Source organism: Halichoerus grypus, chromosome 12, assembly GCF_964656455.1.
Source record: "Halichoerus grypus chromosome 12, mHalGry1.hap1.1, whole genome shotgun sequence".
Taxonomy (NCBI): domain Eukaryota; kingdom Metazoa; phylum Chordata; class Mammalia; order Carnivora; family Phocidae; genus Halichoerus; species Halichoerus grypus.
In genome coordinates this window covers 84,902,801-86,056,233 of record NC_135723.1, presented here as the reverse complement: position 1 = coordinate 86,056,233, position 1,153,433 = coordinate 84,902,801, and the positions used below count along the sequence as shown (strand labels likewise).

The window sequence follows — 1,153,433 nt, the reverse complement described above, 5'->3', positions numbered from 1 at the left end:
GCTAATCAGTTAGGATTGTGCATGCTAACTGTTATGAAGAAATCCATGGCCATGGTCAATGGATAGGCATGGAAATGAATGTTATAAAACTGGCTTCTGCACCTAGGTCTCTTGTGACATCACATGATGAGAGCTTCCTCAATCACTATGTCTCTCTGGGCCCAGCCCAGTTCCTCCTCCGTGAGTTGGTTAGACTACATGCTCTCAGAGGTCCCTTCCAGCTCTGACACTGCGTCCATGTGTGGGGAAGGGAGACACAGGAAGATCTACATCATCCGCACTTCATTGGGAGAGGAGGAAACTCTGCTTGTAACTGATCATCTTACTCCTGGCCAGCCAATTTTCCTTTAGTTCACATCCTTCCCTCCTGCATGAGGCCACCTCAACTTTCTTTGGTGGGATGCGAGGCGCTAGAATGATGGGATGAGTGCCCCCATTGTCCCCTGACGCTCACGCACACACATGCATACATGCGTGCACTCACACCTCCTCTCTTGCCTGATGTCTCTGTTGCACAGGGCAGGATGATCGAAGCCTCCTCTGGGGGCAATGTCTGCACCAGCTGGTGCATCAGGGAGAGAGGCTGTTAACCCTCCCACAAATTGTCTGGAAATGGAAAAAAGCTGGATTTCTGGCAAGAAGAAGAAGAGAGAGAAAGTAGATCTCTCCACCCCACCCCTCTTGGACCAGTTCTCTTGCTCAGCTTTCTCAAGCCCAGATATTCAGGCCAAATTCAGGCTGACGCTCACCCAGCTGGAATAGAGGCAGAGAGTGTGAGGCACAAGGGCCCCTGACCGGAGAAGCCCTTGCTGGGCCTTGTCTTCCTGGTGCAGAAGAAAGTCTAAGGATGAGCTGCTCACTGGGGAAGGTGGAAACAAGGGACTGTGTTTGAAGTGAGCCTGAACTCTGGCTCACTGTCATTTCAACCAGCTTCCCTGGGCCTCAGTTTCCCTAGCTGGGCTTTATACTGGCTGTTCAGGCCCTCCCAAGGAGTGGTCACGATTGAGGTAACAGACACATGGTGTAAAGATGGTTTAGAGAAGCAGTCCCAAATCTCAAGATGAGGAGATCAGAACCTGCAAACCTATTTCAAAGCAAAAGCACCCAGGACTAATCCAGCACATTGGTTCCAGAATTTGAAGCCAGACGCCTCCCAGAGCACTCTGCCTGCCCGTGACTTCTCCAGGGCTCCTTCAGACCTACCCCACAAAGCATGCCAAGCAGCTCATTGGCATCTCCTTCCGTTCCAGACCTCCCAGGACTGCATTTGCTGAATCTCCTGCTCTCTCACGCCCCGTCTCCCCAGGCATCCCATGAAGACTGAGGCAAGGGGGTTCTCCTACATAAGGTGGTCAATCACCCAGCTCTGTTCCCTTGCTTGATAAACAAGCACTGTTGGTTCCCTGTGTCCACCACAGCTTCTGGGAGCCCAGGGCCCTCTGAGTCTTCCCTCCAGCAAGCAGTGAGGGTCGGGAGCCTGGATTCCCGACTCTGGGGCCACCCAGATCTGGGGTAAATCAATTCCCTTTCTGCTTCAGTTTCCGCATCTGTGAAATATGCACAATAATCTCTGCCCCCCCCCCCCACCTAATTCCAAGGGATGGTTTGAGAAGCAAAATGAAGGCACTTCTGGTGAAAAGGGTTATTTGAACACAAGCTATTTACAAAGATTTTAGAACTCCCTTCTTTTGTATTTCTTGGGTGCGATCATTTTAGAGTGAGGAAAAGACCTCTTTAGGGGTCCTACTACCCTGCCAGTAGTTAATGAACCAGAGAAAAGTAGTAGTAATAGTAAGATTAAGGGAAGAACAAAACAGACAAAAAACCCCTCTGGAATCTAGGGACCTAGAGTCTTCCTGCATCCTCTGGACAGTTCCTCTCTCAAATGTTATCTTCATCATAGCAGAGGTAAAGGTATGTCAGGGTCAACATGCTGCCCAGTCCCTGTAGGATTTGACCCCCTTCCTGTCATGGAACTCTGCCCACAGGTCTAGAATTTGAATTAAAAAGCCAAGAAAATAAAGATGTATAAAGCCAAATCTGTCTCCCCAGGCCATAAGCACTCACTAAGAAAGCATGGTCCAGGTGGTCATTAAAATCCTACACTCTTCTGAGCTGTGAACCATATGTCTCTCAAGCTTGAAGGAACTTCCAGACAGGACATGATGATGGTCATGATGATGAGTGATTCTGATAAGCTTTACAATATCCTTATAAGGCTGATGGTATTATTAGTTAGAGCAGCACTTCTCAAACTTAAGCATGTGCCAGAGCACCTGGAGGGCTTTTGAAGCCTAGATTGCAGGGCCCCACCCCCTGAGTTTATAATTCAGTCTGTGGGCTCCAGTGGTAGGGCCCAAGAATTTGTATTTCTAACAAATTACCAGCTGACACTGATGTTGCTACTTGAAAAAAAATGCACTCAGGGAGCCACTAAATTAGGTGTTCAAGAGATTCCATTCAAATGAAGTCATCTACCCAGGGTCACCTATACCCACAGCCACACAATTTTAAAACACCTGTGCTATGATTCAAACCTAAGTCTGCTGATGCCAAATCTTGCACCAGTTCCTTGCTGTCTCCTGGTCCCCTGGGGACTGAACTCGGTGCGGGTGAAGTGTGCAGTGCTGGCCCTGAAGTTACCTGATGTCTAAAGCTTTCTGAAGAAGGTCTGAGGATAGGGCAAGGAAGGGAAGCAGGGCCAGATGCATGAAACTTGGAAGAAGCCTGGTGGCCACGGGGCCAAAATCTGTGGGCAGAGACAGTTTACAGAAGTTGTCCTGGATGCTTGATTTTTTTTTTTTTTTTTTTTTTTTAAAGATTTTATCTATTTATTTGATAGAGACACAGCGAGAGAGGGAACACAATCAGGGGGAGTGGGAGAGGGAGAAGCAGGCTTCCCGCTGAGCAGGGAGCCCGACGCGGGGCTCGATCCCAGGACCCTGGGACCATAACCTGAGCCGAAGGCAGACGCCCAACGACTGAGCCACCCAGGCGCCCCTGGATGCTTGATTTTTGTGCCCAAGTCCACCACTAGTCAGACATGGTCCTCATGGAAACTGTGTCTAAGATCCCAAGTCAAGTTGTCAACCCGTAAACTTGCCATGAGGTCAACCTCTAAAACCCACAACAATGCCATGAGACAGAATCCAAACTTGAATGAAGTCAGTCCAACTGGTTGCTGTGACTCAGTTTCCTTGTTTATTAAAAAGGAGAATGATTCCTGTCACCTCAAGGTCCCAGTACAACTATGTCAACAAGTAGCACTTAAAAATAAATATTCAGCGTCGAGAACAGCTCTTTCTCAATGGGTGTTCTATAAACACTAGCCAACATCACCATATTAGTGATATGAAGCACTCTGTGAACTGGAAGGTTTGCAAAGCACTTTCCAAATATGTTCCTCATTGTTGATGTTGGCAGGATTTTTAGAAGATCCCTGGATGGAAGCATTTCCTGTAGATTTTAACTTGCTCCTCCTCTCCCTTAAAAATTTGATTAAAAGAAAATAAAGTAACAATTTTGCTTAATGGTTCTCCCATTTCAATAGCTCTGTCTCCTGGCCCCAACATCCCTGTGCTTGCCACCACTAAATGCCATGTCAAGCATTCATTAAAAGCAAACTGGGTTTTTAAAAATAGTGAGACATCTGCATAAATGTTGTTTTATCGCTACAATTAGGCAAATTGGCTTCTAAAGCAAATGCAAAATCATTTCAGGAGGATTTACATTCAGCATAAGACAAACAGGGTAAAACAGGCCTCGGACAGGTCAGCTGCAACCTTGTACATCATCCAGCAGAGCTGTGGGAAAGGGAGGAGCAAGAGGGAGAATAGGGTGGCAGCAACTTCTGCCCTGTCTTCAGTGCATTCACAGTCCCTGTGATTCTGGGTGGGGGGATTCCTGGCTCTTAGAATCTTACAGAAGGTAGGATCCTTTCATCTGTGTCCTTGTTGGATTCCTGGCTCTTAGAATCCTGCAGAAGGTAGGAACCTTTCATGTGTCCTTCTGGGGATGTCTTCAAATTTTACCCCCAACAGGGAGGTATCTATTTACTTATGAAAGGCACCAGCTTACTGCTACTAAGTCCTGAGAGCAGGTGTCTCTCTTCATTCTGCCCCAGAGAAGCTTTCAAAACCCCAAAGGCAGTTTTCAGAGCCAATCACACAGAGGGAAGGGGAAGGGCCATTATGCCCCTCAGCAATCCTCGTCTATAAGGTCCTGATAATTTTTTATGTTTATTATTCCCTTAAACAGTTAATATTCCCTTAGAAATAGGCCTGCTGTCTTAAATTAGACAATGAGATTTGTGTCGTCCATTCTATTGCCCTTTTTTGCTGTGACTGCCCGACATCTCACAACTAAATTTAATATTCAATTACAGTCACTTAGGTAGCCTTAATTTTTAGTATAATTATCTCTGCTCCTTCTATATGGTTTTAGCTTTTATTTTATGTCTTATTGAACACACGCCAGGCTCAGAACTAACATTAACTTTCCATTTCAGCAGGGATGGAAAGGATCTTACCCTGTTTTAGGGTCCTGGAGGTGGCCCAAATTCATCAGTGAGCTGAAGCACAGACCAATATTCCTGGTGGGGATTCTTATGTGTTAGAAAGATCCCAAAAGGGAACTGAAAAGAGAATCCTGATACTATTTATTGAGCGCCTTCTCCGTCCCAGTCACCTTAAATATCTTACCTCATTTAATCTTCACTACTACCTTATGAAAGCTCAGTCAGTCCCTAAAACACTCAGTTGCCTCATCTGTAATCTGGGAACAGATTTCTTACTTAAATTCTCATGGTTAGTTAGTGGAACCGAAATTAGATACAAAATATATCTGACTTCAGAGCATATACCAAGCCACTGTCAGCCTATACAATGCTTTTGTATAAAACAGAGCAAGGCGCCCCTCTGGGAAGACACAGTCTTACAGTGATGGGACACTGTCTTCGTGTGAGCAGTGCATAAGCTATAGAAAGGGCCAGCCTAGAAGCCCTTCTACTTCGTTCATAGAAACAGCCCTGAGACAGGAGAGACTGCTGATCTCACCATGATCCTTGTTCTGCTTCTCTTTCTGGGCCACAGAAAGCACAGCACTGGGCCCTATCTCCAGGCCCCATTCATGGAGGTGGGGCACATGACTGCTCCCTGTTGAATAAAATGAGGGCAAGCATTGTATGTGTTACTTCCTGGCAGGGCAGGGCCTGCCCCCTCCCACCACCCACGGGCTGCACAGACAGGACACTTTGAGGACCAGGGAAGGATGGAATCAGGAACTGGAAAGAGTCTTGAGTCCCTGAAAGACCGTGGAGCTGAGTGTATTTCATCTCCTTCAAACTGCATTGGACTGTGATATGAATAAAAAATACAATTTTACTGTGTTTAGGCCCCTGACCTTTGGGGGTCATTTGTCATGGTACACAACTTACTTTAATGCAAACCCAAACTATCTTGTTTCCTTTTAACAGGACTGGCTGAAAAGATTCAAATGACCTATGGTGAAAAGCAATAAGCTTCTGATTCAAGAGGCCGGAGGCTGGGAGGGGTGGGGGGTGGAGAGGGAGAGAATTCCCTTTCCTTGTTCCCCTAAGTAAAATTCTACACAAATCGTTCCTACTTGAAGCCCAACCTTCAAGAACATTTCAAGTTAATCTCACTTTCCGTTCAGACCTTCAGTCATACTTATGAGTCATAGAACTGCAGGGTGTTCAAGCTGAAAGGCACCTCTGAGATCATTATTACAAATGTTGAAGATAAGAAAACTAAGACCCAAGATGTATGGCTTGCCTGGGGTCTCAGAGCCAAGGCTAACACCCAAGGCTGCTCCAGGGCTCTGTGCATTCCCAGAATGGAGGGAAGCCATGCCCACATAGCTCAAAGGATGAAGGCTGCCCAGCCCTGCCTGTAAAGCCTCGCTGGGAAAGCAGGAGAGTGTTCGCAGGGAGGCTGCTCTGTGGGTGGAGGCCACTGGCGCCCTCCACTGGACAAACTTGCCACTTCCTCCGCCGCCAGCCCTGTGCAAATTGCAGGACTCCAAATAAAGAGCAATGGAACTATGGCAACGCTCTCTAGGTGTCCGCGGCCACAATCAGCGCCTGTGTTAAAACCTCTTTGAGATTGTGAGCTATTCCCTGGCACGTCCCCATATTTTCCAGTCAATGGATCCTGCCGCCTGTACAAATGTAATGTCACTTCAGGCAGGGACACTTGAGTCTACTTCTCTTTCACGCCAAGAGCAGGGAGCACAGCTCCCCAAATCACAGCATCCCCTCCTCCTTCTTCTGGTGCACTGATGCTGCAAAAAGAAAAAAAAAAAAAGTCCTCCCTCTAAGGACCCTACCCCATTTTTTAAAAAATTTAGTCTCCAGGTCTCGATGAAATTAGTATTTTTCTCTAACTGCGCTGCAGCAACATCAGACTGGGGAAGAAAGGAATCGGAGGGAAAAAGAGATAATAAAAGCTTCTGTCTAAATGACACTGGAGTGGAAAAGGAGGAACGGGACCGAGGGGCCAGTGGGCTTGTTCCAGCCTCTCTGCATGCTGCTGGGAACAAAAGCTTGCTGGGGACAGAGTGTGGTCCAGCAGCGGCCAGCGCGCTGAGTGGAAAACCAGAGAGCAATTGTAGTTCCGTTCTCTATTCAAAAGGCAATTTTCTCGGAGGTGGTAAGAAGCCTCTGTCTGACACTGAACCTGACACACTGGTCTGCCTTGTGCTCCTCATGCGAAACTCATTCCTGCCTCAGAGCCTTTGCACTTATTCTTCCCTCTGCCTAGAGCAATTCTTTCCCTGGTCTATTCATGGCTGGTTCCTCTTCATTATTTATAAAATAATTGTTTATTCAAGTTTCATCTTCCTCATTATTTAGGTCCCAGGCAGCTCCCTTACGGATGTCTGCCTGGACCATCTTAATATTGCACCCTGCCCACCAGGTCCTTTTCTGTCATCAGAATGTCCTTGAAAACAGAATCTTTGTTTTGTTCCCTCTGTATCCCCAGCAACAGAATAACCTCTAACATGTCATAGGTACTCAGTAAGTATTTGTGGAAGGAAGGAATGATATTACCCTGTTTTGTTCTAAGATTCTCTTATTTATCTGTTTATCTGTTTACCTGTTTATTACCTATCTCCCCCACTAGAGTGAGCATTCCCTGAGAGCAGACCTTTGTCTGCCTTGTTCCCATGATGTCCTTAGTGCCTAGAATACTATCTGACCCATCACAGGTGCTTAGGAACGAGGCGCTGAATGAATGAATGGATGCAGGAATGAATGTTTGAGAATCCTGGAGCTGGGATCTCTGTTTGGGCTGGGGACAAGGTAACTGTTTCAATCAACAGACATTTCCAGTCATGTGCAAAGAGCTGAGAAAATTTTTAAAAGGCATAAAGCATATACCTTCCCCCCAAATTGCCCACAGATTCATGAAGGAGATAGAGGCATGAACAAATGACTGTGAGAACATGCAATGAGGTGCGGGCAAGATGTTCTGGAGGGTACAAAGCAAGAAGCCACCTCTAATTCGAGCAACCAGGAAGTCTTTGGAGAGGGTGCTGAGTCTGGAGCTGACCTTAAAGTAAAGACTGAAGTAAACACTGGAGAGTGGAAAAGTGGAGTAAGATGATGAAAAAAGGACCAGTTTGGAGGCAGATGGCATTTTCGGGAAAGAGCTCAACAAGCAGGACAGTGGAGTGATGAGGTTCGAACAGCTGCTGGACGCCCGGTCTTGCTTAGAAGCTTCATTTTGCTCTATCGGCCAACGGTTCCCAAATGATTCAAGTGGCAACAATCTCTCCCCTTTTTAAAGACTCTTTATAAACAAGCCATGTGAAGATCAAATATTCACACAGAATAAATAAAACGCTGATGTCCAAAAAAATGTGAAGTCTGTATTTTTACCTCAGATGCATGAAACACAGCTAAGCAACCACAATTTGAAAAGCAAATAATTTCTCTGTGTCTCACTGGCCACCATTTGATGTTCTTTTTAAGTTGGTTGATGAGAAAACATAAGAGAAGTGTAACCGTATTACAAACACAAGGCTTTTTAGATGAATTTGTTTTGTATTGTATTGACGATAAGAGCATTTACCTGTCCTAAAAAATGGCATACAGACTGGGAACTGGGAAGGCTGGGAACACTTGTGGGTTACAGAGACCCAGAGAGCCAGTTCTCCGGGGCGTCCTCCGCAGATTGGGAAGCACTGCTGAAGGTAATACGAAGGCAGAGAAGAATGGTGGGCAGGAGCTGATTTTGATGGGATCTGAGTGTTAGGGAGTTAACCATCAGGTAACTTGTGGAGTGCACAAGGCTGGACTGAAATGGATCGGCGAGAAGGCCAAGTCATGTATGGGCGTTCACGGTGCAGGGACAGAGGTGTCCCCAGCTGTGGGACACACGGTCTGATGAACAGAGGCCCTGATCTCAGTCCCTGCTCTCCCACATCCTAGCCCAGCTCTGAAAAACAACAGACAAGTGATGCCCCAAAGGTAAAGGTGGGCCAAACTGCACTTCCATGCTGGTTTTCAACCACCGAGTCCTGACCATCCAAGAGGGAGAAATTCTGAAACGAATCGCATGCAGTCCTGCAGGCTGGGTCCCACACTCTGCCAAGCACCAAACACTTTGGGGAATTTCCTTCTAGACTTTTCCCTGGGGGTATTAGGACCAACACTGCCATGTATACTTTTCCCCCCACTTCTCTACATTTTTCATACTGCTGTGTCATAAAACATTTTTCTACAAACACGATTTTTAGTTGTCACATAATATTCCACTCTAAGAATGTCCCATAATTTACCATTCTCCTTTTGTTGGACACTTACAGAGTTTCCAATATTTCACTATTATAAATAGCCCTGTGATGCCCATCCCTGCAAATAAATCTTGGTGCACATCTCTGATTATTTCCTTAGGGCAGATTCCTAGAAGTGTGATTGCTGGAATGTTTGCCATTTTGATGGATTTCGTGTTGCACTGTTCCCCTGCCTGGTGTGCTGGTGGCAAAAGATAAATACCCATGAAAGGATGCCTGTGGGGAAAAAAAAGGAGTTCTACGTGAACACCGGCTCACGGGTCCCAGCAGAGAGGAGACACTTTCCAAGGGCTAATCTGGGTGAGAGGCAAGACTATTTATTTATTCGAGGCATTTACCTGACCCCTTCTTCCAAAGGGGACTGACCTAGAACAAGAAGAACTAATGTATCATATGAAAATGTCAGAGGGGGTGGGGAAGAGGAGGCTGCCAATAGTGGAATGACTTGCCTGCTCAAGACCCAAGGAGAATAAAGACCAGAAGAGCAAGAGGGGGCTTTTTGTGATCCATTCCTCTGCCGCTAGGACTGCCAGATAAAATACCAGATGTCCCGTTAAATTTGAATTTCCAATACATAACAAATAATTATTTTAGTATAAAAAACTGTGTCCCGTGAAATATTTAGGACACATTTATACTAAAAAAAAAAAAAAAAAAAAACTGTTGCTCCAAAATTCTAATTGAACAGGCATCCTGGATTCTTATTTGCTCAGTGTGGCAACCGGGCCTGCTGCACCTGAATTACAAAGCAGCGATTAAGAGGAGGGCAGCAACCACACCGTTCGGAGGGCAAACATGAATGGAGGGGCATAACTCAGTGCCCAGGAAACTGAGAGCACTAGTTAAGAAGATAGGGCTGTAGCTTCTTACCAGTGAGCAGGTTTTTTTGTGTGGGATCTCAGCTCAAGGATTCCCACCCTTGAGAAAGTCACAGAGAGATGCAGAGATGGGAAGGTGGCTCTGACTGCGGCCACTCTGGGCACAGGGCTCTGGGTGTGTGCCCGGGTCGTCAGTGCAGACAGGGACAGAGCCACAGGACTCTGGTGAGGGATGGCTGTTCCCCATGCCATTTTTCCAGGTGGAACGTGAGGGAGGCAGCTGAGAACAGGCTGATCCTACAGAACCTGAAAAATCATTCTCTCCCTGACCTCACCTCGGCCAGCAAACTGCTTTATTTATAGGAGGGGGAAAAAAAGAAGGCACCCTCTTTACACACACACACACACACACACACACACACACACACACACAGCACCTTCCTGTGGTCATGCCTCAGCAGTCCCTCACACAATATGCTCTAAATTAATAACTTCAGGGGGATAATGGTTTATAAAGCAGGAGTTTGTATGCAACAGAGGAAAATGTTCTGCTCCTTATTATATAGCTATATATTTTTTTGCAGTCACATTATGAGCAAACAAGGTTAAATGCGCATATGCGCGCACACACACACACCGGCAAATAGGCCTCAATTTTCTACTCCATGACCCGCCGCCTCAAACTTCCTCCTCTGCCTTTGCTTTGACTATTTCTCTTGCTTCCATTTTTCTCCTCGTCCTTTCTTTCTCCTGCTCATTCTGCTTCCCCTGTTTATTTCTTTTGCCCTTTTTTTCTATTTCTGTGCTTTCTTGGTTTTCTTGTTATTTCTTCTTTTTTTAAAAAAAAAAAAGATTTTATTTATTCATTTGAGACACAGAGATATAGAGAGAGAGAGAGCATGAGCAGGGGAAGAGGCAGAGGGAGAGGGAGAAGCAGGCTCTCCGCTGAGCCAGGAGCCCAATGTGGGGTTTGATCCCAGGACTCTGGGATCATGACCTGAACCAAAAGTAGACGCTTAACCGACTGAGCCACCCAGCTGCCCCATCTTGTTATTTCTTCTTTTGTCTTTCTCTTCAAGGCAGAAAAACAGCTCAATCAAAAATAAATTTAAAAACATGCAATGTTTGAACTGGGAGGTGCCTCAGGAATCATTTTGCAAACAAAGAAACTGAGGCACACAAAGGTGAAGGGATTTTGTCAGGATAACATGGTTTCTAGAACTTAGGATTGGGGTCCAATCTCCTCTCTCTCTAAATTCGGTTCCCCTTCCACTGTGGCAAACTCCTTCTCATGAGGTCTGGCATCATTCCGTAAGTCAAGTGGCTTTCCGTACTGAAGTGAACTGTGTCCCCCACAATAATTTGTCCACCTCTTAACCAACCTCCATCCCCTCACCTGTGACTGTGACCTTATTTGGAAATAGGGTTTTAGCAGATGTGACCAAGTTAAGCTGAGGTCAACCTGGAGTAGGTGGGCCCTAAATCCAATGGCTGGTGTCCTTTGAAGATGGCAACATGAAGTCACAGGGACCCTGAGATACACAGTAAGAAGGCCGTGTGACCATGCAAGCCAAGGAACCAAGGGTCGCCAGCAACCAGAAGCGGGGAGAGAGGGAAGGAACAAATTCTCCTTCAGAGCCTCCAGAAGGGTGAGAGAATAAATCTCTGTGGTTTTAAGTGACCCATTTTGTGGTACTTTGTTACAGCAGCTGTGGGAAGCTAACACACCTTGTCCTGCTCACATACTGCAAACTGTGGAGCAGGCTAGAGCCTACAGCTCTGCAGCGGGCCAGCCCAGGGCTCCCCCCTGCACCACATTGCCTTGGTCATCAGAAAAAATACCAAACGAACATCTCTCATGGGCAAGAGGCTGGACCTGGGGTTTCTGAGATATAAAGCAATACGAGACACGGTCCCGCCTTCAAGACACCTCTGTAAGACTAAAATAAGGAAGGCCATGCTAAGACATGGCTGTAGGGGCTTCAAAGAGGGGCCAGGCTGCCACTGTCCCAAATCAAAGGACCTCCCAAACTATAGCTCAATCCAGAGGAAGAAAGGGCAGTCCTGTGTCTCCAGAGCAGGGATACCCCTCAGACTCTGCCTCTAAGGAGAAGCCAACTCTCCAAGGGGTGGTAGACACATTCTTGGTATCCTACCAGATGGACATTTCTTTGAGCCAGCAGCCCGAGGCCTGGAAATGCAGGCTTAGGGCTATATATCCCAAAGGCCTGCCCTACCACCCACCCCTTGGTGCCCCTGAAGAACCTGAACACTCCCTAGAGCTGGCCTTTGCTTGACCCTGGGAGGGAGGGTGTGGGGAGCAGGCTTTGGGAGTGACAAGAAGGGAGTCTCCAGGCTGGATACAACCCCTAACTTGAACATCAACACACCCCCAGGCCTCCATTTTGGCCCAGCCTCTGAGCCCTATTGGTTCCCAGCATTGCCACATGGGGGTCTGCTGGGCCTGACAAGGGAAGTGGTTCCCCCAGGCCCAGAGGGGAGTGCTTCTTCCTGTGGAAGTGGGGGAGGGGAGGAGAGGCTTTTCCAAAGCCCACCATCATGCTTGTTCCCAGAGCTGCAGAAAACAGGTGGAGGGGCCTGGAGCTGCTGGCTCTGTTCAATCCTGACTCTGGGTGATTTGCTTGTTCTTGGCTCCCAGCAAATTAAAATGTCCTTTATATTTATAACAGGAGCAATAATCCGCCTTAGGTTTTGAAACCAAGGTGGAATACTCCATTCCACTCTCTTGTCAGATGCTAATCTGACTCACTGATAATGAAAAAAGGAGAAGAAAATCAGAGGGAAAGCCAGCTTGGTCTGCAGAATCAGAGGATTTGCAAGGGCAAGAAGGGGGGTGGGGGTGGGGGGCTTTGAATTAAAATTAAATATTATGAGGGGGAGAAATCACACTGGGAAAGACTGGCCTGGAAGTGATACAGAAGTCGATGTAAAGGGGGTGGGGTGACAGCTGGGCCCGCTTAGGCAGGCAAGGATCAGAGGAAGCAGAATAATAACGCCGCGGACTACATCTGAAATCAGCTCATGGCCTCCCCTCCTCAACTAACGGGGGGGGGGGGGGGCGCCTGCGGAGAGGGAACGGCTGGTGACAGCTGGGTTTTCCATGAGTGTTTATTTTTTATTTTAGTTTCTCCTAGTTTAGATCCGGAGTTTAGGCTCTTCTGGGTGTGGAAGCGTGAAGAGGCCAAGGGGAAAAGCAGAGGAAAAAAAGGGGAAAGGAACCTTTCATGTGCAGCTCGAGAGAAAGTTCCAAGTCAGATTAGGCTGTTCTGCCCCATTTCTTGAACTGAAAGATTAGACAAGACAAGAGTGTTTTGGTTTTTGTTTTCATCCAGAAAACAGGGGATTGCACAAGACAGGTCTCTTCTCCCCAACATTGCAGTTTGCGTGTGTCAGTCCCACGGGTGTCCTTTGTTCCTCCATTTGGGGGCAGTACAAGCTCTCTGAGATGTCCTGGAGACCCATCAAAGTGAGATCTGAGTACACCCCACAGCATCGATCTGAAGGCAGACCACCCCGAACACGCCCTCCATATTCAGTGAGAACTCACCTAGCTGTTTTCACATGATGTGGTAGGGGGCTGGGGGAGAAGTCATTTATTTATGTATGTATGTTGTCAAATAACTAAGTGTAAGAAAATGATTCCTTCCACACGTTGAGCTTCCCGTAATTTCCACCCACTGGATGTCCACTCCACCTTCTAGACAACAACTGTTTCCATACATACTGGAAGGCAGCGGCTGTCTTGCCCCATATGTTTCTAGATGTAAATAAAACTGGGTACCTTGACTCTCCACCACTGTCTTAGCTCAGGCTCCTGTAACAAAGCACCACAGACTGAGTGGCTTATAAACAACAGAAATTTATTTCTAATAGTTCTGGAAGCTCTAAGTCCCAGATCAGGGCACCAGCACAGTTGGGTTCTGGTGAGCACCTTCTTCCAAGTTGCAAACTGACCTCTTTTTGCTGTGTCCTGACATGGTGGAAAGGGGAGAAAGAGCTCTCTGGGGTCACTAATAAGGTCACTAATCCCATTCATGATGGCTCTGCCTTCATGACCTAATCTCCTCCCAAAGGCCCCACTTCCTAATACCATCACGTCGGGGGTTAGGATTTCAACATATGAATTCTGGGAGGACACAAACATTCAGTCCGTTGGACACATGTAACATGTTTTCCTGATTTCTGGCCATCCTGGTCAGCTATAGTTTGTCTGTATCCCCTTTAAAGTATGGTTCCTATAACTTAACGAGAAATTGGGTCTTCCTCCGTCTCTAATCCACTCTCCACCTGCCACCACAGCAACCGTTACAAAATACATATACCCCATCAAGTTATTCCCCTGCTGGTCAAAACCCTACACTGGCTTCCCACTGCCTATAAAAAAAGACTCCTCAGTGTCCCCCCATAACCCTCACCATCTCCGATTACTCCAGGAGCTTCCTAACTGGGATCTCTGGTCCCATTCTTGGCCTGCCCACTTCAAGACCCATTCTCTAGAGCTAGTACAAAAATTGCGTACCTTCCATATACCAAGTACCATATATCACATGGTGTCCCCTGTTTACAACTAACTAAGGAAACCCCATTGTACTTGGAATAAAATCCAGATTCCTCCCCAGACCCTGCAAGTCCTGCATCCGCTGGTCCCTGCTGCCTCTCAATCTTGTGCAGCCCTCCTCCCTGTCAATACCTAAACTGCAGCCTTTCTTTTAAGCCCTCACACAGGTCAACCTCTTTCCTGCTGCAAACTCTTCTCACAGACTGCTCCCTGCCTGTAATGCTCTTCCCTTAGTCCTCACAGGGCAGCTCCTTCTCGTTGTTCAAGAGTGAGCGTGTACGCCACCTCCTCCAAGAGGCCCTCCCTGATCCCTAGCACATGCTCACGCTTGCACACCTACTCACGGTCCTCTTTGAACCTGCTGTCATCTTGCACTCTAACACTGTATCAAATCTATAATATGGGGCTGGCTCATTTGTCTATTTATTGGCTGTCCGACTCCCCCACTGGAATATAACCTGCACAAGAAGAGAAAGCACGACTGTTTGTTGATCAGTGCATACCCAGCGTCTAGTTGATGTCTTGTACATAGGAGATGCCCAATAAATATTGTTGGATCAGTGATACCTTATCTCCTCTCCTCCTCCTGCTCCTACTCATTCTCTAAGATCCAGGTCAAGAATCCAGTACAAAATCGTCCCTGACTTCAACGAACAGGAAACAATAACTGGAGACCCACTCTGTGCCTAGCACATTGATGTGTGCTGAGAGCACAGGATTCATCTACACGTATACCTTGGCCTCCAGGAGTCCACAGCCTAGTGGAAGATACATGCACATAACAAAATCATTAAAACAAAACGCTGAATACCTGTGGCTGACACAGGGACATATGGGATATCAGAGCAGGACAAGGTGGGCACCCAGCAGGGTTTAGATTATGACATCACAGCACCAGGTAATAGGCACTTCCTGCCTGCTCCACACCTAAGCAACTATCCCATGGTATTACCAGTTATTCACGTGCCTCTTGGTGTTCCCTGCCAGAGCCCAGAGCCCAGGACAGGTATGCTGCCTCGGGTCCCCAGAACCCCCAGAACATCCCAGTGCATCCCCTGCAAAGGCAGGAGCGCCGTGGGAGCAAATCCCCAGGACTTGCACTCCGCCGTAGGCTGCCCTAGGCCCGTGGCTCTGGCTGTCTGCACCCACACAAAAGAAGCCCCTCACTCAAAAACAAGTCCTCCCTGGAGAAAGCCCAGCTATTTACTGAGTGCCACCTGCCACATGGGTTAATCCAGCCCTGGATTTCTCCTTTACGGCCAACCCCATTTCCACCACAGCTGATCTCCCATCTGACCCTCAGAACTGTTGAGAGACGAGGGGCAATAAATGGCCGTCCACGTGCCCAGCCCTGGTTCACTGCCGCCGCCACACCTCGGAAGAAAGACTTACAGGAGCCGCAGATGACGCTGAACTTCAATTAGGCCCTGCTGGCAAATTAGTCACGCAGGGTGACATTTTCCAATCATAGAACATTAGCATCCTCCCTAATTACACAATTGTGGGGCTAACATGCTTAGGAGCAAACAAGACCAAGCCGCTCAGCATCTCAAGTGTGCCTGTGCACATCACACACGTGCACACACGTGTGCATGCACACGCAGACGTGATGCCGTGGGAAATCGGGGTCCGCCTCCCCTCTAATGTGGTTTAGAAGCTGACTGTGCACTTTGCTTAGAAGGAGGGAGGAAAACCACATGAAGGAAATCCCGATATCTCAGGAGCATTTCTAAGAATTTCACAGACGAAGAGAATTTCATTTCACAGAAAACAAGGGCAGTAATGCTAAGAGTACTAAACCAGCCTAAGATAAAACTATCTGCTCTTTCCATTCAGGCCTGGTAGCCAAGGGTATTCACCCGGGGATGAGCTGTGAACCTTCACCTTGCCACACACCTGCTCTGTGATTTCCTGAACTTGTTGAACCTGAACTCCCCTCCCTCACCCGTGGAAACACCCACCTCTCCTCATTCATTCATTCAGTGAAGATCTATTGAGGGTCTACGCCATGCCAGGCACTGCTTGCAGCCTTGAAGACCGCGGTGAACAAGGAAGGAGCAACGCAGCGGTACACATGCGAGCCAGAGCTGATGCTGCCACAACTTTAACAGGGGACGTGCCAAGCACCGCGGCAGGAACGGGAGTTACCCGGTGACCGGCCGGTGGGGCCGCCTCACGAGGATGGCTTAGGGCTTTCCCTAACTGAACAGGCAGCTCTTCCAGGTCAAGGGTCTGTTCTCAGCAGCTCTCCCTGATAAGGTCAGTATTAGATACATTTTGTGTCACTAGAAAGGAAGGAGGCTTAGAGAGTATTATAAAAAATTAAGTATATAAATGAGTAGATATAAGCACTTCCAAATTTAAAAAAAAAGAGAAATAAAGAGAAGCTAAATGATGTGCAATTATATATCTACATACATACGTATAGGTGTGCTTATCTAAATATGTGTATGTGTATTTATATGTGTGTGTGCATGTGTGTTTGTGTTATAAGTATGTGAGTGTGTGTGCATATATTCCTATATCCACTCCCACATTTTGTTTATCTCGGGGTTACTTCAAGGGATAAATAAGTATATAAATTCCCTAGCAGAGGATCTAGCACCCAGTGGGCATTCCGTAAGTATTCTCCATCATTACTCTTGCTGCCTTCGTTATGACAGTCTGAGTTGATGACAAGCCTGGCCCCTCCGTGCTGCGTCATCCACTACTGCATTTCTGAAGGACACATCTTCACGTGCTGTTACACTAAAATAAAGCCCCCCCACCACTTCTCTACATCACCTCCTGATGCAGCCTGGAGATGCCCCCTGCCTCTTTCACAGTGAGACCCACCATCCCAAGACTGGGGATGCCACGACCAAGTCTCCACTGGAACAGAGACAGCCACCATCTTGCCAGCAAACCCAGCACTACCTCCACCAAGCATGTAAAGCACACTCATTGGGATTTATTCTTTGTCATTCCTCCTTCTTCCCATCTGACACCACCTCTCTATGCACACTTCATCAGGGCATGAACAATAACAGGAGCTCTGCGTGCTACGGAGCCGGCTCCGGCTTTGGAGCTACATGGTGTTAATCTCCTAGGTCTGCCCATTCTCCATGGCTCCGAGCGCGCTGGCCCTTGTTATCACCCAGAGGCAAGACTTCTAGGCCAGCGTTTGTTTGACTCACCACTCACCCTTCTGAGCTGCATCAGGACAAAATATCCTAGACAGAGCCCGGCCGCCTCCCTGTGGCATACTGCCAGTCATGAAGACGTCATTGGAATGTCTCGTCTTTTTTTTTTTTTTTTATGCTGCTCCTTGTCGCCACAGATTGATCTGCCAGTTAAATATTTAGACATGCTCATCTGCCTTTGTCATAAAACACCACTTGACTTTGAGCGATGAGCAAGGAGGTACTGAGGCTGTAGCTATTCCCTCCCTGGGACATGGGGAGAGAGGGAAGCAGCGATAAGTCAACCCCCACCCCAGGGGTCTGCACATCTCCGTCAAAACCCACCCAACCCAACTTCAGCGAGTCCAGCACACCCAGCCTCCAGAGCATGAGAAGGGCCGAGAAGGGGGAGCCAGGTCCTCTCTTTGGATCGCCAAGCGCATGAGTTTGCTCAGTCAGCCCCATCCAGTCAGCCCAGTCCTGCCCTAGCCTTCCCAATCACCGAATGGCCTTCAGGTCAGCCTTCACAGCATCCCTACAACAGTGAAAAGTGCCAGCAACATGGCACAACACACATCATCTCACTTAATCATCACAACAACCGCCCAGGAGATGGGAATTATTGTCCCAACTTACAAACAAGGAAGCAGAGACTCACAGAGTTTAAATGAACAGTCGGCCCAACGACACTCAGGAGGGAAAAAGGGGTCTGTGACTACAGCCCAACTCCCAAGGATGTATTCCCTTCACCAGATGTCCACAGAAGGTCACCACCAACACGGACCCTCTAAATTCATGTTTGATCACCTCAGCCAAAAGCCCCTTTATTCCTCTGCAACTTCTCTGAGGCTCAAGATCTTTCCTGGGAAATCTGGCTTGCTTCCTGATCACAGGAAGAGGTCAAAGGCCAGAGACTGAACCACTCAGCTCCCGGCTTGAACATTTAATCTACAAGGTACTTTTAAAAGCAGTGGCCATCAAAACCCGGGACCCTACTCCATGTGGACTGTAATAAAGTGAATTTCAGTAGATGGAGGGTCATTATTACTCTTCAAGGGCAGCCTGGAAGGGCCCTGGGCACAATGAGGGCAAGGTGGTCCCACAGTGGGCACAGAGGACAGCATGGTATGGAAGCTATTGAACACTCTCCAGCCCACGGCACCTCAAGCCCAGTATTTGCTCCGATAGCAAAAACAGTTTGCAGAGAAACCTTTCCTTTCATTCCCCTGTTTCAGAAACAAGCAGGTGTTCTTTCATCTAAGCAGTTGGCAGAGGAGGGGAGAGGGGAGGAAATGAGGTTGGAAGCATCTGAGAAGAAGGCTAAGGCCATAACACACGGGACCAAAGACTCCAAGAAGAGAAGCGACCACTGCTGAGGGTATTCACAGGCTCTGCAGTGAAGAGCCAGAGGGGAGCAAATGGTTATTAAATCCCACTTTCACACTCCCCAGATGGGAAAAAGGAGGCTTCGAGAAAATTTTAAGTGCCTTACAGAGAGTCACCACTGGTCAGATTTTCTAACTCCCAGTCCAGCTTTCTCTCCCCCACCCTCTCCCTCTCCCCCCACCCCACCAACCCTTCCATCTATCAACTGTGTTTCTATGTGTTGTCTTCAACTTCCTTCCTACTGTATATGGTCTTCTCCCGTGAAGTGGTTAAGGGCTCCAACTTACAGAACTTCCATTATGACAGGCAAGAAGGAGGAAGACCTCCCCCTCCTAGTCTGTAGATTAGCCTTGCTTGAGCCACATCCACGCTCCTTATGCAGTCAATGCATCTATGGTGGGAGAGGGATGCAGCCTCCACCAGAATGACAAGAAATGGAAGAGACACAGTTTCCCCAAAGAAATGGCAGCACCATTACCAGAAAAAAATAGAGACAAATACAACAGATGTCCACATACAAAGACAACCTAGCCATTCTTGCCTCCTGAGTTGGTTAAAAAAAAAACACTCAGAATTTTATACACTATGTTTTATGTTCTAGATCCAAGAAATAGGGGGTAAGAAGCCAAACTTGGGCCTCCTGTTCTAAATCACATTTTCAAAACCAGATTTTTCCAAAGAAGACCTGCCTACCCTTGGACTAATCAGTAGCTTGCCAAGCCACTAATAAAGTGATATGCTTTCCCATTTGACTACCGTTCCTTGCAAATACCCTTCCTCCATCAGGAACCTTGAGGAGAGGCATGGTGAAGAATAAGACTCTATCCAAACAGTCCATCCAAATCCCTGACCCTCCCTCAACTCTCCACTCCCCACCACCTGACTATGACCAGTCAGCTCACTCTCTCCCGAAACTGAACTTGTAAAAGCTGAATGGAAGACAAAAAGGAAGAAGGCATGGGAGAAGAGAATAAAGTGGGATGTGCAGTCAACAGAGGTTGGCACCTGCTCCTATTCAAAAACAGCTCACCAGAGCATTTGAGCTCTTCCCTGCCACACCCACCTCCTGCACTTTAGCTCCTTGGAAAGCTCTGCACTGGGAGAGTCTCACAGACCACAGCTGATGATGGGACAAGAAGGGACAACAGTGTTAGACAACTCAGGAACGAGTGTTCATTCCATCACTTACCAGCTGAATGACCTTGAGCAGTCATTAACATCTGTGATCCTCGGTTCCCTCACCTGTAAAATGGGAATAGTGATTGTTACCCATCTCACAGAGTTGTCATGAGGAGTAAGCAAGATAATGTCTTAGAACGGCGCCTGGGACATGGTAATGCCCAAAAAGTATTAGGTGTGTTATTGTCATCAGCAGCCACGTAGGTGTTGTGCCCATAAACTGTAGAAAAAGTATATCTTAATCATATATGCACCATTTTTCAAGTGTGCTGTTTTAACGAATTAACTACAAATTCATTGAAAACTATTACCGAATACAGTGTACCTTATATTATTTATATATTTTCTCAGTGAGAACTCAGAACTTAGCTATTCCCATGTCAAGTTTCCCTTTTTTTTCCCAATTAAAAGAGTCCACATCCTCTAAAAAGGTTGAAAGGCACCAATACACATCACAGAATTGTCTTTCCCATACTTAGATTCTGTAGAAGTTGTAACTCAAGTGCGACATTTAGTACCTGACCTCTAACATTTTCAAAGAATGATGCTCTTTCACTATCGCCCTTTGCTACTGTTGCTTACAAAGAAATTAGGTAGAATTCATGGCATCAGCAAGCATTAAATATCCCCATCTGTCCTGCTTACCCTAGAAGTTTTACTCACCTGGATTTTTCTCTCCTGCCCATGATGGATGGCCAGGAGCCACACTGTCAGATTGACTTCCAATCCATAAATAGCTCTGCCATTTAGATGCCATGGGGATAACATTAATACCAAACACAAAGACTAAATAAAAAGCCTTTAGCAACTGAATGGCCCTTAGATTTCAGAGGTATCGATCCAGTGGAGCCTGCTAAGTTATTATGGCTACAGTTCTGCCCAGAGAAATCTGTGATCCTGAGGAAAGTTAGAAGTCACAATCACCTTTAACTACAAAGTCCAGCAAAAGGGCTGCGGGGCAGCTCAGTGCCCCATCCATACTGCTGCTTGCCCGGGGCTGCATTCATTCCTCCCATTCAGAGCTAGCCTCAGGAACAGCTCTGGGGCTCAGTTTCCCCGGACCAACAAGACCTCGAATTTTATAATACTCCTAATTTCTGTTTTTCGTTTCATACCAACTCTCCAAGATAGGGTATATAGTATTTCACTTCTGTATAATAATGAGGAAATTAAAGTCAAGTGATTTACCCCAGATCAAGCACTAAGTGACTGATAGAGCTAGGTAGGGCAAGAATGGCGTCTCCCTCACCCATGGAAGCCCCCAAACTGGCTCCCGAGCCCTGGATCCATCCCTTTGCAATATCTCCTAAAGCCCTCCCAGACTGAGGGCTCAGACTCTGCCTGGCACCAAGAGTTGCTGTCACCTAGAGTTATCGATGACCCTTTCCTTTAATAATTCCCCCACACTCCAGCTTGGACTAAGTTTATCACACTACCTGAAGACTTGGGTTTAAGCAAAAGGCTTGGGGTGAGCACCCAGCTGGTGTTGCTTGGTGCTGGCCAAAGCTCATGGGCAGAAGGGGCCGGATTTGCACAGGTCCTCCATGCTCTAAGCATCTTGCACAGGGGCATGCAGGGGCTGGGTTGTGAATTAACACAGCAGAGGGACCCCACACCCTGGGGTTCTCCTTTTATGGGGCAAGCATGACAGTGGCCTTGAAAGGAAGGCAAACCTGTCTGAGTTTGGGTACCAAATGCTCTCAGCTTGGGTACCAGCTGTTCTCAGGAGTCACTAGGAATACTGGCTGCCTGGCACCTGGAGTCTATGGAGACCAAGGAAGCTGGGCGCACACAGCTCCTCCTGCTGCATGGGGGAAGGGAGACCCTGGCCCCTTGTTGCCAAACTACTTGAAGAGACTCTGAGGACATTCAGTGGCCAATACTGCCTGCTCAACACACTTGGGTTTTTGAGCTGTCAGGCCACATAAATGAGTTGTGTAAGGGAGAAAGAGGACATAAAAGAGTTTCTAGGGCTCCAATGAGCTTCTCTGACTCTTCTTCTCCAATAGACTGTATGTCCTGGGACATGCAATTCCTCACTGAGGCAGTGTAAAGAAACCACACTGGGGCGAAACACCAAGCAGTAGTGATTCACGACTCTCCCTTCCATGGAAGCAGTCCTGAAACACAGAGATTTGACTTCACTGCACCTGGCCGCGGCTGCTGGATCCAACTGTGGACCCCTGAATGAATCTGGACAATCACATTTTCTTCCAACTGGGGATTTGTCTTATGAGGTAGTCAGATGCCAAGCTGGGAAATTCAAGCACTGAGTCACATAATGGCAGTGACCAGGGGAGGAGGTTCAGGTCCTACTAATGTGGGGTCTCCAGACACCTCAGTTTTTTCCCCTTTATGGGTCGTGGTTGTTTAACATGTTTCTTTGAGCCATGAGACTCCCCATTATCCCTCCAAAAAATTCCTCTTTTGCTTAAACCAGCCAGAATCAGTTTCTGCTGTTTGAAAACAAACAAATCTCTTAATTAGTGTTCATGAAATAACTGTTTTCAAGCTCTTCTATATTGTTCTCATATGTAAACTATTCTGCAGGGAAATGGTCCCTTTCATAAGTCTCTGGGACCAAACATCTTATAAGAAAAAACAAAACCCTTTTACAATTAGCAGAAACCCATGATTTTCCAAAATTTCCACTAATGTAAAGAATATACTGGTAAAGACAGAAAAGTTGCATGAGGGAGGTTTGTCATAAGCTCAAAAACAGCCTTTGAGGGATTTTTCTGTCTTTGCAATAAGAGTGGGAGGGATCAAAGGAAGCCAGGGGTAGAGACAAGAGATACAGCACATGATTGTAGATTGGGAAAAGCTGGATTTGAATCCAACATCTCCCACCTCACTTGACATTTGGGAGGCAGCTGGGGGCATGCGCTCGACTGCCATTTCTCAGCTCTAAAGTCTTGGGCATCTTTCCAGACTGCCTCTAACATATTTTGTATTTTTGTCTGCAGGCACGCACAGTGCCTGACAGCGCCACCTGGCGGGAAGGACAGGTTCTGAGTGACACTGCCCACATTTGAATCCTGGCTCTCTAAGTGCACTTGGTTGGTTCCTAGGCTGGTTCAGTCCAAGGAGCATTCGACTCCTGATCTCAGGGTCATGAGTTCAAGCCCCACGTTGGGCATAGAGCTTACTTTATAAAAAAAAAAAAAGGAAAAATGTCTAAGGACCTTGAACAAGATACTTTAAGATACTCAATATCCCCATCTATAAAAAGAAGGTAATAGCAACTCACCTCACAGGGTTTTTGTGATAATTAAATAAGATTTAACATGTAAAGCACTTAGAAAGGTCCCTACAAATAAGAGTAAGTACCCACAAAAACACTGGCTGCTGTTGTTGTTACATTATATTCTAGCACGATTCTACAGATTAGATAGATAGCTAGAGAGAAAGACAGATAGGAAAGGCCTTCTAGGAGCAAAACTTGGAGGAATTTTTTGAAAAAATGGTTTATTTCTGTGAAGGAACTGTTATCACCCTCTAGAACTAATTACAGAAGTGGTGAAACACTTAACACTTTGCCTCCTCCGGTAAACCCCTAAGTAGGGTTATTAGAGGGATCCACAGAAGAAGAGTTAGATGTGATTTTCTGAAAAAAACTATACACCAGGCTAAGGGTATTTTTGACACTTGAACCACCGAAAGGAAGTTAAGTATTCTCCTTGAGGTTGAGTAGGGAGACCAAGAAGAGGGGAAAGTGGTAATTAATGGCCTAAGAGGATGTGATGAAATGGTACTTAATTTGAAGACAGACATTTTAACTTCTCTTAATATTGTTCTATATTGTTTCCCCTTGTTTTAGCTCATAATTAAGCACTGGTAATTATATTGACAAAGAGTTACGTTTTTGGAGGAAAATGCAGAAGAGGCTTGATCAAATGGTGTATTTCTCTTCCACTCCAATAATTCACGCGGTGGGTCACGCCAACTCTTTTAGGCAAGCTGCACCATTCACCTGGGGAAGGCTGATGCCTGACATATTTTATCATTTATTTCACTTCATGCCTTATTTCATTCACTTCATTAGTTCACTTAATACAAACGACTCAATAAGGCAGGCATGGCTATCCTCATTTTACAAGAAGTAGAGATATAACAACTCACTTCAATTTATATGAGCGGGGCAATAATAATAAAAGCTAACATTTGGGGCACCTGGGTGGCTCAGTTGTTAAATGTCTGCCTTGGGCTCAGGTCATGATCCCAGGGGCCTGGGACTGAGCCCTGCATCAGGCTCCTCGCTCAGAGGGGAGTCTGCTTCTCCCTCTCCTTCTGTCCCTCCCAGTGCTTGTGCTCTCTCTCTCTGTCAAATAAAATCTTTTTAAAAAATAAATAAAATAAAATAAAAAATAAATAAAAGCGAACATTTTATGGAGAGCTTTCCATGCACTCAGCACTGTAGAAAGCATTTTTGCAGACATCGTCTCTTTTCCTCTTTAGCGGTGGGGCCTGGATGTGAACCTGACTCTTGCATGACTTGATGCCAGAGCTGTAGTAGAGCTCGATCCGAGCCCAGGTCTTTAGCGGGGACCCTTCTCCCCTACTCCTCTGTGACTTGTAGGTCCCAGCAGGAACAATCCGCCTGGATACTCCTCAAAACCAAAATGCTATTCTCCAAATGATGGCAAACAAAGCTGTTTCCAAAACAATAACATTCTCAGAGCGTTTTGTGAGGAGCTCATTCTCTTGCTCAGAGGAACTATCAGGGGCTCCAAGTGGAGCACGGGCAGTGATTGTACAAAGTCAAGGGTACTTTGGAAGGAGCCCGCTACTTCCACCGCCGTCACTTCCGAGAACAGGCCCCTGGAGGTTTGCACACTCTTTGCATCCCACTTCCCTCACCTGTCTGGCAGCTGCAGCTGCAGCCAATCAGAGAACTCGTGTAGATCTGGACCCCAAAGAAAAGGCTGAAACCTGTCTTTTCAGCTAACACAAATCTTCAGAGGATGAACGTGGAAGCATGAGGCTTATGACACTTTGAAGCTGAGACCGTAACAATAATGATGCTAATAAGCCAATCGAAAAGCTCAGGCTCAGGCAGAGCCTTTAGTACTGTCTCCCACCTGAGACCCGGCCTTCATTTGTGTTTTCTCTGGACCTTGTGTCCCTTATTGCCTCCATGCCTAAACTAGCTTTATGTGGCCTTCAACAAAGGAAACAGCTGTATTATCTCAATGGTATACAAATTTAAATAGAGAATTAGGCCATCAGGAGAATGCACACATGCCACTGCGACGGCGGGCAGAGGCGCTGGTGTGGGCTCTGAGCCTCTGAGTAACCGGTCACCCCGGCCGCTCGTGCCTCAGGCCTGACAGCTGGCCACGCGGATGCGAAGGGAGGGACCCAGAGCCCTGCACTGGCTCCAACGAGAGGCTCCCCAGTTAGAGACCTCATTTCTTCAAGGTCCTGAATGCTGGGTCCATGGCAATAAATTGTATTTCCTGGGTGGGATGGAGACACAGTTTTAAAAACTTCTCACTTGGCTGGCATAAAAGTCCTGTGGCCTAAAGACCAAGGGCTAAATGTCGACTGCAACCCAGGCTGCCAGCCATGACCCTGATGGAGCACTCAGAACAAAGGAAACCCACCACCAAAGCTAAGCAAAACTTTTCAGCTCCTCCTCCATCCCTTACACAAAAAGGACTAGGCCAATTAGCACACCTGAAAATGTAACTGAGCAGGGAAAGCATGACTTTCTGGACAGGGCGCTGTGAGGGTTCGCCAGACACTGGGGTTCGGAGTCAGGATTTCTCCAGAATCCCCTGAAAAGCAACCACTTGCAAACAGCCTGCCCAGAAGCAGAAGCAAGGCATCATAGATTAGAGGGGGTGCTGACAGGTTAATGGCAAAGCTCTCCCCAGCACTCCGACATACATACACCCACTCACTCTCATCCCCTCCCCCCCAGGGCCTCTTGCTAATGAGAACAGATTTATAAGGCTGCTTCTGGGAGAGAGCTGCTCAGCTGTCAACCTGGCTTCCCCCCAGGTTCTCCATGGGGCCTCCAGTTTCCAGGGCCAAGAGGCAGGGTTTGACTCACTTAACATGCAAGCAGTGCTGACATGGCCAGATGCTGCGCAGGATTCCCGGGACACAAAGAAGGGCAGGTCCAGCCCCTGAGGAGCTAACAGCAAGTGGGGAGCCAGATATTCGCATGAACGACCTTCAGACCGGCCACTGTGGACTTGCCTGCCCCAGGCCGGCCGGATCTTCGCAGGAGGTTGAGGAGTTCTGTGAAGGGGCTCCTCAAGATGGACCAGCTAAGTGAGCTCCTGTCACTTAGCCCCACTCGCACGTGAGCAGTCTGTCCGGGAAGATATCGGGAGGGCCATGTTTCACATCTGTCCGCAAAGTACAGTTTCTCAAGTTGACGCTAAAACAAAAATTACGTATCAAAAAGAGACCTGGTGTAAATCGTTTTAATCAATTTGAACTAATTCAGATGGATGAGCCTCTACCGGTTCTGAAAAATAGTGGGCCAGCATGAAATGATGAGGTCAAAGCCGACTGGTTTCTGCCTGATCCTCCTAGTACCTCAGAAAGCGAAAGGAGGAGCAGTACCAGCTTACTCCTACTCCCACCTCACAAACTACATTCCCAAAAGGACCCTCCCTTCGCTGGCTTCCAACCAGCCCCAGACTCTAAACCCAGTGTTGAGCACAGAAACTGCTCTGAACATCAAGGCTTTCGCTTTGCCAAGGTCAGAAAGAAAGGGATGATTGATGTGCCATGTGTGCATTTCCCTGGGAGGGTTGGGGGATGTCCCCTGGAGCTCCCCCCAGGGCAGCAGTGGCAAGTAGAGCAGTGTGCGGGAAAGGCAGATGAGCAACAGAACTGACAGGCCACACGCCCGTTGAAGGCAGATCCTCCTCCCCCCAAGCTCCGAGCCCGACCTCACCCAGACCTCCCTCCACCTGCCTCGAAACCTCACAGATTCAATGTAGACGTGTCATGCCACCTGGATCACTCACCTGCCACAACTTCCTTCCAAATGAGGTCAATTACTTTTCTATACCATTATCAACTTCGCAATAACTTTGCTTTACCTGAGTCTATCAGGGAAGGACCATTTTCCTGGGGAGAGAGGTTATCTCGTTTTATTGTTGCAGCAAACCTGGAGGATGTTGGGCCTCTTGGTATGTTATTATCCTCATCTGGCCAAAGAGGAAATTGAGGCACAAGGATACGAAAATAAATAAATAAATAAAATAAAATAAAAATAAACAACTTTACAGATGCAGGACTGAACCTAGGTCTCCAGACTCCTAGCCCTTTGCTTCCCATGGCCAGCCACGCATAGCCTACTCATTGAGATTATCTCATTTCTTTGCCTCTGCCCTCCCCTTGCAGAACTTCAAAGATGGCCAAAGATGTGACACACACACCCCTGTGCCAGTACCCAGCTATTTATGAAGACGTCATGGCTTTGTTCAAGCTCGTCAGTCACGTGGACTTGCTGGTGTGTCGTGGGTGTTCTGCATGTGAAGGGACCAGGACGAAAACTGGCAATAGAAATAGGACTCTGAGGAAGCCCAGCACCCAGAGAGCATCTCCCTGCTAAGACCCTAAAACTGTGGGGAGAGAGATTCAGCAGCATCTGTAGGCTCCCAAAGATGCCCAGGCTTTGTGGCCAGCAGGCCAATGGGGCAGGAGGCTGTCAGTGGTCTAGGGCAGGCCCTGCTTCTTGGGTGTGCTTGTCTGGGAGCTGAGAAGCCCTCTGCCCAGAAGGGCCTCTGCTGATTTCTGGAAATATCTGGCTTAAATTTTAGCCATTTTAGCACCTCTTTGATTTTAGCACCCTAGTCTCCCAAAATCCTTAGACGGCTGAACTCGCCAAGTAGGTAGCTCCAGGAGAAAAGAGATGGATGTCATCTGTGCTGGGGGCAGAGACAGTCACTACCAAGGGAAAAGGACAGGAGTAGGAAGTGGAAGATAGACTGCATGGTGGCAGTTGGCTGAGAGACCGACCTGCTCTGGAACTGAGCTGGACCAGAGTGGACAGTACTTTTACCTGACGCTCAGGGTGAGGGGCTAGGGATATAAGACTGCAGTTCCCCGAAAGGAGAAATGGGGAGTCCAGACTGGACCCCCAGCCAGGAAGAACCAGAGTATCTATCAGGAGACCAGGCAAAAGCTCAGCCCCAGAGGAACAAGTCTGGTCACAGTGAACAGGAAAGGGGCCACTTCTGCCAGCGGGACAGAAGGTCACCTCAGGCTGACGTGCTTAAATCTTCAAACTTCTGGCCCAGGCTCTTTGGTCCCGGTGAGCAGCCTCATCGAATGCCTTTCCTGCCTGTGTCCCTTTGACCTTCCCACGGGGGCCCTGGAACCAGCTCCTAGGTCATCCTGGGTCTGCAGGAGCTCGTGAGGCTCCTCCTGAGGCAGGTGGAAGTGCCAGGAGTTCATACTTTGAGTGATAAACACCTCCACTTCTTTGCCCTTTGGGATACAATTCCAAGGCCCATTCCCACAGCCTCTCAGAGGGTTTTTTTTTTCTTTTTAAGATTATTTATTTATTCATTCATTTATTTATTTATTTGACAGAGAAAGCACAAGTAGGCAGAGCGGCAGGCAGAGGGAGAGGGAGAGGCAGGCTCTCGCTGAGCAGGGAGCACGACACAGGGCTCGATCCCAGGACCCTGGGGTCATGACCTGAACCAAAGGCAGCTGCTTAACCGACTGAGCCACCCAGGTGCCCCCCTCAGAGGGTTTCAAAGGGATTGAGCCCCAGTTGCCCTAGTGATAACCCACTCATTCACTCACTCTTTATTGACCCTTCTCCCTCATCATGCATCCTGGGATCACCTCCCAAACAAAGTACTTGCACCGAAATACTTGTCTCAGGGTTGGTTTGCAGGGGAATCCAAGCTAAGACACCCGTTATGGGGCTCCTGGGTGGCTCATTAGGTTAAGCATCTGACTCCTGAACTCAGCTTAGGTCTTGATCTCAGGGTCGAGTTCAAGCCCTGTGTGGGGCTCTACACTGGGCATGGAGACTACATTTAAAAAAAAAAAAAGACACCCATTATGGATTGAATTTTGTCCCCCAAAAAGATATGTTGAAGTCCCAATCCCCAGGGCCTTAGAATGTGACACTGTTTGAACATAGGACCATTACAGATGTGATTAGTTAAGATTAGGTCCTATGGGAGTCAAGTGGTCCTTGACCCAACAGGACTGGTGTCCTTATAAGAGGAGGGGAGGGATACATCAGGAGGGAACAGTCATGGGATGACAGAAGAGAGATTTCAGTGATGCATCTGCAAGCCAACACCACGGAATGCCCACAGACACCAGGAGCTAGAAGAGGCAAGGAAAGACTCTCCCCTACAGGATTGTTTCAGAGGGAACGTGGCCTTGCCCACACTGTCCTTTTGAATGTATAGCCTCCAGAACATGAGACCATAAATTTCTGTTGTTTGAGGCACTCTTTGTTACAACAGCCCTAGGCAACTAACCCAGAATCTGTGGCAGAGTTCTCATGAGGGGAGGCTCAGCCTGAGTCTGGGGGTCAGTGGCTCTCTCTTTGAAACTCAGAGGGGCACACAGTGCCCCTAAGATGGTCACCGGCATCTCAGCAGTCCCCTCACCAAGCGGGGACAGGAGCTACTGGGTCTGCACTGGGCTCTGAGAAGCAAAGACAGGTGTGGACCAGGCGGGGGCCTCTGCGGACTGTCTACACCCTCCCTGCTCCCACCTCCATCCCCCTTAAACCTAATACCACAATCCCTTACTGATATTAAAAAGTGATAAGGAATTTTGCCACCGGCGCTAGCATTTTAATATTGAAAGGTTGTGAAATCTAATAAGAGCTACAAGGAGGTTGATGGGGGTGGCATGATTTTTTTTCCCCTTTCGAGCTTCAATAGAACTGAGATTCAATAAGCAAATGTGACAGAATGTGTGATTTCCCCTTGATCTGCAGACGCCAGGCATTTCCTGTTTAATAACCTTAAACCGGCGCCCCCCAACTCTCCCAGAGCGTCCCTTCCCCCAGCATCTCTCCTCCCCATCTTATCAGAATAATCCTTCATTTGAACGCAGCTCAGACTGGCACTTTGGTGGCACCTTATCACCGCTTGAAGACACAAAGAGAACACGCTGAAATATTATTTTTCCCCTTTGTGGAAAGGTGTTAATAAGATCTTCCTGCTATCGCCCTGCCTGAGATGGCGGGAGATCCCTGATCTCAGTCCTTTCTGGTCAAATCCCAGCTTTAAAACCTGTCCATAAACGAGGGTGTTCCTGGCCCATAGCCTGCCCAGATGAGGGGAGACCGAGACAGAATTTCCAGCTAGAAAGTGACAAGCAGTGGGAGTAGCCCACACTTGACCCGAGAGGCTGGGGTCTGAGTATCCAGGTCAGATCCACCTGTGGCAGCGTCAGCAAGCACTCCTGGGGCAGCAGGGAACTCTGGCGAGGGCTCGGGGCAGGCCAACAAGCACAGAGTGATACCCCAGAGACACGTCCTGCAGCTTTCTGAGGCCGCCTGCCCCTAGCCTCTAAGTGGGGTCCCAGCTCAGGACAGCTGAGAGACTTCTGCTTTCTGATGAGCTGAGCCTTTGCAGGGACAGAATAAAATCCTTGGTTCCTGTTTCAGTTTTCAGGGAGTAAACCAAAGAGAACTTTGCCAGTCCTCAAAAAAAAAAAAAAAAAAAAGATTTTAAGTCTGTGGAGTAAAAGTCATTAACCATCTGTTATGAGCTGAACTGTGTCCCCCCCCACCCCAAATTCATGTGTTGAAACCAAAACCCCAATGTAACTATATTAGGAGATAGGGCCTTTAAGGAGGTAACTAAGATTAAACGAGGTCCAATATGGTCCAATGATCCCTGGTGTCCTTGTAAGAGGAGGAAGAGACACTAGGGATATGCACACAGAGGAAAGGCCATGTGAGGACACAGTGAAAAGGTAGCCAACTGCAAGCCAAGAGAGGCCTCGGGGAAAAACGAAATCTTGACCTTGGACTTCTAGCCTCTAGAACTATGAGAAAATAAAATTCCATTGTTTAAGCCACCCAGTGTGTCCTATTTTGTTATGGCAACTCTAGCAAACTAATACACAATCCTTCCTTCTGACTCCAATCCCTTCACTAAGGCCCAGAAAGGTAAGTTACTTGTCCCTGGTCACACAGCTTACTCACAGTAGAACCAGAATTAAAATCCAGAATCCTGCTCTCAGTTCCCTGCTAATTATGCTACACCAGCTTCTCCGCAAAAGAACAAAGGACTTGTGCCCAAAAGTCAGCACTGCCCATTAAACTTCAATGGACACACTCAAAAACACCTTAATTTTTAATAAAGGAATAAAAATCCCCCCAATCTCCATTGCTCTGAGTACTCTTAGGCAGGAATGAAAGAGCTTTTTCACTCCCCACTGCACAAACCACCATCGTGACAACTTGGTATTTACTTGGATAAACGGTAATCTCCCCCAGAATGGCAGCCAGCCTCGGAGGGTCACCTGACTGATAACATTTGCAGTTGCTATGTTACTTCAGCTCCTAATTTGCTGTCATTTGTTACTTGGTGTTCCTGGAATTCCCTGCAAAGCTAAATGAGGCAGACAAGGAACCATGCTGGCTGGGAGTGGGCACCACCAGACTCCCAGCCTATTATACCCTGGCCCCATGAGTGTCCCAGCTAGGGTCCCCAGCTCAGAGGGACAGCACACTGGCTGCACACTTTCCCTACTGGGTCACTTCTCCTTGGGCCACAAGGGAAAGGATGCTAACAGGGATGGGAGAGCCACGGATGCTGCCCCACGTAGATGGAATAAGGAGAGGGGCAGAGCAGAAAGTACTCATTAAGGATCATTTAATGTTTAATATCAGTAGCCAAAACGCAGAGACCTTGTGGTGTCATGGAAAAAGAGTGCTAGATTTTGAGTCCCAAAACCTGGATCTGAACACAGGCTCTACTAAGAATAGCTGTTTGCCTTGGGGAACTGTTTCAACCTCTCAGAGCTTTGCTTCCGTCACCCATACTGAAGATATGGAATGATCTAATGCACAAGAGAGCTTTTAGCAGTGCCTGAGGCATGATGGAGTCAACATAACTATTTGGTCCTTCTTTTGTCCCACCTGTAGGTATGCCTTGGAAGAAGGGCTGGCCTTTTGATCTCAGAGGGCTGGGAATGAAAAGCTAGGAAGACCATAATGACAAACAAGGCAAGAGAACCACAGAAGGACAGAAGTCAAATAGAGACCACACCAGGCCACATCCTGGGAGTCCCAGGCTACACCAGGCAGGGCCAGGGCACTCTGCCTTCTCCCTCCCATTATGTCATGGAAGAAGACTCTTTTGAGGAAGAGAGTTTTCAGTTAAGAGAATAATTGCTGGCAGATACAATGATCCAGCCGAGTGTGGGAAGTTGATGGAGAAGTCGCCAAGGATAGGGCTAGGAGGGGCAGGGCATGCTGGGTTCTCCCCCGGCCTCTTTAATCCACACCAGGAGCAATCTCAGTACAGGCCTCCTCCAGCCCTGCAAATGGCCCCAAGAAGCAGGGAGGGGGGAATCTGTGTAGCCAACCCCAGAAGACTCTAAGCCAATAACGGGTAATGTCCGGTGAGGCCTAAGAAAAGACCCAGAGACAGGAATCGAGACATAGGTTTATTGGGGGAACTTACGTACAGGGAGTCCAGGAGTGGCTGGGCAGACAAAGCATCCACTGCTGGGATCTACGTGCAGTAAGTTTTCATAGCATAGCAACTTAGCCTTTCCTTCCTCGCACGGCCAGAGTTCCAAGGAGATCAAGGCCTGCCATCCAGACATTCCTCCTTACAAAGTAGACACTCCGGGTTGGCCACCCCCAAAGCCCCTGACCTTGAACACTGAACAACACATTCTTCTACATATTCTGCCTGATGGGAATATAGAGGGAGGACAGGATCCCCACGTTCTCAAGATAGTGATTAATAGGTGCATTCAGGGTGATTGCACAAATTAGCTATCCAGCACATACCACACAGGATCTGAGGACAGGGTTTGTGGTTGGCATGGAGAATCATCCTGATCCTCTCTGCCAGCTCTGGTAGAACAAAGCTTGTACCAGTCATGTGAATTGGTCCATGCACAGCAAAAAGGCTCGGTACAATTCTGGTAAAGTGGATGACATGGCGCTTTCCTGTAGGAATCTCATTTACCCACATTTCTTCTGCAGAGCCTGTGGGGCTTCCGTCTGCACATACGTCTGTCACAGTATTTGGGAACAAGCTCAAGGAAAAGACCCTCCTCCAAGAAGAGTATTATATTGTTTATAAATTAACATATTTCAGTATGAACAAGATGGGATGTGTGTAAAACTATCTCTTAGTTCCCTTTAGAGGTGGTTAGCATTCGAGGTACCCTAAAACTAACCCTCTGGGGTAGTCAACCACACAGAGAGGCCCTAATCAGGCACCACTCCCTTCAGAGCTGATTATTAGCATTTAGAATATCAGTGTCAAAAATCTACGAAGTCAGTTTGCCACATGAAGACTGGACGAGCATAACCATTAGCATAAGTGCCCATGCCTTGAACAACGGCTTGGAGACTGGGATACAGCCAGGTCTGATCAAGGTGACCAGAGCAATCCAAAGGATGGGCACGCAGCTAATGAAGGCTGCAACGTAATCAATGATTTGGCATTACGCCTGCCACCATAACAAAGCCATGCTCCCTTTTCCAGATTCTCACACAGGATCACGTTTCTGTGAACATACCCCCCCTTCAAGGCTTCTGCCAGCACTGACCAGGAGACAGGGGCTCTGACCACACCCAGGAGTTCTGGTCCACCCGCTGAAGGACTGGGGAAGCTGTAGATGGTGTCGAGTGTGGTCGGCAGGGTCAAGCACTGGAATCCGACTGGCTATTCTAAATCCCGCCCCCCCGTTCATTGGCTGTGGGCCCTGGACATGTCGCCTAACCTCTCTGTGCCTCAGTTAATATAGGCAAAGGGCTTAGACTCATGCTCACCAAATAGTGAGTGCATTGTTAGTCAGCATTATTATTATTACCCTATGGAGGAGAGTGGAGCACCAGGCCATCCAAGCTCCAAGACACCAGGTTTTATTATGATAATAATAATTACCGTTTAATGAGAACCTTAATCACTATAAGCACACCTACTAGCTCCCTGAATCCTCACAACAACTCTGTGGACGTAGCTATGATTATCCCCCATTGGAGATGATGAAGGTGAAGCTCGCAAAGGTGCAGAAACGTGCTCCCTGTCACAGAGCCTAAAGCAGAGGAACCAGGACATAAAACGAGTCCTATGTGACCCCAGAGTCTGGATTCTTAGTCACCACAAAGCCCACCTCTCCTTAGGATGCCACGCTACTTTCTGGGAATACTTTGGCTCTTTCTGTTGACTTTTCTCCCAGGAAGAGAACTCATGGACAAGAGAATGGCTCACCCCCTTGGCAATTCTATTTCCCACTCTGCATTAATAAATGTACATCCAGGTTTATGTGTCAGTCTCTTATGATCGAGGTTGGGGTCATAACTCATGGCTTTGGCTTCTTAGATTTATCTTTAAAAATGCCAGGGCTACAGCCACATGCTGGACCAATTAAATCCAAATCTCAGGGACTATGACCCAAGCATCTCTATTTCTTACAGCTCCCCAAGCGATGACAATGCTCCCCAAGGTCATGAACCACTGGATTGAGGTGAACCAGCAAGGCTGAATCTAACAGACTCTGTAAAATTAAACACCTGATCCTACAACATCTGGGGCTGAGTCCGGTCCCCATGGCTAAGTGCACTACCTTTGACAGGCTCACCCTCCCTCCCGATTCTCAGAGGGGAAATCTGGGGATGAACCCTGGGCTCAACACCAAGACTTTGCCTGCCTCCCCACAGAAAAGGGAATGGCCCTAAGGGGCCTGGGCTCCTCCTTCACACCCTCACCCCCTCCCCCAGCACCAGCCCCAAGTGCCGCCCCTCCTGGCAGCTCACCAGGCCCCTTCATTCGTCTCTCCAACTCAGTCTCAGACAACACATTTGAATCTGGACATGTGGTCATTACTCTCAAAATGAAGGATCGGACTTTGCCGGGGACATAATGGGTTGAATAAAATTTTATGGGCTCTTTGAGAAGACTGGGTGGGGGTGGCTGGAGGCAAAAGAGGAGCGGGGGGAGAGGGCAGATGGGTACCAGCTCCTGGGTCTCTCTCCAGGGGCAGATAGAAAGGCTAAAGCAGAATCCTTGGAAGATGCAGGCAATCAGCACCATTAGCATACAAACTGCCTTCTCCAGACGTCAGCTCCTGGCAGCCAAGGACCCATCAGGGGCAGCAGGCTCTCATCCCAGCAATAAATACTTATGAAAGCTTGCTGATGCCAAACCTCTTGGGAGGCCTGTTGGTGGGGAGAGAGCTGCCCGGAGCCGGGGGCTCAGGATTCGGTAGTGGTCACAGAGAGGAGGGAGGGGCTGAGGGCGGAGGGTGGACGGATGGTGATAGAGAAGCCAGGGCGGATATGAGAAGCACGTGAGCACCCACGGAGGGCCCGGCGGGGTCGTGAAGACACGGGCTCCTCCGGTGGCAAGCGGGGGGATGCGAAGCCTGGCACAGTCTCTCAGCACAGCATCTGCTTCTGTGAAGTAGGGGAGAAAAGCAGCTGCCCAAAGGATGCTACAGCGGTGCTCCATACAGGCCTCACCTCCAACAGTGCGGACCAGACGGCCTCGACGTTTCCTTAGCTAGATTCAACTTGAGATGGGGTTCTTCCTGAATGCAGCCCCACCTCCCTTTCCATTTACTCTAGAAAACTTGCCATGGTAAATTCTCTCCCTGCCATTTTGAGCAGTAAGTCTTCTCTCCCAGCCGCTGGCCATGTTTACAACCTGGGAATGTCTTTCTCAAGGGCCTGGGAGGCATCCTTTGAAATGTAGTCATCCAAGGAGAGAGCACCCCCAATCCTCTGTCTCTGTGCAAGCAAAGGTACCTACCCTCCTTAAGGGACCACTAGCAAACACAGATGTCTAATCACATTAACCAACCCCCCAACGTCCTCCAGCACTTTGCACTAGTTCACCCCAGCCCTTAAAACTCCCCTGCCTTTGTTTCCACAGAATTGAGTCCAATCTCTTTCTCCTGTTGCAATAGTCATGAATAGTCTTCCTTGCCTGTTTAACTCTGTCTGGTGCAATTTTTCTTTGACACAAAGAACTCCAAAAAACAGACAGACCTGAGGCCTCTGTGCACTAGTCTGGCTGGTTAATCTCTACAGACCTCCTTTGAGAAAATATGATCGGCCACGGATGTTCTTTCGGCAAAAGAATGAATCCTGGAACATGAGCCCTGGGAGGTACCTCAAAAAACATCAAATTCAAACCCTACCTTCTAACAAAGGAGAAAGCTGGGATTCAGAGACCCAGACCAGCTACATAATATGCAGGCCCCAGTGCAAAATGAAAAAATAGGGCCCCTTGTTCAAAGAGCAGGAGTAACACCATTTTCCTTTCTTCTGCAGGCTCTTTCTCAGTCGGCCTTGGTGTTTATATGCGCATTTAATGTTGCATTCCCTTGGGCATGAGACACTCACTGGATGAACACAGACCCTCCTGGTGTGTGGAGTATACGTACCAGTACCAATGCCAACCCTCACTGCCCCCACGCCCAGGAGGTGAGAGCAGTAAGGTCTCTGGGCTGGAGCAGGGGGTGGGGGGAGGCAGCTGAGAACCCACTGCAGGAAGGAAGTGAGGAGGTGGCAAGAGACAGGGGGCTCAGGATTCGGCAGTGGTCTCCAGTGTATACTCCACTGCCCCATGGGTATCTTCTTCTTTTTTTAAAAGATTTTATTTATTTATCTGAGATAGAGAGCAAGAGTGAAAGAGAGAGCATGAGTAGGGGGAGGGGCAGAGGGAGAAGCAGACTCCCCACTGAGCAAGGAGCCCAATGTGGGGTTTGATCCTAGGACCCTGAGATCATGACCTGAGCTGAAGGCAGACGCTTAACCGACTGAGCCACCCAGGCGCCCATGTCCCATGGATTTCACTCATAAAACACAAATTCAAAGAGAAAAATCTTGAGAATCTCAAGAGAATAGCCACAGGGCATTAAACTGCAAGCACAGGGCCCCCTTCTGAGCCCAGGGCCCTGTGCTACTGCATGAGTCATACACCCAGGGAGCCAGCCCGGCAGAGACTTCCAGTACTCTGCTTGTGATCACAGAGCCACTTGTCAGCAGAGCAAAGACTAGAACCGGGTCTCTGACTTCCAGTTCATCGCTGCCAGATTGTTCCCAGCACAGCAGGCAGTGCCTAGCACTATCCTGGGCAAGCAGAGACCCTTTCCCCAGGCCCCAGGCCTGAGGAGACCCCACACTGGAGTAACTTCCTCAGAATTATCTACGTACCCGCCTGGTGCCTAGGACTAGTTGGGCCAGCAGTGCAGTCTGGGCAGAACACCCCAAACCAAAACCAAGACCCATGTGGACTCCCCTCCCCACTGGAGCTCTAGGACTCAGGCCCACAGGCTGTCATGTGACCAGACCCCAGTTCCAGGAGGCTCCCATGAGGGACCATCTCCGACCTTACTGAGACTGGAGTTATACATCCACGAGTCCAGCTGGATAAAATACCTAGTTTGTTAAGGTATTTAATGAGAGGATGGGAGACTGATGATTAAAATAGCAAATTTTATTTAGCACTTTCTATGTTCCAGTCACTACGCTAAACACCATACATGAACTATCTCATTTAATGTTTTCAACAACCCTATGAGGAAGGTACTCATAAAATCTATTATAGCAAGGAGAACTAAGAGAAGTTGAGGGATTTGCCCAAGATCACACAATCAAGTGCTAAAGCCTAAATATGAACCCAGGTAGCTTGATCTCACAGTCATTATCCTCTACCACCTCCTCATTACACGGTTTTAATGTTCCTGTCCCCTAGATTGAATTCACCTCACCCGCCAGAGTCAAAACGTATCTTCCTGGGCTGCTTCTGCTGAGAGAATCAGCGACATCAAAAAGATCCATTGTTTAATGGACTCGTCAAACAGCAGACTATTGGTCTGTAGCTGGCATTTTATTGATGTGCTGTTACCACTCTATCCCAAAACACCTTATATCAACTGTTTTATAATACTATAATGCCCATATGGCCTGGATTTTCCGGAGTAATCTTGATTTCATTATTGCGACCTATCTTTTACAGAAGCCACAAAACATTAGAGAAATTATAATATATTCACATCCAAAATAGATTCCCCACTCTGTTTCTTGCATCCAAAAGGGTCCCAAATTCCTTGATTAGATTTCCTTTGTCAAAACTCCTTGGGCTCTGAAAATGCAGTCAGGATACCATGTTGATGGAGGAGTTTTAGCTCCCTTCTTCCTCATGGCTGAGGCTAATTTACACTTCAGCAAATCCATTGTACCACGTGGTGTAATCACCACAGCTGAGTCAAAGCAGCTCCCAGTCACAGGCTCTGGTGTTTAATTAGCCTCCATATACCTATTGACTGCAACCATCATCACTGAGCCAACTCTTATTCATATGGACTTCTGGTGGTAGTACTACTATTTTCCAGCAGCCTGATTTTCTCCCCTAGAGAACAGACAACAGATTGTCATAAAGCACTGAAGCAAGACCTTACCACTCCTCATGTCGTGCTACTGTGCCATGGCATTGAGCCCTGTATAAACCTGGCCGGGTCACCCAGACTGGAGGCCTAACTGGTGCCAGGAACACATGTGGCCAGGCATTCTGTTGGTCCTGGAGTTGATAGACTGGATGCACCCTCACCCAGCCACCCAACCCTTTCACATGTGTTTCCACAAACCTCCTCCCTGTCATGTCCAAGAAACATTGAAAATATCCTTGGTCAAAAGCCATGGTGACCAGTGGTTCCAAATGATTGGTTCTCAGTGGAAGGCAGGTGGAAGGCAGAGATTTGTATCTTCTATCAGTATCTGTCCTCCAATAACCCCTGACAATTGAGCCTTTAACTGATGTCACCAGCTTCCTGAAAGCTGTCTCAGTCTGTTGGATGGAGCATGGGGCTCATGACCCAAGAGTGATGGGATGTGTGGCTTGCAGCACCAGGCTCCCTTCCCTGCCCCGCAATAATTCGTATGTACTTTGATATATATGAAATGACTTAGCTCTTTGCTTTCTGAAGTAAAAGGAAGTTTATATTAAAATATATCAGCACATGTCAAGATATTAAATAAAAATCAAAGGCTCTCTGTGTAGGAGTTAGAAAAAAAGACTGGGTTCGTGTCCTCCAGAGCAAGAGCTTCAAGTCTGCAGAAGAGAGGGTGGAAGGCAGACTAATGATCTGGGGAGACAACAGATTGAGGCAAGCATGACTTTATTTGGCCACCACTAATCCATCACACAAGTTCAGACAGGCCCATCTTCCACATGCTAGTTGACCTGTATGGCCTTTAGTAGAGCAAGACCACTACAAGCTGTCAGCAGTGAGCTGGGAGTAATGAAGGCAAGACCAGAAGGTGAGCAGTGTGGTCAGAACCTCAGAGAGCAAAAGCAAGATGTCAAAGCCAAGTCTCTGTGGCAGAGTGGAGTGCAGGGCATGACCATGGTTAGACACCGAAAGAGCAAAACAAAAGATGCTGAATCCAGTAAGGATAAAAGAGTCAGAGCTGGCACATCTAAGATCAGACTGACAGTCCAGGAGAGCTCCCACAGTGTCACTGTTTGGGGGGTTAGTCTCTCTCAACCTCCTCAGCAACCATTTTAATATGTTAACATGCCTCTTTAAGTTTTTACTTTGTGGGGCGCCTGGGTGGCTCAGTCAGTTAAGCGTCTGCCTTCAGCTCAGGTCATGATCCCAGGGTCCTGGGATCGAGCCCTGCATCTGGCCCCTGCTCAGCAGAGAATCTGACTCTCCCTCTCCCTCTGCTGCTCCCCCTGCTTATTCTCTCTCTCTCTCTCTCTGTCAAATAAATAAATAAATACAATCTAAGAAAAAAAATTTTTTAAGTTTTTACTTTGTATATGTTCTTGGAAAATGCACACTGTGGTTCTGTATGCATGCATTTTTCATTTATATAAATGTTACTGTGCTATAGATCTCTTTCTCTTTTTCTTAACTCTTTTCAACCAACATTCTGTTTTTAAAATCTCCCCTCACTGATATGTGCATACCCAGCCTCTATTTCTAACCACTGCACAGCAGTCCATAGGGAGCATCTGTTACACCGCCTCCCACACCTCCCTGGTGATGGTGACCCAGACTGCCTCCAACTTGCCACCACCACCAAATGATGGGGCTGTGGGTATCCTGACACATACCACTAGGGACCTGTGAAAGAATGCCTTTGGGACATGTGCCCAGGAATAAAATTGCTGGATCATATGGAAAACGGATTCTTATTTTAACTAAACAGTATGAGATGGCTCTCCAGAATGGCCGCACAATCTATGTGCCCACCAGCGGGGCAGAGCAGTTCCTACACCTGAGGGCTCTCTTTTGAAGGTCAGGGGTCTGCCCCCTTCAACTCATCTTTCTGTACCAGGCACCTAATATAGTCAAACAGAAGCCCCAAACAAGAGTTGCTACCAACTTCTTCCCTGGGTGACTACATAAGTATTCCAAGAGAACACGTTTGCCCACAGCTGTGAAATTCTTCTAGCTCCTACCAAAATGTTCCCACCTTATTGTCAGGATTTCAAAGCACAAAATAACCAAGGCATATTTTTAGGCAACGTGTTTCTAGCCTGCCCCAAGCCCCTTGACTTACCAGCTCCAACTGTGGGCATCAGTAGACAGCACTAACAAAAACTCTATACTGCATTTACTACAGCTTCATTAGTCCAGTAAGATTCTGTGTTAATACACTGTACTTTATGTTGGTGTTTTATTTAGTATATTTTGTTGTCTTTCTTAGAATTAGTTATCTTCTGATGTCTCTCACTCTACCATTGATATTTTCCTTTTGTTATTCTACTCTCTTCTAATTAAATACATGTATATGTGCATATGAATCATTGTAATACATATGGATTTGACTCAGCTTCTACTGCCAATACTTCAATGCATAAAACTGTGTCTTCAATCTCTAGTCCTGGGGCACATGGCTCTTTTCTAGACCTCTTCTTATTGTACCTCTCTCTAATTGCATTCCCTCCTGCCTAAAGGAGGAGAACCAGTTGGTGTTCATCATGTCTTTATTACAAATGGGCTTGTTGAAGAAGCTTCTATTTGTTCCCCAAAAGCTATTCTTCATGTTTTCATGGTAATAGGATTTTTAGCTAGTACATGATAGCCTAGGCGAAATCTATATTTCCTTGCTTTCTTGCAGGTGAATGTGGCCCTATGAAAAAATTCTGACCAACGGGATGTTTATAATTTCTAGGGCATATGCTCAAAAGGAACCCTCCCTTCACACTCCCCCCTCCTACTGCCTGGAAGGGGGATGTTATGATGAGTGCTGGCTGCCATCTTGGATCATGAGATAAACATGGCATACCGAGGATGACACAAAACCAACAGGGAAGGATCTTGGGTCTTCAATAATTGTTGAGCTACCCCAGAAGCCCGGGAAGGCTTACCTAGCCCTGGAAAAATAAACTTCCGTTTCATGTAAGCCACTCATGTTATAGATTAGCCTAACCAATGTACATATGTACCAGGGGACAGCAAACTTTTTGTGTAGAGAGCCAAGTGGAAAGTATTTTAGACTTTGCAGGCCATTCCATCTCTGTTGCAAACTATTCACCTCTGCCTTTGTAACACAAAAGTAGCCAAAGACAACAAATGGGTGTGGTTGCTGTTCCAATAAAACTTTGGCCCAGGGGGGCAACAGGGTGCCACCCAATATATAGTATCAGTTCATGTTTTTAGACTTTATGTAAATAGTCTCACACTATATGTATCCTTCTGCTACTTGCTTTCTTCGCTCAACATTACGTTTCTGAGATTTATCCATGTTATACCTGTATTTAGTTTAATCATTTCCATCACCAGACACGATAGCACTGAATGAATGTTTCACAATGCATTCCTTCAATCCTGTGGGATGGTCCTCCACATTCTTTCTAATGTCATTTTCACAACAGTGGTACACTGTTCCTACCCACACTCATAGAAATGCCCACGAATGCCTACGAGTGTCTTTAGAATTCACAACTGGGAATGAAGTTGCAGCTTTATTGGATGTATCCAACTTTCTCTCCATGACCGTACCAGTGAGATCAGAGTATGGTGGTTCCCCTTGCTCCACCCTTACTGATCAAAACTCAGTATTATCAGATTTTGTAAATGTTGTCATTCTGATGGATCAGAAATGTATCTCAGTGTGATTTTAATTTGCATTTGCCTGTTTATTAGTGAGGCTGAGCATATTCTCATGTATTCACTGGTTATTTATACATCCCTTTTGTGAAACTCCCCAGTCATATCCTTTGTCTCATTACATTATTTGTAATTTTCATATTGATTTGTAAGAGGTTTTCTCATATTCTGGTTACTAATCATGTACCTTTTATAAGCTTTACAAACATCTTTTCCAAATCTATAACTTGACTTTAAGCATGTATTTTGATACATGAATATTTTAAATTTTAATATAGTCAAATCTATCAAACTTCTTTTCCTTACTGCTTTTGGCATCTTGTTTAAGAAACATTTCCTGGGACGCCTGGGTGGCTCAGTCGGTTAAGCGTCTGCCTTCGGCTCAGGTCGTGATCCCAGGGTGCTGGGATCGAGTCCCACATCGGGCTCCCTGCTCCGCGGGGAGCCTGCTTCTCCCTCTGCCTCTGTCTCTCTCTCTCTCTCTCTGTCTCTCATGAATAAATAAATAAAATCTTTAAAAAAAAAAAAAAAAGAAAGAAACATTTCCTACTGGGGCGCCTGAGTGGCTCAGTCGGTTAAGCATCTGACTCTTGATTTTGGCTCAGGTCATGATCTCAGGGTTGTGAGATCGAGCCCCATGTCAGGCTCTGAGCTGGGCGATGCTGGGCGTGGAGTCTGCTTAAGATCCTCTCTCTCCCTCTCCCTCTGTCCCTCCCTCGCGCAGGTGTGTACCCTCTCTCTCTCTCTCTTTCAATAAGAAAGAAGAAGGAAGGAAGGAAGGAAGGAAGGAAGGAAGGAAGGAAGGAAGGAAGGAAGGAAGGAAGGAAGGAAGGAAGGAAGGAAGGAAAGAAGGAAGGAAGGAAAGAAAGAAAGAAAGAAAGAAAGAAAGAAACCCTTCCTACTTCCAAGGTCATGAAGCTACTTCCTTAGAGTTTCCCCCCAAATTTTGAAGTTTTCCTTTACACGTTTAGGTCTTCAAACATCCTGGAATCTATTTAGTATCGGTTTGAAATACAGAATTTTTTTTCTATTACAGATGACCAGATATCCCACTGCCATTTTTTAAATAGCCCATGCATTCCTAACAGACTTGTAAACACCATGTTACATATCAAATTCCCATATAGTCACAATTTTACTTCTGGGATCTCTTTTCTATTCCTTTGCCAATACCAAACCACCCTAATCATTATAGCTTTATAAATAGCCTTGATTTTTGAGAGCTCAATTCCCATCATTCTTGTTCTTTTTCTTCAAAATTCTCTTGGATATTCCTGGTCCTTCCTTTGTTCTCCGAAATAAATTTTAGAGTCAGCTTAGCAGGTTGTATGAAAAAAAGTTGTTGGGATTTTGCCTTGAATTGCATCCAATTTATGGACTGATCTGGAGATAATTGACATTTCTACAACACTGAATCTTTCTAACCACTCCATCTCTTGCACTCCCACAGCATCAGATGATAATAATTTGAGGCGGATTTATGGCCAATTGAAATGCTTTAACCAAAGATTGCTGATTAATGGTTCTGTGTCAATACAGAGAAAAGTTCTCACTGCATTGCTACAAGATTTTGTCCTTGGCCCTGTCCTTCTGAAAATATGTCAATCAATTATTCAGGTAACACCAAAGTGGTGGGGACAGCACATGCCATAGATGACATAATCAAAATTCAGAATGATCTCAAGTCTAGAATGCTTGGCTGAAGCCAGGAAGATAAAATTTAACAAGTATAAATGCATGGCCCAGCAGCAATCTCTGAAATTCACTTGCACAAATGCAGAATGGTTGCAGAGGGAGTAGTGATTTGGCAGCAATTTATGTGAAAAGGATTTTGTGGCACAAGAGAGGCAGTTTGGTGGTCACTGATCACAAACCTAATATGAGGCAATAATATGATGTGGCCATTTAAAGAGCTAATGCGAACTTATTAAAGTACAATACCCAGTTCATGTGAAGTGCGAGCCCCTGTGCCCTGATGTAATCTGATCACATCCTCATCACTTGCTTCATCTTTGGATGCCACCGCTTATCTCAGAGCATCTAAAGAAGGATAAACAAAACAATAAGAGATGTGGAAAACTTCTCATCTAGCGTCTGGACAAAGAGACATCCATGCTATTATTGCTCTTGCAAATGAAGCGACAAAGTAAAAAGCCACAGCTATCCAGCCTACATAGGCGAAAGCGCTCTACCTGACCCTGAAGATGTCTCCAGCAATGGAAGAGTCAGGGGCGCAGGACGTAGTGAATTTCTGCTGCCAGAGACATACTAGCAGTGACTTAGTGACCATCTCCCAGGACACCTGCACTGGGTGACTTCACTTCCCCTTCATGGTCAGTGACCATGGCTTTAAGATCACATTTTCTCTCTCATTTCACACTTTCTCTCTCATTTCTCTCATTTCATTTCTCTCTCTTCTCATTTCTCTCTCATCTCTCTCTCTCTCTAGTCCAACACAAGCTTCTTCAATCACAGATTTGGGAAAGAAACAATACACATGTAAGCAAGTGCCAATACATAGAGTAATTACATAATCCAGTTTTGCCCAGATTAGGAAAATTTTTATTATCTTCTTTATTTAAAATAATGCATTTAAGGGGCGCCTGGGTGGCTCAGTTGTTAAGCATCTGCCTTCAGCTCAGGTCATGATCCCAGAGTCCTGGGATCGAGTCCCGCATCGGGCTCTCTGCTCCGCGGGAAGCCTGCTTCTCCCTCTCCCACTCCCCCTGCTTGTGTTCCCTCTTGCTGTGTCTCTCTCTGTCAAATAAATAAATAAAATCTTTAAAAAATAAAATAAAATAATGCATTTATGAAATATTTCAAACATACAAAAAGCACAGAGAATAATAAAACAAATACCCATGTATCTGCCACAGAGGGTTAACAAAATTGCTAAACTTTGCGATGCAGATTGCTGAAGATTTTTTAAGAGAAATAAAGCATGACAGGTACAGTTAAAGTCCTTGCCCCTGCCCTGTCCCATTTCCTAGGAGACAATTCTCCTAAAGTCGGTGGAGATCCTATCCTTCTCATGTATGTATTTGAGTCTTACTACATCTGTTTCCATAAAAGTATATAGTATTGTTTTATGCTTTTAAAATTTACAGAAATGGTTTCATGCTATTTATAATACCCTGCAACCTGCTTACTTAGGAGACCATCATGAACAGGGCTGTAACAAGCATCTCTGTAACAGCTCCTTTTCTGTACACAGCTGTCTCTAGAGTATATACATCTAGGGGTGGAACGGCTGTATCGTCAAGTCAGCACATCTTAAATGTTACTAGATACTGATGAACTGGCTATACCCATGAGCGTTATAAGACAGTTTCCATTATCCTACATTCTTGCTGCTACTTAGCATTCTCAAACTTTAAATTTTTGCTAAACTGGTAGCTAGGAAATAATATCTCATCACTGTGGGATCTGGTGTGTTTCCCAAAATCCCAGTTTAAGAGGGAACATTTTTCATATATTTCTTGGCTATCTGAGATTCCTCATCTGTGAATTGCTTCGTCTTTATCCTTTAACTATTTTTAGTGGCCTGTTTATCTTTTCTGCTATTGATTTATGGAATTCTTTACACGTTCTGGATATTTATCTTTGATGGGTTGTATACACTAAAAAATCTTCTCCCTTTTATGACTTCATTTTCTCTCTAGCTCTGCTCTGATGCTACTCTCACTCCACACTGAGCCAATCTTCCCAAGTCACCTGTAATATTTACTGTCACAAGGCATGGTTTTACCAAGCAAGTCTTCTGGGGATTGCTTGTTTTTACCTTTGGCATGAAGCTTGCAATTCTAGCAACTTCCATAGGGGGTGTTTTGTTTTGGTTTTGGTTTTTTGGGTTTTTTATCATTGGGAGTTCAAGGATTAAGCCATTCAGGGGTTTCGTTTCTCCCCCCATACCAGCCAGTTCTGATTCTCTAACACCAACTGGGTAACCTACAATTCAATTCAGTTCTGGCACCATCTCCCCAGAATTCTTGTAAGGGATCAGTGCCACAAGAAGCCCCCACTTCAGACACCAGTTGTAAGTATCAGACCCCTGGGATACCCACATTTTTGACTTGGCTACAAATTCAAGAGTCCCACAAACACCCCTCAGGTTCCATAATTCACTAGAACAACTCACAGAATTCAGAAAAGCACTTTACTTACTATTACTGGTTTATTCTAAAGGATACAACTCAGGAAAAAACAAATAGAAGCCATGCACAGGGCACAGTATGGTGCAAGGAGCAGAGAGCAGGGAGCTTCCATATCCTCCCCAGGGAACAATACCATCCCAGCAACTCAATGTGTTCACCAACCCAGAAGCTCTCCAAACCCAGTTATTTAGGGGTTTTATGGTGGTTCCATTATGTAGGCATGATTGAGTAAATCACTGGCTAATGCATCAAAAAAAAACCAAAATCTTGCCATTTGCAATGATGTGGATGGAACTAGGGGGTATTAAGCTAAGCGAAATAAGTCAATCAGAGAAAGATAAGTATTGTATGATCTCACTGATATGAAGAATTTGAGAAACAAGACAGAGGATCATAGGGGAAGGGAGGGAAAAATGAAACAAGACGAAACCAGAGAGGGAGACAAACCATAAGAGACTCTTAATCTCAGGAAACAAACTGAGGGTTGCTGGAGTGGTAGGGTGTGGGAGGGATGGGGTGGCTGAGTGATGGACGTTGGGGAGGGTATATACTATGGTGAGCACTGTGAATTGTGTAAGACTGATGAATCACAGACCTGTACCCCTAAAACAAATACATTATATGTTAATAAAAAATTTTTTTTTTAAATCACTGGCTAGTGGTAATTGAAAATCTCTAGCTCCTCTATCCTCCCAGGAGGTTAGGGGCCCCACCCCCCAATACCATGACTGGTTCTCAGGTGATAAACCCCCACCCTAAAGCTATGCAGAGGCCCACCAAGAGCATAAAGTCAGGTTTGATTACAGAAGGCTCACTATGAATAACAAAAGATGCCCCTGTCACTCAAGAAATTTCAAGGATTTTAGGAGGTCTCTGCCAGGAACCCAGGGCCAAGACCAAATAGTATTTCTTATTATCCCACAGTCATTAATAAGAAAGATGAAGTCAGGTTTATAGTCAGGTCAACTTTCATCTATTTAATTTTTTATTAAAATATTACATTCCTTGCTTTATAATTAACGAGCAGTTATATAATAAATTAAGACCAAAGTTTAAAGAAAGATGACACTAAGGTTCAAGTCATAGATATTATCGGCAACCTCAAGAGAAACGATCATTGCTTATTCAGTACCTCCTGGTCTCTTTTCTACGTGCATTACCCTCAATTTATGGCAGCCTTCTGTCTTCAGCACCATGGCCAGAGCTCCTACCTGAGGCTGCTGTCAGCACTAGCTACACTGAGCCTTCAGATCACCAGGGCGTGGCGGAGGAAAGGAGGGAAAGAGACAAAGCCAAGAATTACTAGCTTGTTTCAATTATCTTAGTTAGGGACTTTTCTCCATTCCTGCTTGGGACAAAACTTCATCACTTCTATAGAAAATGTTCCTGTACCAAAACTCAAACAAAGCTAGGCAGGAGTGTGCTGGCTCATAGGCATACCTGGGTTCCTTTCTTTGTCCATCAGACAGGTTACTATTAGCAACCCAGTTGCAAGTTCATCACTCAACCTAGTTCAACCAGTAGCCTTCACTGCAAGGGTTGGTTTTCTAACTTCTACTACCTGGCTCAGACTTCAGACAGACCACTCTGGTCACACATTTTTTCTTAAAGAAGATGTTTCTTAAGCATTCACTCTCTGAATGTTTAAATTTACAATTTGAATGCAATAAAACTTAGCTTAATGTCCAAGAAGTATGATATCCCTTCTGCAACCTTTCCATACTCACCAGACCAGAAAGAGATGTCCACCAAACACAAATCAATGGTCATCTGATCTCAGGTCCCATTAGACTAGTTCTCCTCCCAATTTCTCCTTCTACCTCCCATCCTATCACTTAGCTTATTTTATTATTTCACTGCTCCTGGAGACCCAGAGAAGGGAGGGGCCAAAGCAATGCTCCTTTTAGATCTACTAATGAACAACAATTTATTAAATATACTGCATGATAAATATCAAATAGATATGGTCAACTGGGACCTTGCAATGGCTCACCTGATTATGACTAAAACTTATAAAAAAAAAAAAAAAAAACTTAGACCTACCCCAGCCATGGATGGATTGTGAACACCTGCCTCAAGATGTACTGTTAAGGAAGAATGAGCAAGACCACAGGAGCAAATTCCCTTCACCAGCAGCATGACTCAGAGAATGAGACCTACCATTGCTGGAGGGAAACATGGTAGGCAATGAGGAGCTTTGTGTTCCTCTCTTCAGATTTCTGCACTGGCCCAGAATGAAGGAGGCCTTCTTCCTCTCCCCAAAGGAGGAGGGGCACTTGTCGGCTGGGTCAGAGTCTGGGATCGCATACTGCCTTGTTCCCTGCAAGCCAGGTCACTGAACTGATGGTGATTTATGAATGCACTCTCTGGATGCATTCATAAATCACCCAGGACTGAATGATGTTGGGCGGACCAACCTCACCCACGCAGCTGGTTGGCTAAACCCACAGGCTCTGAGTTAAATGTTTTACAAGCATTACCTTCATCTACAAAATGGAAATCAGCCATTGTTCTTAAATGCCAGACAGTGAAGGAAACTTTTTACCAACACCCTCTGCTCCTCAATCTCTCCTCAGCCAGAGCAACTGCTGCTTCCTTCTCTCTGTCCCCAACTCCTGATGTGCCTCCTTCCTGGAGACCCAGGAGCCAATTTAAATTGTTCACCACTCTTTGGTACCATTTGTTTAGGAATTGCTATCTTGAACCATAGGGTTCTGATGAATGTAACTATTAAGCCTGATCCAGATGCTGCTGTTTGGGAATTCTGGGTCCTAAGATGCAGAGCCAGGTCCAGGGAGGGCAGCAGCTGCCTGGAAACCATGAAACCACACAGGACCATCCCCTCTACTACCCTATTGTGCATGGAGACTTTGTGTGACAAGCTCTTTATAATTTTTTATGGCTCTGCATATGTGCTATTTTTTATGTTATCCAGACATTTAAAAAAGGTCCATGCCCTCTGACAATTATTCAGCCTTAAAGAAGAAGGGAATTCTGACACTTGCTATATATAGCATGGTTGAAACTTGAGGACACAATGCTAGTAAAACTAAGTCAGACACCAAAAAGACAAATACTGTATGATTCTACTTATATGAGATATCTAGAGTAGTTAGATTCATAGCAGAAAGTGGCAGGATGGTTGCCATGGGCTGCAGAGGGGAAGTGGGGAGGGGTTTTTTTGTTTGTTTAACAGGTACAGAGTTTAGTTTCACAAGATAAAAAAGTTCTGGAGATTGGTTGTACAACAGTGTGAAGTACTTAACACCACTGAATTAAACACTTAAAAAGGGTTAAGACAATAAAATGTATGCTAATTGTATTATAGCACAGTTTAACAATAAGAGATCTAGGTCTTTCATTTCTTTTGTAGATTCCCCAGTAATGCCTAGCACCATGCACAGATGCTACCCCATCCTCAGCAAAACATTATCAGTCATTGTACACATTTCCACAACCATCATTTTATTTAATGATGTAATCTTCACAGTAACCTTGCAAGGTTAGTACTTATTTATTTTTAAAAATTTTATTTATTTATTTGAGAGATAGCAAGAGAGAGCACAAATGGGGGGCAGGGAGAGGGAGAAGCAGGCTCCTTGCTGAACAGGGAACCTGATGCGGGGCTCGATCCCAGGACACCAGGACTATGACCTGAGCTGAAGGCAGACGCTTAACCAACCCAGGTGCCCCGCAAGATAAGTATTTAGCCCAATTAACAGATAAGGAAAGGGGGCTCATCAACATTATGTGACTTGCCCACAGCTACTTGGAAACAAAACCAGGGGGGCCCAGGTCTCAGATTCCAAGTAAGTATTATTTTCACAGCTGTACCTCAGCTTCTTCATAACTGAAGATCCAGAAAGAATTCCTCAGGCTCAGGACGTGTTCTGGAAACTCCTCCAGCTTCAACAGCTGAGGATACATATTCATGTCAACCCAAAGCTCGGGAAGTAATGACTCACATGTATGTGTACACATGTGTGTGTGCATGAGCTCACATGAACATGTGCACATCTGTGTGTGTGACTATTGCCAGAAAAGAAAAATACCACCTCTTATGCAGGGAGGAAAACCCACAGTCTCAAAACCCCAAAGAAAGTGCACTAGTTCTAAACACAGGAGTGACCAAGCCAGAGGAGAACCAGCCTCAGAATTAGTTGCCATGGGCAACATAACATAATTCAGTCTCCCTGTCCCTGGCATGCATGTGGCTTGCTGTCTCCAGGCCTCATAGCCTGAAGTATCTGAGCAGAACCACAGACACGGTGAGGGAGGACATCCCTCCTCGAGGAGCAAATCTTTTTAGCTCCAGGATGAAGATAAATCTGAAGATACAGCTCTGGGACAGAGCCCCTCTTGAAGAAAGTAGAGGGGAGCTTGGAAAGTAAAAGGGAAATGGTGAACACAGGCCAACAGATCCTGCTAGAATGGGCAAGAGTGTATACATGGCTCTGAAAAGTGGAGAAAGGGATTCTTCTAAGGTAGAAGATTCTGATGGAAACCCTGACCTACTGTTGCTGACACAAGAAAGTCACACAGTCATGCTTTGGGGGTTCTGCCTGGGTCACCACTCCTCCATCCTCCCTCATCTTTTAAAGGTAGGAGGTCTCTATTCATTAATAGTCTCTATTTAAGCATCTTCATTTTCTCTAAATGAACACTATGACTCACTGCCCTCCCCTTCTCTTAGGCTCTTTATTCTCCACTCCCTCCATTCTTACCTCTCCGCCATCTGCTTCTCTGATCTCCTGTACCCTGAGAGGAAACATAAGGTGACCTGGAGACAGGCAAGGAGGTGGCCCCACAGAATGATGGAGGGATAGAGTTCAACCTGTTCTGGAATCTCCTAGACTTTCTTACATGGGAATAAGTAAAGCAAGACCTCAAGCTTTTCAATTTCCAGTAAAACCCACTGTCTTCATTTCTCAACGCATGTTATCTTCTCTGTTACTCAACAGCTAAAACAGGAAATTAGGAAAACATAAAAAAAATAGCAAAGCTGGAATATTTCAATCAACTGGCAAATGTCTTTGAAGTCCCTAGGTCCATCCCTAAGGTACTTACACCAAGCTTGGGTAGACAAGGTTGATGTGCAAGAAATACATATGGTAACCATATTATTAATGAATTGTATCCATCAGGCCCCAACCAGTGACCTTAGGTAAATCGCTTAACCTCTATGATCCTCAGTATCCCCATACATATAATTAGAAAGGCATGTGGAAGAGGAGAATATCTCTCCTACCTCCTAGCGTTATGTAAGATAAGAAGTCTTTCTGCACAAGCTGTCAGGAAGGGTAAGTGGAGACTGTCACTTGTTTCTGAGCTGTTTCATCTCTCTCTCACCCGCCCCCCTCTCCAGGATCCCAGAGCAGTGATAGATGGAGAGCAGAGGGAAGGGGGGTGGAGTAGAAGGAGCCAAGTAAAATGACGACAGCAACAAGAAAGCAAACACAAATGAGCTCTGCAAATGCCCAGGTGCATTCTGTATTTATCATAAGTGCAGGGGAGGTGAAATATGGGTGCTGGTATGTGAAATCCTGGCTCCTAATCAATGCCTCTTGCTGCCCAAGTTACCTGCCTGGTCCCCTGGTCCTCCTGTCCTGCACAAGATGTCCTGGATGCTCAGTGGACAGTAACAGCATCGCCTTTGATGCTAGTTAGAATGGACCTGAGACGTCAGCTTTGAAGCCAGGGTGCCTGGACAGGCTGGCTGGCTTTGAAAGGAGCAAACAGAAACCTGTCTGGGGGGGGGGGTCCTCTGAGTCCCAGGTAGGGCCACTGTAGGAAGCCCCATTACATGACAAACACACCTGGAGGTTGCAACTTGTCCTTTCTGTTTCATTGTACTTTATTAAGGAGACCTCAACCGAACCCTCAAAAATAGCTTTTTAATGGCTATTATTCCATCCAGAGGCCTTGGAGCAGAATGAGGAGAAGGAGGCAACCTTGTACTAGGTTATCAAGGGCCACCCCAAGCAATACCAAGCTGCCTGCAACCCTACAAAGATAGCTGACGCTAGTCTGCAGGAGATCAATGTAATTCAGGTCAACGAGTTGGTCATTTCTGTTCATCTGTCAAATAAAATTCCTAGACAAGCCCATGTTACCACGTTAGGTATTTTTTTCTACATGACAGGAGCATCCAAGTCCCTCATTCCTCAGGACTGAAGTTATTTAATTGCCCTTTCTGCCTGCACCTAGCTCCTTAATGATCAGAATGGCTTGGGCACTATTGTTCTCAGGCTATCTACCTAGCGGGCTGTTGACCAATGATCTAGAAGAAAAGCAGGAAATACTCCTCCCAAAAAAAGATAGCAGTTTTTTACCTTACCTGGTAATAACAGCAATAATAGCAGCTAACACCTATATAGCCTTTCCTCTGCACCAGGCTTTCTTCCAACTGCTTTTCTCTTTATATTAACTACTAAACCCTCACCCTATAGTCTTAATGAGGGTTGCCCATTTCAGAGATGAGGAAACAGCTCAGATGTATTTATATTTTAGCTTTTCAGAGAGGCTTCTGTGATCAGGAAGCCCATGAGACCTAAAGGAATAAGTAGTTAAGGGTAGAGCTCCAAGTTCCTTAGCTCCTTGTTAGGTGGTAAGAGTGATGATATACTTGAGGGGAGATGGATGGGGATGCTGAGCATATGGTTATGCTCAGTGTACACTCTGTCAGCTGAAGCTGGCTCTGCCCACCCTGGAGGAATAGGACTGAAATGCTTCCTGGAGCATGGGTTCAAGGACATTTGTGTGCCCTGTGGTGCAACCAGCCTAAGTCACCCCAGACTAAGGACTGTCAATGGAGAACCCACTTATAGGTCTGCACCCAATCCATGTGAACAAAATGCTTCCTCAAGCTGAACTGAAACTAGCTCGTTGGGTTTCCATTGTTCTGTGCTCATTAAGCTACCACCTGTGGACAAGAGCAGGCTATACATCCAAGGAGGGTCATGCCAGCTCCTAACCTACTGGAGTGAGCTGGCCGAAGGTTGCTGGGTCAGTGGGGTATTTCGGCAGACCAGGCAGTTACTACAAATCCAAAGTGGGAAGGAGAGTTTTATTTCTAGCCCCAGGGCCCAACGTGTGTGAACAGGACAGTGTCAAGAGCCAGGGGATTAAAAGAGCCCTGCTCTCTGCAGCCTGTGGACACAGCAAGATGTGATTCTTAGCTGGAGCTGTGCTGACCGCAGCCCAAGGGTTTCTCCTGCTGGTGTCTTTTTTTTATGCCACAGCACCTCAGACCTGCTATCCAGATCCTGCCTGACTGGCTGGTTGGACAGCCCTGTGGATGGAAAGAGACTTGTTGGGAGAAAATCAGGCAACAGCATGATAGGCCCCTTGGGAATAAAGGTTCTCCAACTTACCAAGATATTAAAAAAAAATCATCTTTGGTGTTTGCTTAAATGTGCACTGCCTGAGCCCATCCTCAGAGATTAGGGTTCAGTAGGTCTGGAGAGGAACCCGGGCATTTGCATGTTAATAAACATCGCAGGTGACTGTTACACAGGGAGCCTGGGGCCTCCAGAGGCAGCGTGGCAAGTGCAGCAGAGCACCCTCACTCCTCCAACACCATCAGTGCCCAAGCAGCGTTTTACGACCAGTGAAAGCTCAGGCCCCACTCCAGATGTACTGAATCTCTACCGACATTTTAGCAAAATCCACAGGTAATTCATAGACACACTGCAGTTTGAGATGCACAGCTCTGGGGTTCTCAAAGAACGTGAACCACAATCATCCAGACAGCCTGTTAAAATATGGATTGTTTAGCTCCACTTCCAGAGCTAATTGGGAAGGTCTGGGATGGGGCAAGAGAATTTGCATTTCTCACAAGTTCCCAGAGGATGCTGATGCTGCTGGTTCAGGGACCACACTTTGAGGACCACTGTTCTAGTCTAGGAAAGTTTTTCTCAGCCTTGATGCACACTGTCATCATCTAGGGAACTTTAAAATCTACTGCTACTTGGGTCCCACCTTCAGGGGCTCTAGTTTGATTGAGCTAGGGCTCAGCCTGGGCATCTGGACATGTAGAAGCTCCCCAGTTGATGTTAATGTGCAGGCAAGGTTGAGAATCAATGTTCGGGAGTCAGACAACCTGGATACAAATTCCAGCACTTGCCAGCTGGTGACCTGGGAAGCTACATAGCTTCTTTTGCTGCCCACGTGCCCTACTCACAGGTCTGCCTGGACAAGAGCCTCATTACTCTGTCCATGAACCTCGTGGATGGGGATGGTATGGAGATTTAATTTATATGTTTCAATGGATATCAAACAAGATGGCAGCAGGTGAGTCTCCATGCCTGTGGTTCACAAGTATCTGCTGTCCTGCCTTCTACTTGTTGCCATATATTATCTCTGCATATCAAGATAAGAAAAGTGACCCTTGACTGGGTGCTCACCATGTGGCAAGTACATCATCTCATTTAATTTAATTTTTACAACAATGCTATAGATCTGATATGATTATGCCCATTTTCCCAATGATGAAATTGAGCCTCAGTGAGGTTAAATGACTTGCCCAAGCTAACACGTCTATAAAGTGAAGAGTCAGAATTTGAATTTCAAATAGTCGGACTCTAGAATTGTCTCTGCTGACCCTTTACCCTTTACCAGGACACTGCCTCCTGTCCCTGGTTGGTCTTCCCTTCTTCTACCTAGAAACTTCTGCAAGGTGGTGGGCTGGAGAGACAGAGGGCACATCCTCTCCTCCTAGGTGAACCTAATATTTTGAGCACCTTCAGCGTGCTTGAGACTTGAGTTGATTTATCAACATTACCAGCCCAAGGACACAGCCCTAGACGCAAATAAGGGTACATTTCTGGACAGATACAAATGGATTTTTTTTAAAAAAGATATCAGAACAAAGCCGCTCTGCTAAGCCCTCCATGAAGGTACAAATTGCTAATCTGATCTGAATGTGTCACTGGTTTATTTGGGCTTCATCAAAGGTTTTGATACAAGAATTGAGGAATAATAAATAAAAGTTTCTGATATGAGTTCTACTCATATTTAAGCTTGAAATGAATTCTTAGTTGTCTGTTGTGGGAGCCAATTTCTGTGTTTTAAAATGGGGTTGGCAAGCAAAACAAGGATGAGATAGAAATGAACAAATAAAATCAAGAGCAGGGATTAATTAAGGGAGTTTGCCACGGAACAGGGACAAAGGAAAGATGGTAATAGTGTTTCTTTCAAGAAAGACAAGTTGGATTTATATATATATATAAGTTTCTGGGAAAATAATTTAATTTTGACACCATCTCCGCAAATCGACTGGGCTTATCTTTCTCCCCTGGAAAGTGAAGATTGCCCTTTTTCTGGCCAGAGGGGAATCTCATTTCCCCTCTCCTTATCAGTTATTAGAAATCAAAATATTGTTTCAAATGGATGTGTTTAATATTTCAGACTACATAATGTGTCCAGCACAAAAGGGCAACATCAGTAGACAGGCAACAAAGGGTAGAGAAGAGATGAAAAAGGATCCTAAATCTCATGATCAAAGATGTCTCTCCAATTTATCCTCCCTTATTCTATGAGGCTTAGCCTGTTGGCCATCTCCTCATTCTTAAACCTCCTCAATACTGAAAATGGAGCAAACAACAAGAGGATCTCCCTCCCATACTCTAGAGTACAACTGTGGTCCCACAACACTGATCTTTAACATCCACTGTATAAAGCAAATCCCTAATGATTCCAAGTGATTTTGGTCTTACGGAAACTAAGATGTTTCCCACTGAGAACACCCCATCAAAAAGACTGAAAATTCTGACAACAAAAACTTGCCCCAGGTCATTTCTGTTGATAATATGGTCCCAATTAGTGGCTCATCTTTCCTCTGTGACCTTCTCTAATTTTCAGAGTCCCCCTTACCACTGGCTGCTAACTTCTGTCACCTCGTCCCGTATCCAAGGTCTGGTGGCACATCGCCTCCTAGACTTCAGCTCCCCGGTTTGTTCTTTCTGAGTATTTGAAATATCCGAGGAGCTAACCTGCAGCATGGTACTTCCCAGATAGCTATCTCCAAGGATCCCCTGATGCACCCCAGCCCCCAAAGAGCTTACATTCTAGACTCTGAGATAAATAACAGGCAATTCCTCCACATCAGCAATGTGCAAGTTTAAGACTCAGTGTGTCAAATCCACCTATAATGAGGGACACCTCTACTGGCCTGGATGACGGGCTCGGCATGAGGAATAGTGACAATGCAGCTAACTCAATTTCCAAGTGTTCTGAGCGTGTGAGGTGCTATGTGAATGCTAAGTAATAATGTTATGGTTTCATCTGAAAGATGTGTATGTCACCCAGGAGTTTCCGGAAGTCAGTAACATAATTTGCAATAAGTCATCATTAATTAACGCTAAATTACCAGGCCCTTCCTGGGGAAGCTGCATATTAAACTGACATCAGTATGTGAAGAGTAAATTATGGTTAATGTTATGAGAACACAAACTGAAGAACTTAATAGTGGATTAGAGGTGTTTATGTCCAAACACCTCAATGTGGAGTCCACAGCCACCACACACCAGCAAAGATATTGGTTTGTCGCTAAGGAGGATGATGAGAGATTTGAAAATGTAACAGGCTCCCCCAACACAGGATAATGAGGTATTTGGAAGCATTGAAAAAACAAATAGGAGGGGTGCCTGGCTGGTTCAATCCGTAGGGCACATGACTCTTGATCTCGGGGTTGTGAGTTCAAGCCCCACGCTGGGCAGGGAACTTACTTCAAAGGAAAAAAAAAACCCACTCCCTCCCCTCATTCTTTCCTCTAACATGCCACCTTCCACCAGAGCCTGGGGAAATGAGACAGAAGCAAGGAGCAAAGAGATGAAAGTGGCAATGTCACCTCAGGGAGAGGGAAGGATCGGATTTACCTGGTGTCAGGTGAAGGTGGGAGATGGGATATTTGGAAAGCTGTACAGGTGATTCAGTGTTGCCACTCTACCTTCCTACCCTCCTCCCCTGCTCCCACCTACTGTCATATGGTGATTCTGCCACGTTTGGTTATTGTTGCAAATTTAAAAGCAAACTGATCTTAACTCACGTAAATCTGTGAGGCACATGATCATAAATGAACACTGCCATACCTAACATAATCACTGATCTATATATACATATCATAAAGTAAAATGAAAGGGTGTACACAGCATAAATGCGGATTCCCCAACACCCACACTTTGGTAGCCGCAAGACTGTAAAAAAACGCCAAGATCTCCTGAACCCACAGCACAACGATGTACACTATGGTGCAGTCTTGGCATGTCTTCTTGAATCCCCCAAAGGGAAAGGCCCTAGTGGCACTTCATTCCCAAGTTTCTTTATTTGGTCACCGTAAGTGCTCGCTAAAAAGGAGGATCATTTCTTCTGCATCTAAAAAAATGGTGTAAAAACAAAAAAATGCAAAGCCTTTGTTTGATGAGATCTATTGTTTTTCCTGCATTCATTCACTCACCATTTACTGAGCACTATGCCAGCTTTCAAGATAAAAAAAGGAGAGAGACAAAAAGCCTTGCCCTCAAGGCACCCCTATGCTAGTAGGACACAGTCAAGGACACAAACAAATAGTGGTAAGACAGTGAGGGAGAAGAGGGACTGACAGGTTGTGCAGAGCAGGTCAAGTCAAGGAAGATGGCTGGAGATGACCTCTCAGAGAAAGATACATGTGGGCTGAGGATTCTCCAGGGAGTCAAAGTGAAGGTCATTCCAAGTAAAAGGAACGAGCAAAGCAGAAATACAAAGGCATAAAACCTTCTACACCCCAGAGGTGGAAGCCCTTTCTACGGCCAGTTCCCCACCTCCACCAGAAATGACCAGAACCAGTGGTGGACACCAGTCCAAGCAACAAGCTGAGCCAATGGGTTTCTTCATCTAGGATAAATCAGGCTAAATGAATTGCCTGCCCTGAACCTGAAACTCAAGTATCGAAGTTGCCATTTGAGGCCATGGAGCTAAGAGGCAAAAACAGAGGCAGACAGAAAGGGGTCTGTAGAGTAGAAGGATATTAGTACACAGAGGGGGGCAGCTTCAGGAAACTGTGTGATTCCCAAGCAAGAAGGACAGAAAGAATGATAGCTTTCTGGGACCCAGTTCTAGACCTTCAAAAGGCTCAACTATCCTTATGGGTCTTGAATTCTGTGAAATACTCTCAATTCCTTCGAATAAAATCTCCTTAGTTTAAGACTGCTGGAGTGGGATTCTGGTCAGGACACTGGTGAACAAGAGACACTGAAGGGTCCTGGGGAGAAGTGGGCTATCCGGCACCACGGTACATAGCGCCGGCTGCAAGGGTGATCTCGGCCCCATTCGTGTCAATCATCATAACCAGAAGGAAGTCAGAGGACTGTGGGCAAAGTGATTGGATTAGGGACAGAGTGGCTGAGTTCACCAGAAGGTCTTCACACCTACTCATCAACTTTTTATAAAGATAAAATCTCTGAAGCACTAGCAGCTCCTCTGGAGAAAGACGTGAGATAAATACAAGGCATTGTTAACAAAAGGGTCTTTCTTCTTTATTATAAAGCTATTGGAAAGGAATTGCTTTACCAGGCCATGAGGGAGCTGCAGTCCTATCTCAACAGGTAACCTTGAAAATCAGATAGAATCGCTGTCCTTTTTCTCAGTCCTCATTCTCCCCTTACCCAACATCCCTCCGAAAGCGTGCTTCTCCATTAATAGCCTTTTTCATGTAATGAGACTAATAACACCTCCTCTGCACACAGAGCAACCATGGCTGCTGGCTGGGCCGGACCCTGCCCTACTGTAGCTCAGCGGCCATCCCTGCTTCTCTGGGGATGCCTCTGAATTCTGGGTGTGGAGCAGAGAGAAAGGGAGATCTCTAGCCTATTGTTCCACAAGGACCAGGCACCCAAGCTTAAGGTTACAGGTACCAGAGTAAGGAATTCTGCTTTTGAAACAACAAAAGAAAGGTGCCTCCGATGTTGTATAATTTCTTCACAAATCTTTCTTTAGGGAGAGCATGCTTGTGTCAATAAAACTGTACTTAAATATCTCAAATGTATGTTGTCATTGGGGGGTACAACCTGTAGACCTACAAGAAGACACAAATGAAAAATTAGGGAAACCTTGGGGTGCCTGGGTGGCTCAGTCAGTTAAGTGTCTGCCTTCAGCTCAAGTCATGATCCCAGGGTCCTGGGATCGAGCCCTGCATCGGGCTCCCTGCTCAGTGGGGAGCCTGCTTCTCCCTCTCCCACTGCTGCTCACCCTGCTTGTACTCTCTCTCTATCAAATAAATAAATAAAATCTATAAAAAAAAAAATTAGGGAAACATCTGGTGTGAGGCAGATGAGTGTCCCTATGAGGAAGGAGTAGATACATGAGTTAGATACATGGGTTTTGTGGAGCTGAGGCCAAGGGGGGTTGGGGATGAACACTGAAGAGCCCAGCAAGCATTTTCTTGGTATTGAAGGATATTTAAGGAAAACTCTGCCCTGAGGGCAGAAGCAGCAAGAAACTATTCTCTCTGAACATATTCTCTATGAGCTTACTCTCCCAACAAAAGAACATCCTAATAGACCTGTGGAATCTACTGGAGGACACAGGATTTTGAGGAGACTTTTCATGGAGCCCTCCTGAAATGCCCTCCGTGTGAAACAGCCGCGGGGCCTGACTAGGGGACGCTCTCCAGACCTCTGAGCTAACCACACCTGTGGTAAGGCTCTGAGAGGAGACAGTCTCCTGTGTGTGACCTTCCATCGCAGGATGTCCAGAAGGCTGAGGCTCTCACATAGTCCACACCAGCATATGGGGAACAGGCCACAGGGGCTTGGCATCCATGGGCACATACTTAGATTCACTGTCACCTGGAGTTGGAAAGGACACTAGAGTTCACCCGGTGCAACCCTCTACACATCTCAGATACTACAGCACAGACTGAAACATTTGGCTATCACCTAGCGTCCTCTAAAATGGAGTCCTGCTATTTGCATTTTATACATTCACACTGCCGCTGCTAGAACCTGACCTCTGTCCGGCTGGCCACGTAAGAGATACGGTACTGCTGCACCTGAACTTGCTCACCATGCTGGAGACGGGCACTTTGGTCTAAACGAGTTCTCCGGGACAGTTCCTTGGGTCGTATCACCTCTTATAATTTGTTTTGAGGTAAGCCTGGGTCCCGTGCTTCAAAAACAGCATTATTTAGGGAATTTAGGGAACCACGTCTATTACTATAATAAATTACCCCATAACTTAGCTGTTTAAAACAGTATCTCACAATTTCTGAGGACCAGGAACCCAGGCGTGGCTCAGCAGGGTGTTTCTGCCTGAAGGTGCCTCAGTCTACAATCAGGGTGTCACCAGGCTGCAGTCACCACAGGCTCAAATGACAAGTACCCCCAGCTCCCCAGGTTGACTCACATGTCACTGGCAGTAATCATGTCCTCAAGGCTGTGGGTCAGAGGCCCATTCCTTGCCACATGGGCCTCACCACAGAGCAGCTCACAAGGTGGCACCTTTTCCATCAGAGGCAGCACGGGAGAGGGGGAGAGAGGACACCAAGGGTGGAAACCAGTCTTTGATAACCTAATTCAGAAGAGATGTCTCAGTGAGTCCTAAATCCAGCGCACACCCAATGGAAGGGGATTGGACAAGGGCAAACATTCCAGAAGACGGGGCTCAGTATGGGGCCATTGTGGAGGCTGCCTACCACAGACTACATATTACCCTCTTCATTTACATGTCCCTATCGTTGGGACTGTCAAACAACAACAACCCAACAACCTCTGACTAGATTCCAGGAATAGTCAACCACCCCCAACAAGCCTGTGTGAAGGGGTAGTAGGCCCAGGTAGCCGTCTTTGTATGTTTGACCTTCCTTTACACGATGTTATTAAGGAATCTGACGAAAGCTGGGCAATCAGACTCCCCTCCAGGGAATGAGTCATTGAGATATACAAAGTTAAACCGAATGGTCATGTAGAAGCAAGGCCAGAGCCAACACCATGTACTGAGCAAAGCCATGCCCAGCTGAAGTCATGAAGAGTGGAAATCAGGCATAGGCAGGAACCAACCTGCAAAGAAGGGCCTGGAAGAGGCATATAGAGAGAGATACTAGGACAAGAGATCGTAAGACCTGAAACAAAGTGACAGAAACAGAAAGAAACTTCTGAAGCCTTGCCTCTTTTTATCTTTTCCTGTTTATTCACTCTTCTTTTTTTTTTTTTTACTTTTTTTATTGTTATGTTAATCCCCATACATTACATCATTAGTTTTAGGTATAGTGTTCCATGATTCATTGTTTGTGCATAACACCCAGTGCTCCATGCAGAACGTGCCCTCCTCAATACCCATCACCAGGCTAACCCATCCTCCCACCCCCCTCCCCTCTAGAACCCTCAGTTTGTTTTTCAGAGTCCATCGTCTCTCATGGTTCTTCTGTTTATTCACTCTTACAGTGTGCCTTCCCACCCTACTTTTGAGCTATCTAAGTAGGTTTTATTTCTTTGGAATCAGTCTCTAACTCAGCCAAGTCCTCCTCTATTTCTTCTTGAGAAAATGGTTAATATCAGTTCAATTTCACCCCAGAAAGTGACCTTTGAGATGTGAAATAATGTGCAGATTCCAAGCAAAGCACATTTTTGTTCAAAGCATAGATGCGATTCAATTCATTTCCATAAGCCTGTATTAAGATGGTTATTGTTGTCTCCATGAATCAAAGGGAAAAGTACCTAAAGAAATGGGAATTTGACTTATCCTAAACCAAACTGCATCATGGTCATGAAACAGAATGAGAAAACCAATTCACTTAGTCCTCTAAACCCACAATAACTTAAAATGTAAAAATACGTTACACACTCACACAATGTGCATTCACACACTCACATACATACATGGCCGCGAACACTTCACACAGTAGGAAAATGAGGTCCCAAGCAAAGAGCAACCTCTCTCCACTTCTCTTGACACATCACAAGGCAATATGTACCCCTTGAGTCAACTCCCAAATGGATTTGCTTTCCAGAGCACACTTTCCAAGCATTCAACAGTCTGCCGATAGAGAAACCAACTCATAGAGTAGTTTACAGGACTCCCCCAGGCAGTTCACGTAAATATTGCAAACATCAAGTTTATACCACCGGCTCACTGCAGAAACCCAGAAGAAGATTTTACAAATTCTCTTCCCAAAAGAAATCAGACTGAAAATACAGAGTGACAGCAGCTGAAATGGTGCTGCCCCCCTCAACAGCCATAGCCTGAAGAAATGTCTTTTTTTCATACAAATAATGATTTTTTTTTTTTTTATGGCAAAGGTAATACATGCTCACTGCGGGGAATTTTAAAATTCCACAAAGTACAGAAGAGAAAATAAATCTCCTTATAAATGCTACCACCAAGAAACACCTAAGGTTTGACATATTTCCTTCTAGTCTTTTTTCTATATGTATGTAGAAATATATTATTCCATGTATGGATAGATGGAATCCATAATTCCATATGGATTAATGCCTTTGTTTTGCTTTTTTTAACCTAATATTATATTGCACAGGAGGCATGGGGAGAGACTGCTAATGGGTACAAGATTTCTTTAGTTGAGATATAAATATTCTAAAATTAGATCATGTCGGTGTTGCACAAATCTCTAAACAGACTAAAAACACTGAACTACATACTTTAAGCAGGTGAACTTTATTGCACATAGACTATATGTCAATAAACTGTTTTTTTAACAAACCATAATGAGATACCACTACATACCTATTAAAATGGCTAAAATTAAAAACAAAATAATAAACTGAATTTTAAAAAACGGACAGTTCCAAATATGAATGAGGGTGCAAAGCAACTGGAATTCTGGTGGAAATATAACATGGTGCAGCCACTTTGGAAAAGAGTTTGGCATTTTCTTAGAAAATTAACCATACACCTACCCTACAACCTGACCTTCCTACTCCTAGGTATTTACCCAGGAGAAATGAAAGCATATTGTCCACACGAAAACCTGCACATGAATGTTCCTAGCAGCTTCATTTGTGCCAACCTAAATTGTAACAACACAACATTCATCAACAGGAGAATGGATAAATGAATGAGGGATATTTATTCCATAAAATACTACATAGCAATAAAAAAGAGCTGCCAACAGCAGCAACAACATAAATGAACCGCAAGACCATTGCACCAAGGCAAAGAAAGCAATACAGAGAAAAGGCAAAATATGTATGTCCCATCTATATGAAATCCCAGAAAAGGAAAATCTATCGCTCCAGAAAATGGATTGCTGGTTGCCTGAGAGCAGGGAAAAGCAGCGGAGTATAAACAGCATGAGGGCATTTGAGGGGAGTAATAGAAATATTCTGTGTCATGATGTAGTGGTGGTTACATGATTGTGCACATTTTCCTAAACTCATCAAATCATACACTTCAAATTGTTCAATCTTATTGTATATAAATTATACCTCAGTGAAGTTTATTTTAAAAAGTAAAGAGAAAACTCATCAAACTATACACTTAAAGCAGGTGCATTTTGGTATGTAAATTGTACCTCAATAAAGTTGAGTTTTTAAAATGGAAAAAATATGTATTATATTGTGCTCATTTTCACGGGCCATTAAATACTTTTCAAAAGTACCTTAATGTGAATATTATGCAGCTATACTATTCAATGTTATAGATGTGCCACAACTTAATTAGCTGGTCCATTATAGTTGAATACTTAGATTATTTTCTTTTTGCCACTGAAAATAACATTGCAATGAACATCTGTGTGCATAAAACTTTGTCTATGTTTTTGATTCCTAGAGAAGGAACAACTGGATCAAAGAGTAGGAATATTTTCAAGGTGCTCAGTACAGTTGGAACAATGTCATCTTAAAGTTGATTCCTTTTAACTGTGGTGGTAGGAAGTCACAGTGATAAAAGAGGGTGGTTGCTTTTTCTGCAACACCTGCTAGTGAACAGAACACGATGTGGATTTCCAGTGAGAGGATCATGGACCTTGTCCTGGTCCTGTCACTTAATGTGTAACCTTCAATCACTTTTTGTCTTTGGATACGGTCTTTTTATCTCCAAAATGAGAATAGTAACTTATGGTAGGCAAATATTTCCTATGGAGGGCAGTAAAGGCACGAACCATAAAATAAACAATTGATCATTGAAAATAAAAACCTGTGGGGGCACCTGGGTGGCTCAAATGGTTAAGCGTCTGCCTTCGGCTCAGGTCATGATCCCAGGGTTCTGGGATCAAGCCCCATTTTGGGCTCCCTGCTTGGCTGGGAGTCTGCTGCCTCTGCCTCTCCCTCTGCCTCTCCCCTGGCTCATGCTCTCTTGCTCTCTCTCTCTCTCTCTCTCAAGTGGATAAATAAAATCTTTCTTAAAAAAGGAAAGAAAAGTAAAACTCGTGTTTATAGTGAAAAAGAATAAGAAGAATGAGATCTTGGCATTTGCAACAACATGGGTGAACCTAAAGGGTATCATACTAAGTGAAATAAGTCAGAGAAAGACAAATACCATATGATTTCACTTACTTATGTGTGGAATCTAAAAACAAAAGAACAAACAAAAACAGACTCAAATACAGAGAATAAATTGGTGGTTGCTGGAGGAGGTTGGTGGGGGTAGGGGAAGATACCTAAAATAGATAAAGGGAATTAAAAGGCAAAAACTTCCAGTTATAAAATAAATAAGTCACAGAAATGAAAAAGTACAGCATAGGAACCATAGTCAATAATATTGTAATAATGTTGTACGGTGACAGGCAGTGACTATACTTACTCTGGTGAGCGCTGAGGAATGTACAGAATTGTTGAATCAAAATGTTGTCCGCAAGAAAATATAACATTGTATGTTAATTAAACTTTAGTAAAAAATTCAATTAAAAAAAAACTTGTGTTTATCAAAAGACATTATTCAGAGAAAAAGACAAACCAGACTGGAAGAAGTTATTCACAAAACATATATTCAACTAAGGACTTGTGTCCAGAATTCCTAAAGACAGTAAGAAAAAGCAAAAACCAAAAAAGTGGGCAGAAGACTTGAACATGCACTTCACACACACCCAGACACCCAAATATTCAAATAGCCAACATGCAGATGAAAATGTGCTCAGTGCCGTTAGTCACATGGGAAATCTAAATTAACACTATATGGGATACCACTGCACAACCAACAAAACGGTTACAATTTATTACTGACAACACCAGTGTTCAGTGAGGTGGTAGAGCCACTAGTGAGACCCATTTTACATGACTGGGCTGAGCATGGGAAATGGTACAATCGCTTTGGCAAACTGCAAGTAGCTCCTACAATTAAACATATATATCCTTGAACTCAACAATGCCACTCAAAGATATGTATATATTCTAGAGATATTAGTAAATGTATCAGTAAAAGTCATGTACAAGAAATCCCATAGCAGTTTTATTCTTAATAGCCAAAATTTTTAAAAACCCTAATGTCCATCAACAGGATAATAGATAAATTGTGGCAGATCTATTTAAAAGAATACTACACAGCAAGAAAAAACAAACTTATGCAAAATGCAATAACATGAATAAATCTCTCAGACATATGTCAAGCAAAAGAAGCCAGACTCAAAAAAAAAAAAAAAAAAACACAAAAACCCATATTGAATGGTAAGATTTGTATAAAGTTCAAGAACAAACTCATCTGTGGCGATTAAAGTCAGAACAGTGATTACTTCTGGTATGTATGGTGGAGGTACTGACCAAGACGGGGCGCAGGGAACCTTCTGGGATCATGGAAATGTTCTGCTTCCCTATCTTGGTGGTTGTTACAAGTTATGTACATACGTAAAACTTCAATGAGCTGTCTACTTAAGATACATGCACTTTCCTGTGTGGATGCTATACCTGAATAAAAATAAATAAATGAAAATTAAATAAAAGGAAAAGGTCTTTCCAACCTTCACACCCTATTCGAGGGTCTATAGTCTCTTCACACCCTATTCGCTTTCCCTCTCTCCCAAGCTCCCGACTCTAAAGGCTTCAGCGACCACGCCCCCCGGAGCTCACACACTGGCATTACATAGCCCGAGCCCCCAGCAGGTCACTCCATCTGGATGCGAATTTCCTGCACCACGTCCGCACCACTACTTGTCCGGGACAAAACTCCCCCTCTTACTCCCCCTCACCACTCACCAGAGCAGGCGCCAATCAGTGTGGCTCCCGGCTCACAACCATTTCCCCTTCCTCAGGAGCAGCCCTAATCTTCAGGGTGAGCCCCCAGAAAGCACATCTGTATACCAGGAATCTAGTCCAGACTTCAAGCAAGTACAGTCCATTTCTGTCGCTGCATGCAAAAGAATTTAACTATCTACACCCCCACCCCAGGCCAGCCCTTGTCCTGTCCAGTGCTCTGTTCCCAGGACACATTCGTGCCTTTGCCCTCTTTCTTTTTACCTCTTCAACTTGATTTCCCCTCTGTTTCCACTGAGTCCTGTCTGACCCATGCCAGAAGATCGATGCCTATGTCCAGACCCTATGGCATGGCTAATCTGAGCCACTATGAAACAGGCTCCTCTTGGCTCTCCCTCTGTCTCTTTCCTCTCTCATTCGTCCTACACTGTTCTGCTCCAGGGAGCCCCCAGCAGTCCAGCCCTGACCATGGCATTTCCTGTTCACCAACCTTGCCGGCTCCCCATGAGCATCAAGACCCACCACAATGGCACCAACTTGCCTTTCTAGTCTCCTCTCTGGCCCTATTAGTCCTCCCAAGCCATACCTGCTGCCTTCCATCTGAATAAGACAACTCACATGCTCCCAACATGCAAGTTCACACCTGGGAGCCATTGCTAACATGGTTCCCTTAATTTAAACAACCTACTCCACCCTTCCCACCCTCATGTCCTGTGACTGGTTAAACCTCACCCATCCTTCAGGGCCCAGATAAAATGCCAGCCTGAATATGAAGCTTGCTCTTATTAGAGTGCATCACTAAGAGTGCTTTATTCATACTTCTGTTACAAGTAATTCCTGACCTTGAATGACAGGTATCTGCATCTGTGTATGTCCATCTCCTCCAAGAGACTAGCTTCTTGTGAGCAGAGACCACATCCTGTTTCCAACTGTATCCTCCCTGCCCACCACTGTCCCTGGTATAGAGTCAGTGCTCAATAACTGGGCGTAGAATTGAATTTTCTTAAGCTGCCATGAAAAAAAAAAATGAAAATGGGAGTAGAGGGATGTGGGCAGAGGCAGAGAGGGCACAGCAACCTGAAAGTATGAAAGAATGAAGAGCAGAGGGAGAAAATCCTGAGGAAAGGGAGCTTTCCTCCAGGACAGTTTTATGATCAAAAGAGACAAATGCTGCCCAACCTACCTAGATCAACCCTGGCATGGGTACTACCAGGAGTGGACACAAGGTACAGATGCCAAGGCTGAAAGCAAGAGCATGGAAGAAAGGCAAGGGGCACCTATTCCCCTACACCTGGCTCAGAAACCCGGGGCCCTGTGCTAGAAGCATCACTTCAGTGGCTACCTGTCCTGAGGGACTGGTTTGCTCTCCTCCAACCAGGGGCACGTCAACCAGCTCTTTTTAAAATCAGTAGAATAATGCAGAAAAAAAAATCCTTCCATGATGTTGCCACCCCTAGCAGAGAAATGATGGAAATGAAAGAAAAAATAATGGGAATGGTAAAGCCAATCTGAATCTCAATAAAATGCCCACAAGGACTAAAACTTCCAGGTGATGGAGAGCTAGCAAGCGCGGTACCAATCTCCCTGGGAAAGGGGGTTACAAAGTGACAGGAGGGAGGGAAGGGAATCAATTGGCTTTTTATAGCCCCTAATATCTCTTCTGACAGCAGCCTGCACAGCTTCCATGTGCCAGGATGCTGGGAAGATGAATGGATTTGTCTTTCCATTAAATACCATTACCCAGAGCACTGGGGAGAATGAAGAATGGGTTACAGACTCGCATCCCAGCTTCCATCTCTTTTCTCCTAATTAAGAAAAAAGTTACAAAAACAACTCCTACATGCCCTCCCCAACCCATTCCCACCACCTACAACATATATAACCTCAGGAGAAATAGGCAGCCCACTGAGCTACAAAGTTCACCTGCCAACACCAATGCCCAGCACACAGCCTGTCCTGAGGAGCTTAAGTTCAAATCCAGACAATCAGCATGGTCAAGTCCACACTAGGTCATTGACATACTGCAAGATCCATTAAGTCCCTTGTAGGAGCCTATCATCTTAAAGCCCAATAGCACTTTCCATTAAGAGAAATCATGAGGGTTTGCTCTTTGCCAGAGGTGCAAATGATTCTGCTTGTTGATGGGACTCTCAGTTGCTTGAGTGATCCTAGCCATTCACATGCCTCGCAACAAAGCAAGGAAAACAAATACAATTAGGGGTCCCTCCTCTAGCAGAGTTCATGACCAGTCTTCAGGCCAGCGGATCTCAACCTCAGCTATACCGTGGAACCAAATGAGGAACTTAAACTGGTACCTGAGCAAAAAATAATCAGGAAATGATTTTTAAAGATCATTTAGGGGCACCTGGGTGGCTCAGTCAGTTAAGCGTCTGCCTTTGGCTCAGGTCATGATATCTGGGTCCTGGGATCCGAGTCCCATGTCAGGCTCCCTACTCAGTAGGGAGTCTGCCTGTCCCTCTCCCTCTGCTCCTCCCTTCTGCTCATGCATGCGCACGCTCTCTCTCTCTCTCTCTCCCTCTCTCAAATAAATAAATAAAATCTTTAAAAAATAAAATAATAAAAATAAAAGATCATTTACAGTAGCATTCCTAAACAAAAAATTCTTAAGGACAAATTTTAAATATGTGCCAAATCTGTACATTGAAAACCATGAACACTGCTGTGAGAAACGTAGGTATCCCATGACAAGACTAATACTTAGTTCTATTAGAATTTAGCAAGGTCATAAAATACAAAGTTAGTATACAAAAAATCAACTGTAGTCTTTTATATTAACAGTAATCAATTAGAAAGTGAAATTTTAAAATAATTCTGTATACAGTAGCATCAAAAACATTAAATACTACGAATAAATCTAGTAAAGGTTGGCTAAGCCCCCACATGCCCTGAAAATCACAAAATATTGCTGACATAAATAAGACCCAAATAAATGGAGATGACCCATGTTCAGTTTGGAACACTCAATATTAAAATATCATTTCTTCCCAAACTAATCTGTAGCATAAATGCAATCTCAATCAAAATCCCAGCAGGCTTATTTTGTGGAAACTGACAAGGTGATTCTAAAATTGGTATGGAAATGCAAAGGATCCAAAATAACCAAAACAATTTTGAAAAAGAACAAACTTAGAGGCTTTATGCTGACTGATTTTAAGACTTCCTATAAGGTTACAATAATCAAGGAAATGTTTATTAGTGTAAAAGACAGCTATACACATCAATGGACCAGAATAACAAGTCCAGAAATAGACCCACAAATATACGGCCAATTGATTTTTTTTACAAAGGAAAAACATAATTCAATAGAGAAAGGATAGTCTCTTCATAAATGGTTTGGGACAACTGAATATCCCTATAAAAAAATTAAAAAAAAAAAAGCCTTGACCTGTCCCTCACACCATGCACACACACACGGACTTGAAATTGATCACAGGTCTAAACATAAAAGTTAAACTATGAAACATCTAGAAGAAAATACAGAATAAAACCTTTATGATTTGGGATGGGCAAAGATTTCTCAGGACACAAAAAACATGAATCAAAATTTTGAGAAAAATTGAGAAACATCCAAAATTTTAAACCTCTCTTCGAAAGACACTGTTAAGAAAATGGAAAGGCAAGCCATTGGAGAAAATATCTGATGTGAGTGTGTAAATATAAATATAAATATATACTGAAGATTCATCAAGAATATGAAAAGAACCCTTAGAACACAATAATAACAGAACCATTCAGTTAAGAGAAAGACACGCCACAAAAAAAATCTGTGAATAGGCAATAAGCACAGTACCATGAGTCATCAGAAAAAATGCACACTAAAACCAAAAGGAGATAAGCACTACACATCCACTAAAATGGCTAAAATTAAAAAGCCTGAAATTTTAAACTGTTGCCAAGAGTGTAGATGAACTGGTACTCCCGGTATTCCCAGACATTGCTGGTGAGAATGTAAAATGGATTAACCACTTTGGAAAACAATTAGGCAGTTTTTATAAAGTTAAACATACACTTTACTATATGACCTATTGATTCCATTCCAAATTATTTACTCATGAGAACTGAAAATCTAGGTTCCCACAAGAACTACACAAATATGCATAGGAGTATATTCATATTAGCCAAAAACTTAAAAACAATGTCCAACGACAGGTAACTAAGAAACACATTTTGTGATATCTCATCAGTGAACACTACTTTGCAATGAAAAGGAATGAACACAAGAATCTGCAGAAGAAGGCAAAGTAAGATTTCATTTTTTGGAATTCTAGCAAAGGCAAAGCCAATCTAAGTGACAGAAAGCAGAGTAGCGGCCTCCCAGGGGAGAGAAAAGGGGATTAGCTACAAAGGGGCATGAAGGAATTTTCGGGAAATGTTCTATCTTGATTAATAGTGAAAATTACCCAGGTATATATATTCATCAAAACTTATCAAATCATACACTTAAAAGGGTACATTATATTGTATGTAAATTATACCCCAATGAATTAGATAAAAATTTTAAAATACTGATTTTTTAAAATATTAATATCCCATATATATTATTTAATTGGTCTGAGATGTGTCCAGAGCATCAAAATTTTTGAAACATTTCCCAAAGATTCCAACATACAGCCACTACTCTAAAGGCTAAGGAGAAAAATAAATGACCTAGTGTTCTGGGATACCAATAGAGGGCTATTTGCTCTCTTGGTATGAGCATGGATGTCACAGAATACCAACCCCATTGTCACAGGCCACTAGCAGAGTACCTGTGGCTCCCTTTGGTTTACTGCTAATTAACACAACAGTCTCCGAAAAGCCAAGTCATACTGTCAAATGGATCCAGAGCAGATATTGTCTTCAAAGACCCCCTGTCCTGTCTAGCAAGGCACCCAGGCAAGAGGCACTCCAGTTCCTGGTTGAGGTTGTGCATGCAAGCCTTAGCACACTGGAGCCCAGGTATGGTACCAAATACACAGGCTAGCCAGGGGGCATCGGGAGGGCTTCCAAGTAATGCACACTCGGGCTCCCTCTTCCTTGACCTGGCAGCAGACAAAGGAAAAATGACTTCCAGGAGAGACCAGTGTTCAGTGGGAGGCCTTGCCATCTAGGACTCCCGTGAGATCTGCACAGCATCACACCTGGTTAGGCAGAGACCCCCAGTGCTTGGGCAACATCCTCTAGCAGGACAGATATCCCAAGGAAGGCCTGGCCCTGGACCAGGGAAGCCCAGGAAGCAGCAGGTGGGCATCAGGCAGGCAGAGCAGGGCCCTGGGAATGTGAAGAACACTCAGGAACAGAGCTGCTCTGAGAACCACACAAGCTACCAGACAGGCACCATCTGGGAATTCTGTCAGTGAGGGGCCAGTCCCCAGCCTCAGAGGTGGGGAATGACCAAGAGCCAGGCAGGGCCCCAGTTTGGAGGGCCCATGGTTCCTGAGCCACTTGAGAACACTTGGGCCCAAAGAGCAAACCAAAAATCTGGATACAAAGTGGGGCCTGGGTTCCAGGGTAAGACAGAAGCCCACCCATTGCAACTGCTCAGTCTTGACGACTCCTAACTGCAGAGACTACATCAGAGCTGGAGGTAAGGCTGGCCCAAGTGGCCCAGGTATGGGGAGAAGTGGCTGTGGGGGGAGTACCTAACCAGACATGCCATGCGAGTTAGGCAACGCTACTGTTACCTGTGTTCTCCCATAACACTACCTGCAACCCTGGGGCCAGTTAGACCCCAGAATCTCAGACCCATCCCAGGCCTACTGAATGAACCACAATCTGCATGTGAACCAGATCCCTTAGCAGCACTGCCCTCTTGGTTACTAATTATGACCCTCCTATGGGGTGTTAGGATCTGGAACACAGTAGGTGCTCGGTTAAAAATCACTGAATAAACAGTGCGGGGGGGAAGGTAAATGAACCAAATGAACCAAAAACTCAGGAAACATACTGGCCTCTGAGTTTAAGATGTTGTTTACTCTCCAGGTGATGGTGGGCACCCTCATCCCTCTCTTTTATCATGAGATAGAAATATGTGTGTAAGGGATGGTGGACTGACTTGAAGTTGTTTTTTAAACCTTTCATTCCCAAAGATCACTACAATCCAGGAGGCAGGAAATTTCCAGAAGACTCAGTAAAATGATGACTTGATAGGAAGAAACTGAACGCAGCTGCCACATGAAGACCCTAGAGCTCCTGCATTCCCTCAGCAAACACAGGCTGTAGATGCCTGCAGCCCCCTCCCCAACTCCTCCTAAATGACAGGAGGTGAGGTGGGGCTGCTCTCCTGCTGGCCCACCACCAAGACCAGCCCTGCTTGTGACCCTAGGCAAACTCCCTCTCCTCCCCCCATCTTCCAAAGGATTAGCAGATGCAAAGGCTTTGATAAGCATTTGTTATTTCAGTCACTTGAAGTAATTACTTGATAAGTAAAAAGACAAAGATAAGCCTGAGATCCAGCTAGTGAAGAAGTGTTCTTTGACCTGTGTAAAGACGAAAGGACCAAGAAGAGGAGTCACCTGACCACAGGCCCCCAGAGGGAAGCAGGAGGGAGAGGGCAGAGCAAGCAGGGCTTCCAGCCCCTAGGACCCTAATGCCACACAAGGGCAGCCCAGGTGAGGCTTGTCGCAGGCAGCTCAGAGAGTGGGCAGAGCATAAGACCAGGTGCAGCATAGGCCAGGTTCTCACACTGGTCACAGCAAAACTGAACAAGCCAGTTGCTCTTTCCCAGTCTCTGTTCAAAGTCAGAATGGACTTGTGGTTAAGGGACAGCATCAGCAATCACACAGCCCGGGCACAAACTCCACCTTTGCCATCCTCAAGCTGTGTGATCTTAGGAAAGTCACTTAACCTCTCTGGTGCCCAGCTATCTCATCTGTGAAATGGAGATAAAATAATGTTACCTCAGAGGATCACTGGGAGAAATAAACAAGTCAATATATGCAATGCACTTTGGTCAGTGCCTGGCATAAAGGAAGTGCTCAGTAAACCATTAGCTCCTATTATCTGTGACACGCTAATGAAATATCTCCCCACATACCTAGCAGAGTTGTTTCAAAAATATTTTATAAATAATAATGATGATGCCATCATGCCATTTTAACAGAAAATACTGTCCTATTAATATCTCATTTGAACTTCCCAGTAAACATATGAGCTAGACACAGCAATGAACCCCAGGAAATATAGTGAAACATTAGATGTAAAAGTGCTTTGGTATTATAGACTTGTCGAGCCACTTCTAAGGGAAACCTGGCTCAGACCTGCCTGTGGCAGCCACTGAGTGAGTTTCATACTACCTGACCACACCCTCCACCTCCCATCCGTGACTGGAACAGGGATGGGCACCTGACCAAGAAACAGCCAATCCAGTGGTCTTTTTTTTTCAAGTCATATTTAAGTAATCTCTACACCTAGTGTGGCACTCGAACTCACAACCCCGAAATCAAGAGTCACATGCTCTTCTGACTGAGCCAGCAGGCACCCCTCCAGTGGTCTTCCTAGCAGCCCAAAGAAAAAGAATTTGCTCGATGGAGTCATACTAGGTGTAACAAAATCTTAAATCTTAGAAAGTTGAATTAAAAAATGAAGACTCTAAGAACACAAATTAGCACATCCACTTCAAAGAGCAATTTGACGATATCCATTCAAATTTTTAAATGTACATAATCTATGACCTTAACAATATTCTCCTTGATATTTACTCTAAAGAAACATATATGACAAAAAGACATATCCATGGATGTTTATTACATTGCTTAAGAGAAAAAAATTAGAATTTGGAAGCAACTTAAACATCCATTGGTAAATGACCAAATAGAACGCTAGATGGCAGTTAAAGGAACAAATTAGAACCATATGCATCAAGGTGGCTATATTTTAAAGCTTACTATGACTGAAAACAAGCCTCAGAACGGTCCACGCAGAATTTTAACATTTATGTTTAGAGAATACAATATGTAACTTCCATTTCTGACAGTATGGCAGTTTAGGTATCCTGGCCAACTGTCCCACTGAAAACAACTAAAAATGCTGGACAAAACATTGTAAATATTTTTTAAGTGTACCAGTGAGTTTACAGAGCTAGAGAGGAACATCCAAGTTGTAGGTGAAAGCAGAAACCAGAGAGGTAGTAGAGCCCTGAAACTGGCTTCTGCGTGAGTACATTTGCTAACCAAGTGAACCTGAGCTTCAATACTCATGGCTTCACCAAGCAGGAAAGAATGCAAAGTCAGGGACCATACATTATTGGAAAAAAATTGGTCATGCATGTGATCAATTCTCTCTGGATTCTATCTCATTGACATGTATATCCAGATTTTCACCAATAAAGTTATTTAATAAGTCCCAAACTCAGGCACTGTAACTCCTTCAACTTAATACTTTTTTCCAAAGGTTTTTTTTTTGGCTCTAATAAGGTCTTTGCATTTCCACATAAATTTTAGAATCAGAAACAGAAAAAATATTATCAATGACTTAGGAAGATGTGATCTGGGAATAAAAAGCTGAGTGGCAGGGCGCCTGGGTGGCTCAGTCGTTGAGCGTCTGCCTTCAGCTCAGGTCATGATCCCAGGGTCCTGGGATGGGGTCCCACATTGGGCTCCCTGCTCAGCAAGGAGTCTGCTTCTCCCTCTCCCGCTCCCCCTGCTTGTGTTCCCTCTCTCGCTGTGTCTCTTTCTGTCAAATAAATAAATAAAATCTGAAAAAAAAAAAAAGCTGAGTGGCAAATTGGAAGGAAGCGACTGATGCGGCTATCATTTTTGTCAATTCTCGTGTCTGGGGCATGATGTCCTGGCTCCCTGGCTCAGCTTACAGGGCAGAGAATGGAGTAGAGAGTTGGCCTACAAAAGGAAATGTAAGCTATCACTTGTATGCAAGGATGATTCATCCCCATGTTCAAAGGGTCATTTTCTCAGGAAGTTCCCACGGCCCTCCACCTGGCTCTCCCTGAGGCCAGTGATCAATGTTCCAATTCCCAGAACTTCAGGGAGCACAAGGGCCTGAGAGATCACCTAGCCCAATTCGTTCATCTTGTAGGTAAGAATCCTAGGTGCAGAGCTGGTTGAAAGCAAAGCCTGTATTTGAAAACAAAGCTCTAAATTCTGGCCCATTACTATTCCACCAGAACACAAGGCTTTTTTTTTCTTTCTTAACATTTTTTAAATGTGATAAAATACACATAACATAAAATTTACTGTCTTACTCATTTTTTTTAAAGATTTATTTATTTATTTATTTATTTGACAGAGAGAGAGAGAACACAAGCAGGGGGAGCTGCAGGCAGAGGGAGAGGGAGAAGCGGGCTCCCACTGAGCAAGGAGCCTGACACGGGGCTCGATCCCAGGACCCTGGGATTAGGACCAGAGCCGAAGGCAGTCGCTTAACCGACTAAGCCACCCAGGGACCCCTGTCTTACTCATTTTTAAGTGTACAGTTCAATGGTATAAATACATTCACATCACTTAAGTTGCTCCAGCCTTTTGGCTATTATGAATAATGCTGCTATGAATATGAAATGCAAAAAATTAAAAATAGGATTGCCATATGATCCAGTAACTCTACTTCTGGACACTCTTGAGCAACTTCCATACTGTTTTTTACAGTGACTGCAGAGTTTTACATTCCCACCAATAATGTCCAAATCTTTCAATTTCTCAACATTCTTACCAAAACGTATCATTTCCTGTTGTGTTTCTTTTATTGTATAGTAGCTATCCAAATTTGTAGGAGGTGGTATCTAACTGTGATTTTGAATTGCATTCTCCTAATGATTAGTGATGTTGAACATCTTTTTGTGTGCTTATTAGTCATTTTTATAAATTCTTTGGAGAAATGTCTATTTGAGTCTTTTGCCCATTCTTTTTTTTTATTTTTTATTGTTATGTTAATCACCATACATTACATCATTAGTTTTTGATGTAGTGTTCCATGATTCATTGTTTGCATATAACACCCAGTGCTCCATGCAGAACGTGCCCTCTTTAATACCCATCACCAGGCTAACCCATCCCCCCACCCCTCCTCCCCTCTAGAACCCTCAGTTTTTTTGCCCATTCTTTAATCAAGTTGTTTTCATTGCTGTTCTGTTTTTGTTGCTGTTGTTATTTTTGAGATGTAGGGGTTCTTTACATATTCTGGACATTAACTCCCTAACAGATATATGATTCACAAATATTTTTTTCCCATTTCACAGGTTGCCTTCACTCTGTTGACTCTGCCCTTTGATGCACAGAATAGAACACATGGCTTCTTTTGCAAGAAGACTTCATAGGATTTGGGGATGTGGGCAGGGGACGGGGCAGGGGTTAGATAATATAGGATTTTTACTATGCAGAGCTAAATGGTACACATGCACATCAAATAGGATTCTCCTCCTGACACTGAGGCCAAGGTGAGGGTGAAAGCATCAGGAACAAACACCATGTACAGCACCCAGAGGCTTTTTGTCATGATAATTTGTGCTAAACCCTTTGATTACAGAACATCTGTTTAATGCTCACTCGGTACTGAAATCTGAGTTATGCAAGCAGCATAACACAGTCTTGGTCCTCAGGGATCTCATGGTCAGGTTAAAGAGACAGGAAACAAAGGACGCAACACTGAAGGAACTATATCCTTAAAGATACTGTGGAACCACTGGGGCACCTGGGTGATGCAGTCAATTAAGCAGCCAACTCTTGGTTTTGGCTCAGGTCTTGACCTCAAGGTCGTAGGATCGAGCCCCGCGTCGGGCTCTGTGCTCAGCTTGGCGTCTGCTTAAGATTTTCTCTGCCTCTCCTGCTCATGTGCTCGCTCACTCTCTCTCTCTGAAATAAATAAATAAATCTTTAAAAAAAAAAAAAAAGATACTGTGGAACGGTTAAAGTCCATGATCCAATAATGATAGGTTTGGTCTTATAAAGATCTTTAAAAGTGCACTGAGGAGAGGAGGTGGCGGTGAGACCTAAAAAATGTGGTGGATATAATGCTATTACAGAGTCCAAGTAAGAAGTTTCAAGAGCTTGAATTCTTCCAAGAGCAGTGGAGAGGGTGGAAAAGAGGACTTGAAAGAAATCAACATAACTTCAAAACTGGATGGAATACTGTAATATAAGATAACTCCTATGCTTCTGGTTTAGTTTGTTTACAGGTTGCCACAAACCAAGGCAATGAATGTAGGAAGTGGAGCTGATGTAAAAGGAAAGATGGTGAGTCTGATTTTAGACGTTCAGAGTCTAAGGCGTCTTTAGGACAGATGGAGATATGCAATAGGCAGTTAGAAGTATGGATCTGGAGCTAAGGAAAGAAAAATAAATTAGAAACATACACATGGTAGTAAGCAGTATAGGAGCAGATAAGCCCACTCAAAGAGGCTGGTTTGAAGAAGAAAGGAAAGCTGGGATGAGAACCTACATCTAAAAGGGAGTGGAGTGCCTGGCTAGCTCCGTCAGTAGACATGCGACTCTTGATCTCGGAGTTATGAGTTCGAGCCCCCTGCTGGGCATAGAGTTTACTCGATAAAAATAAATATATTTGAAAAGGGAAGGGAGAGGAGGAAGAGGCTTCAGTAAAGGAGACTTTGAATTTTGAAGGGTCAGAGGTTTATCCAAAGTATGCCAACATTTAGTTGAGCTGATTGGACAGTGGATTGGGCAACAGGACCCTTGGGGTCCAAGCCTTTCAGGATAACAGTGAACTAGGATTTCCTTTATGCTTTCTGTAAAGGTAGAAGAAAGTCTGATTCTTCAGCTCCTAGAGATTTTGTGAACATGTATCAAGTCTCACAAGGGTTTTTAGGGAAGGGTCGATATGTAGTAGAAATGGGTGACCCCAGGAGACACAAGCCCAGAGGACCCCAACTGTCTACATTTGAGTACAAGACCCAGGAGACTTCTTAAACACAGAAATGTTTCCCCTTCAATTGAGGATCAATACTTACTTTTCTCCCATGGGCCAAATTTCTGTGTATTTTTATTAAAAAAGAAAAAAAATTCAGCCCTGAAGAGTTGTGATTCACCTCAGTGTGAGCTCTGACGCTTCAGAACCATGTCTAGGAAATTGCTACCTCACACATCTCTAGGCTTGATTACTGGGGCCTCACACAGTCACTTTTACTGAGATAACTGACGACATCTGATGGCCTCTAAAGTGTTATATGAATCAAAGTCCATGCCACAATCTGTTATTTTATCTCCTGAATCAGGGAGCAACCTGGTAAAAGTTTTAAGGATGGGACAAGCAAGCCATTTTTCAAATGAATGACAGGGCTTCTCTTCTGAACAACTTGACTAAGGTCAGGTAAAAGGGAATGAGAAGGACAATGAGCATGAAATGCTCACTGGTCTGGATTCAGGTCCTTGAAGATACTGAGAAATCCCCACTACCACCACCATGCACACATCATCAGTGACTGATTTGTCAGGAACACCAGAAGCTGAAATGAGGCAGAAAAGTGGGCTTCCAAAAATGAAAAATAATAATCTCATACTTTATGGATTTGGATGCTTTCAAGGAATAACGTATGGATGTGATTATGTCACTGAAAAAATGCACATGGTAAATAGCTAGCCAGACCAGCATTGACATGGATGTGATGTAGGCTTACATATTTATTTGCAAAACACAATGTAATAGAAATGGACATCATACTTTGCATTTATATAGCAACTATTTCTCCAAGGACCTCAAAGGATTCTGCAGCCATTACTGGATTCATTCTTGTTACATGCTCGTAAAATGAAGGAGAGGAAAGGATCACACATCCCATTCTATTAAAGAGGAAACAGATACCCCAAGAGGATACATGGATTGGCCAAGGGCATATTGTGAGTCATTTATTTGCTCAAAACCATGTAGGGGCTAAAATTAGTCCCAAACTGTCCTTATATTTGCTGATTCTTACCTACAGATTTCTGTAAAGGAAATGATTCTGTTTCTCAACCTTGTGTTTGTGATTCAGACCATCAGACAGGCAGTGTCCAGGGCAGGGTGTGAACTGCAGAAGGGAAGAGGTTAGCAAGTGTTGGTAGCTTTTCCCTCAGTGGGCTGCTGCTGCTCGTGTTCTTGTGTGCAGATACAGCGTTCTTGACAACAAGGAGGAGAAGATCTCCCCGCCATTATTGCACCAGAATCAAAAGACAGGGCTCCATGTTAATCACTGACATTTAATGCCTCCACAATGTGCATTTTCAATGTGCACTTCAATACACTCTGTCATTTACCTTACAACTACTATGTGAAGTATTATTTCCTTGTAAAGGTAAGAAACAGGCTCAGAGAGATTGGATGACTTGTCCACGCTTATCCAAGTAACAAGTTTTAGGCTCAGGATTTGAATGCATTTTTGCTGATTTGAATAGCTGTGTACTCCTACCATGTTTTCCTGACATGACTTCACCCCCCACATAATGGGGGTCCTAAAGTTATAGCGTAGAGACCTTTAAGAAAACTAGACCCAACCTAGGGCTCACAAACACACACACACACACACACACACATACACACACACACACACATTCCAAGGATGACAGTCCAGGGTGAGTGCTAATTCACCCCATTCTCCCTGGACACATCCACTGGACATGGCCCTGCCTCAGGCCATTCTGAGGCCCAGGACAGTTTGAGCCTTCTCCTGGCCCCACATTCATACCCTGTGTCTGAGCCAGGCCTGAGCTGGTGGCAGAGCCATCTGAGTTCCATGAGCAGGAAAGGAAGAGAAGATGACAACCCAGAAGTTGCCCCCGTGCAGTCTTCTCCCACCTATGCTGAACACCACCAGTTGGCATCAGAGTTCTAACTTCTAACCATCACCAGCATGGGCAGGGTCTGTCTTCCAGGGGCCTCACATTCTTCACAGAGAGAGAAACTGAGGTGCAGACTTGTCCCAAGCTACCAAGGAAATCAGAAAGTGAAAAGGCAGCAGGGACTATTTTCCCTCATGTTTTCTCTATTTTAGATTTAGAATGTGATTTATCAAGTGGTAGAGAAAGCCATCCTCTGAAAATCAGAGCTAGAAGGGAAAGGCCCGATGGATTCAGTGGAACCTTACTGTTTTAAGTGCTTTATATGCAACATCTCATTTATGCCCATACCTCGGAGATGTTGCTATTATTATTCCCGTTCTCCAGACAAAGAAAGTGAAGCTCAGAGTTTAAATAGCAGAGCTGATAGGTAATAAAGCCAGATTCAAATGTGGATCTGTGGGGCTCATCCCTCCTCACTCCTCTGAAGAGTCTGATGGTGTGCCCTTCTCCTGATGATGTCATCCCAAGGGTGGCAGGGGACGCTTCTGGCTTATCATCAGAGGAGGGATGTGAGTCACAGATGTAGGTAAGGCCATGTACGGGTGAGAGGCCCTCTTCACAAGACACTGCAGTCACTGAGCCTGGGCCGGGCGTGCAGCCTCAACAGCACTGGGACTCTCAGGTTTTGCTTTCCAGCTGGCAACTGAGGGTATAGAACAGTGCTATGGACAAACGCAAGTCACATAGAAAACTGCTGGTGTTGGATGTGGAGAAAAGAGAACCCTTGTGCACTGTTGCTGGGAATGTAAATTGGTATAGCCACTACCAATGGAGGGTCCTCAAAAAATCAGAAAGAGAACTTTAATATGATCTAGCAATTCCACTTCTGGAAATATGTCCAAAGGAAATGGAAACACGAACTCGAAAAAATATCTGCACCCCCGCGTCCACTGCAGCATGATTCACAGTCGCCAAGACATGGAAACAATCTAGAAATGTCCACCAATGGATAAATGGATAAAGAAGTTGTGGTATACATACAGTGGAATTTTATTCAGTCTTTTAAAAAGAGGAAATCCTACCATTTGCAACAACATGGATGGACACTGAAGGTATTACGCTAAGTGAGATAAGTCAGACAGAAAAAGACAAATACTGAATGATATCTCTTACATGTAGAATCTAAAAATTTGTTCTAAAAAACCACCAAACTGATAGAAAAAGTGATCACATTTGTGGTTAACAGAAGTAGGGGGTGGGAAAACTGAAGGAAGTTGATCAAAAGGTACAAACTTCTAGTGACCAGGTCAGTAGGTACTAGGGACGTACAACATGATGACTACGGCTAACACTGCTGTATGACATATAAGAAAGTTGTTAAGAGAGTAGATCCTGAGAGTTCTCATTACAAGGAGAATCTTTTTTTCTTTTCTTTTTATTGTATCTATATGAAATGATGGATGTTAACTAAACCTAGTGTGGTAATCATTTTGTAATATATGCAAATCAAGCCATCATGCTGTACCCCTTAAACTTATACAGTGATATGCGTCTTTATTTCTCAGTAAAACTGGAAAAAAAATCTATGTAATGTGAGCCACAGATGCAAGCCACATAGGTAATCTTAAAATATCCAGCAGTTACAGAAAATAAATAAAAAGAAACATATGAAATTAATTATAATAATGTATTTAAACTGATACATCCAGCAGGTTATCGTTTCAACATATAATCAATATAAAAAAAATTAGTACGATATCTTACATTCTTTTTTTTTGTAGTAGGTCGTTGAAACCCAGAGAGTATTTTACAACACATCTCCCTTTAGACAAAACACATTTAAAATGCACAATAGCCACATGTGGATTTTGGTTACCATATTGAATAGCGCAGGTCTGGAAGAAGAATGTGTGAATGGAGGCTTGGAAAGCTTGCATTGTGGGTCTTGAATCTGACCAACTACCAAAGGGACTTAGCGTAACAGTTGAGAGGTTGAACCCTGGAGCTTTTGAATTCCAGTTCTACCACATGCCAGCTGTATGTCCTCTGCTGCCTCATCTTTAACATGAAGATGACAATATCTACCTCGTAGGGTTCTAGAAGGATAAAATGAGGAAGTGCTTAGAATAGTAATGGGCACATAGTGAGCAACATAAAGGCATTTACTGCTATTATTATTATTCCTACTGGAACTCAGTTATCTCATCTTTAAAATAAAGATGTTAAAAACAGATGATTATTGAGATTCCTCTTTCCTCTGTTGTTTAATGGAAAATTGGGGTAGGAATCCAATGCTATGTTTTATCTCTGAGTGTAAGTTCTGGAGTGTCCACTGGGCAGGACCTCAGACCCAGCCTGTTTCTACAGGGGAGATTTGCAAGATGCTCCTATGGCTGGGGAAAGGTAGGGTGGGGAGAAGGACCTGCCGCCTCATTTGTCATCAGTGTTAGAAACGTGTTCCCTCCGCCCTGGGCACATGTTGACTTCCTCCCTGGACAGCTTCTATATTCTCATAGAAATCCTACACAGACCCTTACCAAGTCACCAGTTATAATCCCTCTGCTTTTGGAACCTTTAAGCTAGAAGAGATCTAGGCTAGGCTTGCAGTTTGAAGCAAAACCTAATCTTTTCCAAGTGCCTCCAGCACCAACTAATAGAAAAGAATCCCCACAGGGGATAATGGCCCCGCAGCTTTGCCCACCAGCTGTCCTTGGGCTGAGAAATGAAAGAGAAGCTGGGTGGTCAGAAGGCGGAACACTTGAAAAGCTGTGAATGAAGATGCTAAAATTGTAGCAATAGTTATCCCAAGGGGCGCAGCTCAAGGACTTCCACCTGTCTGGCTTCTTTCCCCTAGAGACCAAACTGATTAGTTGTAGAAATGCAAGGTAGAAACAGCCCAGTGGGTCAGGCACCTCATCACTAGGGAGACTGGTGGGGAGAGTGCATCTCCAAACTCATCTCCAGGAATTGCTCCAATCCCTCCTGGAATGACTCAAAAGCTGGAGTCTCTGCTACTTCCCTTGGAGGGCAGGAATCTGCAGTCTAATATGCCTCAGCACCTGGAATTCTTCCTCCCCAGGATACCAAACAGAAGGATGACAGGACTACTCATCTCAGAAAAAGCAGCTCAACAACCAAACCACAGCCCACGCCTCCCCCACCCCAACTCCTGCCAAGCAGCGGTTCCTTCCCAGCTGTTCACGCAGATCTGCTGAGAGCTACATTCACCCACATCAGCAAGTCCTTACTGAGAGCCCACCCTGGAAAGGGAGATGCCAAAGAACTGGGAATCGCAGGCCCACCCATAAGAAGGGACTCAAGCCCAATCACCAGGCAGTGTAACGAGAACAAAGCACTACCCTTGACCCGAGAGAAGGCAGGAACAAAACTGAGACCCTCACACTCCAGCCCATTGGGAGCACCAGGTCCTGGGTTCCCTTCTTTCTCCTGGCTGATCTGAACTGGAGGGATATTTTTTGCACATCCCAGACACACTGACTGAATCTGAAACACTTCAGTATTCTGGCCTGGTTGAGTGCCCTCAACACCCATGGCCAGAGCTTCCTGGCAACTGAGCTGCACCCAGAAAGAATTCCAGAATCCCATCATCTAAATCCAAAGGGCCGGTCCAAGCGAAGAGAGTTGCTACCGCGCCTGTATCATTAGCACCACCACCTGTCACCCACCAACCTCACCCACCCACACCCCCTTGTAGTGCCTTCCAGATGAGCCAGGGGACAGGGCTTCCTAACTGCAGCAGCCAACCCCCAGGCATCCAGGCAAGACCCAAAAAGACTTTCCTGTCTGCCCCTGAAGGAAAATGAAGGTCCTACAGAACCTGGCCAAGGAGAACTGGAATGTGAAGAAAGAGGGGCGGAATTCTTCCACACTGCAAGATAAGCGAGTTTTCTGCTTTGAGGCCACCTGTGGTCCTCAGTTTCGGCGCCTCTCCAGGCCTGTTCCTTTTGCTCATTAGGTAAATGTGCCAACGCAAAGAAAGAAATCAAGATCGTTTAGCTTTCCCCACTGGCCCTGTCAATTGTTCAGAAGAAGACAGTTCCTGCCACACTGCTCAGGAAATGAGCCCCAGAGGGCCAAAGAATAGCTCCGTCCCGTAAATGTATTTACATAGCACGGGCTTGTTCTTCACATTTAGCCAGCAGCCCACCTCTCCTGAGGGCCCCCAGGAAGTTTTATCACCTGGGAGGGCCCTCAGCTGCTGCTCTCACCAAGTCCCTCCTTGATCATCAGAACAGACAGATTGGCTGGCTGCGCGGAGATGCGGCCTCCCCCAGTGAGCCAGCTCAGTGGCTGACAGAAGGTTCTCCAGCCGGCTGAAGCTGCCAGCCCCTGCAGAACCTCCTCTGAACACCCTCTGCGCTCCCTGGCTGGGGCTACCTACTCAGACTAATGAGATGCTCTTCTCAAGGCAGAGGGAGCAGACAAAAGCTCAGATTACAGTATCTTTGACAAAGGTACCACTTGGAAATGGGGGGGAATGGGGAGAGGTAGCAGTGGCACAAGGTCAAGCCAGGTGCAAGACTGATATATTCCAGAGAGTTTCAGAGATGAAAAGGGGGTTCAAAGACCATCTAGTCCTGCAACCCACTATACAGACAAGAAAACTGAGATCCAAAGAAAAATAAGTAAGAGTACTGCATAGTAGTTAAGAACAAGGGTTTTGGACTTGGTTGTAACCCCCACTTTACAACATGCTTGCTCTATAATCTTTAACCTAATCTCTGTGAATCTCTCTTTTCTCATCTTTGAAATGCATATAATACAACCGACCTCGTATGATGTTTTCTGATGCTCACATGGGATAATGAAGGAAATAAAGCACTTAGCACAGTAAGTAACTGCATAATTAATGGTAACAATTACCCCTATTATTAAGTAACTTGACCAAAATCATTCAGAGAATTCATCTCAGACATAAGACTCAGTTTCGGCTCTTTGTTATTTCTATATCAGCATTCATGTTCAGGTGGTCAGAGACTCCAAGTCACTTTCTGTGTCAGTTAGGACTTCCATTCCCCTACTGAAAACAGTGACTTAAAAACTTGGAGGTACACTCTTTCATATAAGTAAGACCAAGTGTTAGAAGCACAGTGATGGCAAGGGGGCCCCACGAACACAGATTCCTACATTTCTGCCATCCTGCACTCTTGGCTTACATCCTCAAGGTCACAAGACAGCTGCTGGGGCTCAGGTCACTGGAAGGAAATGGAATGGGAAGGGGCAATGAGGCACTCCTCCCAGTAGAGTCAGCCCCCTTTCCAAAGATTTCCTGGAACCGCATTCTGTGACTTTTGCTTATAACTATACACTCTGGCTACAAGGGAAGCTGGACAAAACCTTAGAAAGCCAGGGTTCTGTTTACGAAGAAAGGGATAGATACTGCAAGGGTAATGAGCAGTCTCAGCTCTGCCACATTCTTTATGATAAATTAAGTCACCCCTTGCATCTGCTTCCCATCCAGGAGCACTACGGGATTACCCGGATGCTCCCCATCTATGCCTGTGGCTGCCCCAGGGACCCAGCCTGATCCAGAATGAGAGTCCTAACACCCCATAGCACCTGATCATGCCTTGCTGCCCAGGGCTGACAAGGATTCTGTAAAAGGAAAGAGTGAGCAAAGGAGAGGCTGCTCTAAGTGGGCCCCCTCCCTAGGGGCCCATAGGTTTAGCTGAATTCCAGTTCCTTTTTCTGAGTAGAGTGTATCTGAGCAACACTGAAATGACACCTTTGAAAGTCAATTTCTAAGTCAGACTGTGTCTCTTCTGCTCCAAACCCTCCAAAGGTACCCCGTTTCTTCCATAGTAAAAGCCAGAATCCATCATCCATCACCCCGATCTGCCAGGCCCCCCACAATCCCTCCAGGCACCTCTTCTGTGTCACTTGCTCTACTCCTACCACAGTGGCCTCCTTGCTGCTCCTCAAACATGCATGTACATTTCAACCTCAGGGCCTTTGTACCTGCTGTTCTCTTACCTGGAATGCTCCTTCCCCAGATATCCAAATGGTTCACCCTAACCTCCTGCAAAGCTTTGTTTAAATATCACCTTCTCACTGAGGCCTACGTTGAGTATTCTATTTAAAATTGTAACTGGGGCACGTGGGTGGCTCAGTCGGTTAAGTGTCTGCCTTTGGCTCAGGTCATAATCCTGTGGTCCTGGGATCGAGCCCCACGTTGGGCTCCCTGCTCAGTGGGGAATCCGCTTCTCCCTCTCCCTCTGCCCCTCTCCCCGCCTGCGCATGCTCTCGCTCTCTCTCTCCTCTCAAATAAATAAAAATCTTTAAAAAAATAAAATAAAATAAAATTGTAACCACCATGGTACCCCCAACACTGTCATCCTCCTCTACCTTCCCACAGCACTCATCACCTTGTAACTTACCATACCCTTTTTATTTCTTTATTACATTTATTCATTATGCTTGTCATATTGCCATGCAATTTGTTCATTTCTTGTCTTTATTTATTTATGTGTTTTGAAGGCAGGGACTTGGGTCTGCTGTGTTCACAGCTACACCCCCAGCACCTAGAACAGAGCCTGACACACATAGCAAATGCTTAATAAACATTTGTTGAATAAATGTATACATTAGTGTAGCTCTGTCTTGGGGCAAATTAGAATTGCCAATTAGGAAAGGCAGTTGACAGGAAAGGAATAGATAAGAATCTGGTGTAACCAGCAATAAAGACAGAAGCATCCACATGAAGTCAGATCAAGAAAACGGGCCTTCGGAGAGAAGACGCAGAAAATTAATGACCTAGATTCATACTATACCTTTCCTAGCTAGATGAGTAAATACATTCTCTACCTATTCTGCAGACAAGTGTTAGCATACCCATTCAGTGGACGAGGAAACTAATTACTAGCAGTAGTGAGTCTAGTACCTACTATCTCATATGGTCCTACTAAATGATTGAAACTCAGCCCTGGCTCAGGGTCTATAGCCTAAAAGAAAGCAGGCTCATTCTCCAAACCAGCTGCCACTGGGGTAATTGTTCATTTTCTTCTACCTACAACTTTCTGTCCCTCCTCCGGAGCTGCTCTCTTACTGTGTGGCTCTCACAAGCACCTTTCACCTCTGGGAGGGCACTTTTCAAAATAAGACCACTGTGCTGCTGAAAGCCAGAGAAAGGCCAAACAGTCAGGTCCAGGCAATGTTCCCTTCCATTTATATGCCCTGACACTCATATTGAAGGGATGCCTAGGTGGCAACGGAATCAATTCTCTGTCCCTAAATCAGCTGGAAATGGTTTTTCCTTTCCTGCTGAATAATTTGGAAGTGATTTTGAAAATGCAATGCAAAGAGAGCTTTTTTCTCCTAGCCATGAAAATACACACTGCTTTCCAGAGCCTGATTAATGTTAAATATGACCTTTTGCAAAGTTTCTTGGCAGGTTAATTTATGATACTTCCAGATTCTAATGTACCAGGCAGTGGCTGTTTATGTGTTTGATGAAGTATTCTTTGTCCGGAGTTGATATGTTTTACCAGATCTTCTGTAGCTCACTCCCCCTTTCTCCCTCTTGCTCTTTCAATCTCTCTTTTACTCTAACTTTGTGTTTGGGTATTTAATCAATCTTACTAGGGAGAAAACATGAATATATTTATGAATTCTCGGTCCCTAAGTTGTCATGCATGCTGTATTAGCTTATTACTATATCTCCAAGGTAATTCTTCCCTCTCATCTCCCTACACCTGTGCTTTTGAATTCAGGGAGATCTCAACTCAACCAAAATTACTTTTAATGTATGGTTTGCTACAAGAGCTGCTTTGAGGGTCTCTGTCTTGAACAGGTGTATCTTCTCCTTTGCCTTTGTTCTTCCCCGTCTCAGAAAGAGAAATCTAGCGAGCTAGACTTGAGCCCCAAGAGGTTGTTGCAGCCCACGAATATAACTAAGCTTAATGAGCATGTAGATACATTCATGGAGGAAAGGCCAACAAATGTGCATGAGGGATAGAGGGTGCTCAGGAGACACCTGGCCCTCAGAAGGTATGTCGTGGAAGTCAACCACTGCTTACACGGCAGTTTCAGGATATCAAAGATTTCCGCCTTCCTTCTGTAGAGCCTCGACCAGTGCTTGGCACACAGCAGGGGTTTGGTTTTTGTTGAAAGAAAGAAAGAAGTGAGACAGCAAAGAAGAAAAGGAGGCAAGAAGACCATACTCTAATACAGTGACCCTCAAATTCTTTATTAGAGGCGTAGGGACAAGAGTTTGAGCCCAAAAGGCCGTTTTTCCACTTTGATAATAGAGGCTGAGGTTGTGGCCAGTACCTCCTGGACTGTCACTACCTGAGAAGCTGTTACAGGTACTGGGACCACCTTTCCCCAGACCTACAGCCCCCTTTATGCTATCAAACCAGGCATGTGCACTTGGGCTGGCATTTTTTAATGCATTGTGGATGGCTTTACTACAACAGTGAGGACGGGAAGGAGCTGAGAACCAGAGCAGAGCAAAAGGATTGTTGAGCTGCATCACAGGCCCAACTGAAGCAAGAGGACACAGACCGTGTGGAGCCAGACAGGAGAGCTGTGTGGTTTCTCCAGAAATATTCTGCGGCCTGGAGAAAGAGCAAGAGAAATGGCATGGTTGAGCTTGTCCAAGGTCAGGAGTCAGCCAGGCGAGTGCAGCACAGGCTCAAGAGGACAAGGAGTGGGTGAAGCCAGAATGACACAGGGTCCAGGCTGCTGGGACAGCAGAGAGAAAGCAGGGGCTTGTAATCTCTGTTATCATTTGGTCCAAGAGTTTTATATTTGAGGATGTATAAATCATTGATGGGATAGTTTATTTTCTAGCTATTTTGGCCTCAATTATATACATCCCAACTTTCTTTGTCCCCCTGAGGAGAAAATGGAATTGAGCTGGGCAGGTTCTATTTGCACCACACACTTCTGGGGGCTGCTTATGCAGCCTGACAGCTCCATTCCAGGACTCTAGAGTGGATGAACCTCACTTGTGAGAAAAAGACCCAGATGTCACCTCTCTACTGTGAGTTGAAGGGCAAAGGGAAAGCTGCATAGCCTCCCTACCCATGTCTTCTGTCAGCCTGCTATAGTGCTGAAATTTCCCTATTATTCACTGCTCAGGTTTACTGAACAGAAATACTAGTAAAGCACAAATTTTATCTGAAGGGAGTCATGCAACTGAGGTGGCAGAAAAACTTGAGAATCAGACCAAGCTGGGTTCAGATCCCAGCTCTCTATATAGCAGTGGGATGCTTGGCAAATTACTTAGAATCCCGAAGACTCTGTATCCTTATTTATAAAAATATGAATTCTATCAACCTTGCATTGTTATAATGAGGGACTGACACACAGAGAACAACTAACACAGAGACTGACACATTGCAGCAGGGGGAGGGGGGACTCAAGAAATGTTCATTCTTTTTAGCTTTATTGCTATAAAGGTAGAGTAGGAAAAGTACTGGACAAGACTAAGGGCAATGAGTTCTAGTCCCTGCCCTTCCATTAATGAGCTATGTAACTTTTTTTTTTTTTTTGAGAGAGAGAGAAAGAGAGCGTGCACTCACGTGAACTGGCAGGGGGCAGGGGGCAGAGGGAGAGAAAGAATCTCAGCAGGCTCCACAGCCAGCATGAGGCCCAACGCAGGGCTTGATCCCTCAACCCTGAGATCATGATCTGAGCAAAAATCAAGAGTCAGATGCTGAACCGACTGAGCCACCCAGGCACCCCAAACTAGGTCACTTTACTTCTCTGGGTTTCAGTTTCCAAAGGGACTTGAACTAGAATCATCCATCCAACAAATGTTATCGAGCTTTTGATATGTACCAGATGCTATTCATCTGCTTGCATGATCAATAAATTAATAAATATGTATGTGAAATAGTGGTAAGTAATAAGCAGATAATTAAAATACAGTCTTATGATGGAGAGGTACTGGGAGGCCACTTTAGATTGAGTACTCAGGGAAGACCCATGTGAGGAGGTAATTTCTATACTGAGGCCTCCAATGACAAGAAGCCAGCCATAGAAAGGGGAGATGTTGTACAGGCAGAGAAACAGAAAATGCAAAGGCTTCCCCAAAGAAGCAAAGCTCAGATGGCTTCTAAAGCTCCTTCTAGGTCCAACAGTCATTATCTTATGTTCTTTATGACTTTTGTGTATGTCACTGGGATACATCAAGTGACAGTTCTTTGATGGGCTGATAACTGTCATTAAGAGGTAAAGAGTGATCTAGTTAGACTAGTTCTGCTGGGGCCCAATTGAGCAATGGGAAAACTAGAACAAAGACCAGAAAGAAAAAAAGTATGGCCAAAAAAGCAAAGAAATAATTGGGTGGTGGGCTAAAAATGGGATTGTAGAGACTGGGGCCAGCTTCCTCCCAAAGCAGCCATCAGATCCTTACCTTAAGACCTGGAGAAACAATGATAGAAGCTGCTGGTTTGTACAGCTGGATGCTCTTGGGAAGTCCCTTTGCTAAAGCTGAAGAAAGGTGGAACCAAGTCAGAAAGAAGCTTTTTGGATAAACAAAGAACTAAAGAAGTAAATTTTCTGGGAAAGTTCTGGTCTCAGATGACAGAATAGAGATAGTCATTCATTCACCTCCTCAATTACTCATTTAACAAATATTTATTGAAGGCTCACTCTTCTAGGCCTGTTCTAGTTGCTGGGGTTACATCCTTGAACAACATTCCAGTGGAGGAGAGAGAGGTGTACCGAGAGGCCAAGGTCTTTAACCTATACAAATTTAGACCCTTTATTTGCTCTACATACTGAGTGACCAATCTGTGCCTGGTGCTGGGTTAGTTGCCGGGCTCAATGCTTACCGTTTCTGGGCATGCAAACACATAATAACATACATTTATAGAGAGTTTTATGGCTCTCAAGTTTTAAGGCTCTCACTAAGTTCCTTTTGTCCTCACACCACCCGACGGGTTCACAAAGGTAAAGGGGCCTGCTCAGGCTCACTTCTCTGTAAGTCTGTGCTCTGACCCGAATCATCTGCTAGTCTAGTGGTCTTACAGTTATTTCCCTTTCTTACTTAGTACACAAGATGCTGTCGTATTGTTGAACTACTCAACATGAACTCTCCCTGACTTTATATTGGAAGCAAGGACAGTGAAGAGGCAGGAGCTGAGAGAATCCATTCTGTTCGTGTGTGGCGGCAGTTATTTCTAGTTAACCAAGGCAGCATCCAGCGTCGGCGGTGACTGCAGGGCAATCTACGGCGCCAGTGCCCCAGGGCAGCAACAGTGGTGTCTTTGCTGCCTCAGTTTTGTCGCATGGAATATTCTCCCAGGTGTGTAATATATAATCCAGGTATCCCAGGCCTCCTGAAGTTATACTGAACTACCCAATGTTCCTCTTAATAAATTCTCTCTCTGCTTAAATTAACGATTTGACCTCTGTTGCCTAAAACTTAGAACTATGACTGCTACACTTACAAAGTCCATTGTCACCATTTACCTACAAGATAGGCTAGTCTTTCTTTTTTTTTTTTTTTTTTTTTTTTTAAGATTTTATTTATTTATTCATGAGAGACAGAGAGAGAGAGAGAGAGAGAGAAGCAGAGGGAGAAACAGGCTCCCAAGGAGCAGGGAGCCCGATGTGGGACTCGATCCCAGGACCCTGGGATCATGACCTGAGCCGAAGGCAGACGCTTAACCATCTGAGCCACCCAGGCGCCCTAGGCTAGTCTTTCTACAATAAAAAAAAAAAATCCTTAGTGGCTCAAAACAACAATGCTTTCTATCTTGATCACACCTCTTTTGCATCAGGTTGGCTGGATTTTCCCAAGAGAAATTTAAAAGTATTTTGAACTGAATGAAAATACACTAATTTATTATCAAAATTTGTGGGATGTAGCAAAAGCAGGGTTGAGAAGGAAATTTGTAACACTGACTGTATATATTAGAAAAGAAGATAGACCTGGGGCACCTGGCTGGCTCAATCACTGGAGCATGGGACTTTTGATCTTGGGGTCATGAGTTTGAGCACCATGTTCAGTATAGAGATTAATTAAAAAAAAATAAAATCTTAAAAAAAAAGGACCTAAAATCAATTACCAAGTTTCCACCTTAGGAAATTAAAGAAAACAGATAACATAAACCTAAAGAAGCAGAATAAGAGAAATAATAAAATTAAAGCAGAAATCAATGAAACTGAAAACAGGAAACCAATAGAGAAAAATCAACAAAACCAAAAGCTGGTTCCTTCAAAAGATTAATAATATTGATAAACCTCTAGTCAGGCTAACCAAGAAAAAGAGAAAGAAGACACAAATTACTAACATCAGAAATGAAACGGGTTACTCTAATAATCCCATGGACATCAAACCATAATAAAGGAATATTATGAACAACTCTATTTCACACAAATTTGATAACTTATATAAATTGGGCCAATTCCTGCAAAGATATAAACTACAAAAGCTCATACAAGGAAAACTAGGTAATATGGATAGTCCTATTATATCAAAGCAACTGAATAATTAATAACCTTCAAAAAAGAAAGCACCAAATGCAGATGGTTTCACTGGTGAATTTTACCAAATATTTCATAGAGAAATACCAATTCTCTATAATCTCTTCCAGAAAAGAAAAGCAGAGGAAACATTTCCTAACTCATTCTGTAAGATCGGCATTGCCCTAACACTAAAGCCAAACAGAAACATTCTAAGAGAGGCACCTGGCTGGCTCGTCAGTAGAGCATGCGACTCTTGATCTTGGGATTATGATTTCAAGCCCCACATTGGGTATAGAGATTACTTAAAAATAAAAAAGTTTTAAAAAATTCCAAGAAAGGAAAACTACAGACAAATATTCCTCATTAACATAGAGGCAAAAATACTCTACAAAATATTAGAAAATCAAATCCAATAATGTATAAAAAGAATTATACACCATGGTCAAATGGGATTTATTCTAGATATGTAAGCCTGGTTCATCATTCAAGAACCAATTAATATTATCAACTAATGTAAGCATCAAAAAGCTAAAGAAGAAAAATTATATGATCCTATCAACAGATGAAAAAAAAGCATTTGCAAAATCCAACACCCATTCAGAATAGAACCCTTGGGCAAGCTAAGAATAGAGGACAACTTTCTTAACTTGAAGAGAACATCTACAAGCCCCTCCAAGCTAATATTACAGTGAGAAACTAGATGCTTTCCCATTAGGAATAGGAAAAGATGTTTCCTCTCACCAATATCATAAAAGTCCTAGCTAATGAAGGACATCAAATTTATATAGATAGGAGAGGAAGAAATAAAACTGTCTTTGTTTGCAGATGACCTGATGGTCTATGATGTCTAAAATCCCAAAGAATTGACCCCCCCAACCCCCCTCCCAAAAAAAAAACCCACTCTGGAACTAATAAACAACTATAGCAAGGTTTCAGGATACCAGGTTAATATACAGAAGTTGTTTTTCTATATCCCAGCAATGCACAATTGGACTTTCTATGAGATTAAAAACACAGTATCACCCACATAAGCACCAAAATAATCTGAAATACTTAGGTATATAAATCTAACAAAATAAGTATAGAACCTATATGAGGAAAACTATATAATTCTGATGATGTAAATCAAAAATCTAAATGAATGGTAAAATATTCTAATTTCCTGGATAGAAAGACCCAATATTGTTAAAATGTCAATTTTTCCCAACTTGATCATAGATTTGACACAATCCTAATCAAAATCCCAGCAAGTTATTTTGTGGATATCAACAAAGTGATTATCAACAAAATGATTCTAAAGTTTATACCAGAAGGAAAGACATAAAATAGCCAACGCAATACTAAAGAAAAACAATGTCAAAAGACTGACATTACCTGACTTCAAGGTTACTCTAAAGGTACAGTAACTAAGACAGCTTGGTACTGCAGAAAAAATAAACAGATCAATGGAATATAAGAGTCCAGAAATAGACCCACACAAATATAGACCCCTGGTCTTTGACAAAGGAACAAAGGAAATTCAATGAAGAAACAATAGTCTTTTCAACAAATGGTACTGGAACAATTAGATATCCTTATGCAAAAATTTAATCTAGATACAGACTTTCTACTTTTCACAACAATTAATTCAAAGTGGATAATAAAACATAAACATAAAAGGCAAAACTATAAAACTTTTAGAAGATAACATAGAAGAAAATCTAGATGACCTTGGATTTGGAGATGAGTTTTCACATACAACACCAAAAGGGCAATACATGAAAGGAAAAAATTGATAAGCTGGACTTTATCAAAATTAAGAACTTCTAATCTGCAAAAGACATTGTTAAGAGATGAAAGGACAAGCCACAGACAGGGAGAATATATTTGCAGAACACCATCTGATAGAAGCCTCATATCCCAAATAGAAAAAGAGCTCCTAAAACTCAACAACAAGAAAATAAATCTTGGGGCGCCTGGGTGGCTCAGTTGGTTTAGCGACTGCCTTCGGCTCAGGTCATGATCCTGGAGTCCCTGGATCGAGTCCCGCATCGGGCTCCCTGCTTGGCAGGGAGTCTGCTTCTCCCTCGGACCCTCCCCCCTCTCATGTGCTCGCTCTCTCTCATTCTCTCTCAAATAAATAAATAAAATCTTTAAAAAAAAAAAAAGAAAAGAAAATAAATCTTTCACAAACGTTTTCACAGAACTAGAACAAATAATCCTAAAATTTGTATGCAATCACAAAAGACCCCAAATAGCCAAAATAATCTTAAAAAAGAAAAACAAAGCTGGAGGTATCACAATTCCAGATTTCAAATAACATTACAAAGTTGTAATAATCAAAACAGTATGGTACTGGCACAAAAACAGACACACCATTCACAAAAATAAACTCAAAATGAATGAAAGACCTGAGTAATGTACAGAATTGCTGAATCACTATACTGTACACCTAAAGCTAATATAACACTGTATATTAACTATACCAGAATTAAAATAACTTAATTTAAAAAATGAAAGAAAGGAAGATCTAAACAGACATCTCACCAAAGAAGATACACAGATGACAAACAAGTATATGAATAGATGTTGAACATCATATGTCACTAGGGAATACAAGTTAAAACAACAATGAGAAGCTGCTACATACCTATTAGAATCGCTACTATGTAGAAGAAACCTGACAACACCACATGCTGGAGAGGATGCAGAGCAACAAGAACTCACATTCATTGTTGGTGGAAATGTAAAATGGTACAGGCACTTTGAGTGACAGTTTGGCAGTTTCTTACAAAGCTAAACATAGTTTTACCATACTATCTAGCAAGTGCACCCCTATGTATTTACCCAATTGAAATGAAAACTTACATCCACACAAAACCTGCACAAGAATGATTACGGCAGCCTTATTTACAATTTCCAAAAACTGAAAGCAATCAAGATGTCCTTTAATAGGTAAATGGAAGTGTGTCTGGCTGGCTCAATCGGAAGAGTGTGTGACTCTTGATCTTGGAGTCATGAGTTCAAGACCCATGTTGGGTGTAGAGAATACTTAAATAAAAAAAAATTTTTTTTTAAAGTGAATGGATAAGCAATCAGCACTCCATATAATGGAATATTATCCAGTGATAAAAGTAAGTGAGCTCTAATGCCATGAAAAAACAAAGAAGAAACTAAAATGCATACTGCTAATTGAAAAGAAGCTACTCCAAAAAGGCTAAATACTGTAAGGATCCCAATGATATGACATTCTGGACAAAGAAAAACCACAGAGACGTTAAAAATACCAATGATCAAAAAAAAAATATATATATATATATATATATATGTATATCAATGATCACCAAGAGCTCAGGGCAAAGGGGAAAAATAAATAGTTGAAGCACAGGATTTTTAGGGCAGTGGAACTATTCCGTATGACAGTGTAGTGATGGACATATGACATGCATTTGTCAAAGCCCATTAATCTGTACAACACAGAGAGTGAATCTAATATAAACTGTGGACTTTAGTTAATAATAATATACCAGTATTGATTCATTAATCAAATACACCACACTACAGCATGATGCTAATAACAGAGGGAAATCTGAGAGGGGAGATATATGGAACTCTCTGAACTATCTTCCCAATTCTGTAAATCTAAAACTGTGTTAAAAAATAAAGCCAATTGATTTTCTTTAAAATACCAAAACAACAATGGTTTCTTTCTTGTTCGCACTTCACGTCCATAGCAGTTTGGCTATCTTTTCCTCACTGGGGACAGCCTGTTTGATGAAGCCTCCCCGTCTTTAATATCACCAGGCACCATGGCAGAAATAAAATAGAAAATCATGCAATGGCTCTTAAAGCTTTCTCCCCAGGAGTGCATCACTTCTGCTCATATTTTACTGTGAGCAAGTCGTATAGCCACAGCTACCTTCAAGCACGTGGATAATGAACTCTTACCATGTACGCAAAAGAAGGAAAATCAGAATACCAGTCATTAGTCCTAAAGACTACCATTGCTTTCTTCCTAGTTCCTTCCCCCTGGCCCGACATCATCACAAGGACACAGGGGCAAGACACTAGTGCACAAGGAACTTCAGGGCCAATGTAAGAAAACAGTGGCTGCTCTGAGACAGAAGTTCTGCAAGCCCATTAATCCCTACTTGCTCACCTGAAGCTCTACCCGCTTAATTGCTTCTTCACTCTGAAATCCCTCCTGAAAAACCTAGTCTTTTATGAAGATCTCCCTTGGCTTCATCCTCTCAGGATCAATTTACACAAGGGAGTCTAAAGAGAGACAGAAGCAAGACTGAGGAAACTGTATGTTTCCAAAAGCTGTTGTAGGTAAGAAAATCGAAGACCTCAGGACCAGATTTCATTCCACTGAGTATGGCTCTGCAAACTGCCTGACCTGTCTCTTTTGCTGTCACAAAAGTGGATGGCAGGCTACAAAAGGACACATTAGTGGTAAAAAATTGTGAACTTTTGTTCTGCTCATGGTGGCCAAGAATGCCTCAAGTATTCTAAAGCTGAGATAAGTGGACGAAAAAGTATGATTATGGACTACTTGATGAACATGTGACAAAAATTAGACTCTAACCAGGAGTGCCTGCCTGGCTGCCCCAGTCGGTAGACCATGCAACTCTTGATCTTGGGTTCATAAGTTCAAGCCCCATGCTGGGCATAGAGCCTACTTTAAAAAAAAAGAAATTGACTCTAAGCAGCTTAAATAAAAAAAGAATGAGCTGGTTTGTATGACCAGGAAGTTCAAAGGGCAGGGCTTATCTCAGAAATGTCTAGATTCAGGGATTGATTTAAACGATGTCATCAAATCCTCTCTCCCCCTTCCCTACCCATGCCCAACCTCCAAACTCCACCCTGGTTGACTGCTTTTCTGTGTTGATTTCATTCTCAGGTAACCTCCCCCATTTGCTACAAAACTGGCCACTTGCACCTCTAAACTTAGTGAGTTGAATCTATCCCAGACTGTTAGTTCTTGCGGGAAAAGAGACAGAGACAGAAAGAATACTTCTGTCACTGGTTCCAGCGAAGTACAGAAGGATGCTGATTGATCTAGCCTATGTCATATGACCATCTTTGGACCTATCTCCATGGATACTATATTCTGATCTCACTGGCTCCAATGGAATAGGAATAGGCTTCTTGTTAGAAAAGGGATTTCTGTTTCCATAGGAGAGAAGAAGGGAAGAAACTAACACTATCACTATAAGAGCCTATGGAAATGGGGAGAGAGGCTCACGCAAACACACAGATTCAGACAGCTCTTCCATCCCCAAACTACCCATCTTGAATATGTGTTATGACTCCAGGATTCTCTAAGGCTGAAAATGATAGAATCATTCCTCCAGAGCTGCAGCCCTGCTCCCATCCTCCATGAAGATGGGACTTGCTGTGCAGCTTCTCCTTGGTTGAACACATTTGTGATATCCATATGAACCCCATCCCTCACCAAGAGCCATGAGCATCTTGAAGAAAACACTAGTCTGTGTTTTTCTTTGCATTCCATCACATGGCCCGGAAACAGTCATTCAACCAGTGTTGAATAGACTCCTGGGTCTATGGATCCATAGATACACAGAATAAGGAGTTTCTGAGAAAGTAGAAGACATGTCTCTGACTCTAGGATCTTTTTACTTTGTCAAGGACACTTAGAATGCCTTTTAAAATAACAGAACAGATTTACAAATAAAAGCAGCAACAAGTATAAATTAACTCCATTATGATCTGAATTCGATAGTGATCAGAGGATGCCAAGTAACCACACAAAGAAAGTCAGGTTTCCACAGTTACAGAGTTCACTTAGAGACAGCTTTTGCTTCTTGTCATTTGTACTCAAATCTTAATCACTATCAGTAATGTGATCCTCAAGTGAGAGGGACACATGGTGGATGCAGAGAGCAGCTTGGATTGGAAGGGCCTATGGCGCTTTGATTAATACAGAGGAACAAGCCATAGGACTCTAATTCCTGCCCAGGTCTAGAAAAGTCTATGGCTGCCTCCCTTCCCTGGCCACCAGCGCCCCAGTCATCTCAACCATCTTCCATCTGGGAATAAGGAATTTTTCCATTTGCAGAGAGTAAAAGTCCCTCCACTCTTTCCTCCTCTGACATATGCAGACTGCACATTAGCATGGTAATGTCTCTTGCCATTAGTGAGCAACGTGCTGAATAATTAGGCTATGAAAATCTAACGGCAGGGATTTTTGTTTTATTAGCAATTTTCCATCCTATTGTGTTAATTTCATCTCATGTCAGTCGGCTTTCTAAGTAAACAATGATCACAGGCAGACATCATTTCCCAGCACATTGTGCTGCCGTGGGTGACTTAACAGACCAGAAAATGGCTTAAGCTGCCTTTTGTCTTGCAGTCTTCGTCTTCTGTTGATGTCACAATATCTGTAGTCCCTGCTTTCTTATGGCCCTGGAATATTCATTTCCTTTTTGTCTGTGTGTGTCTGCCTCTGCCTATCTGTTCTCAGTCTATCTCCATGTCCAGCCTTGTGGGTCTTCTTCCTCCTCCTCTTTCTGCCATTTCCTCTCCACACCTCTGCGCGCCTACCTAGAATGATAGTGCACTTGTCCAGACCCTTACTCTATTCAAAGAATTTTCACATCCATCTTGCATTCTCTCCCCTTCCCTTTCATTTTCTCCACACATCTTTCATTTCTTTCACTTTCCTCCCAAATTCATCTGCTTTTCTTCCCACTTGGCTATCTTCTCATCATTCCTTCTCCCTCCCCCTCCTTCCACTCCTCATCCTACCTAGCGCCTGAAGTGCTCTCAGCCTCTCCCCCTCCCCAACGCATTCTCTCCTTCCTGCTCGCTGCGATTCCTGGCTGACAGATGATTAATATTTGGCCCAACCATGTTGGAAAGTTTAATGCTTTTTCTGAGATATCCCCACAGTCATCAAACATCTGCAAATTTCTCCCAAAGCTAAGAAAAAGTTCTATTAGTTAGGATGTCATTGCTGTCCAAGTTACAAAAGCAGCTGCCAAGTCCCCAAAAAAGATGGTGGAAAAGATACTGGCAGCATTTACCTGGGTGACCATGTGGGACAGATCTGGTGGGGAAGGGGTCATGCAGATCAGCAGTGCTTCTTCCATTCTTCTCCTTTCTCTCTGCCTCCAGGAGAATATAAATCTAGATTCCTCCAAGGCAGGATAGTGCTTACTGGTACTACTCAAATATCCAGGCCAAATAACTAGAACAATGAGGTAATATCTACTTAAAAATATATATGGCCAAATGCCAATAACTCAAGTGCTTGATCTATGCATCCATACAAGACCAATCACCTGGCAGGGTGCCATCTGGGGCAGCAGTTTGAGACAAGCCAAAGTAATCCATAGTTTCCATAATTAATCCACAAAATGCAACACAGTTACTCTCCCTGGTAAGGAGCACCAATACTATCCCTTTTATTTTACCCACCCCTGACTCCTCATCATTCAGTCACATTTCTCTACCCCTTCTCTATAATGCCTGTAATGCCTATAATCTCTATAATGACTTCTTTAAAAATCAACTGGCTTAACAAATGAGACTTTAGCCCTACAAAGGCTGGCATGACTCTTGTGCAAAACAGATTCAGGAAAGGTACAAGGAGCTTTTGAAAAGCACCATGACCCAAAAAGATTTGGTATTTTTTGTGAATCTATCATGTCCCCAGAACCATACAGTGGAAAGTACAAACAAAATGAAAAATAATGTCTGTGATTTCAAGAAAATGTTGATTAGACAATAGAATAAGAATCAATGACTGTTAGATCATGTGAAATAAGCCACATATATAATGGTACTTCAAAAGAGAAATAGGGAATGTGGTTTCAGGAAGTCAATAATGATTTAAGTCACATTTTAAACATTCTGGAATGGAGAAACAAAACAATCAAAGCACCAAGGTAGAATACACCCATGTATACTGCAATAGAGGTGACATCACAGATCAGAATTCCACAAATGGGGTTAAGAAAATTGACAGAAAAAAAAAAAGCACAAAGGTAGAAATGTACATGGTGTGGAATCACAGAAAAGGCAGCCTTGCTGATGTGAACAGTAATCACTACTGGGCAGAAGGAGGCTGGTAGGTGCTCCCAACTGCTATCCTGGCACAACCACCCAGCATCATCCCAGGACATCATCCCAGGATGAGACCACTAAGACCATTATGTTTATTTCACCATGGACCAATCTTAGAATCAGAAATGGGCTCTCCAACCTTCACTCCTGCCACCTCTTCTTTCAGCTCTCACCACCTATCCATATCAATATCCTGCATCAAGCACACAAACAGCCCGTGCGCTGACTGCTGCACTAGCTAAAATCACCAGCCACAGACTTCTCCCTGCATTCAGCGCATCAGCATTCAGCACCATGGCCAGCGCCTGAGGCAGCAGAACGGGCAGCCAGGAAAATGTAATCATTCTCTCCGTAGTTAGCCATGGGGCCCCTGATTCTTTCTCTCGTCTTTGATGCTTTTTCCCTAGGGTCCACTCAGGACCACTGTATCTGGGTGACCATAAAGACTGACTGTGTTATGCTAACATATTCACAGATTAGCCAGTAGAGGAAGAGAAGGGAAAGTACCCCATCCCTCCACTACATATATACACAGCTCCCTCCCCTCTCTAAGAAGCTGATTGTGTTTGACAACTGCAAATTCCTTCCCACCCTCTGCCATTTGGTGACTGAGAGAGCAGGGCCTGAAGCTGAGCTGTCTGGACTAAGTTCCCCCACAGAGTGGCTGTGTAACCTGGGGCAAGTTACATAACCTCGCTGAACTTCAGATCCCTCATCTGCAAAATGGAGATGATAATAGTATCAACCTCACTGGATCAGTGAGAATTAAAAATAGGATGTCTACACACCACTTAGCATAGTGCTAGGAACACAGAAAGTACTCCATAAATGGTTTTGTTGTTATTACTGTTACTCTCCTCACCATCATCTGGCCACACTGTTGGCTGAGCATATTCCCAGCTCAGGGCCTTTTCCTTGGCTATCTCCTAGCTTAGAAGCTTTCTCCCCAAATATCCACATGGCTTACTTCTTCATTTCCTTCAGGTGATCAATGAGATCTTCCCTGGCCACACTCTATAAAATAATACCTCTCTCTCTGCTATGCCCTACCCCCACTCTTGTTTTCTCTTTCTAAAATATATCACATTCTGACGTACTACATAGTATTTTTATGTTTTTATTTTCATATAATATATATATTTAATATAATATATATATTTCCATATGGAGCCTTTTAGAATATAGGCTCCATAAGGACATGGATTTTATTTACTTCTATATCCCTAGAGCCATTAATCAGTACCTGGCATGTCACTGGTGCTCAAAACTACTTGTCAAATACATTATTATTATCAAGATGATTATTCAGAAATGGCAGCCCATTTCTGATTCTATTTTATACAGAAACAAACGGAGACATTAAAAGAATGTGGCCCACCTATAAAATATAAATCACTAGACATCCAGAGAAAAATGAATTAAGAACCTTTCAATCCATTTCACTAGGACAGCACATAAGCTGATGTAGTGTTCACATACAGCCTGAGAGGAAGGTCCCCATAGCTCCAGAAGAATCCTTGGGTAACAGTTTTCATCTTCTGCACTCCCACCCAGAAACCAGCCTGGGGATCTGGGGAGACTGCTGAAGGCTGGCAAAGCTCTAAGGCTTCCCTACCCTGGGAGGCACACTTAAGAATCCTGCCTCCAAGGGTGCCTGGGTAGCTCAGTGAGTTAAGCATCTGACTCTTGGTTTTGGCTCAGGTCATGATCCCAGAATTGTAAGATTGAGCCCCACATCAGGCTCCATGCACTGGGTGTGGAGCCTGCTTAAGATATTCTCTCTCTGGGTCTCCTGGGTGGCTCAGATGGTTGAGCGTCTGCCTTCAGCTCAGGTCATGATCTCCAGGTCCTGGGATTGAGCCCCACGTCAGGCTCCTTGCTCAGCAGGGAGTCTGCTTCTCCCTCTGCCTCTACCTCTCCCCCAGCTTGTACTCTCTGTCTCTCTCTCAAATGAATAAATAAAATCTTTAAAAAAAAAAATTCTTTTCTCTCTCCCTCTGCCCCCTCCCCACCCCCACCCCAAGCTCCTGCATGCTCGCTCTCTCTCAAAAAAAAAAAAAAAAAGAACCCTGCCTCCCATGGGCCTGCCTGGCTCTTCAGGTCCTGATATGGGACCTGGCTAACCTGGCTAAACCTAGACAAGGCTCAGCACGGAGAAGGCTGTGCCTCCAGAGTTCCAATATATCAAGGTTTATCTCAGCCTCTTCTACAGTAAACAGTGTCTCCATGAACCATTCTGCCCATGAACCTTGTTGCTGCCCTCCTGCCCTCTAGGAAAGGATAGTGGATGTGAGACCCATGTTCCTCCCTCAGCCAGGTTATCAACATGAAGGGCATAGAGTATGGATCATTCTGAATCTCTTACAAAGGATTTGCTTCTGAAATGGCCAGAATCCTCAATCTAACCTTTTTATGTAAGTTCTTGTCTCAGAGCCAAGCTGAGAGAGAAATGCGCAATCTCCTCAAAAGGAGAAAAGCCTGATCTCAGATGAGGTCACATGAAAACTCCTGCACCCTGACTGTCCTAGTGAAAAAGGGCCTCACTGGGGACAGAAAATCCAAATGTGGGCTGCTAAAGCCAACCTGAGCAGTCGGTTTTTCCAAACACTGAGTCTCGGGATGAGAGAAGTTACATCAGAACAGGACAAGTTAGGAAACAGATGAGTGATAGGAAGCCCTGGCTCTGCTATGGGAAAGCCTTTAAAACCAGGCTCAATCCAGTAAAAGTGAGTCCTGTGAGGAACAGAGGACAGAGTCACAACCCAGGTCCCTATTCCCATGCCAGGCAGAAAGGAGCACCTTCCACTAATGAAGAAGTCAGAGGAGAATCATCACGGTCCAAAAGTCATCAGCTCCACATCACACAAAAGAATGGCACGCTGTGATTTGTATAGCACCAATTGAAGAGTTTGTTCAATCAGAATCTGGGGATGGGCCCAGGAATGTGCATTTCAACATCCTGCCCAGATGATTCTCATGCACACTGAGTTTTGAAAGCATTGCCATAAATTGTTCTGTTGATGCAGAACAATTCAAATCACTCCAGCAAACCTTTTGTGAAGTCTTCCATGCTCTGGACACTGTGATACAGCTGACCTTCTTGGCATATGCAGTTCTGGGGGGTGAAGATGACTTGTATGGCCTCCTATACATACAATGGTAGGGAATAGGCCCAGAGGAATGATGGATGCATCAGCTGAGAAGCTTCATGGATTCGGGCAAAAGAAGAGAGAAACCGTTGCTTAGTCCAGCAGAGCTGCTTCCAGAGTTAGAAACTGGTAAGGTATCAGGCCTTGGGTTTTGCCCCACACTGGAGCTCATCCTCAGTGCAATGTGGGGGCAGCAGGCGGGAAAAGGGAAAGTCCAGGTCACCCTGGGAAATTGGTGCTGACCCACTCCCATGTCTCACCACATTGCATCACTTTCATATTTATCTCTTTCTTCCTTTCTACTCAACTGTTTACAGAATCACAGACACTCACGTGTAGAAAGAATTTTAGGCTCCACCCAATACAGTCCTGTCCTTCATTTCTCTGTTGTCTTCTTCTCCCCTACTAAATGTGAGGTCTGCCCAGATTCATCCAAAAGAGGCATGCACCCATCTGCATTACTTAGCACCTGAAAGGTTGTTGATCCATATCAACAGTGAGAACCTGATATAGCCAAAGTCTGGATACCTAAATGGCTAGTAGAGCTGCCTCTACTTCCCCAGGAAGTACTACAAAGACTATGTGGAAGTCCAGCTTCCCCCTGAGAATAATGGAAGCATGTTGTAGTCCCTCACACTATTTTGATGTCCTTCGATCATGCTTTCAAACTTTGCTACCCGAAAAGCACTAATACTAGAAATAGAGTCACTTACCATTTCAGCTCATCACCTCTAACTACCCTCAGGAACCATGGGTGTCAGAGAAAGTCACTGCTCCTATGCTTGTTGAGGGAGTGGTCAAAGATCAAAGCCTAACGTTCTCTTCAGCCTTGGCCTTCATCACTGTAGATATGCCTGACATCCAAGTCATGTGCTCTTCCTTTCATTAGAGCACCCATTCATCAAGAGCAGGGCCATGTCTGTTTAGGTGCATCAATCATGTCTGTTTAGGTCATAGTTGGATCCTTTGCAAATACTCAATGAAGGGTGCCTGGGTGGCTCAGTCGGTTAAGTGTCTGCCTTCGGCTTGGGTCATGATCCAAGAGTCCCAGGACTGAATCCCGCATCGGGCTCTCCACTCGGCGGGAAGTCTGCTTCTCCCTCTCACCCTCCCCCATCTTGTGCTTTCTCTCTCTCGCTCTCGCTCTCACTCTCACTCTCTGATAAATAAATTTTTAAAATCTTTAAAAAAAAAACCACAAATACTCAATGAAGACAATATACAAGAACTAAGCTGCAGAACTTGGCAGTCAGGCTTGACAAAGAGTGTAGAAGACATAGCTTAGACCAATTTCCCACCTGCACCATGGAAGAAAGACTGGGTCACCACAGTTGCTTCAACTACTCTCACAGACATCAACCAGCACAGTCAGCAATTTAGCAACCACCATGAATAAGAACCATTTATCGAGCACACTAAGCAGTCCTGCTGACATAGGGTCTCTCAAAAGAGGCTTAAATTCAAGATCCTATTGAGTTAAGGAATTTCAATGAAAGAGCAATGGTTTGGACTAGAAACCTAATTTGGCCATTAACATGCTGTGATCTCCTTGGCCTCTCCGTCTGAATCTGAAAAATGAGAAGTCTTGGCAGTGAGTATAAATGAAATCACGTCTTCACTACTATTAGAACTCTCTGGAGAGAGTATGGTATGTATGCAAGGTTGTGTTACCAAAGACATACTCAGGTGCTTTCTAAAGTTTAGAGCTAGTATTAATGGGTAATACTTAACTATTTCGTATCTTCAAAACTATGTCAAGCAGAATATCATGGCATTGAAGGAATGGCCTGTTCGTATCTTTATTTGGATTTTCAGCATTTGTATTGGCTTCCTGATGACAGGAGACATTACTAAGTCAGTTGGTCCCAAGGATATGGACTGACTTCCCTGTCTGGTAATGCTCACTTGCTCCTCTCTCTCTCTCTCTCCCCCCTCCCCCCTTCCTCCCCTCCCCTCTTCCTCTACTCTGCCCTTCTCTGTCAAGGCGATACCGGCAACCTTCCGCAGTTGTAGCCCCAACAGCCACAGCAGCAAGTAACAGCAGCCGCAACAGCAGAAAAGGCAGCAGTGAGCAGAGCATCAGAAGCTTTCCCTTCTCTTCACTCCAGGAGTGAGAGACACAATGCCAGCTGATGCGGAGGGGGCTGGCTGCTGTAGAACCTCAGCCCTCCTCCAGGAGCCTGGCACTGGGAATAGGAGTTGCCGTGAATACACACACCAACAGGGCAACGTCCAGCTGGCACAGAGATTAGCACCCTCAGCACTGGTGGGAGGAGCTGGGAAGGAGGGGGCCCGAGCCAGCTTCTGGCTAGAGCTGAGATGCCGCCATGACAAGAGTGGGGGACCGCAAAGCCATAAGGTAGCACCATGGAGCTGGACCCAGTCTCTAACAAGGAAATCCATCTGTCCTTGAGACTCGCGGAGGGGGAATCCTTTCCTGAAGGTCACATGGTGATGGAAAGGAAAAGCCAAACTTTTCCAAAGGACTTGGGCTCTGCTTCAGAGAACTGAAAACAGAGACAGCCAGGAAATAAACACAAGACACCAAAAGTAAACAGATTCTCTCAGCCCTCTAGGTCTTGCCAATCTGAGCAGTGCTTCTGGACAGAGCACCAATATTATGTATCTCATAATACATAACACTTGGATAATGCATTAGATTTGAAAAAGCCTTCTAGAAAAGGCTTTAAGTATTGGTAGCTTTGCCCAAGATTGTAGACCCCACTTCCCACCAAACCATCACCTATTGGTGCAAGCCCCAACATCTCTTTAGACCTGGCTATTCCTCCATAACTTTCCCCAACATCACATCCCTGAAGCCTTGGGCTCCAGAAGAGGGATCCCAGCCACTCCCATAACTCAAACCTGACCAAGATGCCCTCTGCCCTTTCCCAGCAGGCACTGCTAAAACATCTGAGAAGCAAGCACCTAGAGCAAGGTACAGCAAGGAGAACTGTGAGAGTGTCTGATAAACACGCAGGGGGACTGAGGCAGGCAGGGGTTAATAGTGACCCCTGGAACCACACAGCCTGGGTTCAAGAACTAGCTCCATTCTTACCAGCTAGGTACTTGTGGATGCATTATCTAACCGCTGTACCTTAACTTCTCCTTCCAGAAAACAAAGATGCTAACAGCAGCACTGATGCCCCAGTAAGGTTGAGCCACTCAGATGAGAGTGCAAGGCAGTGCCTAGCAGGTGCCTGGCCCCTAGCGACTGTGGAGCAACAAATAGTTCTATAATGGGGGAAGGGGTCGTTTCCACAGGACAGGAGGAGGTCCACGGTCAAGGAGGAAGAGGTTTTGAACTACAGAAGGTATAGGGAACAACCATTCTTCCTATATACTTAGCAAATTTCCTAAAAAGAAATATGCTTGTGGGCACACACCCCCACTGATTTGGGGTTCCCATTCTTTTACTGAAATGCCCCTTCTCCCTCTGGTCACCTCTTTTAAAGTCCTTGAGTCCTAGGCCAGAGGGGGCCCCAATGTTCCCATAATCCCTGGGCTCCTTGGTGAAATCAGGCTCTAAGCAAAGCAGGCAGGAGAGGCAGGGGGGATTCTCCTTTCCCTCACTCCTCCTTCCCCGCCCTCCAGCTCTGGGCAGCGCAGGCATCTTCCCCCCCCTCAGGTCCCTGACACCTGTTGGGGTGAGTGCCAAGTTTTCTCCCACGCCTGCCCCTCCCTCCATCCTGGGATCCCCCTCCCGAGCAGTCCCTGCACCTGTATTTGTTAATCAAGCCGCAGAGGACGCAGTAATTGCCCAGCAGAAAACACGGGTGCAGATGTTAGGGAGCGCTGGGGCAAAAGCACTAAATGAGATTCTTGTTTTCCAAACAGAGCCCGAGATTTAATTACAGCCTTTCCAAGTGCTTATTAAAAACCCTTATTTTTTTCCTTATTGTTTTCCTGCATGGTGCATATTGAATCAGCCACCACTGTTGTCTTGTTTTTGGAGCGTTCATAAAAAGAACCGATGTGGAAAATTGCAAACACAGATTGTACCCAAACAATATCTTCTCCCTTTGCTTTTCTTTCTGGTCTTTCTTCCTGCTGAATAACAACATCGGGGGTTGTATTCAGCGCACATCCGGGCTCTTTCCCAACAGCCAAAGGGGTCCTTTTGACACGCAGGACCACCCCTCCACCTGCCTGAGAAAAGAGTGTGGGGGCGACTGAGCTTCGCTCTGAGGCCAGTGGGAGCAGGAACACACAGCCTGCAGGAAAGGCAAGGGGACAGGTGAGTGGGAGACCTGGAATTACAGACCATCAGAGCCAAGAGGGCCCTCAGCAGGTGTGGTCATTATGTCCCCTGACAGCTCTGGTCCCTGCAGGTAAAGTGATGGGGCCAAGACAAGGCCAGACCTCCTGCCCAGCTGGCCTGGAGAACTGATATACACTGATATACACAGCCACCCTTGCTGCGGGAGGGGCCCACACCCAGAAAGACCCATGGGTTCTTCTTTTTAGCCCATAAATTTCCACATCAGAAAAGGGGATTGGTCTCCTGAATGTTCCACTTGAGACTGTGCCTTCTCAAGTGGAACATTCCATCTTGATGACCAGCTGTGCTCTCCATAAGTCACATCACTGCTCCGAGGGGACCAGGGAAGATATGGTGCCACCCAAGTGCTCAAAATTTTATTTGCCCACCTACCTCTGAATGATGCTGCCTCAAAAAGCTGTTTCCCAGACCTTTCTCAGACCATTTCCATGGGGCAAAGTCCTAAGGATGCACCGGGAGAAAGAGACTGGAGCTCTCTGGGTATCCCCAGGTCTCCACCAGATCTACCCTACTACCCTCTCCTACTTTCCCCACTCACTGTCACCACCACTGCCTCTTGGATCTGGAGCCCAGCTTCTGAAAGAGAGGTATCTTCTCACTCCATGGCACCTTCTCTCCCCACTGCTCTACTAACAGGAATGGGGGTAGGGGGTGCACTTAGTACCAATTCAGAGGAGCAATACAGGCATGGCGGATATTTCTCAGTGAGCAATGTGTAAGATTCTGTCCCTTCCTTCTGTCCCGTTTCTGGTACTCCACCACCAGCAGCCAGCCTCCCACCCTCCATTCTGGTCATGATCCCAAGTTGCCATGTCAGGAAAACAAGGAAGAGTAAGGAAATGGAGCCTGTTCCTCTGTCCCTGCTCCATGTCAGAACCCCACTGAACTCAGACTCTGCCCAGTCCCTCCCAGCAGAGGAGGGGACCGTCTGTGCTTAGATAATGGGGCTCAGGCCTCAGCCATGTGACTCCAGAGGAGAACTCTTGATTTCCTCCTAAAGTTCCTCCTGAACTCCTCCGTCCTCCAGGTCCTATTTTTCAGCCTCACCTGAGGACAGGAGCTGGGGCAGAAGGGACCCAGGGAAGAGAAAGCAATTGGCAGATTCCTTCACCACAGAGAGTGGAGGCCACAACAGAACTCAAGGGTCATCCGCACCCACTGCACGGCAGGGCACCTCAGCCTTTGGAGCTACGGGGCACACAGGAGCCTGGGTGAAGTGTAGCAAGACCAACAACTTTGGAAATCTGGTGTTTCTGCTGAAACTCCCCAGGGCTAATATCCCCAGCCGAATCATGGAACTCTGGAACAAAAAGACTATGCCAGATGCTCCAATTGAGTCTCAATTTCCATTTCTCCCTTCTATCTCCAGGGGTTGCAAAGCTAAAAACTCCACCTCCCAGTCTTGTAGCTCAGCTCAGGTTCTGCCGCTTTGATGCATTTCTGCCAGATTTGGAGATTTGCCCACAGGGACCCTGTCTCTGCAAAGCTCAGACAAGCAGGGCCAGGCAGATGCAACTGCTGGTGGTGGCTGGACCCCAGGACCCACAGTCACATCATCATCTTCAAGGGTGTGGGGCAGCTGTGACAGTGACAGCTGACACAGTCACCATGGCAGGAGCTTCCTGACCCTGGCCTTAACTCCATTCTTCTAGCTCTTACAGTGATGTTGTAAAATTCTAATTCTCTGTATAAAATTCCTTTCTGCTTGAGGGGCGCCTGGGTGGCTGTCGGGGAAGTGTCTACCTCAGCTCAGGTCATGATCCCAGGGTCCTGGGACTGAGCCCAGCATTGAGCCTGCTTCTGCCCCTCCCCCCTGCTCATTTTTTCTCTCCCTCTCTGTCTTAAATAAATAAAATCTTTAAAAAAAATTCCTTTCTGGGGCGCCTGGGTGGCTCAGTTGGCTAAGTGTCTGCCTTCGGCTCAGGTCATGATCCCAGAGTCCCGGGATCAAGTCCCACATCGGGCTCCCTGCTCAGCAGGGAGTCTGCTTCTGACCTACCCCTTCTTGTGCTCTCTCTCTCAAATAAATAAATAAAATATATTTTTTAAAAAATTCCTTTCTGCTTGAAATACCTACAATGGTTTCTGTTTCCTGCCTCAAATGCTGACTGACACAGAGTCTCTAGAGGTCTTTGTATCCATTTTGCAGATGAAGCTCAGAAAAGTGAAGTGACTTCTCCAAGGTCCCACAGCACCTTAGCGACAGAGCAGGGACAGGATTCAACCTTCTGCTCTAATCCAGAGTTCATGTCAGTGGCAGGTGAAGAGAAAAATGGCTCTCTCCTTCAAACTCCCTTTCCTTGCTCCCCCAGGCCCTGCCCCCGCAGGCCCCCGTTCGTGGTGCGTGTGTGCACGTGCGGGCGTATGTAAATCCCCAAGCACGGCCGTATGTGTGCTGGCACACATTAACGCAGGACATGCCAGTACTGAGGTGCTTTGTCCTTGCAGCCACCAAAGGCCCAAGTGGCTCAGCGGCAACCTTTGTGCTGCAGCTCTATTAAAGTTCTTTCGGGGAACAAGCTTTCATTTCATGGACAATTCAGAATCTCCGTTCAGAGGAAATTGATGTTTTGCCAGGCATTTTCCCACTTGAGGGATGGTCAGAACTTACTGTAAGAGCAGATAAAGACAATGTAAGTCAGCAGCTTAGAACAACAAATAAAAAAGCTGAACCAATGAAAAAAGTCTCTGAAGGTGATGCAGCTAAAAAATGTGTCTTCCTCAGGAAGCTGTTAACAGCCTGTCACCTGGGGCCCACGGGAGAGATCCACCAGCCAAAGTCAAACTCAGACGGGGTTCACACAGACTGATCCCAGGAGCTCTAGGGTAGGCTTCCAGCTGGACTCCACTTGGACTTTAGAAAGTTGTGGCCAAGACTTTGGCTGGAGCAGAGCTTCCTTCCAAGAATGGAAACTCATCCACCCTAGGGAGATGACAATGCCCATTGGAACAGCAAACAGGGGAAGGGTGTGTGGAGAAGGAGGGGGAATGGGAGGAGATCCCACCAGGGAGCAGTCCATTATTACTCTCTCCCTCCTCCAGTTCTCCTTTTCTAAGATGTGCTATATTAGAAGAATCAACCTGACCTGCTTCAAGAAGATTCCCCAGCTCTACCAGCCCCTGAGCCTAGGGCAGTCCATCTCTCAACCCAAAGGATGCCCTCCTACTCAGCCTTCCCCTATCCTTCTCCAGACCCACAGCTCCTGGAGCCCCAGAGTCCTTTGTCTTAAGGCCAATGTATAGACCAGACCTACCCAGGGGAACACTTTTGTCAGACTTTATCAAAATGAAACAATTATAATAAGAATAACGCAGGGGGCGCCTGGGTGGCTCAGTCGTTGGGCATCTGCCTTCGGTCAGGTCATGATCCTGGGGTCCTGGGATCGAGCCCCACATCGGGCTCCCTGCTCCACAGGAAGCCTGCTTCTCCCTCTCCCACTCCCCCTGCTTGTATTCCCTCTCTCTTGCTGTGTCTCTCTCTGTCAAATAAATAATATCTTTTCAAATAATAAAAATAAATAAAGAATAACGCAGGATGCACAAGTGCATGCGTTCATACGTGTGTGTGTGTGTATATGTGTATGAGGTTGCCAACTGTCCTTTCAGAATGACCTTCTATTCTGAGATTATTCCCTTCCTGAGAACAGTCCCCTTTTCACATTAAAATATCCTTTCTTGGGGCACCTGGGTGGCTCAGTCAGTTAAGGATCTGACTCTTGATTTCAGCTCAGGTCGTGATCTCAGGGTCATGGGATCAAGCCCTGCATGGGCTCCACACTGAGTGTGAGGCCTGCTTGGGATTCTCTCTCTCTCTGCCCCTCCCCACCCTGCTCTTGCACGCTCTCTCTCTTTAAAAATAAACAAATAAATAATAAAAAAATAAAATATCCTTTTTTTTAGAGAGAGATTTATTTACTTTAGAAAGAGAGAGCACACACACAAGCAGGGGGAGGGGTGGGGGAGAGAGAAAAGGAGGGGGGGCTGAGGGAGAGGGAGAGAATCTCCAGCAGACCCCCCCACTGAACACGGAGCCCCACACAGGGTTCCATCTCATGATCCTGAGATCATGACCTGAGCCAAAATCAGGAGTTGGACACTTAATCGACTGAGCCGCCCAAGTGTCCCTAAAATATTCTTTCTTTTGTGAATAGGTAATAATAGTAATAGTGGTTTTATTATGGTTGTTGTTTTAAGGCCGTGTTTCTTTTCCTTTTTTTTTCCTTCCAAATTTGTATTTAAATTCTGTTAGTTAACACGTAGTATAATATTGCTTTCAGGAGTAGAATTTAGTGATTCATCTTATATAAAACACCCAGTGCTCAACACAACAAGTGCCCTCCTTAATACCCATCCTTTTCTTTTTTTAAATTCTCACTTGACAGGGGCACCTGGCTGGCTCAGTGGGTAGAGCATGTGAGTTCAAGCCCCATGTTGGGTGTAGAGTTTACTTAAAAAAAAAAAAAATTCACTTGACAAAAGAATTCAGCTTCTTCGTATTAGTCCCAATTGGTAGGTTGGTTGGTTGATCTTTATTTTTTACTAGTCTGTGCAGTATAGAGGCCACAACTCACCCCCCGCCTTTGTAAGACTGAGGCAGAGGCCCTTTCCTCCCTTCAGGGACCTGCCTCCAGTACCTTTCTCATAATGCGGCAGGGAGCCAGAACTGGGAGCTACTGACCCTTGCCACCTTCCTAAGAAAATGATGGGCACCTGAGACCCCATCACACTCAGAGGGTCCCACCTTCATGTCCACCTATACCATCTCCTTCCAGACATAAACCAACAGCTTTGGCACAGTTCATGTTAGTCATTGCCCCTAGGGAAGCTTAAATTCTTATAAAGGGCTATTAGTGAGTATGTGAGATAGGAGTGCCATCTCAAAACCAAGCCTGTCCTCTCTTAAGAAGGCTCTCAGCTCTGAGTCAGGCACCAGCCAGGCAGGTAGAACAAGTGTATGATTAGCCTCATCTTTCCCTCTGCCCTAGCTCCCCACTGCCTGCAGGGTTCCCTCTGCTGCTCCCATCTGCCTCTAGCTTTATCTCTGTTTGTAATTCAAATGCACAATCAGCCAAAGACCACTCTGAGAGCTGCTTCCTTTCTGGAACCACCGATGCCCCAGACAACCCCAGAGTCCTCACCACTGACTCCCCATCATGTGTAAGCTGCAGCCGGATCCCTGAAGGACTCCTCCCACACGGGGCTCCTCTAACACCCCAGAGCCCCAGACCCAGGCAACGCAAGGCTACAGGGATGGGCTCTCCATGTAGAGGGGTCCCTGCTGAGTTTTTCCCACCCTCTCCCTGCAGCCAACCACACTAGCAAACTGCACATTCTTTTATGCTTCCCCAGGGAGTGAATTAGACTACTAGGTATTCCAGGCCCAATTTTTTTATGTGAAATACGTAACTACTCATTTAATGTGTACTATTCTTATTCCCATTTGATAGCATGGAAATAGGCACAGAGAAGTTAGGTAACTTGTCCAAGATCACACAGCTCATAGATGGAGAAACTGGGATTTGAACCCAGCAGTCTGGCTCAAGAGTCCATGCTCCCACCTCTATCCTTGACACATGATGAGCCTTCTGGGACCCAGAAGCTTGGACAAAGGTAGGACTCGGGAAAGACAGAAATCAAAGACCCATTTCATGCCAAGCCCCATGCAGGTCCTGCCAAGGGACCTCTTAGATTCTCAGGGACGTGGAAATTACTAAGTAGCTCTGTGAACTCTGTTAACCTGCTCCAGGAAGCATGTGAGAGACCTCTCTTCACTCAGCACCCTCTTGTTGTCAATAAGACTTCCAGGGGATCCCAGGAAAACTTCCACAGGCAATCTACAACTTTAGAGCAGATCTGGGCAGGATCCCCACCCTTCTCTCACTGTCAAAGCCTGCACTCACTCTCCAGTGCACCCCCAGGTATCTCTGAGGCCCATAGAGTTTAGGGGACCACACAACAGCCAGTGGCCCGCAGCAAGCCCCTGTGCAAATCAGAAAACAGTGCCCCCGCCCAAGAGTGAATAAAGTCCCATACTTGGTGAGCAGAATGCAGGCTATGTTTCAACACCCTCTTGCCCCCAAGCAGGTTCCCCTATGCACAACCATATACTTATTTTGGGGAAGGACATTCCAGGCAAAGAGAACAGCAAGAGCAAAGTCAGGCTACTGTGTGACAAACAGATGTGGGGGTAGACAGGGAAGCCAAAGGACCATGCAACTGTCAAGAAATGAGCAAGACCTGGACCAGGGTGGGTGGAGGAAAGGGTAGGAAGGGGTCGGAATCTGGATATACTTTGAAAGCAGACCTGGTGACTGGATGTGGAGAATGAAAAAAGGAGTCAAAGAAGACTCAATGATTTTCAGCCTGAGCCATGGCAAGATGAACTTGCCACTTATTACGATGAGAAAATTGGAGGAGGAGCAGGTTTGGAATGGAAGATGCAGAGTTCGAATTTGTCATGGTAATTCTGGGATGCCTAGTAGATATCTAGCAGAGGTGTCAAAGAGTCAGCTGGATAAAAATACACACCTGATGCAGTATGGAGTGGTCAGCATGAAGCTGGCACTTTCGTGAGACTAAACGAGGTCACCAAGGGAGCCAGCACAGAGAGAGAAGAGACCAAGAACTGAGCCATCAATGGCTGGAGGTCCAAAAGACAAGGAGAAACCAAATAAGAGTCGGAAAAGGAGCAGCCAACAAGGGAGGAGGTGTCCAGAAGCCACGTTAAGGGTTTCAAACAGGAGAGCATGGTCAGTGGTGCCCAGTGCTTCTGATCACTCAAGATGAGGAAGAAGTCCCAGCCATCAGACTTCGCTAATGCTTTTGCCTTGGATGAGATCACTTAACTTCCCAGGCACTATTCTCTCCATTTGTCCAACAGGGATAACATAGTACCTATCTCATCAGGTGGCTGTGATAAGCTGTTCTGTTGAAAACAGAAAGTAACTCCAAGTGCCTGTCACTGTGCCTGGCAATGGCAAGTGATAGTTACGCGTAAGTAGCATTAGATACTCAGCTAGTTCCTCTCCTCCTCTACTCTTCAAATGTCAAAAGAAGGAAAACGAGGGAGGCGGCAGGTTCCTATAGGCAAGGAGTGGGGAAGAGAGTTGGAAACCTTTTTGGGATTCTAGCCACTACCTGCTTCTTTTTCCCAGGCTTTAAAACATTGTTTGGAAGCCTTCTCCCCAGGATGTCACCAAAGCCCTACAAAGGGCGTGAGGACCAACGGGGGGACAAGGGAAGTATAACCTCGAGGAGAACTCCAGCAACGCGCTGGAATTCACTAGCCCTAGCACTGCCGGAGCAGAGCAAAGTGATGGATCAGAGCACAAGGAGCTGTGGGGGATGTGGAGGGAGGGGGCAGGGAGGGGAGGCTTTCCTGGACAACAGGGCCCAGTGTGTCGCCATGACACTACCAGTGGGCAGTACCGGGGTACTCCCATAACCTCCGCAGCCCCTCCCAGCAAACTCTCTCCTGGTCTCCAGTGACAATGCCTCATCTGCTTATGATCTGCTTGTTGCACCCTCCCACCCAGAACCTTCAGCATCCTCCTTGCCCTTCAGATCTCAGCGCACAAGCCACTTTGTACATCCCACAGGTAGGGCAGGGCCCAGGCCCATTATTTATGGCCTCATGCACTTCTGGTTCCCATAGCTACCACAACCCCTCCTAGCAGGTCAGAACTGAGACATGCCTTCTCCCAGGGCTGCCCGGCCTCACTCCCCAGCCTGACAGGTACATGTTGTTAGGCATACACAATTCGCTTTTCCTCTGCTCTGGGTTAAGGTGGCTCAGAGTCACAGGGGTCTCTTACCTGAGCCAAATGCCTTGGCTCATCTCAGCATTTTTGCCCCAATTACTTGCAATCTGCCAGGCCAAACCCAAACTTGCTCTGGGTTGCCATGGTAACTCATTTCACCATCACATGGGCCTTGACCCCTAGGGCTAAGACACTAGGGTTTGTGCTTTCAACTCTTTGGGACAGCCACCACTGAGGCCCCCAGACAGGCAGGACACTGAGGTGAAAGCACCTATGGAACTGGCGCTGGCCCTGCTGGAAATTTCTTCAATAAAATATTCCTGCAATAAAAAAATCCACGTAGGCAGGTAAGAAACAAGACATTTTCCAAATCTGCCTACTTTCCTCTGGTCCTGTCTGGCACCAGCCCAGTCCAGGCCACCAGCTTCTCTCCCCTGGACCAGGCTAATGGCAGACAGGACCAGGAGAATGTGGAAGCAGCCTCCTGACAGGTTCCCCTGACACCAGGAGTGGCCCTACAACCCCTTCTCCACCCACAGCCACAGATCATTTTGTAATGGAAATGGCTTCTATTAGCCCCCCGCTGCGTACTTTTTACCTGCTGCTGAGTGTGCTCTTGCTGTCTGAGCCCTGGAGGGTGGGGAGAGGGGTAAGAGATGTCCAGCCACACCGCAGCACACCCAGCCCCCCTCCTCCTCCCGGGGAGGAATGAGCTCCAGCACCCCCTCATGCAGGCACCTCCAGTCTCTACAGCTGAGTCCCTGAGGGCCACCTTCACTTCACTCAGATTCAGGGATGCATTTTCCACAGAGAGGGGAAAGAAAATCCACAGTACTCTCCCGCCAGAACTTTAACTCCATAGTTCTGAAAATTATCTTGACTTCTCCCTTGTCTGTTGCTAAAATAAACTGGGGGTGGGGATGGGGGTGTGATAGTAGTTGGCAATGGGGTCTTCTGGAACCTTCTGTAAGAATGGTGGGAGTACCTATTATTTTCAGGGTTGAGGCCTACCTGCAATCCTGCTAGCCTAGGCAACTGGAGAAGCATCATTGGGCGAACTCTTACATTGCCTCTTTGGAACTGAAGTGACGTAGTGACGGTCACCCATGTTCCATGTCCTGTCATTCAGTTTGTCAGTCAGTCACACATGGAATTCCTCAGCTCTGTGTCCTGCAGAGAGGTTCTGTGTTAGAGATACGGAAGTGAATAAAGACAACTATCCCTGTCTTCAGGGAGCTGAGAGTCAGATGGGGATGCAGACCAGCTAATCTACACGATAGACCCTGAAGGAGGGGAAGGATCAAGTATGGGAGACAGTGCAGGGCACCCAGCTTAGCTGGGGGGAGAGGCAGTATCAGGGAAGGCTCTCCAGATTAAGTGGTAACTAAGAGGGGCCCTGAAGGCTGAATAGGAATTAGCTAGGCAAAGGGGATAAGAAATCTAGACGAAGGGCACAGCACTTGCAAAGGCCCAGAGGACAGAGAAAAGTACGTTTGGGGAATTACAGGAACTTCAGAGTGGCTGGATCACACAGAGCAGGGCAGGAGTGAAGGGTGAGGGATAAAGGGATAACTAAGACTGAAGAGTTGGCCACAGCCTGATCATGAAGGGCCTCATCCCAGGACAGGACTTTATCCTGAGGACAATAGGCAGCTTCTGGAGAGTGTCTAGCAGAGGCCAATAAAACCCTTTCTCCAGCTACAAAATAGTGCATGGCTGTAGGTGGAGAAGGGGTTGTAGGGCCGCTCCTGGAGTCAGGGAGACCCGTCCAGAGGCTGCTCCCATATTTTTCTGGTCCTGTCTGCCATTAGCCTAGACCAGGGGAGAGAAGCTGGTGGCCTGGACTGGGCTGGTGCCAGAGAGGACCAGAGAAAAGTGGGCAGATTTGAGACACATCTTGTTTCTTACTGGCTCACGCTGTCCCTGGAAAAGCAGCCAGACCCAGTACTACCGCAGCAGCGTGCTCTGGGAGGAGGGCAGCAGGAACGCTGACTTGGATGGGTGGTGGGAAGAGGTGTACACTGGACGAGACCAGGCTGCCTTTTATTCCCTAACGGGGCTGGAAAGCCAGGCTCCGTGTGAGATGGCATCAGAGGATGGGACAGGAGACTCATCCTGGTTTCTCTGTATCCCTCTCAATTCGGAGTGTTCAACAAACCAGATCCATCAGGAAAGAACATAATTTGTGTCTCATGTGGGTCTGGAGAAATAAGGGCACTGGGGAGTGTAACCATGGAAAAGTTCCTCCCAAGGTCAGGAGATGAGCTTCTAGGCTCTTCCCCTTCCTCTCTGCCCCATCGTTCCCCTCCCCATGTTATTTTGATTATAAATTATTAAGCATCTGGATCAAAGTTCAGCACTAAGGTCAGTCATGCTAATGCTAAATCTACACCAATGCCACTTCCAAACAACCAGAGAAGACAGAACGGGTACAACATCTGGCTAGGGCGTTTTCTTTCATTATTCATTAGAATGTGTGCTTTGGCCTCCTGAAGGCACAGCACACACTCGGATGCAAAACAAGGCTGACTTAGCCAGCACACAGGGCACCCCCAGCACTACTCGGCTTTGGACAAGAACACAGCTCACAGCTCTGAATCTTGAAACTGTATTTCTGCCCAAGCTGCCTCCACAACAAGCCCCAATCCAAGAGCAAAATCTCATTCCCTTTTGGTTCCTAAAATGATCTGTTTTCCTCTCTCCCCTCCTCCCTCGTTCCTGTTTCCTGCTCCTTGGGTCTAAATATTTATGACGTCATGACTCATTAACATTCCTCCCAGGACATCTTTAATAAATATGCAGAGAGGGGAAAGCCTCTGCTTGAATATTAAATATTAAATTTGTAAGACATATAATCCTCCTAATTAAGTTGAATTTAGTCTTGTGCATTAGATGAAGCAAATGGGAAAGGGAGCAGTAACCACCAAAAAGCCCAGGGACCCAGCTGCAGGCTCAGCCATTTTAAATTCTAGCAGTTCCATCCTCTGCTCCTTGGGACATACAGCCCGACAGCATCTCTGGGGCCAAAGCCAGTCAGCCAGGTAGGCTCAGAAAGGATTCCTCTTCCACTTGATCCCCATTCCCTGCAAACAGGCTAGACTCCAACCCTTGATATCCAGCTGAAGAGATGGAACCTCCAGCATCTCGAGGAATCCGGGGAGCCTGGCCTTGCAACCCTCACCCAAAGGTGAGGTCTCCAGCCCCTGGGACAAGCCACCCTATCCCAGAGCCACCCCCCAGGACACTCATTCTCCAGGCTTCCTTCTCCACAGAGACGCGAGGTGCCCTTGAGTTTAGTAGTTCTGGGTTACAGCATTTCATGATGGTATTTGCCCAAAGCATTTTCACTGTTGTTAAAGCCTGCTCCTCCCTGGCCTGTTTAATATCCCTAAAGAGTCCCTCCCACAGTACCCTTTCCCATCCCTCACACACACCTCCGGGGCCAGTCTGTGCCACCTACTCTTTGCCTGGAAAGAGTCACGCCTGTGGCATCACTCTCTTTTTTACTCAACCCGTATTTTTTGAAGCCCCACTATGCACCCAGTCATCTTTCAAATTCTACAAGGAACACCAATATAAAATAGGTCCTGCCCTCTGAGAGCCAGCTGTCCACCAGCTGAGTTGAGAAAAAGGGTGACCCATTAGACCAGGACTATGGATTCCCTGTGGGAGGGGCGTGGTGGGAGGAGAGCCAGAGAGAAACCTTCCAAAGCACAGGCCCAGCGCAGGGCCCTAACCAGGCACCAAGGTCTGGTGCCAAGGGTGGTGCTAAGGGACCAAGTGTGTTGAAGGGACTGGAGCAAAGAGTTAGGAAGAGTTAGGCGGAGGCTTCTCAGTGGCGGGGTAAGTTGAATGGATATGCATGGGTGGGCAGGGCCTGGAGAAACAAAAGGGACAGAGACATTTCAAAAGGTGTCAACCAGCCCAAGGACAGACACCTGAAACAGATATGACACAATCAGTTCACTCAGGGGTAAGATTATGCTCCATGCTGGGAAACCTTGTGGGGCCTAAGCGGTGGGGCACAGAGGGCAGGAGCAGTCTTCCTTCTGGCCCCTCCCAGGGCGTCAGTCACTGCTGGAGAGGAGACTCTGACTTTGTAAAGAAAAGCCTCTGCCTACCTGTGCCCTCATGAGACACTGCTCCTCCCAGGCTGCTTTCCCGGGAATCGATGGGAAGTGGCTGCTTGCATATGCTAGCTTTCACTGGTAATGGGAGAGTAAACAGCCTCTGGCCCTTTTTGCAAAGGAGAAAAGCAGAAAGTGCTCTGAATTCCAAATGGAAAAACCGATCAAAAAAAGGGTGGGGCATCCCTGAGACACAAGGGGTGGGCAGCGGCCTCCGCTCCAAGGGACAGGGGATCCAGGAGGTCCTTGCTGCTCAAAGCCAAGTGGGGGCAGGGGGTCGTGGTGCATTGTTGCTATGCTCAGGACAGAAAAAAAAAAACAGGGAACAGAGTTACTACTGACCTCTCCAGGGGCAAGTGAGTGCAGGGAGAGCTCAGCTTGGGTAAGAGCTTGAAGCTGATGAAACCCAAAGAAAATACAGTGCCCATAGAGCAAGCAGGATCTGGTCTGCGATGGGGCTGGCTTTGGGTAGCTGGAATAATGCTCCAGGAGCTGAGGCTTCTCCGCACAAGAAAGGAAAGAATGACACCTCTTTCTCATGTACCTGTAATGCCCACCCAGAAGCAGACTGGGTGAAAAGTGAAATCAACAGTATGATCCCAGCAATGCTTTATAAATATGCATGGGAAAAAACTGGAAGGAAACACACCTAAGTGTTTGCAGTAGTTATCTCTAGGTCATAGCATTGTGGATGATTTTTCTGTATCTTCCCCATCAGCCCTCGCCCTTAATTACTTTATTACTCTTAAAGAGTCTGTATGCTATAAATCCTTAAGCCTGCAGGCCCCTGTTGCATTTGCAATGACCAGTCTGAAAGCATGTAGTCGATAACTTCTTAGGAAAGAGTGAAGAGCAGACAGACACAGGCTGCGACCGCAGGAAGCAGCTCCAGACACGAAGGAGACAGGCAGCTACCGGCTGGACACAGGGTCAGCTGGTCGGAACCCTCAGAGCCAGGCCCAGAGCCATATCTGAAGACTGCAGGTGGAGATCACACCGGAAGAGGAAGCCTTTGCTGAGAACAGGGAGGAGCCAAGAAGGCTAAGAAAGGAAAGCACTGATCTCAAGAAATCCCGCTTAAAGCTCGTGCAGCCACTCTGGAAAACGGTATGGAGGTTCCTCAAAAAGTTGAAAATAGAGCTACCATACGATCCAGCAATTGCACTACTGGGTATTTACCCCAAAGATACAAAAGTAGGGATCCAAAAGGGTACATGCACCCCGATGTTTATAGCAGCAATGTCCACAATAGCCAAACTGTGGAAAGAGCCAAGATGTCCATCGACAGATGAATGGATAAAGAAGATGTGGTATATATATACAATGGAATATCATGCAGCCATCAAAAGGAATGAGAGCTTGCCATTTGCAACGACGTGGATAGAACTGGAGGGTATTATGCTGAGCGAAATAAGTCAATCAGAGAAAGACATGTATCATATGACCTCACTGATATGAGGAATTCTTAATCTCAGGAAACAAACGGAGGGTTGCTGGAGTGGGGGGTGGGGTGGGAGGGATGGGGTGACTGGGTGATGGACACTGGGGAGGGTATGTGCTCTGGTAAGCACTGTGAATTGTGCAAGACTGTTGAATCTCAGATCTGTACCTATGAAACAAATAATGCAATATATGTTAAGAAAAAAAAAAAAGAAGAGGATAGCAGGAGGGGAAGAATGAAGGGGGGGAAATCGGAGGGGTAGACACACCATGAGAGACGATGGACTCTGAAAAACAAACTGAGGGTTCTAGAGGGGAGGCGGGGGAGGACGGGTTAGCCTGGTGATGGGTATTAAAGAGGACACGTTCTGCATGGAGCACTGGGTGTTATGCACAAACAATGAATCATTGAACACTACATCTAAAACTAATGATGTAATGTATGGGGATTAACATAACAATAAAAAATTTAAAAAAAAATCCCGCTTAAGGAGTTGATGCTGGTCTAGGAAGGGAATCTGATATGTAGAGAAGGGGAGCAGTGGGGTACAGGATTAAAGGTGCATGTGCAAGAGTGGGGTGGGGGTGTGCCTGCGTCTGGTGGAAGACACAGCAATTAGCCCCCAGGAAGGAAAGCAGAATATGAGGGTGGGAAGGCCGGGACAGTGTTGAGCCTTTCTCAGGTTCATCCGTAAAAACTGCGCTCATCTGATCTGGGCTCCACCGGGAACCGGAGCCAGCAGACCCACCCAAGGCCTTCTGGCATTTCCTCCCATGTCTGCATCCATTGTTTGCTGATGTTCTTGGGGAATTGGATTTTAGACTCCTGGGTGGGAAGGGACAGGGATAACAGGATAACAGCACTTCCTATGCCTTCAACATACACAGAGACTCATAGTAGGAAGGTGAGATCCTGCAGGAGCCAGCTCTGAGCAGCCTCAGGGTCCCCCTCCCCCAGAGACACCCCATGGGACACATGTGAGCAGCTGCTTCCCAAAGCTGTGGCCTCTGTGGTCATCCTGCAGGGCTCCTGGGTCCTCTCAGCAGCCCCTCCCTCATCTTCCAGCCTGTGAGAAGCAGCTTCAAGGTACAATGGGGAGGCTGGGTAAGGGGATATGCCAGAGTTGTCCCTCACTACCCACACCCTATGACCTCAGGGCTGACTTGGCTTGGATCAGTGGCACCCAAGCAGACAAGCTTGCCAAGAGCCCACTTCAGAGTCAGAGATGGCACAAGTGGTAGAAAGCTCTGCATTCATCCTACAGATTTTTGTTGAGGGTGGGCCACTGATAGAAAAGGTCACTGTCCTCACTGAGCTCACATTCTAGTGGGAGACAGAAAACACAAAATAAGCATAGACGTGAGCAAAATCTTATCTCCCCAACCTCTTAAGGTTGGGGTGTCCCAGGGCTCAGTCCTTGGGCCTCTCCTCTCCTCTTGCCTTCTCTGTCTCTACCTACTGATGAGTGCCCTGGTGTCTCCCCTAAACCCAGACTTATAGCCAAATGTCTACTCAATATTGCCACTTGGATATATATAAAATTATTTCAATTTAACATATTTAAAACTAAATTCCCAATCCTCCCCTCCTCAACCCCAAATTTGCTCCCTCTGATAAATCGCCCATCTCAATACATGACAATGCAATCCTTCCAGTTGCTGAGGCCTAAGACCTTGAAGTCACCCTTGACTACCTGCTTTTTCCCACACCCCAGATCCAGCTTCTCAAGAAATCCCACTGGCTCTACCTACAGAATGTAATCAGAATCCAGTCACTCCCCCTCACTCCACCACGATTCGGAGACGACCACCTTCTCTCACCTGGGTCGCTGCAATAGACTCTGAAATGTTCTCTCTGCTTCCAGGCCTTACCCCTACAGTAGCTCTCAACCCAGCAGCCAGAGGGATCCTACGTAGTGGCTGTCACACCTCAGGAATTGCCCAATAAACAGTTACTTGCAGATGGCCAGGCAAACAGGGAGGATCCAGGATCTAACACTAACCCCCATTTAATGGGGGCAGAACAGGCCCTGGAGGATGTGCCGTTGCTTTAGGGACCAGCAGAAAGAGTTCTGTCCAGAGGGCAAGCTCCATATCTCAGGGACACAACAATCTCTGGCAGAAGTCCAAATAACAGCAAGTAGAAGAAAATCTGAGACAGAGATATGGGATGTTCTAGGGAAAAGGGCACGACACGGGGACACTTGCTCAGGGGAGTCCCAGCAAGCAGGAAAGCAGCATGGAGAGGAAAAGGGTCTTAGACAAAACCACTAGCCCACCTGAGATTAGAGCTCCTAAGGAAATCCTCCACGTCACTTTAATATTGACTTACTCCAACGCCAAAGGGAACAAAGTCTCCCCTTCTGCCCCTGTCTCAAAGAGCCACAATCGAAACTGAGACCAAAGACACCAAGGGGATGGGGAAGGATGTGATGCCAGGCAAGGTAAAAGACTGACACCTGAAATCTTGACACTCATTGCTTGAGGATGCAAGGGTCGGGCTGCCTGGCTTTTCCTCTTAAATGGTCATCAGCAGGGGCGCCTGGGTGGCTCAGTCGGTTGGGCAACCGGCTCTTGGTTTCAGCTCAGGTTATGATCTCGGCATCATTGGATCGAGCCCCATGTGGGGCTCTGCGCTCACTGTGGAGTCTGCTTGTCCCTTTCCTTCTGCTCCTCCTCCCACTTGCTCTCTTTCAAATAAATAAATAAAATCTTAAAAAAAAAAAAAAAAGGATTGTCAGCAGCATCTTTTCATCTCCCAGGCCTCCAAGAGGGTTGGTGCAGTGAAATGGGCGCAGGGCTGCCTCCAACCCCTTGTCCCATGCCCCACTCCCTAAGAAAACTAAACAGGAACCAGGGTGGGGCCAAGAGAAAGGAGGCATGTGCAGGAAAGCTCAGGCTTGGACACGATAGAACTGACTTGATTTCCTGGGACCTGGAGTTCTAAGAAGGTTTAGGGCCAAATCCCTATCATAGTAGCCAATAATGCATATTTGTGGGTTATATAATCGACATGTATCTCCCTACAGAACCTGGCAGAGAAGCCATATCTTGATGTCTGGCTAGCTCCTCCCGGGAGTTACATCCAATGCTTACAGGATAAGGCCTGGTGCATGTTTGGCCTGTCTGCCTATCCAGTTAGAAAACTAGACAATGGGGAATGGGTCTGCGGTCTCTTACTGTCTGACAGTCAATGCCACATTCATTTGCCTTGGTTTAAACTCCCCTCTGAAGCACCAAATGCAAATATACAGACACTATAAACCACAGCTCCCAGGAGTCTGTCTGTCTCTGAGCTAGAAGTAGCCTCTCCATGCTGGATCCCGACACCACCCATAGAGCAAACCCTGTGTCACTCTGCTCCTACTCTCACACTAAGGCTCATCCCCTACCACCTCCCCGCCCTCCACTTGCTGCTCCTTGGGTTGCCCAGAGCAACAGTATGTGTGGTCAACACCATCTCATTCAGAGACTGCCTCCAAATATTCATCTCTTGAGCATCCTGGAGAGGACATGTGGGTAGGCGACTGTGTCTGGTGGCTGCTTGCTCTATTTTCTCTCCAACCTCCACCCTAGCTGCCCTGGAAATTTCTGATGAACTCCCACATTGGTTAGCAATTAATCAGTGAGGTCAGGCAGAGCCAGCTCAAGGACAAAGCCACACCTGCTTTGTCGGAAGTGGGAGCCCCATAGGAAGGGGCTGCAGAAGGGCAGGAAGTTACTGGACTGGCCATTTCCCAAGGCCTACTGTACCCAGCCATGCCTTCCTTCTGGCCATGCAAACTCCTAAAGGTGGCCATAATTATTCACCCAAAGGGTAGTGCCCTTCTGATAAACCCTCTGTGTGTGTATGCATTCAGGTGTTCCTGCACGTGGGCACACCAGTAGGGGAGGGAGGCTTGAGCACTGTTCTCAATATTGTTTGATGTAATCATGCTGCATTGGGAGGCATCCAGTCTACAAACAATTGTAGAACAAAAATGTCCACATGTAAACTTGGGCCAGGACATAAGTCATCAAAATGGAGGGAAAAAGCCTTGCTAGCCACGTGATTTTTATCCTCCATGACAACATTAGTTTGAATGTAGGGAAAGCCTTAATACTCACAAAGTCAGGAGAAACTTTTCCTGGACAAACAAAGATACTCTAATCAGCTGTCTGCTTGAGAACAATTTTTAGATTAGTTGGGACATTTTATTTATCATTGTTTAGAAGTGAGTGCAGTCTTGAGAGAAGAGCAAATGATATGCTCTAGATAAACTTCCTATTTCTTCATTTTTTTGACAATTACTGGTACTTTCTATCAAGGCATGAGAAATATAAAAATAAATATGGTAAGATCCTTGCCTTCACTGTTTTCGACCCTCAAAAAGACCAGTCAGAACTTCTTTAAAAAAGTATTCAAATCAGGTACTGGATACCATGTACTCCCTAAAAATGAATTAATATCAATTTCCAGCAATACAGTAGATGACATAGCTAAAAAATCTCCTGTTAACCAAACGCTTAGAAATGCCGGATAAAATAAAGCAAATATCCTTTAAATGCTTGAGTGATCTCATAAGAAAGCAGTAAAACCTCTAGAGGCAAGAAAAAAAAAATTAAAAATTAAAAAACAGAAAGAGGAAGCTGAAACCCAGAATGGTAAAGTAGTACTGGGGCGGGGGCTGCCCCTATAGCATTTACTGGTCTTGATTAAAGGGCAAATAAAGAAATTTGGGTTTGAATAACCATGTAAGGACAACAGACAAAGCTGGGGCCCTGGATGAAATGGGGAATACATCTGAGGGCAATGGTCTCTGTCCACTGTCAAAGGGAGGTGACACAGAAGCCCATCTAGCAGGGTCTGGGACCTGGATAGCCAAAAAATGTCTTCCTAAGAACACATAACCACGGATCTGCTCTCTACTATCTGTAGTCTCCGAGCCTCCTGACTGAGAAAGCCACACAAAAGTGACCCCTTTGGGGGCGCCTGGGGGGCTCAGTCAGATTAAGCGTCTGCTTTGGCTCAGGGCATGATCCCGGGGTCCTGGGGTTGAGTCCTGCATTGGGCTCCCTGCACAGCAGGGAGTCTGCTTCTCCCTCTGCCTCTGCCTCTCTCTCTCTCTCTCTCCGTCTCTCATGAATAAATAAAATCTTAAAAAAAAAAAGTTGCCCTTTTGCAATGCCCCAAGCACATGATAGAAATGAATGCAAACCATCTCCAGAAGGATATGCTCTTCTACACATTGCACAGAATACCACTGTTAAGCTCCATTAAATAAAAGCTGATCAGCCCAAATTACAAAACATGTGAGAAAACACAACAAAGTGAATAGGAGTCATAGGAAACAATAAACAGCAGAACGTGACCCACGGGAGTTTTAGTTCATAGAATCATTTGATACAGACTATAAAATCAAAACCTCAAATCATTTATAATACAAAATCGTCAAAAACAAGAAAGGAACAAGATAATAAAAAGAATAGTGTAGAATTTCTATAAATAATTTATATAATCATTAAATTTTAAAACTCAATGAAGTCTACTATCTAAGCCTCAAAGAAATACTACAAATAAGGACCCATAAAAACCTTGCAGCTTATTATCAGAAATAACCCAGCACACAAGGGAGCAAAGCTCCATGAATAAAAATAAGCAGAAACAACAAGCTGCAGAAACAGACCTGCGAAGGCATCATATACTGAAATTCTAGGGTTAGATTATATAAGAAATACATAGCTTTATTTTTTTTTAAAGATTTTATTTATTTATTTGACAGAGAGAGAGAGGCACAGCGAGAGAGGGAACACAAGCAGGGGGAGTGGGAGAGGGAGAAGCAGGCTTCTGCTGAGCAGGGAGCCCGATGCGGGGCTCGATCTCAGGACGCTGAGATCATGACCTGAGCCGAAGGCAGACGCTTAACGAATGAGCCACTCAGGTGCCCCAAGAAATACATAGCTTTAAATAAATAAAAGGCAACCTTGGAAAAAGTCTGCAGGCTAACAGAAAACTATTTTCCAAATGACCAAGCAGATTTGAAAAAGAACCAAAATGGAATTCTGGAATTAAAGATATATTAGAATAAAAAACTCAGTGGATGAATTTAGTAGCAGTTTAGACAATCTGAAGAGAGAATTAGTAAAATAGATGTTTTATTTCTTATAAAGATTTTGTTTATTTATTTGACAGAGAGAGAGCACAAGCAGGGGGAGCAGCAGAGGGAGAGGGAGAAGAAGGCTCATTGCTGAGCAGGGAGCCCGATGTGGGGCTTGATCCCAGGACCCTGGGATCATGACCTGAACCAAAGGTAGACGCTTAACCAACTGAGCCACCCAGGTGCCCCAAATGTTTCTAGTCTTAAATGCATATATTAGGTAAGAAGACAGGATGGAAACTCTATAACCCCAAAATTGAAAGTCCAATAAAATGGACAGTTTTCTAGCAAAACTTAGAAAAACTGACTCAAGAAAAATAGAATATATACCAATCATTAAAGTAATCAAATCAGTGGTTAAAACTCATTTGGGGAGTGGGTCTTTATAAGCATATTCTACCAAACCCTCAAGAAATAAATAATTTCAATCTTACTCAAATTGTTTTGAAGAGGAGAAAAAGGAATAAAACTCATCAACTTTTAAGGCTTCCAAAATGTTGATTCCAAAATCAAGTAGGAAGGAAATATTGCAGGCCAAATTCATGAAAATAGATGTAAAAATGTTAAATAAAATTTTAACAAACTGAATCAAATAATGTTTAAAATCATAATACATTATGACCATGTAAGATTTATCTCTCAAAAGCAAGGAAAGTTCAATACTAGAATATCTACCAATATAATAAATGTCATTAAAAGAAGGCAGATAAATTATATAACCAACTCAATAGAGACAGAAAATCTTTTGATTAAAAACGCATTAGGGACTTTAAAAATTTTATCAAACTGGAAATAGAAGGGATCTTCTTAACAGCCACCAAAAACTTTATCAAATATTGGACTTAAGATGAAATAGAAGTATTTCTTTTTAAAATCAGGAACAAGGTAAGAGCACCACTTTCATTACCTCTATTGAGCATTTCACTAAAAGTATAAAACTGTAATTATTCACAAATATGATTTCCATATAGAAGACACACAACTATTTTAAAATAATTAAAATTAATGAGGGAATTCAGCAAAGTTGTGAGATATAAAATTTTTATACAAAAATGAATTATCAGGGGCGCCTGGCTGGCTCAGTCAGTAGAGCGTGCAACGCTCGATCTTCGGGTTATGAGTTCAAGCCCCATGTTGGATGTAGAGATTACTTAAAAATACAATCTTTAAAAGAAAATGAATTATCGGGGTGCCTGGGGAGCTCAGCCAGTTAAGCATCTGACTCTTGGTTTCAGTTCAGGTCATGATCTCAGGGTCTTGAGATTGAGCCCCGTATCGGGCTCCCCACTCAGCAGGGAGTCTGCTTCTCTCCCTCTCCCTCTGCCCTTCCCCCAGCTTGTGCACACATGCACTCTCTCTCTCAAATAAATACATAAATATTTTTAAAAAATGAACTATCCTATACATTGACATCAAATAGTTAGAATATTTAATTTCAAAAATACGACTTACAATAGCAAACTAAACTATAAATGATCTAAGAATAAATATAACAATAGGTACATAAGACTTTTATAGATAAATTATAAAACACTACTTAATGCTATTAAAGATGACCTAAAAATATTCGATATTAAATCCGTAGTCAATTTTTAGTTAATTTTTGTATAGGTGTAAGGTTTAAGTCAAGGCTCTTTTTGTTTTTGTTTTGGGGGAGTTTTTTTGCCTATGGATATCCAATTGCCCAGCACCATTTGTTGAAAAGACTATACTTCCTCCATTGAATTATTTTTGCCCCACTGTCAAAAATCAGTTGGCCATACTTGCGTGGGGCTATTTCTTGGTTCTCTATTCTATTCCATTGATTTATGTGCCTATCCGTCTACCAATACCACACTGTCTTGGTTACTAGAGCTATCACAGTAAGTCTCAATATATACAATACATTTCAATATTTAAAAATCAATCAACGTAATCCCTACATCAAAAAGCTAAAGAAGAAAAATCACATGATCATATAAATTGATTCAGAAAAGGCATTTGACAAATTCAATACCCATTTATGATTAAAAACTCTTGGATAACTAGAAAAAGAAGGAAATTCCCTCAACCTGATAAAGGACATCCACAAATAAGATGCAACTAACATCATACTTACTACTGAAGGATTCAATGCTTTCCCTCTCAGAGCAAGAACAAAGCAAGGCTGTCCACTCTCACCACTACTCTTCAACATAATACTGGAAGTTTTAGCAAGCATACTGTGGCAAGAAAAGAAAAGGCATACAGATCAGAAAGAAAGAAATTAAATTGTCCCTATTTGTGCATGACAGGAACATCTGGGCAGAAAATTCCAGAATCTACAAAAAAAACATAATTCCTAAAACTATTAAGTCCAGCAAAGTCAAAGGACACAAGATCTACATACAAAAATCAATTGTAAAAATACAATGCCACTCAAAAATAAATGAAATGCTTAGGTATAAATCTAAGAAAATATGTACAGGACTTGTATGCTGAAAACTACAAAACACTAAGGAAAGAAATCAAAGATCTAATTAAGATCTAAGACACACTGTATTCATGGATTGGAACACTCAGCATAATAAACATGTCAATTCTCTCCAAATTGATGTACAGGTATAATAAATTCCTAGCAAAATCCCAGCAAGAATTTTTGTCAATGTTTTACAATTTTAAAAAATTTCTGGGGCACCTGGCTGGCTAAGTCAGTAGAGCATGCAACTCTTGATCTCAGGGTTGTTAAGTCTGAGCCCCACATTGGGTGTAGAGATTACTTAATTTTTTTCCCTTAGTTTTTATAGATTTCAACTAAAAGAATGAATATCTGAGTGCATGTGTGTATGTGTATATGTGTAGGATTAGGCCTTAATTCAATTCTGTGAAATACAACCCATTGTTATGCTTGGCTATTCATGGCTATTCATTCCTCCTCAATTAAGTTCACTTTATATGAAATACAAAATACAAAACAGAATCACACATGAAACAAAGAAGTATATGGACCACTATACGTTACATCTTGTATCCAGGAACACTTTTACTTTGCCTTTTCTTCCTTCACCCTCATCTGAGGCCAACACAGGACATATTTCTCTCCCTCAGAGCTGCATCTCAGCATAACACTGAGCACAGACAAGGTCCTCAATGAACTCCAGAATTGACTCTTAAATCTAGTCACTTTCCCACATCATTTTCCTGTTGGCCTCTGCCAAGCTAAGAGAAATCCAATATCCACTCGGGTTGTTTTAGATCCACACAATACTCTCCCCATCTAGGAATCTTGCCCGTCCAAGAATGCCATTTATTCTTTTATCTTCCTCCATGTTGTTTTCTGCCTCAGTGCTCCCAATGGCACACAGGTGTCCTGGTCTCATTATGGAACACTCATTAATATTCACCATGGGTACCCTGTGGGTGTCCTCTCTACCCACAGATATGTCCAGACTTCCATGAATATCAGCACTGAGAAAAGCACATTAAAAATTACTGGTGAATCAATAGGGAGGACAGAGCTCTGAGGTGGGACCCAGAGTAATGGGGTTGGGGGACAGCTGGAGTGGTTTGACTGTGATGTCACTCACAAATCAGTCTGACAGAAGATCCTATGAGAGGGGTGCCTGGGTGGCTCAGTCATTAAGCGTCTGCCTTCAGCTCAGGTCATGATCCCAGGATCCTGGGATCGAGCCCCGCATCAGGCTCCCGGCTCAGCGGGAAGACTGCTTCTCCCTCTCCCACTCCCCCTGCTTGTGTTCCCTCTCTCGCTGTGTCTCTCTCTGTCAAATAAATAAATAAAATCTTTAAAAAAAAAAAGAAGAAGAAGAAGAAGAAAATTCTATGAGAAAGCCAAATTCTGTTAAACAACTGTTCTTAGTGGTGCTTGGGAATTTGGTTGGTTGATAATCCAAATATAACTCAGCAAATTTCATTGCTCATACTTCAATCCAGAGGTCTTGATGTTGGACCCCACTGAGTTCTATAACTCTGCTCAATTCAAAGCAACCTGAAACACTCCACAATTGTCCATGTTCACGTGGTACTCATGACCAAAACACTGGCTTCTGCTCCACGGCCAGTGGTGGAGAGGATGAACTATAATTAATGAATCAAAGCTTATTTAGCACCTGAGCACCTTTGTGTGCCAGGTGCCAAACCAAGCACACTGGTAGGTAAAGTGTCAAACCAGTTATGGCCTCTGCTCTCTAAGATCTTATCATCTAATGGCAGGAGAGAAAATCATCACACAAGAAACAACTGAGGACTCTTCAATAATGTACCGAGGTCTGTATTTGCAGGTAAGTTAAAAGGGGAGCGATCACAACACAGGGAAATGTCCATGTCAACTTCATGGACCAGGGCAAATTTCTTTCTGGGTCTTGAAGGATGGCCGGTGATTTGATGGATAGAAAGGAGAAAAGAAGTTGTTTGAAGCAGGGGTGCCTGGGTGGCTCAGTCATTAGGCATCTGCCTTCGGCTCAGGTCATGATCCTAGGGTCCTGGGATCGAGCCCCACATCGGGCTCCCTGCTCGGCGGGAGGCCTGCTTCTCCCTCTCCCACTCCCCCTTCTTGTGGTGCCTGCTCTTGCTATCTCTCTCTGTCAAATAAATAAATAAAATCTTTAAAAAAAAAAAAAAGAAGTTGCTTGAAGCAGAAGGAACTTGCCAGGCCCACAGAGAGAGGGTGCAGTCCAACTAGCTGCTGGGCCCACATCCAGAACTACTTTGGGTTACCCTGTCACCATGAGTGGGAAGCACATGGAAATGAAGCCACCGCAGCTGACCCAGATGGATGCCCACCTCACCAGTTCTCCCTGGAATGAGAGGGAACTCACCACTGACACTTCAGGAAAGCACACCTTAATGAGAGAAATATAGACTTGGCATTAAGACCGACTCAAGTTCACTGCTTAGGTGACCTCAGGCAAGCCACTTTTACTCTCTAAGCCTCCCTCCCTGTGCTCCAAATGGGACTAATAAAAGTACCAAACCCATAGGACTATTATGAAGAATAAATAATACATGCACATTGCCTGGAACATAATGCACACTTCATAAAAAGTAACTCTTGCTATGGTTTTATATAGTCAGTATTCATAAAAATTTATCCACATAGTCACTCTTCATTCATTCCTGCATCCTTGTGCTCCCCTCTGGAATCCTTTTCCTTCTGTCCAAAGAATCATTTTAGTATTTCTTTTAGGGTAGGTCTGCTAGTGAAGAATTCTGTGTTTGTATGCCCTAAGATGCTTTATTTCACCTTAACTTTTTTTTCAAAGATTTATTCATTCGAGAGAGAGAGAGAACACAAGCATGCACGAGCATGCACACACATGCGTGTATGCGCACGGGAGTGGGGGGCGGGGCAGAGGGAGAGAAGAGAGAGAATCCCAAGCAGACTCCCCGCTGAGTGCAGAGCCCAATGTGGGGCTTGATCTCACGACCCCTGAGATCATGACCTGAGCCAAAATTAAGAGTCAGACACCCAACCAACTGAGCCACCCAGGTGCGCCTCACCTTAACTTTTGAAGGGTATAGATGAATGGGCATAGAATTCTAGATTAGCAAGTATTTTCTTTTATCACTTTGAGGATATCATCACATTGTCTTCTGGCTGCCATAATTTCTGGTGAGAAGCCAGCTGTTAACCTTACTGCTGTTTGTTTGAAAGTAATGTACACTTTCTCCTCTTTGGCTGCCTCACAATTTTTTTCCTCTTTGTCTTTTGTTTCTGGCCATTTTAGTGTGATGAGCTTAGATGTATGGTTTTCTTTGCATTTATCTTGCTGAAGGTTCATGGTTCTTCTTGAACCCATAGTCTGATGTGTTTTTTCACTTTCATAAAATTCTTGATTATTATTTCTTCAAGTATTATTTCTGCCCCATAGTCTCTCTCCTCTCTTTCTGGGATTCCCCATGCATATATGTTAGACCTCTTCCTCATGCTCTTTCTATCTCCTATACTCTTTTCTGAAACTTTACATTTTTTTTTTTAAGATTTTATTTATTTATTTGACAGAGAGAGACACAGCGAGAGAGGAAACACAAGCAGGGGGATTGGGAAAGGGAGAAGCAGGCTTCCCGCCAAGCAGGGAGCCCGATGCGGGCCTTGATCCCAGGACCCCGGGATCATGACCTGAACCAAAGGCAGACGCTCAACAAATGAGCCACCCAGGCGCCCCTGAACTTTATATTTTCGTCTTTAGTCTGGATATTTCCTAACTTCAGATCACTATTCTCTTCACGTGTGTCAAATCTACTATTAAACCGATATTGTATTGCATTTTTCAGTTCTAGAATTTTCCTCTTTTTTTTTGTAGATTCCAGTTCTCTGTTGAAATTCTCTTTCTCGTGGAACTTCCTGAATATGTTAATTGTTTTAAAATCCATTTATGCTTGTTCTAAGATCTGTGTTTTGGGGGTGCATGGGTGGCTCAGTTGGTTAAGCGTCTGACTCTTGATTTCAGCTCAGGTCGTCATCTCAGGGTTGGGAAATCAAGCCCTGTGTTGGGCTTTGCGCTGAGTGTGAAGCCTGCTTAAGATTTTCTCTCTCTCTCTCTCTCTCCTTCTGCCCCTCTCCCCATCACCCTCTCCATATATATATTAAGATCTGTGTCTTTTACAGGTTTATTTCTATTACCTGTTTTTTTCTCCATGTTTTAGTCATGTGGTCCTGTTTCTTGAGATGACTCACATACCTGAAGCTTAATAATAGCATAATCATTTCCCAACTAGGCCCTTAACTCCACCCACTTCTCTGAATTTTGTTTTCTTCTTTTTTTTAAATTTTATTTTTAAGTAATCTCTACACCCAATGTGGGGCTTGAACTTACAACCCCGAGATCAAGAGTCACATGCTCCACCAACGGAGCCAGCCAGGCACCCCTGAATTTAGTTTTCTTAACCTCTCCCTCCTTACCAAGTGACACTTCGATAGAATTCTAACAAGTTTATGTCCTGATCCTTTAAACATAGAATAACTTTGCTATACTTCTTTCCTCGTAGCATCCAAAATGGTATCTGAGAACCTCATGAACCCATCTCAACTTTCCCACCCTTCCCCTAGCATAGCCTACAATCCAGCAAAGTAGAACCAGTTACCATCACTTGTTGCCCTATTTTTAATTGCTTGTTGCTCTGTTTTTCCACCCCAGACCATATTTCAGCATGCAGGGTACCCCTACTCTCATATTCACCTGCCCAAACCCTATTATTAAGTCCCAGATTAAATGGCATCTTTCATAATTAAACCCTGAATCCTCAGAATTTGTATTAGTCTCATCCTTCTCTGAACTCCAAGAATCTTTTATTGGAATGTTATTTATGCCCAGGTCCTATTTCCACCACCAGCTAATGGAGGATGGTCAATGTTTCTGTCTGCCAAGGATCCATTCTCCCTTCTAGCGGCATAGTTACATGCTCAACTAATGTTCCCCTCAGGAGCCACCTCTCTTCACTCTCTGGCTAGGTGGTTCTAACAGAACCAACTCCTATCCCTGGCTCACAGAACCTGCACACCTCAGCCAAAAACCAAGAAATCTGTATGGAATTTGGGGAATGGATAAACAGGAAGGATGTCACACTATGCCATTTCTCTACCTAAAACCCTAAAAAAGCTCCCATTTCACTTAGAGGAGAAGCCTAGCAGGCTCTAGATAGATCTTGCCTTCCCCTCCTCTTTGACCTTTTTTCTGTTACTCTTTTCCTCATGTCTCCTTCAGCCACACTGGCTACTTTGATTCCTCAGACATGCCAGGCATAATCTCATCTTAATGCCTTTACTCTATCTGGTCCCTCTGCCAGAACAACCTTCCCTCAGACATCCATTTGATTGACTCCAAATGGAGACCTAAAGGAGTCTGTGCAAATCTCACTTCTCAGCAAGGCTTATCCTGAGCCCCCCTTTACTGTTGGCACACATCCCCACTTCAACATTCCTGATGCCCCTCACTCTCTCCTTTTTCCAGATCACTTCTTTCTAATAGACTCTATAATTTGCTTATTTATTTATTTATTTACATATAATTTATTACTTGTTTCAGGGGTACAGGTCTGTGATTCATCAGTCTTACACAATTCACAGTATAATCTGCTTATTTTTACCTTTACTTACATTTACATCTAGTTTATCTATACACACTGGAATCTAAGCTCCCATGGGCAGGAATCTTTGCCTGCTGGGCTCACGGATATCTCCAAAGCCCTAGAACAGTGCCTGGCTCAGAACAGGCACTGCATAAATACCCACTGACTGTGGCATCAACTTGGAATTAGTCCTCATTTCTATGAGCAGCAACCCTGCATCACACCATCGTTTGGGTACTTGAAAGATGCTGATGCTCAGGTAGGGTGAGTATTCTGTGAAAGTCCCAACTTCAGGGATTGCTACAGCTGTGTCTGCTCTCATGGGTGGGGACACCCCCTTGCTCGGCAGCCACCATGCCTATCTCTTCACTTGAAGAGAAATTCTATTAATCAGGCAGAGAAATCAAGTCAGGGAGAAACAGACTTCAATTCAAACCTGGGCAACTGAGATTGAGCTAGATACTCTAAGTAAAATGAATGTGTCAATATGTAGTGAAATAAATCTGGGGTCCAGAGTAAATAAGAAGCTCCATGTGGTTCAAATGACCTCCTGATGTCAAAATGTAAATGTTAACCAAAGATGTCATGCTTTTGCACTTCACAGACCCTTTTGTGTCTATTATTTCACATTATCTTCATAACGACTCTAAGAAAGCAGTCATCCCCATCTTAGAAGGTGAGGAACTGGTGCTCCAGGAAATGAAAAGATACCCCCAAAGCCGTACAGCTATGTGGTGATGCTAGAGGACAGATCCCATGACTCAGCACAGAAATTTTCCCACTGGGGTGTTTGAAGCCCAGGGGTGTGTGGGGGTGTGCCTGGGGGACCCGAAGCCATAGCACAGATACGGCATACCTCCCCAGGGCACTGATTCTGTCCTGGGGTTCACAAAAATAAAAGGTGTTGGGCACCTGGGTGGCTCAGTCGCTTAAGCGTCTGCTTTTGGCTCGGGTCATGATCCCAGGGTCCTGGGACCAAGCCCCACGTCAGGCTCCCTGTTCAGCATGGAATCTGCTTCTCCCTCTCCCTCTGCCCTTCCCCCGCTCCTGCTCTCTCTCTCAAATAAATAAAATCTTTTTAAAAAAAGAAATAAAAGGTGTTATTCTTATATTAAAACAAACATGGAGGGGCGCCTGGGTGGCTCAGTTGGTTAAGCGACTGCCTTCGGCTCAGGTCATGATCCTGGAGTCCCTGGATCGAGTCCCACATCAGGCTCCCTGCTCAGCAGGGAGTCTGCTTCTCCCTCTGACCCTCCTCTCTCTCATGCTCTCTGTCTCTCATTCTCTCTTTCTCAAATAAATAAATAAAATCCTTAAAAAAATAAAATAAAACATGGGTTTTGTATAAAGGACAATGCAAAATATTTGCATGAATTTTAAAAATTAAACAACACAAGTTTCCGTATTTATAGAAGGCAGCTTAGAGCTCTGTAGCACCCTCCCCCAACCCCTGCCTGGCTCTCACATGAACCAGCTGTGCGGCTTTGGACAAGCTACTTACCTTCTCTAAGCCTAATTTGGGGATATGAAATGAAATAATAATGCCTTCCTCATAGACTTGTTGTTAAGAACATTAAATTAAGATACATAAGAGAAGTCCTAAAAACAGACCCTGAATAGGAAAAAAGAATGAAAATATTTTTTATTTATGATTATTATGTTGTAATATTTTTAAAAAAATATGGGAAACAAGAAGCAATCATCCCATTAAAGTCCCCAAACATGTCCAATGTAAGGTTTCACTTGAGAAGCAAGAACAGGAAAAGATTTAGAGAATACAAATAGCAAACATGATTAGGGGGTAAAAAGCAAGATGCTTCAGAAAGGTTAAAGGAACTGATTTTCTTTGAACTTGAGGAAGAAAGAGCTGAGAGACTTGGAACCTTCACGAAGTGAAGAGAAGGCTCAGCTATTGTCCACCTTCCCCAAGGCAGCATGGGGCGCGCCACCCTGACCCCAGCTGGGTGGGGAAGGGAGGGCTGATTAGGCATCAGGGGCATCTGCGTGGCTTTGGGAATCTCAGAACCGAGGAGAGAGAAGTGGAACCCATTTTCCCTGGAGATTTCCTTGGAGATCCTAGAATATGGGATACTGACGCATGGATGAGGAGTAGCTGATCGTGTAAGCAGAAAGCCTGGCCGTCAGTACGGTAAAGTCTGATGCACCATGAGTCCAAATTTCCACATTATCTTCTTCACTGGCCCTGCCTGGCTGCCCCTTGGTCCAGTTTTACTTACTATGTTGTGTTAAGCCATTTATGGCTCCAGAGGATAAATGCTACCCCCAAGGCATTATCTGTTTAGTCATTAAGTCTTTAATGCTAGGCCTCATTAAATGAGCTCCCGCCAACCAGTGGAATACCCAGGAAAGGGACACAGAACAGGTATGTTGTGAAATTTCAACAAGAGAAAGGCAGGGGACCACCGGGGACGGGCCTGGCAGCCCTGGAAGGAGCTCGGCTTAGAGCAGGGAGGGGCCAGAAGATAAATATCATTTCCTCACAAACCCTCCACTCACCCTGCTTTCAGGAGGCTCTGTCTCCTCAGGGGAGCTCCAGGAAGGCAGGGACTTTGTCTTGATGACTTTATTCCTGGGTCTAAGAGAGCGTGCACCCACCCCACCTGGGCACACTCTCACACACGCTGCTGGCCACTCAAGGCCAGCTCTGCAGCTGCAGCTGGGACCTCTAGATCCCTGGGGCCTCCGTCTGGATTGTGCTTCGTCACTGCCTGCTCCAAGGCTTCCAGTCCCAAATCTGAACCGCAGACACTCTCCGAGACCATCCTATCCTCTCATCATCCCCACCCCTCCAGCCCCCATCTGTCCAGCGTTTCTCCATGCTTCATCCCCAAGAAGGCCCCCGCTGCCCTCCTCCCTGCTCCTGTCTCTTCCCCTCTCAGGTCTCCCCATCCTTTCCCCCCCAGATCTGGCCTGCCCATCCATCTTGTCTCCTTCCCCAGTCTGTCCTCCCTCCTACCCTGATCTGCCCATCTTCTCCCCCGGTATCTGTCACAACACTTCCACTCAGCTCTGCCTGGCTGTGTGCCCCTACTCTGTCCTCTGGCTCCATCCTCCTCATCCCTCTATCCCACATCTGGAGCCACACTGGGTTCTCACTGTGGGGAGAGGGGCGAGACTATTCATGGGGCCTGAAATTGGATGTCAATCCCCCTCCCTAACATAAAAAAGTACCTGCTACATCATGGCTGTTCAATAAAAAACCAATGAGTGAATGAATGAATACTAACTGAATGAGTAATGTGATAAAAGTGACACTGGCAAACATAAGAGTGGAGAGGACACCTGACATCCTCATCCCAGAATATTCTGCAGCACAGAGTATTTCTCGGGTATGAGCAAACACTGTGGGCAATTCCTGCTTTCTGCGGAGAGGGATCCTGTGACAGAGATCATGCCATCACCCAGGGGAAGCCAGAGTGATTGCCAAGGCTCAGGACTTGGCTGGCTGTTGTTTCACATGGGGGAGAGAACAACAACCCTGAGGGAATAATGACACTCCACCTGCCTTAAAGTTCCCTGTGCCCTCAAAACTCCCTCTGGGCAAAACACAACAGAAACACAAGATTCATGTTATTCTGTCTTTCCTCAGGGGGCTGTAGGTCCCTAGAAACTCTGGGCCAAGTCCCTAGTGATCAGTAAGTTCATCCTACAACCTCATCCTGCAATGTGCTCAGATGCTGGGCGAGGGGGGAATACCTGCCGTGAACAGAACCTGACACCTGCCTTCGGTCTCAGTTTGGGGGCACCCAGGGACATGGGGGATGGCTGAGTGCAGGCAGTAGCTGGGGCTTCCAGGAGCTGGGCCAGGAGGGGGCCAGGGTTCCTACCAGGAGTGGAGGCTGAGGGCAAGGGCCTGTGCAAGGGTCCAGCATCCAGGCTAGGAGACCTGCTGCAGGGCTGCTGGGGTGGGTGCCCCCTTGCTGTATGCACTACCTGGGCTCAGCAGGTGCCCTAGAGGGCCTGGCCAGGTGAGATCTACCCACCTGCTCCCCATCCCTACCCTCAGTGCTTATCTGAGCCACATCCAGGGACCCTCCCTCTGGGCAGGAAGCTTGGTGGGTGCAAGTAGCCCCTGAGAGGGGCGTCAGCATTAGTCAGCATCATCCAGGACATCGCCCCCCCTCCACCTGGGCTCCCTGAAGGAAATCAGCACTTGTTGCCAGGCCTGGCTCTCAAGGTGGCCCTACCACATCAGGCCCTCAGTTAACCCATCGCACATAGCACAGGTCATTAAGACATCCACCTGCGTGCCGCACCCACACCAGCTCGCAGAGGTGGCCTTCTAGCTGAGGCCCGGAAGCGCAGGGGAGGAGTCAAGGCATGAGGTGCTACTGCCCTCTGCTGGCAGCTTCCAGATATTCCACGCTGATGCCAAAGAGAAGGCCCAATAGGCCAAAAAGGGCATCATCCTCCCTCCTCCCACTCATCCTTACCCTGGGGGACACACAGGATTGGCGGCTCCCACTGGGGCCATGGGACTGGCTGCATCCAGTTCCCAGGAGAGTCAGCCAGCTTACAGAGAGAGAACAGACAGCACAGAAGATGAGAAAAGAAGAGGAGAGCAGAAAGATGGGAGCTCACCAACCTCCCCTGAGGAGTAACAGCCCCTTCCGTTTACACTGTCCTTCACAGGATGCAGAGAGCACTCAAATACACTGGACAGCACATCAAACAGGACAACCCCAAATGGCATGGCAGGGCAGGTATGAGATGAGAAAGGTGGAGGCCCACAGGGTCGGTGTCCCTCACCACAGGCACAAAGCCAGGTGTGGAATGAGACCCACAACACAGAGTCTGCCTTCCTTGTCCAGGGCTCTGGCAGATAATATTAAGCAAGTGTTTCTTGTCCCCTGTTACACATCTGCAATCACGAAATCTTGTACTGAAAAAAGCACGTGCCCCCCATCACTAGACCTGACTTGTCATCTGGCAACCGCCAGGCGTGGTCTGGGAGAGGCTGGATCTGGTCACCATCTGCGTTCTCTGTAACAGGCTGAAAAACACACTAAACAGAGATGAACAAAAGTCTGAGAAAACAGAGCATCTTAGAGCATGGAGACACATTACACCCTCCCAGCATAACAGGTAGACGGCCCCTAGGATGCTTACATGCTGGGCGGGCCCTACAAGGCTGCAGCTCGGATGATTTGCTTCCTTAACACCACGCTCCTGTTGCTTCCAACAAATGACCAGCGTGGCCATCACCAAAGAGAAGCCAAGGCTTTAGATAAAGGCAGCCACGGGCTCTGGGTTCACCACACGCCCATATGCTCCTTGGTTTGGGGACCTTCTTCCTCTTGTCCCCTGGAGACACATTATGCCCTGATCAGTGTCCCCAGCCTATCCATCTTCTCCCCCATCCTCCCTGTTTCTGGTTGGTCTCCCACGGCCTCTGCCCTAGCCACTGCCCAGGACTGCCTTCCTCCTTCCCTCCTGCCCTTCCCCCAGACTATGGCCAGGGTCAAGGGCAGAGCTGCCCTCCCAAGCAGGATTAAACTGATTGGAAAGAAGCAAGCACATCCCTCATCCTTGCTTCTCTGAGTCAGCCAGAAGCAATAGCAAAATGCGTCCTCTGCTCTGGACGGAGGAGCAGGTGACAAATGGGCAACTTGTTCTTCCTCTGGATTTTTTTTAACGCTTAGAGAGGAGAGGAGGAATATTTATTAGTAAGGAAATGGGACTTGTCGGGGCCTATGAACGCCCCCACACATGTCTGCTCTCAAGGAAGAAGAAAGACAAGTTAAGAAATCTAAGACCCCTGGTGAGCTATGGAACAATCTCTCTGGAAATAAAATGTGCACCCAAGCAAGGGCTCCAATCAGACGCTTTCACCAGCTAGAAAGGGGAGCTACCGGAGGAGAAAATGAAGCCTGGTGCCCACTGCTGCCCTCAGCCCTGACTGCCCTGGGGCTCATTTCCAGCCCTAGTCTTTGTCTACCTGGCCAAGTCGCACCATCCCGGACCCCCCTGCCACCCCGGGGTAAGTGGGGCTCTGGCAGCTTGCAGATGGGCCAAACCTGCCCCAAGAAAGCTTCCTAGAAGGGACTACCTCCATGGAGACTCTGGGATCATTGCCACCCACCCTTGGAGTATGCACAGTCTCATGGCAGGTCAGGCCTGGGCAGCTCTGTCCCTTGTGGTTTCATCTGTCACCCCTCCTTGCCCTGTCCTGCAAGAGCCAGTGCTGACCCGATGGTGCTGACTCACTCATCCACTCTCAGGGACCACCCTCCATGTGCCGAAACAGTGCTCAGCCCCATGGGGTCCGAGAGATGAGTAAGACCCCGTCTTTGTCCTCACAAAACCTTCATGCTTGAAAAGGATGGCCAACGACAAAAAGTCACATTTCTATCTCATGTAACGGCTCAGAAGAGTGTTTATGCAATTATCTCATTTTTAATACTTAATGGCCCTGGGTAAGAGCTGGTTTTCAAATCTCTGCTTCACAGAAGAGGAAAGAGTCTCACAGAGATAAGTGTGACCCTTAGACTTTTGCTCAAAGTTCTTGTACTCTACCACCCACAGCTGGATGGCAAGGCAGGGTCTCGCCACTGATTCCAGGAATGGGGAGGGTTTAATGAGCCCCACACAGGGACAGGACCACTGGTTGGGGTCCTCAGATCTGGGGGTGCGCAGCTATAGGGTATGGGACTTTCTGCCTACATGAGTGCCTCTCCCACACCAGGTGTCCTCTCCAAAGAGCGTCCCAGACCAGGGAGGGGGACAGATAAGGCCTGTTTCTGAGCAGTGGGCTAGAAGCAGACTGGACAGTGAGGCTGCCTGAACCAGGTCCTCACTGGTGCTGCCTGGGGTCACCTTTTCAATGGCCCCCCATAGCACAACTTCGGCATCACTCTCTATAGCCCAGAGGCTGGGAAATGTCCAGCTACAGAATCTGTCTTAGGGAGAAGGAGAAGACTCTCTTTTCCTCCCTGATCCTCACTGCATCTTCCTGATCACCCAGCCCCCAGCCAAGGCCAGCGACCTTCCCGGAAGCTCTGCAGCCGGTGCCACTCGAGCCTCATGTGTGGGTCTCTCCCTCCCTCTGGTGGACAGACCGCAGCAGTGCAACCACATCCCTGCACAACCCAAATGCAGAAATCACCTTTCTTCCCACCACCTCTCTGACCTTTGCTTTTTCCCACAGGATGCTGTGCCTGGACGGGGGTCAATGACCCTGCTTTCTGCTCCCAACTCCCACTCCCCTTACTTCCTCCTACAGATGAGGACCAGCCCCTTTCTGACCTCAGCACTGCCTGGCTTAGTGTCCAGGTCCTTCCACGTGGTTAGTGCCCTGCCCCTGGTGCTGTTGGGCCTCCCCTGCACCATGACCCCTTCTCCCCAGATCTCCTTGCCCACATCTCATTCCTGCCATCTGCCTGTCAGTCTGGTCTCCTTGCCCACAGAAGGCTCTGACCTTGGGTAAGGGCTGATCTGGCCCCAGATGCCCAGCTGTGACCACCAGCTTCAAGACCCTGGGATGCGGGTTTCTGAGCCTCTGCTTCTCTAGGTTGACTTGATTTGCTGCTTGGCCCCAGTTCAACCCACTTTAACCAACACTGACCTTGGCTTTAGCAGGCACTGTGCTAGGAACAGCAAGAACCAGAGATTAGTCTACCAGGTAAAGTGGACATACCAGTAAAATGAACCAAGACCTTATGTCGACAGCAACCTGGGAGCCCCGAGAGAGAGGCTTTGTGGGGAAAGTGATCAGTCTACATTGATGTGTGAGCAGTTTCACCCAAGGGAAACAGTGGAAGGAGGCTGGCTGCAATGGCTGCCACCTACTAAGCACTGTCTTTACCTACATTATCTTCTACCCTGGTCCTAGCCCTGAAGTTAAATTCTTATGTAATGATGGAGCCTCAGAGCATGAGAGTAGTTTGCCCCAGTTCCCACAGCTAGAGGGCTACTTGAACCTGGTCTCATGTTGCTTGCACCATATTCTGTTGCCTTTCTAGCAGAAGGCAGAGCAGGAGCAAACACGTAAGGGCACGGAAGTGTTGGCACACTCAGGAATGGAGAGTGTTTCCAGACAGGCTGAGACAAAACTGTGAGCATGATTTTGTATAGAGGGAGGTGGTATGACTTAGACTTTCAGAGATTTGCAGATGGCAGATGAGAGCGTAAGACTAGGAGTGGTTGACCAGATGCTCCTCAATAACCCTTCTCTCCTTCTATGGTAATAGAACTCATAGTTTTTATCCTAGTTCTTGGTCACTAAATAAAAACTACACTTCCCAGCCTTCCTTGTTGATGTGACTCATGGCCAGGGGATGTGAGTACAGCCTATTGTCAACAACTTCTAGGGGACGCTTTTAAAGAAAGGAGCATGCCTTCCCTTCCTCCTTTATCTCTTCCCCCTAGCTGGACTGCAGATGAGCTGGTGAGATACATGGGATCACGCAAACACAGGAATAACAGAGCGGCAACAGAGAAGACACCTGCATCCCACACACCACAGAGCCGCCATGCTGTCCCAGGACTGCCCATGGTCAGACGGTTACTTGTGAAAGAGAAATAAACTCTCACGTTTAAGGTGTTGTTATTTGTGATCTCTCTGTTGGAAGGGTCTCGGCCAGAGGGGACGAGTCCGAGGCCATGGCAAGAAGGAAGAGCGGGGGAAATGGGGGGGGGGGTTCCAAAGACACTGGAGGAAACACCAACAGGACTTGGTATCTGACCGAATGTGAGGCATGAGGACAGAGGACCAGCGTGGCATTAAGTTGACAGCAGAACGGAGGTATTTGAGACATGGTGTCCTTTCTCTTTATTATTTCACTTCTAGATCTAACTTCCTCCTCACCCATCTTCTCTTCAGGACCTCTCCTTTCCCAGATGCCAAATCGTTTTGCCAAGACCTCTCCTACCTCTATCCTTCACACATACTTCTCTCTCTGCTGGGACACCGCTTGCAGCCCTGCACCACCTTTGCGTGGCTGACTCAGAGCATCTTTTATGGACCTTCCCCCTGGGAAGCTGCCCTGACTCCCCGGAGCTGGATGAGGTCCCATCGCCTGTACTTTCCCTGCGTCCCCTGTACTGCGCTCCCTCAGTCTGAAGTCTCAGCATGGAGCTCTCTGTGCGGTAAGCATTTGCTTTCTAGCCATTTCTCTCACTTAACCAGGAGCTCCTTGGGGACAGAGACCATATTCACCCTTGGATCCTCACTGCCCCGTATAGAGCCTGGCACTTGATGGGCATCCAAAAGATGTCATTGTGCGGGATTTTCCTTTATCCTCACTCCTCAAAACCACCCTCTGGCTCCCCATTTACCACTCACCCTCAGCAGGTTCCACTGACTGAGTTCCGTAGAGCACTTACATGAAACAGAAGCAAAACAAGCCAGCAACGCCGGGCAGCCGCCTGCAACTGCACTCACCATGCTGTGACTCAGAACTGCCATTATCAAAAGGTAACAGGTTTCTGCAGTCTTACTCCCCATTTGGGCAGAAAAACATGAAGCAAGCTTTCTCAAGGATGTTTAACTTGAAATGTTCCGTACCTTAAACTGAGGTCTCTATTTCAGAAATGATTCAGCCTTAGATGAAAGAAGACAAATGTTGCTATTTTATCGAAAGTTATGAAACACCACGCATGTCAAATCTCCATATACCTTTCCCTCCTAATGCAGTAAAATGATATCTTTATCACCATTCAATCAAAGGCTCACCAAGTCGGTGCAGGGAGACGGGGCTGTAGCAGTAATCACCGGATGCTTCTGCAACCCCTCACACCCATCTACTGCACAGCATCGCCGTGATAAACACATGAAAGGCTTCCTCAATTTCACTCCCCATCATCATCAGCCACAACAGATATGTATTGACTGTCTGTTATATGCAGGACACTTTGTTAGGTGCGGGAAAGGAAAATTTGAAGAGAAATTTCCCAAGGACTTTGAAAAGGGGAGCATGTGTCCCTTAGAAGTAAGTTATCTATCTCTGAAATGAGTCACAGAATCATTTGTAAAAGGAGACAAATGCAATAGCTTTTATAAAGAAAAATGGTCGAGACCAATGTGCACTGTGAGATTGCTCTGTGTGCAATTTTTGCCGAATGCAGGAAAATGATGCCATCATAATTATTCAACTGCGTGGTGACCAAGTCCATGCGGGAAGGCCAAACCTCAGCAGTGTGCATCGACATCTCTCTTGCGGCCCTGTCTCCGGATTCTCCCCCCAGCACTGCCAAAACCAGTGGGCAAAATGTTACCACAGTCCTGCGCTCCACTTGGCCACGAAATGTGAACACTGGATGTACAAATGTTTTGAGGTCAAGAAGATGTGCACTTTTAAAAAGGGCTCTGTATCTCCAAAATTCGTCACACAGAGAGTTAAAACAACTGCAGTGGTTTCAGGGAGAAAAAAAAACAGAACTCTATGAACACAAAATTTCCGTATGCCTTTGTTAATCAGTTCAGGAAAACAAAAGAAACGTCACCATCCTACAAATGCTCAGAGTCACTCAGCGATGCAAAGCCTTTATCAGTTGTTTCTGAGCATTTCTTAAAATCTCTTTACACATTCAAGTCACTGAGCATCGTTATTAGCAAAATATTGAAATGTACATGATTTTACTCATTTGTGCAAGAAAACTTGAAGGAAAATTTCTCAATATTTTGAATCTTGGAGTTTTATATATTTGACACGTACCGTTTCTGTATCAAGTGTCTATGTGGCTGTTTTTGTTTGATGCGGAGAAAAAAGGCTTCTAGCCCTATTTAGAATGCAGAGCCTGAGAGGTACCAAAAACCAATTTCTTCACTCTAAAAAAGGAGAAGATGGAGGCCCAGGAAGGGGCACAGCCTTCAGTCACAAAATGTGATGCAAGGGCCAGGACTGTATAAAATGACCCCAAGACCTCACTCTGGGTTTCCTGGGCACTGAGCCAGCTGGGAAGAGGCCCCCAACTCTCCCAGTACAAAGTGCAGCACCCAAGCCCAGCTTTTCACGGGACCAGTAGGTTTCCTCCCCTCCCTGCACCTACACCTCTGCAGAGGAGCTGCAACTTCCAGTGGGCCCCAGGTCTGCAGGTGCTGAACAGAACAGAACAGGTGTTTCCAGAAAACTCAGTAACAGTTGGTACTAAAACCCAGACAGTCCTGTGCCAGGCATTGAGGTTTCCCTTGCCTACTATCAGGTTGCTCTCACACTTGCCCCCACAAAGAGGCAGACCCCAAGTAGTAAGGTCCTTCCACTGGAATGCAAAGCCACACTGCGCATCCAGCATACACCTGGTCCTGGTATGCCCCTTTGGAGGGACAAGGGGAGGGGGGAGGTCTATACCTTTTCCTTCTGCTGACTCTGCCTTACAAGTTCTTTTTATCCAACCCCACCCCCAAAGAAAAGTCTAATTCTTAACCTAGACCATGCGACATTGTGGAATGGGTACTGAGTCCTGCTGCTAACAGGTGAACAGCCAGATGGAAACTCCCTGTGTCACTCTGGTGACCCTTAAAGGACCACCTTGTGCCATGCAGAGCCAGTTGACAGGAAGAGTTTGGGAAGAAAACCAAGGTGCCCAACTTTTAATCCGCTACATTATTATAACTTACTTCACAATACTTATGCATAGATGGTAATATATACATAGCTGTATTAGTCAGGGTTCTCCAGAGAAACAGAACCAATAGGAGACAAATACATACACAGATATATAGATATACATATAGATTAAAATATAGATATAGATCAAGAGATTTTTTGCAAGCAATTGGCCCACATGATTATGAAGTACAAGTCCCAAGATCTGCAGTTGGAAAACTGGAGACTCAAGAGAGCCAACGGTACAAGTTTCAGTCTAAAAGCCAGCAGGCTCGGGCGCCTGGGTGGCTCAGTTGGTTAAGCGACTGCCTTCGGCTCAGGTCATGATCCTGGAGTCCCGGGATCGAGTCCCACATCGGGTTCCCTGCTCGGCAGGGAGTCTGCTTCTCCCTCTGACCCTCTGATGCTCTCTCTATCTCATTCTGTCTCTCAAATAAATAAATAATAAAATCTTTAAAAAAAAAAAAAAATAAAAAAAAAAAAAAATAAAAGCCAGCAGGCTCAAGACCCAACAAGAGACAATTTCTCAGTTCCATCCTGAGACAGGAAAAGACCAATGGCCCAGCTCAGCAGTCAGGCAGAAGTTCTCTTACTCAGCCTCTTCTGTTCTATTCAGATCTTCAACAGATTGGATGAAGTCCACTCACCTTGGGGAGGGCAATCTGCTCTACTCACTCTACCAATTCAAGTGTTAATCTTGGAGTACCTGGAGATGCCTGGGTGGCTCAGATGGTTGGGCATCTGCCTTCGGCTCAGGTCATGATCTCCAGGTCCTAGGATTGGCGGGGAGTCTGCTTCTCCCTCCCCTCTCCCTCTCCCCCGGCTTGTGCTCTCTGCCTCTCTCTCTCTCAAATGAATAAATAAAATCTAAAAAAAAAAAAACTTGGGGTCCCTGGCTGGCTCAATCGGTAGAGCATGCAACTCTTGATTTCAGGGTTGTGAGTTCAAGCCCATGGCACAGAGCCTACTTATTTAAAAAAAAAAAAATTAATGTTAATCTTCCAAAAACCAATATTGCATTGTATGTTCACTACCTAAATTTAAATCATACATGCATACATACATACATACATAAATGTTCATCTTATCCAGAAATACCCTCACAGACACATCCAGAAAAAATGTTTAACCAAATACCTGGACACCCCATGGCCCAGTCAAGTTGACATATAAAATTCACCACCACAAGAACATATGTCACAATTATCCATGGAAGGCCTAGGGGAGGTTATTTAACATTTGGAGTTCTTTAATGGGGAATACACACTCCAGGGTACAGTTAGCATTTGGAATAGTCTCATGAAAACCCCACACTCAAAAGGTTTCTTTTTTTTTTTTTTTAAAGATTTTATTTATTTATTTGACAGAGAGAGACACAGCGAGAGAGGGAACACAAGCAGGGGGAGCGGGAGAGGGAGAAGCAGGCTCCCCGCAGAGCAGGGAGCCTGATGTGGGACTCGATCCCAGGCCCCTGGGATCATGACCTGAGCTGAAGGCAGTCGCTTAACCGACTGAGCCACCCAGGCGCCCTCAAAAGGTTTCTTATAAGCATTCCAACCAACTTCCACATTACCACTTTTTGTAAATTGGTCTAATGGATGTTAGAAAATATTTTCATCACTGAAATAAATGCTGGTGAAGATGCACAGACCGGCAACATACATCACAGGCATTCTCAGCCATGTGTGAACAAGGGCTCTGAACCCACTGAGCCCAGCAGCCCATAGCTTGCAGAGGAGCACCCTGGACCTCAGGACTCACCCAGTGCTTACAGAGGATGGTCACCTGACCCTAAATGGCAAGTTCACAGAATCCTCTGCTCAAGCATTGCCTCAGCTACCCCAGTATGTGAAGTGCTTAGAAGAATGCCCAAGGGACAGGGAGCTGGGACATCATGGAACTTTCAAGAGTGGCCTTTATGACCCTTTTGTGCCTGTTGGCTAATAAGAATTTGCATGTTTAACAAAATTCAGTTTGAGACTTACTTTCATTCATACATACCACTCGGTACAAGGTTTAGTAGGAAAAAAAAACAACACTATCCTTTATCTCTAAATAATGGAAGTGACTGATATCAACTAAAAAGAACCTAAAATACTGATGATTTAATTGGCTTGAGTAAGTTCATAAAACCATTCATCCACTGCTCTTTCTCCTAAGCCCTCATATTCACTATACACTACCATGTGTTGTGTTCTCCTCCTTAACGAACAGAATCAGGATCAGGATTCAAAATCTCTTTGAAAAGCTACAATATGGACTATGCCCATTAAGATGAAGTTTCACAGAGATAAATGTAAAGTCCCATATTCAAGTTCATAAACTGTCAATTGCAAAATTATAGGATGGGATAGGAGATTGGGTCTGTAGCAGAGCTGCATCATAATCTGTGGATGGTGGCTTAAAGTTTACCGAGTCAACAGTGAGGATGCTCAGGAAAAACTATTAAGTGTTCAGATGACATCTAAAGATCAAGGGAAACAGCAATTTCATAGCATTCTGCCCTGGTCAAACCACATTTGGAATATGATGATAAAATCTGGGCACCTTATTTTAAAAGTCATTTTGACAAATGAGAATATATCCAGGAGAGAGACCAGAAGGATAATGAGTCTTAAAATTATAAACCCCATTTAAACAAAGAGCTCAGGAGATTTATCCTGGAAAAGAGACGACAAAGGGAAGAGGTATTCAAACATCAAATAGCTGAAGGCTTGTTATGAAGAGAGTGTTTTATAGATGAGGAGATAGTAGACAAATTTTGCCTAAACAGAAGAGAGAGCTAGGAATGTCCAGGATTGGAAGGTACTGGCTAAAAGATCATTGCTCCCTTATACAGTAGATATTGTCCCTGCCACCACCACCACCACCATCATCATCATCATCAATCATCAATCATCATCACCATCATCACTGTCTCCATTCCCATTTTACAGATGAAACTACTAGCACTGAGACAAGCTAACTCACCCCGTGGCATGGTGTTCATTTTATTTTTTTTTAATTTATTTATTTAACAGAGAGAATGAGAGAGAGAGAGCACAAGCAGGAAGAGCGGCAGGCAGAGGGAAAGGAAGAAGCAGGCTCCCCACAGAACAGAGAGCCTCACGTGGGACTCGATCCCAGGACCGTGGGATCATGACCTGAGCTGAAGGCAGATGCTCAACCGACGGAGCCACCCAGGCGCCCAGCATGTTGCTCATTTTAAAAAGCCATTTCCAACAGTACCACTCTATTATTTTTAATTATCCAGGAAGCAATCTCTTTTCTCCTCTCTCCCTGACTGAAGTGGAGGGAAGTGGATTCATGGTCTATCCTGAGACTTCTCTTTGCTGCTTGTCCCTTTTAGCAATTGTTAAGATCGTGGGTTTTGATATTAGACAGACCCTTTAGGGCCCAAGCCCCAGTTCTACTACTTAACCACTCTTGCAATCTACAGCGAATTCTTTAGTCCCTCAATTCATGGAGTCTCACCTGGTAGATAGAGTTAAAGTGAATAAACTCCGCATGGAATTTATCTGTGGATTGACTGAGCTAAGGCTCATGCAACACCACTAAGGTGCCAGGGCATGGCAAACACACAGGAAATGCTGGCTGACTGTGGCCCATGTTGAATTTGCTGAGCACTACCCCCCACCACGACAAGGACACAGTGCAAGATGTGTCCCTGCCCACAGAGCTGCAAAGCCTTCCTCCTCCAGGAAGCCCACCTCAATCAAATGACTGAGGGTCCAGAAAAAAAAAATTTTTTTTTAAGATTTTATTTATTTTTTTGATAGAGAGAGACACAGTGAGAGAGGGAACACAAGCAGGGGGAGCAGGAGAGGGAGTAGCAGGCTTCCCACCAAGCAGGGAGCCCGATGCAGGGCTCGATCCCAGGACCCCAGGATCATGACCTGAGCCGAAGGCAGACACTTAACAACTGAGCCACCCAGACGCCCCTCCAGAAAACTTTCAAGGGGGTGCTCAGGACTGTTGCTCTCAAGGGGAATCAGTTTCTACTCCAGATACTCAATTTCCAAATGTACTCCCCTCCCTAATATTGATCTACCTTAAAACACCTACAGCAGAGGATTTTCTAACATGATTTCCCTTCTCCCACTTTATAACAGCAAGGCACATCTCTCACCCACCCAGAATCTCACTGCCTTACTCTCAGGTGTGCAAACCTCTGGGGCACCTGACAAAACAATTTTGAAACACTGGTTTAGGGGCACCTGGATGGTTCAGATGTTGAGCATCTGCCTTCGGCTCAGGTCATGATCCCAGAGTCCTGGGATCGAGTCCTGCATCAGGCTCCTGGCTCAGTGGAGAGTCTGCTTCTCCCTCTCCCTCTACTTCTCCCTCTGTTCCTGCTCTCTCTCTGTCTCAAATGAATAAATAATATCTTTACTAAAAAAAAAAAAGAAACACTGGTTTACATGGTGAAAAAATTAGTGACTCCATTTACTTTTTGTAAGTCATATGATTTTTCAATTTTTCGCTGTCTGCAAAATTGGAGGAAAACCTAACCAAGTTAACTAACAGACTGCTAAAAATAATTTTTGATGATAGATCACAATGTGATTTTGGCTTAAAAATTAGATGAAATTAAAGAACTGAATAATGAGTGAAACAAAACTTCCTTTTCTCATCCTCTTATTTATATGAACAAAGTTGCTCAGGGTTTACATCTATAAAAATAAAAGCAAAATGTATACTGAATCCTGTTTCATTGGAGCAATACTGATATATGTCCTTGGATACCTGACTTAATGTGTCAGTTTCATCTCATTGACTATTTCCATTTTTAAGCATTTATTTATCAAATTTTGCAATGTATTCATGTCATTTTGATCAATGGCATATTAATAATAATTGCAGGGGCACCTGGGTGGCTCAGTCGTTAAGTGTCTGCCTTCGGCTCAGGTCATAATCCCAGGGTCCTGGGATCGAGCCCCGCATCAGGCTCTCTGCTCAGCAGCAAGTCTGTTTCTACCTCTCCCTCTGTGATCTCTCTCACTCTCTCGCAAATAAATAAAATCTTCTAAAACAATAATGAAAATAATTGCAAAAGTAACTCAACCCAGAAGAAATGTGCTCAACACTTAGGGACTTATGATTGCAGGAAATAAAATTTAATTTCATAAACATCTTTGCGCTGCTGAGAAGTATGAGAGGATGATCAATAAAACATTTTAAAGGCAAAACATTCCATCAGGATAAATTTATTTAGGAGGAAATGGTGCAGAAAAATGAGTTCAAAGAGGAAATTGATGTAAAGTTTCAAATATTTAAAAAAGAAGTTTTATGTGTATGTTTTAATGAATGATGGTAGGTATCAAATCACTACCACTTTTAAAAGCTTTTAAAAGTTTTATTTTTAAATGAAAACATTTCAAATATGCCGAAAGTTATATCCTTTGCATTTATTTCAACATATTTTGAAAGTGTTCATAAGTGAACTTAAAAATGAGCCACAAAACAACGTGCACCCCGATGTTTATAGCAGCAATGTCCACAATAGCCAAACTGTGGAAAGAGCCAAGATGTCCATCAACAGATGAATGGATAAAGAAGATGTGGAATATATATACAATGGAATATTATGCAGCCATCAAAAGGAATAAGATCTTGCCATTTGCAACGACGTGGATGGAACTGGAGGGTATTATGCTGAGCGAAATAAGTCACACAGAGAAAGACATGTATCATATGACCTCACTGATATGAGGAATTCTTAATCTCAGGAAACAAACTGAGGGTTGCTGGAGTGGGGGGTGGGGTGGGAGGGATGGGGTGACTGGGTGATGGACACTGGGGAGGGTATGTGTTCTGGTAAGCGCTGTGAATTGTGCAAGACTGTTGAATCTCAGATCTGTACCTCTGAAACAAATAATGCAATATATGTTAAGAAAGAAAAAAAGAAGAAGAAGAATGTAGCAGGAGGGGAAGAATGAAGGGGGGGAAATCGGAGGGGGAGAAGAACCATGAGAGACGATGGACTCTGAAAAACAAACTGAGGGTTCTAGAGGGGAAGGGGTTGGGAGGATGGGTTAGCCTGGTGATGGGTATTGAGGAGGGCACGTTCTGCATGGAGCACTGAGTGTTATGCACAAACAATGAATCATGGAACACTATATCTAAAACTAATGATGTAATGTATGGGGATTAACATAACAATAAAAAAAATTAAATTAAAAAAAAAAAAAAATGAGCCACAAAACACATCATTTTTCAAAATTCTTGTGAGTAAAAGAGGTAAAGACGACTGAGGTAGATGATATCCCCCTGTTCCAAAGAGGCTATCTACAAGTTAACACAACCAATTCTGGCCCTCTCCTCCCTTCTTACTTACTCCCATTCAGCAGAAAGGAGTGCCTGGGAGATTCAGATTCCAGCAAGATGGGGACCAAAATAACCTGAAAATTCCTAGAAATTCTGGGGGAAATGTAACAGAAAAATATTTTTGATTTAGCTGAACTCCTAAGAAAAAGGGGGAATCCCCCAGGGACAGAAACCAAGGGGGAGCTGGAATCTGTTGGCAGGGCGGGCATGAGCTGACACCAGTGCTGCCCCAGCTAATCTGAGGCTGTTAATCTGCCCCAGTTAAATCCAAACTGTTCATCTCATCTCAGGAGCTTCCCATATCCAAGAACAGGAAACGAGGCTTGGCGTGGGACAAGGTGGGAAGTGGGAACTAAGTTTTCCTCATAAAGCCAGAACTCTCAAAGAGATGGAAACTCAGTAAAGGGATGGATCGGAAAAATTCATGCCCTCATACATGGGTCACGAAGGAGACTGCAAGGACACGTATCTCTTCCTTCCTAGTCCATTAGAGAAGTCTCCCCTGAGAATTCTAGGCACCGGGGCTATGACTTGCAAGGGTTTGGGATTTGAAATTATGTTGTGGATCCGGGAATCCCCAGATAGAGACATTAACATGAAATTGCTTCCATGGCCAGGAATCCCAGAAGAAGCAATTGCAAAACTACTCTGAAGGAACATGCACTGAACCCACAAATGAAGCTCCCTGAAAGTGAGAGCTCATGATCCAAAATTACAATTCCAAATTGTAAGGACATGCCCATCATGAGCAACAGCCAGCAAGCAAAACAAACAAGAGTACTAGAAACCAAAAATTTCAAATAAAGGGAAAATTGATAGACAAGAAAATCAGAATATTTAAAATAATGAGACATAGAAGAAGTATTAAAAGTATAAAAGCAGCACACGCCCTGAAAGAATGAGCTACTTTGGAAAAGGTTCCAAAGAAAACTCAGGCCTGAGTGATGGGAAGTGCCCAGACACTGCCTTCTGCCTAAAAACTGGTAGGGACCCCAGTCAGATAGGACCTCCGGAGGGCTGAGACAATGTCAAAAATGTGGAAAGCCAAACCGCTGCAAGTAGAGACTAGGTGCATCAAAGGCTCCCCCCAGGAGAGCATCCGTCAACCCTGCACCTTGGAGCAGAGCCCAGTTCCATCATACGACTGGACAGCAGCCCCTTCCCAGACTACCTCTGTTGTTTGCACAGTTAATAAGAAAAGCAGCTGGTTGTTGTTTTGCCTTGTTTTTAAGATCAACTGTGGGGCACAGATTAGTTTTCAACAGAGAGCCACAGTGCTGAGCCAGCAAACACCAAGACGCAGAAAACTGTTCTCAGTACGACTCTGCAGAGAAAAATTATAGACTTACTGCATAATCGTAACAGGCAGGAGTACTGAGGATTATCTCCTTCAACCTTTGTTTTCCATGAAAGGAAACAGAGGCCCAGAAAAAAAGCAGCTCTCTGCAGGCGCTGCACCAAGTTCGCGAAAGAGGGGAGGCTCAGAGGAGTTTTCCAGCTCCAAGGCCACAGCACAGCCAGCTGAGAGCAGGCTTGTGAGAAGGGCCCAAAGGGCCCTTTCTGCTGGCTCCCTCTGGTGGAGCTCCTCCTTGACCTCTCAACTCAGAGCCCTGATGCTCCTTCCCTCTATCAGGGAAGCCTTCTAAGGGCACAGGGCACAGGGGCTGGGGGAGTGAGACAGGCAGGAGGCAAGAAAAGTGTTTGACATAATTACCCTACATAGTAGTAGAATTGTATGAGAATTCTATTTGTGTATGTTTTGCAAATATACTGTCTTCAGGGGAAAATCTGATACATTTTGCTGGTAAGACTACCTCTCAAGTTTCATTCTAGTTAAGGAATTAATCTCTAACGGTAAAACTTCCTAAGGACAGGAAGATATAGGGGAGAGATTTGAGCACCCCTCCATCCCTCAGCCCACATTTAGGTGGCCCTGTCTAGCCTCTCAGTAAGCTAACTCTAGTCAAAGAACCTAAGAGGAAGGACTGGAATGGGGGGAAGGGACAAAACAATGCCTGCAAGGAGATGAGCCAGGCAGGCAGGCAGCCTGCAACAAGCCCATAGAGGATCTGGAAAAGAACAGGCTAATTTAGGCTCCAAATGTGACTCGGAGCCACCAGGAGCAGCTGTTATCCTGCTCTGCACCACCCCCCCTCCGGTCTTGACTATCACTCACTACCCCAGGGCCCCCAAAAACACTTCCACCTGCATGACAGAACCCGCTGGCTCCCAAGTGAGGGAGCAGCTCCTCCTCCTTTGGTGACACTTATGTGGGCTTGCTAAATCATACGTTTAAACATGCCATGCAGTTTTGGGGGGAGATGAGGCTTATTCCAGGGGACTCTGGTGCCAGTGAGGGTGAGCCTTGCCATCTGAGAAAGCAGGTAAAATGTGAACTCGACAAGAGGCAGGTCCTGTCCTGTGCAAATGATCTAGGGATTCCAGAGGGGACTTCAAGGGTAATGACATGGGACTGAAGGACTGTCGTTCTGCTAATAAGCACAGATGCAGTGCCGGGGTTAGGAGCAGGGGCTCTACAGTCAGACAGACTTTCTGCTCAAGTGACCTCAGGTAAATTACTCACCTCTCCAAGCCCCAGGTTCCTCATCGATCAAACAGGAATAACAGCAGCAGCCCAAAGGGGTTCTGTGAAGATTAAATGGGATGGTGCATGTAAGGCACGTGGTTCAATGCCTACACATAGTACTTGATACCTGATAAATGTGACTTCCCTTCGCCTTCCTTCTCCCTAATGGGCCAGGTACCAATGAAGATTTAAAGAATAAAAATGAGGACTGCCAAGAAAAGTTATGTGCGGAGGGGAAATGCCCAAGCGCCAGTGAGGGCTGGACCGGAGAGGTCAAAGAAGGAACAGCAGCTAGACTGAGCCCAATCTTAGACTGTTTGCCTAAGCAGCGCAGACTCTTCTCCTCAAATGCTCGTCCACTCAGATGTCTATCTTTCCACAAACAGCTCTACCTGGGTGCCAAGATCAACATCAGCCATGTAAGAAGCTACCGACCCAGAAGGTGGCTGACACAGCATGTGCCGCATGCCCGCTGGGAATACCCTGCCTTTTACCAAAACCCTTGCCAGAATTCTGAATCCTAGTTGCCCAGGCCCATGGTCTTGGCACCTGATCCTTCTTTAGTTCTCTGGGTTCCAAGCATGGATTCCAGGCAGCGCTGCCTCAGCTGATGTGGGTTGGCCCTCTATTACTAGACCTGGGACACTCACGCATTTCTCCCAGTCGTGGCTGACCTCTCCATGTGCCTTCAAACTATGCCTGTCTCTCAGTCTTCCTCCTATCCACCTAGATTCTCCTGCTTCTTCCTCGACAGATTTGTCTAACTTCTGAGTCCTGGATAACAAGCAGCTGCTCGAAGACCAGCTGGAAGCCAACAATGACCACTGCAGGGAGTGTAAGGGAACACCCAAGGCAAAGCCCTGCATTCTCTCTCGGTAAGGAAGTCAGTAAGGAATAGTACCGACTGCAACAATCACTCCACAAGGCTGTGTGCACCCCATCACCCAGAAGACCCAGTTGTGGCAGTCAGGATAGACTAAAACAATTTGCTGCAGCTAAAAACAACTCACAAGTGTCAATGGCTCAAGACAACAAAGGTTTATTTCTATCTCATGCTACTTGCCTCTCACAGCTCAGCTGGGATGTCTGCTCCATGCTGTCCTCACTCAGGAGCACAAACTGACGGAGCCTCCTTACCCAGAGCTTCAACGGTCAGCATAGCAAGGAGAAGGAAAGGTCAGGGCACCTGGGTGGCTCAGTCGTTAAGCGCCTGCCTTTGGCTCAGGTCATGATCCCAGGGTCCTGGGATCGAGCCCCACATCGGGCTCCCTGCTCGGCGGGAAGCCTGCTTCTCCCTCTCCCACTCCCCCCACTTGTGTTCCCTCTCTTGCTGTGTCTCTCTGTCAAATAAATAAATAAAATCTTTAAAAAAAAAAAAAAAAAGGAGAAGGAAAGGTCAAGTGGCACACAGGCTCATAGAGGCTTTAAACACTCTGTCATTGGCCAAAGCAGGTCATGTGGACCCTTCTTTAAGGGGTCCTTCAACCTTTAAGAGGACAGGCAAGTACAATCCTAGGCTCTCACATGGGTTGGTAGTGGAGAGATGACCCCTTCTCCCAAATGGAAAGATAGCACCTGAGTTCTGTTTCCTGGACTGGAACCTTCCTCCCTCAGTAGAAAAGAAAGAACTTCTCACAGGCTTAAGGTCCTTAGAGAAACCTAGTAAAGCCAGCATCCCACATCCAGACTGCCCAACATCAGAAATCCTACATCTTCTCCTCTAAGAAGGCCACATTCTCAGACTCCCCTAGGAAAAGGGAGACTCCCATACTAAAAGGTATGAAGGGGAACTTCACTGGAATGAAACCCATGCCATTGCCAGGAGGTGGCCTGGCCTGGCATGCTTCTCCCAGAAGTGATGGGAAAAGAGAGGCCACATGCATCTCTATCTTGCTGAGCCTGGTCTTGTGAGTGTTCCATTTTTTCTATAAAGTATTTCTTTATGCATGTCTTGTGAACTGTGGGATTCATTCCTGACCAATGTCAGACTGGAGGGGCCCACCAAGCATAAGAGCTCAGAAGGGGAGAATCAAAAATATTGGTGAATAGCCCTAACAACTTTCACAGTCTATCCCCATCCAAATACCCAGTATTTGATTATTCTCTGGATGCAAAATACATTCAACCCTTTCCCAAGGGAGACAACCCATCCCAGCACAGCACCACCCCAGCCCCAGCGCAGCACCAAGCTCGAAGTCTAATATATCCAATTTTTCACAGTAATTTCTACATCAAGGTAAGGGGCAGTTGTCTCTCCATCTAGATGTGATGCCTCTTCATCAGGAGACGAATACGACTAGTTATCTTCTCCAACATACCAATATTTAATGATAGAACATGGGACAGGAAAATAGAAATAAACACTCCCATTCAGAAAAGAGAATAATGGGACACAGCAGACACTGATCCATAGCAACTGCAAAATCTCAGCGCATTCTTCCCCATGAATGAAGAATATTCTTTGATTAGATCCCGATTCCACCTCCTGAAATGTTCTCTGTAGCTCTGACACGACCCTCCAAGAGATTTCCTTTTCTCCTTATGCTCCTTGGCCAAAGCTGAAGTGTACACCAGAGAGTATGTTCTCCCTGTGGACTAAGCATATTTCCCAGCATACTTCCTGGGGCACCCAGGTGTTGTTTTAAGATTCAAAGTGAAGATCAGGCCAGTGTTCTTTGGGCAGTATAACTCTCTTAAAACCTTCAGTCTCTTATTGTATGATCCCAGGCAGCATAAGTACCAACTGACACACTCAAATTTCCTTTATAAATATATCTCCTCTTTGCTGCATTTCTTTGTTTCCTTACCACCATGTCACTCTGGACTTAATTGAAGGTATTTTGGTCTATACCCTTAGTCGCCCTGCCCCCCACCCCCCGCCCCAATACATTTTGTCCAATGGAAAGAACCTGGACATTTACTAGAAGACATTTTAATACAACCAGAGATTTTAAAATGGGTATGACATCTATAGTGTTGATGTAACCCTTGCTTACAAAACTGAATTTCAATCATTCTTTGTCTAAGCCTTTCTTATTTTTACTGTTTCATAATGAGAAACGTTTGCTTTTTCCAGCCCTAAAAGTGTTGCACACCAGCCAACTCTTCCCTGATTTCATCTTTTTCTTGTAATATCTCACCAAACACTGTCAAGAGTGACTAACTTACCCAATTAATATTGTGCTTTCCAACCTCTTTTCTTAAATCTCCAAGTTCATTAGGTCAATTAGCTGCCTCCCAAATTCCTACAAGTGCAGTTTAAGAAAATCTCTCTCCACTACATCATGTAAATGGCCATTTTCCAGCTGTTAGTAAGTTTCCTCACTGCACATTACCCAGCTACTAAGCCAGTACCATAGGTGTTTTGTTATGGGGTGCCCCTCCTAGGAGTACCCTCTAGTCCTGATTTATATTTCAGACAGGATAGAAAGGCTGTGCTGGCTTGAAAAACTAACCTAAATCTCAGGGGATCAAATCAAGGTTAATTTCTTCCTCATGCTACACAACCATCTTGGGACACCTAGGAGTTGGGCTCCACATTATTCTCACTCTGAGAAGCTCCCTGACAGACCTCACCATACAGAACAATGCTGGTCATTGTGGTAGTAGGAGAGAAACAGCAAGTCACACACTAGCTGTTCAAAGTTTTCACCTGTAAGTGAAATGCATCACCTCCACTGATACCTCATTAGCCTGAGAAGTCATATAGTTAGGTCTAACTTGAAGCGGATGGGGCGTGCAGTTGTCTTTTCCCCCGCAGGAGGAAAATGGAAATACTGGTGAGTGGTACATAGCACCAATGATTACCTTTCCATTCTAGTGTATATCCTTGAGAGACTCATGTTGACATGAACAGGAAGACTCAAATACAAGCATGTTTCTTGATACGTAGTTTGTAATAACTGCCCCCACAAAAGATGGGGGAACAAATTAAGTGCCCATTATTGGGAGAATGGATTGAAAAATTTGTGGTTCAGGGGTGCCTGGGTGGCTCAGTCGATTAAGCATCTGCTTTTGGCTCAGGTCATTACCTCAGGGACCTGAGATAGAGCCCTGCTCGGCGGGGAGCCTGCTTCTCCCTCTCCTTCTGCCTACCACTCCCCCTGCTTGTGCTCTCTCTATCAAATAAATAAAATCTTTTTAAAAAATTAAAAAATTTTGTGGTATATTCATTTTTCAATAATTTACTTTTTATCCTTTTTCAGATTTTATTTTTTTTTAAGATTTTATTTATTTATTTGACAGAGTGACACAGCCAGAGAGGGAACACAAACAAGGGGAGTGGGAGAGGGAGAAGCAGACTTCCTGCAGAGCAGGGAGCCAGCCCGACGTGGGGCTCAATCCCAGGACCCCGGGATCATGACCTGAGCCAAAGGCAGACGCTTAACAACTGAGCCACCCAGGCACCCCTTTTTTCAGATTTTAATTTTTTTATAACACTGAGTGAAAAGGGCAATTTACAGAATGTAACATGATGCTATTTGTGTAAATTTTTAAACATATATAGCATTATTACATACCGTTAATGGAAGTATATGTGACTGTTAAGCTGAACAAGCAAGACTCACGGGATATTCAGAAAGCAACTTTATTGCTGTCTATTAATGCTCCTTTATTTTTTTTTTTAAGATTTTATTTATTTGACAGAGAGAGACACAGCAAAGAGAGGGAACACAAGCAGGGGGAGCGGGAGAGGGAGAAGCAGGCCTCCCGTGGAGCAGGGAGCCCAATGCAGGGCTCGATCCCAGGACCCCAGGATCATGACCCAAGCCGAAGGCAGACGCCTAACGACTGAGCCACCCAGGCGCCCCATATTAATGCTCCTTTAAATTTATTTGGCTAGACATATTCTTCCCCCACCCCAGAATGAAACTTGGGTAGTTCTAGTCAATAAATAATGTCTACCTTAGTGTAATCATTACAATTTTCAACTTTATTTGGTTACTCCTTTTATCAATTATTGCCATTGTTCTCATTATTAACGCCACATAATAAACCACCCCAAAGCCCAGCGACACACAGAAATAAGCATCAATTTCTCACTCGCAAGTTTGTGGTGGCTCTGCTGATCTCAGCTGGGCTTAGCTCTAGGCTGTGAGTTCTGTTCAAGGCTGTTCCAAGTCTTTCATTCTTTAGGAACCACACTACCTTGGGCATGTTTTCTGATGATGGCAGAAGTACAAGAGGGAAGTCCTGGATGCAAGCATATTGCAAGCTTTATTCGTGTGACATCTGCTAACATCCCATTGGTAGTCACACGGCCAAGCCCAATACCAACAGGGTAGGGAAATACACTCTGGGCTGGGGGCGGGGGCAAGTTTAAAGAATCAAAAGATCAAAAGCCACTCTCCCACTGTGCAGCTCAGGCCAGCTGCAGTCCAGCCATCCAGTGGGAAATGAGGCTGGCTTCTTCCTGCCTGCCGTCCCTGGTGTTTTTGCCCCTCCTCTCCCACCTTGCCAACCCTGGTTTCTGATCTCTCCGGATCCAGGAAGAGGGAAGGAAGAGAAGAAAGGCACAGGAAAGCCCTTACTGGTCTAGTACCGGCATCACTGTCTCTGAGCCAGGAGATATTTAAGGTGGCTCAAAAACACTCCCTTCTCTGGTTTTTCCTGAGTCTTCAGGGATCTTCAGAGTTCTGGTTGATGCCTTTCAGTTTTAGGGTGGGAGAATGGTGCCCACAGCTCAGGGCTCACTGACAACAGCTGATGCCATAAATCCTCCTCGAATCTTAAATCCCCGACTCATTTATACTGTCATGGTAGATAAGAGTTAATGGTTCTGCAGCTGGTTTTCCTTTGTAAATTCTTTAACATGGCCTCATACTTCATCCTTTATCTGGATGCCTCAACTGAAAATTTCAGTTTACCTGCCATACTGATACACAAACCTATGTAGTAACAGTATAAAAACACGGACTAGACAAAACACACCAACTTCAGGATGGTTGCTATAGCCCTGGGGAGGGGTTAAAGAAAGAGAAGGGCATCAGAGAGAGACAGAGGGAGATTATAATGGTGAATTTCATGTGTTTCTGTGAAGGTGTTTTTAGATGAAATTAATATTTAAAATGATAATAGACTTTGAGGAAAGCAGATTACCCTGCATAGTGTGGGTGGGCCTTACCCAATCACTTAAAGCCCTTAATAGAAAAACACTGACCTCCCCCAAAGAAGAGGGAATTCTGCCAGAAGACTGCCTTTGGACTTGAACTGCAATAGTGGCCCTTCCATAGGTCTCCAGCCTACTGGCCTACCCTCAAGATTTTGAACTTCCCAAACCTCCAGAGTTGCATGAGCCAATTCCTTAAAATAAATAGATAAACACACACACACACAGAGGCATCCTGTTTTTTCTGTTTCTCTGGAGAACCCTAACACAAGGACTTCTCTGCAGGAGGGCAAGGTAGAACAAGATGAGCATCATAGTTGGGGAAAGTTTTCATTTTCTTTTTTTATTTCAAAATCTGCCTGGGCAGTTCCTGTCTTTTGCCACAGTGCATTTTATCCTTGGGTCAGGTTATGTTGCTTTTGGCCAAAGACTACTTCGAGATAAACGCATTCCTGGAAACGACATTGTAAATCCAATTGTCATAAAGCAAGTTGCACTTTCCCATGGAAACAATGTTATATTGAATAATAACAACAGGAATAATACCAGGCACTTGCATAGATGTTTGCAGTTCAAAAAGGACTTTCACATACACTGTTGCCATTAATCCTGGAAGGTAGGCAATACATTCTCTTCATTGCACAGATGGAAGAAATTGAGGCTTAGAGAAGTGCTTTGCTCAAGGTCACATGGCTAATAGGGACCTGCCTAGTTCAGTGGCCTTTCCAATGTCCCCTTAAACTAAGTAAGGTCTCAGCTTCAAGTGAATCATACACATAATGAAAAGCTCATCAAATGCAAAGCTTCTAGAACTCAAGCCTCCACAACTGTTTAAAATTGTAAAATTTTACTCTTAAGTCACATAAAACAGGCAAATGAGCATACGGACTACTCAAGAGACCCCTGAACTATAAAGCAGGCATATAACACCTAAATAATCATCATTACCTACCACAAAGCTACTTATCCAAAACTATTACACCATCTACATAAACACTTCATGGACAATCCATGAAACTCCACTGAGGGAGATGCAAAATTACACAGGGATTGCCTAAACCTATGTATTTTTCCAATCCCTTTTTTTTTTTTAATTTTTTATTTATTTATTTGACAGAGAGAGACACAGTGAGAGAGGGAACACAAGCAGGGGGAGTGGGAGAGGGAGAAGCAGGCTTCCCGCGGAGCAGGGAGCCTGATGCGGGGCTCGATCCCAGGACCCTGGGATCATGACCTGAGCCGAAGGCAGACGCTTAACGACTGAGCCACCCAGGCTCCAATCCCTTTTTAATGCTTTTCCAATCCTTTTTTTGTTACTTTGATCTTCCTGACCACAAAACTTAAATTCATAAACACCGTGGCTGTGTCTGTCCAGGTTAGGGGTGGAGGTGAACAGGGGCGAATTTTATAAAATAAGGCTAAGCAATAGACACCAAGAAGTAGAAGCAGAGAAAATGTGGGTGGAGCTGGGGACCGGGGAAGATCGGGCAGACCCCTCTCAGCCGGGGCTGCAAGTGTTCCCAGAAGGAGCAAGAGTCCCTCCTCCCCTTGCTCTGGCTCCTGGCATCTTCCACCTCTAACACTGCTTCAGCACTGCCAGGAAACCCCACTGAGGCCTCAGTCTTCTCTGCCCTTTGTCTCAGGAAGCCTGCCTGGCTTCCTCCTCTGTCACCTCTCCCTGGGCCCCTTGCCATCTCTGCAGATTCAGCCAGTCCCCAAGCTCTGGGCTATTCCTGGTGGGCTGGAAATAATGGAGACCCTCTGGAGACTCAGCACCCATCAGCCTTACCAGCTGTCTTGCTCTGCTCATTCTACTATTCACTTCACTTTGCAAGCTTCACTCCCAATTCTGGTTCCTGCTCTACCTCCATGTAGAAGAAATGGCTATGGAAAGCAGCTGGACCCTCAGCTTCCCCTACACCTGGGATTTGGGGCTCTTACTGCCTATTTGAGCCTACAGTGGCCCTTAGCATGCTGCTTCCTACAGACCATCAGTCAACTGAACCAGGACTCCAACTCATTCTTGTTCCTGCTCCCAAGAGCTGCCCAGGCTCTTTGCACCCCCAGTTCTGGATGGCCCTCCTGAAGCTAAATGAGCATGGGCAATTACCTATTGGCACCTGCTGAGGCCACTGGGCTCACTCACATCAGTGGGCTTCCCTTCATGCCCACTTCCCTGTAACAGCAAGGGACTGTCAGCATAGTCCCAGAGGGCAGGCATGGAGGCTTCTGTCCCACACATCATATGCTGAAGGCATCTTGGACCAAAAATGCCTGGGCAGTCGTTCTGGAAAGCAGCAAGAAGGAAGAAGGGACCCTAGTAGCTGGAGCTACAAAAGACCTAAAAAACATGCACATAAAAGTTAGATTTAAACCACCAGCCCCCAGGGGTACCTGGCTGGCTCAGTTGGAGGAGCATTTGGCTCTTAATCTTGGGGTCATGAGTTCAAGCCCCAAGTTGGGTGTAGAGATTACTAAAAAAAAATAAAAATAAAAAAATTTAAACCACCAGCCCCCAAACCAAGGCCAGTGACAAAGGGAACAGAATGGCCTAGTCTCTCAAACAGCCTCAGATTTTTATTCTTAAGGTCCACGTGAATTTCACACATATTGAAATACAGAAGGAGGAACTCAGTACCTAGTGAAGAGGGTCACTTGTGTGAACTCCTTCCACCCCCCGGCTATAAGGGTTAATTCCAGCAGGTCTGGGATTCACCTGGGACTGACCCTGGTTAAGGCATGAGCACACTGATTAATAGTGTTGCTTTATAACAATGCCCCCAAGGAGTTTGGGGTGGTTTGTACGAGCTTGTCAGAATTGTGCTTTGATAGCAATGAGATTGATGATTTGCACCTGGTCTAGATGAGCACCGCCACCCACCCAGAGGCTCTGCCATTTGGAGGTGGTTATATAGTGAGGATATGCTTGCATGACAAGTTATAAGAAACCTGGGCCAAGAATCTGGGGCTCTGAAGTATTCCAGGTACCCACTGGTGGTTCCTGACTTGAAAGAGCATGCCCTGCCACAGACCTTAACTGAGGGAGGCAATAGGAGCTGGGACTTGGCTTCCCCAGGCCCCTTGCCATGAGCAGCCTCTGGCTGTGATGGTATCTCTGCTTTGATGATGTTGCTATGCTATAATAAATTGTAGGTTTGCAAGCACTATCATTTTGGACCTCTAAGCCTTCTTCAGTAATTGAATCTGTTTAGCTGTTACTATTAGTGCATCCCCACTGATGTGGGTTGAATTGTGTCCCCCCCAATTTCCTGTGTGGAAGTCCTAACTTCTAGTAACTCAGAACGTGACCTTACTTGAAAGTAAGGTCATTGCAGATATAATCAATTAACGTGAATCATTACTGGAGTAGCCTGGGCCCCCAATCCAATATGATTGATAACCTTATAAAAAGGAGAAATTTGAACACAGGGAGAACTCCATGTGAAGACTGGCATTATGCTTCCACAAACCAAGCAATTACCAGAAGCTAGGAGAAAGGCCTGGAACAGATCCTTCCCTAGTGCCTTCTAAGGGAGCATGGTCCCACACCTTGATCTCCAAATAAATTTGTTGTTTAAGCCACCCAGTTTGTGGTACTTTGTTATAGCAGCCTTAGCAAGCTAGCACACCTGCTGGAAGGCTCTGTTCTATCCTTCACCATCTGCAACAAATGTTATAGTCAACTCAGGTGCCCCCTAGGTCCCAATGGGGACCTCCATGTGAGACCCTATGACTTTAACTCTCTTCTCCCCATGGAAACGTGTTTTCTCTTTTTTTTTTAAGGGAGCTCTGCCCTGAGATCAAGAGTCGCATGTTCTACAGTCAGGCACCCCTGTTTTCTTTTTAGCAAAAAGTGCTGTTACCTCCTTACAGGATACAAGGAGTTTGCCCATAGCATCCCCATGCTTGCCCAGAGCCCTACATACTCTGCTCTCCAAACAAGATGTGCTGACCAGGTTCATAGTCAGCTTCAGACGAAGCAGGGCCTTAGAAATCAGGTCGTCCAGGGGCGCCTGGGTGGCTCAGTCGGTTGAGCGGTTGCTTTCAGCTCAGGTCATGATCCTGGGGTCCTGGGATCGAGCCCCGCATCAGGCTCTATGCTCAGCGGGAAGCCTGCTTCTCCCTCTCCCACTACCCCTACTTGTGTTCCCTCTCTCACTGTCTCTCTGTCAAATAAATAAAATCTTTAAAAAAAAAAAAAAGAAAGAAAGAAAATCAGGTCGTCCAAACCGTGCAATTTACGGCAAGGAAGATGAGGACGAGCAAACGGGGATCATTTTCCCAGGGTTGCACACATAGCTCATTAATATATGGGTCGTGATAACAGCCCAGGAATTCTGGTGCTCAACCCAATGCTATTCATTGGTTCAATCCTAGATTTTTTTCTCCAGGGATGACTTGTCACCAGCTGCCCTAAAGTGTGTCTGTCTTGCTCATTAGAAGTTAATTGCTTTTAGAAGAGGAACTTGATTGAGTCATCTTTGGAACCCCTATAGTCCTCCAGTGTGTAGTTGTTGAATAAATGTTTTGATTGATCAGAACATCCCCTTCTGTTTAAAGCTAATAGATCCACAAGAGAGTAAGATTCTAGATCAGTGTTTTTCAAAGTGTGCCCCGGGGAACCCTTGCATGGGTATCACTGCTGATTTAGTTTTAAGAGAAACGTCCCCAGCTTCCACTGCAGATCATATATTGAGAATCTCTGGTGGGGAAGCCTGGAAAACAGGCCCCAGGTGATACTTAATCCACAGTAAAGCCATGACTCTCAGCTTTAGCTGCACATAGGAATCACCCACCTAGAGAGTTTTTTTTTTTTAAGATTTTATTTATTTATTTGAGAGAGAGAGAGAGCATGAGGTGGGGAGGGTCAGAGGGAGAAGCAGACTTCCCGCCGAGCAGGGAGCCTGATGTGGGACTCGATCCCGGGACTCCAGGATCATGACCTGAGCTGAAGGCCGTCGCTTAACCAACTGAACCACCCAGGCGCCCGAGAGTTTTTTTAAAATGCAGATGCCTGGGAGCACCTGGGTGGCTCAGTCAGTAGGCATTTGATCCTGGGTTCCTGGGATCAAGCCCCCGTATCAGTGCTCCCTGCTCAACAGGGAGCCTGCTTCTCCCTCCCCCTGCTTCTCCCTCCCACTGCTCATGCTCTCTCTCAAGTGCTCTCTCTCTCTCTAATAAATAAAAAAAAAATTTAAAAAAGAAAAATGCAGATGCCTGGGGTGCCTGGGTGGCTCAGTCAGTTAAGCCTCTGCCTTCAGCTCAGGTCATTATCCCAGGGTCCTGGGATGGAGTCCTGATCGGATGGGCTCACTGCTCAGCGGAGGTCTGCTTCTCCCTTTGCCCCTCCCCCCTGCTCATGTGCGCTGGCTCACTCTCTCTCAAGTAAATAAAATCCTAAATAAAATAAAATAAAATGCAGATGCCTGCGTCCCACCCCGAGAGTCTAAATTAATTGGTCTGACTGCAGTCTAGGTCCTGGGATATTTTGGTTTTTTTTAAGATTTTATTTATTTGAAAGAGAGAGGGGTGGGGAGAGGAGCAGAGGGAGAGGGAGAAGCAGGCTCCCAGCTGAGCAGGGAGCCTGACATGGGGCTCGATCCCAGGACCCTGAGATCAGGACCTGAGCTGAATGCAGACACTTAACCGACTGAGCTACCTAGGTCCTTAGATTTTTAAGAACTGCCCCAGGTGATGCTCTGTGTAGGCAGGATTGTACCCCCTGCACTAAAGTTTGAGAGATTTAAGCATTCTGTGTTAAGTGTCAGGTAACCAACTTACCAGTTTGCCCAGGACTTCCCTGGTTTTAAAACTCAAAGTTCCATGTCCTGAGAACCCCTTTAGTCCAGGAACAAGAAAACTGTTGGCCACCCTAGTAAAGACCTGCCTCTCCATGCAATTAAAGACCAAGGGGATATAGATATGCTGTGTTAGTAATGCAGCAAAGGACTGAACCTAATGCTTTCCCAGGTAGTCCCCGTTCCCCACCAGAGCCCAAGTCTGGCTTCCTCCATTTCCTTCCACGGAGAGGGCTCACAGGGAACTGCAGTTTTGCCGCAGGGTGGTGTCTGCCCCCACAGCTCTTAATCCTGATTTCCTGATAATTCAGAAAGCATTTCCATGTTGGCCCAAAGTTTTGTTTCCTGTTCCCTCCCACACTATTTTTAGGTGTAGCGGACATTTCCTGCCTTGGCCTGCCTCACCCACCTCAGTGTCTCTCCAGCCCCTGACACCCAGCAGGCTGGGCCTGCAAGATGAAGTAGCTGTTCCCTGGGCTCCGGGACCCCGCTGCCCAGGGGAGCAGTGAGCGCCCCGCAGGTGGTGCGCAGCCACCCCTGAGCGCCTGCTCGGACTTGCTGGGGACCCCCTTCCAGGTAAAATTGCTTCTTTGTTTACCTTACAAGCTGAAATAGTATTTTCCCATTTTTGTTTCCTTAGACCTGCTGTACCGAGCTTCACGTATCTTTCTGCTTCTGTCTACAGCCTAAAGGCAGAAAAGCCCAAGATGATTAGCTAACTCTGCGGCAATCCCACAGTGGATGCAAAGGTGCAGGCCTAAAGGTATGTCTTTAGCCTCTGGTTTTCAAACACCTTCTGTAAAGCTCACGGAGATCTCATGAGGTGGTGAGAATCCCTATTTCCCAGGGGAAGAATCTGAAGCTCAAATAACTTACCTCAAGGTCACACAGTGGCAGAGCTGTCCCCCAATCCCAGTCTGACTGGCTGGAAGTCTGCCAGCATTCCTCAGCATTGCTGGTCGAGGAGGCTCTTTCCCCCCCAACTGCTCCCTGCCCCATAAAATTTAATACCACAGATACATACCCTCTATCTTTTTATGTACTATAAGGATACCTGTGCCTTATACATAAAAATAAGGCTTTCACTCCTGTTAAGAGTGCCAGCCTAGGGGTGCCTGGGTGGCTCAGTCGGTTAAGTGTCTGCCTTCGGCTCAGGTCACGATTCTGGGGTCCTGGGGTCCTGGGATCGAGCCCCGAGTCGGGCTCCCTGCTGAGCAGAAAGCCTGCTTCTCCCTCTCCCTCTGCTGCTCCCCCTGCTTGTGCTCTCTCTCTCTCTCCCCCTCTCTGTCTCAAGTAAAATAAATAAAATCTTAGAAAAAAGAAGAGTGCCAGCCTGGTTTGAGGTCTCAACAATTTGTTCTCTTACCTTGTAGGTGGAGAGGAAGAACAGGGAAACTGTACAGAAGTTTCTTCCAGGGACGCCTGGGTGGCTCAGTCAAGCGTCTGCCTTTGGCTCGGGTCATGATCCCAGAGTCCTGGGATCAAGTCCCACATCAGGCTCCTCTCTCTCTCTTTCTTTCTCCCCCCACCCCGACAAATAAATAAAACCTAAAAAAAAAAAGTTTCTTTCAAACTAATGCTCCCCAGAACCCTAGTGTGAAGAGAAGAGATGGCTCACAAAAACAGCTCCGTGGCCTATTTGGGAAATGCTGAATGCAACACCACCCCACCTAGAAAGTCATCTTATCAAAATCTGAGTAAGCTACTTAAAAAAAACACTTTATTTTTACACCAGTGTATCTTAATTTGAGTTGATCATGAGTCAATATCTCTTCTTCTTTCTCTTTCTCTCTACATTTGAAATTAATATTTATGCATTAATATTTATAAATTACTTTGAATTCATGTTTCCAGAGCATACTTTTGGAAATGTTGCCATAGATACAGAGCTGCTTTCTTTCCTGAAGTGAATCTTTCTGGTGATGTTTGGCCAAGAAGGTGAATAAACAGCTTTTCCATGATTCAGTCAAGCCAGGCCAGCCAGTCCAGAGAGCTCTGTCAGGCCACAGAAGACCCGGCGTAGACCCTGCTCTCTGTGTCCTACTCCAGCAAGGTGCAAGTAGCTGGCTGTTTTGAGAGCCACCCTCTCCCATGAAGCCACAAGCCAGTCACCTTGAAATCCACTGCCTTTTCTCCACTGTCCTATCCCAGCCACAGCCTAAAGAAGGGGTTATAAACCTGACTTTCCAGTAGCTTTATAGAAGTCAGACTCCTGAGTCCAACCCCAGACCTAATATACTAAGATCTCTGAGCATCAGGATATGAGTTTTTACACAGATGAGTCTGATGACACCCATGCTTGTGTACCACTAAATCACCAAATCTTGAATGCCACCCCCCCACACCAGACCCCTTTGGGGACCAAAGCTTCAGTGCAGGTGGAGACCCCTGCTAACAGCCTCATGCGAGCATTTATCCTAAAGAAGCTTCCTAGCCTCTAGTCAAGACCCTCGAGAGGTGTGTGTTTTGTTTGTTTTCTTAAAGGTTTTATTTATTTATTTGAGAGAGAGAGAGAGTGCTCACACAAGCTGGGGGAGAGAGGGCAAAGGCAGAGGGAGAAACAGAGTCCCCGCCGAGCAGGGAGCTCGATCCCAGAACCCATGACCTAAGCCGAAGGCAGACGTCTAACCAACTGAGCCACCCAGGCGCCCCTGAGAGGCGTGCATTTTATTCATCTTTTTGACCCCCACGTCTAGCACAGTGTCAGGTGTGTGCTGAGCAGTTAGTAAATACTTGTTGCATCAGAAACAAATGAGTGAATGAATCATCACAGGAGCAGAGCAAAGACACCAACCCATTCATCTGGCTGGGTCTTAAAGGTCCAGGGCCGGCCTTAAGGGAGCCGGGGTCAGTAGTTAAAAGCAGAACAACGCCTGTGCAGCACACCTGCCATTAGTCACAGTGTTTGTTCTGGAAACCTGCACAATGTAATTCTGTTAGCCCGCAGTAATTTGTTTGTTTGTTTTAAAAATCCTTCTTAGGAAAAACAAAGCAGTTGTGTATTGTGTGGAGTAAAAATGCCTGAACCCAGCGACATCCCCCACCCGCGCCCCCCCATCACCCAGTCACTGCCTGAAGTCCTGGCAGGGATGGAAATTCCTCTGGGGTCCTAAAGGAACTGTTCCACAAACGGCCACCTGATTAGGAACGACTGCACCTGTTGTCACACTGATACTGTCATTCACAAGGGGCCTGAGAGCTACAAAATAGGAGAGGAAAACAGCAACAGACTCTGCAAGAGGATGTGTCCAAACTACAGCCTTGGTGAGACTCCGGTCACCCTGCCACTCTTGGCCACCAGGTGGCAGGCCCAGGCTGGCTGACCCGACCACGGCCCTTGGAGTCCTGAAGAGTAGCCTGAGGCAGAGGAAGCTGTAACAGGGTGGGAAACTAACGGGGACACACACATACCCCACACATATACACCACAAATAACATATTCACACCCACACACCTATACCACACATACCACACAGCACATACACTCCACGCACATACCACACACACATTACACACACCATCCCTCACACCATTTTGGTAGATGTTAGCATCTCCTTTTTGCAGTTTATCTACCTCTTCCCCTCCCCTTTTCTCCTCAGTATCTATAAATTCCAAACTTCTCATCATCTTTTCCCTAATACTCCTATCCCATGCCTTTCTCTCCCACCATCCTCTCCCCAAATATCAACATTTTTCTTTCCTCCACCATCCATTCCTCAGAGGTAAAAATAAAGCCTCCCTCCAGCAGAACATTTTCTGCTTTGTCAAGTGCTTTCTCACCTGCTTCTCATTTGATTGTCTCAACAAGCCGAAGAGGCAAATATTATTACTGCCACATTATAAATGAGGAAACAGTCTTGAGAGGTTGAGTTCCTTGCCTGCTCACGGTGGACAGGACTAGAGGCCAACTCCTCAGGCTCCCAGGATGTCCCTTTGCCTCTGCAACCCCCAAATACCTCAGCACCTGTCCCTCCACACAGCTGACCCCCACATTCTCACTCACTGCCCCCTCTCCTGACACACGGATGACTGCACTCTGTCCCAATGTGATGGGTGGAAGAGGCGAGAAGATTAAGGGTGAGAAGATTAAGGGTCTCTGCCCCCAGGACCCACTCATTCATGGAAGAGGCAGCTTGACTGAGAGAGGCAAAGAGAGGTCAGGCCTACTTCTCCAGAAGTGCCCTTGGAAAGAGGTGGTCATGACCAGAGCTAAATTCTCTGGGACTGTCCTGGATATAAGTGGAAGAGACTGAGAAAGTCACCTGAAACTTAACAAATGGGCATTTCTGTTGAAATGTGTCCCATGCGTTTATGACTCAGCAGCGGCCCCAGGGAACAGAGGTTTCCTAGTGTCCTGGCCACATAGGGAGCAGCTGGGGAGATGGCTCTGTGCGCCTGAGACCTCCACCCACAATTCCTAACTTCAAGATGTTTTAAATGCAACAGAGTTGCCCACACCTTCTTCTCGAGGCATGAAGCATCTGCATAAGCCCTGCATGTCTGTGGGTTTCTTCATCTGCATCCGCAGCACCTTCAGGTGGCTCCTCTCAGGGACACTGAGAAGCAGTCTTCAGGACCAAACACCTGAGAAAAGGGACAAGCAGAGAATGTGCCTGGTCCTGGGGTTCTGCTGCTCTCAGGCCAAACCCTGCTTACCAGGAGCCCAGCTCCCAGAGGATTCCCTGACTTCCAACCCATTGCCCCTTGCAGGGTGAGCCCATCTCAGGGTGGCTGTCAGATCCTACGGCTGCGGACAACTGCTCCCGGCCAATGGGGAGGCCTCTCTCAGGCTCAGCCTCCAGCCACGGCCTCACTAGGGTGCAGCAAGCAAGGTGCCTAGGGCACAAAACATAAGGGCACTCCTTCTCAAGCAGGCACTCACCCTACTCCTGGCTGAGCCCCACCACCACCCTTTACCTTCCCAGCCTCCTCTTGCCTTCATCCTCCCGTTCCTCTAGATCTTAATCCTTCTGTTTCCTCCTCTGAAAAATGAGGACCATGCAAATCTCACATGGTGGTACGATGACCAAATGAGATAAAGCTGAAGTTTCCAAACTTTTTTCAGCTACAAGATCCATTGTTTGTTCTTTTTTTATGGTTTTCATTTTTTTAAATGCTTATCAAAGCAGTACAGGTTTATAGCTGAATCCTTTGAGGGCTGCTCTGGCAAGACAACGGGGCCTTAGGAGTAAGGAGGGCGGGAGAGTACAAAGACCCTACTTGCGTCAACCTGCAGTGGACGTTCCTGACAATGTGAGAACATCTCAGTAATGGGTATCCAAGACACCACAACAGTCGGCAGCATTCAGTGGGTACTCAATAATGGCCAGTTGGGCAGCCCCAGGTGGCTCAGTCAATTAAGCATCTGCCTTGGGCTCAGGCGGTGATCCCAGGGTCCTGGGATCAAGCCCCGCATTGGGCTCCCTGCTCAGCAGGGAGTCTGCTTCTCCCTCTCCCTCTGCCCTTCCCCCACCACTCATGCTCTCTCACACGTGCAAATAAATCAATAAAATATTTTTAAAAATAAAAATAATGGCCAGTTGGATCAGAATCAAAATCTAAGCTGAACACTACATTGACAGATGAATGGGTAAGTAAAGGTGGTATATCCATACAATGGAATATTATTCAGCCTTTTAAAAAGGCCATCCAGTCATGCATAACTACATGGGTGAACCCTGAAGACATTCTGCTAAGCGAAATAAGCCAGTCACAAAAAGACAAATACTGTACGATTTCACTTATATGAGGTCCCTAGAGTAGTCCAATTCATAAGACAGAAAATAGAATGGTGGCTGCCAGGGCCTGGAAGAGGCGGAAATGGGGAGAAAGCTGCAGTTCTACAAGATGAGAAAGTTCTGGAGATTTGATGCACAATGATGTGGACACAGTACTACTATACACTTAAAAATGGTTAAAATAGGGGCACCTGGGCTGCTCAGCTGGTTGAGCATCCGACTCTTGATTCTAGCTCAGGTCGTGAGATTGAGCCTCACATGGGGCTCTGCGCTGGGCGTGGCGCCTGCTTGGGATTCTCTCTCTCTCCCTCTCCCTCTGCCCCTCCCCTACCTCTAAAAAAAATGGTTAAAATAAAAAAAGTTTAGGGATACCTGGCTGGTTCAGTCAGAAGCGCATGCAATCCTTAATCTTGGGGTTGTGAGTTCAAGCCCCACATTGTGTATAGAGATTATTTTAAATGAATAAATAAATTTTTAAAAATAGTAAAGTTTAGGTTATTGTTTACAATTAAAAATAAATAAAAATAAAAACAAAAGAATCTCTTGGGGGCCTGAGAGAGCACTGGGTGTGAAATCTCAGCATCCCTCTGCCCACCCCTGTTTCACCTAGCTGACTCCAGGTTTCTACAACCAGCTTCAAAGGGGAAAGGAAGTCACAAAAAGCACCGTGGAGGAGGTGGAAGGAATTTGCTTATGAGCTGCTTGGGAGGATTTATGAGATAACTGTCTGTTACATGGGCTGAAGGCCATTTTAAGCATCAACTGCACAAATCCCTCCTTCCCTGGAATCCCTCCTCAACCTGCCACCCACAGTCCAGCCCCTAAACTGCAGGTACTGCTCAGTGCTGGATGATTGCCTGGATGCCCAGTTCCCCACCTAGCAGAGGCCTGGGGCACACAGCCAGGGCTCCCCAACACACTTGCAGTTCCAGAGCTCCCTCAGCTGCAGCTTCTACCAAGGGAGCACCAGACCATGGTGGCCAGATGGCACCAATGTGGGTTAGGGTTAGGGTTAGTGTGCAGATGGTGACTGCACACTTTCTGCCTATGCCCACCTGAAGCTACTATCCTTGAACGCGAACATCACCACTTGGCCTTTGGGATAGCAAGTGCGCCAGCAAGGTGGGAGCAGGGTGGACCCATCAGTAAGACAAGTGGTGAGGGCATCTCTGACCCCTTGGGCAAAAAGCCCATGCATGAACTTGAAGAGGCAAGCCTGTTGTAGCCAGGGGTTAGAGATGGAGGCCAAACACCATCACCAGCAGCCCTGGTCCTACCACTTAAGAAGGAAATGCCTCCAGAACTTATGATATGATATATGGCAGACACTTTATACACCTTATCTTATTTAGTCCTCTTAACACCCCTAAAAGGTGGGTGTGAACACTCCATCTCACAGAAATGGAGACAAAGGTTCCAACACCTTGACAAACAGTCATACAGTCAAGGTGGGTAGAGGAGGATCTGAAAGCCAAGTCTGCCCCTGAAGTCCCTCACTCCCTGCCTTGCACTTGGACAATCAGCTGTGGCGGCCCAGGGCTTGACACGGTAACCTCACCAGTATGGCTTCCCCAACCAGTTCAGGCTCAGAGCATGAAGAGCATCCTCCCCACCATCAGTCAGTACAAGTGCTAAATTGACAGGGTCACAACCAAGCTCTTTTATACCCTCTCCCTAACCCCTACCTTCTCAAAGACCCGCAGGTTTCCAGACCTTTCCTTCCTGCCTTTCTAACCTCAGACCCCCCCAGCCTTAGGGAAAAACTGACCCCACACGTCATGTCCTGTCATAGTTTCTTCTGCTTCGGCTCTGAGTTTGCCAATCCTCCCTCTTTCCTTTTCTTACCTAGCCTCTCTTTACCAACCCATAGAACTGTTCTGTAGTCCTGTTTAGTGTTCTCCTACTAGAAACATATTTATCTCTCATTTTCACAGAAGAAAAACACAAAACAAAACAGCACAACCATCACACACGGAAACATATGATTCCAGAGTGCTGGGAACAACCCCTCCCTGGGATGGGCACTGAGTGGGGGCAGGAGGCATTCCTGGGTTGGGAACAGGAAGTCTAGGGTTATCTTGAGCTGACTGCACTTAAAAGTGGTTGATTCACTTCAAAGGGGCTTTTAGGGCTAGTTGTGGGTTCTGGCAATCAGAGCCTATCCCCTGGGCAGGCAGTAAACCTGTGAGAAGGAACAGAGCAGAGGCCACCCCATGCCACTCTGAGTCCCATGCACAGAACTGAGGCTTTCAGGACAGGTTTCAGAACTATTATTTAGTCATTACTGTGAATCTTGCCTCTTCCCAGGGTGGCCTCTTTTGTGACAAAGGGAGAAACTGAGGCAGGGGACAGGTGATACCCAGTGCTCATGGAGCAATGAGAACTCTGGGACACCCTAGGCCTATCTCTCTGCAGCCCACCCCCTGAACAAGTTACTTACCTCATTTAGAGGCTCTCACCCTCCTGGGCTACAGGGAATAGTGCCGATAAAATGAGTTTCCAGGGAGACCCAGCACCCATACATGCTTCCTGAGAACCTGGGCTTTGGGCTGATTCTCTAAATTAGAAAAAAACTGGGGCATCTGGGTGGCTCAGTCAGTTGAGCATCTGACTTGATTTCAGCTCAGGTCATGATCTCAGGGTCATGGGATCCAGCCCCACGTCAGGCTCTGCACTGAGCATGGAGCCTCCTTGAGATTCTCTCTCTCCCTCTCCCTCTGCCTCTCCCCGGCTTAAAAAAAAAGGAAAAAATAGTAATTGATTTTACTAAGCACTTGTACAAGGATTTTTCATACATTTTTCTCCTTTAAGCCTCCTAACTACCTTGTGAGATTGGTGTCACATGCACTTTAAAAACAAGGAAAAGTGCTCAACATCACCAATCATCAGGGAATGCCAATCAAAACCACAAGGAGATACCACCTCGCACCCATTAGGATGGCTACTATCAGGAAAAGAGAAGAGAAGAGTTGAGTTGTCAAGAATTTGGTGTAAAGGGAACACTTAGGCACTACTGGTCAGAATGAGACATGGTGTGGCCACTATAGAAAACAGTATGGTGGCTCCTCACAAAACTAAAAATAGAATTACCATATGATCCAGCAATCCCACTTCTGGGTATATACCCAAAAGAACTGAAAGTAGGGTCCTGAAAAGATAATTGTACACTCCTGCTCATTGTAGCATTATTCACACTAGCTAAAGTACGGAAATAACCCAAGTGTCAATCAGCAGATGAATGCATCAACAAAATGTGGCATATACATATAATGGAATACTATTCAGCCCTAAAAAGGAAGGAAATTCTGACACCTGCTACAATATGGATCAACTTTGAGGACATTATGTTAAGCGAACTAAGCCAGTCACAAAAAGATAATTACGTATGATTCTGTTTATATGAAGTCCTCAGAGTTGTCAGACTCACAGAAACAGAAAGAATGGTGGTTGCCAGGGCCTGAGGGGAGGAAGGAATGGGGACTTGTTTAACAGGCACAGTTTCACTTTTGCAAGAAAAACAGTTCAGTAGATTGGTTGCACAACAATGTGAATATACTTAACAATACTGAACTGTGTATTTAAAAATGGTTAAAATGGTAAATTTTATGTCATGTATACTTTACCATAATTAAAAATAAAAAGCAAATGAGGAAAGTGAAGTATCCACAATAAAGAAACTCTCCAAAGGGGCAGAACTGAGATCTGAATTCACATCTACCTGAGGCCAAAATTTGTGCTTTCAACCACCCAACCTCCCTGGAGCCAACAGTTTTTATGGAGTCAGCCACACACCCTCGCTTGTGCCCTTGGCAACCACGAGCAGGAGCAGTCTTGTCCTAGATGACAAGCTCCCGGCTCTCAGCTTGGTTCTAGGCATGCACACAGCTGACCTACACGTCTTTGCTGAGCACTTTTCCAGGCTCTGCGCTGGGCACTAGGGCATAATGATAAATAAATAAGACAGACCCTTTCCTCATGGCATTTACATTCTAGTGAGGCACATAAATAAATATCCAGTATGGGCAGTGATAAGAACCAGTAAGCTAATAACCATGAATGGAAAGGAAAATAAGTAAGCATCAGAGGAAAGAGCGGCTGGCTTTAGTGGGACATGTTAGGGAAGAGCTCTCTGAGGAAGGGACATCTTAGCAAGGCCCCACAGACTGACCTGGGGAAGGATATTCCAAACCAGAGGATACAGTTCACACAAAAACTCTGAGCCAGAAATAAGCTCCTCCAAGGTTGAGAAGGCGATGGCCAGAGTGGCTAACACAGAGAGAGAGGGGACAAAAGAGATTAAGAGATGGGGGTGAAGGGCAGGGCTGGGCCAGCACGGGCCTCACAGGACTTGCTGCATAGCTTGGATTTTATAATGGTAATAGGAAGCAACTGGAGGATTGCAAGCAGGGAGTGACATGGGTTGATTTTCACTTTAGAAATAACTCATGGATGGGGTGCCTGGATGACACAGTTGGTTAAGTGCGTCCAACTCTTGGTTCCGACTCAGGTCATGATGTCAGGGTCATGAGATTGAACCCCAAGTCCGGCTCCACACTCAGCATGGAGTCTGCTTGAGATTTTCTCTCCCTGCCACTCGTGTTCTCTCTCCCCCATATAAATAAATAAACCTTAAAAAAGGAAGGAAGGAAGGGAGGGAGGGAGGGAGGGAAAGAGAAAGAAAGAAAGAAAGGAAGGAAGGAAGGAAGGAAGGAAGGAAGGAAGGAAGGAAAGAGAACAAACGAACTCATGGCTGTTGAGGGGGGTGTTTCCTATGTGAAGTTAACTTTCCTGTGCGAATGTCATCAAAACTCGACTCTAGGGGCTCCTGGGTGGCTCAATGGGTTTGGCTTCTGTCTTCGGCTCAGGTCACGATCTCAGGGTTCTGGGATCGAGCCCTGCGGCAGGCTCCCTGATCAGCAGGGAGCCTGCTTCTCCCTCTGCCCCTCACCCCGCTCATGCTCTCTCTCTCTCAAATAAAAAAATGAAATCTTTAAAGAAAAAAAAAAAAAAAAACAGAATTCGACTCTAATCAATGGAGCTCAGGGTTCAGATCAGGACTTCTCAAAGTGACCCGTAAGGCACACACACTGCCCCGGGTTCTTCTGCATACCTGCCCAGAGGGAGAAACCCGACATTTCCCCGGGGCCACCCCTGGAAAGCAGAGGGGCTTGGAGATAGCACTACCACCACAGAGTAGCAGAGAAACACTCTGAGCCAGCACTGCAGGGCTGAGGTCCTAGTCCTTTTTTTTTTTTTTAAGACTTTATTTATTTGTTTGACAGAGAGAGAGAAAGAAAAGAGAGAGCGAGAGAGAGAGCACAAGCAGAGGGAGCAGCCGGCAGAGGGAGAGGGAGAAGCAGGCTCCCCGCCAAGCAGGGAGCCAACAAGGGGCTCGATCCCAGGACCCTGAGATCAAGACCTGAGCTGAAGGCAGACGCTTAACCAACTGAGCCACCCAGGTGCCCGTGAGGTCCTATTTCTGTCTGCTCCAAGCCTTGGCTTCCTCCATCTGTAATATGGAGTCAATATGGATAAGTTCTCCAGATTGCTCATCCCTAATAAATTATGAGTTAAGGAGGGACATGGGCGTTGATTTCCCTAAGATATAAGCTGCTCTTTGACTGAAATGTGGAGTGATTTTAGCACCAAAAAAGCTCAAGGAAGGGGTGCCTAGGTGGCTCAGTTGTTAAGCGTCTGCCTTTGGCTCAGGTCATGATCCCAGGGTCCTGGGATCGAGCCCCGCATCGGGCTCCCTGCTCAGCTGGAAGCCTGCTTCTCCCTCTCCCACTCCCCCTGCTTGTGTTCCCTCTCTCACTATGTCTCTCTCTGTCAAATAAATAAATTCTTAAGAAAAAAATTTTTAAAAATAAACAAACAAATAAATAAATAAATAAAAAGCTCAAGGGAGTCAGGAGCTGTCGACACACAAGACAGCTGAGGTGCAGAGGTAAAGGTTCTGAAGCCCTTCATCACTGACAGAACCCAGGTATTCCACGTCATGTCAGCCCAGGGTCCCCTGTGCCTATCTCATCAGCAAGCAAAGGCCTGCACTCCCAGGATCGGACAGTCTTGTGATTATGACACTTGCTACCATCTGAGGCCCATCTAGGACCTTCTGACCTCCTTATCAACTCCTGGCCCTGATTTTACACCTCTCTCCATCTGCCCACAATGTCAGAACTCCATGGGGAGAAGCAATGCTTCCCTTGACCACCATGATGGTTTTACAAGGAAATGACGCAGTTTCAGTGGGGGGTGCTGAGCAAGCCTTCTGTGCACTCAAGACTCTGGGCTCATCATTTGCTCTTCTCTGAGACCACTGACCCCATCTCAGGGCTCTCCTCACTCTGACCCCTGGCTCTCCTGCCATCTTCTCTGATTTCTACAATGGCTGTCCCTTAAAAGTTGGGGGATTCAAGGCTCCGTCTTTGGCCCTCTGGTCTTCACTCCACACTCTCCTGAGTTGTACCTTTCACCCCTCTGCTGATGAGCCCAGAACCACAGACCCATCCCTAATCTAGTTCCTGGTCAAGGAATGTCCTACAAGTACCTTAAACCTAGCCTGACTGACATGAAAGTAATTACTTCCTTCCCCAAATGGGCTCCTCTCCTGGGTTCCCTATCTCCCTCAAAAGCCACATCAGTTAGCAGCCAGGCATGCATCATCTCTGACTTCACCCATACTCACTTCCCATGAGAGGTCACGAGATGCAATCAGTCCTACTTTCAACATACCTCACACCTCTCTCCTGACCTCACCGTCCCCACCACCATGACCCTCACTCAGGTTTTGTCATCTGTTGCCCAGATTACTACAGTGTGTCTCAAATGGCCCCTAACCTCCAAGCCCTCTGCTACACCTACTACCAAAGGTACTTTTCCAAAACAGATCTGGTGGTGTCATTCCCTTACTCCAAATTCTTTCATGGTTCCCTAAGTCTTCAAGTCCTTCCTAATGCGACCTCAGCCACCTTTCAGTGTTGGCTCTCACCACTCTCCAAAAGCACCCTATTCTTCAGCAAGCCCACACTAGTCATTCCCTTAAAGCCATGCACGTTTTCGGCATTTTTCTCATGCTGCACCTCTGCCTAGCATGCCCTTCCACCCTTTTCCCACTAAGCAAAGTCAACTCGATTCAAATGCCATCTCCTCTGAGGTGCTTTCTCTGACCCTCCCAGCCCCGTTCCCAGACGGCCACTCTTCCCTCTGGACCCTCACTGCTTTAGTCCCACCTCTGTGCCCCCAGCCCCTGTCAGCATGGAACACTTTGGATGTTCAAACACTGGCAGAATTAGATTCATTCGTTCATACATTAACTTATTCAGTCAACAAATATTTATTTAAGGGCACCTGGGTGGCTCAGTCATTAGGTGTCTGTCTTCGGCTCAGGTCATGGTCCCAGGGTCCCAGGGTCCCTTCCTGCTCCGCGGGAAGCCTGCTTCTCCCTCTCCCACTCCCCCTGCTTGTGTTCCCTCTCTCGCTGTGTCTCTCTCTGTCAAATAAATAAATAAAATCTTTATTAAAAAAAAACCCACAAATATTTATTTAGACCTTGCTCTATGCAACGCATAGTTTTAGGGGAGCCTGGGTGGCTCAGATGGTTGGGCATTTGCCTTCGGCTTAGGTTGTGATCTCAGGGTCCTGGGATCGAGCCCCACGTCGGGCTCCCTGCTCAGTGGGAAGCCTGCTTCTCCCTCTCCCTCTCCCTCTCCCCCAGCTTATACTCTCTTGCTCTCTGTCAAATAAATAAATAAAATCTTTAAAAAAATTAAATTAAAAAAAAAAAAGCATAGTTTTAAGCACTGGTGGGAGGGGGTGTGCAAGGATGTGAGACCCAGAATCTACCAGGGAGCTAAGATGCGTGCCCTCACAGCTGTGCTACCTGACGACCTGTGAGAAGGGCACAGGGGCTCCCTGGGGGGGACCCTCCCAGCACGGAAGAATCCAAGTGGTCCACTGGGACCCAGGCTGGGAAGGGGTTGGCAAGTACGGCTGAATTCCAAGCATTATCAAACAGCCCCGTTCAGTCCTGTCCAAGTCTTTGTGCACCATGCTAGGAGCCGCACAGAGCCATCTCAGTTCCCACTACCCTTCAAGGTCCCAGCTCCCGTGACCTTTGTGAAGTCCTCCCTGCCTGTCCCAGGCCACTTGAACTCTCCCTGCCCCAAATTCCTGTAGCACTCATGCCTCTGGGTGTGCACAGTTCTGCCCCACTGGCCATTTTTATCTGTTGGTCCTGCTACTTGCATCTGTCAGTACCCCAGCAGGGAACAAACATCACTCCCGCATGAGGATGACTGTAGGAGAGTTTTTAAATAAAGGGTCTATTTACAAACAGTGGGCCGGTTAGAGAGGAACCAGGAGAGATAGGGCTATGCCCAGCGCTGGTAACAGGGCACTGTCACAACCCTAGGACTGAAGAGCTGTGGGAAAGGACTATCACTGGACCCTGGAAGGTGGGGGTCAAACAGGATTCCCCACAGGCAGAGATAGCATTCCTAGCCAGGACCCACACTCTATCCCCACCGTCTTCCCCTCATCTTCCACCCCCAAGCATCCAGTGTCCTGCACCTTTAGGACCAGAGAGGTGACCTGGAGCTGGAGCTGCTTCTTCCAAATGCCAGTGCTGATACAGCCCCTGATGCCAATCTAGAGGGACCCATCTGCCCAATGCCAAGACCCAGTGCTGGCCATGCAGATGTATTTGAATGTATAGTCTTCTTCCCCTAACTTACACAGACCCTGTGGGCTCTACCTGCCGAGACTGCGCCAACATCTGGCTGTGGAATACTGAGGCCACGCTGCCCCCTTTCTAGGGGTGCCAATGTTTCTCCTTCCAAGAAAAAGCACATCACCTGGCTAGTAAATGTCTAAGGGAGGCTGGAGGAAAGGGGCCGCTGGAATTCCAGGGCTCTTTACCAGCACTATTTGACATCACTCCCCAAGTTGTACCAGGAACCAGGGGAGCCCATAAGTCTGCTTGAAGTTTCTCTAAACAGCAAGTGCTGGATACTAGGCAGCTCCAGCCACAGCCCCCACATGAGAGCCTGCAAGGGGTGTGGGGCTTTGCCCTTCCTGTCAGCCCAGCCAAGAGCCCAGCCTCATCAGCACCATAAACAGGGCCCTAAGAAGGGCGGCTGGGGGTGGAGGATGAACTGCTTTTTCTGTACCACAGTCAATTAATAAGAAAGTTAAAAAGGCCATTGTGTTATTCCACTTATGAAAAGAATGTGACCTGGGGCCGCCGTTCCAGGTACCTGCTCTCAGCAGCTCTGGTGTTGCTCTGGGTGATAAGGGCGGCTCTGGGGGAGTGAGGATCTGTCTGGTCTCCTGGAAGTGCTTATGCTGAGCAGCCCACAGGGCCTATGGCAAGGAAATCACAGTCAGCAGGTTCATCTGAGGCTCTCCCCAAACCCTCTGCTGTTCTCCACAAGCCCCAGGCTGCCCCTCAGGGGTCAAGCCCCTCAGCAGGATTCCCAGGCTCTGTGGCATGTCTGTTCTGTGTCCTGTTCTCTGTCTTCTAAGATGTGACCAAGTCAATCTGATCCCCAGCCTGCACAGATGTGGCCATGTCAAGTGTGAAGCTTGAATGGACAGGCTACATACCATCAGCATCAGGGCCTATGTCACTGTCCGCAGAAGCCCAGGACTGGGCAGATGGAGCCACCAGAGAAAGAACACTCTCACATACTGGCCAATGCCTGAAATTCCACCCTTAGGACATTCATTCCTTTAACTTAAAACACTAAATCGTCAGGAATCCTCTGTTCTAGGAGAGAGGAGTGACCTGCCACCCCTTCCCTCCAAGTGGCCACATGTTCATTGTTCATTCCAATGGCAGCTTTCCAGAGACAATGATCTTGTCCTTGCCGGGGTGCCTGAGTCCTGGCACAGACGGGACTATGGCCTGCTAGTGAGGAGATGCCGCTGTGGGCTAGCCCCGTCGAGATCAAATGGTTCCATGGAAAAAGCAGTAGCCCAAGGATCAGCAGCTATAGGTCCTAGGCTTAAGAAGGTCACTCCTCAGGGCGCCTGGGTGGCTCAGATGGTTGAGCGTCTGCCTTCAGCTCAGGTCATGATCCCAGGGTCCTGGAATCGAGCCCCACATCGGGCTCCTGAATCAGCAGGGAGCCTGCTTCTCCCTCTCCCTCTGCCTCTCCCCCTGCTCATGCTCTCCCTCTGTGTGTGTGTGTGTGTGTGTGTGTGTGTGTGTGTGTCTCAAATGAATAAATAAAAAAATCTTAAAAAAAAAGAAGGTCGGGGCGCCTGGGTGGCTCAGTCATTAAGCATCTGCCTTCGGCTCAGGTCATGATCCCAGGGCCCTGGGATCGAGTCCCGCGTCGGGCTCCCTGCTCAGCGGGAAGCCTGCTTCTCCCTCTCCCGCTCCTCCTGCTTGTGTTCCCTCTCTCGCTGTGTCTCTCTCTGTCAAATAAATAAATAAAATATTTAAAAAAAAAAAAGGTCACTCCTCGGGGCACCTGGGTGGCTCAGTCAGTTAAGTGTCTGCCTTTGTCTCAAGTCATGATCCCAGGATCCTGGGATTAAGTCCTGCATCGGGCTCCCTACTCAGCAAGGAGTCTGCTTCTCCCTCTCCCTCTGCCCCTCCACCTCGCTCATGCTCCCTCTCTCGCTCTCTCGCTCTATCTCAAATAAATAAACAAAAATATCTTAAAAAAAAAAAGGTCACTCTTTGGGGCACCTGGGTGGCTCAGTCAGTTAAGCATCTGCCTTCAGCTCAGGTTGTGATCCCAAGGTCCTGGGATCAAGTCCCACATCAGGCTCCCTGCTCAGCAGCAGGGAGTCTGCTTCTCCCTCTACCTTTGCCCCTCTCCCCTGTTCATGCTCTCTCTCTCTCGCTCTCTCTCGCTCTAAAAAATAAACGAAAAATTAAAAAAAAAGAATGGGGCACCTGGGTGGCTCAGTCAGTTAGGCATCTGCCTTTGGCTTAGTCATGGTCCCAGGGTCCTGGGATCCAGCCCCATGTCAGGCTCCCTGCTCAATGAGGAGTCTGCTTCTCCCTCTGCCTCTGCCCCTCTTTCCCACTCGTGCTCTCTCTCTCACTTGCTTTCTCTCTCTCAAGTAACAAATAAAAATCTTAAAAAAAAAAAAAAGAAAAAGAAAAAGAAGGTCACTCCTTTCCCTGGGTCTCAGTTTCCCCAACTCTAAACTGAGGAGGTGATAAGTGTTCTCCAGGTTTCCTCCCAGCTCCGAAATGCTCTGCCATGCAAGGTCCTGATCCTCCAGGACCAGAGATGCACGGCCCCAGCAGGCCCTGTGGCAGGCTGAAGGAAGCTCCCCCTTGTAGCTCGAGATCAATGTATCCAACAGTTGCTTCCCGATTTCTCCCCCACCTCTTCCCTCAGGTCCTCAGGCCCCTCCCACCAGCCCCCAATCACACGTCCCATTCCTCCTTCTGACCCCCACTGATTTGGCCCTCACCCCGCATCAAACAGTCTTCCAGTCTCTGAGTTCATATAAGAGCGAAGTCTTTTGCCACCAGGGTCTGCCCTTTGTTGGACATGACCTTTCCAGGAGCCACCTCTCAGGACGCAGAGAGACAGATGTACCTGTGTGTCACCACGGAGCTGGGCTTCCGGATCCATAGCTGCCCTTCCCCTCAGCTCTGCTCTCCCCACGGCTGTCCAGCAGCCCGCCGCAGAGCCTGCTCCTAAGGCCTCCCCGCAGCCTCAAGCATCGCTGTGCTTTGACCTCCAGCACGTCCAAACCCCAAGCCCTGGGCTGGTAAGACCGCTGCCAATGCTAGGGCAGGGAGCCCCACTTCCCACATGCTCCTTGGTGATCCCTAGCCCCCCTTCCGGTAGTTCAAGGTCACATTAGTCAGGACAAAGGCCAAGACGAAACTATGTGAAGTTTCCTCATTTTGGTCAGCAGCTATGACAGCCCTAGACCCCTCTCCCACACCTACTGCAGCTCCTGACTGACAGGAGAGAAAGACGCCAACCCAAAGCCACCCTAACTTTCTCTGTGAAAAGGCTCAACCAAAGGCCTCCAGAGGGAGAACACTGAGGTCCTCAAAGCACCCACTTCCAGCGGCAGCTGCCATCAATCTTAAGCCCCAGGACAGCCCAAGAAAACAGTTAAAAGCTGACCTTTACATTTCTCAAGAACATCCGGCCCTGTCCCCGGGCACGTTTTCATCTATAATCACTTTGGCAAAGGGGAGGTCAGAGGGTTCTTTCTTCTTAAAGATTTCCTTGGTCTTGCCAGGTCCTGGGTTGCTGTCCTGGCCCTTTACTAAATGTTGGGTGGTGGGAGGAGGAAGTGATGGTCGTTCAGGGAAGGAGGCAGAGGAGCAAGGCTGATGTCTGTGAGCCATGTTTGCAGGTGTGCCCCCCCCAAGAAACCACTGGGTGTGCAAGTGTGTCACCAACAGAAAATGGTTGTGATTTTGTGTGTCTGCCAGGGACTCATAACTCAGCATAATTCAGCTCTTCTGAAAGACTTAATACCTAAAAATATTACTTCCCCAACTCCATCACAGAACCCTCTCCCAAGGATGAAGGGAAGTGGCTTGACATCAGATTAAAATTTAATTTAAAGCACAGATGCAGGGATGCCTGGGTGGCTCAGATGGTTAAGCCTCTGCCTTTGGCTCAGGTCTTGATCCCAGGGTCCTGGGATCAAGTCCCACATTGGGCTCCATGCTCGGTGGAGAGCTTGCTTCTCCCTCTGCCTGCAGCTCCCCTTGCTTGTATGCTTGCTCTCTCTTTTGCTCTCTGACAAATAAATAAATCTTTAAAAAAAATAATAAAGCATAGATGCAATGCGGCTTAATCAAATATATAGATATATATATTTTTTTTTAATTTAATCTGTCCAAACAAGGATAGCTATGATCAATGATATGGCTAGCCGGTTCTCCAAATTCCAGGGCACCAGCAGAAAGCTTAGTAAGAGGTAAGAACAGGAAAGAAAACACCACTTGAATAATCAATACTATGAAGAGACAGTTCCAGGCAGGCAGATAAATTGGCAGAAGTGTAGGATAAAATTATGGATCGCCTATCCATAGTGGAATATTAAGAGCAAAATGGAGGGGCGCCTGGGTGGCTCAGTCGTTAAGCGTCTGTCTCCGGCTCAGGTCATGATCCCAGGGTCCTGGATCGAGCCCCGCATCGGGCTCCCTGCCCCGCGGGAAGCCTGCTTCTCCCTCTCCCACTCCCCCTGCTTGTGTTCCCTCTCTCGCTGTGTCTCTCTCTGTCAAATAAATAAATACAATCTTTAAAAAAAAAAAAAAAAAAGAGCAAAATGGAATTTGGAGGATAATTCCCTGATCCTAAGGGTGGCATCAGGGAGAATGATCACCAACAATTTCAGGGTGCTCCCTTATCAGACACAGCCCCTTGGCTCAGCAGACCACAGAGCTAAGCCAGGGTGGCATTTCCATTATCCTCATGGACAACCTCCAGCCTGATGGAAGCCAGAAATTCCCTCTTCCAAACAGTTGAATATCTGCCAAACACCTCTGCCTGGGCCCAAAGGTCAAAGCGCAAAAGGTGGTGTTTTTTAATTTTGCTGCTTTTCTGTCTCTTTGTTCTTCCCCATGCCTCATTATCTTGAGATGTCTTTAATAACTGAGCAGGCCTGGAACATTCCTTCTCCTCTTCTCCCACATGGGCTTTTGCCGTCCCCCTCCGTGGAGGAGGACGGCGAGAGTGCCAAGCTAGCTGGCCTGAGTGTCTGCTCCTGGGGCAGCTGGCTCCCAGCCCCCGGGCAGGATCTGGGAACAGAGGGTCCTGGAGCCTCCCCGGAATCCATCAGCCACAGGAAATGAGATTTTAGCAGAAAAGGAGGTCTGTCCACCAACACTTCTGCCCTGCCCTTTGTGTATGCGATCATGTGCATGCGCACCCCTGTACACCCATGAGTTCTCCAGCCAGCAGTGCCTGAGTCATTGTGTCTCATGAGTCAGTAAGTTAGAGAGGTTCTGAGGGAGGTGTTCTAGGGTGGAACACGCCAAATCAGGTGTTTTCCAACAACTCAGGATGACGCTAGGAACACACCCCCATAGACAGGATATTACTTATATGAACAGTGAGTCCCCAGCTGGTCAATGTTCAAGTGGCAACTATAAACATCCCAGATCTCCCAAATACTTCTCAAACCATCAGATTTCCTGTCAGTCCAGGTGCGAGGAAGGAAGGTTGGTATAGTCAAGTCCACAGATGAAGCACTGTGCTGAGAAGGGGGCACTGAGGGGGAAGCAGGTCCCTGACCCCGGGGGACCCCAGGCTTTCAGAGGAACCACCAGCACACACAGAAGGCTGCCAGCGGGGCTCTAACAAACTAAATTCTGTGAGAGTACCAACTAGGGGTCAAGGGAGGTATCCCAAAGGAGGCGGCACTGGAGCCAAGCCTTCACCTCTGAGTGGTATCCGAACTATCTTCTAGCACAGGCACATGAGTGCGAGCCCAGGGAACGAAAGGCCAGAGCAGCTAGAGCACAAGCTACTTGAGAGCTGATGAGTCTAGAAAAAAAGCAGAGCCAGGTCACAGAGGACTTGAGCGTTGTGATGAGAGTCTGAATTTCATTGCTCCAGGACACGGGTTTCTAGCAAAGGCTTTCTAATACAGCACATATCCCAGAGGTTGACTGCCTAGGTTCAAGTCCCAGCTCTGCCACTTACTATGTGGCCCTGGGAAAGATGCTCAACTTCTGTGCACCTCAGCTTTCTCATGTTAAATGGGATCATGTGTTTCGTCAATTACAAGATGTAATTGTGTAAAATCACCTGAGTATCACTGGCTAGGTGGCAAGAATGACAGTGTGACATCAGCTGTGCATGCTTATCAAATACTGCAGAATCAATGTCAGCTCTTTGGGAGAACATCCACGCTTTTAAGAAATACTGCATCACTGTTAATGGCACAGAGAATATTATGGGGGGAAAACACAGATACTGAGGACTCTGAGTTTTAACTGGGTGGCTCAGTCGTGAAGTGTCTGCCTTCGGCTCAGGTCATGATCCTAGGGTTCTGGGATCGAGCCCCACACGGGGCTCCCTGCTCAGTGGGGAGCCTGCTTCTTCCTCTCCCACTCCCCCTGCTTCTGTTCCCTCTCTCGCTGTCTCTCTCTCTCTCTCTGTCAAATAAATAAAAAATCTTTGAAAAAAATAAAACTTTTTAAAAATTTAAAAAATAAAATAATTCAGAAGGGTGGATCTCTGAAGATGAGAAAATTTCAAGAACACCTACACTAATTTACTTCATTTATAAACTTCTTAAGTATGCACAAGGTAAACATATGATTTTGAAAATTTATGTCTAGGGGCGCCAGGGTGGCTCAGTTGTTAAGTGTCTGCCTTTGGCTCAGGTCATGATCCCGGGGTCCTGGGATCGAGCCCCATATCGGGCTCCCTGCTCGGCGGGAGGCCTGCTTCTCCCTCTCCCACTCCCCCTGCTTGTGTTCCCTCTCTCACTGTGTCTCTCTCTGTCAAATAAATAAATAAAATCTTAAAAAAAAAAATCTCTTTCCAAAAAAATCTCAAATCATTTTAAAAAAAATGAAAACTTATGTCTAAACAAGTCTAAAAGAGCTTTTTCATTAAATATACCATAAAAATTTGAAATGATAAGAAAGTATTGTGCCGGGGCACCTGGGTGGCTCAGTCAGTCAGGCAATGAAATTCAGACTCTCAGGCTCAGGTCACAATCCCGGGGTGCTCTGGCTCAGGTCCACAATCCGCGTTGGGCTCCCTGCTCAGTGGGGAGTCCGCTTCTCCCTCTGCCCTCCCCCTGCCTTGTGCTCTCTCTCTCTCTTCTCTCTCCCTCAAATAAATAAAATCCTAAAAAAAAAAAAGGATTGTGTCATAATTTTTCTCAGTGCTACAAAATAAGGTGCATCTTACAATGGATAGCATCTTCAAGCCAATGAGATATGGTCATAATCATATATACCTCCTATGATTGTTAGGAGGATTAAATGAGTTAACATTTATATTAACCACTCAGAATGGTGCCTGGCACATAATGATTCCAATATACATGCTATCAAATAAATTATCTGATTTGTGTCTTAGAAACATTCCCAGCAGGGCTGTGCATTAAAGGAGGGAAGTGGGGTCACGGGGCAGGAGAGCCCTGCGGGGGTCTGGGACAGAGAAGATGAGAGCCCGTGGCAATCACGGCCATGTGGACAGTAAGTGCCAGGCAGGCTGGAAAGAGTTTCAGAGGTGGGTCCTCACACATCCGATACATGTGTGTATGAGGAAGAGGGAGGAGGTAAAAACACCACCAGAGGTTTCTAGCTAGGGTGACAGAGCAATGCTTTCACCTGAGATGGGAAATGCAGAGAAGCAGGTATGGGACAGAAAAGAGTGACATCTGTGGGTCATGCTGAGTGGGGATGGCTATGGAACATCCCAGTGAAGCATCTGGCAAGAAGCTGGAAATTAAGATTTAGTGCTTAACAGATGCATCCAGGACTGTGGAAAGAAAGAAGGAGGGAGGGAAGGAGGGAGGGGAAGAGGAAGGGGAGCTAAATGGATTCCTGCCACCACACACTGCCTGTGTCACCTTTGGAGCACTCACACATTCTCTTTAATACCTGAGGTATTTATATATTTGTCAGGCTCCCCCACTAAAGAGCGAGCAGAGGGCAGGGATCATGTCTCCCCTATATTTGTAACGCAATGCTTAGCCCAGAAACCAGCACATGCTAGCCATTCCATGAAGATTTGTAGGTACCACACCCTTCAAGGGTAGAAGCCTTGACACCTTGTCCTTTGGTTCATTTGCTCGTCACTCTGCTCTCTCAATCTCTGTTTGGCGACTACAAAACAAAACTGATTCAGATCAGGAAAGAGGCAGGCTCCCTGCCAACATCAACGCTCACCAGGTGATGAGGGAGAAGAGAGGGACAGAGAGGGGCCAGGAGAGGTGATAAACAAGACAAGATAGGTCAACACAGAAGATGAGAGAGAGAAGTAAGGACATTCCAGGGTTGGCCATGAGTCTCTGCTTGCTGTCTCCTGCTGTGGCCTCAGTGTCTCCCACCAGGAAACCCCACCCTCTCAGCTTTCCAGTTCAAGCAGTGTCTGAAAGTGGATGGAAAGCGCCCTGACCCCAGGAGCTTAGCTGCAGGGCATCTCTCTGTGGCTGGGTGATCACAAGCCAAACCCCTCACCTCCCTCAGTGGGTCTCGGTTTCCTCATCTGTACCCTGAGGAGGTGGACGCATGTGGATGCCTGCTATTTCTCTACTCAGAGCCTCTCCTCTGCCTCCCATCAGCATGCAGGGAGAGCCGGCTGCACCACGCAAATTTACCTTTACAGTGCTTTGCAAGCACTTTTCACAAGTCCCCTGTTGTTCCGGCCTTGCCATCCTCCCCCACTCTCCCTCTGTCTCTGCTACTTTTGTATCCAGCGCCCTCCTCCAGACTCTGCTCTGCATCACACAGTGGGTCTATCAGGGTCTATCATCAGGGTCAACCTCTGAGAGTCTTTCCTAATGGTCCCAGGGCACCCCACACCCCACAACCCAAAGACCTGGCTGTCAGTCCCACAAATGCTCCTGTGATCACGTCATTGTTCTGGGTGAGTCACTGTCCAATTCAAGGAGTCTGAAAGGGAAGTTAGGGACCACCCCCTAGTACACACCCTTAGCCACAATGGGCTTTCTGATGAGTCCTTACTCTTAGGGGATGGTCCAATCATACCCCGCCGGCCCCTACGGCCCAGGGTGAGAAAATGGACAGGAAAGGGGGCAGCCCATAGCCTTCCCGGTGTGAGCAGGCCCTGATAAAGGGCAGATGGGAGAGCCCTGCCCTGGGGAGAGAAAGGAAAACAGACACTGGATGAGATCAGGGAAATGCTGGTCCACCCTGCTCCACACCACCACACTTTCCGTGGATGACCCAGAGTGAAACCAGGTTCTAATTTTAGTCACTGCCCACCTGCTTCCCTGCTCAGGCCCATCACAGAAATGCTGGTTCTGCCTGGCCTGGGGGTTATCGCAGGGGCACTCCACCCACCCACCACTGCAACCAGGACACTCTAAAACCCCATGGCGTGTTCCACTGCCCCCTTTGCTCTTTCCTTGCCCCAGCTGGCTGAGAGGGCACAAAGTCACTTTACTTCATCAGAGCTCAAAAGGGGCAGCTGAGGCACTGAACAGGGGAGGCGATCCCAGGAGGTGACTGGGAGCCCAAAGGCGGCTGGAGCCTCAAAGCACGAGGTGGCATCAGCAAAATAGTGGCCATGACAGTCCCGTGAGACCACAGGGCTTTACAAGGAGACCCTGGAACAGAACAAGAGTTGGGATGGGCAGGAAGAGGAATACTGATAGGAGGAAGGAACAGGCCAGAAGTGCCACAGAGAGGTCCAGGAAACCAAATGTAGTAACATGAAGTTCTGTAGGGAGGTGGAGGGAGCAGTATGAATGGGGGATCCGAGGAATGAAAACCCCCAAAAGGCCCTGAGGTAAATGCAAAAATAGGTCCTTGGAGGGCGAGGGTTGGCAAGCCAGCCCAAGCACCAGTTTTCCAGAAGTGAAAAGACCCAGAAGAAATGAAAGAAAAACAATACAGGTTTTGAAAATGGGTTTTCCTGGGTGAGTAGGGTCAGAGGGGGCAGGCAACGTGTGATTTTAGCTCAGGGAGCTAAATACCAGGAAAAGCTGATTTTTTGACGTACTCTGTGTCCTGGGGCTTGGTTTACGCCGTTGTTAAGAGCAGCGCTTCTCCCAGGCGCGCTGGACAGTCAGTTGAGCGGTTTGACAAGGTGCACGCTCTTTGAGGGCAGAGAACATCTTTGTTCATCCTGTTCTGATGGGTTTTCAGAGATTTTAAGTTATATATGTAAAAACCCATCAGAACAGCTGTCGGCCAGCACACCATACCCACAACTACCCACTGGGTTTGTATCCCAAGCAGTGCTCGGTCCCAGGAAATATTTGTGGTTTGAGACGATCTGAGTGAACACGAAAGAAAATATCAGTCAGTTAGTTAAGCAGTGGGTTCGACGTGGGGACTGAGCAGACTTTCTTCTCCCTGAATCATGGTCCTAATGAGGGCTCTAGGCTGCCACACAAAGCGTGGAGCAGTATCATGTGAAGGGCACTGCCCTGGCTGCCTGCTGCCTCCCTTACACCGGCCGGCTCGTCCCCAACCAGGGTTGGCCCAAAGGGAGCAGCTGGGCCCTGCTGTGTTCTCAGAACTCAGGATTACCTCTGGCATCAGCAAATAGCACCAGAAAGTTCCATCAGAAACCAGGGACAAAATAAATAAATAAAAAGAAACCAGTGACAGGTGCCTGCCATCACCCTAATTAAAATAAATATGCAGTCCACCATGATCAGTCAGCCTGCTGCTGCTCGCTGGTACCCCCTCCATACACACACACAGGCAACAGCCCACCTGTGGAGGGAAAGACGTCACAGCCTCAGGGGAGAGGGGCTCCCCAGGGGCCAAGTGTGCCCACAGCTCCTATGCACCCTCTCTCCCTTCACCCCATCTTCTCCGGTCTCCATGCTCTTGCGAGAATCTGCCAAGCTGGGTCTCTACCTCAGGGCCTCCAAATTTGCTGTTCTCAATGGCTGGAAAACACTCCTGCCACATGTTCTCACTCCTTCATTCCATTCAAATATTGCTCAAAGATCACCTCCTTAGAAAGGCCTGCCCTATTTAAAATAGCACACATTGGGCGCCTGGGTGGCTCAGTTGGTTAAGAGAATGCCTTCGGCTCAGGTCATGATCCTGGAGTCCCGGGATCGAGTCCCGCAACGGGCTCCCTGCTCAGTGGGGGGTCTGCTTCGCCCTCTGACCCTCTTCCCTCTCGTGCTGTCTCTCATTCTCTCTCTCAAATAAATAAATAAAATCTTAAAAAAAAAATTAATTAATTAAAATAAAATAAAATAAAATAGCACACATGCAGCCCACCACTATCTAACCTTTTATTCTATTTCCATTTTCTTCAAAGCACCCACCTGTACGTGAAATTATATTTTTATGTTTTGCTAATCTATTCTCTGTTCCCACCTCCCCAACCACCCCCACCCCAAGCCCCAGGCCCCAGCCCCAGCCCTGCACATTCGTTCACTCTGAGGACAGGGACTGTCTTCCTCACTGTTATTTCCCAAGATGCTTGAAAAGTGCCTGGTATATAGTAAGCTTTTAATAAATAGGTATTTACTGAATGAATGAATGAATGAATGGTTTTTCCTTCCATGCCAAGATGACCCATCTGATTTACTATCAGAATAGCTGTCGTTTCCAGTAAAGGGTGAAGTGGAGAGACCTCCTATTCACTGATGTCACAATGCTACCTACCAGATGGCAGCACAGAAATGACCATCATGCTAGTCTCCTGTGCCAGGCCATCTGATAGGTTCCCTACACGTGTTAGATCTTTTATTCTCTGTGGTCACCTTACGCATATGGCATTTTCACCCTCGTTTAACAGATGAGAAACCCAGGGCCCAGAGAAGAAACTTTAAGTTTCCCATGCTCACTGAGCTAATCCATGATAGAGCCTAGACTTAAAAAGGTTCTTGAAGCTTTTTTCCTGGGACAAAACTAGGGCTACTGGACGATCCTACCAAACGCGCCACCCCCCCCCCCCCCCCGCCAGCCCAGGTACTTTTCTACCTTCCCTACCCATAGCACTGAGAGCATTGATGGAGTTAATGAGGCTTATCCAGCCTCCAACCAAGCTTCCCAGAAACTCATCAAAGCCCTGAGAGGTAGGGGTGAGGACGAGGGGAGAAGAGGAGGGGGGGAAGGAGGAAGGGAGAAAGTGGCAGAGGTCAGGCTATGAGGTTAAATGAACTCCTCTCTATGTAGGGCCTGCCAGATATCTCAGGGCAGCAAAGGGCTCACTCAGACCCTCCACCCTTTCCCTGAACCTGATAGACATCTCCCAAAGTTATCTCAGCCACGAAAGGAAACTGTCAGCCCAGCAGCAGCTGGGCTCCCCAGGCCGAGGCTGCCTGGGACAATGGGACGGGGTTTCCGGCAGGGGACTGCAGCAAGATGGGAGGCAGGGCCCCAGGCTGGCCTGCGGAAGACAGAAACTCAGTACACTGGTGGCAGCCCAGCCTGCAGAGAGATGCGGGCTCCAGGACCCCCAAGCTGTTGACTCACTGCATGTATCAGGGACAAGTCACTTCCCCTGGGGACAGCTTTGTCTCAAAGAGACACAGTCATCCCACACCCATCCTCACAGGCTGTGAGGAGATGGACAAGGGAAAGGAAGAAGGAAGGCTGGCTCAGAAGGAGCACCCTTTAGGAAAAACTGTTTCTCAGCCTTAGTAAGCTTCCCGTGTGCTGTGCTCTCTGGGCACTTTGTAAATATCATCTCAGTTGACCCTCCACCACACCCTGTGTGGTAGGTCCCTTTCTTGTTCCCACTTTACAGATGAGGAAATAAAGCTCAGAGAAGTCAAATCATTCATTCCAGTCACTTACATGCTGCATTTCTAATTTTAAAGAAAAATCAGTTCAGCCCTGCCATCTTACACCCTTTCTCTGCCATCAACAAAACCGAGAGCCTGGAGCTTTGTGCAATCTTCCCATGGGATGAGGATAATTGCATTGTCTGCAGGGACCACCTCTGGCCCAGCTAAGCCACATACAGCATGGGCACAATGACAAATGTATGCAGATGTGGGAATTTTGTTGTCCTTTTCCAACCCTGATTATACACTTCCCTCTTTATGCAATGTCCAGTTTCTGGAGTCTCTGGGCATAGCTATCTCACCACATGAGGGAGGACAGAGTGGGGATCCAAAGATTTGAATTTCAGGCTCAATTCTGCCACTCAACAGCAGCATGACCTCCATGTGTCAGATGCTGGGAAACTGGCTCACACTGGAGACTTTGAAAGGCCCATGATGAGCTAGAGACCCCCACCCTGCCACGGTGTATAAAGCCCTTGCAGCTGAGTTTGTGAACGAGCAGGAAAAAGAAGCATGCCTTCCAGAGTGTGAGGAAGGACAGCAGTGATGTCAACAATGGCTTGGCATAGTCCTGCTGTGGATGTCCAGTCAGAACCAGTCCTCCCAGGAGGCCCCATTCTGCAGTATGAGCTTACATAGGAAACACACACCCCAGACAAGATCTAAGGTTGAAGCTGGACATAACAAATTATCAATCTATCAAAACGTGAGTTATGCCATCCGGTTCCTTCCCCCTCAGGGACAATCTCCTTGACCATGCACATAGTATATCTGAACCTCATAAACCCCAGAATCCAGGTTATTGGCCAAAGGGGTCCAGGAAACAGAGAGACCCCCAGGACTGTTAACAGCAGAAGAAACAAAATCGCCTTCTTGTAAGACATCACCTTTATTATTTTTTCCAGATTTTATTTATTTATTTATTTGACAGAGAAAGACATGGCGAGAGAGGAAACACAAGCACGGGGAGTGGGAGAGGGAGAAGCAGGCTTCCCGCCAAGCAGGGAGCCCGATGCGGGGCTCGATCCCAGGACCCTGGGATCATGACCTGAGCTGAAGGCAGACGCTTAACGACTGAGCCACCCAGGTATCCCAAGACATCACCTTTAGAGCACTGTCTCTGAAGAACGTGTATGGACAGATTCCAGAAGTAATTGTTGATGCTGAAAGTTCAAGTCTGATCTGGCCATTTGACAGCATCTAGACCAAAGAGTCAGTTGATTTTTCTAGGTGTAACCCTGGTAACTCAGCAGACCCTTTGAGGTTCCTGTCAACTCTATTTTTGTCCCTGTGTCTGGGAAAACTGACTAAATTTCCTTTTATTTGGAACCAAGCCCAACTCTGAAGTTGGGTGGACGTAGCCACACTTCCGCACCCAAATTTCCGTAGGTTTGAAAACAACACTGGGTGTTGCAGAGAACAGCTGTGCTAACAAGCGTGGTTCTTATCTGTCAGAGCCTAGTCCTGCCGGGGTGTCCTGGAGAGCTGGGGCAGTGACTGAAGAGTGGCCAGCCACACCCAACAGGGGCCAGAGTTATAAAGAAGCTGCTTCATCAGATAAGGAGCCTGAGAGAAAACGCTTAGAAAGGACCAGAAGAGTCAGTGCACCATTGTGAGGGACTCTCCCCCCGCAAAAACTGCCTCCAGAACTTCTTTCAGGAAGATCATCCTGATTATCCTCAGGACACCTGAACTGCCTCCTTCCTCAGCATTTTCAACAGCTGTGTCTGAATTGGCACAGGTTGGACACAATGGGCATCACACTGAGTGTTCCCGCCTCTCTGTGCACAGGTTCTAGCTGGCTCACCAACTTTGTGATCAACTACAAGCCCTTAGAAGGCAGGCAGGCACCTCTATGTGCAGCCATCTGTGTGTCCTCCATAGCGCCTAGTGCAGGACAAGCAAATCCATGCTGGCCCTTGTGTCCACACTGGGGAACTTTCTGCATCTGCCTCTGTGGTCCTCAACCCTCGCTCCACATCAGAGGCATCTGGAGAACCTAAAAATTCCCCCTGTTGAGGGCTCACTCCAGAGGTTCTGATTTAAGTGATATGGGATGGGACTCAGAGTTTGGCTTTTTTTTTTTTTCTTTTTTTTTTTTTAGACCTTGGCATTTTCTAAACATGCAGCCAACACTGAGGATCTCTGTTCTAGAATGTGGACACCAGCGTGGAGCCAAAAACTGCTTACTCTAAAGGCTGGAGACTGAAGCAGATAATCCAGGGAAGAGGTGGTAGAATCCCCTCCTGCAGCCATTTTAGAGGAAGCAAAGAGACCAACGTAGACCATCATTGGGCCAGGGTTGCTGGCTTGGGGAAGGAAACTGACCCCAAGATACAATCTTCCTCCTATCAAAGAAGAGATATGACTTCTGGGCAGGGGAGATATTAAAATATTTATTAATGGGTGTGGCACAGGTACTGGTCCGTAAAAACAAGTCACTGACTTTCAGGATGGATGCCTGCTGAATGCCAGCCCAGCTTCTGGGGCTTCTGTATTCATCCTTTAAAACTCACCTCAACAATCACTACTCAACAAAATACTCAATAAACATTTCACTTTTTACATTTCTAATTCCTCTTTTGAGGGTGTAAAAGTAGTATTTGCTCATTGTAGAAAATGCAGAAAACCAAAATCATCCACAACCTACCATCCAAAGACAACCACCTGAACACACACACAGAGGGTGCCTCTCTCCACTCCTGCTTAGAAAGCCCACCTATGTCTTCCTCTGCTCCTTTCTGGCAGGTGCCTTCCTTAATGGGCAAAGTGTCCCAACTTCAGTCAGAGGAAGAAAGTCCCAATGACCCCAAAGCCTCCCCAGGTCACTTTCTTCACTTTCCATTACCCTAAGGGAATAAAAAAGGAAATCCTAGTTCCATTTGAAGAGAAAGGGAAAGTGAGTAACCAGGATGGGATGGCACCTCCCAAGGGCAGACTGAGTCAATCAGCAAACATTCCTAGAGTGCAAGGAATTTGGGGGACACAAAGATGTGTCACCCCAGTCTCTGCCCTTAAAGATTTCACTATATAATTAAAGAAATTAGACAGACCCCCCCCACCACAACTACTGAGATTTAATGAACTAATAACTATAAAGTGCTTAGAATAGTACCTAGAACACAGTAAGTGCTAAGTGTTTGCTGATAATCTTATTTTTATTATCGAAGACATTTGGCACGTATGTTCCAAGAGAGCGATAAAGATCAAAAGGGTTCTTTGTTTGGAGGAAGGAAAGATTGTTAGGGTTTGGGGGAGGCGGGGATGAGTTCCTGGATCCTGAGAGCAGACAAAGACCCCAGCCCTGAGCTTTGGAAATACCCCAGGGCACGCAGAAACTTGGACAGCCACCCACCCAGCTGGGCCCTGCATCCTGCAACGGGGACTGCACACCCCACAATTAAACTCTTCTCTGCTTTAGTAGTGGGATGAGGGGGGCACCTGACTGGCTCAGTAGAGCGTGTGATTCTTGACCTCGGGGTTATGAGTTCGAGCCTCACACTGGGAACAGAGATTACTAAAAAAAATTTTTTTTTAAATAAAAAGTGGACGAAGCAGGCAAGATGCAGCCCGGGCAGGTTTAAGAAGGCAGTCACAGCACAGCTATTCCCATGGCAGCTGCTGGCTGAGTCTGCTCTGAGTCTGTGTGCTAGATGAAAGCTGCAGTCTGTAAGCTGCAGGGAAACCCCGAGGAGGCCTGAGGGAAGGACCTGGGAAAGGCCCCATTGCATTGGACAACAGAGGGGTTTTTAGAGTCCGAATAAGGAACAGAAGGGAAGAGGGGGCTGGCAGCCAGCACTGAGGAACAAGGATGCGGAGTGGGCCAGGCTGTCTACTGGGCAGGGAAGTGTTGCTGGGGGGATGGATGTGTGAAATGCCCTCTTCCTGACCTCCACAAAACCTCCAGGAAAATCCACTCTTCCTCCAGGACTTAGGCTAGATTAAAGGCTGTAACAAAGTGTCTGCTGACTCCAAGACTGGCATGGGTGGGCACACAGCCCCCCCAGGGGTCTTACTGAGGTTCACAGAAGCTGCTGTTGATGCTCATTTCAAGCCAACCTGGGCTCCAAGGGATAAACGAGAAAGGACACAGGACAGGCCTAATAGGAGGGCCTGGGGGGGAGGGGGGGGTGTAAGACCCAACACCAGAAGGGTGGGGGGCTGTGCAGCAGATGCGCATGGGCTGCTTTACACACAAGATGTTTGTGCAAAGGACTTCAAAAGGAAACACAAAATCCCCTCCTTGTATATATATTATCTATCTTGTCACTCTAGCCACTGGGTGATGGATCCTGACATAGGGGTGTAGGAGGGTTTGGCCCCTTTGATCCATCCTTATCTACCCTAGAGCAGTGTGAGGCCCAGGGCTCCCCAGCTCAGCTGGGCCAGGCCTATAATTCATATACTCTGGCCTCCTGGCTTCAGAGGGGCTTTGGTGGTGAAACTACAGTCCTAGCTGGTACCAGCCACACCCTCCCCCAGGCCCTCAGGATTAAGGCGGGGGGGGGGGGGGGGGGGGGAGGGGGCGGGGAGGGGACACTGCATTCCTGCAGACCATCTCACCTCCAATCCCCTACTGGTGGGGCCTCAGGCTTCTGTGGGCCAGGCCCAGGGGCTCTAATGGCCCCCGAGGAAAGTCGTGTAGCATTTCAACTGGAGAAATGAGGAAGTGAGATTGTTTCTCCTCAGGAACTTCAGGCCTTCCTCTGAGACAAGCCCTTTCCAATGGCATCCGTGTTAGTCAACCCCCAGTGCGTGGAGCCAGGAAGCACCCTCCTTAGTGCCCGGCAGACCTGCCTCAGCAGTTCCAAGAGAGAAAGAGCCAGCTAGCAGCAGTGGGACAGGGTCACCCACCCAGTGCTTCCACCCCCGACAAGCCTCAGCCTTCACTGCTGCTTAACAAGGCAGGGTCTTTGCCCTGGATAAGGGTATCCATCTACTGCCTGTTCAACCATAATCTCGAGGGCAAAGCTGTGCCTTTAGTCCCTATATCCCAGGATTTGGCATAAGTCTCTGCAGGGAAGGGACATGGGCATTTCCAGGAGGCTTCTTTCTGCTCATGACCTATCTCTTTCATTTGTCCTTAGTGGCACCAGGACCTGTTCAGGACCACAGCTGATCTGGGAATCAGGACTCTTGGGTCTAACCTGTTCTGCTCTCTACATCAGCTGCCCCATGTATGAGCCCCACAGTGGCAGTGGTGGAGGGAGATGGGCTGGGCCCCTTGGCTGGCCAGCACACCCCACACCTGCTGGAGGTTCCCTCCACCACTGCTTTCAGAAGCCTGTGGAGATGTGGCCAGCTCCACAAAGAGCTATGTCCCTTGAAGTGCTTCCAGTTAACATTTCCTCTCTGAAGGAGATAAACAGCAGGGCTGGTGACATCAGTGCGGCCACCTAGGGCTTAAAGCAGGAGGAGAGTTCAAGGGCTCCTCTGAATTCAGGTTTGTGTGTTGGTGCTACTCTATCAGTAACATCATCTCTCACCTTCACAACAATCTCCAGAGGTGGGGAAAGCAAATATTACTGTCTCTAATTTATCCATGAGAAGATGGAGACTGACTGAGAAAACTTATATGGGTGGCCGGAAACTTCACAGCCACCGTGTGAGAGCCAGAATTCAACTTCAAGCTCCTGGCTCTTTTCTGTGAGCTGCATACACTAGGGAAGAAATATCTCCCAACATGGTCTCTTCTCTGGCTCCTTGGGACTCTGAAGGCAGGAGGGAGGGGACAGTTGCTCAATGTGAACCTCAAGGATGGGGATGCACCCCCCTATTCCTACAACAATCAGCCATTTGTTCAGTCATCAAGCATTTATTAAGTACCTACCTTGTACCAAGCATAAGAATCCCCCCCAATCCACGGGGGAGAGCTCCAAGACCCCCAGTCATGCCTGAAACTGTGGATGGTACCTATACATACGTACGTACGGCAAAGTTTAGCTTATAAATTAGGTGCAGTAAGAAATTAACAATTATAATACAAAGAACATGTATAACAATGTACTGTAACAAAAGTTATGTGAATATTGTCTCAAAATATCTTATTGTACTCTACTCACCCCTCTTCTCAGAATGGTGGGAGATGATAACCGGGAGGAGAGGAACTAAGGTGATGACGTAGCACTGTGACGCAAAGTGAGGCCATCATTGACCTTCGGCAGATTCGGCAGACCGCCTGAACGTGGCTGACCATGGGTAACTGGAACCCCGGAAAGAGAAACCGAGGATGGGGGACGGATACTACTGCACTGTGCCAGGAGCTGGCCACGGAGATGCAGTTACCTCCGGTGGGAAGTGAGAAAAGATTTCAGTCTAAAACGGAATCGGAGGATAGGAAATGGAGAATCTCACGCATGCGCCCTAAGGATGAAGGACTGCGCTTGATTTCCCGCTCTAGGCTGATTGACAAAGACTGAGACTTAGCGCCTGACCAATGAACATCCGGCAAGAATCTCTCCTCACCCTCAAGCCAATGAACTTACTGCTTGGACTCCGGCTGGACTCCCTGCTTTGCGCTCCTCGCAGGTAAATACACAGCAGGTAAATACGCCGGAGGGACTCACCTCTGGCTTGCTACAGCATGCATTTCCCCAATAACTCAAGTTCTGGTAATTCGAGATTGCCTAGTTTATTTTTTTATTTAGATTGACGGAAGAGACAGACGTTAATGAGCTAATGACAATAAAGCCTGAGCTATAGGAGGCTAGTTTAGGAACCAGGGTAGCATTCTGGGAAGAAGTCCGTTTCAGGTGATACCGGAGCGTGAACGAGTTACCCGAGCCACCAGGAAAAGACACCTCATCATCCAGGTGGAAATCTTTAGCTGGCTGTTGGATATGTGAGGGGTCTAGACTGCATGTAAGAGACTTTAAAATTATTAACTTGGGAATAGATGACACTAACCTTTCCATGCCCAGTATCCAACAATCTTCCCAAGAAGCAGACCCTAAGTAAGAGTACCATGCAGACAATTTCTAAATAAGTTCCTTATTTCCAGTTCCAATCAGTTGGCCCTACTAAGCCCTTTTCATATGGAAATTGGCTAACATTCTGCCTGGAGTCTGCCAACTCTCCCTTCTAACCTTATCCCCACCTGGGCTGGGTTTGCCTCTTCTTCCTCTACTCTACCCACCTCCCTCACAACAGTACAAGACCCTCCCATCTTGAGCAGCCTTTCTCATCCCTGTGGTTCCCTCCAACCAACATCCTGGTTCTTTCCTTCCTTTTTTGGGCCAGGCAAATGCCTATTGTCTCAGCTGCCTGCTCTCCTCTGCTCCGTATTGCGGGAAGACTGACTCCAACAAGCTGTGTTCCCCAAGGTCTGCTGAGAACTAGCTTCCAGACAGGGTTGTCCAGTGAAATTGGATAACAGGAGCGAGAGAGAAACCAGGACACTTGGGGACAAGTGGGTTTTCCAGCAGGGGCTCACCTCCTTCATATTTTGAGCTCCAATCAAGGAGCCCCTGACAGGATTCTGGTTCCCACTAGGTATCCCTGCCTCTAGTCCTTTTTAATGCCAAGTCCCAAAAGGAAGCTCCTGCTCATGGACTGGTACACCACCCACTCCCTTGTCCTCCAGTCGCAAGGGCAGTAGCAGGTCCCAGTGAAGCCACCCTCTGGCTTCCTTGCCACTGTTTGACCTTTCAGCAATTCCAACAATCCTGTAACTTGCTATCTGCATTATGTTCCCTCTATTGCTTCTCAAATTTTTCGGATTTAGGATTCCTTTACAGTCTTAAATATCGTTGCTGATATGCTGATTTATAATAAGATAAACTTGGTTTTCATTCCCATTCATGCCATACAGCTCCTAAAACCCTTGGAATTTCCTAAGTGTTGAGAGCGGTAAAGGTGTCTTTTGTTATGTTAATGAGAAAACTTAGGGAAATCTCCAAGGATAGGGGGCTGGTTGCCAGGACAACCGATGTTGTGATTAGAGGGCTGAAACTTTTAGTCCCACCCCTCTAACCTCCAGAGAGAGGATAGGAGCTGTATATCGAGTTCAGTCACCAATGGTCATGACTCAATTAATCATGCCTATGTAATGAAGCCTTTATAAAAGCCCAAAAAACAAGGAGGGTAGAGCTTCCGTGTTGGTGAAGAGGTAGAGGCTAAGAAGAGTGCCATGCTCAGAGAGAGCATGGAAGCTCTGCACCCTTTCCCCATACCCTGCCCTATATATCTCTTCCATCTCTCTGTTCTGGAGTTATATACCGTTTTATAATAAACCAATAATCTAGTAAGTAAAATGTTTCTCTGAGTTCTGTGAGCCACTCTGGCAAATTAGTTGAATCCAGGGAGGGAATCATTGGAACCTCTGATCTATAGCCCATCGGTGAGAAGCACAGGTGACAACATGGGCTTGTGATTGGGATCTGAGGGGTGAAGGGAGGTAGGGGGCAGTGTTGTAAGGCTGAGCCTTAAACCTGTGGGATCTGATGCCATCTCCAGGTAGATAGTGTCAGAATTGAGTTGTATTGTAGGACACCCAGTTAGTGTCAGAGAATTGCTTGGTGGTTGGGGAAAACACACACATTGGGATTGGGTGCAGAGTGTTGTTTAGAGACATGAAATAGCTGGATTCTATGTACTGCTACTGGCCACATTAGAAATTGAAATAAAAAACTATGGATTCCTTTCAATTAACAGTAATAACCCCATTCCATGTTAACATAAATAACATTTTTATTTTTAAAAGCTGTATTATAAAACAAAAATATACTTGTGAGCAGAGCGGCATTGTTGTACGTGTCTGCAAATCTCTTTATTTTCTGGATGAGTAAAGGGCAGCTGGACTCTTGTGTCAGCTTCTGCATTCAGTCTACTGTGAAATGTTGTTTTGGTTGAAGTATGAGGAAATTCTGGCCTCACTCAGATTTGCCATTGAGAACAGGTATAAAATTTTCATAGCCTTTTCTTTTTTTCTTTTCTTTTAGAGAGGGGGGGGGGAGGAGGGGCAGAGGGAGAGAATGAATCTTGAGCAGACTCCACGCCCAGCACAGAGCCCAACAGGGGACTCAGTCTCACGACCCTGAGATTATGATCTGAGCCAAAACCAAAAGTCAGATGCTTAACTGACTGCCCCACCCAGGCCCCTTTCATAGCCTTTTCTGATAATTGTGGATATTCTTCTGATAACTGAACAAGTGGTATAGTTTCTTTTTTTTTCTTTTTTCTTAAGATTTTATTTATTTGTTTGAGAGAGAAAGCGAGATAGAGCATGAGCAGGGAGGAGAGGGTGAAGCAGGTTCCCTGTGAGCAGGGAGCCCAACACGGGGCTCAATCCCAGGACCCTGTGATCATGACCCAAGCCGAAGGCAGACGCTTAACCAACTGAGCCACCCAGGCGCCCCAAGTGGTATATTTTCTTAAAGGTAGCTTGCAATGTGGAATTTGAAACCATATCACTGAACTTGTATTCTCTGTTACAATGAAATACAGTAGTCTCTCTTGAATTTTGAATGGATCTTTGTATCTATTCATGATTTTGCAATCTCCTGGATTGGTCATTTAAAAAATACTGGTAGGGGGATGCCCACCATGCCTTCGGCTCAGGTCATGATCAGGGTCCTGGGATGGAGCCCCATGTTGGGCTCCCAGATCAGAGGGGAGTCTGTTTCTCCCTCTCCCTCTGCCCTTCCCCCTGTTCCTGCTCTCTCGCTCTCTCAAATAAATAAATAAAATATTTTTTAAAATATTGGTAGGACATCCAGTGGCTCAGTTGGTAGAGCATGTGACTCTTGATCTCAGGGTCATGAGTTCAAGCCCCACATTAGACATGGAGCCTACCTAAAAATATATATATATTGGCTCATTAAATCATAAGACTCTTCCAACCAAGGGGCCATTTCATATAATATCAAAAGCTACATTAATTAATCTCAACACCAATCCCATCAGAAAAGACTTTAAGTATTAGTCAGCTGTCAAGCTCACAGAGGTGGATACAAGGTTTCCAGATTCTAATTTCCACTTTAAAGCTGATGTTTTATGATTGGCAACAATTACTATCAGTTGTTTTCATTGAAGTGACAGTCTCACTTTGATCACTTTCAAAAATATCTGCAAAAACAATAAACAATTTGTCATTCTTTGAAGTAAAAAAAAAAAATAGTGTTCTGTGAAGAAAGCAGCTAGTTCAGTTCACAACTCAAGAAAACCACACATGCTTTTTCCTTAAAACAACCATCATACTTCAATACGCACTAGAAGTTCTTCATGCATATTTCCTATATCATCACACAGAACAATAAAAAACTCATGGGTTAAGATTCAACAAAATTAATCTTTTACAGCTTCATCAAAAACAATCTTGGGGCGCCTGGGTGGCTCAGTCGGTTAAGCATCTGCCTTCAGCTCAGGTCCTGATCCCAGGGTCCTGGGATCAAGTACCGCATCGGGCTCCCTGCTCAGCGGGGAGTCTGCTTCTCCCTCTACCCCTCCTCCCTGCTTGTGAACTCTCTCTCTCTCTCTCATTCTCTCTCTCTCTCTCTCAAATAAATAAATAAAATCTTAAAAAAAAAAAATTCTTAAGTGAAACTGACCTTTTTTTGTTTGTTTCCTTCAAGTGCGCAGTAATGAAGAATACGATGCTCCTACCATTTGGTGCTACTGCCTTGACTGATACTAAGGCCCCAAACTGATAGAGCACTCTGACATCTTGGAAACTTCTTTACAAAACTTTCTTCTTCACTGATGGGCTAGTAGTTTCCATTTGCCCCTCCAGATTCACTCTGTACCCTGAACCCCAGGAGGCTGACTTGTAGGGACCATGCGACTGAGCTTCCCTTTGGCCTCTGGGCAGATTCAGCCAGTGGGGAACACCAGCCAGAGCCGGGAAGGTGGGAAGGAGGAGACTAGGATGTTTGTCCCTCAGGTCATTGTGGGTTGCCTGCATTCCTGTCAGGGAGCTCTTCCATACAGCTGTCTCCCCAGGTTCTCTCCCTTTTCCCCTCGATCCAAAGTGGTAATGGCTCCCAGTTCTTGCTATGCCAGGGGTACTGTGCCATCTCTTGTTGGTGTCTCTTAACCCTGCCCACCTGTTGTAAATAGTCACTTATTAAACTCTCTGGTAATCTTTGTGCGTGGCCTCGTTTTCCTGCAGAGACCCTGACTTACCATCAACTCCCCAACCTCACAGCCCAGGCTGTCATCATGCTTCTCTAGCCAATCCTTTCCCTTCTGCCAACGCTCTTTCTTTTCTCACCTACCCTCAGGGCCACCAGCTTTATAAATTTTCCACTCCTCCTTTCTTCACTCATCCCTTTCCTCAGATATTCCTCCTTCGCCTTTCCTCTGGGCCATATACATGAGCAGAGGGATCAATGGATAGCTAGAGAGATCAAAAGATACAGACACTCATGACAGCATATGAAGCACCATCCTGTTTTTTAAGTTTTTCTTATGTATCATTTCTATAAAAATAACATAATGAGGGGATGCCTGGGTGGCTCAGTTGTGAAGCGTCTGCCCTCGGCTCAGGTCATGATCCCAGGGTACTGGAATCAAGCCCCGCATCGGGCTCCCTGCTTCTCCCTCTCCCACTCCCCTTGCTTGTGTTCCCTCTCTCGCTGTGGCTCTCTCTGTCAAATAAATAAATAAAATATTTTTTAAAAAACAAATAAATAATATAATGAGGGGCGCCTGGCTGGCTCAGTCTCTGGAGCACACAGCTCTTGATCTCGGGGTTGTGAGTTCAAGCCCCACGTTGGGTGTAGAGATTACTTAATACAAAATCTTAAAAAATAATAGTAATAACAGAATGAATACCCACGCATGAGAGACCCCCTTAACAAAGAACATTTTACTGATCTGTCCGAAGCTCCTTTTGTGCCATCTTACAGCCTGCTCTATCCTCCACCTCAAGGCAACGCGTCTCCTGAAGTTTTTATATTTTTAGTCTCACCTTCCAGAATATCCTCAGTCCATACGTATGCATCCCTAAACAACTATTTTTAAGTTTAGCATGGTTTTGAAGTCAGTTACTTTTTTTTTTCTTTCTGCTAGTTTTCCTGTCAAGATACCTCAGCTCTGCCAAACCGTAAATACCAATCACAGCCTGTGAGTGTCAGGAGGTTCCACTTGGCCCTCCTGGGCTGCTTCTACCTTCTGAGGCTGCCCTCTTAAATGTATGATTGAAGGAGCATGGACAATACCACATCACTTTTTCGACTTTACTTGAGGATGCAAACTTAGGCCTATAAACAGCTAACACTTCAGATAGAGCACAGAGATAAGGGGACGTCAGAGAGGCAGAATAATAGGGCAGACAGTCCTGGACTGACAGTCGAGGTTATAAGTGTTATAATTTAGGGAGGTGAGGAGCGCCTGGGTGGCTCAGTCATTAAGCATCTGCCTTCAGCTCAGGTCATGATCCCAGGGTCCTGGGATGGAGTCCAGCATCGGGCTCCCTGCTCAGCGGGAAGCCTGCTTCTCCCTCTGCCACTCCCCCTGCTTGTGTTCCTGCTCTTGCTATCTCTCTCTCTCTCTCTCTGTCAAATAAATAAAATCTAAAAAGAAAAAAAGAAAAAAATTTAGGGAGGTGAGCCGTCTCACAGTAGCCACAAACACAGGGCTTGAATTCAGGGTCTTATTAGCTGAGGACTTACTTTGTACGTTTGTTATAAGGATTAAATGAAATAGCATAAATAAAGTACTTAGCACAACACTTAATCAAACTGTAAAAGATTAACAAGTGGTAGTTGTTTCAGCGTTTGATTCTGTTATGCTGATGTAATTGTCGCGTTGTTTTGTACGGTGATGTATTTCAAGTGCCTTAAAAAGAGCTGGCTCTTAGTAGGGACTCAACACATGCGTTCAGTGAATGACTAAGTGAACGAATTCTCGGCTCTGTCAAGGACAGTGTGGTCTCGAACAAATGACTCCACGAGTCTGAGCCTCAGTTTGTTCTTCTGTAGGAGCCTGAGCACAGGATCATCACTGTCCCTCCCAGGACCAGTCACCATGTCACCAGAGAAGCCCTGGTCACAGAGCAGGCAGAGCTGGAGGACAGAAGGAGAAATAAACTCAGTGCTCTGGACCAAAGGAGTGTGGGCCTTAGCACAGCAGGACTCGTGAGAAGATGCAGAGAGCCCAGCGAGAGAGTCTGCAGGTTTCCCCTTTTGGAAGGTAAGGCACACAATTAGCGGGGGGCGGGGAGGTCACTCTCTCTCTGCCCAAAATTTCCTCCAGCCTCCTATAGCTCCCCTGGGTTAAAAAAAAAAAAAAAGTGGGTTTACAACTGCGGGGGGCTTTCCCTACCCCTAAATTCTCAGCTCTCTGTTCCAGGAAACTTTTTTTTTAAGTAATCTCTGCACCCAACATGGGGCTCAAACTCACAACCCCAAGATCCAGAGTCACACGCTCGGGGTGCCTGGGTGGCTCAGTCATTAAGCGTCTGCCTTCGGCTCAGGTCATGATCCCAGGGTCCTGGGATCGAGCCCCACATCGGGCTCCCTGCTCAGCAGGAGGCCTGCTTCTCCCTCTCCCACTCCCCCTGTTTGTGTTCCCTCTCTCGCTGTGTCTCTCTGTCAAATAAATAAAATCTTTAAAAAAAAAGAGTCACATGCTCTTCTGACTGAGCCAGCCAGTCGCCCCATGTCCCAGGAAACTTCTAAACACGGCACCTTGGCACTGTCCTGCACTAAATTGCTGTAGCTTGGGGCCTTGACCAAATACTTGGCCTCATTCATTCAGTCATTAATTATGATGTACCAGGCACTGTTCTGAGTGCTGGGGCACAGTTAGGTGAATAAGCTAGTCTCTGCACTCTACCTATTCAAACTGGGAAGGCAGCACAAAAGAGGCAATCGATTTCAGGTTGTAATAAATACCACAAAGAAAAACAAAGCAGCAGGGCACCTGGGTGGCTCAGTCATTAAGCATCCGCCTTTGGCTCAGATCATGATCCCAGGGTCCTGGGATCGAGCCCCACATGGGGCTCCCTGCTCTGCGGGAAGCCTGTTCTCCCTCTCCCACTCCCCCTGCTTGTGTTCCCTCTCTCGCTGTGTCTCTCTCTGTCAAATAAATAAATAAAATCTTTAAAAAAAAAAAAGAAAAGAAAAGAAAAACAAAGCAGCAATGGGGTTGCCAGGGTGGTTGAAAGAGACTCGTTCATTCATCCTCTCCTGGGCTAAGATGCAAGGGCTGCCAGTTGAGGAGGAGAGAGGTATAGATAGGGAAAGTGAGAACAGAAGAGAAGGAAGAAAGACCATGATTCCTCCGTGATTCATGGAGTGGGGCGGGGCCTGCCCTGGTAAGCTAAGCCCCTGTAAGTGCCAAAAGCTGCTGGTGGCCCAGAGCCCTGGCCTTCCTGGTGCTCACCTTGCGTTCATACCCTCTGCCCCCAGGCACTCTCCAGGGGGCCTCCTACCCCAAGGTTGGGAGCTTGTGACAGTCTGGCTGGGGCCCCAGGGGAGACCTTTGAAGGAGACAGGTGGACACCCCAAGCATGACCAGAAAACATAAGCCCACAGGTGCTCCAGGATGACCTGGTTGGAGTCATTTGTTTCTGATGAAAGAGTGAAAGCAGAACAGCATTTTCCCTGAAAATCAAGTGGCCCCTGAGGCAGCTGTCATTTTGAGAGGGCTGTGCATGCAAGACGCTCCTGGACTGGCCTGTCAATAGGCTCAGGAAAAAAACTGAGCCCCAGGGAGCAGTGAGTCACCACTGCATGACAGCCATAGCCACCCAGGACTGAGCGCAGATGCCAGGAGGACTGACTCAAGATTGCTCTGGAGACAGGAGCAGCAGGGGCGGCAGCCAGGAGAAACCCAGGCCTCAGCTCTCCCAGGTGCTACACAGCTCCCTCCCAGAAGGCCACCGCCCCATCCCTACCCTGCAATACCCAAGTCAACCACGTAGGCCCCCTTGTCCATGAAGTTGCCCCTCATTCTCTCCTGGATGGGAAATCCTGAGCCTTCCATGTGGCAGCAGATACCAAAAAAGGAAAGAAAATAATCCTTCCTTTGAGGAGATCACAGTCTCCTGGAGCAGATTAGGAAGTGAGTGTGAGGAGTGCTGGGCATATATGCACGTGTGCGTGCAAGTGTGTGTGTGTGTGTGTGTGTGTGTGTGTGTGTCTTACATATGACATTACAAGCACACGAGAGGCCACCTCACCCAGCGTGGGCCGTTTGGAGGGATGAGTGGGATCTGCCAGGCTAAGTGCAAGAACCCTTACAAAGGAGGAAAGAAGTAGGGGATCTGTGTGTCCAGAGAGTGAAAATGGAGGAAGCCTGGCCACCTCCTCAATCTAAATACACTAAAGCCACAACTTGCTTCCTGGTTTTCTTTCAACCCAGGGCTTCAACACATCCACCATATCCGAAGATTAGTAGACTCCGCACAGCCCCTCAGCAGTGCTTCCTCACCTCTCAATGACCCCTTGGAGGGGGCACACTGGGCTTCCATCCCCCTTCAATGGATAAAGCACACCTGGCAGCCTCCCTGGTCTTGTAGCAAGCCTCCAGAGTTGTGCTTTGGCAATGTCTCCAAGCAGCTGTCTTTAACCTGTTCCTGCCCAGCATCCCAGCGTACTCCCTGCACACATGGACCCCCTTGCTCACGTTCTGTGCCCCTGCAACAGCCTTGCACACTGACTCATGGCACATGGAAGGAGGGGGATGTCAGAGCAGCTTAAGCTATGGACAATATGACTCTTCGAGTCTTCCCCTCTGAAAGGAGATATCTAAGCACCCCACCCCCAGCCAAGGCAGGGTCAGCAGGAGCAACAATGTTGTTCCACTGATGCCACGCGTCCACCAGACCCCACGTCTGCCTACAAGCCACCAGTCACGCTCAATGCCTCCTCTGTTGCGAGGTTGCCCGTGAAAAGCCCCTGTGTTGTGGCTCCTGTCTCCAGCAAGGTCTTCGATACAAGGTCTCCATTCATGCCAGGCTGGCCCTCCTCAGCTGCACAGGCAGCCCCTGCTCCCTGAGGAAAGCTGCTTGGGGTACAGGGTGAATCTTCCCCTCAGTTTCCACAAAGGCCAAGCACACACTGCCTGTATTCCCGCCCTCCACCCAGCACCGCCTTTTTCTGCCTTCTGGAAAACTCTGAGGCAGGATCAGAAAAGCAAGGCCCAGGAATGCACCCCACAGTGGGTCTTGGGGAGCCTATACCTCTCTGTTAACAGCCGTCCAAGCTCCTGGCTGCCACAAAATGTCAGGGAGAGGGCACACACAATGAAGCATCGACAGGAAGAAAACCAGTTGTCTCAAAGGTGCCTACCTCCAGGGACTGAATGAAGAGAGTCAACTCTGGGGAATAGGGCAACTTAATTGGTTGGAGAGCTGGTTGACTGGCTTTTTGAAGCTCATGGAGCGTGATGAGTCCTGTGCTATTCTGCAGCACATGCAAGCTCCAAGCAATGGAATAGAGCAGCAGTTCTCAAACTTGAGCATCCACCAGAATCATCTGGAAGGCTTCGTACAACACAGATTGCTGGGCCACCCACCAGAGTCAGTGGTTCATCAGGACTGGGGTGGGGCCCGGGAATTTGCATTCCTACCAAGTTCCCAAGAGATGCTGATGCTGTGGTCAGAGGACCTCACTTTAAGAACCATCAGAATAGGGTATCCTTGTTAAAAAAAAAAAAAAAAGACAACAAGCCCAACATGGAGTCACTTGTGCTAAGGCCCATGTCACCTAACCAAACTGCAGTTTCAGCCTTTACCAAGAATGTAATTTTCACCAGTCAGTCTGGAATTTCCTGGTCAACACCAATGAGGAAATCTGCTTTATAGACCCCTGGTGTCCTGGTGTCCTCCAAAGGAAGGTGACCTTGCCTGAAATGATCCACTCCTTGCAAGAATCACTGCCTTGCCCTGACTCCTTCTACCTGTGAGTCGTCCATTTTGTAGAACTTCTCAGAGCTCCTTTCTACTTCCTAGGTAGGATGCTGCCAATTCATGAGTCATTGAATAAAGCCAGTAAGATCTTCACATTTATTCAGTTGAATTTTGTTAACACCCCTGACCTCAAGGAGATTATAAATCATCTGAGTTCCCAAAGGCAATTCCAAAGCAAAAAGTACCCATGAAGGCAAGGCACACTGAATACATAAGAATTGAGGGGATTTGGGAAAAAAAAGAGGGAGACATGTTGAGCACTTACTACAATGTTATTATCATCTCGCACGATCATCATGAAGGCCTATAAGCTGGGTAATCGTTTCCCGATTTCACAGATGAGGGGGGAAAAAAAGGCTCAAAGGTCCATCACTTCCCCAAGGGTAAATGAGTAAGAGAGTAAGAGTGTCAGGCTATTCAGCACTCTGAGGCCAGGCCTGCCTGACACCCAGAGGGGGAGGTGGGGTTTGTCAGAGGACCTTCCTAAGGGAAAAGTAAGTAACTCAAGCTAGATGATGAAGGTGATGAGCAGCGAAGAGGGGTGAAGAGTTTATGAAATGCCATATTGAAATGGGGGGGAGGAGGAGAGGAAGGGAGGTGTCCTCCATGTTGGATGGGATAAGAGTCAAGAAGGTAAGAACAGACTGTTTGTGGGGAAGGGTGGGATAAATGGCAGGCGAGGGTGGCCCTGTTGAAGAGCAGTGAGAAGTGAGTTTGTAGAGACTGGGAAGAGGGGACCCTGGGCTGCTATTAGACCTTGAGTGTCACACCAAGACCCCTGGGCCAGATACAGTGGTCAGCAGGTACTCCTGTGGGTTCTAACATTGACAACGGCATGACCAGGCTTGGGCTTGAAGAAGCTAGTCTGGCAGCCAGAGGGGAGCAAGGAGAGCCTGAAGCAGGCCTACCAAGTTGTAGGTCAGGGCAGCCAGTGAGCAAGGTCATTCCCTAATATTGGCATGTGATAAGGGGAACAGTCCTGCATAGGTTGTGCAGACCAATGTGGGGTTTTGTTTGTTTGTTTTTCTGCTTTTTAAAGATTTTATTTTTTTGTTTTTATTTATTTATTTTTAAGATTGTATTTATTTCTTTGACAGAGAGAGAGAAAGAGTACAAGCGAGGAGTGGCAGGGAGAGGGAGAAGCAGGCTTCCTGCAGAGCAGGAAGCCCAACGACGTGGGGCTCAATCCCAGGACCCTGGGATCATGACCTGAGCCAAAGGCAGACACTTAACCGACTGAGCCACCCAGGCGCCCCTTAAAGATTTTATTTTTAAGTCATCTCTACCCCTAACATGGGGCTCAAACTTACAACCCCAAGATCAAGAGTCCCAAGCCCCACTGACTGAGTCAGCCAGGTGCCCCCTGTGCAATCCAGTGTTACCACTCCCAACCCACCCTCCCCCCAGATTATCTAGGGGTTGTCATCTTCTGTTTTTTTTTCCTCACCTTCTCAGGGGTCACAGTGACCCCCCAAAGAACCCAGCATCCTGCAGGGAAGGGAAGGAAAATTAGTGTTAAATAAATGGGCACAGTACAGGCCAGGAGACATTTTCCCAGACTGACAAGGGCCTCAGGACAGCGAGTGTCCCTCTCTGTGACTCAAAGGTGTCTTAAAATGAGAATTCTATGGGCTCTTTCCCAGTCTTTTTATTCACTCCTTATGACGTCCTGGAAGCTTATTCCCTTTTGTTCGGCCTCCGACAGGGAAGGAGAACAAAAGAACCCTTAGCCAAATGAGGCTCCTTTTAAAGGCCCTCCCTCAGAAAGTGAGAACATTCTCATTGCTCTGGAGTGGGTGGGGTGCATCCGTCTCCTGGCCCCGCCATCACAGGGGCTGCCCACGGTGGGGGGTGGGGATTAAGGGTGCCTGTGGGCTGCCCCGCCATGCCCCTTCACCAGGCCCACCCACTCTCCAGGTTCACACAAGTATCTTTTTCCAAGAGCACGAGAACATGAGGCTGCGAAGGGAGATTCCTAATTTCATTTGTCCTCAGATCCAATCTTTTAGCGAGTGGGCAGCAGGCCAGGCCAGGCCCACAGAAGAAAGCCGCCATTCCCATCGTGGTGCGGTGGAGCTGAGCCAGAGGGTGGGGGAGATGCTGTCTGCAAGAGGCGCTTTGGAAATTCCTCACATTTTTTGGCCTTTGTCTCTGGGCATTGAGATGGAGATCTACGTTTGACTCTGCAGAGAGCTCCCCATCTCTCCTTTGCATTCAAAAGGAAGCTCCTAGCCGGGAGGAGAAAGAATTTGTGGCTGTTTTCTCATATCAATGACCAATTGAGTCACTTGGGGGTGGGGGTGGGGGTACAGCAGGGGAGATTGGTTTTCTTTTGCTGCTCTTCACCACATTTCCCTCACTCACCTCTGGCCCCAGCGGCAGGCCCAAGTCCTAAGTGAAGTAAATGTGACACCCTTTCTGAGAAGAGCTGCCCTCCAGCGCTCTCAGGGTTCCGGGGAGCATCAAAGGCGCCTGCATCCGCCAGCCTGACTGGGAGCCAGGACGCCTGGGTCCTGAGGACTCTGTAAGACCCCGAGGAAGCCACTGCGGACTTGGATGCCTGGCTCCTGCCCCCTCCTGACGTGGACAAGTTTGGTCTCATCCTCCCACTTCCCATCCCAGGAGTGGTCAGGGCACCAATGGTGATGGTCAGGGCGTGTTCGATGGGAGACCGACATGAATGAGGGACATGGATGCCATAGCAAGTCTCCATGAAGGAATTAGCTAGAAGCCCCTGTTGGCCCCTAATTTCAGGCTTCCACCTACCCCTCGGTCCAGCAAGTCTTCCGTGGTGGTTGTGAAGGAAGATCCCTCCATTACCAGTTTGAGATCCTGTCCTTTCGTTCTCCCGCTGAACCGGCGCCCCTCTCCCACCAGATGCCACTTTGCAAATCAACGGATTCCCAAGCAGCAGGGGGGTGGGGAGGGAGAGGAAGTGGGGAGCCTCCTTGCTGGGACGAAGGTCACAGCCTGCTCTTGAATGCCATCAGTTAGCTTCTCTGTTCACTCCCTTCCTGATTCTGTCCAAATCACCTACGCTCTGAAGGACTCGAGTCACTGTATCCCTTTTGTGACCAAAATGAAGTCTTCATCAAGGATAGCTGGACCCTTGGGGCACCTGGGTGGCTCAGTCGTTAAGCATCTGCCTTCGACTCAGGTCATGATCCCAGGGTCCTGAGATTGAGTCCCGCATCAGGCTCCCTGTTCCGCGGGAGGCCTGCTTCTCCCTCTCCCACTCCCCCTGCTTGTGTTCCCTCTCCCGCTGTGTCTCTCTCTGTCAAATAAATAAATAAAACCTTTTAAAAAAAAAAAAAAAAAGGATAGTTGGACCAAAGGGGTGGAGAGCCCCGCCCAGGTTTTCTCCCCACTAGCCCAGCCACACGGACTTGATCTCCCTCCAAGAAGTAAAAAGAACACTGACGTCCGGGGAAGCAGCCCTTGTTGAGCGAGTGTGCCAGCCCACCGTAACTCACTGCACGCGCTCAGGCGCACTGCTTAACCTCAGAGCTTCAGTGCTCTCTGGAAAATGATCTCCGCTGTCCCTGGCAGATGTGACAGCCTAAAGCTCAAGTGTGAGCTCCACGTCTTACCCCGGGAGCAACTCATCCATTTACCCTGTAGCTGCTCAGGTGCCGGGACTGGCTGTGGCTGGAATCCAGTGTCCAATTCCTCTGTGGTCTCATCCCCCTCCCCCCCGTGTGGGTGCCTGTGCACTGAGAGCCACCGGCAGCCTACAGCCACCCTTCTGGGCACCACGGGCTCTCCAACCCAGACTGGCCATTTCTCCAGACGCTCAGGGGTCTACAGTTGCTTCCTGAGGGGGGTCCCTTCTGAGTACCAGGGCCACAGACAAAGCCCCACTCAGAACTCATCTGGGTTCTGGCAACTTCTCCAAAAGTATGTCTACTCCCACCTTTTTTTTTCCTTTTCAACCTCAAGGAACACATTTTCCTGTGAAAAGGGATTATATTGAATTGCTAGCCATAACATTCACCCTCTCCTCTCCTGAAATGAGCTCAGCAACTGCTTTAGCATGACATCCTGGATAGCCACAAAGATGGCTCCTTTTTCCCTTTTGTGCTGGGTGCTTCACCCTTCTGGGCCTGCTTCAGCCACAACCTCTCTTCAGATCTCTGCTTGTGTCAGTGGGTGTGGGTGTGCTCTCTGTATATCTCTCTGGGTGTGTGTCTCACTGTGTGTGTGTGTGTGTGTGTGTGTGTGTGTGTGTGTGTGTGTGTGTGTGTGTTATCTCCCTGGCATTTCTGCATTCATCTCTCTGGGTCAATGTGCACATGATTCTGATGTAGGAAAAATGTTAAGGTCCGGAGCCAATGGCCAAGAAAGAATCCTTGAGATATCTTTTTTGGTGCAAAAAGGTGGTGTTACTAAAGCCTAGGGACAGGACCCGTGGTCAAAAAGAGCTGCACTGGGGTCATGAGGAGTGGCCAATTATATACTTTCAAGTTGGGAGGGGGTTAGGGATAGCGTAAGCTCTAAGGAATTTTGGAAACAAGTTTTCCAGGACCTTGAGGGGGCTAGTTATTGTTGGAAAAAGGTCATTTATTACTGTTTAGTAAAAACTCAGTCATGAGACCCTTCAGATGTGTATCAGTGGGTCATATGCTTGGGGGATGATTGCCAACATGTATCTTGAGGGGTAGAGATAAAGGAAGTTTCCAAAAGAATTTTTATATGTTAAAGTAGACTTACAGGATTCTGGCAGTCAGGCTAAGATTGCCTTTTGCCCTCAGCAAAGCGTAGAGACAGCTGAGTCCCTGGAGGATTGTCACTCTGCCTGTTTCAGGGACTAGTCGGTGGGCTGTAGGGAGTAAGGACATTTCATTTTTCTTTTTGCCTTTATTTCCCACATCAATCCTACTACTCCAGTGGAGTCATCCTATTTTCTCCTTCCATTCACTGCCACACATCTCAAGCGTTTCCTATAGGTAACCAACCAGTTGTGGCTGGGCCCCCAACACCAGCCTCTGTTCTAAACCTGTGTCTTCCCAGAGACTAGAGTCAGCACAGCCTACGTCCCTCCAAAAACACAAGTCTATGGCCAGAAGTATTTTTTTAAAGATTTATTTATTTATTTTAGAGAGAAAGAGAATGTGAGTGGGGGAAGGGGCAGAGGAGAGAGAGAGAGAATATCGAACAGACTCCCCACTGAGCTCAGAACCCATTGTGGGGCCAGATCTCATAACCCTGAGATCATGACCTGAGTTGAAATCAAGAGTCAGATGTTTAACCAACTGAGCCACCCAGGCAGCCCTAAGGCCAGAAGTACTGATGAACGATGCACATTTTACCAAAGTCCCCACGGATGACAGAGGAGAGATGATATCATACACCAATCAAGCTTCCTCATTAGACATGTTTCTCTCTCCAGAATTCCTCCAAAAGCGTCACTTGATCATGTACTTTATCCTGGATGGATGAGCGGACCTCAGAAGACCTGCCACAGATGCAGCTCCCTTTAAAAACGTGGCCCTTCACCCTGTGAGCCAGGGCCTATGGACCAAGAGTGAGCACCTGACCAGGGGGCTGCTGGTCAAGTCCTTTGAGGTCACCAGGCCCAGAAGCTAGTGAATCCTGAACCATTACTTAGGGAGTTGGGGTCCACAAAGAAGGGGAGCCCGGGGGTTGTCAGTGGGAGAAGCAGAATGACACAGAAAGAAAAGCAAGGACAAAGAGAGATCGAGATCGGCCTGTGGCTGAGTAGGGTCAGTGCACTCCTGGCAAGAAATTGCAGATCCAGGGTGATGCAAAGCCCTGGCAGGCCTATCACCACGCACCATGCTTCCCCGGTGCCTAGCCTACCCCCCAGCAGGCCTCAGGGGGGCCCTGATGCAGCTCATATCTGATAGGGGCATAGATGCATTCCTGAAACACCTCCCCAGAGCCACATCCCATGCGTTATCATGCGGCTTAGGCGGACTGCTCCCCAGGATCTCTGGTGCCCTTCCTAGAGATATGATCTGTTAAACTGAGGCCCTGGGGGATGTGTGGCTCGATTCACTATTCCCAGATTTCTAGATTGGGAGGGACCACCAATGAGAGGCTTTCCTCCTCCATCATGTCCTTCTCAGACCCTCAAGTGAGGACACTTATTCCCCATTATCCCATCAAGAGAAATTCCAGATCCCCATGTTTAAGTGGTGAGGACCACTCACGAGCACCCACTATTTTGTTGGATCCCCATGAGTCCCCTCCACCCAATGTGCTCGCTCTGCCTGGGCCATACAGTCCAAGGGGAGTGAGTGAAACTGGAGAAGAATGTGGGGAAGTTTGTGGCTTTCATCTCTTAAACAAATAGCAAATTCCTCCAGGCCAACGCTGCAGGCCTTAAACAATAATGTGTTCGGGAAGGCTCTAAGGCGTTACCTTAGCAACGCCCAGGCTGTTTTCAGGCAAGATCTCATTAAAGAGGAAAAAGAACAAAAATAATAAAGGGACGAGTCTGGATGGGGTCCAGGAATGGGGGTCTTTGGGCTGAATGTGTGTGTTTTGTGTTCTGATGTGTTTGCAGCCCGCCTTCCAGCTGAGTTTCCTCTCAGCTCCCCAGTGGGGTCCACATCGTGAAGGTCGCCCACTGGCATACTAATGGCAAGCTAAGAAAAGACAGCATGCTACATGGAGGACGGGTTAGAAAGGGAAGGACGTCATAGCAGGGACCACCTAAGCGGAAGTGACCTGCATAAAGCCTGCCAGGCTGGCTCTTGAAATCAAAAGGTCACCGGAGGAAGAGGGCGAGTCTCTTCGCCTGTGGCCGATGCTTGGGACTTAGGCAGGGCGGAGGCCTGCATGGTGGCAATCCATCAGATCGTTGCTGCTCACACTGCGGTCTGTGGACCAGCGACAGAGGCATCACCTGGGAGCTTGACAGAAATGCAGAATGTCAGGCTGCCACAGGCCTATTGACCAGGTCTGCATTCTGACAAGACCCCCAAGTGACTCAGGTGATTTGTGTGTGAGCTACAGTTTGAGAAGTGCCCGGCGGGACCTACCTTGGTTGTGTCAAAGTGTATGCTAAAATAAGCTCCCACATAAAAGCAGGCATATCCTGTTTGCTGATAATGCATTTTGGTGGGTTTGTTTGCTCTGAAGACTTTATTTTTAAGTCATCTCTGTACCTAATGTGGGGCTTGAACTTAAAACCCCAAGATCCAGGAGTTGCATGCTCTACGGACTAAGCCAGCCAGGCACCCTGGTGTGTTTTTTTTTTTTTTAAGATTTTATTTATTTGACAGAGAGAGACACAGCAAGAGAGGGAACACAAGCAGGGGGAGTGGGAGAGGGAGAAGCAGGGAGCCCGATGTGGGGCTTCATCCCAGTACCCTGGGATCATGACCTGAGCCGAAGGCAGACGCTTCACGACTGAGCCGCCCAGTCGCCCCTGGTGTGTTTGTTTTTTAACATTGATTCTTTGTGGTGATGATGACAAGGATGGTGCTGATGGTGAAGGTGACATCGGGTACTATAATGGGTTGGATTGTGTCCCTGCAAAGAGATATATTCAAGTCCTAACCCCTGGTACCTGTGAATGTGACCTTATTTGGGAATAGGGTCTTTGCAGATGTAATTAAGTTAAGACACAGTCATTAGGGTGGGCCCTAATCCAATAACTGGTGTCCTTATAAGAAGAGAGACATTTGGACACAGACACCCTGGGAGACTGCCATGTGATGACAGAGGCAGAGATTGGCGTTAGACTGTCACAAACCGAGGAACACCAGGGATTGCTGACAGCCACCCGAAGTTAGGACAGAAGCCTGGAACACATTCTCCCTCAGAGCCCCTAAGAAGGAACCAACATTGCTGACACCTTGATTTTTAACTTGTAGCCTCCAGAACTGTGAGATAATGATTTCTGGGTTGTTGATTTTTTTTAAGATTTTATTTATTTATTTGACAGACAGTGACACAGCGAGAGAGGGAACACAAGCAGGGGGAGTGGGAGAGGGAGAAGCAAGCTTTCCACTGAGCCGGGAGCCCGATGCGGGGCTCGATCCCAGGACCCCGGGACCATGACCTGAGCGGAAGGCAGACGCTTAACGACTGAGCCACCCAGGTGCCCCGATTTCTGTTGTTTTAAGCCACCCAGTATGTGGTGCTTTGTTTCACCAACCCTAGGCCACTCATCTAGAAACTTCCCTCTCTAAAGCAACTTCACTTACACGATCTTGTGAAAGCAGAGGCAGACAAGGCATTGTATTCAGCTTTACAAATAAGAATGTCCCCTTATTCCTTTGAGAGGTCTCAAGAGTGAGGAAGCCATCTAGCTGGGCCTGGCCCAGGGCTCTGTCGTGCCTGCTGGGTCTGTGACAAGGGGCCGCTCACAGGGGATGTGGGCCTGCTGACCAGCCTGCGCACCTGTCCCTTGGCAGCTGCCCATACCTGCTGCCACTGCCCCTGAGGACACCAAGTAAGAGCGGAGACTAGTGCCGCAGGGCCCATCCCTTCTCCATCTCCACCACCCACAGCATATGGGCCCAAAAGTGTCGCCAGCGGCATGTGTCCTGGGCCCAAAACCATGCATCCTTCCTGTTATCTGAAAGTTTGTATTTGAGTTGTCAGGTGTCACCTCGGAGTGGCTCGTTCTCCAAACCCTCTAGTTTTATTTTCTTTGTAACACTTAACACCATCCATGGTACTCCTGCTTGCTTATATAATTACTTTTATATTGGGGCGCCTGGGTGGCTCAGTCGGTTAAGCATCTGCCTTCAGCTCAGGTCATGATCCCAGGGTCCTGGGATCGAGCCCCGCGTCGGGCTCCCTGCTGGGCAGAAAGCCTGCTTCTCCCTCTCCCTCTGCCTGCCACTCCCCCTACTTGTGCTCTCTCTCTCTCTGTCAAATAAATAAATAGAATATTTAAATTATACATATATGTGTGTGTGTATATATATATATAGTGTATATATATATATATATATATATATATGAGTATATATCACCAATATAAACAGCTAAGTGTTGGCAGGGGCTACCTCTTGGAGGTGGCATAGAGAGAAGTGTGGTGTGAGCCAGGAGCCCAGGACCAGGGCCAGGCTAACGGAGGCAGGGACTCTGTCATTTGCAGAGACAGAGATTTTGCTGAAGTCAGGAGAGGAACATGCAGGAGGGACACCAAGGACAAAACCTACCTCTGTGACCAAGGGCTGACCAGGCCACAGTTCCGGGGCATCTCTTGTCCTTTTATCCACCCCTGCTGCCACTGAACTGAGCCAGCCTGGGAAGGGTGGCTGCTGGTGGGAGTCTGCAGGAAGAGCATCCCTGCTGTTCCTCTGTGCCATATGTGGTATGGGAGGAGCCCCCAAGGACTGTGAGGCTCGTTGCTGACAACCAGTCACAGAGGTATAGAGTGGCGAGGTGGGGGGTAGGTCTGGTGGGTGGGTTAAGATAGGTGAGAGAATGTAACCAGGGGGGTATGCTGAGAAGTGCTTACCGCCTGACCTATCTTCCGCCTGCCATGACCATGACAAAGGGCACACACACCTAGATGCACACGTGGACAGAGAAAGGTGGCTTCTCTCTGCTTCTCTCCTGCCCTCGAGGAGACCACAGTGTGACTGGGGCATTTTATTTATTTATTTATTTATTTATTTTATTTGACAGAGAGAGAGAGCAAGCCCCGGACTGGGGCATTTAAAAGTCCAACATATGCTCCCCCACCCATTGCCACCTAAGGTATAGAAGAAGCAATCTCCCCTGCTCTGACCTCACCACCCCTACCCCCACCCCTGAAACAGCAACTCTTCTAGGAGCACCTCCCACAAATTTCCTACACTTGTGTTGAGAAACACTTGGCCAAAATAATCTTCCTCATGCAAGCTTCAGCTCTCCTGCCTCTGGGCCTTTAAGCCTCTAGCTGTTTCCTCTGAGTAAAGGCTCCTTGCTCCCCACTCTCACTGGTCTCCCCAGTCTAGGTGGCTGAAACTGAGGGCTTCTCCTTCAGCCAGCACTGAGGGAGTTCTGGGTCCCTGTCTGGCACCTGCCCAGATTCTGTTTTAGCTCTGTTGCAGTGAGCCCTAAGCCTCTTAGCCTCCATGTCCCAATCTGAAAAGTAGTCGAAGCAGGGCTGTCACTAGGATTAAAGCTAGAGAACCCACCTGGAACCAGCCAGGAACATAAAAGGTGCTCAGTAAAAGATGAGGCTGTTGTATCAGAGTGTGCTCTGTCCCCAGCACCTCACTGGGCCTCCTGAGGAAATAAAGGTCAATTAGCTGACGTGCCCAGACCTGCCTCCCAGAAGCCAGCGATGTGCTTGGAGAAATGAGACAGGTCTGCAGGGAGAGAAACTTCTGGGGACTAGGAGGGACGTGCCAAGTAGGGGTAATTGCAGGCAGCACCTGGGCTTCAGGTATTCGGTGCCCACCCTGGCCCCAGCCTTGGCTGCAGCACCCAGCTTTGCCTGGGGGTGGGGGGGCATCCAATAGCACCTATCAGATGCCCCTGTGTCTGTTCTGCCCCGAGGCTCCTCTGTGACCCAGATGGGTACTCTGGACACTCACAAGTGGGACAGGATAATTCTTGGCCAATGGGGGGTGGGAGCTGCTGGATAGATGCTGTCCCATTCTTCACGGGACAATTCTGGGACCCATTCTATGTACTCCTCAGAGGTTCCCGGCACGATGGAGCCCCAGCTGCCACAGCAGCGACCAGCCTGCAAAGGCATCCTGGGACTGGCTTGCCCTCCTTCCCAGTTTGCCCTCTCCAACCCCCACTCCTATTCTTTGGGATCATTTAATTTATTTTTTTAATCTTTTTTTAAAAGACTTTATTTATTTATTTGACAGAGAGACAGTGAGAGAGGGAACAGAAGCAGGGGGAGTGGGAGAGGGCAGGGAGCCCGATGCGGGGCTCGATCCCAGGACCCTGGGATCATGACCTGAGCCGAAGTCAGATGCTTCACGACTGAGCCACCCAGGTGCCCTTATTTATTTTTTTTTAATTTGTTTTATTTTGGAGGGGGAGATCATTTTCTAAAAGGAGCCGCCTGGATCCAGGTCCTCATCTCAGGCTTTCTTCACCTGTGGGAAAGAAGTGAAGACAGCAGTGCAGGGGGTCAAGGCATGGGCTGGAAGCTCAGACTGCCTTTGCCCCTGGCTGGGGCTGTGAGCTGGGGCAGGGCACTTTCCCCATCCCCAGGAGTGGCACCCATTCAGTTACTCTTGAGTGTGCTAATCAGGCCTCTCCAGAGAAACAGAACCAAGAGGGTTCATAGATATATCTACAAAAGGAGATTTACTGTAGCAATTGGCTCATGTGGTGATGGAGACCAGGAAATCCCACCATCTGCTGTCTGCACGCTGGAAAACCAGGAAAGCAGGTGGGGTCATTCAGTCTGAGGCCGAAGGCAGACGCCCTCAGGAACATACCCGGAAACAATCTGCCAGCACTCTGGGCATCCCTCAGCCAGTCAAAGTGACATATAAAATGAATCATCACACTGAGGGCTGCTGTGAAGGTCACCTGAGAGAGATGGGTTAACACCGACATCGAAGACACGCTCTCCAGAGCCAGACTCCTCAATTCTTCGACTTGTCACCTCTGTGACCCTGGAGAAGTCACTTAACCTCTCTGTGCCTCCGTTTTCTCAAATGAGACATGGGGATGATAGTCATAGTACCCACCTCCCAGGGTTGTGAGCATTAAATGAGTTGATACATGTCAAGGGTCTGAAGCAGTCTCTGGCTATTAAGACAGTGTCTGCAAAGCATCGCAGAGTACCCGTCACTTTGGAAAATACTTGATAAAGTATAAGCCTGTTACAAGAAATGTTTTAACGTAGGGGCGCCTGGGTGGCTCAGTTGGTTAAGCGACTGCCTTCAGCTCAGGTTATGATCCTGGAGTCCCTGGATCGAGTCCCGCATTGGGCTCCCTGCTCGGCAGGGAGCCTGCTTCTCCCTCTGACCCTCCCCCCTCTCATGTACTCTCTCTCTCTCTCTCATTCTGTCTCAAATAAATAAATAAAATCTTTAAAAAAAAAAAAAAAAGAAATGTTTTAACCTTGTAAGGCTCATACAAGAAAACCTGGGAGAATATTTCCATGACTTAGAAACCGGAAAGGACATCTTAAAACTTCAAAAGCACACACCAAAGTTTTTTTTTTTTAAGATTTTATTTATTTATTTGACAGAGAGAGACAAAGTGAGAGAAGGAACACAAGCAGGGGGAGTGGGAGAAGGAGAAGCAGGCTTCCCGCCAAGCAGGGAGCCCGATGTGGGGCTTGATCCCAGGACGCTGAGATCATGACCTGAGCCAAAGGCAGACGCTTAACGACTGAGCCACCCAGGCGCCCCAAGCACACACCAAATTTTAAGAGTTTGATTTTCATTACATCAAAATGAAGGACTCATTGCCAATGAAGGATACTATGAACAAGGTTAGTAGATGGACAACAGAATGGGAGAAGCCATGTCCAGGTCTAAAACCAACAGAGTTTATCCCAATTCTAGGTAAAATCTAGAATATACCAAAGACTCCTAGAAATCAACAGGGAGAGGGCATCAAGCCCAACAGCAGACAGGCAAAAGATGTGAACCGACTATATGGGGGGGAAAAGCTAAGGGCCACATGAAGTGCTCCATGGTTGGTAACAAAACATGCAGGGTGGGAGTGGAGTAGCATGCTGTTCTGGAGAGCACTGTGGAGGTGTGTGGGCAGGACCCAGTCCCCCGATCCCCAAAGAAATGTTCACCCAGGTGCATGGGGGGACGTGCTCTGGATGTTCCCTGCAGCCTTGTCTCCGGGGGTGAAGGAGCTGGAGGGGCCTCAGCCTGTCCCCCTGAGTCTAACCAATGCTTCATCAATGTTTGCTGTTATTGTTGTGGTCAAAACCTAAAGTGCAGGAGGACAGCGAGAAGAGACATCATGACATCTTCCTTATCATGAGTCCAGCCACTGACCAGAAGAACAGATATGGTCAGTGACTGGACTCTCTCTCTCTCACACACACACACATACTCAGGGCCGTGGGAGGAGGCCCGGTTTCTCAGCCTGGGTGCAGGTAGGATAGCAATGCCAGCAGGAACGTCAGGGACTGAGGTGCAGAACACGGTGTGAGGTCCTGTCAAGACAGCCACGGGAAAATGTGCCCGCAGTGAGGGCCCACGTGGGGATGGAGCCGAGCCTTGTCAGGAAGCCCAAGGAGGAGTCCTAGGGTGAGGGGGCCAGAGCCCAGGCCTGGCTCCCCATCCTCGTCCCTGTGGCGTTTCCGTGCAGCGGGGGCAGCACATGGCCATGCCCCTGCCCGCCGCCATAAGCCTGGGAAGGGCGCACGCGCTTCTGCAGGAAGCTCTGAGGCGCGAGCTGCCGGAGGGCAGTGGGCAGCGGGCCTGAGTCAGGAAAGCGCCCACGGAGGTGTCACCGTCCAGTGTCTGGGAGCTGAGCCTTCAAGGACAAAGATGCTGTCTGAGGTGGAGAGGATGGGCAGGGCCTTCCACAGAGAGGAAATGGCGTAAACAGGGGCCCAGAGACAGGAAAACACATAGACAAGGAGGTCCCTGGGAGGGCAAGGTGGGCAAGGTGGCTGCAAGAGCCTTGGAACTGAATCCTGAGGCCTTCCGTGATGGTTTCCGGCCTCAGACAGCCCCTGCTACCACGGGACAGGGACCCCTCAGCTCTGTTTCCAAGGGGGTGAGGGTGGGAGCGGAGCCGGGAGCCTGTCCTCCCAATTACTCCCCTCCAGTCACGCCATGAGCACACACTCCCACGCCCAGTACTGCACACACGTGCTACTCAACATGCACACATGTGCATACACCCCACACAGCCCACATGTACTATACACACGTACCGCGCGTACACCCCCACACGGCCCGCGTGTACTATACACAGGTACCGCGCGCACACCCCCACACGGCCCGCGTGTACTATACACAGGTACCGCGCGCACACCCCCACACGGCACACGTGTACTATACGCACGTACCGCGCGCACACCCCCACACGGCCCGCGTGTACTATACGCACGTACCGCGCGCACACCCCCACACGGCCCGCGTGTACTATACGCACGTACCGCGCGCACACCCCCACACGGCCCGCGTGTACTATACGCACGTACCGCGCGCACACCCCCACACGGCCCGCGTGTACTATACGCACGTACCGCGCGCACACCCCCACACGGCCCGCGTGTACTATACGCACGTACCGCGCGCACACCCCCACACGGCCCGCGTGTACTATACGCACGTACCGCGCGCACACCCCCACACGGCCCGCGTGTACTATACACAGGTACCGCGCGCACACCCCCACACGGCCCGCGTGTACTATACGCACGTACCGCGCGCACACCCCCACACGGCCCGCGTGTACTATACGCACGTACCGCGCGCACACCCCCACACGGCCCGCGTGTACTATACACAGGTACCGCGCGCACACCCCCACACGGCCCGCGTGTACTATACACAGGTACCGCGCGCACACCCCCACACGGCCCGCGTGTACTATACGCACGTACCGCGCGCACACCCCCACACGGCCCGCGTGTACTATATGCACGTACCGCGCGCACACCCCCACACGGCCCGCGTGTACTATACGCACGTACCGCGCGCACACCCCCACACGGCCCGCGTGTACTATACGCACGTACCGCGCGCACACCCCCACACGGCCCGCGTGTACTATACGCACGTACCGCGCGCACACCCCCACACGGCCCGCGTGTACTATACGCAGGTACCGCGCGCACACCCCCACACGGCCCGCGTGTACTATACGCAGGTACCGCGCGCACACCCCCACACTGCACACGTGTACTATACACACGTACTGCGCACACACACACACTCCCATACACCCTCCCACATACACACTGCACACACAAACCCCATACACATACTACACACACACCCTACAATATACTGTACCCACAAACCCCATACCCACTGCACACACACACACCACATACACATACTACACACACACCATACACACACACACACACACTGCACACACACAAAGTCCACACACACATTGGACCCACATATTACCCCCCACATACACACAATGCACACCCACACACCGCACACACATACTGCACATACACATATCCACACCACACATACCACAACCCCATACCACCCCCCATGCCACACACACATTACACCCACGCATCACACACACTCAACGTCTACAACCACCAACCGCCTCCCCCCTCCCCCCCCCATGCACCACACACATACACACACTACACCACACTGGGGTTGTGCCTCCAGTAAATGCAGGCAGGCAACTGACTCATGAACTATTTGGAAGAGTGAAACATAGAGCCTGCAATCCTGGGGCTGTTTTAGGCACTTGGACCCCTAATAAGGTTCAAGGCTCCTGGATTTGAAGGAACTCCCAGTGTCCATTTCCCATCAGAATCACAGGGACTTCTGCCTGCCACCCGGGGCGTGACAGGGCCAGGGTGATGAGATGCCCCCTCCCCAGGTGGAGCCATAGCCCCCACCTGTGACGCACTCTGGCACCTTCCTGTCTTGGAGGACCCTGTCCCAGAGGGCCCTCTCTGGCCTTTCCTCGGGGAAGCACAGGTTATCTGTCCATCTGCTGGCCACTGGCCTGTTTATCTTCTTAGGGCTGTCTTCCTGAAATAGCTCAGGGTTATCTAAGCTGCTGGAGCGGGCAGTCTGGCCTGCCTGACCGTCCCCCTCCCGGAGAGAGTGGCCGCCCTGGCAGCTTTCAACTCCTTTAATCCAGGCCCGAATTCCACACATTATTGAGCCACACTGGAGAGCTTCCTGGAAAGGGCCAGCACCCCCATGGGGGTCCCCCCAGCTCCAGCCCGAGCCACAGGAGCACCAGGTGGCCTCTCTTCTCCCCTACCTTGGCAAGGTGGCCGGGAGTCAGTGAGCTGGGGGTGCCCTTCCCAGCTCTCTCATCACAGCCCCGGGCAGCTGGACACCTCCACTGGCAAGCCTGGCCATCTCAAATTTGGCAAACCCAAAGCCAGGCTCACCTGTCTCATCCCAAACCTCTTATCTCTCCCACATTTCCATCTCTTTGGGGATGTCAAAACTTTCCTAAACTCCTGAATTAAGATCTCGGTCATACTCCCGGACCCTTCCCATCTGGCAGTGCCCTCACCAGCTCTGTTGCCTGCACCCCCACCCCCTGCCCTTCCAGGTAGGAGTCCTCTGGCTGCTCCCTGGGCTCTGGATTCCAAGCATCCTACACAACACTGCCAGAGTAATAGCCTTCATCTAGCATTTCACCCTGACACTGCCCTGCTCAAGAACCTACCATGGCTCCCATTAATGGCTGCATAGAGTCTAAATACAGTTGCCTGGCTCTCGGGGTATATCTCCACTTATTTAACATCTACTACTCCAATTAGTACTGTCCCTGCTGCAGTGAGGCCAGCCCCCGAAGCTCCTGTACAAGCATGCTCTGCTAGGCCTTGCCCCTCTGCTTGAGCTGACCCCCTGACTGGCGCCACCATTCAGTATTTCCTCCCCCTCGCCAAGGCTTCCTCTCCCTCCCAGCTCCAATTGTGTTAAGTCCTCTTCATCAGCGCTTTCCAGTCATTCATCTACTCAGCCAGTGTTAACTGAGCACTTACCGTGGAGCCAGCTGCCTCGGACCAGTGTCCCCTCTGAGCTCCAATAGCACAAGTAACTTCAGCCCCACACTTTGGCTCCGAATCTCTTGAGACCTTGGAATGTGTCACCATCACAGTCTCCCCCTATGGCTGGCTCCTTAGACTTTCAAACCTCGCAAGCTGCAGGCGGTAGTGGGTTTTTTGGTTTTGTTTTTGTCTGGAAGGCTAGCACAGAATTGTCAATTCTGTTTCATCAAATAAAAACACTTTTTTGTAAATTTTTAAACTTTGTTTAAGTAATCTCTACCCCCAACGTGGGGCTCCAACTCACAACCCAGAGATCAAGGGTCCCATGCTCTTCTGAGCCAGCCAGGTGCCCCAAATAAAAACACTTTTAAATTACTGTGATGGGTCATAAACAAAAGCACATTTTTTTTAAAGATTTAATTTATTTATTTGACAGAGAGATAGAGCACAAGTAGGCAGAGCGGCAGGCACAGAGGGAGAGGGAGAATCAGGCTTCCCGCTGAGCAGGGAGCCCGATGCAGGGCTCCGTCCCAGGACCCTGCAATCATGACCTGAGCTGGAGGCAGACACTTAGCAACTGCCAGGCAGCCAGGCGCCCCCAAAAGCACATTTTAAAAAAGATTTTATTCGGGGCGCCTGGGTGGCTCAGTCAGTTAAGCGTCTGCCTTCGGCTCAGGTCATGATCCTGGAGTCCCAGGATTGAGTCCCACCTTGGGCTGCCTGCTCACTGGGGAATCTGCTTCTCCCTCTGACCCTCTCCCCTCTCGTGCGCTCTCTCTCTCCCAAATAAATAAATAAATTTATTTATTTATTTGGGAGAGAGAGCAGCGGGGAGGGGGGAGCAGAGGGAGAGGGACAAGCAGATTCCTCACTAAGCAGGGACCCTGATGTTGGAGCTCGATGCCAGGACCCTGGGATGATGACCTGAGCCAAAATCAGGAGTTGGACGCTTAACTCACTGAGCCACCCAGGTGCCCCAAAAGTACATTTTTTTATTTTAAAGATTTTATTTTTTAAAAGATTTTATTTATTTATTTGAGAGAGAATGAGAGAGAGAGCATGAGAGGGGGGAGGGTCAGAGGGAGAAGCAGACTCCCCACTGAGCGGGGAGCCAGATGCGGGACTCGATTCCGGGACTCCAGGATCATGACCTGAGCCGAAGGCATTCGCCCAACCAACTGAGCCACCCGAGCACCCCAAAAGTACATTTTAACACTAAGTAAGTAACATTAGGAAAGAAGAACATAATGGCAGCATAAAGGACGATCCTTAAAATTGAAGAAGCTTAGCAGTATGGGAAAATCCGCATTTTTCTTTTTCTTCATTTCAGAACAACCTCAGAGTGAAAGTAATTTCAATGGAATAAATTTAGCAAACTGGAAAATATATCACATTTCTTTTCTTTTCTTTTGGAAAATATATCACATTTCTTTTTCTTCAGGTCACAGGGACAGCTGACCACTTTACCAATGTTCATCCAGCGTCTGGGAGCTCCTGTCTCCAGCCCCTTGCCAGCTGAGCACAGCTCCAGTGAGCAGAATGGGTGGTTAATGTCTTTAGTTGTTGCCGGGAGAAGCGACCAGAGTCTCCTCACACAACATGCAGCTGGGAGCCAGGGACGTGGCTCCCAATCCTGTCGCCTCTGCTTCAGACACATGGCCTGATTTTCGCTCCAGGAAGCTTGCCTCTGTAGGCCCACAGGTATTCTTGACACTGAATGCAGCCTACTTGGAGGCAGAGAAGTCCTGGGGTCCCAGGGGAGGTAGGTGGGATGGAGACTTTGGATTCTTGTTCAGAAGCAGAAAGCAAATGGGTCATAGAAGCAGATAGCACTACCCCATGGCCTCAGAGCTCTGAGCCAGTCAGGAGTGGAGCTGGGGTGGGACCCCAGAGCTTCTTTCTGTCTCCTGCCCCTGGGATTCTGCCCTCTCCCTGCTCTGTCTGAGCCCGGCTTCTTCAGAAAAGAAATACAACCAAAACTTTCCATGGCTCAGCCCTGGATCCCCCCAGCTACTTCCATAAAAAGCCATCACTGCCTGGACAGGAGAGAGAGAGAGAGAATTTTTCCAAAGGATGTATGTGTGTATTGTTGGGAGCAGCAAGCCTTTTGGTGAACTCTGGGTCACGGCACAGCCTGACAAATGGCAGGAAGTTCAGGACTTGGGCCTGACATTTGTTGCACAAAGACCCTACAGCCCAGCCAGGTGAGCTGGGCCTAGGGACCGACACAGGGCCACCGCCCGGCACTTCCTGCCCTTTGTTGGCCCATGTGACAGCCTTCCTAGTGCTCCAAATGGCCTTTCTTTCGTGCCTGACTCCTGTTCTTTATTTATGGAGACGAGCTCCTCAATATAGAAACGGGTGGGCCCGGAGTCGGCAGCAGGATGTGGGAATGCAGACTGGCAGGATGCCCACCGCCGGGGGCAGGATCGCTGAATTAAAATAATGTGGCCGTATACACCCAATAATAAGCCGGTCTGTTATTTATATACCTGAGGAGATGTTCCGCACGCTCCCCTGGCACATCGCAGGGGATCGAGAGCCGGCCCCGCCATCAGGGCTCCTGTGGACACCACCCTCTGGCTCTGGTTGCCCTAGTCAGCCTTGGCCTGGCCCTCAAAGTCAGCATGGGTTCCTAAAAGGAGGGGACGCTCTTTCTTCCAGAGCAAAACTTTTGCCGTCCACTTCCTCAGGGTTAGTCTTTGCTTCCAGAGAGCTGGGGTCTGTGTTTGTGGGCAACGGTGCACACGGGACCTTTTGAAGGTCCCAATCTTTTCTTCATCATCATCATTTACGATGGATATCTTTCCAAAAGTAGTCACACACATTCCCGGTGTCTCAGACAGAAGACCTCTGAACAGACTTTGAGGTGTTCTTGGGAACTTGGGGTCTCAGTTAGGAGCCCTGTGTGATCCGTGGAAGGAACCCTGGGCCAGGTGGGGCCAGGTGATCTGGTTGCCACTCTGTCCACCTGGCTAGCTGTGCAAACTTGAGCGAGTTCCTTTACCTCTCTGGCTCTCAGGGGTTAGCCTGTGTACGATGTGGTCATACAGTGGTGTCAATACAAAAGCGATTGAGGAAGATACGGTCATTTGCTCCACAGGCTAAATCACAGGTGACTCTTTCACAACCATTTTTGGTAGATTTGCTTCTCTCCTACCTTGTTTTTAGGCTAATTTTAGAGCACTCTTTATAGACCCATCCAGAGTAGCAGCTCTCTTTCAAGTTTGTAACATCTAAATCTGTTAGAACTGGGGCGCCTGGCTGACTCAGTCAGTGGAGCATGTGACTCTTGATGTTAGGGTTGTGGGTTTGAGCCCCAGGTTGGGTGTAAGCATTACTTAAAAAAATAAAATCTAAAAAAAAAGGCATATGCCACAATCTACTATTTTATTTTACTTTTTAAGAAAGAGTGAGTGTGAGCAGCGGGAATAGCAGAGGATGAAGGAGAGAGAGAATCATAAGTAGGCTCCACACTCAACGCAGAGCCCAATGCGGGGCTCCTCTCATGACCCTGAGATCATGACCTGAGCCGAAACCAGGAGTCAGATGCTTAACCGACTGAGCCACCCAGGCGCCCCACAATCTATTATTTAAAAAAAATATATATCTGCTAGAACTACCTGCAAATTAAAAGTTAATAGACCCAGGGCAAATACACAAATACATATATTTATGTGTGTACTTTGTGGTGTATTTCTGACTAATCAATGACCTTTTTTCCTTCCTCGTTTTTGACTCTATTTCAGAGGGAGGAGTTTGTCAGGAAGGTGAGATCTAGAACAGTGAGGTTCTGCTGTACCTTTTTCATATATCCCTATGGTGCCTTCAGAGAACATAGCAGAAATTTTTAATTTATTGTTGAACCAGATAACTTCCCCTTCTACTCCAAATTCGCTTAGAATTTTATTTCTGAGCTAAGGTGCAGGGTGCAAACTGGCCAGGCCTGCATGCTTGTCTGACAAACTCCTGTTCCTCTTCCTGCTCTTTACAGAACATGTGTCCCCCTCCCTTCCTCAGCGCCTCTTTCCTCCTTGCATGGAGCCCTCTCCCATCATCTCCCCCCCGCAGGAAAGGAATGAGTGTGAATTAGATTCTCCCCCCTTCTCAGAGTGATATTTGGAAGCCTTGGACATTTCTAGAAGCCACACGGAGACATTTCAGAGAAGCTGAGCTCGAAGGATGATAATAATGAACATTCGTGTAGACTTCAGAGATTCACAGAGCACATCCACGTGCTGTATTTCACTTAGCCTGCAATCCTGAGATGGTCTTGCCCGCGTGCGCTGGATCAACCGAGACCAGCGACAGCTGCGTTGTTTTCCAGACTCATTTGGGAGCCCAGGACTTTGCGCAGTGTATCCAACCCATCTTAGCTGGAGTGCTGCAAGGAAGCAGGGACGGTGAGAGGTGGCGGTGAGGACTCACCTTCTTCCAGGAGGGTAAAGACAGTTGTGTTTGAGCAGACAGGGAAAGGAGGAGGCAGGAGGGAGCGAGCATGAGGTTTGAGGTGAGACCTGGGCTCCCTTACTAGAATAAGGTCTGTTCTTGTGGGTTTGGCTCACGTGCTTGCCATTAACGTGGGCTGGGAAGAACCTGGGGCTCGGGGTCAGAAGATCAGAAGACTTGGTCTGCACCCAGAGCTCAGCTGGTCCTGCGGAACATGACGCTTAGACGCTCCCTGTGGATTCTCTCTTGGTGGCAAAAGGAGAACGATGCTGATGATAACAAAGGGCATAGTAACACACCAGGAGCACTCCTTCTCATGGGGGTGTCAAGTGAGCAGACCACTGGAGATGCTCTCACCACACAGACCGTAAGATCGCGCAACTTGTTGTTTTCATTCATTTCACAGATATTGGTTGAACACCTACTGTGCTCTGGGCACTGAGGCAGGCCCTAACGATTCAGTGATGAAAAACGAGACACCCATGATGCGTGTCCTCATGGGTCCATCTGCTGTGCCCCTCCATGCGTCCTCCCCTTGGCCTCCCCCGCAGCTTTAGTCTCACCAGGCTGTGGACAGTGTGGGCCACTATTCAGGCACCGGTGTCTGTCTCCCTATAACTGTTGTTGCAGGAATTAAGTGACTTGCTTTATATGAAGCATTGACCTCCAACACAGCACCTGCCACAGAAGGAACAAACACGCCGTAATTATTAGCTCTTTCTCCAACAGCACCCTTTTAATGTCACGCCTCTCTGAACAAGAAGGTTAAGATTTTTGTGCCCTGAGCTTAGTCACTGGCTAAAGTCCTCCCCCTCATTGCAGATGAATGCAGACCTCCGCTGCAGGGTGTGTGTGGAAGGTGTGTGTGTGGAAGGTGTGTGTGTGTGTACGCATCCTACCTCTCCAGACTACGGGCCCCTGGAAGGGGTGTGTGTGTGTGTGTGTGTGTGTGTGTGTGTGTGGAAGGTGTGTGTGTGTGTGTACGCATCCTACCTCTCCAGACTACGGGCCCCTGGAAGGTAAGGACTCACTCTCCTCCCTTGAGGGCACCGGAAGGAACAGACGAGTCGGTGAGAAATCCCTGGCTACTCTGGTTGGATCGATTTTCTCTCTGGCCCACCGCTGACGTGTGAAGTGGCTGACAGCACAGCAGGAAGTGTCAGGAAGTGCCCAGGACACTCAAGACGAAGGAAGGACAATTCACGAGTCTGAGGAACGTTCACTACTCTGATCCACAGACACAACCAGCTCAGGGGTATAAAAGGGCCACCAAGGCTGTAAACTGGCCGGTTATTTTCCTGGCCCCCTGATCTCCAGGCCCTGCCCTCCTGGGAGCCCCAGCCTGTGACCTGGGAGTATGCCACATAATGTCACAGCTGTCCAGTCCGGCCACCAACATCTTGCCCTCCTGTTGTGGTTCCAGGCCCAGATGGCACCTTTGTGCAAGTCCGGCAAGGGGACCCCATGTTCTGGGCACGCCACCCCCACACCAGAGCATAAGCTTCCCACTGGCTCAGCGGCCGTCCAGGTTCCTGTCCTGATGGCGCCACTCTGCTGTGGATGCTGCCACCCGCAGGGACGCTCTGCCCTTGATGGAGCTTCTGATGGAGACCCCGTGCCCTCTCGGTGCCCAGAAAAGTTGTTACCCAAGAGTCTCTTTTTGGCATTATTTTCTTAGTGATTCAGCCCCCTCTGTATGGGAGCTGGGCCACAGCACGGCCTTGGGAACAGATACTTGCTGGTCCCAGAATTGAATCTCCTCTCTGCCCTTGGCCTGTTGTTCTAGAACCTAAGTGATGTGTGTGATTCTCTTGTTCCTTAGGGTGTGTTCCCTGTCAGGAGGCTCCTGGACTCTCATGCAGGCAGCAGCCTCCCTCTGATAGACCCAAGTCCCAGTGGAGACAGAGTCTACCTTCACGTCAGGCCCTGCTCTTCAAGGAGCCATGCTCAGGGTCCAGGGATTTTAGTCCAGTGATTCCATGCCCAAAAGCCCACCTATAGCACCTTGGCTGAGCCACTTTAGTGATAGGCCCTCCTGGGGCCATTGTATTTTTTAAATTGCTTTCACTGCTAGAAAGTTCTTCCTAAGTTTATTAGACATTCCTAACTTCATTAGAAGTTCATAGACCTTCTTTATAGAAGGTATCCCTAAATCCCAGACCTGGCCCTCAATTCTGGAGACAAGTTAGATCAGGTCTCTGCTCACATGAAGCCTAAGGTTAAGGTGCCAATAACACAGAGCATACACATGGTAATGGTTTCAGCGATGAAGAATGAGGTGGTTTGAGCTATTAAGAAGTGCCACGGAGAGAACAGAGTGTGGTGACTGATAATGAGGAAGGCTTCCTAGAGGCAGAGGGTGGATGCCCCTCAGGCCAAAACTGAGGCCCAGAGGGGTCAGCCACAGGGACGGTGAGGAAAGGAGCTCCAAGGGCAGAAGAGCGAGCCTAGGAAGGCCAGCGGGGCTGCACAGGCCCTCAGAAGGGACCTCTGCCTCAACTCCAGCGAGGAGGTAACAGAGGGGGAAGGAAAGAAATGGGACTGAGTCTTCCCTTTATAAGGAGTTCTTTTTTTTTTTTTTTTAAATTTTTTTATTGTTATGTTAATCCCCATACATTACATCATTAGTTTTTGATGTAGTGTTCCATGATTCATTGTTTATGCATAACACCCAGTGCTCCATGCAGAACGTGCCCTCCTCAATACCCATCACCAGGCTAACCCATCCTCCCAACCCCCTCCCCTCTAGAACCCTCAGTTTGTTTTTCAGAGTCCATCGTCTCTCATGGTTCTTCTCCCCCTCCGATTTCCCCCCCTTCATTCTTCCCCTCCTGCTACATTCTTCTTCTTCTTTTTTTCTTTCTTAACATATATTGCATTATTTGTTTCAGAGGTACAGATCTGAGATTCAACAGTCCTGCACAATTCACAGCGCTTACCAGAACACATACCCTCCCCAGTGTCCATCACCCAGTCACCCCATCCCTCCCACCCCACCCCCCACTCCAGCAACCCTCAGTTTGTTTCCTGAGATTAAGAATTCCTCATATCAGTGAGGTCATATGATACATGTCTTTCTCTGTTTGACTTATTTCGCTCAGCATAATACCCTCCAGTTCCATCCACGTCGTTGCAAATGGCAAGATCTTATTCCTTTTGATGGCTGCATAATATTTATAAGGAGTTCTTTTTAAGAGCAAAAAGTACCCCAGCGCCTGCGCCAGCAACACGCACCTGCTTTCATCTCCCCAGCTCCCTCCTGTGCAGTCACGTCTCCCTCTACATGCTGACCCTTCTGCCCAGTGTGACCTACCACGCCCCATTTGGCCCTGGTGAATGCCTGCTTAACCGCTGAGATCTGGCTCAAAAGTTCCCTCCTCTGAGAAGCTTCCTAGATCCCTGTCTTTGTCCCCCACAGAGCCTCTGCCCCCTGTGCCCCCTGTCCTACCCCTCAAGATGGCACTTAAGAGCGCAGGCTCGAGAGTCAGACCTAGTCTGGGTCCGCCTCACTAGCTGTGTAACCCAGGATGTTCATTTCCTAGGGTTGTTCTGACAAAGCACCACAAACTGGGCAGCCTAAAAACACTGGAGATTTATTGCCTCACAGTTCTGGAGGCCAGAAGTCTGAAATCAGGGTGTTGGTGATACTGATCTTTACTTGGGGCCAGGGGAAAACTGTTTCATGGCTCTCAACTAGCTTCTGGCGACGGCTGGCCATCCTTGGCGATCCTTGGCAATCTTTGACTTGTAGACACATTGCTTCAGTCTCTGTCTCTCTCTTCATACAGTCGTCTTCCCGCACGGTCTCTGTCTTCACACGGCGTTCTGCTCTGTGTCTCTCTCCTCTTACAAAGACACCAAGCTTATGGGATTAAGGGCCAAATCCGCTCCAGTGTGAACTCCTTTTTACTTACCTAATTACATCCGCAATGACCCTATTTCCAAATAAGGTTGTATCTTCAGATGCTGGGGGTTAGGACTTCAACATATATATATATATATATATATATATTTTTTTTTTTTTTTTTTTTGAGATGCAGTCCAAACCATAACACCTGGGTAAATTTAATGTGTCCTTCTCTCTGAATCGCATACAAAGGAGTGCCTTCCTTCTAGTGTGAAGATGGAATGAGTTAACGACTACCTTATCATGGTACCTGATAAACATTCCAAAAGGCAGCTGCTGTGGTTACTATGTCCAGCCCACTATGAGTTCTCCCAGGTGGAGACCACATCGTACTCCTTTTTTTTTTTTTTTTAAGATTTTATTTATTTATTTGACAGAGAGAGAGACAGCAAGAGAGGGAACACAAGCAGGGGGAGCGGGAGAGGGAGAAGCAGGCTTCCCGCCGAGCAGGGAGCCCGATGCGGGGCTCGATCCCAGGACCCTGGGATCATGACCTGAGCCGAAGGCAGACGCTTAACGACTGAGCCACCCAGGTGCCCCCATCGTACTCCTCTTTCTTTTTAATCCCTTAGTGTTTAACACAAAGTTTGTGCTCACAATTTTTGCCTGCTGAATGAGCTGCTGCCATTTTGAGAGGGCGATGTTAAGATCAAAGGGGTGATTTTGAACATCTCTGTTTCCATCAAAGAAAATTTACTGGGGGAACGATTAGGCAGTGGTTCAGACTTTCTTGGATAAGTTTTTAATGAGCTCTGGATGCCTAAAAGGTATCTCAAAATTTATTGAATTATTAAATAAAAAAATGTTTCCTAATTATTATCTCAAAATATCTTCAAATTATTCTCAAAAGCCTTTCTAACATCCATGAAGGGCAAGGAGAATTATTGTTAATTAATTTTTAAATTAATGCTTATCATAAGCAATTATCAGTCCTAGGGAAGATTTATGAAGCAGAAATGCTGTACTTTTTATGTGCTGCATGTACATTTTATGGTTCATTGGGACCCTTTTGTAATCAATATGATTGGTACATTTATGTACATTTGTAAAATACTTGGGAGCATAATTTTATTATTTTAAGTGATTATAAAGGTTGATAGTTCTTTGCTCTTATGACATCTCCAGTCATATCTGTGCTTTTAGATGCCAAGACCTTACTTAGGATGTAAACTCCAACTGCTTCATTATTTTTATGAAGAAGATATGATCTGCTTTACAATGACTCACTTTATGGTGAGTTTCCAGGGATACAAAGTAGAGAAAAGCGGTTAATTTTCCTTTAAAACTGAATTCCACCCTACCTCCTCTACTGACCTCCCTAGTCCCCATTCCCTACCCAGCCCACTCCCAGATGCAGGCTGAAATAGGACCAGGTCTCAACCAATCCTAAGTGGGAGCTGTTTACAGACAGGGTTTAAGTTTTCTGTTATATTCATGTTGGGGTCCAGTTTCGAAAAAACCCTGTGCACATAGTGAGCTTATTAAATGTTGGATTCTAATTGATGGCCTATTATATTACTGGCATCCCAGCCAAAATCAATTCATAAAAAAGCATATATATTACATATGTTATATATTTTTGCTATAATATATATAGCTAATATATATATAATATACACACATATGTATGCAATAAATTATAACTAAAACATGTTATTTTTTCTGGCTCATGCATAAAATATCTCTGGAAGAACACAAAAGAAAGGAATAGAGTTGGTTGTCTACATGAAGGGGGATGAGTAGTTGGGGTAGGAGGAAAAGGAGAGTAGTCATTATAATCAATTTAGACTTTTGAATCCTGTGACTTGCTACCTATTTCAAAAAATGTTGGGGCACCTGGGTGGCTCAGTCAGTTAAGCATCCAACTCTTGGTTTCAGATCAGGTCATGATCTCAGGGTTCTGGGATCGAGCCTGGCCTAGGGCTCTGAGCGTGGGAGGCAGTTCTGCTTGAGATTCTCTCTCTCTCTCTGCCTCTGTCCCTCCCCCCCAAAATAAATAAATATTTTAAAAAATGTTTTGAGTTTATCTATGTCCATAATGAAGTTCTAGATATGCATTTTTGCCCTTGCTGCTGTGTCTTCATAAAACCCTAAGCTATGTATTTCAAGGGTGCACGTGTAACTTCCCAGTTGGATCACAATTTTTTTTTTTTTTAGTTTTTATTTATTTAAGTAATCTCAACATCCAATGTGGGGCTTGAACTCACAACTGGAGATCAAGAGTCATGCTCTTCCGACTGAGCCAGCCAGGCGCCCCTAGATCATAAATTTCTACAATTCTGAGATCATCTCTTTCACTCAATCTCTATCTTCCAGGACCCCAACTAAGCCTGATGCTCACCCTGGTCCTCAGAATCGCTTGTGACAGAATCCACCACCTTAGTGTTTACTGTTTTTTTTCTATCGGGAAACATTGGCGGAGCTTCTTTAGGAGCTGGGGAGCCAACAATGGATATAAGGTAACACCCTCCCTCTAAAGCAAGGGCAGGGGTCGGGGGAGAGACTCAGATTGCCACCATTTTGTGAAAATTAATTTATTATTTCTTTAGTAATCTCTACACCCAACACAGGGCTGAATTCACCACCCCGACATCACAAGTTGCCTGCTCTTCTGACTTAGCCAGCCAGGTGTCCCTCAGTGCCCCCCATTTATCATGGTATGGCAAGAGCTCCAATGGCGTATGAATAAAGTGCCACAGGGGAGAAAAACTCTATAGGCTTTCAGATGGGGTGTCTTTGAGCCAGCCTTGAAGAAGAGTGGAAAAGGTTTTCACTTGAAGGGTGCATTTCTTCCAGGTAGCTCCGGCAAAATGGTTCTGAGCGTGCGTTCTGAGCATGCGTAAGTGTCTGCCGGATGTTCTGAGGCCTGGCTCTGCCACCAAATAGGTGTATGCCTCTGGGCAGGTTTTTCAGGTTGTTTGCTCATCCCCAAAACACGAAGACAATGTGATCCTTCCTCACAGGTTTGTGGAGAAAAGGAAATAAGATAATGCTTACTAAGCACTTCAAAAAAGGCCTCCCACAAAGTAAGTGCTCAGCAAACCTTAGCTGTGATTTGAGACAGATTTGATGCACAAAGAAGGTCTTTAAGGACTGAGTACCGGTTAGAAATCTGGGCAGTTCCAGGCTCGCTGACTTTCTGTGGCCCAAGGAGCCCCCATGTTGTTTGTGCACCTCAGTTCCCAAGTAACACCTTGCCGCCTTGGTGGATTTTGGTTTCAGAAGCGGAGACAAAAACGCTGACGGCCCCTGGAGGAAAATGAGGAGGCTGAGTTTGGGGTTTGGGGGTGTAGGGGCACGGGGCAGAAAGGCGGGCCATGGAGGAGCCTAGGTCTGTGTACCTTGCAACAGGGGGACCCAGCATGCAACAGCTACGGAGACAATCCGGTTTTCTTTCCTTTTCTTTTCTTTTCTTTCCTTTTTTCTTTTCTTTTCTTTTCTTTTTTTCTTTCTTTCTCTCTTTCTTTCTTTCTTTCTTTCTTTCTTTCTTTCTTTCTTTCTTTCTTTCATTTTTAAGTAATCTCTGCACCCCACGTGGGGCTTGAACTCATGACCCCGAGATCAAGAGTGGCAAGTTCCACTGACTGCACCAGTCAGGTGCCCCACAGTCTGGTCTTCTGACCCTGTAGGTGGAGTTTGCTGTTAAAAAGGCCCCTTGAGGGGCATCTGGGTGGCTCAGTCGTTAAGCGTCTGCCTTCGGCTCAGGTCATGATCCCAGGGTCCTGGGATCGAGTCCCACATCGGGCTCCCTGCTCGGCAGGAAGCCTGCTTCTCCCTCTCCCACTCCCCCTGCTTGTGTTCCCTCTCTCGCTGTGTCTCTCTCTGTCAAATAAATAAATAAAATCTTTAATAAAAAAAAAAGGCCCCTTGAGGGACGCCTGGGTAGCTCAGTTGGTAAAGTGTCTGCCTTCAGCTCTGGTCATGATCTCAGGATCCTGGGATTGAACCCCGCCTCGGGCTCCCTGCTCAGTGGGGAGCCTGGTTCTCACTCTCCCTCCCCCACTTTCTGCTCTCTCTCACTATCTCTCGCTCTCAAATAAATAAATAAATAAATAAAATCTTAAAAAAAAAAAGGCCCCTTCAGGGGAACCTGGGTGCTCAGTCGTTAAGCGTCTGACTTCGGCGCAGGTCATGATCCCAGGACCCTGGGATAGAGCCCCGTGTGGGGCTCCCTGCTCAGTGGGGAGCCTGCCTGTCCCTCTGCCTCTGTCCTTCTCCCTGCCATGCTCTCTCTCTCAAATAAAGAAATAAAATCTTAAAAACAAAATACATACACACAAAAGCAAAACAAAAAAAAAACAAGACCCCTTGAGTCATCAGAAGGGGAAGGGGGATGTTCTTTGTGAGGGGTGGTCCCCAGGGACGCTTTCTCACTACATTTCAGCCCAGGCCTTCTTCTGCAGAGTCTGAACAGTTTTACCCAGGAAGCACATTCTGTATAGACTCAGAGGCAAGGACTCAGTGGACACAGGGACCGCTGGACCCTCCCTGAGGGCTGAGGGAATCTGTGAGAGTCCCTCTCCGGTGTCTCCGCAGGAGGGAGGGAAGGAAGCTGCCTCATTCAGAATGGACTAGGTGCCTCCCCGCCTTACGTCTTGACCTCATGTCCTCCTACATCCTTCACTATCTCTGGGGTGAGGGGGCGGTTACAGGGCTTCCTAAAAAGCCGTATGGGGAAGGCATCCATAAATTACCCCCAAGATTCAGAGGTTTAAAAAAGCAACAACCCTGAGATGTTTCATTAGATAACATGGAGTGTTCATTCCTGGGGTTCAAAGGATTTACCATGGCCAATATGAGATACCAACCTGTCTGAAGGCTAGGAGAGACTGCGAAAATAACTCAGAAGAAGAAGGGAGCAGGATAAATAACTACAAAGAGGATTATATTTTTCTTTTTTCTCTTTTTAAGATTTTATTTTTAGTAATCTCCACACCCAACATGGGGCTCGAACCCACAGCCCTGAGACCAAGAATCGCATGCTCTACTGACTGAGCCAGCCGGGTACCCCAGAGTGTTATATTTTTCAAAGCTCATCAAAAATTTTTGCCTCCAGAGCTGTTTTTTTGTGGGGTTTTGTGTGTGTGTGTGTTTTGTTTTGTTTTGTTTTAAGTAAGCTCTGCACCCCACATGGGGCTTGAACTTACAACCCTGAGACCAAGAGTCACATGCTCCACCGACTGAGCCAGCCAGATGCCCTTTGCTTCCAGGGTTTTGAATTATCTCTGAAAAGGAGGTAGGGTAGATTTTTTTTTTTTTTACCCCATTTAACAGATGAGGAAACTCACACTTGAAGAGTGTCATAAGCTAGTTGATGGTAGAAGAGAGAATAGAAATATAACTTTTTAAATTATCTGTGGAGATGGATTCATGTATCCAACCAGTATTTACCAAGCACCTACTATGGCCAGGCACGGTGCTGGGCCCTAGGGATGTAAAAGTGAACACAGAGGGAAGGCCTGTGGCCTCATGGAGCTCTGAGTGCAATGGAAAGGCCAGAGCTGCATACACAGAGAAGAAAAAATCTAGAAACCCACCAACCATCCTTGCAATGAAGGAACAGAAGGAGTCAGGGGAGAACCCCTTCCTTACACTCTAAGACTCTCTGAACCTGGGATTTTATTCAAGCCTCTTGGCTACATGACTGTCAGGATTCCTTCCAATTTGAGCATTCGGGAATCCCCACGTGGCCTCACCGACGAGAGTCTGTGATTGTTCGAGGCAGGGAGGTTCCGTTCTGTCTTCAGCGCCCGTGGCCGCCCCTGTGTAGACTTGCCCTCTCTGGGCTCGGGGCTCTGCACTGTCTCCCTGCCGCCTAAAGGCAGATCACACACCCCAGCTGTGCACCGAGTGTGTAAGTGTTATCAGCTAGCCCTGGTGACAGGGGAAGAACAATGCCTCGGAGGCGAATGAAGTCATGGGAACCTCCAGCGCTGCTCCCAGCCCTGTCCCGTGTCTGTCGTTCATCCATATCTGGGCCAGCTTGTTTATCTTCACGGGTCTGCGGCCCTGTCCCCATGGGTCCCGGCGGGGCGGCAGCAGTTTTACTCATTCTGTGGCAAGGAAAGACACTTGGACTAGATACTTTTCTTGGAGACCTAAGGCCAAGAAGCAGAAGTAATATCAGGATTGGATAAATCTGGGTTTTGTGGATCAAGCAACCAAGTAGAGTGAATAAAAACCCTTAAAAATCCCAGCCAAGATCCTTGGAGCATGAAAGGGAGGAAGCTCGGCGCAAGGGTTTAAAACCCTGGTGGTGGGGGGGTCGGGGGGGTGCAGCAATTCTGATTTTTGCAGATGGAGCGAGTAGCCCTGAGATGTGATTCAATGAAAAGTTCTTGCTGTATTTCACTTAAGTGCAGAGCATAGTCTACAGCTCTGGGAATAATGAAGTCTCAGTGACTGAAATCTGTAAAGTCAGTCCGTGTCAATTTTTGAGTGGGGTGGACTTCTTTGAGGGTGCGGGGAAGTACGGGTTTTGACAAGTGTAGGAGGGGTTGTGTGGGTGAACAATCATTTCCTGAATTGAGAAACACACTAGTACTCTGCTGCATCTGGGTTGTATATTCTAGATTGCCCCTGGGGTAGACATTTCATCTTAACCATGTTTATGAAACACAGCAGGCAAAATTATAGTATAATGAATATCACTATTCATTCATGCATTTATTCACTCTCTGAATAGTATAGGTTCAGTGTGGTTTTGGGAGTCAGGCTGCCAGATTGGAATCCTGACTCCACTACTTAATAACTGGGTGATCTCAGGCCAGTTACTTACTTACCATCAACACCTCGGTTTCCTAATCAGTAAAAAACTAAATGAGGCTTATGCACATGAAACACCTAGCTCCATGCTAGCACATGGGGTAAGATCAGCAGACTGCAGGCGCTTCACATCGTTTTTATATCAAGCGCCCACTATTCAACCATGCTAACTATGGAAGGGACATAGGGATAAATAAAGTGAGGTTCTTGTCCTCAAAGGACTTGTGGTCTGTATGTGTCTATAACTCACAAAAATCATTCAAAGTCAGCGACTGAAGGCATCAACTCAAGGCAACGGGACCCCAGAGGAGGATGTGATTATGACCTCAGGGGAGGAGGTCAGACCAGAACAAGGCTGCAGGACATCCGAGCCTTCCAACCTGTGACAGGTAGAAATTCCAGGCACAAGGAGAAGAAGCAAAGGCAAAGACTCGAGGGTGAAAATGAGTTCACAGTTGAATCTAAAGAGCCTTGTCCCTCTCAGTGGGAGAAGAAGTTGGCAAGGTTAGCTGGGGCCGGATTGTGGAGACCTTGAATGCTGTGTCCGGGACTTTGTTCACCAGGAAGCAGACAGGAGTGTGAGCAGGTGAGGGACAGGATCCCACCTGATTCTGAGGATAACACTCTCGTGGCAGATGGAGGGAAGACAGGAGAGGAAGGAGGGGAGGCTGCAAGATGCACAGCTGGGGGCTGCCAAGGGTGCCACGGGTCCCAAGGACACAGCTCTTTCCTCAAGGAGCTCAGAGCTCACCAGGAAAATTAGACACATTCAGGTCAATACCCCTAGAGGAAGGCCACGTAACAGAGCTCCATCTGCCTTCAGGTGGATGCCAGGGAAATAAAAGTTTTGATTTCTCATCTGCAAAATGGGGTGATGGTAATATATTTCCCAGGTTGTATGAAGATTAAGTCATTTTATTTTATTTTATTTTATTTATTTATTTTACAGATTTTATTTATTTATTTGACAGAGAGACACAGGGAGAGAAGGAACACAAGCAGGGGGAGTGGGAGAGGGAGAAGCAGGCTTCCCACGGAGCAGGGAGCCTGATGCGGGGCTCGATCCCAGGACCCCGGGATCGTGACCTGAGCCGAAGGCAGACACTTAACAACTGAGCCACCCAGGCACCCCTATTTATTTTTTAAAAGATTTTATTTATTTATTTGACAGAGAGAGACACAGCGAGAGAGGGAACAAAAGCAGGGGGAGTGGGAGAGGGAGAAGCAGGGAGCTGAGCAAGGAGCCCGATGTGGGGCTCTATCCCAGGACCCTGGGATTATGACCTGAGCCAAAGGCAGACACTTAATGACTGAGCCACCCAGGTGCCCCTATTTATTTATTTTTAAAGATTTTATTTATTTATTTGAGAGAGAGTGAGCGAGAGAGAGAGAGAGAGAGAGAGAGCACAAGCGGGGGAGGGGGCAAGCAGGAGGAGAGGGAGAAGCAGGCTCCCTGCTAAGCAGGCAGATTAAGTCATTTTAGGAGAATAAAGTGTTTAGCACATGCCCAGAATACAGGCATAGCTCCCTGTGATACTATTCAAGCACCTGCTCTGGCCTTGGTCAGCCTCCAGGGCAGAAGAAGCTGACTGCATGCTGTTTTTATCACACGGGGGCAGAGGCAAGAGGGGATGGTCAGGAGCTAAGTGGGAGATGAGATTGGAAAGCAGGTTGGGGCGAACATGTCGTGAAGACAGCTGAAGCTGATGACTTGGGCTTCTTTTATTCCAGCTTAATTAGGAATTGACTCCTATCTCCCTCCCCCAGTTCCATCTCCCCAGCTCATCTTCTTTTGTTCCTGCTATGGGACCTGTGGCTTTTTGAGTTGAGAGACCAACAGCCCAGGACACAGATGCATGAATGCAGATAGTCTTGACCGGGATGCACGAGGCTCGAGTGCTATTCTGATCCTGGAGGCAGCGCTGCTTCCTAGCTGTGTGAGTGGGGACAGGTCAGCCCAACTCTCCTGGCCTTTTCTTCCCGTGTGATGAGGCTGCTGGTGGGCTCAAACATCCACGGGGCCCCAGGCTCTCTCTGAATCTGAGGTGTTTGGGAATTTGAGGGATCACAGTTAGGTGCCTGGCTATGACTCCGGCCTGCACCTTGATGGCTCTTCAATCTCTGTTTCTAGTCCTTTCTCAGGTCTGAGCTTCAGTGTCTCAGATGTAACTTCTAGACATGACCCTTGAGTGCTCCATGGGTATTCAGAGTCCATAGGTTCAGAATTGGACTCATCATTTTCTTCTCCCAAACTTGCTTCTCTTCTACATTCTCTGTCTCAGTTAGTGACATTCAACCACGGCGCTCAGACAATCCACCCAGTAACACAAGCAGGAAACCTGGAGCCCTGGGCGCCTGGCATGCCTTCAATCCCTTAGCACACCACACACGCCATACCACGCACCATGTCTACATCCAATGGGTCGCTAACGCCTTATCAGTTCTGCCTCCCAAGTCCCTCTAGCGTCAGATCTCTCCTCCTCCCTCTCACCACCGCTGAGTTCAGGCCCTTTGGGACTGGGACAGATGCATTGGCCTCTCCAAGTGCTGTGACCACCTGCAGTCTGGCACCTGCACTCTGCCTAAGGCAAAATACCTGCAGTTCTCAGCTCCTTACTCTACCGGCCCCAAAGTGCCTTTCCTTTTGCTCTTCCCCTGCTGAAGTCTCACTCCTCTTGTGAGACCTCCTGTCCTCCTCAGGAGCCCTCCCTGACCTCCCCAGGCCACGCTGAGCCTGTCCCGCTCTGTGCTTCTTTCGTGCCTGCTCATGACACTTCCTATAGCCTCTATGGCACTTTAGCTGTGTTTGTGTTGAGAGGGCAGGGGCTGGGCTGCCCGCGTTTGCCTGCTCAGCACTGTGTACAGAGCCCCACATGCTATGCACATTAGAGCAGATGTTGATGAATAATCATACTTAAGTGCATGACTTTGGGGAGAGGTGCCCAACTTGAACCCCAGGTGACATTCACAGAATCATATAATTTGGCAGTCAGAGATAAAGCCCAACCTTGTAGATATAATCCAATCACTTCTTTAGCTATTTAGCCTTTGTGTATTGAGCACCTTCGTGGAGTCAGGCGCCCCTGTACTAGGCACTGAGATTCCAAGATGAATGAAATACCACTCTGGGCCCCCAAGGAACTTGGAGGTCAGGGGTTAGAAAACCAAAGTAAGGGCATCCTTGGCACCTATGAGCAGGTGCTATGACCTCAGGATGGGTAAATATATGCATTTGTCTCTTATTGGGGGGTGTGGTGGCTGAGGTTCTGTCCCATCCCTCAACTGAGATGTTGTGACTCGGGATTAAAGTTATTTCATACGAGGATGAAGAGAACTTTACCAAACCTGCACTTAAGAATGTGGTCAGTGGGGTGCCTGGGTAGCTCAGCGTCTGCCTTCGGCTCAGGTCGTGATCCCAGGGTCCTGGGATCGAGCCCCACATTGGGCTCCCTGCTCAGTGGGGAGCCTGCTTCTCCCTCTCCCACTCCCCCTGCTTGTGTTCCCTCTCTCGCTTGCTGTGTCTCTCTCTGTCAAATAAATGAATAAAATCTTTTTAAAAAATTAAAAAAAAAAAAAGAATGTGGTCAGCAACATCACCCAATTGCGGGTGGAGCCCATAATCATGTCCCCTGACTTTTAACAGGAACTACGGGAAAAAGCATTTAAACCTTGTGTCACAGGCCCCTGTGTAATATCTCCCAGGTGGAATTCATGTTTGCATTCAATATCTCTATCTGTATCTGGATCTATATCTGTGATGTGATAGGCTGTTCTGGGTGGTCTGAAAAAGTGTCAGTAGAATAAGAAAGACCCCACATTAAGAAGTTTAAAATCTTCTAGGGGAGCTAACTCATGCATAAATATAACCAAAATGTAATAAATCCCAGAAGGATTGTGGAACAGCATTTATAAAGCACTTGAAGTTTCCACCATAAGCTCAGGTGATCTGGGCCAGCGAGCTTGCTAGTGGGAACAAGCTGCTAAATAGGACCAAGGACACAGGCCAGTTACCTGGGAACAGATCAGCTCACTGACCATAGGTGACCCCAGTAAGCCCAGCCAGCTTCGGGTGTCATTCCTGAAAGTCCCATTGTACATAAGTATGTGTGTGTGGGGGGGGGGGGTGGGGGGGGCGGGGTGTTGGATACTTGGGAGGGTCCCTAGTATTCTTATTTTGCTAAGTCTTCAGTTAAAAAGAGCAGGTCCTGTTTCCTAAACCCGGATGTCTGCTCTCATTTTAAATTTTGCATGATCTGGTAATTGGACCGATCCCAAATCGTGGGAATTTAAAATGCCCCAATTTTGAAATATACATTCTCCTTTTACAAAACTAACATGTTCCTTTCCAGGTTTCCAGAGAAATTGATCCACTGAGTGCAAAGCACTGTTTTAAATCAAAGAGCATATAATGCAAATTTTTTAATTCCCAGTTTTTTAATTGTACTGCTTGGTTTCAGACAGAGAAACAAGCTTTTGTTGACATGGATATTAGGGGAACAGTACTAAAATACATCAACGATAGTCACACATCCCACGGTATTTACAGGGAACACCCTCTGTCTTTCCCATATGCGGCATGGAAAACAGGGTCAGAACGATCCTGCAGAAACTTCCCGATGAAAACAGCATGGTCAGCGGTTCCCAAGGTTGAGCCCAGCTCCGGCGGAACCCCAGCTAGGGCTCCAGCGCTTCCTTCACTGCTCCAGAGACGCCGTGCCAGTCCTGCAGCGCCTGCGTGCAGCGACATGAGGGGCTCAAGGAGTCCAAGGTCCCTGTAACGGGGCTAGGGCCAGGGCACCCTCCTTCTCTCCCAGACCCATCTGAAAGACACTCCAGATGATCAGCCCAGGAGTCTCGTGAGCCAGATCCAGGCTGCTTCCCCCCACCCCCCACTCCCGCAGCGTCCAGGGTTAATCTACCCCTCCCCTTCTAGGTGCGCTTCATCCCACTTCCCCCGCCCAGGCGCCAGGGGGCTCCGGAAACTCCATTTTCCTCCCCACACCACCACCGACAGCTTTTGCAAAAACAAAACAACATAAAACAACAACAAAAAAGGAGGGGATTCTTCTTTGTTCTTTCACTGGGTTAACTCGGTTTATGGAATTCAACTCCCACCCCCATCCCAAGCAGGCAGATTTCTCTCACCATCTCATCAAGAGCTGGCCGCTTCATTCTGTGTTCTGGTCCTGGGCTAAGTGCTCGTCCCGTAGTGCCTTAGTTAAAATCTCATAGCAAGCCTCGGAGGTCGGTGGTGTGGTCCCTATATTACAGATGTAAAAAACCGAGTACCAAGAGCAACTTGCCCAGGGTCTTTACTAATTAGGTGGGCACAACTGGATTTGGAACCCAAATCGGGTTTGACCCCAGGCCCTAAATCTTTATTGTTGTTCTTTGTACAGCAAGAATAAGGATAGTAGCTGATACTTATTGAGCATTAGTATTTGCCAGGCACTGTGTGCAAAGTATTTCTCCAAACTACTCTCAGAGGCAGGTATGTCACTTACAAGTTACTGGGTCTTGAGCGAATTTCTTAACCTCTTTTTGACTCAATTCCCTGTCTGCAAAATGAGGCTAAAAATATAGCTGCTGTGAAGAGTAAATGAAATAATATTGGTAAAGCCATGAGAACACAGACGGGCACATATTCATCCCTCAAAAAGTCCTTTTTTTTTTTTTTAAACCATCACCTCCATTTGACAGGTGAGGAACCTAGGCTTGGAAAGATGAAGCAACGAACGAGTCCAAATTGCCCAGTGCACACTCTGCAGCGCAGACCTGCTCGCAAGTGGTGCGGAAGGCGGGCTCGCCCGCCGGTGAGTTGCACCTGGCAGCCGGGAGACGTGCTTCTCTGGAGTTGCAGCACAACGCGCCGCAGCCCGGAGGCCTGGAAAGATCCTTAGCGAACACACAAGGCTGGGGGTCGCCTCGCTCCGGATTTGGGCGTGCGAGAGCCCTGGCGGTGTCGGGGGTCCCTCCGGATCCCCACAGAAGCACTGCGGGCGACACCTGTGCGCCGGGGCGGGCTGACCCGCGGGCGGGGAAGCGGTCCGGCGCCGGGAGCCCCCCCGCCGCCCAGCGCGCGAACACACACTCACCACCCCGCCCGCCCGGGGGCCGCTCGCCCGGAGCCCGCGGCCAGCCCGCGTTCCCCCGCCCGCCGCGCTCCAGGGCGGAGTTTCCTCCTCTGCTCATTGTTCCCGGCCCAGCGCCCGCCCCGCCCCGCCCCGCCCCGCCCGGCCCCTCTGCCTCCGCCCGCGCGCTCCTGGGGGAGGAGGAGGGGCGGGGGCCGGCGCGGACGGGACGGGAGTCGCCGCAGCCGCCGGCCGGGCCCAGCCGCGCAGACACCGCCCGCGACGCAGCCACCCGCCGCTCCTCCGCCGCCTGGCGCCGCGCCTCAGCCCAGCTCTGCCGCAGCGGCCGCGAGGAGGGGCCGCTGGAGCGCGACTCGGGAACCCCGGGTCACCGCCCGGCCGCCGAAGCCACAGCCAGGCCTCCGTGAGCGGCGCCCACGCTCTCGCCGTTCGGACGCTCGGACCCGCAGCCACCTGCTCCCGGCCCGAGGCCAGGACACGATGCGCTCCGCGCTGGCGCTCTCGGCGCTGCTGCTGCTGCTGCTGCTGCTGCCGCCGCGCTCGCTCTCCCAGGAAGGTGAGTGGTGGCCCGGGCTCCGCTGCGACCCCACCGTGCCCGTGCGCCCCCGGCCGGGCCGCACCTCGTGGCGGGACCCTGAGCAGCCCCTGCGCGCGCCTCCCGCTGGGGCCACACGCGGAGCCCTGACCTTGAACCAGCCACTCCCCTTCCAAACCCGAGAACACTGCAGGTGCCGGGCCCGCGCGCGGATAGTCCCCGGTCTCCATCCCGATGGAGAGGGAGGTGGATTGTGGTGGGGCAAACAGTGGCGCGCCGGCCATGAATGGGTTTGCGGGCAAAGCGAGCGGGGAGTAGAGGCACCGCGAGGCCCCACGCTTTTGCGGGACCCCCCAAGTCTGATCGCTCTTTTTCTCGGTGTCGGAGGGAATGAGCAACGGTATCGTGTAGTCGTTGATCCCAGCAAAACGGCAGGCTGGAAGCTCATGGGGAAGTCCCTGAAGCAGGTGACAAGCCTCTGGTAACGGCTCACGCGGGTGATGTGTTCCGCGTTGGCAGAGAGGTTTTTTCCAAGCGGTGTGTGCAGTTGGGCTCACCTGAGCCTGTGCTGGGGCAGGTAAAAGGGGAGTAAGTGGACCTTGCACCAGCTCAGAGTCACCTGGCTGTGTTGGATCCCTGTCTTCTACACTACCAATATACTTCTGTACTCGCATATGGCCAGGAAGGTGAACCTCCCCCCATAAACAGGAACTTGCCTCATGAAACAAGCTGGGGTGCACCTTAGAAACAACCCCCATATTTTTTCTGAAGGTGAAATGTTACCCTTTTAGGGGGACAAGGGGGTGGCCCAAAGCCCCTGAGAACAGTTGGAGGGTCAGCCCCAGGAAAGAGAGGCATTTTCTTTGTGGCCCGCCTGAGCACATGCCCGCCAGGAGAAAGAGTGGAGGGGGTGCTCCTCCCCTGGGGCCAGGAGGACTTTGGTGACAGCTCCAGAGAGGGAAGGGACCCTGCTGCTGGCAGGCCCTGGCATTTGGGGCTGAACTCTTAGGGGCAGCACAGCCTCTTCTCTGCACCACATGGAACCTTGGGTGGGAAGGGGCTGGTTCTCTGAGGGCAAGCAGGTGTGAGCATCCCGCCGTGGGCGGCCCTGACACTCCACCAGCTCAGCCTAAAAGGAAAGGGCACTTGGCAGTGGGCAAAGGTGTGTGCTCCCAAAGGGTATGTTGTGGTGTGAAGAGTGGTCTGAACAGCTCTGAGGATGACAGTCTCCTCGCATTTGCACGACCTGCAGGACTGAGAAGATGTTGGAGTGTGGCCACCCCTCAACCCTGCTCTCAGAGCAGCCAGACTTCAGCGAGGGCCTTGACACGCACCTTTTTGGAGAGAGCCTCTTAGCACCACCCAGAAGGGAGATGGGCTGTGTCGGGAAGGATAGGCTAGTTCCCCGGGTGCCGGAGCCTAAGAAGACTGAGCTTTGAGGAGAGGCCGGGGGCTGTTCTGCACTAAGAGATGCTCCGGAGCCAACCATGGGAAAAGCTCCAAGCCCAACTCACTGCTGGCTTCGAGGCTGGGACTGCCTTCCCTAGCATCTGGGCACTGCCCAGAAACCATGCCTCTTCCAGGAAGCCCTCCTCAAGCCCAGCACGGGGCATGGCATGTGGAAGGACTTGATACATGGAAAACAAATGAACCACAATGACCAGCACCGCACTCCCATCCCCATCAGCAAGTCTCTTGGCCTTTGCAAGCCCCCAGTGCCCAATCCCTAAATGCTATTGTGATACATAATAAGGGGATAAAGGTAAGTGTTTGGAAACTTGTAAAGCACAGGGAGTCTCTTTATTATTATTTGCATACCTTGAGGCAGAAAAGGCTGGAGGGGTGCAGGCGTGCTGCTCAGTGGCTGTGCTGATTTAATACCTTCCTAGGGGGAGTCAGTAAGGACTACCCTATCTCTCTGCCCTTCTGAAGGTGTGGCCGCCTGGGCTGCCATCATCAGGGATGGGGTAACCCCCCCAAACTGGTGGAATCCTGTGATTCGGTTCTAAACCATAAGGGGTTATAGTGTGAGTCTCCTTAACAAAGGAATTACCCCACCTACGGAGCTTACCTTTTAGTACAGGCGGATCACGCTGCTGAAAGCATAAGCAGCATTAAGCCCAGGGGCCTCACAGTCCATTAGACAGACCTCTTTTCAGTACTTTTGGTTTGATATTCACTGGGTTGAGCCACATGGCAAGTTGTACCTCTGAGCTCAGTTTCCTTATCTATAAGACAGAAGAAAAGAGAAGAGGGCACCTCTAGTTTCTCGTTACATAACATTTCTGGGGTTTTCTGCCCCGTTAGCTGCAGAAAGGACAGGCTGACTTGGAACATCAGTCTGACTGAGTCATTCCATGGGTGAATCCCGGGAAGGGAAAGGTGGCTCGGTGTGGTGGAAAACACTCAGACTTTGGGTCAGACAGACCCGCAAGACTGTAGACAAAATAGCGAACCTCTTGAGCCTCGGTTTCTTTGTCCATAAAATAATGACAAAGCTACCTTGTACGTTGCTCTGAAGATGAGAGAGAACAGACGGAATGAGCTCGACAGTGTGCCAGACTCATGGTCAGAGCTCAATCAGTCCTAGCTGTGATGATGAATAAAGCATGTGTATTGAGAACTCGATGGGTCTAAGGCCACTGAGCGGCAGGACTCTGCTAATGTTTGTGGGTAGCAGTTGGTGTGTGGTAGCAAAGGTTGAAGCTTTTGAGCCACGAGGTGGGGGTAAAGGAGGCTTGTGCAAGAGAAGTGGTGAGATGTGGGGAGCGGTGACCTAGGCAAAGCTTCCTGAAGGAGGTGGGGGTTTATACAGGGATTTTAAGATGAAAAGGGTCAGTGTGGGGGCGCCTGTGTGGCTCAGTCGGTTGAGCGTCCAACTCTTGGTTTGGGCTCAGATCATGATCTGAGCCCCGTGTTGGGTTCTGTGCTCAGTGGGGAGTGTGCTTGGGATCCTCTCTCTCCCCTTCCCTCTGCCCCCTCCCTGCTGTGTGCTCTCTCTCTCTCAAGTAAATAAATAAATCTTTTAAAAAAAAGGGTCAGTGTGGGGTGGTGAGACCATTTCAAAGGCTGGCTGGGGCCGAATGAATTGCAGGGTGGAGGGGAGACACAGGCTGGGGGTCATGATGTGGGTTCTTGAGATGGGTTGAGCTGTGGGAAGGCTTTGGGGAGGAGGTGAGCTTTCAGAGCCCAGTGAGAAAGTTCCATGGGATGAGATCAGGGGATGGTGGGTATTCCTAGCATGATGCTGCTTGGGCATGGCTCTGAGGCAAGAGTGAGCAGGCCGTGGGGGGTTAGGAGCAGACTGGTCTCAGCTGGTGGGAGAAGAGGAGGGGTAGGGGGTCACAAAGCTCCCAGGTGGCAGCTTGGCCAGAGCTTTAGGGTGTGGCCGCCCCAGGAGGGGCAGAGGAGGCGGGCTTGGCACTTGTTGGAGGGGGTGTCCCCTGGCAGTCACCAGGACACAGAAGTGGGGATAGGCACATAGGCACGGAGGCTGCACCACATCTGCCTTTTCCTGAGGCATCCAGGCTTGAAGGGAGAGGAGGGGCTCCTGCTGGGTGGGATTTGAGACCTCTGTCCTCTGGAAGCTGAGAGAGGAAGGGGCCCCCACCTGGTTGGAATTCCTCTTAGCAGGGCAGACTAGATGATTTAATCCTATCTGTCCTCCGGTATCATCTCTGCTGAGAAGCCTTCCCTGGTTTCTAGATGGAAGCAGATGATGTTTGGGTGTCTCTTCCAGCCATGCAGGGGCCCCTCTAGGGCAGGGGCAGCCGCAGTCTCTACCTCCAGGGCCCCCTGCGGCCATGGGCACTGAGCAGTGGCTCAACATTTTATCTGCACCCTTCACCTGAGGGGAACTGGCCCAGGCCCTGGTTTCAGGCTTTCGGAAAGGGGAGCCCGAGACCAGCTCACATCCTGGGCAGTGATGCTGGCCAGTGGGCTGTTTCTGCAGCGGCCAGAACTGGCAGGGACAACTGTTGAGGGTCGGGGCTTGGGGTCCCGGAACGGACCAGTGGCTGCTGTGAGGACAGCTCAGCACTTAGCTCAAGGCCCCCCACTCCTCGGGAAAGTGGGAGGAACCCTCTGGACAGCTCGCTGCACTTCTTGGGACAGGGGTCGGGACTTAGATGGTTCTACTCTGGTACGAGCTTCTTCACATCATCCGTGCCAAGGCCCCAGGAGCCTTCTGCAAGTTTGCTGAATGGAAGCTGCATATCGGAGAAAGACAATGGCCCTCTTCTGTCCATCCGCTGCCCGTGAGCCCGAGCCCCAGCTCCAGCCCCAGCCTGCCTGGAGACTTCCTCACTCCTAGAGGCCAAGGAGCTCTTTCCTCAGCTCTGGGCTCACTTCCTGTTTGCACCTGAGGGTATGATGCAGGGCAGGGAGCTCAGTTGGCAGCGTTTCCTGTCACGTCCCACTCCCAGGAACACAGGTGAAGTTGCTCGGGGTCTCTCCTTATCATGGGTCCTGTGCACGTGGTGGGGATGTTAGAAGATCGAGGAGGTTGTGACTCTGGGCCACACAAGCCTCATGACAGTAAGTATTCCCTTATGGAAAGCCTTCAAGAGAATCTCCACAGAGGATACGGTACAAGGAGCCTGTTCGTATTTGCAACAGCATTTACCATGAGACCCCTTCAAGTAGGCTGTTCAAAATAGAATTCAACTGGCCAAGGGTGATTTCCACACCGCTTCTAAATAACCCAGAAAATCATAGAACACAGAATTCTAGAGCTGGGAAGCCTTCTGGAAATCTTCTACACCCACTCATTTTGCAGATGAGGGAATGCAGACCAGGGAGTGGGGTCGCTTGCCCAAGTCTTCGTGACTCCCAGCGACGGCGCCCCAGGAGATGCGTGCGCCGCCATAGCACTGGGCTGCGCCTTTCTGTGCTGATTCTCTCCTGGGCACTGGAGAAACTCATCAAAACCCTTTTTAGAAAAGGTTTCATGATGGTGACAATGCTCTACCGTGCCCAGATTCTCCCCATCCCTCCACCTTCAGGGTACGTTGAGGCTTGGAGCTACTTAATTCCTTGGAGTAAGGCTCTCCACGGGCTGTGGCCAGCATGCGGGCTACACCGTACCTGTCTATCTGCCATTGCCCGGGAGCCCCGCTGGTGACTGCAGCAGCCAGCCAGCATCTGGAACACGAGTGGGCAGCCATGCTTGTTGGATGCCTGGTGCACATGTTCGGCCCTTCCAGCATACCCTCCATCCCAAGCCCTTGTATTGACTCTGGGCTGTGGTCCCACCCTGTACCACACTAGTGATAGTCAGCGCGGACCCCCAGCTTTGCTCGGCCTCCCGGCCACCCATCCTCCCTCTGTCCCCACCCCTTTCCCTGACAAACCACCACCACCCTCTCTTCCTTTGTAGCCTTATCCCCCTCGGGTCAGCCACCTCGAACTTCCCTATGGCCAGGGCTCTGGGTGGCACCCCGTCCGCCAATTGTCGTGGCCGGAAGGCTGTGTGCCTCAGCCCAGGGGGAAGAGAATTCTGAGGAATGGCTGACTGAGTCTTGCCAGGCAGCCCCAGGTTGCCATGCTGGGGGCCCTCCCAGAGCCAGGCCCCCGGAGACACATGGGCTGACCAGGAGCCCACAACTGTCTCACCTCTACCTTTCAGCATAGAAGGGACAGTGGGGAAGCTAGGCCTGGTGAGGAGGGCACTTTGGAGGCCTTGCCCCCCTTCTTACCTGAAATTCACGGAGCTCTGTCCAAGGGGCCCTTTGGGTCCCCATCAAGTCTGATTCCCATGCTAACAGGCTTTGAACATGCTCAATGGAGCCCCACTCTCCAGCCAGGATAGCAGGAGGTTGTCCTGGGATGGATTTTATCTCACAGACCACTCCAGAGAGGGGAAACTGAGGCACAGCACCAAGCACTCATAGTAGGTGACACGAACGGCTTTTCTCCCAAATACCTACATGCCTCACTCCCTCGTTTCTGTCCGCTAGCCACTGTCTCAGAGAGGGCTTCTAGGCTGCCTGTATAACACACCCTCACGGCCTTACCCTGCATATTTTCCCCAAAGCACTCATCACCTGGGACCTGCTCATTTCTTTGTGTGTCTCTCCCCTGAGTAGACAAGTTCCATGAGGGCGAGGTCCTCTGTCCAGTGCTGTTGCTGCAACAGCTGGAACAGGACCTGGGATATAGTAGATACTTAGTAACTGCTGAATGAACAAATGAAGAAATGAATGAATGAATCAGTGGCAGGGCTGGTTTAGAACCCAGTCTTGTCTGCCAGTTCTGTGCTGTCCACTTGCAAGGCTCTGACCCGGTTCCAGAAGAAGAGAGGCAGGTGGCCAGCAGGGGTGGCCCTGGGCCCCGGAGGGATGGATGCCTGGGCATGAAGGGGAGCAGGACTCGAGGAGGCAGGAGCGCCGTGGGACGTGCAGCAACCTCTTAGCTGCTTCCGGGCTTCCCCCACCCAGGGGACCCTGCTGTTGAAGGTTAGGGCTGCCGGTGGTTAGAACTTGATTGGGCTGCTCTTAGCCATTAAAAAATAGTGGATTGACCAAGACAGATAGACATTCCCTCTCACATGATAGATGTTCAGAGGGCTGGAACGGTGGGTCTGCCATCTTGAGCACGCCGCCTTGTGGTCCAAGATGGCTACTGGGGCTTCAGCTGTCAGGAAAAAAGAACGAGAGGGTGCGGCTCCTCTTTTGAGGGTACTTGCCAGAAACCACATACCACACTTCCAGTGACATTTGTCAAACAGAACTTGGTCCTGTGGCCACACTTAGCTGCAAGGGAAGCAGGGAAGCATACTTCCCTCAGGGAAGAGTAATTTTTATTTCAGGCACCCATATGGCTGACCCAAAAATCAGTTCAGTTATGGAGAAGTCACAGAGGGCCTGGGTGGCTCAGTGGGTTGGGCGTCTAACTCTTGGTTTTGGCTCGGGTCATGATCTCTTGGGGTCGTGGGATCGAGCCCCCTGCGGGGTTCCATACTCAGCGCGGAGCCTGCTTATCCCTTCTTCCTCCTCCTTGCCGCTCCCCCCTCCCCTGCTCATGCCCCCCTCCCCCTGCTTGTGCCCGCGCTCGCTCTCTTTCTCTCTCAAATGAATAAATAAATAAATAATATCACATTCACAAAGAATGGATGTTGGACCATAGCCTTAGTCCCTGCAAACCTTGGGTTTCTCTGCAGCTGCCCGCAGGCCTCATCTTGCCAATCACATCAGCTGCTTCTGCACAAGGGAAACTTCATGGCCTAAGGCTTTGCCCCTCTTTGGCTAAGCCAGTTTCAGCTTATCCCTCATTTTCTGTGGCTCCCGCATTTTGGTGTGCTGGTGGAGGAGTTCCTTGTCACGCACAAGGAATCCTGGCCACTTCCCACTCAGGCCCCTTAGCCTGGAGCTGCCCCAGGGAGCCGAGGTGCCTTGGGGACCACCCGTGAGCCAGGCCTCCTCCGGGGTTGGCCCTAGGGGACCTGCTTCCCCTCACTGTCCTTGGAATGGGAAAGAAGGATTTCTATACCAGATCCTCCCCTTTCCAGCTCAGCAGGGGCAAGTACAGGGCGGAGGGAGGTACCATCTTAAGAGCTCGGTCCGCGGTCGCTCATGAGAGCACAGCTGGAGGCCGGTGGCTTTCAAACCCGGTGGAGGTCCTCTGTGGAGCTGGTTTGGGGGCCACTGAGAGGTTGGGGTACACCGAGAGGGGAAAGCTAAGAGGAGGCCAATTTAGGGGGTACTCTGCATCTCCCCCCTCTTTGGGCAGCTCTGCTTTTATCTGTTCTGTACGGTAGGTCTCCACAGAAGAATTCCTTTGAGAAAAATTCTGCTGTCAAAGAGAAGAAAAATTGAAATCGCTTGGCATGAGGCCCCAGGCTTTGAAGTTAGAAGCCTGGATTTTAGTCTGAGCTTCGGCACTCGCCAGCCTTGTGGTTTCAGACTCGTTCCCTGGCCTCAGTTTCCCTAGCTGTAAACTAGGTGTTAATGCCTTCCTCCACAGTGAGGTGCGCCTGACATGTAGGAAGCATCAGTGCACCGGCTTTCGCTCTCGCCCCGCGTGAGGTTGATGAAAGGGACCCTGTCGCTGCCCCCTCCCCAGCTGGAGCACATGCGGTGCCCTCTCCAGGCCAGGCCTTTGCCCATTTATTCACTGGCCCACGGCCGGGTCACTCAGGATGAGCATGTTGCAGACCACGCTCACAGATGAGAGTGGGCTCAGCTAAGAAGGGGTTACGGTGGCCAGCACCACCTGCCCCACGCGTGCCTGGTTCCCACCTGGTGCTTCTCGCCCCACTTCTCGGGCGCACTGCCCTTCACTTGAGGCTGCAAGTCAAGGCTTTCCTGAAGCCACCAACACCCTGATCCTGGCAGCCCCTGAGGCTCTGCTCATCACACTGTGAAATGCAGAGTCACATCCTACGACTCCTTGTCTACCGAGATCAGTAGTCCTCTGGCCACTCGTGCTCCACTGCCCCCGGGCAGGCCACAGATCTGAGTATCACCCTCTAAATAGCTTCCTTCCTCCTCCTCCACCCCTACCTGACTCCAGCGCCAAACTCACGGTGGCACCATCCAAGCCAAGCAACAAAGCACGATGGCGGTCTTTGCAGCATCTCTACACTTCTCCTTCTTCGGGGAGGTTGCGATCCAGCAGCAAATATAAACCAGGGAACCGAGTATCTCCTCCCAAAGATGAGAAGTGGGAGGAAGATAGGAACCACTCAGAGCTGCATTTGGCTTTCTGCACAATAATCCCTGGGGGAGGGGGGAAAATTGCTCTGTGCCTCAGTTTACCCATATGGTAAATCAGGGCTAGTGCCCTATTTTTTTTGTTTGGTTTTGTTTTTTACCTTTTTTGGGGGGTGGGGCGGGGAGGGCTCCACGCTGGAGCCCAACGTGGGGCTTGAACTCACGACCCTGAGATCAAGAGTTGGACGCTTAACCAACTGATGCACCCAGGCGCTCTTGTTTTTTACTTTTACAACTCGGTAAAATAAGCCGTGTCTCAAACTATGCCTAAAGAGAACACCAGTAGTCCTTAAAAGATATTAACAGTTACGCTCTCAGTAAATGTTTGATAAACGAATAGGAAGTTTTTCATGAATAAAAGAGAAGCATGATCCAAAAAGTTTGGGAAAGGCTGCGTACTCTTCCCCTTCTTGGAAAGTCAGTGCCTATTATGACCTTAAATGCTCCCAGATCTTAAAGGCCCCTTACTGCTTTTGCTTAAGTCAGCCTTCCCCAAATGCACTTGAATCATGGAAACTTTACCTTTTCTCTTCCGTTAACATCTGGTGGGAAATACTGATGTAAAGGTGGAGGGACCACCTGCCCCAGCTTGTCCAGGACAGAGAGGCATCCAGGGGTGTGTGACTCAGTGCTAGGAGCCACACAGTCCTACTTAAGGAGCTGGATCAGGCACACAGGGGCAGGAGCATTGCTACGCAGGCTCTTCTTGGAATGGAAATGTAGCCTCACAGCGCCCTCCTTCCTGAGCGGATTTGTAGGAAACCACGTGGGAGCTTGTGGCCAGAGTAAAGGCTGCTTATACCAGAGTCTGTGCAGGAACAGGTTCCATCCCAGGCCAGTGGCCCCCCATGGGTACTTATTAACGGTGCTCCTTCTCAGATAGAAGTTGAAGGCGTTATTAAGAAAATGGTGGGTGTGCGTGTTTTGGCATTGGATCTTTCCACTCAGATGGGGGCACCCGTGGTTTGCCGGTTGATTCTGGCTGCTCTTTTCCGGTGGTGCTTCTTTCTGCCCCAGCTGCTTTGAGTCCCTGTTCCTGAGAGCCTCATAATTTCTGTTGTAAATTCCGTCCGAGGCTGTCACCCTGCCCCCGGGGGCTTGGAGAAGGGGCTTCCAGAGGATGTTCCGTCAGCCCGCACTGCCACGATGGCTCACGGAGGGGCAGTGGTGCTTGGGGCTTTGTCCTCGGCCCTGGTTACACGTAGATCTCATCCACCTTCAGGCTGTCGTTTTTCTGGGAGTCAGGGAGCTGAAGGGTGGAAAGGGGGTGCATCGTGTTTGATGGAGAAACCAGCTTGCCTGTGCTTTCCAGGCTACTGGGAGCACATAGGGCATCCCCACAGGGGCAGGTCAGGGAGCCTGGGGTCCCCTTGCTCAGGCAGATGTAGCCCCGCACCCCAGCCCTAGGGGGCGCTGCTGAGTAGAGTGTGGCTGAGTCTCGGCCTGCCTGAGCATGCAGCAGCCCTGGGCTGTCAGCACAGTCCCCAGCACGCCCCTTCTCCCGGCCAGAAAGGAGGGGTTCCCACACAGAGCTGCTTCTCACCCCGAGGTCCTCCTGGTCCCCACTTCTCAGCGGCCACAGGGGGCCAAGGCACTAGAGAGCGCGTGCTTTTGAACCTGGTTCCTGGGGAGAGGCAGGGTGGGAGCTTGTCCACCGGCTCTCATTCTCCCCTCGGCATCCCGGGGAGGTTGCACTTGGCTGAAAAACACTTTGGCTTTCCTCCCAGGCCGCGGGGAGAGTCTGGAAGTCTGGTCCTGACTGCACACTATCAGATCTCTGACTTCCGTGGGTCCTCTTGGGCACTCACGTAAGCACAGCAGCTACAGCGGCCCCTGGGGCCTCCTGTGAATGAAGCTCTGGTGTATGGAGCTACTTCCGTGTGTGTCTGGGAGGGGGGGGTGGATGACAGCAGGCATGGAGCAGGGACCCAGGAGGGTCCTGTGTTGGGTGGTGAATAAAGAGCAGGCACAATAAGAAAATGGGTTTGCAGGAGAAAGGGGCTCCATCCACCCAGGGCTGGGAGTCCTTGTGGGGCTCAGTTTTCTCATCTGTGGATGAGGGGCTGACCAGGAGGTCTTGAGGACCCTCCTGTTCAGTATTTCCCAGTGATCTGAAAGGCCTCACTTTCCTGATGATTTTGGTCCCAGAACTGGGAGCATAATAGCGCTGGGTGCAAGCGTGTGGATGTATCCAGGAGGGCCAGGGGGAGGGGAGCTGGGGGGGTGCCCCGCCTGGGCCGTGCTGATGCTGCGTCCCTGGGGATGGCTGGAGGTGGATGAGGGAGGGTGTGTGCACATGGCAGTGCGAGAGCTCTCAGGGTCCGGCTGGCCTAGGCCCTCCTTCCTCTTCATCTCACTACGGGTCAGCTGCCTCCGCCCCTGTCCAGGGGCAAGAGGGGAAGCAGGGGCTGGAACCAGAAGCATATGTGCCCCGCAGGACAGAGAGCCTGCTTTAGGAGCTGGACCACAATGTTCTAGAAACCAAAGAAGGTGGGACCCGGTGCCCAGAACTCTTGACGATTTGCCTATTTCTCCCTCATTGGGGTGGGATAAAGTGATGTCTTGGGTCCCTTTAGTTCTGATGTCATGAGCCAGGGATGTGGGGGACAGTGAGGTCTGCATGGCCTCGAGAGCAGGGGATGTGCTCAGCCGCCGGTCGTGCAGGGCTGTGGACGCAGCCGCACCTTGGCCCTCACTGCTCAGCAGCTCACCGCCTCTCTGGCCCCTGCTTCCCCAGCTGCTTCCTCAGCTGAGGGGTGGACATCAGCTCCTTTTCTGGCAGCATCTTCAGCAGGATATCATCACTGTAAAAGCAAAGACCAGGCTGTCAGGGAAGATGAAAAAGGCAACAGTCTCTGGGGCCAGCGTCTCTGAAGTCCTCTGGCCTTGGGCTAGGCCACACTCCAGAGGACCGCACCCAATTTCCAGGTGGGACATCCGAGGTGGGAGGATGGTGGTGAGTTACCCAGTCTTGAGGTTCCAACTAGCCTCTTCTGTTTTGTTTTGTTTTTTGGTTATTTTTATTTATTTATTTACTTTTTTGAGAGACAGAGAGCGAGTGAGTGCGTGAGTGGGAGGGGGAGGGGCAGAGAGAGGGAGAGAGAGAATCTTAAGCAGGCTCCACACCCAGCGCAGAGCCCAAAGCGGGGCTCGATTTCACAACCCTGAGCCGAAATCAAGAGTTGGATGCTTAACTGACTGAGCCACCCAGGCACCCCTAGCCCCTTCCCTTTTAGGTATGCCTTAGTGCTCTGGGCCCAGGAGTGGCCGGATAAACCTGACCTAGCCATCTGTACCCACCTTGCATGGTAGCAGGACTAGTAACACAATAGGGTGGAGAAAGAGAGGGGCGCTGGGCGCACGTGAGGCCACAGGATAGGAGATGGTACCTCCCCTGCCTCCACCCCTTTTGGAGCCCCAGGTCTGACTTTGGTATCAGTCTTGTGTGACCTAAACAAACCTGACCCCCTTTCCTGACCTGAAAAACTTCAGAGGGAAACATTCCATTTTGCTGGAAGTTTCTTCTGAATAGAAGAGCTGTGAAATCACCGTGTGTGTGTGTACTGTGTGTGTGTGTGTGTGTGTGTGTGTGTGTGTGTTTGCACACCCCTACTTTCTGTTCCCCCTCTGTTGTCATTAAGCCTCCTCGACTACTTTTCGGGGATGAATTTTCAGCTGTTTAGACACCTGGCTCCAACCAGGCTGGCTCTGGGATTCTTGATTCACTTCCCTAGGTGGAGCCCATAGGAAACCAAGCTTCCTTGACTAGCTCTAACATCTCAAACACAGAGGGGACAACTTGGCTTTGTTTAAAAGGAACGTGGCTTTTAACTTTCCCCCGACCGCAGGCCTTGGTGGTGGTGGTAAGAGAGCTAGCCCTCAATTGTTTAGCTATATTCATTTATGAGGTTTGTGTGTTTCTTTTTAAGCAATACGCCCAACAGACCCCCTACTCCCCACAGGCAAGCAGACCTCCTCTGTCCTTAAACACCAAAGAAGTCTAGATTTTGTGCTTGATAGGGGAGTCGTCATGCTTTTTCCCTTACTTCTTAGGGCCAAGCAAAGAGTCTTGGGTGATAGAGTTTTGGCTTTATTTTTAACTTGCTTTGCAGAGTAAGTGGGGTTTCCGATGGGGAGCCAGTCAACCAAGCCTTAGCTTAGTTCTCCCGACACCCATTTAGTCCGGGGGACATGTGCTAACAGGGATTATTCTGCAGCAAGAAGGATGCAGGTGTTATTCCTGGAAGGGGAGAATTCTCTCCAGGGCAGAAGAAAAAAAAGTTTGGAAATTTGGAAAGCTCTGCTTGCTGCCTTAACCTTCAGCTTCCAGCAGGCGGAAACCAGTCATTCCCAGGGAAATTCACAGGCCCTGTCGCACAGAACTTTCTCATTCCGCTCCCAGAGGCAACTGTCCCCACTTGCATGCGGGACTTCCCTCTGGCTTCTGGCCCTTGTTTGTTTTCAGCCTGGAGTGGATACTGGGCCCTGGTGGAGGTTTCCAAGGGCAGTGGAGAAATCCGTACACATCTGGTTATTTTCATGGCTTCGGGACGGGGAAGGTGGCGTGGGAATGACAACATCCCCCTCGGAAAAATATTTACCAAGGTTGTTTTTGAACTGACCTCTAAGGGAAGAGTTGGATGCCAAGTGTGCGCATGCTTTGGTGGGAAACCTGTATGTGCCTGGGGGTTTAGAGAACAGTAGGTGTCCCGGGGGAAGCGATGGGGTCAGTTGCAAAGTTGTGCGGGCACAGGTGAGCCCTGTGCAGTGGTTCATTGTCATGGCGGGGGGGGGGGGCGTAGGACCCTCGCCTCCATGGACAGCCCCGACTGATTCTGCTCCTGCCCCCTCTCCTAGCCCGTCCCGCCTGCTCTGCAAGGGGCACGATGATGGGACCGCCTCAGAGGGTGTGGGAGACACCAGGGGGATCACCCACCAGAGAGCTCTCAGTTCAGTGTCTGGCCCGTATAAGGCCTCCATAAGGGCTAGATCAAAGCTCAAGTGATGTGATAAACGGGTTTTGATGGGTGGGTTTGCAGAAAATGCCACCGTGTACGGGGAGAGGAAGCACATACTTGTGCCCCATGGTCCCAGGCCTGACGTAAGCCCAGCGGGGCCCGCAGCACCCTGCCCTGCTTTCCTGGCCCTAGCACGACGTTGGCGTCTCCAGCGCCGGGTAGGGTGTCGGCAAGGTTGTCAGCCTGGCTTCCCATCCGACCAGACCTGCCCCTCTGCAGACTTGGAGTGTTTTGACATTTCCCCCCAGAGCTTATACATTTTTTTAAGTGTCGCTTTTGTTCCAAGGTAACTACTTCTCTCTCCCTGGAGTGACAAGGAGACCAAGGCTCCAGAGGCCTCAGAGTCACACAGGATCTGGGTCTCCTACCCCAGAGCTCACTCTTCCTGTTGTCTATGTGCATCACACATGGGGTCCCCGAAACCAGAGGCCTGTCTCCCCTCCAGGGTGCTGTCCTGTTGTCCTGACCTTTGCACGGGAGCCCTTCCTGGCCCTGGCAGAGAGGTGAGCTCAGCTGGCTGGGCATCACCCCTGCCTGCTCGCAGGCCCGTTGGTCGGCAGCCCCCGGGCACGCTGCCTGGTCACACAGATCAGGATTCACATGGTCTGCAGCGGCCGAAGGGATTAGGAGGCCCTGGGAAGGGTATTGTTTTCAGGAGGTTAGACTGTCTTTCCAGCTCAGGAAGAGCCCCAGCCCCTTTCCTGGCCTGGCTGGCTGCCCTCACATGAAGCGTGGAACGCACCTGCCCCAGACCTCCAGGGCCAGCATGTGCGTGCTCCTCTCATCAGGAACAGCCACGACAGGTGGCTCAGAGGCCAGCAGCAGGCCCAGGACAGGGACCTCCGCGTGGGCAGGGAGAGGAACCAGGCGGGGGCAGCTGGGGCTTGGGCAGGGGCAGGGCTGCAGTCTTCGGTGGCACAGTTGACTAAATTCCAAGCTCTCCTCTTACCTCTCTGCCTTCAGCCACAGAATTAGAATAATGAGTAATCCAAAGAATGTATTTAGAAGCTTCCTGCTGAGGAGCTCGGTCCTGTACAGGGTGGGGGTAGGGTTCCACCTTCTGACCCCCACTTGGAGAGCTTCTGATGAGGGTGGGGTGCGGGTGTGCCCTCATTAGGAGGGACTGCAGAGGTCATTGGAGCCACCCCTCTGTGAACCATGTGCCAACTAAGGCCTCCTGCGGCTGATCCCCTAGGGAAGGAGGAGAGAGCAGGGTCGCTCTAGAGCCTCTGAAAGCCAGATGGGAGTGACAGCTAGCCAGCCAGGGCGTGGGTCTGGGATGCCAAAGCTGAGTGGAAATTCCGTCTGGGCATGGCATCTGGGCGCGGGATGGGGAAGCTCAGGACACGGGGCCTGGGGCTAGCGCTGCTGGTTCCTCTCCCTCCCCACACACTGCGGGGAGTCGCAGCAAGAGCCCTGTCCCCTCGGCCCAGCCCCCGCATGCCCTGCGGGAAGTGCAGACAGATGTTGCCAAAGGCAGGAGCTGCAGTGAGCTCATGCGAAGTGGCCCTGTGCTGCGAGCCACCCGAACGCCCACCAGCAGTGGAGTGGGTAAGCGCATCGTGGGATGGCTGCGCGCCGCAGCGGTCCACGGCTGCGTGCCACGAGAAGGATGGGTCGTGCAAATGAGAAGCCCAGGTAAAGGCCAGGCACAAACGTCAGTGGGTGCGCAGTACCACTGACAGACACACCACCGGCCCGTGATGTTTAAGTCAGAGGAGAGCTTACCCTTGCGGCTGGAAGGGACCGGCGGGCTTCCAGGATCAGGCGTCCTGTTGGGTGATCTGGGGCCGGAGCTGAGCTGCGTCAACGCCTGTGATGTGTGCCGTTCTCCGTTCTCCGAGTGTGTGTGATTCTTCACTGAAACACTGTTAAGATGAAGGAGGAGGAGCTGTTCTCTGAGGATCTCGTGACCCAACTCAGCAGCCCAAACCCCAGGCCCCAGACAGTTCGGGGTGGCGGCCCAGGGAGAGAGGCTCTGTGGACCAGGAGCAACCAGCCCCCAGGAGAGGAGGAAGGGAACCAAGTTAGGTGCCCTGCCCTGGCCATTCCCGCGGGGGTCAGAGAGAGCCCAGCGCTGGGCGGCCCCGAGCTCGGGAGCACGGCAAGCACCTGCTGGGGATGGGTGCTGTGCGGGCTCCGGGTGCCAGGGCAGGGCTGCTCTTAGAGTTTTTTCACTTATTCTTTCTCTTTTGTTTTTTGAGTAGGTCACAATGCAGGTGTTTCTGTTGGTGGCATGAGTCACAAATACTTGTTGCCAGGTCGCCATCGTGTAGTTTGGTTTCTCCTAGTCTGCTGGTACGAGCGGCTCCCATTGGGTTCTTCCAGGAAATCGAAGCCTCGTGTCCACAGCTGGATAGAAACCTGGGCGCCTCGCCCCAGACCCAGGAGGCTCATGGACATAAGGGGTCCGCAGACCGCAGCCCTTGACCCCTCACTCTCTGTGGTGCTTACCTCTTCTCACCTCGGTTTATTCGCGGAAACTGCTGGAGTTTTTCAGCAGGTGTAGATACCACATAAAAGCTCCTGGCCCTCAGTTGGTGGTCAGTGCATTTTAATATGTAAGCTCCCCACCTTCTTCCAGGGGCACACACTCAAGCAGACTCTTTCCATCTTGCCCACACCCCTCAGGGGGGCATGGGGAAGGGGGCAGAAGGGATGTAGCTTGGGGTCACTGAGGAGGAAACCCAGGCCTGGGAGAGATGGGCACGCCCTGTGTGTCCCCGCGGCTCCCTGCCCGCTGGTGCCAGAGCGCAGCTGGCCTGAAGGGAGGCTTGGGCTGCCCGGCCTTTCCCTGTGAGACCGTACGGTCTGGGGCTGCTGTCAGGGCAGAACTGGAGGCTTCCTCCCTCGCCCCTGCTCCCGCTCTCCCCCAGGCTTGTCTGAGGAGGTGAGTCCCGGGCCTCAGGCTCTTCTTCCTTTTGCAGGAAGATTCCAATTACCCTCTCCCCTTGTCCACGGCCACCCTGATGCTGTCACCTAAGGGCCTGCACTGCACTGGGAAGCCTAGGAAGAGACCCAGTGGGTCTGAGGCCGCCTTGTGTCCACCCCCCGCCCCGTGTCGAGGCCTTAGAGGGGTGAGCATCCCCAGAGGCTAACAGCCTGGCTCTGTAACAGGGACTTGTGGCGTGGGCGTGACTCCGGGCTCCCTTAGAATATACTGTGGCTAACGTTAGCCGAGCACTTTCCCTGTGTGCTCACTGCTCTAAGTCCTATTTTTTTTTTTAAGATTTTATTTATTTGACAGAGAGATAGAGAGCACAAGTAGGCCGAGCGGCAGGCAGAGGGAGAGGGAGAAGCAGACTCCCCACTGAGCAGGGAGCCCTTCGCAGGCTCGATCCCAGGACCCTGGGATCATGACCTGAGCCGAAGGCAGATGCTTAACTGACTGAGCCACCCAGGTGCCCTGCTCTAAGTACTTAAAGGGATTTAGTTACTAAATATTACGCTCCTCTTCACTTCGGACAGACGGGAAAACTGAGGAATAGAGTTAGACACTTGAATGGCGCACAGGCAGGGTGCGGGGGGATGGGGACCCGGATCAGGTGGTCGGGCTCCTGAGGGCGTGCGCTCAAGCACCAGCCTGTGCTGCTCTCACGGGGGGGAAGGGAAAGGCGTCCCAGTGGGACTGGGCTGGGCTGTGTGCAGGCCCGGGCTCTGGGCTGCACTCCTGGTGCAGGGGTGCTGCACGGGGTGGGAAACGAGAGAGAAGCGCTGGCCTGGGGAGGGAGAGACGGGATGAGGTCCTCTGGCCCTGGTGCCTTCCCTGCGGGGAGGAGTGTGCCCATGGGAAGCCTGCCTTTCTCCGTTGCTGAGACATCCACGCTGGACAGCGGCAGCCCTCTCCTGCCCGGGGAAACAGCCAGACAGGGCCCCACCCTGAGCGCGAGTGTGAGGCAGGCCAGCTGAAACAAGCTGATAAGGGCAGAACAATTCTAGATTTGAAGAATGCCCGGAATTATCTCCCCCGAGGGGGCAGCCCTGGGCCCCTCTGGGAGAGCCGGTGCCGAGGAGCCAAGCCTGACAGCCCCTTGGGGTACCTACCGTCCTGCTGCCGAGAGGCACCAAGAAGACAGGCTCATAGTGGGGCCGGCGGAGCCGTGGGGACCCGGGGGAGGGGCAGGGAGGGTGGACCAGGACCTGTGGCCGCACGTCGGCCTGTCCACTCGGCCCCAGTGGGCTGGTGAGGGCAGGCAGGACCGTGCCCTTCCCCAGATGGTTGGAGCAGCCCTTCCTGCTGCCATTTCTGTTCTCATTACTGACCTCCAGCCCCAGCCCCTTGTCTTAGTGTGAGCTGCTACAAAACACCACAGGCCCCATGGCCTCAGCAACAGACCTTTATTCCTCACAGTTCTGGAGGCTGGGAAGTCCAAGATCAGGGTGGCCGCAGGTTCGGGTTGTGGTGAGGGCCCTTTTCCTGGCTTCTAGATGGCCACCTTTCGTGTCCTCACGTGGCAGAGAGAGGCGAAGCTCTGGTCTCTTCCTCTTGTAAGGACACTACTCCCACTAGGGGGCCCCCACCCTCATGACCTCATCTAACCCTAATTGTCTCCCAAAGGCCCCCCCCAATACCATCCCGCTGGGGGGTAGGGCTTCAACCGATGACTTTGGTGGGGGGACACAGCTAGTCTATAGCACCCCTTCATGCCAGGGAAGTTCACCAGATGCATTCTGGGGGCTCTCAGCCCGAATAGCAGGCTGTTTGGAGGGGTATAGAGAACAGCCCCAGAGGTCACTATCCCTGTTTTTCAGATGGGGGCCTGTGGTAGGCTGAAAAATACCACCCTACCTGCTCCCAACCCCTCCACCTCCTGCAAAAAAAAAAAATCCTCAAACCTGTGATTATCACCTTATTTGGATAAAGGGTCTCTGCAGCTGTAATTAAGCTAAGGATCTTGAGGTGAGATGATCCAGGTGGGCCCTAAATCCAAAGGCAGTTTTCCTTATAAGAGACACAGAGAAGAGGCGACAGACAGCAGTGTGACCAGGAGGCAGAGGTTGGCCCAGGAGCGCCCATAGCCCCTGGAGCTCCGGAGGCAGGGAAGGGTCCCCCTTGGAGCCTCCAGAGGGAGTGCAGGCCTGCCATACCCTGGCCTCTAGAACTGTGCAAGAATACATTTCTCTTGTTTTAAGCCACCCAATTTGTGGGGATTTGCTACGACAGCCAGAGGAAACTAATCCAGGATCCAAGGCACAGAGAGGGTCTGGCTTCCCCAGCGCCCAGTGCAGGCCTGGGGAGAAGGCTGAAGCTGGTTGGTACAGGTGAGAGGAGTCAGCCTCCCTCTTCCCCTCCCTGGGCTCCCAGCCCAGAGCTCTGACCTTTCCCAGCCACTGTCGTCTGCCCACAAGCCCCTTGCTGATGTTGTTCACCCAGGTCAGGCTTCCCCACCCTCCCCACCCCCACCAACACTTATTTAGGACCTTTGGGGGGTGGGGAGTGGGGACTGGCTTTCTTAAAGCCACAGCATTTATAAGGGATGGGTACAGGACAGACGAGCAGAACATCAGAGCAAACAGCCTCCAAGGATAGCACCCACATTGGGGCAGAGGGCAGAATCCAGAAGGGCCTCTGGGTGGAAGGCAGTGAGTGCTCAGCTCAGTAGGAGGCAGGGAGGTAACAGGGAAGGATGAGCAGACAGCGTTGAGGAAGGGGACTTGTGAGAACCTGCATGGAATGAGGGGTGCCTGGAAGCTACGAGGTGGGGACATAACATGGGGGCACACCAAGGAGAGCAAGGGAGTAGATGTGGCATCGAGAGAGGGCGTCTGAGTTTGGGGCCTGCATCCTCCCAAAGCTCCCCACTTGCCCCACATCGCTGTATTCCCAGCTACCACCCAGGAGCCTGGCAATAAGCGGACCAATCCAACATGGGCAGCAGGATTTGGGGGCTGAGAGAGGTGGGCTCTAGCATGCTAGCAGGGGCTCAGACTTCAACCAGGCTGCACCTGAGGTAGCATCAGGCTCCTGGGAAAGGCGAGGCTCAGGAAATGGGTGGCACAAACTGGAAAATGAGTTTTGAGGTCGGTCCGTTCTTGGAAAGGCCTCTGAAGTGGCTGTTTTCCCAGCAAGAGCAGACTTACCTATGTCATGCTTAGGAAAGTGCCTCTACCTGAGAAATCTTGTCCTTTTAACAGATGTGCTTCGTGGGGGCCGAGGCCTTGGGGGATCAGAGGCAGAGCCAGCACCAGAAAGCTCAGATCTCTGGATTCCCAGTCTCTGTGCTTTCCTTTATCCCGCCAATCTGGGAAGACACCAGCTTATCCCACCTGGTTTTTGCCATTTTACTCCCGGCTTTTTGGTGTTACTTCCCTGGAGATTAGAGTAGTCGGGGGTGATGAGCTGAGGGTAACAAAGGAAGGAGGGGTGGACACTGGTGTCCAGGCCTGGCCCTCCCTCCCAGCTCACTGCCTTCCTGCCCTCCCTCCACACGCCCTCTTCCTGGGGCATTCTTTCCAGTTTCCTTTCCCGCTATTAATAGCCACGAGTCACCCCAGGTCTGTCAGTAGCCAGGAATGGGAGGAAGCAGGCCCTCACCAAAGGCTGAGAGCAGTGTTCTCCTCTCCCCAGGGAGAAGACGGGCGAGCTTCTCCCGCTCCCTCACCACAGACGGGCGGGCGGAGGAATGGCGCCTTGCGGGTGGAGCCCCCAGCACCCACTCATTTCTTTCAAGACCCCATTCAGGGTCTCTCCTGGTTGCTGGTACCTCTGACCTCTTCGGCAGCCTCCCCTCCCCCACTGCAGACTTTCACTCCTTCCTCTCCTTCTCAATTCTGGGTGACCTCAGTACCCACTTGTATAAACCATGAGATACCCTGGCCTCCCATTTTCAAGACTTTTTCCCATCTCCACTTCATTCGGTCACTCCTGTTTCACACCCTGAACGTGACCAACGCCCCAAACTGCACCACCTCTGAAATCTAAGCATTGCATTCTTTGATCACGATTTTTCTACCTTCCAATTCCTTTGTTTAAGTACACCCGGACCTAATGCTTGAACCTAAGACAGCCAGTCTAGTGACCCATCCCCTCCTCGTGGCCTATCGGCCCCCCTTATCTGTCCTTTTCCCTCCTGTCCTTCACTCCCCACCACAGTAACCCCGACCTCCCAAATATCAAGTCCCTTGCACCCTGTCCCGCCAGGGTACTCACCTAGCAAGCCCCATTCCCAGATGAACTCTGCCTCCGCTTTTTCCATGCGCACGCCCAAGCAGAACACAGCTGGGGTAAAACCACACGCTGGCTGATTGGATTAATTTTCAATTCGTGATTCCAGGCCCCCGTTTGGCACCAAATATTACTTGGCATTCATCCTTTCTTTCTCTAGTACCGTGGTTCTGAAGTGCTATTCTCTGACCAGCAGCAGCAGAATCATCTGGGAACTTGTTAGACATGTAAATTTTTTTTTTTTAAGATTTTATTCATTTATTTGAGAGAGTGACAGAGAGAGAGAGAGCATGAGCCGGGGGCAGGGGAGGAGCAGAGGAGGGAGAAGCATACTTCCCGCTGAGCAGGGAGCCCAACGTGGGGCTTGATCCCAGGACTCTGGGGTCATGACTTGAGCCAAAGGCAGATGCTTAACGACTGACCCACCCAGGTGCCCCTAGACATGTAAATTCTCATGCTCTGTCCCAGACCTGCTGAATCAGAAACTCTGGCGCTGGGGTCTGCACCTGGGGTTTTAACAAGCCCTCCAGGTGATTCTGATGCGCACTAAAGTTCAAGAACCATTTTCCAGTAGGCTCACTTTTCTCCTTTCCAAAATGAGCATTTCGTACTTTTCCCTTGCACATGACTTCATCTATAACAGCACAGCTTGATTGAGAACACTTAATCTTCCCACTACCAAAATGACAAACGTACTTATGTCTGTACCCATCTCTTCCCATTTCAAAGGCGGAAGTGTCCGCCTGTCTAATGACGGTCATTCTGTATCTTAAGGACCCAATGAGACATCACAGAGGGAACAAAACAAGGAGCATTCTTCTCAGCCTTTCCTACCTTCAAAAAGAATAGCAAAACTTTTTTTTTTTTTTTAAGATTTTTTATTTATTTATTTGACAGAGAGAGACACAGCCAGAGAGGGAACACAAGCAGGGGGAGAGGGAGAAGCAGGCCTCTCGCGGAACAGGGAGCCCGATGCAGGGCTCGATCCCACGACCCTGGGACCATGACCTGAGCCGAAGGCAGACGCTTAACGACTGAGCCACTCAGGCGCCCCAATAGCAAAACTTTCTTGACTATTCCAGCCCCTTCCAGCGATTTCTCTGCTTTTCCTACCTAATGTTTGATATTATCTACACACAAGCTCACTTCCCTTCAGTCAGCCCTGATTAGGCTTCCACCCACACTGTTCCCGATGAAACTGCAAGTTGGGACCGCCAGGGACTTCCATGGTGCGGCTCTTCATTCAGCACCATCAGCCAGCCACTCTTCTTCGGGAAGAGACCAGAAACTCCTGTTGCATCTCCCTCTTTCCCTCTAGAAGTAGCCGTTGTCCTAAATTAGTATTAAATTATCTGAAGGGGCGCCTGGGTGGCTCAGTTGGTTGTCTGCTTTCGGCTCAGGTCATGATCCCAGGGTCCTGGGATCGAGTCCCGTATCGGGCTCCTTGCTCAGCAGGCGGTCTGCTTCTCCCTCTGCCTGCCACTCCCCCTGCTTGTGCGCTCTCTCTCTCCCTCTCAAATAAATAAATAAAACTTAAAAAAAAAAATTATCTGTAGAATCTTAATGATATTTTCTATAATTCTATCTCTAAAAATATATTGTTTCACTTTGCCAATTTTTGAGCCCTATTAAAATATCATATAAATCATGTTAAGTATTCTTGTTCTTTTAGTTTTTTTTTTAAGTTTATTTTTGTTTACTGGTCTCTACACCCAACGTGAGGCTCAAACTTAGAACCCCGAGATCAAGAGTTGCATGCTCTTCCAACTAAGCCAGCCAGGCACCTCTGTTTAGTATTTTTAGATTAATTTCTGTAAATGCATGTATTATACTATGTAATACATATGTAACATAATACACAATTCACTGATTTTCAGTGCTGTGTCATATTCCAGTATATGAAGATACCATGTTGGCAAACATTTGTTTAATACCTGTATGGGGCTGATATAGCAGTCTTGTCAGGGGCATTCTTATGAACGCATCCTGATTCATACGTGGCTCCCTAGGATAAATGTCTAGTGGTGCAACTGGAAGTTGTAGATTGAGAGGTATGTGCACGTTTCATTTCGGAACGCCATACTGTTTTCTAGCATGTTTGTACCAGTTTATGCTCCATGTTCTTGCTGCCACTTGCTATTGTCCGACTTTACAAAATTTTGCCAGTCTAGTGATGAAATAATTCTTACTTCATTTTGCCTTTCCCTAATGACTTACGTATTTTCAGACGTTCATGGGCTTTTCGTGCTGCTTTTTTAATAAGATTTTTACTTATTTGAGAGAGAGAGATTGAGAGAGAGAGAGCACGAGTAGGGTAGAGGGACAGAGGGAGAAGCAGAGTCCCCACTGAGCAGGGAGCCCCATGCAGGGCTCTATTCCAGGACCCTGGGATCATGACCGGAGCTGAAGGCAGATGCTTAACCTACCGAGCCACCCAGGCACCCCTTGTGCTACCTTTTATGTAAAATACCAGTTTAATTGTTTTGTCTGTTTTTCTATTGGGTTATTGTTCTCTTATATACAGAAGTTTTTAAGAAATGTATTTTAGGAGCGCCTCCATGGCGCAGTAGGTTAAGTATCAGACTCTTGGTTTTGGCTCAGGTCATGATCTCAGGGTCCTGGGGATCTATCCATGGGCCTCTGGCTCCGCGTTCAGTGGGAAGTCTGCTTAAGATTTTCTTCTCCTTCTGCCCCTCCCCCCATTCTCTCTCTCTCTCTAAATAAATAAATAAAACCTTAAAGAAATATATTTTAGATATGAATCTTTTATGATTATATATGTTGTAAATATCTTCTGATTCTTTTTCATTTCCTTTTGGTTTTTTTTTTAAAACCTTTTCTTTTTAAGTAATTTTAGATTTGCCAAAAAGTTGCAAGGATGATGCAGAGAGTTTCCTATACCTTTCCTTTAGCTTCGCCTGATATTACCCGTCTTACATAACCATGCTGCATTCATCACAACTGACAAATTAACACTGGTACAATACTATTAACTAAACTACAGACTTTATTCCCGTTTTACCATTATTTCCCCTGATGGTCTTTTTTGTTCCAGAATACATTGCATTCAGTCAGCATGTCTCACTAGTCTCTTCCAATCGGTGGCAGTTTTTCTCTTTCCTTATTGTTTATAATCTTGCTGGTTGTTAAGAGAACTAGCCAGATATTTTGTAGAATGGCCCATCAATTTAGGTGTGTCTGCTGGTTTTTTTTTTTTTTTTTTTTTAATGATTAGACTGGGGTTATGTGTTATTTATTTTTTATGGAAGTAGAGTTGACATACAATCGTGTATTAGTTTTAGGTGAACAACACAGTGATTCAACAATGATATACATTAGGAAATGTATATTAGGTTGCTCCCTAGGTCTTTTGGACTTGGCCCACTTCTTTTTTTAAGCACTTCTTTACTTTCTGGCATGACAAAAGATGTTCCAGGCTCATCTTGCATTTTCCCTACATCAGCGCTAGAATCAAGCCGTTTCTCCAAGGAACCCTGGTTCATGTTTTTGGGGAATGGCTGGGGATCCTTCATACTGCTGGTATGTCGCTGCTTCTAGATCCTCGGTGGAGTGCTAAGAAATAAATGTTTGTGTACTTACCCCTGTGTACGCACGTTCATCTGTATATTTCTTTATCTCTCTGTATACATATGTTAACCCATGAGTTCATAGTGACATCTGTCACTAATCAAACATCACAGGGTTCATTTAGCTTCCCCCCCACCTGCCTTCTTATTTGCAACTTCTTTCTCTGACAGTGAGAAACCTGGCTTGTGTTATTCATCATTTATTTTCTTATTTACCAACCTTGGTATACACATAAAGTAGATTTATTTTATTTTACTTTATTTGTCAGAGAGAGACACAGAGAGAGAGAGAGAGAGAGCACAAGCAGGGGGAGCTGCCGGCAGAGGCAGAGGGAGAGGCTCCTCACTGAGCGGGGAGCCTGATGCAGGACTCCATCCCAGCATCCTCGGATCGTGACCTGAGCCGAAGGCAGACGCTTAACCAACTGAGCCACCCAGGCTTCCCCATAAAGTAGATTTTTAATTGACAACCCATACTCTCCTGAGGAAGAAATTTACCCCTTTGAATCCACTTCTTTTTGTCTTTAGCTTTACAGTACCCAGCCAATAAACTATTTTTCAGTTACTTTGGTCAACTGTGTTCCCCCATCCCTCCAATGAGGTTATGTTATACATTTGCAACATAGCTAAATTTATTTTCATAGTCTCCATTACATCCTAGGGTTTCCTGAACATTTCAGTTATTTTTTTTCTAAATTTGCGCTACGTAAATTTAATTCTTTGGGGTATTCGATTCTATGGGTTTCAGCAAATACAGTCTTGTATCCATAACTGCAGTACTACATAGGACAGTTCCAGGGACCCCTGGCTGGCTCAGTCCGTAGAGCATGCTACTCCTGATCTCAAGGTTGTAGGTTCGAGCCCCGCAGTTGGGTGTAGAGATTACTTAAAAAAAAAAAAATCTTAAAAAAAAAGAACAACAGTTCCATTGTCCTAAGTCAGTTCTTCTTTCCCTTAACCACTGACTTCTTTTCTATTCCTACACTTTTGCCTTTTCCATAATATCATATAAATGGCCTCAAACACTTGTAGTCTTCTGGCTTCTTTCACTTAAAATATCTTTTGGATTCATCCCTGTAATGTGAATCAGTAGTTCCTTTTTATTGCTAAGTAGTCATTGTATGGATGTATGACAGTTTGTTTTATCAATTCCTTTGCTGAAGGATATCTTGGTTGTTTCCAGTTTGATGATGAATAAAGCTGTGATAAACATTTGCATATAGGTTCTTGAGTGACCACAAGTTTCTAGTCCTTTGGGGTAAATACTAAGAATATACTCGCTGGATGGTACGGCAATTGTATGCCTAACTAAAAGAAACTGTTACACTGTTTTCCAAAGTGGCAGTCCTGTTTTGCATTCTTGCTAGCAACGTATAAGAGCTCCTGTTTAACATTTGGCCTTGTCAGATTGTTTTTAGCCATTAATAGGTGTGTAATGGCATTGCAGGGTAGCTCTAATTTGCATTTGCCTAATGACATTGAACATCTTTTCATATGCTTATTTGCCATCTGTATATCTTCTTTGGTAATTTTTCCTTCTAGATCTTTTGCACGCTAAAAAAAATGGATTTATCTTTTAATTGTTCAGTTTAAGTTATTTAAGGAGCGTTCCCCCCCCCTTATTGAACTGGCTAGGACTTCTAGTACAATTGTTAAATAGTGGTGACAGAGGACATCCTTGCCTTGTTCCCAAATTTAAGGGCAAAGCATTCAGTCTCTCCACATGAAGTATATTAGCTATTGGCTTAATTTGAAGATATCATTTATTAGGTTAGGAGAATTCCCTTCTATTCCTAGTTTGCTCAGATTTTTAAAAAATCATAAATGAATGATGAATTTTGTCAAGTGATTTTTCTGCATATATTGAGATGATCATATGGTTTTTCATTTTGTTGTTAATACGGTGATTTGCTTCGATTTTCAAGTACTGAATTAGCCATGAGATGAACCTTGCTTGATCATGATGTATTACCCTTTTTATATATTGCTGGGTTTGATTAGTCATTAGGGAAATACAAATTAAAACCATAACAGGATACCACTTCATGCCCAGTAAAATGGCTGTAATGAAAGACAGATGATAACAGTTGTTGCTGAGGAGGCGGAGAAATTGGAACCCTCATCCACTGCTCGTGGGCACGTAATATGGTGCAGTCACAGTTTGGCAGTTCCTCAGTACTAAATACAGAGTTACCATATGATCTAGAAATTCCACTCCTAAGTATATATCCAAGAGAAACAAAAACATATGTCTACGCAGAAACTTGTACACAAATGTTCGTAGTAGCATTATTCAAATGGCCAAAAGTTGAAACAACCCAAATGTGCATCAACTGATAAATGGATAAACAAAATGTGGTATGTCCATACACTGGAGTATCACTCAGCAATCAAAAGAAATACAGAACTGACACCTGCTTTAACATGGGTGAAACTAAACTGGAAAAAGCCAGTCACGAGAGACTCTTCATTATATGTCCAGAACAGGCAAATCCACAGAGACAGAGATTAGATTGGTGTTTGCCCAGCCTGTGGCTTTTCTTCTGCTGTGTCTTCATTGTGAGGATTTGTGTTAATTTAGTGAGGAGTTGGGCTTCATTTAAAACTTGTTGCACCACAGGCTGCAAATCCCCCAAGTAATACCTCTGTTTGTCTCCCTGTTTGGCTGTAAGTCTTCCCTTTTTGCTGCTCTGCAGAGAGTCTGTCTTTCACAATTCCCTCCAGCTGTATTCAACTTATTTTTTTTTAAGATTTTATTTATTTATTTGAGAGCGAGAGAGAACATGAGCTGGGGGAGAGGCAGATGGAGAGGGAGAGGCAGATGGAGAGGGAGAGGCAGGCTTCCCACCGAGCAGGGAGCCCAACTTGGGGCTTGATCCTAGGACCCTGAGATCATGACCTGAGCCAAAGGCAGACTCTTAACTGACTGAGCCACCCAGGCGCCCCTATTCAACTTATTTTTACTTCACACTTGCTGTTTGCTAGCACTTTGGGTTAGTGGCAGGGAGAAGGACATTCTCTGATGTTTTGCTTAAACGTGATTCTTACAAAGGCGCTGGAACCTGGGGCTTGAGGGTGTGGCCATCATTGGTGCTCTGTCTCTTTTCTAGAAGTTATGCTGGACTTAGCACGTATCCCTGCCCTCCCTAGGGGTAAAGAGCTTTTTTATTTTTCCTGTTCCCTTTCCCAGCTGCAGTGGGTTTCCATGAGTGCCCTCAGGCTATAATTTTTTGCCTTTCTCCTGCAGTTAATGCTTCTGTTTCCTAGAAGAAATAGGAGAGGTGAATCTGGGCAGGGTCTCATTGGTGGCTATCATTTTCCTTCCCAGTTTGGGTGGGTTTCCACCAGTGTCCTCGGGCTACAGACTTTGTTGGCCTTTTCCCCGAAAGTAAGGCTTTTTTCCCCTAGGGGGCATGGGGCTATATGGAGTTTCAGCAGTGACTACTGTTTTCTTCCCCTAGCCAGCCCCACGGGGGAACTTTCTCAGGGTTCTCCCCAGGCTTCCTCATGAGCTCCTGGTGGGGTTCCTGGGGGGAGAAAGCCTACACAGAGTGGGGACCTTCCCAAGTCAGCAGCTCCCCAGGCTTCAGAGTAGCCCATAGTCAAACTTTAGCAACCATTAACCGAACTCTGTCCCATGCACACAAATACTTGGGTCCCCTTTCTCCCTGCAGTTGCCTGTCTCCACTTTTCAGGAGAGTTGTTTGCCCACAACCTCAGTTCTCCCGTGGTTCAAGAAAAGTCATTAATTTTCTGTTTCTCCAGCTTTTTTCTTGCTGAAAGGGTGGGAGCAGTGTTCTTTCCGGCTCTCTGTTCTCATTGACTGAAACTGGAAGTCCTAGGGTTCTTTTTTTAAAAGATTTTATTTATTTGACAGAGAGAGAGAGTGTGTGAGAACGCATGAGCTAAGGGTAGAGGGAGAAGCAGACTCCTCACTGAGCAGGGAGCCTGATGCGGGGCTCGACCCAGGACCCTGGAATCACGACCTGAGCTGAAGGCAGCACTTAACAACTGAGCCACGCAGGCACCCTCCTGGGGTTCTTTTGATGATGCACACAGATTCTTCATTTTGATGAAGCCAAATTTATCAGTCTTTTTCTTTGGTGTGTACTTTTTGTGTCTTGTTGATTGATCACTGTGTATGAACTAGTTCTTTTAACAGACACACATATTAAGGCAGAACAGACTATGCTATAGAGAAGTTCATGTAAAAGGCTAGAATTATTTGATCCTTGAATCCAGGCTTAGATTTCCTATTTGAGAAAAGTGTTAACTACCAATTCAATTTCTTTATGCATATAGGACAAATTATTATGTCTGTTTCTTCTTAAGTCACTCGGGTAAGTTGTATTTTCTTAGGAATGTGTCCATCTAATCTGCTTCAAATTTATCAGCATTTGCTCATAATAGCCTATGCTATAAATGTCTTTTATTATTTTTATACCTCGTATTTTGTATTTATGCATTCTGGGTTGTTTTCCCCTTTGATCAACCTCACCAAAGTCTTTACTATTTTATTAGTTTTTAAAGAAAGTCTGTTTGGAGGCATCTGGCTGGCTTAGAGCATCCGACTCTTGAGTCATGAGTTTGAGCCCCATGTTGGGTGTAGAGATTATGTAAGAAAAAAAATGAGTAATAAAAAAAATAAATTTCCTATATTAAAAAAAAGAAAATACTTTTTGACTTTGTTGATATTTGCTATTGTCTTTTGTTTTCTGTTTCACTAATTTCTGCTTTTATCTTTATTATTTCATTCCTCCTATTTTGGGGGGGTTTATTTTGCAGCTTTCCATTATGAAATTGAAGAGTATATACAGGACCAGATCTGAGCAGGTCCTAAGGAAGTATACATTGTAAATTGCAATGTGGCTCATGCCCTCAGCATGCCTATTCCTGCCATACTGCCACCTTTCCCTGAGCTCATCCCCAAAGGTCCCAAAGAGAATAGTTCCCTGTGATCAGTTGTCTGAGGAGTGAATAAAGCCAAGTTATGTTTATGTGTATAATATGCTGGAGCAGGCAAGAGTGGACTGATGTGGGATAATAGCCCTGTTTAGGGGAGACACTGAAGTAATGTAAGGAAGGAAAGTTCTTCCAATGGGCAAGACTTTGAATAGTTCATTTCATGGTCAGTTTTTTGTTTTGTTTTGTTTTTTTGTTTTTTGGGGTTTTTTGAAGGCCAGCTATACTGAGGTGAGGATCTGACCAGATTCACAGGTAGTAGCTAATGATTTTTAAATAGAAGGTTAGGAACTCAGAAGGAACAAGAATAGGGAATCGGTGCAAGGAAGTTTATGGACGAGGATTATGGATGGACCTCTTGGGATAGATCTGGAATGCAAGGATTTTTATCCCAGTCTTTAAATTTTTTTTTTGTTGTTGTTTTTTTAAGATTTTAGTTGAGAGAGAGAGAAAGCATGAGTGGGAGGGGGGGAGCGGCAAAGGGAGAGGGAGAAGCAGACTCCTCCCTGAGCAGGGAGCCCGATGTGGGGCTCGATCCCAGGACCCTGAGATCATGACCTGAGCCGAAGGCAGATGCTTAACTGAGCCACCCAGGTGCCCCCTAAGCCTGATTCTTTAGCCATCTTAAGTGATTCTGTTAGCAAAATGATGATTATTATTATTTTTTTTACTGGCTGCTTGGAGTTTATTTTCCACTTGGTGGAAGGCATGGAGTTACAGGGTGTCAGGAAGGCTTGCATGTGGCTTGGATAGTAAAGAGTGGGGTTCTCTCAACTTCCTTTTTGGTGTTTCGCTGTTTTGATATAAAAGAACCCAACTGCAGGAAAAAAAAAAGAAAAAAAGAACCCAACTGCTTCTGCTTGCTGCAGCCTGCCTAGTCTACAGCGAGGGGAGGAGGTGAGGGGGGAGGGGGGCCTCTGATGAGCCTAGTGCCTCCTGAAGCCTGGTGGCTGGTGGTGGCCACTCAGGATCGGGGCCCGGTGTTGGCTTTGCTAGGCTGGCCACAGGCTGCTTCCTCATGGTTTCTGGAGCCAAGTCACAGGTGATCGTCCTGCTGGAGGCCTGGGGAGATTCCAAGCGTTTTGGGACTCTAACACTGTAGCCATGAATGGGAGAGTGGACTTCCCGAAAAAGAAGCTTGCCCACCAGTGATCGGGTCGGCCTTGGGGAAGCTGGGGTGGTGAGGGATGGCTTCCCCAGGATACTCTGCACTTCCGCAGGAGCTGTTACTGGAAGGGAACGCAGGCGGCGCCAGTCATAGCTGTGGGTGGCCACAAGCGAGCCACTGAATGAGGTGGCTGCCTTGCTGTTGTTTGTGGGCTGGTGGAAACCTCAGCGGTGACCAACGCCCCCCCCCCCCCAGCCTCGGCGTGTGATCACGGGTGGTGGGGACAGGGATGCTAGGCACAGAGCCCATTTGCAGAGGAGCCCATAGAAAGCCACTGCTCAACCGAGAGGCACACAGGGTTCCATTAGTTGATTTCTAATATTTGAAACTAAGAACCCTGGTTTTTATAGTGAAATAAGTGGGGTTGGGGGAGCAGATTATGAGGTTGAATAGTGTCCTCTCCCGAAAGATGTGTTCAAGTCCTAATCCCCAGTACTTAGTACCAGCGAATGTGACTTTATTTGGAAATAGGGACTTTGCAGATATAATCAAGTTAAGATCATCCTGGGTTAGGTCCTACTGGATCAGGGTGAACCCTAAATCCAAAGACTAGTGTCCTTATAAAAGGGGACACACACAGGGAAGAAGGCATCCATGATGTGATGATGGAGCCATAATTGGAGGGATATGACAGCAAGCCAAGGAATACCAAAGATTGCCACAAAGAAGCAAAGAAAGATTCTTCCCGAGTGCCTTCAGAGGAAGCATGGCCCTGCCAATTTTGGATTTCTAGACTCTAGAACCATGAGAGAATACATTTATGTTGTTTTAAGCCACCTGGGTTTTGGTCATTTGATACAGCAGTCTTGGAAACAAATACATATTTCAGTCAGGGTACCCTGAGTTTGTGGAAAGATTCAGTCCTGGGAATTGGATGAGTGGCTGGCTGTGTTCTCTACTGTGGTGATTTGACACAGGTCACAGTTTGCTGAGTCTTGAGGTGGGATGTTAGTGGGCTGCCCCTAAAGAACACACGATTATTAGCCCCTGTCCAAAATTCCTTTTGTTAGATTATTCTGATTACCATGGTGGTCCTGCCATCCATTATGGTATTATACCCACCTTTTTTCCTGGAAATGGAATTCTACTCATGTCTCTACTGCTACCCAAGGAACCTGGTGTCCATCCCCACTGAAGTCAGCATTATCCCCTACTAGCACACCCGGCCAATGAAGAACAGCCACAACGATCTCTTAGAATATGCTACTAGTCTCCTCAACAATATCCCAAATTTAATCAAATCAAAGATACTCTCAGTGATAAGATGAACTATTAATTTTATGAACCACTTAGAAAAACAAAAGACCACTGTCAAAGTGTGATCTACAGTAACTTATAAAACATTCTCATTTCACAGACATGAAAACATGTGCATCTCAGAACTCATGAAATATAGTAGTTCTCAAAGCCTTGGTGAAGCAGGTGTCATTAGAGCTCTTCTAAGGAAAAAAGTGTGAGTGAGCAGATTACACATGATAAACCATTCTTTTTTTTAAAGATTTATTTATTTGAGAGAGAGAGAATGAGAGAGAGTGAGCACACGTGCAAGCAGGGTGGGGGAGGGGCAGAGAGAGGGAGAGAGAATCTGAAGCAGACTCCGTGCCCAGTGCAGAGCGCAATGTGGGGCTCCATCCCACAACCACGAGACCATGACCCGAGCCGAAACCAAGAGCGGGGCAGCTTAACCAACTGAGCCACCCAGGCGCCCCCGTGATAAACCATTCTAACACTTGTATCTCTCTAAGATTTCAGATTTCTTATTCATTATTCCAGGGAATTTTTGGCAACTTAACTTTATTTAATGTAGACTACAATTGAGTCTAGGTTTCAGTTCACCAACTAAGAAAACAACTAGAACTACTACTTCTGACTGCTTAAGTCAGCATATTGAATCTAAAATCTCTGGTATGCCTACCCATATTGATAAATTCAGCGTGATATCATTACCCGTCCTTGATCTAGCACACTCATATTGTATAACCAATATATATATTGCTGGAGTTATTTGCTAGAGTTATTACAGATATTTCTGTGTGTAAGCCTCCTCCTGGGGCAGACTCTGTATTTGTCTTTCTGGGCACACTGGAGTCTGATTATTGTTATAGGTTTGGAAAAAGTGAAGAGTTGAAGAGATGATGAGGCAATGTGGCCTTCTGTGTCAGTGAGCTCAGGTGAGCCTATTAAGAGTTTTCAAGCAAGGCAGGAATGGCATCAGCAGCCAGGAGAACAGCAGTTGAGGATACTGGCAAAGTGAGCTCCACTGCAGATTGAGACTTATGGATACCCTGATTCATCTGCATCCTCTCATATGTCACCATTACAATTCCCAAGGTCCTTTTTTCACATGAGAGACCTGGTGAAGTTATGAATTAAACCAACACTGTAATTTGGCAACTCATGGGATCAAACTTTTACATTTGTCTTTTGGTCTTCTCTGCTCTTCAACTGCAAAGAAGAAGAGATTCCTTTATTGTAGTCTCAGAAAGCCTCTGGTTTTCAGTCTGTGCTTTGATAGGAGGATTTAGGAATTAGAATTTGTTGTCTTTTTTTTTTTTTTTTTAAAGTAAGGTCTACGCCTACCATTAAGGCTTGAACTCATGACCCTAAGATCAAGAGTTGCATGCTCTACCAACTGAGCCATCCAGGCCCCCCCTGCTATTCTCTTTCTTTAAGCCAGTTTTCACTGGTAGTGGTTTTGTCTCTTCCAGGGGATATTTGGCAATATATAAAGACATTTTTGTTTGTCACAACTGGGGAGAGATGTGTGTATATGTTACTTGCATCTAGTGGATAGAGACCAGGGATATTGTTAAGTATCCTATAACGCATAGGACAACCTCCTATAACAAATAAATATCCTAGCCAAAAAAATGTCAGTAGTTCTGGGGTTTAAGAAACCCTGTTTTAAGCTATTCACCACAGTAAGAAGTGACCACCCTATTCCACATCCCCTAATTCCTCAAATATGCTGGTATCCCCCTCAGTAATCTCCTCTCTTGTCAAAAAAGTATTATGACATGATCAGTTATAAGAAGCACCACTATTTTATGACTACTAAGAAGGAAAAACCACTGACAAACCATAATGGTACATTGATTTTTAACACATATCCTTTTATGTGTGCCCTTCATACTCTTCTGTGTCAGCAAATACCAAAGCCCCTTCATGGTACTTCATTCTAGATGACAGGTGATAATGTGACTGCTTCTCTACAAGATGCCATAGGATACTAGAGTCATGTCCCCTAATACTTGCAGAATTCTGCCTTTAAACCCAATAAAGCCCAAAACCTAATCCTTGAAGTCCTGTTGCTTACAACCACTCCTGATACAAATTTCTGCTTTTCAGCAGCAAAATTGTGTGTGTGTGTGTGTGTGCATGTGTAAAATGTACTGGGTTACTGTGTAGCTTATGGAGGAACCGGGATTGCTGGAGACCACATTTAGGGCTACTTTTAATATCACCCCAAGTTAGGCTATAGAAGTGGTCCAAAGAGGCCGGTACTGCTCAGCAGTGCCAAGCAGTAGGTGCTGCAGGGCTGGCTGTGGATCCTCACTCTGGCGTCCCCCCCACTGCCGCTTGCACTTGAGCATGATCTCATGGTTACTGCCATCAGCGTTCCTTATCATCTACTGCCCCTTCACTCCCTGGCTGGGATGGAAGTGTCTAGTTCATGACAGCTTAGCACATGCTTGTGCTCTAGTCACAAGGGAGGCTAGAAAAGGAAATATCAGTCATTTTCAGTGTATAATAGGCGAGGAGGAGACAAATCCTGCTGCCATCAACGTTGTATTATGTGGGGAGTTCCCCAAATGGAGAAAAATGGCATAGATTCTGATTGGCTACAAAGAATGGTGATGGTCCATGGGACGCCTGGGTGGCTCAGTCGGTTAGGCGTCTGCCTTTGGTTCGGGTCATGGTCCCGGGGTCCTGGGATCAAGTCCCGCGTCAGGCTCCTTGCTCAGCGGGGAGCCTTCTTCTCCCTCTGCCCCTCCCCCCACTTGTGTGCGCACGCTCTCTCTCTCTGACAAATAAATAAATAAAATCTTTAAAAAAAAAGAATGGTAAAGGTCCACTACATTCTTCCCACTACTCTCGCCCTTCTGCTCCAAACAGAAAACCAGGAACAATCCTGATTCCTCTCTTCTCGTCACTTAGTAGTCCATCAGTAGTTGATTCTGTCTCCAAAATATAGTCTTAAAAAGTAAGCTCTCCCCCAATATGGGGCTTGAACTTACAGCCCTGAGATCAGGAGTCACACGGTCCTACCAACTGAGTCAGCCAGGTGCCCCCCAAATAGAATCTTGATCCATTCTCTTTTTGTCTCTGTTGTCAATAACTTTGTACAGCTGACTGCCATCCATTCCATCTGGATTACTGCCCTTGCCTCTTTCTTCCCCATTTCCACACACTCTCCCTTCCAATCCACAGCCCCCAGAGCAGCAAATGTGTTTCTTTGCAAATCACCCTATAAAACTTCTTTGCTTAAAACCTTCTGTGGCTTCTTTTTGCACTTAAAGTCCAAAATCTTTACTGGAGGGTGATCTTATGTCTCATTTTACCTAGGATATGATTTTTAAGAGAGTCTCCTTTTATTCTCAAAAACGTAGGGTCTAGACCGTAAGTTCCTGGCCCTTTACCTGTAAGGCCCTGATTTTCTGAGCCCTGCTTCCTGCTACACACCGCCCCCCCCCAAACTCCATTCACCCGTGTCTTCTCTGCTCTGGGGCCTTTGCAGGCTCTGTTCTTCTGCCTGGCCACATTTCCTCCTGCTCTCCACACTGTTCTCGTTATCCTGCAAGTCTCAGCTGAACGGGCATCTCTGAGAGGCCTCTCCTCACCACCCTGTCTAAACAGCCCCCACCCCCTGTTCTGTGTATCGTTTTCTTGTTCATTTCTCCCAGACAGGCTCCAGGATTTGATGTTTAGTTGTTCTGTCCCACTTAATTCCTGTCTTGCCCACCAGAAGATAAGCTCCCTGAGGGTTTGGATCATATGTGTCTTACCGTTGTATCCTAGGGCCCACACTTAACAGTTCCCTTCATAAAGAACTTGTTAAACAAATGAATAAAATTAATAAGGCCTTCCTTCCCTGATCTCCTGCTAAGGTTAAGCTACCATGCTGGACGGAGTCAAAGCATGCTGTACTTCTTTTCCTTGGCACGGCTCCCAATTGTACTTAAATGGCAGTTGGTGTCACGTCACTGTTGTCAGCTTCTCCTTCTAGATTATACTTCCCTGAGAACAGAGGCATGTCTCTCTTGCCATGCCTACGACAGGGCAGTTCAGTAGGCATGAGTCTGCTGCGACCCCTGCAGGGTGACGTGCTTGGGAGCTGGGGAAAAGGGGGCAGAGGGGATCTGGGCGGCCTGGCTCTGTGGTGGCATGTGGAAACCGTGAAGGGCGTGCGGGCCTGGCGCTGGATGGGGGGAGGGGCAGGGCATTGGCTGCAGGCTTCCACGTGCACTGGGATTAGCCGGCCTGCCCTTTTTCTTCTGCACAATTTCCCTTGACTTCCTCTGCTTCACTCTTGTTGTCCCGAGAGGTTTCCTGAACTTCCTAAAATCTAGGCACATCGAAGACCCAGGCCTTCAGCCAAGGCACATGGCAGTGGTGGGAGCAAGGCCTCTAGATCCTGGGGAAGAGCTGGAGAAGAGTGGAGATAAACACTCCCAGCTGATAGCCTAACTCGCTTCTGTGTTGTCTTTGTAAACAGATGTCAAGCCCAGTGGTGGCCCGGCCACCACCACAAAGCCTACAACCCCAAACGTGCCCATCCCGGCGCCAGCAGCCGGGGAGGCGGCGGGGGCCACAGACCAGACTACAGTAAGCACACTTCCGACACAGACTGAGAAAAGGGTGACGGCAGTGGCCGCCAGCGGAAGTCCCATCACGGTGCCTGCCTTGGGGCCCACGTCAGCCCCGGGCGGGCCAGGTGCAGCTGTCGTGCCCACGGACGAAGATGCGAAGGCCTCCAGCAAGCCCAGCGTAACTGGTGACGGCGCAAAGGAGCCTCAAGGTTTAAGCAAGACGACACTTGGCCCACCCACTAAGTCCATGCAGCCTGAAACCACGAAGAGCCAGACAGCTGGAGCCCAGGGTAGCCCGGGTGTTACCACCAGCCACATGACCACTAAGGACCAGGAGCAGGCGACCTCTCCGTCCCCAGATCGGGTTAGCACCCTCAGCCCCACTTCTGCTCTCCCCACCGGCAGCGCTCCAACAGGCCCTCACCAACCAAGTGCAAACCCTGCTACTTCGAAGCCTCCAGGGAGCCCTCCCGAGGGACCAAGCAAAATCCCTACAGTAGCTTCAAGTAGGTCAGGCACAAAGGCGGGTCCCAGCTCCACGTTACCCGGGACACCTACCACACCACGTAAGTCATGCTTTTTTTTTTTTTCTTTTTTAAAAATTAAGTAGGCTCCACACCCAGCGTGGGGCTTGAACCCCTCACCCCGAGATCAAGAGTCACGTGCTCTTCTGACTAAGCCAGCCAGGCGCCCCAAGTAATGCCTTTTTTTCCCCCCCAAGCAAGAAGAAACTTCTGAATGCTTACATTCCATACAGTTGCTCAGCTGGAAGATGGAATTTAGGGTTGAATTCTGTGAATACACCACCTCCATTCAGGCTCGGGTTCCCCCTTCAGTGCCGAGCAGAGGCCAGCAGGGCCGTGTTGTTCTGATGGGGCCAGTGTTCTGGCCTGCCCAGTGGAACGCATAAGCCAACAGTCTGTTCCTGGGTCAGACTTGGGGAGTTGCAGTGGTGGGGCATTAGTACTCAGAACAGTGTTTCTCCACCTGGCAGTCTCCAGTAGGAAATACATTTTATTTAGTTTTACACCATGATCCAGGAATACAAACGTAGAACACACACGTAACAACACATGTAACTGATAACAAGAGTTTCACTAACCAGGGCTGATTTTACCATATGTGATAGGGCCCTAGTATTTTCTACTCCATCCCATTTCCTTGGTTCCTTTTTAAAAGTGCTGATCTTAACCCAGTAAATAAATTTTAAAACCCACGGATGGATCATGAGCCTCAAGAACATGACCCGTGGCAGATCTCTACTGAATCGGAATTTCTCGGTGTGGACCTGAGGGTCTGCACTGTCGAGAACTCCGCAGGTGGTCAGAATGCCTCCTGATGTTAAGCGCACCTGCTTCTCCTGCAGGAGGTCTCATCCTGCAGTCAGAGCAAGGGCTCTGAGCCGGGTACACCTGGATTCAAGTTCCTGATGTGCCGCTTCTTCACATGTGACCTTGGGCAAATCATCAGGCCCCTCTGAGCCCAGTTGGCTTATTTATAAACGAGGGTTGCTTATGGTACTTTCCTCGTCGGGGTGTTGTGAGGATTGACTAAGAAGGTAACCCTGGAGGCACAGAGGACAGTCCCCCAGATGCAGTGAGTGCCCGTTGAGTATTAGCTGTCGCTGCTGATGTCACTGTCACTGTGACTTCTTTTATCGGGTCTCACCCTGGCTTGTCCAGTCTGACCCACCCTGGAATACGGTACAGGAAATGGCTTCATCAGTTTGCCCCTTCTTCCTCATAGCCTGCTTACTCTAGCTTGTGGTCCAGGAGGGGGATAAGGCCAAAGAACCCCCAGGAACTAAGAACAAGAGAGACTGCCCTCTGCTGTTAAAGGTACCACTCCTCTTTTCTCAGAGCCTTTGCTTTCCCAATTATAGCATCACTGGTTACCTTAGAAGGAAATCTGCAGAAATCCAGCATGATGCCGGCTGTCACTGGGACCTCTTCCTCCACCACTGGGACCGCTTCTTCCGCCACTGGGACCTCTTCTTCCGCCACCGGGACCTCTTCCTCTGCCACTGGGACTTCCTCTGTTCCTGGGACCTCTTCGTCGGAGGCTCCACAGCCTGCAGGCCCTTCATCGGGACCTGTGGCCACGTCTCCAGTCGAGGGACCCAGAAGCCCCAGCACTCAGTTGGCTTCGACTGCCCCCCGAGTCTCCAACATCCCTCCTCCTTCCTCGGCTCATGGGGATGACAGGGTACTTCCAGCAGGGGTGGGACAGATAAGAGAGCCCAGGCTCAGATGGAAGGGGCTCTAAGAAGTGTTTCTACTCGTCCCTCCAGCCCAGAGCCTCTGGCGAGGGCTGTTAGGAACCGTCATCCAATCACCCCCTCTCTCTGGCTTTGCCAGATTCTGGCTTAGATGGCTGGACAGCCAGTAACACACCTGGCTCTGAAACTGTCCAGTCACACCCCCAGCTTGCCAGGAGCTCCTTCCTTTGTGTCGCCCACCCTGGGGGGAGGAAGGGAGGGGTCAGTGATGGGACCCCACCAGGCTCAGCCTGAACCTGAATCCCAGTGGCTTCTTCTAGATAAAGTGCGAATCTCCCGAAAGGCTAACTGACAAGATGCTCATCCTGAACTTCACAAAAACCAGCCTCTGTGTGAGTATCTTGCTGATCTAGGCTCCGCCCTGATCTATACCCCCAAACTGTGGTTTAGCAGCAGGAGTAGGGAAGGTAGAAGGGAATGGAGTGTTCCTTCTGAAAATGGACTGAGAAATGTGTTCATTTTCCTGCCCTTGCTCTTTCCTTGGGAAGTGGCCCCTTCCAGCTGATAGACAAAGTGAAGTTCAGATTCCCCTAAGTCAAGTCCCACAGGGCTGCTGCAGGGCCAGAAGTCCCCGGGTCTCCTAGGCTTGCCCTCTGTAATTATTCACATGTTCCCAGAGTCTGGAGACCTCAATCCTAGTTCAGGCTGTGATTTAGTTAAGTTGATCTCTTTGGGCTTCAGAGGCCCCGGCTGAAAACAAGAGGCTCAGTCAGCCTAACTAACTTTCCCTGTCCTAATAGTCTGTGGTTTTCTGTTTGCTGGTCCCTGTATTCATCTGACGGTCTCAGTGGAAGAACAGCATGGAGATAATCTCGCTCTCCCCGGAGGGGTCAGAGCTCCTGAGCATCGGGGAGGCATTGCCCACACTCGGGGGGGTGGTGTGTGTGTATGTGTGTGTGTGTGTGTGCTGGGGTGGGAGCGTCTGCTTGTGTCAGAGGACATTTGCGTGAGAGGGAGTGCTATGTTGGGGGTTGTTGCCGCCGCCGCCGCCGCCGCCGCCGCCGCCGCCGCCGCCGCCGCCGCCGCAGCCAGCCAGTCTTTGAGGATTAAGGGCCTTCCTGAGTGCAAGTGATGGGTGGCTCACGGCTGCCCTCTCCTGGTCAGTGACTGCTTTTGCAAACACCCCCTAGGAAGTAGAACGGAACGACAGGGTTTCTAAAGGATGGAGAACTTGGGTTTACAGCATTTTAATGCCGCCTGTATTTTTTTTTACAGTTGTTTTCTTCTGAGTGCTCATTTTGCTGGAATTTTCCAAAAGCATACGTTTAGACTGGAGTTTTAAAGGGGAGCAGTGTTGCCCTGGGGCTGGGCTTATTGGACAAGGCAAGAATCACACTGATGCATGCCCAGCCATTCTCAGGCTCTCTTTTTGGCTAAAACTTGCCAGGTTGTGTGACTGGTTGGGAGAAGCATTTTTTCCGTGTGCCGTAAAAGGCAGGTTGGTGGCAGAGGGATTGCTAAGCCTAGGAAATCCCAGATAGAAACCCCAGGATGGCTTGGGGTCCCGAGGTGAGCCATGCCAAGAGTCCTTTTCTTCACCTCAGTACCCTATTCCAAAATCAGGTCAGAGAAACACAGCTTGGGGTGACTCTAGATGACATGGCAGGACCAGGTAAAAGCTGTCCACACTTTCCTTCCTCACCCTCAGCACTAAAGCCGTGTCAGCCGTGCTCTGTCTGCTGAGGGGTACAGAAGATCCCCCTCCAAGACATCCCCACGTGCATCCTCAAGACACTCCCATGTCTCCTTGTTCAGTGGTGGCCTTCCCTGGCTTCACGGCCAGAGTCTTAGTCTAGGGAAGGGCATGCACGCTTCAACTTTCAGAAAGATAACCTTGGGCTGAGAGCTGGGGCTTCACCTCCTGAGGTCTGGCAAGTGGCAGGCTGCTGGGCAGCGCCGCCTCAGGCCCTTCTAGGGAGAGGATAAGGGCATCAGGTCATGACCCCTGAAGAGCTCCAAGAGAGAAGGGGGCACTCAGGTGAAAGATCCTGTTCAGCCACAGATGAGATAAACAGGGTGAGGGGACCGGGGGAAGAGATTTGCAGGAGTCAGAGAAGGCAGGGACTGGCCCAGCACAGCACATAACCCGTGACTCCTACCAGGCCTGGGAGTGGCCCCAGTTGAGGGAAGCGGGAAATAGGTTCACACCAGGCAGGAGCATTCTCCTGAACTTGGCTCCGAAGGGCAGCCCCACAAGCCTAGGCTGCTGTCCTGATCCCTGAGGAATCACTTGTGGTCTCCCCACAATAGGCGGGGAACAGCAGTTCGGATGACAAACTGGTCACGCTTCTGTGCCGAGCAGCAAAAGCCGCCTTCAACCCAGCTCAAGATAAGTGCCATATACGGCTGGTACCTATTCAAGACTCCCAGGCAGTGGCAGTCAAAGAAATCGCTGTCCAGAGTGAGTTGAGGGTAGGGGGTGCTGAGGTCTAAGTGGGGTGGGAATGGGGCAGGGGCTGACCGCTCAGGAGCCATGAAGATGGGTCAGGGCCGGTGTTTCCTCAGAAGGGTCAGGCCACGCCCCCTTCCAGGGCCACCCAAGAGAGACCGCACTCGGGAGACTGAGGTACAGCGCGTCCTCCTCTTGGGGCCCAGTCTCCATCCCCTACACATCACTCTGAGCTGGACCACCAGCAACGTCTCTCTCCCCACAGCAAACCTCCTGCCCAGGGATGCGTATGAATCGCTGAAAGACAAGTGGGACGAGCTGAAAGAGGTAAGTGGACTCCTCTGTGTGCTGGGGCGGAAGCCCCTTCCTCAGAAGTCTATAGTTGCTCTGCTCTGCAGTATCTCTCGCTGTGGGAGGACCTCCCGCTTGCAAGCAGCCGGAAGACGGGAGGGTTAGAGAGGCGACAGCAGGGTGACGGGATAGGCCCCCACAAACGCCAAGCAGAAGAGCTCATAACTGGGTGGGAGTGACCCACATTCTGTTGTCTGCCACATAACGTCCTCCTTGCTGGCAGGTGGGAGTCAGTAACATGAAGTTTGGGAACCAAGGGCCACCCGAAGAGACGGAGGACCGGTTCAGCATGCCCCTCATCATCACCATTGTGTGCATGGCATCCTTCCTGCTCCTCGTCGCGGCCCTGTATGGCTGTTGCCACCAGCGTCTCTCCCAGAGGAAGGACCAGGTGAGGACTTCACGGCCCTCACCGGGGAAGCCGCTGTGCGCCAGGTGACCTCACCCCATTACCGCCCTGCCAGAGGAAAGTGAGTGGGCCGTGGGCCCTTCCTGACGGGCGAAGGCCATCCCTTACAGGAAGGAATTGCGAAGTTCCATGGCAAATTGAAGAGGCGTGTGGGGGGAGGGGCTAAGCCCTAGCTCTGCCTCCGATTACCTGTGTGACCTTGAGCCCGGCCTGTAATCTCTGAGCCTCTCATCTGCGTGTGGGGATAATGACCACCTTGCGGAGCTACGCTGAGGATTCCCTGAAAGAAATGGGCGAGGCATACCTGGCTAATCAGAAGTTCCTTATCCGCCTTGTCCGATTTCCCGTCGGGCCAGCCGCACCCAGACACGTGGTTCTCAGCCCTGGCCGCGCACTGCGGGGGCACTTAGGAAAATTCCCGTGCCTGCCTCCACACACACCAACTGAAACGGAATCTCTGGATCTGAGTATTTGCCAAAAGCGTCCCGGGTGACTCGACTGTGAGAGCCAGGTTGTAGGTCAGATAAAGACCAGGGAAAGCGCTATCTCCTGGCTCCTCTCTGGCACAGATGGTGAGGTCCTGCTCTACCCAGGTGGCTTAGGCTGAGAGAGGTCCTCCATCCCCCGACCCGATGAAAGTCGTTTTCTTACAGTCCTTCCTGACTCAGTACAGTGGGGTGAGGCAGGTGCCTGGAGAGTAAGTTTGGGTGGGTGGTGGGGGCGGGGGGGGTGGAGGAAAGAGACTGGAGCCTTCTGGAAAACAAAAGTCCATTTACGCTGACTTCACAGATGTGCCCACAGGGTAAAGGTCAAGTGAGCTGGGCATTCTAGGATGCTGGGCAAGTCCCTGTTTCAAAGTAGTCCTGAGGCAGGCCAGTAACCACGATGGCCTCCCAGAGCGTTTACTGCACACCCTACCCGAACTGGGGTTCCTGGATTGTAGGGGTACCTGTGTAATAGGAAGGCCATGAGCCCTCAAAAATCACCCTTTCTTGGGTCGTCTTCCCTATCCTAGCAACGGCTAACAGAGGAGCTGCAGACAGTGGAGAATGGTTACCATGACAATCCCACACTGGAAGTGATGGAGACCTCATCAGAGATGCAAGAGAAAAAGGTGGTCAACCTTAATGGGGAGCTGGGGGACAGCTGGATCGTCCCTCTGGACAACCTGGCCAAGGATGACCTAGACGAGGAGGAAGACACGCACCTCTAATCAGGTCCGCGGGCAGCCTCCGACAGGACCACAGCGCTCCAGACTGAACCACCTCAAGTGCCATTTGGACAGGGGAGGAAAATCCTTCCCAGCTGAGGGAAAGACGGGGGAGGGAAGCAGACTTGGAGGTCCCCTCCTCCCAATCCCCACAGGGCCTTAATTTTCCCTTTTCACCAAACTGAACAAATCACATTCTGTCTAGATTCCTCTTGTAAAATAACCCACTAGTGCCTGAGCTCAGTGCTGCTGGAAGTCGAGAGGGAGAGCCACCCACACGGTCATCTAGTAGAATCCCTTCATCTCGCATCCAAGGTGACTGAGGCCTAACTGGGGTGAGGTCCAGCTCACACAGCCCCTCGGCGACAGAGGCAGGATGGAAACAGAGATCCCCTCATTCAGAGCGGTGCGCGTTCCCCTCAGGGCTTCCCCGGTGGGGCGAAGCTCACAGTCAATGGATGGGACAGTGGATGGGACAGAAGGGACAGCAGGGCCAGATCTGTCTCCAGGGGATCTGATTCCTTCCAAGTACAGGTCCCCAGCCTCGCCTGCCAGTGTTCCCGTCCCCTCTGTGCTTGACCCGCCCTTCACTCACTTTGTAGCCCCACTCTGTCCCAGGGCCTCTGGGACTCCCACCATTCGTTCATGGCCTCGAACCCCTTGTTCCGGATTCTGGCTTCCTTGCATTTGCTTAGGGATCTTGAGACTTAACCAACACAAGACTTCAGTGTGAACGAGGTCTGCTTCAGGGATCCTTCTGCAGGTGAAGAGAAAAGGGGGGGCCCTTCACCCCCAGGATGGGTCCTGGCCCATCACCCAGGGCAGGAACTCCTTTGGCCTCCCACTCCCACCGGGGACTGAAATCTGCAGCGGCTATGAAGGTGAAGTGTTCCTGTTTTGTTGGTTCACTCCTCAGTTGGTGGGGTGAGGACCCAAGTTCGGGGATCCCCGAGATCCAGCAAGAAAGAGCAGTAGCTGTAGGGCAGGCTTTCCTGGGGCCCAATCCACAGAGGTGTCTTTACCAGACAATCGATCGATATAGTTAGGAAGGATAGGCTTTACTCTCTGTTCCATAGGAAACTCAGGGACTTTTCAAGTTGCTGAGAGTTTTGTTCTATTTGTTTTTTAGTCCAGCCCTCTACTGCCACAAGCCAAAGCTTCAGTTGTTGGGAGACTTTTTTTTTTTCAGTTAACTAATCTCACTGACTCCTGGTTCTCCTGTGCCGTAGGGCCAGAAAGGCCTAGAAAGTGCGATGCATTTTAAGGTGCTCAGGAGCAGTCGGTGGGGGGAGCTGTGGGGTTCCCAATGACCTCTCACTGTTCGGGCATGCAGCTGGGCCTTGCCGTGTCCCCTTCTCTGTGTTCCTAGCAGGCCTGCCTACTTCTGCAGTTTCTGGTGGCATCTCAGGGAAGCAGTACCGGAAAGGGGTTTTGAGGGAGCTTAGCAGTTAGCTTCCAAGCAGAAGGCACCCGAGGACTGGACAGAGTGAGGTTTAATCTGATTTTCTGGGAAGCCCAAATCCCAGATTTTGTGGAACTTTGCCCACAGTCTCTTTTGCTCCTGGGTGAAATTTCCTGGAACCAACTAGGAGGATGGGCAGAACTGCTTAGGAGAGTGAAAACTGTAATTTCAGGGCAAGAGGTCAGAACCCCAGAACCTGCAGGCCCAGGCTGTGAGTCCTGATGAAATAGGCAGCCTGCTTTAGGACAACTGATTTTTTAAAGGAGCTTAGCTGGGGGAAGATCTATGTCCTTCCCTGGCTGCCTTGATTCCGTCTTCATAGCCTTTGGCCTTTGATATCCTAGGGTTCAAGTAGGGCCTCTGGTGAGTTTCCCAAGAGCTAGAGAGATGCCAGACTAACAAGGATCCAAAAGTATTTGCCCTGATTCTCTAGCATCTGGAGGTCGGCAGGGTAGAGAACAGTGCCAGTTTGGGGGAAAAAAATAGAGGAAATCTTGTTATACCAGGAAGAGATCCGTTTGCTTCCTTCCTGGCTAACATTTGATTCTTTCCACCCTGTGGGCTTCTTGGAAGAGGCCAGGACTGGATCCTACTCCTTTGCTCTTTCTGGGTCACATTTTACCAGCCAGCCAGGTCTTTAGACAGAGACAGCAAGTATGCCTCTGCAAACTGATCGAGGGCTACAGCCCCATGGCCTCTTGGGCAGAGAGATGATGCGTGGCAGGGACGAGAATAAAATTATACTTGGTTAAGAGGAATGATTGTGGTGGCTCTGTCCAAGGAGAACCTTGGGAAGCTTTGGGCTGGTTCAGATGCTCCTTTGGGTGCATCCAGACTGGGTGACTCTAGGCTCTGAGGGCAACTTCAGAATCCAATACCTTGCCTTGGCTTGCTCTTGCCACTAGACATCTGTCCAGGGCCATCCAGCCATGCATCTGCAAAGGTCCTCTTCACCCCACGTCTGCACTGGGTTCTAAGTGCTATCTGGTAAGTCAGATTCTGGGGCTGAGAAGAAAGAAAAGGAACACCAGGAACTCAGCATGACTCTAAACACGTTGTGCCGAAGAGAGATTATAAACTTTCGATCAGCGGCAAACTGGCTTCCCTAAGGTGCATAAAAGGCCAGAAATCATGAATCTGATGACTGGATGGAAACCCAGTGGGGAAGCACGCTGTTCTGTGACTGGGGAGGGAAGCAAGCAGTGCTTATGAAGGAGGTACATAATACGCTTTGCATCGTAGGACAGAATACGGGTTTAATCTAGTCTAGACGCAAGATTCTCTTTTTCCCTCATGATAAGGAAAGCTAGCAGAAAGTTTATTTAAACCACTTCTTGAGCTTTAAACTTTTTTGACAATATACTGGAGAAACTTTGAAAACCAAGCTGATACATATATACATAGTTTTTAATAATGTAAATACAACAGCCACGTTAATCCACTCTGTACTGCTTTAAGTGAATATACACTGTAAAAACATTTGTTAGTTGAGGTGGCTTTTTTTTTCTCTGAACAGGAATGTAAATGTCTATTTCACTAGAAATGACAAGTTTTTTTTGTTTTGTTTTGTTTTGTTTTTCTCCAGTGAAAAAGTGAAATATAAGACAAGCTGATGACAAATTATTTGTCTTATAGATCAGGCATTTTTATTTTTAAATACAATCCTCAACCCCCCTCCCCAGCTAAGTCCTAGCCTATTACAGGAAGGCTTGGAGTCAATTATGTGACACTCTAGTCCTAGGGAGAGGCTTTTAGAGACCTAGTCCAGTCTTTGTTTTGTTCTTACAGAAAAAGAAACTGAAGCCCAGAAAGATAAAGTGGCTTAGCCAAAATCACATGGTTAGCGACAGAAACAGGATTAAAACACCGGTGCTGTGGGCCTCAGAATGAATCAGTAAATTAAGGACAGGCACCAGGATGACACAAAGGACAGAATTCCCTTCTCAAATCTTGTCCTGCAGCAAGGCTGGGGAGGACCTGAGACCACAATAGGAACCATAACTGGTCTACACTTCCTCGGAGTTATTTAGGCCTAAGACTTAAATGAGTGATACTTTTCTGTGAAGAAACCGTTTTGAATGAATTTTTACACATGGATCTTCTACTAGCGGGACTAAGGATCAAAGGGAACAAGCTCCAGGAAGGCAGAGGGGGCAAGAGTAAAGCAATGGCTTATCGTTTATCACTGTCATGAGCTGATTGGCTCAGGTTTGGTGAAAACCCAACACCCAGTGGAAGGGAGGGGATGACTATTCGATGTGTGTGTGTCTCTTTTGTTATTAGTGAATGTTAAACAGTTTGCCCAGGAGACTGGGGGAGCATGTGTCTTCGTGGACAGGGGTCTGAAGTACACTGGAATTTACTGGGAAATTTGTTTGTAAAGATTATACTTAATTATTGCCATTTTCTTACAGAACTATATTTTGGAAAATTGTATACTGTCAATTAAAGTGCTTTTGTGTAAGCTGGTTCAAGCCCTGTTGAACTTGATTGACTGATTGGCTTATGTTCTTCACTTGTGCTTGAGGCTCATGGCGGAAGCGCCCCCGAAGACACGGAAGTGACCTCTGCTCTTACCCTGTGCCGCCCAACTGGGGGGGGAGGGTGCAGAGAGAGAAGGAGAAAGAGGGAAGCTGAAAAGAAAGGAAGAGGGGAATCCTGAGGGTGATCTTGGGCTGTTGCAGTGATCACAGCTGAATTTTCCCTCACACTTTTGTCAGTGTTCTACCTTCTTCCTTTCCTCCGCTTCTGCCTCAGATACAATGAGTCACCCACCACTAAAGATCCCGGAGTCCTGGTCAGGGGTGAATACACTGGCATAGAGACAAAACGAAGATATGAAAAATAAAGAGGTTCTGTCCTGGCCCTGTTCCTGCTCACAAAAGGCTCCGTTTACTTGTCACGAGAAGCCTCTCCCTGTCCCTTGTCTGGAGATGTGAGTGAAGATGGAGAAGTGCAGGGAAGGAAGCACTCAAATGATTCTGCTTCTCTTCCTCTCCTAGGGTGGTATTCGCTCCGTCTGTTCCTCACTGGAGGGGGAAACTATCGCTCCCAACTTGCAGAACTGTGGAAGGGAGACCGTCCGATGAGTCTGGCCCCCGTTCAGACTGCTATACAGCAATCTCCTCTATGGGCCTGGTACCTTACAGTTCACAAAACATTTTTTACATAATCTTGCTTAGGGATGGGCACTTCTCTACCAACAGGGAACTTACCTACAGAGATGAAGGATTCTCTGAGAGGACACAGCTATTTCTGTGGCACCGTGAGGCCTGGAAGCTATATCGGTTCTCTTTAGTCTCCCATTCTTTTTTCAATACCACATGAATGTGGGAGTTCCAGAAACAAAGTACATTTCTACAATGCGACCATTGTTACAATAGAATTTTCTCCCCCTACCCCAATAGGATTTTCCTTTTATACGGGAATTCTGAAAGGCAGTGAACACCCTTAACAGTGGGCCAGAGTTGGGCCTGGGGTGTTTTGAGGTTAACTTCAGGAGTGTGCCAAGAATACAGAAAAGAGTACAAGCACCAGGAACAGGGCAGGCTCCTTGGCCATGCTTGAGGCACACTGTTCTAAGAAGAGAATGGCTCACAGTTTATCGTTGGCCACCAATTAGACCTGAGGCTTTCCGTTCTTTTCCTGAATAGGTCATTCACCCTGTTCCCTGCCCTGCCAACCAAGAAGCATTCAGTAGTCCTTTTCAATTTGTTAGGCCTCTGTCACTCACATTTCCCCTGTCTTGCAAGCTCAGTCCCAAACCAGGCATTTCTTATGTAGCCTAAGGGAAAAAAGTAAAAAAAAAAAAAAAAAAAAAAAAATATATATATATATATGCCTGGCTATTATAACTAACACAAGTGATAAATACTGAGATGGTATTTTTCAAAGACCTTGACATTTTACAAATTAAAAAAATCAACACGATCCTAGCAAACAGGATCTGCTGCCAACATGTATTTGTCAGATGGAGAAAGTGAGGCAGAGGATTTGAGGCTGCCCGGGGTTCCACAGAAGTCCTTGGTGGATCTGGAAATAACCCTAGGGTTCCTGCCTCTGCCCTGGGCCACCCATCCTTTGGCCCAAGTTCAGACGGCAGCTGTAACAATGTGTGCTGTACATGTTGCCTAGTGTCCTAATCTCCCCGCTTGGGATTTGCCAACTATTAAAACTGCCTAGAACGACAGTGGACAGGCTGCCTCAACCTATAGCTTTCCTCTCTTCCCTGTAATAAGAACGCTTCTGGTAAGGATATAACTGCCTTTGCTTTTCCGAGAGGGCCCAGAGTGGGGGGAAGTCCCCTGTGAACACGAGAGAAGTTTCAGAGCAAGAATGATAGGACGTTTCGGGCATCGTGTTACACTGTCCCACTTTCCCTATACAACAGAAAGCTAAATTTCTCCTCTTCCTTTTCTTCTGCCAAGACACCAAAACGGCAAAAGATCTGGCATCTTGGTGCTAAGGGAAAAAAGAAACATAACCAACCAGTATTTACGTCTAAGCCAGGACTAACCCAGGCTTCAGGATAGCCAGCAGTTTGCCTTTCCACTCACAGTGGTGCAAAAACCAAAAATACTGCCTTCATTAACAGGGAAAATACTTTTTCAATTTCCATCGCCTCTGTGGTTGACTTCTCTTAAGAATGTCGATACGGGCACAGCCATTTCCCTGCTGGAGCTGGGTTATCTCCTTGGGTAAGCACAGTCTCCATGTAGCCCTTCCAACCGCTGTAGGTCTCCACACTCACTTGGCGTGTGAGCAGGTGTCTTCCCAACTGTTCGAACACAAAGCCCTCTTGGCTTATTTGCTGTCTTCCTGCCAGAAAACAAAATATATCAAGGGGGAGGAGGTGGTGTACTACATTTTTGATCCTTTTGAGTTAAATCTCTGGAGGATTAACCAAGGAAAGGCCAATTTCTTACCTTATCACTGCACATCATGTTTTCCTGTTTTGAAAACAAAAATGTTACTTATGAGCCGTTGATGAACACCTAGAGTGTTCAAAGCACACTACAAATGAGAGCTATGCAGTAAGAGGGATTATTTGATTTATAAATTGAGAAAACATTATAATCCCCATTTTGAATAAAATCGGTTGACAACTAACTCACTGCAGAATGCAGGATCACAAAGCTTATAGTAAGCATGTAAACGAGACCAGGAGATGAAAACGGTCAAGAGGAGGTCCTGTCGAGTCCATCTGGGAAACGCTCACACAACTCCCCCCTAACAACCCATGATCTTTGTATTTCTTTTTTCAAAGATTCAGTCCTTAAAGTTTCTGTCCCCTTTGTTAGACACAGGGATCCAGAATTTTTGAAAACTTTGCAACAGCTCCAACTCTCTTTACTATCTTTTCTACAATTAACTTTCTTCTAGTTCCTAACTTACATAAGTATGTCCCCCTTAAAGAAAACCTGGCAAACAACCAGTCCAAATTTACAAAACAGATCAAATACTGCTGGACATCAATGGTAGATAAAAGACACCATCTTACAAAATAATTTACCAGTGTTCTTTAAAAATGGAAACATCTCCAGGAAATTTTGTGAGATCCATCAGAACTTCTTTATTTCGGCCCTGTCTCAAAGGAAAACACCAAAGGGCCCTTCTACAGCGGGTATCATTCTCCACCTTTGGAAGCCTGAATAAAACTCACCTTTTTGAGGGGAAAAATACAACGAATGCTAAGTATAAAGTATGTAAACATTTTAAAAGTTGACTTCAAAAGCAGTTTCAGCAAACATAAGAGACATCTTGTAGTGTCCATATATAACTTTTTATTAAGAAAATGAACAAAATACATTCTTTCTCCGTATGTACATTACATACAACATAATTCTACAATTGCAATCGTTCAGCAGATCACTCGTTTATTTATTCACAAAGCAGTGTTAACACATTCACCAAACCTGGGATCAGAAAATTACCTGTACTAAAAAAAAGAGAAAAAGAAAGAAAGAAAAGGAAAAACCTAAAAAGTCCATACAGACTGGGCAAGAATAAGATAAACCAGAGAGGATCATGAGGGGAGTGGGGAAGATTGCAGAACACACCCAAAACAGTCCAACACTGACCCGGAACACCAATCATGTGAGAAGAGAGCTGATGCCCCAAAAGCATTTCTGTTTAAAAGTTCCAACTAGCTCACGCCTGTTATTCCAGAGTTCCCTCAGGATTTCCATTTCTGATTTAGGTCCTTTAGGGTACAGCCCTAAGCCATGTTGCCACAGAAGAGGAGGGTAAAAGGAAAGAGCAGAACCTTGAAAGCTTGCAGTTTTCTGCTTTACACACTAAGAAAAGGAGTCTCATATGAAATACACAACTGAATCTTAGCTGGTGAGCAGAGAAATACTTTTTTTTGGAGAGATGTGTTCAAGCATGGTAAGGGAACTCTTGTTTACAGGATTCCTTATTTACATTTATGTGCATCTGTTTTGTTTTTGCTTTGTTTTTCTCTGCTTTTCCTTTGGCCTTTGAAAAAAAGTACCTCATTCTTTTTGGGTGTGGGTTTACTTATGGTCATATTAAGAAGTCCACCGAAACAGAAAGCTCTTCATCGGTATGAATATGCTTCAAACATCATAAAAAGCTGCATAAATGGTGCATAAAGGGCTTAAACATTCAAATGAGTTTTAGAGATGATATTTCCAGGAAGCTGAACAAGGCAGCTCCCTATAGCAATACTTTATACCCATAGTTCAGGCTTAAAAGATACATATCAAGAAAATTATTTTCAGACTGTTAGTCTGGGAAGGGGCAGTGCTTAAAGGGATCTAAGTAAGGGCAGGGATGCACGCTCGCATCCTGCTCTTCCTCACGTGTAGTAAAACACAATGAGAATGACTGCGTCCATTTTTTTTTTAAACTTTTTCTGGGCTTTACGATGTGGGGTAACAGAAGAAAGTCAGGAAAAACAAAATGAGTAAGTCTCATCAGTTAATTAATAGTGGTTTTCCTTCTTTACACTTAGTAATTTCCTAAATTTCTATGATAAACATTTTTTATATCACAAACATCAATAAGTGTTATTATTAAAAGTCTCATAAAAGAAATTTAACACTCTCCAACTTTCAGATGAGCCAGCGGCGGTAACACTGTTTCCAGTCTAACAAAGAGAAGAAGCTGTCCACAGTGTTAATAAGCAAACCCGGCAAGATAGACTCTTGGGTATGGATGGAGCTGTATCTTTCTTCCCAATCTAATTTCCAGTCCAACTTCAGTTTTGAGGATCTATCTCTAATTTGAAGGGATCTTAATTTCTGGCCACTGAATACTACTTTATAAAAGAAGTAAAAGAGTTGACTTAAAAAAAATGGTAACATCTTTCCCAAGCTGCTTAGGTATAAATATGGCATTTTTGAAAGATGGAATAATGTTTGTTACTAAGACCAAGACAAGAAGGTCCTTATCTTAGCTATCCCATACTCTTTTTCTGAGGCTGCAGACTCAACTGTACATAGAGTTTGAAGTGGTGACGGGGAAGGAATCTCTTTAAAAACAGATTATTTTATATATATATATATATATATCCATAAAGGAAATTTGCTCATAGGAAAATATCACATTATTTTGCAATTTTGAAATTGAGCTGCAGGCCATACATAAAGGAAAATTAATACTATACCACATAATTTATTCATTTCAAAAGACATTTTGCACAAGTCAAAAAAGCAAGGTGGCTTAAAGAATAACAAAATTACAGCATCTCTCGGCCAGGCTAAATGTGATGCATAAAGAAAGGAAGTCCACTTTAATTTCTCTAAATGGGTGGTTTACAATTGAAGGAGAAAACAGTTTACAACTGGTCAGTCACCTAAATCATTTTTTCTGGGAGAGGAAAAAAAAAGTCTCAAAAGGAGACCAAGTGTATAAAACTTTTAAAATCATGTATCTTCCCCACAGAAGAGTATTCATATTTAAATTTTGGAGTTTGATTTCCTGCTATCAGATTTGAGGTCAGGTAGACACTTACTTTAGTATGTCTTACAGTTTATATTCGGTGCTCTCGAAAATAAAGCTAGTGTGTATATGTAACATTGAGCTAAGCCTTTACAAAGGTGGAGTATCCTAGGACTTCTAACGTAGGCAACTGATAAAAGGTAAAGCCATGCATCTCTGTCCTCAGCTTCCTCCCCTTTCATCACAAGAAGGTAAATACAGCAACTACAAGGCAAGATGCTAAAACGGTCACTAGCAGACATCTAATGGCACGGCCCTGATGGTGTAAGATCCTCTCTTTGTTGCAAAAGGAATTTATAAAGCTCTGCCAGCTGCAATGGAATTGGACTTATTCTAGATACCTTCTCTAATTAATCACTTTCCAGACATGAAGGAGACCTATAGAATAAACCAAATTTATTAAATACTTTTTAAATTAAATTAAAAATTTTTTAAAGATTTTATTTATTTGACAGAGAGAGACACAGGGAGAGCGGGAACACAAGCAGGGGGAGTGGGAGAGGGAGAAGCAGGCTTCCCGCTGAGCAGGGAGCCTGATGATGTGGGGCTCAATCCCAGGACCTGGGATCATGACCTGAGCCGAAGGCAAACGCTTAATGACTGAGCCACCCAGGCGCCCCTAAAAAAAGAGATTTTATTTATCTGTCAGAGAGAGAGAGAGCACAAGCAGGGGGAGTGGCAGGCAGAGGGAGAAGCAGGCTCCCCGCTGAGCAAGGAGCCCAATGCATGATCCCAGGACCCTGGGATCATGATGTGAGCCAAAGGCAGAAGTTTTAACCTACTGAGCCACCCAGGCATTCCATACTTTGTTTTTTTTTAAAGTAGGCTCCAGGCCCAGCATGGAGCCCAACGTGGGGGCTTGAACTCACAACCCCAAGATCAAGACCTAAGCTCAACTGACTGAGCCACCCAGGCACCTCCAAAATTATTAAATACTTCTAATGCCAGAACTCATGGATTTCTTGGCAAAGTAGATAAACAGTGACCCATGGGATTGTGCATAATTAATTTTAAAGTACAGAAAACAATTGATGCCAGTGTAATTCTGTATGGGTTGTAAGTTAAACATGAAATGACAATTTTCTTCCTATTTTAAAAGGCTCGAAAATAAACCCCAACCAAATGACACTGGCTAAACTGTAACAAAGGCTTTCTTTCTTGAGATTTGTTAACAAAAGAGAGAAATAAAGCTCAAAACCGGCTACTTGAGCAACTCCTTAATCATGCACACAGGCCTGTTCAGTATATCACACAGTGCTTTTCCTTCCTGCCAATTAATCTGGCAGTCATTAAGCACTGGGTGAAACTGAAGAATGATGATCTCTTCAGGCTGGTATTGGTGTGGCAGACAGCTCAGATATCCACACTAAGTGCTGTGAATGCTAGCATCCCAGATGGTACAGAGCTTGTGCTGTGGCAAGAGCTTCAACTTGATGAAAAAGCAAGTCCCATGGGAGCCCTAAAACTGCATGTCAGAATGTTTTATTGCTGGTTTTCCCACTGGATCCTTCTCAAGAAAATGGCTGAACATAAACTGCTCAGCTAGTTTAAAATCTTGAGCCCATCACAGTGGGTTTTCCGTTCCAAGACCTCTAACAGCTCTTTGGGAGAAGATGAGAAAAGAAACTAACCAGGAATGCTGCTTTCCAAAGACGACACAGAATAACTGAGCTGTGATTCCTTTTGATAGTCATCTTCACAGCACTGCATTAGCAAAATGAATTTAGGGTTCAAAATGGAGAGCTTTCTTTTTCATTTAGATTTGTGGACCTTCTCATCCACGAGCAAAAAGCTCCTATTTTCCTTTCTCTAACATATCCGCATTCTCCTCTAGCCCTGTTCCTGGGGTTCAATTCCTCCAAGTGAAAATGCCATATAGACAGGCAAAATAGGATGCTGCACACAAATGTTTAATAGTTCATTGAAACTGTCTGAGCCGCAGATAAAAAGGAAGGTGAATTATTTCATGATTATCAGTGATAATTTTAAAAATGAACAAATACCAATCATTTCATAGCAATCAAAGCTATTCCTAATAAACAATTACATCAGAAATCGAAAGTCAATTTTTAACACAGATTCCACCTTCAGCAGAACATCAGTGCTACTCAGAGGTAGTAGGAATAGAGGGAAAAAAGGCTAAAAAATATAAAGAAAAGACAACGGGCAAATGGAAATCTGGTGATGTGCTGAATTCCATGAGCTCTGCTAGGAAACTTGTACGTGATCATCAGTTTTAGGACTATGCTTCCTAGTCTCAGGAAAAGAAGCCAGTGCTGGCCCCTCCATGAAGGCCGCCAGAGCCATGTTACTATCCTCCAGACGAAAAGGACTCGAGGGTTCTGACAGCAATGTCTCAACATTGTTAATTCTTTCATAACGGACAATTTTAAATTTCACTATTCTGTTGTCATAAACAAGGATAAAAGAGCATGTTTGCCTCAAAATGATTTTGACCTTTTCTCTTAAGTGGTACAACACTCATAAGCAATGCCAAAGAAAACCTAGGGAATCTAGGGCTGAAAAAGCCAAGAATAAAGTCAGGTCAGCTAAGGAAATAATGGATGTAAAATTCACACTATTTGGTCGGCAGGAGGAAATCAAGGTTAAGAAATTATGTAAAATAAAATCTCTAAGATAGCATATTTTTTTCCAGGAAAAAAAGCATCTGGTGAAGAAATCAATAAATTGTAATGAGTCCTCCTGCCAAAACAAACAATGGCAACATCATCAGCTGATCTAGTTGGCTCCTAATGAACTGTTTCAACAAACTTGGAAACGTCCACCTTCAACTGAAATACCTCTACACTAGAAATTTTGGATAGTCAAATCATTTCAGCATTGATACAAATCACAGGGAGATATAAGCTACAGTCAAAAATCACAGAAGAATAATGTTATTTGACTAATAAGAAATACAAAAACCTTTGAGTGAAAGAGCCCAAAGATCTAATCTACAAGTATTGTCATATGCAGACCCTATAGGACACTCTCCAATAACTATAAACTTTTCCTGAGGAAGCATGCAATCCCAGATCAAGGACAATTTTAAGAACTTGAAACTTAGTAAAAACTCAGGCCAGAATTTATGTAAAATAGATGAAACTGCAGACGATCATGGATTTTTAAGAAAAGAAGGGTTATGAAGGCTATGTTTTTAATAGCTAGATGACTTTGTTTAGAGTACACATTGTAATGATCCCCTCCCATAAAAATCACTTCAAACCATAATTCCCAACTGCCAGGTAACATTCAACCACCTAAAGAGTTAACACAACATTCACTCAGGAAATAAGTAAATGACCCATAATTACCAAATGAATTCCATATGGTGTTAAGAATAATTATGACTTCTTCATGTTATAACCATGAAACTGAGTATAATTCAGAGAATAAAATCAGGAACATGTTCCTACGTGCTTTTGGATCCACTGAACATCATTCTCAATGCAGTTTTTGTTTGTAGGTTAGATTTTCAAACTTTTTTATTACATGAAATTCTGTTAATGTATCTCTAAATAGCACTTTTAAGGCAGATGTGAAGAGATCCGCTAGAAGGATAAGCTGGGAACCATTTATATTCAAAATACATATTTCACCCAAGAATGCAGTTTTATAATCTTAAATCACTGTGCTCTAAACCCAACAAGCCTTTCTGTGATAAACCAGTAAATTAACTTTCTAGTGTTTTCTATCAGTTTCTACTTATTAGACATAGACAGGTCAGTTTTAGCATCAATGAAAACCAGGTCTAAAAAGATAATCTCGTGAAAAGCTAAGACTGTCAGCTTGAGCACTGAGTCAGGCACCCAAGTCTGGATTCCTTTGCTTGAAGGAGATTGAGATTATTTGAATTAGTCAAACTGGCCACATGAGGTCTCTGTTATTCCACAGCATACAAATGCATTTTAGAAGTATCTTTCAAATCAGATAATTTCTCATCAAGTACAAGCACTGAAAATAATGTCAGAGAGCTAGTTTACTTTCTGGAATAATGCATTCCCCTGTGAAAGAGAGAAATGGGAATGAAGCTGAAGCAAGAGATAATGAAACTGAGTAAAAACTGTGCCCTACTAAGGAATGCATCTAAAGCATCAGCCAGGTGTTTCAACTGGGACTCACTAAGCTAGAATGAAAGCATTTCAAGGAATAAAGCACAGATAATTTGGCCTACCTAAACACTGTATCTAAATACTAAACTAGGTTAAATTATAATACACCGCTGGTATTCTTGGAAATATATGTAGCTCCTCACTAAATATATAAACAAGTTTCAAATCAGGTTCTGGTGTGAAATGTGAGCAATGTGTTATGTTGGTCATGGATATGATGAAGCCCTACGTTCTCCTGCAATCATTTCCAGCAATGCTCCTTTAGAGCCCCATGGCACAAACTCCACCGAGTCAACAACCTCCTCAACAGTGTATCTCACTTAGGCAACACTGAATGGTTCACTATGATTCAGCCCCATTTAAACATGTTAGTGAAAAAAAATTCAGAAATGAAAAGGGCAAAAGTTCCATCTAAATAAAGTGAGGAAAGATAAAATTAAAACAAGTTTATGTTAAAAAGCAATAGTAGAGAGTCAGTTAGGGAAAAACAAAAACAAAAAGTCACTGAGGTCAAGAACTGCGTTTCTTCCAAATATGGAATCTACGGAACTCATGAAAACAGTGACAAAGAAAGCACTGTAGAAACAAAAGGTGGAGGCAGCAGACTTTCATTTGGTTAGTGTGTTTAAAGTGCCAGAATTCACGGCAAGCAAACTAGAGCTTTTAAATTTAGAAACTCTATCGATAAAGTTCTTCCCTATCAACTCTTTGATTTGTACTTGTTTCCACAAAACAAGATTCAATAGGCTACAGTATTAGTGATACTATTTTACTTCTTGACTGTCAGGGGACTATCATTTTATGAAGCTGTACGAGAATGTAAGTAGATTCTATTTGCTCACCTATCAAGTCACTTGGTTATTCCGTAGCTGCACAATTTGGTACTTAGTGAATTACATACTATAGCTTTCACAAGGTAAGATACAAATCTAATTGTTTAATAAATCACTATGGATAGCTTTGGGATGTTTGGAAAGCTAAGGAGCCCAAGATTCAAGTCTGGAACTAGGAAAAATAGATTTCTGTCCATTCCCAAAAGCAGTGAAGCCAAGCAATAAAGACAGAGTGAAGAGGGATCTCAGTCTCATTCCTATACATGAGACTTTTCAAGAAAAGTGCAAGTCAAAGTCTTCTCTTTCTTTGGTGAGGCCTAATCTTGCTACTCAGGGACATACTCAATTCCCCAAAGTCCTTCACTTTTCAGAGCTACTGGACTGATGGACATTTATTTACTTAGTCTGTTTTAGGCATGGTGGGTGTCAGTTGCATGCAGCACACTTTTTGAGTAAATGCAAGCACTGGCCAGGTTTGGGCTTCCTATACTGCACCCCACAGCACCTCATGGAATGATATATACCTCCATCCCCCACAAAAAAAAAAATGGAACAGTGGGAAAGCCTATCTGCCTTTCTTTTAATGAAAAAAACACCTGCACCATTATTTTCTTTTTCTCCACTTTAAAGCTTGTGTGCTTTGTGAAATGCCTGTCAGCTGTATTCCGTAAGACAACTACAAACCATTATTCTTTAAGATAGCAGTATACAGACGCAGACGCAGGGAGCTAATGTATATGGAAATAAACAGAAGCATAGCTCTGGAAACCCACCCTCCCAAGTGAAAACGCTACAAAGAGCACAAAGGAGAAAGGGAATCACAGCTCTAACAGAGGAGAGTCATTTTCTTCCAAAATTTGCTACAAAGACATCAATGAACATATTAATCACTACTAGAATCATCTTGCTGGTCATGTTTATATTGGCTCTTAAAGGTTCTGAACTATATTCTCCTCAGTTTAAGGTTTCTGTGACTCAAAGCTACTGTAATATCCACTATAAAATATATCATTATAGAAGTACTATATACCAATCTCAGATAGTACCTGGATCAATCTTGGGTTTCATTTTTTAGTTTTATGACAAGGAGCATAAATTTGAGCCCTCTGTTCCTCCTACTGTTTAACGTAATACAAGACTCTAGTCAACAGAGACACATATATCACTTTAACATACATCATTTGCCCTACAGAACTATATACTTTTAAGAATGAAGTGAAGAGGTAAACAAGTGACACCACTTACAAGCAGTTGTGTGATGCGAGGCAAAGTGAAATGGGAAAGGGGGAGAAAGGGGAGAGGCCAAACCAGCCAACAACAAAACCCCATTCTTCTTTCTAGCACTGAGTCTGTTAATAGTGCTTATTTGCCCCAATTTTATAAAAATGAAATAAAAATCAGAAAAGGGTAAACTGCCTGATTATTTCTTCTTTTATATTCATTCGTTCTTAAAAGTTAAAGTAAGAAAAAAATATATATATATTTAAATGGAAATAATACCAATTTCACTTTATTAACCTAATTCAGGAACAGGATGAGGAGAAAGGGGCTGAGGTGGGGTATGAAGGAAGAGGGTTAAAACTTGTGACAGTAAAGATCCCTTCAAAATTCTGGTGCAGTCCTCGATCACGGCAGCTTAATTGTCGGTCAACAGAGTTGCACTCCAAAATACTGAACGCAGACTCCTGTTCTGCATTGCTGTCCAGCGGCTCTCCAGTTACAGCATGATGAGATCTACCAGGTTGCCTTTAGGGGGAGTCATGCTGTCAGGAAAGAAATTTACTAAGGTGTCAAAGAGCTGAGTTCTTTGAGCATAGGTGTGATCCACGTCGGAAAAGCCTGGTAAAGGAGAGATACAAAGAAACTCATCCATTGTGCCTAAAACATGTAACAGAGAAGCCAGTTGAGAAAAGCAGCAATGTATAATGGAAAAACCAAACCCAAATCTGATTTTAAAATGAGACAGACATGGGTCTTGAACCCAGTTTTACTACCTGCCAGTGGGGTGATCTTAGGTAAGTGAATCAGCCTTTCTGTTACTGTTTCCACAGCTGTAAATTTGTGTTAATCTTGTTTACTTCATGGCATTACTGTGCATATTAAATGCAATTATGTGAGAAGCACCTGTTCTAATGACTGGCACCTTAGTAACTAATAGCGATTTCTCTTCTTTTCCTTACAAGCATTTTCCTCTTCTAGTCCACTGAGGCATTTTCACTCCTCTCTTTCTGACTTTATAATGCTTCTGACCCGCTAAACTTTTTTTTTTTAATAATAAAAATACAATAAAATCAGGGGCGCCTGGATGGCTCAGTTGGTTAAACATCCAACTCTTGGTTTTGGCTCAGGTCATGGTCTCAGGGTCCTGGGATCGAGCCCTGCGTTGAGCTCAGTGCTCAGCACAAAGTCCGCTTGTCCCTCTCCCTCTGCCCCTCCCCCACTCTCTCTCTCATAAATCAATCTTAAAAAAATACAATAAAATCAAAACAAAAAATATACTAAAATCACTTTCTTTAGAAGGTGGTCTAAAATCATTAAGGTCCTGAGAGCTGGAAGTAGTCTCAGAGAACTGAGTGAAAGAAATACATGTACAGTAACGTGGAACAGTCCCTGGAACATAGTAAATGCCATACATTCATGGTACTATGCACACGCTCTCGGCCAGGCACACGTCATGTGAGAGAGAGAGCAATGAACTACTTTTATCCAGATAAACATTAGAAAGTGGATGACATTCTTAAAAGGTGGGGACCATGGAACTAAAGGATATTTCCCCCCTTTAACTTCTAGTAAACATTTAATTTTCAAGTTTATTCCAGCCAAAGGAATATTCAGTGAGATGCTTCCTTCCTTTCGTCAGCTTGTATATTGTTTTAAGCTTCTTCAAATTTATGTACGTATGAAGTAGGAAAATGATAAAATAAACAAAGTAGTGTTCTGATTTCCCCGTTCGTTAAATGGCTGAGACATGAGAGCCCTACTGAGTACCATAAGACACAGAAATAGTGCCAGAAAGTTATATATGCCATGATACTCAGTGAAAATTATTTCAAATTGGACCAATTTTCATTCAACTTACAATACAGTTTTAGGTACACTCTGTTTTTTACTCTTGTAAAGAACATGAACAGAACAGAACATTGCCAAGGATACCAGTTTCCTGGAAGGAAAATAAACAATGCCTCAAGAAAGGTACATTCCTTTTTATTAAAAAAATTTTTTTTACTATTATTTTAAGTTTGAGGGCAAATGTTTACTTCTTTGGAGCTTAAGATTTAATTAAGAACTATCATGGAAATGAATGGAAGGAAATACTCCAAAATGTAAACAAAGGTTATCTCTGAATAATGAGATTTTTTTTTCTATTTTATGCTTCTCGGAGTTTTCTAAAATTTTGAAAAAATTCAAACTCCTAGAAAAGTTTCAAGAATAGTACCTCAAAAACTCATATACCCTTACCTAGATTACTCAGTTGTTAACATTTTGTCACATGTGTTCTCATTCTCTCTCTCTCTCTGTGTTTGTACCCTATACATACTTTTTTTGTAGAATGATTTGGGAGTAAATTGTAGACATTTTCACCCCTAAATACTTGAGTTCATTTCACCTAAGAACATCACTTAAATAACCACTATATATTAAATTTAGGAAACTTAACATTTTTGTCCCAATAATCTTTTTTATAGTCATTTTCCCTACTCATCTAAAACTCAATCCGGTATCAAACACTGTATTTAGTTTTCTCTGGCCTGGAATAGTTCCTCAGCCTCTGTTTCTTATGATACTGATATCCTTGACAAGTTCAGAGCAGTTACAGAGTTGTAGAATGTGTTGAATTTGAGTTGTCTGACTGCTTCCTTGTAATCAGATTGAATTTATGCAGTTCTGGCAAGAATACTACAAAAGTGATACTGTGTGCTTCCCACTGCATCATGTCAGGAGGCACATGCTATCCGTTCGTCCCAATGTTAACTGTGATCACCTGATTAAGCTGGTATGGCCAGATTTCTCTAATGTGAAGGTGTTGTTTTCTACCACTGCAATTAGTAAAATATTTTATTTAAAAAAAATTTTTTTTAAGTAGGCTCCTCGCCCAACACGTGGCTCTAACTCACAACCTTGAGATCAAGACCTGTGATCAAGAGTCAGGCGCTCCACAGAGTCACTCAGGCACCTCCAGCAATTAGTAAAATATTGACAAGAAGACAATTTGAGACTGTGTGAATATCCTATTCCCCGACAGACCTGAACCCAATGATATTAGCCTTCACTGATGATTCTTGCTTAAAACAATTATATCTTGCTAAAACAAAACACCGATGGTGTTTTCCTAACTCTACAATTCCTTCTGCATTTGTTGACTGACACTAATTATGAAGAGCTTTTCCTCCATTTTATTTGTTTGCATGAGTATGTACTCATGGATCCTTTTCTTGTTCAATATATCATATTTATTACTGTCATTATTCATTTTAATACTCATATTGTCCCAGTTTTGGCAGCAAGAGCTCTTTTGAGCTTGTTTCTGTGTCTTTTTTAATGTTCCCATTAATTTTTGAGCACTTCCTTATTTCCTGGCAGAGCAAGATATCCAAGCTCATCTTTACACAGCTCTGGAATCAGCCATTTTTTTCAAGGAGCCTTAATTCCTTTTAGTGGTGAGTGACATTTAGAATTAAAGATCAGTTGTGTTAATTGCCAAGGGTGGTGGTGTTTCTAGGCCTGTACACATATGTGCACACGTATTATATACACAGCTGTTTTTAAAGCAAGATTATGAGTTTGTGATTTTATTGATGATTGCCATTTTTTTAGAACTCTACAGGATTCTTCCTCTCCTTAATCCCATTCCCTATTTACAGTATCTCCTTTCTCCCACTAGGAAAACTGACTCTCTAGAACATCACCATATTTACTCATTTGTTCAATGTAAAATACATACAAAACATGTTCCAGAATTACTATATCCGTACCACTACCAACAAAAAGCCAAGATTTCTTTGCTTTGTCTTTAGACTATATCTCACTAAGAGTATAGTCTAAGCACTATAGCATTGTACTGAAAAGGTTTCTCTCTTTTTTCCCCCTATTGTGTGGTAATATTACCAACTGTCTGTAGTCAACTTTAGGGTTTTCCCCTTGTTTTATTTACTTTCTATAATTGTAAAAATGCCGTAATAGGTTTTATTTTTAAGAGAAGATACTGATTCTGTGGTAATACTCTAATGAAGTAATACCTATGTATTACTAATATATTACTAATGAAGTACCTATGTATCCTAATGAAGTAATATCAAATGAAGTAAACACATTTTCATGAGATTAAATGATTTAAGAGGGAGGGAAACACTGAGTTCCTACTCTGTGATAGGTACTTTATATATGACCACATTTCATTCTTTTTTTTTTTTTTTTAAAGATTTATCTGTCAGAGAGATAGAGAGAGAACGCACACACAAGCAGGGGGAGCATCAGTCAGAGGAAGAAGCAGGCTCTGCACTGAGCAAGGAGCCCGATGCGGGACTCAATCCCAGGACCCTGGGATCACGACCTGAGCCGAAGGCAGACGCTTAACCGACTGAGCCACCCATGGGACCCTGACCACATTTCATTCTTATAAAAAACTAATGAAGCAGTTATCAATAAACTCCCCTTTCAGATGAGACAACTTAGGGATATTCAGTAACTTAGTAAGATCTCACAGCTGGTGAAGGAAGAGAATGGAATGTGAACCCGTGTCTATCTGACTCCAAAACCCATTTATTTATTTTTGTTAACGAATATTCACTGAGGACTTAAATTGTAGGCAGTGTGCCAAGTTCATTTAACCCTTAAAAGAACATGTTTAATTAATTTATTTTTTGACTTTTTTTCTCTTATTGGAGTATATATAATTGACATACAATGTTATATTACTTTCAGGTGTACAACATAGTGATTTTGATTTGACAATTCTATACATTACTCAATGCTCCCCATGGTAAGTGTGGTTACCATCTGAACATGTTTTACTTTTATTCACCATTTACCAATGAGAAAATTGAAATTCACACTATCATTAGATAAATGTTTAAATTATGGTAGATCCTATTATGGAATTACTCAATAAGAATATAATAGATCTAGTGTAGTTTCTTGCAAACATCTCCAAGCCACATCATTAAATTTTAAAACGTTATGTTGTAGAATACATATTTTACATTGCGTAATAAATAAAACCAGAACACACAAAACTATACATCTGTGTGTGTTTGTGTGTGGTTACAGTCCATCTTTATTATGCAGACTCCTTAGTTGTGCATTTGCCTACCCACTAAAATGTACCTGTAACCCCCAAATCAATACTTGTGGCACGATGTGGTCATTCACAGACATGTGGAGAGCAGTAAACATTTGAATCAGCATAGGCACACACTGTCAGCCAAGGGTGAACTGGGTGATGCTCTGCCTTCTTTTAACACCTCTCATACTATAAACAAGTGTCCTTTTCAATCTACTGGTGTCATATTTTTCACATTTTTGTGCTTTTTGTTGTGACTTCACTGCTTAAAATGGTCCCCAAGCATAGTGCTGAAGTGCTATCTAGTGTTCCTAGGTTGAAAAAGGCCATGATGTGCCTTATGGAAAAATACATGTGTTTGATAAGCTTCGTGCAATGTTAATTAATCAATTATATAAGGAACCTAACTCTGTATGTCCCATAGGAGAAATGGTTTAGTATTCACTAATTCAGTTCCTTATGACTTTACAGAATGTAACTACTGTAAATAAAGAGAATCACTGTATTTGTAGGTGTGTGTATGTAGTTGTGTGTGTATGTAAATCTGCCAGATATGAATGATTACACTTCAGAAGAGACAGAGATTGAAGAAAGTTGTTCAAGGAGAACCTTAAGCTTTATCTGTAGTCAAAGTTTTTTGTTTTTTTTTTTAAATACATTGAAAAGGGGTAGGGACTAGGAAACTCATCAACAGTAACATGACTAATTAAATGGCAGAGCTAGGACAAAAAAGGTAATGTAGATTCTAAATCTCATACTCCTAATCAGTGTGTCTCTCACTTCATTTTCTTTTTTTTTTTTTTTTAAAGATTTTATTTATTTGACAGAGAGAGACACAGCGAGAGAGGGAACACAAGCAGGGGAGTGGGAGAGGGAGAAGCAGGCTTCCCACCGAACAGGGAGCCCGATGCGGGGTTCGATCCCAGGACCCTGGGATCATGACCTGAGCTGAAGGCAGACGCTTAATGACTGAGCCGCCCAGGCGCCCCTCACTTCATTTTCATCATAAAATGGAATGAAGAACTAATCACTCAAGAGCGGCAGACACTGGTAAAGCTCAATGAAAAGTAGTATAATTGGTTTAGAGAGTGAGCTCTGAAACCGTACTATTAAAGTTTGTATCCTAGTTTTGCCATTCATTAGTACTATTCCTGGGCAAGTTACCGAAGCTTCTCTGTGTCCCAGTTTCTTCCAATATAAAAGGGGATCATAATAGTAACTACTTCATTGGGTTATTATGGAGATTAAATGAGTTAAGACATGTACAGTGCTTAAAATAGTACCTGGCCCCACAGTAAGTGTCAATAAATACCAGCTATCGCTTTATCACTACTACCATCACTGAAGACAATGATTGCTCTAAAAACAAAAGTGACCTATTACGAATATATTTTTTTCTCTCTTTTTTTTTAAGATTTATTTAATTTGGGGCGCCTGGGTGGCTCAGTCGTTAAGCGTCTGCCTTTGGCTCAGGTTGTGATCCCAGGGTCCTGGGATCGAGCCCCGCATCGGGCTCCCTGCTCAGCGGGGAGTCTGCTTCTCCCTCTCCCACTCCCCCTGCTTGTGTTCCCTCTCTCTCTGTCAAATAAATAAAATCTTTAAAAAAAAGATTTATTTAATTTATTTGAGAGAGAGAGAGAGAATGAGCGGGAGGGGAAGAGGAAGAGGGAGAGAGAATCTGAAGCAGACCCCACGCTGAGCAAGGAGCCTCACGCAGGGCTCAATCACACCGAGATCACCACCTGAGGTGAAACCAAGAGTCGGATGCCTAACCCACTGCACCACCCAGGTGCCCCTAGGAATATATTTTTAACTTAACATCCTATACTGACTAGGTAATGTTCCCTACTTCTGGTAAAGAAGAAATAGCAAGAATTCTCATTTTTCTCCTGGACACAAGTTTGTTGATCCTTTCTACTGCTAATAATAAACTTATTGTTATATAAAAAGTATCTGTAAACATGTGGGCTACAGACAAGAGGCTGAAGAAAGTATCTTGCTGAAATCTAAATTTGGTGGATATAGCAAAAGTATAAAGGCTAAAAGGGCACAGCAAATGCTGCGAAATTCTTAAGGCTCCTCATTCACAAATGTCAACACAATGACAAAAAGAACTACTTTAGGCATAAAATGTTTTAAACATCTGTCTGAATTCATATTTTGCACGTATTTGGACTCTAAAAGTCCTAAAAAGAGGTGTGAAGATCAAAAAAGGCAGTATGTACTACAGACCAGATTTTTCCTACTTGTCACATACCTTGCTGAAAATATGCTTAAATTGCTTCAGTGCATACTTTCTGGAAACAAGACATAGCTCTAAAAATTAGCAAAATGTCTGAGTTCAAGTTTAAAAGTACCCATAGCCACCAGAAGCTCTAAATTAAAGATCCCCAGAGGTTGTTTTCCTCTGATGTCGGTCATTTTTCAAAACTAAGATAATGCCAGCCAGCTATCTGTAAATCAGTTTCCATCTTTTTAATTCTTTTCTTTTTTTTTTAAGATTTTATTTATTTATTTGACATTGAGAGAGGGAGAGAGCACAAGCAGGGGGAGCGGCAGGCAGAGGGAGAGGGAGAAGGAGGCTCCCCGCCGAGGAGGGAGCCCAATGCGGGGCTCGATCCCAGGACCCAGGATCATGACCCGAGCCAAAGGCAGACACGTAACCACCACCCAGGTGCCCGATTCTTTAATTACATAGGACACTAATAAATACTTTCAGTAAAAGGTTAAGATAAACAATTCTGAAGGAAGTCAGTCAGAAAGTTTGGTGGAGGCAAGTATTTTTGGAGAATTTAGAAAATGAAATACTTAGTTTATCTGTACATGAAAAATGTATACATCTAGGGGCACCTGGTTGGCTCAGTCAGTAGAGCTTGTGACTCTCCATCTTGGGGTTGTCAGTTCAAGTCCCACATTGAGTGTAGAGATTACTTAAAAATAAAAATCTTTTTAAAAAATGTATACATAGGAGTGCCCGGGTGGCTCAGTCGTTAAGCGTCTGCCTTCGGCTCAGGTCATGATCCAAGGGTCCTGGGATCGAGCCCCACATCAGGCTCCCTGCTCAGCGGGAAGCCTGCTTCTCCCTCTCCCACTCCCCCTGCTTGTGTTCCCTCTCTCGCTGTGACTCTCTGTCAAATAAATAAATAAAATTAAAAAAAAAAAAATGTATACATATATACATGGAATAGCCCATTTGGTTTCAATTCTTTAAAAAAAAAAAGATTTCAGAGAGAGAGAGCATGTGTGTGTGCATGCGCATGAGCGGAGGTGTAAAGCAGGGCTGGGGGGCAGATGTAGAGGGATAGGGAGAGAAGCAGACTCCTTGCTGAGTGCAGAGCCACATGTGGGGTTCAATCTCATGAACCTGAGATCATGACCTGAGCCAAAATGAAGAGTTGGACGCTTAACCAACTGAGCCACCCAGGTGCTCCAAGATTATATTTTTAAGGGAGATAATAATAATAGTACCCTGAATGGAACATGTACTGTTTTATTGTGCTAAGTGTTTTCCATAATTATTTCATTTAATTCTCTCAACAACTTGAGGTAAGTACTCTTATTACCTCCATCTTATAGAGATAGAGAAATTAATTATTAGAAAGGTGACTTGCTTGGGGCGCCTGGATGGCTCAGTCGTTAAGCGTCTGCCTTCGGCTCAGGTTACGGTCCCGGGGTCCTGGGATCGAGCCCTGCATCAGGCTCCCTGCTCGGCAGGAAGCCTGCTTCTCCCTCTCCCACTCCCCCTGCTTGTGTTCCCTCTCTTGCTGTGTCTCTCTCTCTCAAATAAATAAATAAAATCTTAAAAAAAAAAAAAGGTGACTTGCTCAAGGTCACTTTTGAAATTAGCAAGTGGCAAAGCTGATATCTGAACCTAGATTCTGACTCTTAACCGCTCTCCTACATTCTCAACTCTTAACTACTAAAGATACTGCCTCCCTTCAGAGAAGGTAGGAAATAAAACCCCATAGGAATTTTCTTTTTGTATTTTTTTCTATTGTTTGTATTATCCTCAGTGTTATCTGAGGTTTGCTTGGAATCCAAGTAAGACAAACTGTTCCTGATAAAATATATTAGCTGGCAGTGAATAGGGCAGAGACCGAAGAAAGGAGTTAAGTTAAAGGTAAAATATTTGCTGACACCAGCCTAACGTATTTAAGTTACTGCCAAGAAATTCTTGTTCTAAAGGCTACATATGGGGCGCCTCAGTGGCTCAGTTGTTAAGCGTCTGCCTTCGGCTCAGGTCATGATCCCAGGGTCCTGGGATTGAGCCCCGCATCGGGTTCCCTGCTCAGCAGGAGGCCTGCTTCTCCCTCTCCCACTCCCCCTGCTTGTGTTCCCTCTCTCGCTGTCTGTCAAATAAATAAATAAAATCTTTAAAAAATAAATAAATAAATAAAGGCTACATATAAGTCAGCCAGAGACATTTTAGTGCTGCCCACCAATAAAATAAAAATAATGGCTCTGGGCTGTGGTATCCATACATAACAAGGCACATGTTTATTCAAAGGATCTATGTGCCAGGCTCCTAATTCATGTATCACGAAATCTCTGTTTCAAATGACGAAATTCACAAGGGTACGGACTTTCTAAAATAATGCTTATACCTACGTTCTCCATCACAAGGTTAAGATCTCTATTAGCCTCAAGACATTTATGTGTATGGAATCGTGGTAAATGATTATCTTAATTTTCAGAGAACCTATGTTTTACGGCAGTCTGCTCAGTCCTGCCCTGTGGAATCCTATGTATTCTGGAATTAGAACTCAGAACTAGAGTTGCCTAGATCAATGGAGAAGCCTCAATTACTGGTTATGGAACAAGAAAGGGCAAGACCCCAAGGAAAATTCCTATTCTTTCCCATCTCATTGAAAAACACCAGAATTATATATGCTCTGTTTTTTCCTTTGAGGTATGGTTCATCTTTAGGAGACAAAAGGACAAACAACGAAGAAATTAAATTGATATTCCAAAATGTTATTTTATTCCAGAGATAAAGAGTAGTATCTGTATTACATATCCTGGAAAATTTCAGTATTACTGCTCAATTTTAAGGCAAACAATAATAGCACTGGCATCAATGGAATTAATAAGCATTCACAGTGTGACTGTATTTTATAATGACAAGAGGAAAGCTGGAAATTCCCATACTTCAAAAGCCTACAATCTTGTTGAAAAAGTAAAGCTGTCATAATGACTTATCCTAATCAAAAGATTCTTAAAAATTGACCTGAATGAAGCTCTGGGTTGTGGCACTTCTACGAATTCCCCACTTCACTACAGTCTAGCTTACTTTAATAATTCATTAATACCAAATGAGAGTATTTCTAAATGAAGACTGATGCCCCTGTCTGGGGTGTCTGAGAAACACCAGAGTTTCAAGTAGAATCTATCTTAAACAATTAAGATAACAGCACACAAAAATTCCCATTTTCAGGAAAGAGATAATGCATTTTCTCAGAGCTCAAAATAATGTTTTCACTGCCTACCCCATCACCAATCTGTTGATCCGACACAACTCCACAAAGAACAAACTGAGAGAAAAAATCATTCAACCAAGAAGAGTTATCTCATAGTAACTGTACCAGTAATTCACAGCCTATATTCCGAAACAATGCTATACAAGTTAATTTATTTTGATCATGCTTCTACTGCCATGTTTGCCTAATAACCTAGCAACTGGTGTAAAAGGAACTGCAAACTAACCCATGAACTGGTGACTGATGCATGGAAAATAACTTTGTAGCAGGTTATTAGAAATTTTGCATGCTACCTTGAAACTTGCTCCATTTGTTTAGATAAACATCTCACCTGATGTTTCATTTAAAAGAAACCAAAACCAAAAAAATAAATAAATAAATAAGAGAAACCAAAACCCAGTTCCCCAAAGCTAGGGCATCTAAGCTGGATAAACTACACTGGAATACTTACCTAGAGCTGTAAAATCTGAACCAGATTTGAATAGAGCTGAAGCTAGGAGCTGAAACTGTAAAAGAAAAATAGAAGCAAATTAGCTGGCTAAGCATATTAGAGAAAAATAACATACCAGTTATTAGCCACTGTATGTCTCTGCACATGTGCTGCCTAAGTCTATTCACCAAATAGTAGCAAGAACACTACATTTAGATTAAAGAATATGCTGATTTTTCTACTGGACTGCTTTACAAAATACTGGACCAAGTCTTGGAATTATTTTATTTTTAAAATTTATTAAAGTATGTATTGTGAACAAACAACAGGTTAACTGAAATTGAGAATATTTAGAACTACGGTACTTAATTTGGGAGAACTATTCATCTTTATCTTGAATGAGGATGCTGGAAAATAGGTAAATTAAAGGAAGAGAGTAGACCAATGAGTAGAATCTCAATGGAACTACTTAGCACTCTGTAAGACCTAAGTGGTTGATACCACTGATTCCTCAGGATGTATTTTATACCTGTGCTTCCAGCCTTTAAAACTTCAGGTATCAATCACATTAATATTTGTAAGCCCTGACGAGTGGTCTTTTGAAGGCCAGAAACTGGACAAATATCCTAGAGGAATTCTAAGCAAGAGTTAGGAAAAAGGGAACAAAAGGAAGAATTTAAAATCTGTGTTTGTTTGTTTTTTAAATATTCTGGGTATTAGTCCTCTGTCATATATATCTATTGCAAGTATTATTTAGTCTGTTGCTTTTCTATTTTTCTAATGTCTTTTATGAAATTTTACTTCTGTTGAAATCCCAACTTATCAAGATTTTTTTAAGATTTATTTATTTATTTGAGAGAGACTGCACGTGGCAGGGTGGGGGGGAGGAGGGAAGGGGAAGAGGGATAGGGAGAGAGAATCCCAAGCAGGCTCCATGCCCAGTGCAGAGCCCAAAGCAGGGCTCAATCTCACAACCCCCAGATCATGAGTCAGACACCTAACCGACTTCCTACCCAGGTGCCCCCATATTTTTTCTTTTATGGTTCTTTTTTTATGGTTCTTTTATGGTTACTGCCTTTGTCATGTCCAAGAAATCTCTGTCTATCCCAAGGTTGTAAAGATGTTTTCTTCTTGAAGCTTTATTGTTTTAGATATTATATTTAGGTCCATCTTAAATTAGTTTTTGTGTGAGACAGGGGTTGAGATATCAGTATCATTTGTTAAAAAGACTTACCAATTCCCCATTGGACTTGGCATCCTGGCCAAAAAAAATCAACTGACCACATACATGTGGGTCTACTTCTGAACTCTGTTCTGTTCTACTGATCTATTTGTCTATCCCTAAGCCAGTACCACAGTACCACTTGATTATTGTGGCTTATACAGAATCCTGAAATCAGGTGGTATGAAACCTCTAACCTTGTTTTTCTATTTTCAAGAGTGTTTTGACTTGTTCAGGGCCTCTGCTTTTCCATATAAATTTTAGAATCAGTTTGCCTATTTTTTTCAACAACAACAAAGAAATCCAAACTTGCCATAATATTGATAGGGACTACATTAAATTAAAAACCAATTTGGGGAGAATGGGCATCTTAACAATTCTTAGTCTTTCAATCCATAAAATGTGGTATCTCTCTCCATTTATTTCTTACAACAGACTTATTACTACATATTTATTGTGGCATTAATATAAACAGGTTTAAAATTTTCATTTTCTAATTGTTCATTGCTAATATAAAAATAATTGTTTTTTTTTCTACTGACCTTGTATTCTGTAATCTTGCTAAATTTACTTATCTTAGTATTGTTTTGTAGATTACATGGGGTTTTCCATGTACACAATAATGTGATCTACACACAATTTTCCTTTCCAATCCATATGCTGTTTATTTCTTTTTCTTATGTCACTAGCTACAACTTCTGGCACAATGCTGAATAGAGGGTGTCTACTGACAGCAGACATCCTTTCCTTGTCATAAGCTTTAGGGAAAGAGTTTTACAATTAAGTATAGCACTAGTTGTTATATTTTTCATAGATGCCCTGTTTGAGATTTAGGAAGTTTCATTTCTAGTTTGCTAAGATTTTTTTTTTTTTTTAAATCATGAATGGGTTTTTAATCATGTCAAATGCTTATTCTTCACTTACTGAGATGATCTGTGGTTTTCCTCCTTTATTCTGTCAGGGTGGTGTATCACTGATTTTCAAATGTTAAACCAACCTTAAATTCCTAGAATAAACCCTCACTTGGTCATTGTGCATTAACCTTTTTATATATTGCTGGATTCAAGTAACTAAAATTTTATTAAGAATTTTGCATCTACATTCACAAGAGGTCTGTAATTTTCTCTGCTTGTACTACTTTTATTGGGTTTTTACTGAGAAAGCCATTTAGAACTACAGTTTTCTTTGTTAGAAAGTTTTCAATTACAAATTCAGTCTATGTCTGTAATTGATACGGAGTTCCTTAAGATTTTCTAATTCTTCCTGTGTCTGTTCTGCTGTGTCTTCTAAGGAATTTGTCCATTTCATCAAGTAGCTGAATTTGTTGACAGCTGTTCGTAATATTTCCTTATTCCCTTTTTATGTATCTATAGGGTCCATAATGATGCTGACAATTTATATTTTCACTATTTTTTTCTTTGTAAGTCTTGCTATTTTATTCACATTTTCAAAGAACCAACTTTTCACTTTTTAAATTTTTTTCTATTGTTTCCTATTTCACTAATTTCCTATCTTCTACTTATTTGAGGGTTAATTTGTTCCTCTTTTCTGACTTCTAAGGTGAAAGATAAACCCACTGGTTCTACATACAAAAGGACAGGGTGAAAACTATTATTTTAATAATCTGATTAAGTGGAACTGATATGCACTGGCCTGATACGTACAACAGGTACCAAGTGATATTACATAATCTGAATAAAGCCAGACATGAATATCCAACTATCACCTCAACGTATAAGGTTGGCTGTTCCACAGGCATCTCAAACTGGAGATATCCAACATTATACACCCGATCCCAGTCAGGAGCCCCCATCTATGACCACAAACTGGGTCTACCCAGGCACTTCTTATTTCAGTTGATAATAGCTCCATATACTCAGGCTAATAACTCTGGAGTCATTTCTTTCAAACCCTACATCCCATCGATCATAAAATTCTGTTGGTATTACTTTTTTTTAAGTTTTATTTAAATTCCAGTTAGTTAACATACAGTGTAATATTAGTTTCAGGTGTACAATATAGTGATTTAACACTCCCATACATCACCCAGTGCTCACCACAACGAGTGCATTCCCTCATTCCCATCACCTATTTAACCCCAACCCCCCCACCTCCTGGTAACCATCAGTTTGTTCTCTATAGTTAAGAGTGTTGGGGCACCTGGCTGGCTCAGTCGGTAGAGCGTGCGACTCTAGAGTTGGGGTTGTGTGTTTGAGGCCCACGCTGAGTGTAGAGAGTACTTAAAAAAGTCTGTTTCTTGGTTTGCCTCTTTTTTTTTTCCCTCTTTGCTCATTTGTTTTGTTTCTTAAATTCCACATATGAGTGAAATCATATGGTATTTGTCTTTCTCTGACTGACTTATTTCATTTAGCGTAATACTCTCTAGCTCCATCCATGTTGTTGCAAATGACAAGTTTTCATTCTTTTTTATGGCTGAGTAATATTCAGGGGTGGGTGTGTATGTATGTGTGTGTGTGTGTGTGTGTGTGTGTGTGTGTGTGTATTGATGGATACTTGGGCTATTTCCATAATTTGGCTATTGTAGATAATGCTGCTATAAACATCAAAGTACACGTATCCCTTGGAATTAGTGTTTTTGTATTTTTTGGGTAAATACCTAGTAGTGCAATTGCTGGATCGTGTGGTAGTTCTATTTTTAACTTTTTGAGGAACTTCCCTACTGTTTTCCATAGTGGCTGTACCAGATTGCATTCCCACTGTTGGTTCTACTTTTAATATACATTGAGAATCTGATCTACTTTACTTCTATTTCTACTGCTGCTACTTTGGTGTGCACTACAATAATCCCTTGCTTAGATTTCTACAATCTCTTTTATAGGTCTCTCCGCCTCCATTCTTACTCTCTCCTTTAGTCTATTCTCAATACAGCAATCAGAGTGATCTTAGATTTTAGTGATCTTAAGTCAGGTAAGACATAAAGCAGATCACATCACTCCTCTGCGTAATACCCTGACCTGGCTACTTATTCATTTAGAGTAATAACCAAAGTCCTAACACTGACTTAGGAAGTCATTCACAATCTGGTCTCCCAATCCCAATCTCTGACCTCATCTGTGACTACTCCCATCATTCTTACCTCTACTCCAGCCACAGTGGCCTCCTGGCTGTTCTCCTAAACAAAGCCAGGATGCTCCCACCCTCGGGTCTTTGTTCTAACCCTCCCTTTGCCAGGAATTATCTTGCCCAAATTATCTACTTACATCACTTCCTCACACCCTTCAAGTCTTTGTGTACATATCATTTCTAAATGAGGCCTATTAAGAGCATCCTATTTAATACTGCAACTGTCCAATTTTCACCCCTTCTAATTCTGATCTCTCTTTACCCTTCTTATCTCTCTTTAATTTTCCCATAATACCTATCATTACTAATGTACTACATAATTTGCTTATTTAATATGTTTATCATCTCTCACCACTAGTAATAAGTACCACCCAGGCAGGTATTTTGCTTGGTTCACCAATATATTTCCTGTGCCTAGAAAAATGCCTGGCATATTGTAGGGACTCAATACACATCTGTTAAATGAATGACACCAGTACTTTGGAAGCTCAGCAGAAACGTAATTAATACAAAATGTGTAATACTGGCTCAAAACTTGTTTTTCTCATTCCTTCTCTATTATAGAATCTTCTCTGAAAACGGCAGAATTAATTTAGGCAACCTTGTCTCGGGCCTTTTCTAGAAAAAAAAATATCATTTTCATAGGGTTTATCAGCAGCTCATTGCCAATTTAGATTCCACGTTCTGGAGACTGGACGAAAGCAAAAAATCATTATTTGGCATACAGCTGGTAGTCCATCATCATTTTTCCAATAATAGGCACAATGATGATGATCATCATGATAACCGGCCTCCCAAAAAAGAGAAAAATCTAAAAACCACTTCTAGTTGCTGATACAATCATTTAATATAATAAATTTTGTAAAATATACCGAGAGAACAAAAATAAGCAGTAAACAATAGTAAGGTCTTTTTTGATAAGTGGAATGATATCTTATAAGGAAAGTGAAGATCTATATGCCTTACTAACAAATACTCTAAGTATATATCCTAGAACTGTCACCAAAGGATTTCTTTTCCCAAAACAAAATCCATTTACACATTTTTAAACAAAATAATAATCTTACAGACCAGTAATCCTCAATGTCAGCAGTGTTTTCTGTCACATAAGGGCAGATGAGAGACTCTTAGGGTGAGGTATTGTTCTGAAGAAGTCTCTGAAGCAATTCTGATGCCGACACACACGCACTGCACCACTTTAACTAACTGCTATGAGGGCTAAACAACTCGATACATAAAGCTTTTAAAAAATGGAAGTCTGTGGCATACAAAATCATAATTTCAAACTACAGAGGAGAGGAGAAAAAGAGAAACCTGCTACCAAAATTTTTAAAATGTCTCTGTTTGAACTTGAGATACCTCCCTGTCCTGGTTTTTCCCATTAGCTTAGCTTTAAGAACAAACTGTCTGTTTTCTTTGGCCTACTTGCAGTTCACACAGCTGAATTTATTTACTTTGCAATATTTTGTTTTGGTTTGGTTTTAAAAAATAAGAGAAAAATGAATGTTCCCGGGTTAGAGCCATTTTAGATAGACTATGGAGAAAACACAAGGAAATCTATTTATAACTTTCAAATGCATGGTCTAATAAAAATGACAACTATGTTCAGTTATAAGCCATAACAGATGAAACCAAACATATTCTGCTACTTGGCAAAACTATGACAGTTTCACCATTTCAAATAGTATCATGAATTGATTGAAGACTCAAGGAGAGACAATTAACTGTCCCCCTTCGGAGGGGGGAGGGTGGTGGTTCTAAAACTGATTCTCCTCCTAGGGAAGGGTTATAACCAAAACTGACTAAGAGCAATCAGACTTATTTCACAGTAGGCAACTATGAAAGAGAATCTCTTTGTTTTGGTGCCAAGGAAATGCAAGCTCTACTGCTGGAAAGTACCACGAACCTGGTACCTGAAAGTGATTTGACATTAAATCTGAAACCTGTGTCACTGCTGAACAAGAAAAAAGCACTGCTTGATGTTGCTATTGCAAAGCCAAAGCAAAGCAACAGAACAGGGAAATAGATAGTAGGGACAGAACTATATATCATCAGTACCAATTCTGTGAGTGGAAGGTAAAATGGATTGCAGTTCAGATGTTGCTAGATGAACTATGCACAAGGATGCTTGGCAAAAGTTAAAAGTGACAAGGAATCTCAGCGGTTAGTAGGAAGACAGGCTGTCAGACTATGAAACCCACTGCAGGTGTATTCACACACTGTAGATAAGCAAATATGCCCTAAAAATATTACATCTTCTCTTCTCCCTCCAGTATTAGTAAGAAAAAAAACCCTGAAAAGTAATTATCTGCTACTAATTTCTCAAGGTCAGGGACTCCTGATGAAAGAAGTCAGTAGACTGTAGTTGAACTATTCTGCTATGACATTCATATAACTAAATATCAAGGTAGCAGGGATTCTACTCCTACCAACCTCTCTTCACTTTCTTCTTCTAAAAGAGGAGAGTTTTCTTTCTTCTCTTACGGGATTTTGGAGTATCAAGAGAAAAGTTTATATTGAGCCATTATGTAATCCTTAAGTGAAAGAAGCATGGGACTACGGAAGTAAAAATTTCTATTTCCTTCCCAACACACAAAACTAATGTCTAAGCTAAAACTTTAAACCTGAGAATCCTTTTCTGAAAGGATCAAGGGCTTTTTTGTGTGACCTGAACCTTTTATCATCACATGAAAGTAAGCCTATTCAATTTTTATTTCATCTGCTCTGGGCTACTTTAAAAATTATTAGTGTCATCATATTTTCCTCATTTTCCTTTAAACATCTAAGAGAAAAAACAGCAAGTTTTTACCTCTTTTGTCTCTTCTGGGTCTGAATGATCCACAGTTATATAAAGATCGTTTTGTAAATATTTCAGAGCACTAAGGGGGTCCATTTGGGCCTTTTCTTCAAACCTAGAAAATGTAAACAAGAATAATAATTGTCTGGAGTTATGAGAAAACATCAGAAATGTCATTCAGACCTGCAGTGGAATACTCTGTGTCTGAGGAGTCATTGCGGGTATCTAACAAAAACCTGTGTTTGGGAATCCAGAAGTGCGAACACTGCCCCGGAGAAGTAATGGTAATGCCAGGTGGGCACAGGCGTCACGGTGCTAGAGACTGGAGGGAGCACTTCCTGCCCTCCTCTAAAACTACAAGCTAAGACTAAATCAACTACGAAACATAGTGAACATGTCAAATATTTTATATAACAAAACTGCAAAAGAGCTGAATATGTTTCATAAAAAACAAGTAGAGCTAAAATAAAAATACCTGGTTAGATCTGTGTAATATACATTCCACCAGAGGTGCCTAATGGGTACTTCAGAAACAGAAATGAGTATAGTTTCTTTTCTATCATTAACACTGATTGAAAAAATATATATTTTAAAGAATTTTTTTTTTTTATTTTATTCATTTGAGACAGAGATACAGAGTGAGAGAGAGAACAGGAGCAGTGGGGAGAGGCAGAGGAAGAGAGAGAAGCAGACTCCCTGCTGAGCAGGGAGCCTGATGTGGGGCTCGATCCCAGGACCTGGATGGAGATCATGACCTGAGCCGAAGGCAGACGCTTAACCGACTGAGCCACCCAGGCGCCCCTGAAAAAATATATATTTTAAATTGATTAAATATTTTTAATAAGATTTCCTGTCTCAGTCAATAACAAAAACAACTGTAGCAATTACTTATCAAGCGTGTTATGTGCTAGACACTGTATTGAGTATTTTACGTATATTACTGCATTTACCCCCGCTCTGAGGACAATAAACTTTATCATTTTTTACAGATGAGAAACTGAGGCTCAGAATGAACTCGGCCAAGATAAGAGCTAAAAAATGGCAGAAGTAGAATCAAACACAGATCCATCTGATTCCAAAGCTGAAAAGAAAACAATGAGTTAGTTCTCTAACAGAAAAAAAAAAATCTGCTTGGGACTGTTTATCTATTTAAATCTTTTGTTATGGCATAATTATATATGGATTTATTTGTAATAAGTTGGTATGCTTTTCAAAATATTGTACAGAGAGAAAGAAAAGAAGACATTTAATTTCACTTGGGAAAGGAAAATAATGAGCCTTTCACAATGGTGTTCAGGCTGATGGCATCAATAATTTCCTGTCTTTAGAGCTAATCTCAGAGATAGAGTACCTGTATTTCAAGCAGGGCAAAGACTAGCAAAATTTTAGAGCTCTGTTGTATCAGATAGTACCAGGCCTGTCAGCTAGCCTCCAAGCCCTCAGATGAGAGAGCTCCTTAGGCAGAGGTCATGTTACTCTACCATCTTGTCCAAAATGGGTTAGACCAGTTTTGGCACCTGAGACAAAAGCAATCCTCTGAAGCTTGATCAGCAGTTTATAAAGTAGCCTGGCAGAATTATTCCCAATAGGGGTACTCTCCCCAGGGAGCCCTCTCTAAGAAGATACTCTCTTAGAGAATCTGAATGTGAGATACACAAGGACATAAAAGACACACAAAACATAGAAGTCAGTAAATAGAACACATGAGATGGTAGGTAGATTCCTTCCCTTCCTATCCCTCTTTTCTTTCCTTTCTTCCTAGCTATCTACCTACTTATTTACCAAAGCCACACGTACCTATCTAGCTGTCTATCTGTCTTTGGAAGCTATGAGATTGAGGGAAAGCAGAATTTGGAGTAATCAGGAGAACAGGAGAAGCAGGTAAAAAGCAGCAGAAAGACAGAGGTTCAGTTATAAGGAAAGCGACTATAGTGACTCCTTGCTAGTAGAATTGTTCTAAGACCCTGAACAATTCTTCATTAGGCCTCACTGTTCAAAGGTTGAGGCAATGCCTGAATTGTCTGGATATTCTCATAATAACTTCTCTTTTAGTGAGATATCCTAAGAATGTCTTTATCCTTTACTTCCTGAAATAACTTAACCAACACACCTACCATCCTATTAAGATCCAGTCAAGAGATCCATTTTCCTAGAAGGTGTGTTTTCTCTCTTTTTTCTAAGCTTTCTTTGGCCTGCAAAAACTCATCATTGGACTTACGTCTGCAGTCTAGAATTCTATTTCAGCCAACAACTGTGTCCTGTACCTAGAGGAACAGGAATCAACCCTATTAAAAAGTTTTTCTTTTGCTCCTTTCTACCCCAAATTGTTGATAAGTCTGTAAATTTGAATGTTATAGGGAAAAATAATAGTGGTATTTATTTACTGTACTGCATGGTACCATTAAGAACAAAGACACATTTCTTGGCATACAGTATACTTCTCTCCTTCCAAATTTATATTTTAACTAAATAGAATACGTAACTGTTTTCCATAAGAATAATAATGAAAATAAACAAGCCAGCCCAGCAGTATAGGGTAAGGTCCCACAGAATGAAACACTAGGTATCTAATTTAATATGAAATTTAAATTAAAAAGGTAATTCTCATGCTCTATTTCAATTCATATAAAGCAACTTCTATCTATTCTGCCTGCAATGTAGCAATGTCCCTCAAACTCCTGAATTCATCTAAGTGTTGGTAGAAAAAAAAGTCTATGTCTTTTCAAATATCTAAAATGGGCCAGGGGCGCCTGGCTGGCTCAGGCAGTGGAACATGTGACTCTTTGATCTAGGGGTTGTGAGTTTGAGCCCCACACTGGGGGTAAAGATTACTTAAAAATCAAATCTTTAAAAATAAATAAAAATAAAAATAAATAAGTAAATAAATAAAATGGGCCTTTGACTATCAGTTCAAATTAGTAGTAGACAAGATTCTCAGGATGCCTTGACTACTCTCCTTTCATACCCATATCCAACCCATCAAGAAATTCTGTTGGTGCAATCTTCAAAGTTTATCCAGAATCTTACTGGGCTTTCTTGATCTCAACCTTTTACTCAGTTCTTTTGGAAGAAAACCTAGAATGGTTTTTATTAAAAGAGAAATCTGAGTGTGTTATTCCTCTACGTAAAATCTTTCAATGCTCTCCTTTCACTCAGAGTAAAAGCCAAAGACCCTTCACCAACTGTCCCCTTCTTATCTCTCTGACCTCATTTCCTACCACAATCACCTCACTCATTCTACTTCTACCACACTGTTCTCCTCAATTTATTCCTCAAATAATCCAGGCATATTTTTAACCTCAGAGCCTTGTCTATTACCTATCTGGAACACTTTTCCTCTCAAATATCTACATGATTCGTTCTGTCATATTCTTTATTTTTTTAAAAAGATTTATTTATGTATTTATTTCAGAGAGAGAGAGAGAGAGGGCAAGCTCGCATGCAAGTTGGGGGGGCGGCCAGAGGGAGAGGGAGAATCTCAAGCTGACTCTGCACTGAGCACGGAGCCCGATGTGGGGCTTGATCTCATGACCATGAAATCATGACCTGAGTCCTGAAATCAAGAGTCGGTTGCCTAACTGAGCCACCTAGGTAGCCCTTCTTCCCTTGTGTTCTTTAGGTCACTATTCACCTTTGCAGTGAGGTCTACCCTAATATTCTTATTTAAAAATCACATACCCAGCTCCCTAACTTGTACAAAATAGTTCTTAACCTGTTTTAGTTCTTTTTCATAATACTTATTAACATATAAATTCTGTATTATGTTTACTGCTAGTCTTCCTTCATAAGATAGAAACTTGGGGATAGGAATTTTTGCTTATTTTCTTCACTGACATATCCACAGAGCCTAGGATAATACCTAGCACACAGTAGGTGCTTAATAAATATTTCTTCAATAAATGAAGTTTCACTGATGTATAAAGACCCATAGGTGGTTGTTCTGGCCATTTTATACATGAGCAAAGTGATCTCCAGAAAGACGAAGTTACAAGGCTTAAAGATCAATCCAAGGTTCAGGTCTAGTACTTTTTCCAATGTAAGACATTAGCTCCTAAAACTGAAGTCAAAAAGTAATCACAATCAGAAAAGAATAATACTGTATTCCATAATTTTATGCTACTATTACTACTCTAAATGAAAATACTCTATATAGGGGCGCCTGGGCGGCTCAGTCGTTAACCGTCTGCCTTCGGCTCAGGATGATCCAGTCCTGGGATCGAGCCCTCCATCGGGCTCTGTGCTCAGAGGGAAGCCTGCTTCTCCCTCTCCCATTCCCCCTGCTAGTGTTCCCTCTCTGGCTGTGTCTCTCTCTGTCAAATAAATAAATAAAATCTTAAAAAAAAAAAAAAAAAGAAAATACTCTATATAAATGGATAGGGTCTTTAAACGTTCTTAAATTCTCCTTTCAGGGCTTTTCTGGTTTCAGTTGTGAGATGAGCTAGCATACTTCTTTTCCCATGGTAGAAAATTTCAAAGGCTGCTTCTTTGCCCCATCACACAAACTTGTTGCCTCTCAGCTTCAGTCACTATTTTATGAACCATTCTCATCCTCACAAAATTTGCTAGAGTTTGTCATCATATATTTAAAATTTAAATGATTTGTTACTGATTATTATCTTTTATTCTTTATCCACTGACATTCCTTAATTTATGCCTTTTACCAGCACAAGTCACTAACAATGGTGTTTGTACTTAAAACTTTAAACATGCCATAATATATAATATTTCAGATTTCCACAAATTGTCATTTCACGTGCCCACTGATATATTTTCAAAGGAGAAAAACAATCGTCAAAGATAAAAAAAATAATAATAATTCTCACAATGGTGTGGCTGTGAGAAAATGAATAATCCTACTTACTTCTGGAAGGAATGCAAATTAACTTTCTGGAGGGCAACTGATAATTCACCAATTCTACCAATATCCTACAGAATTTTTGGATAGGGGTACATATGGAAGTATATAATAATATTACAGTATTATTTATAATAGCAAATAAGCTGGAAATAATCTAAATATTTTACAAAAGTAAACTAAGAAAATTACACATAAAATAGAACACTATGCAGCCATTAGAATTATAATTTGTATTTGTATTTATTAACATGGTAATAAGATGTCTGTAATATATCATTCATTGAAAGAAATCAGATTCAAAGCATTATGATCCCTATTTTTCAGTTAAACAAAAATATATGTGTGCACATATAAAGGATACACACCACAACAGTAAGTTGTTATTTCTCAATTGACGGGATGATGCATGATTCAATTATTTTGCAGGGTGAGAGGACTTACTTTTTTTTATTAACCATACATTACTTTTTTAAATTAAAAGCCAGAGGAAAGTGTTTATAAGTGAATTCAAATTCTTTACATATAGTACCTAAAAATCTCCTCTAATCTCCAATGGGCTCCTGGTCAGGAAATTTTTAAAAAGCTCAATTTAATATCCAACTACCTGTTGCTGTATCTGAAGTAGAAAAAGAACACTATAATTTCCTCTCTGTCTCATCCTTGAAAAACTAACTCTAACATTAAGTAAAATACTAAAGAATAAAATTTTAGCAGTGTACACCTTAGTTGAAGGTACCTCAAGCTTAAATCTTATTGATAAAACAGAATTTATCTCTTGTCATCCAGTCAACAAGAGGATTCAGACCCTTTCTCCTGTAGATTCTACAGGAAATACACTAATTACTCGCAGTAATGCCCAAAGTAACAGAAGTAACTAGCTTCTGTTATTAATTTACCTTTCAAGCACAACTTGTGAAAGCAGAGAAAGGAACAGTAAGTAAACATGATATGATAAAGGAAAACAGTTTAATAATTTATACCAGAGATTTTTATGTATTTATATTCTATATAAGATAAAATACATAAATATATATAATAGACATATAAACATGTATGTGTAAATACACAGACATATGTGTATGCATGTGTAGTGGTGATGGTGGTGGTGAAGTGATGAATGGTGGAGTCAAAATACTCAGGACCATATCCTGGCTGTGTCGCTTACAGCTGAGTGACCCTAGAGATGAATTATATAACCCATTTAAAAATACCCCATTTCTTCTTTTATGAAATAGTGATAAGAACAGTACTTATTCAATTGTCTTACTGTAGGAATAATATGCAAGATCTAGCACACAAAAATTGCTCAATAAATGGTAACTATTATCATCATTAAAGGCTAAACTTCTCCTTCCAAACTATAAACTTTTCTTACCATCGAACATTATCAATAACTAAAAGGACAGATATGCTTTTCTACATTTTTCAGTAGCTTATCATCACCTGCTAGGGCTCAAAAGCAAACATGACCCACAAAATATATACGAAAATGTTTGATTACATGATTTTGCAATTAAATGGCGAAGTTAATGATGTAAAACCAAAATCATATTTGAAGTTGTATTCTGAAACATCAGATTAGGAAGATAATTTAGTCAGCTATATCATCGCATTCACTGTTAAGAAAGTTATCAATAGGCTAGGCATATGGCAATAATATAGAACCGATGTACTTTGTACTGAGTAGGCCTTGAGTTACTGGAAGATAGGTTCATCACCTTCATAGAAATTTCTTCCATTTAACAGTTGCAAAATTTCCTTGTTCTATATCTAGAAAATTTTAGCATCAATATGTATCTTCACTTTGTATCTTCCTTTGAAAGAGGAAAGCAAAAATAAGGAAAATAAAAGGGCATTTACAAGAGTCATGATCTTCACAGTATTTACACTGTAGTATTAGTAAATTTCCAAAGACAAAGCCCTATCTCCAAAGTCGAGGTAACACCAACAACAGCTGATAATGTTAAATCAAAGTTTTCAGTGAGTTATTTTTATACCTGTGTTTTCTTATCAGGTACTTGCAGTGCCTCAGTAAGTAATCTTTTGAAGGCCTACATAACTTCAGTGACCAGAAGTCATCTAATCTCATCTTTGGGGAGCAAGATTTTCCTGGATTCCCACCAAATAAATAATGAACCTAAAATAAACAAAACAAGCCACATTTTAAGATGCATGCATACTCCGGAAACTACAGAAGTCATAATAAAATTTCTTCATTTTGGTAGCAAAGTGTAACAGTAATAATTAAAACATTACTGCATTTCTAACAAAGGCTTCTTTTGATGTTTCTCACTTCCATTTTACTTTAGAGTACTGTGGCTACTTCCTTAAGCTGCATTTTAGATTAAAATGAGCTGTATTACCACAATTATACTGACAATGGAAGACATGAAACAAAAGCAACGATAGTAAGAAGCTAATCCGTGATAAAGAGTTTACTTAGGGCAACAAATAATGGGGATTATTAAGTTAACCAAGTGTTGATCATAATAACAAACAAGATCTTTAATAAAACTCTGACACACATGTTGAATCACCGAAGGTCAATAGTAACTAGAACTTTTAAATTTTAGCATCTTAATTTTGCTTTAGGCTTACTGCCAAATATTAAGTGGTACATATAATTTGTGACATAACTTGTAAAATATTACATTATTCAATACCAAAAAAAAAGAAATGAAAAAGGAATGCAATAATGATTTCATTGGTATAATTTTAGTGATATTCTGTACTTAAACAAAGTGTTAAAACAGTTCCTGAAGTTTTGAAAACATATATGTTCAACAGTGTTATACAATAGCGATATTACTTCTATCCTACAGATCAAAATTCATTTACCCTTTAATCTGGGAGACTCTAAGAGAAAGGGCTTTTATTCACTCTTATGGTATCATTTACCTAAAGGTCTGAAGTGATACGGAATTTAAATAGTCACCTATGGCCTATATAAAAGGAATACAAGCTTTGTCAATAAGTTATTATATAATCTGAGCCCAATCACTAAACTATATGTAAAGTTTAAGGGAGACATAGTTTAAAGAAACCATCCTGAACATTTAGTGACACTAAAACTTGAGAATGCAGGACTGTTTTTTTGAGGCCAATAGAAAAAACACGTCACGTCATAGGAAAAATAAAGATAAAAAGACTTCTTACACAATAGGAAAATCTAAAATCAGAAGTTACATATACTTTTTTATATCATGGGACAAGGTATCCTAATGCTAAAAACCGTAGATTTTTTAGTTGGATATTGATATTGTAGAAACAACAGGTCATGCAATGTATCTGATCTATGCAGCTACAAAGCAAAGTACAAAAGTGCCAGGAACTTTGGACTATGGAAAATGGTTATTCTCTTAAGGAATTTTAGGGAGAAATGATATTGAATGTCTGCTATATATTCTATGATGTCTGCTATATATTATAACTTTTTATTCAAAGGCACTTAAAAATAATCAGAAACATTTATTTGGGGATTCTATCAGATTATAGGTCTTGGAAAGTTTACAAGTCGATATAGTTACGGTACCTTGTGTAACTCATCATACACAAGCTGATGGGCAAATCTTGGACATGGTTCTTCCTCCTGAAGACTTTTACTTGGATTATCCTTTGCAGCTTGATCATTCTTATAGACGCAAGACCTGCAAGACATTGCTTTTTAAGGCATTCTATCCTAAAATTAGCAGCATACATAATGTTAATAGAACTTTAGCAAGCAAATTAACTGGATGTCTAATTCCAACAAAAAATTTATAAATTTGCTCACATTAAATCTTAAAAGTTCTGGTCATGCTCACACAATAGTACGAATTTGTTAGAATGGAATTCTTACATTCTTTTAATGTCCATCCAAAACCTCACTTAAGAACAACCTATTTCACGTTATGAAACACAGACAGCATATATGAAAGTTCAAATCAAAGTCTAAAAGACAAGATAATTCCATCTATTTATTCACAATAAAAAAAACTCACAGATTTCTTTCAGTTTTACTGCTTAAAATAAATGTCCTACTTTGGAAATAATAAATTCCTTAGTTGCAAGCATGGAGGAAGTTCTCTGAAGCTCCTGTTTTGTAAAATATCCACTTATGCAGTAATCACAGAATGTTTGAGCTGGATTCTCTAGGCCATTGTTTTCCAAAGCAAAATGTGCAGCACTAGTTCTGTGAGATACTCTGTGACTTAAAGTTTGAAACTTGAAACTTAGTTTTAGTGTTTGAAAACACTAAATTTGAAATTTGAAACACTAAATTTTCAAGTTTGAAACTTGAAACTTATTTAGTGTTTGAAAACACTAAATAATGCCTCCCACCCTGCTTTACTGAAATCAGTTAATTTGTCAAAACTAAGACCACCTGGAGGGGAAGGGAAGGAAAAATAAGATAAAAACAGAGAGGGAAGCAAACCATAAGAGACTCTTAAATATAGAGAACAAACTGAGCCTTACTGGAGGGGAGGTGGGTTGGGGGGGGCGGATAAGCTAAATGGGTGATGGGCATTAAGGAAGGTACTTGTTGGGATGAGCACTGGGTCTTTTATGTAAATGATGAATCACTAAATTCTACTCCTGAAACCAATACTACACTATATGTTAACTAACTTGAATTTAAACAAAACAAAACAAAACCAAGACCACCTGGGAACATTAAAAAAAACATTGTTCTCAATTTCACACATCTACTTAGTAGCAAAATCTAGACTAAAATACAATTCTCTTGACTTCCAGACCAGGAATCATCTACTAATTGAAAAATTCAGAGGTAAAATCCATTCACAGAACAAATTGTATACATAGGCACCAATATTGACTTCTTTTCCCAATATAGGCACACACCTCTGAGATGTTGTGGGTTCATTTCCAGACCACCACAATAAAGCAAATACTGTAATTAAGTGAGTCAAAGGAATTCTTTTGTTTCCCAAAGCATACAGAAGTTATGTTTATACTATTCTGTAGTCTATTAAGCATGCAACAGCATTATGTCTACAAAACAACGTATATACCTTAATTAAAAAATACTTTATTGCTAAAAAATGCTAATCAACCTCTGAGTTTTCAGCAAGTCATAATCTTTTTGCTGGTGGAGGGGCTTGCCTCAATGTTGATGGCTGTTAAATGATCAGAGTGGTGGTTGCTGTGGCAATTTCTTAAAACAGTTGACCCTTGAACAATATGGGTTTGAACTACACGGATCCACTATAACGCAGATTTTTTTACAGTACAGTATGGTAAATATATTTTCTCTTTCCTTATGATTTTCTTAACATTCTTTTCTCTATCTTACCTTATTGTAAGAACACAGTATATAATACATATAACATATAAAATATGTATTAGTCAACTGTTTATGTTATTGACAAGGCTTCTGATCAACAGTAGGCTATTAGTAATTGGGTTTTTAGGGAGTTAGGTTATACATGGAATTCCAACTGTGTGGGGGTTGGCACCCCTAAGGCCTCTGTTGTTCAAGGGTCAAGTATAATGAAATTGGCTGCATCAACTCCCTTTCATCAACTATTTCTCTCTAGCATGCAATGCTGTTTGACAACACTTTAACCCATTAGTAGAACTTCTTTCAAAATTGGAGTAAATCCTCTCAATCCTGCTACTGCTTTATTGACTAAGTTTACGTAATATGCTAAATCCTTTGCTGTCATTTCTACAATCTTCACAGAGTCTACACCAGGAGTAGGTTCCATCTCAAGAAACCACTTTATCTCTTGCAGCAATGCAGTCACATTGTCAGGCTCCACTTCTAATAATGGTTCTCTTGCTCTTTCCATCACATCTGCAGTTACTTCCTCCACCGAAGTCTTGAACCTCTCAAAGTCATCCAGGAAGGTTGGAATCAACTTCTTCCAAATTCCTGTTCATGTAGGTATTTTGACTTCGTCCCACAAATCTGAATGCTCTTCATGGCATCTAGAATGGTGAATCCTTCCCCAGAAGATTTTCACTTTTCTTTGCCCAGATCCATCAGAGTAATTCATAATCTATGGCAGCTGTAATCTTACGAAATATATTTCTTAAATAAGAAGACTTCAAAGTTGAAATGACTCATTGATCCATAGGCTACAGAATGAATGCTGTGTTAGCAGGCATGAAAACATTAATCTCATTCTCCATCTCCATTAGAGCTCTTGAATGACCAGGTGCATCCTCAACGAGCAGTAATATGAAATGAATCTTTTTTTCTGAGCACTCAGTCTCAACAGTGGGCTTAAAATGTTCAGTAAACCATACTGTAAACAGATATGCTGTCTTTAGGCTTTGTTGTTCCACTTACAGAGCACAGGCACAGTAGATTTATCATAATTTTTAAGGGTCCTAAGCTTTTCAGAATGATAAGTGAGCACTGTCGTCAACTTCAAGTTACCAACTGCGTTAGCACCTAACAAGTTAGTCAGCCTGTCCCCTGAAGCTTTGAAGCCAGGCATTGACTTCTCTCTAGCTATGAAAGTCCTCGATGGCATCTTATTCCAAGAGGAGGCTGTTTCATCTACAATGAAAATCTGTTTATTGTAGTCACCTTCATTAACGATCATAGTTAGATCTAAGATAACTTGTAGCTTCTACATCAGCACTTAGCTGTTACCAAGACAGCTTCTTTCCTTAAACCTTAGGAACCAACCTCTGCTAGCTTCAAACTTTTCTTTTGCAGCTTCCTCACCTCTCTCAGCCTTCACAGAATTGAAGAGTTAGGGTCTTGCTCTGGAGCAGGCTTTGGCTTAAGGGAATGTTGTGGCTGGTTTGATCTATCCAAACCTCTAAAACTTTCTTCATATCAGCAGTAAGGCTGTTTTGCTTTATCATTCATGGGTTCACTGGAACAGCACTTTTAATTTCCCTCAAGAACTTTTCCTTTGCATTCACAACTTGGCTGTTTGGCACAAGAGGACTAGCTTTCTCCCCGTCACTTGAACACTTAGAGGCCTTTGTAGGGTTATTAATTGGCCTAATTTCAATATGGTTATGTCTCAGGGAATAGGGAGGTCTAAGGAAAGGGAGAGAGATGAGGGAACAGATGGCTGGTAGAATGGTCAGAACACAAACAATATTTATAAATTAAGTTCACCATCTCATATGGGCACAGTTCATGGCACTCCTAAAACAATTACAACAGTAACATCAAAGATCACTGATAACCATAATAAATATAATAATAATGAAAAGATTTGAAATACTGTGAGAATTATCAAAATATGACATACAGACATAAAGTGAGCAAATTCTGCTGGAAAAATGGTGCTAATGGAAACGCTCAACACAAAGCTGCCAAACCTTCAACTTGTAAAAACTGAAACATGTGCAAAGTGCAATAAAACGAGGTAAGCCTATACTGACACTGAAATGCATGACATCACAAATTAGCATAAGTCTTCTACTTCTGTCTTCTTTTGAAGAAACCAACATCCTCAAATAAATGTTACATTGGGATTGAGACACAAACAAGAGCTCCTTACCAACTATTCCTCACAATGTCATAAATCCAGAATGAATTTCTGACATTCTCCTCCCTCTTTTCTTTGTCTTTGCTGAGTCCAGATAAGACATGTATTTCATTCAGTTCTGGATCAATGGTTGCTCTCTGTGTGAATCCTGTCATTGGAACTATAAATTGAGAGAGAAAATAAGATGACAACATTCATGTTAAATGACAGAGTAGAACCACTGTATAAAAGATACACCCTTGCTCTCTCCCTGTGTCCATGGCACTTACCTTCTAACATTAGTACAGAACTTTTATATTACACAATAAATAACTGTTGATTGCATTCTCCCCACTCTAGAATGTAAGCTGTACAAGGCAGAGGTAGTTCGGTTCACTATTTAGTTCCCAATGCCTGGCAAGTAGTTACCCAACTATTTGTTGAAAGAATAAACAAATGCTAACTACCAGAAAGGAGCTACAATGAGGGAAGAAGTAGAAAGAGGTATGCAATATAATCATTTTTATTGAGGAAAGAAGGGTCAATGCTTTAATTAACTGATTTTTTATCTCAGTCAGCTCTAATTTAATAGTAGAGGTAAAATATTCAAATGTTGACCTGGAAAAACACGAATTTGACAGAAAGTGAAACACAGGTTTGTTTAATAAGGCCAGGGTCATGTAAAATATCTGTTCGTGACGTACAATGAAATGACACAATTTCCAAGTAAAAATAAAACATTGTGGGGTATAATACGCCATTTTGTTTTCCTGAATGGTTCAAACTGCCCAGAGTTAATAATATTTTATTTTTCTAAGAAATCCACTAAATGAGTGATTGTCATTCTGCATTATCCAGTAATTTGCAAAACACTAACACAGCAAATGCAAATTTTTCTCATCATTGTTATATGGAAATATTAGTTGAAACGTAATTTTGTGGATCATGACATAATTGCCATGAATCTAATACAATGTCATTGTTTCAACACTACATTTCTTTTATACATGAACAATCATCATATGCTCAAAATGCTAAACAATTATCAGACTGAAGTAAAATATTTCAATCAATCCAGAATATTATGGCAGGAGACATTAGCCACATTGATCTTCATTTGTCTTTATCTACTTTAGCAGAGCCAAATGATCTGGCATTTATTTTTTTCCTAGTTTACCTAAATTCATGTGTCCTTTCACATTCCTATTCAATAAATTTGTTTGTGGAGTACTTTATTTTTTTATTATATATTTTACATTTCTTTTTTAAGATTTTATTATTTGAGAAAGAGAGGGATTGAGAGATTGAGAGAACAAGAGGGAGGAGGGGCAGAAGAAGAAGCAGACTCCCTGTGGACCAGGGAGCCCGATACTGGCCTGATTCCAGGACCCTGGGATCATGACCCGAGCCGAAGGCAGATACTCAATCAACTGAGCCACCCAGGTGTCCCTGTTTGTGGAGTATTTTAGAGACTATCCAATGCATTTCACAGTAAATATGATAAAAATAATACACACACACACACACATAACACAAGTATGTTTATATTTATACACACATGCACATGGACCTAATCTTATTTATTTGACAGAGACAGACACAGCGAGAGAGGGAATACAAGCAGGGGGAGTGGGAAAAGGAGAAGCAAGCTTCCTGCCAAGCAGGGAGCCCGATGTGGGCCTTGATCCCAGGACCCTGGGCTCATGACCTGAGCCGAAGGCAGACGCTTAACAACTGAGCCACCCAGGCGCCCCCTCATGGACCTAATCTTAATAATAATCTCAACCCTCATGCCATGGTCTTTAGTGGTTAAGTCTGGTATTTTCCTAATGACGCTTTCTAAAGTGCAAGGTTCTGCCCTTCTGTTCCTCAGATAACCTTGGAAGATAAAACAGTAAAGAAATGAAATCACTTTTGTTAGTGGTAGAAGTAGAGGACATAACTGTATTGTATTTAAAATTTATTGTATTTAAATTTCTTCATTCCATTTCATCTTAATACTGAGCCTTTAAATTAAGAATTCTCTAAGATGGGTTGGCAAACTGTGGCTTGATCCGGCCTGCCTAGGGTCAAAGCAGGCCTCATCCATTCATTTACATTTTGTCTGTGGCTGTTTCCACACTAAGATAGCAAGGTAACACTTGCAATACTGTATGTATGGCTTACAAAACTGAAAATATTTACACCTAGCTCTTCATATAAAAAGTGTGCTAACCCCTGTTCTATAATCTTTTAAAACGTAAATATCAGAAATGTATGACTTTTTTTTTTTTTAAGATTTTATTTATTTATTTGACAGAGACACAGCTAGAGAGGGAACACAAGCAAGGGGAGTGGGAGAGGAAGAAGCAGGCTCCCCACTGAGCAGGGAGCCCGAGACAGGGCTCGATCCTGGGACTCCAGGATCCTGACCTTAGCTGAAGGCAGACACTTAACAACTGAGCCACCCAGGTGCCCCTGAAATGTATGACTTATTATAAACTAATGCAACAAGCCACTTACCTTAAGTAAGGACCCACTGAGGAAATGGAAATTTTGGTGGAAACCTTCACACAGATATTAGGGAAGACAGCCTAGTGGACAAGATGCACCATGCATTTATACAACATCCCTGGTCAGTGTCTTATGTAAGGGAGAAGCCAGCTGGGAAAGATGCCTACCCTAGGCACAGGAAGTTACTGTTGATTACCTTTCTTAACAGAGGTAGTCCTTTATTCATAGATTCTAATGTATAGGTAGGAATCACATATGAGAAAAATTTCAACAGTGTAAAGACAGGGGCCTAGATAAACATATAAAATGGGAAAAGATAAATCACAGAAAGAAACAACCTAAAAAAAAAAAACTCATTATCTTCGTAAAGAGTAAAAAGAATATTACATCTATAAAACAAGAACAAGCTTCCATAAAAAGGAATAGAAAATATGATATAAAAAAGTAAAACTATGACCAAAAGAATCAGATGACAAAATGAAAAAAAAAAATGAGCTAACTAGTAAAAGGAAGTCAGCGGCTGTAGGATAAAAATGATAAACTACCAGTAGAGCAAAAGATACAGAAATTATTATAGAAAAGTTACAGGACACAGAGGATAAAACCACTGAAGTAAGAAATCTGCCTGAGAAAAACACTCAGGAGAGGTGAAATAACATAGGAGGAAAAAATAATTAAAGAAAATCTCCCTGAATGGAAGAAACAAGTAAGTGTCCTGTTTGAAAGAACCCTAGGTTAGCTAAGCATGTTTTACAAAAAAACAAACAAAAAAAAAACCCCTTTATATATAGGTATTCCCCGCTTTTTGAAAGTTTTCATTACACCACTTTGCTTCTATGAAAGATCTGTATTAGTACTTGTTTTAGCTAACTGAAAGAAATCTGAGGATTTTCACTTTATGAAAAAAAGGTGAAGAACAGAAACAGCATTCGGCGTTTGTTCTGAGTGAGCTCTTACAGAGACAGCACACCTTCCCCAGGAACTACACCCAGCCTCTGCATCAAGCCGCCACAGTTGTGAACTGTGTGTATGAGTGTCTGTGCTTTAGCTCAATTTATTTTGTGCCTCAGTTAGCAAGATGTGTCCTCAGATATCAGAGAAGTTTGAGAGAGAGATTGTTTTTTGGGTCTGGGAAGACTCAAAATTTTTCCTTATAAATAAGTGGTACTTGCTTCTTTGCTTTATACCATTTTGGCTTACCAAATGCTACTTTTGGATAGTGGGAGAAATAGAAAAAGAGAGGCAGAGATCTCCTAATGAAACTTTAAAACTCCAGGAATAAAAAGAAAAATTTTAAAAGCTTCTAGAGAGGGGGAAAAAGCAGGTTATTACACACAGAAGAATAAGTATCAGACTTATTAGACCTTTTATCTGTAACAATGAATGCTAGAATACAATGGAATAATAACTAAAATTCTGAGGAATATAAAAAGATACAGAATTAAAATTCTATTTCCAACAGTGAGGGCAAAATAAAGGAATTTTTGGATCAGCAGAAATATGAAAATTTATATCAATGACTGCATATGAAACAATTCTTTGAGGAGCTATTCCAACAAAACAAAACTAAAAAGGAATCCAAGAAAAGGAATGACATGGGATGTGAGAAACAGTGGCAGTGACAGATGACACAGGAAAGCAAAAGGAAGCTTGAAAGAAAAAAAAGATCCATTACATCTTGAGCCTTTATAAGACATTTGGAATGAAAAAGTTTTAATACAGAGTATTTTTTCACCTATAAGTCCAATAACAATACCTGAATTATATATGGTGCCCCATTCCCCCTCCCCCATTATACTTTCATTGTTTAGAATTTTGGTCCTAGTGTTTTTCTTTTGGCAACAATCAATTTTCTCAAGATAATTTGATCACCACTTATCATATACTTCTAACATCTCCTAAATTTATTTCTGAGTCTTGCTTCCAAATGGGTTTCCAATATGGGTCTTCACATAGCAAACCTTCCTAGGCAAATATACCTAAGAATGTTTTATTTCATACTAACATATGAAAGTTAGGAGAATATAAATTTCTTGGTTTAAAGTCATTTTCCTTGATCACTTTTTAACTTTACTGTTTTTTTTCCATTCACTATTGCTGTCTGATGTCTGTCCGTCCATCCATCCATCCATCCATCTTGTTCCCTTTGCAGGTCATCTTTCTCTCTGAAATCTTTCAGAATTTTCCCTATGTCTTTGATATTCTTTTTTTTTTTTTTAATATTTTATTTATTTATTTGACAGAGAGAGAGTGAGAGCACAAGCCAGGAGACAGAGGGAGAAGCAGGTTCCTCGCCGAGCGGGGAGCCCGACATGGGACTCGATCCCAGGACCCTGGGATCATGACCCGAGCCGAAGGCAGCCGCTTAACCAACTGAGCCACTCAGGCGCCCCTGTCTTTGATATTCTTAACCAAACTTTAATGTGTCTATGTAAGTGTCCCTTTATTATTCCTGTCAGGTACACTATAAGCTCCTCCACCAATCTGAGGCCTTTTGCTTTTCTGAATTCTAGCACATGTACCTCCATTATTTCTTCCATTATTTGCCCTCTTAAAATTTTATTTTTCTCTCCTTCTGTTACTACTGTTAAGATGTTGGCACTTGTACAATTCCTTTCCATATCCTCTAGTTTTTCTTTTATATTTTCTTTCTTTTTTTAAAAGATTTTATTTATTTATTTTGAGAGAGAGAGAGAGAACGAGCATGAGTGGGGGGGGGGGCAGAGGGAGAGGCAGAGGGAGAAGCAGACTTCCCAATGAGCAGAGAGCCCGATGAGGGGCTGGGTCCCAGGACCCCAAGATCATGACCTGAGCTGAAGGCAGATGCTTAACCAACTGAGCCACCCAGGCACCCCTCTTTTATATTTTCTATCTCTTTATCTTTTTTTCCCCTATTTTCCCTGAATATTCATTCTAATCTTTCAACTAATTAATTCATTCATATCCATTCTATTTATAGTATTTGTTGCAGTCTTCATTTCAAATATATTTTTCATATCTAATATTTCCATTTGGTTCTGTTTTTATGATTTTTAGATCTTATTTCATATTACTAATATGTCCCTTTATATCTTTAATTATATTAACCATGCTTGTTTTGAATTCCTGGTTCAACTATTCAACTATTGTAATAATTCTGCTTTAGATCATATATGTTTTCAGTTATTGATTTCTTCTGAGACAGCTGCAGTCCTCAACTGTCTAGTTATAGCTCTGTGAGGTAATATTTTTCAAGGTATCAACTATTCTTTCTGTTAAGATATATTTTATTAGGGAGGACCAAAGGTCAGGACTTAAGTAGCATCAGTTCCAGTGAATTTAAGGAAAATGGAGGGGGAAGAGGCATAAGGTAGTGAAGCCTAGACACAAAGAACCAGTTAATCACTTCTATTTACTATCATCCCCCTATGTAAAGGTTTCACACCTTTAGACACTTCAGGGAAAGTAGAAGGCAGTCTTCTTGGACTTGACGGGTGAGAGGAAAGAGAAATGGATTACTGAGAGTAGATGGTCAGTCCACATCTATTTTCACCAATTCTTAACACCAGTAGGGTTTATGCACTGCCATAATGTTGTTCTTTGGATTCTGGCACTAGTTGTAAAGGCTAGTTTCTGTAGTGAAGGAACAAGAATTAACTCAAGGTAATTTAGGGGACAGACAGCATTCTATTTCATTTAAAGAGTTTCTGGAGGCCAGTTGCCTCTCATTTTATTTTTCTAGGGTTTATTTCTGGGGAAGGGAATCAGCCACCTAGGTTAGTTTGCAACTTTGGCAGAAATAATTTTCATTTCATATTGTTTGAATTTTGCTTTATGAATTATGCACATTGCATTACTTCTATAATAATTCTACCGAAATAAAAACTGGTTGAACAAAAATGGCATTATCAAAAACTAAAAGACCTAAAGGTCAAAACCAAAGAAGAAGCTTTCATTCTAACATGTTATAACTATTAACACAGTCTTCTGTATTAATTTTCTTCCCAAGAAGAAAAAAAGGCTATCTTTACAATTTAACGGTTTCTAATAGATAGCTGTGAGGGGAGGGGAAAAGAATAGGAGAGTTGCAGCATATAATATTTTAAAAGCTTTTAGATTCAACTGGCAAAAAACTCAACTGAATGGCAGAAATCTTAACCAGTCTTTATAAACTGACTCACAAAGAAAAATTAAACAGATCAGTAAACAAGATTATATGTTAATCACGAACACATTTTGAAAGAACACTTGTCTGAGAAAATACAAAATAAGAATAATGCAACAACTGGGGCGCCTGGGTGGCTCAGTTGTTAAGCGTCTGCCTTTGGCTCAGGTCATGATCCCAGGGTCCTGGGATGGAGCCCCACATCCGGCTCCCTGCTTGGCGGGGAGCCTGCTTCTCCCTCTCCCACTCCCCCTGCTTGTGTTCCCTCTCCCGCTGTGCCTCTCTCTGTCAAATAAATAAATAAAAATCTTAAAAAAAAAAAAAAGAAAATGCAACAACTATTACAGCCAACTTGTTTCTAGTTTTTCCAGGAAATCACAATGACAATCCTTCAACTCTCCTATTTTTTTCTTTAACATTTTTAAAACTTGAAATAGGACAACTATTTTTCTTTTCCTTTTCTTTGATTGACCCAATAGGGGGAGATTACCAGAATCTGTAACATAAGGAAAGCCTGCAGGGAGAACAGAGATATTTTTGAAGTAATTTCAATTCCTGAGGAAGATACATTATTGCATTAATTCATGAACTAATCTCAACTCTATTTTTGCTCATGTTCCAATGCACATATTATTAGTTACTTTAGTTGAAGACACAGGAAAAAAATACAATTTCAGAACTGTCACAGGAATATAAGTTTAATAAAAACAGCTTTCTAAAATTTCTCTATTTGTTAGGATATTTTCAGCTTCAAGTAACAGAAAACCCGAATAACAGTTTATTAATGAGCTCATATATCAAAATTTTGCAAGTGGGCAGCTCCAGGATTGTTTTAGCAATTCAACCAAGTCATGGTGCTAGGTAAACATCCCTACAAGTCTCTTGGCCTCCCTTTTTTTTGAAAGTTGCCAGCACCAGCTCTAAGCATTACATCCTTTTATACTATCTGTTCTGTCCATTCCATTAATCTGTATAAAACTGCACCTTTATAAATATCTGGTAGTGTTAATACTACTTCATTACCTTTCATTTTTTTTTACTTTTTTAAAAGATTTTATTTATTTGTGTGAAAGAGAGAGAACACAATCAGGGAGAGCGGCAGGCAGAGGGAGAAGCAGCCTCCCCGCTGAGCAAGGAGCCCTATATGGGACTCGATCCCAGGACCCTGGGATCATGACCCGGGCCGAAGGCAGATGCTTAACCAACTGGGCCACCCAGGCATCCCTACCTTTCATTTTCAAAACTGTCTTAGTGTTCTTGCATGTTTGTTTTTGCTGGTGAACTTTAATTCATACTTACTATCAAATGACCTAAATTTTATATTAAAAATACGAAACACTTATATAAGCTTGTAACTAAGCAAAAACACCCCTGGGAGAGTAGAAGGGGGAAATTATGTAAAGTTAGTATTAACAATAATGGTGCGAGGGGAAAAAGTACAGAATTCAATTTTATCAGAATAATGGCACAACAAACATAAAAGATGCTAACTGGAAAGCAATGAAGCCCAGTTACACTGAAAATAAACACTACCATTTCCTAGCTCAGTAACTAATCTACATTAATGACAGCAAATCATTAGCTTCAAAATCTTCTCTGTACTGCTGAATTGGCCTGATTTAGTTAATTGTTAAAAGTCTGAAAGAGTCAAATCCACACGGATTTATTCTATATAATCACATACATACAAACATACCCACTTATTTATTAAAAAACAATGTCAATAATGTCAATGTTTGACCAATTCCAGTAGTTGAACTAAAAATCAGTCAGATTTTGCTTTTAAGGTTTTCATGAAATTATGTTTATAGATAAATTAGATCTTGCAGACATTACTAACATAGCCCTCATGTTAGTTTCACAGCCTGATAGCAGAAGGGAATGAAATTTAACTGTCAAAATTTTGCAACTAGATGAGGCCTTAAGATCAACTGGTCCAATCTCATTTTCAGATGAATAATCAGGCCCAAGGAAGTTATGTATATAATTTTGCCAAAGTTGCAGAGGGATGAGTGGCAGATCCAGATGAAGAGAGACCAAGTCTTCTGATTCTCAATTCACTATTCTTTCAATTATACCAATCTGCCATTATGGTTAGAACAGAATGGAATGAACAGTGACAGATGTGGGAAAATACAGTCAACAGATGTTAAGGAACAAAACAAGTAAACACATAACTACTATAGAACAGGGACTAGGTTGTAAGAGCTCTAATATCACCAATGCTTGACTTAGCATCTGGCAAATGGTGAAGACTCATATATGTTTGCTACCTTGAATAATACAGATATGAGAAAGTAATCCTATTACAATAAACTGAGTTTCTATAGCAAACTATAAAGCTCTGGTGGTGTGACAGACTATCTTCTAAACATAATTTTCAATTAGTGTTAAATACAGAGCTTACATATGGGGAGTCTGCTAAACCCCTTGTGCTTGCCAAAAGTTATTCAGAAATAAACCCAAATTTTAGATGTGCTGAATTTTGATGTAATTATGTATGTGTTAGACACAATACTAATAAATCCCTTCTTTCTAAGCAGCTGCCAATCCACTGATTTAAATTGTAATCTCTTTCTGAGGGGAGCGTAACATTGTTATACTCTAGTTAAAAAGTAAGAGTTGAAGTTTCCTCAGATCTTGAGATGTTAAACCTAAGATAATTCATTTAAATAATTATAAAGAACAACCATATAAGATTTTATAGTATCTGACACAATAAAAACATTTTAAAAATCAGCAGGAATTTTACACTTAGATATGCCATTTCTTTTCTTTTTCTTTTTTTTTTTAAAGATTTTATTTATTTGAGAGAGAGAGGATGAGCAGGGGGGAGGAAAAGAAGGAAAGAGAGAAGCAGACTCCCTGCTGAACAGGGAGCCCAACTCGGGGGCTCAATCCCAGGACCCTGAGATCATGACCTGAGCTGAAGGCAGACACTCAACCGACTGAGCCACCCGGGTACCCCAGATATGCCATTTCTAATTGGTGATCTTAATAGTTCAAATTTCGTCTATAATTTCAAACAATCCATTTGAAACTCACATCATAAGTGCAGTTTTAATCAAATAACCCACATTACTGAATCACAGATAAACATAATAATTATATGTTAAGTCCGTCTCAAATTACAGTAATTAACTGTAGTAGGAAAGCTTTAGAAGAACAGTTAATAAATAGAATGTTTAAATAAGCTACAGAGCATCCAAGTAATGAAATAAAATTGGTATTTTCTTTTTCTTTTTTCTTTTTTTTTAGGATTTTATTTATTTCAAAGAGAGAGAGTGAGTGGGATGAGCAGAAGGAAAGGGACGCTGAGCACGGAGCCTAATACAGGGCTTGATCCCACCATCCTGAGATCATGACCCAAGCTGAGATCAAGAGTCACAGCCCAACCTACTAAGCCACCCAGGTGTCCCCAAAATTGGCATTTTCTAAGAATATTTAATAATGTGGAAATTTAAATAGTATCTTGCCTTGTCCTTAGAAGGGCTTTTCATGGCTTATAAACAATAACCTAGTAAGATAAAATAAAATTAAATGGGCTTTTAAAAATCAGGTGAAACTATTCCCATGGGAGGACAATTCAATATACCATAGTTCTGACATGAGGTTTTCTGTTTGGTCTAACTTAATCCAGTGAAATATTTTTTAGGAGATCTAGAGTACTGAAAAGGCTGAATGCTCTTTAAGAAATCCTGAATAAAGTCTACGTATTTCAGCTAAGCTTTTCATAGGTTTTGAAAAGCAGAGTCAAGATTATACTAGATGAATATTTAGAATTGTGTTAACAGTGAAGATTAGAACCATATGCTTTAATTCCTAACCTGGGCTTGAGGCATTAGAAAATTTCGGGAGACAATGATCTGTAAACTAAGATCTGAAAGATGTGCACAAGTTAGTTACACCTTGGAGGTCAGACGGAAGAGTGATTCAGGCAGGGAGAACAGCATGGACAAAAACCCAAAGGCAAGAAAAAGTATTATATCTATAAAGAATTAATATTCAGTGGTCATGAAACAAAGAATTGGTGGCAAGGTGAGGGTGGATACTAAAAACGGGGCTGGAAAACTAAGGTGGGGCATATCATAAAGGAACCTAGGAGTCAGGCTGAGTTTAGACTTAATCTTCAGAGCAAAGGGACACAATGGAAAAATTTTAATCAAGGAAGAAAGCCTATCAAGTTTACATTTTTTATGTTATTTATTTTATTATTTTAAAAAAGATTTATTTGAGGGGGGGAAGCTGTGGGTCGGGGAGAAGAGAGAGAGAGGGAGAGAGAAACTTAAGCAAACTCTGTACTGAGCGCAGAGCCAGACGCTGGGCTTGATCCCACGACCATGAGATCGTGACCTGAGCAGAAACCAAGAGTCAGAGGCTTAACTGACTGCACCACCCAGGCGTTCAGAGTTTATATTTTTTAAAGATATTTTCTTATCTTATTAGCGCTAATCCAAAAGTAAGGTTGTTAATCTACTTCTTTGTTTTCCCTGTGCACAACTGTAAGCTCTAGGAAGATAGAGCCCTTATTCACAATTGTATCTCTAGCACTTAGCTTATTATCTAGCACACAGTAGGTGACCAAAAAATATCTGTTGAATAAATGTTAAAGCACACAATTCTGTACTTCACTGGTAACACAAAACTGCTGTATTCTGCTTGCAGTATGGAGAATGAGTTGGGGGGAGATGTGGAGTACACAAGAAGAGGAAGACCAATTATTATAGCCTATATAGATATATAGTAATATCAACTGTATTCTCCACACAAAATGACTACTGTAAATACAGGACTACTGTAAACACAAGAAGTGAAAAGCCTTTGGGAAGTTTTAATAAAATAGTCAATGTAATAGTCATTATTCAGAGTAAACAAGATATGTTTCTGGAGCACCCGACTGGCTCACAGTCAGAGGAGCTTGTGGCTCTTGATTTCAGGGTTGGAGTCCTATGTTGGGTGTAGAGACTACTTAAAAAAGAAAATCTTTTAAAAACAAATAGGGGTGCCTGGGTGGCTCAGTCAGTTAAACGTCCGATCTTGATTTCAGCTCATGTCATGATCTCAGAGTCACGAGATCAAGCCCAGCATCAGGCTCTGCGTTGAGCTGGAGCCTGCTTGAGATTCTCTCTCTTTCCTCTCCCCTCCCACTGCCGCTTGTGCTTACTTGCTCTCTCTCAACAAAACAAACAAACAAACAGAAGAAGAGGAGGAAGACTAGGAACAAAGGCCAAAATAGGTGATGAATAGCTCAAACTAGTGAAGTTGCAATGGGAATAGAGAGAAGATGGAGGTAAACCGACATTACTTAATTACTGAATAGATCAGTGAACCTGCAGATAGCATTGGCATACTCTTGTGAAAAACGAGACACTCAAGAATAACACTAGCCAAAACTGGAGGATCAATCCATCTCTACTCTTAGAATAGCCATGAGCAGGGACACGTATAATTATGTTCACTTACAGACACACAAACTAAGACTGAGAAATTAGGTAACTTGTTCAAGGTTACTTGACTAAGGACTGAGACAGGCTCTGGAGAGCTAAAAGAGCAGTTCTCAACTGTGGCCACAGGGGTATCAGAAAACCCTGGGGCCCGGGGGAGACAGACAAAGAGAGAGAAAGTGGCACATGGGTGGGGGTAGAAAAGAAGGGATAAATAGGAAGGAGAGAGAAAGAGAGGAAAGGAGGAGGGGGAGGGAGGGAGGGAAGAAGGAGAAAGAGGGAGCGAAATAAAGAGGAAGGGAGATGGAGGGAAAAAAAGAAAGAAAAACGAAAGCAATTTTAGTTTCATTCTACTGTGCCAAAAGAGCCACTGAGGTTCCACAATTCCAAATAAAACCACAAGAGTTTAGGCAGGAAAACTTTCCAAGTATGCAGTCTAACCAGACATTCAACTCTGCCATAAAAATCCTCAATTAAAGCACCATACAGCCTCTGGACACTGCAACCTGTAGGCATATTGTCAAAATTAAGCACTTGGAAAATGTGTATCTAGGCAAAAGAATGGTATTTTCAAAATTTCAATCAATCAAATCAAGCCCCTGGCATTAAGCCTTTTAATACCTCTAATTTTTTTTTTTTTTAAGATTTTATTTATTTATTTGACACAGAGAGACACAGCAAGAGGGAACACAAGCAGGGAGAGCGGGAGAGGGAGAAGCAGGCTTCCTGCGGAGCAGAGAGCCCGATGCAGGGCTCGATCCCAGGACCCTGAGATCACAACCTGAGCCGAAGGCAGACGCTTAACCGACTGAGCCACCCAGGCGCCCCTACCTCCAATTTTATTTAGAAAAAAAATCCAAACATCTTGCATTTGTACAAGGCACTGAACAATCAGAGTTTTAACTATTTTTCTACCCTCATTTCATACCAACTTCCCTGCCCTCAACTCTTTCTGGAACACACTAAGTTCTTTCCTGCTCTGGGACCTTTGTACTTGCTCTTCTCTCTCACTTCTTAACATGGTTCTTCCTAGTTCTCTACTACTCATCTTAAATCTTGAAGATAACCCCTGCAGAGACGGTTTTCCAGCCTGCTTTATCTACATGGGACCTCCCATGTGACTTATTCTCATGGCAGCCAGTGTTCTTTCTTCACAGTACTTAATGGGAGACTGCAGGTCTCCCCCCCAGCACGTGAGCCCTCTGCGAGGGAGGGATCTTACCTCTCTCTCAAGCACTGAGAACATACATGGCACACAGATGCTACTGAGATATGTTGGGAGGGAGGGAGGGAGAGGATCAAATGTAGACGCTAGCAGATGTCCGACAAATATTATTAATGAATGAACTTGTTCGCATGGAATAATTCACCGTTAATCAATTAAAAATTAAAGAACACACAGCAAAATTGGTGATTCTGATTTTATAAGAGTTGACTATAGCAGTAATTAGGGAATGAATCCATACTTGTCACTTCTCCTAATACCTCTAGTCCATGGTAGTAAAACCATAATCATGAAAAAAGTTACTGCAATTTAATGTAAATTTAAAAATAGAAGAATATAAAATTGTGTTAAATTTTATACAATAAAATTTTTGAAAGAAAGAGAGAATGCACGGGGGAGGGGCAGAGGGAGAGAGAGAGAATTTCAAGGAGGCTCCATGCCCAGTGTGGAGCCTGATGTGGAGCTTGATCCCATGACCCGATCACAACCCGAACTGAAATCAAGAGTCAGATGCTCAACCCACTGAGCCACCCAGGCGCCCCTACAATAAATAAATTTTTAAAAACTAGAGGGAAATACATCAAAATGATAACAGATTACATCTGGATGGTTTGATACAGTTTCTTTTTTACATCTTTCTATATTTTCCAAATGCTTTATAATGAGCATATTATTACTTTGATAATCAAATTATCACACTTTGCTGTCTCTGAAGCTAGCCATAACCATGAACAAAGCATTATACTGATCAATTTTGCAAATTACTATATAATAATAACTCATTTTTTAAAATCTTCAAATGATAGTCATTAAAACTTACCCAGAGTGAGTTTTTGTACTAAGTCTTTGTTACTATCATTCTTTGCCACTTTTTTCTTTTAATCCTGGGAAGTAGTTTAAGCATGGTGGAAAAAACACCTCTGCACTCATTTCCCCCAGAAAATAAAGCTCTAGCCTCTGCCTAGTAGGAAATATGAGAGAAGAGTCCTGAGGGTCCCTTCATGTGTACTTTTTAACTATGGTACTATCTTCCGTTAAAACGTTTTTAAAAGTTTTTTCTCATAAATATGAACTATTTGAATAAAAAGATCTATTTTTATAATAGCTAAAAGAAAAGGCAAACTGATCTAATTTCTCAAATTAGGTATTTTAAACCACTGCATCTTAAATACCATTCATCTGTGTATAATAATCACAGGCAAAGTGACTACTATTCAGGGTAACTATGTAAATTATTATCCAAAATAAGACAGTTGAGAGTGAACAGGGGTACTACTAATAACCATGCCAAGGCAATATGCGTAACACTGAGACTATCTCAGGCAAACCAGTCACCCTATTATGAGGAGAATAACTTGGAGCTGAGCTTGCAAACTTAAAAGTCATTACCAGTTACATGAAGTCCTTCCTCAGAACAAAGACATACTCTACCATGCTACTGCCTAATATATGTCACTACAGTGAAAGCAGAAGGCAGAAAGGATTAGCAAACACAGAATCAGACAGTTTTTAAGATATTAATTCTTGCAAAGCCCCACCAAGCAAGCACACACATAAATAATGCCTTTAGAAATTTACATATTGTCTTTCTGCTCAAATAATATAATAACTTGTATATTTTAAACAGATAAAACTGGATAATTCAGCTGGTAGATTTTTCTTCCTCTTACTCAGAATTACTTCAATTAAAGACATGGGGAAAGGGTGAAGAATGGTTAGAAAGAAAAGAAAATGGGCTATATATAGTCTTCTACCTAAAGTAGTTAAGACATGAGAGAAGAATCACTAAATGCCTTTACCCATTCCAGAGTCTTTCTTGGTGCCATCTGATATTATGTCTACATGATCAGAGTCCACATCATAACTAAAGAAATCATTCAAATAGGTCTTCGATCGCTGGCCACCAAATACATATAAGCAACGATTTTTCTGAAAAATAAGGAAAGAGGGCAAAGAAGGGAGAAAGTAGTCACTTCCATGAAGAATTCAGAATGATCCTTTTAAAATTTAAACCTCTATAAAAGCAATTTTATGACAGATCCCATGCAATGGAGTACTATGCTGGTATAAAGAGGAATGATGAAGCTATCTATGTACTGAGAGGTGATCTCTAGGATACCTTATTAAAGTAAAAAAGTAAGGTACAGAATAATGAATGCAGGGTGCTGCCTTTGCATAAGAAAGGAAAAAAAGGAATGTGTGTATGTTTGTTTCTTTCTTCAAAAAGAAACAAAGGAAAGAAGCTAATTAAAGACCTTAATGGGAAGGGACAGAGCAAGGAAGACAGACAGAAACCAGATCTCTCCAAAAGTACACTGACATACGGTTTTGCCTTTGGAACTATGTATATTGCTTTTATTTAATTAACTCAAAAGAACAAAAGCAATCTCTGAAATTTGAAAAACAATGAAATAAACTATCTTTAATGAAATAAACCTATCTGTAAAGATATGACCACACAGAGACATGATCACACAGAGTAGTAGTATTTCTAGTGATTTAATTCATGTTTTTTGACTACCCATCCCTACCTATATCCTGAACAGAAAAATAATCAGAAAGCAACCTGAAACATTCAGTAATTTTTGTTAGTTCTGTGATTCTGTAACTATTATAGAAAGACATAAGAAATAATATAATACTGTCATTAGGAAGTAGGATTTTAACCTTAAGATACATAAATACAAAATCAAAGGGATATTAAATTTAAAAACTCAATAATTCTTAATTTGAATTGGTCATGTCAGTATGAACTAATGATTTAATTTTTCTCTTACTAAAAAAGATATATATGTATTTATGTAATATACATATGTGTGTATATAGCTATATGTATGGGTATACTGAGAAGGGGGCATTCCTACTGGACAAAGAAAAATTTGGGCATCAAAAAGAATAATGACAGCACTGGATTAAAAACATCAAATATATAAAAGTCCACACGTTCATAATAATGCTTAAAAACTATATTGGTTAATTTTGGAGCTTCAACTCATTAATATGAAAAGGTGACAGAGGAAAAAAAAATCAAACATTTATATTACCTATCCTGTGTGGTATGCATATCAGGGTAGCCAAATACTTAATGAAGGTAAGTTTTTAATATCAGAATCAGTTAATAAATACAGAATAAATAACATAATTAGAAAAATCACCGTTTTATAAACCCTACACAACAATTATCAATGACTGCAAAAGCCATTTGGTAAAATGTTGACAAGAACCTTCACTACTGATCAATCAGGCTGATAACACCTAAACCCATCGAATAATTTTAATATCACCAAAACTTTGATAACTACACATTAAACGCCTCTTGATATTTTGCAATCACACCATCTTTGATGAAGTATTCTTGCATTTCTCTTTTTGCATTCCTCACCCCCCAAAAAAGAGAAAATCTAAAATCAAGCCTCTAGATCTAACTACCAGCTTACAGGAAATATGGAGACTAGATGATCACAGTACAAGGATAAAATGAGCCAAATCAAGAATATGGGACATTCGAGAACACATATGATTCAGTTTCTTTAACAAGTAAATAAATGGTATACGAGGGGGAAAAAAATAGGAGCAGGGAGTACTGTTATGCTTAAAAGAAATTTTAGAGACATAACAACCAAATATAATACATAGACCTGTTTTAGAGTCTGACTTGAATAAACCAACTATAGAAAGGTATTTTTCAGTATTTCAGAAAACAAAATGAATGCAGACTATGTATTAAATGATAATATGAAACTGCTGGTGCTTTGGTTGAGTATTACAATGGTATCATAATTATGTTTATGAAAAAATCCTTATCTGTTAGTGATACACCGTAGTATTTATAGGTGTAATGACACATTGTCTGGAATTTGCCCAGCAAAATACAATTTCAGAATAAACTTAAAAATCGGAGAAACATCAAAGAAAATGAAATTTAAGTGGGATAGATATATGACAAACGAATAGTGGAATATTGCTAACTGTTGAAACAGATAAATAAGTACACAGGAATTTATTACCCTCTTTTCTCTACTTTGATATATGTTTAAAATATTCCACAATATGTTTTTAAAGTTAACAGAAAGAAGCCCAAGTTTTCATATAACATCTGAAAAGGTTAAAGAAATGGCTCCATATTGGTTTTGCTGATAAATTTACATTCTAATTCTATAAAGTCAATTCTTAATTCTTCGTACTTAATGGAGAGTGGCAGAGATGAAAATAAAATAGTTGATCTTCTAGTTACTAAGAGAAATCAGTAAGTAGAAAGATGTAAGAAAAGGAAATAGCTACAGTATCTGCATAAGCAGTAATCTTAGAAGTGTTGAGAGTAGTATTCAAGTAGTAACTACTTAGGAATTACTATGTTAATAGGAAGAGTCTCATAACTAGCAACCAGTTCACTGCTGAGGAAGTTTTATTTTTGTCTATCATTGCTAACACTAATCATTTATTTTTAATGAACAGTTTTGATCTCTTTCTGAAGATCTGGATTTCGCTACTTCTTTTTCTATTGAGAATATACATGACAAAATAACAACACAATGTATAGAATATTCTTACTGAGTGGAATAGCATGCAGTGTCCTATCCGAGACTGGATGTCCTCAGGCCCAGCATTACAGGAGTCCTCTCGAAGAAGTTTCCAAGTTTGACATTGACAGTTGAAAGCAAACAACCCACTGAACTGTGGTTCACTGGCTCTGCTGTCGTCTACGCTGCCATTACATGTCAAAATTCTACCACCAAAGGTGTAGATCATATGTTTTTCTGAGTCCATACACATCTATCAGAACAAGGCAACAGATTGAATCGTTACAGATTGTTCCTATCATATGTGATAAAATGAAACCAATGTGTGCAGTTTTAGATTCTTGAGAAACTAAACTTTGAATTAATAACACTGAATACCACCCCTGATTATCATGTGCACTTACTGCAATAATGCTTACCACCTGGCAGAGATTCATGATGTATTTCTAAATACTTTTTTGGGTTTCCGTTTTTTCCAGTGAGAGCAAAATATATTGGGTTAAAGACCTTTATGCTTTCTTGAAACTGTATAATTTTTACCAAATCAATCAATAATACATGAGGTGCTGATTAATACCAAAGACTGAATGCTAATCATACTCTATGGGTAAACAGTGATCACACCCTCCTTTTCATCCTCCTTATAAAAACTCCCTTCTTTCTATTCTAGGCAAGCATCCATCCTATTAATCTTGCTACCCTTTAAATCAGAGGGCAGCTATGTCAATAAGAGTGATACAACGAAATCTATCTTCCTGCATTTATTTTGCTAAGCTCTTCAAATTATGTTGTTACAATATGTAAAACAAAGAGATGTTTGCAGCAGTCTCCAGACTGACTTCTCTAGTAATGAATCTGCCTCCTTTAACACAATATTATAAATTTAATTTTCTTTGAGGTATGTTATACAATTTATGTTCAAAAGCCAAACTTGATTCTTTCATTCTTTCCACTCAAGGAGATTATGGCTTTTCATAAAAATATCTCTGAGAAAAAAGCCATTTGTCACAAGACAGTAAGAATCAAATTCTATTTCAAAGAATATGTGAGTCCTAGTTGGGAATTAGATGTTGAACACAAATGGCATTAATATTTAAGGAATAAACTGCATATACAAAACATCTATCTTTTGGCTAAAGCACAAATACTAGCCATTATATGTTCAATTTTCTCCTCCCATCAAATTGTGCTATTTATCTATTTTTGTATTGTTTTCAGGAAAAGCTTTTTTCATAATTGTAAATTTTGGTTTTTTAATTAATATTAAAAAGAAAAGATTCTAGCATCTCCTGATTTTTCCCTAACCACTAAAAGATCCAGTCACTTGTCATTTCCCAGGTTTCTGACAACCTTCCATAAATTAAGATGAAAATCTATTCCTCAAGGGTGAAATCTTGGTGAATATGGTTCAAAGTATTCCCACTTTTTAATCTTAAATGATCGTATCATTAAAAGCTATCCATAAGCTGCTCAAGACAACTCCGTATGGCCCCATTCACCTACTACATCACCATCTGAGGTTTCACTGAACCTGAGTCACATTACCCTGTCCTAGGCACTGAAGACTCACATCTCTCCAAACACCTCAGGATCATGTTGAAAATCTTGAGGGATCCACATTATGGGAGCCTATTTAAAAATTTTTACAAATTTACAGATTCATACTAATTTTGGCTAAACTCTGTTATCCAGCTCCTATGGTTCTACTTCAAAAGGAGTTTCTATTTCCTTCTGGGGATATTTAACTTTAATTTTGATGTGGCTATTCTCATTTGTTATTAGTGGTGAGGCATAAACATCTTTATCTTAGTAACTCTTTCCACCATACCAGACCAAACCAACTCAAAAAAAGAGAAACTATAGTAGCTTCACTGACTCTTTCCCTATCTTAGAACAAACAGGACACAAAACAGATAAAATTAATTTTATTCCTTCGGGTTGGTTCTTCCCCAGATAAGATAAGCAGTGTCAATGAGGGTGAGTTATCAAACAAGAAGTGTTAATCACTCTAGGAAACTTTATGTTGTGCAGTTTATGATTTCCTTTTCATTTTTAATCTCTGAAAAAAACTTCTGAAAAGCTAATAACCTATTAAAGTCTGTATGATAATATTAACATCTTTTCTCTTGAAGACTTCAAGAGATCATTTATGTCAAATCTTGGAAGACCACTCAATCATCTACTCTATCAGGTTAGATATTTAATTCCTAAAATCAAACAAATAGTGGATAGCCACTTATTCCCCACCCCAATGTTTTAAAATCCAAAAGTCTTTTACTCTGTCACATGAACACAAGACTGGCTAGGATTAGGCTGGGTTCAAAACAATTTTTCTCCTCACAAACTCTGAAGCTTTCTAACCAGTGTTGCTCAACACACAAACCTCCAAAAATGTTTCATGTTAATCTACCCCTTGCTTACTTACAAAGGTAACCGGTTTCCTCTCTGCGGCTTTTAGGATTTTCTCTTAATCCGTGGTTCTAAAATTTCATTAAGAAAGTATCTAGAAACAGCGCAGATCATAGGTCAAGGGAGGGAAAACTGAAGGGGAAGTCATCAGAGAGGGAGAAAAACCATGAGAGACTCTTAACTACAGGAAACAAACAGGGTTGCTGGAGGGGAGGTGGGTCGGCGGATGGGGTAATTGGGTGATGGGCATTAAGTAGGGTACGTGATGTGATGAGCACTGGGTGTTATACGCAACTGATAAATTATTGAACACTACATCTGAAACTAATGATGTACTCTATGTTGGCTAAATGAATTCAAATAAAATATTTTTTTTTTAAAAAGAAAGTATCTAGGTAGGGATATTCTTTTTCATTCATCCTAATCTGTCCCTGGTGTTCCTTTAATTCTAAAAACTGTCTTTCTTCCGTTCTGGGACCTTTCTTCCTTTTTAACCTTAAGGCATGTTGTTTTCAGTTTGCTTTCATTCTCTTTTTCTAGAATTCCTATTAGGTGGATATTAGAACTTCAGGATCTTTTCTCTGTTCCTTAACCTTTCTCGCATAATTTCAGCTCACTAACTTAGTAACTTTTATTTTATTTTATTTTAAAGATTTTTATTTATTTATTTGACAGAGAGAGACACAGCGAGAGAGGGAACACAAGCAGGGGGAGTGGGAGAGGGAGAAGCAGGCTTCCTGCAGAGTGGGGAGCCCGATGCGGGGCTCGATCCCAGGACCCTGGGATCATGACCTGAGCCGAAGGCAGACGCTTAACGACTGAGCCACCCAGGCGCCCCTAACTTAGTAACTTTTAGAGATGAGAGCTTTTTAATCAATTGACTCAGACTTTTATTTGGTTATCAAATCTTTAACTTATAATTTTTCCAGCTATTTCTTTTTCATGGATGAAACAGCCTCCTGAATTGCTCTAAAAATATCACTTAAACTTATCTTAAAGGCTTCTCCAGTCTATACTACTAGCTGTTTTTGTTTGTTAATTCTTAATCTGTTGAGTTCACTACCCCTGTCTCATGGTATTCATTACTTTCAAATATTTGATTTTTTTGGCTGTTGTTCTAATCCTCTTTGTATCTGCAAATTCCTGTTCACCTGCCTCTTCATATACAGCAGCTCTCCAGTGCCTCTTGGGATCATTGCTCTAACCGTCCAGCTCCAGTGTCCACACTTAACACCTGACCCATGTGGACAATTACCTAAAATAAGTGCTGCTCAGTCAAACTGGAGAATGCCCTGCTGTCCAGTCCCCAACTGATCATCTAATGTTTGCCCCAGTTACATAAACTTTGAGACACTCTTTTTTTTTCTTAAATAAACTTTGAGACTCTAGTTGCTGCAGTCTTATGGGCTCTGGTTTCTTCTGGTTGGATCTGAACCCATTTGCTTTCTACCTTACAGGAACTCTCCCCAATTTTTTTAAGTTCCCCAAAGACATTCTTTCTTGTTTTCAACATTACTATTAATGTATTCTTTTGCATTTCATAGACTGTGGGGCAAGAGGACAGTAAAAGTTTATGTTCAGCCTACAATCACCTAGTGACCCAGGGAGAAGGTCAATGAACTGAGATCTCCAGTCCTTTGATTGAAGTTTCTTCAGTCACTTCCTGGGTAGCTTGTATTCTATTTTCTAGTAATTTCCTCAAAAAGTGTTTATACTTGAAGGACAATTCGGCTAGATATAAAACCCTTGGCTCACACTGTCTTGTCTTGAATACCTTCTAGATGTTGCTCTATTGTCTCTCTTGGCACTGAATGTAGCTGTAGAGAAATCTGAGACCAGACTCATTTCATTTCTCTTATAGGTGACTTGATAATTTTGCCTACTTGCCCAAAAATGCATCTTTATCTTTGAAATTCAATATGAATTCTACTATATGTTCCAGAGTTGAATGCCTAGGTCAATTTTCCCTGAATATAGCATGCCCTTTTGGTATGTAAGTAGTCTTGAATTTTATTTATAAATATTTGTTCTGCTCCACTGTTTTGGTTTTCTTCTTTAATGTCTCCAATTATGTGTATGTTGGCTCTCTTTTGACTGTATTCTCTATAATTTTCTGGCTAATCCTTTTTACATCTTTATTTCTGTTCTCTTTATCTGCTCTTCTTATTTCTATGCTATAAGACCCTTACCTACTCTTCCGATTCCTTGTAGATTACCCTTCATTTCTGAAAGTGGTTATATGTTTTTCTTTAATTTCATTCCTGAATTTATCAGGTCCAGTTTTACCTATTCCTTTTATTTGGCCATCTCATCTGCATTCTTGAATTTATGCTTTGTAGTCTTCTTCACAGTTTCAAGCTGCATTACGCCATTTAATTCATGTTAGAATACTGGAATATAATTTTTCATTTGCTGTTGCATGAAGGAAAGTTTTGCTTTTCTTTTTCTTTTTATTGTTTTTCTTTAGAGTACCTCTCTAAAGATTTGGTGTTTATTGCTTTTTAGTTTTTCATATTTAAATGAGTTTAATTTCCCTGGACCCCAGATAACAGAAGGTTCCTATACAAGGGTGATGTTCTTGCTCAAGGATCTCTTCTGTTGCTACTGAATTAAATGGCTTCTTCAAAATATGGTGCTTCTGTGAAGTCATGTCTTCTCTATGAACTTCATCTGGTTTACGGGGCTTCTATTTCATGCCTTGAGTTCTCCCCTATTACACTGTGTGGGCTTCAAAACTAGTTCTGGGTATTTCAGTTGTTTCTGGCTAAACTTATAAGGAATTGGGAGTTGTGGGTTTCTCTGGTTTCTGGTTTTACTGAATATGTGACTTATGGGGATGTTTTTCCTTAATCTTTTTGTTTGGTTCTCATTGTCACTGAAAATCATACAAAGCAACAACATGGAAAACTTCAGAACCAAGCTGCCACTACAATCTTAAAAAATCTAAAAGTCTTTAGTTTTTTTTTTTTGTTAAAATTTTAAATGGCAAAGTAACTTCTAAACATGTCTTCATGCCTCTAGCTTTCTCACGTTCTTCTCAAATTTGAATGCTAAGTGTCAAGTCTTAATGTGTCATGAATGACCCTAAGTAATTTTTGGAGTAACTTTTTTTTTTTTTTAAGATTTTATTTATTTATTTGAGAGAGAGAGAATGAGAGAGAGCACAGGAGAGGGGTTAGGGTCAGAGGGAGAAGCAGACTCCCTGCCGAGCAGGGAGCCCGATGCGGGACTCGATCCAGGGACTCCAGGATCATGACCTGAGCTGAAGGCAGTAGCTTAACCAACTGAGCCACCCAGGCGCCCTGGAGTAACTTTATTTACATGAACTAGAATAGAAAATGGTGGCTTATAAAGATTGTGTTAATTGTTGATATCCTGGTTTCTTCACCCCCACTGTTCTTCTATTTAATCTAATCAGATGAAAATCAAGCATCATGTAACAGAACCTAGCTTCCAAGGAACATTCTATTTTATTAAAGCCAAGGTCACAGACAGGACAATAAACGGGTTATACTCAGGCTACCCATAAGCTATTCTTTTTTCAATCTGTAAAAATAAAGACATAAGCATCTTTTGTAAAAGAAATTTGTAACCAGTTGGAAGAAAATAAATGGTTTCCCTAATAGCGTTATTTGCTGATGACCAGCCTAACATTTTTTGAAGTTATTATTTTCCATATGAACAACAGTGAGGATGTCAGCAGGGAAGTGCAAAGCTTTGCAGAGCTCAGTTATGGAGAGCCAGCAGAAGTTCTAATTCAATCTGGGGGATACTTCGAAGACTAACGGTTTTGATTTTCCACCCACCATTCACTTGATAGGCATAAAACCCACTCCTCTTTTCCTTACCATTCTCCTATAACAACTACTTGTTAATATAAATATGTCAGCAGGATAGTTTAAAAGCAAAGAATTTAAAAAATCTCTAAAGAAACAATAAATTAAAAAAAAGACCAGGGTTTTAATTCCTAGATAAGATATTAGGCCTAAGCTAGATTCTGTCATTATCTTAGCACCACCTACCATTTCGCAAGTACTAGATAATGCTATGTTCATCAATATAGTGTCACAGATTTTTTAAAAAGTCTTTTTCTCCCCCATACTACAAAAAAAACTTCTGGATATGGGTTGAGCCAAGTAAAACTGCCGACAGAATTCAGTAGTTACTGTTTTGTGTACTGATCTATACTAAACTGATGTGGACTAAATATTCAAAGACCGGCAACAATGATAATGACATTGATGGGGATGATGATGAGAACTACATGTGTATTAGTATTAAAATGGCGTACAAATTGCTATGTGTAGTCTTTTTGTCTATAGCACCATTATGTGATTTCTCTTGGTGCTCAGTTCAAACTTAACTTCATCTAGTGTATGTCACATTCCTATCTGCTTTTTATTGAGTTTATGATTATATAGAAAAGTAAATATATTTCACTCAAATTGGAAGAAAAGCTCTAGATTTCAAATTCTCAAACTCATTATAAAGTAATTTTAAATTTCTTCCAGGAATGTAGAATAAAAAGTTTTAAGAGTGTAAGTTGTTATTGTTGAGTTATGACCATTTATCATAAAATTAGTTTTTCCTAATATGTACTGCTCTATCTACTCTCTAAAGTTTTTATAAATTAACGCTTGTTGTTCTGAGATCTTAGTATTTTATCCTGCACCAAACGAGAAAAAAAAATATTAAAGGGTAACTTTATACCTACTGAAATAAGAGTTATTTTTATTGTCTATTCTAGGTATTTGTAGGAACTCACCAATAGACAACGCAGCATAACATGTAAAATAAACTCTAAGAATAAGAGTTACTGGGCACTAATTAATTCCACCGTATTATTTATCTGTGCACCAAACCTGATGATCAAACACCAATTTCGGCCCTCCATCAGCAGCAGTATCCTCACTAAGTAACATCCATGTGTTTGTGTCAATGTCGTAACGATAGAAGTCACTTTTCAGAGATTTGCTGTTCCTCACGGAGGAATCCAAATAACGCCCCAATGTGTAGATTTGCCTTCTTTGAATGTCAATGCACATTTTATGACATGATCTGGCACTAGGACCATTCTGTGGAGAGCAAAGAAAGAAAAAAGAAAAAAATTCAAAGAATAACAGAAAAATAAAATTAAATCCTTTTTCGTTGACTTTCATTAAAAGGTTTGCAATAGAAGTCCAACACAGGGTTTAAATCTTACCACAGAAATGCTTAAAATCTACCAGGAAAGAAGAGATGAACTATTGTATACCTTATGGCACTCTGTTTAGAACACTTATATGGCTTCTATTATACACCCATTGCATTTTAGTCACTTGTGCACACAGCTTGATTCTCTAGTACATGTCAATCTAAAGACACAATTGGTCTTTAAAATATTTCTCATTAAAATTTCTCATCAGAATCTAGCACAAAACAGATACTCCAAGAATATGTAGAATTGCTATATTTTGTAACTGGAAGGAACCTTAATAAAATCGCTAGTTTAATTATCTCCTTTTAAACATGAGGAAACATAACCCTCTTTGAAGAGGAAAGGTGTCCTCCTGAAAGCTAGGAAACTAGTGACAGCACCAGAATAAAAATGCAAAATGTGACTTCTTTGTCTACCCTTTATATTACATAAAACTGACACTCCTGAGTGAATAAATAACACAAAAATAACACAATATGAAGAACACTATATTATCAACAAAAATTAATTATTTGAGATCACTTATATCACTGGACTGAATAAAAGGCAAAAAAAAAAATTGTAGTGTAGTATAAACTAAACGTAGAGTTCATGGGGAAAAAAAGAACTTCAATAGGGCAGGATCTGATTAGTTGAAATGCGGGAAAAGAAAGAGAATATTTGTTAAATATCGCCTAAATTCTATCCATATTATTACAATGTATGCATGTGTATATTTCATTCAATCCACATAACAACTCCATAAGGAAATATTACCATTTCACAGAGTCTAAGTAATCTGTCCATAGTAACAAAACTAGGAAGTAAGCTAGAAAATCTAAACCCCAGTGTAACTAGAACAAAAAACTATGTTCTTTCCATTATTCCAGACTGGTTTTTCCACAAGATAAGAGAAAGAAAAGCAAAAACAGACTTAATCCAATGTGTGTGGTTATGACTGAAATGAAGACTTCCTACTGCAGAAAGTTGAAGACTGAGGCAGAAACAGAAGCCTGGTGAATGACTGACAGAGGAGACTGGATGTAATCTTGCAGGCAATAAACTATCATGGGTTTCTAGAGCAGAATATAAAAAGAGTATTCTAGCACTGTTATTTAGATTAAATGAATAAATAAAGATATTAGGCAGGAAGGATAATTTGACATTAGTGTTATCAATCCAGATGTTAAATTGATTTGTATCTGCACTTTAGTATTCATACTAATTTTAAAACTTATTTTTAAAGATTTTTGTCAAGGAAAATCTCCAGCAGATAAGATAGAAATATTATTTTTTGAAAGAATGTCATCCACAATTAATCTCAAAAACAAAGATAGGATAATATATAATAAATCTATGCCATATACCCTAGAATGTGAAATTTGAAATTTTAACAGGGGAGGTAACAGAACTTCTTGCTTCAGATTGAATTAGCATAAATGCTATTAAAATGATGAGCAAATTATACCTTAAGTAAGAAGAAAAAAGGAAATAAAGAATAGGAACCAAAAGAATAGAAAACAGACAAAAAATAGAGATTAATTAACAAAGTGGGTTTCCTGAAAGATTAATAGAATTATAAACCACTAGCAAGACTGATTATTTATTTATTTATTTATTTTAAAGATTTTATTTATTTATTTGACAGAGAGAGATACAGCGAGAGAGGGAACACAAGCAAGGGGAGTGTGAGAGGAAGAAGCAGGCTTCCCGCCGAGCAGGGAGCCTGACGCGGGGCTCGATCCCAGGACCCTGGGATCATGACCTGAGCCAAAGGCAGACGCTTAACGACTGAGCCACCCAGGCGTCCCAAGACTGATTTTTTAAAAAGGAAGAGAAAACACAAATTGCTAAATATGATAAATGAAAGCAGGAACATCACTTAGAGGCTCACTAGAAGTTAAAAAGAAAAAAAAAGGGCTATTGTGAAAAACACAGGTAAAATCTGCAATGTAGATTCCTTGAAAAATTATAAACTTAACTAAAATTGACACAAAAGAGAAAATCTGAAGTCACTCTACTGAAAAATTGAATTTATAATTTAAAATTTTCTTCCCACAAAGAAAATGCCAGTCCTAGATACCTATACTGGTAAATTTTATCAAGCACTTAAGGAAGAAATAATATTCCTAACTTATTTTATGAGGACAACAGAACACTGAAGCCAATTAACAATAATACTACAAAGAAGAAGGAGGAAAAATAATTTACAGGCAACCAGTAACCAGTATACCTCATGAACAGACACAAAACTGATCTTTAACAAAATATTATTAAATAAAATGCAGCAGTATATATAAAAAGGGTATTTCTTTTTTTTTTTTTTTTTTTAAAGATTTTTTTTTTATTTATTTATTTGAGAGAGAGAGAATGAGAGAGAGCAAGCACATGAGAGGGGGGAGGGTCAGAGGGAGAAGCAGACTCCCTGCCGAGCAGGGAGCCCGATGCGGGACTCGATCCAGGGACTCCAGGATCATGACCTGAGCCGAAGGCAGTCGCTTAACCAACTGAGCCACCCAGGCGCCCTAAAAAGGGTATTTCTTAACTAAAGGGGGTTTATCTCAGAAATGCAGTTAATTTTACATTTGAAAACTGATCAAGGTAATTTACCACATTAAAAGAGAGGAAAACAATACGATCTTGTTTATATAGAAAAAGCATTTGATAAAATTCAACACACATTCATGAGGAAGCTTCACAGCAAACTAGGAATAGAAAGGAGCGTCCTTAATCTAGTTAAGAATGTATGAAAATCCTAAATCTAATTTTTCGCTTAATGGTGAAATACCCAATGCTTTCTTGCTAGGATCTGAAACAAGATGTCTATTCTCACTTCTTCTTCTTCTTCTTTTTTAAAATTAATTTATTTATTTGAGAAAGAGCATGCGCATGCACAAGCACAAGTGGGGGGAGGAGCAGAGGGAGAGAGACAATCTCAAGCAGACTCCCCTCTGCGTGCGGAGCCTAACTTGGGGCTCAATCTCACAACCCTGAGATCAGGTCCTAAGCTGAAATCAAGAGTAGGAAGCTTAATTGACTGAGCCACCCAGGCACCCCTATCACTTCTTCTAATTAACACTGTACTGGAAGTCTGTCAGCACAATAGGCATTAAAAAATAAAATAAAAGCTTATAACAGAAAAAAAGAGTGGAAAGGAAGAATAAAATTTTCTCTATTCACAGATGACATGACTATTTGTTGAAAACATCCTCAGAAATCAACAAAGAAACAATTAGAAATAGCATGTGAATTTAGAAAAGTGACATGATATAAAGGAAATATTAAAAACCCAACTTAGTTCTCTATATTAGCAATAAGCAAACAGAAGATAATTTTTTTAGGGTGGGGCAGAGGGAGAGAGAGAATCTTTTTTTTTACAGATTTATTTATTTATTTATTTGACAGAGAGAGAGAGAGAGAGCACAAGCAGGGAGAGCGGCAGGCAGAGGGAGAAGGAGAAGCAGACTCCCAGCTGAGCAGGGAGCCCAAAGCGGGGCTCGATCCAAGGACCCTGGGATCATGGGTCGAAAGGCCCAGCCATTTTATTTTTTTTATTTTTAATTTTTAAAAAAGATTTTATTTATTTATTTGATAGAGAGAGACACAGCGAGAGAGGGAACACAAGCAGGGGGAGTGGGAGAGGGAGAAGCAGGCTTCCTGCTGAGCAGGGAGCCCGACGCGGGGCTCGATCCCAGGACCCTAGGATCATGACCTGAGCCGAAGGCAGATGCTTAACGACTGAGCCACCCAGGCGTCCCAAGAGAAAGAATCTTAAGCAGGCACCTTGCTTAGCATGGAGCCTGATGCAGGGCTTGATCTCACAACCCTGAGATTATGACCTGAGCTGAAATCCAAGAGTCCGAGACTTAACTGAATGAGCCATCCAGGCATCCCATTTTTTTAAGTCCCACTTACAATGTATGAAAAAACAAAATACGCTACCATCAATTTAATAAAAATATCCAAGACCTTCAATCTAAAAACTCCATGACTGCTGACAAAGAATGAAGACTGAAATAAATGGAGATTAACTACATTCATGGATTAGAAGACTTAATATTATTAAGACATCAATTCTCTCCAAATTGATTTATAGATTTATCACATTCCCAATCATAATCCCAACAGTTTTAGAAATTGACAGTATGATTCTAAAATTTCTAATTTTTAAAAAGAAATAATAATAATTTAATAAGAAAGAAAGAAAGAATTTTTAAAAAGAAGAAAATAGAGGTCTTACATTACCTGACCTCATGGAATGTCATACTGGTATATAAACAGACCAAAAGATAATGGAGCGGGACAGAGTATCCCAAAAGAGACATATACTTACATGATCAGTTGTTTTTTTACAAAGGTGCCAAAGCAATTCAACAGGGAAAGAAGACAGGGAGCAACAAACTCTCACACATTTCTAGCAGGAATATAAAATGGTACAATCACTCTGGAAAAAGCTATAGTAGTTTCATCAATGGATCCTAAAGGGTGAAAGTTTGATGAGTAATAGGGCACTTTCATAATCTCAAAATGTCTTCCCACAAGTTACATATCACTTATAGAGGGGAAAAATCTGGAGGGCACTCTCCTTAACCAAGTGATCAAAGGTAACACCAGACAAAGTGATACAATGTGCCTCCTGATGGGATATTCTAAGGAGGACCCAATGTCATCCACATGGTATTTGTGCTAAAAATGCTCAACCTAAATCCAATCCTAAAGAAACAAGAAACAAATCCAACTGAGTGATAGTCTACAAAATAACTACTCTGTGTTCTTCAAAAATGTCAAGGTCAAGAAGGATAAGGAAAGGGTGAGAACTATTCCAGAATAAAGGAGACTAAAGACACATGACACTGAAATGCAATGCATGATCATGAGTCCTGGTCAGGGATGGCGGTTGGGAGTGACAGTGGGACATCTATAAAGGAGATTACTGAGGTATTACATGGATAAGTGTCTATATCTGGAAAGGGTCTGCGGATTAAATTAAAGCAGCAGTTCTGAGAGCAGTCTGGGGTCTCCAAGACACTTCAGGGAGTCCACAGAGTCAGTTGTTTATAACACCACTAAGATAAGAACTCGTCTTTCGTTCTTATTCTCTTACTGAGTGTACATGAAATTTTCCAGAGGCTACACGACTTCTGATGTAATAACAGATTGGATACAGAAGCAGATACGAATCCAGCTGCCTCTATAAAGCCAAACATTAAAGAGATTTAGAAAACTTTATATAAAATAGTGCTACTTGATGTATGGTGGTTATTTCAAGGAAATGCACCTATGTGACTGAGTTACAAGCTGACCCGGCTGCTTCTTCCATGGAATACTCTATTTATGTGAAAGAAAACTAACAATCCAAGTGCAGTTATTCAGATATAACAGTTATGACAGACATTTTCTGAAAAAATGAATAACGTTAGTATGTCATTTTGAAAAAAACTGACAAAATTTGTTGCCAATGATAAAAGCAAATTTTAAAATTTGTTTTTAAGCAAAAATTAGAATTTTTGAAACTTCTACCTGTTACTGTGATCTTGACACCTTCCCAATACTTAGAAAACTTTTCTGATGAAATTGATAGTAATATTAACAAATATGGGTTTTTTGATATTGTATAATAAAATTTCAACATTTGGAAGATATGCAGAACTCAGGAAACCAATAGTTTTCAAGTGACCAACACATGGGTAAAAAAACCATGCACGGGTAAAAGATATATTCAAAGAGCAAGACAGAACAATGGATTTGAATGTAACAATACAAAACATTAGCTGATATGGTTTCAGAGTCTATAATGCAATCACCTTTAAGAAAGAACCACTTGTCATTTTGGGATATGAGATCAAAATAGACCATGTGCAAATATCTGAAAAGGCTATTAAAATACTACTCTCCTTTCCAAAAATATAACCATGTGAGGTCCAATTTTCTTCATATATTTCACAGAAAACAACATGTTGCAAGAGATTAAACACAGAAGCAGATAGGAGAATCTAGCTGTCTTCCACAAAGCTTGACATTAAAGAAATTTATAAAAATGCAAACTAAAGAAAAATACATTTGTTTCAAACCTTTATAAAAAGTTACTTGCATATCTATATGAACATTTAAAGTAATTATTCTCTTTAAGAGCTGAGCCATTCTATTATCTATCAACCTCCTAAATGTGTTATTAGATACATATTTAAGTAAATTAAAGTGAATTAAATTAATACTGCCTCTTAATTGCATATCACACTTTTGAAACACATGCCCTGGGTATCATCAAATAATACCTTGTACTCACTCACTGGTATAGAAAATAAAATGAGATATATGAAATACTAACTGTTCAATTTTGGAAGGAATGAATATTTATGCTACAGCCATATACTATTACCATTTATTTCATAGAAAAACCAACAAAAAGTTTTTAGGCATCTATGGGAAGAAAGCAATAATAAACCCATAATGAATCTGAACTCCAGGACTGAGTCACCACTAACTTCAAAATAAAAGGAACAAAATCTGAGTCTCATCAAAATAATTTCTATATTTTTCCAGTACTAGTTTAAAATAATAATTTTTTTAAAGATTTTATTTATTCATTCATATACAAACAGAAAGAGAGAGCATGAGCAGGGGGAGAGGCAGACAGAGAGGGAGAAGTAGGCTCCCCGCTGAGCCAGGAGCCTCATGTGGGGCTCGATCCCAGGACCCTGGGATCACGACCTCAGCTGAAGGCAGATGCTTAACCATCCGAGCCACCCAGGGCCCCCCAAAATAATTTTTTTTTTTTTTAAAGATTTTATTTATTTGACAGAGAGAGACACAGCCAGAGAGGGAACACAAGCAGAGGGAGTGGGAGAGGGAGAAACAGGCTTCCCGCGGAGCAGGGAGCCCGATGCGGGGCTCGATCCCAGGACCCTAAGATCATGACCTGAGCTGAAGGCAGACGCTTAATGACTGAGCCATCCAGGCGCCCCTAAAATAATTATTAATTGCATTCCAAATATTACTTATATATAACATATGTAAATAATATAAAAATAATAACCACGTCCAGTTTCATAAGTAGAACATTAATATGACCTTTGAGTTCCCCTGTAAACTACCCTCCTCTCTTGCCAAAATAGCTACTCTCCTGATTTTGTATTTATCTTCCCATGCTTTTCTCCAGCATTAATTTTTCATTTAATTCATCTCACCCATTTGCTCACTAAAGAATAAACATATGATTCATGCTCAGAGTCTAAGTAGGGAAACAGAAATGTAAACTACTCATTTTAGTTACCTATTGAAGGAATATAAGTGGTTAAAAGTGGGCACACCAAAGGAAGCTTCTATGTGGAGAAGTCAAGAAAGGTTTCCCCGAGAAAGTCTGAACTGAGTTTTAAGAATAAGCAGATGTTTACTAAGAGCTAGGTGCATGGGAGGAGGAGCCCTCTATTAATTTCAAACAGAAAAGAACATTATTGCCAAGAGACCATCAGGTAAGAGAGTTGAATTCCAGCAACTAAAGGTGTGGCTGGCACATAAAGTCAGGAGATGAGGCAAGAAAGGTAAATGGGGACCAAATATGATGAGAAATTTGAAATTTATAATCTAAGCCAAAGGAACTAAGGTTGATAAAGTGCCTTATCATTATGATTATTGTTGTTGTTTTATTCACACTTTCCTGTATCTATGCCCTTTGATAGTGCCCCTCACCATATAGTGACTCTAGCTTTGACCATATGACTTCCTTTGGCCTATGGGACAATAACAAATTTAGTGGCGTGCTCATGTCTACCTTTTCTCCTTACAGTCCTGCCCCTGACATGCCCCAAGCCCCAGCTAGCCAACAGGAAGGTGAGCAACTATGTAGAACAGAGCCAAGTAGCCCCCCCACTTGAAGCTATGCTAGACTAGCTGACAGCCAGCTGACTCCGGGACACATGAATGAGTCCAGCCAACACCAAAAGAATGACGCAGCCTATCTGTAGACTCGTCAACAAAATAAACACCTACTGCTATATGCCACTGAGGTTTGGTGGGTGCTTGGAATAGATGGAATGTAAGACATAAGTGAAACAGGGACTGAAGCTAACCATAGGGGTTAAGCAAGTGTCACATGGCCAAATACGCTTTTTAATGAATGGAAAATAGACAACAGATTAACAGTGGAGGCAAAAGTTTAAGAAAGAAACCATAGTGTTGCAATTAGTGCCAAAAGGAGTAGAGCAGAAAAGACATCTGAAATGCAGTATTGGGTGCTAGAAATGTTGGAACTTATGCACTAATTAGACACATTCAATGAAGAAGGAGGATTTCAGGATGAATCCTAGACTTACTGCAAGAATAATTACAGATGCAATCAACTTAGATTTATAATAGTTTAAAAGAAATAAGTTAGGAATTTTTTTAGATCTCTATTTTTGTTGAAGATACAAATAATCACTTCAGAAAATGGTACTTTAACACTGAAAGACAAAGGCCATTTTTTACATATTTTCACAGAGATAACAAATAGAAATCAGAATTTAAGATATCTTTGAAAAGATAAAAACTACCCAAATTAATCACTGGAACACGCTAAGCAGAATCCAATTTCCTAGAATTAAAGACAGAGCACTGATCTTCTGAAATGGCCATTCTAGATTAAAAGCAGTGCGTTCTGAATTAGGTCTTTTCCCCCACTTTTCGTTTTCAGGTCCCATCGTTTTGTTAAAGTTTATTTTTCACCTTGTAATCTGAAACAGCTTAGATGGAGGGTACAATAAAAAATTCTATAAAGATCTGGAAAAAATAAATCAGTTAACATCTGCTTTATACTAGTGTATAATTATGCACTTACGTAATTCAAAGCCATAAATCCAAGCCATCTTATTCACTAAGGAAATGCTTTATGTATATATGTATCAATAGACACACACGTGAATACAATTTTAGTCAAAAATAAAATATATATCATTTGTGACAACTGATACATAGTCAAATAGTGAGGGACCAAAATAGTGAAAAGGTAAGGACAATAAAAGCACATTTTTCCAGAGGAAATCAAAATAAGATGAACGCTCGGAACACGAGTAGAGGTGACAGGAACATGAGAAAAAAGATTATTACACAGTTCATTTCCAGACTAAAGTAGTTAAAAACTACTATTATATTTGATACCCATTTCTATTTAGCTCTATGAAATAGATTTGTTCATATAACAGTAGTTGAAGAACCAGGTATAGAAGCTAGAATGCAAGAATACTTAAACCAAACTTGTTTACTACAAAGACTTCTGCTACTACTGTGGGTATAGAAAAGAATACAAATCATCCAGAAAAAGAAGGGTACACCCACACCCCTATTGTAATACAGATGGATGAAAAGTCTGAGAACTTGCCTCTTTCTCAGTGTCTCTAGAGATACATGTCCACTGGTTCTCCTTCACACTGTACGCCCAGAAGTCAGCAAGATCTTGTGTTCCATCCCAGCCACCAAACAAATAAACGGTCTCTATGAAAATTAGAAAAATATGTATAAAAAACCCTTAAGGATAAAATTTAAATATAGGCACCCAGACGTAGCCATAGTTTTTAAGATCACTTAAAAAGGCACTTCTAAATAAACTTAAAAATGAAATTTGTCAATGGGTAACATTTCAAAATATATACTAGGCTAGTATCTCCTAAACGTGGGTATATGGAAAGGCTGCTGCAGGACCACCTATTTTGAAAGATTGGTAAAAAATACAAATAACTAAGAGACATTCCCCGAGATTCTTTCATAGGTCTTCAGTGGTTAAGAAGAGTCTGTATTTTTTTCAAGTATGCAGAGTGAATCTCATGTACTGCCAGTTTAGGAGTTTCTGTGCTAGGCCACAAAAAGTTTACATTTAGCAGCTTCTTAGCAATGCAGCGTCAGATTGTTAAAAAAAAAAAAAAAAGAAAAGAAAAGAAAGAAATCGCAAAGGAACATATGGTCTAAAATAGAACATAAAGACATCTAGCTATTTCTGAAAAAAAACTTCACATTAAAACTGTTTTCCCTCTAGTGCAATATCAAAAACAATGGTTAAAACTAGCTCTGAGTTAAAGCTAGACACCTCAAGAATAAGGTGATGTACAGCCTTGGCATTCCCATGGAAACCAGGGAAATCTTTTCCAAATATACTATGGTAGGCTTAACTCCTTAGAAGTCAACCTTTAAGTCATTCCAGGTATCTTGAAAATTCGGTTTCTTCTAACTCTGAAATGTCTATTATATCCATGGGCTGTTTCACTGCAACAAAACTGATTTCTTGCCCCGTGATTAGTGACAATCTTTATACATAACACTGTTATCATCCACCTCCTTCTTTATAATAGTGCCTCTCCTTTCTTCAAATATTTCCCCCCTTTTAAATGTCTTATATCTACTGCTTACACAAGCCCCCCAATTATTTAAAAAGTTACATTTTCTTTTCTTTCCTTTTTTTTTTTTTTTAAGATTTTATTTATTTATTTGAGACAGAGAACGAGACAGAGCACAAGTTGTGGGGGGGAGCAGAGGGAGAGGGAGAAGCAGACTTCCCGCTGAGCAGGGAGCCCACTGTAGGACTTGATCCCAGGACCCTGGCCAGGATCATGACCTGAGCCAAAGGCAGACACTTAACTGACTGAGCCATCCAGGTACCCCTCTTTCTTTCTTTTTTTTTTTTTTAAGTAAGCTCTATACCCAACATGGGACTTGAAGTCATGACTGCAAGATCAAGAGTCACATGCTCTACTGACTGAATCAGCCAGGTGCCTCTTTTTTTAAAAAAAAGTTAAGACATACAGGAACATTGTAAAGCTGTCTACTCCCTAATTGGCATGACCTAGGCCTATTTATGTGGAGACTGTCATCTAAGTTAGGTCCCACCATGAACAGTTACAATTCAAAGTGCATTTAGAAATACTGTAACATCATTAAGAAAATTCTTGACATTCATAGAGTTGGACTGTCTTCTAAGAGATTTTTATCATATTTTCATATAATTTCAAACGCTAAGTGAATTTTCTAAGTGAAATGTCCCATTCTATGCCCCAGAAGCTACAGAAATCAAAACAATGCTTCTGGGTAAGAACATACCATTGCAACAGGATTGAGTTCTAGTGCTAACTGGGCAATCAAATCAAATATGGGCCACATAACCTCCCTGGGTCTTAGTTTTTTCACTTACAAAACTCTGTGTTGTGGTGTAGTTCTTCAGATGTAAGTTACCTGAAAACATTCTGAAGGCTATCAAGCACAAACAGCATTTCTACCTTTAAAACATGCACAAAAATAAAAAATACTCTGTAGTTACTAAGTGCCACAGATGCAATAAATACAGCATTACTGTATCCAATTCCATGACTAACTCAGTACCTAGAACTTCCTAGCTCTGTACAAATGTGAAATAATGGCAATTATTTGAAACTTAAAAAACTATCATATCTCAGAACTATAAAACAATCCATTATCATGTTAAGTAACATTCTGTTTCCCAAATGGCATGCAGCAATACCAGATATTTCAAGTTTTACAGGAAAAAAAAAAAAGAATTTTCATCTGGCTTAAAAATTATTTGCCAAGGCCTCACTGTAAAGGCAATTAACCCTGTTAAATTCTGAAGCCAGGAGAGGGAGGGGGGTGTATAACTAAAATAGCAATAGCAATTGACCTTTTGTTTTATAGTGTTTCTGGGTACCCTCTGGATAAGGTTACCCTGGTTCATTAACTTTAATAACCCTTCCTCTTGGGCTCTGGGTTCTCAATGTTCTTTCTGAAAAGCAGGTCTCTTTGTACGCATAAATTCTCACAGCAAAGAAAACCCACATTTCCACAACAGCCTCATTGATAGCTGAGCAAAATAAAATCTGGCAGAGAGCAAGCATCCCAATGGAATTAATCCAAGATGTCATTCTTGTCTGTGAATGCTTTGTAGTCCTAGCTGAAGTTTAATAGTAAAATTGAATGAATCAGATGGAAACAGGACCTTTTGACATACCTGAATAAAATGCATGACAAAATTTAATTATATCATCTAATCATTTAAGTTAAATCATTCAGAGATGAAATATTATCTAGAAACAAACATGAGCAAAAGTATTATTTAATGCGTAAAGGGTATCAAAAACTTTTAAAGATTACAGAAATAATTGGAGAGAACTATAGTAAGAAGTAAGGAAACAGAAAAAAGAAAACATTATTTGCAACAGGGTCCAGTCTCATGCTTACCCTTATGTAACAATTCATGTAACAATTCACTTACATCCCTGGGCAGTACAGTCTTCCTCAAGCAGCAGCCCATTCTCTATATTTTTTTCTTAAAGGCACATAGCCTATTGTGGCTATCCATTTCTCCCGGCACTCAGAGGAATGTACAGTCAATGTTTTCCCAGGGCTAGTCTGAATTGATAAGGTATTTTACAGAAAAGAAAGAAGACAGTCCCTATCCTCAAGGAGCTTACAATCTAATCAAGAATATAACACAAGTACATAAATCACCATATGCAGGGCAGACTAAATGCCATAAGAAAGGTAAAAAGTACCATCCGAGTTCAAAAGAGGGAAGAGAGTATACCTGAGGGGACTCAAGAAAGGTATTTGACCTATGCATCAGAACGTGACTCTGGGGGCACCTGGATGGTTCAGTCAGTTAAGCATCAGACTCCTGATTTCGGCTCAGGTCATGACCTCAGGGTCGTGAGATGGAGCCCCGTGTAGGGCTCCGTGCTCAGCGGGGAGTCTGCTTGAAATTCTCTCCCTCTCCCTCTCGCCTACTGACATGCATGCTCTTTTTCTCTCTAAATAAATAAATCTTAAAAAAAAAAAAAAAAAGGTGCCTCTGTTGGCAGAATAGGAGACAGAGTAGAACGTTTCAAGCACAGTAAAAAGTATAACAAAGGCACAGAGACAGAAAAACACATGAGAAATGTTTTATTTTTAAATTTTTTTTTAAAAAATTTTATTTATTTATTTGAGAGAGAGTGAGCGTCAGGGAGAGAGAGAACAGGAGCAGAGGGGCAGAGGGAGGGGAGAAGCAGTCTTCTCGCTGAGCAGGGAGCCTTACGTGGGGCTCCATCCCAGGACCCTGGAATCATGACCTGAGCTAAAGGCAGACACTTAACCGACTGAGCCATCCAGGCGCCCCACATGAGAAATGTTTTAAAACACAGGGACTCTAAAGTCAGGCGGATCTCGATACAACGGTAGTTCTACCACCACAGCTGGGTTTCTTAACCACTGGTTTCCTCAAGTCCAAAATGGCACACCACAGCACCTAGCTCATAAAGCTACTATGAGTATTAAATTACATAATGCATGCAAAGTGGTTAAAAATGTGTGATGAGTAAATGCACTGTTCAGTTTAAAAGAACACAAAAAGTACCAGGTGGAGATGATGTTAAAAAGACAGGTAGTGGCCAGATCGTGGAAGGGGTTAAATGACAATATAAAGGCTTTGAACTCAACTCCACAGACCATGGAGGAGCTTCAGAAGATCCCAAGCAGAGATGTAACAAGGCCAGCTCTGAACTTGCAGCATTATAGGACTTGACTGAGAAGGAGAAGCCAAAAAAAGAGAGGGATTGGAAATAAAGTGACCAATATAGCCTATGTTCAAAATATCAAACCAATTTCATTCTGAGACTGAATGAATCAATCATCAATCAGTGAGTCAATCTGTCATTTCTGAGGCCACAAAAACAAATTCAACCATATTCTTTAGCACAAGTCTTTTTGGTACCAGTACTAAATAAACCCTCCAGTGACTTACTACCAGCAATACTAATATACACATCTTAAATATACTAAAAATAAGGTAGAAATATTAACACATCAGTGTCTTTTCACCATTCAGCACAAAGAAGCAGGCTTTTTATTTTATGAGCCCAAATGCAAGATCTATGCTTCTATTCATTCTTAGGGGTAAATCAGACTGTGCTGACTGAATAATCCTCCACAAGATGGCACACTATTTTCATAATTAAATCCATGTTTCCACTTTGAAACAGTACAGAATACAAACCCTATACACTCACATAGCATGGGCCCAACATTAAACAAAATTTATGTGTCAAAAAGAGGTAGGAGAAGAGTTAACAGAATAGTGAAGGAAGTTAACTTAATTCTTAGTTTAATATATAGATACCTTGAGAAAAACAAACGAAATGGAAAAAAATTTTAAGAAACATAAATTTATATTTAAGATAAAAATGAAACCCTGTCAGAACATTTAATTCAAGAGTTTAATCCTTCTGAAAATGCAGTTAGTAAGACCTTAAATTGACATGAGAATTTTGAAGAGAGGAGTGAATTAGAAGGAGAAATCTATTTTACATGTTCTTCAACCTTACCTTCTTTAGCCATTCCCCTGAACTCCTATGACCCAGCAGACTATCAACTGGATTCATCTGCCTCCCTTTTTAAATAGTACTATATTCTTACATAAAGCTATGATTACAAATCTAGAGACTGATCCTTTGGTTGAATTCAATATATATTTCCTGTATATATATTTCAATATACTTTGTATTCTTACCAGAATTCCTTTCTGGTAACTATATGAAAGAAAAAAGATTCATGTCATTGAAAGCTAAAGAAATCAGCCAAGTGAGTAAGTTTGTAAATAATAACTAAAATCCACATTCACCTATTTCCTTCAAAAGTTTCTTTAAGGAATCTAAGGAAAACCTATATATGGCACTGTGGAAAAAAAAGAAAGGAAGAAAGAGGCAAGCAAGCAAGCACTTTCATATAATTAGTACAGAACAAACGTTCAGATTTCCATAGAAGGGCTCTACCAAGTGACAAGCATTTCATTTCTTTTGTAGTTACCAAATACTGGGATTTTTGCCTGAGTCTTACTACCTATCCTGAGAGATGAAAAAAGGCTGGCACTATAGGTTCTCAAATTCAACGAGAGTTACCCAACAAAGAACTGTCTGGTACAATGAACATTTAAATTTTCATCTGAACAAACTTCCACACTGAAACAGAATAGATATACCTTTTCTCTCTTTCTATTTGCCTTATTTTACCCAGAGTTGAAGAACCGAACTGGAGAGTTGCCAGGTACAGGGATAATAGTCAATAAAACTGACACACACATTCAGTAGGACAAAATACTGTATTTCTTCTCTACCATGGTATAAATGATAGAATTCACTTAGGATGACAGAAAGCTCTGAAATTAAATAGTAAAATGTATGCTATCAGGTACTTTTCTAAATTGTTACTCTACCCTTAGAGCTATAGCAAAATGTTTTTTAAAAGAAAGTGAAAAAAAATTTAGGAACCATTATATTTTTAAGAAAACAAGATACATGAAACACTGGGAAGCAATAATTGCTTGAAATACAAGCCACTTTAAAGATGAAATGAACTCTATGAAGTTTTACACTAGTGAAGGTCTTCTTTTTAAGAGTCCTTTTGATGATCTGATTCTCTTCCTAGAAAAATGTACATACGAACAAAATTTTGTATATAACTTCACCAGATTAAGAGCCCTTGCTCCAGAAATCCTTAAAATGAATACTTAAAATAATGACTGGGTCTCTCTACTACGTTTCACTACTCTGGCATCAACTTTATTAAGATAAAACTTCTAGGTTCTTCAAACTCTACTCGGGGAAAGTCATTCTTTACTACTAACTCTACCTAATCCTTATCAGCAAAATTCTTAATTTTTTTTTTTTCTCTAAAAATCTTAGAAGTATATTTATGGTTTCCCTTCCTCTCTAAAATATCAGTCAGGACAACACAGATAAAAGATGAAGCAAATATACTGAAATAACATTGGTTAGTTAAAATGTGGGATTATGGGTGAGTTATTTTTTTCCCTCAAGACTGCTTTTCAAGTTGTTTTAAATTATTTTTCAAAAGTTTTAAAATTGTTTTAAAATATTTCCACTGTGTGATTCTGTCAAAAACTCAAACCAAAGATTAAAAAGGTCTCTAGACTTACATAAAATTCTCTCATTTAAACCAATCAATATATACTGTATATAATGTTGCACATAAAAAGACATTATATAAATAATATATACATTATATATAAAATACATTATTTCATTTAACTCTCCCAATAACTTATTATTCCCATTTTTATCATCATTATAACTCATTCATGATCAAATAAAAAGTCAGTGGTAAAGTCAGGATTCAAACCCAGGTATGTCTAACACACTGCCTTCTCACAAACTGAATCCTCAACCATTATATTTGGTTGCTATGGCAGTAAGACCAGACTAGAAAAAGTTCTTTCAAAGATTAACAATAAATATAATCTCTTTGAAGATGATTAAGATCAATCTCATGGTATCACTTATAAGAGGGCTCTGGTACAGACATGATAAAGTATATGAAAATACCTTGGTAACTGATACTATTAATAGTTTTATAATAGAAATAGAAGGATTTCTAAAGAGCAAATCCAAAGATATCCCAAATTCTGCTCTGTACCTAAATTAAATTCAGAAAGCATCAAACGTTGCCTGAAGGAATGCAAAGCTCTATATAACATTTAATTTTTCTACCTAGATCCCAAGGTAATGATAACTACAGCCTTAAAGAGGCATAGTCTATATACTAGAAAAGAATAAGCAGAATCATGAGAAAATTTAAATATATTAGAATATAACCAACAACATGGGTGCCTAGGTGGCTTAGTCAGTTAAGCATCTGCCTTTGGCCCAGGTCATGATCTCAGGGTCCTGGCATCGAGCCCCGTGTTGGGCTCCCTACTCAAAGGGGAGTCTGCTACTCCCTCTGCCCCTCTCCCCTGCTTGTGCTCACTGTCTCTCTCTCAAATAAATAAATAAAATCTTAAAAAAAAAAAAAGAACGCATATGTATATTTATTGGATTCTCAGAAGAAAGGATGCCTAAGACTCTACAGCTGAGTCAAACCTGTATCTGTGGGAGGGAAAGGATTTGGGGAGATAGACCAACATTAGGGGAGCAAGTTCAGATGCCCTGAAATGAACCTCTTCCATACAGAAACTAGTAATACTCCTAAACCAGCTCACAGGTTACTATACAAATTTAGCAGTTAATTTTAAGAGAGATATTATAACCTCTCTTCTTGTTACTTACAAAACATTTGTGAAAATACATTAATGCCTAGAAGATAATTATCTAAACTGCAATAATTTTTATTCTTAATTACTTTACGATGTGAGTCAACAAAAATTATTCCTGAGGTACTATGAATCAGCATAACACAGTAACAGAACTGAAAAAGTAAAAGTAAACTATTACTTGAATGGATATTGGCACTCCCTGAAGTAAAGATTTCTAAAACCAAATAATAAAGTAAAATTATACTGAATTCTTGGGGCGCCTGGGTGGCTCAGTCGTTAAGCGTCTGCCTCGGCTCAGGTCATGATCCCAGGGTCCTGGGATCGAGCCCCACATCGGGCTCCCTGCTCGGCGGGAAGCCTGCTTCTCCCTCTCCCACTCCCCCTCCTTGTGTTCCCTCTCTCACTGTGTCTCTCTCTGCCAAATAAATAAAATATTTAAAAAAAAAAAAAAAAAAAAATTATACTGAATTCTTGGTATTTGCTTTTCCAGATGGTAATTTAAAACCTACTATAATTTTAGCATTAACCTCTAAATACAATGGTATCTAAGTTGTCCCAGCATGTAGAAACCTAAGGAAAATTTTCAGTATCAAGTTATAGAATAAAGTCTAAAAGGCAGCAAAAAAGAATAGCTAAAACAAATTATTTATAGGCTTGTGAAGAGTGTTAAGCAATTAGTGATCTATCAACACTTAAGCTACTTAATTTGATATTCTCTTTCTCAAAAAATATCTTCATTCTCTTGCAATAATTCCCATATTATAGCATTAAAATATAAGTGCACTGAAAACCCAGAAATACTCCACAGTTTACTACAAAAACCAAACATATATAAAACCACACACACTCACAGCTAGAAAGGGCAGCACATTTCTTTTAGGTTACCTAATTTCAATTGTGCAGCAGCCTCCCTTCCCTCATGTATTACTACCTCCTTTATGTTAAACCTGTGGCTAATGTCTTATTTTCTTTGCTACTTGGTTATTATGGGTGGTATTTCACCTCTGCAATGAATGGAAGAAGTATCTTTGTGCTTACCTGATATTTTAGAATATATGACTTTTAAAAGAATTTGTTTTCCACTGCAAATATTCCTCACCTGTTTGAACATCAATAACCATCTGGTGGCCCCCTCTCATTCCTGGTCGGTTATCTTCTCCATCACCTGAAGAAGAAACAAATATGTTCTTTAAAAAGAATAACAAAGGGGCGCCTGGGTGGCTCAGTCATTAAGCGTCTGCCTTCGGCTCAGGTCGTGATCTCAGGGTCCTGGGATCAAGTCCCACATTGGGCTGCCTGCTCGGCGGGAAGCCTGCTTCTCCCTTTCCCACTCCCCCTGCTTGTGTTCCTGCTCTTGCTATCTCTCTCTCTGTCAAATAAATAAATAAAATCTTTAAATAAAAATAAAAATAAAAAAAATAACACAGAATAACTGGAAATCCAGAGTAACTGCATTCATAAGTCTGCAATGAGTAGTACAATTAAAACACGTTTATTCTTTCAGAGGCGCCTGGGTGGCTCAGTCGTTAAGCATCTGCCTTCGGCTCAGGTCATGATCCCAGGGTCCTGGGATCGAGCCCTGCATCGGGCTCCCTGCTCAGTGGGGAGCCTGCTTCTCGTTCTCCCACTCCCCCTGCTTGTGCTCCCTCTCTGTCAAATAAATAAAATCTTAAAAAAAAACAAAAACAAAAAACACATTTATTCTTTCAATATTAAGAACAAGTAAAAAGACTCAAAAGAAATAATATAATTATGTTTATAATAATTACCCTGCTCTTTTTTCCAAAGCTTTCAGGCTATTAATGTAACAGGAAACTATTTTCAATGTATTTATGACCAGTGCCATAAATCTGCAAGGATCAGGATATTCCATAAAAACATAAGACAAAAAATTCTAAACTATTGGTGTGACAAAGTGAAGGGGGAAACAGTTACAGAATTAGATCTCAGGTCTCTAGTCCAAGCATACCTAATTAGTATAATGAGCAGTTTTAAAGTTCATACAACTAAGCTACTGAAAACCAACATGTTATTAAGTTTTGTATTAATTTATATTACCACATAATTTGAGTACTGACCGAGAAGGGTTAAGATTTACTTCCCTTTGATTCCTATTTTCATCGTGGAGCTTAACAGGCAGTTTGAAATATAATCAGGGAAACTTTTTTTTTTTTTAAAGATTTTATTTATTTATTTGACACACAGAGAGAGACAGCTAGAGAGGGAACACAAGCAGGGGGAGTGGGAGAGGGAGAAGCAGGCTCCTGGCTGAGCAGGGAGCCCGATGCGGGGCTCGATCCCAGGACCCTGGGATCATGACCTGAGCCGAAGGCAGACGCTTGAAGACTGAGCCACCCAGGTGCCCCTAATCAGGGAAACTTTTAAACTTCTGTAGAACTATTGTTCAACTTGTATTAAATCTTACTTTATACCAAATCTCATATAAACAAAGATATAACTTCATTTCAATGGTTCAACAGGTTGTAGGATTCTAATGCCTGTCTTGATATAAACCAGAAAACCTTTTTCTTTATAACTCCCCTATTAACTGAAATATATTACTTTAGCTAATAATTTTCCATGTCTCAGCTTTCTCCTATATGAAACAGGGACCATCCAAGTTTTTACTAACTTCACTGGGGTACTGTGAAAAATACTGAAATGTCAGTTCTTATATAGAGAAGATATCACGCAAACTGAAGCATCATTCCATTTCTACTGTATTCAAGGAATTTTCATTCAGAAGTCCTCCGCAAATTCTTTCTCCTTTCCAATATAGTTATGTTAAGATTTCATGGCTCGTTATCATTGAAGTTTTATCTTTTTCTTCCTTCTTCCCCCAATCAGTATTGCCACTTCCAAGAACAGAATAAGACACTAAAATAAATTTATTGTCAATATGTTTGCATTTTATATATTTAACCCATTAGTTTTCAAATACACAATTACAATCTGCTACAACATGTGTTTCTCTGACAAAAATTACCTCAAAAATGACTGATAAAGCAGGAGAAATGATGTCTGAATAACAGAAATTATGGAGGTTTGTAAGCAATTTTCTCCAGTATATTAATGTTTAACACTATCAGGGGAGAGCTTTCTCCCAGTTAAAGAGAAGTGCTTAGTAATTTATGAAGACTGTCAGAAAAAAGCTAAACATCCACAGAACTGCCTTCCTTTAATGCAAGTAATTGCACTAAACAATTGCTACACTTTCCACTATATTAACCATCTGGCAAAGCAGCGAGTCAAGATCAAGAAGTGACAAATACTTTCCCCTGTATGAAAAAATGGATTAATGGAGAAGACTATGCTCTGGATCAGATTTTAAGTTTTGATAAATACCCTCTAAGGTCGACAGCTGAAAGAAGGAAGCATGAGTCCTAGGGTTTAAGCCTCCAATCTCACTGTGATGCTCAATATAAATGCCTGTAAGGAGTTAACTGTACCAGTATTTATTTTTATCAGAGTTACCACGCTAGTTTTCATTCGTATCTGCTCCAGAGTTCCATAGATTTAGAATGGCATGCCCCATTTCTACTTCCCTCATAAGCCCTGTTCACTTTAGTGAGCAATTCTGCAAAACTGAGGGTTTATTAGGAACACATTTGGCATGACAACACTAAGGCTATAATTTTACAGTACCTCTATAAATGCAGTTTATGAGGGGATTTTGTGTTAAAACTGCCCAATCTTCTGTTGTAGTGATAAAACAAAAAGGTTTAAAAGAAAAGTTTAATATAGTAAACTAACTCCGCTATCTAGTTAAGGAACCTATGTCTTACGTTAAACACTTGATTTCCCACACAAAGTACTGTAAAACTTGAGCTGCCCTGGGAAAAATGAAACTGAGACATTAAAGCAAAACCACCCACAACCCAGAAAATAAGGCTTACCTTTGGTGCTTTTGGGAATGATTTGACTCCATCGTGGCTTATATTCCTGTTGACTGATGTACTGATTGAACAAACCATCTGCAAATATCAAAGAATGAGAGAGAATTATTTATACCTTAACTGGCTTACACTTTTTATTATAGCAAAAAAACGAAAAAGCCTACATTAAGGGAAATTATTAATACGTCATTAATATACTAATAAAAGCACATTCTCAGAAAATGTCACTTCAGTTTTCACGCTATCTCAAATATAAATAGTAAAGTATTAGTTGACACAACCATGTAAACAAATTGTTTTAGTGGCAGCTCATACTAAATTTACTATGTTTTCCCCATTTTTGTCATGACGAATACAAGAAAACTAGAGAAGAAAATGAGTGCCACGACAACTTTGATCTAGGCCCTTATATCTTCAGGAAAAACAAAACTAAGTGTTTAAAGTGAAAATTCCATTTTTACATAATTTTCTTTGAGTACAAAACCACAGAGATAAAAGTACTGGTACCAGTACAGTTACATATTTACTGAATACTTACGAAATGTTAAAATTCATTTTGTCTTAGTTAAGACGGACTAAATATGGCTTAATTAAAAAAACAACTTTATGAACTAGGCATTATCATCTCTGTTTTACAGATGGGGAAATGTGTGTTTAGAGATATTAAGGAACTTAACCAAAATCATGCAGCTCTTAAGTGGTAGGCAGGGCCTTGTGTTTCACTCTGCCTTACTTCTGAACTTATTTCATCAATAAATTCGTAATTTACTTCTTAAGAGCAGTTGTTAACACTAGCTGCCATAGATTGAACTCCCCATATATATCTATTTCATCCCAAATAATTATCAAGCCCTAATCCCATGTCCCTCAACAAAGATTAATTTAAGAATGGTGTGGACTCCAATTCTGGCTAATGTATCCAATGTTTCCTTTGCTTATAAACAAACATACCAAGAAGACAAAGCTACTTTTATTCTTCTGGAAATTTTCCTATCTGTATGCAATGTACATAACTGCTACAGCCAATCTGTACAGGTATGAGAATGAAGTCAATTCAATAATGACGACAAAGCAGAGACAGGAAAAGAAACTGGATCACTGAACTGACCAACCATGAAATCTACCTCTGGACTTGTTATGTCATATAATAACATATTCTTACTTTTTAAACAAGGGTTTTCTTTTACATGAATCCATGTAGATTATAATTTATAAAGACAACTTTACTATAAATTCTATCATTTGACTCTGATCTCAATCTGAATAAAGGTTTTCCCTTTTTCTTCATTTAGTCCCTGAACATAAATACTTTTCCAAAGAATTTATAAGTAAAACTGTCTGTTCTCTGTGATTTACACACTTGCCACAGACTGGGTAACGTACAGACATCTCCCTAATTTCTTTCTTTTCTGGGTAATTATGAAGCTCAACTGCAACCACACCCTTTAGCTTTCAAGTCTTTTCAGATGGCTTTTTTTTTTTTTTAAAGATTTTATTTATTTATTCATTTGACAGAGAGAGACACAGTGAGAGAAGGAAAACAAGCAGGGGGAGTGGGGGAGGGAGAAGCAGGCTTCCCGCTGAGCAGGGAGCCCGATGTGGGGCTCGATCCCAGGACCCAGGACCCTGGGATCATGACCTGAGCCGAAGGCAGATGCTTAACGACTGAGCCACGCAGGCGCTCCTTTTCAGATGGCTTTAACTAAAAACTTCCATCCCATATACGCCTCTAGTTGCTCTTTTTCTTTGCCTTTAGGACTTCAAAGTTTTTGCAAAAAGAAAGTTCTAATACTCTTCTTTCCTTCTGAAGTTAGCACTCTGACATTAGCATTTATATTTTAATTGTTATAGTAAGGGGAACAAGTAGATTCAAGAGTTGTTTTATTTTTTTTTAAAGATTTTATTTATTTATTGGAGAGAGAGTAAGAGAGAGAGAGCGCATGAGCGGGGGGGAGGGGTAAAGGCAGAAGGAGAAGCAGGCTCCCTGCTGAGCAGAGAGCCTAACGCGGGACTCGCGGGAATCGATCCCAGGACCCTGAGATCATGATCTGAGCCGAAGGCAGATGCTTAACCAACTGAGCCATCCAGGCACCCGATTCATGACTTATTTTAGTGAGAGTGTTTCTATCATAATCTACTCCCCTGTGGGCTTTTCTGGTAATTCTTGCCCATCCACCCTACTCTGACCAACACTCTCCCATTACAAGAACTGGAAAACTCTTTTTCAGATAAAATTAACAGGGGCTCCTATTAATAATGATCAGATGATAGTAAAATATGTATCATTAATTTAGAATTCTATAGACATAAAACAGAGTAACTGAATTTTATTCAGTTTTGAGAAAGACACATAAAAGTTAAATAATCCTTTTTAAAAAACAGAAGACAATTATTTGATAAAGACAATGATTTTAAAATATGCATTAATTCTACATAATGGCTAATTGAAGAGAAATAAAAAAGTAAAAGACAGGAATATACAGAGACAAGTAGAAAACTAAGAAAGACAAGGAAACTGCAGACATGAAAAATACAAAGCAAAAATAGAGAAAACTAGAAAATTTCACTTTTTAACAGTAACCAATTGCCAGATTACATAAGTCTCTTATACTAATTATAATTAGTTATACAACTTTGATAAGTAAGTTCCTTATCTGTAAAACTCGTTTTTAAGAGTTGGATAGGGCCAGAGGTTCCTTCCAAATTCTGGCACACTAAGATTCCACCACTGTTATAACCAATATATTTACTGGAACTATGTGTGTCTGGCCGATTTTACCTTATGTTCATCTTAGGAAAGTCTTCATCTCCTCTTTCCCCTTAAGCGTTATTGCACTTTTGGAAAGGGAACTCATAATCCACCGGGGAAAATTCTTCTAAGAGCTGCTATGGCAGTGATCACATCAAGAGTTCTACTCAAATGAAGGATCCCATCCCTGATCTTTCAAGTCCTTCTGAACATTGCAAGTAAAATTAAATTCTCTAATTGTTTCTTCAACCAATCCTTCTACCCCCACTCTTACTAACCTAAAAAGCTTACAGATACTCTACCCATCAAGACCTTCATGTTGTTTTTCTTTTATCAAACACAATTGTCCTATGAAAATATTGTTAGTAATTTTCAAAGCGAAAAGAACAAACTCCCCACCCAGGCACCCAATTATTTATGATTTAAAGGAAACAATGTAATCTCCCTCTTAAATGAAGACCTACTGCTACTGTGGCTAAAGTTTACTTTTTATGTTTCATATCTTCTCTGGAATGCTGGTTTGCTGCTACCCTAGATTACTTACTGAAGCATTCCTGTTGGTTGGAAGTGGTTCCCTATAAGCAATGGCTTGTTTGAGAAGTTAGCTGTTCTACCAAAAAACAAAATAAAAACCATACCAAACACCTCTTCTTTTGAAAGAAATCATGGCTTAACATAAGACAAAAGCTAGAAATCTATAAATCTATAAATCTATAAATCTATAAATTCCAGCCCTCTCATATCCCTCTACACTACCAACTATCCAACTCTCTTATTAGCTTCTTGACATTGATTCATGTTATAATATTAAATCATATAACCACTCCAAACAAAAAATATTATGACTTAAAAAAATACATATTTGCATTTTACAGAGAAACATGATAAATTAAAGATGACTCTCATTTAATCTATCCTAATATGCATTATCGCCTTTTTTTTTTTTTTAATTTTTTTTTTTTAAAGATTTTATTTATTTGACAGAGAGAGCACAAGCAGAGGGAGAGAGAGAGAGAAGTAGGCTCCCCGCTGAGCAAGGAGCCCGATGCGGGACTCGATCCCAGGACCCTGGGATCACGACCCAGGCCGAAGGTAGCCGCTTAACCGACTGAGCTACCCAAGCGTCCCTGCATTATCGCCTCTTGCCAGGGAAACTGGGTTATCAATAAATAGTCCAGATGTATCTGGAGTAGGTTACATGGAATAGCTACTTTAAATAAAATGACATGCTTTAAGAATCTTCTTTTATGTCTTCAAAAAGAAAAGTAATAACACAAATGTTTATTAAGGCTTTGGTAAATAGTAATACTACATGCTACAGAAACTTTATCTTTTTAAAAGATTTTATTTATTTTATTTTAGTGAGAGAGAGGGAGTGAGCAGGGGGAAGGGGCAGAGGGGGAGGGAGGGAATCTCAAGCAGACTGTGCTGAGTGTGGCGCCTAACGCAGGGCTCGATCTCACAACCCTGAGATCATGACCTGAGCTGAAACCAAGAGTCGGCCACTGAACCAACTGCGACACCCAGGTGCCCTGAAACTTTATTTTTTAACAGAGTAAGTTTAATTTCTAGAAATCAAACAGTCATAAGCTTGAAATCCCTTGAAACAATAAAAATGCTGCAAACATTAAAGCAGGGTAAAGATTTTTTTCAAAATACATTGCTTTTAGCAACTTGTTTTAATTTAAAAGAATTCCCTTTTAAGATCTCAAATAAATGAAAAGTTGACACCTCTGCATCCCAAATACCATGTTCCTATATTCCTAACTCTTGTAAGATCTTGCCTTTTGTTTTGGTATGCCTGCTTGTAGATATTTTATATGATTCAGCAAAAAAAGTTTAGGCTCTCTATTGAAATAATGACATTCTCATCTACAAAAATATGACAACACTCATTCCACTGTTTTGAAAGTCTCAAGAACAAATTAAAAAGTGAGGCATTTACACATTACTGTGAACTAAGTTTAAAAATTACTTCTATGTTTTAAGAGGAAGTCAGGCAGTTGCTAGTATTTCTATTTCTGACAAACATCTAAAGCAGGAAATCAGAAGGGTCTGATAAAAGTAAAACTATGCAAAAGAAATGAAAATATCACTTAGGAGAAAGCATGCTAAGACCGAGCTGCTAACAATTTTAAAACTATTTAAAGTCTCCAGGTCCAACACCACCTAATTTTTCCCCCTATGATTAAGACTATTACAAACACATTTCATACAGTCCTAACTAGGCACAAGCTGTTCTTGTCTCCAATAGTGAATATCCTCTTAAAAAGTACATGATAAAAAATTAAACTTAGGAAGTTTTTACCAAGAGGAAAAAAAAAAATGTTCAAACCTCATCCAAGATTTAAAAAAAAAGAGCATATACAATAGTACTGCAACCTATACCCGAAGTTCTATCAAACTCATTTCTCATCAAAACAGAGATGACAGGAGTGCCTGGGTGGCTCAGCTGGTTAAGTGTCCAACTCTTGATCTTGGCTCCAGCCATGATCTTAGGGTAGTGAGATAGAGTACCCCCCCCCCGCCCGCCCCAGGCTCCACAGCGAGTGTGGAGCCTGCTTAAGATTCTCTCCCTCTGCCCTCCCCCTGCTCGCATGCATGAGCTCTCTCTCTCTCAGAGGAGGAGGAGAAATCCTAAAGGATATATGCTTAAGGCAGAAGAAAAATGATCCTAGATACAAGATCAAAGATGCAAATATTACTGAAGAACAAAAAAATTAGTAGATAATTCGGTACAATAAGTAAGAATAGTAATATTTTATAGGGTCTTTGAATGTGGTATTAAAGGACAACAATAACCTATGAGTTGGAAGGTGACTAGATGGGAGTTGAAAGTCCACTAAGTCCTAGTACGGGAAATGGAAAAAGGCACTGATTAATTTTGTTAAATATGTATACTTGCTGTAATTTCTAGACTAATCATATAGTCTAGATAAACAAAGTATGTTGCTTCCAAACAAAAAGAAAAAATGAAAATTAAAAAGTTTTAAGAGTTAACAACCAAAAAATAAAGGACATGACAAAGTATATATAATAAAATGGTAAGATTACACCTATATATTTACCACTAATTCTATCACGCAAATGAAATAAATGCTCAAAAGAAGGCAGATTTTTTTGAACTAAATTTATAGGAGATGCTTATTTAAAAAAAAGGATACAGAATGGTTGAAAATAAAAGGTAAAAAAAAAGATACATTATGCAAATACTTACCAAATGAAAGCTTAAGGTAAGACAATTTGCACCTTTAAGCAAAACACTACTAGACTCGGCTGCAGCAACTTCTTGCTAGACACGTCTCCAAAGGCAAGGGAAGCAAGGGCAAAAACGAACTATTGGGACTTCATCAAGATGAAAACCTTTTGCACAGCAAAGGAAACAGTCGACAAAACCAAAAGACAACTGATGGAATTGAAGAAGATATTTGCAAATGTCTTACCAGATAAAGGGCTAGTATCCAAAATCTACCAAGAGCTTATCAAACTCAACACTCAAAAAAAAAAATAATCCAATCAAGAAATGGGCAGAAGACATGAACAGATATTTCTCCAAAGAGGACATACAAATGGCCAACAGACACATAAAAAAATGCTCAACATCACTCGGCATCAGGGAAATACAAATCAAAACCACAATGAGATACCACCTCACACCAGTCAGAATGGCTAAAATTAACAAGTCAGGAAACGAAAGATGTTGGCGAGGATGCGGAGAAAGGGGAACCCTCCTACACTGTTGGTGGGAATGCAAGCTGGTGCAGCCACTCTGGAAAACAGTAAGGAGGTTCCTCAAAAAGTTGAAAATAGAGCTACCCTACGACACAGGCAATTGCACTACTGGGTATTTACCCCAAAGATACAAAGGTAGTGATCCGAAGGGGCACCTGCACCCCAATGTTTATAGCAGCCATGTCCACAATAGCCAAACTATGGAAAGAGCCCAGATGTCCAATGACAGACGAATGGATAAAGAAGATGTGATGTATGTGTGTGTGTGTGTGTGTATGTGTGTGTGTATAGATAGATATAGATATATAGGAATACTACTCAGCCATCAAAAAAATTTGAAACCTTGCCATTTGCAACGATGTGGATGGAACTAGAGGGTATTATGCTAAGTGAAATAAGTCAATTAGAGAAAGACAATTATTCCACTCGTGGAATTTAAGAAACAAAACAGAGGATCATAGGGGAAGAGAGGAAAAAAATAAAACAAGACAAAATCAGAGAGGGAGACAAACCATAAGAGACTCTTAACAATGGGAAACAAACTGAGGGTTGCTGGAGGGGAGCGGGGTAACTGGGTGATGGACATTAAGGAGGGCATGTGATGTAATAAGCACTGGGTATTATATGAAACTGATAAATCACTGACCTCTACTTCTGAAACTAATAATACATTTTATGTTAATTAATTGAATTTAAACAAAAAAATAAAATAAAAAACACTACTAGAGATAAAAACACATTTCATAATGATAAAAGATTTAATTCAAAAATAAAGAGTTTAAATTGTGTATATATCTAGAAACATGGCTTCAAAACATATTAAGGCAAAATTGGACAAACCCATAAGAGATGGGCAATTCCAAAATCACGGGAGAAAGAGTTAACTTGTTTTTCTTAGTACCTGAGAGAATCTGACAGAAAATCACTATGGGTAAAGAAAATTTGTGCAACATGGTTAGCAAACTGAACCAATGGGGCATATACAGAAAACTGCCCCAACAAATAAAGAATTCATATTCTGTCCAAATATGTATGTTTATAAAAATTAAACAAACTGGACCATATAGTAAGTCTCATCAAATTTCAAAGAACTAGAATTCTATAGAATATGTACTCTAACCACCATGCCTTCATGCTAGAAATAAGTTAAAACAACAACAACAAAAATGAAATCTGGAATTTGGATATTTAATTTGGAAATTAAAAATAAAACTACATTTCTATATAACTATGGCTCATAAATGAGCCATATTATTTCATAATGAAATTGTCGAACTGGACAAAAATGAAAATACTTCATAGGACCACTAAAAAATAAGTAGAAGGGAACTTATACCCTTAAATGTATATATGGGAAAATAACAAGTCTGGAAATTAATATGCCAAGAATCCATCTTAGTGAAGTTACAAAAAGACAGAAACTTAGTTTCAAAGAGAGAAAGAAGACAACTAAATCAAGAGTCGAAGACATTATAAATAACAGAAAGAATCAACAAACCAGAAACTGGTTTCCTCAAAAGACCAATAAACTTAATAAATTTCTGCAGTGAGAGTGATGGGGGGGAAGAAAAAGAATTCATCAATGAGAAACAGAAGGAGTGAAAAGAGATACCCTGAAACAGAAATCCTGAAAACATTTAACAAGGGGATATTAGGCATATTTTCATGCCCAGAAGTTTGAAATTTTAAGTGAAACTGAAAAATTCCTAGAAAAAGATATCTTTTTTTTTTTTTTTTTAAGATTTTATTTATTTATTTGACAGAGACATAGCGAGAGAGGGAACACAAGCAGGGGGAGTGGGAGAGGGATAAACAGGCTTCACGCCAAGCAGGGAGCCCGATGTGGGGCTTGATGTGGGGCTCGATCCCAGAACCCTGGGACCATGACCTGAGCCAAAGGCAGATGCTTAACGACTGAGTCACCCAGGCGCCCCTAGAAAAAGATATCTTGTTAAAAGTTGAACCAACCAAACAACTCTGAACAGTCTTACAACATTTAATAAGTTGAACTGATAGACAAAAATACTTTCCCAAAGCAATTTCTAAGCACAGTTAGCCTAATGACAAATTCTACCAAGCATATGAGAAAGAATGCAAATCTTACACATACACAGGTTATAGGAAGAAAAGGCTAACTCCTTAACACATTATGTGAGATCAGTGTAACAATGATACTAAACCTGAAGAGAAAGGTAAGATAAAGAAAAATTACAAGGCCAATTTTACTAATGAAAATATAGTCAGAAGTATTCTAACAAAACATTAGTCCATCTAAATCCAAAATAGACCAAAAAATGTATGAGAAAGATAGATTTATCTGAGAAATGCAAAGTTAAGTATATCTGAGGTTTAACATTAAAAAATCAATAACTATGATTTCACATATTAATAGAATTTAGGAGGAAAAAAATCATATCACAAAAGATAGAGAAAAAGTGGTAAAATTCAATACCCATGTATAACATTAACTCTTAGCAACCTAGGAATCTAATACAGGATCTCCAAAACCCCAGATCAAATAACATACTTCACAATGAAATGCTGAAAGCATTTGTTTTGAGAACATGAACTACATAGGGATATCCACTATCATTACATCATCTCACCCTTGTACTAAATATCCTGGCCAAACGATTAAGCACAAGAGAACAAAACAAGGCAAAGAGTTGGTCATTATGCATACATATTTTAAATTGAACAGAAATGAAAACACAACGCAGCAAAATTTGTCATATACAGCCAGCAGTGTTTATGTCACCAACTAGGTCCCAAGACCTAACACTGCCCACCTGCTTGTACTCACTAACCTTTGTCTTATATTTTTCCGTAAGCTATTCTTTTCTGTTTAGCTCTTAACTCAGGTAAATGAAACCTGAAAGCACCCCTGAGGTGATGGAGACTGCCCTGACAAGACCCCCGCAGGCCCAGACCACCCAGACCTTTTGAGCTAAACCCCCAACCTGCACCTGCACAGAAGGACCATGGAGTGACCTCTGGAATGAGCAACTACTACTTTTACCTCATTATAATACTAAAATCTCCGAGCCTCAGCTTCATTTACATAACATACAATGTATGTGTAGGCATGTTTCTTTAAGGCACGTGTGTGACCTTATGCTCGCCTCTACATATGATGACAAGGCTTCCCAATCTAAATATTCATCCTAACCCTAAACAAAAGGAACCCATTCACCCTCTCTCAGGGAGTCACAGCTTTGGAAGTCATTCACTGTGATCTCCTCTGCTGCAAATGAAAGTTTTCTCTATGCAACAATTCAGCCTGGTCCAGTTTCTGACTCACCAAGGAGTGAACTCATGTTGGCATTTAGAGGGTAACTCTTTAACACCAAATCCTTGTATTAGTAAAGGACCTCAAATTAATGGCCTCAGCTTTCATTTCATTTCATTAAAACTGAACTATGCAGAAAAAAGGAAATAATAAAGGTAGAAATCAATGAAATAGAAGAAAAAAAAACAGAGAAAGACAAAGAAACCAACAATCACCAATTTCAAGAATAAGATATGACATAAAGATGTCAAAAAGATATGAACAACTTTATGCCAATAAATTCACCAATTTAGATGGAATGGGAATATTCCCTAAAAGACGCAAACTACCAACGCTCACTCAAGAAGATATACAGAATATGAACAGCCCTGTTGCTATTAACAACATTAAATCTGTAGTTTAAAACCTTGCCACAGGGGCGCCTGGGTGGCTCAGTCGTTAAGCGTCTGCCTTCGGCTCAGGTCATGATCCCAGGGTCCTGGGGTCGAGCCCCACATCGGGCTCCCTGCTCAGTGGGGAGTCTGCTTCTCCCTCTCCCACTCCCCCTGCTTGTGTTCCCCTCTCGCTGTCTTTCTCTCTGTCAAATAAATAAAATCTTAAAAAAAAAAAAAAAAAAACCTTGCCACAAAGGTAACTCCTACAGGACTTGAGATCTCACTTAAAAAAAGTGCTGAGAGGGAAACACGCCTGCCACATAATTAACAACCACCACATAAACCATGGAGTGAGAAGAAATGATTAAAGGGGGAAAGAGAGAAAAGGGAGAGGAGGAGGGAAAGTGGGAAGGAGATAAAGACCTCCAGTTGAAACTTTAGGACCATTTTATTAAACTTTTTCCCTCCCTTATCTTAAAAAAGCGAAGTTTAATTTAAAGAGGAAGAAATAAGATAAACACTGCAAAGGGAGGTTAGGTTTTCTTTGAATACTTCCTGTTCTAGGTGATTACTTTTGCCCATGATCACTGGATTCTACTTTCTCCCCCGGCACTGTCAGGGAGAAAGTAGCAATAATTGGTCCAGGGGTATTGGATCTGTAATGAAATTAAATATAAATGTAGGGGTGTTTCTAACAAATAGGAAGCCTATTAGAGACACTTACTCTCAAATATCTCAAATACTCATATTTGAAGAACACACTAAGATACACTAAACATAATTTTTGATTCCTCCATTATAAGATGCTTTTGATTCCCTAAGCTTTCCTATTTAGCAAACAGGAACTTTTTGCCCTTCTCTGCTATGTTTTTAGTGGAGCAGAAGCCAAAAAACTCTGCAGTGTTTACTTCCTTATTTGTCCAACAAATCATCATCAGTGAAGTCAGCAGCCAACTGAACAACCCTGGAAGGAATGTTTATTAACTAAACACTGTTCCAAGCCAGTTGAGGAGTACAAAAAATATGACTGCGTTCTAAGTCTCAAGAATAATTACCAATTTTCCCTAAAACTTGGGCCTTTCCTAGAGCCAGAAAGGTAAGTTAAGTCCCTGTAGTATCAAAGTTGCACAAGATTTTAACAGTTTCTCTTAAATGAGTATATTGATAAAGACACAGTTTTTAAACATAACTGTTTTTAGCCTAGTAATAGCATAAAGTTGCCAGTGGTTTTTGTTGTTCTCATTGTTATTTACCTTAACAAAATATTACATGCCTTAAGATATATTTGAAGCAAAAGTAACAAACCATGAAAATACTTGTGACTTCCTCATCTTTAGGTTAAAAAAATATATAGAATTCATTCTTAGAAATGGCATACATACATTTATACTTTCATTGGTGGCATTTTAATGGTTTGGGAAGAGACTAATAATCATATATATTCTATTTATTTATACTCCACAGTTTACTCTATTTCAAACACAGTAATCATTTATTTGCAAGTATCATTACCAATTAAATAAGCAGTAACAATGTATAAGGCTGAGAGGCAGGTTTGTTATTACAAAGCAATGGAGCCAGAAGCAATTCATTTTAAGTTAATTTAAAATTTATAAACTCAAAGAAGGCAGTACTGGTTCCATTTTCTTCAGTTGTAAAATACTCAACCTATTTGATAAATGAGCACATAATAATAATGGATGATAACAGAGATAAGATTAAAATACATGAAAGCAGAGAATGGAAAAAGTCTATTGTTCTATTAAAAAAAAATCACCAAATTTCATTCCACAAGTTTTATACTGAGCACTAAGCTGTTTTTACTCACAATGCTTCTAATACCAAATGTGTGGGGTTTTTTCTCACACCAGCTGTTTCTCCAATTTTCTGACACCAACTGGGTATCCAACAATTCAATTCTGACACTATCTACCTGAAGTTACTGTCAGATCCTTCTAAGTTAAAGGGCTCAGTCCCAAAAGACTATCCCCACTTCAGATGCCAACCCCAAATCCCAGGCCACCTGTACTTATTTACTGCCTGTACATCTGGGGTTCCCACAAACCCCCTCAGGTTCAATAATTCACCAGAGTGAGTGAGACAGAGAAAGAGAGAGAGAGATAGTATGTGTGTGTGTTTTCTATGCCCTCTTCAGGCACCTCAATGTTTAGGGGTTTTTTTGTTTTGTTTTTTTTTGTTTTTTTTGAGTCTCTACTACCTAGGGATGATTCATTAAAACACTGGCCACTGGTGGTTGAACTCAATCTCTGACCCCTCTTCCCTCTCTGCAGATCGGGCTGGGGTGGTGGGGCTGAAAATTTCAGCCCTCTACACACAGGGTTTGGTCTTTCTGGAAATCTGAAGCTATCTAGGGACCCCAGCCACCTGTCATCTCAGCATACAAAAACACTCTTATCCCTCCACTAAATTTCAGGACTTTTAGGAGACAAAGACCAAATATTTAAAAAAATTTTTTTTAAAGATTTTTATTTATTTATCTGAGAGAGAGAGAGAGAGTGAGAGCGTGTACGAGCAGGGGGGAGGGGCAGGGGGAGAGGGAGAAGCAGACTTCCCCACTGAGCAGGGAGTCCCAACGCAGGGCTCGATCCCAGGATTCTGGGATCATGACCTGAGCCAAAGACAGACGCTTAACCAACTGAGCCACCCAGGCACCCTATTAAAAAAAAAATTTTTTTTTAAGATTTATTTATTTGAGAGAGAATGTGTACACACACATACACACACACACACATATGTGTCTGAGCAGAGCGAGGGGCAGATGGAGCAAAGAAGAGAATCTTAAGCAAACTCCCCGCTAAGCAGGGAGCCCAAAGCCAGGCTCAATCTCAAGACCCTGAGATCATGACTTGAGCCGAAACCAAGAGCTGGATGCTTAACTGACTGAGCCACCCAGGCATCCCAATATATTTTTTTCTATTATACCACAACACCTATTCTGTTCTTTGTCACTGTGGGAGATTATTTTTTAAAAGAATACCATTCCGTAAAATAACAACAAAGATCCTTTTAAAAAATAACAAAACAGGGGCGCCTGGGTGGCTCAGTCATTAAGCGTCTGCCTTCGGCTCAGGTCATGATCCCAGGGTCCTGGGATCAAGCCCCACATCGGGGTCCCTGCTCCGCGGGAAGCCTGCTTCTCCCTCTCCCACTCCCCCCGCTTGTGTTCCCTCTCTCACTGTGTCTCTCTCTGTCAAATAAATAAAATCTTTAAAAATAAATAAATAAAAATAAAAATAATAAAACATACCCTAAATATTCAAATAGATGCCATCCTCCAAAACAATTATCTTTGGAGATTATATCATGTTCTAATATTCACATTTCTTTCAAAACCAGATTAAAAACCATCCAAGAAAAATCAACAATTACGTAGCATCCATATCACAAAGATGTTTCCAGTACAAATCTCCTCATTCATTATTCATTATAACTTTCTACTAATAACATTTTTTAACATACCCAACTATCCATTATGCCAAATTATGCCATTAAAAAAATGACAATTTTCTATCAACAAAAATACATAAAGCAATAGGCCTCCAAAACAGAAGGTAACATTTAAAGCCTTTTTGTAACACTGTTTAGTGCTAGTCAATGTTAGCATTCATAAATGCAACTGCATGCTTCCATGGTTTCCCAAGATGGCAATTTAGATTTAGATATGTGAGTTCAAATATGTTTCTTTGTTGTTTTTCAAGTATCATTATGGACCTACCTTATATAAAAGCAGCACATAATTCAACAAGCTAACAATCTTTACAGAGTAAAAAGAGGGAAAAAAAGTAAACTAATAATTGGCATAAGATTATATTCTTTTCAAAAAACTATTTCTTGTATATACTTGAAATCACCCTAATAAACAAAGTTTACATGTTTATAACATACCATTTACAGCTTTTTCAATCAATTCTTCACAAGCATCAAAATCACCCTTCAACACCAGTTTATCATGTAGATCTGTTAACATGGGATGTTCCAGGGCAATCTTGGTTTTTTTTTGTAGCGATTCAAAGGCCTCTGTATAGTTGTGTTGTCTGAAGTGTTTTAGGCAAAGACGAATAGCTTCCTGTTCACGGTACTACTGGAACACAAGAGAAAGTATGAAAAGAAGAGATTTGCTTAGTTATTACTGTAGGCAATAAGTGACAACTAACCTAAAGTGAGCGTTTACTATGTGCTAAGCACTGTACTACTCATTAGTATCATTATTTCTACTTTGAAAGGCAAAGCTGAAGCTTAGTCAATTGTAATAACTTACCAGAAGTCACAAAACCATATAGCAGAAAGACACAAAAGAGATGAAGATATACAAATATACATATATATACCCATAGGTATATATTTCATAAAGATGAAAGATATAAAAAGATGAAACCAAACCTAATTCTAGAGCCTGAACTTTTAAAAAAGCAAAAAAACTGTTTATCAAAGACCACTTAAGATTGCAAAGATTATAACTTCCATGGCGTTAACTCATCAGATTACATTGTTGGTACTGAAAGCTTAGAAACCATTAAATAATATATATAAGTTATATTATGCTTTTTGTTCTTGGTTCAAGTTATTACATGAAAAGCAAATATTATCAAGTGTTTTATGTATTTCAAAAACCACAAACAGAATTTATGACTCAAAATGATCAGAAAAAGATTATTTAAATTTTATACTTTTTTCGAAGCCTGGGCTACCTCATCTATTAAATGCTATAAAGTAAAAATCTCAATTAACTAGAATCTAAAAAGAAGAACGTTCAATGTACTAACTCTTCCCTATTAAGGTGAATGCCAAAAATACAAGCTCAGATAAAAACTTAAAAAAACAAACAAGGAGTATCTTCAAGAATAATTTATGAAATTTCCACAAATTTCCTAAATAAAAATTACCAAAATTAACTAATGACAAAGCAGCAATGTATGATAACCAAACAAAAATATTTACTTGTAAGCATTATTCTTTTAAAGACAAGAATACCCCCTTTTAGGAAGATTTATAAGACCTGAAATACAAATCAATTTATAATTGGCTGATTTTCTTTTTTTTCTTTTTTTAATTTTTTTTTTAAAGATTTTATTTATTTATTTGAGAGAGAGAGAATGAGAGACAGAGAGCACGAGAGGGAAGAGGGTCAGAGGGAGAAGGAGACCCCCGCTGAGCAGGGAGCCCGACGTGGGACTCGATCCCAGGACTCCAGGATCATGACCTGAGCCGAAGGCAGTTGCTTAACCAACTGAGCCACCCAGGCGTCCTATAATTGGCTGATTTTCTAATTAATAAAATGTCAAAACATTTTTCCTTAAGTATTACACTTAACTAAGATTTTCCTTATTCAAATAACAAAAAATTCATTCTTTATCCAAACGAACTTTAACCCTTGGCTTCTAAATAAAGATTTATCATAACTATCTGGAATCATATTTAACAGTAATACCTTTTTATCATGTTGACTTCAGGAGTCTGAATCATATCTATATTGTAAGTTTTCTATCAGGCTGCATATAGATATACACAGTAGGAAAAATTTATGAAATAGAATTTCAACACTTTAAAAAAAAAGATTGAAACTCAAAGAGGTGAAGATTTTATCTAATTTCCAGAGGTTCATAATAAATGCAGCAAACTTGGTGCACCTGGGTGGCTCAGTCGTTAAGCGCCTGCCTTCGGCTCAGGTCATGATCTCAGGGTCCTGGGATCGAGCCCCGCATCAGGCTCCCTGCTCAGTGGGAAGCCTGCTTCTCCCTCACCCACTCCCCCTGCTTGTGTTCCCTCTCTCGCTATGTCTCTCTCTGTCAAATAAATAAATAAAATCTTTAAAAATAAATAAATAAATAAATAAATGCAGCAAACTTGAAAAGTTAAGACTGAACAATTTTATGTTCTCAAATATAATCTCTCCACAATGTTGGGGTAACAGGTGAAATTTGCAACTTTCTACAATATCAAGAGATATGTGTGAGTATACTAAAATACACATACACACACACATCATAGGCTAAAGAGAAAATTGCATTCAAATATCAGAGAAATTTAATCATTATTTTTTAAAAGAACCAATAGAATTTAGAAGATGCTAAGTTTATACAACTATGTGTATAACACTGTAAAGGTGATTTTTAACGTTTAAAAATATTGTCTCTACCTTGAAAGATCTTACAGTATTACAGGAAATCCAAGAATATATGAAAAATACAGAAAATACTAAAAGCATCTATTTTAAGTTGAATATAATCAAATGCCACAAATAAATTGTCAAAGAGTTCCTCAATTAAACTAACCAGAAAAGAGCCAAAATTCCATATGAAAAGCCTTAGAATTTATAGTGCTTCCCAATCTCCTATGAGTACATCAGTTCACCCCTACTTGCAAATAAAAGTAGTAAGAAGTAGTGAATAGACTAAAGCTTTATCATCTCCTTGACAAGAGAGAGCCCCCGTCAAAAAAAAAAAAAAAAAGCTATGAGAGTCGAATAAATATTCATCAAAAACAAAACAAAGTATAAATGGTATGCAAAAAACCCAAAAGACCTATTTCTCAATAACTTAAACTCACATTTTTCAGGCTGCATCCTCTGTATAAAATGATCTATGAACAAAATTGTTAAATATAATTTTATACTTCCTATAAGCACAAGATCATAATATTTACAGAAGCTATTTCAAATTCTTTGAAGGAAAAGTAAATATTCCTATTTTACTCAACAAACACAATGGAGTAATATATTATAAAAGCAGTACAGAGGGACGCCTGGGTGGCTCAGTCATTAAGCATTTGCCTTCGGCTCAGGTCATGATCCCGGCGTCCTGGGATCAAGCCCCGCATCAGGCTCCCTGCTCGGCGGGAAGCCTGCTTCTCCCTTTCCCACTCCCCCTGCTTGGTTCCTGCTCTCGCTGTGTCTCTCTCTGTCAAATAAATAAATAAAATCTTAAAAAAAAAACAAAGCAGCACAGAATCAACACTACCCCACTAAAAACTGTGTTTAAATATTTCTATCAATATTGGTTGAAAACAAAATTCAGGATCAGATAGCTTTAATAATACATATAATGGCAGACTCTGGAGCTAGACTGCCTGAGTTTATATGCTGGTGTGGGCACTTTACAACTGTGAACTGTGTGGACCAAGCAAGATCCTCAAAGTCTCGGTGCTCCATTTCATCATCTGTAAAAGAGGGATAATAACTACCTATCTCATAGAGTGGTAATGATTAAATAAGTTAAAAAGATTGCTTAGCAGCTGGCAGAATGTAAATAAATGTTAGTTGATTAATCATTACAGTTATTACTATTCTCAGTATTTTAAATTAGTCTCAATGAAGACAAAAGCTTTACACATTTCTCCCTTTATAGGTATCAGAAACATAAAATCAGGATTTTAAAATACAGTCCTACCTTGCTATACCAGTTGAGACAGGGTTGTACTACATCGGGATCATCAATGCCACTAAGTTCAACGTACCAGATGCTAAAGTTAAAGCTGGGTCCCCAGGATAAGAGTGGAACTTTGTGGAGAAAAGAAAGAAAGAAAGAAAAAGAAAAAAAATTAACATAGTTCAAATAAAACTTTAGCAGAGTAAAATCACTATTCATGCCCATTTAAATTCATTCAATAAATTTTCAGAACATTTTCTATAAGCCTAACACTGTATTATTAGGTGCTGGGGTTACAGTAAGAAAAAAAAGAAAATATGATCCATGCCATCAAGGGGTGTAATTTATAAAAACACTATAAAATAGGGGCGCCTGGGTGGCTCAGTCGTTGAGCGTCTGCCTTCGGCTCGGGTCATAATTCCAAGGTCCTGGGATCGAGCCCCACATCGGGCTCCCTGCTCATCGGGAAGCCTGCTTCTCCCTCTCCCACTCCCCCTGCTTGTGTTCTCTTTCTCGCTGTGTCTCTCTCTGTCAAGTAAATAAATAAAATCTTTAAAAAAAAAAAAAACACTATAAAATAAATTCAAAGTGCTTATTTATCTACCCCTCTAAAAACAGGACCAGGACTAGATGATTTAGCAGTCAAATTTTATCAAACCCACAAGAAACAAATAATTACTATATAAATTAAACTGTATCAGAGCACAAAAAGAGAGCAAAAGTTCAGTTACATAACAAGTGGTATAACCCTGAAAATAAACTCAGAAGAAAAAGAATTTAAGGCTGATCTCAGCTATAAGTATATATTCAAATTTTTTTTTTAAAGTTGCAAAAAAATTCTACCAGGTTTTCACTATAACCAAATAGAGTTCATTCCAGGAATGGAAGGATGGTTCAATAATAGAAGCTCTATTAGTGTAATTCACCATGTTAACAAAGTAAAAAATGTGTCTGATAACCTCAAGTGGTGCTAAGAGTAAATTAATAAAATTTATTTTCTACTCATTAGAAGAAAAAAACCCCTCTTAATATGTAAGAAATAGAAGACAAAAGAAAACTACCTTACCTAAATTTTTTGTTAAATATCAAAGACCTCAAAAATTAAACCTAATGGAGAAACATTAAGTATTGCTGCTCAAGTCAGGAACAAGACAAAGAAGCCCAATTATCTCTATTATTCAACACTATATGGGAGATCTTAGCCAATGTAGTAAGAGAGAGAGGGGAAAAAAAGCAAATTAAGAAAAAACAGTATCACTTGAAGATGATATAGCTATCTTCATAAAAAATTCAAGAGAGTCAACTGAAAAACTTAAGATTGTATGCAAGGTAAACATGAAAATCAGTTTTCCCTCTACCTGTAATAACTAACTAGAAAATTTAATGAAAAAGTCCCCTTTAAAAAGGTCACGAGAGCTTACAGTATCTCAGAATAAACTTTAATATAGGCAGGAGCTATTGCAGAAAATATAAAATGTTAATTAAGAATTGAATAAATGAAAGGACATACTATGTTCTTAAATGGGAAAACTCAATGTTGTAAACATGCCAGTTCCCCTCAAATTAATTATAAATTTAATGTAATCTCAATCAAAGGCTCAGTGGTATATATCCAATTTTTTTTTTTTAAGATTTTATTTTTTAAGTAATCTCTACATCCAACGTGGGGCTCAACTCACAACCCCAAGATCAAGTCACATGCTCCACCAACTGAGCCAGCCAGGTGCCCCATATCCATTTTTCTCTTTACATATAATTGAACAAGCTGATTTTTAAAAACATCAGTAACACAAGAATATCCAAAAGAAAATAAACATACTAAAAATATACAGTAATTATAAGTTTGATATTACTGAGGGAAAGAGACGGTAAATTATTGAAACAGAAGAGTGAATCCAAAAACCTAAGGATTCAGAGGAGTTTACGGTACGTAGGATGTCACCTTTCCACCTGCTTTCATAAAGGGCTACCATCAGGGCACCCCTCCCAGACTTAGTACTCATTCTAGACTTCTAAATACTTCTGAGGATCCAGAATGCAGGCCAAATCCAGCCAGAGCTGAAGCTTCTCCCTAAAGCCCTCACAACCACCCAGTCTGCAAAAATCGGAAAAATCCACAGAAATCCAAGTCATTCTAACAATTTATCCTGAGCACGAAACAAATACCTGCTAAATTACCACCACAAGAGCGCCACATATCACTCAAGTGCTTTTTCAGAATGATTTTTTTTAAAGAAAACATGGTGATAAACTAAAAATACTAACCTAACATAAAGGCTTTGAGTTTCACATTTTCACTTTATATTATTTTCGAAGAAAATTTATCAAGAGAATGTTGAGAAGACTAGAAAGCAAGCACACAGTAGACCACTATTAACATCTTCTAAAGAAATATGAAGTTATCTATTAATATCCTAAATATCAAATGAGTTAATAAGTATCTACAATTATTTGAAAAGCTCCAATTAACATTTTGCCTGAATACCATAAAACTAACCCAGGGCTAAGTAAAAGACATCATTATGCCCCGTAATTAAAGGCTGACAGAAAGGGCTGGAAAGAGGTCCAATTTCTTATCTTTGGGCAGCTGAATGTCTAACTGGTCCAGAAGAGACCTCTGTTTTATAAATTTTTAAGGGAAGAAAACTATGCAACTTCCCTAAACAGACATTTATTCATATTTCTTCTAACAAATAATACTAGAAGACTGAGAACTATAGAAGCAGTAGCAGTAGGTAGTTTCCTTCAAAGTAAACCAACGACTGTAGGTACTGTGCAAAAAAGCACAAATAAGATTCTGAACATAAAAAGAGAAAGAGAAATTTCATTTTGCATGATGAAGTAAAACAGAAGTTGAATAAGTACTTTAAAATTTTATATAACCTAAATTTATTATAGGAAAACATAAGACGTTTCACTGCTTGTACATTTGAAAGATGTGAACGTAGAACTATTAAAGCTATGCTAGGGTCTATAGGAACTGGGTAGTCTGCATACTGAGGAAAGAAGTACTCAGTACAAAAAAAAAAAAAAAAAAACAAGAGTTAAACTTAAGTCAAAAAATTTGCTTGTTCATAAATTCTCATAGAAAAACAGGAAACAGGTTTTATTTACAATTATTTATTATAACAACAGAAACTGTAGTCATAAAAGAAAGTAACACACTGGATAGCCCAACTATTGTAAAAGTAGTTTTTCCTCTATAGTAATCTGTATTAAGACCTTAGATATTCTTTTTGCCCAACAGAACTATCTGATTCAATGAAGTGAACTGGCCACCTCTTGATAGGTTGGCAAAAAAGGACTATGAAGTACACTGCTTGTTCCAAAAGAGGAATTTTTCTCCCAAATCAAAACATGGGATTCTGGCTTTTATTAATATTCTTTGAAGGATCTGATTCACTTTAATTTTAACATAGTATCTTCAGTTATGTAACATAGATGCAGACTGCAAATTAAAAGATTCAAGTCCTCAACTTTTCTACCTTAAAAAAAGAAATAAATCCTAAAGAAAAGCAAAATAACTCTAAAAATACTGATGTTGAGGAGGCATTACAAATATTGTCTTAAGCTAAACACTTGCTAAATAAATACATGCCTTAGGTAGTATTTTTCAAACATTACTTGCACCAAAGGACACAAAATTAGTTTAACAGGTTTGACGAATGTTTCACAAAAAAAAAAAAAAAAAAAAAAGACATAAAACAGAATGGGGAGAGGGTTAAAAAAAAAACAGAAAGTAACCATAATATACTGCCTTAAGGAATTCATCAGTATTTAGTTTTAGAATATTATAGCTTTACAGTAACTTGATAAACCTTCCATAAAACAATCAAAGCTGAACTAAGTCACTTATCTCATTAAACCTTCCAAGAAAACGTTCAAATGAAAAAATATTTAGAAAATGTTCTACCTGAAATAACTGTCACTTAGTTATAGATTTATAAAGCAGGGAAAAGAAAACTTTTGCTGCAAAGGGCCAAACAGTAAACATCTTGTCTCTTGCAACTACTTTGTAGAGCAAATGCAAAACAGACATTACAACCAGTGAATAACCAGTGTGGCAGTGTTCCCATAAAATCTTATTTTAAGAAACAGGAGTTCTGAAGGATTCAGCCCAGAGACTGTAGTTTGTTGACTGATGGTACAAGGAATTTATTTCTATTTCAGAATGCTAAAAACCTTACCTATTTTAATGAATCGACAAGGGAACATCTGTTCATCAATTTTATGCTTCAAGGTGAATGTTTCTTTGTTATAATCATTCTTTAAGCCACTGTGAAAAAAAATAGGTTATCAAATCTGACTTTATAATTTAGTAAACACACTAAAACATAAATCATACTCAGATCTTAAGGTTAAACAAAATACACGACAAAGAAAATGTAAAGAAGTAGTCGAAGGGAAGCCTGGGAGGCTCAGTTGGTTAAGTGTCTGCCTTCGGCTCAGGTCATGATCCCAGGGTCCTGGGATCGAGTCCCATATCGGGCTCCTTGCTCAGTGGGGAGCCTGTTTCTCCCTCTGCCTGCCATTCTCCCTGCTTGTGCTCTCTCTGACAAATAAATAAATAAATAAGCTTTAAAAAAAATAAGAAGTAGTCAAACATGAGAATATAGGTCAAAACATGTATATTCACATCAACTGTATCATAACTGTGTTCTCTTAATTATATGAGGCCTAATGAAAAATGATCAGTGTTAATTAAAAGATGTGGCTACAGTGCATGGAAATGTGTGATAGAACCTAGTGTCCTTAGAGTAGAACTGAATATAACATAAAATACGTATGCAGTAAGAAAAAAATTAAAAATAATTCACGTACATATCTGACAACTTAGAGCCAAATATTAGAGTCTGTGAAACAATTAAGTCCTTAAAAATTCTGATTAAGATGTTAATAATGTTCCTTTTAGAGCTCAATAAATTTTCAAAGACACTCTTACTCCATTGGTTTAATAGCACCCACTTCATCCTACATAAAAATAAACCCTTAATCACCTTTCTACACAAACAGGATTGCAACACAAGTATTTATGGGAAAATCACTTACCTTCAGGTTGCCTTATGTCCTAAAATACTTTCATGACTTAAATGCAGTATAGATGTAATATTTACTTATATCAAATACTGTGCTAATGGGACATATTATATCACAAATATATTCTAAAACACTGTGGCTTTATTTGTCCCTTCTACTGGCTGTCTGATTTTTCATTATCTAGGGGGCAAATTAACACTTTCATTCCTCATGGTCTATGTCTTTAAAACTCAAATTTACTAAGCTCCTTCCAAGTGGCAGGCACTGTGGTAGATACAGTCACATACTCTTTCTCTTTTTAGTCTCCAATTTATACTAAATTCCCAAAATACTGTTTCTGGATTAGGGCAAACAATCTTAATGTTTTAGATAGAGTCTGTACATATATTTTTTAAGATTTTATTTATTTAATTGTCAGAGAGAGAGAGACAGCACAAGCAGGGGGAGCAGCAGGCAGAGGGAGAAGCAAGCTCCCTGCTGGGCAAGGAGCCTAATGCGGAATTCGATCCCAGGACCCTGGGATCATGCCCTGAGCCGAAGGCGGACGCTTAACTGACTGAGCCACCCAGACTCCCCAAATCTCATAATTTTAAAGCAAAGATTTTTATTGAAGCTGAAAATATTTCTGTGGTCATTTACAGTTCAAAAGTAAGATCGAAAAATAAGTAGGGGAAAAAAACACCCAAGGTTTATTTTCTTCTTTAGTAACAATATTAAGTTGTGGCTGGTGGTTAAAAAAGAGGCTAACTCAAGCCACCATATTAAAATAAGGCACTAGAAATACAATAGTAGAAATATTCTTTTCTCCCTTGAAAGAAAGATCAAACCATGCAGATTTAGCCACAAAGAGATAAAACTAAGACTGCAGCTTGTTTAGAAGACAACTCCTTCTTCCCCATAATCATAACTCACCTGGACAATAGCTCTGTCATATTTTCTTCATTCATTCCACCAAAGACTTTAAATTTCTTCAAATTGCAGACATGAGTTTTCTCATATTTTCCAAATGTGATGTTCTGGACTATAGCAGGCCTTTCAAGTTTCAGAATCAAGTACTAAAAAAAGAAAAAAACAAATTATATCCTTTGTTTAGAACAAATAGTTAAACGACTTTAAGTTAAAACTTTGGACAGTCAGCTGAAGAATGCATAAGATCCGTCCTACCCATCCTACACTGGCACACTGTGTTTTTAAGGCTAAAGAACAGTATGACACAGCCCTGTACAGGCTGCCATACCACCACCACTTTTTCCCAAACTACATCATCCTGAACTGTAGATGAAGGGGGAGAAAAGGACTAGTAAGTTAACTTCTAATGAAGGTATGCCATTCAATAAAAGACATAAACAGACTATGAGTTACCAAATAAAACAAGATTAGATTGCAAAAGCAGCAATCACATATTCTCATCAACTACACTCTGATAGCAAATTCAATGTTCAAAATCAGTGATGAAATTTTAAACTTAAAAACAAACTTAAGAGATTTACTAACCAGCCCTGCCAATTTTATAAATTAAAAAACCTGGACCTACTACAGATATGTCTAATGCAGCTCAAGATTTCCTGTTACACACTGGATAAAATGGTGTCAGTTAATTAGGGAACACATTTTACATTATATAGATTATTTCAATTATAAAAATCAAGAAGGAAATTACTACTGGTTGAGTATACAGAGAAAAAGCTATTCAGAAAAATGATTCAGATATTTTGTTGCAGTGGCTTCATGCTAATAATGGGTAATACAATATCCTACAAAAGTAGGATAAAAATAAAATTGATGGTTGGCCCTACTTCATAACATGCAGAGAAAATTAATGGGAGAAAATATTTGCAAATAATAAACCTAATAAGGGATTAGTATCTAGAAAATATAAAAAATTCTTACAACTCAACCACAAAAAAAGACAAGCTAATTTAAAAACGGCAAAGGACCTCAATAGTCCTCTCTCTAAGGAAAATAAACAAATGGTCAACAGGCACATGAAAAGATGTATCACTAATCATCAGGGAAATGCAAATAAAAATCAACAATGAAATATAACTTCACATCCACACTAGGATGGCTATAATGAAAAACAAACAAACAGAAAATAACAAGTCTTGACAAGGATGTACAGAAACTGGAACTCTCTCAGACATTGCTAGTGGGAATGAAAATGGTACAGATGATACAGAACATAGCTTGGCAGTTCCTCAAAAAGTTAAACACAGAATTACTACATGACCCAAAAGTTCTACTCCTACATATATACTCACAAGAAGTGAAAAAAGGTATTCAAACAAACACTTGTAAACAAATGTTCAGAGCAGTGCTTCTCACAATGGTCAAAAGGTAGAAACAACCCAAATGTCTATCAACTAATAAATGAAGAACAAAATGAAGTAATTCTATAAAATGGAATACTATTCAGCCATAAAAAGGAATGGAGTACTGATACATGCTATGACACGGACGAACCTCAAAAACATGCTAAGTGAAAGAAGTCAGACATAACAGGTTAGGTACTGAATGATTCCATTTATACAAAATATCCAGAACAGGTACATCCATAGAGGTAGAAAGCAGATTAGTAATTACCAGAAGCTGTGTTAAGGAGAAAAGGAGAGACTACTTAATGGGTACCACAGGTCCTTATGGAGTGATCAAAAATATTTTGGAACTAGACCGATAGTTGCACAACACCGTGAATGTATCAAATGCCACTGACATGCACATTTTAAAATGGTCAATTTTATGTTATGTGACTTTTACCTCAATAAAAGAATGAAGCTGATGTTGACATGAAAGATGATGATGATGATGATGATGATGATAAAATCAGAGTGAATATTTTGTGAGCACTAACTCCCTTGTCTGGTACATTGCTTGGATTTTTATATTCATTCTCTCATTTTAGTAGGAGTAAGAAATAGGAGTAGTATTTTAATAATATTATCCTCTTTATCCTCATCATACAGATGAAGAAATTTTGGCTTAGAAAGGCTAATTAACTTGACCACCATTACAATGCTAATCAGTGGCAGACGTGACATTAAATATCAGTCAGTCTGACCGCTAATGTTGTTGGTTGGCCGACCCAACCACCATTTTCAACCCAGTTCTTCCTAGCCACCTTCCAGCCAAAGGACAAATGCTGAGATGTAAGCAGAGATAAGTTCTGCTCTCCAAAACAAAATGCTACCACTGTGTAACCATGAAGAAAAAAATCAAGAGAATCTCAGAGACAGCCAACTATAAGCCACTCAGCTTTCACCAGAAGCTGCCTAACTCTAGTTTTCTTGGGGAGGAGGCAGGGGGTGGGAGGGACCCGATTTATTTAACCCACTGTCAGAGGACCTTCTGTTATTTGAAGTTAAAAGCGTCTTTACTGACTCACTGACCCCAGAGCCAAGGCTTTAACCACTACACCATAACAACTGTTTAGGTTTATATACTGTTTACATTCTTAATTAGTGATTAAAATTTCTTTATTATCAGATGCCTGGGTGGCTCGGTTGGTTGGACGACTGCCTTCGGCTCAGGTCATGATCCTCAAGTCCCAGGATCAAGTCCCGCATCGGGCTCCCTGCTCAGCAGGGAGTCTGCTTCTCCCTCTGACCCTCCCCCATCTCATGCTCTCTCTCTCTCACATAAATAAAATCTTAAAAAAATTTTTCTTTATTATCAAAATTGCCATAGAAAAATTAAGATTGCTATTTTTTAGTCATTGATCCTTTTTATCCGTATCAAAGTAATAGGTATTACATAGTAACATGATTTTTGGGAATTCAAAGTTTCTTAGGAATACAACTGTATGTTAGAGAACAGACTACACAGGTAAGCAAGGGAGTATTCACATCTCTGTCTTTCTCATTAACCCATACTCCCTTCTCCTTCCTTTCTCTAGTTACCCTTTTTTTTTTTTTTTTTAAAGATTTTATTTGACAGAGAGAGACACAGCGAGAGAGGGAACACAAGCAGGGGGAGTAGGAGAGGGAGAAGCAGGCCTCCCGCCAAGCAGGGAGCCCGATGCGGGGCTCGATCCCAGGACCCCGGGACCATGACCTGAGCCGAAGGCAGATGCTTAACGACTGAGCCACCCAGGCGCCCCTCTCTAGTTAACCTTTGAAGTCTCAGTTTAGAAGTCAGCCTCCCCTGACAACTGGTTAGGTACAATGTTGTAACTAATAAAAATGGGTTTTTATACAATCTGTTGTACACCATGCACCACCCTATATATAATACCCCTAAATCCAAGTATTTCTTGCATATATATATAATTTTATTCATAACCAAATAGAATTTGTTATTAAAAAGTTACATAAGGGGCCACCTGGGTGGCTCAGTCAGTTGAGCGTCCAACTCTTGATTTTGGTTCAGGTCATGATCTTGGGGGTTGTGAGATGGAGCCCTGCGGCGGGCTCCACACTCAGTGTGGAGCCTGCTTAAGATTCTCTCTCTCCTTCTCCCTCTCCCTCTGCCTCTCCCTGCCCTGCTCATGTGCATTCTCTCTGGTTAAAAAAAAAAAAAAAAAAGTTACACAAGTAAAATGTAAACTCTCTAATCTGAAGCAAACACATGGTCTGACAGAAACACAACTCAGGGAAAAATTTTAACTTTCAGGGCACCTGGCTGGCTCAATTGGTAAGCATGTGACTCTTATCTCAGGGTCGGGAGTTACAAGCCCCAAGTTGGGCGTGGAGCCTTCTTTAAAAAAAAAAAAAAAGAAAAACTGAAAAAACTAAATGTTTTGGAAAACCCAAGTTAAGTTAGTCTGATACATTCATGCAATAAAATTTTTTTTTTTTTTTTTAAGATTTTATTTATTTATTTGACAGAGAGAGACACAGCGACAGAGGGAATACAAGCAGGGGGAATGGGAGAGGGAGAAGCAGGCTTCCCATGGAGCAGGGAGCCCGACGCGGGGCTCGATCCCAGGACCCTGGGATCATGACCTGAGCCGAAGGCAGACGCTTAACGACTGAGCCACCCAGGCGCCCTGCAATAAAATATTTTTAAAATTTTAATGTTTAATCACATTTTTACTTTATTCATAAATTTTATAATTTTCATTTTTCCAACTCGAGCATAAATGCTGAGTAGTGCTACTACTAAACAGTGTTGTCCCATAATTCAATAGGTTTTCATTATTTTTAATTTGGAGAAACAACTGCTGTAGATATAGCAATAAAAGCTAAAAAAAATAAAGTTCATTAAGCACCAACATTTTAGAGGTGCTTGGGTGGCTCAGTCATTAAGCATCTGCCTTAGGCTCAGGTCATGATCCTAGGGTCCTGAAATCAAGCCCGACATCGGGCTCCCTGCTTGGCCGGAAGCTTGCTTCTCCCTCTCCCACTCCCCCTGCTTGTGTTCCTGCTCTTGCTATCTCTCTCCATCAAGTAAATAAATAAAATCTTAAAAAAAAAAAAAAAAAAAACCAATATATTTTTTAAAAAACCCAACATTTTAGAAAAACTATTTTAGAACTTATCATAGGGGGTGAAGGGCAGGCTGCCCCAAGATGGGCCACTTTGATATAAAGATTATTTTGAGTTAAAAGTAATCAAAACCCAGCAGATGCAAGAAAAGCTCTCTGCCTCCCCCTCAACTGCTAAGCTGGGAAAAAGAGCCTGTACCAGGAAAAGAGCTATTAACAGAGGCTCCCCTTCACCTAAGGAACTTAACTGCAGAACTCCAAAACCTTGTTTTTCCAAACATCTCCTTTCACCTTCTTGCCTAATGAACTTTCTCCCCTTTGAATCCTTAGAACCTACCCCTTGCCTTCGCTCATGTAAGCTTCGTGTTGCCTCACTGTCTTTGGAATTTCATGTCTGCGTTGGACTCCCCATATGTACACCTATTAAATTTGATTTTCTCCTGTTAATCTGTCTCATGGCAATTTGATTCTAGGTCCAGCTAGAAGGAACACCGTGCAGAGGAAGGTCTTCCTCCTTGATACTATATATCAACCTTTGAATTTTAAATAGGTAAGTATCAATGTATTAATTTTAAAATAAAACATAATGCATCACAATCTCTTTTCCAAAAGGGGGCGGTACACACAGAAAATCAAAGAACTATCACAATGGTTTGTAATTCAGCCACAGAATTAAGCAAGCAATGAAAAAGGAAAATTTTACTGTTCAAAACTTGTTCACAATTTCAGTCTTGAGATATTTTTTCAACCTGAGGTGATTTTAAAAATCCTTTTTAATCATATAAATAATTACAATTTATAAGGAATAGGGAGGGTGATATAAAGGAAGAAAATGGGACAGAGGAGCTAGTGGTAGCAGGACTTACTTTAGAGCTTTAGATGGGTTTAGCAATGAAAGTGCTTCAAGGGTGCTTAAAGGATGAAACAGAGTGTATTATTAGTTTCCTCAAACTGCCATAACAAATTAGCACAAACTTGGTGGTTTAAAACAACAGAAACTTATTCTCTCACAGTTCTGGAGCCCAGAAGCCTGAAATCAAGGTGCTGGCAGGACCATTTCCCTCTGAAAGCTCTAGGAGAGGATCCTTCTTTTCCTCTTCCAGTATCTAGTAGCTCCTGGTGTTCTTGGCTCGTGGCAGTGTAACTCCAATCTGCCTCCATGTTCACATGGCCTTCTTCCTGGTATCTTTCTGTGTTGAACAAAGATACTCCTCATTGGATTTAGGGCCTAAACTAATCCAGGATGATCTCACCTTGAGATATTTAACGTAATTACATCTGCTAAGATCTTAAGGTCACATTTTGGGATTCCATTTCAGGGGGGTCACATTTCAGGGGGGTCACTACTCACCCTACTACACAGAACCAGCAAGGTCAAATGGTATGTGTTGAGAGGTAGGCCATCACCAGGGCATTCTATGCTATCATAATGAGTGTGAATTATAAACACAATGGAATCTATTAAACACAATGGAAAGCCAAGATCTGATTAACATTAAACACATACACACACACTGTGCTTTGTGGAGAATAAATCAGAGGAACTGACAGACCAGTTATATGTTGTTACAGTAATTCAAGCAAGAGATGAGATGAAGATTTGGACTAGAATGGTATGGAGATGAAGAGGATTAGACAGCTCTGACATATTTTGGAGACAGAACAAATGGAATTTAGTGATAGTTGGATGTAGGAAGGGGAGGGGAGGTATCAAGGATGATGATTTAGCTTCTAACTCAAGTAACAGGGTAGTTGGGAATATCATTTACTCTAATCGAAAGGACTGGCAAAGAAACAGGTGGCATGGAAATAAGACTAGAGAAGTCCAGATCCATATCTATGTATGTCTTAGGCTGTGTAATAAATCACCTCAGTGTCTGAAAACAACAGTGATTTATGAGGTTTTAAGATTCTGTGAGTTCAATGGACAGTTCTTCCAGTGGTAGCTCCTGGACTCAATCATGTTGCTGTATCATCTGGTAGACTGGCTGAAGAAGTGGACTTAGTTGGGGTGGAAGTGAGGAAGCTGAACTTTGCTGGGATGATTGAGCTTCTTGAGGAGGCTCAAGGAGGTCAGGTGGGCTTTCTTCAGAGCACTGTGCTCTCAGAGTTCTAAGAGAGAGCAGAGCTACAAAACCTCTTGAGGCCTTGCTCAGAAGCTGCAACAACATTTTCACAGAATTTCCTGGTAGTCAAAGCAAGTCACAAGGCCAGTCAGGATTTATAAGTTAGGGGAATAGACTGCCCATCTTGCTGGAGAAGAGCTGTAACATCTGACCATATTATGAAATCTGGACTCTATTCCAGGTGGAGTAGAGAAACACAAAAGAGTTTTAAGGTGTGGAGCAACAAGAACAAAATCAATACCCATTCAGGATTAGAAACCTTCAGAAAACTATACAAAAAGGGCAACTTTCTCAACTGATAGAGGACATCTATAAAATATCCATAGCCAGCATCATACTTAATAAAGATTCCCCCCAATATTAAGAGAGAAGGAAAGTTGGAGCCAGGGGGGAGTAATACAGAAGATGAGAAAATATTTGCAAATCAAATATCTGATAAAGAACTTATATACAAAACTTCAAAAAAACCCTCAAGATTCAATAATAAGAAAACAACCAAATTTTAAAATGGACAAACCTTTGAATAGCCACTTCACCAAAGAACATTTAGGGAAGGCAAAACAGGCATATGAGAAGATGGTCAACATCACTAATCATTTTTACAATGCAAATTAGAACCACAAACACTTGTAACATTACTTTTCATTGCATCTTTATTTGTAATAGCCAAAAACTAGAAACAATCTAATGTCCATCAACAGGTAATTGGATAAATAAAGTGATATGTAAGATACAAGAGAATTCAGCTAGGCAACAAAAATGGATGAATTATTGACACAAACAATACAGATGAATTTCAAGATATCTTTGAATGAAATCAGACAAAAGAAATACATACTATATTTCTCCATTTACATAAAATCCTAGAAAATGTAAATCAATCAATAGTGAAAGAACACAGATTGGTGGTTGCCTAGAGATGGGGATGGAGGTAGGTGAGACAAATTAAAAGGAGATATGAGAAACTTCTGGGGTAGTAGATATGTCTAATATTTTAAGTGTGGTGGTATTTTTGAGGGTATATGGATTAAAATTTTTCAACTTGTACACTAAAAAGTGAAGTTTATTGTATGTCAATTATAACTTAATAGCTATTTTAAAAGTTACAAAAGTTAGTATTAAGAAAATTAATAAGGGGCGTCTGGGTGGCTCAGTCAGTTAAGCGTCCAACTCTTGGTTTTGGCTCAGATCATGATCTCATGGTACCTGAGATCAAGCCCCAGTTGTTGGGCTCCGTGCTCAGCAGAAGTCTGCTTGAATATTCTCTCTCCCTCGACCCCTCCCCTCACTTGCGCTCTCATGCACATGCGCTCTCTCTCTCTAAAATAAATCTTTAAAAAAATGAATAAGCAAGCCACAGACTTAGAGAAAGTATTTGTAATACATAACTAAGAATTTATATCCAGAAAACATAAGCAATTCCTACAACTCAGTAATAAAAAAAGTAAACAGCTCCATTTTTTAAAGAGTAAAGAATTCACAAAAAAAGATAAATGAATAGCCAATAAGCAAATGGAAAAAAGTTCTTAAATCATTAGTCATCAAAGAATTATAAATTAAAACCACTTCACACCAACAATAATCACTAAAATTAAAATGTGTGTCAATGCCAAATGTTGGTGAGGCTGTGAAGCAACTGGGAGTCTGATAATTTCATAGAAAATAATATATCCCTACCTTACAATGCAGTAATTCTACCTCTAGATATATATCCAAAAGAATAAAAAATACTTTATTAGTTGTAAAATCTTCAAAAAGAATGCATACACAAGCTTTATTTATAATCACCAAAAACTGAAACAATGGAAATGTTCATAAACAGAAGGATGGGTAAACAAATTATGGTATAGGTTGCCTGGGTGGCTCAGTCGGTTGAGCATCTGACTCTTGGTTTCAGCTTAGGTCATGATCTCATGGTTGTGAGATTAAGCCCCATGTTAGGCTCCATGTTCAGCAGGAGGCTGCTTGGATATTCTCTCTCCTTCTGCCCCTCCCCCACTCTCACTCTCTCTCTCTCTCTCTCTCTCTAAAAAATAAATAAATCTTAAAAAAAAAAAAAAAGATTATGGTACATCCATAGAACAGAATGGTATTCTATAATGAAAAGAATGTAATACTGATGCAAGCAAAAACATGGATAAACATGAAAAACATTCTGAGCATAAAAAGCCATGTATAAGAGTATATATATGCACATATATATACTCTATGTCTCAGTTTATATTAAATTTTAAAATTGGCAATAACTAACCTATGCCAAAAGAGTCTAAACAGTGATTGCCTCTGGGTGGAGGGTGGGAGAGATAGGGATTCACTGGTGAGAGACAGAAAGGATCCTTCTGAGGGGATAGAAACATTTTATATCCTGATAGAGGTGTGAATTATATTTATGTGTGCATTTTTCAAAATGAATACTGTACACTTAATGTCCAGGTAAATTATATTAATTAAAAATGTATTATACAATATAAACAATGTTCCTTTTACAAATTTGGACAAAATACCATTAAGACACTTAATAAATTTACTGGTATCCTAGTTGTATACTAGAAATTATACTGAAATGCATATATTTTCTTATATTTCCTTCCTCACTTTGTACTTATTCCCATAATATTCTTGTTATGATTCAAAGAATAACCTGAATATACTACAAAAACAAAAGCATACACCCACCCACCACACACACCCCAACTGTATTAAATAATCACTAAAGTTTCTCTGACCTGCTTAAATTAGAATGCTTGTTTTTTGTTAAACAATTTTAACTGACTTCTCTGGCCCCAGAAAGCAAAGGATATTACCTAAAATCATACTTTTACTTAAATTACCTCAGAAGGAGCTTATAATTTTAGTAGAAGAGTTATGATCTAATCTTTCTTAAAGCAATTATCAAGACATGTGTTACTAAACATACATTTTATCCAATGCTAGTATATTTGCCAGTCACCTTGAAAAACAGATTTTCCATGGCAGTATCAGTAACTCCAATAAAACGTTCTGATGGGGGAACAGGGTGCAATTACAATCTTAAAGTATTTATGGGGTTTTCATTCATGCTATATTTACTTCCTACCAGCACAGATGATTCCAAATTAAAAGCTATGTTTTCTCATTAGGTCTCAAAATATGTGTGGTCTACCACAATGAAAATGGCTTTAATTTAAACTTAAAAACAGATTTTAGAAGTATAAGAATGAAATATAAAAGAAATTAAAAACCCACCATCCTGATATAACCACCACCACCATTTTGGTAATAATTCAGTTTAACACTCTAGGCACACACTCACACAGACACATTCTTTACGTAATGGAATATTATATATGCTGTTTAATGGGCATTAACTTTGTAAGTAATTGTTTTGTTTCTCTTTTTCGTCCCTCATCTCTTCTTCTCACCAATGCTAACACTTAGACGTGTATCCTTTCATATCTTTATCTGGGCTCACTGCATCACATACAAATATACATACATAACCACATATACACATACATACATATATACATACTGGTGAAAGAGAGTCGTTATTCAGGTAAACAAGAGTAGGATCTTATTATGCTTCTCTGCATCATGCTTTTCTCATTTTATGGTGGAAATCCCTCCAAGTTAACTGGTGTAAAGCCAGTTCATTTTATTTAATGGTTAACAACATCTCATGAAAAATGTATTCTAGCATTCCCCTATAGATGAGTATTCTTTTTCTCCCCAGAATTACATTACTCAAGAATTGCTGTATTCAAAACTTGTATACATCTAACATACTTACCCTTTCATTCTAAGAGGCAGAGTCCTGGGAAGGACTGAGTAGGACAAATGTACTCTCCCTATCAATGGCCCTTGCCAGATATTATTCAAAAATACTGTAATAATTCAGATTTTCAATTTCAGATTTCACAATGTATAGGTACCCTTCTTCCCAAATCCCTGCAGCAATGAGTGTTATTATTCTTTGAAGTGTCTCTTATATAAGCTAGACATTTTAAACAATCTATTGGTTGAAAAAGAAAAAAACTATAAAACCTTGATATGATATGAAAAAGAAATATATGAAGGTACAGAATACCTGAGTGCACAGAGGCAAATTCTGTTGGGAAGGGCATGCTCACAGAAAGAAGGGGAGCCAAAAAGCTGTGAAGTAGGTCCTCGCTCCAAAGCCTTCAGTATGGGGCTAAGTGCACTCATAGAGCAGACGCAACAGCAGCAGTAGGAAAGTAAAGTTGGGGAACCATGAAAGTTGAAGACAGTTGGGTATATTAGGGTTCTCCAGAGAAACAGAAGAGAAATAGGATATATAGAAAGATATGTAAGAGATTTATTATGGAAATGGGCTCACATAATTATGGAGGCTGAGAAATCCCATGATAATGCAATCTACAAGCTGGAGAACCAAGAAAGTGACTCCTCCAATCCCAGGCAAGCCTTGAGATAACTGCAGTCTGGCTTACCCCTTGACTGCAACCTCAAAGAGACCCTGAGCTAGAACCACCCAGCTAAGCCACTCTTAGATCCCTGACCCTCAGTAACAATGTGAAATAATAAATGCCTGTTTTTAACTGCTAAGTTTGGAGTAGTTAATTACACAGCAATAGATAATATAGCATCCAAGGCCAAAATAAATATTAACAGTTCCATTTATTAAGTAGTTAGGTCCAAACAACTAATAAGGATTTATGTACTGACAACTTAGTAGCCATTTGAAAAAATAGACATAAATTAAAAGAAAAATATTTGTACTTCATTCCTAGATAAATATAATTACTTACTAATGTGATATGTGTGCCTGCCTGTTGGACACTGCACAAAGACTCAAACATTTGAATTAGACTGGAATCTAATTCCTAACCACATTGATTTTCTACATAATACTTGTGGTTTTGTTTTTTTTTTTTAGTCACAGCAAACACAAAATTCCCAGCTTTGCCATGACACCACTGAAAGGGAAATACAGAAATTAGTAAAACAGAATGCTACTTTTTCAAGGATCTTACAATCTAATGAGGAAAACACACACTAACAACTAAACACAACACAAAGTAGAATGAAAGGAGTCCCGTGATTCTATGATAGATACAAAACAAGTATTTCTATCAAAAAAAAAAAAAAAAGAGATTTGATGTTAACTAGTAATAGAGTAATACTTCCATTTACCCACCACCTTCAGAAAAAGACTTCCAGATAATACAAAATACAAAATTTAGAAATCCAGAAATAAAACACTTCAGAGTACATGATAACCCTAAAACCTTATTTTTATGTATGAAGAAACACAATTCTAGAAAGGTGAACTCTCTCTGACCCTAGTTTCCATAGAGTCAATGGCAGATTACTTACAATATGTGATAGAGACAGAAGGCATATAAAACATGACAGAATATAAAAACAAGAAGCTCCCCTACCTTTTCTTCCTTGTCAAAAATAGTACCCAGTCAGAAGAGAAAAGAGAGGCAGTATTCATCTTTTGTATTTGCTTATGTGTTAGCAAAAGGCTTAAAAATGTATACATATGATCTTACATTTTTCAAAGTGCTTTCATAGTCAGTTTTCCTCACTTGGGCAACCACCACCCAGTCAAAAGCTTCCAAAATCTCTTGCCAGGATTATTGCAATAGCACTTTTCACCTCTTAATACATTATTTATTTTGTGTATTGTCTCTCTCCTCAAAAAATAAGCTCTATGAGGGTAGAAATATGATTGTGTCCTGCTTATACCTCACTGATTTTCCTCAAACACCTACAAGAGAATCTGACAAACAGCAGCCACTAAATTTGTACATATTGAACTGAATGAATGAGAGCTACAGACAAAAGGTGAGAACGTACTGCAGGCATAATTTCTAGTCCCTGGTGTACCAAACCTTCTCCCAGTCAGTCAAACACTAATCCAGGTGCTGCTATGAAGGAATTATGATAGATATAATTAAGGTTCCAAATCAGTTCATTTTAATTAAAACAGAGATTATCTGGGTGGGCCTGACCTAATCATGAGTCTTTTAACTCTTAGTCTAGAGATCAAGGACAAGAAGTCAGAAATTCAAAGCACAAGAGGGAATCGATGCATGATTGCTCACTTGAAAATGAAGGGGGCCATGTGGCAAGGAATGTGGGCAGGGTCTAGGAACTAAGAATAGCTCTTAGCTGACAGCCAGCAAGAAAATGAGGACTCCAGTCCTATAACCACAAGAAACTGAATTCTGACAACAGCAAAGCTCATTTTTCTCCAGAGCCAGCAGATGAGAACTCAGCCAATACCTGGATTTCAGCCTTGTGATACCCTGAGCAAAGAGCCCCACACCACCACGCTGGACTTAATCCTGTGCAACTGTAAGCTAGTAAGCAGCTTGCAACTAAATTTGTGATCTGTTATACAGCAAAAGCAAAATAATACAGAGGGACCTATCATAATGAGGACAATGTTAAAATCACATACCACACAAGGCTTTTACAATCAACTTCATCAGAATTAGAATAAAAGCTCCAATCAGAATCATCTCCAATAGAATTGCATAATGATTAGCCTAGTAACAAAATTTTAGAATAAAAGGTAAAAAGTTTAATTGGGTCCTTTTTGGCAAAATTTCAATGGGTAGAGAAATGAGGACAAGAATGAAAACCATTATTACTTTATTTTTCCAGTAAGTAACATTAAGGAAGGTATGCAATATCTACTGAAATATACACACTAAATATAGAGTATTAATCCATTTTTCCAATAAATACCTCCTAAATGTTACACTTTTGTTTTTCTATTTGTTACTTAGATTTTTCTATCTTTTCCTTCGTGACCCTTATGTCAGATGGCCATTAATATGCCTATCTTTTATAGCTCTGATCCGTACACACAAAGTTACGTCCAGGTGCTGAAACCTGAGGAAATAACCAAATAGAGTATCATTATAACCAAAGTAGATTCTAGGAAAGACCCTCCAAGACCTAAAATTTTATCACAATGATTTCAGTTTTTCAGTATCCTCTTTTTTTTTCTGATTCTCAGATCTGTTCAAGACACGATAAATGAATTATTAGTTACCATACAGTCACTTCTCATTATTTGTGGATTCCTTATTTGTGAATTCGCCTACTCACTAAAATTTATTTTCAGCACCAAAATCAATACTTGCAGCACTTCTATAGTCATTCCCAGACATGTGCATGTGCAGAGTGGCAAAAAATCTGAGTTGACCAAGGGACACTTTGCCTTCTTGGTTTAACTCTATTATACTATAAACAAATGTCCTTTTCACCATCTATGTAGTGCCACATCTTTAATACTTTTGTGCTTTCTGTTGGTGATCTTGCTGTCTAAAATGATCCCCAAGCAGAGTGCTGAAGTGATGTCTAGTGTTTTTAACCACAAGAAGGCTGTGATGTGCCTTACAGAGGAAATATGTGTCAGGCTGGGGCAGTGATGCCCCCTTGACAAAAGAATTTCAAAGAAGTTCCCTGGGCCCCAGGGGAATGTCAATCCCTCCTTCAGTGCCCACATGGCTTGAAAAGTTCTAATGAAGAGGCCACTGCACTCCTGCAGCAAAGGGAGCACCCAGAGCTAGTGAAACGTGAGTCCAGGGGTGCCACCTCTACATGAAGCATTTCTGAGTTCGCAGGACCTACACAAAGACATATGTGGGAAGTCTCTTAGAACATGTTCATTTTTCTCTGGCTAAATCTGAGTCAAAACCTTAGTTTCCTCAAGAGTCTGCCACATGTCATCAGGCAGATCCTGAGAAAGACTGTGAAAACTCTCTGGGCTCCCCATGGCAAGACTCACTCATATTGTGATCCATTCTCTCTGGACTCTTATTTCAAGCTTCATTCAGGCATGAGTTATAGTGCTACGGCTGTAAGTTCAATGTTAATGAATAAACAAAATATATATCAAATACAGTGCCTATAAACAGAAACACACATAAAGTAAGGTTATGTACTGATCAGTAGACAAAAATGTTATGACCAAAGACACAGAGGAATCTAACCCTGTATTTCCCCTAGGAGCAATGGCTCAGTATTCACTAGTGCAGTGTTCATGGCAACTTTATGACATAACTATTGTGAATAACAGAATCAACTATCTATAAAACTGAAACACATTATAAATAGAAATACTTGTCACAGTTTTAGGGCAGTAAAGTAGCTAGTATATGCACCAAATTCTTACAATTACCATATGGTCGTGGCGGGGGGGGAGTGGAACTTAGAATCACTAAAAACAAATATGGAGAAATATAGACAATTCACATAATTATATACTGCCTTCAAAATACTGTTCCACAACAAATAAAGAAAATTTCACAGTAAAGAGGTTACCACAGTTTCAGTAATAATAAAAAAATTATATATAATTCATTGGTAAAACAAAAACTGAGTAAAAACAAACACACACCAAATTTGAGGGCTCAATTTAAGTAAAATGAAAAAGTGAGTAAGAAAAACATGATTAAAAACACAATGTATTCGGGGCACCTGGGTGGCTCAGTTGTTAAGCGTCTGCCTTCGGCTCAGGTCATGATCCCAGGGTCCTGGGATCAAGCCCCGCATCGGGCTCCCTGCTCAGCGGGAAGCCTGCTTCTCCCTCTCCCACTCCCCCTGCTTGTGTTCCCTCTCTCGCTCTCTCTCTCTGTCAAAAAAAAAAAAAAAACTTTAAAAAAAAAACCACAATGTATTCAACCTCAGGGTGTAGTAGGTGGGGGGCATGCACCAACAACATACACAATGTAAGTCCACCAACATATGCAAAAAGGCTTGAATATAAACAGGCAAATGCAAATTAAAAGCATAGTGAGTTGGGGCGCCTCGGTGGCTCAGTTGGTTAAGCGGCTGCCTTCAGCTCAGGTCACTGATCCCGGGGTCCTGGGATCGAGCCCCACATTGGGCTCCCTGCTCAGTAGGGAGCCTGCTTCTCCCTCTGCCTCTGCCTGCTGCTCTGCCTACTTGTGCTCTCTGTCAAATAAATTAAAAAAAAAAAAAACTTAAAAAAAAAAGGCACAGTGAATTATAATGAAAGATCTAACAGACTGGCAAAACCTAAAAATCAGCCATAGAAGTGATGGGGGGAATGCAATGCACAATAACTTTCATATGCTGTCAGTGAGAGTAAATTATACAGCCATTTTGTAAAACAGTTTTGCATTACCTGAACATACACATACCCTATGATCCAACAACTGAGCTCCAAGGCATATATCCTAAAGAAAATCTTGTACATGTGTACCAGGAGACAACATACAAAATTGTTCATAGCAGCCTAGTCATAATAGCAAAAAACTATAAAAAACTGAAAAGCCTATCAACTGCAAAATGGTAAGTACATTTTGGCATACTTATACACTGGAATACTATACAGTAGTGAAAATTAAGGAACTATAATTATACTCAGCAACATTAATAAATACCATAATGTAAAGCAAAAGAAAAGCAGATCAAGATTTATAATGAGTGATTCAATTTAGATTTATACAAAGTCAAAGCCAGATAAAACTTAAATCATAGCATATGTATAAATATACATATATAATATGGTAAGAAAATGCTTAACAAAGCATGAAATTATAGTTACTGGGGTTGAGTTAGAGGACAAATAGAAGATGGGGCGCACAAGAAGCTTCAGAAGGTCGTGGACATTTTATATTTCTAAAGACAGTTAATGAATAAATAGATATTTTATTATTCCTTATACATATATAAAAAGTATGAATATATATTCTTTGGATGTATATTTTGCAATGGAACATTTATTTTTAAAAAGATTTTATTTATTTATTTGAGAGCAAGTATGTGCACACATGCACATGAGCTGCGAGAGAGGCAGAGGGAGAGGGAGAGAGAGAGAGAGAGGCAGACTCCCTGCTGAGCACAGAGCCCAACTCGGGGCTTGACCTTAAGACCCTGAGATCATGACCTGAGCCAAAACCAAGATCAGACGCTTAACTGAGTGAGCCACCCAGGCGCCCCTGCAATAGAACATTTAGATACCAGGTGATCTCAAAGGTATGCATATATATATATACACTTGTATATATATAAAAGGAAAAATAAGTATAGAGATTAGGCTTCCAAAAATTACATTAGAATAAAAAAAATAAGTTTTGGGCGCCTGGGTGGCTCAGTTGGTTAGGCGACTGCCTTCGGCTCAGGTCATGATCCTGGAGTCCCGGGATCGAGTCCCACATCGGGCTCCTTGCTCAGCAGGGAGTCTGCTTCTCCCTCTGACCCTCCTCCCTACTCATGCTCTCTATCATTCTCTCTCTCTCTCAATAAATAAATAAATAAATAATCTTTAAAAAAAAAAATAAGTTTTACTTACCCATCTACTTTACCTATCAGAGCATGTATTCCCTCAAGGATATGGACATAGTAAGTTTTAATGCTTAAAGTATATAACTGAAAGAACGACTATTTTTAAATTCAAATGACCTCAGACACCACTTGTCAAGGAAAGAATTTAGTTCATGGTCTTGACATCATCTAAATATACCACTTTAGTAAAATAACAAACTATATTAAGTTTATTTTCCCTAAAAGGCAGTCATTGAGTCACTGAGTCAAAGTTCAACTTACTAACATTTCCTTAAACATTTACCGAATGACGAGTTTAAGTACAATAGAAGTCACAACCTCTGCTTAGATCAGCCCTCAGATCAGTTACTGCTCAAAACAGTAACGGCACCATAACCAGTTCTTTTCATTAACATTTTCCTCAAAAGGTATCAAGAAACTTAATCTTGCATCATTAGTAATGTAGAAAAAATAAATATTAGATTTTAAATGCTCCAGTAGACAGGGGCACCTGGGTGGTTCAGTCGATTAAGCACCCGATTCTTGAATGATCTCAGGTCATGATCTCAGGGTTGTGAGATTGAACCCTGCGTTGGGCTCCCATGCTCAGCGCGGAATCTGCTTTAGATTCTCTTTCTCCCTCTCCCTCTGCTCATGTGCCCCCCCAAAATAAATAAAATCTTTAAATAAACAAATGCTCCAGTAGACAGAAGTAAAAAAGTCTATGCTTCATCAAACTCCACACTGCATTTGCCTATGAAATAAAAATTCTTCCAACATTTAAACAAACAAAAAAAAGGAAATAAAGGTCTATCTCACAATTTCAAAGACTGAGTAAGGTATTAATGGAGTCCAGATAACTCATGTCAATTAAATGCCTATTAAAATTTTGACTTCTAAATGGTATCAGGACCTACAATCTTACCTGGGGAGGATAGTTGCTCTCTGAAGACCACCTTGAAGATTGGTCATTTGGTTTATCCACTAAAATGTTCCTGAAATAAAATTATACAAATAATTAAAATAAGTGAATATGAATATGCAAAAAGAGGAATAATCTATCAGATGCTGAAATTATCATAAAGTTATATAATGTCTGTAACTTGAACAAAAAGAAACAACAAAACAGAGTAAGAAACAGAAAAGTTCTAGGATATATAAGATTTAAAAAAATACGATAAAGGTAGCATTTCAAACAATGGAGAAAAGCAAGAAAAATACTTCTACTTCATACCCGAGTGACAAAGTGAACAGATATGTTTAGAAATTTAAGATAAAAAAAGAAAATAAAATACCTAAGAATAAATAAAATACTATTTACACATATTAGGTATGTTATTATATTGCATACAATTATATTGTTACATGTATTACATATATGTGTGTTATATATATTATATGCAATATCATGTACATATATGTATATGCATACAACCAATCTTTTAGATTAAGAAATTTTTTTTTTAAGATTATTTATTTGAGAGAAAGAAAGAGTATGAGTGAGAGGAGGGACAGAGGGAGAGGGAGAGAGAAACTTTAGCAAACTCCACACTGAGCATGGAGCCTGACACAGGGCTCAATCTCATGACACTGAGAGATCCTGATCTAAGCCTAAACCAAGAGTCAGATGCTTAATAGACTGTGCCACCCAGGGACCCCTAAATTAAGAAGTCTTTAAAGCACAAGGTCAAAAACAGAACCGTGGGTGAAAAAAGGAAGTGATATAAGTAACTTTGGAAGATGGTGCTTTCGCTGGAAACCATAAGGCTAGAGAAAAATGGACCCATGCATAAAAACTGTACTGTATTTGATAAAGTTGTTTTTCACAGAGATATGGGTTAATTCTGAATCAGTTTACACGAATACTGGGGTTGAACAATTAAGTAAATAGATGGTAGATGGTGGAATCAAGCTTCTCACTTTGGAGTGGAAAGTTATAGAAAAGCAAAGGGAGGAAGGTTAGAATGAACCCTGTGGTACTGGACATCACTTGAACTCATGTTTAGTTTAATATGGACACAGATAGATATGAAAATAATTATAGGTATGTATGTGCATGCATGCACAAACAACACACAAATATTATTTGCTAGCTCTGTTCACCAAGAGGGACTAGAAGTAGTGACACCCCAGTAGCAGTGAGCACACTCAGCACCCAGGTCTTGGTTTCTACCTAGCATTCCCCAATAAAAGAAAACAGGGACTCTCAGGGTAATGGCTGGTTCTAGAATTGGAGCAGGTAATTCAGAAGATAAGCCTGGAGCATAGATTAAGAAATGAGAGAGATAAATTAGTTTGCCTAAATATACATACACCTAAGAAGTGCCAAACTATTATTTTCTTCAATGTACAGATTAAGAAATGAGAGAGATACATTAATTTGCCTAAATATACATACACCTAAGAAGTCAGGATTTTAACCTGAGGCAGTCTGACTCCAAAGCCAATGTTCTTAATTACTACACTATACAGCCTAAGAATTATTTCCACTTCTTGGAACTTACCTAAAAAATAATCCAGGGGATGTAAATAATCCACATTCATCACAGCACAGTTTATAATAGCAAACTGTAAGCAACCTAATTGTATTACAATCAGGAATTAGACAAATTATTACATACTTGTGTTACAGAATACCATGTACTCATGTTCTACAAGCTAACTTTAATGTCATTGGAAAATGTTCACTACACAGTAACTGAAGAGAAAAAGTAGTTTATAGTAGATACATGATGAATCAAGTGTTGTAAGTAATAATATTCATACACGGAGAGAAAGACAAAGCATATACCAAATTGTCAATGCCACTTTCAGTGATGAGATTACATGGACTTTTTTCCTTTTTTGTACTTTTCTAGCTTTCTAAAATTAACACATATTACTTTCATAATCAGTAAAAAAGGTGGCTTTCTTTCTTAAAGATTTTATTGATTGACTGATTGATTGAGCATAACCAGGGGAAGGGGTAGAGGGAGAAGGAGAGAAAATCTCAAGCAGACTCTGTGCTGAGCAACGGAACCCGACACAGGGCTCAACCTCACAACCCTGAGATCATGATGTAAGCCAAAGAGTTGGACGCTCAACCAACGGAGCCACCCAGGTGCCCCAAAACAGTGTTTTAAGAATGAATTACAAAACACAAAATGAAGACAACCCTACATGAAAAAATACTATAGATCAAAGCTAAAGCTAAAAAACTAGGATTTTTAAAAAATCACTTTGATATGAATGTTATAAAGCATGAAAGAAAATCTGATAAAGTGGGACCACAAAAATCATTCATGTTAATGAATGACATGAAGGAGCTACCCAGTCATAATGTGAAAAGTGAGCAGACGAACCACTAAATGCAAAGTCAAGGGAGCAAACAGTTGCAATATGTTGTGGTCTTGTGAATTCTGAACTGCCTATTAAAACAGCCTTTTGGGGGCCCCTGGGTGGCTCAGTCGTTAAGCGTCTGCCTTCGGCTCCGGTCATGATCCCAGAGTCCTGGGATCGAGCCCCACATCGGGCTCCCTGCTCGGCGGGAAGCCTGCTTCTCCCTCTCCCACTCCCCCTGCTTGTGTTCCCTCTCTCGCTGTGTCTCTCTCTGTCAAATAAATAAAATATTTAGAAAAAAAAAAAAAAACAGCCTTTTGGAGATTCAGCAGTTTGGATATCTGAAGCTAAAATTCAGGGGAAATGCCAGGACTGAAAAATACATGTGTCTTGGGCGCCTGGGTGGCTCAGTTGGTTGAGCGACTGCCTTTGGCTCAGGTCATGATCCTGGAGTCCCAGGACCGAGTCCCGCATCAGGCTCTCTGCTCGGCAGGGAGTCTGCTTCTCCCTCTGACCCTCCTCCCTCTCGTGCTGTCTCTCATTCTCTCTCTCTCAAATAAATAAATAAAATCTTTAAAAAAAAAAAAAAATACATGTGTCTTGGGGCGCCTGGGTGGCTCGGTCGTTAAGTGTCTGCCTTTGGCTCAGGTCATGATCCCAGGGTCCTGGGATCGAGCCCCACATTGGGCTCCCTGCTGAGTGGGGAGCCTGCTTCTCCCTCTCCCACTCCCCCTGCTTGTGTTCCCTCTCTCGCTGTGTGTGTGTGTGTGTGTGTCTCTCTCTGTCAAATAAATAAAATCTTTAAAATAAATAAATAAATAAATAAATAAATACATGTGTCTTTAGGGACATCAGTACATCATAGCTAAAATATTTAAAGCCTGACACTGAATGGGATGACCTAAGGAATGAAATGGAGCTAGAGAAAGCAAAGGTCTCATTAAGCTCTGGGGGTCCATCATTTTGGGGGTCTAGATGAGAAAGGTTGAGCAAAGGAGACTAAAAATGGACAAAGATGAAGAAAAGAGAAACCCAGAAGTGTGTATGCCAAGTGAAAATATTTTAAGAAAAGAAGTGAAAGACTACATAAAATGTTTCTGAGAAAATAGGGGTTGGGTGGTATTCATCCTCATATGCCTAACTCCAAGGCTAAATGATGCTACACACAAAATGCTTAATAAATATTTGATAATGGTATGAACAAATAAATAGGCAGCACTACAAAGAAAAAATTAAAGTAGATCCATCAGGGGCGCCTGGGTGGCTCAGTCGTTAAGCGTCTGCCTTCAACTCAGGTCATGATCCCAGGGTCCTGGGATCAAGCCCCGCATCAGGCTCCCTGCTCTGTGGGAAGCCTGCTTCTCCCTCTCCCACTCCCCCTGCTTGTGTTCCCTTTCTCGCTGTGTCTCTCTCTGTCAAATAAATAAATAAAATCTTAAAAAAAAATAAAGTAGATCCATCAAAGCATAAGATACATTACTCGTACTTATTACCTATAACTTAAAGCTTATACTAAGTTAAAATAAAAATAAATGAGAAATGGGGCGCCTGGCTGGCTCATTCGGTGGAGCATGCAACTTGATCTTGGGGTTGTGAGTTTGAGCCCCACGATGGGTGTAGAGATTACTTAAAAAAATCTTTTTTAAATAAACAAAGGAGAACTAAAGTACAAACCAGAAATAAAGTGAGGTTAGCCTGAGGGGATTTGGATAGATGGATGCTCGAAGATAATCCTAATAATCTCCAGTCCCAACACTAGGTCAACTACTAGATACCTCTCCTGAGCTCAGCAGCTGACAGACCCCAGAATCAGAACTCTTAAAACCACGACAAAAGCTTGGCCATAGTTGAAAACCAAGAGATCCGTGGGCAGTTCTCTCCCCCAAAAAAGGCATCAACTGCATGAGCATTTCTGGAACAATCTGCTAGTCTCCCTGGCCCACAAAGAGCTTTAGAAAGAGCTAACCTGGTAGACTTGGTTCCCTTTACCACTGAAGCTGAGATTGTACTTACCCTCTTAGCTGAAGATATCCAGATACTGAGAGGTGTCTCCTGGTAACTCACAGAGAACTAACAACATAGAAAGAAGACTGCAGATCTACCCACTATCTGAGTTACGGAAAGCTTTACCCAAAGAGTACACAATACACAATAGTTTGTATAGAAGAATAAATGTACAAAAAGACCTAAGAAAACTTATAAAAAAGAATAGTGAGAGAAGGTCATGTTATTAGCTTTTATAAACATTTCAAGTCCCTATTATTAAAAACAGTAGGGAATGGTATAGGTATAGACCTAGCTCAGAGAAACAAAAACCCAGAAATTGAGCCCAGCGTAGACCCGAATTTAATATTTGATTAAGGGGATATTTTATTTCAGTGGGAAATACAGTTATTAGTTAAATGATGCTTATACAACTGAATTATCTGCTGGGAGAAAATAAGCTAACTTTTGTCTAATACAAAATTAATCCCAATTAACAATTTAAACATACATACATATACAAAAATCTTAGGAAAAGTATTTAGGGGCCAATATAGACAACCAAAAGTGTTGGAAAGATCTTTTTGCCAAGAAACAGAGAAGCTGTAAAAGAAAAGATAGCTATTTGATTATAAAAAACTTAAATTCTGTATTATGAAAAACACCTTAATGAAAAACCAGAAACACAAAACAGAAAAAAATGTTTGCAACTCATATGACTAATAAGGTATTCATATCTAAAATATGTAAAATATTGTTTCACATTGAGAATAAGACAAACACAATGAAAAATAAGCAGAATGTATGTTATTGAAATCATTAAGATGGCCAGTAAACAGCAACAAAAATTTCTCTAGATCCCTGTATATTGTCTGCAGGGAAAAAAATTAACAGAATAAGATTTTTCACCCATCAAATTGATTAAATTAGATCCCTACTATCAGGAAATCAGGTAGAAAAGGTGGACATGGAAAGTCAATGTACAGCATCTATTAAAGCTTTCAATGTACAGGGGGCACCTGGGTGGCTCAGTTGGTTGGGTGTCCAACTCTTGGTTTTGGTTCGGGTCTTGGTCTTGGGATCATGAGACTGAACCCTACGTGAGCTCCACGCTCGGTGTGGAGTCCGTTTGGGATCTCATTCTCCCTCTCCCCACACCCCTCACTCCCGCGCACTCTCTCTCTCTCTGTCTCTAAAAATAAATAAATACATCTTTTAAAAAAACCCACAAACTTTCCATGTACATATTCTTTTGCTTAGCACTCTCATTTCAGAATCTATCCCATAAAAATAAAATCAGTACATAAGGACATACACAGAGAGACTAGTACATATGAGTCTGTTTAATGTAGCATTTTTTATAGTACTAGAGAAAAGATTAAATAAATTATAGAACATATAAACCATGGAACATTATACTGCTATTAAAGAGTAATTCAGGTCTATGTCAGCTAACTTGGAGACATTCCTGCAATGTAAGAATCAAAGAAGCATGTATGATTCTATTGTTATAAAAAAAACTATTATTTACATATTTATATACAATTAACAAGCATGTATGGTATGATCCAATTTATATCAAATAATACAAAGCACAAATATAATAAGCCTAAAATGAAGCGTAAGTACTATTAAGGGATTTTACTGATTTTCTGTCATATTGTTCAGATTTTTGTAATAAACATTATTTATATAAATAGTAAAAATAATTATCGTAAAAATACTACAGTTGAGATGACGACAAACTTTCCTTATTTCTGGCAAACTGACTACACTAAGATCCGATGCTCAAATCAGGCTCAACTTTTCTTTCTTTTTAAGGACATAGAAGATGCAGAAGCAAATGATAAGAGATTACTGGCTCTTAAAATTTTTCAGTAATAGATCATTTCCCAAAGCTTTAAGTCAACTATAGATTGTTTTTAATTCTCCCTCCCAGATGTTCCTTTCCTCAATCCATTTCCACTCTCCTGCAAGGCAAATGAGAAACTAGTTCAGGGCAGTGAGTATTAACACGGACCCTTCACCAACAATAACAAGAACCACTATGAAAGCATTCTATAAAACATGTTCTTCACTATCCTTCCTGGTGTACTTCCCAAAGACCTTATAAAATCCACCACCACTACTGGTACAATAATAGCTTTCCTTCTTCTAATTCTCAGAACTAAGCAAGAGACGTTAACCTCTCACACTACACATTTCAAACACAATACAGTTCACTATCTCTGGTTTCTAAAAGGGAAAATACCCCATCTACAGCCTCTGCTGAAGGAGCAATCCTAGACAGATGTTTTATACCTGTGACTTTCCCTAACAACTATCTAAATGACAGCTAATCTAGACTGGCTAGTGACCAATGATAGGAAATGCAATGGGCCAGTAAAGTATAAAACAAAAAATGTATAAGTAAACAGAAACACTGAAACAGCAAAAAGATATACAGAGTAAGAATAAGAGAGAGAAGAGAAAGAATAAGCCAGTCAGTAGTAAGATAAGAACGTAGCAGACATAAAAAAGAAATGACTCCAGGTAGCAACAGAGAATATAAATTGATGGCTTAAGTTCCAGTTGCCAGGAGGCTGTTTCTGCCAACCAAAGGAATGTGACCCAACACCCTTCTAGATACTTAATGACTAATTTTAACATTTTTACTATTGTCTGAAAAAAAAAAAATAAATGACAAGCAAAGAAAAAAGTTACAGAAGACACAATTCAGTATAGAAACTACATGACTCAATAAAGACTAATCTACTAATGGTAGGTATCTGCCATCCTAAAAAATATTTAAAATACAAAATGCAAATAATAACTGAGAACTGGTCAAGAGGAACTGAGAAGATGGGTTGAGCACTAAAATGATTTCCCATTTTCGCCAGGTTTTCTAAAATGAACACTTTAAAATTAAAATGTACATTTTCATGCCTACCAATGCAGGATGAAAACTGAAGGCAATAAAAATGAACCACATTAAGTCTCTTAGACACAGAATACAAAGACAAGGCTGTAATTGAATTCTTCAATTAGGACTATAGAAATTTATAGTGAAACACATGGACAAATGAAATATGTAATACAGTGTTAACTTTCTCCAAGTTATGTCTCTATTTTGCATATTTTTACATGTGCTAAATATATACTACCAAAAAACATCAGAAACAATCTATTAAAATTCATCATAAGAAGATAATTTACCGGACATTTTGAGTTCAAGTCAGCAAATTAAAAATCTTTTTTTGATTAAATATGCTCAAACCCTAAGCCTACTTGGCAATACCTTTTAAATCACTGCTCTTAAGAACACTTAAAATAAATATAAAAAGCAGCACTTGGGCAAAAAAATGGAGCATTTAACATTTTTTTTCTGCTAATGGATGATGCTCAGCATACTTATCAGTAAATCCAGTCGATTTTAAATTGAGAGTTTTAGATACTCAAAAGCTACCTCTAATTTTGATGTGAAAAGGTCAGTCGAGCAGAGTTTTAAGGATTCAAGTCTGGAATATTTTCCTTTTTATAGTTTAAAAACACTGTACTAAAACCTGTGCCCTTTTTGTTGAATGACGTGAAAAAATGGATCTAGAAGATTTAAACTTTGACTAGGAATCATAAGATTATGGAGGTTGGCCACTAATTGGTTGGGTTAAGCACATCACATAATCTCATAGAGTTTTAATGCCTTTATCTGCAGTGCAAAGAGAAAGGTTAAATATCTTGGTCTCAAGTTTCTTCCGGCTCTATCAGAGCAGCTGCATTGCACAATTCTAGAAAACACCATTCATGAGAGCATGCTAACATTCTACAGTTCTGTAAAAAGCCTTTTATATCCTTTATTGAAGGTATCATGTATAATCCTCCTCCTACATAGCAGTTAATAACAACACACAACCCACTGATTGTAACAGAGCTTCCATTACGTGTGAACACTGCTGGGGTACCACCATAATAACAGTAAAACAATGGGTACCTGGGGCCAAAAAGATTATGATCTATTTTTTAATAAACAATAAATGGAGATAGCATAAAACTTAGGAGACAAAAATTATTCAATAAAAAATTAATTCAAAATGCAAAAATAGAAATCAACTAAAATCAATTTGGAAAATCCACAGCTATAGAGTTAAAGAGCATACTATAAAAATTATAGCTTCTTCACAACAAAAAAAATTAAAAAAAAATTATAGCTTCTTCAAAAATCACTTATACTTGTACATACTGTAGAGGTTTAGACTCCTTCCCAAATACTTCCCAATTTTCACAAAGAACCATGGTGGGGAGGGGGCCTGCTGTAAACTGAAGTTACTTAATTCAACAAATATTTACTGAGTCCTATATGCCAGACATTGTGCTGGGCTCTAGGAATACAGTGATATATAAGATAGACAGGATCCCCACTTGTGATGCTAATGTTCAAATAAGAAGCAGCAGAAAATAAACAAGTAGAGTTGTAAACAAGATAATTATAAACTGTTAAAAGTGTTATAAAAGAAACAAACAAGGAACTGACATACAGCAGGGAGTTCCTTTACTTGGAGTGGTTAAAAAAAAACCCTCTGAAAAAATGCTAACTATTCTAATTTAAAGGAGCTACCCAAAATGAAAAAAAAAAAAACAAATCAATTCTTTACAAAGGAACCAACAAGTTTAGGGTGTCTGGGTGGCTCAGTCAGTTAAGCATCTGCCTTGGGCTCAGGTCATGATTCTCCCTCTCCCTCTGCCTGCTTCTCCCTCTGCCCCTCTCCCGCCTGGTGCTCACGCTCGCTCTCTCTCTCTCTCTCGCAAAAATAAATAAATAATATCTTAAAAAAAAAAAAAAAAAAGGAACCAACAAGTTTAAAATTCTAGCAATAGAAAATAATCTGACCAAGGAAGTCTGAGAACTGAGTAAAGTCAGATAATGATAATGTTCTCACAGGCTCCAAGATGAGGTAAATGCAAAGAAGGCAGGAAATCTCTAAGGAGATGAGAACATTAAAAAAAGAAAAAAAATGGTGGTGCGCCTGGGTGGCTAAGTCATTAAGCATCTGCCTTCTGCTCAGGTCATGATCCCAGGGTCCTGGGATGGAGCCCCGCATCGGGCTCCCCCGTCCGCGGGAAGCCTGCTTCTCCCTCTCCTAACTCCCCCTGCTTGTGTTCCCTCTCTCGCTGTGTCTCTCTCTGTCAAATAAACAAATAAATAAAATCTCAAAAAAAGAAATGGTGATTCTAGATTCTAAGAGGATTTCAGAACTATCTCACATTCATTCTCTTACTTTTAGAAGAACAGAGACCCACTCTGAAATGAAATTGCAAAGAAGAGAGAATAAATTAAGCAAAGCATAAAAAATGTCAACCCCAGGAGAGAGAAGATTCATATTCTTGGTGGGCAGAGATCTAAGTCATATAGACCTCAAAAAGTACAACAGCAAAATACATTTAAAGGTGACTCTTCAGAAAGCATAGTTTCCAGACTCCTGGAAAACACACTTATAAAGGCAAAAAGCTTTACTTTATCTCAAAAGTCCAATTTTTAAAATACTTCACAAAGCTCAAAAACCACATCCCTTCTGCCTATAGAAGTTCTAAAACTACCGAAAACCAAACTTGTTTAAACACTAGAAACTGGGGCGCCTGGGTGGCTCAGTCGTTAAGTGTCTGCCTTCAGCTCACGTCATGATCCTAGGGTCCTGGGATTGAGCCCCGCATCGGGCTCCCTGCTCGGCAGGAAGCCTGCTTCTCCCTCTCCCACTCCCCCTGCTTGTGTTCCTGCTCTAGCTATCTCTCTCTCTGTCAAATAAATAAATAAAATCTTTTAATAAATAAATAAATAAAAATAAAGACTAGAAACTAAAATGAAAGCCTACAATAATATATTTTAGGAAAAATATCAAATGTGAAACAAATAATACTCTAACAGATAATAAAAACATGTGAGAAATAATGCAGTCACAAAAAAGATAAACGTGATTATTATTTCAACATGACCTAACCGAAATTTAAAAAATAGTTGAAGTTTAATAAGGAACAATAAGTCAAAATTACAACAGCTCAGAAATATTACAATAGGAATTACTATTATGACTCTCCAATGAAAACCCAAACCAGAAAAAGAAAGAAATGATAAAAGATTAGAGGACGAATAAACAAAATAGAAACCAAAAAAAAAAAAAATCAACAATAAAAGAAATGAAACCATGAGCTGGTTCTTCGAAAAAGTCAACAAAATTCATAAACCTTTAGCCAGACTTATCAAGACAAAAAGAGAGAAGATGCAAATAAAATCAGAAATGAAAGAGGAAAAATAACAACTGACACAAGAGAAATACAAAGGATTGTAAGAGAACGTTATGAAAAATTATATGCCAACAAATTGGACAACCCAGAAGAAATGGAAAAATTCCTACAAACATACAACCTCCCAAAATTGAATCAGAAAGAAACAGAAAATTTGAACAAATTATCAGCAATGAAATTGAATCAGTAATCAAAAAACTCCCAACAGGGCACCTGGGTGGCTCAGTCAGTTGAGTAGCCATCTCTTGATTTTGGCTCAGGTCATGATCTCAGGGTTGTGAGACTGAGCCCTGCGTGGGGTTCCGAGCTCAGCACAGAATGTGCTTGTCTCTCTCCCTCCCTCTCTGCCCCTAACCCAGCTCCCACAGCTCACACCAGTGCTTTCTCTCCCTCCCTCTCAAATAAATAAATAAGGTCTAAAAAAAAAAAACCCACACAATAAAATCGACTCCCTTCTCCCCCTGCTAAAAAATGCCTAATAAAGAAAAAACAGATTAGAAAGTGAGTAAACATAATAAAACAGATACAAAAGAAAGCAAGAGTAAGTAGGTGATTCAATAAATATATAATTGGAATCAGACAGGTATTTCAAACTGTGCTGCAAGCAAATCTTCCTAAAATAAGACCCAAATCTACACAATAAAAGAAAGCACAGTATGTCTGGGAAATTCAATCCAGTATATTCCTAATACAAACTATCAGACTTAATTTTTTTTTTCTGAAGTTATTTACACATCCAGGTAAAAAGACCAAGTTACTTATAAGAAAAGGAAGATTATAGTGTCAGAGTGCCTGGATGGCTCAGTTGGTCAAGCATCTGACTTCAGCTTGGGTCATGATCCCAGGATCCTGGGATGGAGCCCAACACGCAGGCACCACACTCAACAGGGAGTCTGCTTCTCCCTCTCCCTTTGCCCCTCCCCCTGATGGTGTGTGTGTGTGTGTGTGTGCACGTGCTCACTCTCTCATATAAATTAAATCTTAAAAAAAAAAAGAAAATTATAGTGTCAAGAAACTTCACAACAGCTGTTTTATACTCAAATAAAACAAAACAAAAATTTTAAGATACCCAAGCACATGTGTATCATATGAAACTAGAACTGTCCTTCAAGTTTAAAGGCACAGATTAGTTAACATGTAAAAGTTCCCTAAGAAACCTACTAAAGAACAAACTATATGTATCCAAGAAATAACTTGAAAAGCTTCAGGATAGTCTGGTCATGTGAACTAAAGACACTTACCAATAGAACTAAAACTAACCACGAAAAGAAGAATGACCTAACAGTATGTAAAATTGTTCTCAAAGTAGAAAGGATAGCTCTATCAAAAAACGGGAGAAAAATAGAAGAGATCATCACTTAAAATTAGATGCTGGGAGAGAGAGAAGAGGAGGTCCCTAGCTAACTTCCTCAGGGAGTCTTAAGAGTGTTACATTAGGGGCACCTGGGTGGCTCAGTCAGTTAAGCAGTTAAATGTCTGACTTCAGCTCAGGTCCTGATCTCAGGGTCCTGGAATCAAGCCCCATGTCAGGCTCCCCGCTTAGTGGGGAGTCTGCTTCTCCCCCCCCTTTCCCTCTGTCCCTCCCCCTGCTCATCCTCTCTCCTCAAATAAATAAAATCTTTAAAAAAAAAAAAAAGAACAAAAATGATACATTAAAGAGACTGAATTGAAGGGAACAACAACAACAAAAACAAAATAAAAAAGCACAAACCATCCTAAATGCCAAAACAAACTTATTTTAATAAGAAAAAGACCAAAGAAAAAGGATGACCTAATGAAAGATTTTGTGTGTTCACATGTGTATGTGTGAAATTATGCCACACTCCCTGCTCAGCGGGAAGCCTGCCTCTCCCACTCCCCCTGCTTGTGTTCCCTCTCTTGCCGCTCTCTCTCTGTCAAATAAATAAAATCTTTAAAAAAAAATAAAAAATAAAAAATAAAAAAATATGCCACAAAACCTTAGGGTGGAACTGAGATCAAACATATCAATGAACATAATGGGCCCAACAACATTTTAAAAGTTTTTAGATGTTAAAACGGCAAAAATCCAATTCTCTGATGTAGATAAGAGACATAAATAAAACAAAGTGATTTCAGCAGTTATATATTGAAAAGGAATTTGCAAAGACAGACCAGGCAAATACAAATAATAAGAAAGCAGGTGGAAATTTTGATTTCCGACAAGATAAAATTCAGAACCTAAAGCAAAAATAAGAGTACTTTATAATAAAAATACTACAGTCTACAATACACATTAATGCCAGATAGTATTTGCAAATTTTTTTTAAAAACACCAAAATTCAAACGGAAACACCAAAATAAAAAACTGCCCCTCAATGTGAAAAGTAAAAATAAAAAAAAAAGTATTAAAAATTCTTGGGTCAAAGGAGAAATATAAAGCAAACTGCAAAGTTTCTACAAAATAATGCTAATAGCAATGTAACAGAGAGTATAGTTGCACTTTCCAATAGAACTTTCTTCAATGGTAGAAATATTCTATATCTGCACTGTCCAATACAATAGCCACTAGACACGTAGCTACTGAGTACTTAAAATGTGGCTAATGAGACTGAGGAAGTGAAATTTTAATTTAATTTTAAATCCATTTCAAATTGCTACATGTTTAAAATAACCATTAGATATATGTTATCTATCATATAACCACTTGATATGTTATACATATATCATAGTGTAGCTTTATACAGTATAGCAAAAATTCATAAAATTTAGTAACTATGTCAATATAAATGAGTAATATATGAAAAATTAAAGTGAGAAAGGAACAGGTAGCAAAATGCAAATATATAAAAAAAAAAAGCTCCTGGGGCATCTGGCTGGCTCAGTCAATGGAGCATGTGACTCTTGATTTCCAGGTTGTGGGTTCAAGCCCTGCATTGGGTGTAGAGATTACTTAAAAATAAAATCAAAAAAAAAAAAAAGCTGCTGAGCAGAGACTGTTTTAAGAGTCACAAAGCTACTTTGCAAAAGTCTTTGGAGATAAATCTGAAAACTCAGATGAAATGTGTAACTCAGCGGGGAAAAAATGTACCAACTGACCCCAGTAGACATAGAAAGTCAAGAGAGAAATTTCCACACAAGAAAGAGTTATCAGAATTCAAGCATCAAAAAACAGCAAGTACAGATGGTTCCAGTAAGGAAATCTATCAAAACATTTAAAAAGAATAGACCCAATATAACCTAAACTATTCAACAACATAGTAAAAAGATAAAAGCATGTTTTAATGAAGCTAGCATAAAGACTGATATCAAATCTGATAAAGACTACTAACAGAAGTACACAGTAGATTATAAATCAACTTCAGTTATACTGACATAAAAAATCTCTTATGAAAATCCTGTAAGAAGTGCTAGAAAGTAAAAAACTACAGCATTAAAAAGTCAAAACCTAGTATGTGTTATTCCAAAAATGCAAAGGTGCTTCATTATTAGGTCCCCCATTAATATAATGTCATAATAAAAGATCTAAAGAAAAAGATTATTTGATCATTTCAATAGATGCCTCAAAAAAACATCTGATAAAGTTCAACACTCAATTACGACAAAAGCACTCAACCTTACAAAAATTATGTATATATCTTTAACTTGATTTTATATACATATAAAACATATAAACAAAAGCCAGCACTTTTTATAACATTTAAACACTAGAAACATTTCTACCAAAATCAAGGACAAAGATGCCCTTTATCACAACTATTAACCTTATAATGAAGGTATTAGCCAATATAATTTTAATAGGGAAAGCAAAGGAATGTCCAGATTCAGCTCCAAAATACAAAAACTTGTAAAAGTTATCACTCCTATCTAGACAAGACAAAAGTGAACTAAAAATCAAGGACTTTTCTTAGGTCTTTCAAAGAGCTGAGGTTACTGAGGAAACCACAACCATGAAATCTAGATAGTTAAGACAGAATCACAGGTGAGATCACAGCTTACCCCAAGCAGAAGCCAATGGAGACAATAATTGATAGGAATAATTAATATGTCATTTTGACAAATCTTGGGAGACTGAATGTGGACTATCTTGAGAGAAACTCCTGGAGGCACGGTCTCAGGGATATCCCACACTTTTGTGGGTTTTACTTCCAGTAAAAGAAGAGAAAAACCCCCACCTGGAACAAGGTAGTTTAGCAACTATTTTTTAAATACCCCCAGAGTTTCTTCATAACGAAAGCCAGCCTTCTAAAGGCAACTACTTTACCAGAGCCTTACCCTACCTAGGGAAGAGCAATTAGATAACCCTACCCCCTCCAGTCTTCCTTTCTCACATAAGGGGAGGGGAGAAAAAGGCTAAGAAACATTTTAGAAATAAGAGTCCAGAGACTTAGTCCCAGTTAAAACTGGGATTTAATAATAAGATTAGAAAATTGTTCCCCAACCTCACTTAACCATCACAACAGGAGCAATGTATAATAGCATACGTTACAACTGAGAGAGATACGGGACACTACTCTAAGTATTTCTTTGGGAACTCAAAAACAAAAACAAAACAAAAAACTAAAACAAAGAAAAAAGGCGGGGAGGGAAACAAGAACACTAAAAGAAATTATGCTTCTAGCACTTAGGGTTACAATAAACATTAGATAGCCCAAACTCTAATCTGAAGAACGCAAAATCTCAAACTAAAAAGCCTAATTACCTCAGTTCCCATTACCCAATATATCATAGCTGGCTTCCAACAAAAAAACTGAAAAGCATGCCAAAAGGCAAGAAAAAATTCTTTTTAGTTTTTTATTTTTTATTTATTTATTTATTTTTTTAAGATTTTATTTATTTATTTGACAGAGAGAGACACAGTGAGAGAGGGAACATAAGCAGGGGGAGTGGGAGAGGGAGAAGCAGACTTCCCACTGAGAACTTTAAAATAACTACAATTAATATCTTAAGGAAAAAGTAGACAACATGCAAGGCAGATGGGTAATGTACCAAGGAAAGAGTAAGTGAACTTGAAGATATGTCAGCAGAAAGTTCCCAAACTGAAAAAGAAAAAAAAATTTTTAAAGGAAAAGAATATCAAAAAACTGTGAGAAAATTACAAAAGCTATAACATTTGCTTAAGTGTGATAACAGGAAAAGAGAATAAAGAGTGGAAGAAATATCTGAAGTAAGTAATAATGACTGGAAATTTTCCAAAACTAATGACAGACACCAAACCACATATCCAGGAAGCTCAGAGAAAAAACCAAGGAGGATACACAAAACAAACACACAAACCAAAAAAACCAAAAAACAAACAAAACCCAAAAACCTACATGGATGCACTACTGTATTCAAACTGCTGTAAACCAAAGAAAAAGAGAAAATCATTTTGAATGAAACCAGTGGGGAAAACTCCTTACCTATGCAAGAACAAGGATAATTAGTTTGAACTTCTCAAACCATACAATCAAGGAGTAAATGAAATGCTTCTAAGCACTGGAAGAATAAAAGCTCCAACCCCAAATTCTATATCCAGAAAAACTGTCCTTTAAAAGTGAAGGAAAAATACTTCCTAAAACAAAACCCGAGGAAATCTGTCACCAGTAGGTCTGCCTTGCATGAAAGTGAAAAGAAGTTCTTTGAAGTAAAATGATATGGGTCAAAAACCTGGATCTGTATAAAGAGGGTCAGGTGATGATTAAATGAAGATAAAGTAAAAAAATGTATTTTCTTATTCTTAACTGAATAAACTGTTCATTGGGTGATTATGGCATATGAAAAAGAGAAATGAATTAGAACAATGGTATAAGGGATGGGAGGGAGGAATTAGAAATACTCTGATATAAAGTACCTAAACTACCTGTGAAACAGTATACTGTCATTTAAAGCTAGATTTGATTAGTTGCAAATGTGTACTGCAAACTCTGAGACAACCACTAAAAATATATTTAAAAGAAGTGTAATTGATATGCTAAGAGAAAAGAAAATGAAATCACATTGACTATTCATTTCAAATCAGAGAAGGCAGGAAAAACAGGAGGAATTAAGAAAAGAACCAAAGAAAATGTGCAATAAGTATAAAATAGTTACAAATATGGTTGGCATCAATCTAATTGTATCAATAATTGAAATAAAATATAAATGGTCTAAATAAACCAACTGTAAGACACAGACTGCCAGAGTTTAAAAAAAAAATAAGAAGACCCAAATATACTGTCTATAAGAAACCCACCATAAATCTAAGGACACAATAGATGAAAAGTAAAGACATAGAGAAAGATATACCATGCTTTCAAAAGAAAGCTAGAGTCACTATATTAATGTCAGAAAAAAGACTTAAGAATAAGAAAAATTCTCACACATAAAGGAGGGTATTACATAATGAAAAAAGTGTCAATTCTCCAAGAAGATAGAACAATCTTTAATCTGTCTGAACCCCCCCAAAAAGTGTCAAAATACTTGAGGGAAAAACTGACAGAAAGGCAAAAAGAAATAGACAAATCCACTATTATAACTGAAGACATCAACATCCCCCTATCAGTAATTGACAGATCAAGCAGGCAGAAACTCAGTATGAATACAGCTGAATTGAACAGTACCATCAATCAACTGGATCTAATGAACATTTATTGAATATTTTTTTTAAAGATTTTATTTATTTATTTGACAGAGAGAGACACAGCTAGAGAGGGAACATAAGCAGGGAGAGTGGGAGAGGGAGAAGCAGGCTCCCCACGGAGCAGGGAGCCCGACGCGGGGCTCGATCCCAGGACCCTGGGATCATGACCTGAGCCAAAGGCAGACGCTTAACAACTGAGCCACCCAGGCGCCCTTTTATTGAATATTTTATCCAGTGCAGAATACACATTCTCCATTCACCAAGGTAAACCATAAAACACATTAATAAATGTAAAAGAACAGAAAATCATACAAAGAATGCTCTCGGACCACAATGGAATTAAATTAGAAATCAGTAACAGAAAGATAGGCGGAAAATCCCAAAATATTTGGAGTAAATAACACACTTCTAAAATAGTATGTGGGTCAAGTCTCAATATAAATTTTTAAATATATTGAAGTAAATAAAAGTAAAAACAAAACATCAAAGTTTGTGTGATGAAGCCAAAGCAAAACTTAGAAGGATACTTACAGCACTGAATGCATATATTAGAGAAAGATGTAAAATCAAGCACCCATGCTTCCACCCTTGGCAACTACAGAACGAAGAGCAATTTAAGCATAAAGCAAGCAGAGATGGTAAATAACAAAAAGCAAAAAATCAGTGAAACACAAAACTATAAAACTCTTAGAAGATAACACAGGAGAAAATCTAGGTGACTTGGGTATGACACTGACTTTTTAATGATAACACCAAAAGCAAAATCCATGAAAGAAAAAATTGGTAAGATTTTATTAAAATTAAAAATTTCTACTCTGCAAAAGACACCATTAAGAGAAATAAACAACTAAACACAGATGGGGAGAAAATCCCATGCAGAATAACTGAATAGATTATGTAGATATCCCACTCTAATGGAAAAGAGGGTAATTCCTTACTTTATGTGTAGGCCATGTGTGGACTGTGCACAGTAACTTTCTTCCAAGAGTATAGTATGGAAAGAGGAAAAAGGAGTAACTTGACAGTGGAGAAACCTGACAAACACTAACTACCTCAGCCAGGTGATCAAGGACAAAATCAATGGTGAAAAATCATACTAATAGTATGTACCCTTGTGACAAAAATGACACTTTATCTCTCTGATATTCCTACCCAAACCCCAAAATTCCTGTCTTATAATCATGAAGGGGGAAAAAATCATACAAATTCCAATAGGGGGCACCCTACAATATACAGTATTCCTCAAAATGTCAAGTCATCAAAAACAAAATCTAAGAAATTGTCACCACTCAGAGGAGCCTAGGAAACATGACAATTAAATGTAATGTGGTGGAACACCTGGGTGGCACAGTTGGTTAAGCGTCTGACTCTTGGTTTCGGCTCAGGTCATGACTCAGGGTTTGTGAGATCAAGCCCCACATCAAGCACCGAGGCTCTACAGTCAGCGCAGAGTCTGCTTGAGTTCTCTCTCCTCCTCCCACTGCCCCTCACACTCCGTTTGTAGACAGCATGATTTGTCTACATGGAAACCACCCCTCCCACCCCCCAAAAAACCTCCTAGAACTAGGGAGGAGTTCAGCAGTGTTGCAGGATACAGTATCAACACACAACAGTCAACCACATTACTATATACAATGAACAAGTGGATGCCAAAATTAAAAACACAAAACCATTTATAACTGGTTCAAAAGAAATAAAATATAACAAAACATGTACAGGAGGATTTCTATCCTAAAAATTACAAAATGCTGGCGAAAAAAAAAATCAAAGACAACCTAAATAAATGGAAAGACACATCATGTTCATAGATTGAAAGACTCAAAATAGTAGAGATGGCCTAAGGAAAAAAAATAATAGAACTGTAAAATCATAAAAGTTACAATTCCATAAATAAAATTTGAACTGGAAATAGCAGTATGAACTAGAGGTATTTTTTCTTAAAAAATAATAAGCATAATTTCCTAGCTATGTCCCCTAAAAGGGTCTAAAAGAAATGACAATCCAGTAGCAATAGCATTCCTAGTCTCCAATTGTGAACAATAAACGTCATTCCTTCAACAAGGTATGACAGATAAAGGACATCCTGCTGTGCCAAAAAAAGCAAGAAAATAAAGACTATTGAGGTCACGTCAAAGGAACACAGGAGCAAACCTGAAGGGGTTCCCACTTGCCAAAGATGGAACAATCTGGTATCAAAAAGGACTACTGACATTCTTAAAAACACAATGAATATATAAAAAGCCTAAAGTTAAAAAATGCTTTTCTTTGCTTTTCTTTTTAAAAATGAAAAAATTAGATACCTAGAGGTATATATCAACTCGTTGGTCATTAAAAGAAGTAAGCATTTATCTTGCTTTCCAAGAAAACTGTATTTCAGAGTAACCAAAAAGCTATAACGGATGACAGAGAATTCTATACAAAATATTCCAGCTAATAAATGTGAAAGGAACAACAGTATTTTAAAAATACCAATTTTGATACCTTTAATGAAATATCTTATTCTAACAATGGCTATCTTTGGATACTGAAACCATTAATGAAAGGTGGATGGGAAATTAAGGAATCAAGCTGGCACTCCCAGACTTTGTATCTCCTGAAGTGATACAATACAAAGTACATGGCACCACCTAGGGAGTAGTCTTAAAAAAAAAAAAAATCGATCCCAAATCTAAATAAGTCTTTCCATCTGTACAAAGTATGACAGGAATCAGTCAAATGCCACTACAAAAAAGTAAATGGACATAGTCAGAATATGGTAGCCTCTTTAGGGCAATGACCTAGTTTATTCAAGAAATCAATGGATGAAAGAAAAATGGCAGGAGGATGGAAGAAAAGAAAATGAAAAACTATCTATTTTTGCAGATGATAAGATTACATATGTAGGAAACACCAAAGAACCGGTGGGAAGAAAATACTACAAAGTGAATTTGAAAGAATTTATTTTAAAGATTTTATTTATTTATTTATTTATTTATTTGAGAGAGAGAGAGCATAAGCAGAGGATGCTGCAGAGGGAGAGGGAGAAGCAGTCTCCCCGCTAAGCAGGAAGCCCCATGCAGGGCTCGATCCCAGGACCTCGGGATCATGACCTGAGCCAAAGGCAGACGCTTAACAGACCGAGCCACTAAAGGTGCCCCTGGAAGACTATTCTTGATGAAAAGAATTTTAAAGAAACATAACAAATACAGTGAGTTTTTAGATCCTTATTCAAACAAACTATAGAAAGACATTTTTAACAAACAGAAAATGGAATATGGACTAGGTATTAGATATTAAGGAATTACTGATAAATCTGCTAGGTAAAATAATGGCGTTGTGGTTACAGTCTCTGGCAGGGAAATTCAAAGATGGTCTTGGAGCGCCTGCGTGGCTGAGTCAGTTAAGTGTCTAACTCTTGATTTTGGCTCAGGTCATATTTCACAGTTGTGAAATCAAGCCCTTCTGTGGATTCCTCACTCATTGAGGAGTCAGCTTGAGATTCTCTCTCCCTCAAATAAATAAATAAAATCTTTGAAAAGAAAAAAAAAGTACGGTCTCAAATAATCCCTATGTCCTAGTTAGTAATCCCTAGTAACTTCCTTTTACCCAACTGAATATGGTAAAGGTAACTGGATGTCACTTCTGGAACTAGGCTACATAAAACTACATAAAACTGTGACTTCTACCTGCTAGCATATTCTCTCCCTACTCTCTCCCTTGCTGGCTGTGATATTGTGATTTATGAGAAGTATACATTTGGTCATTCAGGATGAAAATATATTCCCAAATGTTATCTGGTCTTCATTCAGGGCTCCTAAAACTCTCAAGAATTTCCAGTAATGAGAGCGAAAAGTGTCTTTTGTTATATTAATGAAGGTGACTCTGGGACCACACCCAAAGGCTATGGCCGGTTGCCAGGAGGACCAACTACGTAATTATAGGGTTGGAACTTTCATTGCTACCACACCCCTACCTCTAAGAAGGGTAGAGGGGCTGGAGGTTGAATCAGCCAATGGCCAATGACTTAATCCATCGTGACCATACAATGAAGCCTCCATAAAAACCCAAAGGACTGAGTTCAGAGAGCTTTCAGGCTGGCAAACACCTGGAGATTGGGAAGAATGGCTCATCTGAATAGGACATAGGAGCTCCCTGCCTTTTCCCCATAGTTTGCCTGATGTATCTCTTCATCTGGTTGTTGATTCACATCCTTTATCATATCCTTTAATAAACTGGTAAACACAAGTGTTCCCCTGAGTTACATGAGCCACTCTAAAGCAAATTAATTGAACCTAAGGAGGAAGTCACTGGGATCTCTATCTGCAGCTGGTTGGTAAAGAAGCACAGCCTGGAGCTTTGGACTGGCCTCTGAAGAAGGAGGTGGAGGGCAGTCTTGCAGGACTGAACCATTAACCTGGGGAATCTGATACTATATTCAGACAGACAGTGTGACAATTGAGTTAAATTTCTGGACACCCTGCTCATCTCTGAGAACTGTTTGGTGTTGAAGGGTAAGGGGTGGGGGAGACACAGACTCCCCCCTTTCCAAACATTGAAATTGGGAACACCAACTCTGACTGGCTTTGATGAAGCAAAACACCTGTTGGAGACGCCTGTGTAGCAATGAACTGAGGGCAGCCCTGGCCAACAGCTTTCACAAAACTAAATCCTACCAAAAAACACATGAGCTTGGAAGCAGATTCTTCTCCACGAAATACTACACATGAAACCCCAGCCCTTACCAACACCTTGAATTGTAAGAAACCTGAAGCAGAGAATACATCTAAGCTATGCCTAAAATCTTGACCCTCATAAACTGTGAAATAATGAATGTGTATTGTTTGAAGCTGCTAATTTGTGGTAATTTGATATGGAGCAATCAATAACACAATGTCCTCTTCTTGATGCAAACTGAAGTATTTAAGAATGAAATGACATAACATATTTATCTTAAAATACAGCAGAAGAAAAAGAGGTGGGTGCAAATAGATTTAAAAAAAAAAAGTCTGGCAAAATGTTGATAGTTGTTGAAGGTGGGAACATTTGTATTCATTTTACTCTATTGCTGAGTATGCTTGGAAAATGTTCACTAAAAGGTTTTTTGAAAGAATGAATGAGTGTGACAGCAAATACACAAAACTCTTGGGAGTTTAGCTGTGCCGAGAAGCAGATAAATGTGAGATGTAAAAGGCAAAAAAAATTTTTTTTAGAGAGAATGTGAGTGCAGAGGGTGGGGGTGCAGAGAGAAAATCCTAAGCAGGCTCCATGCCCAATGTGGGAGCCCAAGGCAGGGCTCAAGAGTTAGATGCTCAACCGACTGAGCCATTCAGGTGCCCCTAAAACGCAAAGATTTTTAAAGACTAATGCAAGTGGGTCTTATGGGCTCTAAATGGTGGGCAGGAGTAGGAACCAAGTGGCTGATAACGTAGGAAAGAAAAGGTAACTGAATGAACAAAATCAGAATAGGATCCAAAGTATAAGTGAAAGAACAAATCTAAAATGATCTCTCCCATTTTGAGACAAAAAGGAAATTGAAATGCAGATAAATTTCATAATGCCTAAGCATAACATGTATGTACATATATCACCTCCATTAACAAAAAATTTATATTAAGTCAATGAAATCTAAAGTTGTTTCACACTGTTAATATACTCTAGTCATGCAGAAAGTATGACTGGATTTATTAAGATGTGGATTCTAAACTCAGTGCCAATGTCTACTTCATAAAAGACCTTAAGCTATTATACTCTTACTTGCCTCGTTTTTGCATTTGTAAACTAATACCTACACTTTGAAGAGTTATTGTTGAGAATTACAGGATGTCAATGGCCCAGCAAATAGGCCACCTGCTTACCATCACCCAGAGCAAAACTCAAGTTAGCTTATTATTACCAAACACTTCAAAATGTTTGAGCCTGAAGCAATTATTTCTAAGGACTCAAAGCACTTTGGGAACACATACCTACTCACACACTCCACACAAATGAAGCATAGCAACCACTTGGGAAACAGAATGACAACAAAATAAACAAACATTCTCACATAGAAGAATGGCAGAATAGGAAACTCGCTAGCCAAAAATCAAACTGGAAAGCTAGTAGTTTGGTGTCTCCAAAAACACAGAAAAATCTACTGGAACATTCACATAAAAATAGTCCTCGTTTGAATATCTCAGAATGCTTGTTTCATCAGTCTTTTCCAAAATTAAACAATTGGCCCTTCAGAATATATTTCAAAATTAAGAATTGCCCCTTCTACCTAAAGCAAAGACCGTTAAAGTTAGACATGATCTAGAAAAAGTATGCTGTTTAATTATGCACATTCTTCAAACCTCAAAGTAACAATATATCCACAGAGGGAAAAGATTTAAGATTTCAAACTGTTTCCAAGCACCCTCAAAGGCTTCATTTACATGAAAATAATTTTACAGAAACAATCACTATCATCTTCTGATTAAATCAAGTTCTCAAAATATCTTGCTGGGCAACAATTTAGCTCACTTTGAGTTACTGTAAGCGTGATGGGGGGCACTTACTTAAAAAACTATTTTGTAATATTAACTCTTTCCTATCCTGGGACAAAAAGACCTTAAGCATCTAATACTCTCATTTTGTATGAAAATAAATAAAAGGATAGAGAAATGACCAATACAAAATTCCTAATTAATTAGTGGCAGGACTAGAATGAGAGCCCAAGTCTTCTGTCCTTGTTTAGTGTTCCCTCTATACTATACTGCTTCGATTTCTTCGTGTTTTCCTTTGTACCAGATCTAACTTTCTCCTGGCTTAATGCAGTATCAAATTGTACTAATGGTGAGCGATCAAACCAATGTTAATTAATTCAAATCTGTTCATTTTATGAGACTTCTCCTCTTAACCCCATAACAGGTATCGTTGACCAAGACACACTATTTTTCAAATTCTATCCCTCAGACATACTCCAGAGGTTCTACAAACATTAAAAATATGTATTTAACTATTAAAACTAAAAAATTCAAAAGCATTATAGACCAAATGTCACCACAATGGATACCACCTTCCATAAAATCTTATCTTGTTTTTGTGCCACTTTTGGAGTAAAATGTCTCCCAACATCTCTATACCTGTATGAACTTTCCAAAGTGTGTCACTGACTGTAATTGTATGCTGTTCTTTTAAAACTTCAGTTCTACCAAAAAAAGAAGAAAAAATTCAGTTTTACCTATGTCTGTTCATTTAAAATTCAAAAATAAATTCACAACTAATAACATAATTAATAGTTGGACAAGGCTCAGGACTGTTTGGTTTTAACGCTCTCCTCAAAGATTAAGATACGTCATATGGCAAGTCACATTACAGATCACTGTAGTACAGAATTTAAATTTGAAGTGCTTTTCTGACTTTTTAAATTATTATATTCCATAGAATGTAAGCAGTTTAATGATCCAACTTTGAAAACAAGTTTATCACAGATAATCAACTTTCCTCATTCAACTTTTCAGACAATTCACACTTATGTATCCTATGCACTTAGAGCTCTCAGCCTTTCCTTTATCAAATTCAGAATGTTCATCAGCTGATAAACCAACAGTTCAAGCTATTGTGCCAGCCAACATGCCACATTCTAACATGCCTCATATGCCAGCCAACATTCATTTCCCAAGCTCTGCCATCTTTATAGTTCAGTGCCCATTTTTGTAATTTTTAAGATATTTATTGTGTTTCTCCTATTGTTTTATAAGAATGAATTGAAAATGAAAATACAAAAGCCTACTAGGAATATTAATTCCACTGAATAATAATGACCATCAGCAGGTGATCCAAAAGAATAAAACTTCAAATACTAAGTGGGCTTAATAGCTTAAACATAAATGAAACGCTGATAAAATAGTTAAAAGATCACAGCAAGTGCTAAAACATAGGTGTGCCAATTATGGATTTATTCACTCCCACCTTTAAATTCACCCTTTTTGCCTACTCTCTGAAAATAAAGTGGGCCCCTTTAAGTATTTTTCCTTTGCCAGCAGGCATGATGTTAAGCTTGGTCAGTAGAGGAGGCAGGAGAGTCATCTCAGGAAGTAAGGGGTGTTTTTGTTTCCTCATTCAAGTATGATTGCCCAGAAGTCTCCCAAAGCATAGAGAACTTCTCCAGCTCTTAGACCCTGCAGTACAAATGCTTCTCCCGCACCCTGCTCCTACAGCATATGTGGCTTCTCCAAAACCCAGCTCATGAGTGAGTTGAGTAACTTCTCTAGCACCAAGCTCCTACATCAGAAGGTATACTGCTTGTTGGGTATTTTTTGTCTTGACATTTAGCAGGCCTTTTCAAACTAATGACTTGAATCTTACTTCAGCTCAAATAAATTTCCTTTTTAAAAATTTCTTCCTTCTCTATTTTTTCTGACACCTTTCTATACCTACTATTAGGCAGAAGGTGCAGGGCTGCTATATATTGTTGCACTGGTTGTACTTTGCACGAGAAAGTCCCACTGAGGAGCAAAAGCTGAAATCCAGCCTGTGTCCTATTTACCAAATACTGCATCCTGGCCAAAAACATCATCTGCCCATTAAGCCATGTGACATGAAAATGAGAAAGTGGACCTTCTGAATCAAGGGTACCTTTCACGTCTCAACTTTTCACTAGTATTTTCCTTATCTTTTTCTTTTTGTTCTAGATTTCAGATCTTTTTTTATATGTATTTATGTAACTATAGAAAAAAATAGATGTACGTGTACATAAGCTACAGAAAAATTATCATTTTTGTGGGAGCTTCATAGTAAGTCTGGTATTTTGGACCCAGGCCCAAAAGAAGAGATTTTATGACCTGGAGGCATCAGGATTTTTAAAAGCTCACCAAATGTGCAAACAAGACAGAGCTCTACTGCTGTAAGTTAACAGTGCTCAAACATTTTCGCTCAAATACTCCCTAAAATAATAGTGAAAATCTATGCATATCCTCACCATTTCTAAATTGGCAAGCAAAATTTTTCATAGCTTATAATGAATGCATAAGTTGTAATTCTAATGTACCTAAATATTGTCATTTTTAATAAAACTGTTATATTTGTTTTCAAAAATACCAATGGAATAAAAATACCATCATCTATTTTTTAAAATGTATAGACTTTTCTTACATAGTCTAAAATTTGTATTATTCTGTTTTTCCTTAAACTTCCTCCACAGAATTTTAACTAATGTAATATTCTTTTATGCTTAGGGTCTTTATGACATCTGTGGAAAAAGAGGATGTAAATTAAAATTAAGCTTTTTTGGTTTTGAACATGAGAGTCTAAGTAATTTTAAAAATTTCTCCTGGATACTATTATCAATATTATAAGTACACTATTGACCAAAACAATATAAATATATTATAAAATTTGACAGATAATGATTAAATATCGAGTAAAATGGTATAAGAAATGATTCTTAAAGATACGGGCAGGACTTTTTTTTCTTAAAAATTACTTCATGTGTATATGGATAAGTATTACTGCTAGAATAAGATGGAATTGAGCATCAAGTCCGTACCTATTTTCAAATTTATAGGTATATGCATTAAAAACCTTGCTCACATAGGGGTGCCTGGGTAGCTCAGTCGGTTAAGCATCTGCCTCTGGCTCAGGTCATGATCCCAGGGTTCTGGGATCGAGCCCTGCATCAGGCTCCCTGCTCACTGGGGAGTCTGGCTCATGCTCTCTCACTCGCAATCTCTCGCTCTCAAATAAATAAAATCTTAAAAAAAAAAAAAAACCCACCTTGCTCACATAATTAAATACATGAGAACAGAAGGAATTTCTGTTAGTACTGTTACTTAATTTTTTGACCACCTTCTAAATTTTATGCCAAAAGTCACATAATGAGCTATCATTAAAAAATCACTTTTTGTGATCTACCAACAGACAAACTGATTAGGTCCTCTTTTTATTTTGTTTAAAAGAAAGAATTGAGAACCACCTATTTTTCAAGAGGATTCTTCTTTTTTTAGCCATTCATTTTGTCAACTTCAATATCAACTCTTAGAACTATCCCTTTGTTTGGCACCCTGGAGATTTTCACACTCCATAGGAATAGGTAAGAGGCATGCCTCCTTTGCAATCATGAAGTAGGAGGTAGGAAGGCCAGAAGCATTCAAAGTGCAAGCAAGCATCACCTGGAGTTCCCATCTAAAAATGTAGACTATGACTGTAGGTCTACCATAGGGTCTGAGATTCTGCATTTCTAACAAGCACCTGGTAATGACAATGCTGCTGGTGAATGGACCACACTTTTGAGTAGCAAATGTCCTAAACCACAGGCAAGTTCTCTAGTTCAATTTTTAGGAGTGAATACACAAGAATAGTAAGAGTTAGGAAATTGAATCCCTTAGAACTATTTTAGCCTGTGTACCTCTTGGAAAGTCTACATGTACTCTCAGGGATTGCCACAATTTGAATACTACTATTCAAATTAGCTACTAAAAATTAAAATCGTTGGGTCTTAAGAGTGTTAAAATTCTTAAATTATAAACCGTAGACTTTATTCATATCACTTTTCCATTTAAAATCTTTTGATGGCTCCTAACTTTCCAAAAAATAAATTCCAACTCACTAACATGGGATATACAATACTTTGTAACTTATGTTTATAATCAAACAAACAAGCCATACATACACACAACCTCTATTTTTTTCTTGTTTAAAAGTAATATTTATTTGCTAAAATGAAATAAAATTTAAAACTTTGGGTAACACTCAAAGAAAAAACATTAAAAAATAAAAAGCAACCCAATTACTACAATCCAGAGATAATCACTATTAAGACTGGCAAATGTTCTTGCAGTTTTCCCATATGCATAAGCATAAAACTTATTTGTGTGTGTGTGTATATGTGTGCACATGTGTATTTTTAAAGGTAAATCGGATCAAACCATTAATCAGAAGGTTTTTTTGCCCTGTGGTTTTTTTTAAATGTCATTATACCCGAAGCATTTTTTCTACAGCATTAAAAAATATTCTGAAACATATTTTACTGGCATCCTAAGAGCTCATAATAATTCAAAGACACCTCAAAAAACTGTTTTATTAAAGCCAGTACATCTCAGGGCAACACATCGCTATCGATATCATTAGATATTTGTTAGAGGATTAATTTGTAATCCATGCATTATATTTTAGATAAATATAAAAATAAGCACTGGCCTAAATGCCCTAGAAAGCAGGTTAGAGTACCATAAAAAATTCAACTATCTTAATATCCTTAAAAGAATGAAATAATATTCAAGAGTTTTGTTTTCATCACACTATATTTTTTTGCATAGTCTCCTAAATGCACCTATAATAAGTGTATGCTTCTGGGACGCCTGGGTGGCTCAGTTGGTTAAGCATCTGCCTTCAGCTCAGGTCATGATCCCAGAGTCCTGGTATGGAGTTCTGCATTGCATCTTGCATCGGGCTCCCTGCTCAGCAGGGAACCTGCTTCTCCCTCTGCCTGCCACTCCCCCTGCTTGTGCTCTATCTCTCTCTGACAAATAAATAAATAAAATCTTAAAAAAAAAATAGGTGTATGCTTATATCTCTTAATACACAGAATTATAAGGGAAGTACAAATAAATAAAGGAGAGTTCACTGACAAATATAGATAAAATAAATGTTAATTGTGAAGAGGGGAAGATGGCAAATGAATTTGGAACACTATTAGCAAAGCTGCCTTCAGTAAATAAACTCTGTAATACTGTGACTATGAAATAAATCTGAACAAAAATTAAAAAGGCTTAATGCATTAAAAACTGGTGGCTTTGGACAGAAATATGGGCAAGAACACCAGTGCACACACATATAATGTCTAAGGAAGAAGTACCTGACCAATGACCCGGCCTGTATAGCACAACTGTTGGAGAAAAGTCTACCTCCAAGCACTTTCCTCGTTCTGATACACTACAGTAACCAAACAAATGCCAAATGTTAACTCAATTTCCCAAATACAAGTTCTTGAATACCACAAGAGTAAGGATAAATTGCTGCATTCAAGACATTTGAAGGATAACAAAATAAATTATGTCTGTACACAAAGGCAGGCATAACTCATTTACCTCTTCTAAGATGTCTCTCCTCAAGCCCTGGCCACAGTAACAGCTCCATCCCCGGGATTTCACTTCTGATTTCTGTAACATTCACTGCTTTTATCACACATCTAAGCTTAGCTTTTGTTACCTTCAGTATGTATCTTTTAAACTACTGTATGTATAGGGGCGCCTGGGTGGCTCAATCAGGTCATGATCCCAGGGTCCTGGGATTGAGCCCCGCATCGGGCTCCCTGCTCCGCGGGAAGCCTGCTTCTCCCTCTCCCACTCCCCCTGCTTGTGTTCCCTCTCTCATTGTGTCTCTCTCTGTCAAATAAATAAATAAAATCTTAAAAAAAAAAACACAAAACTATTTTATGTATAGACAGTTCATCACCAGAGACTCTCTCATATCTTTGAATAGGTCTGGCTATTACCCAAGAGTTAATAGGCACCCAATAATTTGTTTATGGTAAAGACAGCCAAAAATGTGAAAAGTCATAATAGCAACTTGATACCACAATGTAGCAAAAAATATATTTAAAAAACCCAAAGTTTTTTCTTTTTTTCTTTTTTTTTTTTTTTTTTTTTTTTTTAAAGATTTTATTTATTTGCAAGAGAGAGAATGAGAGACAGAGAGCATGAGAGGGAGGAGGGTCAGAGGGAGAAGCAGACTCCCTGCTGAGCAGGGAGCCCGATGTGGGACTCGATCCCGGGACTCCAGGATCATGACCTGAGCCGAAGGCAGTCGCTTAACCAACTGAGCCACCCAGGCGCCCCCCGAAGTTTTTTCTTTAACTCATTACTTATAGTAGCATTTTCGGTGTAGAAAATGGAGATCACGACAGATGTCACAGCTTAAACCTTCAGAACTTCAGACCTAGATGTATGAATTTTCTAATCACCTGAAATTCCCTCTACGTTCTCTTTTAAAATCTATGCCTCCATTTGTTTAAAGGAAGATTTCATAAACAAGTTTCATAAGTATCTCCCACTCAATATTTCACATGTAAGCAAACTATATAAATTTCAGGAAAAAAAATACCAACCTTCAACTCACAGCCCTGCCACTAACTACTCAGCATGTAAGCATGTAGGTATGACAGGTAGGTATCTTAAGACACCAAGACATGGAGCCAATCCATAACATATTATGAACAATAATAAAGGAAGATAATCTATGGAAAAGAATAGAAAGCCCAGAATAAACCCACAATTATATGGTCAATTAATCTTCAACATAGAGGCAAGAAATGCAATGGAAAAAGGACAGTCCCTTCAACAAATGGTGTTGGGAAAACCAGACAGCTACATGCAAAAGAATGAAACAGGACCACTTTCTTACACCACACACAAAAATAAACTCAAAATGGATTAAAGACCTAAATGTGAAACCTGAAAACATAAAAATCCTAGAAGAGAGCACAGGCAGTAATTTCTCTGACATCGGCTGTAGCAACATTTTTCTAGGTATGTCTATTCTGCAGCAAGGGAAACAAAAGCAAAAATGAACTATTGGGACTACATCAAAATAAAAAGCTTCTGCACAGCAAAGAAAACAATCAACAAAACTAAAAGACAACTGACTGAATGTGAGAAGATATTTGCAAATGATATATCCCACAAAGGGTTAGCATCCAAAATATATAAAGAACTTACACAACTCAACACCCAATAAGTAATCTGATTAAATTGGGCAGAAGACATGAACACACATTTCTCTAAAGATATCCAGATGGTCAACAGACACATGAAAGATGCTCAACATCACTCATCATCAGGGAAATGCAAATCAAAACCACAATGAGATAAGACTTCACACCTGTTAGAATGGCTAAAATCAAAAACACAAGAAACAAGTGTTGGTGAAGATATGGAGAAAAAGGAACCCCTGTGCAATGTTGGTGGAAATGCAAACTGGTGTAGCCATTGTGGAAAACAGTAGGGAGGTTCCTCAAAAAATTAAAAGTAGAAATATCCTACAATCCAGTAATCACAGTACTGGATATTCACCCAAAGAATATGAAAACACTAATTCAAAGGGATACTTGCACCCCTATGTTTATTGTAGCGTTATTTACAATAGCCAAATTATGGAAGCAGCCCAAGTGCCCATCAATAGATGAATGGATAAAGAAGATGTGGTACATGTATGCAATGGAATACTATTCAGCCATAAAAAAGAATGAAATCTTGCCATTTGCAACAACATGGATGGATCTAGAGAGTATGATGCTAAGTGAAGTCAATCAAAGACAAATATCATATGATTTCACCCATATATGGAATTTAAGAAACAAAACTAATGAACAAAGGGGGAAAAAAGAGACAAACCAAAAAAACAGACTCTTAACTGTACAGAACAAACTGATGGTTACCAGAGGGGAGGTTGGTGGGGGGATGGGTGAAACAGGTGAAGGGGATTAAGAGTACAGTTATCTTGAGCTCTGAGTAATACATGGAATTGTTTAATCATTATACTGTATACCTGAAACGAATATAACACTGTATGTTAATTACACTGGAATCAAATTTTTAAAAATAAAACAAAAAAAAAATAAGGGAAGATAAAGGACTAGCTAAACTGTAACAGAAAGTCCTCAAGAGCAATAAACTTGGAAGTCAAGCAATTTGCTAATTCCAGATGGTCATTTTCCTTACAGAGATTCAATTCATATGCATTAATCAGTTCAATAACTACTTCAATAACAGGAAAAAAAGAATCAACCAACAGCTGGTAGTTCCTCAAACAGTTAAACATAGTTACCATATAACCCAGAAATTCCATTCTAAGGCATTTACCCAAGAGAAATAAAAACATACTACACAAAAACTTATAAACAAAGGTTTATGGCATTATTCATAATAGGTAAAAAGTGAACACAATCCAAATGTCCATCTACTAATGATTTTAGGGTAAACAAAATGTGGTATATAAATAGAATAGAATATTATCAACCATAAAAAGAATGTAGTACTGATACATGCTACAAAATGGATGAGCCTTGAAAACAGTATGCTAAGTAAAGAAGCCAATCACAAAAGACTATATATGATTTCGTTTATATGAAACGCCTAGAATAGGCAAATCTATAGAGACAGAAATTAGATTAGTGCCTAGAAATGGCAGAGTAAGCAAATAATGGCTAAAGGGTATAGTTTTCTTTTTGAGACTATAGAAATGTTCTAAAGTTGAATGCAGTAATGGTCATTAACTATCTGTAAACATAGTAAAAACCATTAAATTATATACTTTTTTTTTTTTAAAGATTTTATTTGTCAAAGAGAGAGAGAACAAGCAGCGGAAGCAGCAGGCAGAGGGAGAAGTAGCAGGCAGAGGGAGAAGCAGCAGGCAGAGGGAGAAGCAGGCTCCCCACTGAGCAAGGAGCCTAATGCAGCACTCAATCCCAGGAGCCTGGGATCATGACCTGAGCCGAAGGCAGACGCTTAACCGACTTAAGCCACCCAGGCGTCCCTAAATTATACACTTTAAATAGTCAAACTGTATGGTACCTGAACTACCAACCCAAAAACACACTGGTATATAAAACAAGTCAACTAACAAATACTTATATTCAAGGAATTTAAGGAAATGACCCCATCCTAAAACTAATCAAAATATTGGTAATATACTCTAAAGCTATTAAAAACTATTAGGTTGGGCACCGGGGTGGCTCATTTGGTTAAGCGTCTGCCTTCGGCTCAGGTCATGATCTCAGGGTCCTGGGATCGAGCCCCGAGTGGGGCTCCATGCTCAGCAGGGAACCTGCTTCTCCCTCTCCCTCCTGCTCCCCCTGCTTCTGCTCTCTCTCTCTCAAATAAATAAATAAAATCTTTATAAATAAACACATACATACATACTATTAGACAAATCAAATTCTGTAATAAACTCAGCTTTAAAGTTCTCAAGGTCTCATTAGAAATACTGACTATAAGAGTTATAAATAACAGGGCGCCGGGGTGGCTCAGTAGGTTAAGTGTTTGCCTTCGGCTCAGGTCATGATCCCAGGGTCCTGAGATGGAGTCTCGCATTGGGCTCCTTGCTCAACGGGGAACCTGTTTCTCTCTCTGCCTGCTACTCCCCTTGCTTGTGCTCTCACCCTCTCTCCTGCTCGCTCGCTCTCTGACAAATAAATAAATTTTAAAACTCTTTAAAAAAGAAATCATAGAAATAAAGGTATAGTTATAAACTGTATAAAGTGATATTTGAGAAAGGTACACATTTGTATAAAAGCATTTAATTACCGGGACAGAAGAAGGAGTGCCAGACTTACTGGGGGGGAACGGAGGTAAGACAGGTGACATTTTAGCTGACAGCTGCAGAGTAAGTAGGAGTTAGGTTTTATGGCTCTTCTGATCACACTACTTAAATCAAAAGGGAAAAGGGGAGAAAGGGGATAGTGAGAGGAAAGGGGAAGGGGACGTTACCCAAGGATGCCTGAAATAAGTTAGCATTTCTATTCATACAAAACAACATGCCTTAACAACAAATATATAGGTGATGACAATAAATAACACTCATATTAAAGTAACACAAGGATATTTTAAAAGTATTAAATACTAACAATATTTACAAACCAAAAAATTTACATTAGACCTAGTATCTTCTCTCTAAACAATGTCTTCACATAAATACAACATTCCCATGAACTTTTTTAAAAGATTTTATTTATTTATTTGACACAGAGAGAGCACGCGCAAGCAGGTGGAGCAGCAGAGGCAGAGGGAGAAACAGACTCTCCACTAAGCAGGGAGCCCAAAGCAGGGCTTGATCCCAGGACCCAGGATCATGATCTGAGCTAAAGGCAGACCCTTAACTGACTGAGCCACCCAGGCGCCACCCCCCACGAAAGTTTTAATAAAAAGGTAGATAATATGGGCGCCTGGGTGGCTCAGTTGGTTAAGCGACTGCCTTCGGCTCAGGTCATGATCCTGGAGTCCCGGGATCGAGTCCCACATCAGGCTCCCTGCTCAGCAGGGAGTCTGCTTCTCCCTCTGACCCTCCTCCTTCTCATGCTGTCTCTCATTCTCTCTCTCTTGCAAATAAATAAAATCTTAAATAAATAAATAAATAAATAAATAAATAAATAAAAAGGTAGATAATATAAAAAGCACATTAGAGAAAGGGAAATTACTATACACTTATGACAAAGATTAAATTCTCAATTTCTGGACTTCATAAACAATTAAGTCTCAAAAGAGACTTCCAAATCAGCAACAAAACCAAGAATAATATCTCATTTTAACTCTTAGTCAATAAATATTTAAATAATTGCTAACAAATATTATTATTTACATTTCATAATTTTTCCCATCAGGGATTAGGAATAAGCAGTTAAGATGTCAAAAGGCAAAATGAAGGAAAATACTCGGCAAAAAAATCTTGAGCTCAAAGGTTAGATTAATACATTAATATAATCATGAGAAATTCATAAGCCTACCAGATACAACAATCTAATCCATAAGAACTACACACAATAATTTCTGCTTCTGGATGTGACATAATAGCCCAGAGCAGGTCAACATTCCCTCTTAAAACTAGAAAAGCTGTATAAAATAGAAAAAAACAAAAGTTCTTAAGGTATCAGACACTTTCTGAGGCAGCTAGGACTTGAGATCCCAAAGAAGTCATTAAAGGGAGCCCCACATTCTACACAGGACATTCCAGCTATTTCTTTAATGGCACAGGGAAAGGGGCTGGGAAAGAACAGTCACTAAAAGGCAGAAAAGTCAGCAGAACTTTTGGCGATTTTCATGTGGCCAGGACAAAACTTGGTAGCTGGGTCTTGCCATGATACCCAGGACTTAAGGGGTGAAGATCCCACAGTGAAGGGAGGCACACAAGAACAAACATGACACTGTGTACTGATGTTCCCCTTAAGGCATCTGTCAAGTCTTAAACTACACAGAGCAGAGGCTAAAAAGTCTGCAGAGAGGAGCTTTCAGGACTCCCATGCTGCTGGAGAGACAAAGCAGAAGGCCGGGAAACAGCCAGTCTCTCAGCCGGGTTCCCTGTAGAGCTGGCAAAAAGGCGGGGCAAACCCCAGGCTCACAAAACCGAAAACCCAGCTTCAAGTCAGTGCAGTCCTGACTGAAGGTCTATTCCATCTGCCTGCCAGAAGATAGGTGAATCTTCTTGAGAGAAAGAGATCATTAGGGACCGAACTGTAATTTGTACTTGTATCTAAAATTCTGTATATAATGTCTGGCATTTAACCAAAAATTACCCCCCCAAGATGGTGGTGGTAGTAAGAGTAGTAGTAGTCATAACAATTATCATTATATAACATATAACTATATATAATTATATACAATAATTATTATATTACCAGACACACCAAGATACTTAACAAAAAAGGAAAAAAGGCAACAGAAATAGATCTACAGGTGATCCAGATATTAGTTTTCAGACACAGACTTTAAAGTTACTTGACTGATATGGTCAAGAAAATGAATGACAGGGGCGCCTGGGTGGCTCAGTCGTTAAGCTCTGCCTTCAGCTCAGGTCATGATCCCAGGGTCCTGGGATCGAGTCCCACATCAGGCTCCCTGTTCAGCGAGAAGCCTGCTTCTCCCTCTCCCACTTCCCCCAGCTTGTGTTCCCTCTCTCACTGTGTCTCTCTCTGTCAAATAAATAAATAAAATCTTTAAAAAAAAAAAAAAAGAAAATGAATGACAGAGGCATCTGTGTGGCTCAGTGGGTTAAGCGACCGACTCTTGATTTTAGCTCAGGTCATGGTCTCAGGGATGTGTGATGGGAGGACCGCCTCGGGATGGGGTCTGCTTGCGATTCTCTCCCTCTGCCCGTACCCACCCCTGCTTGCATGCATGCTCTCTCTAAAAATAAATAATCTTAAATAAAAAAAGAAAAAGAAAAAGAAAATGAGTGACAATATGGATATTTTCACCAAAAAAATTAGAATCTATTTTAAAAGAGAAAATCAAATAAAATTTCTAGCACTAAAAAATGCTATAGCTGAAATCAAGAGAAAAAAAATAGGTGGGGTTAAAAGCAAATTGGACATGGCTGAATAGAGAATTGGTAAACTGGAACACAAATAAGTAAAACCTATTCAGGATGGAATAAGGAGAGAAAAAAAATGATAGAAAAGACAGGGAAAAGCATAAAGGACATGGGGGTATGACAAAAGGTATAATATAGATTAAATTGGAGTCACAGAGGAAAGGAAAAAAAGAATGGGTCAGAAACAATGTTTGAAGAATATCAAAATTTTTTTCAGAACTGATGAGAGAGTCATGCTACAGATTCATGAGGGGTCAAAAACCATAGAATAAATACAAAGAAAGTCATTCTTAGGTGATAATATCTACATCTCGAAAACGAAAATCTAGAAATCCCTCATATTTCCAAAGATGATTTTTGAAAAACTGAAATACAGCAGTCAGGTCGCCACAAACAGCTGATATGTATCTTATCTACATGTAAAACATCACAAAGTCCCTGTATCAGGCTCCAAATCATTTATTCAAAACCTACTATATTTACTTAGAAGTTAATGCAAATGATAGAGCCATCTGCCTATCTGGAAAAAAAATAACAGAATATAAACCTCCTGAATTCGATCAAAGATAAAAACTATTTCTACATAAAAGGAAACTGATGATGCTCAGAGAAGAATCATAACTTGCTAAGAGTCACACAAAGATCCAATTCTAGGAGTCAGCTCTGCAGACTGAATCAGTAGGCCTCCATCGACTTCATATTCCTTTCCTCTATCCTGGGTATCTTTATTTTTCTAAAGTTCTAAGATTATCAGACTGAAAATATCGGAACTTTCAGTGGCCAGTAAAGTTCCTAAGCCATGCCAGTGTCTAATTTCAGTTTAGGGAAAGAGGAGGAAAGGAGAGTAAGGAAGAGCATGACAGTCCCCAGTCTCCAGGGAGTGGAATACCTACAAACTAGTGATTCAAATTCATGGGTTTGCAGGAGTCTATGGGATTGTAACAAATTCTCAAATTCATGTGCACAATGATTTTGTCTATAGACCAAATAAATAATAAACCTCACAAGTGTGTTCTATTTTTCAAATGTATGTGAGTAATAAAATAAAAATTCATTTAAAAACCAAAATAAGGGGAGAGGGAGGAAGGAAAAGGAATTATTAGGAGCAGTGTCACTTTTGAATTATATAAGCATTATTCAGACATCTCTAAGGACCTATCTCACCAAAACCCCATTTTTAATCCCAAATTGCTAAGGATAATGCCAAAATAAACCCAGGTAGACAGAAAGTTTCCTACAGATGGATACTTTATTTTTTTTAAAAGATTTTATTTATTTATTTGACAGAGAGAGACACAGCGAGAGAGGGAACACAAGCAGGGGGAGTGGAGAGGGAGAAGCAGGCTTCCTGCTGAGCAGGGAGCCCAATGCAGGGCTCATCCCAGGACTCTGGGATCATGACCCGAGCTGAAGGCAGACGCTTAACGACTGAGCCACCCAGGCGCCCCCAGATGGATACTTTAAATACAACAATTGAACATCAAGGAACTCATCATAAATAAGTTCAAAATTTGTTTCGCTAAGGCAAACAGTCTCACTCAAAATGGCCAAAGAACAACAAAAACAAACAACAACAAAACAAAGCCAGAAAGCCTAAATGTCCAGTAATAGGAGACCAATTAAATAAAATGCCATAAAATTATTACCTAGATTATAATGCACCATTAACGAATGATATAGAGGAATATTTAATAACATGAGGAAATATTTATTATATAATGAGGAAAAAGAATACATAACAGCAAACAGAGGACAAAATCAAAATGAAAAATATAGTTACAACAAAACATCTGGAATGATATATATCAAAGGGTGATTGGTTATCTTTGGATGGTGGTATTAAGGATAATTTATATTTTGTTCCGGTCTATATTTTGCAAATATTCCACAGTAAACTTAGAAGGCTTTTTTGCAAGCAGAAAAAATATGTATTCATTTTTAAATGTTAAATTTTAAAATAGTTGAAATAGGTTCATCTCTAATCCTAGTTGTCAAATCATATCACTTTAACTTGAACTATGTATGTATACAAGGTACAATTTTAATGGTTTGATTTTAAGTAATAAAGAAGACTAACAGAAAAAAAGGTAAACACACTTAAAATGTATCAAATTTTACAATCTAAAATATTTAAGTCTTTCAGTTACATGTAAACTAGAATCATTCCATATTAGTGAAATTACCTAATGTGTACAAAACTTTCAAAGGTCCTCCCAGTTTTCATACTAATACATTAAAACCTTAATGTCAAGACAAAAAAATCTAAATATTGCTCCTTCTCTAAACTTATAGCACTTCTTATTTGTACTCACAATTAGGCACATACTATAGACATGCAAAATATTGAAGAAGCTTTGGTAACAGAAGTCAGAAGGCCCAAGATGAGAATACTATCTCCTACCCTTTCAACTCTTGGACCTGGGCAAATTAATTTCTTTCTCTGAACTTCAGTTCAGAGAGAGAGTAAGACAGAGTAGTATTTATTGTAAAGTGTTTGTGAAGACTAAATCAAAAAACACATGCTAAGTGCTAAGCGTAGTGCCCAAAGAACAGAAGGTACTTAATAAATGGTAGTTGTTACTAGAAGCACATGGCAATAGCTTTTAAGTCACTGAACTTGTCAAGCCGTTTAAAAACTATATGACAAGTTACTTAACCTGTACAGACCTCAGTTTCCTCACCTGCAAAAAACAAAAAACAAACGAAAAAACCTCATCTTGCTGGTTTGTTCTAAGGATTAAGTAAAACTATATAGAAAAATCATTTTGCATGTAATAGGTGCTCAGTAAAGTGTAGTCGGTATCACTATTAGTTAGCTACATCAAGAAGCATTTAAGTATAGAGAATATAAAATATTTTTACATATAAACTCCCATGTAATTTTAACAATTAATCATCATTTAAATATATTTCCCTGGGATGCCTGGGTGGCTCAGGTCATGATCCCAGGGTCCTAGGATAGAGTCTCCCATCGGGCTCCTTGCTCAGCAGGAAGTCTGCTTCTCCCTCTGCCTGCCGCTCCCCCTGCTTGTGCTCTCTCTCTGACAAATAAACAAATAAAATCTTTCTTAAAAAATGTATTTCTCGGGCGCCTGGGTGGCTCAGATGGTTAAGCGTCTGCCTTCGGCTCAGGTCATGATCTCAGGGTCCTGGGATCGAGTCCCGCATCGGGCTCCCTGCTCCTTGGGAGCCTGCTTCTCCCTCTGCTTCTCTCTCTCTGTCTCTAATGAATAAATAAATAAAATCTTTAAAAAAAAAAAAAAAAAATGGGGCGCCTGGGTGGCTCAGTTGGTTAAGCGACTGCCTTCGGCTCAGGTCATGATCCTGGAGTCCCTGGATCGAGTCCCGCATCGGGCTCCCTGCTCGGCAGGGAGCCTGCTTCTCCCTCTGACCCTCCCCCTTCTCGTGTGCTCTCTCTCTCATTCTCTCTGTCTCAAATAAATAAATAAAATCTTTAAAAAAAAAAAAAAAAAATGTATTTCTCGGGGCGCCTGGGTGGCTCAGTCATTAGGTGTCTGCCTTCAGCTCAGGTCATGATCCCAGGGTCCTCGGATGGAGCTCCGCATCAGGCTCCCTGCTCAGCAGGAAGCCTACTTCTCCCTCTCCCATTCCCCCTGCTTGTGTTCCCTCTTTTTGCTGTGTCTCTGTCAAATAAATAAATAAAATCTTAAAAAAAAAAAAGTATTTCTCTTAATTCCCAAATTGAGTATAAATTTCAGAAAAATGTAAAATACGGCAAACTTTTTAAGCACACTGCAAAACAAAAGACCACTTTATTAGCTTCAAAATAAAAATGTGCTATCTATAACTAGATCTGCTTTAATATTTTTAAGGTCCAAATAAATCTAAAAGGATGAGAAGGAAAAAATGGTTTTTTTCTGCCTTTGGGAGAAGGAAAAAAAATTCTCGTCCTTAGGAAAATAGATATCTGAATTGTTCCACTTTTTTCATGACTTCACATGTTTTTACACAACTAAAATTTAAGTGCCTTTAATATGAGAACTCTTTCCAGTCTCTGAATTCCTGAATCTACCTTTGTGCAGAAGCAGAACAGCACTTTTAAGACTATGGAATGTGAAGCGAGACTGCCTAGGTTCAAATCCTGACTTCATCTAGCTGCGTAACCTGAGGCAAGTTTTAATCTCTCCATGCCCAGTTCCTCATTTGGAAAACAGAAATTCTTCAAACAATTGTGAGAATTAAATGAGTTAATACACTTAAAGTGTTCATAAAAGAGCCTACCATATGGAAGGCACATTATAAGTGTTTCCCATTGTTATTATTGCTTTCTTATTCACCCCTAAAAATGCCTAGATCTGTGACTCTTGAAATCAATAAATACTTGCTACCCAGGAGACAATTCCAACAAATGGCTTTACTTAAAATTAGTACTTAGGAAGTACCTAACATGACTGTCACAGCAGTAAAGATACAGCAACTGCCATTAAAGAGGATTTTAGGGCAAAAGCAAGGAAAGTCAATTCCCTTTCTTACACTTCCTATTATATAAAGCTGTAACATCCTTACTTGCTAATAGAAGTTCAGTACCAAAAGAGTTTTACAATTTAGGCATGGCACACACTAATCCAGCACACACAAAATTCTCAAACTCCATAATACTCAATTATATTCCTTCAAAGAAAAAAGTTCCAATTACTCTTCTATTTTAATATCTTAGTACTTTAAAATAAAAACTATTCTGCATAAAACAACAGAATACCATAAGGATTAAATAAGACACTGTAAATAAAAGTGTTTGAGAGTTAAATATGCATTAGATACTAATTTATGAACATATACGAGAGAATTACAATAGATTTCTCCAAACTCAAACAACTGCCTTCCAACCAAAACTAGTACTCTGTCCACTTCAAATCTTGGGTCAGATAATAAGACATAAGTCAGAGTAAAGTTACCATCCCACTAAATCACTTCCTGCTTGAAACGCACTCTTCCCTTTTTATTAGTAACTGAGATGGGACTTCTAATATCCAAGTCCTGCCCTTAGACCGAAGTTTAAGGAGTGAAATCCTGAAAGGAGCCCAACTTAAGACCAGCAAAATTTCTATTAGAAAACTTCTTTGAAGTTATTAGATCAAAGGATGCCACCCCAATTCCCTACTGTCTGTGATCCTAACCTGGGTATAGAAAAATGCTAATTGTCTCCAGATTCAAGAACTTGTTAGCCTCAAAAATCAGAAGTACCTGGGCCACATTTCAACTAAAGCTGAGGGCTAGAATGTTCACCTGGCTCACTCTCAAATGAAAAGTTGTAGTCCAACATCAATCAGGAACACAGCCATGCAGTAGCCATCAATAGGCCACACAGGCCAGATCTGACCACAAGTCACTTGGCACCCTTCACTGAAGCAAACCCTACTGAAGGCCTGACTGCCAACCCTTGACCTGGTGAATAGGACAATGGGCTAGCAGTCAAGAGAGCTATAGATTCTTCTAGTCACAGATCCATTTTGAGATTCTTGACTGATTTAACTGAAGAAATCAAATTTGAGAAAAGGTAAAGAATTTTTGAAATACAGATGAAAAATTTTGAGTATGCTTCACAGATCTAGTTACTTCATTTGTTCAGTAACATAAAAAGATATATTATTTGCAACTTGTTTTGTTCATAAAATCATTCCTGGCCTTGTGAAATGATGGGGGTGGGGAACAACTAGCACTTTTCTTCAGGGTCTGCATAGATCTTTAAACTTCACTAAGCCAGTTTCTCTATCTCTATGTAAAACTGGAGTTACATGTTCTTCCCTCAAAGATAAACTAAAGATAAATAAACACTGTATGAAAGTACTTTCAGCATTTCAGAAGAAATTTGTTACCAAAAAAACCACATATGGTAGTAATGCAATGGAACTTGTTTTAACACCAAATCGGGGATTCAGACCAAACCAGTGTTGGAAGTCAAATCCATTAAAGTCAGACTTTTCTGTCTATATTTGAGTTCCTGGGTTGGGAAATTGGTCTGTATTTATATAAATCCATGTTCTGAGCCATAATATAATGGAACTCTTCTGTAATGTCCCAGCCCACTCCCTATCTTTTTCAGAACTACCAGCCGGAAAAGACAACCCTCTGCAAATTCTAAAATCCTCCCCACTTGCAAGGATTCTGATGGATCCCACAACTTTTCAGCCTTGCGTGACTTTTACCACTCCTCTGGAGCTAATCACTTCTAATGACCCCAGTCAAGAACAATCACTCCTCTGCTCAGCTTTACACTTTGTCTCGGCCGATCCCTCCCCCAATCTCGACAGCTCCGACGACCTTAGACATCTTCACCAGTTTGCCAGACGTCGGGACCTCAAAAGCTCCGGTTCCTGCCCCACCTCCCTGAGCCAGCCGCCCCCCAAGCTCTCTTCAACCCCCAAACCCCGGGCACAGCATCACGGGGCTCCCGGTTGTCCTACGCGCTCCGGATCCACGGCACACCTCACCCCTTCCCCCCGGACCCCGCTCTCCGGACCCTAACCCCTCCTTGAGACGGGGGGTAGGGAGAGCAAAGCTCTCCGCGGCTGGACTGAGACTCGGGAGGCCAGGCGTCCCCCTACCAGGCCCCGCCTGGGCCTCTCGGCTCGACTGCCCTCCACAGCCCCCCTGGCCCAGCCGTGCTTATGCCGAAGAGTAGGGCAGCACGAGCCCAGGGCCCAGCACTTACTCGGGAAGGTAAGTGGAGGAGAAGGAGCTCCACTTGTGTAGCGCATAGGGGAGAAGCCGGCACTCGGGCGCCGCAGCGACAGCCCCGCCAGCCGCCATCTTGTCAGCACCGAAGCGGCCGCCACCGACCGCCGGCCGCGCCGGGAGGAGGGGAGGGGCGTGGCCTGCTCTTAAAGGGGCCGTGCGCTTCCCCCCTTCTGGGGTCTTGCTGGTTTTGTGCACCGCTGAGGCGCGCGCGGATACTGGGTTCTCTCCTAGAGTTTCCGTCGCCTAATGCTCCTTAATAGACCGACTGAAATTGGGACTGGACTGTGAGCACCTGAGGGCTGTCCTGGGAGGCTCGGAGGGGAGTGGCGCAAAGGACTTTTCTTACAAGCTGAGGTAAGCCAAGAATGTTATGAAAAGAAATAAACTGTAGTTAGGAGCCAGGAAGGGAAATTGAGAAGACGGACTTGGGAGAAGGGACGTCTTTGCGACTTTGGAAACCGCTGCCCTCACCGAAAGGGAGCTGGCGTGGAAGAGCTACCGTCCTTTCCCTCTGCCGCGGTCCTGGTTTTAAATGTCTTGCCCCGCGTTCCCAAGTCACATGGAGACAGGAAAAGGAAATGCTCCTGTGTCCTCTCACCCTGTTCTGTTTGCAGTTTGTGAGATGCCCTTCCTTGTAAACATTTATTGCGAGTCCTCTCACACCAGTCCGTGCACTAGGCTTGCTCAGTCATGATATTCACCCACAGACCAGAAAAAAACCTTAAGGGGTTGGGGAACCCGCCTGTCATCGTTTTTTCCAGTTGTTAAATCTGTCCGCTTTTAGCTCGGGCAGAAATTTCGCCCAAAAGTTCAGACAGAACAGGGTTGTAAGAAAAAGACCAGAGAGGGAATAACAACCCTCGTGCTCTGAATGCCATATGGGCACCACACCAGCTTCTTATCAAAAAAGGAACATTTGCTCCAAATATCTGGCAGCTTTAGATAATGCTCCCATCAGGTACCCGTTTGTCAGGGTTATGCATGCTTAGTTCTTGGTTTAGCCACTGCAATTACCCAAGTATTCCTCACTTACTAGAAAAGGTTCTACCTGGAAAAGCCGTGACAGTGTCATCTCCTGCCCCATGGAAAAACTCATGCAAAGAGTTTCTCAGTGAATGACCAAGTGAGTTGAAACACCTCAGTAGTAGTCTCTTCCCGTTATAATCATTAACTGTCCTGATCTCTTACCATAGAGGAAAACTTAGTAGTAGCCTTCGCTAGCATATCAGATCAAGAATGCCAAAAAGGGGCCTCCTGGCTGGCTCAGTCAGTAGAGCATTCTACTCTTGATCTTGGGGTTGTGAGTTCGAGCCCCACATTGGGTGTAGAGATTACTTAAAAAAAAAAAAAAAAAACTTTGAAAAAAAGAATGCCCCAAAGAAGGCCACAATATGTTAACTTCTAAAATCAGATGCACTTTGGGTGTTGCAGCATGTTGGAAAAATAGTTGTTCCTTGAGGGAATGCTATATGACCCCAGTGACTTGAGTTGGGAGTCTAGAGACAGGGGGAGAGGCCAGAGAAGGTTAGTCCCAAAGATGCTTAGTGGTTAACTTTGGGGAAAAGAGATACTTTTAAGGGGAAAGGATTAAGACGGTGACTTAGTTCAATTAGTTAGAGGCCCCAAATTTGCTAACTATACCTCTTACCCTAATGTAAGTAGAGTCTTTGTTCTTTTCCAGACATAGAGTTATGGTTTCTGAGTGACCCTTTTATTTTTTTTAAAGATTTTATTTATTTATTTATTTGAGAGGGTGGGGATGAGGGGCAGAGGGAGAGGGAGAAAGAGAATCTCAAGCAGACTCCATGCCAAGTGCATAGCCAGTCACGGGGCTCAATCTCATGACCCGGAGATCATGACCTGAGCCAAAATCAAGAGTTGAATGCTCAATCTACTGAACCAGCCAGGCACCCCCTGAATGATCCTCTTAAAAAACAGATATAAGTCAGTTCTTCCTGAGATGACTTTCAGTGACTTTCTATTCCATTTAAGTAATATGGAGCTCCTTTAGCAGAGGCCTTTCATATCCTGCCTTGATTACCTCTTCAGCCTTCTCTCTTCTTTCCCCCTTACAAGTTTTACTCCTCCCAAACTAAACTAACACACTAAATTGGCTCCTATAAGTCTGTGCTCTCTCTGGCCTCCAAGGTTAGTCTAAGCCAAGCCAGGAGTATTCTCTACCATTCTTCACCTGGCTAACTCCTGCTCATTTTTCAGATCATTTCATTCTGGAAAATCGTTCCTCATCACCTATTTTGAGGTTAGGTGCCATTTTCTATATTTCCCTTGGCACCCTTAGTTTCCCTCCTTATCTTAGCAAATATCACAATATATTTTAATTTCCTCTTTTTTTCCTATTCTCTCTCCCTAAACTATAACGCCCATGCAGGTAGGAGTTATGCATATCTTGTTCACAGTTGTATGCTCAGTCCTATGAGAATGTCTAGTACATAGTAGGTGCTCAATAAATATTTATTGAAGAATGAATAAATTACACTAAAAGGGAACTTGGGTTGCAAAGGAAAGAGAATGCCAGAACTTCTCAGACAGCAAACATGTATCCCTATTAAAAAAAAAAAAAAAGATTTATTAAGAGGCTGTGATATACCAGGCTTTGTCTAGGTGCTAGGAAGACAGGGATAAACAAATAAGCCAGACGAGGGCCCTGCTTTCATGGAGCTTATATTCTGATAGGGTAACATATAATAATAAATAAGTCAATTAGATCATTTTAGTCTGTGCATTTAGAGTACTAAGAAAAGACCATACTGGAGTAATATTTAGATTGGATGGTAAAAGAAACTTCTCTAAGAAGGTAATAGTTAAGCTAATAACCTATACAGTAAGAAAATGCCAGGCATACAAAGGCTGAATAAAAAAACATTCCAGGCAGAGAGAATAAATAAGTGCAATGGGGCCTGAGACCGGAAAGGGGTTGGTGTGTTCAAAGAATAGAAAGTGTGGCTGGAGCCTAGTGATGGGGGAGAGTGGAGTTGGGAAAGTAGGGCCCTAACAGCTGTGGTAAGGAACCATGACGTGGAACTATGAAGAAGAGACCTGTGCCGGGGCTCAAGTCAAGGAGCAGCGTGATCCATTTTAATGAGTTGGAGAGAAGGAAGAGTTGAAGTGAGAAGACTTGACAGGAGATTATTATAGTAGCCATGCAAGAAATGATGGTGGCTTGGATTAGCAGAGGAGATGGAGAATAGAGGTTGAATTAGGACATATTTTAGAAGTAAAGCCAACTAGACTTGCTGGTGAGGGAGGGAAGGCAGGCAGACAAGGAAGGAATCAAGGATAATTCCTGGGTTTGGGATTTGCATCACTGGGTCGATAGTGGGAGGGGAAGATTTAGGGTTAGAACAGTTTCAAGGTATAAGGAATCAAGAATTCTGAATTCAGACATTCAAATGACCAAGAGACACATGAAAAGATGCTCAGCACCACTAATCATCAGGGAAATGCAAATCAAAACCACAATGAGCTATCCCTGAACACCAGTCAGTATGACTAGTATCAGAAAGACAAGAAATAGCATGTGTTCGCAAGGATGTGTAGAAAAGGAAACCCTCGTGCATGGTTGGTGGGAATGTAAATTGGTACAACCACTGTAGGAAACAGTATGGATGTTCCTCAGAAAATTAAAAATAGAAATATCATATAATCCAGTAATTCCACTACTGGGTATATGTCCAAGGAAAATGAAAACACTAATTTGAAGAGATACATGGGGTGCCTGGCTGGCTCAGTTGGTAGAGCATGTGACTCTAGAGCTCAGGGTCATGAGTTCAACCCCACGTTGGGTGTAGAGCTTACTTAAAAAAAAATGAAAAGATACATGCACCCCTGTGTTTATTGCAGCATTATTTACATAGCCAAGAAATGGAAGCAGCCCAAGTGTCCACTGATACATGAAGGAAAGAAGATGTGGAATATACGTATATAAAAGAGTGAAATCTTGCCATTTGCAACAACATGGATGGACCTAGAGGGTATTATGCTAAGTGAAATAAGTCAGAGAAAGGCAAATACCGTATGATTTCACTTATATGTGAAATCTAAAAAACAAAACAAATGAACAAACAAGCTAACAACAAAAAAACCCAAACACTTTTTTTTTTTTTACAGATTTTATTTATTTGACAGAGAGAGACACAGCGAGAGAGGGAACACAAGCAGGGGGAGTGGGAGAGGGAGAAGCAGGCTTCCCGCTGAGCAGGGAGCCTGATGCGGGGCTCGATTCCAGGACCCTGAGGTCATGACCTGAGCCGAAGGCAGACGCTTAACGACTGAGCCACCCAGGCGCCCCCCCAAACACTTTTAAATAAACAAACTGGTGACCAGAGGGGAGGTTGGTGAGGGGATGGGTGAAATGGGTGAAGAGGATTCTTTTCTTACAAAAGAAAAAAAAAAAAAGAATTCTGACATCAGTGTACTATATAGGGGATGCCTAGTAGACGTAGAAGTAGAATTGCCAAGGATGTAATATGGAGAATCTATATTGGTCAGAGTCTTACATCTAGTCACCTTATAGGCATTTGGCCTTCTTTTTATCTAACCATCTAGTGGTTGCTTATTTTGTCTCAGGCACTGATTGCTGAGTCAACAAATTTTTCTCTGAATAGCAGAGTCACTAGCTCCAGGTATAGCAGCTCTAGATAGAAGAAACCATTGGTGTCAGCCTTTTGAAGATGATATAGGGGTACAAGAATAGCCTATGGAAAGAAGCCTAGAGTATGTGTTGAAAATCTTAGTTTTGTTCCTAGGTCTGGTACTTTTCTAGCCATGAGACCTTGGGAAAGTCACATAACTTCTCTGAGTCTCGTTTTCCACCCTATAGAGTGAATTGAATCAAATCTATCCTGTCTACTACACAAGGGGGTTTTGAAGATCAGGTGAAGGAAGAGAACAATTATCGAGTGCCTAGCTTATTTACTATGAATGACGTTAAGTTCTCATTTAATTCTCAGAGAAACTCTGAGATATAAATATTATTCCCCTTTCACAAATGAGAAAAATAAGACTCAGAAATGTTAAATACTTGTTGTCTTTGGTTGGCTTCTTCACATGGGTGGGACAGAAGAGAGTGAGGTGGGGGTATTCCTTCCCCTGACTTCCCTGCCTGTGAGGTCACTCGGGACTGACTGGCCCTTTTGACCAAAGGTCACAAGTCCTCTTCCCAAGTGGTCTCTCTACACAGCTCTCTGGTTCTGGGTTCCAGTAACCACTCCCACTGCTTGCCTTCTGTGGTTTCCTGGTGCGTTCTCACACTTTTATAAATAGTCCCTTTATTAAACCTCTTACATTGCCCAACTTGAGAATGCCATCTGTTTCCAGCTGGGACCTTCACTGATAGAATAACTTATCCGAGGAGGTGTAGCTAGTCAGTGACAGAGCTGGAATCTCTTTGGTTCAAAAGCTGGTCCTGTTTGATCACATCCCATTCTTCTCAAGTAGGAAGAGACATAGTCAACTGTAAAGTACTATTCAGATATAAGATGTTGTCGAATAAAAAAGACCACCAATGGGCGCCTGGGTGGCTCAGTCGTTAAGCGTCTGCCTTCAGCTCAGGTCATGATCCCAGGGTCCTGGATTGAGCTCTGCATGGGGGCTCCCTGCTCAGCGGGAAGCCTGCTTCTCCCTCTCCCACTCTCCCTGCTTGTGTTCCCTCTCTCGCAGTCTCTCTCCCTCTGTCAAATAAATAAATAAAATCTTAAAAAAAAAGACCACCACGAGTTAGAAAGCAAAACAAATTTGGCTGATTTATTTCCAGGCAAAGGAACACACTAGGCTAAGAGGGAAAAGAAGGTGTTTTTAATTGTAAGGAAGGGGTTTCGTGATTGTTATGTTCACTAAAGATTAAAATATACCCTCTAAATGAGCTGGAATAAATCAACAGCTCTGTACATGACTGGTTAAAACAAGCCTCATACTTCAGTGGTCAGGAAAAAAATAAATCTTCAGATAGGTTCTGTAAGGGTCTTACTTTAGCTGACCCGAGGTTGGGCAAAGTTCATGGTTTCTTTAACCATTTTAGGTGTTGAGTAAAGTAGAGGCACAATAGTATACAGTGTGCTATCTCCTAGGCAAGCTCTGCTGTAAATGGAAGAATTTCCTTTTACAATATTATGCCACAGATGAAGAAACTAATACCCAAATATGTTAGATGTCATGTCCAAGGTCATTTACACGATTGGCCTTTTGCAGATCGGAATCCATAAGCCGAGTACCTGATTCTCAGTGACTATTTTCCTCATGTATTTAATGGGAACTTTTTAGGACTACGCCTACATTATTCTTCTTTATATCATCCGTAACTAGCACATAGTAGATACTCAAATAGTTCCTGAACTGTATCTCTTAGTTCCTCCTGAATTTTTTCCCACTAATTGTCTTAGGCAATTAAGCCTGCTTTAACAAAAATACCATAAACTTTGAGGCTTAAATGACAAACACTTATTTTTCACAGTTCTGGAGGCTGGGAAGTCCAAAATCAAGGTGCTAGTAGATTCAGTATCTGATGAGAGACCTCTTCCTGATTTGCAGACATCTACCTTCTTGCTTCTGCCCCTGACCCCCCAAAATGCATGTCCTTCTTACATGCAAAATACATTCATTTTATCCCAACAGCCCCAAAATCTTAGCTCATTCCAGCATAAAGTCCAAAGTCTTATCCAAATATCATCTCAATCAGATATGGATGAGACTCTTCCTGAGGCAGAACTCCTCTCCAGCTATGAACCAGTGAAACCAAGTAAGTTAAGTGCTTGCACAATACAGTGGTAGGACAGGCATAAGATAGACATTCCCATTCCAAAAGGAAGAAATGAGAAAGAGAGGAAGGAGGGATGAGTCCCATGAAAGCAAGGTAAACTCCATGAAATCCCAAAGCCTGAGAATAATCCCCTTTGGCTCTTTGCTCTGCCTTTAGTACTGCCTTTTTTGACCCCCTGGGATGGTGGCCCTGCCAGAGGAAACCCCGTCCCCCCCCCCCCCCCAGGGCTCTGGGTAGGCCTGTCCCAGAGCTGTGGGTGGAAGCCATCTGGCCTGTGGTAATAGAGCTGATACCTTCCTCTTTTGAAACCCTGATGGCCCCCCGATCTCTGAATTGTTTTCAGGGTCATTCTTTCCCTGTCTTGAAGAATAGCTTATATTCCAACAAACAGCTCTGTGGTCCTGGTCCTATAAAATCCAAGACATCCAACCACCTTTCTTCATTTCATCTATGTCCATCCCCTTCAGTTCACACTGGAGTATCCTTGCTGAGGTAGCTGATTAGGTCCGTGGTTCATATCCACACCAATCTCTTATCAAATGGTCAGCCAGCCATACATTTAGTGTTTTATTCAAACATGCTTTCTCATTTTTTGTAATGTGGAGAGGCTTAGAATTTTCCAAATCTTTAAATTCTGGTTCCTTTTTGCATAACAGTTCCATCATCAGTTCATATTTCTCTTCTCTCATTTTACTACAAGCAGTCAGGAGGAACCAAGCCACTTCTTAAACACTTTGTTTAGAAATCTCAGCTAGGTACCAATTTCATCACTTGCAAGTTCTACCTTCACAGAACACAAGAACAAAAACACAAATCAGCCAAATTCTTTGCCACTATATGACAAAGATCACCTTTCCTCCGGTCTCCAATAACATGTTCCTCATTTCTGTCTGAGAGCAGAATGGCCTTTACTGTCCATATCTCTAGCAACATTCCATTCATGTATTCTCTTAAAAAATGGAAGGCATTCTCTCCAGCTTTGTTCCTTCTGAGCTCTCTCCAGAATCGCCTTTGGTAGTCCCTTCACAGCAATATTGAGTTCTTCCAGCATGTCCCCCCAAACATGCCCGCTTCTGTGTACTGATTTTTGTCTTAGTTAGCTTGGGCTACTGTAACAACAATATAATAGACTACGTAGATTAAATAGCTATTAACCTTAAAAATCAAAGTATTTTGCCAGCAAAAAATCGATTTATTCAGAAATAGCAGAGAATTTCAATTCAGGATGTGCAAGCTACAGCAAAACCATAGGCAAGTCCAACAACAGGCAAAGGAGAGGGATGTTATTTAGTTGAAGAAGAAATAAGTTGGGAGGGATTGTTTTGAATGAAAGTCCATTGGAGAAAACAAAGAGTTGGGGTTGATGACTTCTCATTAGCTGAGTTGAAGAGGAAGTCAATGTCTTGTAGGAGATACAATATACTTCTTTTCCCTGTTGGGGCCTGTAATTGATGATTCTTTCCTGGTGATGATTCTTCTGTCGGAGCCTATAATTGACACTTCTGTTGGGAAGAGTGTAACTGACAATTCTTCCTGTAACTGACATTGAGTGGTATGTCTGTCCTCTTTAGTGAGGTTTTCCTTTATTAATTTTCACATAATAAACATTTATTTCTCACACTTAGAGTCTGGAAGTCCAAACTCAAGGCACCAGTAGATTTGGTGTCTACAGCCTTATTCCTGTTTGCAGATGGTGGCCTTCTTGCTGTATGGATGAGAGAAGATTTCTGGTCTCATCCCCTTTATAAGGGCACTAGTCCCATCAGGAGGCTCCACCTTCATGATTTCATCAAAATATAATCACCTTCTAAAGGCCCCACCTTCTAAAACCATCACATCAGGGAGTAGGGGCTTCAGCATATGAATTTGAAGAAAACGCAAACATTCAGTCCATAGCACTAATGTATGATTATATTTTTTAAAAATTAAAGGAGTTTGCTTAGGGATCATCTGAAGACTGGAAAGAATTAAAGGCATGGGGGCTATCCATCCATTTTTGGTTAGTAAATGAAGAAAATCATCATGGGGATTAGAATTTGCCCCAAAATAATTCCCACTGAGCATTTCTTGCATACCAGGAATATGCATGCATTATCTCAGTGAATGAGCAGCCCTGCCAGTAAACTCAGAGATTCTTGGAGGTCAAGATTCGCCCAACCCACACGTGCCTTATTATACAAGTCTCAAATGTACACATTCGGGATTCAGAAGGCCAAGGGAAATATGTGATGTATTCCTAAGACTAATGGTTCTGCCTCCATCTTGCTTCTGTTCTCTCATGGTTGCCGTATTAACGCATTCCAACTTTGCTATTGTTGTTTGGAATCATTTCTTTGGGCACAACACTGCCAAAAGGAGCGGGTGAAAAGCAAATACCAGCACTTTGTAAATAAGGGGATATCCCCTTTATTTTTTAGGACAAAGGAACTTGAGCCAGCCCCAGTGGGGCCTCTGCGCAGGTCCCAGGTGAACACTGAGACTAGCTTCAGGTGTGACGCTCAGGTCCGTCTGCTCCCAGGAGATGGCAGCAGCAGCCGCCACAGCCTCTGCGGGCTGGCCAGAGCAGAATTCCTCCTTTTGCCTGTTGGCATCCAAGCCTAGAAATTCCTGGTATTAGAGACCGCTTTATCCCTCCCTTGGTTCGCTGAGCTTGGCTGGAGCTGAGACACGGGGAGTACAGGAACTGGCCACTGGTTCGTCATCTCGTAAGTGCCTAGTTTTTTTTTTTTTTGTAAACATTTTGGTCTGAACTGTGACCTTGAAGCATGTACAAAGGAGGACCAGGAAGTCTCTGGCCAGGGAAAAGAGCTTCAAAAAGAAATAAATACAGTTGACCCTTGAAGCCGGGTTAGGGGCACCAACCTCCCTCCCCACCCTCGTGCCGTCAAAAATCCACGTGTAACTTTTGACTCCCTAAAAGCTTAACTACATATATCCCACTGTTGACTGGAAGCCTTACTGATAACATAAACAGTCAATTAACCCGCATTTTGTATGTGTATTTTATGCTGTATTCTTAGACTAAAGTAAGCTAGAAAAAGAAAACATTGTTAAAATCACAAGGAAGAGAAAATACATTTACAGTACTGTACTGTATTTCTTAAAAAAAAAAAAAGTCCACATATTAGTGGACCCATGCAGTTCAAACCCGTGTTATTCCAGGGTCAACGGTAGTAACTTAAACACTTAACATCCACATAGGCATAAATGCAGAGGACCCCAGCTCACAGTTTGGTGCCACACCAAGAATATAGATTCTCCACCCAGCCTCCCAGATACCAGCCAGCTGACCTTGTCCCGGATTCTGTCAGAGCTGCAATTTCCTCATCCACCTAGTGTAGACTCAGTGATGTAAAGTGCCTACTAATTCTTAAATTATGAGTTACTGTATTTTTGTTTTCTGGATTAAGTAACTGGGCCTTTATGAGTTACTGTACTTTCATTTTCTGGATTAAGTAAGGCTGGGCCTTCACCCTTTCAGAATTTTAAAAATCCCAGACACAACAAGTGCTACAGGATCCAAGTTGATCCCAGGTGAGCACATATCCTGGTTCAGTGAGCACTGCCAGCTGCCGAGGAGGTGGGCAGGACTCCCAGGAAATGTCTGAACACCGCACAGCTGTGGAGGAGCTGTCAACTGCTGGGGGTTGCTTTGCAAATTACCACATCTAAATGAGGCAGACAAAATAATATTCCAAAAAGCAATTACCACTGACTCCTACTGTATTTGGAAACCAGAAGTCCTTTTGGGAAAAGTGAAATTGGCTCACAAAAAATTATCCCACCCCTTGGGGTAGAAATGTTTGAGGTTTAGGGGATTCTTTTTTTTTTTTTTTTAAAGATTTTATTTATTTATTTGACAGAGAGAGACAGCGAGAGAGGGAACACAAGCAGGGGCCGTGGGAGAGGGAGAAGCAGGCTCCCCACGGAGCAGAGAGCCCGATGCGGGGCTCGATCCCAGGACCCTGAGATCATGACCTGAGCCGAAGGCAGACGCTTAACGACTGAGCCACCCAGGCACCCCGAGGTTTAGGGGATTCTTAAGTCAGGACCTGTCAGTGCTTCTGTCCCACTGTCACGGTCAGGGGCTCAACCTGGTTTTTGTGAAGGCGAAAATGGAACGAGCTCCTCTCCTTTCCTCCCTGCTTCATCCAGCTTGCTCTCACCTTCATTGCCTGGACGGCTTCAACGTTCATCCATTCATTCAGTAAATACTTACTGGACACCTACTATGTGCCAGGTACTGGGAATATACCTAGCTATTAAGGACTTCACAGTCAACTAGTCAGATATTAAATGGGTTAAATATACAAAGTAGCCGGAAAGCATTAGCATATAAATATAAAATATAAAGTAACAATAGTGGCCATAGTGGTAGTTAGCAGAACATTGGCTCTATACGGCCACAGGCCAAATATCTTTTCTAATTCAAGCTATACCCAGAATATAGTAGAATCATCTAGAGTAGGCCTACGGGTATCAGCCCCTGTGGGTCTGTCAAGGCAACCATTCTTTCCTGTTTCACATGAAAATCATCATAGGAGACTCCCTTCGTGGGCTAGGAAACTTAAGCTCCAGAAAGCTACTTTAAATGGAAATATGTATGTGTTACCTGACATGAAAGGATCGCTGACTGGGGACAGCTTCTCCCTTTATGTTTTCTGCATTAGAATATCAGCACAGGGGATGGTCAGGTTAAATAAGTTTCAGTGTCAACTGAAACAGAGGGAACTGCAGAATGACAGAAGTAGGAGAGCATAGTGACCAAGAATTCTAGATGGCTGTGCACTAGAAAAGAGAACCAGATCCAGCATGCAGAGCAGGTCAGAGAGTAAGGCAACAGCGATGTCGTGGGACAAGGGACTCAGCTGAGCTATTTAGTACAACAAACAAACAGAGAAGAAGCAGACCAGTTCTCCTGGTTCCCCAACAGCTCAGATCAATCTGAGGAGGTCAACTGAAGTTTGTCTTCAAAGAGACACCAGATGTCCTCATAATGTTGGAATTGGGCCAAAACATGTCTCAAATGCAAATTTTTATAAAGACCTTTCTTATATTGATAATTTTATTTTCTTCCTGTATATTTCCATATAAGCTCAAAATTATCTCCTTCCCCCCCCCATCTCTACAAACAATTTCTGGCAATGTCAGTTACTAAACATATAGCACAAAGAGTGAGAAACTCTGGCCTTAGGTCTAATTTTATGCAATTTAATGTTCAGGTCATTGCTCTCAGAGCCCCAAAAATAACCATCATTATACTGGGTTTCTCTGGTGAGCACATTCAGAGAGATGCCTCTAAGCAGTGGCTCTCATTCTTGGCTGCATGTTGGAATCCCATGAGAAACTTGTAAAAATCCCCACATCACATCCCAAAACAGTTACAGATTAGGGGTGGGACCTAAGCATTGATATATTAATTTTAAGTTTCTCAAAAGGTTTCCTTTTTTTTTTTCTTTCCCTTAAAATCATGGATGCTGCCTTATTTACCAAAGGTCCTGGCCCAGGACTGGTTCCACCAGCCAGGCTTTTAGTTCCTCCAAAGATTTCTATGTGCCACCAAGGTTAGGAACTTTCCCCCCTTATGTCTTAGCAGGAAGCTGTTGGTACCTGACAGCTAAGCTCCCCTTCTGCGTTTGGAATTTCTCCTGAGAAGTAAGCATCAAGAAACCAGATGCTGCAACGGCAGCTAGCTTGGACATCCACTTAGTTGTAAGATTTCCATTTCAACTTTCCCACCTTGTCCACCAGGTCTACAATTAAAATGACTTGGATACTTAAAGTTGTGAACAACAGTTAATCGGTATTTTAAAGAGAATTGGTAACAGGTGATGCTGGTGCAAATGCCACACTCTAGAGACCCCACATTCATCCTAAAAGCAAATAAAAATGCTTCTTTAAATCCCCCACACTGTGTGGGTGCCTGGGTGGCTCAGTTGGTTGAGTGTCCAACTCTTGGTTTTGGCTCAGGTCATGATCTCAGGGTTGTGGGATCGAGGCCCACGTTGGGCTCCGTGCTCAGTGCTGGGGTGGGGTTTCTGATTGGGATTTTCTCTCTTTTTCTCTCTCTCTCCTTCTGCCCCTCCCTTAGGCTCTCTCTCTCAAATAAATAAATAATTTTTCTTTAAAAAGAGAAATCCCCGACACTAAGTCTTTTTCCTCTCCTCCTTCTTTACCCATTTTTCTCTTCCTCTCATTCCTCTCTTCCTACCTGTCTCCTTCAGCTGCTCTCCCACAATATCAGTCTTTATATCCTGCTCCTCTTACCCCTTGTTGCTCTCTCATTCCCCTCTGCATCTGACTTGACTTCTTTCACTCAGTCATCTCCCTCTAACCCACAACACATACCTCTCCTCTCTTTCATCTTTTCCACTTGCTTCTCCTTAATGGACTATACCATAGAACAAAAACATTGTCAAATATTTATAATTACTAAATAAGGTATTTGTTGTTAACTTTAAAAGCAGATAAGTTCTGGGGCGCCTGGCTGGCTCAGCCGGTAGAGCTTGCGACTCTTGATCTCGAGGTCATGAGTTCAAGCCCCATGTTGGGCCGTTGGGCGTAGAGATTACTTTAAATAAATAAAAATAAAAGCAATTAAGTTCTGAAAATGCTATATTTGTCTCTCCAAGGAGAAAAACTTGCTCATAGTTAGCATTCTTTAAATACTAACTATAATAATTATTTTTCTTATAACTTCCTTTATTGGCCTTAGGTTACTTTTTTCATGTAGTTCAGTGACCCTCAATACAAAAATGGTTCTTTGTTCTTCAGTAACACTGACAACAGTAGCTGACATCACTATAAAAAGAGAAACAAGCTAAAAACGGTAGTGTATGCACCCTGAATTGCATATTCAGTTGCAAAATCATCATTATCATTATTATTGTAATTGCAGAGAGGAGGCATTTAAATAATTGTTCAAAGTATCTTCTTGAGGAAATAAGGAAATCAGGGCCAGCTGTCACAAACCAACCTACAATAATAATCCCGTATGTGCATCTTCAGTATGCATAGCAACGCTACGGTAACAAATTTGCGCATTCATCTAATGTCCTTAAACAACCTAAAAAATAACAAACCTTGATCAAATCCATTGTCTCTCTTGGTAGTTGACCTGTGTGTTTTGTTTTTTTTTAAGATTTTATTTTATTTATTTGACAGAGAGAGACACAGTGAGAGAGGGAACACAAGCAGGGGGAGTGGGAGAGGGAGAAGCAGGCTTCCCACGGAGCAGGGAGCCCGATGTGGGGCTCGATCCCAGGACCCTGAGATCATGACCTGAGCTGAAGGCAGACGCTTAACAACTGAGCCACCCAGGCACCCCAGCTGAGCAGTGTTCCTGAACAATCTTCGAATCATAAGCCACCAAACACAAATTGCACCATTAATTCAATGACAAACTGGGGTGGGTGGGCCAGCATCCACCTGCTATGTTATGGCCACAAATCTAGGTGCGCAAGTAGAATGGACACGGGGTAGATAGGTCAGCAGACAACTAAAACATATAGGAGAAATATCCACAAAAACAGACATGTTATATTGACTGGAAAGTTGTAAACAAACGGGAACAAGGGGTGAGAAAAGGGCAAGGTCTTGTTTTTAGTTTAGTGAAATCAGCCAAAAGTATTTGAGATTTTCTCTTCCCAAGATACAGCTGTGAAATGACTAATAGGAATTAAGTGAGCTTGCACCAAGAACTGGATGTGCCACTTCACTGGGAACAGAAAATGTTCCCCTGATAGAGGCTGTCCTCTCAGATGAGTACCTTGGGTGTCTTAAAGAGGAGCTGTCAGACGCAAAGATGGTGCATTTACAAAGAACAAGAATTATCCATGCATCTTTGCAGATTTCCCCATATCTTGGTACTTTTGGATCAGGTTTATGTCTTCAATTCCATGTCCCTGAAGAAACTCAGGAGAAAGGGAAGAAGGAAAAAGGAGAAAAAAAAAAAAACTTCCTGTCACATTGTTTTTTCCTTGCTGGTTTACTGTTGTGTTCTACTAGGAGTCTTGCTGAAGACTTGGCCTGAGCAATTTAAGAAAGGTGAGTGACCAATACTTAAGAAAGTTAGCAACTGCTCTGATCCAGCCTTCCCAGGTTCTAAAAATCATACAACTAGTTGTAGTGGATCAATATTATTTGAATACCTGCATCACCAGCTAAAATCAAGTTTCCCACACACAGCCTTATCCTGTGTCAATAATTAAAATATTTTTTCTACAAAAGTATCAGAAGGGATACTGATTGACATTTTGAAAGATGTTTCAAGGCACAATCTGTGTATTTTATTTCATTGTAAAAGTAAGACACCACACCAACATAAAAATAAATTCAAACTTCAAAAAAGTTAACTATTATTATTATTACTTCTGTTAACTGTGTATTCTTTCCACATAAGCATATATATATATACTTACATATATATATACACACACACACCATTTTTACACAAAGCAGACCATATAATATACAGTGCCCTGTTATGAGATAATAGAAAATATATATATATTGGGGGTGACTGGGTAGCTCAGTCGGTTAAGCGTCCAACTCTTGATTTCAGCTCAGGTCGTGGTCTCAGGGTTTTGAGATTGAGCCCCAAGTCAGGCTCTGCGCTGGGCATGGAGCCTGCTTAAGACTCTCTCCCTCTCCCCTGCTGCTCCCCCTCTCTACAAAAAGAAAAAAGAAAAGAAAAAATATAAACATAATTGTTTCCCTGAGTTCTGTGAGCTGTTTTAGGAAATAATCGAATCCAAAGGGTGGGAGGTCATAGGAACGTCTGATTTGTAGCCAAGTCAGACAGAAGTTGTAGATAACTTAGGGAGCCACTGCTTGAGATTGGCTGCAGTTGCCACTTTAATGCACCAGGGTTTGATTTGAATTCCACGATGTCATATAGTACAGGTTAAAGAATTAGGTTTTACTATGAAAAGAGGAAACTTACAAAGTCAAAGTCATTAAGAGAAGGGAGGATTCTCTTATTGTCCCTGGCTGACCTGCTGGCCCCACAGAATGGTTTGTATTCCAGGGAAGGGAACTCTGCCTCTCTTTTGATCTCTTTTTTATATAGAGCCAGTAAGTGTGAGAGTAAGCCTTATCAGTGAAAGGAATAATCACACTGTCTTGGCATCAGGCAGCCTGGACTTTCGTGCCAGCTATTTACCAGAGTTGTCTGGGAAACAGACGAGCTGCCCAACAGCTAGACTTTTGGGCCCCTGGGATATTACACAAGTGAAGCCAGTGGTCCCATGGGAAGCAGAGCTTGGGGACAGTTCCTCAGGCTGAGAGAAGCCCCTTTCCTCAGCCTCCAAGCCCCCCATACCTGGTTTGAGCTAGCTCATTGTCCAAGCAATGCAGAATGAGCACCCAGATTCATTTAGAAGAAGCCTACTCTTTGTATCACATTAAATTAGTCAAGGAGTCAGGAAATGGAGATGAGGTTAACTTTTTTTACTCCCAACTCTTTATTTTTAAAATTTTCAAACCCACAAAGGTCAAAAGAATGATACAATGAATGCCCTTATATTCTTCACCTAGATTCATCAATTGTTAACATTTTGTCATCTCTCCTGTATCTCTTTCTATAAATACACATTTTTATGCATTGAAGTATTTGAAAGTAAATTGAATACGTTATGATGGGTCGCTAAAATAATTCAGCATACATCTCCTAAGAATAAAGGCATCCTCCTACATAACTGCAATGCCATTTTCAGACCTAGGAAAATTAATGATTTGATACCTTTAATTCCACATTTAAATTTCTCTAGTTGTCCTAAATGTCTTTTATGGCCATCTTTTTTTTTTTTTTTTTTTTTATTGGATATAAGATACTAACAAGGTTCATACATTGCATTTGATTTTTTCTCTAGTCCAGGGCCCCAAGGTGAACATTCAGCTTTTCATTGTCATGACGGGGGGTGCTACTCGCATCTAGCGGATAGAGACGATGGATGCCTGCTAAGTATCCTACAATACACAGACAACCCCCCACAACAAAGAATTAGCTGACCCAAAATGTCAATTAGTGTTGAGATTGAAAAACGTTGTTCTAGTCTATCTAGAACAGTCTCCTCACTTTTTTGTTGTCGTTTTTCATGACACGGACTTGTAATGCCCAAGCTGGTTGTGATACAGAACGTTCCACACTACAGGATTTTCTGATTTTTTTCATGATTAGTTTCCATTTGAACATATTTGGCAAGAATAGTACATAGATCATTGTAACGATTAGCTATTACTGCATACCAACCCACCCCCACACTCAGGGGCATTCTACCATTGACTAGGTAGTTCTGCTGATCTGGGCTGGGCTCAGCTGATTTTGGCTGGACTCATTAATGGATCTGTAGTCATTTGGCAAGTTGACTGGGGGCTGGCTGGTCTAGGATCCCAGGTCAGTTGGGGTGATTGGGCTCAGCTCCGTTCATCTCTCACGCTTAGCAGGCTAGCCCCATCCTATTCTCATGGAAGAGGTAGGGTCCGAAAGAAAGTGGAAGTATGTAACATCTATCAAGGCCTAGGCTTAGAACTGGCACTCTGTCACTTTAACTGCATTATATTAGCCGACAAAGATAACAAAGCCAGCCTGTATTCAAGTGGTAGAGAAATAAACTCTACCTCTTGATGGGAGTTGCTGCAAAGTCACATTGCAAGGGGTGTGGATAGGGAGGGAAAGAATCTGGGCCTATTGCAATCAGTCTATCAGAGTGACATCATGTGCCTCGTACAGCATCATATCAGAAGGAATATGATGTCAGGTTGTCCCACTATTAGTGATGTTAAGTTGTGATACTTGATGAAGTATCCACCGTTTGGATATGCAGGGTGATGGCTTTGGTACACTGCCATTGTTTTAGTTTCCTAGGGTGGTTGTAACAAAGTACCCACAAATCCGGTGGCTAAAACAACAGAAATGTAATGTCTCATAGTTCTGAAGGTGAGAAGTATTAAAACTGTGTCAGCAGATCTCCCTCTGAAACTTTCAGGAGAATTCTTCCTTGCCTCTTTTAGCTTCTGGTAGCCCCAGACATTCCTTGGCTTGCAACTGCCACACTTCAATTTAGCTTCCATATTCACATGGCATCCTCCCTGTGTCTCTGTGTCTTCACGTGACCATCTTCTTGGAAGGACACCAGTCATACTGGATTAGAGTCCCATCCTATTCCAGGATAACCTCATCTTAACAAATTACATCTGCAATGATCCTATTTCCAAATAAGATCACGTTCTAGGGTCCTGGGGGTAGGACTTCAGCATACCTTTCTTGGGAAACACAACTCAACCCATAACACCCATCAACCCTTCACCCAAAGGTTTTATCCATCCACGTATAGTCTTTGATTGAATGAGTTTATTACATTGGGGATTGCATAACCGTGTTTTTCTTAAACCTCATCATTTCTTCAACATTTATTAGCTGGCATTCTTCTGTAAAGAAGAAGGTTTTGTTTTCCTATTTCCTCCCCCATCTCTTCTCTCCTCCCCCCCCTTTTAGTCACTTTGAATGTGTGGCTTTTTCTTTGTATACAACCATCATTTTTATACAACCATACAAACAAAATTTTGGTGATTAGATTGTCTCAAATTTGACTAGCGAAAGTCCCTAAAGTCAACTCTTAATGAAAAAAGTACAATAAGTATTTAAGCATTTATTGAATTTAAAATTCTTCTTATTAATATGTAATGTGACTACTCCCACTAATCTATCCCATAGGACCTACTTCTGCTGTCCCCATAAGTCAGGGCTTATATTTTCTCCCTGGGGAGGCTATGTGATTGTTCCGCATGGGAAAAGTCTCATCATCGTTCCTAAAGTACAGCCATAAAAAAAAAAAAAAAAAAATTAAAAAAAAACACCCTGTCATTTATCAAGTGTACTGTTTTACATATGTTATTTGAAATGTCATAATAAGTCTGTGTCTAAGTAATGTTACTATATATTACAAATGAGAAATCAGAGGTTTAAAGTGAGATACTGGAAAGAGTATGGATTTTGTAAATTGGTGGTTTGAATCCTGGCTTTTTCACCTATCAGGTATGTGATCGAGGGTCTCTGTAGGCGTAGGTTTGTTTAGCTATTCTATAGCGACAAGGATACTTGCCTCACAGCTCTGAGCCTGGCCGCTTACCTGACCTAGAGTGGGTGTCGATTAGTTCTCTCTTTCCATATCCTGATAACTTGTAGGTCATGTTGGTTAAATGACAGTGCCACAGAGCCCACTAGCAATTAATTAGGAGTCGATCAATTTCATTAATTCAGAGTATGCTCCCTAGGAATTAGAGATAGCTCAACCTAAGTGTTAGCTAAAATTCACCTTTAAATATCTTTGGGGGAAAAAGTTTCCTAATCCATTACTTAAACAATATTGTGGGAAGGAGATCATATCTATTCAACTTAAGAGAACAACTTTTGGGGAGATCTTCTGCATTTTACATGCATATTAGGAAGCTCGTTTACAAATCAATATTTACAATAGACTCAACTTGTTCATCTGAAAACAGTGTATTCATTCATCCCACAAATAGTATTGAGCAACTACTATGTCCCATACAATGTTCTAGGCACTTGGGATACATCAAAGAATAAAACAAATATTCCTGGGGCTCCTGGGTGGCTCAGTCACTTAAGCATCCAACTCTTGATTTTAGCTCAGGTCAAGAGATCGAGCCCAGGTTTCAGCTCAGGTCATGATCTCAGGGTCCCCTGGGCATGAAGCCTGCTTAAGATTTCCTCTCTCTCGGGGCGCCTGGGTGGCTCAGTCGTTGGGCGTCTGCCTTCGGCTCAGGTCATGATCCCCGGGTCCTGGGGTCGAGCCCCGCATCGGGCTCCCTGCTCCACGGGAAGCCTGATTCTCCCTCTCCCACTCTCCCTGCTTGTGTTCCCTCTCTCATTGTATCTCTGTCTGTCAAATAAATAAATAAAATCTTTAAAAAAAGAAAAAAAGATTTCCTTCCTCTCTCTCTTTCTCTCTCTCTCTGCACCCCCCACCACTCAAGCGTTCTCTCTCTTTCTCTCTAAAAAAACAAAAAACAAAGGCCACACAATCAGTAATGGCAATGCTATAATGATAAAAAACAAGCAACAATAAAACCCAGATACATTCATTCTCCTAAGCGTTGGACTTACAGACCTACAAGTATAAGTTCAGATACTGAAAGGCAACTTTCAGAAATTCCTGAGAGAGTAACAGGGAAACCCCAATATCCCTGCCCTTATTTACCTTTTAGCTGGAGGAGATAGGTGAAAAACAAATAAATCTGCAAATTTTATTTTATTTTATTTTTTTAAAGATTTTATTTATTTGACAGCGAGAGAGGGAACACAAGCAGGATGAGTGGGAGGGAGAAGCAGGCTTCCTGCTGAGCAGGGAGCCCGATGTGGGGCTTGATCCCAGGACCCTGGGATCATGGCCTGAGCTGAAGGCAGACGCCCAACGACTGAGCCACTAAATCTGCAAATTTTATACAGCATTAGAAGTAGGTAAGTGCTAATGAGAAAAAGAAACAAAGTAGAGGTATACAGGAGGGGACTGCAATTTGGAATAGGCTTGTCATCATTTAAAAGGTGATATTTTTGAGCAAAGACTTAAAGGAGGTGAGCAAAGTGGTCAGGTGGCCATCTGGGAGAACAGCAAATACAAAGGCCCTTGGGCAGGAGCGCGCTTGGCCTGCTGGAGGCAGAGCGAGGAGGCCAGTGTAGCTGGAGTGCGTGAAGGAGGGGAAGTGTTTTATTTATCTAACAAACACTTAGCTAGTCCTTGCTAGTAGCAGTATTTTAAGCACTTAAAAATATTAACTAATCCTCCCAACAACTATGTGAAGTGGATACTGTTGTTCTCTTTTTCCAGATGATAAAACTGAAGCACAAGAAGGTTAACAAACCACCCCCAAATGTAACTGTCAAGTGACAGAGCTGGGGCTGTCTCTAGAGGCTCTAGGGGCTTTGTGGCACCAGAGGATGCCATACTGCCTCCTAGCAGTAAGAGATGAGGTCCGGTAGTGGGGGACCAGTTCCCATAGGTCATCAGAGGCCATTGATGAGGATTTGGGTTTTTGTTCTGAATGATAGGGGTTTTGAACAGAAGAGTGATAGGTGTTTGCTTCTGTTGTTCCAGAAATTTCCAAATCATTTACATGCTTTAAGTATTAAAGTATCTGGCATTTCATATGCTTGTGCAAATTCAAAAGAATTTCAACTTCTGGGAAGAAACAAAACTTGATACGTGTAATCCAGAGATGATATCCCATCAAATACCATTTGTATAAAGAGGAATGTCTTCTGTTCTAAAGTCTTACAAGAACTTCTTTATTGTAAGGACCTAGCAACACTTATTTGGCGGTGCTTTCTTGGGGGCACCAAGGCAAAGTTTTGACCAAAAAACTTTATTTTCCTACTTCGAAGGGAGAAAAAAATGTATAGAGGCAAATGGACTATTTAAGATATGTCCTGCCTCCTGCCAAAAATGATGGGTTAGTGGTGCTGCGTTCTTGGGGCTTAATATGTCAGCACCCTGTAGGGGGCCTCCCACTTTCCTTGGGCTCCATGACTTCAAGTGTTGGAGTGATCCAGAGGCAGCTGCCCTTGAGAGGAATTAAAGGACTGAGGCGTGAGCCACCCATCTTGCTCCACGAGCACTTAGGACCAGTACTGACAGAGTCAGTCTGGAGAAGAGAAACCTGGGAAGGTTACAGTCATCCAGGAATGATATTAATGATCATAATTGCCCGTTTATTTAACATTTACTGTATGCCTAGCATTGTGCCAAATGCTTCAGAAGCATGAACTATATAGTATCATCATCCCCATGTTATGGATAAAGAAACTAAGGCTTTAAGAGATGAAGTTAAATTGCCCAATATCAGGGTGCCTGGGTGGCTCAGTCGGTTAAGCGTCTGCTTTTAGCTTAGGTCATGATCCCAACCTCCTGGGATCAAGCCCCCTGTCAGGCTCCCTGCTCAGTGGGGAGTCTGCTTCTCCCTCCCTCTTCCTCTGCCCCTCCCCCACCAGCTCTTGCTCTTTCTCTCAAATAAATGAACAAAATTTTTTAAAAATTGCCCAAGATCATACACAGCTGCAATGTAAGCACAGCTCTGCCTATCTCCAAACCCATGTTCCTCCTCCTTTATTCTATGCTGTCTGGGAATAGAATTCTCTATGGATATTCCTTCTGTAACTCTCAAAACACAGTCTTTCTGGAAGTAGTTCCAGTTCCAAGTTTCCAACTGCCTTTTGGACATCCCTGCAAGTTTCAGGCATATCCTTCCTTCTAATGTTGAGTATACCAGACACATCTTAATGTGCCTCATCAGATTCTCTTGTCATCATTTCCTTGCTTACTCTATCTCTGCCGCTGCTGCAGCTGACCTGCTCCCCTTGGGCCCAGGTAGGCCCGCAACCTAAGGCTGGACTTACCTGCCACTTTCCTGGCCTTATCCCCACCTTGACTGCCACCGAGTGACCAGGCTCACCAGCTTCACACCGTGAATTTCTGGCTTCTCTCTCTACCAGCTTCACACCGTGAATTTCTGGCTTCTCTCTCTACCCCCAACCAGGATTAAAGGCCATACTAGACAGCTTGTCTAGTATGTGGCTTGCTGAAAGACTAACAATGGGACCATATTACATAATCTAAAAGTGTGAGGAAAGTAACTCCTGGTGTGGTGAATCTTGATCAGTGGTTAAATGGGAGGGAACCACAAAGATGGATTCCTCTTCCTTTCTCCCTCCCAAGCACTCACCTGAGCATGGTTTCACCATATAGCATCTGGAGGTATTCCGCACGGACATGCAGGCATGCCTACTATCTCTGCAGATTGTTCGGGCATCATCTTGCATCGCTTCCCATCTTTCTCTGTCTCCCTTCCCTTTTTCTCTCACTCTTACTGCCCTGGGATTGTAGCTCCTAAATAAAACATGAGCATTAATTCTGGGTTTGAGTTCTATTTTCTGTAAAACATAGGCTAAGATTTTCAGGCTCCATTTCTCTAAATGGAACCACCACTTCCTAAATTCTCTTGGCTCAAAGCCAAGAGACCAAGAGTGTATTCTAGAAGATAATCATAGCTGATAATAAATTTCAGTATTATCACTATAACTGATAGAATTCGTGTATTACCTCCAAAAAGGTGCAGTTTATCTGGATGTAAATAAAACTATTTAAAAGAATCCTTGGCAATAAAAAGACTCCAAACGAATAGCTCAAAACTAGCCTTAATCCTAAACTGGACAACAGAAATTCCTCTGGGAAAAAAAAAAAAAAAAAAGAAATTCCTCTGGATTTTGATAACTGCCTGAAAGCATCAGAATATCTGCCACATCTGTAACCCCCTCGGTGTTTCTAATAGACAGGAAACCAAATTATTTATCAACTTATTCTGCCATTCCAAACAAAACCATTTGTTCCAGGAGCAGATACCCAACCTAGGGCAATAAGCCCATGCCGATGTGGTAGCTTGCCAAGAAAGCTCTGCCCGACAGTCTGTACTTGGTGGTGAGCCGCCAACCCAGTCAGGTCCTTTGGGGGAGTTGAATATGAAATACAGAGAGGGAGTCAGCAGTTAGCAATGGGCAGAAGCAAAAGATACACAGAGGAAAGGAAGAAAACTGAAGTCACGTGGCCTCAGAAACCATGATGCACTGGAAGCTGTGAGATAGAGAAAAGAATAGAAAGTACTTAGTAGCAAGGGCAACAGAAGCAGAGAGTCCCAGTCATAAATAATTAGAGTGCAGGGCAGCAGATATTTCCTGCAGAAGAGGCCAAGAGATAGCCCAGCTGCTATGGCCGTATTGTGTGCTGAATCACCTTTCAGTTCCTACTGGTCATTACTTAAACTTAGATGGAAGCAACCTGAGTCTCTCTGTTCTGGAAATTAAATTGTTACCTCTCCATATCTATATCCGGCAAGATCATGGCAGGAAACTGAAGGTACGCTCAGCTGGGGTTTTGAAAATAATTTGATGAAGGCACTACTTGCAAGGATGTAGGTAGGGCTTGGGGCATTTAAGAGGAATATTGAGGCACCTAAGGACTGCAAGAGTGGAAACTCAGGGCTCAAGAGACAAGGGAGGCAAATAATGTTATAGGAGTCCAGAAGGAGGTTATAGCTGTGAAGGGGCATGGCTGCTGCCAGACCATAGTGCTAAAGCAGGGAGGAAAGGAGAAGAAATACTGCAACCCCTCAACCCCTTCCCCGCCCCCCCCCCCCCCCCCCCCCGCCGATACTTGCTGATGCCTCCCATTGGCCAAACCCAACATTAAGCCAGTGCACTGTGGAGTCCAGATCATATCATCATGGTAACAGCCTCATGGGGCACAGAGCAGGGCAGAGAAGGATAGGGGGCTGTCATGGGCTGACTATGGCCCCTTCAAAAAATACATTCACATGCTATCCCCAGACCCTGAGAATATTATATTATATGGCACAAGATGTTATTCAATTTAGGATCCTGAGAGGAGGAGCTTATCCTGAGTTACTTGGGTGGGCCCTAGATGCAATCACGTATAACCTAATAAAAGAGAAGTAGTGGAAGTTTTGAGAAAGAAGAGGAGGTAGCCATGTGACCACAGGATCAGAAATTGGCGTGACGTGGCCACAAGCCAAGGAAAGCCTGGAGTCGTCAGAAGCTGGAGATGTTGAAGGACAGACTCTGCCCTGGAGCCTAGGGAGGGAGCGGAGGCTTGCCAAAACCTTGATTTTTGTCTCTTAGCCTCCAGAACTGTGAGAAAAGAAAATTCTGTTGTTTTAAGCCACCCAGTCTGTGGTAATTTGTTATGGCAGTCACAGTGACTAATAGAGGGGCTAAATGGAGAATAACCAGCACAAAAATCTATTCATCTCAAGTACTATGTCGATGGCAATGATATCCCTGATCACCTTGGCTGGAAATTATTTTGCCTCCCTTTCTCTATTCCCTTTGATATTTCTTTTGGACCACTCATATGATTTAAATTAAATGTTACTAAGTTTATTGTTACTCTTGCATACAAATAGATTTTCATCCTAACCAGATTATGACATTCTTTAGAACAAAAACCTCGTCGTGTACATGTTTCTATCCTGTGAAAATCCTAGCACAGTACTTTTGAACAGAGTGGATGTTCTGTAATTGGTAAATGAGAAAGAAAGCCTCCATTTGTCCATCTGTAAATGGAAAATAAAAATTTCCACTGGCTTGCCTTTCAGAGATAATAATGGCAGTGTTTCCCAGAAACAATTTCTGCACCTGAAACTGAATGATATATCTGAAACACCCATTCCTGCTGGAGCAATTCTTCAGAAAAAAAAAAAAAAATTGCATCTAGTTTTAGCATGCCCTCCATTCTATGTGGAGCTGAAACTTAAGGAGTTTCACCCTAATTTGGAAAAGACAGAGGATAATTAAGAAAATATAAGAGCTCGGTATTGGTGTTTTCTCAGAAACTTTGGTTCATCCAGTAGATATTTATCAAAGGATTATTATGTTAAAGTACGGTCCCTAAATGCTGGGAAAACAGACAAGACACACAAAGAATGAGGCATGATCCCAAGTGAGTAATTGTCACACAATTTGATGAATGTTTTTTATAAGAAAATGCTATGGAACCAGAAAGAAGGGAGTGATTAACTCTGTTGATGGGAGTTTCACCAAAAAAAGTCACATTCAAGCTGGTCTTTTAGGACTTCATCAGGCAGAGGCAATGTCAGGAGCATTCAGGGACCAAGAGAAAAATAACTTTGCCTGAGCTGTTGCCAAGCAAACCACACCCTCAGCTCAGCCCCATTGTATTCACAAAGACCTATTTTTATTCATTATCCCCATAGCTACTTTTTTAGAAAGGAAGAGAATGCTGAGTACTTCCCTATTTTGCATCTAGGTACTTCATATGACAAAGAAAAGAGATTATCCGGAGGGAAAGCAGAGGTTGACTTCTGACAAGTCCAATAATGACCAGTCCAAATAGCCACCCCATGAACTTAATGAACTCTCTTACGTTTCTGCAGCTTCTACTTCATCTCTGAAAACCGAGGCAGGCTATCCTGCGAGTGTGTGGTACCAGCACATGAATAGCTCAGAAGAAAGCAGGCAAGGAATGAGAGCATCCCCTGGTCTCATTGCCCAACACGAGGAGGCACTTCTTTGAATGGGAAATATGGCTGAAGCCCTTTTCCTTCCCCTAGGGTGGTGACCTTCACATCACTTCTTGAGGAACAGCTGAGTCTGGGGCACCGCCCAACTTCCCTCCCAGGCCAGCCCTGCTAGGCCTCTGAGACCAGAGCTGGCTGCTTCCACTCAGGGAAAGCAGCCAAGAGACAGGGAAAAGACCAGCCTAAACCCACCAAGGGACAGAGGATTTCCCGTCCTCACCCTGTAGCTCCCACTGGAAAGTAGGGAAGCTGGGAAATCAGATTCCAGCCTCAAAGGATACATCACTTGTCTTTGTTTTCTCAAGAAGCCTCTACCTTCCAGACCTTGCCAGGACGCTGGTGGCATTTTCATGAAGCAGTAATAACAAGGACGGAGCGTTCCAGCCTGCTGGAGCCTACTGACCGGTCACTCTTTCCACTGCCTTTTGTTTTCATGCATCATTCCCTCACTTGCTTCTCAGATTCCTCAGGGCTTTGAAAAAGCCACAAATGCACCTCACAGTGACACCACTCAGTGGGCTGGCAGACGTTGCTGACACGCACCCTGCCCTAAGCAATGGCATGTATGCACACCCTGGCAACTGACACCCAGCCGTTCGCCTAGTAAGAGGCAGGACAACTTCTACAAAGCAACCCCCACCCCCACCATAAGCCTAGCCGGCAAAGGAGGGACTTTAGATTAAGTACTATCCTGTGGACTGGTAAATCACATACCCCGACGTGATTCAAAATGTAAAGTATTTTGGAGAGCAGAACTTCTCTACCCTCTCCTCAAGGATCTAAATGTAGCATAGCAACACAGGTGTTACCAACAAAGCACTGAAGTGGTCTCACCGTGCCAATTCACGTATATTACGCTGTGCATACAGACACACGTACATGGAGCAAAGGGTCTTGGTGATATTTATGTTTCAGTGTCACCTGTGGCCTGTTCAAACTACACTGCAGAGCTACCCTGACAGAATCTGAAAATAAGGCCCAGATATGTGTATTTTTATTTATTTATTTGACAGAGAGAGACACAGTGAGAGAGTGAACACAAGCAGGGGGAGTGGGAGAAGGAGAAACAGGCTTCCCGCCGAGCAGGGAGCCCGATGCGGGGCTCGATCCCAGGACCCCGGGATCATGACCTGAGCCAAAGGCACACACTTAACGACTGAGCCACCCAGGCGCCCCAATATGTGTATTTTTAAAAAGCTTGACAAGGTCGGTTAGAATATGGGAAAGAGAAATTCTCACATATCCCTGATGAGAGTAAAAATTAGTTCAGCCACTGTGGAGAGTAACCTTGAGAGCAATCTAGTGAAGTTGAGAATCTACATATTCTATTCTCTAGTAATTTCCATTCTAGATATATTCCCTAGTAGAATTCTCGCACGTGAACCCAAGGAGGCATATGCAAAGACATTGATTCCATCATGATTTGAAATAGGAAAAAAACTAGACAAAACAAATATTCATTCACAGTAGACCCTAAAATATGTATACAACAGGACTATATTGCAGTACTATATATTTTGCTATATTGCTATATTATAAAGAATGGACTGGCTCTACAAGTTTCACATGGATAAATTTCAGAAACATGATGTTGGAAAAAAAGTTTCAGAAAAATATGTATTCTATTTAGATACATGTTTAAACACCCCAAACATATATGTTGTGTAGTAAAAATATAAAAACATTGGGGAAGGATTCCCACAACCTTCCAGAGATTGGTTACATCTGGAGAGAGATGGGATGGAAGGGTCTTCTTCTGTAACTTTTTTTTTTTTTTTTTTTTTTAAATCTTAAGCAAGGGGAGCCTGGGTGGCTCAGTCAGTTAAGCATCTGACTTTGGCTCAGGTCATGATCTCAGGGTCCTGGGATTGAGCCCAAGTCAGGCTCCCCGCTCATCAGGAGTCTGTTTCTCCCTCTCCCTCTGCCTGCTCATGTCACACATGCATGCGTGTGCTCTCTCTTTCTCTATCTCAAGTAAATAAATAAAATCTTTTTTAAAAAAATCTTAAGCAAATATGGCAAGCTGTTATAATTTATTAAATCTGGATAGTGAATGTAAATCCCACTGGTGACTCGGGTCATCCATAGCAGAAGGATATTTTGAGATTTTTAGGGTTCTCAAATACTGAAAATAAAAGTGTTTATGGGAATGAGCCATCCCTGTAAATACAGATGAAACTACTGAGTTCTCTTAGTAATGTATACACCTTTAGATATTTCTCATTAATGGAGGAGTTGTTGCATAGATTCCTACACACTCTCTTACGCAGGTAAGTGACCTCCTGGATTTGTGAACATCTTTGACAGTCAAAAGTGCAACAGCATGAAACTGGGCATTGTACACATGTGGATATCTTTATTATTAATCTTACCTAGAGATTCTCAAACTTGGCTGAAAATCAGAATCATCTGATAAAATTTTTTTTTTAAGATTTTATTTATTTATTTATTCATTTATTTTAGAGAGTGAGAGAGCAAGTGAGCAAGCACAGGGAGGAGCAGAGGGAGAAAACAAGCAGACTCCACGCTGAGCATGGTGCCCAATGTGGGGCTCAATCCCATGACCCTGAGATCATGACCTGAGCTGAAATCAAGAGTTGGATACTTAACTGACTGAGCCACCCAGGTGCCCCCACCTGATAAAAATTTTAATGCAGTTTTCCATACCCCAGCCTCTGATAATATGATGCAGTAATTCTGAGGTGAGACCTTGGAATCTATGTTTTTAGTAGGGTTGTCGAGAGATTCTTATGATCACCCAGGTTTGAGAAACAATGATAACTAATCATAGTCACCTTCTATTAATGTTTTTAAAGAAGTTGGAGTGGGAGAGAGATGGGATTTTAAAAAAGCAAGAAAATTAAAGGAGGAAGGGGAGAAAGGAGGGAGGAAGAGAGGGACTGAGTAAGCCTCCAGATCTTTCCTACTCTACTTTTTCCAGATCTCTCCAGCCTTGAATTATTTCTCCATCCCTTGAACTTTGCTAGAGCTCTAATTATCTGTAATGTTCATTTGGCAGTTCTGTACTTCCCTTTACATTGCTGTAATAGGCTATTATTTACTCAATAGGATTATGTCTTACTTCTTGAATTAGGCTATAAATTCTTCAGGACAGAGACCATATCTTGTTTATCTTTGTATTTTCTATGGTCACAGTGCCTTGAACAGAATAAGCAATAAAGCATCATGATTAAGAATATAAGATAAAATGAGTTTTGAAATGTGGCAAGATACAAGATCAATATACAAAAATCAATTGTGTTTCTATGCACTAGCAATAAACAACCTGACAGTGAAATGCAATGCAATCCCTATCCAAATTCCAGCTTTTTTTTTTTTTTTTTGGCAGACTTTGACAAGCTGATCCTACAATTCATATGGAAATGCAACCCAGAATAGCCAAAACGTTCTTGAAGAGGAAGAACAAAGTTGAAAGATGCTCATTTCCTTTTTTTTCATTTCTTTTTTTATTTTAAGATTTTATTTATTGGGGCGCCTGGGTGGCTTAGTTGGTTAAGCGACTGCCTTCGGCTCAGGTCATGATCCTGGAGTCCCGGATCGAGTCCCACATCGGGCTCCTTGCTCAGCAGGGAGTTTGTTTCCCCCTCTGATTCTCAACCCTCTCCCCCCATGCTCTCTCTCTTTCTCTCTCTCAAAATATTTTATTTATTTATTTGAGAGAGAGAGAGCGAGAAAGAGCATGAGCAGAGGGAAGGACAGTGGGAGAGGGAGAAACAGACTCCCTGCTGAGCAGGGAGCCCAATGTGGGGTTCAAGCCCAGAACCATGACCTGAGCCAAAGTCAGACATTTAACTGACTGAGCCACCCAGGTGCCCCAAGAGATGCTCATTTCCTAATTTCAAAACCTACAACAAAACTGTAATAATCAAGCCATAAGGCATAAAGATACACATAGAGATCAATGAAATAGAATTGAGTGTCCAGAAATAAACCCTTATGTTTATGGTCAATTGATTTTTTTGATAAGGGTGCCAAAACAATGGAAAGAAAAATTTTTTCAATAAATGGTGCTGAATCAACTGGATATCCACATGCAAAAGAATGAAATCGGATTATACCTTACACCATACAAATAAATTAACTCAAAATGGATCTTAGACCTAAATCCAAGAGTTAAAACTGTAACACTCATAGAGGAAAACATAGAAGTAAATCTTTATGACCTTAGATTTGGCAATGGTTTCTGAGCTATGTCACCAAAAGCAGAAGTAACAAAAGAAAACAATAGATAAATTAGACTTTAAAATGAAAAACTTTAGTGCTTCACAGAGCATCATCAAGAAAGTAAAAAGACAACCCACAGAATGGGAGGAAACCTTTGAAAATCATATATTTAACAAGTAACTTGTGTCCAGAATGTATAAAAAACTACTACTACTCAGTAATAAAATGACACCCAGTTAAAACATGGACAAGGAATTTGAATAAATATTCCTCCAAAAAATATCTACAAATAACATAATAAAATTAAATTAAATTTAAAAAATATCTACAAATTGCCAATATGTATAAGAAATGATATTCAACATCATTAATCATTAAGGGAATATACAATCAAAACCACAGTGAGATACCTCTTCACACCAACATGGATGACTTTCATAAAAACAGACAATAACAAGTGTTGGTGAGGATATAGAGAAATTGGTTACATATTGCTTACATATTGCCAGTAGACATGTAAAATAATGCAGCCACTTTGGAAAACAGTTTGGCAGTTTCTGTACCAGGTTATTCAGCAGTTTCACTCCTAGGCATAAACTCAAGAGAAATGAAAACATAGCTCCACACAAGAAGTTATACATGAATGTTTATAGCAGCCTTATTTGTAAATGGCTAAAAAATGTAGACAACCTATGTCCATAAACCAGTGAAGGGATACACAAAATGTGGCATGCCCCTTCAATGACTATTTTCAGCGGTAAAAAAGAACAAGACACTTGTTCTTGGACGCTAATCCAATATGACTGGTGGCCTTATAAGAAGAGGACATTTGGATGCACAGAGAGACACCAGGGCTGTGCACAGAGAAAAGACATAACAAGAGGGCAGCCATGTGCAAGCCAAGGAGAGAGGACTCAGGAGAAGCCAGACCTGCTGACACTTTGATCTTGGACTTCTAGCCTCCAACATTGTGAGAAAATAAATCTCTGTTGTTTAACCCACTTCGTCTGTGGTATTCTGTTATGGCAGCCATGGCAAACTAGTGGTCCTTTGAGTATGTAACAATGATGTGGTATATAAGAAAGGCCTATGCTTTGAATTATTACATTTTGCAGGGTGGCATCTTCTGATCACTTGTGTCATCAACTATTAGAAATACAAGAACTTTCCCATTTGCATCGACATGGATAGAGCTAGAGAGTATTATGCTAAGTGAAATAAGTCAGAGAAAGACAAATACCATTTGATTTCACTCATATGTGGAATTTAAGAAACAAAGCAAATGAGCAAGGGAAAAAAAAAAAAAAGAGAGAGAGAGGCAAACCAAGAAATAGACTCTTAACTGTAGAGAACAAACTGATGGTTACCAGAAGGGAGGTAGGTTTTGGGGGTGGGGGTGGGTTAAATAGGTGATGGGGATTAAGAAATGTGCTTGTGATGAGCACCAGGTGTTGTATGGAAACTAATAGTACACTGTATGTTAACTAACTGGAATTTAAATAAAAACTTAAAAACGTGAGAACTTTCCAGAAGATCAAGTACTGTACAGTAGTTATCATGCACAGGCCCTGGAGAGCCCTGGCGTTTGCGGATGCTCTGTTCACCAACCCAAAAAAACGTAAATACTTAGAGACGAAAAAAATCTCTCTAGACCCTTGGGATTTTCATAAATTGGTAGAGATTGATCCAGATGTGCTAAAAACCAGGGAAAATGTCATTTAAAATGATGTTTAATTACTGAGAACTTTTAATAACATGGGAAATGATTATAATATTCAGTAAAAAATTCAGCATGCAAATTTAACATGTAGAGCTAGAATCATATCTGTGTAATGATATGCAAAAGAGAATGACTGAATAGAAATACAGTAAAGTTAACATTGGTTTTTCGTTGTGGAGACGTTATGGGTTATTTTTGTTTTTTTCTTTATACCTCTGTATTTCTGAATTTTCCATAGTGAGCAAGTATTAGTTTTATAATCACAAACTATGCTTATATTTTAAAGATTAAAAACTAGGGCAGAGGGTATATAACTCAATGCTAGGATCGAGTTATCTCCAGGAACATAGTTCCTTGACTCAGAGGTCAGATCTGAGTGCTGTTGTAACCCTGATGCCCTCCTGTCCTCTTGGGATTTGGCCATAGGCTGTTGCCCCATGCCTAGAAATTCTGACTAAGATCCTGTAGTGTCCTCCTGTCTAGAACAGGTCTCTGAACACTGATCCTCCCTTCAGACCTCCAACCCCTGACTCTGAACTTAGGCTTCTCTTTCTGGATTCATGTGCCCACCCTCCTTCTCTACCAATGACTCTACCCAACCTCTCCTTCCCTTTCTCACACCTTTCTCCCAAACTTTGTATTCTGAGGCTGCCCACAGTGACACGCTGACAGCTGTGTCCTTTGTGAGCAAAGTGGCTGAAAAGTAACAAGCACAAAATGAGAGGAGGGGGTCCAGAGGAAAGAAATATTGGGGGGCGGGAGGTGGGGGATGCTTCAGAAGTTTCATCCCTGTGGAGGTTTGACACTCTTGGTCTCTGTTTACTCCTTGTCTTACCCTCCTCCTTAGGGGAGGAGCTTAATCTGGTGAAGTATAGGGCATGTTCATTTAGCTGCTCTTTTCTTCCTCTTAGGTATCTGCTTGCCCATAGTGAGGAGGTCACCTTGCTCTGCTCCTCTGGGGGCAGGGTCCCTTCCCCTTCCTACCATCATCTCCTCCCTGAGAAGGCCTGTCCTGATGAAATGTTCCTTGTGACTAGGTGAATAAGTCTACCTCATTCTGAAACTCACTTAGTATTTAGTATCCCATTATTTCTCACAAGAAACAGCATTTATCAGCAGTCGAGGTGATATTTTGGTCTCCATCTGCTCACTCTTTTGTCTCATTTCTCATCTTGACCAGAACCCAGGATGGGGATTGGGGAAAAGAATGCTATTAATGAGAACTTCTCAGAAACCTGAAAAGGAAATAATACTGGTTAAGAGCCAACTGTGTGCTCAGCATAAAGAGAGGAGTTTTACCTACATTAGTTTATTTAATTCTCATAACCACCCCCAGTACTTTACATTATTTTCCCTTTTCACATAAAAAGGAAACTGAGGCTCAGAAAGGTTAAGAAACTTGCCCAAGACCTCACAGCTAATGAGTGGCAGTTGTCTCTCTGACTTCAAAGCCCAAGCACTTTCCACAGCATAAGACATCATCTTTGGGTGCTACCAAGACACTCTGCAGGGACTGAAGGAGCACTCTCATCTTCATTAATATTTCATCCTAACCTACCGAGCTAGCAATTAAGGAACATGCAGGGGAGGCAAAGATGATACAACCAAAGGACAAGAAACAAGGTGGTCACAAAACTCTAGATTGAAAAACATCAAGAAATTTGTTTTTTTCCAAAATTTCTTGGAGACTTTTGGACTTGTGCCCCAACGTGTGCTCTGGCTTCCCCAGTTGTAAAGTAATTCAATAATACCTGGTCTTCCTTAAGTCAGACCACATGTCATGCTTCTCTGAGACTGACCTCAGCACAGTTGTCCCTTTGCCTGTACTTGCTGTTAAAAAAAAAAAAAAAAACCAAATGTATGTCACATTGCCTTGGATAGAGTAAAAATAATCATAATGAACAACGAATCTGTGAATAGTATATGAAAACAGAGGTAGTAAACTGCAGAAAATGACATTTAAATGCCAGCCAGAGGGGCTGACCCTTTAAACAGACAAGCTAAAGATGTTTTGATCTGACCCTGAAGGATAGTCAGCTGGCGGGCTGAACCACAGTCACTAAGAGGGCCAACAACTCCCCAGATGCCAAAGAACCAAGCAGCATTTCCAGGAGCTAAAACTCCACCACTAGTTTCTTCTCATCTTCCCAACAAATGCTCAGAAAGTGCAAGGGCACCCCACAGGCCACTAAGCACATTCTCAGTCATCCTCCAGGGAAATTTGATGCTGAAAAATGGACCTTTTCCAAAATAGCGGTTCAAGCCAGATGAGGAATTACAGAGAAGACAGCCTTCCATGGAAAATACCCTGCCTCCAAATCCCCAATGTCTTCATTAGGGAACTGAAAACACAGGCGCACCAGCTGGTCTCAACTGCTTTGAAGCACCGAGGTACAGTGGAAAGAGCCATGCTATAAAGCTGGCTAGGAACAAGAGACTAGCCTTCTAGTCCCCAACTCTGCCAAGTTTTAGCTAGGTGACCTTGGCAAAGGTACTTAACTTCTCTGGGCCTCACTTTCCTCATTTGCTAAATGAGGTTTGACTAGATGATGATGTCTTCTGGTTCTGAAACCCTATCTTTCATCTTTGGATTAGCATCTTACATCTAAAGAAAATTAAAGTAGGTTCTTGGGTGTTGTGTTTCTCAAAGATCCTGTTATTCCAGTGATCATGCTTCTCACCTTTTCTGTATTCTTCACTGGCTTCCCGTCTTCTGTAAGAATAAACCTAAATTCTTCAGCATGGCATTCAAGGCCCTTTTTGATCAGTCCTTGCCTATCCATCCACCCTCCCCTCACTCCCACCAGTCATTCATGTATTTTATACTGTGGCAGTACTGGACTATTTATAGTCCCCCATAATACTCTTACTGCAATATCAAATATTTATTGAGCATGTACTCTGCTAGACACTCACCTTGGTAAGCCTTTGTACATACTGTTCATTTTGCTTGGACTGCCTTGTATTAATTAAGGTAGAGCTTGCTGCTGTAACAAACAAGCTATAGAATAACAGTAGATTAACACAATAGAAGATTATTTCTTAGTCATGTAACAGTTCAGTGTGCCAAGCAGCGTTCCACCCAGGGTCCTTCTACTTTGTATCTCTGCCATCCTCTAAGCTTGAGAGTCCTTTACTTCATACAGCTGGGAAAAAGGAAGAAAACGCACACTTATTTCTTACCCTAATCCAGAAATGGTACAGATCACTTCTGCTCACATCCCATTAATGAGAACTGGCTACCTAGCCCCACTTAGATGTATAGGGGACTGGCAATTGGTTGGGCCACTTGCCAGAAAAATTTCATACTGTGAAGAAGAACACAAGTCTTTGATAGTCAACCAGCCATCTCATCCCCTTCCTTGACTTGTCTACTTAGCAAAGGCTTATTCACCCTTCAAACCTCAGTCCAAGTGCTACATCCTTTGTGATGTCTTCCTTGACTTAGGGAGGCAGATGTAGGTCCTCCTTTTCCAATGCCTCACCACACTTTTCATATTTCTCCATTATGACATAACTGTCATAGATAACTGTGTGGTTTGCATGCCAATCTACTCAACTGGAGTGTGACTCTTAAGGGCAGGAATCTTGTCTTTTCATTTTTGTATTTGGAAATCTTAGCATAGTGCCTGGTAAATAGCAGTTTTACAATGATGTTTAATGAATTAATGAATATTATCAGTGAATGGATGAATGAATGAATGACTACCCTTAAGAAAAATGTGTTTTTTGTTTTTTTTTTTTTAATTATTTTAAGTAGGTTCCATGTCCAAAGTGGGGCTCAAACTCATGACCCTGAGATTAAGAATCTCATGCTCGGCAGCTCTTTTTGCCCTCAGGTCCTGTCCCTGTGCTTCAATAAAACCACCTTTTTGCACCGAAAAAAAAAAAAAAGAATTGCATGCTCTACCCACTGAGCCAGCCAGGCACCCCAAGCAGCTGGTTTTTACAGAGGAACAAAGACTTCAGTTAAAAACGAAACAAAACAAAGCAAAACAAAGTAACTATTGGTGACTCAGGTTTATCCAAACACTAAAAACGGAACAAAGTTCCCATACAAATATTACAATTAAATTAATATTTGCATTATTATTTATTTAGAATCTGTTTCTCACAGAGCTTACAATAAACAAACAAACAGGGCGCCTGGGTGGCTCAGTTGGTTAAGCGACTGCCTTCGGCTCAGGTCATGATCCTGGAGTCCCTGGATCGAGTCCCACATCGGGCTCCCTGCTCGGCAGGGAGCCTGCTTCTCCCTGACCCTCCCCCCTCTCATGTGCTCTCTCTCTCTCTCATTCTCTCTGTCTCAAATAAATAAATAAAATCTTTAAAAAAAATAAAAAATAAAAAATAAACAAACAAACAAACATATTACGGGGTACCTAGCTGGCTCAGTCAATGGAGTGTGCAACTCCTGACCTCAGGGTCATGAGTTCAAGCCCCACCTTGAGTATAGAGCTTACTTAAAATAAATACATACATACATGCATACATACACTCTGTTTCTCACATAAGTTCCATGAGGGAAGAGACCTTATATGTTTGTTCTTTGCTCTGACTCTAGCACCTAGCACACTATCTGGAACAAAGTAGGTACTCAATGAATATTTCAGAATGAATGAATAGATAAAGAAATGAACAAATACATGAATGATGACTGAACCCTTAATCCCATGAGCCATATAATAAATGCATGGCTTGGATTGTAAGAAGAAACTGTAGATGGGCGGTGAAGACTTAACACCACAATTAGAAAAACAGAGCAGGGCGCACATCAGGACCTTACCTTCATTAGCTCGTCCAGTCCGTGTCATCATCCTCTTTACATAAGAAGATGAACACACATCATGGGAGGAAGCTAAAATCTCAATGGGAATAATAGCCTGTGAGTAAATGAGGACAGATGGATGTTTCCAAAATGGTTGCACTATGAAATAGCCTTTGTAAATTGGTTAATGAGAGAACTAGGAAGCAAGCTGCAGACAGTTACAGAGTTCTGACAGCTGAAAAATACATTGATTGAGAAAAGGCAAAAACATGTTTTTCATAGTTTTTGAAGATGTGTGAGAGAGTTCTTTAAATGTTTATAACACATTTATTTTCTTCTCATAGGTGCCATGTGACAAAGTTTGCTTTAGATATTACATATGGTTTCTGGTGCATTACTTGCCAGACTTTGTCATGGGAACCATCTGACAGGAAGAACAAAGTACAAGTGCATGGGCAACTTCCAAATCAGAGCCTCTGCACAGGTTTGGTCCAGGTATCTCGAAACTTTGGAAAGTCCTAAATACAAACAAGTAAGTTTACAGTATGGACTGATTTGTGGTGGTAGTGAGGTTGATGCTGATGTTGATGGATGGACTTTTTCCAGAAACTGACCAAGACGTTAATGGTAGGTCTAGGCATTAAGTGACCTGAAAATAGGGCAGTACGTTTATTTTGCATATCTTTGAGGAAACACAAGAACAGAACAATCAGCCTGTATCGAGGAGCTAACTTTCTCCCCTTGTGGCAGAAACTGTTATGAGCTGGGCACACAGCTGGACTTCTTAGCCTCTCTTGAAGTTGGGCAGAACACTGTGACTAATTTTTGGCCAACAGAAAGTAATGGAAATAATGGGTGCCATTTCCAGGTCTGGGCCATAAAAAGCCTCCTGTGCAGTGATGGCAGGTTCTTCTCCCACCCACTGGCTGAATGGAAAGAATTCTGAGAACCTAAGGAAGAAACAGCCGTAAGCTAGAAGAAGCCTATATCCCTGAATTACTGCATAAGAGACTGACCACCACATTCCACACATTTCTACCCCTACCGTTTCATATTGAACTGTGATAAGAACCATATATTTTAATTGGGTCAAGCCATTGAAATTTTGAAGTCATTTGTAATAGTCTATATTGATTAATACAACCCTATTTCCCAACTTTTCTCCTGGTTGCAAGTAGTGAGAGAGACTAGGGTAAATTTCTGGAGTGTCGGAGGAATGAGATAAAAGAAGGTATCAGAGGCCACACTCAACATCAGAGAATACTGCATTTAAGGGGATTCCAGAGGTAATTTTAAAGCCTTAGAAATCCCTACAGAGCTGAAGCCAGGCATGGTAGCCTCTGCTTATCTAACCAGTCTCCTCTGGAAACTTTCATACTCTTGGGAGAACACTAAATAACCATCTCCAAACCAGTTCATATGAACCCCAAACACAGACTATTCAATTTGAAGTGCTTAGGGTCTAGTCAGATAATACCACATTTAGACCTGTCTTGCTTCTGCTTTTGTGTGTTGCTGAACATAGTGATTAAGGAGAAGAAAAATAAGTTGGTAAGTAACTTTGTTACTTGGGTGGGAGGATGGATTAGCCTAGTGATGGGTATTAAAGAGGGCACGTTCTGCATGGAGCACTGGGTGTTATACACAAACAATGAATCATGGAACACTACATCAAAAACTAATGATGTAATGTATGGTGATTAACATAACAATAAAAATTTTAAAAAAAGATTCTCTCTCTCTCCTTGTCCCTCTGTCCTCTCCCCACTCCCTCTCTTAAAAAAAAAAAGACTTGGCATGAGTTCTTTTTTTTTTTTTTAATTTAATTGACAGAGAGAGAGAGACAGCGAGAGAGGGAACACAAGCAGGAGGAGGGTCAGAGGGAGAAGAAGCAGGCTTCCTGCCGAGCAGGGAGCCAATGCGGGGCTTGATCCCAGGACCCTGGGATCATGACCTGAGCCGAAGGCAGTCACTTAACGACTGAGCCACCTAGGCACCCCTTGGCATGAGTTCTTAAGGGATGATTTATATGACCACATAGAGCTATGTTATGTGAGTGCTTCCCAATCTCTGTTCTCAATGATCAGATTCATTTTTTCCCCTAAGAGCCATATGCTTTGAAAGATTTTTATTTACTGAATAAATCACACTTATAAAGAAATCATATTAAGTATTTACTAGGTACCAGGTATTGTATTAATGATGCTTTACACCCATTATCTAAAATCCTCAAGGAGTCTGAAAAATATAAATTATTACTCCCCTTTTACAAATAAGTAAACTGAGGTTCAGAGATCTTAAGGACATAGCCTAAGTCTTATTGCGAGAAATTAAATTCTGGCCTCACCTCTACACCCACATTCTTTCCAGTACAGTCTGTCTACCCTATAGACAACACATGCAAGCAACCAGAACTTCTTAGTATGAAGATACATTCTTCACCGTGAGTTAGTATGGCATAACTTCCCCAGCTCCCCCCGACCCCAAAAGGAAAGAAGCTTTCCATTATTTAGTTAACCTGTTCAAGCTTTACTGAGTAAACATACAATGTCTTTCGGGCTTTTCTGAAGTACTGGACATGGTTCAAGTAATTCCATTACTATCCTTGTAGAACTGTGAGATCCTACAGAACCCAGACGGGAAACTGGAACTGGCAGTTCAAACAAATGGAAGTTGGACAGAAGGAATTCAGAACACAGATCCAGGCGCAGACCTCCTTCTCTGGAATTCTCTTTCTCTAGGATTCTCCCACTCCTTCGATTCTATCAAGTATTCAGTGATGTACCACAGGCTGATGTGAGGTAGGAAGTCCTTCAGATCCCACTAAATTTGGTGGGTATAGGGGGAGTCATTGAAGGCTACCAGCCTAGGATAATGAGTGGTAAAAGAAGGGAAGGAAAAAGAATGAGCAAGGAGGGAGAGGGACAAGGAGAGAGGCAGAAGAAGAAGGAAGGAAACCAAGAAAAGAGGTGGGTATATATAAAGAGGAAAAAAAAGAGAAAAGTTGACAAGGATGGATGATCCTTTACACTGTTTGGTCTTGTAAACTGCTGGTGTGATCTTCGTCACCAAGTGTAGTAACCCCCAATGGAGGCTATCAGCACGTGTTGCTAGTTTTGCTGGGAGAGCTACTGTTGAAGAACTCTTTCCTCAAAGAGACCTTCACCACCTCCCTTACCCAACTGGTAAATCTGAAGCCAGAATCTTAAAAAATTACAGAATAAATGGAGAAAAAGGATATTGTTAATTTCAGTTGTAAAAGGAAAATTGTTAGTCCAGTACCCTAAGGTTAAGTTCTGTCCTGCGATGCAGAAAATTCACAAAGTTTAATCTTTGTGCTGGCCGAAAAACAAAGTAACAACAAACACAAAAGACAAATGAGCAATAATAACCAAGTTACCCCTCTGGGTACCCAGAAATGCACAGCAACCCTGGAGCAGAGTGTAACCGACTTGAGTATTTAATTGCCATAAAGTAAAAGTGTTGATTTTAAAATTAAAAATAACTCGTTTTCCTTAGAAACCCAAATTCTTAGTTTCAATCATGAAATCCTTTAATATAGTTGCTTATATTCTCAGTGGATCAGTTATTTAGTTTATAGTAGCTAAAAGACAAGAGGTAAACATCATACAAAGAGAACAGATGCATACTTTTCCCTTACTCTGAACGGTACTCAAGAAACATCTAAAGATCTGTCTGTTCTGCATCCAAAGAAAAATGCTCTTCCTTAATTTTTTATTCTAGAGTCTAAAGTGGTTTTTGGGGGTTGGGGAGGAGTGGTAGGTGGAGGAGGAGTTATTTTAAAGTGCCATAAAAGATTCTTCTGGGAGGAAAAAAAAAGATTCTTCTGTATCTGAATTCCCAATGTTTAGATTCTCTTTAGTAAGTGTTAGCAAAAAGATCTGTTTGTCAATGGTTAAATTCTGGCTAATGAACAATTTCAGAGTAACTTCTTCTGGACCCAGAGAAAACACAGTCTCTGTTAGATTTCATATTCCAGAAATTTCTGCTCTGACCACCCTCAGAGATAAACTTGAACTCCTGTGTCCACTCCATAAAGAGGATAAAGCCTCAGTCTTAATCCTCTTATCCTTTATACAGGATAAAGGCTGTCTCCAAGGTGCCAGGCAACAACTCAGAACCCCTTTATCTGAACCTTCAAAGTAGGGATAATCATTTTAAAACAGTGTAAGTGGTCAAGTCCCCATTTTTAAAAACCCACTTTTTAGTAAGGTGTCATCACTTTACCTTAGTGATCAATATCAGGCTTAACAATAGTGGGACAACCAGACATTACGTACAACCTAATAGTGATGTAGAAGGAAGTACACAGCATTACCTATGACGAATTCTTACCAAAATGTTTAACCTGATTCTTATCAAGGCTTTAGATTCAACTTTGAGCTTACAAAAAAAAAAAAAAAAATACAGAGAACAGAAGAACAAGTTTAACAACACCATGAGAAAACAATCAGACAAATCCAGAAGGTGGGACAGTCTGTAGAATAATTAGTCCAGAGTCGTTAAGAAGTCAATGTCTTGAAAATAAAATGTATGTGGGTGTATTGCAAGGAGCCAGCTCTAGAATTCAGAACTGTAAGAAACATAATAACCAAATGAAATATGTGGATCCTGTTTGAATTAATCATCTTTAAAAGACATTTGGGGGAGGGAGAAATAGGAAGTTGTTCTTAAAGGGCATAAAGTTTGTTTATGATAATGAAAAAGTTCTGGAAATAGTTGTGGTGGTTGCGCAACATTGTGAATGTACTTAATGCCACTGAATTGTGCACTTAAAAATGGTAAATTTTATATTATGTACATTTTCCCACACAATTTTTAAAAAAGACATTTTGGGGACAAGCAGGGAATATTTGGATATGGATGAGTATTCATTGCTATTGAAAAATTATCTGAATCTTAGTGTGGTAATAGAATTGAATTTACCTAACAAAGTTGTATTTATTATTTAAAGATGAATGTTGAAGTATTTAGGGGTGAAATATATATATTTCTACAGCTTGCTTTAAATTACTTCAGGAAAAAAATAACAAAAGGAAAATGAAGAATATATGACACAATTTTAACAACTGTTTGATCTAGGTTGTAGATAATGGATGTTCATTATACTATTCTGATTCCTTTTCCGTATGTACTAGAATTTTGCAAAAGAGAAGGAAATCATGAACAAATCACTTCTCTATACAACAAAACGAACTCTGATTGCAGTTCTGAATTAGAAATGTGAGTTACCCAGAGGTGATGCTCTCTGGAAGCCCACACTTTCTAGAGGTAAGAAGATGGGTGGGTCAGATGAGTGTTGGTGGTCATAATCATGTAAGTTTAACAGAGAAGCCACATATAAGAAAGCGGCCAAAAAGAAAGTTTGAAGGGGTGAAGAGAAAGTTTCAACCCCAACCAGAGTGTAAGAAGTCTGCATAGAGAATCATTGCTCTCAGCCGTAACTGCTCCCCAGCTACTCCCCATATCCTCCCTGGGGTGTTTGGGCTGCTTAATCGCACTGAAAGGCAGACTGGTGCATTTCTGGGAGCTACAGAAAGGGAAAGGACTGTTTTCATCAAAGGCACCCTGTAGATCATTTCCCTTTTATAAATCGATGCACCAGAAAACATGTCACTAGGTTGTGTCTCTTCTAGATCATTATGAAGTTCATCGCCATCCTTATTCTTCTTTGTGAATAGAACTTTAGTGTTCCTTAACTAGAAGTGCACTGAGAAGAGAAGGGAAGAAGGCTTGGAAAAAAAAAAAAACATGCAAAGCACTAATAAAGTAAGGCTCTAGGAATGTAAATGGATGGCTTCCTCTGCACGGAGTATCTGATAACATCTGCAAAACACTTCATTTATACCAACAATTGTAACCTTGCTATAAAACACAAATTGCTTTAATAATTCTGCAATTTCCTTCCGGGTTAAAATTTTAATCGGAAATCTTGACATGAGCAGCTTCCTCTAATGGGTCTTTGGTTTGCAAGGATTGGTAAGGCATTGTTATTCACCGAGGCATTCTGCTCAGGTTTGCTTTGACCCTGTCTTCTCCACTACCGGCATCTCTCTATATCTCTGTTAGAAATCTTCCCACTAAAGACCATCTCGAAGAGGAACATCCATCCACCTTTTCTCATCCTCTCCTTCCTATTCTGCAAAAGGTGACAGTACTCCCTGATTGTAGGCATAGGGCCACATTTACAGTGAGTAGAGTCACTAGACCTCTCCCTCCCTATCCCCTCCCCTCCCCGCCTTTCTCCTCCTCTCCCCACCCTCTTCCCTTCCCTCTCTTTTCTTCTGTTTCCTTCTTTTAGGGGGCTTCAGTGTTAGGAGGGCATTTCCCTTTCATGCACTAAAGTTCAACCATCTGCTTCTTTTGGATTCTCCCAGATGCTTTGATTGCTCTCTTATCATCACACCCAGCATAGGGAGATAAAATTTCAAGATTCAAATTTGGGCTTAGGGCAAGGAAAAAATGCACCTTAAATCTTCTATCTTGGCTCTGAGATCTAGGCTGGTTTACTAGAGAGCTCTGCATTAGCATTTTAGGCACAACCTGATTAATGAAATGTTATATTAAAATTGATTCTATACCCTGAGGTATATACCCTGATTCTATACCCTGAGGGATAAGGGTGGTACCTGGGCTAAACCTGGGTTTAGATGTCCACAGATCCCTTGGCTTAATATTGTTCTCTCTCTTTCTGCATATATATACATACACACACACACACATATATATAAAACAGTTTTATTGAGCTTTACATCACATACCATACAATTCACCCATTTAAAGTATACAGCTCAATATTTTTTTTAGTATATTCAGAGTTGTGCAAACAAAACCACAGCCAATTTTAGAATATTTTATCACCCCAAAAAAGAATCCTTGTACCCATTAGCCATCAGCCCCATTTCCTCCTAACTTCTTCCATCAAACCTCAGCAATTAGACAATCACTACTCTATTTTCTGCCTCTATAGATTTGCTTTTCTGGACCTTTCATATAAATGGAATCGGTCTTTTGTGACTGGCTTCTTTTAAGTAGTGTAATGTTTTTCAAGATTTATCCCTGTTGTAGTTCTTTACTCCTTTTTATTGCTAAATAATATCCATTGTATGGATATACCATATTTTATTCAACCATGCATTAGCTGATAGACATTTGGGCTGTTTCTAATTATTTTTTTAAAGTTTGTTTGTTTGTTTGTTTATTCATTCATTCATTCATTCATTCAAGTAATCTCTACACTCAACATGGGGCTCCAACTCATGATCCCAAGATTAAGAGTTGCATGTTCTTCATCCCGAGCCAGTCAGGCGTCCCGGGATTGTTTCTATTTTTGACTACCATGAATAATATCACTATGACCATTCATGTACCATTTTATGGAGACCTATATTTTCATTCCTTTTTGTTGTATATCTAGGAGTAAAACTGCTGGTTTATATGGTAACTCTATGTTTAATCTTTTGAGGAACTTGCATACAGATTTCCAGAGTGGTATATCATTTTACATTCCCACTAGCAATGCATGAAGATTCCAACTTCTCCACATCTTGCCAACCTTTGTTATTATCTGTCTTTTTGATTATAGCCCTTCTAAGGGGTTTCACATAGTATCTCATTTTGGTTTTGACGTGCATTTCCCTTATGGCTAATGATGCTGAGTGTCTTCTCATGGGTTTATTGGCCTTTTGTACATCTTCCTCAAAGGAATGTCTATAAAAATTCTTTGTCTAATGGGAAAGTGTTTCCCATAAAAACTAAAAATTAGAAAATGGAGACTAAACTAAAGGAATTATAGGTACTTAATATAGACAGTATTTTTTCTACCAACATTATTTTAAAAATGGAATACATTATTTTAAGATGATATACAGACAGTACAAAAGAATGGACTAGCTAATCTAGATAATTGTGCTCGCTTCAGCTGCACATATACTAGATAATCTAGATAATTATCATTTTAGGATGATATATATTATATATTTGGGGGAGAGAAATGGGCTAGGTACTCTTCCCAAACACTGTAATTATGGGCAAGAGAAGCACATCATTGGGCACATTTGGATCATTTGATATATTTGCCACGTAGTACAATATTAAAATAAAAATGAGAATGAAATTAATATGCCAATAAAATCCAAGTAGAATTGGTTAGATGCTGAGGTTCCAGGTAGACTACAAACCTGAAGAATGTACTTCTGGGATATAGAAGTATAATGGTGTTAGAAACACAAAGTGGCATCAGTAATAAATATATTGAGTCTACAGAAAAAATTCTCCCCACCTTGTTTCTATGAATACATTTTCTATGTTAATGCAGGAAATAAAAAAATAAAACAAGTTTTGTGCATCCCCCAAAAATTCTTTGTCCATTTTTAAATTGGGTTAAAATTTTAAATTAACTTGTAAGTATTATTTATATATTCTAGAGGTAAGTTTCTTATCAGATATAGGATTTGCAAATATGTTCTCCCATTCTATAAGTTGTCTTTTCACTTTCTTAGTGATGTCCTTTAAAACATGCAAGTTTAAATTTTGATAGATTTTAATAGCTTTACATCATATTAGGTCAGTGGTCCATCTTGAGTTAATTTTTGTTAACTGATTGTTTTTCATGTGGGTATCCAGTTGACCTAAGCATCATTTGTTGAAAAGACAATTCTTGTCCCACTGAATTGTCTTGGCACCCTTGTCAAAAATCAATTGACCGTAAATATGAGGGTTTATTTCTGAATTCTTTATTCCCCTCCACTGATCTATATGTATATCCTTATGCAGTACTACACTATGTTAATTACTGTCCTCCAATTTTGTTCTTTTTTCAAGTTTGTTTTTTTTTTTCCCCCCAGCTATTTTGGTTTGCATTTCCATATGAATTTTAGGATCAGCTTGTCAATTTCTGGGGGGAAAAATACAGCTAGGATATTGATAGGAGTTGGGTTGAATCTGTAAATCAATTTTGGTGGTATTGCTGTGTTAACAATATTAGGTCTTCTGATCCATGAATGGGGGATTTCTTACCATTTCCTTAGGTCTTCTTTAATTTCTTTCAACAACACTTTCTTGTTTTCATTGTAAAAGTTTTACACTCCTTTTATTAAATTTATTTCTAAGTATTTTATTCTCTTTGACGCTATTGTAAATGAAATAGTTTTCTTGATTTTAGGGGGAGATTGCTCATAGCTAGTGAATAGAAATAAAATTGATTTTTATATATTGATCATGTACCCTGCAACCTTGCTGAGCTTTTTTATTAGTCATAATAGCTTTTCAGTGGATTCTTTGGGATTTTTTATATACAAGATCATGTCATCTACAAGTAGATACTTTTTCTTCTTCCTTTCCAGTCTGGATGCCTTTTATTTCAATTTCTTGCTTAAATAACCTGGGTAGAACCTCTAGTACGATGTTAAATAAAAGTGGCAAGAGCACTTTTCTCTTGTTCTTGATCTTAAGGGGAAAGCATTTAGTCTTTCACTGTTAAGTATGTTAGCTATGGGTTTCTTATAGATACTCTTTATCAGGCTAAGAAAGTTCTCTTCTATTCTGATTTTGTTGATTTTTTATCATTAATGGATGCTGATTTTGTCAGATGCTTTTTTCCTGCATTTATTGAAATGATCATGTGGTTTTTGTTTTTTATTCTATTGATATGGTATATTACATTAACTGACTTTAGGGTATAAAACCAACTTTACATTTCTGGGATAATTCCCATCTGATCATTGTGCAAAGTCTTTTTTCTTCAATTTTTAAAAAATTGTAGTAAAATACACATAACATAAAATTTACTATCTTAAACATTTTTTGGTATACACTTCAGTGGTATTAAATATATTCATAATGTTGTACAACCACCACCACCATCCAGCTCCATAACTCTACTCATCTTGCAAAACTGAAACTCTCTATCCATTAAGCAATACCTCCTTATTTTTTCTTTCCCCCATCCCCAGGCGACCACCATTCTACCTTCTGTCTCTACGATTTTGACTACTTTAGGAACTCCTAAAGTAGTCAAAATCATAGAGTCAAATTCTGTTGTTTAGGAACTCCTAAAGTAGTCAAAATCATAGAGACAGAAGGTAGAATATTTGCCTTTTTGTGACTGGTTTATTTCACTTAGCATAATATCCTCAAGGTTTATCCATGTTGTACCATATTGCAGAATTTCCTTTCTTTTTAAGGCCAAATATTCAATTGTATGTGTATACCACATTTGGCTTATCCATTCATCCATTGATGAACACTAGAGTTGCTTTCATGTTTAGCTACTGTGAATAATGCCACTATGAACATGGTTCTGCAAATATCTCTTTGAGACTCTGCTTTCAGTTCTTTTGGGTCTATATCCAGAAGAGCAATTGCTGGATCATATGGTAGTTCTATTGTTAATTTTTTTAGGAACTGCCATACTGTTTTCCATAGGATCTGCACCATTTTATACTCCCACTGACAGTGCAGAAAGGTTCCAGTTTCTCTACATCCTCACCAACACTAGTTTTCTATTTTTTTCTGAGAATAGCCATCCTAATGGGTATGACATGGTATCCCATTATAGTTTTGATTTGCATTTCCCTAATGACTAGAGATGTTGAACATCTTTTCATGTGCTTATTGGTCATCCATGTATCTTCTTTGGAGAAATATCTATTCAAGTCTTTTGCCCATTTCTGAATTGTTTTTGTTTTTGTTTTTGTTTTTGTTTTGTTTTGGGGGGGTTGGTTTGGTTTGGTTTTTTTGTTATCGAGTTTCAGGAATTCTCTGTATATTCTGGATATTAATCCCTTATCAGATACATGTTTGCAAATATTTTCTCCCATTCTGTATACTGTCTTGTTACTCTGTTGAATATGCCATCTCACTGTCTTCTACCTTCCATCGTTTCAGGAAAGTAGTCAGCTGTTATTCTTATTTGGGTTCTGTATGTGATGAGTTGTTTTTTCTCTGCTGATTTCAAGATTTTCTCTTTCTTTCTCTTTCAGCATTTTTACTATGCTGTATCTGGATGTAGATCTCTGTGTTTATTCTACTTAGGGTTAGTTGAGTTTCTTGGATATGCAGATTGCTGTTCTTCATCAGATTTCAGAATTTTCAGCCATTATTTCTTCAAATATTTTTTCTGCTCTGCTTTCTCTCTCCTCTCTGCCTGGTAGTCCCATTATGCATATGTTGATATGCTTAATGGTATCCCACATTTCTCTGAAATTCTGTTTCTATTTCTTTATTTTTCTTTCTCTTTATTCTTGTATGCATGTATGTATCTATCTTCAAATTTGCTGATTCTTTCTTCTGCCAGTTCAAATGTACTACTGAGCCCCTCTAGTGAATTTTTCTTTTCTATTCTTGTACTTTTCAAGTTTAGAAAATCCATTAGGTTCTTTTTTTAAAAAATGATTTATATTTCTTTATTGATTGTCTTATGAGACATTGTCATAATACCTTCTTTTGCTTTCTTAAGCATGGTTTCCTTTAGTTCTTTGAACACACTTATAATAGCTGCTATGATGTCTTTGCTAAGTTGGATATCTGGGCCGTCTCACAGGGAGTTTCTATTGATTGTTCTTTATCTCCTGTGTATGGGTCACATCACACTTTCCTGTTTCATTGCATGTCTCATATTTTTGTTGTTGTTGTTGTTGAAAACTGGACATTTTATTTTATTTTATTTTAAGTAAGCACTAGGCCCAAAGTGGGGCTCATGACCATGAGATCAAGAGTTTCGTGTTCTACTGACTGAGCCAGCCAAGTGCCCTGAAAAATGGACATTGTATTTTATTTTATTTTTAAAGATTTACTTATTTATTTTAGAGAGAGTGAGAACACAAGCGTGCATGAGCAGGGGGAGGGGTAGAAGAAGAGGGAGAGAGAGAAAGCATCCTCTAGCAGACTCCCCGCTGAGCACTGAGCCCAATGCAGGGCTTGATCCCATGACTCTGAAACCACGAACTGAGCCAAAACCAAGAGCTGGCTGCTCAACTGACTGAGCCACCCAGGCGCCCCCAAAAATGGACATTTTAGATAATATATTGTAACAACTCTGGTTACCGATCCCTTCAACTTTGTTTATTTTTGAGCTTATGAGCTTATCATTATAGTTTGCTTTTTTATTTCTTTAGTGACTGAGCTAGATTATTTTAGTGAAGTCTATTTGTCTGCAATGCAGAAACTCTGCTGTTGCTCCTTAAAAAATACATACTTGGACATATATATGCATTGTCATCCTGGGATGACAGAGATTTTAACACAACTCTCTTTGGCTGTCTTTATCCCTGATCTCTCTGTTGTCTGTCTCTGTTGGTATGATCCCTAGCTGTTAGGCTCCATTAGTTGCTAGCTTATCACTCTATTGTTTTCAATAAGCCCTGAGGCGTAAATTGCTCCACAGTCTGATCCAACTAAATTGAAGCCCCTCTGCAGAGGTAGTTTTTGAGGCCAGTCTTTGAGACTTGTTCTGACCCCAGGAGAGCTCTTCTTAGCTATCTTTTCCCCTGTTTCTCTAGCTAGCTGGCCTATGGTCTAGCTTTTGTTGCTCTCAGAGCTACTGGCTCCCCCTTCATTGCTTCTTACTGAATCTCCATTGTTTTGCAGAACTTGTTTCAGCTTGAGGTTCCCCACACTCGGCTCCAAACAAAGTCAGTTCACTTGTGAAGAGCTTCAGAGCCCAATGCTTATTACCTACACCTTCCCCTGAGAAAAATCTCAGAGACTCTGTCTTGAAGTGGGGGCAGGAACAGTGACCTGCTTCTCTTGGAGTGATACCCCTGTTTACAAGCAAGGTAGGGGCAGTAGCCTCTGGTCTTCTTGCCTCTCATCTCCCTCTGTAGAACAACAACTTTAACATTATTTTTTTAAAGATTTTGTTTTTAAGTAATCTCTACACCCAATGTGGGGTCTGAATTCATGACCCTGAGATCAAGAGTCACATGCCCTACTGACTAAACCAGCTAGGCACCCCTAGGACAACAACTTTAAATGGTTGTTTTAATAAAGATTAATTTTTGCCAGTTATGGTTGTTTTGTTCAGGAGTGGGTCTGTGGATCTCCTCATACCATCATTCTAGAAATTGTCCCCTAATAGGATCTTAATAGCAGTAAACCTTTTCTTGACTGCCAACAACATCTTTCTGAACTTCTGTTCGGGATTTGAGTTCTGACGAAAAGCAAGTAGGATATTAGAAGACTAAACTGGAGGTGAATTTGGAGATAAAGTTACTGATAGATCACCCCTGAAACAATGAAAACTTTATAGAGAGGCTCTATAAAGAGAACCATCACCCTTGTGCATTCTAAGTATAGAATACCAGCAGATACTGATCAAAATGAACCACTACACCAGGTATCAGGAAACAAAGATTCTAATTCTTAACTCTCTTCCAGCTTTTCTGGGTGATCCTAAGTAAGCTAGTCAACCTCCTCTGAGCTGCAGTTTCCACAAATAATATATTATGTTAAAGGATTTAGCTTACTGCTGATCCCCCAAACAGGACATATGGTTTAGATCTGTTAATGGTGAAGCAACTTTCACTCAATCTTTCCTACTCCTTCTCCCTCCTGCTGTCTCTCGTGATTGACATCAAGCATCTGGGAAGTATCTGTCTGGGCTTTGAGAGTTATCACTGCCTTGGATCTGTGAACTCTCCACGGAGCTTTGGCCTATAAGCACCATGTTCTAAACACCTTGAACTTGTTGTATGAGGAAGAAGAGTCACAAAGGCTTATCCCTGCCCTCATTGAATGTTTTGATTTATAAAAGAAAAGGAAGTAGGACACTTGGAATTTCTAGCTCTGATAGCCTGGTTATAGTCTCCCATTCCAAGCCAGAATTATATCTCATCCTCCACAGGCACTAGTGTTTCTGGTTATTTAAATTGAAGTTGATTCATAGACAATTTGTCTCACAATTATGCCCAGCTATCTTTGGAACAAAGTTTGCCTCCAGTAGAATCTTTACAAAGGCCTATGGCCCTCACTTAATTTTTACTGACTTCTTAATAAGCAGTGCCACAAACTATTTGAATACCTTGGAGATCAAGATTGTTAAGTCCCCTCAGTCATTAAGATGGTTAAAATCAGTCTCCCTCCTTGGGGCGCCTGGGTGGCTCAGTCGTTGAGCGTCTGCCTTCGGCTCAGGTCATGATCCCAGGGTCCTGGGATCGAGCCCCACGTCGGGCTCCCTGCTCTGTGCGGAGCCTGCTTCTCCCTCTCCCACTCCCCCTGCTTGTGTTCCCTCTCTCACTGTGTCTCTCTCTGTCAAATAAATAAATAAAATCTTAAAAAAAAAAAAAAATCAGTCTCCCTCCAGAGATTATGTTTAACAAGGTTACCCACAGGATGGGGACTCTGGCCAAAAAACCCCAGGTCTGAATTGAGAGCGACTGACCAAACCAAGATCAACCTAGTTGTCTTACTTGTAACAGCACAACCATCATCCTGCCTGGGAGGCAGAGTTTGTGCAGTACATGAAGTTGTTTTAAAAATTTAGGGCCTGGAGTGCCTGGGTGGCTCAGTCTGTTAAGTGTCCGGCTCTTGGTTTCGGCTCAGGTCATGATCTCATGGGTCATGAGATTGAGCCCTTTGTCAGGCTCCTTGCTCAGCGGGGAGTCTGCTTGAAGATTCTCTCCTTTGCCCCTCCCCCAACTCATGCATGTGAGCTCTCTCCCTCTCTCTCTAATAAATAAATAAATTTTTAAAAATGGGGGCCCAGTAGAGAGTTATGGCTTAACGGTTTTGAAAAGAGATAGTCATAATGGTTACCCAAGATTATGAATGTATTTAATGCCACTGAACTGTACATTTAGAAATGGTCAAAATGATAAACTTCATGATATATGTATTTTACCACCACACACACACACACACACACACAAAAGCCACCTGGAGCCCCAGTGTTGCTGGCTCTCTGTCCAGAATGTTCCTCTAATTATTTAGTAATAACATTGAATCTGAGGCTTTGCCAGCACCTGAATTTCCTGAAGAGCTCCAAAGGTTGCTTAAGTATTACTGCCATCAGCGTGGCAAATGGAAAAAAAAAATTTAACTTCCCATATCTTGTGCCTATGTCTCCAGAAACTTGGAAATAATATGAAGCTACTTAGAATCCAGGGATGCAGAAGGGCTTCGGATGGGTGTATGTACATTTGGCATTAGCCTGAGTAGGCATCCACTTCCCTGTGCCCTCATTAAGTGGTACCTGAAATAACTAGCAGGATCATTAAGTGGCTTACCCTAATCCTTCTAAATTGTTAGACTTAATCTAGAATTATGACGATACAACTCCAATTAACTGTCAATAGTTTTTGAACATCCTTTTCTATTGATATGTCTTTTTCCTGTTTATCTGTTAGCCTGCCACAGCCTTGTGACCCAAGGCTTGGAATGGATCAGACCTCCTACTCACTCCCTCCTGCGCACACCATGTCTCCATGGTAACAGCTTGTCAGGCCCTGCTTGGTGCAGGTTCTGAAGACCTCTCATCTGCAGCCTCAGTCCTGCACAGAGTCAGTCTTAATAAGCCAGGCTTCTAAGTAGGAGCTTGTGTTAGGAGCCCCATGTCTCTAGCTGGCAGGGTTTGAAACTGTCCTTAAGCCTCCTTTGGGGTACACCTGAGGTGGCCCCAGTGCCACTGAGTTGCCCTGACCTTCCTCCATTGCTATTCAGGCCGGTGGTAGGGTATCTGTCTGGGATTCCTGCTTCAACCTGAACTCATCATCTCCTTCCAGCAAGTTTTCCTCCTATCATCTTCCTCCATCCATAAAGCTGAGAGCCATTCTGAATATTTCAGGCCCTACCTGTGGCTGATCACCAAGGTCAGTTGGCGCAACTGCTTTGTATCTCTCAGACTCATCTTTCTCTGCATCACTATTGTTTTTGCTATGGTTCAGGCCCACGTCGTTTCCTTCTTCAATTACTGCAAGATCCTCCAACCTGGTCCTCCTACTTCCATGTTTGCTTTCCTTGCATCTAATCTCTACATTACAACCAGTGAGAAAGCTTACTAAAAAAGCAGACCTGACATGTCCTTCCCCCCACAGAGTCAGCATTTCCCAGCATTACCCTCAGGGTGGATTTCAGACCCACTTGCATGAAACACAAGATTACACCTTTGTAATTGGACCCTTGCTCACCTCTCCAGGATCATCTCTTGCCCTCTCCCCCTGCATTTTCGTACTTCGGCCACACCAAAACACTTTACTTCTCCAATGAGCCACCTGTCCTCTCTTGCTTTTGTGACTTCTCTGCTGCCTCCTCTACCAGGAGTGTCCTTCCTCCTTCCTTCTGTATAGGCCTTTCACACATTCTTGGGGAAGTTTTCCCAACTCTTGAATCTTAAGTGCCTCTTCTAAGTTCTCCTTGAGCTCCTGTATTTACTCCCTTTCTGCCTTTCTACTGAACTCTCAACTCCCCAAGGGGAGTGTGCCAACCTCTATCTCAGTGCCTAGCATATTCACTCAAAAGTGAAAGAATGAAGAATAAGCCTCTGGAATAAAAATATCACCACGTGCTGATTATAAGTACATCCTTTCCCAGAGTCTTCTGTTATTGGACACCATTCATCCACCAGACAGGATCAGCTAGAAATTTGATACACTGCCAACACATTGCAATTTGGACTGCTGGTCACTGTCCTTGGAGACACTTCTACAAATGGGTCAGTTGCCCCAGCTCAGCTCTGGCTAGTCCTGGTTGCCTCCTTTTTGTTGGTCACAGGGAGGTCCTTGCTGGCCTCATGGCTGAACCCATGTGGCTTCCATCAGTAGCTGGAGAGCCATTCCTAAGAGCTGAGATAGTGAGTCAGTCCTCCTTTCATTGCCCAGGGAAGATTCCTTTCTCACTGGTTATGCAATGTCAACCAGGCTGTGTTTTCCTTAGTGGAATCCAAGATATGGAATCATGGTAAGAGGAGAAAATAGCAGATATTCTCAGGAATAGATACAATTTGTTATGTTTCTCAGGAGAATTTGGGGAGGGGCCAGGGCAGGATGAGGAAATTGGTAAAGCACCTGTGTTCATAGATAAAGAAATAAAGCAAAGGAAGAGCTGAATGTATATGGATACTTTCCCCCCAGAAAGTTCAGTGGATTATCTGAGAAAGAAGCCAGGAAAAGAGAGACTTCTCACCAGAGGTGGGTGCCTACCTATGTGGATACCTGATGTTAAAGAACATTCAGCCCTCAGCCCTGTTCCATTCACTTATTCCTAAATCAACACATCTCATCTTCCAGAAGTCAGAAACCAAACAACTTTTTGCTATGGACCTGGAAAAGATGAAAGAAAGAATGGATTTTGCCTCAAACTGAGTTCCCTTGCTACCAGTAGAGGCTTACAGAGACAGGGAGGAGTAAGGACTCTAAGAAGAGGAGGTAGCAAAGCAAAGGCATAATCTCATTTTCTCCCCTGCAGTAAGAAACCAAAAGATCCATTAGATGAGAAAATGTATGTGAAAGCACTTAGCACAGTGCTTGGCAAATAGATTAGATTCAATAATATTGACTTTTTTTTGTTTTATCTATGTTCAGCGTAGGGACCCATAAGACAGTTTAGTGTGTAGGAAGACTAACAGGGGTGCCAGTGGGAGTAGGGAAGTGTTCTCTACCTGGATGATAGTGAAAATTTTGCAATTAGAGTTTCTTTCCTTTGACTCTATTTAAAAGCAAATATCAAGTAGAGATAAAACATTATCTGGCAGGCTATATATAGATAGATAAGATACACACACACACACGTATACACACACACACACACATACACATTACATATTTTCTTATAGTCAGTGGTAGAAAGAACATAAACATCATAGATGGGGGATAAGTACAAATTTTCTACTTCTCAAAGCTAGACAAAAACCTGTCAGTCTGAATTGGAATACTATTACTCTTATAACTTCTACTATGTAGAGAAATAATTTTAACGTGTATAAGGTTCTTGTAGAGATGAAAGAGCAATGTAGAAATCAAGAAACACCAGGTCATTTGCCTCAATACTGAGGCACTTTCTTAATCAGACATGTTAGGAGTGGTAGAAGATCTTATCTGTTGACAATTTAGAAAGTGATAGTTGAGGCCAAAGGAAAACAGAAATCACTAGCACTTTTATGCCTTTGAAGTGCTTAATGGGCAGCTTCTAATTCTATTTATGTATGTTAATACTACCAAAACCTAGAACAGCACTCATAGTACTTGTAAGTGCTCAATAAATGTTTGTTTAACCAAAACCAAACTAAAAAGCAAAACAAACCAAAACCAAACTGGTACTTGTTAACACCAGTCAACTATGTCCCACACTAGGTTCAGTAAAACTATCAGGTTAATATAAGCTCCAAAAACAAAGTACCCACCTTCTATATTTGTGCAGCGCTATCCCACATGTACTCTCAACAGTTCCCTGAGATATGTAGTCTTTACTGCCTCCATTCACAGGCAAAGGAACTGTGTCACAACAGGTAAAGGGGCTTACTCAGATTCACAAGAAAATTAATATTAGCCTAGAGTCTAAGATTCCTAACTCCAAAATTAACAGACAAAAGGAAAAGACTAAACAACAACAACAACAACAACAACAACTTTTTTGGGGGGTAAAAGAGATTCCCCTTAATATTTTAATAAAGAACTTTTACAAACAATAATTGAAAGACAAAGACCCCAACAGAAAAATTGGCAAAGGATACAAACTAACAAATCATAAAAGGAGATCACTGTAGCAATCAAAGAAAGGCCCTGCCTGAAATATGAGTTCGGAGCTCTCTGCTAAGTGGCCTAGACCAGACCTCATAGCCGAGGTAGAAGATAAATGGGCCATTTTCCTTGCCCGAATCCCAAACCTGAATCCTGCAATTTTAACATCCTTCACTGGGAGTGAAGACGTTAGAAAGCCAAGAACACTGGCAAGAATGGGTCAGCATTGTCTGGGCTTCATGGATAAATAATGCCGAGGAGGAGGAAGGCATAGGGCAGCCTCACAGAGCCTGTGGACCTCCTGGCATTCCTTGCAGAGGGAATCAAGCCTTGCCTGGCTCTGTGTAGCCCTTAGAGTCAAGCCACTCAAAGTATGGTTTGCGAGCATCTCCAGGAAGCTCACAGAAATGCAGAACCTCTAGTGTCCACTCTAGGCTTCATGGGCCAGAATCTGCATTTTAGCAAGCTTCCCAGGTAATATTGATGTGCATGCGCAGTGGAGCTCAAGCAACACGGCCCTGGGGATCTGCAGGGTTTCCTTATTGTAGGTGCTCCGTAAATGTCTGCGGATTGAATGAAAGACTGGACAGGGTATCACTGGGGTCCCTTTCTAAAGTAAATCATCTGACTTACTGAAAGCTAGTGACTATCCACGCTGAGTAAAGTACTGACCATCTTACAAAGGGCTTTAATAAGATTAATGAATTAATAACAGCATTCTGGTGTTGGTATTTTCTACAGTGAATCTAGAGTTTCTTATTAATGTTATTTCACTAGGCTCCTTTATATGCCCAGGAGGCACCAACAAGGCACAAATCCTTCTCTATTGCCCTTTCTGAAAAGCACTGAGAATGTAAAATTGGATGAGTAAACATGAGAATGACAAATCTGAAAACGCTGGGGAAAGGGACCCCACCAATGTAGGACGCAGCTCTTTTACCTAATTTTCACAGTGAAGGCAGTCCGTACATTTTCACCTTGTACCAAATGGGCGTGTGGGGGGGAGGGGTGAAGAGGGAAGGAAGAGAAAGAAGAGACCAAGGATTAAGGACCTTTGTGCTGTCCTATGAGCCTACACAGGCAGTCACCAAATCTGGCCATTCGGTGCTTCTGAAGCAAGCAGCTGTGCACCATCATCATTATTATCATTATCCTCACCATCACTTTTAATCTATCTACTTTCTGTCTGCCAACCTCTTTACTGAGCCGACCATCTTGGTAGTGACCTACACCTTAACGTCAGGGTTGGCCACAGACCTTAGGCTGCCAGGAAACCAGTTAAAAGGAGGGAGACAAAAGGGATCCAGAGAATGGAGAAGCATTCTGAGTTCTGCTAATGAGTGAGGTGACTCACAGCTGACTCAGACTAGTGAAGACGAGCCTGGGAGATGGGAGGCGGTGCAGGGCAGACCTCAAAGGAGCTCTGCCGAAACGTTCAAATGGGAGCTGGGAGGCCAGGGACGCGGTGTTATTTAGAGAACTGCCTGCAGCTCTGGTGTTTTGCAGGGAGGAGCGGATCCTGAAAACAGAGAGAGAAAATTGCACTTGAGGCCAGAAACTGAGTTGTGAATCCGTAGCCTTCTGTGCTTTGACAAATGTGTAAATTCTCTAGTGACATTGACCTGCTCTTTGGCAAATCTCGGAACATGAACTCAATAGGAATTCATTGACATCAGGTCGCTGGGAAATAGAGGTAAACCATGTACCACCCTTGATTTTTCTAATGCCCTCAATTAGAAAAATAAGCCTTTTTTTTTTTTTTTTTTTTACTTTCTTTAGTATTTTACCTTTGGAGAACATTGTGATCCAACCTGTGCTTATAGATAGATTTTTTTTTTAATTTGAACATATAAGTAAAGCATCTTCTCTTATTAATGGCTAACTGAGGTTCTGAGTTTGAAGATGCTAAGGCCACGTGTTGTTATGAAGTTTGGTAGCTGCACTGTCCTATATAGACTGAACTGAAATCATATGGACTGAAATGACACACTCTACCTAGGTCCTCTGAAGAGCATGCATTTGTGAGATGGCTGACTGTAGGTATGAACTACTTGGCTGACCTAGCTTGTCTCCCTGTGCTAAGTGACCCACACAGATATTAACCCTACAACTTCAGCCTCATTAAGACAATGCAAACCAACCAAGCTGTCTAAAAATAGTTTTAGTTGATTACACATTTGTATGTGATTTGATGACTATGGTCACAAATGTACTTCCCTAGAATGGCACTGTGGCAGTGGAAAAGACAAGGGTTCTTTGGCAGTTTGCCCACCTGTGAAATTTCACTGAGATGAAAAATAAGTTGCTCTAAAAGCAAAAGTGTTTTTCTATATTTTTCTCTGTATTTTTTTTAATCATGCTTTTTTATTTGACATTGGGTTGTAGAATTTTCCTTTAGCTTTTAGCTAATTCTTTAACATGGTTTCCTATGACAGCTTGATATTCCATTTCCTTACTATGTCATTGGATCCACCCTTTGTTGAACTCGTAAGAATGGTGATATTTATATCATTTGGCGTAGATTGTTACGTTTTTCTGAATATTTCATTAGGTTATATTAGCAGAATGAAGTTACTATGTCATAATGTTCTGAACATCTTTGAAGTTTTAATATATTTCCAAATTTTCCTTCAGAAAGGTTTTGCCATCTGATAACTCTTCCAGAAATCTATCAGTGTTCCTACTTCCACATACCTTTGTCAGCACTAGATACTATTTTTCTTTTATCTCCACTCATTTTGAGGATATTTAAAAATGTTTATTTGTTATTGAGATCTCTTTCTATGATTTTAAAGCATGTCTTTTGTAAATTTTTCTATTGAAATATTTGCCTTTTAATTATTGATTTGTAATAGCTCTTATATATTAAGGAAGCATCCTTTTCCTAATTTTTTATTAGACTTTTAACTTTTTTTATAGTGACCACCTTTGTTTTTATCTCTAAAGATAATACCAGTCACAATTAATTTACACGGTTGATGGACAAACCAAATATGAAATTATTTGTGAAAATGCTGTAAAACATAAAGGATTTTTATCACATACTTCCAGGGTTGATGCTACCCAGAAAGCAAGATCATTGGCCTACAAGTCTAACAGGAGTTTGTAGGCAATTAAACTTCTTTTCATGGCTCTGACAGTACCTTACAAAACAAGAAATTAATTTAAATCTTTTGTATCATAGTTACTAGGAATGCTATAAAAATAAACAATGATATCAGATTTAAAGCACTCTGAGACTTTTAGATGGTTCCACATAAAACAAGTTTATTGTTGCATTATTATTCTTTCACTTTCATTTGAAAAATCTAATTAATCCAGTACAGGTGCTTTATAACAGGAAAGGCATTATATTCATCACTGTTGTTACTTCAGGCTCATAAGTTATGTATGCCCTGCTCACCTGCCCAGATAGTCCTTTCCTCAAGCTTTTCTTTACTTGAAAACAAAAAGAGGTCCATCCATGAAAAACTCTTCTCCAGTAGAAAGAAATGGTTTTTTAAATTATATAGTTTTAGAATTAATTAATTAAGTAAGTAAGTAGTTAAACAATATTTAAAGGCATACATGGACAAGTCTTGCTCCCAGGGATATGTCCTTCCTCCCTCTGCCTCCACCCTTCTCCCTATGGTTTCTTTGTATTGTTCCAGTGTTTCTTCAATATATATGTGAGCAGATACAAATAAATATTATCATTACGATTCCTCTTTTCATTCAGAAGAGTAGCATACTATATACATTATTTTGTACTTTGCTTTTTAAAACTAAACAATATATCTTCAACAGGAGACCTTCAATAGGAAGACATGTAATGTAAACAAGAGACATGATGACATTGGCGTTAAAAAAGAAAGTTTTAAAATTCCTGTGCCAGTTCTGTCACCATAATCATAGAAACTTAGAATTGGATAGTGTGGTAAAAGCTTTTCTGGTCAGTTATCAAACCTGTTCCTCTTTTTCCTGGGCACAGAACTCATTTTAAGCCTCCCTTGCAGTTGGGCATGGACATGGGACTGAATTCCACTGGATAGAAAGAATGTGAGCAGAGCTTCTGTGCACCACGTCTGGGTCTAGCCTATAAAAATCTCCCCACACAATCTTCCATATTCTTTCTCTGTCTGTCAGCAGGATGTTAATGCCTAGAGCAACCTCATAAGCCACATGTTGAAGATGGCAGAATTACAAGATGGAAGGGCCTGGTTCCTTGAATGACCACTTGGAAGAGAGGCACCCACCATGAACACCCATTTTGGATGTTTTATGAGTGAGAAATAAATTTCTTATCATGTCTCAGGTTTGATATACAGATTTCATACTACAGTTAGTATTGCCTTAATTAACATAGACCACAACCTCAAAGTCCCTCTAGTCCAATGACTGGCATATGGCAGGTGCTCAATAAACGTGTTTGGATAAATGAGTGAATACTCGAACACCTCTGGAGATAAAGAATTAATCCACTGCCCTATCAGTTTAATACATTTCAATCAGCTAGAATTATTGGAAAATTACTTATATGGAGCTAAAATCCATTATCTTTAACTTGTACTCATTTGTGACTGCCCTTCCCAGTCACTCAAAATAATTCTGAACCCTCTTCAATGCAGCCCTTCAATTATTTAATAATACTTACTCTCATTCCCTCCATGACAAACCTCTGGTTTCCAAGCTAAATAGTCTAATGTTTTTCATTGTTCTTATTATGTTATAGTTACTAAAACTCTTATCACCATCTTTACCCTCCTCTGGGCATTTTGGTCGGGTTTGTCATTGTTCCCCATTCAATGGGTATTCAGAACAGAACATCATACCCTTGGCAACACTGACCAGCGTGGGAGGGTACCAATTGCCCCTCCCAGTCAGGGCTTCATACTTCAATTAATGCAGCTTAATATTTTAACAGTCTTAGAGGTGGTCATATCACCTGTTGACTCATTTTGAGCTTGTGGTCAAACTTCCTACCTCTTCTCTCTCCTCTCCTCTGCCTCCCATATATACCATGATTTATTATATGACCTTAGACAAATCACTTCACCTCTCTAGGACTAATTTCTCATGTGAAAAATGAGGTGATTGAACCAGATGACTTCTGAGTTGTTTCCCCCTGCCCCATTCTAATATTCTTTGAGTCAAAATAAGAAGTTCTAAGAGAGCTCACATTGTACTTTTATGTAGAATCCTTCACCCATAGCAGTATGAGAGTATAAACTGCCTGGAAACATTAAGCTCATTGAACAACATGAAACTGGACAGGTAATTTTCCTCAGCTTACATTCACAGGTATGTGTATAGTGTGTGGTAAGTTGTATATATACAGGAAGGCCAACTGACTATGCTAAAATGTAGTGGTCAAGGAGGGAAAAAATAAGGCACAGGCAAAAAATAAAAATAATAAAATTAAAAAACAGTGAGGTCATGGGGGGGAATCAGGGTGTGGTTTTCTTTGAAGGAACACTCCATCACTTTTTTAATCCAAGGGAGAATAGCCATGAAAAAGAGGATATACATCTCACTCAGCTGAAAGCCTGGTTTGATGTGTTGTCAATTTCCTCATCTCATTTCACACACCATCCAAACGTGCCAAAAACAAAACAAAACAAAACAAAAAAAACCCCACACTCAACCAATGGGCAAATAAATGCATTTGCTATGGGGGAAATCAAACCATGTCTCAATAACCCTTGCCCTTGGTAAATTTCTTATAAAGCAGACATCTCCCATGATTTTAGCTGGTTAATTTTTCCTGGTATTTCTGCATGACTGTCCTCTTTCCATCCACACCTGAGAGGCTGGATCCACTTTCCACCCTAGACTGAGATTCTAGGCATTATTATTTGACCTCTTTTGAAAAACTCATGCAAGCTTTATAACCCGATCTGGGCACACCCCCCATTGGGGCCTGCATTTCCTGTGCATGATGCTTTGGTTTCCTAGGTGACAGTGGGAAGGAATAGACCTGTTAGCTTGTGGCTTCTGACTCACTCTCTGCAATGGACGTCACAGAATCGTGGCTGAACAAGTGGATGCTGATAAAAACATGTGCTTCGGGGAGCAGCAGGGCACTAATGGTTAAGACCATCCCATTGTACCAGGTTTCCCTCCCACTAAGCAAGCCAACAGACAGACAGAAATACCAGATCTGAAAAAAACAAGCAACAGATTTGAAACCCTCTCTGAACTCCCATATTGAAGTGCACAGTGGAGTCCTATTTACCACCCCATTATTTTATTCCTTTCCCTGTTTAGAATTTCCTTTTTTTTTTTTTTTTTTCTGGAATGTGGAAGTACCAGGATTCTCTAATGAAATGTCAGACGGAGGCTGAAGAATGGGAGGTGGAGACAAGCCAAAAACTCACCAAAAAGCTTGTTTACTGAAAGCTTGTTACCGCTCTTTTTGATCTTTCACATTTGCTCCCTGGCAGGGGACAGGTAACCACAGTGGACTAACCAATTATCAAAGCCCAGGATGAAAAATACATTCTGTTGTGAAATTAATCTTCAGAAAAGGTGGGTTTTGGGGTGCCTGGGTGGCTCACTCAATTAAGCATCTGCCTTCAGCTCAGGTCATGGTCCCAGAGTCCTGGGATCGAGCCCCACATCAGGCTCCCTGCTCAGTGGGGAGTCTGCTTCTCCCTCTCCCCCTACTCTTGTGCTCTTCTCTCTCTCTCTCTCTCTCACTTGCTCACTCTCTCTCTCAAATAAATAAAATCTTAAAGAAAAGAAAAGAAAAGCTGGGTTTCATGAAGCCTAGGGACAAGGACGACACACAAACACACACACACACACATACACACACACACACAGGTGGGGGGGAGGGGGGGGGGAGAGAGAGAGAGAGAGAGATTAACTTTCTAGCTACCTCTTTTTCTATCAGCTGAACCCAGCAACATACAAGTCAGGGAAGACTGCCTGGAATGAAAAAACACGGAAGAGTTCTTTTGTCCCTTACATCTGAACTACTAAAGACTGAATGGATTCTTTAGATTCTTGAATTCCTTAAATGACCAACAAACCTAAAGGTTCTCTACTGGAGATAATGCATCTTGTTTTCCACAGAGCCTTAAGGGATGCTTTAAATAGCATCAGCAAGCATCCGAATGAATTAGACAGCAAATGTAGGTTAGCTTTATTTAGACAGATAAAGACAAGCAGAGAAAGTTGTCTGGTTCAAGGGCAGTGCAGCCTGACATGACAGCATTTCTCAGAGGAGGGGAAATTGCTTTGGGAGAGAGAGGTATTTTGGGAAAAGAGCAAAAGTTCCTTGGATCACCAAGGGAAGAAGCAATGCTGAGTTCTTCAGTACAGAGCAGCAGGAATTAAGAGTGGCCTGCCACTTGTTAAAGGAGAGATCTGTAGATTTAAAATGTAAAGCAGAACTTAGCATCCCTAAGTTCATACGTGCATCCTCTCTTCTCTCTCCCATTCCTTGGGAACACCATCAGAAAGGACATGCTTCCCAGAACAGGAGCTGAGGTAGGGGATTTTTCATACTACTCTGGAGTGGGACTCAGCATCCCTAGCAAGTGCTGCGTCAGGAAATATGTCCAGATGGAGAGCCCCTGGAGATGGGGGAGCCCAGAGGGCAGGGAAACTGGCACAAATGGGGGCATCCACTCATTAGACAAAAACATAGGTGCCTGGAAAAAAGTTATAGTCCATGGATTTGGTTTACTTTTTCTCCCTCTCCCCGCAACCCTTAAATTACCTTCTAAAAACAAATTCCTTATAAAAAGCAGTGGGTCTAGGGGGAAAAAAAAAAACTTTCTGGTTTCGTTTGCTTTTACTATGATGTTTATGGTATCTTTTCTTTCTAACTTCTTGCTGTTTTCTCCTCAGTTGGCCAAAGCCAAATAACATTTGATGTCAGCTTGTAGCCCCATCAGTAATTTGTTTTAAAAATAAAAAACAATTTCAATCCATTATCAGGTTCCTAAAGTAACACTGAATTTAGACTTGTAAAAATATCTTCAGAAAAATCTAAAAATTTAGATTTGCATAGATTTCCATTTCCTCCAAATCTAATTTTTATATGTTTCCTTTTTTAAGGGTCTCACAACTTTTGAAAATTATACATCTTTGTATGTTGCCAAGGCAGGTGTAGCATAGGGGAATATTGTTATAACGCTGTCATGAAGCAAAATTTAAACTCCATCTTGAATTAGGCATTTATGCCACTTTCTTTGTACTTACCATTCATTAATTCACCTTCCTTCCTTCCTTCCTTCCTTCCTTCCTTCCTTCCTTCCTTCCTTCCTTCCTTCCTTCCACAGTTATTTACTGAAAACCTGGCATAAGCAAACAGGGAGCATCAGACCTATTTGCTCCCTTTCTCCATCACTGGAGGATTCTCTTTCCCTAATCATTTCATCTCCTCTCTGTCTACCCCAAGCCCATTCACTACTTACCTGGTAAACTAGCATATGGACTAGTAAATTTATTCAACTGGGAACTGCCATTTTGCACTTTCACTAACGCACGCAAAACTTCCCTAATTCACTTCTCCAAACTCAATACACTTTCAGCTATTTGTAAAATTAGCAAACCAGTTAATCATTTTAATTCTAAGAAGGAGATGGGAAACCAATTCCTGTGACTATATTTGTAAAGTAATAGTCAAAAGACTCATATGAGTCTTGATACCATGCTTAGTCCAGGGTTATATTAACTTTTTATAAAACCCCCCTCACCTAAAGTCGATCCCATAAAGTTTTCATCTTTGTAGTTACAAGAATGTAATCAAAAGGAAGACTGCTCTTTTATTCCTTTTTGGTAAAGACGGTAACATTTCTGTTTGAACAGAAATGAAAAAACTTAATATCCCTGGGGGGCGTCTGGATGGCTGATTTGGAAGAGCATATGACTCTTGATCTCCGGGTTGTGAGTTTGAGTCCCATGTTGGGGATAGAGATTACTTAAAAATAACTAAATAAATAAAATTAAAACAAAACAAAACTTAACATCCCTGGGATCTATATTTCTTGCTCTGACATCTTCAATCACTTCACTATCATTAGAGTATTTTTATTAAAATTTCCCAATTTGTACTAATAATGAGACCTTTTAAGTGTTCTTCAATAAGTCAATCTCAGAACTTGTTTTTAATATTTTTTAAGTACTGGAGAAAAGAAACTTGTCTCTGGAGGTAGAAGACAAAATTATAATCCATCACTAACCCAAATAAATGAAGTATGAGGTATGTGACATAAAAAAAATTATAACCATTTTTTGTTTGTGTTTTTCTGTGTTCTCCCTGTTTGCTACACTATTTTCTGTCATTTTCAGTCGTTTTAATAATGCTCTGAAGAAGAAAATATGTTAATAGTATTTGGCTAGATAAAATAAGAGTCACACGTTTTATTTTTGTTTTGTGACATTTGTGGCTCTTCAGCATGACATTGGCATTCTTCCTCTTCTGATGCAACTTCCTTCTCTGTTTCATTGTTTTGGTTGAGGTTATTTCAACCTCCTCCCCGCCCCCGCCGCCCCCCCCCCCCCACCTCTCTGAGCTGTCTTTCGGCTTGTCCATGAGATCCTAAGCTGTCACTTGATTTTCTGAATATCCACTTCTGTTTTCTGTGGGAACACCTGCAGATCAACATCTAGCCCGCCACCCAGATGGACACCCCTCCCCCCACTCTGAAAGGCACGCACCCGCGGACCCAGGTATGGACGCACATGCGTGCTCAGCTCCTCCACCCTCCCCCAGGGAGCTCAAACAACTCCAGCTGTTTTCTGGTCCGGGCAGCAGAAGCAGCAACAGAGCCTCTCCTGTCAGTTTTCTGACTGGAACCAGCACTAATACTGCTACCAAGGAAGGATTTAAGTCGCCTGAGCGGAAGAGAAGACCGCTGAACAGGGGAGAGATGGTAGAGCCAGATGCTTCAGGCTCCATGAAGCCAGCAGAGGTTCGGAAGGAGCCGGAGTTGGGGTTCCTCCACCTGAAGTGTTTTGCCCCCATTGTTGACAGCCGCATACGGATATTTCAAGACTCAGCTCAAGTAGAACCTCTTTCTGAAGCTTTTCCTGACAGGCTGACCATCCCATCTGTACCTATACAATCCTTGTCTCATTTAGTTACTTATCTGCCCACTACTCCAAACTCATTAGATTCAGCCTTTTATAAAGGCACATACCTTGGCTGATTCATCTTTTATCTTAGTTATCTCGGTACATGGCAGGCATTCAATAAATGTTGGATGGATGAATGGAATTCACTGCTCCCCTTCCATGGGTGAAAGTAGCTTTTGGTGGAGGGGGAAAAGAGCAGTGTCCTAATCAGTGTCTTTTCTCCTCTTTAAAGTTAACCTTGGAAATGAAGAGACCAGTGTGATGGTGTGAGGATGACCCTCCATATGTGAAAATAACTCAACAAAAAACGGGGTGCTGCTCATCATCTTCCCCATCACTGGGATTTCTTCAGGTGTCAAATAGGTAAGTCCGACCCTATTTACAAGATAAGCCTTTGAGAAACTCACGAGTGTGAGAAGAAACTATTGTATCAAGGAAGGTTGTACTACTAACAGGAAAATGTGGCACATATCTATTAAACTGATTAATACAATTCATGTTCCAGAGTTAAATGTTTCAACATTTAAAATGTTTTAACATCGAGGTGCCTGGGTGGCTCAGACGGTTGAACATCCGATTCTTGATCTCAGCTCAGGTCTTGATCTGTGGGATTGATTCCTGCATTGGGCTCCATGCTGGGCATGGAGCCTACTAAAAAAAATTTTTTTAAATTAAAAAAATGTATTTTAACATCAAGGGATGGTAAGGATAAGACAGAACTGTGTTAGGTTCATAACTTGCATGATCTCATTTTAATTCTCACAAGAACCCATAGAGATCTGATTATCTTCATTTTACAAATGAAGACAATGAGACTTGGAAAGGAAGCCATCCTGGTACTAATACTCAACAGAGCTTAGATTTGAACTCAAATCTGTCTGGCCCCAAATTCCTTTCTTCACTCCTCCTGGGTGCTCTCAAGAGCTGTTTTAAAAAATATTGGCATCAAGTTTTCAGAGAGGTTGAAAAATAAAGGTTAAATATTTTTGAGCACTGATGATGGGCCACGTACGAGGCAGGGCAGTATGGGGGGATGAATACACCGTTCTCCATTCAAGGAGCTAAGTAGCTAGTGCAGGAAGCTGACCCATGACACAGGCTGACCAACAAACAGCAAAATAAAGGCTGCTGTGATGGGGACAGAAGTGGACTGCTAGAGAACTGAGGGAAGGAGTGGTTTGTTGGGTTGTGCAGGGAGAGCAGGGAAAGCTCACAGAACACAGGAAGGTGGCATTTTGAGAAGACTCTGAGGAGGTTGGGGGAGGGGTCAGCAGGCATTGGGACACTGCAGAGTAAGGGAACATGTCACAGGAGCTGGGTGGAAAGTTCGGTGAGGTCAGTGCATGGCCGGAATATTGGAAGGTGAAGGCGGGTTGGAGCTGGCCCATGGAAGGCTCTGAATAAGAGCCAGAAATTGCAATGGGACAAGTACTGAAGGTTTTTTAATAGAAGGCAAGATCCAATCAAATCCTTGACTAAAACATCCAAAATTATTGCTGAATTCGTCCTGACACCAGATCACAAGTACACGAAGTACACAAAATAGAAAAATATAGAAAATCAATATTCTTAATCAAGACTCAAAACAATGTCCTGCTTACTTCTGAGGAAACACAGCAAATGAAGGGATATATGCCTGAATCACCAGCTCAAACCCGAGCCTCCCTCTTCCTTCCACATTGGCCAAGAGCGATCCCATTCTCATGATTCGTAAGACAGCCTCATCAACCCCAAAACCTGGGGCAACAAATACAATCCCCTCCTCCCTCCAAAGAAAAAATTCCAGCCAGGAAATGACAATTCCTTTCACTTCCTTCCTTTCTTCAGAGGCCAGCCCATGAAGATTGCTTAACTGTTCTCTCGCTGATACACCAGATGAACATCCTAGAGTAGGAATTGGATCCTGATGGCTTAATTGAGTTAAAAAGAAAAGTGTAGATTATCTAAAAGCTTCTCGATGGTTTCAGAGTGGCTCTCACATCTCTGAAAGCCCAGTGGCGGCTCTCAGTTCCTTGGTTAGGGAGGAGCTGAATGAATTTCCTAGCACAGAATTCAAAAGCACTGGAAGTCAGCAGTTCTGAAAGACTGCAGAAAGGGCTTGTTTACATTTTTCTCTTGGGCTGAAACCCATCTATTTAAACTTTAACCAGAGACAATTATAAAACCATGGTTAGCCAGGGATGGCAGGCTGCACAAGATGGGAGACAGATGCCAACAGTCTGGCATTGGAGGAGGAAAGATTGAGAATATTTTGAGGAAAGGGGTCAAAGAAGAGCTACAAAGGAGGTTTGAGAAGCAAAAGGTGTCACCTAGGCTGGTCTTCACGAGAACAGGGAGGGAGGGGTGACGCAAGGGAGTGGGAGGAAACAGGGTGGGCATGGAAGGAAGACCAAAGCTTCTGATGGTGTAGGTGGGGCTGGGGCACCATCCTGGCAGTTCAAAAAGTCCCACCCAGGCAGCTCCACTGTTTACACCTTTTTTCCCCTCTTGGGTCAAAAGTACATTAGTTCAGGGAGTCAGCACCTCTGAGAGATGCCTGGGGCAGACACACCCAGCCCACCAGGACACAGGCTCTCTTCCCCGAAGGCCCAGCCTCCTCTTCAATTCAGGTTTTCCTGGCAAAGACCCATTTTGGAGCTGACGAGCAGTCCAGTGATGTCAGAGGAAATACCCCACTTGACAAAGGACTGTGCTCCAAATTGCCAGTAAACTGAACTCCTTAGCATGCCCTGTTCTGGGTCCTAGGATTTGGTGAGTCCTAAGAACACACTCAAAGAGGGACAGTTGCTGCAAAGTGAATGTTTTTGTTTTGGATTTGAGGATGTCTGTGGACCTGACATTGACATTACGGCCAGTTTTAGGTGCATATACAAATGTGGGGAGATCTACAGGATACCAGCCCCCCAGATCTCTGTGTAAGGGAGCCTGACATTTCACCCTGAGGTACTCAATTGTTGTTTTTTTTTTAACTTTTTGGTTTTGAATATTCCTATTAAGATGCAAATGCAATATACAGAGGAGAGCCCATGTCTCAGATGTTATCAGCTAATTTCTTAACAGGAATTCACTTTCTACCAGGGCCAGCCAGATTAGAACTAGGGCTCAATAGGAGGCAGATCCAGGACACGCATTTTAGAGATGGAGAATGGGCAGAGGCCTTGGATTTATGAGTAGGAAGCTGGCAGAGGTCATGAAGAGTCCAGAGACAAATCTCTCTTTACAATGATGAGACCCAGTCCTTCAACATAGGTCAGAGTTCGTGAGGACAGCAGAAAGCCAAACTCATCCTAACTTCCTGTGAAGCTTTCTTCTCTGCTAACCCAGCTTTTACCAGGGAAAGCCATTTGGGGCGCAGCCAGAGGGAGATAGGGAAGGTCAGAGGATCTGCAGATATTCAGGGCCACGGCATAATCTTCCAGGGCAAAGAGGCCAAAGTCATGGGCTCCTCTCCAGACCAGTTTGCAACTCTCACCGGAAGATCTGTCCTATAGCTCTGAACTGCACTCCCAAGTCCAACCAACCATCTAAAAAATTCATGATGCTGTTCACAAGGGTCTGGGTGGAGAAGGTGGGGACAGCTCCCTACAAACTCGCCCTGAATGGGGACAGATCCCAGGGTAATATCATTGCTTATGGGGGTTGAGGGAGAGCCTTCATACGAGGTGTGGCATAATGTGACATTTTATCTTTATTAAACATATACTAAACATATACTAAAATTTTATTTCTTAAAGTTTGTATGAGTAGAAAGTGCTTTCTGGTGTCCTATCTCCAGAGTGAGAGAGAGAAGTTCTGGTTCTTATGTCTTCTGCAGAATGGAGCCTGTGAACACATGATTGCTGGCAGGTATCCCAAGAGCCACACAGGAATTTCAGATGGATACACACATTGCCCAGCTCCTACCGGAGGGTGTGATACCTCGTAGAAGATATTTGATAAAATCAGGCCTGAGATCTCCAAAGGAGATCCTGGAAGACTGTACATAAACCAGAGAGGCAGCATCATGCTGGTGTCCCCCACTCTATGACAGTAGAGCATTCCTACGAATCCTTCCATAAGCTGAAATGGCATGAAGCAAAGAAGCTATTACCATCAATTTATAAAAAATAACCTCTCTTAGGCTGATACCTCAGAACACATCTTGCTAACGGATGCACAAAATAAATCGAGATAAAGCACAGATGTTCACAGACACAGTTCGAAGCTTTGGTGACTTGGTGCCGAGAGGCTCAGTGTAGTTCTCAGGAAAGAGCTTGGCGGGGCCGCTCTCGCAGCTCAGGGTGCACGCTGCCTCTGTACGTGTGGGCTCTGTGCATAACAAATGCTGAACATGTTGGTTTTGCTTTTCACCCCCCCTTTTTTTTTTGTAAAAGCAAAAATCCTCTTCGGATTTCTTTTGGTTAGCAAAACCAAGTACTAATGTAGGTCTTTTGTAAAAGTGAGTGGTGTAATGTATATTTTCAAAAAGCGAGGGTATGATACCCATATGGTGGTTAAAAGCATGGATTCAGGAGCCAGGCTGTCTGGATTCAGATCCTGACGGTACCACTTAACTAGCTTTGGGACCTTGAGCAATCACTTAATCTCTCTGGGTCTCAGTTTCCTCCTCCATAAAATCCAGGCAATCGTCATTCCCAGTTCACAGGGTTGTTGTAAGGCTTAAGTGAGTTAACATTTAAAGGGTAACATGAGTTACTATAGAAAAGCACTTCAAATAGTGTCTGTCACAGCAAGAACTATTTAAATATTGCATTTTAAAAGTAACATGATCAAACCTCCAGGCCTGGAAACCTCGCTTGGTTCTATGATTGACCCTGTTTCCAAGAAGGCCTGGGTTGGCTGTGGTCTGCACGTAGCCTCCCAGCATACCAGCTTGAGGAGAAAGAAGAAAGATACCCTGATACCTTTCTCCTACAGACTTCTTTTTTTTAAGATTTTATTTATTTATTTATTTATTTGACAGAGAGAGAGGGAACACAAGCAGGGGGAGTGGGAGAGGGAGAAGCAGGTTTCCAACTGAGCAGGGAGCCCGATGTGGGGTTCGATCCCAGGACCCTAGATCCCATGATCCCTTAGATCATGACCTAAGCTGAAGGCAGATGCTTAACCGACTGAGCCACCCAGGCGCCCCTCTCCTCCAGACTTCTTCTGCAACATTAGGCAAGGCACTTCTGTTCTACTCTAAGCCTAGCAACATGCAACATGCATGCCCAGGGCCAAGGCGAAGTCAGAACCAATGACAGGGAGTTCTGTCCGGTGCCTGGGCCAGAAACAGGGAATTCCTTGGTGCTAATCCCTCTGGCCCTTGGCAGGCTCCATGTCTGTGCTGTAAATAAATACCACACTTACCTGTCCTTCATGGATACCAGGCACAAAGCCAGGTGTATAGAACACAAGGAAAAGCCCTAATTGAGAAAGGTAGGAAAAGCAGAGGAACGAACAGGTGGCAGGAGGAAGGATCATGGCAAATGGGAAAACAAAGACATGAGGAAAAAAAGTAAAAAAGCTAAAATAAGTACAAGGAAACTTTTTTTTTGTCTTTCTATTTTTGACCAAGTGAAAAAAAACAAAAAAACAAAAAAAAACTCAAAAGAATAAACCAAGCAACTGGAATCAGACTGAGCCAGTGAAGGGAGGGACGGGCAGCGGAACTGCAAATATATGCTAATGACCTCATCCTTCCTCCTGAGCCCTGCAAGCCTGGCTCCAGAGCCCATTTGTACACTGGCCTCGTAATGATTTCACCTCACAGACTTCCTTCCACTTTTTTTTTTCTTAACAAAGTCCATCACAACTCTGTTTTGGGAAGTAGAAGCAGTATCTATCTTTAGGAAATTTAAATGCCAAAAAAAGCTCAGATAAGCATAATTGAGAAGTAAAGAATAGTTGGTGTGACCAGGACAAATATCAAATCACAAATACTTGAAATTCTTCCCCTTCTGGGCCCTAAGGAGAGAAGTGCCTTTGTTTGCTGAATTGGCTCACAGAGGACCTGGCCTTTGCTGTGTTGTGTAGGACGTTGGATGGGGAGGAGAAGCCAGAGGAAGGTCAAATATTTATCAAGAGCCTACTATGCATCAGGCATTCTGTTAGATGCTAGAAATTTAAGAGCGAACGGAATGTACTCCTCCCCTCATGAAGCTAACACTTTTTTTTTGACTCTTAAAAAAATTATAGTAAATTGCGCATAACAACATTTACCACCTTAACCATTTTTAAGGGTATAGTTCAGTAGTGTTAAGTATGTTTACACTGTTGTATACCCAGTTTCTAGAACTTTTCCATCTGACCAAACTGAAACTCTCTGCCCATTAAAGAACTCTCCCCACTCCCCGCACCCTCCCAAGGCCTGGGCAACCAACATTTTACTTTCTGTTTTTATGAACTTGATTATTCTAGGTACCTCGTGTAAGTGAAATCATATAGTATTTGTGTTTGTTGTTTTAAAGATTTTATTTATTTACTTGAGAGAGAGAGGGAGAGAGAGTGCAAGCAGGGCTAGCAGCAGAGGAAGAGGGAGAAGCAGGCTCCCCACTGAGCAGGGAGCCCAACATGGGGCTCCATCCCAGAACCCTGGGATCGTGACCTGAGCCGAAGGCAGCCACTTAACTGACTGAGCCACCCAGGCGCCCCCAGTATTTGTGTTTTTGTAACTGGCTTATTTCACTCAGTATATCCTCAAAGTTCATCCATATTACACCCTATGTCAGAATTTTATTGCTTTTTTAGGCCGAATAATATTCCATTGTAGGCATATGCCACATTTTGTTTATCCAGTCATCTGTTGATGGACACTTGGGTTGCTTCCACCTCTTGGCTACTGTGAACATGGGTGTACAAACATGTCTTTGAGCTGACAGTCTTTTAAGGAGCTTATCACATCATATTTGGATTATTTATCTGCCCATCATTTGGCCTAACTAGCTGGTTAGCTGCATAAGGACCTGTGTTATTTATCTTTGTCTTACAACTTCCAATACAATGCTGGCACATAGTAGGAACTCAATAAATATTTGTTGGCAAAATAATTTATTTTTATACTTCTTAATCACTACTGCTGCAGCTGGCTGTTTTACATATTTTAATAAATAAGTTTTGCAATTTTAATGAATGCTATTTTGATTATATTTACATACTAAGTTTATATAAGGGGATTAGTATAAAAAATCTAAATCTCAATCAAAATCCACTTTCTAGATGAAATGCCATTGACAATTCCTTCTTACTCACTTTGCTTAAAATCAGCTCTTGCTGCTCTTATTCTACTCCTTCCATTCCTTCCTTTTCAAGTCATAGCATTGCCTAGATATTAAGGACCTTATTAGGGGTCTCCTCAGTTCATGAGCTATCCGGTTGAATAAAGCTAGCATGGGCCCAGGGTTTGGTTTTCTCAGCTCAAAAACTTTCATTTGGGGCGCCCGGGTGGCTCAGTTGGTTAAGCGACTGCCTTCAGCTCAGGTCATGATCCTGGAGCCCCAGGATCGAGTCCCACATTGGGCTCCCTGCTCAGCAGGGAGTCTGCTTCTCCCTCTGACCCTCCCCCCTCTCGTGCTCTCTCTCTCATTCTCTCTCTCTCAAATAAATAAATAAAATCTTGAAAAAAAAACCCTTTCATCTGAAGGTCATTTTGTATGAGGTACAGGATGGACAAGGCACAGCCCTACTTTGGAGGAACTCACAGTCTTGCGATTCTGCCTGGTTATTCTTGGCCACAATTAAGCAAGAAGCCTCAGTTTTCTCAGGTGTTGAAAATACTATTTACCTCTGTTTCCCACACTCGGTTAACAAACACAGACATTATAGCATTCACAAAACGTGAGGAGCCGAAAGACATTGTGAAAATTCTGAGGAGTATTATATTTGATGATAATTATTGTGTGTGCTATCAGCAGGGGTAGAAGCTAGTTTTGTAACTCCTTACAAAATAGACATTTGGAATTGTGATTTCAGGTCAAGGAAACATTGTTGTACATGAACCTTTGAGGGACTTGCTTAGCTCCAAACACAAAGCAATGGTCTTTAAAATATAAAAGAGAGGGGCGCCTGGGTGGCTCAGTCATTAAGCGTCTGCCTTCAGCTCAGGTCATGATCCCAGGGTCCTGGGATCGAGTCCCACATTGGGCTCCCCGCTCGGCAGGAAGCCTACTTCTCCCTCTCCCTCTGCCCCTGCTTGTGTTCCTGCTCTCGCTATCTCTGTCTCTGTCAAATAAATAAATAAAATCTTTAAAAATATATATATAAAAGAGAAAGATGAAAAGAAACAGCTGGACCAAAATGTAGTCTTCTAGGAACCAGGAATGCAAAGCAGAATGAGACTGAAGACATGGGCCTGTTGGGGTCCAGGTCTGAGGCAGAGGATGCTGGAATGGGGCCTCTGCAGGGTTAGGGAGACTAAAAGTGAGGGAAATGGGTGGGAACCAGAACCAGGTTCACTGTTTGAAACGAGTAACTTCAAAACAGGGCTAGACTGAGAACCCCCACCCTCCTACACACAAAGTGGCTTGTTAAAGAGGCTAAAAAAAGCTCACCACTGCCTGAAGATGGGCCTTACATGAGGGAATGATCAAGCAGGAAAGCAAGGAAGGACACATGACAGGAAATTGGCCTCCATGACTGAATCTATGGCATTTCTATTATCACAGTAAGGGAAAAGAAAAGCTCTCCTTAATTGGGTAATATGATTATCTATAAAGAAAATCAAACAGACTATACTGAAAAAATATTAGAACTAAAAAGACAACTCAGCAAGGCTGCAGGGTATAAGATCAACAAACAAAATTCAATTGCAATCCTGTATCTCAGTATTTATCACATACAATATTTAATAGCAAACAAAAGACCCATTTTTAACAGCAATAAGTGATGAAGTGTCTAGGAATAAATAAACACAAATGTGGACTTTTATCTCTAAATAAAATGTTGATTTTATGTATAAAATATTTTTATGGAACAAATTAAGATTGAATAAGTGGAGACCTATACCATATTCATGAATTGGAATATTCATTAAAATGAATTCATTAAAATGAATGAAGATGTCATTTCTTCTAAAGTTAATGTTTAATTTCAATGCAAACCCAGTTTTTAAAATCCTGATTATGTAACATGGAACAATGATCACTTAATTCATGTAGAACGGTAAAGGGTCAAAACTAATTATAGTAGGTGGGAATGTCTTCGGCAGCAAGTGAAAGAATATACAACTTAAAGTGGCTTAAACAATAACTGGTTTATTATTTCACAACCCAGGATGTCCAGTGGTAGGTGGCTTCAGGATCAGTTAATTCAGCAGCCCAATGACATCACTGAGACCTGGGATCTTTTCATCTCTCTGCCTCACCATTCTCAGTGTGCTAGGCTCCAGCTTGTCCTCTCAAAGTGGCAAGATGGTTGCCACTGTCCCAGTCATCATGTTTTCCTCCAACTCTGTCCAAAGATAGGAAGGGCAAGTGTTCTTCTTTTGTACCTTTTTAAATGAGAAAACTTACCTATCCTATCCCATCTCCACCCTAACACAATTCCACATAGGTTTCATTGGCAAGAGATGCAACACACATGCCTATGGTCAAACCAATCCCAATGGAATGTTAATTACTATAATGGGCTTAAACTAAGCACCGTGGGGTGGGGTTCATAGACACCTGAAAACAATTTAGGTTCAGTTAGAAAGGAGAAAGAGACAATATACTTTGGACAGATAATCAACCACAATACCCAAGGCAATTTTAAAAAGAATAAGTCAGGGGGGTTGCCTTACCAAAAAAAAAAAATCAAAATTTAAAACCAGAGATAGCATAACAAACCTGGAGAGAAAAGATGAGTGTTAATAAATGTGTGTTGGAATACTTATATATGTATTTCCTATTTCACATCACAAGATTTTAAGTTGATTTAAAGACATAAATGTGAATAGTCAAATTTTATACCTGTAGGAAACATATAAGAAATTGTCTTTACACCCTTGGGATAGGAAGAATTTATTAAATACAGCACAAAAGAATAAAATATCAAGGAAAAGATGAATAATTTTACTAGTTTAAAATAAAAGTACATCATCAACAAAGTGAAAAGACAAGCTTAGACTGAGAAAAGGTATTTTTCCAGACATACAACAACCAAGGTATTTGTATTAAAAAATTATGAAGAACTCCTGCAAAGCAATAAGAAAAAGAAACAACTAGAAGGCAAATTTGACAAAGGATATGAACAGGCAATTCTCAGAATAGAAACCCTAACGGCTAATACACATACAAGAAGATGTTCAATCTCACTAGAAATGAAGGGAAAACAAAATAAAATAATAAAAAGTTACCATTTCATGACTATAAATATGCAAACATTTTAAAATTTGAAAATACGAAAAATTAGCAAGATGTGGAGAAATAGGACTCTTAGAAACCAAAATGGTGATATATACTTATGTAAATCCTAAGACCCAGCAGTTGCTCTCTTGCTTAGATTAGTGGTTTTCAACCAGAGGTGATTTTGCCCCCCAGAAAACATTTGGCAATGTTTGAAGACATTTCTGGTCGTAACACTGTATTGGGGCTGCTACTGATACCTTCCGGGTAGAGGTGAGGGGTGCTGCTAAATATCTTACCCCGCAACAAAGTAGTCCAAAATGTCAATAATACCAAGGTTGAGAACTTCTGGCCTAGAAAAACTCTCACATGGTGTGCACCAGGAGACAGGTATTTAAATGTTAATTGCAGTATTGTTTAAATAGCAAACAATCACAAACTCAAAGCAACCCGTACATCCATAATGCAGGAAAATAGATAAGAAACTTGGGTATTTCAAACAAGGGAATAATATATAACAGGTGTAATTAATGAATTAGTTCTTCAGGTTGCAACATGAATAAACCTAAACAGTAATGATGACTAAAAAAGTACTGCAGACTGTTACATACAGCGTGATATAGTATTCCTTTACAGTTTACAAACACAAAGCAATACTATATATTGTTTATGGATATGTACACATAAAAGTATAAAAACATGCATTGTTAATGATTTATGGGAACTTCAAGATAGTGATTACTTTTGGGAGAAGAGGAAAGGAGGAAAAATAGAGAAATGAATGAGATCGGGAGTAGACAATGGTTTCAGTTCTGCTTGTAAGAATTTTTACAACAAACAAACAAAAAACCCAAAAGCAAATAAATCAGACATTAGGATTTGTTGAGTATTTTATACATAGATGTTTGTTAAACTATTTTCTATATTTTTCTGTCTGTTTGAAATATTTATGATGAAAATATTTTAAAATATTTTAAGAACTGCATCTGCTAGAATGAGTATTCTGTTTGTGTTTCAGGAGCATGGAGTTGGTGGAGAAAGTCAGTGTTTCCAGAAGAAACTGTGCCACTCCACAGGGAAATTAGAAAAGGAGAAAGTGACTCCTGAATAAAGGAGAGTTTATTCATTTCAAGACCCCTCTCCCAGGGATTCTTGGCAGGAAGAGTTCGCTTTCCTGCTGCGCCAGTGATTGGTAGGCTATACCTCTGTCCATGGTCCTATTCCTCTGCTTCAAACAACCTTAGAAGAATTCAGAGGGAGGTTCAAATTTGCAATGTAGAAAGACATTGAAGTGTTCTAGATAGAGCTGAGAAGCTGAGAGAAGAGGAAATATTGTGGGTATAGCAGATCTTTTGAATATTTGAAAGAAGTTCCGACTGTCTGCAGCAGATCCCACCAGCAGAAGGGGATCCTGTGGGACAGCCATTCTTTGTGATATTGATGAATAGCGTCTATCAGTGGAGTGAGCGCCACTTGAGCTGAAGCCTGCTTGGTAGGAATGACACTATCATCTCCCTAACATTTCATATTTTTAATGAAAAGCCTTCTCATTCCTAACGCTTTTCATCATTTTTTCCCCAACGCTTCTGTAAGACCAGTCGATATTCATCTCTGCTTTTACAGTGATGAAGAGAGACTAACAAAGCTTTCCAAAGGACTTAGGTTCTTTCTATTAACCAATATTTTTTACCTAAGCCACTGGGGATATATAAACAGTGAGAGTAACTCAACTGAGAAAGATATTTTATGGGCATCCCATAGTAATCGCCTATCTTTTAAAAAGAAACAACAGTTTTTTTTTGCTTTTTTTTTGAGATCCCAGGAGGTGTCTGGCACTGCACGACGTGGTATGAGCATGAGAGTGCAGAACATAATGTTTGGGAACGTAATGTTCCTCCAGGGACTTAAAAATTAATGCAGATCCAAAACTGTTAGAAAAATGTTGGTTGTAATAAATTATGGAAAAACAAAGTGCAAGGTGTAGAGACAAAAATCCCGAGCATAGTGACAAACCAGGGAACATGAATACAGAATATGATGAGCCAATTAACCTCAGGAGAACATGGGCTTCACAGTATGGACAGAATACAAGATATTTACCCCGAGAAGTCAGTTTTGCAGACTCAGTTACTTGTCCACACACACAAAATCAATAGCTGTTTCTGATGGGCCACTGGCAAAAGAAATTCACTGTTCTTTCTATAGATGGAGTCTAAACCATCCAGCACATGATGAAGTGTTTAAGGAAAAAATATGTGGGTTGGCAAACTTTTAATCTACAAAAGTGGTGATCTAGTTTTGGGTGATAGCTCTAATGGAAATAGGTGCAATTGCGTTTGTAGATGCTGATTTTTATCAGCAACCAGAAACTGTGCTAAGAGCTCAATTTGGCCTACTTTAGGTTCCCTGGGTAAGTTAGTAGGGGGATTTTCATTAGGTTATTTGTTATATGTCAGAAGAGGAAATAAAGCAATACACAAACACTGTGATATATAGGTAAGAAGCTATCTTAATAGAAATAGTTCTCTAGTCTAGGATATTTCCCTCCCAAGGTGATAGAAAGTACTTGGAAATGCAGGGACCTAACTGGTCTTCAGACTAAGCTTCCTTCATTGCCCCAGCCTTCCTGTTTTAACAACTTCAACCTTGCTAACCTACCAATACTAGGGGAGTTGGTTTTATTTATATACTGATAGCTTCTGATTTGGGCCATTGCACCTTCATTCACTTGTCGTCATTGCACCTTCATTCACTTTTATACCTTTTTTCACATTTTCTTGTATCCTAGTAATATGAAAAGATAAAAAAATGTCTAGAAATGTTTTTTCCATTGTGGAAGTGAAGAATTTAGATTGTCACTTCCACATAGATATCTAATAGGCATCTCAAACTGAACACGACCAAAAGAGAACTCTTGATTCTTTCCCTTAACCTTCTTGTATTAAACAACACCAAGAGGCTTAAATAGAGTTTTACTCTTCTCATAAACAAGATGTCTGGCAGTAGATTATTTCAGGTGTTGGTTCAGCTGCTCAACTACACCATCAAGGACCCATTGATAGTATTCCTCTTTTTTTCTATGTCCCATCCTTAACATGTTGGCTTTTAATCATCATGACTTTTGTTTTGTAGTCACAAGATGGCTGCTGTGACTCCAGGCATTGTGATAGTGCTCAAGATAGCCATATCTATCCCCAGAAGGCTTTCACTTAGGTCTCATTAGCCAGAAATGAATCACTCCTGGCTGCAAAGGAGCAAAAGAGAATGGGATTATTATGATTGAATTATACCAATCATGATTCATCACTTGGAGCTGGATATACTGTCACCCTCAACCAAGTCAGGCCTCTGTTAGCAAGGAGGAAGAGAACAGCTGTTGGAAAGGGAACTGACACAGTCTGCCATGTTTCTTATTCCCAGCCTACCTGTTTCACTAAAGAGCATCACCATCTGCCCAGTGCCCTGTAGAGGAGAGAACTTTAATCTCTTTCTTTCTCTTATGTCTGCCATAATAAACTACCAGAAAGTTCTGTTGACTCTACTTCCCATGTATACCCCTAATCCACTCTATTCTCCCTGTCTTTGCTATTGCTATCCTCATTCAAGTCACCATTGTTTGCCTGAATTACTGCAGTTGCCTCTTAAAGAAACAGAAAAAAATCACTTTCTTGCTTAAAACCTCTCATTGGCTTCCCATCTCACCTAAAATCCAAATTCCTTACTATGACCTTCCATGCCTAAAAGATCTAGGTTCTGTCCACCTGTCCAACTTTATCCTGTTCCACTTTTCTGTTTGCCCCAGACTTCCAGCCATGCAGGCTTCTTTCTCTTCCTCAGACTCTACCTTGTTACCATCTTGGGGACCTTCAAACTGCCTCTTTTCTCCACCTAAAGTGCTGTGCATTCTGATCTTTTCATGACCAGCTCCTCTTTGTCATTCAGATCACTGTTCAGATGTCCTCTCTTCAGAGAGCTCCTCGCTGGCCACCCAATCTAAAATGGCAACCGGGTTGGTCATTCAACACTTCATTTTATTTCTCTGTGTTGCACCTATCACTGTGTAACATTATCTTGTTTACCTCTTTAGGTATCATGTTATGAAATGTAACTATTTATTTTCCAACTCCTCCACACTAGAATAGAAGCTCCTTGACAACAGAGACCTCGTGCCTTGTGTTCACTGCTGTATTCCTAGCACCTAGATCAAGGCACGTGGCAGGTTCTCCTCAAAGATTTCTGAGGGAATGAGTACATGAGAGGAAAGATTTTTCTTAAGCAGAAACTTTAGCAATAAAAGAACATCTGTAACCTATTATCAGCATCCTTAGAGTTGTCCTTCATAGAACAAAATAACTTTGTTAGTTAAAGGATATAAAATGTGTTATGTTTTAAAGACATCACAATTAATAAGCAATACTAATTTCTTCCACACAGCCTCTTTCCTCCTGTGTCCTACTTTCCAAATCTAAACACGCCACACACACACTTAGTCTTCGTGCTCTATCAGTGCAATTATTGACTGTCTTCTCTACTGACTTCTCTCCTTTGGCCCTCATGATATGACTACATTTTCTCACCATTTTCTGAAGTTCTGGGACAATTTAAAAGAAACTTTTGGGCAATGTCCTCCTTTCCTCCATTTTTTTTTTTTTTTGGCCAGGATTTCAAGAAGGGGAAAACCAAATGTCCTTGGAAGAAGAGAGAAATACTTAGCATCTGAAATTTTCTGCCTTTTTGTGAGGTTTTCACATTTCTGTGTATGTTCTTCCTAAAGGCTAAAACCATTTGCACTCCCTTCACCAGAAAACCAGACTTTTTCATCAGGTTGTCCTTCAGGTAAAATGTTAAAATTGGAGAATATGCAGCCTTCATTCATCTGTCTCCATGAGCCTTTAAGTCCTTCCCACACCTTCTCCATCCTGAGGTGACCCTCTGAAGGCCCAGGCTTCTGGATCAGCAGCTCCCGGGCCCACGGGCTCAGCCTGCATCCCAGACATCCTGTGCATCTGGCAGGCGTTGGCACATTGAAATTGTGCAACAGAAGCTTTGAGAAGTTCATTTCCACACTGGAGACACAGCATTCTGGTGATGGTGACCCAGCATACTCCAAAAATGCCCTTATGTTTAGAAACATCCCCAAATACTGCTCATAAATTACATGCAAAGAATCCCTGGACTTACCAATAGAAAATAGCAAAAGGATTCCTACCCTCAAAGGTCTTCCGTGAATATATTATAAACAAGAATAAACTGTTCCTCCGACTTAACACAATCTCAGCCTCTCGCCTGTCTTCACCTGCCATCGCCCCCACCCCCTCGCACCCATGTCTAGCTTCCCACCTACACCTTATCTCTTGAACATTCACAGGCCCCTGAAACATAACAGGTCCCAAAATAGCCTTGGCAACATTACTGATCACGCATCCGTAAAAAAATGTGCGGATGGGCACCCCCAAAATACATATATTAAAAAATAAACCATACACAAATATTTCTTTAAAAACAACAACAACAAAAAAAACAAGAATAAAATAAATAATTAAATTATTTGATTCAATACTGTTGGGAGTCTATTTCCGGATCATATCTCAGGTTAACTGGGTAGTTCTATTTCCTTATGGTTATCAGGATTCTAAAGATAGCTCCCCAAGAAGCCTATCTCCTGAACTTCAGTCAAATACTAATCTGGGTACTGCTTCAGTCACTAATCTAGATACTGTGGTGAAGGGATTTTGCAGATGCAATTAAATCAGTTTACTTTAAGATGCAGGGATTATCCAGATGGGCCTGGGTCAATCAGGTGAGCCCTTTAAAAGAATAGATTCCTCAGTTGGTCCAGAAGAGGAAGTCAAAGAGATTCTGAATGTGAGACAGATTTGAGGGTGATTGCTGGCTTTGAAGATAGAGAAGACCATGTGAGAAGGAATGTGTGTGGCCTCTAGGAACAGAGAATGGTTCCTGGCTGACAGCCAGAAAGAAAAGAGGCACTTCGGAGCTCTAGTCACAAGGAACTGGGTTCTGCCAGCAGTCTGAATGAGCTTGGAAGCAGATTCTTCCCCAGAGCCTCCAGATAAGAGTCTAGCCTAATACCTTGATTTCTGCCTTGTGGCATCCTACGCAGAGAACCCAGCCAAACCTACCCAGACCTCTGAACTACAGAAGTGTGAGCTAATAAATGAGATGTAGTTCTAACCCCCTAAGTTAGTGGTAATTTGCAGCACAGCAGGAGAAAACTAATACATCCCTTTGGTTTTCACATCTCTAAATAAAGGTAATAACGTCTGGCTATGTCCTAGAACCACTTAGAAAACAAATATTAGTAAGATTTAATTAATATGATTTAAGTTCAATCAGAAAAGAAATATGTTAAATTATTTTCAAGATGCTATGATTTTTTAATTAATTATAACATGCATTGAGGTTCAATCCAGGATAATTAGACTTAATCCTAGTTAGGTCTGTTTTCTCATATTCGTTGCGATGGCAGGACAAGGCTAACTTTAGAAGCCATCTCCGATGAGTTTAGAGTGTGGAACTGTTGCTTCAGGGAGCCATGATTTAATCTGCAGTTTCTTCATTTCACAGAACAATGTCGGCATTTTATAGATATTTTACTGGATACCACATCTACAGGTCAAAGAGAGGGATTTTTTTTTCTTAGCTATATTTCCCTCTCTGAAAAACTTGACCTTTACCTTGGCAGATTTGTTGAAATTCATCAAGCTGCATTCTGACATTGAGAAAATTATGAGAGAAGAAGCATAAGATGATTGTACCTGTTTTAATAAAATGGATCACTGAGATAGGAGAAAACCAAAAAATGGGGCAAGAACATTCTGACTACATAATCATTCCCTAGGTAAACAGAGATGTGAATGGTGCTGAGCCTGTTAACCCAGATTTCTCCTCTTCAGAACGATGGGTAACCATGGAGTTCTCTGTTGAGCACAACCCCAAGACCAGATGTAGTTTAAACAGAGTGATCTGGGAAAGATAGGAGGCAGGAAGGAAAGTAAGTGAGAGGTTGTATACAAGGTGAGAACATTCCAATTTAGGGAGTAGACTTTATATACAGGATAAGAGGTATAGCTTGGTAGTTAAAAGCTATATGACTGTAGGCAAATTACTTAAATTCCCTGAGCCTCAGTTTCCCCGTGTCTAAGTAAGGATAGTTTTTCAATGTTCTCAGCACAGGGCCTAGGACATGGAGTCCTCAGTAAACGATGGCCACATTAGGATCAAGCAATGTCATCCTTCCGCCCTTGTCCAAGAATCCTGGATAATCATCGCTATTCTAATGGATGCTAATAGACCCGCTGGCTGGTCCAGAGCATCGTGTTCAAAGCAAAAGGCCCAATGTCCAGGCCAGAAGTCTAGTGCAAACACTCCCTTAGGGGAGGGAGGGACAGAGAGAGTGGGTCTGGCTATCGAAGGCCTGTTCCTCAGACAAGGGCAGGGTACGTAATAGATCCACAGAAGGAAGGACCTGTAAGCAAATATTCACAAATAAAAATCTCTTTCTAAAACAATCCAATTTTCTGGCCCAATCAGTTGACAATAACTTGGCCATTGAAAATCATATTTTCCCAACATGATCCATTCTCTTGGCTTTCCTAAGTCTTTAATTATGACCATGTTTTCCCAAATGTGGAAATTCCCCTTGCGCAGATGCGTCTGCTGGCCAACCCTCCTTTCCTGAGAAGTCTCCACAGCACAAAAATATTTTTGTTTTCCCCAATTGCCCACAGGGAAAATTTCCTCACTCTTTATTTCCCTCCTCCCTTAAAGCCCTCTGGCAATTTCCAGGAATCTGGGTAAACCAGAATCACTTAGATCACTGGAGAGACTTTTGGATGTTCTACTTCTAACATGGCAAAAGAGAATCCTGAACTTTAAATTTAACTCTATTAAACCAACCTTAAGAGTTCCTTTTAATAACCAAAGACAATGCCACTGAAATCAAAATGCCTCCCACTCCTGCCTGAGAATGTGGCTCTGGGATTTGGGAGTTTAAATTATAAACCGAGGTGGCCAAAGTGACTATCCCTGTACCTAGATCAAATGCCATTATGTGAAATATGTTTCAGACACATTAAAGCCCTATACAAATGTAGGCCTTTGGCCAAGTGGATATACGATCCGAATAGGGAGTAATTATTCAAATCGTAAAAATTTGTTAGAATTTACTCTGGTTACCTGACTCATCTTCCGGGTTTACAAAATGCTGTGCAGGGCTGACAATAGTATAGGTGCTTCCTCGAGAGATATTTTGTTCTTTCCAGAACATTCATCAAGAAGCATTCCTGTGCCAGAAATTAAATTTATCTGGTGGTGAGGGGTTGATATGGTGATGAATCAGATTGGGTCTCTGCCTTCAAAGTCTTTATACTCTAGTAAAGAAGGTGTGTTGTACATACTCTCAATGGTTCTCAGACAGGGGCAATTTTGCCTCCACCAGCCCACCTCAGGGAGATTTGGCAATATCTGGAGACATTTCTGATGATCAGAACTAGAAGTAGGGGTGCTACTGGCATCTAATGGAAAGAAGCAAAGGATGCCTTCTCAACATTCTACAGTGCAAAAGGCAGCCCCCCACAACAAAGAATTACCTGGTCTGAAATATCATCAGTGCCAAGGTTGAGAAACCCTTAATTAGCGACAGTACCTAGAACAAAGGGCTTGTTGGTTGACTGATTGATTGGTGTTGGTGCGCATGGTAAATGACCTTCATCCCAGTCATTTTGAATTTGTACCTGTGCCTAAACCATTATAACTGTTAGAAATCTTTTGAATAAATGAGTACATTTAGACAGGTATTAAACAAAGCATGAGATAAAGTGTCACTAGGAAAATGAGTGATTTAGAGTGAATTGTTAACTCAAGAGGACAAAAATTTTCTAGCGTGATGCTGAGCATATAGTAACTGCTCAGTGAATGTGAACTGAACATATTTAGATAACCTTGCCACACTCATTTGCTTAAAGCTGAGGGTGCACGATATTGAAGAATCTTATCTTTAAAGCAGTCTTGGCAGTAGCCTTTCTTCTTGGAAATACTTCACTATAGACTGCTTGAGTGGCATATTGTACCATAAAGGGATCAAACTATGAATTTTTGATAATATTACAGCATTCAAAATTGTCACTAATTCAAATTGGTCCTTTCTCTAATGTGCCTAATTAGTGAATGTTTAGGAAGTATGACATTTCAAACATCAAATAACTGAGGTAGCCACTTAATGAATTTAGGGAAGGAGGAAGAAGTATTTTTGTGAAAAACAAAAGATTTATATGATCTAAAGAGAAACCAGAGTATGGAAGAAGTATTTTGAAGTGTGGCCTTAACTTCTTTACATAGAATGTGGGTTCTGCTGTTTATATACAATAAAAGTAAGAATAAGTAGCGGAGGCATGGGTTTGCAACTGTTGCTTGATATGCATACAACACCAACAATAAGGGGATGGTTAAGTGACACTCTCAATTAAGGATCAAGTAAAATGAAACTGTATCTTTAAATTAGAATATGTCCACAGAAAAATAAGATTTAATTTTGTAAATTTGTTTACACTTTTTTTTTTCCCCAGAAAAATGATCAGGTGGTCTAATGTTCTAGTGTTTATAAGATAAACAGAGCTATTATTGCATGGAAAATCTGTACTTTTGATTAAGCAATTACCTTCAATTGTGATTATGTGGGTTACCAAGGAAATATTGGCTTTCTTCTTCCACCTGTTCGACCTGTATCTTCTCAATGTAAATTGGTGAGTAAGTCAGCAAATGGCATCTAATTTTGTATTAACATTAGTCAAATGTAAGTAGGAGAGAGAGCTACCATTAAAATTTTAAATAGAAATAACTGGGATAATCTGCCATTTTGGATAATCAAGTATCAATGTTCCCTGAGTTTAACACAGATAATGGAGACCACTATGTCTCCGATTTTTGCAACATAAAAGGAGCAAAATTTCCTTCAAGTTTGAAAATTCCCTGTTAAGTCTTTTTCCGAAAGTGACTTTAATGAGGTATGTTTAGGAGTGGAGGAGGGGAAATTTAACTCTACTTTGCATAAAGAAACAATTAAATAAAAATTATTTCACCTCTACAAGAGAAGGAATCTTATGGGGGTAAGTTTACTAATGGTTGAATAAGATTAAAAGTGACATATTTTTTAAAAACATAAAATGCTAGAAAATTAAAAGAATAAGTTTTGGCTCGGGAATATTTAGTATGCTCAGAAAAAGAGGCATCACCAGTGAAAATAGATCTTGATGTGACATATAATAACTGACATAGCACCGGCACTGGCCATTCAAAATAGATGTCCAATTAAGCAGTTGGACAGTTGGCCATAAACAACTGGAATGTTCAAACTAATATGTGCCAGCTAAATATCAACCCTGCATATTTTATATGGCCATGAGACTCAGTAGAAAGTTGATTTGTAAACTGGAAAACATTATGGAAACGTATCTTATCGTAATATATATTGATGCAGCTGAATCAAGAGTCAGATCATGGATATGTAGACAAAAATATCTGCTAATTTCTATTGAACTCATCTTCTTACAATTGCCTATGGACTGAGGATTCTTCCTTCCTTTCACTTCCTTTTTATCACTTTTCATTATTATAAAAAGTTAAGTTTGGGGTCTCTTTAGACCATCATCAATAAGACCACCCTTCATTGCCTGAGGGCAAATCTCTTTAAAATTCTAATATATCTCTTATTTCCATGTCTGGAATGGTATTCCCATAAAATCTGTGATGGTTATTTTTAGGTGGTGGATGGGTGATAGATGGGTAGATAGAACACAAACAGCATTACACCACAATGTTAAAAAAAAAAAAAAAAGAGTTATTCCTAATCTGTTACCCTTTAAAAAATCTATTTTTTAATTTCTGTTACTGATCCAGGATACCCTAGTCTCAAGTAAATATAACCCATTAGGATCTGCAAGAAATGTGGGGAGGGTATTTTTTGTTTTCTTCCTTACATTCTTTTGTGTTGTTTGAATTTTTTCAATAGTTTTTTTTTTTACAATTGATTAAAATAAAAATAATCATTTTTTAAGTCTCTCTATTCTATTTATTTAGCCAAAATTGTAGTTCACAGTCTTCTATCCTATTAGCTAATTGATTTTCTGAATTTGTCTCCCCAAACTCAATACCACTTTCATTTTTTAGGACCAAATTTTAATTAATTTATTTTCAAAGTTTTTATTTTAATTCCAGCTGGTTAACATATAGTATTATATTAGTTTCAGGTGCACAATGTAGTGATTCAACAGGTCCATGCATCACCTGGTGCTCATCATGACAAGTGCCTTCCTTAATCCCCAGCATCTATTTCACCCATCCCCTCACTCAACTCCTTTCTGGTAAACTTCACTTTGTTCTCTATAGTTAAGAGTCTGTTTCTTGATTTCTCTCTCTCTCTCTCTGTCTCTCTCCCCTTTCCCTTTGCTCATTTGTTTTGTTTCTTAAATTCCACACATGAATGAAATCATGTGTTTGTCTTTCTCTGACTTATTTCACTTAGCATAATACCCTCTAACTCCATCCACGTTGTTACAAATGGCAAGATTTCATTCTTTTTATGGCTGAGTAATATTCCATTGTATGTATATGTGTATATATATATGCCACATCTTCTTTATCCATTCATCAATCGATGAACACTGGACTGCTTCCATATCTTGGCTATTGTAAATAATGCTGCTATAAACAGGGGGCGGGGAGGGCATGTATCCCTTTGAATTCTTTGGGTAAATACCACTTTCATTTTAAACTCATCTTGAAAGAATCTCCCATAGAGCCAACGTGAAAAGGCAGGATATTGAACTGCGCAGGGCACACTATCTTGGAGAGATTTTCTTTTGTTATTTTTGTTCTTTGTGTTGTCACATCTAGTTGTTTCATAATACTGCTAAACTCTTCAATTTCCTTTGAAAGGAATACTGCCATATGTATAATTTAGGTAACTTGGGAACACACTGCTCAGTGGAGATGGTATTTGTAAGAGTTGGAAAGATCCCTGGATAAAATAATCTCAGAAATTCCCCTTGTTGTACAGGTATCAGAGTGACAAAGGGGGATGGATTCGGGAGAGACTTGGGAAATACTGTGGAATCAAGGCTTACAAATTCTTTATACAATTTTCCTTTTAGGGTCTGATTCTCACGGTGTGATGGACACCATGGACTAATAAAAATTCCAAAATGTCTTTAAACCAAATGGTTCAGCCTCTTCACATTTCTTGTGGATTCTAAAGGGTTATATTTACTTGAGACTGGGGGGTCCTGGATCAGTAACAGAAATTCAAAAATAGTTGATTTTTTAAAGGGTAACCGATTAGGAATAACTTTTTTTTTTTTTTTTTTTGCATTGTGGTGTAATGCTGTTTGTGCTCTATCTACCCATCTATCAGTATATAAGTGTAAAAATAGGACATTTTTCATCATTGGAAAATTTCAAGGTCAAACTGGATGACTATCAGGTATGCTTTAGAAAAGACGTTAAAAGGGGCGCCCAGGTGGCTCAGTTGTCAGGCATCTGCCTTTGGCTCAGGTCATGATCCCGGGGTCCTGGGATCGAGCCCTGCATTGGGCTCCCTGCTCAGCAGGAAGCCTGCTTCTCCCTCTCCCACTCCCCCTGCTGTGTTCCCTCTCTCGCTGTGTCTCTCTCTGTCAAATAAATAAAATCTTAAAGAAAAAAAAAAGAAAAGACATTAAAAGAAAACTTGACTAATGTGACCTCTCAAGTCCCTTTTATCTTTAAATTCTGTGCTCTGAAGTTTACCTTCTAATCTTATGGTGGTGATGCTCCATATCAGAAGGATAGGTGTGTTTTCTGGCTACCTTCCTCACTTTGCCTTGAACCCGCAGCTTCTGTGAGGAAATGGAGTGGGTGGGAGAGTATTCCTAGGAGAGCTGGAACTGTCCAGCAGTGGAAGGAATTGCCCACACTCTAGGTTCCAAGCAATGAGACTTACGGCAAGTTGGAGCAGGGCATCTGCTAAGCCACCCTTGACCACGACAGGAGCATGTATGCATTCCTGTATGCAGAAGTACTGCATGTGGTGCTTACCCATCCCCATCCCAAGGAGATCTTTCCTGTTTTCTATATTGGTTTTCATTTAAAATGGGGTCAATGGTCTTTTGATTTGTGTAGGAAAAAAAGAAAGTACAAGGGATAGATAGAAGAAGAGTTGAAGAGGACAGAAGGCAAAAATAGGGCTATTACATTGTACCAGCAGGTTTCGGTTTGTTAATTTCAAACTATTTAGCCGAACACACACACACACACACACGCACACACACACACACACACACACATTAGGTTAACATGTTCTATCACACATTAGGTTAACATGTTCTATCAGTAGATGGGGTCAGATCTATAGCAACTTCATTTTTTATATTTTACAATCAGTAATACAGTTATTGTAGTACACCATTAAAAAAAAAACAACATTGTGTCGACTATTAGCTTACAAAGGCTTCCCAGAATATATAGCTAAGAAAATTAAAAATAAAGTTAATCGGTCCTTAAAACGTTGCTCAGTCTTTCCCTATTCAAGTGGCAGATGAATTCACTTTGATGTATGCCCACTTGATTGAGGTGGTGAGGAATGATGTAAAAATCTTTAAGCATGTTTATAATTCTTTTTAATAAGTGGCTGGATACCTAGCCCGTATTTCCTTATATTTCCTTCTGAAAGGAAGGATCAATGTTTCCACAGACATCCTAGATTTGAGAAGAAAGAACTTTGGGGAAACATCTCATCCAGCTCCCTTATACTGGGTGATTAAATAGTAACCCAATTTTATAGGCAAAACAACTGAATGTGTTGAATTGCTTCATATTTTTTTAAAAACGATTTTTAAAAACTATTTTTAACTTTATACAATAATACATATTCATTGTAGAAAATTTGAGAATATAAAAATACACAAAATAAAAATCATCCTGGAGTAACTATCGTTTACGATGTATCACCTCCTAAATACATACGTATCATCACATATGTATTTCATGCTCAGTACTCCTTGAGGAAAAAAGAGAAGGCAAAGTGGAAGAGCTGTTGGTCCATCTGATCTAAGCCTGGAATCAATGTCTACGTATTTTTAACCATCTTCTTTAATGTGTCTCTACCCTTGGGCCTAATCTGACGATAGATTATAAACGATGTGCCAAGATTCCTAGTTAGAAATTAACACTAGGGTTGTAGGCAATTCCTTACCTTTCTTTTCCTGAATAGAGACCCAAGAAATTGTAAAGGAAATACGATACTGCAAACATGCTTTTATTTTTGTGAGGTAACACTGGAGGTCCCCATGTTGGCCACGGCAAAGGGCAAAGGCAGTCCCATGCTTAACAGAGCGAAGAGCCCTACAGAGGAAGAAGTTAACTTTAGCTTTGAAAATCCTTTTATCCTCCATGATTTTGATGGCTTTAAATTTGTCACCTGAATGTGGTATTAACATAATCGTCTGCATTTCAGCTAATGAATGCACCTGCTTCTAAGACTTTATTTTAGCAGTTTTAATGAGCTCTTCAAAAGAGTTTGCCTGGACTTACTGTGCGGTTAGAGAAATAGCAGCTGTAAGCAACTAACAACACATTCAGTATTTGAATCAAGCTCTGTGAAGTTGTTAAACTCGAGAAGGAGTGTCTATCCATCTGTCTGTGATAAGGGGAATGAAGCTGAGATGTAGCTGTGATATTTGGAGAAAGCACTAGTGTAAGTGGGGCTGGCCAGAGGAGGTTTTTCCCTGCTTGGCCATAATATATGGATCCCAGGCAGTTCATTTAAGCTCACTATATCCCAGTTTCTCATCTTTATAATAATGGTGCCTATCGGGGCGCCTGGGTGGCTCAGTCATTAAGCGTCTGCCTTCAGCTCAGGTCATGATCCAGGGTCCTGGGATCAAGCCCCGCATCAGGCTCCCTGCTCTGCGGGAAGCCTGCTTCTCCCTCTCCCACTCCCCCTGCTTGTGTTCCCTCTCTCGCTGTCTCTCTCTGTCAAATAAATAAAATCTTTAAAAAAAAAAAAATGGTACCTATCTTATAAGCTTGTTGTAAAGATGAAATGCCTCACCTGTTGAAAGCACTCAATTATACTTAATTTTATTATAATTATTATGTTTATTACTAAATAGATGTGACTCTAAGTCAATCAGTCAAATTCTATTTGATTGGCTATGGGTTGTAAGATGGTTCTTAGGTGAATAACTACTCATTGAGACCTATAGGGGAAAAAAACCCAAACTGATCTCTTGTGTTTAAGGAATCAGGAAGTTTACTTCAATGCCGAATCATGTCTTAACTCCACAGTGAAGATTTTTTTTTTTAAAGATTTTATTTATTTGACAGAGAGAGACACAGCAAGAGAGGGAACACAAGCAGGGGGAGTGGGAGAGGGAGAAGCAGGCTTCCCGCCGAGCAGGGAGCCCGATGCGGGGCTCGATCCCAGGACCCTGGGATCATGACCTGAGCCGAAGGCAGTCACTTAACGACTGAGCCACCCAGTCGCCCTCCACAGTGAAGATTTTTGAAAGAGAAGATGTCAACCAATCTCTAGAAGTCCAAATTCCTAAATAATCCAAATGTAAGCCATTTCGAATTTCTAAATATTATGTAGATGCTAGGGTACTAGAATAGTTACTTACTTTTAATATATATTTTAATACTTATATTATCAAATTCACTCCACGCTTATTATACTCTGATTTCAAAATCACATTTTCATGATGGGACTCTCCCTCCTCCTTTTTTTCCATATGTTCCTCTGTATACTTTAATTTGAAACGTAGTAATAACACATTCAACGCTCAATTGAATGGAAAACAAAAAATAGGACAAATGTTGCTTTAAAGATACACACAGCAGATATGTTACAGATCAATTGGAGGTAACACTGGGAATAAAGATGCCACAGATTTTTATCTCCCTCTTTTTCTCTCTCAGTAAAATAGGTAGCACAGAGGTGAGCTAGCTGTTAAGAAAATGGAAATTTTTCCTATTTCTTTTTTATTTTATTTCAGTGAATGTGAAACAATTATTCTGGCTGAGATGGAAGTAATTTATTTCCCAGATTCCTGTTCCTCTTTACACCACGCTGACCAACAGCCTTCCTTCAATAATTGGAGTTAGTCCACTGGTGTTTCACCCCACATGCCACAATGCTAGGGAATCACTGAGGAAATGGGACCAGCATAGGAATCCTCACCACCTTTTTTGTTACAGGGGTTTCTCTGGAAAGGCGTTGCATTCTAGAAAGCACCAACTCCAGCCTGCTAAGTAGGCAGCCTCTGGTAACTGTATGCATCCCGACATTTCAAAAGATCCATTTTATTCAGACTTGCATGAAGCATCTTTCCAGAAGGCATTCAGTTCTACTCTTAGACCCTAGCTTTGTAACCTAAGAAAATGACCCCAAGGGAGCTCACCTCTGACTGCCCTTTGACTCTCTTTTGCTGTGGAAGGCAAGCTGACCTCATAGTGATGAGGTTTGTTTATGGTCTGGTGACTCAGTGTGGTCCTCAGAAGGGCAGCATCAGCATCAGCTGGGAGCCTGTTAGAAACATAGAGTCTTAGGCCCCACCCCAGAGCTACCAAATCAGAATCTGCATCTTAACAAGATTCTCAGGTGATTTATATGCTTGTTTACATTTAAGAAGCAGTGGCCTAAGGAATCTGCCTGAGATTTTTTTTTGCTGCAATAGAACTCACCATCTCCTGTTCCAAAGTTGTATCCATCCACTTTCCACTTCCAGTCTCTACACAGATTTCTCTGCGGTGCTCCAGAGCAAACTATCTCTATTTTGGATGAGTTCCCAACCCGTGGGTCTTGTACTGATCTGCATTTCTATGGTTCGGGTGGTCAAATGTGTATACAGCCCAGCCTACAACTAGCCAACCATACCCATTCTCCAGCAAGTCATTTTGCCCTCCTTCTTCCCACAGCTGGAGCGTTACCATGTTCATAAATTATTGTTAAAGAAGGAAATTACCAAAAGAAAAAAAATAGTCTCCGTAAACCTGCATAGTTTAGAGCTAAAGAATATGTTAAAATTTTCCATCGTGGAAATTTCCCAGCTACTGGGCTCTTTAGATTTTTTTTTTTTTTTTTTTCAGAGCTGCAAGCAAAGAATGGAAATTTCCAGTTGCAGCATCAAGGACTGCTGTTCTGCTGACTGTCTTGCTCAGCCAGGGTCATCTGCTTCTCTAAGACATCAAGGAACGCCAAGGTAGGTCTGAGAGAACACACACACCTCCTCTGCAGGAAGGAAGGAATGTCTTTGTGCTGCCTCCAAGCTGTGATAAGGAGAGGGGCGGGAGAGGTGACGTGCCCTGCTCCATCCACCTGAGTGTGAATTTTGTTGATCGTTACCACCTATCAGCAGCTTATCGTATTTGACATCTTTCTAATGACAGCTGGCTGACAGGTCTTTTGTTTTTTTAAGAAATCCCTAAGGTGGGTGGGAGATGCAAAGAGAGGGAAGAAGCCAACATTTATTGAGGTCTACCCTCCTAAGTACTCTGCCAGCTATTTTATATACATCATTTAACCTTTGTGTGATCCGCCCAAGGTTAACTTCTGATTTCCTGAACCCACATTTTGGAAGCTTCGTTTGTTCTTCCCGAGACAGCTCTACCTCCCCCCAACCCTCCCAGAAACGAGTCATCTGCAAGCATCCTGAAGGGCTCCTCTCCACCTCTTCAATAATAACACTCCAGTTCCTTTTCATGCCATCGAAATTGACATGCATTTCCATTCACAGCTGATCCCGATGTCTGAGACAACAGGCGTCCAATAGTTCCTTAAATCCCATTATGTTCTTCCCCATGTCCTGCTGCCGCTACCACAGAAGTCTGATGGTGACAATGCCATGGAAGACCATGTGTAAAGCCATTGGCTTCTTGAGAACAAGGCCAAACACCCTGTCTGGCTCTAGGCTGGAAAGAACGTTCTTAAACCTAGGTTGGGGGGCTTGTCTGGGTGGTTTGGCAATTTTGATTTTGTCTTTAGTAGTTTGTTTCGATTTGTAGGGGATTCCGAATGACTGTAAGGAGTAAGAGCTACGTAGGGTTACTCTCTTCTTACTGACAACCCATGGTACCAGGAAAAGAACAGTTAAGGAGGATTTCTGACATCCACTGTTGCTATTTATGCTTATTATTTATTGAGGCAAGTTTGGTAGTAATGAAGATATTCCAGCAATAAAAAAAAAAAAAAAGGTGTCACATAGCTAGTGAGTTTTAAAACAGAATATTTATTCCCTACCTGTATTTTTTATCACACCTGTATCCATGGACAGCAATGTTGTCTTTGAATACGGTGACCGATTTTAATGCCAACCCAAAACAGAAGTGGACTGGAATGGGAATGGTCAGCGGGAATATTGTAGGTCTGTTTAGGCTTTGGTCTCAAAAGCTAATGTTTAGTTTAGTCATTGGTTACTTCTCTAATAACGATTTTGCTTATTCCGTTAATCCATTAAAATGGAGTCTCATTCCCTGGTGAAATTTGTCAAGTGGCATTTTAATATGGGTCTGGGTCTCATATGATAGTACCATACCTCTGACAGGCTTCTTTCCACTCCTCCCCTGCTTCTGTCATTAACTAGAAGATATCGGTCCTCTTAGTTGAAGACACTGATGATTCATACCTGTGGGTTGGGCTGAATAAACGTATGATGACTATTCTTTTCCACTTTAGACCACAGAGATGACTTTAAAAAATGTATATTTTGGTTGGAAAAATGCTGATCTAGATGCTGTTTGATTGACTTCAATCATGGCCCCAATTCTCTCCCTCTTGTTTCTCTACCCCTGGCAACGTGACTTTTCAGCAATTCACACCAAGAGTTAGAGTCTATTCCCCGGCTCCTTGAATTTAGGCTGGGCTTTGACCTGCTTTGGCCACTAGAATGCAACAGAAGTAACGGTGTGCCAGGTGCAAGCATAAAATTCCATGTGTGTGCTTCCATTTTCTTTCTTGGAACCCACCACGGATACTTGCCTAAGCCCATGCTAACCTGCTGGGGGATGAGAGATCATGTGGAGTAGAGATGAACTGGCCTAGCTGGGGCCATCCCAGACCAGCCAGCCCAGTGCTAACGTACCAGCTGCCCACACGTGCATGAGCAAGCCCACCAAGATCAGTCGGGCCCAGCCTGGATTAGCAAAAACACTCAACCAACTCACAGTCTCATGAGAAATAGTACACGGTAGCAGTTTTAAACCACTACATGTTAAAGTGGTTTGTGATGAAGCAATAGGTAATGGATAAAGGTGTCCAATTCCCTTCTTTTTTTTTTTTTACCCCCTCACTGCCAGGAGCTCAGAGTCAAGCCTGAAGACCAGTCACAGAATCTGTGTTTATTCATGTATACATATTTATTGAGCTCTTTATGGCTAACATATTTGTAATGCTCTCTCTTCTTGGCAGAGAATTTTAAAAATTTAATAACCTATTGTTTGCCATGTTGGTTCTACACCAACTCAATCTTCTGTCTTAAATATTAGCTGATTTCTCCTTAGCATCCAATTAGAAGAGATGACCCTACAGCAAGATTGGTAAATGTTTTCTGCAAAGAGCCTGCTAGTAAATATTTTGCGCCGAGCAGGCGGTACGGCCTCTGTCACTGTGCTCTGTTAAATAGCGCTAAAGCGGCTGTAGACTACATGTACACAAATGGGCATGGCTGTGCTCCAAAAAAAACTTAATTACAAAACAGGCAGTGGCGAGGATTTGGCCCTCAGGCCATAGTTTGCTCACCCTTGATCTAGAGAATCTATGTTACTATGCAAAAACAACTTCATCTATATGATGATCCCATCAACTCTGTTGTTAATTCAGCTCAGTCACTTTGGAAGAGCAGATAAATGAAGCCAGTTCACGTCCTCAATGAGAAGACAAGAAGGGGCTGACCACGGCACAGTACTGCGTGGAGACTAACAGCATTTGTACGAAGGCAAGTACTATACCGAACAACGTAAAATTCACCAGACACTGGGTCGGGGACTGGTTATGTAGTCAATGCTAAAGGCCAAGGTGACACAAACGATGTTGCATTTGTTTTGTTTCATTTCCCAGCCTCTGATCTCACACGCTGATTTAACAAGCACACGCTGTATGTCGCCACGAGGATGGGACTCTGGCCGTACTTGCCCACTCGGAGCTCCCTGAATGTATTGTGCTATTTCACGGCTCTCTAGTTCTGCACACAATGTTCCTGCTGCCTAGAACACACTTAGCCCTCTTCTCTTACTGGCTAACACCCACTCACTGATCAAAACGAAGCTCAATGATACTGCCTCTTGGAAGACTTCCCTGAGTGCACCTCCACCTCCTCGCCCTCAGCCTCTAGTCCATGCTCAAAGTCTCAGCATTTATTCTACCAAATTAATAATGAAAATAGCTAAGAATGCTTATACGGTGCCAGGTTCTTCCTGTGTGGCAGGCACTGTTAAATATAGTCATGTAACTGAAATTATCGGTATCCTTGCCCATTTCCTCAATCCAGTCATACATTCAAACACATTGATTGAGTACCTCTGTTGTGCCAGGCACAGAAGAGAAATAAAGCCCGAGGCTCTAATGTAGCGTGTAAGCCCACTGAAGGCACATACTGTATCGTATTTGTTTTTACATCTCAACATGTAGCGGTGTCCAGAGCAGAGGTTTAACGTTAATATTAGAAGACCGAATGTATGAAAACAGCAGATGCTTATACAGTGAATAATATGTGCCGGGCAAGGTCCTAACATGGGGGATTGAAGGCACAGAGAGTTTTTAACTAACGTGCCCATAAGGCCACACATGTGACAGAGCTGGTTCTAGAATCCACTTTCATAACCAGTGGGTGAAATGAAAGCCTGAATGACTCAGCATAAATCCACGCCAGTCCTGAAAAAATACTTCAATGGCTGCTTCTTTGAGGGCAGGAGTGGTCCAGCGGTAGCCATTCTGTGCTTGGGCTTTGGAGTCAAACAGCACGTGTTCACATTTGCTCTCCAGTGCTCAGTGTTGTTGGAAGCACTGACCGTGCCTCCAAAGCGTACCCTCACATTTGCACACAGCACGTTACGGTTGCATTCCCACTCCAAGTTGATTTCTCCCAGGCCCTCTCCTCCTCTCAGGTGGGCAGGCATCAAGGCTGAGGAGTAACTCCAGCACTGCTCTGCCATGTGACTGCTGGGTTGTATAGGAGATCCACCCATGCTGGCCTACTCCAAAGGACATGTAAGCAAATTGGCACTTTGAAGAAGGCTGCACGGGAGTGTCCATAATGCCGGTAAGCCTGGATAACCATGTGCATTATTTTAAAGGCTTGCTACCAGACACTCATTGATGGCTTTGGAAGTCCCCATGGAGGCTCCCAGGGAATACGCCACTCAGTGGGGGAGCCACAGACAGTGACTGGCCTGCAGCTGTCTCTGAGGACAGGTTTACTCTGCCAAAAAAGAAAGAACAGATATTTCCAGTAGAATTTTGCTTCTAAAACAAAAATGGGTTTGGAAAGTTTTAGGTTTGAGCATTAGAACATCAGGAAATAAAAGTGCTCACAGATTCCCCGCAGACTTTTGAAGTGCATGGTTCCTCTGAGGGTAGAACAAATGTGCCCATTCTTCTGCCTCTAGGCAGTTTTCTTAAAAAATTTTGACTCTTCCACTTTTCTCCCTTTGCAGTTAGGTAAACAGGAGGAGGCAAAGAGGCACTTTGCTTCGTAGCCTCCTTTGATGGACTGGAGGATCTAACGAAGATGTGCGAGGACTAGCTTCCACCACAAGCTTCCGGTTCTCATTGGAGGCTCAACAGAGGCTAATAAGAATTCAGCAATTTAAGAATTGGCTCTTGCAAGCAACCACGTGTCACTGGGGAGCTGTGCACGATTGTACCCGCAAGTACAGGATAGTGTATGAAAAGATATTGTCTTCTCCTTTCTCCTCTACAGGCTTTCCTCCCAGTCAAGAATCAATCATGGGACTCCTCCAGGAAAGCATGTATTGCCTGGCTGGAAGACTTGAGACACAGTCGGTTGACCAGTGTTCTTGGGCACCTACAAATGCATGTTTCAGTGCTTGGGTAGAATTTATCACGCCTTATTTTCCAATTAAAATAACACAAATGTTATTGTAGTTATAGCCCATTTCATACAGTTTAATGCTTAATAATTCTCTGCTTGCTTTCTTATATAAAACTTATATCTTCCCATCTAGATCATAAACTCGCTGAGGGCAGGGATCATGGCTTTACTTCTTTTCAATCCCCCACAGGACCAAACACAGGCTAGAGAAGCATAATACTGGGTGGTCAACAGGGAATGACCACAGGACGGTGTGTGGAGATCTGGGTGGTTTCTGGGCCCCCGGCCCCATCTAGCTGGTATAAGACCTTCAGGAAGCACTTATATTTCTGAGATGTGATTTCTTCATCTTAAGAGTGCTCCACTTACCTCACTGGTTTGTTGGGAGGATCAGGTAAGATAATGTATGTGAAAGTATTTTGTAAACCAAGATTTGCTAGCTTTAAAGTGTGAGCAATCATCAGAAGAGGCATTTAGTAAAAATCTGATTGATTTGTAATGATAAAATATTGTCTTCCCTTCTTCCCTATATCCAGTTTTTAGGGGTTTTATTTCTCAGCATTTAATTTTATCTGAGTGGCAAAGCCGCTCCACATCTTCCTGATACCGTGTAGTGTGCATTTCACCCTATTGTTAAAGTTGGGTTGAAATCTAAGCAAACCAACCAGAAAAGTCACCAAGCATGCCATGGTCACATCTATCACACAGGCCTCCTGGACACCAATGCATTTGTACCCCACTAGAGTTCCACGGCCTTTCTTGTGTCGCATCTACCCACTCAAACTGTACCGTCGGCAAGGATTACATATATTTCTATATTCTAGCATTTACTTGATACATGAGAGTAGCAGATCATCGCCCTAAGCCCAGGCCAGCTGAGAAGAAAATGAAGAAGCTGCACCTTATATGAGAAATTTTACAAAGAGAAGACACTATGAAACAGACTTTTAGAATGGTTCATTTATTTATGATCTTTATTTCCTACTTGTTCTTAGCAAAGAAGCAGTCTCTCTGTAGTAACAGAATTCTATACGATTCATGAGAAAACTCTCCTTTCAAACATGGTTATTCCTCAAATACTTCTGTAAGATATAAAATTTAGTCACAGGGTTTTTTTCCTCACTTAACTCATGAAAGCTGGATGAGTCTATTATTTTCCAGGTTCGATCACAGAGTATCCACTGCAGGACTAAGACACAGGGTTGAAGAATTTTGTTGATATACTGAATCCAAACCAATTGTGAACTCCATTAATGAACATATTTATGATACCTTTTCTATGGGCATAAAAAGAGGAATCTGTGTTTCAGAATTAACCGATCCAGAACAGTTTTTGGAAACCTTATTTCTTTTCTTTTTAAAACTCATTACGGAAAGTTTCAAACATACCCAAAGGTAGAAGAATAGTATAAATGAACCCATCGTTATGGACCTGTCTTCCAGCTTCAACATAGGGCCAATCTTGTGAATCCTCATTTTTAACCAATAAAATCAAACTCACACTACATGCTAATTCAAATCTCATAACATGTTTATTTATCTATAGTTTCCTAAAATAATTGTATTTTTGTCAGACACTCTTCTTTTTCATTCTCGTATCTCTCTCACTTCTCTTGAGGCTGAAGTGGGGCTAGCTTCTTACATAGTCCATACTATAGGGAAAATACTTAGCGAGAGGACAAGGTGGGACATTTTAAATTTATTACTTTATTAATTTTTCTCTACCTGTGACATAGTGCCTTGCTCCTTTTGACTAAAGTGTTGCAGGAAAATAGTGATAATGGAAAAGGAGTCACTTGCAACAACAGAACTGAGTCTTTGTCCCTTTGCCCCAATGATATAATAGCGAGTGACAGAATGAGGGGTCACTCCATTCTTGATCCTAAAGAGAGAGAGAGCCCCAAGACAAATATTATAACCCAAATGTTTCAAGGCCGAGCATTTCTTGTATGGAATATATTATTTATTAGATATATATAAAAATTTTTGCAGAGTACAAGTAGTTTGCTGTATGGAATTATTGTGGTAAGATTCATCAAAATGCATACCAATTTGTAGCCAAATCATACCCCCAGGGAATCTAAAATAATAATAATTTTTCTTAAAGAAGTAAGTTAGGGGTGCCTGGGTGGCTCAGTCGGTTAAGCATCTGCCTTTGGCTCAGGTCATGATCCCAGGGTCCTGGGATTGAGCCCCGCATCGGGCTCCCTGCTTAGCGGGGAGTCTGTTTCTCTCTCTCCCTCTGCCTACCGCTCTGACTACTTGTGCTCGTTCTCTCTCTCCCAGTCAAATAAATAAATAAAATCTTTAAAAAATATATTTAAAAACTAAAGAAATAAGTTAGAATGATGAAGTTGCGTAGAAGTTATATGGCTTTAGCAAAACTTTGGTTTCTTCTTTTACATTGTGCCCCATGATAAAACAGCAAAATTCCTACCTAGATGGTAACACTTGTACCATTCGCTTAATTTTAAGATCCTCAGTTGCTCTTGGGAACAAGTATACTGCTGTGGCATGAAGCAGAAGGTATAATTTGAAGCCAGACTAGAGAAAAAAAGCTCCTTTTAGAAGTAATGTATTCATGAAAAGGGGAAAGTATCAAGAAAGGCTTAATAATTTCTCCAAGTAATCTAAAGCTAAATTTCATATGCAAGTTCCTTACAGAACTATAACAAACTTTGTAGAACTCAAGCCTTCCATGGAAAAAGGTTTTAAGGCTTCTTTTAAAACCAATACTATGGGAATAGTCAGCCACAGAATGTGCTGCAATCTTACTCACTGTTGTTGTTTGCTTTATCACTCATGAGAACTTGCTTTGCATTCAGTGAAGACTTAGAGGAATGTAAGGATGAATACTTATCATAATTCATTCCCATGTGGACTTTCAAAATCCAGGATAATAGCTTTTCTTTTTCCTTCAATAATTAGACTCTGAAAGGAATCTGGAAAGTGCTACACACAGGAGTGGTGTTCAGTTGAAACAGGGCTCATTTCCAGCTCTGCTTGAGTTCATTGCTGTCTACGTGTGATGTTGAAGGGAGTGAGGAAAAAAAACTTCCTTAATTATTACATGGTGCCAGTGACCTTCCTCTACTTTTGAAGAAATACATTGCATTTCTTCCTTAGTGTATTCACAATGAATCTCTGAGATACAGGGATATGGTTATTCAGTCAGAAAAAAAAAACAAAACCATTTAATTATTTAAGAGACCTAAGCACTTCATGTGAAAACTTTCAACTTAACAGAGGGGAGGGAAATAACTCTTAAAATAAGATCAAGCCAGTAAACCTAAGGAAAGGGGAGGGGGGGGAGAAGGAAAAAACAAAACAAAACAATGAAGCATTATAAGGAATAAAAAAAATAAAAATAAATATATCTATTACCATAAAAATTGAATGAGTTGAATTCCCCTTTCAAAAGACAAACTTTCAGATTATTTTGAAAAACAAAATTATGCTATGTATAAGAAATTCACTTCAAACTAAGTGACAAAGAAAGTTTGAAAATAAATGATTGGGTAGATATATGTCAGACAAATCCAAAACCAGGAGTGACAGTATTAATATCAAATTCAAGGCCAAAAACATTAAATAGGAACAAGAGGATGGAATGATTAAGGGCACAGTGGCAGAGATTGCTAGATGCCTATGCCATCCATGCCCATCCCTTTTTCACCCTTGCTAACAAAACCTCAATTTAATTTGGCACAGCAATGTGTACAGATAAAAACAAATTAATTTTCCTATCCTCTTTTACAATTGGGGTAGACAGTAAGTTGTAAGCAGACGTTAGTGGGTGGGCCTGCAGATGTCTAATTAAGCTGGAAGCTACTCCTTTCTGCCTTCTTTTTCCACCTTCATGACTGGAGTATACATGTGATGGCTGGAGCTGCAGAAGCCATTTTGCAACCATGACTTGGAGAACAGACACCAGATACTAAAAGGCATCAGAGCAGGAAGACAAGTGGAGCTTGCGTTCCAGATGACCATGGAGCCTCTATACCAGCCCTCAACTTTTTACCACCAGGTATTTTTTATGTTTGAGAAAAATACATTTCTGTTTATTTAAGCCACTATTATTTTGGTATCATTTTACATGGAGTCAGCTCAATTTCCTGTGGTACAGCTATAAACTTGAAGAAAATATAGTGATTGTCAGCTATTATGCACTAAAAAATATAGCATAAAAATTTTAAAAATCAAAACCACTAGAGAGTTTTAAAAAAGAAAAGAAGAGGAAAAAACCCACTAGAAAGACATGCAGAATTTGATGAAATAACAACCATAGTAGTAGGTTTTAATGCAGCTCTTTCAGAATTTGATAGAGTATGAAATCAAAAACAAGCAAGAATACAGAAGACTATAATATAACTTACAAGCTTATTACACATGCATGAATATATGGGTTTATGTGTGTGATTAGTATAGAGGAGAAAAACAATAAATTTATACTTTACAAAAAGAGAACATGCCATCATTTTATAGGTGTATGGAATATTTACAGAACCAATCATATACTTGACCATAAAGGACAAGAGCTATTGTAGTATAGGGTACAGAAGAAAGGCGCCTGCATCTAGACACTCTGCTCCACAGCTTGCTGGCAGAGTGACCTTGGGCAAGTGACTTAACCTTCCTGGGTTTTGTTTCTTTATCTATAGAGTTGGGATCATAATAGCTAGAAATTTTATCTTTTATAATTACTACTGTCTCTCCCAGCCCAGCATTTTCCAGCGTGATGTCCATTTACCTACACAAAGCTGCTGGTGCCGCATGTCACTGACTCTAGGTGGAGGTGCCAGGCCATCAGATGGTCATCACTACTTCCCAGTGGGAGGGTCAGCAGCGGGAATAGGAGGTTAACATTTCTCAGATTGGCCTCAACTGACCAGTGAGCACAACGCTGTCTAGCACAGAATTCAAGAGCACCAAAAGAATGTTAAATGGATGAATTGTTACTTGCAGGAAAAGAAACAGGAACCATGTTTCCAATTATTCTTCATTTCAGACAACAACTAGCTGTTTCCGCTGGCTGGCACAGTATAGCTGAATGGGGAACACTATTGAGTAAACTCTGCTGAAAAAAGGATGAATGTGGGCCAGTGAATTTTTTGACACAGTCCCAGCTTTATTTTTGCTTATTGCTGGCAAGCTTATATGAGGGGCATTAAAAAACAATTGAGAAAAACTTTGTAAATAAGGCTTAAAGGACAAGAAGTCTCCATAGCCCCTCAAAATATAAACTTTTTTGTATCAACAAGGCTCATTTGTGACATAAGACAGGACCTCTAAATTTAGCTGTTGGTTAGAAAAAAGAGAAAAACACTTAATATAAATCTTAAAAAAACCCAACATTTCTTAGTATCACAAAAGCAGAACACTGAAGTACTTAAAATATTTTAACATAAAGTATTTTCATGAGCAAGCACTTTAAAGATTTTTTTTTCTTAATCTATTTATTTGACAGAGAGAGAGACAGCGAGAGAGGGAACACAAGCAGGGGGAGTGAGAGATGGAGGAGCAGGCTCCCTGCCGAGCAGGAAGCCCGACGTGGGGCTTGATCCCAGGACCCTGGGATCATGACCTGAGCCGAAGGCAGATGCTTAACAACTGAGCCACCCAGGTGCCCCATGAGCGAACACTTTAATATATGAAAATATATGACTCTGAGGATACTATTAATTGTATATTTTAATAATTATTCCATATAAGGGTGGCTGGGTGGCTCAGTCAGTTAAGCATCCAACCCTCGGTTTTGGCTTAGGTCATGATCTCCGGGTTGTGAGATTGAGCCCCACATCGGGCTCTGAGCTAGCATGGAGCCTGCTTAAGATTCTCTCTCTCTTCCTCCCCCTCTACCCCTCCCTCCCCCCTCAAAGAAACACATTATCTCATATAAGTAAATTATAAATATATAGGCTATGTTATAAATTATAAGTATTCAATATGTTTATATATTTTTAATAAAATTAAATGTAATAAAATATTAGCTCTATAAACACATTGAAGTTTTATCCCTGAACTTAGAGGGAAAGCAGAAATGAACTAAAGATAGTAAGTTTCCCCCACTCATTTTAGGTCACAAACACTTGATAAACTATCTGACGTCAACAGGGAATGAATGGGGCATGTGTTCCTTTGCTTTGGGGGATCTGCAATATCATCAGCAGAGTGATATTTATGTTTTTGCATATTTTCATATGTTTCACCTCAAACATATTGATGAACAAGTAGATAAATTCAGGGTGGTTTTTATTTTTTTCTCCAAAATATATCCTAACTCTCTAGCTGTTCCTAATTTCTCTCAGCATTATCTTGGTGTATCAGTTCTTCACCAATCCTATTCATTCCTCTCTTTAGAAAGTTCTGTGTGACTACAAAATCGGCTCCCACCTTTCTGCTTAGAATGACCTTCTCACTCACTTCTGCACACATAAATAAATATCCTTTCTCAGCATCTGTCTAAGCTGTTGTCATTCACAGAGGCTCCATATTCTTTCTGTGTATTAGAGAACATCAAATTCAGGAAGAAGTTTTTTCTCCAATGGTGGGGTTTCAGACTTACTCAGATACAATTCAAACAATGCATTGCATCCCAAGTGAAGATATATATAGGGCACCCATTTATCAGGGAGGAAGACAGAGAGACTGAAACAGAGAGGAGAGAGGCAGAAATCAGACTTCCCCTGTCCAAACCGTACTTTAGAAGCGAAGATTCTGTACTTCTATAATCCTGCTGATTAGCACAATGCTATCAGGACTACATGAATTGTTTTTTATTCAACTTGGTAGATAGTAGTACATATTTACCAGATTGAATTGATTAAATCAGTGTTAAGAACTACATTAAAATGATTAGAGGAATTTTTTTCTGGTCTAGATTTTTTTTAAAGGAGATTTTTTTTTTTAAATCATTCTCCAAACTGTCTTCCTAAAATTTGTATGATTCTATCTAATCACCTAAGGCACAGGATCATCTTGCATTCCTGCCTTCTCCCAACACACTGAGGTTAGATGTCTCATGCTGCCCTCATCCTCGTGATGGGAAGACATGCCACAAAGTAATTTTAAAGGATAAAGAAGGATTAAGAAGAACAGAGAAGGGGCTCTGAGGAAAATGCATCATATGAAACCAGCAATCTTTCTTTCCACGTAATCTGTAAAGCTTTTTTGAATCCGTCTTGTCCCCTGTTGTTTTCCCTTCACAAGGCAGGGAACTCAGTTATGCCTATTAAGAACTCCATCTGCCTCAGAAAAAGGACAGATCGAGTGGGGCGGGGTTGTGGGGGGAAAGATGGGGATTAAAAGTCTTTAAAGTTTGAACAAGAAGAAAAGTGAAAAGTGAAAGTGAAATTTAATTGTCAGTTTCTTCTTCAAACTTGACTTCTGGTTACAAGATAATTTGCAGTAGGCGACCACGTTTTTTTACAAACCTAACAGGCATCATCATTCTGGGACTCTGCTGTGTCTCTCTTCCACTTGCTGGTCAATATCTCACTCAGAATCCAATCATTTACAATGAGTCACAATGCATGACTCAAGATTCAACTAGCTACAGTATTTTTCCTCATATTAGATTTAATGTTCCTTCAAGATTGGCTTGTAGGAGTGTTACTTCCCCACTCCCAGGTAGCTATAGATTTTTGTTACATTGTATCTGTTGTATGAGTGTGTGTGTGTGTGTGTGTGTGTGTGTGAATAAAATATAATGTGTACACATATAGTGTTTGAATAGTTGTATAATCATAAACAGGAGGTTAAAGAAAATATTGATTTCACCAATTCACCCAAGGAAAAGACAAATGAGCTAAAACACATACCGTATTACAGAATACATCTGATTTCATTTTTAGAATAAAGTAATTTTTACTCAAATTTTACACATTTGATTCGTCATTTCTCATAGGCTAGGGATCGAAATTTCCCTCATACATTTGAATTATTCATCATAGATGTCAAATATTACACAAAGATTTATGGTGAAATTAATACTGTGGATCAGGTACACGTGGCTGCTCCCCAATTGCATTTGACAGCATTTCCATCTTTTGGTGGTTCCTGAAAACTCTAAAAACAGGTTTGCATAAGTCAGAGCCTTTCTTCCTACAGTGAGAACAGGAGACATTTCCATTGGCTTTCATGGTGTGCAAGATAGGTAAATTTGAATTCATATCATCTAACTTTGCTGGGTCTTCAAGTATGAGCACTAATAAATGAATCCTTGTGCAGCTAGATTAATCAACCCTGAACCAAATCCTTCTAAGACTCTTCATGGCTTCTGGCCAAGGGTGACAGGCTCAAGCTCCTAGGCCTTGCCTTCCTAGCCTTTCTCCACTGGCCCCAATTTGCACTTCTACTACATCCCTTTTGTGCTGGTCCCACTAATGTCCTCACTCTTCCCCAAACATATCCTGTACATTTCCACCTTTGGACATTGACTCAAGCTGTTCTTCTCACCTAGAATACCTTCTTTTTGTTCTACAATCCCAACTCTTACTCATTCTTTTTGTAAATTTTGTACTTTTTAGTCACACAAAGTAGTGCATGGCCACATTCTCTTTGGAAAAATATTCAAACAATATAGAAGTATATATACAGTAAAAACTGAAAGTCTCTATGGATTCTAGCCCTTCCCTCTACTTCCCACCATCTGCCAATGGCACTCCTCCCCTCCCAATTTGCTAGCTACCCTTCCAACTCTTTCTCTCTGCATTTAATATTACAAATACAATTTTTGTTTATTTCCTTTTTAAGTAAGTAGAGTTGAATATACACTCTGTTCTGTGGCTAGTTTCCTCCTCTTCAAGGCCTCTATTACATTTCCTCTCTCACCTGAGGACCCATTCACTGCTTTAGCATTCTCCCTCCGCCTCCATTACCCTGCCTTGAACCTCTCACTCTTGATATCTATGGCACTCCATTGGCTTCTGATCCATCTCTATGATGTTGGGTTCTTTAACTAACTGTTGTGTGACAGTCTTATCACTGGAATGTAAAGTCTTTGAGGGCAGGAGCTTATCTTTATTTTCTGTGGTGTTTAAAACTGTATTACGCACAGAGTAGGTATTCAAAACTAGTTTACTGAGTGAGTGAACTCCAGGTTCTCCATTTCCTGATCTAAGGTGGGAAAGCTCTGCTTAAACGGAGAGAAACATAGAAATGTACTGTAATGTGTCCTTCAGAGTTTCCATAGCCTCTCCTAAGAATTCTCCCAATCTGTTCTACATGGTGGGTTGGCAGATTTCTACACATCAGCTGAGAAGTACAGCAATTCTGTGTCAGGTCAGAGAGCCCAGGCAAAACTTTTCTTCTGGGACCTCTCAGACCAAGGACAGCTCCACCAGTTAAAAACCCTCAGAGAGAAAAACATTCTTACAGTGAAGGGAAGTTTACAGCACAGGCTGATGGAGCACAGGGTCATGAGGAACGCACAGATGATCCAAGGAAAACGCACTCTCAGACTTTTAGATCTAAAATTTCAGCTCTCATGGAACCACTTCTCCAGTGGAATTAATCACCGGCGTAACAGTTGCAGCAATTCAAAAAGCCATTCACTTTCCCTTTTAACATAAAAGCCATAAAGTCAAACTTGGTGTTTCCTTTAAAAAATGTTATTTTCTCAGATCCTAGAGAAGGCAAAACAACCAATATAACATATCTTGTGTTTCATTTTAAATGCTGTCTCTTGAGTAAGTCACTAAATACTTCTATGCCTCAGTTTCTTTATCTATCTATAAAATGAGTATAACAACAGAGCCTACCCTGTTGGCTTCTGAGCATTAAAATGAGATAATCAGGTGCAGTATGTAGCGAAATCTGATTCATAGTAAGTACCCAAAAATGTTAGCTATGATGAGGATGATTACGTTATGGCTCCTCACGTCTGTGTCAGGAGCTGAAAGGTTTTTCTACAAGGGACTTCAGCCAAAGAAGGCAGACAAGAAAGGACACTGTTGAGCTGTTTTAATGGTGAATGTTATGAGCAATATTTCTTGGAAAATTCTATTCAGTCCCTTCAGTCTCATTACAACGAATTTGCTTAGAATCTTTATTAAAGTGATGCTTGAAGTAAATGGATTATTAAATGGAAAAATCTCTTTTTGTTAGAAATTTCTTCTGAAATGGTATTAGTCATGACTGCTTCTTACATTCCTTTTGACACCTTATATGTCTTCTATTAATAGTTTCAAGTCTTAAGTCCAAATAACCGATTGAAAGGATCTAACGTAATATTTAATAACTAATTTGTTTTATCAAAAGAGTTGCTGTTGGTTTCAAAGGAGAGCTTCTGAATCCTTCAACTGAGGTCATTAATCAAAACAGATAAAATTATTTTAGTTAATAACTAAATGCCAAGATTACTGCAGATAACCAACATAGTTAAAATACTTCAGATTGCTGGTTTTAGTCTCAAATCGTTATTGAGACCCACCCTGTTATTGAGTCCATACTGGGGACATATGCAGAAAAAATCTGAAGCAATGAGCCAGTTACTTCTGACACAAAGACACTCAGCACCAGTCGATTGAGAGTTTCAGGTTGAATAATTCAGTTATTCAATTGTTTGTTTCACCTGGGCAATATCTATATCATAAATCAATGGAGGCCATCTGAATAATTAATGTGTGTTCATCCATGTACAGGCTAAGGGCATAGGATTTGAGGTCAGAAAGAGAAGGGTTTAAATTTCAACTTGGTAACCCTCTAGGTAAGTGAACCTGGGCAAACTGTCTAACCTCCCAAAGCCCCAGTTTCCTCATCCCTAAATGTGACTAACACTTGTTTTGCTGGCTTGAGAGGATAAAGTGAGGTAATATATAGAAAGAGCTTAATGTACAGGAGGTAGATATTGGGTCATTTCCTTTTTTTTTTAAGATTTCACTCATTTATCTGACAGAGAGCACAAGCAGGGGAAGAGGCAGAGGGAGAGGGAGAAGCAGGCTCTCTGTTGAGCAGGGAGCCTAATATGGGGCTCGATTCCAGGACCCTGGGATCATGACCTGAGCCGAAGGCAGCTGCTTAACCAACTGAGCCACCCAGGCGCCCCTTCCTTTTTCTTTTTAACCATTTCAGTTTCTAAGTTGTGATGATAAAATAGTAAATATATAATATATCAGATGATGATAAGCACTGTGAAGAAGAGCAAGTGGGAAATCCTGAATGTCAGCCAATGAGGGAAGGGGTGGCTAAAATAAGAAAAAACGAAAAAGTAAAAGGAGACATGGATGAGGCAGTTTAGCCTCAGTGCATGCATATAAATATTGTCATGATGCATGAGCAAGTTGTGCTCTTTCAGCCTTCATTGTTTCGTGCTTGTGACCATCACAAACAGGAGGACACAGCCTAAAATTATGCAGGCAAGTGGAGAAGAGGAAGAAGTTAGGAATGACGAGGTGGGGGAGCTAAGACTTGGGGGACAAATGAGCTGTAGGACCAGCCATTGGTGTCAGTGGCCCTCAGTCCTAAAGGTGGCATCCATTGGCCTGGAAACTCACACTTTCTATTGGTACCCAAAGATGCAGTCTAGAGAGTGAGATGAGTTGTAGCAGCAGTTTCTTTCTTTCTTTCTCTTTCTTTCTTTCTTTTCTTTCTTTCTTTCTTTCTTTCTTTCTTTCTTTCTTTCTTTCTTTCTTTCTTCTTTCTCTCTCTCTCTCTCTCTCTCTCTTTCTTTCTTTCTTTCCTTCCTTCTTTCTTTCTTTCTTTTAGAGAGGGAAGGAGAGGGGGTTCAGGGAGGGGCAGAAGGAGAGAGAGAGAATCTTAAGCAGGATCCACGCCCAGCAAGGAGCCTGATGCGGGGCTCAATCCCACAACCCTGAGATCGTGACCTGAGCCGAAATCAAGAGTTGGATGCTTAACTGACTGAGCCATCCAGGCACCACCCCCCAGCAGTTTCTTTTGATGATTAAAAAAGTTATTGCTTTAAAAATAAAATAACCACATCACAGAAAGGATATAACAAATACAGCAAATCTGAAAGATTTAGAGAAAATAAGCTACCTAGAATCCCATCAGCCTAATGCATTTAATACCAGCATTTGAATTTATTTCCTCTTAGATTTTCTGTATGCATATTTAAAGATAACTGAAATCATACTGTATACAATTGTGAATTCTGTGCTTTTAAATATAACGGTCTCATAAGCATTTTCCTTGTTGCTAACCAGGTTTTCATAACTATCCTTTTAATAAGTGAATAATATATTATTAAATAAATAAATAGTAATTTACTTATATTGTTAGATGTTTAGAATCTTTCCAATTTCTTGATATTATAAATATCACATCGATACATATTTTCCTGTATATTTTCTCTTCCATATTTTAGATTACCTTCTTAGAATTGATTTTCAGAATTTTCAAAACATAAAATGTTCCAGGACATCAACATTTTATGACTTTTTATATATACTGCCAAATTGCTTTTCAAAGGGATTATATCAATGTATAGTCCCAAGAATGATGTGCGAGAGTAACAAACCTCATTGAACCCTTGAAAATATTAGACTATTACATTATATATATATATATATATTTTTTTTTTTCTTTTTGGCAGTTTCAGTTTCCAGGGTGTGATAATAAACAAGTAAATACTGAGTATATTGGATGGTGATAAGTACTGTGGAGAACAGCAAACTGGGGAGAGGGAAAGGGACAAGGGAGGATTGATGGTTACTGTTTTATATGGGATGATCAGGAAGGGCCTTTCTAAAAAGATGGCATTTGAGTAAGAGCTGAAGGTAGAGAGGGAGCAAGGTATAAGAATCATCTGAGGAAAGGTGCTTTCAGGCAGAGAAAACACCAAGAAAGGCCCTAAGGCAGATATATGTTAGGCAGTCCTGGAGGAAGAGCAAGAGGGCCAGTGTGGCTCTCGGTGCTGAGAACAGGGGTGTGTGGGAAGAGAGGAGATCAAAGGGAAAGTGGGCAACCAGGATATGTAAGGCTTTATCAGCCATTGTAAGGACTTTCTTTTATTTTGAGTGGGATGGGGAGACATTGAAGGGTTTTGGAAAGAGGGGAGTCAGGAATTGACTTGTGTTTCATATGATTAGCCAATATGTTCAGAATAGATGAAATATGCTCAAAACCAAATTCAGCCTCTTTCCCAGCAAACCTCCTACATGCTCAGCATCTCCATCCTCTGATTCATCAATGCTCAAAACCTCAGTCATTTTTTGCATCTCAAAACCAATCCTTACCAAGCCCTGTCAATTCTCCCTCTGAAATGCATTTGTCTCTTGCATTTGCCTTCTTTATCCATTCCCATTGTCTAAACCCTACCACGATCTAACTGATCTCCCCACCTTTTATATTCCTGTTCACCACTTCTACCACTCAGTGCTGTCAGAACAATCATCCTAGCAAAGCTGATCATTTATGGGTCCACCCTTTATCTTTGCTGCCCCCTCCTCTAATAAAGTCTAAATTCTTCAGAACGGAATTCAAGCTCTACCACAATCTGATTCTAATGGAGCAGTCAGAACTTATCTCCCATTATTATTCAGAATTAACTGTGTCTTCCTGTCTAACAAGTTTCCCAAACCAGCTGTGCACTTTCTTACCATATACCTTTGCTTACATTGTCTCCCCTTCCCCTCCAGCCCCACCCAGAAACCCTACCCATACTTCTAGGACCACCTCAAATGTCACCTTCTTCACAAAGTCATTCCCAATCTTCCTGGCTGGAATTATGCTTCTTTTTTTCTTTGTTCCCATAAGCTCTCCTTCATTACCCACACGTTCTGTACCATATCATACCAGTTTTGTGAGTATGCCTTCTTTCCTACTTGGTGATAAGTTCCTTGGGGATCCACGGTCTTGTTTATCTTTGTGTTTCGTAGAGCACTTACTACAATGCCTTGAAGATAGTAAGTATCCAGTAAATGTGGAATTTAAATTCCCCTGAGGTTTTGTTGCTAATTTGTTGTTGAAACAGAACTAGGATTCAGGTCATCTGATTCTCAGCTCCATGCATCGTTCCCAATACCATTCTTTCTGAGTTCTTCTCTCTGTGGTTCATTGTCATCTCATGTGAAGTGCATTTGAAAACGCTAAGGAATTTTAAGGAAGGATGACTAAACAAAATTAAATGGTGGAATTTATCTCCCATGCAGCTATTTAAGTTAAAGTGAACCTAATTTAGGGGCACTAAAAATTTGACTTTGGGGGTGCCTGGCTGACTTAATTGGTAGAACATGTGACTCTTGATCTCGGGGTTGTAAGTTTGAGCCCCATGTTGGGTGTAGAAATTACTTCAACATAAAATCTTTAAAAAAATTGACTTTGACATTAAAAATAAAAATTATAAAACATGACACATATATGTTTAGAAATTTTTTAGCTTCTTAGAGTTTGATTTTTGAGCTGCCCTTAATCTTTTAGGAGCCAAGTTGCCATGTTTCTTGGTATGCTCTAAATTTGTGGTCTGGGGGAGAAAAGAAATAAAGTGGGTGTGATTTGGTTTAACAGCTGGAAGCAACATTTCTAGCTCCAATGAATATGAGAGGGCTTAAACGTTTGGGATGAGACCCTGAGGCAAAGTACGATTCCCAATTATCCCAATCCTCCCCATCATGGAAAAATAGCTCAAGGAACTAGTGTTCTCAATTGGGCTTCCCCTTTGGTATTTGAAGTTAAATAAGTAAATTATACTTCCATACATGTTATATATAAGTATATGTAAAGTGATCATAAAATTAAGTTACACTATTTAAAATAGGGTAATAGCTAGCATTAATATGCACATATGAGAATTCTTTTTGAGTGATGAATGCTGATACCTTGGGGAAAAGCAGACTTGACTGAATTAAGACACACATATTTTAGAGAATGGTTATGGTAGCAGGGAGGAAAAAAGGAAATGGAATAACTCTTTCCCTCCTAAATAGTTGCTGCCTTCTCTCCATTGCAACTCGGAAGAGGTCAGCATTGCTATGAAAAATGTCCCATTGAGGTTTTCACAAATTCAAATGAAATGGAATGAAATTAAAGCCTTACGTTTTACAGGGGGGAAAAGGATGAAACGGAAAAGCACTAATTCAGCTCACTCCGTCTCACTCTGTTACGGCAGTGACTGACGTGGGAATCTGAAGAGAATTGTAATACGGGATCATAGAAATGAAAGTAACCTGTGAAGTAGTTTCATCTACCTCCTATCCTTGGTGAGTAAGCCCCAAACCGTTACAAAGAGTTAGCATTTAAGAAACTTTCCAACAAGCAATTTCCCCCAGCTATAACCTGAATTCTACCTTATAGAACGACATGGACAGTTTTCTTCTTGCGCTCAACAGGGAGATGTGAAGACAGCTTTTTGCCATAGCTAATGATCATAACCATTTCTGTATCACAGGGGTTATATTTCTGGGCCATGGGGAGACAGCACAGAGCAACGGGTAAGAATTCAGGCTTGGAGACAGAGTTGTGCTGAAGCCACAGCTGTGTGATCACAGGCAATTGACTTAAGCTCTCTAAACCTCAATTTCCTCACCCATAATGTGAGGATGATAATACCATCCAGCCAATCAAATTACTGTGAAGAATAGTCTAGAACAAGTGCTGTCTGATAGAAATATAATTTGACTCTGCAAATATGAGTCACATACGTACTTTAAAATTTTCTAGTACTCCCATTAAGAAAAGTAAAAAGACACAGGTGAAATTAATTTTAGTAATGTATTTTACTTAACATATCCAAAATACCATTTCAACGTGTTAAAAAATTAGTGGGATATTCTACATTCTCCTTTTTGTACTAAGTCTTTGAAATCTAATGTGTATTTTGCACATATCATTTACCTCAACTCAAATTAGCCACATTTCAAGTGGCTACCAGTAAATGATAGGTCTAGGAAAAGGTTATAAAGCATTTAGCACTATCCAAGGCCTCTGGTGAATGCTAAGAAGTTGGGGCTTCCATTTTTATTGTTAATATTATTCTTAGAGAACAGTGTGATCTTCTCAAAGCCTTTGCTTTTCCAGATGGACTCGTCTATGGTGCTATTAGGGGTACCTGGAGAGACTGGGTTACTCAAGACTGAGCCCTCCATTTACTTCAAGGGCAACTTCCTCATGGTCACTCTCTATCTTGTTATATGGAGGGCGCCACAATAAGTGGGATCTGCATGGAGACTATACCCAGTGAATGCCAATGATTTTCAGGTACTGACACATTAAACCCCAAGAAATAGGTACCACCACTCATCTGCTACCTTCTCATAGAAATAGGACAGGATAGGGGCCCTGGATGGCTCAGTCGGTTAGGCGTCTGCCTTTGACTCGGGTCATGATCCCAGAGTCCTGGGATTGAGCCCCACATTGGCCTCCCTGTCATCAGGGAGCCTGCTTCTCCCTCTCCTCCTTGCTCATGCTCTCTCTTGCTATCTCTGTCTCTCTCTCAAATAAATAAATAAAATCTTAAAAAAAATAGGACAGGACAGGACACTTGCTAATGCAACCATCTGCTCTTATATTTTTTCCCTTACAAGTAGCGAGGTGGTATGCAATACGCTGTGTTCAAAGTTGATTTGATAAGTTAAACATAGTTACCAAAGAACCCAGCAATTCCACTAGGTGTACCCAAGAGAATTATAAAACATGTATTCACACAAAAACTTGTACACAAATGTACATAGCAGCATTATTCAAAAAGGCTAAGAAGTAGAAACAACCCAAATGTCCATCAACTCATGAATAAGTAAACAAAATGTAGTATATGCATGCAATGAAATATTTTTCAGCCATAAAAAAGGATGAAGGCCTGATACATACTACACGCATGAATGGATCCTGAAAACATTATGCTAAGTAAAAGAAGTCCGAATTTTTTGCATGATTCCATTATCTGAAATGCCCACAGTGGGAAAATGCATAGAGACAGAAAATAGATTAGTGATTTTCAGGGGCTGTGGGGAGGGGAGAATTGGGAGTGACTACTAAAAGGTATGGAGTTTCTTTCTGGAGTGATGGGAAAGTTCTGGAATTAGATATTGGCAATGGTTGTACATTTTGACTATATAAGAAACCACCGAGTTGTTAAAAAAAAAAAAAAGTCGATTTGGTATCTTGGGAAGCATTGATCAAACAAACAAGTATGCCAGGACCTCAGAATAGAGAAGTATTTATAAGACTTTAAAATAGAAGAAATCACTCATGCCCAAAATATTATTTAATGGGATATCATCTTTAACTAAAGACGTAATATCAAATCTTTCTTTCCTCTCCATCAATTAAAATTGTTTGACAGTTTACCATTAAGCATGTTAACTAAGAGGACACAGACCTAAAGGATACACATGCGTATACACATATTCATAAACACAAACGCACGTACGTGTGTCAGAATTTTCTGAAAGGGTGTACGGGTTCCTCTGTTCCAGGCTGTCTCACGGCTCCCATTTTGCCCCACAGCTCTCCAGAGACACCTGCCCTACTGTGTGGCGGAGTGCAGCAGTTAAGACACGGGCTCAGGAGCCACACAGCCTCTGTGAAAGTCTCGGTCTGACTACTCACTGATTTGTGATTTGGGGCAACTTTCCTAACTCTTTCGTGTTTCATGTTGCCTTTGCAGTGGAATGAGAAGAGTGCCCAGGCTTGTTGCAAGGATTAAGAGAGTTAACATATATAAAGTACTCATAAGAATGCCTGGCTGTGGTAGATACTTTATAAGTGTTTTATAAATAAAAATTGTAAAAATGTACTTAAAACCCTGTCCCCACAGCATGCCAGACGTGCTTGAATGTGCTTTCTCTGTGTCTGGAACGCTCTTTCCCCACAAATAGCACCAACTCAATCTTCCTTCAGTGCTGTGTTCAAACATCACCTCAGCGGCTCTGATCACTGTCCCCCTCCCTTGCTTGTTTCTGTCTGTAACATGTATTGTGTTCGGATATACAAAATGATAATTTGCTTATGTATCTTCTTTGTGCCCCTTCAACTCTTACCAGAAGGCAGAGATCTTATCCGTCTGTTTGCTCCCCAGCCCTAAGTGCCCAGAGCAGTGGCTGCCACAGAGAAGGGACTCCACCATGTTTCCGGAATGAGTGAACAGATGGTAGTTCCTTCTGGACAGGGGCCCTGGGGATCAGGATAGGAGTAGTTGTCCCTTTCACTGAATACCCCTTTGCACCATTTCATCTTTTACCATGTACTTATGTTCATTTCATAACAACAAAAAGTGAGAAATAAAATACTGGAAATTAAAGAGTGTACATGGATCAGAGGGAGAAGACAGAAGCAGAAAGCAGTTAGACTTCAGGCTCTGTGACCAGACAAGGATTCTAGAGGATGCTCCTACAGGCCCCCTTTAGATGTTGTCCATGAGTAAAAAGTGGAATGACGCCTAGAAATGGCATTCAGCCCTAGTCTTGAAGCACAGCATGTACACAGGTTAGCGAGAAGTCTTAATAGGATCATTCATATTGTGCAATGTGTGTCCTTTACCTATGGGTACAATGAGAAATTTTTCCATGGCAAAAGGCCTGTTTCCAGGCACAGTAAACAGAGCGTTTGCTGAGGGTTGTTTGCCCACTTCCACCACTGCATGGACAGGCAGGTGGCCATGGTGTATGGGATTCCTTGGGCAGAGACAAGACGGTCTGTGTCCATGGCCTGAGAACAGTGCCCTTCCTCATTCCCTAATAGGTCCTCTGGAAACCTGATAAAAATTAAAGGATCCCTTGTAAGAGCACTGGACTTAAAATGAACTGTTCTGTAAATATATCCCAACTAATTTGGGGTAAAACTCTGCTCTGAGTTGCCTTTGGGGTCCCCTCATTGCTCTTTTCAATATCTCTCTTTACTACCTCTTTACTACCTCTCCTGTCAGGAAAAAACAACTGATGAGTCCCCAGCCCCTTGGTTGATGTATTACTCCTTCCACAATTTTTTTAATTTAAAAAGGGATTAATTGGAAAGAAATAATAATGGTGACGCTGTTGATAATGATATTAATAATACTGATGATGACAATGATGCTGATGATAGCAGTGATTGTTATTGAATATTTATTGTGTGCCAGGTGTTCTGCTAAAAAATGGATACAATTTATCTTATTTAATCCTCCAAAAAACTATGTTATTGACAAGGAATGGAAAGTCACATAGTTAGCAAATGAGCAAGGAGGGGTTTAGAAGCACTGTCCCTAAAATTTTTTGCTCTGAGGAATTCCATCATTAATTATTCAAATGAATGGATTTCTAAAGTGGAAGCTTTGACCCTGTAGAGAGAGAGTTCAGGAGAGTCCGACAATCATAGTAACCCTCCATAGCAATGAAACTGACCATCAAGGCTTGAAACTTAGAACAATCCACTGTGTCTATGACTGCCTTGGTTCAACTCCTGACTGACACTCATGACATTACCTGGGCAAGTCACATAACCTCTCTGTGCTTGAGATTATTGTTAGAATTCAATGAGATAATGTCAATAAAGTGCTTGCAATAGTGTATGTATGTGTGTGTATGTAGAATGTATGTGTGTATATATATCATTCAGATGCTATATATTTTGATTGCTATATAGCTCTATTAGAATAATTTATTTCTAGCTTTTAAATAACAGAAGTGATCTTTTACCTGATTTTTATAAGGCAGTTGTTGATCTATTTTCCATAGGTTTTTTTTTTTTAAAGGTAGCATCACAATAGAATTTCAAAGGAAAGTACCCCAAATCTCATTTCCCTAACACAACAGTTATTTTTATTTTTTACATATTGCCTTCAAGTTTTGCTAATACTAGGAAGTTACACGGAGAGGACACAATATTGAATCAGATTGGGATTTTTATCTCACACTGTCACAAACTAGCTATATAACCTCAGGGGGGTTATGCAATGCCCTTTGCTTTGGTTTCTCAAGGTATCAAGTAAAGAAGCTAGACTATACAGATGATCTTTAAGATCCCTCTAGCTTTAACTGTCTATAATTTTTATCTATAACCTACTTTTTTTGTTTCAAGATATTCATATGAAATTGCATATAGAAGGTACATGTAAGAAGTGTTTGCAAAGCTAGTTAACTTTGTAAACTATGTCTGGGAAATAGTTCCACATATATAATGAGTTCTGCAAAGGTAGGGTTATAATTAAGAACCCCAGGAATTTCAAAAAGTGGCTACCAAATTACCAAAAAGCAATAAAAACCAGTATCAATACATTCATGATATGTTTGTTTGCAACTAAAGTGTTAGCAAGCTCACACATTAATTATAAGTAATACACATAGTTTGATAAGACCGTTCTAGTCTGTTGATACACAGTTGTTAAATTCACAAAAATGTTACATCAGTGTAATTTTTCCATGTGGTATTCTTAAAGTCTCTTTCTAAGAAAATCAAAGAGGAAAAAACAAAAAGAAAGGAGTGACTCTACCTGACTTAGATCATATTGGCAGAAACCTATCAATATAAATGTCTAAAATGTCAATAACTATTAATGGGATGAAGCAGTCACTCTCCCGCACTGCCGCTTGGTGTGTAACCTGGTATAACCTTTCTAGAGGCGATTTAACAATACTAATCAAAAGCTTAAATATGTTCCTACCCTCTGGCCAGGTAATTCCACTTACAGGAATTTGTACTAAAAAAATAAGGCGTGCATAAATTCTTTGTTGCAGTATCGTATATAACTGCAAAGAACTGGAAACAATCTAAATGTCCAGAAATAGAAGAATAGCTAAATAACTGATGTCACACATACATTAAATATATGTATACATGACTATATGTATTTATGATATATATGTATATGTGTGTAGATATTTTTCCTGCCTCAGCCAGATCTAATATAGATACCAATGGTGCTCATTGCTACTGCCTTAATCACTATTTCTAGGTCTTTTCAGTGAACAGAGGAGCTAAGAAATATATGTAAATATAAACATTAAAAACAATTTTTTTAAAGAAATGGCTACGCCCAACGTGAGGCTTGAACTCATGACCCCAAGATCAAGAGCCACATGTTCTACCGACTGAGCCAGCCAGTGCACCTTATATCACTAACTTCTAATTCAAATTCAGAACTACAAGGTTTTTACCTAACCTCTTCTTTTACATCTCGATTTCCTTCCTCCCATGCTGTGAATCCTGATTCTCAAGGACACTGAACATGATAGAATTAGAAGATCCCATAATTAGTATTTGCTTATCCCATATTACCCAGAACAGCGATATCGACACTACCACCAACCATATGATTATCAAAAATGGTTAAAAAATGTTTTTGCAGTCCTTTTTGTCCTTAGGAAATATCCCATTAGGGATATGTAGTCAAATTACTGTGTTTTAAAGTTATTCAAAATAATTTCTCTGTGTGCCACAAATTGGATACAAAATTAGGTTTTTTAAAAAAAATTAGGAATTGGATTTTAAAAAATTAGTATTTTCATAATTATGTAAAATATTTACGTGATTCCAAAGTCAAGTCTACAAAACAAGATAAACAAGTCTAGTTTCTATCACCATCCCTTCTACTTCATTCCTTTCCCCCTTTTATAGGTAACTATTATTTTGTGATGTTTATCCTTCCACTGTTTATTCTTTAATTCAAGCAAATATATACACATACATACACACATGTATATGTGTGTGTATATGTGTATCTGTATACAAATATATATTTATATCCATTCTTACATAAATTATATGTTTGCTTTTCTCCCTCTTGCTATGTACTTACAATGTATCCTAGAGATCAAGCCATATATGTAAAGATCCTAAATTCAATTTTTTAACTGCACAGAATTCCATTGTGTGAATGCACCAAACTTTTTCAACCAGTCCTCTATTAATGAACATTTGGGTTGTTTCCAGTCTTTGCAATTATAAATAGCTTCTGTCTTATGGTTTGGTATTATATTTATACATACTCAAGTCTTAAATATAAATGGATTTAAAAAAATAGATTTTTACTGTGTGGAACTCTACAAGATGAACCTAGACCACCTTATACCAAATATCAAGAACATTATCCAAGACTACTAGGGTCATGTCAAAAGAAGTCAGGAGCTAATGTGAAGAGACCAAATAGGGATAATTTAAGCATTAATAAGAATAATTAAACACGATGTATTGAAACACATTGAACAAGTTTCAATTAATGAGTTCAAATGATAATTGAAAACAACAACAACAATAAAAGCAAAACAACAAAACACCTATTTGACCACCATTGGCACCTGCCAGAAAATCAACTCAAAGAATAGTAAGATTAAAATATTACTATTTTGCAATTCTTTTAAAAAGATTTTTGTTTTATTTAAATTCAATTCTATTTTGCAATTCTTAATAAACCAATGATTCTAGATAACATAAAAGAAGAGAGTATTACACATTATGCCCCACCCCCCCCCATGGCAAAACACACCACTACCTATGAAGCAGTTTTGAAAAAAAGAAACAAAAACAAAAACCACAAAAAACAAAAAACGGAATCTGATAAAGCTTGCGGATGGTTGTAGGAAATGCACAGGATATAAGAGATGTTAAACTATACTATGGGGATGCAATGTGAAAAATCAAGTTCTATAGCTTGGTTTCTTCAACAAATAAGTTGCAAGGAAATATTAGAGTGGAAACCCATATATATTTAAAGAGATGTAGTAGACATATCAACCAATCTCAGTATGGGAACTTCATTTGGATCCTGCTTCAAACAAACTATGAAAATAAATTATAATATTTATGAAACAATTGGAAATTTGAACACTGAATACTTCATATTATTAAAATATTATTGTTAATTAGTTTAGATGTGATAGTGGTTATGTTTTTTTTTTAAGACCTTATCTTTTAAAGATCCAAATTGGAATATTTATGGTTAAGATGATACAATTTCTGGGGTGCCTGGGTGGCTCAGTCAGTTAAGCATTGGACTCTTGATTTCGGCTCAGGTCATGATATCAGAGTTGTGAGATCGAGCCCCACAGCAGTCTCCGCACTGGACATGGAGCCTGCTTAAAATTCTCTCTTTCCCCCTCCTTCTTTCTGTCCCCCCCCAAAAAAACAAAAACAGGGGTGCCTAGGTGGCTCATGGGTTGGGCATCTGACTCTTGATTTCGGCTCAGGGTCATGGTCTCCTCGCTCAGCCTCCAGAAGACTGCTTGAGATTCTCTTTCTCCCTCTGCCCCTCCCCCCACCCCTCCCCCCAAAATAAATAAATAAATCTTTAAAAAAACAAAGACAAATACAAACAAAAAAGACGATATAATTTCTGATATTTGCTTTAAAATAAAATGAGTAGGGAAGAGAAAGAGGGTATTGATGGGTTGATGAGTACATGGGACTCATTATGCTTTCTACTTTTGTTTATATTTTAAATTTTCTATAATAAAGCATTAATATGCATTTATATATAATGGGTATTTTGGGAGGTGTGTGGATAAACATCCATTATAAAGAAATACAACAAAATATTAATGGTGGTTACCTCTGCATGATAGGATTTTTTTTTTTTTTAAAGATTTTATTTATTTATTTGACAGAGAGAGACACAGCGAGAGAAGGAACACAAGCAGGGGGAGTGGGAGAGGGAGAAGCAGGCTTCCCGCTGAGCAGGGAGCCCGATGCGGGGCTCGATCCCAGGACCCTGGGATCATGACCTGAGCCGAAGGCAGACGCTTAACGACTGAGCCACCCAGGCGCCCCTGCACGATAGGATTATGGGGGTTTTGGTGATTTATATTTTTTTGTTTTTATTCTACTGTATATACTGTAATTTTTATACTGCACATATATTCTTTATAATCAGGAAAAAGCTATTTAAAAAGAAAAATCTTTTGTTTAACAATACCATTTTCACAGTTCAACTAGAATTCACTGCTGACAGTGAATAAAATAACTTTGTATATTTTAAATATAACTGGGCAAAGCAAATTATTTAATATTTAAATATATTTAGTTTTGAGTGGCTACAGATAATAGTTCATGAAAATATAACTCTAAGTTTTGAGGTTTGGAAATTCTGTCATTTGGTATAATACGATAATCTTAAATTTATGGCTTAGGAATAAACAGCTCATTTTTTTTTTCCTCCTCCTTACATAACACAAAAACAACTGATCCAGTTTGGCACCAACTTTCTCCTCCAAAGTCACCTTTGTCTGAAATCTAGCACCTCAGGTTTCAGTCAAATACCTTCTAGATGAGAAAAGGTTTCTTAACAAAATTTTCTTGTAATTTTACTACAGTGTTCATTCCTGGCAGCTTCGGAGAATCCTTTTTTCATAGGTAAGTGAGTGGGAGGAATGCTTCTTCCTCCTACTTTCTAGTGAAGGAGAGAGAGCAAGAGAGAAATCTAGTGATGCAGAGAGAGCAATCAGTTGAAATCACTCCTTTCGTATCGCTGAAATAAATGTAGGACCATGATGTAGATGCAATTAAAGAAAAAGATAGTTAATGGGTAATTTTAGCATATTAAAAGTTAATATGGTGTACTGCAAGGTTTGCCATTCGATTAGGAGGAAATTAGTTCTTTGAGATCAGTAAAATTGTTTCAAACCAACTTATAAAAACAAGCATGTTTTGTAATTACATATGGACATCTAATAATTATATCATCTGAATGACCTATAATCAGATAAGTAACCCTTCATTTATTCTGAAATAAAGATATCTAGTATTCCTTCTTCTTTTGGTTCACATGTAATTTTCTCCTAAAGAAACCACAGTTAGCTTCTTTCTGAAATATATATACATATATATATATATTTTTTAAGATTTTATTTATTTATTTGACAGAGACACAGCGAGAGAGGGAACACAAGCAGTGGGAGTGGGAGAGGGAGAAGCAGGCTTCCCGCTGAGCAGGGAGCCCGATGCGGGGCTCGATCCCAGGACCCTGGGATCATGACCTGAGCCGAAGGCAGACGCTTAACGACTGAGCCACCCAGGCACCCCCTTTCCGAAATATATTAACAGAATATCATTAGAGTAACATTTTGTTCTAAATGTAGACTTTAAAGCAAAGTCATTGGTAGATGTGGTTATTCATTTGGAAGTGAAATTTTCTGATTTAACAAATGGCTAGGGGCAGATAATGTCGATTTGGGTCCATTTGTCCATTTGAGGTTCCATGGATGATTATATGCTTCACATAAATTCAATCTACAATTGCAACTATGTGCCCCGTTTTGTGCTAAGTATTTTCATATATAATCTCAATTATTTACTACAATAACCTTGTGAAATAGTTATTTTGGAGAGAGGTTAAGTTTCTTGCCCAAAGTCACACAGTTATCAAGCTCATTACAAATCCTGTGTTACCACTTTTAATTAAGAACACTGGTGATTGAGAGCATTTGCAGCACTCCTTGGTGCCTAGTCTGGAGCCTTGTACTAGAAAGTACGTCAAGTCCGTTCAAAGGATGATATTCATCTGTCTCATTGTAAAAACAGGGTTCTCTGCCTCCCTCACACAATGGAAGATGTGCAAGAGGTGCAGCATTCTTCATATTAGAGCAAAGATGGAGCCAGTTGAGATGGAGAGTCTCTCATGGAGAAACCGACTAAAAAGCATCAAGGAGAAGAGAGGGGGCGATCTGTTCTTCACAGCGGCCAAGCCAAGCTAGCTTTCTGCCTTGATCTTTTAACAAACTTTAGTTAAAGTTCAGACACCTTTAAGCCTGGGAACCAACAGCTTTTGATTTGGTGACCAGGAAACTAAAGGTCAACCTGAGAAAATTGATTCTTGACATATTTCCAACAAAGGTCACTTGTTTTATCCCAGTGGACTCAAAGTTAAGAATTAAAAACCTCAACGTTGGTAAATTATATGTTTGAAATACTGGGAGTTCTAATTAGACATCCATCCCAAATGCTAGTAGAGCCCACTCTATTTGTTTACTCATAACTTTATGAAAAACTGTTTGTTTGGGATGTGGTTTCTAAAAGCAATTTACGTCCTTCAGGCTTAGTTAAAAATGGAATGTGTGAGAAAAGAATTTTCCAACTTTTACTGACTCGGTGATGCAAAGGAAAATATGTTTATAAGAATTTGTCTGCTTGGTAACTCAAAATTAATTGATTTACAAAACTTGAGATTTCAAGTTTAAATGCTAAATTCAATTATAAATTTCAAGCATTATTTTTTCAGAGCATACCCTTGTTCTAGCTACTAATACTACAGAATCATTCTGATGGACATGAACTGGGCATCAAATTATTAACTATCCCTCTAAAGTTGTATTAGAAGTTACTACTAAGAGTATTTTATTTGTGGAGACATAAATGCAGGTTACACAATACCTTGTAAGTTGCCTTGAACGAAAGGATCTTAAAAATAAATAGGAACAACAAAAATAAAACATGACTAACCCTCCTGCCATCATCAAAACAAATGTTTCCAAGGACCTGAAGCCAAGAAAATAGAAATCCATAAACACAAAGGCCAAGATAATCGGTGAATCTACCAGGTCTCCATAAAGGACAAAACAAAACACTAAAAACCAGACAAAACCCCAAATCCCATCTGCTTTGAAGGAATGAATGCTGAAGAACATTGACCCTTTCTGCCCCTCCGCCTACCACAGAAATCCCAGCCTACAGCTAATTTTAAAATTATCAAATCTCCAAAAATTATGGGAGATGGATGTCTTAAAAAATGCAGTCGATTCAATTGCATGGGTCATATCCACATTAGCTAAAGTAGTAATTATTGAGGGAAGGGTAATCTACTTCATTCATTTTAATAACCAATTCTTTCTCAGATTTGCCACAGAGCCAACTCAACTTAATTATTAAAGCACAATAATATTGGATTGAACTATTTTTCAATCCAAGAATTTTTATTATAGAGAAAAGGCTTGGACAATTTAAGCAATTATGTGCTTCATTTCTCCTTTTCTGTAACTCCATTCTTGCTTATTTATAAGGTATTGAATTTAACTTGCTTCATTCTTAATGTTTTACATCCTGTCATCTTCTTTTAAAAAATTTAAACTCGATTTTAAAAAGGCTGCAGGCTAAGTGTTGGTGGCTAGTTCCTATGAGTAACAAATCATAGTCCCTAGAGCTCAGAGTGCTGACCTGAAGGACAGCAAGCCAAATTTTGGCCGCCCTGAAAAACTCTGTGTACACAACTAATGCATATTCTAGATTTTACCCCTCTGCTCCCAAAACACTTCCTTGGATGCCCAACTTATACGACCTCTCCTTATATCCAGGCACACACCACTTCTTTTCATTGGGATGCAATATCGCTAAAGGGCAAGGTCACTTGAAAGAAAGCTGAACTTGGACTCAGACTCCAGGTGAGTTCCAGCTCTTTAGGGAACCAGTTAAAGGTAATTTAGCTCAGTGGGTAAGTGTGTGTGCCTGCTAAAGCCAGAACGCAGAGATGCAAATCCTCGTTTTCCACTTTCTAGCTATGTGACTCTAGGCAAGTCATTTAAATCTTGTGCCCGGTTTTCCCATTTATAAAATTATGGTGATATCAATAAGAGCCTCAGAGAGTAGTCATGAGGATTAAATGTCTTAATAGGACCGGGGCACCTGGGTGGCTCAGTTGGTTAAGCATCCCACTCTTGGTTTTGGCTCAGGTCGTGATCTCAGTGTCCTGAGATGAGCCCCACGTCAGGCTCTGCGCTCAGCCTGGAGTCTGCTTCAGATTCTCTCTCTCTCTCTGCACCCCGCACTCTCTCTCTAAAATAAATAAATCAATCTTTTTTTTTTTTTAAGATTTTATTTATTTATTTAACAGAGAAAGAGATAGCGAGAGCAGGAATACAAGCAGAGGGAGTGGGAGAGGGAGAAGCAGGCTTCCGGCCAAGCAGAGAGCCCGATGTGGGGCTCAATCCCAGGACCTAGGATCATGACCTGAGCCAAAGGCAGAAACTTAATGACTGAGCCACCCAGGTGCCCCTAAATAAATCTTTTTAAAAAAATGTCTTAATAGGGCTTAAAACAGAGCCTCAGGTATCCTAAGCATGCACTAAATGCCAGCAATTCTTACCAGCTGCCTGACCTTGGGGGAACTCACCTAACCTCTATGAAACTTTATTTCATCTTCTGTACAAAAAGGGATCATGGACCTCACGTGGTCTTTATGAAGACCAAATAAACTCATATTAGTATGTTGCAGTCATTTTAAAAATGTAATCAAGTATCAGGCAACTCTTTCAACCAAGTAGAAGTAGTTCTGCGCTTCTGTAATACTTGAAAAACACACATACACACACATTCCTGCGACAGCACTTGTCACATGGCATTGTCAGAATTTGCTTACCTGTCCATCTCCCCCACTAACAGTACATCCTCTGATTCACCTCTGGACCCTCAGCATGTTGGTCACACCTAGCACAGGACAGGCACTCAATAAATATTTGTTGAAATGAATATTGTCCAAACTGAGCAGGAATTCTCAAGGCCTTGGCTAGAAATGATGGATTACCACTTTTTGCCAAGTGTCCTTGGTAGACCACCCAGAAATTCTCTTGTTTTTCCTCTGGCACAATACATTGAGATTTTGTCATTTTGAATGCAGCCAATCTGGTGTGGTTACATTCACGTATTCTTTTTGTTTTAAAAAAATTATTATTGAGCACCTATTATGTGCCAGGTCCTATGCTGGGCTCCATATGGTACACCACAAGTGGCAAACGCCCAGGCGAATTTAGTCCCTGCATACTATATTGAAAGAAACTATTTACTAGAGAATCATTTACTGCTGGAGATAATAAGCTCCCTGGTTTGATTACTTCATTAGAGTGACAGAACGTCAGGGTGGGAAGGAATGGTTTTCTAGAAGTGGGAGTCCTTTATAGAATAATAATTAAGGTCAGAGATGTGACTGCTTAAGTTCAAATCCTTGCTCTCCTTTGTACAAGGTGTAAGACCTTGGGCAAGTTGCTTAAGCCCTCTGAGCTTCACTCTTCTCATCTGTAAGATGGAACTAGTACGATTGATATGAGTATTAAGCATAACAATCCACATTAATCACGTACGATGATGCCTGCCCTATAGTAGGCACTCTGTATGTGTTTGTTATTGTGATGAACCTGATCCCTCACCCCAGTGTTTGAACTTCCATCACAGATATATCCAGCAAATGGGGCAGGAATGCCTGAATTCTGCTTGAATACCATCAGGGGCAGGGAACTTACTACTAACAGTTATCTACTTGATTGGTGGGCAAGGCTAATTGTTGGGCTGAAATATACATGCTTACATCTTCCACTCAGGGGTCCTCCATCTGTCATTTGGGACTACTCAGAAGAAATCTCATCTCTTCTCTGCAGGATAGCCCCTCTAACTTTGGAAGGTAGCTACATATGCTAGCTATCATCCTCATCCTCACACACCCACACACAATCTTAAATTTTTTAATCATTTTTATATGACACTATTTACCAGATCCCTCATCCTTTTTTACTCTCCTTGAATAATCTTTGTTTATCAATGTCCTTCTTACAGGTTGAAGGATTTATAACACAGAACAAATGTGGCCTGATCACAAGTGAGTACTAGAGAACGACTTCCCAACTTGAACACTATATTTCTATTAATATAGCAAAAAAATTGATTTTTTTTTTGAGGTACATCACACTGTGTTGACTCATCATCTACTAACAATCTACAGGAGACTCTAAGTCTTCCTACGTGAGCAATTGTAAGACATCTCACCCCCAATCTATACTTGTACAACTGAATTTTGGATCTTTGAGGACTTTACACTTGTCCCTATTAAACTTTATATTGTTAGGTGTGATTCATTCTTACATTTTGTTGGGATTCAGTCGGGGGGCAGGGGGAGATCCTGGCTGTCTCATCCAGCTCATTTGTGATTCTTTCCAGTTGGTGTGTGATCAATTTATCACACCATCAATGTTATTATATTAATCATCAATAAAAGTGTTAAGGGGGATGGGGCTGCAAACCAGACCTGCATTAGATCCCTAGAGACCTAGGTGTGCATCAGCCTCTTAAGAAATTTTTTTAAAAGACATCACTCATTCAATCAACAAATATTTATTGAGTGTCTACCATGCATCAGTTACTATTCCATGTGCTGGGTATATAGTGCTGAGTAAAACAAAATCCCTACCCTCGGCAAGCCTACATTCTAGTAGAGGAGATAGATAATAAATTTTAAAAAATAAATAATACTAAGGTCTTTCAATGAAAAGCTAAAGCAGATACGGGGCTAAGGAAGGTTGACAGTGGGATGGAATGGGAGTTGGTCCATAGACAACATGGCTAATGCAGAATTGTTTTTGAAGTTTAATTGCAGTGCTCATGTCCTACATTCTTAGTGTGCATCTGGACCAAAAGGTGTCCCGAAGTGGGCAGCAAGTTGATTTTGCAAAGCCCACTTTCCTCTATGTGGAATCACATTAAGAAAAAATTGGTAGAACAATAGGAAGAATGTAAATAGTCATGAAACAAACAAACAAAAATATTTGAAAGGACATAATTCCTCAAGAGACTTCACAACATTTCTTCATATGCATAGAATATTCAAACACTGTGAGGCCATCAAGACTAGAACGGAAGCCAGTCACACCTCTTGACGAAAACTCCAGAGAGGAGAATCGAAGAATTGAAAAACAGAGAAGCTAACACTTACCTTATTCCAATCCCCATCTTCTCAAGTATGGAGTGGGTTATGAATCCAGTAATTTATGAAAAGTCAGGAGGATGGAATGCTTGGGTGATCCCAAAACATGGCTCAGAGAATCTGGATACTGAATTCTGGAAAAGAAGTCCACCAGGGACAGATGTGAAATCTACCTCTATTAACTGCTATCTGCTCATTATTCTAATGTTGATAAATTCTTCTAAAGAGTTCTAGATAAATTTCAATTCCCTTTGATATTAGAGGGACTTGATAAGTCCCAGATAATTGCATATTCTGATTCAAAATTTATAGTCTCACAATGATACTTTTAACATTTATATTCCCTCATTCATTGAGCATTTATTTTGTACCAATTACTGTGTTGGTACTAGGAATACCAAGGTGAGTAGGATAAATATGCTCCCTGTTTCCGGGGGCTTTAGAGTAGAGCTTATAGTAGAAGGCAAGCTAGAAATAAGAAAGGAAGCTCTGATAAAGAAGTGTATCAAGAGCTCTAGGAGGATCACCTAATCCAGACTTTGGGAGAATTGCAAGTTAGAGACTTGTACATGGGGACTTACAAGGTATGAAGGAGTTAGTTTAAAAAAAGAAATGGGGCATGGTGCCTGGGTGGCTCGGTCAGTTAAGCATCTGCCTTAGGCTTGGGTCATGACCCCAGGGTCCTGGGATTGAGCCCCATGTCGGGCTCCCTGCTCGGTGGGGAGCCCGTTTCTCCCTCTCCCTCTGCCCTTCCCCTCAACCACTTATGCACTCTCTCTCTCTCTCTCAAATAAATAAATAAAATCTTAAAAAAAAAAAAGAAATGGGGCAAGTCTGTTTTAGGTGGAGGGTATGGCAGATGCACATTTTGGAGGTAACAGAAATGACTGTGCATGCTGAGCATCTGAGCACTGAAAATTAGTTCAGCATAGCTGGGACAGAGCGGTCAGAGATGAGATCGGAAAGGTAAGTGGGACCAAATTATTCAGAACCTTACAAGCTCTGTCATAGAGGAGGTGGAGTCTACTAAAATGTGTAATCGCTTGAACGTTAGAGTTTTGAAAGAGAAAAGTCAAGACTGCTGCTCAGATGTTTGGCTTGACCACCTGGGTGGACAGTGATGTCAGTCACCAGGACAGCAAAATAGAAACACAAACGAGAGGAGCTGTGGAGAAGGGGCAAGTTCAGACCAGGTCATGTTTGGTGTGTGACACCTGGAGAACACGGGCAGGGTAGCAGCAGGTAGTCTGATCTAGAAGTCTGAGGATACAGGTTTAGGGATCATCAGCACATGACAGGCAACAATAGAATCCACAATGATGAACGAGATACCCTGAGTGAGCATTGGGGAAGAGAAAAGGCCTACGAGAGCCCAAGAGGAAAACCGACCTTAAAGGATGGGCAGATAAAGTTTCCTTAAAAAAAAGAGGAAGAAGGTGCAATCAGAGGGAGACGAGGGAAACAAGAATGTGAGGTATCACAGAGGACAAAGGAAAAGCACGTTTCAACAAGTAGGTTGTGGTCAACAAAGGCAAATGCTGTCAAGAGATCAAGAAAAAGGCTGAGAAGCAGTCACGGGGTGAGCGCCAAGGAGATACTTGAGCAGCTGGGCAAGAGCAGCTGGTGGAGGCAGAAGCCAGGTCACATGAATCGAGGAACAAAGACAGCCAGTGAACAATGTCTACACAACTCTTTCAAAAAGTTTGACTCAAAAATGGAAGATTTAATCCCTCAATTTTCTTCCCAAAGGGAAGGAAAGAGGGCCACCACGAAGGCTTCCTCACCACCTATAGTCACCTGTAGCTCAGCTGATTACCTAGCAGCACTCTTGCTTGCAGGTGTGGCCTGTGCATGGGCCTGTGGTTCCACCACCAGTACTGGACATGGCTAACACCGTAGAGTAAACCAAACCTGCCTTCTCTGCTCTGCACCCAGCTCCTCCTCTGCACCCGATCCTTCTCGAGGCCTCAAAGACCCACACGGTCTTCCTCGACACCAGGCCCACTGTGGTGCATGATGTAACCTGGCCTCTCTGAGCAGCCCACCATAGGTAAAAATCTGGTCAGGTACAGTTGTCACATGATCATTACCATTCACTTATTGCCAGAGCTTATGTATTGGGACCAGTTAGAAGGAGAGGAGAGAAATTTGGTCACCTTGGAGTCTGGAGCAGGCAGCTGGCCCCACAGCTGGCCAGACTGCTATCCAAGCGGGGGGCCTCTCTGAGAACAAAATCCAGAAGCCAAAATACATGGGTCAGGTGGAAAACAGATGACTACCACTGTCAATAATGCTGAAGGTTGGTCCTAGGGAGTGAAGGTGAGCCAATACATAATGGATGAACACTGTAAGGGGTTTGGACATGAGGGGAGGAGCGGGAGGGCCATCCAAGAGCAAGGACCAAGAATTGGAAATGGGCTGAAGCTCTCACGCGCACACAGAGGCCAGGCACAGTTATGCTGGACAGTGAGTCCGTCCCACTGGATCTGTTATCCCAAATCTTCCCAGTGTGTTCTCTCAGGACTTCATGACTTGAACTGAAGTTCCCAACATGCACAACAAGTCCCCCAATCTTATTTCCACAACCCCTCTCCTGCCATCATAACGCTGGATTGCAAGAGGAAGCCAGATAAGCTCTGGCCTGGGTGGTGTGAATGGGGAACAACTTGAAAAGGTTGTAGTGAATAGCCATCCCTGAGCGTAAGAACCAGGAGTGGAAACAGAGGCCTGACAAGGTATTCATGCAGGCCCGAAATCGATAACAAAACTAGCTCCGTGGCTTGATTAGTTGAAAAAATGTTGCCAAATTGTAATCGTTCCAGGATGTCCATATTCTCAAAAACGCTCACGATGACTGAATAGAAAGCCTTCACTGTCTTCAGTTTGTGATTATAGCACGGAGAGGTGATAAAAACAGTGATGAACATCACAGACAAATACACTATTTGTGCCTTGTGCACAGACAGGCTACACTGAGTTTTCAGCTAAAGATTTTTTTTTTTTTCATTTCACTTCAGTCAATAATCATTTACCCACCGGATATTGCTTTAAAGCCAAGTTTTCATCTAATTCTCATTTAACAAGATTGAAAAGGAAAAACTAAATAATAATACCTCATTTGTGTATAGTGCATGTCTTTCAGGGAAGACATCATAACCCATTTTATACTATCTAATTTACAGTAACAACACTTTTATAATGTAAATACTAGTAAGGGCTATTATCATTTTATAATATGCATGAAAGAAACCAAGGCATGTTGGGATAAAATGACAATTCAATGTAACATGTAGCTTCCATTTTAGAGATATAACAGCTCGTTTATTTTTTCCTTCCTTCCTTCCTTCCTCCCTTCCTTCCTTCCTTCCTTCCTTCCTTCCTTCCTTCCTTCTTTACAATGAAGCCCTGCTTTAGATAAACATGTTTATTAAAGTGTACCTTGCCCTTACACTTTAAGATGAAAAATATCTTGCTTAAAAGAAATAACCAACACCAAAATGTTCATGTGTCCTACAGATGAAATCTCTCTCTCAAATCTAGATCAAAAAGAATCAATTTCACTACACAACTCTGCTTTCAATCAGCACAGTTCTCACCAACTTGTGCTAGACATATTGCTAGTCGATTGTAATATCTCTTCTTCATACACATTATGTTGTAATGATCTTGTCATCTCAGCTGGATTTCAAAAGTACCCTTACCTGCACAAATTGTGCATGTATGTAAAGTCACTGGCACTTTTATGCTTTTATTAGCTTCCTTTTGGAGGATAACATTTTTTTCTGATCTTCTCATGTATTCATTCACTCATTCATTCACTAATGCCCTCAAGCATTCATACATCCATTCAAAACAGTGAGTGTGTGCTCAAAATGTACAAGCACTATTCTAGATGCAAAGAATAAAAATAGGAAGAAGACCAAATCACTGACTTCAGGAAACTCACAGACCAGTGAGGGTAAATAGCCAGAGGAGTAAACAACTGTAGTTCAGTGCGGTAGATGTGGAGAAGGAATGACACATGAAAATGGTTTGGGGAGCATAGAAAGGGGATTGGTGTGTGTCTGAGAGGATGAGGAAGGCCTCCTAGAGAAGGTGCTCCTAGATCTTAGCATGTCAGGAAAAAGGGATTGGGGTATTTCACATAGAGGGCACAGCATGGGCAAAGGCACAGATAGGCAAATAAGAGCACCCTATGCATTTGGGGAACTATGGGAAACAGGAGGTTCTTCAAATATTCTATGCCAGATTCTATTTCACAGTCCAAGCCCTGGACTTCACCATAGACAATTCTGTAAAGGGAAATATATGGTCCCTAGGTTATTTGTCCTCAGTCATATAAGTAAAAACACATTCTACATGGGATCTACACCAAAGTGCCTTTTAAGACTCTGACCACTTGAGGAATGTCACAAAATCAAAGCTTGAGTCTATATTCTCCATATTTCATTACTATCATACTCCAGGGGGTGGCAGGTAAGAACAGCCTACCTCTTCCTCAAATATAGGTGATCACTTAGGCCATCTCCATTATTATTTCAGTATAAAAATTTTATATAGAAGTATTTCCAAAAACAGCATTTTCAATGCACTATGTTGGATGGATCAGGTTTTTCCTGCTCACCTCTTTCTAATCATTCAGACGTCGCATAGCCCAGCCTCCAAAGGAATGAGAGCTGGCCTTACAGACTTCTTATAGCAACTCCACACACTAGCAAGAGGTGTTTGGAAAGAGTCTCTGAATATGCTACACATAAGTACCTTCAGGGACTGCTCTTCCCTGAAGCCTCTGAGAAGTCCTGCACGAAGGTCTTTGTGAACTGGGTCAGCAGTTGATAAAATGGGATCACTACAGAACTCACATGGAACCTTCCCTAGAATAACTCCACTGCTTGGTTAATCTTACTCTGAATTCCCTTGTCACTTAAGAAAAGCTTTGCATCATGCAATTGCATCCTTGTTTCTATTTGGAAATTTTTCAGAGACTCTGAGAGTTCAAAATAACTCATCTATTTTGGTTCCTGACCAATTATGGAATTCTCTCTAAGACATCATTTCTTCATTCATCCAATACTTTACCCATTCAACAAACATCTACCTCCTCATTTCTATCTCTTGAAGCCAGTTCAGTCAGCCCTTTGTTCCCCATTACTCCACTGAAAACACACATGAGAAGATCACAATGACTTCTAGGTTGTCCAATCTAAGGGTCAATTGTCCATCCTCACCTTACTGTCCTCTCAGCAGCTTCTTGGCACAGATGATCACTCCCTTCTTGTTGAAACATTTTCTTTACTTGACTTCCATCACATCACACTGACTTTCCTCCTACCTCATCGTGTATTCCGTCTCATTCACTTTTGCTGGGTCCTTCCTGATTTCTGAATGCTGGAAGTTCCCTTGGGCTTACTTCTCTACAATTACCCATCCAGTCCATTCTTTCTTTTATTTATTTATTTTTAAAAGATTTTATTTTTAAGTCATCTCCACACCCAACATGGGGCTTGAACTCACAACCCGAAGATCAAGAGTCACATCCTCTACCAAGTGAGACAGCCAGGCACCCCCTGTCTGTTGCTTTAAATACCATATATCTAGCCCTAATGTCTTACTTGGAAACTAAAAGGGATTTTTTTTTTTCTAGAGATGCTGAAGTTTGGGTTGGGCACTGAAGGAGGAGATGGGTTGGCCAAGGGGAGAGGAGTGGCATTTTCCCAATGGGAATAGGAAGAAAAAGGGTACAAAGTTGTGAAAAGGCAAACTGTATTCAGAAAAAAGAGGAAAGTCTGGTGTGAGCTGAAAATGACTATGGTGGGTTGTAGCCTTATCAAGAAGAAGCTTGATTTAGGTAAGGAATTTGGACTTTATACTGAAGATAGTAAGTAATTACCAGAGGCTCTTAAATAGGAGAGAGGTGTGATCATTCACGTTAAAAAAATAAATAAACCTTTAGTTGGCAAGATGAAGGCTGTGTTAGAATAAGGGGAGACTGGAGCCTAGAAAGCCAATTAGAAGGCCCCTGTAATAGTCTAAGGAAGGGATTAAGGTCTGAATCACCATAGCAGCAGTGGGATGAAAAGCAGTGACAAATCCAAGGGAGATTTAGAAGTTGTATTGAGGACATGGCTATTGATTAGATAGGAGTTTGGGAGCAGGGGAGAGAGGCCACAGCTAAAGTGTAATGACATTAACTAAGCTAAAGGGGGGAAGGAGAGCACATGTGGTGGGGATGATGAGTAGCATATTAAGTTTGCAGTGATACCAGTGGTGAATGAGACAGGTCTGCAGATCAGGAAAGAGGTTTGGACTGAGTGTGTAGGTTCAGAAGGCAGTGTCCAACGGTAGCTAAATCCTCAGAACGGATGGGATATCCTGGGGAGAGAAAACACGGAGAAGCTGAAAGAGAAAGTGTGCAGGCAAGTTGTCATGGGAGGAGGAGCCAGGGGAGGAGGCTGAGGAGGAACAGAAAGGTAGCGTGAGATTGGGTCAGTGGAGGTCTGTAAGTAAAGGGAGAAGAGCCCTTCCAGGAGGAAATGACCAGCAGTTCTCCCTGGGGTAGGATGAGTGAGAGGATTATGTTTGGTGATTAGATCTGATGAGCACATATTCTAGAGAGTTAGAAGTCAGGCTGGAATGGATGCAGTGAAGACTCCTCTTTGAAGTTTGGCTGGGAGGGAAGCAGGGAATGGCTGGGAAAAAGGTGGAGTGGGGCAAGGTGTAGGAATTTCTTTTTATGGGAATGGGAGTCTTTATTACAACAGGTTGCCAGCTAGCTTCTGCTCACGTGTTACTACCCTACAAGGCAAACTCGTTGAGTTTTTGAGCAGCAATCGAACATTCAAATCAGTTCAACACATATATGCAGACTGCCTGTTATGTCTAAAGCAGTGTGCTTGGCATTTTAGTGCCTAAAAAGATATGCAAGACATGGTCATGTTTTGATTTTTCATTAACTGGCCCAAATCTACCTCCTTCCAGTGACAGCTCCCTGTCCTCTGGAGTCACACACAATATAAGAAGAATTCCTTCCATATAGCTGCCCTTCAGCTAATTGAGGGTGGTTTTCAGCTGCCTCCTGGGTCTTCTTATTGAACTTTTGTGAAATAATCCCATCTTTACGTATGTATACTTGCATAGGGGTATGTATATATTTTATTACCAACTGGCTGCTCTCCTCTGGACATCCATTGCTGTCTGTCCTTTTAAAATGTGGCACTCAGAATTAATCTCAATTTTCCTTATCTGGTATAAACAGTGTACAAACCAGTTGGAACATTCTTGCCCCTTTCCAGGATGTGGTTTTTCTGTTAATGCCATCTGAGACTGTAGGAATGTTCTGACAGTCCCACTACTCACTCATGGTACTTCACAGTCAACCCAAGTCCTGAGATCCTTTGCACCTGAAATGTTAATAAAATAGGTCTCCCAATTCTTATTTATACAATTGACTTTTTAAAACCAATTGCAGAAGTTTATTTTTTCCCACTAAATATTGTATTTGTACATTTGGTTTTTATTAGCCAATAGTAAAAAGAGCAAGGGCTTAGGAGTCAAGCAGATGTAGATTGGAATTCTGGTTTTGCTAGGTAGCTCAGTGACCTTGGTCATGTCATGATCTCTCTGTCTCAACTTATCAGTGAAACAGGGATAATCATAACTACATTGCAAAGTGGTTCTGTGGCTTCGTGGAGGGTAGAACAGTCCAATATATCATAAGGACTAAATAAATGTTGGTTTTCTTGCCTTCTTTCTCTTCCATTTTCTCAGCTTTGTATTCTCAGCAGAAGTATGCCTTTTAAGTTTTAACCCAAGATTAATAAATCTTCCTTTTAAAAGAAAAAAAATAAATTGAGCAGAATACGAGCCAAGGGCCAGAAGAATACTTTAGTATAACAGTGAAGCATAAGGGCTCTGAAACCAGACTTTCTATGACTGAATTCCAGCTCCACTACTTACTTGTCATCTAATCAGAAGCAAATTCATGAGCCATCCCGAGCCTTGGTTTACTCATCTGTAAAATGGGGATGATAGCAGTGCTTGTGTTTCTGGGTGTTAGAGAAGATGAACTGAGATAATAGATGGAAAGTACTTTTGCATAGAACCTTGCACATATTAAGTAGTAGAGTTATTATTACCACTTAGAAACCTCCAGGCAAATAATGTGTTAAATATTTAAAACTTTGAAATGAAATGACTATGTTATATGGTTTGTATATGTTAGGGTTTTTGATACATGATGCCAAATTGCTGTCTAGAATGCTTGAACCAGTTTCCATGCCCAGTATTGTATGATGGTGCTTATTTCCCTGCATCTTTAGCTATGCAAGATATCATTTTAAAGTTCTTGATAATTTGCTAGGCACAAAGACATCTGGTCTTACCTTGATCTGTGTATCTCTAATTACTAAGATTGGACTGCTTTCATTTTAATTGACCAACTGAATTCCTTTTTTTCTCCCACCTTCTCATGTTCTTTACCCATTCCCTTGAGATGTATTCTTCTTATGTTTGCAAGAGGTCTTTATATATTAAGGACACTACTCTTTGTCATATATATATTTATATATATTTGTTATATATAATTGCAAAAGTTCTAGAATCTCTCATTTATCTGTTTATTTTGTTTGTGGTACTGTTTTTATCTACATAAATTAAAAAGATTTAAGTGTCAAATCTATAACTGTTTGTCTTTTATAAACCATAAGCCTTTACTTCTTTGCTCATGAGGGCCTTTACCATGTAAAGGTCAAGAAATGCTTGGGGCACCTGGGTGGTTCAGTTGGTTAAGCATCTGCCTTTGACTCAGGTCATGATCCCAGGTTCTTGGGATTGAGCCCTGCATCGGGCTCCCTGCTCAGTGGAGAGACTTCTTCTACCTCTCCCACTGCCCTCCCCCCACCCTGCACTTGCACGCTCTCTCTTGCTCTATCTCAAATAAATAAATAAAATCTTAAAAAAATGCTTACACCACTTTCATCTTTTCAACACATATAACTTCTCTTGTATGGGCCATTTTTCACATTTAACTCTTTAACCCATCTGAAATGTATTCCACTCCTTCTTAGCCATGTTATTCATTCTTTTGAATCAAAAGGAATCTTTGGTTTCAAGAAATAGAAAATTGAACTCAAATTGATTTAAACAAAAAATATTATTTATTGGCTCCCACAAGTAAAAAGTTCAAAGGCTTTGGGGTCATGTTTCCCGGGTGGCTCGCACAATGTAGAGATTACCTGAAGGTTCCCTTTTCATTTACTTGCTTGAATCCCTGGTGATAGCTCCATTCTAAATAGACTCTCCCTGGGGCGCCTGGGTGGCTCAGTCGTTAAGCATCTGCCTTCGGCTCAGGTCATGATCCCAGGGTCCTGGAATCGAGCCCTGCATTGGGCTCCCTGCTCCTTGGGAAGCCTGCTTCTCCCTCTCCCACTCCCCCTGCTTGTGTTCCCTCTCTCGCTGTCTCTCTCTCTCTGTCAAATAAATAAAATCTTAAAAAAATAAAAATAAAAATAAATAAATAGACTCTCCCCTTGTGGTCCCAAGATGGCGGCCAAGACCTCCCATGGTTAAAAGCTCCTGCATTTACCTCCTGAAGCAAATTATCTTTGTTCTGGCATTTCTAGCAAAAGTCCTGACATTCTCTTTCATTGGACTGACTTAGGTCACATGCCCCTACCTGAAGCAGTCACTGGGGCAAAGAAAATGAAATTCATTGGTTATTCATTGATTGGCTTAGTCTGGAACACATGCCCTACCTCTTGGAGATAAAGGTGGAGTCAACTTTCCCAGGACTACATGGGTGTCCCAAAGGAAGTAGCAGCTGGGAAAGGGGGATGCATTTGAGAAGATAAGTAAGGTAAGGACTATATTTTTGAGTATCAAGATTATTGTTTTTAATAGAAAATGAGAAATTCTCTGCCATTTAAAAACTCATGTGTTTTATCACTATTAACATGGTAGAAACTAAGAGTTAAAAATCATGAAAAGACATTGTCCCTTCCCCAGGTGCTAAACTCTTTACATTCAAGCTGCATAGGGACCACCTGGATGCATCATGGTTTCTAAAGGTCTAATCATACATGGTTGGAAAAATTTCCTTCACGGCAGAATGATCTATAGGTTCTATGAAATTCTTCTTTAATATGGTTTCTGTAGACCCAGTGGAAATAGATCACATCCCCAACTGTCCCCTGAATTTATTCTGGTAAAATCACTGTATTTTGGCTGCGTTGTTATCTGGTTATTTATTTGAGCCATTCCTTGTCTTTTTGTCTTTTCTTTTAACTCAGGGTTTTACTTCTATCTTTGCAACGTCTTTTCTTAGTTTGTGAGCGCAGATCTATGTCTTAACCTAAACATCTTCTAAGTTGGGACGCTGGAGCACGGGAGCTTTAAGTTGATCACAGCAGTGATTCAGAAGCAGCAAGACGCAGGAGTGCCCACATACTATGAGCCGGTCATAGTTCAAGATGTTCTGCCCAGGGCAAGCCATCATCTATCAGGCCCATAAATGGGATTAGTGGTCCTAATAAGCAAAGACACAAAGGAGATGATCTCTCTCTATGTGTAGGTACACAAGAAGGTGGTTATCAGTAAACTAGGGAATGAATGGCCTCTCACCAGACACCAGATCTGCTGGTGCCTTGTTCTTGGACTTCTTAGCTTCCAGAACTGTGAGAAATAAAAGTTTTTTAAGTCACCCAGTCTATGGTATTTATTATGGCAACTCGAGCTAAGACATCATCCTGTTCCCCTTTTGTGATGTGCCTGTCGAGGGACTTAGCTTCTGTGGGCCAGCAGGTCCCTCTTTCTTCCTTCTTAGAGGTTTTGACCACAGTTTTCTTGTCTGGTCTCAATCCTATCTCTAATATTTTTGACTCTTCTCTTCTTCATTAGTGCTTACCAGGCCCTCCTCTGCTCCCCTCCATGGGGCAACACACTTCTGAATGTGGCCTCCAAAGTGCTTTCTGATCTTTCCTACCTTTGGTGACCACTGGCCAGCATTGTCCCTTCCAGGACACAAAGTGGGCCCCTCATCTGCTGAGTGTGATTGATACCAGCAGAGCTAAGTGAATAAAATGCCATTAAAAAAATTCTATTCTAGGGACACTTGCATAGCTCAGTCAATTAAGCATCTGACTCTTGATTTCAGCTCAGGTCATGATCTCAAGGTTGTGGGATCGAGCCCCACATCGGGCTCCCCACCCAGTGGGGAGTCTGCCTGAGATTCTCTCCCTCTCCCTGTACCCTGCCCCCTGCTCACACATGTGCTCTCTCTCTCTCCAAACTAAACAAATATTAAAAAAAAAATTCTGTTCTAAGACCGATTTATTGTATGATGCACCACCATTTAATTACCTTTTTTAGAACCCTCCCCCAAACACTATCACATTAAACATATATATTGAAGATACATCCTGATTCTGGAAATATTAAAAATGTGAGGGGAAAAAGTTTGTACCTTGTAATCTAGGAAATACTATAGTGGAATGATTGTGTTTTTTAGCTATTAGTATTAGATGGTCTGCCCCATTCAACAGTGCTACCCTGTCTTCATTATTGTTCTTACTATAAACATAAGCAAAAAACAAACAAAAACCCACTAACTGTCTTCAGTACTTTTTGCAGACCCCAGTTGTCTCTGGACATTAGCCCCCTTGCATTATTTTCACAGGCCTGAGCCCTTCCTTTGAACAAGGCCCTACTTCTGCCTTCTGCACGTGTCCTTTAAACGTATGAGTTTATCAGAACACTTCTTAAGCAGCCACATTGATCTTTTTTAGATCCTCCCTTTTCTTCATTGAAATCATGGTTTTATAAAAATTTAAAGATTTTATTTATTTATTTATTTATTTAGAGTGAGAGAGAGAGAGGGAGCAGGGGGAGGGGCAGAGGGAGAGAGAGAATCCTGAGCAGACCCCGAGCTGAGCGCAGAGCCCAACACAGGCCTCGATCTCACAACCCATGAGACCGTGACCGGAGCTATAAATAGTCAGACACTCAACTGACTGAGCCACCGAGGTGCCCTGGTTTTATACAAATTTAAATTTCAAGTCATTGTACTCCTCTTTTGCGTTCTTTCCTAGTTCCTGGCCAGACAGAGCCTCACATCCATCTTTTCCCTTAACTTGCTCAAGTCTTCTTTGTGTCAGGTTAGCAAGTGCAGAATTGCCTTCTCTGGCTATTACAAGTTCAAGGATGCCATGGTCACTTACCAACACATTCTTCTTAGCTGGTGAGAATTATGCATAGAATAGTACCTCTTCAATAAGCAATTAGTTTAGATTTAAGTCGTTCCAACTTTATTTGATGCTCTTTTCAGCAGAATGAGCTTGTCAGTGGACGCTGAAGTTCTTCATTACCCCTGTATTATGCCCCCGTGCCAATAATTGTGTCATTTGTATTGGGAAAGCATTATTAATGTTGCCATAACAAGATCACAAGGCCTGACAACACACAGCCAGTGGAGAGAGAGCATAAGCCAAGACTGGGGTGAGGAGTACTCCCCGGGGCATGGGCTGTGAATACAGAAGCTGGCTTGGATTAGGGCAGCTCTTCAAGGCTGGTGTCTCTTACCAAGGTAAAGTTCAAGAAGCTATTAATACTAGGCAGTCCAGCATGAAGGGTGAGGCCAATGTGTACCATAGTTTAAGGAGATTGCCAGCAGGGGTATGGGCAGCAGAATACAGCCCTCTAGGGAAGAGGACTGGTCAGAGATACGCTAAACAAATGTCAGAGTCATGGTAGAGAAGACCAGGGTTCAGGAGGGGGTCCCAAATCCACAGGAAGACTGGGATGTGATGCAGAATGACCAGAAACTGAAGGTGTGGAGATCAAGGTGGAAGCCCAGAATTGGACAAACATAGGAGTGGAGGGCAGAATGGGAGGGACCTACAGGTGTCTGAGGCTCACAGTGGACCAGACTGGAAGGAAGCAAGATGTTGGGGCTGATACTGATGATATACTTTGTCCCCAGTCGGAACAGTGGTTAAGTATCGGGGAGGTCAGGGAGCTAGACCTATAGGTGGAGCTCTGTGGACAATCCAGCAGCTGGTCACTAGGGAAGGCAAAGACAACTGACCCGCTGCTTTACTGTTCGCTCCAGTGACAATGTCACTTCTGCTTTTATTTTCACCCAAATCTTCTCTACCAGGCATTAACCCTCAGGTCTGTGGGTTTCTATTTGTGTTCACAAGTTCTTAACTCACACGGCTCCTCTGCTTTGCCTTTGATTGTGTGCTTCTTTTGAACAAATTATATAGCTTCCTATTGGCGTAATACAACTATTGCTACCATTTTATTTGCTGATGATTTACCATGTACCAGATACCACACTAGCTGATTTACCTTACACTATCTTATTTAATTCCCACAATGTCCTTGAGGGGTAGGTATTATTGTCCCCATTTTTTTTTTAAAGATTTTATTTATTTATTTGACAGAGAGAGGGAGAGAGACAGCGAGAGAGGGAACACAAGCAGGGGGAGTGGGAGAGGGAGAAGCAGGCTCCCCGCCGAGCAGGGAGCCCGATGTGGGGCTTGATCCCAGGACCCTGGGATCATGACCTGAGCCGAAGGCAGATGCTTAACCAACTGAGCCACCCAGGCGCCCCGTATTGTCCCCATTTTAAAAAGAGGAAACTGAGGCTTATATGGTTTATGCAATCAGCCCAAGGTCACACATCTGGGACACAAAAGAGCTTGGATTTAAACTTAGTTTTGTCTAACGACCTGTGTGTTGCTAAAGTGACTATATTGACTTCATTTATACTGTGATACATCCAATCCTTATTGACACCTATCAGCCACTTTAGATTTTTCATCTACCTAAGTATCTACCTACTTATCCATCTATCTTCTATCTTCTACTTTTATCTCAAATTCTGTAGCACTCAGTACTGCACTATGTAAGAAGCAGATCATTAATAAGTACTTACTGAGTGAATTAATGCAGTTTAAAAATGTAATTAGAACTACTATGTCCTCCTTGGTTTGGGTATTTATAGTCAAGTAGTAAGAATTCTTCAGTTTGCTTTATAAAAATACTACATTCATGCACATTCGTTCATTACAAGGAGGAGAAGGGGCAAAGTCTGAAATCAATACTGAACTAAGAAGACGTATATTATTCCCAAATAAATCAGATGTAGGCAAATGTGTTTATATGTTCAAATACATTTGAGTAGTTAAAATAAAGGGGTATACATAAAACATATTATTTTCTTCAGAAGTCTGAATCTGAAAATCTTTCTCATGACATGATCTTCATACTTGTCTAAATCAGAGGTTGCCAAACTACTGTCCATAAGCCAAATCCAGCACACCCCTTGTTTTTGTATGGCCTGTGAGCTAAGAATGGTCTTCACACTTTTAAGTAGCTGAGTAAGACTTTTTTTTAAAAAAAATGATATTTTGTAACATGTGAAAATTATATGAAATTCAAACCTCAGGATCCATAAATAAAGTTTAATTGACACCCAGCCATGCTCATTCATTTACGTATCATCTACGGTGGCTTTCACACTACAATGGCAGGGTTGAGTAGTTAGGACAGGGTATGGCCCACAAAGCCTAAAATATTTCCCATCTGGCTCTTTACAGAAAAAGTTTGCCAACCCCTGGTCTAACTAAATAATACAGGATGTCATAACATTTTAAATGTTGTTTAAACTACATCTGTTACTTTAGTTTCTAATTCAAGCACACTGGACTGAAAGGTCATGACATCTCTTTGCTTGGTAGAAGGTTTCCATGTTGTCAGGACAAAGTCAAAACCTTTTCTCCTTCGATATTCTCTACATTCTCTCCTGAGAGCAGTAGCACCTTTCTGCGGAAACAATAACAGACTGAGAAGCTGGTGGTTTCTCTAAGAGGTGATACAGCTCTTCCTGCTAAAAGTCATCTTTCTCTTTGATGGGAAACTGGGGCTGGGCATCCTTGTGAGAGGTTACATTTTATTACAGAACTGTAGTGGCACCGAAATGGAATGATTCTCCAGACTCCATCAACTGATGCAAGGTGGTATGATGGAGTGAGATAGACGAGGAAAAGCAAATTGCTCTTTTTGTCATCACCCAGGACCTAAATAAAGACAAAAATGACTCAGAATGACCAGATACAGGTGAATACTACTTATCAAAATGTTTTGGGGAGGCGCTTAACGTCACAATGGCATGGCACTGTGAGAGCTCAATCAATGTGACGGGTCAAGAGCAAAATCAAGGGAGAAGAACTTCCTTATTTTTCCTGAGATCAAGTTTGGTTTGCAGTAAAGTTCAAGGGAATATGTTTTATGTATTTATTTTTTGAGACCCAAAGATATATTCTACTATTTTTCTGTATCTCTGCCTCTGTCTTTCTCTCTCTCTCTGTTTCTTTTTGTTTCTCTTTCCAATTTAACAAAAGCTTATTGATCATTTATTATGGGTGAGGCACAGGACAAGGATTTATGAGAGAGGCAAGTTACAGCGATCTTCCCGGACCTTTTGGCAGCATTTAATATGAATTGATCTTCCCTAACATATTCTTCTCTCGGTTTCTTTGGTCCCATAGTCTCCTGGTTTTATTTTTCTGGTTTCTGATTCTCAGTCTCTATTGTCAGCTCTTTCTTTCTATCCAATCTCTAAATGATCAGAATATAGTCCCGGGTCTGCCTTTTTTTTTTTTTTAAATTTTATCTATTGTCCTTACGCAATCTCCTCCCAAATTTATAAATCCGGTCCAGTCCCAGCAACTCTTCTGAGCTTTAGACCCATATCAGAAGTCTGCAGTAGACATCTCTACTCACACAGAATTTTGATCTTCCCCTACAATTCTCTTACCTTCCCAAGATTCTCCATCTTGGAAACTGACACCTCTGCTCGTGCATCAGATCTTGCAAAGACTCTTGAGTCAATCACGACACTACCTCCCTCTCCACAACCCACCATTTCCATTCAATCATCAAGTTCTTTAAAATAACTCTTGACTCTGGTCATTTTTCTTCCTGTGCATGCTACCACTATAGTCTGGGAAACCATCATCTCTCACATGAATCTGAAATAATATATTCCCAACTGGTCTCTCCACATCTGCTCTTGGCCTTGATCCATTTTATCTTCTCACAGATAATGTCTTTCAGGCAAAAAAAAAAAAAAAAAAAAAAAAGGTAAAGTCTTAAAAACCTCACAATGCTAACAAAATAGATGTTCTTCAATTTGATTTTTTTAATTTAATAATGTATCATGAAGATCTTTTCGCACCAGTCTACCTAGAACTACCTCACAATTTTTAACAGTTGCCTACCACTCACTCGTATAATGTACCATGATTTATTTAACTACCGTTTTTAAAAAAAGATTTTTATTTATTTATTTATTTGACAGAGAGAGACAGCGAGAGAGGGAACACAAGCAGGGGGAGTGGGAGAGGGAGAAGCAGGCTTCCCCCTGAGCAGGGAGCCCGATGTGGGGCTCGATCCCAGAACTCTGGGATCATGACCTGAGCTGAAGGCAGATGCTTAACGACTGAGCCACCCAGACGCCCCTATTTAACCACTTCTTGATCGATGAACATTTTAGCTGTTTTCAGTCTTTAACTACTATAATTAATGCTTCAGTGAAGATCCTACAAGAGTTATCCTCCAAGATACGTGTGAGTAAATCTACTGGACAAATACAGAAAAGTGGAATTGTTAGGTCAAAGGCTTTGTACATTCAAAAATTAAAGAAATACTGCCTGGTGGCTCTCCACAGAGGTTGTACCAACTTTTACTCCTACTGACAAGGTAAAAAAGTGCCTGCTTCCCAGACTGGCCAAGTATACTATTCAACTTTTTTATTTGTGTCAACCTGGCAAAAAATACACCTCATTGCAGTTATAATTTGCATACCTCTTATTAAGGGAAAGGGAGAGCATTTTTACAGATTTTAAAGATTCCTTGACTGGACTCTATTTGTTATCCTTTTACTCAATTTTCCAAGGTTTTTGGTATTTTTCTTATTGATTTATAGGAGTGCTTTGATTTCTTCTTAAATAATCTAATTTCCACATTCTTTCAGGTATCCTAGTATTTTTTAAAAGCCACACTTCAGCCAATTTTTTTTTTTTTTTGAGGGAAGGGGGTGGACAGAGAGAGGAGAGAGAGAATCTTAAGCAGGCTCCACGCCCAGCACAGAGCCCGACACGGGGTTTGATCTCAAAACCCCGAGATCATGACCTGAGCAGAAATCAAGAATCAGACGCTTAACCAACTGAGCCACCCAGATACCCCCAGCCAATATTTTTTCTAATAATAAATAAGCACCGAATGTTAACTCCATTAGGGGAGCCCACATGAAGAGCTCACATGGAGAAGTTATGAATTGATTTGCAGAAGTCCTGACTTCCTAAAAATAGCTTGACAAGACTGTCTTGTATGTATACCTGTATTATTTCATTTAATTTTACTAACAGCCCTTTGAGGCATGTGTTATAAACCACAAAGTGAAGCTCAGAGAATGTGAATGTCCAGGGTCACACAGTTAGTAAGTCATCCACTTCTGGAATCTTAAAAGCATAGTAATCCATCATCACTGGTGGATCATTCCTCAGCGACATGAGGCTCTGATCCTTGATGTCTTTAATTTCTAATAATTATTGATCTTCTCTTTTTCCTTCTATAAACATCCAATGAATATTTTTAAGTGTCTACGATATGCCAGGAATCCTCATGGGCTTTACATTTCAAAGGGGTTGTCAGCCATAAGCAAAATAAACCCCAAGTAGTAATAAAGTTTTGCTTTCTTTTGCTTTATTTACCTACTATCAGGGTAGTCAGGAAGGGCCTCATTGAGGAGGTGACATTTAAACAGATGGGAATGACCAAAAGAGTGTTCCACAAAAAGGAAATATGTGAGCTGAGAACTTTAAAATAAGAGCAAACCCGTTGTGCTTGAGGAGTAGAAAAAAAAGCCATCGTGATTGAAGTCAGAGGAGAGCAGTGGGAGATGAGATTGAAGAGGTGGTCTGGGATGGCCCGTAAGGCTTCACAGGCCAGCAAAGGAGTCTGGACTCTATTCCAACTACAATCAGAAGACATGGAAGGATTCTAAGAAGAGAAGCAATATGATGTGATTTATGTCACTTTAGCTGTGAAGAATAGGGAAAAGAGTAGAAGCAGGAAAACCAATTAGAACGTTATTATAGGAGACCAGAAGATGATATTTGTATTAGGTGGTGGCAGTGGAGATGGAAAGAGATAGATTTTGGAAATATTCTGGAGGTAATGTTGACCCAAATTCTTCATGAATTGGACATGAGAACTGAGGAAAAGAGAAGAACCATGAGTATCTACGTGCTTTTTGGCTTGAGGAACTGGTGTGCAGTGATGACATTTATTTGAAGGGGAAGGCTGCAAGAATGAAGAATTGCATATTACTGTATTATTTCCTTATGCAGCCTTCACCTCACAGACCATGATTTTACTCTTTTCCCAATACCTTTATTTTCCTTCCCTACTTGTCCTGTCATCCTTCTTATCCAAAACAACTACTTCTACTTCCTCTACTCCCTTCCACTCCTTAATCCAATGTAATCTGCTCCTATCCCCCTTATCCCAACTCCTTCTTGCCAAACACAATGACCTCCTTGTCCCGAAATCCAAGTCCTCATATTTCTTGATCTTTCTCTAGCATTTAATACTGTTGACATTTCCTCCCTTGGCTTCTCTGAAATGACTTGTTTCTGGTCCTCCTAATCTCTATGGATAGTCTTCCCCTATAGCGTTTTGTCCTCACTTTTTTTTTTTTTTGCCTCACCTTTTAAATGCTGGCATTTGAATAGGTTCCAGAGTAGGTCCTCTTCTCCTTTTACTCTATACCTTTTCTCTTGGGGATTCCATCTACTTCCATGAGCTATCACTTATTCTGATGTCCTCAGCGTAGATCTCTCTCGAGTTCTAGACTGTCCCGTTCGATTACATATAGACAGCTTCACTTTGATATCCTCATGGACATTTCAAACTCAACACTTAAAATCAAACTACTTACCTTCCCTCCTCAACCTACTGTTCTTCTTGAAGTCCTCATCTTAGCAAATGGTACCATGATCCTCCTATTGACCTAAGTCATAAGTCTCCTATTCCTTAATCTTGCAGATATAATCAATAATAAAATTCAGTTGAGTCTGTCTTTAATATTTCCTGAATCCTTTCCTTTTCTCCATTTCCATTCTTGCTGTCTGTATTTAAATATCCATCAGTTTTTTCCTATAATACTAAAACAACCTCCTAACTAGTCTCCCTGCTCATAGTGTTAATCACCCTAATAAATTCTCCAAACTGGAGTGAACTTCTTTCTAAAACGGACTTTTGATCACCTCACTATGCTCCTTAAAATTCATCGATGGCCTTAGGATAAGTTGAAACCTCTTAGGAAGGCATGCAAGACCTTTCCCAATATAAGACCTTGTTGATCTCTCTTGGTATGTCCTTTAGAACTTTTGCCACATAATCATACAATGCATTAACTGGGAATCTACCACTTGCTGGGCACTGTCAGTCACCTTCAACTATCTGGACACAACTTTTACCAGGACATTACACATACTACTTTCTTTGCCTGGAATACATTTCTCTTTAACTTGCCCAGTTGTCTGGATTACTTCTACTTACCCTTCCAGACTCATTTCCAAACTCATCTTCTCTGGTGAGGGACCCTAACTAAACTCAGTCAGGGTTAGGTACCCCTCTGATAAGCTCCCTGTTGATAGAATCTCACCGTTGTGTGATCAACCGTGTACTCATCTGTCCCCTCGTTATCCTATAAGGTCCTTTCGAGCAGGCTGTCCTATTCATTTTTGTATTCCCAGTGCCCAGCACAGGGCCTGGCATATAGTGGGCACTCAGTAACAAATGAATAAAGGGGCAGAGTTGGGTTTCACAGTCAGCTCCTTTCTCTGTGGCACAAATCTCACATTTCCTCATGATACTTCTTAACATCTTCAACCTGTAACATTTGGAAATCTGTGCTACATGTATTTTTGCCTACCACTAATTAAAATATAGACAAATAGATTATGGGGCGCCTGGGTGGCTCAGTCATTAAGCGTCTGCCTCTGGCTCAGGTCATGATCCCAGGGTGGGATCGAGCCCCGCATCGGGCTCCCTGCTCAGCGGGAAGCCTGCTTCTCCCTCTCCCAGTCCTCCCGCTTGTGTCTCTCTCTGTCAAATAAATAAATAAAATCTTTAAAAAAAAAAAGTTTATTAGCTTCATGAGGATTCAATTGATTAGTTATTTCTTGTAGAGCTCTTCCTCATCACTCCATGGTTTTGTTCATCAAAGTACTTGGGTTAACTAAATCTAAAGTGACTGAAAGATCGTTCCATACACTTTTTATATTCTTTCTAACTCTTATCCTGTTGCTTCTACAACACCATCAGGGAAGCAGAGAGTAAGTACGTTGGGAATAAGGTTGATTTTATTTTGATTGTCTGGCAACTGGCACTAAAAAATGATGTATCAACAGCAAATCACTTCCCATTATCATTTCCCCCAAGGTCTCTATGGATAGGCATTCAAGTTTCAGTGTTAAAATTTAACATTGCAAAATCCAGCTAAAATTGAAATTTTTATGTAGTGACTTCAATGTGATCACAGAACTTTATAAATGGAAGGAAACTTAGAGATCTTTAGTCCAGCACTTTCATTAAGCTTCTCTGAGGAAACTGGCGAGGAGACCTATAATGGCTTGCCCAAGGTCATCCAGTCTAGAGGACAAGTAGGAGCAAATTTCCTGTCTTTCAGTCCACTGATCTTTCCTCCTTGCACCCTTTTATTTTCTATCTAAACAAATTATCTACATCAGAACCCACCTAACATTTTACATAGTGCTTATTTTTATGATATTGCCTTTGTGGTATTCTTGTCATAAAAAGAAAGGACCTTAAAAAAGAAAGCAAGGCTGTCTCGTCCAGGCAGAATTGGTAAAAGAGACAATTAGTACGTAAAGTAATGGGTTCCTATTTGTAAGTAGCCCTGTAATCACACTCTGTTCTCTGAGCGCCCCAATGCTAACCCAAGCTTATTTCTGCTCCCGGGGCCTGGATTCCATTCAATTCCGTGCCTTATTTAGTCTAAATGATTTCCCCAGCTTCAATGTGTATTTTTTGGGCTTCATTTTAGAAATATCATACTTAAATCTACTCTCTACTTGAGTTTGTTTTAGTTCTAACGGTGAGGAATGAGGATTCTGGGTAAAAGAAATAAAGATGATGGATTTTTCTAGGCTTTACATTTCAAGAATGGCTTTCTCAAATGGCAACTGGCAGTCTAATTTATTCCTCAAATGATGACGTTTTCCATGGGAATCAGACTTTAATTGGGATAATTTGTTTTCACGGAAAGCACAGATTTCTTTCCAAGAGGATCAGTTTGATAATGTTTTACCAGCTAGTGCACGGAGACCAAATATAAAACAGTTCTGAGAAACAGGAAGTGAACCTGACTGGTCTAGTCTGCGTGTCCCTGGCAGTGACGCAAATACAGAAATCAAATTAGGAAAACAAGATATGCGGGTGTGAGGCAATCGATAACAATCCAGGATGCTACAAAGCAAGGAAGAACGCCTTTAACCAAATGCCACTCATTTTAATAACACCCTGAGAAGTTTGATTTCCACTGAACATGCTAGTGGTTAGGGAGCAGGATGAGCTTGAGTTCCCTAGCAACAGCATGTGCTTTTGAGACCGTCATTAGCCTTTCAGTTAATCCCGCCAACCCCTTACTTCTAAATGTATGACTGACATTTAAAAAAAAAAGAAAGAAAGAAAGAAATGATATTTCAGAAAGTGCTTTGAAATTTCCAGGAGCAAAATGGGAAGGAACTAAAAAAAAAAAAAAAAAAAAAGTTGTCCTGAGAATTGTTCTGAGGTAAAAGAAGTCATGTTCATATGTGTCCAACCTGTCCCACATTCACTGCTCTCAGTTCTCTGTTTCTGAATCCCCTGTGGGTAAAGGGCAATGGAGGGGAAATGGTTGAGAGTTTAAGGCAGTCCCCTCCTGCAACATCCATCACAGTCTGAAAGTGGGGTGAATAGTGGGGTGGGCAGTTTGTGTGGGGCAGAGATTGGGGGGTGGGTAAGATGGGAGGGACTATAACACACAGGTTTCTTTCCCCTTTATGCAGAATAAATTATCCTGGTTGAAAGAGCTTGAGGAAGGAGGGTGGTGAGGGGGAATGAAGCTATTTTTCCTATTGATTGTTTAATTGCACCAGAGGCTGTTCGTCGGAGGCCACTGGCCAAGAGCATTATTTTGGTGGCTAAAGTGAGGTTGGGCAGGTTTCCATCCCCCTCCTTAGTTTTAAACAAGACAACCCATAAAACGCAGCCGGGCTATAGGAATATGGTGTCTGCTGACTTTTGCTACTCAGCTGTACCCTAAAGCGCCAAGCCTGATGGGACGATGGTTCTCAAACCCCGAATCATTGCTCTAGCTCTGTCCTGGGTTCGGGATGCACAACTCTTCTTTGTAGCCTGGGTCAACGGCGGGGCGTTATTAGAATGGTAATTATTGCTGCGTTTGGCTGGTCATCCCTATTATGGCCTGGGTCTCTTTCGACTAGACACTGGGCTCCTTCAGTTTGGCCGGGTGACTCCTAGTTCTCCCCGCCTCCCCACCTAACCACCCCCCCTGCGCGCTCCCTTCCCAAGGCGACCACCTGCGCCGCCCCACTTACCATCTGCCCCGCGGGGAGGGCCCCTCGCGGTAGCGGTGCCCTCCCTGCTCCCGGGCGGCTCTGAGGGAGCTCGGTGTTTGCCTCCAGCCCTTCGCTACCGGAGAGATCAGGTTCCTCCCCTCCTCCCCCTCCAGCTCCGGCCGCCGCCGCCGCCGCCGCCTCCTTCTTGCATGACACAGCAGAACCGCAGCTGCTGCAGCGAGTCCCAACCATCCGCCCAGGAAGCGCCGCAACCGGGACTCGGGAGGGGCGGAGGGGGGCGAGGCAGGGGCCACCGCCGAGGGGGATTCTTGCCCCCACTCTGCACCGCACACTTGTTTCCCAGCCCAGGGGCTCGGGAACAAAATCGGGCTAAAGCCGACCAGGCCGAGCCGTTGAGGAATGCTGGGGTTTGGCGTCAGAAGGGATGGGACCCGAGAGAAGGGTGCGAAGGAGACCCCAGTAGGGGTAGGACGTTGCAGGTAAAGAAGGGAAAGAAGAGGCCGAGAAGTCAAGGGCCAGACTGTGAAGGAGAATAAAGGAGGTCAAAGAGAGGTAAGGAGGGAGAGTTGCTGAGAAGGGAGACGGAGCTGGGAAGGGAGGGGTGTGGGGGGAGCTGCAGGGCAAGGAGGACTGGGAGGGAGTACTGGGGGAGGCCTGAGCTAAGTACCCAGGCAGCATGGGGGCTGAATTGGGAGGCAAGGGCACAAAAAAGGAAAGGGATGGAAGAATGAGGCATTAGATAGGAAGGTAAAAATTGGGGGCATTAGAAGGGATGTAGTGGAGATCATTCATCATGGCTGATGAGGTAAACTGATGAGGCGGAAAGAGAGACAGTCGAGGCAAAGCCAAAGGAAAGGATGATCTTCCATCCCACCCTTTAGTTTCCTGAGAAGTTTTTCATAATTCCGCCAGTACACACAGGGAGTTTTCCTTATAAATGGAAAAGCATGAACTGAAGCATAGAAATAGCTGCGTCGCTTAGCTTTACAGCATAAAATCTCCATGGTGCACAAAAACTTTAAGGCAGAGATTTGGGATTTAAGGCATAAGCACTTATAGGGGTTGTGATTCAGTAATACTGAGGGCACTCAAAACTGGTGTTATAGCTTCCACACAACACTGAACTTGAATAAGTCTTTCAGAGTGTTTGCTAAGTGTTTCAGTTAAATGCACTGGAAATGATGACAAAATTATTGGCTAAAACTATCCTAAAAATGCACCTGCTCTTCTTCTTTCTCTCTATACTCACACATACACACATAGATACATATATATCATTTCTAGTGTCTAGCATGTACAGTATGATTAAGGGAAACATGTGTTTTTGTGATTATTTTATTTCCCACCAAAACGCACGCTACGCATTTTACAGCAAACCAGCTGCTTCTCACCATTTGAAAGAATGTGGTCAGAAAAGTAATGCAAAAACTGCCACTTTGGTTTTGTCTGTACCTTCCAGGTCATATCTTCGTACCTCACTTCCTGACACAAACAAGTTTTTACTGTTGTCAGCAACAAAGCCCTAATATAGCTGCGGAAGAGAAAAACTGCATTGCATTTAGCCTCCTGCAAGCATCATCAACAGTTACCGGAGGAATGTAATTCCAGAAAGCTTTAAAGCTGGTGGTGATGGTAATTATGTATCAAATGCCTGGTTCTATTTCTGTTATTATTGTTTTGTCATTTCTGTTCTACCCAAGAGCCGGCTGAACTCGCAGAGAGAAATCCGGTTTTTTCTTTTTGACTTTGTAAAATTCATCAGCCCCGGTAGAAAACTTGCTCTTGGGGAAAATAAAGTAGGAGCCACGAAATGTCATTTTAGCAGAGCGTGGGTTTTGCGACTGTGGGAAAGGATTTAAGGACGCGCCTTCTGTTCGGTTTCCTATGTAACGAGCAAAGGCTACACGCACGCACAGACGCCACAGCTCCCGGATGCTGTGGCTCCCTTATCTGGGCTTCTGCAGGCTCCAGAAGCCCCTTCGGGATGCTGCGAGGGGCTCCCGGTGGGTGGTGGCAGGAACGCTGCGGCCGCCGCCGCCACTCCAGCCGCTGCCGCTGTTGTTGCTGCTGCAGTCACGTGGGAGCCCCTTTAAGTTTCCATAGAGAGGCCTCTCCGGTGTCACATGATGGACATGATATAATGAAACAACATTGTGGAGAGGAAAGCATTAGGGGAGCCCACGGCTACAAAAACAAGTGAGTGAGAAGAGGTGGGAGGAAGAGAAACTACGCCACCTCCCCTGCAGCCAAGCCGCACGCAGCAGCCTGCGAGAAGTGGGCGACGCCGGGGCGGGGGGGGGAGGTGGGCAGGGAGACGGGGTCCTCAGCCCCGGCCCGGGGACCCCGCCGCCCACCGCGGAGAGAACAACTTTTAGCCGGCAGCCTCGGCCACCACCGCACCTGTCTCCGGAGCCTCCATCGCTCCTCGTGACGATCAAAGGGAAATTCTAGAAGAATATGCTCTACAAATATACGTGCGCATCATTTTCCTCCTTGCGTCTCGCTCTAGAAGGAAAGAGAAAGGGATTCAAGCGGCAGCGTGCGTTCCGCCCCAAGGTAAGTTCGGGAGGGTGGGGAGAGCCGGCCCAGCAGGACTTTGGGGTGGGAATTTTGTTCTCCGTTGAGCCCTGTCGAGGTGAACGAGGCGTCCCCTCGCTGCTGGCGAGGCGGATGGGTCGGATGGTCCAGCAGAAACATTTCCACTGTGGACTCTGTTCCTCTTTCGCACGCCCGGCGGTCCCACCCTCGGACTCCCCGGGGCCCCTGGCCTCCCCCCGGAAGGGGCCGCAGGTCACGGCCGGGGTGTTCGGAAGCCGGGCGAGGGAAGGTAGGGGTTGTGGCGTTGGCCGGGAATGCCGAGGCGATTTCGCCATGTTTGTGTTGCTAAGAGCACTTTTTCCCCCTTTGAGGTGGCTTCATGCCACATGGTTCCTCCGGAGCTGCTGCCGGGTTGAGAGAGAGAGAGAGAGTGTGTGTGTGTGTGTGTGTGTTTTCAATGTCCGCATTCCAGCTAATGTTGCGCAGATAAAATTCAAACTTGAGGTAAACAGAAGAGGAGGAGGAGGAGGGGGGGAGGAGGGAGGGGGAGACTGTTTCCATTTCGAGATCCCACCTCTTCGCTCCGCGGAGACCAACATCCCGAATCCGGAGAGCACTCGCCGGTTTCTCCCACCTACCCCACCTTTGCTGTCCACGAGAAAGCAGGCGGCGGGGCGGGGGGGCGCGGGGGGTACTCGCGGAGGACGCGGCGTCTGGGTTCTGAAAGGGAAAAACACCCCTGGCACTCAGGCCTTTGGCTACCTCCTTTTCGCCGGGAGGGACGGAGGATGCCTCGGATTGCTCTGGGGCTGGGGAACAGGAGGACAGCGCTCCCGGGAGGGGCGAGGGGGTGCCTGTCCTTCTCAGTCCCTCTTACTTTAGGGGACCGGACTGTCGCGCTCCCACCCCACCCCAGGCGCAGGTTCCTGCAGGCGGGCTGGGTGGGTCTCCAGGTTTCCAGAGGGCTGGTTGCGTAGCAGGTGTGTGGTGGGCATTTCTATTTCGTAAGTCTTGCATTTGGTGGGACGACGTGGATGGGCAGAGCTGCGTCTTAATTTTTTTTTTTTTTTGCAAATTAGGGAGAAAAATCAAGACGTTACACCCCACTCCTCCCGTTTTAAATACTGATTCAGCTCGGAGCTAGGCTGAAGGGTGAGTGGGGATGTTTAAGGGTGAGGGTGAGCTTCGTCATGTGGAAAACTAGGCATCTGACAGCTCGTGGCCACCCCCCCCCCCCCCGGCCCCGGGAGGAATGCGGGCTGGGTGGTCCGACAGGGGTGGCGTCCCACGGGGTGGGAGCCGGCGCCGGGTCCCTCAGTGCGCGAGGGTCCGCCGCCCTTGTCGGCGGGGACTGCCTGGCCGGGAGGCGGCGGCCACGTGAGGGTGGTCTGCGGAAGCGCTGGAGCCGGGAGATGGGGGTGAGGTGCGTAGCACAGTCGTGCCGGGGGCGGACACGAAACACCCGTGGGCGGCGAGCCGGGGAGAAGCAGAGACTCGCGCGGGCCCGACCCCGGAGCCGTGGCGACGGTTTTATTCCGAGCGGCGGCCGGAGCCGGGCGCCTTCTCCGCTGGGCCGGCGTCCCGGGCGCGGGTGGGTGCGCACTTCACGGCGCTCTCCCGGGAAACCGTTTCCGGGCGGGGTCCCTGGCCCCGAGCGAGGGCTGTAAACAGGGTGGCGCCCTCTGCCCTCCCGCCCCCGGCCTGCCGGGGCGCGCGGCCGGCGCCGCCCGGAGCGGCGGAGGCGCGGCCGCGGCTCTGGGCAGTGGCAGCGGGGGCGCGCCCGCTCCCCGCCGCCCCCGCGCGCCCCCGCCGCCCGGCCGGCCGGCCTGCTCTGTTTTTGTTTTGATGGAGCCCGCGTGCAGCTGGCGCGTGTCGAGTCACGTGCCGTGGGCGGGAGGGGGCTGGGGCGCGGGAGGCGAGGGCGCGGTGACGCACGCGTCCGGAGGGCCTGGCGCCCGCGGGGGCGAGGGGCGAGGGGGCGTGTGCCCTAGGCCGAGCTCGGTCGTGCTGGGTGTCGGGGCCGCATGTGGTGGGGTTCGTGGGAGTTGATGCTGGGTGAGCCGTGTTCGGACGTGGGTGTGAATCCCCCAGCACTTCGAGTTCGTCGTCACAGCATCTAGGCGAGCCTCGTCCAACCCGGCAGGAGCGGCCCGGCCTGCGCGGACTCGGTGGAGCAAGACCTTACGGGAGTATTTCTGTGGGCACATATGTATGTGGTTCTTAATCCTGGCTGTCCATCATGTGACACCGGAGAGGCCTCGCTATGGAAACTTAAAGGGGCTCCCACGTGACACGTATGTGGCTCTTAATCCTGGCTGCAAATTATGAACAACTTGAGAGTCATAGAAAGAACTCCGTTGCCTGGCTCAGCCCCAGACCAGTTGAACCCAAATCCAAATAGGGCTTGGACATAGAGTATTTAGGAAAAATATCTCCCTCGGTATTTTTGACGCACAGTGAGGGGCGAGAACTTACAGAGGTAAGCCAGCTTGATGGAATCGATGGTTGTGAAACCATCCCTCGTTAGGGATGAACTCGTAAAAATAGCAGACGTAGTTAACACGCATTGATCTGTCACTAGAAGGGTCACTGTGTGTCGGCATGGTGGCTACGCAGATGGGGATACTTGATGAAATATTGGCATCCCGATTTTACAGTGGGGAAATTGAAATTCGGGAGGAAAAGTAAAAGTTGGTCAGTGACGATCTGTGACCAGTACCCAGGGAGGCTGCCTTCAGACCTCCTGCTTCGGACTGTGGCACATGCTGCCCTGGAATTATGCCTTTACCTGAGGGCCACATATTTGTGCGAATAGGAATCCTTCTCAGTTTGCCTACCAGCCTGTGAGTTTACCTGCGTGTATTTATGCATGTACTGTTACTTGCAAAGTTTTGCTTGTATTGAAGGGAGGAGAATCACTTGGTGAATTCGTTAAGGCCTGTAGGCTACTAACATTTACATGAAGTTTATTGTGGGGAGAGGGGGATCCTGGTACTGTGAAGAGAACAGATTCTATGCAAGTTTTTTGTTTTGTTTTTGTTTTGAGACCCAGTATAGGGGTAAAGTGAAGTGCCCAGAAGTTGCAGGCATCGTCCGAAGATTTGCATGAGCAGCCACAGAAGTCTTTCAGGTTCCTACTAATGATTGTTGTCTAGTGTTGTTAGCTGTGTAGCAGGCAGAGCCTATTACCAAGTTTTAGGGATTGGTTTTCACGTTGCTTGCAGTTTGGGTGAGGAAAGTTTATAGACCCACGGAGGCGAGCCTGACACAGACATGAGTGCTGTAGGTCTGGCATGGAGATCTTCTCCCTCCTCTGTCATCCCCATCTTTCCTAATCGGGCATTGCCACTTTTGTCGAGCGTTGCCTAACCACTTGGGGTTCCTTTGCACAGCTCTGCCTGCGTGGTTCCTCTGCTTCTTGAGTTTCTTCTTTAGGAAATTTCCCTTGGTTTCCCCTCAGCAAACACTTAAATACCCTCCCTGTGTCACCACTATGTTTTGTACTTACTTGCGTCACTGCATTTATTACAACATGTCATGTCGTTTTTCTTCACACGTTGGTTGGACACTCCTAGTAAATTCAGCTTGTCAAAGGTGGGAGGGGTGATTGTTTACCCGTATATCACTGGAACCAGTAGGCACTTAAGTTTGCTGCATCGGTCTGAATTGAATTCGTGTTGTGTTAATATGTGGTGTTCGCCTGTGTCCCCCGCCTTCATTCTTTACTGTCTTCACCTTCTCTGCTCCTGGCTATTAGGCTCGAAGCACGCATCCTTGGACAGAGAATACAGCCACATTGTAAGAGGAATAGGAAGGAAAGGGCAAAATGTAATCAACTTTTCCCTTGTTTCCCAGTTTCATTCCCAGTTGGCCAGTTGGACGGCGTGAATTTTCTTGGTTACTTCTGTACCCTGGGACAGATGCTCCACATTATCACTTCTCAGCTTGTTTAGGAAGGAAGAAGCGACATTGCATTACAGATGGACATATTTTACACGCCATCACAGAGTACAGATGCTTAATCACATTTCATTACACTGTAATTTTCAGATTTAGCGTTACAGGGTATTTGTTGAGCAGCACTGTTCTGGAGAGCTTACTGAGATGATGGAAATGATTTATAACGACTTGAAGTGATAGCCACTAGCCACTTGGGCAGTTTAAATGTGGCTAGTGTGACCTAGGAACTGATTATTTACTTGATTTCAGTGTAAATAGCCACCACTGGCGAGGGGTGCTGTGTTGGATAGCACAGTTATGGAGGATTGCGTATGGTTAAGTCTAGTACTTGCCAGGTAAATGTTTAGGTTAAGGTTATTCTGCCTTTAAAAGAAAAACCTTGATTCATTTTCTAGGGCCTGACACTGTGCTTCCCATTTAGAGATTCTAAGGTGTTTACTGAGTGATACTTTGGATCCATGTGAGGCCTTCATATTATAGAGCATTTGTCTGTGTGTTCTGTGAACTTTTCATGTAATTCATGAGGTCTTTTTTTTTTTTTAGAAGCAGAATGAATTGATTATGAATAATTATAATTAGGAGTAGTTATAAGTCCAATGGATTTGAGCCCTTGGCCTGTAAACTAAATGGAAGTCCCTTAAGCTTAATCACTATTCTCTGATACATGGTGAAGAGCAGGCTCTGCATTTGTCTTGCTGGCCAGTGTATCCCCAGTGCCTCATACAATGCCTGACACATAGGAAGTGCTTATAATTATTTGTTGAATGAATGAATGTTCAAGTAATTTAATCCCTCTAACTTAGCTTCGGAAGGTATATTGTAGAGCTGGAGAGGGGGCCGAGTAGCACTAACTACCCTGAATTTACTGTTCTTCCAAGGAATGCAGTCTTTCCAGGGGCACTGTTCTTAGTTCAGTGAGCTTGATTTCTTCCCTGTAAGATACGTAGCAGGACTTCTTCCCCTTTATTAATAACAGAAAAATAAAGTCACAAGAAGATTTGGGGCTCAGGTCACAGAAAGGGAATTGGAAGTGTAAATCAAATTGAAGGAGTTACTTATATTGCGTTGTGCACTTGTCCAGGATTCTTCTTCAAAGAACTAAAATCACGCACTGAGCTATGTTAGAAAATTTGGTTTATAAAATGGAAGGTGATTATGTATGTTAATAGAGTCTGAAGAGAACTCTGAAAATATATCTAGTATGGCATGATGTAACAGGAAAAACAGGAATGGAAACATTATTTCTTAAATCTCTAAATCTCAGTCTGTGGTAATCCTAACACCCGAGTTATAAATTTCTGAAATGGGATACTTAAAAATGTAAATAGAAACAGATGTGTAGTGGTGCAGATAACCACTACTAGACTTTGAAATATTTATGTAGAAAGGTACCATATACATCAAACATCTGTTCAGAAGGAGAGCCCTAAGGCCAGAAATTGTAGATTTCATTTCATGTGGTAGGTGCTGTATTGGTGGGTTGATGCGGAGCCCGGTATGTGGTCGGGTGCTTGTGGAAGGCGGTGAGGCTGCTCTCTGCTTTGCATCACTCACCTGCCTCGTGGTGTGACGCGTGGCTGGATTACAGACAGGCTTGTCCTCATGCCTGGGACGCAGGCTAGCTTCCTGTCGTTCTGCTAGTATGTGTTTCACACTAGCAGAAGGAAAACATAATTGAAAACGTAAATCTGTTGTTTAAAAAAAAAAATCACATGATACATTCCAAGATAAAATGTAAAGTTTCTTGTTTGGGGGGTGGGGTGGGGAGGGTTACTTTCTCTTTTAGCAATTTCTGGCCTCTTAATCCTTTAGGATTGCTCTTCACATGGTGTGAACGTTGGTGGTGGTGGTGGTGGTGGGAGGAAACCCCAAAACTGTCAACCGCATGTCCCATAAATTCCCGCTGTTTACCCTCAAAACCAAACCAAAATATGACCCTAACAAGACAAAGCCCACCTCTGCTGTCGGCAACAAAAGTTAACAATTAAATAAAAAAGTCTGGGAGATTTGAGTTGTGCAGACATCAGTAATGTGAAAGTTTTTTTTTAGGTATTAACTATAAATTAGTCAAGACAAAAGAATCTATATGTGTCTATGTAGCAATAATATAAGAGTTTATATTGCAGAAGATCAAATGTATTTGGCTAGAAGATCATGTGAGACCCCTTGGACTCAGATGTATAGTTAAAGAATCATTTTAGGTGTATTGAGAACTGTCTCTAGTGACGTTGGTCCCTAACTTGGTGTAAGAATTGAAGGAAGTTACTGGCTCCATTTCTTTCTCCTCAGTGGAGTGGGTGGATCAGATCAGTGAGCGGTCGCGTAGGATCACCGAGATTGCCGGACCCCCACCCCAGAGTTTCTGACTCAGCGGGTCTAGGGTGGGCCTGATGATCTGCATTTTTTTTGCAGGTTTCTAGGAGTTGCTGAAGCTGGTCAGAGGACCATATTTTGAGAACCACTGGATCAGATCATTTCTTCTAAAGTTTTATAAAATGTTTGTGCCCATTTTCCCCCTTTTGCAGTGGCAGCACCTACCCTTTGATTTCTACAACCTCGCGTCACTTAAAGATTGCCCTATGGCAAACTGAGTTGTAAAAGTTTAAAATGGAATTGAATTAATTGTATTTTGAGAGTTTCTGGAGAATTCCAGATATTTTGCAAAACCTTTGGGTCTGTTAAAACCCAGGATTGGGTATACTTACCCAATAGTCAAGGTCTCCAGTTACGGTATATTGAAATATTCCTCATTTTTTTTTTTTAAAGGTTTTATTTATTTATTTGACAGAGAGGGACACAGCGAGAGAGGGAGCACAAGCAGGGGGAGCGAGAGAGGGAGAAGCAGGCTTCCCACTGAGCAGGGAGCCTGATGCGGGGCTCGATCCCAGGACCCTGGGATCATGACCTGAGCCGAAGGCAGACGCTCAACGACTGAGCCACCCAGGCGCCCCTCCTCATGATTAAAGAACTATTCACTGTTTTTTAAACCCGAATGTTCTATCAGATCTAACCAAGTGCCTTGTAATAGATAGCTCTAGGATGTGATAGAGTGTATTACATAGTTGGGAGCTCATTAAATAAAATGGTGTTTATGAGATGTAGTTCCTTTTCCTAGTTAGGATTCTGTGGGTTTGGGTTCATAGTAGACTGATAGTGTGAACCTGGACATCCTCTGAAGGGATCTGCTTTGCAGAAGAGGTACGGTTGCAGGAAGGAGATGCCCATCACGGGGATGAAAAGTAAGTTGTCACAGCTCGGCCATTCCCGGTTTTGAGAACTTTGGGGAAGAGTAGAGGCTCTGCAGTTGTAAATGAAGGGCCTTTTGGGACGGAATCCAGCAGGAAGGCTGTGGAGATAGTAGGAGATGTCCTAAAGCAGCCCTTGCAGAGCAAGCACACTGTTCTTACCCAGCGTGTGTTGTCTATTTTGATGGTGGGAGGGAGTAGAGAGGGGGGTTGTGGGGAGGGGTTCATGGAGATTCTAAGGCAATCTAACAGGTGGTGCTCTGGAAGCCTTCCAGATGAAACTAGACTCCCAGGTGCCAGGAGTCAGATGGACTCAAGGTCCGAGGTGAGTGGAAGTGAGGTTTGACAATACATTCTAATGTGAGTGAATTTATTGGAGAAGACAGAAGAGCAAGATTTTTTGGGGGAAAAAATCTTATCTGAGAGCAAGAAGACATAAAAAAGAAGAAATGGGTGAGGAATAGGGAGTGGGAGGGTAAAAATGAAAGGTTTTAAGTTTTTAAACTGTTCTGAAACTTTCTGTGTGCATTGACTAGTTAATAGCAGAGGCTTTGTTAGAAAATAAATTAACGAGTTTTCCTTTTCATTTCCGGTGAAACGTCAAAATATCACCAGATGCTATTATTTGACTCACATCCCATGCCTTTCCAAAGTTACGCCCAGGATCCATGCAGTGCTTACTTCTTTAGATGGCTTTATGATCGTTAACTTGTTTAAATCAGATTCCTGGAAGGCACACACAGTGTTTATTACTGGATGTGTTTTATGGATTAGGAAACAAATCATTTGTGCAGCACAGGCCACAAATCTGGGCTGAGGCCGTGAGATCTCACTGCTTTCCATATCTACTGGTTTTAATTTTTATCTGGAAGTTCTCTATTTTCTAACTGCTTTTAAAAATGACTGAACCTTAAATTTTAAAGTTGAGTCAGCATCCATATAATTGATTTTAGACTATATTTCATGGAAAGGGCCTTAGATTTTGATCTGTTTATTTCTTTGAAAGGGACTACATGTGATTTGCTGCTAGTCATTTCTTGACTCAAATATCTGTGACATAATCTTCGTAACTAAATCTGTGAAACTGGTTTGAGTTCTTTAGACTTGATGGTTTGAGGCTGGGGTTGGCAGTCTGTATGACAGGAGTTCTGGGGGTGGCCCTTGAGCCAGTTTTCACCATGCTGTATGATCCTGTGCTACCCCTCCCCCAGCCCCCAGGACCTTTTAAAAGCCTGCAGTGCTTTAGGGAGTTAAGACACTTAATACTTTTTCTTATATTTAATCACATTGACACAGGGCAACATCTTTCTTTGTCCTTCCCACATCTTTTGAGTTTCCTTTCTTCCAACTTGTGTCATTTCTGTTTCTTTTCACAGCCAGCCAGGCATCTAGCTTCTTAGGCTGGCTTCTGGTTGGGCCCCCCCTTCCCCCCCCCCCCCCCCCGGATTTCCTTCATGATCCTGCCTGTACATTTTTCTGTTCTTCTGTGTCCCGTCGGTTCTCGCTTTGTGCTATGGCTGATTTGATTTAGTTTGGTGGAAAGGGCATTAAGGTAAAGCAATGTTAATAACTGTAAGAATGATTAATGGGTACTTGCCTGATTGGAGACTGTGCTAAGTGCTTCATATTCTTTCCACTGGATGCTAGTTCCTACGAGCTACAGAACCTTGGGAGAGTGTCCAGCTCTGGGCCATAGGCTGCTCGTCTGGAAAATGGGGGACTTGGTGGAGTAAGTAAAGTGTTTCTGGCCCTAAAATGCTGTGATTTGAGTTTATTCACGTTGTGGTATGATTGTCAATCCTCGTGAGACCTGAGCTTTTTGAAAGGTACCTGTTCATTGAGACTGGGGTCCCAATGTAGGGGTGTTGCTTCTCAGCCCCAGGATGCGGAGACCAGGCCTCCTTATTTTAGACTGCCTTGCAGTATGGCTGGCTTTCTTTTTCCTTCAGAAGCTTAGGGATGTGTCTCAAGGGCACCCTTCTCCATACTTGTGCTGTCTATATCAGGAGACCTGAAAACTGAACCCGAACACTGCACTTTGGAAAGGTTGTTGACCCCAATTTGGAAGATTTTGCTGCTTTTCATCTCCGTGTTGGAGGCACTGGGCTTCTAAAGACATCCCTTCCTTGATGGTTCCCTAGAGGAGTTTCTGGGAACCTGCTTAATTCTTCTGTTAATTCTTGAACAGCTCATAAAAAAGTGCTACCTCAGATCCTTCTTTTGCAAAGTTGTACATGGTGTGTGACCTTGAGTGCTTGTTTCCTACTTCTAGGGGAATTTTTGTTAGTGCTCAGTCTCTCGGTCGTGTTCATAATGACGCCAAGCTACTTATCTGTTCATTGTCAAGGCCACTGACAATTGTTTTGCTTTCTGCTTTTACATTGATGCATCATGCATTCATTGCACGTACTGTCCATTTTCTAAAAATCTGTGATTATCTTTTTTGTTTCTTTATGTTTTCAGAGAGATTAATCATCGCTATGCTAGGAACACTTACTTAATCAGCTTTGTCTCTAGTGTTGTTCATATTCCTTCAGCTTTTCCGATTTTTTTCTTTTTTTAGTTTTTCAAAATTGTATAATACCTAATTCTTACAGGCTCTATCCCAAAAGAATTTGTGATGACTCTTCCATTTTTAGGGTTTATTGCCTGAAAATGTAGGTATTTGATAGCAACAAGCGAAAAGTATTTTTAAATAGAATGCCATATATAGCCTTTCTTTAGGTTTTATCTTTGAAATCTGTGGTCTGTTTTATGCCTTTTATTTTTTTTTTTATTTTTTTTATTTTTTTAAAGATTTTATTTATTTATTTGAGAGAGAGAGAATGAGAGAGAACACATGAGAGGGGGGAGGGTCAGAGGGAGAAGCAGACTCCCTGCCGAGCAGGGAGCCTGATGTGGGACTCGATCCAGGGACTCCAGGATCATGACCTGAGCCGAAGGCAGTCGCTTAACCAACTGAGCCACCCAGGCGCCCTGTTTTATGCCTTTTAGTTAGTTTGTGAACAGTCACTGTGCTTGCTGTGTTTGTAAGCTTCTCCTTTTTTCGAGACCAAAGATATCAAAATCCTACTTTTCTCTCACTCTTAAAGGGTTCAAAATTAAGATTCCTTCTGCTACTAATTTAATTCTTCTGAAAAGGTACATAGGAGTTTGCTCTTTGCCATTTATCTTTGTCACTGTGTAACTAGCAGTTTGGAACAGGACTTCATAGGTTTAATGAATCAGTACCTTATTTAGTCATTTCCTGTCATCTACAGAATATTTTTCGGTAGCAGATCATTTGCGATCGTGAACAACAGAAATATCCCAACGACAGATTTGGTTTAAAAAGATTTTATCCGTGTAAGAAATCATGCCTTATCGTAGCTGAAGAACATGTGCTCCTGTGTGTGTGTGTGTGTGTGTGTGTGTGTGTATGTGTGTGTGTGTTGTGGGGGAGGGTGATGGTGTGATATCCTGGCTTATCCTGGGCTTGTTCTGTGTCTGGTGGTCCCAGCCCCTTAACCCAGCAAGGGCCCGGCATTGTGGGAGGACATTGGCAGTGAGACTGTGAGAGTGACTGGAAACGCCCTTCTTCTTACTGCATTTTGTTCTTGTTTTTGCAGAGTACTAGTTGTTGGAAAACACTGAATTGCAATTGTATAAATATACACAGTACTTGCTAAACCGTCGTCTTGGCTCATTGTGCTCTTTTCGAGTGAAGGGGTCTAAGCTCCGGAAAGATTACTTACTCATCAGGAACAGGTCAGGTCCTGGACATTCCTGGTAAAGTCCAGTGTATTTTGGATTGCAGCACTTTCTGTGTTACTTTTCATGCATTGGAATCCTCCTAATCCTGAACCTAGACTCTAGGAGCAGACCCAAGTAAATATGTCCTCGCTGGGCTAAACCAAAGAAAACAAGCGATGCTTAAAGATGTCTGGCACCTCTCGGCAAGTTTTGTGTGGTGCGAGCACACCATGGCCCTGGGTATCCTGATGAACCATTTTGGGCCATTCCTCTCTCCTTGTTCATTCTCTTTTCTTTCTGTGTTCTTTACTCTTTCCACTTCTCCTCCCCGCCCCTTTTTTTTCTTTTTTCCATTTTGGGTTCTTTTTTCCTCTGCTCTATGTTTCCCTTTGCCATTCCTGCTATGGATAGCCTAGTAACAGCCTGAAGTTATTGCAGGCATTTTTTTTTTTTTTTAAGCCTGACTAATGGCAGCCCAGAGCTAAATACAGGTTTTCCTCTGATAAGATTCTGTGCTGGTGCAAACTATCTCTAAAGAGTTTAATGTTTATATCGCATATTCCATGTTGAATGGAAAGTATGATGTGAAATATATTTCACATGGATGTTTAAGTTTTGTGCCTAAAGGACATTCTGCCAACATTTAGGTAATAGTAATCATATAGATAATGAACTTCAGGATTCTTTTTTATTTATGAAATTTCTGGTCAACAGTGATGATGCTTGGGTTAACGCAACATAATGATTTTAAATTGCTTAAGCTGTAACAAAGTTTGGTGTAAAAAATATGAGAGTCAAGTGGGTATTAAATACATAACAGTTGCTTATGCTATTCTTAAGGATCAGAGTATATTCTAGCTCTAGGGGCTTCAGAGCTAATTTAATTACTCTTCTTATTCTATAGATAAGGCAATTTACTTAATTTTACATGCCTGGTTAGTGGTATAGTTGACCAAAATTAGGTCTCCCACATTGCTATCCACTCTGCTTTTTTTGGACAGAACGTTCGATTCATGAAATTTCGAGGTGAAATGGGCAGAGAAGCCTGAGAAAGAGTATGTGCGTTCTAAGCCTAACTTGACTTGAATTTATTAGTTATGAGATGAGGTGCTTAACCTCTCTGGATCCCAGTTTATGGATGGTTGTACTTTAAGGTCCCTTCCAGGGCTGTGACTTGTACTCCAGTGAGAAAAATGAAATAGATTTAGATTTTTCCTGTTGTGCATTTCTTCAGTTTCAGTTTGTGTCTTATTTTGAGTAGATAGCTTTGCTAGGTTTTTTTTTTTTTAAGTAGGTACCATTTGTGTATTTTATTGTGAGTGAATCAGCTTTTCCAAAGTATATTGTCATTAGACACAGGTTGTTTTTCTTAATATAACGGCTGCTTCTGTGTGCAAGTGTTTCTAGCTTCAACTTGGTTAACTCACGTAAACACACATTTAGAGGCGGGTCCCCCCTACTTTCAAACTGGTGGAGGGGTACCGCCATGTGGAATATTCCATAGAGAGAGAACTGAGAGGTGCTTTATTCAAATTGTTCATTGTTATTATAGTGTGAGAAAGTAATATCACGTAGGGGCGCCCGGGTGGCTTAGTCAGTTAAGCGTCTGACTCTTGATTTTGGCTCAGGTCGTGATCTCAGGATCATGAGATCGAGCCCCTGCGTAGGGCTCCATGCTCAGTGGGGAGTCTGCTTGAGATTCTTTCCCTCTGTGGCCCCCCCCCCGCTCTTTCTCTCTCAAATAAATAAATAAATAAATAAATCTTTAAAAAAGAAAGCAGTGTCATATAAATAAGATTTAAGAGAATTTGGCTCTTCTGATTTCTAGAGTTGCTTTATTTGGGGTTGTGGAACAGGTTTTTCCATTCTTAGGATAATCTGCCTTGTTTGTGTCAGAGAGAAGACCGTTGTGACAATCTGGGAGGATAGGAAAGATGAGAGGAGTTTAAGCATTGGAGAAAAAGATGAGATTGGAGATGCTTTCCTAAGAGGAGTGTGACTGTGAGCTCTGAGCCCCTTCCCTCGTTGCTTAGCAGTAATGACCATGCCCCTCTTTGCTTTAAAGAAACCCATACTTTCTTTCTTTTTTTTTTTTTTTTTAAAGATTTTATTTATTTATTAGAGAGAGAGCACAAGCAGGGGGAGCTGCAGGCAGAGGCAGAGGCAGAGGGAGAAGCAGACTCCTCGCCCAGCAGGGAGTCCGATGCGGGGTTCTATCCCAGGACCCTGGGATCATGACCTGAGCTGAAGGCAGATGCTTAAACCACTGAGTCACCCAGGCGACCCCCCATACTTTTAATTAAACACTTTTGAACACCTCTCACGTGCATTGTGTTGAGCTGGGTGCTGTGGGAATTAGAAGAATTATCCATAAGAGCTTCCTCCTCTAGATGTTTACCCTCCAGCTGGGTCTCCAGTGCATAGACCATGCAATGAATGAGTGAATGTCTGAGTACCCCAAAGAGTGGTCCAGGCAGGAGAGAGAAGGGAGGAGGAGTGCAGCAGTAGGGAAGGACCCCAAGGAGCCATGCAGTTGGAGCGGCTGGAGGATTGGTAGTTAAGGGAGAGCGTGCGGGGTTGCTCTTGGGCTAGGTTAGGACATAGGCTTGAGAGTTGGGAAATGACCATCGCATGTTTTAAAGTGGCAAATGAGGGGACCTGTGAAAGTACCAGAGCCTTCTTACCCTATCTTTTTATCTTGAAAACTTCAAACCTTTAGAAAAAGAGTACTGTAAATACTCATATGTCCTTGTAGATTAATCAGTTGTTCACATCTTGCGGTGCCTTCTCTCATGCTCAGTGTATGTGTGTGTTTTGAATCAAATGTGCTTTGTACATTTATAATATTTGGACCACTTGACTATAAGTTTCAGATACCATGACCTTTCACCTCTAAATACCTGCAAAAGAGGACTTTCTTCTGTATAACCACAACACAATTATCACACCTAAGAAGTTTAGCATTGATATAATACCATGGTCTAATAAAAAGAATATATTTAAATTTGGGATTGGAATGCGTATTTATTTTTGTTTTTAAAATCAGGAAGACTTGTCTGGCACAATGTGTATTGAATGAATTGGTGGGACAAGAGACTAGAGCCACGGAAACTGGTTTGTATATATTTAAAACGTCACATAGAGGGGCACCTGGGTGACTCAGTCGGTTAAGTGTCCCACTCTTGATTTCGGCTCAGGTCATGATCTCAGGGTTTTGAGATGGAGTCTCAGATCTGGCTCTTCACTCAGCAGGGAGTCTGCTTGAGATTCTCTCTCCCTCTGCCCCTCCCCCAGCTCGCACACATGCATGTTTTCTCTCTCTAGATGAATAAATAAAATCTTTTAAAAAATAAAAAAATTAAAAGTCACGTATAGTCATGAAAACAGAGGAAACTCATTATATTCTGATATACTATATTCTTGAATACAATTTTTAATATATACTTGATACAATCTTAAACAAGGCATAAGAGAGTATAAAAAAGAGAATTTATAAATAGTTGCACACATACAGACATATAATATCTCTGGACGGATAGAAAATGGACCATAACATTTCATGCCTCGAAAAGAAGGAAGCAAGCAGCTGGAGGATAGGGAGATGTTCCCCTCAATATTCTCTTTTACTTTTGAAGTTTGAATTGTTTGAAATTCAAAAATAAAAACTAAGAAGCAAGCTAGCCTTAACGTGTGGATACTATTAGCTTAGTAGTGTGTAGGGTAATGCTTCTCTTTATGTCCTGAAGAAATTTGGAGACTGAGACCTGAAACAAAGAGGATGGAGGAAACTTCGTATCTTTCCAGTTTTGAAGGGAAATATGCTGTTGTGCCATTTAATGGGAAAGGGTTTTGTTTCATGACACGAGAAGGCATGTTTTCAGGAGCTGCTGGTGTGGAGAAGAGGGACTTGGGTGGGGTCTGATATCCAGGGAGTGCATTGCACAGAGGAGAGCACCGAGGAAGATAGGGTAGGAGTTTGTATATCCCTCTTGGAGTAGAGGAGACTATTTCCTGCCTCTAAGAATGAGAAACAGGAAGATAATTTTGTAGTTTGCTTCTGTAGAAAAGTACAGAAGATGGCAGAGGGGACTTAGAATTTGCATTGCATATATATATATGCTACCTTTGATGATAAAAGGTAAGTGTGTTTAAAAAGCTGCTAAGAGAAAATGAGCATTTAAGAGTAATGTCTGGCTGGCTTTCTTGATTTGTTTTTTGTTTTTGTTTTTTTTAAGATTTTATTTATTTGCGAGAGAGACAATGAGAGACAGAGAGCATGAGAGGGAGGAGGGTCAGAGGGAGAAGCAGACTCCCTGCTGAGCAGGGAGCCCGATGTGGGACTCGATCCCAGGACTCCAGGATCATGACCTGAGCCGAAGGCAGTCGCTTAACCAACTGAGCCACCCAGGCGCCCTCTTGATTTGTTTTTAAAGAGAGATTCTTGAAGATTATAAGAAGGTTAAAAGAACCTTATTGAGTAAATAGCAGAAATCTATGTTATTAGTAAATTATTTCCATTTGATAGCAATTTGATTATTTCGTGTGATGATTTTTATGTAATTACATAGTGAACTTGTGTGATGTTTATCCTTAAAAAACAACTTTTTCACAGTGTTTTGAATTAAGTTGCATGAAAGGTTAAAATTAATTTCGGAGTTGATGCAGCCACAGTTTATTTTCTGTTGTTGTATGATTAACACAAAGTTATTGATTAGTACTTAGTGCCTTTTCTTTTGAAGGCCGGTGTTTATTATCAGTGAGTGTGGAATTGCTCCCAGTGTCCATTAGGCATCCTGTGGTTAATAGAGACAGATAGCCTGCCCTTGATAGATGCTTCTGGAAAGTTAAAGTTTCCACAGTGGTAGTTAAATTCCCGTCAGGGAGGGAAGCTGCTGATGGCCAGGACAGGCCTTCGGAGAGGAGAGGAACTCCGCACTGTTGAATCAGGCACCTAGGGTGCGACTTTGCAGGTGAACAAATCTGATTTTATCAGTTCGTTCGGAGTCCATGGGGCTTGTGAGACTGAATGATGCCGGCCAGCCGAGCTAAGCAAGCTTACGGCCGACTGAACACCCCGTGTGTTAATTTGTAGTGGGAGATGTACTATGGCCAGCTGTAGACTTGTTGAAAGGATAACCTTTGGATCATAACTTTACTTGGTGAACACAGAAATAAGATGGGGACAAATTGGGTATCTTCAACTGATACTTCATCAAGTCATTGGAATTTGATAGAGGACTTTTTGCACCCCAGAGGCTATTCTGCTTAAAGACTGGGGCCTAAAATTAGAGCTCCTTTACTACAGTGTGGTGCTGGATAAATGGGAAGAATTCTTTTCCAGTTCCCTTGCTCATCAGTTGGCCCCATTGCCTTATGCTGGGTATGTTCCAATACAGTGGGGACATAATACAATAATAATGATTGCTTAGCATGTGTGGGGCATCTTGCTGAAGTGTTTTTCTTCTCTTATTCCCTTAACCCCATGATAGCCCTAGGAAATAGGTACTGTTATCCTTCCCGCTTTATAGATGAGAAAATACAAAGTTTAGGAAAGCTTAGGGCTTAGAGCCCAGCTTCTAAGCCAGGTAGCCTGACTCTCGAAAAGCTTTAGCCACACGTGACAGAATTTCTTTTGTACATTTCAGCTTCTTTCCAGTTGTGTTTTCCTTAGAATATAGGGTGATCATTTTGAGACAACCTTATCTCTCTTATCTGTCAAATGAACGCTTAGGAAATAACAGTTTCTGTGAAAATGTTTAAGCAGTAACTCTTAGGGTAGGTTTTTTTTTGAAGAATGCTGATCTTGATCTACTTGTAATTTTGAGTAGTTTCATTTAGAGAATGGACCATTAAAAATTAAAAAGGTTGCAGAAAAACCCCAAAGATAATGCAAAGAACAGCTCTTTTTAGATTCACCTACTAACATTTTTCCCTGTTTACATTTGTGCATATTTTCTTGCTCTCTATATTTATATGTGTGTTACACATGTTTTTTCTGAGTCATTTGGGATGTTACATATTGCGTGGCCCTTTATCTCTAAATATTTCAGTGGGGATTTCCTAAGAACAGAGATTTTTGCTTACATACAGCTACTACTTCATAAATTTATACTGTTAAAATATTATCATAGAATCTGCTATCATATTGCGATTTTATCAGTTGTCCTATTAAGGTCCTTTATAACATTTTTTCCTGTGGTATGAGATCCAGGCTAGGGTTATATATCCTATTTAGTTGTCATATCTGTTTAATATCCTTTCATCTGGAATATTTCCACTGTTTGTCTTTGTCTTTTATCAGATTGACATTTTTGAAGAATATAATCATACCTGTCCTTTTTTTTTTTTTTAATAATAGAAATTTCCTCATTTTGTTTGATGTTTCCTCATCTTTAGAATCAGGTTATGCATAATAGGCCAGAACTTACTTTTTCCCCTCCTTAATAAGTTTATTCTTTCTCAAAGTCAGGAAATTAACATTCATATAATAATATTATCTAAGTACAGACCTTCGTCAGATTCCGTCAATTATTCCCAAAATGTCTTTAGGGTAAGAAAATACCAGATCATATGTTACATCTAGACTTAATTTTATCTGGAACAGTTTCTCAGGCTGAATTTCATGGCATGAACGTTTTTGAAGAGGATTAGCCAGTTATTTCTAGAATGTCCTTCAATGTTGTTTTGTTTGAAGTTTCCTCACGGTTAGATTCAGGTTTTGCACTTTTGGCAGAAATGCCGCACGAGGGACATTGTGTTCTCAGCACATCATATTTGGAGTCACGCGATGTCTGTTTGTCCCGCAGCTGGTGATATTAATTTTGATTACTTGGTTAAGGTTTGGTCTGCCAGGTCTGCCCCGTGTAAAGTTACTCTTTCCCCCTTTACAGACAATAACTATCTTGTGGAGTGATGTTTTTAGTTCACGTCCTAATGACTCCTCAAACTTTTGCTCATAGGCTTCAGAATTCTTGGGTTATTCTTTTTTTTTTTTTTTAAGATTTTATTTATTTGACAGAGTGAGAGAGCACAAGCAGGGGGAACAGTAGAGGGGGAGGGAGAAGCAGGCTCCCCGCCAAGCAGGGAGCCTGATGCGGGGCTCCATCCCAGGACCCTGGGATCCTGACCTGAGCCGAAGGCAGACGCTTAACATCTGATTGCCTGAATCGGCTATTCTTATGAAGTTTGCCCAGTAACGATTTAAAATGCCATCATTCCCTCTTCATTCATTTATTGGTTTTCTCCCACAAAGAAGAGTGTTCCCTTAGCTCTTACTTATTTATATTGGTGTTGATTCATGGATTTGTACTTGATTCTTGTTTTATTATCATTACTGATTTTGATGCTCAAATTGTCCTGGATTTGGGCCAGTGGGAGCCCCCTGAGGCTGGTGTCTGTGCCCTGTTGACACGTCCCCATCATTGTTTGACACATCCTTACTTTGTGGCACAGAAGAGTCTTCCTTGTGAACTTTCTCTGCCTGCACCCTGGAAGTAAGTGGTCACTTCATGTCTCCATTCTTCTTGTATGAGAATACCTCTGTCTCCAACGCCTTGCCAAGAGTGACTTTCTATAACTGTTTAATTTTTGCCAATCTGATGGGTGAGAAATAGCAACTCAGTGTTGTTTTAATTTCTCTTTATGAGTGAAATTGGGCATATTTTCATATGTTTAAGGGGTATATGTGTGTATGTATATGTGTGTATGTGTGTGTGTTCATGTTTTTTGTCCATGTTTCTGTCCTAAGTTACTAGTATTCACTTCTTCAATTTTAAGAGTTCTTTATATATTATGAATATTATCTCTTTATCTGTGATACGATGCAGATATTTTCTCTCATTTTATCTGTTGCCTTTGGTTAATGATTTTTTTTCTTGCCATGCAGATTTTATTAAAAATTTTCATGTAATCACATTATTAGTCTTTTCTTGTACTTTTCCTGATTTTGAGACACAGTTAGCATGCTTTTCCTTATTTAGGAGTTAGAGAAGATTCACCATTTTTTCCCCTGTAGTACTTGTATGGCTTCATTGTTTTACAGTTAGATCCCTGATTCATTTGGAGTCTATTCTTGTGTATGGTAAGAAGTATGGATCTAATTTTATCTTTTTCCAGTTGGCTAACCAATTGTTTTAACCATTTATTAAAAGTCAGTTTTTGCCCCAGTGATTTTTAGATGCTCCGTTTTGTTGTTGTTTTTTAAAAAAATTTTTATTTATTTATTTTTAAGATTTTATATATTTATTTGACAGAGAGAGACACAGCGAGAGAGGGAACACAAGCAGGGGGAGTGGGAGAGGGAGAAGCAGGTTTTGCACTGAGCAGGGAGCCCAATGTGGGACTCGATCCCAGGACCCTGGGATCATGACCTGAGCCAAAGGCAGACGCTTAACGACTGAGCCACCCAGGTGCCCCTGTTGTTTTTTTTATACACTACTAAAGTTCCATCTGTACTTGGGTCTGTTTTTGACATTCTGTATTACCACACTGGTTTGTCTGTCTACTCTTGGGCCAGCAACACACTTTTCATTATAGAGTCTTTAGAGTATAATTTAATGTCTGGAAGGACTAGTCCTCTGCTCTAGCATTTTAGTGTTTTCCTGACTGTTCTTGCACATGTATTTTTAATATGAAGTTCAGTTTCAGTTGCTAGCTTCATTAAAAAGAATTGTCGGTATTGCAACAATTATATTGTTGGGGATTGCATTAAGTTTATAAATTAATTTACAGCAGCTTGACATTTTTGATGTTGACTTGTTCTATGCCAAAATAAAAAATGTCTTTTTAAAAAAAAAATCTTATTTATTTATTTGAGAGAGAGAGAGCACGAGCAGGGAGAGAGGCAGTGGGGGCAAGTAGATTCCCTGCTGAGCTGGGAGCCTGCCGCCCTGCTCCATTCCAGGACCCTGGGATCATGACCTGAGCCCAAGACAGACGTTTAACCCACTGAGCCACCCAGGCGCTGAAAGAAGGTGTTTTTTTGTTTGTTTGTTTGTTTGTTTGTTTTTAAGTAGTTTCCACACCTACTGTGGAGCCCAGTATGGGGCTTGAAGTCACGACCATGAGATCGAGACCTGAGATGAGGTCAAGATGCTTAACTGACTGAGCGACCCAGGCGCCCCTAAACAAAATGTTCTGTTCTATGTGTGCATTAATGTGGAGAATATAAAGATAGCAAAGCTATGATTTCTACCTCAAATAACTTAAATACAGTTTTGGAAATAGGTATGTGTTTATTTACATGCGTTAAAAAAATAGAAACATTCCTTTGATAGGTGGACTTTGAATTGAACCTAAAAGGAAGTGTTGAATGTAGTTTCGTAGAGAGAACCAGGGACATTTCAAGTGGTCATTGCTCAGGCGAAAGTAGAAGCAAGATTTTGCCGTATCACGTGAGGTCAGTGAGATCACCAGCCTCAGACTGAAGCAGCGTGTTTGTATCCAGAAGTAAAGTGGGGGCGGTTGGTGGAAGGCCTTGAGTGGCCAGGGTTTGGATTTGAGCCACTCAGCAGCAGAGGCCTCCTGAATTGGTAATCTATTGCCGTGTAACAAATTACCCCTAACGTTCGTGGCTTAGGGCGCTGGTAAACATTTATTATCTCTAACAGTTTCTGTGCATGTGGGATTTGGGAGCAGGAAGGACTGTTGCCTCCTTGGCAGTCCTTAGAAGTGAACCAGTAAATTCAGCCCACATTCAGGGCTAGGTTCCATGCTTCAAGGAGAGGAGTGTTGGAGAACCTGGGAACACACTTGAAAGGCTGTGTTGGGAACAGAGGGGCAGTGGCATGATTTTGAAAAGGAAAAAGACCACGGTATCTAGAGGAAGGTTCATTTGGTGGCAGCGTCAAAGATGAAGAAAGGGAGGAATCACGGGTAGATGGGAGTGAAGTAATCCAGCAGTAAGGTACAGGTGAGGGAGAAGCAGGACACATGCGAGGGCCGAGAGAGGATGGTGGGAGTCAAGGTGGCCCCAGGGCTTTCAGAGCTGCATAAAGATCTGGTGCAGTAACCAGAAAGAGAAGCCAGTTTTAAGGGGATTAGGGTACTTGTTTGGTTTTAGACACTCAAGGGGAAATTCCTAAGCAGTTGAGAGTTGATAGAACCACGGCTCATGTTGAGACGTCCAGCCGAAGGGGGAGAGTTCTGATCTGTCACCGCAGACGTCATGGTTGAATATCTCAAGGGATGAGGACGCAGAGAGGCCAGAGCATTGGGACCCAGCCCCGGGGGGAGCCATGGTTCGGAGTATGGTCAGCAAGAGGAGCAGGATCTGCAGCATTAGAGCGAGAGGTGAGCCAGCTGTGTTCCTGGCAGCAGCGAAAAAAGTGGAGGATCAAGAGCTTCAGATGTTGCAGAATCTGAAGAGAATGATGTTTGAAATGAATGCATTTGCCTGTGAGATTATTAGAGGTGACAGCAGTTTAAGTGGAGTAGAACAATTTTGGAAATTGGATTATAACATTTAATTCGATGATTAACTTTTTAAAAAGTGCTCGAGGTGGGAGGATGAGTGGCTGGCTTGCCTTTAGATTTTGAGATCTTATCTCCTTCTTGCCTCCTTTTAGCACCGGCAAGCCTCCCTGGAATGGTACTCATCAGATCTTGGATTGAGGGATGAAGGAGGATTTTACCTCACTTGTTTTCAGAGACTCTTTTAACTGTAAGTGAAGTCGGCTTACTTTATCATCCTTTTTGCTTCACATCCTGCTTTTAACTATTCTCACCTGTGCCCTCCCCCCCTTCCTTGCCCTTCCTTCTCCTTCCCCTGGTTTTTATGACTTTCAGGATCAGTTCCCAGACTGAGGATCACCCGCTTTTCCTCTCCCTTACCCCCCAACTTTAAGAGCAATTCTACTACTCATGTTTTGTTAACTGAACTTGCGGGGATGCAGTTAATGCCTATGAGATATGATTAAAATTAGTAATTGACAGATGTCAGTACTAAATTGAAAAGGATTTAGTGTTCCTTGTCGTTATGTGTGTGTCCGTGTGTACCGTCAGTTTTCAAATTAGTAAAATAAGTGTTGGTAAAAGGGAGCAAAAACATGAAAATATTCTTAGAGTTACTTCATGTGATATAGTATATTTCAAGATTTCTATAAGGATTTGAGATTAAATAGACCAAGAAATTGCGTAGTGAAACACTGACAAAGCCAGAAAAAGGAAATCTGAGTTTTCTCTGTTATGTGATATGATGATTATTATTTTCTTATTTTTTTCTGATAGTGTTGTTTTTCTTTTAAGAAAAACTTTGGTTTCACTAAAGACTTCAAGAAACTAAACAGAATAGCAATAATAAGTATCATTTCAAATCAAAGAGTAGACTTTTTTGCTGCGAGAAAAAGACCTATTATTGATAAGTTCTATTTAGCAAAAAAGATAAGATTGCTCTCAGTCACATCATCTTTGAATAAATAGGGCAACATTGAGTAATGCAGTCTGGCTCTGCAGAATGCATAGAAGGTGAGCATGGGAGAGACGAAGGGGGGGCGGGGGACGGTGAGCTCAAGTCGCAGGAGTGAGGGGAGTCTGAGGGATGCTGGTGTGGAGCATGGGTAACAAGTGGCTGTTGGAGGCACGAACAGAGAAGCACTGCTGTGAAGATTCTTTCGTGACTTCTTTTAAAGATTTTATTTTTGGGGCGCCTGGGTGGCTCAGTCGGTTAAGCATCTGCCTTTGGCTCAGGTCATGATCTCAGGGTCCTGGGATCGAGTCCTGCATTGGGCTCTCTGCTCAGCGGGGAGCCTGCTTCTCCCTTTCCCTCTGTGCTCTCTCTTTCTCTCTCTCTCTCAAATAAATAAATAAAATCTTAAAAAAAGATTTTATTTTTAAGTAATCTCTACACCCAACATGGGGCTCAAACTCACAACCCCGAGATCAAGTCGCTGGCTCCACCGACTGAGCCAACCAGGCGCCGCTTGTGAATTTTATTACACCTATTAAGCTTTTCCTGTGTGTCAGTGGGAGTGAGAGAGAGGGTCAGAAAAAAAAAAAAGGGAGTGAGAAGGGGGTGTCAAGAGACCAAAGATTGTGTTGTTTGTCTTCACAGTTAAAGGTCTGGATATATTTGCAGTATGTCATGATTCTTAGTACTTGTGCTTGGGCAGTTGTCAAAAAGTTAATGTGGTTAACTGGTCGAGTTTCCTTTTCCTGTCTCCCACCCATCCTATCCCCTCCTCTTTCCCTTATCTTCTCTGAGAGTCCCTTCAGGCGCCGTCAGTCCTAGAAGCTTCCTTCAGTGGCTGCTTCCATTCCCAGTGCCCCACACTGGCTGGGCTGATTCTCCTCCTCCATGCCCCTCCGTCTCCAGAACGTCTTGGGAATCACTCCACCACTCGGCTTCTGCAACATGTTGTGTGCAAGCCTGTTGATGTGTTTGTTTTCTTTACTAGACTGCGAGCTGCTTAGTGGGAGGCGTCAAGTCTCACTCACCTGTGTATCCCCACATCTAGTACGTGGTAGTTGAACGGACAGAGGAATGATTTTCCCATGCCTTGTAGTAGACACACTCACCACCGGCCGTCAGTGTGGCAGTGACATCGCTGAGCTTTGATGGTTGGGAGATCGTGACCATAGAGATAGACCACCTGAGCCTTACAGAAATCAGGGAGGACTGAAAAATAAGTAAGCTGGAGTTCCTGATGTAGGGGTGCTCTGCCGAGAAGGTTTCAGGGATGGCTGGGAGCAGGAAACAAATCATGCAATGCTGTGTGGGAGGTGTCCCAGGAGAGGCCTCAGGTGCAGACTGCTCTGGAAGCGTGTCATTAATGCAGCCTGGGCAGGTCCTGGGGAGACTGGCATTTGACTTGGGTCTTTGAGTATGTAGTTGCTCATCATGTGGAAAAGGAGGAGCATGTGCCAAGCTGTAGAGGTATGAGGATCATTTTCTGAAGTTCCCGGGAGTTGGGGAATGGGAACGTGGCGGGAAGTGAGACCAGGGGGAGCCATGTGTGTAATGCCAGTGTGGCCGGTCCTTACCCCGTTGGCTGTGGGGAGCCAGTGAAGGTGGTAAAATCAGAAGAATGGCACAGATGCACGTATTTTATTTTATTTTATTTTATTTTATTTTATTTTATTTATTTTCTTAAGTAGGCTCCATTACTAGTGTGGAGCCCAACACAAGGCTTGAAACTCACAACTGTGAGATCAAGACCTGAGCTGAGATCAGGAGTCGGACACCTAACTGATTGAGCCCCCACCCCGGTACCCCCCAGATTCACATTTTAGAAGAATGCCTGGCAGCAGCGTGAAAATCGCCTTGGAAGGGAAGAACTAAAGCGAATACACTGGTGTTAGGAAACAGGTGCAGCAGTCCCAATGCATGGGATGAAGGGCCTGGATTAAGGCGTTGTGGTGGAGGTGTGGAGAGAAGGCATTGAACGTGTGGTCTAGGATGTGGCGAGGTGGGATTTGTGAGATCTGTTGACTGGAGCTACATGCGTGGAAGAATAGACAGTGGTTGTAGATTTTTTAATTGTCTAGCCATTGACGAGGAGAGTAGAAAGGAAGCCTTGGGCTTGGGTTTGGGATATTTGAGAATGGGGCATCCAAATGGTGGTAACTAGCGGACTCTTAGAAATGTGACTCTCAAGTTTAGGAGCGAAACATAGGGAGTGTGGAGTCACACATGTGAAAGGGTGTGATTACAAAGGAAGAGCTAGCTGAACAGTGAGGGAAGGCCGAGCAAAGGACCTGGGACACTTAAAGGGCATCCTCAGGAGAAGGCCATCTAAAAACAGATTCAGAAAGGGAATTTGCCAACATCAGATGCCACCAAGAGGTTAGGTTGGGATGAGAAGTAAAATGGGGCTGAGGGTTTGACCAGGTCAGACGCTCTCAATGAGAAAAACTGTAATACTGGCATTAGAAACTTCATTCCACTGACTAAGTGCAGTGGGTCTTAATGGGTAGGGAAAATGAATTTGGACCACCTTTTTTTTTTTAAAGCAATTTAATACAGGAGGTAGATTACAGATAAAGGGCAGTGGGAAGGTTTTTATTTTAGGATAAGGTAGTGTAAGTATACTGCGATGGTCTGAACATGTCCACACACGCTTGGAACAGCAATTGCAGGAATGGAGAAAAAACTGACCAGGGATGGGTCATGGCATATTGCCCAGCAATGAGGGCCTGGCCGGAGTGGAAAGCAAGTTATTCTACCAAATGGTAGAGTTACCTGACTTTTCTTCCATGGCACTCTCTTTATCCTGGGGGCTGGAACAAGTGAACTACAGCATGATTATTTTATGAAATAATTATTTTTTTCAAAAGCATTTATTGTAAGGTTTTCTTTGTTTATTTATTTAAAGATTTTATTTGACAGAGAGAGACACAGTGAGAGAGAGAACACAAGCAGGGGGAGTGGGAGAGGGAGAAGCAGACTCCCCGCTGAGCAGGGAGCCCGATGGTGGGGCTCGATCCCAGGACCCTGGGATCATGACCTGAGCCGAAGGCAGACGCTTAATGACTGAGCCACACAGGCGCCCCATTTTTTTTTTTTAAGATTTTATTTATTTATTTGTCAGGAGGAGAGAGAGAGAGCACAAGCAGGGGGAGCGGCAGGCAGAGGGAAAAGCAGGCTCCCCGCTGAGCAAGGAGCCCAATGTGAGACTTGATCCCAGGACCCTGGGATAAGGACCTGAGCCGAAGGTGGACGCTTAACTGACTGAGCCACCCAGGCGCCCCTATTGTAAGGTTTTTTGGTATTCTTTGTGTGTGGTAAGATACACCCAAGGCCTACTATTTTAAACATTAAAAAATTTACCACTTGTAAACGTGCAGTTCTGTTAACATTAAGTACATTCACATTATTGTGCATCCATCACCACCATCCATCTCCAGAACCTTTTCATCATCCCCGGCTGCAACTCTGTGTCCATTAAATACCAAATCCCTTGGTGCGATTTGAATTTCCTTCCCTATTCTTAAAATATGATTTGAAAACACCGTGTTTTCCAGAACACAACTCTTCCACAACCATTGTAAAGTCTCAAGCTGTGCCACGTTAGTTTTTCACGGGAAAGAGAGGCAGAAGAAAGGAGTCCACATTTGTTACCTCCGGCCCATTTACCAGGTGGCAGGTGCTGCATTGGTTGCAAATGCTTCATTTGACCCATTCAGTCTTCACAGCAACTCTGTTCCTCTCATGCTACAAGCTGAAGGAGTGGGATTTCAGAAAGCTTAGAGTAGCTTGTGGAAGGTCCCACAGCTGGCAGGCAAGTAACCGACCCAGGATTCAAATCCTGGCCATCCCGATACCAGACTCCGTGCTCTTCTTACGACCCTTCAGTTCTCTGTGTAGTACTCTAAATACTGTACTGTTCTGAAGGAGTCTAGTCTCTTTGCTTTAAACTTAATGAAGATGTGCTTTTTAAGGTTTTCCTGGTGTCCAGCAAATGTACGAGGCTCCTCAGGAACACTCGAGTGTTCCTGTTTTGTATTTAAGCTTTTTTTTTTTTTTTTAATGTTTTATTTATTTATTCATGAGAGTCAGAGAGAGAGAGAGAGAGAGAGGCAGAGGCAGAGGGAGAAGCAGGCTCCCCGCCTAGCAGGGAGCCCGATGCGGGACTCGATCCCAGGACCCCGGGATCATGACCTGAGCTGAAGGCAGACGCTTAACCATCTGAGCCACCCAGGCGCCCTGTATTTAAGCTTTTAAGAACAGAATCAAGCATTTGCCAAAAGTGGAGAATTACTTGTGTAATTAATTGAGTTCATGTAGTGACTTATTTAACGTTGGTCTGGTGTTATTTGTCCAACTTGGAATTTATCTGAGGCAGTTTATAGCACTAAGTTGATAGATTTATAGCATAGGTTTCTGAAGGAAAAATACTTTTATTGACTGAATTATGTTTCAATCCTAATCACAAATAGGAGAAGAGAAAAATTTAAAAATGAAAAATACGTAACTCTTCATTTTCAAGGATCTCACGAAGCAAAATATTATTCAAGTAATCTGACTGCAGTATTTGAAGCCAAAAGCCACAATCTGATACTTGCTTGCTGAAGGTTTTTTTTTTTAACCTGTTAATGTTTCTCTGAATTCTTGAATCTTCTGTCCTGTACCAGTGAAAGACATTTTTCTTTAAAGATCCAAGCAGTGACAGTGACATATCAAGATTGTTGGAGTGGATGATCCTGATAAAGTAAAAAAAAAAAAAAAGAAAAAGAAAAAGAAAAAGGTCGTTTACAGAACAATTATTTCCAGAACTGGGAACCTTCGTGGAAGTAAGCCAGTGGGCTTTGGTGTTGTTGGAAGGCTGTACTTACCTCTGCATCTTCGTTCACTGTTTTGCTTTGAAAGCTTTGGGAGCACCCCTGAGCTTTTGAGTCTCTTCTGCATTCCGTGACAGATTGATTGTTAGAGAGATCCAAAGTCCGAAGTTTGTGTTGACTTTAGAAATTCATTCTCTGAAGCCCCTTTTTGGAATGAGTTTAAAGAAGGAAGAGCATCAAAAGCCAGGTTCAGTCTTACAGTAGAAGCTTGGAAAAAGATAAGTGGTTCTCTGGGACCATTAGAGTAGATCACATTACCTTCTGAAGTAATGATGAAAACAAGGAGTAAATTGGAAGAACTGTAAGACACCCTAAATTCTTTTCTCAGGCAAATAAAACCAAATCATCCAGGATAGATATTGTTTCTCTCCATTTTGTTTTTTATTTTTCTTTGAAGATTGATAGAATTAGAAATTTCACAACCCCCGACAGTGGTTAACACTTAAGTGTTTTTGTATCCAGGTGGTTAGGATGTAGAATCTCTTCTATCAAAGCTCTGCATAAAATTTAAAAGCAACTAATTAAAGTCTGTAGTGAAAATTTTCTCATCGTAAAAAGTCACGGACAAAGAGCGCATTTGCCTGCCTCAAGTTAGGGACTTAAACTATAATCAAGTGTTCACACTGTATCGTTTTATTCAAATGTAAAGGAAAGAACAATGCTCCAGATATAGAGCAAAGGTATTTTTAAAGTATGCAATTTGTGTGTGACTCTTGCTGAGTCAGGTGAGTGGGTGGTGCCTGGCAGAGTTGTAGTGAAAACTGACTTCTAGCAAGGACTGAGAACCCGTGCTACACAGAACAGGTGTGGGGCCGAGGATATGCTCAAGGAGAAGGAAGTCTCTGGAAGGGGGACCCCAGCTGGTTAGCTGGTGGATCCAGTGACTGAGGAGAAAGCTTTGACCCAAAAGGACTAGATCTGGGGCTCAGAGGCTAACAGACTTGCTCTCTCTACCTCGGGACTCGAGAGTTCAGCCTGCACCTGGGATGGAGGTAGAGTGGCCTAACAGAGAGGACTGACTCCAAGGAATTGCTGGCCAGAGGGAAAATAAAATCATGGAAGGCCTAGAGGAGTCCTTTGTTTTTGTTTTTTTTTAAAGATTATTTATTTATTTATTTGAGAGAGAGAGGGCAGGGGGAGGAGCAGAGGGAGAATGTCAAGCAAACTCCAATCTGAGCCTGATGTGGGGCTTGATCTCACAACCGTGAGATTATGACCTGAGCTGAAACCAAGAGTCAGACACTTAACCTACTGAGCCACCCAAGTGCCCCCAGGAGAGTCCGTTTAATGTTCGTGCTCTCTCTGTCTCTCTCAAATAAATAAAATATTTTTAAAAAATGTTCTGGACCTACTATGACATTTTATGTGATTGCCCTGTTGTGTGTTGGAATCCTAAAGACCAGGACAGGTTTGAGGTACAGAGGTTAGTTATCGTCTGGTTTTTGTCTTTATTGTCTGCACTGTTGTTAAATTTTATGAAAGTAGAGTGTTCTCTAGTTTAAATTGGAGCAAAAATTATTCTTTGTATCAGGCAACATGTCAGGTAACTTTCTCACTCAGAATATATTTAGCCAACAGGTTACTGTTGGCACATGCTAAATACAGGCGTACTGCGTGCTTTAGGTAGATGCTAAGATGCATCAGAGACAGACCTTCTCAAGTTGTCTGATCTACGGGACAAATGATGGGTTCCGCAGTCAGACCCAGCATACGTTCAGATCCTGGTGCTGACATGTACTAGATATATAACCTTTGAAAAAGCTACTCAGTCTCTCCAAGGTTTCCAAGGTTAAACAGCTAGTATATATCAACACCAGGATCTGCATAACAGTCCCTAACTCATAGGAGTGCTGGAGGCCCACAGAGGTCGTGGCGGTACAGGATTTAGAACGTGGAAGTCCTCTGTAACCGTTGGAGCACACATGGATGAATAGGATGCTGCCCCATGGGCCCAGGGCATTATGACTTTGCTGGAGGTTTGATGTTAGAGACACGACTTGGGGAGTTACACGGATGGAAGTCACTGAGACTGTGTGACCCTGAAAGGCATTGCCAGAGGCAAACACAAGAAATGATGGGACAGAACACAATCTTATTTTTTTTAATCTGCAAAAGTGGACTGGCAATTATATTTCTTATTTTCTTTGATGTTCTGTTTGTATTACTTTGTGATAACTCAGATGTTAAAGGCATTGAATCAGACTACTAGCAATATGAAGACAACTCATCAATTTTTTTAATACAGTTACTGAGCCTGTTATGTCTGCCTATCCGGATCCTAGCACTAGATCTAGTTTATCAGCACTGAAAATAAAACAACCGAGGAGCCATCTCAGCGGCTGGCTCTCATACTCAGGGGTTCAGCTGACTATTCAAGATAGGTGGTTATAAATGTTTGAGGGTTTTCTGGCAAAATGAGTGAAACTACTAAAGGTGGAGTTGGATTTCTTAGCTGACTATTTTGCTCAGATATTGTGGTCTCAACTTATGTTAATATCTCTAAATACTTAATATCACTGATTGCCCTGTGATGTGTCTTATTCTTTAAAAAAAAAGTTATGTAATACTTGGTACATGTAAAAGGTTACATAATTCTATAAATTAATGGAACATTATCAGTACATTGAAGCTAGTGTGTGAAGAGGAGCTTAGAGCGTTTTCAGCACTGTTCCCAGCTTACTGAAGGTCCATCGGTTGGTCAGTCATTACATAGTTCTTGAATACCACCTCTGTGTCTCCTGCCAGGTGTCTGATATTGGGCCTGGGGCCCTTGTTGGTCAACAGGTCCGATACTTGGGAAAAAGAGCTGAACCATGAACCAGTGGGGTGTGAGGACAAACTGGAGCCTGCCAGCGTCATGTCTGTCACCACATCTAACCAAGAAGAGAGTCAGGGCTTCAGACAGTGACTGCTGTATAGTTCCTCCTTTCACATCTCAATAAATCCCCTTTTCGGCCACCTCTGACCTAGTGACACTTACGGAAGGGGATCCCACCTCAACCAGCTTGCTGTGGTACAAACCACCACATGTTCTGGTGCTTATTGTTGGATGGTAAACAAGAGAGACAGTCATAATTATTTCTGCATAGAAAATATCAGAATAGTTACTTAAGACGTCACAATACTGTAAAAATAAAATCTAACTTGATCCTATCATTGTTTTCTTTTCCATCAAACCGCATCTTTATTTTTAAAGCCATGAAATAAGACAGGAGTAATATAATCTCACCTTCTTTTGTTAAAAGAAAGTATTCTTTTAACTTGATAAAGTGGGTCTCATGCTAAAAATTTTTTTAAAAAATTATCCAATACAGTGCCATCTAGTGATAAACAGTTTACTTCCTGGTTATTGAAAATAGTCCACTACCGCATTTTACTTCTTAATACATCAAGAACTTCACTTTTAATTATGCCCAACTCGTAAGATATATTATAGGGGACTATTTCTAAATAAATCAAATATTCATAAATAATTAAAAAGAACTAGAAAAGAAAAAAAAGGCTAGAAAAGATTTTTTTTATCCTTAGAATTTATGCTGCGTCACTATGTAGTGAATCACAGTTTGTTCATTTACTGGCTACTGTTTGGATCCAGGAGGGAAGTAAATTTTTAGTGTATGAAGAGAATAGAGTTATTTTAGAAATGTGATGAAGCAGAATGAACATGGGTTTTAAAATCAGGCAGGCAGGGTTTGTCTTCTTGGTCTTGTTTTTCTTATGATCTGGCAGGCAGGGCGCTTAGAACTTTATATGCATTGAATTACTGAATAGTCACAAAAATCAGAGGAGGAATTTCACAAATGAGGAAACCGGGCTCACAGAATAGTTAAGGTTAGGGCGCTTATCACATTGCTTTTTGGTTATTTGTGTGTTTCTCTAGTAGAGAGTGACCCTTTGCAGGGAAGCACTTAGTCCTGTGTGTTTTCCCAGCCCTAAGAATGTGTTTATACATCTCCAGTTCAGTGGGTGAATATTTGATTTTTTTTTCTTCCATGAATGAAAAAACAATAGCCACAATGAAAACAATAGAAAATTAAATTCAAATAAAACATCAGTGGTTTCTCTATATTTTATTCAAATGGAAAAACAATATAATTTTAGAACAGGTATTACACAGTTGGAAACCCTAGGCTCTAGTGTCTCACCTTGGCCACTTTTTCATTTAATTTTAATCTCAGTTCTATGTGCCTGGAATTGGGAGAGTCCAGGAGCTCTACAAGACTCGTTACAAAACCGCCACCTGGGTCCCTGCTCTGGGAGTTCAGCTCTGAGACCTGATTCTCCTGTTAATTTGCCTCCAAATCTCTAAATGCATGTTGCTTTCTCAGTTTTTAATTTTTCAGTCTTAGGCATCATCTTTGACTTCTCATGATAGAAGAAGAGAACTTATCTTTCTTTTGCACCTCACCCGGTGCAGAGCCCTCCTCCCTTCTCATTACATAGTTAAATTTTGAATAATAATCAGTGTTTACATTAATTAGGACTGTGGAAACATTATTTGCCGCTGAGGCATATAACCCATGAAAGTTTTACCTGGTGTTAATAATTGTGTATTTTGGAGAGGAGGGTGTTGTTCGTTGGCTTAGCGTTTTATGTATTTATCACTTACTCATTTCTAAACTCTTCTCCAGGTGTCTAAATATAGTTAGGATACGTGACCTTGAGCCAGCTCTTCTGATGAAATACCTTGTCATTCATAGAATGAAGTATCTAGATGACACGAAGACTTACACTGCTCGTATCTCTATGACTTTTTGGTTCCATGAAAGAGACATGTGGGTATTTTATGCAGATCCCATCATTAGTGGGCAGCATTGCCAGCCAACACACATTCTCCGCCCCCCCCCCCAGCTGGTGGTCTTTTCTCGGGTTAGCTGGAGCATCTCTGCTGCCTCCCAGAGGGGCCCTGGGACTCAGGGTCCGGCTGGAAGTGGAGCCCCCATTTGTGTGTGACCAGGACTGCTTATCAGCAAGAGCTCCTCAAGTATGCATTATAAGCTTAGAAATACTCTCATTCCAGTCAGAAGATCAGAGACTCTTTGATTAGGGAGACTTACTTGAGTCTTTTGGCGGGTGGAAGCACTGGTTATTTTTTATAGTGAATAGTCATGGAGAAGCAGAGTGCGTACATAAAGTTCCCAGGGGTGAAATAAGACTAAATGGCATATAAGATATGAGCAAACAACAATTCAAATCTTGTTTGGAACAAACAAAAATAAAACAGAAACCCTGGCAGTATAGCTCCTCACGGATTGTTCTAGAAAATAATGTTGGACACATAAGCATGAACGATCTAATGACTCTTAGCTTGGTAGGTATTTTGTTCACCTCAGTCATGGACTTGGTGTGGTTGTGGATAGTGTTGAGATGTTATTTTGAGGGATGTCCTTATTATCATAAATAAATGTGGAAGAAAAACTAGAGGAGAGAATGAGTTTATACTATTTTAATAAATAGTTTGCCACAGAAGCTGTCATTCTAGACAACTAGCACTAGGAGGCCACAGAGACTTTGATTCTGATGGACGAGCTTGAGTCATGCATCTTTCCTGTCAGAGTTGAAAAAGAAACCCGAGGGTAAAAAGTCCTCTTGAAATGCTGTCAAAACTTAAAATTCAGGATCAGACAAACAATAAAAATTCATCATCCTATTTTTCACAAATGTAGTAATTAATGAATCTAACATATGCAACACTACTTCTTTATGTGCTTGTGACATGGTTTGTAAATAAAGTACGTATACTCACGTATAACCACCACTTTTATTTATTTATTTATTTATTTTAAAGATTTTATTTATTTATTTGAGAGAGAGAGAATGAGAGAGAGCGAGTACATGAGAGGGGGGAGGGTCAGAGGGAGAAGCAGACTCCCTGCCGAGCAGGGAGCCCGATGCGGGACTCGATCCAGGGACTCCAGGATCATGATCTGAGCCGAAGGCAGTCGCTTAACCAGCTGAGCCACCCAGGCGCCCCTAACCACCACTTTTAAAAACCGTGCTTCTGGGTTTTAGTTAAGGACCTTTGGATCTCCGCCCCCTATTACCTTACGCCCGGTTGAGTCCAGTAGCTTCCTAATTGATCCATTCTGTTCATTGTAAACGAGAGCTTGTATCAAAAATAGTTTTGGTCTCTTGTGTTCTCTGATAAGAAACCTTTAGTAGTTCATGGTCACACAATAAATAAATATTTCAATAAATATTTCAGATCCAAGCCTATTTGTTCATTCATACATTCAGCAACTACGTATGAATGCCTTTGTTACAATAAGACAGAGCCTTAGGGGTTCTGCCCTCCTGGGCTTTATGTTTGCCCATGAGTTTTCTGTATGTTCTCCATAGAGTCTCTCTTACAGCCAAACAAAGATGGCTTTTCTCGCCCAAACTTTTACCTTTGTGCCTTTAAACACGAATCAGCCTGTCATTTCATAATTCTCTTCTTTGAGGACTGCTCTGCATATTCAAAATCTGATCTCTCTCCGTTGCTCTGATCTTCCATTGTGGTACTTAGTTCATTCTATGCTAGTTGCATTTATTTTTAGTTTTTTGTGTGTATTAAAATTAAAATATTTAGATATGTATATGCAGTTGCTTAAGAACAAGGTGGCCTTTTATTTCTTTCTATTTCCTGTTAGTGAGTACATAGTATTCTAAAAAAGGGAACATATTACCTTAATGACTGTAGCACATCCCACTGGTTGCTTTCCTTCTCTGTTCTTTTCTAATGGAACTTCGACTTTGTTCAAAAATCTTTGCATGTCCATGTGTCCTGGGGAAGGTGGGCTTGGGCCCCAGGCTCTGGCCATCCGGAAGCTCCGTTCCTACCAGTTGATTAGTTTGAGTGTAAGCACGGAACTCGGTTCTGGCCCACGAGAGCTTTGGGCAAGGGTTTCATCTCTGGGAAGATCTTGCCCACTGTGGGCTGTGTTCCAGCCCTCTTACAGGCCCCAATTGAGCACCAGCGGTCACAGGAAGGATGGAGGAGGACAAAGACAGAGGGAGCCTGTGCCTCTGGATGGCATGGTTGAGCCTTCCTTCCTTGGTGTTTCTTGTTATGTGAAGGTTGGTTCGGGATTTTCTCTCCCTTCCAGACAAAGGCATCTTGCTGACTCCTCATCCTTCAGGTCTCAGTTGGCGTCTGTCTGACCTCTCACGACGCCCTGGAATCTGTCACAGACTTGCCATATCATGTGGTAGATTCCTTGTCTGTTAGTACCACACTTGACTGCAAGCTCTGTGAGGGTGGGAACTTTCTCTTGTTCACAGCGGTGTCCTTAGGAACTAGCCTAGGGCCTGGGGACTGATAGTTTTTAGTGTCTGTATTTATTTGTATTATCCTGAAAGTAGACACAGGAGACAGGGACAGATCGTTACCTAACAGCAATAACATAGGATGGGAGACTCTGAGTTTATAACCCCTGGAATATCTCTACAGCCCCGCTTTCATCACCCTCTGAAATGTGCACACACACCTCAAGGGAGAGACATCTCTTACTGTCTGTTCAGTCATCCTTTAAGTTTTGTTTTGAGGCTTGTCTCGTAATCCAGGTCTCTGTGAAATTTGCCCAGAAAGCTCTAGGTGTGCAGATGTATAAAAATATTGATTTCCTGACAGTGACACACAGTGGGTGCTCAGTAAACTTTTTGTTAAATGTTTAACAAACTGAACGAGTACATCTAACCCAGTGATCTCAACGGGGGCAGGGATTGGGGGCTTTGGTGGTAGGATGGGGGGGGGGGAAGTATATCAGAATGATCTGGGGGAATTTCTTAAATAAATTATATGGTTCCCACCCCCAGATTCTGACCTGCACCCGTTACTTTCCTATTTCTTAGGGGTTTGGTTTTTTGTGGCCCAAATGGTGAGAGCCTGCCCTGTGTTTGAATTCTATCTGTAGCCTTTCCTGTTAAAGTTAGTAATGGAACCATTTTGTCTTGACATCTCATCCCAAAGCTGCTGTGTCATTGTTTATATCCAGTCCTACTGATTCTTCTGTTTTGTGCTCACTGACTTGGATTTGGTGGGATCTGTTAAAGGAGGTTTCTTTCTTTTTAAAATTAATAACTTGGCTTTTTTAAGAGAGGGTTTGAGTCAATTCTTTGGCAAAAATACATAAAATGAAATAGCATATCAACAGAAAATAGGAACCAAGAAAAAGGTTATAAGTATGTTGACTTAAATTCAGATTTGGTTCTGTTTTTTTTTTTGGCCTAGTGCAAAATGGCAAATATCAATTACATTTATCATTCTTGGCATTTTCATTTAAGTCACAGACCCTTCTGATGAAATCTGTGGATCTTTTTCTGAGAAGAGTGAACACATGCACAAATGCGATTTTGCGTAATTTGGGGCCCATCCTTTCCCCATTGAGGTCCATGGAACTTTGTGTTATCGGAGACGAAACATACTCATTTCTTAGAAAAGAAGAAAATATTCTTAGTATTAGGTTCTAAAAAAAGACTATTTCTATAATAAAATATTTCAAGCATATAGAAAAATAGACTGAACTATCACCATCAGGTTTGTAATACTTGCCTTAGTTTTTTTCCCCTAAGTAATAAAATATCATAGACAAGATAGAAGTTTTCTGTTCAGCATTTTTTTGTCTCATTCTCTTCTTTTTGTCCTTAGTAGAAACTACTATCCTGAATTTAGTGTGCAACATTTCAAAACATGTTTTATACTTTTACTACCTTCATATAGATCTGTGGCATATATATGTTATCTTTTTATATATATATAGCATATATGTAATATATATAACATTATTTTATATGATTTCAAACTTTATTAAACATTTAACTCTCTGTAGTCTTCTGCAGCTTTTTTGGTCTAACATTTTTTTTAATGTGGTAAAAGTCACATAACATGAGCTCTTCCCTCTTAACAAATTTCTAAGTGCACAGTACATTATTGTTAACTGTAAGCACAGTGTTGTGCAGTGACTCTCTAGAACGTCTTCATCTTGGGTAACTCAGTCTCTCTACTCACTGAACAGCAACTCCCCATTTCTCCCTTCCCCCAACCCCAACCCCTGGCAACCACCCTTCTCCTTTCTGCTCCTGTGAGTTTGACTACTTTTACTTAAGTGGTAATGTGCAGTATTCGTCCTTCTGTGACTGGCTTGTTTCACTTAGCAGAATGTCCTCAAGGTTCGTCCGTGCTGCATATGACAAGATTCCCTTCTTTTTGTGGCTGAATAATATTCCATTGTGGGTATAGACCACATTTTCTTTATCCATTCATCCACTGATGGACATTTAGGTTGTTTCCACCTCTTGGCTATTATGAATAATGCCTCAGTGGACATGGGAGTGCAGGTATCTGTACCAGATTCTCATTTTAATTCTTTTGAATAAATATCCAGAGGTGGAGATTGCTGGATTGCGTGGTATTTTGAGGAACCGCTATACTGTTTTCCATGGCAGCTGTACCATTTTCCATTCCCACCAGCAGTACACGAGGTTCGATTTCTCCACATACGTGTCAGCACTGACTGTTTTCTGTTGTTTTGTTAATGGCTATCCTAACAGGTGTGAGGTAGGACCTCATTGTGGTTTTATTTACATTTCCCCCATGACTAATGATGTTGAGCATCTGTTTATATACCTGTTGGCCATTTGTAGGTCTTCTTTGGGGAGAAGTCTATTCAAGTCCTTTGCCCATTTTTTAATCCGGTGTTACTTGATATTTTGCTCTTGAGTTGTGGAAGTTCCTTATATATTTTGGATATTAATTAACCCTTTATCAGATATGTATTTGCAAATATTTTCTCCCATTCTGTGGGTTGCCTTTCACTCTGTTGATTTTTTTTTTGCTTTGCAGAAACTAACAGTTTTTTTTTTTTTAAAGAGTTTTGCACACTAACTCATCTTTTTTTTTTTAAAGATTTTATTTGAGAGAGAGAGAGCATGAGGGGCAGAGAGAGAGGGAGAAGCAGACTCCCCACTGACAGTGGGAGCCCAACTATGGGCTCAACCCCAGGACCCTGGGTTCATGACCTGAGCTGAAGGCAGATGCTTCACTGACTAAGCCAGTCAGGTGCTCCGCTTATGTTTTTTTGTTTTTTGTTGTTGTTGTTTTTTTTTAACATTTATCCATCTTTGATAATGTGGCTGTCTTTAATTCTTTTAAATACATGTAGTATTTCATTTTAAGACGATATCACCATATGCTCATCCATTCTCCCATTGATTCATATTTGAGTTGTTTGCAGTTTTTTGCTATTACAAGCAATGCTAACAAACATTCTTACATGTGCCTCCTGACGTACATCTGCTCGTTTCCATACAGAACATACTCAGGAGGGGGGTTGCTTGCTTGTAGGCATGAGCATCTTCACCTTTATCCTTGACAAATTGCTCTCTGACGTGGTTGAAGGGGTTCAATTTTCTTCCATTATCGTATCCTATTTTGTCAGTCTGGTGAGAAATGGTATCTTACTGTAGTGTTCAATTGCATTGTACTGAGTTTGGACATCTTATATTTATTTTCCACTCAGATTTTCTGTTCTTTTAATTGGCTGTCCACATTTTTTTTTTCAACTCAATTGTTTGTGTTTGCTTATTGGTCTTTAAGAGTTCTTCATGTATTCTGCACATTAACACTTTGCTCGTTATCAGTATCATCTCCAAGTCCATGACTTGGATTTTCATTTTGTTTTTAAAGAATCTTTTGTTGTTTAGAATTTTTAAAAAACTTAATGTAGTAATATTTATCAACTTTTTAAATCTTATTTTTAAAATCTTGTATTACCCCTAGGACTTTTTCTAAAAGTTTTCAAAGTTTTATTTTCACATTTAAGTCTTTAATTATCCTGAAAATGTTTCTCAGTGATATGAAACATGGATCTAATTTGGTTTCCTTCATGGATGACCTGTGTCTCAGTACCATTGTTCAGTAGTCCATCCTTGCCCCTCTGATTTGTAGTACTACTGCTATTATATGTCAGATTTCTAAACATATAGGAGTCTTTTTCCAGGTGCTCCATTGCCTTTCATTTGCCTATACCATTTTATTTACTGTGGTTGAATTTAAGTCCTAACATTTTGCAAGGCAAGTTGCTTCCCTGTTTTCTTCTTCAAATTTGTCAAAGCTGTTCTTGGCCCTTTTTTCTTACGGATTTTAGGATCGACTTACCATGGTCCGTGAAAGACCCTGTAGGTTTTATTAGAATTATATTGAATTCCAATTCAATTTAAGAATATTTATTAGGTTTTCAGCCATAAATATTTCTCCATTTTCTCAGTAATTTCTCTGTAATTACTCCATAAAGCTCTTGAAGTTTTTTGTTAGATTTATTATTAGAAAGCTTATAGCTGTAGTTCCATTTTAAATGTTAGTTTTTCCTATTTAAATTACAAAGTGCTGTTTTTTTGGCTTATAGGAATTATATTAACTTTTGTATATTGATTCTGCCATCTAGAAGCATTGATAAGCTTATTTTTTATTAGCTTTAATAGCTTTCCTTCATAAGTCTCTATATAAATAATTATCACACAGGGATAAGGACAGTTTGATCACCTCATATAAATTATAAATTTTTACCTAATTTCTGTTTTTTTTTTTTTTGAAGTAGTCTCCATGTCTAACGTGGGGCTTGAACTCACGACCCTGAGATCAAGAGTCACATGCTGTACTGACTAAGCCAGTCAGGTGCCCCTCTATTTTTTAATTACATTGACTAGGACCTCTACACTATCGAATAGAAGTAATGATTGTAGTCATCTTTGTCTCATTTGCTGGCTTTTTAAAGGAAATACTTCTATTATTTAATCATTAGGTATGATCTTGCTATAGGGTTTTGATAAAGTTAAGTTCTTTTCTCTTTTTTATATGCTACGATGTGTGTGTGTGTGCACATGTGCGCACATGCGTATAGTTTTAAATCATCAGGGTGGGTCAAGGATGAACAAAATCATTTCTCATTCTCTAAAGGCAGATCTGACTTTGGATGAACTTTCTACTTAGTTCCTCTGAATCCTGATAAAAATGGAAAGTCAACTTTGTTACTAGGCAGCATTGCTTATTATAAAAGTGACCTTTACTTGATGAATCTGTTTGGCCTGGGAGGAACTATATATGAACTCTAAATTCTTGGTTAGAAGCAGTAGTTTTGAACTTCCCTGGGAGTTCTTTGTGGACATGGGGATGTCCTTCATGGGGTCCCTAGCTGTGGCTGGGACCATCAGAGGAGATCCTGGTTTCTGTTTGTGACAAAGGCTTCTAAGCCTGTGTGACTCTGCACCCACTCTCTGATTCTCATTTCCTTGCACCTGAGCTGTTGTCTGAATCCAAAGCTCTGGGATGGCCATGTGGATTCCTGGGAAGACTCCTCCCGTGAAGAGAAATACTTGAAACTGCCCTGCGGGCATGCTGTGTTTTCTTCTTATGCTTTCTGAGTAGATGGCTGCAGCGAGTGTGGCCTTTGCCAATTGGGTAGCTCAGAACTTGCAGTTAGAAGTCCCACATGGGCATTGCACAGTGCATCCAAACAAAATACAGAAAGTGTTTACTGGGGCTGATCTAAGTTTGTAACTCTCACAGTCTTCAATTTTTAATTTTTACCTGTTAGAAAACTCATACTCACATTGCCTATAAGTTAATAGTATAAATTTGAACTTATAAAAATAAATACATACAGTACACCATCTTTATTTTCTTAGGTGTTAGATTCCATCTGGGTTTGCCAACCCCCAAATGGTTCTGCTACTAAAAAAAGTTTGATAACTAATGTTTTAGACCTGTGCAGTCCAGTGGGTAGATATTTGCTTTTCTAATATATGGCTGTTAAAATTAAAATTATATGTAATTAAAAATTTAGTTTCTTGGTTGCACTAGCCTCATTTCAAGTGCTCACTAACCACATATGGCTAGTGGGTGACCATCTTGGACAATGTGGATGTAGAGCATTTTCAGCATCACAGAAAGTTCTGTTGGACATACTTTTTAGGTTTTATTTTTTATCTGAATATATCCAGATTATCAGAGAGCTTTATATTTTTGTCAATAAAAATATAAAATATATGTTATATACTGTAAGAAACTGCTGGATGAACTAATCAGGATATCTATCAGGGACAGTACTGAAGACTCCAGTGTGTTATTTATGTAATAATATGGTAGAGAAATTTTTCTCAGATTTGCATACCAGGAGAAATTCTGTTTCTCTGGATAGCATCCCATCTTGGCCAGTGTGAATTTTGCAGTTGATTGGTTTTTTTCCCTTTTGCTTTATCAACCAGGCAGTATAGGGCCAAATTTATGGCTTAATTTAAGTAACCTTCAGGCCTACGTAATTGCATGGCCCTTTTCCCATGTCCAAATTTTTATATTTATGAAATATAATTTTATTATAATATTTGCATTTTTATAGATTATCTCAAATGTGTTGTGAAAGGAGATGGAATATAAATATAGTAATAAATTAGAAGCCACTTATTACTGAACATGTTTTGAGGAGTGAGGGAGCTAAATACAATTCGTGGCCAATTATGATTACATAATCTGGACGGCTTTCCAAATGAAGGGACTCAGAATGTACACCTGTCATAAAACCAGTTTAATTCACTTTTCTAAGACATTTTTAATTTTCAAAATAATGTTTGAAGAACTCTCTTACTACAGTAATTTGTAAAAATTTCAGGCTTTTTAGTATTGCTAGGGAAATTCAGCGAAGAGCATATTCGGTTGTTCACAAACTGGTGAACTGGGTTTCAACAAAGAAGGTAGAGTGCTGTTTTGTCACCTTATGGAATCTTTTGTATCTTCTGGATAGCAGAGAATTTAATTCTGGGCATTTATTCTGGGCCGTTTATACCTTCTCAGTGTAAACACATCACTGTTTTTTTCTCGTTTTTCCATTTTAATCTGGAACTTACAAGCAGGTCAACAATATGTCTTTTACATTTTGCAGCTTTTCTTGCTTCTGAAAACACTTAAGGCAACTTACACATTTTAGGTCAAAAGGCAACGTAACTTTTTAAAAAATAAAACAAACCTCAATTAAAAGAAGTTGAAGATTAAGTACTCCCATATGTCTGTGTTGAGCAAATTTGGGCAAGATACTTGATTTTATGTTTTCTACTTGCTCAAGTGAGAAAAAGAAACACAGGATTATATAATTTTCATGTGCTGACAACCGGAAGCATATAAACATCTGCAGAAACCAAACATTTCCTGGAACTAAACTCGACCAGAAATTTATCACGTGAATCTTTGTTTAAAGAACCTGGTGGAAAATATCTTCTACCACAGTTACGTAAAAGGTCCAGGAGTGCAGTTCCTGTGGATCAGGTTCCAGAAGGCAGAGTCTAAGGAGAATGCACAGCCGCGGCTCAGGAGGTGCGTGTGCTGGTCTGGGGCTGGGGTTGCAGAGGGGCTCTGGGAGCACAGAGTCCAGCACCTCTGCTCTTTTGAAACCATACTGAAGGAAGGAGCTTAGCAGATCACGATTGCGGGGCGCCTGGGTGGCTCAGCCGGCTGAGTGTTGGACTCTTGATTTTGGCTCAGGTCATGCTCTCGGGTCGAGTCCCACTTCGGCCTCTGCACTCAGCGGGGGAGCCTGCTTGAGAGTCTCTCTCCGCCCTTCCCCCTGCCCTCTCTCACTTTCTCTCCAAAATAAATAAATCTTAAGAAAGAAAGAAAGAAAATCACAATTGCCAGTAGGACTGTTAGCTTTTTTTCTCTAAAATATTAGGTGTTGTCAGTGTGGTCTTTGTATAGGTGCTGATTTTATTCTGTCTTCAAGTCCTCTAACAAATACCTGCATTGGAGATATTTTATTTTGTAGATTAATGTGAAGCTTTTAAGCACTGAAGGAAGCAAACAGCATTTTTCATGGAATTTTAAGAGCTGGGTCTGCATTTTTTTGCCCCCTCTGAAGTCTGGTTCACTTCAGAGTGAAGGACAGCTGTGGAATCTTCTTTTCCCCAAGGAGCTTGCATTCATTAACGTGCTTCCGTGACAGAAAGTTATTTAAGACTTCACAACTTATGTGAAATGGAAGAAACAAGTTTTGCCTGAAATATTTGAGGGTCAAATACTATTAACTATCCATCTTTCCCATGAAAAACCTCAGTATGGTCATTATAGTGCAGTTTCTTTTAAGAAGGCTTGTATCCCTTGGGCCTACCAGAGTGAGTTCACTGAAAAATTTTAAAACATGTTAGCCTGTCCTGTAGGTTTAAGGTTGATCTTTTTTTTTTTTTTTTTTTTTTTGACAGAGAGAGACGCAGCGAGAGAGGAAACACAAGCAGGGGGAGTGGGAGAGGGAGAAGCAGGCTTCCCACGGAGCAGGGAGCCTGATGTGGGGCTCGATCCCAGGACCCTGGGATCATGACCTGAGCCGAAGGCAAACGCTTAATGACTGAGCCACCCAGGCGCCCTAAGATTGATCTTTATGTGTTTGCCAGATAAAACAGTTTGAATATGGGTGTTAATTATTTGCTCATTTTGGTAAAATCTGACCAGTAATGTCTGCTTCTTAGGACTGAATCATACCTCGGTAGGTAGGAGGATGCGGTACTGGGATTTAGGGAGGCTCCTTGAGCGGTTTTGAAGTCTGGTGCTGTATACCTCCTATACGAGGCCATTATAGGGATTACTTGTGATAATGTGGATAAAATGCCTGGCATACAGTAGGTACTTAATAAGTATTAGTTCTTCATTCTCTCGTATTATTAGTGATGGCCAAATATTGCAGTTCTCCTAAAATTGTTTTTAGACTAGATTGGTATAGATACATATTTTTAGGCATGTTGAGCTCTATCCTGACTTTAGCAGTGTTGTTTCACGTTGACACTTAAGAAAAGCAGTAATAACATATTGAAAGTGTATAGTTTCCTCATTAAATTATAGGTTGATGGTGATTCAGGAAATCATGCATATTTTGAATTTCTTGGTGATATGAGACAAGGTCGAACAGTGTTCAAGAGTGGAGTAATAGTATCAGAATCCAACCTGCTCCAGCTTTGTGAAATTTAGTTCAGCACATAAAAACACTGCATTGATAAAATACTCTTTATACAGTGTCCACTAGGAACTCCACAAAGTAGAGACTTGGAGTCTGGGGATTAGAGATGGAAATGTGCGCAGGCTGATGCAGCCAGTGAGAGTCAGGAGACTCTTGGAAGATGGCTTACTCATGAAAAGAGCCTTGAAATCATTTGGCTGTAGGCTGAGAAATGCCTTTGGAAGTGTTAAAGCAATTAGTAGCTATACCAGAGAAGTTTAAAGAACTACCTTGTGAAAGAAAGCAGCCACAGCTAGCCTCTCCGTCACCGTTCTTCCTGTCACCCAGTTTAGGCATCTGCGAAGCTATGAGGTCTCCTTACAGATACTGTGGCAAATAACATAACAGTGGGAGCTCAAGAGGAACTCCCATCAAGACGATGCCCATAAGCAAGACATTAGTAAATAAACGCATACTTTCCCAAAGGAATTCGCAGTTGGATAGTTGCAGTGTAAGTTGAGGGAATTTGGTATTGATAACTGAGACCCAAATGTCGTATTTGTAATGTTCTACTTAACTCTTAAAGTTGGTAACACATAAACATAATGTGTTCATAACGTGGGAAAACTAAAATTTCAGTGAAAAATATGATCAGTGATGAAATGATATGAAGACTGTGTGTGCAAGTTACTCTGCAAAATTTGATTGTAACTGCATGGTCCATGTTCTCTAAGAGCTTTCTGTTAAGAATAGTAGGGTCTGGAGATTTAGTTAGATTGCCTATGCATAATCTTATTTTCAACTATTTATTCAGTAAATATATATTGGTGACAAGGCATTTTCTTGCCACTGGAGGGATACAGTATTGAACAAAACAAAAATTTCTTTCCCTTAAGAAACTTAAAGTCTACAAGGGGAAGAGAAAAAAGAGAGGAGTGGGGGAAGGTATCCAGTGGGGCTGATATTAAGGAATGAATGGATATAAACAAATACAAGTAAATCAAGGTAGCTGGATAGAAAGTTGTAATGGTGGTGATGGGGTGTTACATGAAATAGAGTGGCCAGGGAAGGCCCTCCTGACGGGTTGATACTTGGAGGAAGGGTCTGCTGTGGGTGAGCAAGAGTGCCATGCAAATGTCTCTGAAAAAGCACATTCTGGAGAGAGGAACAGCAGTCTACTGTAAAGACCCTGGCATGAGTGTGTTCACATCCTCAAGGAGCAGCAAAGAAGGCAGTAGGACGAGAGGGGTGAACGAGGAAGAGAGTGGCAATGATGAAGCAAGAGAGGTTACTTGGGGTAGTTAGGGATCTTGAAGGCAGCTATGGTGACTTTTACTCTGAGAAAGGAAACTTTTGGTGGGTTTTGAGCAGATAAGTGACATGATCTGATTTTTTATCAATATGAGTCTGAAAAAATAAATCAAGATGAATCTGGCCTTTTGTTTTGAAAACTGTGCAGTGAAGCAAGGGAAAAATCAGTTGGGAGGCTATTGCAGTAATCCAGATGGAGGCGAAGGAGCCTCAGATAGCAGTTGTGGTGGTGGAAGTAGGGAGAAGTAGTTAGAATTTTAGATATATTTTTAAGGTTGAGCCAACAGGATTTGCTGATGGATTGGATAGGTGGTGCGAGGGAAGGCGAAAAGTCAGGGATGACTTGGACGATTGAATTACCATTTACTGAGATGGGGAATCCTGTAGGAGCATCAGTCTTAGTGGGGTGGAATATCAGGAGTTTGGCGTGGGGTGGTGTTAAGTGGGAAATGTCTATTAGACATCCAAGAGGAGATGTCAAGTAGGGAGCTGAAAATATGAGCCTTGAGTTAAGGGAAGAGGTTCAGGCTCTTCCTCCTGGTGGTATTTAAAGCGGTGTGAGACCCGTTGAGATGAGCAAGAGGAGGGAGTAGAGATAGAGAAGAAGTTTGAGAACCGAAGGCCCTGGGTCACTCTAACTTAAGAGGTTGGCATAATGAGAAGTCTAAGAAGGAATGGCCAGTGAAGGAGGAGGAGAGTCAGGAAGAGTCTGGTGTCCTAGAAACCAAGCAAAGAAAGTATTTAAAGAAAGAGGGGAGTGATCAGCTCTGTTAAATACCAGACAGGTTTGGTAAGACGAGGTCCAGTTAAGATGAAAATTGACTATTAGATTTAGTAAAAATTGTCTCTTCTGGCTTTTTTTTTTTTCCCCAAGTGGCCTTGAATGAATTCAGTTAGGCTCTCTCTGGAGATAACAATGCCACCTGCCTCAGGGAGTGGTTGTGACAAACAGTTTAAAAGAATAATTCATTTTAAGTGCCTGTCTCAGTACCTGGCTAGTTCAGGATGGTTGGGTAGATACCAAGACCTTGCCTAGTTCAGGATGGAGGTCATTGGTCGCTTTAACAAGGGCAGTTTCAGCACAGCAGTGGGGACAAAAGCCTGAATGGAATGGGTTCAGGTGAAGATGGGAGGAAAGAATTGGAGACAGCAGATAGTCAGCCCTTTGAGTATTCCTATAAAATTGGATTAGAGAAATGGGGAGTTCACGGGAATGTGGGGTCAAGAGAGAGGTCTTTTTCTCTCTCCCTTTCTTTCAGGTTGGGAGGAAGTACAGACTGTATGCTTATGAGAATCATCCTGTGTAGAGGGGACCATTGATGATGTAGTTGGATTTAGGATTGTGAGATGTTTTGGTCATAAATCATAAACTGACTGAAATAACTAGATTGCCCTTTGTCTCCTTACTTTCTCCTTCTCAGTCTTTCATTCATTCGTTCACCAAATATTTACTAAAGGTTCACAAGGTGGCAAGGACCGTGCCAGGTGCTGGGTGTAAAAAGATGATTAAGAAGTGAATCAGACAAGAGTGATGTCTACACTCTCATGAAGTTTTTACCATCTGGTGGAGATAGGCTTTCTAAAAGCACACAAGTCAGTACAGATTTTGATGAATGCTCTGTAGGAAAAGTATAGAGTACTTTTTGGGAGAGAGGAAACCATGGGGTTACTTGGATTTGGAGCATTAGGAGTCTCTCAGACGACTGAGAAGAGCAGAACGGAGCTCACAGAGGCTCTGGGGCAGGGGAGGACCTGCTGTGTTTGAGAGTTTGAGAGGCAGGGAGGGACCAGGTCTCCCTGAGCTTTGGAGGCCCTGTTAAGGTTTTGGATTGCATTCAAGGAGCAATGGGAAGCCATTGGGAAGTTGGTAAGTTGGGAAGTGACGTGATGGGACTTGCACTGGGGAAGAAAACTGTGTGTGGGAGTGCGTGTCCTGGTGAGTGGATTGGAGGCGGTGAGTGTGGAAGAAGGAGCACCAGTGTAGGCAAAAAAAGATACTATCTGTAAAATCTTTAGACTGAAGTACTTAACAATTTTGGTATGAAAAAGGTAGAATTGAGAATATCCTCTATTTAGCAGACTTCGCTTTGAGCTCGCCAGGTTTCTCAGCAGCTGTGAAAAGGGCATTTCTTGTTGAAAATAACGTCAATACAGAAGAGTTCAGATGACGTCAGTGATTTCAGATTATTTAACATAAAATGAGACTTTGAAAAAGACTTTGGCAACTTTGTGAAAAATTAAAAATAATCAGACCATGTCAGCCTTTTTTCCCAGACAACAGTACAAGTGATAGAGTATTACAGGCGGAATCTCTTAGGAAAACAGATTGACGGACAACAATATGTACCAAGAGTAATTAATCTGCTTACGATATTTTAAGCATTCATGTAATGTAAACAAACCTTTAGTTTTTGTTTTAATGTAGTGGACATACATTATTTTTATTTTTTAGAATATAAATCAATATAATAAAGACCGTTTACTAGCTAATAAATAAATATTTCCAAAGTTCCTCTTTTCACCTTCAAAAGTGTGTTCCTTTGTATGGTTAGGGAATGAGGATCTCTACCGGTTGAAGGATCAGACCGGTAAAAGGTGATCAGGTGATAGTGCAGGATGCATGTATTATTAAACTAAGTTGGGCTTCTCCCCAAAGAGAGTTCCGAAAACAGAGGGCGGTTGTAATACCAAGTATTGCCAGCCCAGCTCAGCTCACCCACACCCCCAGGGCGGTGAATTAACATGTTCTGAGCCCTCACGTAGAAGGGAAAGAAAAGAAGAAACAGAAGTTACTGCCTATCTAGACATTACACTTGAGAGAAATTCTCTCTTGGTTGTAACTCCCATTTTTTTTTTCTCACCCAGGCATTTTATTAATGCTTTTGAAGATTAGAAGATATTTTGCCTTCTGGAGTTTCTCTGACTTGCTTGATGACGATTTAAGCTCAAAGCTGCCAGTTTAGGGGAGATGCTCAATAAGCCCCTGTAACATCTGAGTAAGTAGAGATGCTGCTGTTGTGTTTAACTGCTTAAGAAAAAAGTAAAATTTTGAACTTTAAAGGTTTAAAGTATTACACATTTTAATTGGATCCTTTAAATTTTGTTGTTGAATGATGGCAATTACTGTAATTCCAACAAGTGAATATTTGTAAGTAATGGGATTCCAGAAGAAATTAATCCCCTGATGATAAAAAAGGTTTGTGAAAACATTTTCCACGCATAATACTTGAGCTTGTAAGAAACATAGTGAAGATCTAAATGTGTATATTAAAAATTTAAAAGCATTCTCCCTAGTGCTTTGTTTTACTTTTATGTTATGAAATGCAAAATTATTGGTAAGGCAGCTTTTGAATTTTAAAAATACGACCGTATCTGTACTGAAATTCTCTTTTAACATAGAATGTATTTTGGCTAACTTGATAATAAATACTGGTTTGTTTTGTGGAAGTAGAATTTTAATAGTTCTTTCTATTTGAAAATAATGATTTTTTTTTTCCTGCTAATATAGATAAGAACACAGACTCTCTCTGGATTTAACTCTCTTTTTTAATTGAGGAGACTAAGAAAGAAGGGCATACAAGCTTTCTAATCAAAACATCTGAATGAAATTTTTAAAAAGATTTATTTATTTATTTATTTATTTATTTATTTATTTATTTATCAGAGAGAGAGCAGGAGCAGGGGGTGTGGCAGGCAGAGGCAGAGGGAGAAGCAGGCTCCCTGTTGAGCAAGGAGCCCGATGCGGGACTTGATCCCAGGACCCCAGGATCATGACCTGAGCTGAAGGCAGCCGCTTAACCGACTGAGCCACCCACGCGTCCCCTGAATGAAATTTAAAGAGTTGAGCCAGTAATCTTGATATAAATTGTTTCTCAGAATGAAAGCTATTACTCCTCTTGTAATAACAATTGAAACTATTTTAACAAAAGTAGGAAACCATGAGGCTGTACCAGGTCTTGTTTTGAAATACAAAGTTAAAAACAATTAATAAATACACAGATGTTTCTATGTTGGGGTTATTTAAATTTGGTCTGTATCTGTGCTGTTCCACATGGCGGCCACTGGCCACGAGTAGCTGCTGACATTCGAAATGTGGCTAGCGCCCTGGGGTGTGTTGTGCATAAAGTACACACCACATTCAAAGACTTAGTGTGGGAAAAAAAAAACCCTCTAAAATATTTTATTAATAATTTTTGTATGAATCACATGTTGAAATGACAATATTTTGGATATATTAGGTTAAATAAATCACTTAAAAAATTTCACTTGTTTTCTTTCACATTTTTATGTGACTGCTGGGGAAATTCTAAATTACTTGTGGATTACATTATATTTCCAATGGGCAGAAGTAGTCAACATTCTTAGTTATCCATTACTCAGCATTCTGTAGGCTTGAACCTTCTGGTGTGTGTATGGATCATTTAATATAAATCTGTATTATTTTAAGGATAGGCTTCCTTGATTGATCAGATATTCCCTAGTACCTGCCATGTGCCAGACAGTATTCTAGGCACTGGCCATACCGTAGGGAACAAAATAAAATATCCTGGGGCGCCTGGGTAGCTCATTCATTACAGTGTCCGACCCGATTTCAGCTCAGGTCTCGATCTCGGCATCATGAGTTCAAGCCCCGCACTGGGCTCCATGCTGGGCGTGGTTGTAACTCCCGTTGCCCTTCTTAAAAAAAAAAAATAAAATGTTCAGCTTTCATGGAGTTAATATTCTAGTGGAGACTAAAAACAGACAGACTAAAAACAAATAAATAAGATAAAAAATACAGTCTATTAGAAAGCCATAAGCGATTTGGAAACAATGTAGGGTGTTCAAGGAAAGCCTCACTGAGGAAGGTGAGAGAGAGACCTTGTAGAGGTCTGGGGGAACAGGGAGTAGAAACACGGAGTGTGCTTGGCTTGTTCGAGTGGTAGAAGGAGGTGTGGTGATGGTTTGGAGTGGAGTGAGTGAGGGGGAGAGGAGATGAAAGGTAACACATGGGCACAGCAGGTGAGCATTTGCAAGGACTTTTGGCTTTGAGTGGGTTTTGAGTGGGTTTTGAGAAGAGAAGTGACCGGATCTTTCTGTGGAAGCTGTTTTGACTGGACTCCTCTGGGGTGAGGGTGGGAGCATTTGCACGGGCGGAAGCCAAGAGCCCCGGGGCTACTACAGTGACCCACATGGGAGATGGTGATGCCTGATCCCATAAATGAGGGAAGTGATGAGAAGGGAGGGAATTCTAGTCACCCGTTACTGTGGAACTGGATGTGGAATGAGAGAAAGAGACGTGTCAAGGATGACGCTGTTTGCAGCTTGAACAGCTGAAGAATGGACGAACAGATTGACGGGGAGGGGGCTGCTCAGTCTGGGACACATTAAGTTTGAGATGCCTCCTTAGACATCTAAGTAGAAAGGTCAAGTAGGCAGAATCTGGAGTTCAGTGAGAGGTCAGGGCTGAAGAGGCAAATTTGAAATCATAAGCAATTACCATTATTTTAAAGCCCTAAGAAGAGTTGAGGCCACCAAGGGAGTGAGAACAGTTGGAAAAGAGGAGAGGGAGCGGAGAGTAATTCAGGAGCACCATCCATGCTCAGAGAGGCCCATTGGACCCGCGTTGTTGAATTAGCGTCTGTTTTCTCCTGTGTGGCAGTGATGCTGTAGCTACGTGGGAGATGCTCTTATCCCTGGAAGCTGCACACTGAAGTATTCAGGAGTGAAGTGTCCTGCATCTCTCTCCCCCTTTTGGATGGTCTGGCACAAAGGAAGTAGAGAAGAAACCAGGAGTATGTTAAAATGTCAGCCGTAGGCCTTTAGACGAGGACTATTCAGACATGAATACCCGAATACTTTCAACTTCTCTGCAGGTTCAAAGTTTTTTTTAAAAGCACCCCTGAAGGGGGACAAATGTGAGGATGGTGGGCTGCCATTTTTCATAAGCCTTGCTGAGTGTTTGAGTCTACACACTCCATAGATGTTTGACTTCGATAAGAATAGAAAACAATAAATCAAAGCTAGTAGGGGAAACATGATAACTTTGAGAAATGTTACCTAATAATCAAATCAGTTCTTTGGAAATTAGTACTTTTTAAATAGGGCTGTTGAGTCTGAGGGCTGGAATTTACCTTGGAGAACCTCTCAGCCTGCCTCCTCTACTCTAGAGATTAATAAAATGAAGTTCAGGGAGATGAAATGACTGGCACAAGGTCACAGGCCCGTGTCACAGCAGAGCCAAGTCTAGAAGCTGCATCTTTGTACTTCGGTTTCAGTAATTTAAAAAAAAAGGAAAGAAGGAGGGAGAGGTCTAGGACCTGAGCCAGGGACCACTGCAACAACTGGAGTCTCAACACAAGAGCCTGAGGAACAGACAAGAAGGTAGACATTGGGATATTCTAATCACCAAGAGGAGAAAGCGTTTTGAGAAGCAAGGATAACCAGCCTTGTCAGATGCTGCTAATGGGTTAGGTAATATGTAAGTTAAAAATTGATCATTGGATTTAGCAACGAGGAAGTTATTAGTGAGCTCGACAAGAGGTTTTAGTGAAGTGGTGGAGACAAAAGCCCAAATCAAACAGGTTCAAGGGAGAGTTGGAGTCGATGCCCCAAAGAGGGTGAGCGTAGACCCTCTCCTGAGGAACCGCGGAGACAAGAGGGTTCAGGCAGTGTTTGGTTTTCATTTTCTCAATGAGAAAAATTACCACATTTCTCCCAATGTGTATATTAAGAGAGATTTCAAGATACTCTTCTGAAATGACCCACCAGGTTTGTGACACTTAAGACCACCTCCTTGTGTATGTGTGTGTGGGTAGGTTTAGTGTTTCCCTCCCAGGAGGGTTTCCGAGAATGGTGTTCCGTAGAGTGTGCGTGTGTATATGTTGTGCATGTGTGGGGAGGTTGGCATTACGTTGAAGGTTGCTTTTGTGTAGTTGTTACAAAATTTGGCTTCATTTTTTCTTGCTCAGGGAGTGCATTCACATTGCTATAATTACAATTTTTAAGGAAATAAATGTTAAGCCTATTCTCAACCAAAAGTGTTGAGAAAGCTATCGTTTGGGGTAATCTCTCCTCCTTACCTTTAAGGAAGTTACCAAAATGTTGGAAGAAATGAAAGCAAAGACATGTACAAGGTCACAAGACGATACGTTGCCAGAGTAACTGGATCTTAGATCTGATTTATGTAGAACACTTAATCCTTGTGTATTTCAGTTCTGACAGGTATAAGATGGGGATGATATTTGCTCTACCTACTACGTGAGGTTTTCATGAGGATCACGTGAGATAGGAGATGAAAAAGCTTTGTCAACTACAAAGCATTCTATAAATACGATGTCCCAGCGCTAAAGGCAAGTTAGGCTTGAGGGTTTTGTGACGGTATTTGGAATAATGGGAAAAAAATTGGATTACAAAATCTGGATTGAGAATATTTATATAATAATACTAATGGAATCTGCAAGAATTTCCTTTTTGCCTAAGTCAAGCTTTGTTAATAACATCACAGAACCCGTTGTCTTTGGGCCATTGTAGAGTTTTTGTGGTTAAGGGCCACAGCTGAGATGCAAGTAGTCATTCAGTTAATTCCCTAGGAACATCAAAATTACTGAACATCTGACTCTTTTGGTACTTTTAATATAATGTTAGTTTGCTGGCACTGTGTGGAAGAGCTCCTAATGGAAAAATATTCGGGCTATGATGATAAATTTTATGTCAGACTTGGAGAGAGCAGTTCTGTATTTGGTACTTGAAGTGAAATTATAGTCCTACTTTATTTTTTTAAGAGATTATGTTATGGGAGGTTGAGAAGTTAAAAATGGATGGCCAAGGTCACTCCCATTAATGATGATGTGAAGAGGATGGGTCAGTAAAAAACTATAAAATTGGACAGGATTGACAAAAGCAGTCATTTCTGGGTACTGGAAATAGACTGGGGAGGCAGACAATAAATATGCTGGAACCTTGGGTAATGAGAGTGGGAGTTTGTGGCCTTCTTGCCTGGGCCCCTCTCCCACCTCTTATCTCACTCTGTGAGAACTGCAGTTTTACCAGCTTGTACTTTTTACCAGAAGTGATAGATGCAATTTGGTGGGGGTTGGCGGTAAAAACCCACAGTTTTGCTGGCTGAAAGTGGCATACTCGATTCATAATGGATGGGGAAAACCTACAGCTTTGCTGCCTCAACGTTGCAGTCCTGGTTCGGGGCCACCATCCAGGATTTAGCAGGGAGATCCCAGAAATGAGAGAGAGCCATAGAAGGGCTGACATCAGCTCTCCACACAGTTGTGGCCGGCCGCTAACTTTGCATGCCTAGGGGATCGATACTCAAGAGAACCCAGCAAAAAGCGAAAGTCTAGGGAGTTCCTTGAGAGCTGGGGACGACTCTGACTGCTTTTACCACCACATGCAACTTCCTCAGTGGAGGGTGGACGCCTTACAGGTACAAAGTATTCGAGCACAGCCTCTGCCCACATCACTATGGCTGACCAGTACCCTATGCAGACACAGAGGTAACCCATAGGGAACCAGACCAGAGGACAAAAATACGAATTTTAAAAACTAAGTGGGGGCGCATGGCTGGCACAGTCGATGGAGTATGTGACTGTTGATCTCAGGGTTGTGAGTTTGAGCCCCAGGTTGGGTGTAGAGATTACTTAAAAAAAATTAAAAGTAAGTAAAGATAACGGGCTCCATTCTTGGAAGAGACAGATTCTGCAGTTTAAATGCAAGCAAATTACTAAAAGAACCATCACCCCTTGGAAAACTGATGTCTATCAGCCGATGAATGGATGACTGAAATGTGGGGTATATTGGGGTGCCTAGGTGGCTCAGTCGTTAAGCGTCTGCCTTCAGCTCAGGTCGTGATCCCAGGGTCCTGGGATCGAGCCCCATATCGGGCTCCCTGCTCCGCGGGAAGCCTGCTTCTCCCTCTCCCACTCCCCCTGCTTGTGTTCCCTCTCTTGCTGTGTCTCTCTCTCTGTCAAATAAATAAATAAAATCTTTAAAAAAATAAAAATAAAATACGGGGTATCCATACAGTGGAATATATTTGGCAGTAAAAAGGAAGGGTGTACTGACACATGCCATAATGTGGATGAATTTTAACATTATGCCAAGTGAAAGAAGAGAGTTCCACTTATATGAAATGTCAAGAATAGACAGATCCATTCGTAATAGCATCAAAAAGACCAAAATACATAGGAATAAATTTAATGAGAGAAGTTTACTAAGAGAAGGATAGTAAGAATACCCAAATAAGGGGCGCCTGGGTGGATCTGTTGGTTAAGCAACTGCCTTCAGCTCGGGTCATGATCCCGGAGTCCTGGGATCGAGTCCCACATTGGGCTCCCGGCTCGTCAGATAGCCTGCTTCTCCCTCTGACCCTCTCCCGTCTCATGCTATATCTCTCTCTCTTTCTCTCAAATAAATAAATAAATAAATAAAATCTTAAAAAAAAATACCCAAGGGGCGCCTGGGTGGCTCAGTCGTTAAGTGTCTGCCTTCGGCTCAGGTCATGATCCCAGGGTCCTGGGATCGAGCCCCGCATTGGGCTCCCTGCTCCGCAGGAAGCCTGCTTCTCCCTCTCCCACTCCCCCTACTTGTGTTCCCTCTCTCACTGTCTCCCTCTCTGTCAAATAAATAAATAAAATCTTTAAAAAAAAATACCCAAATAAGTAGGAATATCATTATTAGTTGTCTTTCACAGAATTTAGTGACCAGGGATAGCTGTATTTCCCTAGCATATGAACATTGGTCTTATGTTTAATACCCATGTTTATTGGTTGGAAGACAATATAGTCAATGTGGCAGTTTCCCCCAAATTAATCTATAGATTCAACAGAGTTGTCAAAATTTCAGAAAGGATTTTTTTGAAAAGTATTTATAGAAAAAACAGAGTCTGAAATTCATATGGAAATGCAGAGAATCTAGGATAATCAAAATAACTTTAAAAAAGAAGTTGGGGGTCTTATACTTTAAAAAAGAAGTTGGTTTTAAAACTTAATGTAAAGCTACAGTAATAAAGACAGCATAGTGTTTGCATAGGGATGGACATAGAGGTCAGTAGAATGGAATATCCGAAACAGATCCATATCCTGTGTGGTCCACTACTTTCCTTTTTCTCCCCCCCACCTTTTTTTTAAGGTTTAATTATTTATTTGAGAGAGACAGAGAGTGCCTGAGCGAGTCGGGGAGGGGCAAAGGGAGAGAATCTTCAAGCAGACTCCCTGCTGAGCATGGAGCCTGATGCGGGGCTCAATCTCATGACGTTGCGATCTGACCTGAGCTGAAATCAAGAGTCCGGAAGCTTAGCTGACTGAGCCACCCAGGCACCCTCCCAACTACTTTTCAACAGAGGTGCTGATGTGATTCAGTAGGGATGGCATAGTCTTTTCAGCAAATAGTTCTGCCGCAGTTGGATATCCATGTAAACGAAAATTGCCCTGATCTTTACCTTACAGCATACACAAAAATGAACTTAAGGTGCATCATAGGAAATGTAAAGAAGAAAACATAGCAGAAAGTTTTCATGTCTTGGGTTAGATAAAGACTTAGTAAATAAGACATAAAAAGCGTGAAGTATAGAAAGAAAAAAGGATAAACTGGACTTCATAAAAATTAAAGTTTTGCTTTTCAGAAGACACCACTGTTAAAATGAAAAGTCAAACCACAAACCGAGAGAAAATATTTACAAAACAGATGTCTGATAACGGATTTGTATCTCGAAAATACATAAAGAACTTTCTTAAAACGCAATCATAAGCTTAATTAATAACTTAATCATAATTTAATCATAATTTGATCATAATTTAATCATAATTTTAAAATGTACAAAAGATTTGGATATATATTTCACCAGAGAAGGTACATGAATGGTACATGCACACATGAAAAAATTTTCAACATCATTAATCATTAGGGAAGTGCAAATTAGACCCATAATAAGATATTGCTATACACCCACTCTAATGGCTAAAATTAAAAAGACTGACAGTCCATGTGTTGGCAAGGATGTAAAAAAACCCCAGGAAGCTCACACATTGCTGGTAGGAATATAAAATGGTATAGCCATTGTTGGAAAACAGTTTGTTAAAAAGTTCAGCAGGTCCATCCCCAGCTAGGCCTTCAGAAGTAACAGCATATATCTAGACAAAAACTTAAATACAGTGTTCATAACAGCTTTATCTGTGATTGTCAAAAACTGGAAATTGTGTGTAAATGTCCATCGGCAGATGAATGGATAAGCAAATTGGCACAACCATATGATGGAATGCTCCTCAGTAATGAAAAGGAATGGACTATTGATCTATACAAACAGCATGTATGAATCTCAAAGTAATTATTCTGCATGAAAAAAGCTGGCCCCCCCCCCCCCTCCTCCCTGCAAGTACCAATACTGTCTGATTCCATTTAGGTGAAATTCTACAAAATGCAAACTAATTGATCATGACAGAGCAGATCATTGGTTGCAGATCATTGGATGGCTTAGGGGAGTAGGGAGAAAAGGATTCTAAAGGGAGGGGCACAATGAAACATCGGGGGTGATTACAGATTCATTATCTTGATTATGCACAATAGTTTCATGGGTGTATACATACTTCAAAATTCATCAAATTATACATTTCAAATATGTGCAGTTTATTGTATGTGAATTCTACACCAATAAGGTCATAAAAATTGTGCCCATTCGAAAACCAAACAAATGTCCATAGCAGCATTATTTGTAATAGACGAAAACTGGAAACAATCCGGTTCATCAGCTGGTGAACAGATAAGCAAAATGTGTTGTGTTCATACAGTGGAGTTTTATTTAGCCATGAAAAAGAATGAAGCACTAATTCATGCTACTGATACATGGTACAACATGGGTAAACCTCACAAACGTTATGCCAAGTGAAAGAAACCACAAACAAAGGACTGTATATTGTATGATACCATTTATATGAAAATTTTAGGAAAGGCAGAGCATTAGGTCAGATTAGCGGTTGCCTAGGGCCAGAGGTGGGAGCAGAGACTGGCCGTAAAGAAGTACAAGGGAACTGTTGGGGGTGATGGAACCATTCTTGGTGATAGCTGTGTGCTGTAGAAATTCACCAGAGCATATCTAATTGGACACTTAAAATGGGTGACTTCCATGGCATGTAGATTATACCTCAATAAAGCCATTAAAAAGTGAGTAGCCGGGGCGCCTGGGTGGCTCAGTTGGTTAAGCGACTGCCTTCAGCTCAGGTCATGATCCTGGAGTCCCTGATCGAGTCCCGCATCAGGCTCCCTGCTCAGCAAGGAGCCTGCTTGTCCCTCTAACCCTCCCCCTTCTCATGTACTCTCTCTCATTCTCACTCTCAAATAAATAAATAAATCTTTAAAAAAAAAAAAAACGTGAGTAGCCACTCAAAATTTTAAATTCTCTTTAAGATGACCATTCAAGAAATTGGACTAGGTGACTGATTTCATTGTAATATATTGCTTTAGAATACTTGATGAGACCTATTAAATTCATGTTCTATGTCAAGTGCTCTTTGGATTCTAATTGTAAAACAAATCATTATTAGTTGTCTTTCACAGAATTTAGTGACCAGTAACAGCTGTATTTCCCTAGCATGTGGACATTGGTTTTATGTTTAATAACTGTTAATCACCCACCTCCCCCACTGGAAGAAATGGTAGTTTATTAGATTAATATTCTTTTCGTGTAAAGTAGTTCAAATGTGTGGAGGTTGGTTATCAGGAAGGGAATTGATGACAGCCTAACACCTTTGCATGTTTTAGATACGGAAAGGCACACCCTTCTGGTGTCGGTTGTCCACCCACCTGTCCCCAGCCCCATGTATGTGGAGATAATCAGGTACTCTGGGCAAAAGATCTCTTGGGTGTGGGGATGGGGATATAGATTGCAACCAAGAGAAGTTCTTCCAGAGCACTTTTCTGGCTGGGCCTGGCCATGTTCTGTACCAGACTAGGGATCAGGATCTCCGGGGCTAGGGCCTTCATGCCTTCATCTCCTGCATGTCTTCATATATAAAACAGAAAATTGAATTTTACTTCTTTAGGTCAAGGTGCGTCTCTTTCTGGTAGAAAGTTGCCGAATTTTTATGAAAAATCAACAACCCTGGAATGTTTTGCCCATGATTCTGCCTCATGCTATGCAAATTGAAAAATTTATTTTGGAAACAACCAGTGCTTTGACTGAAAGTCATTAATTCATTTTCCCAAATAAAGTACCAGCTATTTAACCAAATTCTACTTTTCATCCTTTTCCCTCCCCCCAAGTAAACCTTTTATTCAACAAAGATTTATGGGACACTCGTATTAGTCAGGCACTCTGAATATAAGATATACCTGCAGAGATAACAGAAGTAAGGGGGTGGGGGGAGGGGTGGGGGGGCTGATACTTAACCTGCCTCAGTAGGGACAAGGGGCATTTACAGAGAGGGGCTGGGAAGGCTCTGGAGAAGCAAATGTGGAGAGCTGAGTTTTGAAGGGTAAATATAAATAGGACTTGCCTGTTATCCAGGTTGGGTGGGGGGGAAGTTCGCTGGAGACTTGAACGGTGTGGCCTTGGCTTTAAAGGAGAGAGAAGAGTGAAGAGATTTAGTGACTGGGGGTGACCTGACTTTTGACTTTGTGACTAGCGGAATTTGAAGGATACGGGAGAAAAAAGGAGTCAGGGATCGGTTCAGCTTTTGCCATCAAGCGGTGATATCATTCCTTCAGGTGGGAATGCAAGACCCCTAGGGGTTGTATTTATTTTGCTTGTTGATTTGGGAAAACAAGAATTCACTTTGGAGGTTTTGTCAGAGGAATGCAGCTATTCGCACATACTTGATTGAACTTTAAAGTTGATGCTCTGACCCATTGTCCAGCTTTGGCAGGACACACGTGGAGGATTAGGGAGGAAAGTGAAAACTGACGTGGTCTTGGCCAGCTGTGTGTGTGTGCAGTATCATGGGCTATAGTCTATCTCACGTTTAGATGAATCATTCTCGAAAACAGGGTAATTACAGAGTGCACAAATCCTTGCCCGTGAAAACCTATCACATTTAAAAATTTAGTTGTTCCTCTCATCTCTGTATTTTTGTCATTTATAAGGTATACTCTTTGTACTTTTTTCATATAAAGAAGATGAAAACGGGTAAATTTTAGAAAAGACTGCTCAATCCTTTATGTGTATCGGCTCATTTTAACTTTTAAAACAACCTTGTAAAGGAGGTACTTGTAATCATATTAATTCATGTTAAAAATTCATAGTAAAGGGATTTAGAAATCAGGTTTAAATTTTTTTTGACACATCATTAACACAAAATATAAATTCTTATTCATACCCATTGACTTTAGCATGTAAACAAGGATGACAGTTTATTATTTTAGAAATTCTGTTTATTGCTGTCTTGTCCTTTTGAAAGAAGTAGATTCATGATACACAAAATAATACCTTATTTTATACTGTTTGAGAAGATTGAAGAATAATTTGGAAAATAACTCCTTTCTTATGAAAAATTTTGCCCATTATTTACTTTTCTGGGTTTTTTTTAAATGATCACGAATACACATTAAACCGAAGATACTATGTAAACAGTTGCTTTGAAACCACATCAGAACAGAAGTTAAAATTACGTTCTACCTATTACTTTAGACTTATCTTTAAGTAATATGTGGTCAGATCCTGCTTTAAATGTATTATTGGTTGAAATACCTTAAAGGGAGTAAGTTGCTGGACCTCAGACTGTTCCCTTGTCTGTAAGATGAGGGCAATGAAATTCCTTCTCCAATGATAAAAAAATAATTTCTTGGACATAAGTGCCTGTGTACACAGGCAGTTCCCTTTTGTACCACAAGAGGGAGTTCCTGTGTTGTCTCTAGCCTGAACCGAGCTCTGAATGCCTTTCTAAAATGTGGTTGAAAGTTTGGAATGAGTGGATTGCTGGGAAAATGTGAAACGCAAAGATTGTTTTGACAGTGTCACGGGAAGGAGGTACTCAAAACACAGCGATGAAAAGGAAGGGATTGAATTTTAAGATATGAAAGCTTTTGCTGACATACATCATTACAGATTTCCATTCCCAGCCAACAACCCTTCTTCTTTGCCTGTATCTGAGAATTTTGATTTACTTATTTTGTTTTCCTCCTTTGCAACTGTGTCTATAAATCTTTTGTATCAATCAAATAAAGACCCGAAGTTTAGTTTCTCAGTAGCGTTCCTGAACAATTAATATATTGGATTGTTTGTGCTCGATACCTTGGATATGTACAAAATCTGTTGGCTTTCAACTAGTAAATTGGAAAAATTTGAAGTTTTTCATCCTGCTGTTCTCCTTCCATACACTTTTTTTTCTTTGTGTTTATGCTTCTGAATTTTTTATGTGATGTTTTGCTGTCATACATAGCTCAGAAGGTTGGGTGTGGACAAGGAAAAACATTGTTCTGTGGATGAACCCTAGGGACATGGAAGTAATTATATTATACAGTGAAATTTAAAAATTTGAAACCCAGATCAAAGCCAAACAGAAAGAGTGAAGTTGGCAATTGTGGAATTATTCCACTAAATTTAGGGCAGTACTCAGTTTTATCTCAACTGTGTGAATATTTCATGTGAATGTTGTTTTTTTATTTAAATTATCCCTTTATAATAAAGGCAGTCCCTTTATTAAAAATCAGGAGCACATCATTTTTTATGTAACGGTAATTATACTGTTAATGCTTTTTGTATTGGAAAATGTTCTGAATTTAGAAAAACAAAAATCCTAGGCATCTCCTTACACTGAACCCTACTTTTAGAATTCTCTGAGGGTTGTTTCTAGTAATAAATTTGTCCCAAGTTTGGGGTCAGACGACTGTCCTGGTTCAAGTTACGGCACCATTGTGTTTGAAACTTGACAGAAGCAGAGTTAATCCCTATGATTTCATTTTCACTTGCTTGAAATCTGGTAATTTCTTGAGCAGGAGAAACAAGGGGAGTTATTGTAGAAGGTAGGCACCATTTTATCTGTAGAGCCGCCAATTTAATAGGATGGTTGCTGGGACACTTTAAGGAGTTACAAACTTGTAAATACTTTTGAGATTGCAACATCCCCAAAAGAAAGAATATAAAAGAAAAAAAGGACCCTGTAGCTCTATTTTCTTTGCTTCCACTGCAAAATGTGGTGTTGTTTCAAAACGTGGGCGCGCCCATGGTAATCTCTTGTTCTTACGAATGTCATCCATCTTGTTTTCGGAAAAAGAAGGTAGAGAATAATTGATATACGGGAGCAAAGCTGTTCCTTTTCTTTTAAAGTTACTTTTAAAAAATATAGAATACTTCAGGTGTATAAAGAAAAGCATAAGGAATACTAAAGAATTAAAGTGTTGTGTGGTTATTAAAACATTATGTGCATTCTTCCACAAGCCTGACCTTCTCTCTGCCAGGTGTCATATCCTGAATTTGGTGTTTCTCCTTCTCACGCATGTTTTTCACTTTACTAAATACAGATGTATTCCAAAACATAAGTGGATTTGCAGTCCATGTTTTTTACCCTCTTAACCAATTTCGGGATATACAGTACATTATTGTTCACGGTAAGCACAATGTGGTACAGTGTGTCTCTGGAAATTTTCATCTAGCACCCCTGAAACTTTATACCCACTGAACAGCAGCTCCTCATTTCCCCTAAGAACCATCATTCTCCTTTGCGCTTTTATGAGTTTGACTATTTGGGATACTTCATATCAATGGAAGTCGTGCAATATTCGTCCCTCTGTGACGGGCTTCTTTCACTCAGCATAATGTCCTCAGGGTCTTCCCAGTCATATGGCAGGATTTCCTCCTTTTTACAAGGCTAGTTAATATTCCATTGTATGTATGTATCACATTTTCTTTATTCATTCATCTCTTGATGGACATTTAGATTGTTTCCACCTCTCTGATACTGTGAATCATGCTGCAGTAAACACGGAAGTGCGTGTATCTCTTTGAAATCCTGATATCCTGTGTTTTAGATAAATATCCAGAGGTGGAATTGCTGGATCGTATGGTAGTTCTGTTTTTAATATTTTAAGGAACCTCCCTACTATTTGCCATAGTAGCTGAACCATTTTAAATTCCCAACAGTGCACAGGGGTTCCTATTTTTTCACATCCTCACCAACGCTTGTTATTTTTTTTCTTTTTTAAAAAGATTTCATTTTATTTTTTATTCTTTTAAAGTAATCTCTCCACCCAGCAGGGAACTTGAACTCACAACCCCGAGATAAGAGTCACATGCTCCACTGATTGAGCCACCCGGCTGCCCCTGTGGGTTTGTCTTCCTTCCTTCCTTCCTTCTTTCCTTCCTTCCTTCCTTCTTTCCTTCCTTCCTCTCTCTCTCTCTTTCTTTCTCTTTTTTTGATAATAGCCATTTTAACAGGTGTGAGGTGATACTCCATTGTGGTTTAAGTTGCATTTCCCTGATGATTAGTGATGCTGAACATCTTTTTATAATACCTGTTGGCCATTTGTTTGTCTTCTTTGGAGAAATGCCTGTCCATGTCCTTTGCCTATTTTTAATAGCGTTTATCTATCTATCTATACTTGCTGTTGAGTTGTAGAGGTCCTTATATACTACGGATATTAACTTCTTACCCCATATGTGGTTTGTACATATTTTCTCCCATTCTCTAGGTTTCCTTTTTACTCTGTGGATTGTGTCCCTTGCTGTGCAAAATCTTTTTAGTTTGATGTTGTCCCACTTGTCTATTTTTGCTTTTGTTGCAATACCAATGTCATGAGGCTTTTCCCTATTTGGGAGTGGGCGCTAGAACCATTTAAATATAATTATGCCTATCTGCCATATCCAGGAAGAAAAGGTTTATGCATATATAACTTTTCCAGTTAACATCTGTAAGCATACATGACCGTGATCTCAATTTATAAATTCATCAGGGTCAGAGCAATTGACCAATGGCTCTTTACTGCTAGGCTTACCAGCAATAAATGACAGATGCATTAGTGTCCTCTTGTTTCTCTTCTTTCACTCTCCTTGTCCAGAGACATTTTATTGCAGTTTCAGTACAGCTCACCTCCAGCCAAAGGTAATCTTTTTAGATAAGTACTCAGTTGCTCTGAATTTTGCTTATAATTATAACCTATTCAATCACAGAAGAATCCCTGCAGATGTGGAGTTCAAGGTTGCATACAGTAACAAGAGATCACAGTTTTCAAGTCTAGCACAGATTAAAAACCACAGATGTAGCATTTCTATCAGACACGCACTGATTATCTCTTAAACTGCATACGGACTCCATTAGAACATAATTTTTAATTTTTTTTCCAAAGATTTTATTTATTTATTTGACAGGGACACAGCGAGAGAGGGAACATAAGCAGGGGGAGTGGGAGAGGCAGAAGCAGGCTTCCTGCTGAGCAGGGAGCCTGATGCGGGGCTCGATCCCAGGACCCTGGGATCATGACCTGAGCCAAAGGCAGACGCTTAACGACTGAGCCACCCAGGCGCCCCAGAACATATTTTTTTAAATAGTGCATCTAGGACAATCAGTCACCCAGTTCACACAACTTTGAGAAGTTTTTCAATGCCAGCTACCAGTTGGTCATGAAACATGAGTGAGCTTGAGGCCCTGCTACTCCTTTCCCTCACAGTTTAGTTTGAGGGTGTTGGGTAGCACATGGCTGGAATGCTTTTGATCATTTTGCAAATCAGGAAAGCCAATGATCTAAAACTGTGCCAGGATCTTGAGTAGACTGGTTTGTCCATTTCAGGCTGCTGGTTGGTAGGCCCCTCTAAGGCCTTTCATTCTTCCTTTTGTGACTCCTGGAACATTGATCAGAAGATGAGTCTGAGTATCAACCCATCTAACTCTTTGAACCAATGTCTGGCTAAAACTGGAATGTCCAGCCCAGTATTTTTAAAAATCACCCACAAAAAGAGGTTCTATAGGTCTTCACAAAACCTGGAATTTCCATGAGGATGCCTGATCTTTAGAATCCAAGCAGTCAGCATTGAAGTTAAGTTTCCGGGAAGCAGTTTGGTCCTTATAATCCAAACAATCAGTGGTTGAGTTAAAACACAAGCTTGAAACTCTACATCCCTGGGCAAAAAGAGAAGCTAGGGACTGGTTGAGATGGTTGGTGACTGCATTGGTACCTGTGGGGCTGAGTGTCCCTGGTCCAGGACGTTGGTGACGCACAGGGGTCAAATAAGATCCATGGTCCATGCCCCCAAAGTAAGACACTGAGCAGCATATCCTTGACTGTATGTGAAGCCTGAGTATGGGTCACACGGTAGGGCCTCTGTATGCAGGAAGAGGAGGTGGACAAGGGATCTGACAGTGGGGAGACAGAATTTGGGATCCAGATAGACATAGGAGCCCTGCTGCTGGAAATGGCTGGGACTGAGGTGCTAGGGGAGGGAGTTAATTGGCCACTGGTTCCACTGTGTGAACTCACTTCCTGAGCTGGAGAGGTCTTCTTTTTGGCAGGTCTGACTTTGTTTTGACCTCTGTTCTGTTGTTGTTGCTGCTTGATGGTGGCATTTAGCTCTTTGATTCTTAAACCATGTGCCCTGGACCCCTGGGGCAAGTTGGTTTTTCAGCACCATCTCTTCCGCATGATGTCTGGGGACCAGGTCTTAGCAAACAGCGCTTCAGGCACGTCTAGCTGCACCTTGGGTGAACATCGTCCTCTCCTGACACTATTTGGGGGGAGGTGGGTGGTGCCCCTGAGGAGCAGGTAGCCCAATGAGGAGCAGCCCCAAGTGGTCAGACTCAGCCCATTGACTTGTGAGGCAGTTGTTTAAGATGAGCCATCATAATAAGGTTGCTGTGAGGCATACTGTTGGCCCAGATCAGGGGTACCCAGCTGGAAGATCACATTTCTCCTGGGGTGGACAGGCTCCGGGGCCTCGGTGGGTGGATCTGGAGTGCAGGAACTAAGGGCAGAACCAACAGACAGAGGTGCTGTTTCTCGGCCTCCTCTTCTTGGTTTTCTTCTAGGAGTCGTCCAGCTTTAGGCCTTAGGTTTGTCTCTAATCCATTTTAAGTGGACTTTTGTGTGTGGTGTAAGATAAAGGTCCAGTTTTGTTCTTTTGCATGAGGAGATCCAGTTTTCCCAAGGTATTTGCTGAAGACATCGTCTTTCCCCTTTTGTGTCCTTTCCCTCTTGGCACCCCTTCTGAAGATCAGTTGACCGTAAATGTGTGGGTGTACTTCCGGGCTCTCTCTTCTGTTCCCTTGGTCTACGTGTGTGTCTTAATGCCAGCACCAGTTTGAAAAGAATTGGCTTTACTACTTCTTTAAATATTTGGTAGAGTTCACCAGTGAAGCTGTTGGTCTTGTGCTTTTCTTTGTTGGGAAGCTTTGGATTACTGATTCAACCTCCTTACGAGATACAGAGCTGTTCACATTTTCTATTTCTTCTTAATTCAGGCTTGGTGTAGGTTGTGTATTTCTAGGATTTTTCCCATTTCTTCTAGGTTGTCCAATTTGTTGTATAGTTCACAGTAGTCTTTTATGATCCTTTTTATTTCTGTGGCATCAGTAGTGTCTCTTATTTCTGCTTTTATTTATTTGAGCGTTCTTTTTTTTCTTAGTCTAGCTAAAGGCTCGTCATTTTTGTTGTTCTTTTCAAAAAACCAACCCTTAGTTGTACTTTTTCCTCTTTGTCTACTCTGTTTTGTTTATTTATGCTCTAATCTTGTTTCCTTCTTCCTGCTAACTTTGGGCTTAGTTTGCTCTTTTTCTGGTTCCTTGAGGTATAAAGTTAGCTTATTTATTTGGGATCTTACCTCTTAATGTGGGTGTTCATCACTATGAACTTCCCTCTGAGGAAGGATTTCTTCTGTTGCATCCCATAAGTTTTAATATGTTGTGTTTTTATTTTTGTTTTTCTTCAAGATATTTTCTAATTTCCCTTTTCATTTCATCTATGATCCATTGGTTGTCCAAGAGCATGTTATTTTAATTTTCACATGCTTGTGAATTTTCTAGTCTTCCTTCTGCTTTTGATTTCTGGTTTCATTCCACTGTGGTCAGAAAATATACTTGGTATGATTTCCGTCTTCCTAAATTTATGTGGTACATGTTTTCAAACAAGATATAAATTGTATCTGTTGAAAGCAAGTAGAGTTCCAAGGAAAGCAGACTCTGTAGAAGGAGATTAACATGCAGGAAGTTTACTAAGGAAATTTTAGGATTAACACCCGTGAAAGAGACCGAAGCAGGAATGGGCGGAGAGAGAGAGACTGGGTGGCAGTGCAGTCATAAGGAAGGCCTCAGCAGATCCTGAGGGGAGCATGGGAGGAGGCATCGCCCTTCAGAATCGTCGCAGGTTGGGGCGAGGGGCCACCCGTGGAGCAGTAATTGGAATGCAGGCTGCCCCTCGAGAGGGCACCTCACTTGGGTGCGGTGACCCTTCTCAGCTGAGAGCGGTCACCCCACAGCACTCGCAGTAGCGGGGGGAGGGAACTTGGCAGCGCTAAAGGAGGCCTGTCGGCACCAAGATCTCAGCGTTGACTACAGTGCATGTTGTATGCACTGGACTGGCCTTTTTGGCCCAGTGTGAGGTTTTTGAGATTTATTCATATTAATGTCTGTAGCTGTAGTTGCTTATTTTAAATGTCTTGTAGTATTGAGTTTTATAAATATCTCACCATTTTTTTTAGAGATTTATTTATTTGAGAAAGAGAGAGAGAGTGCATGGGCATGAGTTGGGGGAGGGAGAGGGAGAGAGAGAATTTCAGGCAGACTCCCCACTGAGCCCGACGCGGGGCTCGTTCTCATGACCCTGAGATCATGAAACCAAGAGTCAGATGCTTCAACCGACTGAGCCACCCAGGTGCCCCTAAATACGTCACAATTTTTAAACACATTTCCCTATTGACAGATGTTGAAGTGTTGTAATTTTTCACTATTGAAGAAATGTGGCTATGAACATTATCTCCTTAGTGCATGCACTTAGTGGGTTATATAGCCAGAAAATTCCTGGGTCTTAAGATACGGACAACTTCAGATTTAGTAACTACAGTATAATGAAATTGCTCTCTCCAGTGATTGTACCTTGCTTTATACCCTCAAAACACTTGTCATTGTCAGACTGATTCTGCCAGTTTCATGGGTATGAAATGGTATCTTGGCGTGGTTTTAATTAGAATTTTGTTGAATTCTGGTGAGATTGAGAATTTATGTGTTTTTTAGCCCCTTGAGTTTCTACTGTGAAGTGTGTATTCCAATTATGTGCCCATTTTCCTATTGGTTTTTTTTTAAAGTTAATTTGTAGGCAAGCTTTATATATTTTCCTTACTCATTCTTTGTTGTTTATATGTGTACAAATATCTTCTCCTGCTTTGGGGCTTGATGGTTCACTTTTAAAATAATATCTTTTGCTGAATAGGAGTTTCCCTTTAATGCAGTCACATTTAATCAGGCCTTTTTGTGCAGCATTGTGTCTTTGTGTCTTCTTTTTAAAATTCTTTCTAGGCTAGGTCATATAAAAATATTCTCTGTTTTCTACTGAAAGTTTTAAAGTTTAGCTTTGCACAGTTTCACCTGCAGTCCATCTAAAATGGAGTTGTGTGTGTATTGTGAAGCGTAGAAACCTCATTTTACTTTTCTCTGGATAGCCAGTTTTCCTCTCAGCCCTTACTAATGGGTGCATCCTTGCCGCATGGTGATGCAGTGCCATCCTGTCATATGGTTTCCATCGATGAAGATCTTCTGGGGACTCTTTTGTTGCCCTGGTCCACTTCTTTTTTTCCTGCTCCAATTTCACACTGTGAAATTTTCTTTATTTCTTGGTGGTGTCTTGTCTGGTAGAGCAAATCCTCCCTTCTTGCTCTGTCCCTGCTTGTTGTCTTCTGCTCTCCCATCTGCATTTTAGAGTTCTGTTCCGTGAAAAACCTTCCTTTTATTGAGTTCATGCATTCAATTTGAGGAGAATTAACATCTTTATCGAACACTAAATATTTCCTGTCGATGTCTTATTTAATATTTGTATGTAGGTCTTCTTACTGTACACAGAATTTTTATAACTTACCATTCTACTAAATACTGACACTTTCATGTTAATAAATAAATATCTTCACTCACAATTTAATGACTACATAACAATCCATTCCTTGGCTAGACAGTCATTTATTTAACGGTGCCCCTATTGACATTTAGTAGATGAACATATTTCACAGTGATTATTCTGGAACTCATCTTTCCCATCACAAAAGCATATATATGCAGCTATGTTTTATTCTCGTAATGCTAGGATATTCTGTATAATTAGATATTTATCTGAGATGTATTCAGGTGTAAGATATGAGAAAGATACCTAACTTATTTTCTCCCCATGTGGTTAACCAGTTTTTGCGTACTTTGTCCTTTTGGTTTGACTGACTAGCCTGTTTTGTTTCACCATCCAGCAACCATCAACAGTGAACTTGATAAATGTTTGAATAAGTGAACCAATTTTTAATATTTGTTTTATTTTCAGATGTGTTAATTCTTTTCCACTGATCTGTCAATTCTAAGCCTGTACCACACAGTTTGAATTATTAGAGCTGGTAGAACAGGACCCCCCCTTCCTCTTCCTCCTCATCATTGTTATTGCTGTTTTTCAGATTTCCCTGGGTGATTTCTGCATTATTTTTCTTTCACATGAACTTTAAGATTTTTTGTTAAGATTTTATTTATTTAGGGGTGCCTGGGTAGCTCAGTCATTAAGCGTCTGCCTTTGGCTCAGGTCATGATCCCAGGGTCCTGGGATCGAGCCTCACATCGGGCTCCCTGCTAGTGGGGAGCCTGATTCTCCCTCTCCCACTCCTCCTGCTTGTGTTCCCTCTCTTGCCGTGTCTCTCTCTGTCAAATAAATAAATAAAATCTTTTTTTAAAAAATTATTTTTTTAAAAAAAGATTTTATTTATTTGAGAGAGAGAGAGGTTGCATGCACATGCACGGGGGAAGGGCATAGGGAGAGGGAGTATCTCAAGCAGACTTCCTGCTGAACAGGGTGCCCATCACGGGGCTCGATCCCATTACCCTGAGATCATGACCTGAGCTGAAATCAAGTGTCAGATGCTTAACCCACTGAACCACCCAGGCCCACCCCCACATGAACTTTAAAAAATTGGTCCCTGTTCCTTTAAAACTGTTAGGATTTTGATTGACAGTATATTAGTTTTCTGAAAAATTTAAAAGCATTTATATTTAAATTTTCTGGTCTAATAAGTACTGCATATTCATCTAGTTTGCAAATTCTGGAACTTTTTGGTTAGAGAAGATAAATCCCCATATTTCTTTTTCGATTAAAATTCAGGGCAATTAAAGAAATTCATTGCAGCAAACAGAATCATGCCACATGTTTATTCTGTAAAGACAAAATGTTTTTCTATATTGAGCAGCACTTGGAAGGCTTTGCCTCCTCCTTACAAAACATGGTTCACATAGTACCACATGTTCCCTGTCCAGACAGATTCTTGAAAATAGATAATAATTTATGTGCTATTTGGTCAAAGAAGTGGTTTTTTTTTTTTTTAATATGGCTCACTTTCTCCCACAGATCCTTAAAAGGAATTCTGTGCCCTTAGTTCTCTGATTTACCTTTTTTTATGGTAAGGAAATAGGATGCAAAGCCTGTCGGGCAGGATGGACGTCTGCATAACTCTTTTTCACACCTGCTTGGATTCTGGCAGTGGTATTTGCTAAGTGAAGGATGAAGGCTGGTTTGTCATGTGTTTTCACAGAGCACTGATGGCTCTGGGCCAACCCATTTAGCCTTTGTCTTTTTTCTTGCATAAAACTGCCTCTTTTTCACTTCACATGGGGGTGTTAGGCACTCCAGAGATGTTTGTTCTTGTCGCATGCGCACCATCTGTGATCTCCCGGCATCTTAGACAGGTTCCCAGATTGGCTGCAGTGATGGTCAGTGCACAGGACGCTCAGGACCCTGGCCTGTGTGGGCTGGCTGCTGTGGATAGTGCGGGGCACACACCTGGAGTACCCTACATCGGGGCCGTGGACTGAGTTACTGAAATGGCTAAATAGACTCTTGATTTAGAATGATATTAGATTTGAGGCAACATTACAAAGATAGGACAGAGAGTTCCCATATGTCCCTCACCCAGTTACCCCAGTTGCTGACTCATACATTATTATGCTGCATTTGGCACAATTCAGGAACAAGGAATTGGTACATTACTATTAACTAAAACCCACACTTTATTCCGATTTCACTAGTTTCTCCCTAATGTCTTTTTCCTGTTCTAGGATCCACCCAGGATATCACATTACATTTTGTCGTCATGTCTCCTTAATTTCTTCGGTCTGTGACAGTTTCTCAGCCTTCCCTTGTTGTTGATGACACTGTCAGTTTGGGGAATACTGGTCAGATATTTTGTGGGATGTCCCTCAGTCTGGGTTTTTCTCATGTTTTTCCTGATTACATGGGGGTTTATGGGTTTTCGAGAGGAAAACCACAAAAGTGAAGTGCTGTTCCTACCACATTGTATGAAGGGAACATGCCATCATCATGACTTACCTCTCATGACGTTGACCTTGATCCCTTGGCCAGAGTAGTGTTGGCAGGTTTCTCCCTGTAAATTTATTCCCCACCCTCTTCCATACTCTGCTCTTTGGAAGCAAATCCCTAAGCACAGCGTAGACTCAATTTAAGAGTTTTGTTAATTGTCTCATCCGTCTGCACTGTGTTATGTTTAAACCACACCTGTTACTTTTTTGTGTTCCACATGCATAGATTTTTGTGTTGAAAGCCCTAAGAAAAAATAAAAGTTGCCTGGGCTTAAGAAGGATTTGAAGTAGTTAGTAGCTGTGCTGAATCTTTATTCCATTCCTCTTATGTTTGGTTTATTGGTTTTATTTAAAAATCTTTATACCGCGGCGCTCCTGGCTGGCTCAGTCGGTGGAGCACGAGACTCTTCATCTCTGGTCGTGAGTTCAAGCCCCACACTGGGCGTAGAGCTTTACTTAAAAAAATATGTTTTTTTTAAAATCTGTGTGCCCTGTACGCCCCACCCTTGTATCCCACAGGCTGTTCTGCTCAGATGCTGTACAGCTTCTCCTCCATATTTCTAGCCCAAGGGAGCTTCATTTCTCGCTGGCTGTTGGGGGGGAGAGTTCAGCGTAAGAACATGTTTAGCCATATTGAAGCTTATCTAGTAAACACCACAATGTATTTATTCTGCTTAATGTGATGGAAATCTTTTCTCTGTATAAAATGATGTTAAAGGTTTATGAGTTTTAATGCTCTCGGACCCCTGTCCTGATACCATAGTAGGCTCGCCTACCACACGCCTCTGTCGCTGGAAAGCTGATGCACCTCAGGAGTTCAGATTACAGATCGCTTGTTGTCCTGTCGCTTGTGGGGTGAATTTCTCAGTGACTTTGATTGGTTTTTTTGGCGGGGGGGGTCTGATTACTCCTTTTGCACTCAACTCAAATAACTTTATTTACATTTCCGCTTCAAGTCATTTTCTAAATAAGAATTTAAAAAGAAAAAAAAAGAATATAAAAAGAATAATGTATCACTGTTTTAGCATCGAACAGGAATGTTCTTGAAAGGTCTGTGAATTAGGTTTTTGTTCAAGTCCACATTTTATCTGCTCTTAGGGAACTTCTTTACTGTTTCAGAAAATCTTGTGAGAAATTTGTGATGTCCCAAAATGATCAATTCTGCAAATCCATATCTGCAGACAGTTAATTTCATAGAGAGGTGTGAATGTTTCATTGAGCAGGACAGGTTAGAGTGTGTTTTCAGAACATTAAAACTTATGTTCCTTCTTATTTGTGAGCTTATCTAAGAAATAGTATGTTAGAGTATTTGGTCTTGAAGTCAGTCTTGGAGTTCAGTACTAGGGGGAGAAGTTCAAAAAATACATTTTAATAGTTTTTGCTCACTTGAGGACCATTTGGTATGACAGCTCAGAAACAGAATAACGTTTTGAATCAACCGCACGGGAAATCCTTTCCGTGGCCCCTCAAGACTACTTTCAGTCCGTCAAAAGATTCTTAAATTCATGTGGGGAATTCCCACGTGTTCTATTGTAAGCCTCCTTTAAAGTTTTTATATATGTGTAGAAGGTAGAATAGTATTGCATACATTTTATGTCTCAGTGGTGTGAGGACTGTTCAGCGTACCGTCCCTGTGTTTTAATATTACTCATTCTTTTTTCTAAGTACAGATGTGCAAGACCGAGAAAGACTGAGCATTATAAAGTGAAATACAGAGAATTAATTTGTTCTCAGGTCAGTTAAAGATCTATTACATATAAAATCTTTGGGTATATACCGGCTGTTTTCTTTCGTAGCGAGTAAAGAGAACTCCACAGAGCTTTGGACACAGCTCCTTCCCAGCCTTCCCCCGAACTAACCGCGGCCTCTCTGGTTAGCTGCGGGCCCTCCCATCCTTTGTGCTCAGAGTCAGGCGTATTTCCACTGCTCAGATCAGCAAGTATGCTTCCTGCAGTTACTATTCGGGTCAGTTTCTAAGGCCTTGAGGTGATCTTCAAAAAGACGATAAGTATTGAGCCATTTTTGGGAGAATATACGGGATGAAGAGTCACGACATCTCCTGTGTCATTGGTCTATTGTGAGAAAGGCAGGCAGGAAAAGTCTGTGTGGACCGCCTGTCCTGGACTTGTACTTTCCTGAGCTCGTGTGAGGGGATACAGTGGCTTCTGTAGGGACACCCCCTGTCCGTTCAGTCACCCTGACCGCCTGGGAACAGGTGAAAACCCCCAGCAGTGGACAGGAATCAGGCATCCACCCTACGACTCTATAAGCCCACTTGGAAGGTTTAGTACTGAGTGTAGATTTTCCTGCCGGAGAGAAGACTCACGTCTGTGCACAGAAAGCAGCGCCTGGACGAGATCTGCTCTGTCCCAAAGCCCCTGCCCAGGACTCAGTGGGTTTGTTCTCAGGGACAGCGCTCCATAGGTCAGAAAGGTCGGGGCGAGTGGGTGAGGAACAGAGACTCCCCTTCCCTTCAGGCATCGGGAAGGTCCTCCCACCCCTGTTCAAAAGCCAACAAACAGTAAAAGAGAGTTCATCCTGAATTATCCTGATTCCTCCTCAGGCCTTTACATCCCCAACACTTACCTAACATGTTTCCGTGGAAAACTAACTTTTTATGTTCTTGTGCCAAGAAGTTCAGATCTGTAAGGCTGCTTTGAAATTGTTATCCATCTTTAATTGCCCCCTTTTAAATTTTCCTTCTCTAAAATCCCGTGTTTTTCCTCTAATTGTGAAAGTTCGGGAGATTTTCCATTTAAATCGGCTCTCGTCGGCCCGCCTGTGCTTTGGAGTGGATTTGAGTGGGTCAGTGCGTCCTGCTCTGGGCCAGGCCTGCCAGAGTGTGCCTCGAGGGCCGCTCGGTGCAGAGGCGGGCTCTCTTCAGAACCACAGTGCATCTCAGGCCTGCTTTATAAGCTGCACCGTGAGTCCCTCTTGCAGTACATTTTTTTTGCAGCTTTATGTCTCTCCTTAACACTGTGATGCAGAAACATCCGTCTTAATGTTGAGCTATCCATCTGATTTTGGCTTGATCCAAACCAGAGCGTCTACAAGTGGGTTGCACGGGCGGATGAGACACGTGTGCCTGGAAGGTTGACTCCTGCCCGAGGCTGTTAACGTTCATTCATTCAACAAACATTTATTACGTGCTCATTCTGAGCCAGGCTCCGTGATGAGGTGGGGGTACGGAAATAAAAAGGCCCAGTGCCGTCTTCAGTAAGCTTCCAGTCCAGCGAGGGAAACGGAGGGCTGAGTGGTGGCAGCTGTGATGCAGAAGCAGCAGGGAGGGCCTGCGGCCCGGACACTCAGAACATCCTTCTGGAGGAAGCGACAGAAGACCCAGCATTGCGAGGATGGATACCAGTAAACGGAGAGAAGATGGGGGCTGTGATAAGCTGGGGGGAGACAGAGAGCCAGGGGAAGTGTCAGGCTCTGGGGTTGCTCCTGGGGAAGGTTGCTGTGTGTATTCAAAGACCGGTAGAGGTTGGAGACTAAGGAGCACGCTGGAAAAGGCAGAGCAATTAGGACCTGCCTCAGGTTAGGGTTTGTTAAAGAAAACTTCCGAGACAGTTTAGTTATGAACACACGCCAACATTTTATCACAGTTTTGCAGTGCAAGGGAAGAGGCCCCCGGTAGGTGTACTCCCAAGATTGACTCTTCGTCATAGGAAGAAAGAATGATTGAATCATCATTGAAAAGAATGTCTGGTTAAAAATCTTTAGACTCTAACTAGTCTAGTGGATAATTGACAGTCATCTGGGTGAATGGTAATGGGTTCCCCAGAGCAAGCCTTAATCTTCTTCTTCTTTTTTTTTTTTTTAAAGATTTTTATTTATTTATTTGACAGAGAGAGAGAGACAGCGAGAGAGGGAACACAAGCAGGGGGAGTGGGAAAGGGAGAAGCAGGCTTCCTGCCGAGCCGGGAGCCTGATGTGGGACTCGATTCCGGGACTCCAGGATCGTGACCTGAGCCGAAGGCAGTCGCTTAACCAACTGAGCCACCCAGGCGCCCCGCAAGCCTTAATCTTCTTAAAGTTCACTAAAAAATTGCATCAGAAAAAAAGTATTTTTTCTGGAATGTTGTTGATGTCTTCCCACTAGGATGTTGTGAATGAATAGTAAGCAACCTGGTTCTGTTGCAGACCAGGTTTGGGGCTGTTTTTCTTGAAGAGGTTCACAGTCACTGCGGAGCGCAGTCCAGTTTTCAGCTTGGATTTTTATCCTGAGGGCAGTAGGGGCCCCTGCCCCTGAGCGAGGTTTAACCCGAGCCCTCCGCGTGGGCACGGATGAGCCGCAGTGTCTGCCGCAGCAGGATAGAAGTTAGCAGCGTATTTTCATTTTCCAGGGAAGCACTGCCGAGGGCCTTGACTTTGGGTGTGCCCCTCCCCTGCCCCTCCTCCCACCCACCCTGCAGCCTGGGGCAGCTCTGAGACGCCCGGAAGCTGGGGAGTACAGGTGGGAGTTAGTAGTTGGCTTTTCCTCCGGCAGAGTTGGTTTTAACTTACTCAGTTTTAAATGATGATTGTTCTCAACACAATGAAAGAAAATACCATAATGGTAAGACAATTCTGAGAAGGTGTTGGACGAAGCACCCAGGCTGGGTTAGGAGCTCAGAGAAAGGAGTCCAAGGCCTTTCTGCTGGAAGTACTCTGCGTCCAGCCCTGGGGCCCCGGCGCCCTGCCCTTCGCCTTCTCCGGCTGGTCCCATCTCTGTCCTGAGGCACCAGAAGCAGTTTCAGAACCCTGCTGTCATCTGGCCTTGGCCTTGAGGCTGTTCGTGGTATTCCTGCTAATTACATAAGATTCTTTTTTTTTTTTTTTTTTTTACGTAAGATTCTGCGCTCCTCCCGGGAGTCTCCTTCAGTGCATCTGCTGGGGTTAAAATAGAAGCTTCAGAGATGCCCTTGCCCCAGGCGGGCATGGCATGGGGGCATTGGCGCTATGTTTTCTTGTCACTGGTTAACGAAGTTGTGGTGGTGTTGTGGGCAGAGGTATAGACAGGTTGCAAGAAACATCAGGGAACCTGACCTTGGGAGTTAGGTCTGCAGTGTTTTGGGGGGGCCGGGCTGTCACACCCCTCCGACTGCCCTCACTTTTGTTACCTCCATGGCCTTACTGTTCCAGCGTCTTCTCTGTTCTCTTTTGTTGTAACATTTCATTGTTGTCATGTCAACATACTGCCATGAAAATAATACTCCGCAGTTAACTGGTAGAGATTGAATGGGCATATTGGAGAATCTGTGACTGTCTTCTAAGCTTAATGGGAACAGGGACCTGCTTTTAGCTTTTATTCCTGTTAGAAATCTGTATTCAAAATATGTAATTATTCTCCTTTTGTTTTTTTTAATGTTATCCAGATTGCAAAAATACCTGTCTCTAAGAACTCAGGAGGACTGACTTTGTGGGTGCAAAGGTACTGAGTCATGCCTGCGAGCTTAGAAAAGAGTGTATTTGAACCTCTTTGAGGAGGCTTCCCAGGCAACCATTTATGCAGTCATGAAAGGGTGCGGAACCAGGAGGTATATACTTGGAAATTGGAATCCGCAGATGCACTCCCTCTCAGACTGAGACCTCAGTTTTTGTTCTGTTTGTTAAAAAGAAGTCAAAAGAGCTTAACACTTAATTATAGAAAAACACACTATTTTTAAGACGTGTGTGTGTGTGTGTTGTGTTGTGCTTTATCCTTACCTTTTAAACACTCTTTCTCCGATGGGAATGTTTGTAGGTGTGAATGCTGGCTTACTTGGGAAAGCACGAGAGAAGTTATTGCTCCAAGTGGTTTCAGTCAGCTGTGAAGTTATTTGGAAAAGCAGGTGCTCTTTGGATGTGCCTGTATCGGAGTTTGTAATCACTAGGAGAACTTCCAGCATGTGGAGAAGAGGAGTTTATTCATCATTTGCTGCGTCCTTGAGTACTTAGGCTTGAACTTGTATTTGTCGAGTCAGACTGCCTTCGATGGTAGAGGGGCATCCCGCTCTGCTGTGTGAGGGCACGAGTGGAAGGGCCTTCCGTGAACAGGAATGGGGGATTCTTCCAGCAAGTAGACACAGCCTCCTTGACTTATAAAGATGTCCCTCTCACTCCTCACTCTCTTCCTCTCTACATAGGTTTCTTCTTGGATGAGCCATAAGGATAAGATAAACATTTCTCTTCCACTGGGAAACACCGACACTCCCAGACTTTATTTCCCATGGACTTTGATGAAATTCCATTTTCATGCATACAGTGGTGTTTTTCATGCACCCGTGGAAGAGGGAAGTCCTGTTAGTGAGGTGACCGACTCGTTTTCCATAGTGTTAGAAATCCTCTGAAAAGAACCAGAATATTAACATATTAGCAGTGCTCATTTTAAATAGGGTTGTGTTATGATCCTCGATCAGGTGTCCTACAGAAATGTTAGAAACAAGATGAAGTATAGAAAATGGCTTTTTTCTGCTGGAGACTAAGAGGGGCCGCGTCTCCACTCTGAGCAGCTGTGGGCTTTATGAACGTTTTGAGCTTTCAGTCACAATAATTTGAATTTTATTTTGGATGCCTCAGTTTCTTACCTTCGATCACACAGCTCTGAGACTCTCCTCTTGAAGACGTGGGACAGGAAGTAGGTGAATTTTGTTGTTACGGTCTTTTTCCTCCCTAGTTCCTAGGTCTGTGGAAGAAATTAGGATAGCAAATCCTGGTGGGGAGCCAAGGCCTTGGGCTTTTTTTTTTTTTCTTCCTACAACAAAAGTGAAAATCTTCTAATTCTTCGAGTCAAAAATGTATGTAAGTGTACTTAATTCTTTTTTTTTTTTTAAGATTTTATTTATTTATTTGACAGAGAGAGACACAGCGAGAGAGGGAACAGAAGCAGGGGGAGTGTGAGAGGGAGAAGCAGGGCTCCCTGCTCAGCGGGTGGGTTACAAATAAGGTAATCCTTCATTTTATTATTTTTAAATACCTACATTGTCATATTTCTTGTGAGATAAAAATTGGCCTATTGATTGAGTCCTGCATTCATGCCCTGAATGTCTGAGTAGCCAGTCACTGTACTAGGCACTGGGGAATAGCGATTCAGACTTAGTCTCTATTATAAAGGTGCTAGTAAGTCTACAGAGACATGCAAATACATATCCTTATAAGAATAGCAAACACTTCCATGGCTCTTACCATATGCCAGGGACTGTTGTAAGTGCTTTCTAGGCATAAACTTCAGCTCATGAATTGATAAAAAAGCCTGAAGTTCTTACTCTTTCACAGGTGCATAAGTTCAGAGGTTAGGTACTTGTCCTCGGTCATAAGGCTTGTCTTACTTAACAGGTGTGTTAAGTGCAGTAACAGACCTGCCCAGGGAGTGCCCTGGCAGAACGGGGTAGCATCTTGTTGGGAGAACAGGGACTAGATGCGTGGGTATCCATGAAATTTTCCTGAAGCAGACAATCCCCAAGCAAATCTATTCAGAGGAGTGGGAGAGCCCTGAAATCCTTCTCTAGTGACATGAAGGACTGCATCGTAAATGGGTTCATCGGTTGAACCAGTGACAGAGTATTGGCAGCAGGGAGATAGTAAAAAATACACTGGATCCCTTCAGTCTTCAGTATAATGACAAGGACATAGTTTTCCAATGTTGAGACAAACCTTTGTTTCCAATTAGTGTAAGATATGGTAAAAACTTGGCCTTTAAAAAAATCTAATAAAAGCATTAATTTACTTATACTCTGTCAGCATGTGGGTAAATGTGTGACCCCCTTTTGCATTCTCAGATGAATGTCCCAATCACTGAAGATTTCCTCTTAGGAAAGCTCTACTAACCTGAAGAAATAGCGTACTAGTATTTATCTTGAATAAATGTGGGGGAAAGATTGATTTCCTTCAGAATAAAAACCGGCAGGAACTACCTGATTAGATTAATGTTATCATTGGCAGAGTGACAAGACTACTTGGAAGGTGGGGTGGCGGCCCCCATGCTTGGTGTGGCGACACTAGATTTTTGCTTTTCTCCCTTCCGGTAACAACCCCCGCTTTTTCTGAGTATCAGGCTGTATGGATAACCATCTTCTGTCTTCCTTGTAACCATGACCTGCTGACTCTCTCGTTACTCCCACCCTCACTGGTGACCACCTCATTGTTCCCACCCAGCTACATTGGATGACCCACCTACTTCCCTGACTGCATGGGAGTGGGGGCTGCTCATCACCAGGGGTCTTCTCCCCAACTTCCTCCATCTCCCCACTCTCTAGGCCTTGTCTACTCATGGCTCAGATCAGTTCGTCAGAAATCTCCCATTTGACCACACCCCCCCGTCCATCCACCTTGTACCCCACCTCTCTTTTGATCCCACGGTGACCTCTAGTTTGCTGCCTCCTTTGCTCCATACCTTTCCATCTTTATTTTCGTCCTGATTCAACTTAGAATTTATACTCCCGGTACTCAATCAGCCTCTTGCACATCCTGGCCATTTTGTCCTCTTGCTTGCACCTGGGCTCCTGAGCCGTGCTGGGCAAAGTCCGGCAACTGGGCAGATTGGTGCCTGTTCACGTAAATTGAGGCGATTGCTCAGCACTGGGCACCAGTTGCTTCTTGTTCTTCTGGCTAGCTGTCTGCCACCCTTATTCTTCATGCTGACTTTTACTAAGCTGTCTTCAAATTCAGGACTGCTCCTCTTCCCCGCTTCCTCTGGTCAGAGGATGCACTCCTGCCGTAGGGCTCTCCGTCCTCCCTGCCACCGAGCCTTCTCCCGTCCCTTGGCATCCGTGAGCCGACGACAGCCTGGTTTTTCTTCTACTTTTCATACTGTCTTAGTCATCTTTGTTGTTTCATCTCTTGTCAAACTGACTTCTGTCAGAAGGCAAGTACAAGATGTCTGTTTCCTCTTTCAGGTACAGTAACACTTTGCTCACTACTGTCCTTTGCCTTCTGCAAAGAAGATTTTATTTATGTGGGATTTATGGTAGGGTGGCAGGCCCCTTGCACTCCTGCTGTGTGCGTGCGTGCTTGCATGGCCAGAGGACTTCACTCTGTGATCCAGCTCGCTGCTGCACTGAGCTGTAGATGGTAACCATCTCTCTTGGCTGCTCAATGGTTCTGCACTCTGCAGAGATAGTCCTGTAGGCTTTATCCTGCATACACCCAGGGGAAAAGGTGATTGGCATCTTTCAGATTAGAAATGGGCAGGAATCTCCTGGATAGAGCAGTTCTGTCATTATCACAGTGCTCTGTCTGTGTTGTCTCTGGCGTGGCTCGCCAGTGCCTTTGCAGGTCGTTGGGGTGCAGTGAGGTGGGCGTTTTGGCCTCCACTTCTGCCAAGTAGACCTCAGATCTTTTCTACACTTCGTGTGCTGATTCTCTGACCTGCTCTGGAGGGTGGCTGCCCACTTCCCTGTTGCTCCTTGTAATCACTGCCTCTCCCATCTGCTGCCTCTGTGTGGCTCCTTTCTCCTCTCATCCAAACCCCCTCCCTTCTCTTTCTTTGTATCATCTCTTTGGTTGTCTTTCACATAAAAATACGAACATTTAGGGGCGCCTGAGTGGCTCAGTCGGCTAAGTGACTGCCTTTGGCTCAGGTCATGATCCCTGAGTCCTGCTCAGCGGGGAGCCTGCTTCTCCCTCTCCCTCTGCCTGCCGTTCCCCCTGCTTGTGTGCTCTCTCTGTCAAATAGATAAAATCTTTAAAAAAAAATACGAGCATTTAGTAGACAGAATTCATTGATTTATTAACTATCTAGTTCCAGAGCTGGGCGCCTGGGGAGGGTGCAAACATTAGGAGAATGACAGAGCTGCCCTTCTGGTGATCATAAGAGAGAAACATTGAAATGCAGAATTCCAGTATATTATAATAAAGACTGTTGTTAAAGTGTGTGCTGAGGATTTTATTTACATCCCTTCATATAATCTTAAAAAAAAATCCTGTGAGGTTGCTGATTTTTTTGTCCTCGTTTTACAGAGCAGAACACGGAGACTCTGAGAAGTGAAGTCATTTGGTCAGGGTCACTTAAATAGCAAGTCACCCAGTGGGAAATACAGCCCCACGTTTGAGCTGCAAAGCTCATGTCTTCGCCACCCTGAATACAATCTCCTGCCTCGCATCTCTCCGAGGGCTGACCATGAACAGTAGAATCTCATAATAGACTCTTGACATACTGAATATTAGCGAGGAGCTGGAGACCTCTAACCAGCTGGAAGTCATTGGTTGCGATGTTTTTATTCTTGTGTTGTTTCTGTGGAATTGCCTGGAAATTATATCGCCTTTATGCAGTTAATAGTGCATTTGTTATCACTAGGCTTCTCGGGTTTAACACGTTCTATACGAAAGTATCTTATTTGCCCATCTGTTACCTTCTTAAGAGCCAGGTTCAAACTTCTACTTCACTATAGGTTTGAAATGTTAAGTGCCTTACAGCTGAAAGAGAAAAAAAATAGGGTTATTTGTCATAGAGGGTATAAAGGAACCGCTTTCTGGATCACTGAAGGTAACCGTGTTAATGTTAATTGTCTGCTTTTATCCATTCCAGTTAGCCCGAAACCAGCTCCCGGGCATCCCTTGGAGGAGCCAGACCTCCTCCTGTCCTGGGTTGGGCCTGGAGTGCTGCCGGAGGTGAGGCTTCAGGTCTTTTGGGGGTGGAGTTGGGGGGAGGAGCTTCAGTGTCCTCTGTTCTGATCGTAGTAGTTACTACCCTCTCCCCACTGTGACTCCTTTTGTTTTTATTGCTTCACTCCAGACATCCAATTCATAGATTATTCTAAGAGATGGTTCTGTAAGAGCTACTTAGTTAATGTATTCAGTAAATGTTTACTGAGCATTACTGCCAACCAAGCTCTGGAAAAACTCATGTGGGGATCCGAATCTGGCAGATCTACACCCCACCAAGTTCCCCGGTCAGGGTTGCGCCCCCAACCTGGTTCTGCAGATGAGCAAAGCCACTGGTTGCGATGAATGACTGTGAGGGCACCGCGGGTATGAACCGCATCTGCCAAGATCCTTGTGCTGGTTGTCGTATGCCCCTCCCCCATCCTCAGTCACAGTCAGATCCCCAGTGATTGAGCCCCTCAGATTGCCCTGCAGTCCCCATGGTGGGGGATTAGAGTGGGGGGCTCCTGCAGAGTGCCCCACGGTGCTGGTTGCCGTTTGTCCCTCCTGGGTTCTCCTTTCCCACTGGAGGACCTGGTGGCCCACGGGAGACCTCTCCATGTGGGGCACTGGCCTGGGGGCGGGGCAGTGTGGTCAACACGTAGCTGCTTCTCTTACCTTCTGATGCTTTCTGTCCTGGTGTCCGAGGTGCAGGGGGTGCTTCAGCCTCACCCCTGTGTTCTAGGAGTCTCTCAGCAGACGTTAGTTGTTGCTGTGAAGGGGTGTGAGGTCAGGAACAACCTCTGCCACCATCTTGGTGACGTCACCCACTCTCTGCCCACTCTGAGCTTTTGTACTGGTGTGGGAGGTGCCCAGGAAACCAAGAAACATGTGACATGATGTCCGATGCTGATAAATGCTGTGAAGAAAAGTAAAGCTGAATACTGGGATGGGGAAACATGGGGGCGAGTGTCTTAGTTTGGGGTGCTGTAACAAAATCCTGTAAACTGGGTTGCCTCACAACAGACATTTATTTCTCACAGTTCTGGAGCCTGGACGTCCGAGAGCGGGGTGCCAGCAGGGTCGGGGTCCTGGTGAGCACGCTCTTCCTGGCTTCAGACAACTGCCTTCTTGCCATGTCCTCCCGTGGCAGAGGGAGAGAGGGATCATTTCTCCCATGTCTTCTCTTAGAAGGGCACTGGTCCTCCACCCTCATGACGTAATCACCCCATCTACAAATACTCTCACATTGGGAATTAGGGGTTCAACATAGAAGTCCTGGGGGAACACAAGCATTCAGTCTTCTGGCACTGAGTGAAGTAAGAAGAGCTTTCCAGGCACTGGGAATTGCAAGTTCGAAGACCTAAGATGGGACACACCAGAGGAACAGCTCTGCGGGCTGCAGTGTTTTTCTTGGAGCCGCGCAGGCAACAAATGCAAGAGCATTCAGAAATGAAGTTGGAGAGGTACCAGGGGCCGGTCCATGTAAGACCTAAATGGTGGGCAACTTGGATTTGATTCCCAGTGGCTTGGGGAGCCTTTCTGAGTAGGGACAGATATGCTAGGACTTCCTTAAAAGGTCACTAGGGATGCTGTGGGGTTGGGGGTGGGGGCCAAGACTGGAAGTGTGGTATGGTCTAGGTGAGACTGGGTTGGTAATAGTGGGGGTTATAAGAGGTGGTTGGATTGGGGACACCGAAGGTAGAGTTGGTACCGTTTGCTGATACATCAGTTGTGGGGTGTGACCTAACCCCCAATGTTATGGTATTAGGAGGTGGACATTTGGGTGATTAGGTTTACATCTAAGGGTCATAAGAGTAGGGTCCTCATGATGGGATTGGTGTCCTTATAAGAGGAAGAGCGACTGGAGCTTGCTCTCCTCCCCCCACGTGCGGACACAGCGAGAAGGCGACCATGTGCAAGCAGAAAGAGTGCACTCACCAGAACCCCACCCCACTGCCACCCTGATCTTGGACTTAATGCCTCCACAACTGTGAGAAATCAATTTCTGTTACTTAAGCCACCCAGCCTGTGGTATTTTGTTATAGCAGCCCAAGCTAAAACACCTTCCCTTCCTGTTTATTTGTTTAATGAGCTATTACATGCCAGGTGGACAAAGCCAAATAATTAAATTGAAACACTACAGCGATGTGTAGAGTTTAAGTAAAAGTTTACTTTTCTCCCTCCAGTCGTAACCCCTTTGAGGTAGCCCTTTGAACAGCTTGAGGTTTATTCTCCTAGACCTGTGCCATTTAATGAGGTAGACATTTGCCACTTGTGGCTATTCAAATTTAAATTAATTAAAATTAAATACAATTAAACATTTGATTCCTCAGTCATACCAGCCATATTTCAGGGGGTCAGTAGTCATCTATGACTAGCTGCACCCGTGTTGGACAGAATGGATGGCATTTCCATCATCACAGAATGTGCTGTTGAACAGCACTGTTCTAGATGAATTCTGTTCATATACAAATGTTTGTATATGTGTGTATATGCACACACACACATATATCTGTGCAGTTGGCATAATATTGTACGTACTCTTCTGCAATTTGTTTTTTCCACCTAACACAGAAACTGTTAATTTGGTGTGATCCACACGCAACATCATGCCAGGAAAATTTTAAAACAGAGTGCATAATCAAACGGAGAGTTTTAGTAAATTAAAAATATTTTAATTCCAGATTTTAGAGGTAACTGCAACACATCCTTAATGCCTGTTCCAACTTTAACTAAATAAATTATTTTTGGACATAGTCCAATCAGCCTTGGGTATGTAAAGAAAGAAGATTCAGAAGCTGTAGCTTGAGCTTAATCTACTATGCTCACCACACACACACACACACACACACACACACACACACACACTCTTATTTCCTGTTGCTCCTGTTCTATAACAGGGATTATAATCTTCTCCTGTTTAGTATGCTCACTATTCAGTAGACCAGCACTGTCCAGAATGGTAGCCACGAGGCACATGTGGTTATTTAAATTGAAATGAAATTTCGTTCCTCAGTTGTACTAGTCCACATTTCAAGCATCCACTAGCCATTTGTGGCTGGTGCACAGTGTGGATCTGCAACATTGCCATTTTGCAGAAGGTTCTGTTGGACAGCCCTGTACTGGAAGCTTTCTTCAAATACATTTCTCATTCAGTGCAGTGATTTTCCCACAGTTGAGGAATGGGGGACTCTGTCCAGGAGGATATCTCAGAATTTATGGGAGTGAGTGGAGAGTTTGCACCTCCATGCCCTTCCCCAAGATTCTGATCCTCCTCTTTGAAGACGCATGTCCTCCAACTATCTGTTGAGAATTAGTGTTCTATAGTAAGTTAATTGTGGGAGAGAAAATTGATACCAATAGCATTTCAAAGTTAGAATATTATTGTGATAATTGGTGATGCATATACAGTGTTAAATAGTATCTATATATACAATAAATGTCACTGTTCAATTTTTTTTAAGATTTTATTTATTTGTCAGAGAGAGAGAGGGGGAGAGAGCGCACAACCAGAGGGAGCGGCCGGCAGAGGGAGAAGCAGGCTCCCCGCTGAGCAAGGATGCGGGACTCCATTCCAGGACTCTGAGATCATGACCTGAGCTGAAGGCAGACGCTTAACCGACTGAGCCACCCAGGCGTCCATGTCACTGTTCAGTTTAGAATAGAAGGTGTTTAGATGTATTAGTTACAGTGAGTGCTGACAACAAATTAGGTTTAAACTTTTTAAAATGAGAAAAGAATATTGGAAATGTACCCTTTTGTGAAAAATAGATGCATTTATGTTGACATTTATGTTAGAAAACTATGTAATCTGGATGGATTCACAGGATGCATTCCCTCTGGGAATGGAGAAAGCATATAAGAGGGAGACAGAGGTATAACAATGACTTTTTCACTCCATACCCTTTTCTTTATGTACCTTGTAACTATGTGCTTACATTACTTAATAAAATCAATAAATAAAACAATGAAGGACAAAATAAAATAGATGAGAAATGTGCGGGATACAGAATAGATGACTTAGGAGATAAGGGTCACTTAGGACAGAAAGAATTCTATAGTTTGATAGGAGCAGAGGGCTGGCCTGAAGTTTCATGTGACCATCATATGAAATCTCATGAGGCCTCCTGGCATGCCAGGTCCCGGGCTTGCAGACCATTTCTTACAGGATGGTCATTTTGCAGTAATTAAACTATTCACAACTGTTTTGGTACCTAGAACTTAATACATTTTAGGAGAAAAAATATTCCTAGTACTGAGTATTTTTTTTTTTTTTTTTAATGCAACCTTTCTTAACACTCGTGGAACACAGCTTAGGAAATGCTGATTTAAACTCTTGCAAATAATTATCCCAGAAAGACGAGGTTGAAAGGAAATTGTTGTAGGTCTGGGGCCCCTGCTTCAGCGCCAGTCTTTGAAGAAGATGAATACTGGTGTTAATTGAGTTTAATTTGAATAGTGACATACCACAGCTTTATTCGGCACGTACCGCCCACATAAAAGTCACATGTGCACTGAATATGGACTCGGAAAACCGCACTGCCCCGTCTCCTCCCCCATTCTTTGCCTACAACCACTATGAGTGACCAAGGGGTGGGAGGGTCCAGCAGCGGGGGTCATGCGCAGCGGGGACAGAGCTGCTTTCTTCCACATCACGTCTGTGCATCCCAGCTTCCAGGAGACCATGACAACAGGCGTGGAGTGCGCAGAGAGCCAAAGGGAAGTGTTAGGTTTTGAAAACAGAACCCTGGAGTTCAGAATCGATCTTTCTCTATGAAAGCAAATGCTGGGATTAGTACTTTTTCAGGAAAGAAAACTGAGGGGAAACCAGTTGTGGAAAAATTACGCCCTAAACTGTGTGCATTACGAAGGAGATCTTGTTTGTTGTGGAAGTTTAAGGTAACGACTTCCCAAAGGCGAGGATACTTTCCAGTTTATTTAACAGCCAGCACAGCATAGGAATTCACACACTGAGCATCCACGCCAGCCTCACTACTGGTGTGGTGAACCAGTGTGTCCAGGCTGGATGTCACTCCCGCCCAATAGCAGAGCCATTTGAGACCAAGGAAGAGCTCTTGCTGGCGTTGCTGGGTTTTGTGGCCGAACCTGTGGGTTGTCCTCTCAGTGTCCTCAGTGTCCTCTCAGTGACATCTTTATAGAGTCACTGCAGCCCTACTTCATAGTGGGCAGCTTTGTGGCCATATGACTAAATTCTGGTTAATGGGAGGTACATTATCACGTGGTCGTTTCTAGAACCTTCCTTAAGGGACAATATGTGTCCCCCCTGCCTTTCCCATTCTGCCTGGAATGTGGATGCCATCATCGTGAACCACGAAGTTGACGTCACTCATGGTAGAGCAACAGTATGGGTAGAGTGCTATTTTTGCCTTCCTGGACTCCTACCTGTGAAAAAGAAAATTCTCTTGTTTAAACCACAGATACTTCAGGCTTGTAGACATTCCCAGCCAAACCTAAATCTAACGATTGTAGGTCCCTGATCTGCTAGGCAAATTCAGTTTTATTTAAATTCCTAACCCTCCTGTGAACTAGGTATTTATGTTCCTACTTAACGGATTAGGAGACAAGAGGCTGAACAAAAACGAAGGAACTTGCCCGATACCAGAGCCAGCACTTGAATCCATGTCTGATCTTTCTGACTTCAAATCGCCAGGAGCTTAATCCTTGCTTTAGTAATTAACGTGAAACATAAAGGTCACGTGGCACATGGTTTTGTAACATTCATGCTTTGGCAGAGCCCCAATTTTGTGGATTTTTTTCAAAAAGAGGTTGGGTTTTTCAGAGAAATTCATTTGTGGCTTTTTGAAAGTGACAAACATGTTAACTGTTTTTCAGTCAATAATACTTATCAGGAAAACTTTTTTTTTTCAAATTTCAAAGAAAGCTGTGTTCCTCTGATTTCCAGTGTTTGCTTAATTTGCTTGATTAGGACATTTGCTCGATTAGGACATTTCTGTGAAAAGAGGATAGTTCGAAGAGAGACCGTGTGGTTCATTTTCTTTAGTTATATCTACATTGAGGGATATTTCCAGAAAACTTGGGATTTTTGTAGAATTCTCCTTACTGTGCCACAATTCCAGAACATCCCCTCCCCCCCCATATCTGTTATATTAATGTACAAATGAGGATGATAGTGGGATCAAGGGTATGAGTTATTTGGATTGTCACATGGGGGCATCCTCAGCAGCCAGCATTTCTACAAAATTTAGACAGGAGAAGAGAGACATGAGGTGGCTGTGTGCCATGCTGCTTGGGGCTGGGGTGGAGTGGGCAGACTGGCAGCTGATGCCCGTAGCACAGGTGGGACCCAGCAGGTCTGGGGAGGCTGGTAAACTGGGTCCAGTGCAAACAACTAGCTGGCAGCAGAACTCGCAGTCGAGCAGGGGCTCTTGACCTGCTGCCAGGGCTCCTGGTGGTGCCCTGGGCGATGCTTCACGTCCATTCATTCTTGTAACCTCACAGTGGACACTTGATTGGTTAGAACAGCAGTCTCTTGAGTGTATTCCTGAGAACACTGGATCTGCGGGATTTGCTATATAAAAAGGAATTCTGTGGCAAACAGCTTTGGGAAAATGCTGTGTTCTAATACCTGTCTTGAAAATTCACAATACACATTTTGCATTTTAAAAGTCTAAGGTGAGGGGCACCTGGGTGGCTCAGTAGGTTAAGCGTCTGCTTTCAACTCAGGTCATGATCCCCGGGGTCCCGGGGTCGAGCCCCAAGTACAGCTCCCTGCTCAGTGGGGAGCCTGCTTCTCCCTCTCCCGCTGCCCCTCCCCCCAGCTCGTGCACGCTCTCAAATAAATAAAATCCTCAAAAAAAAAAAAAAAATCTAAGGTGAGGAATCTATTTCACCTTATTTTAACCCAGTTTCTGAAACATACTTGAAAATAGAAATGTATTTTTTTTTTAATTTAACATCTTATGGAAACTACTTCGTGATTCTTTCAATAAGCCGTTAATAATGGCATTGGAGGGGCACCTGGGTGGCTCAGTCGTTAAGCGTCTGCCTTCGGCTCAGGTCATGATCCCAGGGTCCTGGGATCGAGCCCCGCATCGGGCTCCCTGCTCAGTGGGAGGCCTGCTTCTCCCTCTCCCACTCCCCCTGCTTGTACTCCCTCTCTCGCTGTCTCTCTGTGTCAAATAAATAAATAAAATCATTAAAAAAAAAAATAATAATGGCATTGGAAGTTGCTGTGTGAGTAGGTTGGATTCCTGAGAAAATGTAAGATCTGCATCTAACAACATGGGACTTTTCTTGGCATCCTGTTTGCTCTTATTTGACCTGCTGCCAGGGCTCCTGGTGGTGCCCTGGGCGATGCTTCACGTCCATTCATTCTTGTAACCTCACAGTGGACACTTGATTGGTTAGAACAGCAGTCTCTTGAGTGTATTCCTGAGAACACTGGATCTGCGGGATTTGCTATATAAAAAGGCCATATTCTCCAAATGTAGTGTGTCTCTGCTTGTGTATAGCTCAGAGCAGCAAAACTTTCCTGCTTTGAATGGCTGTCTAGGTCATCTAACGGTGCCACTTCACGTGCTGGTTGAGGAAACTAAGATTTAGAAAGGTGAAGTCGTTTGCCAGAGTCCACACAGCTAGTAAGTGAGGATGGGGCCAGGGTCTCTTCACGTGCCGTTCCTCAGTTCCTAGCAGAAATGACTCTAGTTAGTTCCTTACTTTGAAATTTTTTTTTTTTTAGTGTTTCCTCCCGCTTGGGATGGATAAGAGCAAAAGAACCAATACTTGATTTCCTGCCAGCGTTTGGGATTGGCACAAAAATGAGCAGAAGAGGGAGTGCCCAGGGAGGCATAGAGGCTGCTCAATAAAAAGAGTGTGCCACCGGGGAAACCCGAAAATCCAAATCAGGACCGTTGTGAAAAATCATTTTATTTGTGTGGCTAAGAATGACTTAAAATAAGCTCTCTTTGCAAGAGAACGCAGAAACTGAGTTACTTCCGGCAGCGGGTGGGCGGGGCGGCCCTCCTAAGCAATGACCGAATTGACAGGAGAACAGACAGAATTGCAACTGTTGCTCAGAATTGCACCTGTTGCTGTACTTGTAGATGGGCAGGTGCCTTGGGCCCGTCAGGCAGTGCCCGTTACCTGCCAGAGGCAGATGGCACTTGTCTGGTTTTCACAAAGTTAAGGGTTTGGAAAGAAGGATTTCTGAAATTGCTTTTTACAAGGCCAAGAGCATTGACATCGTTAGGGTCCAAATTAACTATTTACCTTCAATTTAGATTTTTCTTTCTTCCGTGGTGAAATTAGTAGACCCTTGTTCATTAATTGCTGTATGGAATTGGATTCTTTTCTTAGGAGAGGTTCTTTTTTTTTGTTTTATTAGGTGTCATAATTTCACCTGTCATAGATTTTTGTGGCATCAATTTTTAGTATTCACCCTATGTTTTTATGAAATACCGTCTACAGTCTTAAAATTTAGAGAAAAATAATTAAGCTACCATGTTTTCTTCTACTCGAATAGAGTAATTCTTCCTTCAGGAGGGAGAAGGTTAATGAAAGATCATTTTTATTTTTTTTTCTTGAAGATTTTTAGTTTTTTGAGAGAGAGCATGCGTGCATGGGTGGGGAGGGAGGAGCAGAGGGAGAGGGAGAAGCAGACTCCCTGCTGAGCAGGAAGCCCAACGCAGAGCTCTGTCCCAGGACCCTGAGATCATGACCTGAGCCAAAGGCAGATGCTTAGCCAACTGAGCCACCCAGGCGCCCCACATCATTTTGACTGAGTAGGCCTCACAACCCCTGCCTGAACTTTGGTACCTAACTGCTCCTCTGTCTTTGAATTGCTCTAATTATTATTAGGTTTTTTTCTTGTATTGAGTGGACATATGCTGTATGGTGCCTTCGGCCTGTGTTCCTGGTTTTGTCCTCTAGCCCCATTCAGGGAACAAGGTAGAAAACCCCACTGCATATGTATATTCTACATATTCTCATTTAATGTGCATGACAAGTCTGGCAGGTACTATCATTTATCTCCCTTTTACAGATAAGGCAACTGAGATTGAGAGACTGAAGATTCTAAGTGATTTTAGAGAGCAGATTATTTTCCAGGGGCATGATATAACAAGTAATGGCCAGTTCCCTGTCGGTAGTGGCCCCTCAGTGTGAGGAGGACGCAGGATGGTACTCGATGGAACAAGGTTCAGGGTCCTCCTCGCCATGTAGAAAATCTCTGCACCTCCCCAAATCCAACATACGCCTTGAAATAGGGTGGACTATAGGGGCAGGAAGGTTGCCTACCTGTCCCATGCACACCTGTTTCCTTTATCCCCTTACCTGGAAATGTCACCAGACTTCAGATTGGGGCTTCTCATGGCAGCTGGTTCATTGTAATCTGTTAATTGAAGCCTTTTGATGTATAGCACTCACTGAGTCTATATAGGGAAATCAGATGATATTCAAACTGCATATACATGCTCGATCTCTGTGTAATGCACAGAGCAGACTCAATAGATGCTTGTTGATTTTTGAAGGATCAAGTGGTAGCCTTTGAAATTGGGAGATGTGGGTATCTGTGGGAATGCCATTCACCCATGCACAGCCTGCATGCTCCTAGCTAAAGAGGTGCTGAGGTTGGGTTGGATTGAGGCAGCATGGCTGAAGTAGTACCTAAGGATCCCTAAGCAAAAAGGGCACCAGGGGGTGGGGGCTGGGGGTTGGGTGGGTGGGAGGCAAAGTCATATGGTAAAAGCTGGATTGAGTGTAAATTATAAAGGGCAGAACTCCCATGTGGGTCAGAAACTAATAAGAATTGGAATTAAGAGTAGATTCCAATGCAAGAAGCCATTCTCGGTGAGTAACTTAGGACTGAGGATGTATAGATGGGCTTTGTGTGAGCTGACCCTATATCTAGCCTTTTTCCTCCCAGGTATATACCCTAGAGAAACTTTGGAACATGTGCATAAAGAGACAAGTTCAGAAGACTCCCCCCTTTAACTTTTATTGGTGTAGAGATAAGTATATGAGGATATCCATGGGCTGGATAAGCACTAAATTCAGGATAGTGGTCTGAGCAGAGCCCATTTTTTCTTGGTAATGCATGATTCAGTAGTCCTAAGTTATAATAACACTGTCTAGAATCTCAGTTAGTAGATAGGTGTTTTGTGTGTGTGTGTGTTTTCTTAGCTAGTGAGGCTGATAGTAACACAGGGCAGGAAGGACTCAGAACATTGGGTCTCTCCTTTTGCGGATGATGAAGTGTATAGATGCGGGGATGGAGATTCCAGGTTGCTAGCGGCAGGACTGGGAGTGAGAGCCACGCTTTTCTTACTGCTATTCCAGGCCTCTCTGCACTACACCATGTGTGTTCTCTTAATGAAGGGTCTTTTCTGGACACTAATGTAACTGGTTCCGTGCCCCTAACCCTTTGTGGTTCTCCATGAGAGCACGTTAGTGGATTTGGGTGCTTTAAGGTATAAGTTTCTAAAGCATAGCAACTGCATCGATCACCAAGCCTCTTGGTGCATTTTTCTTCTGTGAAAATATATTAGGGTCTATCCACATTTCTTTTTTCCCTTCAAGATGTTTTATAAGTCTTTTAAATTAAAAACAAACTACTTTTCAATAAAAAAAAACTTATAAAGCCCCAACTTTATATGGATTATTTGTTCTGAAAAACCTTTGTAGAACAAATTCTTAAAAGTTGTCAATAATTCAGTAATTTCAACAGGAAAAACGTGAGTGGTTTTCAATCCTCAAGCTGACATTCATTTGTAGTAACACAACATTAAGTCCAGTTAGAAACTGACATAATTGCTCCAAGGAGTAGCATAGGTACCACAACATGACCTAAAGACACCTTATATGTTCTCTATAATACGGCTCTCTGTCCACTTTTCTTGAATTCTTCTGTAGCTATTGCACACCAAGAGTCTAAGACCACAGTAAAAAACAGAAAATTCAGTAACAAAATATCAACTTTTCTTAAATTCTGTTTAATGCAAAACAGTCAAATAGTCTATAGACAAAATAAATCAATGAAAACATTGTGTTGTAGGTTAAGTGTAGGTTAAATGCTGTTCCTAGCGTTGTGAACTAACGAGCCCCAAGTGATGCGGAATGAGAACTTCCGTACAACACACTCAGCTCTAAGACCACGGTGATGTCCACTAGCGCCCTCTGTCCAGTGGCGCGTAGCTGGTCCTCAGGTACCGCGTACACAAACGGTTCTTAAATGCTGAGAAGTGCCGTATACCGAAAACTGGGTTATTACAAGCAGCTGCCTGTAAAGCAGAGATTTCTTAACTCAAGTGGAAATATGGATGTGTTAGAAATGGAAACAGCTGTGCATGCATGTGTGTGTGTGTGTACATGTGTGTACGTGTGAGTGTGTGTGTGGGGGGGGTGGGTATGGCTGGGTTGATGGAAAAAAGAGAAAAAAACCAGTGTGTTACAACTTCCTTAAAGATGTGCATGTAGGGAAACCCCCCTTTTCCCTTTCTCCTGCCTTTCTCCTCAGCTCTGAGATTTATCATTTAGTTTGATTTCATTCAGTCACTGAGGGTTTTTACTTCTGATAAGCTTTTATGCCTCTTTGTAGCATAGAATGAGTGATTGAGGGATGCCTGGGTGGCTCAGTCAGTTAAGTATCTGCTTTCGGCTCAGGTCATGATCCCAGGGTCCTGGGATTGAGCCCCGCATCGGGCTCCCTGCTCAGCAAGGAGTCTGCTTCTCCCTCTGCCTCTGCTTGTGTTCCTGCTCTTGCTATCTCTCTCTCTCTCTGTCAAATAAATAAATAAAATCTTTAAAAAAAAAAGAATGAGTGATTGATACATTGTTTGGCTAGCTTGTAATCAGTGGTGAGTAATGTCCAACATCCTATTTATAAATAATGATTCTCTTTTAGTATTCTGTAGTCTTCTCCTGTCCCAGGTTTGTTTTAAACTTCCATGACTTCTTCTAGCCAAAGAAATCATCCCTCAGCTCATTCTGCCTGGGTAAGCTGAAGTATCATTGGAATGTTTGATTTCATTCAGTGTGATACTACTCTGATGCTTAAAATAGTTTGGGTGTAATTCTCTCTGCACTTGGGGAACGGTGGTGGTCTTTATCATTTGATTCAGTAGTAATAATACTTTTCAGGACATGAAATATACAAAAGTAAAAAAACTTATTTCGCCTATTTTCCTAGTAAAATTTCCCGTTTCACAAAGATGAATGACAAGCTGATGTGTTGCCATTTTGTTGTCATTTCCTCAGACTCACTAGTCTGGAAGCGGTGCTGATTTCTCCTCCTCTTTCTTTCCTCCCTTTTGTCAGCAGATGGCGTCTTACGGTTTCCTCTCTCTTTTCTGCTTTCTTCGCCTTTTTATTCCTCTCCTTCCTCCCCCCCCCAAGCCCCCCCACCTTAGCAAACATTTGTCACAAGAATGAATGCTGTTATAAAAAAAGTCTGACTGTGACATACTGTCTTTTCAAAAGGACAAGAAGGAAAGGAGGAAGCAGGTTTTCATTGCTTCGGGCATAGTACAGCTGGTTGGTTTTCTCTGCTAACACGTTTATTTATTTGAGGAACACTTGTTTCCCTTTAGAAGCGGATCTGACATTTTATTGTAACAGTTATGTTTGCCTTTAAATTTCTATCATGTTGTTTTGCATGTAGATGGCTCCCCTTTTCCCTTTTAGGTAGATGGGCCCCCTTTCGTTAATTTTACCTGTTTTTAAATACAAAGCTTTTTCCAAAGGAAAACCCTTTGATGTACAGATAAATAGATTAAAATACCTTTGCACTTAGTTTGGGGGGCAAGCCTGCTGCTCTAACAGTGGTTGGGGCGGCAGTCGAGAAGATGGCGCATACGTGAAGGCGTGATTGGGTGCAGAGCGCATACAACCTAATGAGAGGCTGGGAGTGACCAGGGTAGGGCTTACTAATATGCCCTGGAAAACCAGACTGCATGTGAGTGAGCTGATTAAATATTCTAAGGAAGCCTACAAACGAACCCCATATTCCTTTTACTCTTCTCCTGTCCTTTCTGCCATCAGTATTTACTGAATCTTTCCAGAATGGATCCTGCATAAAGAACAGGTGTATGAAATTGTGCTACCAAGGATACAGTCTTACTGCATGTTAGTCCACTCTCCCACTTTAGGAAAAACGGTAGAGTGAGCCCAGTTTCATCTTTAACGTCCTATTACCACTCACTCATCCAGTCCTTGCATAAATCCACGTTGCAACACAGCACCCTCTTCTTTGTGATTATCTTAATTCTATTCCCACTCCTCTTCACTCGCCCACCTACCTCCAAAAAACATGACCTCGTGCTCCCTTGAACATCCTTAGCATTTGTGCAAACCCCTTTTTGGCCTTGTCAATTACTACTTTGTAGTGTGGGTATTTACAGTTGTTGAACTTAAAAGCATCTGGATTCCCAGTAGTTCTCAGCACAATGCCCTGAACAGAAATGCTGCCTGCTAAATCATTTATTGAACACTTATTGCATATTAACTTCTTCAATGCATTGGCTCCTGGAATCAGTCAGATCTGGGTTTGAAATTCAGCTCTGCTGTTGACTAGCTCTGTGATTTTGGCCTAGCCTTAGCCTCTCTGCATTTCAGTTTCCTAATCTGCAGAATGACTACTTGATCGAGCTGTTGTAGAAATAAAAAGCAGCAGTGTAGGTAAAACACAGTGCGTGGGGCACAGTAGGTGCTCAGTGCCCTTAGTTTGTACCCACATACCCTCCCAGCACACACACGCACGGTGTATGTATGCATGTGCGAGATGCTAGGTGCTCGAAGGCAAAAGCCACACAGGTCTGATGCTCGTGTTACATAAAGAAGAAATAAAGCCATTCCAGGTTACAAGGTGGAGAACAGTGGTACTGTTGGGGCAGGAGAGACGGAGTGCCACAGGAGTTCCTGTCTTTCTCCCAGAGAAAGAATGGATCTGGTTGGGGCGCCTGGGTGGCTCAGTCGTTAAGCGTCTGCCTTCGGCTCAGGTCATGATCCCAGGGTCCTGGGATCGAGCCCCGCGTCGGGCTCCCTGCTCCGCGGGAGGCCTGCTTCTCCGTCTCCCACTCCCCCTGCTTGTGTTCTCCCTCTCTCGCTGTGTCTCTCTCTGTCAAATAAATAAAATCTTAAAAAAAAAAAAAAAAAAAAAGAATGGATCTGGTTTACGGAGAGTTTTAATGCAAAAGGTGGCAATTGTGGGTTGGGCTTGAATCAATGTTACTGGAGGCTAAAGAGGCAGATAAATACTTAAAAAGATTTGTCTTTTTAAAAACTATTGTTGTACAGTAGAACTCTGTGGTGAAAGACTGAGATTGGAAATGAATACCTACTCATCTGCCAGTAGTTTTTTCTGAAATTTGCCAGAGTGCCTACATGTGTGTTTGGATGGCCTGCTGTTTTTGGACCAAGTATGGTAGTTGCCACCAGGCATGATGGAAATGGTAAAATAGTTTGGTAGCAACTTCACCAGTACTCTAAGTTTGGTAGTTGATAGCACTGAATTGGGTGCGTTTCCCATGGGTACGGAGAAGGGGAAAATTAATTTGGTGACTGTCCATAAAGATGCAACATAATCACATACAATACAAAATAGCCCCCTAGTCCTTTCTGTGTACAGATTTTTCTGAACGCTTTGAAGTAGATAGGGGATAAAAGAAGCCCGTAATACTAGACCATCCAAGAAAGAAATCAAATGTGTTATGCTTGTTGGGTATTGTATCACCCAAATTCAAGCATAGACCTTACTGTGCAGTCTACAGTCTATAAGGTTGACATTAGTGCTCCCAGTGGGCCCAGAGATCTACTGCCCAGACTGCTGAGTCCATTAAGTAATGGAATCAGGTTTATGCGCTCCCCTCAGAGGTTGAAACTCTTCACAATGAGGATAGCCACTAATAGCCACAAACAGGAATATGTTAGAGTCCTTACATAAGGGTACTGGGACTGCAGAGTCTCCTCGGAAAAATTTCAGGAGTGGTCTGAGCACAGTCGAGTTGTGTTTTCGCCCTCTGCTTCCCTCAGCACCCGCTGGGCTCTGCTGCTCTGACGAGAGCCTGCAGGAGCCAGAGAGGGTCCTGCTCTGCCAGTGGGGACACGAGAGAGGATCCAAACCCATGTACTCTAGAGCTAGAAAATCAGTGACACACTGCTATATAGAAAGGCGTGTAGCAGAAACTGCTTCTGAGGACAGGCACTTCTTTGGTATCGGGGGGAGGGGGGTGCCTGGTGTTATCTTACAGGAATGAGGTCCCACTGACCCCATTACTGATCCCATAGCCAGGAAGGGGCTGGTCTCTCCTGGCTGTTCACCTTCTTTCCCCCACCTCCATATGCCTTGCCATTTTTTGTACTGTTTAAATCGGAAATGGGGAAGAATTTATTTTTCCTCAGGCTCAGCAATCCTGTTCTGGTTGTAAAACAAAGTCAGAAACAAGAGCCTGGTGGTATAGGCTCTGGGGTTATATTGCTGGTCCTGTCAATCACCCACTGTATGATCTTAGGTAACTCAGTTTCTGAATACTTGTGTTTACTTAGTGAAATTAGGCTAATGATACCTATTTCACTAGAGAACATAGATTTGTAACCCGGAATCCATACAGGGTCTTCCTTAAAACTATATACATAGTTACACATTTCTGGGGCCCTTACCCTTTTTTTTGGATTCTCAGAGGAGTCTTTGAATCCCTTCCCCCAAATTAAGAATCTCTGCCTTGGAAGTTATTGTGAATTTGGTAAAAGATAATAGATACAAAGTGCTTTAGTAATATGAAAAACATCATTGCTTCCAACAGATTATAATCACTCTCTGCTTAGACCACTTAATTCGTATTTTCTCTCTTTCGGAATTCCTCGATAAACATGTAATTTTTTTCAGTATCTCCTTTCCTCCCTCCTCCCCATCTCTTCCTTCTTTCCAGTTGCAGAAGATCTAGAATAGAAACCTGAGTACAGTTCTCCAGATTTAAGCAGTTTTCCAACCTCTAGTTCAGCCCTAGGCTTATTTCCCTGGTTGTGCTATGTTTCCAACTTCTACCAGTGCTTTGGTATTTAAAACTGACTTTAGGGTCTTTGATTTCCATAATACTCTTCTGGTTACTTTTGTGTTAGTGATATTTCAGCCCTACGTCTATATTTATAGAGAAAAGATTAATTTTCTCTTACCTAATCCTTTGAAAGAGACACCTTCAGCGGCTTACCCCATTTGAACTTATGAAATATTCTCTTAAGTATGAGCTTATCTTTTTGTCAGTCAGAAACAGAAAGAAAAAAAAATCACCCTAGATTTCTTTCATAAGACTCTTGCATTCTAAACCCAGATATAGTTCCCAGTTCTTTGAGTTACCTGTTATTACAAAACAAACCATTCCCAAACTTACTGGATTTAACACGATTGTTTTATTTGCTCTTGCCTCTGTGAGTTGGCGGGGGCTCAGCTGGGTGGTTCTTCTGCTAGTCTCTCTGATGATCTACAGTGGTTGCGGCAAGATGGTGGCTGGGGCTGGAATATCCAATACAGCTTCACTTATGTCCTCCACCTTCATCGGGTCATTTGGGAGGTTCTGATCTCTTTTTCTACCTGGCTTGCTTGGTCTTCTATATTGATAGCTGTGTATCAATAGATATTTGCGAGGACAAGCCCCACTATACAAATACTTACCAAGTTTCTGTTTGCCTCATGCTTACTAACATCCCTTTAATCCAGCTCGGAGTCGGTGTGGGAGGGCACGGCGCAGGATGTGAATTCCAGAAGTCATGGTTCGTTCGGGGCCGCCAAGATAACATGCTACACTACCATATAGGAGTAGCTCATTTAATATTTTAATGAAATGAGTGATTTAAGTTTTCGATGCAAGATAGTTCACAACTCATCTCTTTTTAAGGTTGATTTGCATTTAGAGGATCCCCTCTTTGTAATCTTTGCTTATTTACTTATTTATATATTTATTTATTTTGGTGATTCAGCTATTTTTTTGTGGTCTCCCGCATCAATACACACACCCAAACATAACTTAGAATTTGTTTTAAATTTGGACATACAGAATTTTCCTGTAATTCTGGAGTTGTTGTTGTTTTTGTTTTTTTTTTTTGCTTTTGTTTGGATAAGGAATATGATTATTTTTTTGCAAACTGTCTATATGTTTGTAAGCTTACCTAAATGGTGAACCATAAGTGTCCTTCCCCTTTACTTACAGCCACTCTGGGTATGTGACATCAGTGAGAATGAAGTTTGCCCTTTGCTCTAAGGAAGCTCAGATTTAGAAATCTAAACTAAACAACTGACGAATGGAAAGAGCTTGAGGCAGTTGAGTAGAGGATGAGATTTTGTTACAAATGTTTCTCTTTTGCAAATTGTTTTCATCCAAAACTCCCCATTAATATATTTTAAGAATTCATTATAATACACCATTAATTACTTGATAACAGAAGTAGAAAAGCTGGTAAGAGGGGAAGAGGAATTTTTCAATTTTTTTTAAGTTTAGGAGTTTTTTTTTTTTTTTTTTTAAGTTCTAGGAGTTGCTGTCATTTCAGGACAATCAGAAATCAAAACAAAGCATCTCTGGTATTAAAATACATCATGGAAAACATTCGATGTGACATAGCTCATCTGCATTCAGTCTTAAAGATTGATGAATGTCAGGTCATTTTTCCAAGGAGAGTAATAACCTTGTTCTTCCTTTGAAACATCTGAGGAACATTTTTTTAAAAATAATTTTTAAAAAGATTTAATTTTAGAGTGAGAGAGAGAAAGAGAGCACGAGCAGGAGGGGCAGAGGGAGAGAGAATCTCAAGCAGACTCTGCACTGAGCATGGAGCCTGATGTGGGGTTTGATCTCATGACCCCGAGATCATGACCTGAGCTGAAATCAAGAGTTGGACGCTCAGTCGACTTTGCCACTGGGCGCCCCTCTGAAGAACATTTTAATTTATGAGAAAGACCTGGCAGATTATGAGAAAGACCTGGTTACAGTTCCAGAACAGAAAGCTGATTGTACCAAACGATAGTATTTCTGAAAGTAAGGTACTTAAATGTAGTATTTCTCAAGCTTCCATGTGCGTGCAAATCTTGGGGAGCTTATTAAAATACAGATTCTGATTCGATAGCTCTGGCTGTTCATTTCTGATGAGCTTCCAAGTGATTCGAGAGTACTGGTCTGCCAACAAGGCTTTAGTAGACCTAACCCTTTAGTAGTCCTAACCCTCCTATCCTGGCCAAGCCTCTAAGGTAAACCCACTTAATTCCTACACACACTGGTATGTGACTTTTTATTTCTGTCATTGACCTCTGGTAGGACAAACAGAAGTCCTTTTAGCATCTTTTCACACATGCTCAAGCCATGTATTTCACAACTAGGAAATAGGTATTAATTTAAAACTACAGTTGGCCCTGGAGCAACACGGGTTTGAACTTTGCAGGTCCACTTATGCGTGGATTTTTTTTCCCCAATAAATACAGTACAGTACTGTAAATGTATTTTCTTGTTCTTATGATTTTCTTTCTTTTTTTTTTAAAAAAGACTATTTTTAAATAACCTCTATGCCCAACGTGGGGCTGGAACTCACAGCCCCCAAGATCAAGAGTCCCATGCTCTTCTGACCAAGCCAGCCAGGCGCCCACTCTCCCTTATGATTTTCCTAATAACATTTTATTTTCTGTAACTAGGTTTATGGTAAGAATATAGTATGTAATACATATAACCTACAAAATACGTGTTAATCGGTATGTGTTTATGTTATTGGTAAGGCTTCTGGTCAGTAGTAGTCTATTAGTAGTTAAGTTTTGGGAGAGTCAGAAGTTATATACAGATTTTCGACTGTTCGAGGTGGGGGGTGGTTAACCCCCAAGTTGTTCAAGGGTCAGTTTTATTTCCTGTAGTATAGGGCATTGAGTCATTTGTATAAATCTGGCCTTTGTTAATGGCTATAACTTGAAAACAAAATTCTTTGGTTTAAGTTGAATTGATTAGTCCCTCAGGGATTTCTTTTTTTTATATAATTTTATTTTATTTTATTATTTTTTTAAAAGATTTTATTTATCCGACAGAGAGAGAGAGAGAGACAGCGAGAGAGGGAACACAAGCAGGGGGAGTGGTAGAGGGAGAAGCAGGCTTCCTGCTGAGCAGGGAGCCCAAGTCGGGGCTCGATCCCAGGACCCCAGGATCATGACCTGAGTGGAAGGCAGATGCTTAACGACTGAGCCACCCAGATGCCCCCCTCAGGGATTTCTTATCAAAACCCTCATATCTGGCTATCAACAAGACTTCTGCGTGTATGAGATTCTTCTTCAAAGCCAAGGTAGATAGAGGGCCAGACACTCTATCTAGTCTGCCAACTTTTGTCAAGCGCTAGCTGGTAGAAATGGGGTCAAAGTGTAGTTACCAACACTCCCAAGACTTCCTCTGAACCAGGGAACCTAGAGATGTGGCCATCGTCCCTTACTCTGGTGCCTTCATTTCTCCAGAACTGTTTGTTACACTGGGCTTAAACATCTCTTTGGAGATACTGAAATCCAACCCACATTTTTTCTGTGCAGTTTTCACAGTATGTTCTTTCTCTTTACAGAGGGAAGCAGTGCAACCTCATAGATCTAGTCCATCCAAATAGTCCTACCAAAAAGTTTGTTTTCCAGGTTTAAAAAATATTTTTAATTGGAAAATTATGTACTAACCTTCACCTTGGAAGACACTACTCATGGAACTCATGCTTTGGATAAAGGCAGCGTGGGTAATAGGAGTGAGGGCTTTGGAATCAGACAAGCTTGGATTTGCATCCTAGCTCAGCTGTTACTGGCCTGATCCTAAGTCATTTTTCTTTCTTTTTTTTTTTAAGATTTTATTTATTTATCTGAGAGAGAGAATGGGAGACAGAGAGCATGAGAGGGGAAGGGTCAGAGGGAGAAGCAGACCCCCCCCCCCCCCCCCCCCGCTGAGCAGGGAGCCCGATGTGGGACTCGATCCCAGGACTCCAGGATCATGACCTGAGCCGAAGGCAGTTGCTTAACCAACTGAGCCCCCCAGGCGCTTCCTAAGTCATTTTTCTAAATTGAATTATGTCTGGTGAGGGTTCCCACTTCTCAGGGTGTGTGGAAATCCAATCTCAGTTGCCATTGGGATCCCTCACTTTCCAGAAGGAGAGCAGGACTTCTGGTCCTCATCCGTTCCTGGTTGCCACTGTTCGTGCACCTGCCCTGGACCCCTGACATCACTCAGAAGGGAGGTTCATCTGAAGTCTTGCCTCCAGCAGGTGTGTAAATGGGTCAGGGCTTTGCTCTTCATGGTACCCTAACCCTTTCCCCTCCCAGTTTGGGGAAAATCAGTCCTATGGGTTGAATAATTCACTTTTTCAGTCGCACAAGCCCACAACGCTCATACCCATTGCTTTGGGGGATTCTGGCACTTGAACTCCTTTGGTCTTCACCTTTAAAACTCAGAGGCCCCCAGGTTAGTCCACCCACCTAGAGACTTCTCCTCTTTTTGTTCTAAAGCACCAGCCCCCCCCCCGCAAAAAACCCCAAAAACCTGTTTACAACTACTGCTGACATGATTGTGTGTTTATATGGAGCCAGATGCTATTCTAGAAGACCATTAAGTATCTTTATTATTAAATAATGTTTATTATTAAATAATTTATTACTAACCTTAGTTTACATAACAACTCTGGATGGTATTCTTCCCATGTTTACATGTAAGGAAATTGTGACCTACGAGGGGTGGAGGGTTTGACCAAGTGCCTGCAGCCAGTGAGTGCGAGAATCTGCAGGTGAACAGAGATGTTTGGTTACTAAACCCTGGAAACGTGCTTGCTGGATTCTCCCATTGTCGGTGACTCTTCCAGCTTGCGTGTGTTTGTTAAATGTATTTCCCTTCTCTGAAAACATCAGTGTAGGATAGTTGCACACCCGGGTGTCCTTCCACCTGAACAATCCGTGATTGTACGTCACCACTGTCTTTCTTCTCATCTTTGTCAGCAAGAGGAACAACTTTGACCGTGTAAAGAGGACAGAGCTGCAGCAGTCCCCTGGGAAGTGTAGCTCAGTGGGGGGACACCCAGTGACTTCCGTTATAAATCAGCGGTTCTCCGCCTCTAGTTTGCTGAAGGAGATGGCAGAGAACCTCGAAAGTGTTGACTACCTTTGAAGAAGCACGGTGAATTTGAAAGGGGTCAAATAAAGAAGGAGAACTGCTACCTTTGTCCAAATTTTAAATAAAGCAAGAAAATCTGGAAGCTTAACTAGATGCTTTGGCTGTCGGTTCCCAAGTGAAACAGAGTCAAAGAGATGATTTATCAACCTTTAGAAAAGCATGTGGTATTAGTAGGTCTAGCACTTCACTAAAGGACAAATATTACACTGACTTTATTTCCTGTTTTGAAGGAGTCCTCATATTAAGGGTATGCTGCTGACATATTTTGTCTTGATTTTACTAAAGCATTTGACCGAGAATTCTGTGAAGATGGTGATATGTTGATTAGATCAGTAGCTTCCCCTCCTTTTTTTTTTTTTCTTCCCTCTTAGACCAGATTCTCATCTCTATTCCATATCTATTGGAAGAGAATTATTGAGAAAAGGGCCCAGGAATCCATATATTAAAAAAGCTTATCCAGGTCCACCACAGCCATTCCAGACTGCTGTTTGAGAAACACTCAGAAGTTTTCAGATTTTGGTGGGGGCAGGGAATCCCCTGCTCAAATAAAATTTTATACGAAACTCTACCATGTAAAACAGATAAAGGCACATAGGACTAATACAAATTTTTTGAAGTCTACGTGTATAAGTTTTTACTGAAGAGTCAGAACAATGAGGCTGTTAATGAAAAAAAAAAGAAACATTTAAATCTGGTGTTGATAGTAACTGTGTAATAGCTGTATTCACATCAGCTTCGGTGTTTAATAAAATTGTATCCTTTGCTTTAAATGCATAATATTTAAGAAATCTGCTCTTATAGCTAATTACTCACAAATTATAACAGGGTTTGCATGTGTGTGTGTGTGTGTGTTTTGTTTTTAAATAACTTGCCTTGGAATCCCAGGATGCTTTTCACTTCTACCAGCCTGACGTAGGGAATATTTGTCTCAGAGCCCTGACCCTGTACCGAAACCTATGGAAACAATTGCGCACATTCCTTATCATAAATCTAAAGTCATACAGGAAACCTCTAATTCTGAGAATAAATATTTACCCTCTCTCAAGTAGGATATTATCACAAAGGACTTTTTGACTGTGGTCAAAGCAAGGCCATACGGATGCCCCAGAGCCCCGCCCGGCGTGTAATGGAGGCCCACACTGGGTGTGGTTTTGTACTTGCGTGCTCACTGGGACAACTGCACGAGAGCGTGCGCAGGAGACTGCGGGGCTCCAGCTTCCCTTACTCGTGTCACGCTTCCAAGAAGTCCACGTGTGCACGGACAGGTGGCCCCAGAGCCTGCTGTGGGGGCCGCGTGGCTCCCCCAGACAGGGTCGTTAGGCGTGACCTGTGTATCTGCCGTGGGTGAGAGGCTGGCATATTGTCAACTATTTCAGTGTCATTTAAAACAACTACAGCTTTTAAAAATACCTAAAATACGTTCAAACATGAGAGACAGATGGTGGTATCCTTGGAGCACTTCCATAGAAATGCTCTTTTTAAAAACATACTGATTTATGTTAGGAAAAATGTTTGGTTTCCTGCAGAATACAGAGAAAGCTGGGGACAACTAGGTAGTCGCAGACGAGAAAAATACTACAATTGAGAAAGTGGGTTTGTGTACACAAAGAACAAAGTACTGTCGAATACAAATGGGGAAGTGACCTCTTCTGGCCAGAAAATTAGGGAAGGCTTCCTGGAAGAGAAGACATTTGAGGAGACCTTTGAGGATATTTAGGTCTTGGATATGAGAATATTAGGGAGAAGAAATGATATTCTAGGGCACTTCACCTTTTAGGAGAGGATAATTCTAGGCAAAAATAGTGTAGATATCCCTCTTCTCCTAAACAGATAACCTTCTTCACTAGTATATTAGCTCTATATGCATTTAAAAATGTAATCCATTCATAATAAGCTGAAAAAAGGATCATTTTCGTAGATTTAAACATGCCTGAGGTATCCTTTGAAGTTATTACTATCAGACATTCACTCGTTCACATTTAGACCTTCCTAGTGATACTTTGCTAAGCTTGGCTGCCCCCTCCCCCCCCCCCCGCTTTTAAAAGATTTTATTTATTTCACAGAGGGAGAGAGAAAACACAAGCAGGGGGAGCTGCAGGCAGAGGCAGAGGGAGAAACAGACTCCCTGAGGAGCAGGGAGCCCCATGTGGGGCTCGATCCCAGGACCCTGGGATCACGACCTGAGCCGAAGGTCAGACGCTTAACGACTGAGCCACCCAGGCGCCCCCATGTTGCATACTCCAAACCAATATAATACTGTATGTCAACTATACTTCAATAAAAAAAGATTTATTTTTAAAAATCTGATTATGGACTAGAAACTAGATGATACTAGGGAATCACTGCTCATTTTCTTTTTTTTTTTTTTTTTAATTTTTATTTATTAGAGAGAGAGAGTGCACAAGCAGGGAGAGTGGCAGGCAGAGGGAGAAGCAGGCTCCCCGACGAGCAAGGAGCTCGATGTGGGGCTCGATCCCAGAACCCCGGGATCATGACCTGAGCTGAAGGCAGACGCTTAACTGACTGAGCCACCCAGGCGCCCTGGCTGCCCCTTTAATACCTACACGCCCCATACATTTGCCCTAAACCTGGCCTCTGAACCAGTGATAGCTATTCATTCATCCCTTTATTCACCCACACTGGAGCATTGAGCACCTTTAAGTGCCGGTCCTGGAAAGTTCTAGGAGCCCTGCAGTGAACCAGTCAGCACTGGTCCAGGGACTTGGACGCCTGGAAACCACCTTCTGTTCTTATCATTGAACTACATTTAAAAAGATAACAGTGCAACTTTTCCCACACACTGATAACAGCCTAAAGTGTGCACATCCCAGAACTTTTACATTTTAACAAGGATCAAAGCTTCACCTAGAACTACTCTCTAATCAGGCAGTGTGTGAGGGGAATTGTGGTTTGAGCCTTGGGACTTTTCCAGCTTATATGACTTTCTAAGCAAGCAGGGTTGGTACTGTCCTATCTGTACTTTAAGGTGGGGACTGGCTCTGATAATATTCCTCTCAGGAAAGTGGCTTAAAGAAAACTCTGCAGCAGGGGGAAAATAAATTAGATATATCATAAGGGAAAAGAGCTCTTGTTACAATTTAGCCTTTTTGAGAGGCAGGAGAGCAGAACACGGAGAGGGGGAGTATAGCACAGAGCACCCTAGTGCACAGCCTAACTATTGGTGACTATTGGTCCTTGGGCAAGTCATTTAACCTCTCTGTGCATCGGTAAAATACAGATTATAATGACAATAGTACTCACCTCAAAGGATTGCCGAGGGCCAAATAAGTTTTAATATAAATATAACGTTTAGAGTTGCATCTGCCATAGAGTAAGCATTAGGTTGAGATTAGCTGTTATTTCTTTCAACTATGCATTTTTCCAGTTTTTCTATTTTCTGACAATATACAGTAGCTATAAAGGAAGAGTGGTTAAGAAGCTAGATCAAATGAGATGAGTAATTCCTTCTTTCCCCTATTCACACTCCCCACCCTCCTGCTCCACAGACCCCAGAGTTACTTCTTTTGCAAGGCTATAACATCATATTTGAATGTATGACCTTGAAATTTTCTGATTAAGTAATTCTGGGCAAAGCTCTACTGGTTGGAAAATAAATCAGGCCTCCCACACATACCTGCTCAGCCAAGAATTTGTTTGCTCCAGAAACCGTGGGTGGGCGGGAATGGAAGCAAGTACACACCCAGGCTTAAGTGAACTCTCTGTTCCTGCTTGAGACTGGGGTCATCCTCCTCCCTCTGCCTTACCAGTGCTTCCTGGTCATTTCTTTCCATTCTCAATTGAAGAAAGAGAGAAACAAACATTTTCATCTTTCATTTTCTCTCTCTCCCAACTCCAGGGGAACACTCCCCCCATCTGTGTTTGTTTTCTGAAGTTTGGCTTTGTATTTGTCGCTTAGTGTTGCACTTGTGCACATTTCTCCCAAGCCCAGGGATAGAGACCCCCTCGCCTGCCTTTGCACTGGGACCTACCACAGGTGCTGCTCCTGTGGGGCACCTGCTGTCTGTGTCCTTGGGGAGATGGGTGAGGCTGGTTCCTGTGACATGTGGTCTGTGTGACCTTCAGTTATTGGTTCCTGGCTTGTTTTTTCTTTTTAGTCTACTTAACACTTCATCCCCTTGTCCTAGTGAAGTGCTTTTGTTAGAGCAGGTAGGCTCCTAGTTTCTGAGTATGAGAACAAGCGTGCATCAGGCCCTCTCCTGTGGGAGGCATTCTGGGATGAGGTGAAAGGAGGGCTTCTCAGGCCCGGGGAAATCTCCCTGGGGCAGAGCTAAGCCCAGAAAGTGACTTGACTGGAAGCCTGCGTAATCACTCCTTGCCTGGCAGCGACTTCGAGAGACCGTGTGGGACATGGAGAGCTCTCAGGAATGAGTCCTTCCTTTTCCTCTGTTTCCTTCTCAGGTTATGGAACGCAGGCCTGTTGTAGGGATAGGTAGGTAATGGGTGAATTCTTTCTAATAACCTAACTGGGCTTCCACACGGAGGACCTGGCATTTGGGGGCCTTTGCCCTGGAGTCGTACTCCCAATGAGTCCATCTCAGGAGAAGCGTCCTTCTCCCCCGTGGCTGGCTGAGGAACAGCCGAGGCGGCAGAAAGCTGTTTGCAGTTTTGCCACTTTATTTCCCCTCTACTTTGCTCAAGTTATAAGGAAGAACTGGCAAAATTAAAAGTAAAAAGTTTTGTTTTGAAAATTACTCCCTATCTACAAACAGCCCCAGATCAAGAGTAACCACCAGACATCCTGTTGCTCAGTGTGCCTGCTGGTCGGGTGTTGCTGAGCTCAGGGCTCTGCCTGGGCGTTTTGGCCTTGAAACAGATCCCCGTTCTCCATCACCCAGCGCCGGCCACCTCTGACGCCCTTGTAAAACCTGTAGGACAGAAACAGATACGATGAAATCAGCATCTGGCCAGTTTGCTGTGCCATCCTGCCCTTTTCCATTTTACAAATCTAGGATATTTTGTAAAAAGAGAAACGCTGAAGGAAGTTTATCCGATTGTGTGACTTGATGTTAGGCCAGAAAACTTCTGCTAATGCCTCTGAAATCTGTATCTTAAAGCTATTTTTTTTAAGCCTTATGCGGTGAACTAAAGACCTTCACCAACTTCTAAGGTTCTCATTATGGAAAAGGTCCACGTGCTTCCCTCCGTAATAAGGAAACGGGGTGCCCCCCCAACCCCCTGGGAGGAGGCCGCCGCCGCTTTGTCAAGCCTTGTCCCAGAGCTGCCTGGGTTGCCCGCTGTGGTGACTGCGGGGTCCAGGAACCATCCTTTTGCCACCCAGGGCAGAACCACAGGAAACAAAGGGGGACTAAAGGCAGCAGGCTTCCCGGGAGGTATGGTGGGGATGTGTCTGTAGTTGTATGTGAGGGGGAAGGAGGACGAGAGGAGACCCTCGGTCCTGGGTGCCAGTGCTGAGGCCCAGCCAGGCTTCGTGGGAGAGTTTTCTGGTCTCAGGGGTGGGTTCACCCGTCGTCATATGTTCTTTGAGAAGGTGTGGTACGGTTTATGGAAATCCTTCCAAATGGTAATTATTGTTATTAGCAACGGTTCCATAGTTCCCAGATTTATTCACCTGTCTTTCACTCCCCTGAGAAGTCCCAATCAGAATGGCCCTTAATGTAAGTGCCCGCAGAGCACGGACTTGTCGTGTTTTGAGTATTGGCAGTGGTAGGGTAAGAAGTCAGTTAACTTGGGTGAAGATTCTTTTATTTATTTTTAAAGATTTTATTTATTTGTCAGAGAGAGAGAGAGAGAGCACAAGCAGGGGGAGCGGCAGGCAGAGGGAGAAGAGACTCCCTGCTGAGCAAGGAGCCCGATGCGGGACTCGATCCCATGACCCTGAGATTATGACCTGAGCCGAAACCAGGAGTCAGACACCAAACAACTGAGCCACCCAGGCGTCCGTTGGGTGAAGATTCTTAAGAAAATGAGAATAAGAGGTGACATGAAATTTCCTTTATTTGTGGGGTTCCTGGGTGGCTCAGTTGGTTGGGTGTCTGCCTCTTGGTTTCGGCTCCAGTCGTGATCTCAGGGTCATGGGATTGAGCCCTGTGTCGGGCTTCATGCTGGATGTGGAGCCCGCTTGGGATTCTCCCTCTGGCTTCCCCCACATGCGTGCGCTCTCTTGCTCTCTCTCTCCCAAGTAAATAAGTAAATCTTTAAAAAAAGGGGGAGAAAAAGAAATTTCCTTTATTTGTATTTATTAGTAATTAGGGTAAAGGCTTGCATGAATTAGGGAAAGTTTGAAGGCACCATTTGCTTTCTGGCATGCAGAGTTTTAACAGAAACCCCTGTAAATATAAAGTGTTGCTGAGGTGTTTTGCCAGTAGTGGCCTCTGTACCCGCTTTAATGATATATTTATTCCAAACTTTAGGGAAATACCATGGACCATTTTCTGTGGGTTTCCCAGTGACTATGAAAGATTGTTTTTTACGTACAAACTTGTAAGGAAATTATTTGTATTATTAAATAACAAGTATATATGTGCATTTATATACATAAGCAAAAACAAAATTTGGGGACTATTTCTAGACAGTTATTAGATTAAATAATAATTAGATTAAAACACACAGGGGGCGCGCCTGGGTGGCTTAGTCTGCTAAGCCTCTGCCTTTGGCTCATGTCGTGATCATGGCATCCTGGAATTGAGCCCCACGTTGGGCTCTCTGCTCCGTGGGGAGTCTGCTTTTCCCTCTTGCTTTCTCTCTCACTCAAATAAATAAATAAATAAATAAAATCTTTTAAAAAATAACATAAAATGATATGCCTTATGAATGTCACAATAATTCTTTTTTTTTTTTTTAAGATTTTATTTATTTATTTGACAGAGACAGACACAGTGAGAGAGGGAGCACAAGCAAGGGGAGTGGGAGAGGGAGAAGCAGGCTTCCCGCTGAGCAGGGGGCCCGATGCGGGGCTCGATCCCAGGACCCTGGGATCATGACCTGAGCCGAAGGCAGATGCTTAACGACTGAGCCACCCAGGCACCCCAATAATTCATGTCTTTCTACATAGAATAGGTTCATTCCGACTACCTTCCCTCTCAGTATCAGAAGTCCTCCTATGATAAACGTAACAGATGATGATTTAGGCAGCAGCTTCTCTTCACTTCCCTCCTGTCCTCTGCCTTCCTCCCCTTTTCATCTGCACTCGGGGTCCAGGCCACTGCGGTCGGCGCTGCAGGTACACGGGTAAGCGCCTGAGATGCTGCCCTCAGAGGCCTCACAGGCTGAGGGTGCACAGCTGAGTGCGTTTGCGTGGGGAAGAGGTGTGTGAAGTTCTCTGGACAAGGGGCAGGCTCTCCACCCGCTCTTAGAAGAGAGACAGCCCAGGACTCACAGAGGTTATGTGGAAGCAGGGATTTCCAGTCGGGGGGTGGCGCAGGGATGAGGAGCCATTCCAGGCACAGCCCTTGTGCTGCACTGAATCATGAAGCCGTGTCTGGGGACCACCTGCAGCCTGGCTCAGTTGGGATGTGTGATGGTGGGGAGCAGCAGGGTGGCAGGATGAGGCGATCTCAGTAATGATGGGAGCTCAGTGCTTGGCCAAAAAAAAGGTGGCTGAGAAGTGTATTGTGTTAGGAAGTTTTACCTTATGTTGTGACAAGGCCATCCCCTTTTCCAGCCCACCTTGGGTTTAAGCCGCAGGAGCAGCGTGGAATGAGCCTGTCTGCTCTTTGCCGCGTGCCCTTGTAGGTAAGGTGATGTTTTGCTTCTTTTAAATCTTGCCCCAAGCTGGGTATACCTTCATTTATCCCTTCTAATAGGTTTTGGTTAATAGTTTGTTTCCTTAATATAAGCAACGACAATTCCAGTTCGTTCTTTCAGAGTCTGCAAACAAGTGATTGCGGTCCCTGGATTGACGTGGTAAATCTCCGAGCGCTTATTGCTTCTGTACCCTCTTGTCCGATGACCCCTTTCTGCCAGGTTCCTACCCCTGGGCTTTTTACAGGATCCCTGAGGTGGGGGAGCAGTCGGGGCTGTGAGTCAAGCCTCTTCTCTGCGTCCCTATGGTCTCCTCTTTCCCACCGCCTCATCTCCTTTTGGTCATCTTCGGGCTTCAGAGAAAACAACAAGTAGGCCTTTCTCACACGTGCTGGGGATCCTTGTCCTAGAGAAGCAGTTTTCTTTTTTTTTTCCTTTTTTTTTTTTTTAACAATCTCACCATTATTATCTTCTACTTTAGAAGCAAACTAACAAAGAAATACATACCTGTGAAATGGTAATAAAAATTATTGAGGATGCACGAAATATTAGCTCAGGGCTGAGGCTAAGGGCTGAGAGAGGCGTGTTCTAGCTCGGATTCTGTTTTCACATGAATTATCTGTAATTAGAAAGTATCCGTTATCTTCTGAAGGAGAGATTTGGCCATGTGTGTACCTCTGTGTGTACCCCATGAGACTCCCCGCCAGAAAGTGGAGGGGGACCGGGTCCTATGGAAGAGCGTTCTAGGGCTAATTGTCATGGAAGCCAGTAGGGCCGGTGCCTGAAGCAATCCGTGGCTGTAAGCTTTCCCCCGTGATGAAAATTCTGTGCCTCAGCCACTGCCACAACTGTCTGTGGATTAGCCTCTTTACTAAAGAAGGATGAGGTGGAAAATGTTGAGTAATTTTGGTTCTTTCACACCCTCATCTCATGCTGAATCTGGGGGCTTACCTATAGCGGTGGTCCTTTGTGGGGACCCTTCTCCCACGTGGGAAGGGGATGAGTGTAGGAGAGGGAGAAGGGAAAGAGAACCTTCTGTGGCTGGTCAAACGGGAGTTTCAGATCAAATCCGTCAGCGAAGATGCCTCAGAAAAACTGCTTGTTGCTGGGATTTAGTTACCCCACACTATATGGAGGGCAGATTCTCATTTTCAGTACAAGAGTAAAACAGTCTTAAATGCCGATGTCTCAGTCTCTGTCACTGGTACTTATAAAGGGAATAGAAGGGAGAGGGGATGGGGACAGGACAATGAATATTCTACCACTGTGTACTCAGATTGTGGTCCAAAGACCAACAGCACGGGCGTCACCAGAGAGCCAACTAGAAATGGAGAATCGCAAGCCCCCACCCAGAGGTACCAAGTCAGAATCTGCATTTGAACAGACCTCCAGGCAATTCCTGTGTGCCTCACAGTTTAAGAAAACTCTGCTTTAGGGGCGCCTGGGTGGCTCAGTCGTTGGGCGTCTGCCTGCGGCTCGGGTCATGATCCCAGCGTCCTGGGATCGAGCCCCGCATCGGGCTCCCTGCTCGGCGGGAAGCCTGCTTCTCCCTCTCCCACTCCCCCTGCTTGGGTTCCCTCTCTCGCTGTGTCTCTCTGTCAAATAAATAAATAAAATCTTTAAAAAAAAAAAGAAAACTCTGCTTTAGAGGGGCGATGACAGTAGTGACCATGAGAGATTTACCTGTCCCGGCACACTTTGAGAAAAGCTGAACAGGTGGGGCCTATCAGCTATAGGTATTAAACGCCGGCAGTCAGAGTTTAATTTTTTTGCAGCTAGAGACCAGGCCCCCTGATCGTGTTTGACTGAACCGCAGCGCCCTGTTTAGGGAAGGACAGGGGTTTGTTTACCGCACAGATGACTGCCCTCTGGCTTGATGACTGCAAGCTAAATGCTGCTTCTCTGCCCTGGGGCAGAATGGTTTCCATGATGACAGCTAGGCCTTGCTCCCTCCCATCTATCCCCCGCCCAAGTTAACCAAAGAGCAGAGAATAAAGAGTACTTACTTAAAATTTTTTAAAAAATTATTTAAGAATTCATCATTGTGAATTTTTTACTTTACATCATGTTATCATCACGGTTTTCTCGGGGAGAAAGTCTGCAAAAAAGTGTGGCTTCCTCAGTGATGTGACAAGCATTTTTTCTGGTTTGAACTCAAACTGGTACAGCTGACAAATGTCAGGGTTAGATCATATTGATCCAAGTCTGGTTTTAAAAAGTACATCTGTTTGGTCTTCTTTCATCAAGTGATGCAAAGATTTTTTTGTGCTTAATTTTTTCCCACTGTTTGTGATGATCATATGTTACTTGTATATAGATAAAAATCCACTAAGTTTTCTTTTATGAAAGTAAGAATTAAAACCAAAAAAACCCTCTTAGTGATTAAAGGATTAAGACTACTAGAATCAGTCCTTACCGGAGTTAGAGTTAATTCCCAGGGCACTTCGTTCAAGGGCCCTGAAGAATCCATCCGCTTTTTAGAATCCCTGTCACTCCTCTAGTTTAGTGGCTCACTGCGCTCTCTTGCCTGGATTATTTCAGTAGCCCACTAACTGGTCTTGCTACCTCCCTCTTGCTCTCTCTTCAGTCTGTCTTCAACATAGCAGCCAGATCATATTGGCTTCTGCCGATGACACCTCAGTTGCATTCCAGGGCTCTCAGAATAAAAGCCAAAGGCCTTATAGGGACCTAAGAGACCCATCACTTACCTCTCTGACCCCATATACTATTACCATCTCCCTTGCATATCGCAGTTCAGACAGGCCACACTTCTACCTCAGGACCTTTGCCCTTGCTGATTCCTCTGTCTGTCACTGTCTTTCTCAATCTATCTACATAACTCCTTCCCAGATTTTCTTTAGGACTTTGTTCTTATGTCAGTTTCTCCAGTGAGGCTTTCTTTGACTGCCCTACTTAAAATTTAATCTCCCAGGCACCTGGGTGGCTCAGATGGTTAAGCATCTGCCTTCGGCTCAGGTCATGATCCCGGGGTCCTGGGATCGAGTCCCGCATCAGGCTCCCTGCTCAGCGGGGAGCCTGCTTCTCCCTCTGCTTCTCTCTCTCTGTCTCTTATGAATAAATAAATAAAGTCTTTTAAAAAAATTTTAAAAAATTTAATCTCCCCTTCCTGCCCACCCCCCCCCCCCCGCACTGGACATATTTTATGTTTTACTTAATGTGTGTTCCTTGTTTGGCTCCTCCTAGAATATTACTTCCTTGAGAAGAAGGGATTTTGTCTTGTTCGTCTTGTGTTCACAGCACCTGGAACGGTGCCTGGCTTATTCGAGGTGCATTCTGTTCGTGGAAAGAATGAGTGAAGTCGGCCCTTTCCCAGCTCCATGACTAGACATGAATTTAGATCCAAGGGCACTGTGGGACTTCTTCCTACCAGGACTGTTCTCATTCACATCACATAAGAGGACTGAAATGTTAGGAGAACATCTTTAAAATATTAACCACAGCTGTGAGCCATTGAAAGCATTCTACACAGTGCGTTAGGAAATGCCAACTAATTGTTGATTTGTAAGGCAAATGGGAGACTAACACAGTACACAGCAGGTCCCCTGTGTACCAGGGCCTGGGAAGGAAGCGGAGGAGCAGTATCTGGGGCCTCCTTCAGGAGTCTGCACACTTTCTTGCTATCAGCCCTTTGCTTGGGGCAGGATCTCAGAGCACACTCAGTCTTGCGTGCCCCTCCTCCAAGGGCTGTGCGTCGGGGTTTGTGTGCATGCATATGCGCATGTTATTTGTTTGCTGGTGTTGTCTCATCGAGGGCTTCCTTTGGCCACAATTTATGTTTTCCCTTTTGTTTATAGCGTTTCTTAGTAACCCACTGCCACAAGTCCTCTGTGCAGAGTTGCTACCCAAATGTATCTTGAACTTTGTGCTATTTGTCTTTTAGTATCTTAAGATTTATTGTGGCCATGGAAGTCAAGGTAACAGTAATGTTACAGAAGTGAATGTAGACAATGCCCATGTAATTATTGAGTGGCAGGGGTGGGAGGACACACTGGGGAGGATGGAGCCTAACCAAGGAAGCCATATGGTCTACCTGGCAGAATTATTCCTGTTTTGGTGATGGATGCAACAGGTTCTTACAGCCTGAAGCCATCCTTCTTCCTTCAATAGAATATCTCTTGAATGTCCACTCTTGTGGAATGTGCTCATAAAATGAGTCCAGTGTCCACCTGCATGGAGCTTCTTATTACTCTAATGGGAGAAATAAACATACGTAATCACATACATGTGTAATTCTAAGCTGTTACTGATAAGTGCTACAAAGGAGAAGCTCCAGATGCTATGGGAGCTTCAAATAGGGGAATCTGTCCCAGTGTTGGGGTCAGGTCACATTCAAGGTAGGATCTGCCGGTTACACAGCAAGTGTGTGCTTGGGGTGGGGGGCATGGGGAACGGGGCAGAATATTGTTATTAATTTCCAGGCAGAGGAAGTGAGGTATGCAAAATCTCTGAGGTGCTGAGGGATTTTGCACGTTCAAGAGAGTGAAAGTAGACCAGCGTGGCTGCAGTGGGTGAAGATGACAGGCCGGGTGGTGCTAGAGGAAGCTGGGCAGGTGAGCAGGGCCAGAGCGAGGCCTTCAAGTCAGCTTTTTGGGTCTTTATCATGAGCCCAATGTACATCACTGAAGGGGTTTGAGTCAGGCTGAGCCATGAGCTGTTTTCTATCTTTGGATGTATACTCTGGATGCACCAGATAATGGTGGATAATGGACTGGAAGGGAGGGAGTAGAAGGTGGGAATACATAGGAGTGTCTTGAGTTTGTCCAGGAGAAGGATGATGGAGCCTGGACTAGGATGATGGAGCCTGGACTAGGACTAGTACAGGAGATGGGAGGATACTTGTCTGGAAGAAGAATGTTGGAGGCCATTGGCATTGAGATTGTGCTTGCTCTGATATGTTTGCTGAGCAATCTTCAGTTAATTTGGCTTGACCTTCCACCTGCCTGTAAGGTTCTGATACCTGGGATTTCAGGAAATATTTGTTCACTAAAGAAATGTGAATGTATTAGTCAAGCTGGATGGAGCAAGTGTCCAGACCATCTGGCAATCATAATTTTCATTGTACATAATATAAAGGTATTATAGTTTTATACATCAGTCTCTTATGAGCTTTGTTAGCATGAATCAGTACTGATAAACATAATCATTTCTGAAGTCTTAGTGAGGTAGAACTTTTGGATGCAAGAGATTTGAAAGACAGTCATGAATTACCTGTCAGTCCTGAATTCCCAGAGGTAAATGTCACCTGGTGAAAACACTCTGAACAGCTACCTTCCCTAGGCAGGACCCTCTTTTTTGATGATTGCTTTTCCATTGTCATTTTAAAAAAATTTTAAGTAAATCTATGATAGCTATATCCACCAATTGTTTCTGCCCTTAGAACAGCAGTTACTTCCTCCAGTGCGGAAAGGTGCTGCCCACCTAAAAAAAAGAACTTGAGAGGGAATGTAGTTTGAAAAGGCATAATAAATGTAGAAGGATTGAGAGTCAAGAACCTTGTTCTGAATGGTTTCCCTACGTATCTAACTTTTTAATATGGCATGTTGATTTCCTTTGAAACCATCAAGTATCTGTTTTCCAAATCTCCTTCATCTAGACATACGGTGATACCGTCTCAGTGGTTCTACCTAGGGGCTCAGGAAAGTTATGCCGCTGAAATAATTGACTAAGGCGTCACGAAGCCCTCTTGGAGCTCCTCTGAGTTCAGAAGTCGGCAAATAGTGATATACAACACGTGTGCTTTTAGGACTACTCAGTGTATTTTCCTTATCTTTTTCAGGAGAAAAATAGAAGAAATGGAGATACTTTCAGATGGAACAGAGTGAGCCACTGAACAGGTAGGGAACTGAAATTAGCAGGGGTTTGTATACAGTAACTGAATGAATTCGTATTTGTGAGGTCCTTTCAAGAGTACCTGGCACATTGTGTAGACACTGTATGTAAGGGTTTCCTCTTGTGAAGTTCTTTAAAATGGGCCCAAGCCCCAAACAAACCAGTCATACAACCAAAAAGTACCCAACAAAAACAAACCCTTTGCTCCTAAAGCAATTGGGAACATCACTGGTAATTATTTTTTTCTTTTTTTCCATCGTTGGTAAATTCTGTGGGACCTGTTAGGCTGGCCTGAGAAACTTTCTGTCTTAATCTTTGAGCACCCAATGTGTTTGAACACCCATTCATTTTTGATTTTGAGCATTCATTCATGATGACCTTTAAGTGTCAGATACGTTTCCGTTTTGAACAAAACAAGCTTTTAAAAAATTCTGAAAGAAACCGCTCCTTATCATTTGGGGAAGAGATTGCAAAATTGACCTATCACCTTTGTCCTCCCCTGTGTCTACCTCTCTGGATCTGCACAATTCCTGCCTTTTTGCTTTGCTGTGGGAGGCTTGGGTCTCCTGATCTAGATCTTGCCTTCCCTCTCATTTCAGCTCTTCTCTCTCCCCTGGCTCCTCTCCCTCAACACATCACTTGGTTTAGGACCCAGAGGAGACGCTGGGAGTGGGGCCCACAGTCTGATTAAGTAAAGTTAGACATTTCTCTAGATGGCATTCACATTGCACCTCCTTCCCCCCAACTTACATAGTTTACTTTCAACACTCTGTCGTTTTATGTTTTATCACATTTCCCTTCTGGGATTTTGGGATATTACCTTTGGAAGTTACTTTTTTTTTTTTTTTTAAGATTTATTTATTTATTTATTTAAGAGGTGGGGAGGGGCAGAGGGACAGAGAATCTTAACTAGACTCCAAGCTGAGCTCAGGGCCCGACGAGGGGCTCAGTCTCACGACCCTGAGATCATGACCTGGGCGGAAATCAAGAGTCAGACCCCTAACCGACTACGCCACCCAGGTGCCCCTGGAGGTTACTTTTCTGTTTGGAGGTGTTACAGGTGACACTGTCACCTCGAGAGAGGTGGGCACTGGTGGTGCACTCCATATGTAGTGGCTTTCAGACCTTTGTACTGGAAACCCACAGGAAGAAGTGGGTGTTACATGAGGACCCGGAGCACACATTTGTACATGTGGATGTATGGTTTCCCAAAATAATACCTTTACTATTTGTGAGCTGTGATATAATTTCCTTTTTTTTTTTCTTCCCCTCTTTCTTCTTGCTGCTTTTGTCTCTAATGCTCCTTATAACCTACAGAATAGGTTTCATATCCTACTGGTCAGTTGTACTTTGACAAGCTTGCAGTATTTTTAGGTAGTGGTAGGGGTACATGCTTTCTTCCTTTCCATGTTCTGTAGCAACGTGCACAAGTCTCTGTTATCCCTAAACACTCCCTCAGACTTGCCTTATTTTAATTCTTTTTGTGCAAAACTCTCTCCTTCCTTTTGTTTTTGTTTTTTTTAAAGATTCATTTATTTATTTTTAGAGAGAGTGCATATGTACAGGGGGGAGGGGCAGAGGGAGAGAAACTCAGACTCTGTGCTGAGCCTGACTCCGGGGGGCCGATCCCAGGACCCTGAGATCATGACCTGAGCTGAAATCAGGAGTCGGACACTCAACCAACTGAGCCACCCAGGCGCCCCTCTCCTTCCCTTTGTAACTAAGCTTGTGCTTCTATTTTTCACATACCGTTCACTTCTCAGCTCTCTTTGTTTGAACTTTGACCTTCCTCTGCTGACCAGTAGCCAAGAATCATTTTACCATTTTGAGTAAAACTGATTGCTCTGTGCTATTAGATCTTGCCTATTAAATGTAATTTTCAAAAAGTAACACTTTTCATTAATTCCCGTATCTGCTTAGATCCCCAAATTCAATTTCTCAGAAACATACCATTTCTGGTGGTCTGATCTCACAGTTCATGCCCTTACATGGTTCCAGGATCACAGAATTATAGCAGTGCGGGGGTCTTCTGTATCCTGTAATCTTTTGGGTTGGCGTCGTGGGCTGCAGAGAGACACCTGCTGGCTCAGATGTAGAATTGCATTGTTTTGCTGTCCTGAAGTTCATCATGTTGTCATTTTTAGGACCTTAAACTTTCATGATGCGCAGGTAAATTTGTACGTTGGAATGCACTGAGGTCACTCACCTGACCCCCTGAAGCATTCTTAGCATCTCCAGCTCCACATCCAAGGAACTGAAGAGTATTCATATCCCATCACCCAGTCAGAAGCTAATACCTAATGGGGAAAAGGGTTTCATGGTAAAACTAGATTCCTTCCCTTCATGTGTTCTTAACGGGACCACAAATTGATAGTTTAGTAAAGCACCCAGTAAGCCGAGATCCATTTAAAACTTTTGAAAATGATAATTCACTCTTCCAAGATAGTTAAGAACTTTTTAAATGGTTTAGGTTTGCAGCTTGGTTTGTTCTATGGGCGGTACATTTGGTTCTAGTTTTAAGTCTAGTTCTGGAAAACAGGAATCTAAAATCTGTTGCTTCTTTATTTTGAAGTCCTAATTGGAATATCTTAATGACTTCTGTGCAGTGCTTATTCTAGCAAATTTTTTGTTGTTGATTTCAGAGACTTTATTTCAAAGAAATCATAATTATATACACCTAAGACCACTCAGTGCATGCAACAGATTTTAAAGATTTTAATGTGCAAAGTGGTTCTTTTATTTTTTTAGTTTTAATTTTTTTTTTAGGGAGACAGAAAGCACGCACACAAGCTGGGGAGGGTCCAAGGAAGAAAGAATCTTAAACGTCTCCACACCCAGCACAGAGCCCAATTTGAGGCTAACCTTGGGGCTCAATGCAGGGCTCAGTCTCACGACATTGAGATCATGACCTGAGCTGAAATCAAGAGTTGGACGCTTAACTGACTGAGCCACCCAGGCACCTCGCAGAGTGGTTCTTTTAAACAAAACTGATAGCCGGGGCGCCTGGGTGGCTCAGGCGTTAAGCATCTGCCTTCGGCTCAGGTCATGATCCCGGGGTCCTGGGATCGAGCCCCATATCAGGCTCCCTGCTCAGCGGGAGGCCTGCTTCTCCCTCTCCCACTCCCCCTGCTTATGTTCCCTCTCTCGCTGTGTCTCTGTCAAAGAAATAAATAAAACCTTTAAAAAACAAAACAAAACAACAACAACAACAACAAACTGATATCCACCTGACTATTTCTAAGGTTTTATAGATAATAAATGAGGCAACATGCTCCAGTTTTCTGTCCTTGTCTACTCCTAGTACACAGTAGATGCCTGGAAGCCAGTAAAAAACACCAAAATGTGTATGATGGTCCCTTTATTCAAGAGCTTTGAGAGTGTGCAGGAGAGGGAGCTAAAACCTCACCCCTGCCGTGGCTCCCCTCATAGCACTTATCTCTTCTCCCCTCCATTGCAGAAGAGAAACTAAATGTCCTTGAACAAGCCTGCACCTACGGCTTCAGGAAATGGCAGAAAAGAATGTTATTAATGGTTCAAGGGGACAAATATGGCAGAAAGAGAAACAGCATTTGGGAACTTAAAATACTCTGTTTGAGTTTAATAACCTCAAGCCAGAAGAATAACATGTATTTTTAAAAAATATTTCACACTCGCCCAATTTTTCTGGCCATCTTCCTTTACACCTGTTCTGAGAGGGGAACCTGAAGTGAAAATAGAAACTGTTACTCCTTTTATCAAGGCACCTAGACTGATCATGAAGAGTGGGAGAAGTCACATCAGGTAGCCAAGCACTTCTAAAAGCATGAAGAGAAGAAACAAAAGACCATAAACAATACGAGAGGAAACGGAGTGTGGTATGGCTTGCGAGTTTTGAACTTCATGCTTCAGTCTGGTTATATGGCTGTTGTCCTGAAATAAGGGAAGCGAACTGCGTGGTCCACTGTAAGTGCTCCATCCATAGCAGCCACTGTTGTTGCCACGCACAGAGCTACTCAGGGGCACTCTCACTGCGTTCTTTTCCTTGTGCTTCTAATAGTTAGGGTTGGATTTGTTTTGATCCAGTCTGTATTTTTTGTGACCGTTCGTATGGCAAAGAAAACAATGATGTTACCAGCATTGAGTGAGTATTTCCTATGTGCTGAGCGTTGGGTGAGGAGCATGAGGGTAGATAGATATTGCTGTCATCCCAGTCTTATTTTTTTTCTTTAAATTCAGTTAATTAACACATAATGTATTACTGGTTTCAGAGGTAGAGGTCAGTGATTCATCAGTTTTGCAAAATACACCATGCTCACCATGCTCTTTCCTTAATGCCTGTCATCCAGTTACCCCGTCTCCCTAACCCCCTGTTATCCCAGTTTTATAGAATGTGCACAAGGAAGCCCAGTGAGTCTAGTGTGTGAGAGAACTCAGCTATTTAACCCCCGTCGGGAATGAGCCGTCGCCAGTCCCTGAATGCTGGTTGGCTCTGAATAATGTTGCTTACTTAAAGCTTTAGAAAAAGCTTTTTGTTTTATGTTGTTGATTAGCTGTGATAGCCAGAAAGGAAAATACCACTTACTGAAAGAAAAGGGGTTTTAATAGAATTAAAAAGTGTAACTCTGGGGCACCTGGGTGGCTCAGTCTGTTGAGCGTCCGACTCTTGTTTTCAGCTTGGGTCATGGTCTCAGGGTCATGAGCTCAAGCTCGGCGTTGGGCTCCATGCTCAGTGGGGAGCCTGCTCGAGACTCCCCCCCCCCCCCCACTCTCTCTCTCTCTCTAATAAATAAATCTTTAAAAAAAAAAAAATAACCCAGGTTTTTCTAAATTGGAACATCGCTTTAATAGTCCCGATGTTAAAGATTTTTAAGTAAGTATTTGCAGTTTACAGTCTACTATTTAGTCCTCAGAGATAGAATAGTGTAATGTTTTAAAATATTGTAAAATTTTAAAAATTAGAGGTAGCATTCCCTTTTAAAGTCTGTGTAATCAGCATAAGTATCTGAATATATTTCCTGAGTGTCCTGTATTTTCATAAGTACATAGTATATCTTGCTATTGCAAGTAGGAAATTTAAGGCAGACAGATTCCAAAGGATTTCAGTATTTTGGGTATGTCTACATCAATAATTGGAAGAAGATAAATCCAGCACCTCTCATTGAAGGGGCAAATAAATATAAATATCTACAACCAGTTTTCAGTTGACCTCCTTAATGGGAAGAAACAATACCATGGTTAATCGTAACTTACTTTCTTGTTTAGTTTTCGCTTTAGGGTTCTTTGTTTTCTGGAGCACAGGGGAGTTGGCACTGGATTTAGAAGTGGCTCAATATGTAATTGTGAAAAAGAGGAATGTCTCTATAATTTAAAATACGTTGCAAATATTGCCACGTGTTTAGAATTAATACATAGGGAGTTTATTACGTTTCATATTCACTTGCCTATTCTTAAAACTATGAATATCTAGGGTGAAGCAGGAAGTTAAAGAGAGAATCTGTCTTGATAAGCCTTCCTGGCTCCGCTCCCCCACTACTCCCATCTTTTTTTTTTTTTCTTTTAAGGCAAAATGAGTATAGGATTAAGATCAAAGATACTGGAAGGGGAAAATAAGTTGGAAAATAATTTAAATTTAAGCTTGAGAATTTGGAATTGAAAGGAAGGTTAGAGGCCATTTACCTTAACCTTTTCCATTTACAGATAAGGAAAGTGAGTTCCCCGTGGCTTGCCAAGGCCACAGAGCTATTAAGAGGCAAAACTGATCCTACATGGAGATAGTACTTACTCCACCGGAAGTTTTAATGGGATTTTTTTTTTCTTTACCTTTATTGAGGTGTAATTGACAAATAATATGGTAAAATAAAGTGTACTTTGACATATATATACCCCGGGTTAAAGAGTTTCTTTCACTTGAATAATTTTCAAAAATGGGTATTAAACCTCAGTCTTCTTTAGTCTTTTGTTTTTTAACACACTACCTGGAAAGCACGTGTCTTAGCAAAGTGTCCTGGAAAGCAGAGCCTAGTCCTATGCCTGGCGCTCTGTTTTTTCCCTCTCTGCTAGACTTGGGGGGGGGGCAGGGGGGCGGCCTGACGTGTGCACAGATAGGAGAGGAAGAGAGAAGCTGTCCGTGCTTCCGTGAACACGAAGCTTGTGTGGGATAACTTTTCAACCTGGACCCACTTCTTTCCTAACAGCTGCTCTCTGGGAAGTTCCATGTGTTTCTAGCTGTGTGTACCCCTTCACAACCTAGAGAACAACACCCCTAATTCGTGTATTCTCAGGGGGCATCTGGCAGATCCCCTCAGTAAACAAAATGCTCCTGTGCAGAAGATTATTATCTGTATTATTTTTTACTGGTATAGAAGCAGTTTTAGTGTTGGCCATTAACTTTTTACATTTGACTCCCCTCCCCCTGCCCCAGAAATCATTCAGCTTCCCAGTTCAGGAAAATCTGATTCCCATGGCCAAGTACTACCCTCATCTGGATGGCTGTCTTCAAAATGAATGCTCTTGGTCCCAAGCAGTGAAACAGGGTAAACGGGCAGCAAAATGAACATCATCACCAAAAAAAAAGTCCCAGTATGTAATACCAGTAGTAAAAAGTGTCGTATTTTATCCAAAGCCTTTATCTTTTCTTAGAAACTGTTCAACTGAATTGGTACATCCTTGAATCATCCTTTAAAAAAAAAAAAAAAACTATAGAAAATGTATCCTAGCCCCTGTGAAAAGTACTGGTTTTGGACACGATGAATATGTGTTAGAAATAAACAGTAAAATCTGACCTAGAAAAGAAGTAACTTTAAATATATCTAAAAATAACCTAAAAATTATTGTAGTGATAAATAGTAAAATCATATGACATTGACACTGGCATGTCCACGGTTATTATTCAGTTAGAAATATTTTGACTGAACTCTATGTAATATGTATTTTTTTTAAAAGTGTTAAACCATTGCCTTACTTTTTTTTTAAGTTTACTTTTTTGTTTTTAAGTAGTCTGTGCACCCAGTGTGGGGCTCAAACTCATGGCCCTGAGATCGAGTCACATGCTCTTCTGACTACGCCAGCCACGCGCCCGTATCATTGCCTTACTTTAAATAGGCTTCTTGGAGAATGTATAGATAAGCAAAGGCTGGGAAAGCATTGTCACAATATACTTAAGCCTCAGATTTTGTCTTAGTTATATGAGTATTACATTACATTTTGAAAGAATCCTGAATTATTCTCATAGTTTAATTCTCCACATACAGTGCATCATTATGCATTAATTTTTTATCATTTAAGTTTGAAAGATAGTTATGTTTGGCCACAAGGCGCTCTTACAAGGAAAGTTTCAAATTACATGGCCAAGGTGGGGAGGTCAGACCAAGATCTAAACGTGGTTTCCCTTTGGTTCCAGGATTCATTTGCACTGGCCATTTTAATTCAGATGGTATAAGAAGACGAATAGTACTTCCTTCTCCTTTCAGGATGGAGAAGCACGTTGTGTTTGCTCAGCATTCAAACAGTGCTGTGTTAGTTTCTTACTCGTGGACCTGGTAGCTGGGAAAGGTAACCGTGCTACCAAGAATAGTGTTGATTTTTACTTATTTTTACTGTCTGTCTAGGCTCTGTCTGTAGGGCTTACTATATATCCTGAAGGCAAGGGGGGCAGGGGTAGATTGGATGAAAAAGAGAAAGCTTTGGTACATAATTCTTTCATATTTTTCTGAAACAGAAGGGTGCACCTGTCACAGTGTATATTATACCTGTGATATCTTTGGATCTTGTTTGAAACCAATGAGGAGAGTAATGCAAGTGGGTGCAAAGAAAGAAGCGCCCCTCCGAGCTCTGTGTAACCCAGACCGACAGTAAACACAAGGGCTGCCAGCTTCTCACTGGTCTGAGGAGCTAAGACATGGAAGATGTATTGGAAATGACTGGCTAAGTAGGAAAGTTGAAGCACCTGAGAATGAATCCTTTTTAACTTCAAATAAATAAGAGTTCAGTTCATTACCGAAAAGTAGGTATGCACTCAGTTGCATTTTCACATGTCTTCTGGGGAAGGAAAGAAGAGATGGAGTTTGAACTAATCTGCTGGGAAGCGTGTTTGGAATGCATCGGGGATCAGAGTGTGAAGGAGGCTAACTGTGGCATCGACGCGGGCTTTAACCGCGGGAGAAAGGAGGAGGACAGCACAGCCGAGGCAAGAGTGTCCCTTTGGGGTGTATTTATTTCCTGCTTCCTCCCCAGTGTCACAGACTTCCTTTCAATTAGGGATGACTGGTATGAACTGTTAAGGATCAGATACAATTAAGAGTGAAGGCTCTGGATCCAGACTTCTTGGGTTCAGATGCGGCCCTGCCTCAGAGGCAACCGACTTAATTTCTCAGAGTCTTCATCTGTAAAACATGGATAGTATTAGTCTTTACCTTTGTGGGATTCTTGGGAGGATCAAATGAGTTAATGACATGTAAATGAGTCAATGAGAACACTTTCAGGTGCATAATAAGCACTCAGCATGTGTTAGCTATTACTGTATTATATGGCCCCACTTAATTTTTTTAAATAATTTCGTCCTCTCTCCATAACCTCTGACTAGGGAGAATAGACACTAAACTGACGAATGAGTGAATAATGATTTGCATGGTATCTTTACAGTTGTTGATTAGTAATGTAAATGCATCTTGCTTTATGGGTCAGTTTCCAAGATGAGGCCATGTAGGCACAGCGCCGGTTAAATTAAATCCGCACATGTATCCTCCCACCTCGTTTCAAACATGATCTTTAATCTTCTTTCCTAATAAACCATTTTCTTCCCTGGGAATCACAGAAAGGATTATGTTTTACATCATGAAAAAGTACACATAACACACACACATAAAAGAAACAACTGTTTTATAAAATAGTAGTTACACTAAGTGTGAGAAACTCTTGTTTTCTATTTTATTCCGTTCTGTTTCGTTTTTATAAAAATGCTGCTTGCAATGCATCGAATTTATTGTACAACTCACCCTACAGTTTGAAAAACACTGCAGTAAGGTCAGTTTGACTTTTGTCCAGAACCAAATGGGAGGGCATACCTTTGATTGTAACCAGTATTCCCTTCCTTTTCTTTCCGTACTTGCCCAGTAATGGAACGGGAATTTACCAGCTTTAGACACACACAGTCACACTTGTGCTTACACTCACATTCAAAAATGCAATCCCATCTATTTAGTAAGGCCAAAGTTTGTGTTGTGATCTAAAAGGCCTTTAAATATTACTGTATTTCAGATTTACTTTTAGCACATTTGTGATGTTAAGAATGCATGTAACTCAGGGCACTTGCCTGGTTTGGTCTGTGGAGTGTGCAACTCTTGATCTCAGGTCGTGAGTTTGAGCCCCACATTGGGCGTAGAGCTTACTTAAGAAAAATTGCATGGAGCTCATATCCTTCGAAGATAGGGTCCAATAATCATTTTCAGGAAATAGTTTAAGGTTAGGTATGATAATAGTAACCAATTTTTCAGTTCGTGATAACCTAACTTCTATTCCATCCCACCCCTCCCCAATTAAATAAGGAGTTAAGTGTCCCACAGAAAAATGAATTGTTAGAACAGAGAGTTGTTATACTGTGCTGTCTATAGGCTCGGTTTGTTCCTTTTGGCGGCACTGTGTGTTTGGGAGCCTACTGCTTAGAGCTATTCAGGCGCTGTGACCATGAAGCTAAGCACATACCACTCACTACCCCATGCTGAGCCTTGACTCTGTTCTCATCGACTGAGTCACCAGCCAGGCCAAATAAATTGCTTCTTTTGAAAGATTGACAAACAAATTCTTACCAGGTTTACCACACAAAGCCTTCTCACATTATAAACACTTGCTTCGCACACATTCTGGTCACCCTTATGACCAGTTGCACGGTGCCTATGGTCGGCCTCCCCCGCTCCATCCCAGGCTCTCCTGGCTCAGCTAAGAGGTCTGATCCAACACTTTTCCGTCTTACTTGGTGGAACTCTATTAAATCCTCTTCTTTGCCCACCCCCTTTTTCAGGTTTTGGTCTTCGTGAATTCCACCCATACATATTACCACTTTTTTTCTATATTTCAAGTAAATCTCTCTTTTTCTAAGCTTTTTTCCTTTCTTCCCTCTGTTCAATTTTGGAGAGCCCCCCAGTGATGCTAGTCACAGCTTTAAGCTCAAGGGTAGGGATATAATCATTTTCAAAGGAAAAGAATGTAGTGTATTTGGAAGTAAAATAAGGCATAATAACCAATGTCGTCAACTTTTGAGTAATCACAAGGTCATCCTCTCCTGATTAAATTTTTTTACACATTTGCACACAGAAAAATAAAAATCATTCTTAGTTCTATTAGTTTATTCCTTATATAATTACTAGTATTGCAACACAGTTACAATATACATTTCATGTCAGGTACATAGTACTACAGATACATCGTAAGTGAAATAAGTTTCTGTGGCTTGACCTGGCTACCCTCACTAGCAACATCATTCCTCAGGGAAAAGTAGCTTCAGTTCTAAACCACCAACATAGATACATATGGGGGACATAACCAGGTGTTTGAGGACTATTTGCAGTCCTTATTTCTCTTAACCATGCTTTTGGTTCCTGGAAAGAGGTTGACTATTTTAAAGTCATCTAAGTACTACTAGAGTGCTCCCATAATTATTTTTAACAATAAATTAAAATGAAAATCATGGGAGAATTCACAGTATTTTGAAATGAGAAATATGGTTAATCATGAATTTTGAAACTACAGGTCACTTTTATCCCTTCTGTATATGTGAATGTTTATGACAGTGTCTTGGACATAGAGTTTGCTACTTTTACGCTATGTTAATTCTGAGGGACAGAACATTGGGGCCTTTCCCTGATTCAAGTTGGTGGTTCCAGGTGACTCAGGACAGCTCCTTCACTCTGGCCGTTGTCTTGCAAGAACACTGGAAATGTGATGTCTTTGCCTGAGGAGACATGTTAACCTTTTTAAATATAACTGGGGAACAGCAGGCAGAAAATACTTAGAAAGAAAAGGCTGTTCTACATTTTCCTGTTAGAAGAATATTAGAGGCATTGGCTCTTCATGAAGGCATTTCAGTCTTTCTTTTGTGTGCTGATCTGGTATTACATTTTTTAAAATAACGATTACCTGGCAACACATTAAATTCATTCCTCATATTAAACCTCAAGGGAATTTTTTTTTTTTTTTTTGGTTTGCGTTTTCATATATAGTCTGAAACTTACGGTACCATGTGTAGCAAGCTAAGGGCCACTGATGAAAGTACGGTCACAGCAGGGGATCTTGTATGTCCCAGTGATGTGCCTACTCATTTAAAATGCATTATCCTGACAAAATTTTGTGTTTATAAAATGACCTTGGGGGCTCCTGGGTGGCTCAGTCGGTTAGGTGTCCAACTCTTGATTTTGGCTCAGGTCATGATCTCGGGGTGGTGGGATCGACCCTCCTGTTGGGCTTCATGCTGGGCGTGGAGCCTGCTTGAGATTCTCTCTCTCCCTCTCCCTTTTCCCTCCACTTCCCCCCCCCCCCCAAGAAAAAAGACGTTGAACTTGCAAATATGCTAAGGATATCGTTGCCAAAGAGCTACAAATAGAAACTGTAATTTTTGTGTTAGGATCCACATTAGCCAGATACAAAATAGGATTCCCAAGTTTAATGTAGTGTAAGCAGCATTTGATATATGACTTGACATTTAAGAAATTTTTATGTATGCCCAACTTTGAGACACAAAGGCATGCATAGAATAAAGTATGAGTTTTAAAAAGTCTCCAAGCCCAGATATGAGAAGGGATGAGGTATGAGAAGGGATATGAGAAGGTATGAGAAGGGATAAAATAGAGCCCTTGGGGGGCTCCTGGGTGGCTCAGTTGGTTGAGGGTCTGACTCTTGGTTTCGGTTCAGGTCATGATCTCAGGGTCAAGGATTGGGCCCCGACTCATGGTCTGCACTTGGCACAAAGTCTGCTTGTCCCTCTCCCTCTGCTCCTTCCTCCGCTTTCTCTCTCTCTCCCCACCCCCCCCAGATAAATAAATAAAAAATCTTTTAAAACAATAGAGCCCTTGGGGCTTGGCACTGTCGCCTCAGTAACCACCTTGGGGGGTGATGAGTAAGTGGGCCCAAATAAACCCCCAAGGAGGGACTTTCCCCCTCTAGTCCGTCACATCAACTAAGGATACTCCACTTTCATCTGGTGCCCATACTGGACTTTCTCCTAAGATTTCATTTGGGGGAAAAAAATTGGTTCCAGTGCTAACGTATAGTTTGAGAACTGCTGTCCTGACAGATCCAAATTCTCCTGTCAGACAAAATACTTGGAACACCAGATACACTCTACATCGGCTCATGGTAAAAAGTTAGATACACTCTACATCGGCTCATGGTAAAAAGTTGAAGGTATGAAGTCAGTTTCCTTACTGGCAGATGTCAGAGTGCCTAGTTGTCCTGAAACACCGAGGGGAGAACTGGAGAGCTTATTTCTAAATGTGCTGGTTGGGGTCCCTCTATCCAGAAAATTTCCTTAGAAACTTTATGTGTATTTGAGGAGAAGGTAAAATCCTTTTTATTAAAGTGAAACGTAATTTCCATACTTGCTGATGATGTTCAAAAAACATTTATTTTACTGTTCATGTTATAATGATGGGGTTTCCCCCCAGCACTTTGGACTGAAGTAATTTAGTCAAAGTAGAGAACAGGTGATTGGAAATTACTGTAAATATTCTGGAAGGTTCCACAATGTTAGGTTGGATAAAGAAGGTACCACAAACAAGAACTATGGAAAGATGGCATCATTTCAAATACATTTCTCAGTTTCTTTTTTAAAAAATCTTTTATGTGGGGGTGCCTGGGTGGCTCAGTCAGTTGAGCGGCCGACTCTTGATTTCGGCTTAGAGCATGATCTTAGGTTGTGGGATCGAGCCCCATGTCGGGCTCCCGATGCTCAGCGAGGAGTCTGCTTGAGTTGTTCTCCCTCTCTGCCTCTCCAACCCACATGCACGAGCATGTGCTCTCTCTCTCACCAAAAAAATAAATAAATATTTTTAAAAAATCCTTTATGTGCAGGGGATGATGGGGGTGGAGGTGGGCACAGGAGGCCAATGTGAAGTCCAGCTTAGGGAATGCATTGCTGGCGTGTCCCTGCTATTAGATGTAGACTCCTGAACATGTGTGTTTGTACACTTCTGAAGAAGTTATTTTTTGGTGAGACTTCTGAGGCAAACAAACTGATAGAAAGTTCTTGATCTGGTACCTGGAACACAGTAAGCAGTCAGTAAACATGAGTGTCCTCTCTCCTTCATTTTCTTCCTCTTGTTTTTAGCAGTGTATTTTTTTTTCCAGTGGCAGCATCTTTTAATGTAATGTTCATTTCAGCCTCAAGTACTGCATTTTTCAGGTTCGGCAGCTCGAGCTTTTCTCTTTTAACGGAGTGATAGAGAGGTGGTGGGGGTCGGGGGACAGGTCAGGTGAACCCAGACTGGCTCTCCTTTCCCCGGGGAGTTAAAGCCACAAATTGTTCTGAGGAGGCTTTAGTGTTCTTACTCCTTCTGACTTCAACAGTAATCAAAGACAAAATAACTGAATAAGAAAGGAAAGTGACAGCAACTATAATCAACTATTCAGTTCCATTGACAGGAAGAGTAGTCCTCAAACTTCAAAGTATATAAGATTAACCTAGAATCCAGTTAACATGCAGATTCCTGAGCTCTACCCCAGAGGTTCTTTTTTTTTTTTTAAAGATTTATTTATTTATTAGAGGGGGGGCAGGGAGGGGCAGAGGGTGAGAGACGAGTCCAAGCAGACTTTCCGCTGAGTGCGGAGCCTGACACGGGGCTCGGTCTCAGGACCCTGAAATCATGACCTGAGCCAAAATCAAGAGTCAGATGCTCAACCGACTGAGCCACCCAGGCACCCCTACCCCAGAGATTCTAAGTCCAATCTCAGGTCATTCTAATGCACACGGTCCACGGACTACGTGCTGAAAACCCCTAATTCTAGAAAGATGGGTTTATATCATTGCTCTATTATTCTTGGTTTTAATTTCTTATAATTTCTTGGTTGATCATAATTAGTGTAGCACAAAGATTAAATTTCTTAAGAGAATTTTCACTACTTCTTGGCCATTTTGAACCTCCAAACCATGGCTCAGAATTCTTGACTTAAAAATAATGTGCACCATGCCTATACCTATGTATGACTCGTAGGCAGTCCTATAACACGAAGAACATTGGCAGTGATTTGAGATTGATTTGTAAATTGCCAATGTTGACATAATAATTTTTTCTTTCATCGGCATTGCCTAGTGAAGGAGTCTCACCGTGGTTTGTTCTCCCCGTGGTTTCCGTAGTGTTAGAGAGAATGCTACTGAAAAACGAACCCTTTCTAGTTTTGACTCAGTTAGGAGCTGTGTGTCTGTAGTCTTTCTGAGATAGGATATAAGAGAGGCATGCCCTGGAGGGGGCAAATCAGACTTCCACACGCGCTCCCTTCTTGCAGCCAATAGCTGGCTCAGAACGTGGATATTACGAGGTGCGGTTTCATTCATCAAGGGGATTTTCAGGCTCCAGCAGCAAATGCTTTGCGTTTTGGGTGATTGCTTGGCTTTGGGCTTAGCGTTGACTCCACCATAGAAACAAGTAAGTGCATCTGGCTGTTAGAAGAATTAATGATGATTCAGGTAAGGATAAATTGGAGAAATCATTCCTTTCTTTCCTTTGGGTAGATTTGAGATTTTAGAAGAATTAGTCCTCTCTTTGAGAAGAGCTCAGAAATACTCGTCTTAAGTTTTTCCCCCTCTGAATTGCTTTATAGTGTTACTCAGTATATCATCCTTTTAATGTGAAAGCCACCCTTTTCAAAATGTAGTTTCATTTTCAGATCTTAAAGTGAGGATTCCGTTTTTCTTTCCGTGCATGAAATTTTTTTAAATGAAATAACTATAGTTGCTAAGATACTAATTACACAAGCTTCCTGGTTTAGAGCTGAAGTCTTATATTTTTAGGAAGTAGCTTTAAAAGTTGGGCAGGGGGAGATCAGTTTGCATTTGGTTTATGAAACAATGATGTTATATGTGTGTCAGACTTTTCCCTGTACTAAAGGCCAAATTTTGAGATCCGCTGCTTAATCTGTTCTGACATGAGATTCCTCCCCCCACCCCGCCTTTCCTCTCTCCATGTTTTGTGGTGGTGGGATCCGCTCAGCTTCTTTGCTCAGGCATGTGGTTTAGTCTGTGTACATTCAGTGCAGTGGCATTTTTCTTGAAAAAGTGACTAAGGCTTCTTGGATGAATTCTCTCTTTGAAAGAGGTGGTAGAATTGCATCAGAAAAGCATTTACAGTAAATGGCTCTCCCCCTTCCTTTCCTGTAATGACCACATGTGAAAGAACGCATTAATTCTTGTTTTGAGGAAATGAGAATTGTAGAGTTCTATGAAAAACTCCCTTTTTATTATTAATTAACCAGATTTGAATGTTAAAAATTCTAAAATCCGAATCACTTTGTGCCGTGTAAATAAATGTCACAAAGATACAGTTTGTCACTCTATATATAGTCTATGTGGAGTAACCAATTATCTTGAATTCAAGAAAAGGAAATAATGACTATGGCTCTAGTTAATGGCATACGCCTAACCTAAATTAATTTCTTCATAGTCATTTTCCAAAGTAAATTAATATATTTCTTAAATATATTGCTGATTTGTCCTTCAGGATTTGATTCTCATTGTGATAGAACATGAAAGCTAGAAGCAGTCTCCCATAGCTTATCTAGCCTGGGGTTCTGAGAAACAGGAACAGTACTGCCCCCTAGGGGACATAGTAGGAATGAGATGGTGTTTGGTTCTACAGTGAAGGGCTTTTTTTTTTTTTTTTTAATGAGTGGGAGTCAAAGATTTTAGATGTTCCATGGTGCATAAGACAGAAGGAATTGTCCTGTGTGCCACATGACTTTCAACTTCCATTTTGAATATAAAAATCAGTTTATAATTACCTGAGCCTAGACCTAACTCCATTTTACATAAGAACACAAGATAACTTTTGCATACTTTTAATGTACACAAAATATACTCATTTTCATCCTGTTGTACACCCATACTGCTCCTATTTTGTTTTCCAGTACTTTTAAGATGGAAGGCTTCTGATTTGGCTCCTCGTAATCCAAGCTTATTCCTTATAAGTAAGTTATAAGCATCTTGTTTCATTACAAAGTTAATTGAACCTAAAAATTATTTATGTATTGAATATGCAGTATTTTATTATAAATTGGCTTTCTTTTACTTTCTTCTTTATATTACATTTAGAGTATTATATTGATGTTTTAAAAGTAATATGTATCCTAGTTACTATTTACCAATGAATTTTATTTCAGAATAGTAAATAGGGCATTACAGAGTTTTTGGTTCTAAAAGCAGGGCTTTGGGACTAGTGGGGTTTTGAACCAATATTCCATTCCCTCTCTCTACTTTCAGGAAGGACAGTATGCAAGTCACGCAGATGGGAGGGATGTTTATCTTCTCTGTGAAGTTCTCTAGAGAAGATTGCACACGTACCCCATTAATATGTTTTAGTATCTTGAAGTCTTCAGATGAAGCTAGTTCTTCGTTAGTAATAACTTTCCAGGAGTCTTCATTATGTCACTGTGAAAATACGACCTTTGGTTTCCCTCTTACTGTAGGAAAGGACAGACAGGTATTGAGAGAAGCTCACAAGTCATCCTAGCAGAGGAGTTAAAAACAGACTCAGGTGTTCTTGAACCATGGGTCTCAGTTTTCCTGTCTCCTTACCATGGACATGTTCTATGCCTGCAATGTTAACTTCTGACTGTGCTGTGAATACAGCCCATCTTAGGTAAGGTATTGTCAGTGTGGTAGAATTAAATCATTGCAATCACAGCTGTGAGGTCACGGTATCCAGGCGCATGCCTATGCTGTTTGCTCAGACTTTGTGGGGCCATGATTTTAATTTGGTAGGTCTTTCTCTTGGATTGTTATTTCTTGTGGTATTTTGTTGTGTTGTTTTTCTTGTTAAACGGATGTAATTATTGCTTCTTAAATATTTCTAGGGACACTAACAAAAGTTGTTTTTAAAGTATCTTTGCTCCCTTGAACTTTCTGTTTCTTCCAGGGTCCTTCTGTTGTTTATCTTAGTTTTCCGTTTCCACACTGCGGGCTTTCTTTAGCTGTATTTCTGTTTTTGCCGCTTCATTCGTGTAAAGCTGAGGTGACATGAAGGCTCACTGGGGCTCTGTGCATGTGGGTGCACCTTGCCACGGGCAGCCTCCCATCTGGTGGCATCGAGCCCACCCTCGTGTTGGGATACCACCAAGTGGCTGGGTGCAGAGGGCCTGACTTTGGGGTTCTCAGAACCACACTAACTGTTAGTCCTCACCAGACATTTTTTTAGTTTCTTTAGAGAATTAATTTTTAATTTTTAGTTTTTGCCTAGGGGCCTATCAGTTTTGTTTCTGATAAAGACAGGAGTTAACGCATGGAAGGAACAATTGTTGATACTGGACTTTTCCTTTCTGCCATTCTTGTCATTTCTGTCCCACACTGTACTTGCTTTTTCTCAGTCTAGAGCCTCTTTGGGGTTTCACTGGGGAAGTCAGTTATCCCCCTCCTTAGCAACAACCCTCTTAGAGAACTTTTGGGGCTGTAAGCTGCCTCTCCTCAGCTTTACCAGTCAGTACTTCTGGCTTCCAGACATTTGTTGAAATCTCTCAGACCCCTGGTTGGTAGTGTTTTTATTGTTGTGGGTGTATATTCTTTTTTTTAATAACTGCAGTGGTCTCTTTCATGTGCCCTGACCACCACCATTTTGAAATGGCGTCTTAGCTTAGGTTACTGTAACAAAGTGCCATAGACTGGGTGGTTTACAGACAACAGAAACGTATTCCTCCTTACCGTTCTGGAGGCTAGTTCATAGACAGCTGTCTTCTTGCTGTGTCCTCATGTGGTGGAAGGGGCAAGGGAGCTCTGGAGTCTCCTTTATAAGCACACTCACCCCATTCTTCAGGGCTTCACCCTCATGGCCTAATCACGTCCCAGAGGCCCCACCTCCTCATACCATCAGATTAGTATTTCAACTTACAGATTTTGGGGTGGACACAAACATTCAGTCCCTAATAAATGGGCAGTTCTTGGATTTGTTGATTTGTCAGAAGTATATCTGAAGAATTAAATCAGCCCGGGGAAAGATGTGATGGGGGCACAAGAACTGCATGGGTATTGGGGGTTTGGGGAGGCTAATCCCGAAAAATTTGGCCGGGAAGGAACAATGAGCTGATGTTATTACACCGATAACGCTTTCCTGCCATGGAGGCAATCACCATTAATCACAGAGTCCTCTCAGGCTCTTCTAGCTTTGTTGCTAGAAGAAAAGATGCATCTTGTAAAACATCCAACTTGGTCATTAAAAAAAATCTATAGAAGTAGTGGTAGTTGTTCCTGATCTTAAGACAAGTATAAATTGTGTGGGTATGCTTACTTTTAAATTTCTTCTCTGCCCTTTGGCATAAGAGTTCCGGAAAGAACCTCCTATTACTTCATTTCTAGAGCTTATATTCCTTAGGGGATAGACCCTCACACTACTTCTCTCCTTTCTTGAAAGAAGCATCTCATATTCTTCCTTCTCATTCCCTTCGTGGAAAAAAAGTTCCAAATTCTTATTGATCATTCCTTTCTTGTATTTGTTGTGTAGTTTCTGAAAATGCATAGTAGATGCAGATGGAAAAAATTAGATGTTAGCTAATTAGTCCTTTAACTTTCCTGACACAAGTGGTATCCATTTGTGTCTTAGAAGAAACTCTGAATTGATATTTCCAATCTTATCATTCCCTCATTTTACTTGGAAAAAAATAGCCATTTTCTTGTGAAAAATCCCTGGAGATCTTCCCCAGAGGTCTTCCATAGTTAGGGACCCCAACATAACTGAACCTAAAGCAGAATCTTCTCAGGCCTGTCTGATCTCTGTATAGTACCAGGAGCCCCAAATCTATCTCTAGAATTTGCAAAGTAGTACAGTTGGATATTAATTATTCTGTGTGTAGTGGCATAGAGGCAACTGAAGATTATAAAGGTCCTCTGGTGTTTGACTTCTGTTTCCTTTAAGGTGTTTACCAGCTTAGAGCCTTTTGGACAGTTCTGAATCCAAGAGCAGGCCCTCTGAGGCCATGCCCCTGGAAGCAGATACAGAGCATACTGATAGGTCCTGAGCTCCCAGGCAAGCAGGACATGCTTGTAGTTTTATTTCTGGTATTGGCTAGAACAAGTATCATCAGCCTGTTCTAGGTACCTTCCTTCCCCAATTCACTTTCTTCCATCTATCCCCTATAACCTGCTGGAGGTGAGGAATGTGTTGAATACAGGTTATCAGTTGTATATTGAAAACTGATGAGCCTGAAAAGGACAATCTGTGAGCTTTTAGAACACTCTTGCACTGGTTCTGGAATCTGGAATACTGATTGACTGTTACTGTTGGATGAGAGGAAACTCAGCAAGTTCCTTCTTTTCATCTGGAGACAATACCTTGTATAGGTGATCCCAAAGAAATGAGACAGCCGTGAGAGTTGTCAAGCTGGTGGTCTGTTACTGAAAGTAGTTCAGATACGGTTTCCCTTTGGTGGGGCCAAGGGGTGCAAATCAAAACACATTCTTCAGGAGGACTTGGGGGTAAGATGACATTTAGGGAGGCCTATCTGCCCTCCCTCCCCCTTTTTTTGAGTGAGAGAGGGAAGTGGTGGTAGAGCAGAGGGAGAGGGGGAGAGAGAGAACCTTAAGCAGGCTCCATGCTGAGTGTGGAGCCCGACACAGGGCTCAATTTCATGACCCCGAGATCATGACCTCAGCTGAAATCAACAGTTGGACGCTTAACTGACTGCGCCAAACAGGTGCCCCCGGCCCTCCTTTTTAATAGATGTAAAATTTACATGTGGTGAAACAACTATGTCAGATACACTCACGTAACCAAACCACAGTGAACATATAGAACATTTCCACCATCCAGGTTCTCTCATGCCCCCATCCAGGCACTCTTCATCCCCATTGGCAAATGCTTTCTGATTTCTGTCACTATAGAATTCTTTTTTCCTGTATTTTTTTTTTAAGATTCTATTTATTTACTTGAGAGAAAGAGAGCAAGTGAGAGAGAGAGGGCATGAGCAGGGGGAGGGGCAGAGGGAGAGGGAGAAGCAGACTCCCCACCAAGCAGGGAGCCCGACGTGGGGCTCGATCCCAGAACCCCAGGACCATGACATGAGCTGAAGGCAGACACCTAACCGACTGAGCCACCCAGGCGCCCCCACTTTTTTCCTGTTCTTGACCATCATATAGATGGGATCATAGAGCATGTACTCTTTCAAGTTTGGCCTCTCACCCCAGTTCTGTGTTGTGTATGAGTGTTCATTCTTCCTTTACTGCTGGGTGGCATTCTGTTACATGAATAGACCCAGTTTGTCACTCCATTTTCCTCTTGACAGACATTTGAGTTGCTTTCATCTTTTTGGCTGTTATGGGTGTTAAGCTGCTGTGAGTGCATTCTCTCTCACTCACATCCTGTTTGAGATTTAGGCTTAATTGCTGGGCCGTACCAGATGTGTATGTTTATTTTCACGAGAAACTTCCAAGCAGTTTTCCAAAGTAATTGTACCATTTTAAGCCCCAGCCAGAAGTAGATGAGCGTTTCAGGTGCTCCAATTCCTTCTCAGCATTTGTATGTTGTTGGTTTTTCTGATTTTAGCCTTTCTTCTGGGTATGAAGTGATTTCTCATTGTGATTTTTAATTTATATTTCCTTGATGACTAACATGTTCTTATTGGACATTTGTAGATCTTCCTTTTTGGAGTATCTGTTTCATATTTTACCCATTTTTAATTTTTGAGGGGGTCATTTTTATACTCACTGTTTGTCTTATTGTTACTGATTCATAAGAGGTTTATATATATGGCGACCTTTGTATCTACATAGATACAGATATCTCAGAAAATTGTGATGCAGATGTATTCTTCCAGTCTGTGGCTTACCTTTCATTTTCTTAAAAATGTCTTTTGATGAGCAGAAGATTTTTTTTTTTTAAGATTTATCTATTTAAGAAAGAGAGAGAGCGAGAGCATGGGGGAGGGGCAGAGGGAGAGAAGCAGACTCCCTGCTGAGCAGGGAGCCCAATGCAGGGCTTGATCCCAGGACCCTGAGATCCTGACCTGAGCCAAAACCAAGAGTCGGATGCTTAACCAACTGAGCTGCCCAAGTAGCTACCCAAGCTGCCCCTGATGAGCAGATGATTTTAATTCTGAAGTCACATAATTAACCAAAGTTTCCCCCTATATTATCAGTACTTATTGTCTTCTAAGTAATCTGCCTTCCCAAGGTTGTGAAGATATCCTGCTGTGTTTTCTTGTAGAGACCTTATATTTTAAACTTTTGTGCTTTGGTCTATGAACCATCACAGATTAATTTTTGTGTATTGGGTAAGGTAGAGGTGAAGGTTCATTTTTTTTTTTCATGTTTCCCCAGTTGTTCTAGTATGATTTGTTGAGAAGAAATTTCCTTTACTCATTGAATTGTTTTAGCACCTTTGTTGAAGTCAGTTGTCCATATATGTGTTGGTCTATTTCAGAGGAAACTGAAGAATGTTTGTTTAGACCACACGTGGCATGCACTTAAGTCTAGGAAATGAGTTCATATTGGTCAACTTTAATAAGCGTCAAGTGGCTGGCCGTCTTGGACTTCTATTTAATGGAACATTTGCGTCAAAATGTCAAAATGACAGATGCTATATGGGGGCCATTTTTTTTGCTTGCTAACCCAGCTGAGGCTGAAGTTCCAGCGTTCCCACATTAAATATAGTGCTCTTATCGGCAAAGAAATAATACCATCAAATGTGTGAGATCCAGCCTCAGCCTGCAGGCAACTTCACAGAGAACTAAACAGTAATCGTTCTTATTTGAAAACTGGATATGCATGGATTCAACATGACTGATTTGGAACTCATTATAATTAAGTGTGGGTCAGACTAAAAAATATTACTTTAAAAAAAAAAAATTTTATTAGAGAGAGAGTGAGAGCATGAGCCGGGGGAGGAGCAGAAGGAGAGGGAGAAGCAGATTCCCCACTGAGCAGGGAACCCGATGTGGGGCTCGATCCCAGGACTCTGGAGTCATGACCTGAGCTGAAGGCAGATGCTTAACCGACTGAGCCACCCAGGTGCCCCTAAAAAATATTACTCTTAAAAAGGAAATTTTTCATAATGTAAAGAAGCTTGTGAAGAAAAATTTGTTTTAATAAGTTGTGCACATTGTATGCAAAAATAGATATGCTGACTTGAAACAAATCTTGCGTATGAGTAGAATCTCTACTTGGAAAGGTTTTTGGTAAACAGTTTTACATAGTATTTTTGCTTGAATATAGTAAAAAACTATTTTCTTTTAAAAGATTCCTTAATTTGAAAACCAAAGGATGAATAGGAAACATACCAGTTATTCTATTAGAAAGGTAAAATAAATGGTGATAATCTCTTTTTGACACCCTGAATTTTACAATTTTAACTTCGTGTTTTTATGGTATGGCACTGTAGTGCAGTGGTTGAGCACAGGACTCTGATGCTGGCCTGTCCGGGTTGGGACACCAGCTCTCCTAGTCCCTAACAGGCAAAGGACTTACACCTCTGTGCTTTGCCCTAAAACCCGGAGAAAAAGAGTGTTTGAAGGTTTAGAGCTGTGCTGGGTCACAGTAAGCACTATGTAACTTTTGGCCAGTAGTAACATTGTATTACTTTCATAATAAAAACATACGCAAATAGGAAATTTTTTTAGAGAGAAAAACCAGAAAGCAAAAGTATATTACACTATCCTATGATTCAGGTGTCTCGCTATTCACAGGAGACTTCCTGGTTGGTTGAATTGGTCAGATTTTACTTTTAATTCCCATTCTCCCGCAAAAGAGTGTAGAACTAAAGGATTTTCTTTTGAGCTCCGTGGGAGATATATGCCCGAAAATACAAGAGGCACTTCATGCTAATTACTAGAATTGCTTTTGTCTCTGTAAAAAGATTTTACAAGGAAAGATATTCTTAAATTTTAAGCTCATGTCTTCCTCTCCTGCTTTGCTTAGTTAACTCAAGTAAAAAAATCCACTCACTCGAAATACCTACCACCTTCTCTAGCCTGTGTTTGGACTTGTACAGTTGTACTCAGCTCCTGGCCCATTTTTGCTTTCTCTAGCGATTTCCTGGCCAGAGCCGGAACTAGAGCTGAGTCTGGGAGAAGTGGCTGCAACAGGCCTTTTTGCCCACTCGTCTTCTCCACGCGACTTTGGAAGGAGGGAAGTGTCTGACCCTCACTATAATCCTGTGTGCACATACCCAAAAGCAAAATCCAGGTCAGGCCAAACGCGAAGGTTGCTAATGCACTGTCGATGATGTAATTCCAGGTGAAATAAGATGTTTTGGTTACTCATACAAACCAGGTTTGCCCATAGAATGAAGTATGAGCTTTCTACACATTGTCACAGGATGGCCATCATAATCTATGTGAAGTATTTGTCTTTGTCATACATATGTGGTTAAGGCCTGAGGAAAATCGATATTATTACAGCTGACTTACTGGATCTGACAATATTGAAGATGAGACTTCTCATGAGGTCTGCTCAAAGTCTTTGAGTTTTTGTTTATGTTCTCGGTGTTGTTTGGTAAATGCCACGGGTGCACAGAGTACCTATGCACAAAGCCTGATTTGACATATGGGAGAAAGGCATTCTACGAAGTCACCTTTCCTCCCTGCCATCCCAGCCCTCTCTCATCCCCCAGCAGCTCCTGCACACACTACTTGTTTACTCCTTCACCCCACTCCCTTTCCTCCTTGTAGCTGCAATTACGTGTCACAGAGGAAAAAGAAGCTGGAGGCGAGCTCACTCAGGTTCTTGCCCCGTCCATACACTTCATCTGTGCCTGCCTTGTTCTGCTTGTTCAGCCAGCAGAACGTGGAAGAGGAGTCCTTCCTCAGGCCCATGGCCCTGGATCCCAGCCCCAGCCTCCCTCACCTTCTCAGAGATGTTCTCTCTGACTTGATACCTGCCATTTGCTTCTCCTGATGAGGATTTAAACCTATGCATGGCTTACTAACTAAATGTGCGCGCACGCACACATGCACACATACACACACACACACAGACCTTCAGTGTTGCCTTGCCTTTTGGTCCCCCCTCCATTCACTTCTGCCAGGGCCAGACTCCTTGGAAGAATTGCCCATATTTGTTGCCTCCACTTCCTCATTCCTGCCCCCTCCTCGGGCTACTCCAGGCTGGCTTTTGTACCTGTGACCAAACTGATACTCTCTGGCCAAAGCCAGTGGTCGCCTTCCTATCCTGCTGTTGCCACATGGATCGGGTATGTCTGGATTCTTAGCTTCCATGCATGACCTCACAGCAGTGATGTCCTCTCCTCTGGCCTCCTAGACCCTGCCCTGCCCCTTCGGCTTGTTCTCCTCATTCTTCTTTGCAGGTTCTTCCTCTCCATCTCCAAGCTCCATGCTTTGTATTCAGATGCCAACTGGACATTTCCACGTTGATATCTTTTTTTTAATAAAGATTTTATTTATTTACTTGAGAGAGAGAGTGAGCATGATCAGGGGGAGGGGCAGAGGGAGAGGGAGAAGCAGACTCCCTTTGGAGCAGGGAGCCCGATGGGGGGCTTGATCCCAGGACCCTGGGATCATGACCTGAACTGAAGGCAGATGCTTAACCAACTGAGCCACCCAGGCACCTCTCCACTTTGATATGTTGCTAGCACCTCATATCCAGCAGATTCCAAACTGATCCAAGTTACCCAGGCTTGAAACCTGTGACTTACTGACCCTTCTCTCTCCTCCCCTTCCAAATCTACAAAGAAACCAAATCTGGTCTAGCTCTCTGCTTGTTTGCAGTGTGTCCCTGCCGGTTTTCATCACCTACCACAGTTACTGCCTTATTAGCACCCCTCTCCCTGCTGTCGCTAGTCTCCCCCAGCCCGTTCCGCATGCATGCATCTCCCTGACTGCATCCAGAGTGATGCCTCTAAAAAGCATCCACATCGTGTCACTTCTCCACCTGAACTCTTACCCATTTCTGTAATCTCTTGTCCCCAAATCAACTGGGGCCTCTGTGGGGATTGTGTTCTCACCCCATGCATAAAGGAGTCATCAAAGCACTAGAATTCAGGCAGAGACGGAGAAGAGAGTACGTCCCACCCCACACAGCAGAACTTAACGAAAACTCGCACTGGATTTCAGTCCCTCCACCCTCCAAAGTTCCTGATGACAGGCTTCCTACCGCTCCTGATCCTCCACCCTTGCCCCACTCTCCTGTCCTTGCCTCCCAGCCCGAGCCTCTCCCCTCTGTAGTTCTCCTGCTCTGTTTGCCCTACTTCTCTTACTCAGAGCAGCTCCCCTCTTTGCTGAATGTTTTGATCTAAGTTGCATCATTTTCTTGTCTTAGATTGGGTTCTCCTCAAAGCAGATTCTGAATAAGTGCGCAGTGGGGTCTGACCCAGCTGTGGGATAGTTCTGTGACCACTCCCTGCCTCGGTTTTCTTACCTTTAAAATCCTGCTCTGTAAGACTGTAGTGAAAGTTAATCTGTTCATGGAAAGTGCCTAAAACTGTCTGACCCATAGTAGTAATCAATCAAGCTTGCTACAATGACATAATAACGTCTGTTATTGAAAGTGTCACTTCTTATAGATTTCCATTCCTGTAGACCAGATCGGAGCCCCCTCTGTGTGTACCAATAGCCCCCTATGCCTCCTTTAAATCATAATTGCTAGTCTGATGCAGGAAGGGTGAGGACATCCTGCTCACCACCCAGCACCTAGCCCAGTGCCTCGTATACAGTATACAGTATGTACTATGTACTCAATAAATATTTTTTGTTGCTGGAGTGGAGGGGGGTGGAGGGGATGGAGTGGCTGGGTGATGGGCACTGGGGAGGGTATGTGTTGTGGGGAGTGCTGTGTATTGTGTAAGACTGATGAATTACAGACCTGTACCCCTGAAAACAAATAATACATTATATGTTAATAATACTTTAAAAATTAAAAAAAATAAAAAAATATTTTTTGAACAGACTTAATAAAATTACTTACGGAAAGAGCATTCCAATTATGCTATTCTTCTTAGCTTTAATAAAGTACCCTTTAGAAAATAAGACATAACAGGGGCACCTGGTTGGCGCCATCTGACAGTTGGTTTCAGCTCAGGTCATGATCTCAGGGTCATGAGATCGAGCCCTGCATCGGGCTCCACGCTCAGCATGGAGTCGGCTTGGGATTCTCTCTCTCCCTCTCCCTCTGCCCCTCCCTCTCTCTCTCTCTCTCTCTCAAATGAAGAAATAAATCTTTGAAAAAAAAAAAAAGACATAACAAGCAAACCGTAACTGCTCGAGGGGTTTGTCTTTAAATCCAGCATTACTGAGTGAGCCTGGGCAAGCTCTCTGGGTGTCTGGGTCCCTGGAATAGCTTTACCTGAGGGCCTTTGTTCAACCCCCAGATTCTTCAGTTCTGTGATAACAGTTTGCAATAAGGATAGAGTACATTTCTAGGATACTCAGAGTTTCCCTCACAGCTGTGTTCTTTCCTGTTAGCTGAGGAGAAGACATCATCATGTTGCTTGGGCTTGCAGGTTCTTTCCTAGTTGTGGGGAATTTTTCAAGCTGGCTATAATGAGAGGGTCTCAAAAAACCACAGAGAGGTCTGGTATGTTCTCTTCAAGTTACACATGATGTCCCTTCTTACTTTCAGTTTTGATCTTCTGTGCTGCTGAGCTGACTTCTGTGATTATGCTTAAAAATCCACTATCAGAAGTAAGGTCTATTTTACTTTGATACTGTGCCGTTGACATACAAAATCAGAAGCCTTTTTCAGGACTTCTCATTCTAATGACTTTCTTTCTTTCTTTCTTTCTTTCTTTCTTTCTTTCTTTCTTTCTTTCTTTCTTTCTTTCTTTCTTTCATGTGTGTGTGTGTGTGTGTGTGTGTATTAATTGTAAAATACTGTAAAATTCAGTCTTCACCATTTAGAAGTCTACAGGTCGGTGGCGTTGAGTACATTCACATTGTTGAACGGCTGTCACCACCATCCATCTCCAGAGCCCTCTGATCTTGCAAGACTGAAGCGCCATATGCATTAAACACCAACTCCTCCTTTCCCCTCCCCCCAACCCCCGTCTCTGTGGATTGACCACTCTAGGTACCTCATATAAATGGATTCATACAGTATTTGTCCTTTTGTGACTGGTTTATTTCACTTAGCATAACAGCCTCACGGTTCAACCTTGTTGAAGCGTGTGTCAGAATTTCCTTACTTTGGGGGGCTGAATAATGCTCCTTTGTATTTATATACCACAATTTGTTTAGCCATTCATTCAACAGTGGACACTGGGGTAGCTTCCATCTTTTGGCTCTTGTGAATAATGCTGCTATGAACATAGATACACATGTATCTCTTCAAGACCCTTTAAATTATTTTGGATCTAATGATTTTTTGAACCTTCGGTCTTGATGTTTCTGTTGTTTTTGTGGACTCCTGCCTTCCTCTTTTGGCCACTTACTACCCCTCTCCCATTGACCTTCTTCACTATTTTCCTAATAACGTCCTGCTGTTGAGATCCTCATGCTTCAGTATGACCCTCACAGAGCTGTTACAGGGAGAAAACAGCTTGACAGCTAAGGAGTGGGCTTTGTTTCCACCTCCTACACACTCACCAACGCCTGTTTTCTGAAGGGTGTACCACTGGTTCTTAAATTGAAAAAGATAAAAATCCCTTAGGAACAGGACAGATTTTGGTGATTATAGACCTTCTGTATTTTGAAATTTAACTGTTAATAGTAACATCTTCTTGATCTATCAGTCCTATAATAATGATATATTTATTGTCCTGAAAAGAATATATGACAATGGTAGAAAACATGTAAAGTATGGAAAAAATATCACACACAGTAGTACTGCTGAAAGGCAACCCTTTTTAACATCTTGTTGCATATTCTTCTTGTCTTTTTAATGTGAGTTTTTGCATATTTTAAGATCATATTGTTTTGTATTTCTTTTTTGCACTTAATAAAGTATAAGCATTCTCAGGGCACCTGGGTGGCTCAGTCGGTTAAGCGTCCAACTCTTGGTTTTGGCTTAGGTCATGATCTCTGGGTCGTTGGATCGGGCTGCATACTTAGCATGGAGTCTGCTTGAGATCCTCTCTCCCTCTCTCTCTATCCCTCTGCCCCTCCCCCCCCATGCACATGCTCTCTTGCTCTCAAATAAATAAATAAATCTTAAAAAAAAAGTATAAGCATTCTCTTGTTAAAAAGGTCTTTGCAAATATTTTAATTATCTTATATGGCTGAAAAATATTTATAGGATGTTCATTAGTTTAAGTAACATTTTCCCAATTATAAAAACAAAGTTTGTTTTTTTTTTAAGATTTTATTTATTTGAGAGAGATAGAGTACAAGTGAGGAGAGAGGCAGAGGGAGAGGGAGAAGCAGACTTCCCGCTGAGCAGGGAGCCCAACATGGGGCTCGATCCCAGGACCCTGGGATCATGACCTGAGCCAAAGGCAGCCGCTTAACGGACTGAGCCACCCAAGTGCCCCCAAAACAAGGTTTGTTTCAGAAAACGTCATATCTCAATATCTCAATATTATAAAGAAGTAATGAAAAATCTAAATTCTCTGCCCCCTTTTCAGCTTTTCAAATTATTCTTTTCCAGTATCTTTTTGAGATCAGCTTTTGTACTCCCCATTTGTCTGTGCCTCCCTCCCTCTCCCCTTTCCTTTCTTACTTAGCAGCACTGATACCATACTCATCACACACACCTTTATATGCAGCATTTTCACCTAACATCGTATCTTGTTATTAAGTATTCTCCATTAAACACTTAGTCTTATGCTCCCCTCCACTTTTGGATATTTAATAGCAATTTTAGGTCATTGTAAGTATGTCCTTGTACAGTTATCTTTCTGTGTATCTGTGATTGTTTCTTGAGGTTGTATTTATAGACCTGTTATGAGTCAGAACAGTTTTAAGGCTTATAAAAAGATACTGTTGGTTTCCTGAACTGATGGGCTCATCTCACTCCACTAGGTTACTCTTTTTGTTGTCCATCTTTGTGAATTTGATGGCTGAAAAAAAATCTTGATGTTTGCTAGTGAAACTCAACACTTTTTCATGTTAATTGGCCTTGTATATTTTGGAGTGCCTAGTCTGTTAATATCTTGTACCTTACACATTGATAAATGATAGAAGGTTTACTACCCTTTCGGAAGTATTCCATTTCTTCTTTACCTCTCACTTGAGCTGCTGTTTGGACACACAGGACATGTGTTGTACAGGACAGTGTAGTCAGCTTGATTCCCATTATGTAGCCTTTTGTTACTTTTTTCATTAATTCCTTTCCTATCTCTAAGTCAGAAATGTTTCCTTCTGATTGTATTCTCTCCCCCCCACACCCCTGTTTACATTTAACTCTTTAATCTTCACAGAATTAATTTTGGTGAAGGTTATAAAGTAGGAGCTAATTTTAGTTTTTCTAGAATATTCTCTTATTCACATGTGTCCAAAATCCCAGTGAAGCTGAGATGTGAACCCCAAACACGTGCTTTTTCTTATTCTAGTGTCTTGATTTTCCCACTGGAAAAAAGATGAGGAGGCTGTGATATATGTGTGGAAGGGAGGAGCCAGGAAGAGGAGCTGGTACCAGCTCTCAGAGCTTTACCCCTCAGCCCAGGATTTGCCCTGTCTCCTCCTAGCTCAGGAAGTATGATGCTCAGCACAGGCTGGTGGAGGACCGAGATAGCAGTAACAAGGGTCAGGGGGCCTGTGAGTTAGGGACTGAGTGGTCCCGAGTGAGCCCCTTCCAGTCTTGACCCTACTTCAGTTCTTCACCACTGAGATAAGCAACCAGGGCTCTGCTCATTGGAGACTTACTTGAACCTCGGGTTATAGATGGAAGGCAGCACATAGTGAAAAAGAACGCTAGCCTAGGAAAGTCAGAAATCTTGGGTCCAGTTTCCGCGGCCAGTTTGTGCCACATAAGAAAGTCTCTTAACTTCTCTGATTTCCTGACTTATTGGGAATTGGGGAGTTGAAATGTATATTCCCTGAGGTTTATTCTCAATAAGCCATGGTCTAGGCAAGTGGCAGAGCTAGTCTGTGCTGTGAATTTGTTGGGGGATATTTCTTGGTAACCAATTCTTCTTTCCTTAATTCAGCCAACCACTATGATAGCAAGTTCAGTAAGGTGATCCCCATGTCATTTAATACTCTGCCTTGGAGAATTTGTGCTTCTTACTTTTCCTAACTGTTCCTAATCTGCCTCAAGCTTCCCTTCTGGAAGACTTCTGTTTTTCCTAATAATTTCTTCTTTTGCCCAGCTACCCCTTATGTTTAAGAATTAAAGAAATCAACGTGAGCTAGTAATCAAGAAGTACCCAGACCTTGTCCTGTCATTTGCCCAGAGCTGTGGTATACATTTTTCTAAAAAGCTGAAATAGAAATGTGAAAAGCATTTTGAAAATTGTGAAACATTCAAGTGATACAAGTAATATCTAAGAGATACAAATACCTACTCTGAACCATGTTGTTTATTATGGGCATTAATAATTTACTTGTTAAAGTATCAGTAACAGAAGTTGCATTGAAAAACAGACAACCACAGACCAAACCTCTCCAATTTCAAATATCTTTACATTAACATACTCTATTTTAGAGAAGTAGCACAGAGGATAGGTCGTAGGTAGTTTTTGTATAACAGTAAGTCATCTATCCGTCAACCCATCACAGTCATGAATGTTTTAACATTCATCTCCTACTTTTTGATTTCCAGAGCAAGTGAACATGGTCTGATGTCTGCGGCATAATTTATTTAACACAAAGGATAATTCAGATAGTGTTTAATGATGATCTTTTACTAGTTTAGATCTGCAGATAAAAATATCAATGCATTGACATTTTCCTCTTGAGAACGTATTTGCTGTAATAAAATACAGTGACCACTGAAATCTGTAGAACTTGGGTGGAGCTGGATAAATCTAAATAATTTTCTTCTTTGTGCTCCAGGAACACACAGCACTATACATTAAATAAAGCATAAGTATTTATACATAGCTGCAACTGATGTTTTGTTTGATTACAATTATGTATTGCCTGATCTTCAAATAACGTTGAAATATCACCCTTAAAATAAACCTTGGATGGATATGATCTTCACAGAAGCTGTTCCTTTATTAATTAAACTTTCACTTCTTACTGCGAATTGCTTTGATCTCCTAATATTTTTTAAAAATGTCCTGAGGGCTTATTTCCAAGGCTTCCAAACAAATTATTGTTTCTCAAAAGCCATAATATATTCACGATTCAATGAATCCGAAAGACAGTATTTTTAAAACCCTGTTATAAGCTTATTTTTCTTAGTGTGCTCGTCTGCTGCATAATTTTCTTTGCTGTGGGTCACATGATTCCTCCCGTCTGTAACACACGCACTTAAAATTTTTACTTCCTGATTGAGCCATCAAGATTACGTAAAATGTAAATCAGTCTAAATACCTAAAAGCAGGAATTTTAAGGGGAAAAAAATGCTGTTTTCTTTTTCTGTTTCATTATTGACATCTAAAAAATCGGAGTGAGTGTGTGCCTGCCTATTTGTACTTGGAAACAAGAGACAGTTAGGGATTTTTTTGTCCCCTCCCTTTCAGACTGAATCAGACTTTGCTTTCATTATAAAAATAATATAGCAACTAGATAGACCATGGGAGTGGTAGAGTTGCAGGACTGAAATCAAAATGGTTCCGATGACTGAGAGAGCTGTTCATTTACTTATTACTCTTTTCATGATCTGAATGAAGAGTGCAGCATCTCTCAGAAGGTAACGAACGATCTGATATTTCAGAATTGTAAATGGCCATTTAGCCTTTCTGCTGCCTCTTGTAAATGAAAGTAATTTCTCGCAGCCTGGATGACACTTGTTTTATCATGGATCTTAAAATCCTTCACATTTTCTCAAAGCAGTTTTGAAGTTGTCATAGTAACAGCATGACATTTGGAGGCGCTTTTAAGTAGTCCTTTAGCTAGAGTTAATTAATTTTATTAACTCTGGATGTTTTTCTTTTCTGCTTCTCTCTGACAAACAAGGGCCATAATTGCTCAAATATGTATTTTTCGTGTTCCTTATTTCTTGGTGACTGGAGTTTGAGGACTTGGTGTTTTGTTAAGTTGTTTCAGGAAAAGAACAAGAATATAATTATTATGATTGATTTCAGGTAGGTTAAACTTGGGTGTTTAGTTACTTCTCTGTAAAATTGCACTGCCATTGTAGGACCAGAATTTAGTTTTATTTGAAGAGGTGGATTATGGGAGATGTTCCCCTAAAATTTAATGGTGACTTACTCCAGGGATTAACAACTATCCTTTGGTTTGATTCGGATATATCTAGAATAAGAGTTGAGGACCATGGAAGGGAATGTGTCACACTTACAGGAGAAAATGATTTCCTTCAAAATGCAGCCCTCAGATATGACACCAAGAGCATATTCCATAAAATTTAAAAAAAAAATGGAATAATATGACTTTGTCAAGATTTAAAATGCAGTACTCTTTGAAACTCTAAAATTTAGCAAAATTAATTATCCTCTAGGAAAGCTTGTGGGAATTTTCTGTTGGGAGACAGTAGGTTGGGATCTTCTATTCATAAAGCTCTGTGGCAGAAATTCTTGCCAATATGGTGATTGGTGAGAGAGGAAACTCTTTTCTTGGGCAGGCAGAGGGTCAGAAGGAAGAATGATCCGTGCTAGGTCCTGGATGCTGGGACTTTAAAAAGTATCAGATGTTCGATGCTTTTGTTTTTTTATAAAAGTGACCAGAGAAGGACACTTACGAAAGATCTCATGTGAGTTCCGGGGGTTTAATGCTAAGGCCAGTATCCTTACTGTTCTGGGGAGGGTCTGTTCAACCAGGGGATGATGGGAGACCATCAGGGTCGCCCCATGTGCAGCCAACAGCAGTAAAGGTGCTAATGCATGTCCGGTGATGTCAGGAGTTACGAGTCGGCGGTTTCAAAACACTGCAGTAAACAAGGTCAAAGTGTCCCGTTTTGCTGGAAGGAGGTTTGTTTTTATGAGCTGGACAGTACGTGGATGAAGTAATTTTTCAAAACAAACCGAATTTATATGCTTTCTGTTTGTTTGTTTTACTTTTGGGGTTTTAAAAAATTAAGCAGATGAGATTAAGGGTTACATTTTTAAGCAGAATTATACTTTTCCCCTGTTTTTATTTTCTGTTGGTTTTCTATTGTTTTCACAGAGGAAATGAAAATAATCCTGTTCTAGGGATTTTTAAATGCAATTTTAAAGAGCAAGATGTGACCCAGTACACAGTAACTGCCAATCCCAATCACGAGTAAAATATTCCTTGTAACTGTGTACCTTTCACTCTTCTTCAGACAGGCGTTTGAGTACCAGAAAGTTAATGGCGCAGAATACTGCTGACTGCGTGGTTCTCGTCTCCGTGCATTTTCCAACCTTGAACCTGAGCATGCTCGAGGCTGGAGACTCTGGACGCTCATCTGAGCAGTTATCTGCTGATGGCCTGGTTCCTGAGGTAACAAGTGGGTGTCCCGGGCGTGTGTCTGCTCACAACAGCAGTGATGCCACGTGGTGCCCAGAGGTCGCCGCCATCTGTGCTGGGGACTCCTGGTCCTCGGGGCTTCTGAGATGAACTGTGAACTCGGGGCGTCCTGCGAAGTGCAGGCATTTTGGAGTGCCACAGCAGATCTGGATGTAAGCATAAACACAGCTTTCAAAGTGAAAGCAGGGGCCCCGAGGAAGGAATTACCCTCATCTCATTCCCGACCTGCTCACTGTGCTGGAAAACAAAGTAAGTTTTGTTTGTTTCTTTGTTAGCCAATCGCTCCTACGTGTTTTCTCTTGCTAACATTATATTAGACACTCAGTATCTGGCAAATGCCCGGGTTTTTTCCCCTTCATTGGGAAGTAGGATATGAAGTTTGTTAAATAGCTAATTGCTTCTTTTATCTTTTCTGTCTCTCTTCCTGTACCTAGTGCCGTGCTGGCTTGCTTGTTGGAGATAGCAAGAGATTGAAATTTATTATCAATTAGAAAACAAAAAGTTCTTTTTTTTTTTTTTTAAACAGTCCAAGAACTTTGCCACTAATTAAGTGACAATGACACAGGCAAAGCTTTCTCCATGGTGCAGCCAGGAGCACATCGAGCAAAACAGCCCCAGCTCACTGTCCTTATTTCCGTTGGGAAGCAGAAAGGGTGCATGTACGAGACACACGTGAAAACGGAGAGTCCCCCTGGGGGAACTGCAGACACTGGGCAGGAATGGTGCCTGGACAAGAGGCTGTAATTTAAAAACCTGTCAGGAAATGGAAAGGGTCTGAGGAATACAAATTATTTAATGATGTTGAAAAAAAACAAAACAAAACCAGACTTCTTGTAAGAATGGGATAACAATGTATAAAGACCTAAAGTTGTCAACAGAAACTGAAGTTTTCCTTCATGTTAGAAAGGGTCATGATTTATAGAAAATTTGGGGCTTTCAGAAAGTACTTCAGAGGCATCATCACCTCTGCAGAAGACTTTAGGACACCAGCCGAATTCTGACATTTGACCCCTCTCTTCCATTTTTGTTTGTTTGCGTTTTACCTGATCCTAGCTCCGGAGCGGTTGCGTGGCTCAGTGCATTTTTAATCCCAAGTTCTGTGGTTTTGAAAATGCAGTACAAATGGAAATGCAGAGTAGTTTGCAGTTTGTAACTAGATTATCCTTCCTTATAAAATGGACTGTTTTTACTGTAGAGTTTTCTTGACTTTTCTCAACTCAAACAGTAACACTTAGAAGGTAAAGGGGGCAATGGAACTATGTATGGTGTTGCACCAGAAACAGAGATTTCTAAATCTAGTGTGGAATACTATGAATTTAAGTTAGGGCTTCTGTGCCCTGGGAATTCACGTTTTATCTCAAAGTGGTGGTGGTGGTAGGTCTTGGGGTGTCTGTTTTTCATTTAAAACACTCCAGGCTCCTTATATGAATGTCTGTGAATTATTAATTCAGCAAACTTCTTTAAATACCTTCTTTATATACAGTATTGTGCTCAGAGCTATAGTTTAATCACAGTTAAATTTACCGAGATTTGGTTTGTAAATTAAAGATTGAGAACAGTTTGAAACAAGGCTGAATGAGCAGAGCATTACCATCGAAACGGTTTGTTAAAAGATGGTGCCAAGTGAACAGGGCTGTCCCCTTCTGAGCTGCCCCTCCTAATTAAAGGGGAAGGTGGGCTGCCATCTGTCTTCTTTCATTCAAGGCAGTAGGGGGCCTGGGGTGGAAGGAAGCACTCCCCCCTTTATTTTTTCTCCCACTCTTTTTTATAGTCAGCTTTCTCCCTAGTCAGTGACCCAGAAGGTCATTGATGATCTATCTCAGAATGAATAGTAACATAAGCATGCAAGGCACTTGCAAAAAAAAAAAAAGTTTATAACGTGCTTATCCATTTAGAATTCTGCTTGAATTATGTTTGAGAGTGTTGTAATCTCTGTGTTGGTGTCTTTCCTCTTCTTGTTCCTGAGGACACTACTGGCAGGAAAAGTGGGGATTTTAGTTTTACTGATTTTACTTTTTCACGAAAAAATTTTTACACTCCATTGGGCATCATCAGAAGATGGCAGCATGTAACTATGCAGTGGGGATGTACAGAAATACTGTTCTTACCAAAATCAAGGCTACCTGTTAATTATGATATACACATGTCATTGCAAGGGAAACTGTGGACAAGGGTGTTAACCCATGTCCATATTACTCAATGCTCACTAAGGCTTACTGGACCAGTCATTGAAATAGTTCACATTGTTTATCCTTTAGTTAAGCAATAAGCCTTTTAGCCCCTTTCTCATAAGAATAGGTTATTGGAGAATTTAATTTGGGGTCATGGCTTTTCATTGCTTTTGAAATGTAGAGTGCTCTAACAACTGATTGAGCTTTCTTGCCTCAGTTTCCACCTCTTTAAAGAGAAGGAATATGTGCTTTCAGAAATATTTAAGAGAATATGAAGTAATATTTTGTTTTTGATAAAAGCTTTATTATAACTGAAAAATTCTAAAATCTTTGGTTGTTTCCGTTTTCAGTTTTTATGTACTTAAGCAAAGTGTCAACAGTCGTATAAAAAGATTCAGTCCTGACACACTCTATTTAGCTTGCCCAGGCAGTAGATTTGGACTTTCCAGAATACGCTGGGTTTTAGTACCTTCTGTGACAAGGAAACGTGGTGTCTCTTAAGCCCTTAATGTTTGGAAAGCCCAAATGTGAGAGTCATGCCTCTAATTTTATTGAAAGTTTTTTTTTTTCCAATTTGTCATCAACTTATAATGAGCTTTCTCGTAGATGTGCTTATGTTGTTGAATCTGGGAAGAGCAGTGTGTAGGTTCTGGAGACACTGACGTCAGTCTGCATGATTGGAGGGTAATGAGAAGTAGATCATTTCCCAGTCACTGAAGGGTACGCCGTGCTGAACAGGCAGGTCTTTTCATCTTCATGTAGTAATTGTAGATACTCAACAGGGTGCTTCGGTAGCTATCATTTCTAAGGTGTGATTTAAAACTAATTCGGTTGTACCCGTCTTGTATTTATTTCAGGGGAACTAAATAAATGAATTGAATGAAGCAGATCTATAAAGTGTGACTCTTAAGTAATGTGATTAATATTTTAAGGCACACAGCAAAGGACACGCAGACATGCCAATGAATTTTGCCTCCTGAAAGTACCACATCAGGTGGGAAGAATTTAAACTGCTACTATAGCAATGCTATCTTTGCCAAAGACGCACTTAGAAGTTTTTGTTTGCTGTTGCCGTAAGAGCCTTCCATCCTTTTTTTTTTTTTTACCCCCTGTGGTAGAAATCCTCTGTCCTTTGAGGATAGGAAGGAGCCAGTAATTAGGTCTGATGAACAGACTTAGGATCAAATAACTGACCTGAGTCATTAATTCATATAAACATCTACTGAGGCACCTATTACGTTCCAGGAGTAAGGACTGCAGATTCCAAAGTGAGCATGCCATGGGCCTGGCCCTCCAGGAGGACACAGTTGAGTGGGATAAATGACCTATGCAGAGGTAACGCTACATCCTGACAGGTGCTCTAACAAGAGGCCCATGTGGTGTTGCTAGGGCCCATAGTAGGGATTATAATAAAATTTGATGGAAAAAATGCGAATTGTTGTACACATGACTTATAAAGGGGCTTATATAATAATAGAATTTTGGAAATGAAAGCCCTGAAAAAAACCTTTTCTATTTTAAGGATGAGGAGATTGGAATTTATTTCTGAAATAAATTCTCAGCCAGTTGAAAGCCTTATGAGAAAAGGTGTTCATTCTGTAATAGACATCTTTTTTTTTTTTAAAGATTTTGTTTATTTGTTTGTTTATTTGAGAGAGAGAGAAAGCGTGAGCAGGGGGAGGAGCAGAGGGAGGGGGAAACGATGTGAGACAGACTCAGCACCCAGCACGGAGCCCAACATAGGGCTCAATCTCATGACACCGAGATCATGACCGGAGCCAAAATCAAGAGTCGGACACTTAACTGAGTCACCCCAGCATCCCTATAGCCACAACTTCTTTTGGTTAAAAAAAAAAAAAAAAACAGATGTCTGGGGCACCTGAGTGGCTCAGTTGTTTAAGTATCTGACTCTTGATTTCAGCTCAGATCGTAGTCTCAAGGTCGTGAGAGCCGAGCCCTGCATGGGGCTCCGAGCTGGGTGTGGAGCCTACTTAAGGTTCTCTCTCTCTGCTCCTCACCCCTCAAAAAAGTTGTGGCTATATAAAAGGGAGGTCTAAAAAAATTTTTTTGACATTGTTAGACTAACTCTGTTATTCTCCAAAGGAGACTATTTTGAAGAATGATTCTTATTTACATGTTAAAACTAGGTACTTCTGAAATACTCAGTATACCAAAGCATGACGTGCCGTAGTTATTGCTGAGAATAGCCGTATATCTTGTGGGAGACATGAAACTTGCTGGCATTTCTAAGTATTGTGGGAGAGAAAAGGCTTCTTCACGTCCTCTTTCATGTTTTATGCCATGGGGACAGAATTTCTGTCCTATAGACAATAGTTGATCTCCCTGTGGATAAGTTCATTTAACAGTTAGCTGTGGAGTGTCACTCTGTGCCAGGCACGGTTCTAGGAGCTGATCAGGGGAGCTGATTGGCTGTGGGCAGCAGATGCTGGTGCTACTCAGCAGGACTCTGTGGGGCTGTACATTCAGCCACCATTTCCGGGGTGCTTTTCTGCACGTGGCCGTGTGGGCATGGCCAGAGGCTGCCCTCAAAGAGCTTGCACTAAGATTCCGTGTATGGGTGACAGAATGAACGTAGAGAGAGAGATAAATGTGCTAATATGGAGAGCGAACCAAAGACACCACACGCTTGTAGAAAAGAAAGCTTTGCTGTGGCCAGGATGACCAAGAAATGCTTTACGGATAAAGGAGCTGGACATTGACAGAAGGGTAGTGTTGGACTTGAAGACTTGGAGGGAGAGTGTCCGTGTCCAAGGGAAGCTGAGCAAAGGCCTAGAGAGGGATGGGAAATTCCGGTGGACAGAGTGGGCAGTAACTGATTTGTTGTTGCCGGGCAACCTTGTGTGTAAAAGTGACTAATGAGAAGATAAGGCAGCCAAGGTCTGTTGAGGCCAGATCCAGGAAGGCCATGAATGTCAGACGACTAAATGATTTAAACTTAATCCTAAGCCACTGGGGAGCAGTGGAAGAGTTCTGGTCATGAGAGTGACAGTGGGAGCTCTCCTGGAGGAAGCCTCGTCTGGTGTCACTGTGTGGGGCGGTCGGCCAGTGAGAGAATCCGAGCGCGAAGCCATGCGAGCTGGTGAGACAGTCCCGGGAGGAGGGGAAGAGGGCCCAGATGAGGGGGGACAATTGGAACGGAGAAAACGAACTGCCTGGATAACAGAGGTTGGCCGGTGGGGAGGAAGGATGGAAGCAAAACTTAATTTCAAATTTTAGAACGCAGGTACTATTTATTACTTCTCTGCCATTCGCCAAGCATTTCACATGTGTTATCTCATTCAGTCGTTTCCTAGTTCTATAAGGTTGGTATTTTTGTCTTTATTGCAGAGATGAGAAACCTAAGGCTTGGAGATAGATTTGTCTGAAGTTGTTCAGCTAATAGGATATAGAACAGAGCATTGAGGATGTCCCTGATTTCCACACCCATGTTCTCTCTACTCAACTCTGTTTGGAAGAGAGCAGATGTGAAAGAGAAGGTGATCTCTGTTATTTTGTATGTATGCAGTTTAGGCGCTGGTAAGATGTCCATCAGGTGACTAGAGACACGGAACTGAATCTCCAGGACAAAGTCAGGAGGATCGGAGTTTAAGAATCAACTGCATGTTTGTTTATTCAGTAAACAGTTGTTGAGTGTCCTTTGGACCAGTGCTCCATGGCAGAGGAATACAGTGGGGAGTGAGCGAGCCACTGTCTTGATTCACAGAGCTGCAGGCTAGTGAGGGAGATGCCACCCTGTGGGTTGAGTATAATGCAAGGAAAAGTGCAGATTCGCTATAGGAAAAGCCACCCAGGGGACATAAGCAAGTCTGGGGACACAGAAGTCTCTGAAGAGGTTGTAGTACTTAACATGACACCCAATGATGAGTGCCATGATAAAGCAAAAAAAAGCATATTTGAGGCAGTGGAAATAGAATGTACTAGACCCAGAGGCAAGAGAGAAACAGTACATCTGAAGAATGGACATAATGTGACTGGAATGAGATAAGAGTGCACCAGGTAAGGCTGGAGCGGCGGGCAGCAGCTAGATCAGGAAATGCCCCAGAAACTGTGTTAAGGAATCCAGTTTCTTTCTTTCTTTTTTTTTTTTTTTAAGATTTTGTTTGTTTATTTTAGGGGGGAGGGGTAAAGGGAGAGGGAGAGAATCTCAAGCAGACTCAGCGCTGAGCACAGAGCCCGACACGGGACTTGATCCCATGACCCTGAGATCACGACCTGAGCCGAAATCCAGACACTTAACTGACTGAGCCACCCAGGCGCTCCCCCCACCCATTACTATCTTAAGAATGCCGGGCAGTGTTGGTTAATTCTAAGCATGGGGGTGACATGATTAGAACTCATATTTAGAAAGACCATTTTGGGGATGCCTGACTGGCTCAGTCAGAAGAGCATATGACCCTTGATCTCGGGGTTGTGAGTTCAGACCCCACGCTGGGGGTAGAGATTACTTAAAATAAAAATAAACAAGTAAATAAATAAATAAAAGACCGTTTTGTCTGCTGGAGAAGAGTTTGTAGGGAAGCAGGTGCCGGAAGCAGGGAAGCAGGTCAGGAGACTGTTGGAGAGAGGAGTCTGGGTGAGAGATGATGGCGATCTGCGTAGAGAGGGAGGCTGGGTGATACTTAAGGGTGGTAGATGTGTTGGAATTTGGGGATATGGAAGATGAGGGAGAGGGATAAAAGTGAACATACAGGTTTCTTTTTTTTTTTTAAGATTTTATTTATTTATTTGAGAGAGAGAGAGAGCACGCAGGTGGGGGGCAGTGTAGAGAGGGGGACAGTTTCAAACCGACTCCCGCCGACCGGGGAGCCCGATGTGGGGCTCAGTCTCATGACCCAGGAGATCACGACCTGAGCCGAAATCAAGAGTCGGACGCTTCACTGACTGGGCCACCCAGGCGCCCCAACGTGCAGGTTTCTGGTGGACAGCTGAGTTGTTGCTGGTACTTAACTAGAGGACACGGTGGGGGGGTCAGACTTGGGGTTTAGAATTGTTAGGTTTGGTTATCCTGAGTAACTGGTATCCTGAGTAATGGGTGAATACAGTAACTGAGAGCTGAAGGATAGGGGGTTGCGGCCAGAGAGCGGGATATCCAGATTTATTATTGCACAAGCGAAGCGGTTCAAGGGATGATAAGAGAACAAGGTCATGAGAGCAGATGGGTGAAGTGGAGGGTGGAGGCTGGCTGTGGGAGATGAGAGGGTTTTCACGTGAAGGTGGGGGTCACAAAGGTTGTTGGCTGGACTCGGAGCAGAGAGGGTCAGCGCAGAGGTCAGTCACCACCTGTTGTTGAGGAGGCACGGAGGCCGGGCACTGAGGTGTGCCCTGAAGATGTGATTACCGGGGACTGCGTGACAGCATTAGCGAGCGAAGAAAAGCAAGGGCACAAAGACAAAATGAGTAGAACCCAGGGCCAGACCTCTGAGAGCAGTTGAGGGGTGGGAGGAGATCAGGGAGGTAGTTCCAAAGAGGAAAACACGGAAGTTCAGAGTCCTGGAAGACCAAAGAAGGTCAGTGCCAAAGAAGGAGGTGTTGAGCAGTGCCCCACTGACACGAGGCTCAGGAGGCCAGGATGGGGCGGGACCTTCACTCGATGAGCCCGGGAGTCTTCAGCGCCCGTGAGAGAGCAGCTCCTTGCAGCAGCGGAGGTGAAGGGCAGGCAAGAAGTTAGGAAGTGATTGGGAATCACCAGGTACGGCAGCAAGTATAACCCCTGCTTGCAACACATTTTTGGTTGAAAGAAAAGAGGCTTATGGTAGCTTGAGGAGTGGATCTATTGTAGCATCTTGCTCTTTTGTATCTCTTAGGCAGTCTTCTAGAATTCTCTACCGTGTGTCCCATTGCTGGTCAAACTATTTGCCCTTTCTGTGCTGCATTTGTGAAATGAGTACCTGCCTCATAGGGCTGTTGGGAGGACTGCGTGAGTCGTAAAGCAGTGCCTTGCGCACAGTAAGTGATACACGAGTGATGGCTCATAAAAGCAAAGAAGGAAACTAAGACACACATTAAAATAACAAATCATGTATATCATGTGTAATATATAACATACACATGCCATCCCATTTTAAGAATGATTCTCTGAGTATTCACCATAATTCTGTAACGTCAGTGAAGCAGAGGCCTGGGGTGCTGTAGGTAACTCATTCCAGGTCGTGCTGCTGACAAGTTGTCAAGCTGGGAGCCAGGGCCCCCTTGCCTGACTGGAAGTCGACGGCCCTCCCCCTGAGCCACGCTGCATCCTTGGGCCAGTGCGGAAAGAATGCTGGACTTGGAGGCTTCCGCGGCTCTTGTGGATGCGGTGTGCCCTGTACCCTCCACACACCCCCCACCCTGTTTGTGTCACTCCTCTGTCTTACGTACCTGGATCTGACGGGCACTGAGTTTGCAGCCCTTGTTCTAAAGGCTCGTCCCTTCTGTGGACTGGAGTGCATTCAGTCCCCTGATTCATTCTGCTGTCCCCATGCCGTCATCCTCTACATGTACTTTACAGGGTTTGTTCAGACTTAGAATTCACCTTGAGAGAAGTGGGTGCTTCATCTGAATATCTTGCCTTTAATCTGATGGCAGAGAGTGAAATCGCTGTGCATTCTAGGGGCCTTTCCTGCAGCAGAGAATCATCTGAACGTGATTTCTCTTGCAAGGATAGTGTGATGGTTCATTTTATGTGTCAACTTAGCTAGGTCACGGTACCCAGATATTGGGTGAAACACCCATGTAGATGTCACTGTGGAGGTATTTTTAGATGAGGTTAAACATGTAAGTCAGTAGATTCTGAGTAAAGCAAATTATCCTCCATAATAACCCTCATCCAGTTGACAGCCTTAAGAGAAAAAGATTGGTGCCCCCCGCCCTGTCCCTGGGAACAAGGAATTCTGTCTCCTGACGCCCTTCCAGCTCAGACTGCCACACAGTGCTTCCCTGGGTCACCAGCCTGATTGCGGATTTCAGATTTGCCAACCCCCATAATCGCCTGAGCCAGTTTCTTAAAATAAATCTCTCCGTCATTCTCCATCTTTCTCTCCACCATACTTACACAGAGACAGACTCACACACACTCTCTCTCTCTCTCTCTTTCACACACACACACACACACACACATGCACGCAAGCGCATGTGCATCTTATTTGTTTCTGTTTTCTCTGGAGAACCCTAACTATCATAGATGGGAAAGTGCAGACATTTAAGTTGCTCAGCTGCTGACCATGTGTATATACATATATTCACACACACACATATATTTATACTTCTATTTGTATATAACTTGTTGTGTAGATGAGGAAAGTGAATTGTAGAAGGGATGTGGTGTACGCACTGTGATGCATAAAATTGATGGGAGAACCAAAGAAAGAACTCGGTTTCCTCTGCTGTGGTTCAGTTGTCTCAGTGTTGGGCTGTCATGTTTTTATTAGCAAAATGATAAAGTTACCGGGTTTGCCATGAGTAATTGTCACTAACATTATGGAACATTTAACATTTTCTGTATGTTGGGTATTAATCCAATTGCTTTATAGATGTTTGTGATTTTAATCCATACAACTACCCAGTGAGATAGGATCTAATACTGTCCCCATGTGACAGATTTTAGGCACTGAGTCCCAGTGAGCAACATGGTCGTTGCTGTACAGTAGTGAGTGATAGGGGCACTTGGGGCCCAGGAAGCCTGGCTCCAGAGGTTGTGCTCCTAACCATTCCTCTTTACTACTTCTCAGCATAGATGTCCTGAGCATAGCTCTTCATCTTTCCTTGTGGAGTCATCATGCAGAACACTCACTGTGGTAGTGGTACTTTTTATAGGGTTTGTTTTATTTATTTTTTAAAAGATTTTATTTATTTGAGAGAGAGAGCGCACACGAGTATGGGGAGCAGGCAGAGGGAGAGGGAGAAGCAGGCTGCCCGCTGAGCAGGGAGCCCAAAGTGGGGCTCTATCCCAGGACCCCAGGATCATGACCTGAGCCAAAGGCAGATGCTTAACCAACTGAGCCACCCAGGCACACCTTATGGGGTTTGTTTTTAAAGAGAAAATGCTTATAAGTTATTTAAGTTATAAGAGGCCATCTGATAATATCTGCTTGCTACCGCCTTAAGAAACAGAAAACATACCCATTATAGCAGCAATTTGGGCCTCTTGGTGGGGTCTGTTTTTAGCAACTAGACTTTCCTGTCTACCCTAGTAACACTGGTGGCCATCTGATTTGCCAAAATCAAACAGAAATGTGATAAAGTGGTGATGTGGTTTAGTTCCTTGTCCAGCAATTTGGGGTGTGTTCTGGGGAAGGAGATAGCAAGCTTCTGTGTGTACGTCCCTTGGTTCATAACTGCCATTTTCTGGGCCCTGTGCGTGTCAGAACTCTCACAGATGCTTTACAAACACACCTCGTGCAGTCTTCTCAACGTTATCATCCCATTTCACATTTAAAGAAAGCCGTGATGAGGGAGTTCCAGAATGTCTCCAAGGTCAGTAGGCGAGCAGGATTTAAACTCTATCTTAATGACACCAGCCAGTGGCCTCAGTCTCCCTGCTGTCCCTCCCTGGGACTCACCACTCTTCCCTGCTAGACTGGAAGCTCCCTGAGAGCAGGAACTTTTCTTCACTGGCTTCACCACCAGATTTCAGCATCTACCAAGCGCACCACCTGACACATAGTAGGTGCTTAATGCACAGATGTGGAGTGACAGACTCACTCTGTTCTCTGTGATCACCACCAACCTGGGAGTTGAGCCCTGACCTGCCGGGAGTACTCTGGACTCCTGTGGGGTGAGCCCTCTAGCACCTGTTGGAGGATATTTTCTCTGGGTTTCGGGATGAGCATATCAGCCTAGCCTTCAGTTAGGTACTGCGTGGGTCTAGCAGTAAATCTCCTTCCCCAAAGACCTCTAAATGATGTTCTGTACATCCCTGTCATTAGCACCCAGGACTGCTGTTTTATAGCTTGTACTCTACTGATCTAGGACAATATCTAAATAATATTGGTGCTTTTTAAGGAAACATCAAATTATATGTTTTTAAGACATTCCTAAAGTTCTCTGTTTTTTCCATTATTCCAGGTCTCTCCCTCTCTTTCTCCCCTGTGTCTTTCTCTCTTTCACACGTGCATTCACACTCGCACGTGCACTCACATTCACACTCGTGCACATGCACTCACACGTGTGCACTCACACTCAGTCACACAAATACCCCTTAGGTCCTCACCTATCTAATTAACGTATCTCCTTTCTTTTTAGATGAAATACATGGAAAACCACTTTGTAGACCAAAACTGTGTTACTTCTATTTTTCCTGTTCTTTTCCTCAAAGCTTATTTCCTTTGCTTCTCATAACTGTAAACTAGATATTGTAATCAGCACCATTATATAAGCTTGTTTTTCCTTTTGGAGAAATAGTAAATTATGATGAGTTTGATCAAAAAATATAAGCAGCATTCAATACTTAGCCTTATAATCTTGCCTTTAATCATGCAAGTATATGATGATTTCTGCAGACGTGTAGTAAATAGTGTGAATTCTCTTTTTTCCTTTCTAAAACAAATGGTGTGGCCTAGCAGCGTCCCCTCTGGGCTTCTGTGTTTCATAAAATACACGGGTCTGTATGCATGCTTAATCTGTGAACCGAGGTTTATGCTTTTTATAATTTTTTTCCGCCTTAAAAAGAAACCTGGCTGGCTAGAAACTCTATTATTGTTAGTATATGAAGCCTTATAATTTATATCCAAATCAAGGCCAGGAAAGAATGCAGATTCACTCAGTAAAAACTCATTAACAGCTTGCTTTGTACGAGAATGCACCTCCTTGTAGCTTTGGAAAGCCTCAAAGTAGGGCAGTGTGTGTTTGGGAATGACCCGTCAAAACAGCAGGCAGATATAGGCGAGAATGTAATTTTTCAAAATTAAATTGTGGGGTGGTGGGGGCATACATCAAAATGGAACACAGTGTTACCTTATTTAGAGCCACAAAAGTAATAGATAAATTTGAAAAATGTACCTTCACAACCTTTGAGCAAACACAAATTTTTTTTTTTCTGGCACTCCTCTTTTTGACTCTGTTGATCTGTTTATTCTTTTCTTAGTAGGAGGGAAGAAAAAGTTCTCCTTAAGAATTCTTTAGAAATTAAGATTCATCCCAGCATTCAGTACTCTTTAGAATATGGTGAAGGCTGATTTAAAAGGTCAGTGTTTAATTGGACCGGCTTTGGAGAAAGAGGACAAGGAACCGTCCCGGCCAGCAGATCTTCACCATGATGGGGAAATGGTATTGCTTTAATTGCAATTCTTTCATTCCCTCCCTTGCCAAGCCCCGTGGCTTCTGTTACAACATGCGGTGACTTCTCCCTTGGAGACTAACTCAGTCCAAGTTACCATAATATTTAGGACCAGCTACAAAGACATTTCTTCCCCTAAACCCATGCCAACTCTGAATCAAACTATCTTCTCCTCCCTGGCCATTCAAATAGATCCAGCTCTTTATTTGAAAAGGACAAGAAATGCACAGGTCTCTTTTTGTTTTATGCCTGTTCGAACAGATAGGTATGCCTGGTGTTGCTTTGAGCTCGGTCACTTCCTTCTAAAATAGACTCTCATACTGTGTTCATTTAAGACTTGCAACTTAGATGTTCTAAACAGAAGAAAGCGTATTTTGAGTCTAGCTACAACAAACTGTCTGCTATCAGTGCTGATGCAGGAAAGAAGAGCAAATCTAAAATCATGGGCCTTCAACAGGTGTGGCCCTGAGCTTCTCCTACACAAACCTCAGCCTCCGTGGGGGCAGGGCTGGGAGACATCTTCATCCTTAGCAGCCTCAGATTGTCCTCTCACCAAACAAGGAACACTAATCCATTTTGTTTTTAAGAAAGAAAGCCTAGCAAAATAGGAAAGATATTCCTGATAAATAAATTTGTTCTGACCTGTAAACCTGGTCAGAATATTTTTTCCTTGGCATTTGATCTACCTCCTACATGTGTGTTTTAGTCACCTTGATAAAGTAATTATATTCCATAACCATTTTTATTAGTATACATTAATTTCTTCCTTTTTTTAGCAAGATTTACCTTCCTGTACTGCTTAGTTTATGGTTTTGAAATAACAATTCATTTTTGCGTGGGTTGTATTTTTTTTTAATTTGATCATTTTATATGTACAAAAGATTATGTGTAACATATAAATAAGCTCTAAAGCACAATAAAAAAAATGCGCTCTAGTCAACCACCACCCAATTTAAGAATCAAAACATTACAGATACTTTTGGATCTCCCTGTACGTCATTTCGACATTCTCTGGATTCCTCACAATTCTGAAATTTGTATTTATAATTCTCTTGATTTTTTTAAACAAATGTATATGTTTTATCACACAAATGTGCGTTGCTAAAGGTATTTTGAGACATGTAAACATGTGTGCAGTTTTTTGCAGCTTATGTTTATAAAATTCATTCATGTTGTTGGGGATACAGCTGTTCCTTCTACAGTACCCCAGTGTGTGTGAATATATCCTGCTTTACCCATTACCTGGTTTATTGGGGGGGGAGCAAAACAAGGAGTTCTGTTTTCGACATGGTGACTTTGAGATGGCTATTAGAATTCTCATGGAGATGTTGGGTAGATGGGTGGAAATTGAAGTCTGTAGGAGAGTTCTGAGGTAGAGGTTCCAGCCTGTGGATGGCATCCAAATCATTACCTCTCCAGCTGTTCCTAGAATGCTACTTAATCCATCAATTGAGATTTTTATCTTAGAATTGTTGGTTTTTTTTCTTAAAGCTTCTTTTTGTTTTTGTTTTTATTTTCCAATCTGCCTTGTAACTTTGCTGACGTGTGACTTGTAAAAGAATAAATGAGAATATGAGCTTCAAAGAAAATAGGGGGAAAAGTGTTTTGCAAACTCCATAGTATAAAGGTTATTTGCAAATGCAGGTGAGTTGCAAATGAAACTACGCATGTGTGTGTGTGTGTGTGTGTGTGTGTGTGATTTTATTTTGTATTCCAGAAGGATACATACCTAATTTTACTTTGTTAAATTGTAGCTAAGAGCTAATGTTCACCTCAGTTCAAGTACAAGTATTAACTCATGTAATCTTCACAGTCACCTGTGTGACCAGTAGATACTGTTTGTTCCCACTTTACGGATGAGAAAACTAAAGCTCATAAATGGTAGACCCAGGATTCAGATCCACAGAGTTGGCTCCTAAGAGCTGTGCTCTTGGTTATTATTTGGGACTGCCCCTCTTTTAAATAAGTTTCACCCAGTTTCTTCAGCTTCAAGATTTAAAAAAATTGTAGGGTCATATTTCAGGATGGCCACTTTGATCCCAGCTATAAAGATGGCACTCCGGGCAGCGGCCCCTAGCAAAGGGCTTTGTTTATACTGACTTAGTTTCACCATTGAACCTGGCCTCAGACCTCACAGAGCACTGCCCACCTACCAAGTGCCCATTCTGTGCCTGTTGAATATGATGTCTATTGATTTAAGTGATTTGCCTGAAGCCACCCAGTGAGTCAATAGTGGGCCAGGGACTAGAATCTGGGTCTCCTGCCTTTCAAGCATCACATTTGTTTGGTATTAATAAACCATATTTCTCCAGGGGATCTGGCAGAAATTTGAAAGTGCTTAATTTTACTGCAATAAATACTGAGAATCCTTTTTAAGGCTAGGAAGCCAAGCCCTAGCCAGGGAAAACATGTTTTGCTCTGGGGGCCTTTGACAAACCCACATTGGCACTAGGATTAATTATAGATCGTTGGCTTCAAGTCCATCTCCCACTGGGGCTTGCTGAAGGGGTTAAGACCTCTGCTGTGGCCACAGGCCACAGCTGGACCAGGAAATACTCTTGCACACGAAGCTGGAATGCACAATGTCCTACCCACAGAGTGAGCAAGTCATAGCTGATTGCCATCAGGAGGGTGTGATGGCTAAGGTTACGTAACATTCCTAGGACACGGGTGATACAGGTCAGGACCCAGGTGAATTAGCCCAGCTGTCAGGAGGGAGACCTCTTTGCCTTTCTTGCCATGTGACAGGTGCCATGCAGGTAGCTCCCTGGGTTTGTGAATGTGCCATGTGTTTTAAAGCCACATCAGTCAAGGAAAAGATGTAGGCATCCAGGAGAAGGGAGACGAGCATCTGAATTATAAACGACTTGAGTGCGGAAAGTACAGGGAGTGATTTATTACTTTTGTCACCAGAAGAATGCTGGACATACTGTGGACCCTCCTCAGCTAATAATATATTTTGATAAACTGATTGAGGAGCAACTGAGGGAAAAGGTTGTTCTGACCACATTTGGATCAGAGCTGGGTCTGGATGTATTTTTCACAAGGGAGATTATCACAGGAGACCCACAATACTGAGACACAAAAGGCACCCATTAGTTCTGTTAATTCTCACAATTCCCAGGGCGGCCCTGAGGATGCAAGTTTATGTTTATCTCTGCCTCAACAGGAGGGCAGATGGGGGCTGCTCTCAGCTCAGCAGGCTAAATTTTCCTGCCCATAACTGTTCCTGGACAAGATGCTTTGAAACCATACTGGTCTATTTGGACTTTTCTTTCCCTCAGAAGAAGTCAGCGTTCACACTTTGTGGTGCACGTGATTCTGTCGCCACTTCCTGCAGCCCGTGTTCCTTGCAGAGACTGAGCAGTGAGGCCCACGGGGAGGCATGCGCAGCCTTTAAGAGCTGGGGCTGTGTGAGCTTGGGCAAGTCCTCACCTGTCCTGTGTGGATGACCGTGCCCATCGTGGGATACGTTATCTGAGGAGGAACGCCTTGGGGGCTCCCTCCCCAAGCCCGGCCATCAGGGCTCGTGAGAATCCTCTTAGTGACACACCTGCCTTCCTAGCTGTCGGGTCTGAGGTTGCCCTGATCTCATGACCGTGCTTATTATTGGCACATGGTTTCTTCATTGACTGGGGTCCTTTTACCAGAAACTACATTGTTATGTAAATGGTAAAAATGAGAAGGTTTCTCCAGAACTAGTTCTTCCTTGTACATAAATGTATCCAAAGTTAAAAGTGAGGCTTTGTGTTTCCAATATATGTTGAATGAATAAAAAGGAAAGAAATGCTGGACCTTTATCACAATCCTTAAACTATCCACTTACAGAAAAGGCTTTGTATTTATAACAGGTAACTTAAAAGGTCAGTAAGCAGGGGCGCCTGGGTGGCTCAGTTGGTTAAGCAACTGCCTTCGGCTCAGGTCATGATACTGGAGTCCCGGGATCGAGTCCCACATCGGGCTCCCTGTTCAGCAGGGAGTCTGCTTCTCCCTCTGACCCTCCTCCCTCTCATCCTCTCTGTCTCTCATTCTCTCTCTCGCAAATAAATAAATAAATAAATAAAAAGGTCAGTAAGCAGAAGGACCTGCCTCAGTGGCTGTTTTATAGACCCAACAAAAAAGATCTAGAAGTGAATTATTCCTCACTTCCGTGCCTCTGTGTCATAAGTAATAATTTTAATTTAATGTTAAAAGATGACTTGAGGTAATGAGACTTGATGAGGTTATAGTTACAAAGAATTTTAAATTCTGTGAATGAAAAATCTGATGAAACTGTGGAAGTCCTCCTTCTGTTGACTGAAACCGGCATAGCTGCTGTTGGAAGGTTGTCTTCCCTTCCCTTGCTTTTCCTGCTGCTTCTCTGTTCCCCCTCCCCTCCCCTGCCCTGCCCTCCCCTCCACACCCCTCTCCTCCACTCTGTCCACAGTGTTGATACAAGGATAACACAGACATTAATCCTGCCTTCATGGAATTTACGGCTAGTGGAAGAAACAGAGAGGATGTAAGCACACAAAGGCAACTGTAGGTTATAATGTGCTTTGAGGGAAAAGAACACATACAGTGAAGAATCCAGATAACACCCGGCATGTGACTCTCCATGTACATATCCAGAAGCTAAGGATAATGACAGAGCCGTTCTGTTGTTGCCTTTTAGAGGGTAGATTTGTGAGCATAAACACCTTGGTTTTGTAAAGTATCTAGTACAGAATGCGTCTTGGAGATTAGTATTATGAGAGTTTGTTTTCAGACAGGTAGAGCACAGACAGGTAGATGGTTACATTGATACGTAGATACATACAGTACATTGGTACATAGAAACTTTTGTAGCAAGTTTTTTCTAACAAGCACAAGTGACAATCTGTGAAAACGAATTTCTCACATGTGCATTACAGGATTGGATGATGATTGTTGGTTGAGTTAGGATAGACTGGAGGAGAAAAATCTTTTTAAATTTTATTATATTTTTTACAAATACAGTTAGAGCTAGGATATACATAATCTCTACCATTTTCCAAGGGGGATTGGAAAAGGGTCATTGCTAGCTGTCGGGTCTAAGGAAAATTCATAGAGAAGTCCCATCAGTGTCCTTGGACTGAAAACAGGGATCAGGTCTGCGGTTCCTTGCAAGACTCAGTGGGCAAGAGAGTGTGGATGTGAGGAAGCTGCCAGCCCTGAAGGTGGCCACCCCAGAAGGCAGGTCGGGGGGCGCAGCGTTTACTTCTAAACATGGGTGCCTCTGCATCTGCGCTGGGGGTTGTGGGGCCCGGCACTTGTCTGGTTTCCTCTCACTCTCGAAAAGAAGGCTCAGGTTCTCCCCAGTCCTCAGCATCCACTAAAGCGAGCGAAAACAGTGCCTTCAGCTCTGGGCATGTGTCTGGTGTCCATAAATTCTCAGGCTTGGTCTTTGAGGCCCCTGGGAACAAAAGAGACAAATGTTGTCTCTTGTTCTTTAGCCTCCCTGACTAAACGCAGCCAGGGTTTTTAAACCCACTAATTTTTCAAGATTTCCTAACAGAGGAGCAAATTAGAGCAGAAACCTAGTAAAGCTGAAAATTATCTTCAAAATTACTTTCTCATTAGGAGTGGAACACTAGATCATTGAGAGTTTGTTCACGTTTATGATTGATCCTGCATTTAAATAATTTAAAAATGAATACCTCATTTTAATAATAGTTCACTTCACTGTCCTTATCACCACCACCATTTCCATGAGGTTCTAGGTCTTTTGTGAACAAATTAAATACGGTGCTTTCTTTATGACATGAATTAAATCTAGATCCCAATGATATTTGGCACCTCCTAAATACCCAGATGGGCACAGCGTTTGCCTTGAAGTGAAGACGTGCATAGGGTTTTAATCACATCATGTTTTATTTTTTCCTCTTTTAAATATCGCCTTTTCAATAGTTGCTCCTTAATGAATGACTGATTGTTTACTGTGGTTTATAACCAGGAATTTGAACATTAGAAAATTCTAATCAAGATACAGATGGCAAAAAATTATTTTTCCCTCTCATTCTCTCGTCCTTTACATCAGACAAAAATAAATTGTCTTAAGTTTGAGAAATATCTTCATTGTCTCCTTGAAAACTTAAGTTTAATACATCAATTCAGAGGAGATTTAATTATGGTTCTTAAACCATAAAGAGCTCTTATAAAATAAAAACACAGGTAGGGCTAGAATAAGTTTCACCTTTTGGGTATAACCAGCATTTGAAAAAAAAAAAAAAGTAGGTAAAAAGTTTTGCTGCATCTTCTCCATTATTTATTTATTTATTTATTTATTTTGACAGAGACATAGTGAGAGCAGGAACACAAGCAGGGGGAGTGGGAGAGGGAGAAGCAGGCTTCCCGCCGAGCAGGGAGCCCAATGTGGGACTCGATCCCAGGACCCTGGGATCATGACCTGAGCCGAAGGCAGACGCTTAACGACTGAGCCACCCAGGCGCCCTCTTCTCCATTATTTAATCACTGAACATACTGAGAGGTTTTTTTTTGAACAGTGGGAATGAGACACAGGGTTTGTGATCTACCCAGTTAAGAGTACTTGAGTCCAAAGACCAGCTTCCAGAACAGGCTTGAGACACCTGTAGAGGGTGAGGGTTGTTCAGGACAGCCTGAAGTCAGAAGGGCGGTATTGTTGTACAGGTCTCAAATGAGAGTTTGAGATCAGAACTGTACCCTCTTTTACCTCTGAAAGTAAGTCAGTCTTCATAGCAGATTATTTTCTCTCTCTTTTTTTTAAGATTTTATTTATTTGAGAGAGAGAGAAAGAGAGAGAGAGAGCACATGAGAGGTGGGAGGGTCAGAGGGAGAACCAGACTGCTTGCTGAGCAGGGAGCCCCATGCAGGACTCGATCCTGAGACTCCAGGATCATGACCTGAGCCGAAGGCAGTTGCTTAACCAACTGAGCCACCCAGGCGCCCCAGATTATTCTGTTGAAACAAGATCGACCCAATGGCCACATTGGGAGTGCTCATTTTAATTAAGAAGAGAAAGAACTGATTAAAGGGGCCAGGTAGCTTGGAAATGTTGTTCCTTCTGCTGAACTGCTTTTCCAAATATGAGCACAGAAGTCATGGGAGCAGGTGTTCCCATTGTTCTCTGTGTGCTGTGCTCTGCCCCACATCACACATCACACAACACACAACACACACACACATACCCCTCAGAATCAACCCCCCCAGCCCTTGGTTTTCTAGCTTCATCTGTCCCGAAGGACCCTGAGCACTATGGATTTAGGCTAGGGCTTGGGCTTGGTGAGAGCCGTTGGTGCTCCCAAGGCAGAGGACTGACTAGGGCAAAGCTGCGGCAACAGAAGACTGTTCTCTGTTCATGAAAGCAGGGGGGTGATGCTTTCAGATCCTGTCTGCACATTGCCTGGTACTTCTGTAGTTAGCATTGCATTTATGATGGAAATACGTGATCTGACACTCACGTAGCTAAATATCACTTAAAATTTTGATGCGAGGTTGAAACACTAAAGATCATGCTTTTCAAACTGTTCCAAGGACTAACACAGACAACTCACTTCAAATAATGGTGAGTTGAACCTGCCAGCGTCTGAACAGTGTTCGCCATTTGTCCAGACACCTGCAGTTGGGTACTAAACGCACATGTTAGATTGCGCGAACTTAAACTTATAAAATCCCTAAAAGGGTATTTTTATCTCAGAAAACAGGACAAGGCTCTTGCAAGGACTGTCTGCCTGCTCTCACAAGCGCCTTGCATTTCCTAGGACTTAATGCGCCTCTCACAAGAGCTCTGTTTTGATATCCAGGAAGTTTAGCTCTTCAGGGAGAGCGCAGGTGTCTGCACCATCAGCAGAATCCCTGCAGACATTCCCTGGGAAGTCGACACTGTCCGAAACACGTGGAATTTTCTTGAAGGTGATGATTAGTGTGGCCGAAGGTCTGTTTCCTTAGCCCAGGGACTGCCTTTATTTTTAAGCCCTAGCCCTTCACCTCTGCTCGTGCCGACTCTCCGCGGCCAGAGATGTCAGGAGGAGATTAAAGCAGCCCTACAACAGAGCAGGGCGCTCTTGGCCTGCGCCTTGTTATCTGTACCCCCAGTGGTTCCTTGCTGTTGTGACGTCAAGGCCGCCATTCAAAGCAGAGAAAAAGGAAACCGTGGCCTCTCTTCGCATCAGTAGCCCGGACAAGCTCTTGTTTCTCAGGCATCCAAAACGCTCTCTGTCTGGCAGAACTGTGCATTCCATGCCTGGGTGACCTGGTTAAATGGAGGAAACCAAATGCTCTCCGCTGGATGCTCTCCAAAACAAGCATTCCACCCTGAGCTTCTAAAGCACAGGCTTCACTGCTTCCGAGGACTCTAAATGCAGTTGCAGCATTGCTCCACTCTGTCTGTTTGCATCTTCAGCTTCTGCTTTGTCTTAAAGAGAGAATACCATTATCAGTGGCCTTCGGTAATATACACTGCAACATCATTATGCCGCCTTCGGGGTCAGTGCTAGAAAATCCCTTTTGGAAAGCCAGTCCTGTGTTAAAACCTCTTTCGGGATCATAGAAGTCCAAAACTGTGGAATAGACCCCATCCTTCCCATCCCACTTCTGCTCAGCCCATTCCCCACTGTCAGATTGCTGAAATCTAGAAAAGGCTCTTGTATATGCTTACATATTAATTTTGCACTGTGCATTGTTGAGCTTCTTCTAGCCTTTGCCTATAGGAAAAAGAATCTGTACTGTGATGTGTGGATCACAGGCTCTCGATTTTTCTTAATGAAGAGTAACACCTTCCACTTTTCAGAGGGAAGCTCCTTCCCTCTGAAGGAGCTATAAAGAGAACTGCTGTCTCTTTAGGAACAGGCCAAAATCCCTACAGCAGACAACAATTTTGCAAGGTGAAAAGCTCACCAATGGTGTTTTGATTGCTTACAGTCAGAATTTACCAACTTAAAACTCCGTCTTCTGAGGGCATGCCTTCTTGGGTTTCTTTCTGGCATGGGAGACATTATTTTATTAGATTCTTGGAAGTGGACATTATAGTCACTAGAAAAAGCATAATAATCACACTTTGTTTCCAGAGTCGTCTTGGTTAAGTCAATATGCATATGAGGTTTTATAGTATAAATCCCATTAAATCATTCTCAAGATAGCCCTTTTCTGACCTTTGATTGAAGGATATTTGCAGGAACCAAAACCATTTAGTTGTATTTTTTCTTCATCATGGTAAGTGTACTTTTTTTTTTTTTTTTTTTTTTTTTTTTTACACCTTAAATATATACATTTGGTAAGTGTACTTTTTAATTCCCATCCCCTATTTCCTCCCTCCCCCATCCACCTCCCCTCTGGTGACCATCAGTTTGTTCTCTGTAGTTAAAAGTCTGTTTCTTGCTTTGTCTCTTTATCTCCTTTTCCTTTGCTCTTTTGTTTTGTTTCTTAAATTCCACATATGAGTGAGATCATATGGTATTTGTCTTTCTCTGACTTATTTCACTTAATATAATACTCTTTAGATCGATCCATGTTGTTGCAAATGGCAAGATTTCATTCTTTTTATGGCTGAGTAATATTCCATTGTGTGTGTGTGTATGCCACCTCTTCTTTATCCATTTATCTATGGATGGACACTTGGGCTGCTTCCATAATTTGGCTCTTGTAAATAATGCTGCAATAAACACACGGGTGCTTTGAATTAGTGTTTTTGTATTTTTTGGCTAAATACCCAGTAATGTGATTACTGGGTTGTAGGGTGGTTCTATTTTTAATTTTTTGAGGAACCTCCATGTTGTTTTCTACGGTGGCTGCACCAGTTTGCATTCCTACCAACAGTGCATGTGGGTTACTTTTTCTCTACATCCTTGCCAACACTTGTCTCTTGTGCAAAACCATTTAGTTTTCTATACAAGTATATATGCACATATTATGTTGGGAAGGATCTGATACAGTGGGGCCTTTTCAGAGTGAAGTCTGTATAAAGACAAAATTCTTCCAGATTATAAACTCTTGTCTTCTGGAAAAAAAAAAAAAAGTAGCGATCATCAGGGAACTGGATAAAGATGGAATGGATAGAGTGAGTCTTGTAAAGTTGGAATTTACACTAAGTTACTGGACTGCAGTCTGGTTTTGCTTGACGGTCAGACTTCCCTTATGTAAGTGCCATATGCTGCCACGTTTGTGCCCCCATGGGTACAGTGGTGAAGTGGATGAGCTCAGCTTCCCCGTGGGTGCTTTGGACTAGGTGAGCCTGAGAATCTCCAAGTGAGAGGAAAACTAGGACATTACTTTTCGTTTATGGACCAGAGAACTAGTCCCTTTTTTTGTTGACTACCATTTGCCTATCAATAATTCTTTCATTCTTCCTTTTTCTATTACTACCATTTCAGAACGTCCTTATTATCTGAAGATAACTGGTACCAGAAAACTAAGAGAATCAACTTGAAATGAATCAAACATTTAAAACAAACAGTAAAAAAGATTTAATAAGAGATTTTATTAGGACTAAGTCTTGGAAGAGTTAAAAAGATGGGTGGTTCAGTCATTAAGCATCTGCCTTCAGCTCAGGTCATGATCCCAGGGTCCTGGGATCGAGCCCCGCATCAGGCTCCCTGCTCTTTAGGAAGCCTACTTCTCCCTCTCTCACTCCCCCTGCTTGTGTTCACTCTCTTGCCGTGTCCCTCTGTGTCAAATAAATAAATAAAATCTTAAAAAAAAAAAGTTGAATCTAAGTTTGGTTTACATTATAGAACAGAAATTTGGGATATGATACAACAGTATGTTATTTCTTCGAACAAAGATTGAATAGTGACTTCTGTGGCAGAATCATAAAGAGAATGATTTTGGTGTGAATATTCACATTTTCCCAAGGGCCTCTTGTAGTCTTTGGATATACAGACCATTCTCTTGAAGAGTCTACCTCTCATGAGATCATCTCTGTTGACTTTGACTTCCTCTGTTGTTAACTGTTGAGCAAGTTAACTGTCACAAGTGAATTACACTGCATTTGCATTTGTATTCTGTGATACTTAGCAACCTAAAAAATGAGCAGGAATAGATGCTGCGGCTGAGGACGGAGCATTAGGTGATCACTTTGTCAGTGTTTTTGTATTATGATGATCTGTGCTTTCTTATACAGCCTGGTCATTCCGGGGACTTAGAGAATGATGACTCAAGTAATTAGGAAAAACACCCCCCCCCATATTATGTTACAGTTGAAGCACTCATGGGGCGCCAGGGTGGCGCAGTCGCTTAAGCATCTGACTCTTGGTTTGGGCTCAGGTCATGATCTCAGGGTCGTGGGATCCAGCCCATAGTCAAGTCAGGCTCTGCGCTCAGCGGGGAATCTGCTGGGGGTGGGGGGGAATCTCTTTCTCCCTCTGCCCTTCCCCCCTGCACTTGTATATGCACACGCTCTCTCTAAATAAATAAATAAATCTTAAAAAACAAAGCACTCAGTATGGCTTAGTAGGCTTGATTATCAACCACATGTAGGTTTGTATGTACTTTCCTGGCACTGAACGAGGTTATGTAACAACCTTGGGGAAGTTATTCACAGAACCTCACGTTCTTGATACGTAACGTAGAGTAATAAAACCAACCTTTCAGAATGGCCATAGGACTTAGAGCCCATGTGTATAAAAATACATAAAAGTCCTGGGTGATACTTAGGGTGTGCAACTCAAGAAATGACCCCTGTGAGGGTTCCGGTTGCATTTGTGCGGTGCCTTCCAGTTTGTAGAAGACTTTGACATTTAATTCAAGCCGAAGAACTTAAATTCTAGCAAAATCACTAAAGATTTTTAAGGTGTGCCGTGATCTGAGGAAGCTAAATTTCAGAAAATCATATTTGGTGACTGTATACATGATGGATTATACCCTGTGATTTGACGGCCATTTTCTTCATGCTATAGATGGGAACACTGAGATCTAAGGAAATTGCACAATTTTCTTGGGATCGCCTGGTTTGTATCTGGCAGACCTGAACCCAGAACCCCATCTTCTCACTCTTTTATTGTGTTTTTCCATCACATAGTTGCTCATTGGCAAGGGAACCAATTACAAAGGCCATCATGCTTGTCCAGGAACAAAGTGATAAAGGTCTACCGTGTTTATTGGCAGTGGGAAAGGGAGGGGGAGGACATTGAAAATGGGTGCTGCTTATACTTGGCTCCATGAAGAAGGGGGTCAAAGGCATTCTGAACTTGTGAACCTGGCTGGATGGCCATACAATTAATTGAAGTAAAATAAGTAGAATGTGTTGGTTTTGTTGTTTCCTGACGAGCTTAAAGGGACCGCCCTGTCCAGATGGAAATACATAGGATTCAAACTAGGAGAAAATGCCAATTCTGAAGAAATAAATTTGAGACTTTTAAATGCCATAGAAGGAGCATTGAAACCATTGTACTATGTATAAGTATATGCACCTGGGCTTTGTGACATATTCCCAGTTCAAGACCGGGCCACACTGCTGCATTGTAAATCACCAACCCTTGTACCTTCATCAGCCGGAAGAGCTGTGCCCATAGATTCTTCTGCATTTGCGTGTTTGTTTTGTTGGATGGATCCTGCTGTGGCACCGAGAGACAGACTTTGCTGGGCCCTGTTTTATAAACAAATCTGTTCGTGCACACTTTTCTTCTCTCATTGTGTGTGTGCAACTGGCTCTGCTTTTCTCTCTAGACACACGGAAGCCTAGGAATTTAGAAGCTTGTTTTCTTTTAGAAGTATGAAGGCATCAGAGAAAAATGTTGCACATGCATTCAAAATGTGCACATCTACCCTATATAAGGTTTTGAATCTTCATGATTTTAGCTCCAGACCAGGAACACTGCAGGCACATTGCAGCCCGGTGCACACACAGTACCTCCAAGAGACACCCTGAAGCTGCCACAAAACTATTGATTAAGCTCAGTAAATAAAGAAAACTCTTTTTACACTTAGAGTTCATTCTGTGGGCCATAAATGGGATTAGTCACCCAAAACAGCAAAGTATAATTAACTGGTTTTCCAAGAAAAGATGATTCATCCCTTGCTTAGATTGGAACATGAACTTATAATATATATCCATATGGTCACTTCCTACCTGTAGTTTTTTGGCATGTTTTATTTAATATTCCAGCAAAGTTCAAGTTTTTATGACAGGAAGTATGTGAATGGTTATGATAGGAGCAAATAACATTTGACTTTATGATTATAGTACAGGAAGTAGCTTTTCACGCCAAGTAAGTCTTTGGGGGAAAAAAAAGTGCAGGCTTATAAATCTAACGTACGTAGGTTTCCCAGAATCTTTGCTCTCTTAAGTGGAAATCACACCAGAATGTGGTCTTATTTTCTCTTCCCAACTTCTCTTGTCCACAAATGTCTTTGTTTTAGGAATAGGCATTTTCAGTATTTCAGTATGACCCAACATGATATGGAACCATTCAGAAAGTTCTACGTGAATGTAATAGGGCCAGACTTTATAGAATATACAGCATGAAAAGCTTTGAAGACCCTGAATAGGAAATTTGTTTCCTTGAAGAGTAAATGACTAAATCATCATTCACCATCGAAGCAGAGGGGTCCCCCAACTTCTCTTACTCTGGTGGCCACATTCAGTGAGCATGTGGGAAAGACAATCTGATTAACATCGAAGAGTCTGTGTAGGAGCGACTTTAAAGAAAAGAAAGAATTGGGTAGAACTTCAATTATGTTCCTCATAGGCAGACCTTTAATGGAGGCTTTGTTTTTCCCCGACTTAAAATAACAATAATAATAACAATAACAACAACAACAATAATAATAATAATGGAAAGAAAAGGTTTTTTTCTCATCTTTCTCTTTTCTTCTTAAAGCCTGAGGAGCTTATAGTAAGAAAGTTTGTAACTGGTGCTTGTTCTGAGAACCAGTATTACACACACGCACATCACATGAATGAATGGAGGCCAGTCAGTCAGATGAAAATGCCCGAGAAGTGTCTCATAGTTCTGCGTGCACCCCCATCCCCCGTGGCCTGTGACACAGCCCCACTCCCGGAGTTATTGGATGGAGATTCAAGCTTTAGCCCTGTGACCATGAACCTCCCTTAACCACACTGATTGAAAACGTTTTCTACATACCTTCTATCCCTAAAACTCAGTATCACAGATTTGATACGAAGCTGTTCTCAAAGAACACACAAATGTGTTAGAGTTAGCGGTACTTAGTTGTCATTAATTTCCTTTAAATTCTGCAGAGAAAATATTTGCATGTGGCATGATGAAAAATCTGCCTCGAGGTATAGCTTTCAAGGTAGTTTCCTAAGTGCTGTGTTACTCCCCATGCACCCCAGCCTAGTGTGATTGGCAGACATGCCGATGGAAGGCTCCGGAGTGGAGTGGCCAAGGTCAGGCTCCCTGGTTTTGAATCCTGGCCTCACCACCTACTGATTGCCTGACCCTGGTCAAGTCCTTAAACTCCCCAGGGCTCAGTTTCCTTGTCTGTAGGCTGGGGATAGTAATGGAATTTGGGGTTGTGGTGAAAATTCAATGAGTCTGTGTCCAGCTCCTGGTGCTGTCTGAGCCAGCCCTGCTTGTCATTTTGCTCTTACCACTGATGATTAAACTGGCTTAAAGAGGCTGGGTGATCTGGACCAGAGCAAAGCGTAGCCAAAGGAAGAGCTGAAACTCAAACATGAGCCCTCTGACTACCCACAGTCTGGTGCCCTTCCCACGTGAGACCACGCCCCCCCCCTTTCTAGAAAAGTGACACTGAAGAGTGCACTCCTTCGCATTGCTTAAAAGAAAACTTTGAGTCAAGTTGAATGTAGAGAACATTTGTCGCAGGGTTTTATTTTGCTTGGGGAGAACGGGGGTGGGGGTGGGGGACGGCGGGCCCAGAGGTCTGGAGAGGGAACACAAATCTGTAAATTTACACCTGAGTCCTGTCCACAGCACGCAAGCAAGACCTGGACAGTCTCTGTAGTTCAGTCACGTTCAAAATACCCAACCTGAGAAGTCACCCTCTCAGCCCCCACGACGCACAGGATGTCCTAACCAGCAGCAGCTTCTTGGCAGTGGCCACATGTGTTGGGTCCGTGTTCTCTGTTTTGTCCCGCCCCACCCCCACAAGCACGTATTTCATGATCTTTCTTCTGCATTGCTCTGCTTTTCCCTTCTCTTCTTTAAAACGTCTGCATTGGCCATGCAGGCGTAAGTGAGGAAATTAGGTATACTTAATATTTGAGTAGTTGTCAGGCCTCTAATCATTGCTTTTCCACTCACCAAGCTCAGGAGCAATAGGATTTTTTGAAATTGGAGATATTTAAAATTGCTCTCCCTATAATAGATAGGTTCTTGTTCTTTTGACATTTTATAGAATGTTTCTCTTGCCATTGATGGGGTTCATAAGGTCTTGGGAGTGAGGGCAGAGGGATGACTGTTGTGTCGTGTTGTTGGTGTGAATTAAATTCTTAACACCAATTATCGATGCTGTTTTTAGTCACTCTCAGTTCGAAGATTATATTCCTATCATGTGAGTGGTTCCCATACTGTTCTTTTGAAAATATCAGTTTGGCAAAGATTATAAAAACCTATCACATTGGTGAAAATTTCTTTCCATGGAATAAAATACAGATGGCTTTATTAAAACTTTTCACATATATTCTTCATGTTTATCTTGTGCTTTCAAATTTGAGAAATAGAGGAGTCGGGGTAAAAGGGGCAGAGTGTTACCATGACAGAAATGAAGGGCCAAAAGCGCCATGGCACAGCTGTCTGTCCGCATTTGGTTCACTGGTCTTCAGTCTTCCGTTCACCCCGAGTGGAAGCTTCTGTTTTTCTCCTCCGACCTTCAGGAGCTCCCCCTCCCACCATTGCCACCCAAGACAGAAGCACATTAACAGCCCGGACATGAAGGACAGGCTTTTTTTTTTTTTTTTAAAGCTCCTCTTCCAGCAGAATGTCTACTAGTCCCCTCAGAAAATGAACTCTGTCACCACTGATACTCTCTAAGGTGGGATAAAAACAGTCCTTCTCAATTTGCCCAGTTGTTAAGAAATTCTGCTCTTCTCTGACATAAATGATCAGGTTTGGCCAACACCAAGACAAATACAAGAAGTCTTGTGTTTGCCCTTAGTGTCCCGTTCTCAAAGGGTGCTCTGGTGGGAAAACCACACGGCCACCCCCGTGAATGTGACGGGAGTCCTATAAAGAACAATTTTGCTGCCCCCACCACACACAAATCTGAAAAACTTCTTGCTTCTCATGGACCCTGTGATTGGCACTCAGAGCCCTTGCCTGCCCTCAGTGTCTCAGCGAGCGCCCTGGGCCGGGGTGGGTGGGGGGAGACGATTTGCGTGTTTGAAACTTGGGGACAAATGAAAAGAACTCTTTCTCTTTCCTTGAAGGGTTAATGCTCTAACCAGCTTCGGATTGGTTCACTTGAATCCTAAAATTACTTTTCTGGTCACGCGCACTGAAGGTCTAAGCATTTGTGAAATGTCTTTTTTTTTCCCCCCCTTCTTCTTCTTTCTCCTGATGCTGTTCTCTTGGCTGTCTTAATTACACAGGAGTTGAGAAACCAAATTAAAATTAGGCGTGGCTGGTAAACAGTGATCACGTTGCATGCTTTTAGTTTTGCTTCTTGGGAGTTACTTCTCCCTGTGTTGCTTGCCTCCCCGCTTTTTTTTGTTGTTGTTCCAAAGGAAATATCATGAGCTCTTTTAGAAATACTCACAGGAAGTGAGTATCCATATGCTGGTGACTCGCCAGCGACTGAGCGTTGACAGGTGGAGAATACGGCTGCAGCCCTCCCAGATTTATTTGCACGTTTCCACCGGAGCAGAGGATTAATTCGGGGTGTATAGACCAGAGGGGTTTTTGTATAGCGAGGGAAGTATAAGAGGAAATTGGTCATTGCGCATCATCTTGAGGGACGGTGATTCAGGGAGCTGGGATGGGGTCAGCAAGGCACGTGGCTCCTGTGTCTGAGGGTTCTGCTCCCTGCTCGGAGGGCAGGCTGCCTTCTAAAAATGCATGCTCCCTCCACCACCAACAGCGATTCTTTCACAGTGAATCACTTCCAGAAATGAATAGCCACAGTTTTTTTGGAATGAACGTTGTTGTGAAATCCCTCGCTTATAATGGCAGGTTTTCAGTTGGTGGTTTTATCAGAATTTCTCAAGATCAAAACGAAACCTCCTCTTTAAAAGGAAAGAAAGTACTCTCGATACAGAAAGCAAAAGTATTTCCAGTCTCCTAACGAAGAACTGTCACAGAATGTCTCTGTACCTGTATTTAGAGACACATGTCTGTGCATTTGCCTGAATGTGTGAGCTCTCAGAATTATGGATTCATTGCTGGTAGCTGGTGATTTCCAATGCAGAAGGTCGCTAACTACAAGAAATGTTCTGTCCGGTGAGTAGGTGGTAGATTCCGATGATAATTGCTAAACCAGTGTTCATGGTCTCGAGTCGTGGATTCAAAAGACTGCTAGCAAGCTTTTAAATACTTCTGCTATAATTTATATGATTTAATGGACGGAACCTCAGCACTCACAGAAGCCTGTGAAGGGTTTTTCAGAATGCGGATCGATTGATAGCAGTCCTTTTGAGGAGGAAAGGACGTTTTACAGAGGGAAGCAGTTTATGGGGGGCTTTCTGAGGTACAGTTACTGCTCGTCTGTATTTAAAGTACCACTCTGTTGGCTTACGAGGTAGAAGTAAATGCCTACACGGTCTCGACAGAGAAAAAGTAATGCCAACTCTTTTTTCAATGAAGAGACTTCATCCACATCTTCCTCTTAACTGGAATTTTGTCCCCTAAATATTCACAAGGAGGAACTGTCCTATTGAACAAGACTAACCTCCCGGCAGTACCTGTGACGGGTCTCACGTGGTGGGCTCTCCCGTGGCTTACTGGCCACGCCTTTATCCAGGGGGCGCAGGGAAGGAGTGCACTCACTGGCAACAGTGAGCGCAGTTGAAGGAATTGTTCTCTCTCCCAAGTGGAGAAGTTGTTTGACCTACTGACTCATTTCATAGGAATTGGGAAAACAACCTAGTGTAGTTTTCATTGTTAGTCCTGGAAGATTCCAAAATCTGTGTGTCTGCGAATAAGAGGAGCTGGAGAAAGGTGGTGTTACCACTCGCCGCCTCTGCTTGCCTGTTCTCCTAGTGGAATTCAGTCCCTTCCTTCCAGGACAAGTCCCGCCTGCACTTCGGGATCCTTTGTGTCCTGCCCAGTGGTGAGTATGGATGACGGCAGTTTCTGATTTTCACCGGTTCTTGCTTCTAAATTTCCACGTGGCATTTTGTCAAAGGAATAAGCTTTTAAAGAGCATCTTTTCCTGACCCATTTATGCCACATTTCACATTTACCTGTAGAAAATACTCTGGAGGTGGAGATAATCATAAAAGGTGGCATAACTTATAGGTGACAATAGAAGTTAAGAGCCAAGATATATTGATTTTTACAGCATATGGCCATGAAGGCAGTTTTGATTTTGACATACTCGTATTAAATGTTTTTTGTGATGTTCTTTAAAACACAAGTATGGAAGATAACAGTACATTCTAGCTAAAATAATACAGTTACTAATAGTTGGGAGAGATACATGTTTTTGGTTAGGAACCTTTATGTGAAGAGAAACTTCTGATTCCAAACTTCTGATTCCTGATGTCTTGGTTTTAAATCAATGTTATCAAATAAGCTAAAGGTATCAAAAGAGGACAAAGAAAGTATATCGAACTTTGTGAGAAGCAGAAACTCAGGTATTTGAAGTGCTTAAAGGGTTAGATTATTGCCTCTGTATTATTTTGTATATGCTGGATTTCTCACATCACACCCTTAAGTCATGTTCTCCGTTAATGCAAAAGTTGCTTAATGTATAATTATTGTAGAATTTCTCTTTCTCTTTGGAAATGGCAGAGTAGAGAGTTGAATCAGTCATTCCGGCACTACTAGTTTACTGCTTTATTATGGCTGAGTGCCTTAGAGCTGAGGTTCTTAACCTTTTCGGGGTGTTGGGGCCCTTTGAGATTATGATGGAAGCCATGAATCCTTTTGCCACATTCACACACAAACATTTGCCTGCATTTTCCAGAGCATCTGCAACTCAGTACGTCTCATCTGTGGCCCCCAGGTTAAGGACACCAGCCCAGAGCCAGACCTTACTGTGATTCTGCCATTCTTGAGCTTCCCAGTTAACACTCAGATTTCAAAGAGGAGGCATCCAAGTCAGAAAGAAGACATTCTCTCTTCGCTAGCTGGGGGGTGGGGGGGAAGAGCGGGGGGCAGGGGGCATGCTTAAAAAAAAGGAAAGGTGGAGAAAATAGGGTGACTAATATTAAATAAATAAAGCGAATGGATAATATTCTCAGAACCTCCAAACATATACCCCAGGATCTCTAAACATTTAACCATGAAATGTGTAGAGTGCCTCGTGAATTCTGGTAGAAACTTTTAAGACTCCCAGTTAACAGTTGGGGTGAGTTTTTCTCATACATAATGAAATCTCTTTTCTTTCTTTTTCCTTTTCCTTTGTGTATGCTACCAAATTAGATAGGACTACAAATCATCCGAACTCCAGAAATAAAATTGAAAACAATTGTAACCAACTGGAGAATGATTCTCCATTAGCACAAGAAATCTGGTGGGGATAGATGGAAGGTAGTTGAGTTGAGTGCAGAAGTCCACCATTTAGAAGAACTGTAGCCCTTACTGCCCATCAAATACGTCAGTACTGTAAGGCTGTTGTGGAAAAAAATAGACATGAATCTTGGGTGTATTAACAGAAGTATGACAAAAAAGGCTAAGAAAACAAGACTTGCATTAGTCACACTCATTATTGTGTCCAACTTTAGTCACATTTGAAAAAAGATTTTGGGTAACTGTGAAGAGCAGATAGCCAAGGAACAGAAGTTGTATACCCTTCCAGCAAAAGATAAAGTGACTGAGAGTTTCCGTCTGAAAAAGGCTAAGGGATTTCTTGCTAATGGGCTTTGAGTAGTAAGCGTCTGATTTATCGTTATATCCCCGGTGGCTCACATACTGCCTTGCTTTCAGTAATTTACAGTGCTTTAAGTGACCGTCCTGTGTGGGGACGTTGGTAACACTTTTCTGATAGGCTGGGCAGGAGCAAATGGATTCCAATAAAACCAAAGAGAGATTGTCAGGACATAAGGTCTATAATAAATAAACTTGCTGGCTAATGAATAGATCAGAAAGACAACCTCCATTGCCACGATGATCAAGTTAGATGAGTGGTGAGCTGGGGGAAGTGAGGAACTCTGGGGTTGAGATCTTTCCCAAGATGGGAATAGGTAACTGTCTGAGATGGTGGAAACATTTCTTAATTCATTCAACAAACACTGAGGGCCTGCTTTGCTAGGTGCTCACATTCTGGGAGAGGAGGCCAAAACACAGATCACAGTGTACAGTTTAGTCCTGAGGTTCATAAAATCAGCATGCTGTGGGACCTGGTAACACCTAGCCGCCGTCCGTGAGGCTTCCTGACGAAGGTGATGTGTGATACGACTCTGGCAGGATAGCCTTCAAGGAGTTAGCCAGGAGTTAGCCAGGAGTTAGCCAGGCAGGGGAGGAAGCATTGTGTGGAGGCGTTAGACGCAGAGGCTGTGAGGTCCAGCAGGGGAGGGGATGGAAGAGGAACAGTGAGAGAAGGTGAAGCGGGAGGGGAGTCCCTGACAACAGGCCCAAGGCGCCACACCCTGGCTGCCTGAAGGTCTCTGTCCGGGAGGGTACGGTGGCCAGACACACCTTAGAAAGGTGGCCCGGGCTGCAGGGAAGAGAATGAGTTGGGGGGAGAGGACCGGGCCAGGTCAGGCAAGGCAGGGGGACCAGACAGTGAGAGAGCTGCTCCAGCCAGAGCCCTCCAGTGGAGAAACGACGATGATGCCCAGGGCAGCGGATTCAGGGGGGGTTAGTGAGTGGGAGAGGGGAGAGGAGAAGGAAGGACGGTGGCTGAGGTGATGAAGCGGTATCATTCACCACGAGATGAAATACGAGAGGAGAGGCAGGTCCGAGGGAAGATAAGGCAGCGTTTGAACGTGGCAGAGTGCCCACAGACAAGTGGATGTGTAGGACACTGGGAAAGTTGGGAGAGTGGTGAGGTGGTTTGTATGGATTTGGACTCGGAGGTCCAGCTCAAAGTCATTATCTTACTGGTGGTCTTGACTTGTGTGAGACCTGTTTCTAAAGCAGTGAATCACTCTTCCAAACTTTTTATATGGTATTTGTTATTTTTTTCTAACTTACGTGTAGTAAAACTTATTTAAAATATGAAGTGTAGTATAAAGAAGAAATATAAGTTATCTCTGATCCCATCACCCAAAGCTCTCTTAACATTTGTGTGTATTTCCCTTCAATATTTTCCTGTCACACAGAGTTTACAGAATTAGCATCATTCTCTGTAGAAACTTTTATATCCCATTTCTTAAATGAGCATTTTCTCCAAGTGCTTAAAAATGCTTTAAAAACATTTTTAACAGTGCAAAATTGGAGAGTGTTTAGTTAGCTTCCATTTTCTTTTCTTTAGAGAGAGAGAGTACGTGCGCGTGTGCAGGGGGAAGGGTAGAGGGAGAGGGAGACAAGCAGACTCTCTGCTGAGCGGGAGCCTGATGCGGGGCTCTGTCTCACGACCCTGAGATTATGACCTGAGCTGAAATCAAGAGTCAGATGCCTAATCAACTGAGCCACCCAGGCGCCCGGAGCTTCATTTTTACTTTTTTTTAAGATTTTATTTATTCATCTGAAAGGGAGCAAGAGAGAGCACAAGCAGGGGGAGAGGCAGAGGGAGAGGAAGAAGCAGACTCCCCACTGAGCTGGGAGCCCGACATGGGGCTCGATCCCAGGACCTGGAGATCATGATCTGAGCCAAAGGCAGGTGCTTAACCATCTGAGCCACCCAGGCACCCCTTCCGTTTTTTTAAAAAGCCAGTTTTACATTATAATAATTATCCTTTCAAATGCATGAATCCTGGATATTTTTCATTAAAGTATATTTAAATGATGTAACAATATTAATATTGTAATATATTAATAAAACATTGATAATATATTAATATTAAATAATATATTAAAATACTTCCTTAAAATAGATACCTTGCAGTGAGTTTATTAAGTTAAAGGAATTAAAACTTTTTGTTTATTTATCTATTTATTTTTCTCATTTTAAGTAGGCTCCATGCCCAACATGGGGCTTGAACTCACAATCCTGAAACTAAGAGTCACATGCTCTACTGACTGAGCCAGGCAGTCACCCCAGAATTAAACTTTTTAAAGTTTCTTGATAAACCTGGCCAAATTATTTCCTAGAAAGCTTGTACCAAGTTACCCACATTCTAGCAATGAATTGAAATGCTGCTCCCACCGTATCTTCATCCGTACTGAGTATTATCTTTTAGAGAAAAATGTTACACTATTTTTGGCTCATTTCGACAGCTTTTTTTTTTTTAAGTAGTGCCACGCCCAGTGTGGAGCCCAACGTGGGGCTTGAACTCACAACCCTGAGATCAAGAGCTGAGCTGAGATCAAGAGTCACATGCTTAACCGCCTGAGCCACCCAGGCGCCCCTTGACAGCTGTTTAATGGCTTCCCACTCTGTGCTCGGTACATGGCATTCTGTAGCTGCTTCCAGGAAAGGTTAACTTTTTCGTGTGTTTATTAATCCATTGTTTCTTTTTGTAAACTTCTGTTCATGTCCCTTATCAACTTTTCTATCACAGTGCAACTGTTCTTATAATTTATTTGAGGGGAGTGTGTGTGTGTGTGTGTGTGTGTGTGTGTGTGTGTTTAGTGATATTTGGGCAAATATTTTTCTCAGCTTCTTTGGTTTTTTAATTTTGTTTAGGATTCTTTCGAGACACAGAACATTTACATTCTGTTTGGTTAAATAAGTGATTTTTGTCTGTTTTTTTCCTTTGTGACTCTCCTGTTAACATGGGCTTAGGAATGCCTTCCTGCCCAGAAGTTAGAAGATATTCTTCTGATTTAAAAAAAAAAAAAAAATTCATTTTTTATATTGAACTCACCAAATTAGAAGTAAGGAAGGTGTAAAGGCTTTTTTTTTTTTTTTTCACCATAGTCAGTCCCCCGGCGTCCTGTATGGAGTCACTTGTCTTTCCCCAGTTAATTTTTAGTGCTTCCTTATTTCATACTTCAAGGCCTTTCACCGTTCTATCTAACTGTAAGAGCCCGTGAATTTTGGGGAATATTGGTACCTGAGTGGAGGGTGTGATAATACTTTTTTCCCGACATTATATTAAAAGTCTCAAGTATACAGTAAGATTGAAATAATTTTACAGTGAGCCCCCACCTATACACCAGCTGGATTCTACAATTAATATTTTAACCATTTTTTCCCTTTGTCATTTACCTATTCGTGTGACGGTTTTTAAAACTCCTGAATCATGATTTGATTTCAGGTGGACTGTCAAAGATGTTTTCTTTCATTCTGTTTTTTCTCTAATTTGTAGGTTTGATTTCCAAGAAACTTCCAGCTATTCATATTAGTACAGTAAAATAGTGAATATGAGAATAAATACCAAGAGAAGCTGCTTTCCAAGATATGATTTGGTCCCCTAATTTTATGAATATGGTTTGATTTTTAAGGCTTATGATTATTATTCACATACGATGAATTTATTTTTCAAACATAACACCCTCTTAAGGGCCCCATCCTCCCATATGCAGTAGACTTGGGGCTTTCTGTTCTTTTGGTTGGAGCTGAAGAGTACATTTAGGAGAGGACTAGAAGGGCACAGAGTAGGCACCGAGATGCTTGTAGAAGTCTGGTGAGTGGGCCTTGTCCGAGCCAGCAAGGGAGCTGCCTGGACGCAGCAGGCTTTGAAAGAAAACTTTTGCCAGAGTCGAGTCACCTTCCCAAGTGGCCACCATCAGGCTCTGCCATGGGAGCCTTTAGCATAAAGACTGCTCTGCCCAGGGTAGCCTATCACCCAGACTTTCCCTACTGATGTTTGGCATTGAGTGTCCCTGGTTCACGGTGAGTGATTAGGTCAAACCCTATGTCAAAGAGCTTAATCATCTCTCCCAGCCTAATTGATGAGCTCCCTAAATTCCCATGAGTTTTCGAGGCTGGATAGCATCCCAGCCTTACCACATCTGGCTCTTAGCGTAGCGTAAACCTGGCTGAACGGAAAATGCACAGCCTGATGAAAAGACTCGCCTTTGGCCACCACTAGACATTAATGGTGGTTTATATTTTGTATACTGTTTTTTTTCACCATCTGAGCCTCAATTTCCTGTTTGTAAAATAAGCTGATTTTATTAGATCATATAGAACATTTTTTTCTTTATTCAAAATCTGTGATTTTAATCTAGAACGTTGAATATAGGTCAGTATCCACCCTTTCTCAGAAATCTGGGAAGACTTTTTTTTTTTCAGTTTCTCTGAATAATACTTTCCAACGTAGGACCACTGATGAAGTTCTCCAGACCCTGGGTCTAGGGCTAGAATGTTAAAGCCCCTAGCTCCTGTGCAAGGGATGAGGGGCATTCCTGAGATCATTCAGAGGAAGCCTTACTCACAGGAAGCTGATTCGCTGACTAGCTGCTTACTGAGCACGTTCCCCCTTGACCTCCAGGAGACTCACTCTGTGGTGGCCCAGTGACACCTTTGTTCTAAATTCCCTGCTCTTAGTGAGCGATGCTGTGGGATTTTAGAAGTCTAGCCAACTTAAATGCTTAGGCATTTAAGGATAGAAAAAATTTAATTTAACATAACCTAAATTGGCATTCTTGTAACATCCGTATTCAAAAGAGGCATCCTCTTTGAGTGAATGATTTTCTTTTCTTTCAAGATTTTATTTATTTATTTTAGAGAGAGAGAGAGCACACAAGCAGAGGGAGCAGTAGGGGGAGAGAAGCAGGGAGCCTGATGCGGGACTCGATCCCAGGACTTGGGATCATGACTTGAGCCAAAGGCAGACACTTAACCGACTGAGCCACCCAGGCGCCCGAGTGAATGATTTTCAGAAAAACAATGAAATAAGCTGCGTTTTTCTCTTGCCGCTGTCCCCTTTCAAGTGTTTGTGCTCCAGCAAGAGTCAGCTTGTTGCTTCCCAAACCTGCCGAGCCGTTTCCTGTTACCCTGTCTTTGAGAAGCAGCTCCCCCACATTCTTCCTCGTGCCCCCCTCTCTGGCCCAGAGGGAGCCCCACCATGCTCCCCGCTCCCAGCCCAAGGCTACCTTTCACACTGCAGATACGCCAGTGCTAGGGTTTGAGTTTCTTTGGTGTTCCTGAATTTGCCAGAAGCAAGGGAGGGTAGTTGGAAAGCCCTCCTGTAACCTGTTATTTTCCTTACAGTTAAAATGTGAGGAAGACTAACTCTTCCCACCAGTCACTACCATGCTGTGCATCAGGTTTCTGAATCATCTCCTCAGTCCACAGCTCGTTTTAAAATTTCGCTTCCAGGCCAGATCTGCAGGAAATAAGATTGTGAGATCATAAATGCTAGAGTGGGTATGAAGTTAATTTACCAGATCCCAGAATGTTAGCCCTGGGAGTCCAGAGGAGGCCGCTTCACAAGTGAGTCACGCCTGTGTGGAACCTGGTTATCTGCAAAGGTGTAAACATGCCAAAAATATAAATAGCTCTAAGATGAGTTTAAATTAAAGCATAAAATAAAGTTTGGATATATTCACAGGCAGTGGGATTACTTAACAGGTTAGGAAGGAAAACATGAGATATTTGAGGTACATCCTTGAACTTCTAAGGTAGCTACCTTGAAGAGAAAGCTTGAAGGAAACGCACCATAGTGTTACTCTGAAGGATTTTTTAAAAAGTCAGCACAGGGCCCAGAAACCGTGTTCTGGATAGATGAGGAGTGTTTTCCAGTATAACGTTCCTCATGGGCTGATTGAACCGTGAGCCTTCTCCTGTGAAGCCGAAGGCTCCCTCTTCCTGTGAGAGAGTGTCCGGTGGCTGTGCCCGGATCTGTGCCGACCGTGACTGACCCAGAAGGCCGCGTCACTGCGGTTGCATTTCCTGTGGCACCCGTGTTCTGGGGTCAGGGTTAACAGGGATCATTCATCTCCGTGTTCAGGTCTGCACTTTTTCACTCACCTCAGCTGTAGGTGAGAGTAGACGTGCCCCAACCCAGGAGACTCGCGATGACACAGGAACGACTGTAGCTAGCTAGCACTGTCGAGTGCGAAGAGCTGAGCACCGTGTGTCTGTTTTAATAAGCAGTCCTGTTAGGCAGGTGCTATCATCATACCCACTTTTCTGATGGAAAACTAAGGCTCGGAGAAGTTCAGTCATCTCTCCCAAGATTATGCAGTGAGTATGTGCGGGAGCCGGGGTTCAGATCACAGCAGGCTGGCTCCTGAGCCCAAGTTTTTAAAATGATTCCTATTTTGGAGGCATTTTTATCCTTTGGGGCCACTCAGTTTCATGGAGTCAGTTCTCTTTTGTGGTGCATCTCCCAAACCTAGGCATTCTGGCACCACACCTTGCCTGGATCACCTGGTACAAGCTTGTTATGAATGGTGCAAATAAGCACAGCCCACCCCCACGGCTCCGGCAAACGTGCTGCTGGTTATTAGAGAGTACGTCCAAAAAAGGTACTTAACAAAGCAGCTATCCCAACTACTGAACAAACCAACTTGGTGTGGCCCGTGATGGAATCCCTTTTCTTTTATTTTTGGATATGAATAGAAGCTTGTTAATGTTGTGCCTTCCAGTAAGTTCAGGCCCACTGTCAGGACCCCAAAATCTGTTGTCTTGTGATATTCTTGTTGCTGAGCTGGCTACCGAGTGCCTCATCCGGGAAAGCTGCTTTTCCACCATGTGGCACAAAGGCCCTTCGTGCTCTACCCTCATCTCTTGACACTCCCCCCATCTTTACCCCTCTTCAGTGGTCTCTGGACCGGCCAGATGAAGCTGGTCATGCTTGCCCTTTGCATGGAAGCTCTTTATTTTGCTCTCTTCCTAGCCAACCACTCTTGTTCCCTCAGATGAACCCTCCTCCAGTTAGCCTCCCCTGACCGCTCAGGACCTGGTCAGGTGCCCCTGCGTGCTTCCACAGCACCCTCTGCTTACCCTTTGTGCACGTACATATGGGGCTCTAACTTCCTTGTTCTTGCCAGCGTTGGTACTGCTTACTTTTGGGTAAACACCCTGACCCAGAAGACAGAGCCTGACAATGCCAGAAATTCAACAAGTGTTTGAATGAGAGAGAGGTAGAAATGACATACTTGGTGACAAAGGGGACTAATGCATGCAGTGTCTAATATTTGCAGATTATAAGGTACTTTCGTATACGTTACATTCCTGAATCCTCCCAGCAACTGTGGGGAGTAGATTTCTTGATCCTCATTGTACTAAGCTGGAAACATCGCTTGCCCTGGTGTGTATATATAGTTAGTACAGTAGAGCCCGCTTATCTGCTGGGGGGACGTGCGCCAGGACCCCCAGGGGATGCCTGAAACCGCAGGTAGTGCCAGACTCTATAAATAACTCTGTTTTTTCCTGTAAATACATACATACATATGATAAAGTTTAAATTTATAAATTAGGCTCAGTAAGAGATTGACAACCATAACTAATAATAAAGTAGGATAATTATAATAATATACTGTAGTAAAAGTTATATAAATGTTGGTCTTTCTCTGAAAATATCTTACCATGCTGTACTCACCCTTCTTGCAATGACGTGAGATGATAAAATGCATTTGTGGTGAGACGCAGGGAGGTGAATGACGTAAGCACTGTGATGTAGCTTTCCGCTATCACTGACCTTGTGGTGATAAGTCAGAAGGAAGATCATCAGCTTCCAGACTGTGGGTGACCACAGGTGACTGAGACCTGAGACCATGGGTAGCTGGAAAGTGAAACCGTGGATAAGGGTGGGGACAACTGGATTTGAGCTTAGGTCTTCTGACCCCAGATCTTGTGCTCTAATGTCCGTGTGAATATTACCTCTAGGTTAAAACAAGTGTTAGAATCTGTAACAAAAGCAGTGTCATCCTTGGGGCGCCTGGGTGGCTCAGTCGGTTAAGCGTCTGCCTTCGGCTCAGGTCATGATCTCCAGGTCCTGGGATGGAGCCCCAAGTCGGGCTCCGGGGAGTCATCTTCTCTCTCTGCATCTCCTCCTGCTGTCGCTTGCACTCTCTCCCTCTCTCTAATAAATAAAAATCTTAAAAAAAAGCAGTGTCATTCTTGTCCTAACCAACAAGATCCAGAGGGAGAATCGACAGACTTTAATTTCTCTCCCTTTCCCCCCTTGGCATCTTCCTGCCTCCCACGAGTTCCCAGTGAGAGCCTTACACTGACATGTGATGGATTCTTTCCAAGTTTCAAGGTGCTGACAGTGAATCTCTTGTTTGGATTTGGCCCAGGCTGGCTGCAGCCCTTCTCTCCTTGGGGTTTGAGCTTTTTGGAAAAGTGGAGAGCTGAAGGAGTTCAGATGAAGTCCCTGAGCATGTTGACTACGTAAGCTCGTGGTGTGTTGGGGAGTGAGAAGTGAGTTGGGTGGGAGGGGTGTGTGCCCGCACAGCGAGAAAGTGAGCAAGAGGATGTGAGTTGGGGGCTGATAGGGTTGGCAAGGAAGAGGCTGTAGAAGTTGCTGGCTGGAGGGGCCGTGTAATTAAACAGTTGAACAGATCTTAATAACAGACTGGGGTGTTCTCCACAGGCCTGCAGGGGAGCAGAGTGGAAGTAAGTGAGCTGGCAGCATCTCTGGACACACAGAGCTAGATGGGAATGACTTACCTGGGATGCAGGCCTGCGTCATTCCCACAAGCAGGTAGCCCAAGGAATAGGGCACAGTCAGAGGAGGGAGAAAGAGAGATTGGGGGCAGCATTTCCTAAGCTGCAAAATTCAGGATTTCATCTTCAGCCCTGCTCTGGTCTAGGTCCTCCCGGCACTGTGGCCAAGGGAGGAATTTTTAATTTCATAGAGAAGTTAATTTTGCCACCACCGTAGAACATTAGGCCAAGTTCATAAATCCTTTCAGTGATTGTTTGGGAGTGCCAGTTATGAACTTCTCCTTTTACACCTGGTTATTTGCAGTCAGAAGATATACCAGCATTTATTACGGTTTTATTGGGTGAAGGGGGGGGCAGGTCAGGAACAGATGGAGATGTGGTTAGAGGGACTTCCTCTAGGTCATTCAGAGATCAGAGCAACTCAGGGAGGTCACAGGAGGTTCGTGTCATTGTTCATTCACTCATCAAGCTTTCGTGAGCGTCCGCTGTGGGCCAGGCTCTGGTTGGCACTAGGATGATGATGATGGTGGTGGGGATTAAAAAAACAAGCATGGTCTCTGTCCCATCGTGGAAGCTAAGTAAGTGCACAGAAGAGCAGCCCAATAAAAAAATTAAATTTAAAAACTCAGGCTACGTGCTGTGAGGGAAAAGGTGCATTATTTTTTTTTTTAAAGATTTTATTTATTTGAGAGAGAGAATGAGATAGAGCATGAGGGGGGAGGGTCAGAGGGAGAAGCAGACTCCCTGCTGAGCAGGGAGCCCCATGCGGGACTTGATCCCGGGACTCCAGCATCATGACCTGAGCCAAAGGCAGTCGCTTAGCCAACTGAGCCACTCAGGCACCCCGAAAAGGTACTTTAAGATGAAGGGGGGCTCCCTTTTGAGTGGTTCTCTGAGGAGGTAATTTCTAAGGTGGGAGCCAAAGGTTGAGAAATGATTGTGTGGGTGGAGGATTTGGGGGTGAAGTTCCCAAGCATAGAAAACGGCACATTTAAAAGGCTCTGCAGGGGCAGGGGGGCGTGTTTGGCCTTTGGGGATCAAGAAGAAGGTACGTGTGGCCCAGGATGAGGGTTGGAGGGGCAAGCAGGTACAGCTCCTCAGAGGCCTTCCGTTTGGTCTGCCCCTGCTCTGGAAGGCATCCATCTCAGAAGTGTCTTGGGGTCTCTTCATAACCTCTGTAAGTGTCCCCAGCCCAGGGCATCCCCCAGGCTCTTTTAGGAAAGCTCTCATCCCCAAGAGACTGCCTGACACTTTCCTCTCCTGTTAATGTCACTTGTCAGGGGGAATAAGGACATAATAGTGAAAGCAGATTTTAGTGAACTTGAAACCAGGAGTCATTTCAGGTGCTAAAAAACATGAAAAATAGGCCCAAGGCACTATAAAATGACTTTAAATGGATGAGGTTAGCTCCGCCGTGGGTCCCACACACAGGTCTTGTGAGCTAAAGAACTGGGTGGTGAACACAGCAAGGCAATAGGAGTAAAAAACACAATCTTGGTTCTTCTGAAAAGTGAACCCTGCAGAGTTTCCCCCCGCCCCTGCAGTTCTGGGGAAGGTCATCCACTGAATTCAGTGAACCTGCTTCCTCAGGGACCGTCATCGGGCCCCCTTTCTAATTTTAAACTTCCGCAAGTTTGGGGATCCCAAGTGAGCATCCGGGCGGCCTTGGGGCCTGCCTGCCTCACGAGCCCCTCTCCCCTCCCCTGCTGCGGTGCTGTCCCCATCCCCAGGGCCTCCCTTCCACCTGCGACCTCCCCACCCCCCACACCTGTGACACCAGGGGACAGGCCTGGGAGCAAGCCTGCCTCTCCTTCGCTCTTTCCCTGTGTGCTCTGTGAACCACCTCTGCCCCTAGTTTAAAAGAAATGAACTTTGAACTTGGGGGTGGGGTGGGGGCTAGAAGGAGGAGAGCATTGGAAAGTGTTGTGTAAACACTGTGGTTCTGATCTTTCTAATCTTTTACTACCTGTAGGGACAGGTGGATGCCGCCAAGGTGCTGGCAGGAGAAGCTGATTTTTTCAAGGCTGTGGGTTATGCAATAGAGCAGGGTATCTTTGAAGCTGCAGGAGGAGGTCAGAGCAGCTTGTCCACAGGCGTATTACGCACAAGTTTCCCTTTATAAGATCTAATTTGCTTGAGTATCGTTAGGAACTGTGGTGCCAACATGTAGCTGGATCTCAGGAGTGAGCTGTTACCGCCAGTCGGGAGTGAAAGTAATCAATCCTTTTTTTTCTCCGCCCCTTAAAAAAAGGACTCTACTTTCCAAGTTTTCTCGAGGTGCCGGTCTGAAGCGGTTCTCTCCAGCAGCTGTTTCTGAGTGCGATGTTGCCATATCGTAATCTGCAACCTCGTGCTCCCGCCTGAGAATATTCTCTCTCTGTCCACAGAAGTGGAGGTAGACGGCGGTTTAGCAGGTTCTGTGGACCAGGCGGTGCTGAGCTTGCGTCTGGGACAGTGACCAGACAGATGAAAGGAGAAGTCAGAGATATTTTTAGCACATCAGGGCTGCTTGGAAACCCTGGTTCCCGCCAGGCCCCCCCGACCAAGTCATTCCAGCAGGGTGTTCGGCGGTAAGTGCATCTGCTCTAATTTCGTATGTAGCGCATTTCGCTTCCATATTATACTTCAGAATATTCATGAGGGCTGGTGGGTTGCTGACTTGACAAAGAGTAGCTTTGAAACCCACGTTATGGGCTTGGTTTTTAGGGTCCTCGGTGCAGCCTGAAGGTATGATATTATTGCAGAGGGCCTCCCAGGGGGGTGAGGGGGTCCCGTGTCCCACTGTGGCCGGGGGACCCCTCCTCTGCCTCAGAAGTGTGGTTTTTCCCTGGAAGTTGGGGCCTGAGGACATGGTTCGCTCTATTTCTTTTCCTGTGAAGTGATTCAGGCAGGCGTTGCGGTTCTGACGTGGAGAACAATGTGACCTCTGCAGTGAGGTTCTTCTAACTTTCTGTGCGCTGATTTAAACCACTGGCAATGTTGAATCAACCAAAAACTTAAGTGAGGTGATAAATCACGTCCAACGTGCAGGAAGTTGATGGAAGGGATCCTGTCTGGGGTGGAGGGGCCCTCCCCAGAATCACTTTGAAGAACTGAAGGGCTTTTGTGTGTGACAAGAAAAGTGTGAGCTGAGTTCCGTACAAGGGAAAGCTTCTCTCGGTGAGCCTCTGCCTGGCCAGTCAGAGTTCCGATTGAGGCCCCATCTGCCTCTCCTTGCCGTCGAGCATAGAAGAGAGGACATGTGGAGGAAGCGCTGACTGGGGTGGGATTAGGAGGCCAGAGTCTGGCCTCTTCCCTCCCGACTCCCCGCGTCCATCCTGCCCGGGGTGGTTCTGCAGGGTGCCTGGGCTCTCTCCCTCCCCGCTGATGAGATGAGGCCCCAGATAGCACGCAGGCTCTGAAGTCAGGCCACTGGGTCCGAATCCCAGCTCCACCACTTACTAGCCGTGTGGCTTTGGCACATGAAGTTACTTAATGTCTCCGTGTCTCTGTTTCCTCATCCATGAAATGGGAATGGTCATAGTCCCCACCTCACAGGGCCGCTGGCCGGACTTTGAATGGGCAGTAAGTGAAATGCCTGGAAGGCAAAGTGACATGACGCTCCGGGTGACTGAAGCTATTGCTCTTCCTCCTGGACAGTGAGTGGCCAGTGTGTTCACAGGAGAGCCCATCAGAGCGAGTGGTGGACCAGGGAAGCTGAAGGGCAGGCAGGCGCCCAGGGCCCTCCGGGCCGTGGAGCAACACTCAGGCTGGCACCTCCCTGTGTGCCCCCCCCCACCCGCCCCGAGGCCTAGACTGCAGCCCACCGCAGCAGAGTTGCGCTCAGTCCCACCCGGGACACGCGCCCCAGCTCGGCCCTCAGATAACCTCCACGCCGTGGAGACAAGGGGCCTCAGGTAGGCCGTGGTCATGGATGTGGACACAGTGCCCCCCACGCTTGCTGGGGTCCCCCAGGTGGCATTCACCGGTTTTCCTGCGCTTTCGAGGGTCCGTGTCAGACTTAGTCGTGGCAGCCAAGCTCTTTACTAGCTGGTTCTCCTGGATGAAAACCCTTTCATGGAGACTTTCTTCTCAACCTGCACTGTTTAGACTCTCAGCACGCTTCTCTGAGGGCTCAGCTGGCCACCCTCACAATAGCCCCACTGAGAGGGAAGAAGGACACTAGTTTTTATGCTGCTTCCCCCCAAATCGGTTGATACTTCACGGCTTCTGCCGTGAAAGGTTTACAGAGGGAGGAGAAGTGTGTTTGTGGGGCAAGCTTACAAAGCCCATGGCTCCTTTCCAGAATGTACTTCGCTGTTCTGCCCTGCGTGGTGGAGAGCCTTGTTGTCTTCAGTTTGGGTGGCTCCGTCCAATCTTCCACTAAGAACAACATCGTTAAAGGGCCCCCACCCCCACCCCCACACCCCACTGGCAAGAGGAGATCCCTGTGCTGCCCTTCCCAGAGGCTCAGGGACTGGCGAAAATCTGAGGGGGGCTAACCAGGTGAGCAGCCTGGGGATAGAAACACAAGATGAGGGCAGTAAAGTTGTGCTGATGGTACTGCAAGTCACACACCTGAAATTTTGGCAGATCTCATGGGGGCAAGGAGAAGCCACCCTGAATACCTGATGTCTTTAAACTGACTTCACAGTGAGCTAAACTATGAGAATGGTAACTATTCTTTATTACTCAAAATTGTTCGTCCAGAAAGCCTAAAAAAAGCCAGCCACTTCTGGTGGTCAAAACCAAATATCCCCAGTGTTTTTGCAAACAGACCTGGGAGGGCCAGCTGCAAGAATGCCTGTGTGTTGCTGCCACTTTGTGGCCAGAAGCAGGCAGTGCGTGTGTTACCTGTTGTTGGACCCCCTGTGTGATTAAAGGTCTTTTACAAAGATTTTTCTCAGTCACCCTTTCCCTACCTGTATTCCATCTCCAGGGCTTGTCCATTCTGCGTCTTCACACCTGTCCGTTGTCCTGTCTTTGACTCCAGGGTCACACTACCTTCAGGCTCCAGACCGATCTTGCTAAAATGTAAATCTGATTGTCTTTCTCTTTGTTAAAGCCTTTTAATGGCTCCTCCTTTTCCAGGTTCTAGCACATCTCTCAGGAGAGCCCCACGCTCAGCTTCTTTGCCCCGGGCTGCATCTTTGCATGTGCTCTTCTTTCTTCCTCTTCTGTTTAACTGCCGACACCTACGCATTCTAAAGATTCATCTCCTGTTTCACCTCCTTCGGGAAACCCTCTGCCCTACATTAGATATTAGGCTCTAATCTTTATCGCAATGTCTGGCATATAACGGTTGCTCACTAATTATTAGAAAGGAGTAAAGGGAAGGGGAAGAAAAGCAGGCAAAGACCGAATCAGCAAGTGTAGGTGTGATGGAGCTCAGGAAAGAATGAAGCCCAGGGGGCCCCTAGAGCAAAGACGACCCTTGTGTCTGGGCAGATGGTAGAGAAACTCTCACCTTGGGAAGCAACGCTTATTAACCTTCCCTGTGCTATTCCCTGTCTGCTTTAGCCCATCCTACCGCCAGAGTAATCTTTTTTTTTAAAGATTTTATTTATTTATTTGACAGAGAGACACAGCGAGAGAGGGAACACAAGCAGGGGGAGTGGGAGAGGGAGAAGCAGGCTTCCCGCGGAGCAGGGAGCCCGATGCAGAGCTCGATCCCAGGACCCTGGGATCACGACCTGAGCTGAAGGCAGACACCTAATGACTGAGCCACCCAGGCGCCCCCAGAGTAATCTCTTCTGAGCATGCATCAATCATGATCACTTCTCCAACTCAAAACTCTTCTATGTGAGAGTTCCAGATTCCTTAGTCTGGCAGTCCAGGAGCTCCCGGCATGACCCCACCTCCCCTGTATTTCACGCCTCTTCTTATACCTGCCCTAAGGACCATCTGAATGTGAGGACTCGAGAATTATTTGCTGATGGGTTGAATGACTTACTTGACAGGCAGGATGGCAAAAGCACATCCTAAAATTTCAGGTAAGACCTAGGTTACTGCATGTCTGTGGGTGTAGCAGCTGTGCCGGTCCCTCTGGAATCATCCAAAAAGAAGGTATTGTCGTGTGCCTGCAGAGAGCAGATAGTCCAGGAGAAGGGCGGTGACAAAAAAATGCAGGGGACGTTAAGGAGTGAGATAGCAGAAGTGAACACATCACAGGGCGGTGTGTGATTAATTGCCAAATAAATGGCTCCAGAATGTGGCGGTGATGAAGCAAGGTAGTAAATGTGGAAGTGCCTCTTGGCTGTAAAATTCCCAGTTCCAGGCAGTGCTGCGGCGTGCCCCTCCCTCACATGGACCGTGGGCCCCCCACCGTTGAACCCCAAGCTGCAGCGATGCCCTTGCACAGTTCCCTCCTCCTCCTCATCTCCCTTCCTTGTCTAACCTCTTCTTCCTTTAAAACTCTGCCCTCCCTTTAAGATTCAGCCTAGAGTTCCTCAGTAGACCTGCCACTCCCCTTGCGCACCTCCACACTCCCTGGTCCCCCAGGGCTCCCCACATGTGCCGAAGGGCAGCGCTGCCCGCTTCTCTCATCCCTCTGAGGGACTGTGTCTTTTTCCTTCCTACTCCCGGCACCTGATAGAGCATCTGACGTGGCATACGTGTCCTTTAAATGTTTGTGGTTGATTGAAAGGGCTTAACACAGTTCAGGACTCGGTAAACCTCAGTTGACTTTACGTGGTTAAGACAGGAGTGTTGTGAGCGCCAGGGTGGTCCAGGGAGGCTCCTCAGGGCAAGTGGGAAATACCAAACCGAACATTAAAATGGGCAAAGAATAAAGAGGAATCCCAGGTGGGGTAGCTCAGTGTCTGTGACTGGTAACACCATAGCAAGGGAGCCCTGCAAAGCAGGGGAGCGGAGCAGAGGGTTTATCTCAAGGAAGTGGAGAGAATGCCCTGAAGGCGGTTTGGACTCCGCTGGTGGAAGGGAAGGCCTCAAACACAGGCACTTGGGTATCTGGCAGGCAGTGGGCGCCATTTATTGCTTTTGAAATCCAGTGGTGACTTAATCAAAGTGGTGTTGAAACTGGGAGCTGCCCTGTGGCCTTGCCTTCACTTTATATCATGGCTTTGAAGCTCATGGGGAGACGGAGGACGGAGGATCCAGGTGTGAAGCCCCTCTGTGATTTAATGCCTCACCTGTGAGGGGGCGGATCTTTCATAAAACAAAGGTTTTCCTTCTGGTGTTGTCCTTGACCTGGCACTGAGCTGTTGATCCTTTGGGTCCATTCAGCTCTGCCCCGTTCCTCTCCCCTCGTGACTGGTAATGACCCGGAAGGTGGCAGCACCCACGCAGCAGGTGGCCTCCAGAGCTGAGTCACCACCCTGGGAACGGTGCCCTAGGGAGGCCAGCTTGGGCAAACCGGGAACTCTCCGCCTTGTCGGGCTCTGTGAGGGCTCTTGGAGTGGCAGCAGGAGCAAAGGAAAAACGGATTCCTTGATGCATCTAGAGTGTCACTGAGCTGATAAGAAAGTGAAATAAAGCCCACTGAAGAACCAAAAAGGAAGTGATCCTAATGGGAGTCCCTAGCTGGTGTCTTGGGCAAAGCACGAAGAGTTTTTCTCACAATGACAGTTACGGCCCAAGGTGGTTTTATTTAAACACATCAAAATTATCCATTTACTGATGTCTCTAAAAACGGAATGAAGATAATTTTAAAATGATGTTTTAAAATTCTGTTGGAGCTTGTGAATCAAGAGAGCTTAAGGACTAAAACGGAGAGCCACGTAAGTGTCCATATTCCAGGAAATGATCAAATGAGATGTGTAGGGTTGCTTTTTTTTTTTTTTACATTTTTTATTATTCATAGGTACTCTGATGGATGTTGTTTTTTAAAATTACGATGCTTTTATTTCATTCCCAAGGAGGATAAAAATGTACTGTTGCTTTTGAAAGGAGGTTTTGAAAAAAAAAAAAAAGTCTGGCTTGTTTACGACACCAATGAATAGAGATGACCTCAGTCAAAAAAAAAAAAAAAAAAAACGAAAAACAAGTTAACTCTAATATCTCTCCTTGCCTGGCAGAGTGAGCCTTTATCGAGTACCAAAAGAAGTGTGAGTCTGACTACCCAGTCGTCATTTCAACCGATCGGGATTTTCCAAAAAACAAAGCAAAAATCTCTCTGCATTTTCACAACTGAACAATAATTCTTAGGAAATACTACCAGCTTACTCAGTTCCTATAAGGCCATAAAAAAGTCTGGTGACAATTAATCAGCCAGTTGCCTGACTGCAGATGTCATGCATGCCTGACAGTGCTCTGTCATCGCTGTGAGCTTTCAAACTTATAGAAAGTAGCATCCCATTTATCGCTTTTTGGGTATGGAATTTTTTAACTTCAAAGTCGATTTTTTTTTTTTTTAACTTTACCCGTCATGTGCCCAGTTAATTCTTACACAGCTGAGTGTCTCTGAAGGCAAAAACCTAACCTGGTCATTTTCTTGAGCACATTGTCCTCTGAGTTTCTAGGTAGTACGCGCATACTCTGTGACCTCCTGCCGGGTGGAGGACTCAGGTGTCCAGAGCACTCAAGTTCCTCCTTTATTCTTCTGTTTACTTGCCATGAAAAAAAAATCTAAATCTAAAAAAAAAAAAAAATCTAAATCTAATCTAAAAAATTAGCCACAGAAAAATATGGCACATTAAAAGCTTTCCTAGTTTTTTGTTAGACAGAAGGATTGAGGCAGGTTCTACTAGAAACCAGAAGTATATGCTGATCCCTACAACCTTTGTGATTTCAGATCGATAAAGGCTGCATCCAAATGCATTTAGAGGTTAGAGGTCCGTTGATTGTACCAGAATCCATTTCAGTCAAAAGAATGTCTAGACTCACTGGGTTTGGAGTGCAGTTTAGGGAAAGAGGATTTTTTAAGAAGTTGTATTGATCCTCTGACCCATGTGGGGTGGGAGAACTAACCTGCTTTTGGATAAAGATTGCAAAAAAAAAGCCGATCAGGTGAACATACAGAGAAGTTAATGAGCATTCAGCACTGAGATAGATACGGATGCCCAGCCTTTGAGAAAGGTGCGTTAATAAGACCAGTGTGACAGCAGGAACCATGGAAGCCATTAGAAGGTACTTGGGAAGCACTCGGGTGCTGATGAGTTAAAAAGGCAGAGACATCCAGTAAGTGAGTTCCCGCCTGGGCACGGGTTTGTTTATCCTGCCCTTCAGAAGTCGGAGCCAACATTCTTAATGGTTTTGAATGATTCAGAATGTTCCTCTCTCCCCACACACAGACTTACGACTGAAACCCCTTTAGGTGAGGTCCAAGGCAGAAACCAGCCTGACACTTCCTGTCATATTTTAGAATCATCTTATTTTAGAGCAAAGGGCAGACGATCAAATACAGCTTCCTTGTTTCAGAGAGGAGACTGAAGCCAGGCTTTGGTCTGCCGGGGGCCGCAGAGCTGAAGGAGAGGCCAGAGTGCGCCCGGCCTCCTTCCTCGGGCCACACAGCCCCTCGTCCGAGCCTTGGGAGGAGGCTCCTGTGTGCCTTTGACCTCCCAGCCAGGAGAGGCCACTTGCCCTTTGAGGAATGTTTAGAAAGCTACTTAGGTTGGAACAGAGAACTTCATTTTTTTACAAAACGAAACAAATCAGTTATTTATTTGTCATCAGCAGCTATTTAAAAATGTCTTCTGTCAGAGTTGTGAATTTATTAGCTCCTGGGCGGAAATAACAATAACATTTCTATCTCCGTGCCAAAGTGAGAGACCTGATACACCTCTCTGTCTCTCTTCTTTTTTTGGATGAGAATTCACTTATGCCACACTAGATTGTAATAAAACAAACTTTAAATCCTTCCCACAGGAGAAAGAATTGAGCAATGTTCTGAGAACATGTTGTACTCTTTGGGGTACTGAGTAAGTGTAATACTTAGAAGATGCTCTGGAAGCTTGGAAGTGCCTCTTGGTAGTAGAGTAGAGGGGGTGCAGTGGGGGAAGAATGGGGTAGAGAAGCAGGACAGACTGGAGGAGGAGGGCTTTGGAAGGGCAGCTGGTGCGCCCTCCTCCTGCCGGGTGGAGGACTCGGGTGTCCAGAAGCCCACTGGAAAGACTTGTTTCCCCAGAAGCCAGGGTGTGAGCCAGTGACCCATCCGCGGGAGAGCCGGAAAAGCATAGGGCAGGCAGAGGGCAGGCAGGTCACCGCGCCCACCGCGCCGGCTCTCTCCTAGCGGCTTCCCCAGTGCGAAGGAAGAGGATGCTGCCTCTCTTTGTAGAAGGGCAACAGCGTGAACCGAGGAGTGAAAGAATCTATCTTAAGGGGGAAAAGCCAGTCAGAGAGCTGGGCTTTGCACCAGATTCCTGCCCTCGAGCCCTCCTGGGGAGCAGATCCTGCACCACCCCCTGCCCCCGCTTCTTCCAGGAAGCAGTCAAGTAGCTGTCATTAATTTCATTAATTGCTTTGTTACGTTAATGGCATGATTATTACAAAACGCATTTGCCCTAAGAGTGTAAACTATAATATGTCATAGGTGAAGCATCTCCCAACAAGATCTTTGCATAGGAGGGAACTGTTCTTCATCCTAATAATAGCAAGGGCCACTCTTTCCCTCCTTCCTGCCCATGGAGACAACGTGGAGGAAAAATCATCCGTGTTTAGCTTCTTAGCGTGATTCTGGACATCAATAACAATGCCTCCCCCCCCCGCCCCCCCGCCCGTCACCTGTATTGTCTCCATTGTTAAGGTAGACAGTTCATTTTGCCCAGAGCTAGGCAGGAGAGGTGTTTGGCTGTGGGTGTTTGGCTGTGTCTGTCCACGTGGCCTTCCTCGGGGACTGCTCACGCCGGGGCTGGCGCTGGGTCCCGTGCAGGCGTGAGCGCACCTCTGCACTGCCCATGTGATTCGACAGGCATGCGGGCCGTGCTTTGACTTAAATCCACCTCGGATTTTTTTTTTTTCTGGCTTTGTTATATTTGTGTGTACTTAAAAAAATTATCATCTAGCAAGTGTTTGAAATTTAAGCCATGGGTAAAATGTTCCTAGCAGAAAATTACACAGGAAGCTGGAAAAAAATGGAATAGAAAGCAGCTTGTGCTGTTTTCTTAAGACTTTTGTGTGCGCTTTGGATGAGCATGCCCCTCACCCGCCCTTGCTGGTTCTTACTGGAGTTGGTACTGGATTCAGAGCCCTCTTGTGGGGGGGGGGGACAGGGGAGAGGGTGTGAGAGCCCCCCTTCCCTGTGGTTGTTCTGGGGCCGTCCTAGTGAACGTCCCCGGCACTCGCAGGCATGTGGAAATGGCCCAGCTTGCGTGTGCTTCACCTCAGCGTGAGTGTCGGTCAGCATCCTGGGACATGGTCCTCTCCCTCTGGCCTGCTAGAGGCTTGGGGTCAGGGAAGGGGACTCCTGTCCCGCTGAAAGGCATTTTACGGGGTATCAGTCATTGTGTTCTGTCCCCAGCCAAAACTGCATTCCAGACAGATGGGTGTCTGGATACCTCTTTCGTCGGGGCATCCTGAGAAAGGGGCTCCCAGCCCCTCTAGGAAACGCACGGGAAATGACCACCTCCATCTCTTCTCGCTCATTCCTCTGTGAGATGGAGAATGGGAGGCCTTTGGGAAGGCTTCTCCTGACCCCAGAGTCTGGGGCCTCCCCTGTGGCTCCCACAGCCCTCGGAGTTTCTTGTCTCCTAGTACCTCTCCCGTTGTCCTGATGCTTGCCTGTTGACTTGTCCGTACCCCTGCCAGCCCACCAGCTACCGGGGGACTGCTACCTTGTCCTCCCTCTGTGTCTCCAGTGCTTCCCACGTGCTGGGTCTTAACAGACATCTGTGTCTCCTGCTCGTCCTACATTTCGTGTTTTTTCTCATGCCATCCCTGATCGCCAAACTCCCACCATGAGTGCACCATCTCTCTCTCTCCCCCTGTGCAATCCAGTGTTCTCTCAAGTGCCTGCAGTCTCACTCCCCCAAGGTCCCCCTTCCAAATGGCAGTGGCTTCCCCAGTCTCATCGATCTTGACCTCTTTGCTGCGTTTAACACGATCTACTGTCCCCTCCCTGAAGCCCTCCCTTTTTTTCCAGCTGCTCAGACCACCCTGCAGAACCCAGCCGAGGCCCCTTTCCCCTGCGAAGTCCCCGGACTAGTCAGCCTGTCTCAAGCTCATCTAATCCTAGATGATCCTTGTCTCTGTCAGCATGACTTCATTCCACAGCTAAAGGTCCCACACAAGTGTAGTCCCATCATTTACTGAGGGATTTTTCTGGTAGTATCTAGCACCGCGCTTGGGCTCTTAGGAGGCCATCAGGGAATGCCAGTCGATTGATTTTTAACAGATCTGTTTTTATCAGTAGTGTTGAGCAGGTACTCGCAGCTCTGCCACATTGCTGTTGGCTAGACCCTCTGTGAAGGATGTGCCTGGCCCAGTGTGACTCCCCACTCCCATATGGAGCCTCCTGTGTTTGCCCTGGAGCACGCCATTTCCCTTTGGAGTCCTGTTATGCTCTATCCTCATCTATTTATGTGTTTACTTATGCCAGACTCATCTGCCTTGTTTGCACTCATACCCTCTGAGTCTCATACAGCTCCTGGTACATCGTCAACTCCACGAATCGGTGGTGCAGGAATAGGCAGATGGAAATATTGGAATATCCTCATCCCAGTTTCAGATTGTATGTCTTTTACTAGACTCTGGAATGCCTGTTGGGACATCCTTGGCTTATGTTATCCTTTCCCCTGAGAGAAGTCCCCAGACCCACAGCCTCTGTGTACTGATGTCCAATGTTAGGTTAGTCTTCCACACCACATGTAACACACTGATTGTATCTACCTTTGGAAGTTGTATCCAAAATGTTAGATGTGCTATCCCTTCCCAGGGGAATGTGGGAGCAGGGTTAACATTTATTGAAGATCTACGTACCTTGTGTTTTATTTGAGTCAGTTATATTTTCACAACTCTGAGAATTAACGTTACGATTTGCACTTCAAATATGAAGAAACCAAAGCTCAGAAAGGGGTAAATTGCTTGTCCAAGATGTGTAACAGGTAACTGAGGGAGAATTTGAATCCAGGTCTTTCTGGTCCCCAACCTTATGCTGCTTGCCTCTATTTCCAGTTTAAATGTGCCATTAAATGGGCAGTCACTTCATTGCATTTGACATTAAAAAGGCAGCTGGCGGGGAGTGGGGGGATGGGGTAACTGGGTACATGATGTAACGAGCACAGGGTGTTATATAAGACTGATGAATCGGGGCGCCTGGGTGGCTCAGTCGTTAAGGGTCTGCCTTCGGCTCAGGTCATGATCCCAGGGTCCTGGGATCGAGCCCCACACCAGGCTCCCTGCTCAGCGGGAACTTGCTTCTCCCTCTCCCACTCCCTCTGCTTGTGTTCCCTGTCTCACTGTGTCTCTCTCTGTCAAATAAATAAATAAACTCTTAAAAAAAAATTAAAAAGACTGATGAATCAGTGACCTCTACCTCTGAAATCAATAATACATTATATGTCAATTAATTGAATTTAAATTTTAAAAATTAAAAAATAATAATATATAATAAATAGCGTGTATTAACTCAGCATCATTAACTCAGACAAGCAGGGGCTGGTGAGGAAAGGCAAAGATAAGGAAAAGATGTTTATTGGGGTAGGTTTGATTCTAAGCAGGGATTGATAGAGGTCTGCTTCTAAGACCTTACAGGTTTAGGGGGATGACTCCTTTGGGGGCCCTCCGGGACCAAGGCTGTCCTGTTGAGAAGGCAGGTTGACCTTTGACTCCCTTTCAAGAAAGCTGCAGGAATCCCAGTGGTAAGCGTGCTCGTTGGCAGCCGCTCTCCCCTCTGGGGATAAGGGGCTAGGTTTGGTACTAGGTACTAGGTTGGCCTCAGCCCTGCACTAGATTAGAACCACCAAGAACCACTGTGAAAGGCACAGATTTCCAGTGCTCATGAGGGGAGGGGAGGCAGAGGTGCTAGAGGGAAGCTGAAAATGCATTTATCAAACTGCAATCCTCATAGTTGAGAAGCCTTATCGCTAACTCCTACAGTGTTCTTAACCAAACCTTTCTGTGCTCTGGTCTTCCCACCTGTAAATAATGCACAGACATCTGAACCTGAGCTGAGGAGGCCGCAGGCGCAGTGCTCACACGGGAGGCCTGGCAGGGGCGGGAGCAGCATGCTCAGAATCAGGCCTTAAGTGCATTTATAGGACAAGGTCAGTTAAAGCAGGACTTCTCAGCAGCTCGAACGAACTATTCCAAATGCTTTTTCAAATACTGAAAAGTTCCAGAAAACCAGCAGCCTGGCATTCCTCACAGTCTGGCCTGCATCTCTGTTACTGTTGAAAAAGGGAAAGCGCCCCTCTGATTTTGGGTCCTGTCCTCATTTTTGTCATCGGACAATTGTAGAAACATGCTATTATTTTACAGCATTATTTAAATATTTCAGAATCATGTGTGATCTAGTAGTCCACATTGGTTTGAATTTTATGTTTACCCTGACAGATCTTCCTTCTCACTTGTACTTGTCCAGTTGAATTTTTTTAGATTCATTTTTCTGTTGCAAGACAGTATTGAATATAACTACAGTTTCTCTCGACCATTTCTCTTGTCAAGACCTCCGTGAATTTCAGTCCCAGCTCTCAAGAATGCTCCCACATAATAGGTCCCCATTTTGATGGCATCTTCAAGTGCACGGGCAGTCACTTAGAGAACATGTTCGGGAACACTCGGCTTAAAGAGCACACCTGTGAACCACAGTGGGTTTCCTTCCCCCCTTCGGCTCCGATGCCTGGACCTAGGCCGTATCACCCCGTCCGCTGACGAGTGCGGGCTGCTCTGTGGCCCCAGCTGTGTGTAAGCTCCTCTGTGGAGGTGTAATCATTAACTTAGACATTGCAATAGGTGCTAACTTGACGAGACTTCTCTTCATCACACTGCTGAGTCACCGTGCCTCTCGCAGGGCGCAGTGTGAGCTTGTGGGATATAAGCCCCTCGTGAGGATCCCTCCTTGGAGCTCTTACAAAGGCACTCCCCGCCCCCCCACCCTTTGCTGTGGCAGGTCCCATGTCAGAAGACTAAAGTGCCCTTGAATGATTGGCTTTCAGAAGCGAAGACCTCAGATGGGCTTCCTCTCCTGTGATGTGGTGAAAGGTGCATTCCAGCTTTAAAGTCAGACCACGGAGGGGAGAAAGTCTTGCGGTTTCAGTTCTAAATTGCCCTCCAGCGGCCTCTGAAGCCGTGGGGTGGTACTTGCAGGCTAGTGCTGCTCTCTGCTGGCCTTCTGGAGACTGTGCTGTGCATCGTGAGGATGCGGAGTCAACTTGTAAAACAGAAAGTCCACTGGGCAGGGTGCTTTTATGCCTTCTCCTGTGATTGGAATTAGAGGCTTATACCATATATTATTTTGTATGACATCTCGCTGAGCAAACCCTGACAGTCTGTGAAATGCATGGCTTCGTGCCGGCAGACGGTTTCTATAGCAGCGGCCACCCCGGGACAGAGAGAACACCAGCCTGAGGCCCCTCACGGCACAGGAACTTCCCCAACCTCTGTGTCTTAAGCAGGAAAGAGAAGGTGCTGTTTATTTCTCATTTTTTAAAATTCATCTCTTTAGAACATTGGTGGGAGCAATAAGAGAAAACAACTGACTTTTACTTCCTCTGTTGCTCTGGGATATTTCCTAAGTGTTCACACTGTCATCTAAATTCCAGGTGCCGATCTCGTGAACGAATGCCTCCTGAGGATTTCTGTGTCTGGAAAATATCTGTCAACAGATTTGCGTTTACATCTCTGTGTAAGTAGAGGCTTGTGCTCATAAATCAACCTTAAGGGAGTTCTGTTTTATTTTGTTCCTGGATGGTTCCCCAGTAAAATCGTTTTAAATGGTCATCAGCATTTGATCTCTATACCTTTTTCTCTTAAACACTCAGCTCCCGATTTACTGTTGGAAAAAGTCTATAATATGAACTTCTGCTTAAAAGCAAGGGTATTGATCCCATATTCGGGTCTGAGAATGGGAATAGGAAAAGAAGTTAGAAAATATTAAAAATACTCATTTCAGTTAATTCAGCTGGAGATGCCATTCTGGACATCCCAGGGCTTCTTTTCAGATTTGAATATTCTCCAAACACCTCTGTAGCTAGCTACTCCGGAATGCATCCACGTACAGCAAAACGGATGCAAGCCGGATCTGTGAGCCCTGTCATTACAAACTGTGACAGATCTCTTAGACACATCTCTGCTCCCTGTGTGCCAAAGGAAGAGTGATTCTTATTTCTGGCATCATAGCCGTCATTTACTGAATATTGACTGTGTGCGTTTTCTAACTCAAGTTGCTTTTCCTTCTGTATCTTAGATCTTACAACTTTGTGCAGCAGGTACTGCTCTTACCCTGATTCGACAGGTGAGGAGGACTGAGGCCCAGGGTCAGAGTAACTCACCCAAGGTGGTGCGGGGAGCTAGCTAGTTGCAGAGCTTGACACCCCATCGAGAAGCCTGCACGGCCCCTCCCACCCCACTGCCCGGCAGAAATGGGAACCGCAGAAGGAGAAACGGCTGGGCTGTATTTTGGAGACCGTATTTTAGCCCTGTCACAATCGCATGCAAGATCTGTTGGACTCGCCCAACGTGCTCTAACTTGAGCTTCTTTGAGCTAAATAAGAAAACAAAGCTTCCGAGAATGTGTGACTTGCTCCAGGCCACACTGCAAATCAGGAATGTGGCCGCAGGTCCCGGCCCCCCGGCCCTTCAGTGCTAGCCAGGTCCTTCGCGTTTCTGAGTGTTCTCCTCCCTGTTGGTGGGCTGTTTGGTGCTGCTTCTGCTAATCGGGACCAGTGCTGGTTTGACTGATTTGCTCATGTGCTCCTTGATGAAACCCTGGAACTTGGAGCCAGTGTGTGCTCAGAGGTCCAGGCGGCCATGGAAGATGAGCCGGGACGGCGTCTGTAAAGCACTGAGCAGGAAAGAATGGGCTTGGAATCGGGCAAATCTGGATTTGGATTTGTCATTCATAAGCTTTGTGACCAAGAGCAAGTCACGTGGCCTCTTTAAATCTCTGTTCCCTCACCTGGAAAAGGGAGATACCATCAGCCTCGTTCGGTGGTTGCGAATGTTGAGAAAATGCACAGAAAGCACGAAGCACGGTGCCTGGCACAGAGGAGGGAGGCGTTCCAAAAATGGAAGCTATCATTTCTCAGAATGCCTTCCCATCTACCTGAGGTTATTCCGGCCTTTACCCTGGAAAGGCACTCCGGAGTTCTGACCCATCTAATAAAATCACAAATATGTGTGTAGTGCTTTAAAAATCATCGACTGTTTCCATGTACTGAATTCCCCATGACTCTCACAACCACTCCAGCATACGAAAGTGTATCTCCATTCTCTAGCTCAGGATACCAAGGCTCAGAAAAATTCAAGGATTGCCCAAGACCCCATCGTTCATAAACAGCACAGCCAGGACTTCAACCCAGAACCACAGCCCCAGATCCTGCCTGCACCACTCATTCGTCTGCTTCTTGCAAGAAACCATTCTTTAAAGGCGTGCAAGTCAACAAGAGAATGACTTGGAACTGAACGCCCCAGCTATGCCTTTCCAGTCTGGCCTAAGTACTCAAGTTAGGACTGCCGTGTCCTGATGTCCGCAACAGTTTGAAGCCGCATTCTTAAAGAAGTGTCCTAGGCAGATACAGTCTTCTTGTGCAATCCTCGAGCCTCCGGGGAGGTTCTCTTAATCCAGCTTGCTCATGCAAGAACGGACTGGCATTCCACTCGAGTGAAAACAATGTGCTTGCTCGGTTCCGTTTTTGCCACACAGGAGCTCGCGGTGTGGTTTATGGATTCACGTTTCAGGCTCCAACTTTCCTATCAGATTTGGAAGGAAAAATACAAAGGGGCAAGCTTGCTCAAAAACAGCATGAAGTACGCTGGTACAGCCTGGATTTTGAAATGGAGACCCATTCTCAGGGCCTGTGGGCCAAGAGATGCCAAGGAAGGATTTTTGTTCTTGAAAGGTGATTATGTTAATGCTAGAGATGGAGGGTTGAACAATTCTAGGGGTGTGTTGTGTGTGTGAGAAAGAACTGGCCAAAAAATAACACTCGTTTCAAAAGGTGCAGGACCTTAAAATTATTGATGGTTAAAATAGAAACACCCCGAGTTACAGAAATTCAGCCCTCCCCACATCCTGGCCTAAAAATACAGAACAATCAGGTTGATTGTTGGAGATTCGAGGACACGGAGGAACAGAAGCCTGCCCGTGTTCACGGACGACCGTCCTTCTTGGTCATTGAATGTCGCTGAGAGACTCAACAAAGTAAGCAGATACTTCTTCACCCAAGTTAAGGAGCCGGTCGCTGTCACCCTGTTTTCCCTGTGCACGTACTGGAAAGAGAATGAAGGAGCCCCTATTGATTTATCAACTTACTCATTTTCATCTCCTACAAGCGAACAGTGTGACTTTTCCCCCGAGTTATTTGGGTCGCCAGTCTCCTCACGTAGACTTATTTTCAAGAAACTGGCCTCGTGCTTTAGAAGAGGATGTGAAAACAGAGGCCTGAACTCAAGACCTCTATTTCAGCGTGTTCTCAGTCATTTTAGAGTCACCAACTCGGTACCTCAGTTCCTCCCCAAGGGCTTAAAAACTGCAGAGAAGTATGCTCAAAGGCTGTGCTTCCTAAGTTGTGTCTGCTGAAAACGCCTTGTCACACCGCTCACAGGAAGAGACAAAGCTAGAGGCAAGAGAGCATATCCACCTTTGCTCTTCTGCTGCGTGTTTTGAAAAGCAGGCGTAAGGTAGAATGCAGAAAACCTACCATATCTGTTTCTGCTAAGGGAGCCAAACCCAATGGTTGTGTGTGGAGTACATACATGTATATATGGGTGTGACATGCATTTGAGGTGAGAGATATGTATGATCTTATCAGACATAAGTAAAAGGAAGAAATTCATGCTTTAGGAAAAATTGTCCCCATAACTGAAGTGTCAGTCACTTGAAAAACACTTCTAACTGGTAGTAGGCAAAAGTTTTGACTAGTCATTTGTAAAAAAATAATAATAATCAGACCTTTCTGTTTGGATTTTGGATTTTTTGAAATGATGAGAATAATCTGGCTGCACCTTGCATTCTTTGGTACTGATCTTATGAATTATAATAGCACACACAGAGGGATGCCGTGGATCCCTAAATGAGTCACAAAATTCATGAAATAGTTATTGAAGGGTTGCAGGGATTCTTCTGTCTTGGGACTTTTTTAAGTTTAAATGCTTGAATTGACTATCTGGTTGGAACAGGTTGAAACAGGTGACTGTCACTTCACAGAGTAGATGCATTCCTTCACAGTCAGTGAGCTGTTGCATCTTTGCTGTGGTGATTGCCCCACATCCTTGTAAGCCCATGGTGTCATTCCCTTACTGAGGGTGAGAAAACCAGCCCAGGAACAGGAGCATCCTGAGCATCCTGTTCAGTGGATGCTTTTCCCTAAAGAAGGAGGAGTTTGTGTTGGGATCTCCTTAGGAAGAGATAACCGGCCCCACCTGTAAGGGGCAAGAACGTTCGTCAGACCTAAGCCAAGCCCCCTGCCCCTCCTGACTTGGCACCTGCTGAGCCCACTTGAAACCATCAACCACAGGCACATTGTAATTGGCTGCTCTTCCCATACTAATCGCAGATGACAAATGAGGATGATGCATGAGGAAAGTCAAAAGGAGAAGCTTGAAGGTTGGTGAATTTATTTAAGCCAAGAAAACAGACAGACTCGGCGAATGGTGCCACCAGGATTAGAACCCATCTTCACAAGGCGATGCTGTCATGATAAAACCAAGGAAAGGTGTGGGGAGCATTTTAAGTTAAAAAGAGTCTGAGTGAGTGAACCCTGATGGGATCTGGGCTGATGGGAAAAGTTGCATATGGCCTGGGTACTAAAGGATACTAAGAATTGTTCATTTTCTTAGGTATGGTAAAGGTATTATAATTATGTAGAAGAATGACCTCGTGTTTTTAGACCTGCTCAACAAGTTAGGAGCAGAGTGTTGGGATGGTTGTCAACTTACTTTCAAACAATCCGGCAAAGAAATATGCACATTTCTTACATACACGTAGCATAGCTAAAGCAAAAATGGCAAAAATGAACACCAATTGATGAATTTAGGAAGTCATTTTATTGTCATTCTGATTTAATGTATGTCTGAAACTTTTCATAACAGTTCAAAAAAAAAGAATGCCTATCCTGTTAGGTGGCCCGTGGCCTGGATGCATGAAGTATCTTCTTGGATTCTTAGAACACTAAGGGGATGACAACAGTTTTCCTAATAAAAGGATACCGGGAACCATAGTGGGAAGGAGAAAACCAGCAAAAAATAATCTGCCAAGGAAAACTGAGAGGTAAAAGCCTGACTTTTGGGTTGTAGGGGAGGAGAATCTTAAGTAAAGCTAACAAAAATCTTTAACTCATAGGTGCGATTGAAGGAATTCCATTCTGGCAAAAAACCTTAGGACCATTGACTGTGACTTTGCCTCTGAGCTAGTCCGTTGTCCTCCTTGGACCCTAAAATTAGAGTAAGCTTTTGAATCAAACAAAACTGTCCCAAAGAGAAAGTAAGGTTTAGGAAAGTGTTTTCTCCAGCTTCTCCCAGAGCACCCGCTTACTGTGTGCGCTTTCTGTGTACATGGTCAGGTTCATCATCAGCATCACGTCCTCGGGATCCTGCCGCTGGATACTTTGACGCCAGGAGGGGCTCTGCTTCTTCACCCAAGTAAGGGCTCACTCTTGACTTCCCATCAGGAGTAAAGGGGTTGACGTGTGCCACTTGCCACTGACCCTGGGTGACAAAACGGAGCCTGCGTCTGGGCAGGCCGAGCAGAAAGAGTCACAGGCGTGTCCCCCCCCCCCACAGATTTGGTGATAACAGTGTATGCATACGTGGTTCACGAAAGCTCTTTCCAGACCACAGAGTGAAATGGCCACAGCCACGTTTCAACTTTTTCCTTTCTAGGTTGTCTTGAGCCTATTATAAGAGCATTCTGAAGAAAAAATAGATGATAAAGCTTCTCCAGGAAGCTGGTTTCATATGGTGGTTTAGATTTAAATAGTGATTGTCTAGCACCATTTGAAATCAGTGTTCTTGGGGGAGACCAGCGTCACTACTAGTGGGTGAAAGGAATGAATGGGACGGCCCCGGAGTATCTGAAAGCAAAGCGCAGACGGCCACGGAGTCGGCCTGGCGCAGCTGACGCGCTCCTTAACCCTGCCAGCCATGGTGTTACATTTAACAAGCTCGTTATAGGGATGTCTTTGTTATTAGAACTGCATACTTGTTTTGTGTGATAATCCTTCTGCAGGCCAGACTCCATCGTGTGAGGGTTAAAGGGCCAAACGTACGGTGGATTTATCACTCCTGGGTCCCTCCTGACCCTCACGTCGTCCTGTGACCCCTTAGAGGATGACTGATTTCTTTTGGTGTTCAGAGTCAATATAATTTTCTAGCACCATCTGAAATCGGTTATAATGATTGGGGAAGAGCACCGTGCAGCTGACAAAAGGAGAGAAAATATGTTGGTGACCTTTGGGGCCACAAATAAGAACCGAGAAAATGGAAATACGGAGCAGAAATACCGAAGTAGTGCTTTAGTTTTTACCTTGACTCTCACTGCCCTGAATTGCGTGCGTTATAACGCTGATAACTGATTAACTGTTAGCAGGTGGCCAATAGTTTTATTTTAGAGAAAACTCCACAGAATTTCTGAGGATTTTTTGTTTCGATGCTAGATACCTAGAAAAAAATGGATAAAATCAAAGACTGCCTCGGGTCATTTGAAAGGAGCAGCGAGGGAGTAAATTCTGTTCCTGGTGGGACACGTGTGTCGTGACCTCATCTGCGAACCCTCTCCTGCCTGGCGGTGAGCTCATTCCATGGTTAACCAGGTCACTTTCATAAAAGGCAGTGCCAGGCTCCAGCCGGCTAGAAGTTCAGTCTAACAAGGCACATGAAGAAAAATGGTGCAGGTAACTAGGTTTCTGTGTCTAGGACAGAACTAAGTTAATACGGCTCAGTTCCATCAGAGAACAAGGTAAAGAAAGCCAGAGGTTATATTTGAGCTATTTTCCTAAATTATACCTCCTTACCATGGAAGGGAAGTGGTGAGGTCAAAAACAGCACTGGTTTTCCAGAACCAAGCAAGGCGGGGAGAAAAGGCCTCAGAATGAGCTCCCAGGGGTCATCCATGCGACTTGTGCCCACAGGTACTGATCTAGCCCGAAGGGCAGCCTGCTGTTGCCACCCTGTGTCTCCCCACGGCATCCCAGACACCCGGGCGGGGGCCCCTGGTGCAATGCCAGGCCTTGTACCCCCATTCTCTCGCTTTCCTGGAGAAGCTAGCTGGCCTAACAAGTGATCTCTACGCTGCTCAGCAAAGTTCAGGCCTCTCTGCCTTCCCTACCCTTCTCACACCCCCTTCCTCCTGTTGACCTCCTTCTTCTTTAGGAAAACACTTGGAATTGGCAGCCAAAACTTTCTACCACCCACATCAAATGAGGTCATGTCACTTCTGATTTTGCTGTCCTGTGGTTACTATTTCCCCCAAACCCTCTCAGGTGCTTTCCTCCCTGGCTCTGTTCTCCCTGACTGATCTTGCTCACTCCCCTGGTTCCAGGTACACCTGCAAGGTACTAATTTCCCCCGAACTGGAGCTCTAGGTACGGATAGTTTTCCAGAACTCTTCACTGCCATATTGTCAGCGGCTCCTAGATAGTTCTACCAGCTATTCTAAACCTGTCTCAATTTAATATACCAAAGCCGTGCCCATTCTCTTCCCCACCCCACCCCCCACACCCACTCCCCTGCTCTACCCCACGGTTAAGGCTGGACCCCGCAGACTTGTAGGACGGTTCACGCTCCCTTGCCCCCGCCGCCCCAGGACACCCACCTCCCCAAGTCCTGTGGCCGTTCTTCCTCCACTCTGTATAATCCACCCTTGAGCCAGCTTGGTGGCTTTCTTGTCCCACCTCCCACCTTCAGTCCCGTTTTTGTGTTAACACCGATTATCTTTCTGAAGCACGCGTGTGACCTTGTTCCCTCTCCGTCCTTGATGATTCGCACTCGTCTCCCAGCCTGTGTCCTGAGTTCACACGGCCCCTTGGTGCTGCTGCCCCTCCAGGTACCTCCACGTTTCCAAGCTTGTGCGTACCCTGTTTGCTCTGCCCGGCCCTCCCCTCCTCCTCCTCCTCCTCCTCCTCCTCCTCCGCCTGGGCGCTCCAGCTAATTCTTTAACCCCTGGCTCGTGTGTGCATGTCTGTGAGGCCTTCACTTGGTCTTGCACTTTGAGGCTTAGAGCACTGGCAGAGGCTTTCTTCTCTGTCCTGTAGAACCTGATGGCGCGCTCCATGTGGTCCTGTGATCACTTAACTCACTTCCCCGTCTTCTCTGCCCGCCTGTAAGACCCTCGCATTTGCGAGGGGCGGGAGCTCATTCACACTCTGTGCATTCAGCTCATACTCACGTACGCACGCAGGATCTTCTGTAGGAAATGTTCCTTCCGGGCTGTGCTTCCTCTGTTCAGCCAATTCAGGGTTTCTCTCCCATTTTCATTTGCCAAATGCACGGGGAATGAAAACTACTCTCAGGGATGACCTAAATTTAAGTAGAGGACAATAAATCTGCTTCAAAGGGCATGTATCCTTTTCTAAAACTTTTATATATGATTTTGATGTACGTTCCATTATGGATTAGCCATGTGGTTTTTTTCTTCTGTGCATAAGTATTAGGAATTGATCTATTTAATGAGTTAGCCTTGGGGAGAATAGTTATTATGGAAGGATGTTTGTCTCTGTTTTAGAGAACAGCAAAGCCACGAAAACAGATGTGCCCTAACTCTAACAGGCAGTGAATGTTTGCTGAGCAGACTGCATCCATTAAAAATAATAATTTACAGCTTACTACGTGCCAACTGCCTAGCAGTTGCCAGGTGGGTAGTATTTTCCCCAAGTCCTAGATGAGGAAGTAGAAGCACAGAAAAGTTAAGTCACTTGCCTAGGGTTTCACAGCTTGTCGACATTAGATTTGCATTCTAAATCGGATAATAAACAATCACAATGATGATAGCGGCCAACACCGAGCTCTTATTTTGTGCCAGTCACTTGCTGAGCATTTTACATGAATTATCTAATTTACTCTAACTTTCAAAATAGAGTAAAGGTAAGTATATTTATTTATGGGAAGTAGGTAATATAATTATCATCATTCCCATTTTGCAGATGAGAAAACAAACCACAAAGAACAAAGTAACTTGTCCCCGATCATGTAACTATCAAGTTTTCAGGCAGGTGTATGAACCCAGATCTCTCTGATTCCTGTGCCTGTGATCTTAATGAGTACTGTTCTTTTCATAGTGGTTTATGTAATGATGGGGGTGCTCATCTGGGTGATGGCCCCCACTGATCCCCACCTGCTGGTGTTCACGCCCTCCTGTGGAGCATGGGCTGGACCAAATGACCGACTTCTCTTGGATGGAATAAGGCTAAGGTGAGGCGTCACTTCCAAGATTAGGTTACAAATGGGCTGATCCTGTCATGCTTTTGTGTTAGCTCATGCTCTCTCTCTGTCTTTCTCTAAGGAAAGTCACCTGCCATGTCAGGAACTGCCCAGTGGAGAGACCCAGGTAGAAAGGAACGGATGTCTTCAGGCAGCAGCTCATGATGACCTGAGGCCTGCCTAGAGCCACATGAGCTTGGAAATGAATCCTCTCTCGACAAGTGTGGGGATGACTGCAGCTCCAGCCAACACCTTGACTGCAGCCCTGAGAGACCCTGAACTAGAGGACCCACAGAAATTGTTACATAATACATGCTTATTACTTTAAACCACTACATTCTGGGGTTACTTCTTAATGCAGCAATAGATGACTCTTACGGCTGGTAGTACTCCTATCTAGGCTCAGACTTCCTGCTCATGGTACCTAATTTGTTTTTAGATAAACATGTTGTTGGAGAATCACTTTAGATTTACAGAAAAGTTGCACAGATAATAGAGTTGTCTTCTGTCCCTCATCCAGTTTCCTCTATTATTAATATATAACCATGGTACATTTGTCAATACTAAGAAACCAACATTGGCACTTTACTGGTGACTGAATTTCAGACTTTTTCACATCTCACTAGTTTTTCCACTGATGTCCTTTTTCTATTCCAGGATTGGTATCATACTTTAATAGCCTAGTAGATACCATGCCTCATAACTGTGCATGTGTGTGTGTGTCTGTAGAGAGAAGAAATGCGTATACGTTTGCTAAAATCTGGGAGATCTACTCACAGATAATAAAGGAATATTAGCAAGATCTTTAATTAGGGGTCTTGTTTATAATTACTAGGAAAAATAACCATTATATTAACTTAATGAAAAATGTCTAGGAGCAGCTGGGTGGCTCAGTTGGTTAAGCATCTGAGTCTTGGTTTCTGCTCGGGTCATGGTCTCAGAGTTGTGAGATTGAGTGCCGTGTCGGGCTCCATGCTCAGTGGGGAGTGTGCTTGAGATTCTCTCTCTCCATCTCCCTCTGCCCGTCCCCCTGCTCGCATGTATGCACTTTCTAAATAAATAAATAAATAAAAATCTTTTTTTAAAAAGTCTATTATGTGAAATCACTGGGGGGGGAGGTGGGAGTGGCTACAAATAAAAAATGGTAAGACCCTAACAAGTCAGAAATACTTCTAAATGTCGTCTACCTTACTAAAAAAGCAATAATGCTTTTTTAATAAACTAAAACTTGGATTTTCATTTAATAAGAATATCAAATATGAGATTTGCCAATGGTTATTTTGCATTATCATGTTGGTACAAATTAATTTTTATATAATATGTAATTACTTAATTTTCTTATAAGTATGTAAATGAAAACTATCCATCTAAGAGAACTGATTTCCTTTTCTCTTGATTCCTGTGCAGTGTGATCCTGGCCAAGTCACTTAGTCTTCTTGGGTTTTCCTTTAGTATCAGTTTGTATTACCAGAATTTTACAACGAATTAATCATGTACTACAAATGCTTAATCTTTGTAAACATTTTGTAAATAAAACTGTAAAAGGGTAATAAAAATTACTGTTCCCTGATTGCTTAAACATTAAGCTGGATTATTTTGCAGCATTTCCAGGTGGTCCTTAACAAATCATATAAAAATAAAGCTTTCAGGAAAAAGTGAGTGATGTTGTTTGAAAGAGAAAGGACATCCTACCTCGACATATAATCTCCTGGTTGAATTTTTTAACAGGGTGTATAATGAGAAAATCAGGTGACTTTAGCTAAGCTTTATGTAGATCCTAAAAAGCCGTTAAGCAAGACAGGACTTTAAAAATCTCCTTGGTGACCTACCAAAGAACCCAAATAAGTCATAAAAATAAAACAGATTTGAACTCTGGAAATTAATGCACACATGAGACCCCAAATCTTAGTAGCCGAGGTTTGCTTCTAGGCTTGATTTAAGGGGTCCAGCTCTTCTCCATTGCCAGAAAGACTCACTGATTTTCAATAATTGACTACTGAGAAAAACAGTAGAAAAGGTTGCAGAAGGAGAGGGTGCCAAAGGAGAGAGAAATGAAATATAATTGGGAAAAAGGGAGCAAAACACAATGTAACCTCATTACAACATACTACTTCCCAGAACTCTGAATTCATTAAATTTTCTGCATTTCTCAACTTTGAAATGAAAGTGTCAGATTACAAGAAAGCAAGCTGTTAGGTTTACTGAAGAACTGCACGCATAAATATTTCTAATACTATATTTGAGGTTAGTACATAATTCATTTCTGCCTATTGTGCTTGAAATACATAATCTTGACTTATTCAAAATGATGACTGATCCGCAGATACTGTGGAAACCATAAATCATCAAAGGCTTCAATTTGATTCATTGTCCTGTGTTTACTAAAACCAAAGAATGTATAAACATGTAGAGACTTTGTAAACAATTCTCATTTAGGCAAAAATGAAATAGAATTTGTATGCTAGATAGAATCCATTATACTGTGTTCCTTATGTTTCTTTATTATTGAGGTAAAATTCACATAACATAAAATTCACCATTTCAACCATTTTAAAGTGTACAAGTCAGTGGCTTTTAGGACATTCATGACCTTGTGCCACCATCACAACTAATTCCAGAACATTTCCATCACCCCCAAAAGAAGCCCCATAGCCATGAAGTAAACACCTCCTCATTCTCCCCTCCTCCTTGCTCCTGGCACCCACTCATCTGCTTTCTGTGCATTTGCCTATTCTAGACATTCATATAATGGAATCACACAATGTGTGGCTTTTCGTGATTGGAATCTCACTTGGCATAATGTTGTCAAGGTTCATCCATGTTGTAGCATGCGTCCGCAGTTCATTCCTTTTTAAGGCTGAATCCTATCCCGTTATGTGGGTGGACCACAATTTGTTCATCCACCCATCTGTTTGATGGGCATTTGGGTTGTTCTTTACATTTATGTTTTTATTTCTGTCACTGTCCTATGTGCATAGACCAACGAGTCAGCGGCACCGAGTCCTACAATAATGAAGGGCTGTCTTCTGCCCTCCCTCAAAGCAGCCCCTCTCAGCCCATTTATCAGTTTCTTTTGTTTCCTCCATGCAGTGTTCTTATTGCTATTTCTTGGTTTTGACTTTATTTTGCTTTCCTGCTATGGAAATGAGGATTTGGCTCTTAACACCACCACTCCTATGCATCCTACTCTGTCCACTTTCACGACTTAGTTACAGCATGATTTTTGGTTAAGTCAAGAATTAGTGTTGGTAGTTGTATCAATCCTGTTGACCATGTAGCGATACAGTTTGACATTTCCTTTTAAAACTTTTTAAATTATGCAATTAGTAATTTCCTTTTTTTTAATTTGCTTAATTTTCCATGTACTTACTTAATGCCAGTTCTTTACTACAGAACTATAATGTCCATTTCTGACTCCCAGTGCTGTTGAAAAGTCTGAGACAACGCTGATTTTTGGCTCTTTTTCTCCAGAAGTTTTAGAACAGTCTGTTTATTCCTTGAGTTTAAATGTCACAATTACGTGCCAGGATAGAGGGCGTCTTCATTTATTTGGCCAAGAGCTTAATGTCCCTTTCATTCTGCAGGCTTATGTCTTTAATTCTAGAAAATATCCCTCTGTTATTTCTTAGATAATTCTCTTTCCTCACTCTTCTCTTTCTAGAACTCTTATTTTTCGTACATTGGCCCTCCCGGAATAATGCTGTGATTTTTCCCATTTGTCTCCTTTCCAGTTTTTCATTGTTTTGATCTTGTCCTACTTTCTGGGAAAATTCCCCCCACTATTTCCAAAATTTAACACTGAATTCTGATTTCTGCTAATATATATTTAACATCTGAAAGGTTTTTCTTAGCATTTTGTTTTGTTTTGAGGACTCAGAAATGTTTCTAAGGATGTTAAATCCTTTTTTTTTTTTTCTTCTTTTTGAAGGTTTCTGGTCATGACATTATCTCTGTTTCTTCTAGGTTCTTTGTGTGCCTGGTTTTAGTTTTGTCTTTCATGTTAGAAGTTTGCTCAAACGTCTGTAGATTCTAGACTATCCATTTATACTTACGGACTGGGCCTTAAAACTGTTGGAAACTCTGTATACCTTGTCAGGACTTACCAACTCCTGGACCTCATTTTAGGATGTGGGGTAGGCAAAATAAGGACCTCCCAGAGATGCCCTCATCTCAATCCCCAGAATCTGTGGAAACATGCTTTAGATGGCAAAAGGGGTTTTGCACAGGTGTTTCCGGTTAAGGATCCCGAGACCGGGAGAGAAGCGTGCCTTACCCAGGTGGTATCAATCTAGTCACACGAGTCCTTAAAAGCAGAGTACCTTTCCCAGCTGTGGTCAGAGGGAGATGTGACTATGGAAGGTCGGAGAGGTGCAACGTTGCTGGCCAAGGAACGCAGTCAGCCTCTAGAAGCTGCAGAAAGCAAGGAAGCAATCTCCCCTAGAGCTTCCGGAAGGGAACCCGGCCCTGCGGACCCAGGTTTTACCCCCAGGGAGACCTGTATCTGACTCCTGGCCTTCAGAATGGTAAGACAGTAAAACTGTGTTGTTTTAAGCCGCTCGGTTTGTAGTAATTTGTCATAGTGGCAGTAGAAAGCTAATACAGGGTGATTGAGTGGAGATGGAGCTGTTTCACTGAGGATTCCCAATACCATTTATAAGTTTGGGGGTTTTTTTCTCCCTTGGTCTGGTCTAGTTTCTGCAGAGATGAATCATCCTTTAGTCTGTTGCTGGAGGTTTTATCAGTTAGGCTCAGAGTCTCCAAAGTTTACAAAAATAAAGGGTTTCATATGGTTATGATGGCTTCCACGATGCGGGGGGTGCTGGGGGACGGAGGGTCTTGAAGGCTGCAGCTGGACAACTAGTGAAATTGTCACCAAAGACTTGAGCTTGCAGCGCTGGGGTGAGGAAAGCCGGCAGCCTCAGGAAGAGTCCAAGAAGCTGCCGCCTCGAGCCACCAAAGGGGGGGCCGCAGAGTGGGAGCTGGTGGGGAGATGTCCATGACCCTGCCCCATCCAACCCCAGAATAATGGTTCCTGCCCTTTCCGCCTCCCAAATCTTATGCACCTTCCTGTTACTGCACACTGGAGCCTGGAACCATGCAGGGAGAGGGGTTCTGGGAAACGTGCTTCCCAGCCTTACGTGGGCCGGTGTTGGTGGCGACTTGACTGACCATAGACAGTCCAGCACAGAGGGGCAAGCCTGGCTGTTGGATCCTGGAGGCTGAACTCAGTGAGGAAGGGGTCTGGGAGTCCCATTGTTCAGGATATGGACTCAAATTTAGCCCTTCTTTGTAGCAACGCCCCTGTTCTTCCCTTGGCCGTGCCTGATATTCCTAAGTCCAAGGTTTCTCTGGTTCAGGCTCTGCAGAGGGGAACTGGTGTTGGAGAGGACAGGGGAGAAGGGCGGATTTCACGGAGCCTTCCACAGTCCTGCTCTCAGCCCCACACTGGCTCCCGAGCCTTGTCGGCGCGGCTTGCTTCTCTGGGGGCTTGGGTTTCAGCTTTTTCTGCTCTGCATTCATCACATGGCTGTCACCCTCAGATTCCCTTGACAGCTCTCACCTGCTGCCGTGACGCTTGTTCCCTCTGTCCTTGCTGGTTCGTACTTGTTTCTTGATCATCAAATTAGTGGGATTTCAGAAGGATCGCCACAAGCCCATGTGTTACTGGGTTTAAGTGAAAGTCTGTGCGATTTTTAAGATCAATATTGTATAGTGCGAAGAGCTCAAAGTCAGGCAGCCCATGTCTGATTCCAGCCGTCTCACCATTGTACTTGTGAGGAGCCCGGTTTTCTCATCTCTAAAGCAAGTCGGCACCCTCGGGGTCCTTTTTAAAGACTCTAATGAAAGCTGTGGTTCCCCCCATTTAAGAAAAATAGTGCACATGCATACAAAATTGAGTGTGTTCTAGAGGTCCACGGGTCCCCAAAGGCTCTCCATGAACCCTCCAAGGGTTTTAACCCCCAAGTTCAGAACCGCTGGCTTAGATCGTCTCTGAGGTCACTTTTAAGACCTGACATTCTGATTCCCAAAGCTGTTGGCTTAAAAATAATAGATTTCAAAGATGACATTTGAAGCTGGCCTTTTTTAAAGTTAACAGAATAGTTTCAGTGTACTGTTAGGAAACAAAAAAAAAAAAGGTGGAGCCCAAGAGTTAGTCTGAATTCAGTTCAGAGAGTCAAGGGGCTTCGAGATTTAAGTGGCTGTGGATGATGGTTAATGGGCACGGCCAGTGGAAGGACTGAACAGAGATGAAAGACCCCCTCTCTCATTTGCTCACTGTACAAATGCCATGGAATGAATCATGGTGAGAAATCTAGGCGGCGGCTTGGCCAGCAAGGATCTGATCTAGTACGGGCAACATTAGCAGCAGCCTCCCTGACCGTGCTCTCTTGCGGCGTGCAATTTTGAATGACGACGTCAGGAAAACAGGCTAACCTGAACTTCAGACTAGCTAATAGCATCACCATGTACCCAACGACCCGACATTATTTTTGGTCTTTATTTCCAGCTCTTTGGGACCCGAGGGGCAGCCCAGCTCCTGGGATTCTCTGCGCGTCCTCCCATGACTGGCTAAGGAGCAAGATGGCTTGCTTTGGGCTGTGGGTTAAGTGGCTGACAAACGGAGCTGTTTTCTGTATTGCTGAGAAAGATGAGGGGAAGGAGGAGGACGATGCACTTTTTAGGATAGGTCAGGAGGAATTGTTAAGGGTCTCTACTAACCAATTTCCCAGAAATTGGAGCAACAGTGCAGTTACAGTTCTTTATCTCCGGACCAGCAGCGAGCTTAGGTCAGCCCTATGCTGCTCATTGTCTTCATTTGCCATGTGGTTGAGGCCCCTTGGAAGCCCAGGTGTACCGCCCCAGTGGGATTATTATTGGGTGGATGGATGCTACACACCTGTGACCTTTGTGCCATCTTCCTCTGCCTTAGTCATTTTGTTCTTTTTTTTTTTTTTCCATGCTATAATTTTCTTTAGGGAGTCAAGTCTGCTGAGTAAAACTTATGTTGATTATTTCCTATAGCCTGTAGTAAAAGCAGCTCCACCAGCCAAGCAATCCTTAAAACCTATTTCAAAATCTTTTTTAAAAATAGTATTTAGGGGCGCCTGGGCGGCTTAGTTGTTAAGCATCTGCCTTTGGCTCAGGTCATGATCCCAGGGTCCTGGGATCGAGCTCCGTGTCGGGCTCCCTGCTCCGCGGGAAGCCTGCTTTTCCTCTCTCACTCCCCCTGCTTGTGTTCCTTCTCTCGCTGTGTCTCTCTCTCTCTGTCAAGTAAATAAATAAAATCTTTTAAAAAAAACAAAATAGTATTTACCCCATTCTACAGATGGTTAAGTAGAGGTATTAGAAGGGAGAACTGCTGTCATAACACCTACATAGTGCATCAGTGAGGGTTGAGAAGAGGCTCTAGCATCTTCTCTGTCCTGCCTCATCTAGGCATACTGGCCACCCATTGCCATGGGTTTTGATTTTTCTGAGCCTGGAGCTTAGAACCTCATAGAAATTGTGTTTTGTCAATCCATTGACTGAAGAATTGTTTTGGCATTGACTTTTTTTTTTTTAATTCCCATGATCTGCTTATAGAGAAGTTCTGGGCTCCACACCCCTCAGCTATACTCGTTCTCTCCTAAGGGCCAGGGAACAAACTCTAGCCAACGGGTTTGGAGCCATCCTGCTTTGAAAAGGCTTATTCCGCCAGGTGGCCTTTAGTGCCCAATGGCCAGCCCTGCCCACTGTGTGGAAACCACAGGTAAGTGCCTGAGCTGGCACTGCCCTGGTATGTGGGTGCGGTCGGGGAGCTTCAGACCAAACTGTACAGACTTGCTGTCTCAAGATTAGCGCTTTCTAAAAGCAGAGAGGAGATGAGGGGCAGTGGGCACAGAATGCTTCTTCCTGGGCGGTGAGAGGGTCTGCAGGTGGACAGAGAGCTTGTTCATCAGACGTCCGAGGAGGCAGTCAGAGGAGGCAAGAGGAAGGATGGAGGTGCTTCTCTAAATCCTGCCTCCATGGAAAAAAAAAAAAAAAAAAGCCGGAAAATTATGGCCCCATACCAATCTCTCAACCCCGAACATGTTGGACACTTCCCGCTATGGGTTGGGCAGAGCTGGTGCAGGCCTGGCAGAGGCTAAGTAGCCAATACTGTGCCAAAGCCTTGATGTGGCAGGAGGTGACAGGACAAAGGTATTGGAGTGTGCCAGTTGGGCGCCAGCCTTCTTAGCTGTCAGAACTGGTCTTGGAAATAAGCACAGCCCTTGGGTATACTTCTGTGGGAGGCATTTTTAGTCTATGAAAACAGCTGCCTCTCCCTTCAGGCTTCCTTCCTGTGACTGAACAGGCCAGAGGGGAAGGTCAAGGGCAGGCAGTAGAACAAGGACAAAGGAAGGTGTGGATTGTACATAGAGCCATGTTCTAATCCTAGCTCACTGACTTCCTGCACATGGAGAACAAAACAAACAAAATTAGAGAGTTGGGTGGGGGAAAAGGCTGGGACACATGTAAGTGAACAGGGCTTCAACAACTAAACAGTGAACAGCTAGGAGATCCATGGGAGGACCCCACCTGTGAATGACTTTGAAATGACCTTGAGAAGGTCCTGTTTCCACACTGATGTGCATGAAATGAACCAGTAGCCTCATTTTTCCTACTAAAAAGTAAGGCCAATAGCAGTACCTCATTGACATGTCTTGAAGGTGAAAGTGGCAACGTCCATAAAGAGAAACAGATGAGTTGTGGACATGTATACTCTTTTTCAACTGAAGATGATGTGGCCGGCAGAGATAGCTTAGACTCTGGGTCCCTGGGTGAGCTTCTCCTGAGCTCACACCTCTCATCCCAGCAGCAGGAGTTCCTCGGTGCTACTGAATGTGAGAATTACTGTCTGCTGATTGTGAGCATGTCCCTAGGGACCGAAACACGTGAATAGTTCCTCTTTGCCTTCTGGAGGACAATATTGGCCTTGAGAAGCAACCGTCCCCCATTTGCTTAGTATCTCAGCAATAATTTAGTTGAATAAAGATTTATTGAATTCCTACAATGTTCTAGGCACTGCCTATGGAGGTCCCCCTGTAACATACCCGGAACTGTGCTCCTCAGGCCATTTCCACGTCAAGATATTGGTAAACTGATTGCAAGCCCTGTCTTTACATGCAGTTATTTAAAAATCCGTGCTGTTCTCCTAAAGCTGGTGTTTATCTCAGCATGCCACAGCTTTCTCTCTGAAGTATTTTAAGTTCTGAGGAAGAGATCCTAGGAGGAAAACCTGATGTTTTAATTAGATGAAGGACATTCTGATCCTGTTGCTGACCAGTATCCTCCCAAGTCCGCTGAGGAAAGGCTGATCATATGGTTTGTCCTTCCTAAACAAATACCTGTGTGTCCCTCTGTTTACAGTCCACCCCAGCTCCCAGCAAGCAGGAGGCCTGAGAGTCTCGAGCAGCATCTTATCACTAAGTGGAATTTATCTCTAAAAAGAGGTTTCTGGCTGACCAGACTTCATCAACTCAGATGTGTCTGCCCTGAAATAGAATGTGAGTGGAAGTTAAGGCCAGAGCTCAGGACTCTGGAGAACTCTCTGGTTAGATCCCGGATCAGAATGGATCACTCTAGTGTCACAATTTTTCTAATACATGGTATCTCTGTTAAAGCACCTAGTATATTCTGCCTTGCATTAGAGTCCCTCCTATTCATGTTTTTCTTACCTAATAAGCTGTAAGCTTCTTGATGTCAGGGTCCACATGCCTAGAAGAGTGTAGGCATTCTGTGATGAATTGGCATGAAAAGTACTATTCCCACAAAACCTTTAGAAGGTTAACCTATGATAAAGCCTTAATGTAAACACAAATTTTCTGGATGTCAGTAGTGAAACAGACTGCACTGAAGTCTGGGCCTCCCACTCTGAGAAGCTGAAGCCTCTTTGTGGTTATTGTTTTAGAAACTGTGGCATAGCTGCTGCTATTCCCTAGAGATTTTGGGGGGGGGGGAATACTGTTCTTGACCTTAATTCAGTTTACTTTGGTGCCAGATGGTTTTCTGACCATTCAAAATTCTTCTACTCTTATTCAGCTGTAGTTCAGGAACTAGGAGTGTCTGAATCTGTAAACTGTAGGCAAAAATTCTCCCCCAATCCTATTCCTCAAAAGGGGTTCAAGAGAATAGATAAACCCTATAACTTAATTTTGTGGTTAGTGGAATTACAGAAGAAAGAAGGGGCACATACCCTAACCCTACATCGCTTTAACACCTCCCACAACTGAGAGACTTTGAATCGACTGCCATTGTAGGAGTTGAATTTTCAAGATCCAAAGATTCAGCACCATGGTCAGAGCCAAAGAGATAATTAATTTGGGCCTCCCGTAAATCCTCTGTGCAGGAGGAAAATAAAGGGAATCTTCACCTGAAGAATTCTCCTTTTAAATAACAGTGAGATACCACTACACACCTTTTAGAATGGCCAAAGTCCAGAGCACTGACAACACCAAATGCTGGCAAGGATATGGAGCAAACAGGAATTTTCTTTCATTGCAGGTGGGAATGCAAAATGGTATATACAACCCTTTGGAAGACAGTTTGGTGGTTTCTTGCAAAATTAAACATACTATTGCCATACATCTAGCAGTTGTTCTCCTTTGCATTTACCCAAAGGAGTTGAAAACTTATGTCTGCATAAAAACCTGCCTGTGGCTGTTTATAACAGCTTTATTCATAATTGCCAAACCTTGGAGGCAACCAAGATGTCCTTAAGCAGGTGAATGAATAAACTGTGGTACATCCAGACAGTGGAATATTATTCAGCACTAAAAAATGAGCTTATGGAGCCATGAAAATACATGGAGGAAATCTGAATGCATATTAGTAAGTGAAAGAAGCCAATCTGAAAAGGCTGTATACTATATGATTCCAACTATATGAGATTCTGGAAAAGATAAAAAGTATGGTGACAGTAAAAAGATCAGTGGTTGCCAGGAGCTAGGGGAGAGAGAAGGATGAATAGGCAGAGCACAGGATTTTTAGGGTAGTGATACTATAATGGTGGATACATGTCATTATAGAATATACAACACCAAGAGTTAACCCTCATGTAAACTGTGTGATAATGATGTGTCAATGTAGGTTCATCAGTTGTAATACACCATTCTGGTGGGGGATACTGATAACAGGAGAGGCTATGCATGTGGGAGGGCAGGGGGGTTATGGGAGATCTCTGAACTTCCCTCTCAATATTGCTGTAAACCTAAAACTTCTCTTTAAAAAAATCTGAAAAAAAATTCTTCTCCAACTAAGTAGTCTTCTGGCCAATATTCAGGTCAGCCACAGAAAAGACCCTAGGAACCCCAGCTCCATGCTGTAATAGGCACCACTCTATCTCCAGGTGTTACCTGAACCAGGCCCAGCTCCACAGCCATAGGGCTCACTCTGAACGTATCCCATTAAGGGTATTTTTTACTTTGGTGGTAAGTTCTTTCCCCATGTGGGTTTTTGACGTCTGCTAATCTGTGAAATGAAGAGTCCTCTATCTCTTAGCTATGTTAGTCCATATGTCTGAGAGCTCCTCTAAGACAAGGTAGGAGGCTGACCTCAAGGGTTCTGGAGGAAGAGCTCCTGGTCCCAGAATCCCCTCTTTGCTCCCTCTAATGGCCCCGCTAAGGCAAAGGCTAAACCTATGCAAATATGGACACACTTGTCATGCAGATGACACTGGAAGGACAGAGGGGAAAGGAGCTGGCATCTACTGAGCATCCCCTGTGCGGCAGGTATGCAATAGAAACTGCCTTAGTCCATCCTCACAGCAGCCTGATGCTGTCGCTCTCTGGTTCCCTTTCATAAGAACATGCACACAAACAGGGATGTGATGCCCAGCCATGGTGAAGGAAACCATTCTTGTTTGGAATCTGTGTGCCTCCTATTACATAACATGTGCATTCCTAAAGAGGCATATGAGTTAAGATTCACATACACATTGTGTCGTCTGAGATCAGAGAGCACACCATCCAAAAGTTTTTTTCTTATTTCAGAAAGTCCAGAATCCAGCAAACTTCCACTGGGAATATAAGCTATTAAAGGAGGCACTTGTAGATGATGAAACGCTTCTCTGATCTATACTAGAATAGATAAAATTGAAGAATGGGGAATGGATAAAACTGAAACTGCAATAAATGAATATTAAAAGTGACACAAAGCCACACGTGCACACCTACGCTTTGTGCTAACGGTGATACGGCGCAGGTGCAGTCCCAATTGCCGGGCGTTCCTGGGCGGCCGCTCAGTGACAACACTGCGCAGCCCAGGCTTTCTTCACAGGACTTTCTTGTTAATTACTGACTTAGCGAGTGCCTCAGTGCTTTCCTCCAGAGCTCCTTCGAATTCTTTTTATTCTTCTTGCAAGTTCCAAAACCAGATGCTGCTTTTATGGAAGAGACTAATTGCTGTGGAATCTAATGTATGTTCTCCTTTTGTGTCCAGATATCCTCCTTCCTGTTTAATGTGCAGCATCCCCATGATTCACCTCTTGGTTATGGTCTATAAAGTCACCACACCCTTTCTGGTCCCGCCCGCATGTATTGCTAAGTGTTTTCAACTTTGGAAAGAAGCACTTATGATTTATGCTAATAATATGAGACACTAAGGGTGACTTGTCTTACAAACACAAAACAATAAATGACAAGGTAGATTTTCTTAAGCCCACGTGCTTGTCTCCCACACCCCACAGTCTAAGCCTATAAAGTTTTCAGCACTTTTATGGCAGGAGACATGCCTGGAAAATTCATCATAAGATAGCATGTGCCCAGTTAAATATTTGTCGGTTCTAACATTTTACATTCTTTTCGAATTAGTAAAAAGGGGAAATGAGAAGTGAAACCTAGATACTTAATGGGTAGTGCAGGATGAACAAAATAGTGACCAACAAAGCACTGAAAAGTAGACACTGTGTACTCTGTGTTCTTTTGGGTAGTCAAAATTTCTGAATAAATGTGAGGCGCCTGGGTGGCTCAGTCCGACTGAGGCAAGAGTCAGTGGACTCTTGGTTTCAGCTCAGGTTGTGATTTCGGCATCCTGAAATCCAGCCCCATGTTGGTCTCGTGCTGAGTGTGGAGTCTGCTTGAGATTTTTCTCTCCCTCTCGCTCTGCCCCTCCCCCTGACTCATGCACACACTCTCTCAAATAAATCTTTATTTTTTTTTTAAAGATTTTATTTATTTATTTGACAGAGACACAGTGAGAGAAGGAACACAAGCAGGGGAAGTGAGAGAGGGAGAAGCAGGCCTCCCGTGGAGCAGGGAGCCCGATGCGGGGCTTGATCCCAGGACCCCGGGATCACGACCTGAGCCGAAGGCAGACGCTTAACGACTGAGCCACCCAGGCGCCCCTCAAATAAATCTTTAAAAAGAAATTCTGAATAAGTTCCCAGCATTCACCCACTCTGATGCTACTATGAATCAATGTACAAAAAATCCACATTTCTAATAACCCTTGTGGTAGGCATCTCCCTCCTCCTTTCCAAGCCTAACAGAATACCAGTTCTGTTTAGAGGATGAGAGAGAATATTTCCCATTAAAACTACTTGCTCAGCACAGAGGGTGGCCCTGTGACAAGCACCTGATCTGAGCACTGCTCCTACTTCCTGCCTTGAGTGCTGATATGAAGTCTGTCACTGCCGCAGCCATTTTGTAACCATGAGCTGATAAGCATGAGAAAATTGGCCTACAGGCAAAGAATGGCAGAGAAACATGGTGGGAACCTAGGTCCAGAATGGCACCATTGCCTCCTTTACCAGCCTTGGACTTCTTATTGCTTGAAATAAATATCTACCACACTTATTTAAGCCACGGTTAATGTGGTTCTTTGTTGCTTGAAGCCAAATGCGATAGTAACCAATACAACATTGCACACATCTTAGCTTCTGTTTCTAAATTTCAAAGTTTTACATTTCTCTCAAATTCAGAGAGAAGTAGCCATGTTATCTAATTTTGGGTCTAGACTTTGACATTCTATAAGAACCTGCTATATTACAATCAATTCCAGACAGGTAAATACCAGAGTAAAATGTAAAAAAAAAAAACAAAAAAACCCCCCAAAACACCCCAAAACGATAAATATCTAAGAAATTTCTTATAAAAAAAAAAAAAGACTGGATTTCAGGAAGAAGGACAACTACATATAAAATCACCAATGGAATTATACCCTTGAGTATACCCTTGAGCACCAGTCTTCAAGGTTGTGGGGAAATGGGATCTCTACAAACAGCTGGTGAAGGGTGAACTGGTGTGACCAGGTTTGAAAGCGGTTTTCTACATCTAGTAATGTTGGTGATGAACATACCCAATGACGCAGAAAGTCTTGCATGTGTGCATAAGAGATGTGTAGAAGAATGTTTGCTGTAGCACTTTTTTATATCAATGAAACCCTAGAGATACTGGAAGTGGTGGTCAATAAGTGAATGGATAAAAACATTGTGATACATTCTTAAGATATTAAAACCAACAGGGATGCCTGGGTGGCTCAGTCGGTTAAGCGTCTGCCTTAGGCTCAGTCATGATCCCAGAGTCCTGGGATCGAGCCCCGCATTGGGCTCCCTGCTCAGTGGGGAGTCTGCTTCTCCCTCTCCCTCTCCCTCTGCCGCTATCCCTGCTCATGCTCTCTTTCTCAAATAAATAAAATATTTTTAAAAAAGATATTAAAACCAAAAAAGCAACTCCCAGCCCTATGCTTTAATATGGTTAGATTTATTGGTACGCTGCAGCCAGCTCATGAGAGCCGATTGTTAAAATCTCAGGAACCTTACATCAGTAGCTTCTAATCAGCCATGTTAGGAGTAGCTACAACACGGAAGTTAGCAAAAGCTACAAATCACCCTCCTTTCCCCTGCAAGAGCTGGTAGTTAAGTATCTACCAGCACATCGCTGGCTAGATTTCAAAAAACAGTATTTATTTAAAAGGTAAGTTGCAGCATGACAACAGTATGGTAGCATATATTTAAAGTTTAAAAAATGTAAAATTTTATATATTTATAATATTTAGCAATAGTAATAAACTACAATCTAAAAGGATAGATGCACAATTTGTGATATCGATCATCTCTGGAGAAGGGGGACATATAACAGGTGTGAAGGGGAAGGGGGGCTTAAACTTTTATGTTGTATTTTATTTTAAAATATCTGAAGTGAAAAAAACTAATTTCTCAATAATGGGTGATAAGCATAAAAATGTTCTCTGTGCCTATCTCTATTTAAATTTCAAAATGAAAGAGAAAAATGGGAGTCAAAAGAAATTTTGCATATGGTATTTCATTGGCTCCAAGACATCATTGACTTAAGGTGCACTATTTTATATACCACTAAGAAAGAATTAAAATTTGTCATTTAAATTATGTTGATAGAAAAATAAAAATGTTGATGAGAGTGTACAGAATTATCCATTGCTGGCAAGAATGTAAAATGGTGTGGCCACTGTAAAAAGAAAAAAAGCTTGACAGTTCTTAAAATATTTACACATAGAATTACATATGACCTGGCAATGTCATGCCTAGGTATATACCCAGGGGAACTGAGAACATACATTCAAAAACTTGTACACAAATGTTTGTAGTAGCATTATTCATAATATAAAAAGATGGAAACAACCCAAAGCCCATCAACTGGGGTATGGTTAATTAAATGTGGTTCATACCCAGTAGGATGGCTAGAATCAAAAGACAGATAATAGGGTGTCTGGGTGGCTCAGTCGGTTAAGCATCTGCAGTCGGCTCAGGTCATGATCTCAGGGTCCTGGAATCAAGCCCCATGTTATGCTCCCTGCTCAGCAGAGAGTCTGCTTCTCCCACTCTCTCCCTCTGTGTGCGTGTGTGCTCTCTCAAAGAAATAAAAATATTTTTTAAAAATAAGTGTTGGTGAGGATGTGGAGAAATTGGAACTCTGGTACATTGCTGGAGGGAATGTGAAATGATGTAGCCATGTTGGAAAATGGTTCGGCAGTTCCTCAAAAAGCTAACCACAGAATGACCATATGACCCAGAAATTCCACTCCCCAGTATCTACTCAAGAGAAATGAGAACACCTATCCTCAAAAAAAAAAAAAAAAAAAAAGTACACGAGCACTTGTAGCAACATTATTCTTATAGCCAAAAAGTGGAAATAACCCAAACATGTATCAACTGATGAATGAACAAAACGTGTTATATCCATACAACAGAATATTATTCGGCCATAAAAAGAAATGAAGTACTGATACGTTCTACAACGTGGATGAACCTGGAAAACATGATGCTCAGCAAGAGAAGCCAGACGCAAAAGGCCCCATGTTGTATGATTGCATCGATATGCAGTGTCCAGAACAGGGAAATCCACAGAGCCAGAAAGCAGATTAGTGATTGCCAGGGACTGGGAGGAGGGGGCGTGTTGAGTGACTTCTTAAGAGGTACAGGGTTTCCTGTTCTGGAATCGGTGCTGGTGGCATGAATGCATTGTGCATGTACTAAAAGCCGCCAAATTGTTCCATTTAGGATGGTGAATTTTATGGTATGGATTTCAGAGACTGCATTGTAGAAAAAAATGTGTCTTAGAGTTGATGAAATGTGATGCATTGGATTACATGAAAATGTGAAATTTCTATACAAATAGCAGTTGTATCAATTAGGCAATGAGTTTGCTGCATTTAACAGAAAAACCCATGATAACAGTATCTTAAACAGGTTAGAAGCTTATTTTTGTTTCACACAGATGCATTCCTAATGTAGACAGGCCAGGACCCATGAACTATCTCTATGGTTTGTTTAGGGACACAGATTTCTATATGTCCTATGTTCAGTATCTGGCTTACATCCTCAGTGTTACTTCATGGTCAAAGATGGCTGCTGGAGTGCCAGCTATCATTTCACATCCCAGGTGTGCAGCAGAAAGAGGGGAAAGGACAAAATATTTTCCTCCCAGCTAAATCAGCTTTCTTTGAGTAGAATAAAGATATTGCAAAATAAATGCTCAGATATCCATAAAATGGGAAAAGCTCTATGAGGCAAGACCATGGTCTTGTTTATCAATGCATCCCCAGGACCTTTCACAAGACACAGCACATTAAAGTCACTAAAAAATGTATGAAGTGAATAAATACATGCATGGAAATGGATAAATGCATCATACAACCGTTTAAATATTTTCAGGCTAAGAGCACCCTGGCAAACATGTTGAATGTCCCTGAAATCCATTAGACTGTAAGAAACGAGGCAAGCACCAACCCCACAAGTTGACATGGTACAGAAAGGGCAAGTATGCTGTGTCCAGGGAAAGCAGCGTTAGTACAGAAAGCAGGTCAGCTATGGTGAGAAGCCTAAGCTGATTTTCCAGAAAGAGCTAAAACTACAAAGAAAATAAGGCCGGGGCTTGAATGTGCTGAGCCCAGCTGCAGATCTAAGAGAACACTGGTTATTAAGAGGCAAGCATTTTGAATTGGGAAGAGATGAAGAGCCAAGTAATCTAGCTCTAAACCTCGTATTTTGTTTTATTATGAAGACAATAAAATCTTTTTAAGATTTTGAGAACACGAGAGCAGGGAGGGGCAGAGGGAGAGGGACAAGCAGACTCTGCTGAGCCTGAGCCTGACTCGGATCGATCTCATGACCCCCAGATCATGACCTGAGTGGAAACCAAGAGGCTGATGCTCAGCCACCCTGAGCCACCCAGGGGCCCTGAAGACAGTAAAATCTTGAGGTTATGTTCACTTCAAAAATATTTTCAGGGTGTCTGGCTGACTCAGTAGAGCATGCAACTTTTGATCTCAGTGTTGTGAGTTCGAGTCCCATGTTGGGTGGAGAGATTACTTAAAATCTTTAAAAATATTTTTTTTCAAAAATAAGGAAACGTTCATTATGATATAATGTGTGAAAGCATATTAACTATGTTTAGTATAATCCCAATTTATTGAAAACATGTATGCTTAGAAAAAAATATTAAGTGATTTTCTAAATATATAATGAAATGGCTCTGATTTTAAAGTATTTCTTCATACTTTTATATACTTTCCAAATTTCTGCAATGAGCCAGATTATTTTTCTAATTAGAAAAAAAAGTTTAAAAATCAACTAGAAGACTACTTCAGTCTTAGTATTAAAACCAGATAATGAGCTTATCAACCTAGGAGAGTAACCAACAGCAACGTATGCCATGCAGAGCCCAACAATCCTGCTTTAGAGCTTCCCTTGTGCAGCAGTTTGTTTTACAACTTGGGGGAAAGGGGATGTTGACATTTGTAAATAACACCCATGTGGAAACATGACCATCCCTATATTTTGGGGTAACAAATTAATTCCGTATCCTCTATTTCAGTTTCTTTAACATAATAGTAGGGCATATAAACACTCATTTTTTTTAAACATGCAAAGTTATATTAGTTTCAGGTGTACAATATAGTGATTCAACAGTTCTATACATTACTCAGTGCTCATCAGGATAAGCAATTCTTCATGCCCTTCACCTGTTTCACCTATTCCCCCCTCCTCCCTCCCCCCCCGCCCCAGTTCCCCTCTGGTTACCATCTGTTCTCTGTAGTTTAGAGTCTGAGGGCACCTGCGTGGCTCAGTCAGTTAAGCGTCTGGCTCCTGATTTTGGCTCAGGTCATGATCTCGGGGTCATGAGATCAAGCCCCACATCAGGCTCCACACTCAGTGTGGAGTCTGCTTGAGGTTCTTTCTCCCTTTCCCTCTGCACCCCCGCCCCCTGCACATGCATGCATGCACACTCTCAAATAAAATCTTTAAAAGAAAAGAGTCTCTTTCTTGGTTTGTCTTTTTTCCCCCCTTTGGTCATTTGTTTCTTAAATTCCACATATGATTGAAATTATGTGGTATTTGTCTTTCTCTGACTGACTTATTTTGCTTAGCATTATACTCTAGCTCATCCATGTTGTTGCAAATAGAAAGATTGCATTCTTATGGCTGAATAATATTCCATTGTATATATATACCACCTCTTTATCCACCCATCAATCTATGGACACTTGGGCTCTTCTATAATTTGGTTATTGTAAATAATACTGCAATAAACATAGGGGTGCATGTATCCCTTTGAATTAATGTTTTTGCATTTTTGGGGTAAGTACCCAGTAGCATGATTACTGGATTATAGGGTAGTTCTATTTTTAATTTTTTGAGGAACCTCCCTACTGTTTTCCACAATGGCTGCTCCAGTTTGCATTACCACCAACAGTACAAGAGGGTTCCTTTTTCTCCACATCCTCATCAACACTTGCTGTTTCTTGAGGTTTTGATTTTAGCCATTCTGACAGGTGTGAGGTGATATCTCATTACGGTTTTGATTTGCATTTCCCTGATGATGAGTGATGTTGAGCATCTTTTCATGAGTCTGTTGGCCATCTGGATGTCTTTAGAGAAATGTCGGTTCATGTCTTCTGCCCATTTTTAGTTGGATTATTTGTTTTGGGGGTGTTGAGTTTTATTCTTTCTATATTTTGGATACTAATCCTTTGTGAGGTATGTCATTTGTAAATATCTTCTCTCATTCTTTAAGTTGAGAGGAAACCTGTGGTGTGCTGTGTTTCCTGTGGCGTGCTGTGCTATTTTGATGTAGTCCCAATAGTTTATTTTTGCTTTTGTTTCACTTGCCTCAAGAGACCTATCTAGAAAGATGTTGTTGCAGCCAAAGTCAGAGAAATTACTGCTTGTGCTCTCTTCTAGGATTTTTATGCTTTCAGATCTCAGATTTAGGTCCTCAATCCATTTTGAGTTTATTTTTGTGTAAGATGTAAGAAAGTGGTCCAGTTTCATTCTCTTGCATGTAGCTGTCCAGTTTTCCCAACACCATCTATTGAAGAGACTGTATTTTTCCCATTTCATATTCTCTCTTGCTTTGTCAAAGATTAATTGACCATAAAATTGTGGGTTTGTTTCTGGGCTTTCTATCCTGTTCCACTGACCTATGTGTCTCTTTTTGCCCGATACCATACTGTTCTGGTTACTATTGCTTTGTAATATGCCTTGCAATCTCTTGTCTGATTGCTGTGGCTAGGACTCCCAGTACTATGTTAAATAAAATTGGTGCGAGTGTCTTGTCTTGTTCCTGACCTTAAGGGAAAAGCTTTCCGTTTTTCACCATTGAGTACCATGTTAGCTATAAATACTCTTTAAATGTGAGGACAGTTGTAAAGCTTACCACAGGGAAAGTTGTCCATCTATCAAAGTAGAGTGATTATCTGCTTCCAGATCCAACCCAAATGGACCACTTGCAAATGATTAAAATGAACTCAGCACTTCTCAGCACAATTTACAGCCTCCACCATTCCCGAATTGTTTCATAATTTCCCACTGTTGTGAGCTAAACTGTGTTCCCCAACACCAAAAAAAATTCATATGTTGAAGTCCTAAATCCCAATACCCAGAATGTGACTATTTGTAGACAGTCTTTAAAGAGGCAATTAACTTAAAATGAGATAATTAGGGTGGCCCTAATCCAATCTGACTGGTGTCCCTATAAGAAGAAGAGATAAGGACACAGACATGCTGAGAGAGAAGACCATGGTAAGACACCGAGAGGAAATGGCCATCCACAGGCCAAGGAGAAAGGCCTCAGAAGAAACCAACTCTGTGAACACCTTGATCCTGGACTCCTAGCCCCCAGAATTGTGAGAAAATACATTTCAGTTGTTTAAGCCAACCGGTCTGTAGTACTTTGTTGCCCTGGCAAACATACCCACTCATCATGTTAATTAGATGTTTGGTGGCTGTGACGGTTAATTTTATGTCGCAACTTGGCTAAGCTGTGATGCCTGCTTGCTTGTTCAAACACCAGTCTCCATGTTGCTGTGAAGGTATTTTCAGATACAATTAACATTTTAATCAGCAGACTTTGAGTAAAGCAGATTACCCTCCACCAGGTGGGTGGGCTTCATCCTATCAGTTGAAGGCCCTAAATAAAAAGAGGTCCTCTGAAGAGAAAGGAATTCTGACTCCGGACTGCCTTCAGACTCAAGACTACATCGTCCACTCTTGCCAGAACTTCCAGGCTGCCCACCCTGCAGATAATGGACTTGCAACCAATTCATGATAATGATTCTCTCTTTCCACCCCCATCCCCACCACACACATACTACTGGCTCTGATTCTCATAAGAACCCTAATAAGTAGACTATTAACTAATAACTAAAGACTTGATATTCCATGTACTTAATTAATTTCATACTCTTACACTTGTTTTATGTAAAATATATTTTATTTCCAAATTTGTGAATCGAAGAGCTCATCAGACACCTGCATCCAAGCAAATTAATTCATTAGTGTGCTGTTTGTTCTTCTGTTTTAATGATGACAATGAGCTTTGTAGGGGATGGCATCAGAGAGCCAGGAGGAATGAGAAGAGAGATCACTCATCCAGATGCCTTACAATTTACACCCACGATGTGCTGACAGCCAGTAAATTCCAGCAGAATGAACAATCACAGTTACAATTTAAAAACTGCTTTGTTATGAGCATCCTGCTCTTGCCTTTTGATCCTGCCTAATCTTGTCCTGCCCTGTACATTTACTGCCTCACTTCTTCAGAAATGGCAGGTTTTCTTTCTGTTCTGTTAAGTACATAAACTAAGCTGCTGCTAATCCAGAAAGAAGTCAGCTACAGATGTAGAGGATTTAGCCAAGATGAGAAACAAAGATGTGAGACATGAGAGGCAGGCAGGTCTGGGGACTGTAAGGAGTGTGGAGCACCTGGAGGGCAGGGTGTGTTGGGAAGTCAGAGGGGGTGGGCGGAGGGTGGGAGGATGGCCCCATGCTCACCTGTAACCAGGAGCTAGTCCCAGCATGTGTGGGACCAGCGGAGAGCTGGGTGACCTGCCAGATGGAGAGTTAAAGTCAACTATAGAGATTGCACTCATGAGATTGGCTTTCTTGTCACCTTGCTCTAAAAGTCACTGTCCAAAAGCTTTTTTTCCTAACACACCTGCGAATTTCTATGCTTGAGGCTTCCTGTGGAGGTGAGGGAGTGTGTAGACACCCACGGGCACCCTGGCCCTGAGGAGTGATATGCGTGGGGTACGGCCAGCAAGGCACTGGTCTTTGAAACAAGTTATGAGAAAGCCCACAAGGTGGACACCAGAACTTCTTGAGGAAATCTTGCTCACCACAGCACTGAGAGGCAGTGTTATGCAATAGGACTTTCTGTGGTGATGGACACATATTTTACATCTGTACCATCCAATATGGTGGCCTCCAGCCACACGTGGCTACTGAGTACTTGAAATGTTGCTGGGGAGACTGAGCAACTGAATTTTAAATTTTGTGTAATTAAAATGTAATAGTTAGAGGTGACTAGTGGCCACCATATTGGACGATATGGCCACGTGGTTTCCATAACACGCTGATTGATGGGTCTCCCAACATACAGTTGGGGACACACGGAATACAGAAATATCTCGTATTTGAAACAATGGTGGAAGAATGTCAAGCAAGAAAATAGTTTAGCATTTGGTCCTCAGCACGAGTGTGTACCACAACCCCATTAGATCATCTTAGGAAGAAGATGTGCTTTGCTGGGACCTGTGCTGGGCTAAACCATAGGTTCAGAAGTTCTGAGGCAACAGCTCTGCTTTCTCTCCTTACTGACTAGGAACCACTCAGCCTCGATGGGCCTCCTAGGTTTTCTCTCTACAGCTGGGGGTGCGGGGGAACTGCTTCCTCAAGTTTTTTTTTTTTTTTTCCTTGAGGGAAAAGACTAGAACCATTATAAGCATTATAAACCATTTTAACAAATGCAAAGTATCCCCCCAATATAAATTATAATGAAGATGTTACTGGATTTCCCCCTTTAGGTGTGGGAAGGGAATGAAGCATTGAGTATAACCAGGAAGTGGTACAACAGCATTATTGTAGCTGAGTCTTGAAGACAAGGGGAGGGGGGCCTGGGTGGCACAGTCCGTTAAGTGTCTGACTCTTGATTTCGGCTCAGGTCTTGGTCTTGCGGTCGTGGTATTGAGCCCCATGTCTGGCTCTGCGCTTAGGGCAGAGTCTGCTTAAGACTCTCTCTCCTCCTCCCTCTGTCCCTGCCCCCTCCCCCACACTCTCTCTCTCTCAAATAAGTAAATCTTTAAAAATATAAAGGAGTAGGGGACTTCACAACATGATCTCAAGATCGGAAAAGTACTGTTTGCCTTCACCTGCCAGCTTTTAAGAGCTGTTACAGATTGAGAGGGAAATGAGTGGTTGCAGTAGACCCTGGTGACCAGCTTTCAAACAATGCGCTCCAGTCATTTCTGAGAAATAAATGAGCAAATGCTTCCACTCTGACTGCTTGATTATGATCAGGTCCATCTGCCTGTGCCCACGAGAAGGCTCCATCTCGCATTGTTTTGGAAATGGTCCCCCTGAGTCAGACTGAGTAATCATCTTTAATAAGTTTGGTTTCCTTTCCGTTGATTTTTCACTCCATCCTCTGCATCTACTCCATTTTTTTCTTCTTCCCTTAGAGCTGCTTGAGCACATGAGTATTATCCTTAATCCTAAAGAGCAAGAAAGAAATTTTCTTGTTGGGGAACTAACTCCACAAGGAATAGGGTGCCATGTAATTTATTGTCCTAAGTAACATGTTAGGGAATAAAAGCCATCCCTTTTAATAACCACATTGGGCAAACAAGTATAACCTGATCTCCCTAATAAAGGAAATCAACAGTAAAGGTGGTCAACCTGGTTAGTTATCAAAACAAAACAAAAAACAAAATGGGGCACCTGGGTGGCTCAGTCGGTTAGGCGTCTGCCTTGGGCTCAAGTTGTGATCCTGGAGTCTGGGGATCGAGTCCCGGAATTGAGTCCCGCATCAGGCTCCCTGCTCAGCGGGAAGTCTGCTTCTCCCTCTCCCTCTCCCTCTGCTCCTCTCCCAGCTCGTGCTCTCTCTCTCAAAATCTTTAAAAAAACAAAACAAAATGAGTCCGTCATATACCCGCCAGATTGGCCAAAAGAAAAAAGTGTAGTACCAAACGCTGGTAAAGCCAAGGTAAAAGTTGACTGGAACTCATACTGTTGTGGGAGTACAATTTACAACCACTTTTGAAAAGAGTTTGATGTTACTGAGTAAAGATGACCATGCATGTATCCTATAATTCAGCAATTCCACTCCTACGAGACATGTACTAGAATATTCATAGAAATATTGTTTATAAAGGCCTAAAACTAGGGACAACACAAATAGACCTAAAATTTAAAATGAACACATTTAAATAATAGCTACATGCTACCACGTAGGGTTAGTTAACACCTTTATCAAGTTTCATAATTGCGCACGCGTGTGTATGAGTGTGTGTGTGAGAGATGGGAACAATTCAGATCTAGTCTCTTAGGAACTCTTTATAAAACAGAATTGTTGATTATAATCACTACGCTGTGCATTAGCTCTCTGGGACTTATTTATCTACTGGTTCCCAGTTTGTACCTTTAAACAACATTTTCCCAATTTCTCCACCCCCCAGCCTCTGGTAGCCACCATTCTACTCTGTTTTTCATGACTTTGGCTTTTTCAGATTCCACATTTAATTGATATCATACAGTATTTGTCTTTCTCTGTCTGACTTACTTAGCATAATGCCCTCAAGGTCCATCCATGTTGTCGCATGCTGGCAGGATTTTCTTCTTTCTCATGGTTAAATAATAGTCATATATACCGGGGCACCTGGGTGGCTCAGTCGTTAAGCGTCTGCCTTCGGCTCAGGTCATGGTCCCAGGGTCCTGGGATCGAGCCCCGCATCGGGCTCCCTGCTCAGCAGGAAGCCTACTTCTCCCTCTCTCACTCCCCCTGCTTGTGTTCCCTCTCTCGCTGTGTCTCTCTGTCAAATAAATAAAATATTAAAAAAACAATAGTCCTATATACCTATGCGTATATCTGTATACATATGTGTATACATACATACATATATACATACCACCACTTTTTTATCCATTCATCTGTTGATCAACATTTAGCTTGTTTGCATATTTTGGCTTTTGCGAATAATGGCTGTAATGAACATGGGAGTGCATTTGTCTCTTCAAACTCCTGTTTTCATTTCTTTTGGATATATACCCAGATGTCAAATTGCTGGATCCTTTAATTTTTAAAGGAACCTCCATACTGTTTTTCACAGTGGCTGAATCAATTGCATTCCCACCAACAGGGTATGAGTTTCCCTTGTCTCTACATCCTTGCCAACATTTGTTATGTCTTGTCTTTTTTTTTTTTTTTTTTTTTTAAGATTTTATTTATTTACTTGGGAGAGAGAGCGCGAGAGCGGGAGATAGCATGAGCGGGGGGATGGGTAGAGGGAGAGGGAGAAGCAGGCTCCCCACTGAGCCAGGCAGCCTGATGTGGGACTCGATCTTTTTTTTTTTTTTTTAAGATTTTATTTATTCATGAGAGAGAGAGAGAGGCAGAGGGAGAAGCAGGCTCCCAAGGAGCAGGGAGCCCGATGTGGGACTCGATCTTAGGACCCTGAGATCATGACCTGAGCCGAAGGCAGACACTTAACCAACTAAGCCACCCAGGCTCCCCAGTGTCTTGTCTTTTGGATGGCAGCCATTCTAGCAGATGTGAATCGATATCTCATTGTAGGTTTGATCCACATTTCCCTGATAATTAGTGATGTTGAGCATCTTTTCATGTACCTGTTGGCTATGTGAATGTCTTCTTTGGGAAATGTCTCTTTAGTTCCTCTGCCTGTTTTTATAAAAATAAGGTCATTGTTGAGTTATATGAGTTCTTTCCATATTTTGGATATTAATCCCTTATACATGATATACGGTTTGCAAATATTTTATCCCATTTTGTAGGTTACCTTCTCATCGTGTTGTTTCTTTTTTAATTTTTTTTTAAAGTTTACTTATTTAATCTCTGTACCCAATATGGGGCTCGAACTCATGACCCTGAGATCAAGAGTCACACGTTCTTCCAACTAAGCCAGACAGGTACCTCTTATTGATGGTTTCTTTTGCTGTATAGAAGCTTTTTAGTTTAGTCCACTTGTTGATTTTTGCTTTTGTTGTGTTGGTGTCCTATCTAAAACACCATTGTCCAGTGCAGTGTCAAGGAGTTTCTTCCCTATGTTTTCTTCTAAGAGTTTTATGGTATCAGGTCTTATGTTTAACTCTTCAATTCATTTCAATTTATTTTTGTGAGTGGTATTAGATTGGGATCCAATTTCGTTTTTTCTGCATGTGGTTATCCAGTTTTCCCAACGTCATTTGTTGAAGAGACCATCTTTCTCCACTGAGTGCTCTTGGCTCCCTTGTCAAGTGTGTGGAGGTCTATTCTGTTCCATTGGTCTGTATGTCTGTTTTTATGCCAGTACCATACTGTTTTACCTACTGTAGCTTTGTAGTAGTTTGAAATCAGGAAGTATGATGCCTCTGGCCTTGTTCTCCTTCTCCTGATTGCTTTGGCTATTCAGAGTGTTCTGTGTTCCAGATAAATTTTAGGATTTTGTTTTTATTTCTGTAAAAAAAAAGCCATTGGAATTTTGACAGGAATTGTAATGAATCTAGAGATGGCTTTGGGTAGTATAGACATCTTGAATATATTAATTCTTCCATTCCATAAATATTAGGTATCTTTCCATTTGTACCTTCTTCAATTTCTCCCATCAATGTCTTGTTATCTTTCACTGCACAGATCTTTCATATCCTTGGTTAAATTTATTCCTAAGTATTTTATTGTTTTTTGATGTTTTGATATTTTATTGTTTTCAGATGTTTTGTTGTTGGTGTATAGAAACACAACTGGTTTCTGTATGTTGATTTTATATCCTGCAACTTTACTGAATTCATTGATTAGTTCCAACAGTATTTTTGTTGTTGCTGAGTCTTTAGGATTTTCTATATATAAGATCATCTGCAAATAATGCAAATAATGACAATTTTACTTCTTTATGATTTGGGTGCCTTTTATTTCTTTGTCTTGCCTAAATGCTCTAGCCAGGATTTCTAGAGTGGTGACAGTAGGCACCCTGTCTAGTTCCTGAGCTTAGAAAACTTTCCATTTTTCATGTTGAGTATAATGTTAGCTATGGGTTTGTCATATATGACCTTTATTATGTTAAGGAATGTTCCCTCTATCCTTAATTTGTTGAGGATTTTAATCATGAAAGGATGTTGTATTTTGTCAAATGCTTGTTCTGCACCTATTGAGATCATATGATTTTTATCTTTAATTCTACTAATACAGTGTATTACATTTGTGTATGTTGACCCATCCTTGCATCCCAGGGATAAATCCCTCTTGGTCTGTTTAATGTGTTGTTGAATTCAGTTTGCTAATATTTTTTTTGAGAATTTTTCTATCTATATTCCTCAGGGATATTGTTCTATACTTTCTTTTCCTGTAGGGTTCTTATCTGGCTTTGGTATCAGGGTAATGCTGGCCTCATAAAAAGAGTTTGGAAGTGTTCCCTCCTCTTTGATTTTTCAGAAGAGTTTGAGAAGGATTGGTATTAATTCTTTGAATGTTTGGTAGAATTCACCAGTGAAGCCATCTTGTCCTGGGCTTTTCTGTGTTGGGAGGTTTTTGATTACTGATTCAATCTCTCACTTGTTGCTGGTATATTGTAATTTTGTTTCTTCCTGATTCATTCTTGGCAGGTTGTATGTTTCTAGGAATTTACCCATTTCTTATAAGTTGCCCAATTTGTTGGCATATAGCTGTTTATAGTAGTCTCTTATGATCCTATGTACTTCCGTAGTGTCAGTCATAATGTCTCCTCTTTCATTTCCGATTTTGAGTCTTGTTTTTTTTTCCTTAGTCTTGCTAAAGGTTTGTCAATTTTGTTTATCTTTTCCAAAAAACAACTCTTAGTCTTGTTGATTTTTTCTGTTGCCTTTTGGTCTCTATTTCATTTATTTCCATTCTGATCTTTGTCATTTCCTTCCTTCTGCTAACTCTAGGCTTAGTTTGTTCTTCCTTTGCTAGTTCCTTGAGGTGCAAAGGTAGGGTTCTGTTTGTTTGAAATCTTTCTATTTTCTTAATATATGCATTTATTACTGTAAACTTCCCTCTCAAAACTGCTTTTGCAGCAGTTCATAGGTTTTGGTATGTTGTGTTTCCATTTTCATTTATTTTGAGATATATTTTGATTTTGCTTTTGATTTCTTCTTTGACTCACGGGTTCAGGTGTGTGTTGTTTAATTTTTACCTATTTGTAGAGTTTTCCACTTTACTCTTGTGATTTCTAGTTTCATACCATTATGGTCAAAAAAGATACTTGGTGGGGCACTTGGGTGGCTCAGTTGGTTAAGCATCTGCCTTCAGCTCAGGTCATGATCCCAGTATCCTGGGATCGAGCCCCACGTAGGGCTCCCTGCTCAGCAGGGAACCTGTTTCTCCCTCTCCCCCCGCCCCCCCACTTGTGCTCTCTCTCTCAAATAAATAAAATCTTAAAAAAAAAAAGATACTTGGCAGGACACCTGTCTTAGTCGGTTAAGTGTCTGACTTTGGCTCAGGTCATGATCTCAAGATCCTGGGATCTAGCCCGAAGTCAGGCTCTGCACTCAGTGGAGAGTCTGCTTCTCCCTTTCTCTCTTTCTCCCTCTGCCCCTCTCCCCACTCCTGCTCGCTCTCTCAAATAAATAAAATCTCTAAAAAAAAAAGATACTTGGCATGACTTCAATCTTCTTAAATTTGGTAAGACTTGTTTTCTGTTCTATCATATGGTCTATCCTGGAAAATGCTTCATGTGCACTTGAGAGGAATGTGTATTTTGCATCTAATCAATGGAATGGTTGGTAAATGTCTGTTAGGTCCATTAGATCTAATTGTATCATTCACGTCTATTGTTTCCTTATTGATTCTCTGTATGATCTATCCATTGCTAAAAATGGGGTGTCAAAGTCCTCTATTATTATTGTTGTCTATTTCTCCCTTCAGATCTGTTGGTATTTGCTTAATATATTTAGATGCTCCACTGTTGGGTGCATATATATTTACCACTGTTATATCTTCTTGATGAATTGACCACTTTATCGTTATATAATGACCTTCTTTGTCTCTTGTTATTGTTTTTGACTTAAAGTATTTGTTTTCTGACTGTTTTGTATTTCCATTGTTTCTTTTCCCTCTATCTCCGCCTACCTTTGTAAATTGGCATTTTTCCATGGTGGTATATTCTGTTTCTCCTATCTTTATCTTTAATGCATCTGCTCTAGGTTTTCATTTTGTGGTAACCATGGGGCTTGCATAAGACATCTCATAGATAAAACAGTCCATTTTAAGCTGATGGCAATTTAACTTCAATCATCTACAAAAGCTTCACTCTTTTACTCCCCCCCCTTTTTATATTTTTGACCTGTTTTTACATTGTGTATTTGTTAACAAATTATAATAACTATAATTATTTTTAATACTCTTTTCCTCTGACCTTTATACTATAGTTAAGCGATTACAGCATCCTATTGCAGATTTAGAATTTTCTAGGTCTGACTGTATATGTACCTTTACCAGTGTGCTGTTTTATGTTTTCATGTCACTAATTAGTTCCTTTTCATTTCAGCTTGAAGAATTCTTTTCAACATTTCTTTCAAGGCAGGTCTAGTGGTGATGAACTCTCTGCTTTTGTTCGTCTCTGAAAGTCTTTGTTTTTCCTTCATATCTGAAGGATAACTTTGCCAGATAGACTATTTTTGGCTGGCAAATTTTTCTTTCAACACTTTGAATATGTCTACCCTCTCCTGACCTAGGGTTTCTGCTGAGAAATCCACTGATAGCCTAATGACACTACCTTTGTAGGTTATAATCTTTTCTCCCCTGTCTGCTTTTAAATTTTGTTCTTTATCCTTGAGTTTTGACAATTTCATTATAATGTTGTCCTGGAGAAGGTCTTTTTGTATGGGGATACTAGGCTGATTTAGGAGTGCCTGGCTGGCTCAGTCAGAAGAACGTGCAACTCTGGATCTTGGGGTCGTGAGTTCAAGCCTCATCTTGGGTATTGAGATTACTTAAAAAAAAATAAAAAACTTTAAAAAAAATGGGCTGATCTATTAGCTTCATGTATTTGGATGTCCAGTTCGCTTCCCAGGTTTGGGAAGTTCTAAGCTATTATTTCCTTAAGTAAATTTTCTGTTCCCTTCTCCCTTTCTTCTCTTCCTGGAATTCCAATTATTCTAATATTTGGCCTTCTGATAGAATCCCATAGATCACATAGGCTATCTTTGTTTTTTGTTGTTTCTTTTCCCATTGTTGCCTTTGTTTGCCTCTAACTGGGTTATTTCAAAATTTGTATCCTCTAAATCATTTATCCTATTTTTAACTCGTTTGACTCCACTGCCGATTCTCTCTATTGCATTCTTTTTACGTCATTTATTGAGTTCTTAAGCTCTGGAATCTCTGGTTCTTTTTATAATTTCTACCTCTGAAAAAAAATTCATTTTAATTATGTAATTTTTTTTTTCAAGATTTCATTGAATTACCTTTCTGAGTTTTCTTGTAGCTTGCTAAATTTCTTCAAATAGCTACTTTGAATTCTCCATCAGCTAGATCACAAAATTCCATACCTTTGAGCTCAGTTTTTGGAGAATTATTGCTTTCTTTTTGTGACGACAGGTTTCTCTGATTTTTCGGGTGCCTTGTAGCTTTGCATTGCTGCTTTTTCATTTGAAGTCGCAGGCACTTCCTGACATCTTTGCCAGTTGCTTTCAGGTGGGGCATTCTGTTTGATGGCGGTGTTATTATCTGGGGTTTCATCTACCTGCTCCACTCCTCCTCTTCCCTCAAGTGGCAGGATTCTTAACCTTTTGTCTTCTCTGGTTTGTTACAAGTCACCTGGCTGGCTATGGGAACCTGTCTTTTCTTTTCCAGAAGGTGGCACTATAGCTCAAGTTTGTGGTTTCTCCCTTGCCCACATACTGCGGCCTATTTTCTGAGCCCTTTCTTTGTTTCCAGGAGCTTGCTCTTGCAGCCACACTTGGAAGCGTGCACAGGGAATTGCTGCAGAGTGAGGGGAGATGTGGGGTTAGCACTGGAGGCATTGGGGGTGCCTGATGATCTGGTACTCCCAGGGGCTCATGGGCAGACTTCCTGCCCAGTGCAGTCAGCAGGAAAGATGTCCCATGTCTGCCTCTTTCCCCATCTCCTCCCTCCCCCGCCAGTCATGGGGGTCCTGCTTCAGTACTCTGGGTGCTGTTGGAAATAAATGGGTTTCTCCAGCCACGTCCTGCACAACTGGGGTAGCCAGGCATTCACTCACTGCTATCCTTCTCCCCCATAAGAGAGGTCACCACCACCCCTGGATGGATTAGCCCCGCAGTGTTTCCTTGGGGGCTAGAGGGGGAGGGGAGCTGGGAAAGTTTCTCTTACTGCCCCCTTTGCTACAACCAAAAAAATTTTTTTTCTAGAATGGCGTGCTGGAATTTCCTCTCAGGAAGGCTGGACTTTTGCAAATTCTCTCCTGTGCTTGGGTATCTGCCCTGGTCAGCACTCTCCAGCCCCCCTTTCCCCGCCCCCTTCCCCCATGGCCAGAGGCATCTGGGCAGGTTAACTGGCTTTCCTGGCTCCACAGCCCCTACGGAGGTCTGTCTGCCTCTTACTGGATGCACAGGTAGGTGAGACTTCTTCTGGGTCCCTTGGTGTTTGTATAGCAAAGGATCCAACAACCCCCACAAAGGTGCTTTTGTTCATGAATGGATGTCTTTTCGTGTTAAAAAGCGGGGGATAAAAAGGAATATGTTACATGCCACTGTGTGCCGACATCACTTCCCCGCGGTAATGTTCACTCTTTATGATCTGTTTCATATGTAAAGAAAATAATATGATAAGGAGTGTGACAGCTATTAGAGCTTCTCACTTTGTGGGGACGTAAGAGGATTATTTTTTCTGGGGTCTTTGTGGTTGTGCGGGGGCCAGAGCATGTACGAATTGTAGACTGTGGGGCAGAACTTGGAGTTGACTTTGAGGCAATCCCTGGTGAGTTTAGGAGGATGATATGGATCACATTTTAAAGGGATAATTCCTCCTGCAGAATGGAACCACAGTGCCCAATTAGAGAGCTAGTAATGGTGAGACATGGTGGTGAGCTGAATGACAGTAGGAGCAGGCAAAACAAACAGAAGTGGGATTTGGGGAAATGTGTTTTGCAGGTGCATCTGACAGGACATGCAGAAGGCTGGAAAATGGGGGCTGAAGGAAGGAGAGGGATTGCAGATGATTCTTATGCTTTTGGCTGAACAACTGAATATACGATGAAGTCACTTAACTGACATGGGGGCAAATGGAGGATTAAAGGCTTGAAGGAAGGAAATGAAACTAATTTCTTTCCTTAGTAGCTTTAGATATCGCTGTGCACATGTTCAATAAACCACTGGATAGACAGCCCCATCTCTCAGGGGAATGTCTGGAGCTGGACGTGTATATATTTGAGAGTCACTAACATAAATGATAAATAAGCCAAAGGACTTATTCATGACTCTATCATCTAGAGAGACTATAGATAGAAAAGATATGAAGGTAGGAGAAAAACTGGGCTAGTATGTGGTCATAGAAGCCAAAGGAGAAAGTGTGTTTGAATGCTGTTAAGAGATTGAGAGAGATGTGAAGCCATGATCGGATTTGACAAGTGCTCTGATCAGGGAAGCTTCAGTGGCGTTCTGGGGGGAGAGGGCACAGAAAAGGCATGTTCTGGGGGTTGAGGGGGGAATGGGAGAAAATGAAGGAAGAGATTAAAGGGAATTTTCATGATAAGTTTCACTCTGAAGAGGAACAAAAAATGGCCCGGAGTTTGGAGGAGACATGGTAAAGGCAGATCTTGTTACTTGTAGGATGGGAGATCAGTGGAGCAGGTTTGTTTGCTGATGCTGAGCAGCCGAGGAAGAAACTAATGATGCAGAGGATGAAGAGGTTAACTTGCCCGGAGGGAGAGGGGGGTCTGATCCAGGGCACGGGGGAGGGGTGGTGCTTTCACTAGAAGGGAGATCCTCCGGCCATGGCAAAGGCAGGTAGGAGTTGGTTTTAATGATGCAGCTATGAGGAGATGCTCCTTGATTGTCTATTTTCATTGACTTAGGAAAAAAGGAAATGGAATAATGGTGGATGGAACCCAGTAAAGACCCCAAACTGCATAGCAAAGAGATTCCCATGAAACAATAAACGCAAAGCAATCAACCCCAACATATTCCTTTGTTAATGTTAAGATTTAAGGGTGACGAGGGGAGCCTGGGTGGCTCAGTTGGTTAACCGTCTGTCTCAGCTCAGGTCATGATCCCGGAGTCTCTGGGATCGAACCCCTTTTTGGGCTCCCTGTTCAGCAGAGTCTGCTTCTTCCTCTCCCTCTGCTCCTACCCACTCTCCCCTCCTGCTCTCTCTCGCTTGCCCTCTCTCTCAAATAAATAAAATCTTTTTTTTAAAAAAGATTTAAGGGTAAAGAATGAATCTATAAGCATGTAAGTGGCAAATAAAGTTTACAAACAAGGGTTTAGCTGGGATGGAATAGCTAGTATCAGATGAATTCTCGTACCACTTTTACCCTTGTTTTTAGTAAAACTAAAAACCTGTTTTAAATATTTGGAGAACATGTCATTCAGGCAGGGTTTGAGGGGCCATGATATGTGAGGCAAGGGACCCACAGGGAAGTAGACCTCACAGTCAAGCAGGGGAAGAGAGTCCTTGTAGATAGAAGCAGGTAGAATTTACAGAATTTCCGTAATTCAGTGATGACACAGTTACGTATGTAGAAAATTCAAAAGAAACAACAGATAGACTATTATAGTTAATAAGTGCATTAGCAAGGTTATTGGATACAAGATCAATATTTAAAAGTCAATTGTGTTTTTATATACTAGCAACAAAAGAATTTGACACTGGAATTTTTGGAAACCAGGCTGGCTTCATATTCCACCACAGAATGTGATGTCAGAAAATAAGGGAATATTGCCTAACAAGTTTTGAGGGGATATATTTGCGATTTGGCAAATTTTCTTCTTTGGAGTGACACTCTTAGATACACAGTGTCGTACCAGCTTTAACAGTGGCGGTATGAAGGAGTGCTCCTTGATTGTGGCTATTTTCCACTAAAAATTACTTGATGTTGTACTTCAGCCACCTGCAGGATAAATCAAGATAAAGAATTCATGAATGATAGAGACATAGTTTGAAAAGACTGGCAGTAAGCATCAAATGATTTGAAAACAAATTACTGTAAGATACTATTAAGTGTATTTGTAAAATATCTTTAGGCATATGTACAAAATATAATTTGTAGAGTAATGAATGGAAAAAAAATGGTAGATCAGTCATAACGGAAGTGGAAGGTAGAAAATAATTTTCTCAAACATAATACTGTTTTATTCTTGACATTATTCATTAGTGTACAGCTCCCTAAATTTCCAGTAAGTGAACACACCCTTGCAGCCAGCCATCACACACATCAAGAAATAAAACCTTACTAGCACCCCAGGAAGTTAAACATATATTTTTTAATTAAAAATAATAACTAGTAGAACAAAAGCAAACGATATCCAACCTACCCCCCAAAAGTGTAATTACTAAAGAAACTGCAATTCTGTAAATCAACAGAAGAGGGCGCGCTTGAACTGCCAAATGCAATCCGACGCGTAAAATCCTTATCTTTGCCTATTATTGCCGGTCCAAGAAAAAAAACGGGACATTTTCAATGAATGGAAAATGGATGGCAGATCACATCTAAACAAAGCCAATATATAAAAGGAACATAAATAAAAATCAAAACATTTCAGCTGATAAAAATTCCCTCCCCAACATGAAGCAGGACGAAATGGATGCACAATAACCAATCTGAATTAAGCATTCTTAAACATTTGAAGCTATAAAAAAACACCTAGAATCACAAATGCAAAAACTCAGAACAGGAATAGACCCCACCAACACCACCACCACCACCAAGCAAACAAACACAGGACAATATAAAACGAGTATCGCAGTAATGGTGGAAGAGATTCTCTGATCAGCCAATAACGATCATAAATTCCAATCAAATATAAAAACAACCACTTGAAGGCACTGGAGAACAACCAAAAAGAAGCAGAAACTGGAGGACACTTGGAAGAAGAGCACAGTACTGGGTAAGTTTCCTGTTTTGATGACTTTTAGCCTGAGGGCAGCCCACAGTCCTTCTCCCTAGGGGGTGACAAAAACTGGGATGGAAACCCACAATCTTACTGTTTTGAAGAATCAAAGAGCAGAGTCTGAGGCAACCACAGTAGATGTACAGATGGGAATTATTATGTGTTGAGTTGTGTCTCTTCAAAATGCCTATGCTGAAGACTTAACCTCCAGTATCTCAGAATGTGACCTTATTTGGAAATAGGGTCACTGCAGATATAACTTAGTTCTAAGATGAAGTCAGGGTAGAGTAGGGTGGGCCCCAATCCAGTATAACTGGTGTCCTTTTACCAGTGGGAACGGGGCCATAGCCATGCACCCAGGGAGAGTGACATATGGAGATTTGGGAAGATAAGTGCAGGAAAAAATTTTCAAAATTTTCTGAACATCAAAGAAAATTTTAAGAGCTAAGAGAACATACTGCACAAAGGAACATATTAAATAAAGCAAAACACTCAATAAATACAACATTAAAATAGATTTAAAACCCTCACTGTCTCATGATCCCAGGGTCCGCATCGGGCTCCCCGCTCAGTAGGAAGCCTGCTTCTCCCTCTGCCTGCTGCTCGCCAGCCTGTTTGTGCGCGCGCTCGCTCTCTCTCTCTCTCAATTACAAATAAATAAAATCTTAAAAAACAAAAACAAAACCAAAAAAAGCCCCTACCTGTCCCCTGTTTCAATATGTGTAAGTGGAAACTCACCTATTAAAAAGATTTTCAGATTCATAAAGTGCAACCCCACTCTGTGCTGTGTTTAGAGATACACCTAAATCGAAGTGATTCAGAACGGCTAGTGCTAGAGAATTCCAGAGGTACAGCAGGCAAATATGACAATAAGAAAGCAGAGGTTATGATCATGATAGCAGGAAATGTTGCCTTTGGACAAAAAGCATTAAATGAGATAGAATATGTGGCTGGGGCGCAGGGGTGCACGGGCACCTGGCTCGGGGCTGGGGAGATGGGGGAGCATGGGGGCAGGGCCCAAACAAACCAGACTGGGCCACTTGCCACTGACGAAATCCAAAGGCAGAGAGAGAGTGGTGGTGAAATGAGAAAGGGATTTATTTCAGGGAGGCCACTGCCGGGAAGACCGCAGACTGGTGTCTCAAACACTATGGGCAAAGTGCCCCCAATACTTCCAGGTTTATATAAGGAAAATGTGGGACAGGTTGGTGGGTACCTGCAGGTGGGCAGTAAAGATCAGGTTGATCACTGCCTTGGGGTCAGTCATGCAGGGTCTCGCTGGCTCAGGGCAGTCCTTGTTGTGTGAGGGGGTAGCTTTGTTTCCCTCCGGGGATGCTCTGCTCACAGGGTCTTTGCCTGACTTAGGAGATGAGCTGGAAAGAAGGACTTAATCAATTAGAAAGTTTGAGGTCAGGATGGAAATAGCTGAAGTCCTCTTTCAGATACAGGATAATGCCAGGACCCACAATTCACAACGATAATACATCCGTTATGAATGTATATGACCCAAATAACATAGAAACTACGTTTATAAATCAGAAACTTAAGGATATACAAGAGCAATCCATAAAACTACACTAAAACTGGCAGATGTCACTTTTGGTCCAACACAGGGCACAAGTCAAACGGAAAAAAAATGAGATTATAGAAAATCTAACCAGCATATTACAACACATGGAATATATATATATATATATATATATGTATTCCATGTGTTGGAATATATATATTCATACTAATAGGATCTCACCACAAGGCCATGCCTTCTCAGAATCCTGAACCCTGCTGGTATGGACTGAATGTGCGCACCCCCCCTCCAAATTCATAGGTTGAAGCCCTACCCCACAGTGTCATGGTATTTAGAGGTGAGGCCTTTGGAGATAATTAGGTTTAAATGAGATCATGAAGGTGGGCCCTGTTGATGAGGTTAGTGCCCTGATAAGAGAAACCAGCCAGCTTGCTCCCTCTCTCTTCAGCCTGTGAGGACACAGCAAGAAGATGGTCGTTCACAGGCCGGGAAGAAAGTCCTCCCCAACACAATCATGCTGGCACTCTGTTCTCAGACTTTCAGCCTCTCGAACCTGAGGGAATACATTTCTGTTGTCTAAGCCATCTATTCTATGATCTTTCTGTTATTGAGCGGACGAATATACCTGCTTAGCGCAGGAGCTAGCCTAGGAGAATGCAGGGTAGTAGTAATGCACGGGCGCCTTCTATCAGCAATGCTGGATGGCAGCTGATGGGTAAAAGTGAGAATTTCCGAATTGCCGACGCTAAATTCCTGGTGAGCTGAGAGATCAGGGCACCCTTCCTCCACCCAGCCCAAACTCATAGCACCCTTCCTCCACCCAGCCCAAACTCATAGTGTGAGGGCTGTACCCCCAGCGCAACCAGTAAAGAATATGGGGGCCCTAATTGCCTTTGCTCCATCTTATAGGGCAGAAGTTTTACACCGAGAGAGGCAAGCCACATCCCAGCAGCCTACTCCTAAAGCAGGGTGTCACTCCAAAAGAAGCCAGTTCCAGAGATTTTGCCCAGGGGGAGAGGCAGTCCATAGCATTAGGGAGCATCCAAGCTCTCCCCGAAAAGAACTGACTGTATTTGAAACAGAGCAGGAGGAAATTCAATACTGAGGACACTCTCAAAAACAGTGGATACTTGGTGGTAAGCCACCAGGAGGAGGCTGGTGGCTCCATGAGAGCAACAAGGTCAACCAGAGGCCAGCTAACCTAACCAGAAAATCCAGGGAAAGACAACTACAAAGAACCCTCCTGAGGTCAGAACAAACCTCAAAGACCTGCCTCAAAAACAATCCCTGCAATGGGGCCAATTTAATCAGATCAGACTATGGAGCAATGTATACCCCAGGGCGGAAACAGTAGAGCAGTCAGCTGGCCCTTAGTCCAACAGCAGGCATCAGCAGAGAAAGAGAGTCCAAGGGAGTCCTGCAAACTCCTCAGTCCCACCAGGATGACTGTGCACCTGCCCAAGGGTACACCCTCTGAGAAGCAACATCAGAGGCTTCACTCTTGGGGGGGACATAGACACCACTAAAATATTGCCGCCAGTCACTAAACAAGTGGGCAGACAACAACATGCCCTGGAGTGGAAGGAAATCAGTATTGCTAACTGATCAGTTGCTACAATATATTATCTAAAATGTACAGTTTTCAACAATTATGGAACGTGCAGAGAGAAGACCCATAAAGCAGTCATTATAAATATGTGTAAAGAGCTAATGGAGAGGCGCCTGGGTGGCTCAGTTGGTTAAACATCAGCCTTCGGCTCAGGTCATGACCTCAGGGTCCTGGGATCAAGCCCCGCGTCGGGCTCCCTGCCCAGTGGGGAGCCTGCTTTTTCGCTCTGCCCCTCCATACCCCACTGATGCTCTCGCTCTCTCACTCAAATAAGTAAATAAAATCTTTTTTTTTTAAAAAAAAAAAGCTAATGGAAACCATTTTTAAAGAAGTAAAGGAAGGAATGATGGCAACGTCTTAGAGAAAATATCAATACAGGGGCGCCTGGGTGGTTCAGTTGGTTCAGTGTCTGCCTTCGGCTTGGGTCATGATCCCAGGGTCCTGGGATCGAGCCCTGCATCAGGCTCCCTGTGAACAGGCTCCCTCTCCTCCCTGCTCATGCTCTCTCTCACTACCTCTCTCTCTCAAATAAAATCTTAAAAAAATATATCAATACAATAAATAAAAAACCAAATGGAAATTCTGGAGTTGAAAAGTGTAACAAATAAAACATTCACACACACACACACAAAGAAATAAAACATTCATTAGAGAGGTTTAGCATTACATTAGAGCAGGCAAAAGAAAGCAATTTTGAAGGTAAATTTATAGAGATTAATCTGAAGATTGGAGAGAAAAAAGTGACAAAAAGTGAACAGAGTCTCAGAGCTATGTGGGACACCATTAAGCATACCCACATACATATAGTGGGAAGGAGAGTAGAGAGAGAAAGGAGAAATAATGGCTGAATACTCCCCAAATTTGGTGAACAGCATCGATCTATAAATCCAAAAAGCTCAACAAACTCAGTAAAATAAACACAGATGCTGAAAGCCAAAGATAAAGAGAAAAATTTGTGTAAAATGTAAGATATTAATTTTAGAGGAAGCCAAGTGAAAGGTTTATAGGAACTGTCTCTACCATGTTTGCCACTCTTTTGTAACTCTACAATTATTCCAAATAAAAAGTTTTAAAAAGGCAATGAAGACAGACCACAGACTGGAAGAAAATGTTTTGTTTTTAAGATTTTATTTCTTTATCTTAGAGAGTGCGAGAAGCAGAGGGGGAGGAGAAGGAGAGGGAAAGAATCTCAAGCCGGTTCCATGCTGAGTGAGAAGCCCCATGCGTGGCTGGATCTCACAACCCTCAGATCATGACCTGAGCCAAAACCAAAAGTCAGACACCTAACTGACTGAGCCACCCAGGCGCCCTGAAAATGTTATTTTTTTAAAAATGTATCTCAAAGGACTTACATCCACAGTTTATAAAGAACTCCTGCAACTCATTAACAAAAGATAATCCAAATAAAAATAGATAAATTTTTAAAAACGGACTATTTGGAGGGACACTTCACAAAGGAAGATACAGGAATGGTTAGTGAGCACAGGGAAAGGCATTCAACATCATTATTAATCAAGAAATGTAAATTCAAACCACAAGATACCACTTGACACCCATTAGAATATTGGTGAGTAGATGAAACAATGGTGCTCTCCTTTTTTTTTTTTTTTTTTTTTTTTTTTTAAAGATTTTATTTATTTATTTGACAGAGAGAGACAGTGAGAGAGGGAACACAAGCAGGAGGAGTGGGAGAGGGAGAAGCAGGCTTCCCGCGGAGCAGGGAGCCCGACGTGGGGCTCGATCCCAGGACCTGGAATCATGACCTGAGCCGAAGGCAGACGCTTAACGACTGAGCCACCCAGGCGCCCCAACAATGGTGCTCTCCTTAACAGCTGATGGGTGTATAACATGGTACAACCTCTTTGGAAAAATTCTGGCAGTTCCTTATAGTTAGATATCCAGCTATCAGGGACCCAGTGATCCCACACCTGAGTACATTCCCAAGAGAAACGAAAATCTGTCTTCACAAAACTATACACAAATATTTATAGCACCTTTATTCATAATGCCCAAACCTGAAAATAACTCAAATAGATGACAGGAGAATGGATAAATTATGGTATAGACACAATGGAAAAGTGGTCAGCAATAAAAGGAAAGATGACTGACGTTCGCAACAGCATTGGTGAATCTCAGAAACACGCTGAGTGAAGAAGTCATTCAGTCATACATCATGATTCCACTTATATGAAGTTCAAAAACAGCAAACTGATCTCTTGAGATAAAAATCAGAGTATCAGTTTCCTCTGGTATGAGAGGATTTACTGGGAAGTGACACAAAGGAATTTTGGGGGTGAAAAAATGTTTTATATCTTCATTTGGGTGTTAGTTTCACAGATTTGTACTGAGGTGGAAAAATCTATGGTTTTCCTCCTGTGTAGGAAAACCCAGTCTTCCCCTCCTGAGTTTCTCCAGGGTCTGCTTTACTCTCCCATAGGACATTCCCATAGGACACATCACTTCTTACCCTTCTGGTCACCAAATGTGTCGGAATTTTTCCCAGACCAAGCAATTCTCCACAACACCAACTGGGTAACCTACAGTGTAATTCAATCCCACAGGTTAAGGGCTCAGTCGCACAGGCCTGCTCTCATCCCACTCCCATGCCGGCCACAAGAAGGATATCCACAACTTCTGTCCCACTTGGCTACAAATCCGATGTTCCCACCACACCTCCTCAGGTTTGATTAATTTGCTAGAGCGGCTCACAGAACTCAGGGAAACATTTACTTACATTTACCAGTTTATTAAAAAATATGATAAAGGATAAAAATGAACTGCCAGATGAAAAGATACACGGGACAAGGTCTGGGAGGGTCCCAAGCACAAGAGCTTCTGTCCCCATGGAGTTGAAGTGCATCACCCTCCTGGTGTGGTTGTGTGTGCCAACCTGGAAACATCTGAGCGTTATGCTATTGGGATTTTATGGAGGCTTGGTAAGATAGGCCTGATCAGTTATTGACTCCATTTCCAGCCCCTCTCCCCTCTCTGGAGGATGAAGGGTGGGGATGAAATTCCGAGCTTCTAATCATGGTTTGTGGTCTTTTCGGTGACTGGCCCCCGTCCAGGCGCCCACCAGAGTCATCTCATTAGAACAAAAGGTGCTGCTGGTGCTATTATCACTTGGGAATTTACAAGTATTTTAGGAACTCTGTGCCGGGAACTGGGGGCAGAGACCAATATATGTATTTTCTATTGTCTCATATATACGTTTGTCAAAAATTATTGAAACATGTGATAAAGATCTCTGCATATGACTGGATGCAAACTATATCTCAACAAAAGAGTCAAAAAGGAAACTCATAGCAGGGCGCCTGGGCGGCTTGGTCAGTTGGGTGGCCGACTCTTGATTTTAGCTCAGGTCATGATCTCAGAGTCGTAGATCAAGACCTGTGTGGGGCTCCGTGCTCAGCGGGGCGTCTGCTGGGGATTCTCTCTCTCTTTCCCTCTGTCCCTCCCCCCCACTCACACGAATACTCTCTGAATAAATAAATGAATAAATAAAGTCTGTTTAAAACAAAGAAATTCATAGAACTAAAACTTAAATTCAGAAATATCTCTAATTATTAAATAAGCCAAAGTTTGAAATACACTTTATTTCTGCCATTCTTCTGCTCTAGTTATCGGAGATAGCACCCCCCCAGTTAGGGACCTTTCCAGGTCCTGTGGGGCCTAAAGTGTATGTAATTTTGGAGATTTATTGTGAGCATATAATTCATAGTTAGGAATGAGAACATTCATTTAAAATTTATAAAATAGAACAAATTAACAAATTGTAAAAAAGCTGACAAATACCACAAACATCACAGATCGAATCCAATATATTTTTTTTTATTAATTCGTTGTCTGACAAACCTGTTTTTTCCCATACATATTTTGGCTGCATGCTCTTTGCTCACCAGTTTATATGGCAGTGATTTTGTAATATCCTTTTCTATAGAGAGAAGAGAAAAATATTTTACTCTTCTAGTATGGCATTACATACATTTTAAAATTATATATATTCTATTTATTTATCATAAGTCTCTGTGTATTTTGATTGCTTATCAAGATGCATCAAAGGTTCAACTTCATCCACAGAAGTTGTTGCTTGTGGTTGGAAGTTCATGCCCTGAAAATAGTCCCATAAAAATGCATGGTATTTAGGGGCGCCTGGGTGGCTCAGTCGTTAAGCATCTGCCTTCGGCTCAGGTCATGATCTCAGGGTCCTGGGATCGAGCCCCGCGTCGAGCCCCGCGTCGGGCTCCCTGCTCCACAGGAAGCCTACTTCTCCCTCTCCCACTCCTCCTGCTTGTGTTCCCTCTCTCACTGTGTCTCTTTGTCAAATAAATAAAATCTTTAAAAAAAAAAATCCATGGTATTTATAATTGGATATGCTGCATTACTGAGTATATTCCTGGTGAAAGAGTACCTCTGTTTTGAGTAGGCATCCATGAGAACTAAATCCTGTGCTTGTAATTGCACATGTCTAACAACTGCAAGAATGCTCTGCGGACTGGCTTCTGTGCGTGTGCATTCCAAGCCTAATTCTACAACTGACACCATTTTGGTGCCAGGCATACAGGTTTTTTTGTGTGTGGTTTTTGTTTTTTGTGTTTTGTGTTTTTTGTGTTTTTTTTGTTTTTTTGTTTTTTTTTTAGAGAGAGGAAGAGATGGGGTGCAGAGGGAGAGAGAGAATCTTAAGCAGGCTCCATGCCCAGTGCAGGGCTGGACATGAGGCTCCATCTCACAACCCTGAGATCACAACCTCAGCCAAAATCAAGAGTCAGATGATTAACCCACTGACCCCCCCCACCGCAGGGCGCCCCCAGGCATACAGTTCTATTGCAACAGGACCACTGGCCCACATCTTTATATCATGATGTTGGGAGACTGGGCTCTATGTGATTAGCAGTGTTCCTGGAAGTCATTCCAGCACCAGAACGCCTAGCAATAACTTAATTCTACAGAAATGACTGCAAATCCCATGAAGATATTCTATTAACCCCCAAACTGAATGCATCTCCAGCTCCAGTCTGCCTTAGCCAGATCCAAGTCGTGCTGAGGCAACCCACTAGGAGTGATGCTGAGGAGGCATGTGACCAAGGGAAATTTGTAGAAGGAATAACAAGACTCTGGTTGAAATAAATCTCGCACTTTGCCCATTTTATAGAAACATGACCACTGAACACTGGGTGCTGGTCCTCTTCCTGGGATCTTGGAAAGGGTTGTGCGAGTGGGTGATCCTGAAGCATAGTTATCATTGACCTTGTTCATGTAAGTCTGTCTTAGTCTAGTTCTTAGCTAGTGGGACACTTCTTGAGGGATACTCCTCCCATCCTAACTGCAGAAACCTCAGCTGTTTCCTTTTCCTCCAAGAAAATCAAACTCTTGTGTTTGAGTTGTGTTTGATGATGGAATTGTTGAGTTCCTCAAAAAGATGATCCTAAATGTATACTGCAGTTCATCATTCCCAGGATGCAAAAGGATGAAAGCTCAAGTGGGAACTTTGCAGCGAATGCACTCACTTGAACCACAGCGCCCCCTTTGGGAACTGGAAATCTTTTTTGAGACAAGGTGGTTTGTGAAGAGAAGCCATTTTGGTGGAGTTGGGTCTAAAACAAGCTGTTCACGATCTCCTGTGATGGTCAGAATTTAAAAGGGGAAATAATTAGAAATTTCAAAAGGTATGTAGAGAAGGATGTAGGGACAGAATCTAGAAAAATTCACTCAGACTTTCTGTGAAAGACATGCATGAAAAACTAGAGTCCTTTATTTTCCCCATGAGAAAAATGAGTTAGTTATATCCCTGTGGGGAGGGAACTTAGACTCTCTGGCCACCTCAAATCATTTCTGGGGCAAAGGTATAGTGGACATGTCCATAAATTAATAAATAATACATAAATAAAAATCTACCCCCCCCACCTTGTTCTACTCAGCTCTAGCCTGAGAGGCAGTGTGGTATAAAGAAGAGTGCACCCAGAATCCAATGAACCCAGGTTTTAGTCTCGCTCCATCACTCATTACCTTTGTCACTGTAGGTAAGTTAACCTTTCTATGCCTCAGTTTCTTGTTTGTAAAATATTGATAATAATACCTACCTCATCAGCTTCTCGTGATGATCAACTGGGATAATTCACAAAAAGCATGCGGAATAATGCCTCCCACAGTAAATATTCAATATACGTTAACTGTGGTGGTGGTGTCATCATATGGTTTAGAGTCCTTGCTCTGCCACTCACTAGCCATAAAACCCTGGGCAAATTATGTCACCTTTCTGAGCCTCGGTTTCTTTGTCAATAATAGGCCACCCTGCAGGATTTCTATGAGGATTGGAGATAATGAATCTATGTTTAATATAGTTGAGATTCTTAAAAGTGGAAACTCTTATTTGTGAAAGCGGACAGCTCGGTAAGATATAATGGTGTGTTAGAAAATGATTTCTGAATCACATCACCCTTGTTCAAAGTGAGCATTGTTTAGGGTAGAAAAGGAGCCGTGAGATATGCAGCCGGGACTGGCCACTCAGAGGGAATGAGCTCACAGATGTTCACGTCGGTGAATTAGCAGTGCCTCAGACTGACGTGGAAGAGGGAATAGCGTGTAATAGGAGACACTTTCCGGAGATATATGTAGTGACTAGCCACCAAGACAGTCCCCAGATGTTCCCTGCCTCCTGGTATTCATGCCCTGTGTCCCTTCCCACACTGTGTCATGGTTGGTCTCTGTGACAATAGAATATGGCAGAAGTAGGTCACCTTTTATGTTGAAATATAATTCACATGCATAAAAGTCAATCTTTTGAAGCGTTGTGATTTGGTGATTTTTAGTGTATTCACAAAGCTGTGCAACAATCACCACTAATTCTAGAACATCCTCAAAAAAAAGCCTCGCACCCATTAGCAGTGTCTTCCCATTTGCTGGTCTCCCCCAGTCCCTGGTACTACTAATCTACTTTTTATCTGTTGTGTGACTTTGTTTATCCACTCATCGGTTAATAGACATTTGGGTTATTTCTGCCTCTTCGCTCTTGTGAATAGTACCACTGTGAACTTTATTTTTATTCTTCGTCATTCATCTATGTTAGCATTCAGGACTGTGGATTTTCTAGAGCTGATATTCATTTCCAACTTTCTTGTACTGTGACTGGAGGCTGGGATATTGCTCTTTTTACTTTGGGTTGATGTCCTCTGCGTGCCCTAGTGTGTGCTCAGTTTTGGAAAAATTTCACGGGCACTTGAAAACAAGATGTATGCTTGACTTTCAGGTGTGGGATTTTATATCTTAATTAGCTATCCCTTATTAACCATTTTATTTATATTAATAATTATCTTAGCCATATGTGACTTCAAGTAACAGAAAACCCACCTCAGAGTGGCTTGAGCAATAATGAGATTGATTGGCTCACATGACCATAGATGCAGAGGTAGGGGTGAGCCTCAGATTTACCTACCAGAGGCCACAGCACCAGATAATTTCCCTGTGATTCTCTTGGGCTAAACTCCTGCTTGTCAGCATGAGGCCAGTTGCTCGGCAAGATGGCTAGATAGTTCCAGAACTCACATTCCCACACAACAACATTCTAAAGATAGATGACCAAGTCTCTCTCTTTCTCCCTCTCTTTTTTTTAGAATGAGGGAACTTTGCCCAGAGGTCCCAACAGATTTTCCAACTTTTTGGCCAAAATCGGATTATTTGCCCCCATCCGATCCTAAGTAATCACCGGTAAGGGACATGGCATGCAGTGATCGTGGGGGCCTGGTTTGCTGAAACAGTCACTGGTAGGCCTGACAAGATGGTTCTGAGTAGGTTAGATCAATGAGGGCCTACTCCTGAATTCCAGATGGGACTCATTCCCTCCCTGACTCCTACCCTTTCTCCAATTGTTTCTGCTCAGTGAGGATTGGGGTAGAAGGGATAGAAGAACCACTGGGGAAATAGCCACAGTACCCACTACAATTACCTTTAAAATCTCTTTATCTCTCATGAGTAGCAAAAAGGTGAATTAACATCATCTAGTACTATTTCTCTTTGTGGTTGGTTCCTCCAGATTTTCTTTGTTTTATGTTCTATTTGGTGTGAAATATGCATGACTGTTAAGTCATGAATGTGGAATGGCATGATTATCTCATTTAATGCTCTTTAATTTGCCATTGTCTGATACTAAAATCTCTGTTTTCTCTTTATTTAATTTGCCTCATATGACTCTTCCTCTCCTTTTATTTTTGAATGTCCTGAGGCACTTACTTTTGGCTGTGTCCTTTATAAACAGTTTGGCTTTCTGATCCAATGTGAGTATTGTTTTCTTATAACAGAAAAATTAATCCCACAGGTTTTGGGTATTGATCCAATACACGAAATCTTCTTTTACTTTACAATTAGATTTTGGATTCCTACTTTGAAAAATAAGGAAATAAGCATAATTCTATTCTGCATCTCTCTGCACATTTTCCCCTTCACACCCAAGTCTGGCTACCCAAATGTTATTGTTACACCTTTAAATAATATGCAAATATTTCTCACATTAACTTTGAACAGTGTCTATTAACTTTCCATTATGCATGTTGTAGCATTTATCAGTAGCTCATTTCCCTTTAGTGATGAGGAATATATGAATATACTACATTTTGTTTATCCATTCACCAGTTGATTGACATTTGGATTATTTCTAGTTTTTGTCTATTGTGAATTATGCAGCTATGAAGATTTATTTAAAAATATTTGTGTGGACATATGTTTCCATTTATCATGGATGGATATCTCGGAGTAAAACTGCTCCGTTGCATGATATGTTTATACCTAGCTTTTTAAGAAAATGCCAAAATGGGGGGCGCCTGGGTGGCTCAGTCATTAAGCGTCTGCCTTTGCCTTGGGTCGTGATCCCCAGGGTCCTGGGATCGAGTCCCACATCAGGCTCCCTGCTCCACGGGAAGCCTGCTTCTCCCTCTCCCACTCACCCTGCTTCTGTTCCTCTCTCACTGTGTCTCTCTCTGTCAAATAAATAAATAAAATCTTAAAAAAAAAAAAAAGAAAGAAAGAAAAGGCCAAAATGGGGACTCCTGGGTGGCTCAGTTGGTTAAGTGCCTGCCTTCAGCTCAGGTCATGATCCCAGGGTCCTGGGATCAAGTCCCACATTGGGCTCCTTTCTCAGTGGGGAGCCTGCCATTCCCCCTGCTTGTGCTCTCTCTCTCTCTCTCTGACAAATAAATAAATAAATAAAATACTAAAAAAAAAAAAGACAATGCCAAAATGTTTTCCATAGTGACTATACCATTTTACATTCCCATTAGCGATATGTGAGGCTACAACTTAATCCACATCCTCACCAACAGTTGGTATGTTGTTTTGTTTTTAATTAAACCATTCTAATAAGTGTGTAGTCGTGTCTCATTGCAGTTTTAATTTGCATTTCCCTATGGTGTTGGGCATCTCTTCTTGTGCTTGTTAGCCATTCATATATCTTCTTTAGTGAAATGGGTATTCAAATCTATTGTCTATTATTTAATTATTTATTATTGAGTTATAAGAGTTCTTTATATATTCTGGATCAAGTCCTTTATCAGATAAGTGATTTGCAAATATTTTTCTCAGTTTTTGGTGTGATTTTTAATTTTTTAATGCTATCTTTTGAAGAGTTTTAAGTTTTGGGGCTCCTGGGTGGCTCAGTTGGTTAAGTGTCTGACTCTTAATCTCAGCTCAGGTCTTGATCTCAGGGTTGTGAGTTTAAGCCACATGTTGGGCTCCATGCCCAATGTGAAGCCTACTTTAACCAAAAAAAAAAAAAAAAAAAAAGAGTTTAAGTTTTGATGAAGTCTATTTGATCAATTTGTTCTGTTATGGATCATGGTTTGAGTATCATATCTAAGAAATTCTTGCTTAATCCAAGATCACAAAGATTTTCCTTCAATGTATTTTAGCTATTATATTTAGGTCTGTGATCTATTTAAAGTTGATTTTTGTGTCCTGTGGGTTAAGGGTATTTTTTTCTTTTGCCTCAGGACCATTTGTTGTTGAAAAGAATATTCTTTCCCCTACTGAACTGCCTTGGCACTTTTGTTGAAAATGAATTGGCCATAAGTATAAAGATTTATTTCTTAATTCTGACTCTCAGTTCTGCTTCATTGATATCTGTATGTATCCTTACACTAAAACCACCCAGGCTGTACCTTTATAGTACGTTTTAAAAAGAGGTATATGAAATCCTACACTGTTCTTACTTTTCAAAATTGTTTTTGGCTACTTCAGGTTCTTTGCATTCTATGTACATTTTGGAAACAGCTTCTCAGTTTCTATTAGAATGCTTGCTGGGACTTAGATAGGGATTGCACTGAAACTTAGGATCATTCAGGGAATAACTGTCACCTGTTAATATCGAGTCTTCCAATCTGTGAAAATGGAATGTTTCCCACCTATTTAGCTTTCTTTTATCTCAGTAGTGTTTTCTAATTTTTAGTGTACTTATCTTTTATTAAATTTATTCCTAAGCATTTTATTCCTTTTGATACTCTTGTGAAAAGAATTATTTTCTTAACAGTATGGAGGTTCCTCAAAAAATTAAAAACAGAATTACTATATGATCCAGTAATTTCACTACTGGGTATTTACCCAAAGAATACAAAAACACTAATTCAAAAAGATATATACACCCCTTGTTTATTGCAGCATTACTGACAGTAGTCAAATTATGGAAGCAACCCAAATGTCCATAGGTAGATGAGTGGATAAAGAAGATGTGGTATATATGCACAATGGAATATTACTCAGCCATAAAAAAGAATGAAATCTTGCTATTTGCAACAGTATGGACAGAGCTAGAGGGTATAATGCTAACGAAATAAGTCGGAGAAAGACAAATACTATATGATTTCACTCATATGTGGAATTTAAGAAACAAAACAAACGGACAAAAAAAAAGAGACAACCTGCAAAACAGACTCTTCTCTATAGAGAACAAATGGTTACCAGAGAGGAGGTGAATGGGGGGATGGGTGAAATAGGTGATGAGGATGAAGAGTAAACTTATCATGATGGACACTGAGTAATGTATAGAACTGCTGAATCACTGTATTTATACCTGAATCTAATATAATACTATAACTACACTGGAATTAAAAAAGAATTATTTTCTTGATTTCATTTTTGGATTGTTTGTTGCTGGCATATAGAAATACAACTGATTTTTTACTTATATCCTGCAAACTTGCTAAACTCATTTATTCTAGTAAATTTTTGTTGACTCTTTAGGATTTTCTCCATACAGGATTATATGTGGAAATAAAAACTAACTTCTTCCTTTCAACCTGTATGCCTTTAATTTATTTTTCTGGCCTTATTGCATTTCTTTACTACAATGTTGAATAAGGGTGGTGAAAGCAGACATTCTTGCCTTATTCTTGATGTTAGAGAGAAGACATTCAGTCTTTCATTATTAAGAATAATGTTAGTTGTAGATGGGACACCTGGGTGGCTCAGTCGGTTGAGCGGCTGCCTTCGGCCCAGGTCATGATCCCAGGGTCTTGGGATCGAGTCCCACATTGGGCTCCTTGCTGAACAGGGAGCCTGCTTCTCCCTCTCTCTCCCTCTGCTTGTGCTCTCTCTGTCAAATAAATAAAATCTTAAAAAAAAAAAATAATAATGTTAGTTGTAGAGTTGTAGCTTTTTTGTAGATGCCTGTTTTGTAAGGTTGAGGAAATTCCTTTATATTCCTCTTGTTGAGAGGTTTTTTTTTTTTTTTTAAGATTTTATTTATTTATTTGACAGAGAGAGAGAGACAGCGAGAGAGGGAACACAAGCAGGGGGAGCGGGAGAGGGAGAAGCGGGCTTCCCGCTGAGCAGGGAGCCTGATGCGGGGCTCGATCCTAGGACCCTGGGATCATGACCTGAGCCGAAGGCAGATGCTTAACGACTGAGTCACCCAGGCGCCCCTTGTTGAGAGTTTTTATCATGAATGGTTTTTGACTGTTGTCAAAGCTTTTTTTGTTTCTATTAAGATGGTTGTGTGGATTTTGTCCTTTATTCTATTAGCATGATGTATTACATAAATTGATTTTTGAATGCTAAATCAGTCTTGCACTCCTGGCATAAATCACACTTGGTTATGGTATATAATCTTTTTTTGCCCATTGTTGGATTTGGTTTGCTAATATTTTGTTAAGGATTTCTGTGTATGTGTTAATTAGGGATTTGATCTGTAGTTTCTTTTCTCATCATGTCTTTGTCTGGCTTTGTTATTAGGGTTACACTAGACTCCAAATGACTTGGAAAATGTTCCCTCCTCTATTTGCTGAAAGACTTTATGTGGGATTGATATTATTTTTTCTTCAGATACTTGATAGAATTCAAAGCCATCTGGGCTTGAGCTTTCCTTTGTAGGAAGATTTTTAATTAAAAATGTAATATCTTTGTTATAGGTCTATTTAACTTTTCTATTTATTTTTTAGTCAATTTTGGTAATTTGTGTCTTACTAGGAATTTATCCATTTCATGATGGCACAAAATTGTCCTTATAATCCTTATTATTTTTGTAGGGTTGACATTGATGATCCTTTTTTTTTTTTTGGTCTGATTTTGGTAATTTTTGTCTTTTCATTTTTCTTGATCAGTCTAACTGAAGTTTATCAATTTTGTTGAGCTTTTCAAAGAACCAACTTTTGTCTTTATTGCTTTTTTTAATCTATTGTTGTTCTGTTTTCTGTTTCACTGATTTCCGTTCAGATATTTATTATCTTCCTTAAGCTTCCTTATGCTTTAGGTTTACTTTATTCTTCTTTTTTAGAGTATTAAAATGGAAGCTTAGATTATTGATTTGAGATCTTCCTTTTTATTTATTATTTTTTACAAGATTTTATTTATTTATTATATATAAACAGAAGTTGAACAGGAGCTTGGGGAAGGGCAGGGAGAAGCGGGCTCCCTGGAGCCCAATGCAGGGCTCGATCCCAGGACCCTGGGATCACGACCTGAGCCAAAAGCAGACACTTAACTGTCTGAGCCACCCAGGTGCCCCTATTTTTTATTTTTTTAAGATTTTATTTACTTGAGAGAGAGAGAGAACACACATGTGGGGGGAGGGGCAAAGGGAGAGAGAGAATCTCAGGCAGTCTCCACACTGAGTGCGGAGCCTGACTCCAGACTGGATCTCACAACCCTGAGATCGTGACCTGAACCTAAAACAAGAGTTGGGTGCTTAACTGACTGAGCCACTCAAGCATGCCTGAGATCTTCCTTTTTAATATAGGCATTTAAAGCTATAAACTTCCTCTAAGTGCTGCTTTACATACATCCCATAAATTCTGATATGTTTTTATTTTCATTAGGTTCAAAATATTTTTAAATTCCCATTATGAGTTCTTTTGACACATGGGTTATCTAGAAGTGTGTTGCTTAATTTCCAAAGATTTGGGGGTTTTCCAAATTTCTTCCTGTTGATTTCTAATTTATTCCATGGTAGTCAGGTATACTTTGAATGATTTAGATTTTTTTTTTTAATGTATTGAGACTTGTTTTAAGACTAGCATGTGATCTGTGCTGGAGAATATTCTATGTGTCCTTGAAATAATGTGCTTCCTGCTATTGTGGGGTGGAGTGATCTATAAAATGTTAGGTAGGTTTAGATGGTTAATAATGTTGTTCGAGTCTTCTATATTCTTACTAATATAGACTACAAAATGTGTAATCAGATCGTAGTTGGAGCTTACTTTTTAATTTATTCTGACAATATCTGTCTTTTGATTGGAGTGTTTAGTTCATTCACATTTAACGTAATTATTGATATGGTTAGATTTATACCTGGTATTTTTCTATTTGTTTTCTGAATGTCTATAACTTTTTGGGGGGCGCCTGGCTGGCTCAGTCAGTGGAGCTTATGACTCTTGATCTTGGGGTTGTGAGTTCAAGCCCCATGTTGGGTGTAGAAATTACTTTAAAATAAAATCTTAAAAAAACCAACAACAACTTTTTTGTTACCGTTTCTCCTTATTGCCTTCTTTCATGTTAAGCAAAAATTTTAGTGCACCATTTAAATTCCTCTGTTGATTTAATTGTACATTTTGAATTGTCTTCTTCATGGTTTCTGTAGGGATTACATATGCATCTTAATTGATAACACTCTAGTTCAGATTAATACTCATGTAATTCTGATAAAACAGGAACTTTATTACACTATTTCCTCCTCCCTCATTATATTTGTGCTTGGTTAAATGCTATTTATAATGCTTATATTTAATATACTTATATTTTGTGTATTTACATAGTTTATAGCACATACAGATATAGCATATAAGTGTGCTATTACATCTACATATTATTTTTTTTTAAGATTTTATTTATTTGAGACAGAGAGAACATGAGTGGCGGGGGGAGGGAGAAGCTGGCTCCCTCTGAGCAGGGAGTCCAATGTGGGGCCTGATCCCAGGACCCTGAGATCATGACCTGAGCCGAAGGCAGATGCTTAACCAACAGAGCCACCCAGGCACCCCTACTCTTTTTTTTTTTTTTTTTAAGTACTGAAATGATACAAGCATGTTCACCAGAATCTACCAACACCACTTGAAATTAAAATGAGTACATGACTTAAAAAAAAATCTTATAGTTTGAATGGATATCATGGCAGTTAAGTTATTTAATCAGACAGACTCATGTAGACCCTTTCCAAAAAGTATCTCTTTGTCTTGATATTGTCAGCTGAAATGTATGGTGGACAGAACTTCTTGACCACAAAACTGAAGGATTTTAGAAGAGTTGGCCTAGTACAGATTTTAACTGAAACCAGACTGTCTTCAGATTTACGGATGTATTACTTAGAATTTACTTAGAAGAGGTGCAGAATGCCTTCCTTTAGTGAAAAGATTCCAAAAACTTGTTTCATCCACAATCCTGTTTTTTTCTGAATAGTGACATCAGCAGTGCAATACTAGTGTACTTTAAGGGGAAAAATCTTCATGTAAATACTTCCAGATATCAGAGCTAGTTGATAGAGATTTGACTTTTAGACACCAGCAAAGTGCCTCCATTCAGATCTTGCCAATTCAAACCCAACCTTGAACTTGGCTCTATGTATTTCATAAACTTGCCTTGCCTGGATATAAATAGAATAGCAGGCAGCAGCAGTAAAACTTCCACATCATTTTCCCTCTTTTTGTTCCATTTACAGTGAGAATTTTTTTTTTCCTGCAGGCACACGTTTATAAGTTTCTGTTCAGCAGGGGAAGCTCACAGTATCAGAGTGAGTTAATTTCAAGCATGCAAGCAGATGCTTTGTATGTGTATAAAGGGAACTAGCTAATAATCACATCAAGGAGGGGAATTTGGGTAGAGATGTCCAGACTGAAGGGAGCATAGTGGCTGCATTGAAAGCTCTTACTAGAAAAGGAGAAAATCTCATCATCCCAAGCAGTGTGGGGAAGGACTTTGGAAAAGTATTGCTCCCAGTACAAAAATGCCTTTGTCACCTGCCCTGAGTCATTGAAGGTGCATTGGTGCCAAGGTTGCTCCTGTACCTGGCTCCCCTGTGGGCCACTATTGTACTTCAACTTCAGGACCTCCTTTCCACCTGCCAGTGATCACACGAGTTGTTTAGGAGGGGATGACAATTTAAAGTAATGTTTTTAAAGTAACAGGCCATCCAACTGGAATACCACTAAGAGCATGTCCTAATCCCCGTAGGCTAGGTCATGGGACCAGATGTAGCAACAAAATGCATTTTCCAAGGTGGTAGGGATCTGGGTCAGGTGGAGAACTCGCTACCTTCTTAGTTTCCTCCAGCTGGGAATTGACTCTGAATGGGAAAATTCCTGAAGGGTTTATGATTTAGTGAAAATGTATGAGTTTTTTCTTTGCTTCAGTTTTCTTTCTTAAGTTTCCTAGTGTATTCATCCTTAACTATCACGTGGGGTTAAGCCCAGTTATATTAGAATGGTAGGTTCTTTCCCCAATAAAAAGAAGCCTCTGGATTTTTGGATATCTGGCTTTGACATAGGTCCATCTGGTGTTGTAACAGCACAGACACTTTTATGGTATCTTTCTTAAGTTCCTCCTGCACTTTGAGGCTGAGCAGGAAGTACAAGAGTTGTTAAACACAAAAATTGATTTATTTGGTGTATTGCCTGATCCGTTCTCTCTGACAGACCATGGAAACAAGACCGTCTCCAATCAGGAAGTAAATCATTCCAATATGTCTTTGTAACTGCAAATGAATTAGCTCTTTTTATAAGAATTTGCATCTATATATCCAAAAAATATATACAGTCACTGCTTTGGGAAAGGGAATAAAGTGTTTTAGAAAGTTTAGAAAAGGACCCAGGACCCTTCCCACAATTGTCTTCCCAGGATTCCTCACAACCTGAGCGCAAGAGAAGGCATGAGAGTTAAAAGTATTGAGAAAGGTGCGTAATATTTAGGGCAAACCAGTGTTATTTAGTTGATTTGTAATCTCTCCTTTTCTTATAAGCAGCAAATAGCACCAGTGTAAACTGGTCAATGGAGAAGAATAATCTGAAGGGCCGCCAGACAACCAACTATGTGTTACACGATTCAGATTATTTACTGCAGTGGTTCTCCTAGTGTGTGTCTGGACCACCAGGAGCAGCATTGCTTGGGAACATAGTAGGAATGCATTCTCAGGGGGCAGGGGCACGCCTGGCTGGCTCAGTCAGTAGAGCACATGGCTCTTCATCTTGGGGTTACAAGTTCGAGCCCCACATTGCATGTGAAGATTACTTAAAAAAAAAAAAAAAGGCAAATTCTCAGGCCCCACCCCAGACCACTCTGGTGGGTTTTCTATCACTGCCAAACAATTCAGTTCCTGGCAGTCACAGGCTTTGTGTCCTAGAAGCTTAACTCAATTCTGACACCATCTGATGTGAAATGTTGGGGTCTGGGAGGGAACAGTCAATTCTTGAGACGTCTTCGGTGCAAAAAGGTGGCTTTATTAAAGCCTGGGGACGGGACCTGTGGTCAGAAAAAGCTGCACTGGGGTTGTGAGGAGTGGCTGATTATATACTCTCAGGTTGGGAGGGGGTTAGGGATAGCCTAAGTCTCTAAGGAATTTGGAAGCAAGGTTTCCAGGACCTTGAGGGGCTGCTGTTAGGGTAAGGTCATTTACTGCTGTCTAGTAAACCCTGAGTCATGAGACCCTTCAGATGTGTATCAGTGGGCCATATGTTTGGAGGATGATTGCTAACATATATCCTGGGGGGATGGAGATAAAGGACGTTTCCAAAGGGATTTTTGTATGTTAAAGAAGACTCACAGGATCCTGGAGGTCGGGCTAATGTCAAGCTAGTTTTGCCTCTAGAGAAGTTATTAACATTGAGGCAGTTGAGTTCCTGGAGGAAGGTCACTCTCCCTGTCTCATGTACTTGTAAGTTGTAAGAAAGTTTAATTTTTTTCTATATTTCTTTTGCAAAGTTTCCCCACACCACATCTACCTAGAGATAGCATCAGATTCCACAGGGTAAGGGCTCCATCCCACAGGACTGCCCTGACTTTGGACACCAATCACCAGACCAGGCTATCTCCTGTGCTTCTGACCGATGAGCTCTAAATCAGGGTTCCCACAAGCCCCTCCTTGAGTTTGTTAATTTGCTAGAATGGTTCACAGAGGTCAGGGAAACATTTACGTACTTACCAGTTTATGATATAGGATATTATAAAGGACACAAGATGACGACAAGCCAGATGAAGAGGTATCCAGGGCGAGGTCCCCATAGAGCTGGGGGTGCGCCGCCTCCTTGCTTGGGGAGGTCACCAATTCGGAAGCCCATCAAATCTTGTTCTAGAGTTTTTATAAAGAATAATCTCCAGCTCTCCGCACTTCTCAGAGGTTGGTGGGTGGGGCTGAAAGTTCCAACCTCCTAAAGCCAGGTCATCCTGGTGACCAGCCCTGCCCTGAGGCCATGGAGGGGCCCCACCCTGTCACATTAGCATAATCTCTGGTGTGTTCTGGAGGGGCTCCTTATAAATAACAAAAGATACTCCTATTACTCAGGCAATTCTGAGAGTTTTAGGAGCTTTGTGCCAGGAACCAGAGACAAAGATTTCTTATTTTAGCACCTACTGACTCTGAAACACTAGGGATGGGCAGAGCAGTCCCGGTCCCTAACAAGTTCTCTAGATGACACTGATGCACACTAAAGTTTGGGTCCCACTGCTCTAGGATATCTTTTCTCCCACTTCTGGGGCCCGGTCTCATACATTTGCCACGTCCCGGAAAGAGAGCAGGACGAAAGTCAGTTTCAGTAAGAAAAGCGTATCAAACAGAGGAAATAACTGAAGAATTGAAGGCCATCACCTGGGCTGTAGAGTTGGCTAATGCATCTTAATTTTAGATCTCATCAGCTATGTTTTATTTCTTTCAATTCCAATAAATTGGAATGAGGGTTTATTGTACCAAAAAGGGCTAATATTCACCCAGAATGCACGAAAACAACACACAAGCCAGCATCTGGTTTGACTGGTGGGTGTCCCTGCTGTGCAAGGCTCTAAATAAATCTCCCCAAAGGGTCAGGGTGGAGAATGCAAGCTCATGGACTAACTGCTCTTGGAATTTTACTTACACTTAGTAGAAAATACAAATGAAAAGTACAGCATGAATGTACCAGGGCAGGATCCCAGCAGAAAGAATTCACTCCAGATGGTTCAGATGAAGAGACCTTAGGGAGGGCAAGATTTTAGAGGTATGGGCAGAGTTTAGGGAACCAAAGAAGCAAGGGCTAGGGACCCCGAGACTAGCAGCAGTGAGGAGATACTAAAATCCCTCGAATGGAAGAGACAGAGAAAATTGTGTCACTGGGAAACAAGTTCTTCCCAGTGGGAATTGTTTGTTTTTTTAAAGTTTTTATTTATTGAAGTAATCTCTACACCAAACCTGGGGCTTGAACTCACAATCCCGAGATCAAGCGCAGCATGCTTTTGTGACTGAGCCAGCCAGGCTCCCTGGGAACTGTTTTCCTGGAAGGATCCAGTTATTGCCAAAGATGGGACTTCAAAGCAAGGAAGGAAGGGGGAAGAATATCCTGACTTATCTCTCCCACGCTCTAATTTCTAGCCTCCCATTTGCCAAACTCAACCAGAAGCCCATGGTAAGGAGCTCAGTGATAAACTCCACAGGGGTCTAACTCTGAGGTCCTGGGGCAGAGCAGAGAAGGGTGAGGATAAATGGGTGGAGGGAGGGAACAGAGATAGTGAGAAAAACAGAAATTGCAACTTTAAGGCTTTCACTCTCCTTTAACTATTTTTATGGGACTTGGTCCGTTATTTCTCTTTTACGATAGGTAGCTGTAATGCTGAACTCTAACTTTTATAGGGTCTTCACATAAATATTTATTGTCTCAAGGTTGTATTAACTCTAAAGATATCAGCAGCTATGACTGAGTTAATAACCAGAATTATCAGAGATTTTTTTTAAACTTTTGATCCAGAAATGTCATTTGGAACAATTTATGTAGGTAAATAGCTTTAAAACATTGTTTATATTCCACAAGAACAACTCAAAAGACATTAGCATATTTTAATTAACACATTTTAGTAGCAAAATTATATTTAAATTACATTTTGTTATCCTCCTAATAGCCTTACAAGTAATTTTCAGACACATTTGAAACTCTGCCCAGAGGGTTTTATTTGATATAAAACAACCAAATAATTTAGCAACATTTATATAGAAAGTTTTGTGTAAACATCCACATTTCTAAAGCACGACAAACTCTTGTTTTGGATTCTGTGATGAATCCATAATCAGTGGAGGAGGGACACAAAGTCACCTTATTATAGTTGTCTCTGCCTTATGGATAAGGACCAATCAGATTCCTTATGTGTAGGGCAGACCCAGGGTTGTGCTGCAAGCGGCTCATACCGGCCTCTACGAGCCAATTCTGGGCATTCCTTCTCAACTCCGCGGGCAGTGACTTCACATTGATAGTTTGAAATCTGCCATGAGAAGTGTGTTTACACATAGAAATGGACAAAAGGTGGGGCCCCTGGGTGGCTCCGTCAGTTGAGCATCCGACTCTTGATTTCGGCTCAGGTCATGATCTCAGGGTTGTGGGATCAAGCCCCATGGGGGGGAGTCTGCTTGAGGATTCTCTCTCCCTCTCCCTTTGCCCCTCCCCCTGCTTCTGTGCTCTCTAAAAATAAATAAATAAATAAATCTGAAAAAAAAAATAGGCAAAATGTACAAATAAGGGCTTTCTTTTTCTTCCTTTTTCTCCCATTCATTCATTCATTCATTCATTCATTTTTCTCTATTTATTTGAGAGAACACAGAGGCCCAGCAGATATTCAGCTTTTCACTTGGACCTGGTTGTACCTATGATTTATTTTTGACTACCTAGGATTTGCTGGGGATGGTTTCTGCCCGTATGATTCCCAGGGTTTAGCTATTTCAAATTAACTCTGTGTTTGGGGCTGATAATACTTACTGCAAGTTTTCATCTTGTCAATCCCGTTGGTACCTGCGTTGGGTGAAGAGGGATCACACCCCCGGGGCGGGCATCAGCGTGCTCTTCTCTGGGCCTTTCAACTGTCAATCTCAGGGAGAGGAGGCCTCTTTGAGGACACTCTGCCTCACCTTTGTGCCCAGGAGTGAGCTGAGCCAGCTCCCAGCTACTGCTGTGCCTCCCACCCCACTGGCTTCTGCTCCACCAGCCTCCCCCCTGCCTCTTCCCGGGGCCCTGGCAGCTCACCTAGGCCCCTCCAGGGTCCCGCTGCCCGAGGTCCTGATTTTGACTCATTTTAATAACATGCACTTTTTTTTTTTTTTTTTTGACTACTATCATCCCTTTACCTTCTCCTTACACATTCCTTTTACTAAAGGAAGGAGGTGGAGCAGAACCCAGCTCACTCCTCCCCCACTTTTTTAGTTCAGAAGCTACATAAGCCAAGGCAACCAGCCAAGGTCCCAAATTAACCCAGACCATAATTTTTCTTCTAATACTTGAAACCTTGGCAAGTTCTGGGCATAATGCCAGACGCTTTCTATCCTAGGCTATGAAGGCCATCATTACCTAAATAAAATTGTGCCTGAAACAGAAGACTCAGCTCTTTAATTCGTTAGTGACATTTGCTTCATGCCATTATAATTTACTAGCCTTGGGAGCTACAGAGCACCCTGATGATGATGAACTTCCTATTCATCACTTTCTTATTCACATTTAACCTGAAGTATTATACTGTTTCACCAGACTCAGATTAATAGGCAAATAGAAGTTTAAAGAATAAATTACTTGACCCTTGACCAATAGAAGGTCTAAGTCTGTGTAAGTATAAGCAAACACCACCTTCTCTGCAGGTGTTTCCCCATCTGCAAAATGGGAACCACAGTGGTACCCACGTGGCTAGGCTCAGACAAGATGCCAAACAAAGCTTGCACAGAGCAAGCATCCAAACATATTAATCATCATTTTCATTATTATTGTTAGTGTGGAAGCCCATATGTTCCCTTTCCTCTAAACTTCCTTGGAGTATATACGATCTTTCTGAGTCCAAAGTAACCTCAATTATTAATCAGGTTTAAAATTTTTCTACCTTAGTATTGTTTGGGGTTTTTGTTGTTGTTTGTTTTACTTCTGTGAAGAGAGCTAACATAAAGAGATAATACAATTTATTTTAAAAGTAATTTTATTACTATTTGGTGAAGGGTGGATATTAAAAGTTGTTTTTGGACACTGTCCATTCTGTGTTTCTAGAAAGAATTCCAAAATGCTGAAGAAATTGCTAAGAAGAGTTTAAGATGGGATGGAGAGCAACAGAGCCATATAAAGGGTTTTGTAATGAGACAGAATTTATCACTCTGACTCTGGTCTTGCCCTCCACGTGTGGCCTTTTCTCCTTATAGCAAAATAATGTAAACGGGTTGGTGTGATCAGAGGCGCTTTAACGCAGAATATGCAGAGACTGGGGCGGGGGGGGGGGGGGATGTTTCTTTAACTGAGGAATGTACTTTATTAGTAGTGATTTGTCTAATATCCATATTATTATCCTGCAAAATCTAGTGTATTATGTTGTAAACATTTAAAATTCCTCTAAGTATGGGGGCCCCTGGCTGGCTTAGTCAGTAGAGTAGGCGACTCTTGATCTCAGGTTCATGAGTTCAAGCCTCATGTTGGGTGTGGAGCCTACTTAAAAAAAAAAAAAAAAAAATTCCAGCGGCACCTGGGTGGCTCAGTGGGTTGAGCATCTGACTCTTGATTTTGGCTTGGGTCATGATCTCAGGGTCATGGAATCGAGCCCTGCATGGGGCTCCGTGCTCAGCAGGGAGTCTATTTCTCTCCTTCTCTCTCCCTTTGCACACACACCCCCACTCAGGCATGTGCGTATGCACTCTCACTCTCTCTCTCAAATAAATAAGTAAATCTTAAAAAAAATTCCTCTAGGGGCGCCTGGGTGGCTCAGTAGGTTAAGCGTCTGCCTTCAGCTCGGGTCATGATCTCAGGGTCCTGGGATCGAGCCCCGCGTCAGGCTCCCTGCTCGGCGGGTTGTCTGCTTCTCCCTCGGCCTCTGCCTCTGCTTCTCCCCGACTTGTGCTCTCTCTCTCTCTCAAATGGATAAATAAAATGTTTTAAAAAAAAAAAAATTCCTCTAAGTACTCATTCACTTAATAAATTAAACAAATGAATATAAAAAAATAAGAGTTCCCTAGACATTTAAATGCTGATTGTAACTTAAATTTTTCTTGCCTAATATATCAGATTCTTGCAAATGCTTTAAAGCCTTTTAAGAATAGATATAGAACAACACAATAATTGCAGAACAGATGCATACATGTAGGCTATCACTGGTTATAAAAGGGTTAATACCACGATTTAGAATTTTCTTTGTCTTTTTTTACCCCAACAGGGAGATTCCTATCATAAAAGCCTAGAGTGTTTCTCACCTAACTGCTCATCTTCTCAGATCTAAACCCTTGGCATTCATCCAATTTCACTTGCCACATTAGGATGCATAATCATTTGGGACCTTCTTCTATTTTAAAACTGAAATGAGGATTACTAGTTCATCCATATTTCTATTGTATTTCAGTTACAGAGTAATCGAAGGTTTGTGCTTTTTAAGCCTTTCAGATATAAACAGATTTGCCTGAATCTAATAATCTAGCTAGGGGGAATTATAATTTAGAATTATCCTGGATGAAGAAATACCAATTAGCCATGTGTAAATTGTGCTGGTGTCTCATACTTACAGCTCTTATTCACCCCCCTTTTTTTTCCTTAGTCTTTCTTCCCCCCCAAATCAGGCTCTACTAAGAATGTGATCCTTAATATAAAGGGGTGGGATGTGCTCTGGAAAAACCACCTCCGTAGTTACTAGAGCATCTATCCCAGCCACTGCCACTCACTCAGGAAGGGATGCAGAGCGTCCTGGCACGCCGCTGCCCCCTGCTTGGTCTCTGGCAATCCCGAGGGCCCTGGACAGATCGAAAGCATACCTCCTGGCTGGCTTTGCCAGCACTGTTGCCGAACAAACTCAGATGAACTCATTGCCTGAGAAGCCAGTAATTCAGGAGAGGAGGGTTTGGAAAAGAGAAAGGGAGAAATTTATTTTGGGTGCCAGCAGCCCAGGCAGGTGACAGGCTCAAAGCCTTAACAACCGGCCTCTCTGCCCCCAAGCTGGACACTCAAGAGTTTTAGAGAGAGAGAGGATCAGGAGGGGTGGGGGTGGGGTGTTCAAGAGAGCAGGCAGGGAGCACGGGACCACGGGTGAGGGGGCAGTAGGTGTTCAGCTCAGGATCATGGGCAGGGAAGGGGACGACTGTGGGGTGTGGTCTTCTAGGCATTCCGCTGCTATCAGGGTTTTTCTGCTCTGGTGGTTGGGATGTTCTGGTCATTGCAAAACACTTTCATGGATGCCTCAAGAAAGTGCGATAAGAAAGAAGCACTGTGGCTTTCAGTTAGAGCACTCGTTAAGCAGGCTTGTCTATTTCTGCCTTTAACTGCTGGGGTCTATAGTTGAGCAAGAGGGCTCGCTAACAGCATCACCATGGAGACAGGACTGCAGCTTCCCCATGTCACAGCTGCTGTTCCTGGGAAGGACTGTCCCTCTTTGCAGCTCTGGACTTACACTCCCCATCTTCAGTCCAGACTCCTAATGAATTGGCCCATTTGAAGTGGAGGGAACTATTATTGTCCAGTAGGCAAATGAACAGGTGTGCTTTTCAAGAACCACCAGAACAACCAAAAAGTAAAAATGATGGGGGTCACAGAGTTTGGAAGGACGCTGGCGAGGGGCAACCCCTGTCTGCCTGCAGGTGAGCAGAGCCGTTAGCTGCTGATCAAGAGTGTGTGAAGAACCGTTTCTAAGCCACACCGCCAGGTATCCCTGAATCCAGACTGCACTGGGACACACAGATGTGTCAAGTGGGGCTATTTACAAGAGCTAAAGAACCCTTTCCTTGGGCGAGAGGACTTCAAAGAGTTATCTGGTCCATCACCTTCAGTAACAAAACAGTGAACTTGAAGGGTGAAAACCTCACACAAATGTTTCTGGAGATCAGTACAGATGGTAAGCCTTTTACTTTTAGATAAAAAAGAGACTACTGGCATGGAAATTTTCAAGACAAAAGGGAAAGCCAGGCAAGGATCACCAACTTTGAGGAAAATACATACTATGGAAGAGAAAGACCAGAATTAACAGGGAAAATAGTCCCCAGAGGAAAGAAAGAACAGAGTCAGTCCTCTAGAACTGGAAAAGACCAGTTAGCATCTTCAGGAAGATTTCAGGGATATTTAATCTGTAAAACTAAAACACAGTCCCATAAAAAAGGGGCATCACAGAACAACAAAGAGCATTCAGTAAATAAAAATGTGATGGTTAAAATGGAAAAAGTCAGTATAAAAGCTGAAAAACGCAGGCAAGGAATTCTAAATGAAAGTTAAAAAAGGCAAAGAGTTGGAACATGTGAGAGAAAAACCAGTAAAAAGCATTGAAGTCAGTTAGGGAGGTCCAAATTTGATGAACAATATTCTAAAGAGAGAAAGCAGAGAAGACAGAAGGAAGGAAATCCTTAAAAGCCACCAAACGGACAAAATAGGAAACAATTTCCCTGAACAGAAGGCTTTCGGGCTTCATATTGGAAGGGCTCCCCATGTGTCCATTTGCCTAAACAAAAAGGAGCCAGGCTGAGAATTGGTCTCCCCCAGTCCCTGCTGGTCTCAGGTCATTAATCCAATTCGGCATCTCCCATTGCGTCCCCCCTCCCCAGACTCCATGGCCTCCCTGGGTTTACAAAAGAGTAGCCCACCCCACAAGAAAATCTAACAATAACGAAATATTTTAAAACTATACCAGAACTCTAGTGCTGCCCAATCACAGGATGCCCCTGAGACACTGACAGAATATTTCAGTTTCTTTTGGAAAGCAGCACTTTAAGCAAATTCATAATGAATAGAAATAGCTCTGTATCTCCAGTCTATCAAAATGCCTTGAGAAGATATGCGAGGAGGACAGTGGAAAGAGAAGTTGAGGGTGTGTGTGGCTGAAATTCAGACACACCTTTCCTGAATTAGCCATGAAACGAAGAGCCCCATGGAAAACCATTCACTTGCCAGTATACCAACTCCTGGAACAGAAACCCACGACCTAGAAATTTCTGAAATAAAACCTATGGCTACTTTCAAACGCTTATCCCAGAAAGCATACTTTTATTTATTTTTAAGATTTTAAGTAATTTCTACACCTTACGTGGGGCTTGAATTCACAACCCTGAGATCAAGAGTCTCGTGCTCTTCCGAATGAGCCAGCCAGGTGCCCCAAGAAAGCATACTTTTATAACTGCTCTAAGATGTTCTCAGAAGTTGCCTGAACCGAAACCGATCGCTCTCGTTTAAAACTGTATAGCCGTTATTATTCTGACTTGTGTTTATTGCTTGCTTGTGTGTGTGTGGGGGGCGGGGTAGGTTCCACACAACCCGGGATGTTGTGTGTCTTGTCCATTTCTCTACCCATTGTCTAAGACTGTGCCTGGCACATTGTAGGTACGCTGTTACTGTTGAATGAACGAATGAACGAACGAACGAATGAATGAATGAACCAACCAACCAAAAAACAGAACTTCCAGCTGTGCAGTTTTCTTTGTACCTCGGGAGACTCCCCCGTCCAAACTGTGGTTGTTGGTGTTGACAGTCAAGCTTCTCCCTGATTCGATCCTTGCCTCAGATTCAAGGACTTCTAAAGAGAGCTTCTTTCCCATCCCTGTTGTCAGCCCAGTGAACATAAGTGTAAAAAGTTAAGGTGGGCAAAGGCAGTATTTGCTATGACAAAACATAAATGTCCATCAGTGGAGAATGGGGGAAATGTTGGGATTTGAGGGGGCAAAAAATGATACTGCTCTCTTTCCCTCTTGAGAGGGAATTTTTCTTCCTTTCTTCCCTCCCTCCCTCTCCTCCCCCTCTTTTTTTTGAAGATTTATTTATTTGAGAGCATGAGCTAGCGTGGGGTGGGAGGGCAGGGGGGAGGGGCAGAGGGAGAGGGAGAGTGAATCTCAAACAGACTCAGATTCAGTGCTGAGTGGGGAGCCCAATGTGGGGCTCGATCCCTCCACCCTGAGATCATGACCTGAGCCAACGTCAAGAGTCAGACACTTAACCAACAGAACCACCCAGCTGTCTCTCCCTCTCCCCATCTCCCTCCCCCTTCTCCTCCCCTTCTCCCCCTCTCTCTCTCCCCCTCCCCCCACCTTTCTAAGGAAAAGTCCTAATTCAAAGTCCACATAGAGATTCACTGGAGAATGGGACTAAAATGTGAGGCCCTGGGTAGGCTTACTGCTGGAGGCAAGCCGAAGGAGCACCCCCCAGGGCCGCCACTCTGACCAAAGCCCAGAAAGGACGGGCCACTTGGGCCCTTATGCCCCGTTTCTCCTCCTGGCCTAATCCGTCAGATAAATCACTCCTACTGAGGGGATAGAATCAGTCATACTGTTACACCCTGGGGGTGGAAATTCCCTCAGGAAACATGTGGGAGAGGAATAAGGTTTCCTACCAGATAAATCGTCTGTGGAACATCCAATGTTATAATACGTGTCCATTTACAACAAAGTCAGGTGCACATTTACTGACACAGGAAAGGCTCCAAAGGATATTACAAGTGAAGGGAAGATTGCAATGCTATGTATGACCTGATTTTTGCAAAAATAAATGAATAATTCTAAGCCATGTTAGCACATGAATATATAAGGGAAAGAAAGAGGTCTATGCATAAACTTAGTGATGGCTATCTTTGGGGTGGAATTATCGGGGATGTTTATTATTATTAATACTATAGTTGTGATGATATCTGAATTTTGTATAACAGAAAGGCATTTCTTTTATAATCAGAAAAAAGGAGTCAAAAAAAAGAGGATTAAATTAGAAGAAGATTTTTCTTTTTTTCATCCTAGAATCGCCTTGAGGAGTAAGAGACAAGCCAAATGGGTGTCTCGAATGATTGGCCGTGCAGGTGGCCTTGCCCGTGGGTGCCGGCATACATGCTGAGGGCAAGGGGTTTGGCCGCCCTGTACCCTCACTGCCTCTCCATGCTGTCCCCTCAGTGGGCCTCCTGTTGCCCTGTCCCCACTTCCTCCTGCTACTTTGGGACAGGAAACCGCACTCTGGGGCCCGAGCGCTATGGCCTCAGAAGAACGTGCACGGGCTTTGGTGTAGGTGGGCCAAGGCTCAAAGGCTAGTGCTGACACGTCCTTAGGGTTTGACTTCGGGCAAATCACTTAACCACAGATCTTGGTCAAAACTCATCAGACTGCACAGTTACAATGGGTGCCTTCTATTGTATGTAAATTCTGTCTGAATAAAGTTGATTTTATTTTTAAAAAATGTAAAGGAAGTCAAATCACATTAGTCCTCTGCTCAAAACCTGTCACAATCTCCTTGTCACTCCGGGGTAAAAGCCTTACTCCAGCCTCCGGGACCTTTCCCGATCTGCACCTTCCCTGTAGCCGGCCATCTTATTTCCCACAGTCCTCACCACTGACTCCACTCCCTCTGCTGTGGTCTCCTCGGTGTTCCCCAAACAAGCTGGCATGCTCACCCGGCCACCTCAGGGCTTTGCGCTGGTGGTTCCTTCCACCTGGAATACTCTCTCCCAGACAGCTACATCGACCCTCTTCTCCGTAGGTCTATGCTCAAATTCCATCTTCTCGGTAAGATCCATCCTGACAATCCCATTTAAGATTGCATTCTGGACATTTTTTTTTTTTTTTTTTAGACTTTATTTATTTGTCAGAGAGAGCACAAGCAGAGGGAGGGGCAGGCAAGGGAGAAGCAGGCTCCCTGCTCAGCAGGGAGCCCGATGTGGAACTTGATCCCAGGACCCTGGGATCATGACCTAAGCTGAAGGCAGATACGTAACCAACTAAGCCACCCAGGCATCCCTCTGGACATGTTTTATTCATTTTCATCCATGTGCTGATCCTTCCCTATCTGCTGGCAGGATTGCAAATTGGCATAGCCACTTGGAGGGCAATCTGACATTGTATATTGAAATATAAGATGGGCTTGTCCTACAACTCAGTAATTATACTCCTCTGTTTCTATCCTAGAAGAAAACACACATACGTGCATGAGGAGGCATATATTAGGATGCGTATTGCAGTAGAGTCTAAAACGATAAAAAAAAATAATAAATGGAGGTAAAAAGTCCATCAGTAGGGGGTTGGTTAAATATATCAAGGTATATTTGTTCAGCATTTAAAGAGAAGTATATCTACTAATGGGGTTGGATCTCCAAGACGTAGTGTTGAATGAAGGAAATGAAAATTTTTATCAAAAAGTCAAAGAAGAATGGGTGTGGCTAGAAATAGTAGCACCAGGAATCTTTGTGGTGATAGAACAGTTCTGTACGTTGACTGTGGTAGTGATTAGAACATCTACACATATGATACTGTTACATAGAATTGTACACACACAACATACACAACTAAGTGCATGCAAAACCGGTGGAATTTGAGTAAATTCTGTGCATTGTTCCAGTGTCGGTGTCCTGGTTTTGATAGTATACTACTATACCTATTTAAGATACTACCATTGGCTGAGGCTGGGTAAAAGGTGTACGGTCTCCTATGTTATTTGTGCACATTCCCATGACTCTATAATTATTTCAAAATAGAAAGTTAAAAATGAAGAAATAAAAAATAAATGTTGATGTATTGGAAGACTTAGTTTGATGATATCAGATCTCCCTAAATTGGCTAGAGCCAACACAGTCTCAAACTTTTTTAAAGCAGGGCGCCTGGGTGGCTCAGTTGGTTAAGCGACTGCCTTCGGCTCAGGTCATGATCCTGGAGTCCCGGGATCGAGTCCCGCATCGGGCTCCTTGCTCTGCGAGGAGTCTGCTTCTCCCTCTGACCCTCCCCCCCTCATGCTCTCTCTCTCTCTCTCTCTCAAATAAATAAATAAAATCTTTAAAAAAAAAAAAAAAAAACTTTTTTAAAGCAACTTGACAAACTGGTTCCAAAATTTATACAGAAATGTAAAGAGCCAAGAACCACAAAAAAAAAAAAAAAAAAAAAACTCTTGAAAAAGAATGAAGAGAACTTATTCTACCAGACATGAAGATTTATTATAAAATAAGGAATAATATGTAACAAGGAAGTATGGTATTGGCACAAGAATGAACCAGTTGATCAATGGAACAGAATAGAGCATGTGGGAGTGGGGGTGAGGAACCATGAATGTAAAAACACTTGATTCATGACTCAGCGGGCACTGTAAAATAAAGGGGAAGAATGGACTTTTCAATAAAAGGTATTGGAAAGTCTGGGTATTTGTATATAAAAAATAAAATTAGATCCCTATCTCACGCATAACACAAAAATCAACTGAGCCATCATAAAACTGCTTCAATGAGCAATTATGAACACACTTAAATGAAAAAACAGATTCAGGAAAGATGTATATAAAGAGGAATTAAATGACAACTTGATGATGGAAACATATAATAACCTAAATTTTAAAACTCAGTGGATGGACGTAAAAGAGAATGGAGAGGACAGAGGAAAGAATCAGTGAACTTGAAACAGAATTCTACGAAATATTTAAATAATTAATACTAATTCTACACAATCTCTTCCAGAAAATAGAAGAGGAGGAAATACTTTTTAACTCAGATGAGGTGGCCCGTATTACTCTGATACCAAAACCTGACAAAGATACACAAACACAAATAAAACTATAAATGAATATAACTCTTGAATATAGATGCTCATTTTGTTTGTTTGTTTGTTTGTTTATTTATTTATTTATTTGACAGAGAGACACAGTGAGAGAGGGAACACAAGCAGGGGGAGTGGGAGAGGGAGAAGCTGATGCAGGGCTCGATCCCAGGACCCTGGGATCATGACCTGAGCCAAAGGCAGACACTTAATGATTGAGCCACTCAGGCACCCCTAGATGCTCATTTTAAACAAAATATTAGCAAGAATTCAGTAATATATAAAAAGAATTCTACATCGTGACCCAGTGGGGCTTATTCCAAGGATGCAAGGCTGGTTCAGTAATTGAAAATCAACCAATGTAGGGGTGCCGGGGTGGCTCAGTCAGTTAAGTGTCTGCCTTTGGCTCAGGTCATGATTCTGGGGTCCTGGGATCGAGCCCTACATAGGGCTCCTTGCTCAGTGGGGAGCCTCTTTCTCTCTCTCCCTCTGCCCCTCCCCCTGCTTGTGCTCTTTCTCGCTAATAAATAAAATCTTAGGGAAAAAAAATCAATGTAATCCACCATATTTAAAAAATTTTTTAAAACATTTTTAAATTTAAATTCAATTAATTAACATATAAAGTATTATTCGTTTCAGAGGTAGAGGTCAGTGATTCATCAGTCTTATACTCACTGCTCATTACATCAACCATATTAACAGACTAAAGAAGAAAATTACATAGTCCTGCAGATACAGAAAAATATTTGACAAAATTCAACACCCACCCATGGTAAAAACTCAGAAAGCTGGAAATAGAAACTTCCTTGATTTGATAAAAGTCATATGCAAAAAGCCTACAGAGAACATCATACCTAATGGTGAAAGACTGAATGCTTTCTCATTAAGGGTAGGAACAAAGCAAGGAAGCCCACTCTTACCACCGACACTCAACATAGTACTGCTAGTCCTAGCTGGTGAGGTGAAGCCAAACAAGAAAATAAAAGGGACATGGATTGGAAAGAAAGAAAGACATTACTACTTGCAGATGACATAATGATCCACACAGAAAATGCCAAGGAATCTACAAAAAAAAAACAAAAACCAAAAACCAAAACCCTCTTACAACTAATAAGTGAGTTCAACAGGGTTGCAGGATATAAAATCAACATACAAAAATCAACTACATTTCTACATTCTAGCAATGACCACAAAGAACCAAAATTTAAGATATAATACCATTTACAACCTCTCAAAAAAAATACACATAAACCCAACAAAATATAACATTTGTATATAACCCAACATTAACTTGCATGCTGAAAGCTACCAAAGACTAATGAAAGAAATCAAAGTATATCTAACTAAAGGGAGAAACACCACATTTATGGAGTGAAAATCTGAACATAGTGAAGATTTCAATATTCCTCAAGTTAATATACAGGTTTAATGCAATTCCTATTAATATCCCAGGAATATTTTTTGTAAGGCAAAATTATTCAAAAATTTATATGGGAAATCAAAGAGACTAGCAGCTAAAACAATTTTGCAAAAGAAGAATGAAGTGAGAGAAGTTAATTCCTTTCTAAGATTTATTGCTGGAACAGGCAGTCTTGTACTTGCAGACTTGTGGTCCCCACTTGGCCACATAAGAATGGGCCATGGGCTTGGAACACTCCCTTACCCAGAGGTGAAGAGCCCACACAGTCTGTGCTGGGCTTATCACCTCTTAAGGGAATATATTTCCCTACTTAAAGCTCAATGAATGCTCTTCTGTCTTTACTTGAAGCTTGTGCATCACATCGTACCTTGGCCAACTCCACTGTATTATCTGTCCTCCATGGCGACGAGACAGAGTCCTTCCACTGTGGCACAAAAAAGGCAAATTGCTCTGTGTCAGTCACCAGGAGAGACCTGCTGGCCACAGGGGACTGATACCCACTACTGAAGCAAATCTTGTTTGGTCTCTTCTCTATGTAAGTGAAGCATTATTCCACCCAGTGCTCGGCGGCATTGAGTTCTTATTGGTGACTCTGATACCGAGATGCAGTGGGCACAGGTGTTTGGACTTTTATCCCTGGTGGCTGGCGTCGTGCTGATCTCTGTAGCCTCCAGGTACTTGGAGTCCTTCCCTGGGATTGGTAACTGGCGAATGGTAATCTGCTTACCACCTCTTGTATAGGTACGGTATTCTAGACTGCATGTTGCTGACAGAGAGAGGGGTAGATGAAGGGAACAGAATAGAGAACTATAGATGTACAGATTTTTTTTGAAGATTTTATTTATTTGAGAGAGACTGTGTGAGAGAGAGAGCCCAAGCAGGGGAGCTGCAGAGGGAGAGGGAGAAGCAGGCTCCCCACCTCCCCATTGAGCAGGGAGCCAGATGCGGGGCTCGATCCCAAGACCCTGAGATCACGGCCCCAAGCCAAAGGCAGACACTTAACCACTGAGCCACCCAGGCGCCCCCGTACAGACAGGTTTTTGACAAAGGTGCAAAAGCAATTCAGTAGAAGGAGGATAGTCTTTCAATAAATAATGGAAATGTAAGAGCAATCGGACATTCCAAGGTAAACAAATAAACCTCAAAAACCAACAACAAACCTCAACCTACATCTCACAGCTTATAAAAAAAAAAAAGAACTCAAAATGGATCACAGATTTCACTATAAAATGTAAAGCTGTAAATCTCTTAGGAAAAAAAAACATGGGAAATAACAAAAGAAAAAAATAGACAAAATGGACTCTATGGAAATGTTTAAAATTTGTGCATCAATAGACACTCTCAACAGAGTAAAAATGCAGCCCACAGGATGGGAGAAAATATTTGCAAATCGTATATCTGATAAGAGAGTAATATCCAGAATATATAGAGAACTTCTAAAACTAAACAACACAAAACAGCCCAGTTAAAAAATGGGCAAAGGACTTGAACAGACATTTCTCCAAAGGAGACATACAAGTGGCCAATAAGCATAAGAAAAGATGCTGAACATCACCGATCACCAGGGAAAGGCAAATCAAAACTACAATGAAATGTCCTCTCCCGCCCATTAGGATGGCTGCTATCAAAAACCCAGAAGACAACAAGTGCTGGTGTGCATGTGGAGAAATTGGAACCCTGGTACACTGTTGGTGGGAATGGAAAATGGCACAGCCCCATGGAAAACAGTATGGTGGTTCCTCAAAAAACTAAAATTAGAATTACCATATAGTACAGCAATTCCACCTGTGGGTGAATACCCGAAATAATTGAAGCAACATCTCAAAGAGATATTTGTACACCCATGTTCATAGTGGAATGATTCACAATAGCTGAAATGTAGAAACAATCCAAGTGTCTGTTGATGGATGAATAGATAAACAGAATGTGGTATCCACATACAATAGAATATTATTTAGCCTTAAAAAGGAAGGAAATTCTACAGTATGCTACCACATGGATGAACCTTGAGGACATTATGCCAGGTGAAATAAGGTAATCACAAAAAGCATGATTCCACTTATAGGAGGTATTAATATTTTCTGACTTAGATTAGTCAAAATCATAAAGACAGAAAGGAGGAGGGTGATTTCCAGGAGCTGGAAGTGGAGCGGGGCAGGGGATGGGGAGTTACTGTTTAATGGGTATAGAGTTTCAGTTTTACAAGATGAACAGAGTTTTGGAGATGGATGGTCATGGTGGTTGCACATTATGAATGTACTTAATACTACTAAACAGTACCCTTAAAAAGGATTAAGATGGTTAATTTATGTTGTGTGCATTTTACCACACTAAAAGAACTGAAAACAAAAACCAGAAAACCAAATCATTCAATTAGCAAAAGTCCCACATGTTAGGTCTAACTGACATGTTCCAAGAAATAAAGTACACCATCAGATGCTTTGAAAAAAACAAAGACAATGCTACACTTAAGGATGAAACAAGAATAAAAAGCAAGACAAGGGTCCCTATATTATTGAATAAATTTATAAACTTCCTCCCAATGCAATAAGAAGAATAAGAGGATTAGTTATTGGAAAGGTGGTGGTAAATGGTCATGATTTCAGATGTTGTGATCGTCCATATGGAAACCCAAAGGAGTCAATTAAAAAAAAAAGATTAGGGGCACGTGGCTGGCTCAGTCGGAAGACCATGCGACTCTTGATCTCGGGGTTGTGAGTTTGAGCCCCATGTGGGGTGTAGATTACTTAAATAAATAAAACTTAAAAAGATGAAAATATCAGTTACATTCCTGTGCCTACAGCCAAATAATTAGTTTGAAAAATAGTAAGTTGAGAAAGCTCCACTTGCCAGTGCAATAAAAATGTAAAATACCTAGAAATAAACCTTTAAATTGAAGTCTTGGACCCTAATGAACATTATAACATTTGGTTGAGGGACTATAAAAGAAGATCCAAACAGTGGAGAGACCTACAATATTTCTAGATGGAAAGACTTAATTTTATATTATGAAGATATAAACTCTCCCCACATAAATCTATTTTCCACAATCTAAGTACCAATGGGATTTTTAAAACCTGAACAAAATTACTCTAAAGTTCATCTGAAAAAAATTAAAGTGGGAAAATAGCCAATGGTATTTTGGAAAAGAGTAATAATGTTGCATTACTATGTTTAGTAAGAAAAATTTCAAAATATATTAACTTGTTTAATGGCAGGTTGGAATTGGTAATGTGGAAGATTACAAAATGTTACAAATGCAATCTCTGTTAAAAATCTCTGTTAAAAAGTAAATTATGGGGGCTACTGGGTGGTTCAGTCGGTTAAGTGACAGACTCTTGATTTTGGTTCAGGTCATGATCTCAGGGTTGTGAGAATGAGGCCCCCCCTCCCCCCACTGCTCAGCATTCAGCAGAGAGTCTGCTTCCCTACTCCCTTTCCTGTGCCCCCCCAAATAAATCTTTTTAAAAAAGTAAATTATGCATAAAAAGGGGTTTGAGGTAAATATTAGCAAAGTATTTAAGTGGTCTCTGGGTGATGGAATAATGGGTAATTTCTTTTAGTTCATCTGCATTTCCTAAATTTTCTACAACAAACATATATTGATATTGTAAAGGGGAAAAAATAATGTTTACCTTATAAGAACTCAGATCACATCTCTACTTCTTCAGAAAGTCTTCCCTTACTTAACGCCAACCTTCCTGATCTGGACTGTGTGGCTACACTTTGTTATTTCTATTATTGCAGATACAATGTATCATAAGTCTTCGGCTTTCTCTCTTCTAGGTTTATGACCTTCCTATAAATTAAACTGTGTGTTTTATCACTGCATCTCTAATACAGAGCCTAATTTATAGTAGTTCCTCAATAAGTCTTTGTTGACCGAATAAGAAAAAATATATATACAAATAAGAAAATGTACAACTCCTTAATGTATAACTCCTTATACCACCACTAGAGGGAACCACATCCCCACCAAGATAGTTCTTGGCGGGCATCGATTTTTTTTTTTTTTTTTTTTTTTTTGTTAGTGAGGCTGTTCAAATTTGAGAAACCTTCCAGAAGGCATTATCGAACCCACCTGGGGGGACCGAATTTAAACCTTTCTTAACAGTGAAATGTCTATTCAATGATTAGATAGTCCCAAGATGTCCTACCTTGTCCAAACTCACAGTACTCATAATCTGTTCCATTTAGTCTGGCACTGATCAAAAGCTATTTTATTGGTTACCAAATTTTATGCTGTGTCTGTCTTGCCTCCACAACAGGAGGGTAAACTCACGTTTAAGCTCACTTCTCTCTCATTAGCCAACCCAGTCCTAATCAGGAAAAGTGTGCAAAAGTATTTAATTGAATTAAAAGGTTAACATTCTCCCTTGTGCCCCTGTAAGAAAATCTAATATGCAAAATTCCCAATGTACAAAACACAAAAATTATGTGATGATTATAAGAACATCCTCAGATTCACAGGTTTCAACACAAAGTTACAATAGAAAGCCTCTCCTGACACACTTAAAATATGATCTTGTTTTCAGAATTAAAGTGACAGTCACTTTTACAAGGGACAATTATGATTTAAATCGTGACAGGCTGTTGCTGATGAGACCTGAAGGACAGACAAGTCCATTCAAGGTGGGCAGAGGGGCCTCCAGAGGAAGGCGTGACTGGAATGTGTTTGATGTTAAAAAAAAAAAAAAAAGGAGAGGAGGGGGACTAACCTAATCTTGGAGCTGCTGTATTATAAGAGCTGTGATGCCACAGAGCAGGAGGAAAGGCGGGAGCTTCTCAAGTCTCCAGCAGTGTCCACGAGAGGCAGACGCCAGACCTGGTAGGCAGTCGACGTGCAATACATTCACTATTATTCATTCACCATTACTCATGCTCAGGACCGTTACTCATTCACTATTACTATTTATTGAAGCTCATTCAACAAATTACACAGAAAATTTTCAACAAATTGTGCCTGGCACAGAGTAAGCACTGTAGAAGCAGGGGCTGTTACTATATGAGAGAAGGGCCCCTGACAGTCTGTACATTTTTTGATCCCTGTGGAGGATGTGTTCCCATCACATGTGTGCAGTCATGAGACTACCCTATAGCTTGATAAGGCCAGCTCTGATAATGCTGGTTCCTCTCTTCGGATTCATTTCACTAAGTAACTTTCTGATAGTAAGCTAGCATTCTGTGTAAACATTTTGCTGTGGAGAAAACGTACTGGCAAGCTGGCTGTCCTATGACTCCTATGTCCCACGTTATTAATTTAGGATACAAAATAAGGCCATGTTTTCTTTTTCTTTCTTTTTTTTTAAAGATTTTATTTGTCAGATTGAGAGAGAGAATACACAAGTAGGGGGAGCGGCAGGCAGAGGGAAAGGGAAAAGCAAGCTCCCCGCTGAGCAGGGAGCCCGACGCGGGACTCGATCCCAGGACCCTGGGATCATGACCTGAGCTGACGGCAGCCGCTAAACCGATTGAGCCACCCAGGCGCCCCAAGGCCACGTTTTCGTTAATGTGCAATGTGGAGGGACTTTCAACCTCTTCCTGACCGAATTAACAGGAATTAAGACTTTCTCCCCATCAATATTCTTAAGGAAACAGGGTTCATTCAATTCAATCAACAAGAATTTATTAAGCACCTGCTACATGCCAGGCACTATTGAAAATGTTGCAGTTAAAGCAGTGAACAAAACAGCCCCCCCGGAACCCCGCTTTCATTAGACTTTCATTCTAGTGGAAGAGACAGATGATAATTAAGGAGTGAGTTAACCAACATCACAGCTGAATAGTGTGATAAGTACTAAGGAGAAAAAGAAAGCAAGGAAGAGGGATCTATGGGGAGGTGGGGGTGGGGATGGTGTAACTAGATAGAGAAGCCAGGGACGTCAGGACCAGGAGGAAGGAGATGAAGGCTGCATCCATGTAAGAGCACTATTGCCTTGTGACTCATCCACTGTGACTTTTAGGTAAGTAGGGATTCAAATGTTCCCCAGTCCACAACTGCTCACCCCAGGCCATCTCTCCTGCTGGCACTCACAGCCATCAGGGGTGGCCCACCCCGAACCCCCTCCCATGTGCAGACGCATGGAGGTCCTGGAGGTCCCTGAGCCCCACATCCCCTGCTACTGGTACCTCTGACGAAGACAATGGAGGCCCTGTGGGACCAGCTCCTCTCCCCCTCACACTTCCCTGCCCCACCCCCCATACTTCTGAGTTGGGCCCAATGATCACAGAATATCCCTCCCTCTCTTGTTTGTAACACGGAATTAGCCACCTTCTAACATGACAGGCAGAAAGGTCTTCCTGGCCCAAAGAGACAATCCCCAAATACAATCATCCAATATAGATCTAATTCCTAAGGTCTGGGGTATTCCCTCTCAGCCACAGGTACCTTCCTACAAGAGGATTCTGACCCACGGGTCAGGCAACTTTTTCTGTGAAGAGTCAGGTAGAAAATATTCTAGGTTTGTGAGCCACAATGGTTTCTGTTGTATGTTCTTCTTCTTTTACAACCCACTAAAAATCTTTTTTAAAAGTTCCTTGCTCGTGGGCTGTACAAAAAGAAGCCACAGGTCATAGTTTGGCAACCCGCATTCCAATCCACTTGGGGGTTACCTATATTAAAATTAATAAATTGTCCTCATGGTTTTTTTTTTTTTTTTAAAGATTTTATTTATTTGAGACAGAGAGAATGAGAGAGAGAGAGCACATGAGAGGGGAGAGGGTCAGAGGGAGAAGCAGGCTCCTTGCTGAGCAGGGAGCCCGATGCGGGACTCGATCCAGGGACTCCAGGATCATGACCCGAGCCGAAGGCGGTCGCTTAACCAACTGAACCACCCAGGCGCCCTGTCCTCATGGTTTATAAATCAGTCTTGTTGACATTTTTGTTGGTTCATTTAGCATTGATAGGATACAATTATCTGCTGTATCAGATTATGTATCATTTGTAAGATCTGATACATAAGAGGCATTCATTTTGTTGCAGGGTGAAAAAAAAAATATATATATATGTTATTTGAACAGCAGGCACCAAAGTTCCTCTTTAGGAGGGAATTATCTTCTTTGAGAAGACCTTGAGAGAACGATCACCTTGGATGTGGAGGTGACACTCCACGGGCATGGCTGTGAGGGAGGTGGGGATGCAGAGGGACAGCCATACCGCTCTGCAGGAGACATTAATGAGCAGGTGAACTTTCGGGAGAGTGGATGAGAGGAGTAGAGGGGAAGTGAGGTTGGACCACATGGGAGGCCACGAAAGCCCATAAGGAAATGTGGACAGAGACAGTCCTGTGGCAGCGTGGCCAAAAGACTTGTTTTTCAATCCACAAGGCTGTCTAATATTCCACTTCAAGTTATTTGTATTGCTCCAATATAAACCTCTTGCAGATCCCAAACCTCCAGTTTGTGGCTTTTTCTTTTTTTCTTTACAAGCAAGAACATGGCTAACTTTAAAACAGCACATTGTATTGTAAGCTATGAAGCAGATCAAAGAGTTCAAGGAATGGCTGAAGCCCGAGGCTGCCCTGGGGACCCAGCTGGCCCGCTGCTCCGAGGTCTGCGGTGGCCACTGTTCCCCGTACCTGAAACCTGGGAAGCCGGTTTCTGCTCGGCCAGTGGGGGAGGACACCCAAACATTCCAAAAGGGGGCTGTTAGACAAAACTAGAGATGTCTGCTCCATCTGCTTCCAGCATCTTCTGTGAGTGGCACGTGGGGAAGGAGGAACGGTGACAGAGTCCCGAAGGAGGAACGGTGACAGAGCCCCACATGGAGCCCCACATTGGGCTCCCTGCTCAGCGGGGATTCTGCTTCTCTCTCTCCCTCTGCCTGCTGCTCCCCCTGCTGGGGTTCTCTCTCTTTCCCTGTGTCAAATAAATAAAATCTTTTTTTTTTTTTTAATATTTTATTTATTTATTTGACAGAGACACAATGAGAGAGGGAACACAAGGAGGGGGAGTGGGGGAGGGAGAAGCGGGCTTCCCGCGGAGCAGGGAGCCCGACATGGAGCTCGATCCCAGGACCCTGGGATCATGACCTGAGCCGAAGGCAGACGCTTAATGACTGAGCCACCCAGGCGCCCCAATAAATAAAATCTTTAAAAAAAAAAAAAAGATCAGACCTGATATATGGGACAGGGACAGGGACAGCACTCTGAGGTCACTGCCTAAACAGCCAGCCAGTGCCTCCCATTTAAATATAAAAGGGGTCATTCTCTAACAACCCCGTATTAGAAAGACCTTTAGGACCTGGATCTAGGACTTGGGAATTAATAAAGGGCTTTAAAAGAAAACCATTTTATTTATTTATTTGACAGAGAGAGAGCCCAAGAAGGGGGAGCGGCAGGGAGAGGGAGAAGCAGGCTCCCACTGAGCAAGGAACCCGATATGGGGCTTGATCCCAGGACCCTGGGATCATGACCTGAGCTGAAGGCAGATGCTTAACTGACTGAGCCACCCAGGCGCCCTAAGAAAGGGCTTTTTGAGATCCTCATTCACTCATTTTACTTACCTGCCCACTGGGATTCTAAACCAGAAGTGCTCTGAGTGTGGTCTCCAGACCACAGCAGCATCAACCTGGGAACTTATTAAAAATGCTAATTCTGGGGCACCTGGGTGGCTCAGTCGGTTAAGCGGCTGCCTTCGGCTCAGGTCATGATCCCAGGGTCCTGGGATCAAGCCCCGCGTCGGGCTCCCTGCTCAGTGGAGAGTCTGCTTCTCCCTCTCCCTCTGCCTGCCTCTCTGCCTACTTGTGCTCTCTATCTCTCTGTCAAATAAATAAATAAAATCTTAAAAAAAATTGCTAATTCTAAGGCCCCACTGCCCCTCCTACCACATCAGAAATTTAGGGGTGGGGGAATCTGCATTTTAACAAGTCCTCTGAGTGCTTCTGGTGCAGGCTCAACTTTAAGAGCAACCCTTCTATGGGATTTTCCCACAGTCACAGATGGTTAATGAAAAAGGGAGATTTCCAGTCCACGTGTCTTTGATGTCTCTTTCAAACCTCTCTCCTGAAATTTGGTCCTTTCTGTCCCTCATGCACTAAGTAGTAATGTTCCACTCCAATTAACCCTGCATCTGTGCCCCAGAGTGGTAGATTCTTACACTCTGCCCCTGGAATTATGTCACTCTTGCAAAGATTTGTTTTCCCTTGGTCCCACAAAGTCAACCCTGACTGTCATTTTGGTGCTCATCTTCTTCTAATTATTTCCTCTGAAGTCCTAAAGGAAGGAATCAGGCTGTCAGGCCCATTTCTTCCTCATCCACTCTCTTGCCAGTAACTTCAATTCCTCTGTCCCTACTAGTACCAGTTCTAGGATGCCTGTTAAACTCCAGTGCTTCAAGATCACTCAGAGAGGGACCTAGGGACATTTTTTCCCCTTGTGATACTGCCTGGCATCCCAGGAGAGGCAGGATACCGCCTCAAGCTTCATCCGAAGGAGCCCATGTTGAGGTCAGGTTATATAAATTGAGTCACTTTTTCCACGTAATGTTTTCTCAATTTTCTCCTCGTTAGTCCCTTCCCAGCACTGTAACAGGTCAATCCCCAGAAGAAGCTATGGAGTTGTTAGAGGAGAGACAAAAAGAATAAGACTTCCAGTAGGACCTCCAAGACCAATGTGGATATTTGTCCTCAAAGGAATCCATGGCCATCTTGTTTTTCTCATGGAGTCTGGGCACCTGGTGCCATAGAGCACTATCCTATGATCACCTACATGCTTCCAGGTCAATCTGGGCCCTTCTGCAATTTTGGCACCCCTCATGGGATATCCTGGAACATCAGTAATGGAGCCAAATCCCCAAACCACATAAATCATAGGGAAAGAGTGACAGCTCACTAGGGTAGGTACTAGTCTCAGGAAAAGAGATTACAGGCTGTCACCAGGCTGCCCTGTTAAGGGAATCACGAAATCTAGGCTGCTGGAAGTCTGAGACACAAAAGGAAGGGAACTACCAGCCATGGCTGGGTCGGGTTAAAGGTAGAGCTGTCCAATCCCAACCTGCACGCCCTCGTGTGCGGGTGAGTGCCCTGTTTTAGGGCTGCTTCAGCATGTTTGTCCTTCCTGCACCCCACACCCTCAAGGGACAACCCTGACACGGTGGTCCTTCCAGTACTCTTCCTCTTTTTGAAAAATTTTAAAACAAAATTGAGATCACACAGTATTGACAGTACATGTGTATTTCCTTCATAGTTTATAACATATTTTCCTGCCATTGTTTATTGTTATACATTAGCTGGTTAGTGTCCATGTAGAGTTACATTGTAAATAAATAGGTAACATAATGTAGCCAATCAGTTCTCTCTTTGGAGGCATTTATGTTCTTGGCTGTATTGTCTTTGTAGTGCATGCTATCATTTATCAATATAAAAATAATTAGATTTGTTCCATTTAATGTTCTGGGCCCAAATCCTATTTTATATGATTTTAATATTAGCACATATGGATGGCTTCCCTTTGGTTGCATTAACTTGCACCATCCCTTACACTTCGGGTGTGTGTGTATCTGTGTGTATTCGTTATTGAGATATATATATAGAGAGAGAGAGAGAGAGAGAAATTCATTTTGTAAACAGCTCATGACTAAATTTCTTTTTTTTTTTTTCACTTAATCTGAAAGTTTTTTGATAGAGATTTTAAAGCCATTAACATTTATCATGACATAAGTTATACCTGGTCTTTGTTCTGTCGATTTATCTTATGGTTCCTATTTTCACTGCTTCCTGGTTATTTCTCTCTTTTGTGTTTTCCTTACTATAGTGATCAAGTTTACTTCCCCCCCATTTATAATTTTTTTTTTAAGATTTTATTTATTTATTTGACACAGAAAGAGAGAGAGAGAGCACAAGCAGGGGGAGCTGCAGGCAGAGGCAGAGGGAGAAGCAGACTCCCCGCGGAGCAAGGAGCCCGATGCGGGACTCGATCCCAGAATCCTGGGATCATGACCTGAGCCAAAGGCAGATGCTTAACCAGCTGGGCCACCCAGGCACCCCAGCTCCATTTACGATTTGGAAATTATATACCTTTGTATTTTTTACTTGGGTTTACTTTAGAATGTAAAGATATATTTGAATACTATTTCATTAATTTAAAAAACTATACAAGTAAAACATAAATACATTTGCATTTTTACAGTTCAAATAAGTATGTAAAGTGAAAAGTGAGTTTCCACAATCTCATTGCCCTCCCCACAGAGAACCACTGCCCTAACTCTGATTAGTATTTATCCAGACCTTTCTCTCTCGCTCTATGTACAGATTTGTAGATTTTTGAAAAACACAATTAGGATCAATATACATTGATTACTACTTGCCTTTTCATTTAACAATGTGTTTCTTTGTAAATAAATGGATACAGTACTGGATCAGTCCTAACATATTGTCATCTGTCATAGCTGTCCATGAAATAGATTTACCTAATTTATTTAACCATTCTTCTGCTCATAGATGTTTAAGTAGATTCTGATTTTTAACTTCTACAATGCTTTAATAAAAAATATTTTTATATCTATGCGCACCCCTGCAAATATTGCTATAGTTAATACCAAGAAGTGAAATTACTGAGTCAAAAAATATGTACACTGAAGTTTCTGATAGCTACTATTGAATTATCCTTCAAAATGTTGTACCATTATACACTTAAAAAACTCGATGGGAGTATGTGTAGCCTCACATCCTTACTAGCTGGTTTTTAACAATCTAAGGGTTTTGCAGTTTGATGGCTGAAAATGGTATTACAGTATTGCTTTAATTCATAGCACACTGTGTGACAGTGAATCTTTTCATGTTTATTGACCATTTGGTTCTTTCCTGAAATTTGTGTGCTTTTAATTTTACCCTGTGCTGCATGTACTTTACCCATTTGTCCTTTTATCTTTTTTTAAGCAGCTTAAAACAATATAGATTTATTATCTCACAGTTTCATTCATCTTTTTGGGTCTTATTCATCTTTTTGCAAGTTAATTTGTAGGCACTCCTTGTATTATGGGTCTTAATTCTTGGGCTGTTATATATGCTGACATTATATGGTCACTGAGTCCATGGCCTGATTTTTATTTGTTTATAGTGATGTTTGTCCTACAAAAGTTTAATATTTTGTGGTACTCATATATCTGTGCATCTTTTCTTTCAAAGCCTCTAGGTTTCTGTCTGCCTTTCCTACTGCTCAATGAGAGAGATAGTCTACATTTTTTCACAGCTACTTTTTAATTCACATTTTAAAATTTACATACAGTAACATTCTCTCTTTGTAGTATACTAGTCTATGAGTTAAAATTCATACAGCCAAGTAACCATTACTACAAACAAGACATGGAATAGTTCTATAGATCCCCAAGTTCAACCATGCTTTTCTTCCCACTCCCAACCAATGGCGACCACTGATCTGTTTTCAGGGATTTCTCATGTGAACAGAATCATAAAGTATGCAGCCTTTTATCTGACTCCTCTCACTTAGCATAATGCATATGGGATTCATACATGTTTTTGCATGCATTGGCAGTTTTTATTTTTATTGCTGTATAGTATTCCATTGTATGGAAGTACCAAAGTTTGTTGATCCATTCACCAGCCAAAGGGCATTTGGGTTGTTTCTGGTTTGGGGCTATTATGAATAAAGACATTACAGGACATCACATAAAGGTTTTGGGCAAATATAAGTCTTCATCTCTCTTGGCTGAATACCTCAGAGAGGGATTACTGGAGCATGTTGTAAGTGTGCGCTTAATGTAATGAGCCATCAAACTGTTTTCCAAAGTCACAGTACTATTTTGCATTCCCACCTGCAGAGCACGAGAGTTCTAGAGGCTCTGCAGTTAGTATTGTCAGTTTTTTAAAAAAAATTCTAATAAGTGTATAGTGGCAACGCATTGTGGTTTTAATTTGCATTTCCCTCAACTAATGATGGTGAGCATCTTCTGTTGTATTTATTTGCCATCTATATGAGTTATTTGCTGAAGTGTCTGTTCAAATCTTTTGTCTGTTTTTAAAAGTGGGTTTATTTAGTATTGAATTTTAAAAGTCCTTTTATATTTTTTCTTTTTTAAAGATTTTATTTATTTATTTATTTATTTGAGAGAGAGGGAGAAACAGCATGAGAGGGGAGAGGGTCAGAGGGAGAAGCAGGCTCCCCGTTGAGCCGGGAGCCCAATGTGGGACTCCATCCCAGGACTCTGGGATCATGACCTGAGCCGAAGGCAGTCGCTTAACCAACTGAGCCACCCAGGCGCCCTCTTTATATTTTTTCCAATACAAGTCCTTGGTCAGATATATAATATGCAAATATTGCTCCCAGTCTGTGGCTTGTTTTTGCATTCTCTTAACAAATTCATTTGCAGAGAAATTTTTAATTTTGATGAAGTCCAATTTACAATTTTTGTTGTCGTTGTTGTTATGGATGGTGCTTTTTGCATTGTATCTAAGAAATCTCTGCCTAACCCAAGTTCACGAAGATTTTTTTTTTCTAGAAGTTTCATAGTTTTGGATTTTACATTTAGGTTTGTGATCCATTTTTAATTATCTTGGTATAAGGTGAAAGGTCTGAACTGAGGTTCAGTTTTTGCATATGGACGTCCAATTATCTGAGCACCAACAATTGAAAATACTCTCCTTTCTCCATTGAATTGCGTTTGCACCTTTGTCAAAAAGCAGCTGGCCAATTTGATCTATTTCTGGACTCTCTCTTCTGTTCCATGAGTCCTGTGTCTATCTTCTTACCACATCACAAACCTACCCTGTCCTGATCTCTGTAGTTTTATAATAGCTCTTGAAATCAGATAGTATGAGTCCTACAACCTTGCTCTTCTTTTCCCAAACTGGTTATTTTAGTTTCTTCATCTCCCCATGTTAACTTTAGATATGGTATCTAAAAAAATAATAATCCTACTGGGATTTTGATTAGTCTTGCATTGAATCCACACATTAGTTTTGGGAAAATTGGCATCTTCACAATATTGAGTCCTCCAATCCATGGAGACAGTATTTATTTAGGTATCTGCTTCCTTTCGTCAGTGTTTTATAGTCTTAATTACACAGAAAATGCAGATTTTGTTAAACGTGTACTAAATATTTCATTTTTTTTAACACTTTAGATTTTTTTTTTTTTTAAGATTTTATTTATTTGACAGAGAGACACAGCGAGAGAGGGAACACAAGCAGGGGGAGTGGGAGGGGGAGAAGCAGGCTTCCCGTGGAGCAGGGAGCCTGATGCGGGGCTCGATCCCAGGACCCTGGGATCATGACCTGAGCTGAAGGCAGACGCTTAACCATCTGAGCCACCCAGGTGCCCCCTAAATATTTCATTTTAAGGAGGTACTAAAATGATGAAATTTTTAGGTGATAAATAATACTGTTTAATTTTGATTTTTGTTCACTGTGAGTATACAGAAATACTATTGATTTTTGTCTCTCGACCTTGTGTCCTGCAATCTTACAAAAATTACTCATTAGTTCTAGTAACTTTTTGGTAGATTCTTTGGGATTTTCTAAGTAGATAATCATGTCTGAAAATAGACAGTTTTATTTCTTCCTTTCCAAGCTGTATACCTTTCCTTGCATCATTGCCCTCGCTAAAACTGCCAGTGTAAAGCTGAGTTGAGAGGGAACATCCTTGGCTTGTTTCCAATCTCAGGAAAATCATTTGGTCTTTCATCATTAAGTTCAATGTAGTTTTTTTGATAGATGCCTTTTATCCAATTAGGGAAACTCTTTTCTAATGCTAGTTTCCTAAGTTAAATTTTTTTTTTAATTGCAGTATAGTTGATATGAGTTTTCTAAGTTTTTTTTAAATTTTATTTTATTATGTTATGTTAACCACCATACATTACATCATTAGTTTTTTATGTAGTGTTCCATGATTGTTTGCATGTAACACCCAGTGGTGCCATTCAATACGTGCCCTCTAAGTTTTTAATCATGAAGGGATTTTGAATCTTGCCAAATACTTATTCTACATCTATGGAGATTATTAATTACCCCAGAACTTTAAAATTTTTATGCTTAGATCCCTAATCCACCCTGAATGTATTTTTACATTGTATGTGGAAGTGATTGAACTTTATTTTCACCCAAACGATTAACTAATTGTTGAAACTGTTAAATACATTGTCTATCACTTCACTCAATTGAAATGTCATTTTATCATACATTGATCTCTCATAAATACATATTTCTGGACCATCTCTTTTGTCCCATCAATTTATTGGTCTACTCCTCTGCCAGTCTATATTGAGTCAATTACCAAAGCTTGATGATATGTTTTAATATCTGCTGGAAAATGTCATTCCTGCCATTTTGCTCTTCCAGATGAATTTGAATCTGCTTACCAAATTCCATATGAAACCTGTTGATATATTGTTCAGGACAGCATAAAAATTATAAATTTGGGGAAATTATTAGTTTATGGCACTGAGCTTTTCTGTTAAGAAACAGTGTGTATTTCTCCATTTATTCAGGTCTCTTTGTATGCACTTCAATTCCATTGTATGCTTTCCTTCATGAAGGAAGACCTTTAGTCATCTTACCAGTATCTTACTAGTTCAAAAGTTTCTCACTTTTCTTGGATTTTTCCGGGTAGATGGAAATATCACTTGCCCAAAGTGACAATTTTGTATCTTTCTTCTAATATTTATATCTTATTTTTTTGCCTTTTCCCCCCCATTATTGCATTTAATGGACATCTAGTTCAATGCTAAATGGGAGTGCTAGGAGCCATTGTTCCCCATTTTAATGGGAATGTTTCAAGTATTTTATGATTAAGCATTGTTTGTTGTAGATTTTTGGTAGAGACACCTTTTCAAATGTAGGATGCTTTATTCTATGACCTATTTACTAAGACATCCTTTTGAAACTAGGAATGTGTACTGTATTTTATTAACTCTGTTTTTTGGGGGGCACCTATTGAGATAATCATCTTTTTCTCTTCAGAGATACAATGAATTCTATTAATGTATTTTCTATTTTCAGACAACTCTTTCTCTCCTGGGATGAGCTCAATTTGGGCATGATGCAGTATTCTTTTAATATCTGCTAGATTTGATATGCTAACAATTTATTTAGAAATTTTATATTTATGTTCATCAGTGAAATTAACTTTTTTTAATCCTGTATTCATCTGATTTTAGAACTAGGGTAATATCTACCTCTTAGATGAATTGGAAAGCTTTCAATCTGTCTTATGGGTTAGAACTATTTATATATTTTGGAAAATATCTGTTTCTTTGTTTTGGTAGCTCTAGATTGCAAACTACTTGGGTCTGGTGCATTTTTTTTAGTAGTTTTTAAATAATTTTTCTATTTATTTTTAGGTAGATGGTCTGTAGGTTTTCTCCTGCTTATTGAACCAACTTTGGTGATTTGTACTTTCATGGATCAAATATTTCATCTTAATTTTAAATTGTTTTTATTTAAAATTATACATAGCAATCATTCAGCTTTCCCCGTTTCTTGTTCCTTCCATTATTTATATCTTCTTTTTCCTTAATCTGATTCACCAAGAATTCATCTATTTTATTGATTTTGACAAAGAAATAGTAATTGGTTTTAGTAATGAAGCCCCATTTTTAAAAATTTCATTAATTTCTACTTTTATTCTTATTCTCTTTCATTTCTTTGGGTTTATTTTTCCCATTCTTTTTCTGGCTCTTGAGTCAAATGCTTAGTTTGTTTATTTTCACAATTTCTGTTTTCTACAAGCACTTAAAGCTGTAAATCTTTCCATTTGCACCACTTTGGCAGCACTCACAGATCTTGAAATGTAGTGTGCTCGTTTGTTCATTCCTAAGTAGTTTGTAATTTCAATTTTAATTCCTCTTTAATCCAAGTTAATTAGAAGTGTGCTTTCTCATTTTCAAGAGGATAGAGGGTTTTTTTTTGGTCTGTCATTTACTATTTTCTTTTTGTTAAATAATTTTATGCATGTGGTCAGTGAACCTAAGTTGTATAATTTCTACTTCATAGAGTATATTGAAATTTTCTTTGTAAATATCCCATGTAAGTATATATATGTGTGTGTGTATATATGTGTATATATATGTATGTATCTCCATTATTTCTTGAGTATAATGTCTCTTAACAATATTAACCAGATCTTCCATAGCCTTTTTTTTATTTCTACTTAAAATATTAATTTGGTTTTCTTTGTTACATCTGTTTCTATTAATCTTTAATTCCTGGGTCATTTTGTTTTAGGAGTTTTAGGTAGACTGCATATAGCTCTTTAGGGTTTGGGGCTTCTCTTTCATTTCCTTTCCAATCTGAGGGGCTCTGTGTTCTCACAGGCTTAGTAAATCCACTCACATTGTGATGACTGACACTTTGAGCTAATTCTTGCATCTTCGTATTCTGTTTAGCCTGCTTTGTTTTATTTCCCCTTTTTTTCCTTTCCCCTTTTGCTGAATTGATGACATTTTCCTATTTATTTTTTTTCTTTTATGTTAGGAAGTTATATATACTATTTCAATGTTTCTAGTGGTTACTCTAATTTTTAAGCACATACTTAAACTTGTTTTATAAAATCAATATCTTCAATTAATGAATACAACTAACCTTCTCTCTGAATAAGGCGAGAACCTTTTCATGCTTTTCCTTTTCTCCTTTGCCTCTGCTACCTCCCCAGTAAAGATCACAGAGTTTTTAATTCCAGATTGTCTCCCCCTCCCCCCACTCTCCTCATTCAACAATGATTTTAAATTTCACCACAAGTTTTGCTGTGTTTTGTGTCCCTCACACCTTCCTCTTTGATTCCTTTTTCATTTTCCTGAAATACACTGCTTAGTTATTCTTCCAGAGAGGGTGCTTGAGTGGTATATTTTCTGAACCCTTACATTTCTGAAAGTGTTTTTATTTTGCTCTCACTCTTGAATGATGAGTTCACCTGGGTATAGAATTCTAAGTTCAAAATAATTTTCCTTCAGAACCTTGAAAGCTTTGCTCCGCGTTGTCTCCCTGAATCCACTGTTGCTGAAGAGAAGTTTTCCCTCCTAATGGCCATGGATGTCACTGCTCTCCTCCTCAGGGGCTAGAAAGCAGAATAAAGGGGACTTCCAACTGGATGCCCCTAGGGCTGTGTCCCCAGTCCATGCCACTGCTTAATCACTAATTCATTTAGCAAATATTTTTGTGCATGTAATATCCCAGGCTCGGTCCTGGGATTTGTTTTTAAAATTTCATGCACACGGAAAAGAGCAGAGAGTAATATAGCAAACAGGAGTGGAGCCGCCATCCTTATTGACAAATCTTATCATTTTGCCTTCTTCACTTTGGGTTTTCAAAAAATAAAGCACTAAAGAATTCATTGAAATCCCATTCCTTTTCCTTCCGCACCAGAGATAACTGTCTGAGATATGGTGTTTGTTATATCCGTTAGTGGATTATACTTTTAATATATGGATATACTATGGATATACACGGCTAAACAATATAGAATAACTAATACAGTGTTTACTACATGCCTACAGATAGTCTAATGATGTTACATATATTAACTAGTAAGTTCTCACTGCAACTCAATGAAGTAGGTGCTATTACTATCTCCTTTTATAAATGAGGAGAAGTTACTTAATCAAGGTCACACAGCAGCTGACCAGCTAAGCGACTGCCCCAGAACCTGGCAGCCTGGCTGTAGGGTTTGTGCTATTAACAACTATAACATGCTAATTTGGTAATAGTTCCCATGTACTTAACCTTTGTGTAAATGCTAATCATATTAGACACATTCTTCTAAAATCTTAGGTTTTTTTCCCCTGCCCTATTTACTGAGCAGAAAACACTCTCCATGATCTAGCTCGTTTGGGTTCATCATTTATTTTTACTACCATATAGTACTGCCTTGCATTTTTATGAATCTGTAGATTGCTTCAAAAATCCATGGCAAATGTTACACCGAACATACTTGCAGCTGTTTCCTAGGGCCAAGGACAAGAATTTCTCTAAGGCATATATCAAGGCGTGCAATTTCTAAGTCACAGGGTAGGTTCACTGTCATCCTAACAAGTTGTCAAATTGCTGCACCAACTTCTATTTCTCCGTGTCAAAGGAGAGGGTCCTATGTCTTGTGCCAGGATTTGAATCTGGCTTGTTAGACTCCACACGTATTGCTGAACTATTGGGCTATTCTACTGTAGGACCTTCTATCACCCACTTTTTTTTTTCTGTTTTAATATAGACACCTCATTGGGCTTTTGCTCTGTCTCGTTATGTAAAAATATTTACCAGTTATTTACTGTGTGCTAATTCTTCCTGTCGATGGTTATTTTTTAAAGCCCAAAACACTGCAGGCACTGAAAAGTATTTGAAATTAGTCCACTAAAGGCTCACCTGTTTTTCATAAGGTCATGTGTACTTCACTTAAACTTGTAAGTTAACACCAGCCTGAATGTAACATGCAAGAAGTCCAGCTGTGTCTAAAAGAAACCTGACAGCTAAGAACACAGGTGTTTTTACCAAGAGTTGAAATAGAATCTAAAACAATGTATTTAAATTATTAGATTATGTAAAATAGAAAATACTAGATTTTTATAGTTTAATACTAAATTTTAAAAATACTTAATGTCTTATTCTACTAAAAAATATTATACAGATAATTATATGTGGCATTTTGAGAAACTCTACCAAGAGTTAGAATTCCTGTCCTCCAGAAATTACATATAAAAATAAGTAGCTTTTTTCTTTTTTTAATGTGGGGCTTGAACTCACCACCCTGAGATCAAGACCTGAGCTGAGATCAAGAGTCAGAAGTTTAGCCAACTGAGCCACCCAGGTGCCCCCCAAATATGTAGCTTTTTAAAAACTGCTTTTATTCTGTTCCTCAGCCAGGGATGCAGCTTCCAACTGCAAAAGCTTCAGATTCACAGATCTGACTGCTGGTTCAGCATCTCCACTTAGATGTCCACACGGCACCTCAAAGTCTCCAAAGCCAAACTCCCACTTTCCACCTCCTATATCCTGCTTCTCCGAAAGTCTTCTTCATCTCAAAACTAAAAAAAAAAAAAAAAAAATACATTTTTCCGGTTGCTGGACTGAAATTCTTGGAGTCCTTCATGAGTCCTCACCTTCTCTTCTACCCTGCATCTAACACACAGGCAAGCAGGTATCTTGCGTGCTCACAGCAAAAGACATCCAGACTCTGACCACATCTCCCCACCTTCCCCGCTACCACTCTGGTCTAAAGCATCATCATCTTTTGCTTGGACTTTTGCAGCAGTTAAACTCTCCTGCTTCCATTCTTGCCCACCCTCTAGGCTATTTGCTACACAGCCACCAGGGTGAACCTCTAAAAAAGTAATTCAGATCGTGTCACTGCTCAAAATTCTCCCTAGACTTGCCATCTCTCTTTACGTGGGTTGATAAGGTCCTATATGACCTGCCTCCCATCCACCCAGATCCCTGAACTCATTCATCTCTTACCCTGCTCTTACCATCTCTTTTCCTTCACTTACTCTGCTTCAGCCTTGCATTGGCAAAAATAATGACTCCCCAAAGATGTCCACATCCTAATACCCAGAACCCACAAATATGATACATTATTATAGTAGTTTGACCAAATATGATGGTGGTTTGGATTAGGGTATTGGCAGGGAAAATGAGAAAAGTGAATGGTCAAGGTATATTTTGAAGGTAGAATTAACCAAACATGAAGATGAATTAAATGCAGGGGCTGAGAGGGAGGTGTCAAGGATGACCCCCCAGTTTCCCAGCTTGAGGGATAGGCTGAATGAAAGTGCTATTTCCTGAGACAGGAAAGACTGCAGGAGGAGTAGATTTGGGGTACCAACCAAGAACTCAGCTTTTGAATATATTCAGTTTGTGACAACTATAAGACATCACAGGAAGGATGGTGAGTTATCAAGAAGTCAAGAGGGACTTAGGACTACCTGACATCTCTGGAAAATAGACCTGGTGTAAAGATTATAATTTCATAAATTGTTGGTGTACGGGTGTACCTAAGTCATGGGAAATGTTAAAAATTACCTAGAGAGAGTGGGTAGAATTGAGAGAAGAGGGCATTGTATAGAATTCTGCCGAACTTTACATTTTAAACATTAGGTAAAGGAGGAGAAATGAGCAATTAAGACTGAGAAGGAACAGTTAGAAAGATGGAAATAAGCCCAAAAGAATGCAGTTTCACAGAAGCCAAAAGAGAATGTTTCAAGGATTACTCAACTGCTCTTGAGACTTCTAGTAATTTGAGGATTGGACTCAGCAACATGGATCAATGTTGATTTTTTTTCTTTTTGAGAAAAAGAGGGGTTTTTAAAATAGTGGTAAAATATACACAAAATGTACCATTTTAAACATTTTAGGTATACAGTTCAGTGGCATTAAAGTACCTTCACATGGTTGTGCACCGATGTTGCTCTTAGCGAGAATTTCTGTAGCAAAGTGAGGGCTAAATATTGGAGCGAATTTAATAATACATGGGGTAAGGAATTGGTGAAAATACAGAACATATTTGGCTCTTGAGATACCTGGCTTTGAAAGGGAATGTGGCTACGAGGCAATAGCTAGAGGAGAATGGAGAGTTGAGAGACACGCTTTTTTTTTAAATTGGAGATATTAGTCCACTATTTTTTTTTTTTTTTTTTTTTTTTAAGATTTTATTTATTCATTTGAGACACAGAGATACAGAGAGAGAGAGCATGAGCAGGGAGAGAGGCAGAGGGAGAAGGAGAAGCAGGCTCCCTGCTGAGCCAGGAGCCCGATGTGGGGCTCGATCCCAGGACCCTGGAATCATGACCTGAGCCGAAGGCAGATGCTTAACCATCTGAGCCACCCAGGCGCCCAATCCACTATTGAATGTTAATTCCAATTATTCTGCAGAGAAGGAGAGATAGAACATGCTAGAGACAGAGGGCATATGTTATGGATTGTGGATCCTGAGAAAGCAAGAAGTAATGGGGCTAGAATTAATGAGAATGGACTGGGCTTTGCCAAAAGGTGGGAAGGAAACTGCAGAGATGCAAACAGATTGGCAATATTTCTGGGAATGTTGAATATCTACTTGAGATTGGTAATCATGAATGAATAGTGCTACTAACCTGTCAGTTTATGTATTCCTATTCATTTATTTCCTATAAATTCCTTTACTGCCTATAAAGGCGTAATAGAATGCCTACTATGTGCCTCCCGGGACCCACTTGTGACCAAAGGGAGGGGCAGGTCAGCCTCTCAAGGCCTTCAGGAAAATCTCTTGGATGTTGCTCCTGGAAGTTTCTGAATGGGCTTGGGAAGGTAGTATTTCTGTAACATTTATTTCAAGACCACAGTACACACTATGTTGAGAAATTATCCTTTTCCTACTTTCCATTTCAAATAATCCCCTATTATACTTCCAGAGCCAATTCCAGAGAGGTTACCAATGTGCACTGGTTACAGAATAGCTCACAGGATAGAATACCATCTGCAGAGAGACCCCAAAGTCTCTCATCAACTTGAACAACCGATGTCCTGTTCATTATCCAGTGAATCCCTTGATCCCAAGAAACAACAACAGACAACAAGAAAAGTCCCCTCCCTTTACAGAGCAACTACCTATGTACAAGGCATCTCCTCTCTGCAATTTCCTCCAATTCTGCCTCTTCGCAGCCAGAGAAATCCCCCAGGAGGTCCTCAGCAGTGAGAGGCTGGATGTCTTGCCCTGGGACTGGATGTGCTCCCTCAGCAACCTCCAAACCAGTATTTATGTTTCCAACCCAAGCCCCTCATTTGCATTGCTTTTTCCAAAATTCAAGAGGACCATCTAGACAATTCATAACATCAGCACCACATCCACAAATTAAGGAAAATATAAGCAAATACCTACACCACAATGTAAGTTCCACGAGGGTGAGAAGTTTTGATTTTTGTTGTTGTTGTTGTTCACTAATGTAACTCCCAGTTCCTGGAAGAATGCTTGGTAATAGAAGGCCATCAATGTGAACTGGCTGAATGAATGAAATATCTAGAACATACACCAACACTACAGTGGAACACTCACCAGCAAAATAATATTTCTAGATCCTAACAACATTCATTAAAAATCACTTGTTTTTCTGGTACTACTTACCTTGAACACAGAGGCACTCCTTCCTTTTTCTTTTCTTTTTTTTCCAGAAAAAGCTTTCCTTAGGTGATTACCTACACAAAAGTAAATATTACCTTCTCTACGCTGTTGGTAGGAAGCACCCTGTCATCTAGGAAAAGCACCCTTCTGAAAATTTAGTGTTTAAGAAGTCACAGTGGAATTATAAAGTATTTAGAACTGAATGACAAGGAAACCACTATTTTGCAAACTTGTGGGATACAGATAAAGCAAGGGAAATTCTCTTCAAGGGGTTTTATAACCCCAAATTATATTTTAGAAAATAAGAAAGATCGGAAATTAACATAGTGTTTAAGTTAAATAGTAACTTAAGTTAGTATTAAATAGTACGTATTTAAATTAAACATGGTATTTAAGTTAAATAGTAACTTAAGTTAGTATTAAATAGTAAGCATTTAAATTAAAACCTTTTTTTAAAAAAGGAGTAACATATTAAACTCAACAGAAGTATGAGAGGTTAATAAAAATAATACAGAAATTAAATATATATATTTAAAAAGAAACAGATATGATCAACAAAAGCTGAGCTATTTGAAGAGACTATAGATAAACCTCTACAGGTTTATCTAATAATATAGATAAATCTCTCTTCAGACAAAGGAAAAAATACAGAATTCCCAAATATATCAGGAATGAAAAGTAGGATATAACTACAGAGACTGTAGAGAATTTATTTATTTATTTTTAAGGTTTTATTTGTCAGAGAGAGAGAGCACAAGCAGGGGGAGAGGCAGACAGAGGGAGAAGTAGGCTCCCCACCGAGCAAGGAGCCCAATCCGGGACTCGATCCCAGGACCCTGAGATAACGACCTGAGCCAAAGGCAGGCACTTAAGCGACTGAGCCACCCAGGTGTCCCAAGAATTTTTAAATAAGAGAAGGCTATGAACCATATTCCAACATTTTGAAGACTTAAATATAGTATCTAATTTTTATTTCTTTTTTAAAATGTTTTATTTTAGAGAAAGAGAGTGTGCATGGGGTGGAGGGGCAGAGGGAGAGAGAGAAACTCAAGCAGACTCCCTGCTGAGCATAGAGCCCGGACACCAGGCTGGATCTCACAACCCTGAGACCATGACTTGAGCCAAAATCAAGAATCAGACACTCAACCGACTGAGCCACCCAGGCAGCCCCCTAGTATCTAATTTTTAAAGAAATGTGTGAGTTATCAAAATTGACTCAAGAAATTGCTAACTCAAATAAATTAACAACCATTAGACAAATTGAACTGAATTTTTAAAATGAGTGTTTCACAGATGAGCTTTACCAAATAATCAAGGAACAAATAATACCTACCTCATATAAACTGTTATAGAAAACAGAAAAAAGGGTTATTTCCAAATGCATTTTATGAGGGTAATACAACCCTGATACCAAATGTGGACAAAGGCAATGCAAGAAAAGGAAATTATAAGCCCAAATCACAAGCATGGATGCTAAAATAAAAACAGCGCTCATAAATTGCGTGAAGCAGTGTATTTAAGAAATAATAGTACATTTGGCAAAACCAGGTATATCTCAGAGAATGCAAGGATAGGTCCATATTTGAAAAAGCTATCGGTGACCCATTACATTAACATAACAAAGACAAAACCTATAATCATCTCAGTAGTTTTAGAAAAAGCATTTAATAAAATTTAGTATTCATTGCATGGTTTGAAAATATTCCTACTTTAAACTCAGCTGGGATAGAAGGGAACTCCTTCACCAGATAAAGGGTTTCTATTAAAAACTTACAACAACAAATATCATGAATAATAATGGCACATTAGAAATATTCTCAATGAGGGAAGCCTGGGTGGCTCAGTCGGTTAAGCACCTGCCTTTGGCTCAGGTCATGATCCCAGGGTCCTGCAATCAGGTCCCACATCAGGCTCCTTGCTCAGCGGGGAGCCTGCTTTTCCCTCTGCCTGCCACTCCCCCTGCTTGTGCTCTCTCTGACAAATAAATAAATACAGTCTTTAAAAAAAAAGAAGAAATATTCTTGATGAGATAGAAACAGGAAAACAATCTTGCTCTCACCCTTACTATCTGATGTTATATTGGAGGTCCCAGCCCATCCAATGAGATACGGGGACCAGTATTAAGAGCGTGATTTACAGATGATATGATTAGCTATATAAAAATACAGGAGACTATGCAAATAAACCATTTAACTAATAAGGATAAGGAAGTTCAGCTAAACAAGATTATTCCAAAATCAATATTTTCAAACAGCATCAATAACCAACTAAAAAATTTAAAAAGGATCCCACTTATAATAGCAACAAAAGCTATAAGATACCTAGGAATAAATCTAACAAAGAGGTGCAAGAATTTTTATAAATAAACTATGAAATGTTATTGAAGGATATGAAGAAATCAGAGTGATATTAATGTATTAGATGACTCAATTTTTTTTTTTTTAAGATTTTATTTATTTATTTGAGAGAATGAGATAGAGCATGAGACGGGGGAGGGTCAGAGGGAGAAGCAGACTCCCTGCTGAGCAGGGAGCCCGATGTGGGACTCGATCCCGGGACTCCAGGATCATGACCTGAGCCGAAGGCAGTCGCTTAACCAACTGAGCCACCCAGGCGCCCAGATGACTCAATTTTATAAAGATATCGTATCTCCCAAAATTTAAATTGTGCATGTATAAATTTAACTTAGCAAAATACCAAAAAAAGGTTTTTCTTTTTTTTTTTAAGATTTTATTTATTCTTTTGACAGAGACAAAGCGAGAGAAGGAACACAAGGAGGGGGAGTGGGAGAGGGAGAAGCAGGCTTCCTGCTGAGCGGGGAGCCCAATGTGGGGCTCGATCCCAGGACCCTGGGATCATGACCTGAGCCGAAGGCAGATGCTTAATGACTGAGCCACCCAGGCGCCCCCCAAAAAGGTTTTTCAATAGAAGTTGACAAACTGATGCTAAAGTTAGTATGGAAGAATAGAAATCCCAAAATAGCCAGTACAGTTTAAAAAATGAACAAAATGGGGGGGGGGGCCCTCCTAGACATGAAGACTTACTATAAAGCCATAATAATTAAAACAGTGTGGTATTGGCTCAGAATGGGTTTGATCAATGGAAAAGGACAAAGTAGGAACATATCCATGAATACATGAAATTTAATTTTCATCATGGTGGCATTACACATTAATGGGGGAATTAAAGACTGTCCAGTAAAGCAGGTCAGGACAACAGGTTTTCCATATTGGGGAAGGGGGAGAGTAAAATTAAATTTCTAATTTATACTATTCAAAAAATAAGTCCCAGGGAATTTATAAGTGTCGAGAGCAAAACTTCAAAACGTTAAGAAAAAAAAAAAAGGCTATCTTCATGGTATCAGGAATGGAGAGAGTTCTTCCATAACACACAAATGACACAAACTATAAAGAGATCAAGGAATATGACCACATTTTACATTTTCTATAGTATAAAAGACATCAAAAGCAGTCAGAAGAGAAGCCACAGACTGAGACAATATGATGTGTATATGGATGCACTCCTATAAAACAAGAAGGAAAAAAATGAAAACATACACAGCCCATTGGAAAAATGGATGAGGTCTGTAAAAAATCAAATCACAGACTTGAAATCTTAATAGCCAATCAATATATGAAGAAGTGCTCAACCTCATTAGTAGTGAGGGAAATGCAAATAAAACAGGAAGATACTGGGGTTTGAAAAAGTCAAATTGTCAGAAATGAGAAAATTTTGAATCTAGAAAGTGGTGAAGTTCATGTGAGGGAGACAAGAACTCTCATCCACTACTGGTGGATGTGTAAATTGAAGAACCATTTGGCACTCTCTAATAAGACTGAACATGTGCGTGTAGCCTAGCAATTCCCCATCTAGGTAGATTCAGAGAGAAATTCTCACATATATGCAAGGGACACATGTACACGCATGTTCCTATTAGCATTGCCCCAAATATTGGCAGCAGCTTAAATATTCATCAATAGGGCAATGAATAAACAAGGCACATTTATATGCATGGATCTACAATATAGCAATTAAAATGAATGAACTGATTTATATTTATCAACATGGAGAGAAAGAATAAAAACATACCAAGAAGGGAAAAAAAACAAGTCAGAATATGTACAGTGTAACACCACACATATACATTTTAAAAATCAAATAAAACAATATTCTGTATTTTTATGGGTTCATGTATAGTAAAAGCATAAAACCTAGATGGGAAAGTTACATACTACATTCATGATAGTGTTTGCCTTTGGAGAAAAAGGTGAAGAATGGATTTGGGGAGGAGTACAAAGGGACTTCAATTTTATCAGAAATCTTGAATAGTTCAATAAAAAAAAAAAAACCTGCAGCAGATCTGGCAAAATGTTAACATTCACCAATTATATGATAGGTACATGGATGCTTGTGATATTGTCTCTGCATTTTTAAATATCTTTACCTTTTTCCCCAAATAATAAAATTAAAAGAAAAGCAGCTAGTAAAGAATTCTCTGATAGAAATTTCACCTGTGTAGATAAATTGAGTCAATTGTTCAAAATTCTGAGGCAAGGAACTTTATAATTACCTGTCTTAGAATGGAATCTCCATAAAAATAATATAGCTGGTAATATTAATAAAACTACTGAAGGGAATAAAGCAGATTCTATAGGTATCAACATGGATAGTTGTCAAAATCATATTGAGGAGAAAAAGTAAGTTGCAAAATGACATGTACACTAGTGTACTATTTATAAAGAAAATTTAAAATACTCAAGCATGGGTATACATATTTCCATATAAATATATAAGCAATTAGGTAATAAAGGTATAATAATAAATGCTGGAAGAATACACTATTTATAATACTGATTACCTAGGGAAGTAAGGAGGGAGAAAGTTGAATAAAGGAGGGAAGTAAAGTGACATTTAGCTCTATCTGCAATCCTTTAATATAATTTTAAAAAAACCCTGAAGCAAACATGACAAATATTTTACATTTGATTATTCTAGGAAGTAAACACACGAATGTATGTTATTCTTGATGTATATGTATTTTTAATTTCCAAAAGAAAAAGTACTGAAGAATTACAAAGAAAATGCACATAATTCAACACTATATAAAGTAAAGCTTGTGTACATCAAAAACTGTGCTATGACTGTTTTTAGAAATTATCCTGTTTGCTTTTCTATGTGTTTTTAATTTTTCAAAAATCAAAGGAAAAAAAGCAATGAAGAAATGCAAAAAAAAAAAAAAAAATCAAACCCATACCTAATCACATAAAAAGAAAACCCTGCACAAATCACAATGAGCAATTCTATATCATTTGCTGCATTTTCTTATTTTTACTTTTTGTCAAAAGAAAAATAAAAGATGTTGCCTAATTGGAAACGTGACTTTCTATTATTAAAATTGTGGGAGTCCATTTTAATGTGTTTATCTCGCTGCTAGTCTATAATTTATATTTCAGCATGGAAATTTGTTTGTATGCCTGTGACAGGTTAATGCAGTTTAAACATGCATTTTTCTTTCGTTGGTTGAATAGTTAAATCGTTACTCAAAGGATTTTAAGTTTCAATTTCAACCATGAGAGGATTCTTTGCTTTTTCAAGGTTAGAAATGTTTCTGGTTCAAAATGCTATTAATTAATGGCTACGTAGTGGATCTATTTAGGGAACTGGTACCGACTCCGGATTAACAGTGGAACTGCTAAATGAGAAAACTTTTTTTGATGCACACTTGGGGATATTTTAAATTTGGTCTGACAGCGGTGGACAGAAATGAAATGTAATTCCAGCCCGCTTAACAATCGTAATTATGAATCGAAAGACATATCAGGTATTAGCATTTTTTTTTTCGCTTAAAAAAAAAAGTTTCTCGGACTCCGCCGGACACCCAGCTGGCGGACGACCAGCGGGCGCGGCGGGGGGGGTGGGGGTGGGGGGGCGCGCGAAGCCGGCAGGCTGCCCAGAAGTTACGATCGGGGAGTTTTCTCTTTATTAAAATTACCTGGCTCACCAGCAGAGGCAAGAAAGCGAAGACAAGATAATTTCTTAGGCTGTTAAAAATGACTTAGCCCGGTGGGCCCCGCGTTCCGAGGGGGTGTCCTGCGGGCCGGGGCGGGTCCCGCCGCCCCCGCGGGCTCCGGTGCGTCAGGGGCGCGTCAGGCGGGGCGGGCTCCGCGCGGGCGGCGGCGGCGGCGCCGGGCGGCGGGCGGCGCGCACCGGGCCTCCTGCTTCTCGCTCCGAGGCTGCGGGACGGACGCTCCCGAGAACTCTCTCGCCCGCGGCCGGCCGCGCTCGGACGGCGCTCGCCGGCGGCCCGGCGGTGCCAGCATGTCCGCCGCCGTGGCGTGCCTGGACTACTTCGCCGCTGAGTGCTTGGTGTCCATGTCCGCGGGCGCCGTGGTTCACCGCCGCGCGCCGGACCCCGAGGGCGCGGGCGGAGCCGCCGGCTCGGAGGTGGGTGCGGCGCCGCCGGAGTCCGCTCTGCCGGGTCCGGGGCCACCGGGACCCGCGTCGGTCCCCCCGCTCCCCCAGGTCCCCGCCCCCAGCCCCGGCGCGGGCGGCGCCGCGCCCCACCTGCTGGCTGCAAGCGTCTTGGCTGACTTGCGCGGCGGCTCTGGGGAGGGCTTTGGGGAGAACTCGGGGGAAGCTCTGCGCGCCTCGTCCGGCTCCTCCGGCCCGACCCGGTGCTCCGGGCCGACCCTGGGCTCAGAGCCGACCCCGGCCTCCAGCGCGGCGGAGATCTCCGGACCCGCGCACTCCTCCGGCGCGCTCGCGGTCCCCGGAGCGCCTGCCGTCCCCGGAGCGCCTGCCGTCCCCGGGGTGGTCTCCGGTGAGGCCCCTGGGGCCTGCCCCGCCCCCGCCACAGGTCCAGTGCCCCGTCGGAGGCCGGTGACACCTGCTGCCAAGCGCCATCGCTGCCCCTTTCCGGGCTGCAACAAAGCCTATTACAAGTCGTCGCATCTGAAGTCCCACCAGCGCACCCACACGGGTGAGCGCCCTTTCTCCTGCGACTGGCTCGACTGCGACAAGAAGTTCACGCGCTCCGACGAGCTGGCCCGCCACTACAGGACGCACACGGGCGAGAAGCGCTTCTCCTGCCCCCTCTGCCCCAAGCAGTTCTCCCGGAGCGACCATCTGACCAAGCACGCTCGCCGCCACCCAGCCTATCATCCCGACATGATCGAGTACCGCGGGCGCCGTCGCACTCCCCGCGTCGACTCGCAACCCACCGGCGTGGTGGACAGCTCCGGCTCCGTCCCCGGCCAGGCGCCCAGCCTCACCACCTGCCTGTCTGACAGTCATTGCTGTTAATCGTCCCAGCAAGGACGATCCCCCAGGCCGTTGTCCCTGCCTTTTCTTTGCCCATCCCTCTTTTCCCAGAGTCATTAGACCAAGGCACAAGACTGGTTCCTCCGCTTCGAGGGTCGGTCCAGGCAGGCACGTTGGACCCTGGGGAGGGACTGGGGGCCCGAAAATAGCAGGAATTCTTACAACACTTATATCAGCCTAAAAAGGAGGGTTGCCTCAAGACAGCCCCCTGGAACTGGTGAGAAGGGATGAACCCCGGTACTCTCCAGAGTCCTGAAGATTCTCCCTTCCCTGGAACCAGAGATGTGAAACTGGAATTCTCAGGTGCCTGAGGAGCTCCCAGTCTCAAAGGACTCTGTGTCTTACCCACCCACCAGGGCGGACCTTGGAGAGGGTGTCAGGGGTGGCAGTCTTGGAAATGTCCAGGACTGGGATGGTGAGAGGCCTTTGGAAACAGAAATGATTTCTATTTCTGTAAATAGCAATGTTTACTAATTTATTTTTAGTATCCTTTAAACAGGGATCCCAGGTTGATGGGAGGTTGATGTCCTCCACTCCCCAATTGCCCCAGCTACCTCTGCTAGGAGAGGCCATGTAAGAGTCCATGTGAATGTATGGCTGGGAGATACTTCTTGGTGTCTGGGGAACGGTGTGAGTCTGTTTGCAGGTCCTGTTGCATGGTTTGGAACCCTGCCCTTGTGTCCGTAGCCTTTCTTCCCATTTGGATTCCTACTTGGGGAGGGGAACTTCCTGGCTCACTCTCACAGTGAGATTGGTTTTTAAAAATTTGGAAACAACCATAAAAACACCAGAAATAGAAGAGTGGTCCGGGCCAGTTCTCCTTTCACCCTCTGGTGACTTTGGGTGAGATAGGTCCAAAACAAGACCTTTCAGGATCATTGTTAACATTCAGGGAAATAGGGGCATGTGGTTCCAGCTGCCCAGTCCAAGTAATCTCAGGTGTGGTAGATTCTGTTCATTTCTTAGTGGCCAATGAGGGGCTTATTTCCCTTGGGAACTGTGCATTTTTGTTTTTGCAGCAAATGAGTTGATTGCTTGGGGAGGGGAAGATGAGAGTGGCTTTCTCCAAAGATCTGGTTGCCCTGGATTTGGGGAAGGAATAGCAAGGTGAAAATTTTTATCAAATAAGAGGACCCTTCTCCCTTTACCTTGAAGTCCCTCCAAGTTACACCCTCAGGACCCCTCTGCCCATAATGCAGGTATCAAGCATCAGCAGTATTTATTTTTCTATGTGTGTCTCTGCTGCTATGAATGAAGTTGTCGGCCACTCTGCTTATGTGTGTGCGAATGTGTATACATGTGACCCTTTTACGAGAGGTGGGGCTGAAGGGAATTTCCTGCTCCTGGTAAGGTCCCTGTGGCCCCCTCCTGAATGTCTTGTAATAGTCCATCCATCCCATTTGTGGAGGGTGCCATAACCTCAAAGGACTGCAACAGGCATCTCGGTAAACAAACTGCTTCCCCCTGTTTTGCAGATGAAGACACCGAAGCCTAGATAAGTTTAAAGTCTCATGCTGAGTTGCTGGCAAAAGCCAGGACTAGAACTTAGGTATCTGGCTTTCTAAGTGACTCTTTCCCTCAGGCTTAGTTACCTCACCTTCTCTCTCTCTCCGGGCCCTTAGTCAAAGGACACCACTCTCCCTTCCTGCCACCAGTATCCCCTCCCTCCCTAATCCCTATCACTTCTAAGTTCCTTAGAATGTCCAGTTCCTGCTGAACACTTGGCCTGTTGTGTTTAACCCCAAAACCGTTTTCCTAGCAGGTTGAGTCCATTCCCCCTTCCACACCATGTGGACCCACAATGGGAATGACTGTTTGGCATTTGGGGAGAGACTTTATCTTTTGACCTGGTAGATTAATTTTCAGTGCCAATTCTATTCTTCCTCTGGTCCTGGGCATTCTGTTTTCCTTGAGAGAGTGAGTGATACAACTTGACATTGGGACTTGGTGCTCCTGCACTAAGTGAGGGAAAGATCCTTAAGAAGGACCCAAAGGGTATGCCCTATGACTTTGAAGAGGTCAATGTTTCCTGATGCAGACTAAGCAGACTGGGTGGGGCTCTTTTTGAGTTACATATGGGAAGAGGAGGTCCCCAATTGTGGAGGTGGGCTTTGATGGTGAGAAGGGTCCTCCCTTTGCTCTGTTTGTCTCCTCAGCTGGGACTGGATGGGAAGGGCGCTCTGGGCCTCCTTGAGGATTGCCATTTCCCCTTTGTCTCCTTCAATAGAAGATCTGCCATTGAGTAGATGAACAACGAAGCTAACAGGAGAGAGACTCCCACTGACTGTTCTGGAATTGGGCTCAAGAATGCTTGGCTTTTCCAACCACCCTTTGATAAATAACTTTTGATTCTCAAGCTTCTAAGCAGTGTCCTTATTTGGGTTCTTCGACCTGGGGGACTTTTGTCTGGGGATGGTCTCTGACAATCTAAGTGTGGCATGTCTTCCAATGACAACTCCTAGGACTTGGGATGGTGGGGAGGGGGACACTCAAAACACTTAAAGTAGCCAGATAATGGAGGCAAGATTTATAGGCTAGTCTTTTTTTTTTTTTTTTTAAGATTTTATTTGTTTATTGGGGGGGGAGGGAGGGAAGCACAAGCAGAGGGATGGGCAGAGGGAGAAGCAGGCTCCCCACTGAGCAAGGAAGGGGGGGAGAACACAAGCAGGGGGAGGGCAGAGAGAGAAGGAGGCTCCCCACTGAGCAAGGAAGGGGGGAGAGCACAGGCAGGGGGAGGGGCAGAGGGAGAAGCAGGCTCCCCACTGAGCAAGAACCCAATGTGGGACTTGAGCCCAGGACCCCGGGATCATGACCTGAGCTGAAGGCAGACGCTTAACGGACTGATCCACCCAGGCATCCCATAGGCTAGTCTTTCTTAGTCTTGGGTATTGTTGTTACCCTTTCACTCCAGCAGCCAGACAGCTCTTGAAAAACAATTATGAGTGAAATGTCTTGGAAGGGGCTTCCTAGTTTTATTGATGTTTCTTTTGCTTCTTTTTGTTAAACAGATGGAGCTCAATTAGTGAATGAGTCTGGGGATTAGTTGGGGTCAGCCTGAACCTCTGGGCCCTTCCCCACCCAGGCCATCCTGAGTTCTGATGTAGGAATGACCGAATCTATTAACAGAATCTACTGCTAGAACTCTTTCTGAATTCTGGGTTGGAAGCTGGGAATGAATTCCAGGTTAGATCTTGGGTGCGAGGGAATTGGATCCCCAGTCCCTGCTGGGAGGGTGTAAAGAGTACAGGACTTGCCCCTATCCACAGGGACAAGAATCTGTCATTTGTCCCTATTTCCCTGTTCTCCAAGTAGGGAACCATACTGGGATACTACTCTTGGCCTGTCTCTACCTCTTATTCACTTTTCCCCAAAGGAAGGTTGTGTTCTCTGATGGAGACACAGGGAAGAGGGTCATTGTACACACACACACACACACATGCGCGTGCGTGTGCGCACACGGATGCGCATGCACAGACACACAAACGTGTGCACACATGCGTGTTCTAAGCTCTCTTCTTTCTATTGTACCTTTTTGCCTGCAATGTGTATGCAGTCCATTCAGATCTAGCTTTCACCTAATAAGCACACCTGCTGAGGCTCAGACCTGCCTTCCAGAGGCAGGTCTGAAGAGCACCTCTCTCTGTTTCCACTTTTGGAGCAGCCATGCCCCCTTGCAGCACTCCAGGTAAGTCTTGCCTTTGTATATTCTCCTTTGGGTGGGTAATCCCAATATCAGGAATTGGGAGTGATGAGACAGGTAAGTGGTATTAGAAAGCCCAATTCTGGCCGTAGATACAGCTTCATCAACAAAATGTTGATATTTTGATCTTCATTAGTCTGATTCCTAATCTATTACCCAGGTGGTTGAGAACTTAGAAGGGAAAGGATAAGATTAATTTTCTCCCTTAAGCCCCAACACATGCAAATATGCTTTGGCTGTATATCTTGAGAAATAGGCATTCTGATAGGAATTAGGGAACCAAAATAAGACGTGTGGAGATGGGACGTCTGGTGTGCCAGGGCACAGGTCTTTGGCACGTTAGTGATCTTGGACCATTCAGTTCTTTGGCCTTTTCAAGTCTTAGCAGCTTATAGTAACTAGCTTCCATACCCAAGCTACTTTTTTAGCGGTAACTGGACTGGTATGTTGACTCTGCAAAAGTAGGCTGCCTAGGCCACTGTGGCTGATCTTGATTCATATAGATATAGTTGAGATAGGCTTGCTGCAGAAGGGAGAAACACTATTTTTTTTTTTAAAGATTTATTTATTTGAGAGAGAGCACAGGGTGGGGCAGAGGGAGAAGGAGAATCCTGAAGCAGACTCCACACTGAGCATGGAGCCTGAGGGGCTTGATCCCAGGACCTTGAGTTCATGACCTGAGCCGAAATCAAGAGTCAGACGCTTAACCGACTGAGCCACCCAGGCACCCCAGAGAAGCACTATTGACCAGAACAATTTGTGCCGCCTTTATTGTCAGCCAGAATTGTAGATGAAGACTTTAAGGTGCAATGGCACAAGTTCTGTTTGAACTTCAAAACACAAGTTTAGCAGATTCTATCCCTAAAACTGTGCTGGGGATTAGCAGGTGGCATTAGATCAGTTTCACCCAATTTGGTTCCCTTTTATCCTTTTTTTTTTTTTAAGGTTTTTATTTATTTATTTATTTGAGAGAGAGGGAGCATGAGCTGGAGAGGGGCAGAGTGGGGAGAGAGATGCAGACTCCCTGGAGAAGGGCAGAGAGGGGAGGGAGAAGCAGACTCCCTGCTGAGCAGGGAGCCCCACACGGAACTCCATCGCAGGAACAGGCTGCCTGTTCCCTTTTATCTTGATTTAAATTGCATCCTTTGTAGGACCAGGGAGAGACCTATGGGAGGGGCCAAGGTCTTTATTTCATAGGGGGTATCCAGAGTCACGTTCTATTTTTGTCCCAAGTTAGTGCCAGGTATATTGACTATATAAGCCCTGACAGTGAAATTTCAGGGACTCAATCTGTGTTTTATCACAGAGGGATGGTGGATTTTAATCATAAATATAAAAAAGAGGAGGGGCGTCTGGGTGGCTCAGTCGTTAAGCATCTGCCTTCGGCTCAGGTCATGATCCCAGGGCCCTGGGGTCGAGCCCCACATCAGGCTCCCTGCTCAGCAGGACGCCTGCTTCTCCCTCTCCCACTCCCCCTGCTTGTGTTCCCTCTCTCGCTGTGTCTCTCTGTGTCAAATAATAAAATCTTTAAAAATCTTTATATATATATAAAAGAGAATGCAAATGTTTGTTATATATGGGCTTGGGGTAGAGAGAAGCCATGCCATTATAACCCCCCAAAATAGGAAGAGTATTTTTAAATAGTGTGCCTGGATTCTTCTTTCCCTAGGAATCAAGCCTTTTGAGGAAATAAATTAGGAATCATATTTGTTTCAAATATATGTTTAGATCTTGAAGTCAAAATGGAAGAGTGGGAGGGTGAAAAATGAATAAAGACAGGTAGATTGAACAGGAGGAAGGGAAGGATTTCTTTAGAAGAAAGGTTGTGGGGGCGCCTGGGTGGCTCAGTCAGTTAAGTGTCTGCCTTCTGCTCGGGTCATGATCCCAGAGTCCTGGGATCAAGCCCAGGGTCGGGCTCCCTGCTCGCAGGAAGTCTGCTTCTCCCTCTCCCTCTGCCCCTACCCCCTGCTCATGCACGTTCTCTCTTTCTCTCTCTCTCTCTCTCAAATAAATAAAATTTAAAAAATAGAGGAAGAAAGGTTATGTTCTTAGAGGATAGAATTGACAGTACAAATGGAAAATAAAAAAAGGTCAGAAGCCAACCAATATTAAAGATAAGACTATAAAAGAGGGTGGTAGTTTAGTCACTACTAGGTTAGAGGAGGTGACTGAAATCCAGTGAGGTATAATAGAAGAAGATGAGCTCTCAGAGAGAAAACAAGAATGCCTACTTCTGCCAGGGATCTCAGATCCAAGAGAATATTGAGAGGTACCTACCTAAATCTGTAGATAAACCATTAGAAAAATCATCCTTTTTAACACTGAGATAGGTTGGATACAGAATACAGAAAGTAGACAATACTTTCAACTTTTTTGGTTAGTCTCAGGGCTATCACCATTGAAATGGAATAGGAATACTCGGGATGCCTGAGTGGCTCAGTTGGTTGAGTGTAGAACTCTTGATTTCGACTCAGGTTGTGATGTCAGGGTCCTGGGATCTACCGCTGAGTCAGGCTCTGTGCTCAGCGTGGAGTCTGCCTGTCCCTCTCCCTCTGCTCCTTTCTCTCTCTCTCTCTCTCAAATAAATTTTAAAAAATGGAATAGGAATACAAATATGGCTCAGAGAACATAAAGAGTTAAGTCTCTAAGGGAAAGCATAGGGTGGAAGAAACACATGTAATATATCAAAGTTCTTAATAGAAATCAGGAAGAAATAAGCGTGATCATCTCATTTGATTCCAAAATAAGTATTTGTGAAAACTCAACACCAATTTGTGATTTAATTTGAAAACACCTTGACAAACTAGTAACAAAAAAGATAATTTCTTAAATTAATAAAGGGTATCCATCAAAAGCCTACAGTAAACATCAAACTTAGTGTTGAAAGATTACAGACACTTCTATTGACCATATAGTAAGATCAATAGTCTTAAAAACTCCAGGCAGGGGGCGCCTGGGTGGCTCAGTCGTTGGGCATCTGCCTTCGGCTCAGGTCATGGTCCCGGGGTCCTGGGATTGAGCCCCGCATTGGGCTCCCTGCTCCACGGGAGACCTGCTTCTCCCTCTCCCACTCCCCCTGCTTGTGTTCCCTCTCTCGCTGTCTCTGTCAAATAAATAAAATCTTTAAAAAAAAAAAAAAAAAAAAAAAACTCCAGGCAGGTAATCACATAAAAATACAACAAAAGTATAACCCAAACTCATGCATTGGAAAATGTAAAAGCAAACCTCTACATGACTCAGACAACAGGGACAATTACAAAATTTAGACCTGAATGAAAGCCAGAAGCACTGCATAGCAAAACTTCTGTGATGCAAGAAAACAGCTGGGGGAAGAAATGTTCTTTATAGCCTTAAATTGTTTACCAAAAAAAAAAAGAAAGAAATATTGAAAGTGAATGAACTAAGCTTTCATCTCCAAAAAAAAAAGAAAAACCCAAAGAAAGTAGAAAAAGACATTACCACGGACCATGCATTCTCAATATGGAAGATACTGCCCCCAAGGTAGGAAAAATTGATTCTGGAGGGATCAAAACATGTTCAATATTACAATGATTGTGGCCCTTCAAAAGGCCATACAACATAAACAGATATACACTATATAGGTGGTTTAGGATTTGGAGAGGAGGTGATCATTAGGAAAAAAATGTCTTGAAAGTCTCCTAGAGGGTAATAATGAAAAAAAGTTTGAAAGACACTACCATAGATAAAAGCAGAACTTAGTGAAACAGGAGAAAAAAAATGAGTGCAGTTGAGCAAAACTTTTAAAAGCCTAATAAAAATAGATTTCTTTGGCAAGTATGATTAAGAAAAAAGAGAGAAGCCAAAAAAAAAGTTATCAGGAACAAAAAATATGTAAAATCATGGTAACACATGAGCAGGTTTTAAAAATCATAACAGAATAACACAAACAACTTTATATCAATAGAGTTAAAAATATGGATAATTTTATAGGAAAATAGAAAATTTTAAGATAGTCTAAGAAAAAGTAGAAAAATTGGAAATTGAAATGGCAAAGATGTATTCTCCAAAATGGCGTTAGGTCTAGGTGGTTGTATAGGCAAATTCTCTAAATTTTCAAGAAACAGATAATCTCTATCTTTAATAAATTGTTCCAAATCATAGAAAAAAGATAAAAAATTATCCAATTTACTTTATAAGATATAGTTAAGCTAACTAATAGCAAAACAAGACAAGTAAAAGACCAAAAAAACCCTGCAAAAAAACAAACAAACAAAAAAACCCTAACCACTTTTATCTATAAAGATGGGTACAAAAATCCTGAGTAAAATATTAGAAATTCTAATTCAGCAGTGAATGAAAAAAATAATGCATTATGATCATATGAAATTTATCTAAAATGTAATATTAATTCAATAATAGAGATCTATCAATATAATACACTTCATTAATTGAAGAAAGGAGAAAAATCAATGCCTTTCTTATATGCCAACAGTCATCAATCAGAAAAGGTAATAGACTAAGTGATATTGTATACGGTAGCAATTAATAACATAAAGAACCTTTATAGGTAAGATTATAAACTTTTACTGAATGACATAAAAGAAAATATGACAAAGTGGAGATAAATACTGTATCTGTGGATGGTAAAACTCAGTACTATAAAGATGTCAGTCTTTTTCTCAAATTTATATACTTAATTCAATTCCAATCAAAACCCCAAAAAGATTTCTCATGAAACTTTTTCAAGGGAAATATTACAGTAGATTGTGGGGGATGGGGAGGAAGAATTGCTTTACAGATATCAAAATATTACAAAGCTGTGGACATTAAAACAGTGTGATATAGTGCGGGAAGAGACAAATGGGTAAGTGGAATTGCATTCCACAGATCTATCAGAAATAGATTTGTGAATATAGAAGAGTTTGGCATATGAGAGAGATGGCACTTCACATTAGTGGAGAAAAGACAGACTAGTTTGTTAATGCTATTGAGATAACTGGCTTTTCATGACAAAATAACAAAACACAAAATTACTTTCTATCTCAAATCTTTCAGAAAAATAAATTTCAGATGGTAAATATCTGAACATTTTTAAGCCATAAAAAGTATTAGTAAGAAAAAAACCTAGGAACTATCATATTGGATAAGGAAGACTTTCTTACTAAGGACACAAAAAATTTTTTTTAAAGATTTTATTTATTTGAGAGAGAGAGAGCACATGAGCAGTGGGAGAGGAAGAGGGAGAAGCAGACTCTCCCGCTGAGCAGGGAGCCCCATGCAGGGCTCTATCCCAGGACCCCGGGATCATGACCTGAGCCAAAGGCAGATGCTTAACTGACTGAGACACCCAGGTGTCCCAGGACACAAAAATTTTTTAAATAAAAATTCAAAGAGGGAAAAGACAGATATAACTGCAAAAAAATTCTAAGACATTTTATATCTGAAAACCTACACAAAGTTAAAGATCAAGCTACACTCTGAAAAAAAAATTTAACAGGCACTGGATTGATATCCAAAGATGTAAGAGATAAGGACCCAAAAAAAGTGGTCAAAGGATAGCAACAAGCAATTTAAAGAAAGAACCAGGATTGAGAGACAGTCAGTGGATCTTTAGCCTTATGTATATAATGCTTTTGCTCTTTTAAAAGGGGAATATCTTCATGTGTCGCTTACAAAAGTTAAAAATTTTAATATTTTCTAGGAGGGGAAAATACTATTGGTTAAAAAAGAAAAGCAGATGGTAAAATAGGAAATGATATACTGAGCAAATGTTAATAAAAGTAAGGAGGTGTGACAAAGTATCAGTCAAAACAAAATTCAAAGTACAAAACATTGGTGGGGCAAAGATAGATTATTTTCTATGGAGAGAAATTATAGTACACTAAGAATCTAAAGCAATCAAGAGCCTTTTTGCCTATAAGGGGTGTCAGCTCAGGAGCTCTAGTGCCTATCCTAGGACTTGGACAGGGGTTTCTTCTCCCATCCCTCACTAGGAATTCAGAAACCCATTCCCATTGTCTGAGCTCATTGCAGGGAGAGGGGGGAGAATGCCAACAGAAGTTAAATCACAGAGGAACCAAGCCCAATCTAAATTCCCTCAGGAAAATCCCCCTCCAACCCCGAGACACTTCTTTCCTTTCTTCTCCTTCAGAATACTCTTTGTCCCTCTCATTTTTCCACAATAGCTCTTGATGATCCAGAGCTTGACCTAGAATGTTAGTTCCCCTTTCAAAATATTCTAGTTTAGTAAAGGGGAAGAAAATAAAAACAATTTAAAAATATACAAATATTTACAGGATGGTAGCTAACTGCATCTATAGCTAAGTGCACCTTATTAACATGCTCCCATTTCTGGTCAGACTCTCTCTTAGGGCTGCCTCCTTCCAAAGGCTTCCTTCCTCCTTCCTACCCTGGTTTCTGAATGCTGGGAGCTTATGTATTCCTTTGAGGACAGAAAGGGAAGAAGTCTCAGGACAGTATTCTGTGCTGTCCTATGGTCCTCACTCATTTTCCATGCTGTGTGGCTCTTCTGGGGATCCCTAGGCATATAGTGCTTGTGCCCAATGAGTTGCAACAGGTCCTATCTGGTTCTTTTGGCTGCTTTTCTCATACTGCTGGAGCCTATGTTCCTGCTGTAGCCTCTCATTGTGAGGTCTCTGTGGAGAGATTTGGTCTCATCCCAAATGCAGACCTTGTCTGGACCTTGGGTTCTCCCAGCATTTCTGGACCCTCTTACCAAGGTATGAAAAACATTCTGGTTCCTCTCCATACACACCAAGGACACAGGGAACTGGAGTGCAGACACAAGTCCATCTGCCTAGACACCTCACAGCCATTTCAGAATTACCTCTGGAATGGTACCATAGTGCCCTAGCACCACTCTTGAACATGGAGTAGAAGTGAAGGACCAGCCTAGACATTCCAGATTTTACCTCAACTTATCTGGGGTTCCTGATGTTGTGTCGATCTTCCCTATTCTGGGCCAAAGCCCAAGGAATGAAGGGGTTCATGGAGTCCTGAGGCATCTAAGCACCAAGTTAAGCCAAATCTCAACTTCTCTAACCTTCCCCCTATCCTTGGCTCTTCCAACTGGAAGAACACTTCACTTCCTCCTTCAGTAGGTGGCAACTTCCCACCATCATACTCCAACTTCACTCTGCCTATTGATTATAGTAAAACTTTTTGTCCAGGCTACAGGCTTTCCTCTTAATATTTAAGAGTGTTTAAAATTCAGAACTTCCTTTACTTTCCCAACAAAGCTTTTAAGACTATTATTTAGCTATAGGATTCAAAAGCTGAACTAAAATCGTTATTTACCTTTGCATTCCTGCTCTAACAATCATGATGTTCTCTAGGGAATGGATGCCTCTGGGTAAAAAGGGAATGGTCACATGGGAGAAAATAAGGGGAAAAAAAATCACATTAATATTTTTCAAAACACCTCCCTCACACCAATTTTTAGTCTTGTTAAAGATTAAGTTATTAGTTTTGAAGGTGGAGCTAAGAACAGGGTTTTCCCTCCCTCTAACTAATTGGGTCCTAACAAGAGAATGTACTTACGAACTAGAAATAAAACAAAATGAAGTTTAGTCAGTCTGCTGCAGACCCCTAGAATCAGGAAAAGCTCAAGGGAAAGGAAAGATTACAATTATTACTGTCCTGAGCAGAGTATATATGGCACAAGTAAATGGCAGAGAGGGTATCAGCAGGATCCTGTCACCCTGATGGTCCCCAAGGAGTTCTAGGTCCACTCATCCAGTCAAGAGAGGGAAGGCAATTTGGTCAGTGGGTTCCAGCAGGGGTCAGCAATGGATTGGACTGGAGTGCATCTAGCATCCCCAAAGGCGGTGCTAGAAGCTTTCCTTCTGGGGCTATGTGTACTCATGGATTTTGCCTAAAAGAATCAGGCTTTCATGGGCCAGGACTACATTTCAACAAATATTTATTGAGCATTTACAATGTGTCAGGCACTGTTATAGGCACTTAGGGTATATACGAGGAAAAAAAAAAGATCCCTGCCCATATGATTTTATATTCTAGCAGAAGGGATATAGAAAATAAACAACAAGTGAATTATATAGTATGTTAGGTAAAAATTCCATAAGGATATGGAATTAATAAAAAATAGAGCAGGCTAAGTGGGATCAGGAGTGCTGGGTGGAGTAGGGATTAGATTGAGGTAATAAATAGGGTGATCTGGATAAGCTTCAGTGTGCAGATAAGACATGAACAGGGACTTGAAGAAGGTGAGAAAGTTAGCCAGGGGGGAAAATGTCCAGGCAGAGGGATCAGCAGAAGAAACCACCATAGGGAATGAGATAATAATTTAAAAAATGAAACAAAAAACCCAAAACCAGAAAGGAGAGCAACATTGTAGGAGCAGGTTATGATCAGAAGGAAGAGGGGATGCCAGATCATATGGACCTTCTAGGTCACTTATGATGAAGGCTTTTTCTCTAGGTGAAACAGAGAGTCACTGAAGATTTTGAGCAGAAGCATGACATGATCTACTTTAGGTTTAAAGGGATCATTCTGACTGCTGTTTGAAGGATTTAAACAAGGAAATATGTTGGGAGACAATGTAATTAATCTAGGTAAGAGATGATGGTGGCTTAGAGAAGGCGGTGAGAAGTGGTCAGATTCTGACATTTTTAAAAGGAAAAGCCAATAGACTTTTCTAAAGGATTTGCTATGGGGAGTGAGAGAAGGAGAAGAATCAGAGTGACTCAAAGTTCTTTGACCTGAGCGCTGGGAGGATGGAGTTGCCATCACCTGAGATGAGGAAGGCGAGAAGTGCAGGCAGGTTTGTAGGAGAAGAACAGGTGTTCACTTTTGGACATGTTGAGCTTGAGCATGTTAAATGTCCCAGTGGAAAATTTGAATAGACAATGAAGTCAGTCTGGAGTTGGAGAGAAAGGTCTAGGCTAGAGATAAACATTTGGGAATTGACAACATATTTAAAGCTCTAAGTGCACGTCAGCTCCTCAAGAGAGTGTGTGTAGAGGGAGAAGGAAAGGGCTAAGACTGATCCCTGGGGCACTCCACCATGAACAATGGAGAGAGCTGAAGAGGAAGCAACAGAGGAGACTGAGGTGTGACCAGAGAAGTAGGAGAAAGCCAAGAGCGTGATGTCCCAGAAGCCTAGTAAGGAAAGTATCCAAAAAGGGAGTGGTCCACTTGGTCAGGTGCTCATGTTATTTTCAAGTAGGATGAGACGTGGGGAGCTGGCCGTTCACTTTAGCCACTAGATTGTCATTAGTGACCTTGATAAGAGCACTCTGGTGATGGAGTGGTAGGAGTAAATGCCAGATCGCAATGATTTAGGAAAAGCCCGAGGAAAGAACCTGAGGACCATGATTATAGGGCACTATTTTGAGACATTTTTCTGCAAATGGGAGCAAAGAAATGGAATGGAAATTATTAGGAAAAAATGGGGTCAAGGAAAGTGATTGCTTTTTTAAAAAAAAATGAGGAAAGGGACGCCTGGGTGACTCAGTCAGTTGAGGGTCTGCCTTCGGCTCAGGTCAGGATCCCAGGGTTCTGGCAGGGAGTCTGCTTCTTTCTCTCTCAAATAAATGAATAAAATCTTTTTTAAAAATGAGGAAAAACAGCCTGTTTATATGCTAATGAAGATATCCAAGAGGGAGTTAAAAATTGCTAATGCAAGACAGAGATGGGGAGCATTGAAGGAGTGATATTCTTTTTTTTTTTTTAAGACTTCATTTGAGAGAGAGAGCAAGCACACACAAGCCGGGGAAGAGACAGAAGCAGAGGGAGAAGCAGACTCCCCACTGAGCAGGGAGCCCGATGCGGAGCTCCATCCCAGGACCCTGGGATCATGACCTGAGCCGAAGGCAGATGCTTAAACAACTGAGCCACCCGAGCACCCTGAAAGAGTGATATTCTTGAGAAGGTAAGGGCATTGGGATCTAGTGCACAGGTGGAGGGATTAATTTTAGCTAGGAGCATAGATATTTCATCTTTGAAGCAGTTGGAGATTCAGATCTCTTCCCCATTAAGGCCTGTTCAACATTATAATGGCCCCTTAGTTACTCAATTACTACTACAAAGTCTACAATGGGGCATTTGCTTCCCTGATGAATTTCCAGGTTGGACAGTAAAAGGAAAAGGTCCATCAAGAGCTTTGAGGTATTAATTCTGAGTTTCAAATCCTATATACCTTTGTCCTTAGATTGTTAATATTTCATAATTTCTCTTCCCAGCACCATTTTTAAGGATGAGTGAGGCATTTTGATCTTCCTTATAACTGGAGTGACTGAGACAGACAGAGTCTTCTAGTCCATTTTGGTGACATGTTGGCCATTAGCTATAGTAATGTCCTTGTAACAGGCAATCTTGCCTTGTTGCCCGGGAGGTCCTGAACATATATTCAATCCTAGTTAGAGGACCACTGTGATTGTGTTGAGGTAGTTTTTGTTTTGGAGTCCTAGAAAATAGACCTATCTTCCCACCTTCCCAAGTATTTGTATAGCTAATGCCAAACACTCTTCTCAGGCTAATGTATAGCTAATGCCAAACTCACTGTGTGTTTTTTAGGTCTAGCATTAAAAGGTCACAGCATTCATTCTTTATACTTTGGTGGAGACATAAGGCACTTTATTGACTAGGGAGTGGTAGGTCAACCATTCTGTTATTGCCCAGAATACCAAGTTTAGTTCAACAAAAGCTGAAAGCTTTTCTCCAAGGCAGTAATTAGATGCTGTTGGTGGCAACATGCACATCCAGAGGTTCAGAGACCACTTTTTCATTTTTTAAGACTCCATGTTCTGCCAGAGCTATAAGAGGCACAACACCTAACAAGGAGGCCTCAAGGCACAGAGACCAGTCAAGGAGCCCCAAGATAGAAGATTGATGGGTGACTAAGTAGATAAGCTATAATAAGAGACTGGTAACTCGACAAGTTTACAAGGCGCTGAGTCTTCTTTGAAAAAGCCACATTCAGGGGAAAGTCCATGTGACAACAGGCATTTCATGCTCAGAAGTGAGGAAAGGCACTGGGATTTTGGAGCTTGGATATCCACAAATACCTCTGAATGGGCTCTAGATAAGGGCATCATTGATACAATCCTGCAAGAAAGTTCTGAGGGAGAAGGGAACACCAGGAGAAAGGTCTTGCCATTCCACAAAGTGGTAGAAGTCAGTAGAATTCAAGCAACTATAGTTAAGTATGCTGAGAGTATGCTGCTGAGCATCACAAGTAAGGCGGACTCTGCTGGTTGGAGTACACAGAGATCTAAAGGAAAACATTGACCATATTAATGGCAGCAAATAATTGCACACAACAATCTCTATGAGTCACCTATGGCCAATCTTTTTAAGAGGCCATATGGGAGAACGAAGCGATAACAGGTAGGAAAATGACCTCTACTGAAGGCTCTCAGGCATAGTTGATGTATTTTCCTTTAAAGCCACAAGGCACCAGACATTGCCATGTCATTTAAGGTCCCAGCAAGAAACATGGCACACTCAAATTGGGTCAATAGAGGAGAGTTTAATAAAGGTACTATCTTCAAAGGTGTGCACAGAGGTTAAGCAAGAGATAGTTCAGTATTCTGAGGCTAGTCACTTGGGGTGCCATTACCATTTCTAGACTAAAGGAGCAAGGAGAGGGGCTTACCAGAACCTGAAAAGAGAGAGAGCTGTGGGGAGAGGTCACCAGACAGGTGTAATGTTCTTCAGTTAAGGGATGAAGCCATCTTGTAGAAAGCTGCTGGGTGGGAATCAAGAAAAAATTACCCAGATCTCACTCTCCTCCCTCCCACAGGTTTTTTCTTTCTTGCTCCCTATTGGTCAAACCCAACTAGAAGCCAGAGGACGAGAGAGTATTTTGACTGGGTCAGACTTCTGGGGATGAAAAGCAGAAAAAGGTAGAGTGTAGATATGGAGTGATATCGAAAGCTATCTCAGAAAATGTCAATAACTTTGGAGGGCCAGAGGGATACCAGTGGTCTTTTTTTTTTTTTTTTTTTTTTTACTTCCTTAGGTAACAGAACAAAATATCTAGTCACTGAAAACAGGAGATCTTGACAACACATTATGGAACACTATGTCTCACTGACATTCCCCAAGAAGAGCAGTACTATCATGTGGTTAGCATGGCCAATAAGATCAACTTTGAAAAACATTACCTTTTACCAATTTACAATTTTAATGCTCTTTTATCCTTATTACAGAGCAAGAGCAATACATTTCCACTGTAGACCATTTAGAAACATAGACCTAAAAAAGAAAGTAAAACTGTCTTGTAATCCCACATTCTTGTGACAATCACTGCTAATATTATGGAATATATATTGTAAGTTTCTTGAGCATACCTTACATAGGCATTTATATATATTTTAACTTTTTATTTTCACATGATTTTAGACAAGTAGCAATAATACTTCACAAAATTGCCATCTAGTTTTCACAATGATCATCCAAATGTTAACCTTTTACCACATTTGCTTTATTCATCTCTTTCTCTTTTTCAACTCTCTCTCTCTTTGTATATACATACACACACATACATACACAATTATAATTTAGACACACATATACATATCTTTTTTCCTTGAATCATTTGATAATAATCAATTTTAAAATTTTAGCAGAGGCAAGTTATGCCAATAACCTCGAAACCATCAATATCCACAAGTGTAATGGGGAACCCTCAAAATTAAGAATAAGAGAATTATAATGATAACAGAGGCCTTCTCAAAGAATTTTCATCAGATCAGAACAGACTTATCTAGAAATTAAACACCCTCAGACCTTTGTAAATACCCTATGCTCTCTTTGCAGTTCTGAGACAGGCTGTGAAGTGTCCTGGGTGACAAAAGCCCAGCCATGCTCCTATTTATGGGGAGGAGATTCTTTAAACTGGGCTAGCCTGAATGGTATCAGGTGGCCATTAGAGGGCTCAAAGAGAGACCTCAGAAAGTCACCTGTGAGGGGATGTCTGGAGGCATTGAGCCAGATCATGGGCAGCCAGGCAAGTAACATTCCATTCCAAAGATATTGTTGCTTGGCATCCCATCTTATTTAGAGCATAGTACATCATTGTGGGGAAGTCAATTCCAGGTGTCCAATTGTAAATGCTTAGTATAGGAGTTAGAGAAATTAGTCATCCCTGCTAGGACATAAACAACCTCCCTCACGGTGGAATCACTAGGGAAAGAAGAGAAATTAAGGCCTTCTGTTACCTGTCAGGTGCTGATTTAAGTAGAATAATGTACTGGGACTGGGTTAAATCTTTTTTTTTTTTTTTCCGGCAGAGCATATCACCTTGAGAATTGGCATAAAATAGAGCCAGATGCTAAAATGCCTTCCTAAATTGTTTTTCAGGGTTGAGCCTATTCCCCTGAGGTGTACAGTTGAGGATATCAGATTGTGATTCTAAAAGCCAAATGGCAAGAGGCTTAGCAACAGGGTCAAAGCCCTGCAGATTGGCATTGAACTGGATGTCAGTGGAATAGGAGTCTAGAGGGTCCAACTTGGGCTTACCAAGGAGCAGCACATGTCTATCTGATCCCACACTTGGCCCTGTTGTAAAGGAGAAATTGCATTATTTTCCTTATAAACTGACACAGGTTTCAATTAATTTAGGAGACTGTCTCTTGGCCAAAAAGAGAAAGACCCATTTTAACATAATAATTCCTCACAGAGTGATTTTCCTGGGGGCACCCAGCCATGTCCTGTAAGGGAGCTGGCAGTTGGGTCTCTAGATGAATGTCCTCTCAGCCAAGGAATGCCAAGGGACCTGCCCTGTGCTCTGAGATCAGAAGGAAAAAAAATGGAGGGGAGATGGTATGGGAGGACTAACAAGGAAGATAGGAAGCCAGGACTGCTCCCTCACCAAGTTCTCAGTTCCAGAAAGGAACTGCGCATGTATCCTCCAAATGCCTGCGAGCCTGAAAGTTAGCTGCAGAGGGTAGATGAGATTGGGGGCAGTCTTGCTGGGCTGCCACAGCAAGGCAAAGATGCACCACATAAAAAGAATGTGATGCGAGGACCCCAGCTGGTAGGTAGCCAGGGGGAGAGCTTGAGAGTGAGTCTGCTCTCAGTGGAGCCTGTGGAAGCTACCACCTTGTCAACACTGTGTCCATAGGCAATAGCCAAAGAGAGACATAGACCATCTCTTCCTGAGCAACCCAAAGTAAGGTTTCTACCTCTGCTCTTCCTGTCATCAGGGGGCCATATGCCAGACAGAGAGGGGTGAGAGCCAGACTGCTTCCCTCCACTCTAAGCCACTGGAAACTAGGGTGAATAAGGGGTTTAGGGAAGACCTTAAAATCACGTTAAGATTTAAGTTGTGGGATGAACAGCAAGGAGTCATAAGAACTGAAAATGAGGGGCACCTGGGTGGCTCAGTTGGTTAGGTGTCTGCCTTTGGCTCAGATCATGATCCCGGGGTCCTGGGATCTAGCCCCGCATTGGGCTCCCTGCTCAGCGGGGAGCCTGCTTCTCCCTCATCTCCCTGCCTGTGCTCTCTCTCGCTATCTCTGTCTCTCTCTCTTAAATAAATAACATCTTTAAAAAAAAAAAACTGAAAATGACAGTTCTGATAGATGAATTGCTAGGAATCGACAGGAAAAGAAGTTTCAAAAGAACAATTACTAGCAGTCACTAGGGAAAATTTTCCATCTTATACCCAAGAGTTGAGATTTTTTCTCTAAGACAGTTACATTAGACATCCAGACACTTACGTACCCCCCTCCTAAGACCCTTAGATTCTACCCATACTCCTCTTTCCATTTTTTTGCCTTCTTAGTACAGGAGCAGCTTTATCAAGGATCAAACGCATACCAACCAACATCATAAACTCCTTTTTAATCTAATTTTCAAGTGGCATGAGGAGCCCCAAATGGTCAGGAGGTAGTCTCAGCTTCTAATTCAGTAGGGCCATTGTGGATTTCCTGATGGAAACATCTCTTCCTTTGGTATTAGGAGCTTTAAACAAGCAAAGCCCAAAGCACTGAAGAAGGGGGAAAAAAACCTTTGCAAATGATATAAGAATCCCACTCCAGCACTTACCTTAACCTGTGTACTCTGACGTTTACTCTGACGTTGGAAGAATCAGCCCCATATAGAGTCTTGGTTCAAAACACATGCCCCATCAAGCAACCTGATCCTGCAAGTGTTGTCTCCCAGCTGACACCAAAACTGAGTCTTCAAAAGCCTTTCTACCCAGCAACTTCTAGATGATGTACCACATGGCAAAGCCAGTGGATCTCATGGGCATAATCAACCTTTTGCTCTACTTCTTTTATGAAAGAGTGATTTTTTTTGGTCCAAAACAAAGTTATATGAAATATTGGGTTAGTGAATGAACACTGAGTCCAAAAATGCTGCTCACGGGAGAGAAAGGGCAAGGAAAACCAATTCATATCCAGAGTAACTGTTTATTCCCAGGGTGGGGAAAAAGCAGTTCCATTCATGATTGAAGGGATTCGGTTAACTCATCTGCTACCATTCACCTGACTGTGAGGGTTCAGGGGTTGTTGCTACTCACAGGTTAATAATGACTTGAGACAGAAAAAAAAAAAATCTATGTTATTGAGCCTATGTATAAACTCCAAATCTGCCACTATTTCACCTCGTTCATGAGCTCATGAAACAAGCTCTCAGTGTTGGAGGAGTCCGATTGACATTTATAGGACAGGTCATTCTATTTACCTGACAATTCAGCCTTTTCCGCAGTAGGAGCCTTTCAGTGAGCAGCCACAGGGAACACAGATATTCTTATACTCTGGGTTCATTCTGAGCAGTTCATTCATTCATTAACATTCAGGCTCCCAGCAGAAACAAATGGCACATGAAAATTAAGATATTTCAAGGAGGTAAAGAGAGTTATTTACAAAGATATAGGCGGCATGTAGCACAAAGGAGAGCATAGTACCCTAGTGCTGTTACTACACCTAGACCCAAAAAGCAGAGGGGGGAAAAAAGACCCAGAAGGATAACATCATGTAGAGAGGGCCACTTAGAGGAAAGCTGTGACATTCATTTGAGATAACCCAATAGGGAGAGAGCCAAGGGAGTATATCATCTGACTTCAATCTGACCCTCTCATTTCCTGCTGGAGTTCCTATTTACCAAACCCAACCAGAAGCCAGAGGACAAAGGATGCACAAGAAACAGGTCAGCCTCCCAGGACAGAGAGCAGGAAATGGGCAGGGAGGTGGAAACAACTGAAGTGTAAGTCTAAAGAGGCACAGAGGAGATATCCAGCACATATTTCTTTAAAACTTATTTATCACGTGCACTTACTACGTGCCAGACACTATTCTAGATGTTGGGGACTGAGCAGTCAAAAAAAGAGGCAAAATCTTTTAACCTCATGCAGCTCATAAAGTACATACATAAAATATATAGTATATTATATATTCACGAGTTACAATAAAAAAATAAAGCAGGGAAGGGATGTAGAAAATATTGGCTGAGGAATATTATCAGCATCTTAAATAAGATGACAGAGAAGACTTCGGGGAAAACCTGAAGGAGGTCAGGAAGGGGACCTGTAGATCACTGGGAAAAGCAAACCACCCGTAGGGAATAGCACGTGGAAAGGCTCTGTGATGTGAGTATACCTGGAGTATTTGAGGAACACAGAGAAGGCTGGTGGGTGAGGTGGACTGAGCAGGAAGAACACTATTAAGAGATAATATCAGAGAAGTAAAGGAGTGGAAGAGACAAGGTGGAGGCTACTCCATGTAAGGCTTCATAGGACATTGACAGAAATTTGGCTTTTACTCCAAATGAGACAGGAAACCATCAGAGGGTTTGGAACCGAGAGGCAGCATGATCTGACATGTGCTTACGTCATCATTCTGGCTGCTGTGTTGAGATAGACATGGCAAGGAGGATTGAGATTAAGAGAAGGACACCAGCTAGAAGGATATTGCAATAATCCTTTCAAGAGACAATGGCGGCTTAGACCATGATGGTAGCAGGGTTAGTGAATGGTAAAGGTGAGAGGATTTGCTGAAGGATTGGATGTAGATAGGAGAGAAAGGGAGGAGGTTGATGCCAAAGGTTTTGGGTTACTGGAAATGTGAAGGTGATAGGTGGATATATGAGTCTGGATTTTAATATGCTTTTGACAGCGTAGTGCCTGGAAACCAAGGAGGGTTTGATCAGCTATGACAAATGCTGAGAGTTTAAAGATTTGACCTAAAATTACTGTTGGAAGAAGCAATGCAGGTGACATTTGTAAGAGCAGTTTTGGTATAGTGTTGGGATGTATAGCAGTTTGAAGTGGGATCAAGAAAAATGGGAGGAGAAATATTGGAGGTAGTAAGTATATACAAAACTTTCAAGGAAACTTGCTATAAAGGGAAGAAGAGGAAAGATGGACCTTTTTCCTAAATCTCATTGTCACCAATCCTTCAATCTTGATCAATTAAAATTTGCCTTAGAAACTGAGGTATGAGTCTGAATAAGAAAGTCTATCAATAAAATTCACGTCAATACACTAAAGGGAAAAATGCAGGAAAATATCTTACACTAATAGGCAGCAAAAACATTTGATTTTTGATAAACATATATTTATGATGGAAATAAAACTTTCAGAAAACTAGGAATAGAAGGAAATTCTTCACCTTGATAAAGTTTATATGTCAAAAATCAATAGCAAACATAATTAATGGAGAAACTTTAGATCAGGAGCAAGATTAAGATGCCCCATCTCTACTATTGTTTACTCAAGGTCCTGGCCAACTTTAAAAGGAAATAAAAAGATATAAGTGGCTAAAAGGAAAGAGATAAAACTGCCACTATCTGCAGGTGATATGATCATTGACCTAGAAAAAAACAGCAGAATCAACAACCATTGGAACTAATTTCTCTAAAGCAATAATAGCCACCTAGAAAATGTAACAAAAATAAAATACTATTCACAGGAGCAACAAAACTATGAAGTAACTAGGACTATATTTAATCCAATGTACATAAGATTTTTATGAAGAAAACTTTTAAATAAAAGGGTATAAAGAAAATCTAAATAAACAGAATTTGATCTTCTCAAATGGTACAACTTGGTAGTATAATAACTTATTTTTGAAAAAACTAATAAAGGATATAAAGAGGATCTATAGATAAAATTTCGTACTTTGGTATGGCACAACTTTATGTTATAATAATGTTTCCCTAAATTAATCTATAATTTTAACCAATCCAACCCAAAATTCCAGTTGGACATTCTGAGGAAGATAATAACCTGATTCTTAAAAATGAATAAAAGTCAATTTTAAAAACATTAAATCTTTAAAAAAAAAATGAGTGTGGAGGTGGATTTAGCCCTACCTGCTATTAACAGAATATTGGCTCTTAATACCTGATATGAGCTAGTTTTGCCTCAAGAACAAACAAATAGACCACTAGAATAGAACAGAGAATTTAGAGACAACCTCTTATACATCAGAATTAAACATATACTAAGCGAGGCACCAAAAATCCATGGAGAGATGAAGATGTATGTATATATGTATGTATGTATGTTTCTTTGTATTGATATATGTTTTTGTAGATGATGTTGAGCAAAGTGGCTCACTCTGTGGAGCAATATAAACCGAATTATCACCTAACATCATCACTATATTGAGAAATACAAACTGGATCGTTACCTAACATCAAATACAAAAGAGGATTCTAGATGGGTTAAAGACCGAAATGTGGGGAGAAAAGTCATAGAAAAAAAATTCAGAGAATATCTTTATATCCTAGGAGCAGGAGCATATTTTTAAACAAAACTTAGAAAACACAAACCATAAGACAAAACATTGATGAATTTGATTACATCAAATTTAAAGCTTCCCAAAACCACAATGAGGTAACACTTCATACCCACTAGAATGGCTACAATTTTTAAAAATGAAAAAATAATAAATATTGGCAAGGATGTGGAGAAATTGAAATGCTCATACATTGCTGGTGGGGATGTAAAATGGTTCAACCACTGTGGAAAACAGTTTGATGGTTCTTCAAAAAGTTAAGCATAGTATTACCGTAAGACCCTGCAATTCCCCTCTGAGGTATATACCCTAAAGAAGTAAAAACAAGTGCTCAAAAAAGTGCATGTATATGCATGTTCATAGCAGCTTTCTTCATAATAGCCAAAAGGTGGAAACAGCACAAATGTCCATTAGTGGAAGAATGGGTAAACAAATTGTGGTATACCCATAAAATGGAATATTACTGAGCCATAAAAAGAACGAAGTAGCGATATATGCTGTAACATGAATGAACTTCACGTTTAAACTAACTCCATTATGCTAAGTGAAAGAAGCCAGAAACAAAAAGTTACACATTGTATCATTCCATTTATATGAAATATTCAGGATAGAAAAATCCACAGATAGAACAGATTGGTGATTGCCAGGGCCTTGAGGGTTGGAAGGACAGAGAGAAACTGCTTAACGCATAAGGGGTTTTACTATGGGGTGATGGAAATGTTTTGGAACTAGATAGAAATGGTGGTTGCACAGCATTGTGAATGATCTACATGTCACTGAATTGTTCACTTTTAAATGGTTAATTTAAAAAGTCTTGGTGGAGGTACTAAAAAAAAACACCTTCTATCCAGGGGAAAAAATTAATAGATAATAGAATTAAAGATTACTCGTACTCTTCAAAATTGACTGATATCTAGAATATACCAAAAAAATCTTGCAAATTTGGAAGAAATAGATAGCAACCCCAATAAAACAATGGGCAAAGATATAAATCAGCATGGCAGAAGAAACCAAAAGTTGATAAAGTTGAAGAAATGCTCACACTCACTAATAATCAGGAAAATGCAAATTAAAACAACAGTAAGATATTAATTTACATCTATTAGAAAAAATTTAGAAAGTTGAATGATACTAAGTGTGCATGGGAGGATGTGTCTTAGATCATGTTCTGTAGAAGTAGATCTTGAGATGTGGATTCATTTGCAAGTGACTTATTAAGGAAGTCATCCCAGGATAAACTGGTAAAGGGGAAGAGAGGACAGAAAAATGGAAGAAACCAGACAGGGATGGACAGATCTTCCTTGACTTATGATGGAGTTAAATCCATTGTAAGTTGAAAATATTGATAAGTCAAAAATGCACTTAATACACATAACCTACCAAACATCGTAGCCTAGACTAGCCTACTTTATTTTTTTTTAAAGAATTTATTCATATGAAAGAGAGAGAGAGGGAGAGCACGAGTCATGGGGAGAGGCAGAGGGGGAGGGAGAAGCAGACTCACTGCTGAGCAGGAAGCCTGGCACGGACTCAATCCCTGGACCCTGGAATGGTGACCTGAACTGATGGCAGGTGCTTAACTGACTGAGCCACCCAGGCGCCCCTGGGCTTTAATACTTACTACTGCAGCCACCCATTGCCTACAGGATGCCCGGGGGTGACCTAAACCCCAGGCACTTCTGTTCTCTGGTCTAAGTGGTTCCAACAGCCCAAGGGCAATCCTCTAAAGGAGGTTTTAGGACTGGCTAGAAGCAAATCACACAGAAACTGGGAGATGAGCCCACAGAGGCAGAAAAAGGGATCCATAAGTTCCTGGGCATAACAAGAATAGTGTCTGCAACAAGATACGAGACTGCAGGAACCTCCAGGACTACTGGTGGGAAAACAGACTGAATAAGCAATTGGGGAGAGCAATCTAGTATTTCTTTGACAAATTACATTAGACAAACATATGCATATCATATGATCTAGCATTTTTAGTTTCGGATATATATCCCAAAGAAATTATAACGTGGGTTCATAAGAAGAATAGTGACTTGGACATGTCCACAAGGACATGGCTTTTTTCCCTGGGAGTCACTAACATGATCCCATTACCAAGGCTCCACACAGGCTCCTTTCATCATGCTGACCTTTTAGCATCATTGGATCACTGAATCATAAAAGCCAAGTGACAGAACTTCTTGTTTGCGGTCTGAACTGCAAACTGAACTTCTTGCTTTGGGCTCCACTCAAATTTGACAGTTTTCCAAGAGTCACCTGTTGAATTTGTCGACACAACACACCCAGATGTGTCATTTGTTGCCTCCAAGTACTGTGCCTTTTTCTTAGGGTTAAGGCAGATCGGTCCTTTACTTGGAAGGAGACATCCTCACATACCCCAAAACTGGACCCCTTACAAGATACGTTGATGTAAAAGTCCTCATATTTCCCACTTCCTGGCATACATGAATTTTAAGGTTTGTTTGTTTTGTTTTGTTTTGTTTTGAGATAGAGCAATAGTGAGAGAGCTAGTGAGAGAGAGTACGAGCGGAGGGCGGGGGAGGCAGAGGGAGAAGCAGGCTCTCCGAGCAGGGAGCCCCATGGCGGGCTCAGGATCATGACCTGAGGCGAAGGCAGACACTTAACCGACTGAGCCACCCAGGCACCCCCTGGCATACATGAATTTTAACAAGGCTTTTAGGATACTTCCTGGACAAGCATAATATTCTTTTGGATGGTGAAAGGATCAAAATTCTTGTATTAGTCTGGGTCCAGTCAGAAAAGTGGAAACCATGCTTGATATTTCAAATGAAGGGTATTTAATAGAGGTAAATGGTTACACAGTTGTTGGAACACGGAACAAGCAAAAACAAAGAGAGGTTGAGGTAATTCAGAGATTAATATCTCTAGGAAGAAGTTACCATTGCTAGAGCTAGAAGAACAAAATGGAAGATGTGATATTACCAGAACCTAGAGAAGAGGATACTTCACTGCTAGTGCATAGACTGCCCAGCCCACTTAAAGGGAATATGGCCAAATGGATAAAAGAGTATGGTGGGCTTGGCTGTTACTTATATCCTGACAGAGCATAGTGAGGCTATTGCTGGGAATTCTTGAAAAAGCTGGAGGCTGGAGCTGAACGGTATGCAGGCTCAAATTGGAAACTGGAAACTTCTTCCCTCCTCTACTTTCCAATTCCTGAATGTGGCACCAGCTGGCAGAACCTAACCAGAAGCAAGCTAGCAAGGGGATCTGAAAGATGAAGTTGGTAGAATCCACTCCCAGCAAAACAGACACACTTGCAGCAAGATGGTGAAGGTATTTTGCTGGCCTGTCAGATGAAACCTTCTAGTATTTTTTTTTTTTTTAATCCTAGCCAAGATAACCCAACACCTACCTAAATTCACCTGGGTATCACTAAGCTTCTGTTAGTGGATCTATTTTGTAGGGGAACCTCTTAGACGTTACCTGTAATATAGAGATATGATGGTACAGGAGGCTAAGTAGGTAGAAGTAGAGGAGATTTAAAAATAGGAGAAAGAGTGTGAGCAAGACACTCTCTCCATGCGCTACAGTCCTTTGTTTTCCGCCATTCTGTATTTTTATATTTCAGAAGTGTCTAAGTAAACAGTGTACATGCTGGATTTTTAAAACCCAACCTGAGAATCTCTCTCCCATAGGTAAGCTTAATCCATTTATATTTATTATTGAATATTAATTTATTTGGGCTTATTTCTAATATTTAACTTCATGTTTTCAATTTACCATGTTTTTGCCTCTGCTTTTATTCTTTTCCCTTTCTTGAATTATATTGCATCAATTTTTCTTTATTTCCTCCTATTTACTTAAAAATTTTCAGTTTCTTCTTTGGTACATCCTACTTGAGTCAATAATCCTTTCCTGCGCACCAGATGTTCTATCTTAAAATGTTAAGCAGGAGTGTATTTTTTATAATTTTAAATGAAAATATTATAATGGGTTTTATGTCAACAAAAATATCCTGATCAAGTTCTTAAAACATGACTAAAATGCCTACCTATCATTTAGGAAGAAAAATCATCGTGTTAGGAAGAAAAAAGCTTTGCAAATGCTTTCTGATCAGAACCGAGATAATTGCTAAACAGTTGATTTGATGCAATAATTTGGTCTCTCAACACCAGTGACATCTGAAATGCATGTTCCTTTGTCAATACTTGTGCTTTATAAAATGACTACGTATGATTTCCACATTCTGCTAACTGTATTTGGAATGCAAATAAAATTATTACTTGCATATTTTTAAAATACGTATTTTCAAAGTAATATTGAGTTTTGTGGACATGAATATGAATTTTTCTTAGATAAACAATGGAAGACATTTGTATTGAGAGATATACTTTTATAAAATTGGCATTTAAAAGCAAGGAAGCATTTACAATATTAACAAACAAGATATATTGTGGGATATATCTGTATATTCTTTTAGTAATTCTTAAAATTTCAACATGCAGTTCTTACAAAGTGAAGAAATATGTTATCCTCCCAAACAGCATTTGGAAGACTGTTTACGTCTGAACTTCCCTTACTGTTTTCCCTACTATTGACCAGTATTTTGGTTCCATCTTGTTTTCTTGGTAACTATTCAATTTAATAGAATTTAAAACTTAGAGAAAATTTGCAAGAATAGTATCTGCCCTTAACCTAGATTAAACAATTGTGTACATTTTGCCCCATTTCCTTTATCACTGGTTTTCAGATAATTTTTAACCTTTTTTTAAGATTTTTTTTAAAAGATTTTATTTATTTATTTGTCAGAGAGTGAGAGCACAAGCAGGGGGAGTGGCAGGCAGAGGGAGAAGCAGGCTCCCGCTGAGCAAGGAGCTCGATGTGGGACTCAATCCTAGGACCCTGGGATTATAACCTGAGCTGAAGGCAGACACTTAACCGACTGAGTCACCCAGACGTCCCTTTTTTTAATTTTATTTTTAATTTTATTTTAAAAGATTTTTTTTTATTTGAGAGAGAGTACAAACAGGGGGAGCGGCAGGCAGAGGGAGAGGGAGAAGATCGAGCCCCTGATGTGGGCTGGATCCCAGGACCCTGAGATCATGACCCGAGCCAAAGGCAGACACTTAACCAACTTAGCCACCCAGGTGCCACTGGTGAATCCCTTTTTTTTAAGATTTTAGGTAATCTCTACACCCAGTGGTGGGGCTCAAACTCACAACCCCAAGATCAAAAATTGCTTACTCTACAAACTGAGCCAGCCAGGCATCCCTGGTCTTCAGAAATTTGAGCATAATATGCCTCAGTTTTGCTTTGTTTTTATTTATCCTGCTTAGCATTTGTAGTCTCTTGAATCCACAGATTATTATTTTTCTCCAAATTTGGAAACTTTCTGGCCGTTATCTCTTGAGATACCCTCCCTGTCCTTACCAGGGCCTCCAATTACACATGGTTAGACTATTTGATATTGTCCTACAGGTCACTGAGGCTTTATTCATTTTTCTCAGCCATTTTTCTTTATATGCTTCAGTTTGGATAGTGTCTTTTATTATGTCATCAGATTTACTAATATTTTCTTCGTTAGTATCTAATCTACTATTAAGCCCTTCTGGGAAATTAGATACTGTATTTTTTCCTAAGGAACATGTTAGACTCACTAAATTAGGTCATAAAAAGGTATACGAGGTTTTCCAAATATTAAAAAAGTAGTGTCATTAGATGTTTTTCTTTTTTTAAGTTTATTAGTAATCTCTACACCTAATGTGGGGCTAGAGCTCACAACCTCAGATCAAGAGTCGCATGCTCCACAGACTCAGTCAGTCAGGGACCCCTAGATGTTTTAATTGTGTGACTTGAAGTATCACTGACCAAACAGCTTTTGACAGGATAATGTATTTCCCTTCTGTGTGTAGATATTTCCCCCTATATGAATTGAGGTTTTGATTGGGTTAAGGTTTTAATCTGATATAGGGCATGTGTATAGTTTTTTTTTTTTTTCCTTTTTATAAATCTCATTATGAAACTTCTCAGGAGAATTTCCAAAAGTGCTTATGGACCAACACAGAATCTAGATTTCCTGAGGGTAACTCTGGGCTAACTCTAGCAACTTGTCAAATGGATCATCTCCAGGGTGAAGTCCCAGGCAAACATTAAAGTCTGTATGTGTTGAGTAGCTGCCTAAGCCTATGCAGTAAGAGAGAAGAAGGGAGGACTACTCCTTATCCCAATCTCCAGCATATTAGAAACGACTCAAAGATGTGTGGACATATATAAAGGCTAAGGAGGGCAGGCACTGGGGAAATAGACTGAACTCCTTGCAGATCCAATTATATAAAGCTCATACATTGTTTTAGTCACGATTTAGAGGCTATTTTTTCACATCCCAAATTAGGAATTTGAACACCCAAACTACATGTAATAATGTAATAACTACTAATTTGATCAGCTTTCCAATACCTATTTAGCTATATTGTTTCCCTCAACTCCAAGTCAGTACCTTGGCTCATATTTAAACTGGTCCTAAAAACTCAAAATTCCTCTGTATCTGCTAATGGATTCCTGAACTATTCTTTCCCAAAGCTTTTATTTCCAGGAATCATCAAAGTGAAGTACCCTTCTCCCCACCCCACCCCCGCCCCCATTCTTCTTATTAAGGACTTTCCAGCTGTCACCATCAGAGGGCGACTTTCAATAATTTCCTGTATCTAGGCTCCCTCTTGGGGTGTAATTCCAAATTGTTCCCAAATACCATTCCTTTCCTCTCATGTTAAATCTCTCTGGGACCTAGTCATTTTCCCAGATCTACCATCATCAAAAACACCTCCCAACCCTTCCCTAGCCTAGTCCCTAAATGTAAAAGCAGTTAGGTCCAGCTATAAAATCAAAGGAACATTCTTTTTTTCTTTTATAGAAGACCAGCTTGGACATTTCAGATCTGTCCTCCTCCTCCTTTCTTCATTCATCTGCTGATAGGTCCCTGGGTGGCCTTCTGTCATTTCTAAAGCTAACATTCTCAAGATATAGTTCTCTCTTTATCTGAAACACCCAGTAGGTTGGCCCTACCTGCTGATCAGGACCCTTCCATCATTTCTGGTCCAGCTTGACTCCTAAATGGAGACATAGGAGAGGCAGGCTCCCTGGAGTGAATGTTCAGCCTTTGAGACGGTATTATTGTATTCTTGTAAGCAGGAGCCTCTTCCTCTTATCTAGTCATCTCGATACTGCTATGGTCTTCATAATGCAATTGGGTCATAACTAATGGATATATCAAGGCCAAACTGAGCACACAGAGCAGAGCATGGGTAGGTAAGGAAATCCCTCAGAGAGGCTGTGGAGACGCCTTATAAATCTCTTGATTCAGGTTCCACCCTGGTATTTCCTTGCACCTAGTATTTCTTCTTTCTTTCTTTACTTTTTTAAGATTTTATTTATTTATTTGAGAGAGAGAGCAAGAGTGCGAATGAGCAGGGCGGGGGGGGGGAGGGCAGAAGGAGAGGGAGGACCAGGCTCCCCACTGAGCAGGGAGCCTGATATGGGACTTGATCCAGGATACCGGGATCACGACCCGAGCCAAAGGCAGACGCTTAACTGACTGAGCCACCCAGGCGTCCCTAGCATTTCTTCTTTAAAACAAGATTAGAAGGAAGAAAGTTTGGGATGGCTGTCGAGTACCACAAGCAATGTTTATAAATTAAACCCCAAAATCTCACATAGTCTACGTGGAACTTTTCAGTTGAGTCCGTCACTTTTTCAGTCAACAAATAGTTGCTGAGTGTCTACTGTGTACCAAGTATTGCTCTTCCAGGCACTAGGGATACAGTAGTGAACCAAGCATGCAAAATTCTTGCCACATTGGAGCATACATTCTCATGAAGGAGGTGGATAATAAATGAACAAGTATATACATTCAGATAAATATAAGGGCTTTGAAGAATAATGAAGAGAGAGAATATGACTGGGAGTGAGTACCTATTTGGTGTGGTTAACCAAGGTCTCTCCTCTAAGGGAAAACTAGCCTAGAAAAATGAATGCAGTGAGGAAGAAAGTCATAGGAAGTTCATGAGGAAGAGTGTTCCAGAGAATGGAATTAACAGAAGCCCTGAAAGGGAAAGACTTAACATGTTCAAAGAATACCAATAAGTCCAAGATGGCGAGAGTCGTTGACATGATGAAGAGACTAGCAGGAGATGAAGTTTGGGAGGGGCGGGGAGAATCACAGAGTCTTGTATAATATGGCAAGAAGTCTGGATTTTATTTTAAGTGTAATAGGAAGTTATTAAGTGGAAATTTCTGTGATCTTTTTTTTACGTTTAAAAGATCTATCTATAGGAGCACCTGGGCCCTTCAGTTGGTTAAGCGTTTGCCCTCAGCTTGGGTCATGATCTTGGGGTCCTGGGATTGAGCCCCACATCACATCGGGCTCCCTGCTCAGCGGGGAGTCTGCTTGTCCCTCTCCCTCTGCTCCTCTCTCTCAAATAAATAAATAAAATCTTAAAAAAAAAAAAGATCTATCTATAGAAATACATTTGCTTCTTTCTTTCCTCTTCTCCTGTGTGTCTTTTTCACTGTCTCTGGGATTAACTAAGTGTTCACGAGGACATAAGTGAAGCAGGCCCAGCTTGCAAACTCAGGGAAATGGAACACTTAGGCTGTAGCTCATGGATGCTTCTTAAGGGCCTGAGAAAGATCATTCTGAAGTCTTTCTTATAAAATGCCTAGGATTTCCTAAGGGAAATGGAGCTGATCAGAGCTGCTGATGTGCAGTCTAATCTCTGCCTGATGTGTTGTTCACTCCCGAACATTACTTCTCTTTTATTCCCTCTTCCACAAAGAAGACTCATCTCCAAGAAAGCTTCAGTTATGTTTAGGCAGCCCAAAGTGAACGGGATCAGGGCTTGGATCAGGGTGGTTGAAAAGCACTCAGATTTGGGATATATGTGGAAGATGGAATCATATAGGATTTGAAGATGGGTAGATTGTGTGTGTCACTGAGGGAATGAGAGGAAATCAGGATAACTTCAAAAGTTTTTTGTCTAAATGACAGAATGAATGGCAATGCCATTTACTGAGATAGGAAAGACTGAGGCAGAAATGGGTTTTTGAAGGGGAGGGAGAATCAAGACTCATTTTGAACCTATCAAGTCTGGGATGCCTGTTAGACATCCCAGAGCAGGTATAAACCACATTACATATAGCTCCCAACCAGAATGTAAGCCCCCAGAGGACAGGGACTCTTGTCTGTTTTGTTCACTACTATATCCTCAGAAACTAGAATAGACCCTGGCACTTAGCAGGTGTTCAATAAATATCTGCTCAATAAACAAATAAATGAATAAATATGAGTCTGAGGCAACAGATACCATTTATTATTTTTTTTTAAGATTTTATTTATTTGACAGAGAGAGCACAAGCAGAGGGAGAGAGAGGGAGAAGCAGGCTCCCTGCTGAGCAAGGAGCCCGATGTGGGACTCGATCCCAGGACCCTGGGATCATGACCTGGGCCGAAGGCAGCCGCTTAATCGACTGAGCCACCCAGGCGTCCCCAACAGATACCATTTATTGATACCTAAATTACTGAGAGAAATCAGGGTCCCAGGGACCTCTTTCTTTTATCAGAACTCAAATGCATCTCCAGTCACAGAACTTTTCCTGAGACCACCTTCTATCTCTTACTGTCCATCTTGTATATTTAAAGCTCTCAATTTTTTCCCCTTGTCGTTTCTTCTGTGCTCCTTATATCCCTGACACTCTAGTGCTAAATTGAATGAAAGTTCCACGTAAGTTTGGGGCGCCTGGGTGGCTCAGTCAGTGAAGTGTCTGCCTTCAGCTCAGGTCATGATCCTGGGGTCCTGGGTTGGAGCCCATGTTGGGCTCCCTGCTTGGCAGGGAACCTGCTTCTCCCTCTCCCTCTACCTGTTGCTCTCCTTGCTTGTGCTCTCTCTCTGTCAAATGAATAAATAAAATCTTAAAAAAAAAAAAAAAAAGAAAGAAAAGAAAGGTCTGCATAGAGGGCGCCTGGGTGGCTCAGTCGATTAAGCGTCTTCCTCTGCCTTCGGCTCAGATCATGATCCTGGAGTCCTGGGATGGAGCCCACGTTGGGCTCCCTGCTTGGCGGGGAGCCTGCTTCTCCCTCTCCCTCTGCTCCTTCTCTCTTGCTCACTCTCTCTCTCAAATAAATAAATGAGTAAATCTTAAAAAAAAAAAAAACTACTCAAAATAGAGAGACAGCTTCTACTCTCTCTTGTGAGTAGATATCCCCATATTTTTAAAAAGCTTTTAAATTCCAGTATTGTTAACATACAACATTATATTAATTTCAGGTATACAATATAGTGATTCAACAATTCTATACATTATTCAGAGCCCATCATGGTAAGTGTACCCTTTAATCCCCATCACCTGTCTTACCCATCCCCCCCCCACCTTCCCTCTGGTAACCCTCAGTTTTTTCTCTATAGTTAAGAATCTGTTTCTTGGTTTGTTTCTTTTTTTCCCCTTTGTTCATTTGTTTTGTTTCTTAAATTCCACATATAAGCGCAATCATATGATATTTGTCTTTCTCTGACTGACTTATTTCCCTTAGCATCACATTCTCTAGCTCCATCCATGTTGTTGCCAATGGTGAGATTTCATTTTTTTAATGGCTGAATAATATTCCATTGTATATGTATACCACCTCTTCTTTATCCATTCATCAGTTGATGGACATTTGGCTGCTTCCATAATTTGGCTATTGTAAATAATGCTGCAGTAAACATAGCAGTGCATATATCCTTTTGAATTAGTGTTTTTGTGTTCTTTGGGTAAATATCCAGTAGTGCAATTACTGAGTCATAGGGTAGTTCTATTTTTAATTTTTTGAGGAACCTCCAAACTGTTTTCCATAGCGGCTGCACCAGTTTGTATTCCCACCAACAGTGCATGAGGGCTCCTTTTTTTTCACATCCTCACCGCTGCTTGTTGTTTCTTGTGTTTTTGATATTAGCCATTCCAACAGGTGTGAGGTGATATCTCATTGTAGTTTTGATTTACATTTTCCTGGTGATGAGTGATGTTGAGCATCTTTTCATGGGTCTTTTGGCCATCTGGATGTCTTCTTTGGAGAAATGCCTTCTGCCCATTTTTAATTGGATTATTTGGTTTTGGGGTGTTGAGTTATATCAGTTCTTTATATATTTTGGATACTAACCCTTTATCCCATATGTCATTTGCAAATATCTTCTCCCATTAGGTAGTCTTTTAGTTTTGTTGATTGTTTCCTTTGCTGTGCAGAGGCTCTATATTTTGATGTAGTCCCAATAGTTTATTTTTGCTTCTCTTGCCCTTGCCTCAGGAGACATATATAGAAAGAAGTTACTGCGGCCGATGTCAGAGAAATTATTGCCTGGGCTTTCTTCTAGGATTTTTATGCTTTCAGGTCTCACATTTAGGTCTTTAATCCATTTTGAGTTTATTTTTGGGTATGGTGTAAGAAAGTGGTCCCGTTTCATTCTCTTGCATGTAGCTGTCCAGTTTTCCCAGCACCATTTGTTGAAGAGACAATTCTTGCCTCTTTTGTCTAAGATTAATTGACCATATAATCGTGGGTTTGTTTCTGGGCTTTCTATCCTGTTCCACTGATCTATTTTTGTGCCAGGACCACGCTGTGTAGATTACTACAGCTTTGTAGTATAACTTGGAATCTGGAATTGGGATACCTCCAGCTCTGTTTTTCTTTTTCAAGATTGCTTTGGCCATTTGGGGCCTTTTGTGGTTCCATACAGATTTTAGGATTATTTTTCTAGTTCTGTAAAAAATACTATTGGTATTTTGATAGGGATTGCATTAAATCTGTAGATTGCTTTGGGTAGTATATTTTTAATAGATCTACACACAGGGTCGCCTGGGTGGCTCAGTTGTTAAGCGTCTGCCTTTGGCTCAGGTCATGATCCCAGGGTCCTGGGATCGAGCCCCGCATTGGGCTCCCTGCTCAGCGGGAGGCCTGCTTCTCCCTCTCCCTCTGCCTGCCGCCCTGCCTACTTGTGCTCTCTCTCTCTCTCTGTCAAATAAATAAATAGATAGATCAATAGATTGATCTACAAATAGATCTACAAAATTTCATGGCCTTGAATGCCCAGATTCCCAATTCCCAGCTCTTCCTTATATATCTCCATTTCTGGCAGTCTTTCTTAGCTCCCTATTTAAGCCAGAGTGGCTATTACTGCTGCTACATTCTCCTCCTCATAAAATTCATTAGCTCTGAAAATCATTTTCCATTCATTCATCTCTGAATAATGCTAGTTCTGTTCAGATTTGGTGTTGGTCAAAGCTGAGATGAATGAATTTATAAATCCCAGGCCCCCTCTGCCCACGGATGGAAGACGGGTTGCCAGGCAAAACGCCCTGCCCAGTCTCTGGTTTCTAGCAGGCTTTCCTTTTTGCTTTTGTGAGGAGATAAGTTTCTGGGCCCCCCCAGCCCCCTCCCAGATGCCCCCCATCTCCTGGTGTCTGCACCAATGTGGAACACTAACGCGGCAGTCGCAGCCTTTACTGCAGCCAGGCTGTGGAAGTACTTGAGCTAACATTCCTACAGGCAATTAATAAATTGTTCATTGAATTAATAAATAATTCCTACAAGCAATTAATAAAAACATGCAAGAATCAGATGAGTTCAAAATACCAGAGGTTTTTTGTTGTTGTTGGTTGGTTGGTTGGTTGGTTTGCTAGAGGCTAGTTTGGAGACCTATGGCTGGCATCTGAATATAAATTTGGCTTCCTAATACATCCCCGTGAACTGGAAAGACATACCTGGTCACTGATAAACAGTGGGCGTCTCCTGACAAAGGAAGAGCCTCCCCGGATTATTTACCACATGTTGCTAGCAGGCTGTTTATAAAAGGAAGAGACAGGAATGGGATAAGCTACCCTTGCTCAGCCCTATCTGCTATTACTTTTTCTTAAAAAAAAAATTATTTATTTGAGAGAGAGGGAGAGGGAGCGCGAGTGGTGGGGGGGGCAGAGGGAGAAGCAGGGTCCCCGCTGAGCAGGGAGCCCAATGCGGGGGGCCTCCCAGGACCCCGAGATCATGACCTGAGCTGAAGGTAGCTGCTTAACCGACTGAGCCACCCAGGCGCCCAGACCACTACTTTTTCATTGTATAAGGAAAGAAGGGTGGATGCTACCATAGCAATACTTTCAAAGGGGTAGATGTTTCTATTTTATTACCAATTCAAAATAGGACAGGAAGACAGTGGTTCCACAAAGAGTTTTTCCTGCCTGGTGTCCTCACTCGCTGCTCTTTGCTCCTAAGGTCCCATCTTCCAGGATGCACTGTGTCACCCTGGCACCCCATCCTCACTACGCAGCTGTTCCCCTGTCTGTGAGGCCTCCATCTGGCTGTGAAAAGTTGTGGAGGTGAAAGGATGAGGGACCCACTCTTAGGTCCTGTAAAAAGGAACAATTGACCTGAGTTTTGGTTGATATAGCCCCTATGTCTGAAAAAGAAGACAATCAGTGGAGAATGTGTGACATGTTCACATTGTCTTCTCTCAGACAGTCTCTGCTTGTTCCAGCAAATCCCGGCTCTGCCATGAACTCCAGCTTAGTAGGCTTTCTCCATCTAGATTTATCTGCCTTATAATCAGCAGCACTGGATTGTTTATTAAGCTTTGGCAACTTTTGTGAGTTTTAAAAATCCTTTCCTGTACCTTCAAAAGCTGCAGTTTAGATGCTGGTGTAAGGTAGAAGTTCTCCCTTTTTCATGGTACTGTCTCTTTCCAAGATTTCCATGGCTATCTTTTCCTGGTTCTCCTCCAACCTCTGGCCACTCCTTTTCAGTGTTCTCTGTACATCTGCTCAGGATGCTCTTCCTTTGGTGTTTGTGTCGCCCAGGGCTCTGTCCTGTGTCTTAGTGTCTTCAGCTCATCATTTCTCCTGCTTGATCGCATCTACTCCTATGGTTTCCATTAGCACATGAACTTGAGGCTGTCTCCCAAATGGGTTACTCTATCCCAAACCTCTCTCTTGAGCTCCAGACCCATATTTTAAGCCATTTATTAGACAAAATCCCTACCTGTACCTCATATTCAACCAACCCAAACCAAAACTCATCATTTATCCCCCCCAAACCCACTCTACCTCCCTCATTTTCTAATTTAGTAAATTGCACCTCCATTCACTCAAGGATTCAAGCTAAAAATGTGACTATATCCAGCAGCCTGTGGATCAAGTCCTATTACTGTATCATCCTAACATCTTTCAGATGTCCCTCATTTATCCCTCTTCAGTGCTGCTAGCTGGCTTTAGAGACTACATCCGTTTAGGTGGTTGTTTTTGTTGCAAACAATAGAAATGAACTCTGACTAATTTCAGAAGAAAAAGGATGGGGGAGGATATTTGAAAAGCTATTGGGAAAGCTCACAGAATTGAAGTCCTATGCTTCAGGGAGGACTGGATCTGCTGCAGTTCTGGGGACCTCGGTGGGTGGAGCTTAGCCCTTCTGCCTGGGACTCTGCATAAGACAACTCAGCTATAATCATCCTTATCTCTCTGTGTCTTTTTTTTTTTAATTTTATTTATTTATTTGACAGAGAGAGAGAGACAGAGACAGAGCCCAAGCAGGGGGAGTGTGAGAGGGAGAAGCAGGCTCCCCGCTGAGCAGGGAGTCTGATGTAGGGCTCAATCCCAGGACTCTGGGATCATGACCTGAGCTGAAGGCAGACGCTTAACCCACTGAGCCACTCAGGTGCCCCCATCTCTCTATGTCTTTATCAAACTCTCAGGTTCCTAGTAGAGAGAATCTAGTTGGCCATCTTTGGATAAGTCATCCAGGGCTAGGAGACAAGAGGTGAGTAGCACAAATTTGTGACTCTTAACAATTTTTCACTCCTTCCTTAGTACCATAGCCTTCTCAAAGGCCTGTCTTTCTAATCTATGGTTCACACTGCCACCATTTTCATATTTCTAAAATATATGTTGTTTAACATATCTCCTGACTTAAAATCCCTCAATAGCTCTTTATTACTCATAGAATAACCTACAAGCGTCTATCAGGGACTACACTCTAGGATTTGGACCCTGGCTTCCTCCCCAGTTTCATCTCCTGCTACCTTTCTGTTAAATCTTATGTTCTAGGCATAAGCTATTTGCAGTTCCCCTATACAAGCCATGCTTTGTTCTATTCTCATGGTTTTGCTTGTGTTGCTGCCTGTTTCTCAAATGCCCATTTTCTCTTCTCTTTACATGTTTAACTCACACTCACCTTTCTAGGCTCAGTTTAGATGTTAGTTCCAAATGTCCCAGGGTTTAGTACTCTTCCTCTTTGATCCGACAGCATCTGAACAGATCTCTGATATAGGCATTGCAATCTGTTGCATTGAACTCTTTTTTTTTTTGTCTCTCTTCCTGGCTAAACTGTGAGGTCCTTGAAGTCAAGGTCTATATCTGATCTATGTTTGGTTCCCATTGCCTAAGCCGGTGCTTAACATAAATGGCCAGTAAATATATTGAAATAAACAAATGCTGATTTTTCAATCCCTTATATACAAAGCACTGTGGGGGGAACAAATGTATATAAAATTCACATATCACTTTTTTTTTTTTTTTTAAAGATTTTATTTATTCATTTGACAGAGAGAGACACAGCGAGAGAGGGAACACAAGCAGGGGGAGTGGGAGAGGGAGAGCAGGCTCCCCACTGAGCAGGGAGCCCGATGTGGGGCTCGATCCCAGGACCCCCGGATCATGACCTGAGCTGAAGGCAGCCGCTTAACGACTGAGCCACCCAGGCGCCCCACACATATCACTTTTTTTTAAAAGATTTTATTATTTATTTGTCAGAGAGAGCACAAGCAGGGTGAAGGCAGGCAGAGAGAGAAGCAGGCTCCCCGCTGAGCAAGGAACCCAATGTGGGACTTGATCCCAGGACTCTGGGATCATGACCTGAGCCAAAGGCAGCCACTTAGCTGACTGAGCCACCCAGGTGCCCCCACATATCACTTTCAAGATGTTTACTGCCTAGGAAGCAAACAGCATCTGCACAGAAGAAAAGTACAAGCTACTCTAGAATTGTATACACACACACACACACACACACACACACACACACACACACGCCTGCAGGCTAGAATTGGGATTGGATTATCTGGAAAGTGTTCTCTGAAGAGGACAGACCTCAGTAGTAACATAAAGAAAGAAGAGGATTCAAATGGTTTGAAGAGGTGGGGAGAGGGTTTTAAGTATGGGGAATAAGAGAGAAAGTGCACTGTATTTGAGGAATAGGGTGAAAACATTGGCTAAAGTAGAGGTTGATTAAAATATGGTGACAATGTCAGGGTGTGTATAGGGAAGTCATAGGTTAGGAAAACAAATTGGAGCAGATCTTGTTTATCTTTGTGCTGACTCCAACATAGAACACCCCAGCATTCTAGATTGCCCGTTCATCACAAATTCCTGTGTCTCCTCCAGAATCAAGAAAATAATAAGACACTTTCAAAATGGAAAGTTTCGGTGCCAAGGAATCTCCCTTTCCTCAATGAAATAGGGTTTCCTGATGTCCTTTAAGGTATTGTACACCAGATCTTTCTCTTTTTGTTTCGGATGTGGTTTTTGTGTTTGTGTGATTTTGTTTTTTCCACCCTGGGTGGCAAAAAGGTAGCCCAAGATTTGTACCTCCCAGTTTGATGGCTTCTATTTATTGTAGTTTCAATATACACATGAATTGGACTCACGATTCCAGTAAACTAAAGGTAAGAAAAGGGTGAAAAGCTCATTAATCTATTCCCCTTGAGGGAATTTTCAGAGTTTAGTTCAGTCTAGTCATAAACTCTAGACAATTGTCTTTAGGGTTTATGTCTAGACAATCAAACTAGATATAAACCTTAAACAATCACTTAGTGGCACTGTCAACACTAACACAATCTTTCCTCCAAACCCGCAGGCTTTATAGGAGCTTGGGCTGATAGGTCTATCAAAGTTCTACTTAATTGCCAAGACCCCCATAATTCGATCCCATCCTACCTATATCCACTTTTATGTCTTACTACCTAGAACAACAACAACAAATACCTTCTAGGTAGGTGACTTCACACACCATCTTACAGGGTCATGGCTCAAGCTCCACATCTTTTAGGAAACATCCCTCCAAGCCTCACTGACCTCTCTTCTCTAAATGGTGGCTTGTACATCATCAACTTTTAGCTTCCATTTTAAATTGTCTATATATAAAAAAAATGTAGCAATTCCTTGCCACCCTCTCCCCACATCCACATATACACACACTTTCCCTAGCTTCACAGGCCTAACATATGGGAGCATGGTTGTATTGAAAGGGGAGATAAATGAAAGCACCATTGTTCTCCAACTTTCTCCCATGACTGACCCGTGAGTCAATTTTATTTTATTTTTTTTAAGATTTTATTTATTTATTTGACAGAGAGAGACACAGTGAGAGAGGGAACACAAGCAGAGGGAGTGGGAGAGGGAGAAGCAGGCTTCCCGCGGAGTAGGGAGCCCGATGCGGGGCTTGATCCCAGGACCCTGGGATCATGACCTGAGCCGAAGGCAGACGCTTAACCGACTGAGCCACCCAGACACCCCGAGTCAATTTTATTTCAGGTCTTAATGTAGGGAAATCTTACCACTGTCTAAAGGAATTAGAATATTATCTTTTAATCATTTGGTTAACTCTTTTCATTTTTACAAGGCCCCAAGAGATGAAATGACTTACCTAACATATTAGCATGTATTTGTCATTCTTGTTTCAAATTTAATGGTCACTTCCTCTCCCCCCCACCCCTGCCACCCCACCATTTACCACCTAAGTTCTTGAGGACAAAGGTCATCATGTCTAGTGCATTTTCTGCATTCACAACAACACCTACCAGTCTTCTCTTTCTCCCACACAGGATCAAGAACGGGGCTGGGCACATGGTGTGCACTAAGGAAGGAACGGATTGAATTGAGCCCCTGCAGAACGTGGACTCTTTGGAGGCATTGAATTTGGCCTCTGGGTGAATACTTACCTTGGATTGGCCCACTTAGCAGTGAACGGCAATGGGCCAAAAGGGACATACCAAGTGTGTAGTTTTGTTTGCCCCACTAAGTTATGAATACCATTTTATACAAACGTATGTTGTAGTATGGCCATACCACCCTGAACGTGCCCGATCTCGTCTGATCTCGGAAGCTAAGCAGGGTCGGGCCTGGTTAGTAGTTGGATGGGAGCCCATATCACTTTGAACAGGTCTAGTCTCAGAGTAGACTCTCATTAAAAATGTTCTAATTGACTGACTGTCCTCAGGTCAAAACCCAGATCTTGGTGTGTGTTTCATGCAGCAACTAGAGTAGCGTTATCAAAAGGAAAGCTCCCGACTGTCCTTGTCGACACTGCTGGACTGAAGGAACATTTTTCCCACAGCTCTATGCCTTAAATTGGCCTTAAAAAAGAGTATCTAGGATCCTGTGCTCCCTTTGAAATAATAAAGAAGCATTTTGAAAAGTGCTATAATAAAGATTATAGTATATTATTATGAGATAGCTTAAGGTAATAGGACACATCAAAAGGGTACCAACTTTAAGATGTTAACTGGGGATGAACTTATTTTGGTCTACCCACAATGTGTCACCTGATCCCCTTGAGACTATTTTTTAAGACCTCTGGCGTGAGTTAATGATGAAGTTGGTAGGCAGCAACAGATGGAAGTGAGCCATGCTTGGATGGGACTTGATCCTGGATTCGGGATGATTTGTACCACCCTACAGCTGTTGACCTGCCAACTACATATCTTGGCTATTTCTACTTTTCTTAGTTTGGTCCTTGCACTGCCACCCTCATTTTTTAGAGGAGAGAGGTCTACTTCAAGTAGTCCCAGGCTCCTACTTTAATGTAAGCTAGTTTAGTACCTAAATAGGAACTATCTCCAAGGAGGAAGCAGGCCATTTATTTTAATCCTTAACCCAATCTTACTGATGAGCATCTTTCACGATGTTTAGGCACTAAATGGGTTTAGTAGAATTAGTCAAGGAATCTAAAATACTTTCTTACTAAATATTGTAATGTCTGTCTCCCTCTTTTCTCCAAAAGGAACTGGTATCTGGGTAGGGGATCAAAAAGTAAGAGGAAGAACAGAGTATGAGGATATTTGCCATTGATGATTTTATCATCTTAGTTCTAGATAGAGAAACCTAGATATGGTTAGGTACAAGAGGGAGCCAGTAGTCCAAGCATGGTCATTATGAATTGGAAATTTGTGCTCATGTCATCAGCATATATACTAAAATTAGAATGATAGAAGATTAGCATGGTACCTGCATAAAGATGACATGCAAATTTGTGAAGTGTATTCAGTTGTGAACTCCCACTAATAATATCCCTCTCATGGAATCAGTTATTGGCAAAGGTAGAGTCATTTCCCTGCAGAGAAGAGTAGGCAGGTAGGCATTCAACATAGTAGGTGGTCTTTAAGGATACTTTTCAAACTGAAGTTTTGTTTTCCCCCAACATGCAGGCTGGATAATGAATCCTATTCTTTACTCTACGTATATATTCAATTAGTGATCCCCCAAATTGAGCTCTTCTAAGTCAGGCTCCCAAACTTCATTGAGGGAGATTGAGAACACGCCAAAGACCAGGCCTCAGAGTAAGAAAATACAATTGGATATTCTGCTTCTTTTTTAGGTTTCAACAAAGCAAATCAAACATTCCAGGAACCAGCTCAGTTAAACTTGAGAAAGGAATAGTGATTGATAATGATGAGGTAAGAAAGAGCATTAGAAGAAAGAGAATACTTTATTTATTTATTTTTTTAAATTATTTATTTATTTGACAGAGACACAGCGAGAGAGGGAACACAAGCAGGGGGAGTGGGAGAGGGAGAACAGGCTCTCTGCAGAGCAGGGAGCCCGATGGGGACTCGATCCCAGGACCCCAGGACCATGACCTGAGCTGAAGGCAGACGCTTAACAACTGAGCCACCCAGGCGCCCCAGAATACTTTATTTTTCTTTTAAAGATTTTATCTATTTATTTGACAGAGACACAGCAAGAAAGGGAACACAAGCAGGGGAAGTGGGAGAGGGAGAAGCAGGGTCCCTGCTAAGCAGGGAGCCCCCAATGCGGGGCTCCATCTCAGGACCCTGGGATCATGACCTGAGCCAAAGGCAGAAGCTTAAAGACTGAGCCACCCAGGCACCCCAAGTTAGAGTACTTTATAAGTTGGGTTCTCAAACTTCCTGTTGAAAAGCAAAAAGGGGTTAAGATTTATATAGAGAGCAAGGTTAATTTATCCTAATTTTATGAAAGGGAAACAGAGACTTAGAAAAGAACCAGGGACATATCAGCAACAAATCAGGGCTAGAAGCCAGGGACCATAAACTTATCTTAGAAACCCAATGTAGCTAGACTTTATGCTCCTCCCCACCAGCCCCCTCTCAAAAAAACAAAACCAAAAACCTACAAAAGAAAAGTTTTCACATCTTTCTCTCAAAATTTTCTGAGACTTCTATGATTCTGAATATATACATCCTATCTGTGAAGCAGATTGTTCATAATATATCTTTGTTTTGAACAAAGGGACTTCAGTTTTCCAAAAAGATAATAAAATTAAATCATTGCATCTTTGGATTTATCTCTTCCCATTGTTCCTCGTGGAATGCATGGCATGGCTCTGATAGTCCTGGTCTGTCCCCCCAGCCCCTGGGCATTGCCAGCCCCTGGCATTTTCCTCCCCTCATGGCACAGTTCTGTCCCACCCTTACTTCTTCCCTCTTTTCCATTCACATTCATGCTTTTCTCACCTTTCAATGCACGTTCCCGTCCCTCTGCACCCCATCTTACCATATCACCTCCTTGGGGGCATGGCAGTCTTTGGAAATGCTGATCCAAACACAGGATTGTGCCTGCTCCTCTTTTTCTGATTTCTGATTATGCCGAGCCCAAAGGCGGTAACTCAGAGCTTTTCCCTCCTTGTGTCCTCATCCCTTCGACTCATCTCTGGGTGACCTACAGCTGAGCTAGAGGCTAGGCAACAACACCGGGGTCAGGGAAGGAGAGGCAGGGGCCCAACAACTGTACAGCCGAGACACGACACTCTATCCGTCTGCCAATCACCAGCACGTCCACCAGCGGAAAAATGCAAAGTGGTGGACAGGAGTAGTACTGACATTCAGTTATTTTTGGTCAACATTTCTGGAAGAATCACGTACTGTAGAAATATTAAAAACAAAACAAAACAAAATGCACCATTGTTTCTTCCTTCCTCCATATGTCTGCCTCCATCTCGGCAGGCAATGGTCCCTGGGGCTCCCGTCCACTACGACCCTTAGGTGATTGCCCTTTTACGACTTGCTTTTCTCCTCAGAGGGTGTCCTCCATGTTGATTTTCACCTGATTTCTTATAGAAGTGGAAAGGGCAGAAGGAAGAGTTCTGATGCCGCGGAGTGATTTGTCCTCGTCTGGACTTCGATGCTGCCGTTACTTACTCCCCCCTCGTGGCTTTACCTGCCATCCATAGAGTGGGTCCACGTGTCCATGTACAAGCTTCCCTGGTGGGATGCCTCAGAACCTAGCTCTCTCTGCTGTGGTCCGCATTCCAGAATCCCAGGGTGCAAACCTTGAAGCACGGTGTTGTCCTCACTTAGTTTAAATGAGAGACCGGTTTTTAGTCAGATGGAGTGGAGGTGAGGAATGGAATACTGTGTAGGCTTGGTGCAACTTGAAACCACTGATTTCAGTTATTGTCTCTAGATTTGTGATACAGTCGGGCAATCAAAATTTGTTCTGAAGAACCTTCAGCATTACACGGTCCATCCGAATTTGGTAGGTGGATTCATCCCCCCAAGGTCCCTAAGAGTAAGGTCCAGCAGCGGTGCCACCAGCTTCTGTGACTGCACAGGCTTGTAGCACAGGGAAGCAGAGCTGTCCTGGGACACTTACACCAGGGGCAGTGATGAGTACGGTGACGGTGAGGGACAATGGAGGAACTGGGAAGAAGGTGGTCCCTGCGGCTGATTTTTTTGGTATTTTTTTAGAGAGAGTGCGCAAGCATGCGCACGCAGAGGTGGGGTGGGAGTGGAGGGGCAGAGGGAGAGGGAGAGAGGGAATCCCAAGCAAGCTCCACACCTAGCATGGAGCCCGCTGCAGGGCTCAGTCTCACTACCCTGAGATCATGACCTGAGCCAAAATCAAGAGTTGGACACCCAACCGACTGAGCCACCCAGGTGCCCTGCAGCTGATTTATTTTTAAGTTGAGAAAACCTATTTCTAATCAGGAGGTATTCTATTCTCTCCCTCTCTAATCCTCTGCCTCCTTCCTATAGACAGAAAAGCAAATTTAGTGGGACAGCCCCTTCTCCCACCACATCTTAAATGACATGTTGTCTTTTGTGACTTCTTTTCCTTTATAAGGTTGTGCTTATTAGGCACATTAATGTGGTTGTGCCTGCGGAAAAATGGTGGGTGGGAAGATGCAGACAGGCGCTGTTTTGGGCTCCCTGAACAAGGAAGGAGCTTTGGTCTCTGGCAATTTCTCCCTTTGCCTCAGAGAGAGTTGTAGAGAAGGCCATTTAGGCTTAACACGGAAACTTCTGTTTGCCCCATCGTGTTGGGCAAGATGTGACGCTTTTTCAGAAGAACTAAGTCATCTTGCTCCTTTTATGTGGAAACTTTTCCAACTCATTTCCTCACCCCTTAGACTATTTGTGGGGACTGCTCTGAGAGCAGAAAGGGATGGGGAGGTTCAGATATTTTCTGTAAAACAAATTTCAGAGCAGATTTGTCCAGCCTATGTACAGCCTCTGTCCCTCCCCTAGCCAATTGATTTGTTAATCTTGCCTTGATCTAATCCCTTTGTCTCTCTGGAAACCTCTGTGTTGCTCAGGCCCAGTACTATGAGCCTTTGAAGCCCACAGCCCTGCAGAAATTCCTGGCTCGAAACAGGAAAATCAGAAGCTTCATGTTAAAAGTAGCAGAGTACGATCAGGATAAGACCTTACTGATTATGACCAACAACCCACTTCCCTGCCCAACTGACCAGCAAGGAAAGGACATGGCCCCAAAATACTTTTCCAAGGAGTTGCTGCTCAAGGTAATGACACATGGGGAAGCATCCTGGCATCCTGAGGAAGGACCCCCAGGAACTGGGAGCTAGCTTGAAGAAGGGAGTTAAATTAACAGGGAAGATGGTATTCAGGAGCCAGCTTCTTCCTTCTTTCTCCTTGCTATGTACTTCACACATACACACACACAGACACACAGACACACAGACACACACACACACACACACACACACACACACAATCTGGAGAGCCTGAGAGAGACTCAGAATTGCACAAGCTTGTGCCATGAAACTTCATTGCATGGTCCTAATTAGAAATTGTTCCTCCTTGGCCAAAGACATTTAGTTTGTAATTAACCAAAGGTAAAATAGCCACTGGCTTTCTAGTTGAGTATAAAGCAGTAAAGGATAAATCAGGAAATGAAGAATGAGGAACAGAAATAACTAAATGGGAAATGAGTAAAGGGTTATTATGCTTTACACCCACTGCTTTTGGGTGTCAGGAGAAGTGGAGAGGAACAGAGCAGAGAATTTACTATCATGGCAGCCAGACATTTGGGACTTGATTCTACACTATAGAAGTTCATGTTCAATCCAATAAACAATTGCTGAACATACACTAAACAAAGAACTAAACTATAAAGATGCTTTCAGAATAGTTTCTATCTGGAAGGAACTTGGAGTCTAGTAGGAGACATTGCTCAATACATGAGAAATATAAAAGTTACTATAACACACCAGGATATATAGATAATAAGAGAATATGTGAGATACAGAACTAAAGTAGAATAGAGCTCTGTATCTTTGTTGGTGAAAAGGGAGTCATCAGGGAGGTTTTACAGGGGAGGAATCCCCTGACAAAAGAATGGGAGAATATCCCCATCAGAGGGAAAGGCAGAGGCATGAAGACCCGCGAAAGTGAGGCACATTTACGGAGATGTGAAAGAGTAAATGGGGGGGACATAAAAGGTATAATCAAATTGGCATTTTAGAAAGACTGTTTTTGGAGGTTGGGAGAAAGATGTGTTCACTGTGGAAGAGATACAAATCAGAAAGATTAGTTGCGATGTTACTACAACAGTCAAGGTGAGAGATGCTGAAGAATTGGACTAAATAGCAGAGGAAGTGAAGAAAATAAATTTAAAAGATATTTAGGAATCAGGATCTAAAAAAGATCTTGACAGCCTTGAGAGCAGGCCTAATATGACAAGAAGAAATTGAATGAAGTGAAAGTGCAAACAAAAGAATCTAATTATCACAGAAATTACCCAAGACAGACCCTTGTGATACAATGTGGTGAATTTGAGGTTCATGTTTCCTTAGGTCCTAGATGAATGGCAGTAAAACTTCCTCTCCAAATGGAGGGTAAAATGCTAATATGCGGTGATACATGCTGAACATGAGTTTGTTAACGAATTCATTGCCTATGGTCTCTTGGGTCTCAGAATTTGTGCCCTTTGAGCATAAACTCAGTGGTCAGTTCTCAGTGGTTATGGGTAATGTACACTGAGAGAGGAATGAATGCCGGGCTAGGATTGTCCTACTCAAGGTAGAGAAGGAAATACAAGACTATCGTGTAGCTTGATGTAAGAAGAACTTTCTTCCAACAGCTGGTACTATATGAGCCTTCCAAATCACATGCAGGACCTGATCACATTCATGAGCAAATTGTGCTACCGGCCAAATTGTAGTAATAGAGTTAAGGCACTGATTGTCAAAGACTGACACCATGGTAATTCTACAGGCTCTCTGGAACAAGTGCCCAATATCTAGAATGCTTCTTTCATATTTACGCTGCAACCCCCCTTTCCCTTGCTAGACAAATGTGACAGTATTTAGTGAGCCTAAGATCGTATACAAAAGAAGCATTCTTTTGCTATGCGCAGGCACGAGTATAAGAAAAGGGTGGGTTCCAGCAGGCAAATCGAAGATCGGAGCAAGCATGTCTGTCACAGGGATGGCTAATCTCACAGCCTCTTCTAAGTGAAATGGCCCTACCACCACCCATGAAGAAAAGGATGCCTTAAAGTCTTTGATTCTATGACCTTTAGTAATGGTGAAATGATAATCTCACAAAACATCCCATTTCATGACCTTTCCACTGCAGACCTGGGACCTGAGGGGGACACCAGACCCAGTGAAGCAAAATTCATAGGCTGATCAGTGACCCATGGTACAGATTGGTATCCTGAAATGAAAACAAAAAACCCCCCAAAAGCCAAAACCAAACCCTCACCAAAGTCAACCAACCTATCAACAGCCAAAAATCCCCAGACCGATCAGATTCCTGCTTCCAGGCACCTGAGTTGGGAAAGGGGAAGATGAAGGCAGTGGGAATGAAAGCTGAAAGGACAGGTAGAGAGAAGCCATTAAAAAAAAAAAAAAATTAAACCAGGAGGAAGAGGGGAGTATAGGGACCATGAAATCAGAGGAGGGGCAGGATAAAGTTCTAGAGAAGTAGAAATGAATTAGCAGAAGCTATAGGTAGAAGAAACATACAGAATAAAGGTAGGGAGTAGACACGGTAGAGAGAGAGAAGGAAGCTGACAGGGAGAAAGTAGGAGACAGGCTAATGATAGGGCACCAGAGATGAGATACACCAACTCATGCCATGGTAGTCCTTAGCTAGTGCTGTCCTGAATCCCAAATACTTTTCCACTCCTGTTTTTCTGCCATGAGGTCTAGCTCTGGTAACGTTTCTGCTCTTTTTGCGGCCAGACTCTTAGCTCCTAGGCACATGTGCTCTTAGAGTAAAACCTCTATTTGTTGAGGTAACTTGAACAGAAGTTCCTCAAAACTGGAAGAGCTTAAAGAGAACGAGTACAGAATTTAAAAGACATGGTTCAACAGTAAGTATTTTTTTTTTTTAAGAGGCTTTAAAATTCTGTGAGAATCATCTCAGTATGTGTCATTTAATCAGTCTGGTCATTCATTTAGTCTTTCATTGATTCAACAAGGATTTATTGAGCACCTAACTTTGTGCCAGGCACTGTTATGGGTAGTAGGGATAGATCAGTGACTACACCAAAGTCCACCCGAATGAAGTTTAATTCTAGTGAGGCAGACAGACTGTAAGTAAGCAAACAATCACACAGATACTGTAGAATGTGATAAGTGCCATGACAAAGCAAGATAAAGGAATGGAGCACGATGGGTGTGAGGGGCAATTTTAGATAGCGTAATTAGACGAGACTCTCAGAAGAGGTGATGACATTTGAATAGAGACTTTAACAGGGTGATGGGATGTGTCCTGCTGTTGCTAGCATATTGTTTTCATTTCAGATTGCCACACATTAGGAAGAACATAAACAGTAGCTTTCTCAAATGAGTTACAGGAAAAATCAGGAGGATAGAGAGCCCAAAGCCAGATCACAAGAAGAAAAGTTCAAAATAGGAGCAATGTTGAGCCTAAGAGAGGAGAACGAGCTTAGAAGGAACGTGATGGATCTCTTCAAATTCTTTAAGGACTGCGGAAGAGACACTAGATTTGTTCTGTTTGGGCTATCGGCTAGAAGTTGTGGGGGGGACAGCCAACAGCTGAGCAAAGAGGAAATAGGTTGAGTTTTTAGGTACAGGAAGATTGGCCACTTGATAGTAATATTGTGGAGGGGATAAGAGAGTCAGATGAATGGTTAGACTGGGTGACCTTTAAGATCTTTCCTTAAAGTCTTTGATTCTATGACCTTTAGTAATGGTGAAATGATAACCTCACAAAACATCCCATTTCATGACCTTTCCACTGCAGACAGAATGGAATGTGAATGAGGCAGTCATCTTTGAGAAAAGAAGGTAGAATCCCATGGATTTCTTTCCCAATTTATTACCAAGTGCTCAGTTTCCTAAGTGATTCACTAACTGAATCCTTCTCAAAACTGGGTAAAGTCCTCTACCATTCACTTCAAAGGGCCACTGGACAAATCCAGTCAATGACTTAAGACACTGACCAAGCTTTGGACATGTCATCTGGCAACAAAACAAATGGGTTCAGAGTTCCCACCCCCCACCTCTCATCTGCAGTTTAGCGTTCTGTGGTTTCAGTTACCCACAGTCAACCTGGGGGCCAGAAGCAGATGATCCTCCTTCAGGAGTAGCCTAACGCTAAGTCATGATGCCTAGGTCACTCACCTCCCTGCATCTCATCATGTGGGCATTTTATCATCTCACATCAGCACAAGAAGAAAAAGGGTCAGGGCAGTACATTATTTCAAGTGAGAAAGAGAGAGACCACATTCACATAACTTTTCTTACAATGTCATTATTCTATTTTATTGGTTGTTATTAATCTCTCACTGTGCCTAATTTATAAATTAAACTTTATCATAGGTATGTACGTATATGAAAAAATATAGTGTGTATCTAAGGGTTTGGTACTATTCATGATTTCAGGCATCCACTGGGGGTGTTAGAATGTATCTTCTATGGATAAGAGGGGTCTACTCTAGTAGCCCACTCAGGGAACTGCTTCTTTTTCTTTTGATTTCAGTCCACTCTTCCCTCTCTGACAGGTTTTGTTGCATCATTTTAGAGGAACTGAAGTTTAGTCCAGGAAATTAGTTCAGTCGCAAGGGCTCAGCTTACTCCCTCACTTACTCTTCTTTCTTCTGCTGCAGGAAAGTTATCGGCACAAACCCCCTGAGAACTTCTGCCTACCCCTGATGTCTCAGAAAAAAAAGTTAAGGTCTGGGCTGAAACCAACCTTTCCTGTGACCCTGTTGGAGGATCCTACATCCAAGCGAGAACAGTGGTTTAGGTGAAGTCCCGGCTCTTGTACTCATTTTCTTCCTATCATTTCCTTATTCATATTACTATCTCTTTTCATCACAATTTAACAAAAGCTTTTTGATTGTAGGAAATATACATAATTGCATAATAATAAGACAGCTTTCCTACATCACCCCCAACCTCATTTATACCCTAATGAAAAGAAACAATAATGCAAAACTAAGGTTTTTCCACTGAGAATGATTTTCAAGAGTGAAAAGAAGTACTCAAAGATCTATGAGAGGAAATAGAACAACATTTTCTCTCAGTGCACGTGAAGGGCTGTAGCTTAAGAACAATGTGCTATGAGATTTCATTTGAAACTAGTTATAGGAGCAGCCCCCATCTAATGTGGGGAGGAGAGAAGAGATTTTATATTGTTTTTATTTTTTAAATTTTTATTTTTTAAAGATTTTATTTATTTATTTGACAGAGAGAGCCAGAGAGCACAATTGGGGTTGGGGTGGGGAAATGGCAGAGGGAGGGGGAGAAGCAGGCTCCCTGCTGAACAGAGAGCCCAACATGGGGCTGGATCCCAGGACCCTGGGATCATGACCTGAGTCGAAGGCAGATGCTTAACTGACTGAGCCACCTATGTGCCTGAGAAGAGATTTTAGAGTTCCTTCACAGATTTACAATGCTAGGTTCTAGAAGCATCCCTTCCACTAAGCAATACTCCCACTCCATACCAATGAGCACTCTCTGGTGACTGTCCTTTCTTCTCCCCCAGAATTAGAGTGTAGTGACTGGTTCCATTAACCCCCTGGCCTAGGATCTACTAAATGAGCTTTCTTTCTTAAGGTTTTCCACCAACAATGATTTCAAGAGTGAAGGGAAGTATTTAAAGGTCTATGCTTTGAGGAAACAGAAAAAAATGTACCCCCAGCTCAACTTTGCTTCAGTCTGTAAAAGAGATATGAGGAAAGATGGTAAGTTTCTTTCTTTTAAAGCAAAGGCTTACAGATCTGAGATGTGGGCAAGAGGGACAACCTTTGGGGGCAAGAGATAAGGACAAATCAACATCTCTTATGGAGGTTCTGGAGACTGTTTTTCCTTGTAGCCTGGAAGCTAAGAACTGTTAAGAGGCCTGACTGATACTAGGCTTTGGACCCTGTTAAACCCTCAAATTTCGTTTCTTTTATTTTTAACCCTCAAATTTCAAGAAAGCTCTAGGATAGTGTTTCCCAAACTACTCACCTACCGCTTTAATAGTTTGGGTCATATTGATGTATTATTTGCCTTGTTATTTATATAATGTTTTTCTTTAAAGGTTTTTTTTTTGTTCCTTTCTTAATAGTATATCATATGATATACTAGTTACATGTTTTTTTCTGACATACATTTAGTCAAATCTATAGTAATTAAAATTTAAAATATTTATGTATCACCCAAATCTGCCTTGTATTATGCATGTCACACTTTGTGGAAAACTGTCCTAGAAGGACCAAAGGATAAGTCTGTGGGTTTCAGAAGTTCATGAGTTTCTTTGCGGTCGAGACAGGACATGGTGTGGAAGGGGTTTGGGATAAGGTTTTATGGAAGAGAATGCAGTGACAATGCTCCCCACACATTATCATTCATTTAACATTGATGGGACAACTATAAGTGTTGAGCACTTATCAAGCACCAAGACTGTTTTTTTTCCCCCAGTCCTGGAATAATAAGTAGGGATATTTATTTCCTTCAAGGGAAATTCCACCCCTCCACCGAGGCAAGTTTTGAGCTTTATAAGCAAGATAAGATGAACATAAGTTAATAGCACATTTAGTAAAGCTGGAGTTAAATCTTAAATGACTATATGTAGGATATCAGCAGTTTGGTTTAAGTCAATATTGGGGGAAAGAATTTCTCTAGAATCTAGAATCTAATCTAGATTAGAATTTCTCTAATTTTTCAAGGGCATGAACCTTTAAGGATCTACCCAATTTACATTTCTAAACAGAACACTTAATATCTCAGTCTATAGCAATTAGTAGATTTTTGGTGACTTTACAGTTTCTCCCAAGAAAAGTGAGTACCTACTTACTTTACTTATGCATCTAAAGGGCCCCTTGTGATGCTTTCCCTAAACAAAGACAGTTGGGGGGCGGGCGGGGGGCTGTGAAGTTGAAACAATGTCTCCACTTCAAGTAAAAGAGACTGCTAGCAAACCCTCCTTCTGCCAATAGCCAGTCTCGTTCCATGTTTGCCAGGCATCCAAATAAAGAAAGATTACGTAGAAAATGGTTTGGATGGGGGCCATAATTGGATGGGGGCTGATTAGGAGGCTGTCCAAGAGATGGATGATAGGGCCAGAATGAAGGTGATAGCAGTAGGAATAAGGAAACAGATCCAAGGGATATTTACAATACATACTGCATCAAAAAAGTGCGAGGGATGGAAGCAAAAAGAGCCCGGGATGGAAGCCTCCAAGGACAGGCAGAAGTTGAAAGAGAATCTGGATAAAGTGAGGACACTGAAGCCAAAGGTAGAAACAGTTTCTTAGGTACACTCTCAGACAGGAGAACGGAAAACCACATGCAACTTTAGGAAAAGGCCCAGAGGAATATGAATATACAAGTGAATGCATCTTATTAAGAGTTATCTAAGTGTCAATATGGTTGCAGGTGGAATCATTTGAAAGGGGTGGGATGAAACAGGGAAGACTCCAAACTAGCAGTGTCTTAAACTGGGTTTTGATGAAGGGAAGGGATCCAGAACTATAAAGAAGGTTGGGCATGGTAGTCCGTGGTCCAAAATTTACCCTCTTGCTAAGAGTAAAGACCAGCTTCCTGGTCCCTCCAAGTGGGTCTCTTTCCTGCCTCACACTGAGCGTCCTTTTAGATCCTCTGGAAATCCACATTTACCACGGTGCCCTGTGCTTTGTTGCAGTCGCCAAGTCAGGGAGTGACCTGCCGACTTCCAAGCTGATTTGGGAACCACTAACCCTTTCGTCGCTCCTGGAAGAGAAACTCACCAGAACTGTGCCAGGGGAGAGCACCTTCCGCAATGGAAGGGCCCAGCAGTGGGTTATAAAAAACGCCACAGTCGTCAAGTGAAAACAAACCCTCCAAGCTTCCCCACCTCGGTCTCCAGAGACTAAGGGGCCTGCAGAAGTCACCATCCAGGGCGTGTCAACCAAATAAAATCGCATTCTGCCCGCTCCGGGCTTGGGCTGCCCGGTCGCTGGCAGGGTTGGCCAGGGCCAGCCCCCGTCTCCGACCTGTCGCTGCAGGGGCCGGGGGGCCGGGACGCAGCCACGGGGCCCCAGCGCCTGGCCCCGCCTCCGCCCGACTGGGGGAGGAGGAGAGGGCGTGGTCGCGTCCCTAGGGGACCAGAGCGGCCGCGGCAGCCGGGGGAGGGCGGGCCTTCTCCCCGAGTGACGGGACGGCGACCCAACCGGCGCCTGAGCACGGGGCCGGCCTTCCTGCAGCCTCTTCCGCTCGCCGGCTGCGGCGCCTGGGACGGTTGCGGTGGGTCTGGGCGCTGGGAAGTCGTCCAAGATGATTAAAAAATTCGACAAGAAGGACGAGGAGTCTGGTACGCGCTGGGCTTCTGACGCCCACCCTCAGCCGCGGGGGCCCCTTCCCCGCCCGCCGCCACCTGCTCTCGGGGGCCGCGGACCCGAAGGCGTGGGCGCCGGTGTGCCAGGGGGCCGGAGTTGGAGCCCGCCCCTCCCTCCGCCCGGCTCCGCTCTGCTGCAGCCTGGGGCCTGCCCCTAGCCCCTCCCCCGGGCGCCGGAGCCTCCCCTCGGGTCGCGCGCTCCGGCCCCGCGCCCGCGCGCCGCGTCGGGCAGCTCGGCGGCCCCGCCCCCCGCTCCCGCCCCCTCCCCCTCCCCCTGGCGCAGCCCCTCGGCGCAGCCTCCGCCGCGCTCGCCGGGGGTGGGCTGCCCGCAGAGGAGGCGGGCCCACGGCGCGTGGCGGAGGGAGTGGGTGCGCGCGTGTGAGAGCGGGGGGTGCTGGTAGTGGTAGGCCCAGAGTGGGTCTGGGCTCGGCGGGACAGTATGTGCGTGCGTGTGTGTGTGTATGAACTTGGAAGTGCCTTGTACCTTCCAGTCTTCCCGGGGACCTTAACTCTGTCCGCTTCCCAGGGGGTTAAGACTGTCCCATGGTACATCGGTCATTTAATGCTCAGGCATCCAAAAGTGAGTTGCGTCCAGAGCAAATGGGGAAGATGCCAAGCCACCTAAAAACAACAAAACCCCCCAAACTCCCAAACCAAAAACCCTCAGTGTTTGGTGCTGCTTTCCCATGGTGTGGTCGAGGTTTGGGTTAGTAAATCTCCATGGCCCCTTCCAGCTTGATAGGATTCTTTGCTAACTCTTTTCTGCTTCTCAGTAATTGTTGGAAACATGTAAAATAGTGCTTGCCTTTGGGAAATCCAAAGGGCCCAGCCACAGTCTATCATTAATCTTAGCTGTGTGCACATGACATATACTTGTCACATTCGTGTGAAAAGCGGAGAGGGGAAGAAGAGACTCATTTTGGGCAGGGATCCTGCAAAAGAGTACAGGATCTTCAGTGACTAGCAATGACAGCTAGTACCAGAATCAAAATGATTTTATTCAATTTATATGTGTATTAGTAATGATTGTCACTGTGATATCCAAGTGGTCACTTCACTTAGGTGAGCTATCCCAAGCATTCAATACCCTTCTGTAGACAATAAGTTTGTCTAGGACAGCTCTTAAAGACATTTTTTGTTTATAATATAGGTAGTGGCTCCAATCCTTTCCGGCATCTGGAGAAGAGTGCTGTCTTACAGGAGGTATGACTTGGAAGTATGCTGTGTTCTTTTCTATTCCATTTTAGAATGGTGGGCAGAGAGCCCCTGGAATATGATGACCCAAAATAAGAATTGAGGAATGTAATACTGTGTTCGGAGAATACAGACTTGAGGGAAAAGGAAGACGGGTTACTTATCCTAGGAGGGTCTAGAGCTTATAGAAATGTAAAAACATGTAGACTCTCCCACATGTTGATAATTTTAAATAAAATTCCGAAGAGGTGTTTAGTACAAGGTTACTGAAGGAAGTTGTAGACATTAAACTAATTGTATTCAAATGCTGTAGATAAATATTGTGATTCTTACTTAACACATAAAGCCCATAAAGTTGAAGAACCTGATCTAAAGGAAGGAGTTAGTGTGGAATGGAAAATCAAGACCATATTTAATAATGTATCATATACTATGGTAAATTGAAAACTGTAAGCAATTAACATTATTTGGGTATTGTGATCAAAATATGTAATAGTCTATTTGATTAAAGTTGATTTTTTTGTAATCTGTTATACAAATGATAGAAAATATGCTATGTATAACAATTTTTTGTCCCACAGGCTCGTATATTCAATGAAACACCCATCAATCCAAGAAGATGTTTGCATATTCTTACAAAGATTCTTTACTTACTGAACCAGGTAAAGTATTTTGATTTTCCTCAGATTTGTTTCCAGGAATAGAAATATATAACATGCAGTGAAATACTTTCTGGGAAGTATAGTTATTTTTAAAAAATTCACTTAATTTAAAAATATACAGTGTTTGATTAAGGTAAAGATACATAACACTTCTTGAGGACATGGATTATGACATATACTTCTATTTTATTCATGAGGTACTAGACCAGCTAAGCACATAGTAGGTCTCAACATTGATTCAAATTTAACAATTATTAGTTAATGTTAAAACATGTTGTTTAGATTTGTTCAGAGGTCTTTATGTCCCTCCAAAAATAGAGTACAAAATCTTACACAAATTCCAGATAGATATTTTACTTTTTTTTGGAGGGGGAGGAGTATAATAGTGATGTTTTTCAAGCTTTGATTTTAATATTTAGATTACATATATATTATCCCTACTGTACCATGATTCTGAGCTTAACCATTTTGTGCCTTAATGTCCTTTTCTATAAATGGGGATTATGATAATGTCTGTTTTCTAAAGTTGTAATGATTCAATGAGATAATGAACGTAAAGCACTGAGAATAATCCTGGACATGCACATTCAGGAATAGTTTTAATTCAGTCATTCAGCAAATATTTATAATATACCTGCTGATTCCTATGCACTGTTTTAGGCACTGGGGATGTAGCAGACAAAACACAAGGATTTGTCCTGATAGAACATAGATTCTGTTTGCTGTTACTGTTACTAATTTTATTTTTTCTTGTGTTTTTGTTTGTTTTGCTTCAGACTGAAAAAGTCTCATGAAATGTCTAGGACCTTAGAAAATGTGACTTTGTTTCTTAGATTCACACACACGTGCACACTCAAATACACATGTGTATATAGTTCAGGTGGTTTACATATGGTGTTATGAAGACCATGGTTTCCAATTTGAATTCCATGAGAATATCTTATTTTTACTGTATTTCATGACTGAAGACATGATGAAGCTTTGTCGTTGGCAAATAGAGACTGAGCAACAAGTGCATGCTTTTACACAAAATATATTCTTGTACCAACATCATATCCTTCTGTGGTAGCATATTAGAAACATTTAAGGCAAAGTCAGTTTGATTTAATTTTTCATAGCACACATTGCATCCAGGTTGGCTAAATCCATTATATAAGCAGAGTTTCGAGTAGTTGAAGGTAGTGCAGAGTAGCATATACTTTTATATTGACCAGTACCTCTTTGATGGGCAACTCATGTTGAAACACTTCATTATCTTGATAAGGAAATTACCTGTATAATCTGATAAATAAACACAGTCAACTACATAAACAGGTTTGGGAACCTTAGTTTTATCTTTGGCCTAGTTCTTGGTATTGCTTTATGGAAAAATACTTTTAAATTTCTACTGCAGCTGACCTACTCATATATTCTGAATTTCAAGTCCAAAAGTAGGGACTCAGGGCTTACTGATATGATTGAAAAGTGCCCGGACTTCTGTATGTTCACTAAGTATTTATGAAAGAGAGGGAAATCTCTTGCTGATGAGCACATTAGGTACTCTGATATAAGTAATTGTGAATTCTTATACTTTGTCTTTCATCCTCAACTTTTTAAAGTTTTTCATCAAAATTTGTTTATTCTTATACCCATGACAAATAGATTGAAAACTAGTTATAGTCCATGTGAGATCTTAAGCCCTGAAAAGTGATTGAGCCTAACACATTATGAGGACTGCTTTTAATGAAATTGAATATTGACATGTTAATGTCTCAGGTGGTCTGTAATCCAGAATTTTTTGACTGAGTGAAATAGGTTATCTAACATCTTGCTACTTAAAAAAAAATGTCATTCTCAGACAGCAGCATTTGCATAACCGGGAGCTAGTTAGAAATGCAAAATTTCAGCCTTCACCCAGAGCTACTGAAGCAGATTCTGCATTTTGGCAAGATCCTCGGATGATGTATTAAGCATGTTAAAGTTCTGATCCAAAGCATCATCCAAAACCTGACTTATATAACTAATCTGGTTCCTGCCTTTTGGTTGGCCACTTTTTACCGTGTTTTCTGGGATTCCTAATATATAGTTCTTTATAATTTAATATTTATTGTGCTCCTATAATATGTCAGGCTTTGTGCTGGGCATTGGATTATAGAAATATAAAAGGTGTGAGCTCTGCTTGTAGGCAGTGTAGTAATAACATGCCATTCTGATTAGGAACTCAACTTGCTACTACTTTTTACTTGTAAATTGTGGTTCTCTAGGGAGATTAAAATAGTTCCTGCTAAAAGGTTAGAGACTACTATTCCAGAACTTCTATAGCATAGTGTGTGATACTGAATTATTTTAAATAAGGAGTGGACAAAATGGCCATACAGGTTTATAAATTGAAAGCCAGAAAAATAGCACAGAGGCAGAATGTTTACAAAGAAATTTTTTCCCTGAATTTTAAAAGATTTTTGCAGAAATAAAGAGAAAATCCTTAGTATACCTTTTTTTAAGTTTAAGAAATTGTTTTCAATTTTCCTTAGGGCGAACACTTTGGAACTACAGAAGCCACAGAAGCCTTCTTTGCAATGACTCGATTGTTTCAATCTAATGATGTAAGTCTTTTTATTTTATTCTTTTAGGCTGGAAGAGCTCCTTTTATTCTTTTTCCCTGGGGAGCTTGGAGTGTTCCAAATTAGAAAAGGTCGCCTGAAATATTTAAAATTACTTAAACATTATTTATCTTCATAACATTTTTAAATGTTCATTAAAGGCCACATGAATGTGAAAGATTGACAGTATACAGCATAAAGCACTCCCCCCACAGATCTCTCATGCGGTCGTAAAAGCCGCTCACATCCAGCGTGTGGCATGCCACTGTGAAAGCCGGCCGGTGTGGAAGTCAGTGGACATAGCTACCACATCTCTAAGTTCCCAGTCACGTTTCTGGTGGGCCTGGGGTTGCTGTTGATCAGCAGCAGGGCTGGCTGGTGAGAAGTGCCAGAGCAGCGTGGGTAAGAGGACATGGGGTAGGGAAAAAGAAGAGTAAGGACAAACCAAAGCTGCCAGCACCTCACTGTTTGTGTCTCACTGCCTTAAGCCACCCTGACTTTCAGAGCATAGAGTCTCTGCTGCTTTACTTCTGTTTTCTAAATGTGGTGCGTAGTTGTCTTTTGCCCAACACTAGCTCAGAACCTACACGGGAGGGAGTTCTGAGAGATAGACAGACTTCCCAGCTTTCTGTTGACGTAAATTGTCCAAATCTTGCAGTATTTTTGGTATATATTGCATATCTTCACCAGCCACATTTTGTGCACAACCCCCAGGAACTTGTAGGATTTGAGGGTGGTTATATGTGTGGATAATGATAAGATCCGGGAGTAGGTCCTCAGGAGCTCAGGAGTCTCTTGTAGGGCAACTCTCTCAGGTGAGGCCATTACACATTCTTCAGGCAGAGGGAGACTCATTTCCTCAGAGAATGAAGAGCTGCTTGTACTTGCAGAGGAGGCTTGGGGAATTTAGGGGTTCAAGGTACTCAGCTTCATCAGAATCTGCCCGTATGTCCCCATCCCAATTTTCAGGGTCCCACTCCTTACCAATCCAAAGTTTTCCCTTTAAGATGCCCGACAGGGTGTGTATTGAATTTTCATTGTCTTTCAGCCACACGGAGGGTTTGCTTTTCAGAATCCTCAGAGTTGTGTCCACATGACACAGGCTTTCTATTAAAGGTGTTACAGAAGACTCTAGTCCCTTACCCAGACCTTGAGCTGTGAATTTCAAACTCTGGACTCATTTATTTTACCAAGTTCTCCAGTGTACTTAGAAGCAACTAACCCATTATATAACACATTTTTACAAAATATTCTATGGCAGCAACCACTGGGTTACCCAAACCTTGTCTTCTATAGGTCCTTACTGATGCTTCTCTGCAGGTGATGATTTAAGTATTTTGCCTCTGCATGCCATGGACGACTAGTCTCCCCTTTACCACTAGAAACAGGGTCATTAATGCCTTTTATCGAATCAGAGAAGCAATTTTAGATTTCTATTGTTAAGGTCCTGTTTCCCTTTAATCACTTCCTGTACCAGAAATTCAGGGTTCAATCAGGGAAGCAGAACCACTGTGATTATTAATAGATTTATGTATTAGAGGAGTTAGACTAGAAAGCCAGGCATTTCAGGCAGCCAGAGTAAGGTCACGGAGAGGGACTATTACAAAAGTTATGGAAGGCTGTTGCCTCTTTGTGGCTCTGTGAATTTGCAGCCCCAGGTTGCTGTTGCTCAGCGGGATGGCAGTTGGAAGCAAGAGCGGGCCATGGAGCAGGGAAGAGACAGAGTGAGGACAAACTCGAAGCCTCTAGCACAGAAGTTGTATTAAGGAAAGAAGGCATGAAATAGTTTTCTGGGAAATGGATTGGGGAAATGTAGGTTGTTGGACAGTACGAATGGCCCCTTGGAATTAGTGGTCATGAATTGAACGTATTACCTGCTGGCTCAGTGAATGTTTTTCTCCAGCTACAGGCTTCTGATTGCAGCATGGAACGGTTAGGGATTGGATTTAGTCAGGGTTAGGGTTTTGCCAGATTAGTAAACAGAGGGAAGAGCAAGGAAATTGAGTGATTGAAATATTAACTATGGAATCTGGTTAGGAGGCAAGTAAGAACAGGAGCTGATTGGGACAGTAAAAAGTTGATCGGATCGATGGATTGATGGAGTGAAAGGGCTGTTGGAGTCAAGAGTGGTGGCTGGAGAGTGAAATGCTTGGAAATGAAATTATGAAAGGGATACTGTTACTGATGGGGGTGACAGTGGAAGTGGGTGATTGCAAAAGGAAGGAGGACAGGATCCTGGGAGAAGTCAATTCTACCAAGTGGTTAGAGTTTCAGAAATATTGTCTGTATGGATATTAAAGTCACCAATAATTATTACTGGGATAATATTGGAGATAGTGATGGTGAACAAGGTACTAATTTTTTTTTTTTTTAAATAAGGGAAGTAACTGGAAAGCTCTTTATGCAGACAGGAGTGGTGGCAGGTGATGCAATCTGAAGGCATAATTTAAAGCCAGAGATTTTTAGGGGAGAACAAGTGAAGTGAAAGAAGGCAGTGTAGAGATTTTGAACAGGCAGTGAGCTTCCCCACCTGTAGTTTTGGTGGATGAGGGTTTAAAGGAGAGAAAACAGGCACCGTTTGGGAGGGCTGCAGGGGGTGGGGGGGAATTCTCAGGGAGGAGTCAGGTTAGAGACAAGATGGGGACTTTTGGAGAAGAGTTAAGGATATAAGGGATTTTGCTGATAAAAGTGCCAGAGAACATGGTAGAAGTTTTGGGATTTGAGAAGGATGGAAGACAGAGTCAGATTAGGTGCTGTTCTCAGCTGCATGGCAGTAAGTGTCCAGGTGATGAATAATGACCAGGATACTTTAGGTTTTTTGTAGTGACTGAGGTAAGGAACCAGGTTGTACCGAATATGGAAAAGAGGGTGTGATTTTTTGGGGGAGGAGAGGGAGGGAGGGATTTTGTTGCAGCATGGGGGGCTTCTTCCTTTTTCCAGCCATCCTTTACCAGAGGGTAATCACTATCTTGAGATTGATAACCTCCTATCAGTGTTTATATGTATTGCATATGTTTGTATCCCTAATCTAGACTTAGTATTTTTGTGTGTTTAAAAACATAAGTAGGGACGCTTGGGTGGTTGTCAGTTAAGCATCTGCCTTTGGCTCAGGTTGTGATCCCAGGGTCCTGGGATTGAGCCTGCGTTAGACTTCCGGCTTAGCGGGGAGTCTGCTTCTCCCTCTCCCTCTGCCCCCACACCTCACTTGTGCTCTCTTTCTCTCTCTTTCAAATAAATAAATAAAATCTTTAAAAAATATATAAGTGATCAGAGGTGGCTGGGTGGCTCAATCAGTTAAGCAGCCAACTCTTGATTTCAACTCAGGTCATCGTCTCAGGGTCCTGGGATCGAGCCCTGCGTCAGGCTCCATGCTGAACACAGAGTCAGCTTGAGGATTCTCTCTCCCTCTCCCCCTGATACCCCCGCCGCTCTCTCTCCCTCTCTCTCTCTCTCTCAGATAAATGAATAAATCTTAGAAAAATATATAAGTGATCATATTATTATTGCAGGGTTTTTTTTTGAGATTTTTAATTTATGTATTTGATAGAGAAACAGCGAGAGAGGGAACACAAGCAGGGGGAGTGGGAGAGGGAGAAACAGGCTCCCCACTGAGCAAGGAGCCTGATGCGAGGCTCGATCCCAGGACCCTGAGATCATAACCCGAGCCGAAGGCAGACGCTTAATGACTGAACCACCAAGGCACCCCTATTTTTGCAGTTTTCAAAATTCATGTTTCAAGATCAACCCTCTTGCTGCACATACTTCCACTTTATTCAGTTTCACTGCTGCATGTGATCCCAGTGTGTTAATATACAGTGTTTCTACTCATTTATCCGTTCTTCCATTGGTAGATATGTGTGGCTTCCACTTCTTTGCTATTACAAGTGATATTATACGTAATGTTTATGTACATGTCTTGTGCACATAGTGAGAATTTTTCTGGGATAGATACCTACAGCTGGAATTTCTAGATGATATTTGATCTTATCAAATTGATCTTTGAATTGATCTTGCCCTAATTTACACAGACATTGCTTTAAAGCCTTACTTGTTCTGATAATAAGAAATTATGTTTGCCATTCAGAAGAACGTGAACTGGCATTTCTTTGTGGTTTTAATTTGCATTTTCATGATCATTGCTGAAATTGAAACTCTTCCTATGTTTAGTGGTCATTTTACTTTCCTCTTCTGTGAATTGTCTGTTCATATTCTTTGCTTATTTATATTCCTCTTATTGACTTATAGGAACATTTTTTTATTTTAGTATTTAAAAAAACAGCTTTATTGAGTATAACTTACATATTAATAAAGTTCACCAATTTTAAGTGTACAGTTCAGTGAGTTTTGCCGAGTGTGTGGAGTCACGGAACCATCGCCACAGTCATGGTCCAGAAACCTCTCATGACCTCAGAATGTGCCCCTGTTTCCCTTAGTTGTCTGACTCCTCACTCAGCCTCTAGCACGTAGAAGTCAGTGATCTACTTTCTGACAACACAGTTTTGCATTTTCTAGAATTTCACTTAATATTTAATCATATAGTATGTATCCTTTTATGACTTTTATGTCTTGTTTCTTTCTCTGAGCTTATGGCTTTTGACACTGATCCAAGTCTGTGTGTGTATCAGCAGTTTTTCACTTTTATTGCTGAGTAATATTCCATTGTATGGAGGTGGTCTGGTTTACTTATCCATTCACAAGTTAATGGTTATTTGAGTTATTTCCAGCTTATGGATATTATGAACAAAGCTTCTAAATATATTCAGTAGAAGTCTTTGTGTGGACCGACTTTCATTTTCTTTGCTTAATATCTGGAAGTGGCATTGTTGGATTTGTGTTCCTTCATGATGAATGTATTAAGCAAATATATGCTTATCTGCCATCTGTATATCTTCTTCGGTGAAGTGTCAGTTCAGATCTTTTACTTTGTTTAAAAAAGTCATGTCATTTGTCCTCTTATTGAGCTGTAACTTGTCTTTATATTTTCTGGATACAAGCCCTTTATCAGATAGGTATTTTGTACATATTTCCTCCCAGTGTGTTGCTTGCATTTTCATTCACTTATATTGTTGTCTTCTCCATTTACAAAAAAAAAAAAAAAGTATAATTTTCTTAGAGTAAAATCCACCCTTTTTAGGGTATAGTTTTGTGATTTTTGACAAATACATACAGTAGTTATTATCACCATTGCAATCAAGATTTAGAATGTTTCCATCACTCCAAAAAGTTCCCTCCTGCCTCTACATACGATCTATTCTAACCATCCTCAGCCCCAGGCCAACACTGGTCTCTTCTTTCTGCATAGTTTTGCCTGTCTGGGAGGTCGTAAAAATGGTATCAGACCACATGAAGCCTTTTGAGTCACTTAGCATAATGCATTTGACATTTGTCTATGTTATTGTTTGCATCAGGAGTTTGCTTCTTTTTATTTCATTGTAGTATTCTATTATATGGATGTAACTCAGTTTATCTGTTTGCCCTTTGAAGGATATTTAGTTTGTTACTAGGTTTTGGTGGTTACGAATAAAGTTGCTATAAACATTCATGTACAAATTTTTAAACATAAGTTTTTATTTCTCTTGGGTCAGTTCCTAGGAGTGGGATTGCTGGATCATATGTTTAACTTTGTAAGAAGCTGCCAACCTCTCTTCCATTTCCACCATCACTGTTTGAAAGTTCTAGTGACTGCATTCTGGCTAGCCCTTGGTATTGTATTTTTTTGCATTTTTAAATTTGTTTCTTTTTAATTTTAGCCATTCTAATAGGTATATAGTGGTATCTCTTCATAGTTATTTTAAAAAATTTTTTATTAACATATAATGTATTATTTGTTTTAGGGGTACAGGTCTGTGATTCATCAGTCTTACACAATTCACAGCTCTCACCATAGCACATATCCTCCCCAATGTCCATTGCCCAGCCACCCCATCCCTCCCACCCCCCTCCACTCCAGCAACCCTCAGTTTCCTGAGATTAAGAATCTCTTATGGTTTGTGTCCCTCTCTGGTTTCGTCTTGTTTCATTTTTTCCTCTCTTCCCCTATGATCCTCTGCCTTGTTTCTCAAATTCCACATATCAGTGAGATCATATGATAATTGTCTTTCTCTGATTGACTTATTTCTCTTAGCATAATATCCTCCAGTTCCATTCACATTGTTGCAAATGCAAGATTTCATTCTTTTTGATGGCTGCATAATATTTCAGTGTGTGTGTGTGTGTGTGTGTGTGTGTGTGTGTGTGTGTGTGTGTACCACATCTTCTTTATCCATTCATCATCTGTCGATGGACATCTAGGCTCTTTCCATAGTTTGCCTATTGTGGACGTTGCTGCTATAAACATTGGGGTGCACGTGCCCCTTCGGATCACATTTGTATCTTTGGGGTAAATACTCAGTAGTGCAATTGCTGGGTTGTAGGGTAGCTCTATTTTCAATTTCTTGAGGAACCTCGTACTGTTTTCCAGAGTGGCTGCACCAGCTTGCATTCCCACCAACAGTGTAGGAGGGTTCCCCTTTCTCCACATCCTCACCAACATCTGTCATTTCCTGACTTATTAATTTTAGCCATTCTGACTGGTGTGAGGTGGTATCTCATTGAGGTTTTGATTTGTATTTCCCTGATGCCGAGCGATGTGGAGCACTTTTTCATGTGTCTGTTGGCCATTTGGATGTCTTCTTTGCAGAAATGTGTGTTCACGTCTTCTGCCCGAATTTCTTGATTGGATTCTTTGTTCTTTGGGTGTTGAGTTTGATAAGTTCTTTATAGATTTTGGATACTAGCCCTTTATCTGATATGTCATTTGCAAATATCTTCTCCCATTCTGTCAGTTGTCTTTTGGTTTTGTTGACTGTTTCCTTTGCTGTGCAAAAGCTTTTTATCTTAGGGTGCCTGGGTGGCTCAGTCATTAAGCGTCTGCCTTTGGCTCAGTCGAGCCCTGCATCCGGCTCCCTGCTCAGCAGGAAGCCTGCTTCTCTCTCTCCCACTCCCCCTGCTTGTGTTCCCTCTCTCGTTGTTTCTCTCTCTGTCAAATAAATAAAATATTTTTAAAAAAAAAGAAGATTTTTATCTGCATGAAGTCCCAGTAGTTCATTTTTGCCCTTGCTTCCCTTGACTTTGGCGATGTGTCTAGGAAGAAGTTGCTGTGACTGAGGTCGAAGAGGTTGCTGTTTGTGTTCTCCTCAAGGATTTTGATGGATTCCTGTCTCACATTTAGGTTTTTCATCCATTTTGAATCTATTTTTGAGTGTGGTATAAGGAAATGGTCCAGTTTCATTCTTCTGCACGTGGTTGTCCAATTGTCCCAACAGCATTTGTTGAAGAGACTGTCTTTTTTCAGTTGGACATTCTTTCCCGCTTTGTCAACCATAGAGTTGAGGGTCCATTTCTGGGCTCTCTATTCTGTTCCATTGATCTATGTGTCTGTTTTTGTGTCAGTACCATACTGTCTTGATGATTACAGCTTTGTAATAGAGCTTGAAGTCCAGAATTGTGATGCCACCAACTTTGCTTTTCTTTTTCAACCTTCCTCTGGCTATTCAGGGTCTTTTCTGGTTCCATACAAATTTTAGGACTATTTGTTCCATTTCTGTGAAAAAAGTTGATGGTATTTTAATAGGGATTGCATTAAATGTATAGATTGCTCTAGGTAGCATAGACATTTTCACAATATTTGTTCTTTCAATCCATGAGCATGAAACATTTTTCCATTTCTTTGTGTCTTCCTCAGTTTCCTTCATGAGTATTCTATAGTTTTCTGAGTACTGATTCTTTGCCTCTTTGGTTAGATTTATTCCTAGGTTTTGGGTGCAGTTGTAAATGGGATCGACTCCTTAATTTCTCTTTCTTCTGTCTTGTTGGTGTATAGAAATGCAACTGATTTCTGTGCATTGATTTTATATCCTGCCACTTTACTGAATTCCTGTATGAGTTCTAGCAGTTTTGGGGTGGAGTCTTTTGGGTTTTCCACATAAAGTATCGTATCATCTGCAAAGAGCGAGAGTTTGACTTCTTCTTTGCCAATTCGGATGCCTTTTATTTATTTTTGTTGTCTGATTGTTAAGGCTAGGACTTCTAGTACTATGTTGAATAGGAGTGGTGATAGTGGACATCTCTGCCGTGTTCCTGACCTTGGGGGAAAGTTTTTCCCCATTGAGAATGATATTCGCTGTGGGTTTTTCATAGATGGCTTTTACGATATTGAGGTATGCACCCTCTATCCCTACGCTGTGAAGCATTTTCATCAGGAAAGGATGCTGTACTTTGTCAAATGCTTTTTCTGCATCTATTGAGAGGATCATATGGTTCTTGTTCTTTCTTTTATTAATGTATTGTATCACATTGATTGATTTGTGGATGTTGAACCAACCTTGCAGTCCAGGAATAAATCCCACTTGGTCGTGGTGAATAATCCTTTCAATGTACTGTTGGATCCTGTTGGCTAGTATTTTGGTGAGAATTTTTGCATCCATGTTCATCAGGGATATTGGTCTCTAATTCTCCTTTTTGATGAGGTCTTTGTCTGGTTTTGGGATCAAGGTAATGGTGGCCTCATAAAATGAGTTCGGAAGTTTTCCTTCCATTTCTATTTTTGGAACAGTTTCAAAAGGATAGGTATTAATTCTTCTTTAAATGTTTGGTAGAATTCCCCTGGGAAGCCATCTGGCCCTGGGCTTTTGTTGGGAGATTTTTGATGACTGCTTCAATTTCCTTAGTGGTTATAGGTCTGTTCAGGTTTTCTGTTTCTTCCTGGTTCAGTTTTGGTAGTTGATACATCTCTAGGAATGCATCCATTTCTTCCAGATTATCTAATTTGCTGGCATATAGTTGCTCATAATATGTTCTTATAATTTTTTGTATTTCTTTGGTGTTGATTGTGATCTCTCCTCTTTCATTCATGATTTTGTTGATTTGGGTCATTTCTCTTTTCTTTTTGATAAGTCTGGCCAGGGGTTTATCAATCTTGTTAATTCTTTCAAAGAACCAGCTCCTAGTTTCATTGATCTGTTCTACTGTTCTTTTGGTTTCTATTTCATTGATTTCTGCTCTGATCTTTATTATTTCTCTTCTCCTGCTGGGTTTAGGCTTTATTTGCTGTTCTTTCTCCAGCTCCTTTAGGTGTAGAGTTAGGTTGTGTATTTGAGACCTTTCTTGTTTCTTGAGAAAGGCTTGTATTGCTATATACTTTCCTCTTAGGACTGCCTTTGCTGTATCCCACAGATTTTGAACAGTTGTGTTTTCATTTTCATTGGTTTCCATGAATTTTTAAAATTCTTCTTTAAATTCCTGGTTGACCCATTCATTCTTTAATAGAATGCTCTTTAGCCTCCATGTATTTGAGTTCTTTCCAACTTTCCTCTTGTGATTGAGTTCGAGTTTCAAAGCACTGTGGTCTGAAAATATGCAGGGAATGATCCAAATCTTTTGGTACCAGTTGAGACCTGATTTGTAACCCAGAATGTGATCTATTCTGGAGAATGTTCCATGTGCACTAGAGAAGAATGTGTATTCTGTTGCTTTGGGATGGAATGTTCTGAATATACCTGTGAAGCCCATCTGGTCCGGTTTGTTATTTAAATCCCTTATTTCCTTGTTGATCTTTTGCTTAGATGATCTGTCCCTTTCAGTGAGGGGGGTGTTAAAGTCCCCTACTATTATTGTATTATTGTTGATGTGTTTCTTTGATTTTGTTATTAATTGCTTATATAATTGGCTGCTCCCGTGTTAGGGGCATAAATATTTACAATTGTTAGATCTTCTTGTTGGATAGACTCTTTAAGTATGATATAGTGCCCTCCTCATCTCTTATTATAGTCTTTGGTTTAAAATCTAATTTGTCTGGTATAAGGATTGCCACCCCAGCTTTCTTTTGATGTCCATTAGCATGGTAAATGGTTCTCCACCCCCTCACTTTAAATCCGTAGGTTTCTTTGGAGGAGTCTCTTGCAGACAGCATATAGATGGCTCTTGTTTTTTTTTGTCCAATCTGATACCCTGTGTGTTTTGATTGGGGCATTTAGCCCATTCACATTCAGGGTAACTATTGAAAGATATGAATTTAGTGCCATTGTATTGCCTGTAAGGTGATTGTTACTATAAATTGTCTCTGTTCCTTTCTGGTCTATGTTACTTTTAGGCTCTTTCTTTGCTTAGAGGACCCCTTTCAATATTTCTTGTAGGACTTGTTTGGTGATCACAAATTCTTTTAGTTTTTGTTTGTCCTGGAGGCTTTTTATCTCTCCTATTTTCACTGACAGCCTATCTGGATATAGTATTCTTGCCTGCATATTCTTCTCGTTTAGTGCCCTGAATATATCATGCCAGTCTGCCAGGTCTCTGTGGCTAGGTCTGCTGCTAATCTAATGTTTCTACCATTGTCGGTTACAGACCTATTGTCCTGAGCTGTTTTCAAGATTTTCTCTTTGTCTCTGAGATTTGTAAGTTTTACTATTAGATGTCAGGGTGTTGACCTATTTTTATTGATTTTAAGGGGGGTTCTCTGTGCCTCCTGGATTTTGATGCCTCTTTCCTTCCCCAGATTAGGGAAGTTCTCCGCTATATTTTGCTCCAGTATACCTTCTGCCCCGCTCTCTCTTTCTTCTTCTGGAATCCCAGTTATTCTAATATTGTTTCACCTTATGGTATCACTTATCTCTTGAATTCTCCCCTTGTGATCCAGTAGTTGTTTATCTTTTTCTCCACTTCTTTATTCTCCATCATTTGGTCTTCTATATCACTTATTCTCTCGTCTGCCTCATTTATCCTAGCAGTTAGAGCCTCCATTTTTTATTGCACCTGATTAATAGCCTTTTTGATTTGGACTTGGTTAGATTTTATTTCTCCAGAAAGGGATTCTCTAGTATCGTCTATGCTTTTTTCAAGCCCAGCTAGTATCTTTATAATCGTCATTCTGAACTCTAGTTCTGACATCTTACTAATGTCCATGTTGATTAGGGTCCCTGGCACTCAGTACTGCCTCTTGTTCTCTTTTTTTGAGGTGAATTTCTCCATTTTGTCATTTTGTCCAGAGAAGAATAGATGAATGAGAGAACAAAATGCTAAAAGGGTAACAGCGACCCTAGAAAAATATACACTAAACAAATCAGAAGAGACCCAAAACCGGGGGGAAAGAAAAAGGAAAAAAAAAAAAAAAAGAATATGATCAGGCTGGTAAGTAGAACAGAGCCACACACTAGATTTTGGGTGTATTTTGGTCTGTTAGAAGAAACTGTGTCCCAAAATTTTAAAGAAAGAAAGGCTTATATATATACAAAAAATAAGGTTAAATACAATGAAGGGATAGAATATGACTGTAAAAATGAAAATTAAAAAAGATTTTAAAAAAAGGAATTGATAAGATATTGGTTGAAAGAGGAAAGAAGAAAAATTAAAAAAAAAAAAGAAATAGAAAAAGAAAAAAATAAGGAAAATTTAAAAAATTTACTTTGAAAGACTAAAAAATCATGGTAAAAAAGCCATGGATTCTGTGTGCAGTATTCCCCTAGCTCTGGAGTTCTGCCGTTCTCATTGATCGGTGAACTTGGTCTTGGCTGGCTGTTCTCGCTGATCTTCTGGGGGAGGGGCCTGTCGCAGTGGTTCTCAGATGTCTTTGCCGGAGGCGGAATTGCCCCGCCCTTGCCGGTCCGGGCTAAGTAATATGCTCGGGTTTGCTCTCGGGAGCTTTTGTTCCCTGCAAGCTTTCCACACAGCTTTGGAGGATGAGAGTGAAAATGGCGGCCTCCCAATCTCTGCCCCGGAGGAGCCGAGAACTCGGGGCCCCGCTCCTCGGTGCACCCCCAGAGAAAAGCAGTCAGTCACTCCCGTCTCCCTGGTCTCCGGCTGCACTCTGTGCTCACCTGGCCTGTGACTGAGCGTTTCTATCTCTGGCACCCGACCCCGTGTGGAGTCTCCAAACCCAGCAGATCCCTGCGGTGCGCTCCCACGCTGCTCCTCCTGGGGGAGGAAGGGGAGTCTCCCCGGATCTGCCGCTTGTTGGGTCCCTGCTGGAGGAGCAGTGGCTCGACTGTGCCGCGGATCATGGTTTATGGCAACCCCGAGCTGAGAGCCCGCGCCTCGGCTCCGTCTCTGCAGCCGGCTTCCCCGCTCCGATACCTGGGAGCTCTGCCGCACTCAGGCACCCCTGGTCTTTCTGTGACCCCCAGAGTCCTGAGACCAGACTGTCCCAGTGAGGGTTCCACCCCCCCCCCCCCCCGCTTAGCCACTGGAGCGACGTCCCTCAGCGGAGCCGACTTCTAAAAGTTCCCATTTTGTGCTCCACCGCTCTATCACTTGCCGGTATTGGCTGATGGAGGCCTCCTCCCCCCGCCGTCTGTCTTCCCGAAAATCTCCTCAGATTCACTTCTCCCCACGTCCTACCTTCCAGAAAGTGGTCGCTTTTCTGTTCCTAGAATTGCTGCTATTCTTTTCTTCGATCTGTTGAGTTTCCTGGGACCAGATGAAATTTAGGTCTCCTACTCCTCTGCCATCTTGCTCACTCCTCTCTTTGTAGTTTCAATTTGCATTTCCCTAATGACTAATAATCTGAAACATCTTTTTGTGTGTTTTTCTTGCTTTATATATATATATATTCCATGCTGAAGGATCTATTCATATCTTTTGCCCCTTTTTAATAATTTGGGTGTATATTTTCTTATTTTTGATTTTTGAGAAGTCTTTGTGTATTCTGGATACAAGTCCTTTATCAGATATGTTTCTTAAATATTTTATTCCAGTCTGTAGCTTGTTTTTTTCATTTTTTAGTCTTTAAAGGAACAGAAGTTTTAAATTTTGATGAAGTCCAGTTTATCAATTTTTTTTCTGTTGTGGATTATGCCTCTGATCTGTATTATAGAAATCTTTGCCTAACCCAGCATCACAAAGATTTTCTCCTATGCCTTTTTTCTAGGCATTTTGATCCATTTTGAATTAATTTTTGTATTTGGTATAAGGTAAGGGTTGTATTCCTTTTCCTCCTTTCACCACCTCTTCCTTTTCCTTGTACTTTATTTTCTCGACAAATGGTACGGGAATAGTTGCATATTAATATGGAAGGAGGAGGAAGAGATGATGATTGAGTTACATTGGCACATTGGAATATTCTGTTTTGTTTCATTGATCTGTATCTTTATTCTTATTCCAGTATCACACCATCTCGATGACTATACCTTTATAGTAAGTTTTAAATCACGTAGTGCATGTGTTCCTTTGTTTTCCTTTTTCAAAAGGTTTGGGTCTTCTAGGTTCTTTGCCTTTCTGTATGAATTTTTAGAATCAGCTTCCATTGCTATTTTTTAAAGTCTGCTGGAACTTTGATGGGGATTACATTGAATCTGAAGATCAATTTGAGGAGAATTGACATTTAAACATTGTGTTTTTTGCTCCACAAACATGGTATTTATCTCCCCTTTTTCAGATCTCTTTAATTTCTGTCAGCAGTATTATAGCTTTCAGCATACAAGTCTTACACATATTTTGTGAATTTGTCCCTAAAGTAGTTAAGGTTTTAAAAATACTATTGTATTTGTATTGTTTGTAAGTAGTTTTAGAAATTAAATTGGTTTTTGCATAACAAATGATTTTGTTAAATTCATTTATTCTAGGAGTATTTTGGAAGATTCCTTAGAATTTACTTTTTCCTTTTCAATCTGTAGGCCTTTGATTTATTTATCTTACCTTACTGTCTTCTTGCACTATTGTACAATATAAATAGAAGTGATGGTAGGGATCATCCTTGTTTTGTTCTTGATCTTAGGGTGAAGGTATTTAATCTTTCACCAGTAAGTATGGTGTTAGCACTTAAGTTTTTCACAGATGGCCTTTATCAGGTTGAGGAAGTTGCATTCTATTCCTAGTTTGCTGAGAGATTGTGTGTGTGTGTGTGTGTGTGTGTGTGTGTGTGTGTGTGAGAGTAAGTATTGAATTTTGTCAAATGATTTTTTTATATCCATTGGATTATCATGGCTTTTCTTTTTCAGTATGTTAATATGGTGAGATGCATTTATTCATTATTCTGGAAAACAAAGTCTTTCATTTTTGTTTGTTAAAGTTTGTTAAGGATTTTTGGGTCTGTGGTCATGAAATCTGTACTTTTTTCTTACAATAATTTTGTCTGGATTTTGTATTTGGATAATGCTGGCCTTGTAAGATGAATTGGGAAGTGTTTCTTCCTTTCTTCCTCTTCTGCTTTCTGGAAGTGTTTTTGTAGAATCATTATTAATTTTTCCTGAAGTGTTCGATGGAGTTCAATATTGAAGCCATCTTTTTTTTTTTTCTTTTGGAGGGGAGGGGCGAAGGGAGAGGAAGAAAGAGAATCTTTTTTTTTTTTTAAATATTTTATTTATTTATTTGACAGAGAGCGAGCAAGAGAGGGAACACAAGCAAGGGGAGTGGGAGAGGGAGAAGCAGGCTTCCTGCTGAGCAGGGAGCCCGATGCGGGGCTCGATCCCAGGACCCTGGGTTCATGACCTGAGCCAAAGGCAGATGCTTAACGACTGAGCCACCCAGGCACCCCGAGAAAGAATCTTAAGCAGGCTCCATGCCCAGTACCTGCGGAGCCAACTAGGGGCTCGATATCACAACCCTGAGATCATGACCTGAGCCAAAATCCAGAGTCAGACTCTTAACCTACTGAGCCACTCACATGCCCCAAAACCGTCTTCTTTAAGGGAAGGTTTTTGAAAATTAACTCCATTAAAAAGAAATAGATATGGTGCTTTTCAGATTATTTATCTTCTTCAGTGAGGTCTGGTAGTTCGTGTCTTTCAAGGCATTTATCCATTTCATGGAAGTCGTTGAACTTTGTTTCCCTAAAACGGTTCATGATACTCTCTTTTTTTTTTTAGTGTTTGTAGGATCTGTAGTAATGTCTTTTCTTTCATTCTGATACTGGTAAATTGCTTTCTTCTATTCCTGGGAACTTTATCTAGAGCTTTATAAACTTTATTGATCTCTTCACACAACCAGCTTTTTGTTTCATTGACTTTTCTCTATTGTTTTTTTCTTTCAAACTAATTGTGCAAAAAAATAGAATGCTGAAAAGTCATGCCATAAGAAGGGGGAGAAAAAGAAAGAAAGATCAATCAAGAAGGACAAACATAAATCATACAATAAGATGGTAAATATAGACCCAGATATATTACTATCTATATTAAATGTAAATGAAGAACACAAAGAACATTTATAAAAATCAACTATATACTGAGCCATAATTCAAGATGCAACAAATTTTTAAAGGAATGAAATTGTACAGATTGTGTTCTCTAATTAAAAGGGATTGGTGTTGGAAATGAATAATAAAAGAGTCCCTAGGTAATTCACAAAATGTTTTGATATTAAAAACATATTTCTGGGGCGCCTGGGTGGCTCAGTTGGTTAAGCGACTGCCTTCGGCTCAGGTCATGATCCTGGAGTCCCTGGATCGAGTCCCGCATCGGGCTCCCTGCTCAGCAGGGAGCCTGCTTCTCCCTCTGACCCTCCCCCCTCTCATGTGCTCTCTCTCTCTCTCATTCTCTCTGTCTCAAATAAATAAATAAAATCTTTAAAAAAAAAAAACAAAAACATATTTCTGTTTGTTTCTAGCCATGATGCAGTTAAGGGGTTAGGTTTATCCTGCTACTGCAAATACCTAGAAAATCGAACAAAATATATTAAGTAGTTTTCAGACATTAGATTAACAGGCATCCCAGGATTATGATCCGAAGAAAAAGAAAAAAAGTGAGCCCTAGGATTGCATTAGCTCATTGCCTAGAGGCAGATTACAGGTATCAGGTCAAGGAGGGCACACTGAAAAGGAGCCTAGTTATCTCTCTGAGTTGAGAAAACAGATGGAGTACGAGAAAGCCAACCAAGAAAGCTCAAATTTGTAGGGCAGAGTACTAGAGAGGACATAAGTCAGGGGAGAGGAGAGAAGCAAGAAAGGAAGGAAGTAGTTCCAGCAATTTGCTGCGGGGCTCCCCTTGAATCTTTGGGTAAGAATTGATCTGTGCATATATAAAAGGAAAATACTCAAGGCTAAAGAAAGAATCACCAGAACACAGGACTGAGAATAGTTCCTATTTCCATCCAGTGAGAGCAGAAAAACCTTGTCATCTGGCATAGTTCTCAGGCATCATCACCTTAGTAATGGGAATATATTAGACGTGTACTAAAGCTTAAAAAGGCTCAAAAGCAAACCCTCAAAAGTAAAAATTTGATTCCAGGTAATTTAATCTCATGAAGAGTAGAGTACAATACCATGTAAAAGAATACAACAAAATCTAGCACCAAACAATATAAACTTCACAATATACAGCATCCATTAAAAAATTATGAGGTAAGCAAAGAAGCAGGAAAATATTATCCATAACCAGGAGAAAAATGGATCAATAGACCCAAACCAGAAATGATAAGATGATGGAAGGAGCAGATAATGACATAAAACAGCTATTATATATAGAGCCTTTATGCCTAAGAATATGTAGAAAGACATAATAAGAATGAGGAGCAAAATAGAAGGCATCCAGAGAGACCCAAATGTGCCTTCTAGAAGTTAAGGAAAAATATTTATATGAGCTAGCATATATTAAATGAAAAATATACCTCATGGGGTTAATAGCAGAGTAGAGACTGTAGGGAAAAAAATCAGTAACCTTGAGGACAGATAGAAATTATCCAAAATGAAGCCAAGAGAGAAAAAGGACTGAATAAAAATGAACAGAGCACTAATGGGATAATAGTTTGGAAGTTCTTCTAGTGGTTACCCTAGAAATTGCAACATGATTATTTGGCTTTCAGAATTTAGTATTCATCTTTATCTTGTACCTGTTCATGGAAGATTTGAGAACCTTAGGACACTCTTATTATGTATATGAATATATAAACATATATATATGTATATATATATACACACGCACATTTACTCACGTATGTCACAACACATCATTTCTTGTGTGTTTTTTGGTTGTTCATTCTGATTTATCCACGTCCTCACCACTTTTTAAAGAAAGTATTTTTTTAGAGAAGTTTTACGTTCACAGCAAATTAAAAGGAAGATACAGAGATTTTCTGGATATTCCCTGACGCCACAACTTATCAACATCCCTTACCAGAGTTGTAAATTGGTTACAGTACATAAACCTACAGTGACACGCCGTAATCACACAGAGTCCATAGTTTATGTTAATATTCACTCTTGGTGTTATACATTATGTGGATTTGGACAAATGTATAATGACAGGCATCCATCATTAAATATTATACAGAGTATTTTCACTGACCTAAAAAATCTGTGCTCCAGCTATTCATTGCCCTTTCTAGAACGTCATGTAGCTGGAATTATATAGCATGTATCTTTTACAGATTGGTTTCTTTCACTTGGTAATATACATTTAATTTCCTCCATGTCTTTTCACGGCTTGATAGCTCATTTTCTTTTTAGTGCTGAGTAATATTCTGTTGTCTGGATGTGCCACAGTTTATCCATTCACCTACTAAAGGACATCTTGGTTGCTTCCAAATTTTGGCAATAATTTGAATGAAGCTGCTATAGAGTGCCAGGCTGGCTCGGTCAGTAGAGTGTGTGACTCTTGATCTTGGGGTTGTAAGTTCGAGCCTTATGTTGGGTGTAGAGATTACTTTAAAGAATTAAAAATGAAATAAAAATTTTTAAAAATGCTATAAACATCTGTATGCAGGTTTTTAGGTGGACGTAAGTTTTCAACTTCTTTTGGTAAAACCAAGGAACATGATTGCTGGATTGTACGGTAAGAGTATGTTTAGTTTTGTAAGAAATCACCAAACCTTCTTTCAAATTGGCTATACCACTTTTATTCCCACCAACAATGAATGAGAGTTCCTCATGCTCCACATCCTTATCAGCATTTGGTGTTGTCAGTGTTCTGGATTTTGACCATTCTAATAGGCATGTAGTGATATCTCATTGTTTTCATTTGCCTTTCCCAAATGACATATGATGTGGAGCATCTATAATATAAAAAGAATTCTTACATTTGAATACTTATACTTTCATATACTTATTTGTCATTTATCTGTTTAAGTGAAGTGTCTTAAGGTCTTTGGCTCATTTTTAATCAAGTTGTTTTTCTTATTTTTTACTTTTAAGAGGTTTTTATATATTTTGGGTGATAATCCTGTATCAGATGTGTTCTACAAATATTTTCTCCCAGTCTGTGGCTTGTCTTCTCATCTTCTTGACATTGTCTTTTGCAGAGCTGAAGTTTTTATTTTTTATTTTTTAAGATTTTATTTATTTATTTGACACAGAGAGACACAGCGAGAGAGGGAACACAAGCAGGGGGAGTGGGAGAGGGAGAAGCAGGCTTCCCGTGGAGCAGGGAGCCCGATGTAGGGCTCGATCCCAGGACCCTGGGACCATGACCTGAGCTGAAGGCAGACGCCTAACGACTGAGCCACCCAGGAGCCCCTGAAGTTTTTACTTTTAATAAAGGCTGGCTTCTCTCTCTCTAAAGAAAGGGGGGGTGGTGCCTGGGTGGCTCAGTCGGTTGGGCATCCAACTCTTAATTTTGGCTCAGGTTATGATCTCAGGGTCGTGAGATTGAGCCCTGCATCGGGCTCCATGCTGTGCGTGGAGCCTGCTTAAGATTCTCTCTCTCCCTCTGCTCTTCTCCCTGCCCACCCCCCCCCCCAAAAAGGCTGGTTTATTCATTATTTCTTTTATGATCATACCTCTGGGGTTGTATCTAAAATGTTGTCATCATATCCAAGGTCATCTAGGTTTTCTCCTAGAAGTTTTACAGTTTTGCATTTTGTATTTAGGTCTGTGATCCATTTTGGGTTAATTCTTGTTAAGACTGTAAGGTCTGTGTCTAGATTCATTTTTTTTGCATGTGGATGTCCAGTTCTTCTAGTACCATTTGGTGAACAGACTGTCTTTGCTCCATTGTACTGCCTTTGTTCCTTTGTCAAAGATCAATTGACTGTATTTATATGGGTGTATTTCTCAGTGTCTATTCTGTCCCATTCATCTATTTGTCTATTCTGTAGCTAATACCATACTGCCTTGTTGCTGTTTACCACTTTTCCTTCACTCTCCATTTCTTGCTATATTTCTGAGTTATTATCTAGAATAATTTTCCCTGAGCCTGGAGAATATACCTTTTAGAATCTTGTCCTTCCTAGACTTTGGATACTTTATCCTATGCCTGGAAGGTCCCGGGCCTATACTTCTCTGGCTGGGTGGTGTTTGTTTTTCCATTTTGGCATCTATGAATTTCACTTCATTTTACCCTTGGCTATGTAGGTAAATTTTTTGTTCCTATTTTATTCAACATTTCAGTGTGTTTGTTTAGGCAGTATATTTTAGTGGTTTCTGGCACCTCTTTGCCAACACTTTGTATTGTCACTCTTTTGAATTTTAGCCATTTTGGTGGGTGTGACGTGGTATCTGAAATAAGGTTTTTTGTATTTCCCTGATGACTGATGTTGAGGGCCCCACCCCCCATTTTTTGTGCTTTAGCTCAATTTTTGGTGTCTCCAGTTTTATTCTGCTTCGTGGTAGATTTTTATTTTGGGGGAGAGGACAACTTTTCTTCAACTCTGAAGTTTTGGTTTTTATTTTTTGTTTTCTTCTAATGGTAGCTTCATATGGGTGTCATCTGCCCCATTCATCTGACCCCGACTGGCTTTCTCTTTCTTGGGGTGATTTTTTCTGTGTTTTATCACCATGAGAATCCTCACTTCCTTCTTCTCTTTCCTTAATGGGCTCAGTAGTCTCCACCAGGTTCTTTCTACAGCTTGGAGTCTGGAGCTGGGTCTGGTGTATTTGAGTTTCACTACTTATAAGAAATGTGAAGTTGTTGGTAGAGAACGTGGCTAGATAGGCTAGAGGAACCAGTGCCCATAGTGTATGAATAAACCAGAGACCAGGTGAGGAGGAACGTAGATGAAACTTTACTATTGTTATGTGAACTGTTTACTTTGGACCCAGATATCTTGATAACTGAAATCTTGATATTTGAAAATGGAAGTTGGTTATACAAGCACAAATACTTCAAGGAAAAACATCTGTGTATGTTGGACTGAGGAAGATAAGGAGCCTGCATGTCTCTCCATCCATATATTTAAAGAATTTTAAAAGTACATTTTCCAGGATAATCCTTTAACACTTGGAGAAATCTATGTCTTTGGATTTACACTGTCAAAGTTTGGATCTATGTGTAAATATCATTTAAAAAATTTTTAATTTAAATTTAAAAATTTTCACCTAGATGTTTTTTCACTATGTCAGTGCATCATTTACTTATTTAGGAAACAGTAGTGTTCTGAACGTTTTCTCATCCAGATATTTTCAGAAGGATTTTTTGGGTAGATGAGAATCTTATTAAGAATAACCTTCTAAATATATCTACTTGGGGCCCTCACTTAAACAGTTTAAAGAACCATTTCCTTATGAATAACCTGTCGCCTTATATAAATAATTTTTCAGCAAACACTGAGAAGAATGTGCTACCTTACCATCAAAGAAATGGCTACAATCTCTGAGGATGTGATAATTGTCACAAGCAGGTATGTGAATGGTCAGAACCTAACATGGAGTACTTATATAGTTAGTGGAATATTTGTTGTTCTTTTTCTATTAGTTTTACTTTTTTGACTGTAAGAAAGCAAATAGGAATTAAAAATCTTAAAACATTCTTTCCTAAAATGTGGTTGTCATCATGTGAAAACCATGTCTATCTGATAAAACAAAGGAGTCGCAAAGGGTAATGCTAACAGATTTGCTAATACATTTTAAATGTTCATAATAATATGTAAACAGACCCAAAATGTAAATGATACATTGACATAAAATATTTACAATAAGTATATCAAAAGGCTAGTATATATAATATATAAAGAACTCTTCTACTTCAAAAAAAATTCCAAGTGATAGTTCTTACAATAACCAATATAAAGGATCTGATTGTTTTTAGTCATTCTCACATAACCGAAAAATGTAAATTAAAAACTCAAATGTTTATAAGATTTTTACCCTTCAATTTGGCAAAAAAGAAAAAAGGCAGTAGGTGCTGGTAAGGGAGACTGATATTCTTGTATATACCGGAGGCAGAATAATAAACTGATTCAGGTTTTCTTAGAAAGCAGTCTGACAGCATTCAAATGATGAACATTTGAAAAGTTTTATCCCTTTGACACACTAATACCACGTCGATGGCACTATGCTCAGAAAATAGAGATAGCACAGGAAGACTCATATATAATAATGTTCATTGCAGCACTGTTTACACTAGCAGAAAGGGTGAAACAGTTTAAATGTCTGCTATTGTTAAATTTAATTATATATAACTTAATTAACCATGTCATAATCAGATTATGGGATTATTTTAATTTTTTGAAACATCTTTAATGATATGGAAAAGTCCTCATAGAGTGCTGAATGAGAGTTGGATTCAAGTCTATGTATTTTATATAGTCTCCCTTTAAAACATATTTTATGTACATATATAAAAATATATGGATGGAAATATGCTGATATATTACCAGTAGATTATCTCTGGGTGTTTGGGATTGTGGCTATTTATTTTCTTTAAAATTTTGAAAATTTCCCAGTGTCCTGGAGTCAGGATGGATAACCTAATTATTAATTATAATTCATTTAAGTGAATTTGGTCTTTGTACAACAACATAAATTTTGGAGGAGGGTGCTTGTTTTTAACCAGCAGTTGTATTGAATAAGTTTCAATTAGTGAAGCTTTCAGCTGAAAATAACCGAAAGGCAGATGTAGTCACTAGGCATAGAGTAGCTAGTGTTGGTTCAGTAGCGCAACAATGTGAGGGCTGGTGTCTCTTGAATCTCACATGATTGCAGAATAGATGCCTGAATTACTGGCAGTGCACCATTCAAGGTGGGAGGGGTACCGGGAAGGGGGCCAGGGAGGGCCAGCACCATCTGCCTCTTTTATCAGGTATGCAATAGCTTTTCCCAAGGCAATTTGTAGATTTCATTTGACACAGCTGTGTTATACGACTCTCGTTAGGACCAGGAAAGTGACGATTTAGCTTTTAAAGGCCAAGTATTAGGGGCAGGCAGGGGAGAAGGGGTTGGAAATGGGTATTGGATTAGTTAGCTAACAATATTTGCCACGAGTAACAAACAGAAAATCTTCACTTGGATTGCTGTACTCACTAAATGTTGGAAAAATTAAAAATAGATTAGGGTTTTTTGTTTGTTTAGCTGTTAGTACTTCCCTCTGAATCCTGTTAGGCTGCCATGAATTATGGTTTGCTTCTAGCTCATTTTAAGTGATTAGTAGATGTAGTAGGCAGAATAATGGCCCTCCAAAGATATCCCTGGCCTAAGTCCCAGGACCTACGAATATGTTTCATTACACCGCAAAGGGGAAGTAAAGTTGCTAATCAGCAGGTAGGGAGAATAGGGTGGATTATGCAGGTGGGCCCGATAAGGATAAGGGTCCTTAAAAGTGGAAGAAGAAAGTGGAAAGGTCAGTAAAGAGATGTGATGATGGAAGCAGGTCACAGATGCAATGTTGCTGGAGGAAGGGGGCCATGAGCCAGGGAATGTGGGTGGCCCCAGCAGTTGGAAAAGGCAAGGAAATGGATTCACCCCTACAGCCTCCCGAAAGGAGGCCTGCCAATACCGTGATGTTATCCCAGTGAGACCTGTGTTGCATTTCTAACTTACAGAACTGTAAGATAAAGAAATGAATGTGGTCTTTAGTCTTTAAGTTTGTGGTAATTTGTTACAGTAGCCATAGAAAACGAGTAAATCGTGTAACGTATAAGCATCAAATCAACACATTCTGTACTTTAAAATTATACAATGTTATATGCCAATTATATCTCAAAGCTGGGGGAAAAACTACTAGAGATTTTGGTACCTGGAAGTGGAGTGCTGCTGTAACAAATACCTAAAAATGTGGAAGTGGCTTTGGGAATTGGGCAATGAGTAGATGCTGGAAGGATTTGGGGGAACATGACAGTTAAGGCCTACATTGCCCTGAACAGAGTGTTAGTGGAAAGCTGGATGTTAATGACCTTGGTAGACTCAGAAAGAAGTGAGGAGCAGGGTAGGGAAAACACTTACCACTGTAGAGAACGCTCAGATCCTTGTGAACATACCGTTGGTAGAAATATGGACACTAAAAGCACTGCTGGGAGGGCTCAGAAGGAAATGAGGAAGGTGTTAGCAACTGGAGGGAAGGGGACCCTTGTCCTATAGTGGCAGAGAGCTTAGTAGGATTGTGTCCTGCAGTTATATAGAAATCAGGACTTGTGAGCTTGGGTGTTTAACTGAGATTTCCAGAGTGTCAAGGTGCGGCCTGGTTTCTTTTTACCACTTACAGTACAATTTGAGAGTAGAGAAATAAATTGAGACACCTGTTCAAGACCCAGGAGTTCTTTACAAAAATCATTATGTTGTGCACCTGAAACTGAGACGTTATATGACTGAGACTCCTACAGCGGCAGCACCACTGCTAGTCTGGACTGAAAGGGACAGAGAGAGGACAAAGTGAAAGAAGGTTGTCAGGGTCCCAAATTCTCCAATAGGAAACCGGCCGAGAAGACTGCTCAGCTTTAAAAAGGCGCCGCCCTCACAAAAAGGAAGGATGGCTCTGAGGGCAGGGTTACAGGACCATAGTGTAGAGCTGAGAACGATGGAGAATTCTACCCGGCAGCTGAAACCTTCCTCCGGTTTGCTTGGCTGGATTTCAGAATTGCTTAGGACCAGTGACTTTTTTTTCTTCTTTTTTTTTTTCATTCCATTTTCTCCTTGTGAACAGAAAAGTCTGTAAGTGCTATCCCGTGGTAGCCCCACGCTTGTATTTTGGGAGCAACTTGTTTTCTAGTTTCACAGGCCCACAGGTGGAGAGGAATTTTGCCTCGGGAGAGAGTATACCCAGTCTCACCTGTACCTAACTGATTTTGATGCTAAGATCAGGATTTTTGAATCAGTGGGATTTTGATGAGCTTTTGGACTTTGAGTTGGTGCTGTAATGCATTGAGATCTGGGGGGATCTTGGGATGGAGTGAATGTGTATTTTGCTTCTGAGATGGATGCAGCCTTGCTGACATGGTGATCTTAGCCCAGTGAGCCCTGTGTTGGACTGCTAATCCACAGAACTGTAAGATAATCTTTTATTTTAAGCCACTAATTGTGGTCATCTGTTACAGCAGGAATAGAAAACTAATAGAGTAGATGACCCCTCTGCATATGTAGACAGTTGTGTGACCTTGCTGAGAAACCATGGAGATTAAAAATTCTGAAGAAAATCAGACACTTCATAAAAGGGTATACAAATGGCCAAGAAATACATGGAAATGCTCTCAATATTATTAGTCATCAGGGAAATGCAGGATAAAACCTCAGTGAGATATCCTTCCATACCCACTAGAATCTTGGTTAAAATAACAAAACCTGACCACACCAAAATCAACGCGCCTGCTCCAACACCAAGTATACTGTAGGTGGGAATGTAGAATGATACGATCACCTTAGAAGAACTTATCCAGAAAACTTATAAGAGGAAAAAATAATTTAAAGCCCTGAAAGACTCAAAGTGTACTTGAACAAATGTACATGTTTTTGAGTAGATCAATTAAACATCATAAAGATTTCAGTGCTCTCTAATTTGTAAAATCAGTGCAGTCTCAGTGAAAAAAATCAACAGGCTATATATTTTGGAGTTAGAAAAGCTGATGCTAAAGTTTACATGGAAAAACAAACATTTAAGAATAGCCAGGAAATAACTGTAAAAGAAAAACTGTGAGCTCTACCGGCCAGTGCAGTATTGAGGCCTGAACACTTAAAACAGTGTGGTGCTGACACACGAATAGACCCCTGGAATAAAATTGTATGATGACTCTGTAATGAGTCACCTTGGCCATGCTGATCTACGTTTTCAGAATTTCCTGGTCCAAATGGAAAGCATAGAATTAGACCCAAATACACGTGGAAAATTAGTATTTGCCAAAGTGGCATCTCTAATCACTGGGGTAAACAGGTACTTCTTAATATATGATGCTGGGACAACTGAGTAGTCACTTGGAAAAATAAAATTAGATCTATATTTCATATCCTATATACAAATAAACTCTAAATGGATAAGGAATATAAATTTTAAAAATGAAAGCATACAAGTACTAAAAGAAAACATGAGTGTATTCCTCTTTATTTTTGTTGTAGGGAAAAGCTTTTGTTAGGACTGCAATTCCAGAGGCAAAGATAAAGATTGATTAAATTTGACTACCTAAGTTTCTCTTAATTAATGGCAAAAACACCACATAGAAGATGATTCAGGGGTTTTCAATAGGTCTAAGTTGTACAGTTTCTTATGTTCATGGTATCCTACACGACATTGCCACTCATTTTATGGCAAAAATGGTGTGACAGTAGGCTCATGACTTAAGAGATCCAGTAGTTTTACCGTATTCTGTTTCACCTAGGAGCTGACAGCCTAGTGGGATGATGGGATGACCTACTGAATGCTCAACTGAGGTATAGTAGGTTAGAGATGGGACCCCGTTCAGTTGGAAAATTCTCCTGTAGGATGCAGTCTCTGCATTACATTGATGGTCAGTGTAGTGTATGGTACCAATAAATACAATATGTGGGACCAGGAATTAAGAGGTAGAAGTAGGACATGCTTTTCTCACCTTTGCTCCCAGTCACCCACTTGTAGAACTTATGCTTCCCATCCCCACCCAGAATGTGGGTTAAAGGCCCTGTTTCCCAAGGGACAGTGTTTTCAGGGATGAACAGGGGGAAGCATTTAACCCATTGACTTCTGGCTCCCACTGTTTGAGGATTGCCTTCAGCACAGAAATACTGCACGCTTCTGGATCTGTGTGTCTGAGTGACAAGTTGGCGACCACAGGTACCCCATAGTCCAGTGTCAGAGAAGTCCTGGGGCAGGCGGGGAGCAAGTTTGCACATTCGAAATGATGACTACTGTTAGGCTGCTTTGGATTATTTATGTAGGGGACCAGCAGGTAAAGAAAGGAGCTGCTGTCCTCATAGAGTTAATTGACCTTGATCACTGTCAGGAGCTAGGCTTGTTGCTATACAAACGTGGAAGAGAGGACTGTATCTGGAATTCAAGGTTTTGAGTATATTTTGATGTGTTCATGCCTGAGACAATGGTGAATAGAGAATAGGGAACAGCCAGTGGTCCAGCCCTGGTAAATCTCCAACAAAGAGCTCAGATTCTTTGGGATAAAGGTTTGAGCCACTTACCAGACACCTGACCAAGATGAGCTAAAGTGCTGGCTAAGAGTGAGGGAAATATAGAAGGGGTGTTTATGGGAAGGAGATGGTGAACCTCAGTTACGGCTTTGGAATGTGTTGTAGCAGCAAGGATTGTACATATTCCACTCCTTTTCCTGTGTCTTGTAGAAATAGTGGATGGTTACCATCTCGAAGACTCGGTGATAGGTTAGATTTAATGGAGGACACATTCAAGTTTGAGGGGTGCAAAGGATGGACTGTTCTGGGTGCTGCCTTTGAGCCACCTCACATTTTCTCAGGCCTTCTCTGTGATCCCAGCTCTGCTTGCAGTCAGCTGCTCCGGGCAGGGTCCAGCTCCCTTGCGTCCGTAATGCCTGACTCGAAGCGCACGCCGTGTGTTTGGCTTCTTGCCCTGCACTTCCTCTGGCACTCCAGTTTGGGCACTCACCTGGAACTCCCCTGTGGGAGTTAACGTGTGGATTTAACCGAATGGGGAGTTAACACTCTGGGGTTAACTCTCTGCCGGTGGCTAAGACCTAGTGGGTAGATTCTTTCCTTTTCATCCCTTGGAAATGTGGTTCCGACATGGATCTCATAAAGCTCCTCAGAAGATCGCTCATTAAATAACTAGTTGCCTGCAGCAGTGACCCACTAGAGAAAATTTCTTTGTATTAATTTCCCTCCTTCCCTCCCTGTCTTCACTTGCCTTCCCTCAAAACACATTCCCAAATAAACTACCTGTCTGTAAGCCTTTGTCAGGGCAGCCCAAACTAAGACAGAAGCGTGGAGCAGTGGTTGGCAAACTATGGCCCGTGGCTAAAACTGCTGCCTCATTTTGTAAATAAAGTTTTATTGGAACACAGCCATGCCTATTTTTTATGTACTGTGCATGGCTGCTTTCATGCAGTGCAGAAGCCAAGGAGAGAGACCTTAGAAGAAACTGAACCTGCCAAGCTTCAGTTTTTATCTAATTGGAAAAATGCAAATATTTATGAAGAAGACTGGTTGATAAATTATTTATATCTCAACAGTGGAAATCTGTGCCACTATTAAAATGGTATTTTAGATATATATTTGGATATTTAAAAATATATAGATACCTAAAATTGAAAGAAAACATCTACCAATAGGGAAAGATTCTTAAGCTATATTAAGTGAAAAAGGGAGGTGCCAGAAGAGTGGAGATTCATCTGCATGTGTTTTTATGTCTCTATGGTTTTATAGATTTTTAAAAAGTTCCTTAAGAAAACATAAGCGACGGTTCACAATGACTGTCTTCAGTTGAGCGGCACTAGAGGCGAGGGTGGGTGAGGCAAGACTTGGACTTCGTGTTTTATACCCTTCTGAATGTTTTCAAAGCGTACTCAGATGAAAATACTTTAATAACTAAAAAAATAAAGAAATTGAAGGACTATCAGTTCTTCACAGTTTTCTCCTCTTGGCATCCTGATGGAGCGAGGTGGAGTTGTAGGCTGTTTTGGACCCTGTGAAGGGGAGGCAAAAGGGGGAGGGGATGAATAGTCTGTTTGGGGGACAGGAAGATAAAAGGGTGAGTAACAGAGTATAGAGGCTAAAAACCTCTTTAAAGTATGGGCATGGAAGTCCGTAACTCCGTCCAACTCCTCTGCTTATTTTTTGAGACGCAGTAGAAAGGTCTGAAGGCATTGACAGTTGTTTAGAAAGCCGTTCCTGAGAGAGAGCATGCCCTCGTGAGTTAATCATTGTAGTCCGTGTCTTTTAAGGAGTTGTCTAGTCTGATGGGTTTTTAGGATTTGGGGGGATTTCGGCCTGTGGCTCTCTAGACCATTGTCTTTACTTCTTATGCGAGTTATCAGTATCTAAAATTATATATTTTGTTAATGTGGTAGAGTATATTATCTCTCCTCTCATTAGTATGTTAGCTCCATGAAGGCAAAGACTTTGTTTTGCTCGCTGCTCTATTGGGATTTAGAACAGCCTTCTACCCGATAGTTTTAATATTTATCTGCAGAAGACACTCAATGAATATCTGCCGAATTAATCACTGCATTAAGATAATTATGGGGACAATTGGAATTAGCTAGGGGTGGACTCCACAGGAGAGATGTTAATTGATTCATGGTAACTCATTTGATTTTTTTTCTTAGTCTGACTAAGGACATGACTGGAAAGGAAGATGTGTACCGAGGCCCAGCCATCAGGGCTCTCTGCAGAATCACTGATGTAAGTTCTCTTTGTTTCCTGAGGCATCAAAAGGGACACTGTGTTTATCTACAGGTGGCCATGTAAATTTAATAGGATTCCCTAGTCTGACTCTGTGAATCTTCGGTATTATAGAAACATGACCACCAGAAAGGCTTTTGTGCCTCCAGGCTTTTTTTTCTTTCAGGTCGTCTTTTCCTTTTGTTTATTTAGATTAGTCTATTTTCTCTATATTTGCCCTCACGGAATTTGTCGTAGTCAGGGAACGTTGCTTGCGGGAAACCAAAACCCATTTGAATTTTTTTTTTTTTTTTAACTTTATTATAGGAAATAGATCTCTCAGAATTTGAGGTAAAGCTTACAACAGATGCCAGAGCAAGAAACAGGGCAGCTCTAAGGAACTCAGCAGCAGGATTTCTCGGATATTTACAGTTATGATCCATCACTTAGCAGGCTCAGGCCTCCTTACTGAAATATTTGAGAGACCCTGGTTAGCCATCAGCCATCCAGTGGCTTGTAACCATGTAGATCTGAGTCAGGTGTTTAACTTGACGCCATCCCTCACATCTGGAGGGATGGGGTTATGGAGTATGTTAGGCTGTCCCTTTCTAGGAACTCTGAGTAGGAAAGGTTAAAATGAAAGGCAGGCTGGGCATTGCCAAGCATCTTGAATAATATTTCAGCTACATTCATGCCTGGGTATATTTTATGTGGATGGTTACAATCGTCTCAAGTTTTAAAGGCTGAGTAAGAGTAAATGGTAAATCTGGATCCTAAGAGGAGTAATAGAAATGGTACAGTGTTTTTTGCTGCTCAGCTGTTTGGCTGTGGTTGTTTTTGCTTTTCATATTAAATTGGTCGCCTAAGACGGGACAAGGGCAGTCTATAGCAGTAAGCCTGTCCACTTGAACATTGATCTCAGGTCTGTTTACACATCTTCATCTGCGACCCCCTTCCCAGTGCTCAGCTTTCCTCCGGTTAAATTTAAAAAGAACTTTATTTTCAGAGAATTTCATATTGAGGGCTCACTGTGGTAGTATATTAAACATTTAAGATACTTAGGTATCTAAAACCAGGGATCACATTTGACTTATAGGACTCTATGGGATCCATATAAAATATATCCCCTTCATCCAGAGGCATCTTCAGAATTTCAAAACAGCTCCATCCCCATCTAGGAATTTCTTTTATAACAGCCCTGAGTAAGTTGAGCCTCTACTTACGCCTTTGCTCAGACTGGGATTCTCCACTTTGAGACCGTTGATTTCGTCGTTGAACAGTTCATTTTTTTCCTTCCATATACTCTTAAACAGTCCTCTTTGAAGATTTCACTCGGTTGTCTGGGTCCTGCCCTCTGGGATAGGATTGTCTGTTACATGATAATCCTTTTAATGCATTCTAAATACTGGCACAGAAACAAATAGATGACTGGTTTTTGTAAATTATATTTTGAAGCAGTAATTTTGGGTGAAACTGTTTTGCTTCAACAGCGTTTTCTCTATGCATGTTATCAGGGAACAATGTTGCAGGCCATTGAGAGATACATGAAGCAGGCCATCGTGGATAAAGTCTCCAGCGTATCCAGCTCTGCACTGGTGTCTTCCTTAGTAAGTGAGCAAGTAGCTGCCTGGTTCTTACTGACGCTCCAGTGTCTGGGGGAAGAACAAAGTATCACTGCGATTCTCTCACAAATGAAACCTTCACAGAGTATAGATACATCTCTGTTACTTTATCCTGGAGTGTTTTATCAGAGGAGCATTAAAATGGGCAGTTAAAAAAATTTTCCCTCTTGGCGTGATGCTGTACAGGTCTCTGTAAAGAGTCCTTGCTGTCTCAGCAGCCAGTCAGCTTACAGTTTATTTTTTTCTGGGTTTTTGTTTTGTTTTGTTTTCTTTCTAATCGAGGTGTGAAAAAGTTCTAGGTTCAGTTGAAGTTCCTGATGAAGAAACACAATTGAGATTTTTTTCAGTGATAAAATCTGCATATTTGTATTTCAAACAGTGTAGCTAAAACTTGATGTAAATTCCTCCTTCTTTCCTTTTTTGGCTTAATGAATATTATTTATTCAGTATGAAATCTTTATACTATATGTCCCACATGTTAAGAATAAATGTACATTAAATCTTGGTAAAAAAAAAAAAAACCATGAAACTTTCATGTTGAAAGGTTTTGGTAATCAGAGTTCTGTTGTATACATAATGAAAATGGGGGTAAGGATGAGGTGGTGGACAGAGAAGACACTGGCCAATTTTTGAAAATTTTTATTTTTTAAATCTTTGTGAGCTGTACTTCTGCCTCTTGCCTTTTTACCTCAGTTTTCCTTAGCGTGTGTGGTGTCCTTCAATCCAAAGCCTCCTGTCCCACTTCTAAATTTCTTACCAGAAAGTGGTCTTTGTTTCAGCAGTACCTTTTCTTTCCCCTTTTTATCAAAACAAAATGGATTCATTACAGCTTTATCACATTGTGTTTGATGAAAATTGGTTGTTCCTCTGTGAATGGATTTAGGTCATCTGAATCACAAGAGGTTCTGGGTCTGGAATATAATTGGCCAAGTTTTACAGCAGGGGATATATCAGTACTGTTTCTTTTTTTTCTTCCAGTTGAGTTTCCTGGAAGTAAAACCAAGAATGTGAACATTATTTAAGCACCATTCTATTCACTAGCCCTTCCTTTGCTGTCCTTCCCCTCTCATTGCATCCTTTCACCCACGTCTCTCAGGCACCCCCCGACCCCCGCCCCCACACACACGTCTTGGAGAAAGTTTCTGGTTTATTACTTGCCTTGGGAGTAGAGACTTGAAATAGATTCCTAAAAGCTACAGAGTTGTCTCTTTCATTTGGAAATGTCTGTTAGTGATTTTCTTTTTATTATTATTATTATTTTTTTTTTTTTTTAAAGATTTTATTTATGTATTTGACAGAGAGAGAGACAGCGAGAGAGGGAACACAAGCAGGGGGAGTGGCAGAGGGAGAAGCAGGCTTCCTGCTGAGCAGGGAGCCCGATGCGGGGCTCGATCCCAGGACCCTGGGATCATGACCTGAGCCGAAGGCAGACGCCCAACGACTGAGCTACCCAGGCACCCCTGTTAGTGATTTTCTAAGAAAACCAGTTCATGCTTGCAAACCTCTAGTGACCATGCATGATCTACTCTTATTTTGCTCTGTGTCTAGCACATGATGAAGATAAGCCATGATGTGGTTAAGCGCTGGGTCAACGAAGCCCAAGAAGCAGCTTCCAGCGACAACATTATGGTCCAGGTACTGCCATTGAATCATATTGGGTCTTGAGACCAGCTTTCTTTAACCTTCCATCTTAGGGGCAATGTATTGACTTCCCAGATGTGTACTAGCTAAAGGCTAATATTGAGCAGCCTATTAGTACATATTCTCAAGTAGATATCCCACTGATTAGAATTACTGTCTGAAGCCCTGAGAGTGTTTTGTAAAAGCTGTAGGAATGTTCAGGAAGGATTCTTACGTTCAGCGATAGTTGGAGATGCTCATTCCAAAGGTCCTTCATGCTGCATTTCCGTCCTTTATTTGAAAAGCAATTTGTGATGAAGGATGTCCCAATTCTAAGCTTTTCAGAACTTGGTTATGGTAGACATTACACAAACAGTGAAGAGTAATTTTTATTTTGTGAAACTTAAAAACCATCTTGTTGGGAAGATCTTTTGATATTCATTAATTCCTAATTAAAAGGAACAAGATTAAAATCTTAATTGGCAATTTTGTGTACTTGAGAGGATACTTATTCATCCCCTTTCAGTGTTTACAACTTCTCATGTTAGCATATTTAGTTATGCGGAAATCAAGTAGTAATTTTTCCCTCAAGAAACATTCTCGCTCTCTTAACTCTGATCATTGTGTTTTTACACAAAGTGCCACGATAATTACACTCCTATAGTGACTTAAAGCCACTAACAGAGACCTGTGACACTGGTAAAGCCTGGGACCCAAGAGCCTTTGTACTAAGGATGTGTGGGGCCATGCTGAACCTGCTAGAGCCATCTTCGGATTGTATGTCACCTCTTTGATACTGCTTGTCCAGTCTGAATCTTTGATTTCTGGGGGTGAAACTCATAAGGGTTTCTCAGCCTTGCCTGTGTTTGATTCAGTATGAAAAAGGTATTCTATTTGTATACATTTGACTTGGGTATCTTTTTACTAAAGTGCCGTATGATTTTATTTTCCTGGGAGTTTGTCCTCTTCCTCCTCAGCTTTCTGTGTGTTACATCCTTTTTCTTGTCCTTTAGTACCATGCATTGGGAGTCCTGTATCACCTTAAGAAGAACGATCGCCTTGCTGTTTCTAAGATGTTGAATAAATTTACTAAATCCGGTCTCAAATCACAGTTTGCTTACTGCATGCTGATCCGAATTGCCAGTCGCTTACTAAAAGAAAACGAAGAGGGGTAAGTGTCTTCACCTAAACCTAAGTAATTTTCTGTTTGCTGGTTAACCTACTTCTAAGTTTATTTCCTTTATGAATATTTTTTTGGGTAGCGCTGATTTTACAGATGGATTTGGTGTTTTCCAAATTAAGAAAATTCATGGGATTCTAAGTAATGCAACTTTTTTTTTTTAACCTTAATGTATGCTCTGGTATATGTATTTAATAGATTACGATTGCCAATAATAAGAAACTGATATTGAACAAAAAATACTTAAGAGATCATAAGATGTGCAATAATGTGAAAGCTGGAAGTGACATGAAGAATCTTGCTTGTTCCTTTTGTTTTTATAAAAGAATATTGAAGTGCTGCATTTAATGATTTATTTATTTAAAGGGCATGAAGGAGGAAAAGAGAATTCCACATTTGTAAGGCTCTTATATTGTTCATGAAGTAGTGTTATTTGATGGTAGACTGTGATAATAGAAAGATGAATATTGTAATCTCTTAAGTAACCACTAAAGAAAAGGTGTAGCATAAATGTCAACAGAGAAGATAAAGTGGAATATTAAAAAAATATTCGGTTGAGCTTCCTGCTTCTGATAATGGTGGAGTAGCTGGGTCACATTAGCCCACTGCAAATACTTATATCATCGATACAAAACTTTGCCTCCCCCCAAAAGTGGGAAAACCCACCACTATTTGAAAGTACTGGTGAGTGGTGAAAAGTAGGCAAAAACTGGAAGGAAGTTGATGTCTGAGAAGCAGAGGCTATACTAGGTGAGATTTGTGTATTTCTGGCTAGTCTCCAGAGATCCCACAGTTCCTAGATGTGGGATCACAGAAAGCCATAGTATTTACTGGACAGAGGGGTCAGAATATAGTTTGAGATTGGAAGAGTGATGAAAACCTATGGTGGAAATCCTGGAAAGGAGGGAACCACAATTGGGGTAAGCTCCCAAATCAATTTCAGACTCTGCAAAACTCCGTGGTTGACCATGGATCTGTACGTGTAGAGGGGAAAACTCTAGGAAACCTGACTAACAGTAGCTGTGAACTGAAAGAACTGAGGGGAGATTCAGCTGCGCCTCACTCACAGCCAAAGAGATGAAGTTTGGAGTTTGAGCCAGCCAAGTTAACTGCCTGCTAGAGAAACATCAAATTTCTAGAGTCTTTGCATCCTGTCATTCACGATGTTTATATACAGTAAGAAACTGATAGAAGTGCAAAGAGTTTGGAAAATGTGACCAGTGGTTAAGAGAAAAAGCAGTCAACAGACACTGACTCTGATATGACCTGGACATTGGAATTAGCAGACAAAAACTCTTAACAGGTTTATAAAAGATGCTTTCAAGAGTTTTAATGGGAAATAGTTATAACGAATGAGCAGGGGAAATGAAAACTATAAGAAGGAACTAAAAAGAAATTCCAGAGCTTTAAATTCCTTGTTAGTCAGAATTCAACCAGAAAAGCAGAACCCATAGCAGATAAATATATAAAGAGATTTATTACAAGGAACTGGCATTTGCAGTTTGGGAGCTTGCTAAGCAAGTCCAAGATCCTTAGGGCAGGCTGTTGGGAAGGGAGGATATCACAGGCAGGTGGGAACTCATGGGCACAGGCTGAAGCAGCTGTCCACTGGTGGAATTTGTCATCTCACATTTTACTATAAGCAGCAAGATGAAACCAGGTCACACCTTCAACACTTTCCTTGGAAATTCCCTCAAGTAAAGAGTCAGGTTCATCATCTACAGGTTATGGTTTCCACAAAACTGCAGGACACAATTTCGCTAATCTGTCCACTAACCTATAACAAGTATCCACTTTACTCCAGTTTACAATAACTTCTTCCTTCTGTGCTCTTACAGGATCCTCCAAGACTGGATTTCCCCCCTCCCCTCCCCTCCCTCCTTCCCTTCCTTCCTTCCTTTATTAATTCCAGCATAATGAGCATACAGTGTTCTAGTGTTGGGTGTACAATATAGTGATTCAAGAATTCCATACATCACCCAGTCCTTATCAGAACAAGTGCACTCCTTAGTCCCCATCACCTATTACCCCATCCCCCATCCCCCACCCCCCACACCCCCCGGTAACCATCAATTTGTTCTCTATAGTTAAGAGTCTGTTTCCTTTCCTCTCTTTCCTTTGATCATTTGTTTCGTTTCTTAAATTCCACATATAAGTGAAATCATATATTTTTCTCTGACTTATTTCACTTAGCATTATACTCTTGAGCTCCATCCATGTTGTTGCAAATAGAAAGATTGCATTCTTCCTTACAGCCGAATAATATTCATATATATATATATATATATATATATATACACACACACACACCCTGTCTTCTTTATCCATTGATCTATCGATAAACATTTGGGCTGCTTCCATAATTTGGTTATTGTAAATAATGCTGCAATAAACATAGGGGTGCATGTATCCTTTTGAATTAGTGTTTCTGTATTCTTTGGGTAAATACCCAGTAGTGTGATTACTGGATCATGGGGTATTTCTATTTTTAACTTTCTGAGAAACCATAAACTCCATATTGTCTTCCGTAGTGGCTGCACCAGTTTGCATTCCCACCAACAGTGCATGAGTGTACCTTTTTCTCCACATCCTCACCAACACTTGTTGTTTCTCATGTTTTTTTGATTTTAGCCATTCTGACAGGTGTGAGGTGGTATCTCTTTGTGGTTTTAGGTTGCATTTCCCTGGTGATGAGTGGTGTTGAGTATCTTTTCATGTGTCTATTGACCATTAGTATGTCTTTGGAGAAATGTCTGTTCATGTCTTCTGCCCATTTTTAATTGGATTATTTGTTTTCTGAGTGTTGAGTTTTAGAAGTTCTTTATATATTTTGGATGCTAACCCTTAATCAGATATGTCATTTGCAAATAACCTCTCCCATTTAGTAGGTTGTCTTTTAGTTTTGTTGATTGTTTCCTTTGTTGCGCAGAAGCCTTTCATTCTGATGATAATCCCTATAGTTTATTTTTGCTTTTGTTTCCCTTGCTTTAGGAGACATCTAGAAAGATGTTGTTACAGTCAGTGTCAGAGAAATTACTGTTTGTGCTCTCTTCTAGGTTTTTTTATGCTTTCAGGTCTCATTTAGGTCCTTAATCCATTTTGAGCTTATTTTTGTGTATAGTGAAAGAAACTGGTCCAGTTTCATTCTTCTGCATGTAGCTGTCCAGTTTTCCCAACACCATTTGTTGAAGAGACTGTCTTTTTCCCATTGCATATTCTTGCCTCTTTTGTTGAAGATTAGTTGACCTTATATTTGTGGGTTTATTTCTGGGCTTTCTATCCTGTTCCATGAATCTATGTATCTGTTTTTGTGTACTACCATACTGCTTAGATTGCTACAGCTTTGTAGTATAACTTGAAATCTGGAATTGTGATACCTCCAGCATTGTTTTGTTTCGGGGTCTTTTGTGGTTCCATACAAATTTTAGGATTGTTTGTTCTAGTTGTGTAAAAAATGCTGTTGGTATTTTGATAGGGATTGCATTAAATCTGTAGATTGCTTTGAGTAGTATGGACATTCTAACAATATTTGTTCTTCCAATCCATGAGCATGGGATATCTTTCCATTTGTGTTGTCTTTAATTTCTTTCATCAGTGTTTTATAATTTTCAGAGTACAGGTTTTTCACCTCCTTGGTTAAGTTTATTCCTAGATATTTTATTATTTTTTGGTGCAGTTTTAAAGGGATTGCTTTAATTCCTTTCTGTTTATTATTAGTGTATAGAAATGCAGTGGATTTCTGTACATGGAATTTTTTCACATTGCGACCTTACTGAATTTATCAGTTCTAGTAGCTTTTTGGTGGAGTCTTTAGGGTTTTCTATATATAGTATATGCAAATAGTGAAAGTTTTACTTCTTCCTTACTAACTTGGATTCCTTTTATTCCTTTTTCTCATCTGATTACTGTGGCTAGGACTTCCAGTACTATGTTGAATAAAAGTGGTGAGAGGGACATCCTTGTCTTGTTCCTGATCTTAGGGGAAAAGCTTTCAGTTTTTCACCATTGAGTTTGTTAGCTGTGGGTTTTTCATATATGGCCTTCATTATGTTGATGTATATTCCCTCTAAGCCTACTTTGTTGAGGGTTTTTTTCATGAATGAATGTTGCACTTTGTTGGATGTTTTTTCTGCATCTATTGAAGTGATCATATGGTTTTTATCCTTTTTATTATAGATGAGATATATCACCTTGATTGATTTGCAAATATTTAACCACCCTTACATCCTGGGAATAAATCCCACTTGATTGTGGTGAATGATTTTTTTTTTAATGGATTGTTGGATTCGATTTGCTAATATATTTTTTTAAAGATTTATTCATTTATTTTAGAGAGAGAGTGCATGCAGTCACTAGGTGCCCTGATTTGCTAATATTTTGGTGAGGATTTTTGTATCTGTGTTCATCACAGATAGTAGTACATTTTTTGTAGTGCCTTTATCTGGTTTTGATATGGGGGCAATACAGGCCTCATAGTTTTCCTTCCTCTTCTATTTTTTGAAATAGTTTTGGAATATTTTAATAGTTTTAAACATCTTTAAATGTTTGGTAGATGTGAAGCCATCTGGTCCTGGACTTTTGTTTGTTGGGAGTTTTTTTTATTATGGATTCAATTTCATTACTGGTAATCTGTTTAAGTTTTCTATTTCTTCTTGATTCAGTTTTGGAAGGCTATGTTTCTAGAAATTCATCCATTTCTTCTAGATTGTCCAATTTGTTGGCATATAGTTTTTCATAATCTCTTGCAATCCTTTGTATTTCTGAGGTGTCGGTTACTCTTTCCTCTTTCATTTCTGATTTTTTTTTTTTTTTTTTTTTTAGTCCTCTCTTTTGATGAGTCTGGCTAAGGGTTTACCAATTTTGTTGATCTTTTCAAAGAACCAGCTCTGGTTTCATTGATCTGTTCTATATTTTAGTTTCTGTATCATTTATTTCTGCTCTAAACTTTATTTCCTTCCTTCTACTGGTTTTGGATTTTGTTTTTCTTTTTCTGGCTCCTTTAGGTATAAGTTTAGGTTGTTTATTTGAGATTTTTCTTCTTGAGGTAGGCCTGTATTGCTGTAAACGTCCCTCTTAGAACTTCTTTTGCTGCATCCCAGAGATTTTGGACTGTTACGTTTTCATTTTCATTTGTCTCCACGTATTTTATTTCCTCTTTGATTTTTTTTTTTTTGATTGACCCATTCATTGTTTAGTAGCATGTTATTTAACTTCCATGTATTTATGCTTATTCCAGATATTTTCTTGTGGTTGATTTCTAGTTACATAGCATTGTGGTCAGAAAAGATGCATGGAATGACTTCGATCTTTCTGAATTTGTTGAGACTTGTTTTGTGGCCCAATATGTTATCTATTCTGGAGAATGTTCCATGTACACTTGAAAAGAATGGGCATTCTGCTGTTTTAGGATGGAGTCCAAGACAGATTTCTACAAGTGGTCTGTGAACCCTCATAGGCAGTGTTCTTAAAGACCAGATTTCTAATAGCACTCCGTTTAAGGCAATTCAGGCGTTTTTCATCATGCTGCCCCAAATTCTACCAGCTTCTGCCCCTTGCTTGCTCCCAGAGACAGTCCCACGGTTTCAGGTTCTTGTCACAGTAGCACCTTACTGTCAGGTAGCCAAATTTGTATTGGTTTTTTATTGTTACCATAACAGATGATCACAAATGTACTGGCTATTCCAACATTCGTTTATGATCTCGTGGTTCTGTAGGTTGGACATAAGTCTTGTGGGCCAAAGTCACAATGTTAGCAGGATGCTGATGCTTACTGGAGACGTCGGGGGAAGAATTCACTTTTAATCTTGTTTAGGTTGTTGGCCAAATTCATTTCTTTGTGGCTAAAGTTTGGTAGGTCTCTATTTCCTTCATGGCTGTCAGCCAGTTGGTCTGTGTCATGTAAGGTAACATATTCACAGGTTCCATGGAAGAAGCCTGGCCATCTGGGGGCCGTTCTGCCTGCCACACAGAAGGGAACTGAAATGGATAATTTACTGGATAGACTTAGCACCTGACTAGAGATGGCTAACAAAAGAGTGAAGGAGTTAGTGAATTTTAAGACAGAGCAATAGAAAGTAAATAATTTGAAGAACACAGAAAACAGATTAAAGAAGAACAAACAGCTTCAGAGAACTGTGGGGATAATATCAACTGGTGTACCACTTGATATGTAATTGGAATTCCTGAGGGAGATGTGAGAGACTGGAGCAAAAAAGCTATACGAAGAAATAATGAACAGATTTCCGAATATGCATTTATTCTAGCAGTGCAAGATTCATTTAACAATCAAAAACCAACATAACATTCCTCATTTAAAGAATAAAGGAGAATAATCTCAATATTGTAATGGATGCAAAAAAAGCACTTGATAAAATTCAGTGACAATTTGTGATTAGAAATCTCTTTTCAAAGCAAAGAATAGAAGGGAACATCATTATTCTGATAAGGGTACCAAAAAAATCTCCAGTAGACTTTATACTTATTGGTGGACTATTAAGGATTTCCCCTTGAGATTATAAATGAAACAGGGATGCCTGCTAACTATATATATATATATTTTTAAGCAACAGGTTTTTTTTTGTTTTTTTTTTTAACATTTTATTTATTTGACAGGGAGAGACACAGCAAGAGGGGGAACACAAGCAGGGGGAGTGGGAGAGGGAGAAGCAGGCTTCTCGCTGAGCAGGGAGTCTGATGTGGGGCTGGATCCCAGGACCCTGGGATCATGACCTGAGCCAAAGGCAGATGCTCAACGACTGAGCCACCCAGGCGCCCATTTAAGCAACATTTTACTGGAAGTCATACTTGATGCAATAAGTAAAAAAAAATATCTAAGGATTGAAAAGAGGACATAAAACAGTCTTTGCTGACAACATGATTGTATATAGAGAATGTAAAATATGCATTATCTATCAGAATTGATATGTGAATTTATCAAGGTTACTGGATAGTTAAGTATCCAAAATTGATATTATTTCTATATTCCAGCAACCAATCAGGAAAATAAAATTTTGAGGGGCACCTGGGTGGCTCAGTCGGTTGAGCATCTGCCTTCAGCTCAGGTCATGATCCCAGGGTCCTGGGATCCAGCTCTCTGCTCACTGGGGAGCCTGCTTCTCTCTCTCTCTTTCTCTGTCAAATAAATAAAGAAAATCTTAAAAAAAAAAAAAGGTTCGCCATTAAAAAATAAGTAAAGTAAAATTGTGAAAAGATGGCACCATTTGTATTGAAATCAAATCCTTAGGAATAAATCTCCCCCAAACTGTGTACATCTCTACAAAAATTATAAAATGTTATTGAAGTATAACCTGAATAAATGCAGGGATATATCCTGTTCTTAGATTGGAATATTCAATACCATAAAGATGTCACATCTTATTTTGATCTGTGGATTCAGTGCACCCCCAAGCAGAATCTCAGTTGGCTTCTTTTAAATACCAAACAGAAATACATACATTTGTGTGTCAAAAGACGAACCAAGGATACGTCTAGGACTGCTGTTCAGTCCAAATGGGAAGGAGTCCACGTGTCCGACACGTTAGAATCAAAAAATAAATTGTGTCAGGCGAACGTGATAACCACTACACTACGGAAACAAAAAATAAATTGTGGTATATTCATACAGTCAATAGTGTACAAAACAATAGACGTGAACAAAGTACTGTTAAATACAACCACATGGGTAAATCTCCCTAAGTCACACAGATCCGTTCTATATGGTTCTGTTTGAGTTAATTTGAGACTTGACAGGCACAACTGATGTACAGCATTAAAAGTTTGTATTTATCTTTAGGGCAGAAGCACAGTTGTGCCTGGGAGGTGGCATTAGGGGCTCCTGTAGTGCTTGAAGTATTCATCTTCTTTGTCATTGTAGCTTTGTAATAATGCACTTAGGACTTAGTTATCTCCTGCTGTATAAGGAATTACTGAAGAACCTAACCAGATTAAAAGGACAACTACTTATTTTGCCCCACATGGTTTCTGTAGGTCAGGGGTTGGGAGTGTTCTTAGCTGGTTCCTGCTTGAGATCTTTCATGAGGTTGTAATCAAGATGTCGGGCGGGGTTGCAGTCATTGGAAGGCTTGAGGGAGGCTGGAGAATCTGCTTCCAGGTCACTCACTCACATGACCGGTGCCTTGGTGCAAGCTGTTGGCAGGACACCTGAGTTCCTTGCCATGTAGACTTCTCCATAGGGCTGTTCAGTGTCCTCATAACATTGTGGAAGTCACAATCATTTTTATGACCTAGTCTTTGAAACCACATTTCAGCATTTCTGCAATATTCTGTTGGATAAAAAGATCAACTCTATTCAGTGTGGCTGGGGACTAGAAAAGGGAATGGATACCAGAAACCAAGAATCACTGGGGGCATCTCTAAGTTCGGCTACTGTATTAGTATGCTACGGCCGCCATAACAAAATACCACAGACTAGGTGGCTTAAACAGCAGAAATGTATTTGCTCACAGTTCTGGAAGCCAGGAAATCCAAGATTAGAGTGGTGCCTGGTGAGAACTTTCCTTTGGGTTGCAGAGTGCTATCTTAGCCCCATGCGCTCACATGATCTTCCTTTGGTGCATTTGTGTGTGTGTACACACACACACACACACACACATACACACACACACACACACATGAAGGGGGGCAAGAGCGAGTGCTCTATCAGATCAGGACTCTACCCGTATAACTTCATTTAACCTTAAATTACTTCCTTAGAGGCCCCATCTCTAAATAGAGTCACACTGTAGGTTAGGGCTTGACTATGAATTCGGGGGAGTGAGGGGGACACAGACATTTCATGTACTTTCTGTATTTTTATATAATTTAATACAAAGTTAACTCTTTAAGTGGCTGATCAGTTCTCAGACCTGTAGAAAGATAGGATCCTTAGAGTAAACACAAGCACGCACGTGCAGCAAAATGCTAAGTAGAATGCTGTGTGAAGATAAGCAAGCACACTTTAACACTGATTTTTTTTTTTTTTTAACAAGGATAAAGAGAAAATTCTAAAGATTATATGAAAACAAAGATACTTAACCTGTAGTTTTACTACAGGCGGAATTCAGTGTAAATGTATTAGTTATCTCTTGCCGTGTGACAAATTAGCACCAAACTTAGCAGCTTATCACCGACATCATCTCATAGTTTCTGTGGTCATGAATCAGGAAGTGGCTTAGCTTTTGGTTTTGGTCCAGGGTCCTTCATGAAGTTGCAATCAAGCTGTCAGCCAGAGCTGCACTCATCTAGATCTGGAGGATCCACTTCCAATTTCCCTCGTGAAGCTGTTGACAAGCCTCAGTTTCTCCCTGGCTGTTGGCCAGGTGCTTCAGTTTCTTTCTTTGGCAGCCTCTCTGTAGGCTGCTTGAATGTCCTCACAGCATGGCAGTGGCTTTTCCCAAAGTAAGCGAGCTGAAGGCGAGAGGCTCACATGGAAAGCTGCAATGCTTTATAACCTAACTAATCTCGACGGTGACCTGCTGTCACCGCTGATGGATTCCCTTGGTTACAGAGCCCAAGCCTAGTATGTGGGAGGGGACTACACGGCAATGTGGATTTTCAAAAGTGCAGATTTGGGGGGACCATCATAGAGGTTGCAAGCAAAAATATTTCTATTATAGTAAATGTAAGTGGATTTACTTACATTATTAAAGGATTACTTATTAAAAGTGTCAGGTCAGGGGGCACCTGGGTGGCTCAGTCGGTTAAGTGTCTGACTTCAGCTCAGGTCATGATCTCAGCCCTGGGATTGAGCCCCATGTCGGGCTCCCTGCTCAGCTGGGAATCTGCTGCTCCCTCCCCCTCCCCACCACGTGCTCTCTCAAATCTTTAAAAGTATCAGGTTGGGTAAACAAAATAAGAGATCTATTATATAGCCTTTTATAAAAGACACTTCTAAACAGAGTGACAAGGAAAAGTTTAAAATGTATCAAAAATAGGGGCGCCTGGGTGGGTCGGTCGTTAAGCGTCTGCCTTCAGCTCAGGTCATGATCTCAGGGTCCTGGGATTGAGCCCTACATCGGGCTCCCTGCTCTGCGGGAAGCCTGCTTCTCCCTCTCCCACTCCCCCTGCTTGTGTTCCCTCTCTCGCTGTGTCTCTCTCTGTCAAATAAATAAAAATCTTAAAAAAAAAAAAAATCAAAAATACATGTTCTATAGACACTAACACTATATATAATAATTGCTGCTTAGTAATAGTAATACGAGTCAGAACACAAGGAATCAGGATTTAGAACATTAAAAATGACAAAGTGGGATTTTGTATTTTGACAAAAGTAATAGTCTAAATGATATCATGGGAATGAACTTGTACAAGCAGTTGACCCTTGAGCAACACAGGTTTGAACTGTGCGGTCCACTTAAACATGGATAAATATAGTACAGTATCATAAGTGTATTTTCCTTCTCATTTTCTTAACATTTTCTTTTCTCTGGCTTGCTTTATTGTAAGAATACAATATACAATGCGTATGACATACAAAGTATGTGTGAATCAACTATTTATGATGTGGGTAAGGCTTCTAGTTAATAGTAGGCTACCTGTAGTTAAGTTTGAGTCAAATACATGAATTTTTGACTGCTTAGTGGTTTGGTGCCCCTCATCCCTGCACTGCTCAAGGACGGTTAAGTATTAACTATACTTAATAACATTGCTTCAAAATATGTACAGTAAAATCTTAAATATAAGAAAATAAAGGGTTTGGAAGACTATAACCCCTCATGTCGCAGAAACAGACAAATCATTTATAAAAGTAGAAGACTGTAGTCAGTCTGTGTATCACTGATAACAAAATTTACCTCATTTAGAACCCTAGATCCAAGAGAGAATATGCAATATTCTTTAAAATTTTTAAGTTAAAAAACATAGTATACATATAAGGGAAATGTATAAGACTTAAAGTTGTATGTACATTATATCTAATTGCTGTGGAATACCCATATAATGCCCATATGCTAGGTAGTACATTTCTGGTATCCTAGAAATGCTTTATGTATCCTCTTGGTCATACCTACCCCCAGGAGAAGTCACTATTCTGATTTTTATGGTAGTAATTTCTTTGCTTTTCTTTAGATTTTTACCCCCTGTGTATGCATCCATAAACAGTAAGGTTTAGTTTTGTCTTGTTTTGAACATTATGTCATTAGAATCATGCTATGTTTTGTATCTTTTTTTTTTTTTCACTCAGTATTTCAGTGTAAAATTCACCCTTGTTTTTGCTGAAGCTCTAGTTCATTTTAATTGTATATTTCCTTGATTGAATCCTTCCAGGTTCATTTATATTCATTCTTCTATTAATGGGCATTTGGGTTGTTTTCTGTTTTGAGCACTTACTAATGAAACAGCTACAAACAACATTCCTGGGCTTATACCACACTACCTTATTACCATAGCTTTCTCTCTTTATATGTAAGCATTTATTTCTATAGATAGGTCTCCAGGAATGGAATTGGTAGATCATTGTTAGACTATTTTTCGAAGTGATTCTATCCAGCCAGTAGGCTGAGATCCCCTGAGGCCAAGACTTGATGTCAAATTTAAAAATTTTTACTAATCAGGGGGTGTATTAGATTTTCTTTATTGAGATATAATTCCCGTACCATGAAATTCACCTTTTTAGAGTGTATATTCAGTGGTCTTTAGTATATTCACAAAGTTGTATAACTACCACCACTAATTCCAGAATATTTTTATCATTCCAAAAAGAACCCCCCCCCCCCGCCCCGCCAACCCATTAACAGTCACTCCCTATTCCTCCCCCTCCTCTCAGCCCCTGGAAAACATTAATCTGCTTCCTGTTTCTCTGGATTTGCCTGATCTGGACATTTCATATAAATGGGATCATACAATATGTGGTCTTTTGTTTCTGGTTTCTTTCACTTAATGTTTTTAGAGTTCATCTATATTATAGAAGTATCAGTACTTTATTCTTTTTATGGCTGAATAATACTCCACTGGGTAGCTATCACATATTTTATTCATTTTTCTGTCGATGGACATTTGGGTGTTTCCACTTTTTAGCTGTTACAAATAATGCCACTATGAACAGTCATGCATAATTTTTTATGTGAGTATGTTTTCCATTCTCTTGGGTATAGACCGAGGAGTAGACTTGCTGGGTCATAATGTAACTCTGTGTTTAACTTTTTGAGAAACTGCCAAACCGTTTTCCAAAATGGGTGCATCATTTTACATTCTTGCCCGCAGTGCGTGGAGGTTCCAATTTCTCCGCAACCTCACCAACACTCATTATTGTCTTTTTTTTTCTTTTAAAGATTTACTTATTTATTTTTTAGAGAGAGAGAGAAAGAAAGCCTGCAGGGGTGGGTAGGGGTAGAGGGAGAGGGAGAGTCTCAAGCAGACTCTGCACGGAACCCAATTTGGGGCCCAATCCCACAACCCTGAGATTACAACCTGGGCCGAAACCAAGAGTTGACAACTGCGCCACCGAGGCACCCGTCTTTTTTTATTATATATCTTGTAGTCAGTGTGATGAGGTATCTCATTGTGTGTTTTTTTCCCACTGAAAAACAAATTTTTTAAGTATTTATTTATTTGACAGTGAGCATAAGCAGGGGGAGCGGCAGGCAGAGGGAGAGGGAGAAGCAGACTCCCCGCTGAGCAGAGAGCCTGTCCTGGGGCTTGATCCCAGGACCCTGGGATCATGACCTTAGCCGAGGCAGATGCTTAACTGATTGAGCCACCCAGGCGCCCCTCCCATTGAAAAAAATTTTGACCAAAAATTGTACAAATAAGCTCTTGGTTTGATAACAACAAAGGCTAAATTTCCCTAATGACTAATAATGTTGAGTATCTTTTCATGTGCTTATTGGGCATTTGTAGATTTTTTTTTTTTTAGATTTTATTTATTTATTTGAGAGAGCTCGAGAGAGCACAAACGGGGGCGGAGGGGCAGAGGGAGAGGGAGAAGCAGGCTCTCCACTGAGCAGGGAGCCTGACATGGGGCTCCATCCCAGGACCCTGGAATCATGACCTGAGCTGAAGGCAGACGCTTAACCAACTGAAACATCCAGGCACTCCCATTTGTAGATCTTTGGAGAAAGGTCTATTCAGATCCATTGTTCATTTAAAAAACTGGGTTGTCTTTTATTGAGTTGTAATCATTGTTAAATATAGTTTGGATACTAGACCTTTATTAGATACATAATTTGCAAATGTTTCCTCCCATTTTGTGGATTGTGTTTTTAGTTTCCTGGTTGTGTCCTTTGAAGTACAGAAGTTTTAAATTTTGATGAAGTCCAGGTTATGTAGGTTTTGTTTTGGGCTTTTTTTGTTTTTGTTTGTTTTTCGTTGTTCGTGCATTTGCTACTATACTAAGGAAACCATGGTCTAATCCAAGGTCATGAAGATTTACACCTATGCTTTCTTCTAAGAGTTTTATAATTTTATCTTTTATATTTAGGTCTTTGATACATTTGGAGATATTTTATATATAGTGTGAGGTGTAGGGGTCCAGTTTCATTCTTTTGCATGTGGAGATCTGATTGAAATAGGAGTTTGCAGTTGTCTCAGCACTATTTGGTGAAAGATTATTTTTCCTTTGTATTGCCTTGGCATCCTTGTCAAGTCATTGTGGTTTTAGTTTGTAATTTCCTAATTACTAATGAGTTTGGGAACCTTTTTCTATGTTTATTAACCATTTGAATATCTTTTCTATTGAAATACCCAGTTTTTAATTGGGTTCTCTGCCTTATTTTTGCTGATTTCTAGGAGTTGGTTTTTGGTTGTATATGTTGCAAACAGCTTTTGCCACTCAAGTTAGTCTGTTCTCTTGGTGTCTTGATGAACAGAACTTCTTTAATGTAGTCAAATTTATCAGTCTTTGACTTTTGGAATAATACTTTTGGTGTCTTGCTCAAGACATCTTCTAGTTCAAGTTCTCAAATATATCTTCTATGCTATTTTTTATCAGCATTATAGTTTTAACTTTGGTGTTCTAGGTCTATTATCTACTTGGAATTGTTTTTTGGATATGGTATGAGGTAACAATTTAAATTCTTTTTTTCCTCCTCATGGATACCGAGTAGTCCTGCTACCATTTGTTGAAATATGTGTTCGTACCCACTGCTCTGCAATGTCAGCTGTGTCGTAAGTCAGGTATCCTTGTACTCACTGCTTTGTTTCTGGGCTCCTCAGCTCTAGGAGCTCTCTTTCTGTTTCTGCACCAACAACACATTCTTTATTATCACAGCTTCATCATAGTGTAGATATATGCTGGAACAAATCCTCCCTTATTCTGCTGGAGTGTTTGCCAGCTCTTGTTTTACATCCTTATTTTTCTGTGCATATGTATGTAATTTTATTAGGGATTGTTTAGCCTTGCCCTCAGTCAAATTTGCCTCTTCCTGGGATACTCCCATCAAGACCATTAATAACAACCAAGGAGTTCTAACCTGGGCAGTGATATCCCCCAGGTTTTTCATTCATTGGGATTTTAGGGCTATTTCTCACAGGTAGTTAGTGAGACCAGCCATCCCAGTGGCGGGTCATAATGACAAAATGTGTCTTTGACCTCCTTCGCTTTGATTTACTTCCAGAAAGCCACAGTAGAAACCTGACTTGATGCCCACCTCACTGTAACAGTTCTTACACAAATAAGCACAGATGTTCAAGGAAAACTCACACACAGCCTACTGGAGTAGCATTCAGTGGGAGCAACCCATAGAGACGGAAACCGGAGCAGATGCACTGGCTGCCCCAGCGCCCATTCATTCCAGTTCAGTGCACAGAGGTCTGTCAGGGCAGGTTTCACATCCCAAGAGAGGGATTAGGACCCTTGGGCTTTGTGGCTTTTAAACCGCTTTAAGTACAGAAGCGACAACCATTCACTGTTGTGATCAGGGGTGGGATGCAGAAGTAACATAATATGATAGACATTATATCTGATGCCACAGGGGAAGAAATTAGAAGAGACAACCCTGAACAATTATATGCCACCAAATAGAACCTATTTTGACAGCATAGTTTTTTAGGGGAAGCAGCCCTTCCCTGGCATAATCAGGGTCTGGGATCCAAATCTTGCAGCTGTATGATGTGGCATGTTGGTAGCAGAAATCTTCCTCTTTCATGGTTGGGGAAGTACCAGCCCCTCCCTTGGCATGATGGGAAGGAACTCCAGCCCAAGTTTTGGGTTGGCCGGAATTGATTGCCGTACACATTGGGCTGAGTCCAGTTGTCATGGAGGTTCATAGGAACTCAGCTTATTTTTTGGGTGGTGAGCAGATCAGTTTTGGATGAAATGACCCTTACCCCTCAGTTGTTAATTCTCAGGATTTCTCTGGCAATTCTTTTTTATTTTGTGTGTATATTTACATAGATGGCATTTTAAAAACTTAATTTTTCACTATAAACTTCCCTTTTAGTACTGCTTTTATTGCATGTTTTTGTCTCATGATATTTTCTAATTTTCCTTTTTAAACTGCTTTAAGTACTTCTTTGACCCATTGGTTGGTCAAGAGTGTGTTGTTTACTTTCTACATATTTGTGAATGTTCCAGTTTTCCTTTTGTTACTGATTTCTAGTTTCATTCCATTGTGGTTAGAAGAGATACTTGGTATGATTTTAATCTTCTTAAATTTGTTAAGACTTGTTTTGTGACCTAACATGTAATCTAATCTGGAGAATATTCTGTGTGTACTTGGGAAGAATGTGTATCCTGCTACTATTGGTTGGAATGTTCTGTATATGTCTGTTAAGTCCACTTGGTCTATAACGTTATTCCAGTCCACTGATTTTCTATCTGGATGTTGTATCCATTACTGAAAATAGGGTCTTGAAGTGTTTTACTATTATCGTGTTGCTGTCTGTTTTTCCTTCAGATACGTCAGTGATTGCTTTATATATTTAGGTTTTTGAAAATTGTTTTGACTATTCTAGGTCCTTTGCATTTCTATATAAATTTTAGGATCAGCTTTGAATTTCTACAACAAAAGCCTGCCAGCATTTCGGTTGGGATTACACTGAATAGAACAATAGATGTACTTTGAATAAATCAATTTGGGAGAATTGCCATCTTGCTACTGAGTCTTCCAGTCCATGAACAGAGACTGTTTCTGTATTTAGGTTTCTCAGCAGTGTTTTATAGTTTTCAGTGTAAAAGTCTTGCATTCTCTTATTAAATGTATTTCTAAGTATTTTATTCTTATGTTATTAAGAATGGAATTATTTTATTAATTTCACTTGGGATTATTGTTGCCAATATATAGAAATACAGTTGATTTTTGCAGGTTGACCTTGTATCCTGTAACCTTGCTGTGGTCATTTATTAGTTCTATTTGTGTGTGTGTGTGTTGTTCCCTGGGATTTTCTGTGTTCAGGATCATGTCATCTGTGGACAAAGACAGTTTTACTTATTCCTTTCCCAAACCGATGTCTTTAATTTCTTTTTTTTGCCTAATTTTACTGTCTTGAACTATCACTAAAATGTTGAGTACAAGTGGTGAAAGTAGACATCCCTGGCTTGTCCCTGATCATAAGGGGAAAGCATTAAACATGATGTGCATTTTTTGAAAGTGCCTTTTATTAGGTTGAGGACATTTCATTTAGTCTCTAGTTTTTTGAGAATATTTATCATGAATGGGTGTTAGATTTTGTCAATTGCTTTTCTGCATCTTTTAAGATAATTGTGGTTTCTGTCCTTTATATTATTAATTTAGTATATAACATGCATCGATTTTTCTGATGTTAAACCAATTTTACATTCCTGGGATAAATGCTACTTGGTTATTGTGAATTGTTGTGAATATTGATTATTCTTTTATATATTGCTGGATGCAGTTTGCTAATTTTGTTAAGGAGTTTTGTGTCTATTTCAGGGATATTGGACTATAGTTTTCTTGCAAAAATTTGTCAGGCTTTGTTACGGGTAATACTGACATCACAGCGTTGGGAAGTAGTGTACTCCCCTCATTTATTTCCTGGAAGAGTTTCTGAAGGATTGGTATTATTTCTTTAAATATTTGATAGAATTAACCAATGAAGCCATTGGGACCTCTGCTTTTCTTTGAGGGAAGATTTTATTTATTTATTTTTTTTTTTTTTTTTTAAATTTTATTTATTTATTTGACAGAGAGACACAGCAAGAGAGGGAACACAAGCAGGGGGAGTGGCAGAGGGAGAAGCAGGCTTCCCGCCGAGCAGGGAGCCCGATGCGGGGCTTGATCCCAGGACCCTGGGATCATGACCTGAGCCGAAGGCAGACGCTTAACGACTGAGCCACCCAGGCGCCCCCGAGGGAAGATTTTAAATAACTCATAAGCCTATTTAGATTATGTATTTCTTCATTAGTCAGTTTTGGTAATTTGGTATTTCTAGGGACAAATCCCCAGAAATGACATACAGATGTTCATAATATTCCCTTATAATCATTTAAATTTCTTTAGGGTCAGTAGTGTTGTTCCTTTCTTCATTCCTGATTTTGATAATTTGTTTCCCCGCCCCACTCCTTTTTTTAAATTAGTTTAGCCGAATATTTGTCAATTTTGTTGATCTTTCAAAGAACTAACTTTGGGTTTCATTGATTTTCTTTTTTATTATTTTTCTGCATTCTAGTCTATTGATCTCTGCTCTGATCTTATTTCCTTTCTTTTGCTTGCTGTAGGCTTGATTTACTCTTCTCTTTCTAATTTCTTAATTGTGGAAGCCTAGGTTATTGATTTTGGACTTTTCTTCCCTGGTATCAGTGTTTAAAGCTATGCATTTCCTTCCTACATTGCTTTAGATACATCTCAAATTTTGATGTGTCTTTGTTTTCATTTGGTTTAAAAGTATTTTCCATTTGATTTATTCTTGATATGTGGGTTACTTAGAAAATGTTTAATTTCCAAATATTTGGGGATTTTTAAAATTTATTTTCTGTTCTATAATTTAATTCAGTTGTGGTTAAGAAACATGCTTTGATTTCTGTCCTTTTAAATGTATTGACATTTATTTCATGACCGGCACTGAATACATCCTTAAGAACTGTCCATATGTACTTGAAAAGAATGTATTTTACAGTCATTGGGTTGAATGTTCTAGATTAAGTTGGGTGATTACGTTGTTCTATATCCTTGATGATTTTCTGTCTAGTTCTATTGATCATTGGGTCGGTATGGACATTTCCAACTATTATGGTTACACGATCTATTTCTCCTTTCATTTTGTCAGGTTTTGCTTCATGTATTTTGAGGCTTTTTTGTTAAGTGTGTATGTGTTTATTGTTGTTATATCATCCTGATGTATTAACTTCTTTCTCATTATGAAATATCTTTTTTTCTCTTATAGATTTTTGTCTTAAATTCTACTTGTCTGGTATTAATATAGTCAATCCTAATCTCTAATGGTGACTGTTTGCATGGCCTATCTTTTCCCATCTTTTTACTTTCACCCTGTTTGTATCTTTGAATCTAATGTGTGTCTCTTGTAGACAGCAGATAATTGGATCTTGCTTTTTTATTCTGTCTGGCAATCTCTATTTTTTGGTTGGGGTAATTAGACTATTTACATTTAACATAATTATTGATATAGTTGGATTTACTTCTGCCATTGTGCTATTTGTTCTATATGTCTCCTGCCTTTTTTTGTTTGTTTCTCTTGTCCTCTTTGACTGCTTTTTGTTTTGTCTTAAATGAATATTTTCAGTGTATCATTTTAATTTTTCTGTCAATATTTTCACTTTTTTTCAGTTTTTTCTTAGTTGTTGCTCTAGGGATTAGCATATGCATTTTACTTTACCACAGTCTACCTCAGATTAATACTAACTTAATTTTAGTAAAAAATAGAATCTTTTCTCCAGTATAGTTTCATTCTCTCTGGGCTCCTATTTGCTATAATTGTCATGCGTATGATGTGTATGTGTTATAAGTCCAACAATATACAGTTGATCCTTGAAGAATGTGGGGGCTAAGGGAGCCAACTTCCCAGGTAGTCTAAAATCTGCATATAATTTTTGACTCCTCCAAAATTTAACTGCTAATAGCCTACTGTTGACCAGAAGCCTTACTGATATGATAAACAACACATATTTTGTGTTTTATGTAGTATATGCTGTATTCTTACAATAAAGTAGGCTAGAGATAAGAAACTGTTACTAAGAAAATTATAAGGAAGAGAAAATACCTTTGCAGTACTCTATTATAAGAAGTCTGCATATAAATTAACCCATGTGGTTCAAACCTGTTGTTCAAGGGTCAACTATAATGTTATAATTATTGCTTTATAACATTTTATGTCCTTTAAAGTAGTTGAGAGAAATGAAAACAATTTATCTGTGGACTCTTTTATATCAGCTCACATATTTATCATTTCTAGTGCTCTTTTTTCTCCTTGATTATTCACATCACTGTTTAGTGTAAATCTTTAAGTCTAAAGACTTCCTTTAGTATTTTTTGTAAATCTGTCAGCAGTGCATTCTCTCAGTCATTGCTTCCCTGGTAATGTCTTTTTTAGCCTTTGTTTTTGGAGGATAGTTTGCTGGATATAGAATTCTTGTCTTTATATTTCAGCACTTTGACTATGGCATTCTACTGCCCTATCTCTTCCATTGTTCAGGTGGAAAGCTAGCCATTGATCATATTGATGTTCCCCTGTAAAAACCATTCATTTACTCATTACACAATGAGTAGTTTTTACCTTGCTGCTGTCAAAAATCTTCTCTTTGGCTTATGGTGTGTCTCTGTGTGGATCTTTTTCTGTTTATCTTCCATGGGATTTTTTGAGAGACTCAAGTGCATGGATTAGTGCTTTCATCAAATTTGGGCAATTTTTTTTTTCATTATTTCTTCATACATTCCTTTTGCCCCTTTGTGTCTCTCTTTTCCTTCTGGGACTCCTATTATGCAGTTGTTCATACCCTTGGTCATATTCCATAGATCTCCAAGGCTCTGTTCTTTTTTTTTTTTTCATTCTTTTTTCTTTGTTTTTCTCAGCTGGATTATCTTAGTTTACCTACCTTCAGGTTTACTCATTTCTTTCTACTGCCAGTGCAGATCAGCTGCTGAATTGCAGATTTGAATATTTCATTGATTATTGCACTTTACAAATCCAGAATTTCTATTTGGTTTCTTTAAAAACAACAACACAATAAATAAACCAAAACTCATTTCTCTTTATTGATATTATCTCTTTGGTGAGGTATGATTGTCATGTCTTTAATTCTCTTTAATTCTTTACACATGGTTTCCTTTATTTCTTTGAACATGTTTATATTCATTGACAGAGTCTTTGTCTGGTACATCCAATGCCATATCTAATACCTGGGCTTCCCCAAGAATAATTGCTGTGGACTGCATACTTTACTCTTTCTTTACATGTGTGATAACTTTTTGTCAAAAACTGGATATTTTAAGTATTGTGGTAACTCTAGTAATCACATTTCCCTCTTCCCCATCCTCAGAGGTTGTTATTGTTGCTGCTTGTTGTTGTCATTTATTTAGTGTCTTTCCTGGACAAATTCTGCAGTCTTACTCTTTGTCACATGCAGTCACTGAAGTCTCTGCTTAATTAGCTAAGTCATCAGCTGATGATTTGACAGAGTTTCTTAAATGATTTAAGCCAATAGGTCTCCAACTCTTTTTCTAATGGGCACTTTGTGTGTTGGGACATGGCTTCCATGCTCTGGCAGTTTACAACTCTGCCTTAGCCTTCACTTCCTACATGCACAGAACCTCAAAGGCAAGCACGGGTGAGAGGTTAGGCCTTATCTTGTCTTTCCTGGGTATTTGCACGGCCTTCTACATGTGCATGGCCTTCTGGATCCCCAGGAATATGTCAGAAATTGCCAAAGTCTCCCATGGAGCTCTTGTTTCTCAGATTTTCCTTTTGAGTTTTTTGGCCAGCCTCTTGTTTGCCCCAGGTGGAGTTACTGCCCCTGGCAACTGCAGTGTTAAACAGTTGCCACTGATTTTTTGGGACAAACTTGCTGAGGCTAGGGCTTTCCTCACTGATTGGGCTCTGAGTCAGATGAAACAAAGATTAGCTCCATGAACGGGGCTTTTCTAGGGAGCACCAGTCAGGTCGAATAGTGACAGTTCCCTGGGGACAGGGCTTCTGAGGGAGCTCCAAACCCATCGGCCTCCTCCAATGGCTGTTAGGCTGCTGGCTGTCATAGCTACTGCAATTCTGAGGCTGCTGATTTCCAAGGCCACCATGAAACTGGGAAGAGGGACTAGAAATACAGCAAGTGAAAACACCAGAAAGCTTGTTTGCTGTTGTTAGGAAGATTCAGCTGTTTTCCTTAAATAAATGTTTTTGGGATTGTTGCAGGCCTTTGGCTAATTTCTAGAGTGCTGAAAAAGTTAATTTTGAAAATTTATGCCAGTGTTCTCATTGCTTTTTGGAGGAATGGATTTTCAGAGGTCCTTCATCCATAATTCCAAAAGTGCTTCTCACTCTGCCTGTTTTTTTTTTTTTTTTTTAAAGATTTTATTTATTTATTTATTTGAGACAGAGAGAGAGGGAAACAGCATGAGAGGGGAGAGAGGGTCAGAGGGAGAAGCAGGCTCCCTGCTGAGCCGGGAGCCCAATGTGGGACTCGATCCCAGGACTCCGGGACCATGACCTGAGCCGAAGGCAGTCACTTAACCAACTGAGCCACCCAGGCACCCACTCTGCCTGTGTTTTTAAGTGCTGTGCATATTACACCTGTTCTTTTTGATATCTGATGATGCCCTATGTGTATTTATTGTCAGCCATGAAAGTCCACTCTTTGATTTCATTGAGAGCTGCTTGCGAAATAAACATGAAATGGTTATTTATGAAGCTGCGTCAGCTATCATCCATCTTCCTAACTGTACTGCCAGGGAGTTGGCACCTGCCGTTTCAGGTTAGTTGTGTGTTTGATAGCTGGATTTTGTTTATATTCGTATGTTTTTGTTTTAAGTTCCATAGTTCTACAGGATAGGTAGTAAGAATGATTTTTGAACCTTAGCTCTATTATATATACCTTTGTGTTGTGATATGTAGATGATTTATTTTTGTTGTTCTTTACTTAATTACCTCTTTTTCTGAAGTTACCATTTCCCTATATAAAACATTAAAAATTTTGCTTAGAATCAAGTAACTTTCATGCCTTCAGTTCTCTTTCATGTTTAAAAAGTCCATTTGCTCTTATAACTATAAATATTGCTACCACAAATTCAGATATTAGTGGGTATATTAATTCTTATAGAAAAATAAACTTTGTTTCCTATATTTGTACTTTTTATAGTTTAACAAAAAGTGTTTTTACTATTTTTGATGATACATTTCTCATGTGAAGTTTTGATGCTGTGATCTAATCTCCTTATGCATATTTTGAATACTATACTTTATGTACTATATTTTCAGATATATGCAATATGATGAAATGAGCTATATTCACAGCGATCTTTTTTTCTTTCTAGTTCTTCAACTTTTCTGTAGCTCTCCTAAGCCAGCTTTGAGATATGCAGCTGTGAGGACCTTGAACAAGGTAGGTGTCCCTTTGCCAACTGTTGACTTATATCAATGTTTGATTGAGAATCATTACATGTGAAGCATTTGGCTTTCTCCCCAAGGTTAGTAAATAGGACTTATGGGCTTCACTTCTATAGCAGCTTCCTTGTATTTGTGGCCTTAGGTGTGGCCATTTTTACTATTCAGCTAAAGATTATAATTCCACTTCTGAGCACTTTATAGCTGAGAACCACATTGTCCAATATGATGGCCATTAGCCATGAGTGACTATTTCCATTTAAATTAAGTAAAATTAAATAAAATAAAAAATTCAGCTCCTCAGTCACTCTAGTCACACTTCATGTGCTCAGTAATCATGTGGTTAGTGACTCTCATATTGGACAATGCAAACATACCGAACATTTTTATCACTGTAGAAAGTTTTGGACAGTGCTGGTGCAACACAATGTGAGTCACGTGTAATTTTAAATTTTATAGTAACCACATTAAACATTTTTTAAGACGAAAATAATTTTAATAATTTATTTACCCTAATATATGTAAAATGTCATATCAACATGGAATTGGTGTAAAATTATTGAAGATCTATTTTGCCTTATATTTTTTCACACTAAGTCTTGACATCCAGTGCTTATTTTTATGTTTAGAGCATATCTGAATTTGGACTAGCCACATTTCAAGTGCTTAGTAGTCACATTTGGTTATTGGCTACCCTACTGGACACCATAGGTTTAGACAATACAATTCAGAAACATAGAATAAATTAAATAACCATAAACATTTGAAATGAAAGTTTATTTTTTTTTTTAAAGATTTTATTTGAGAGAGAGAGCGAGCATGAGAGATCATGAGCCGGGGGGAGGGGTAGAGGGAGAAGCAGACTCCCTGCTGAGCAGGGAGCCTGACATGGGACTCGATCCCAGGAGCCTGGGATCCTGACCTGAGCTGAAGGCAGACACTTAACCAACTCAGCCACCCAGGCACCCTTGAAATGAAAGTTTAATGTAGTAGAAGACTTGTCATAAGGCAGTATGTGATCTATTATAAATTAATAGTATGAACAATTGGAGGCGAGAGAAGCCATGGAAAAACCTTTATAGGATAGCCACAGAAGAACCCTTTACAGAATAACAATTTGAATTGTTTTTTTAAGAAGTGATATAGGTCCACATTCCTTTATCTGTAAACTTGGGGCCAGATGTGCCTCAGAATTCAGTATTTTATGAATTTTAGGAAGGCAATATGGTGCTATCTCTTATATACTAACCCCATTGAGCCTAGAGCAGTACCCTACCATTAAACACATTAATACTTCTTTTTTTAAAGCCGTATTAATATTTCTGTGCTATACATAGGACTATCCTAAGTGGAATAAATTAATATTTAACTTGCTTAACATTAGTTTGGGTCAGATTTTCCTGTTAAATGAATTTTGATGCCAATACTTTGCTGAGTTTTCAAAGTTTTTAAATTGTGGGTAAAGGATTCTCTACCAATATTGAGATGGAGAAGTGAACAATTTTGACAAAAGCAAAGAAGCAGGAGAAGGACAGACATGTTTTAGTGGCTGGAGTTTGCTGAAATACAGAAGTGTTTCCTAAGTGATAAGATATTAACAGTCTTTGAGCAGTGTTTACCACAGTGGGTACGATTCTCCAAGATCCTTACATCTAGTAGAATAGATATCCATGTACACATGTACTATAAAGAGAAATAGTCCAACTGTAATAAAATAGACTGTGAGGGCGCCTGGGTGTTTCAGTCGGTTAAGCGTCTGCCTTTGGCTCAGGTCATGATCTCAGGGTCCTGGGATCAAGCCCCGAGTTGGGCTCCCTGCTCAGCGGGACCTCTACTTCTCCCTTTCCCTCTGCCTGTCTCCCCCCACTTGTGTGCTCTCTCTCTCTGAAATAAATAAAATCTTAAAAAACAAAACAAAACAAAACCACAGACTGTGATATTGTTACAAAGATTATAGAAACCTAGGAAGAGAAAGTGCTTTGTTATACTATGACTCTGGCAGTTAATCGTGTATCAAATGATATATCATAGCTTATTAATTGGAAATGTTCTTCTTAAAACAATTACTTTTGACCTATATTGCCCCATTTAGATTTTTAAAAGCTGCTTACCTTAATTAAAATGTCTATTTTCCTCTTTCTTTGTTTTTTAAAGTTCTGGTCTTCATTAGTAGCAGTTTGCTTATTATTTGTCTTGCCCTTCCACAAGGTGGCAATGAAGCACCCCTCTGCTGTTACTGCCTGCAATCTGGACTTAGAAAACTTGATCACAGACTCAAACAGAAGCATTGCAACCCTGGCCATTACTACACTCCTCAAAACAGGGAGTGAGAGCAGTGTGGACAGGCTCATGAAGCAGATATCTTCTTTTGTGTCTGAAATCTCAGATGAGTTCAAGGTAAAAGTTTAAATATGATCATGTTTCTCCCAGTCTCTGGCTTGCCTATTTCTTTTCTTAACAGTATCTTTTGATGAGCAAAAGTGTTAAATTTTTATGAAGTTCAATTTATTAATTTCTTTCACTGTTCTATTGCCTTTGTCTACTTCCAGGCCTTAAAGATATTTTCTTATGTTTTCTAAATGTTTTATGGGTTCAGCTTTTACATTTTGGTCTATTATCCAATTTGAATTAAATATATATATATTGTGTGTGATAAGTTCAGGGTTTTTTTTTCCATACTAATATCTAGTCATTCCAGCATAATTTGTTGAAAAAGTCTTCTTTTTCTCATCAGAGTGCTTTGGCATCTTTGTCTGAAAAGCAGATAACTGTATAACTGTAGGTATATATCTAGGTTCCTTATCACATTCTGTTGATCTATTTGTCAATCCTATGCCAGTACCATACTGTATTGATTAATGTAGCTTTATGGTACTTCTTAAATGTAAAGCAGGTGGTCTTCCAACTTTGTCCTTTTTTTAATATTCTAGGTCCTTTACATTTCCATATAAAATTTAGGATCAGTTTATAATTTCTATAAAATAAAGTCTGCTAGAATTATGATTGGAGTTATGTTGAATCTATAAATAAATCTGGGGGGAACTGACATCATAATGGTATTCTTCCAGTTCATGAATATGGTATACCTCTCCCTTTATTTAGGTCTTCTTTAATTTCTCTGAGCAGTGTTTTATAGCATTTACTCTATTGATCTTGTACACATCTTTCGTTAAATTTATATCTAAATATTTTATGCTTTTATATCCTACTGAAATTTCTACTTTGTTTGTTAGTAGTATATAAAAATAGATACATATATTTTTTTGCTTTCTCATAACTTGGTATCCTTGCTGAGTACCCTTATTGGTTCCAGTAGTTGTTATGCATTTCTTAAGATTGTCTGTATAAATAATCATGTTATCTGTGAATACAGACAGTTTTGTTTCTTCATTTCCAACCTAAATGCTTTCCCTTTCTTTTTCTTGCCTTATTAAAATGACTAGGATTTCCACTATAGTGTTGAATAGAACTGGTGAGAATGTGTCAGAGATGATCAAAAGAACAATAAAATAAATTTCAGTTAAAAGAATTAAAGTAGAAAGATTTTATTATTTCATTCTTATTTCTCAAACAAGTATAACTTGCTCTATTCACTCTCTTCTATATATCTAGACTTTTTATTTTTATTTTTTTTAGAGAGAGTACACAGGAGCACTGGGAGAGGGATAGAGAGAATCTTAATCAGGCTACACGCTCAATGTGGAGCCTGACACAGGGCTCGATCTCAGGACCCTGAGATCATGACCTGAGCCAAAAGCAAGGGTCGGATGCTTAACTGAGTCACCCAGCCACCCCTATATCTAGACTTTTAAAAAACAAACAGCTTATTTATTCAAGTAGACATTTTGAATCATGGGGAACCTTAGGAGGTTATGAATGTCACTGTGTAGTATAGCTTACTGAATGAGTCTCCTATGCTTAGGTATTTAGATAGTTTTCAGTATTTTGCAATTACAAATAATGCTGCAGTGGATAACCTGGTGCATATGTTTTCTTAAAATGTTGGAGGTACATCTCAGGGTCGGTTCATAGAAGTTCATATGCTAGGTTGAAGGGTAAATCAATATGTAGTCCATTTGTAGAGAATGCTAAATTCCACCAGCATGTTTAAGAGTGCCAGTTTCCCCCTAGCCTCACCAGTAGAGTGTATTGTGTTTTGAAGTTTTGTCAGCTTGGTGGGTGAGAAAGTGATCTCAATGTAGTTTTAATGAATTTCTCTTCTTAATGAGGGGAGTTAAACATCTTTTTACATTTTTAAAGATCATGTAATATTTCTTTTTGAATATCGTTTGTTCATCTCTTTTTTCCATTTTCTATGGGAATTTTGGTCTTTTGTTTCCTCAGTTATTTCAAGTGTTTTTAATATATTAGGGATATTAGTTCTTTATCCATGAAATATGTTATGATATTTTCTCCCAGTTTGTCATTTGTCTTTTGACTCCTCTTACGGTGTCTTTTGTTGTGCGAAGTTTGTTATTTTTATGTAGTAAGATTTGTTAATCTTGTTGCATTTGACTTTTGGGTAGCAGAAAACTTTCCCTTCAGGGGCGCCTGGGTGGCTTAGTTGGTTAAGTGTCCGACTCTTGATTTGGGCTCAGGTCATGATCTTAGGGTTCTGAGATCAAGCCCCACGCTGAGCTCCATGCTGGGCGTGGAGCCTGCCTTAGGGTTTTCTCTCCCCCTCTCCCTCAGCCCCTTCCCCCACTCCAGAAGGAAGGAAGCTAGGAAGGAAGGAAGCTAGGAAGGAAGGAAGCTAGGAAGGAAGGAAGCTAGGAAGGAAGGAAGCTAGGAAGGAAGGAAGCTAGGAAGGAAGGAAGGAATCTAGGAAGCTTTCCCTTCAGATTATAGAATCTGATTGGGTGAATAAGGATTCACCTAAGATTTCTTCCAGTGCATGCATAGTTCCTTGTTTTCATTTAGATCTCTGATACATTGGATTTTTTTATTTTATTATGTTAATCAGCATACATTACGTCATTAGTTTTTGATGTAGTGTTCCATGATTCATTGTTTCCGTAAACACCCAGTGCTCCATTCAGTACGTGTCCTCTTTAGTACCCGTCACCAGGCTAACCCATCCCCCCACCCCTCTCCCCTCTAGAATCCTCAGTTTCTCAGAGTCCATAGTCTCTCATGGTTCGTCTCCCCCACTGAATTCCCCCCCTTCATTTCTCCCTTCCTACTGTCTTCTTTTTTTATTATTATATATGGTATGAGAAATGGATCTAATCTTATCCTTTTTCAGTGATTATCCAGTTGGCCCCCCTCCATTTTATTTAAAAGACTGTCTTTGCCCCAGTGATTTGAGATACCACCTTTATCATCTGCTAAAGTTCCATATGTATGTGGGTCTGTTTTTGGGCTTCCTATTCTATTCTGTTGTTCATTTATTCATATATCAATACCACACACTACTTTAAACATACACACTTTGTAGGATGTATTAATACCTCTCAGTCCCCTCGCATGGCTCTTTGTTTTCATTCTTTCCCTAGCTATTCTTACATGTTTATTTTTCCTTATGAATTTTAGTATTAACTTATTTAGCTTCATGAAAAAATCTCATTGGCATTCTTATGGGATCACATCAAGATATCTTGATGATGTTGAGACATCCTATCCCAAGAACGAGGGATATCTTTTAACTTGTTCAAATCTACCATTGTGCCTTTCAAGAATATTTTATAGTATTTTTGTTAGTTCTGAATGCTTTTAAAATGCTTTTCTTATTTTGTTTGTTGTTGCTGTTATAAATGATTGTATCCAGTATATCTTCTAACTAGTTATACATGTATATGTTCCCTTTGTATACTGCAAGATCTCTTCCAGCCTTAGAAGATAGAGCATCTCCCTCTAAAAGTAAAGGGCAGGTTTCCGCACAGTCCTAGAAGATACAGCTAGTGCTTTCCCTGGAGCAAAAAGCAAGCATGCTCACTGTCCTGGATAAGAAAGAAGTTTCCCCTCAGCACAAAGGTCCAGCTGCTTACTACCCTCTGTGAAATATTCCAGTTCCACACCTCAGGATTCTTCTGTAATGAGAGCTACTGTGGCCCTTTCCACATTGCCCTCTGAGGAAACTGGCCCCAAAACGCTGATGCTCTAGCTACTGCTATTGCTGTATTTAATTGTCCTTCATCTCTGATCCAGGAGTCTTGTGTTTTCTCTACCACAACCCATGAACCTGTGGCAGACTAACTTGTTAGCTTGCAAGTAGGGGAAAATCTCATACCGTGCTCACTTCTTGACACTGGTCTTCAAAGTTGTAAAATTTTCCTAGAAACCACTTTGTGAAGTAGTTCCTTGGTCATTTTCTGTTTCTTCTATGGAAATCGGTCTGTTTATGCTTTTTTAAAAAATTTATTTATTTGAGAGAGCATGAGCACGAGCGAGCAGGGGGAAGGGACAGAGGGAGAGGAGAGAATCTCAAGTAGACTCCGAGCTGAGCATAGAGCCTGGTGTGGGGCTTGATCTCATGACCGTGAGATCATGACCTGAGCCCAAATCAAGAGTCTGATGCTTAACCAGCTGAGCCACCCAGCCGCCCCTCTGTTTGCTTTTTATTTTTACTCTTCACTTTAAAACTTTTTTGTGCTTATTGGCTTGGAGCAAAGGGATGGGGTCTCTTGAACAAACTTCAGTTGTACATTGTTTTTTATTTTCCTGTGAGGTCTCCTTGCCTATCTTTCATGAAGAACCGTTATTGCCCTTCTAGATAACTAGCGTGCCACCCTAGCTTGCAGTAAATAAGAGGGAAAGTATGCCTTGTAGCTAAAGGTGTAAAAATGAACATCCTTTCTGTTTGTTTTCCCACAGGTGGTGGTTGTACAGGCAATTAGTGCCCTCTGTCAGAAATACCCTCGAAAGCACAGTGTCATGATGACTTTCCTCTCCAACATGCTCCGAGATGACGTAGGTAGACATGTTTTCAACATAGGAAGTTGCTCGCTTAAATTTTTATGATTCCCATGAAATATCCTACATAGTATTTAAAACAGCTCTATCATCTCGGCATGCCTCCAAAGTGGTATGCTTAATTCTGGTTGCTGTTTTATCGTTACATATGCTATTGTTTTAGTTTTCCCCCTTGGAGAAAAAAAAAAAAAAACACTTTTGTTTCTTTCAGAAGGGAAAGGAAATGAAATTTGAATATTAGAAGCTTGAGCCTGGGAGTAGAAGCATTTCTCCAAAAAGCGTCCTCAGAATGAATGGCAGTTTTCTCTTTTGCCAGGGAGGCTTTGAATATAAGCGGGCCATTGTGGACTGCATAATCAGCATTGTGGAAGAGAACCCTGAGGGTAAAGAAGCAGGTCTAGCCCACCTTTGTGAATTCATTGAGGACTGTGAACACACTGTTCTGGCTACTAAGATTCTACACTTGTTGGGCAAAGAGGGCCCCAGAACGCCTGTCCCCTCCAAGTATATCCGCTTTATTTTTAATAGGGTCGTACTGGAGAATGAGGCTGTCAGAGCTGGTGAGTCATTGGAACGCTGATAACTGATGTACCTGCTAATCTTTTGAAATGCTTGTTAACTCAAGGGGGTGGTGATGAAATTGGAAAATGAAGTTGCAAGGTCTATTTGACAGTGGGATCTTGGAGCATACTTAGGCCAGACACACTGCTCTTGGTCTGTACTACAGTTTCCATCCTGATTTCCGCCTTATGTTAGAGACAAATGAGCCCTGGCCGTCAGTACGATAGGAGTGCGGTGATGACGTCATGCGGTTTTTCAGAGTGAGAGCCGTCAGTATGAGTATCTATGAATTGTGTGTGTGTGTTTCAATTAAGTGACTTTTACACAGGTCTTAGAAATTTGTTTACTTCCTCCTTCCTCTCTAATCATTCCTTCCCCTTAGCATACGAACAGGTGAAAATCTCTCCTATTAAAAATTATAAACCCTCCTCTGATGCGTTGTTTCTTACTCGCTACTCACTAGACCTCCCCTGTCAGGTAAACTTGAAGCAGCTGTTACTAGCTGCCTCCATGAATTTATTCTCCATTTTTTTCTTCAACTCACTTTAATCTAGCTCTCTCCCTTAAAAGCCCTCTGAAGCTTCTATTTTTAAAAATTACTTAGAAGCTAGTTGGAAAATCAAGTCAGTCACTGACGTTCTTACCTTTGTTCACCTCTCACTCAGCCTGATGGACTCTGGACTAAACACATCTCGAAACTCTCTCTCGCTGTGGTGTCCACAGTAGCCCGCATCTTCCATCTCTCCCCGGTCTGATTTCTAGGGCCTCTCTTTCATTCCTTAAAATACTAGTTTTTCTTGGGGGTCTGTCTTACAACACATGCTCTCTTCTCCGGGGGTCATCTTCGGTGCTCCACTGGCGTGCGGTGACATCACAGTCCTGTCTCTTTCCTAAACCTGTGTGTCCACTGTCTCAGGCACTTCAAGTTCAACCCAGACGCAAATCCTCACCTTCACCATCCACTCCGTTGTGAAGACGGAAACTACTTCTGCTGTTTTAGAACTGCCGTCTGCCCTCTGACAAAATTCTGTCAATGCCACCTGCTGACGATTTCTCCGTCCTCTTCTGTCTCTGTTTTCACAAGGCTGCTCTAGGCTCTCCTCCCCCTCAGATGCCCGGCCGGTCCGACGGCGTGAGTCCCGCGGGCACCCGGTCTGTTCTCCACACTCTGCATACAGGATGTGCCTACAAACTGGCTGTAGTGCGGTCTGCTACAGATACCCACACTTAGCCCGTATTTAACGTCCACTCCTAAGAACTCTGAGGCGCACCCGTACCTGTTTTGTTCTCCCCCTGCTCCCCGGCGCAGAGCGTCCGCCTTAGCTTCGCTCGGCTGTGTCCATTCCAGTGTCGTACCCACTCTCTCTGCCCGGAATGCTCCTCTCCTGCCTTCTCCCCCTGGCGAGCGCTGCGTGGCCGTCAGGTGTTTGCACAGCTAGCGAGTGTGGGCTCCCCGGCTGACTTCTCCAGCAGTTCTAAGTTGCATCCTGGATGTAGTTCTCCCAGGACTTCCTCGTTATCTCTTCCCTCGCCTGTCTTCCGCACTAGAGTACAAGTCCTGGAGGTCAGGAACTGTGTCTTTCCTCTTTCCGCCCCCAGCACCTGGCACAATTCCTGACAAAGGTTAGGTGGGCGATAAATCTTTACTGAACGAAGTGAATTTAACAACAGAGTTTCTTATTATGCTTGGGGCTGCTTGTTTGAGTTAGAGCTGAATTACATCACTGTGATATACAAGGGGTTGTGGTCAGAGTGGAGGAGAGCTCATGCAAGAAATACATATGATTCTTGGAGGATTTTCCTATTCATAGCTCTCTTGGGCCTGCGGATTTCTAGTTATGCTTACATGGATCAAAGAAATAAAGTCAAGAAACACTCTTTTAATTTCTTTAATGATGATTGCTTAACTCTGAGAAACCAATACAGTATTTATGTTGTTTTATTTTATGCTTCATTATAGCTGCTGTGAGTGCTTTGGCTAAATTTGGGGCTCAAAATGAGAATCTTCTCCCAAGCATCCTTGTACTCTTACAAAGGTAAGTAAAACGATGTCTTTTTTTTTTTTTTAAAGAAACACCGTATGACTGAATAGAGAATTTATCAAATGCTTTGTGGGGCCTGAGAGTAGAACAGACAGAGTAAGTCAGGGGCAAATGGCATTTGTTACCTTTCTAGTAATCTTGTATGTGTGCTGTGTATGTGTAAATTTGACTCTGAATTTCTGTTGTGTGAGTTTGAGGAAGTAACTTAAATGCCCGTGCCTCAATTTGCATAACAGGGGCCAACTTCAAAGTGATTCACTGTGGAGAGTTGAAAAATCAGCTTTTCATGGTTTCTGTGACTCCCTATTTGATGAGGAAAAGACCTGCTTTCGCAAATACTCTGTGATTACATCTTGTAATTGAAGCAGAAAAATTACAGGCCAAAGGCTGGCCGGTTTAAATAAAACAAATTGTCATTTGAGTGGTAACAATGCCTGGATTCTGAATCCTTGTTAGTATCCTTGGAAAGCAGAATATTCCCGTCTCGTAATTATAAAGAAGTCTAAATCTACCAGGGTCATGTGGTTGCATATTCAAGAACAGACTCGCAACTGCTCTCTCGTGTTGTTGTGTCCTTCCTAATTATTCGAATGCCTACTCATGTCGTGCTTCTGGTTCGGAATGACCCTATTTCTTTACCAATTTAGAACAGTCTCCCAAACTTACGGAGATTGTAGGATCCACCGCTGGCTGTTATGGAGGTCTTTTATAAAGGTAGTATCAGATGGTCTGAACTGTGCCCTTTAGGTGTGATAAAGAAGGCTCTTGGCAGTTTTTAGGGTACCGTGACCTGCCCCTTCTGTGTCCCCCTGGACAGGTGTATGATGGATACCGATGATGAGGTTCGGGACAGGGCCACTTTCTATCTGAATGTGCTGCAGCAGAGGCAGATGGCACTGAATGCCACATACATCTTCAACGGTCAGTGAGAGCCAAGAATGGAGACAAATACACTTTTGTTCCCCAAATGGTGTCTTGGAAGCATTATCTCATGATTTGCATATGAGCCGACTTCATTAGGCAAAATGCTTGGTTTTTTTTGTCTTTGACTGCACTTTCATTTCTAGGGGAACCTAAAGTATGTAAAGGCCCAAGGAACATGGATTGTTCCTGGTTCTCCTTGAGCTCCCTCTTGGTTGGGTTTACCTTTTTTTCTTATGTTACAATTGTTCCCACATGGCTAAGTTGCTTTCTTTTCCGAAAGGTACTTAAAATTTGTTGGAAATTTTTATGCTCTGCTCTCATGCTTCCTTGGGCAAAATGATAAGGCAGTTTTATAAAATAGCTTCATTTTTAATGATTTTGGCCATAAAGTCTATGGTTTTACTCTACTCTTCTCTTTCGTCAGAAAACTTAGGTAAATACTACAAATCTGGGCCTGCCTGGATCCTAGGATTGTTATAATGCTGAGATTTCTGTTTCATAGGCCTCACCGTCTCAGTGCCAGGGATGGAGAAAGCCCTCCACCAGTACACACTGGAGCCTTCAGAGAAGCCCTTTGACATGAAGTCTGTTCCTCTTGCTATGGCTCCCGTGTTTGAGCAGAAAGCAGGTAGTGGGAACGCTTAACTGTTAGTTTTCTATGTGGTTTTCTATGTTTTACATCCATCAAATATGCTGTTAAGTGTATTTCTCAAATACCTCTTTTGTTTGTTTAATTGTTGTTCCTAAATCTTATGGCACTAAGATGGATGTATTTTTTTTAATTAGGCTTTTAAGTAGTTTTTTCCTGGGGCGCCTGGGTGGCTCAGTTGGTTGAGCATCCAGCTCTTGGTTTTGGCTCAAGTCATGGTCTCAGGATCACAAGATCGAGATCGAGCCCCACGTTGGCTCCGCGCTCAGTGGGGGTAGTCTACTTGAAAGATTCCCCCTGCCCCTCCCCACTCTTGCATGTCCGTGTGCGCTCACTCTCAGATAAATAAATCTTTAAAAAAAATTAAAAGTTGTCCCCTGGTTTTCGCATAGAGTATGAAACATTACCTAGATCGAGTGTTTTCTTCTTTTAATGCTAAGTGTTAACAGCATTTGAAGTTAGTGGTCACTGTGTGTCTCAGAACAGTGATTGTGCTGTTACCTCCTGTTTTTATTTTCTGAAATTGGTAGTTTCAGTTAATTTCGCTATTGGAGGTTTGTTGTGAAAGAATATATGGGACAAGATCATAAAAAATATTCCCAAAGAATTTCAAACTTTAAAACTCGAACAACAACCACAAAAAAAGAAAAAAAGTGTTTAGTGGCTCAAACTAAGGATGAAAGATATTATGCTGACCTTCAGATTTTTCAGTTTTTCTGTTGATACTATACCAGTAATTTTTCCTGTTTGAATCATGAGATTTGTTTTATAAATTGCTCCTCCTTTTAAGAGTAATTTTTTTTTTTGTACCTCCTGGTCCATTTAAAGCAAATTCTGTATTTTTAGGACCACTTTATTATTTCACAAAATACGTTCACTAAATACACTTTTTAATTTAAGCATCTCTCCAAAAAAGGTGACAAAGAACCTACTGGTATGATTGAGGAATAGCTCCTTATATATCTGCTAGAAGTTTCTGTCCTCATTTCTTTTGTCTGCATTTTTAGTTTGATAGTGGGAGGGAAACTCACTTGATTGCTCATATCTGTCTTTGTAGAAATCACACTTGTGGCCACGAAGCCAGAGAAGTTGGCTCCTTCCAGGCAAGACATTTTCCAAGGTATGATGATTTGATGTGTAGAAATAATAGTCTTGCATCCCAGGCATTGTAAATATAATGAAGTCCACTACTTTTATTCAAAGTGACTAATTCTTAGTACAGGAAATCTTTGTATGACTGAATATCTGTTGTTACAGGTGACAGTTGCTGGGGGCTACGTGGAGTCCATGGGACTTTTCAATTTCCAACTGCTAACTCACTAGCTGGGCGTATTGTCTTTACTCTGTATTGTGGTTAACAGGGAACTCAAATTCTACAAAATGAGGAATTTAGTTTCTTTTTTTTTTTCCTTGTAGTAATTCAGTATATAAAAACTCTCTTAAGAGATTATTTCACTAAAGCTTGGGGATATATTAGTTGAGCCTTCAACTGTGACGAAGGCAGTGGAAACTTAAAACATTTTAGGCACCCAGAGTAATGTCTGTTCCTTTCTCATGTTACTTGCTTCCTTCTCTTCTTTTTTTCTCAAAAGAACAATTGGCTGCCATTCCCGAGTTTATGGATCTGGGACCCTTGTTCAAGTCTTCTGAACCTGTTCAACTTACAGAAGCAGAGACGGAATATTTCGTTCGTTGTATCAAGCACGTGTTCACCAATCACATCGTGTTCCAGGTGAGGGACGTGCCCTCACCAGCTCCCATAGCGGCTCCATGTGCTCAGAGACGGGTATTGCTTCCCCTCTGGCTTATGATTCGAGCTGCTTTCTACTGAGAAGGGACTTGGCCTCATTTCTGGGGGTTTTCCTGACTCCATAGCTACAGAAACACCTCCATATGAGGGCTAAAATTATAAGGACATAAAACCGAAATGTCTGAAGGAGTCAGACAGCACGTAGAACCTCTTCAAAAATAATCCTCATTTAACATCAGGGTAAATTAAGTGGGTCGTTCCAAGAACTTGGATTTCAATGATTCTTAGCCATCAGACTTCTACCATCTTGTTTGGTAGAACTCAATCTCAGGAAAGAGAAGAAACTGACGAATAAGAGAAACAAAAGTAACTCAAGGCAACCCCTGTTGCCTCAAGAAAAGTCTTAGGAGGAGAGCTGCAGGACAGTTCAGAGAGGGAAAGGCTAGAGGGTTCCAGAACGGAGTCGTGGGTCACAGGTGGGAAGGAACAGCTTGCTTGAAAACAGTTGTTAGCCCTCATAACTTCTCTGTCTGCTGACTTTTCAGTTTGACTGTACCAATACTCTTAACGACCAGCTGCTGGAGAAGGTGACAGTGCAGGTGGACCCGTCGGATTCCCATGAAGTGCTGTGTTGCATCCCAGCCCCCAGCCTCGCTTACAATCAGCCAGGAATATGTTACACTCTGGTTCGCCTGCCTGATGATGACTCGACAGCAGGTACTAACCCACAGGAGGGAAGAGAGGGGAGTAAGAATGCGTTACAACTTGAGCTCTTAAATGTCTGGGCAAATGTGTGGGGTTTGGGAATATGGTTCTTTTCCAGAATGAAATGTAATGATAATGACGGTATGTTTATATTTATAAAATTAATTACTGCTACAGAAATATTAACTTTATAACTAAGTCTCTGAGTAATATTTGCTGGGCGTTTAATGTTAAAAACTGAATGTATATGGTGGTAGCTCAAAAAGGAACTCAGACTTCCTGGTGGAACAGTGTAACCACTAATGAGGGTTCAGGGACCTGACGTCTCCTGTGAAGGGTCATGGCTTCCTCATCCCTGATGTTTGTTTCTGGGCCATCCTGAGGACTTTGTATTTAGTAGGTCCGTGGCATTTTAAAGTAATTGTTTCTGGGGTCCTGTGGCACACGGCTGGTGTCTGACAGTAGGTCTCACCCTAATGAGTGGCTTAGCCAACTTCTGTGTAGGCACATTTGAGAAGGGCCTTGTGAGTCTCCTTGACCCTCTCTGCAGTTTTGAGAGAGGGGCGGGGCAGCCTATGAAGGAGGGCCAACTGCTAGGGCCAGTAGGGTCTACGTATTTGGGGTTTGAGGTCTTGTGACTGACCTTTCGTGAATGTCAAATATTTATTGTACTTGATTTCCTTTCCCATTTTCCCACCTGAATTCTTCTCTTCCCACATTCACTCCACATCTCGACACTGTTACCCAGTTTTTACAGAAATAAGCACCCGTATCGCATTTATGTTTTGAACAATTTTATTACTAGTACAGGAAAAAACAATTTTTACTACTAGTACACACAAAAAAACAATTTTTACTAGTACACGAAGAAACAATTTTTCCTACTGGTACAGGAAAAAAACAGAAGTTAACAAAATTCACAAATACTGGGGAAAGAAGTTACAGAGTTACAAGAAATCGTAAAAGTACTAGTAAATAGTTATCCCTGGTCATCATTCAGTTCTGTCTGGGGCTTAACCTGCCTTCTCTTAGCCCCTCTCCCAACTCCCCTTTTAGATGTTGGTTCTGGGAGCCCCTGCCCAATCTCCTCTGTGTTGGACGATAGACCAGGCTACTCACTCTAGCACGAGGTAGATTCAAGTTGGCACCATTGCTGGGTCTGAATCCCAGGTGGTTCCCTCTGGCCCTCGGCGGACCTGCACTTCTCTTCTGCAGCCACTCTGGATCCATAACCCCCTGGGTAGGAAGGCACTTTCTTATCTGGCCTCCAATATTTCTCTTTCAAGCATTTGGCCATCTGACTTTGACTTTTAATCACCTCCTTTATCCCTTTATGAAGTTTCTCTAGCTCCATCCCCTTTTGGCTTCACTTTCTCTCCTGGTCTGTTTCCCTCTGTCTAAAGGATGTCCACTAATGAAGCTGGCTGTACTCTTAAGTCAAGCTAGTTTTATTTACCCTTGTTCCAAACCAGTATTGGGGCCCAGTCTTAACATCGCCCCGTGGCTTTAGCCATCATCCTGGGAAACTGCATTTTATCATTTTTTTTCCCAATAGCCACCTCTCCTTTTTTCAAAACTCCCCCCCTTATTGTACTTCTAAGGTTTCTGGTTTTTTTTAAGGGATGCCATTACTTTGCAACTTAATTTTAAAGGGAAGTGAAATGCTGAACTCACTGAAGAATCCAACTCTTCCCAACTGAGAATACTAGCTCCTCCCATTTCCCCAGGTTCACTTGGATAATTGATAACTCAGGTGCCTCACACCCCAGGGAGTGGTCTTAACAGAATACAAGAAATACAAGATTACAATATCAAAATACAGAAAACAACAATATCAAAATTACAGAAATTACATTGTACAGGAGAAAACAACCACAACAATAAGAGAAAACATTTCTACCAAGAGAAGAAGCATAGGGAAGGTTTTCTCACCCCTCCTTTCTAAGGAGTTAATTTATTTTTAAAACGTAGATCTTACAAATTAGCCCAGAGGTTTCAACCTTTGGTCTGCTGGCTATGGACTCTTTTGCTTGGTGGTTTGTTAGTATTTTGTTTATAAAAATTTGGCACTTGGAGAATTTTCTTTGTTTCCTTTTAAACGTTTCAAAGGGTTTGCTGATTGGTGTTAAACTCTTGTTTAGAGTTATAAACTCTTGTCTTTGCATCTTGGAGAAAAGAAATGGAATTTTGTCCCAACACTTGGACCTTTAAAACTTAATTGTTAGTAGTCAATTTATATTTGACCCATCATATACCTGCTTAAAAACAAACTCCTTTCTATTCTTTAGTCTTGGTCAGAAATTCTCACATTTTTAATCTACGGCCAATTCAGAGTCTTTGCTGTGCAAAGAACAGAAGTGAAATACCAGGGCATAGATGGTAATAAGAGTCTTCTACCCCCCTCCCCCCCTTTTGCATTTTCCCCACTGCAAATACTATGAATTTTTCCAATCACCTGAAGATCTATACATCACTTCTACTAATTGCAAAAAGTATATTTTTCATACAACCACAGAAGAGAAAAGAAATTACACAGATTGCGATTTCTATCAACTTGAAAACTGTATAGCATAATAGAAAGACAGAGATAGATAGATTTTTGGGAGATAGATTGGGATCTGGATTTTGACTGCTACATATGGACTGGGTAACTTAGACAGATTATTAATTCTCTGTAAACCTTTTAGGACTGTTATAAGGATGAAATGAAATTAAATAAGATGATTAGCATGGTACCAGACACATAGTAAATACTCAATAAATAGAAGTTGTTATTGCTTCAATTCTGGAACTACCCACTTTCTCCCTTTATCGTCTTTAAAGTCAAGTCTTCCACAGTTCACAGGACACACAGCCCCCAACCTCCAGAGAGTTGTTCTAGCAATTATCCTGATCTTTGCTGCATCTTTAAGCTTTCTCTCTCCCCCTTACTTTATATGTGTGCAAAAAATCTAAACCCCATCTGACAGAATTTACCTGAACCCAACATCAAGAGGCTCCCGTAAGTCCTTCCTGCAAATCGTGGGCAGTGTGGAAAGAGTTATCCGTATCACAGATCTCAATTCAGTGAGTCCTACTGGTCATCTTCTGCCCTCCAGCTGTTCCTCCTTTATGCAAAAATGTTCAGAAAAGCCTTCAAGGCAGCATTCTTTCTTAGCGTCCTTTCCCATTCAGCAACTTTCTTTCCCCTGAGGCTTTACTGCACTCACAGATGACGTGTGCAACATTGTACAAATCTTTCCCCTCACTGGACCTCGAGGTTGGCCCCTGCCTGTTGAACTTTGTGTCCCCCTCCCTATTCAGAATCACTGTGACCCCTCTATAGCTTGTATTATGGGACCATCAGGCCTTAGGGCCTCACGCTTCTCATCTCAGACCACTTCAGCCCATTTACATAACTCACTCAAAAAGTCTGCAACGGAAAATATCCATCCTAAGATCCAGCTGAACAGTATATACACAGGAACCTCTTTCTCCTTCTGTCATGAGGGACGCTGATGACAACTCATAGCTCATGTCTGCTGCTGGGCTCGACTCTCTGCCGGCACTTCCTTGACCCCCATCCTCACTTGAGCTACTGCGGGATTCCGATGGGCTCAAACCACCGCCCCCCTCGGCCAATCTGTAGTCTCCATTCCATTATTTGGTGTTTGATATTAATCATATTAACTACTGACACTCTGGATGAACAGCTTCAATTACCTAAAATCTATCTCAGATTTTTTCACTTTACCTACCTCCAACCACTCACTGGGATCCTTATTCATGACCCTTCATGAAACTTTGCATTCTTCCAAGCTAAGCACATATTCCGCATTTTTACTCAAATACTAAAAAAGCAGGATAGGTAGAACATTATTATTCAACCACCACTTCCTCTGCCTCAATCACTAGAATGGGTATCAGTCTAGCCTTAGAATCAGTATTCCTCCAGTCTGACCCATTATGAGATTGGCCAAGATTACCAGTCTCCAATCTCCTTATTCACCTGCTCATTCATCTTGTCACCGATCTGGCTCTCCTCAAATACCCTGAAACTGCTAACATTCCCTTCTCTGCTTATTTTCAGCCTGTCTTCCCATCTTATTTACATGTTCCCTTGTCACCCCATCATCAAGGTACAAATCTTTATTGCTGCCTTTCTTACATGATAACATCTCTCCAGAAGGCAACGTAAACGTGGCATATCCACTCATTTCCTCTTGTCCCTTCTTTTGGCCTTAGGGAAAAACCTCTGCTTGTTTGTAGCACTCAGGCTTGCTTCCACTTGGGAACTTCCTCCTTAACCTACTCTCATCACTCAGAATTCTTCTGATGACTTATACGCACCTTCATCTTTGGACATCTGAAGCACCTTCAGGCTTCACTTCCTGAATTTATCTCCAGATGATATGACGTTATTCTCCTGGATCTACCCACTTCCCTGTGATTATCTGAGAGAGTTTGCATGCAGACACCTCTTTCCTACAACAGTTGATTTTTATATATTTCTCCCATTTTCCTTTATCCCATTAATGGTGATCAAGTTAATAGGCGTGCTGTGCATCATAACCATTAGAACATTGCTCAATAATTCCGAGAATTATTTAGTAAGTACACTGTCAGCTTAATTCCAATTCCATTTTAACCACTTCTCTTTCCATTTTTCATCTGCTCATTTCCATTGGAAAAACAGTAAATATATAAGTAGGGTGTCACCATTGACAGCATGCATATTTACCAGTGCTCGGTGCGGTGCTTTCAAAGTCCAGTGAGCTGCCCTGGACCACCCGTGCTTTATGCTTGGCTGTCCCATAGCCTCTCCCTCTGGGAATATTCTACATTGTCTATCGTCCCATCAAAGAGCGCTTGCCCGCAGATACAACAGCACCCACTTGTTCTCATATTCCTTAGCATGCTCCTGCCCTCTGGCCTCATTACCACACACACCTTTTCTCTTGCCCCCAGAGCTGCCGATGTCCCCGGATGGGAGTTCTTCAGGGCACTCTTCCATTCTCCGTGATGCCCTTTTACCAAACCCAAGCCCCTCAAGCCACCACAGGTTCTCTACTCCTCCACTGGCCTATCCCTTTGTTGTCCCATCTACTCCTGTGACACACCCTCGACCACCCTCCCATGGCGGCCCCAGACTCCACTGTCTCTCGTTTACACGCTGTGTGCGGGATCACTGTGCACAGAGACAGACCCTCGGCTCTACCCTCAGCATCCTGTCCAACTTCACCACCGCCTGCCGGGCACGTGAGGGAGTCCCAGCTCTGGTCCTGCGCATCTGCTCCCTACCTGACCTGCACCCTGGCTGACCAGCTTCTTCATCCTCTGGGTGCTGTACTGACTCCATCTGAGGCTGCCAGCCTCCCCGCCGCGCCCCCCCCCCCCCCATCGTACCGGAGGCCTTCTTGACTACATCCATTTGCTCGCTGTCTGCCTGGGCTGGGGTCCTTCTCCCCCATGTCTCACAGCCCTGACTCTGAGGCCGACCCCGTCACCTACCCCGGCTCAGGGGCTCCCTGCTCAAGCGTCACCTCTCTGCCCACCTTCCACCCAGTGACTCTCACCCGAGGACCCATGACCCCCAAGACCGCCTATCAGCATCATCGTCTGGCCGGGTTTTGGGGTTTGCTTTTGTGTTTTTTGGGGTGTGTTTTTGCACTGAGCAGAGCACTGCTCCCCCTCAGATATTCTGATAGGCCTGCCTTGGGGGCCATGCCCACAGCCCCCCTCGGGTGAAACCCCCCCCCCATCCTCAGGAAGAGTCACTGCAGTGGAAGCCCACCCGACCTCCTGGGCTGCACTCCGCCCTCGCGCACCTCTGGCCTCCTGCTTCCATCAGCGGCCGTGAACACTTGTCCTCGAAGCCCAGCACCGCCCCAGATGATGACACTGGCCCAGCCTTCTGCTCTTGGATCCACCGCGTTCCTTCCATATTTACTCTCTGACACTGATGGGCCCCAAACCCCAGTGTGCACTAGAGCATCGCTCTCTCCCTGACCACCCCCCTCGCCGCCCTGACACCCCTCGGAGGTTGTCTCTTTCCCTAGGTTTTCCCTCTTGATAAAAGGCAGTGACAGCATGCCCCTGCAGAGGGGGCCCCTCACGTCCCCACGTCCCCACGTCCCTCTGTGACTCCTGCCAAGCCCACCTTTCCTTCCGCCTTTCCTGCAGCTACTCTCCTGTGCCCTCTCCATGTGGATTCACTGGTTTTTCCCAACCTCTCTTCAGTGTGTACTCATCACCCTCAACACTGGATGTCTAATCAGTCCACAAGCTCATTTAAAAAGGTGCTTATCTCTGTGCCTGGAGTTTGGCCCGTGTCTCCCCAGCCCCCTCTACACATACACCCATTGATCCTAACCCCGCCTTCCCGGCCAACCGCATCAAAGCCAACTCCTATCACCAACTCCTATCACCAACCCCGTCCCCACCTCCCACCCCGTCCCCTCCGGATCCGTAGTAAAGAGCCTGGCCGAAAAGTTCCACCCTCGCCACCACCACGTTCTCTCCTTCCCTCCTTACCCAGGCCACCACTCAGGCTGCCGTGGGCTGGCCCACCTCTCGGAGCTTCCCTCTGGGAGGCACCTCGGAGATGGGCCAGGATGCATTCTCTGCCACCTCCCTCTTCTCTGCTCACCCTGTTGGTGTCCAGCCTGTCCCCCCTCTCCTCCGTCCCCTGGGTGCCTCCCTTCACCCTGCCTGTCTCTGAGATGTGACCCTCCCGTCACTCTGCATCACGGCCCCATTTGGACATTCCTTCCTGCAGCCTTTCCTCACGGGCTGCATCTCTTCCCTTCCTTCCTCAGCCCAGGGAAAGCACCTGCCTCTCCTCGAGGACCCACGCGTCTCCAAGCTCCCCAAAGCCTGTCATGTAGTCCCATTGGGTCATCCCTTCACCTTCGGGATGCGCGCCCTTCCCGGGACCTGCTCTCAGCCCACCTTCTTTCCATCCCCTCAACAGGCCATGTTGTCTCTGAAACCATCTGCTGTCGCTCGTCTGGTCCTTCCACTGGCTCTGACCTGCCCCCCTGCGTGAGGCTCCCTTCTCCCTAGCCTCACCCCACCTCCCCTTCCTCCTCCCTCCTCCCTTTCAGTCAAGCCCTTGCCCACGGGACCTTACCCCAGACCTGCACTTTCAGCTCGTCCTCCTTCCCTCACCTGCCCTGCTTCCATTCCTTCTCCCCTGGGTCCCCTGACGCACCCCTGCCCACCACCTTTGCCCTGCACACCCACTGACACTGTGCAGCTCCCCCTTTGTCCTCCATCCCGCTTGGCCACGTGATTTGGAGCCCATCCTGTTGCTCTCCATCCCAGGGAGCCTTGCCACGTCTGTTGTCCACCCGATGAAGCCTCTGAAGCAAGTGTCCCCAGACCTGACCATCCCGCCCCTTGCTCTCCCCCGGGCCCCTCTGCTGCCGACACCATCTTCCTGGACTGAACCTGTGGCACCGCACCGGTTAGTATGTACAGTCCCTGTACGGTCCCTGCCCCGGACCAGCCCTGTGGCCCTCCAGCCCCCCTGAGGTAGCGCACGCACATTCCGTGGTTGCTGCGAACTTCCACTTCTGCCTTGGTTTCCACACACTCCTCCACTCTGTGCATCTTTTCTACCCACACAGTGGACTCCAACCACATGAGTCCATCCCGAGTCCCTGAAGGGACCTGCCACAGGTCTCTGTGCCAGACTTGTCTTACTGTGCCATGCTGCCGCTCTCCCTCTGTTGACCCATCGTTGTGGTCCCCTTCCCCTCCTGCTCTGAGGGCCCTAGTCTTCAAATGTCCTGCCCTTGGCATCTCAGCTCTGCTCCTATCATCGGGCCTGAATACCACACACGCCACTCCTCTCCCTGCCTACGCCATGCTGACGTCCCCGACGGGGGCTCTTCAGGACCCTCCCTCTTTTTAGCACTGCCCCCCTTACCGTCCCTGAGCGCCCTGCACATTCATGAGGTTCTCTGTCCTCCTTCATGCTGCGTGCCCTTCCTCTGCCCATGGACTCCCCTGACCCGCCTGCACCCCTCCTACGTCATTCGTGGCTGCTCTCTCTCCCTACTGGATGCAGAAGCATTTCGCACAGTCCATCCTCTGCTTCCTCTCCCACTCTTGTCTTCCAGAAACCCTCTGCTTCTTCAGCATCCCATCCCACTCCCCCTACCACCTTCCAGTCCTGCCATGGGTTCAGTGGTCTCTTCCTGCACATCTGCTCTCCTGACCTGTCCTCATGCTCTTCTGCTGCCAGGCTCTTGGTCCCCAACCTGCTATACTGAACCCATCTGCTCCCCAGTTCACCCTAAATACTCTACCCTTTTGTGTCTACCATCCTGGAGACAGTGGCTGCTTCTCTGGACTTCTCTCTCACCTTTCATTGTCTTCATCTGCCCATCACTGACAGGGTTGACTCCTGCCCTTTAAATGAGCCTCTACCTTGCCCACGTCATCCTCCCACCTCTTCCATGGGTTCCTCACGCCCTGGTCCCCACTCGGGGGGCACGGCTCCTGGTCTCTCCACTCCTCCGGACCCTCTGCCACCCTCTCGGCACACTGCACTCCCTGACCCTCTAACAGGCCTCTCCCGCCCTCCCTGCCAGGCACCCTCACCTGTCCTTTGTCCCTCTTCTCGCCCTTTGGACCACCCGTCCTCTCCCACACTCTCCCCCTGCTGCAGACGGCTCGCCTGCCCCACCTCCAGGTCCCGGCTCGGTGCCCCCTGCTTGGCGTCTCGACTGCGTACGTGGCAAAGGGACTGTCCCGTGACCTGAGCCACCTGACATTCCTGCAGCCACCCTCTGGGAGTCGTCCAGCTGGACTCCGCGGGCTTCTCTGCCGAGCGCTCCCTTCTCCATCCCTCACCCGCTGCTCAGCCCAGTTCAGTCGTCTTTGCCTCAGACGCACGGTACTGAAGCCGCACGCTCCGGCCACTCCCATGTCCCTCCGCCTTCCTCTTCAAGTGTCCTCAGCTAGTCTGCCCTCCTGACCCCCTCCCGGCCCCCCTTTCCACTGACAGGAAATCCCAGCCTCCACCCCACCCCCACCCCCCCATCGTACTGGAGGCCTTCTTGGCTACATCCATTTGCTCGCTGTCTGCCTGGGCCGGGGTCCTTCTCCCCCACGTCTCACAGCCCTGACTCTGAGGCCGACCCCGTCACCTACCCCGGCTCAGGGGCTCCCTGCTCAAGCGTCACCTCTCTGCCCGCCTTCCACCCAGTGACTCTCACCCGAGGACCCATGGCCCCCAAGACCGCCTATCAGCATCATCGTCTGGCCGTGTTTTGGGGTTTGCTTTTGTGTTTTTTTGGGTGTATTTTTGCACTGAGCAGAGCACTGCTGCCCCTCAGATATTCTGATAGGCCTGCCTTGGGGGCCATGCCCACAGCCCCCCTTGGGTGAAAACCACCCCCCCCATCCTCGGGAAGAGTCACTGCAGTGGAAGCCCACCCGACCCCCTGGGCTGCACTCTGCCCTCGCGCACCTCTGGCCTCCACCAGTTGTCACTGACACTGTTCCTCGAAGCCCAGCATTTCCCCCACATCGGACACTGACCCGGCTCTATCCTCTTGGACCCACCGCATGCCTCTGTGTTTACTCTCTGACACTGAGGGGCCCCTAACCCCAGTGTGCACTAGAGCATCGCTCTCTTCACACCCCACCCTCACACCCCTCCCGCCACCCACCCTTTATGACACAAGGCACTATGACAGTATCTTTGGCCCTAATCTTGTCCTTTTGGTGTTTGCCATTGTCCCTTTCACTAGGTTACCCCTCCTGATTTCAGACTCGTGACACCGTGTCCCTGCAGAGCGTTGCCCCTGTGGTCCTCACGTCCCTCTGACTCCTGCTAAGCTGACCTTCCCTTCTGCCTTTCCTGTAGCTACTCTCCCTTGTCCTCTGCGGATGGAGTCACTGGTCTTCACTGCCCTCTCCTCAGCCTATAGTCGTCATCCTCAACCCTGGACGTGTAATCAGCCCACAAGCTCAGTTTAAAAAGATGGTTTTCTCAGTACCTAGAGCATGGCTCATGTCTCCCAACCCCCACCCCCCTCAATGCCCATTGATCCCAACCCTACCCTCCCGCAAACCCATGCCACACCCCAACCCAAACACCATCCCCACCCCATTCCCCCACCTCCCCTCCCGCCCCGAACCCCCTCCCGCCCGACCCCCCCTCCCGCCCCGACCCCACCTCCCGCCCCTGACCCCACCTCCCACCCCAACCCCGCCGGATCCATAGTAGAGCCTGGCCAAAAATTATCCCCTTGCCACAACATTCAAGAGTATAGGAGCAAGCGCTGCTAGCCCCCCTTTTCTCCCCTCCTTCCCCATGCCTCTGTTGCCATTGGAGGGCCTAACACTGGGAACTTCCTTCTGATTGGCACCACTGGGACCTGCCTGGATTCCTGCCTGTTACCTCCCTCTTCTCCTTGCTCCCCCCATTGGATGTCAGTCTCCTGTCTCCCTTCCTCCACACTTCATTCTCCCTCCGTCCTCTGGGTGCCTCCCTTCACCCTGCCTGTCTCTGAGACGTGACCCTCCCATCACCCTGCATCACGGCCCCATTTGGACATTCCTTCCTGCAGCCTTTCCTCACGGGCTGCATCTCTTCCCTTCCCTCCTCAGCCCAGGGAAAGCACCTGCCTCTCCTCGAGGACCCACGCGTCTCCAAGCTCCCCAAAGCCTGTCATGTAGTCCCATTGGGTCATCCCTTCACCATCGGGATGCGCGCCCTTCCCGGGACCTGCGCTCAGCTCACCTTCTTTCCATCCCCTCCACAGGCCATATTGTCTCTGAAACCATCTGCTGTCGCTCGTCTGGTCCTTCCACTGGCTCTGACCTGCCCCCCTGCATGAGGCTCCCTTCTCCCTAGCCTCACCCCACCTCACCTTCCTTCTTCCTCTCTCTTCCCTTTCAGTCAGTCCTTTGCCCACGAGACTTTACCCCAGTTCTTCCATTCCTCCTCTTCTTTCTTCCCTTGATTCCAGTGCTTCCTTCTCTCTACCAAGTCTGAGGACTCACCCTGTCCATTGTGCTTGATCTCCCACTCCTCATTGACATGGTGCAGACCTCCTTTGCCCTCTTTCCCTCTTGGCCATGTTCCCCTCACAACGCCCACCTGCAGACTTAAGGCCCTCCTGTCACTCGCTATCCCACTGTGCCTCACCCCACCTACTGTCCACCAGAGGAAGGGAGTTCGCAAAGCCCCAGTCCCCGCCGTCCACCCCCTTGCTCTCTCCTGTGCGCCTCCACAACCCTAATCATCTTCTTAGTCTAAACCTGTGACACTCCACTGGTTTTGAAGATCTTAGTCCTTCTCTGGTTCCCTGTGCGGTATCTCTGCTCCATGTTAAACCTCAGCCCCGGGTTACAGAGGAAGCACATATTTGGCTCTTAAAGCAAAATGTCCCTTCCATCTTGGTTCCCACCCACTCCCCCACCATTTCTAAGCAGATTTGCTACCCACACACTGGACTCCATCCACCTGAGCCCACCTCAGTGACCCTGAGGCGACCTGCCATGGTTTCTGTACAGGGCCTATCTTACTGTGCAGTGTTGCCCCATCACTTTTTCACCTTGGTTATCGGGACTCCTTTCCGCACCTGCTCCTGAGGACCCCAGGTAGTCAAATGTCTGAACTATGGTGTGACAGCTCTGCTGAGCTCAGCTCTGTTCCTGCCCCGAGACCCCTTACCCCACCCACCACCTCTCTTGCCTTCAAAGACCTGCTGACGTCCCCAGATTGGGAGCTCCTCAGCCTTCCCCTATTCCGAGGTGCCCCCTTTACAGACCCAGAGTCCCTCCTGCAGTCGTGATTTTCTCCCCTCTTCCATGCTGTTTGTTGCTTTGTTTTCCCATGAAGTTCCCTGACCTGACTCTCATCTGAAGGACCACCTTCCATGGCTGCCTGAAACTCCAGTCTTTCTCTTTCCACGCTAGCTACAGACTGACCTGGCTTGGCCCATCTCACACATTTGCTCCTGCTCTTGTCTTCTAGAGACCTCCTCCTCTTCAGCAATGCATCCCATTTCCCCATTATACGCCCCTCATGCGGCAGATTTCCTAGGCTTTCCTTGACATCTCCTCTGTTTTGACTAGCCCTCTTGCTCCTCCTTGCTGTCACCTTCGTCCCCAACATGCCGTACTAAATCCATCTCTTGCCCCAATTTGCCCAAAGCCTTTCCAGGTCCGCCATTTTGGAGGGTGTTGCTTCCTTAAGCTCCTCTCTGACTTTCATTGTCGTACCACGCATTCGCTGACAGGGTTGTCTCCCAACATTTTCAACAGCCACCTCATCCTCCTGGCCTCTTGTGTCTCCCGGGTTCCATGCTTGTCTTACCTGTGCTGTGCTCTTCCTCCTGCATGGGCATCCTCATGCCTCTGGCTCACTTTGGGGCACACGGCTCCTGGTCTCTCCACGTCCACTCCCTCCTCTGGACCCTCTGCCACCCTCTCGGCACACTGCACTCCCTGACCCTCTAACAGGCCTCTCCCGCCCTCCCTGCCAGGCACCATCACCTGTCCTTTGTCACTCTTCTCGCCCTTTGGACCACCTGTCCTCTCCCACACTCTCCCCCCTGCTGCAGACGGCTCGCCTGCCCCACCTCCAGGCCCCGGCTCGGTGCCCCCCTGCTTGGCGTCTCGACTGCATACGTGGCAAAGGGACTGTCCCGTGACCTGAGCCACCTGACATTCCTGCAGCCACCCTCTGGGAGTCGTCCAGCTGGACTCCGCGGGCTTCTCTGCCGAGCGCTCCCTTCTCCATCCCTCACCCGCTGCTCAGCCCAGTTCAGTCGTCTTTGCCTCAGACGCACGGTACTGAAGCCGCACGCTCCGGCCCGTGCTCCCGGCCCTGTGCACCCACACCGCGCTGTCCTCCTGGGCCCCACAGATGTCCCTCCCGGGAACCTTTCATGTTTCCATTCAAACCCCTTTATACTCGTCTGACAGTGCTCTCAGGGAGCCTGTTCCCTCCTTCGGTCCTCCTCCCTCCCTCACAGGCATCTCTTTCCCAGATGCTCTCCTTCAGTGTGGTCTCCTGTCCCCTCTGCCCCTTCCTATAGGTGTGGACAGTGCTTTCTGCTCCTGTCTCAAACCCAACCACCTTTGGTTGCCACTCCCATTTCTCAGTCTTATACCTCAAGTGTCTTCAGTTTCTGGACTACCGCCTTTGGTCTTCAGTCCCAGCCTTGCTGGTGAATCCCAGCACAGCCTCCATCACTCCAGGTGCCTTGTGGGCTAGATCCATTTGCATACCGTCTGCCTCCTCTTGAGTCCTCGTACCCCATGTCTGACAGTCTTGAGTCTGACGCCTCCATCTTTACTGATGGGGACCTCATCTGCTTGAGCTTCACCTGTCTGCCCAACTCCCCACTCTGCCCCTTCACCCAGCAATTCTTCCCCAAGAGTTCTGGCGCCCACGGACTACTGTCACCAGCCGCAGCAGCAGCTCATGTTTTTGTCCTTTATTTACTTTTTGCTTATGGTTTGTCTTGAGCAGAGCCTTGCTCACCCCCCCCCCCCAATCTTTTCTTGGGCTTCCATTGTGTTCCATGCCCACAGGCCCCTCAGGTGCCATCCACCGCTCCATCCCAGGGAAGGATCACTGCGGTGGGAGCCCAGCCCACCTCCCTGGGCTGCCACTCCCCTTTGCATGCCTCTGGCCTCCTGCCATCTGCCAGCAATGCCTGTTCCTCAAGTCCCAGCATTGCCCGCATCGGATGTCAGCTGCGCCCCGGCCCCAGACCGCATTCCAGCCTGTTCTTTCCTCAGCTGTCCGCACCCTCCTCCTTCTTCCAGCACTAATGACTCACTTCAACACTATGTTTGGTCCAAATGTGGTCCTTCTCCAGGCTTGTCACTGTCCCTTTTCCTGCGGTACCCATCCTCATCAGATCTGTGCAGTGGTCCCACTGTACATCCTTGTTCTTCTGGTGCTCCCAACCCGTTGTGTTATCTGCTAAGTGGACCTTTCCCTCCACCTGCCCTGCAGCTCCTCTCTGTGTCCTCTCTGGGTGGATTCACTTCTCCCCTTGCTTCCCCAGCCTGTAGTCCTCACCCACAACACAGGATGAAAAATCAGCCCACTTCTCAGTCAAATGAGATGGATTTATCAGTGTCGAGCTTAGCTCATGTCCCCCCTCTCTACCCCTGCACCCAGTAATGCCCACCTTGCCCTCCCATCTCACCTTATTTAGACCCACCCACACCCAGACCTGAACCCTGGTCCCTGCCTCCCACATTGTCAGAATCAGTAGTAATGAGCCCGCCAAAAAGTTCTGCCCTTGCTGCCACGATATTCAAGGCCACAGAACAGGCACTGCTCCACTGCCATACCAGCTACCCCTTTTCCTCTCCCCTCCACCCAGTGCCGTGGAGATCTGCCTGCATTTCTACCTGTCACTTCTGTCTTCTTCCCCTGCCCCCCCATTAGTGTCCAGCCTTCCTCCTGTTTGCCACACTCCACTCTTCATCCTCTTCTTGGTGCCTCCCATCACCTTATCTGTCTCTGGGAGGTGACACTCCCATTTCGTTGCAACAAGGCCCCATTCTGACATCCTTCCTGCCACCTTTCCTCATGGGACCCTTTTCTTCCTCTCCTTCTCAGGCTGCCTCTTCTCTGGAACCCATGCATCTCATGTCCAAGATCCCTGATGCCTGTCATGTAGTTACACTGGCTCATCCCTTCTTCATCGGGCAGTGCTCCCTCCCATGACCTGCTCTCAGCTCACACTCTTTCCGTCATCTTGCCAGGCCACATCCCCTCCTGAAACCATCTGCTGTCTCTTGTCCCATCCTTCCACTGGCTCTGTCCTTTGTCCCTCTTCTCGCCCTTTGGACCACCTGTCCTCTCCCACACTCTCCCCCCTGCTGCAGACGGCTCGCCTGCCCCACCTCCAGGGCCCCGGCTCGGTGCCCCTCTTCCCTTCAGGCTCTCTTTCCCTTCAGGCTCTCTTTCCCTAGCCTCACCCCATCTCACCTTTTCTCCTCCTCTCTCTTCCCTTTCAATCAAGCCCTTGCCCAGGGGACTTCACACCAGACCCACCTCTTCCTCCTCCTCTTCCTCCCCTCGAATCCATTGCTTCTGTTTCTTCTCCATCGGGTCCCCCGAGGCACCCCTGCCCATCGTCCTTGCCCTCCCTCTCTCCTTTGCCATGGGCTGGATCCCCCTCTGCCTGCTTCCCTCTTGGCAATGTTCCTCACAATACCCACATGCAGGGTTTAAGGCCCTCCTCTCACTCTCCATCCCATTCTGCCTCACCCCCTTTGTTGTCCACTGAATCACAGCTCCTGACCAAAGGCTCCCTCGGTCCCCACTATCCTGCCCTTTACTGTCTCCCTCTGGGTACCTTTGCTGCCCACATTATCTTCTTGGACTAGACCTAGGATGCCCCACTGGTTTTTAGAGTCCCCTGTCCTTCCCAGTTCCCTATGTGGAGTTCTGCCTCATGCTAGACCTCCACCCTTTGCCAGCGCCACAGGATGGACAGAAGCAAGGATTCAGTAACTGGTGCGAAATATCACCTCTGCCTTGGTTCCCACCCACTGCCCTGCCATTTCTCAGCATATTTGCTACTCACAAAACTCCATGTGAGTCCATTCCAAAGTCCCTGAGGTTACCAGCCATGGTTTCTGTGCAGGATCCGTCATAATGTGCAAAAATGCCATGTCTCCTGTTTCACCCCATTTTGGCCCTTTTCCTTTCCCCACCTCTGCTGAGGGCTTCCAACACCAGTCTGTGGTGTCTCAGCTTGGCTCAGCTCAGCTCTGTTCCTACCATCTGGCTTCAGTACAGCACATGCCAACCCTCTAATCCCCTGAGATCTGTGACGTCCCCAGATTGGGAGCTCTTTAGGCTGCCTTCCCCTTTCCCGTGGTGTCCCCATTACCAGCCCTGAGGGCCTTGTACATTCCTGAGGTTCTTGCTCTCTCCTCTGCTGCGCTGCCTGTCCCGCCTCGCATCCCCCAAACTGCTTTCTCCTGGACGCCCACGACGACCGTCTGTATCAGCAGTGGGGTGGTACTGGACCTTGCCTGGCCCACTCTGCGTTTTCTGCCACTCTTATCTTCAAGAGACCGTCATCTTCAATATCCTGTCCTAATTCCCCTACCACATGCCACTCATGGAAAAGACTCAGTGGTCTTTTCCTTGACATCTGCTCCCTTCTTGACCTGCCTCCTATTCATTCTGTTGTCAGTTTTTTCATCTCTGACATGCTGTACTGAATCCATCTGATGTCCCAGTTCTCACCTAAGCATCCAACCTTTTCAGGTACACCGTTTTGAAGACAGTGGTTGCTTATCTGGGCTTCTCTCCAACCTTTCATCGTCTCCCATGCCCTTCACTGACCTGGCCATATCCAAGGTTAAATGGGCCACCACCTCTACCACCTCATCTTCCCCTGGCCTCCTCCAGCCTCTCTAGAGTTCCTTGCTTGCCTGACCCACAGTGTTTCTTCTTCTGCATGGGCTTCCTCACACCCTTGGTCCACTAATGGAGGCAAGTTCCTAGATTCCCCACACCTCCCTCCTTCGGGCTCTCTGACATTCCTTTCTTGGTGAAGTACATCCCAATATCCTTTGAACAAGCTTCACATGCCCTAGCTGCAAGAAGCCCTCACCTGTCCTTTGTCCCTCTTCTCGCCCTTTGGACCACCTGTCCTCTCCCACACTCTCCCCCCTGCTGCAGACGGCTCGCCTGCCCCACCTCCAGGCCCCGGCTCGGTGCCCCCCTGCTTGGCGTCTCGACTGCATACGTGGCAAAGGGACTGTCCCGTGACCTGAGCCACCTGACATTCCTGCAGCCACCCTCTGGGAGTCGTCCAGCTGGACTCCGCGGGCTTCTCTGCCGAGCGCTCCCTTCTCCATCCCTCACCCGCTGCTCAGCCCAGTTCAGTCGTCTTTGCCTCAGACGCACGGTACTGAAGCCGCACGCTCCGGCCCGTGCTCCCGGCCCTGTGCACCCACACCGCGTTGTCCTCCTGGGCCCCACAGATGTCCCTCCCGGGAACCTTTCATGTTTCCATTCAGACCCCTTTATACTCGTCTGACAGTGCTCTCAGGGAGCCTGTTCCCCTGATTCTCCTTCCTTTTTCCTTTCAGGGCAGCATTTTGCCCTCTGCCCTCCCTCCCGCCCTGGCCCCCGCCAACCCCAAGCCTGACACCCCTGCACTGAGTCTCCAGCTGCAGAGAGCCCTGGGTCCTGCCACCCAGCCCTCCTCTGGTCCTCCTCCCTCCCTCGCAGGCATCTCTCTCCCAGATGCTCTCCTTCAGTGTGGTCTCCTGTCCCCTCTGCCCCTTCCTTCTGTGTGGACATCCGTGTGGTGCTCTCTGCTCACGCTGTTCAACCCAACTCCCTTTAGGCCACCATTCCCTTCTCCCTCAGCTCCAGGGCCACTCGTTGGCACTCCACTCCTTCCGCACTGAGATCGAATCCCAACACTCCCCTCACCATTCCAGAGGCCTTCTTATTATATCTATTGCTTGCTGTCTGCCTGGACCAGGGTCCTTCTCCCCCACGTCTCACAGCCCTGACTCCGAGGCCGACCCCGTCACCTACCCCAGCTCAGGGGCTCACCTGCTCAAGCATCACCTCTCTGCCCGCCTTCCACTCGGCCCCTTCCACCCAGTGACTCTCACCCGAGGACCCATGAGCCCCGAGACTGCCAATCAGCATCATCATCGTCTGGGCGTGTTTTTGTTTTTGCTTTGAACAGACCACTACTCCTCCTCAGTTGTTTTGGTCCCCCTGCTTTAGGGGCCATGCCCGCAGCCCCCCTCGGGTGAAAACCACTGCCCCGCCCTGCAACCTAGGGAAGAATCACTATTATGGAAACCCTGACTTCCTGAGCTGCAGTCTCTTCTTACGCACCTATAGGCATCCATTGTCTGCCATGGAATCTTCTTCCTCAAATTCCAGCACTGCCCCCACTCTGTCATTGGCCCAGCACTCTCCTCTTGGAAGCACCATATTATATTCCCTTCTGTGTTTCCTTGTTGACATGTGACATGCCCCAAATCCCAGTGTGCATCACAAGCATTGTTCTTTTCAAACCCCTGCCACACTCCTCTTATTCTCTCATCATTTATGACTCTCAAGCATTCTGAAAGTATCTTTGGTCCAGTCTGGTCTTTCTTAGCATTTGCCATTGTCCCTTTACCTATATTATTACTCCTGCTCATTTCTGACCTGTGACACTCTTGCCCTGTAAAGCCTTGCCCCTGTGGTCCTCATGGCTTACTGATTTACCTGCTAACCAGACCTTTCCCTTCTGCCTTTACTGAGCTGCTCTCCTTTATCTTCTCTAGGGGAAGTCAGTGGTCTTTCTCACCTTCTCAGCCTGTGGTCATCACCCTCAACACTAGATGTATAATCAGTCCACAGGCTCAGTTAAAGATGGATTTCTCAGTGCCTAGAGCTTGGCTCATTTCCCCCCCGACACACACCCCAACCCCAACCCCCCCCAGCCCATTAATCCCAACCCTGCCCTCCAGACCAACCCAGTAAAACCCAACCCACCCAGTAAAATCTGACCCACACCCAACCCAACCCCTTCCCCCCCACCTCCCATCCCCTTCCCCGCTTCCCACCCCATCCCCTTCCCTGCTTCCCACCCCATCCCCGCCTCCCACCCTATCCCCACCCCCCCACCCTCTCCCCATCCCCACCCCCCACCCTCTCCCCATCCCCACCGGATCCGTAGTAAAGAGCCTGGCCGAAAAGTTCTACCCTCACCACCACACTGAAGGCTGTGGGAGCAGCCGCTGCTAGCCACCGCTTTTCCCTCTTCTTTCCCAATGCCTGTGATCGCACTGGGTGGCACCAAGATCTGAACTTCCTCTGGTAGGCATCCGTGAGATCTGCCAGGATACACACTCTGTCACCTCCCCCTTCTCCTTGCTCCCCGTGTTGGCATCCACCTTGTCTCCCTTCCACCGAGTTCCCCTCTCCTTCATCCCTTGGGTGCCTCCCATCACCTTGTCTGTCTCTAGGAGGTGGCCCTCTTGTCACACTGTATCAGGACCCCATTTGGACATTCCTTCCTGCAACCTTTCCTCATGGGCTACATTGCTTCCTTTTCCCTCCTTGACCCACAGAAAGCACCCTGCCTCTCCTTTAGAGCCCATGCATCTCACCTCACAGCTCTCTCATTCTTGTCATTTAATTGCACTAAGTCATCCCTTCATCATAAGGACTGTCTTCCTTCTATGACCCTCTCACAGCTCACACTCTTTTCATCCCCTCAACAGGCCATGTTCTCTCCAAAACCATCTGCTGTCACTTGTCTGGTCCTTCCACTGGCTCTGACCACTGCCCTCCCATGAAGCTCCCTTTTCCCTAACCTCACCCCATCTCACTTTCCTTCTCTCTCTTCCCTTCCAATCAAGCCCTTGCCCACCGGCCTTCACACCTTCCACCCCTTCCTATCACCCATGCTCTCCCACTCCCCATTGTCAAGTTCCAGATCCCTGCTCTGCCTTTTTTACCTCTTGATCACATTCTTCTCAGAGCACCCAAGTGCAGGGTTTAAGACCCACCTCCTACTCTCCATCCCATTCTGCCTGGCCCTCAACAGGCATTTGATCAAATATTGTGAACAAGAGTCCACCACCCCCCAAGCTCCTGGCATCCCACCCCTTTCTCTCTCCTTCTGTGGCCCGTTACTGCACACCTTGTTTTCTTAGACTAGACCTGTGACATTCCCTGAGTTTGAATGTCTTCTATCCTCCCTCTCTGTGTGGAGGCTCTGTGCAGGCCAGACCTCCACCCTTGCTGGTCACTGTTGTAAAATGTCGCCTTTGCTTTGATTCCTCCTCACTCCTTCACCATTTCTACTACCTATCTGCTACCCACAAACTGGCCTCCATCCACAGGAGTCCATCACGGGTCCGTGAGGTTACCAGCTAGTGGTTTCTGTGCACAGTCTCTGTCAGTGTGCGAGACTGCCTCGTTTCCTCTGTCCTGCTCCACTCACTGGCTCCTTTCCCTGCTTGACCCTGATGCTCCCAGCTTTCGAACCCTCTGGTTATGGTGGCTCTGCTGTGCTCCTGCCATCAGCTTTCCATACCGCACACACCATTCCACCTGCCCTGTGAAGTTGGGAGCTTTTCAGGATGCCTTCCCCTTTACCAACCCTGAGTCCCTTGCATATTTGAAGGTCTCTTCCCTCTTCTATGCCACCTGTATCTTCCTTCTCCTGTCTACTCACCGGACCCAACACTCCCGCGGACTGCCTTCTCATAGCTGCTCAAGATGCCACCGTCTTCTCTCCACGTGGGCTGTGGAATGAACCTTCCTCCACCCATCCTCTGCCTGTTCTCTCACTCTTGTCTTCGAGACACCCTCTGCCACATCTCTAACGTACCGTCCTACTTCTGCTCCTGCCTGCCATCCTGGGATGGATTCTGTGGTCTAGTCCTTGACGTATCTGCTCCCTTCTGGCCTGCTCCAATATTTGCCGCATGCCCAACTTCTTCATCCCCAATTTGCTGTACTGAATCCATCTGCTATCCCAATTCATCCCTAAGCATGCTGCCTTTTCAGATCTGTCACTGGGAAAAGGTCCTTGGTTCTCTGGGCTGTGTGCTGATCCGTCACATCTCCCCATGCCCTGCAGTGACAGTGCTCTCTCCAGCATTCTTAGGAGGCCCCTCATCCTCCCCTGGCCTCCTCCCACCTCCGACCCAAGGTCCTGGCTTGCCTGAGGCATATATGCTCTTTCACCTTCATGGGCTCCTACACACACCAGTCCCACTAGGGGCAAAAGTATTTCCAGTGCCTCCTTTGGGCTCTTTCCCAACCCTCTCTTGGTGCAGTGTGGTCCCTCATGCTCTCCACAAGCCTCCCCTACCCTAATTACCAGGCCCCATACCTGCCCCTTCTCACTCCTCTTGCAGGTAGACCACCTCCTGAACACTTCACACCTGACTCAACCTCCTGGGCCCAGACTGAAAATCATACCTGCTTTGGGCCTCTACTGCATACAAAGGAAAGAGAATGTCTGATTTAAGTCATGAGACATTCAGCCACCCTCTGGGAGTCGTCCAGCTGGACTCCGCGGGCTTCTCTGCCGAGCGCTCCCTTCTCCATCCCTCACCCGCAGCTCAGCCCAGTTCAGTCGTCTTTGCCTCAGACGCACGGTACTGAATCCGCACACTCCGGCCACTCCCATGTCCCTCCGCCTTCCTCTTCAAGTGTCCTCAGCTAGTCTGCCCTCCTGACCCCCTCCCGGCCCCCCTTTCACTGACAGGAAATCCCAGGCTCCACCCCACCCCCCCACCCCCAATCGTACCGGAGGCCTTCTTGGCTACATCCATTTGCTCGTTTTCTGCCTGGGCCGGGGTCCTTCTCCCCCACATCTCACAGCCCTGACTCTGAGGCCGACCCCGTCACCTACCCCGGCTCAGGGGCTCCCTGCTCAAGCGTCACCTCTCTGCCCACCTTCCACCCAGTGACTCTCACCCGAGGACCCATGACCCCCAAGACCGCCTATCAGCATCATCGTCTGGCCGTGTTTTGGGGTTTGCTTTTGTGTTTTTTGGGGTGTTTTTGCACTGAGCAGAGCACTGCTCCCCCTCAGATGTTCTGATAGGCCTGCCTTGGGGGCCATGCCCACAGCCCCCCTCGGGTGAAAACCACCCCCCCATCCTCGGGAAGAGTCACTGCAGTGGAAGCCCACCCGACCCCCTGGGCTGCACTCCACCCTCGCGCACCTCTGGCCTCCTGCTTCCATCAGCGGCCGTGAACACTTGTCCTCGAAGCCCAGCATTTCCCCCACATCGGACACTGACCCGGCTCTATCCTCCTGGACCCACCGCATGCCTCTGTGTTTACTCCTTGACACTGAGGGGCCCCTAACCCCAGTGTGCACTAGAGCATCGCTCTCTTCACGTACCTTCCCCCACTCCTCCTCTGCCTCCAGCATTTGACTCTCAGGCATTGTGACGATATCAGTGCAAACCTGCTCCTTTTCAGCAACTGCCATTATTCCTTTCCCTAGGTTGCCCCTCCTCATTGCAGACCCATGACTTCATCCCCCTGCAGAGCCTTGCCCCTGTGGTCCTCACGGACCTCTGTGACTCCTGCCAAGCCCACTTCCGTTCCGCCTTCCCTGCAGCTACTCGCCTGTGTCCTCTCCGGCTGGATTCACTGGTCTTCCCCACCTGCTGCCCAGCCTGTGGTCGTCACCCCCAACATTGTACATGTGTCCGTCCACAAGCTCGGTGAAAGAATGCTTTTCTCCGTGCCTGGAGCAGAACTCCTATCCCCCCACCCCCCACCCCTATCCTCCCACCGATCCCAACCCTGCCCTCCCACCCAACCCAGTAAAACATGACCCACACCCCAGCCCGACCCTCTCCCCAACCCCAACCCTGTCCCCAACCCCCACCCCGACTCCGTCCCCAACCCCAGCCCCTACCCTGTCCCCAACCCCAGCCCCAACCCCATCCCCACCTCCCACCCCGTCCCCTCCGGATCCGTAGTAAAGAGCCTGGCCGAAAAGTTCCACCCTCGCCACCACCACGTCCTCTCCTTCCCTCCTTACCCAGGCCACCGCTCAGGCTGCCATGGGCTGGCCCACCTCTCGGAGCTTCCCTCTGGGAGGCACCTCGGAGATGGGCCAGGATGCATTCTCTGCCACCTCCCTCTTCTCTGCTCACCCTGTTGGTGTCCAGCCTGTCCCCCCTCTCCTCCGTCCCCTGGGTGCCTCCCTTCACCCTGCCTGTCTCTGAGATGTGACCCTCCCGTCACTCTGCATCACGGCCCCATTTGGACATTCCTTCCTGCAGCCTTTCCTCACGGGCTGCATCTCTTCCCTTCCTTCCTCAGCCCAGGGAAAGCACCTGCCTCTCCTCGAGGACCCACGCGTCTCCAAGCTCCCCAAAGCCTGTCATGTAGTCCCATTGGGTCATCCCTTCACCTTCGGGATGCGCGCCCTTCCCGGGACCTGCTCTCAGCCCACCTTCTTTCCATCCCCTCAACAGGCCATGTTGTCTCTGAAACCATCTGCTGTCGCTCGTCTGGTCCTTCCACTGGCTCTGACCTGCCCCCCTGCGTGAGGCTCCCTTCTCCCTAGCCTCACCCCACCTCCCCTTCCTCCTCCCTCCTCCCTTTCAGTCAAGCCCTTGCCCACGGGACCTTACCCCAGACCTGCACTTTCAGCTCGTCCTCCTTCCCTCACCTGCCCTGCTTCCATTCCTTCTCCCCTGGGTCCCCTGACGCATCCCTGCCCACCACCTTTGCCCTGCACACCCACTGACACTGTGCAGCTCCCCCTTTGCCCTCCATCCCTCTTGGCCACGTGATTTGGAGCCCATCCTATTGCTCTCTATCCCAGGGAGCCTTGCCACGTCTGTTGTCCACCCGATGAAGCCTCTGAAGCAAGTGTCCCCAGACCTGACCATCCTGCCCCTTGCTCTCCCCCGGGCCCCTCTGCTGCCGACACCATCTTCCTGGACTGAACCTGTGGCACTCTCAGGTTTTGAAGGTGTCCCCCTGCCCAGTTGAAGGTCCCTGTCGGAGTCCCCAGCCACCCTTCACCACCCCCTGGAGTAGCGGAAGCAGGGATTCGGTGACTTGAGAAATGTTACTTCTCATTGGTTCTTGTGAGCTCCTCCCCATTTCGAAGCATATGTGCAACCTACACACTGGACTCCATTTACAGGGGCTCCCCATGAACTCCCTGAGGTTTCCCGTCAGCGGTCTCTGTTCAGTGTCTGTTCTGATGCGCGGTGCTGCCCCACTCGGTCACCTCTGTCATTGTGTACCCTGTTCCCACTTGCTCCTGAGAGCCCTGGATCCATATGCCCAGGCTATAGCATCTTCCCTCTGCTCTACTTGCTTCTGTCTGGCCGCAATACCACACCCGACAGTCTTCTTATCCCCTGAGATCTGTTGATGTCCCCAGTTTGGGAGTTCTTCATACCACCTTCCCCTTTGCCACGGTGCCCCCTTGCTGTCCCTGAGCCCCTGGTGTGTTCAAGAGATTCCGTCCCCTCTTCCCTAGTGCCTTTCCCTTTGTTTTCCCACCAATTTCCTTAACATGACTCACATCCCCCAGACCCACTACTCATGGCTGCCTCAGTCTTAACTGTCTCCCTCTTCCTGTGCTGGGTGTAGACTGAACCTTCTGGGCCCTTCCTCTGCCTATTCTCCCACTCCTGTCTTTGGTTCACAATCAACATTGCGTCCTTCACCTATCACGTGCTAGTCCTGTGACACATTCGGTTGTCTCTTCACCGCTCCCTTCAGGACAGCCCTTGGTCCTCTGCTGCCACCTTCTTCAACACCAGGGTGCTATAGAGAATCCATATACTGTCCAAATTCGCTGCTAGACACCCTACCTTTCCAGCTCCGCCATTTCCGAGAAAGTGGGTACTGTTCTAGCCTTCTCTGTGAGCTAGACATGCCCCCACACTGACGGGATTGTCTCTCAAAATTACACAGGCAACTACCTCTTCCTCCTCAACCTCTGGCCTCCTTCCCCCTCTCCCACATTCCTCACAGCCCTCTGGGATTTCTGGCCTCACCTACACGGTGCTCTCCCTCCTGCACCGGCTTCCTCACGCCCTGGTCCCCACTCGGGGGGCACGGCTCCTGGTCTCTCCACTCCTCCGGACCCTCTGCCACCCTCTCGGCACACTGCACCCCCTGACCCTCTAACAGGCCTCTCCCGCCCTCCCTGCCAGGCACCCTCACCTGTCCTTTGTCCCTCTTCTCGCCCTTTGGACCACCCGTCCTCTCCCACACTCTCCCCCTGCTGCAGACGGCTCGCCTGCCCCACCTCCAGGCCCCGGCTCGGTGCCCCCTGCTTGGCGTCTCGACTGCGTACGTGGCAAAGGGACTGTCCCGTGACCTGAGCCACCTGACATTCCTGCAGCCACCCTCTGGGAGTCGTCCAGCTGCACTCCGCGGGCTTCTCTGCCGAGCGCTCCCTTCTCCATCCCTCACCCGCTGCTCAGCCCAGTTCAGTCGTCTTTGCCTCAGACGCACGGTACTGAAGCCGCACGCTCCGGCCACTCCCATGTCCCTCCGCCTTCCTCTTCAAGTGTCCTCAGCTAGTCTGCCCTCCTGACCCCCTCCCGACCCCCCTTTCCACTGACAGGAAATCCCAGCCTCCACCCCCCCCCCCACCCCCATCGTACCGGAGGCCTTCTTGGCTACATCCATTTGCTCGCTGTCTGCCTGGGCCGGGGTCCTTCTCCCCCACGTCTCACAGCCCTGACTCTGAGGCCGACCCCGTCACCTACCCCGGCTCAGGGGCTCCCTGCTCAAGCGTCACCTCTCTGCCCGCCTTCCACCCAGTGACTCTCACCCGAGGACCCATGACCCCCAAGACCGCCTATCAGCATCATCGTCTGGCCGTGTTTTGGGGTTTGCTTTTGTGTTTTTTTGGGTGTTTTTGCACTGAGCAGAGCACTGCTCCCCCTCAGATGTTCTGATAGGCCTGCCTTGGGGGCCATGCCCACAGCCCCCCTCGGGTGAAAACCACCCCCCCCATCCTCGGGAAGAGTCACTGCAGTGGAAGCCCACCCGACCCCCTGGGCTGCACTCTGCCCTCGCGCACCTCTGGCCTCCACCAGTTGTCACTGACACTGTTCCTCAAATCCCAGCATTTCCCCCACATCGGACACTGACCCGGCTCTATCCTCTTGGACCCACCGCATGCCTCTGTGTTTACTCTCTGACACTGAGGGGCCCCTAACCCCAGTGTGCACTAGAGCATCGCTCTCTTCACACCCCACCCTCACACCCCTCCCGCCCCCCACCCTTTATGATTTACCAGCACTGTGACAGTATCTTTGGTCCAATACTGGTCTTAGTGCTTGCTACTGTCTCCTTCCCTACGTTACCCCTCCTGATTTCAGACCCGTGACACCGTGTCCCTGCAGAGCGTTGCCCCTGTGGTCCTCACGTCCCTCTGACTCCTGCCAAGCTGACCTTCCCTTCTGCCTTTCCTGTAGCTACTCTCCCTTGTCCTCTGCGGATGGAGTCACTGGTCTTCACTGCCCTCTCCTCAGCCTCTGATCATCGCCCCCCCAGACTTGACTTGGTATCTCAGTCCACAAGCTCATTTAAGAAGATGGTTTTCTCAGTGCCTGGAACATGGCTCATGTCCCCATCCCCCACCCCCATCCTATCCCTGTCAGTCCCAATGCTGCTCTCCTGTCCAACCCAGTCAAAGCCACCCCCACCCTGACCCAAACCCCATTCCTCACCCCACCCCCTCCTCCCACCCCCTCCCTCCGCCGGATCCGTATTAAAGAGCCTGGCCAAAAAGTTCTATTCTTGCCACCACATTCAAGGCCACAGGAACAGCCACTACTCCGCACGCACTGCTACCACCCGTTTCTGCTCCTCCTTCCCGTGCCTCTGCTGGAGCTGTCTAGCCCCGCGCTCCGGAACTCCTTCTGGTAGGCACCTCTGATGTGCCGCGATTCCTACTTGCCACCTCCCTCTTCTCGCTAGTCCTGTTGGTGTCCATCTGTCTCCCTTCCATCACGTTCCACCCTCCGTCCTCCCTACTGCCTCCCATCACTGTCTCCCAGTCTGTCTCTGGGTGGTGACCCGTTCAGCAGCCACAAGGCCCCATTTTGACATTCCTTCCCAGGAGCTTTCCTCACACAACCCACGTCTCCCCTTCCCCTCCTCAGCCCAGGTAAGCACCAGCCTTTTCCCCATTGCCTGTGTATGTCAAGGCTTTCCAAAGCCTGTCGTGTAGTCGCATGGGTCATTCCTTCACCATCGGGATGCGCGCCCTTCCCGGGACCTGCTCTCAGCTCACCCTCTTTCCATCCCCTCAACAGGCCATGTTGTCTCTGAAACCATCTGCTGTGCTCATCTGGTCCTTCCGCTGGCTCTGACCCGCCCCCCTGTGTGAGGCTCCCTTCTCCCTAGCCTCACCCCACCTCACCTTCCTCCTCCCTCCTCCCTTTCAGTCAAGCCCTTGCCCACGGGACCTTACCCCAGACCTGCACTTTCAGCTCGTCCTCCTTCCCTCACCTGCTTCCATTCTGTCTGCACTGGGGGTCATCTGATGCACGCCTGCCCGTCACCACTGCCCTGCCACTCCCCAGTGACACTGTCCAGCTCCCTCCTCCCCTCTTGATCCTGCTCCCTTCACAACACCACACTGCAGGTCCTAGGACCCTCCTGTCCCTCTCCTTCCCATTCTCCCTGGCCCTCTGTTGTCCACCTGATCAACCTCTCAACCAAGAGGCCCAAGCCCCCACTGCCTTGCCACTGCTCTCTCCCTCTGTGCCCTTTGCTGTCCACATTATCTTCTCAGACTAGACCTTTGACACCCCACTGGTTTCGACAGTCCTCCCTCCTCCTCTAGTGGAGTCTCGCTGCTACATGCTAGACGTCCGTCCTTTCTGCCCCGTAGGCATAGCTGAGGCATGGACTCGGTGATCCTTGGGCAGGGTTCCCGGCCTTGGCTCCCGCATGCTCCCCACCATTCCTAAGTGTAGCTGCTGTGCACAGGCGTCCTTCCTCTATCGCTGAGCTTACCTGCCACAGCTTCCTGGGCGGGGTCTGTGTGACGGTGCAGCAGTGCTGTCGCCCTTCTCCCCCCTCATTGTGCCCCTTACCCCATTTGTTCCTGAGGGTGCTGAGTCTTCAAATGCCCAGGGTGTGAGGTCTTCTTCCTGCTCTGCTCCTGCCATCCCACCTCAATACCCCATATGCCACCCTTCTTGCGTCCTTGCCCCCTGAAATCTGTCAATGTCCCCAGATAGGGAGCTTTTCATGACACCTTCCCCTTTTCAGTGGCGCTCGCTCTACCCATCGGGAGCCCCGGCCATGTCTGAGGCCCTCTCCTTTCTCCCCTGCTGCCTGTCCGTATCGATTCGCTTCCACTCCCCTGACCAACTCCCTACCACCTGTCATGTGAGGGAGGCCCAGCTCTTCTCCTTGACATCTGCTCCCTACCTGAGCTGCCCTCCTGCACCCTGGGTGAGCAGCTTCTCCATCCCCGGGTGCTGTACTGACTCCCATCTGCGCTGAAAGCACCGCTAGACCCTCTGCCTTTTCAGGTCTGCCGTCCTGGAGGAGGTCCCGCTCGGGGCTTTTCTCTGACCTTTCGTCTTCTCACCGTCCCCTGCACTGACAGGTTGTCTCCAGCGTTTTAAGTGGGCCACCACCTCGACCATCTCCTCCTCTGCTGGCCTCCTCTCCCCTGGTCCTCACTGGCTGTGCTCTCCCTCCTGCACCGGCTTCCTCACGCCCTGGTCCCCACTCGGGGGGCACGGCTCCTGGTCTCTCCACGTCCACTCCCTCCTCCGGACCCTCTGCCACCCTCTCGGCACACTGCACTCCCTGACCCTCTAACAGGCCTCTCCCGCCCTCCCTGCCAGGCACCCTCACCTGTCCTTTGTCCCTCTTCTCGCCCTGTGGACCACCCGTCCTCTCCCACACTCTCCCCCTGCTGCAGACGGCTCGCCTGCCCCACCTCCAGGCCCCGGCTCGGTGCCCCCTGCTTGGCGTCTCGACTGCGTACGTGGCAAAGGGACTGTCCCGTGACCTGAGCCACCTGACATTCCTGCAGCCACCCTCTGGGAGTCGTCCAGCTGGACTCCGCGGGCTTCTCTGCCGAGCGCTCCCTTCTCCATCCCTCACCCACTGCTCAGCCCAGTTCAGTCGTCTTTGCCTCAGACGCACGGTACTGAAGCCGCACGCTCCGGCCACTCCCATGGCCCTCCGCCTTCCTCTTCAAGTGTCCTCAGCTAGTCTGCCCTCCCGACCCCCTCCCGGCCCCCCTTTCCACTGACAGGAAATCCCAGCCTCCACCCCCCCCCACCCCCCCATCGTACCGGAGGCCTTCTTGGCTACATCCATTTGCTCGCTGTCTGCCTGGGCCGGGGTCCTTCTCCCCCATGTCTCACAGCCCTGACTCTGAGGCCGACCCCGTCACCTACCCCGGCTCAGGGGCTCCCTGCTCAAGCGTCACCTCTCTGCCCGCCTTCCACCCAGTGACTCTCACCCGAGGACCCAAGACCCCCAAGACCGCCTATCAGCATCATTGTCTGGCCGTGTTTTGGGGTTTGCTTTTGTGTTTTTTTGGGTGTGTTTTTGCACGGAGCAGAGCACTGCTGCCCCTCAGATGTTCTGATAGGCCTGCCTTGGGGGCCATGCCCACAGCCCCCCTCGGGTGAAAACCACCCCCCCATCCTCGGGAAGAGTCACTGCAGTGGAAGCCCACCCGACCCCCTGGGCTGCACTCTGCCCTCGCGCACCTCTGGCCTCCACCAGTTATCACTGACACTGTTCCTCGAAGCCCAGCATTTCCCCCACATCGGACACTGACCCGGCTCTATCCTCTTGGACCCACCGCATGCCTCTGTGTTTACTCTTTGACACTGAGGGGCCCCTAACCCCAGGCTACTTTATAGTTATACTTTTTATTTCTTGGCTCTGTTCTTCCTCGTAATCAAGAATCATTCTTGAGTGTGACTTTTATTTCTTTTTACTTATTATCCTATTCCATGCCTCATTCATTCCAGTGTTTAATTTTATTTGTTTTCAAAGTGCTTACTGTTTCCTTTCTCTGATAGACCTTTGGAAATCTACTCACTGCAGCCCTCATTCTTTTCCATGCTTAATATTTTGCAGGAGGTTCTCTAATCTTTTCCTCTCATCCCTTTTTCCTCTACTCCACTCTCTTTGCCGGACTGTTTCTTTCCTCTTCTAAATCTTGTTGAAAACTGTAGCCTCCCTTGAACTCAGCTCCAAAAAGGTAAATACACTCTAACCTCCTTAGCCAGATTTCCCTCTCGTTCCCATTCAACATTTTCTCTTCTTTCATTTAGCCTTCAGAGTTCCTTAATTTACGTACTGTGATGAGTTTTGCAAGATTCTCTGTCCAGCCACCTTAATTTAGTCACTCTTTACTGTTTTCCCTATCATACACTGGTTTTACTGTACTCTCATTTTTTACGGTTTCTGGATATAGTAGTAAGTCATGCAATTTCCTCTTTTATTTCCATTATTATTGAGGACAGTTTACCCCTGAGAAAAAGAGAATATGAGACTTCTAGTCCTATCAGCCTATTTCTGCATAGCCCCCCATGCCTGCCTCCCCCTTCCCTGCCATGCTTCAGCCCCCTGCCTCTTCCTGCCCTTCCACCCCTGGCCCATAATCTGCCCAGTACCGTTGTTCTCATGAAGTCTGATGCCCTTTCTAGGTATGGATGTGCACTTTTCAGTGCCCTTCCATGACACTCTTTCCCCTATGTCTACGGAGTCCCTCTTGACCCATTTCTTAACCTCTTTCCCCTCCTTTGTTTGGAACCGGATTAAATGTGCAACTCGATCTTTCTTTTCCCTTTGCCTTTTGCACACACTCCACTCTAATGCCTGTAGTTACCTTCTGACTTCTTTCCATCCTGCCTTCAGCTCTTCAGTACCTTCCACCAATCTTTAATCCTGTATCCATCTCCTTGATGGAAGCACTAATTCTACTGCCCTCATGTTTCTGGGGCTCCTTACTGGAAGCTGTTTTCCCTTATATTTGCTTTAGTTACTCTGAAATGTGGGCTAATCCATACAGTGCTCTTTTTACTTAGTTCCCATCATCTGTATTCTTCCCCGTTCTATTAGTTACTGTTACAGTGCCAAACCTTGCCTCAGTATGTCCTTTTGCACATGACCTCCCCCATCTGAAGGTACGTTTTGCTTTTCCACCCATTTTCTTGGTGTTCCCCCCTCCCCCGTTTTATCTTTTATTAACCATCCATATACTGAGTATGTATCATTCTCCTACACTCACTAATAACTCCGTTTGGTTCCTCTTCTTATTCTACATCCATTGCTCAATCTGTTTCCGTATTTCTTCTTTCCTACAGATTTTGCTGAATTGCTTTCACTTCTATTTATTCCTCGGTAGGATCCCTGCAACTTTCCTCCTTTTAAGCCCCCTTCACGGGACCCGTCTCTAACCTTTCTCTTTATCAGCCACACTTTTTTATGCAAACATACTTTCCTGGATACTGTCCCTCTTATGTCTCATTTCACTGCTCTCTCTCTTCTTTTGAGAACCGCCTCACCACACAGTTCTCTTCCTGACTCAACTGCTTTGTAAGTATAAGCAATTTTCATTATCCTTGGTTTAAAGTATGCTGAGTAACAATTTTTGTTAGTAAATGCTTATGCAGTTATATCTTAAATTTGAAAAAGCCCTTTATATCTCCCTTTAAAAAAATCCAACATATTTTCTCAACCATCACAAAAATATTACAAGAACGTTCAAGTCTTTCTTATAATGTAAGCCATTTTAAAGGACAACTACATAATTATTGAACATATAATTCATTCATTAGTGTACATGTTCGTGTGTAGTACACAGCATGCTAAGATAAAAGACCGTCCGTAAATGCATTCTCCTTTTATGCTGCAAGGAATAATGAAAGGCTTTCAAGATAAATAATAAAGTCATGTACGTTTTTTAAGTGAAATACATAAAGAAGAAACTTTTCGGAAATGTTTACTTACTGGCCGGCGAACTGCCTGAGTTGTTCGATGCGTATTGTAGGGAAAGTGACGGCAGCAGCGCACGAGACATTGAGAAACCTTGAGCATAGGAAGCAAGCCTCTTGGCAGAAGAGCTTCAACCGCAGCAGACATACACTATCCTGAACAGCCTTGTGTGCAAACAAGAATGCTGGCTCACTGCGGTTTCCCAAGCACATGGGGACAGAGAGGTGAAAACTCTTCAGGTACCAGCTGTGTGTAGTGTAGCTGGTGGGGGATGCCCGCGCCCCTCACTCTGCTCTCCACGGCAGTTGGGGGTACCTGCGCCCCTCACTCTGGTCTCCACGGCAGTTGGGGGATGCCTGCGTCCCTCACTCTGGTCTCCACGGCAGTTGCCATTTTGAAGCCTGCCTGTCCCAAGCCCAGCCTAATTCATACCTCCCCTCCACCAGTATCTTCTCTCCCTTCCTCTTGCCTCTTCTTTTATACTAGTCTTTCCAGTTGCTTCTCTCACTTCCAGCCAGTCCTCACACGACTGCTTAACTTCTCGGCAAATTTAACATCACTTACAGGCATCACTTACTTCTTTTGAGTATCTGCCCTACCAGATCTTAAGCATTCATCATGAACCCCAACCACTCCTCACCCCATAAGCATTCATCTGTTCTACCGAAAAAGTATTCAGTCCACACCTTCTAAAGTCAGTGGTGATGTTTTTAAGGTTTCCACCAATGGCTTTGTAGCTCAGTCCATCTCCTTCTAACCTTTCCTAGGAAGCAATCAGTCAGTCATAAATAAGCTAAGACTTCAAGAGCCAGCCTACCCAGCTCCTACTCTGCTTCAGGCCCTGGAGCCTCTCCCATTCCAGACCCAGTTCTGAGATAGGAGAGCTGCTCCGTTTTTTTCATTCATACCTGTGATGTCTTGTTGCCATGCCCTTTACTCAGCTGCTCTCTCGGTTCCCGCGGTGCCTCTGTACTCACCTGCCGTCCTCTTTTCCTTTGTATTCTGTCGTGACCTTTGGCCCACGTGTGGAGTAACAGCCGTTCCTCCCATCAGCAGGACTTTGCAAATACAGTGTTCCATCTGCAGGCAACTTGAACATTGCTCTTCTGTTCCTTTTCTCCATGTTCCCTTTCTCCTGCTGCTGCAAACGCCCTACCTTTCCTCCGTCATTCCTTCTTCTTTCAGCTGGATCATTCCAGTGAACCTAATCAACTCCTCTGGATGTGTACAGCTTTAATAGCCAGCACTCACAGTTCACCCTTCTCGGATCTTCCTTCTTTCCTGCACTCTATGCTGAGTCTGTTTCCACCTTCCATCAGTCTGGACTTTCCGAAGACCCCCTCTCTGGCCCATCTGAAGTCCGTCCCGTGTAATCCCTCCCCAGCTTCTCATTCTCTTCACTATACCAATTGCTTCCAGTCCTTTTCCAACAAAGCTTCCTGGGCAGCAACACGTCATACTCCAATTCTTACTTAAGCCACATCCTGACCTCTTTCCTCAGCTGGCTGACTGATACCTGGCTTAACATACAACTTTTCACTGAACTTCCAATTCCGATTATCTCTCAGTGTTCCCCATCCTGGCCTTTAATGCCCTTTAATGCCCTTTTAATGCCCTTCCTTGTTCGCCATTTTGCAAGACTGCATGCTCTGCACCGAGCCTCTTCTTACTTAGATTTCAGCCTCAGTTCTTCTCTACAGTTTTCTTCTCTCTCTTTTTAAATACATGCCTCAATAGTTTCTCTCTCTTCCAGCCAGTTCTAACATGATACCTTAATTTCTGAGCGAACTTTAACATCATACTTCAACAACTTCGTCCTGATTTCCTTTGATTATTTGCTCCGTCATAGCTTATTAACATCTATCACATTTTCAGCTTCCATCTCTAATCATAGTGAGGGATACGTTATTTTTCTCTTGAGGTACACTCCCTTAAAGATACCCACCCGCTTCTTACCAAATCCAGATCGTCCCCTCACCAGACACCCTCCCGCTATGCTCTCCTGTTGGTCAGACAGGTTGCCGCCATGGCTTTGCCGCAAGATTCATCCTGATCTTGCCCCTAACTATTCCTATCAGTCACGTCTTTTAATGAAAATTATTCCATCCCTCCCAAATTCATACACCCACTACGCTACTTCTTTATATCCTAACTTTATGCTGTATTTGAGATTTTTTTAAAGAAATAAAATATTGCACATATAATTGAGATTTCTTCTGTACCACTTCAGAATCATTTACCTCTCCCTCACTACATAATTTGATACTTCTGTATTTATAATTTTAATAAATATTTATGTCTCCTTAAATAACATGTAATGCTACCTTGAGGGTTTTAAATACATATATGTATGTATACACACACATATATACACGTATATGTATGTGTATATCTACAAATTCTTTAAAAATTTTTTTCCATCAAGACTTCAAGAGCTAGTCTGCTTTCTGACTTCTATCCATATGCAGGCCTTTACTTCTTATTATAACACCATTCATTGCAACCTTTAACACGAAACATTTTAACCAATTAGACCTCTTCTAAGACCTGACAGATTTCTCCATTCTGGGTTTCTTTCTTTTTTTATTATGTTATGTTAATTACCATACAGTACATCATTAGTTTTTGATGTAGTGTTCCATGATACATTGTTTGCATATAACACTCAGTGCTCCATGCAGAACGTGCCCTCTTTAACACCCATCACCAGGCTAACCCATCCTCCCACCCCCCTCCCCTCTAGAACCCTCAGTTTGTTTTTCAGAGTCCATCGACTCTCATGGTTCCTCTCCCCCTCCAATTTCCCCCCCTTCATTCTTCCCCTCCTGCTATCTTCTTCTTTTTTTTTTTTAACATATAATGTATTATTTGTTTCAGAGGTACAGATCTGTGATTCAACAGTCTTGCACAATTCACAGCGCTCACCATAGCACATACCCTCCCCAGTGTCTATCACCCAGCCACCCCATCCCTCCCACCCTCCCCACCACTCCAGCAACCCTCAGTTTGTTTCCTGAGATTAAGAATTCCTCATATCAATGAGGTCATATGATACATGTCTTTCTCTGATTGACTTATTAATCCACATCTTATTTGCCGTTTTGTCACTCTGACTACTGAGAAACTGCTCGAATTCATGCATGCTCCCATTAATTAAAACTCCTTTCTTCTTTTGTATTTTGTTATGCTTTACCATATCTTAACTACCCACTTCAGCTACCCCGCCGCCCCACATCACGTATAGCATCACCCCGCACGGTATCCTAACAGTGGGTACGTACCTGAGCTTTACTTCCCTCATGATTTCTAACCACTCGGGAAATACACATCATCTTATCTACAAACAAACCACTCATCCACACTCCCTGACTGGTCAATCCTGATGTATTCTGAGGTTGCCAGCAACATCTTTTTAGAATTCATCTTCGTAAAACTCCCTTAAACCTGGTCTGCATTTTTGCCATTTCATTCACTAAGTCTTCTCTAATTCATACAGTGGTCCTTTTCTCCGCTCACCAACCCTCTCCTCCTTCTTATTCCGTCATAACCTTGGTCTGAGTATGTGCCTAGCCCACCGTCCTTCAAGAATCTGCCACTCTTCAAACCCTCCCTTCACATCTGCAGTAACCTTCACTTTGCTCTTCCATCCCTTTCCTCCTCGTACCGTATTTTACCCCAGAGCTACATGCTGCCCTAGCTTCTGTGTCCCTCCTTCCAGCTACTGCTTACTTCCATCTCCTTCTTACAGATTTCAGCTGTCTCTTTGGGACAGACAGACATTGGGTGTGCACTGTTCAACCCACTGCCATCTCCCCTGGCGCCCTCCAGTCTTTACTGCGTCCTCGCTTCCTCTCAGTTCAGCATAAACTTCCATAGGATTCCTGCTACTGGTTTGCCTTTTATGTCCATGCCTCTCAGCCTATTTGACCTTTCGCTATATTGACCAGACACGTTACTTCCAGGATCTTTCTGGCAAAGCATCCTGGACAGCAAAGTCTCGAACTCCAGGTCCAACTTTGCCACCTTCTTACCTCTCTCTCCTTGTTAATACACAAATCTGACAAATGTCCAGCTCCCACTTGGCCCTCTTTAATGCCCTTCCGTATTTATTTTTCTACCTGCATGTTCTGCGCCTTGCCCAACACACACATCCCCTCTCCTTATTATTTCCAGCCTCCATCTTTTGCTCTCTCCTTTGCTCTTCATTCATACAAGTCTCCTCAGTTGCTTCTCTCACTTTCTGCAAATCCTAGTATGTTTCCTTAATTCCTGAGTGTGTCTTTAACATCCTGTTATAGCACATTCTTTCCAGTTTCCCCTGTGTATCTTAACCTTTCAGAGTGATGCGTGATGACCTTTTGAGGTTCCCTCCCCTCTGGTCCCCACTCCCTCACTCAAAACGAAGTGACTACTTTTTAGACAAGCCCTTCCCTTGGAGAGCAGCTAACCAGTCTCCGTCCTCTTCCATCCTGATCTGGGGCCCGAGTGTGCTGCCGTATATTTCTGGTTAGTGTCAGTGACACTTTCCATGTCAATATTCAGTGGTATTTTCTCAGCTGATGGCAGCTTTAACTGTGCTGTTCTACTCCTTTTTCTTGGTTGTTGCCTCATAAAAACAATCTTATATTCAGCATCCTTCTTCCATTCAGAGACTGTGTATGCACATATCATTCCCATAGAGTCAGACTCACTTCTGGATAAACAGACACCTCATATTCAGCCCTCACTGTTCAGACCGTGGACTGGATTACAGGTCCATCCCCTGTGGCCTCTCTCTACCCTCCTCTTCCGCATGGCCTCCTGAACAGCTCCCCTTCCTCCACCTGTTTGTAGCCACACCCCCTCCTTTCTTTTTTCAGTCGTCATGGTCTGGATTAACATAAAACCACTCTACAAAGTCCCTACTCTGCACATCCCAGTGTCCCTCACTCCTTCCCCCTGGCCAGGTTACTCTCCTGCAAGCTCCCTGCCCTAGCGTGAGTCACGTGGCCCCTTGCCTTATTCTAGCCTCCATTCCCTCCATATCTCCTGTCCTTTCTTACAGGTCTCCCCAGTTGCTTCTCTGTCAGCTGGTGCTCACATGACAGGCTGCTAGCAAAGACTCATCAGAATGGCTGTTCATCTGCCTTCAACTAAAGCAGTGATTCTCAAACTGCAGCTTGTTAAGACACAGACTCAGCAGCTCAGGTGGGGCTGAAGAACACGTGTTCAGAAGCACTGCTCTAAACATTCCCCTCAGCCAAGTCCTTTCGTTAAAAATTTCCCACCAAGGCATCAAGATCGGGTCTACTTCTGACTTTCACTATTTTGCAGGCCTTTCTCTCTCTCCCAGTATAGACACGAGTCCCTGCAGTGTGGCCTTATGCCCGACATACTAGGCCACTGAGGCCCATCCTTGTAGCCAACAGGATCCCCCATTCTGGGGGCCTTCATGATGCATATGGTTTTTCTTATTACCATGCCAGCTACTGAGAGTTGTTCTCTATACAATGCTCCTTTTGACCTTAAAAACCGCTCTTCCCCGCCCCCACAGCTCTGGCCCAAGTGTGGGGCCTTCTCCTTCCAGTCAATACCTGCCATTCTTCAGGTGACCTTTTAATCTGGGGACAGTTGTAACGTTGCTCTCCCGTTCCAGTCTCCTTATTATCTACCCTGCCCTAAAGAAATATGCCACCTTCTCTTGAGCACCCCCACCCGCCCCTTTAGCCACCATCTCCACTTCATTCAGTGGACGTGGTCTCCTCCTCAACAGCTCTCCACCAGGTTCTCTCCCCACTAGCAAAACATCTCCATCCGACAGTAAATGCCAGAGTAACTTTAATGTGGCGCTCACATGACAATTATTGGTATCTCCCTTTGGTTGTCTGCCCTGCCACATTTTTATTCCACACAGTGTAGTTTCATCTACCACCTGCACAGAGAAGTAACAGATGGGGTTCTACTCAAGTTGGGTTCCCACCACGATCTCTAGCCACTCATCTGCCAACACTCGTCATCCCTGCCGTAGACACACCATTCACACAGCGATCCCGGGCCCACGTGCTGCCCTTGCTTTATACCAGGGCATCTTCGTCCTGGTCCTTCCGGTCCTCCTCACCGGAACTTCCCACCGCCCTTCAGGCCCTGTTCTCCTATCGTCCTCTATCCTGCTTTCAGTTTGGCTTTAAGACCCAACATATGACCAAACCGACCAATTATGAGATCTTACGGGATTTCCCATTCTGGGGGACTCTATTTCTCACCCTCTCTGCCCCTGCCACTCCCCCTGCTCCCCACTGCTCTTTCCACAGCACTCCCTTGATGTCATCTCCATCTCTCTCCTTTCTGGTATGATCATCAGCTTTGCTGCAAGCATGGCACCATACCCTTCCCGCCCAACCTGCTGACCTGCAGGTGCCGCGCCTCCTCCGCGGGCTCTGCCGCGCCTTCCCGGCCTCTCCCGCGCCTTCCCGGGCTCTCCCGCGCCTTCCCGGGCTCTCCCGCGCCTTCCCGGCCTCTCCCGCGCCTCCCCGGCCTCTCCCGCGCCTCCCCGGGCTCTCCCGCGCCTCCCCGGCCTCTCCCGCGCCTTCCCGGCCTCTCCCGCGCCTCCCCGGGCTCTGCCGCGCCTCCCCGGCCTCTCCCGCGCCTCCCCGGGCTCTCCCGCGCCTTCCCGGCCTCTGCCGCGCCTCCCCGGGCTCTCCCGCGCCTTCCCGGGCTCTGCCGCGCCTTCCCGGGCTCTCCCGCGCCTTCCCGGCCTCTGCCGCGCCTTCCCGGGCTCTCCCGCGCCTTCCCGGCCTCTGCCGCGCCTTCCCGGGCTCTCCCGCGCCTTCCCGGCCTCTGCCGCGCCTTCCCGGGCTCTGCCGCGCCTTCCCGGCCTCTGCCGCGCCTTCCCGGGCTCTGCCGCGCCTTCCCGGGCTCTCCCGCGCCTTCCCGGCCTCTGCCGCGCCTTCCCGGGCTCTCCCGCGCCTTCCCGGCCTCTGCCGCGCCTTCCCGGGCTCTCCCGCGCCTTCCCGGCCTCTGCCGCGCCTCCCCGGGCTCTCCCGCGCCTTCCCGGGCTCTGCCGCGCCTTCCCGGGCTCTCCCGCGCCTTCCCGGCCTCTGCCGCGCCTTCCCGGGCTCTCCCGCGCCTTCCCGGCCTCTGCCGCGCCTCCCCGGGCTCTCCCGCGCCTTCCCGGGCTTGGCCCCGGCTTGACCTCCGTTACCCACAGAGCCACTTGTTTCGTCAGCTCCCCTCTTGGTATCGTTTCTCATGGATTCTGCTGTTGTCTCGTTCCCCTTCCTTGTTCTGTCCATGCTCTTCCACATGCACTTGCCCCCCTCAGTTCAACCCCGACCTTCACAGGACTCCTGCCACCCGCCATGGCTGACATCCATCCCACTTCGACTCTAACCTTTCACTGTTGGTCACACGGTGGCACTCCCTCATGACACCACTTCTTATTCCGCCACTTCGTCTCCACAGCCTCTCCCCTTCTGTTGTCATCTAGCTTAGCTCACAGCTCTCTGCTTACTGTGCGGCTCTGCCGTCTCCCAGCCCCCCCCCCCCCCCCCCCCCCGCCTGGCCCTTTGTGCCCTTCCCTCCTCACACCTTCTGTTCCGCTCCACACCTTAGGTGCCCTCCCTTCTTGGCTTCTAGCCTCCAGCTTCTCTCTTCTCCTCTGTGCTATTTTCATACAGGTCTGCCCAGGAAGTGTCACTTTTAGTCCTCACACAGCGGGTAGCTTCCAAGAGCAACCAACTTTAATGGCACTTCATGAAGTAAACTGTGACACCTCACCCAGCCCTCCTTTACTTGCCCCCTCTTGACGGGAGGAGTGGGTGCCAGACACTTCTCTTCAGATGTGCTCCCTCATCCTCTTCAGCCGTTCCCCATGGCAGTCAGCTCTTCTCCGGACCGACCCCCTCCATGCACTCTACTGAGTCAAGCCCCGGATCTCTAAAGTCACCAGCAGTAGCTTTTCATCAACTTCCCTATCACCTAAGTCCTTCAACTCCCAATTTCCCTCCCAATGGGTGCTCCGAGATCTGGTCCACTCCTGCCTCCTACTCAAGTCCTTGCTCCTCACGCTTTCTTTATACTTCTCCTACTCACAACACCCAAAATGTAACCAGTGACCTGTTTCGAGCTCTGACAAGATGCCCCATTCCAGACCTTCTTCATCCCTCACCTGCTCTGCCTTGTGGGCCTTCCACTACTGTGTCTCCTTTTCTCTGCTTCTAGCCTCTCCTTTCCTTCATACTGCGTCATGACTGGTGGCCCAGGAATGTCCCGTCCTTCCAGCCGTTATGTCATTCCTTAGTGACTCCTTTCCGTCTGAGGGCAACTTAAATGCTGCTTTTTCTGTACCTTTCCTCCTTTTCCCCTGCATTTGTCCTGGAGAAAAACCTTCGCTTTCAACATCCCTCCAGCCATGTGTAGAGCATTCCCGGGGATTCAGCGCTCTTTCCTGGCGGGTATTTGCTCCTCATTTTTAGCACTCACTCCTCAAGTTGCATCCACCTGCCTGGATTTCCTACACAGTGTGTACGGCATCCATTCCTTCAGTTCAGTCCAGACCTGCATGGACTGCTATAGTTAGTCTGTTTTACATCTAGCCCTTCTACCCCTTTCTAATTCCAGCTCCATTGGCTACAGCCTTTAAATTATTTCAACAAAGCTTTCTGGAATGTCCTCATAGCCCCATGTCCTATTTAATCAGTCTCCCCTCCAGTGGTTGAGACCTGGCAGCTGCCCACCGGATCTTCCACTCTGCCGTTCGCTACACTGCATGTCCTGCACCCCGCCCCACGTCTCTCTCCTGACTTCCTTTCCAGAATCTCTCTTCTCTCATTTTGTGTTCTTTCACACAGGTCTCCTCAGTAGCTGACTCTCGTTTCAGTCAGTCCTCTTAAGACAAGCCTCATGTCTGAGAAGAATTTTAATGTAGATCTCCAGGGCATTCTGCCTTTCTTCCCTTTGGTTATTTGCCTGGCTTCATTCATGAAGTTCTCAACTTTGTTATGGCAATGGATTCAATATTGTTCTCTCGCCATGAAAGGCCCCCCTCACTCCCTCTCCTCATCACCCAGTGTTAGCCATCCTTTCTAGCAACATCAATAGATTGCTACCAGTGGTTTTACTGGAGTTCACCTTAGATGCCCTGTAATCTCTCCTTCTATCAACCAAACCATTTAATTAAAAATTTCTCACAAAAGTTTCAGAAACATTCTAATACTATTCCTGTTTGCTTCCTTAATCTGTTTCTGTGTCACTTACTTATATATTAAGTGTCTTATGTCCTTACTTACACATAAAATTCAACCAGTTTGCCCAGGCTGTGATCTACCCTTGTTCCCAGTTATCTCCTGTTCCTCTTGCTCATTTGCCTGTAGCCTCCTTGCTTAATCAGAACCAAACTGGGATTCATATAATCTTGCATTACTCAATGTCTGTCCTGCCTCTCATTCTTACTTGATCATGACCTTTGTCCCTGCCATAATCCCGTCTCTCTCCTCTCTTTCTCTGAATACTTCAACTGACCCTCTCTAGCTCTGTGTTAACTTCCACTTCTTTCTTCCTCCTTCCCTTTCTCTCCTACCCTAATTTAACCACGATCATTCTTTGACCAAGCCCCTATTGCATTGAAATAGATTCTGTAGTCTTAACAGGTATACTCTTTCCTATATGGGACAAACCACTACCATCATCCATTTTCAAGGTATTCTATTAAATTCGTTTGCTCTCTGAACTCAGACCAGTTCTTCATAGGCTTCCCACCGGTGGCTTTAGTTATTTCTAATATTCCAGTCTCTTGACTGCCTCAGCAAACCAGGGCCTGTTGGAAAATATCTGGTCTCCTTCGTTTGAAATACAAGGTATTTCAAATTTGTTCCTAAACAAATTCTCCTCAGCACCTATACATGAGGGTATCTCTCATCATTTCCACTTACCCCATGGCCCTTCTGGCCGCTTTCCTTTTATTGTGTACCTTCCTCTGCTTGCCAAATCTTTTTTGCATCCTTTGAGATCCTGTTAAACTGTTATATTCTTTCAGATTTTTTGATTTCTCCAAGCTGTTAATCCTGCACTCCCCCACGGCCCATGGAGTTGTAGTGTCACAGGGAGGCAGGCAGCTCTCTCTCTCCCTCTCTCTCTATCACACACACACACACACACACACACACACACACACACTCCTAGTTAACTCCTACACAATCCGCTCTTGGAGACAGAAGTCATGTCTCAGTCATCTTTTTACCTAAGGATCTGACACATTAGATTTAATGTCTACATGTCTAATGTCAACATGTACTGACACTGACCACATACTTGGCTGGAGGGAGGGAGGGAGGGAGGGAGCTTAAAGCTGAGACTGAGCAGATGAAAGTCCCATTACCCAGCTTGTCTGATACGGTCTTTACATCGGAGTCTGTTCTTTCCTGTCCTTCCTATCCCCCAAATAACTCTTACTCCCCAGTTTCTAGTATGTTTTGTACCTGACCCTAAATGCCTTTTCTTCATCCAGACTTAATAAATCCCCTCCTTCCAACAGTTCAGAAAATCTCATCTTCTTCATGAAGACTTCCCTTTCCAGAAATGTATCCCTGATCTCCATTTCTTTATTCTACCAGTCATCCCCAAACAATGAGGCTCACTTGCTTTTCCATTTTAAGACAATGACTACCAATACCAGAACCTCATTACTGACCTCCTTACTGTAGGTTGAAAGTTGACATAAAGCACATTCATTCTGGTGGCCTGTGGACCCACTGTCAGTCCACTCTAAAGATAAAGTATTGATATTGAGACTCTTGCTGTACTTAGTGTTAATTTAATGACCTGTGTGCTTTTTGCTTTTTTTTTTTTTTTTGCTTTGTCAGCTCCTAAAAGTAATGGTTCTTACATTTTTCAACATGTAGACTCTTGACAGGCGTGGCAAAAAGCCCCCCGAGTTCTCTCCCTTGCTGCTTGCTTCATACAAATACGAAAACAGTGTTGCCCATGTCGTCTTTTCTGTGCTATTCTAAGCCACGGTGGGGGATGGTTTTTAAAGTCATTTTGTGAGACGGCCTTGCCAGCCAGCCCCAGGCTGGGAGCTACCACCCTAGGGGGCAGAGGCTACGTGTGTTCTGCCCGACAGTCCAGAACGCAGCGCCGTGTGCAGACGGCGCCCTGCGCTGCGGACGGAGGCCCGTGCCTGCAGCGGCCCTGACCCGGGCTCGCCTGCCCTTTCGGCCCCAGTTGCAGGCACGTTCAGCTGCACCATGAAGTTTACGGTCCGGGACTGCGACCCTGACACTGGGGTTCCAGCTGAGGAGGGGTATGATGACGAGTACGTGGTGAGTCTCCCCCGCACGGACATGCACTCTGACACCCTTGCACCATCGAGGGACTTCTGCCTGCAGAGACCACGCTGCTAGCGACATCGGGCATGAACTTAGGGGCTTTCACTCTTCCCAAACAGATCACAACTGAGGAGGACCTGGACGGATCCCCCTCTGTAAGAGGAGTGTGTCATGCCCAGGAGAATTGGGATTTACCACTTAATGACTGATTAAAACAAAACTCACTTTTTGAGGTCTTTATAATAGGGATAATTAAGAGATCAAACAATTACATGATTTTCATGGAGATCAATGAGTTTTATTTGAAGTATTGGGTTTTTTCTGTTTTTATTTAGCAGCGTTTAGTTTGCTTCTAATGTAGTCACATCATGGACTGAAAAAGCCTTCACAAAATGCAGGGAAAAGTTTAACGAGTATCAGGCTGTGAGTGAATGTGACGTACAAAGGCCCTGACTGGCCTGAACACGAAGGTTAGGTATGGCAGCGTGACTGCTATACCCCAGGGTGATAGGTGTCGATCTGAATACAGCTCTTGCCACATGTCCTGTTTTCTTGCTTTCCTTTGCTAAGGCCTACATCATTAGATTTACCTAGACCACAGAACTTAAACTACTTTGGTGGTAAAGTTTGTCCTAGGCTCCTGCAAAGGACAGAACACCAGATGATAAAACCATTCTAACCGGTCCCTTCTGTCCTTGTGGTGTACTGAAGGACTCGCCTTTACTGACCCCTGCTTGTTACCTACTAGCTGGAAGACCTCGAAGTGACCGTGTCTGACCACATTCAGAAAGTACTGAAGCCTAATTTTGCTGCTGCCTGGGAAGAGGTGGGAGACACCTTTGAGAAAGAGGAGACCTTTGCCCTCAGTTCTACCAAAACTCTCGAAGGTGAGAACAATTTTGCTATCGGTGTATTGCAGGATAAAACCTAATGCGCATATTTATTATTCCAGAGTATCTCTTTTCTTTAAATATCTCATAAACTATTTTGCTGAAAAGGCCAGGATCCTGTCTTCATCATCTAATTGAGTCAACCAGGTTCTAGTCTGGTGGCTTCCCTCCTCAGCACCTGCTGGGACGGAGGCAGACCCCTAGGCTGAGCTTCCCTGATACGGTTGCATCTGTCTTCTCAACACAGAAGCTGTCAACAACATCACCACCTTTCTGGGCATGCAGCCATGTGAGAGGTCGGACAAAGTACCGGAGAACAAGAATTCCCATTCCCTCTATCTGGCAGGTAAGAAACCGCCATCCCATTTCCCCTTTGTTTGGTTGCAAAATAGGAAGGGGTGTGCACAGGCCCTGCTCCTGTCTGTTATCCCGTCATAGGAGTCACAATCTGCAGCCCTGTCAATGTGAATAATTTGTTTTAGCTGTTTAATTATTTGCAGGCTATCCTTAGGCTGTTTTTTGAAGAGGTGAATTCGGCCTAAAACCCTTAAGTCTCTCCCGCAGATACCAATGCCACCTGCCTCTGAGTGCTCCAGATCAGTACTACTGAATACCTTCTATGTGCCTGGTATCACGGCTATACAAAAGATTACTAAAGTTTGTACACAGGATTCAATTCTCACCATAGACACAGATCTCTAGACAAGCTAAACTAAAATAATAGAAAGGAAATGCAGGCAGAGCATGACATATTTCATTATTCAGAGCCTGTTTTGAGTTCTCAATCTAGTTTTCCTTGCTTTTCTCTCTCAGGTGTATACAGAGGCGGCTATGACTTATTGGTGAGGTCCAGGCTGGCCTTAGCAGATGGAGTGACCATGCAGGTGACTGTCAGAAGCCAAGAGGGAACACCTGTAGATGTTATCTTAGCTTCTGTTGGATAAATGTTTACTGGGCAAGATGAAGTCGATGCACACTTCACTGTCAGTGGGCTTTTAGGCTGGTGGCATGAATTTCCCAGAATCATACTTTTAAAGATTAATGTCTTTGGAGAAGCAAATTAAATATTTGGCCCTGAGCCAGCAGATCAAGCAAATATCTGTCCTTGTGCATGTAAATTTTTTTTTTTTTTATTACACTTGGTCAACTTTGGTATGATAGTACAGCTTTGGGTGATCTTGCAAATCAAATACTATCCTCTACCCCAGCTGCTTAACCTCATTATAGTCTTTAATTTAATGTGTGTCTGAAAGCTCCTGACAATGTTGGAAAGCTTTTATCCCAGAGGGGTGGTGGGGGAGGGGAAGCCAGAGTCCACTTTTGTCAAAATTCATTTTTATTAATAGAAAATAAACACTTATTCCAGTTTCAGTTGTTATACTTGAAGTTGCTAATAAAAAAAAAAAATTTAAAATAATCACTTAATCCTCCTGTTTCGACTAAGACAGTGAAGCTGTGGCTTAAAAAAAATTTCAGCACCATTTGCTCATAGGTCTTTCAGAATTTGTTCATAAAGTTTCTGGAACTTTCCTGTCTGTCAAGTACAGGAATTACTGAGCTACAAGAGGATGTCTCTCTGAGACAACCAATGAGAAGTTAAGTTAATCAGTCATCAGAAAAGGAATCTCTGTACACTCGGTCCGGTAACCTGGACTATACAACGATCCCCTCCCCTCCAGCTCAGGAGGGACATGCCTCGAAGCACTGAGGTATGAAGAGTCAGACTGTTACTCGCTGTCAGAGTTAGCTAATAACAGTAAATCTCTGGCACGGATGCTACTGGTCCTTAGTATCCTGTGATTTTTAGGAACTTCTGTAAATAGTCTGAATTTAATTCAATGTATTCAGAAATTAAACCTGTTTAATAAGGTTCACTACTCTGCCAGAGTATCTGCTGGTTTAGTATCCTTAGAAAATACATATAATACATGTAGGTAAATCATAGTCTTAAAGTATACTTAAAATACTGCATTATTCAAACCAAAACCTATTTTAACAAAATGTTTATAATTAAAAGCAGCTCATGAAACGAAATCCCAAGTTATGACAAGGGAGACTCACTCTCACTTGAAGCTGTGTTTTTTAGAGAACTTAAAAACGCATGTGCCCTTAAAGCCACTCAAGGACAGGTCAGGAGACACCCTCTCCTCATTCTTTACTTTAGGACTCCAGTCAAGGATGGGCCAGAAATGAGCATTTCTAGGTATTTCAGAAAAGTCCATAGAAGTGTTAAGACTTTTAAGAAATTCCTAATAGCGCAAAGGCAAGTCCATAAACTTGCTCAGATGTGAGAAGAATGGGAGGTGGACTGTTTGTTAGGGCCATCCTTAACCGGAGCTTCTGCGGGCTTTTTACTATATGCTGATCACCAATGTGCGTCAGGTGGACTTTTGTGAGAGAATAGTGTTTGGTGGCCAGGACCTCTTTTGGGCATTTCTTCCTAAGTGGAATACACAACAGATAAGGGAGTAGGGGAGGTAATACAGGGAAGCTACTCTTTCCAGCTCAGAAGGAGTTGATGAAGCCCATATATGCATTCAAGAAGCCCATGGGATCCTCTAGCTGTGGATAGTGGCTAATGTGGTCATCCAGAATCGACACTGTGGACCGCGGCAGCGTTTTCCTAGTGGAAGAGAACAGCACGTAGGTGAACTTAAGGCTGGAGGGAGGGGACGGATGCAAGCCAGTGGGCAGCCCCGGTTAAGGCTCTTGTGGACATACCACACTGGAAGGAACCAACAAAGAGCTTATTCACCTTCTACTTTGGAATTGTATCTTAGGCAGATAAACTTGCCAATTCCATTTACGACATAAACAGACTAGTTCTTCAATGTTCATAATCCAACAGACAACAACCTGAGCATATAACACTTTACAGCACCTGCCCAAGCAGGATGACTTCCAGCTCCTTAGAGAAGCATGAGGCATCAAACAAGTGGGCCACTCAGCAACTCGCTATCCAAGTAAAGATAACAACAGACCTTCCTTAACCCTGGGAGCGGATGAGGGGAGGGCATTTTGTTTAAAATTAAATGCACACTATTTACTACTGGGTTGTTTCTGCTAGGCCACGTGAAGGTATGGGACAGTCTTATGTGACATAGTCAAGATTTCATATTCCAACACCTTCTGAGTAAGTACCTAGAGAAAATAACCGATGAGAAGGCACTTTCCCACAGTGCACTCGTCTGCTCAGCTGAGGTGGAGGACTTAGCTTTATGATCAGACTAAAGCAAACATTTCTTAAAATAGATGTATTTCACTCCGTGGTTCACATGATAGCTTTTTCTTACCTGTACACCTAGGAATATGTAGTAACCATGACAGTGAAAATAGGCTGTCTAAATCAAGACAACGGATAACTGCATTTTTTCATCTTTACATTTCTGAAAAGAAGATTCCCCAATTCATCCTTTTCTAATATGTTTCCTGGATGAACTGCCAGCGAGGGCAGAGACAGTGGCTATCCTGTTCACCGCTGTCACCATGAGGAACAAAACAAAGGCCCCTGCGGGAGACTCACCTGTACAGGTCCAAAAACTCTGGAGAGGGATTTACGGGATCCAACGGCCCATAGATAAAATGGACTAGGAAAGAGAAGAGGAACGAATTACTAAAGCTCTCACATCTATCCTCCTCCCTCAAAAAAAAAAAGTTTTTTTTCCCAGTCTTATTGAGAAATAATTGCCATATATCACTATATGTAAGTTTAAAACATACAGTATGACGGTTTGGTTTATGTATATTTGAAATGATTACCACACAATAAAAAGAAAAAAAATTCTCCTTGTGATGACAACTCTTAGGATCTACTCTCTCAACAACTTTGTTAGCTGTAGTGGCCATGTTGTACATCACATCCCTAGGACCTGTAAGTGCAGGTCTGTATATTTTGACTACCTTCCTCCAGTTTCCCCTCCCCACACCTCTGGTAACCACAAATCTAATGTCTTTTCCTCTGAGTTTGGTGGGGTTTTTCAGATCCCACACAGAAGTGAGATCATTCAGTATTTTCTTTCTCTCTGACTTATCTCACTTAGTATAACGCCTTGTGGGTCCATCCATATGGTCACCAATGGTAAGACTGCCATTTTATGGCTGAATAATACTCCACTGCAGTGTGTGTGTGTGCATCTCACAGCTGCTTTATCCGTTCATTGATTGATGGCTGTTTCCATGTCTTGGCTGTTGTAAACAATGCTGCTACGAACAAGGGGGTGCAGACATCTTTTCAAATTAGTGTTTTCATTTCCTTTGGATATATTCCCAGAGGTGGAGTCGCTGGGTCATATGGTTGTTCTATTTTTAATTTTTTGAGACTCCTCCATACTATTTTCCACTGTGGCCATACCCATTTACAATCCCACCCCCAGTGCACAAGGGTTCCCTTTCCTCCACATCCACACCAACACTTATCTCTTGTCTTTCTGATGATGGCCATGCTAACATGTGTAAGGTGATATCTCATTGTGGTTTTAATTTGCATTTCCCTAAGGACCAGTGATGTTGAACTCCTTTCATGTACCTAGTTGGCCTTTCCTGTATCTTCTTTGCAGAAATATCTATTCATGTCCTTTGCCCAGTTTTTAACTGGCTTCGTTTTTTTTTGTGGAGTGTATGAATTCTTTATATATTTTGGATATTAACTCCTTATCAGATAGATGGTTTGCAAATATTTTTCCCATGTGTTGATGGTTTCTTTTGCTGTACAGAGCTTTTTCAGTTTGATGTAGTCCCACTGATTTATGCTAGAAAACCTAGCTTCTTTCACTAAGTAGGTTATAAGGAACTTCTGGGAATAAGCCAACAGTCCATTTGGGACAGTCCTCCTGTACAGAGACACTCAGTCCCTCCTCCAGCTCCTCTGTGCCTGAACCAAAAGGACTAAGTCTCGCGCTCCATGTTCTCTTCCTATAAATCCAGGATACTGTCATTACTTAGGTCTCTCTCCAGTTACAACTGACCGCTGACATTTTAAAGCAACCACTAATTTCTGGAGCACTACTATGTATGAGACACTGCACTGATTTTTTTTCTTTTTAAATCTATAAGATTGAAGAGACAAATGAGCAGAAACCACCTACAGCCTCTCGATTAGTCATCTAAACCGCCTTCTGTCCCGGCAACTCAGCATGTAACGTGGCAGCCACACGCCGCACGGCGCAAAAGGCAGCCCCGCTCCTGCTGCTGACAGTGGTACCAGCTGCCCCTGCAGGAGCATCTCGCTGTCTCAGACGCTTCACTCTACAGCGCACGTCACTGCTCTTCCAGATGTGCAGAGCAGGGCTGCCAGATTACATAAAAGATGCCCAGTTAAATTTGAATTTCATATAAGTAATGATTTTTTTAAGTATAAATACGTCAAAATATTGCAAAGCACATACTTATTCTAAAAAAGTATTTGCTATTCATCTGAAATTCAAATTTAGCTGGGTGTCTCGTATTTTTATTTGCTAAATCTGGCAATTATTTGAGACCCATAGTCCCTCAGTCCTATCAAGACATAAGGTAGAAATACTCACTGGGAATAGTTACAGAAGCAAGAGCTCCCACCCAGCGTCTTCTAAACTTCTTCCTCTGGTTGATGTACTGTAAGAGACTATAGGACAGAGAAGTCAGCAAGAGTAGAACAAGAAATCTTTATTGTTACAGGTATGCAAAGGCATCCTAAAACGAAAGCTGCTACATTCTCATTTGGATCAAGTCGTGAGCATTCTTTGTGTAAGACGGAAAGCTCTCCTTCTCAGTCACTGTTGCTACAGAAAAGACATGAAAAAGAAAGACATGTACTAGGCTCCTTTCACAACCATGATTAGACAATTAGAGGCATTTAATATTCACAAAAAGCCCAAAGTAGGATTTGCCAAAGTCAACCGGCCAGTTAGAAACAGAATTAGCATTAGAATTTGCAGCTGTTTATCTAAACTTTGTGTGCCACGTGGCTTATGCTTAAGGCTCACTACTCTCAATTTCTTTCTTCTTAGAAAGAACAGTGCATGACTTCTTGGTTTGCCTCACAGGTCAGAGAGAGAGGGCACAAGCCAGCAAGGAACAAAACAAGCAATCCTCGACCTTTCCCCACTCCACACCCCCCCCCCCCCCCCGCAAAAAAGAGCTGCTCTGGAAACCAAAGCAAAGTGTTATTTCTTACCTGTCGATAACTAAGTTCCCGTCGTTGTTGCGAATCCCTGCCCACATGTCCCACAGCTCACTCTCAGAGGGGCGGGTGTACGGCCCAAAGACTGGGGTAAGACTGAAAGAGCCCGAGAGAGCAGGAAGACACACGTGAGAAGAATCCAGAATGTCAAATATGACTGGAACCTCACAGGTCACGCAAGTCTGACCCTTAACTGATTTATGAATTCCTTCTACTACTTCCCTGGCAGGTGGCCAACATCTTTGTTTTAAAGTATCAAACCCTAGGATTTGGCCCAGAATTTTAATGGCAACTTTTCACTACATTGTTCCCAGGCTATAGTAAATCAATCTTTGACAATGACTTACCCTCGGGAGAATACAAAAAAGTTCATCAATCGAGTGAGGATGGGTGACAACATGCCTCCATCTTTGAGAAGCTGTAGGTAAAGAAGTAAAGATTTTAGAGAAAGAAAACCACTAATCAGGACAAAAGTTTTATATTAGGAACTAAAAAAGGACCTTAGTCAAATGTCCTTCTACCGAAATGTTTATTGGCTTTTCGTTTTTTGTTTTGCCTACCTATTATCTCACGGAAGACAAAACCTATTTGTAATTCCCTTTAAGATTACATTTCTACACTTCACTAAATCCCTAAGCCTTCTAACTGATGTATTCAACTTTAGGATCTGATCTATTCAGCCGTCACACTAATGATCCAAATCTCTAGATAGCTCTATTTCTCCAAATATTTGTTGATCTCTTACTCTCAGAAATGAGGCTCTACCTAGAGGCCGCTTCCATTGCTTTATCAGCATAAGAAGGAAAAAACTAACTTTATAAATGTAAATTCCTGAGGAGAGGATTTTCACGATGGCCCATTATAGCAGGTATGGCCCTTATATAGGTCCTAGCGTTATTTATGTTGGTAGACATCTTAAAAACTAAAGATCTTGTGACTGGAGTAGCCAACCTTTTGGAGAAGGAGAGGACGGTGAGTCTCAGGAAATATACCTATAGGAGAAAAAGAGACTTACGTTAGTCATTTACCAACAACTTTAGGCCAAATAGGTCTATTATCAGAGACGATCGTCCCTATTTACTGTCACCTTTGGGGGCCATCACTGCCAGGAACAGGATTACAAATAAGACTTACTTCTGTCATCTAATTACTTCTCCAAGGAATTCTGTGTTTAACAGGTCAAATTCTATCCCACTGGGATTACTTTCCCCATTGTAAGAGTAGAGAAACAGGGGAAAGATAATGTACATGATCATCCATAATGTTGATGACTAAGCCCTGACTCCCCTTGGCCTTTCTAACCATCCCTCAGAGCACCTAGTATTGTTAACGGTTTGGGCTACAAAAGAAACCACCAGATTTTTTTCAGGGACTGTAGGTCCCTGGACGGAGTGGGGGGTGGGGGGGAACGAGAGTTTTTCCTTTTCCATTTTTCTAAGGGTCAATGGGAGAAAGCCCTGAGCATTGCTGATAAAGGGATAGACTCCTGTCCCAATCTGCCCTTATGGTATTCAGGGGACATGTGGATTATTCACGGATTCACAAGCTGTGCTCCATGGCACACAAAGAAAAAGAAACCCCTCCAAAAGGTCTAATCAGAGGTTCACTAATTTCTACCTGAAACTTGGCACTGCTACCAATTAAGTTTGTGCAACAAACCAGAGGAGTACCCAGTACGTGTGGCTTCATCACAGCTACGTGCATGCCCCAGTGCGGCTGCTGCAGGGTGCAAAACGTCACTTCGCGCCTCACTGCCCAGCACAGTGCTCGCTAGACCTCCCATAAGCCTTGCTATGCGATGCTTTTACAAAGAAGCACTTATTACTACAACACAGCTTTTTATGAACTGTATGTTGATACAATCCGTTTCTTTTATAATCCTATTCATTTTATTTTCCGTATTTAAAAACATTCTTCTGAGAAAGGGTCAATAAATCTCATGAGACCACCAAAGCAGTTCATGGCACAAAAAGGCCAAGGGCCTCTGGTTTAGATGTGTCTGCCTGCAGTCTCGTCAGATCACCACTTAGATGTCGAGGTAGCATCTACCCGTGGCCCTTCGAGGCTGCACTTCCCTTTCCACCCACCACCACGGCAGTTACCTCCGTTTGACAGGCAGAGACTCTTTATGGTAAGCCGACCGGATCGATTCTGCTTGAACCTAGAAACAGGCGAGGGAAACACATCTAACTGAATGGACATACACCAACCCAGCACCTGAAGACAAACTCCCAAGAGGGCAAAGGGCCAGAAGGAACCCAGGAACAATTTACTTTCGCAGCCTCTTCCACCAGTGAGACCCGGGACTAGGACAGAAGCGTCTGTGCCCTCACTGACCTATAGAGCAGCTCCTGAGCAACAATGTCCCCGTAGTCGTGAGACAACAGGTTGAGCCTGCGGTTCTGGAGCCCCAGGTGCCGCAGAAGCGCCTCCACGATGCTGGCCTGCTCAAATATGGAGTAGTGGTGCGGCCTCTAGGGAGAGGAAAGCCCAGCTACACCGGAGGAACTCAGGAGCGCAGATCCGTCTGGCCTCGTCCACCCCCTCCCCCACCCAACACCGGTCCCATCGAGATGCTGCTTACTGGTTTGTCACTGAAGCCAAAGCCCAAGAAATCAAGGGCGATCACTCGGTGAAACCTCAGGGTCAGACCTTCCCAAATCTACAAGAAAGAAAGAGATGATCCGGCTTTTGTGATCCTGCACCTCCTCTCCTCCGACCTACAGCACAGGAATTTCATTCCCATCCTGGCTTAACAAACAGACTTCGATAAAGGGAAAATCTCATGCAACTACCACGGGCCCACAGATGATCCTCTTGGTTTACTCCTAATCTCCACTCAGGGGAAAACTCCAGCATTTTTAACTTGGCAATGATCCTTCCCAGATCACCAGAGTTTTTACTCCCTTACAGTAAATGAGAAACAGTTCTACACTTAATCCTATTTTACTAGGCAATTCAAATACGTAAGAACCTTCCAGTGCTGACAACAAAATCCTTGATTTTGGATTTTTAAAGACAGAGTAGGATCTAGAAATCTGATTTCATTACCTTGTACCAATCATAGCTGGATGTTGGAAAGCCATGTAAAAGCACAACTATCTCAGGACTTCCAACCACACCCACAGAGTCTGGGAAGAAGGAAAGAAATCCGTTAGGCTGACTGCCTATAAAAATAACCTTGGAAATATTAAAATCGAAGTAACCTGGTATAAAGGACAAGAAACCCTGCCTAAATTAATGAAATAAAAATAACAAATTCCTTTTTAAAACGGAAGCTTACTGCTTTAGGTAAAAACAGGCATTTGATTATTTTCTTTTATATATTAAAAACTTGTAAATAGCACACTTTATATGAAAATACTGGAAGGCAGTCTGCTTCATTTCACCTAGATTTTTTTAAAGTATTTCTCCATTTCTTCCTTTATTCTGTATTATCAATATGTAAATTGTTTTTCCACAGTAAAAGTAAACTTGCACAGTTAAAAGTATACAATCACGGGGCGCCTGGGTGGCTCAGTCATTAAGCGTCTGCCTTCAGCTCAGGTCATGATCCCAGGGTCCTGGGATCGAGCCCCGCATCGGGCTCCTTGCTCAGTGGGGAGCCTGCTTCTCCCTCTCCCTCTGCCTGCCGTTCCCCCTACTTGTGCACGCTCTCTGTCAAATAAATAAATAAAATCTTAAAAAAAAAAAAGTATACAATCACAACATAAACACTACAGATTCTTTGTACCTTATCATTAAGGGCCTCACAAACATTTTCTAAAATATAGCAACTCTTCCTCAACCTGATGGACACCTTAGTTTGTTTTGTTTGTCCAGCACTTTTATTTCTCCCCGGGGAGAGCCAATCCAGTGTCAAAAGCATAATGCTCAACCTATTAACAATTCTAACAAGTATAAAGGATTAAGCAGTACTGACATTAACTTTTTTTAATGCAGAAACATCTTTTAAATTAGCCAAACATTTAAACAGTAAAATGCCTTGCTTTTAAAGTATTAGATTAAAAGTGACACATTCATACATCCTGCCAGTGGCATGAGATTTGATAAGGTTTGCAAAAATAATTAGAAGCAATTTAAAAATATACTTATTCTTGAGAACCCATGCAAATAAAATCATTCCACTTACAAGTAGTATAGTTTGAAAATATATGGAAAAAATAAACATATACACGAAGATTTCCCTTCAACATTAACTATTTAAAACATTGAAAAACTAGAAACAACCAAATGACCAATATAAAGAAAAGTATATACTTACTTAGTTTGAATATAGCAAATGAGAGGAGGTCAGGAGCAATAATGAAAAACGGTTTATGACAAACATTTTTCGTTATTGCTCTTGACCCCCGCCCAAAAGATATCTTTTCCAATCTCGTTTCAGTTTCTTTACCTATAAAATGGGGTTAATGGCATCCATCTCCAAGTACTGTTGTAAAGATATTTAATCTTAAAGATAATAACAAAGGTTGAAAACATAATTCAATGACTAGCATATGGTAATTACGATAAGTAGCAGTCATAATAATTATCATTAGCAAATTAATCTATACAAAGGTATAAGGCTTAAATCACATTTAGTTATGCATATAACATAATCTTTACAGAAAACAATAAAATGAAATCAGGGATGGAGGGAAAGAGAACCAGTGGTAGGGCTATCTACTGAACACTAGGGGCGCCCAAAAGAGAAAAGTGGTATCAGTACAAATGAGGCTATGAAGAAAAATTACACTGGAAAGTCAGTTCTACAGAAATCAGAATCTCAATTCCATCGCCCCCACCCCCAACAGTTTTCTTTGAGTTTCCCTGCTATGGAGTTATTGAGGGGAATTAACCCATTCCTTCAAGCACACTACACAGAAAAAGGGATTCCCCCCCCCCGCCCCCGACTGAGGGGCAACAGAAACCAACAACAGACCCAAAATGAGTACCTCAGTGGGACCCACGGAACCTATTATACATGGAGGGTGCTCCAGCAGTCCTCTTCTTACCTTGGTAAAAGATGCGCAGTCCCTTGTAGGTGAAAAATTTGCCTGACGATTTCCATGAGTGAAGAGCAGGAGAAAGCTGGGGAGGGGGGATGTGCAGATAGGCCGCCAGCAGGGGCACAGCCAATAGCCCCACCTGAACCCACCACTCCCTCATCCTGTAAGAAAATCAGAGACCTGGGGTAAGCAGTCAGATGATGCTGTGCATGCTTTTACAAGCCCCAAATTGGTAAGATGGGGTGGGAAATTTCTGTACCATGCAGTGACTACCTTGCCCTCCATATGAACCATGGCAGAAAGTTTACCAAGAAGAATGTAAGCACACCTCTCCCTGCTTTGCAATCGCCATATCTGTTCACCATTCTAATTTTAAGGAAAAAATATATTATTTTAATATGTAATCTTCCCTCTCTCCTTCCCACTTTAATCCCTCGGCAACACCCCCCCCCCCCCCGCCACTGTGCTTTTCCTAAAATCTGAAGAGGTTTTTATGTAAAGTAAAAGGAAGTTAAGTATTGTGCACCTTTTCATTGGCTTTTATCAAAGCTTCCCCAAAGAAAAAAATGATTTCCTTCATATTTATTCTAAAAGCTCTACCACCCACCCACCAGCCCCCACCAGTAAAATGTTAAATATATAGAGAGATACATATATGTAGTTTTTTACTAATGTTTAAAAAAGCATCACATATCCTTAAGCAGAGAGCTGTTTTTGATTTTTTAATATTTATCAACTCTCTGACCCCAGTGAAGCCCCACTTGGTACTACTCCCTGGATCTGTGCTGAGAAACTGCTCCAGGTAAACAGTCTGCGAAAGTAAGAAGCTAGGTGCACTGTGTATTCCACCATAAGCAGCTTTGTCATGACCCAAAGATCTAATCTCTTGAGAGGTCAGGGCAGCAGATTATATTTCTGCTTTTCTTAGACTCTTGAGGTAGCTCCCATTTATTTAATTTCTTAGGATTGCTACCCCCACCCTGCACACCCCTCAAAAAAATGAGGCAGAGCTCATAGGCAACATCTGAAAATTGCTTTTGTCTTTGGAAGGAAAGCACTGGTTTGCACAGCCAACCTTCTCATGCCCAGGACTTCAAAGGTCCAAGTCAGTCTACTCACAAGGAGGAGTGCTAAACAGGAATTAGACACAGTTCCCTCTGTTTCTAGTTTATGACTGCTAATAGTCACCAGGAAAAGAATTATCAGTAGAATGGAAGTTCTCTAAAATAACCAGAATGGAAATACCTTCTAAAATAAAAATAAGAGTTGTCAAAAAAATAGAGCTATAAATTAGGGAAATGAACTGTTAAAGCCCTGGCAGAAAAGGCTCTGTGTGTATACACACCCTTCCACCATCTTGCCTGTAATCTGGCCACAATCCCTATCCATCACAAACTAATCCAGCTCACAAAATACCTTTTTTTTTTTTTTTAAACTCTAAAACAAGTAAGGCTGTGGTCCCACAGGGGCCAAATCACCACGTGCCTTAAAGACTCTGAGCAGCGCCTCTCTTTTTTTTGGCATCACTAGGGCACTTTTTTTTTTTTTCTTCCTCCTTAGTAGCTGTCCAGAAAACAGACCCAATGATTTGGTTGTATCTTTCAATATTATAAATGATTCCCCAAAAATGCCCCCAATCATCATCATATCACCATTTTTACCCCACAATAGCAGCAGGCTACATCCAGTATCTACTTGAAAAATGAGATGACAAAAAGTATCAGGTTTGTGTATCATTAGCTATCATCTGTCCCATACTTCAGCTCCTACATTTGCACGTTCACATTTCATCACTCCTTCCCACCCCACCCCACCCCCCCAGCGCCCGCCCCGCTTCTCATCTCATTCATTCAGGGGTTCCAGCGGACGAATATCTGCAATGACTCAGCAGAGAGCCAGGGAGGGGCTACTAGAGGAACAAGCAGAAGGAGGCTCCCTGCAAGGGGGGTCGGGTGCAGGGGGGTGGGGTAAAGGGGCGTGGGGGGGTGGAGGGGGGTGGGGTAGGGTGAGGTGGAGGGGGGTGGGGTAGGGTGAGATGGGGGGTGGAGGGGGGAGAGGGGGGAGGAGCCTCGGGGGCAACGACTGTGCATTTTCCACTCTTGGACACCCCTACCCTCTATACCTTCCTTCTTTTTTACTCCAAGAAAGAAAAGAGGCAACCTTTCAGGAAGCCTTTTTCTGGTTTAATTACTCGGTAAAAATGCCCTTAACGACATTTTAGGATTTTTAGTAGGGAAGCAATCTGGCAGTCAGTAGCCAAATGGGATTAATCATTTTTTGACCAAAATCTCCATTACTTGATGAGCCACAAGTCAAGAGTATAAATTGAGCAAACCCAGGTAACAAACCTTCTGGAAATTAATCAACCCTTCCGAGCCTTGATTTCTTCGTCTTGTAAAGAGGAAAAAAATACATTTAATACCACCAAACCTGCCACCTTCCAGCATCGCGGTGAAGCTGTGAACTACTTTGTAAACCAATGCAAACAATTCATGTGTAACATTATGACAGTTTGATCACATCATCATTCTCACTTAGCTTCTCATTACAGAAATCTGTAAAATACTTACGCCTCGGTGATACGGTACTGCAAGTTCTAGTCATACCTATGCAGTTAACTCACGCCACAGCAATACCACGGTCTTCAAATCCTAAATCGCGCCACAGTGATACCGGAGTCTAGAAATCCTAAATCGCACCACAGCAATACCACGGCCTCGAAATTCTAAATCATGCCAAGATGATGCGGGGGTCTAAAAATTCAAAATCACGCCAGGACAATGCCGGGGTCTAAAAATCCTAAATCACGCCAAGGTGTCACTGGGGTCTAGAAATTCTAAATCGTGCCTGAGCAATGCCGGGTCTAAAAATCCTAAATTGCATCTGAGCAGTATCAAGGTCTAGAAATCCTAAATCACGCCAGGGCGATGCCGGGGTCTAAAAATCCCAAATCGCGCCAGGGCGATGCCGGGGTCTAAAAATCCCAAATCGCGCCAGGGCGATGCCGGGGTCTAAAAATCCCAAATCACGCCAGGGCGATGCCGGATGTCTAAAAATCCCAAATTGTGCCAGGGCGAAGAAGGAGTCTAAAAATCCTAAATTGTACCAGGGCAATGCCGCAGTCTAGAAATCCTAAATCGCGCCAGGGTGAAGCCGCGGTCTAGAAATCCTAAATCGCGCCAGGGCGAAGCCGCAGTCTAGAAATCCTAAATCGCGCCTGGGCGAAGCCGCGGTCTAGAAATCCTAAGTCTCACTAGGGCGAAACCGAGATCTAGAAATCTTAAATCGCGCTAGGGTGACGCCAGGGTCTAGAAATCCTAAGTCGCGCCAGGGTGACGCCAAGGTCTAAAAATCCTAAATTGCGCCACGGCGACGCTGGGGTCTAAAAATCCTAAATCGCATCAGAGCAATACCAGGGTACAGAAATACCAAATCTGGGAGATCTCCAGCTCAATATCCTACTGCGTGCAGGAGTGACATCCCCTCCCAAGTAGGCAGACAGGGCTCAGAGGGCAGGCAGGTGCGTCTCCCCCCAACACAAACCCCGGGTGGGGGTTTTCCCTCCACTGCGGGAGTCGCGGTCTGGCAGTTCTAGTCACACCTATGGCACGGACACACAGAGTCCCCACCAGCTAGCCTGCACCCTCTCCGGGACGGCGGCTTGGAGCCAGCCACACCCCCTCGCGCCTGCCGCGTGCACCCACCTGCGGAGGCGATCTCGGCGTACCATGGCCGCGTCTTATCCCATGCCGCCCGGCACACGGGTCCGGGGCACCGCGCGCCGCAGCGCCCGCAGCAGGGCAGGCCGGCCGGCAGCCGGGCACAGCCTACAGCCTGCGAGGGCGGCGCCGGCCGCGGCAAGCAGCGAGCAGCCACCCGGGCGTGCGCTGCGGCACTGCGCGAGGTGCGGCTGCCGCAGAGGAAGCACCGAGATGTGCTGGTTGCCGCGGCAGTGTCGAGCGAGTGGGCACCGACTTTTAGAGCCCACCCGCGCCCCGCCCCTGGCCCGCCCACCGCGCCGCAGTGCCCCTCCCGCCACGGCCACCGCCCCTCCCCACGGCCCCTCCCCGCAGCCCTGCCGCCGCAGCAGGGATGGAGCATCCTTCTCACAGCAGCTCCTCTAGGGGGCACCTTTAGGGTTGTCGACCCCTGCCAGCACCCCGCTGCTCCCTCACAGGCCCCCCAACCCTGAGCTCCCGGTTCCGCAGCAGAAATCCTCCTCTGCTGAGTTTACGCCGCTGGAAAAGACCACAGATCCCGAAATCCCAGCACACACCCCCAACCACAGACCACCACCCACAATGCCCCCAACCCCGAGGTGGCCACTCGACCTCAGGTGCAGTGGGGCTCGGGGCGGCCAACTGTGGTACCTGCTCTCAGTCTGCACCACACCGAGGCATAGGTTCTGAACTACGTGAGTACCCAGACCAAAGCAGCGGTCCTTGAGTACCCAACCCCTCCTAGGTCCCTAACTATGGGTAAGCAGAAAGGACACAACCAAATGGCTAGGGAACGATAAGTTCTGCTGGGCCTACTACCAATCTCATCGGTTGATTCGGGGGACAGTGGTTAGGAAGCCAGAAGGGCAAAACTTGGGGAAAAGTCTGGGTTCTCTCTCTCAACCATGGCCATGGCCACGGCGCCAGGCACGTTTCCTTTGCAGCAGCACTACGTGGCCCGCATGCCAGAACCCCACCGCAGCCCTCTCGCAGCACCCGCTCCCAGCAGAAGGCCCGTACCACGCCAGAAATAATGATCTTCACAATTATGAGACTAAAACTCCCCTTTTTTTAGATGTACGATTGAATCACAATGCAAGGGCCCCAGCGGTACAGGAAAGAGGGAAGGAATTTTCTTCTTCACCTATAATCCTTTGAAAGGCATATATTATGCCTCTGAAAAGAAAAGTGTAGAGAATCACAGTGTTTATGTTCATATTCTGACTATAAACTTAAAACTCTGACGAAGGCGCGCGCGGGATGCGAGCGATGCGAGCGAGCCAGGCAGCCCAAGCAGTGCCGGCTCCCTCCAGCGGGGGCGCTGCAAGCCTCTCCTTCCACTAACGCCCGCCAGCCCGGGCCATTCCGTAGCCCAGAGCGCAGCCAAGCACAAATCGCAAAAGGCCAGTCCATCCGAGCCGACCCAAGGCCACCCAGCACCTAACATTGCACTGGGAGGTAAGGGCCACCAACCAGGCACAGGAGAAACCACCACTTATGAGCTGTCATCAAAACGTGTGGCGCAATCCAGGGTACACTTCTGGTGTCCGATGAAACGAACGCTTTTTTTAAGCACCTACAATGAGCTAAAAGCCGGGGATACGAAGATGAATGAGAAATGGCCCCTGCCCCAGAACAAGATGTTGACCATCCGGTGGGGAAGACAGACAAGAACTGACGCTGCTTAAATTTTCCCTTTAATTTCCTGGCAACATTCTGTGACAGGTTGGCCCCCTCCCCCTAACACGTAAGGCCCTCAAAGGCCGAACCCAAGTATTATTCACCTTTTGTATCTCCAGAGCCCGCCACAGTGCCAGCCACAAAGCAGGCCCCTAATAAATACTGCATGAATAAGTACAAGAATTTGAGGGCGCACAGGGGAGGAAGTAATTAAGGGGAGGAGGGAGGGTTGTCTTGAATGATGAATAGACGTTTACCGGAGAGACAAAGAGCATTCCAACCAGAGGGGACGGCATTTGCAAAGCACGGAGGCGCGGGACTGCACAACCTTTGGGGAAAACTGCAAGTCCTTTGGGTTCCGCGAGGACTGGCAAAAAAAATTAAGGCTACAACGCATTATTTCATCCTAAGGAGTTTGGAATTTGTCCTAAAGAAAATGAGAAGCCACAGATGGATGTAAACCTTTTATGGACTTAATTGGTTACTTACCAAAATATAAATTACTCCCTTTAACAGAAGATTACCTGTTTTAACTAACTACCACCTTTTAAAGACTGAATTAATTACTTAGCAAAATTTAAATCAGTCCGCTCAACGGAGTAAAGGTTTTCCCATTTTAATTAAGACAATAACAATCTTTGCATTTTTTTTTTTTCGTATTTGTTGTCAATGGAACCGATGAGTCCTACGGATTCCACACTTTCATTCTCACCGCACCAGGAGCACCAGCACCCAAGATGAAGGCAGTTTTGTATTTAATGGACTGAGCGCTTACAAAGGATCTTATTCTGAAAGCCACAGAACAAGTGGGCAGATACGAGAAACTGCTGGGGGGAGGGATAGAAAGGGGACCAAGGAAGCTCTTGAAGACAACAGGAATTCTGAGTTGGGTGCTCAAGAGAAACAGAGTGGCTAGGAAAAACTTCCTTGGAGAAGGAGGAATCGAGGGTTGAGGACTTCAAACCCGGAACTTGCTTAGGTGAAGAAAACATTCCTGTTCGGAAGACCCTCCAGTGCAGAGGATGCAGAAGACCCTCCAGTGCAGAGGCAAAGGAGTCTGAACAATGCAGAGGATACTAGGAGAGGTCGGCTTCGCTAAAGCCGGGAATTTGCTTTCCAAAGTCGAGGGAGAAAATGCTAGCAACAATGCCCCAGGAGCCAAGGGGTTAATGAATTTCCTAAATGTGCCTGCCTTACTTCCAGAAAGAAGCTTCCTCCACCAGGGAGAATCTAGCCCAAGGTATAAAACAGTCCAAGCGCCTGAGAAAACATGTAACCATACATAAATCCAAAGTCTGCCTCCGGCTTGCTCTCAGTACACTCTTTCAGTTCTGGAATACAGACACCACACTCCATGACATCCCATGCAGCGCATTCCCTCAACCAGCAGCTTATCAGACACTCCTGTCACATTCCAATTCTAAGATGGTCCCACATAATAAGACCTCGGATTTGTGCAAAAATTAGTGTCGAAAGCTCAGCATTCATTGTACAACAGCGATATGAGATCAGCGGGGCTGGTACCCTACGTTCGATAATCACATTTTTCTAACCCTGGTCTGAGAACCACACTATGACAAGCACAAGGATATTTCTGAAGACAATGAGACAGAACTGCGACTGACACTTTGAAGAGCCATCTATTATTATCGACTCAAATAAATGGAAGAAGTTCGACATGGGAGAAATTTGGTTGAACATCAGCACGTGTTAGAGACTTAGAGCTTTAGGTGACAGTGAGTCAATGTGATATGGCTCCAAAAATGCCATTGTAGATGGCAGAATGTCATTAGAGAAGCACCAGGAATAAATTAATCCTACTCTATTTTGCTAGCCAGACTTCAGAGAAAGTATTTTATTCTGTTTTACAAAGCAGTTTAAGAGACACCTAAACAGGAATTTGTTCAGAGATCACCTAAAATGCATTGCAAATTATGTCACTGAAGGTATAACCGCTCTCATATTTTAAGCATGGATCTTCACCAATTTATCCCTAATCCTTACAATAACTCAGCAAGAGGACTATTTTCATCCACATTTTGCAGAGAAAGATACAGCAGCTCAGAGCACCGAGTTTAGTATGTAAAGGGCTGGGAACTGAACACAGATGTGTCTGGCTCCGAAGCTGGCGTTCTTTCCAATACCCCACACTGCCTCCCTGTTTAAAATAACTGGGCATGTTTAGTTGGAAGAAAAGAAGCCTTGTGGAGTAAGTGGAAGAAGGAAATGTGTTAGTAGTCCTCAAATATTTGTGGAAGCAGCATTAGACATTTTATTCTGTATGGCTCCAATGAGTGCAAATTGTAGAGAAACAGATGTTGATTCAACATAAAGAATTTTCCAACAGTCAGGTCTGTCTGGAGAGACTGAGCAGCTCAGCCATTTTGGGACGTGACAAGATCCCCGTCACTAGGGGCTGGGTAACCCTGTGGCAGGTATGCAAGCTCTGGAAGAATGCACCAATGACCTTAAAGGTCTTTTCCCATCCGACAGAAACTAAGGATCAGAGAGGTATTGGAACTTGGCCAGGGTGACCCCTCTACTGAAGGGTCAAATCCAGAGCTAGGTCTTCCCTGGGTGTTCCTCAGCCCACAACTCTTTGTACAACATGATGTTTCATGCCGAGGGCAAGACAAATTGAAATCATCAATACAAGCACATAAACCTCCCTCTCAGCCAAATTTAATCAATATACCCCAAAAGTGACTGGTGTTTTCCTCTTCAGGCTCATTTTTGGGTGAAAGTCTTTGGTTGCAAAAAGATCAAAAGATGTGTGGTAGAGAAGCAAAAGGTGAATAATCCATTAACCAGATAAAATGAACCTAAGCGACAGAGAGCTGTTACTATAGATTACAGTGTCACTGGGCCCCCCTAACGTATCTTTACACACCCTCTGCGTTACTGGGCACATCCCATAATCCCACACCTGGTCCTATCCCACTGGTCCATACCTTACAGTACATCTTACACACTCACACAGATAAGATAAATAGGTTGAAGGATTCGAAATAAAATTGTCTCTTGCATTTTTATAGCTCTTTGCCTTTCACATGTATTATCTCATCTGATGCTCACCACAGTCCTCTAAGGAAAACAGCTACCTTCTTTCAGACAGACAAGCAATTTCCTAGCTGCCTGGGGAAGAGAGGACTACGGTACACAACACCCCCCCCCCTTTTTTTTTTTTAAACTCCTTTCCACATTAGATTATTCCCCCAGCCTGGATGAGTCAACCCAGAAGCAGGTGTTTCGCTTTTCCTCGATCGCTATCATCACCTCACACCTTCAGCTGTCCTCCCCCACCGTGCCCTCCAGTGCCCCCACCCACGCTACTCCGCAGCGCTGCCTCCCGAGTCCCGTTACTACCACTCTTGCCTGGCACCGCCCCGCGAGAGGCTCCAACTCCCAGGGCAAACTACCCCGCCTGAGCCGTGTGGCCGCGTCCCCGCACCCCACACTCGCCCGGGCCCCTGTGGCTGCCACGTTCCTGACCACGACCACCACGGCTGTCCCGGAGTGGGAAGGCACAGCTTCCCAGGAACTCGAGTCCCGGTTCCCCGGAGGGGCGGTCAAGCCGACTAATGTAAGGGCAGTCACGCCGAGGGCGAGGGTTAGGGGACTTTTGTGTTCTCGTTCGACCCCGAAGTTCTGGGAGATGACGACCGAGGACCTCGCCCACGTGGCCCTCGTGTGGCGCGCACACCTCGCGCAGCCACCCACGAACCCCAGCCTGGTCCTGCACGCCCCAGCATCTCCTCACGCCCTCCTGGGCCATTATCAGTCAAAGCCTGGTCCCCAGGATGGGTGTGTGCTCCACGCACACTATCCACATACCCCAAGTGTGGCCATACCCACTCTTCGGGTGGCCTGGGAGGGTGAGGGTGGAGGGTCACTTCTCCCCCGCCCGTCTCTTACCTGATTCAGGTAAGACCTGGGCTACAAGACTCCATGTTTGGGGGAAACGGTTGCGCATGCGCTTCCTGCGGCCAGAGGTTCTGGGCCTTACCCCAGTCCCCAGGGAAGACCCGGCCAAGCCACCGAATACCCGGCTCTGGGCTAGAGCGTCGCCACCTCCGTGCACCGGCCCCTCGCCCCCAACCCAACTTGTGCAGCCGCCTTCTCCCTGCCGGGCGTCAGCGCCACCTATTGCTAAGGGTATGAAATGGCAGGCTGTGCCTTTGAGAAGAATCTAATGGATAAATGAGAATAAAATTTTATACGGCCTTATCTTTCACGTGATAAACTGAAGGCCAAAGAACAGATATTTGGGTAGTTATTAACTATGTAGAGATCTCTGGCGAGTCTTCTATATCTCAGCCATTCATTCATAGTACCGAACGACTCATAGTACCCTAGACTCCCCAGTCTACATCACCAGCCCTGTCCTCTACCCCAAACTCTAGATGCATACATTTGCCTGCCTTGTGTTCGTCTTCACATGAATGGTGCACACACATCTAATACTCAACAAGGACTAAGTTAAATTCACTACCCTTTCTCCATGTCCTCCTTCCCACACTACAAACAGACTCCCGAGAACCTGTGCTTCCTTCTATAGTCTCTATCTTGGTTAATGATATTACCATTTACTCCAGTCTCCCACACACAATCACCAATACCTGTAACATAATGGAATGAGGCTAAAGAGCCTGGCAGCTTTGGGTATAGATGCCAGCAAGTTCCTTCTTTCCCCCTCCTTTTCATCTTACCTCCCAAATGTCTCTTAAATTCATCTGGCTCCCCTCTGTTCCCACTACCATTTGTCCTATTCAGGTCTCATTATCACTCAGCTGGACTACTGCCTTCTAATTGGTTTCCAGGTCTCCACCATCACATCTTTCTAACCCATCATTCACACACCTGCCAGTGATTTTTCTTAAAACTCTTTTCTGCCTCCCTATTGCCAATGCTAAATTCAAACTCTTTAGCTTGGCATGCAAAACACTGGTCCTTCCTCTAGAATCTTCTCTCTTACTATTTCCACCTGTCCCACGCCCCAAAACTTCACAATCTAACCAAACATTACTAATTGTACTTCCTCCCAAACACTGTGGGTTTCCTTTCTCCATGTTTTCCATGCATACATGTTCTTGCCCCCTACCAAATACATTCTTCCCCACTTTGCTACCTAAAAAATTCATTCCTCAATACTCAACTTAGTTGTCACATCCTCTTGCAAGTCTTTCCTGAAATCTTCCCACAGAACAATCACTTTCTCTTTGTGATATCTGTGTCCCTTGCACACACTTCAACAGCTGCACTTATCACTGTATTTTTAAAATTTATTTATATTAACATATAATGTATTATTTGTTTCAGGGATACAGGTCTGTGATTCATCAGTCTTACACAATTCACAGCACTCACCATAGCGCATACCCTCCCCAATGCCCATCACCCAGCCACCCCATCCCTCCTACCCTCCTCCGCTCCAGCAACCCTCAGTTTGTTTCCTGAGATTAAGAGTCTCTTATGGTTTGTCTCCCTGTCTGGTTTCATCTTGTTTCATTTTTTCCCTCTCTTCCCCTATGATCCTCTGCCTTGTTTCTCAAGTTCCACATATCAGTGAGATCATATGATAATTGTCTTTCTCTGATTGACTTATTTCACTTAGCATAATACCCTCTAGTTCCATCCACGTCACTGCAAATGGCAAGATTTTTTTGATGGCTGCATAATATTCCATTGTATGTATGTATGTATGTATGTATATACATGTATATATATATATACACACACACATACACACACATCTTTATCCATTCATCATCTGTCGATGGACATCTAGGCTCTTTCCATAGTTTGGCTATTGTAAACATTGCTGCTATAAACATCGGGGTGCATGTGCCCCTTCGGATCACTACATTTGTATCTTTGGGGTAAATACCCAGTAGTGCAATTGCTGGGTCATAGGGTAGCTCTATTTTCCTCCGTAGGTGTTCTCCAGAGTGGCTGCACCAGCTTGCACTCCCACCAACAGTGTAGGAGGGTTCCCCTTTCTCCGCATCCTCGCCAACATCTGTCGTTTCCTGACTTGTTAATTTAGCCATTCTGACTGGTATCACACTGTATTGTGATGACACTAGCATATCTTGTCTCTCCCACCACATCACTGAGCTCCTTGAGGACAGGGACAGCATCTTGTTCATTTCTGACTCCCTTGTGCCAGCCCAGCATTTTATAATAATAAGAATGAATAAAGCACACATTTGCTGATCACTATGTACCAGATTGTGCTAAACTCCTATATATGTCATTATTTAATTCTAACATATAAAAAGAACTATTATCCTCCTCATTTTACCAATGAGAAAACGGAGGCTTTGAAAGATGAAGGAGCTTACCCAAGGTTGCTGAGCTGGTAAGTTTTGGAGCCAGGATTTGAACCCAGATAGGTCTAGTTGTGTTTACTCATCCAAAAGTTTGTGGAACTGGGGTGCCTGGGTGGCTCATTCAGTTAAGCATCCGACTTGTGATCTCAGCTCAGGTCTTGATCTCAGGGTCATGAGTTCAAGCCCCTACTTTTTAAAAAGTATTAATCCTTACAGAGTTAATTTATTTTTTAAAGGGAAAACACACAACTATTCTACACTACTGGATGGAGATTGTTCTAATTTAAACTAATGGTATAGAAGGCCAAATAAATACCCTTGATGTCAGGTGAAATAAAAAAAAAAATCCTGCTGCAATTCTGCATAATCTGTTATTATATGTATGTTATGAATATTTTTGTATTGTAAACCAATAATAAGTACATTTTTTCAAAACCCCTTCTGGATAAGTGGGAGAGGAGAGATCTAAATCAAAAGAGTCACCATCAGAATGCTCAAGAAGTTGCTGGAGGAGCGCCTGGATGGCTCAGTCGGTTAAGCATCTTGATTTCTGCTCAGGTCATGATCTCAGGGTTGTGAGATCAAGCCCCCCATCAGGCTCCACGCTGGGCATGAAGCCTGCTTAAAATTCTCTCTCTCTCTCTGCCCCTCCTCCTCTCTCTCTCAAAAATAAATAAATAAAATTATTTTTTAAAAAAATTCTCTCTCCCTCTCCACCTCCACCCCCTCTTAAAAAAAAAAAAAGTTGCTGGAGATGAGGATACCAAAATACTGTGTGGGATGCCTGAGGTCTAAATGAGTTAATATTTGTAAAGCACTTCGAAGAGTGCCTGGTACATAGGAAGTACTATATTATCGCTACTGCTATTACTGTTGTTGTCGCTGTTAAGATCTTCAGTAGCTCCCAATCTAGTGGTACAGATAAGCACATAAGCTGATCACAAGCCAAGTGATGAATGAATAATACAGCTGTGAACAAAAGTCCAAAGGCGTTCCCAGAGGTGGAAGGGGAAAGTATCTGCCAGGGAATAGGGACCCAGAGATCACATGACTGAGGAAGGTCGCTAGAACTGGAGCAACACCACCTAACTTCTACAGAAACATTTGTCAGCAAATCTTTTACTACTGAAGGTTCTGTTCCTCCAAATCTCTAATACTTGGAAGTTTCCTCGCTCTTGCAAGCATTCTGTTGCCAATGCTACCAGCATGGGGCCTTAACCACTAGACAACACGAGACTCTCACCAAGTTGACATGAGAGTATGCAGGAGGGAGAAAGGTGAGTGAAGCTTATGATGGTGTACTCAAAGGAGGTTCCAACCCCACCTGGAAGTCTAACTAGGATAATGGTGACTCCATGAGGGAAAAGCACATTCCCATCCCCCAGGCTCCAGTCCCTCCTTAGCAGAGGAGAGACAGCTGGGCACAGACTTGGTGATGTGTGCCCTGAGCAAGAAGGAAGGGCCAGGCAGCAGCAGCCGTCGTCCAGCTTGGCAGGCACTGCCCAGTAAGGCCCACCTCTTTCCTCCAAACCCATGCCAGGTGTCTAGCACACTAACCCAGTGTTTCCTAAGCCAAACGACATGGAAGGCTGCTTAAAAGTCTACATTCTTTACCACAGGCCATTAACTTTATATGTAGGCAAAACATATTTATGTTCCTCCTGTTCTTCAATAAACAGAGTAAAGAAACTTTCTGTGGGTAGTTCACTCTGGACTAGTGAAATGAGGGCAGCTATTCTGATGGGAATAACTAATGAGACACATACAGAAGAAAAAGTTAAACATTAAACAGAGGAACACTGTTGGTGGAATTAAATAGATGCAACTTTTTTTGGAGGGCATTTTGGCAACAGCTATCAAAACTGACCCAGCAATTCCACTTTGCCAAATTTATCCTATGTGTATACTCCTTGACATGTGTTCAAGGATGAACAATGCTGCATTATTTGGAAAAAAAATTTTTTAACTGAAATTAAGCTAAATGTGCATCTATAGGGTGCTACCTATAAGTCTAACACCTAAAGCTTCTGGATAAACATGAAAAAGCAAGGTTCAAAACAATATGTCTATCACAATCCTACTTAAATAAAAACATCTGTGTATCGTATATCTAAATATCTATATATTTACAATATTGATATATTTATATATGTATTAGAAATGCCTGGAAAGATACAGATGTGACAAATTGGCAGTTAGGGACAAATTTGGTCCACAGGGAGATTTGTTTATTGCTTTCTTTGTTTTAAATTTAAATCTGGAATGCCTTTAGGAAGGGCTCCATACAGCCCTCTTAACTCTATTATCTTACCCCTTCAATTCTCTGAGTTGTTCCTTCCCTGGCCCCTAAATGCAAGTGAGGAGACAAGTGGGTATGTGTGGGGTAGCTGGAGGGGTACTTTAAGTTGTTATTTTCCACTTCCATCTAATCAGCAGACATGACTTAAGGGAGGGTGGGGTAGGGACTGACGTGTTTCATTCTCAAGAGAAGAACTAGAGGAAAACACGATCCTGAAAGAAGAGGCACTGATTTGCAAGCTATTGCTATAGTCCTGATAAGGAGCCAGGAGCATCTGAACAAGCCAGTAAATGCAAGGATGAATTGTGAAACCCAGATCTGAAAAATCTTTTTAAATCCCTTATCAGCCACTGCAGTTAAAAGAATGCACAAGCTTTTCTTTCTTCTTCCTTCTTTCCCCATCATGAAAAATTGCAGCCTATGGTTTATCACATGGGCCACTGGGCAGGGCTCTGTTGTGCTCTGTGGGAATCTAGCTCTACTCAAAGCATGCCTGGAGAGTCTCATTTTCCCATGCCTGCAAGTTAATTTCTTTCTCTTCACTGTGTTGATACTAGCTGTATAGAAAGCAGGAGGCTTCACCACTAAAGGTATAGCAGAAATCAAACTCTGATGTCCCTGGACAGAGTCGACCAGATAGTACTGTCCTGGCCCTTGTTGTCTACCTTGTAGGATCAAGGGTTTCCACATTTCACTTTGAGATAATATTAGAAACCCCACAGCCTGAAAGTAAGAGTAAAGCTTTACCTTAAAATAAGAACAAGGAAAACTTCCAAATGAAACATTCCCTTGTTTTTGGCAGTAGCTAAAAGACAGCCTGGTGTGAGAGTCCTGGATGCCATACTATGCTCTTTCATCTACAGGAAATTCTTCAGTTGAATGAAATTATTTATTTGAAAAGGTTTCGTTGAATTTAGGCTGGTATTTCAGAGACTTTCTCTTCTGTTGTCTCAACAGTGGGGAATGCAGCATGGTACTAAGTTGGAGAGATTGGGGCATGAATAAATTCAGATCCATGACTTACTCATCCCTTTGGCTGGATCATTTCTCAAAAACAGAGAGAGGGAGAGAAAGGGGGACGGGGAGAGGGATGGAACACAGAAGTTTTATAATTGTAGAAAGGGTTACTGCCCATTGGTAACCCACTCTATCCCCATTCCCACTATGTCTGTCCTAAAACATTATGCCTGTCAGGGATATTCAAGTCCTTCAGTGCAAATCCACTGAGTTCATACAAGTAACTCAAATGTCCATTGACTGATTGATGGATAAATAAAATGTGGTATATGATACAATGGAATATTATGTGGCAATAAAAAGGATTGAAGTACAGATACTTGATACAACATGGATAAAGCTTGAAAATACTGTGTTAAGTGAACAACGCCAAACACAAAAGACCACGTGTTGTATGATTCCATTTCTACACAACGTCAAAAATAGGCAAATCTATAGAGACAGAAAGTTAGATTAATGATTGCCTACGGCTAGGGGAGAAGAGGGGAAACAGGAATGATAGCCAATGGGTATAGAGTCTTTTTGGGAGGTGGTGAATATATTCTAAAATTGATAGTGGTGACAGTTACACAATTCTGTGAATAAGCAAAAAACCACTGAATTGTATATTTTAAAAAGGCAAATGAGTTGTTTTTAAAAAATAAAAAGAAGAAAAGATGTATACCAAGAAAACACTCATTTAAAAATGTGAAGTTGCTAATTTGATTGATAGATAGATAGATATAAAATACTTTGGAACAAGGAATATTACCATAGATTAAGAAGAATTTTACAATAATGAAAAAGGGATCAATTCATGAAAAAAAAGTTCTAAGTGTGTGTGTATTATGATAATAGAGCTTCGAAATAACGGAAGCAAAAACTGATGGAACTTAGAGAAATAGATAAATCCACAATTATAACTTGGAATTTTCACTTTCCTCTCTCATTAATTTATAGAGGAAACAGACAGAAAATGAGACTATAGAACACTTGAACAACGCTATCAATCAATTTGAACTAAGTGCCATTTAAAGAAAACTCCATCCAACCAAAGTAGAACACATAGTCTTTTCGACTGAACATGAAATAGTCACCTAGATCATATTCTAGATCATAAAACAGGTCTCAATAAATTTAAAAGGACTGAATTCATATTACATATAGTTCTCTAACCACAATGGAAGTAAATTATAGATCAGTAACAGAAAAATATATGGAAATCCTTAGATATTTGGAAATTAAACCCTAGACTTCTAAATAATCCATGGATCAAATAATAAATCACAAGAGAAATTTTTAAATATTTGAACTGAATGGAAATAAAAACACAACATATCAAAATTTGTGGGATACAGCTAAAGCTGTGCAAAGAAGGAAATTTATAGCAATGAATGATTATATTCAACAAGGAGAAATGTCTCAAAACAAAAATCTGATCTTCCGTCTTAAAAAATTATAAAAAGAAGAGCAAAGGGAGCCTGGGTGGCTCAGTCAGTTAAGCGACTGCCTTCGGCTCAGGTCATGATCCCAGGGTCCTGGGATCGAGTCCCGCATCGGGCTCCCTGCTCTGCGGGGAGCCTGCTTCTCCCTCTCCCACTCCCCCTGCTTGTGTTCCCTCTCTCGCTGTCTCTCTCTGTCAAATAAATAAATAAAATCTTTAAAAAAAAAAAAAAAAGAAGAGCAAAGTAAACCAAAGTAAATATAAAAAAGGAAATAATAAAAAGCAATCAATGAAATAAGAAACAGAAAAATAATAGAGAAAATCAATGAAAATAAAAGTTGACTCTTTGAAAAGATCAACAAAATAAAACTCTAGCCAGACTAATCAAGGAAAAGAAAAAGAAGACAAAACTTACCAATATCAGGAATAAGAGGACAGAATACAGATCCTCAAACATTAGAAGGATGAAAAGGAAACATTATAGACAACTTTATACTGATAAATCCAACAACTTCAATGAAATAGACAAATTCCATGAAAAATATAAACTACCAGGGATCATTCTGGGAGAAAGAGATCAACTGAATATCCTTATATCTACCAAATAAATTGGACTCATGGTTAAAAACCTTCCCACAAAGAAAACTCCAAGGTTGGTGACTTCACTGGTGAATGCTACCAAATATTTGAGGAAGAATAATCCCAGTTTTACATGAAGTATTCTAGAAATAAAAGAGCCAGGGACATTCCCAATTCATTTTATGAGGCCAGCATTATTCTGTTGCCAAAACCAGATGAAGGCATTACAAGAAAACTAAATACCAATATCCTTATGAACATAGATGCAGAAATCCCTAACAAATCTTTGGCAAATTGAATCTAACAGTATATAAAATGAATAACACATCATGACTAACTGGGGTTTATCCCAAGAATGTAAACTTGTTTTAATATTCAAAAAACAATCAGCAGAATTCACCATAATAACAGACTAAAAGAAAAACCATCTCAGTAGATGCAGAAAGCATTTGACAAAACTCAAACCCCATTCTTGATAAAAATTCTTAGCAAACTAGGAATGGAAGGGAACTTCCTCAACCCCAAAAGAGAAAGACCTATCTCTAACATAATTTTTAATGCCTTCCCTACTAATATAGGGAACAAGGATGTCTACTCTTCACATTTCTGTTTAGCATTGTACTAGAGGCCCTAGCCAGTGAAATAATGCAAGAAAAAGGAAATAAAATCACACATATTGAAAAAGAGTAAGTAAAACTGCCTCTATTTATATACAACATGATTGTATATGTTGAAAATACTAAAGAAACTATTAAAAAGCTACCAGAACCAAAAAGTGAGTTTATTAAGAGTGTAGAATACAAGGCTGTTAAGTATATTTCCTAGCAATGAACAATCAGAAACAGAATGTTTAAACAATACCATTTACAGTAACATCCTAAAATCATGAAGTACTTGGGGATAAATTAACTAAAATATTATGAGGTCTATATACTGAAATCCTTACTGAGAAAATTTAAGGAAGATCTAAATAAGTAAAGAGTTATATGATGTTCATGGATTAGAAAACTCAATATTGTTAAAGTATCAATTCTCCCCCAATTGATCTATAGATCAGACGCAATCACAATAAAAATCTAAGCAGATTTTTTTTTTAATAAAAAATAAGCTGATTCTAAAGCTTATGTGGAGCACTCACTTTGGCAACACACATACTAAAGTTTAGGTGGAAATGCAAACAACCTAGAATAGCTGAAACAATTTTTTTTAATTTTTTATTTTTTTTAAAGCTTTTATTTATTTATTTGACAGAGAGAGAGACAGCGAGAGAGGGAACACAAGCAGGGGGAGTGGGAGAAGGAGAAGCAGGCTTCCCGCTGAGCAGGGAAGCTCCATCCCAGGACCTGGGATTATGACCTGAGCTGAAGGCAGACGCTTAATGGCTGAGCCACCCAGGCGCCCCGAAACAATTTTTGAAATAAAGAACAAAGTTAGAGCACTTACACTATCCTATTTCAAGACTTACTCTAAAGCTATATTCATCAAGACAAGGTGATACAGGCGTAAAAATAGACATGTACAGTAATGTAACAGAATACAGAGTTTAGAAATAGACCCACATATATATGATCATTTGATTTTCAACAAAGTTCCCAGGCAATTCAGTAATGAAAGGATAATCTTTTCAGAAAATAGTACTGGAATAAAACAGAGGTCTATTGGATATCCACATGCAAAACACACACACACACACACATGAGAAAAAAAATCTGGGTCTTCACATCATAAATTTAATTCGAAATGAATCACAGACCATAACAAAAACATATTCAAAATGGACCACAGATCTAAATATTATAAGAACTATAATAATCCTAGAAGAAAACATAAGAAAAAACTCTTAGTGGGCTTTGGTCAAGCAAAATATTCTTAACTAGGACATAAAAATATAAAATATGACAAAAAATGATAAATTAGACTTTATCAAAGTTAAAAACTTCTTGGGGCACCTGGGTGGTGCAGTTGGTTAAGCATCTGACTCCTGGTTTCAGCTCAGGTCGTGATCTCAGGGTCGTGAGATGGAGCCCTGCGTCAGGTAGATGTACCCCACTCAGTGGTGAGTCTGCTTGAGATTCTCTCTCCCTCTCCCTCTGCTCCTCCCACTCAGGCTCTCTCTCTCCCCCCCCAAATAAATAAATCTTTTTAAAAAATTAAAACTTCTCAAAAGACACTGTGATGAAAACAAAAAGCCACAAAGTATTTACAATACCTATAACTTAGAAAGGATTTGTATCCAACATACCTAAAGAATCCCTCAATTCAATAAAAGAACCCAGTTTAAAAAGAGCAAAATATTTCAACAGATACTTCACCAAAGAAGGTATATGAATAGCAAATAAGCACAAGAAAAGATGCCTAACATCATTCATCGCCAGGGAAATGCAAACTGAAATCACAATGAAATACTACGTCAGGCCCAGCAAAGTGACTAAAATTTAAAAGACTGAAAATACCAAGTATTGACAAGGATATGGAACTCCTGAAACTCTCATACATTGCTGGTAAGAATGCAAAATGATGTAACCCCTTTGGAAAACAGGCTGTTTCATGTAATGTTAAGCATATACTTAATACATGACTCAATTACTCAGCTACTGGGTACCTACCCAAGAGAAATGGAAATGTATGTTCACACAGTCTTGTTGAATGTTCAGAGCAGTTTTATTTGTAACAGTCAAATCTAGAAATGCCCTTCAACTTGTAAAGAGGTAAATTATGGAATACCCATTCAACAGAATAATACTCGGCAATAAAAAGGAATGAAATATTATATATGCAACAGTGTAGATGTTTCTTAAAACAATTATGCTAAGTCAAAGAAGCCAGATAAAAAAGACTACAACCCATATGATTCCATTTATATAAAATTCCAAAAACGGTGAAACAATAGCATCTACAGATAGAAAGCAAATCAGTGGTGGCCAGATACCAGGGGGTCAGGGGAGGGAATTAATTGCAGAGGTGGCCCAGAAAACTTTTTGGGATGTTGGAAATGTTCTATGTCTTTGTTGTGATGGTGATGAAATGGCTGGATACAATATACACTTAAACTTACTGAATATTATTGTATGTAAAGTATACTTCAATAAAGTTGACTTTTAAAGTGATATAAAAATTATATTTAGTATAAGTTTAGAAAATGTCTGGAAGAATGTACATTAAATTCTTAAGAATAGGGATGAGACCACAAAAGACTTTCACTTTCTATTCCACTTAGTTACATATTTCTATAATGTTTTATTTTGTAATGAAGAGACTTCTATATTAGTCAGGATTTTCGTGATTGCCAGTAATAGAAACCCAACTCAAGCTAATTTAAGAAAAGAAGGAATTTATCGGTTTACGTGCCTGTATAGTCTGGGGTAGATTCAGACAGAGCTGAATCCAGGTACTCCAATGAATTTATTGAGAATGAGGCTTTCCCCAACTATTGGCCCTTTTCTCCTCTGTGTTGGCTTCATTTTCAGACTGCCTCTCCCCCAGTGATGAGGACAAAGTAGACTACTAGCTTAGCAACTCCAGAGGAAAAGACACACCAGGAAAAGTCCTGGGCCAACTCTTAATGACCCAGCATGGGACACATGTCCTTCCCTGAGAACTGGGACTATGACAGCCAAGCCTGGGTCACAGGACAATGCATGGAGTTGAACGAGGGTAGGGTGGTCTCAGCTCAGCCCCACACTGAAGATCAGTTCTCAAAAGGAGAAAAAAGAAAAAAAGAAAGAAGAAGAGGATCTGATATCAGAATAAAGCCAGCTTCGCAGGCAAAAGCAGAGGACGACTACTACAATGTACTGCTTTTAGAATTGGGGGGGGGGGGTATTTTGTTTTTGTTTTGTTTTTTGTTTTTAATCTTTAGAGTAACTGAGCCCAAGGCAATATTCTTCGGTGCTCTTCTAACACAGCACAGTGTACAGGAGGAGAAGGCATTCCTTGGCCTACTGGTATGAACTGAATGAGTCTACCTAAAATTCATATGTTGAAATCTTAACCCCCAACGTGATGATATTAGAAGGTGGGGCCTTTGGGAGGTAATTAGGTTTAGATGATGTCATGAGGTGAAGCCATCCACCATGATGGGATTCGTTTCCTCGTAAGAAGAGGAAGAGACTTGGGGCACCTGGGTGGCGCAGTCAGTTAAGCATCTGACTCTTGGTTTCTGCTCAGGTGGTGATCTCAGAGTGGTGAGATGGAACCCCACATTGTGCTCCAGGCTCAGTGCAGAGTCTGCTTGAGATTCTCTCTCTCTCTCTGCCTCTGCCCCTCCCACTCATGCTCTCTCTCTCTCTCAAAGAAATAAATCTTTAAAAAAAGAAGAAGAAGAAGAAGAAGAGGAAGAGACTGGAGCTCTCCACCATGTAAGGTACAGTGAGAAGCGACCATCTACAAGCCAAGAAGTGGGTCCTCACCAGACACTGAGTCTCCCAACACCTTGATCTTGGACTTCCCAGCCTCCAGAACCAGAAGTAAGTGTCTGCTGTTTAAGCCTCTGGTATTTGTTACAAGAGCCTAAGCTAAGATACCAACATAGCAGCATTCTCGGAGATGGACTGGAGAGAAACTAAGGAAGATGCCATCCAAGGGGAATACTTTTTTCCCCAAAACAGAGAGTAATTTGTAGAAAGGGGTACTTAAAGGAAATGACATAGGAAGTTGACTAGGGATGAGCAAAGGATTTCTGAGTCAACCTGAGGGTGGGGCATGGGGATGGCTGGGGCACGGGGATGGCTGAAACCTTTGTGGGTTGGCTTCTATGCACCACCAGGATTCAAGCCCCAGGATAAAGATACTGTACTTCTGAAGTGTCAGGCCACTTTTGCTTGATGGTAAATAATTTTAAACACTTTCATATTAATACAAATTCAAATGCATTATGAAGTAGAATGCAAAAGTTGCATGAATTCTTAAAATAAAAATTTTTTGCTTGCAATAACCCCTTCGGGCTGCCTCTCATTCTCCCCTTCATGTGAATTCAATCATTTCTGCTGTTAGGAATGCTTCAGTGGAACATTTGAAGAAGTACTTCTTTAAGGAATAAGGGCTGGGTAAGGGATGTTCTTGGGGTTTTTTTTTTTTACAGTGTCCAGACACTTTCCAGAAGAAGAAACCAGGCAAGGATTCAGAATTCAAAAATTTGGGATTTTGAGGCTAGCATCTGGAGGGGTTGGCGGAACTGATGGGAGTATAGCATTAGGGACTGAGGTTCAGGACTGTTCATGCAAACCCTAAGAGCAGCTGCATTCTTGGGTAACATCTCATGTGGAAAGTATGGGATCCTGCCCTGGCTCAGGATCTGGATTAGCGTCTCTTGGTAGGAGTAGGAATCTAGTGTTCTTGGAGAAGCAGATTCATTTCTGGGGTCAGGGGAAGTTCATCTCCAAACAGCAAGCTCTAGTGAGCCAGCTTTCAGCTTCACAATTGGTGGAGGAGAGAGATGGAGCCCAGAGGTTTTGAATTCACAGGTTTAATGAAATATGGGAGAGCGACAAAGGGTCATAAAAATAAAGACATTTTTACACCAGAAAAGTAAGAAGGACAAAATAGAAATGACATTCCTTCCCTAGAAAAGGACCATTAGTTGGCACCTGGTCTTTTTTTTTCTTCCCCCCTTCCCCATAATCACAAGGCAGAAAAAAACTTTATCACAGATCACATCATTCTGAGAAACTGGGAACCAGTGAAGCAACAAGATGGGTCCTTCCTTTCATGCATTCTGGGATGAAATGAAAATTACCCCCAGGAGGATTATATTAAAAGACAGAGGGATTAGTTAACACTACTGTAGTAATCATATTGCGATATATATCAGACTTACATGTTGTACACCTTAAACTTATACAATCTTATAGGTCAATTATATCTCAATTAAAAAAAAAAAAAGACAGGGAAAGACCAACTCATGGCAATCAGCTGGACATCTACAGCTTAACCAAGGACACCACTGCTCCGCTCTCTCCTGGGTGGGGGCCCTTTGGAAATCTTAATCAATAAGTCTTGACTAGCATGGTGGATTTTAAAGGACAGGAAACAAGAAGGGGTGGAGTCAAACTGGAGAATTAAATTGGAAATATAGATTCTTGGTCTGAGGTGGATGAAGAAATTAAGTAATTACAAATTCAAAGGCAAAAGAAAAAAAGAAAAGAAAAAGAAAAAGGAAGAAACACAATCAGCCTGCACCTGGAGCATTAGGTTCTGGAAATCCAATTTGCACATAAAGAGTGAAGGGGCCTTCACAAAGGGGGGCAGGAGCTGAGGACCTGCTAGTGAGCAGAGGACCGTTGCCCTGGAGACAGTCTTAGCTTAGAAATGGCAAACAGAAAAATAACAGGGGCTTAAGGACGAAAAGAAAAAAAAAAAAAAAGACACTACTTAGGATGGTTGAAATCTTAGAAACCAGACTAGACTACATGAAAGAATTGTACTTAAAAGGACAAATATAGATTTAACTGCTTTAATAAAGGAAAATAGGAAGAAGGAAGGTATTTTAGTTGTTTCTAGGTTAGGATAGGTGATCAGACACACAGGAGATTTAATAGAGGGGATGAGAGAAATTTGTTAGAAACAGAAACTGGGATACACTTGCCTGTCTCCTAGCCTTTGTCCCAGAGGGTACTATCAAAATGTGCACTTGGAGAGCCATTAATAGAAAAATAATAGTAAAAATAAATTCAGGGAGCCTCCTTATTGTTGCCCATGATAATGACTTGAAATGGTAGATTTAAGACTGGGAAGTCCAGAGTTATTAGCATGAAATTGACTAGTTTCAAGGCAAGGCAATGATTGAGGGGAAATAGTTTGGGCAAATATAGCCAGCAGGTTTGGGGGTTAGGACTTGCTAAAAGTTGGTCTGGACACTGCCTGCAAGGTGGCTAAGGGTTTTGGTATTGAATTTGGAACCCTGAGAGGCTAGACTAGAGAAGGGATCCTATCTGGATGCCCTGGAGCAGGAAGAGCCACCAAGACAGGTCAAAGGACTTGGAGTAAAAGACAACTGGGAGAACCAAGTCCAGGGATAAGCACAAAGGACAGGTGGGGAGCTAAAAACAGTAGCCAATAACAAAGGAAAGATGAATAGGGACAGGTGGATATCATATCAAGTAGGTCTCCAAATGTCCATCAACTGATGAATGGATAAAGAAGATGTGATACACACACACACACAGAGGAACATTACTTAGCCATCAAAAAAATGAAATCTTGCCAATTGCAACCACATGGATGGATTCAGAATGTATTGTGCTAAGTAAAATAAGTCAGAGAAAGACAAATACCACATGCTCTCACTCATGTGGAATTTAAGACAGAAAGCAGAAGAACATTTGGGAAGGGGGAAAATAAAAAAAGGAGATACTCTTAACAATAGAGAACAAACTGAGGGTTGATGGAAGAGGGGGATGGGGGATGGGCTAGATGGGTGATGGGTATTAAAGAGGGCACTTGTGATGAGCACGGGGTGCTGTATGTAAGTGATGAATCACTGAATTCTACTCCAGAAACCAATACTGCACTGTATGTTAACTAAGTAAAATTTAAATAGATGATAGATAGATAGATAGATAAAAAGGAGGGTTCTGGGCAATTGCAAGAAGGGACTAAAGCAGTGGTTTTCAGAGTGTAGTCCCCTGACCAGCAGTATCAGCATCAGTTGGGATTTGGTAAAATGCAAATGCTTGGTAAATCAGCAACTCTGGGGGTGGGGCCCAGCAATCTGTGTTTCAACAGACCCTCAAAGTGATAGCAATGCACACTAAAGTTTCAGAACATCCCTACTAAAGCATCCCTGACTCGCCTTTTAGTGGCTGCTGAGATCAGCTTGCTAGGAGGCAGGGCTCCTTTAAACCTCGGGGCCAGCCTCAGCAGGAAGATAAATAGTAAGACTCACTGAAGGGGAACCACACAAAGCCATATCAGGGTCTGACATTGGTGTCAGACTGATGGTGGGAGAGATTTGAAGCAAAATGACCCAACTTGTAGAAGAGAGGTAGACAGAATTAGTTTAAGTAATAGAACTTTGGGAAGAATCCGAATTCACTGATAATCTCTATCAAACTAACTCTAGAAAACTACAGGTTTGTAACAGAAGAATTAGCAAACCCAATAACAGAAAACAAACAAAGGTGACCCCGTGGTCTTCATACTGAACAGGTCTACAGATCAGAAGGTCCCCTGGAAATGGAAAAGGAAATTTTTCAGCTCGGAGAGATCAGGTAGTAAAGCAACAAGAAGCTTTAGGCATCAGGAACCAAAAACATGCAGACATAACTGGATGGGGTCAGGGCACTAATGGAGAAGACTGTAAATGACTGTAATTTTCAGAGCCGTGAAGCCATAAATTGCACTGGGAGGGCTGCCTGCTATTAGTGTAGCACTCTCTGCTCTCAAGATGAAGCAGCTGGAGGCTGTGGAATTGGTTAAAGTGATTCCTGGAAAAATAAAAGAAAATTGAATATGTACCATAAGAGGTCTTCTGCCACCCCCCCAAAAGAGATGGGGCCCAACGCCCTGGATATAGGGGCCTGGGCCATCTTCAGAGGTGAGACTGTCTTCATGCTTCTGAAATTCAAGTATGGAATTTCAAGGCTAAAAACTCAAGGACACTAAAAAAGTAAACAGACTGCCATTCTTGCTACCACTAAACTTCTGGTTTAGTAGAGAGGCAGTGGAAAGGCCTCAGCCTATGGGGGTAGTGACTGTATGCATGAGGTGGAGAGAAAACAAAAACTTGCTCTGGAAATGGTCTTAGCTTTAGAAATGACAGAAGGCAAACAAGGGACATAACAGGGGCTTAAGGAAAAGAAATATCCTCTCCAAGTTCCAACCCCATAAACTGCTGATACAGCAATAGGAAATAAAAGTTAAGATAAATGAGGGCGGATCAAGGCACTAGGAAATCCAAGAATGAGAACTAGGCAAATGGGTGGGCCAGGGATGGAGGACTGCCAGAGACTGAGTCTATTTCAAAGCTTGCCTCAGCCCTCCCTCCTATTTCCTTTTTTTTTTGGGGGGGGGGGCAGTGGTGGTGGTGGTGAGTTTTTAACAGTTTTATTGAAATGCAACTGATGTCCAACAGACCACAAATATTTAAAGCATATAATTTCATGAATTTTAACATACATATATACCCCCAAAATCATCATCATTATCCAGAAAATTTCCTCCTGCCCCTTTATAATACATTTCTTTCCCTTCCACCACCTCCTACCTACCAACCCCCATCCAGGCAATCACTGACCCAATTTCTGACACCAGACTGACAGAAATTTTCTAGAAATTTCCTACAATTTTTATATAAACTTTCCTAGAATTTTATATAAATGGAATTGTGCAGTATGTACTCTTTTGGATGACTTTTTTCCATTCAACGTAATGATTCTGAGATCCATCCATGTTGGTGTATGTATCAATAATGTATTCCTTTTATTGCTGAATAGTATTCCATTATGTGGAATCAACTATATAGCCAACAAGTATCTATTCTAGTCATCTGTAGATGACTAGAATTTATCTAGTCATCTGTAGATGGACATTCAGGTTGTTTCCATTATGGGGTATTCTAAATAAAGCTATTATGAACATTCATATGCAAGGCTTTGTGTGGATATATTTTTCTTAAGTAAATGCTGATGATGTATTATTTGATTTGGGTTTGATTTGCTAAACTGATGTTAAGAATGTTTGTGACTGATCATTAAAACCCTAAAAGAAAAAAAAAATGTTTGTGACTATGTTCATGAAAGATATTGGCATCTAGTTTTCTTTTCTTATAATGTCTTTATCCAGTTCTGGTATCAAGGTAATGCTGACCTAGCAAGATGAGCTGGGAAATGTTTCTTCCTCTTCTGTTTCTGGAAAAAAATTATATAGAATTAATATTTTTCTTAAATTTTTGGTAGAATTCATCAGTAAAGTTATCTTGGCCTGGAGAGTTAATTGGTTGGTTAGTTTACTTGTAGGAAAGGTAGATTTTTAATCTACAATTCTTTTATTTTTTTTAAATGATCTCTACACCCAGTGTGGACTCGAACTCACAACCCCAAGATCAAGAGTTGCATACTCCTCCAACTGAGCCAGCCAGGCGCCCCTACAAATTCAATTTCTTTTTTTTTTTTTAGATTGATTTATTTATTTGAGAGAGAGAGAGAGAGAGCACAAGCAGGAGGGGCAGAGGGAGAGAGAGTCTTTTTTAAGCAAGCTGAGTGCGGAGCCCCACCTGGAGCTCGCTCTTATGACCCTGAGATCACGACCAGAGCCAAAACCAAGAGTCAGAGGCCCAACCAACTGTGCCACCCAGGCACTCCAAATTCAATTTCTTTAATAGATATAGGACCATTCAGGTTACCTATTTCTTCTTGAGCAGGCTTTGGTAGTTTGTATCATCAACAAATTTATTGGCATACATTTTTTCATAAACGTCATTATCCTTTTAATGTCTATAGGAGCTATAGTGATATCCCCTCATTCATTCCTGATATTGTTAATTTGTGTCTTCTTCCTTTTCTTCCTGATCAGTTGGCTACAGATTTATTTACTCCACTGATGTTCCCAAAAAACAGCTTTTAACTATCTCAAAGAATGAGCTCTTAAGCAAGTTTCTAGGACTTTGAACCATTAATTAATCCCTTATCACAAGAGCATTCCAGATCCACGTCTAAGGGGACCCACCCATAGATGAACTATAGTAAACTCAGGCTTCAAGAAATTATGCTTGAACATTAATTCACCATCCATCTGGAGACAGGGGTTCCCAGCAGGATTAATAGGGCTAGACTTCCTGATACCAAGAAATCCAATTTTTCATTGAGAGTCAAAAACCTACAGGTATTCTTAGGTTAGTGCTTCAGTTCACTGCATACCACGATTTTCTAGGCATATTGGTGATCCCTAGATGCGCTCCTCTCTATTAAGAGCCAAATATTAGAATGGCTAACCAAGAAAAAAAGAGAGAAGATTAAAATGACCAATATTAAGAATAAAAGAAGAGACACACCATTGATATTTAAAGGATAATAAGGCAATTTTACAAGCAATTCCATGCCCCCAAATTCAAAAGCTTTTATTTATTATTATATTTTTAGAGAGGAGTAAGGAACAGAGGGAAAGGGAGAGAGAAGATCTTAAGCAGGCTCCATGCTCCACAACCCTGAGATCATGACCTGAGCCAAAATCAGGAGTTGGATGCTTAACTGACTGAGTCATGCGGGCACCCCCAAAAGTTTTATACAATGGACCATTTACTTGAAAGACACAAATTACCAAAACTCACTACAGAAGGAATATGTAAGAATAGGTCTGATAACCCTATTAAAGAAAATAAATTTGTAGTTAACCCCCCCCTAAAAAATTCCATGAGAAGATGATTTTACTGTGAATTCTACTAAGTAGTTAAGGAAGAAATAATATTAACTCGTTACATTCTCTTCAAAATACAAAAGGAACTTCCCAACTTATTTTATAAGAACTGCCTTACCCTCAATACAAAAATCAGATAAAGACATTACAAGAAAAAAAAAAAACAACTATAGACTAATATCGCTCATGAATTAGACATGAATCCTTAACAAAAAATTAGCAAATTTGAATTCATCAATATACAAATATATAATCAATATATATTACATAATGGCTAGGTAGGGTTCACATTAGGATTGCAAGACTGCATCCATATTCAAAAATCAATCAATATAGTTCACGATATTAATAGACTGATAAAAATCATATGACAAATGATTGTAGATGCAGAAAAATCTTTTGTCAGTTCTGACAAAATTCAGAACTGATTCATGATAAAAATTCTCAGGGAAATTAGAAATAGAAGGAAACTTCTTTAACCTAATAAATGATATCTACAAAAACCCCTACATCTAACATCATACTTAATGGCAAGAGATTGAATGCTTTCCTTCTGAGATCTGGGACAAGGCAAGGATGTCCTTTTTATCACTCCTATTCAACATTGTACTTGAATTCTTAGCTAGTGCAATAAGACCAAAAAAATTTCATAAAAGGTATATAGATTAAAAAGGAATAAATAAAACCGTCTTTAGCCACAGGCAACATGGTTGTGTTTGTAGAAAATTCCATAGAATCTACAAAAACACTCCTAGAACCAAAAAATGAGTTTAGCAACATTACAAGGCAAAAGGTTAACATACAGAAGTCAACTGTATTCCTATATACAGGCAAGAAACAATTGGAACCTGAAATTAAAATAAAACAATACCATTATACCATTCACAATGCATGTGACTACCATTTGCAATACCCCCAAAACGGACTGAGGTATAAATCTAGCAAAATATGTGCAAGATCTGTAAGTGGAAAACTAAAAAATATTGATGAAAGAAATAAAAGAAGATATAAATAGAGAGATATTAGATGCTCATTGATTGGAAGACTCAATATGTTAAGATGTTAATTCTATTAAATATGGTCTATAGATTCAATGCAGTCCCAATCAAAATCCCAGCCAAATTTTTGTAGATTTTTATAAGCTTATTCTAAAATTCACATGAAAAGACTAAGGAATTAGAATAGCCAAACAATATTGGGGGAAAAAAAACATTACCTGATTTCAAGACTTACTATTACCGAAACACTACAGTAATCATGACAGTTATTATAGATGTAAATTAACTAGAATGTTGGGGGAATCTCAGGATGGAATGCAAAGTGTGACAAAGAAATCCAACTGCATTACAAATGTATGCTATAACTACACTTGAGGGTGTGGGTAGAAAAGGAGCTGACCTAAGTAACTTTGGAAACTGCATTTTGACTGGAAGTTTTAAGTCTAAGGACAAAAGAAACTATACATTTAAACTGCATTCTAATTGGTAAATTTGTTTCTTATTGGAGTACAGCTTCATAATTCTGAAATTGTCTTATAAATATATGGGAGATGAACAATTAGAGGTGGGAACCAGGTTTCTCAGTGTTGGAGAGGGAAGTGACAGAAAAGAAAGAAAAGGCTAAAATGAAAACTGTAGTACTGGTTTGGAGTCAGAGGCATCAGTATTAATTCATGGCTGTGTTACATATATACACATACATATATAGATTCAGAAGCAGGTAGAGATATACTTGTATTTATGAGCTAGCGTTTATACATAAATCGCCTAGTTTTGTCTGCTGAGAAGGCCTAAAACCAATGACATCCCAGTAGTAATGAACAAACCCAGTGGCCAGCTTTTGGTTTCATATGCCATTTTCAAATTGAAATAAATCAAAACAGGCATCTTGGAGAAATGACTGATACTAGACTGAGGTGGAAAAAATACAAGAAAGCAGCCTCTTGAAATACCAGAAAGAAAATGCTCAAAAAACAAAAGGATAGTGACATATCAAAGGGACATAGGAACCAACTTGAAAGTTCCCAACTGCCAAAATCTGGAACAATTTGAGCAACAAAATAAATTGGATTACAACCAAAAATACAAAGTAAATATATGTGAGTCCATACTGATATAAATAAATGATCGATAAATAAATACATAAATCAATAAATGGGAAGAGACAAATCTCTACATAACAATACATACACACACACACACACACACGTACATATATATTTTCTTTTTTCCCTCATTCCAACAGGTGGCATTTAATTTCTGCCTCCCTTGACTTAGTGAATCATTTCTAAAGAATAAACTGTGGAAAGGGAGAAATATTAACTATACAATGAAGAAACCTAGCAAATATCACCCTAACCAAGTGATCAAGGCTAATACCACCAGGATATCAATGTACCTCCTGAGAGGATGTGATGAGAAGGGCACCTCATCTTTGTGGTCTTCCTTCCAAAAAAACCCATAACTCCAATCTAACTATGAGAAAAACATCAGAAAAAAACAAATTTGGGGGGCACCTGGATGGCTCAGTCGTTAAGCGTCTGCCTTCAGCTCAGGTCATGATCCCAGGGTCCTGGGATGGAGCCCCGCATTGGCTCCCTGCTCAGCAGGAGCCTGCTTCTCCCTCTCCCACTCCCCCTGCTTGTGTTCCCTCTCTCACTGTGTCTCTCTCTGTCAAATAAATAAAATCTTTTTAAAAAATAGAAAATAAAAATAAAACAAATTTGGGGTGCCTGTCTGGCTCAGTAGACCATGTGGCTCTTGATCTTGGGGTTGTGAGTTTGAGCCCCATGTTAGATGTAGAGATTGCTTAAATAAATAAACGTAAAAAAAAGAGAGAAAAACCCAAATTGAAGAACACTGTACAAAATACCTGACCAATACTCTTCAAAACTGCCAAGGTCATTAAAAACAAGGAAAGACTGAGAAACTATCACAGACCAGAGGAGACTAAGGATACATGTTTACTAAGTGCACTGTGGTAAATTGCTGGAAGGAAAGAGGATATTAATGGAAAAGTTCTGGAGTTTAGTTAATAGAAATGTACCAATGTTGGTTTCCTAATTTTGACAAATGTACCATGGTAGAGTAAGATGCTAATAATTGAGGAAATGGTTAGGGGCTTATGAGAATTCTCTGTGTTATCTTTGTACACACAGAGGCATCAGAAATAGCAAGTATATGAGTTAAATAAACTTTCTCATTTTTTGTAATTTCTTTTAAAAAGTATACTTGACTGGGCGCCTGGGTGGCTCAGTTGGTTAAGCGACTGCCTTCGGCTCAGGTCATGATCCTGGAGTCCCGGGATCGAGTCCCGCATCGGGCTACCTGCTCAGCAGGGAGTCTGCTTCTCCCTCTCCCGCTCCCCCCTCTTGTGCTCTTTCTCTCTCTCACTCTCTCTCTCAAATAAATAAATAAAAAATAAAACCTTTAAAAAAAAAGTATACTTGACTATTTAAAATATTAACAATGTATTGTAGGATTTATATTTGTAGGAGTAAAATGTATGACAAAAGCACAAATGACAGGAGGGGTATATAGAAGTTTATAGTTGCAATATTAAATATAATATTCATTAGAGGTATAATGTCCTAAGTTAAAGATGGATATTATAAGACATAGAACAACCATAGACAAAACAAAGAGCCATAACTAGTAATGCAATAGAAGAAACAAAATGAAACATTAAAAAAAAAAAAGAACAGGAAAAATTAAAGCAAAAGAAGGTAGAAAAGGAGAAAAAGAAAACTGAGATGAAACCAATAGAAAAGTAATAGCAAGATGGTAGACATAAGCCAGACCATGTATGTAATTAAATTAAATGTAAATGAATGAAAATACTCAATTATAAGGCAGAGATTGTCAGAGTGAATAATAAGACAAAACCCAACAGTATGAGGACTACAAGAAACACACTTGATATATAAAGAAACCGACTAAAATAAAAAGATGGAAAGATACAACATGCAAACATAATCCTACAAAATCTGGAGCAACTATATAAATATCAGAGAAAGCAGACTTTATTTATTTGAGAGAGAGAGCACGCTCAAGCGAGCACGAGCAGGGGGGAGGGGCAGAGGAAGAGGGAGCAGAGTCTGTGCTGAGCACAGAGCTTAACATGGGGCTTGATCCCATGACCCCGAGATCATGACCTGAGCCAAAATCAAGAGTCAGATGCTTAACCAACTGAGCAACCCAGGTGCCCCAAAAGGAGACTTTGGAATAAGGAATATGGCCAGAGGTAAAGGTCTGTATCAGTTTTCTATTGCTGCATAACTAATCACCACAAGCCCGGGAGCTTAAAATAACACCAATGTATTTGTTCACATTCTGCATATTAGAAGTCTGGTACAGCATGACTGGGTTCTCAGGTCAGGGTATCACAAGGCTGAAATTAGATATCAGCCAGGTTAAGTTTTCATCTGGAAGATCTGGGAAAAAGTCTGCTTTCAAGATGACTTTTGGTAGAAGAATTCAATTCCTTATGGTTGTATAAGTGAGCTCCCCATTTGTTTGCTGGCTATGAGCCAGGGGTCACTCTTGGTTCCTGGAAGTTACCTCATTCCTTGACATGTGGTACTCTCCATCTTAAAGCCAGCAAACAGGGGATTGAATACCCCTCAGGTTTCAAATTCCTGACTCCTCTTCTAGGACTAACTGGAGAAAATTGTGCTTTCATGTGATTAGGTCAAGCCTATGCAGATAATCTCCCCATTTTAAAGGTCAATAGAACCATACAACATAAACTAATGCTAGGACTAAAATTCATCACATTAACAATCTTGGAGATTGTTCAGGTCACGTACACCAGAGACAAAGGAAATATTGTGGGTCATCTTAAAATTCTTCCTGCCACAAGGTCATTTCATAATGGTAAAATAATCAGTTCAGCTAGACATAGGAAAACTAAATGCTTTTGTGTCTAATAACAGAGTTCCAAAATACAGAAGGTAAAAACTAAGGGAACTAAAGGAAAAATTATACAAATTCACCATTGTAGTTGGAGATTTCAGTTCTCCTTTCTTAGTAACTGACAGGACAAATTAGAAAATTAGTTAAGATTTAGAAGACTTGAACAACACTATTAACCAAATTGACCTAATTAACATTGGTAGAGCACTATTCCCAGTGATTTTAGAATGGCCACTCTTTTCAAGTTCATGTGGTATAGTCACTACTATAAAACAAAAACAAACAAACATATATAAACTAGTATAGAACAAGTTTCAACAAATGTAAAAGGACAGAAATCATATAGAGTGTATTCTGTAACTGCAAAGCCATTCAATTAGAACTCATAAAATCCCCATTATAGCAACTCCATCACGACTCCAACTTTATGTTTAGATGTCAACATGACAGTAATCCTTTGGTATGATCAAAGAAATATTATTTAATCACAGAGAGTGGAAGTCTCAAGGTAACTGGTGGGGAGGATTGCTTTCTCTGGGAGAAATTCCAGAATAGAGAGAGTGAATAGTGCC

General features: G+C 42.7%; 7 protein-coding genes, 4 long non-coding RNA genes, 1 other non-coding gene and 1 pseudogene across 23 annotated transcripts; 8 read left to right on the top strand and 5 right to left on the bottom strand.

Annotated features, from left to right (window-relative positions):
* Nucleotides 1-44,231: 44,231 nt before the first annotated feature.
* LOC118526695 (uncharacterized) lies at nucleotides 44,232-169,503 on the bottom strand. Its single transcript, XR_013442880.1, has 3 exons — nucleotides 169,405-169,503; nucleotides 156,129-156,190; nucleotides 44,232-44,255 (listed from the first exon to the last, which is right to left on the bottom strand). It is a non-coding gene; the product is annotated as an uncharacterized LOC118526695 (long non-coding RNA).
* LOC118526677 (uncharacterized) lies at nucleotides 168,455-169,834 on the top strand. Its single transcript, XR_004912723.2, has 3 exons — nucleotides 168,455-168,614; nucleotides 168,724-168,801; nucleotides 169,412-169,834. It is a non-coding gene; the product is annotated as an uncharacterized LOC118526677 (long non-coding RNA).
* Nucleotides 169,835-250,033: 80,199 nt separating this feature from the next.
* On the top strand, nucleotides 250,034-297,388 carry PODXL (podocalyxin like). Its single transcript, XM_036078121.2, has 8 exons — nucleotides 250,034-250,399; nucleotides 286,706-287,365; nucleotides 288,682-289,004; nucleotides 289,338-289,409; nucleotides 291,328-291,478; nucleotides 291,732-291,793; nucleotides 292,041-292,208; nucleotides 293,242-297,388. The coding sequence occupies exons 1-8, from the start codon at nucleotides 250,324-250,326 to the stop codon at nucleotides 293,437-293,439; spliced, it is 1,710 nt and encodes a 569-aa protein (XP_035934014.1). The 5' UTR covers nucleotides 250,034-250,323; the 3' UTR covers nucleotides 293,440-297,388.
* An 11,902-nt stretch (nucleotides 297,389-309,290) lies between these two features.
* On the bottom strand, nucleotides 309,291-621,476 carry MKLN1 (muskelin 1). 7 transcript variants are annotated; one of them, XM_078059571.1, is made up of 21 exons: nucleotides 504,706-504,912; nucleotides 503,541-503,619; nucleotides 502,858-503,024; nucleotides 492,498-492,661; nucleotides 427,055-427,124; nucleotides 409,222-409,364; nucleotides 407,460-407,548; nucleotides 403,294-403,403; nucleotides 399,794-399,986; nucleotides 385,744-385,821; nucleotides 382,947-383,012; nucleotides 374,162-374,274; nucleotides 364,493-364,705; nucleotides 357,253-357,474; nucleotides 354,501-354,630; nucleotides 339,429-339,576; nucleotides 335,489-335,603; nucleotides 333,954-334,093; nucleotides 327,111-327,213; nucleotides 320,017-320,071; nucleotides 309,291-309,647 (listed from the first exon to the last, which is right to left on the bottom strand). In XM_078059571.1, exons 4-21 carry the CDS (start codon nucleotides 492,521-492,523, stop codon nucleotides 309,526-309,528), a joined length of 2,136 nt encoding a protein of 711 aa, XP_077915697.1. In that variant the 5' UTR covers nucleotides 492,524-492,661; nucleotides 502,858-503,024; nucleotides 503,541-503,619; nucleotides 504,706-504,912; the 3' UTR covers nucleotides 309,291-309,525. The 7 variants fall into 7 exon arrangements, with proteins under 7 accessions (XP_077915697.1, XP_077915696.1, XP_035933980.1 ...); XM_078059570.1 differs by lacking the exons at nucleotides 502,858-503,024; nucleotides 503,541-503,619; nucleotides 504,706-504,912 and adding exons at nucleotides 414,743-414,921; nucleotides 598,266-598,390; XM_036078087.2 differs by lacking the exons at nucleotides 492,498-492,661; nucleotides 502,858-503,024; nucleotides 503,541-503,619; nucleotides 504,706-504,912 and adding exons at nucleotides 598,266-598,390; nucleotides 620,948-621,476.
* On the top strand, nucleotides 470,149-509,352 carry LOC118526760 (uncharacterized). Of its 2 annotated transcripts, XR_004912784.2 has the most exons (3): nucleotides 470,149-470,335; nucleotides 506,902-507,089; nucleotides 509,169-509,352. It is a non-coding gene; the product is annotated as an uncharacterized LOC118526760 (long non-coding RNA). The 2 variants fall into 2 exon arrangements; XR_013442879.1 differs by lacking the exons at nucleotides 506,902-507,089; nucleotides 509,169-509,352 and adding an exon at nucleotides 499,234-501,066.
* Nucleotides 621,477-622,248: 772 nt separating the features above from the next.
* Nucleotides 622,249-624,552, bottom strand: LOC144379600 (uncharacterized). Its single transcript, XR_013442878.1, has 2 exons — nucleotides 624,042-624,552; nucleotides 622,249-623,434 (listed from the first exon to the last, which is right to left on the bottom strand). It is a non-coding gene; the product is annotated as an uncharacterized LOC144379600 (long non-coding RNA).
* On the top strand, nucleotides 623,429-839,365 carry LOC144379599 (uncharacterized). The gene is made up of 14 exons (XM_078059574.1): nucleotides 623,429-623,485; nucleotides 624,547-624,619; nucleotides 644,970-645,064; nucleotides 670,806-670,936; nucleotides 738,584-738,641; nucleotides 772,055-772,488; nucleotides 828,984-829,066; nucleotides 829,628-829,675; nucleotides 832,938-832,987; nucleotides 833,503-833,650; nucleotides 833,943-834,021; nucleotides 835,035-836,422; nucleotides 837,654-837,786; nucleotides 837,878-839,365. Exons 6-9 carry the CDS (start codon nucleotides 772,326-772,328, stop codon nucleotides 832,959-832,961), a joined length of 318 nt encoding a protein of 105 aa, XP_077915700.1. The 5' UTR covers nucleotides 623,429-623,485; nucleotides 624,547-624,619; nucleotides 644,970-645,064; nucleotides 670,806-670,936; nucleotides 738,584-738,641; nucleotides 772,055-772,325; the 3' UTR covers nucleotides 832,962-832,987; nucleotides 833,503-833,650; nucleotides 833,943-834,021; nucleotides 835,035-836,422; nucleotides 837,654-837,786; nucleotides 837,878-839,365.
* Nucleotides 686,828-687,694, bottom strand: LOC118526728 (homeobox protein OTX2 pseudogene; annotated as a pseudogene).
* A 97,320-nt stretch (nucleotides 839,366-936,685) lies between the features above and the next one.
* KLF14 (KLF transcription factor 14) lies at nucleotides 936,686-940,196 on the top strand. The gene has a single exon (XM_036078243.2). The coding sequence runs from the start codon at nucleotides 936,839-936,841 to the stop codon at nucleotides 937,820-937,822; it is 984 nt and encodes a 327-aa protein (XP_035934136.1). The 5' UTR covers nucleotides 936,686-936,838; the 3' UTR covers nucleotides 937,823-940,196.
* Nucleotides 940,197-977,492: 37,296 nt separating this feature from the next.
* On the top strand, nucleotides 977,493-991,117 carry TSGA13 (testis specific 13). Its single transcript, XM_036078539.2, has 7 exons — nucleotides 977,493-977,560; nucleotides 979,857-979,935; nucleotides 981,923-981,994; nucleotides 983,055-983,279; nucleotides 987,842-987,981; nucleotides 988,794-988,921; nucleotides 990,864-991,117. The coding sequence occupies exons 1-7, from the start codon at nucleotides 977,493-977,495 to the stop codon at nucleotides 991,028-991,030; spliced, it is 879 nt and encodes a 292-aa protein (XP_035934432.1). The 3' UTR covers nucleotides 991,031-991,117.
* Nucleotides 979,429-979,531, top strand: LOC118526981 (U6 spliceosomal RNA). The gene has a single exon (XR_004912914.1). It is a non-coding gene; the product is annotated as a U6 spliceosomal RNA (small nuclear RNA).
* A 274-nt stretch (nucleotides 991,118-991,391) lies between the features above and the next one.
* On the top strand, nucleotides 991,392-1,109,498 carry COPG2 (coat protein complex I subunit gamma 2). Of its 2 annotated transcripts, none has more exons than XM_036078268.2 (24): nucleotides 991,392-991,511; nucleotides 992,686-992,738; nucleotides 993,311-993,391; nucleotides 995,902-995,973; nucleotides 1,016,405-1,016,484; nucleotides 1,024,291-1,024,366; nucleotides 1,025,860-1,025,952; nucleotides 1,027,516-1,027,602; nucleotides 1,028,601-1,028,758; nucleotides 1,050,448-1,050,581; nucleotides 1,051,141-1,051,208; nucleotides 1,053,419-1,053,607; nucleotides 1,058,024-1,058,119; nucleotides 1,058,439-1,058,682; nucleotides 1,060,644-1,060,719; nucleotides 1,061,543-1,061,646; nucleotides 1,062,152-1,062,277; nucleotides 1,063,356-1,063,418; nucleotides 1,063,891-1,064,030; nucleotides 1,064,594-1,064,765; nucleotides 1,107,409-1,107,506; nucleotides 1,108,261-1,108,399; nucleotides 1,108,650-1,108,748; nucleotides 1,109,216-1,109,498. In XM_036078268.2, exons 1-24 carry the CDS (start codon nucleotides 991,475-991,477, stop codon nucleotides 1,109,344-1,109,346), a joined length of 2,616 nt encoding a protein of 871 aa, XP_035934161.1. In that variant the 5' UTR covers nucleotides 991,392-991,474; the 3' UTR covers nucleotides 1,109,347-1,109,498. The 2 variants fall into 2 exon arrangements, with proteins under 2 accessions (XP_035934161.1, XP_077915693.1); XM_078059567.1 differs by having other exon boundaries at nucleotides 991,429-991,511; nucleotides 992,686-992,751.
* MEST (mesoderm specific transcript) lies at nucleotides 1,107,789-1,123,517 on the bottom strand. Of its 4 annotated transcripts, none has more exons than XM_078059568.1 (13): nucleotides 1,123,255-1,123,517; nucleotides 1,119,824-1,119,916; nucleotides 1,119,557-1,119,711; nucleotides 1,117,611-1,117,690; nucleotides 1,117,144-1,117,221; nucleotides 1,116,897-1,117,033; nucleotides 1,116,662-1,116,720; nucleotides 1,115,511-1,115,551; nucleotides 1,114,907-1,114,977; nucleotides 1,114,554-1,114,655; nucleotides 1,113,925-1,114,001; nucleotides 1,111,926-1,111,989; nucleotides 1,107,789-1,111,025 (listed from the first exon to the last, which is right to left on the bottom strand). In XM_078059568.1, exons 1-13 carry the CDS (start codon nucleotides 1,123,278-1,123,280, stop codon nucleotides 1,110,908-1,110,910), a joined length of 1,101 nt encoding a protein of 366 aa, XP_077915694.1. In that variant the 5' UTR covers nucleotides 1,123,281-1,123,517; the 3' UTR covers nucleotides 1,107,789-1,110,907. The 4 variants fall into 4 exon arrangements, 3 of the variants coding, with proteins under 3 accessions (XP_077915694.1, XP_035934191.1, XP_035934200.1); XR_004912841.2 differs by lacking the exon at nucleotides 1,107,789-1,111,025 and adding an exon at nucleotides 1,113,487-1,113,688; XM_036078298.2 differs by lacking the exon at nucleotides 1,119,824-1,119,916.
* Between the last annotated feature and the right edge of the window lie 29,916 nt (nucleotides 1,123,518-1,153,433).

Coding starts and splice junctions, on each gene's coding strand:
- PODXL (XM_036078121.2), top strand. CDS start 250,324: ATGCGCTCCGCGCTGGCGCTCTCGGCGCTGCTGCTGCTGCTGCTGCTG. Junction 250,400..286,705: donor GCGCTCGCTCTCCCAGGAAG/GTGAGTGGTGGC, acceptor CTTTGTAAACAG/ATGTCAAGCCCAGTGGTGGC. Junction 289,410..291,327: donor TCACAAAAACCAGCCTCTGT/GTGAGTATCTTG, acceptor TCCCCACAATAG/GCGGGGAACAGCAGTTCGGA.
- MKLN1 (XM_036078078.2), bottom strand. CDS start 470,053: ATGGCGGCTGGCGGGGCTGTCGCTGCGGCGCCCGAGTGCCGGCTTCTC. Junction 334,094..335,488: donor TGTATGATGAGTTACACAAG/GTACCGTAACTA, acceptor TGTTTATTTTAG/GTTCATTATTTATTTGGTGG. Junction 309,648..320,016: donor TTCAGATTTTACAGCTCTAG/GTAAGTATTCCA, acceptor CTCCTTTACCAG/GCTTTTCCGACGTGGATCAC.
- LOC144379599 (XM_078059574.1), top strand. CDS start 772,326: ATGAACTGTGAACTCGGGGCGTCCTGCGAAGTGCAGGCATTTTGGAGT. Junction 829,067..829,627: donor ATTTGCGTTTACATCTCTGT/GTAAGTAGAGGC, acceptor TCTGTATCTTAG/ATCTTACAACTTTGTGCAGC. Junction 829,676..832,937: donor CTCTTACCCTGATTCGACAG/GTGAGGAGGACT, acceptor TACTAATCGCAG/ATGACAAATGAGGATGATGC.
- KLF14 (XM_036078243.2), top strand. CDS start 936,839: ATGTCCGCCGCCGTGGCGTGCCTGGACTACTTCGCCGCTGAGTGCTTG.
- TSGA13 (XM_036078539.2), top strand. CDS start 977,493: ATGGTTGTATTGAAAGGGGAGATAAATGAAAGCACCATTGTTCTCCAA. Junction 977,561..979,856: donor CTTTCTCCCATGACTGACCC/GTGAGTCAATTT, acceptor CTTCTTTTTTAG/GTTTCAACAAAGCAAATCAA. Junction 981,995..983,054: donor ACACGGTCCATCCGAATTTG/GTAGGTGGATTC, acceptor TGTGTTGCTCAG/GCCCAGTACTATGAGCCTTT.
- COPG2 (XM_036078268.2), top strand. CDS start 991,475: ATGATTAAAAAATTCGACAAGAAGGACGAGGAGTCTG. Junction 1,051,209..1,053,418: donor CTGTGAGGACCTTGAACAAG/GTAGGTGTCCCT, acceptor CCCTTCCACAAG/GTGGCAATGAAGCACCCCTC. Junction 1,064,766..1,107,408: donor TGATGATGACTCGACAGCAG/GTACTAACCCAC, acceptor TTTCGGCCCCAG/TTGCAGGCACGTTCAGCTGC.
- MEST (XM_078059568.1), bottom strand. CDS start 1,123,280: ATGGTACGCCGAGATCGCCTCCGCAG. Junction 1,111,990..1,113,924: donor TGCTTCTGTAACTATTCCCA/GTGAGTATTTCT, acceptor TCTCTTTCCTAG/TCCATTTTATCTATGGGCCG. Junction 1,111,026..1,111,925: donor GAGTTTTTGGACCTGTACAG/GTGAGTCTCCCG, acceptor CTCTTCCACTAG/GAAAACGCTGCCGCGGTCCA.